Here is a 1,153,433-nt window from a genome sequence, read left to right as displayed (position 1 = left end):
TCCACGTAGGAAAACGAATAATGTTTTTTATATTGTTACTTTTATAACACTTGTGTTACTACTTCTTATCTCAATGAAAGTGAATTAAATTTGCTGAATCGTGAATTTAATTGATTGATCAATATATATCCAACACATTTCTTTTATCGAAATAATCATTTGTGTCAGGAGATTCTATCTGCTACTGACTATTCAAACAATTTTCTGTTCATAGTTACGCTAAAAGAGCTCAGTTTTACATTTATTTTGAGCAGTTTTTAGAGTACCGCCAATGTTTTGTAATTGGCATGCCGCGAATTAAGATTTGCCATGAAATATCACTAGCCCTACTAATGATGCAAAATGGCTTCTTTGGGCATAACAAAGGCACCAAAAAAGTTTCAGCCGGATTAAAAAATACAAAAATAAAAATCAATAAGAATAGACCGTTTTTGTAAAAAACTTTTCATTCAAATATTTTTTTTAAAAATGATTTTTAATTTGATTTTATTTTTTGCTTCAAATCAATTTGTTTTTTTTCTCTTTCAAATAATTTGTTTGGGACAAATGTTCGCCATTACGGCGTTTGTCTTCGGGAACCCCCTGAGGCCGCTTTTGATTTATAATTCTAAAATTATTTTACCTAGAAGAAGCAATCGATTTTTTTTTTTTTCAAAAAGGATATCTGTTACCAATAAATAATTATCAATTTATGTGACTATAAAAGTAACGTGAAGTAACAAACACAACAAAAAGATGACAATAAAGCTCCACTAGGCCAGAGAAGGAGTTAACCCGAGCTCACGATGGTATCAAATGCCTTTTCAAGTGGATTTTCTACTTATCCCAAGCAGTAGAAGAACATCGACCTTTGACATATCGGGACGTTCTCGACGGATTCTCAGTTTTATTTTGTTCGTTCTATCTCCAGTGGCAGCAGAAACACTCGAATTTATTTCATTCGATCAAATTTGGACGAGTTTAAAATTGAATTTGGTGCTACCCACTTTGGTGACTGGCGGCGGCGGATCAATCGCATTCAATTTGTGGGGTTGGGGCTGCCTTTTTTTAAATCGAGTTGCCATTTGCCAGCCAGCGATTCGTCGATGCTAATGGAGAACGCAATTGGATGATTGGGAAAATTGATAGGAGAAAAAAAAGATTAAACGTGTTTCGAGTTTAATTTAATGGTCTAATCTGGAGCCTTTTTTCCAATTTAGGGAAAAAGCTTTGATGTATAAATGTCCAAATTGTGATTGATCAACTCAAAGTTCAAACTGGGAAATGTTAAGATTTTTTTTGCGTCACGAGCGGATTATGTTTAGAAAAATGAAACAGGAAACAATGTTTCGTAACAACATCCCAACATTTAATCCTTTTGCACGTTCCAGCTGGGACAAGTTCAACTGATCCTTTTTGCCCAGCCTTCATGACCCACATGCACCAGAGTCAGGACCCTTCCCCTCCCCGGAGAGACGATTGGTTCGTCAATATTGAACACATTTTTCCCCCTTAACCCTTGCCTTCGACCGGGCGATCTGATTTCCCGGGCATCCAATTTTATACGTCTTCGAATGTGAAAAGTACACTGAGAGAGAGAGAGAGAGGGAAAAAGAAAAAGCTTTCGATTTAATCTCGCTGCGACATTACTTATTTAGACCCCTTTCCCCCGGCTGGATGGGGGGGGAGTCTGGCCTCAAGCAGTTTCTCAGTGTTTGAATCCCAATAACTTTAGTAGTGGGAGAGGGGGTGTCCCAGACGACGGTATCATCAACAACAACTCTTTCTCTCTGGTTCTGCGACTTGGGTTTATGTGTGCCCTCCTCGACATACTAAAATTGGGTCATTTTTGGATAAAAATTTACAAATAAAATATTTCATGTAATTTGATAAAATTTAATAAAAGTTTAAAAGTTTTGATTTTACCCCAAACTCCCCTTCTTCTGTAAAAGTGATTCCTACTTGACGGGAACTCGCAGCTGGGTTTTCTCAACCCTTTTTCCTTGCATCCCTAGGGGGGAGGTGGCGGTGCTCGATGAGAGCCAAAACGGAAACTTGACTCCAACTACAAAATGTGTGCATGTATGTGTGTGTGTGTGTTGTGCGATCAAGCTCAACTGTAACTGAGAATCTGTGTGTTTTTGTGTGTGTTTGTTTCGGTATATGGCACATCTGAGTCCTCGTGCATTATTTTTTATTTTATTACAATTCATGTGTTGTTTTATTTAGTTTGCTATAAAATTTACTTCACTCTCCCTCTCTTTCTCTGCATCCCAGGCCACCTTCCCCAGGGCTACTGGCTCACCCTTCACTGGTTTGTGCAAGCTTCATCGAGGGTTTAATGCTGGAAGGCACGGAGAGAAATTTGCTTTCACTACTCACATTTTATTGAAATCTTTTCTGACCGACTTAATTTTTTCTTATTTTTAAGATTTTGCCATAATTTTCAATATCTTTTTAAACAATTCTCTCAGATTTCGGTCATTCGATTTTTTTTTATTTTTTTATTAGGCTGAAACTTTTTGGTGCCTTTTTTTTGCATCATTGATTTGTCCATATAATTTACCATACAAATATGGCAGCTGTCCATTCAACAATGCACAGTGGTCCAGATCGCAAAATTAAGTGGAAAACGGATTTTACGGTGAAGTTTGGAGCTCTGGAGCCTTCAGAAGAGTTGTTGCAAATAGAAAGGGGCAACTTTTGGTTTAGCTGAAAATTAGGGTTGTTCACTATTAGGGTGATTTTGAAAATCAAGCTTTTCAGAAATATTTTTGGGAATTATTTTGTCTTCTGAAAAATTGTTGGGCTTGCCAATCTAAGCAACTTTGTCGAAGACACCAAAATTTTATCTCGTAATCTACGCCTTCTACGACCAAATTTATAGAAAGCATCTGAGCAAACCTTCAAAAATCAGTTTTTTGAACGTGAATCTGCCCTCAGAATTGTTCCAAAGTGTCGAAAAATCGATTTTTGGTCATATTTTGGATTTAAATGATAATTTTACATGGAAATGTCGATTTTTCGACACTTTGGTTCAATTCTGAGGGCAGATTCAGACTCAGCGGGCAAAATTACATGGAAAAACATATATTTGGAAAAATTTCGAATTTCGTAAGGGTGGTCCCATATGGTTTTCCCTTGAAAATAAGACTTTTTCAAATGAAGATATCTTGAGTTTAAAGAAAAACTAATAGTGAACCGCCCTAATTTTCAACTAAACCAAAAGTTGCCCCTTTCTATTTGCAACAACTTTGTAACAAGGCACCAATGATCCAAAACTTTATAATTTTTCGAAAAATCCGCTTCCACTTAATTTTGCGATCTGGACCACTGTGCAATGATATATGAAAATTCAAAAATCAGTATCTTTTGATGGCATTTTTTGATCGATTTCTGTTAATATTTTCAATTATTACAATATTTATTTATTTTTAAACAAGACAAACATTTCTAAAGGGCGTTATACTAAACTTTTCACTCTTTTGAAAAATTAGTCTTGATTTTAAAAATTGAAAATGTTGTTTTCGAAAAGATCGGAAAATTTCACGAATATTTTAACATTGAAAATTGGACATTTAGAGAAATTGAAAATCACGAAAAAAAATTGTACCATAAATCATTTTTTTTCAGTGTAGTCCTTAACATACAACTTTGCCGAATAGACCAAATCGATCCAAAAAATCAATCAAAAGATACAGATTTTTGACTTTTCATGTATCATTTTTGTATGGATAGCTGTCAAATTTGTATGGAAAATTATACGGACAAACTAATGAAGCAAAATTACTTCTTTGGACATACCGAAGGCACCAAAAAAGTTTCCGCCGGATTAAAAAATACAAAAAATTAAATGAAAAAAAAACGTTTTCACAGAGAATTGCTCTTTTGCAGGATGGTTTTAATCACATTTTAATTGGCTTGGACTTTCAGCTTTTTCGAACATCAATTCAAAAACACATTTCTCTCCGTGTAAAAGTCAACAACGACTGAGACAATCATGGACGATGAAAATATTGGCAGCAAAACTGTTTTACGAGACGAGACCTTCCTATTATGGGAATTGCACCAGTATGACCTCACAATTTGGACAATGAAGTTGAATAAATTTATAGTTATTATGCTGTCCGGGCAATTGTAGTTTTTATTATGCAAATATTATTTTTTTAATTAGATAATTGCAAGAGAAATCTGTTGAATTTGGGTCAGTCCATGAAATTGTACTTTTTTGAGAAAGTCCAAATATTTGAACTGCAAAAACTTAGTTTTTTCTTCAAATTTACTTTTTTAAATTAAGTAAAATAGAAAAAAAGGACTTTTTCAAAAACTTTATATTTATATTCCAACACAAATAATTTATTTTTACAGTGCCCTTTGTGTAGGATACACTAACACTGAGTCATCACAACTCAGCGAGAGTAGATGATTTTGACAGTGATTGAATACCGTTGGTACATGATGAATCTGCAACAAAATTTTGTGTTTTATGGCAGAGTGCAATTTTCTCGACTAAGATTGCACTCTCGACTAAGATATCCACGAGCGATAATATTTAACGTTTTTGCTCTGTTTTTCTATTAACTTGATTGTTTTTTTATTTAAATCAATAGCAAAAATTTAAAAAAATGTATAAAGCATTTTGTTTTTCAGCTGGCAACAATGGTCTCAGCTGAACCATCACCGTCAGAAATATTTCCAAACAACAAAGAAAATCTCGAAACATTCCTACAGGTTTGGCCTGCCCTCCCGTTTTCCATCACTACAAAGTCAGTCGTAATAAATGACAAACAACTTCTCCCCCCCCCCCTCCCTCCTCTATAATAAAGCTGCCACCAACTAACTGGCAGATTTTTCCCGGGGAAATCCGTGCCCAACAGCTCCAACTTTTCAAGAAAATGGCAAAACTTGCATCACGAATTCCATTCGAATAGCTCATTCCGGGGATGGAAAGTTTTTTTATCAACCGGGCTGCAGCTTTTTCGAGAGAGAGAAGAAGTTCAAAAGTGAAAAGTTTGCTCCTTTTTTCGTTCTCTCCTCTGTCGTCTTGCAGCAGCACAACAAATAATTGCATTCCGTCAAGCTCTCGGTTTCAAGAGGGAGGTGAAAAAAGGGGGACTAGTGCAAGTTTTGGGAGCGACAAAAAACCACCTCCTCAATTTGCTCTGCTGCTGCTGCCATATCGCTCTCGACGCTTCAAGATGAAGTCGTTTTTTTAAAGAGGGAATTGCTTGAACCGTAAACCGGGGTGACATTGCAAGCAAAATTTTATACGTATGGAATGGTTTGGAATGATACTGACAGTGCTAGAGAAGTGTTCAAAGTACTTCAAGAAGAAGATCACATAAGTTAGTTTACTATAATTAAGGAAATGTCGATTAATTGGATTATCTTATATTCTTAAAGTACTATGAGTTCAAATTGGAAAACGGAATACATTTTCAGTTTTATTTTTTGCGGTTTTCCACTTGGGTAAGATATATTTAGTTTGAAAATAACAAATAGTATGTTCTTTAGCGACAGAATTCGGGAAAATATTCAAATTTATATGCATTTTCAGTAGAACAATATTCATATAAAATGTGAAGACTTTTAATTAGTGCTATGAATACAATTAACATTCTTTATCAATTGAATTTTTACCAAACAAAAACTACTTTTTTAGAATTTTCGACAAAACTCTGTAGTTTGTAGTTGTTTCAGAAAAAAAATCTATTTTTGGAAAAATGTTTTCTCCCTGGTTTCTGTAAAACTTTTCATGAAATTTAAATAAATGCCTATTTAATTTAAAATGCAAAAACAAATTAATGTGTTTTAAGTTTTCCATAAAAAAAATCTACATTTTATTGGAGGGAGAGAGAGACAAAACCTTTCAATAAAAATTCCAATGTTCTTAAATAAAAAATACATATAGATTTTTTCAAATTAATGAAAAAAAACAAGGTCTTTTGATCTAAATCTTATTTTAATAACAGATAATCCATTCAAACAAATTGTCACAATTTGTTTATAAGGGTTAAGTAAAAATTATTGCAAAAAAAGTGCTCCACTTTTCTCACCTTTTTCAATTAAAAGTAGGTCAAATTAGGCATATTTTTTAAATCAGATTTTAAAACCAGTTCCCAGCTATGTTCTCTATCTTCTGAACAAAAAAAATCAAAAAGTAGAAATATATTTTCAATTTTGAACTTTTAAACCATGTATCTAATTCTTAAACTCATCCCATCTAAAATTAGATTTTTACAGAGTTTTACAAATAGCTCCATTTCAATTACATTTTCCAAAGAAATGTCAGTACTTTTAAACATTGCTGGTGAACTAAATTTCGCTCATTTTATTAAACTGTTTTTTATCATAGAATTTACACATTTCTACAAAATCTAGCAATTTTTTTACAATTTTTCTTGTCACTGTAATTGACAGCTGTCAAATTTGACAAGCGACTCATATGGACAAACTCTGTTTGAGCAAATAAAAAGTTGAATAGAAAAAAAATAGTAATCTGGCAAGGGACAGTTTCTCATCAGTTTAACGTGAAGACTTCCATCATTGTCATGATTTTTCGTTCAAAGATATAAATTTTGTGTCGCTTTCAATATTTAGACAAAATTCCTTCAACAAGTTATTTAGAATAGTGCCCTACACATGCTGATTCCTTTTGGTAACGATTATCCCATTCCTTGTAAAGTTATGGCAATCGTCATTAATGAATGATTGCCATCTAGGACGTCAATGACTGTGCCACTAAATTATATAAATTTTAAAGCACAATTGATTTAGCTCAAAAATTCCTTCAGTGGCTTCAAGCTGGCAACAACCGGCACATGCTGATTCTTTTTGGTGCTGAAATTCATTAAATTGAATTTAATACAGAATATTTTATAGTGATTATCAAATTTCTTCGAAAATGATCAACGGCTTCACCTTAAAAGATAGATCTAGACATCTTGTCACACACAAAATATCAAGAAAAAATTAGAAAATTTCATTTGCAGAAAACAAACTATTCATGTTGTTCTTTTAAAATCAAAGAAGAAATCTAGATTACTTAATCAAAACAACCAATGCGCCATGGGTTTCTTGGAAAGATAAATTTTGAAACACGGTGTATTTTTCCGAGAACATTTAGATAAAAAATTCGGCAAGTCAGATATTTGGCACCATGAAAGAAGGGCTCTTTTCCGACATTTTGCGGGGTCCGGAAAATATTCTAGAGCAAGTATTTTTGAAGATTTTTTTTTGTTTTGTTCAGAATAGTCGATAGAATGTACAATTTATCATGATAATACAGCAAAAGATTGCCCGGTTATAAACTCGATCTTAAGCCATTGCAAAACTTAGAGTATTTCATTTAAAAATTATTTATTACCCAAAAAGTTCCCAACATTATTTTTTCAATCCGCTGCCATACAACACTATAATATTTTAAAACATTTTCGAATCAATCACATTGTAGAAAACAGTTTTCTGAACAATTCCCATAAAAAAAAGTATCAATTTTGGGTCAATATAAGCAGAGATTTACACAATTTCGTAAAATAAAAAGTGACTTTCTTCAAAATTTGTGGATTTAATTCCCATTTAAACGTAAACTTTCATAAAATTTTCATAAATTTATGGAAATTATTTTATTAGAATCATAAAAAAATCAGTAGACGGTGTTCATCGTTTGAATGGGAATTTAATCCGGAAATTTTGGAGAAAGTAACTTTTTATTTTACGAAATTGTGTATATCTCTGCTTATATTAAAAATTTGATACTGTTTAATGGAAATTGTTCAGAAAACTGTTCTCTACAATGTGATTGATTCGAATATGTTTTAAAATATTTTAGTGTTGTACGGGAAAGGATTGAAAAATAATGTTGGAATCCTTTTGGGTATTAATAGCTATTGAATAAAAAACTCAAAGTTTAGCAATGGTTTAAGGTAGAATTTGTATCCGGGCAATCTGTACAAAGAAAAGATTGTTATTCGGTTGAGGTTTCCAGCTTGGATGTTGGGGTTATTTCAAAGAAAGCTAGAAATCTGGTAAATTTGGGTTGGAAACTTTTGATTTGAGGTCAAATATGTAATATAGAGTCGCTTGAGACATAATAAATTTAAGGATGCCATAAGAATCAAATGATCAAATGCTTTAAAAGGTATTTGTAAAAACATAAATATTACACGAAAGTACCAGATTCTTTGAATGACTTATTACAATAATTTTCAACTTTTCGAATTTCTATGATATTTCAGATTTCATCTTATTCATGGTAGAAACTAAAAAAAAGAAAAAATAATACTGAAAAAATGGAATATAAAGCGAATTTTGAAACAAACGAATTGCAAATGAAATAATTTTTTTTTATAATTTTGGCATAAATATTTCTTTAAAAACAAACAGTTACTGAATATTTGTTGAGTTATTTTGTGCTTTTCTTTGAACATTACCAAACTTTTTGGAAGTTGTTATTTTTAATATATTTTTTTGTTATTTTTTTGTATTTTCTCAAACAGTTGAAACGGGTTTTCTTAAGTCATTTTATTTGAAATTTCTCATTGTATGAAACATGAGCAATTCTGAAATATTTTTGTTCAAGTTTTCGAATATGAGCCGTACTCAATTCAAAATTCATGTGAGTTTTCACATTCTGAGCAAATAAAATTTTTTGTTATGTTTTGAATTCATTCGATATTTTTACTACATTATTTTCAATTGTTTCAATCATTTTTCAATTTTCAAGCATTCATTTCTAAGCTTTGATAAATGATTAAATTTTCAAAAGATTTGCTTTTAAATTTTTTGTTATTTTTTTCAATTTTTAAAACTACCTATGAGTCATAGGTTTCCTATGCAGATAGGACCTTTTGAAAATTTAATAGAGATTTGTGAATTGATGCAAAAGTACAGAAAACATAACAGTCTAAATTTTGACATGTGTGCATTGATACCAATTTGTTGAAAATTCAAAGGGGGGAATGAGGTTCTTGAAAACTAGCCTAGAGGGGAATGAAACTTATAAGGTTGAGAACCAGACCGCTTTCATGGTGCCAAATATCAGACTTGCCGATTTTTTTATCTTATGTTTGTTCTAGGAAACACACCGTGTGGAAGGTTGCAAATTTGAATAGTTGAATATAACCTCCTTTTTGAGTAATTTTACCGGAATAATGTGTAAAAAAAATAAATTCATCAGGAACTGATGAAAATTTTCCCAATTCCTGATGTAAAACTACACACTTTTATGACACAGAATCTGTCACCATTTCAAGGTGTAATATTATCATATATATTTTTTTTACTTTGCAATAACTTTTAAACACTGAAAAGTATCACCATGTCATAAAATCGTTCAAACTTGCTCCACGGTACGCTGTCTAGCAGCGGCAAAAGTTTGCGCTCTAAAAAATGGGACTTTTACCTGGGACGTTTTTTTAGCTCTATCCAAGGAAGCTATTTTGTTGATGAAAAGCATGGAGCTGGACCTTTTTTTTTAGTTGGCACCAAACTATTCCAACATGAAAAATAACACACGCAAAGTTTGGAATGGTACTCTTTTTTGTTGCCTAGTTCCAGCTTCCTTACATTTTGGCTGGCTTTAGATTTATCATAAAATATTTATAACCCTGGTGTGTCTTGCTTGGGTGGTGTTGCAGAATGATAGGGTAAGGGGAGGGGTAAGACAACGTATGGGAAAAGTTAAACCCGTTTTTCGCACCGCCTCGGATGTGTGGGTGTGTGTTCCGGAAATGGGAAAAACGAAAGTTAGATACATTCGAGTGCATTTTCCACCGCGCAAGATGCGGGTTTTTTTTTGATAATATTCGTGCCTTGTTTTTCCTTTTTTCCCCACAAAATAACCTCGCTGCACCTCGAGGACACGAAATTTTCCTCGCTCCTTTGAGATTTCCGACATCGACTTCGCGGAAGCAAACAAGTAATTCCGTACAACTTTCCCAAAACAGAAAAACACCACAAATACCCTCCCTTAAGGAAAATTCCCCTCTCTCTCCCTCTTTTTGCAGCCAAAGAAGAAGAACAAGAAGTGGGACATGCTCACAAAGCACCCGCAGCAGCATCCCAATGCCAATGCTGTTTTCCACCAGCCCAAGGGACACGGGAAGGTGCATGCATGCGTTTATGCTAGCGAGCATATTTTATGGCTCGCCTCGTTTGAATGTTTGTGTTTGTGCTTGTGAGTGCAAAAACTTGCCGAGCCAGACAAAAACAACAACAACAACTACTACTGCTAGGTACTGCCGCACTACTGCTGCTGCCGCTAGTTCCAAAAGCCGACTCCAGTAAATGAATTTTGTTTTTCCGGCCCACTTTGAAGCGCGCCGTGGAACGGGGGCTAAACCTAGTGCAATGGAAATCGTGAAGGGGGGTTACTTTGGGCTACGTCGTTGAAAATTGGAATTCTTTAGGCCGTTTGCAAATATGTTTTTGAAGTTTATGTCCCTCGGCTCTGATCAAAGTCGAAGGGGGAGAGGCAAAACAATGAGGCAAAAAAAAAAAATTGAAATTACAAGCCATGTTTTCAATATTTGAATGATAAAAGTCTTTTATAATGCATTTTACAGCAGGCCAGTTAATTTGGAACCATTAGTTTTCAAAAAATCTAAGCACCGACATTTTTTTTTTTTTTTTTCACAGGAGAATAACTTTTTTGTGGTACTGTACATTGGATTTAAAAAAATAACATCAAATTTATTTAGGCAATCTCAAACATGCTAAGAATGCTTAACAACGCAGGAAAATGCATTTTAAAGTTTTTCCGGCTGATTGACCGTCTATTTCCATTAATTTTTTTTAAGCTTTTTGAAAAAAAATAGTTTTTTTCCCATGATTTGAAAAATATTTGCAACGGCTTTATTGATGAATATTTTTCTGAAATTATGAAAAATATTGACACAAGGTGCTCAAAAATCAAAAGATTTTGTTTTTTTTACCATTAAGTTAGTGAAGAAACCAAGAACCCAAACATCATAAAAAGTAAATGTTCCAAAAAAACAGGGAAACGAATGAAATATTTGAAGGTCAATGTAACACTCAATAGAAAAACTAACTTAATCCACCTATGTGGTTGATGCCTTCCTCACTTTATACCAACAATGGGTAATATGCGTGGTTTGGACAAATATTTCAGCTATTTTTTTAGATCTAGAAAAATACTGGACTCGTTGGAAAGGTCTTTCAATTACCTAACCAACGATGGGTCGGATGTTGGATCCAGACATCGTTTACATACATTTAAGTGAGATCCGGCTTCAAAAAAGTACATAAATATCACATAAGTGGTCATAACTCAAGACAGGGTTGCCAGATCTTCAATGTTGTGGACTCGTTGGAAAGGTCTTTCAATTAACTAACCAACGATGGGTTGGAAGATGGATCCGGACATCGTTTACATACATTTAAGTGAGATCCGGCTTCAAAAAAGTACATAAATATCACTTAAGTGGTCATTACTCGAGACAGGGTTGCCAGATCTTCAATGTTGTGGACTCGTTGGAAAGGTCTTTCAATTAACTAACCAACGATGGGTCGGATGTTGGATCCAGACATCGTTTACATACATTTAAGTGAGATCCGGCTTCAAAAAAGTACATAAATATCACTTAAGTGGTCATAACTCGAGACAGGGTTGCCAGATCTTCAATGTTGTGGACTCGTTGGAAAGGTCTTTCAATTTCCTAACCAACGATGGGTTGGATGATGGATCCGGACATCGTTTACATACATTTAAGTGAGATCCGGCTTCAAAAAAGTACATAAATATCACTTAAGTGGTCATAACTCGAGACAGTGTTGCCAGATCTTCAATGTTGTGGACTCGTTGGAAAGGTCTTTCAATTACCTAACCAACGATGGGTCGGATGTTGGATCCAGACATCGTTTACATACATTTAAGTGAGATCCGGCTTCAAAAAAGTACATAAATATCACATAAGTGGTCTTAACTCGAGACAGGGTTGCCAGATATTCAAAGTTGTGGACTCGTTTGAAAGGTCTTCTAATAACCTAATCAACGATGGGTCAGACGATGGATCCGAACATCGTTTACATACATTTAAGTGAGATCCGGTTTCAAAAAAGTACATAAATATCTCTTAAGTGGTCATAACTCAAGACAGGGTTGCCAGATCTTCAATGTTGTGGACTCGTTGGAAAGGACTTTCAATTACCTAACCAACGATGGGTCGGATGATGGATCCGGACATCGTTTACATGCATTTAAGTGAGATCCGACTTCAAAAAAGTACATAAATATCACTTAAGTGGTCATAACTCGAGACAGGGTTGCCAGATCTTCAATGTTGTGGACTCGTTGGAAAGGTCTTTCTATTACCTAACCAACGATTGGTCGGATGATGGATCCGGACATCGTTTACATGCATTAAAATGAGATCCGGATATATGTGAAAACACATTTTTATACATAACTTTTGAACTAGTTATCGAAACTTCAAACAATTCAATAGCGATGTATGGGACCCTAAACCAAGTCGATTGCAACTGGTTTGATCAAAATCGGTTCAGCCAGTGCTGAGAAAACTCAGTGAGAATTTTAGTCACATACATACATACACACACACACACACACACACACACACACACACACACACACACACACACACATACACACACACATACACACACACATACACACACACAGACATTTGTTCAGTTTTCGATTCTGAGTCGATATGTATACATGAAGGTGGGTCTTTGAGCTTTTAATAAAAAGTTCATTTTTAGAGCAGGATTATAGCCTTACCTCAGTGAGGAAGGCAAAAACTAGAGCGTAAGTATAATATACGTTTATTCAGCTTTTTCAGCCTCTTTTTTACATAATGCTTTGGTTTTTTTTTTATTGAAAAAAAAAACAGGAAAAGAACAAAACAAATATTTCCCATTTTATTGCTCTAAAATCTCCTGTGCCTGTTCAGACTGTAGTCCAGATTTCCTCCAGTTGCCAGAAAGTCTAAACATAAGGCATTTTAAAAGCTTTAAATAAGAGACTAAGGCCGTTGCAAATATATTTCAAAGTTTCTACCGCCAACCCTTCAAAATCGGTATATGGGTCATTCCAGGTCAACTGAGTACACTTTTGGACTCGACCTTCACCGATCTGGACCAAACTTGAAGGGAACGTTCATCTATCAATAGATATCAGAAATCCCAAGTTTGGAGCTGATTGGACCATTCCTCTATTTTTAGCACCGCCCTCTTTTTTGACGATTTTCTAAAAAAAAACTTTTTATTTATTTTAATCATAACTTTGCAACTATTTGAGCAAAAGACTTTCTACAGATTGCATTTTTTAGAAAATTGTCCGTAATTCGATTAAAATAAATTTTTAACCCTTTAATGGCCCCTAATATTTAATGTTTACGTTTTAAACTTAAAAATTCACCCTTTTTGTTGAAAAGTACACCATGTACTTCCGAGTGCTGCGCAAATTCAATCTTTTTTTTCAGTAAATTCGCTATTTTTCGCCAATAGTTCATTTTAGTTTGAGGTTTACATTGATTATTATGTAAAATTGTCCAGGGAACACGATGGTGATAAATTAAAAAAATAATAATATAAGGAATTGGTGAAAAGCGAATTTTTAATTTTTTCAATTTGAATCACATCGGATTAAAACTGTTCTGTTGATGCATTTAAAATCCAAAGCATAACAAAGAACAAAAAATGTCTTTTCAGCTATTTCAAAACTGCTATCCTTGTTTGGATTGAAGTGTGGTTTGATTATCACCAATCAATAGTAATGTGTTGATTCTATGATTATAAGCTTGAAAAACATAACAAATATAATGATAAAAATAATTTTATGGCAGTTTTGAAAATTCCCCGAGCTCCCTAGCTAGGAGCTTCTAGCTATTAGCTATTATTCAAAGTGAAATATAAAGATGAAAACCCTTTGTCCCTCAATCCTGGTCTAGGTTTGATTGGGGATAAATTAAAAAAATCTCTTAATTTAAAATTACCCATTAAATTAAATTAAATCGAGTATTCTAAGCAAATTAAGTTAGAAACTTCGTAAAACTATAACAGTTTACAACATGAAATCCATCAAGCACCTAATGTTGGCCTATCAGCATTTAACTTAGCGTCGAATGTGTTTGATCCCCTTTTTTTGTATCGCACATAACTCTGTCAATTTCTCACAAAACTATGATCTTTTTACGTGAATTGAAAGCTTAAACATTCAACTATGTTTGGCGTGGGTCTCGTGGCGCAGGGGTAGCGGCTTCGGCTGCCGATCCCGATGATGCTATGAGACGCGGGTTCGATTCCCGCCTTATCCACTGAGCTTCTATCGGATGGTGAAGTAAAACGTCGGTCCCGGTTTCTCCTGTCTCGTCAGAGGCGCTGGAGCAGAAATCCCACGTTAGAGGAAGGCCATGCCCCGGGGGGCGTAGTGCCAATAGTTTCGTTTTTTTATGTTTGGCTGATAAGGGTATTTCATCAAATAAACTCTTCGAATCATGCCAAGCGTTTTAAACAAATATTTTAAACCGGCATTTTCAAAATGTTGGGGGTTATTTGATCTCCCTTTCATCATTTTGAAGAAATCTTAAGCAAAATGTTTCTTTTTCATCCAAACTTTTAATTTTCTTTAAGTTGCAGCAATTTCACATTAAACCTGTACGTTTGTGTTCAAAATATAACAAGTTTAGCATGCAAAATATTAATTTCTTAAAATTTTCTTTTTTAGACCAAAATTGAGCATGTTTACAAAAGCTAGTAATTTTTGTTTACAAAACTTTTGAAAAATTGTTCAAACTGCAGTAATTTATGTACAACTATACTAAAACAAACTATGTACAAAAACCCAGTGACTGTAAAAATGTCTCCCTAAACGCACTTTTTTAAACAATTAATTGTAAAAATAGTATGACGATAAATTTAACGTCAAATGCGTAAGGGTTTTGGAGTTGATATGTTTATCAAACAATTAATGTATATAAAATATTTTTTTAATAATTTTTGAGTGTTTTCTATACTTATCAAAACAAATAAAAAAGATCTCTTGGAAGTTTTTTGCAGCACTTCTTAGAAAAAATTGTATAACTCAATCTAAACATTTTTTTTCTTTGTTTTCTACAATGAGCTTTAGTCAATTTCGCACAACTTTCTAGAGCAAAGCTAATTGTTTTACCCACATGCTGACGAGATACAGGCTTGGGATCAAGTCTCCCCACTCTCCCCTATATATAACAAAAATTTTGTAATTGTCTGATCAACATCTTTGTAGAACATTATTACGCTCTTAAAAAATAACCCTGCAAAGTTAGAAAAAACACAAAATTTTAAAATGAAATATTTTGTTCCAATTGAAAAAATTTGGTCAACTTTTTAGATTCGAAAAGTACATTAAATTTCCCTTAAAATGACATGTTCCAAAATTTTGTTCAGTCGAGTAACGGAAAATGGGAGAATTTTTAAAACTTTTTTAGTGTTTTTTTGATGAAAAATACGTTTTTTCGGAATTCTAAGTATGCCATCAAATCGGGCGTCTAATTTTACATAAAAGTCCCTTTGACACCAAATTTCTATCTCATCACCGTTTAGGCTGCAAATTATTGAAAAACACCTCTTTTTTCGCATGCTCAAAAATGGAAGGGGTCGTACCGCCCCTCCGTCACGAGATATCAAAAAACGGACCTCGGATTCGTGATCAGGGGCAAAAGTTACCCCTTAGGACAAAGTTTCACGATTCGGGGCAACTGCTGTGTGAGTTGGCGGAGAATTACCCATTGTAAAAATAGTCAAATTAGAAGAAATATGGACAAAAAAAATATTCTTTTTCAAATTCATTAAGCATACAATTGAATCTCGAATATCAATAAAATTATAATACCTTAGGTAAGTTGAATAAAACAATCAATCTAGCATTTCAATGCCTCTGTGCTTTCTTGTTCTAGCTAGATATTTAAATATCTAATTAGTTTAAATTCGAAATTTTTTAACTTTTTTGACGTCTTCTTCAACAATACTACTTTTTTTCTTAGGCAAATATTTTTCAAAGTTTATGTCGCCCCCCCTTTAAAGTCAGCCTGAATAATCAGGGGGCCAAAAAAAATATGATTTCGAAAAACTTCAAAATTTTAGTGAAAATAGTAGTCTAATCAACTGAAAACAATCTAAAATGCATTTTTCTGCATTGATAATAATGTTTAGAATGTTTGGGCTTGTTTAAAAATGTTTTGGATTTTTATGAAATCCCAATGTACAGCACCGCAAAAAAAAAAAATTTTTCGCAAAAAATAAAATTTTCATCAATGGATGGATATTTTGGAAAATAATGATGGCAAACAACAACAGTTATTTTGAAAAAAATATTCCTGAAAATAAAACCTCAAAATCCAGTGAAATTGTGTAATATTGTTTTAATTTGGAAGGTTGCAAATAATGTCTATTATGATGTAATTTTACCTAAATTTAAATTGAAGAGGTGGCATTGCTCCAGAAAGGTGGTAAAATTACACATTTTCAGGTTTTAAGTTACACATTTTTCAGAGGATGTATTCCTTCCCCAATATTACATCAACACGATTTTTTTTTCATATCAAAAAACACAATCTCTCACTCCATTGCAACGTTATGGTGTAAATAATGTGACACATGATAAAATTAGTGATCTACGGGTATGTTTCAAAACAATTATTGTTTAGCTGCATAATTTTATTTAGTCTAAGAATTCAATATTAAAATAAAATACCTACAGATTTTTATGATAATTTGAATTAAACTAAGACGAAATATTTTAGTAACTATTCAAATACAACGGAAATATCAGGCAAACCATTGAAAGTTATTCCATGTCTACCCTAGAACGCAATAAGCCCAAAATAATTTGAAATAATCGGTTTGTCAAGTTTTTCCATCCCCACCCAACATGAAAAAACGGCATAATTCAACCATTATTTTTAATATTTCACCCCGTCCAACGGTTGTACCTCCACAGACCTTCACCAGGTACAATCGCTGTATGCGGACCGTTTTTCGGCGGCAGCCAACTGAGAAAATACCTGACATGAATGTCTAATGAAAGCTTTCCTCCCCCCCTCTCACAGTTATTGTTTAGTCACAGCCTAGTTCGTTTGGCAAGTCATTTGGAATGCAAACCAAGATTGTGTTGGTCCTGCCTACCCACCTACTGTCTATAGCTTTCAACTGTTCAACTGTGTGTTTGTGTGATTGTGTGTACGATCGATTAAAAACAGAACTCACTTAAGAATACCACCGGGGATTGCGTTCAAGTTGGTTGTACGTACGTACGTGTACCACACTCCAACACTGGAATATTTGTACCAGCCCGGAAAAGCTAATCATATTTGCACTTTAATTAGATTTTGTTTTGCCGTGTTCGGTGAGACCTTGAGATGATTTTAAAGGCGGAGTCGAGTTGAGATAAATATTCAAATGTGTTAATTCCGGCAATTAGCACCCGTACCGATGTACCAAGAAGTAACTGGCTACAGGGGCTACAAATGAACCGTTAGTACTCATTTAATTAACTCTGAGAACGTTTTGATTATGGTTTCTTACTTCTGGGTACGCTTAATTATTATTTACATGGAGGCGGTGCTGTTGGATTTGATTATTTCTAATTAATGTAATTCCTTTTAAAGAAGACAGTAGAGAAATTGTCCAACAACTTACACGAAATAGGAAAAAAGGAAAAGGCACAACGGTATGTCCACGCATCCTTCCTCCCCTGTTGATTCTGTGAAATATGACCATTTTTGAAAATCCTTTCTACGGTAAACACAATGCAGTAGGGCTGGCTCTTTACATTATTGTATTAAGCCAAGCTTGACCAACAATTGCGCCTCAACGCAATTGTCCAACTGTCACAATTTACCCAAAAACTTGGAACGCTTCTTTAATGAATTTGTTGACGAGAATCCATTCACCGCTAATAATTTCCTCCAACTGTGATATTTACGGCGGAAAACATTCCCACGGCAGCAAACTTCCGGCCGGGACAGCAAAACTATTCCAGCAGCTGTCCCAAACACCCGGCGACGACGACGAAAGAAAGGCCCGGGAAAGGAAAAGCTGGAAAAGCTTTGCAGGTGGTAATAATTATTTCATATTTCAGCAAATGGCAGGAAGCAGCCGCAGCAGCGCCCAGAAGACCCCGGGACGGAAAGTTTTTCTTCCCTTCTGCGAAAAGATAAGTGCCGGCAAATTTTCTCCTGTCGTCGTCCGGCTGGCTGTCCGGCGCTGTAAGGCGGGACAGAGGGACAAAGAACGTGGGAGCGCCAGGTCAGGAAAAACCTGGAAAAGTTTTTCCACGAAGAAAGGTCGTCGTCGTCGTGGGGAAAAGTCTTATATAACACACTGCGAAGCTGGGTCGGTCCTTTTTCTTGGCGAAAATGAAAGTTGAGAAGAAAAGAGCCTTTTGTGATGCCGGGCAGGGTTGTGAAATTTTATAAAGAAAGTGGTCAATTGTTTACAAAATCGACCGATTTCTAATGCAAATATCTCAGCATAACAGAAGAACAAACAATAAAAAAAGAATTAAGAATTTCAAAAATTGCAAAAAAAAGCAAAAAATGCAAAAAATGCAAAAAATTGCAAAAAATTGCAAAAATTTCAAAACTTGCAAAAATTGCCAAAATTGCAAAAATTAAGAAAATTCAGAAAATTAAAAAAAATCAAAAAATTCAGAAAATTCAAAAAATTAAAAAAAAACGAAAAATTCAGAAAACATAAAAATCGAAAAAAAACGAAAATTCAGAAAATTCAATATTCAGAAAATTTAATATTCAGAAAATTCAAAAAAATCAGAAAATTCAGAAAAATCAGAACATTCAGAAAATTCAGAAAAATCAGAAAATTCAGAAAATTCAGAAAATTCAGAAGATTCCGAAAATCTAAAAAATTCATAAAATTCAGAAAATTCAAAAAATTCATTAAGTTTAGAAAATTCATAAAATTCAGAAAATTCAGAAAATTCAGAAAATTCAGAAAATTCAGAAAATTCAGAAAATTCAGAAAATTCAGAAAATTCAGAAATTTCAGAAAATTCAGAAAATTCAGAAAATTCAAAAAATTCAGAAAATTCAGAAAATTCAGAAAATTCAGAAAATTCAGGAATTTCAGTAAATTCAGAAAATTCGGCACATTCAAAAAATTCAAAAAAATCAGAAAATTTAGAAAATTCAGAAAATTCAGAAAATTCAAAAAATTCAGAAAATTTAAAAAAATACAGAAAATTTAGCAAATACAGGAAAAGAAGAAAATTCAGAACAGTCAGAAAAATCAGAAAATTCAGAAAAAAAATAGAAAATTCAGAAAATTTAGAAAATTCAGAAAATTTAGAAAATTCAGAAAATTTAGAAAATTCAGAAAATTTAGAAAATTCAGAAAATTAAGAAAATTCAGAAAATTCAGAAAATTCAGAAAACTCAAAAAATAAGGAAATTTAGAAAATTTAGAAAATTTAAAAAATATAAAAAATTTAGAAAATTTAGAAAATTTAGAAAATTTAGAAAATTTAGAAAATTTAGAAAATTTAGAAAATTTAGAAAATTTAGAAAATTTAGAAAATTTAGAAAATTTAGAAAATTTAGAAAATTTAGAAAATTTAGAAAATTTAGAAAATTTAGAAAATTTAGAAAATTTAGAAAATTTAGAAAATTTAGAAAATTTAGAAAATTTAGAAAATTTAGAAAATTTAGAAAATTTTGAAAATTTTGAAAATTTAGAAAATTTAGAAAATTTAGAAAATTTAGAAAATTTTGAAAATTTTGAAAATTTTGAAAATTTAGAAAATTTAGAAAATTTAGAAAATTTAGAAAATTTAGAAAATTTAGAAAATTTAGAAAATTTAGAAAATTTAGAAAATTTAGAAAATTTAGAAAATTTAGAAAATTTAGAAAATTTAGAAAATTTAGAAAATTTAGAAAATTTAGAAAATTTAGAAAATTTAGAAAATTTAGAAAATTTAGAAAATTTAGAAAATTTAGAAAATTTAGAAAATTTAGAAAATTTAGAAAATTTAGAAAATTTAGAAAATTTAGAAATTTAGAAAATTTAGAAAATTTAGAAAATTTAGAAAATTTAGAAAATTTAGAAAATTTAGAAAATTTTGAAAATTTTGAAAATTTTGAAAATTTAGAAAATTTAGAAAATTTAGAAAATTTAGAAAATTTTGAAAATTTAGAAAATTTAGAAAATTTAGAAAATTTAGAAAATTTAGAAAATTTAGAAAATTTAGAAAATTTAGAAAATTTAGAAAATTTAGAGAATTTAGAAAATTTAGAAAATTTAGAAAATTTAGAAAATTTAGAAAATTTAGAAAATTTAGAAAATTTAGAAAATATAGAAAATTTAGAAAATTTAGAAAATTTAGAAAATTTAGAAAATTTAGAAAATTTAGAAAATTTAGAAAATTTAGAAAATATAGAAAATTTAGAAAATATAGAAAATTTAGAAAATTTAGAAAATTTAGAAAATTTAGAAAATTTAGAAAATTTAGAAAATTTAGAAAATTTAGAAAATTTAGAAAATTTAGAAAATTTAGAAAATTTAGAAAATTTAGAAAATTTAGAAAATTTAAAAAATTTAGAAAATTTAAAAAATTTAGAAAATTTAGAAAATTTAGAAAATTTAGAAAATGTAGAAATTTTAGAAAATTTAGAAAATTTAGAAAATTTAGAAAATTTAGAAAATTTTGAAAATTCAGAAAATTTGGAAAATTCAGAAAATTTAGAAAATTCAGAAAATTTAGAAAATTTAGAAAATTTAGAAAATTTAGGAAATTTAGAAAATTTAGAAAATTTAGAAAATTTAGAAAATTTAGAAAAATTAGAAAATTTAGAAAATTTAGAAAATTTAGAAAATTTAGAAAATTTTGAAAATTTAGAAAATTTAGAAAATTTAGAAAATTTAGAAAATTTAGAAAATTTAGAAAATTTAGAAAATTTAGAAAATTTAGAAAATTTAGAAAATTTAGAAAATTTAGAAAATTTAGAAAATTTAGAAAATTTAGAAAATTTAGAAAATTTAGAAAATATAGAAAATTTAGAAAATTTAGAAAATTTAGAATATATAGAAAATTTAGAAAATTTAGAAAATATAGAAAATTTAGAAAATTTAGAAAATTTAGAAAATTTAGAAAATTTAGAAAATTTAGAAAATTTAGAAAATTTAGAAAATTTAGAAAATTTAGAAAATTTAGAAAATTTAGAAAATTTAGAAAATTTAGAAAATTTAGAAAATTTAGAAAATTTCGAAAATTTAGAAAATTTAGAAAATTTAGAAAATATAGAAAATTTAGAAAATTTAGAAAATTTAGAAAATTTAGAAAATTTAGAAAATTTAGAAAATTTAGCAAATTTAGAAAATTTAGAAAATTTAGAAAATTAAAAAAAAAATTAGAAAATTTAGAAAATTTTGAAAATTCCGAAAATTTAGAAAATTTAGAAAATTCAGAAAATTTGGAAAATTCAGAAAATTCAGAAAAATTAGAACATTCAGAAAACTCAAACAATAAGAAAATTTAAAAAATTTAGAATATTTCAAAAAAACCTCTAGTAAACAAAAAAAAATCTTCCCATCACTGCCTTTCTTTCTTAAGAAAAATCCCCGACTACAGCAAATTGCCGACCGATGGTGACACGAGGTGGCAATTCTCGCCCTTCAACCACTTCACGGAATTGTTGTGGGCGGTCGATTTGTTAGAGGAAGGTGAGTGAAAGGGAAGGGACGGTGTTTAAGGAAAGTCCCTCTCCTAATGGTGCCGCAGTACCTGTCGATTTTCCTGTGCTTTTTTTGCCCTTCAAAGATTTCCCTCCTCTTTTTTTCCTGCCGGTCATCGTATTACGTCTCAGTTATCGACAACGACTTTGACACGCTGCCCGTGGTTTGTGTGCGTCACGGGGGATGAAAGAAAAATCGTTTTTTCTTGTCTTTTTTTTCGTTAAGGGCAGGCAATGACGGATGGGAAGTGGTCAGTGTTGGGAGTTGAGGGTGGAGGTTGGGAAAGCATTATTTTTGTAACAGTGATTTTCTGAGCTTGACTGCAGCTTGCCGCAAAAGTTCGAGACTTGCCATGGTGATATTGAAATTTGCGTTCATTTGTCTTTCGAGGAGGAGGAGGAGAGAAGGGCCGACTGATAATGAAAAAAGTTTGTTTTACCTTGGTTTTTTTTATTATTTTGTTTGATCTCCGCTGGAATTATCCTGTTCGACAACTGTAGCGACATTTTATGACTGTTTCATTTGTGTTGTTATGTTTTGTGGTGTGTTTGCTTGCAGGAACTTTTTAATGAGTTTGCATTTTGAAATGGGTCATTCCGACTCAAGTGTTCACAAAAAGAATGTTCAACATCAAATTTTAAATCTTTTTGAATTCTGCTGAAAATTTATCTATATTTTATAAGAAACTTAATCAAATCATGTTAATCTTAATTTTAATTTCTGTATCTCGGCTCTGGTCGAAGTCAAGTCAAGGGGAGGCAAAAAGATCAAATTTAAATCCTTATTTTTTTAAATTTTGAAGCAAAGAGCGTCACAAAATGCTTTAGCAATTATTATAGTTATGCTCCTATAAAAAAAATATCACTTAATTTATTGAAATATGTATTACCTTATATTTAACATACAAAAATACAAAATTTGTTAAATATTTTATTATTTTTTTCATAAAGATAGGGCAAATAACATATTTTTTTCAAAAAATTTCAAAATTTCAAACGAAATCCCAGCGCAATCAGCAGAAATTCATTTCAAATGCATTCCCTGCGTTTAGAATTATTTTTAACATGTTTGGTTTTATTAAAAAAAATGATTTTTTGAAAAATTTCGATTTACGTTTTTTTAATTGCAATTTTTGTTAAGTCAAATGTTACATTTTTGAAATCTGATGTTTGCAAAACAATTGAATTTGTGTAAAAGGTATTTCAAAACACTTTTTGCATTAAAATGTTGAGTCCATGGCTTGTTATTTAAATTATTATATTTTTTTATTCTTTCGCCAATTCTAAACAGTGTTAAAAAGTTCTGGTTTTCAGCACTGAAATGTTGACAGTTTCACGATGGAATTGCAAAGACCAGAAATAAAATTGGTAATGGCCTGAAAAAGTTCGATGAAAATACAATATATTATTTTTTGTCAAAAATTTTCTCTAAAAACACATTTCAGTCCAATATGTTTCGAGAATTCATATTCACTATAATTTAAATAAATTAACATTTATTTACCATTTTTAAAAAATACAAGTTCAACATGATTTCAGTGATTTTTTCTAAAGACTGGGATACAAATCTTTAAACAGATAAAATTAAAACAAAAATTATATTGTTTTTTTTATTCAATAGAAATATTTTTCCTTGTATTGCTGATAAGCATTTTAAGTTTTCAAACCAAAATTTTTATACCATTATTTCCAAAAATTTCTTTTCACAATCAAATTGTTAAAAACAAAAGATGCAAATTTGCTTCTTCTGTTTGTGTTAGGATAAAAATCTCGCATGTTATTCCAAAATGTTTGTCCCCGTTTAAGAACATCATGCTAGGAAAACGTTTGCTTATGAAACTGGAATTTGAAAAAAAAAACTCTGAATTGCAAATGAAATATAAATTGTAACAAAATCACTATTTCAATTGGTTCGAAATTAAGAGGGTTGAACAAGAAAATGGATAAAAGTAAAAAACATTTTCAGAACATTTTCAATTTCTTTTTTTATCCATCAATAATTTTACTTCAAGTAAAACAATCTTGCTCAAATTTCATATATTTTTTTGCTATAATTTAATAAATGAAAAAAATGAAGGAAATAACTAAGTATAGGACAATAATTTAACCGACCTCTTTGATTTCCCCATTTCCAATTCCGTGAAAAATAGCCGGAAATTGTTCCACGTCCGGAAATCCCGTCCACGTAGAGAGGTGAGTTCAGGAGAGGAGCAAAAAAAACTTTTTCCGCGACCCACCAGATTTTCCCGGTGAGAAAACCCGCCCTTTATTCCTTTTCGCACTCTGCCCGGTGCCCCTCGTCGACGAGATGACTCGCCATAAAAGTATATAATTGAAACGTTTTGCAAGTGGATTTTCCAGATTAATAATTGGATTATGTGACTGGAAAATGGAGTGAAGGAAAGTTTATGCTTTGCGATGCTCCTGCTCTCCTGCCTCCCTCCTCCCCAACTTGGAATGGAATCGGGAAAGTGGCACTTTTGTCGATGGCCTTTGAATGGGGAAGTGGGAAAGGGAAGTGGTGGCCCAGAGAGTGCTCGTTTGATGCGATTTATTACATTTTCTTATTACGGCCACTCCCTCCCGAGTCGAGTCACGCGGCGGAAGTAAATTATTGACTTCCTGACTCTTTGGACGCTCTCTCTGGTGGATTATTGTAATTTGCTGAAAGTTTTTTTTCCTGGTCGTGGAAACTCAAAGTTGATCTTTAGGGAGGACTGAAACGGACAGCTGGTTAGGATTGTCAAGAAATTTAAATTTTTTTTCAAGATCATCATATTCGTTAAATATTTTTGAACATGTTTTATATTCTAGTAACTTAAGTTGTTTTGAATTTGAAAAAATAACATCTAATTTTCCCACAGTGCAGCAAATTTTCGCCCTACTTTAGCCAGTGCCAACGCGCAGTCAATTCGATTACCGCGACGACAAGGACACTCTGCCCCCCGAACAACACCTCGCTCCGGACAAGGACAAACTTTGGCGTAAAGTACGCTGCCGGAACCTGTTACACGCCCTGGACCTTACCATGCCCCCTCCAATTCGTCTTTTGCGATACTTTAGCCAAAAAATAAAGTTGCAACAGTCCGAACAGAAACTTATTTTTCATTTAACGGTCAAGTTTTACTGTTGAGGAAAATGTCCCTGAAAAAAAAAACAGGATGAAAACTTGCTCTCCACAAATAAAACTACCCAAATCCTGTCTCGAGAAGCAAATGGCAAATGAAAAGCTTGTTGGTTGGATGAAAAAGTGCTGCAAAGTTTTGGTCACTTGTGAAAGCTGCCGCAGAGGAAAACTTTTCGGAGAAATACACGGAAAAAAAAACAAAAAAAAAGAACTAAAATCAATTAAAAATAAATTCAATGAAAACAATTTAAGCTTCAAAAATTCAAATTTGAACAAATGACCAAAACAGCCAAAAAACAAAAAAAAATGCTCAGCTAACAACTGAACAACAACAAAATAAAAAGGCATGAAAAAAAACAAAATTAATAAATATAACCCAATGAACCGATACAACAAGCAGAAACAAAACAAAAGCACAATCAGATAAAAAAATCAAATCAAAAATAACAAACAGAACAAACAGAAATAAACTGAACAAACAGAACTTTTCTATAGAACAAATAGAACATACAGAACAAAAAGATCTAACGGAACAAACAGACTAAACATAGAACACAAAACAAACAGACAAACAGACAAAAAACAGAACAAATTGTCCGAACAGAACTACGAAACTGATAAGTCAAACAGAAAAGAACGGAACAATCAGAGCAAACAGCCCTAGTAACATTTTAGGTTTTAAGTAGGCCATAAAAGCATATTTAGGCCGTATGAGAGTTGTCAGAACTATGATAAAACCTGTAAGTTTAAAAATGTTACTAGGGAGAACTAATTGAACAAATAGGCCAAAAATAAAAATAGAACAAACAGAATTAATACAACAAATAGAACCAACAAACAGACGAAAAACAGAACAAAGTTACCAAACAAAAGACACAGAACAAACAGAGATACAAAACTGCCAAGTATAACACAACAATCAGAACAAATAAAATAAACACAGCAAACAGAGCAAATAGGACAAATATAACAAAAAGAGCCAATAGAACAAATAGGACAAACAGAACAAATATAACAAATAGAACAATTAGAACAATTATAACAAATATAACTCACAGAATAAATATAACTATTTGAAACAGAAACAGAAAACAGAACAGAAAAGAACGGAACAATCAGAGCAAACAGAACTAATTGAACAAATAGGCCAAAAATCAAAATAGAACAAACAGAATCAATACAACAAATAGAACCAACAAACAGACGAAAAACAGAACAAAGTTACCAAACAAAAGACACAGAACAAACAGAGATACAAAACTGCCAAGTATAACACAACAATCAGCAAACAGAGCAAATAGAACAAATATAACAAAAAGAGCCAATAGAACAAATACGACAAACAGAACAAATAGAACAAATATAACTAACAGAACTAATAGAACTATTTAAACAAATAAAACAAATAGAATAAACAAAAAAAACAGAAAACAACAGAACAAATAGAACAAATCAAACAAATAAAACCAACAAAACTTAAAGAACTATTTGAACAAATATGACGAATAAAATAAATAGAACAAACAGAACTAATACAACAAATAGAACATATAGAAAAAAAAAACAAACAACAACTGAACAAATTTACCAAACAGAAGACACAGAACAAACAGATCTACAAAACTGACAAATATAACAGAACAATCAGAAAAAATAAAATAAACACAGCAAATAGAACAAATTGAACCAATAGAACAACTAGAACAAATAGAACAAATATAACAAACAGAACAAATAGAACAAATATAACAAATAGAACACATAGAACATACAGAACAAGCAGCACAAACAAAACATATAGAACATATAGAGCATATATAACAAATATAACGAACATAATTAATAGAGCTATTTGAACAAATAGAACGAATAAAACAAATAGAATAAACAGAACTAATATAACTTTTTGAACAAATATGACTAATAAAACAAATAGAACAAAAAAACAGACAACAACAGAACAAATTGCACAAACAGAACTAATACAACAAATAGAGCAAATAGAAAAAAAACAACATCCGAACAAATTTACCAAACAGAAGACACAGATTTACAAAACTGACAAGTATAACAGAAAAAAAACAGAACAATCAGAACAAATAAAACAAACACAGCAAATTGAACAAATAAACCAAATAGAACAAGCAGAACAAATAGAACAAATTAAACAAAAAGAACCAATAGAACAATAACATAACAAACATAACGAACATAACAAAAAGACCAAATAAAAAAAAAACAACAAGAACCAACAGACTAAACACAGAACACAGAAAAAACAGAACTAACAGAATTAACAGAACTTACCGAACAAACAGAATTTACAGAACAAACAAAACCAGTAAAACCAACAAAACCAATAGAATAATTATTAAAACCAAACAGTCAAATAAACACAACAATCAGAACAAACAGAAGCAAAATAATAAAAGAAAAGAAGAATAGAAGAATAGAAGAATAGAAGAATAGAAGAATAGAAGAATAGAAGAATAGAAGAATAGAAGAATAGAAGAATAGAAGAATAGAAGAATAGAAGAATAGAAGAATAGAAGAATAGAAGAATAGAAGAATAGAAGAATAGAAGAATAGAAGAATAGAAGAATAGAAGAATAGAAGAATAGAAGAATAGAAGAATAGAAGAATAGAGGAATAGAGGAATAGAGGAATAGAAGAATAGAAGAATAGAAGAATAGAAGAATAGAAGAATAGAAGAATAGAAGAATAGAAGAATAGAAGAATAGAAGAATAGAAGAATAGAAGAATAGAAGAATAGAAGAATAGAAGAATAGAAGAATAGAAGAATAGAAGAATAGAAGAATAGAAGAATAGAAGAATAGAAGAATAGAAGAATAGAAGAATAGAAGAATAGAAGAATAGGAGAATAGAAGAATAGAAGAATAGAAGAATAGAAGAATAGAAGAATAGAAGAATAGAAGAATAGAAGAATAGAAGAATAGAAGAATAGAAAAATAGAAGAATAGAAGAATAGAAGAATAGAAGAATAGAAGAATAGAAGAATAGAAGAATAGAAGAATAGAAGAATAGAAGAATAGAAGAATAGAAGAATAGAAGAATAGAAGAATAGAAGAATAGAAGAATAGAAGAATAGAAGAATAGAAGAATAGAAGAATAGAAGAATAGAAGAATAGAAGAATAGAAGAATAGAAGAATAGAAGAATAGAAGAATAGAAGAATAGAAGAATAGAAGAATAGAAGAATAGAAGAATAGAAGAATAGAAGAATAGAAGAATAGAAGAATAGAAGAATAGAAGAATAGAAGAATAGAAGAATAGAAGAATACTCGATTAAATTTTCAAAAGGTCCTATCTGCATAGGAAACCCATGAGGGATAGGTTGTTTTGAAAATTTAATCTAGAATAGAAGAATAGAAGAATAGAAGAATAGAAGAATAGAAGAATAGAAGAATAGAAGAATAGAAGAATAGAAGAATAGAAGAATAGAAGAATAGAAGAATAGAAGAATAGAAGAATAGAAGAATAGAAGAATAGAAGAATAGAAGAATAGAAGAATAGAAGAATAGAAGAATAGAAGAATAGAAGAATAGAAGAATAGAAGAATAGAAGAATAGAAGAATAGAAGAATAGAAGAATAGAAGAATAGAAGAATAGAAGAATAGAAGAATAGAAGAATAGAAGAATAGAAGAATAGAAGAATAGAAGAGCATGAGCATGAGCATGAGAGATCACCCATGGTTGCCCCTCCGTTGCTGAACAGAACCGTAATATCCTTTCAGCACTTCTGATCATAGGTTTCGACGATCTAGTGGTGTTTCCCTTATCAACAGCATGTATGAATGCGCCGAAAAGATAAAATACCATGATTGCTAAAACTAAATCAGTTGCGAATAGGTAACAGTCATTGGCCACCAACGGCGCCCGCCATGTCAGTTTGTAGACCTCGAATTTAAGGGACGGGAATGTTAGTTAGCGCAGGTTGCTACTAGGGCAGCTGATTTACTCTGTGCTTACACCCCACGAGCGCCAGGAACCTGAAAACTTGTTAGTAGGATAGGGTGTTTGGTCAGGATTCATCATAGAAGATGATGATGCGACCCAAAATCATAGTGTTTGTTGAAAGGTGTTATATATTATTCTCAAGGCAAGCAATCGGATGCTGCGGATGAGACATTTCCCGTTTATCATTTGTTAGTTTTTAATGAAATGGTTTAATCTTAGACAGCCGGCTGTGGAAAGATAGAACCAAAATTATTTGTAATTAAATGATGAAGGATTTTACAGTGTAACTTTTAAATTGAGATGTTTTAACGAGTTTTACATGATTGGTGTTTAGTGAGGTACTGATTAACGAAGTGGACGACGAGTTACGATGTTTTTCGAGCTAAAATGCTGTGATAAGGTTTTGTTGTTGTTGCACACCGACGACGAACGCGAAAAATCTTGCCACCCGACGGAAAGGCATCGCATATCGGACTCTCAAAGCAGATATTTAAAAAAGCTTCTTTTTGTTAAGTGTTTAATCAAGCTCGCGATACGAAGCTAGCGACGCGACGTGATTTTACATGAATTTTCTATCGCGCATTAACTCTTTTGACCGTGCATCTTTGTCAACGTGTTATTTGTAACAAAAAAGCCTCGATGAACTCGATCGGCGGCGCCCTCCACGACCACGACAAAGAAATGACTGACTCTATCACTGCCATCGAGAGAAAACGGACGCCGACAAACACGATCTATCCCGTAGAGCAACCGCGCGGCCCGCAATCAACTGATTAACGCACATTACCTTCCCCCCCCCCCCCCCAAACTATCTGAAAAAAACAATGGTACAATTAAGTAACAATCGCATTCATGCATTCTCCCAGACACTCTTTAATGAGACGAAACAAAAACAAATCTAGAATTTTTTTTTAAAGGTCTAGCAAACAAAATTCTAATTCTTGCCCCTTGGATGTTTTTGAAGATCCCTAACTCAAGGCGGTTCTAAACCCAAAAAGTATGTTAATCAAACCTTTGATAAGAAAATCTTATTTTCGATCTGCCACGCAATTTGGCATTTTTGTTTCGTCTCAGTTACGGTCTCATGCACACACACGCATACATATTCACACTTTCCAAACACTCATTAGAATTTCCAATTGGAATTTCCTCACCAGTCTCCGCTAGCCGCTGTTCCTGCTTTCCAACACCGCACCAGTCACGACCAAAGACTCCTGGCTTGAAATATTCTGCTGCTGCTCTGCTCTCTCAGCTTCATGTGTAATGCTCTCCTCCGTCGCTCCCTTTCATTCGTCCCATCACTGCAGTATAACTATGTGCACTTACACCATCTTAACCACACACGCTGTAACCCACTGTAACCTCCGTGTCATCGGAGAACCATACACGCATACAGACAACCGAACGCATTCAGCGTGCCTTTTCGCCGGCACCAACACAAACAATACGAGCCGAACCGAACGAGCGTTTACAAACCATCAATATGGACAGAAAAAATGTTTTGAAAAAGTCGAATTTATTGGAATCATACACAATTTCCTAAAAAGCTCGACCGGAAAACCAATCCTCGATCAATCTTGGACCGATTCATCAAAACACGAAACGCCAAACTCGTAAAAACAAACAAAAAATACACGCGCGAGACGCAACGAACCGCACTCGATGACAGCACAAACCAAACTCCAATAGAAGAATAGAAGAATAGAAGAATAGAAGAATAGAAGAATAGAAGAATAGAAGAATAGAAGAATAGAAGAATAGAAGAATAGAAGAATAGAAGAATAGAAGAATAGAAGAATAGAAGAATAGAAGAATAGAAGAATAGAAGAATAGAAGAATAGAAGAATAGAAGAATAGAAGAATAGAAGAATAGAAGAATAGAAGAATAGAAGAATAGAAGAATAGAAGAATAGAAGAATAGAAGAATAGAAGAATAGAAGAATAGAAGAATAGAAGAATAGAAGAATAGAAGAATAGAAGAATAGAAGAATAGAAGAATAGAAGAATAGAAGAATAGAAGAATAGAAGAATAGAAGAATAGAAGAATAGAAGAATAGAAGAATAGAAGAATAGAAGAATAGAAGAATAGAAGAATAGAAGAATAGAAGAATAGAAGAATAGAAGAATAGAAGAATAGAAGAATAGAAGAATAGAAGAATAGAAGAATAGAAGAATAGAAGAATAGAAGAATAGAAGAATAGAAGAATAGAAGAATAGAAGAATAGAAGAATAGAAGAATAGAAGAATAGAAGAATAGAAGAATAGAAGAATAGAAGAATAGAAGAATAGAAGAATAGAAGAATAGAAGAATAGAAGAATAGAAGAATAGAAGAATAGAAGAATAGAAGAATAGAAGAATAGAAGAATAGAAGAATAGAAGAATAGAAGAATAGAAGAATAGAAGAATAGAAGAATAGAAGAATAGAAGAATAGAAGAATAGAAGAATAGAAGAATAGAAGAATAGAAGAATAGAAGAATAGAAGAATAGAAGAATAGAAGAATAGAAGAATAGAAGAATAGAAGAATAGAAGAATAAAAGAATAGAAGAATAGAAGAATAGAAGAATAAAAGAATAGAAGAATAGAAGAATAGAAGAATAGAAGAATAGAAGAATAGAAGAATAGAAGAATAGAAGAATGAAGGAATAAAAAACACGAATATAAAAAAGAAAACAAGAAAATAAAAATTGAAGAATAGAGAAGAACAAATTTTTTTTTAGTTTCGGTCAACTTCAAGTCTATGAAAAAATGAGTTTTTCCATCTACTTTGAAATACTCCTAAGTTCTAAATTTTTAATGGGCCAAAACTTTTCTAATCAATCAATCCAAATCTGAAACACCCTTAGCAGTCATTATTTACACTAGAAAATCTCCTCTCCCATCATTTTCCGTGCCTACAACCCCTCATCCATAAAAACATCAAAACTTCCAAGTCCCTCCGATTTGGTCCAATTTCTTACGTTCCTTTGTGGCCTCCGCACGAGTACACCGGATTTGACGTCAAATTTCTCCAAGTAGATCAGCAGGAAAAACGCGCAATCCACCGGTGCGAGAGAGACACAGAGTGTTTCCCGGACAAAGTTTTGGCCCCACTTCTTCGACCTGGTGTTTTGTCGGACTGTCATCCGGGTGTGTCTGGAGTCCCTTTGTGTGTGGTTGGACAGAAGCTTGAAACTTTTGCTCCTCGAGAGTTTTGGCCTTGTCCGAGGACAGGTTTTTCTTTAATGAAGTTTCGGCCCCGGTTGGGGATTTGGAAGCTGGTTTGTTGGTTTTGCTGACTGGACTGTTTTTTGAGGAGAAATCGGTACTTAAAGGATTTTTGCAGACATAATTCCTTGAAAGATTCGTGACTCAAACAAAAAAGCAAACCTTCATTTCCCACACCACGCGAAAAAAAACAGCAAACAAAGTTATTCCAACAACTTTTCCCCTCAGTATTTCGCCTCTTTGAAGAGAAAGGCGCCAAAGCCAAATCGTGTGCGAGTTTGCACAAAACGTGATGTTTATGATGATGACTCACTTAACGTTCCGTACACCTCCTGCCGCAGCACTCCTTTCCGAAAAAGAAACAGCCGACGAAGTGTTCCGAAGAGTTCCGTTCAAGGAGCTGTTCCACTGCCACTGTTGTCGTGTTTTGTCGTGTGCCGGAATCCGTGACGAGCGGAGAGTAGCTGAACAGGTATGGAGAGTTTGTAGGGGAGATTGGTCGTTTTGAACTACTCAACATTTATAAAGTTGATCTTAATCCCTGATGGTGAATTCAACGTCCATTTTACGATATTTTGTGACGGAGGGGAGGTACGACCCCTTTTTTAAAATATGAAAAATACGTGTTTTTCAATAATTTGCAGACTGAAATGGAGATGATTTGGAAATTTGGTGCCAAAATTAATATGTAGAGTTAGACTCCCCATTTGACGGCAAAAATGATTGACGGCTTCACCTTTATATCCTCAAGATGAACAACCAACGTAGATTCACAACTCCCTAACGACATTCTGCAACAACCTCCTTCACGGTGACACTTTCTCGGTGCACACCACAACAAAACTCTCCCAATCCAGATGAAAAACGGTTTGCGGGAAATTTCAGCCATAAAACAAGGAGAAAAGAAAAGCACGAAAAATATTTTATACGGCACGATTTTCTGCCACTCAGTCAACTGCCCCCGGGAAACCCCTTTCCATCGCTGGAGAAAAAAAAACCTGGAACCCCAGGTAGCAGCCCTGAGAACCAGTTCCAAGTGGCTGTCACGTGTCACGTGTAATTCCCTCCGGAAACCGCCAACGCGGCGTTGCCGCCGCCACCGCCTTTGGCTAGAATTATGAGATGCACATAAAAATAAGCTGCAAACAAAAAAAATCTGTGTAAACAAAAAAACACAAGTTGGTCCGGCGGAAAAATTGTAACGCACTGCACGAGACCCCCTTTTTACTCTTTTTTCGACTTTTCGGAAAAAAAATAAGTACGAAATTTGTTTCAGGGCCAGGTGAACCACCGAGAGGTGTTCACACGTGCACACGAGCAAATATAACTTGCACTTTTAATTACCCACCCGCCCGCGCGTAACTGAACTGGTATTCGTACGTGACTCCTCCAGGAAAGGTTGTTTTACTTTTGTTAACATTTTTCTGCTGAGTAGGGAAAATGAAGGCAGACAGGTGACTGAGTTACATGACAGAACGGACAACGACGGGTACCAGGTGCTGGGGCGTAATGTGATGAATTTATTTGGTTTTCTGAGAAAAACAAAACCATTGCTTATCGTAAACTTATGCCAAAATTTAGTAGAGACGAGAAGTTTGAAATTTTCTGAAGTGAAGTCACAAAACTCCAAAGATTGTTAAAATCGAAAATTTGTCTAAAAATTTAGGAAATTCATTTCATGTTTTCGTCTTTCTTCCTCCCCCTCTATTACCTCATTCTTCATTTTTTTTCCAAAAATCAAGGAGCAATTAACACCTAACCTACCAAGTGCGCGAAAAACTAGGTTGATTCCTTATAAAAAAAATAGTTTTCGCGAGCATGGTAGTTTAGGTAATAATATAATTATTGGTAAATATTTGAGTTCGCTTAGTTGTAATATCGTAGAAAACATTTTTTTTAACTTTTTGCTAAACATTTTGAAAATCAAGCTTGAAATTTGAATTTTAAATTATTTTGAATTTTAAATTATGTTTGATATGCTTTAGATGCAAATAAGCTTATCGTAAGGCTTGTTTTCAATTATTTTCAGAAGTTGTTACTCTGAAAAATCAATAAACTTTAACAATGTATCGAGGAACACTTAAATTTAACCAAGTTTTTTTTTATTTCAATTAAATAGAACATTAATAAAAGTGTAATAAAGTGCACCATCTTAAAGTTTTACTTTTTTTTAAATTTAAAAAATGAAAGACTAAAGATCGCTGCTAAGTTGATTGATTAAAAAAATAGTTTATAAATGTTTTACAGTTTTAAATAGACCATATCATAGAATATATTTATTTAATACCCATTGTTGAAAATTAAAATCATGAAAAATATTGTATATTTGAAAAAAAAAATCAGGATATTTCTATATATGTTCAAAAAATTTAGTGATTCCTCCAAAAATACATTCAATAGCCGGTTGGAATTATATGGCTCAATCAGTTTGATCAGTACAATTTTTTTTTAATTTTTTAACAGATAGCTTAGGCCGTTTAAAGTTTATGTCCCTCCCTCCCCCCTCACCCCTTCAAAAACGGTCCAAATATCCAAATAAATATTTATTTTTCAAAAACCATCAACATTTCTAAGGAAATAGAAGTCTAACCAACTGAAAACAATTGGAAATGAATTTTCCTGCGCATATCATATTTGGCATGTCTGGGATCAATCAAAAATATTTAAAATGTTTGTGGAATTCCAAAAAAATCTCTTCAATACTTGAATATTTTTAAAAACTTTAACTTTAAAAAGCAATATTGCAAAACAACTGGGCAAGTGTAAAATGCATTTGAAATCATTTTTTTGCAGTTAAACACTTTTGAAATAAGATGAAAAAAAAATTGAGTTAAGGGGTTACATACATGTAGCAATTCACAAAATTTGGTAATACAGAAAATTCAATTAATCCACTAAAAATATGACTTTCACTCACTTTTGAAACTTTCATGAAGATATTTCATGACTGAACTGAGTAAGAAACGATTTTAGTTCAAAATTTTGCCATGCAAAGCGAACTGTCAAGCTTTGTGAACGTTTTTCTCTTAACACCGAATTGATTAACGGGTGCCACGATATCTCGAGATGAATGAACCCAACTGGCTGAAATTTGGAGTGAAGATTCTTAAGACATATGCCCGATTTTTTTTAATGCAAAAATCAAAAACTTACTGATTTTTTTAAATTTTGACCCGATTTGGCCAAAGCAGTGTTGAGATATCGTGGCACCCTCGGGAATGATAAAACCAAATGTCTTCAAACTGCTTTTGGTAATCGATGAAAATGTACATTTCAATGCCCTGAAAACAGATAGAGTTGCTTTGGAGAATTTGAACCGTGCGCGTCGCGATTATCACGCAGGATTTTTGTTGCCGTTTCCGTCTTTGTTTTCCCCCCGATTGTGTGTGTATTTCGACCCGGGTGATTTCGCGAATGTTTGACAGTTGCTTTGGAGAATTTGAACCGTGCGCGTCGCGATTATCACGCAGGATTTTTGTTGCCGTTTCCGTCTTTGTTTTCCCCCCGATTGTGTGTGTATTTCGACCCGGGTGATTTCGCGAATGTTTGACAGTTGCTTTGGAGAATTTGAACCGTGCGCGTCGCGATTATCACGCAGGATTTTTGTTGCCGCTTCCGTCTTTGTTTTCCCCCCGATTGTGTGTGTATTTCTACCCGGGTGATTTCGCGAATGTTTGACAGTTGCTTTGGAGGATTTGAACCGTGCGCGTCGCGATTATCACGCAGGATTTTTGTTGCCGCTTCCGTCTTTGTTTTCCCCCCGATTGTGTGTGTATTTCTACCCGGGTGATTTCGCGAATGTTTGACAGTTGCTTTGGAGAATTTGAACCGTGCGCGTCGCGATTATCACGCAGGATTTTTGTTGCCGCTTCCGTCTTTGTTTTCCCCCCGATTGTGTGTGTATTTCTACCCGGGTGATTTCGCGAATGTTTGACAGTTGCTTTGGAGGATTTGAACCGTGCGCGTCGCGATTATCACGCAGGATTTTCGTTGCCGTTTCCGTCTTTGTTTTCCCCCCGATTGTGTGTGTATTTCGACCCGGGTGATTTCGCGATTGTTTGACAGTTGCTTTGGAGAATTTGAACCGTGCGCGTCGCGATTATCACGCAAGATTTTCGTTGCCGTTTCCGTCTTTGTTTTCCCCCCAATTGTTTGTGTTTTTCGACCCGGGTGATTTCGTGAATGTTTGACAGTTGCTTTGGAGACTTTGAACGGTGCGCGTCGCGGTCATTACGCAGGATTTTCGTTGCCGTTTCCGATTGTGTGTATTTTTCGGTCCGGGCGGTTTCGCGTTTTCGCATTTTATTTGGTTTTATCTTTCCACAGCCGGCTGTCTAAGATTGAATCATTTATGCTAAACTCAACACCAAATAACCGGGAATAATCTCATCCGCATCCTCCGATTGTTTGCCTTGAGAATGCATAATACATCACACCATTAAACAAAATTTATTGATTATTGGGTCGCATCATCATCCTCTATGTTGAATCCTGGCCATTACCCTTACCCACTAACAAAATCCCAAGTAGAAGTAGTTTTCCGGCACACGTGGGGGTGTGGATATCGTATAGAACCCACCCTTGGTAGCAACCTGTGCTAACTAACATTCCCGTCCCAATCCCCCGAGATCTACAAACTGACATGGCGGGCGCCGTTGGTGGCCAATGACTGTTACCTATTTGCTTCAGATCTAGTTTTAATGATCTTGATGTTTTATCTTTTCAACGCATTCATACATGCTGTTGATAAGGGAAACACCACTAGATCGTTCAAGCGTATGGTCGGTTGTATTGATAGCATATTACGGTCCTGTTCAGCAACGGAGAAGGACAACCATGGGTGGTCTCTCATGCTCATGCTCATGCTCATTTCAATGCCCTGAAAACAGATATAAAAAATGTTTCAATGTAGGCTCATATCAACCTCTGACATTTTTGTCGATTTGTAACCCCTTAAAAAATATTTGTTATGATTGAATAATACTTAATTTTAAAGATACTTAATTTTTTAATTTTTTAAATCAAAATTTTAACAAATAACCGTATTTTGTCGAAAATACTCAAATTTTCAAAATATGTTACATGGGTGTCAAACGAGGCGAAATTTGGTTTGCTTTTTCACATTAATTAAGTTTTTTTTAATTACAAAAAAACCCAAATTACCGTATTTTCTCAAAAATACTCTTTATTTTTTATTTGCAATATGAGTTTAAAACGAAGCAAAATTTGGTATGCTTTTCACTTAATTTAACTTTTTTTTTTGTAAAATATAAAACACACACAAAATACCGTATTTTTTTTTGAAAAAAAAAATCTCAAATTTTCATAATTTTAAATGTGGTTTTCTATCGAAGCAATATTTTGTCGCTTTTTCACTTTATTTAAGCTTTTTTTGTAAAATATAAATAAAAACTCAAAAAAAAAACATATTTTTCGAAAACTTTCAATTTTTTTTAAATGCAATATGGGTTTGTTTGCATTTTCAATTTTTTCAGTTTTTTTGAAAACTGCAAAAAAATTACAAAATATCGTATTTTTTTGAAAACAAGAAGCGAAGCGAATTCCCAACATGTATAAATATGAAAAATGTTGTATGAAGCTTGCACAATTTGGATGTAAGTATAAAGCATGCAAAAATTCGCTTCGTTTGACATCCACATTGCATATTTTATTTTATTTTTTTCTGTATTTTCGAAAAATTACGGTATTTTTTTAAATTTTTAAGTATTTTCAAAAAAACTTAAAAAACATCAAAAAGCATACGAAATTTCAATTCTTTTGTTATACTTATTGCAAATTATGAAAATTTTAGTATTTTTGATAAAATACGGTATTTTGTGAAAATTTTTAGTATTTTAAAATTTTCCTCAAAACAAACTAATACATTGATAAAGCTTACAAAATTCAAATTCGTTATTGCATTTATTTATTTGTCATTCCATATTGCAAATTTTGAAAATTTGTTTGCTTTCAAAAAAACACGGTATTTTGTGAAAAATTTAGTATTTTCCAAGTAAACTCTAATAAATTACAAAAAAACGCAAAGAATTTCGCCTAGTATTTTTGAAAAAATACAGTAATTTTTGAAAATTTTAAGTGTTTTCGAAAAATAACTAAGAAAATTAAAAAGCAAACGAAATTTTAATTCGATTGTTATACTTATTGCAAATTATGAAAATTTAGTTTTTTCGATAAAATACGGTATTTTGTGATTTTTTTAGTATTTTAAAATTTTCCTAAAAACAAACTAATACATTGATAAAGCTTACAACATTTAAATTCTTTATTGCATTTATTTATTCGTTATTCCATATTGCAAATTTTAAAAATTTGTGTGCTTTCGAAAAAGCACGGTATTTTGTGAAAAAATTAGTATTTTTCACATAAGCTCTATGAAGTGAATAAAGCATACACAATTTCGCTTCGTTTGATACCCATATTGCATATTTTGAAAATTTGAGTATTTTCGAAAAAAATGCGGCAATTTGGGAAAATTGTAGTATTTTCAATTATTAAATTCTGATAAATTGCAAAAGCATACAAAATTGCTATTCGTTTGTGTATATAGCAAAATATGAAAATATGAGTATTTTCGAAAAAATTAAGTATTTAGTGAACAATTTTGAATACATATTTATTCTTTGAAACTAACTAAATTTTCAAAAAATATATTCTTAGTGCAATGAAAGTTTAACATAATATGGTTGAATTAATTTTTTTTTTATTTAAATAAAGTGTGGTCCAACCAATTTATATAATCTCCCTAAGTCAACAATCCATTCTGATTCTCATGGAACAAGCAATTTTGCATGGATTTTTTCACAAAACATGTGGTTTAAATAAAAAGCGAAAATCTATGCTGCCAAAACATTTATTAGATTTTATTTCCCACTTTCAGGATGTCATTTTGAGCATCTTTTATTATCTGTTCAGATATCTTCACTTCCCATTTGTTTTTTTTTTAATTTGTGGGTTCTTTCTTACCTTTGAACTCTTACTTTTTGAATATAAATAATTCATAAACATAAACTTAAAAAATGTCGAGTTTCGTTATTCGTTTTCTTTGAATTTTATTAGAGGCTGGCGAAATAAATAATCAAAATGGCAATATTGTGTCATGTTTTTATTTAAAGTCAACAAAGGAGCAAAAACAGCTACTCCAATCAAGTAAATGCTTCCAACACGGAGGAAAAAAAAACCTCCAGAAACAGCAGTAATCTCCAATGAAACGTTCCCTACCAGACGGCACTCGCCCAACTTGGCCAGTAAACTACAAAACAGCCGTCCCCGGAGCGGTGCCTTAATGACTGACCAACAACGTTGACTTTTTTTTATTCGCAAAAGCCAACTCTGCTGCCAATTCGCGTTGCTTCGAGTTCGGAGGTCTGCTCGCGAGTTCAAGTCGCTGACCTTCCACGCCCCGTCGTCGTCGTCGTCAACGCTCAAAACGGTCCCTCGTATTTCATCCGTCATTAATTTCGTCTGTTGCCACCACGCGGACAATCCGACGATGACGACGGATGACACACAAGGACGACGAGCTTAAGGGCACAGTGAAAAAAGATGGCGTTCTGCGTCGAGATTTGAAGCGAATTCGTGACTTTTTTTTCACCGTGCCCACTGTACACAGAGTTGCTCTAATTAACCACCAACCTCCCGTTCCCCCCCCCGCAGGTCCACAAGAAGGGGACCTCAAATTGAATGAATCATCATCGTTCTCGGAGTGTCGTCAAACGGCGTACATACATTCAGGGGCAAAAAGGTGGAAAGGAAAGAAGAAGGGAGGGGTCAAAAGGACACAACAAACATGACTGCCATTATAAAAATGGACGTGATGAATGTAGCAATTTGCTGTTCATGGGAAAATGGAGGGATTACCTCCCCTGGGGGGGGATGGACACTTTGTGTTTGCAGATGATGTTTAATTTTGTCTTTTTTTTTTTTTGCATTATCTCAAATTGGTAGCCAGGGCTTAACAATTTGCGCCCGAGGGCAGTTTTGCGGAATCCTAACATTATTTAAAAAATACTTCACTCAACACAAAGTAACATCTGGCCGCATCCTATTCATAAACACAAATAAACTCCCCACACGTGGCAGTGTTTTGTTCTCGTAACTTCATTATGGCGTCCACGTGTGTGCCCGCTCAATCTGTTCCGACCGCAGGCCCCCATTAATCTGACCGACCGACAACTATCCGCACTCGGCGTCCGAAACTTAATTTTCTAATTAATTTCATCAACCGGCGGCGGCGGCTGCGGTTTGCATGTTTTGGGGCGAAAAACACTGACCACCACTGCACCGCACCAACGTTCTGTTTTCCGTTCTGTTCTGAAAAAGCGGAAATTGAAATTTTCCTGACGTGCTCATATCACACAAACCCACACACACACACACACGTGTGATGGCAGGGAAATTGAGCTATTTCCGGTTTGGATTGACCGCAGAAGTGGGGCACACCGGCTAACTGCCAAATTTCACCTAAAACTCCTCTCATTAAAAAGTTATAATTTATTAGGTCGAAAATAGGAACCATCCACACATATTTGCGAGACACAGAGAGAGATAACTAACTTTTAATCAAACTGTTGCGACCGCTTTTGTGGGCTTTTCCAACGCCCAACTCAACGATGCAGCACTTACAGTAGGTGGTTGTGATGCCGTTGCTGTGTCGACCGGTGGCGGTTTGTTTAATCAACGTTTTGGATAGTTTAGAATGAGTGGGTTTTTCGCCGAAATTGTTCTTAGTTTCCATCAAACAGTGTACGAGTGCTATCAAAACAAATTAGATCTCAATTTGTTATCGTCACTAGGAGCAACCCAGTTTGTGTCCGAAATTTGGAATGAGTATTTTTATTTATTTGAGCAATTCTCTACGAAATCGGTCTTTTTTCTTAAATTTTTGTATTTTTTAATCCGACTGAAACTTTTTTGGTGGCTTCGGTATGCCCAAAGAATCCATTTTGCATCATTAGTTTGTCCATATAATTTTCCATACAAATTTGGCAGCTGTCCATACAAAAATGATATGTGAAAATTCAAAAATCTGTATCTTTTGAAGGAATTTTTTGATCGATTTGGTGTCTTCGGCAAAAATGTAGATATGGATATGGACAACACTGAAAAAAAGTGATACACGGTGAAATTTTTTTGGTGATTTTTAATTTAACTTTTTGTCACTAAAACTTGATTTGCAAAAATCACTATTTTGATTTATTTTTTATTTTTTGATATTTTTAAGCGGACATCAAATGCCAACTTTTCAGAAATTTCCAAGTTGTGCAAAAAATCTTTGAGCGAGTTATGAATTTTTGAATCAATACTGATTTTTTCAAAAAATCGAAAATTGGTCGCAAAAACTTTTCAACTTCATTTTTTGATGTAAAATCAAATTTGCAATCAAAAAGTACTTTAGTGAAATTTTGATGAAGTGCACCGTTTTCAAGTTATAGCCATATTTAAGTGACTTTTTTGAAAATAGTCGCAGTTTTTCATTTTTTTAAATTAGTGCACATGTTTGCCCAGTTTTGAAAAAAATATTTTTGAAAAGCTGAGAAAATTCTCTATATTTTGCTTATTTGGACTTTGTTGATACGACCTTTAGTTGCTGAGATATTTCAATGCAAAGGTTTAAAAACAGGAAAATTGATGTTTTCTAAGTCTCACCCAAACAGCCCACCATTTTTTAATGTCGATATATCAGAAACTAATGGTCCGATTTTCAATGTTAATATATGAAACATTTGTGAAATTTTTTGATCTCTTCAAAAAAAATATTTTCAAAATTTTTAAACCAAGACTAAAATTTCAAAATGGCTAAACAATCAATATAACGCCCTTTTAAAATGTTAGTCTTGGTTTAAAAATTTAAAAATATTTTTTTCGAAAAGATCGCAAAATTTCACGAATATTTCATAATTAAACATTGAAAATCGCACCATAAGTTGCTGAGATATCGACATTAGAAAATGGTGCGTTGTTTGGGTAAGACTTAGAAAACATCAATTTTCCTGTTTTAAGCCTTTTTATGGCAATATCTCAGCAACTAAGGGTCGTATCAACAAAGTTCAAAATGCAAAATATAGAGAATTTTCTCACCTTTTTAAAAATATTTTTTTCAGAGGTGAGCAAACATGACCACTAATTAAAAAAAAAGAAAAACTGCGACTATTTTTAAAAAATTCACCTAAAAATGAATTTAACTTGAATACGGTGTACTTTATCAAAATTTCACTAAAGTTTTTTTTGATTGCAAATTTGATTTTACATCAAAAAATGAAGTTGAAAAATTTTTGCGACCATTTTTTCGATTTTTTGAAAAAATCTGTATTGATTTAAAAATTCATAACTCGCACAAAGATTTTTTGCACAGCCTGGAAATTTCTAAAAAGTTGGCATTTTATGTCCTCTAAAACATATCAAAAAATAAAAAAAAATAAAAATAGTTTTTTTTGCAAATCAAGTTTTAGTGACAAAAAGATATATTAAAAATCACCAAAAAATGTTCACCGTGTATCACTTTTTTCAGTGTTGTCCATATCCATACCTACAACTTTGCCGAAGACACCAAATCGATGAAAAAATTCCTTCAAAAGATACAGATTTTTGAATTTTCACATATCATTTTTGTATGGACAGCTGCCAAATTTGAATGGAAAATTATATGGACAAACTAATGATGCAAAATGGCTTCTTTGGGCATACCGAAGGCACCAAAAAAGTTTCAGTCGGATTAAAAAATACAAAAATTAAAATTTAAGAAAAAAGACCGATTTCGTAAAGAACTACTCATTTATAATTGAAAATGTTTACAGTGGTCGAGCTCGTATTTGTGTCAAACGCGTTCTGACCTGAAATCCCTTTGGCCAATTGTCGCACTTACATCAACTTTCAGGCTGTGCTAAGATATCAGAACAAGATCGAAACTTCTTTCATATGAAAAGTGACAAAAATGCACGGAGTTTTTTTTTGGTCAAAAGGTGAGGCATTGTGAGCTGAGCAATTCTCTAAGATTTCAATCATCCATTTTTTTTGTTGTATTTTTCAATCCGGCTTAAACTATTTTAGTGCCTTTGGTATGCAAAAAAAGCAATTTTGCATCATCAGTTTGTCCAATATCTCAGCAACTAAGCGTCGTATCAACAAAGTTCTAAACAGTAAAATATTGAGATTTTTCTCAGCTTTTCAAAAATAATATTTAAAAAATGAAAAACTGCGATTATTTTCAAAAAAGATACCTAAAAATGGCTATAACTTGAAAACGGTGCACTTTAAGTCAAGAAAATTTTATGTTTGAAATTTCATTTTTTTTCCAAAAATCACTATTTTTGCCTTTCTTACAAAAGAAGCTTTTGGAAAAATGCTTTTCTCAGAAATCTTAAAAAATTCGTGCACGGAAATTCTGGGAATCGTCCCAGAAAAAATCCTATTACTAAATTGAAGGTTTTTATGCGCTCTTTCGATTGAATTTTGGCCCGAAACCCGGAACTCAAAGCCTGATTTTTGAGAGCTCTTTTTCTGAAATACTTGGGCGATGTCTGTATCCTCTCTTAAAAATGTGTGTCGTCCATCATTGGAAAACCGCTCGTAAAACCCACAATTTTTATATTTAAGATTTGCAGCCGTGGGGTCGGAGACGAACATTTTATTTTTCGATTCACAATTTTCGACCAGTAAATGTGATCAAAGCCATTTTTAGAGGTATTTTTTGGACTATTTTACAGATAACACTATCAAATTGAAAGAATTCAGTTTCAAACAAAAAGTTATTCGAAACCATGCGCCATAAACTGCTTGGGCCCAAAATTTGAAGCTTTTCTAAAATTTATTTCCAGAGATATAGCCATATTAGTACTTTTCGTCTTATTTTTACCCTATTTTTCCCATTAAATTTTTGGTTTTATACAGAATCATATACTGAACATCAAATGCAAAGTCCGAGCCCATTCTCGATCGAAAGATCGCCAAGTCGTCATGTCAAAGCATAAACGCCAGCACATTTACGCTAGTGCGTTTTACGCTGCGCGTGAAAGTGTTCTTTCTGGCTTCTCATAATAGATCGACAAAGTGTATCGATGCATATTTTTCAAGTTAATCATAGACTAACATTAAAGACTGAGTAACCTTTATTATTTTTCTAATAATGTCTAACCAATATGTTTTTCTTAATTAAATATAATTATCTCCATAAAGTACCTCTGAAATTTAAAAAAAATGACATTCGAGGTTTAGCCTAAAAAGATTCCAAGCTTTAGGTCAAATTCTCACTATTTTTTCAAAAATTCATTACTCGGCGGCAGATTTTTTGACCATACTTCTCGATTGCTCCAAAGTTGCGTTTATTTATCGCCTAAAACATATAAAAAAAAATCTCGAAAATTAAAAAATACATATTTCGGGAAATTGAGTTTTTGTAGAAAAAAGTTAATGAAAAAAATTAGCAATTTTTTTTTCCTGTACCTATTTTTTCTGGATATTTCTCAACAATACCTAAAAATTTGCCAAAGACACCAAAAAAATGATCAATGATCAGAAAATTCATTCAAAAATAACAGATTTTCGAATTTTGACGTACCATTTTTGTATGACCAGCTGCCTGGAGAATTTTATGGGTGAACCAATGACACAAAATAGCTTCTTTGGTCATAGGGAAGGAGCCCAACAAGTTTGGGCCAAATCAAAAATATAAATAAAATCCATTTCCGGTTATGGTGAAAAATTACTCCCCTGCAATAATGACATTTTTAAAACATTGACAATTCACATAAAAATCGTAGAGAATCACTCAAATGTAAAAATACAAAATTGCAGTTAGTAACGTTATGACTTAGATAATTAAAGTAAGAGCATAAATTTTCTTATTTTATAATAAGGCCGTTGCCAATATTTTTCAAGTTTTATGTCGAAAAATTGGGGGGGAGGGGACAAATTTTTATTTTTACAACATCAAAATTTCTAATCAGCTGAGAACAACGTTAAATGTCTTTTTCTGCATTGATAATCATATTTAGCTAATTTGGGCTTGTTTAAAAATATTTTGAGCTTTGATGATATTACAATATACAGCACCGCAAAAAAAAATTCTCGTAAAAATAAAATTTGACGAAAACTTAGAATTTTTGGAAAATTATGATTGCAAAACAACTGGACAGGTGAATAATGCATTTTAAAACACTTTTTTTCATTCAAATGTTGACACCGTGGCCGGTGGTTAAAACCTTATTTTTATTTTTTGCCCTTTGTGTGGAAAATAAATCAATAAAATTGATTGAAATTCCATTCATACTTCAGATCCAAACTGGAAACATATTGACATATTGATCGAAAGTGTCACCAATTTGATAAGAAAGCTTAAGCTGGCGCACAAGTTATTTAAAAATTTTGTCCATTCATGAAGATCGATAGGAGGAAGGAGGAAACAATAAAAACTAAACATCTAATTTCAAGACCATTGTAAAACAAAAAAAAAAATTTCACAAAATGCTTGACACATTATGAAAGCGTTATGGTGCACATAATTTACAACATATTGAAAAAAATATGAAAGTATTTCATTCCTTTGTCTTTTTTATAAATATAAAATATTACATTATATTGTGTACTGTACAAAGTTTAGAATCGATTGTACAATTTCAAGGTTATATTTTTTGCTCTGATTTTTTGGTCTATTGAGTGTATTGATCTTAATTGATTGTGACCCTATAACTCCCTTAAAATTGATGACATTCATCATTTTCCTAAGTCAAAAGAAGCCATTTTGCATCATTAGTTTTCCCTTTACGTTTTCATACAATTTTTTAAAAATATTGTCAAACAATGCGTCAAAAATATTTTTTTGATTCAAAATAAAATCAAATCAAAATGTGCGTAAAAAACGGAGTGTAAGTAAGTCAAAAATGCCGTCCTTAACCTGTCCCGATTACATTTTATTTATGTTAAAGACTTCTGCCCATCCCAGCTTCAATATTTGCACATTCCATTCTGATTGGCTTTTCAGGAATCCATTAAATGCACATTATTAAATTTTTCCCGCCCACTTTTTTTAACAGCTCCTCCCTCCCTGCTGCCCCTGTCACCCGTGCAAAACATCCACGGATTGCCATCTCCAACCGACAGCAAAACCAGCACAAACAAAATAAGTAAAAGAAGAAGCTCGGCAGGAAAAACAACCTTCTGTAAACAAGAGCAAATATTTAATAAATACGAAAAAGTGAGTGTGACGACGCTCGCTGCAACTCACTGACGAGGACGACTGGCAACAATTTATGTTTGGCAACTTCTCAGTGTTTAAGGACACGACAGGAAGATATGACAGCAGCAGCGTCAGCAAAAGAAGCAGAAGAAGAACGAGAAGGCTCCCTCCTTCAGGTTGAAGAAGTTGTGCCTCATCTTGCGATGATGCGACGAGACCGACACTCAGGACGACGTTGATGATGCTGGCGAAATTGGTTTATGGGGCTGACTTCGAGAGGGGGACAGGGTTGGGAAAATGTGAAAAGTGATTTATTTTTGTTGTTCTGATAATTTTGAAATGTGTCAGCCTTTCATTCAATATTGAAGAAGAACATCTTCTAGTCTCGTTCTCGCTTATTTTTCTCCCTCCCATCTCTCACTCTGTTACCTTTTGTCTCACTAGTTCTCTCTCTCTCTCACTTATTCACTCACTCACTCATTCACCCTCTCTGTTACTCACATAATCATTCACTCGTTTATTCACTCACTCATTCACTCACTCATTCACTCACTCATTCACTCACTCATTCACTCACTCATTCACTCACTCATTCACTCACTCATTCACTCACTCATTCACTCACTCATTCACTCACTCTTTCACTCACTCATTCACTTATGGACAGAAACACTAATTTTCAATTTTTAGCGACATTTTTTGCCCAATACAGTTAATATCACCTCTTCAAAAAAGATGCTCCAAAACTTTTCCATCACTGGTACTAACTAGGACTGGACTGGGTTCGGTTTTCATGGAATCCAAGCCAAATTTATGCGAAAAAATAGCACAATCTCAACGAGCGTGTATACAGGCTAGCGGAATCTGTCTCTAAGCGGAACTGGAGCTGGACTGTTCCCGGAAGTAGACCTTGTTAAACAAACTGAAATTTAAGATGGTTTTTTTAGTTGCTTTCTATATTAAAATTATGGTTCATTGTTTCGAAAACCTGCTTGCTAAAGGGTAACAAGGTGCTGAAATTGATCCGACCATTTTTTGGTTTGTTTGACAAAAATAGAAGGCTTCAGTAGAAAAAAAATATAATAACATTTTCAATAGTAAGTGCAATGTTTCAGATAAGCTTCAAAAAGCTCAATTGAAAACTCACTTTCAAGACTTGTTACCACTGTAGCGATTCAAACCATTATATTTTATCAATAGACGATTCTTCATCAATTTCAAACGAAAATTGAATCCAAAAAAATAAATTCCCTTTGAGCTGGCATTTCCCAGCGTTTTAAATCAATTAAATTCCAATTTCACCCCACTTTTTCCCGCCGTGTCCGGTATTTTGGGGTTGTGGTGAAAGCCAAAATGATACAAACAAGGGAACAAAAAAAATTAAACATTTTTCCTTTGTTATTTTTGTGGTGCCCCGTGGGGCTTCAAAGTGAGTGCTTCGCTACAAATGTTCTGTGGTTCTGGGATATTGAATTACCCTCATCGGAAGAAGGCGGGGGGAAGGGGGGCATGAGGCTGCAATAATGAGTGAAAATTCGCAACACTCGTGACCACGAAACGCGTTTGTTGCGTTTTGATTGCTGCGGTTCAAGTTGAATTGGGTGGTAAGTGGGGGTGAAATGGGAAATTAATCAACAATATATCGTTGTTCAAGTTTAATGTGGATTATGGAAACAAATATCTTCAAATAACTTTTCATTGGTTTTTATTCGAAATTTTTGCTAAACTATTGAAAGGATTGTTTTACGAAAATACGACGAGTGATGAAAAAATCAAGTCTTGCTAGAGGGTGACGATTCTCGAGATTTTCAATTTCTCGGGAATCGAGAGTTGTATTTTGCTATTTCCCGGGAATTCCCGGGACCCGGGAGTATTTTTTAAGTATGCAACAGTGTCAATAATTTAACAGAAATGTAATAAATTTGTTACTTTTCAACCAATTCAGTTACAATTAATTCAAACTTATTCAATGAAACGTTAATTTAAGTAGCCTCGTTTTATAGTTCACAGTTCTACGTTCTGATACATTTTTTATGAATTCTGAAGCTTTTTACATGAACTCGTGATAAGATTTAAAAAATTTAAAATAAGCTAATTTATTATTTCCCAGTATCTTTATTTTGCAATATGATAAATAACGACTCCAAACAACAATTTAAAATTGTTTTTCCTTCTAGGGTCAACTGTAAATATTAAAATAAAGAGATATTTACCTGGAAAATATTAAATGAATAAATTTTAACAGGTATCCAAAAACCAGAATTTAAACAATTGTTGGACTTTAACTTTACAAAGAGCTGCAGAATTATTTTTCCAAAATGTAATTTAATTTTGAGGTTGATGCAAAACCGAAAACAATGATTGACATCAAAAAGGAAATTACCTTGATACAACAAAATTAACTAACCTATAGGAATAAAAAAACAAAATTTTAAGGTTTGATATGCTCGAGATATGATAAGAAAATTGAACGTATCTTATATGAAAAGGTTTCTCCCTCTTAGAAATAATAAATAGAAATATCATCCATATTTAAAAAAAAACTTGAGTTTTTCATTTCTGGAGTGTACTTGCTAGGTATGCTTTAAAGTAACTTTTGGCTACACTTAATTATAGTTATTGGAATTTTTGACAAGTTATAATTTACACTTTCTGAATAAAAGAATATAGAAGCATTGGTTTATTCGAACTTGAATATCGATCGATCGACACTCAATGTTCTGAACAATTTTGGTTTTTTCAAATGTTTTCTGATTAGTTTAAATAATTACGCTTTCATATTTATAAGAATAAAATTTCCCGGGAGTCTCGACCAAATTTCCCGGGAATCGAGAGGTCCAAAAATGATCGATTTCCCGGGATTTTTTTCCCGGGAATTTCCGCTCATCACCCTCTACTTGCAACGAGTTCCATACACTTTTTTTCAATTCCGAAAAACACCATTTGAACAGAATTATAAGTTAAATATCCATGCATTGAGTCAATGAATCGTTTAAATCAAAAAAATGTTGAAGAGTACAACATTTTACTATTCGTTTCTGTTATTTTTGGTAGAGTAAAGTAGGCTGTTTCGTCGTTCGAGAATGACAGGAAAAGTTAGTAGTTTCACGACGCAATTTCAAAAAATATGTTTTGCAAATAATAATTAGAATTTTAATGAAAATACAAGTGCATTAAATTGAACACCCTTTTAATTTCATTAAATTTGTGAAATCACGATTGTCTTCAGCCAAAAAAGTTTCAATCCCCTCTCGACTTTGACCAACCCATGGTACCGTAAAGCGGGATGACATTGATAGGATTTCAATTTATTTTTGATTGTTATTTTTAAAACAGTTACTAGGGTATTCCACACAAGGTTCATGCACTATTTTTGAAAAAAAAGTTTTTTCAATAGTGCTTTCAAAATAGTTGGGTTGAACATTTTTTATTTAAATTCCGGGGTGACTTTGCTAGTTGTAGTTTTTCTTGTAAAAATCCGATTTAAGGTGTATAAATTTTAGCTTTACGTAAAATTTATCATCGATAAGGTTACTAATATCGTTTTTAAGAAAAAAAAAAATCAATGTTTGCATTTAGTCAACTTAAATTATGAGCTTTTTAATAAAATACATGTACATTTTAGGTATAATTGTCTGAAATTCGATAAACCTAGTTTTGTTTATAACATTATTGATTCATATTGAATTTTGAAATGAATTTGAAACACAAATAAAAAGTTTGTGTTTCAAAAACACATAATATTTATTATTTAAACAACTTATTTAACTAATATTAAAATAATCCTATTCATCAATATTGTATTAGTCATAGTTACTAACTACTTATCTTTCCAAAATTTTATGAAAAATTCTACTTAAAATACATTGAACTAGTGCGTCCATTCCTGGAATTCCCGGGACAAGATTCCCGGATTTTTGTCCAAAACCGGAAATTTCCGAAGCCCGGGAATTTTCAAATTTTGTCCCAAGAATCCCAGAAATTGAAAAAAATCTTATTTTGGCCTGGAAATTTAGATTGTGTTGTGGAAATAGATGAACAGTTGAATATCAAGTAATCTATAAGAATTTTAAGCAATAAAATTTGTATTCGGCATGTATTTGCATTAATTTGTTTTTTTTTTTCGGAAAATTATTAAATTTTAGTTTACAGATTCGCAAAATGCCTAAACCTTTAAATATGTTTTATTTAATTTGATATATTTTTACAAGACTTGGTATTATGTTTTTAAATATTAATTATTTTTAATTTGAAAATTAATTTTCGAATATTTAATATTTTTTAGGCCGTTGCATATATTTTTTAAAGTAAATGTTTTCAAAAAATCGGATCTCGAAATATTGAAAACATAACTTCACCATTTTTTGATATGTTGTGTGAAATCGTCCGAGGAATCTGATAAAAATATTTTCAGTCATAGGCTCTTTGGCCTATGTCCAAAGAGCATTTTATGTTTTCATTTGTCCTTTTCAATTGTTAGACTAGATATTTGAAACTTTTAACTATTTTTCCTAGAAACCCTATCTAATACCCTTTCGTTTGCGCTCAAGACAGCTAAAATCTGTTAAAATGGGGCGGAGTTATGGTGTTTTGAAAAAGTTGGTTTTGCGAAAATCGATGAAAATGGCCATTTTTCGGACCACCCTAACACGGTGCAGGTCACCCTATAGCCAAACAACAGCAATACGAGTCTACTTATGTTGGCTGAGGAACTGCCGGATAAATTTTGAGCCTGATCGGAGAACTTTTTTTTCTAATCATGCTGTTTTCGTGGGGAATTGCTGCAATAACCAAAATTTGGTTAAAAAAAAATCCAGATTTTTTTCTCATGTTCATAAAGATTACTCCAACATTAGTCACTATAAAAATTCCTCAAGTGATTCGTTTTCTTGAAGTCAGCCTTCAGCTTGCTTCATTTTTGTTCCTAAGCTAGGTAATCTGAGGAACTTTTACAACTTTTACAACTTGCATGACCAAAGTTTAACTGAACTTCGGTAAACCTGGTAGATTTCCTGTCATTTTCCACCGTATTTAAACATTTTAACCAACACCGCTAAACATTTTAAGTAACCGAAAATTAAACAAATTTTGGTAAAGTTCATTTTTTAAACCAAAAGACAATAATTTTACAGATAAAAGTTTACCGATTATATCGGTTGTTTTAAGCGATTATTTTTACCGATTTCATCAAATGTTTATTGAATATCTATCATTAACTCATTTTCGGCCAAAAATTTTGTATATTACAAGATTTGATCACAATAAATGTTCCCAAAAAATCAAACATTTGTGTAAAAACATTTGCACATTTTCCGAAAGCTGTTGGATGAGACGACCACCAAACTTGTTCACTTTGACCGCCACAATCCCCGAGCATGTTCAATCCACCCTCATTTGCTTCAATGTCAGTGCAAGCAAGCTCTCGCAAACGAACACTTGAACGCAAATATGCGATCGCGTTCTGCGGGAAAAGGGAGGAAAAAGCGTGCGAAAATTTATCGATTTTCCTTCAAACCCTTCTCCTCACGCTGCGTGTGGGCATCAATCAGTGGTGTTTCGCCCCTACTCCTCTAGCACGCTCTTTCTCGCTCCCGATATGGCGCTGGTTCGAATTCAAGAGGGTGTCTAAGAGCTGAATTGGAGGTAATAAAATGCAAGGGCGTAATAATTACAAAAAGATTTTTTTCTGAAAAAAAAAAACTAAAATTGTCGCTAAAAAAATTAGGAGTTGATTTTAAGAAATTGTAAATTTAATCCCTTCGAAAATGCCTCTCCCCAAAACGTACCGGACATCCGGTTTCCCGGGAACGCGCATCGCTCCAGCCGTCGTCGTGACGTGCTCAAAGCGGATGTTGTCTGGCTGGCTGGTTGGCTGCGTGCCGACAACAATGCAAAACATGTTCGTCTTTGTGTTCCTTGTCGCAGCCTGCCACCCTGGCCCTCCTCCCAATAATAATGATAGCACAATGTATTGCTTTTTATGTTCTCGTCCCACATACCGGGAACGATGCCACCGAGCAACAGCATGTCGCTAAAGATGTCGTCGTTCTTGGCTGATTTCTTCTATTTTTTTTTTGTTGGCCTGTGTCGGTGTTTGATTTGTGAATGGAAAATTGATGTTTGATGTATTTGTTTCGCAACAGAACAGCTTATTTTGAAGTTACAGATTTTTTGGAATACTTTTCTCTACCCAGAAATCATTGTTTGAATATATTTAAACATGAAAGTGACTTAAGTTCACTTACTTTGAAACGTTTTGCCATTTTTTTATTCAATTGGGTACTAAAGCTTATTTAGTAGCAGCAATGGCTCTAAGATGGATTTTTGAATCAATTTAAAAAAAATACTTCGCAGCCTCCAAGGGGTGCATAGTTGATCCATCGAAAAAATGTTGTCTTGTAATTTATTTTCATTAAAATGAAAAAAAGTTAGCAGAAATGGGTTTTATTCGGGTTTTTTACCGTTGTAAAAAATTTATTTAAGGTATTTGCAATATTTCTTTTGACAGCCCCCGAATCTGTATGGAGATTTGGAAGGAGGAACCGATGATGCAAAAAAGCTTATTTGGATCTTCAGATTCGATGGCCAAGGTTCATTCAAGTCATTAATACAATGACAAATTCGATTTAAGAGAATCACTCGAGTGTGTAATACATTTGTGAAAACACGAGCAGGTATTTTTTCCAAACATTCAATATTAAACCCTTTTGAAATGTTAGTATTGTTTAACAATTTTTTAAATTTTGTTTTTAAAAAGATCGAAAATTTCATATTTCATATATAACAAAGCAATTCTCTGAGATTTCGGTCATCATTTTTTCTGTATTTTTTAATCCGACTGAATTTTTTTTGATGCCTTTGGTATGCCCAAAGAAGCCATTTTGCATCATTAGTTTTTCCATACAAATTTGGCAGCTATCCATACAAAAATTATGCATGAAAATTCAAAAATCTGCATCTTTTGAAGGATTTTTTTGATCGATTTGGTGTCTTCGGCAATGTGGTAGGTATGAATACAGGCTACACGGAAAAAACGTTACTTAATCCACCGTTAGGTGGTTGGTGCCTTCCTCACATTTAGAGTGTAATGCTAGGTAATATCTGAGATCCGGCCTCCACAAAGTTCATAAATAACACTTAAGTGCTTATAACTTTGGATAGGGTTGTCAGATCTTCAATCTATTGAACTCGTTGAAAAGGTATTTTGATTACCTACCAAACGACAGGTCGCATGATAGTTTCGGACAACGTTTTTGTCAAAATATCTGAGATTCGGCCTATAAAAAGTTTATAAATAACACTTAAGTGCTTATAACTTTTGATAGGGTAGTCAGATCTTCAATCTATTGAACTCGTTGAAAAGGTATTTTAATTACCTACCCAACGACAAGTCGCATGATAAATCCGGACAACGTTTTCATCGAAATATATGAGATCCGGCCTCTAAAAAGTTCATAAATAACACTTAAGTGCTTATAACTTTTGATAGGGTTGTCAGATCTTCAATCTTTTGAACTCGTTGAAAAGGTCTTTCGAATACCTTTCTAAAAATGTATAACATGACGAAGTTCTTTCAAAAACCACCCTTTTTACAACCTTCCGGACTTTTGTTAAAATCGTTTTTTTAGCATAACTTTTGAAGTACTTAAGTACTTTATCATTTTCAATGGGGACTTATGGGACCCCAAGACGTATCAAATGAGACCAAAACAGTCCAAATCGGGTCAGCCAGTGCCGAGATAACAAAGTGCAAATTTTTTGATCAACATCCCACCACACACACAGACATTTGCTCAAAATTTGATTATGAGTCGATATGTATACATGAAGGTGGGTCTAGAAGGTCAAATTAAGAATTTCGTTTTTCGAGTGATTTTATAGCCTTCCCTTAGTAAGGTGAGCAAGACAAAAATGATACGCGGTAAAAAAATGTTGGTGATTCACTTTTTGTCACTAAAACTTGATTTGATTCCCTTTTGTACATGTAGGACCTCCTACATTTGAAATCACTGAATAGCGAAAGCTACAATATTTCATGAATAAATGAAAGTTGCTAGTATTTAAAATTGAGGTGAAAAGTCATCGTGTGTGATTTGACACTCAATAATATTTTAACTGAATGAATGTACATGGAAAAGAAATTTGAATAAATATAAATTAAAAAAAAAAAGAAACTTGATTTGCAAAAAAACACTATTTTTACTGATATGTTTTAGAGGACATCAAATGCCAACTTATCAGAAATTTTCAGAATGGGCAAAAAATCTTTGAGCGAGTTATGATTTTTTGAATCAATAAAATTGAAAAAAAATCGAAATTCTGGTGAATTGTTAGGAGCGGGCGGTGATAAAAGAAATCTAACCAGTTCGACTTCCAGTTTTAGAATGCATCTTTATTTTTGTCATGGACTTAAACTACCCTGCTTAAGTCTAGTTACATAATCATAATGTACTCACGTTACATCTACATAACGTACAGAAAGAGATGGCGAGAGTCAGTCATACAAGTTATTTACCTCGAAGCACTCTTCGGGTGGTAACTTGTAAACAGCCGAATGCTCGGTGCCTGTTTGTTCAACATCTGGTACCCATAAAGAGGGTCAGTGTTAAATATCAACAAGGAAACGAGTATTCTGCTGATGATCGTGTTACTGAATTTGGGTGACAAGTAGGTCGCCCAAGAAGTAGAACATAAATAATTGTTCTGCCTCAACTTTGTAATATGAGTCAGTAAAAACTGGCACAAAACTTGTGTTGACCCACTACACGCCTCTTCTGGGAAAAATTAAAAATTATTCTATAGTGATAATTTTTAATACTATTTGAAAATTAATCTAAGTACTATATGTAAGTATGTGTTGATGTTATAATATATGTAAGTGTAGTGTATTATGTTATAATGGTGTATTGTGGTTTTATATATTTTCTTTTGTTCTGCTTGTTCCTTCAAAAATTTTTTTTTAGATGAATTTTCGTATTCGATTCTTATGAATAATATCTATTTTATCTTTAATTTTTATTCTTAGATTACTTCCTAAATCTTCTAGAACTTCATATGGTCCTTCAAATTTCTGTTCCAACTTGGAACCAGTTTCATTTTTAATGAGTACTAGATCTTTAGATTTATATAGATTTTTATCGTCATGTCCGGTATTTTTAGCAATTCTCATTTCTTTAAATTTTAACAGACTTTCTCTAGCTTGCTTTTGAGCTGTCTGTAATTTAAATTTAAGAATAGCGGAATAGTCGTCTATGTTGTAGACTGGACTGATTTCCGTTTCATCTTGTATGCTTGAGGGTAAATTGCATAATTTCCCGTATATTAATTCGAATGGAGTTTTTCCAGTTGCGCTGTGTACCGTAGTATTATAAGCGAACTTATAATACGGCACCCAAGCAGACCAATATCCATAAGAATTATTTGTTTGGATTCGTAGAAAATTCCCAAGCACTTTATGCGAATTTTCTAACGCTCCAATTGTTTCATGGTGATATGCTGTTGAATTGAGTTTCTCAATTTTCAGCATATCACAAATTTTTGTGAAAACAGAGGACATGAATTCTGTACCTCTGTCCGTCAATATTTGGTCGGGAACGCCATAATTTAAAATTATTGCTTCAACAAATGCTTTGGCCACTGCATTTGTTGACTTGTCAATAATTGGCGTTGCAGTTATGAATTTTGACAGATCGCACTGGGTAGTCAGTATGTACTGATTCCCGTAGGCGTCTGGTAATAATGGACCAACAATGTCCAAAAATATTTTTCAAAAGCAGTTTTTGCTGTGCTTGTCATTGTCATAGGTACTTTTGTGCGGAAAGACTTATTTTGTTGGCATTTCACACACTTTTTAATAAAATTTGAGATATCCTGGTCCATGGATTTCCAGTAATATCTTTGTTTGATGGTATTTTGTGTTCGTTTTATACCAGCATGCCCTGCAGTTGGCAATATGTGGTAATTATTAATGATGAGTTGTTGCTCATCTTTATTTTCAACATGTTTTATTTCATTTCCTATTACAATGATAGGTGGCATACCATTTATTTTTAGAGCTTCTATTTGCTCTTTTATTTTTTTATATGTCTGCGTATTTTGCATGACTAGGCCTTTTATCGGATTCTTTTCTGTAAACACCACTAGTCGTTTCAATACTCCCCGTAGGTGAGATATTGACGTTTTAGGGTTAATAATCAGAGTTCCATCCTCAATCTTAAATTCATTTTCATCATTTCCAATTTGGATTTGTATGTAATCTGTTGCAACCTCACTTTTATCTTCATTTTTCTCAGCTGATTTAATTTTATTTTTATTTTGTGCTCTTGTACACACAAAATTTATTTGAGGCGTAAGTGCCTGGAGATCTTCAATAGAAATACGTGACAACGCGTCCGCTATCACGTTTTCTGATCCCTTTTGTATATGACATCAAATTTATATTCTTCGAGTGCTAACCGAAATTTGGTTAATCTACTCGAAGGGTCAGTTAATGTGAATAAATAAACTAAAGGACGGTGGTCTGAATAAACATCAAATCTTCTCCCATACAAATATGGTCTGAAATGTCTGATTGCCCAAACCACTCCAAGTAGTTCTTTTTCAATTGTGCTGTAGTTTATCTCAGCTTTATTCAATGCTTTACTCGCAAATGCAATAGGTCTACCATTTTGGTTGCTTAAAACAGCACCAATAGCTTTTCCTGATGCATCTGTGTGTAAAGTAAATGTGTTTTTATCCGAAAATCTGGATAATCTAATATTGGTGGAGTAATAAAACAATTTTTCAAATGCTGGAAACTGTTTTCACATTCTTCCGACCACTCAAAATCTACACCCTTTCTTGTTAGTCTATTTAAAGGACTGCAAAGTTTGGCAAAATTTTTGATGTGCTTTCTATAGTAATTAGAAAAAGCTACAAATCTCTTTACTTCATCAGCCGTTTTAGGGCTGCTCCATTTTATTATTTCAATTTTCGAAGGATCTGGTTTGATACCTTCTTCAGAAACAGTATGACCCAAATAGATCAACTCCTTCTTCAAAAGTTACATTTCAACGGGTTTAATTTCAAATTAGTTTGTCGTAATCGTTCGAAAACATCAAAAAGATTTCGATTGTGATCTTCAAGTGTTTTGCCAAAGACGATTATATCATCAAGATAAACTAAACACCTTTCCATATTGAGACCAGCCATTGCAACGGTCATCAATCTTGAGAAAATTGAAGGACTATTTTTTTTAAACCCATAGGTAGACGAGTCATTTGGTACTGTCCCCTATTAGTACAAAATGAAGTACAGGATCTGTCCTCCGGTCTTATCTCACATTGATAATAACCTTGAGTTAGATCCAAATGCGAAAAATATTTTGCTCCTGCTAAAGATTCTATAACTTCCTCAATATTTGGAAGTGGAAATTTATCATCCTGTAAAACGTTGTTTAACTTACGATAATCTATGACTAAACGCCATTTTTACTATCGTCAGTTGATTTCTTAGGAACTAATAACAAAGGACTATTCCATTCTGATACAGTCTCTTCGATTATATTGTCGTTTAGCATCTTATCAACTTGTCTCTGTACCTCATCACGCTGAGATTGAGGTAACTTATATGGACGGGTATACACTGGTTGTGTATCCGGTTTTACTTTCAAAGATGGCTGATAAATTTTTGTAACAGTTATTTTGTCATCTGTTAAACAAAATATATCACTAAATTTCAAACAAAGTTTAGTAATTTCAACTTTATCTTTTTCATTAATTCCATCAAAATTTAATTCTGATAAAAGTTTGTTTGCTCTGTCCACATTATGAGGATAAGCACTACCTATTTTTATCAAATCATAATTTTTAAAAGGTTTGGCCAAAAGTTTCAAGTCATTTACCTTTACGGCTTTATTTTTCAAATTCATCAGTCTAACCGGAATCTTTCCGTTGACTGGAGAAACTAACGCATTAGCTATAAAAACTAAAGGTTCTATTTCTTGATTTAAAATAACTAAATCCTCCTTAAAACTTGTTTCAATAAATGTTACTACTTCCGTTCTTGCGGGTATAACGAAGTTTTCATGGAACAATGGTTCCCGTAAAATCATAGTAGAATTTTCAAAATCTATTACTGCTCCGAACTTTCTTAAAAAATTCATTCCAACCAATCCTACTATAGAAGGTGATAGGTTTTCAACAATATGAAATGTTATGGGGTATTCATAACCATTATATCCTATAAACAATGATACAGTGCCAAGAGTGTGCGTAACTCCATTTAAACCACGAACCTCTATGGACTGCGTAGCATTGATTTTTTCACGAAATTTTTGGGGTAAATAATTTATGTCTAGTAGACAACAAGATGCTCCACTGTCTACTATTAACGAAATTTCCGAGTTATTAATTTTAAATTTTAGGCGTAGGGCTCTTTCGGCATTTGAACTATGCACGAAAAACTCGCCTACATTAACCTCTTCACGTGGTTGCTGAGGTTGTTGTTGTTGTTGCTGAGGGCGAAGTTCTCCTGCGCCACATTCGCGACTCCTCGATTTCCAACTCCGCGGTTATGTTGGTAACCTCGATTTCCTCTGTGGCCTCGATTCGAATTATAACCCTGCTGCTGCTGGTTATAACCTTGCTGGTTGTAACCTTGCTGGTTATAATCGTTTTGATTTTCAAAATTTCTATTATTTTGGAAACCACGGTTCCCTCTAAATTTGCCTTTCTTTCCACGACCACGGCCTCTGAAGCCTGGGTTACTATAACTGGCATAGGTCCACATGACTTCCTCGGGCATGGGCTGCGCATGTATCTCCAGAGCATCCGACAATGCTTTGGTTAAGGTTTCCGGATTTCTTGACCGCATTTGCAATACTCTCGATTGATCCTTAAGACCATTTATAAAAGCTTCTACAGCAATTGGTTCGACTATGGGCCGCGTGGCTGCCTCAGTTGGGAAAAGTTGTGGTTGTTTCGATACCCACGCTGCGGCTAACCTAGCTGCCACTTTTTCGATTTCATTCCCGAAATCGACTAAAGATTTGCCTTTTGTTTCAACCCCGTAACTCGGCTGTCACGGCAACTGGGGTTAATTTAATCCCAAATCGGGATCTTAGAGTATTCCGTGCCTCTATAATGGTAGCTATTCCCGTTAACTCACCGCGGGCGGCACCAGTTAAACGGTTGTTCATAAATTGAACAAACACCGCTTCATCGACCGTTGGTTGCCCCGCTCGGAGAACCGTCACGTCGTTGAGCCAGTTTTCCAACTCGGCTGCGTCGCCATCGTATTTACCCACGACGCGAATAGCTAATGACAAATCTAAAGCAGTCGCCATTTTCACTTTTTTATATAAATCATTCAAGGCTATAATAACTTTTACCAAATTCTTAAAAGAAAGTGGTTCAATATTTTTATCGAGCCTCGCTGTTAATTTTGTATATACTTCTCCATATATGTATCGTAAATTTTTAATAATTTTTCTTGGTCTGACTCTTTACAGAGTTCGATCTCAGTTAATGCTAAATCATATATTTGCTTCGCTTTTTCCAATTTTTCAATTAGCGTTTTATTTTTATATCTCCTTGTCGGAGCCTTTGACAAATTTTTATAATTTTGGTCAGACTTTCAAAGTACTGATCCATATGATGTGCTTACGTGCTTAGTCGATCCGGGGTATTTTCATTTAGGGCCTGCTTCTCGGGTTGTGATGGAACCGACCGTTCCCACAACCGACGCTTCCCGACGCTTCGATGATTTCTCCTTAGGGTCTGCTTCCGGGCTGTGTCGGTACCGTCCATACCCACAACCAACGCTCCCCTTGCTGATGTGATATTTCGCGGATGATTTCTCCTTAGGGTCTGCTTCCGGGCTGTGACGGTACTGTCCGTACCCACAACCAACGCTCCTTCTAGATGATCTGCATCTGCTGCTGATACTGCTGCTGCTGTCGGAGCTGTTGCTGGTGCTGGTTCTGCTGCTGAATCTTTGATCCTGGACGATCGGCCTCGCGCACGATGAGGGTCAGTTCACTGATCAATTTTCCGTCAAGATGTTTGATAATGATACAACCTTTTTATTCTGTTTTCGGTTTTCAATCGTTCATAGCGAATGACTAACTTGCATAAAATATACAGTAGTCCTAACACGATGATCGTTATACCAGCGTAGGCTAGTATTGAAGTTGCGTTCGCGGTTTTTCTAGGTGCGCCGTTTGCGCCACGTTCGCATTTACGATGCGAATTATGTCTTCGTGCACCGGGGGTTTTGGAGTTGTGTTCTCATTACCCATTATGCAGAGGAAAAAAATAAAAAAACTCGTTTCACTTGCGGTGTTTTAACTGTGTACTACTACGCGGCGCGAAAACTTCCAGGCACGCATCGATTCACTACGGCGTGGCGTGCAAAATTCTAACTCGGGCTCCTGGCATCTTCTGATCCGCGGCTCCTGGCAGCTTCTGATCCGCGGCTCCTGGCAGGATCGCCATGAATTGTTAGGAGCGGGCGGTGATAAAAGAAATCTAACCAGTTCGACTTCCAGTTTTAGAATGCATCTTTATTTTTGTCATGGACTTAAACTACCCTGCTTAAGTCTAGTTACATAATCATAATGTACTCACGTTACATCTACATAACGTACAGAAAGAGATGGCGAGAGTCAGTCATACAAGTTATTTACCTCGAAGCACTCTTCGGGTGGTAACTTGTAAACAGCCGAATGCTCGGTGCCTGTTTGTTCAACATCTGGTACCCATAAAGAGGGTCAGTGTTAAATATCAACAAGGAAACGAGTATTCTGCTGATGATCGTGTTACTGAATTTGGGTGACAAGTAGGTCGCCCAAGAAGTAGAACATAAATAATTGTTCTGCCTCAACTTTGTAATATGAGTCAGTAAAAACTGGCACAAAACTTGTGTTGACCCACTACACTGGTCGTAAAATTTTTCAATTTCATTTTTGGATGTAAAATCAAATTTGCAATCAAAAAGTACTTGAGTGAAATTTTGATACAGTGCACCGTTTTCATGGTGAAGCCATTTTTCGGAAACTTTTTGAAAATAGTAACTGAGAAAATTCTCTATCTTTTGCTTTTTGAACTTTGTTGATACGACCCTCAGTTGCTGAAAAATTCCATGCAAAGGTTTTAAACCAGGAAAATTGATGTTTTATAAGTCTCACCTAAACAGCCCACCATTTTCTAATGTTGATATCTCAGCAATTAATGGTCCGATTTACTACGTTAAAATATGAAATTTTCCGATCGTTTCGAAAACAATATTTTCAAAAAATTTAAATCGAGACTAACATTTCAAAAGGGCGTAATATTCAATGGTTGGTCCTTTTGAAATGTTAGTCTTGATTTATTTCTTTTAATATTGTTTTTGAAAAGATCGGAAAATTTCACGAATGTTTCATATTTTAACATTGGTAATAACCATTAGATGCTAAGTTATCGACATTAGAAAATGGTGGGTTGTTTGGGCCCACCCGAAAACATCAATTTTCCTGTTTTTAAACCTTTGCATGGCAATATCTCAGCAACTAAGGGTCGTATCAACAAAGTTCAAAAAAGCAAAAAGCAAAATGTAGAAAGCTTTCTCAGCTTTTCAAAAATATTTTTTTCAAAGGTGAGCAATCATGTGCACTAGTTTTAAAAATGAAAAACTGCGACTATTTTCCAAAAAGTTACTCATAAATGGCTATAACTTAAAAACAGTGCACTTTATCAAAATTTCATTCAAGTACTTTTTGATTGCAAATTTTGTTTTACATCAAAAAATTAAGTTGAAAAATTTTTGCGACCAATATTTCGAAATTTTTGAAAAATGTATTGATTCAAAAATTGGGTAATTCTCTACCAACTCACACGAAATCGGGAAAAGTTGCCCCGACCCCTCTTCGATTTGCGTGAAACTTTGTCCTAAGGGGTAACTTTTGTCCCTGATCACGAATCCGAGGTCCGTTTTTTGATATCTCGTGACGGAGGGGCGGTACGACCCCTTCCATTTTTGAACATGCGAAAAAAGAGGTGTTTTCCAATAATTTGCAGCCTGAAACGGTGATGAGATAGAAATTTGGTGTCAAAGGGACTTTTATGTAAAATTAGACGCCCGATTTGATGGCGTACTCAGAATTCCGAAAAAACGTATTTTCATCGAAAAACACTAAAAAGTTTTAAAATTCTCCCATTTTCCGTTACTCGACTGTAAAAATTTTGAAACATGTCATTTTATGGGAAATTTAATGTTCTTTTCGAATCTACATTGTCCCAGAAGGGTCATTTTTCATTTAGAACAAAATTTTCATTTTAAAATTTCGTGTTTTTCTAACTTTGCAGGGTTATTTTTTAACAATGTTCTACAAAGTTGTAGAGCAGACAATTACAAAAATTTGATATATAGACATAAGGGTTTGCTTATAAACATCACAAGTTATCGCGATTTTACGAAAAAAGTTTTGAAAAAGTTACTTTTTGCGTTTCTCTTTGTTTCGTCGTCCGTGTCTGTCGCGGGTGACCATGAACGGCCATGATCGATGACGACCAACTTTTTTAAAACTTTTTTTCGTAAAATCGTGATAACTTGTGATGTTTATAAGCAAAACCCTTATGTATATATATTAAAATTTTTGTAATTGTCTGCTCTACAACTTTGTAGAACATTGTTTTACTCTAAAAAATAACTCTGCAAAGTTAGAAAAAACACGAAATTTTAAAATGAAAAATTTTGTTCTAAATGAAAAAATGACCCTTCTGGGACAATGTAGATTCGAAAAGTACATTAAATTTCCCATAAAATGACTTGTTCCAAATTTTTTTACAGTCGAGTAACGGAAAATGGGAGAATTTTTAAAACTTTTTTAGTGTTTTTTTCGATGAAAAATACGTTTTTTCGGAATTCTGAGTACGCCATCAAATCGGGCGTCTAATTTTACATAAAAGTCCCTTTGACACCAAATTTCTATCTCATCACCGTTTCAGGCTGCAAATTATTGAAAAACACCTCTTTTTCGCATGTTCAAAATGGAAGGGGTCGTACCGCCCCTCCGTCACGAGATATCAAAAAACGGACCTCGGATTCGTGATCAGGGACAAAAGTTACCCCTTAGGACAAAGTTTCACGCAAATCGAAGAGGGGTCGGGGCAACTGCTGTGTGAGTTGGCGGAGAATTACCCAATTCATATCTCGGTCAAAGATTTTTTGCACAACCTGAAACTTCTGAAAAGTTGGGATTTGATGTCCCCTAACACGTATAAAAAAATTAAATAAATTAAAAAAAGTATTTTTTCAAATCAAGTTTTAGTGACAAAACGTTAAATTCTAAATCAACAAAAAAAATGTACCGCGTATCATTATTTTTTTTCAGTGTAGTCCTTATCTATACCTACAACTTTGCCGAAGACACTAAATCGATCAAAAAATTCCCTCAAGAGATACAGATTTTTGAATTTCAAAAAAATATCGAAGGTTTCACTGAATCCAAACGGAGACAAAATAATAGGACATTTGATTAGATTTTTTTTCCAAGGCATCTTTTCTCCATAAACAGCCTATTCCTTTTTAGGAAGTGTGTAACTCAAAAAAGGGTAAAACAATTCCAACTTGTTTAAGAGTATCTTTAATCTGAATGTCCTCAAAAACACGACTTTGCTTTTTCACTCTTTTTTTAGGGTCTCATAGCCCTCTCCTAACCAAAAGGTAAGGGAAACACACCGATTATCAGCCTTCAAAGTAGAGTGATCTTTTTGAAAACACTTATTACGAAAAATCAGCTGTTGAAATTTGCTTTCATTTGGTTTCAAAAATTTATAAAGAACAAAAAATAATTGCTCAACTCATCATGATCTCAAAAATAGACGTGTGATCAGAAATAAACCATTTTCCCCAAGCACTAGTGTCAACTCAAGGAGCAACTTTCTGTCTGCTGTATTGCTGTCACAATATCGTCGCCCCTCTCAATTCCCCAAGCTTGTTCAAATTCTGGACATTTGCTTGTGTTCTTGCTTACAGCTTACAGAGAGACGAAATCCACCCAGTTTAAATATACATATCAAGAGCATTATCAGGATGGGTTGGGGGAGGTTACGGAAAAAAGTGGGAATAAATTTAAATGGATGCCAGCAAAACCACAACACGATCCGAAGTAAGAAACTCCACCAAAAATACACACACACACACCTCGCCATTCAGTTTGAGCCAGGAATTGTGTTGGTTCATTTACTGAGAGAGACACGTTGCAGCCGGGAAAAGTGTGAATGAATTATTCAAAACCAAAGCTTTTACACTCTGTGGCGTGGCGACCACAGGTCGTGACCCCTCCCCCTTCGGCAGCCTAAGCTGGATGGAAAATGGAAATTCGTGGGAAAGTTTCGCCTTTATTTTATATTTATTTTCCTACGGTTTCTCTATAATGAACCGTTCTTGACGGGGAGCGAAACGGTTTGCTAATAGTTGCTACTGGTGCGGGGGAGTGGACTTTTGGGAATTTTTGGGATCTTTTAGGAAGGCATCCTCGTGCAAAGCAGAGATTCGTGGAATCAAAACTACGATGAAGATTTGAATATTATATTTTTGAGATTTTGTTGTACCGTGAGTGATAGTAACGTAATCAACAGATGAAAAATAATATTTTTTTATCATAGCCTAAATTTGAGCTGTTAGACTCCACGAGAAATTAAAAATGCTTAGTAATACGTTTTTAAAGTTAAGATCTACTTCTATAACTTTTTGGTTTTGGATTTTTTGAACAATTCAGTGTTTGCTAATTGTAGTTATTGCTTAGGACTTCTCAGAAAAAAAAAGTTACGCTCATAAAAAATTACCCAAAGAAATAACAAACAAAAAAAACAACAAGTGACCTATTCTTTTACTTCAACTGGGTGTACCCCATTTGGCATAATGGACATTTGGCATAACGGGTTTTCAAGATGGACGTTTGGCATAATGGACGTTTGGCATAATTGGTCCAAGACATCAGGGACGTTTGGCATAATGGACATTTGGCGTAATGGACGTTTGGCATAATTCGTTCAAAACCCATCAAGGACGTTTGGCATAATTTTTGCTAGCTTTTGTTTTGTTCAATTAGTATTTATTTATTGTAAAGAATAAAAGATTATAGTTTTTTTTTTCCTTTTTTCTAAGCAGATAACTTTACTTTAAAAATGATTTTTGTTTTCAAGAAATCTAGTATCTTAGTCATTTTCTCCCAATAGATGTATTTTTTTCCTTTTTTTTCTTAATAATGCTTGAAAATGCAATTTTCATAAATATAAAATGCATTTTTTTTTCATAAATATATAATATTGAGATTTGTCTTCTTTTGAAATATTTTGCAGCTAATTTTTTGTATTCAATTATTCCTTCTTTTATTTTAAGTTCAACCTAACAAAGTGATGTAAGTTTTGCCAGTCTTTGAAATTTAGCAATAAACATTTTATACTGTTTACCCTTTTCCCTCCTTTTTCAAATTCAACCTAAAGAATGTATGTACATTTTGCTCCTCTTTAACGAAATGCATTTAAATTTTTTAAAACAATTTGCTCTTCTTTTATTTTAAAGCTAAAATAAGGTAAAATCTCTCAAAAAATGTGCAGTTTGTTTTTTTTTTCAAAATTTTGCAATTATTGTTTTTATGCAATTTTTTCTTCTTTAATATTCATCCTTAATAAGGGATGTACATTTTTCTTTCTTTAAATATTTGACAAATGAGTTATGAAATTTTCCCTTCTTTTATTTTAAATTCAACTTTTAGAAGGGGAAATCTCTAAAAACCATACTTTTCGAATATTTGACAATTAACTTCGATTATGATTTTTTTTATAAAATTTATATTTATTTATATAAAATTCAACTTATGGAAGGAAAAGTGAATTTAAAGATTCACATTTTGACACTCTTTAAATGTTTGACTATCGCAATATTTTTATGTTTTTCACCTACCTCTCTTAAAAATAACATTTAGTCAGCATTTATTTTTTTGGGCAGTTGTCCCTTCTTTAAGATTAGTATTGAATAAATAAAAGAAGGGAAAATTCCATAAACAACTTTATTGCAAAAATGAAACCAACAGAGGAAAAAGCGCAGAAATTATATAAATGTTCAAAGACAACATCTATAAGAGAATTTCCCTTCTTCAAGTTAAATATAAAAAATGATGGGAAAATTTAATAAAAAAAACTTAATTGCAAAATATTAAAAGAAAAGCAACATCGACATCCATTCACCCAAAATACAGGATCGAGAGTATAATCGTCGGTATAATTCCATCAAAATTTATAGAGAGCTTAATGCTAAACTTGATAGAATAATGGTACCAACTCAAACCTGTAAAACAATTAATTTAATTAATTAATTAATTAAAACAGTAAATCTGCAACAAGAGTCATGCATCGAAATCTGACTACTCTTGTGTCACCAAGCTGCTGTGGCCAAGGCAGTTTAGTCATTGAGTTAGTCTATTAAAAGTCTCTGGTTCAGTTCCCGTAGAGAACACTTTTTGTTTTGAAGGATGAACTTTTTCTTGAAAATGGACTCGAGGGCATAATTCTCTCGGTCATCTAGAACTGTGTTCTCTGTGTCTGTGAATCTTTCCGCTAGTCTCGTGTCGGATGAGTGCTGCCCAGTTCTGGGGTTTCTTTAGATTAAATTCGAAAAAGAAGGGAAAAATGTGAATTTATTTAGAGATTTCCTTCTTCAAGTAAAATTTTGATCAAAAGAAGGGAAAATTGCATTATAAAAGCTCAATTGTCGAAGATTTGAAGAGGTTTTCCTCATCATGAATTTCATATAAAAAAAGGGAAAATTTCATTTAAAAAATTACTGCTAATTATATTGAAAGGGGAAAAATCTTAAGCTAACAAGAGATATTTTCTTCTTTATACTAATTATTTAATAAAAATATCAAAATTTCATTGGAAAGATTTATTGTGAATCATTCAAAAAGGAAAGAATTTACTATTGGGGAAAAAATATAGAGATACCTAATTTTTTATAGAAAAAAATGATAATCTCTTAAAGTAATATAAAAAAGGTAAAAAATATACACTTTCGCTCGTGAAAATGACAAATACTTAACAAAAAAACAAGCTAGTAATAATTATGCCAAACGTCTATTATGCCAAACGTCCTTGATGGTTTTTGAACGAATTATGCCAAACGTCCATTATGCCAAATGTCCATTATGCCAAACGTCCCTGATGTCTTGGACCAATTATGCCAAACGTCCATTATGCCAAACGTCCATCTTGAAAATCCGTTATGCCAAATGTCCATTATGCCAAATGGGGTACACCCCTTGGCAATGTTGCATTTTTTCCCTGTAGAAATCATAACTAAGCTTGACCAGCTCTGTTCTATAAATTTGCTTTAAAAACATTGAATCTCAAACCAAAGGTTACAAGATACTGCCTCTGGATGGAATGCAAATAGGAAAAACCCAAAAATTAGTAAAATTTTCCGTTTTTTTTTTAGAAAAATAGTAATTTATGCATCAAGTTGCAAAAAGAAGATTTATTCAGCACGAATCGTACATCCATCCAACGAGGTTTTCCGAGTTTTTAAATGTAATTTGATGTCAAACATACATTTGTTAAGTAAATGTACTGTTCAAAATAAAAAATGCTGAAAATTTAATTTTTGCGATTCCGTCGCAAAACTTCTTACTTTTCCTGTAATTCTTGAACGACGAAATAGCCTACTTTACTGTACCAAAAATAATAGAATCGAATAACAACATTTTTTAAAATAAATGCTGAAAAGTTCTACTTTTCAGCACTCAAATGGGTGCTGAAAAGTTGAACTTTTCAGCACTTGTTTCGAAAAGTAACACTTTTCAACATTTTTTGATTCAAACGATTTATTGACAAAATACATAAAAATTTGACATAAAATTTCACTCAATGGGTGTTTTTCGGAATTGCAAAAAATGTTGTATGGAACTCGTTGCAAAACTTGATTTTTTCAGCACTCATCGTATTTATCCAACTCGGTGAACCTCGTTGGATAAATGTACGACACGTGCTGAAAAAATCAAGTTTTACAACTTGTTGCATAAACTACTATTTTTTGTACTAATGCTGCAAAGTTTAACTTTGCAGCACCCATTTCAGTGCTGAAAAGTAGTACTTTTCAGTACTGTTATTGAAAGGTATTTAAACTCTATTATTTTTTTTTTAGAAAATAGTAGGTCGTAGTCAACTCTGACATTAGAAAAGAGCCTAGAACACTTATTTTTGAACAATTTTAAGTAAGGTCGTTGCAATATTTTTGCCCCCTCCCCCTCTTAAAATAGGGGGCGAGCATTTTTTTTTTCAGGAAACTTAAAATTTTTAATGCAATTTCAACTTTTTTAAATATATTTTTCCTTGCAAATATTATAGCTGTCCATACAAAAATGGTGTCTGAAAATTCAAAAATCTGCATCTTTTGAAGGAAGTATGAATAAGGACTACACTGGAAAAAATATACATGGTAAATTTTTTTTTTGGTGATTTTTTATTTAAGGCCGTTGCAAATGTCCAAAGTTTATGTCAATTTTAATGAAAATTTCAGTTTAATCAACCAAAATCCAGTTAAAATGCATTTATCTGCGTTTATAATCATATTTAGCATGTTTGAACTCATTTGAACACATTTTAAAAGTCCCAAGAAACAAAAAATCATGAAAATAAAATTTCGTCAGTACTTCGATATTTGCCGAGCTACCGTGGCCGTGAGGTTACGGGTTTCGCCTTGTAAGCGGAAGGTAATGGGTTCAATTCCTGTCTGGCTCGACAAAGTCAGATCCCTTAAAAGAGTAAATCTGCTCACTGGGAATACTGACCGGTAGGGGATGGGTTTCGACTTGCGGCGTACTGGGTTTCTAATCCAGAGATCGGGAGTTTGATTCTCGTACCGGGATGATTATTATTTTGAAAACTAATGGACGCGTGTAAAATGCACCTGGGCTTTTAATTTTTATTTTTATATTTATTTTGCCCCCCTCCCCCCCCCCCCCCCCACGACTTTGGTAAAAGCCGAGGGACATAAACTTCAAAAAATATTTGCAACGGCCTAACTTTTTGCACTAAAACTTGCTTTGCAAAAAAACACTATTTTATTTTTAATTATTTTTTGATATATTTTAGTAGACATCAAATGCCAAATTTTCAGAAATTTCCAGAATGTGCAAAAACTTTCTTACTGAGTTAAGATTTTTTTAATCAATACTGATTTTATTTTAGATCGAAATATTGGTCGCAAAAATTTTTTCGATGTAAAATCAATTTGCAATCAAAAAGTACTTTACTGAAATTTTTATAAAGGGCACCGTTTTCAAGATTGAACTATTTTTAGGTAACTTTTTTGAAAATTGTCGCAGTTTTACATTTTATAGGACTAGTGCACATGTTTTCCTACTTTTAACAAAAAATATTTTTGAAAAGCTGAGAAAATTCTCTATATTTTGTTTTTTTGAACTATGTTGATTCGACCCATAGTTGATGAGATATTGCCTTGCAAAGGTTTAAAAACAGGAAAATTTATGTTTTCTAAGTTTCACTCAAACAACCCGCCATTTTCTAATGTCGATATCTCAACAACTAATGGTCCGATGTTCAAAGTCAAAACATGAAACATGCGTGAAATTTTCCGATCTTTTCGAAAACAATATTTAAACAAAATAAATCAATACTAACATTTCCAAAGGGCCAAATGTTTGTCTTGATTTTAAAATTTTGAAAAAAATGTTTTCGAAAAGATCGGAAAATCCCACGAGTGTTTCTTATTTTAATATTGTAAATCAGACCATTAGTTGCTGAAATATCGATGCTCAAAAATGTTGGGTTGTTTGGGTGAAACTTATAAAACACCAATTTTCCTGTTTTTAACCCTTTGCATTGAAATATCTCAGCAACTAAGGGTCGTATCAACAAAGTTCAAAAAGTAAAATATAGAAAATATTCTCGGTTTTTTCAATAATGTTTTTTCAAAACTGGGCAAACATGTGCACTAGTTAAAAAAAAATTGCGACTATTTCCAAAAAAAGTTACGTAAAAATGCCTTTAACTTGAAATTATATCAAAATTTCACTGAAGAACTTTTTGATTGCAAATTCAATTTAACATCGATAAATGAAGTTGATACATTTTTGCAACCATATTTCGATTTAAAAAACAAAAAGTTTCAGCCGAATTAAAAAATACAAATAAAATTGAATGACCGAAATCTGAGAGAATTGCTCACATACAAAGTTTAATCCACATAGAAATAAAAAATGCATAAAGATTGCTGATTCTTGGGAGAACTGCTCAGAGAGAATGTTATTCTTCAAAGAAGAACATTCTTGAGAAAAATAAAACGGGAATTCCAACAGCTCCTTTGCTGTTTAAATTACGAAGAAAATGTCATAACGTTTGCTTTCTTCCCAGCTTCCAGTTACATTCTAGGGAAAACTTGTTCCATGCTCAATTATTTGCAATATTTCCTTGATTTTGTTTGTGATTCTGGTTAACTCATCAAATTATGAACTTTGATGATTCTTTCCATTAAAAATTTTCATTGAAAACCTTAATGATGCCATGGAAATTTCATCATACAAAGTTGTAATTTTCCAAAAATCAAAACGAAACCATTCCACCGTAATTCATAACATTTCGTAAACGCTTTCGGTTCGCCTGGCGAACTAGAATTTAATATAGCCATTCCGGGAACACCTTGCAAAATGTTGCACCAACTTTTCCAACAGTTCCATCCGGGGGAGATGATGAGGCAACCTAGTTTCGAGGTTAGTTTGGTTGCTCCGCAAAGCGAGAGTTGGTCAGCCCGGCTTGAACGCAATCGCTGCTTTCCACACGATTAACTCGCTCGGTTGAAAGTTAGTTTTTTTTTCTATCAGCTTTTCAAACAGTTAATCCACTGAACGCAGAACTGGATTGATGGTGGGAATTTTCAACAAACCAGTTAAATAACTGAATTTGTTTGATATTTTAAGTATTTTTCGTATATCGTTTTGAACTTTTCAAGATACTACTAATATTGGATGAATACTAATAGTAATCAACGATATTATAGGTTTAAACTGACCTGAACACCATAGATTAACTTCAAACTGCAACTCTGCACTCAATAGAAACTCAACTCCGAAACCAAATTTAATTCAATTAGCCCAACCTGATTTCATCTAATTAGCCGGGTCAACCAACTAAAGCAGAGCTCGAGCGCCCTTCTCCTGAACTGCACTCCCGGACTCGGAGTTTAAGGTAAAGTTCTCGCATCGTGATGGAATCTGAACCATGGCTCTAACCCTGTGGTTTCAAGAGCGGTACATTCCGTCCACATACCTTGCGTGGCCGCGGAGGCGGAACATTCCGGACCGGGTTAAGTGGCCACCGCAAGTGCCCGGGCGGTCAAACCCCGAACCCCAAAGTGTGTGTACATTTTACACACACACACATTCCATTCCAACTCAAGCTCACGGGGGAAAAGTCCGACTGATAATTTCATCCCCATGGATTAGCAAATAACTTCCCGCGGGAGGAGTGGTCCAACAAAGCTTCGAAAAGTGAGTTTGTGAATGGTGGAATAGTGGGATTTAGGGGAAATTGGGGCCAAAATAGGGATTGGACTACATTTAAAAATTGTTACAACTACTCAGAACTGAGTTTTAAGCCCAGAAAAGGATTCATTAGCAATAATCAGTTGGTGATTTTTCAAACTATTCAAACAGTTACTGTAATTATCGTAAGTCAAAAGTTAAGGTGAAACGGGAAGGTTGCGCCATATTGACACCACGAATCGTGTTTTAGGAACTTTTAAGAAAAACACCGTAATTTAAACAAATTGTGTCTATTCCAGACGATACTTATAAAAATAGCAAACAATCTGTCGAGTTCAGAAATTATTTACAGTTGGACAGAAGTTGTACAAGAACGGGCGTCCCATTTCACCTTAAACATATCAAGCTTGTAGTTTTATTTGTCCCATTTTTGAAACAGCATTTTTTCAGATTTATAGATTAAAGCATGGATAAAATTGTGAATAGAATCTACAATGAAGTTATTATTGAAAAGGACCATTTCAAATGAATAAATAATAATGGGCCGATGTTGATTTGTAAAAAAACAGTCTAAACTGACTGTTTTGAAGTACCACAATTTCCTAAGAATTTTTACGAGGATTTTGGAGTTGAAGTTTCAGCACTGAAATGGATGCTGAAAAGTACTATTCCAAACTGCAATTTTCGGCGATAAAAAGTAGGCATTTTTTCATTCACGAATTTCGTCTAATATTCCGACCACAATATTTACTTTTTTTGACATTTGAGCCGGTTTGATCATCCATTTTCCTAAAACAAAATCACACCACCCCTAATGTCAAAAAAGGTAAATACATGCGTAAAATCAATTTTCATTGATATATTTCAAATCGATCGGAAATCTCTTTAATCTTCTAAAACCCAACCCCTTTTAGGCAAGCTATAATCAAAAAGTTCGCAAAAATACAATTTTAAACATTATTTTGGACCTTCAAAAAGCATTGGAAATAAGAACTTTTCAAGTATAAGAAAATTTATGTTTTGTTAATTTAATTAGTTTTCTCAGACTTAGTCAATGTCTTTACAAATGGAGCAATTCCGGCCCAAAACAGGAATTTTTTAAGTACTTTTTTTACCCTCTCCGATTTTATTGAAACTTTGTAGACATGTTATCCTACGCTTATGTTAGCCATTTATGTGTATAAGGAGCCAGTTTTACTCGATTATGACATTTGTGAAGGGCGTAAGTGTTTTAAATATTTTTGAATTTAGTATTTTAAATATTGCTGTAACTCGAAGCCGTTGCATCGTATCAAAAAGTGGTCACAGACGAACTTGTAGGAAACTTGATGGGCTTTCCAAAAAAATACACTGAAAGTAAAAAACACGCCACTTTTACGAGATTTTTTGATTTTTATGTTTAAAAGTCAAATTTGAATGTGAGCCCACGATTTTTTTTTTCGTTCAAAATGTTCGAGGGAATAGCCTAAGATGTTACAAAAAGACACACGAAAAATACTAGATGGAACAACTCACCTAAAAAAAACAAAAATAATTTACTGAAACTGTATTTCTGATCCATACGCCAAAATTTTCAAAAACCGAATACGGGAATCGATTTTCTAGACAATTTTACCTAAAAGTCTCCATATTCACTACTGCCCTAAGTCCAATCCTTGTATAGTTACAGCGGTTTAAAAAATGTTTGAAAAAATTGGCATTTTGATGGGTTTTAACAATTTTTATCTCACAGGCTTGATTTTTCAGTCTTGTGAATATTTTTACCGGATAGCTCGTCCAATTTCCCATAAGATTGTCTTTGACCACATTTTAATTGGAAATATAAGTTATTTACATTGCTCAAAAAATGAAAACAGATTTTTTTCATGTAGATCAATGGAGTGTAGTAACCTGGATAGTAAATTAGGTTAAATCATTAAAAAAAGAGTTTGGTCAAATACAATTATGGGAAATTGGACGAGCTTTCCGGTAAACATATTTTCGAGTCTGAAATTAGAAATTATGAAAAGCCATCAAAAAACCATTTTTTTTCGACATTTTGGATTGGATTGGACTTCGGACAATGGTCAATATGGAGACTTTTATGTAAAATTGTCTGGAGGATCGATTCCCGCATTCGGTTTTGAAATTTTTGACGTTTAGACCATTTTTCACTCAAATTTGACTTTTAAACATAAAAATTAAAAAATCTCATAAAAGTTGCGTGTTGTTTTCTTTCGGTGTTTTTTTTTTTTTTTTCAAAAGGCGCGTCAAATTTCATACAAGTTTGTCTTTGACTACTTTTTGATGCAATGCAACGGCTTCGAGATATAGCAATATTTAAATTACGGATTACAAAAATATTTAAAATACTTATGCCCTTCTCAAATATCATTATCGCGTGAAACTAGCTCCATATACACAAACATGGCTTACTTAAGCGTAGGATAACATGTCTACAAAGTTTCATTGAAATTTGAGAGGATCGGGGAAAAAGTACCTAACAAATTCCTGCTTTGGGCTGGAATTGCTCATACAAAAAAAAAACAAGAAAGGTTTTTCGTTGAACCAAATTTGCTCAAAATAACTTTCTGAACAAGGAAAAAATAAATGAATCGACAAGAAAGAGCACAACACAATTTTTTCTAACTTTTTTTTGGAAATTTTAAATGCATTTGGGTAATTCTCCGCCAACTCACACAGCAGTTGCCCCGACCCCTCTTCGATTTGCGTGAAACTTTGTCCTAAGGGGTAACTTTTGTCCCTGATCACGAATCCGAGGTCCGTTTGATATCGTGACGGAGGGCGGTACCCCTTCCATTTTGAACATGCGAAAAGAGGTGTTTTCAAAATTTGCAGCCTGAAACGGTGATGAGATAGAAATCTGGTGTCAAAGGGACTTTTATGTAAAATTAGACGCCCAATTTGATGGCGTACTCAGAATTCGAAAAACGTATTTTCATCGAAAAACACTAAAAGTTTTAAAATTCTCCCATTTTCCGTTACTCGACTGTAAAAATTTTGGAACATGTCATTTTATGGGAAATTTAATGTACTTTTCGAATCTACATTGTCCCAGAAGGGTCATTTTTCATTTAGAACAAAATTTTTCATTTTAAAATTTCGTGTTTTTCTAACTTTGCAGGGTTATTTTTAGTGTAACAATGTTCTACAAAGTTGTAGAGCAGACAATTACAAAATTTTGATATATAGACATAAGGGGTTTGCTTATAAACATCACGAGTTATCGCGATTTTACGAAAAAAGTTTTGAAAAAGTTGGTCGTCATCGATCATGGCCGTTCATGGTCACTCGCGACAGACACGGACGACGAAACAAAGAGAAACGCAAAAGTAACTTTTTCAAAACTTTTTCGTAAAATCGCGATAACTCGTGATGTTTATAAGCAAACCCTTATGTCTATATATCAAAATTTTGTAATTGTCTGCTCTACAACTTTGTAGAACATTGTTACACTCTAAAAAATAACCCTGCAAAGTTAGAAAAAACACGAAATTTTAAAATGAAAAATTTTGTTCTAAATGAAAAAATGACCCTTCTGGGACAATGTAGATTCGAAAAGTACATTAAATTTCCAATAAAATGACATGTTCCAAAATTTTTTACAGTCGAGTAACGGAAAATGGGAGAATTTTTAAAACTTTTTTAGTGTTTTTTTCGATGAAAAATACGTTTTTCGGAATTCTGAGTACGCCATCAAATCGGGCGTCTAATTTTACATAAAAGTCCCTTTGACACCAGATTTCTATCTCATCACCGTTTCAGGCTGCAAATTTTTGAAAAACACCTCTTTTTTCGCATGTTCAAAAATGGAAGGGGTCGTACAGCCCTCCGTCACGAGATATCAAAAAACGGACCTCGGATTCGTGATCAGGGACAAAAGTTACCCCTTAGGACAAAGTTTCACGCAAATCGAAGAGGGGTCGGGGCAACTTTTCCCGATTTCGTGTGAGTTGGTAGAGAATTACCCATTTTTATTACTTTGAAATTGAACTTTTAACTCCAATAATTGCAATCATTGCTTTGTTCGTTCATTATTTCCTTCAAAAAAGGAGGTCCGAAAAAACAAAAAAAAAAGTTTTTTGCCTTTTTTTGTTCATGAGTATTCAATACACCTAAACCGCAAAAAAAAATAATTTTGTTTATTGGACCATTTCAAAAACAATACTCCAGATTTCATCTGATTTGCAACTTTTTGTCAATGTTAATCAGAGTGAAGGAACAAGTACATACATGACATTTTTCATTAACATTTCAACGAAACATAAAATAAACTTGCATTTTGTCCACGATATTTTTTGTGAAAATAATAAAAAAAAAACAGGTTCCCGATATAACAAAGTTGCTGTTGCCAGAGCCAGAGCTTTTGCACCAAGATTTTTGTTACAGATTTTTTTTTGTATTTTGTTAAGAGAATTTGCTGCAAAGCTAAAAGACACATGCCTATGAACAAATAGCGTAAACCTATAATTTTTTTAAATTTTTTTTTTCCTTCATAATCAACATTTTTATAAAACATATGCCGGATTCGGATGAGAAAAATTATTTCCAACAGTTTGGTGTACAACTTTCCAATATTTGTTTGATTTTTCTATGAGAAAACTGTAATTTAGAAAAGGTAGTAATTTGGACAAATTGGTAAGAAAGTCTGTCAACAATCAATAAAAATTATTGAATAAACGTTAACACATCTGTTATCAACTATATAACTGTTTATTTTATTGATATATACGGGGAAACTAATTTTTTCGTGTTCCAAAACATGTTTTTTAAACAAAAAGGTCACAAATTTTTGCGCGCCCAAAAATTGATGTGCATTATTTTAAAGCAAAAAATTTTTCTCGTCTTTTGCAACAAGTTTCATTAAGATTGATGCTGGGAATCATGAGAAATAAGCGATTTTGTTCTTTAATCCAGCAGAAAGGAATACGATTTTTTGCAAGTAACCTCATTTTGACGCCACCTACATTTGAAACACAGTCGCGCTGCAAAACCTCATACAGATATTTTAGTATTTTCAAAACTACGGGAACATCGATATATTTTTTATTCATCCCTTAAAGTACTGCCTACAAAACGATTTACAACAAAATTTGCCTAATTTGCCTATTTTTTGCCCTTTGATCCGGTGCCGTAATTGACAGCTTGTGATGGCTGCAGTTGAGCTGCCTGTAATGAGATATAGATGTCACCCGCCTGGTTGCTGTGCTTCCTTATAGCAATTATAAAGATTCCTTATGCAAATTCAATAAAAAGAAAAAAAAATTAAAAAAAATGTTCGAGCTCGTTCTATCTTGCACGTACAATTGCAGCCAAATTGAGGGACCATCCATAAACCACGTGGACACTTTAGGAGTCAGTGGACGTTTTGTCACATATGAATGGTCGACTATTGCAATATTTTTAAAATTATAACTTGGAATTGAGTGAATTGAAGAAAATTCTTGCTAATAAATTCAATAAATATAACACTCAAAGTCAGATTTGAACCGCATTAATTTTTTTATTGAAAATTTTAAATTTTAAAGCCATTTTAATTTAGAAAAATACTAAAATTTTCTTTTAACATTCCAACGCCCAAGGCTCCAAAAAAGTTGGAACGGTAACTTCAACTCAATGGTTCTCGGGCATAACTCAACCAATCAAGATGATTCTTCTTTCCAGTGATTTGTTAGGATGTCTAGATGATTCTAGACCTTTGCAGAACTTAATTTGATCAAATCTGTAATTTTTGCGATCAAAAACATCGTTCCAACTTTTTTTTTCGCGTGTAAAAAAAAATTCGCCGAAAATTTCGCGGAGGCAGTCGTTTAAAAAAAGTTGGAAAGATGTTTTCGGTCGCAGAAATTACAGATTTGTTCAAATCAAGTTCTGCAAAATTTTAGGATTATCTAGACATTCTTACAAATCACTGGGAACAAGAATCGTCCCGATTTGTTGAGTTATGCCCGAGAACGGGCGTGTTGAAGTTACCGTTCCAACTTTTTTGGGAGGCTTGGGCGTCCGTGTAAGTTGGACATGCGTTGGGCGTTCCAGTGTTAAAATAACAATTTTCAACCAAAAATCATCAAATCCACTTCCACAAAGTGAACCCACCGTTTTGAAGGGCATCCACAGTAAAGTGGCCAGCCAGCTAACCCCAGCGCAAGCGACAGCACGACGCCAACCCCCGGCAGCAATTCCGCCGGAAAACCCCACTCAAACCAGTGAGGACGTCGACTTCCACGGACAATTTATGCGTACAATTTGGGGCGTGCTTTACATGCAACCTACATGAAGCTTGCTTCCTTGCTCGCGGTTTTGCCGAGAAAAAAGTTGGCCAAGTTTATGAGACTGGGAGTTGAGAGCAAAGCTACTGGAAAATTATTTCTGAGAATTTTTACAACGCTTCCCAAATTGGTTTCCAAAAATCAGTTGATGGAAAGTCACCGAAAAGTGTTCCACTCTAACTCATTGAAGCCACCACAAGCACGGCAGTTAAAACTAACAAACCCGCACATTAGTCACGAAAAGCTAGCCCCGACTGTAAAGTTACAATTGCATACATTTAGGGGTAGCGGGGGGGGATTCACACACCATGCACACATTCAATTTGGCTAAACTTTGGCGCCATGCTCGAACGAGCCCGAGGTTTGTTTTTGTGAGTTCGGTGTGGCGGTTGTCTGTTACGAAACTATTGTTGCAGCTGACGTGCAAATATTGCAGTTTTGTAACTCCCACTAACAATGTTTGGCTGGAAGCTTTCCGACGAAAGGCAAACAACAGCCTGGGATGTATATTTTTGGAGGGAAATGTTTATAGATTGCAGTATTGTAGGGGAAAATATTTATAGAAAAACGTAGTTGAAATAATATTCAGAATCATTAAAAACAAATGACATAAATGCTGAACTTTTTTAAGGGGATAAGGGAAATTCTCCAATTCTCTGGTTTCAGGTTTTTCACAATAAAAAATCGAATTCTAGTCATTATTTTCCTTATCAAAAAATGGTTGATGAAGGGGCATATAACCCAACATTAGCCAAACCATCAATCCATCAGCAATTCCGCTAGCTAACCACAAACTGCAAACTTCATCATAATCCCAGCGCACCAAATTGGAAAATTTAACGACCACCACCCCACCGGACCCTGTCTGGTTGTCGTTGTTGACCCACATCTGACCCCGTTTTCATTTTTTCGTCCCTTTTCCTTGTCGCCCAAATTAAAGTCCCCCCCCTTTAACTCTCCACTGGAGAGTCTCCAACAGTAGAACTAATTTAAACACAAACATTATTCTTCCTGGCCTCTCCTTGTGTTGCTTCCAAGTTTATTTTTATCGTCCTTGTTGTAACTCCTCTGCAGTGGAGGAAACTGGCCAGACTGGACAGAGGACACTTTGGCAAAAGGACACTCTCTTCACCAGGAACAGTAGTGGCTCTCTCTCTCTCTCATTAGCTAATTTGACCACATTTTGTCCCGGGAGGGTTGGGCGCAAAAAAATAAGCACAGCGACGTCGAATACATTAAAATTTCAAGAACACTAGTCTAAGCACGTAGCCGCGGGGTGTTTGATGGTGGAGTTATTTAAAATTTATTTTTAATTGCTTTTAATTAATCTGTCTTTTATTTATATCGATAAAAAAAAGTTGAACAAAAATTTTAAAGCAGCCAAGCTAAACCAAGCTTCCATCGAGCTTTGTGGTTTGTTGCCAAAGCTTGAAAGTGTAAAATGTACATTACAGGAACACGCTCACTTGCACACACACACCACCTACTCTAACCGACAACCAAAAATGACCAGAAGAACTCTCCAAAAGTTAGCCTTGTCCGGAAGCCGGGGTTGGGTTCCGATTCTCGTGGAGCAACATGCGAAAGCACGTCCTGTTGGTTTGGGAGATTGCTGATGGGATACAACCCATAGTTGGGGGGTCTAATTTTAACTTTAATACTAGGAAGAGGGACGTTGTGATCCAGTTTTGTGATACTGTTACATGTAAACTTTTTGTAAGCTGGGACATGTCAAAATAAAAATGTATTACTTAATTTTATGCTGTGAAAAAAAGAACATTTAAATAAATGGCTGTAAATAAAATAATCAAAATCAAATAAATCTACTCTAGATTTGTTGATATTTCAAAAAATAATGATTTTATCAAATTTTCAAAGATTGCAAGAATGAAAGAAAAACGAGATTTAATTTAAAATTTGACTTTCAAAAAAAACGGAATCGACGTAACACCTTATAATGTGTGGCCCTCTTAAACCTTGCGGTTTCGTCAACGGATCCACAGGCGTGTATCGTTCTTTTAGCGACAAGACTCCGCCTCCCGGGTCTGCTAAGTGTGAAGGTATGGGCACGGGGAGAGGGCACCGAATACCTATATTTACACTTAGCATTTTTGCGTCCGCCTCGGGATTCGAACCGGCGACCTCTGGATTGTGAGTCCAGTGCGCGGTCCGATTGATCCACACAGGCAGACAAAACACTATGTATTTACAAAGTAAAAAAAGGTGTCAGCAAGAAATTGAAATGCTTTTAATAAAAAAAATTGAGCGACATTATTTAACTGGAAAAATGTCACGAATTTATTTTCCCAAAATCACATTTAAAAACTTATTTATTAAAAAAGATGTGGTTGGTGCCTTCCTCACTCCTTAGCAAAATAAGGTATAGAATCAACTAAACTCAAATGATCCGGCCTAAACATAATATGAATATCACTTAAGTGGTCATAACTGGATACAGGGTTGCCAGATCTTCAAACATTTAGACTCGTTTGAAAGGTATTTTGATTACCTATCCAATGATAGATCGGAGTTTCCATTCAGATAAGTCGACGTCAAAAAAGCTTGAAGATATTTTTTTTTTGTTCAGTAGATATTTTTGTTTCCATGAAAATTACTCACTGATACTCAGAGGTGAAGTTTGTATGGTAAACTCGAAAAAATGTATGGAAAACCCAATTTCCGAACGGTTTGGTCTGCAGGGTGTGCTACTTCCATCAAAATATTCCTAAAAGTGAGATTCTTATTGGAAATATAATGCTCTACACCTTTGTAGAACATAAAAAAGCTGAAAAACTCGATCCTGAAAAGTTATTAGCGATTTAAGAAAATCATTTTTATATGAGAAACATTTTTTCACCATCTTCAGGCTCGGGTATCAAGGGGTAATCTCAACCAATTTCGCTCAAAGCTTGCACAGATGCTTAAAATAATGCAAAAAAAATCGTTTCCGCTTGTTGAACAGGAGGTATTTTTTTCTGGGCATCCTAGTATACATGAAGGTGGGTCTACGACGTTTTCATAAAAACTTGATTTTTAGAGTAAGATTATAGCCTTACCTCAGTAAGGAACCAAAAACGCGAAACTACTTAAAATCACACAATTACACGGAATTACTTGGAACAAATACCTCGTATATATTTGTAGGGGGAGAGGGGGTAGTATGCACCCCCGGGGCAAAATGCACCCCCAACTTTTCTCGTTGTTAGGAAGAGTTTTCCTTGGGAAAATCATGAAAATTGGAAGCTAAAAATTGGCAAAATTTGAGCTTCGCAGTATGAAAACAGCTTGAGTTATTTGCAAAATTTAAAAATGTTGGGTTTTCATCTAATTTTCATTGGACCTTTAGAATGTTATTGTATATATTGATTTGCATAGTTTTTGCCATAATCATCATTATTCTATACATAGACAAGTCTTAAAACATTAAAAAACGTATTTTTAATAAAATTTTCAGTAATAAGCGTGGTTGGGGCAAAATGCACCACTTTGATACTCCTTTTGGAAAAACAGCGGTGTCATCTAGTAGTGACTAGTGTAAACTGCTTTTAACCGGTGCATTTTGCCCCGTTGTTGTGGTTCATTTTGCCCTAATGTTGTGCATATTTCCCCGCATGGTTGATTCAAATTAATCGAATTTTTTTTTAGAAATCTGTTGTTTTCAAACAATTTAGACATTTTTAAAGACTTTTCTCACTTGAATGACGTTGAATGATAGTTGTTTATGAACATCTAACGAAATTCTTTCCCAGAAATGCGGTCATGGTTGAGAAATCACAGTTTTCGCTTAGGGGGTGCATATTACCCCCTGTTCCCCTATTTAGTTTTCTGAAAGCCATGATGAAAAGTTCTGTTCTGGTTGAAGGTATGTTTAATTTAAGTGATTTTATTTTTGATTGTTTACGTTGCCAGATTTCCCTTAAAATAATGATCAGTAATAAAAAGAAATACCTTAAAAACTGAGTATTTTTTAAGTTTTATGTAAGAATGAATTTGAAAAAAAATATTTATCTCGATGAGTATTTTAATAGCATTTTTTTATCATTTCTGGAGTTTTTTAAAATAGGTCCAATAAACCAAATTTTCAGTTTTTGCTTTTTGGGTGTTTTTTTAATGCCCCTGTCTCAAGGTGGTTTCAAAAACACCCAAAAAGCAAAAACTGGAAAATTGGTTTATTGGACCTTTTCATAGGAAAAAAAACTCCAGATTTGTTCAATTTCTAAAATTATCGAAAATTACTATAATAACTTACTCAATTATTTGCTCAAACTTCAAGTAATTCCATATTAGTGACCAGACCGGCAAAATGCTGGAAACATTTTGAAAAATCATCTGTCAATTGATTTTTAATAGAAAAACATTTTTGTTCTAAAAAAACCCTCGACAGATACTTTTATACGGTCAATGCTACATGAGGGTGCTTCAAAAATAATTCCCTTGAAATGTTTGATCATATTCAGCCATCCCTCAATTTCAGAGCACTACTAAACATGGAACAGTTTTGCTATATTTTGTTCAAATTGGGCAAAAATCACGCTTTCTTTTCATCTAAACAATTATAAAGGCTTGTCTAGAACACTCCTAGGGCTAGTGATTTTTCACGGCAAAAATATTGAAATTTTGCGGCAATTTCACGGTACTTTGAAAAGTACTTGAAAGTATAGAAAAAAGGTTATTTCTGTACAAAAGAAAGTAAAAAAAATAACATTGCAGGCCACGGTTTCAACATTTGAATGAAATTTTTTTTAAATATGCATTATTGACGAAAATTTTATTTTTGTGAGAAAAAAAAGTTTTCGCAGTGCTGAACATTGTTCAAATTATTTTTAAACAAGCCTAAATAAGCTAAATAATGATTATCAATGCAGAAAAAGGCGTTTCAGATGGTTTTGAGTTGAGTTGTTTTTCAGTTTTAGGAAAAATAATTGCTTCCTGATTTTTTGAACCAATTTTGAAAGGGGGCGACATAAACTTTGAAAAATATTTGCAACTGCCTTAACTGCAAAAAAAACTAATCTTTCTACAATTGTCTCCACGTAATATTTAAAATGAAGTTGAATTCAAAAAAGAATGTTATAATAGACTGAAGTAGGTATTAGACTACGGTTAAGAAAAAAACAAACTCGCACTTTTTCGTGTTTGACAGTTTACCAAAATCGCAAACTAGGCAAAATATATGCAGGATGACTTTTCTGCAAAAAATACAGGTAAACTGTCAAAAAGTGTGAGTTTGTTTATTTGTTTCCCATAGTGTAATACCTCCTTGAAAAGTAATTTCTAACTGATCATTAAAAATTTCAAATTTCACGGATTACGCGGCTTCTGCGAAATCGCGAAAAATCACTAGCCTTCACTCCCTAACCTTTTTATAGATTATGTTTTCATCTGTTAACAAATATTACATACAACAAATTTTTCTGATAACCTAATTTTAGCCTTGTCAATCATTATTGCGTTGAAAATATCGACTCTAGAAAATATTCCAAGTTTGTAAAGATCTTGAAGAAACATATTTTTGAATTTGAGGGATTCGGGGTTTCTTCAAAAAAGTTCCTGTAAAACATTAGTATACGCATCATTTTGATATACCAGCTACAAAAACACGTGAAAAGTAATTTTGCATGAACTCTTAACTGCTCTGGAATGTTTTTTTATTATTTGCCTATAAATGAATGTAAACAATTTCTAGAGTAAATTTTAAAAACAACCTATGAGTCATGGGATTCCTATGCAGATAGGACCTTTTGTAAATTTAATCTAGATTTGACAGTTTTGATGAAACATGACTACAAAATATCCCGCTACATTGCAAACCAAAATCATAATTCAAAAATTCTAAGTATGTATTATAAGTCATTTTTGTGATTTTTTTTGAAAAAACTGGCAAACATGTTTTGATTTGCAAAATGTTGATGTCTCAAGGAAATCTTTCTAACAAAGAAGCTATGTGCTTGATTGGTTTGCCTTTTCAGGTTTCCATAAAAAAAAAATCAGCTAACCCTTTTCCAAGTATAGTCTTAAGTAATGAGTTCAGAATTTGTATTAGACTTTTAACAAGTTTGATTGAAACACTTTGCTTAGTTTAGGACAAGCGAGATTTTTTTTTTTTTTTTTTGATAATTTTGACAAAATACTAAATTCAACATTACAGTTACAACATCTCTCAGGTGTTCTAAAATATAAACGAATTTATAATACTAATTCCAATTCTGTGATTACAACATTTAAAAGTTATTAAAGAGGCAAAAAGCTCCCCATATGACAGAAATGCAAAAGTAGATTTTAAAACTAGAGTACTTTTCAAAAGATCTTATCGCCGTGGATTTTTATGTAAATAGGACCATTGAACCTTTTTGCATTCTAAATTGTTACAATCTGTTTGTAAGAATTCGATGCCCCTGTGCTCTCTTATGCTAACTAGATTGGACAACCACCAAGCTTAGAACAATAGAGCACAGAGACATCGAATTATTTCCTTCAATATTTCTTGTTATTTCTATTATTTGTACATAAATGGTGCAAGCCTCAGATTTGGTGTAATTTTATCATTTTTTTTTTTCGATGAATTCTTAGTTGAATCTACCAAAATCTGACATCTTCTCTTCTAACTCATTTTATGATAGGTTCGAATTTGACAAAAACTAAGTAATTCTTAACGTGAAGACTTCCATCATTGTCATTTTTAGTTCAAAGATATAAACATTGCGTCGCTTTCAATATTTTGACAAAGTTCCTTCAACAAGTTGTTTTGAATAGTGCCTTACACATGCTGATTCCTTTTGGTAACGATTATCCCATTCCTTGTAAAGTTATGGAACTTGGGCGTCAATGATTGTTACACAAAATCATATAAATTTTGAAACACATTTGATTTAGAGCAAAAATTCCTCCAGTGGCTTCAAGAAGGCAACAACCAGCACTTGCTGATTCATTTTGGTGCAGATATTTGTTGAAATAAAATTTATACAGAATATTTTATAGTGATGATTAATTTTCTTCGAAAATGATCAACGGTTTTATCTTAATTAGTTTGTTCAATTTTTTATGGTTGTTTCAAGGTAAATTTTCTGACGTTTCTACTTTGTTTAGTATTAGACACTAAATTTTGAAAGTTGAAAAAACTTATTTTATGCCTTAAGTCAAACTTTAGGTGGATTTATTTCAGATATTGTGAACTTTTTCCGAATTGCTGGAAATCATTTTTCGACTGAAAATTCGAATATTCATCTAAAAAGAAGGTAAACAAATATTGTTCGATATTTTTCAATAGTCATTTTTTTTTTAAATGGCAACATTGCTAAACTAGGTTGTCCCTTGCTGGATTTTAGCTCAAAAGCAGTCTTTTTCAGTCCTCAAAAACTGGTGGAAATTTGAAAGTGCTAAAAAATGTGTTTATGCAGTACAAATTTTATTTTCTCTCGTCGAAGTGAATGGGGTCCAAAAATGAACTAAATTGCATTTCTCAAGCCTAATTAAAAAAAATTATTGAAATATGTACCAAAATAAATTAACAGAATAAAACAGACTTTATTTGATTAAAATGCATAAATGTATGTTAACACAATTTGAAATAAAACTAGCCTCATTAGCTATGAGTATGATTGTAGCATTAATAATAGTATTAACTAAAGGTTTATTTATTCATCAAGAATGTTTTGATACTGTCTTAATATATGTTTGCAAAGAGATTGTTGACCAACCCAAGTTCAACCAATAAATTTCCAGCATCCTGCTCTTTCGTAACTGTTTTAAAACATTTCACCAACTTTTAACCAAACCCATCCATCTTCTCCTCTTTTAAATAATGAAAAACGCTTACACAAGGACGTCCCAACGGGGCATGCAGCCCAAACTCCCCCAACCCATCGTGGTCTCCCCCATTTCGCACTTCCTTTTATCACTGAGCCCGGCCGATTTAGATGGCAATCTTTCGTGTAAGAAGAAGAAACCCCTTTTCCTTCCCCTCAAGGCAAGAGGCAATGTCACACGAGATAGTTTCCTGGGCCACTGGCGCTGGTCCCATAAATTTTAACCAATTTGCCTCGTCCAGGGTTTGTCCCCCCTCACACGCAATAAAAGTAAGATTGGGAGGGGGTTGATCCTTACTGTTTTCGTAGTCATCCTTGACGATGGTGACGGTGGCGCCAGCTGGTGCCGGTAATCCTTGCAGCAGCAGCAACACAATCCCAACCAGCAGCAAGGCGCCGGTATTGACCATTGCGGACTTGCCGCGGGCCATCAGCCGCGCGTCGCTTCTTCCGGAAGAGTTTTCCCTTATTTTTTCGGAACTTTATCTGGCAAGCTCTCTTCGCCGGGCTTCTTCTAATTACGGCACACTTTTTGCCCACACCCACGCACCATCATTTGTGAAACGGGGCAGCAGCACCGGAAGACAATCCGGGCGAACAACACAAACACGCAACTTTTTTTTTATCTGACGGCAGGAAACCGGAAGCCCGCCGCTTCTTGCTTTGGACGCAATGAATCTTCGAATCTTCGCGCCAACACTGATAAGCGAACGGACACACAGACACGAGAGCACACACACACACACACACGCGCGCACTTCCGGAGGGTGGAAATTAATTAATTTATCACTTCACACTCCCCCTCTCTCTCTCTCTTTCTCTGTAGATCGGTAGAACTTCAGGGAACGTGACCCAAGTGGACTCCACGAGTTGTAATCGGACCACGTTTTGCTATCGGGAGTTGCTCGTTGACGATCTGGATCATAAGCCACTCCTGATCTGCTAAAGTTACGGGTGCTCCTAGCAGATATCAGTTGTAAACACAACTCTTCAATGTTGTCCTTCCCAGTGGATTCGAACGAATGTCATGGACAACTCAGCTAGTCAACTAGGTTTCGTAACAGGACTCAAACTGCTCGTTTCCGGTGCAAGTCTTCATCGTAGTCCACATACAATCCGAATCAGACGTCGACGTCACAATCGTCGACCTCCCCCGTTCGACCTTCCCCCCTTTCGACCTTCCGGCATCGTGTTCTAATCCTTTCCTTGCTGCAATCCTTGGCCGATATTCCGAGAATAGCTGTTCTTTCGCCCAACTCCCCCAACTCAGTCCCCCTCGCGGCTTCCTAATCCGATTGTGGCTCTTTGCACGCAGCTAAGCCGGATTGATAACCACCGGAAATCGGATCAACCGTCATCAGTGTGGTGTCATCATCGTCTTCTTCTACGACGCTGAAGACGTGCCGCCGACCCGTGTACAGCTTCCGGACCGCGTGACGAACGACCGCTCGGTTTAAAAGTAAAACTCTCACTAATTTCGTGCAGATTTGTGCGGAAAGATATGATGTAAGAGAGTCGGGAAGTAAGAGTCACCGCACGCAGCATCCTCATCTCATCGCTCGCGAAAGTCCTTGCTCTCTCTCCCGTCCAGAGAATGCTCATTCTCTCACTGGTGACACGTGCGTGCACGATACGGTAAATAAACGAGGAAAATAAACAAAGCATTATCCCCCGCTCCGGATGATCCACGCTCACTCTTTCTCACACTCACGAATCTCTCTCACTTCAGGAAGTGTGATAACAGAGAAAGAGAGCGGAGACCATCCCGCAAAACCCGACGATGAATCGTGAAATCGGGTCCACCGAAGAACCGGTACGGCAGCATCCTGGAAGCGGTGCAAAATGGAAGGAACTCACGCGCGTGACACTCAACCACTCCCCGTTTAACGGTGGCGTGGTTGATTTCACGGAGGGGAAAGTGAGTGATCTTTGTGAGGGTTCTCTCACGAGGGGTGGTTCATGCAACATAGCAGGCCACGTGGAAGGGAGGGTTGTTTTGTTGCAGCGTGATAAGCGTATAAAAACGTGTGTAATAATTCTAACACAGATTTGCTAAAGAGCATAAACACGTGTGCGATTCTACGTTCAACTTTCTTTAAAATAAGTTCTTCAGTTTAAAGGTTTTTCACAGTTTTTTTTTGCGAAAATGATTAAATTTTAGGGTGGTGCCAAAAAGGAGAGGGGGTCCGATTTGGATGAAAATCGGAACTCTAGCTTGTTTTGCTGGTATCAATAGCCCCACCAAATTTGAGCTTGAAAAGAATAAGTGGATTTCAAGTGATGTTTAGTTATTAAAAAAAGCCTTAAATATTATTTCAAAAATATTCAATTAAAATCATAAATCATCGTCGTTTAAATCGATTTTTTGCTGTCAGCCCTTTCATTTGCTTCAATGAAAGGGCTGAGTGCATAATTGATAAAGGGAGCGCGTGGTCGTAAAAAATATTCGGAGTGAAAAGTGATTTTTTTTGTGTGCCTTTTGTTTCGTTTTATTTTATTTTTTTTTTTGCGGTGAAAAAGCCATTTCTATATAATGAACGAAAGACGCACTGACAATTTGGATTGTTGAGTTAATAGTGGAGCAAAATAACTGTGTGTGAGTGAGTTTGTGTGTTAACCAGAAAGACCTTCCCATAGCATCGTTGCTCGGAAGGCTCGCCGACGGGTCTGTTATGAAAGTCCTCCCCATAGCGTCGTAGCTCGGGAGGCATCGAAAAGCCAATACCTTATCCTACTAACCCAAAAAAAATTAATCACGTGATGCTTGAAGGAGATGCTGTGGATTCAACGGTCTCAAGCGGTACCAATAAGTATATAGCGAAAAACTATGTGCTTGATGAGTCTGCAACTTCAACTATCGGACTAACATTCCTCCCTCTCGTTGAACTGTAGGCTTTTTTGGAGGGCACCGGTATTGACTAATAAAGTAGGGATCTTCAGAGGTTAAACAGTGAACGGATGGTTGGCTCCAACTGATCATTTTTGATTCATTGTTTAACTTCAGCTGATTTGTCAATAACGGAGTAGCAGCTCATTGGCAGTCAACCATGCTCATGCCCATGCTCATGCTCTTTGAAGCAAATGAAAGGGCTTATAAGGAAAAATAGTTTGAGAATCGGAAAATCAATTTTAAAATTTGAAACGGTCGTATGCAATATTAAAATGCCATTTTGACCGAGTCTGGACCAAAGACACTATCGGCATCTCAAGAAAATTTCACATAACGTATTCAAAATTTGTATGATTTCATTAATAGTTCATTGAATATTTTTAATATACACACTGTCAAAACGGCATTTTAAAGTACCATACAACATTTTCAAATGTTTGGCTAGATTTTTAATCCTGAGTAGAGGTGGGCAAAAAAAGAGCGAGCCGCTCAAAGAGCCGATTCACTGAAAAGAGCGAAAGAACCGTGGCTCACAAAAAAAGAACCGCGGTTCTTTTTTAAACTTCAGTCTATTGAAAGAACCGGCCCAACATGGCATGATTTTTGTTATAAATATAATTTATTGAATTTCCAAAAAATGTAGTATTAAATTTGTTTTTGAGAATTGAAAATGCAATTTCAAATATTTCAATGCCTATAAAAAAAACCAAAAAAAATTATTTTTCTAAACAACAAGAAAATATTTTTCACTGATATTTTGCAACTGATTATAAATTAAAGTACTACTGGAATACAAATTTGAGCATTTCAAATTGCATAATATTATCAAAAATCTTCTGAATAGTTAAGAGATTTAAAAAAAAAACCTTCTGTCCAAATCAACTTTAGCGTTTATAGACTTTATCAATTAAATCAGAATGTAGAAAAGAGTTCACAGAATGTTTTCTCCAAATAAAATATCATCATTAGTTCAATTCTTGCAGAAATAAACGCAATATTAAAATTTATAGCAATTTTTCCAATCCTAGATTTAAGTTTGGATGCCATTCAATTACGCGAATGTTTAGGTTCGAGTAGAAATCTTGACATAGAGACCGCCAAGACCAATGGTTTTCAAGGACATCTTCTCGTTTTCAGTTTTAATTTTTTTATTAAATAATTTGTAAAAGTCCAGTGTGAAATAACTTTTAAAATCATACGATTCTTAAAAAAAACATTTTCATCAAATGTTGAAAAAGAGCGAAAGAGCCGTTCAAAAGAGCGGCTCTTTTTAATGAGCGAACGAAAATGAGCGGCTCCTAAAAAAGAGCGGTTTGCCCACCTCCAATCCTGAGCAATTCTTTGAGAATTTTCCATACAAATTTGGCAGCTACTCATATAAAAAAGATATGTGAAAATTCAAAAATCTGTATCTTTTGAAGGAATTTTTTGATCGATTTGGTGTCTTCGGCAAAGTTGTAGGTATGAATAAGGAATACACTGAAAAAAATGAAACACCATAAAAAATAGGGAATTTAAAATTTAACTTAAAGTCACTAAAACTTGAAAACAAAATATGGAAAACAACACCATTTTAATTTTTTAATTTTTTGATTTTTAATAAGGCTGGTACAAATATTTTTAAAAGTTTTGTCACCCCCTTCAAAATAGGCCCGAAAAATAAGGGGGCAAAAAAAATATTTTTACAATAAATTTCAAAATTTCAATGAAAATTCAAGTGCAGCCAGCTGAAATCGAATTAAAATACATTCTCCTGCGTTTAAAATCATTTTTAGCATGTTTGGGGTTATTAAAAAATCTTAAGATTTTTTGAAAATTTTCTATGCAAAATCTTTTTTTTTCGATACAATTTTTGTTTTTGTCAGATCTTAGATTTTTTGAAAACTAATGATTGCAAAACAACTGAACTAGTGTAAAATGCATTTTAAAACACTTAAAATGCCGAGGGACAAAAACTTTTTTAAATATTTGCATCGGCCTAATCAAAACTGTTTTTTTTTTTAAATCCAAATATTGGTGCAAAAATTTTACAATTTCGATTTCATTTTACGATGTAAAATCGTAAAATGATGTAAAATGTAAAATTTTTAATAATCGTTTGAAAAAAATATTTTTGAAAAACTGAAAAAAAAATCTTTATTATTTGCTTTTATGAACTTTGTTCATACTCTTAGTTGCTGAGATATTGATGGTAGGTTGTTTGGGTAAGTCAATATTCCTGTGTTTAACCCTTTGCATGGCAATATCTCAGCAACTAAGGGTCGTATCCATAAAGTTTAAAAAAAATGTTTCTCAGCTTTTCAAAAATATTTTTTCCGAAGTAGGCAAACATGGGCACTAATTTAAAAAAATTAATTAACTGCGACTATTTTGAAAAAAAAAAATACCTGTAAATAGCTATAACTTGAAAACGATGCCCTTTATAAAAATTTCACTAAAGTACTTTTTGATTGCAAATCAAAAATTTAAAAATGAAGTTGAAGAATGTTTGCGACCAATATTTAATTTTTTGAAAAAAACAGTATTAATTCAAAAAATTATAACTCGGTCAAAGATGCTTTGCCCATTCTGAAAATTTCTGAAAATTTAAAAGTTTGAAATTTATGAAATTCTCAAAATCAACTATTTATATAACTGCTCACTTTAAAAAAAAAACTCAAACCCAAAAACCAACCTTTTATGTTCTGATTGCTTCAGATCTTTTTGTCTAGTGCTATGTATATTTTCCGAAACTTCCCGGTTGACATATTTTATTGAAGATATTTTTTTTTTCATCAATTTGCGATGGATCAACTAGAACATCTTGAACATGCGAGCTGAGGATGAGACTTTCAGGCATGGAATGATACATTTTTAAATTTCTTTTATCATTGCGATTGGAGTACTTACGAAAGTCTAACTTTTCAGAAATATTTTTGGAATTTATATTTGCTTCTTGAAAGCTGTTAGGAAACATTTTATCTCGCAACCTACAAATAATAATACTAATTTTATTTAAAATATCAGAGCAATCCCGTAAAAATCAGTTTTCAAACTCGCAATTCTTGAGCAACACGAGAAAATGGTGGATAAGCATTTGACAGTATGAACTGTTTTGCATATTCTCAAGCTTCAGGAAACTATTTCGCAAAAATCGAAGTTTAAAACAATAGAATTTGATGGCCTCTCCAGATACCTCTTAACACTTCGTGATTTGTTAAATAGTTACTGTGTTGCCTCGGAATTCGCTAAAAAGTTACAGCTATCGTAATGCTTATGCGCCCTTTTCAAATGTTGCTCCAGAATGCATGGTTAAGTTTTGAAAAAAGGGTACTTTTAGCGAAAACTTTTAGGAAAAAAAATGAAGATGCAATTATACATACTCAACTATCTTGAGAAAGCGCATGCCAATTTTATGCACCAGTCTGCATTTAGAAAAAGAGATCTAGAATTAAAAATTCCTAAAAAAAAACTCAGAATTATGCCTTTATCTTCAAACACGAGATATCTTCACCGAAAATGTTTTTTAAGGGGAAAGCCTAGCAAAATTACACAGCTATAAAAGTAGTAATCCAACTGCCTGTAAAAGGCCTGGGTGTAAAATAAATATTGCATTATTTTATGCAATTTTATGTGATTTTACACCCTGAAATATGTAGCCCACCAGTATGGAAAACCTACTTGACCGAAATGTAAAGCTCATATATGCGTTTATCCTAACAGCTTTTCATCGGCCTGATAGCTGAGTGGGCTAAGGCGCCAGTCCTTACTGTTGGTGCTGGGTTTGAATCCCGTTGGTTGCAACTTTTTTTTTGTGTTTGCAAAAATTGTACATGCAGTGTTTAATATTAAGTGTTTATTTTGACGAAGGTGATGTGCACGCTTTTGCATGCGATTTTACCATCGGATTTTTTGCTGTGTATACAATTTTCCGAACATATTTTTTGTGTAATTTTACCCACTGAATCTCAAATGAGTTTCTTTGTAAAATAAAATAAATCTATAATATGACCAAATATCGATATTTGACTCATTAGGCCATGATGGCTGATTTAGATATTCGAATTGCTACGTTAAATAAACTGATGTTTGTTCAAACGGAGAAAAAAGCGTTCCCAAAATCGTGAACATGTTCACATTTGTGGGAACTATTTTTTCTCGGTGCAGATGCTTTTAATAAAATTAGTCATATATTGCTTTTGATAAAATGAGTCATATAATGTTAAATGATAACCAATTATCAAGCAGAGGAAAAAGCAAAAAAATTAAACCTTAAAAGTTTGATTTCCTGAAACACCCTAATCGTGAACCATCCAGATTTTCAACGAAATCAAAAGTTGCTCCATTCAATTGGCTACAATCGTTTAACTTTAAGTACCTTTAATATATCTAGTGGTGAATTTTAAGAAGGGGATGGTTCGAACTATCTAGAAATTAAACAACTCTTCTTTGCCATGTGCTGTGCAGTGCTCTGTGCAGGGGGATTAATTTATTGAAGTGCGTCTATTGTAAGTGTGCAATATTATGGTGCCATGTGGGCCGGGATGCGTCCGCGTCCTTATGCCTCGTACACGACGATCGGATTGGGGCCCCACAACTTCTGCAGGACGATGGCACTTTCGCCGGGCAGCTCCGTATCGGCAACGTTGATCCATTTGTTGTCCTTAATTGTGACCAGCTTGGAGGAAGCGACCACCTGGAGTCTGTCATCAGCGCCGGGGAATTGCTGCTTGATGGCGGCCAAGCTTTGCGGTTCGTCACTAAAGTTCAGCACGACCACTACGTAGCCGACCTTGTCGACCTTGCGCTTGTACAGGACCAGGTTGGAGTCGGTGGTTCTCAGGTCCAGGTCACCGTGGGTTAGGATCTGGCGCTTGCGGTACGTGGTCAACCGTTTGAACAGCTTCAGGTGGCTCTTCTGGGCGGCATCTTGGGCTTTCACGTTGAGTTGCTTGTAGTTGCTGGCCACTGGAAGCCAGGTCTTGTCGGCGGATGAGAAGCCAGCGTTCTTATCGCTGTTCCACTGCATGGGCGTACGGGCGGGGTCTCGCGAGTACAGCGTGTAGTCATCGGGACCAGCACGAAGACCAGCCGGGTCGACGGTTTCGTTGAACGGGATCGGTTGATCAACCATGCCGATTTCCTCGCCGTAGTACGTGACGGCAATGTCCGGAAGCGTTTGGAGGGCGATGTTGTACAGGTCGATCTTCGCTTCGCCGAGTCGCGATCCGATACGGTTGTTGTCGTGATTTCCGAGCACCCAGTTGGAGCGACGTCCCGCCGGAAGGTTGTCCAACCAAAGGTTCGCGTAACGGGCAAAGTCCGCGGCGGTGCTTGTCTTGCGCAAGTTGCTGATCATCTGGAAGTTGAACGGGATTTGGGCACCGTTTTGTTCGCCCTCGCCGAAGAACTTCATCACGTTCGGGATGCTCGTGTAACCTTCGGTCATCATGATTCTTGTTTGGTTGTCCTTGGCGGTGAACTCATCCAGCACTGCACGCCACTGGTAGATCATGTCGTAGGTTTCCGGCTGGTCCATGGTTTGATTATGAATGAGATAGGCAGGGTTTTCCGCATCATCCGTAGCTCTACTCAAAGGTTCATCAACGTAACGATTTTCCACCTCGACACTTTCAAACAGGTAGGGTACGGCATCGATCCTGAACCCGGAAACGCCCTTATTCAGCCAGAACTTGAGAACGTTCTTCATCTCTTCCACCAAAGCCGGGTCGCGGTAGTTCAGGTCGGGTTGCTCCTTCAAGAACTGATGCAGATAGTACTCCTGACGATCCTCGTTCCATTCCCACGCAGAACCTCGGAACACGCTGATCCAGTTCGATGGTGGCGATTTGGTTCCATCTTCGTTCGTTACACCCGGATGCCACACGTAGTAATTCGTATACGGGTCTTCTTTTTGTACGGACTTTTTGAAGTACTCGTGCTGATTGCTCGTGTGGTTCGGCACAAAGTCCAAGATCAAACGCAATCCCAACTCTTTGCACTTTGCAGACAAGCGGTCGAATGCCGCCAGATCTCCGTACTCTCCTTGAATGTTGTAAAAGTCCGAGATGTCATACCCAAAATCAGCCATCGGCGAAGCGAAAATCGGCGACAGCCAAATCCCGTCCATGCCGATATCCTTCAGGTATTGCAGCTTCTCCGTGACTCCGTCCAGATCGCCAATGCCGTTCCCGTCGGAATCCTTGAACGAGCGTGGGTACACCTGGTAGAAGTTTCCGTGCTCCCACCATTGCAGGGCCGATCCGAATCCGGCCAACAAAAGGGTTGCCAGCAGGGGTGCGAAGGTCTTCATGGTGGTGCTTTTGTCTTCCAATTTCCCGGGAACTAGAAGACGCGTTGAATGATGACTTCTCGGTGGGATTACCCGGGGTTTTATAGCTTGGCCCAGTCGCTAATTGGAAAGTATAATTCGCTGCATAGATAATATTCGGCAAACAAGATGCCGTTTGTAAGTGTGACTAACAAGGTCGTCACGTTTTGTGTAAAAATAGATGTCTCTTATCGACTGTTACGAATGCTCCGAGAGATATTAATACACTCTAACTCCGATGGTTTGACACCAACTGTTGTCAAACGAACGGGGTCACTTTTTAGTTTGACACATCTTTTAACCAGAGTTCACACACACTACCAACGTTTGTTTTGATAGTGTGTGTGAGCGCCGTGTAAAAAGTGACAGTTCGTCACTGTCAAACGAAACGTTTTGTTCATTTTAAGACTTCTCTTTAAACTGATGATTATTATGTTTAAATATTCAATCCCTAATTATTCAAACTATTAGCATTTGATCGGCCAAGTTTCCATAAAACATGATAATAGACCGTATTAAGTGCCCTCTTCTCGTTGAATTAAACCATCCATCATTCTACTAATGGCTACAAGTTGCATAAACGGAAACAGCGCAAAGTTGCAACCCCACGCGGAAAGAAACAACTAATCGAAACGTAAACTAAATGCAATCGAGTCAAGTGCCTTTCTCCACCTTCACCGGAAGAGAAGCATCGCATAACCAGCACAAGAGGATCCATCATCATATCACGCACCTCGGCCCCTCTTCCGCGCGGGAACTGCTTTTTGAAGAGTGAGCTTTTCCTTCATTAGCGCCCCCAACTCCCCCCCCCCCTTGTTGACCCCCCCTTACACAGCTCTGACTAATGACACGAAAATATGCTCTCCTTTCGTCGCTGAAAAATGTCCGTTGTAGTCTCGACCAGGAAGTCGGCAACAACAACAAAAAAAACGTATAATTAATGAATTTATTCATCGCCATTACGACTATTAGTAGCAATATAGCGGCGCTCGGCGAAAGAAGCTTTGTGGGTGGCGCCACTGAAGAAAGGTGGGGGGGGGGGGGGTTATCCCATTTGTAGCTCCATCATCAGCATCATCATCTGTTTTGCTATACAAATGTCCGTATTACCACCCCACCCTTACAACCCACAATTTTCCCTGTCCAAACTGGATGATGTTCAGGGGCCCACCAGAAGTGCGGAAAAAATGCCATATTTATTGCCCCGACGCTTGACTCGGTGCCCCTTCCCGTCGACGCTCCTGAACACCATCAACGGACTGACCACCTCCTCTCTGAACTGTTAATTCGATATATCCGCGTGAACTCATTGCTTTAGTCGCGCTCTCTCTCTCTCTTGTTACCGCGCGCTCTGATGTGGTCGAAAGTTGTTCTTGGATGAAAAAAGTGGTATATTCCCAAGGAAAATTATATTTAACTATTAAATATGATTTCACACAAAAGTCGCTTTGACACCTAACTAAAATCGCTTCACGGTTTCGAGCTACAAATAACTGAAAAACGTGTTTCTGTAAAAAACCCGGAAAATGAAAGGGGTCGTACCGCCCCTCCGTCACGAAATGTCGAAAAATGGACCTCGGATAGCAAAGTTTCACGGAAATCGTGAAACCGGTGAAATACCCTACTGTCAAAAGAACTAAATTTACATCATTAGTTTTTCCATACAAGTCTCCATACAAGCTAGGGGGTTGGCCGCACAAAATTTAGAGTGACCAATTTCCCGTCCCGGGAAAAAAAATCCCGGGAATTCCCGGAATTTCCCGAAAAAAAAATATTCGTAAATTTCCCGGGAATTCTTAAAATTCAAGCAGAAGTATACATTTTCCTAACTTCTTGGCATTTTTTTTAATTTGCAAAAAATAATAATGAAAAAACTTAATTCTATTTTATTCAATTCAATTAACTGTTGTTATTGAACTTTTCAGTTCGTCTGAAATTTCAAAATCAAGGTATATTTAAGGTAATATTAATTTCTGAAGCTTTCACACCTGGGACTTGTTTAACAAAAATTGCGATACACTCAAACCCCGATGGTTTGACACCAACTGTTGTCAAACAAACGGGGTAACTTTTAGTTTGACACTTCTTTTACACGGTGTTCACGATCTATTTTAAACAATTTTGGGGAAAAATATTAATCAGAACCAAGATCTGAACAATTTTCGATAAATTTAAAATTTCCCGAGAATTCCCCCGATTTCCCGGGAAGTTTGTTGAAAATGTCCCGTTTCCCGGGATTTTTGTAACCCCGGGAAATCGGACGCTCTAATTTGGCATCTGCGGCAAAATTGTAGGTTATGTTCAACAGAAATAGGCACACGGAAAATAATCCCATTTTTATATAACTTTTTATGACTAAAAGTAATTTTTAATTCTGGATTTTCTAATATATTTAGGGGACTAATAAAAACTTCTTTTGAGCCATTGATCTGGTTAAGGAGATATTTTTGGATTTAAAAAAAAAAATGCTTTTTTTGTAAAATATCGAAACTAGTGCGTCCATCCCGGGAATTCCCGGGACAAAAATCCCGGGATTTTTCCAAAACCGGGAATTCTCGAATCCCGGGATTTTTCATATTTTGTTCCGGGAATTCCCGAAATTGAAAACATATCAAATTTTGGTCCGGTCCGGTTCGAATCCCGCGGCGGGCGCTCTAAAATTCTATGTGTAATTATGGGTATTCGGCGAAGTCCATACTTTCATACACTTAGGAGCCCAGGTATAAAAAGTAGACACTAGTGGTTGGTACTAGAAAAGGTGGCCGACAGCTATAAAGTCAACTTCGTTTTTTTTTTCAAATTTTGGTCCAGAAATTCAGATTTGGTTGTGGAAATTAGTAATCGATAAGCATTTTAAAGCATTGAAATTTATATTCGGCATATATAACAACATTAATTTGGCAGAGAAAATTGGGTCCTAAAATGAAGCTTAGATTGCTTATATTATTGTTTACAGCGATAAAGCTTATTTTTCTGAGTACAATGACCCTTTGTACGAGCACAAAGAGTTTAAAATAGATTTTTAAATCAATTTTGAAAAATTAACCTCGCGGTCCTTCTTGACAGAAAAGCTCCTACTTGACAGCTCGTTCCAAGGGGACCATAGTTGATCCATCGAAAAAATGTTGTCTTGTCAAAAAAAAATTTTGCATTAAAATGAAAAAAAAGTGATCAGAAATGGTTTTTAATCGTGTTTTTTACCGTTGTACATAAAAATTGAAATAGGACTTTAGTACCCAATTGTTTAAATTTTTGTTTACATATCCGCAAAATGCTTTGCGCCTTAGATATTTTCAACTAAATTTTATTTATTTAAAAATTATTTAACTTTTCATCATAAACCTGCATCTGGAGCAAATCAGGACAAAAGTAACGAATTAAGACAGTTGTTTAGGCTGATTTGTTTTTGAATAATGTTCTGATTGTTTTGATTGATTTCGATTACAACAGGAACAGATCAAAACAATTAGTACACCAATTTCCAAATTTATTGCTCTAAAATCTCCTGTACCTATTCAGACTGCAGTCCCGATTATCCCCAGTTGGTAGTTGATTGGTAGTGACTTAAAGATATTTTTTTTAAATATGTTTTTAAATATAAAACATAAAATTCTAAACTTATCCAAAGTGTGACATTGTCTGGTATACTTTTATTTCTTGTTGTTTTAGACACTTTCAATGAAATTGTATAAGCTTTTTTATTATATAAATGTTATATTATATAAATAAAAAAATAAAAGAAATTCATTCAGAATTCTGGTTCAACTAAATTCCAAAGCACATCAAAGAACACATTTTTTAATGTGTTTTAAACTATCTAAAGACTGCTGTCCTTGTTCAGATTGAAGTGTAGCTTATCACCATCAACAGTTTTGAGCTAATTCTAAGATTTAAGCTAGAAAAACGTATCAAATATAATGAAAACATAGATATTATGACTGCTGCAAACTTTTTCCGGGATCCCGGGATTTCCCGGGATTCAAAAAATATTTTTCCCGTTTCCCGGGAAATTCAAAACCCGGGAAAATTAGACGCCCTAATCGAAACTCTCGACAAAAAACATGATCACAATCATTTGAAAGCAAAATCGAATTCACTAACAAAAAAAAACTTTATTTATTTATTTATTTATTTTTATTTTGATAAATTATACTAGAGCGTCCAATTTCCCGGGGTTACAGAATTCCCGGGAAACGGGAAATTTTTAACAAATTTCCCGGGAAATGCCGGGAATTCCAGGTTGATTACCTTAACATCTTGACGTCATATGGATTTCTCTTAACCAACACCAACATAACCAGACCTTCCAGCAGTTCCATTTTAGACCATGTTGCTTTTAATCATACCGATGATTTTACTGTTACAAACGATACTATAACTAATCCTGACAGTGATCATAATTTTATCTTATCTTTATTCGACATTACTCCCATTTCAACATCAGCTAAAATTTCATACAAACATCAAACCAACTATGTCCGTTTAGAACAGTTACTTGAAATGAGATTTAATCCTGTTTATATGGGAAATTTTGATGATCCCAATGAATTTTACAACTATTTTATTTCTACTTTAACTAAATCTATTCAGGAAAGTACCATTATAACTGAATTAAAATCGAAATCTAAACAAATTTGTCCATGGTTTTCGGACGGTCTCAAAACATTATTAAATTCTTCAAAAAATTTGCGCAAAAAAAGAAATAAGCTCTTTGCTGCAGGTAAAAGTACTTCCGAAATTGATTCAAAAATTCATGATTTAACTAACAAAATTCGCACTTACTCAAACACATTATAGACTCAATATTACACTAATAAATTTGCTAACGCTACTAATGCGAAAGATACTTGGAAAAACATTAATGATATTCTTGGACGGAAAATTCATTCCAAACTTCCAACCGAAATGCTTATTACTGATGCTTTTGGAAATGATGAAAAAATAAATAATGCTCAATTAATATCTAATGAATTCAACAATTATTTTTCCTCTATTGCAGAAAAAATGGCAAACAAAATTCCTTCCTTTCCTAATGACAATATCAATAAATTCAAAACTTTAAAACGTCCTAATTCTACTTTCTTTCTTACACCCATTAGTCAAACTGAAATCTTTGACATTATCAATTCACTTAAAAATAACACTGCTTGCGGTAATGATCATATTAATGCTTTTACATTAAAAAAAATAAATCATATCATTTCTCCTGTCCTTGCTGAAATTTTTAATTTATGTATTATCCTTGGTGTTTACCCTGACAAACTAAAAGTTGCGAAAGTGACCCCAATTCATAAATCTGGTTCCACTTCCTCATTCAACAACTATAGACCTATTTCTGTGCTCTCTGCAATAAACAAAGTTTTCGAAAAATTATTATTCAACCGTTTAACTACCTTTTTAAATAGTAATATTTTTTTTCTGCCATCAGCAATATGGATTTATGGAAAGATCATCAACTTTTAATGCTGTTGTTGATCTTGTTAATAAAATTCAACATGATCTTGATAATCGTGACGACGTGTTGGGACTGTTTTTGGACTTGTCCAAAGCGTTCGACACGGTAGATAGACGTATTTTGTTTGAAAAACTTAAATTTGCAGGTATTCACGGTGTTGCTTTAGACTTGTTCAAAAGTTATCTTACAAATCGTTCTCAATTTGTTTGTTTTAATGGAATAAGTAGTTTAATGAATTTAATTGATGTTGGAGTCCCTCAAGGTTCTGTACTTGGTCCTTTGTTTTTTTATTATTTATCTTAATGACTTTTCTCGTTTACCTCTTAAAGGGGATCTTAGATTATTTGCCGACGATTCTTCTTTATTTTATAACAGTAGACTAAATTCTGTAAATGATTTAAATTTGAAACATGACCTTTTGATTGTTTCTGAATATTTTAGAATAAATAAACTTACATTGAACATTAATAAAACAAATACCATCAATATCAAAAATTCCAGCCTTTCTACACCTAACCCATTAATTCAAACTAAAATTGAGTTTCCAGATATTGATATTGTATCTGAATTTAAATATTTGGGTATTCTTTTGGACAGCAGGCTTAATTGGTCTTCACATGTTAACTCGTTAATTCTAAAACTTAATAAAATAACCGGTATTGTTTTTAAAATAAAGCATAAGCTTCCAAGAAATGTTCTTATTCTGATCTATCATTCTTTATTCAACTCTTTACTGTCTTACTTAACTGCCGTCTGGGGGAATACTTACGATTATCTTCTAAATAAACTTCAAATAGTACAAAACAAATTTCTTAAATCGATTTTCAATCTTCCACTAAGAAGTCATACCGTTGATCTATATACTAAAGAGAAAAACATTATGCCTGTCAGAGGAATTTACATTATTCAAGTTTGTTCTTTTATATATAAAAGTTTATCAAACCAAACTCATATACAAAATTCGAACTTTCTTCTCACCAACATGGTACAAGAAATCATAATCTGCTTAAACGTCCAAATGTTTCCACTTTGTCTGGTGAACGTAGTATAACCTTCAAAGGTGCTAATTACTTCAATTTCTTTTTTAATAAATTTGGCTTATGTTCATCCCTAAGCATTTTCAAAGATCGTTTGAAATTGTATCTAGCTCAACCTGAAATAGTTGAGAAACTTATTAAATCCATTGACATTTTAAGTTAAACAATATTTTATAACTATTACTTCATGTTTCTTTTATTGTTACGATACAGTTGTCCATTCTATATTTTCATTTGCCACATTCATCTCGTAGGTTCGTTTTTTCTTTTTTTTTCTTTCCAGCCCGTAACAGCCAGTTCCGAACTCCTGTAAAGGATTCCACCGATGGAGTTCTGTCTTCAGCCGCAGTTCATTATTTACTTTATAATTGTATTTATTTATTGTATTTTTTTAACCGAAAAGAAGCAGGTTTTTATGCCAGCATTCTAGTGGCTTTTCCTGTCCAAGGAAAATTGATCAAATAAACAAACAATCAATTCTAAAAAAAAAAATTAAATTTATCGAAAATTGTTCTGATCTATATTCTCCAATAAAATAGTATAAAATAGCAATTCAATGATCAAAATTAGTGCGAGGGTCGATTAATGCCTAAACCGCTCGCAGAAAAAAAAATTCAACAAAATATATAAATATTCTAAATTTATAGGCTTGCAATTCGTACAACAGTGTTGTAAAAAAAATAATCATTAGTATTTTTTGTGCAGTATTATTTTTCTAATCACAGTGTTTGAATAGCGAGTGAATCCATGCTTCAAAACAATAAAATTGCAATTAATTATGGAGTTGTGAACAGTTTGAGAGAACATGATAAAGAATAATATTGAGATGAAAAAAAATCATGAAGAAAGATGGATTTGTTGACTGATCTTTCTTTGCATAACAAATCTTACGCATTGAATTCACCTTAAATCTGCCTTTTCACTAAAAATATATCTTTTATGAAATCACAACTCAAAGTTTTTAAATATTTGAAGCTAGATTTGTTTGCATTTTTTGTACACTTTCTATACAATACGAAGTAGTTTTTTAATGATTCAGCTTAAATAATGACTTCGGCAAAAAGAATTAATTTTTATTGCTTTACGAATAAACAAGATCCCAATTTTAAAAGCTTCAGAAATCAAATCAGAAACTAAATTTTCAGACGAACTGATAAGTTATAAGAACATGAAATTGAATTAAATCAAATAAAATTGAGTGTTTTCATTTTGTTTTTTTTTTTTGAAAATTAAAAAAAAATTGCCAAGAAGTTAGGAAAATTTACAAATTTCCCGGGAAACGGAAAATATTTTTTTCAGGGAATTCCCGTGAAATGTTTTCCCGGGACGGAAATTTGGACGCTCTAAATTATACCATTTTGAAGTTATAGCTCCTTTTGGCATAAATTTGCGATTTTTAAGATTTTAGAGATTTAAAATAAAATAAAGAAGAACAGCTTTGAAAAATATATTTTAGAAAGGCTGAGCAAATTATTGAGTATAATAGCATATTTTAAATCAGGAATTTGTTTTTGAAATTGTCTATAAATATTAAAAAAAATCCTCATTCATATTATAGACCAAATTTTAACTTTTTTTAAAATACTTTTATTTGAAATATCAGGAGATTTCGCAACATTTTCAATTTTTAACTCTTAAATTTGGACCAACTGTTTCCGGAATATCGTCAGCTTTTCAAAAATGTTTTATTAGAATGCCATTTTTAATTAATGTGAAAATTAATGTCTTGAAAAATTGGTGATTTTTTGAAAAAAAAACAACAAATGTGTCAAACATAATTTAAAAAACATGATTAGGTGCACATTGCACTGCACAATTATTTTTTCAGTTTTAGTTATCGGCATTTCAAGATTTTTTTTGCAATTATAACATATTTTGTGAAGAACAAGGTATAATTTCCATTTTTATTAACATTCCTGATCGGCTAGTTTTTTCTCAGTGTCACCTAATAAGCCCATATTTCAACTCGCAATATCTCTGAAACTATTGGTTCGATTTTCAATGTAAAAAATACTCTTTAAGTTAGTTTCTGCTCTTTTTAAATTAAAGTTATTTCAAAAATTAAAAATCACGAGTAACTTTTTGAATGAGCTGACCTCTTCTCAACTATGATTTTCCTTTTAATATAAAGAAGTTACGCAGTTCAGTGAAAATTAATTGAAAATAACTCAAAACAAGGTTTCCACAAAATTATTTTCTGTGCTCATGAAGTAGCTTCAAATATTAACAAACTTTTTGCGATTTTTGTGGATTTATTGAATTGTGACTTTTTACATTTTTCCAATTATTACAAAAGGATGAAAATTTTGTTCAATATTCGCTGAAATACCTAAAAACAAGTGTAAAAATTAGGTATCCTAGCAAATTGAAGACAAATAAAAAGTAAAACTAGTTTTGAATTTTATTTAAGAATCTATACTTTCATAAGAGCCAAATAAAGTTATGACTATTTAAAAATCAAAGCGCGATTTTGAAGTTTTATTAATCCAAAATTAGTTCAAGTAAAAGAAAATAAAAGTTAAACATGATATAAAAAATAACCCATACTTTTGCAACGTGCGCAGCCTTTCTGTACTGAACAGTGAAAAGATATTTTCAATATTCTTTGTAAACATCCTTTGAAACAAAATTAAAAAAAAAAACATTTTCACTAAATCAGCATAAGAGTTCTTGATCCTGTTTCTTCAATTTTTTTAAACTAAATAAAATTTAATCGAAATATTACTAAAATTCATTTGAAACATATCCAGAATTAAAAAAAGGATTCTATAAACAAATGTTCATTTTTTGCATTTTAGCTGGTTTTGAATTCCTCTAAAACATTTTCTGAAAATTTAAGAGTTTTCCAGTTCAAGGCTTTTTGAAGACTTCAAAATTGGTTTATAAATAGATTTTTGAATACGAGGTTACATTATTATTGATAAAGATCGTAAATAACCTCATAAATGCAGATTTCTTCAACACTGCAGGTTGAAACAATTTCCTGTTTTTTCCCTTCCTTTCCATATTTTGTTCATGTACATATTTCAACCGTCTGTAACTGGAAACCGAATAATTTTTCACTTTTATCTCGCTGACTCGTGCGCGCTCACACACCCACCGCCACCCGCGACGGCCAGGTCATGAAAATTGTTCTCAGCATCACAACTCGACGGAAGAATGATGGGCGACTTGGGCGGAGGGTGAGGTTGAGTATATGTATACTTTGTACCAACAAATAATGAACATTGCACAAGTGTCGTTTTACACATCTGAGCGAATATTGCATAGTTCGTTTCCGGTGAGCTCACTTCGCCGGTACCAATTAAACTTAATTTGGAAGCAGGAAAAAGGGCCAAGCAGTTGATGAATTGTTAAATAGGGAGAAAGGTCCTATTGGATCCAATGTGCCAAGAAGCTAAGATTTCCATCAGTTCTGTTGAATTTCACTTTTTTGCCTTGTGAGTTTCAATAAAACCATCAAAACATCAATCATCCATAATATACATTTTTTTAACTGGGCCAAACATAAATTATATTTTTTCCTATTTTTTATTCTATCTTTTTTATTTATTTTTACATATGAAAGATCCATTAGAAAGTTGAAGATAAAAAAAATCTTCGGCTTGGCTCAAAATTGGACTGGATGTTGCCTGGCTGAAATAAGTAGACCCCTATTTTTTTTTTTTGGCCATTAGGGTTACGTGTCAGGGTGGTCCAAAAACTGGTCAATCGTCAATTTTCAAAAAAAAACCCAATTTTATAACAAAAAATTAGAGCTTCGCTCCATTTTAACTCATTTAAGCTGTCTTGGGTGCAAATGAAAGATGATAAGTTCGACTTTCAACAAAAAAAGTTTGGAGTTTCCAAAATCTAGCCTAATATTTGAAAAAGTCTTATGAAAACCTAAAATGCCATTTTGACAGTGTCTAGACCAAAAAGCGGATTCCTCGGACAATTTTATTGTACGATCAGTTCCTTGCTGGACTCGGTTGTTGGAAACGACCGGCGGCTCAACGACCGACGAAATAGACGGCGGGCCAGATGTGGGTATAAAAATGTCAAAACCTCTCCCTCTCTCACTTCGTCTCACCATCCAGCTGCAGCTTTGTTGACAATCAAACAGAGCACGCGGTCGCATGATGGTGGCATTGAGCCAGGATTAGGGTTTATCATGTGGTTAAAAATGAAACTTTTTTTTAAGAAAAATAATATTTTTCCGACTGAATAAAAAATTTGTGAGCATGTTCAAACAATTATTCCTAATGTCGGAGAAGTGATTTGAAATCAAAATTTAAATCCATGATTTTTCTATAAGTTAAACTATTTTACTCCAATTGGGAACCCCTAGGTCTGTCGACGACCGTTTATAATGACCGTGAGGATTATTCCAAAATTATAGGTCATCACTGAAATTTTCGAGTTATCTGAGTACTTAATAATATAAATATTAGGGTGTTTCATCCAAACAAAAAAGTTCTCAGAATACGGCAAACCGGGGTTCCCCTTGTAGAGGATACCCATAGGGACTCTCATGCCAAATATCAGCCCATTTGGTTGAGAATTGGCCTGTCCCCAGCGGTTCAAAGTTTACATGTAAATTACTATGGGATTTTACGCTTTTTGTTCAATCGTTCCTACAGGTCTGGGGACAACATGGATTCACTCGGAATAAAGACAGGTGTGTAGGGGATGGTCCAAGGAACAAATTCCAGAAGGAATTAGGGTTGTCCATTCTGTCCCCAAGGTGCGCATTGGATCGACGTCCGGTGTCTCCTGAATCAACGATTCACCCTTCAAATGTACGCATTGTCCTTAGTATGCTATGACAGCTAGCTGAAAATTACGACGCCCTTTGTCGGACGGTGAACACGTGGCAAAGCATTCACTCAAGTTTTGGCTCAGAAACATACTTTAAAGTAATAAAATTATAATTTTTGATGTTCCTGTAACAATTTGAACTATTCCAAATAACGTAATATGATGATTTTGTAATAATAATGCAATCGATGATTCTCCACGTGTTCACCGTCCGACATAGGGCGTCGTAATTTTCAGCTAGCTGTCATAGCATACTAAGGACAATGCGTACATTTGAAGGGTGAATCGTTGATTCTGGAGACACCGGACGTCGATCCAATGCGCACCTTGGGGACAGAATGGACAACCCTAATTCCTTCTGGAATTTGTTCCTTGGACCATCCCCTACACACCTGTCTTTATTCCGAGTGAATCCATGTTGTCCCCAGACCTGTAGGAACGATTGAACAAAAAGCGTAAAAATCCCATAGTAATTTACATGTAAACTTTGAACCGCTGGGGACAGGCCAATTCTCAACCAAATGGGCTGATATTTGGCATGAGAGTCCCTATGGGTATCCTCTACAAGGGGAACCCCGGTTTGCCGTATTCTGAGAACTTTTTTGTTTGGATGAAACACCCTAATAAATATATATAAAAAAACGTTTCTTAATCAACCTTTAGGTGGGTGGTGCCTTCCTTACATTCATAAAGTTAATACACTACAGAGCCTCAAAAAAGAGTATAAATAAGACTTATTTTTATCAAAATATCTGAGATCCGGCCTAAAAAAATGTATAAATAACACTTAAGTGGTTATAACTTTTGATAGGGTTGTCAGATCTTCAACGTTTTAGGCTCATTGGAAAGATCTTTTGATTACCTACACCAAAACAGGTCGCATGGTGGATCCGGACAACCTTTTCATCAAAATATTTGAGATCCGGCCTTCAAAAAGTGCATACACTTAAGTGCTTAGAACTATTGATAGGATTTTCAGATCTTCAACGTCTTGGGCTCGTTGGAAAGGTCTTTTAAATACCTTTTTAAAAATGTATAACATGACGGGTTTTCTTACAAAAACCACCCTTTTTACAATCTTCCGGACTTTATTCGAAATCGTTTTTTTAGCATAACTTTTGAAGTACTTTACTAAACTTCATAATATTAACTAGGGTCTTGTGGGACCCCAAGACGGATCGAATGAGACCAAAACGGTTGAAATCGGTTCAGCCAATCCGGAGATAATCGTGTGCATATTTTTCGGTGCACGGACTCACATCCAGACACACGCACAGACATTTGTTCAGAATTTGATTCTGAGTCGATAGGTATACGCGAAGGTGGGTCTACGAGGTCAAATAAAGAAGTTTATTTTTCGAGTGATTTTATAGCCTTTCCTCATTGAGGTGAGGAAGGCAAAACGCGTGTAGTGATCCCACAAAAAGCGTAACGCCACCTCGTGAAAAGAGGTTTCTCTGTTCCTCTTTTTATGATGTGAAATGTGAATCTCATCAAAATTCATCATTATCACATAAAACAGTGCGGATTCACTAACGTGAATAAGACTGCATTCGAATGAGCGAATCCAAATTCACCAATTGAAAGGACTGACAGCTGTCAAAAGCTTAAAACCACGTGTCCGGAAATTTTCGAACAATGGTGTTAAAACGTCAGCATTAATTTGACAATTGCAGGTTTTGACGCTTGAGTGCTTTTTAATTCGAAAACGTTCTAATTAGGTTTTACGCCGACTCGATTTGGAGGTTAGAAAGAAGTGCACTGTTTACATGGACTTAGCACAGTTTGATGCGGTCGTCGTCGACAATCGACGAAGACCATGTAACAGTACACACGAGCTGTCAAATGACGTCACGGTGTAAAAACTAAATTAGGTTTCGAGCATTCGAATTTCTGTGCGCGGTGCTTCGGAAACCCCAGATTTTATTTTCAAAAAATCTTAGGGAGCGTTCTTTTATTACGTAACGAAAAAAATCGGATTTTTAGCCCCCTCCCCCCCTCGTAACAAAATTTCCATGCAAATTTTAAAAAATTGGTATGGAGCAAAACATGGCCTCCAAACCCCCACCCCCCACTGCTTTACGTAATAAAAGAACGCTCCCTTATCTTGAAATCCTGGTAATGAACTTATTTTTGATATTTAAGGTAAAATTGTCCGAGGAATCCGTTCAAAATATTTTCAGATATAGGCTTTTTGGTCCAGACACCGTCAAAATAACATTTCAAGTTTTCATAAGACTTTTTCAAATGTTAGGCTATATTTTGGAAGGATGTACGACACAAGGTCGAAAGACATAAGGTCGAATTAAAAAAAAAAGTCGAAAGAGGTCGACTGGATAAAACGTCGAAAGGACTAAAGGTCAAATGTGAAAAAATGGAACAAATAATTATAATTATTAACTTCTTAAAAATATTTCAAAAAAATTTTCTTGCAAACAAATCTGATTTTTTTCTTTAAGTTTATCCATCCTCTTAGTAATGATCATTTGTTTTTTTTAATAATTGAAATAATTTCCGAACAATGTTTTGAGAAGATTTCCATTCTTTTAAACACGAGCAGTTCTTCCAAAATAAGTTCCACTTCCAATTTTTTTAAGGTTTTTATTTTATTTTTAAATAATCATTTAGAAAAACAACCTTTTCTTGTTTTTTGTAATATTTTTGTGAGTTTTTCCATTCCTTGAAATCTTAGTTCGACTCCTAAAATATTGTTTTGAAAAATGAAAAAGTCTTGCTTCTAAAATCATTGTGGCTCAATGTCACCCCCTTAACTATTCAGTTTATTTTTGCCTACAATCACAATAAAAAATATTTAAATAAAGGAGAAAGAAAAGCAGATAATCAACTGTGATAAAATGTAGTCAACTGTGGGACTGCCACACATCTCTGAATTGCGCCTACAAGTAGGCTATTGAATCCGTGGCAGGATCAAAGACTCGAGTCTAGAACTCTAGAGGCAGCCACGACTTCGATAGCCTATTTGCAGGCGCATTCAGGATTTTGATTTATTAATTTTTTGGTAGCGATTTTTGGTGTCGATTTAGGAAAACACTTTTTTAAAAAGAACATTTTCAGATAAAAATGAAACACGCCCTTTTTCTTTCTTGCTTCACACAAGGACAGGGACTAAAGCTAGAAATTTTATTTCAACAAAGCACAAAAATTCACTGTTATGTGTGTATTGAATCAAATTCATCGCCATGCAAATTCAAAAACGTAACGCACTTTTTTCACTTCAACTTCAAGTTCTTAATGTCGGGCAGCACGCTCTGCACGACGCGGGCCACGTCCAGCCTCACTCCGACGGGGTTCTCCTCGAGCAGCGTCGTTTTCGCTCCCTTGTACTCGACGTTGCGGAACGCGCTGAGCGGCGCCTTCGGTGGCTTCCACCCTCCGGGAGTTGGCGGCAGGGTCGTTCCACGCGTGATGAACAGGGTTCGCTGGTTGAGGGCGGCGGCGTTTACGGTGGACAGGGGTTTTCCGTCGTCGGTTAGGATGTTGTAGGTCTGGTCGTTGAGGCCGAACAGGGTGTGGATTTCCTGGTGCAGACGTTCGAGGGTGAGCTGCTGGTTGGAGGGGGAGATGAGGAGGATGGTGGCGGAGCGGGAGGGGGTTTGCTGGTAGCGCGGGGTGATTTTGTCGTCTAGGATGAGGTTAAGCCAGGGAGAGGCCGGGATGGGGCGGTCTTCCGGGGAGCAGATTACGAGGTTCAGTTGGATGCCTTTGAGCTCTTGGGATTCTTCGATGAGGACGCGCTTGGCGGCGGCTTCGGGGCTGTACGGTAAGAAGGGAGACTTGACGGTGTTGACGATGAACTCCTGATGGCTTTCGGCGACGCTCTTGATCTCACCGGGCTTGCTGACGGTGTAGTAGATGAGCACCGGATCGGTTGGGATGAGTTTGGCCTTCTTTTTGAGCTTTTGGATGCGGTTGATGATTTCGCGAGCGACGCCCTCCTTCATGAGTTCCTCGTTGGGAGTCATGTCGAGCAGGACGAGCACGTCGTTGTCGCTGTGCGCTTCGTAGTTTTGGCCGCCGGCCTGTTGCTCGTCAAACTGGTAGATGAGGCGAAGTTCGTTCAGCTCGATGCGATGGCCGAGCACGGTGAAGAAGCCCGCCTTGAGCTGTTCGGCGATTTGGGCGTCCGTGAGGGCTTTTACCGCTTGGATGACCTGCTTGAAGCCGTTCTTGAGGCGCATTCCAAGGACTTTGTGGTCCGGTTCGGCACGCAGCTTGACGCCGTACTTTTGCTTGTCCGAACTGAGTGTGATGCTGCGCACGTTCAGCTCGCCAAGGATAAAGTTCTCGAGGGACTTGATGTCGTCCAGATATTCCTTGCTCTGGTGGATGACGATGACTTCCGTCAACGGGTACTTGATGGGGACGGTTCTACGATCGCGCATGACGCGGCCCAACTCGACGACGGCCTGCATCCGGGAAACGGCACGCTCAATCGGCAGATTGATGTACTTCCTATTTGAAGTAGGCATCATCTGGAAGTGCACACTACCCTCGATCTTCTCCACGTTTAACAAGCGCAACCGCTGGAACATAAACTCCGTCAGGTAGGGCGTAAACGGCGCCATCATCTGCACCATCGCCATCAGCACGTCGTACAGCGTGTCCAGCGCGTGGTAGCAATCCTCCACGCCAAACTCGCCCTTGATGCGCTTCCGGTTCATGCGCACGTACCAGTTGGTCAGCTGGTCGATGAACTTGGTCAACCGCGGCACGACCGTGTACAGATGGTACGCCTTCATCTCCTTCGCCACAAACTCCAGCAGCGACTCCTTGAAGGACGTAATCCACACGTCCATCACGTTCGTCGAGCGCTTGCTGGCGTGACGAGCCGCATCGTACCGATAAACAACCTTGTCCTCCTTCTCGAACCGATCAATGTTCTGCAGCAGGAAGCGGAACGCGTTGAACCACGGCAGAAACACGTCCTTGATGATGTCCTTGACGCCGTCCTCCTTGAAGCTGAAAAGAGACAGCATTATTAACAACGACTTCTAAGTGCATCTCCAGCGCTGGTGGCAAATCATATTTGCACCCGACGTCAACCCCACCGCGGTACCTGTCGCGGTAGCAAGTTCCCTCTCAGTTCTTCGGGATTTCATTTTGCTACCCGGAATTTAGCCTGTTTTCTACCGCATCAAATGGAATCATGCACGGAAAATCGAATTAAGCAAGGAAAAAAAATAAAAAATATTGTTGTATTTTAAAAATTGTAGCTATTTATTATTTAGATTTTTACGCCGTTGCAAATATTTTTATGTTTATGTCGCCCCCCACTTCAAAGTTGGTCTGAAAAATCAGGGGACAAAAAAAATAAAATTCCAAAAAACTTTAAAATTTTCATGAAAATAGTAGTCTAATCAACTGAAAAAAAATGTAAAATGCATTTTCTGCATTGATAATCATATTCAGCATGTTTGGGCTTGTTTAAAAATGTTTTGAATTTTTTTATGAAATTCCAATGAAATTTTTTTTTTCGAAAAAAATAAAATTTTCGTCAATACTTATATATTTTGGAAATTAATGATGGCAAAACGACTGGACAGGTGTATAATGCATTTTACACCATTTTTTTTTCATTAAAATGTTGAAACCATGGCTCGTTAGTAAAATTTTTATACAATTTTTATATTTTATGCCTTATTTAAAATAAAAAAAAAATACAAAATTAAAAAAAGAAAATGATTACAAAATTTCAAAAGATTTAAATAATTACAAAATTTAAAAAAAAAATTTCTGAATATTAAAATTCTAAAAGATTAAAGTTTTTTTAATTATTGAACTATTTAATTTTCTAAAAAAAATGAAATAACTACAAAATTAAAAATAACTACAAAATTAAAAAAATCTTTTTATTTTATTTTAGGCTGTTGCAAATATTTTTAAGGTTTATGTACCCCTCCCTTCAAAATCGGATCGAAAAATCAGGGGGCAAAAAAATTGTTTCCATAAAACTTCACTATTTTTAAGGAAATAGAAGGCAACCAACTGAAAACAATTAGAAATGCATTTTTCTGCATTTAAAATCATATTTAGCATGTCTGGGATCGATCAAAAACATTATCATTTTTTGTAGAATTCCAATGTACAGCACCGCAGAAAGTTTTTATTTCGGCGAAAAAAAAATCTCTTTAATACTTTAATATTTTGAAAACTAATGATTGCAAAACAACTTGGCAGGTGTAAATGCACTTTAAAACACTTTTTTATTCAAATGTTGAGATCGTGGCCATTTTGAAATTCATTTTTGGGAGTTATGAATTTTGATTGTTTGAAATTTTGAATTTTAAAAGCTTAGATTTTTTAAATTTGATTTTTTTAAATGTTTCAACTTTTTGAATTCTTGAATTTTTAAATTTTTGATTCATAGAATTTTTGACATCTTGAATAACTAAATTTGAATTTTTATTTTAAATTTTTAAATATCTGAATTTTTTAATTCTTCGTTTTCGTTTCGTTTTCGTTTTACGGAGCAAGGTGGGGGACGCGGCCTCAAGTCAGTCCAAGTCCGGTTTCTTGTGGAAAAAAGGGTAGTGGCCGAACTAGTATTGCATACCAAATGAACACCACCGGAAGATATAGGGGATCGGGAGGGGGGAGGTGAAAGAAAATTAGTGTTGATGTGAGTAGTAAGAACTTGGATGATTTGAGCAGTTACGGTAATCTAAGTTTAACACTGAATAAAGAAAATCTGAAATTGTGATTCAAAGTAAGAAGGCCCGGAATAAATTAAATTATTAGTTAATTAAATAAGAAAATGTAACTAATCGGAGATCTATACAAAAGAAACCTATGATGTATTCCAAATTTAAAGGATATAAAAAATACTAGAGAAAAAAAAGATGAAAACTAACTGCCGACCTGTCACGCCCGTCAATAGTCTTGTCGTACATTACAACTAGAAACAGATCTGCCAATGAAATGTTACACTTCGTTCAAATCAACTAATCATTTAAGTCCAATTATTCATCTACGGAAAACTATCTAACTTTAATCAACAACCTAAACTAAACTGTCTGAAAGTAAATTTAATCTCAAATCCCCGAATGTTTTATTATAACGCCAAATAAGGTAAAGGATCTTGTTTTTAAACCAGTCTTGCCGCTTCCAAAAACCAATAAACATAAATGAACAGTTCATAAGTTGAACACTAGTAATTAAGACGACTATTTCATGCCATTCATTTCATTAGGGCATAGAACTTTGCAAACAAGAGTGCATCTCTATTATACCTTATGTAAACTGTCATTTGAGTGAAGGAGACACACTCCTGTTCACAAAACCCATGCGCCCTTTTGAAATGTTAGGCTCCATTTGATCGTCAAGGCTCCAGTAGACCCTCGATTCGCAACAATGGTCGATACAACCATAATCCGAAAACCGTTAGTTCAACAGATTAACGAATTTTGTCCGATATCATCGCACTATTGATTGACCGAGACTCTATGGAAATTTTGACATATCAAAATGCTACGTAATAATATTTTTTTAAAAATAAATTTCAAAATCTATTCTATCCTACAATGCCTAGAAGAGGCCTCTGTTTCTGTTGTGAGTAAGCGCTGGTTTCAGAGTTCATTTTTCAATTTAAAAGGGGTGGGAGACGACTAATTTGCTTCATGAACTCCTACTCGGCCTTGGGACCACCTCTTAAGACACTGATGGCTCCTAGCTAGGAATTAAACCTAGACACAGCGTCGAGGCCCGCTTCGCATGGCAAAAATGTTGGCTGGGGGGAAGTGATATTATCACGAAATTTTATTTTAAAGCCAACATTGCTAACGGCGTCGAGGTCCTTACTCATGCCCAAGGAAATATCTGAATTTTTTAATTCTTTTGAATTTATAAATTTATGAATTTTATTTTTTATATTTTTGCATTTTTGACATTTTTAATCACTAAATTTTTGAATTTTTATTATAAATTTATAATTTTCGGAATTTTTTGATTTTTGAATATTTAAATTTTTATTTTTTTTTGTTTCTAAATTTATTTTTTTTAATTTTAATTTAGGTTTTTGAATTTCAGATTTTTTTAGTTTTTTGATTTTTTTTTATTTTTGAAGTTTAGAACTAATTTTTAAATTTTTGATTTTTTTTATTTTTATTTTAGAACTCTGAGTTTTTTTAATTCTTTTAATTTTTTTAAATATTTTAATTCTTTTATTTTTGAAATTCTGGATTTGGAATTTTGATTTTTGGATCCCTAAATTTTTTATTTTGAAGTTTCTAAATATCTGAATTTTTGAGTTTCTAAATTTTTGATTTTCTTAATCTGCAATTTAAACTTTTGAATAATTGATTTTTTCTAAATTTTTGATTATTTAAGTTGCTTTGAATTTTTAAATTTTCAAATTTGTGATTTTTAGAATATTTGATATTGTGTAATACTAAAATTTTGAATTTTTATTTTAAATTTCTGGATTTTAAAATTCTTTTAAATTTTTAAATTCTTTTAATTTTTTTTTAATTTACGAATTTTTATTTTTTTGCATTTTTTACATTTTAAGTTACTGAATTTTTGAATTTTTATATTAAATTTTTGATCTTAAAATTTTTGGAACTCTTAATTTTTTTTTTAATTTCAAATTTTTTGTTTTTTTTTTCATTTTCAATTTTAATCAAATTTTAATTTTTAAATTTTTGAATTTTTTCAATTTTTAGAATTTTTGACACTTTGAATCACTGAAATTTTAAATTTTTATTAAACTTTTTAATTTTAGAATTTTTGGATCTCTGAATTGTTTATTTTTGAATTTATGAATATCTGAATTATTGAATTTTGTTCATGTTTGCTCTCACCACCCAGAGCAGACATCCACAAATCTCCGAAACACGCATTCAAAACATTGCTCCCGGTTGGTACTTGTTGGGTATCAGAAAAGAAGATGTTTTTTAGCATTTCTAGGCATGAATCAACGCATAATTATTGATTTTGAAGGTAAACGCCCCCCGCATTGGGGTTGTTTCGGTGGCAAATTTGCAACTCTAGCGGTGGGAATGACGGAGTTTTTCAAGGTGGCAAATTTGATCTCGGTATTCGTTTGATTTGCACCCCAGCGCTGCAGATGCCCTAATAAAGAAACGCTCAAGATATCAAACTCACCGCAAGTTTTCCGCGCGCACGACCGGCGAATTGATGAGGTACAGCCGCAGCGCGTCCGCCCCGTACTTGTGCACCACCTCCATCGGGTCCGGGTAGTTCTTCTTGCGCTTGCTCATCTTCTGCCCGTCGGCGGCCAGCACCAGTCCGGTGCAGTTCAGGTTCTTGAACGGCGGCTTGTTGAACAGGGCCGTCGAAATGACGAGCAGCGTGTAGAACCAACCGCGCGTCTGATCGATGCCCTCGGCGATGAAGTCCGCCGGGAAGTTGTTGGACAGGAAGTCGGCGGCGTTCTCGAACGGGTAGTGATTCTGGGCGAACGGCATCGAGCCGGACTCGAACCAGCAGTCAAACACCTCGGAAATGCGCTTCAGCGGGGGATTTCCCGGCACGGCCGACGGAATTTCGATGTGATCGATGCTTTCGCGGTGCAGATCTTCCACCTTGACGCCGGACAGCCGCTCGAGCTCCTCGATGCTGCCGATGCAGACCAGTTCCTGCCCGTCGGCGGACATCCACAGCGGGATCGGAGTTCCCCAGTACCGGTTACGGCTGATAGCCCAGTCGCGGGCGTCACGAAGCCAATTTCCGAACCGCTTCTCCTTGACGTACTCCGGAACCCAGTAAGTCTGCGAACTGCACGCCAGCAGCTGCTTGGTCATGTGCTCGACCCGCACGAACCACGACGGAACGGCACGGTAAATCAACGGCGTATCCGACCGCCAGCAGAACGGATAGTTGTGCTTCACCTGACTCACCAGCACCAGCCGACCCTTCTCCTTCAACATCTTAATGATGTTCTTGTCCGCATCCTTCACGTACTGACCCTGGAAATCGCTCACCGGATCGACAAACTTGCCACTCGGATCAACCGGACAAACAATCTCCTGATCCCGCGTAATAACGCCATTCGCCAAACAAACGCGGTAATCGTCCTCTCCAAAGTACGGCGCCTGGTGAACAACTCCCGTACCGGAATCCTCCGTAACGTACCCATCAACCAACACCCGGAACGCGACCTGCTCATACTTGCGGAAGTAATCAAACAGCGGCTCATACTTCACCCCAGCCAGCTTGCTTCCCGCAAACCGTTCCAAAATCTCGTAATTCTCCGGCCCCTTCAGCATCGACTCAATGCGGCACTCCATCATCACGTAAACCTTCCCCGTCTTCAGCTCCTTCACCTTGGCGTACCCAAGATCCGGATGCACGCAGCACGCCATATTCGACGGCAGCGTCCACGGCGTCGTCGTCCACCCAACCAACGCCGCCCCGTCCTTATCCCCCACAATCGGAAACGAAACAAACACCGCCGGATCCGTCACCTCCTTATAGTTCTGCCCGGACTCAAAGTTACTCAGCGCCGTCGTACACGCCGTCGAGTACGGCATCACCTTCACCCCCTGATAAACCAGCCCCTTCACGTACAGCTGCTTAAACACCCACCAGATCGACTCCATGTACCACGGATACAGCGTCTTGTAGTCGTTCTTAAAGTCGATCCACCGACCCATCCGCCCAATGATCTCCTCCCACTCGTTCGCGTACCGCATCACAATCTTCCGGCACTCCCCGTTGTACGCCTTGATGCCCACCCGGGCGACGTCCTCCGGCCCGCGGATGTTCAGCGTCTTGTCGATCTCGTACTCGACCGGCAGCCCGTGGCAGTCCCAGCCGAAGCGACGCTCCACGTGGTAACCCTGCTGGTGGGCGTACCGCGTCACGATGTCCTTGACCGTCCCGGCCAGGATGTGGCCGTAGTGGGGCAGCCCGGTCGCGAACGGCGGACCATCGTAGAAGGTGTACCTGGAAGGGGAAGAAGGGAGAGTTTCAATCGATTGTTACGTAATTAAATAAAAAACCTCTTTTTACACCGAAGCTTCCATCCACCCCGGGGTTCGAACTGACGACCTTTGGATCGTGAGTCGACCTGGACCTAACACCTCTAGGTTAGACCGGGGCCAATATTTACTTTCCCGTCCGACAGAAGGCGTGATCAGACAAAGCACGTCTCGAGTTATGCAACCGAGGGGCTTCTGGGCTCGAACCCAGGCCGACTGGGTGAGAGGCAACCACGCTTACCCCTACACCACTGTTGATTATTTTTTTGAGTTTTTTTTTTTTTTTTTGCTTAAAATATTAGTATTTTGAGTATTTTTTTATTTTCTTAAATCTTTAGTTTTTTGTATATTTTGTGTTTTTTTTTCTTTGGTAATTTTTTGGTTTTCTAATTTGCTTTCTTCATTTTTTTAAGTTTCTGAGTTTTTTAAACTTTTTTTTCTAAGTTTTCAAAGTTGTTTATTTTTTAAGTTTTTTTTATGTTTTAAAGTTTTTTTTTTATTTGTTTAAGTTTTTTAAGTAAGTTTTAAGGTCGTTTTTATGTTTGTTTTTTTTTTTAGTTTTTAAGTTTCTTAAAATTTTAAACTTGATTAAGTTTTTAGCGTTTTTTCAAGATTTTTAAGTTTTTTTAGATTTTTAAGCTCAAAGGTTAATAACCTACGGGAAGTCGCGTGTTACGAAGTGTTTACAACGTACACGTACGCGACTGCCGGTGGGTTAAGATTTTTAAAGTCATTTAAGTTTTTAAAGTTTTTAAAGTTTTTAAAGTTTTTAAAGTTTTTAAAGTTTTTAAAGTTTTTAAAATTTTTAAAGTTTTTAAAGTTTTTAAAGTTTTTAATGTTTTTAAAGTTTTTAAAGTTTTTAAAGTTTTTAAAGTTTTTAAAGTTTTTAAAGTTTTTAAAGTTTTTAAAGTTTTTAAAGTTTTTAAAGTTTTTAAAGTTTTTAAAGTTTTAAAGTTTTAAAGTTTTAAAGTTTTAAAGTTTTTAAAGTTTTAAAGTTTTAAAGTTTTAAAGTTTTTAAAGTTTTTAAAGTTTTTAAAGTTTTTAAAGTTTTTAAAGTTTTTAAAGTTTTTAAAGTTTTTAAAGTTTTTAAAGTTTTTGAAGTTTTTAAAGTTTTTAAAGTTTTTAAAGTTTTTGAAGTTTTTTTCAAAAGTTTGCAAAGGTTTTAAGTGATTTTTGTTTTTAATATGCTTTCTAGTTTATATTTTTTTTAATTTTTCGTTTTGAGTTTGAAAAAGTTTTTTAAGTTTTTGAATTTTTTGACGTTTTGTAAATTTTTGAAGTTTTTTAAGTTATTGAAGTTTTTTCAAAGTTTTTCTAGTGCAGATTTTTTTTTTCGTTTTGAGTTTGAAAATCCCAAATAGGGGAAATTTTCGTATGTTTGGCAGGTTTTTAGGTTTGGCGAGTTGGGTAAATACGACAAGTGTTGGAAAAAAAACTCATTTTTTACAATTAAAAAAAAAGTTCAACTTTTCAGCGCCAATTTCAGTGTCAGTAGAACATTTCAGCACTGTTATTGAATGTTACAATGGACTCTCTCGTTGTCGATATTGGAGGGACCGTCGAGTGCGGGAGGTATCAAATTATAGAATGAAAGTTCAAAGCATGCTACTTGAAGGGACTGAAAAAAATATTGACAGCTGGAGCAATATTGATATCTAGAAGATCGACAGCCAGAGAGTCGACTGTATTCATTTTCTATTCGGATTTTTTGGTAGAGAAAAGTAGGCCGTTTCGTCGTTCGAGAATGACAGAAAAAGTATGGAGTTTCCTGGGGAATTGTAAAAAAATTGTAGCTTGTTTTAGCTATGAAACCCCCTTTTTATCATTTTCAAGCTATGATTGAAATATATCAATTTTTGGAGGTCATTGTTGGTTGTGTGTTTGACCTACAACTTTAAAATTTTAAGCCATATTTAGTGTGAAGTTTTTTTATGTGCTAAACAATTTTCTATCCTTTTATTTTGCAATGCAATCTGTTGCAATTAAGAATTAATAATTCCATTTTTAGCGATAAATACAAACAAAAAGCATTACTTTAAAAAAGAACTGCTGTGAACTATGGAAACATCACAAATGGCAAATATAGTAAATGAAAATTGTAGTTTTGCAAATGCAAAATAGCAAGTTGATGGAAATTAGTGATCAAATGGTAAGAAAAATTTGTTACGTTACGTAAGAGAGTTCAGTGGAAAAGTAGGGGGTGTAAAATTTGCTATAAATTACCCAAAAATGAAAAAATAAGTCACAGGTGGTGGTGGTAATTAATTTATTTCCGGCAGCTTTAACCTTTCGGTCATTCGCTGCCCGTATATGCCACAAGGTGAGCAAAAAAAGACTTCTAGTAAAGACATTCATAGAACAAAAGTTGCTCAAAATGACCTCTCAAGACACGGGATGGATAAAAAAGCATCAAATTAAATGAGCAGTTTAATCCTTATTTAACGATCCCTAAGGCCGATGCAAATATTTAAAAAAGTTTTTGTCCCTCGGCCCTGGCCGCGGTCAAGGGGGGGGGGGCAAAAAAATAAAAAAATATAAAAATTTAAATAACAAGCCATAGTCTTCACATTTAAATGAAAAAAGTGTTTTAAAATGCATTTTACACTAGTTCAGTTGTTTTGAAATCATTAGTTTTCAAAAAATCTAAGATCTGACAAAAACAGAAATTGTATCGAAAAAAAAGATTTTGCATCGAAAATTTTCAAAATATCTTAAGATTTTTTAATAAACCCAAACATGCTAAAAATGATTTTAAACGCAGGAGAATGTATTTTAATTTGATTTCAGTTGGTTGCACTTGAATTTTCATTGAAATTTTGAAGTTTATTGTAAAAATATTTTTTTTGCCCCCTGATTTTTCGGGCCAATTTTGAAGGGGGTGACAAAAACTTTTAAAAATATTTGTACCAGCCTAATATTATAAGGCTAATGCAAAAATAATTCGGACCAAGTTTTTTGGAAAGGAATGTACGCCAGCAGCTTATAATAAGGCGTAGTCCTACGTCAAAATTAACTTGAATCGGGGAATGATTTTTTCCCCAAAAGTTAGACGAATATTCCTTGTTTTTGACTACAAACAAAAAGAATAATCGGAATAATACCAATCACTGAACAATACTTTGACTTTTAACAAAAGAATCGATCCTGAAACAAGCCGCCATTCTAAGTCCGTGAAACCCTCGGAATCTCACCCGACCCGAAACTGTCCCACAAACAACAACAACAAATAAATTACAAATTACAATTACAATGGAACAAAAAAACTCACCTCGGCTTCCCCTTGGACTGCTTCAGGCACGCCTCGAACACCTTCTCGTCCTTCCAGTACTTGAGGACCTTCTCCTCTTCCGCCGGGAAGTTGATGGTCTCCGGCAGCCGGTGCAAATCCGCCGCCGTAATGTCATCCATCGTCACACTCACTCACCGAACGGTGCCAAACTAAACTCCACAAGGTTTCACTTCCAGCTGGTTGAGGGGACGGGCCGCAAACTGATTCACCGGCAGCAAACACTCGACGCGTAATATTTACCGGGTAAATTCCAGATTACGATGGCTGGCCAAATCCACCATGCACATTTCATCAGCAAAACGAAGAGAACCGAAAAAGTGACAGTTCTCGAGCCGTCTTTGCGCAAAGTGCCAGCGTTTACATTCCTGCAGCCATGTGTTCGTTTTGGCCAGTGTTGGCAGATTTGTAAAAAAAATAATGTGACGTATTTATGCATTGCCATAATAATATTTATGTGAACCAAGATGTGAACATTCACTGGCACATCGTTCCATTTACATTGTTTTGCTAAGAATGATTTAGAATGATAGCATTTTACAAACAAATTCACAAAACGCAACAGGGCCGTAGTGTGTTTGTAAACAAAGAGTGTGTCCCTTTCGTGCCAGACGTACACATCTGTGGGTTTTGTTTTTTGAAAAGGTCCAATAAACCAAATTTTCAGTTTTTGCATTTTTGGGTGTTTTTTAATACCCCGGACTAAAGGCGGTTTCAAAAACACCCAAAAAACAAAAACTGGAAATTTTGTTTATTGAACCTTTTTAAAAAAAAAATCTCCGCACAAGCGTGAGCATGACACGCTCTTTGTTTACAAACCCACTACGGCCCTTTTGCAATGTTTTGCTAGAAATTTTCATTCAGATTCTGTTTTTTTTCCTTTGGCATGAAATACAACAACAAATAAATAAATATGCAGCACTGCAAAGCCGGCAAACAAGCAGAAGAGTGTGCGTGGAAGACGGGCGAAATTGACACGCACACAACTATGCTGCAGCAGGGGAACGCGTGTAAAAGGGAAGTGTAGTTTTTCAAAATGTCGAATGAAACCATTGTTAACGAGATTGTTAATAAAAGTTTGAAAATGATTTTTTTTTAACTTTTCTATAAAGTTTTAAGCATAGACTAATAATAATTAGTCTATGTTCTAAGTCTTTTACTTGAATGAAGGGGAAGGCGACAAAAATTAACGAAAAATTCTACGTGATTTGTCAATTTGACGCTAACTTTTCAAATAGCGTCATGAATTTACATAACCTTGAGCTGGGTGCTGAATAGTGGTTCGCAAAACGGCCTCAATTTTGAACTGTCAAAGTGGAACCAATTTACTGTTCGCCAAAAGTAGAGAGTGTTGTTATCGATTATTAAAAACTGATTTTTTTTTCCAAGAATGAAAAATGTGTGGCTTTTGATGGAGTTGAGTTGAAGTCAAGAAATCTTAAGAAAGTTGAAGGCGAGAACGTCATAATTTAATAATTATGTATGGAAGCTGTTCATGGAGTCGATGCGGTTGTATCCATCCAGAACTAGATCCAGAAGCTGTCTTTATTGTTTGATTCCGTTTAAAAACCTGGACCAGGAAATGCTGCAGGATTCCAAATTCAGCTAAGGGATTTATCTGCGACCTCGCAGAATGACACTCTCGCCGCAAAATTTTACCGCAATATACGTTTAAAAGTTAGTGTATGTTTTTGAGGTGAATTTTATCAATTTGTTTGCAAAATAAACTACTAAATTGCACATACTAATAATTACTAATCATATGAAACTTAATAGCTTATAGGACTTTTACAACAAAAAAAAAACTCTAAATTTACACCATTAGTTTTTCCATAAGATTTTGTGGTCCGGTCATACAAAATGGGCATGTAATCTTTCAAAAATTTGTAACTTGTTCAGAGATTTTCTGATCGGTTTTTTTATTTTTGGAAAAATTGTAGGTTATGATTGGGACTTTTTACAAAAAAAAAAAAAAAGTGGTTAAATTGTTTTTTATTTCGTTTTTTTAATACACCATAAGGCTTTCTAAGCCCAGTGAAAAACATATAATTTAACCCAAAAATGACAATCTCCTCGTCACAGCGTCCTGATGCATACCAAGTCCGAGCTCGAGCTGTCACTGTCCCTGCGATATATGAAAACTGTCATCGGACGATAGGCCTTCAAAAGCAGCTATAAATCGCATGACAAACAACTTTTGCGAGAAAGAGAAAGCAGATTCTTATGCAAACAAAACAACTTCTGTGGCACTCAGAGGTGTTTGTGGTGTGTATATGTGCAAAATCGGAAAACAGAGTGAAAAAAATAAAAATAGAATATTGTTAAACCAAATTAAAAAAAAAATAATGCAATATTTTAATCATTGTTTTATACAGTGCACAACATAAAAATTTTTATATTACATATGGGAATGGTATCGGATTTTGAGTCAAAAATTTTTAAACTTTATTTTAGGTTAAATTACTTTAAAAAGAAAGGGAATATTCAACCAAAAAAAAATCTTGATACTTTTTCCAGCATGTTTCCTTTTGTCAAAATAAGCAGAATATTTGCAATTGAGATGGGGGCTTGTAATAAAATTGTTAAATTTATGACAATGTTTGGCGGATATTTCTCTCACCCATATTTGCGCCTGAATGTATGTCTGTCTCGCTGGTGTCGGGAAAAACGGACGTGTTCTTTTTTTATTTGAGTACGCACGTTTTCAAACATTACTGGCGGGGAAATCTGGATCGGATCGGTAAAGAATAGGACCGGTAAAGGGTGCATGTTGACTGACTGGATATTATTTTTGCACTTTTTCGAGTAACGACGGAATGTTTGCGATGTGAGATTAAATGCACTCGAAAATAAATCTGAAGATTGATGACTGATTTTCTAGAACGAACTTTCAATGAGAAATCTTCAATCATGATACATTTTCTTAATTTTCTTTCTATTGACTTTGTAAAATACATTCCAAACTCGTTTATCCGAAGATTCGATTATCCGAAAGTTTGTACAAGACTTATGTTTTTTTGTTTTCTTACTTTTAACATCATTTGCCTATTAAATAAAAAAAAATGCATTTTTTCAATATTTCATCACCGCCATTTTGACGCCATCTGGAATTAAAAAAATCTAAATCACTTATATTGATTTAGGGGTCGTATTCAAGCTCAACAATCCAAAATAAGACAACAACAAAAAAATGTGATTCGATTATCCGAAGTTTCGACTATCTGGAGTGAAATTTTCGAAAGGCCTTCGGATAATCGAGTCTGGACTGTAAATTGAAAAAAAAATCCTATTGTTTTTCCAATAAATTTAAAACTGCTCAATTTTTAAACAGTCAAATCTTTTATTGATTGATTTTCTTATTTCAAATATTGATACTTGAAAAAACCTCACAATCGCGCAACATCCGTCCAACTCCTGACTGATGATGAAGTGAAACTTCCGACTAATTAGAAACTTTCCCTACCCGAGGTGGCACAGTTCACATTGTTTGCCCAAAAAATTCTAATCAATTTATTGTTTGCCAGAGTCTGAAACACACTTCATCCGAACTCAAGAGCGGGCGAGGCCGCACCACACCGCCGATGTTTATTTAGCATAATTTTAATAGTTAAAATAAACAAGACAAAAGTTTCGTCCCTCCTTTCTTGCAACTCTTTTGTGTGGTGCCAGCAGGATTACAAATCTCGGGGTTCCATTTCACACGGAGGCGCTTCCTGTTGAAATTTCGAATGTTGTGGAGATGGTGGTGTGGGGTCCAATGATAGTCTTTATTTATAATATAAAATCAACTGGCACTAAATATTTAATTCAGAATATTTTTATCTTAAAAATTCAAGAAAGACTCAATTTTTGAAGTTTACAAAATAAAACACACTGAAATCAGTTACCCTACAAATACATCTATCTATAAGTTATGCATTTTGAATGGGTTTGCACCGGAATATTCATTGTATTTCTGATTGTTGTTAAATTTCAGATGAATCTCAACTGTAGCAAAGTCCCACTTTTCTTTTTCCCCTTTTCAGGCCTTTGTTTGATTGTGAAATACTCACTCCACAGACAAACAGCTGTCTAATGCGTTGAGACTAGCTGTGGTGAATTAAACATTTCCGTGGTGAGTTTCTTTACCATTCAAATCCACCGTTTGATTGATGACTGATGGAATTTGATCGACTATTACGTCTCTGTGACTATGTCCTCTCTCCAATTTCCCAACCTTTTTCCCGGGGACTTGCTTTATTCGAGGACTGTGTCAAAAGCCATATTCATAATAGGCACCCAAACTATAAAAGAAACATGCAGCGAAGAAAAAACGCCGCCACCAACCTTTGGGTTCGTGTTTTTACACCGCATTTCCCGGTGTTTCTTCCGGAAAAAAGGGACGGGAAATTTCGGGAATCCGCGCCCTTTTGCTCAAAACTGGTGGTGGGTTGGGAAGGGTGAAGCGCAGATTATGAATAAATTATCACCGCAAGATTTACGGCGGCCAAGTGACGGTGTTGGCGGCGCAGTGCCGTTTATTTTAGTAAAGTTTTGTGATTTTTTCAAGCTTGAAGCAGTTTGTAAGAAAAGTGACACGTCTTGAGTTTGATATAATTTTGAAAACCCATGTCTTTTTAAAGAGTGCCAATTTTTGACACACGGCAAAGTTCAACGACCTCGGCATTTTTGCGCGCAATTTTCCATGAAGTTGTTTCATAACATGTCCCATACTTAAGGGAGCCAAAATACAACCAGAAAAAAACGACGCCACGTCAATCAATGTTCATCAACCCCTGGTTCCATCCAGAGCGCCCAGATTTGGGATTTCCCATCAATCCATGTTTCCTCCCACCTAATCTGAAGGTTATAACGCGAGAGTAGACGAACAACGGTGACGAAAAATTTGCCATTGCTGTGGGAGTTTTTGGGGCGTTATTTATGGAAAAATAAAAGCATTTCCTCTAATGAAAATATCGACGGTTTTTATGGGTGCAAAAGCGTACAGATTGATGAGGTAAATTTTTGGCGAAGTTTTAGAAAAGTTTTGTCGCCTTTGTCGTGATCGGGGACTTTCTTTTATAATAAAGACACAGATATTTTGCAATTAACAAACAACACGTCTTATTACACTCAAACCCCGATGGTTTGACACCAACTGTTGTCAAACGAACGGGGTCACGTTTTAGTTTGACACCCCTTTTACACGGAGTTCACAAACACTACTAAACGTTTGTTTTGAAAGTGTGCGTGAGCGCCGTGTAAAAAGTGACAGTTCGTCACTTTTTAGTTTGACTTTGACCAACCAACGGGGTACAAACTAAAAAAGTGTCAAACGAAAAAGTGACCAACCACCGGAGGTTGAGTGTACACACAAATTAACCACAAAACTGATTTGACAATCTTCATTCTCTCTTTCGCCGGCCGCACGCATCTCGTTGTTTTCTCGCTCGTTGTTCTCTCTCGCAGCTCGCTAGCGCGCTCTCGCACTCAGTACGCAATCTGTCAGCCAACAAGGCAATATTCATGAAGGTGCGCACTTTTTGTTGCGCTCTAAGCTGTTATTTATGAATTATTTCAATCTTATATAAATACTCATTTAATAATTTATTACATATTCAATCCTGCAACCCATAATCCCTACAGCCTTGTGGTTGAAAAGAAAAAAAAAACCTCAAATGCTATCTTCATGGTACCGTAATTTAAATATAGTTTTAGCAAAAAAAGTACATTCGATACCAACTGCACTGTACATTTATTTATGTTGTGTTGTAATACAAAAAAATCGATCAATAGCAATAGCATAGCGAAATTGAAAATGTTTTCAAAAAATTTTTGTTCCAGGAAAAATCGAGATTTTTTTAAGACAAGATCTCGAGTTGGACAAAAGATATTTTTTTCGTGATCGTGCTTTCATCATTCCCGGTCGGCCATATGGCGGCCATGTTTGTTTTAGAAATGTTTGTTTCAGAATGTATCAATCAAAAATTTGTTTTCTATGTGTTGTTTGTAGAAGCAATTTTCATGATTAATTTAACATTACAATTTATTTATTTTTTTGCTATTTTATTTTTATTTTTGGGGTGACATTTCAAGTCGGGGTAACATTGTTTCGTTGATGACTTTGCCCAAATGAAAAATATAAATTAGAGATAAGTGATCAAAATATAACAAGAAGAAGTTTCATTACATTTTTATGAGTTTTTAAAGTTAGTTAATTTTTATTAGGTAATCGTTGTCAAATGGGACTATTTTTAATCTATGTCATCGTTATGTCGTGATTTTCACAATGAAAATTAGTTAAAAATGGAACATTGATTTCATTTTCGAATTTTTGAATAAAGTAAAGGTTAAATTTGTTTCTAAACTACAAGTTTGACGTAATACGGAATTATTCTCAAATTAACAGACATATTCAGTAGAACAAATTTATCAGTACCGTCGCCAGGGACGACATTGGGTCTGAGAAGGTCTGAGGGGTGAATCAAATCCGAGAAATTTTCAGAAATTGGTATAATGCAATCTTTTATTTTGATGGCTACTTTTTTTATATTTCTATGAAAAAATCGTTTTGTAATACATTTTTTGCCAAATTATAAATTTTATTTATATTGAGGTACATAAATGAAAGTTATAATTTGGCTAAAAATGTATTACAAAACGATTTTTTCATAGAAATATAATAAAAGTAGCCATCAAAATAAATGATTGGATTATACCAATTTCTGGAAATTTCTCGGATTTGATTCATCCCTCAGACCTGTTTGGTTATTATCAAAATTTAAAAAGGTAAGTTAAGCAAAAATTCAGTTGTTAATTTTACAAATGAAGTATTCAAAGCTACCTTATTGATGGTTCTTTTAATGTAATTTATTAGAAATAATCCGAATTAAAAAAACTAGGTTAAGTATTATTATAAAAGAGTTGTTTTTATTGAGTACATGGACTTCATGTAACGTACTCCAGTACATTTTTTTTAAATATCAATCTTGAAACATAACCTACCACTTGAATTATATTTTGTAAATCAATTTAAAGCATTGCAATGTCACCCTAATTTACAGTATGACTTCAAAAATGAAGCTGATCTGAATAATAAACATAAGAACTTTGTTTGTTTGTGAAACCTTTTTATCATTTTTCTACATTTAGATTTTTTCAATTATAAAAAAAAAATATTTTTTGAGTACCTTCATCAAAAATTTTAAAATTTGTATGACCCAATCTAACCCCCCAGACCCAATGACACCCCTGATGACGTTAATTATTAAAATCTTTTAAACAATAATAGTTTTTGAAAATAGGGTGGTCCAAATTCAGGCTTTCTCGGGGCTACCCTGTGAAATGGGTCAATATCACTAGGCTAAATTTCAAAGTTGAACTCATTCTGACCACGGAAACCCCTCCCTCTAAGCCCTTGAAGTTTGTATTGGAAAAATCGTCAAAATAGAGAAAAGCAACCTGTGGAGGGCACAGTAGTCCAATCTTTATCAATTCTCAGATGTTCATTAAAGACCTTCACAAAATATGCTCAACATTAGAGTGCTGTTGCTGTCGTTTTTGGCAGATTCAAATTATAAGAATATTTTTATCTACTAAAATCAGAAGTTGCCAGAAATGGAGTCGCACTGTAAAACGGTTCTATTTCCATTGATATTTTGATGACTGTTTTTTCTGGAAAATAAAAAAGTTTACCAGTCATATCTGCATCAATATAACATTTAATTACATGCAGTCCAGACTCGATTATCCGAAGGTTTCGGTAAAATTTCACTTCTGACCATCGAATCACCAAAAAAAATATCGTTCTCTTTCTCTTGATTGTCGAGCTGATGCATGTCCCCTAACCTTCTCTAATGTGGCGACCAAAATGGCGGTGATGACATATTGAAAAAATGCATTTTTAAATCCAATAGGCAATCAACCATTCAAATTTGACTATACTTTGGTCGCAGAACTCGAATTTGAAGATAAAGGTAAGAAAATAATAAAAATACGGAAAATTTTTTCGTGATTCGATTATCCGAAGTCCTATACAAACATTTGGATAATCGAGCCTCGGATATTCGAACTTCGGATAATCGAGTCTGGACTGTATTTGAGCTGTACTATCATAAATCCTCAACAGTGCAGGAAAATAAAATTATTCCAATTTCCCGCTTATCTCGCACGACACGTCTTTCATCACACACCGCAAAACTTGAGATGATAAACAAGACTTTTGCGCACTTGAGGGAATTCACCTTCCCTCCCCTGAATCCGCCTGAAAGGGGTGGTTGGTGCCGTTGTTTATGTTTTACCATACAAAAGATCACACCCCAAACCATCCCTTTTCCTCAAAATTCAAATTGGCGTCTGTTTAGCAACCTGTCGAACATTTACCACCCTTTGTCTTTGCCTCTGAAGATGCTTGTGCCAGAAGAAACGTAACGCAACTCATAGCCTTAATGTGCCTCTGGAGACGGTACTGCACGCCAAATTTGATAGGATGACTGATTTTTTAGATGAAACAAAATGAAAAGAATAAAAATTATAAGTCACTTCGAGTTCGTCGTGCTATCTTGTCGCACCCGCCATTTTGACGTTCCGAGAAAAACGCGTTTTAATGTTTGACCTTGAATAAACAAACACGAGAGCACGCGATGTAAACAATAACAAACACATTTTGTTTTGTTGACCATTCTGTTCATTGCCCCGAAGTTTGGTTGCCGGAGTCCCGACAATGTTTACGGTAGTCTATCTTGTACGTGCGTCAAACGCGTTCTGAAACTTCTTTCATATGAAAAGTAGCAAAAATCCGCGGAGCTTTTTTGGTATTTATATTATATCTTAGGATTGAAATCGAATTTTGGGGATCTGTGGAGGTCAAAGGATGAGACATTGTGAGTTGCACAAAATAGCGTTCTTGACTCAATTTGGCCCAAAATGCACGTACGACAAGTTAGCACAACGGCGACGACTTGAGTATGTTGAAAATACTTTTTTCTAAAGTTTAAACTAAATAATAAAAAATAAAGAGTACTTTCTATGAATTTGTTTCAACGCGATGAAGCCAAAAATAAAATTAGGTAACCCTACAGCCTATAACATGTGCGTAAGGTTTCCCAGTTGTTTTTCCTAAAGAAAAACCCCGTTGACATTCACCTTTCTCCTCCTTTGAGATAATCAGAAATCGGAGCCTTTACCGCAACAGCAGCACCTGTGAAGCCTTCCACATCTCACTCAACCGGAAATACTCATCAACGAAACGCACCCACAGACACACACACACACACACACGCGCGCGAAAGGTGTGCGTTGCCACCGTTACCGGATGACACCGTTTCCGGCAAGGGGGAAAACACGTGCACGACCGTTCGCTTTGCTCCTTGGAAATTGTTTGTCAATTTTGTGTGAAACGCCTTTCCGGAACGCTTCATGATGTCCGGAAGAAACTTGGTTGTGTGAGTAGACTTAGTGTGGGTGGGAAAAGTACATGAAAAATTATGCGGAATTTCACAAAGGTTTGAATATTTTAATTTGTAGCTTAAAAAAAAGAGTTAATTTGCTTATGATTGCATATTTGACCAACATGAAAATTTTGAAATATTGTCGAATCGAGCAAACACTGTCAAGCAATACAATTTCATCTAAAAAATATGTTTTCAAACATTCACCCTTAGATAATGTTTCGTAGAAAAGTCAAAACTGAGTAGGGGGAGAGGGGGTAATATGCACCCCCGGGGCAAAATGCACCCCCTGCTTTTCTCGGTATTTGGAAGAATTTTCCGGAGAAAAATCTTAGAAATTGGAAGCTTAACATTGCTAAACCATGCTGGAAAAATTTGAGCATCGCAGTATAAAAACAGCTCAAGTTATTTGCAAAACTTTAAAATGTTGTGTTTTCATCTAATTTTCTTTGCACTTTCATTATGATTTTGGACAATATAAAAGCATTTATTTATATTGTAAGTGTTGAGGTAAATAGTTTTTGCCATAATCTTCATTATTCTGTAGATAGATGAGTCCAAAAACATCAAAAATGCATTTTTAATTAAATTTTCTGCAAAAGCGTGGTCGGGGTAAAATGCACCGCTGTGAAGCTCCTTAGTAAAAACAGCGGTGACATCTAGTGGTGACTAGTGAAAACTGATTTTACCCGGTGCATTTTGCCCCATGTTGTGGTGCATTTTGCCCCGTTGTTGTAGTGCATTTTGCCCCAATGTTGCGGTGCATATTGCCCCGCATGGTTGTTTGAAATGAATCAAAAATGATTTTAGAAATTTGATATTTTCGAACAATTTTGAGGTTTTTTAAGACTTTTTTCACATGGATGACGAAGAATAATAGTTGTTTTAGAACATCAAACAAAATTCTTCCACAGTAATGCTGTAATGGTTGAGAAATCACAGTTTTCCCTTAGGGGGTGCATATTACCCCCTCTCCCCCTACGAGGTGTTGACCAAGTCGGCGAAAACCTTCACCGAAATGCTCGAAATACCCGGGCAGCCAAATCGGATGACGTTCTGCGAGCAGCAAGCAACAATGTCCAGGGTGGACCGCATCCCAAGGCATTCCCGGCGATGTTCTGCCGAGTACGGAAGCTGCACGCTAAGGCTGAACATTGTAGGGAATGGATAGGGCAAATATAAATAATAATAAAATAAAATATGTGAAATGAATAATCATCTTTTAAACAATAAAATAAATAAATGGTAAAGCGAGGGTTAATTTGATCAGAACGCCATAAAAAGAGAAAATGAGTGAGATGACAGCAGAAACTAGCGAGCGTGTGTGAGAGAAAAGAGAAATCGGGTTGTAAGCGTTCGTGTTGAACGAGATCAGTCTGGTGTTTGAGCATAGAACGAACGGATGTATTTTGAACGGTTTCTGAAAATTAAAAATTAAAAAGAAAATGCGACCAAAAAACACTACAAACATGTGCCCGGAAATGGATTGAAACTGTTGGAGGATAGATTACGATATGATTTTGATAGTCTTGATCTCCTTATTACTTACAACATCTTTGAAAGCGTCTACCAGATAGCATAGCACGTAGCATTCCAAACAAATCACCCATACAGTTGCACCCATAGCGATATGCATGAATGTGATCGATTCCGACATAACTATGAAAAAAGTTGATCCGATGGTTATCAGAGCAAAGTAATACACGTAAAAGATTAACATTTCAACAAGCGGCTTCAACTTTTGAATTTCTCTGTAAATAAAGGAATTAGTTCAATGTTTGGTTCATTACATAAACGATCAGCGTACAGCAAAATCAGACTTTGGTGTTTCATAGTCGTTTGAACCAGTGACTTGAAACGTTCCCAGAAAAGAATTTGGGTATGATCTGATTCATGATAATTTTCCCACAAGTCTTTCAATTCATCTTCAAGGTTTCCTAACTGATGAACCAGAATCTCCTGCTCAACTTTCACTCCCGTCATCAAAACTGCTGCGACAATTGTACAGCAAAATAGCTTTGAAGCCCAGAAGGAGGCAAAAGCCGAGATGTAAATGACTTGAATGAACCAGGCGAATCGTGTACCAAAGTAGCGTCCAATCCACGATGGAATGTGAAACGTTCTCAGTTGTAGCGAGTTCGGTATCCAGCAGAAGATCTGTACAATCAAGATTTGAACCCCAAACACAACGAGTAATATTCGGGTATTATTCCGAAAGCGCTTCCTAACTCCCGCATCAAATTCTGAGTCTCCAGAGCTGTACCCAGTACCTTGGAGGAAATTCCGTACTTCTTTGATAACGACATCATGCCGCAGAAGATGGACGTGCTTCAGCAGACACTGTATTTCCGCTGCGACCATGTTCGTGCTCCAAACGGTCATCACGACGTCCTCCACATTCACGACAGCACCAAAAAAGTTCACCACGCCGATCAGAAATTGGAAATACCCTACTCCAACGTACAGATTCCACGCGAATCGTTGCCACCCAACGCGGGACTCAAATCGAACACCAGCGACAATCAAAATCCAGTCCAGCAATCCGAAGCAATCCGGAACAGACTCCGACAGTCGACGGGCTCGAACAGCCCAAAGACGAACCATCGCCAATGCTTTTCGTAGTGAGTTCATCCTCCTCGAAGGTGGTCCCGGGTCGAACTGACGTGTCCCCCAGATTGACACCGGGCTAAAGTACAGTTGCGAAAAGGTGAATTTTGCTACACCTTAAGATTCCCACGATTGTAGGCGACAATTTTTCAGTCGTTTGACCAAGGGAGGTAAAGGAATGGATGGAACTTGTCGCTAATTATGGAAGTTGTCATTTTTTGCGCTATTTTTACAACCTTTTTCACTCTGATGCTATATTTTACCTTTAATAATTTTAAAATAGTGTCCTCTTTTTTGTAGGGTCTTCGTCGTTCAAAATAATGTAAACAATATGAATATATTGACCGGGTAATAATAACCCAAAACAGACTATTCCTTACTGAAGCGTGTACTTGGGTTTTGACAGTGCATGAATAGAGGCGCGTGTTTATGTTTACGCTGTGAACAGTTGAGAGTGAACGTTTGGCGCGGAAGTGAATTGTGCTGGAACCGGTTGGCGGAATCCGGAACAGAACACGACGAAAGCGGACATCAGGTCAGTGGGTGGTTGGGAGGTTAATGATCGGCAGTGATGGTGCTGCGTCCGGAACGTCGTGTCTCAAGGAGTCCCGGTTGCGACTCGACATTTTTGGAATTTTCTGATTTGTCAATTGGTACCATTAAACAATTATTTCACATTTCGAGCATTCCTAATTTATTCATTATATCTATCTGATAGAAGGCCCTGATAATCTATAATTTTATTGTTGATGTTTTAAATTCTTTTTTGAACATTTAAAAATATCTCTAACATGAAACTTCAAGTAAAATGTTTGTATTCAATTTAAAATTACAGAACAGGTTAAAAAACATGCGAATAAAATATCATGTTTATACAAAATACATTATTGTCTTGATTTTTTTGAAATATCATCTCTTTGTAGACTAATTGACCATGCATTTTCAAAAAGCTGTAAAAGCCACCGTGGCCGTCGACACTAATACTCGTGTTACTCCAAATTGTATTAAAATTTCATTTATTTTTAGTTTGGGGCACTTGAAGTCGTGTAGATGAACAATATTAAGCATTTTTGAAATTGATTTTTGTAAGTAGGTTGAATAGCCATGTTCCCTTCCGATTTTTTCTCTTGTTGAGCGTCAAAAGATTTTCTTTTGTTAAATATTCTTCCATCGCTGACAGCAACCAGAACATCAAATCCTTAGGCCAATGTTAATTTTCATGGCAGATTTAACGTAATTTCAGAATCTGTAAAACCAGAATCTGTAAACGTCACGGCAGAATGTGTCACTTCTTGATTTAAATCTGATTTTACATCTGGAAACGGAGTGATTTTTTTGACGACCATTGTTTAAATTTTTCCCAAAATTTAAGATTTTTCAAAAAGTTGTCGGCACAAAGGTCCGAAACCGAAATCTAGCGTGTCAAAACTAATTGCATTTTTATTTTAGCTGTCTTCAATAAAGTAAGTAAACTTTGCTGAAGAGCACAAAGGTTTATCTTCAAACGGGACGTTTTTAGAGCATTTTTGTGATTTAGGTTCATGTGATTATGAGAAATGAGTTTTTTAGGTTTGTAAATTCGGACTTACGTCGTAGCGAGTTGATGTCGTCTAGACATTTGTAGAGCTCATTAAAACAAACCTTTCTATTTTAAAACAATGAAAATTAGTCTTTCTAAACAAAAGTTATTGCCAAAAAAACGTCAAAAAAAGACGGCATTATGAAATGCGAAAAACTTGAAAAGGTGATGGAGTTGGACCTCGCTCTTACACAGAAAAAAAAAATTATGGTAATATTCATCAGGAAATGGTGACAGATATTGTGGCAAAAAAAAATGATTAATTTTACCCCAGAAAATGATAAATTTTCATCAGTTTTTGATGAATATTCATCAGGTTCACATTTTTACACATTTTTTATGTAATACATATTACTCAAAAAAGAGGTAATATTCAACCTACCAAATTTTCAACATTCCAAAATTCAACTTTTTTTTCTGTGTAGAAGCACCTTAAAGTGCACATTATAGAGTACATTTGTTGGAAATATCGCTGGAGTCTTTCTTTATTTATCATAATTTGAAATTTTTTATTCGTTTTTTGCTCATAACTTCTGATAAAATTGGTAAAATTTCGTTTTTCATGAATAAATGTTCATTTTGACAAGCTCTACAATTGTCAAGAAGGGCTCAAAAATGCAAAAAGGTGCCCCGAGCAGACGGAAATAACTTGGGAATAACATTTTTTGATATTTAAAAATACTAGGCCAATAACATTTTATGTGATTAATAACAAGATTTGTTATTCGTCGTTATGATTTTTTTGTTATTAGATTGTTATTGTAATAACAGACGAATAACATTTCAAGTTATTCTTCGAACAAATCTTTATTATTATTTTTTGTTATTTTAACAACTAATCCGATCATCCCAATAACAGTTGGCGGTATTCTTCCATAACAAAAAATGTTATTCCAAAGTTGTTTTGGCTTTCAATCAATATCAGACCAATAAGAAATTTTGTTATGATAACATAAGCTGTTATTTAACCCTTATGCAAAAATGGATTTTTCAAGAAGATTCCATAACATTTTCTGTTATTTTAACAGTATTTGTTATTGAAATGGCATGAATTTAGTTATTACCATCTGATCGGGTGGTGGTAAAAGAGGCACCAAGTCCATTTGATTAGTTTTGTCGATTCTTGAAATATTACAGAACCAGATGATCAAAATTTTAGTGAAGTTAAGTTTAATATAAAATTGAAACAAAAAAAAATATTTTTTTGCAATACACACTCAAAATTATTTTAGATTTGGACATGGATATTGCTTCAACCAATTTTACGTAAAATTCACAATACGTCGTGGATCAACCTTCTACGATTTGTGATTTCAGAGATATCGTTGTTTGAAAATGAAGGTTTTTTACTATTTTTGCGAAAAATATAGATTCATGTTTTTTTTATATTAACAACAGTTTAATCAAATTTGCCCTTTTTCATTTGTTATATTTTTTCTCTCGGCACCTGGGTGATGGATAGAGAGAATGCGTAACGTGATTTTCGAATGATCCCACTTTGTTTACGTCTACAAGTAGGCGGCTGTTCAAGCACAAGCATGACTTTTTTCCTCACTGGCAAATGAGCTGTTTTATAATCAGTATTGCGCGTTTTCCCGAGAAAGACACGCGGCAAACCAGCCTCGAAACGACGCGCCGCACTTTCGGCAAATGCGTGCTGTCAAATCCCATACTGCGCGTTTTGTTTTTGTTGATATTCTTCTTCGAATCGCCTGGCATTGTTGACAGGTATATTTTATATTGCACCAAAAGTGCAGAAAATCGCTGGCAACAATGTCTATGGCATATTCTGAAATGCCGCGCGGCGTGTACCTTTGAAAGAAACGGACAATAGTATGCGTTTTATTTTGCCTAGTTTTTGCAATTTGGTGTGTGTTTTTAAGTTTTGATCGGTTAGAAGAGGTTTTTTTCTTTACCTTTACTTTTACGGGCGATGAAGAAAAATTCTTTGGAATCTTGCAGCTCTTCCTGGTCCAGTGAAAAAACATCTCTGATTCTAGCGAAGCTGATCCAACAAACACAGCAGATTTTCACTAAACCAGTAGATTTTCAAACGGAATCAAACAATGAAGACAGCTTCTGGATGGATACAACCGCATCGACTCCGTAAACAACTTCGATTCATAATTATAAAAAAAATACCATCTAGCCTTCAACTTTCTTGAGTTTTTTTGACTTCACCTCCAGGTTCCGAAAGCCACAATTTTTTTATTCTTGAAAAAAAAAAACAATTTTAATGAGTAATTACAATACACGGAAAAAAATCAATGCTCAAAATCGTGAATTAAATTCACAAATGCGAAAGAAATTAAACCTAAAAATAAAATTCACCGATAAGAAGAGTGTTTCCAAGGAGGTATCCGATTCCCTACTTTATCTGGACCTTACTAAATATAAATTTTCAAAACAACCTATCCCTCATGGGTTTCCTATGCAGAAAGGGCCTTTTGAAAATTTAATCTAGATAACAACGATCAATAGAGTTATCTACGTGCGCATGTATTGCGTGTACGTACACGAAAAAGATTGAGGTTAAATTTTGTCCGGCCAGCAAAATCAAATGGTGCGCTAGTGTGTGTACGTGAAACGTCATAAAGCTCTATAGCTGGTGCGACGTCTCTACAACGGGTGTAAAGCAAGGGAATGATAGAAAGAGAGGAATCACAAATCCGTATAAATAATTTCAAGATTGTTCAGGTGTAAACCGAAAACGCGATCAAAAATTAAATTGGAAGAATAAGGCTTTTAACTGCTTATTTAATTGTCGGTGTACAGGCCGCCGCACGGTTTAATCATTTTCTGACGTACATTCAATTTTGCAGTCCAAAACCAGTCACTGAAATAAAAAAATAAAATTCTTTTTCAAATTTTCTATTCTTGATTTATGTGCACCTACGTCGAAGACCAAGATTGTTTACTTTTTGCTCTTTGGTCTGACAGTCTTGGTCTGACAGATTTGGTCTGACAGCTTTATCATGGATTTTGGTCTGGTCTAAGCGAGGGATAGGACACAGCACCTTCCTGGTGTAAAGTGACTGGACAGTGAAAAACTGGCTACCTTTGTTGTGGTATTTAATAAACCGCTTGTAAAGACACCTTAATACGATGAAACAGTTTGTGGGAGTCCTGCTATTCGGTACGAGAAATAATTGCTGTTAATTATAAAATTGGTTACATCGATCCACTATCGATTCTAATTGTTTCGATATTCTGCTTCAAATAAGTTTGCTTTGGAAAACAGCATGCATTTACTTAATGATATTATTTTTGCTTAAACTCTGGATTATATACTTAGTGAAAGAATAAAATAACAATCAAATTAAAGTTTTAAAATTCAGGAAAGTCTATAACAACTAGTAAATTCATTTAAACTTTAAATAGATTGTTCATTTGAATCGCATATTACACTTATTCAGTTAATGATATTCTACTTCCTGGCAGCCTTCCTTTGCAACATATCTCGTGACTGCAAAAAAGCAGCTGCACGATCTCGCTCAACTAATTCATCGAGTTTATATTGATTTCCATTAGCTTTTATGAGCGTGTCATAACGAGGACGACTGACTGACTGACTGGCTGTCATCATGACGAAGCGTCAAAGTGTATCCTGCATAGTCACAAAACAACCCCCAAAAAGCCACCCCCTCTTTTTCATGCAGACATGGTTTGACGCTGCTACCAAGCAACACCTCCCACCACCCCCTTTTCGATGCTGATGGGAGGCTGCCTTCCGCGAAACGAAAGAGAGAGAGAGAGAGAGAGTCTATTTCGCATCGTTATCGAGTAAAAGCTTAATTTATTTGCCAATCAAACTCTTTTGTTTGGAAATTAATTTGCTACGACTAATCCCGTTTGACGGCGTCGTCCGCGTCATCATCGTCGACGACGACCCACTCAAAGTGTGTGTTTTGGATGGCATCAGCGTGAGTTAAAAGGGGGGGGTGGTGTTGATCTTCATCGCCAATTTCCCCCTGGAAGGCAGTTCGATCGTGAAATTCGATTTTTGACGCGTTCGTTCGGGAGGGTGACGACATTTTGAGGAACAACGCGTTTGGCACCGTTCACAAATGAAGTGTTTTTCGGAATTGCAAAAATTTATGTAAGTATGATTATGTAAAATAATCATTTTGCAACTTTCAGCATGACCTATTATTATAACACTTTCTATTCATTCTTTATTCATGAGATTATCGCACGGTATGGCAAAACATAATAATATTAGATTAGATGACCCATGGAAGCTTCATACGTAATAAGTTGTGTTTCTCGTGTTATCTCATGTAAAGCACATTGCGAGGAGACGCATGGTGGCTTTAGTAATTTTAAAGGCGCGATAGGGTACGGTAGTCATCAATGAGACACTTTTGGTTTTTAACTTTTAAGGATTTTTCTAATTTTTTCATCAGCATGTTTTAATGAGCTTTTTGTTGCATTTTCTTTTTTTTAGTGTGTTCTAACATTGAATAAAATATGAGATCGATCCGACATCTACAGCCAGAGTTATTCAACTGTCTCATTGTAGACGCACTTGGCAGGAACAATGAGACAGCTGGGGAACAATGAGACACTTTACGAAAATCAACATTTTTCTAGCAAAACATCATGTTTTTGTATTGTTCCATTGCAGCTGACTTGCCTTGAACATTTTAGAGCAATTTTGCCAACATGAAACTTTTAATAAAAAAAAGTTACACTAAAAAGTATTGAAATTTTATAAAATCCATATATTAATACCAAATAACTTAGTATTTTTGGTTAAATGAAGTTTGAACTCTATAAATATGCCAAAAATCACTTTTAATTCATGTTTTGAAAGATTTCCATCGATTTTGAAAAGTTTATTGAATAAAAATCAAAGTGTCTCATTGTTACCCATGGGCTGAAATGAGTGGGGAACAATGAGACAGCCCTGGATTCTGTGCATATTTTAAATTTTGGCCAAATCTAATGAAAGGACATTGTAGCCCAATTTAATCCCTATCGAACGTCGAAAGAAATTTGAAGAAATATTAGTTTTGGTGTAAATGGCAGCCTACGAGCGAAAAAGTATTTTTTGTCCATAATTTACTTTTAAGCTCCATAATCAAACATTTAGGAATTACTTTTCAAGGGAGCGTCCATAACCAAAGCCACTAATATGGCAGACGTGTATCCAGTAGACACACCTTTCCCCCAAATATGAGCCTGATTGGTTGAAACTACGACTTGTGAGAGCCATTTTATCATTGTTCCCCGTGTCTCATTGATGACTACTCTACCCTACACATTTAGTTTGGATTAGATGAGAATTTTTATCGCTTAATTTTGAAACACTCAAATTTATCGTCATCATCGGTGACTTAAGGTCTGGGGGTGAGATTGGGTCATAAAAATTTCAGCATTTTTGTATGACCCGGATATTGCGATATGGCGGAAACTTTCGGACTCACCTGGATTTCAATAGGTTTTTGCCTCAGAAACAATGTTTTCACGAAAAAAAAAATCGTTCAGAATTGTGCTTTGTAATTTACTTCAAATGGCCTATTTTCATAGAAAATATCATATTTTGTTTTTGAACTACACAGCAAAAAATCCAATGGTAAAATCGCATGCAAAAGCATGCACATCACCTTCGTCAAAAAATTCACTTAATATTACACGCTGCATGTAAAATTTTTGTAAACACAAAAATAGTTGCAACTGACGAGACTCAAACCCAGCACCAACAGTTACGACTGGCGCCTTAGCCCGCTCGGCCATCAAACCGATGAAAAATGGAAAGGATAAACGTATACGTGAGCTTGACGGGTCTAGCTCATTTCCCCGAATGCCATTTCCCCGAAAATCATTTCCCCTAAATGGCCACATCCCCGAATACCACTTCCCCTAATCAGCTACATCCCCGAATGCCATTTCCCCGAATATCATTTCCCCTAATCGGCCATTTTCCCGAATGCCATTTCCCCGAAGTGACACTTACACCAATTGCCGTTTATTTAAATTTAAATTTTCATATCCCCTAATCATCATTTTCGCTAAAGCCTTTTCCATGACTAACAGTTATTTTCTTTCTCAATTTTACCGAACAAACAGCTTTTTGGGTATGCTGTTGATTAAATGTTGTAAATTGGTTAGTAAAGCTCTTTGTCAATTTTTATGAACAACGGTAAAAAACAAAATAAAAAACCATTTCTGATAACTTTTTTTTTCATTTTTATGCAAATAAAAAGTTATTGACAAGACAACATTTTTTCGATGGATCAACTATGGTCCCCTTGGAACGAACTGTCAAGTAGAAGCTTTTATGCCAAGAAGGACCGTGAAGTGATTTTTTAAAAATTGAATTAAAAATCCATTTTAAATCCTTTGCGGTCATTCAAACGGTCATTGTACTTAGAAATGGGTAATTCTCTACCAACTCACACGAAATCGGGAAAAGTTGCCCCGACCCCTCTTCGATTTGCGTGAAACTTTTGTCCCTGATCACGAATCCGAGGTCCGTTTTTCTATATCTCGTGACGGAGGGGCGGTACGACCCCTTCCATGCGAAAAAAGAGGTGTTTTTCAATAATTTGCAGCCTGAAACGGTGATGAGATAGAAATTTGGTGTCAAAGGAACTTTTATGTAAAATTAGACGCCTGATTTGATGGCGTGCTCAGAATTCCGAAAAAACGTATTTTTCATCGCAAAAAAAAAACACTAAAAAAGTTTTAAAAATTCTTCCATCGACTGTAAATTTTTTTGGAACATGTCATTTTATGGGAAATTTAATGTACTTTTCGAATCTACATTGACTCAGAAGGGTCATTTTTTCATTTAGAACAAAATTTTTCATTTTAAAATTTCGTGTTTTTTCTAACTTTGTAGGGTTATTTTTTAGAGTGTAATAATGTTCTACAAAGTTCTACAATTACAAAAATTTGGATATACAGACATAAGGGGTTTGCTTATAAACATCACGAATTATCACGATTTTACGAAAAAAAAGTTTTGAAAAAGTTACTTTTTTGCGTTTCTCTTTGTTTCGTCGTCCGTGTCTGTCGCGGGTGACCATGAACGGCCATGATCAACGACGACCAACATTTTCAAAACTTTTTTTCGTAAAATCGCGATAATTAACATTTGTATTCAACCGCATGATTAAATGTTGTTTTTGAGAAATTTGCAAGGAAATTTGTCTTTTTTCGAATTTTGTTCAAGAACCCAAAAATGTAACAATTAGGTACATAAGGCTGGTACAAATTTTATTTATAGTTTTTGTTGATTATACTTTTCGTCAAATCCCAAACCAGCAGTGTGAATAAATGATCAGTGTGTACGGGGTTCTGTACTACGAAAATCGCAGGGTATGTTTTTTGAATCATAAAAAAAAACAAAACTTCTATTGCATTATTATTATCATGTCTATAAGAAAAAAGTATTTGTTTTGAGAATATATGTATAAAAAAAGGTCTGTAACAATATTCATTGTATTTGAATTTGTATTGATTCCCTCCTAAAATGCTACGTCTGTTCTGAATTAAGCCAAAAAGAAAGTTGATCATTCAAGGCCAATGCGAACCTTTAAATATGTTGTTTGATGTGATAACAAATTGTCATAATTTTTTTTCTTTTAAAATGCCATTTCCCCGAACGCGGTCAAGCGGAAATGCCCGGTGCCCAGGAGCGGGCATTTCCGCTTGACCGCGTTCGGGGAAATGGCATTCAGGGAAATGACTATTCAGGGATATGACTAATCGGGTAAGTGGCATTCGGGATTGTGGCCCATTCGGGAAAATGGCATTCGGGGATGTGGACGATTAGGGGAAATGGGAAATTCGGGTAAATGGAATTCGGGGAAATGACTATTAGGGGAAGTGTCTTTTCGGGGAAGTGGCATTCGGGGAAATGTCCCTTCGGTAATATGGGTTTCGGGGAAATGTCATAGATTCCATAAAATACACTCAACCCCCGGTGGTTGGTCACTTTTTCGTTTGACACTTTTTTAGTTTGTACCCCGTTGGTTGGTCAAAGTCAAACTAAAAAGTGACGAACTGTCACTTTTTACACGGCGCTCACGCACACTATCAAAACAAACGTTTGGTAGTGTGTGTGAACTCCGTCTAAAAGGGGTGTCAAACTAAAAAGTGACCCCGTTCGTTTGACAACAGCTGGTGTCAAACCATCGGGGTTTGAGTGTAATGCAAAATATATGTTACACCCAGGCCTTTTACACGCAGCTGGATTACTACTTTAGTTGCTGTGTAGTGGTTGGTACTAGCAATAGTAAAGTCAACTTTGTTTTTCGTTGTATTTTTAGAATGTTCATTTTCGCGGTAGGATTTTTTTCTAATCTACAAAGTTTTATAATCTAATTATTAATTGTTGTCCATCACCTACATTTTTTAAAAATACAACTCAAGCTTAATATTGATCCAAAATGGTCAAAACTTATACCAAAAATACCTTCAGGTTGCTTCCAAAGTGTATCATTTGTCTTGAATGCCTCCAATCTCCTCCATTCACTTCAAACATCACACATGACACCGGAAACGAACTCGCGCGTGAATTCTGCGTCAACGGTCAATGTTGCGTGTCCGTCGTCACGACCATTGAAGGGCACCACCCGCAATGGCACTTGAATATCCAGGGCATTCGTCGCCGGACTCTGGGGGTGCAAATAGGCACTTCATCAAGGGGTCAATTTGAAGTGCACACACACACACACGCGCGCGCAAGCTCACAACACCACACCCTGCAGTAAACACGTCTACTTGCTGGATGCCGTGGTATAACTTCCGGCCAATTGAGAACCAATCGAGCATGGTGGCGTGGCCGGGTGTCAAACGGATGAGGTGCCAATGAATGGCGGCCCGCAAGTGTTCCGTGGAATTTCCAACGTGTTGGAGCTTCGTCACGCCACGCGGATGTGGTCGATTTGGGAACGGTCATGGGGTTACCTAAAACTATTTAATTTTTGAAAATACGTTAAAAAAATATCAATAGAATTCAATTCCGAAAACCCAATTTTGGTCAACAATTTTCAATTTCCCAACGCTCCAAAGAAGCTGGTGGTCCCACAGCATTCACGCTCTTCTCGGAACAGAACATGAAACTGCTTTGTAGTACGACATAACCCTTTCGTTTCGTACGAAGTGCCGAGAGACACAAAATTCACAGATCTGAATGTAAATGGTGGTGAAGTCACTGACAAAAAAAAGGTTGAAAATTAAACTTTAAAAATTGTTAAGCTTGACCAAAAGACTTAAATTCGTCAAAATTAAAAAAAAAACTTCAGCGACACATCCACTTGTCTCTGCCTTACAACAATTTTCACATCGTCTTTTTTGAACCATTTTGCCACTCGAGCGTGCCCTCCCAAAAAACCGCTTTTCACAGTTGGCCATGGCGACGCGGTGAGAGAAAATGGTGCGGAAAAATGCAAATGAGAGAAAAACGTCGTCGTCGTCACAGCAAGCTTTGGCTGGATTCCGACAACACTGCTGCAGTGTTGCCACATCAACAGCAGCAGCAGCACCAGAAACACATGATGATTTTCGTTTAGCAAATTTGCGTTGCAGTTTTCTGTCACCATGCCGTTGTTGACATTGACTGACAAGCTGTGCGCAGCACACTGTGGCACGACTCTTGTTTTGGCTTAATTAGCCCAACTGTGCAAACACATTAAACTAGAGGAAATTATTTTAATTAATGTGCAACCATGTGCAACATTACACCACCCCACCAAACTAACGAGCATCATCTCTCTGACGTAGGGTAAAAATCAATACGAAAAAGGATAAACAGAGAGCCCCTTGACCCCGGTGCGTGTGAGAAATTCATCCCCGATACAAAGTGTCAAAGTGTCAGATTTTCGCTTATTCGTCCAACCGCCCGCAAGTAACAACAGCTGATTGGGGATGGTGGCAAAAGTTGACGGGGAATCGCTTCCCGTAGCGGTTCCAACGGAGAGGGCATGCGCGCTGGAAGGCCGTTTAGCTTCCCCTTAATTAAGGGAAAGGGGTACTCACCGTTTGGGGATGAATTTGGGTTTTGTTTGGTGATGTACAAGGAAATTTGTCGTGGGGTAGATAAGGGATGATTAGCAAAAAGCTTAAAATTGATGAAAATAACACAACTAATTTAAAAAAACACTCATTTAACAGCGTAAGCAAAACTTATTTTAATATTTTTATAAATACAAATTCGTATGAGTAAATATTTGAAAATCTGTATCTTGGGAAGGGTTTGCACTTCATCGCTGTTGTGCTAACTTGTCGCACTTGCATTTTGAGTTAAAAACGCCATTTTGTGCAGTGCACAAAGCCTCGCCTTTTGACCTTCACAGATCCGCAAAATTCAATTTCAATCCTGAGACATTCAATAAAAACCGAAAAAAAAACTCCGAGCATTGTTGTCACTTTTCATATAAAAAAAAATTCAATCTTGTCGTGTCACTTCCTGAAAATTGATGTAAATGCGACTACTGGCCAAAGCGATTTAAGGTCATAATGCGTTTGTCACACGTACTTGCCCGACAACCGTAAATAATTTTAATAATAACTCGGGACTCTGGCAACCAAATTCAACCAAACTTCGTGACAGGATGTTCAACCTAACAAAACGTGTTTGATATTGTTTGCATTGCGTGCTCTATTTTTTGTTTATTCAATGTCAAACATTAAAACGAGTTTTTCTCGAAACGTCAAAAAGCGACGTACGACAAGATAGCACGACAGCGCCGACTTGATCATAATACAGATAAAAACACATTTGAAACAAAAAGTGAATAAAGCATCCACATTAGAAGGTGACAATTCTCGAGATTTTAAATTAACTCTCGATTGTTGAATTCAGGAATTTTCAGGACCCGGGAATTTAAATTTATTGCAAAATTATTGATAAGTTGCTAATAATTTGAATGAACTCAGGAAAATTTCATCACAGATGTTCAAAAAATTTAAATTTTAGTAACCATACCGACATTTTCATTGTATTTACAAATTATGTATTAAAATTTCTTAGAGCCTACAATAAATTTCTCAAAAAAAAAACTTTTAAGATTAATGTAGGTAACCTAGAGTATTTTTTCTTTGAGTGTATAATTTTAGATTTTTAGGATATAAGAATTCTACATCTTTAGAATTTTATGATCTTAAATCATTAGAATTTTAAAAATGATCGAATTCAAGAATATAAGTTCAACAATCCTGAAGAATTTGGAATTTCAGAATTTTTGAGATTTTGAATATTATAGATTTAGATATCTGATTTTTTAATTTTTGGGTTTTATATCATTTTATTTTATTTATTTTAGTTATTATTTTTGAGTATTGAAATTATGTAGCTTTTGAAGTAACTCAAGCTTCGACTTCTCTGACTTCAGTTTCTAGAGATTTCTCAACTTTTACTCCGACTCCAGCTCTCTAAAATGATCTGGCCCTATCAACTTCGACTACAACAATATTCCGTTTTTAGAAATTATCCGACTCCGACTCTGCATTTTACTTTGGACAATCAAATTTCCGAATAATTGGATTACAAATTCAAATGAAAAAAAGGAAATGGACCAATGTAGATTTGCAAACAGTAATTTTACCCTACATAGGGTGAATATACCCATTGTAAGCATAATAAGCGGTCGTGTTTGAATGATGCTGGATAATCTAGAGTGTTCTTTGAAATTTACTGAAACCAAGTACACCAACGAGTAGAGCAACTTTTTGTGAACATTTCTGTTTATTTTCACTTTTACTCAAATTCATTCTATTCCTTTTACAAGCATTGAAAAAAAATATTTCGCAAATGTATTCTAATCAGACGAGAATGCATTGGGCCACGCCCATTTGTTCTATTTTCAGTTTAGTTTTTTTTTTCTTCCAGCGCTCTTTTGGGTCTGCTTAGTGCTGCCAATTGTGATGAAATTTTAAGCGAACACTCACGAAAACTATAATTTATAGAGAGCGTTTCCTGACATCACTGGCTCACTCCAACAGGGGCTGCTGGTGGTGTTGGTGGCCACCTTTGGTTCTTTATTTGCCTTCGCTTCTTGCTCGGTTTTCTTCAGCATTCGATTGGAATGGGTCGTCAGAAGTCAAACGTGAAATGACTTGGCGCATTTGTTTTTTTGATGGCGCTGTCTAATTATTTACATGTTTCGGGATTATTTTTCAAATGAGTGACTAACTAATGTTCAAAAGAACATGTTGCCGGTAGTTGGAAGCAATTTTATATCTTAAGCGCTTTAAAAATCGTAATCTTTAAAATTTATTTTATAGCATAATATTTTGATTAAAAAAAAATTCTATGGAAGTGAGTTGTTAATAATGTTAATATATGGATCAACAATTTAAAAAAAATTTCAATATTGTAGACTATTCTCTTTTAATTAACTTTATCTAATAAATTCAATAATTGAAAAATTGAAAATAACTGTTAATCATGAATTTCCAAAATCACCCATTAAGAAATGTTATTTCTATATCGTTTAAAAATAATAAAAAATAATAAAACCTGTGACACTAAGCACGATCCAGCGAACTACCCAGACGAACATTCAAAACAAATTTTGATGTTATTTATCATTTTCATAAGGCGAAAAGTTTTTTGCAACTTCACAGACGACAACCGCAGACGCACAGACGTCGTCACCAGCACCGGTTAGTAAGGGAGGAAAAGGGTGCTCTTGGCGACAAATGAAAGAGATCAGCAAATGATGGAAGCTCAAAAACAGAAACAGAATCCAGAAGGCCCTTGAATGAGGGGAAAGCCCCACTGAGGAAAAGGGAAACTTTCGTTATTAAAGAAAGAGCAAATCAAGCACACCTGCATCGACATGCTATTCATTCCTATCTAGATAGTACAGTAGATTTCACAGGCATTAATATATTGTTTAATAATGAAGCTTATATAAAAAATGTATGTTTAAAATTTTGGAAGTTTTTTTTCTCCCACACATTGACCTGCTTTCATCATCAATCAGCACCACCCCTGTGGGCAGGATCCCCCCAGCGGGGTGAGAATCCCTTTGATTTTTTAACACCATTTAAAAATCTTTTGAAGTGCACACAACCCTGGATCAAACTGCACTGCATCGTCAATTGCCCTCGATTCCCGTGAGAGCGAGTGGTTTATTTTGTTTCCGTGATTTTTTGACAATGCAGCCGCTTCGCTTTTGTACTTTTATTAATTTTCCCAATGATGGATTGCGCACACTTTTCCGACAGACCGAGGCAGGGGTTCCCCCTGGGAAAAAGGGGCTTTTTGCGAAAATGATCACGCCATAAAGTGCTCGCATGCAAGCACTCCATTACGAACAGTGTGCGCTGGTTAATCGAAGAATAATAAAAATCAGGGAAAATTGTTTTATGCACGCGCGATTTTCGACCTTGCCCGGACTGGTGGGAATAACAATTTCAATTCATCAATTTTCAACCAAAATTCTGTTTTTTTTTTAGAAAATTTGAGGGTTCGACCTGGGACGGGACGGCTGGATAGAGTCTTCTTTTTGAGTGTTTACGTTTGTATTCTTCTTCTGTTTTTTTGCAAGAAAATTCGTGTTCGAAAACAAATATCAAGCAATCTGTGATTCAGATAGCTTGACAATTCAAATTTTCTTGATGATGTTTTTCAACTCAGTGCTCAAGCATGCGGATGACTTTTTCTTTGGTTAAAGTGTTGTTTAGTTTTTCCTCGCAGATTTTTTTTTTTTGAATTTGGTTGTTAAAATTTGCGTGAGTGGAGAATCCTGAGTTTATGTTCCATCGTTTTACGGTGGATCCGTTCATGAGGAGCTGCAGGATACAAATTACTTGAAATGGTTGGCAAATCAAAGATGAGACAAAAAATGTTCACTTCTTCAATTTTTAATGTGTTTTTTTTTTATGAAAGATTTTAATTTTCATTTGGATGTGAAAAATGCAATACGATTTAAATGCGTTTTCTTACTTCAATCTAAAAAAATCCTAAAGAGCCTGCAAGTCATTAAATGGGAGGTGAGATTTTTTTTCTCAGATCTGCTCCTGTCGTTGTCCCGTTACGCAAAGAAAGTAAATAAATCTATCCCAGTTCCCCAAAGAGGAGCACGTCGAATTCAACGGCAGTTTTTACTCAACTTTAAAGAAAGTTAACATTCCATAGGTCGCACGCCCTAAGGTGTCAGAATCGAAAGAAATGGCTGGTAAAAATTCAAATTTGTGCCAATTCATTCACTTTAAAGAGCAAAAAGTTTGTTTTTCAATTTATGGCAATGCAATGTGTTGAAATAAAAAAAAAGCGAAAAAATGTAATAGGCTAAATTGTGGCCATTATTTTTGCTTTTTTAATTCAGTTCTACGATGTTGTTTCTTCACGCCACATTTTAATTTCATGGGAAGCACAGATTTAATATTGTTCAATCTAGATGACATTTCTATGTAACGCGCAAAAAAACAAATGGGCAAAAGAATAGTCAGTTAATGAAATGTATTGTTTTTTAAAATGAAAATGATAAGTCAACATTCGGTGTACGATAGAAATAAAAGCCTTTCAATTAAAAATATTTTAATCAATCTATTAATGCAATTTACAATTATTTGTGAAATTGATTTAATTTTTTTTTTCAACTCAAATTACAATACTTCTCATTTTCTCCTCATAAGAAAGGACTGGTTTAGGTTGACAGAAGCGGCCATGTTGAAAGTGGTTTAGTTTGACAATAGGTTTTTTTCTCTTTGTTTATCCCATCCCAGGGTTCGACTTGTCCTACTCGACTTTGTATTTTATTAATTAAATTTTTTAAGGGTAATTTTTGGCTGTGTTTTTTTACTAACATTTCTATATTTTGCTTGAATGGGAAAATCTATAACGAAACTTGTTTTTTTTTATTTTTTGTTTTTTTTATTTGTTTTGTTTGGGGTCATACGAAAGTGCTGTAATTTCGATGCTTCTGTGCTTTCTTGTACAAAGCTTGCTGGGTTTTCCTGTCTCGTTAGCACAAGAGGGCACAGTGGTATCGATTTGACGGTACAATATATCTGGAGTTTTTTTTAAAAGGTCCAATAAACCAAATTTCCAGTTTTTGCTTTTTGGGTGTTTTTAGAACCGCCTTGAGTCAGGGGTATTGAAAAACACCCAAAAAGCAAAAACTTTTTGCGTTTCTCTTTGTTTCGTCGTCCGTGTCTGTCGCGGGTGACCATGAATGGCCATGATCGATGACGACCAACTTTTTCAAAACTTTTTTTCGTAAAATCGCGATAACTCGTGATGTTTATAAGCAAACCCCTTATGTCTGTATATCAAAATTTTTGTAATTGTCTGCTCTACAACTTTGTAGAACATTGTTACACTCTAAAAAATAACCCTGCAAAGTTAGAAAAAACACGAAATTTTAAAATGAAAAATTTTGTTCTAAATGAAAAAATGACCCTTCTGGGACAATGTAGATTCGAAAAGTACATTAAATTTCCCATAAAATGACATGTTCCAAAATTTTTTACAGTCAAGTAACGGAAAATGGGAGAATTTTTAAAACTTTTTTAGTGTTTTTTACATAGCATAGCATAGCATTGGTGTCTACCCGTAGCTGCTACTTCGTTATTGACCAGGACCCCCAAACATTGCTCCGTGGACCACAGATGAAAAGTAGGAACAAATCATCACCCCTTCGCAATTTTCAAAGGTCCCTATCGTGCTGATCAATACCGACGCCGGCCACGACCAGTGGTAAGACACGGGGAAGTGGATGGGAATGTTAGCCGATACTTGAGTGATGGGACCGCCAAATCGACTGCGTCTCCGACAAAGTATCACATGAGTTTTGAGGGGTTAGTAAGATGGGTATGAGGTCAGGATTCACTGTGGTAGGTGATGCGACCATGAGCAATTTGTTTATCGGTTGAAATTTTAAAAATCTTAGGCAGCCGGCTGCGGAAAGATACCTATCTAGGGATTTAAATATAGTATTAATTCGACCGCGATTCTCCAGAAATTCTCCGTCGACGTGCCTTCCGATCCTCGATGATATGGAAAGGACTTAATCCAGCAATACGACTTGCTTGTCTCAAAAAAACAAAAATCGGATCGTTTCTATCGAGAGAACAAAAATAAAATTCATCGGCCAACGAATGCGCGAACAAAAAATAAATGAAAAAAGAAGAAGAAGAAATCCAATCACCCCATGTACACAAATAGCGACATAAAAGAGACGGAAAATAGCACGAAAAAACAGGACTGAGCGTCCACACAGGCACCGCACTACTCTTAAAACTTTTTAAGTGTTTTTTTCGATGAAAAATACGTTTTTTTCGGAATTCTGAGTACGCCATCAAATCGGGCGTCTAATTTTACATAAAAGTCCCTTTGACACCAAATTTCTATCTCATCACCGTTTCAGGCTGCAAATTATTTAAAAACACCTCTTTTTTCGCATGTTCAAAAATGGAAGGGGTCGTACCGCCCCTCCGTCAAGAGATATCAAAAAACAGACCTCGGATTCGTAATCAGGGACAAAAGTTACCCCTTAGGACAAAGTTTCACGTTAATCGAAGAGGGGTCGGGGCAACTTTTCCCGATTTCGTGTGAGTTGGTAGAGAATTACACAGGGGTCAAAAAAATATTTTTCCAAAAAACTTCAAAATTTCCACGAAAATAGAAATCTTATCAACTTTAAACAAAGCATGTTTGGGCTTGTTAAAAAATGTTTTGAATGTTTATGAAATTCCAATGCACAGCACCGCAAAAAAAATGTTTTCGCAAAAAATAAAATTACTAAGGATTTCAGGCTTTTCATGCAAAATTTTGGCATAATTTACTCATTTATTTTTTTAAACATCTAACGAGAAGCTGATCATGTTTGTTTTTTTTTTTAAATTCAGTAGTTTTATAATGAATTTCTCTAGAGTTCAATGATCTTTTATTGATTTTGTTAAAATTTTGGATGTCGCTGTAAGTTAAAAAAATATATTTTTTAAGAAGCGTTTTATTTTTCTTTTTACTCACTACACCGAAATGGAGTCCCCAAAAATTGCCAAATCATGTAAATATTTTACGTATCTGTGAAAGTTTTTAGCTTAAACAAAAAAAAATAATTGATCGGATCAAACCCTGCAGACTTAGAAAGTATCAATTTTGCTAACAGGTTTTTATCATGATTTAGCATTCAATTCTGTGCATTTATCTGAAAAATTAATAAAAAAAATCATTGTCGATTTTATGAAATCTGAAATAATAATCCTACTCCAAAATTTCAATTTAATCAAGCTCATTTTAATTTGAAAAGTAACCATCAATTGCAATTATAAAATTAAAATGCATTGAAGCAATTATTAAAAATCAACATCAATTTAAATATCCAAATGCTTATGGTAGGGGCGTCAAATGGATGCTTCGCCAAGGGCGCCATGGACCTGATCCTAACATTACAAAATGTTAACATTTGCAGCTATTTCCGACTGCTCGGGTATATGTGCTGAGTGGAAGGACAATTTTCACTAATTTTTATTACGTTTTAATTCAATTTCCAGCATGTTTCTGGTCCAACAACCAAAATTGTTTTTTTTTATTCATGATTTTGAATTATTGGTAAACAAAAAAAACAATAACAACTTGATGATAACAAATTAAAATATCGAAAGCAATCTAAAATTTCATCATTTATTACCGTGCCCACTTTTCACCAAGTAAATTGAAAACTGATTTAATTTTACGCAAATTACCGCGTCCGTCAATTTTTCAACGACCAAGGATCAAACGAAGCAAAAGTACTCGCACAGCGTTTTATTACCCCACACTCACACACACACAATGGAGTGCCGTTTAACATGCACATCAGTAAAAAAAGAATATATTTGCACCAATAAAACGCAGAAACGACGCCACGCGGTGCGTTCTTTGGCTCAGGCTCGGTATTGTGTGTGTTTGTGCAAAAAGATATTGCGGCAATCAAGCGCGATTTCAAGTGAATAGAAAATCGCGTCACATACACGTACTTTTTTTTGCGTATGTGTAGGGTAAGGGTCGCAGTTGTTGGCATTCATTAAATCAAAATTTATTGAAACTCGTTAAGATGTTGTAGCATGAAATTATTTTTTTCAAAATTATTTATTTATTATTTTTTTCGGTCAAAATTAAGTTTCTAAACTCTTGACAACTGATGCAGCTATAACTATGCATGTTTTCGGACACGACAATTCCGCTGGAACCCAAAACTGCGGAAATATCGTTACGATTGGGGCGTTTTTGTCCCCCCTCCCCTCCTCGGGGTGGCTCCACACGGGCAAAAAAAGCTTTCCCCTTCCGGCTGTCAACGTCAAATTTGATATCCCGGGAATTTTATGATCGCACTTTAGTATAGTTTACGCAGCACCACTACACCCCACCATGGAGAGTGTGTCCCTTGAGTGTTTTTGAGTGACAATAATGTATTGCGTGTGTGGCAGCACACACAACAACAACAACAACAAAAAAATGGACGATCCCAGAGAAAATCGTGTTTTATTATTTAGTGCGCCGTTGTGGTTCATTATCGGAATGGATGTGACTTTTGACAATGGGAGAAAGAAAAGGGAAATTGAGTGCAGCAGTGCTGCAGCGGCAACGTGGTCGTTTTAAAATTGAGAAATTGCGCGGACAATTTTCGTGATTGGTCGTAAAACCGTTAAATGGATCTCTGGTGGGGAATTGGCTGAATTATGGCGTGTCGTTTGTTTTTTTTTTTTTTTGCTCTATAAACAATTCATTTTCTTAGAATGCCACAAGAGATTTGTTTGTGATTTTTAGGGGAACCCAAACTAAATGTAATTCATGAAATATAAAACGACTAATCACTTAAAGATTAAAAAAAAGAATGTAGAGCAAAACATTTTGTTTATACAAGTTTTATTAGCATGATTATTTGAGCAATTCTTTACGAAATCGACCTTTTTTCAATGTTAGTTTCTGCCGCCGAGTTATGAATTTTTGAAAAAACAGTGATTTTTTGAAAAAATCGAAGTTTCATGCAAAAACAAGTTTGACATTATTTTTTAATGCAAAATTGAATTTGCAATCAAAAAGTACTCTGCAGATTTTTGGATAAAGGGCTCCGTTTTCAAGATATAGCCACCGAAAGTTTGATTTTAGCGAAATATTTGCAGTTTTCAATTTTTAAAAATAGTGACCAAGAGTGACCATTTCTTAAACTATTTTTTTGAAAAATTCAGAAAATTTGCTATAAAATTGTCTAAGAGACATTGAAGATAGGACCTCGGGTTGCTGAGATAGAGCCGCTTTAAGAAAAAGAAACACGAAAATTGAAATTTTTCTAATCTCACCAAAATAACCCACCATTTTCTAATGACGATATCTCAGCAACTAATGGTTCGATTATGAATGTTAATACATGAAACATTCGTGAAATTTTCCGATCTTTTCGAAAAAAATATTTTAAACATTTTTAAATCAAGACTTACATTTTAAAAGAGCCAAACATTGAATATTACGCCCATTTAAAATGCTAGTCTTGATTTAAAAAATTTCAAAATATTTTTTTTGAAAAGATCGGCAAATTTCACGAATGTTTCATGTATTAACATTCATAATCGAACCATTAGTTGCTGAGATATGGTCATTAGAAAATGGTGGGTTGTATAGAGGACTTCCAATGCCAACTTTTCAGAAATTTCCAGAATGTGCAAAAAATATTTGACCGAGTTTTGAATTGTTGAATCAATACTGATTTTTTCAAAAAATCGAAATATTGGACGCAAAAATTTTTCAACTCGTGTTTTTTTACTACAGTACTTTTCGATTGCAAATTCAATTTTACATCGAAAAATGAAATCGAGAAATAATTGCGACCAATAGGGGAAACATACCCATTTTAAGCCTAATAAGCGGTCGTGTTTGAATGATGCTGGATAATCTGGAGTGTTCCTTGAAATTTACTAAAACCAAGTACACCAACGAGTAGAACAACGTTTTGTGAACATTTCTGTTTATTTTCACTTTTATTAAAAGTTATGCTATTCCTTTAACAATCATTAAAAAAATATTTCCCAAATGTATTCTAATCACTCGAGAATGCATTGGGCCACGCCCATTTTCCTATTTTCAGCTTAGTTCTTTTTTCTTCCAGCGCTCTTTTGGGTCTGCTAAGTGCTGCCAAAATTGATGAAATTTTAAGCGAACGCTCACGAAAAGTAGCATTTATAGAGAAAATTTCCTGGCAGCACTTGCTCACTCTAACAGGCGCTGCTGTTGGTGTTGGTGGCCACCCGCACTATGGTACATTGGGTGGCCAAGTTTCAAAAAAGTCACCTTCTCCAAATATTTTTTGGTATTTTTTTCTCGAAAGTAAACATTCTAACTAAGAAAAATCCAAATTTTCAAAGCTCTTAGTTTGTTCATTACGGAGATACGCAAGCTGAAAGTCAAAAAATGGAGTAAAAATCTAGCGTTTTTCGTAAAAAAGGCTGATTGTTTAATTTTAACATAGCTCAGCCATTTTAAATATTTTATTAGGACAATTATACATCGTTGGAAAGGTAATGAGATAAGCTTTGAAACTATTGATAGATAAAATGTTGTTTCCAAACCAAAAACTGAAGTTTTCATCGAATAACTGGAGCATTTTTTTGACAAAACTTATTTTTTTGTGTTTGTTAATCGAGTACTTTTTTTGCTAACCGATGCTAAACATGAAACTAAGATCACTTGAAAGATTGGATCATAATCTAACATTTCTGAAATTTCCAGCCTGCGATTTTTTGCGTTTTCGGAGATATGCCATTTTGAACATTTACGTTTTATCAAAATTTGCTGCAATCTACATATGCGCCCGTTTATTTCACTTGCTTTGCTACCTACTTCGTGGGCATCGTCGCTTCAAAAATCAATACCTGGTCTCAAGAAGTTCGAAATGATTTTATTGGAATTTTCTGTTACCTACATTTAAAATTGAGTGCCTTAGTCAAAATGAGGTATTCGTACCGAAATTTCTCAAGCGAAACTGGAGAATCTCAGTTTGATACCAAAAAAAGTATTCAGCAAAATATTGAGTTAGCATGATGAATTTCTGCGATCAATCCATGAAACTGATCCACATTTAAGTTCTATGTTGGTTAGTACAAAACATCATAAAAAGTACCTTTAACATATCCTGAAGCTGTCAGAAACTCTATAATCATATGAATTTTCATGAACAAAAACATTAGGATTAGTAAGAATATGGTTTGTATTATATCGTTTTACTTCATAATTAATATTTTGAATGAAATCAATTTTCTGTTATTTGATTTAACAATTAAAATTTTCGAAAATTATGCCTGTAAGGATGGGGGGGGGTCTCAAGTTATATGGCATGGACTCACAAAAAGAAACACACAGCAGTAAATAATAAATATTTGACTTAAAATGAATTTATTACGCTTAACAAAATTTTGTTGGGGAGGAGGGGAGGAGATGAGGGGGGGTGGGGGTGGGGGGTGGTGAAAGACAGATGAGGGAGGGGTTGTGTCCTTAAAGTGGGATGTATTAGCTTATCCATAATTTAATAATATAAACTTGCAATACAATATATACGCAATTCTGTTGCACTTGCAAATGTATGAAAAGACTATTTATTATAAACAATCAACTATTGAAAAACATGAAAACTCATAAAAATCGACGTATATCATTTGAATACCATACAATTACCCAAATTTGTATGAAAAAACATTTAAAAAGCAAAAAAATAATTTGGCCGCCTGTTTGTATGGAGATGGCCCATAGTGGCACCCTTTGTTCTTTATTTGCCTTCGCTTCTCGTTCGGTTTCCTTCAGCCTTCGATTGGAATGGGTCGACAAAATTGAAACTTCAAAAAACTTGGCGCGTTTGTTTTTTTATGGCGTTTGCTAATTATTAACATGTTTCGGGATTATTTTCCAAGTGAGTGACTAACTAATGTTCAAAGTTGGGGGCAGTTTTGTATCAAAAGCGCCGTGAAAAAGTAAGCGAAAGTGAAAAGTTGATTTTAACGATATTCCTTAAGCGTTTGAGGGTTTCTCGCGTGTGTCACTGTGTGTGTCAACAAAATGATGAGAAATAGAAATTATGATCAAAAGTGCATTAAATTTGACCTTTTTGGCCAGTAATTGGCATACATTTGCGTGTTTACTATAATAGTATTTTTGGAGCTTTAATCGAGCTTCAATCTTCCATGTGACGAAGATAGGTGTTTGATTCGAAAAGGTATATTTCCCCTAATAACCGCTATCAAAATAACAGTTTATATTGTTATTTCGCGATAAGATTAGAGATCAACGTAATTTCACGAAAACCATCGTCAATAATTTATTTGCTTAAACATATTAGCAAATCCACACTACCGAGTCACCGCTGGAATTGCCAACGGGGAGATTTTCAAACGGAATATATCATTCCGAATCGACTACCGCATTGTCCAAATCCCGCGGCACCAGTCCCTCTGTGGACAAATCAAAACATATGTGGCCACCAGCCACACCAGAACCGTTACGACCCGGAATCTAAACAGCAGCAGGACCACCCTCCCCAAAGTGCCATCAACCATCGGCCCGCGGACCGCGGTTGACAGGGCCCGATACCAAATCGCCCGGCGACGGCCATAAAGTGACCACCCCACGGAGTTTTCCCTTCACCCCCGCCACCACGTGGTTCCCCAAAGCTGTCATCGTGGACGCACATGTTAATCGAATTCAATTTTATTCCAATCTGGTGAGTGTCCTAATCCGGACTGACATGTGCCCAGAAATTCCTACGCTCTCGTGGCAACATAACCAACAAAAACCAAAGTCCCAGCGCGCACAGTATGAGCGGTTGGTTTCCGGTTTCCGTTTTCTAGCCCGCGACAACGATTTGGTGGTCCCGCTCCTACCTACTACTGCTCGACGCGCCATAAAGTGGCAATATAAATTCCAATTATTTTTTTTTATTTCCCATTCAATATGTCCGCATTAATTCTCGACGTTTCGACATAAATAACGAGATATTTATTGTCTTTGGCGGAGGTCAACCGACACCCTGTAGGGCGGTTGGTTACTGTTTTGTTGCTTAGGTATGTTTTTATGTACACGCTAGGTTTTTTATCGTAAACGTTCATGCTTGCAGTCATCGAACAACGAAATATGTTGACAGCCTCCTTGTTTACTTCAAAATTTGAAATGTTGTGTGCACTTTTGAGTCAGAATCATTTTTTTAAATTCAGTTGAATTCACATTCGAACATGATATACCTTGAAAGATCTTGACCTTGATTTTTTTCCATCAGGTTTAATAGAGCACTTCCATTCGAGCAGTTTCCTAACTTTTTACATCACATGCCGTCAATGGAGCACCCGCAGTCGAGCAGTTTTTGACAGTTCGCTCCATAAGAAATACATTCCCAGCCACGACGTTCTAGCAGGATTCTACACGGAGAAAAAAGAGTTCCCAAAATCGTGAATAAGCGTTCATGAAAATATGAACCACGAACAAAGTGTTCAAATTTCATGGTACGTTTTTCAAAATCGTACCATGGGATTTGAACACTTTGTTCGAGGTTCCCATTTTCATGAACGCTTGTTCACGATTTTGGGAACTCTTTTTTCTCCGTGTAGCAGAGTTCTCACAGAGCTGGATATTCTTACAGCATTCTAGCAGAACTGTTCCACCGTTCTAGCAGGATTCTGGCAGAACCAGCTCTGCTAGAATAATTCGTGACTTGGTTGTAGAAAAAAGCAAAAACTGCTCGAATGGAAATGCTCGATTTGGCCAGAAAAAATGGCGTCATGCCCCGAGCGCCACCAACGGGTTTTAGGCGAACTACAGAGCTGTCAAACAGAGCAATAGCGTAAGATAGGAGCACAATGAATGAGCACACGCTCTCATCCAAATACTTGATTGATGGTAATATTCCTTCTGGGAATGGTGACAGATTTTGTGTTAAAAACGTGAAATTTTACGTCAGAATTTCACCCGTTACTGTCGAATTCCACTTAAAGTGTGTTGAAAGTTTCTACACATAATTTTAGGTAAAATAACACAAAACAGAAGTAAAACTCAAGTTTTTTCAACCTTCCGAAATTAATATTTTTACTGTTCAGCTTCCGTTCGTGGGAAAAGTTTTTTTTTGCATTTTTTAAATGCCTGAAATTTTTTCAGTACTATTTCTTTCACCAAAAAAAGCCATTTTAAATCATTAGTTCATCCATACAAATCTACACACAGTTTTAGCAGGAGTTAATACAAAATAACAAAAAAAAATATTTTTAACCGACTTAATTTTTTTTAAGCTGATGAATAGGGCTAGTGATTTTTCGCGATTCCGCGGAAGCCGCGTAATCCGTGAAATTTTCCCATGGCCGTGAAATTTAGTAAATACAGTCGACTCTCTGGCTGTCGATCTTCTCGATGTCAATAATTCTCCATCTATCGATGAATTCTTCAGTCCCTTCAATCTGCATACTTCAATTATCTTCATTCCTCGATATTTTCCCTTGCTTGAAGGATCTCTTCCTCGACGGTCCCTTGGATTCTGATTGCTTTAAAAATCTCTTCCGGTTGTCAATAATTTCACTTTCTCATGGCTTGCATAGACATTTTTCTTGGCGAAACGAAGCTTTGAAGGGTGTTTGACATTAGTTTGTTTTTGTTTGATGGACGTTGCCATGATTCTCTCCCATAGCTGGGTATCTAGAAAAAAATATTTTCAATCAAGTCTTCATTTTGCATCGTTCTGTAAACTGATGATTCTCTTCCTCGACGGTCCCTTGGATATTGACAACCAGAGAGTCGACTGTACCGTGAAATGCCGCGAAATTTGAAATAATTATTAGTAAAATTACTTTTCAGAGAATAAAGCATTGAATTTTTTTTATTCGTACGCTTTACAAGTTCCCAAATTAAACAAAAATGCAAGGAAAATTTAGATTTATTGCGAAAATATTGTTCATTACAATATTTTTCGATGCACAGATAATTAATTGAAAATTTCAAACAAAATTTCTTGACTTCGCAAAATTCTAAAAGAATGTATAATAACGTTATTGAAAACAACAGTAAAAGGAAACGTAAAAAATAGCTATTTAAAATTTATATTAATAAGAGAAGGGAATTTATATATTTGGTTATAAATGAAGTTTTTTATTCCATTGGTATAAAAACAAAACAGATTGAAACTAAATTTACTTTGCATTTTGTATGGTATCGTCATTTTTTGGAATTGATCCTTGTTATGCATTCAAATTATCTTTATTAATTTATTTTACATTTATTTTGCTGATTCTACTTTTAGGTTTTGCTTCGATTTCGATCAAAAATCTCATTAAAATTAAAAAAGCTGATTCATAATTCAGCTGGCGCCAATTCTGCATAATTTCAGAAAATTTACCCATTATTTCTTATGGAAATTGAATAATATGTGTGAGGTAGTTTTATTTGCATCTTGAATAACTGCTTACTTTTAAGACACTTTTCTGTACTTAAACAAAGTTTTTTTTTATGTTTATTTTGAGCAAATTTTAGAGTACCGTGAAATTGCCGTGAAATCCGTGGTTTCAAAACTGACATGTCGCGTAATTTCGATTTTTTTACCGTGAAAAATCACTAGCCCTACCCTGTTCCAGTTTTTAAACATTGTCAGCCTTTTGGGTGTTTATTTATAGATCAACAAAAAAAATATTTGGCCCTTTTGAAATGTTAGTCTTCATTAAAATAAATAAATATTGTTTTCGAAAAGATCGGAAAATATCACATTTTTTTCATATTTTAGCATTGAAAATCGGATCATAAGTTGTTGAGATATCGACATCAGAAAATGATGGGTTGTTTAGGTGAGACTTAGAAAACATCAATTTTTCTGTTTTTAAACACTTGCATGTCAGTACCTCAGCAAATAAGCGTCGTATCAACAATGTTCAAAAAAACAAAATCTAGAGAATTTTCTCAGCTTTTCAAAAACATTTTTTTTTCAAAGGTGGGCAAACATGGGCATTAATTTAAAAAAAAATGAATGACTGCGAATTTTTTTAAAAAAAGTTACCGAAAAATTGCTATAACTTAAAAACGGCGCAAAAACGGATTTTACATCGCAAAAATAAGCCAATTTCTTTTGATTTTTCAAAAAAAATCAATATTGATTCAAAAAATTATAACTCAGTCAAAGAGTTTTAAACGTTCCGGAAATTTCTGAAAAGTTGGCATTTGATGTCCTCTAAACAGCCATGCCAGATATACAGATAGATCTGTATTATACAGATTTTTCGATCCCAAAAATCACAAAAATCTGTATATACAGATTTTTCTAAAATGATTTGATTTAAAAATTTCAGAAATTTAGTTATTGAATTATGCTTTAATATGATTAAAATGCTTAAATATGCTGTTAAAAATTCAAAAAAATATTCTGTGGCTTCGAATTTGACATGATACAGATAAAATACAAATTTATTTTTATGAAAATACAGATTTCCCATAAGAGCAATTCTCTGAGATTTCGGTCATTCGATTTTTTTGTATTTTTAAACCGGCTGAAACTTTTTTAGTGCCTTCGGTATGCCCAAAGAAGCCATTTTGCATCATTAGTTTGTCCATATAATTTTCCATACAAATTTGGCAGCTGTCCATACAAAAATGATATGTGAAAATTCAAAAATCTGTATCTTTTGAAGGAATTTTTTGATCGATTTGGTGTCTTCGGCAAAGTTGTAGGTATGGATATGGACTACACTGAAAAAATGATACACGGTAAAAAAATTGGTGATTTTTAATTTAACTTTTTGTCACTAAAACTTGATTTGCAAAAAAAACACTATTTTTAATATTTTTTATTTTTTGATATGTTTTAGAGGACATAAAATGCCAATTTTTCAGAAATTTCCAGAATGGGCAAAAAATCTTTGACCGAGTTATGATTTTTTGAATCAATACAGATTTTTTCAAAAAAATCGAAATATTGGTCGCAAAAATTTTTCAACTACATTTTTCGATGTAAAATCGAATGTTCAATCAAAAAGTACTTTAGTAAATTTTTGATAAAGTGCACCGTTTCCAAGTTATAACCATTTTTAGGTAACTTTTTTGAAAATAGTCGCAGTTTTTCATTTTTTTTAAATAGTGCCCATGTTTGCCCACTATTGAAAAAAATATTTTTGAAAAGCTGAAAAAAATCTCTATATTTTGCCTTTTCGGACTTTGTTGATACGACCCTTAGTTGCTGAGATATAGCCATGCAAAGGTTAAAAAACAGAAAAATTGATGTTTTCTAAGTCTCACCCAAACAACCCACCATTTTCTAATGTCGATATCTCAGCAACTATAGGTCCGATTTACAATGTTAAAGTATGAACCATTCGTAAAATTTTCCGATCTTTTCGAAAAAAATATTTTCAAAAATTTAAAATCAAGACTAACATTTCAATCGGGCCAAACATTCAATATTACGCCCATTTGAAATGTTAGTCTTGATTTAAATTTTTGAAAATATTTTTTTCGAAAAGACCGGAAAATTTCACGAATGTTTCATGTTTTAACATTGTAAATAGGACCTATAGTTGCTGAGATATCGACATTAGAAAATGGTGGGTTGTTTGGGTGAGACTTAGAAAACATCAATTTTTCTGATTTTTAACCTTTGCATGGCTATATCTCAGCAACTAACGGTCGTATCAACAAAGTCCGGAAAGGCAAAATATAGAAAAAAATTTCAGCTTTTCAAAAATATTTTTTTCAATAGTGGGCAAACATGGACACTATTTAAAAAAAATGAAAAATTGCGACTATTTTCAAAAAAAGTTACCTAAAAATGGTTATAACTTGGAAACGGTGCACTTTATCAAAAATTTACTAAAGTACTTTTTGCGACCAATATTTCGATTTTTTTGAAAAAATCTGTATTGATTCAAAAAATCATTACTCGGTCAAAGATTTTTTGCCCATTCTGGAAATTTCTGAAAAGTTGGCATTTTATGTCCTCTAAAACATATCAAAAAATAAAAAATATTAAAAATAGTGTTTTTTTTTTGCAAATCAAGTTTTAGTGACAAAAAGTTAAATTAAAAATCACCAATTTTTTTACCGTGTATCATTTTTTTTCAGTGTAGTCCATATCCATACCTACAACTTTGCCGAAGACACCAAATCGATCAAAAAATTCCTTCAAAAGATACTGATTTTTTAATTTTCACATATCATTTTTGTATGGACAGCTGCCAAATTGCCGGATTCAGCCGGATAAAAAAAATACAAAAAATAAAATTAAAGAAAAAAGACCGATTCTGTAGAAAACTGCTCATACAATAATCTGTCATCGTTGCCTCTAAAACATTTCAGAAAAAAAATAAAAATACTGTGTTTTTGCAGATCATGTTTTTGTGCCAAAAAGTGATATTAAAAATCACCAATTTTTTTACCGTGTATCATTTTTTCAAAACCTACAACTTTGCTGAAGACACCAAATCGATCAAAAAAATCCTTCAAAAGATACAGGTTTTTGAATTTTCATAAGTGATTTTTGTATGGACAGCTGCCAAATTTGTATGAAAATCATAAAAAAATGATGCAAAATGGCTTCTTTGGGCAATCGAAATGCTTCTAAAAAGTTTTCAGCCGGATTAAAAATACAAAAAAAATCGAATGACCGAAATCTCATACAATTGCTCAGATACAGCAATATTTAAATAAATAAAAAAAATTACAAAGTACATTTTTTTTAATTATTTTATGCCCTTCTCAAAAGCTCCATGTGTACAAAAATGGCTTATACAAGCCTAGGATATTATGTCTAAAAAGTCATTGAAATCGGAGAGGGTCCGGTACAAAAGTACCAGAAAAATTTCAGATTTAAGCTGGAATAGCTCAAATTTAAAAATGTGTGAAAAGGTTACAACGTAAAAATACATTTTGCAAGGTATAGTTTCCAATCGATTTTACAAGTTTCTTGAATGAAGATCTTAATTTTTTGTCTGTAATTATTTTTTTGTCCTCTGATTTTTATAGGAACTTTTGAAGGAGGGACAAAAACCTTTAATAAAATTTTGCAAATTGGCCTTAACTTATTTTGCTATTTTATAGTTTCCGAGGAAGGTGCAAGAAACTAAGCATCAAATTGTTTTTTTTGTATTCTGTGTTTCAAAAGTTTGAATGTTTGTATAATGTTTGAAGTTCATTTGTAAGCATTTTTCAATTTTTGACTATGAAATATTTATATTATTTATTATTTTTGTTTCGGGTAGGAAAGTGGACAATTTGGTATTGTATCCGTTTTTTTTTTCAAAGAGAAAATAGACTATCCAAAGCATCCAAACCATCGAAATTATTGGTTTACTTTGCACTTCGTGCCTAGAATATAGCATACAATATTTCATTTTGATTGGAGCCAGCATGGCTGATGTTCTCTGCTTTTGATTCAAATAATGGAAATCTCTTGTCGATGACTTCCGGTGTTGCGTTTCCCAAGGTTTCCGTTGCTGTAGAACCTGCTTGCCATTGCCTTGGGATTTTATTCATATAGGACCCCTAGAAAAGTGCTCTAAAATTAATGTTTGATCAAAATATCTATTTTTGAAGCAAAATTGGACGATTTAAAAATTTAACGGAATATTTTATTATCTATAGGATAAAATATTGTCGTAACTTCAACTAAATGTGAATCTTTTCTTTTAAAAAACCGCGAGTAAATTCTTGCTCGATGTCTAAAAATGTAATGTACACGCCCTATCTGAGACAAATATCTGTGCAAATTATTTATAAAGACTATTATTTGAATTATAGAATTTCCTTACGAGTACAAGTATTCGCTAGCAGTGTCCACTTGAGAAGACGTATGCTGAAAAGCTAAATCCATTAACTAGCTAGCCCGGCAGCAGGGAATATCTGAACCTAAATGTACGATCGGCCCCAAAAAGTTTCCTTCCGAGATTGAGCTGTTCTAAACTACACAGTCTCTACTACAATCTCTTCCTGGCAAGCTTCCCTGCACCGTGCGGTACACGCGGTTCAACTGTACCTCGGGTTTGCTTTGCGCCTGCTTTGTTCGGTTTACACCCGTACCCGACTCACACGAACCGAGGGTATTTTGGTTCATCGTACCAGCGCACCACGACACTCTCGGTTTGCCGCGTCGGTTTTGTGTCTGGCACTCACCCATGGCATGAACCCGGTATATGAGCCAAGGTGCTTCACTCGTCACGAGCCAAGGTACGTGCCGTGGTACGCGCTGGCGGTACAAGACGGGTTCAATACCACGACACGTACCACGGCACGCTGTGTTCATGCCATGGGTGAGTGCCAGACACAAAACCGATGGGGCGAGCCGAGAGTGTCGTGGTGCGCTGGTACGATGTACCAAGATACCAATACAAAAATGGGTTCAGGCACGTACCGAAGCTAGAAGACCAAACCCGCGGTGTGCGTTGGCACTGGCGCATGGGAAGCTTGCTTCCTGGCAAGCAGACGGAAATAGATGATTACCACTATCGTGTGTCTGCCTTCCGATGAGTGGTTGAAACACAAGAGGCCACCACCACCAACCAACCAGCCACATCCATATCATGCAGATTTTGGCCGGAAAACTTTCGAGTACCATTTCCGAGAGGCGCCCACACACACACACACTCACATACTTTTTGTTATCGAACCAGCAGCAGCAGCAGCAGCAGACGCATTTCCGGTTGGGGGTGTGGGGTGGCCTTAGGGTCGCATCTAGGGAACTTTATACTTGGGGATGCAATTTTTGTCGGATGCAAACGATGATTACAGTATCAACATTTGTGTTTTGGAGTATCCTGCCGAGTGCTGCTCTTCAAACTTAACCTTATCCGATTGTGTCCTGACATCGGGTGCACATTGCACAATGATATGCAAATTTGAGTGCTTTACAAAGAAAGTTAATGGAAACCACTAAAAGTTAGACCAACATTAGAGTGATTCAACCATGTGAATTGAGATTGCATCACTGCTTGAATTAATGTTTGATAGTACTCCTCCCAGCTCAACAGTGAGGAAGTTCAATTTACGCCAACTAAAACATCAAATAAACTTCTTATGTTTATTCGTGCTTTTAACCACAGCCACTTTCTCAAGCGATTGTAAAAAAAAAACACTTTACATAAATTTCCGTCTCGAAACCAAAGAATGAAAAACGTATTTTCTCTCTCCGGCAGAAAAATCTTTTCCACTTACTAGCGCCAGCTTTCCAGCTCTTCTTCTTTTTCTATTCAATTTCATTCCCGGCGAGCCAGGAATTTCCTTATCGCTCCACCAAGCGTTGCAACGACAACTCCGGGATGTGACCATTTTGTGGTCAAGCGCTTGTCGCCAACCCGAACGCCCAAAACCCGGGGACTAGCTCATTCCGGAACACATCAGAAAGAAACTGTGTCTGGCTGCGGACTCGTGTGATCTTGCTCAACGGGCTGGCGACGCGGAGAAATTTCGCGCTGCCAAATAGGGTTGGGTATAGTACCCACAATTTAAAAAAAAAAACAAGCATAATAAAATTTCCTCGTTATATCCCCTAGAACGATTTTCAAAATTTTGAAACTATTTTTATTTATTGAGATATCGTCAGTTGAAAATTACAGAAAATTACGTGGCACTTAGAAAAACTCATTCTCATCGATTCGAATTCTCTATGAGGCTGTATCTCAGAAACTTTTTTTCATTTAAATTCATTCCATTATTACGTTCTGTAAAGAATTCTAAGCTCAGAAGTTGATGACTTTTCAACAGCTGATTAATTTAAAATTGGTGTTGAGTCGCGGGGGGATGTCGAACCGGGCACCGGTTCCGTGAGCGGAGTGGCGGAATAAAACTCCCATTTTCCACTCGCTACAGAACTGCAAATATTTATTATCTTAATTAATTACATTTACAGTTCACAACATTCTATAATAACTTACAATTTCGGTTTTTATCACAGCTGACCTGTCCAGCTGCGCCCGTGCTCCAGCTAACTCAATTTTAATTGTTCTTTTTTTGACTTCTTAGCGGCAGCACGGGCACCACATAAACAATAACAATCACTGACACTACGAAACACAGGGGGTTGCTTCAGCGCCGTACGAGGGACGCGCTCCGTCGCAACAGTTGGGATTAGAGTTTTCGGGTGCTTTAAGAATCGATTCTGAAGGAAAAAAAGTTACAAAATAGCCTTCGAAATAGCTAATAGATCGGGGATTTTTAGAGGAAAGGAGAGTATCTCACAGAATCTTATTGTTCAATTTTCAAAGTCTCAGAAACTTAATTGTGTGATTTTTTCAGCTTTACCTAAATATTTTCTTCATGGAGTGTTTTTAAAAGACGAAAATGTTTTTTTTTAAATCCGAAAATTATAACCTAAAAGTGAGTATGACTCCAAAACGATCGGAAAAGTATAAACATTCGAAAAAGCACCTTTCAAATGCAAATTTGTTTTAGCCATAAAAAAATACGGCATTTTCGATTTTTTCCCAAAATCATTGTCTTTGGAACCAAGTTTTGCACTATCATGATACCGGTACGAGAATCGAACTAACGACCTCTGGATTGGAAATCCAGCAGGCCGTTAGTCAAAAACCATTTCCTACCGGTCAGTTTTCCCAGTGAGTAATATTACTCTTTTAAGGGATCTGACTTTGCCGAGCCAGACAGGAATCGACCCCATCACCTTCCGCTGTACAAGGCGAAACCCGTAACCTCACGGCCACGGTATCTCAGCAAAAGATTTTTGAGTCCCTTAATATAATCATACAATAAAAAAACGAAACAACTTAATTATAGAAATAGGTAAATTGTGCTGAAGTTTCTTTTGAGAACCCTTATCAGTACCCCGAAGCCGTTGCATCATATCAAAAAGTTTGCCAAAAGCAAACTTGTAGGAAATTGAACGGGCTTTATTAAAAAAAATACACTGAAACAAAAATACACGCCACTTCTACGATACTTTTTTATGTTTAAGTTAAAGAGTTAAATTTTAAGGTGATGTCACGATTTTTCTTCGTTCAAAATTTTTGAGGAAATAGCTCAAGATGTTACAAAAAGGCTCACAAAACATAAAAAAATACAAAAATCATTTACTAAAACTGTTTTTTTTTATTGAAAAGTGGTCTAAACATCAAAATTTTCAAAAACCGATAGTGGGAATCGATCCCCCAGACAATTTTACATAAAAGTTTCCATGATAACCATTATCCTATGTCCAATCCTTATGAAGATACAGTGGTTTTAGAAATAAAAATGCTGAAAAAAAAGTTTTTTTGGTGATTTTTTGCAATTTCTAAAAAAATTCTACCGGAAAGCTCGTCCAATTTTCCAAAAGTTTGTCTTTGACAACACTTTTATTTAAACTTACAGCCTTCTCAAATGTTATTGTCGAGTTCAATTGGCTTCTTATACACAAAAATTGCTTATATAGGCCTAAGATAACATCACAGCTAAAAAAGTAGTAATCCAGCTGCGTGTAAAAGGCCTGGGTGTAAAATAAATATTGCATTATTTTATGCAATTTTATGTGATTTTAAACCCTGAAATAAGTAGCCCATCAGTATGGGAAACCTACTTGACCGAAATGTCAAGTTCATATATGCGTTTATCCTTGTAGCTGTTTATTGGTCTGATGGCCGAGTGGGTTAAGGCACCAGTCCTTACTAGTCCTTGGTGCTGGGTTTGAATCCCGTCAAACCCGCAGTGTGTAATTTTAAGTGTTTAATTTGACGAAGGTGATGTGCATGCTTTTGCATGCGATTTTACCATCGGATTTTTTGCTGTGATGTCTACAAAGTTTCATTGAATTCGTCATACAAAATAAAAAAAATAATAATACATAACTAGAATTTTTTAATATAGGTCCTATAAACATATGAAAGACAATGCACAGAAAAAAAGTTGAATTTTGGAATGTTGAAAATTTGTTAGGTTGAATATTACCTCTTTTATTGAGTAATATTACATAAAAAATGTGTAAAAATGTTAACCTGATGAATATTCATCAAAATCTGATGAAAATTCATCATTTTCTTGGGTAAAATTAATCATTTTTTTGACACAAAATCTGTCACCCTTTCCTGATGAATATTACCATCATTTTTTTTCTGTGTAGCTTATAGGTTTTTTCAAATTTTCAAAAAATATTGAAGAAATTCGTAAGCTAAAATTGTATTTTTTTTGCAATTAGAAAATCTATCAAAAAGCAGAGAAAAATTCCTGCAACTTTGTGTACATTGTTTATTGAATTGCTGGGTGCAGAGGTACCCTCTGAATGTTTCAATCATTGAATAGTGAGGTTTTCTCATTGTGTCACCTAATAAGCCCTATTTTTTCAACTGGCAATATTTCGGAAACAATGCAACTTAGGCGTTGGTTCGATTTTCAATGTAAAAAGGTTGTTTTTTTCAAAATCATCTTTTCTTATCGATAATTATTTTCCGTTTCTTAAACATGTCTAACATTTAAAAGTATTGAAAATAACGAATTATAACAAAACTTTGAGTTCCGATATATTGTCTGTTGAAAATGAGGGCTAATTATCGACACCGAAAAAGAATCATTTTTCATAAATTTAAAAGAAATTTTTCTGGGGTTTCCTTGGCCAAAATCATTAGACCCGTATTTAGCTGTCTTAGACGCAAAAGAAAGGTGATTAGTTTGGCTGTTTGGAAAAAATAGCAAGAAGCTTAACATTTGAAAAGGTCGTACGAAAATTTAAGATGCTGTTTTGAAGGTATCGGGACCAAAGGGCCTAAGTGTAAAATGTAAAATTTTACATAACTTATAAAAAATGGTGAAGTTATGTTTTCATTTTTTTTTTAAATCAAAACTGGGTTTTTCGACGCGCCACGCACAAAAATGGGAAAATGACGAAAAGTGCAAAAATTCGTTGCGTATATCAATTACGAAAATTTTGATACATACTCTAACATGTATAGGTCATAGCTGAAATTTCCAAGTTATCGCAGTTTTAGTGAAAAAAGTCGATTTTTTGCCGTTTTCGTATTTTTTCCCATTTTCGCGCGTGGCGCGTCGAAAAACCCAGTTTTCATTTTTTAAAAATCGTATCTCAGAAAATTTAAAACATAACTTCACAATTTTTTGATATTTTATGTAAATTTCCGAGGAATCAGGTAAAAATATTCAAAACAGCCTTTTAAGTTTTCATACGACCTTTTCAAATGTCAAGCTAGATTTTAGAAACTTCTTGCTATTTTTCCCAAATAGCTAATCTAATCAGCTTTCTTTTGCGTCTAGATATGATTTTTTGAAAAAAGTGGTTTTTGCGAAAATCGTCGAAAATGTCACCATAATGCCAATTATGAGAAACCAGGCGTCTCCATTAAATATAATTTTCTTTGAATTAAACAATGGAGGCACCCTGTATATCTAAGAACAATTAACTAGCAAGAGATTTGTTATGCCAGAATCAAATTAAAAATTTCATTATATCGTTTGGAACGGCTTCAAAGAGCACGATTTTAACATATCATGACAAAAAAGGGTATTATTGACGTTGACTATCAAAATAATTAATTAAATACAACGCCACAAACAAAACAGCAAAATAATTATATTATGGTTTAAAAATAGAACATTTTTTTCAATTTTATCATCAATCATCGAAAAGTCTTATAGAAGTCAAATAAAATTTATAATCTATTAGTTTTGAAATATAATGCACTCTGTTCTGTTGTTATTAATTATTTTAATTCACAAGCTAGTTATATTCATTTATATTTGGAGTAAAAGTAATGACACTTAAAAACTTTTATCAAATCAAGTTGAACAACCGTATGATCACTCAAACAAAAAAAAATAAGAAATCCATTTAAAGTCTCTGCCATCAACAGCAACGGCAGCAGCTAGCAGATAGATTCAAATTGGTGAAAAACAAATAAACTTGGACGAACGTGTTGACCCCCGGGGGACGATTGCAAACCGCAAGCCCGGAGTGGAGAAACCAAACAGAATGCACAATTTTTATCCTCACTTGGCCACTTTGGATTTTTATTTTCAGTTTTGGTTCGTTGGGTTAGCCCCTCTCTCTAGCTTCTCTCACTCGCTCTCTCCTTAAGGACACTAATTTGTGACGATAGCACCGGAACAGCTAAGCTTATTGAGGGCCACACTCACACTTTTATCTTCCTTTCACCATCACTATTCTGTTTTTGTCCTGCAGCTGCTGGTGGAAAATCAAATTACGCTTCTTTTTTCAATTTAAATTTTTCCTTTCTGCATTTTATCGTCACTTTGTGAATGTGGGTGTGGGTGTGTGTGCGGAATTGTGGTTTTCATAAAAAAAACCCCATTCTCTACACATTTTCATCAGCGTGTGTGTGTGTGAACCTAACCGATGTTAATGGAAACCAATAAAACCTTCCACCTCGACTGTGCAGTGCACGTGGCCGCGCCATGTGAGTCAGTTGCACTTTGGTGTAACGTAACACGCGTGATGTGTCATTTTCAACGCGTCACATCGCGGTTTTGGTGGGGAAAACAAACGCACACACACACACACACACACCCTCTTAACCAAACATTTGATGGGTTTTGAGAGTGGAAAAATTTAAACGGATTTTCCCGCACCCAAAAATGACCGTTTGGTTTATTGGAAAATGTAGCAAATTTGATTCCCTTTTTTTTTTTGCTGGTTAGTTGATGAATTGGACTAATGGGATTTTTTTAATGGGTCGTGACTTTTTGATGGAGACGATCAAATTATGGGGCGCAATCAATGATACTTAATCAAGCTCAATTTGGCAGAACCGTCAGCATCAATTTGTTGCCTTTGTTAGTATATTTTACATTGAATTATTTTTTTACACTTGTTTCAACGTACCATTTTTTTTTTATTAAGTAATTATAACAGGATAAAACCTCAGAACGGACTTCTATATGAAAAAGTTGGTTTTGATATTTTGGAATCATAAAAATTGTAATATAATATTCTAGGAACCATTTTTTGTAACTTTTTGCGTTATTTAAAAAAAAACAGACAGTTCTTTTGCAAGTTAATCGAGAACCATTTCAAGTGAAGTTGACAAGAAAAAAGAGTTTTCTGTTATTCTCATACATGAACACACTTTTATTTGTACTATTATAATAGTTACTTTTACGGTTCGTAAATGTTTTATGAAAAATATTTTATCGAAGGGAAATCAAATAATTAGAGTGTAAAAATTTGTAACTCGCAAATTGTTTGTCAGCAAACACTTTTTCTAAATAATATGGTGGAACTGGCAAACAGTCAAACGCCAAAAAAGAGCGTGTTAAACCTAGTTTGTTTGTTTGTCATAGTTTAATAGTTCCTTAGGTTGTTTTGAATGAATTAAAAAAAAATAATTGAAGGTTTTGTCTCCTTCCCTCCTCCTTACTAATATTCTCAAACATTAAGGGGTGAAAAATTATTTTAATATAATTATACCTAATAATAATTAACTTTGAAAATCATTTTCGCTGGCCTTACTAAGAAAAGATAAATAGTTTGAAAGAATATAATGTTCTCTAAATATGTTAGCATTCACAACTTTAGCTCATCCTATAAGCCATAAGAGCTCGAAAAATGTCTCAGGAAAATTAATGAAAAAAACATGAATTTTAAAAAACGTCCAATTGTCTTTTTTTTAATATTTGTTTGATATTTTCTGTTCGTCCTGTTTGTTTGTCCTCAGCCAGCTGAACCTTGCGAACCATTTTTAAAATTTGCCGCAGTATCGCGGTCCGCATGTGAAAAAAAAAATTACTAAAATTTGTAAAATTTCAATACACAGTGGTCCAGAACGCAAAATTAAGTGGAAAATGAATTTTCCGAAAAATGGTGACATTTTGGAGGTTTGGTGTCTTCAGAAAAGTTGTTGCTAATGGAAAGGGCAGCTTTTGCTTTGATTCAAAATTAGGGTGGTTCACGATTAGGGTGGTTTCGCAAATCTAACTTGTCAGGAATATTTTTGGGATTTTTTTGTCTTCTAGAAAAATGTTAGGCTTGCCAATTCATGCAACTTTGTCGAAGACACCAAAATTTTATCTCGTAATCTACGCCTTCTACGACCAAATTTAGAGAAAGCATCTGAGCAAACCATTAAAAATCAGTTTTTTGAACGAAGCAATTCAGGTTTCAGGTTTAGAGAAAAGTGTTTTTAAGAACACTTTTAGAGCTCTGAAAAACGAACTTAAATATCTCGAAAAGGCGTAGGCCAAATTTTAAGCGCCATTTTTTATTCAAAAGAGGAGATTTAATAATATAAACGCTGAAAAATCCTAGGGGTATTTTTCTTTAAATTCAAGATATCTTAATTTGAAAATGTCTAAAAGTGTATTGGACCACCCTAACGAAATTCTAAAATTGTCCAACTATATGTTTTTCGATGTTATTTTGCCCGCTGAATCTGAATCTGCCCTCAGAATTGAGCCAAAGTGTAAAAAAAACGATTTTTGGTCATATTTTGGGTTTTATGATAGTTGTGCGTTCTGGACCACTGTTCAAAGGTAAGAAAACTTAATTTTGATGAACTAACATTCTGCACAACTTTTTCACATGATTTTGAACGTATTTAAATGTTTTCAATTTTAAAACATTGACAAAATTTACTTATGTATCTTTTCTCATACATTTCTTTGTAATAAAAAAATAATTTTAATTTAATTGAAAACTATTATTATTTCAAGTTAAGGTTAAATAAACTTTCACCAAAATTTAAATTTTTGGAAAGTTATCTCATTTTTAGTTTCTCAAACTTATTTGGACTCTTTTTATCTTGAAATAATTTGCTACTTTTTTAAAATATTTTAAAATAATTTCAACAGATTTGGAAACAAACATTTTCAGAATAAAATCATTTTGGACACATTTTTTTTAATACAATTAAAAACTACACCATAAAAATATATATTTTTTGCTAAATACCAGAACTGACTGGAACAAAACAAAAGCTTTTACAATTAATAAATATTCCATCCTAATCTACAATAAGCAACAGTGAGAGATGAAAACGCTCATAACATTAATCTATCTAATCTAATCTAATCGAACACAAGCGCAGCCATACCAGTCCGAAGAAAGCATCCTGGAAGAACTTGTGGTAAGATTACGCCTCAAGTTCTTTCTTGTCAATATTAATGATTACAGTACATCCGAGTTACCCCGAAAATGTAAAACAAAAATTAAAACGGCCAGGCCTACTGCGTTGCATTAACCGCAGAGACAGATTTTGTGAACGGATCACATTTCACAGAATCGTTAGGGGAGGAAGGATGCGTGGACATACCGTACCAAACGCTCCGAATCAGTTGTGGTGTGGTGTGAAAGTGTAAATTTGGCAGATAATAATATTTAGGGGCGGCGAGAGGGGAGGGGGAGGTGATGAGGTTAGGAGAAATTGAAGGTGGGAAAGGGATAATATGGATATATCATTTGATCAATAGAATATTATATAAAACAAGGGAATAAAATCATCTATCAAATAATGATAGATCAAATAACATTAACATTTTTTTTTTAAATTTTGGTTGCTTGCCTTCAGACACCTAGTTTGAGAAGGAATCTCGCAATCAAGAACATCAAGCCAATGCTGTAGAGCGAACAATTTATTTTATTTTTGAAAATTATTAGGTACATGTTCTATTTCATTAAGTATTTTAACACAAAAAAAAATATTTAAAATTGAACGTATATGCGACTTAAAATGTATTTAATTAGATTCTAGATTTGTTTTGTATCAAATTTTATCATTTCATAATTTTAAATCAAAGTTAAAATAGAATACAGAAACAAAAAAAAATCAAATGATTTTAAATTTTATCATCAAACACTTGTTTTTTGTTCGGATAATAAATAAAATTCAACTTGAAAATATTGCTTCAAAATCCATCTTTCATTCATTCAACACCCGAAATTTCTATGCAATGCGAGTTCAAGCAAATACAAAAAATGCATCAATTTCAGGTTGAATTCGTTGAATCACTTGGGTTCATCTAGCAAAATTTCAAAACCATGTTTGCCTTTGTTTGTTTTTACTCTGTTTGTAAATTTAAAATAAATTTGGATTACAAATATTTTGTTTAACGGAACCCAATTTTTGTATTTTTTTATAAAAAGCAAACTTATGCGTAAATTTCTTAAATAACTTGATACGAGGAATCCTAAATTGGCCGGAGACCTCTCCTTTTCTAATCTGATCTACACAGTAAAAGAAGTCGGTGTAAAATCACATGCAAAAGCACATAACGTTGAAGCGGCACGGCCTGCTGCGTAATGTTGACACAGAGGTGAAAAGTGGGTGAAAATGTCAATAAAAATAATGCAAAAAGACTTTAGGGAGCGTTCTATTATTACGAAACGCAGTTAGGTGGGGAGGGGGTGTTGGCGTCTGTTTCGAAATGTTACGAAAATGGGGGGGGGGATGTGATGAAAATTATATTACGTAACGCAAAATTTTCATATAAGCAATCATAAAAATTTGCAAAAAAGGAGGGGTAGGGTGGTCAAAATTTCCAAATTTTGTGTTGCGTAATAAAAGAACGCTCCCTTTCCGTTGCTTTGTTTTTAAAATCCACTCAAAAACTAATGGGATAAGCTTCCATAGTTTGCCATTATCATCATCGTCAACCGGATTACTCGAAAAGATTTAAAGGATGAAACATTGTCCTCGAGGAACGTCTCGCACCCACGAACACACACATACATACAACACACGCAGGTACGGTAAGTACAATGAGGATGAATCTTGCAGTTGAAAACTGCATTTCCATAGTTTTCACCACAGACAATAGGTCTCGAATTAAGTTTTATTTTTGAAATATTTTCGGAAAAAGATTACGAGGTTTGAATTACAATAATATTTTAAGGTGATATTGCATTATAGAGACTATTGAGCGTTTGACAGTTCTGAAACCAATTAACAAGGTGCGAGTCTTGGCTAGCTGGCGAGCCAAGTTTCACGGTGTCTTGTCTGTGAGTATTCACTCCATGTTTTAGTGTAAATTCATTATGCTTCCACTCGGAGTGGGTTTCATGGTGCAAAAGTTAGCTTGTGAATCTGTGCAAGCTGTGCTCTGGCTGGGAGAAAAGTTGGTGTCGTACAGTACAGTTTTTCCGTATACCATCCCATCAGTCGTCGAGGACACTTCGTCCATCGAGAGAAAAGGCAACAACACTGCCATATACGAAAAAGGAAACTTTCCATCCCGATGCCGGACAGCATTTTTCTATCTCATTAGAACGAACAAACTTTACCCATGGATGGACACGGGCAGAGCAAAATTTGCATTCTCAGGACTCGGGCACGAGTTTCGGTTCTCGTCAAATTTGCTCAGCACAAAACAGGCAGTCCGAACATTTTCAAAGTGAAGTATTATAGACAGAGCGAGTAGTCGAGTATATGATAATGCTTTTAGTCCGGACAGAACAGAAGCCTTTTGGGGGAAGTCGGAAGCTGGCCAACACGGGAAACAATATGTCCAGAAAGCCATAAAACAATTCAATTAAACTGTAATTATTACGAAAATTTTATGAAAGCATCGCACACAAGCGGTGGCATTCGAGCTGATGGTGGTGAGCACACATTCACGGCGGAGAAATACAGGACCCATATGGCCCCATTAAACGGAAGATGTCCATGATGGCCAGTGTCGTTTTGATTGCGGCATAAAATGATGATAATTGGCAATAGTTGTACTATTACTAACAGTGTGTTTCATATAAAAACAGTTTTTTTTGTCTTTTTTTGTCTTTTTTGTCTTTTTTGTCTTTTTTGTCTTTTTTGTCTTTTTTGTCTTTTTTGTCTTTTTTGTCTTTTTTGTCTTTTTTGTCTTTTTTGTCTTTTTTGTCTTTTTTGTCTTTTTTGTCTGTTTTGTCTTTTTTGTCTTTTTTGTCTTTTTTGTTTTTTTTGTCTTTTTTGTCTTTTTTGTCTTTTTTGTCTTTTTTGTCTTTTTGTCTCCACGGTTTGAATTCTGTTAAATAATTCCAGGATATACATTTTGGGATGCTTTTTCGGGGTTTTAAATCGTTTGTTCAAACTGTTGAGGGCTTTCCACTTGGTCTCATAAACAGTGCATCAAAAGCAATCATCACCGTTGACTCATTGCCGGTGAACCGATGGTGCATTTTGCCTTCTGGGATGAGGTGCAGAGGCCAATCCGAACCACAAGCGGACAGTTCCGATGGATTATTCATCAGCTCATTTCCCACAGAACCCATCATCAGCTCAACTCTTTAGCAGCAGAGAGAGAGAGAGAGAGTTTCCGACCTTCGACCTGTTCATGCTGTGGAGGAGGTCCAGGAAGTGGGAAGCCATCAAGCGGTATTAGCCTGTGGCCACTTGGCCACAAAGCCCTTCCCCGGGGAGGAAGCCACAACAAAATTTACATTCTTCATTGACTGCGAATGAGTTCGATTCTGTCGGTGAAAGCCACCAACCCATGATGATGTTGGAGGATGATGTATGGAATGCAACAACAACATCAACAAACGCGGTGAAACCACCCATCCCGGATCATTGCAGGATCATGCCAAATGGCGCTGATTATGTAAACATGAGTCCCACGTACAACTCGGAATATTACCCGGTGAAGGCCGGTTGATGTGATTGAACGAATTCAATTATCTGCCCTTTGGTGAAGCAGATTGAAATTGGCTTTTTAAAGTCTTTTTTTTATTTTTGAAAATTGTGTATTTTGTTTGAGTTTGAGCTAAACCGAAAAAAATACAAAAAGTCGCATGTAATGGGATTTTACTTGATTTCTGGAGCACGATCAGTGTTGAAAATGAGTGATAGAAAAAAATATCATTTGATGATTCTTGCATCAAAATATCAGAAGGTATTATATCGTGAATGCCAGTATGAGCATTCTCTTTCATTCACTTCTTCTCTTAACCTCGTTAACGAACACTCGCCGAAGATTCTTTCGTTTTCTCAAATCACCGCAGTATGAGAACGCGAGAGGGTGATTGGGAATCGACCACGCTTTACGTCCCGTAAAATTGCGTTGGCAAATTAGAGACCGGCAATGGCTTTTGCTGAGGTTTTCGGAACGGGAAAAAGGGCAGTGAAAATTGGGAGATGAGATTTCGGGCATGATAATTGTAGTCGCTGAGACGGAAATATACTTTTGAGGGTTTGAAAATTTCTAACTTTTTACGTCAAAACCATGAATGATACAAAACAAGCTATCAAATTTCTATTTGGTTGCAATTGTGGGAAGCGCCACACAATTCCCTGCAAATCAGCCAGAATCTAGTTAGGGCTAATTGTCCTAATTGACCGAAACTGTTTCTTTCGGTCATCGCTTGCCCCGTGCCGGAATGACCGACGTCTAAAAGTAGCAACTTTTCCGTCCGGCGTTTGCCCTCGTTCGTTCATCATCTGCTCGGATGTTGTTACCTAATTAAACTAAATCAATTAGGTTCAATTTCTGACGTCCGGGCGCGGTGCATGTTGGCCGCCCGGTGCATCTAATTACCCGGGCCTGGCCGGAAAAGGTCAAAAGCTCGGCGGTACGATGTTGGTGCTCAAATTACGACCTTGATGAGATCGTCAACATGCGGGAGCAAATTTGCATTTTTGTCAAATAATAGCCCGGGGACGGGCTCCTTGGACCACGTGTGTTTGATTCAAGTGCAAATTTGTTGGTCGTCGAACCACCCTAGTGTATGCTTTGAACTAGCGCCAGGGATTGTGACGTTTGGTAATTGTTGGCCGCATTTAAAAATTTCATATCAGGTTTAATAAAGGTAACAACGCACATTAAAATTAAACAACAAAAGTTGAACAAAAGGTAAGCTTGTTGAAAATTTAAATTCCTCCCAAACTACACCCTAACGAACGAAATTGCATCATATCAGAGAGCACACCATAGAAGCTTCATAGAGTACAACATCACCCCTCCTCACATGGTCCCAATTTTTCGTCAGTTTTTTTTTATGATTCACTTTTGCAAACTTGTGCATCCCATATCGAGTTTCGTGATGTGATGAAACTTTGAATCGAATCAATTTAGTGAGCTGCTGCTGCTGCTGGACGACACCGAAAAACATCGTGTTCGCTGTTTGTGGACTCCGGGAAAGCTGGAGTGTGGCTTCTGATTGATACCTTAATTGGTAACCTGTCGATTGATTGCATTCTAAATGTGATGATGACGGTAATGGCCATAAATCAAGTACTGCAACGGGTGTGAGTAAACATGAACAAATTTTCGAGTTATCGCAGTTATAGTGAAAAATGTGGATTTTCTCGTGTTTAAAGTCTTAATATCTTTCTACAACTGCCTCTAGAAAGCACATTATATTAAATCGATAATAACTCGGCTCGATTCTTTAAGTAAAAATAAGTAGCTGTGCCAATTTTGACCCAAATCAGTTAAGTCAAACCAATAAAGTTGGTGAAAAAATCTTTTCAAACGAAAACGTCTTCATTTAATCTCTAATAACTCGTCAGGAGTAGCACGGATCGTTTTGCGTCCTTCAAAAAAGTTATTTGTCATAAAATTGTACATAAGAATCTCAGACTTGATAATGATGCGACACATTTAACGCCATCTTTTGGCAGAGTTTTTTTTGCGTTTCCACGTACAAGCTTCATCGGTCAATAACGACCCTTAAACCTTATCCGATTTGGTTCAAAATTGGCACAGTTACTTATTTTTAATTTAATGTAATTTCTATCTTATGACCTCCTATCGGATGGGGAAGTAAAACGCCTATCCTGGCCTTGGATGTTGTTAGGCCGTAAAGTCATTCCATGTGTAGAAGTCGTCTACACGCTATAAGTACAAACAACAAACCAAACCAAGCCTGCTCCGTTGGAATCGCTGGCGGCGATTGGACTCGCAATCCAAAAGTCGTCAGTTCCGAACCCTGAAGTGGAAGGTTCCTTGGAGTAAAAATATGTTTGGATGCTATTGCGCAATTCTCACTAACTTGGACTTCGCACTAAATTATTGCTATCGATCGCACTACTGCGACTTGTCAAACTGGCTTGGGAAATTTTAATTTTCTCAAAAAATGATCAAAGCGAGCCGATGTTGCTCACCTGTCAATCGCAATTTTAAAGTGCGAATGTCCAGTTTGGTGGAAACTGCGACTGGAAATGTAAATAAACAACTGCTGGTTGCCTAGTTTTTGGAAATTTTGTTGTCAAAAGTGCGAGAGAAAAGTGCGGGCCAAATCCAAGTTAGAGTGCAAGGATCAATATTAAACCCATACAAAGTTGTGCGTAAATATATGAAAAAGTGTACTTTGGTTAAGGGGTTACATACATGTCAATCGACATAAATTTCAGAGGTTGGTTTGAGCACACGCTTAAACTTTTTTTCAAAATTTGTTTTCAGGGCATTAAAATATACATTTTCATCTATCAATGAAATAAATTTGAACACATTTGGTTGTGTCTTCGCCGCGATAAAACTATTTGAACTATATCTCAACACTGCTTTGACCAAATCGGCTCAAAATTTTGGAGAAGACTCGTTCAACTGGTTCCGTATGCATGACGAAGGCCGAATTTCAAAAAGTTTATTATTAAAAAAGATAAAAATATTTTTTTATGTTTTTCATATCAAAATCGTTAGTTTTTGATTTTTGTATTTTTTTTTAAAGCAAATTTTTAAAATCGGGCTTCGTCGTGCACACAGAATATTTCATGAGAGTCTTCACCCGAAATTTCAGCCAATTTTGTCCATCACGCCTCAAGATATCGTGGCACCCGTAAATCAACTCGGTGTTTAGAGAAAAACGCTAACAAAGATTGACACTTCGCTTTACGCATGGCAAAAATTACTCAGTTTAATCATGAAATATCATCATGAAACTTTCAGGAGTATTTGAAATCATAATTTCAGTGGATTTCATAAATTTTCTGTAACATGAAATTTTGTGATTTTCTACAAGTATGTAACCCCTTAAACAATTCTTATCACCACAAATTCTGAACCTACAAACTTGCAAATTTGTAGATTATGATGAAGATAGTTTAGAAAAATAAAAACTTAGGGGAAATGTACCCTTTCTCTTCGCTTTTCTATTATCGGCCTGAATAAATTGCTAGAACTGGTCGGAAAGCTCAGTGTGCCAAAACATGTCTTATTTCTCTTACAATCTAAAAAAAAACATTCTCTAATTTATTTTTCATGAAAATTTTAGGGCTAAATATGTTTTAAGAAAAAAAAATAACTTTTGTTTTTAATTTTAAAGGCCGTTAAAAATATTTTCCAAAGTTTAGGTCACCCGGAGGAGCCCTTCAAAATTGGTCCAATAAATCAGGGGAAAACAACCTGAAATGCATTTTTCTAGCATGATTGGGCCCGTTTAAAACTATTTAATTTTTTTATGAAATTCCAATGAACAGCAACGCAAAATCGGTGTTATTATCAATTGCTAGGGAACGGCCTTTAAAATTAAAAACAAAAGTATATTATACATGGCGAAATCCAGTCCCAAATCCCAAAAATCACCGTCTTCTAGCGAAGCCAAGCGAATATCCAAATAACCGCTAGGCACTTAATAGCGGTTAAATCTAAATTTATTGGCATTTAAAACCAGCAGATAAATAAAGTGTTGTAAAAAACCTCAAAGTGATCTTTTTTTATTATTTTTTATATTTATGGAAAACAATTAAAATGTAGATTAGATTAGATTAGATTATGGAAAACAATTAAAATGTATTCAAAATACATGTATTCATTATATACATAATAAAACATAATAACCCTTACACATATGACATTGCATTTATCGTCATACATTTTTACAACCATTTGTTAAAAAAAGTACAATTGAGGAGACTTGGTTTCTTTTAGCACCTAAACTCCCAAGCTCAAGAAAACGGGGGAATTTCCATACAAATTCCCCCTTTTTCTCGAGCTTGGGAGTTTAGGTGTTAGTATAGCTGTAGATGACATACTGCAGTTTGAATCATTTTTTGTTGACTGAAATTACCAACTTTTGTAAACACGCTCAATTTTGGTCTAAAAAAGTTCTAAACATGTTATATTATGAACAAAAAAGTTCAGACTCTATGTGAATAAGAAACATTTTGTTGAAGACTTCTTCAAAATGTTGAAACGGGAATCAAGTTACCCCCCACATTTTGAAAAAGGGAACAAAAATGCACGAAGTGTTTTCGGTTTTCATTGAATGTCTCAGGATTGAAATCGAATTTTGGCGATCTGTGAAAGTCAAAATCTGACTCATTGTGAGCTGCATAAAATGGGGTTCTGAACTCAATTTGGTAAAAAAAAGCACGTACCGAATTGGGACTACTGTTTCAGCCTTGTTACCTCTTAATTTTTTTATGTTTTTTATTGTTTTCGGATTCGGAAATAGTGCAAAGATTTCCAAATTTCAAGCTTGTATGTGCTTTAAAATTTGCTGTCCCTATTCAGGCTGTAGTCCTGATTCGCCCCAGATGACGGTACGACAAGTTAGCACGACAACGACGATTTGTGACAAGTTTTTCGAATATTTAACTCTTAAAATTTAATCCTGTAGCTGTAAATTTTTTTTTGATTTTTGTTAAAAGTTCAGCAAATTTTGTATACGAATGACGTTTGAACATTTTTTGTGGCTCGTTGACACTTGTAGAATTGTGGGTTGAGATGTTCACCGCAGATAGATCCCTTTAGGACAGAGTTCTTTGTCAACATTAAAACGAATGATTTTAGGGACTTTACTTTTATTATTTTGAAAAGTTTCTTATTCGCAAATCTAACTTTTCATGAGTATTGATCCTTGCACTATAACTTGGATTTTGCCCGCACTTTTTACAGTAAAAATTCAAAAATCTAGGCAACCACTCGTTGTTTATTTACATTTCCTTGTTTTCATTGTTTTTGGGATTTTGTTTTGTCTTCTAGAAAGTTGTTGAGCTTACCAATCCAAGCAACTTTGTCCAAGGCACCAACATTTTATTTCGCAATCTACGAATTCTGCGACCAAATTTTGAGAAAGCAACTGAGCGAAAATCAGTTTTTTGAACGTGGCAATTCAGGGTTAGGTTTTACAGGAAAGTGATGTTTAGAGCATTAAAACACATTAAAACACAAGTCCAAATCGGCTTGTCAAAAAATGTAAATGTTTATTTTTCAAGTGCCCCAACATCACTTTCTCTAAAACATAACTTAAGTTAAAAAAAACAGTTTTTTGAAGGTTTGCTCAGATGATTTCTGGTCGTAGAAGACGTAGATTACGAGATAAAATTTTGGTGTCTTGGACAAAGTTGCTTGGATTGGTAAGCCCAAAAACTTTTTTGAAGACAAAAAAATTCCAAAAATACTCCTGAAAAGTTAGATTTGCGAAATCACCCTAATTGTGAACCACCTTAATTTTCAACCAAACCAAAAGTTCACTCTTTTCATTTGCAACAACTCTTCTGAAGACAAAACTTCACAATTTTTCGGAAAATCCATTTTCCACTTAATTTTGCGATCTGGACCACTGTGCAATGTAATATTAGTCAAATCGAAAATTTAAAAAAAAAAATCTCAACATTGTCTCATACTTAGTTTACTCAGTTATGAGCATGCATCTAAAACCTATTAAAAAATATGTATTGCAATATTCCATCTAACGTTAAAACCTTCGCGGAAAGCTTTTAAAGCCCAATAACGCATGCTCTCAGACATGAAACACCCCTAGCTGCATTTTCTAAATGCTGCACAATTTTCCACCAAACTCGACATCACTCGCGAAGATTCTGCACACCCACAAGTGAAGTGGAAACTGCGTCCTTTTGCTTCCATTATGATCTGCAAACACCCCCTCTACCTTCCTTTTTCTCCCTTTTTTCGCAAATGGATAGATAACTCAATTTATGGCGCAACTGCGACACAGAGATAAAAAATGCCAGGCATCGTGTAAAGTAAATGCAAAAATCATCCCTCTTCGAGCAGCAGCCACGTGGAAAGTCACGCACACATACACTGACGAACAGGAGAGGGTGGTGTTCTTTTTTATTCACTTTCGTCCACCAAACAATGACGGACGAAAACCGTTAAAAGCTTTTGACTTACCGCGATGGACGCGATGGAAAAGCTTTTATTTGCGTTTTTTTATAAAAAGGCAATGAAAATCGTGATTTTGAGTTAATTTATGAATAGTTTTTTTTTTTTAATTTATTGAGTATTGCCGAAATTCAATTGTCAGATATGTTATACTTTTTATGTTCAACATTAAAAAGCTCCAATCCTCGTTAGGTGAATCGACCAATAAATTCCGCCCACCCCGTGCAACAAAGTGACAACCGAAATGTGTATAACACGCAAAGAAATTATGCGCCACCACTGAAATGAAAGCAAAATGGATATCGCGCGAGGAAACGAACAAAAAAAATCATTCAATTGTACTTCACAAGTCCCCGAACATCATCAGTGCACGAAAGAGGCGAAAAAAAAATCTGATTGATCAAGGGAGAGTGATAGCGCGACGGAAAAAAAAGCTCCAACCAGATGGATAAATTGAGGATGAACCAATAATAAATTGTATTTATTGATGCATTACGTAGCTAGACAGGGAAAAAATAAAGTAAAGCGTGGGTGGGAGTGAAAGCACGACAAAATGGAAATCCATCAGTGCGAAAAGCGTGTGAAACCCCTCCTTCTTCCCATCCCAGTTTGGGCGTTTTTTTACCCCCCTCCGTTAGATAAAAGAAAAATTCATAATTGCAATTACGGTCCGACGACGAGATGCAGCTCCGAAATCTCGGAAAAGCTCAATCTAGCGTCAATTTCGTTCGATTGATTTCGTCGGCCCTTTTTTTTCCTCCCCGACATAATCTTTTGATGCTGTGTTGCAAAAGGCAGCAAATTCCGACTTTTTGCCGCCACATCCCCTTTTGCGAGACCAAGATTCGCTCGATAAAACTCGTGTGCAGCTTGAATCAATTATCCTGATGGCAGTGGCAACAGCAGCAGCATGCACTTTGTATTTGGCGGGAAAAATCTTCTCTTCTCCTTTGGGGTGGTTGTTGATGGTGGCAGTTTTTTGTACGGATTTATTTTTTTTTTTTTGCGCCTTCAGTTGGTGGTATTTTATTGATGAGCGAGAATCTCGTCCAGGTCCTTCTTGTACGGACAACCGGCTGCGACTTCATTAGCCAGACCTTTGATTAGTGCCCGGTGATGAACGAGCAACTGCTCCAGGGATGCTGAAAGATAGAGCGCGGGGAAAAAGCATTCGTGAGTTAATCAGCCAACAGTGCATTGTCAACACTTTTTAACGAAATTTTAACAACATTCCGATTTTCCAAACAAAATTTCGATGTTATTCTAAGCTTTCCATTCGGTTAAGCCAAATAATGCGATAATTTCCCTAAAATGCACAAGATTATTAAAAAAAATACAAAATATAAAACATTTCTCAAAAATTAATTGCGAAAAAAAATATTTATAATGTAATTTTTGTAATTTTTGTAATTTTTGTAATTTTTGTAATTTTTGTAATTTTTGTAATTTTTGTATTTTTTGTAATTTTTGTAATTTTTGTAATTTTTGTAATTTTTGTAATTTTTGTAATTTTTGTAATTTTTGTAATTTTTGTAATTTTTGTAATTTTTGTAATTTTGTAATTTTGTAATTTTGTAATTTTGTAATTTTTGTAATTTTGTAATTTTGTAATTTTGTAATTTTGTAATTTTGTAATTTTGTAATTTTGTAATTTTGTAATTTTGTAATTTTGTAATTTTGTAATTTTGTAATTTTGTAATTTTGTAATTTTGTAATTTTGTAATTTTGTAATTTTGTAATTTTGTAATTTTGTAATTTTTGTAATTTTTGTAATTTTTGTAATTTTTGTAATTTTTGTAATTTTTGTAATTTTTGTAATTTTTGTAATTTTTGTAATTTTTGTAATTTTTGTAATTTTTGTAATTTTTGTATTTTTTTTTTATTTTTTTTTGTAATTTTTGTCATTTAGGTCATTTTGGTCATTTTCGTCATTTTGGTCATTTTGGTCATTTTGATCATTTTGGTCATTTTGATCATTTTGGTCATTTTGGTCATTTTGGTCATTTTGGTCATTTTGGTCATTTTGGTCATTTTGGTCATTTTGGTCATTTTGGTCATTTTGGTCATTTTGGTCATTTTGGTCATTTTGGTCATTTTGGTCATTTTGGTCATTTTTAGTTTTTAGTTTTTAGTTTTTAGTTTTTAGTTTTTAGTTTTTAGTTTTTAGTTTTTAGTTTTTAGTTTTTAGTTTTTAGTTTTTAGTTTTTAGTTTTTAGTTTTTAGTTTTTAGTTTTTAGTTTTTAGTTTTTAGTTTTTAGTTTTTGTTTTTGTTTTTGTTTTTGTTTTTAGTTTTTAGTTTTTAGTTTTTAGTTTTTAGTTTTTAGTTTTTAGTTTTTAGTTTTTAGTTTTTAGTTTTTAGTTTTTAGTTTTTAGTTTTTAGTTTTTAGTTTTTAGTTTTTAGTTTTAGTTTTTAGTTTTTAGTTTTTAGTTTTTAGTTTTTAGTTTTTAGTTTTTAGTTTTTAGTTTTTAGTTTTTAGTTTTTAGTTTTAGTTTTTAGTTTTTAGTTTTTAGTTTTTAGTTTTTAGTTTTTAGTTTTTAGTTTTTAGTTTTTAGTTTTTAGTTTTTAGTTTTTAGTTTTTAGTTTTTAGTTTTTAGTTTTTAGTTTTTAGTTTTTAGTTTTTAGTTTTTAGTTTTTAGTTTTTAGTTTTTAGTTTTTAGTTTTTAGTTTTTAGTTTTTAGTTTTTAGTTTTTAGTTTTTAGTTTTTAGTTTTTAGTTTTTAGTTTTTAGTTTTTAGTTTTTAGTTTTAGTTTTTAGTTTTTAGTTTTTAGTTTTAGTTTTTAGTTTTTAGTTTTTAGTTTTTAGTTTTTAGTTTTTAGTTTTTAGTTTTTAGTTTTTAGTTTTTAGTTTTTAGTTTTTAGTTTTTAGTTTTTAGTTTTTAGTTTTTAGTTTTTAGTTTTTAGTTTTTAGTTTTTAGTTTTTAGTTTTTAGTTTTTAGTTTTTAGTTTTTAGTTTTTAGTTTTTAGTTTTTAGTTTTTAGTTTTTAGTTTTTAGTTTTTAGTTTTTAGTTTTTAGTTTTTAGTTTTTAGTTTTTAGTTTTTAGTTTTTAGTTTTTAGTTTTTAGTTTTGTACAAAAGTTTTCTTAGAACAGCTACAGCATTATTTTTTTTCTCAAATCAAAAATCAAAATCTTAACGATTCGCAATCAGAACTAATCCACCAAATTGGTTCTACCAAAACAGACCTTCCCATCATTCCAACATCAAAGCAGATACCTACCCAGAATCGCCTTCCGCAGCTTCAATTCCGGATTCTCCAGGTGCAAAAACATCGTTGGCACAATCTGTCTCAGCACGTCGTCCCACCGGGCAGCTTCGTCTCCGCCATCCGCTGCAAGCTGCAACCGGCCCAAACAAGTGGCCGCCAGCTCACGGACCTCGCCGCTAGGATCATCCAAACGGGCCATGATGGCGTACGCCAGAGGCTTCAGATGTTCCACGCCAAGTGGACCCATCGCCAGAAGGGTTCGCAGGGCGTACGCACGCGTCGAAATGCCGTTGTCTTCGATTAGCCCAACCAGGGCGTTGATTTGGCTGGGCAGGACGGCGTTGAACTACGGATAGAGGAAGATTAAAAACTGATCACAGACAAGAAAAGAGCTCATGCTCATCGATTCCGGTTAGGGTTACAAACGCTTTCATTATTGTTATTGTTATGGCTGTTGCTTTTCTCAACTGTATGGACTCATATAGTTATTCTGCACGACCTTTGTCCGGAATTGGAGCCAAAATGCTTCGCAGCAGCAACAACAAGTGTGACCAAACTCCGATTTCGTGGCAAAGTTCGCACCATAGTCGGGAAAACTTGTCCCTGCTGGGTTCGCTGAAATGAGTCCCCAAAACATCCCCACAAACAGCTGTGCCACCGCCCCTCCTCAAACTTCCGTGGAGCCAATTGCATCCACGCTGGGTAAAGTACAAAACGCAATTTCAACGCGCGCGCGAGCACACACCAACCAACAATCATAACCATTTTCGGCAAACCCGCCAACTCGTCCCAAAATGAAGGCAATGGTGAAAGGGTGCCCTGTTCGTTATTTGGAGTGGAAATTCCAAAACAACCCTTCGTGCAGTGGCAATGTAACTAGCTTTAGGAAGGCTGCCGTCAAATTGAGTAGATTTATAAATTAATAAAAACTAATGCACGTTTTTTTATGTTAGAAAAATAAGCAATTCTCTGGGCTTCCATCTACGATCATCCGGTTTTATTTTCGAAATAACACCAACTAACAATAATTCATCCTACCTCAGAAGGGACGTTATGCTTTTGCTAAACGAAATATCATAACAAGACCACATTATTCTTTTACCAGCGACGGCAACGACTCCTACCACGCGTCATCGCCGTCGCCTGGCGACACTTTCTTACATTCCCTCTTTCTCTCTTGTAAAAGTGAAACACTTGTCCACTTTCTCTGGGCTAGCCGGAAAACTTCACCCTTAAATGCAATAATGTAAAGTTGGTTGGCGGGGGAGAAAGGATGAAAATTGCAATTCTTGTCCCAACAGCTTCCGCGAATACAGAAGGGCAACTTGGCAAGCTAGGTTCCGGAACCTTGACGTGGGGTGTGGTGGTACTTTATGAAAGCAATGCAACCGAACCCTGGCGTAGACGAGAATAGTTTTAAATGCAGGACCATACAAAAAAAAATCAAGTTACGTTTCATTTAGAATTTGTTTATTTTTTAAAAAAATCTGTCCTTTTAAACAAAAATGAAAAAAAAAAACATATTTTATCATTCAACTCAACAACCTCGTCTGAAACTTGGACTTATTTGGTGAAGGTTTATTTAGATTAAGCAGGCCATTTGTTTTGATGCCCGATATGAAATTTAACCTCACCTTTTTCATGTACGTAAACGCAATACTTTAAGGAATTTTCAAAAAGAAATTATTGGCAGTTTGGGTGAGACTTAAAAAAAAAACAATTTTCCTTTTTCTTTTTCTTTTGTCCGCTGTATCTAAGCAACCACCAGTGGTCCAAACTTCTATTTTTCTTAGACGAAATTACTTTTTGATTGCAAATTTAATTTAACATAAAAAATTAGGTCAAAAATTTTTGGCTTAAATGGCTTAAAAGACGCGGGGTTTTGTCCCCTAAAACATAAAAAGAAATGGAAATAAAAAATACAGATTTGAGAAATTGAATTTTTGCAAAAAGAGTTACACATTTTCAACTTCCCTATAGTTACGAGAAGGCACCGCGTCGCTCAACAGTCGACCCGCCAGTGGCATGGTAAAAAACGGTCATTTACGTACCATTTTCGTATGAACAGCTGCCAAAATTGTATGGAGATTTGTATGGGTGAACCAATGACACAAAATGACTTCTTTTGTGAAAAGGAAGGCCCCCACAAGGTTTAAGCCAAATCAAAAAAAAAATACAAAAATAAAAATGATGGAAATTGGCCGATTTCGTAGAGAATTGCTAAGCTGGAGGGTGAGACGAAGTGAGGGGGGAGAGGTTTTGACATTTGCTATCCCGCGTCTGACCTTAAACTTAAACTTCTTTCCAGAGAACACCTTTCAATTTTCCTTTAATGTTGACTTGAAATTTCATAAACATTTAGAATATAATTTCTAATTTGTTGAAATTGCTTGTTGCATCCACTAGCCCATCGTTCATTTCGGTTTGTTTGTGTTTTTTGACTGAACATCGGAAACTTTTGATTCGATGCGATGTCAAAATGTGAAACATTAATTTATTGCTCTGCTTATGTCAATGAAAATATATTCATAATTTGAAAATCAATCCAAACATTTGATAAAGCCTTAGTAAGACACAGTAAATTGGATGGAGTTAGGAGCGAGTGCTTAACCTGCCAAACATACGAGAATTTCACTTATTTAATTTTTCTGTAACCAAATAAGTTATTTTACATCATTATAATTCGACCATACAATCCAATCCATACATACCAATACCATACAATCCAATAGCACGATTTTGACTTTTAAACATTTTTATGTTTAGTGGGTGTTTGGCCCATGTGAAATGTCAGTCTTGGTTTAAATAAAATTAAAAATATTTTTTTTCGAAAAGATCGGAAAATTTCACGAATGTTTCATATTTTAACATTGAAAATTGGACCATTTGTTGCTGAGATATCGACATTAGAAAATGGTGTGTTGTTTGGGTGGGACTTACAAACATCAATTTTCCTGTTTTTAAAACTTTGCAAGGCAATATCTCAGCAACTATGGGTCGAATCAACAAAGCTCAAAAATGCAGAATATAGAGAATTTTCTCAGCTTTTCAAAAATATTTTTTTCAAAGGTGGGCAAACATGTGCACTAATTTAAAAAAATAAAAAAAAACTTCGACTATCTTCAAAAAAGTCACTTAAATATGGATTTAACTTGAAAACGGTGCACTTTATCAAAATTTCACTAAAGTACTTTTTGATTGCAAATTTGATTTTACATCAAAAAACTAACTTAATCCACCTATGTGGTTGTTGCCTTCCTCACTTTTTACCAACATTTGGTGATGTGATGGGTTTGGACACAAATTCTATCTATCTTCTATATATATACAACATTTCGACGGTTTTGTTCGAACGCGAATCAATTCAACACGGAACGTCCGATCGAGTTGATTGTTGTTGCGTTGGGTTCGTATGGTAAGTTCGTGAGTCCAAGGAAGGTTCTTACTCCAAAAAGTTACAACTTTGGCCACTCTGGAACCGATTGCGGAAAATTTGCAGATTGTATGGGAAAGGTTAAAATCAAGTTTGGATCACAGGAGGCTGAATAATCAAAAAAGTCAAAAACACAAACAAACGAAATAAGGCAGAACGAAGTTTGTAACTGTGTCGGCTTGTTTCTCAATAAAGAAATACACAAATGTCACTTAAGCGGTCATAACTTGAGACTGAGCGTTGCCAGATCTTCAATGTATTGGACTCATTGGAAAGGTCTTTTGATGACCTATCTAACGATGGGTTGGATAATGGATCCGGACATAGTTTACATACATTTAAGTGAGTGGCATCAAAAAAATGAACATAAATATCACTTAAGTGATCATAACTTGAGACAGGGTTGCCAGATCTTCAATGTTTTGAACGCATTGGAAAGGTCTTTTGATTACCTACCCAACGATGGGTTGGATGATGGATCCGGACATAGTTTACATACATTTAAGTGAGATCCGGCTACAAAAAAGTACATAAATATCACTTAAGTGGCCATAACTTGAGACAGGGTTGCCAGATCTTCAATGTATTGGACTCATTCGAAAGGTCTTTTGATAACCTATCCAACAATGGGTTGAATGATGGATCCGGACACAGTTTACATACATTTAAGTGAGATCTGGCTTCAAAAAAGTACATAGATATCACTTAAGTGGCCATAACTTGAGACAGGGTTGCCAGATCTTCAATGTATTGGACTCATTGGAAAGGTCTTTTGGTAACCTATCCAACAATGGGTTGGATAATGGATCCGGACATAGTTTACATACATTTAAGTGAGATCCGGCATCAAAAAAGTACATAAATATCACTTAAGTGGTCATAACTTGAAACAGGGTTGCCAGATCTTCAATGTTTTGGACGCATTGAAAAGGTCTTTCATTTACCTATCCAACGATGGGTTGAATGATGGATCCGGACACAGTTTACATTCATTTAAGTGAGATCCGGCTGCAAAAAAGTACATAAATATCACTTAAGTGGTAATAACTTGAGACAGGGTTGCCAGATCTTCAATGTTTTGGACTCATTGGAAAGGCCTTTTGATAACCTATCCAACGATGGGTTGGATAATGGATCCGGACATAGTTTACATACATTTAAGTGAGATCCGGCATCAAAAAAGTACATAAATATCACTTAAGTGGTCATAACTTGAGACAGGGTTGCCAGATCTTCAATGTTTTGGACTCATTGAAAAGGTCTTTCGAATACCTATTCAACGATTGGTTGAATGATGGATCCGGACACAATTTACATACATTTAAGTGAGATCCGATTCGCAACTCTGACACTTTTTTATACTTAACTTTTGAACTACTTATCGGATCTTCAAACAAGTCAATAGTGCAGTATGGGGCACCAAACCGGATCGAATGCAACTTATTTGACTCAAATCGGATCAGCCAGTGCCGAGGAAAACTTGGCAAGAATTTTGAGCACCAAGGGGAATACGCACACACATACACACACACACACAGACATTTGTTCAGTTTTCGATTCTGAGTCGATAGGTATATATGAATATAGGTCTACGAGCTGTTTTTCAAAAATTCATTTTTCGAGCAGGATTATAGCCTTACCTCAGTGAGGAAGGCAAAATGAAGTTAAAAAATGTTTGCGACCAATTTTTCGATTTTTTGAAAAAAAACAGTATTGATTCAAAAATTCATAACTCGCTCAAAGATTTTTTGCACAACCTGGAAACTTCTGAAAAGTTGGCATTTGATGTCCTCTAAAACATATCAAAAAATAAAAAAAATAAAAATAGTGTTTTTTTGCAAATCAATTTTTAATGACAAAAAGTTAAATAAAAGATCACCAATTTTTTGACATAGGACTATGTCTCTACTTACTATATTGGGGGGCCAGTTCAGAAATTCGATCGAAAGCGTCACTTTTAAGCGTTAAAAAAGGGGACATTTTGAACGCTTATATCTTTTTTCCCTGTGAATCAATCCAGACGGTTGGACCACCAATCGAAAGAGGAAGACTTCAGCTATTGTTTAACTACATAGATAGTCTGACTAAACATAGTTAAAGCACTTAAAACATGCAATCAAAATGAGTAATTTTTCAGTACAAATCGGACAGATGACCAATCAGAGCGAGCGTATGCATTCGAGGCCGCGCCCCTTTTGTGCCGTTCTCCGGCTCTGCCGCTATTTAAGCAGAAAATTTCGCAAAAGCAAGTCACTTTGGAACGAGCACTCGAACTGTGCACGTCGGGCCGGCGCGGAGCAGCAGCAGCAGCGGCCAATAGAAGAATAGGACCAGCAATCAGAAGGAAGAACCACCGGTAGCAGAAGGAGGAAATTCGAGCGAAGCGGACGGAGTGGAAGTCGCTATGATGCGGCGGTTCTCATGAAAAATTGCCAATTCGACAGTGGTGAAAAAAAAGCTGGAGTGGCCGGTGCCCTCGAAGAAGGTTCCCCCGGGGCCTGGGGGGACATTTACAGAAACATACGAGTTGTGGCAATATGGGTATCAAAATTCATGGTTTTTGATACTGAACATAATAATGGCCATTTCGACAGTAGTGGCCACAACCTGGAGTGGCCGGTGCCCTCAAAGAAGGTTCCCCCGGGGCCTGGGGGGACATTTACAGAAACATACGAGTTGTGGCAATATGGGTATCAAAATTCATGGTTTTTGATACTGAACATAACAATGGCCATTTCGCCAGTAGTGGCCACAACCTGGAGTGGCCGGTGCCCTCAAAGAAGGTTTCCCGGGGCCTGGGGGGACATTTACAGAAACATACGAGTTGTGGCAATATGGGTATCAAAATTCATGGTTTTTGATACTGAACATAACAATGGCCATTTCGCCAGTAGTGGCCACAACCTGGAGTGGCCGGTGCCCTCGAAGAAGGTTCCCCCGGGGCCTGGGGGGACATTTACAGAAACATACGAGTTGTGGCAATATGGGTATCAAAATTCATGGTTTTTGATACTGAACATAATAATGGCCATTTCGACAGTAGTGGCCACAACCTGGAGTGGCCGGTGCCCTCAAAGAAGGTTCCCCGGGGCCTGGGGGACATTTACAGAAACATACGAGTTGTGGCAATATGGGTATCAAAATTCATGGTTTTGATACTGAACATAATAATGGCCATTTTGACAGTAGTGGCCACAACCTGGAGTGGCCGGTGCCCTCGAAGAAGGTTCCCCCGGGGCCTGGGGGGACATTTACAGAAACATACGAGTTGTGGCAATATGGGTATCAAAATTCATGGTTTTTGATACTGAACATAATAATGGCCATTTCGACAGTAGTGGCCACAACCTGGAGTGGCCGGTGCCCTCAAAGAAGGTTCCCCCGGGGCCTGGGGGGACATTTACAGAAACATACGAGTTGTGGCAATATGGGTATCAAAATTCATGGTTTTTGATACTGAACATAACAATGGCCATTTCGCCAGTAGTGGCCACAACCTGGAGTGGCCGGTGCCCTCAAAGAAGGTTTCCCCGGGGCCTGGGGGGACATTTACAGAAACATACGAGTTGTGGCAATATGGGTATCAAAATTCATGGTTTTTGATACTGAACGTGAAAATTGACATTTCGACCGTAGTGACCACAACCTGGAGTTGCCGGTGCCCTCATGGAAGGTTCACCTTGGGAGAACATTTATGAAATTTTGCCGACAAATCTATAAAACAAAATAAAATAATGTTATTTCAGATTTCACTAGCAATCCAAAAACACATTCAAATTGTTTGGTCCTATGTCTTTCGGTTATGTCTCTGACATACCATCTCGAACTTTTTTTACCGTGTATCATTTTTTTTCAGTGTAGTCCATATCCATACCTACAACTTTGCCGAAGACACCAAATCGATGAAAAAAATTCTTCAAAAGATACAGATTTTTGAATTTTCATACATCATTTTTGTATGGCCAGCTGTTAAATTTGCATGGAAAATTATATGGACAAACTAATGATGCAAAATGGCTTCTTTGGGCATAACAAAGGCTCCAAAAAGTTTCAGCAGGATTAAAAATACCAAAAAAAATGGAATGACCGAAATCTCAGAGAATTGTTTTTATGTCAATAATCAATACTTTTATCATTTTATGAAGCATTTTGTCTTGCCTACCAAGACAAGAGAATCACAAAAAGAGCGATACACAGGGGCGATTAGGAACACATAGGGCAAATTGGGACCCGGGAAAATTAAGCGTAGAATGGCAGATCAACTTTTCAAAATTTTCAAGTTAACCAAAACATTTGGAAGAACTCAAATGTGAAAATAAATTTGAAAATTAAAAATCAATAAGAAATAGCACGATTCTTTCATTTTTTGACATTGAAAATCGCGAACATGTTTGTTAAGTTATCGTCACTTAGATTTTAAACGCTCGTTTTTCTTGTGCAATTTTCATTTGAGAACTGTACTGCCGTTCTACGCATAATTGTCCCATGTCAGTTTTTGACGATTTTGACATTATGCCATTTTTAAGTTTAGTCTGATGTGTACTTTAAGAAAAACACATAAAATCTGGAACTTTGTAGGGAAACTCATCAAAAACAACACCAAGTCTGTTTGTCCCATCGTTGAACTTCTACGCATAATTGTCCCACCAAGTATTTTCTTACACGGAATCATTAGTTTTACTAAGCATTATGCCTTGTTTACCTGTTGAATAGCAAGAGGATTACAAATAAGGGTGATAATCTGCTAACTGGGGCGATTAGGGACACATAGGGCAAATAGGAACCCATGGGACAATTATACGTAGAAACACAGAAAAAATATATTATTTTTGCCACAATTTTTTTGGGGAATTTTGAAGGCGCTGACAAAAACTTTGCAAATCTTTGCAACAGCAAAAAAATGTCCAATAATTTAAAATTACGTTTTGAAGAGTCAAAATCATAGTTTTGTGTGAAATGAAAGACCGTGTCCCTGTTCAAACAGCATCTCACTGCTACAACCATGCGGTTCTTCTATCCGCGTGTTCCACCTTCGTTGGATGATTTCACACCATCTGGCCGTTTGTTAATGACAGAGGGAGGTGCAATATTGTTTCATTATCTAGAGAAACCGTTGCCTACCCTTGAAGGGTTGCACCTTCTCCAACTAAAAAGGGTGCTTTTTACTTACGGTCAAACGATCCACTCCCTGGGACATCGAGCAGAGACAGGCCGTGGCCATCGCGCGGATGCTTTCGGCGCTGCGACCGGCCGCCCACACCAGGTACGGTGCAATTAGTTCTGCGCGGGGTAAAACGAGGTGGGGAAGAGAATGAGGGATGAGTAATTGAGTAAACCGGCAAAGTAAGTAAGGATGGTGACGAAAGTGTTTTAACTGCAAATTAAGGGAATAGTGCGGTTTGAGTTTGCGAAGTGGAACTAGAAAGGACACTTGGGATGCAGTGTCTTTCCATGTTGCTCAAGTTGAAGTTCCCAACAGTCTTTCATTCAACTCAATCACTTTGGTATATAAACTTTGAAAAGAAACGTGTCTTCTACACGATACATCGTCCTGAAAGAAGCTACAAACCTTCGACGAACGCCCGCATTAGCTGCAACTGTTCCTCCCCGGGGACGCCCACCATGGAGTCGCTCCATCGCAGCATAGCCTAAACGCCACACGAAACAAAGAAACGAAAAGAAATTTAGATTTACTGACATCCGTGCCAAACCAACACCACTCACGATAGAAATCGAGCTGAACAGCTTGATTTGGCCCTGGGGAATCGCATGCCGAAGAGCGATGGTCAACGTGGAACAGAGCTCGCGGTGATACGCCGGCCGGAATCCGCACACAAACACGATTCCCGCCAGCAGCATGATGGATTCCGCGTCGTCCGAGTTGGCCGCCTCCAGATTGTCCAGCGTGGCGAGGACGCCGGCGAGGTGGGCGTTGTGAAGCAGTTCCGGTTGAGAGTTCAAGGTGGTGAGGATTTCCAGAGCGCGATCCCGGATCGGAATTGAGTCTTCGTAGGAAATGGTGGCCACCTTGAGTAGGGTTGTGTAGAGCTGATTTTCAGTTTTGATGCGATCTTTCTCGTTGGCGAGACCTTCAATTTCGTTGCTCACAAATACGCGATTGAAATCAACCGTGAGAACTTCGCAGAAATCAAGCAACGCCGTCTGGTAGTCTTCTCGCTTTTGGTGGCAAATTTCCGAATCGGTCAGCAAGCCAGCAATCTTACTCAAATCTTTCAACCTATCCCACCCACTGCTTTCATACATCGCCCTCAAACACCTCAAATGGCCCAACGTGTGAAACTTCCTAAACTCCACCAACGCATGCTTGCTCCACGTATCGTACTCAAGCAGAATCCCACACAACCTCGCAACCCTCAGCGCTTCCACCGCCACTTCCCTGTCCAAATCCATGCACGTTTTGGCCAGCACCGGATTCGTCTCCATAAACAGCGTAGAAAAGGCCCTCTCAGCGTGCAGAACCACCAGCTTGAGCAGCTTCGTCGCGTGCAACCGGATGTCCTCCTTCCACTCTTCCATTTCGTGCAGGATCAGATTCACGATCGCCAAACTGCGCTGCACAATCGCCCGGCAGGCCAGCGTCGGACGCTCGTACTCGGCGGCCGGATAGTTGGGCGCCGGTTTGTCGATCAGCTTCGTCTTGGCGAGTTCGGTTTCGTTTTCCGCGTAGTACAGCTCGCCGGCCTCCTTCCAGCGCGTGAGGATGTCGTCGCGCACTTCGGGCGTTTCGTCCGTGAGGCTGAAAGGGAACAATTTTATATTCTTTTGCTTTTTTTTGGGTTTTGCCATTTTTTAATTTATCAACAATTTTAGAATTTTTCAAAGCCTTACGAACTAAAAGATCGTATTTCAGAAAAAAAACGTAACTTAATCCACCTTTAGGTGGTTGGTGCCTTCCTCATATTCATAAAGTCAATACATTCAGTAAAAATAGCAACATTCCCCCTTAACATGTTTAACAAATCAACTTTATTACTCATTTCTATTGATATGGTTCGCAGACCATCAATATTTCTGGCTCATCGGCAAGGTCTGATAAAAATACCTATCCAACGATAGTTCGCATGGAAGATTCAGACAATATTTTTATCACAATATCTGAAATCAAACCTCTAAAAAGTGTATAAATAACACTTAAGTGCCAATAACTTTTAATAGGGTTGTCAGATCCTTGATTTTTTAGGCTCATTTGAAAGGTCTTTCGATTATCTAACTAACGATGGGTCGCATGATGGACCCGGACATCATTGTCATTGAAATATCTGAGATCCGGCCTCCAAAAAGTGTATAAATAACACTTAAGTGCTAATAACTTTTGATAGGGTTGTCAGATCTTCAATATTTTGAGCTCATTGGAAAGGTCTTTTTAATACCTTTCTGAAAATGTATAACATGATAGGGTTTCTTACAAAAACCACCCTTTTTACAATCTTCCGGACATACGCCAAAATCGTTTTTTTAGCATAACTTTTGAAGTACTTTACTAAACTTCATAATTTTCAATAGGGACTTATGGGACCCCAAGACGAATCGAATGAGACCAAAACGGTCCAAATCGGTTAAGCCAGTGCTGAGATAATCGAGTGCATATTTTTTGGTGCACAGACCCACATCCCTACACACACACACACACACACAGACATTTGCTCAGAATTTGATTCTGAGTCGATAGGTATACGTGAAGGTGGGTCTACGAGGTCAAATTAAGAAGTTCATTTTTCGAGTGATTTTATAGCCTTTCCTCAGTAAGGTGAGGAAGGCAAAAACTATTTTGTCGTAGAATACTATTTGGAAATTGTAAAGAAAACCAATCCCTGCGTTAAAAAAAAAACAAAATCTGGAGTTTTTTTAAAAAAAAGGTCCGATTAACCAAATTTCCAGTTTTTGAATATTGGGTGTTTTTGAAACCGCCTTAAATCAGGGATATTAAAAATCACCCAAAAAGCAAAAACTGAAATTTTGGTTTTTTTATTAAACCTTTTCAAAAATAAAAAAAACTCCAGAAAAATTGTTTCTTTTATAGCATAAAAACAGCTTTTCAGGATCCACTTCGCGAGTCTTGAATTTAAATATGAACTGACTTGTTCATGGCAATAATGAAATAGATTAAAAAATGTATTTAATTAAGTTTAAAAACTTGTGACAACGCAATAAGAAAAACAAGTTTTTGTCTCCTCCTCTTCAAAGTTGGCCCGAAAAAAGGGGGCACAGAAAATATTTTTTTTATTTTGGTCATTTTGGTCATTCTGGTCATTTTGGTCATTTTGGTCATTTTGGTCATTTTCGTCATTTTGTTCATTTTGGTCATTTGTTTAGTTTGGGCATTTTTGTCATTTTGGTCATTTTGGTCATTTTGGTCATTTTGGTCATTTTGGTCATTCTGGTCATTTTCGTCATTTTGGTCATTTTGGTCATTTTCGTCATTTTGTTCATTTTGGTCATTTGTTTAGTTTGGGCATTTTTGTCATTTTGGTCATTTTGGTCATTTTGGTCATTTTGGTCATTTTGGTCATTCTGGTCATTTTCGTCATTTTGGTCATTTTGGTCATTTTCGTCATTTTGGTCATTTTGGTAATTTTGATAATTTTGGTCAATTTGGTCATTTTGGTCATTTTGGTCATTTATGGTAATTTTGGTAATTTTGATAATTTTGGTTATTTTGATCATTTTGGTCATTTTGGTCATTTTGGTCATTTTGGTCATTTTGGTCATTTTGATCATTTTGGTCATTTTGGTCATTTTGGTAATTTTGGTCATTTTGGTCATTTTGGTCATTTTGGTCATTTTAGTCATTTTGGTCATTTTGGTAATTTTGGTCATTTTGGTCATTTTGGTCATTTCGGTCATTTTGGTCATTTTCATCATTTTCATCATTTTGGTCATTTTGGTCATTTTGGTCATTTTGGTCATTTTGGTCATTTTGGTCATTTTGGTCATTTTGGTCATTTTGGTCATTTTGGTCATTTTGGTCATTTTGGTCATTTTCATCATTTTGGTCATTTTGGTCATTTTGATCATTTTGATCATTTTGATCATTTTGATCATTTTGGTCATTTTGGTCATTTTGGTCATTTTGGTCATTTTGGTCATTTTGGTCATTTTGATCATTTTGATCATTTTGGTCATTTTGGTCATTTTGATCATTTTGATCATTTTGGTCGTTTTGGTCATTTTGGTCATTTTGGTCATTTTGGTCATTTTGATCATTTTGATCATTTTGGTCATTTTGGTCATTTTGGTCATTTTGATCATTTTGATCATTTTGGTCATTTTGGTCATTTTGGTCATTTTCGTAATTTTGGTCATTTTGGTCATTTTGTTCATTTTGGTCATTTTGGTCATTTTCGTAATTTTGGTCATTTTGGTCATTTTGTTCATTTTGGTCATTTTGTTCATTTTGGTCATTTTGGTCATTTTGGTCATTTTGATCATTTTGGTCATTCTGGTCATTTTAGTCATTTTGGTCATTTTAGTCATTTTGGTCATTTTCGTAATTTTGGTCATTTTGGTCTTTTTGGTCATTTTTGTAATTTCGGTCATTTTGGTCATTTTGGTCATTTGTTTAGTTTGGGAATTTTGGGAATTTTGGTCATTTTGGTCATTTTGGTCATTTTGATCATTTTGGTCATTCTGGTCATTTTAGTCATTTTGGTCATTTTAGTCATTTTGGTCATTTTCGTCATTTTTGTCATTTTGGTTGTTTTTGTAATTTTTGTAATTTCGATCATTTTGGTCATTTTCGTCATTTTGGTCATTTTGGTCATGTTGGTCATTTTGATCATTTTCGTCATTTTGGTTATGTTGGTAATTTTGGTCATTTTCGTAATTTTTGTAATTTTGCTAATTTTCGTCAGGTAATTTTTGTAATTTTTGTAATTTTTGTAATTTCGGTCATTTTGGTCATTTTGGTCATTTAGGTCATTTTGGTCATTTTCACAATTTTCGTAATTTTGGTCATTTTGGTCATTTTGTTCATTTGGTAATTTTGTTGATTTTATTAATTTTGGTAATTTTGGTACTTTTCGTCATTTTGGTTATTTTGTTCATTTTTGTAATTTCGATCATTTTGGTCATTTTCGTCATTTTGGTCATTTTTATCATTTTGGTCATTTTGGTCATTTTCGTAATTTTCGTAATTTTGGTCATTTTGGTCATTTTGGTAGTTTTGGTCATTTTGTAATTTTTGTAATTTCGGTAATTTTGGTCATTTTGGTCATTTTCACAATTTTCGTAATTTTGGTCATTTTGTTCATTTGGTAATTATGTTGATTTTATTAATTTTGGTAATTTTAGTACTTTTCGTCATTTTGGTCATTTTGTTCATTTTGGTCATTAGTTTTTAGTTTTTAGTTTTTAGTTTTTAGTTTTTAGTTTTTAGTTTTTAGTTTTTAGTTTTTAGTTTTTAGTTTTTAGTTTTTAGTTTTTAGTTTTTAGTTTTTAGTTTTTAGTTTTTAGTTTTTAGTTTTTAGTTTTTAGTTTTTAGTTTTTAGTTTTTAGTTTTTAGTTTTTAGTTTTTAGTTTTTAGTTTTTAGTTTTTAGTTTTTATTTTTAGTTTTTAGTTTTTAGTTTTTAGTTTTTAGTTTTTAGTTTTTAGTTTTTAGTTTTTAGTTTTTAGTTTTTAGTTTTTAGTTTTTAGTTTTTAGTTTTTAGTTTTTAGTTTTTAGTTTTTAGTTTTTAGTTTTTAGTTTTTAGTTTTTAGTTTTTAGTTTTTAGTTTTTAGTTTTACAGTTGACTCTCTGGTTGTCAATATCCAAGGGACCGTCGAGGAAGAGAATCATCAGTTTACAGAACGATGCAAAATGAAGACTCGATTGAAAATATTTTTTCTTGATACCCAGCTATGGGAGAAAATCATGGCAACGTCCATCAAACAAAAACAAACTAATGTCAAACACCCTTCAAAGCTTCGTTTCGCCAAGAAAAATGTCTATGCAAGCCATGAGAAAGTGAAATTATTGACAACCGGAAGAGATTTTTAAAGCTAACAGAATCCAAGGGACCGTCGAGGAAGAGATCCTTCAAGCAAGGGAAAATATCGAGGAATGAAGATAATTGAAGTATGCAGATTGAAGGGACTGAAGAATTCATCGATAGATGGAGGATTATTGATATTGAGAAGATCGACAGCCAGAGAGTCGACTGTATAACCACGGAAGCCGCAAATGAGGTCGAGAAAAGGCTTGTTTACAATAAAGAAAAACTCACCAATTCAGAACCAGCGGCAAAATCCTCGAAAACAACGAGTACCGATCCCGCAACTTGACCAGCATCATACACCCAACCCGCCCGCAAGCCCTCCTCACAAACGGAACCGAATCCATCAGCAGCGGCGACATGTCCACGATGATCCGCATCGCGCAGTCCGAGTTGGAGTGAATGTGCAGCGCCAGCTGTCCGAGCGCATCGATGGCCGCAATCCGGTTCGCCGAATGTCGATGCTTCAACGCAGTGCTCGCCGGTCCAACGAGCGCTTCCGCCCGGTAGTGCATACTCGGCGTCGATTGCGCCAGCAGCTGGACCAGCTCGCAGCTCTGTTTCTGCGCGGCTGGGAACGGATCGCGCAACGTTTTGGCCAGAATGTCGACGAGGTTGTCGTAGGATTTGAGCAGCGGGTCGCCGCGGGTTCCCTCGGGGTCGGCATACTTGCGTACGATTTCTTCCAGTTGTTCGAGGAGTTGGAGACGGATTTCTTCGCTGTCCTCGATGGTTTCGGGTTGGCCTAGGCGGCGTGTCACCACCGGGATGATGTAGCTTAGGTAGAAGTCGTTCGGGGGGAGTTTCTGGAGCAGTTCCGAGACCAGCGTGATGGCCAGGTTTCGAACCATCTCGAAGCGGTCGGCATAGCAACGCAGAATGTGGAGGTACGTTTCGTCGAACAGGGACGGGGCCTGTTCCGGGCTGAGGTCTTTGTGGACCAGTTCGAGCATGTCCTTGAGGGCACGCTGGCGGACCATTCGTTCCTGGCTTTGCACGTTAGTGCAGAACGATTCGACGAGAGATTTGAGGCCACTTTCCGTCATTGTCTCTGCGGTTCTGGAACCACTTTTAGGTTATACACTGGTAAAAAACAGGTTTACTGAATTAAAACAATTTCAACAGTAACTATGGCAACATAATTTTCGAAAGAACAAAAAAAGACCGGCGAAACATAAGCGCGCACGTGTGCTGTTTGTTGATGTTTACAAACCTCTCTTGAACAGGCGTCGTTGGGGTCGTTGGGTGATGAAAGGGGGTGGTGGGTGAAGATGAGGGGAATACATTTGTCGGAGTTGTATCGAGCTATTGAACACTGATAATCAAGATTACACACTGTTCAGTTCACTTTTACACACTTGTATGAGATTTTTCAGTTCAAGTATGATTTCACGAAAGTGTGCAATCATACTTGAACTGAAAAATCCCATACAAGTGTGTAAAAGTGAACTGAAAAAAGTGTAATGGAGCAATTCCAGCCAAAACAGGAATTTTTCAGGTACTTTTTTCTCGACCCTCTCCGATTCCAATGAAACTTTGTAGACATGTTATCCTACGCTTATATAAGCCATTTTTATGTATATGAAGCCAGTTCCACACGATAATGACATTTGAGAAGGGCGTAGGTGTTTTAAATATTTTTGTAATTCGGAATATACATATTTCTGTATCTCGAAGCCGTTGCATCGTATCAAAAAGTGGTCAAAGACAAGCTTGTAGGAAATTTGACGGGCTTTTCGATAAAAATACACTGAAAGAAAAAAACACTCAACTTTTATGAGATTTTTTGATTTTTAAGTTTAAAAGTCAAATTTGAGGGGGAGCCCACGATTTTTATTCGTTCAAAATTTTTGTAAAGATAGCCTAAGATGTTACAAAAAGACTCACGAAAAATGCAGGATGGAGCAACTCACCTAAAAAATACATAAATCATTTACTGAAACTGTTTTTTTGAAAAGTGCTCTAAACGTCAAAATTTTCAAAAACCGAATACGGGAATCGATTTTCCAGACAATTTTACATAAAAGTCTCCATATTGACTACTGTCCTAAGTCCAATCCTTGTGAAGTTACAGCGGTTTTAAAAATAAAAATGTTGAAAAAATAGGTTTTTTGATGATTTTTGGCAATTTCTATATGACAGACTTGATTTTTCAGTCTCGTAAATATTTTTACCGGAAAGCTCGTCTAATTTCCCATAAGTTTGTCTTTGACCACATTTCAATTGGATGTATGGGCTTAGAGATAAAAGCTAATTTACTATCCAGGTTACTATACTACACTGAAAAAATATTATGTTTTCAGTTATGAGCAATGTAATTAGCTTATATCTGTAAGCCCATACATCCAATTGAAATGTGGTCAAAGACAAACTTATGGGAAATTAGACGAGCATTCCGGTAAAAATATTTACGAGACTGAAAAATCAAGTCTGTCATATAGAAATTGCCAAAAACCATCAAAAAACCTATTTTTTCAACATTTTTATTTTTGAAACCGCTGTAACTTCACAAGGATTGGACTTAGGACAGTAGTCAATATGGAGACTTTTATGTAAAATTGTCTGGAGAATCGATTCTCGTATTCGGTTTTTAAAAATTTTGACGTTTAGAGCACTTTTCAAAAAAACAGTTTCAGTAAATGATTTATGTATTTTTTTAGGTGAGATGCTCCATCCTGCATTTTTCGTGAGTCTTTTTGTAACATCTTAGGCTATCTTCACAAAAATTTTGAACGAAAAATCGAGGGCTCCCTTTAAATTTGACTTTTAAACAAAAATCAAAAATCTCATAAAAGTTGAGTGTTTTTCTTTCAGTGTATTTTTATCGAAAAGCCCGTCAAATTTCCTACAAGTTTGTCTTTGACCACTTTTGATACGATGCAACGGCTTCGAGATACAAAGTATTATATTCCGAATTACAAAAATATTTAAAACACTTACGCCCTTCTCAAATGTCATTATCGTGTGGAACTGGCTCCATATACATAAAAATGGCTTATATAAGCGTAGGATAACATGTCTACAAAGTTTCAATGAAATCGGAGAGGGTCGGGTACAACCGATTCCCTATTTGGCATGGAATTGCTCAATGCTGTTTACCAGTGAATGTGCGGAACGTGCCAAATGGAGTTAAAATTTATTATTGGAGAATTATTGTGTCGATTGTTATTTTCAGGGGTTTCCTAAAAATATTATGAAATATTCAAAAATATATTTAAATTATTTCTTTGGCCATCACTCATTCACAAACAACTCCGACACTACTGTCTGCACCCTTACCAAAAATCATGATTTTTTGAGTTCCAAATCCCACTTTTCATACGATTTTTTGAGTTCAGGTACTACAACCATAAAAATGGTTATATGGGTTGAACTGAAAAATTCGTATGAAAAGTGGGATTTGGAACTCAAAAAATCATGATTTTTGGTAAGGGTGTGATGAGTTTTTACTTTGACAGATGGACCCACTTTTTGTTTTCTCTCTCGCGACGCAACCCTCTTTGACGTCGACGTCGCAGCTTTTTGTTTTCATATCTCACCACCAACACCACCCACTCTGACGACGACGTCAATCTCCTTTGTTTAGTGTTGTGTTGAACGAAAAGTCGAATGCGCAACAGAACCAGGAGTGTCGATCGTTTCTTGCTGATTTAGCAGATATTTCTTGGTGATTCATTATAGTTTGTGGAGCGTGCAGCAGTAGCGAATGAGAAGCAGCCCCCAATGATATGCCTCGAAGTGCCCAAGAGGAGTTCCCGACCTGGGTGAGTCTTGAAAAAAGTGGGCCGCGGAAGTGTTTGTGATTCATGGCGATTGTTTTTCCTTCAGGTCGGATTCGTGTTTATCTTCAATTTGATCGTTGGAACCGGAGCGTTGACGCTCCCTTCCGCCTTCAGTCACGCGGGATGGCTTCTGGGCTCGGTGTTGATTGTGGTGCTGGCCTTTGCCAGTTACATGACCGTGACTTTCGTGATAGAGACGATGGCCTGTGCGAATGCGATCCAGAACTGGAAGCGGCTGCAGTTCCTCAAGCGGGACCGCGTCCTGGAGCACGATGAGGACAGCAACGTGGAAACGATGACGGAACCGTTGCTGGTCGGTGGTGCTGGTTCCGGCTCGGCGGTGGACGATAATCTGACGGACGCGAGCGTGGAGCACATGCCGTTGAACATAATGTACTGCCGGAACCAGTATTACAGCCTGTCGAGCAAGATTGAGCTGGGGGAGATGGCCAATCTGTTCTTTGGACGGGTTGGACGGTTTTTGTTTTACTTTTGTCTGGCAGTTTATCTGTACGGAGACTTGAGCATCTACTCGGCAGCCGTGGCTAAAAGCCTGCGGGATGTTATATGTGTTCACAACCACTCGAGCAACGACACCGACGGTGACGACGTGACGATCCGCTGCTGGGAAGACAGCGCCCTTTCGCGGTTTGACACGTACCGCCTCTGTTTGATCGCGTTCATCGGCGTGCTCGGCCCGTTTGCGTTCTTCAACGTGCAGAAGACCAAATATCTCCAACTGGTGACGGTTCTGTTCCGTTGGTTGGCCTTCACCGTGATGATTAGCATTGCCGTGCATCGCCTCTTTGCTGCGCAGTCCTCCCAAGATCCACCAATCATCCCCAAGCGGGCCGACGTCAACGGTATTCCGTACCTGATCGGCACCTGCATCTACTCGTTCATGTGCCATCACTCACTGCCCAGTCTGCTGACGCCGATCGCCAACAAGCGCAAGCTCAAATCGCTCATCTCGGCCGACTACGGACTCATCGCCGCGTTCTACCTCTCACTGGCCCTCACCGGAATATTCGCGTTCGCCGACATCAAGGACCTGTACACGCTCAACTTTGTCCCCAACTCGGACCAGGACAGCGGCTTCCTCAAAGCGATCGAGTACTTCCTCGCGCTCTTCCCCGTCTTCACCCTGTCCGCCAGCTTCCCGATCATCGCCATCACCCTGCGCAGCAACCTCCAGACGCTCTTCCTCGACACGACCCAACTCGAGTCGTACAACTTCTTCCTGCGGCGCGTCTTCTTCCCCCTCCTCGCCATTCTACCCCCCATCGTGATCTGCTTCTTCACCGAGAGTGTCATCTCGCTCGTCGGTTTCACCGGATGTTACGCCGGAACCGGAATCCAGTACCTCATCCCGGTGTTTTTGGTCTACTCGGCGCGGCGCACGTGCGAGGCCATGATCGGCCGCGGCATCATCAACGACTTCCGGAGCCCGTTCAAGGGCAACTTTTGGCTGGTGGCGATCGTCAGCTGGACTGCGACGTGCCTCGTGCTCGTCACGATCGATCTCATGAAGTGAGCGGAAGGCCGCGCGGGTGTGGGCAGGTGAGTTTGAATAATTTATTTCTTGTTTTGTTTTATAATTTCATTTAAATTTAAAACTAGACAAGCAAAGTTTTCTTTCAGAAAACCTCAAAAACGTCTTAGAAATTATTAAAAAATTATTCTGTTGTTGAAAAATGCTACAATTCCTTTAGTGTCCCAGTCAAGGTAGTTAATCGATAAAATTATCGTCTAACGATAACAATAATCTATCGTTAACGTTGTTTCGATAATTTTATCAGCGATAATCTTATCGTCGGTAATGGACCTGTAATTTAAAAAACTCTTTCTAAAATCGACTTAATTCAACCATATCATGTTAAGTTTACAATGCTTTCACGAACTGGGATGGAATAAACGCAAAAAAAATCATTTTCGCTCGCGAACTTTGTTCACCCGCGAAAGAGAGCGGAGGCGAAACACGCAAAAGAAAATCGCTCCCGAATATCAATCTGTTGAAGATTTTGTGAATTTCCTTTTGCTTGCACACATTGACAGGTCATTTTTCGATGTCGCAGGGTTGTTACGGACGGCGCGGATCGCGCGGATGGCGCGCGCAATTTTGAAAATGTTTGTTTGTATTTTCTTAGTACGAAACGTCGAAAAATGAAGATAAAGATTATGTAGATTTTTTTTTTATATGTTATGATGTAATGATGATGAGTAATGATTTTTAATTTTATTTATTTTTAATTTTATACTGGATTTATTCAATTTTTTATTTTGTAAATCAAATATTACAAACTTTTCCCTAAGATATAGACATTAGAATGTGTAACAAAAACTATTATTGGGACTTGTTCTGGTAGGCGCCAAATATGAGCTTGATTGGATGCTGGCCTCCACTTTCGAATTTTGGAATGGAATTGATACGGTAGAAATATTTTTTTCTAAATTTAAACATTCTTGGCGAAAATAAAAAGATCAGAACATTCCAAATTCAACGCTTCAGAAATTCAAAAAATCGAAAAAAATTGTTGTAATAGTTTTTATAATAACAAAAAAAAATCAAAATACTTATTAATTTTTTTTTTCGAAATTTCTAAAATTGTAATTTAAAAAATCTGAAATTTCGAAATTCAAAATTTTAGCAGTCTGAAATTCAAAATACAAAAAATTTGGGTAATCGAAAATTTGAAGATTTAAAAAAATCAAAATTAAAAAGTCAAAATTGAAAAACTGAAAAATATCAAATTCAAAACAATATAGAAAAAAATCTCAAATCTAAAATGATTTTAGTATCCTTAAGCTTATAAATTCTAAAATTCTTAAATTCTAAAATCCTAAATTCTTTAATTTTTAAATTGTTAAATTGTTAAATTCTTAAATTCTTAAATTCTTAAATTCTTTAATTCTTAAATTCCTAAATTCTTAAATTCTTAAATTCTTAAATTCTTAAATTCTTAAATTCTTAAATTCTTAAATTCTTAAATTCTTAAATTCTTAAATTCTTAAATTCTTAAATTTTTGAATTCTTAAATTCTTAAATTCCTAAATTCTTAAATTCTTAAATTCTTAAATTCTTAAATTCTTAAATTCTTAAATTCTTAAATTCTTAAATTCTTAAATTCTTAAATTCTTAAATTCTTAAATTCTTAAATTCTTAAATTCTTAAATTATTAAATTCCTAAATTCTTAAATTCCTAAATTCTTAATTTCTTAAATTCTAAAAAACCTTAAATTCTAAAATTCTAAAATTCTAAAATTATTAAATTCTAAAATTCTTAAATTCTTAAATTCTTAAATTCCCAAATTCTTAAATTCTTAAATTCTTAAATTCTTAAATTCTTAAATTCTTAAATTCTTCAATTCTTAAATTCTTAAATTCTTAAATTCTTAAATTCTTAAATTCCTAAATTCTTAAATTCTTAAATTCTCAAATTCTTAAATTCTTAAATTCTTAAATTCTTAAATTCTTAAATTTTTAAATTCTTAAATTCTTAAATTCTTAAATTCTTAAATTCTTAAATTCTTAAATTCTTAAATTCTCAAATTCTTAAATTCTTAATTTCTTAAATTCTTAAATTCCTAAATTCTTAAATTCTTAAATTCTTAAATTCTTAAATTCTTAAATTCTTAAATTCTTAAATTCTTAAATTCTTAAATTCTTAAATTCTTAAATTCTTAAATTCTTAAATTCTTAAATTCTTAAATTCTTAAATTCTTAAATTCTTAAATTCTTAAATTCTTAAATTCTTAAATTCTTAAATTCTTAAATTCTTAAATTCTTAAATTCTTAAATTCTTAAATTCTTAAATTCTTAAATTCTTAAATTCTTAAATTCTTAAATTCTTAAATTCTTAAATTCTTAAATTCTTAAATTCTTAAATTCTTAAATTCTTAAATTCTTAAATTCTTAAATTCTTAAATTCTTAAATTCTTAAATTCTTAAATTTAAATTCTTAATTCTTAAATTCTAAAATTCTTAAATTCTTAAATTATTAAATTCCTAAATTCTTAAATTCTTAAATTCTTAATTTCTTAAATTCTAAAAAAAACCTTAAATTCTAAAATTCTAAAATTCTAAAATTCTAAAATTCTAAAATTATTAAATTCTTAAATTCTTAAATTCTTAAATTCTTAAATTCTTAAATTCTTAAATTCTTAAATTCTTAAATTCTTAAATTCTTAAATTCTTAAATTCTTAAATTCTTAAATTCTTAAATTCTTAAATTCTTAAATTCTTAAATTCTTAAATTCTTAAATTCTTAAATTCTTAAATTCTTAAATTCTTAAATTCTTAAATTCTTAAATTCTTAAATTCTTAAATTCTTAAATTCTTAAATTCTTAAATTCTAAAATTCTTAAATTCTTAAATTATTAAATTCCTAAATTCTTAAATTCTTAAATTCTTAATTTCTTAAATTCTAAAAAAAACCTTAAATTCTAAAATTCTAAAATTCTAAAATTCTAAAATTCTAAAATTATTAAATTCTAAAATTCTTAAATTCTTAAATTCTTAAATTCCTAAATTCTTAAATTCTTAAATTCTAAAATTCTTAAATTCTTAAATTCTTAAATTCTTAAATTCTTAAATTCTTAAATTCTTAAATTCTTAAATTCTTAAATTCTTAAATTCTTAAATTCTTAAATTATTAAATTCCTAAATTCTTAAATTCCTAAATTCTTAATTTCTTAAATTCTAAAAAACCTTAAATTCTAAAATTCTAAAATTCTAAAATTCTAAAATTATTAAATTCTTAAATTCTTAAATTCCCAAATTCTTAAATTCTTAAATTCTTAAATTCTTAAATTCTTAAATTCTTAAATTCTTAAATTCTTAAATTCTTAAATTCTTAAATTCTTAAATTCTTAAATTCTTAAATTATTAAATTCCTAAATTCTTAAATTCCTAAATTCTTAATTTCTTAAATTCTAAAAAACCTTAAATTCTAAAATTCTAAAATTCTAAAATTCTAAAATTATTAAATTCTTAAATTCTTAAATTCCCAAATTCTTAAATTCTTAAATTCTTAAATTCTTAAATTCTTAAATTCTTAAATTCTTAAATTCTTAAATTCTTAAATTCTTAAATTCTTAAATTCTTAAATTCTTAAATTCTTAAATTCTTAAATTCTTAAATTCTTAAATTCTTAAATTATTAAATTCTTAAATTATTAAATTCCTAAATTCTTTAATTCCTAAATTCTTAATTTCTTAAATTCTATAAAACCTTAAATTCTAAAATTCTAAAATTCTAAAATTATTAAATTCTAAAATTCTTAAATTCTTAAATTCTTAAATTCCCAAATTCTTAAATTCTTAAATTCTTAAATTCTTAAATTCTTAAATTCTTAAATTCTTAAATTCTTAAATTCTTAAATTCTTAAATTCTTAAATTCTTAAATTCTTAAATTCTTAAATTCTTAAATTCTTAAATTCTTAAATTCTTAAATTCTTAAATTCTTAAATTCTTAAATTCTTAAATTCTTAAATTTTTTAATTCTTAAATTCTTAAATTCTTAAATTCTTAAATTCTTAAATTCTTAAATTCTTAAATTCTTAAATTCTTAAATTCTTAAATTCTTAAATTCTTAAATTCTTAAATTCTCAAATTCTTAAATTTTTAATTTCTTAAATTCTTAAATTCCTAAATTCTTAAATTCTTAAATTCTTAAATTCTTAAATTCTTAAATTCTTAAATTCTTAAATTCTTAAATTCTTAAATTCTTAAATTCTTAAATTCTTAAATTCTTAAATTCTTAAATTCTTAAATTCTTAAATTCTTAAATTATTAAATTCCTAAATTCTTAAATTCCTAAATTCTTAATTTCTTAAATTCTAAAAAAACCTTAAATTCTAAAATTCTAAAATTCTAAAATTATTAAATTCTAAAATTCTTAAATTCTTGAATTCTTAAATTCCCAAATTCTTAAATTCTTAAATTCTTAAATTCTTAAATTCTTAAATTCTTAAATTCTTAAATTCTTAAATTCTTAAATTCTTAAATTCTTAAATTCTTAAATTCTTAAATTCTTAAATTCTTAAATTCTTAAATTCTTAAATTCTTAAATTCTTAAATTCTTAAATTCTTAAATTCTTAAATTCTTAAATTCTTAAATTCTTAAATTCTTAAATTCTTAAATTCTTAAATTCTTAAATTCTTAAATTCTTAAATTCTTAAATTCTTAAATTTTTAAATTCTTAAATTCTTAAATTCTTAAATTCTTAAATTCTTAAATTCTTAAATTCTTAAATTCTTAAATTCTTAAATTCTTAAATTCTTAAATTCTCAAATTCTTAAATTCTTAATTTATTAAATTCTTAAATTCCTAAATTCTTAAATTCTTAAATTCTTAAATTCTTAAATTCTTAAATTCTTAAATTCTTAAATTCTTAAATTCTTAAATTCTTAAATTCTTAAATTCTTAAATTCTTAAATTCTTAAATTCTTAAATTCTTAAATTCTTAAATTCTTAAATTCTTAAATTCTTAAATTCTTAAATTCTTAATTCTTAAATTCTTAAATTCTTAAATTCTTAAATTCTTAAATTCTTAAATTCTTAAATTCTTAAATTCTTAAATTCTTAAATTCTTAAATTCTTAAATTCTTAAATTCTTAAATTCTTAAATTCTTAAATTCTTAAATTCTTAATTTCTTAAATTCTTAAATTCTTAAATTCTTAAATTCTTAAATTCTTAAATTCTTAAATTCTTAAATTCTTAAATTCTTAAATTCTTAAATTCTTAAATTCTTAAATTCTTAAATTCTTAAATTCTTAAATTCTTAAATTCTTAAATTCTTAAATTCTTAAATTCTTAAATTCTTAAATTCCTAAATTCTTAAAATCTTAAATTCTTAAATTCTTAAATTCTTAAATTCTTAAATTCTTAAATTCTTAAATTCTTAAATTCTTAAATTCTTAAATTCTTAAATTCTTAAATTCTTAAATTCTTAAATTCTTAAATTCTTAAATTCTTAAATTCTTAAATTCTTAAATTCTTAAATTCTTAAATTCTTAAATTCGTAAATTCTTAAATTCTTATATTCTTAAATTCTTAAATTCTAAAATTCTAAAATTCTTATTTTTTTTATTTTTAAATTCTTAGTTCTTAAGTTCTTGAACTCCACAATTTTTGAAGTCCTATTTTATACATAGTCCTATTTTATACATAAAATAGGACTTCAAAAATTGTGGAGTTCAAGAACTTAAGAACTAAGAATTTAAAAATAAAAAAATTTAAGAGTTTTAGAATTTTAGAATTTTAGAATTGAAGAATTTAAGAATTACAAGAGATTTTGAAATTATGAGAAGACATTATTCGAAGTATCAGAAATTAAATTTCTTTCGGGGTGGAATTTTAGCGAAGATTTTGGATTACAAACTGTATAAAAAATCTTAGATTTTTAATATTTAGACTTTCGAAATTTAATATTTTATCATATTATAATTTTAGATTTTGGTTTAATTTTGAGGTTATATTTTTGAAGTTAAATTTTTAAGTTTTTAAATATTGTATTTTCTATTTTGAAGATTTTTTTTCATGTCCCTTGCCATGACCGTCTCTTGAGGATTTTTTTTAATGGATTTATTGCTTTCATTCATTTGGAGCCTTTAACCATAAAACGAATTTTTTTTTATCAAATACTTTCTGAATTAGTTTTTCTTCATTAAAAAATAAAATTTCTTAAATGTTGGTCGCGATATTTTTTTATCTGGCGTGGATTTTGCGCGGTTTCGGATTTTAGGTCGGCGCGGATCTGGCGCGGATTTTTTTTCGACTCTTCCGTAACAACCCTGGATGTGTGACGTTACACCTGCAAATGTAGTAGTGAAATAGAAGTTCCGCCGAATATAATCAAAAAGATGATTTTTTGAGTTTCCTTTTACCGATCTTTCGTGAGCGAGAGAGGAGAGCCATGTTTCGTACCGATTTTTTTTCTCTTGATGAGCGTCAACAGAACTTCTTTTGAGGATGATTCTTTCATCGCTGTTCACGAAGAATATATTTTTTGAAAATGTAGTTAGTTTCAAAGTATAAACACTCGAAATTGTTCACAAAATACCGGATTTTTTTTTCGAAAATGCTCGAATTGCCATAATTAGCAAAGTTTTCTATGCTTTTTCACTTCAAATTTTCAAAATTTGCAATATGGGTACTAAACGAAGCGAAATTTTGCATGCTTCAAACATGCATAAAAATTTTGTAAGCTTCATATAAAATTTTGCTTCGTTACCCAAGTCTCACTGCATTTTTCGGGATAATCTTACAAATTGATTGCGTAAATATATTGAAATCTGTATTTTGAGAAGGACTTGTCTAACTTTTGAGGTATAAAAGGACCCCCGAAAAAAATAAATCTCGTCTTTTTTTTTGCAATTCAAAAATATTTTGTAAACGAAAAGCACCCCTGCAAAAACTATTTTCGCAAATCTCTTTGAATTCTGCATTTTTTTTTTATTCGTCTTTTTGGCGTCTTGTTCGGATTGCATGTTGCTGAGATACTAACTCTTAAAGTTTATAAATTTTGGAATAATGAGTTTTTCTCGGTGTCGTTTAAAAACCCCTCTTTATTCAAATGACGATAAATCGAAAAATATTGGTTCAACTTTCAATGTTAAAAATGAAACGATGTTGATTTTCGAAACTTTTTTTTATCAAGCATTTGAGAAGAGCTAAAAACACTAACTTTTTTTTAAACACACTTTTTTTTAAATTTAATATTCTATTTAATTATTTTAAATTTTACTAAGCATCATTGGTTGTGATTAATATTTAAGAAAACAAGTTATAAAAAAACTAAGCAAAAAATTTAAAATAAAAAAAATTAAAAAAAAAACTATGTTTAATATTTTTTTAAATATTTTTCAATTTTTTGAAAAAAAAAAACTACTGAAAAATGCTGTATAAATTGTTAATGTCGAAGGTTATTTTTACATTTTTTCACTCCTTAGTACCAGTAAACTCTCTCCCCACTTCGAATAAATCAGCTGTTGAAAGGTAGTCCATATCTCAGCTCAGGATAACAACTACACCAATGTAATTGTTAAAGTAACCTAATAAATGAAATGAAAAAAATATTAATGCTTCTGGAAGTGATGGTCCAAGAATTCAAAATTTGTTAAAAGTCTGAAAGCTATCAATTGATTATCTCTGCTTCCGAGAGTATATCTTGTGAGATCTCTTCTTGTGTCTTGTGATTCTCAGCGATGTCATTCTCTCTCTATCACTCCTCCCCTTTTCCTCGACTATGCGCTCTCACCGCTGAGTCTCTCAATCTCTCCGAAAAGTGCAACCAAGCCGGTTAAACTGCGCCTGCAACATTGGTTTTGTGGCGGCCTTTGAGGTTAACACGAAATCGTGTTCGGCGCTGAGAGTTTCAATAAGGGGAGAAGAGCAGTTTTAATTGGGGCATGAGTATTCTGGATTTATAGTTATAGTTGCTGAGAGCTGATATTTTGACATTTTAACAACACTGCACAAAAATTAACGTTATTTAATGTATCCTAAATATGTGTAGTTTAATAATTGAAAAATAAGAGTTAAATTGAAAGCGTATTTTATTGAACGCAATTGTACAATCGATTGTCAATTATACAGAATACATTCTTTAACCACTATTTGTAGTTTCGTACGGTATGTCCACGCATCCTTCTTGCCCAACGCAGCAGGGCTTTGTGATACATTTCGGGTGTTCTCGGATGTACAGCAATTTGTAAAAGAAACATCAAGTTTAAAATTATCAAAACAAAAATGATGAAATTAATTTCGTTTCCTTTTTTTCAGAATCTCCTCGCCATCTTGAAAAACTTAAAGAATGCAAAATACAACGGAATTCCGCCGCCTCCTGCGATAATAATAGTGAAAAAAATAATAAACTGAAGAAAGTAAGCTCTAAGAAGATGAGAACGCACGAGACTGAATGTGTGCGATGACGCAGCAAAGAGGCGTAAATAATTTTTGTAGAATTTTGCTTTAGATTTTTTTTGCCGGGTTATTAAAACATTTCTGGGTAGATAAATTTGCATGAGTTCGTTTTTGAACAAATTCCAATTGCTGGTCAAAATATTAGTTTGTTTAGTACTGAATAAAATTTTCGTGAATGTATTTTTATTTTTTCGTTTTTTTTTTAAATGATTTGGTGTGAACGAGAGACAAATAATGTGGCGCAAATTAAAAATAAAGAGAAGAACCTATTTTACAATATTTACTAGTTTACAGACAACCACTTAAGAAAACGACACAATAATCAAAAAAGAAAGAAAATCATCTGAATGTACTTGAAATAAAACAATGTAAACGTTAATAAGAGAAGAAAAAAAAACTTTTTATTGACCAACTTCACTGCTATCCCTGGGCTTGCTTTTCGAGCTTTTCCTTCTCGATCGACGTCAGCTGCTCGAGCGTCAGCAGCGACACGCCCAGCTGATCTTCGCGCGTAAATGGTTGGGCCATCTGGCGGAGCCACCGTTTGGCCAGCTGCATCGCCTCCTCCGTGCTCAGGTTGCTGTAGTTGTCCGTCAGGTGCTCCTGGATCCACTTGGGCAGCTTACCGCGTTTGTCCTGCCGGCTGAAGCGCTTGTCCGCGAAGATCATGATGCCGTAGTCGGTTTTACCGCTGGAAAGGGGAAGCAGATTAGTTTGGTTGAAGAATGCTGAACAAGAGTTGAACCTTACCGAATGGCACGTCCCACGCACTGAGCCGCGTGCCGCAACGCGTCAAACGTCAGGAAGTCATTCTCCCGGATCTGGAACTGGTCCCGCAGATAGTCCAACCGCGCCTTCAGAATCCTACTCTGCGTGTAAACATAAGGAATGCCAAACATCAGCACCGCTCGCCCCAAATGATGGTCAAAATCAACGCCCTCGGACACGCGACCCCGCGCCACCGCCAGCAGAACCGCCCCGCGGCCACACTCGCACGCCTTCACGTAGTTCATCAGCGCGTACGACGTCTCGGCGTTGTCCTGCGTCTCGATGAACAGCAGCTTGTACCGCAGCAACGTGTCGATTATGCCCTGGTCGTACCACGACGCCACCACCGATTCCAGGTAGAGATAGGACGTGAAGAAGCACACGATCCCATCCGGGACGGTTTTGGCCGTTTCCACCAGCAGCTGGCCGTAGTTGCGCGTGACGGCGGTGTCCTCGCGCGACTCGAACTTGGACGAGATGGCCACCTGGTCGTTGCCGCGGGTGACGATCTGCGAGGGGAAATTCAATAAGACATGGTGTCGAATCAAAATCAGATAAAAAAACTATTTCTAGATTTTTGTACAAAAAATTAAACGAGTTATAATTTTTTGTACAAAAAAAAGGGTTTATTTTAACTCAATTTTATTTCCTGTTTTCATTGCATCCGTACATACAAGAAAACTGCTGAAATATTTTGGGATTAAATCAAGCAATCAAAACATTTCAAAATTTAAGGATTTCTGATTTTTTTCAAATTTTGATGATTGTTTTTTTTTTTTAATTTCAGGGTTGTTACGGAAAAGTCGAAAAAAAATCTGCGCCAGATCCGCGCCGACCCCAAAACTCAATACACGCGAAATCCGCGCCAAAAAAGAATAATACAGCAAACATTTGGATCAGTACCGTTGATCAGTTGTGGATTCATATCCCACCTGCACCAAGTGAAACTTTTTTGCCATTTCTGAAACAATATTTGCATTTTTTGTAACATTTTAAATATCGTTGCTTTAAAAACAAGTTCAGGAAAAAAAAGGTAAATTCAAAAATTTAAAAAATTTAAAACCACAAAATAAATCACCAAATTATAAAATCTATGGATTTTGCACTTGATAATTCTCGCCAAAATTTTACTCTGGAAAATCGAAACACGAAATTTCAATTATTTTCTTCTCTTAATTTTAATAACTAAATTATGACTTCGAAAAAGATCTGAACAAAGAAAATTCGCAATTCGCAATTCGCAATTTTCAGTGTAAGAACGGGCCTTGACCGATCTTATGCACCAGGTTCCCGACGAACACGCACTGCCCTTACACCTACATCTCACCCTTGCTCTGAGTCAGTACGAGCAGCACGCTAGAACACGCTTTGAGTGTTCGTGCCAGGCATGCACACCTTCTTTTCCGGTTACGCATTTTAACTCGGCCGGGGGTGGTACATTACGTAGGGTTTGATGTAAGTATAAGCGCCTAACCATTTATAGTGTGCCTATCAACTTTCATTAAAGCAAAAAAATGTTTTATTTTTAGTTTGAATTCAAAAACTTATTGTTATTTACTGTGTATTGTTTTCTCCTGAAATCTCCCCTATTGTTGAGTCTGTTTATCTGTGGCTATTTCTTTTGTCGCGGTGTTTTGTTACAATTTTTGGTCCTAAGCATGTTACAAAAGTTTACCAAAAATACAATAGTAATATTTGTGTTAATTCTTTGATCACTCCAAAAATTGAGTAAGGGCTCGAACCTCATTTGTTTGAAGAAAATGGTGAAGATTGAAAACAATGGACAGTGAAAAAAAATATACTATTTGAAGAATCAATAGTAAAAGAAAGATAGTAATTTATGAAGTAGATAAAGAAATTAACAATAATTAATAAATAGAGATAACAAACAAGCTTAGATTGTATTGAGGGCAATTTATAGGGCAAATGAAAAATTATTCAAATAGATAAATAAAGAAAAGGCAGATGATAACAAAATTGACATCGCTGCCAAATTAAGGGAAAGCAGAAAGTATGTTACAGCAGCATCAATTGGTAAAATAGAGTGAAAAATCGTTGAGAAATAAGAGAATCAAATGAGTAAAATCGAAATCAAATGGAGGATAGTAAACAGAAGCCGCGTTAGAAAATCAGTGAAACAAAATAAACAGAAGATAGGAGGTAGCTGAGAATGAAGAGAAGAGAAACCCCGTTGTGCGATGTTTCAGGTACATCCACAGCAGTTGACTCAACATACTGCGAATCAAAACAATACCGTCTACAATCACAAATTACTTCCCTTTCCCACATTGTCGCGCCCCTTTCTTTTAGCCGTCTCGACTTTGACTTTGGTCAAAGGTTTACGATCCGTTTCCACAGGCCACCAGCTAGGTCATCATGAAAACCAAGCCAACGTGGAGGTAAGAAAATAGGACACTTGCAAGGAACCAGAGCTATACTGTCTTGATCAAGTATGATCTAACAGGACAGGACGGACGTAGTCAGTGACGCTCCTTCCAGGATGTTCCTCGCCTGAGCGTCAACTGAAGAGGTATCATCAGCATCATTCGCACTTGGCCTGCAAAAAAAAAAAAAAAAAAAAAAAATCAGGAAAAATTTAAAAAAATTAAAACCATAAAATAAATCACCAAATTATAAAATCTAGGGATTTTGCACTTGATAAATCTCTGGAAAATTGAAACACGAAATTTCAATTATTTTCTTCTCTTAATTTCAAAAACTAAAATATGACTTCAAAAAAGATCTGAACAAAGAAAATGGCAAAAAATTAAATTAAATAATTTAATGATTTAATAATTTAATAATTTAATAATTTAATAATTTAATAATTTAATAATTTAATAATTTAATAATTTAATAATTTATTAATTTAATAATTTAATAATTTAATAATTTAATAATTTAATAATTTAATAATTTAATAATTTAATAATTTAATAATTTAATAATTTAATAATAATAATTTAATAATTTAATAATTTAATAAATTAATAATTTAATAATTTAATAATTTAATAATTTAATAATTTAATAATTTAATAATTTAATAATTTAATAATTTAATAATTTAATAATTTAATAATTTAATAATTTAATAATTTAATAATTTAATAATTTAATAATTTAATAATTTAATAATTTAATAATTTAATAATTTAATAATTTAAAAATTTAAAAATTTAATAATTTAATAATTTAATTATTTAATAATTTAATAATTTAATAATTTAATAATTTAATAATTTAATAATTTAATAATTTAATAATTTAATAAATTAATAATTTAATAATTTAATAATTTAATTATTTAATAATTTAATAATTTAATAATTTAATTATTTAATAATTTAATAATTGAATAATTTAATAATTTAATAATTTAATAATTTATTAATTTAGTAATTTAATAATTTAATTATTTAAAAATTTAAAAATTTAATAATTTAATAATTTAACAATTTAACAATTTAATAATTTATTAATTTGGTAATTTAACAATTTAATAATTAAATAATTAAATAATTTAATAATTTAATAATTTAACAATTTAACAATTTAACAATTTAACAATTTAATAATTTAATAATTTAATAATTTATTAATTTGGTAATTTAACAATTTAATAATTAAATAATTTAATAATTTAATAATTTAATAATTTAATAATTTATTTATTTAGTAATTTATTAATTTAAAAATTTAATAATTTAAAAATTTATTAATTTATTAATTTAATAATTTAATAACTTAAAAATTTAAGAATTTAATAATTTAATAATTTAATAATTTAATAGTTTACTAATCTAATATTTTAATTATTTAATAATTTTATAATTTAAAAATTTAATAATTTAAAAATTCAAAAAATTTTAAAATTTAAAAATTTAAAAATTTAGTAATTTAATAATTTAATAATTTCATAATTTCATAACTTAATAATTTCATAATTTAATAATTTAATAATTTAATAATTTAATAATTTAATAATTTAATAATTTAATAATTTCATAATTTCATAATCTTTCTTTAAGACTTTCTAAAAAAATAAAATTAAAAAAAATCATTGTAATAATTTAATAATTTAATAATTTAATAATTTAATAATTTAATAATTTAATAATTTAATAATCTAATAATTTAATAATTTAATAATTTAATAATTTAATAATTTAATAATTTAATAATTTAATAATTTAATAATTTAATAATTTAATAATTTAATAATTTAATATTTTAATATTTTAATAATTTAATAATTTAATATTTTTTTTATTTAATAATTTAATAACATAATAATTTAATAATTTCATAATCTTTCTTTAAAACTTTCTAAAAAAATAAAATTAAAAAAAATCATTATAATATTTCGTAATCTTTCAATTTAATAATTCGTACTTTTTAAGGTTTTTTGAATCTGTATGTTTTGGCAATTTTGAATTATTAATTCTATTTTTTTATTATTTGAATATGTAAATTCTGAAATTTCAAATTGTTGAATTCCAGATATCTCATTTATTTAAAATTTTAACATTTATTTCGCTTGCTAAGTGGATTTCATCATGATGTGATAATTGGGAGTAGAATCAATTTTCCTGAATCAGAGTGACAACAGAATTTTTCATTTTTTCAATAAACCAAAAATTTAAAAATTTCAATTTTTATATTTAAAAAACTTAGAAAATCTAAAAAGTTTCACAGCTTCAAATTTTTGAAATTCTGTAATTAATCGAATTTTGTTATTTTGGTTTTAATAAAATTGTTATTAATATGAATTGTTAAGCAGATGTTTTCAAAACAATAAGTTGTAATGTTATGTTAAATTTATATTACAAATCTCAATACATTTTAAAAAAATCGCTCATTGAAGATTATTTCGAAGTTTCGTTTTAAGAATAAAAACAATCAATAATTTTTGGAAGAAAATTTTCTTCGTTAACAACATCTTAGAAATTGATGTTCTTGCACTCAACGAAACAGATTGAATTAATTTAATTCCTAATAATATTTTCGTTTGTAATTTGAAAGAAATTCTATCGTTCTTAATAGAGGTGGGCAAAACCGCTCTTTTTGAGGAGCCGCTCATTTTCGTGGGTCTCGTGGCGCAGGGGTAGCGGCTTCGGCTGCCGATCCCGATGATGCTATGAGACGCGGGTTCGATTCCCGCCTTATCCACTGAGCTTCTATCGGATGGTGAAGTAAAAACGTCGGTCCCGGTTTCTCCTGTCTCGTCAGAGGCGCTGGAGCAGAAATCCCACGTTAGAGGAAGGCCATGCCCCGGGGGGCGTAGTGCCAATAGTTTCGTTTCATTTTCGTTCACTCATTTTCGCTCTTTTGAACGGCTCTTTCGCTCTTTTTCAAAATATGAATGAAAAGGATATTTTTTAAGAATAGTGTGGTTTCTATAGCTATTGCACATTGGAACTATATAAATTATTAAAAAAAAAACTAAACACTAAACAAAAATTGTGCAAACTTTCGATTTCATAGATTTTTGCAACCTTAAATAACCAGTATCTGAAAAAATCCAGGATTGCAGGAATCGATTTCTGTTATTTTTCAAAAAAGGATCAAACTCACCATCGGCAGCAGACACGGCCTGGCCAGCGTCATCGTGAACGAACTCATCACCACCGGCTCAAAGTCCAAGATCTTCGGGTACATGTCCATCGGCGAGAGCGTTCCCGACGTAATCACAACGCTCTGGAAGCGCTGAAAGATCGGCTTCATCGCGATCGACGAGTCCATGCAGCTCAGGTGCATGATCGGATTCGACACCGTCGGCGTTTTATCGTCAAACGGTTCGATAATAATCGTAAACCCTTTCGTGTAGCTCGACACCAGCGTAGCGAACGACGTAATCACCGTTAGCGGACCGAACTCGGTCAGGTCCGTAATCTCCAGCGTGCGCAGCAGCGACGACAGTCGTTCCGCACAAAACCTTAGCGGTTTCCGCTCGATGCAAACCTTCTGCTGGATGTCCTTCAGAAAGCCGGCTGGACTCTCTTGAACGACGTGCTGCACGCGAAGGCGCGACTTGATGTACTCGATGAAGCGCTTCAGGAAGCTGAGGAAGTGATCGGCGTTGCGGATGTTCCCGGGGACGACCTCTTTGAGGATTTCCGACGGGAGAGCCGGGTTGGCGAGGACCATGTCCGTCTCGCGCTGCATCGCAGCGTCCTTGAGACCCTGTACCAGCCGGAGGTACTCGTCGTTGAGCCGTCGCCGGTCGTCGTCCTTCATTCTAAGGGAGAGAAATGTTGAGATGAAATTTAAAAAGTCAAACATTTAGTTCTAACTCACTCTGCGACGTATTTCTCCAGCGTGTGCACTCCAGTCGTACTTTTCTCGATCAATCGACGGTTGATCTTGACGCTCATTGAGTCCACGCAGACGTTGTCTGTAGATAAATAACGAGCGATCAATTAAAACTTAGCAATCGCTCAAGAACTCCGTCCTCACCAATGTTGTGCGCCTCGTCGCAAACCACGACCGACTCGCGGGCCAGCTCCTTCGAGACCACCTCGGCAATCTTCGGATCCAGCAGGTAGTGGTAGCTGTACACGACCACGTGCGCCTGGTTGATCGCGAAGCGCGACATAAAGTACGGACACCAGTTGCGCTCGCGTCCAAACTCTTTCATGTCGTCGATCGAGTAGACCCCAGGAGGGAGCGTCGTTTCCTTGCCCTCCGCCTGGAAGCCCTCAAAGTACTGACAGATGGGCACGGAGTCGTCGGTTGCGGCCCGATCTCGCACGTAGCTCGCCGTCATGCCGTAGCACTTGGCGTCCACGATCTTGCCGTCGCGCTCCTTGCTGACCTCCGAGTGGATGCACATGTTCTTACGAGAGGACAGCACCAACCCGGTGATGTTGGGCATCACGCCAGTTTGCTTTTCGTAGTAGTTCATCAGATGTTTCAACTCAGCGATGACCTTTTCGATTTCGGGCACCGTACGCGAGCAGTAGATCAGCTTGCGTACGATGTGCGGGTTCTCCATGATGTACGCCACGATCAGCGAAAGCAGCGTCGTGGTTTTGCCCGTTCCCGAGGGCATCTCCAGCAGGCAGTGGCCCTTGGCGTCGAAGGTGCGCTTAAGTTCGAGCATGTACGCATACTGCTCCGGGTAGATGTACTCGTACGGGAAGTACACCAGCAGACCGTCGACGCTTATCCTGGGAAAGGTTTAGGAATGCTTAATAATTTCAAACCATTGTTTTTTTAAAGTAACACTTAAAAAAAATATGTTTAAAACTGGATCACAGCCAATGTCTATCAATTGATCATCAGCTTACCGAGAAGCTTTTTGCATTTCATGTTTACAACACTGATAATTTGTTTAACTCACACTGATTTCACATTTATGATTTACAAGGTACCTCAGGAAAATTAAAAAAAAAAAAGGTTTAGCTGCATTTATGTGCTTTCAGAAAAAAGCAACACACCATTCCAATCAGATTTAAAAATCTTGAAAGATATCTCCGATAGATAGTGTACTTTTTGATAAGATACATTGGATAACCGTTGAAAAACAGTTTATGTTTCATTCCAAATGAACCGTTTCCCAACAAAACCGATCCTCTCCGGAACACCCTTGTGCCCAAGAGCTTCTCGTTGTTGAGACCATCGAACCAGGTGCAAGGAGTCCTGAAATTCGTTAACTTGGTCGAGTGTGGCAAGAAGTGTCGCTATTTGGTCCACACATAACCGGCCACATAGGAATCCTGCTGCTGTCGAAAAGTTTCGTCGATCTTCGATTTGATTCTGCACAAGATCACTTTTCAGAGAAGCTTCAGAACTATGCACTGCAGCATGATGCTACTCCTGTTGTCGCAGTTGTAAAGGGGAAACTTTACTAAAATGCCCTGCATCCAGTCGGCCGGAAAAGTCCCGGTGGCCCAGATTTTGCTAAATAGCCGATGCAGCATCCAGGCTGCCAGCTGGGCGTTATAGCTTTGAGCATTTCTGCGGAGATCCGATCTATCCCTGGCGCTATTCCGGACTTCATACACCTTACGATTTCCTCAAACTCTCTCAGCGTAGCGATGCCTCTGTGTTCTTTTGTACTAAACTTGCTGGGTTGGTTAGAGTCAAACCATCGGGGTTTCAGTGTAGTTAGGATAAACGACCCAATCCAGGTTTTTAAGCGAAGATGGCGTTCGAATGGTGAACGTCCCAAATGTCAAAATCACGCAGTGGTACCAACATTACGAAAAAAGTGTGCCATGTATGACAGCCACATTCAATTTTCTATTGTTGGTACTACTGCGCGATTTTGACGTTTGGGACGTTCACCATTCGAACGCCATCTTCGCTTAAAAACCTGGATTAGATTTTTGAGCAATGTGCTGCCTCTAGTGTTTTGAGAACCTTCTTGTACAAATATTAAAGTTCCCAGCTTACAAACAGAATAAATCACCTCATTTTTAAAGATTTTAGTGCATCAAAGGCTCCAAAACTTTAACTTAAATGTGAGATTCACGACACAACACACCGCAAAACGTGTTTTGTTTACAATCAACTAAAATTTTGACGTTTCTCTCGGAGACCGGCCGAGCACAGTGCTGCCAGTCCAACTCCGACAAAATTTAATTCGACGGTAACATTTCAAAAGGCATCATGTACATCTTGACACTTTCTGGGTTATTGCATATTCTTAAAGTACTCCTAATAAGCTACCTCTCCACCAAAAATGAGCAAAAGTTACTTCAGTAAAGTCTGTTTAATCATGATTTTAAATAAAGTAACATAAACAAAATCTCTGCCATCAGCAGTCCCTGTTTATATAGCCCTGTCAACCTGTCAAACAAAAGACTACTTGAACCTCGTGACGAAAAAAAAGCAACATGAACAAAGCGCCATGTACATTCGGCGAAGAAAAACGAATCATAACAAAGCACCCCCCTCAATGACAGCAGGGTGATATAGACGTTGGTGATTTCAAAAGGAGTTATGTTTGTTTTTCTCAAATAAAATTACGGAAATAATGTTTTATTGAATTTGGATGATCAAGTATCAATAAAAGTAACGTTTTTCATCGTTTGTTATCATTAGAACATCTTATTTTGCTCTTATATTAAAATGGGAATTGAAAATGGATGCTCAACATTCAAATGCGTTTTTCTCAAAACGCATGGTTTGTACATGATGCTTTTTGAAATGTTGGCGTCGAATTGTCTAAATTTGTTTTTTGTTGTGGTCGTTCAGCACCACCCTCAATGAAGTAAAAAAACGTAAACAACCCCGGGCTGGGTGGTGGGTGTGAGAGGATTGTGTGGGTGGGATGGGAGAACTGTCAGAAAAAGTTTCAAAATTTTCAGACAAACAGGTTGTGAATCACATTGCGGGCAGGATTTTTGGTTTTCCGGACAAGATTTTCACTGAATTTCAACGCTAATTGGCTGTTTTGTTGTAAATTAAGGTTGAGTTCGTGGTTTGTTGGTTTAGTTTGTTGGTAAAGTGCGATTATTCAGTCAGATATGCGTGTTTTGCGGTTTTAAAGTGCACTAATTAAATTACCAAAATTATGTAAGGGAAAACAGTGTTGTTATTGAAGTTTGCAGCATTTCACAACAAGTCCTTTAAAGGTAAATTGTGTTATTTAAGGGTTTGTTTGTTATTAACAAGTTAATTTCCTTCAGAAAACAGTCAGAATGCTTCCCCGGATCTGCATCAAGTTCAAGCTCAAGTACGTGGCCTCGGCGGTGCTGGCCCTGCTCACGCTCGATTACTTTGGCGCGTTCACACACATGTTCGAGGCGGATTTCGAGCAAACGTTCAGCTATCCCCTCGAGGGGGACATCCTGTCGTACGTGTACCAGCTGCGGCATGGCCAGCGTCCGGCGGTGGAGCCCATCAACGGGTACAACTTCTCGTACATCACCGACTGCCAGCACAAGTGTCGCGAGGACGACCGGATGATTGCGCCGCGGCTGGTCTTCATCGTGAAGTCCGCCATGGAGAACTTCGACCGCCGGGTTGCGATCCGCAAAAGCTGGGGCTGGGAGAAGCGCTTTTCCGACGTTAAGATCCGGACGGTGTTCGTGCTGGGACGGCCGGCCGTTCCGAACCGGAGACTGCAGTCGCTGATTGATTTGGAGTACGCAAACTATCGGGACATTGTCCAGGGTGACTTTGTCGACGCGTACTTCAACAACACGATCAAAACCATGATGGGCTTCCGCTGGGCCGTCAGCTACTGTCCGCGTGCCAAGTTTTACATGTTCGCCGACGACGACTTTTACGTGTCGTCGAAAAATTTGCTCAAGTACGTCCGCAACCCGGTCAACTATCCGGAGTACCTGGAGGAAACGGACGAAGCCCTGCGCAAGCTGGCCCGCCGCCTCAGCCAAACCACCGTCAACAACTCGAGCTCGAGCGACAAGAGCGTCGAAGAACCAGTCTCGAGCACGAACGGAACGAACCACCGGAGGGAGAAGCGACAAATCCTCAACATGGACATGGAGCTGCCGAGCGACGTGAAGCTGTTTTCCGGGTTTGTGTTCCGGTCGGCGCCGCACCGCCATCGCAGCAGCAAGTGGTACGTCTCGCTGGACGAGTACCCGTGGCACATGTGGCCCACGTACGTGACGGCCGGGGCGTTCCTGGTGTCGCACGAGGCGCTGTTCGAGATGTACTACGTCAGCATGTACACGAAGCATTTTCGGTAAGTTGGTTAAACCCGAGGTTAAACCAGAGGGCCTAAAATTATCATTTTTAAATTGTCTGGCAGAAAATTAAAAGATTGAAAAATCTATCATTTAATTTTATTCTACAGTTTTTATTAAATAGGTCCTATAAACATATGGAACACAATAGCTTATTGGACCTTTTTTTTAACTATCAATTTTAATTTAAAAATCGGCCGTTGCAAATATTTTTCTGTCCCAAATTAAAAAAAGGGAAAATAATGAAATTCAAACTTCAAAAAAAAAAAACAATAATTTATTTATTTATTTTGAAATTCAAAATTTAGAATGTTTGGAACATCCGAAATTCAACAATTTTTTTTAAATGGCTTCAGAAAATCAGATCTTTTTGATGTCATATTTTAGGCTAGAAAAAAAATCTTTGATTTTTTATTATTTTATTGTAGATTTTTTTTGATTTATCCATTTTTTTATTTTTAAAAATTATAATTTCATAGATGTTTCCAGCATTACGATGTATTTGAATTTCAGATGTTCTGAACTATCTCAATTTTAATTTTTTGAATTTAAAAGTTCAAAATTTTGTATTATTTATTTTTTTAGATTTTTAAAACATTTTTATATTCTTTTTTTATTTTTGAATTTATGATTTTTTGAATTTCTTAAAGGTTTGATTAGTAAAATAGCCATGTTTAGAATTTTATTTTTGTATTTATTTATTTCTTAGTTTTAGAAAAAAAAATCTGAATTTCAATTTAAAAAAAAATCAGTTATTGATAAATTATTAAACAGTGTTAAATTATAATAAATGTTGTAAATTAAATAAATTAAATTGATTAAATAAATTTGATAAATATTATAAATAAAATATATTATATAAATTAAACAAATTAAAAAAAATAAATAAGCTAAATTAATTAAATAAATAAAATAAATTAAATAAATTAAATAAATTAAGTAAATTAAATAAATTCAATAAATTAAATAAATTAAATAAATTAAATGGATTAAATAAATTAAATAAATTAAATACATTAAATAAATTAAATGAATTAAATAAATTAAATAAATTAAGTAAATTTAATAAATTGAATAAATTGAATAAATACAATCAATTAAATCAATTAAATAAATGAAATGAATAAAATAAATTGAATAAATTTATTAAATAAAATAAATTGAATAAATTAAATAAATCGAGCGTTTAGAATCACTTTTAGCATGTTAGAAGTGTTTTAAATTTCTCTTGTATTTAAAAATCTCCCCCGACCAGAGCCGAGCGAGGGACAACAATTTTGAAAAATATTTGCAATAAATTAAATTAATTTAATAAATTCAATAAATCTAATTAATTTAATAATTTCAATAAATTTAATTAATTCAATAAATTAAGTAAATTTAATAAATAATTCAAGAATTTAAAAATTTAAGAATTTAAGAATTTAAGAATTTACGAATTTAAGAATTTACGAATTTAAAAATTTAAGAATTAACGAATTTAAGAATTTAAGAATTTAAGAACTTAAGAACTTAAGAATTTACGAATTTAAGAATTTAAGAATTTAATAATTTAAGAATTTAAGAATTTAAGAATTTAAGAATTTAAAAATTTAAGAATTTAAGAATTTCAGAATTCAAGAATTTAAGAATTTAAGAATTTAAGAATTTAAGAATTTAAGAATTTAAGAATTTAAGAATTTAAGAATTTAAGAATTTAAGAATTTAAGAATTTAAGAATTTAAGAATTTAAGAATTTAAGAATTTAAGAATTTAAGAATTTAAGAATTTAAGAATTTAAGAATTTAAGAATTTAAGAATTTAAGAATTTAAGAATTTAGGAATTTAAGAATTTAAAAATTTAGGAATTTAATAATTTTAGGATTTACTACCTGAAGAATTTAAAAATTTAAGTTTTTTTATTCAGACATTTAAGAATTGAAGGATTTTTGAATTTAAGGATTTTCATTTTAGAAATTTCACAATTAAAAAAATATTTAAAAGTATTGAATAAAAAAAATCATTATTTCTGGATTTACTTTTTTAGAATTTTGGAATTTGTGATTTTTGTCACGAAAAAAAAAAATCGCAACATTTCTTGATCGCGCCGGCTTTCAATTTCCGTATTTAGCTCTGTGTTTTTTTTAAATAATCATTCCCCTCCCTCTAACCAGCTTCGACGACATCTACCTCGGCATAGTGGCGCTCAAGGCCGGCATCGAGCCGCTCCACTCGGAGGAATTCTACTTCCACAAGGCGCCCTTCCTCGGCCCACAGAGCTACAAGTACGTGCTGGCCTCCCACGGCTACGACAGCCCGGAGGAGCTGGTCAAGATCTGGAACGAGGTGCGGGCCGCCGGTTATGCCTAAGAAGAATTGCAAAAAGTCAGGAAACCAAGTGAATTGAAGCGAGATGATCCCACTGAGACGAAACGCTGGGCTAGCAAATTGATGCATTTTTTTTCTGTGTTTTTTTAGTCAACGACATATTTAGGGTGTAACGAGGTGTAAGTTTTTGATAGCAAGTTCTCTCTTATCAGTAAAACAGACTTAAGGATTATCGGTAGCAGTGTAGAATAGCGAGAACATCGATTTAGAGAGCTTTCTTCGAGAAAAAAAAACGAGTCAGTTTTCAGACTTCCACTTAGACTGATGTGTGATAAAGGCGTCGCAGAACTAGAGAAGACATTTTCGTAGGAACTTAAACTAATAATATCAAAGAATTAACGAGCATTTTTCAAGTTCATACCAAAACTAAGTAGGATTTTTGTATTTATTCTCGATTCAAAGTTGGTTAGTGTGAATATGTGCCTATTTTGCTAATTAATTAGAAGGTTCGTTATTCTAAGTTATCATTGAATTGTAGGGAAAAATTATTCATAATGAAATAAACAACCATTCAACCAAATCATCCTACGTCGCCTCCTGCTTCATCTCCCGCTCCCCGTCCTTTTTCACCGACATCAGCAGGATGTGCATCGTGTCCACGACCTTACTATATCCGGCCTCGGTGTCCGCCAGTTTGGCTTCTTGCTCGTGCAGCTTGCGGCGGTTCTGCTCCAGCGATTCGTCCAGCGAGTCGAGCTGTCGCTGCAGGTTGCCGATTTCCGTCTGAAGCGCGAGCCGTTCCTGCTGCTGGGTGGCCACCCGGTCGGCCAGCTTCTGGCGCTGGGTTCGCAGCTGCGAGAGGCATTTGACCATGTCCTGGTTGTGGGCCTGTTTGGAGGTAGAATTGTTCATAATTAACTTAAAATTTGAATTTAGGTTGTTAATCACCTGAAGGCGAGCGGCGGCTTCAAACATTGTGATTTTTATATTTGACCAAAACTACACAGTACAAGCTAGGTATTTCCTTCAAACAAACAACAATAATTACAATAAAATTTACAATATTTAGCAGAAACGATTTTAACGGAAAAAATGTTTGCTTGAGAAGGAACGTAAACAAACGCGAGTGAAATTCCGACACTTTTGACAGTTGGTTGCACAAAAACAAGCAACTCCGACAAAATCGATGAAAGGATGATCATCACAGACAAACAGACGTAGGTATTGACATTTTATTTTTTTCCAAGATAAATTCAAATTTAAATATTGCTTATTGCGAGATAAAGGAGATAATTGCCGCCTAACTGCCGCAGTGTAAAAATCAGCAAGTTGAACTGAAATTCTACGTTGATTTGGCTGTCAACTTGGTTTGTTTTGAATATTTTCCAAAAAGTCAGCTGAAAACTCAAGGCAACCATTGGCAACAGCCAAAAATGTGTTCTGCGGTTGTCATGCGGCTGTCATGCGACCATTATCTTGCGGTCGTATCACCGCGCGTGAACTTCAATTATTAACGCCCGCAGTAATATTTAAAAAATCTAATAAATTGTAAAAATAATAAAAAATTCTTAAGTAATGGCCAAAAAACATTCTTTAGGCCTCAAACTAGGTCTCAAAGGTTGTTTCGAAAATTTACTCTAGAACTATCGTTTAAAAACTTTAAAAACCAATTTGAATCCAGGTTTTTAAGCGAAGATGGCGTTCAAATCGAGGTTCAAATGGCGAACGTCCGAAATGTCAAAATCGCGCAGTAGCACCAACATTAGGAAAAAATGTGGCTGTCATGCCATGGCACACTTTTTTCGTAATGTTGGTACCACTGCGTGATTTTGACATTTCTGGCGTTCACCTTTCGAACGCCATTTTCGCTTAAAAACCTGGATGCGAGTTTAAATGCCTTTTTCTCAAGGTTTTTCTTCTAAATAAAATAAAAATAAAAACAAGGTACAACATTTCCGTAAAAAAAATTGTTGGAAAATGCATTGATTTAAACGTAATCGTGATCGCAGCCATAGTTGATTTAATCGTCACCGTCAACAGAGGCGTTGATCAACGCGTTGATTATTTATCGATAATGTGGCGTTCTTTTATAGTTTTCTAGAGTTTTATGAGGGAATAACGTTTTTTCATAAATGTATTTTTTACGAGAAGTGGTCAAGTAACAGAGTTTTCCACAAATTTGAATCCGTTTATTTTGACGTGATTAAATTTTCCCTACAAATACAAATTCAGTTGATCAGTCCAGCGTTAGGGAAAAGTTTGAACGAACTTACGTGTATGCCCTTTATAACCGTTCAACGGCCGGAATGCATGCACTGACGGTAGGTCCAACAGCGAGGTTGTGGCTTACTGTTAGAACAATAGATTTGCTTGTAGCTCTTGTTTAGGGATTGAATTTAGAGAAATTACCTTAATATTTATACTTTTATAAGCCGTTCATCGGCTGGGATGCCTCGCACGAGGGGAATTCAATTTCTGCGAGGACGATAGTATAAATGTGAGGGCGCAAAAATCAACAAATCTAGCCTAATCGTTACCTAATTATTGCGCTCGATCTACGGGGATCATATTAGCGTGGCGCACAATTTGTTCTGGGGTACAACGCGCAGTAGGGCTAGAATGGGGGTCAATAATATAAGTACCGCAGCGTGTACAACATATAGTATGCTTTTTCACCTGCGATCGTAAATTTAGGTCACTGGCATGCACAATATTCTACGATCTTAGTCCAGCTTTTAACAGCGCGTCCTCGGTGCAGTACTTTGTAGATACAATAGAAGCTATTACAAAGGCCTACTCATTTCAAGTTCAAGATCACTTCTTATTCCTACTATTTCTCTTCTTTCGCTATTGCCGATGCGTATGATAACGATCCCTCTGGTGGTACTGGGTGTGGCCCATCACTCTAGAGCTGCGTTCTATTTTTCTGTAACCTCGGGCGAAGAGTTCGGCGGTTTGTAATGGAGGCTACGTCGCCAGATGACGTAACAGTATTGATTAATTTAATTTAATTTACATAATTCTTTAATTTTAAAATTCTTAGATTATTAAATTTTTAAATTTTTAGCTGATAAATTCTTTAATGTAGCCAGAAGATCAGACAATTTTGGAGTCAAATTTTAGGTTCGAAACGAATTTTGTTGAAATGGGTAAACTCTTTGCAGCAACGGTTAGTGTTACGCAGCTCAAAGCTGAAATAATTCATTTTTATTTAGTTCACTGTTTTCATTGTTTTTAAACTAGACTTACATTTAGTTTCCCTTAGCCCGTTTGCTCGATATGCACGGCAATTTTTGATGGTGACCAAATTGACCCAGCCTACGGTGATCGTGTGAACAAAGATTGTTGAGTGGTCTGTTTTGACCGAATTCAAATTAAATGTACCTTGATGTTTACGCCTTATACAGTTCTTTTTGCCCTCGTTCGTACGCAACCTGTCGATTTGTACCGCTTGGACGTTCTATATATAATTTAGAAGTAGGATTAGCAAATATTTCAGGTCTAACCTAGCCGAGCGTGGAAAGGAATTTTACCCGGGAATCAGAGTGGTTCTTACTATCACGGCCTGGAACCACAAGTTCCGCTCGTACAACTCGTAATAATTAAATTTAAACTATAGGGGAAAGCTAACTAGTCGCTATGACTAAGCTTTCGTTTAACAAATGTTCGCGGTGTAAATGGACCTGCGTTTGTGCTTCAACTCCTTTCAATTCTGCTCGTCACTCTTCTTTGCGTTGACAGAAGCCAGGCGGCTCGACCGACGGAGACTTCGCTCGGCTACCCCGGTGGTGTAGATGAGACTGCTATTAGACGAGGGACTCTCGGGAGAGGTTGTACCGTCAGTGCTGTTGTTACCGTCCACATCCCCCGACCCGTAACGCCTTTCCGGTTCCGCTTGAAGATCTGCGTTACAGTTTTCCTGGACCTTCAGCACTGCCAGTTTCGATACCGGTCGTCTCAGAACGCCTGCCGCAGTTTGTACTGTTGCCTGCCGTACTCGGCCGTCGTGACCGGGTATTACGGTCAAGATCCTTCCCCTTGTCCAACCGTTCCTTTGTCCTTCATTAACGACCAGCACCAGGTCGTCTACTTTGAGAGCTTCCGTCTCGCTGAACCATCGTGTCCTCTTCGAGATTGTTGGGAGGTATTCGCTAATCCACCGTCTCCAAAACTGGTCAATGAGCTGCTTGGCCATGTTCCAGTTGGTACGAGTTACCTTCTGCGGCGGTGTTAGTACCGTGGGTGGTTGTGTGACCCCACTCGAACTTAGCAGCAAAAAATGATTCGGAGTCAGCGCTTCCTGGTTCGCGCTTTCCAGTGGGATTTTTGTTAGTGGTCTGGAGTTCACTACTGACTCTGCTTCGGCGAGGACGGTCAGCAATGTTTCGTCGTCTGGGTTGCGATCACTGCACAAGGAACGAAGTGCTACCTTGACAGATCTCACGAGTCTTTCCCACGAACCTCCGAAATGTGGCGCGGACGGTGGGATGAACAGCCACTTTGTGTTAGAATTGGTGAAGGTTGCGGCCAAGTTTTGTCCAATACTCTCGATTTCGTCCTTCAGCTCCCGGCTTGCTCCTTGAAAATTAGTCCCGTTGTCCGAGTGTATCTCCACAGGAGACCCGCGGCGAGCCACGAACCGTCGTACAGCCATTTTACATGATTCGGTCGAGAGCGAATGAACGACTTCGAGATGAACTGCTCGCACTGTCAGGCAGGTAAAGAGGGCGACCCACCGCTTCACAGAACTTCGTCCGACACGTACATGGATGGGTCCAAAGTAGTCGAGCCCGACATAAGAAAATGGACGCATCCCGGCCGCAAGCCTCGAATATGGTAAAGGAGCCATTCGAGGAGTCGCCGGAACCGCTTTGTTATTCTTACAGGTCTGACAATCCTTTGCCACTTGGAGAACAACTGTGTATAGACTGGAGACGTGGAATCTTTGGCGAACCTCGTTGTGGACTGTCCTGTGATTTGCGTGTAGATACCTGCGGTGATACCAGTCGACGATCAGCTTGGTAAGGTAGTGACGCCGCGGCAGGATGATAGGGTACTTGAAGTCGAAGTGGACGTACGGAACGGCTCCAATACGGCTGTCGACTCGCATCACACCATTCTCGTCCAAGTATGGCGTCAGCTTATAGATGGGACTTGTCTTCTCGATGGTCTTCTTGGGTCGGGCTTCTCCTTGTTTTAAAGCGATAATTTCGTCCGGGTATGCTGACAGTTGAACCGTGCGCCACAAGCTGTTCTCTGCTGTCCTCAACTCTTCCCCTTTCAAGCACCCCGTTGCGCAAGGCTGGTTTTGCATTTTGCGCCTACAGTTCCCGATGAAGCGTTGAACGTATGCTGCGGTCCTTTGAAGGAGCTCCCAACGGGAGAAGCGGGTGATCTCATAGACATCTTCCGTTTGATGTTCTCGGTGAACCATACAGGGCCGAAGCTCTTCGTCCGTTTCCAGTTCTGTCGGCGCTTGCCCCGGCCATTCCGTTTCTGGTAGGTAGAGGAATTCCGGTCCGCAAAACCAGCTTGAGTTGACGTCAGTGCTGGGTCCCTTTCCCCATTTGGTTGCTTCGTCAGCCGGGTTGAGCAGTGTAGGGACGTATCTCCATTCGATGACATCGGTCTTGCTCAAAATCTCTCCTACTCTGAAAGCCACGAATTGTCGATACCGGCGATGTTCCGACTGGATCCAAGCGAGCGTTGTTTTTGAATCTGTCCAAAAGACCCGCCGACAGATAGGAAAGGAGTGGTATTCCATTACAGCTTTCGCCAGCCTTGTTCCCAGCAGAGCCCCCATCAACTCCAGACGTGGTACTGACAACGCTTTCAACGGAGCAACCTTTGCTTTAGCCATCGCCAGCGTGACGTACACTTTCCCGTTGATTACGACCCGGAAGTAGGCAGTACAGGCGTACGCTTCCTCGCTCGCATCAGTGAAGACGTGTAGCTCAACCGCGCCAATCTCTGCTGCGGAGAATCCTGGGAAGTACGCCCGGTTCAGCCTGATTTCTCCGACCTTTTTGAACAGCTGTGTCCACCTAATCCACCGCGCACGTATCGTCGCGATGACTTCGTCGTCCCATTTTGCTTTGCTGCGCCAGGTGTCCTGAATGATCATCCTCCCTTGAATGGTAATGTGGGAAAGCAGACCTTGGGAGTCGAACAAGCTCATAACGCAACGTAGGATGTTCCGTTTCGTTGGAGGAATTCCGTCTAGCTGTAGCTCTGTGGCAAATGCGAGCAGGTCTTCTTCCGGCAACCACAGCAGCCCCAGAACTCGTTCTGCTTCGCTCTCCGAGTCGATGCTGATGGCCTTCGTGGAGACATGTTTCGGCTCCCCGACCCGTGTCAGAAGGGCTTCTGAATTTGAGTGCCAATTTCTTATTTCAAATCCCCCGCGGGAGTGCAGCTCCTTAACATCCAGCGCGACTCTGATGGCTTCAGCTTCAGTGTCAAAACTATCTAGATAGTCGTCAACATAGTGCTTGTTTATGACCGCTTTGGCCGCTTCGGGGAATTCCTTTTCGTGCTCTCTGGCATTCCGATTTTTTATGTACTGGGCTTGGCAGGGTGAGCAGGTGGCACCGAAGCTTCCTACGTCCATTGCGAATACCTTGACTGGTTCAGTGAAGTGTTCCCGGTAAAGGAATCGCTGGCTGTGTACATCCTCGCTCCGAATTCTGAACTGGTGAAACATTTGTCGCAGGTCACCGCAAACGGCTACTGGCCGTTCTCGAAAGCCGCACAACACTGAGGCTAGAGGCGTGAGCAGGTCAGGTCCTTTGAGGAGCATTGCATTCAGAGAGACGTTCCCGACCTTTGCTGAGGCATCCCAAATTAGTCGGATTTTTCCTGGCTTCTTTGGGTTCCGCACGGCGCCCAGGGGGAGGTGCCAGACTTTGTGAGGGTTTGCGCTTTCAATCTCCTCCGGCGTCACCTCGTGAATGTAACTACTCTCCAAGTACTCCTTAATTTGCCGCTGAACGCTTGCCTGCAGCTCGGGGTCCCTTTTCATCCTTCGTTCGAAACACTCCAGGCGGCGCATCGCCATCGGGAAGCTGTCCGGAAACCTAGTCTCGTCGTGGCGCCAGAGAAGGCCGGTCTCAAACCTATCCCCAACACGTTTTGTTGTCTCCTCCAAGATGCGGCGAGCACGCTTGTCTTCTTCGGATTCAGGGCCCTTGTCTGCTGAAACGCCGATGCTCTCGACTGTGAAGTGGCGTTTCACGAGGTCGTGCAATTCCTGGTCAGCATGCTGGTCCTCCCGACAGTTGCAGACGTGTAGCGTAAAGTTGGCCGTTCTCTGCCCGTCTGAAGATGACCCATAGATTGTCCAGCCCAGTCGTGTTTTACTGGCTAGTGGATCGCCTAGTTCGCCTTCACGCAGGTTCAGCGTGGCAATGAGTCCCGCGTTGTTGGAGCCGATCAGGATGCCGGGGGTGGCTGCCTCGTAGCTTCTGACTGGCAGACCTCGCAGATAGGTGAATTTTCGTGCGAGATCAGAGAACTGCATTGTCTGCTTTGGCAGGTCCAAGCTGGCTACCGTCCTCGTATCGTTCAGAGTAAACCGTTCTTTCTTGCCTTCTCCGGAGATCTCCAGACGAATGCGTTGGGACTTCGGTTCTTGTCTTGTCACGTTGCTGGTCCAGGATAGACAAAGAGGAGTAGGTACACCGTCGTCGATTCCCAGATGTTCCGCGATAGATTGCTCGACTAGGGTCAAGTCGGAACCGTCGTCAAGAAATGCGTATGTGTTCACAGATCTCCCGTTCCAGGTTAGAGTCACCGGAAGAATTCGGAACAATGTAGACTTCTTGGTAGCGTGGTGAGCATTGAACCCATCTCCTGCGGTCTTCGTTTCTCCGGCTTGATTTTGTCCCTCCTGTGATGACGTTTGATCCTTGGGGGCCTCACGGTGTAGCAGTTCATGATGCCGTTCCTGGCATCCGTCCACACCGCATCGCGTTCTCAGATTACACGGGCGACGCCCGTGTTTACCCAGACATGTCCTACAGAGGTGATTATCTTGAACTAGCTTCCAGCGCAAATTGAGTTCCCACTTTTGAAACTTTCCGCAGTTCTTCACCTTGTGGTTCGTTGAGTCACACGCCAAGCATCGAATCTCCCCAACCTCTTTCTTCGATGTTTCTTCCTTTTGGGGTTCGTCTCTTGTCGGCGAGTCGCTGGTTGAGTGTACGTTCATGTAGCTCCTTTCTCCGCCGCGTTCAGCCCGCCGTGTCTGCTTCGAATCAGTGATGACCGTGACCTCGGAAGCCGCCTCCGCGAGTCTCATCATGTAGGTGGCGAATGTGCTAAGGTCAATCACTGGGAACTGTTGTTTAAATAGTGCCCAGTTCAGGCGTTGTTGCGCTGGGAGCTTGTCTACCAACTCCCGTAGGAGGACAGGGTTGCAAAGATGTGCCACCTGGCCTGCAGCTATTATATGGTCGCACAAGTTCTGTACAGCCATGGCAAAGGTAATTAACGTTTCTAGTTTTTCTGCCTTCGGGGGCGGACATTCCCGCACCTTGTCCAGCAACGTCTGGATAATTAACTCTGGTCTTCCGTAGAGCATATACAGAGTCGACATCACCTGGGGTACGAGTGTGGGGTAGAGCAACCGTCCCTTCACCTGTTCCAACGCCCTTCCCTGTATCGCGTGTTGAAGACGAGCCATGTTCTCCACATTGGTATATCCACAGGCGTCGGTACTGTTAGTGAATGCTGCAAGGAAGAGTGGCCAATCCTCGGGGTTTCCGTAAAATTTGGGAAGTTCCTTCGGCATAATCTGTCTAGCGAGTAGCTGTTGTGGCGTGGGACCTGTTGGAGGGTTTGGTGCGGGGTTTCCTTGTTGAGGCCCACTCTGTGGTACCTGTCCTTGCTGTGGCGAGCGATTCTCCGACCAACCCTGTTGTGGCCAACCTTGTTGCGGTTGCGGCTGTGGCCAGCCCTGTTGTGGCTGCGGCTGCGGCCAGATCTGTGGTGGTTGCGTCTGTGGCCAACCCAGTGGTGGTTGTGGCTGCGGCCAGCCATGTAGTGGTTGTGGCTGTGGCCAACCCTGCGGTGGTTGTGGTTCCGGCCAACCCTGTGGCGGTTGTGGCTGCGGCCAACCCTGTGGCGGTTGTGGCTGCGGCCAACCCTGTGGTGGTTGCTGCTGTGGCCAACCCTGCGGTGCTTGCGATTGTGGCAATCCCTGTGGTAGTTGCGGCTGGCCTTGTTGTGATTGTAATCCACCTCGTGGAAGTTGTGGCCCACCCTGCGGAGGTTGTTGCCCGCCTTGTGGAACCTGCGATCCACCCTGCGATGTCTTAGGTCCACCTTGCTGTGGCCCACCTTGGTGCGACTGTGACCCACTTTGTGGTGGCTGCGGTGCCCTCTGCTCCTGTTGCGACCAGTCCTGGGGTGACCAGTTTTGTTGTGACCAATCTTGCAGAGGTTGATGCGACTGTCCTTGTGATGGTGCGGATGTTCTATGGATGTTACTTGCGGTGTCCGAGTAGTCTGTGTAGCCCGTTGAAAGGACGGGCGGACGGTTCAGCACCGTAAACGTACCAGCGGAGGGTTGGGAAGTCTGAGGGTTAACTAAGTTACTCAGTTTCGGTGTAGAGCTTTGTCCCAAAGATCGTTCTTCCTGGGATGTTTGATCCGATGATCCGAGCTTGATGTGTTTGATTTCATTCAGCATTTTTTGAATCCAGTCCTCCGACGTAATAGCGCCTTGTCCCGCTAATCGCTGCCCTGATCCCGTCGCCATTGCCTGACGACTCCCGCTGAGTATCCCCTCTGCTACCTCGCGGCTTAACTTGTCCAGTTCCTCTTTCTTGCGACCCAGTTCGGATTGCTGCCTGTCTACTTCGCGTAAGATAGATTCTCGTTGAGCCGCGATCCATTGCAAGTCTGCTTTTGCTTGTTCTGTAAGCAGCGACTCCGTAGATCCTGCAGTAGCTGTCGTTGTCATAGTCGGCGTCGAAGTGGGGGCGATTGTTGTGGACTCACTTGCGGGTAGTTCTGCAGTACCCATACAAGCAGCACATCTCCATTTCTCATCGAAGATTTTCTCGTCGATTCCCAGACACGAGACGTGGAAGGAACAACTGCAGCCAAGGCAATGCATCATATTTTCCATCGGACCGAATTGGTGGCAGTGCTTGCACTCTCGGAATACCCTTTGTCCAGGTATAGTTGCCATCCCGTGCTTCTTTCAACTCTCACGTAAATCTTTGAGAATGTTGAAATGGGTAAACTCTTTGCAGCAACGGTTAGTGTTACGCAGCTCAAAGCTGAAATAATTCATTTTTATTTAGTTCACTGTTTTCATTGTTTTTAAACTAGACTTACATTTAGTTTCCCTTAGCCCGTTTGCTCGATATGCACGGCAATTGTTGATGGTGACCAAATTGACCCAGCCTACGGTGATCGTGTGAACAAAGATTGTTGAGTGGTCTGTTTTGACCGAATTCAAATTAAATGTACCTTGATGTTTACGCCTTATACAGTTCTTTTTGCCCTCGTTCGTACGCAACCTGTCGATTTGTACCGCTTGGACGTTCTATATATAATTTAGAAGTAGGATTAGCAAATATTTCAGGTCTAACCTAGCCGAGCGTGGAAAGGAATTTTACCCGGGAATCAGAGTGGTTCTTACTATCACGGCCTGGAACCACAAGTTCCGCTCGTACAACTCGTAATAATTAAATTTAAACTATAGGGAAAGCTAACTAGTCGCTATGACTAAGCTTTCGTTTAACAAATGTTCGCGGTGTAAATGGACCTGCGTTTGTGCTTCAACTCCTTTCAATTCTGCTCGTCACTCTTCTTTGCGTTGACAGAAGCCAGGCGGCTCGACCGACGGAGACTTCGCTCGGCTACCCCGGTGGTGTAGATGAGACTGCTATTAGACGAGGGACTCTCGGGAGAGGTTGTACCGTCAGTGCTGTTGTTACCGTCCACAAATTTAATGATTTTTGAATTTGTAATTTTTTTGACTAATTAATTTTTTAATTTTTCGAGATTAGGGTATTTTTTGGGTTTATGAATGTTATCGTTGTTGATTTTCATAATTTTCCATTTAGAATTTTTAAATTTTTGAATTTTGGAGTTTGTGAAATGTGTTTTTTTTAAGTATTGGAAATTAAATATTTTTGAATTCTAGATTAAATTTTCAAAAGGTCCTATCTGCATAGGAAACCCATGACTCATAGGATGTTTTGAAAATTCACTTTTTGAAGTTTTGGTTTTTTTTTCAAATGAATGTGTCGGGCTTGATTTTATCTTAAGTTTTTTTCTTAGAGTTTTTTTTAATAGGTCCTATAAACAAATGAAGGACAATAGCTTATTGGGCCCACTGTGCGAGTAATCCCCCTTTTCAATCAGTGCTGCCAGCAGCATTTGCGTGACAAAACTTCATCGACTTGCAACAACAACAATTCGTTCATCGATCATGTTGTTCTGCAAAAGTGCCGTGTTGATGTTTTCTGGTGTTGTCTTCGCGGGTGTCGAAAAATGTTAACTTCCGTGCCCTTCTCCGTTCGCGGTTCCGCTTGAAAGAACGCCCAAAGTGTCCACCTTCCGGCCTCGCGTATCGTGTGTGTGAAATTCCGTGGCTAAAAGTTTTCGAGTTGCTGACAAAAAGCAAGACCTTCGAAAGTAGTTCATCGACCGAGAGAGTGCTGCAATTTTTGACGTCGAGCGTCGGAACGTCAGACCACCGGACGAGGTGCGGGAGGAGGAAGGTTCAGTGCGGGCGGGGGGAAAGAGGCAGAAATCCGTGTGGTGGACGCCGCCATGTTCTTCGAGGTCTCTGCGCTGCACAACGACGACGTTTGTTGATGATTGGCCTCGGAATACTCTTTTTTTGTTGCAACATTTTTCGTGATCTGTGCGCGCCGCGTTATCTCGGATTGTTTACCGTTTGTCGGGTCGCCCGGTTCGTGACCGTGTCGTGTGGTTGTCAAGTGTGCGTTTGCCAAGTGGCCAATGGTTGTGATAAGGTGCAAACTGGGGTTGGCCACTCTTGCGGATTCCCGTTAGCTTTTGGTGTGTGATTTTTTTTTTCCTTTCTCGTCTGGGGCCTCTGCAGAAGAGGCCGAAACCAACAACGGCAAGAAAAACTAGCAGAAGAAGTGGTACATTGCGGAGCCACAAGGGAACGGAGTGGCCCGGATCCGTGTCTTGGACCTACTCGTCAGTGTTGGACCTGTGCCAGTGAGGATTTGTCCCAGCTAGAGCGATCGGATCGGAGTTAGACGACGACGATGGACACCAGCGATCGAGGTAAGTGCTGGTTGAGGGAGAGGGAAAAGGCTGTCCAGGTGGCGGCCGGGGACAATTTTGGCTGGTTATTTTTAAAAGACCGATTTACTCACGGTGTGCGGTGACACCAATAATTCGTGAGCAAGCACGTACGCACATCGACAGCCCAGACGGTAAAGGAGGAAGAAAAACACAAAGATGGTACGTTACACATTTGACCTCGTTCCGAGGTTTGGGGGACCGAGTGGGGCCACCGATGGTCGACACGTTTGGAAGAATCTTAATTGCTGGATATCTTCAAGAATCAAGTAGAAATAAGCAAATTCCTGTGAGCTAAGCTATGCCATATCCTAGATCCGAACTCTGTTCTCTAGTAAACACATATCGGTTCTGGAGCACCGGAGAAACAGAAGAAGAGTCGATTGTGGGGGGAAATGTTGGGGAGTGATTGTGTGGATTCGCAGACAGTGAGCGATGGGAAATATTCGTACGCAAGCGAAGACAAAAAATGTTGCCAAACAAAAATTCCTTCTAAAAAAGTATTGAAATTTTCAAATTTTATGGCAGCGTGTTTACACACGAGTCCTAATAAGAAATTAGGAGGCTCGAAACACATTGACTTTCAATTTCTTCATGAATTTTAAAATAACAATTTAAAAAAAAAAATTAACGAACCAACTTATTCGAAAAAATGTTTGTAGGAATTGTGGGATTCACGTAAATACAAGTTTAAAAATATAAATCTTGAAACAAACTTGAGCGATTGAATAATAATTGAAAATAAATTTGCTTTGGACTTCTTGGGAAATATATAAAAATAAAAATAGATTTTTGCTTTTTTTTCCTTCAAAAACTATCTTTTTATCGACGTTTTATTCGTTAATTCGAATTTCTCTGCATCGAATGTCCGCTAATTCAAACGTATTAGAATTAAAAAGAACTCAACCGTCAAAATCAGTTGTCAAACTCCTTCAACACCATTGCTTGACGGCTGTCAGTCGTTAAAATTAACGAATCTGGATTCGCTCATTCGAATGCAGCTCCATTTGAATTAGCGAATCCGCTCTGTATTAGACTACGACGAAAAAAAAGTAAACAAAACATGGCACAAACCATGGAAGCGTTCTAAACAAATAAAAAACAAACCATTTGTTTGCGCATTACACTACAGCAAACATGCTTGGCAAGTTTTGAAGGGAAAAGTTTGGGCAAACTTAAGAAGGTATCAGACTACGGCAAATAAACTCGCATTTTTTGACAGTTTGGCAAACTGTCACACACACAAAAAGTGCGAGTTTGTTTGATTCTTTGTCATAGTATAAAGGACGTATTAGATTATCACAAATGAACAAACAAACTAGGCAAGAAGCAAACCAAAAACACCTCGCAAACAAACAACTAGTTTGTTTGCCCATGACACTATACGGCAAACATTTGGCAACCTTTTTTTTGGTAAGGTGTGGGCAAACTTACACGCTTATAGACTTTTAGACATTTTCAATAATCGTATTGCGAATTGCGATTTATAAAAAGTAATTATTTAGCATATCTAGTCTAATCTAATTAGATTAGATTAGTAATTATTTGGCATATGTTTTTCAGTAATGTTGTGCCCTTCACACTCTTATGGATTTCATTACATTCGATTAAATGGGACGAAAGGCCATAAGAGCAGGAAAACTGTCAAAAAGTACGAGTTTGTTTGTCATAGTCTAATACCTTCTTGAATCTCTTGTTAGGATATCAAACTATTTAATAACAAAATACTCATACAGCGATTCCACGTCAAACAGGATGTATCCTAAAGTGTCCCGATTTGGCTCAAATTTGGTATGTAAGTTCCTTGGCGAAAATAAAAGAGCCGTATTTTTTTGTCAGGCGATTAGGGTGATCCTATCCCAAAAAGGGTGGTTAAAAAAATTAAGTTTTTCGTCGAACTTCACTAAAATCACATTTATGAAGAAATCAAATCTCCGGAACGGCTTAACCAATTTAAGAGCGCGAAAATTTTAAAGAAAGGCTCTTTGTTGGGCTTTTCAGGAAAAATATGTAGAGGTTTAAAAAAACTAGCTGAATATTATAAAAGGTTTTATAAAAATTCTTGGGCTGATTTAAAGGTTGCAACCAAAACGATAGAACAAAGTTCATCGATACTTAGATATGTTGAGAACTTACGATTGTAAACAACTGGGATGGCGTAATAGTTACGCCAATTTGTTTATTTCTGTTGGAAAAGGTGTTCCGAATTGAAGGATTTCAAGTCTCAATGTTTTTCTTCACAAACTTTTTATGGAGCAATTCTCTACGAAATAGGTCTTTTTATTTATTTTAATTTTTGTATTTTTTAATCCGGCTGAAACTTTTTTGATGTCTTCGGTATGGCCAAAGAAGCCATTTTGCATCATTAGTTTGTCCATATAATTTTCCATACAAGTTTGGAAGCTGTCCATACAAAAACGACACAGAGCCATTCCAGCCCAAAACAGGATTTTTGTTAAGGTACTTTTTTTCGACCCTCTCCAATTTCAATGAAACTTTGTAGACATATTATCCTACGCTTATATAAACCATTTTTATGTATATGGATCCAGTTACACTCGATAATGACATTTGAGAAGGGCGTAAGTGTTTTAAATATTTTTGCATTTCGTAATTTAAATCTGCTGTATCCCAAAGACAAACTTGTAGGAAATTTGACGGACTTTCCGAAAAAATACACTGAAGGAAAAAAACACTCCACTTTTATGAGATTTTTTGATTTTTAAGTTTAAAAGTCAAACTTGAAGGTGAGCCCACGATTTTTTGTCGCTCAAAATTTTTGTGAAAATAGCCTAAGATGTTACAAATTGACTCACGAAAAATGCAGGATGGAGCAACTCACCTAAAAAAATACAAACATCATTTACTAAAACTGTTTGTTTCCAAAATGCTCTGAACATTTTTTTTTTCAAAAACCGAATACGAGAGTCGATTCTCCAGACAATTTTACATACATACATATTGACCATAGAGATATCCACGCTCGAGAGTGTGTTAGTTTGTAACAAAATTTACACGCAGACATAGGCAAATTGAGTAGAATGATCCGTCTGTCAAAATCAGCTGTGTTCTTTGTTATACCACGAGCAAGTGGTAAATAGCTGGTTTTTACAGACGACTGATCTACTCGATTTTCCTATGTCTGCGTGAAAAAAGTGTAAACAAAATCAGCTGCTTGGAATTCAGCCAATCACAATCGTTCAAAACCAAAACAATACAAGCTGAGTGCCGTTAAGAAGAGCTCTTAGTGCCGATGCATGTCTGCTTCAAATACAAATACTAACACAGAAGCATGGTGTGCGTGAGAGAATCCGTGGAGATCTCTATTGTCCTAAGTCCAATCCTTGTGAAGTTACAGCGGTTTTAAAAGTAGAACTGTTGAAAAACGTAGGTTTTTTTATGGTTTTTGGCAATTTCTATACGACAGACTTGATTCTTCAGTCTCGAAAATATTTTTACCGGAAAGCTCGTCCGATTTCCCATAAGATTGTATTTGACCACTTTTAAAAACAGGGCTGCGGAGTCGGGTCATATTTCAAACGACTCCGACTCCGACTCCGACTCCGGCTTTCTCAGACTAGCCGACTCCGACTCCGACTCCGGCTTTCAACAAATGGTTGGCTCCGACTCCGACTCCGACTCCGGCCTACCAACTCTAGCCGACTCCGACTCCGACTCCGACTCCAGCTTTCAACAAATGGTTGGCTCCGACTCCGACTCCGACTCCGCATATTTTTAAATGGTTCAAAAGTTAGTCAACTATTATTAATTAATTATTTTTAAAACATTGATAAATAAGATTATTTAAATACTCTCTAAGCGTCATGTTTTTCTCAAGAAAAATAAGTTCCAATCACAAAACGAAAAAAAAGTGTCTAGGTTACAAGTTTTATACGTTAAGGAAACGGAAATCGAAACATATCTTCAGTTTTAGAGGCATTTTGAGAAGACAGTTTTGTAAATAAATTTGGAATTATTTGCTTAACCTCAAATTTGCAAATAATGTATTAGAAGCTAATAAATGTGAATATTAAATTGTTACTTTTGAATGAATAATTAAAAGAAACCTGGCCTTAATGATCTATTGAACATTAAAATTCAATTTGCTCTTTTTCAGGCTGACATTTATCAGAAGCACCGTGACAGGCACCTTGTTTTTAAATGACAATTTCAAACGAAACATTTTTTTTTGTTTTTTTACATGGACATCCCACCATGGCGGAAGGAGATTATTATTGCAAATCAATGTATCTGAACAATTTCTTCGTGGAAAGGACGCTTAAGAGGTCCTTTTCAAATATCTGTGACATAGAAATTATTTTACCCTGGAATATTGTAATTTATTTTAATTTTAAAAATTAATATACATTAAAAAGGAGGCGCACGATACTTCGTGAATCTTCACCTAAAACGAAGCTTTATTAATGATCTTGCGCCTCCATCAAAATATATGAAAAAACTTAAAATATAATATATACAAATATCCACAAGTAAAATATTTTCTAGGTCACAAGTATTTCATTTTTTTAAGGTACATTGATTTACAATGATAATCCCCTTCCGTCATATTGGCGTGGGACATACAGTATGAGAAAATTCTTACGGGTTGATAATATTTTGATTTCGTTTTTTTTAAATAATATTTCGAAAAATAATTTAAAATCCTACATTTTCTTCTATACATTTTTTTATTAGCAAATTTTTGTACTGAAGTCTAGAGATTTGTTCAGCGATAATTTGCAACGATATCAAAATAGTTTACCTAAAATCAACATCAACATCAACATTCAATGATTATTTCAAAATTAGTTACAATTTCTTTTGATATTTTTTGTTAGTTTCAATTATTTTAAATGCAACACTTTGATTTTCTTCTACTCAGTTATAAACAAAATGCGCATGTTGAGTTCCAAGTAAGAAATTGTTATTATCGTTAATTATTTGTTACAAAAGTTAAACTGTCAGTGCCTCTTTTTCGATTTCCAAAAACAGTAATTATTATTTGTAATCTTTTTATGTACCTCGTAATTTTTTTCCTAAAAATGATTTAACTTAAAACCTTCAAGACATTCGCTATGGGGGTAATAGATGACTGTGTATGTTCTTTTTTCAGAAAGAATTGGATGAAATTTGGTCAAATTTGAATTGCAAGGGCACATAAATATAGGAAAAAGGAAGCAGTCAAGAATCAATTAGATATGTCTGACTACATAACCAATATTTTTTATATATTTTTTTAATTATGATACTAAATATTTGGGTAAGAGGTTATCATTTAGTGATTATAGTGAAATAACACAATTAGAGCTTTCCAATAACAATAAAAATCTTCAAAAACATAATGGCATCTAATAAATCACTTTTAAAAAATGAAAAGGTGGCGAAATAAATGAAAAATAATTAAAAACATAAGAAGTTTTGTAAATCAAGCTGTTGTATAGTAAATACTGAACAATAAAAAAAAACATATTTTTGTTGAATTTAAGATAACTCCGACTCCGACTCCGACTCCGGGTTATCAGAAATCTTCGGCTCCGACTCCGACTCCGACTCCAGCTCTTAAAATTTAGCCGACTCCGGCTCCGACTCCGACTCCAGCTGTTCGAGTTTTGACGACTCCGACTCCGACTCCGACTCCAGGTCCCCAAAAAGACCCGACTCCACCGACTCCGGCTCCGACTCCGACTCCGACTCCACAGCCCTGTTTAAAAATAACTCGTTTTTTTTATAATTTAAGCTAATTTACTCTTCAGGTTACTAAACTACACTGAAAAAATATTATGTTTTCAGTTATGAGCAATGTAATTAGCTTATATCTGTAAGCCCATACATCCAATTAAAATGTGGTCAAAGACAAACTTATGGGAAATTGGACGAGCTTTCCGGTAAACATATTTTTGAGACTGAAAAATCAAGTCTGTCTTATAGAAATTGCCAAAAACCATCAAAAACCTATTTTTTCAACATTTTTATTTTTAAAACCACTGTAGCTTCACAAGGATTGGACTTGGGATAATGGTCAATATGGAGACTTTTATGTAAAATTGTCTGGAGAATCGACTCTTGTGTTCGGTTTTTGAAAATTTTGACGATTAGAGCACTTTTGAAAAAAAAAACAGCTTCAGTAAATGATTTTTGTATTTTTTTAGGTGAGTTGCTCCATCCTGCATTTTTTTGTGAGTCTTTTTGTAACATCTTAGGCTATTTTCACAAAAAAAATTAACCACAGAAAAAAAGTGGGCTCACCTTAAAGTTTGACTTTTAAACTTATAAATCAAAAAATATCATAAAAGTGGAGTGTTTTTGTCTTTCAGTGTTCAGTGTAAATATTCAGTGCCCGTCAAATTTCCTACAACTTTGTCTTTGACCACTTTTTGATACGATGCAACGGCTTCGAGATACAGCAATATTTAAATTACGAAATGCAATAATATTTAAAACACTCACGCCCTTCTCAAATGTCATTCTCGAGTGTAACTGGCTCCATATACACAAAAAATGGCTTATGCTTAGGATAACAAGTCTACATGAAAATTCAAAAATCTGTATCTTTTGGAGGGATTTTTTGATCGATTTGGTATCTTCGACAAAGTTATAGGAATGGAAAAGGACAACACTGAAAAAAATAGTACACGGTAATTTTTTTTCTGGTGATTTTTAATTTCACTTTGTGTCACTAAAACTTGATATGCAAAAAAACACTATTTTTATTTTTTTAATTATATTTATTTGTGTTAGGTGACATCAAATGCCAACTTTTCAAAAATTTCCGTAATGTACAAAGATCTTTGACTGAGTTATGAATTTTTGAATCAATACTGATTTTTTTCAAAAAATCGAAATATTTCTTGCAAAAAAATTTCAACTTCATTTTTCGATGTAAAATCGAATTTGCATTCAAAAAGTACTTTAGTGAATTTTTGATAAAGTGCACCGTTTTCAAGTTATAGAAATTTTGAGGTAACTTTTTTGAAAATAGTCGTAGTTATTTATTTTTAAAATTGGTGCCCATGTTTGCCCACTTTTGAAAAAAAAAGTTTTTGAAAAGCTGAAAAAAACTCTCAATATTTTGCTTTTTTGAACTTGATAAGAGCAATAGTTGCTGAGATATTGCCATGCAAAGGTTTAAAAACAGGAAAATTGATGTTTTCTAAGTCTCACCCAAACAACCCACTATTTTTTAATGTCGATATCTCAGCAACTAATGGTCCGATTTTCAATGTTATTTTTTTTAATTGACTGTAAAAAACGTATAAAAAACCGAGTTGGGATTAGTAACCTTGATTTCCAAATTCACTTATTCTGACAGTCTTTGCCCTAAACCGCAACCGTTTTAGATTCAAGCCCATCTGGTCCGTTTTTGCAAGTGTGCGTTCAGCGACTTCAGCTTGCAGCAGATGCGCACCATTTTTCCCACGACGGTCAGCGGAAAAGGAGACTTGCATAAATCTGCACTCTTCGTCCGCGTCCCGCGGATCATCCCGAACCTGGTGTGTCTGGTTTTCTTTTCTTTTCTTTAACCACACTGACATGACCAACGGAATCAACAGTCTTTTCTTCAGGTTGGTCCAGCGATCATCATCATCATCGTGTTCCTCTTCCGCAAAAGGTGTGCATTCTTCGAGGAGGGAGGAGAATGCAGTCTCAAACTGGGCAAAGCTGACGATTTGCATAAACCGGGTGACCCTGAGTTGGAGAAACCGGTCGCGCCGCAGCACATCTTTATCTTCGCTCGCACAAACAAATTTGTCGAAGAATTAGAAAAAATAAATGAAACGTCGAAGATCTACCAACAAAGTATCCAGCGGCAATCAGCCACAGCCACGGGCTTAACCTTGAGAAATCAAGTTCAAGACGGTGTGTGTGGTGGTGGCGGAGAATGGGGAGGAATGCATCATCCTCCTCGGGGCAGCAACGCGAAGAAGAACGCGGGTCAGAACCAGCAAGCAACAACAGCTATCCAAATAGTCCGGTGAACAGTTGCTGAGTCGACGAGGGGCAGTGGTATTGAAGAGAAAATCACAGGCCTCGTGTAGACTTCAGTTGGGAGACTGCTTAGGGTTGCAACAATAGAATCCAACCGAGAGGAAATAGCTCTTGAACTGACACTAGGTTCTGAGAGAATTAGCGTCTACGGTGGAGAGCATTTTACTCTCAGAATTCTTTTGAAAGAAATAATGCCGAATTGGTCAATACTTCTTGGTTTGTATGGGGAAATTAATCAAGATCGGTAATTCTCTTAAACACAATCGAGATCATTTTACTCTCAACGGTCTTACGTTTTGTGCTGGCATTTTATGGACCACCCTAACGCTTGGTCGGCCAAGTTCCGCAAATATGGAATTGATCGATGCATGTCTGCGTGGTTCCTCCGTGGATCCAATCGGACGGAATCACCAACACTCTCTTCTGGTTGTTGGTGGCTCCGCTTACCAGTGGTTCGTCCGCGGAACCAATAAATAACTTCGCACCGACGGCCAGGTTTATGATATTCTTCGCCGCTTCGAACAATTTTTTGCTGCTTCTCTCTTTCCTGACCTGACTCTGTGGTGGTGGTGCCATTATTGATGCTTCCTCATTCTTGAAGAATTTTGTGAGCTTCGCTTTGTTGAACCCCGCGGCGTTCGGTGAATATCTGCAAAGCTACGACGTAGAAAGGCCTAAATCTTGGCAAACACAGGACGACAAAAACATGTCAATCAGCTTCCAATTTGTCCCCAGTGTCCTTAATTAGCATCAACAAGCTTTCTCCGCGTAATGAATCACGGCGACAAGTCGTCCGCCTCTCTTCTATCAATCACCGCTTCAACGTCCTGCGGCGCCCGTGGAATGAGGACAGCCAGCGCATCCTTGACCCATATCAATTGTGTTTTATGGCCTGGAGCCCGGATGGGGCGTACTTCCGCTTCACGAGGTTGTGAATACGAGTGACGATGGTGGATCGCGTATGATTCCAGCTTCATGAAAAAAAATTGCTCACAAGGTAAATTTGAAAGGGACAGTTTGCTTGAAGAAGAATTCTGAAAATTTCTCGCTCAATTAAAAAAAAAACATGTTAATCCGTGGATAATTGTAAAAAAAGACAAATTTCCTAGCTCTGAAAGTATCATTCCTGATCGGTAATTTATGATTTCTGGACCATGAATTCAGAATCATCATTGACAGTCATTACCCCAAGAATGACTGACACAATCTGCGACCTTAAAATACCGGATTTTTCAAACGAGATTTACTTTAAAAACAGGCTAACAAGCAAGCAGAAAACAAATTCTAAAAAGATTTTTTCTTCTTTCAATCAAATTAAAAATGATGATTAACTCAACTTCATATTAGTTCGTTTATACAATTCCATATTCAATTCGCAAAAAAAAAAAAAAACAAAAAACACAAAACCAAAAACCTAAAATGATTAAAAATTACAAAAATTACAAAAACTACAAAAATTACAAAAATTACAAAAATTACAAAAATTACCAAAATTACAAAAATTACAAAAATTACAAAAATTACAAAAATTACAAAAATTACAAAAATTACAAAAATTACAAAAATTACAAAAATTACAAAAATTACAAAAATTACAAAAATTACAAAAATTACAAAAATTACAAAATTACAAAATTACAAAATTACAAAAATTACAAAATTACAAAATTACAAAATTACAAAATTACAAAATTACAAAATTACAAAAATTACAAAATTACAAAAATTACAAAAATTACAAAATTACAAAATTACAAAATTACAAAATTACAAAATTACAAAAATTACAAAAATTACAAAAATTACAAAAATTACAAAAATTACAAAAATTACAAAAATTACAAAAATTACAAAAATTACAAAAATTACAAAAAAAACATAAATTACAAAAAAAAACATAAATTACAAAAATTACAAAAAAAAACATAAATTACAAAAATTACAAAAATTACAAAAATTACAAAAATTACAAAAATTACAAAAATTACAAAAATTACAAAAATTACAAAAATTACAAAAATTACAAAAATTACAAAAATTACAAAATTACAAAAATACAAAATTACAAAATTACAAAATTACAAAATTACAAAAATTACAAAAATTACAAAAATACAAAATTACAAAATTACAAAAATTACAAAATTACAAAATTACAAAAATTACAAAAATTACAAAAATTACAAAAATTACAAAAATTACAAAAATTACAAAAAAAAACACAAATTATAAAAATTACAAAAAAAAAACATAAATTACAAAAATTACAAAAATTACAAAAATTACAAAAATTACAAAAATTACAAAAATTACAAAAATTACAAAAATTACAAAAATTACAACAATTACAAAAATTACAAAAATTACAAAAATTACAAAAATTACAAAAATTACAAAAATTACAAAAATTACAAAAATTACAAAAATTACAAAAATTACAAAAATTACAAAAATTACAAAAATTACAAAATTACAACAATTACAAAAATTACAAAATTACAAAAATTACAAAATTACAAAAATTACAAAATTATAAAATTACAAAATTACAAAATTACAAAATTACAAAATTACAAAAATTACAAAAATTACAAAAATTACAAAATTACAAAATTACAAAATTACAAAATTACAAAATTACAAAAATTACAAAAATTACAAAATTACAAAATTACAAAAATTACAAAATTACAAAATTACAAAAATTACAAAAATTACAAAAATTACAAAATTACAAAAATTACAAAAATTACAAAAATTACAAAATTACAAAAATTACAAAATTACAAAATTACAAAAATTACAAAAATTACAAAATTACAAAAATTACAAAATTACAAAAATTACAAAATTACAAAATTACAAAATTACAAAAATACAAAATTACAAAAATTACAAAATTACAAAAATTACAAAAATTACAAAAATTACAAAAATTACAAAAATTACAAAAATTACAAAAATTACAAAAATTACAAAAATTACAAAAATTACAAAAATTACAAAAATTACAAAAATTACAAAAATTACAAAAATTACAAAAATTACAAAATTCAAAATGATCGAAAGACCAAAATGACCAAACGGATCAAAATAAACAAAAAGACCAAAATGGCCAAAATGATCAAAATTACCAAAATGACCAAAATGATCAAAATGATAAAAATGATCAAAATTACGGAAATGACCAAAATGATCAAAATTACCAAAATTACCAAAATTACCAAAATTACCAAAATTACCAAAATTACCAAAATTACCAAAATTACCAAAATTACCAAAATTACAAAAATTACCAAAATTACCAAAATTACCAAAATTACCAAAATTACCAAAATTACCAAAATAACCAAAATTCCAAAATGACCAAAATGATCAAAATTACCAAAATTACCAAAATTACCAAAATTACCAAAATTACCAAAATAACCAAAATAACCAAAATAACCAAAATAACCAAAATTCCAAAATGACCAAAATGATCAAAATGATCAAAATTACCAAAATGACCAAAATTACCAAAATGATCAAAATTACCAAAATTACCAAAATGACCTAAATAATAAAAATGATCAAAATGACCAAAATTACCAAAATGACCTAAATGATAAAAATGATCAAAATGACCAAAATGGCCAAAATGACCAAAATTTCCAAAATTACCTAAATGATAATAATAATCAGAATGATCAAAATGACAAAAATGACCAAAATTACCAAAATTACCAGAATGACCAAAATTACATAAATCAGCGATTCTCAACCTTCTTCTAGGCCGGTACCCCCTGCCATGTAAATCAAGTAGGCCCGGTACCCCCGTTGAGAATCGCTGTCATAAATGATAAAAATGGTTAAAATAATCAAAATGGCCAAAATGACCAAATGATCAAAATTACCAAAATTACCAAAATTCCAAAATGACCAAAATGACTAAAATGACCAAAATGATCAAAATAACCAAAATTACCAAAATTACCAAAATTACCAAAATTACCTAAATGATAAAAATGATCAGAATGATCAAAATGACCAAAATTACCAAAATTACCAAAATGACCAAAATTACATAAATGATAAAAATGGTAAAAATGATCAAAATGGCCAAAATGACCAAATGATCAAAATTACCAAAATTACCAAAATTACCAAAATTACCAAAATTACCAAAATTACCAAAATTACCAAAATTACCAAAATTACCAAAATTACCAAAATGACCAAAATTACATAAATGATAAAAATGGTAAAAATGATCAAAATGGCCAAAATGACCAAATGATCAAAATTACCAAAATTACCAAAATTACCAAAATTACCAAAATGATCAAAATTACCAAAATTTCCAAAATTAGGTCATATTACCAAAATTACCAAAATTATCAATATTACCAAAATTACCAAAATTACCAAAATAACCAAAATTCCAAAATGACCAAAGTGACCAAAATGATCAAAATTACCAAAATGACCAAAATGATCAAAATTACCAAAATGACCTAAATGATAAAAATGACCAAAATGACCAAAATGACCAAAAAGACCAAAATTACCAAAATTACCAAAATTACTAAAATTACCAAAATTACCAAAATTACCAAAATTACCAAAATTACCAAAATTACCAAAATTAGGCCGATGCAAATATTTAAAAAAGTTTTCGTCCCTCGGCCCTGGCCGAGGTCAAGGGGGGGCAAAAAAATAAAAAAATATAAAAATTTAAATAACAAGCCATAGTCTTCACATTTAAATGAAAAAAGTGTTTTAAAATGCATTTTACACTAGTTCAGTTGTTTTGCAATCATTAGTTTTCAAAAAAATCTAAGATCTGACAAAAACAAAAATTGTATCGAAAAAAAAGGTTTTGCATCGAAAATTTTCAAAAAATCTTAAGATTTTTTAATTAACCCAAACATGCTAAAAATAATTTTAAACGCAGAAGAACGTATTTTAATTTGATTTCAGCTGGTTGCACTTGAATTTTCATTGAAATTTTGAAGTTTATTGTAAAAATATTTTTTTGCCCCCTGATTTTTCGGGCCAATTTTGAAGGGGGGGGGGCTGACAAAAACTTTTAAAAATATTTGTACCAGCCTTGCCAAAATTACCAAAATTACCAAAATTACCAAAATTACCAAAATAACCAAAATTACCAAAATGATCAAAATTACCAAAATGATCAAAATGACAAAAACGACCAAAATTACCAAAATGACCAGAATGATCAAAATTAACAAAATTACAAAAATGATCAAAATTTTCAAATTGATCAAAATTATCAAAATGACAAAAATAACCAAAATGACCAAAATGATCAACATGATAAAAATGATTAAAATAATCAAAAAAACTTAAATGAACAAAATTACCAAAATTACCAAAATGACCAAAATGATCAAAATGATCAAAATGACCAAAATTACCAAAATAACCAAAATTATCAAAATTACCAAAATGATCAAAATTACCAAAATGATTGGCCAAAATGTCCAAAATGATCAAAATAAAAAAATGAAGAAAATTAGGAAAGTTACAAATATTACAAAAATTACGAAAATTACGAAAATTTCAAAAATTACAATAATTGCAAAAAATAAAAAAATTGCGAAAATTACAAAAAAAAAATTACCATAATGATCAAAATGACCAAAATTATTAAAATAACCAAAATTACCATAATGACAAAAATGACAAAAATGGCCAAAATGACCAAAATATTTTTTTTCAAATTACGACTTTTTACAATGTTAGTTTTCACTTCAAAAAAAAAAAAAAACAATTAGCAGTTGAGCTATTTGCATAAAAAGATATATGCTGTTTGAGTAAAAAACTTAAGCTTGAATTTTCCTGTTGGCTAAGAAGTTGCTGGTGTTTGTCATTTAATACTTGCCACAAAGTTTTAGCCAAATAAAAAAAAAAAAGAAAATCATACACGAAGTCGGTTCGTTTGAGATTTTCTCACCAATTTCTAAAATCTAGTGCAATTTATTTAAATTCTGTGATGTTCTTTTTAATTCGGAATCTGATTTTGCATCTGAAAGTAATGTGAAAGGGGGTGACAAAAAAGGAGGAGACAAAAAAAAATGTCAAGCAGAACGTGAAACTGGTCAATAAAACATTTTTTTTTTGTTCTGGACAACAAACAGATAAGAAGGCCCTCCCAAAAATTTCACTCCCAAAAGCTGCAAATTCTTGTGTCCCAGTTGCGAGGTGCACCTTATGCCCAAACACGCTCACACACTTTTAAAATAGTTTTAAAAAGAGCGACGCAAAAATCGATACGGTGACACATGATTGGAATTTCCGTGGCATGCAAACAACAACAAAAAAAAGAAAGAAATAATGAGAAAAAAAGCGCAGCCCAAATTGAGCGTGTTTGAAATAGTTTATCGTGACCAGCTGCTTATCGGCGCACCGTGTTACGACCTGAGTGAAAAAGTTTAGAAGCAGCTGCTTGTGCAGTTCCAGTGCAAATTAGCAGTGTAGTTGGGGTACTTTTTTTAGGGGAACTAATTGAGACTGGTAGATTGCAGAAGTCAGGTATGACACTTTTAGTATAAGTTTTTTTCAGTTGAAGTTATTTTTAGTTCTTAAGAAAATAGTTGTTGAGTTATGTCGAGACACAAATCCACTTTATATAGCTCCACTTAAGGTAGTTTTATTTGACCAAATCATCCTCGCAAGGCAACATCTTATCTTTACCGAAAAAGTCATAGACCTTCCAGAGTTCTATTTTCCCTCCCCAAAGTTTCATCACATAATAATTCCCTCCCAACAAGTATCCCTGTTGAGTCAGGTCCCACCCAAATCGTTTTCACGAAACGAGAGACCCCGTTTGAAGGACGTACTTTTCTGCAAACTTTGATTTACGTGCGTCCATCTTTCCATCATGAACCTTCTGTTATACACATATAGAGCGGAGAGATATTTATTTCAATTTCGTTCGCTCCACCACCGTCAACCAACGTCATCTTGGGGTAGGTTTGGGTTCGAGTTCGGGGTGAGATGAACACATAACGCCGCCCGAAATGGGGGTCAACCACCAGCACCGTAACCCAACATCCAGTGCGCGGAGAAGTTCGTAGAACTCCCGGAGATTCGGAGGGGGTGTTGTTCGCGCTGGGTTTTATTTCGTTTATTTTGTTAGGGAGGAATGTCACGGCACAAGAACCTTTCCCGCGGTGGCCACCGGGCCTGGCGTGCGTTCAACTGTTGGCTGCTGGCTCGGTGTATATAGGACCGTTTTTTGTATGTATAAAGTTCCATCAGGCACGAGATCGGCAGCAGCAGCAGCAGCAGCACATTTTGGCCATAAAATACACAACATCAAAAATTTATTCAATTTCTATTTACCTCTCGCAGGAGCACGAGCTCTATGGCAGAGTTTCGGTGGAATCCTACGCTGAATCCCTCAAAGGTGGTCCTCGTTGGTTGGAGAATCTTGGGGCTCCTTATGGAAGGGTTGGTGGTCCTGTTACTGATTACCAAAAATGTTTCAAAAGATGTAATAAATTAGATTTGAAAAACTAGTTTTTTTTTGCTGATTCTCAGGCTTTCAATTGTTTTAATTTCAATCCAATTTCAATCAAAACCATTTCAGACCACAGGGTATAAACATAGCAAAAAAATGTTTTAAAATGCATTTTACATCTGCACAGTTGTTTTGCAATCATTAGTTTTCAAAATATCTTTGTTTTGACGAAATTATTTTTTCGCAGAAACTAAGCAGTTCTCTAAGATTTCGGTCATTCGATTTTTTTGTATTATTTAATCCGGCTGAAACTTTTTTGGTGCCTTCGGTATGATCAAAGAAGGCATTTTGCATCATTAGTTTGTTCATATAATTTTCCATACAAACTTGGCAGCTGTCCATACAAAAATGATGTATGAAAATTCAAAAATCTGTATCTTTTGAAGGAATTTTTTGATCGATTTGTTGTCTTCGGCAAAGTTGTAGGTATGGATACGGACTACACTGGAAAAAAATAATACACGGTAAAAAAAATTTGGTGATTTTTTATTTAACTTTCTATCACTAAAACTTGAGGACATAAAATGCCAACTTTTCAGAAATTTCCAGGTTGTGCAAAAAATCATTGACCGAGTTATGAATTTTTTAATCAATACTGTTTTTTTTTCTTCAAAAAATCGAAATTTTGGTCGCAAAAATTTTTCAACTTCATTTTTCGATGTAAAATTGAATTTGCAATCAAAAAATACTTTAGTGAAATTTTGATAAAGTTTACCGTTTTCAAGTTATAGCCATTTTTATGTAACTTTTTTCAAAATAGTCAAAGTTTTTAATTTTTTTAAATTATTACACATGTTTGCCCACTTTTGAAAAAAACATTTTTGAAAAGCTGAAATTTTTTTCTATATTTTGCTTCTTCGGACTTTGTTGATACGACCTTTAGTTGCTGAGATATTGCAATGCAAAGGTTTGAAAACAGGAAAATTGATGTTTTCTAAGTCTCACCCAAACAGCCCACCATTTTGAGAGAGTTCGGCAGCCATGTTGGCATCGGTCGCGTTTTGTTTTGCCGGGAACTAGTTTGACGATTTTGGGTTGTTTTCGGGAGTTTTTGGGCCGAATTTGTAGTGGAACTTGAATATACAGTATGTAAAAAAAGTATTTACACCCCTTGGGCACTATGCACATTTTGTGATGAAACATGTAAAAAATTTAAAGTTTGACAGGAACCTAGTACTACGTTTTGTTCAGAAACTCATGCCAAACATTTTGCTACAAAAAGCTCATGAAAAGATGATTTCTATAAATAGTTATATAACAAATACTATTACGAAAATAAAAAAGGTGCAAAAAAAGTTTGTACACCTTTCGAAAAATTAACATAAATAATGTTATTTGTTGACAAATCACCATAAATCCAGTGTCCCAACTCCAAATAGGCATCCTTGACTGATTAAAAAAATAATTTGGATTAAATATAAAGTTTACTAACTACTTAGTATAAAAGTTTATATAACTCTGGAAATTCTATATAAAACTTATCCAAACTTAATTTTGCAAACTTTTAATTCAACTAAATGTCAATATATTACCATAGAATTGCTAAATAAACATTTTGGAGTGGGTATAACACCGTTTTGGAGGTATTTGTATCGATAGAATAGATTTTTCGTTGGAATTTCGTACCAACCCGGAATTACGTCGTAGGAAAATCCGCCGGCATCCGAACCGGTCCACGATTCACAAGTCAACCTATGTGGAATCGGAAAGGGCATAAAATTTCCGATGTTTTGATACCCATACATCTAGGTTTTCTTTAAAACCTACGTTTTTAAATACCTGGGCAAAAAGTAAGTTTGATCCACGAGAACAAAAATTACGAAATTCCATACATTTTTGGCAGGTTGCTCAAACGAAACCATGCCAACTTTTCAGAAATTTCCAGGTTGTGCAAAAAATCATTGACCGAGTTATGAATTTTTTAATCAATACTGATTTTTTCAAAAAATCGAAATTTTGTTCGCAAAAATTTTTCAACTTTATTATTCGATGTAAAATTGAATTTGCAATCAAAAAGTACTTAAGTGAAATTTTGATAAAGTGCACCGTTTTCAAGTTATAGCCATATTGAGGTGACTTTTTTGAAAATAGTCGCAGTTTTTCATTTTTTAAAATGAGTGCACATGTTTGCCCACTTTCGAAAAAAATATTTTTGAAGAGCTGAGAAAATTCTCTATATTTTGCTTCTTCGGACTTTGTTGATACGACCTTTAGTTGCTGAGATATTGCAATGCAAAGGTTTAAAAACAGGAAAATTGATGTTTTCTAAGTCTCACCCAAACAGCCCACCATTTTTCGATGTCGATATCTCAGCAACTAATGGTCTGATTTTCAATGTTAAAATATGAAACATTTGTGAAATTTTCCGATCTTTTCGAAAACAATATTTTCAAAATTTTCAAATCAAGACTAACATTTCAAAAGGGCCAAACATTCAATATTTTGCCCTTTTAAAATGTTAGTCTTGATTTGAAAATTTTGAAAATAATGTTTTCGAAAAGATCGGAAAATTTCACAAATGTTTCATACATTAAAATTGAAAATCGGACCATTAGTAGCTGAGATATCGACATTAAAAAATGGTGAGCTGTTTGGGTGAGACTTAGAAAACATCAATTTTCCTGTTTTTAAACCTTTGCATTGCAATATCTTAGCAACTAAAGGTCGTATTAACAGTCTGGACCCGGAGCCTAATTTTTCTGTTACATTCTTATTGGAATTCCATATAAACTGTAACGGGAACTGCAGGCACCGGGTCCTGACTATTAACAAAGTCCGAAGAAGCAAAATATAGAGAATTTTCTCAGCTTTCCAAAAATATTTTTTTCAAAAGTGAGCAAACATGTGCCCTAATTATCAAAAATGAAAAACTGCGATTATTTTCAAAAAAGTCACCTAAAAATGGATTTAATTTGAAAACGGTGCACTTTATCAAAATTTCACTGAAGTACTTTTTGGTTGCAAATTAGATTTAACATCGACAAATGAAGTTGAAAATTTTTTACGACCAATATTTCGATTTTTTGAAAAAATCAGTATTGATTCAAAAATTCATAACTCGGTCAAAGATTTTTTTCCCATTCTGGAAATTTCTGAAAAGTAGGTATTTTATGTCCCCTAAAACATATCAGAAAATGAAAATAATAAAAAAATAGTGTTTTTTTTTTGCAAATCAAGTTTTAGTGACAAAAAGTTAAATAAAAAATCACCAAAATTTTTTTTACCGTGTATCATTTTTTTCAGTGAAGTCCATATCCATACCTACAACTTTGCCGAAGACACCAAATCGATCAAAAAATTCCTTCAAAAGATTCAGATTTTTGAATTTTCATACATCATTTTTGTATGGACAGCTGCCAAATTTGTATGGAAAATTATATGGAGAATCTAATGATGCAAAATGGCTTTTTTGGGCATACCGAAGGCGCCAAAAAAGTTTTAGTCGGATTAAAAAATACAAAAATTAAAATTCCAAAAAAATGGAGAATTGCTCAATAGTAAAAATTTTGTGAAATTTAATATTAATTTAGAACACACTTTTTTTTATTTCCATATATAAATCTGGAATTTAAAATTCAGAAATAATTTTTTATGAAAAAAGTAGAAAATTTCACAAATTTATGATATTTTTTCACCTTTTTCACAAAATTTCAGGTCAATCAACCAGAAATCCCATCGACAAAGTCAAAAAAGGAAAATTGTAGGATATTTTCATAACGTATTGAAAATATTTATTGCAGGAGTGCTTTTCTTTAATAAAGTGTTTTTAAATTGCAAAAAACTGAACAGTTTGAAAAAAATCACATAAAAATGCATCTAAAAATGCTTAAAACGGTGCACCTCATAAAAAAATGCAGAGTAATTTTCAATTACAAATTAGATTTGTTATCATATAGTTAGTTTTTAAATTTGATTGAATTTAACCTGTATCCTTTCCAAATCTATTTGATTTAAAGTTAGTTGCAATTGTTAAGTAAGAGTAATGCTGTCAATAAACTTTGATTGATGTAGAATACTAGGCATTCTTTTATGTCAAATTGTCCATAGAGTCTCGATCAATCAATAATGTTTTGATATCGGGCAAAATTCGTTGATCTGTTGAACTAACGGTTTTCGGATTATGGTTGTATTGACCATTGTTGCGAATCGAGGAACTACGGATCTTTTGATGTAAATGGTAATTTCTTTTCAAATCGCGATTTCTATCCTATTTGTATATCAGTTCACAAATTTTGATTGTTTTTTGATAGAAGTAGTACTACAACAGTTAAAGGAAGGTTTAGTTTTGAATATTAAGTTTAGAGGATTTTAGATTAAAGTTTAGATTTTCAATCCAAAGTAGTTACTAAATGAATATTTGGACTAAAATGAATAATTGAATAAATTGGACTTATGAATAACACACAACTGTGCATTTATTCTAGAGTCAGATGCATACAGCGTCAGTGTTTATTTGGTCGAAGTGTACTAATTCATTGGCAGATCTGATTCTAGTTGTAATGTACGACAAGACTACTGACGGACGTGACAGGACGAGGGCCCATTTTAGAGGTTTCAACATCAACGATGTGACCACCCTCAAAAAAAAATTGATTGAACTTAACTTTTTTCCAAAATTATCCTTTTTCTCACAAAATCTATATTTTTTCCAAAAAATACCCTTTTTTAAATGTTTCACTCCTGTACCAGATATTGCACCATATTAAACTCTAGAGCAAAAGCATGAAAAAATCGACAATTAAAATAATACGTATTTAGGGAATTTTCGTGACAAAAAGCATAACCAGCAACTTTGCCGAAGACACTAAATCGATCAGAAAATCCCTTCTCAAGATACAGATTTTCGAATATTCACATGCCATTTTTGAATGACCAGCCCGCCAAATTGTATGAAGCCTTGTATGGACAGTAGCATCGTTGCCAATTTTGAGCGAAATTGGTTAAGATTAACTCAAAGATATCCGAGCCTAAAGTTGACAAAATTAAGTTTTTCATACAAAAACGACTTTTTTTTAAATCACTAATAACTTGTCAGGATCGAGTTTTACAACTTTGGTATGTTGGACAAAGTTGTAGAGCATTAAATTTCCAATGAGAATCTCTCTTTTGTAGAGTGTTAAAAATAGTGTCCACGTGCTTTATGGTCCCCGCTTCAGCAATTTTTTTATATACAATAAATTGTAGAATAGCGTTCTTCTTCAGCTAAGTTTTAAGTACCACAATAGAGTCACCCACCCTCAACACTCCAGTGCGCTACATATCTTCGTTAGAGGGGGGAGATTTGCTTCTTGTAGCATACTTTGGGCCCGCCGCTGGCTCGCTCGTCCAAATAAACCGCCAAAAATATCCTCTCGGCGGCGAAAGCAAAAGTCGAAAGCCAAGCCAAAAAGTGCTTCTCTTTCGGAAAGCACGAGACATGATGCAATCAATTCTAATTGAGCAAACGCCACACTTTTGACACACACACACAGACACAACGCTGTTCGGCTTACCCTAGGTCATGGCACTTTCGAAGGTGGGGGCAGAACACATAATGTACTACCCGCTTCCCACTTGCCCCTCAATTTAGGGTACTTTTCACCTGATTGGCGGTGATGAGGCTGCTGCGGTTTCAGTTTTGTGTGTTTTTGATATATTTGCGCCAAACGGGTGATTGATCCTTGCCACAAACAAGTCTGGAGTTTTTTTTTAAAAGGACCAATTAACCAAATTTTCAATGTTTGCTTTTTGAGTGTTTTTTAATACCCCTGACTCAAGGCGGTTCTAAAAACACCCAAAAAGCAAAAACTGGAAAATTGGTTTATTGGACCTTTTCAAAAAAAACTCCAGAAGTGCTCTCTTTCTAACTATATCTCTATTGCTGTGTAGGGCGTGGAGCACAAATCCCACTTTGCGGAGCAGGTCAACGGGGTTGGCTGCCGTTTTGTTGTTGTTTGTGCGATGCTTGATGATACCAGGATTAGGATACGACACACTGTAGTCAAGGGTCAATTAGTGGAATGAGTTTACCGGTGGACGACCCTATTGTATGGGAATCATGTTTTTAGTGTTTTTTGTTGGATTGAAATGAACTAAGTTGGTTGTTTACGTTCTAATCAATTGATTTACCCTTCAAAAAAATTGTATAAGATTTTAGCACTTAAAATTGTTAAACAGTTTTCTAGATTACACAACATTTTACTACCTTAGGAATTATTAATAAATCTATATAAACATTTATAATAAATATTTCCTTTTATTTTCTTATTTCAGGTTCGTATTTATCAGCAATGAATTCATTATTTGGAGTTGTAAGTAACAAAAACATATGAGTCTCTCAAATTTCGCAATAGTTTTAATTTTGCATTTTTTTTATTGGGATAAAACTTTGTCCATGCTTTTTCTATGTCAAATAAAGCCAGTCTCCATACAATTTCGAAAAATAGGTGTCAGTTTTTTTTGGTATCGGATTCAAGATTTTATTCAAATATGATTTTTGAAGTTATCGATAAGAATTTTTAAAATTATTTTTAAAAGCAAAATCAAATTATCAATTTGAAAATAACTTATTTTTGATAAAGTGCACCTATTTAAGTAACATTAGTTTTTATGTTGGAATTTTCGAAACAAGTTTTTTTCCATTTTTAAATTGTTTGTTGTTGCACAGCAAAAATAACTTTTGAATTTGAAAACCAAGTCTAGTTTACTAAGACTCACAAATCTTTATTGTATTACTCTTAATCTCTGTTACTTGCACTAGACCCAGCGTAAAGATAAACCATTAAACGCAGTCAAATCTCCACCCACGAGCTGATGCTTTCGTCCTTGAGCCAGAGCCAGAGAGTATCACACGAAGCATCTGTTGATATAGAGGGAGGGCAGCAACAAAAAATCTATTAGTGGGATAAAAAAAAGGAAAAATAAAACCCTTACCATAACCATACAAAAGTGAAATTGAAAAAGATTGCAATATATGACTGCACTTGGCAGTGGTATTATGTCGCTATAAGGAGAAAAAAAAACAGCAAAATTTGTGTATTTGTATTTACAATGTTGAGCGCTGTGTTGCAGCAAGAACAGAAAAAAGATATTGACAGTGGAAGTCACCAAGCTGGATAAAAAATGCATTTAGTCATTACAATTACGGCTACGCTAGTAGTGGTGGTTTGAATTTATATTTTTAATGTTAATATATATTTTTTTTAATTTCTTGTCTTAATTTTTTAACAAGTGAGCAGTTCTCTACGAAATCGGTCTTTTTTCTTCAACTTAAATTTTTGTATTTTTTAACCCGGCTGAAACTTTTTTGGTGCCTTCAGTATGCCCAAAGAAGCCATTTTGTATCGTTAGTTTGTCCATATAATTTTCCATACAAATTTGGCAGCTGTCCATACAAAAATGCTATATGTAAATTCAAAAATCTGTATCTTTTGAAGGATTTTTTTTATCGATTAGGTGTCTTCGGCAAAGTTGTAGGTATGGATAAGGACTACACTGAAAAAAATCAATACACGGTAAAACAAACTTTGGTGATTTTTTATTTCACTTTTTGTCACTAAAACTTGATTTGCAAAAAAAAACATTTTTTTATTATTTTTATTTTCTGATATGTTTTAGGTGACATAAAATACCAACTTTTCAGAAATTTCCAGAATGGGAAAAAATCTTCGACCGAGTTATGAATTTTTGAATCAACACTGATTTAAAAAATAAATAAATCAAGACTAACATTTCAAAAGGGCCAAACATTCAATATTACGCCATTTTGAAATATTAGTCTTGATTTTAATTTTTTGAAAATATTGTTTTCGAAAAGATCGGAAAATTTCATGAATGTTTCATATTTTAACATTGTAAATTAGTTGCTGAGATATCGACATTAGAAACTGGTGGGAAAGTTTTGGTGAGACTTGGAAAACATCAATTTTCCTCTTTTTAAATCATTGCATGGCAATATCTAAGCAACTAAGGGTCGTTTGAACAAAGTTCAAAAAAGCAAACTTTTGAGAATTTTCACAGCTATTCAAAAATATTTTTTTCAAAAGTGGGCAAACATAGGCACTACATTTAAAAAATTAATAACTGAGACTATTTTGAAAAAAGTTACCTAAAAATGGCTATAACTTGCAAACGGTGCACTTTACCATAATTTCACTGGCGTACTTTTTGATTGCAAATTCGTTTTTACATCGAAAAATGACGTTGAAACATTTTTGCGACCAATATTTCGATTTTTTGAAAAAGTCTGTATTGAGTCAAAAAATCATAACTCGGTCAAAGATTTTTTGCCCATCTGGAAATTTCTGAAAAGTTGGCATTTGATGTCCTCTTAAACATATCAGAAAATAAAAAAAAAATAGTTATTTTTTGCAAATCAAGTTTTAGTGACAAAAAGTGAAATTGAAAATCACCATTTTTTTTTACCATGTGTCATTTTTTTTCTGTGTAGTCCACATCCATACCTACAACTTTGCCGAATCGATCAAAAAAATCCTTCAAATGATACAGATTTTTGAATTATCACATATCATTTTTGTATGGACACAAGAATGGCACTTGTATGGAAAATTATATGAACGAACTAATGATGCAAAATGGCTTCTTTGGGCATACCAAAGGCACCTAAAAAGTTTCAGCCGGATTAAAAAATACAAAAATTAAAATTAATGAAAGTGACCAATTCCGTAGAGAACTGCTCATTTTTTTTTTAATTTCTTGTCGTAAATGTTGAAACAAGTACCAAAAACAAGATTATAAAAATAAATAAAAAAAATCAATAAATAGTTTTTTTAAAGTTCTAAATGACGAATACTTGAAAAAAAAATAATTTGAAAATTCACTCGCAAGTGTTGCCATCCACATAGCACTAGGTATCACACAGTTTGTAGCGAAAATGGTTATCAAAAAACAACAACAACAAACAACATAAAACTTCATATTCCTACATATATAGACATCAAGACGCAGACTCCACGAGTTTTAATTCTTTTGCTGTATCTATAGGTATGTGTGTGTGTGCAAATGTATCGAAATGTGCATCACACCGCCACCACACACGGTCTGCTTTTACTCTTTATCCCGTTTTCCGCAACTCGTCGTCGTCGTCATTGATCGTCTCGTCATCAGCGTCATTGAATCGCTTGATTCGCGAATCATGGATTCGTTTGATAGTGTGTGTGGATGCAGCACCGTTAGACTGGTCCAACCTTAGGACCAGATCTTTGGATTCTTTTTCAGAAATACTTTGCTATACATTTTTAGGTCAAAGGTTACAATGTATAAGCTTTTTGCAATACTTTTTGTTTCAAACTGCAATTAACAGAAAACAATTTAAAACACATTTTCTTCTCCGTTTTACGTTTGTAATTTGATTGCACGGGCAGACGGTAATAACAAAATTCATGCCATTTCAATAACAAATGCTGTTAAAATAACAGAAAGTGTTATGGAATCTTCTTGAAAAATCCATTTTTGCATAAGAGTATAATAACAGTGCATGATATCATAACAACATTTGTTATTGGTCTGATATTGGTTGGAAGCCAAAACAACTTTGGAATAACATTTTTGATTATGGAAGAATAACTCCAACTGTTATTGGGATGATCGGATTAGTTGTTAAAATAACAAAAAATAATTACAAAGATTTGTTCGAAGAATAACTAAAAATGTTATTAGTCTGTTATTATAATAACAATCCAATAACAAAAAAAATCATAACGACGAATAACACATCTTGTTATAAATAACATAATATGTTATTGGACTAGTATTTTCAAATATCAAAAAATGTTATTCCCAAGTTATTTCCGTCTGCTCGGGTGTTGAAATAATTGTACGCCGTTTTTATTTTTTGTAACAAAGTTTTAAGTGTTCTCGGATGTACTGCAAAATGAATATTAGCAGGAACAGCTCGAGGAGTAATCAAACTTTCTAGCATGACTTCATATGATGTTTAAGATTATAGATTAGATTTAAATATCGAAAAAAGATTTATATAAAGCACCGCAATAAAAAAAAGTTTTTCCTCGTCCATGCAACAATTATTTTTTTTATCGTTTAGTTTATTTAATAAAACATATTGGTATATAAACTACTTTACATAAAAAACTGCATGATTAAGGTATTTTTGGGGAAAAACTTATCTTCGTAATTTTTTGTAATTGTCTGCACTACAACTTTGTAGAATATTTAAAAAATAACCCTGTTAAGTTAGAAAAAACACGAAATTTTAAAATGAAAATTTTTGTTCTTGACGAAAAATGACCCTTCTGGGTTAATGTTAATGTACATTAAATTTCCCTTAAAATGACATGTTCCAATTTTTTTACAGTTGAGTAACGGGAAATGGCAGAGTTTTAGTGTTTTTTTTTATGAAAAAAAAACTTTTTTTTCTGAATTCTGAGTACGCCATCAAATCGGGCGGCTAATTTTACATTAAAGGCCCTTTGACACCAAATTTCTATCTCATCACCGTTTCAGGTAGCAAATCCTCAAAAAACACCTCTTTTTTCGTTCAAATACTGAAGGGGTCGTACCGCCCCTCCGTCACGAGATATCAGAAAACGGACCTAGGACAAAGATTCACGCAAATCGAAGAGGGGTCAGGGCAACTTTTCCCGATTTCATGTGAGTTGGTAGAGAATTACCCTATTCCATAAAATTCTGAAATTCTTACGAGTAGCCTTATGGGCGGGGAAAAAAATACTTTTCTCGGCTAACTAATTTTAAATATGGGACTTCTACTTGACTTCGAAAAACCGAGGCTTGGGTTAGTAGAGTCTGATCCATTGTTATTTTTATTTTAATTCTTTTTATATTTTTTCAATATTTGAAAAAACACACTTTCAGTTATTTTATTCCCTAGTACTTGATTGAAAGATTTGTATTGGTTAATTATTATTTAAGAAAAAATAATATTGTCTCTCCGCTAAACTTTGCTAAATTTTATAAAATTTTACATTTTGAAAGGCGTTGTTCTGGTGGGCTGTTTGACTGGTTTTAATGTTTGGGAAGAGTGGCCATATTTATAAACTCTTATGGTCAAGGTGAAAATACCCAAAAAATAGGGGACAAAAAGAATATTTATTGACCAAAAAATAAAATTTTCATTTTGAAAAATCTGAAAATCGTTTGTAAACTATTCAGAAAATATCAACGGTTATCTATGTATTTCAAATCAAATAAAGAATTATTCAGTTTTTTTTTCGAATTTGTAAAAAATTCGGAACTATTATTTTTTAATTCATTGATATTTTCTAAATTTAAAAAAGTAGCATAACTTTAATGATATGAAACTTTTGGGAAAATTTTGTACTAAGGGACCATCCATGAACCCCTCTGAAGTGTCCACGTGGTTTATGGATGGTCCCTAAGCTCTACAAATATTTATTTAAATAAAAAAAAGAATAAATTACTGCAATTAATTTTTTATTAATTTAAATTTTTGGATTTTTTTATTGCGGCTGAAACTTGTTTGGTGCCTTCGGTAAGCCCAAAGAAGCCATTTTGCATCATTAGTTTGCCTGTATAATTTTCCATACAAATTTGGAAGCAATCCAAACAAACAAAAAATCTGTATCTTTTGATCGATTTGGTGTCTTTGGCAAAGTTGTAGGTATGGATAAGGACTACACTGAAAAAAATGATACACGGTATTTTTTTTGGTGATTTTTAATTTTACTTTTTCACTGAAACTTGATTTGCAAAAAAAAAACACTATTTTTATTATCTTTTTGATTTGTTTTAGAGGACATCAAATGCCAACTTTTCAGACATTTCCAGAATGTGCAAAAAATCTTTGACCGAGTTATGAATGGTTGAATCCATACATTTTTTTTTTTCAAAAAATCGAAGTATTGGTCGCAAAAATGTTTTAACTTCATTTTTCGATGTAAAATCGAACTTGCAATCGAAAAGTACTTTAGTGAAATTATGATAAAGTGCAACTAACTTTTCTAACTAACTTTTCAAAACAACGTATTGGATGTTTGGTTCTTATTACCCTTAAGGGGTCACATACATGTAAATCGACAAAAAAGTCAGGGATTGGTGTGAACACACACTTAATTTTATTTCAAATCCGTTTTCAGGGGAATAAAATATACATTTTTATCTATTTTCAATCTAATTTGAAGACATTTGGTTGTATCATTGCCGAGATATAGCTATTTGGAGTTAGCAGTTAAAATTAATAAACAACATGCTAAAACACAAAAAGTTTATTTAAAAATCACAAAAAAGCAGAATAAAAGCATTTTTTGGGCAAAGTTGTTTAAAATTAAACGGAAAAACAAACCTAGAGTGTTGTTCTGAAACGGTCGAATAAACTTTTTTTTTTTAATATTTTGCACTTAAGCTTTTCAAACCGCTTTGAGTCTGGGGTTTTCAAAAACACCCAAAAAGCAAAACATGAAAATTTTTGCTTGGACCTTTAAGAAAATTCGAAAAATGAGCTCCTAGTTTTGAACCAGTCTATTGTGCACTTCTCACGTATGTATCTGTGCTTTGGTGCAACACCGTCATCATCATCACCGTCGCCGTCGGTGACTCCAATGAAAGGCAAACTTTGCCAATAGAGGAGAGACACCGGCGAGCGCTCGGAATGAGCGATTCTGGTCTACCTTGTGTGTGTGGCAGTGTCTCGCTCTCTCAGCTCAGCAGCAGCCGCCGAAGTTGGCCCCTCTCGGAAAGCGCGCTCGTGCTCGTCGCTCGGTGGCAGTCCACTTCCAGCCGGTTCGCTAAACGGTTGCATCCGCGCGAGAACAGAGTGATCGCGGAGAAGATCGTCGTCGTCGTCGCGGATCGTGGGAGAGCAGCAGCACCGACAGGGGGGCGAAAGAAGAAAAGTGCGTGGAAAATTGCGATTTCGCTGACTTGATTTCACTATCACTATCTTTTTTGTTGTTGTTGTTGTTGTTGTTGTTGTTGTATCGCGCGCGGTTTCGTTGCATATGGTTGCAGTTTGAGGAGAAAAAAGAAGAGGAAAAAAATTGGCGCAAACAATGAAACAAACAAAAAAATAAGTGAAAAAACAACATTGGAAGAGGCTTGCAGGCAAACAAGAAAATAAAGAGAGTTTTTAGTGCGTGGTGTGTTTGTTGCGTTGGAGAGTGTTGGGAATAATTGCAAGAGGTTGGTTTCGCTTTCATCCGTTTGTGGAACCGTTCCCGGTGTGCTGTCAGTGTGGTTGAGGAGGGCCACCCACAATCCTGGTGAAGGAAAATATTCTACGCAGCGGATGTTTGATTGGAAAAGGCTGAGTTGAGCTGTAGGATCTGCCATAAATCTGCGATAAATTTTTTTTATCAGAATTGTTTCGTGTATTTTTTTTTATGTCAAGGAAGTAAATCGGAATCAAAGTCATCGTAAAAATTGATTATTTTTTTATATTTTTTCTCTTAAATATTTTTTCAAATAATCGAGGGCAAAATGAAAACTATTTTCAGTACCGTAAACCGGGGTGACTTTGATAGGATTTCAATTTGTCTTTGGAATATTTGAAATTGCCTTTAAATTGGGAGATTTTTTAAAATTGTTTTTTAAAAACACATATTATTTATTATCTACAAACTTGTTAAACCTTCTCCTAGTGGAAATTGTCCAAAGAATCCAACATTGAGAAAATCATGACACTTTGAAAAGTTTAAAATAATAACTTTCATCAACATTTTTTTAAACTATAGTTAACTAACTTTTTAAACTTTAATTTTTTTTATGAAAAGTTCATTTTGAGGTACTTTGAACACTTCTCTACCACGGTCAGTATGATTCTAATCCATTTCGTACGTATTTTAATTGTACTCTTCATTTTGCGGTAAAATCGCAATCCTATCAGAGTCACCCCGTTTAACGGTACACATAGTATAGTAATACAGTAAATGATAAGAAATCATTGCAAATAGTAGTACAACCGATTGTTACGTTTATTTTTGCATTTTTAATTAATTGAATCACTTTTATGTTTTGGAATTTTGGGACCACAGATCGTAATATTAAGGAGATTTTTTTTTTAAATAATTAATTATTTTTTGAAACTTGTTGACAGCAGCAAAAATGTCACAATCTAAATTTTGTGATACTTTTTGTTTCAAAATTTAGAAAATTATGCTTGAAATCTGTTTTTATTTTTTATTTTACACAACCAACACAGCAAGTCAACCAAGCAAGCAAGACCCAAACTCAATGGATTTTATCATATCATAGATTGGGACAAAGCGACTGGTTTCAAGAACCGAAATTGAATCTATTATTCTTAGAGTGTGTTATTTTTTGTTATCAATTCTGAGCATCTATTATTTTTTTATTCATTATTATTTAGCATACACTAAATTGTCCACAGTAAAAAAATCTTGGTTTTATTATATATGGGAATTTCGACCGATATTATGTCGAGTTTTAAAATATGAGTAATTTACATCGTTTTACGCGTAATTCTACATTTTACACATCAATTGAGATAAAATCACATCGAAAAAATGGACATATTTATCCATTTTGAAAATGTTCTCTAATCCTTCGTCTGAAAGTTGTGTGTTTTAAAATATCAGCAATTTACATCGTTTTACGTGTAATTTAACCTTTTAAACATCAATTGAGATAAAATTACATCGAAAAAATGGACATATTTATCCATTTTGAAAATGTTTGAAGGAGAGGAGATAAAATTACATCGAAAAAATGAACATATTTATCCATTTTGAAAATGTATTAAGGCTTAAAAAACATTTTCAATATGGATAAATATGTCCATTTTTTCGATGTAATTTTATCTCAATTGATGTGTAAAAGGTAAAATTACACGTAAAACGATGTAAATTACTGATATTTTCAAATTCGACATAATATCAGTCGAAAAAAAAAGGTTTCATGCACATTAAAAATAAATTAAGTAATGGTAAAATATTACCTTTATCGGAAAAGTGCAATTACAAATAAAAATATGTAAAATTTCACATCTTACAGAGGCAATTCCACGAACAAAATTTGGAGCCTAACATTTCAAAAAGGGACATAACTTTTGTAAACAATAGTGTATCCCTTTCACTCAAATGACAGTTTGCATAAGGTGTGAAAGGGACACACTCTTGTCCAAAAAAAGTTATGTGCTCTAATGAAATGGCAAGCACGATTTGTCCCCATTCCGGGAATATGAAATACTAACATGATTTTTTGTTTACTGTGTAGTGGTGTGGTAAAATCAAATTTGCAAGAGGTAGCCAAATTTTAATCATTGTTACAAATATTATAAACAATTAAACTGATTTAAAGGCATACACACACAGTTAAAAGTAGTAATTCAGGTGCGTGTAAAAGGCCTTCGTGTAAATTAAATTTTGCATTATTTATGTTTTATTACACCCTGAAATATGTAGCCCATTAGTATGCGTTTATCTTTCTCATTCTTCATCGGTTTGATGGTCGAGCGGGCTAAGGCGCCAGTCCGTACTGTTGGTGCTGGGTTTAAATTTCGTTGGTAGCAACTTTTTGTGTGTCTTTTTTCATGAATTTACATGCGGTTTTATTATCGGAGTTTTCGCTGTGATATTTTTGAACTCATAATCATAAGGAATCATAATTTTTGTCTTTTGATAATTTCAAAATATTAGCCTAAAAATGTTAAATTTGAACACCAAGCTATTTTTTTAAGTTAAAGAGAAAAAAACAGTCATAAGCTTGAAAAATGGAATTCAGGGTTTACGAATTTCACTACTATTTAAAAATTACAAATTGGCTTGTTTTTTCATTTTTTTTATTTTTTTATTTTTTTTATTTTTTTTGCGTTTCCCTCAGCCCGGGAGCATGTTGACAGCTCCCATACAAACTGAGCGTACCTCTTTTTGTGGGCCCAGTGGGCCTAAGATGGCGGCCTTTGATATTATCTAGACAAATTTTTGAAAATGGCGAATAGTTTTAATAAAAAATATTTTGGCCTTGTTTCGGTTTAAAACGACAAAATAAGCAGTTTGGAATCATTTTTGTAAAAACTTGTTTAGCGATACGCCTCGTCCAAATATTAGTCTAGAACAGTTGAAAGGAGCTTGCCGCGAAAGCCGTCACGAAAAAAAAGTTTCCCATGCAAATTTTGAGTTGCGTAATTAATGGGCGGATCCGACGAGGCCCACTGGCCATCTGTCGGTGAATACGCGCAACTCACGAAACCTGTCAGCTTAGGGTCCGGCTGGTTTCCCTTGACCCCGATTAGAGACGAGGGACATAAACTTCAAAAAAATATTTGCAACAGCCTCAATTAGAAAACCAATGCAAGGAAAATGTTGGCCTTTTTGGTGCAACATTAACTTTGACGATTGTTTTTTTTTCATAGCTTATTTTTATAAGGTCCTTTTAGAAGAATTTGACGATTGTTTGTGCTGACAAAAATTAAATAAATCAAACGGAAAATTGAAATTACATGTCATTGATTGAAAATTCAATGACAAAAAAAAAACATAAAAAAAATGGAAATCGGGCTTGAAAAAAGTTTTTTTTTCTTTTTCAAACCGCATTAAAAAATTGATACACTTTTGTGATTTTTTTCAAAACTGAAATTTGATTTTCTGTGGTTTGTGAGTAATGAAAATATCCAAAAAAATTAAATGCAATATTCTGCAAGACATGAAAAGTAAAGTTTTTAAGCCAAGCTTCAACAAAAAAGACAAGACTATTAAAATGCTGTTTTGTGCAAACCGATAGCATTGACAAAAGCCACACGAATTTGCATGGATCCAACACATTTGTGTGTTCAATGTCGAACGAGCAGCCGATTTGCATGAGCTCGGAGTTGGTGACACCCGCACAAAACTATACACAAAAGTTGTACAGCAATTTGCATGCACGAATGTCACTTTTATTTCTATTTTGCTATCTTAAGGGCATTTTATGTTATTTTAGGATTTAATGCTTATTTTCAAAAATATTATATTTTTTATGAAATGCAAATTTGGGAAATATTATCATTACCTCCAGACATTTATCCCACATTTCTCCGACGGTGTCTATCCAGGGAAGATCCTCTCCAAGTGACGGGAAGTTGAGTGACATTTATGGGTGACATTTTAACGCTGTCGCGCATCAACATTTTGATTCTGGCGCGTTCTGAAATAACTTTTTTTTTGCCAACAAAAATGCGTGTTTTCATTTTACGAATAAATATTTTTGCTAGCGCAACTTAAATCATCGTGCATTTGTGCCGTTCGTTAATCAAGCCGGATTCAGCAAATTTCGAAATCGAAATTCAACTGAAACACTTTAGCGTTCTGCACTTTGGTCGGAATCGGCAAAAAGTTTAACCTAATTAGTTAGAAAACGTCACAAAACAGACGGCGCACTTTGTGTGTATACAAATTCCTCGAACGCAGCGACTCTGGTGGACTGGTTCTGGGTAGAAACCTGGTCAAATTAACCGACAACACATCAGCGGAAAGTAGCGCCAGCACTTTTTTTTTTTTCGTTTGCTTTTCTTTTTGGCATGCGAAACTACTACACTAAACTGCACAGTAAAATATTTTTTTACTTTAATTTAAAAAAGTTTATTTCAGAATGTTGATAAATTCGATGGTTCAACATTACCTCTATTTTATGTGATTTTATCTCAAAAATATGTAAAATTACACATGCGAAGATGTAAAATTACATGTTTCTCAATTTCAACATAAATTGTGGAAAAATTACAACCAAATAGAAGTATATTTACACGAACTATTTTGACAGCTTTCTAATTTCTATTTTTTCACTGTGTAGATTTTCACTTGCATTCGTGTGTGCGTTTATGAGTGTGTGACACCGCGTTGCACTTCAACGGGCAGATTCTCTGTTTTATTGCACACATTTTTAATTTTTATTGCCATCGTTTGCGTCGACTTTTGTCGCCGGAGATGGTGTCGTCCTCTTCGGCGGCGGCGGCATCCCTGGGACAGCTTCAGCCCGGACAGACGGCCGACCTGTGTGGTGGGGCTTTGAAATGTGTGTGAGTTTTGCATATAAATTAAATCTTGTTCGGCTTTGTAAATGCATTCAGGGGCTCGCGCGGTGTGTTGCTGGTAAAAAGTCACAACACGAAGCGAAGTGTGTCAACAGGATGAAAGGAAAAGTTAATGAATCGTGTAGACTTTTTTTTTTGTTGATTTTCTACATTTTGATTTATTTGTCAAAATTTGGTCTCATTTAAATCTTATCTTTTTTGCAAAAAATATATTTTTAAAATTTATTCAAATATAATTAATTTCTAAAATTAAGTCTTTCTACAAAATTTTAGTCAGATCGGTTGTAGGTTGAAGCTTGTGCAACTATATTTTAATTTTGAGGATTTTCTTTTTTGCAAAATTATTTACCAAACCAAGATTTAGTATGCTTCGTACACAGGACTAACCCTGCCCCACATTTTCGTAAATTGTTGTCCAAAGGCAAAAAAACTAATGCAAAAAATATTAATAAATAATAAAATATTAAATACTAAAAATATTAAACATATTTGTTTTGCTTTCGTTATCTTTAAATCAGTAATTTCCATGGAAAAAAATGCCTTTAAGAAATATTTTTAGCTTTTTAATATACATTTTATAACTTTATATATTTATTTTTTTCCAATTTCAATAAAATGGGTCAAAGTAAACTTCAAAAAATATTTGCAGCAATCTTACTTGAATGAAAAACTTGCATAAATAATTCAAACAATTCAACCAAAATCGTTAGAAATTTTCAGTAGCTGAGCTGTTCTCTCAGATTTTGGTCATTCGATTTTTTTTGTATTTTTTAATCCGACTGAAACTTTTTTGGTGCCTTCGGTATGCCCAAAGAAGACATTTTGCATCATTAGTTTGTCCAGATACTTTTCCATACAAATTTGGCAGCTGTCCATACAAAAACGATGTATGAAAATTCAAAAATCTATATCTTTTGATAAAATTTTTTGATCGAAGTTGTAAATATGGATATGGACTACACGGTAAAAATTTTTTGGTGATTTTTTATTTAAATTTTTGTCACTAAAAGTTGATTTGCAAAAAAAACACTATTTTTAATTTTTTGATATGTTTTAGAGGACATCAAATGCCAACTTTTCAGAAATTTCCAGGTAGCTGCTTCGGCTGCCGATCCCGATGATGCTATGAGACGCGGGTTCGATTCCCGCCTTATCCACTGAGCTTCTATCGGATGGTGAAGTAAAACGCCGGTTTCTCCTGTCTCGTCAGAGGCGCTGGAGCAGAAATCCCACGTTAGAGGAAGGCCATGCCCCGGGGGGCGTAGTGCCAATAGTTTCGTTTCGTTTTTGCAAAAAATCTTTGACCGAGTTATGATTTTTTTAATCAATACTGATTTTTTCAAAAAATCGAAATATTGGTCGCAAAATTTTGTCAAGTTGATTTTTCAATGTAAAATCAAATTTGCAATCAAAAAGTACTTTAGTGAAATTTTGATAAAGTGCACCGTTTTCAAGCTAAAGCTATTTTTAAGTAACTTTTTTAAAAATAGTCGCAGTTTTTATTTTTTAAATTAGTGCACATATTTGCCCACCTTTGAAAAAAATATTTTTGAAGAGCTGAGCTCTATATTTTGCGATTTTGAACTTTGTTAATACGACCCTTAGTTGCTGAGATATTGCCATGCAAAGGTTTAAAAACAGGAAAATTGATGTTTTCTAAGTCTCATCCAAACAACCCACCGTTTTCTTATGTCGATATCTCAGAAACTAATGGTCCGATTTACAATTTTTTTTTTTTTCGAAAAGATATTCAATATTTTTTTCGAAAAGATCGGAAAATTTCACGAATGTTTCATATTTATGAAACATTCGTGAAATTTTCCGATCTTTTCGAAAAAAAATATTTCAAAATTTTTAAACCAAGACTAACATATTAAAAGGGCGTAATATTGAATGTTTAGCCCTTTTGAAACGTTAGTCTTGATTTAAAAAAAATAAAATATTGTTTTCGAAAAGATCGGAAAATTTCACGAATGTTTCATATTCTAACAATAATGTTCAGGACAGATGACATGAAAACTGTATATAATATAATTATGACTTTTTTTTACTATGTAACACATTTCTCTGTGCAAAAATATTCGTTCTAGCCTATTTATTCATCTTCATATACAATATAAAAAATGAGTAAATTTGCTCTTTATTGATGTAACATTACTCCATACATGTTGAATATTTGAAATTATCTTAGAAGAACCTCAAATGTGTAACATTACACATTTTATGAAGTGAAGTTGCATCTACACAGAAAATAAAAGTTGAATTTAGGAATGTTGAAAATTTGGCAGGTTGAATATTACCTCTTTTTTTTAGTAATATTACATAAAAAATATGTAAAAATGTGAACCTGATGAATATTCATCAAAAACTGATGAAAATTCATCACTTTCTGAGGTAAAATTAATCATTTTTTTGACACAAAATCTGTCACCATTTCCTGATGAATATTACCATATTTTTTTTTTTCTGTGTATGCATTACATATTTCCTGAACTTTTGAAATTACTTTTTTTTTACTCATAAGGCAGATGAAAATTTTTAAAAAAGTTTTTGTCCCTCGGCCCTGGCCGAGGTCAAGGGGGGGGGGGCAAAAAAATAAAAAAATATAAAAATTTAAATAACAAGCCATAGTCTTCACATTTAAACGAAAAAAGTGTTTTAAAATGCATTTTACACTAGTTCAGTTGTTTTGCAATCATTAGTTTTCAAAAAATCTAAGATCTGACAAAAACAAAAATTGTATCGAAAAAAAAGATTTTGCATCGAAAATTTTCAAAAAATCTCAAACATGCTAAAAATGATTTAAAACGCAGAAGAATATATTTTAATTTGATTTCTGCTGGTTGCACTTGAATTTTCATTGAAATTTTGAAGTGTATTGTAAAAATATTTTTTTTGTCCCCTGATTTTTCAGGCCAATTTTGAAGGGGGTGACAAAAACTTTTAAAAATATTTGTACCAGCCTAAGACGTGTGAAATAAATCACATATAATCTCTGTATGTGGTATTTTTTTGTAGATTCGACGTAATTGGCTGATTCGCACATAAAATCATGTTTTTATTTATGATTTGTTGCAAAATTACATTAAAGTGCATTGAAATTTCAATTTGGAAATATTTTTTCTGTGTACTTTTTTTTATAACGTGTAATTAAACTTGTTTAAGCATAAATAAGGTAAAATAATAGCTTGAAATATTACATCTTACAATTTATCCCATAATCAATATACTTACTGAGAAAAACGCTTTTATTAAGTACAGTCCAGACTGAAATTTTTCCGATGTCTTCGGATAATCGAATCACGAAAAAAAATTGTATTTTCGTTGTCTTGTTTTTGATTGTTATGCTTGTATATGACCCCAAACATGCTCTAAAGTGATTTAGATTTTTTAAATCCAAGATGGCGGTAAAAATTGCTAGATTGAAATACTGAAAAATGTATTTGGTATGCTAAAAGGCAATCAAAAACTCAAAACAGATTGAAATGGGGTCCCATGACTCGAATTTGATGTATAAACTAGAACATAAACAAACAGATTTTTTTTGTCGTGATTCCATTATTCGAAGCCCTATACAAACCTTCAGATAATCGAACTTCGGATAGTCGAGGCTTCGGATAATCGAGTCTGGACTGTACTTTGAAAAAATGAGTAAATAAGTGAACATTGAGTTAACTTTTTTTTTTTTATTTTTGAGTTAACCTAGTTTCTCCTCAAGAGCTATCCAAATTGTACCACAAAGTATGTTTAATTATCAAATACGGATGTTACTATTACCGTTAAACTTTTTAATATCAAAATTCAACTCAATGATTTCTCGGTTATTACCTCAAACAATCCCATGTATCCCATGTCTTATCCTGTTTTGAATAAATTTTACATAATTTTGATTTTTTTTCCAAATTGTCAACACTGTTAAGCTGCATTTCTTTCTTCCATTAAAAGTTTTTTTGGTACTCTAAAGCAAAACATAAAAATTTATTAATATTAACATTTATTTTTATTCACAACACTTGCATTTTCTTCGCCGATGTATTAATAAACGCAAAGCTATACCTTCAACGCAAACTGCAGTCTCCAGGTTTATGTCTCTCCTCTCGGAACTACCGCTCTGACCGAACGAAAACCAACTTACCTTGAGAGAGTTCCTCTTACCGCAAGTGCCGCGAGATGCCGTCTCTTCCTCTGCACTTTTGCGACGTTCGGTGTCGACCTAAGGTGGTGCCATTTCTGTAGAACTCACTTTGGCCAGTATCGAAAGAGAGGTGTGCAATTAATCCTTTTTCCCCCCTTCAATTCAAGTTACGCAAGTAAATTTGATTACTGGTCAGATATGTTGATTTTTAAGGTATCCCTGCCGTCCTACTAGAGCTCAATCTTGATTTCAATTGTGCTCGAACGCCTCCACTCACTTCCAACTAGTCGTAAGGCGAGCTGTGCTGTTTGCCGGTACCGTTGATTCAGAACGGAACGCAATGCTGTGCTGTCACCCCGTACGGGGAAACCTGTCATATCAGTCAACTTTTCCCTCCCGTTGTCGGTGGCATCCAGTATATGGATTTGCATCTGCATATTAATAAAACGAGAGTTCGGAAAGGAGTATACCTTGCCAGATCGTACAGTGCATGTGAATGGGAAAGGGTCGAGTAGGGGGTAGCTGGTTCTGTTTTTGACTTGTGGTTATGCTAGGGATTTGCTATGAAAATCACATTCAGCAAGTCCAAAGAAGTCTTGTAGTACCTCAAAGTCCTTCTCGCAGCTGCTTAGGTAATCCAGATGATTGTCGTATAAGACAGGTAACACCACTCGGGAGGCAGGAGGAAAGATAAGTGGTTCCGATCATAGATCCAACCGAGTGTTGATACCCGTTCTGGACAACCCAAGGCCATCCGGACTGCTGCAGAGGAAAACCGCATGCATGAAAAGGAGAGAATTGCATGACATGTCGGCACTTGGGTGGACTACAACAGTGTACTACAGTGTGGTAATTAATATCTCGAAGGGTGGTATGCAGTACACATCTACAAAACTCTTCAAATCCCTCACGTTTCCTTCATTCTCGACCAGAATATCTCCCACCCTCCAAATAAGGCCCAACCACAAACCCAACCGTCAGCCGTACACCACTTTCGGTCATCGGTTTTCACCTTACCCACGTGTATTGTCTTGTTCTTCTTGCGCGTGGTGATGGTGACCTTGAAAATCGCGAGCTCTCGCGGTTTTTTTTGCTTCTCTTTCCTCTGCTGGTTGTTGTTGTTCGTCGTCGTAGTGATTCTCGTTGTTTTGGCTTTTGTGCCTCTTTTTTTGTTGGATGTTTTTTTTTTCGTACCTTCTTTGGCACAGTAATGCTGGAATGGGTTTGAGGCTGGTACACAAACACATGAAAATGAGCGAATGTGTGTAGGGCAATGAAGATATGCAGCTTTGCAAGTGATTTTTGGTGAGTGGATTCGCTTCAACTTTGGGGAATGATGATGGACTGTAATGTATTTTTCTTTTTTTTAATGGTAAATATTTTTTTTTTGAAGAAATTTTGGGACATATTTTGACATTCGTATTTTTCAAACTTAATTACAATAACAAATAAACTAAAATGATGATATTTGAACAATTTTCAATTTGCTGAGCAAGTACTACAGTGCAGACTCGATTATCCGTAGTTCGATTATCGGAAGGTTTGTATAGGACTTGTAATAATCGAATGATGAAAAAAATTAAATATTTTGCGTATTTTTTTTGCATTGTTTTTAAATATTTCATATCCGCCATTTTGGCGGCCATCTTGGATTTAAAAGTTCTAAATCATTTTAGAGTAGTTTAGGGTTAAGCTCTATAATCAAACATAGGACAAAGAAATCCTTTTTTATTCCATTATCCGAAGTGAAATTTTGTCCAAGCCTAATTATTTTCCCAAATAACAAACTAAATACAACTTTTGCGTATTCATCGGTTTCTTTGCATATCATTTTATTTTATTTATTTTTTTTAAATCAGGGTATTTTACTAATAATGGCCGGAAAACTCAAATCTGTTCGAATTCTTCAAAAGCTTGAACCAATTTTGCATTTGAGTAGTTTTCTAGAATTCTGCATTTTTTCAAGATTTTATTTTTTTTTTAAAGATACACGTGAAAAATCCCAAATGTTTTAGTCACGAAAATAGAATTCCCAAAATATGTATTTATTTTTTTCGAAATATTTAGGGAACTAAAAAATGCATCTTTTGCGCTATAGATTAGGATGGTACAAAAATTGGATAAACATTAAAAAATGTGATTTTTGGGAAAAATCTGAAATATTCTCTAACAATATATCAAAAATCATTTTAGATGCAAAATCAAAGATTTTTTTTTGAAAAAAATGTTTTTCTCAGTGTTTTCTAATTAAGTCCCCATTTTTCAAATTGCGAAATCTCGGTCATTATTGGTCCGATTTAAAGTGTTGAAATATGAAATTTTCTGCGTTTAAAAAAAATGAATTTTAAGAGCCAAGAGTAGTCTTTTTAAAAGGCTAAAACACCTAATTTTGCCATTTTTAAGTATTGGGCCAGATTAAAAAAACGAATTTCAGCTTTTCAAAAACATATTTGCAGGTGTGCTCTTCCTACATATAGTAATTTCAATTGCACTGTATTAAAAAATATGTTGAGGCATTTTCAATTCAAAATTGGATTTTGTTTTCAAAATTTACTCTTTAAATTTTGACAGATGTTTTCCGAAAATATTTTTTTTTGCAAAAAATCACATATTTCAAATTATTTTTGTTCAAACATTTTTTTTCTAAAATAAAAATCAAATCATAATTTTTTTCTAAAATATTTTATTTCCTTAGATCATTTTTTTCAGAAAATTCGTACCTCCGGTATCAGATTTGGCAACATCCTAAACTCTTGCGCAAAATATGTCTCTTTCAGTCCCTTGAAACATACTTAATAAATTGAATAAAAAAAGATACGTATTTTGGGAATTCCACTTCACGTAATAAAACTAAAACGTTAATTAAAAAAAAAAAGGATTTTTTCCGTGTCCCTATGTATATATTCTGAGTAGTTTACATTTCCGCAGTTTTTTTCAAATGGTTCAATAATAATTTTTAGTTATTTTTTTTTATCTTTTTGGCAAATTTGTAACACGTTTCTTCACTTAAGAAAAATCAAAACAATTTAAATGGGCCAATGTCGATGTGTCTAATCTAATCTAATCTAATCTAATCTAATCAGACCCTAGCGCAGCCAATCTTTCGAAGGGATCCTGGAGAGTGCCTTAGGTTAGATGACGCCTAGCACTCTTCTTGTCATTTATTAACATTTGCAGTGCGCCATTGCATTAGAATGCATTGAAACATCACAAGCGTTAAAGCGGCCAGGCCTACTGCGCAAAGCCGTATCGCAGAGATGACTCGTAATTGAGTTGAATTTGAGCACAGAGTGTTCGAACAACAACACAATTCTGAATCGACAGAGGAGGAAGAAGCGTGGGGACACACCACCATACGCTCCGTGATTTGGTTGTATTCGTTGGGAGCACCATGCTCAGAAGGTTTGGTACTCCGGGACTCTCTGGGATGGGACATTGTATTTCCACGAATGCGCTGGACTCTATTTGCCGTGGTTATAGCGCCACAACTCGCTCAAAATGGGCCAATGTCGATGTGTATTAGGGTGTTTCATCCAAAACCAAAAGTTCTCAGAATCAGGCAAACCGAGGTTCCCCTAGTAGAGGATACTCATAGGGACTCTCATGCAAAATATCAGCCCATTTGGTTGAGAATTGGCCTGTCCCCAGCGGTTCAAAGTTTACATGGAAATTACTATGGGATTTTTGTGCTTTTCGTTCAATCGTTCCTACAGGTCTGGGGACAACATGGATTCACTCGGAATAAAGACAGGTGTGTAGGGGATGGTCCAATGAACACATTCCAGAAGGAATTGGGGTTGTCCATTCTGTCCCCAAGGTGCGCATTGGATCGACGTCCGGTGTCTCCAAAACCAACGATTCATCCTTCAAAAGCATCGCATTTCCTTAGTATGCTATGACGGCTAGGTGGTAACCACGACGCCCCATATGAGACGGTGAACACGTGGAGAGGCATCGATTGCATTATTAACACAAAATCATCATTTAACTTTATTTAGAATAGTTGAAATTCTTTCAGGAACATCAATAATTATAATTTTAGTACTTTAAAGAATGTTTCTGAGCCAAAACTCGAGTAGATGCTCTGCCACGTGTTCACCGTCTGACATGGGGCGTCGGAATTTTCTCCTAGCCGTCATAGCATACTAAGGACAATGCGTACATTTGAAGGGTGAATCGATGATTCTGGAGACACCGGACGTCGATCCAATGCGCACCTTGGGGACAGAATGGACAACCCTAATTCATTCTGGAATGTGTTCATTGGACCATCCCCTACACACCTGTCTTTATTCCGAGTGAATCCATGTTGTCCCCAGACCTGTAGGAACGATTGAACGAAAAGCATAAAAATCCCATAGTAATTTACATGTAAACTTTGAACCGCTGGGGACAGGCCAATTCCCAACCAAATGGGCTGGTATTTGGCATGAGAGTCCCTATGGGTATCCTCTACTAGGGGAACCTCGGTTTGCCTGATTCTGAGAACTTTTTTGTTTGGCTGAAACACCCTAATGTGTATACAAAAAGTCTATCCTGCTCACGTCAGTTGATGTTCCATTAGGAACGATCAGGATAGACTTTTTGTTTACATTTCGACAATGGCCCATCAACCTCAATCATCACACATACATGACGAAATCTAGTCTGCAACCCGCTAAGATCACCATCTCCATGCGAATGCGAATTTCGACATTCGACATTTCGACATCATTTTGCTTGAAAAGATAAAAAAAACAACCAAAATCAAATAGTTTCCTGGACAACTCCAGATTTAATTCAACACAGTTTTGCAATAAAACAATAACAAAAAAATCCTCTTATTTTTGAAATTTTTTTTAAGAGCGTCTACCTACCTGGAAATCGAAAGAAAGGCTCGAAGTGATCACGATATTGTTAGTGAGAGTAAGAAAATTAGTAATCAAAGTGCTTAGTTCCAAATCCGGTTGGTAACAATACTCGACGTAATCGTCGAAAAACGCGTTTTAATGTTTGGCCTTTAAAAAAAATAGAGCACGCAATGTAAACAATAACAAGCACATTTTGTTTGGCTGCCCATACTGTGCGTTTTCCCGAAGTTTGGTTGATTTAGGTTACCGGAATTCCGAGTTACAATAAAAAAAATGTTCACAGTAGTCGGGCAATCACGTGTGTCAAACGCGTTTTGTCCTGAAATTCCGTTGGCCAGTTGTCGCACCTACAGGAATTTTCAGAGTGTGTCAAAATAGCTAATCAAAACTTCTTTCATGTGAAGAGTGACAACAATACAGGGAGTTTTTTTCCGGTTTTTGTAGAAATAGGATTTCGGAGATCTGTGAAGGTCAAAAGGTGAGGCATCGCTCTAACTTTCGATGCCAGAGGTACTGGTAATCTTGTCAGAGGATTCTGTTTCTCCGCTTGGGTACACAGAAGCCACATATGACTCAACAAATCCATCCGATCTGTTCAAGTACCAATCCACTACACCTTTCTTCCATTAACACACGGTTTCAAAAAACTCGTCATCATCACCACAACCAATACAATAATAACGCACGTTGCATCACCCGGGTCTGGTCGCGTGCTTATTGAGAGCCCTAAATCAGCAACAACAGCCTGCAGGCTTGCTTTCTTTCTTTCTCCGTTTGCGCGCGAGTTTTTCAAGGTTATCACCTTTGCGGTGTGTACAATGGTACTTTCTTTGTTCCTTCCGTTTCCTTTGTCTGCAATACCACAACCACCACCATTACGAGAGTTGGCTGATAACGCCAAAGTCGCGTGGGCTTTCGAGGGGGGGAGGGACACGTTGGACCTACTTTGGTCTAGCTTTAGTTTCAAATACTTTCTGTACTGTCAATCCCCAAGTATGTGCATCTACCCTGCCGGCTGTCCCTCCAGCTGGAGTGCCCTACAAACCGGGCGTTTCTGGTATTTGCGCACCGTAATTAGTTCAGCAAACCTCGTAATACCGCGACGACTCTGTCTCAGGGTCACCGGCGTCAGTTAACCCAATTCCGGGAGCGCTCGCGAACAATCTCCCGAAGGTTGTCTGAGTGTTTGCTCCTCCTTCCCCTTGGGGGAGGGATTCCTGCGTCATGACAAACAATAAATCATCCAATTTTATGCAACTGCATCGGGGCAGGGCGTCCGCAGACGTTTGCAGATCTTCAGCTCAACTCAGTCCAACGCATCGTCAAGTTGGTTCTCAATCAACCATTTTCATTCAGTGTGTTCAGTGATGGCTCGATCGTGCGCGGAAATCAATCGTCGAAATGTCGCGGAATTCCACGACGTCAGCTGAATTAGGCCAAAGTTACCGCAGTGTACAGTGAAAGTGAAGAACGCAGAACGCCGAATCGTTCAAATTCTTGCGAAGATCATTGAGCCCACCCCGTCGCTGAATCATCGCAGTGGAATTCCAAAAAAGTGCAGTGATTTGTGCAGAAGAACCCGGCGAGAGCAACCTCGGGGAGTTTCTCGGAACCTAGAGCTATGCTGAAGAAGGAAAAACCAATGCTTTCTGTAGCGGCGATTATTCAGGCGCAGGGTCGCTGGGACCGGACACTGCCACTGGCAGGGCTGGCAGGTAAATCGTGTTTAGGGGATTTTGAGAACAAAAATTTGTTCTTTTAAGCATTTCAAAAAAGGTAGCAAAATTATAATGAAATTTTTTGCTTCTGAATATAGAGTAAATGCGCCTTTTGTTGAAAACAAAACTACCACTGTAAGATTCGAGCCATTTCCAATTATAAAAAGAAGTTCCAGAAATATAATCTCAGCTGTGTTTAAGAGCTCTACAAAATTTTGTATATGTTTTTTTTTTTTTTTATTGAAAATAATAGTATGGTTTGGCCAAAATTAAGACTCATTTGTTTAAAAAAATCAATTTTATAACTGAAATGGAGCAATGTTACGAAAGTGAAATGACAAATAGGACTAGGACTGCCACTTTTGAAAAAAAAAAAACATTTTTTAATATTTTTTTTTTGATTTTTTTTATAAAAATCCAACCACTAACCAAATTTTAAACCTTTCAAAAAACATTTTTTTGTGCTACGTAGGTAATGTTTAGCATATTTCAGAAAAAATAGGTACTCTGAAAAATATAACAATTTTTTTAATTTGAATTTTAAGCTTTGAAACTTGCATTCTCAAAATATTTTTTTAAATTTTCGATTTTTTATATGTTATAGTGGACTTCAAAAAGCATCTTTTGCGTCAGAGTTTAGGTCGGTTCAAAATCTTACATCAAATATGAATTATCGCAACAAAAAAACGGAAGTTTAGTATCGCAAAATAATTTGGTTTCGTCATGCATTTTTATTAATCTTATGATTGCAAAACAACTGAACTAGTTTAAAATGCATTTTTTTTTTAAATTTATATTTATTCAAATTTCTTTTCCATGTACATTCATTCAGTTAAAATATTATTGAGTGTCCAATCACAAACGATGACTTTTCACCTCAATTTTAAATACTAGCAACTTTCATTTATTCATGAAATATTGTAGCTTCAGTGATTTCAAATGTAGGAGGTCCTACATGTACAAAAGGAAATTTTAAAATGCATTTCGAAACACTTTTCTTCATTCAAATGTTGAGACTATGACTTGTTAATTAAATTTATTTATTTTTTGCCCCAACCTTGACCCCAAAAACTTTGAAAAATAATTGCATCGTCCAACAAAAATAAAAAAAAAAGATTTTTTAAAATAATTTTTATGGTATATTTTAAGAATTTCTTTTTATTGCTTTTTGAATATATTTTATAAAGGAAAAGTGTCCTGCATAAAAAAATATTTAAAATAATTAGAAGCTGAGAAGATTTCCAACTTTTTTTTTTAATTTTTATTATCAATCATGATTGCTGAGATACAGCCTGATTTAAATTATTTAAATTTTGTAAAAAAAAGTTTTTCTCAGTGTCTTCTGATTTGCTCTAACTTTGTAACTGGTTTGAATTTCACTGTAAAAATATACTTTTGTTAAATTATTTTCATTTCAATAAATTTTAAAAAGTGTTTGCAAGGACTAAAACACTTATTTCTGACGCTTTCTAGTCTTTATTTTTATTATTTTTTTAAACATCAGAGACATTCTCTACGGAATCGGTATTTTTTTTAATTTTAATTTTTGTATTTTTAAATCCGGCTGAAACTTATTTGGTGCCAAGCCATTTTGCATAATTAGTTTGTCCATATAATTTTCCATACAAATTTGGCAGCTGTCCATACTTAAATGATGTATGAAAATTCAAAAATCTGTATCATTTGAAGGATTTTTTTGATCGATTTGGTGTCTTCGGCAAAGTTGTAGGTATGGATATGGACTACACTGAAAAAAAATGATACACGGTAAAATTTTTTTTGGTTATTTTTTATTTAACTTTTTGTCACTAAAACTTGATTTGCAAAAAAAACACTTTTTTTAATTTTTTGATATGACATCAAATGTCAACTTTTCAGAAATTTCCAGGTTGTGCAAAAAATCTTTGAGGGAGTTATGAATATTTCAATCAATACTGATTTTTTCAAAAATCGAAACATTGGTCGCAAAAATTTTTCAACTCCATTTTTTGATGTAAAATCAAATTTTCAATCAAAAAGCACTTGAGTGAAATTTTGATAAAGTGCACCATTTTCAAGTTTGGGCCATTTTTGGTAACTTTTTTGAAAATAGTCGCACTTTTTCATTTTTTAAAATTAGTGCACATGTTTGCCCACTTTTGAAAAAATATTTTTGAAAGGTTGAGAAAATTCTCTATATTTTGCTTTTTTGAACTTTGTTGATACGACCCTTAGTTGCTGAGATATTGCCATGAAAGTGTTTAAAAACAGGAAAATTGATGTTTTCTAAGTCTCACTCAAACAACCTGCCGTTTTCTAACGTCGATATAGCAGCAACTAATGGTCCGATTTACAATGTAAAAATATGAAACATTCGTGAAATTTTCGGATCTTTTCGAAAAAAATATTTTCGAAATTTTTAAACCAAGATTAACATATCAAAAGGGCGTAATATTGAATATTTGGTCCATTTGAAATGTTAGTCTTGATTCAAAAATTTTAAAAATATTGTTTTCGAAAAGATCGGAAAATTTTACGAATGTTTCATACTTTAACATTGTTGATCGGACCATTAGTTGCTGAGATATCGACGTTAGAAAATAATGGGTTGTTTGGGTGAGACTTAGAAAACATAAATTTTCCTGTTTTAAAACCTTAGCATGGCAATATCTCAGCAACGAAAAGTCGTATCAACAAAGTTTAAAAATGCAAAATATAGACAATTTCCTCAGCTTTTCAAAAATATTTTTTTCAAATGTAGGCAAACAAGTGCACTTATTTAAAAAAATGAAAAAGTGCGACTATTTTCAATAAAAGTTATCTAAAATTGGCCTTTACTTGAAAACGATGCACTTAATCAAAATTTCACTGAAGTACTTTTTGATTGCAAATTTGATTTTTCATTGAAAAATGAAGTTGAAAAATTTTTGCGACCAATATTTCGATTTTTTTTAAAGCAGTTGTGATTGAAAAATTCAGACCTAGGTCAAAGATTTTTTGCACAACCTGGAAATTTCTGAAAAGTTGGCATTAGTTGTCCTCTAAAACATATAAAAAAAATAAAATAAAAATAGTTTTTTTTTTGCAAATCAAGTTTAAGTGACAATAAGTTTAATAAAAAATCACCAACAATTTTTTTACCTTGTACCATTTTTTTTTCAGTGTAGTCTATATCCATACCTACAACTTTGCCGAAGATACCAAATCGATCAAAAAACTCCTTCAAAAGATACAGATTTTTGAATTTTCATACATCATTTTTGTATGGACAGCTGCCAAATTTGTATGGAAAATTATATGGACAAACTAATTATGCAAAATTGCTTCTTTGGGCATACCGAAGGCACCAAAAAAGTTTCAGTCGGATTAAAAAATACAAAAATTAAAATTCTAAAAAAAGACCGATTTTGTAGAAAACTGAAAAACAAATCGAATGACCAAGATCTCAGAGAATTGCTCAGCAGAAAGTTTCACAACCAATTTTTTTGCCTTGAAAATCGAATCAAAAGTATTTTAGATATCGTTAGTTTAAAAATAGAGCTAATCAGATGACACTGCAAAAAAAAACTCATTTTCAAAAATTGCATATTTTTTGCGGGGTGATTTTCCTTCACAACATGTTTCAAAATTAAAAAAAAATCATGAAAATACCTTTACTTAAAAATAAAGAGTACTCTATTGCTAAAACCATTTCAAATTGCAAATTTGATTTTGAATCAAAAAATGATGTTAAAATTTAGCTTTACAGTATTTGATTTATTCCCCCAAAAATCACTTTTTTTTTAATTTTTTTACAAAAGATGTATTTTCAAGACCCTTCAAACCTATTTTAAGTATTTAACATAACCTGCTAGTTGGCTATAACTTTGGCGAAGATACCAAGTCGGTTAGAATTTTTTTTCTCAAGGTACAGATTTTTAAATATTGTCATGATCTTTTTTGTATCATCAGGCTGCATATGTTTTAAAACTGATGATGCACAATGACTAACTTGAATTTTTTTTTTAATTAACGGCATATCAATTTTCATCAAAACAAAACTTGCATGATTACAAAACTTTACCATTATCCTGTATCCAATGTCATGCTCGTGACGGCCAATTTCTCAAAGTCATTGCCGTCATACGTTGTACACTTGTACCCTCCAAGAGTCGGCTCTTTGCTAGGAAAACAAAATCCTACCAAGTTTGTAATCGAAACGCTCTCCCCCTACGGTGGACAAATTGCCTCGTTTTGCTGACCATTGCAAAAATCGGTGAACGTGTCTTGGATATTGTATTTCAGCGCCGTTTTGTTAAAGCTGCACCGAGCATGCAAATTTGGCACCAACAAACATTAAACGTCATATTTCAGGGCTCTTCTCACAGAGGAGACGTTATCCGATGAAGAGTTGGTACTTTTAGAAAATTAAACTTTAAACAATATAAATCTGGATTTTTTAAATTTCAAATTGTGTTGTATCACCCGCCAAGTCAATGCTAAAAGCAGCAGCCACAAAGATTTCATTCAAGTTGCACTTCCAAGCGATGCAAATTTACATGCACCGGAGCAGACTGTCGAATGCAAAAAAAAAGATGCATCCTCGCCAGACCACACAATTTCACAACGATGCAGCAAAAAACATCCCCAACCTTGAAATGCAGTTAGATCATCATCTTTCTTTCTGGGTCGTCCCGTCTCTCCTGTGTGCAGTCTGCTGCAATCTTCCTGATGTGCACAAACTGGCTGGAGCAGGGCGGGATTTGCTCGGGAAGATCTCTCGATTCAGACCGAATTTAAATGTGCACAGCACAAAAGTAACCTTGAAGCAATTCAACATCGAATCTTGTAAAAGTATCAAATTTCCAATGGATTTTTAATGGTTACTATAATGCAGCGAGTCTGTCTCGATGTACTTGAAACTCGCATTCTTTATCAGTCCGGCTGGGATCAGTCTGTACATCCAGGGGGAGATCCCCGTCTGGCATCTGGCGAACGTCTGGGATCCCTGCTGAGTCTGGGGCCCCAGAGCGTAATTGTAAGGTGCAAGTGCACAATCAATTTGGGGCCGAACAAAGTGTCAGAAGGAGAAGCAAATTTTCGGTATCCGGAGTAATTGTACACAACAAGCCCTGGAGGTAAAACCGGGACAGCTGGTTCTCTTCGAGGCTTGTGTACGGAGCAACTTTTGTTATTATTTATATCTAAACGCAAACAGGCATTAGACATACTTGTTCTTGCAACTTGCAGCAGGCTTGTACAATGTATAGAACGGCCGCGTTGAAATGAATTAAAAGTTGTTCTTCACAGAGAAGAAGAGAATTTTTAACGCAAATAGAAACATCTGCCCAGGTGTAATCACATATTAGCCGTATTAGCAGTTGCTACATGGCTTGTTGAAGTGGTTAACCCGCTTATCTCAATCAAAGTTTGACCAAAAAATGTTATGCTTACTAAAAACTACAAAAATAGCTACAAAACTAACTTCAAAACTAACTACAAAAATATCTGCAAAAATAACTACAAAAATAACTACAAAAATAGCTACGAAAATAACTACAAAAATAACTTCACAAATTACTACAAAAATAACATCAAAATAACTACAAAAATAATTGAAAAAAAAAAACTACAAAATAACTACAAAAAAAGATCCAAAAATAACTACAAAAAAACTACAAAAATAGTTACGAAAATAACCACAAAAATAACAACAAAAAAACTACAAAAAAAGTTACGAAAATAACTACAAAAATAGCTACAAAAACAACTACAAAAATAACCACAAAAATAACTACAAAAATATCTACATGATAATAACTACAAAACTAACTACAAAATATCTACAAAAATAACTACAAAATAAATTCAAAAATAACTTCAAAAATAACTACAAAAATAGTTAGGAAAATGACTACAAAAATAACTACAGAAACAACTACAAAAATAATTACAAGAATAATTTCAAAAATAACTACAAAAATAACTACAAAAATATCTACAAAAATATTTACAAAAATAACTACAAAATAACTACAAAAATAATCAGAAAAATATATTCAAAAACAACTTCAAAAATAACTACAAAAACAACTACAAAAATAACATTAAAAATCCCGGGCTTGGAAAAATCTACCCATGTTCGTAAAAACACGAACAAGTCAAGTTCACCCCAGGGTATGGTTAAGAGATAACCGAACATGGCCACGAACATAAATTGTTCGAGGCGTATCTGCGGAAAATCTTGTTGAGTTTATTTGACCAACAATGCCACATCAAGTTGAGTTTATAGTAGCAAACAACTGAAATCTTCCAAAAATCATATCAAGTTCATAAAGTAGATTTTGATCCCAAAAATAATTTTATTGGTTTTTAATGCACCCCGCCACAATTCAGACCCCCCCCCCCTCCCTCCCCCTTCTTCCTCTTCACAAATATGAGTAATATTGCAGGAATATACGCACTTTCATCAAAACAAGATTTTTCAAAGTTGAAAAATTATTTTACTTTAAAAACTCATTAAAAAATTGTGGAGAAAGCGTTGAATTGCCAAAATGTTATAATAATTTTCCAAATCACAAAAAATCCAAAGTCTCTATATTCAATTTTTTTTAAATTAAAAATTACAGTTTATGAAAATATTCCTAAAATTGCATAAGTCCAAAAATCAACAGTAAAATTCCAAAAAGCCTGGTAATGTTTCTTATCAAAATAATTTTTCAAAATGTTGAAAAATATTCAACTGGCTGTGAGCAAAACTTTCGCAATGTCCTGAAAATCTAAAAAAATCTACCACAAATCTTATCGTGATACGGATCCCGTAAATTTTCTAAGGGCCGGAACGATTTTTGTAGGGGGTATATCAATAATTATTAAAAACCAACTTTCGGATTTCAAAATTTCAATGAAGACGTTTTGTTAGGGACATTATTTTAGGAACAAACTGATGTTTTTGTAAAAATCGGACGAAAATTTCCTGTAATTTCGACGATTTTTCCGAAATTTTACTGGCTAAAAGCCAAAATTTTGCTAAGTCCAAAAAATCAAATAAATTCTACCGAAAATCTTGTCGTGATACGGATCCCGTAAATTTTCTAAGTGCCGGAACGATTTTTGTAGGGGGTATATCAATAATTATTAAAAACCAACTTTCGAATTTCAAAATTTCAATGAAGAAGTTTTGTTAGGGACATTATTTTAGGAACAAACTGATGTTTTTGTAAAAATCGGACAAAAATTTCCTGTAATTTCGTCGATTTTTCCGAAATTTTGGTTCAAAGCAAAAATAAATATCAAAATAATTTATCATGTTTCCAAACTCCCGAAAATTTTCTAAGTCTCAAAAAAATGCTTTTTCTGTAAAAAGTAAAGAATTAAAAATATACGCAAAAATTTCAAAGTCCAGCATAAATAAAATCAAACTTTAAAATATCAGCTCATGAAAATTATTCTAAGTATCGGAAATTGAAACTTCGGTCAGTGACTGCAAATTTTGCTAAGTCCAGCATAAATTTGAAACAAAGTCAAAATAATCATTTCATGATGTTCGGGTAAAATTTTGAAAAAATTTAATTTTCGAAATTTTGCTAAGTCTAAAAAAACTACCACTAACAGCTCAATATCAACTGTAGATAATGCAGTATGATCATGGAATATACTTTCCATGATACGCAGTCGGTTTCAAAAGTCGTCATAACTCGAGGAGTTTACAACAAGATGCAAATAAACAAGCCAAGATAGTTCGAAGTTGTCGCAACCAACTCACTTTCCGCCCGGGATAACTACAAAAATATCTACATAATAACTTCAAAAACAACTACAAAAATAACATCAAAAATAACTACTAAAATAACTACAAAAATAACTACAAAAATAACTACAAAAAATACATAAAGACAAAAAAGACAAAAAAAAAAAAATTACAAAAACTACAAAATTACAAACTAATGATTTTGAAATGAAATGATACGCAATAAAAATTGCTTTAGACCATTTCCATTTTTTCTTGCAACTCAATTTCCCGCGTCAAATTTGGTTGATCAGGCGATTCTCGAGGTACAGCCTCATTTAAATTATTTAAATTTTGTAAAAAATAGTATTTCTCAGTGTCACCTGATTTGCTCTTACTTTGTAACTGGTTCGAATTTCATTGTAAAAAATATACCTTTGTTAAATTATTTATTGAAATTTTAAAATGAGTAAATTTTCGAAAGTCTCAAGCACTTTCTTCAGACGTATTTTATCCTTAATTTTTAATATTTTTTAGTCAGCAGATTCTCCACAAAATCGGTCTTTTTTTAATTCGGCTGAACCTTTTCACTTTTTGTCACAAAAACTTGGTTTGCTAAAAAAAACACTATTTTTATTTATTTTTTTATTTTCTGATATGTTTTAGAATACATCAAATCCCAACTTTTCAGAATGTTTCAGAATGGCAAAAAATTTGTGACTTTGTTATGAATTGTTTTAATAAATACATTTTTTATTCAAAGTCTCAAATATCCGAAGTTTCGATTATCCGAAGGTTTATTCGAATCACGAAGAAAAAAAATCGTTTTTTTCATTTTCTTGTTTTTAACATAAAATTTTAGTTCAACGACCCCATTTTAGTCAAATTTGAGTTGTTGTTGTATAAAACATTAAAATACATTTTTTTCAACATTGCATCACTGTCATTTTGGTCGCCATCTTGCATTTAAATATTCTAAATCATTTTAGCGTAGTTTAGGAAAAAATGACAAAAATGTCAAAAAAGACAAAAAAGACAAAAAAGACAAAAAAGACAAAAAAGACAAAAAAGACAAAAAAGACAAAAAAGACAAAAAAGACAAAAAAGACAAAAAAGACAAAAAAGACAAAAAAGACAAAAAAGACAAAAAGACAAAAAGACAAAAAGACAAAAAGACAAAAAGACAAAAAGACAAAAAGACAAAAAGACAAAAAGACAAAAAGACAAAAAGACAAAAAGACAAAAAGACAAAAAGACAAAAAGACAAAAAGACAAAAAGACAAAAAGACAAAAAGACAAAAAGACAAAAAGACAAAAAGACAAAAAGACAAAAAGACAAAAAGACAAAAAGACAAAAAGACAAAAAGACAAAAAGACAAAAAGACAAAAAGACAAAAAGACAAAAAGACAAAAAGACAAAAAGACAAAAAGACAAAAAGACAAAAAGACAAAAAGACAAAAAGACAAAAAGACAAAAAGACAAAAAGACAAAAAGACAAAAAGACAAAAAGACAAAAAAGACAAAAAAGACAAAAAAGACAAAAAAGACAAAAAAGACAAAAAAGACAAAAAAGACAAAAAAGACAAAAAAGACAAAAATACAAAAAAGACAAAAAAGACAAAAAAGACAAAAAACTAATGATTTTGAAAATTTGTAAATAAAAATTCCTTCAGAACATTTCCACTTTTTCTTACAACTCAATTTCCCGCGTCAAATTATGTTTCAAAAGTTAGCCGGGAGCAGCAGCACCCCCTGAGGCAACTATTTTTAAAACTCCGTTATCGCAACCAACCTGCCAGCTGCATCCCCCCCCCCCCCAAGATCCTTTAACCCATTAGGGTGGAGCCTTTTCGCTGCCACCCACGCACACACCAGTTGCGCGTCACCGTCGGACCGTCCTTGGGGAAGGCCAACAGCGAAAATCGCCAGCAACAACAACAGTTTAGCTATAACACACCGAGCTCAATCGAGAAAAAATTGACTAAGGTCATGAAGGTTGTTTGGGATCGATAAAAAGCATGTACTGCAGAATTTGTATGTATGTTTACATAAGGACACAAGCTGTAGTGCGCAGCGGTTTTTATGTACGTTTGTTATGTGTAGGGGAAGGTGGGGTGGTGGTTCCTGAAGGTTAGACGAAGAAAGCCTTTCACTCGGCTTCTTCCGAACGTTACATCCATCGGTATGTATCGCTACGTTTGAGAAAGAGATAGAACTGTGTGTGACGTATCGCGCATGCTTGTCTGCTCCAGCGCAAGGATCTTCTTCGGTTTCATTGTTGTTTTGTTGTTATTTTGATGAATGAAGTTAGTGTGATTCAATAGAGAGCAGTTCTACGAAGAGAGTGTGTTTGTGGCAGTGTTTCTATTTGTCTGTATTTTGTATATAAGATTTTTTTTCAACTTTGTTTTATTTTCTCTCAATTATAAATAAAATTAATTGAAAATTACTACGGCATTCCCAATATCTAAAGGCATCAACCATGCAGGTAAGACCATGACCACCACCACAGAATCCGCAGTTATCACTTGTCTCGTCGAAGCGGAACGTCATCGTCATCGCACGGATATCCCAAGTGCTGCGCTGATGTTCGTGTTCATGTCGTGATATATCCAAACAATGTATCTCTTTTTCTTCATCAGTTTCACTTTTCGCTTCTGCCCCTCCCGCTGCTGGTTGGGGGAACTGAACAATACTGAGTTTTGATATTGTAGGAGGCAAAAAAAAAAAAAAAATGCAATGCTGCTTCTTTTCTCCGGTGGAATGTTGTTTGTTTTGATTCGTATAAGGCGTTCTCTATCTTTTTGGCTGAAACTTTGAACATTAATTTCGGCTTCCGAAGAAATTTTTTAATTTTTATGTTTTATTGTTTCGGTCACCGAGATCTGCGCAATAAATCAAACGGCGCACTGAATCAAAATTTTACAAAAGAACTTTTAGATGAAGAAGATGTATACATTTTCGATAGGTTTAAAAAAACACTATTTTAAAACTTGGTCAAAAATAAAATATCCGTCATACCCTATAAGGCGTCATCCATAAAGTATGTAACGCTAAAATCGATCAAAATTTAAAATTCAAAACTTACATTTTTTTAAGTTTGCGTTTCGATTTTTTTTTCTATTTGTTGAATGTTGTAGTGGCAGAAATCACCATCAATTATGAAATAAATCTATAAATCTATAATTTAAAACTTGTGTTTGATTTATGAGTTAAGTTTATCATACATTAAACGATTTTTTTGCACATATTTTAAGACTGAATTTGCAGTATTCAAGAAATTATCTGTCTACTTTATGGATGAAGCCTTACTCAAAAGCTGAAACTTATATTTATTTTAAACTTATCAAAAAAGGAATGGGTAATGTTTGTCAAAATCGAGTATTTTTTATAAGAAGTTGTTGAAAAAATGGTATTTTTTATCATATCACAAATTTTTTTTGAATGGTCCAAATGAGCAACTCTACGAAATCGGCCGATTTCGACCATTTTTATTTTTTGTATTTTTTGATTTGACTAAAACTTTGTGGGGGCCTTTCTTATGACCAAATAAGCTATTTTGTGTCATTGGTTCACCCATACAAGTCTCCATACAATTTTGGCTGCTGTCCATACAAAAATGGTATGTAAATATTCAAACAGCTGTAACTTTTGAGTGAATTTTCTGATCAATTTGGTGTCTTGGGCAAAGTTGTAGGTATTCTTGAGGACTTTTGAGAAAGAAATGGTACACGGATTTTTTGATATGTTTTAGGGGACAAAAATCCGCAACTTTTGAGCCATAGAGAAACTTGTCAAAAAATCTGCCGCCGAGTTATGAATTTTTGAAAAAATAGTGATTTTTGGAAAAAATCGAAGTTTTATGCAAAAACAAGTTTGACATTATTTTTCAATGCAAAATTGAATTTGCAATCGAAAAGTACTTTACAGATTTTTTGATAAAGGGCTCCGTCTTCAAGGTATAGCCACCGAAAGTTTGATTTTAGCGAAATATTTGCAGTTTTTCAATTTTTAAAAATAGTGACCATGAGTAAATATTTTTTTTTTGAAAAGTTCAGAAAATTTGCTATAAATTTGTCTAAGAGACATTGAAGATTGGACCTCGGGTTGCTGAGATAGAGCCACTGTAAGAAAAAGAAACACGAAAATTGAAGTTTTCTAAGTCTCATCAAAACAACCCACCATTTTTTAATGTCGGTATCTCAGCAACTAATGGTCCGATTTTCAATGTTATGTTATCAATGTTTCATGTTATAACATTCGTGAAATTTTCCTATCTTTTCGAAAAAAATATTCCGAAAATTTTTAAATCAAGAATAACATTTTAAAAGGGCCAAACATTGAATATTACGCCCATTTAAAATGCTAGTCTTGATTTAAAAATTTTCAAAACATTTTTTTCGAAAAGATCGGAAAATTTTACGAATGTTTCATGTATTAACATTGAAAATCGGACCATTAATTGCTGAGATATCGTCATTAGAAAATGGTGGGCTGTTTGGGTGAGACTTAGAAAACTTCAATTTTCGTGTTTCTTTTTCTTTAAGCCGCTGTATCTCAGCAACCAGAGGTCCAAACTTCAATGTCTCTTAGACAATTATAGTAAATTTTCTGAACTTTTCAAAAAAAAAAAAATTAGAAATGGTCACTCATGGTCACTATTTTTAAAAATAGAAGAACTGCAAATATTTCGCTAAAATCAAACTTTCGGTGGCTATACCTTGAAAACGGAGCCCTTTATAAAAAAATCTTTGAAGTACTTTTCGATTGCAAATTCAATTTTGCATTAAAAAATAATGTCAAACTTGTTTTTGCATGAAACTTAGATTTTTTTCAAAAATGGGGAGCGGCCGTGGCTGACTGGTTACGGCGTTCGCTTTGTAAGCGAATGGTCCTGGGTTCGATTCCCATCTGCTCCCAACGAGAATGTATAGGAATTATAAATCTTGAAACTCTGAACATGAACGAAAAATCAAACTCGCTCGAGTCGGGGTTCGATCCCCCGTCCTTTGGATTGGTAAGCAAAAATGCTAACCACTAGGCCATCACGGCTTGGTGAGCTATGACTGGAATTAGGAATACTGTTACTATCAACTATATACGCGCTGGGTCCTTGTCCATTTGACAAGGGTTCGGAAGTTCTAAATATCGTTTGAACCCGATTGGTGCAAACGTTCTTCAGGGCGGGGCTTGTCGATAAAGCTTAAGAACCTCGCGCTCGGCTAGCCAGCGTAGAAATGGGTCACCGAAGCTCGGCAGAGCTAACACCTTCCAAATGCCTATGCGAGTTATTTGCATGTACAGAATGTTGACCTAAAAAATACAAGGAAACAACTCAATTTGTAAGAAGTGACCGCGTGGTCCCGTTTGGTTGGTTGCACACATAAAAAAAACTTCGATTTTTTTCAAAAATCACTATTTTTCAAAAATGCATAACTCGGCGGCAGATTTTTTGACCATGTTTCTCTATGGCTCAAAAGTTGCGGATTTTTGTCCCCTAAAACATATCAAAAAATCTCGAAAATCAAAAAATACATATTTTGGGAAATTGAGTTTTAGTAAAAAAAAATGTTGATAAAAAAATCTGCAAATTTTTTTTTCCGTGTACCTATTTTTTTCTCAAAAGTCCTCAACAATACCTACAATTTTGCAGAAGACACCAAATTGATCAGAAAATTAAAATTCACTCAAAAGTTACAGCTGTTTGAATATTTACATACCATTTTTGTATGGACAGCTGCCAAAATTGTATGGAGACTTGTATGGGTGAACCAATGACACAAAATAGCTTATTTGGTCATAGGAAAGGCCCCCACAAAGTTTGAGTCAAATCCAAAAATACAAAAAATAAAAATGGTCGAAATCGGCCGATTTCGTAGAGAGTTGCTCAGGTAAGGAATTGATGGACAAAGTTTCATTAATATTAAAACTTATATCATTTTTAAGGTTCTCATTCAATTTCAATTTTCATCGCATTTTATTTACCAAAATACTTTAAAAAAATCGAAAAAATATGTTTTAAAGTTTGTATTATCAGGAAATTGTGTAGTTTTGAAAATTATTTGATATTTTTTATTATGCATATCAAACGACTTCAAATTTCGTAGGGATTATCACGAATTTAAAATTCAAATGCCTGATTTTTTACATAATATCCGTAATTTTAAAAATATTCTAATTTACTTAATTTGCATTAAATTTAATATTTTAGAAATTTGAGTATTTTTCTTTAAATTCTTAAGTTCGGTTTAAACATAAAAAACGCATTTTTGATAGCGCTGATAACACGTATATTTATATTTCAATACCCGTCTTGCATATTATGTAAATTTAAGTGTTAATTTAAGATCTTTTCGAACAAATATTTTGAGGATTTTGGAATCAAGACCAGCATTTCAAATGGGCGTAATATTGAATGTGTTGTTGGTGTTATTGGTCGTGACCCCAAAATTTTCAAAATATTTTTTCGAGGATCGTACAATTTCACAAATGCATCATTTTTTAACATTTGCAATGCAATTGTGCAATAAACCATTAGTTGCTGAAATATTGGAAATGTTTGGATGAGACTTAACAAACTTAAATTGTCTTTTTTCTGTTATTCGCTGCATTTCAGCAATCAGAGGTCCAATCTTCAATGGGTCTTACATAATTTTATTGAAAATTTTCTATTCTCTACGAAAACAATATTTTCAGGAATGGACAATCATGGACACCTTTTCACAAAATTGAAAAACGAGAATTTTTCAGTTAAAATTAAACTGTGGCTATACACTCAAACCCCGATGGTTTGACACCAACTGTTGTCAAACGAACGGGTCACTTTAGTTCGACACCCCTTTTACACGGAGTTCACACACACTACCAAATGTTTGTTTTGATAGTGTGCGTGAGCGCCATGTAAAAAATGACAGTGCGTCACCAACCAACGGGGTACAAACTAAAAAAGTGTTAAACGAAAAAGTGACCAACCACCGGGGGTTGAGTGTACCTTGAAAACGGTTCACTTTATCAAAAAATCTATCATATATCATGACATTTATGAAATTTCAGAAACACATTTTTTTTCAAACATGAAAAATTGTCTATACTTCTCTATGGCTCAAAAGTTTGGTTTTTTGTCCCCTAAAACATAAAAAATTAAAAAAAAAAAACATAGATTTTGGGAAATTGATTTTTCCTGAAAAAGTTTGACATTTTTTTCCGTGCATCTATTTTTTTCTGAACAGTCCTCAGCAATACGTACAACTTTGCCGAAGACAACAAACCAAAAAAAAAATCTTCAAAAATTACAGATTTCCAGGGATTATTAGGTATTCAGTCATGATATAATGACCTTACATCATTTAAAAAATAAACAAATTCAAGTTTAGATTTGAAACATGTTTATTTATTTTTTCATTAATACACAACATCAAAGCTACCAATGCTGCACGATGCGCAGCAGCGCATTCTAATTTTCCCACTTTGTAATGCAAAGCACATGCTGCCTGGTTGGTGTTAAGCCTTATTTGCAATTTAAATTTGCAGCCGAATTTCGGCGCAACCTTGGACTATATATCCGACATTTTTATGCTACGAACGGCATTCGCAGTAATGTTGACGTACGAAAACAAAACAACAAAATACAATTTCTTCAGCGTCACGCGATTTTTCTAAATTTGAGAAAAATTTGATTGATGATCAGATCATGCTAATTTGCACCAGGTACAACTTCCTAGCGAATTTCATGCCATTTTTTTCTCTCCAAAATTTTCATTGTCTGTAGATCAGTCCAGCGATCCGAAGCGATCTGGTTGACCAGAACAAAGTGACAGTATAAACTTGCAGACCGTATAGAAAGAAGAGAATGGCCCGGTCGGGCCGGGCCATTGTGACTTTAGTTCTGCCAAATAAATGTACACTGGCCTGCGAAAGAAACAAAACGCACAAACAATTATATCGGCGAATTAAATCAGTGTGGCATATAATGACACTAATGATATACGATTTAATTGAATTTATTCGCGCCGTTTTTTGTTGTTGTTGTGGTCAGCCGGCACGGCGATGACCATCAGGAATATTTTTTTTTGTGTTTGGTGGCAAAGTAGCAAATCGTCCCATAATTGTGACGCGCTAATTTGTAACAGATTTTGGCTTTTTTTTGTTGGAAAATGAATTTCAATCAATCAAATAAAAAACTGCTCGAAAAATGCAGATAAATAATGTTGAGTGAGTGTGTGAGTGTGTGAGTGAGTGAGTGAGTGAGTGAGTGAGTGAGTGAGTGAGTGAATGAGTGAGTGAGTGAGTGAGTGAGTGAGTGAGTGAGTGAATGAGTGAGTGAGTGAGTGAGTGAGTGAGTGAGTGAGTGAGTGAGTGAGTGAGTGAGTGAGTGAGTGAGTGAGTGAGTGAGTGAGTGAGTGAGTGAGTGAGTGAGTGAGTGAGTGAGTGAGTTAGTAAGTGAATGAGTGAATTGGGGAGTTTTGTTTTCTACTCTTTCTTAATATTTTGACAAAACATTTTTAATTTTTTTGTTTTAAATTTGTAAATAAGAAAAAAAATAATTAGAGTACAACCTACAACAACTAACGATTTTTCTTTCTTCTCTCCCCTTCAGGTTTCGATGCCGCCCTCGTAGGACACATGGGCCCGCTCTCGCCGCCGGACATGAAGCCCGACCTGAAGCCGGACATTTCGCTGCTAAACGGCGGCGTCGGCGGCCCCTTCTCCCCGGGTAATAACTGCGGCGGTCCGGTGAGCCCGGGTGGTGCCGCGTTCAACCAGCAGGTCGCGGCAGCCCTGCAGCAGCAGAACCTCAACAACAATCAAAACAGTCTCGGCCAGCAGCAAAATTCCGTCGGCGGAGGAGGTGGTGGTGGTGGTGGTGGAGGATCGACCACTCCCACAAACCAGCAGTATCCGCCGAATCATCCGCTCAGTGGTTCCAAGCACCTGTGCTCGATCTGCGGCGACCGGGCCAGCGGCAAGCATTACGGGGTTTACAGGTTTGTCGAATCGCCTAATTAGATGCAAATCGTGTGATCCCGGGAAGAACCGCGGACTCGAGATGATCGCAGAGCCGCCGGCTGCTGGAACGTGAAAATTATTCGCTTGACCTCGACATTTAGACGTTCTACCGGTGTGCATCGAACAAAGCGCGATCATCGTTTTAGAACGTTAATACTTTAAAGCCTATCCCTCACTAAACCACCGTTAATGGGCGAACGTCGGTTTGTTTTTGCTGTTAACCCTTCATCGCGCCGCGCGCTCGTTTAACTCCGTTGATTTACATCTGGCCTGGGACGCGACCGAATCCGCGAAAGTTCAACCGCGGCTAGTTCGCGCTTCACGCTTGACGTAGCTTTAAATGAAGCGTCAATTTTTATCATTATTAATAATATTGCACTCTAAAGTCAGCTCGGGCTGTAATTAATTACCACGCGCGTGACATTTAGAAACCGTCATCAACAGCGCACAGGAAACCCCTCACGACTGGTCACACGTACTTTGCATCTCCCCGCAATTTCAACCGACTCACGATCTCTCGTTTTCCAGCTGCGAGGGCTGCAAGGGCTTCTTCAAGCGGACGGTGCGGAAGGACCTGTCGTACGCCTGCCGGGAGGACAAAAACTGCACGATAGACAAACGCCAAAGAAACCGCTGCCAGTACTGCCGGTACCAGAAATGTCTCGCCTGTGGCATGAAGCGGGAAGCGGTCCAGGAGGAGCGGCAGCGGAGTTCCAAGTTTTCCATCAAGGTATCAAGCGCAGAAGTCCGCTTTGACACGATATCGAATCTAATCTTTTTGGTGTTCTCATTTTAGAGCGAGGAAATCAACTCGACCAGCTCGGTGCGGGACGTGACGATCGAGCGAATCCACGAGGCTGAGCAGCTGAGCGAGCAGAAGAGCGGGGACAACGCGATCCCGTACCTGCGCGTCGGCTCCAACTCGATGATCCCGCCGGAGTACAAGGTAGGATACTGGGTTTTGCTGAAACGACGACGATTATTTGAAAAAAGCTTTTTTGCTTTTGAATGCCTGTGACTTCAGGCGGTTTCAAAACACCCAAAAAGCAAAATTATTGGACATTTTACAAAAAAAAAAAAATGAAAGCAAAAGTTATACTCAAAACATTAAATTGGTTAGGAGGTTCATGGCCCAAATATTGAGACAGGTTTTTTTTTTATGCAGCCATAAAATCAATTCCAATACATGAAATTTTCGAAAAAATAGCTTTTTGCCTTCCTCACCTCACTGAGGAAAGCCTATAAAATCACTCGAAAAATGAACTTCTTAATTCGACCTCGTAGACCCACCTTCACGTATACCTATCGACTCAGAATCAAATTCTGAGCAAATGTCTGTGTGTGTGGACGGAAGTAGATTTTTTTTATCACTCACTTTTCTCGAAACTGGCTTGACCGATTTTGTCCGGATCTGTGTTTTTACAGGTCCCATAGGTCATATTTTCATACCATTATGTTTAGTAAAGTGCTTCAAAAGTTATGCTAAAAAAACGATTTTGACTAAAGTTCGTAAGATTGTAAAAGGGTGGTTTTTGTAAGAAAGGCCGTAATGCTATACATTTTTAGAAAGAGACTTTTCTAACGAGTCCAAAACACTAAAGATCTGATAACCCTATAAAAAGTTATTGGCACTTAAGTGTTATTTATGCACTCTTTGGAAGCGGGATCTCAGATATTTTGATAAAAACAATGTGCGGATCTTTCATGCGACCTGGATAGGTAATCAAAAGACCTTTCCAACGCGTTCAAAACATCGAAGATCTGGCAACCCCATCAAAAGTTATAAACACTTAAGTGTTATTTATACATTTTTTGGAGGCCAGAGCTCAGATATTTTGATGAAAACGTTGTCCGGATCATTCATGCGACCTATTGTTGACTAGGTAACCAAAAGACCTTTCCAACGCGACCAAGACATTGAAAATCTGACAACCCTATCAAAAGTTATAAGCACTTAAGTGTTATTTATGCACTCTTTGGAGGCGGGATCTCAGATATTTTGATAATAACGAAGTGCGGATCTTTCATGCGACCTGTCGTTGGATAGGTAATCAAAAGACCTTTCCAACGAACACGAATTGGATTGGAGATCTGACTACCCTGTCATAAGTTGTAAGCACATAAGTGCCCTGCAATATGAAGATCTGACTACCCAATCTAGTGGTATGAATAATGAGTCAAATTGATAAAACACTGAAAACACCGCCGTTTTGTGTCTATTTTGGATAGCACCCTTTAAATTTGAGGAAGGCACCAACCACCTAAGGGTGGATTAAGTAACGTATTTTTTCAACAAATCCTAACTTTTCGTCGTTTTTAACCGATTTTAGAATTCTTGGACGCAAATAAAAGGTTATTAGGCTGGTACAAATATTTTTAAAAGTTTTTGTCACCCCCGAAAACGAAACTATTGGCACTACGCCCCCCGGGGCATGGCCTTCCTCTAACGTGGGATTTCTGTTCCAGCGCCTCTGACGAGACAGGAGAAACCGGGACCGACGTTTTACTTCACCATCCGATAGAAGCTCAGTGGATAAGGCGGGAATCGAACCCGCGTCTCATAGCATCGGGATCGGCAGCCGAAGCCGCTACCCCTGCGCCACGAGACCCACCCCCCCCCCCCCTTCAAAATTGGCCCGAAAAATCAGGGGGCAAAAAAAATATTTTTACAATAAACTTCAAAATTTCAATGAAAATTCAAGTGCAACCAGCTGAAATCAAATTAAAATACATTCTTCTGCGTTTAAAATCATTTTAAGCATGTTTGGGTTTATTAAAAAATCTTAAGATTTTTTGAAAATTTTCGATGCAAAATCTTTTTTTTCGATATAATTTTTGTTTTTGTCAGATCTTAGATTTTTTGAAAACTAATGATTGCAAAACAACTGAACTAGTGTAAAATGCATTTTAAAACATTTTTTTCATTTAAATGTGAAGACTATGGCTTGTTATTTAAATTTTTATATATTTTTTTTATTTTTTTGCCCCCCTTGACCTCGGCCAGGGCCGAGGGACAAAAACTTTTTTAAATATTTGCATCGGCCTTAGTAGGGCTTTTACAATAATAGTTTGAGGATCGTGCCTGGACCAAAGAGCCTACGGCTGAAAATATTTTTATCGGATTCCCCGGATTTTGAAATATAAATGCACGAAAAAACAAAAAAAAAGTAGGGGGTTTTTGTTTTCTAAAACATTAAAAATTTTCGAAAACAAAAAAAAATACGGATTTAAGGAAATTGAATTTTGGTTAAAAAAAACGTTACTTAATCCACCTTAAGGTGGTTGGAGCCTTCCTCGCATTCATAAAGTGAATGCAATACACAGCCTCAAAAAGTGTATAAATAACAATTATTCTTATCAATATCTGAGATCCGGCCTCCAAAAAAGTGTATTAAAAACACTAAAGTACTTATAACTTTTGATAAAATTGTCAAAACTTCAATCTTTTTGGCTCGTTGAAAAGGTCTTTTGGTTACCTATCCAACGATGGGTCGCATGATAGATGCGGACACCTTTTTCATCAAGATATTTGAGATCCGGCCAAAAAAGTATAGTAATAACACTTAAGTGCTCATAGCTTTTGATGGGGTTGTAAGATCTTCAATCCTTTGAACGCGTTGGAAAGGTATTTCAAATACCTTTCTAACAATATATAGCATGACGGGTTTTCTTTCAAAAACCACCCTTTTTACAATCTTCCGAAGTTTAGCTAAAATCGTTTTTTGCCTTTCTTACTAAAGAAAGGTATAGGTTTTACTTTAAGCCAGGACGTCATTTCCAGCTTCGTTAATATGTCGATTCAGCATGAATTTTAATCCAAAAAATCGTCAAAAAATCACACTGCATCGATTTTCGACGCTCTATCGATTCACCTTGACAGAACTCGTCTATCTCGAACCCTCGAATTTTGAGAAAATAAATTCCGTGGAGGTCGAGTGATGTTCGTATGTGGTAAAATTTTGCAAAATTTTGTGTCGCGCCGTTCTCAGCTCCCATATATCCAATTTCGATTCTTCGAAATGCAGATGAATGCTAGTGTGCTGAACCTGGGCGAGTTGTATGTATGTATGTATGTATGATCCCCATACCCGCAGGCAACTTGGTCCTGGAACACATGTGAGCGCTAGGTGAACAATTCGATCATCTTTTACTCCGTAATCTGTACACCCACGTGCATAAGTTTTTTTTGCACGAATTTGAATGCTACAAATACCGGCGCATAGAACAAAATGGTTTCCCTCTTCCCACCCCAAGCGCCGGAAATTTGTAGCGGGTGTAGGGACACTTCGCATAGACGCCCTTGCTCCCATCACGTCACTGAGGGTATGGAGCGACGAGAAATTAATAAGCATGCCCCCTCAGTCGAACCTTCATTAGAGAAGCAGGCAATCCACAACTCACAGCGAACGACCAAGGGAACACCCTACCGCGTATTTAGTGGAAATTGGCGTAGTTAGTCTTGAGTGGAATGAGTGAATGTAAGCGTATAAGTGAAAGTTTTTTTTGTAAGAAGGGCTCACCAAATTATGTATCTTCAATACCAGCTTCATCTTCAGTATCAGGAGTCCGATTTGATTAACTTGAGATCCGTCGACAAACCAAAGGTTGTCCAAGGAAACGCACCGGTGTGCTGAACCTGGGCGAGTTGCCGCGCAAATTTCGAAATATCCATCTGTTTTCGGATGTGGCCAGACTTTTCAACAAAATACACAGTTTTCAAATGAAAATATGGTCAAAATTTTTCATTTTCATATCTTTTATTTATTTCAAAAATTGCATTTTTCGAGCTCTACAACCTCCCAAATTTTCATCCAGATTCATAATATGGTTCTGGAGTTAGAGCCGTTTGATTAACCTACCATAAGAAAAAAAAATCCCTAAAAAAAGGTAAAAGCCCACCTGGTGACCTTCGCCAACATTTTTCATTTCTGATTTTATTCGAAATTTCTTGCTACATTCATAGTACAGACCATGAGTGAGCATCTGAAACAAATTCGACATCGATCGGCAATCCCGATCAATTTTTAGAACGATTTACTTTTTGCCTTTCTTACTAAAGAAAGGTATAGGTTTTACTTTAAGCCAGGACGTCATTTCCAGCTTCGTTAATATGTCGATTCAGCATGAATTTTAATCCGAAAAATCGTCAAAAAATCACACTGCATCGATTTTCGCCGCTTCGTCGCCAAGTTGTCAAGTTGAGCTTCGAATACTGGCGCTAGAATGCTGGCGCACATATGTGTTGGTTCGACTTATACTCGTTTGTAGAAGCTTGTCTACCGATGTTTCCTTTAACATGTAAGATATCGTAGCTTTTCGGTTTCTTTTGCTCTGTCCGTTTTTGCATAACTGTCCAATGTTTATGAAAAATCTTTTTTGACATAGGACATTCATCCGGGTACAAACAATTTGTTTCCCGTGTGCTTCTTAAATCGCTTTTAAGTAGGCTTCATTTGTCGTGTCGTTTTATTTAACAGAGTTCATTGGATTCCAATAGGAGCTTTCGAAGCTTCTAAGCTTTATATCGTTTTCAAAGTTTTCAATGCTCGCGACGCCAATGGCTATCTATCTATGGTATTGCGATTGAGTGTGTAGTGGTGCGGTTGTAAAAATATCTATCTCTGACTCTCTCACTTTTGTAGATGCTGAATGGCAAGCTTCCCACTGTGCGGTTGACTTGGTTTTGCTTTGCGCCTGCTTTGTTCGCTTTTTGGGCTCGTACCAAAACTAGAACACCAAAACCGCGGTGTGTGTCGTCACTTGCGCATTCGAAGCTATATTCTATTGGTGAAAATTGCGTTTTCAATTTCTTTTAGAAAACATATCATTAATAATACTTTGCTTTCATCATAAGATTATTTGTATCAAGTCGATGTTGTGAATTGAAAGAAGTTATATTCTTAAGTAAGAAAGGCTCTATCTCACCCCTGGTGGGATTAAATCGGGTTTTTAGCATAACTCTTGAAGTATTTTTCTAAACTTCATAATATTTACTAGGGTCTTGTGGGACCCCAAGACGGATCGATGGTCCAAATCGGTCCAGCTAGTCCGGAGATAATCGTGTGCATATTTTTCGGTGCACGGACTCACATCCAGACACACGCACAGACATTTGTTCAGAATTTGATTCTGAGTCGATAGGTATACGTGAAGGTGGGTCTACGAGGTCGAATTAAGAAGTTCATTTTTCGAGTGATTTTATAGCCTTTCCTCACTGAGGTGAGGAAGGCAAAAAAGGTTGATTTAAATTTTTTCTGTGTACCTACCAAGGTTTTTAATCGATAAAATTATCGTCGATAATATTATCTTCTGACGATAACGGTAATGGTTATCGTTATCGTCGGAACGATAACAATAATCTATCGTTATTTCGATAATTCTATCGGCGATAATCTTATCGGCGATAATCTTATCGCCGATAATGGACAATAACACATTTTTTTAAAATCTTTCTGAAGTCGATGCTTTCACTAAGAATGTATTTTTTGAACATGTAGTTAGTTTCCAAGTATAAATATGTTCTTAAAATTCTTCAGAAAATAACGTATTTTTTTCGAAAATGTTCAAATTTTTATAATTTGCAATATGGGTTTGATACCCAAGTATCGAAATTTTGTATGTTTCTTTCACTTTATTAAAGTATTTTTGAATATACTAAAAATTTCTCAAAATTCCGTATTTTTTGGAAAATACTCCATTTTTCATAATTTTCAATATGGGTATCAAACGAAGCGAAATTTTGTATGATTTTTCAATTTATTACAGTTTTTTTAAATTACTTAAATTTTCACATAATACCATATTTTTTCGAAAATACTTAAATTTTCATAATTTGCAATATGGGTATCAAACGAATTCAAATTTCGTATGTTTTTTTTCAATTTACCAGAGTTTTTTTTTTTTGGAAAATACTAAAATTTTCACAAAATGCCGTATTTTTTGGAAAATACTCAATTTTTCATGATTTGCGATATGGGTATCAACGAAGCGAAATTTTGTATGCTTTTTCATTTTATAATAGTTTTTTTTTAAATACTAAAATTTCCACAAAATACAATTTTTTTTGAAAATACTCATTTTTTAAAATTTGCAACATGGGTATTAAGCGAATTAAAATTTTGCATGCTGTTTCAATTTATTGGGGATTTTTGTTGAAAACAGTATTTTTTTACAAATATTACCTTACTTTTTTCGAAAATACTTAAATTTTTAAATTGTGTATTCTCCATATCATACAAAATCTTGCGTCGTTTGATACCGATTTTCATCAATACCTTCAACTTTGCCAATGTTATATAGACTTGTATATAAGCCAAATAAAAAAAATACTAATAAAATCCATTTCTGGAATTCGGTGTGAACGGCCCAAAAAAAAAAATTACCGTCACAAATTATCAAAAAATTGTAATGATCATGGATCAAATATAAAATTTATTTTACAAAAACTTGTGAATCATGAACATTAAATTGTTAAAACGAGTTAACGGTACAATGCAAATTAAACTTTATCTCCAATAATTGTCTTTAAAACTAGCCAGTGCCCAGCAACATAAAGGACAAATTTCAAGTTTTCGTCATCTGGGATGAATCGGGACAGCTGTATTTTGAATTTTCTGGTTGGTTTCGGTTAGAATAGACTCAGACCAACAAAATGTGTACATCCATTTACAAATTTAAAAGCTTTGAGTGCTTAAAAAACTGCAGTCCCTATTCAGAATGAAGTCCCGATTCGCCCCAGATTACGGTAATGCTAAATTATATTTTTTCAAAAAATATTAAAATTATGAAAAAAAATAACCAATACAAAATTAAATAAGTGCCATTGGTTTTCAAATAGACTCTACATTTGTATTGAAACAAATAACACTTTTACATCTCTGAATGACAAAAATAATTTTGCGTTTAACTCAGACACGAAAAAAATCAGATCCAAAACGAACAAAAAGTCCTAATTCGTCTGCTTTCAAGATAATTTCTCTACAAAATTTAAAAAAAAGGTTGCTTAGATTTGTTTGTGATCGAGTGATCGAGCGCCCAGTTAAAAAGCAGCCCAGTTCAACAACGCCCAGTTACCGAACAAGTACTGTAGTTCCTTTCCTCCCGCATCTTAGGCGTTTTGATGTTTTGTTTCTTACTTTTGTTTTTTCTTAAATATTTTTTCAAAAACGGAGTATTTCCTAAAAATGATTTCAATAATTAATCGCTATTGAAATTATTTAAATTTAAGCTTTGTGTTGTCACTCTTTCTGTTGGTCTCTTAAGTTCAAATTTTGCCAAGATTTGTTGATTTTTTTTAAATTTAATTTTTCAAAATTTGCGGGAAGATCCAAGGTGAAATAAAAAACCAGAAAATACTGCATTTTATCTAATTTTGGCATTTTTTTATTGACATTTTATCTGAAGGTCAAAATGTGACCACTTTTTATAAACATTACGTAAAACAACTCTCAAGCTTTAGGCTCTCCAATCTCTTCGTTTTAATGTCATAAGATCCAATAGGGTATTTGTTTTCGCTTTAGGTCCAAAAGGTATTTAAACATTATTTTAGCCAACGAATTCAAACTGCCTTTCGCAAGTTTTCACCAGTGTGCAGTGTGAAGCAAGAATTAAGCTACATAAAAAATATATTAAAATTGTTCAATTGAAATTATAAAAAAGCAACATTAATAAACCAGAAATTTGATTATTATCATAAAGATCTTTTTTAAGTATAGCAATAATAAACCTTAAAATTAATTGCATTTGGTCAATTTTTTTTGGTCGATCAGTAATTGATCAATTTTTACTAGAATACATAAAAAATCATTTAAATGTTACCTAACAGCAATACTAAAAAAACTCCGTTCACTTCCTCCTTCCAGGGCGCCGTCTCCCACCTGTGCCAGATGGTGAACAAGCAGATCTTTCAGCTGATAGACTTTGCCCGCCGGATGCCCAACTTCACGAACCTGCACCGGGACGACCAGGTGATGCTGCTGCGGTGCGGCTGGAACGAGATGCTGATCGCGGCCGTCGCCTGGCGGAGTATGGAGGTTTGTCTTTTCAGTGTTTAGATTTTGTTGGTAAGGAAATTCATGAGTGAATTTTGATTTTAGTACATTGAGACGGAACGCTCGCCGGACGGCAGTCGGGTGACGATCCGGCAGCCGCAGCTGATGTGCCTGGGGCCGAACTTTACCCTGCACCGGAACAGCGCCCAGCAGGCTGGGGTGGACACGCTGTTCGATCGCATCCTGTGCGAGCTCGGCATCAAAATGAAAAGACTGGACGTGACTCGAGCTGAGCTCGGCGTTCTCAAGGCTATTATTCTATTTAATCCAGGTGAGTGAAGCATTATGTGGTGTTGGTTTCTGGAATTCTCATTTTTTCAATTCGCTCAGACATTCGAGGGCTCAAATGCCAGAAAGAGATCGACCACATGCGGGAAAAGATCTACGGCTGCCTGGACGAGTACTGCAAGCAGCAGCATCCGTCCGAGGATGGGCGGTTCGCGCAGCTGCTGCTGAGGCTTCCGGCGTTGCGCTCGATCAGCCTCAAGTGTCTCGACCATCTGAACTTTATTCGGTTGCTCAGTGATAAGCATTTGGACAACTTTATCATCGAGATGCTCGACACGCCGATGTAAAATAAAAAAAAAAATGCATGATCAAAACAATGAGAATGAAAAAAAGCTCTAGAATATATAGCGTTTCACGGTATTCTTCTCCTCATCACATGATTTTTTTTTATTATTCTATTGTTAAGGTTACTTTCTGCGCAACTGTAGAAAGCTTGAAATTTAGGAATTTTCTTATTTCAGAAAGCAAACGATACTATGAAGTTTTTAAGCAAATTGTAGGACTCAGTAACTTATTAAATGATAAATATATTTTAATATATATATGAACTATAAAGTAAAGTAATGAAAATGAAAAATGGTGCAAATAGATTTTATGAAAAATCGATCTAAGATTACAAAACACTCTGTTGATACAAAAAAAAAAAAGATGAAATAAAAGTTTAACATTATTCGCATATAGATAAATTTAGTGAATCAAACAGCTAAACGCGTTGAAGTTACTTGAAAGAAATGCCCAATATTGGTAGGATTCGTCACGTACTATCGCTCCAATTTCTTTGCACGAAACGATAAAGATCATATTCATATCGTGCCGACGATAGTCATTGTTATTACCACCGCACAATCTCTCATCACCCTCCAAGAAACGTAGTTATGTCAACAAGTTCGTTATCACCTCATCCCATCTTGAACTATCATCCGCCTCAATCAGTCGAGAGAAACTCTCGCGGATCTCACCAACTGTGAGTGAGAACTCATTTTTTTTTTCTCGATAAAAGAGAATGAGTTACGTGAATTGACAGCTTGAAGTCACTCAGCGTTAACCCAACTTTCCGTTCGTAGTTCAGAGCTTAAATCTAAATGAAAAAGTAAAGAAATTTCTTTGTCTTCGTTGACAATTTGAACCAAAATTGCTTTTTTTAAAAATTGCGTCCTTGTATGTTGATTTGGTTGCATCATAATAGTAGCTTTTCATACAAAAAAAAGCTAAGATTCAATATTCTATAATTTGAAAACGGATTTTCTAATCGATTTGTTGTCTTCAAATAAGTTGTTTTCATAGATTATTGATTGTTGGATGTCTTTAAAATAACTCATTGAGTTATAAACATAATGACCTCACTGAGATGTTTTGTGGTCTAAATAAAAGGACAAAAATATATTTTTAAGATTTTAATAAGATTTTCTTTCAATCTTGCATTATTGAAACTGAAATTACAAATTGAAACTGAAATTATCCTTTTCTGAAAAAATCTTGCTTTTTATTAAACTAATTCGACGTCGTCGTGCTATCTTGTCGCACCCGCCATTTTGACGTTCCGAGAAAAACGCGTTTTAATGTTTGACCTTGAATATTCAAAAACGAGAGCACGCAATGCAAACAATAACAATCACGTTTTGTTTGGCTCACCATTCTGTGCATTGTCCCAAAGTTTGGTTGAAGTTGGTTGCTGGAGTCCCGAGTTATAATTACAAATGTTTACGTTAGTCTAGCTTGTACGTGCGACAAACGCATCCTGACTTTCCTGGCCTGAAATGCCTTTGGCCTTTTGTCGCACTTACATCAATTTTCATGGAGTGACAAGATAGCACGACAAGATTGAAACTACTTTTATATGTAAAGTGACAAAAACGCACGGAGTTTTTTCGGTTTTTGTTGAATATCTCAGGATTGAAATCGAATTTTGGGGATCTGTGAAGGTCAAAAGGTGAGGCATTGTGAGCTGCACAAAGTGGCGTTCTTAACTCAATTTGGCCCAAAATGCACGTACGACAAGTTAGCACGATGGCGACGAATTGAGGTCTCTTCTTTTGAAAAATTACTTTATATTAAAACTAAACGGTTAAAACCTTTTTTATTACTTTAAAAAAAATCAAGCTATCCAACTACTAAAAAACCTGAAAATTAAAGTTCATTTTTTTATTTTAATCTATTTAACAATGAAAAATCTATTTAAGGCATAGAAAGTGAGCAATTCTCTACGAAATCGGTCTTTTTTCTTTAATTTTAATTTTTGTATTTTTTAATCCGACTGAAAGTTTTTTGGTGCCTTCGGTATGCCCAAAGAAGCCATTTTGCATCATTAGTTTGTCCATATAATTTTCCATACAAATTTGGCAGCTGTCCATACAAAAATGATGTATGAAAAATCAATATTCTGTATCTTTTGAAGGAATTTTTTGATCGATTTGGTGTCTTCGGCAAAGTTGTAGGTATGGATATGGACTACACTGAAAAATATGATACACGGTTAAATTTTTTTTGGTGATTTTTTATTTAACTTTTTGTCACTAAAACTTGATTTGCAAAACAACACTATTTTTATTTTTTTGAGATGTTTTAGAGGACATCAAATGCCAACTTTTCAGAAATTTCCAGGTTGTGCAAAAAATCATTGACCGAGTTATACATTTTTGAATCAATACTGATTTTTCTAAAAATCGAAATTTTGGTCGCAAAAATTTTTCAACTTCATTTTTCGATGTAAAATCAAATTTGCAATCAAAAAGTACTGTACTGAATTTTTGATAAAGTGCACCGTTTTCAAGTTAAATCCATATTTAGGTGACTTTTTTGAAAATAGTCGAAGTTTTTCATTTTTTTTAAATTAGTGCACATGTTTGCCCACTTTTGAGAAAAATATTTTTGAAAAGCTGAGAAAATTCTCTATATTTTTCTTCTTCGGACTTTGTTGATACGACCTTTAGTTGCTGAGATATTGCAATGCAAAGGTTTAAAAACAGGAAAATTGATGTTTTCTAAGTCTCACCCAAACAGCCCACCATTTTTCAATGTCGATATCTCAGCAACAAATGTTCCGATTTTCAATGTTATAATATGAAATATTTGTGAAATTTTCCGATCTTTTCGAAAACAATATTTTCAAAATTTTCAAATCAAGACTAACATTTCAAAAGGGCCAAACATTCAATATTATTCCCTTTTAAAATGTTAGTCTTGATTTGAAAATATTGTTTTCGAAAAGATCGGAAAATTTCACAAATGTTTCATATTTTAACATTTAAAATCGGAACATTAGTTGCTGAGATATCGACATTGAAAAATGGTGTTTTTTTGGGTGAGACTTAGAAAACATCAATTTTCCTGTTTTTAAATCTTTGCATGACAATATCTCAGCAACTTTTGAGAAAAATATTTTTGAAAAGCTGAGAATCAACAAAATACGAAGAAGAAAAATATAGAGAATTTTCTCAGCTTTTCAAAAATATTTTTTTCAAAAGTGGGCAAACATGTGCACTAATTTGAAAAAAAGAAAAACTGCTACTATTTCCAAAAAAAGTCACCTAAATATGGATTTAACTTGAAAACGGTGCACTTTATCAAAATTTCAGTAAAGTACTTTTTGATTGCAAATTTGATTTTACATCGAAAAATGAAGTTGAAAAATTTTTGCGACCAATATTTCAATTTTTTGAAAAAATCAGTATTGATCCAAAAATTCATGACTCGCTCAATGATTTTATGCACATCCTGGAAATTTCTGAAAAGTTGGCATTTTATGTCCTCTAAAACATATAAAAAAAATAAAAATAGTGTTTTTTTTGCAAATTGAGTTTTAGTGATAAAAAGTAAAAAAAATCACCAATTTTTTTTACCGTGTATCATTTTTTTTCCAGTGTAGTCCGTATCCATACCTACAACTTTGCCGGAGACAACAAATCGATCAAAAAATTCCTTCAAAAGATACAGATTTTTGAATTTTCATACATCATTTTTGTATGGAGAGCTGTCAAATTTGTATGGAAAATTATATGGACAAACTAATGATGCAAAATGGCTTCTTTGGGCATACCGAAGGCACCAAAAAAGATTCAGTCGGATTAAAAAATACAAAAAAAAATCGAATGACCGAAATCCTAAAGAACTGCTCAAATCTATTTTAAATTGGATGATGGTAACATTTTTCAAAGCGATTCTAATTAAAGTTTGGCAATAAAAACTTTTTGTAGTTTTGAAATTAAATAAAAGCCACTAAACATTTTTGCATTCATTATTTTTTCACTTGAAATTTTCTATGAGCAACAAATAATTGCGATGAAGATTGAGTTTCATTTATCGAATACTTAACTAACATTAAATCCAAATATTAACGTTTTAAATGAAAACAATGATAAACTTTTACCTTTTCGCAAAAAAATAAAAAAAATATTAAATTTTTTTTAAATAACAAAAAATAAGCCTTTTTACGCAATTTTACCTTAATAAGAGGAAAACTTATTCAACTGGTTTTGCATTGAAAAAAAAAAAAAAATATTGAAGACATTAAAATAATGACAACATGAAATATTCAGAATTGATTTTAAAATTTAATGTCAAAATCTAGGTTTTTGTAAGGAAGCTGGATAAAAACGTATTTTTACACAATTTGCTAGATAATTTGATTTTTATATTTTCAAAGAATAATTACTGTAATCATAATTTAAACCATTTTTGTTTAAAAAATATTACAATTTAAAATTCAGTTTTTTGTCAACTTCTTTTATTTTCAAACAATGTTGCTAGATATGGATAGATGTTTAGCAGTTACTGGTATTTTGTATATTGAAAAGCCTTGCATTATTTTTTAAACACTAATTGTTTTAATTTACATTTTAGATTTTTTGTAGATTTAGTCTCTAGTTTTACTGCATTTTACGATAGCATGATATTTATTTAAAATTGGTTGATTTGTTATCATTCTTGTTTTTGAAAAGTCGGGAATCCTAAGTGTTTTTGTACTAATTTCTCACTTTGCATTACAACCTCATATTTTATCTCTCGTTAAATTAAATTTTCCATTCTTTGCATGATTCGTTTCTTCTTATTCCGATTTATTTTTTTATTTTGATATTAATTTAATAATATTTTTAGATAATAAAATTTTTTTTTGTTAATAGTCTCTAATGTTTTCCTTTTTTTTATAATTTCTGACTATTGCTGCAGGCCAAGTGCGAATGATGCTGATGATACCTCTTCAGTTGACGCTCAGGCGAGGAACATCCTGGAAGGAGCGTCACTGACTACGTCCGTAGTCCTGTTAGATCATACTTGATCAAGACAGTATAGCTCTGGTTCCTTGCAAGTGTCCTATTTTCTTACCTCCACGTTGGCTTGGTTTTCATGATGACCTAGCTGGTGGCCTGTGGAAACGACTCGTAAACCTTTGACCAGCGAGGGTCAGAGTAGAGACGGCTAGAAGAAAGGGGCGCGTCAATGTGGGAAAGGGAAGTAATTTGTGATTGTAGACGGTATTGTTTTGATTCGCAGTATGTTGAGTCAACTGCTGTGGATGTACCTGAAACATCGCACAACGGGGTTTCTCTTCTTTCCATTTCATCTACCACCTATCTTCTGTTTATTTTGTTTCATTGATTTTCTAACGCGGCTTCTGTTTACTATCCTCCATTTGATTTCGATTTTACTCATTTGATTCTCTTATTTCTCAACGCTTTTTAATTCTATTTTACCAATTGATGCTGCTGTAACATACTTTCTGCTTTCCCTTAATTTGGCAGCGATGTCGATTTTGTTTATCATGTGCCTTTTCTTTATTTATCTATTTGAATAATTTTTCATCTGCCCTATAAATTGCCCTCAATACAATCTAAGCTTGTTTGTTACCTCTATTTATTAATTATTGTTAATTTCTTTATCTACTTCATAAATTACTATCTTTCTTTTACTATTGATTCTTCAAATAGTATATTTCTTTCACTGTCCATTGTTTTCAATCTTCACCCTTTTCTTCAAACAAATGAGGTTCGAGCCCTTACTCAATTTTTGGAGTGATCAAAGAATTAACACAAATATTACTATTGTACTTTTGAAAAACTTTTATAAAATGCTTAGGACCAAAAATTGTAACAAAACACCGCGACAAAAGAAATAGCAACAGATAAACAGACTCAACAATAGGGAAGATTTCAGGAGAAAACAATACACAGTAAATAACAATTAGTTTTTAAATTCAAACTGAAAATAAAACAGTTTTTGCTTTAATGAAAGTTGTTAGGCACACTTTTAATGGTTAGGCGCTTATACTTACATCAAACCCTACTTAATGTACCACCCCCGGCCGAGTTAAAATGCGTAACCGGAAAAGAAGGTGTGCATGCCTGGCACGAACACTCAAAGCGTGTTCTAGCGTGCTGCTCGTACTGACTCAGAGCAAGGGTGAGATGTAGGTGTAAGGGCAGTGCGTGTTCGTCGGGAACCTAGTGCATAAGATCGGTCAAGGCCCGTTCTTACACTGAAAATTGCGAATTGCGAATTGCGAATTTCTGACTATTGCTGCAACATTGTGTTTTTGGCTATACAAAAAATAAAAAAAAACACAGTCGAATAAAAATTCATGAATTTTCACCAAATTTGATTTCACAGCCAGATTTTCTTCAAATTTTCACATTCTTTTATTCTTTGAATACCAAGCGTGCTGAAAACTCGATCAATTTATTGTTTTCACAAATATTAAAACTTATTTTACAATAAAAGGAATCATTTTACAAGCTCAACATTGTATTGCAGTAAATTGGAGCAGTGTGGTGAATGCACTAATATAGCTTAGACTTTCTTCTCAAAGTCAAAATGATGTTTGTCTGTGATATATGTCTTTTAGATTTTTTCTAAAGAATTGCTCAAATTATATGACCATTTGTATTAATTTCCCCTACACAGTAATAAATTCACAGCAAATTTGTATTATCTAGCATAATTTTCCTCCAAAACTCCATCCGGTCCTGGTTTGGATTTCGAATCATCCGCGGCGGCAAATTGACTTCCAAACAATCCAAATCAAACGGTTTTGTCTCTTCACGTGGCACCGTCGATACCGGTGTCCACCGGAATCCCATTAAACTATGGTCTGGCGTTGGATTGCCGCATTTGACAAAATTAGTTACGGTTTTCAGTACAACCTCACGTATCTTGTATTCGTCGCAGTCTTCTGGTAACGGTTTGACGTAAGGAGCGCTGAATTAAAAAAAAATAAAACTGATGATTTTAAAATTATGTGATTAAAAAGAAAATAATACCTGAAAAGATAGTAAAGATCGTCACTGTGACTAGCTCCCGGTATGTCCACCCCCATTATTGCTTTCACATAGTTCATACGACCGTCGTACGAAAAGTAGCTGTGGAAGTGCTCTACCCTCGGTTGATATCGAGCGATCCATTCGGCGCTCAGCTGGGACGTTACGGCGAAGGTATAATCGGATGCGTAGTCACAAAACGCATTCAGCGTGTTCGGGCCAACCTTCCGGTCTCCAAAGTAGAATTGCTTCACCTTTTTCCCCACTCCCTGACGATCCATCTTTTCCGGGCATCCCAAAAACTGCGGCACCAGCATTTCTTCCCGGTTGTACTTGTGAAGTCGATTCCGGCTCAGCTTAACTCCAAGCATTCCTTCGGCGCTGCACAAGCTGGACATGATTGGCATTCGCAGTGTGTCGTACGCTTTGAGAATCTGCTCCGGCGATTGGCAAATGATGCTGTCCGCGGTGATGTCGCGCTCGATGACCGGCCGGAAGGCGTACCTCATCGGGCAGGACTCCTCACCGGGGCTGCAGATCTTGAGTTGAGCTTGAGTTAGCGCTGTGGCAGGCGCACTCATGAGGGTGTCTGAAAAGTCGGTAGAATTAAGTACGGCCTTGTTTTGCATTGACTCAGCACTCGGGTCGCGTTTGTTTTGGAAGCGGATCAACGGTTTTTGCACGTGCGCTCGTTTAAGTTGTTGAGATACGTACCCAGAACCTCGCGATCCGAACTGCCTCGGCAACCCAGAAGCTTCGCCAACTTTCTGGCCTTTTCTTCCGGATCGAGTTGGAACACCGATTCCGTACAGGTGTCCCCACTTTGGAAGATCGCCCGGTGGAAGTACTTTCTATAACGAATACAAACATTTATTGACCATCTTGACTTCATATCGAAGATCAGTACCTGGAATTCGGAGACAGATAGTGCAGATAAGCTGACCACGCGCCGGCACTTTGACCCATCAAGGTCACGTTCTCGGTGTCTCCCCTGAACTTGGAGATGTTCTCATGAACCCACTTCAGCGCAAGCCGTTGATCTTTGAGTCCAGCGTTTCCACTAATACCAGCATCCGGTAGACACAGGAATCCCAACGGTCCAACACGGTACGCCACAGTGACCACGACGACTCCCTGCTGAACGATGTGAGCCGGATCGTAGATGAACGTACTGTTGGTGCACGCCCGTAGTCCTCCACCCGGGATATACACAATCACGGGATACTTCGAAGCACCTTCCGGCGGCAATCCCGGCGTGAAAACGCTCAGATGAAGTGACGACTCAACCCCGACTACGCGCAGGTCGTGAGGTCCCTGAATCTGAACAAAATCAGGCCTTTCGTAACTACAGTCCAAGACGGGCTGCTCAAACCTCTCCAGTGGAACCGGTGACCGGAACCTCAACTCCCCGACCGGAGCTTTGCTGTACGGAATGCACTTGAAGTAGTGATAACGCACGCCGTTGGGCAGCCTGGCCGTTACGCCCTGAACTCCACCCTGGCGTACTTCCACTATGGGACGCTCGAGAAAGGGCCAAAATCGGAGCAGGATCTGCTTAAGCTGGTGCCAGGCGTACCACAGCACTATGACCAGCTGTAGCTTAGCCCACTTGAGAGTCATGGTACCAGGTTGAACTCTACAGCACGACTAACTCCGCACTAAAAGGCTCGTTTAGTCGTAGCGCCACTGCGCGGAAAATGGCGATAAAAAAGCTTGTTTGGGATATTTGAACGACTTTAAGTCGGGTCCGACAAACCAGCGGTGATGGAGAGCCTCTCTCTCTCAAGGAAATTGTCATTAAGTGATAAAACCGTTTAGTTGAAAGCCACTTACGCACGAGGAGCTACTGGCCAGACGTAGCTGCCCATGATCAAAATTTCGCGGTTTCGATTTCATGTGGAGTGATTAACTTCCTTTCAGGGAAGCGCATTTGAACCGGTTTGTAGTATTTTTTTTATCAAACCTGATCAAGTTTAACCCTTTCAAGCCTAATGGGTCATAAATGACCCATACATGAAAATTTTAAAATCCATTCCTCGAATTTTGTATAGTTCACAAAATCATCATCACCTAAACCTAATTTATAATTTTAAATTTCAACCCTAAAAGGGTTAATTGGAGTTATTGTTTATAGATGCCACTGTCAGTATCAGAGGCGCCGACTAGACCAAAATGTTGGGGGGGCACGGTTGTTTTCCGAAATCGTTAGGTGAGAGTGGCGATTTGATGTTTAAGTTTATTGTATATCACGAATTTTACCAATTTGAATATTACGATGTGGTAAGATTTTTTTTCATCCGGAATCCATTTTTTTTTTTGAAAAAGATAATTTATTAAAACGTGATTGAGAATGTTTATTGGGGGAATTTTTTATATGTTTGGAAGGCGAATTCCTTCTAATTGGCATATTCTCACTTATTTTCCAGAAGTAACAGTCAATAATAAAAATTATCAGGTATTTAAAATTCAACAACACAAATTTTCTAAAAATGAAAACAAAAGTAAAAAGCAAAAATTTAGAACTTCAGAAATTGGAAAATACACATTAAAAAACAACATTTTTTTCAAATCTGCAATTTAGAAAAAAATAACAGAAAAAAAATAAATAATCCAAAATTTAAAAAAAGTTTAAAAAACCCTAGGGTTAAAAAAAACTCATGGCTTAAAAATGTTAAAAATCAAAAGTTGAAATTCAGAAATATAAAAAATCAGAAATTTGGAAATTACAAAAAAGAAACAATGTTTAAAAATAATCGAAAATTTAACATCAATTTATTTGTTCAGAATTTAAGAATTTAAGAATTTAAGAATTTAATAATTTAAGAATTTAAGAATTTAAGAATTTAAGAATTTAAGAATTTAAGAATTTAAGAATTTAAGAATTTAAGAATTTAAGAATTTAAGAATTTAAGAATTTAAGAATTTAAGAATTTAAGAATTTAAGAATTTAAGAATTTAAGAATTTAAGAATTTAAGAATTTAAGAATTTAAGAATTTAAGAATTTAAGAATTTCAGAATTTCAGAATTTCAGAATTTCAGAATTTCAGAATTTCAGAATTTCAGAATTTAAGAATAACCAAAAAGATACACAAACGGTTTTTAATAAAATCAAAAAAGGCATTATAATAATTTGATACGACCAAAAATTTGCAATTTTTAAAAAGAAATCAAGAAAAAAATTACCTAAAATTACTCAAAAAAAATCGAATTTATCAGCATTTTTTTAAATGTAAGGCTGTCATCACATGACCATTTTGAAAAGTGTTTCAGTTCATTTTCGCTAAATCCTGATCTACAATGGCAAATCGCAGAATGTTGCGTCTGAAAACTTGATGATTGTTTTGACAAGAGTTTGCGTAAGTTTGCTCTTGTATGCTAAGCTTGCTGGTTTTACTACCTAGTTAGCATAAGAGAGCGCAGTAGTATAGATGAAACGTTGTCGATTTAAAAAACAACAAATGTTTTTGAACTATTTTACAGATTCGCTTACAAGAATTCTATCGAATTCCAATTCAGTTTTAAATATTATTTTCAATTATTTCTGTGAATTTTTTTGTAATATTTAAAATAAGAATATTTTTCTTCCAAAATTTCTGGGGGGGCACAATGTATGGGCTGCCCCCCCTGCCCAATTTTAAGGGGGGGCAAAAAGTACCGTGCCCCCCCCAGAGTCGGCGCCCCTGGTCAGTATCTATTTTTGGCAATTCTTTTCAATGCCACGCCGGTTTTTGTTCCATTTGTATTCATAACATTGAAAATGCATTCGCAAATAGCCGCGTTTGATTCGTGTTATGTGTTCATTGCACTCAAGCGACAAATTTTGCTGTTCTTTCGCAGATTATACGTTTCGTACGGATTTATTTCATTCTTTTGTTCAGGTTTTTGGAACATTTTAATGAGGTAAAGGTAGTTTTTTTTTAATCTTCTGTGGTCACCATTTTTATAAGTGAGCATTATTGAATGTTTGGTTCTTTTATAATGTTAGTCTCGATAAAAAAATAAAATTATTGTTTTCAAAGAGATTGGAAAATTTCACGAATTATATTATAACATTGAAAAAAACTTACCTAAAAATTGCTATAACTTGAAAACGGTGCACTTTACCAAAATTTCACTTATGTTTTTTTTGATTGCAAATTCTTGTTCACATCGAGCATGAGCATGAGCATGAGCATGAGCATGAGAGACCACCCATGGTTGTCCTTCTCCGTTGCAAATTCTTGTTCACATCGAAAAATTAAGTTAAAATGTTTGCGACCAATATTTCGTCTTTGTTTTTGAAAAAAGCTGTATTGATTAAACAAATTGTAACTTGACATTTTTTGTACATTCTGGAAATTTCTGAAAAGATTACATATGCCCTAAAACATAAAAAAATTAAAATGTTTGTTTTTTTTTTTTGCAAATTAAGTTTTAGTGACAAAAAGTGAATTTAAAAATCACCAAAATTTTTTTTACTATTTTTTCAGTGTAGTCCTTATCCATACCTACAACTTTTTTTCCAGCTCAAATCGGGATTTTTCCTGGTACTTTTGTACCCGACCCTCTCCAATTTCAATGAAACTTTGTAGACATGTTATCCTAGGCCTATATAAGCCATTTTGTGTTTATGGAGCCAATTGTACTCGAAAATAACATTTGAGAAGGGCGTAAGTTATTTAAATATTTTTGTATTTTATAATTTAAAAATTTCTGTATCTCGAAGCCGTTGCATCGTATAATAAAGTGATCCAAATCAAACTTGTAGGATATTGGACGGGCTTTCTGAAACAAGTTCATTGAAATAAAAATACACGCCACTTCTATGAGATTTTTAAATTTTTAAGGGTGCACAGCAACCAAGGAAGTTGTTGTCTTCTTTTTCTGAAATAGTCAAACTTACGGACCCAATCCTGCAACAATTTGAGTGTAACAATAGTAAAATTTTGTCGTAAATTATGTTGTAAACAGTATTTTAGGGGTGAATAAAAAAAATTAACGATAGTTCCCGTAGTTTTGAAGATACTAAAATGTCTGTAACACTAATCTTGGTGCAAAAGGTCTGGTTGATGTGTACCGTTAAGTTTAGAAGTTATAAGATAAGATGGTGTCACGATCTTTTTTGTTCAAATTTTTTGAGGAAATAGCCTAAGATGTTACAAAAAGACTCACGAAAAATGCAAGATGGCATGTCTCTCCTAAAAATAAAACTTTTTTTCATTAAAACTGTTTTTTTAAAGTGCTCTAAACTTTAAAATTTTTAAAAACCGATAGTGGGAATCATTTCTCCAGACAATTCTCTAGAGGTCTAGACCACTTTTCAAAAAAACAGTTTCAGTAAATGATTTTTTGTATTTTTTTTAAGGAGAGACATACAATCCTGCATTTTTCGTCAGTTTGTGTTTGACTTTGAGCATGAGAGACCACCCATGGTTGTCCTTCTCCGTTGCTGAACAGGACCATAATATCCCATCAGCACAACCGGTCACAGGCTTCAACGATCAAATGATGTTTCCCTTATCAACAGCATGCATGAATGCGCTGAAAAGATAAAACATCACGATCATCAAAACTAGAGCCGGTGCGAATAGGAAACAGTCGTTGGTCACCAACGGCGCCCGCCATGTCAGTTTGTAGATCTCGAGGGAATGGGACGGGAATGTTAGTTAGCACAGGCTGCTACCAAGGGTGGGTTCTATACGATATCCACACCCCCGCGTGTGCCGGAAAACTACTTCTACTTGGGATTTTGTTAGTGGGTAAGGGTAATGGCTAGGATTCAACATAGAGGATGATGATGCGACCCAATAATCAATAAATTTTGTTTAATGGTGTGATGTATTATGCATTCTCAAGGCAATCAGTCGGAGTATGCGGATGAGACTATTCCCGGTTATTTGGTGTTGAGTTTAGCATAAATGATTTAATCTTAGACAGCCGGCTGTGGAAAGATAAAACCAACTAAAATACGAAAACGCGAAACCGCCCGGATCGAAATACACACACAATCGGGGGGACAACAAAGACGGAAATGGCACCGAAAATCCTGCGTGATGACCGCGACGCACACCGTTCAAATTCTCCAACGCAACTGTCAAACATCCCGAAACCGCCCGGATCGAAATACACACACAATCGGAAGTACAACAAAGACGGAAACGGCAACGAAAATCCGGCGCGAGGACCGCGACGCGCACCGTTCAGATTCTCCAACGCAACTGTCAAACATCCCGAAACCGCCCGGATCGAAATACACACACAATCGGGAGGACAACAAAGACGGAAATGGCAACGAAAATCCTGCGCGAGGACCGCGACGCGCACCGTTCAGATTCTCCAACTCAACTGTCAAACATCCCGAAACCGCCCGGATCGAAATACACACACAATCGGAGGGACAACAAAGACGGAAACGGTAACGAAAATCCTGCGTGAGGACCGCGACGCGCACCGTTCAGATTCTCCAACTCAACTGTCAAACATCCCGAAACCGCCCGGATCGAAATACACACACAATCGGAAGGACAACAAAGACGGAAACGGCAACGAAAATCCTGCGTGAGGACCGCGACGCGCACCGTTCAGATTCTCCAACTCAACTGTCAAACATCCCGAAACCGCCCGGATCGAAATACACACACAATCGGAAGTACAACAAAGACGGAAACGGCAACGAAAATCCGGCGCGAGGACCGCGACGCGCACCGTTCAGATTCTCCAACGCAACTGTCAAACATCCCGAAACCGCCCGGATCGAAATACACACACAATCGGGGGGACAACAAAGACGGAAACGACACCGAAAATCCTGCGTGAGGACCGCGACGCGCACCGTTCAGATTCTCCAACTCAACTGTCAAACATCCCGAAACCGCCCGGATCGAAATACACACACAATCGGAAGTACAACAAAGACGGAAACGGCAACGAAAATCCGGCGCGAGGACCGCGACGCACACCGTTCAAATTCTCCAACGCAACTGTCAAACATCCCGAAACCGCCCGGATCGAAATACACACACAATCGGAAGTACAACAAAGACGGAAACGGCAACGAAAATCCGGCGCGAGGACCGCGACGCGCACCGTTCAGATTCTCCAACGCAACTGTCAAACATCCCGAAACCGCCCGGATCGAAATACACACACAATCGGGAGGACAACAAAGACGGAAATGGCAACGAAAATCCTGCGCGAGGACCGCGACGCGCACCGTTCAGATTCTCCAACTCAACTGTCAAACATCCCGAAACCGCCCGGATCGAAATACACACACAATCGGAGGGACAACAAAGACGGAAACGGTAACGAAAATCCTGCGTGAGGACCGCGACGCGCACCGTTCAGATTCTCCAACTCAACTGTCAAACATCCCGAAACCGCCCGGATCGAAATACACACACAATCGGAAGGACAACAAAGACGGAAACGGCAACGAAAATCCTGCGTGAGGACCGCGACGCGCACCGTTCAGATTCTCCAACTCAACTGTCAAACATCCCGAAACCGCCCGGATCGAAATACACACACAATCGGAAGTACAACAAAGACGGAAACGGCAACGAAAATCCTGCGTGAGGACCGCGACGCGCACCGTTCAGATTCTCCAACGCAACTGTCAAACATCCCGAAACCGCCCGGATCGAAATACACACACAATCGGGGGGACAACAAAGACGGAAACGACACCGAAAATCCTGCGTGATGACCGCGACGCACACCGTTCAAATTCTCCAATGCAACTCATTTTTCGTCAGTTTGTGTTTGGCTTTGTGCTTAAAAATTTTGAACGAAAAAAAAAAAACGTGGCATCACCTTAAGAGCGAGTCCACGAGCAAAGCATACCCATCTCGCATCGACCTCACCAATCTGCCTGAAATTTTCAGGGGTTGTTTGTACATATAAAAATAGCATCTGACCAAAATATGAGCACTCTAGGTCAATGGGAAGTGGGGCAAATCGGGGCATAAAGTTTGAATGTTCAAAAACGTCAAAAATCTTAAAAATGCTGTAACTTTGGCAAAATTTAATTTATTTTCAAAATTCAAAATGCATCTGAAAGGGCTTAAAAAATGCAACAAAATGCAGGATAGAGCATCCCAATTGGTTAAATCTAAAGAGAGTTATTGGCATTTTAGTGAAAAAATAGCATAATTTTCAAACTCAAATAAAAAAGTGTTCCATCCAGATATCAACTCGGTTCGACCTGCAGCTTGTAGGGGACATCTGGGACTACCATCTGAAATTAAGAACGCTTTGGGTAAGGCAGTTTAACATATTAAATAGACACTTTTACTTTTAGTGATTTTTTTGGCTGTAAATTTTTGCTCGGGGGACCCCTTAGATCCCATTTTCTGGTGATAATTTTATCATATTCGTGTTCCTGAGACAATTTCACAATAGAAACATACATAAAAATGTTTATTTTGATCCATTTTAACCCTTTAAAAATAAAAGTTAAAAAAAATTAAATAGCTGCTTTTTTCTGGTGTCATCTAGTATCCTTGGAAACGAGCTTGAACTTCATGAAAAGGTGAATCGAAGATTTTTTTTAACTTTTATTTTTAAGGGTTAAAATGGATCAAAATAAACATTTTTATGCATGTTTCTATTGTGAAATTGTCTCAGGAACACGAATATGATAAAATTATCACCAGAAAATGGGATCTAAAGGGTCCCCCGAGCAAATATTTACATCCAAAAAAATCACTAAAAGTAAAAGTGTCTATTTAATATGTTAAACTGCCTTACCCAAAGCGTTCTCAGTCTCAGATGGTAGTCCCAGATGTCCCCTACAAGCTGCAGGTCGAACCGAGTTGATATCTGGATGGAACACTTTTTTATTTGAGTTTGAAAATTATGATATTTTTTCACTAAAATGCCAATAACTCTCTTTAGATTTAACCAATTGGGATGCTCTATCCTGCATTTTGTTGCATTTTTTAAGCCCTTTCAGATGCATTTTGAATTTTGAAAATAAATTAAATTTTGCCAAAGTTACAGCATTTTTAAGATTTTTGACGTTTTTGAACATTCAAACTTTGTGTCCCGATTTGCCCCACTTCCCATTGACCTAGAGTGCTCATATTTTGGCCAGATGCTATTTTTATATGTACAAACAACCCCTGAAAATTTCAGGCAGATTGGTGAGGTCCAAACGACGTCCCATACAAAGGGGTATGCCCTGTTCGTGGACTCGCTCTTAAAATTTTACTTTTAAACTTAAAAATCAAAATATCTCATAGAAGTGGTGTGTATTTTTAATTCAGTGTATTTTTTCAAAGCCCGTCCAATTTTTGTTTGATCACTTTTTTATAAGATGCAACGGCTTCGAGATACATAAATTTTTAAATTACAAAATATTTTTTTAAATTTTGTCTAATGAATCAAGTTAAAATTCGGTCTACCATGAATAATACACCCTATTTATCTCACAAACCATACATTTTGGAAAGGATTTCACGCTCACAGTAAATTGGTATTCTCCCGAATCATCTTCCGCCAAAATTCCTTCCGTTCCGGGTTGGGATTACGGATCATTCGCGGCGGTAAATTCACCTCCAGACTATCCAGGTCGAACTTTGTCGTGTTTGGCGCCGTTGGCGCCACCGGCCTCCATTGGAATCCCAGCAGACTCTCGTCCGGCGTAGGATTGCCACACTTGGCAAAGTTGGTAACGGCTTTCACTACAATCTCGCGTACCCTGTACTCGTCGCTGTCTTTGGGTAACTTTTTGACGAAGGGGGCACTGAAATTTGAATAAAGATACGAGTAAATCTTACGGTCATTAAGATTTAAAGTTAGTTTTACCTGAAAAGATAGTAAAGATCGTCACCGTGACTCGCTTCCTTAACGTCTACATTCAATACAGCTTTGGCATAGTTCAAACGGCCGTTGTACGAGAAGTAGCTGAAGTAGTGCTCTACATTCGGTTGATATCGAGCGATCCATTCGGCGCTCAGACAGGATGTTACGGCGAAGGTACAATCCGTCATGAAGTCGCACAACGCAGCTAAGCTGCTCTGGCCAACCTTCCGGTCACCAAAGTAAAATTGCTTGACCTCGTTCCCTACACTTTGGCGATCCATCTTTTCCGAGTGGCCCAAAAACTGCGGCACAAGCCATTCCTCCTGGTTGTACTGGTCCAGTCGATCTCGGCTCATCATAATTCCCAGCACGCCTTCGGCGCTGCACAGGTTGGACATGATCGGCATTCGCAGTGTGTCGTACGATTTGAGAATCTGCTCTGGCGGTTGGCAAATTATGCTGTCCGCAGTGAGGTCGCGCTCTATGACTGGCCGGAAGATGAACCTCATTGGGCAGGAGATTTCCCCGGAACTGCAGATTTTCTTTTGAAGCTTTGTCAACAGCTTGGCGGGGGCCTTTGTGAGGGTGTCTGAAAAGTTGAATCGTACCAATATATTTTCATGCAATAATTTGATCATACTCACATACCAAGAACGTCACGATCTGTGCTACCGCGACAGCCCAAAAGCTGCGCCAGTTTTCTAGCCTTTTCTTCCGGATCTAGCTGGAACACCGAGTCCGTACAGGCGTCCCCGCTTTGGCAAATAATTCTATGGAAGTACTTCCTAAAAGAATTTTAAATTTAACATCATTTACATGACATTAAAAATCAGTACCTTGAATTCGGAGCCAGATAGTGTAGATACGCAGACCACGCGCCAGCACTTAAGCCCATCAAGGTTACGTTCCCGGCATCGCCCCCGAACTGGTTGATGTTCTCATGAACCCACTTCAGCGCAAGCCGTTGATCTTTAAGTCCAGCGTTCCCGCTGATACCAGCATCCGGTAGACAAAGGAATCCCAACGGGCCAACACGATAACCGACAGTGACCACGACCACTCCCTCCAGAACTATGGGTTCCGGATCGAAGATAAAGGTACTGTTCGTACACGCTCGGAAACCCCCACTCGGAAGAAACACAATAACCGGATATCGGGAGGCACCTTCCGACGGCAAGCCTGGTGTGAAGACGCTCAAATGAAGGGACGACTCCGTTCCAAAGATAAACTTGTCCAGCGGAGCTTGATAGTGAATAAAATCAGGTCGTTCGTAGCTGCAGTTGAGAACGGGCTGCTCGAATCGCTCCAACGGAACCGGTGGCCGGAATCTCAACTCCCCGACCGGAGGTTTGCAGTACGGAATGCTCTTGAAGTAGTGATAACGCCTGCCATTGGGCAGTTTGGCCGTTACGCCCCGAACTCTTCCCTGGCTCACTTTCACAATTGGGCGCTCGAGAAAGGGCCAGAACCGAAGGACGATCTGTTTGAGCTGGTGTATTATGTACCAGACAGATAAAACCAGTTGGAGTTGGAGCCACTTTGGTGTGACACTCATGGTACAAATTCACTCGCGACGGTCAAATTGTTTCACGAAATTATGATTGATGTGCTTGTTTTCAGATTTAATTCGAGTTTCAATCAAGTGATCATGATTATGGATTAAAATTGCACAAAAATAATAAAATGTAAGTAGAACTTTGTTCAGCAAAACAAGAGTCAAGATTCTCTGCAGCAAGCTGGTGATCAACTAACTGATTAACCCAAAATGCTCAGATCGAAATCGAAAGCGAAAGTTTACCGGTTGCCCGGCGGCTTTTAGTGTAAACAGGTTCACTGTATTTTTGACCAAACCTGTTTCAGTTTATGCGTTTTCTGCCTTTTTTTGTGAATAACTCTTTCAACATTTTTTTTATCGGCAATTAATTTTCAAGGCCAAGGCGGTATCATCTTTCAAACTTTTTATAAGTAATTTTTCGGACTGTTCTTATTATAAACATGTTTTCTCTGAAGGTGGACAAAACCGCTCTTTTTTAGGAGCCGCTCATTTTCGCTCACTCATTAAAATGAGCGGCTCTTTTGAACGGCTGTTTTGCTCTTTTTCAAAATGTTGATGAAAATCCTTTTTTCAAGGATTTTATAAGTTTTTTTGAATCTTTATAACCAATTCAAAAAAAACTCAAATATTCTCTGAACTCTTTTCTACGATCTGATTTAATTGATAAAGTCTATAAATGATAATATTCATTCGGGCAAAAGAATTATTTTTTTTTACAAAATCTGTATGGCTATTAAGTAGATTTTTGTTAAGTCAGTTGAGACAAGTTAAGCTATTTAAAATGCTCGAATTTGTATCAGGATTAAAGTATTATCAGTAGTACAATATTTTTTTTATTTCGTTTAGAAAATCATTCACATTCGGAATTTCAAAGAAAAACAAGGCATCTGAAAATATGAGTTTGAAAACTTTTAAGTGGTGTACAAATAGTGGCATAATAGTAGTCTATGCAACAAGTTGCAAAAAGAGGATTTTTTCAGCACGAGTCGTACATGTATCCAGCAAGGTTCACTGAGTTGGATAAATACGTCGAGTGTCGATAAATTCAAGTTTTGCAACGAGCTCCATACAATATTTTTTGCATTTCAGAAAAAACACCCATTGAGTGAGATTATAAGTCAAATGTTCATGAAATGAAACTATTGGCACTACGCCCCCCGGGGCATGGCCTTCCTCTAACGTGGGATTTCTGCTCCAGCGCCTTTGACGAGACAGGAGAAACCGGGACCGACGTTTTACTTCACCATCCGATAGAAGCTCAGTGGATAAGGCGGGAATCGAACCCGCGTCTCATAGCATCATCGGGATCGGCAGCCGAAGCCGCTACCCCTGCGCCACGAGACCCACCCAAGTCAAATGTTCATGTATTTTGTCAATAAATCGTTTAAATCAAAAAAAGGTTGAAAAATATTACTTTTCTAAGCAAGTGCTGAAAAGTTAAAAAAATTTCAGCACCCATTTCAGTGCTTAAAGTAGAAATTTTCAGCATTTAATTTGAAAAGCGCTGCTATTCGATTCTGTTATTTTTGGTATAGAAAAGTAGGCTATTCCATCGTTCAAGAATGACAGGAAAAGTAATTAGTTTCACGACGGAATTGCAAAAATGCTATTTAGAGTCTTTCAACATTGATAAGAAAGTTGCCATAGAAACCCCAACAAAATATGACGATCAAGGTTGTTAATCGATAGAATTATCGTCGATAATATTATCGTCTAACAATAACGATAATGGTTATGGTTATCGTTATACCGATAATTTTATCGATGATAATGGACGATAACTTATATTCGAAATATTTCTAAAATTGATTAAAACCATCAAAATTATGTTGAATTATTAAGCTTCCTCCCAGTAAATATTTGTTTGATAATATGGTAAAGTAAAAAATCACAAAATACCGCATTTTTTTAAAGTACTCATTTTTTTTTTAAATTTGCAATATGGGTACCAGACGGTTCGAAATTTTGCATGCATTTTCACTGTTTTAGAGGTTTTTGAAGGAAATATTTCTAATTTTCACAAAATACCGCATTTTCCGGGAAATACTGAAAAATTTAAATTTGACAACATGGGTTTCAAACGATTTGAAATTTTGCATGCATTTTTACAGTTTTAAGTTTTTTTGAATGAAATACTTAAATTTTCACAATATGCCGTATTTCCTCGAAAAATACTTAAATTTTTATAATTCGTAATATGGGTATCAAACGATTTGAAATTTTGCATGCATTTTCACTGTTTGAGATTTTTTTGAGTGATTTTTTTTGAGTATACTTTGATTTTCATGATTTGCAACATGGGTATCAAACGAAGCGACTTTTACCAGCTTTTTCATTCAACAAACTCTAAAACGGTTAAAATACCTGCAAAATTTTGAATCGTTTGATAACCATATTGCGAATCATAAAAATTTGAGTATTCTCTAAAAATACGATATTTTCAGATTTATTGTATTTAGTTCAAAAATCCCTAGAACAGTTAAAATACCGTAAACCGGGGTGACTTTGATAGGATTTCAATTTGTTTTTGGAATATTTTCCAACAGGTAAGGGTTTTCTCAAGATTATTATTTTTAAAACATGTACTGGGGTAGGCCACACAAAGTCCATGCACTATTTTGGAAAAAAAGTTGTTTCAATAGTGTTTAGAAAAAGAGTTACTTTAAAAATTGTTAGTTTAAATTCCGGGGTGACTTTGATAGTCATAGTTTTTCTTATTGAAATCATAATTAAGATGTTCAAACTTTATTTGTACGTTAAATGTACCATCACTAAAGTAGCTGATATAGTTTTTAAGAAAAAAAAATCAATGTTTATGATTAGTTAACTAAGTTTATAAGCTTTTTAACAAAATATACATAAATTTTAGGTAAAATTGTTAAAAAGTCGGAATTTTGTCTGAAATTTGTTAAAACTAGTTTTGTTTATAAAATTATCGATTTATATTGCATTTTATACTGAATTCGAAGCACGAATCACATGTTTTCACATTTTGTATAAAATTTGTTCTACTGAAAATGCCTATAAATCTGGAGATTTTTAAAAATTATTTTTTAAAAACATATATTATTTGTTATTTACAAACTTATTTAACCTTCTCCTAGTGGAAAACTTTCCAAAGAATCCGAAAATCCATTTCGCTTTCCGATTCAAAATCATGTTCATTGAGAAAATTATGACACTTTGAGAAGCTTAAAATAATGACTTTCATCAACATATTGTTAATTATAGTTAACTAACTTTTTAAACTTTTCAAAATTTTATGAAAAGTTCTTTTTGATGTACTTTGAACACTTCTCTACCACGGTCAGTATGATTCTAAACCATTCCGTACGTATTTTAATTGTACTCTTTTTTTTAACGGAAAAATTGCAAACCTATCAAAGTCACCCCGGCTATCAAAGTCACCCCGTTTTACGGTACCTGCAACATTTCGAATCGTTTGATACCCATATTGCTCATTATAAAAATTTAAGTTTTTTTCGAGATAAAACGGTATTTTGTGAAAAGTTATGTATTTCGTTCAAATAACTCTAAAATAGTGAAAATGCATGCAAAATTTCGAATCGTTCGATACCCATATTGAAAATTATAAAAATTTGAGTAGTTTCAATAAAATACGGTATTTTGTTAGAATTTTAGTATTTCATTAAAAAAATCTAAAACAGTTACCATGCATCCACAATTTGGAACCGTTTGATTCCCATATTGCAAATTATAAAAATTTGAAAACTTTTTAAAAATACGGTATTTTGTGATTTTTTTTTTGTATTTGTACTTTGAAACTTACCACATTATCAAAAAATATTTACTAAGAGGAAACTTGAAAATTCAACATAATTTGGCTGGTTTTAGTCAATTTTAGAAATACATGAAATATAAGTTATCGTCTGTTATCGCCGATAGAATTATCGGAATAACGATAACGATAGAACTATCGTTATCTTTATCGAATCTCGATAAAAACCGCGGTTCTTTTTTGTGAGCCATGGTTTGTTAGCTCTTTCTAGTGAACTTCTTTGTTTTGCCCACCTCTACGCTGAAGTGACTATTGAAAGCATTTTAAAAAAGTAGGCTTTTATATAACGGATTTATCAGGATTTTATGAATTTAGAACAAAATTTAATTGACGTATTAAGTTCACATTTGTACAAAGTCTATTTGTACTTTTGATTCTTTCACAAATGTTGAACCACAACATATTAAATATTATTAAATATTAAATTTTATTAATTTATGTCATAAACAAGAATCAATAATCTGTTCAAAGCAAACTAGTATTCTCTCGAATCAGCTTCCTCCAAAACTCTTTCCGTTTTTGGTTTGGATTTCGGATCATCCGAGGGGATAAATTCACCTCCAGGCAATCCAAGTCGAACGTCGTCGTGTCCGGCGATCCTCGCGGTATTGGCGCAACCGGCCTCCATCGGAATCCCAGCAGACTCTTGTCCGCCGTTGGATTGCCGAATTTGGCAAAGTTGGTAACGGTGTTCACTACAATCTCACTGATCTTGTACTCGTCGCTGTATTTGGGCAACTTTTTGACGAAAGGGGCACTAAATTTAAAGGAGAAATTTGATCAAGTATAATGTCTTACGGTATTCAGTTAGAATTACCTGAACAGATAATACGTATCGTCACCGTGACCAGCTCCCCTCATATCAACACCCATGATAGCTTTCACATAGTTCAAACGGCCGTCGTAGGAAAAGAGGCTATGGTAGTGCTCTACCCTCGGTTGATATCGAGCGATCCATTCGGCGCTCAGGTTGGATGTTACGGCGAAGGTACAATCCGTCATGAAGTCGCACAATGCAGTGCGACAATTCTGGTCAACCACCTTAACTCCGAAATAGAACTGCCTGACCTCTTTCCCTATAACTTGACGATCCATCTCTTCCGAGTGTCCCAAAAACTGCGGCACAAGCCATTGCTCCTGGTTGTACTTGTGCAGTCGATTCCGACTAAGGTAAGTCCCCAGCATTCCCTCGTCGTTGCACAGGTTGGACATGATCGGCATTCGCAGTGTGTCGTACGACTTGAGGATCTGCTCCGGCGGTTGGCAAATGATGCTGTCCGCGGTGTGTTCACGTTCGATGACCGGCCGGAAGGTGTACCTCATCGGACAGCTGATCTCCCCGGGACTACATATCTTCATTTGAAGCTTCGTCAACAGTCTCGCTGGGGCCTTCGTGAGCGTGTCTGGAAACAGTTCGACATTCATTGTTGATAAATTCTTAAAACGTGATCAAGATGAACTAACCAAAAACTTCACGATCTGTGGTTCCTCGATAGCCCAAAAGCCTCGCCAACTTTCTAACCTTTTCTTCCGGATCGAGTTGGAATACCGATTCCGTACAGGCGTCTCCACTTTTTAAAATCACTCGATGGAAGTACTTTCTAAAACGAAATCAAACCGTTATTGACAAACCTAACATCATATCATAAATCAGTACCTGGAATTCGGAGCCAGATAGTGCAGATAAGCTGACCACGCTCCGGCACTCAGCCCCATTAATGTCACATTCTTTGCATCTCCCCCAAACTGGCCAATGTTCACATGCACCCACTTCAGCGCAAGCCGTTGATCTTTGAGTCCAGCGTTCCCGCTGATACCAGCATCCGGTAGACAGAGGAATCCCAACGGGCCAACACGATACCCGACAGTGACCACGACGACTCCCTGCTGGACGATGCGTACCGGATCGAAGCTGAACGCACTGTTGGTGCAGGCTCGAAACCCCCCACTCGGAAGCATCACAATGACGGGACATCTGGAACCACCTTCCATCGGCAATCTCGGAGTGTAGACGCTCAAATGAAGTGACGACTCCGTCCCGATGATCAGCACGTCCATCGGAGCTTGTAAATGTATAAAATCAGGTCTTTCGTAGCTACAGTTGAGGACGGGCTGCTCAAATCGCTCCAGTGGAACCGGTGGCCGGAATCTCAACTCCCCGACCGGAGGTTTGCTGTACGGAATGCTCTTGAAGTAGTGATAACACCTGCCATTGGGCAGTTTGGCCGTTATGCCCTGAACTCCACCCTGTCGTACTTCCACGATGGGGCGCTCAAGAAAGGGCCAAAACCGGAGGAAGATCTGTTTGAGCTGATGCCATATGTATTCGACCACTAAAACCAGCTGAAGCTGAACCCCCTTGCGAGTTACACTCATGTTACCGTGTTGAGCTCAGGCTCGCGGCACTCGTGTTTCGGATGAACGCTAGAGAAAGACTAACTTCAAATTAGGTTTATGTTTGGTTTGTGTTTGGCTGTTGACCATAAAAATAAGTTTCTAGGGATGCACATTTTGAAATGATTTTCTTTTTATGTTGCAAGCTTGAATTTACACAGCAAAAAAAGTTGAATTGACATGTTAAAAATATGGTTTGTTCAATAGTATTTATTTTTTTAGTAATATTACTCAAAAAATGTGTAAAAATGAGAACCTGATGAATATTCATCAGAAACTGATGAAAATATTTATTTTTTTAGTAATATTACTCAAAAAATGTGTAAAAATGAGAACCTGATGAATATTCATCAGAAACTGATGAAAATTCATCAATTTCTGATGTAATATTACACATTTTTTTGTCACAAAATCTGTCATCATTTCCTTATGAATATTACCATCATTTTTTCTGTGGGGCTGTAGTATTTCAGCTAGTAATTTATTGAGCTGAAACGCCACTTAGTTTCGAGACGTCCCTACTTATATGGATGCACTTTAGATCCGAAACTAGCAACATATCATGCCCAGCAGATTCAACTCCAAGTGAGGAGTGAACACTAGCTGAAAATTTGACTCTTTTTGTTATTTGTTCATGTAATCATCGAAGCGCGGTGACGTTAGCTTCATTCGGTTAGAGTTAACGACCTTATCAGATGAGCATTTAAAATTTGGGTCAATCAAATTCAACAATATTTTTTCCGCACAAATAAAACAAAATACTGGCAATTTATTAATTTGATTAAGAGCGAGTTTTTCACCAATGTGTAACAGGCAAGGGTCCTGATTGCTCAAAATCAACCACTCCATTCGCGAGCACAAATAGCAGGCGACGCGATACTGCCCTGATGAATTCCTACTGTTTGTCACTTTGAAACTTCAGGGTGGCCACTCAAGTCGGGAAATCGGGAAAGTCGGGAATAAGTCGGGAATTCGCCAAAATCCGCCAAAAATCGGGAAAAAGTCGGGAATTTATGATTTTTTGTCAAAAAGTCGGGAATAGTCGGGAATTCTGAGCATACTTGATTGAAAATTATTTTTTAACTCTTGAATAATTTTGTAATATTTTGTAAAATTTTTAAATTGAATTCACTAATTTCTGCTTTAGTAACTTACTTTAAATTTAAGGTTCTTTTCACTATTTCAATATATTTGAGTATAGAAAAGCTGTTAAAGGCATTCAAAATCTTAATGAATATTGGAGTCTTTGATACAGATTTTCATAATATTTTTTTTATGAATCAAATGATCGCTTTAATTTTTGTTCATCAAACAAGAGGTAAAGCTAATGAAAAACTAATATAAAAATAGAGCATAATGGCCAGCTTAGAATTATGATTCTATTTCATTTTGTCACATAATTAGATATTTGGTAACAGATTTCAACTTGAGTTTGGCAATGGTTTTTTTTGGTGAATATTTTTTATTGTTTAACTAAAGTCATTTAGTAATTTAAAATATTTTTTTGCCAAATGTTGCCCTTGAACTTTTTTTTTTGTGAGTATGGGTAAATTACCTACCATAGATAAAGCTTGATTTTCAGTTTTCGGAAAACCTAAATATCGAATAAAATCCAAAATTGAAAAACTTTTTTAGGTTTTGGACACATAAAGAAAATATTGAAATTGCAAAAAAAAAATCCAAGAAATTTTAAGTTATTGAAAAATTGTTTAAAAAAAAAAAAATTGTTTCTTCAATTATTTTGCTAAAATAAGTGGGAAAACATAAAATCATATCAAACTTAATTTTTATTGAAAAAAAAACAGTTAAATACTAACCACTAGATAAATTAAAATTGATTAGAAAATTTAATATCAAAAATTACAAAATTAAAATTAAATTTTATGAATTCCTTGACATTTTTCTAAATCCTTTGAATGAATAACAGCAATTATGTTTCAATCATTCTTTAAAATGATGATGAAGTTTTGAAAAAATACGAACGCTATTTTAAGTTCAGTTATCTTTAACTCTTTGTCATTTTCAGATAAAACGAAGTATCAAAAACTATACGTTTGCCAATTTAAAAAATAACATGGAAGTTATAAATATTGTTGAACTTTCGATTATTTTTTCAAAGACTAATTGTTTGTGTTTCTAATCTGAATCATAATAATGAAATTCCATTTTTGAAGTGTTTTTTTATTTATTGTTTAGTTTTTGTATTTACAAAAAATGCCTATATTTGGATTTTTTTGAAAATCATTGTGATTTTTTTTTCGCTTTTTTTTCGACTGCTCTTATAGAAAGTTTTTTGTTTGAAACCATTCTTTAGATAAGAAATGCCTATTATTTGAGCATTCTGGAAAAGTCTGGAAAAAAGTCGGGAAAAAGTCGGGAATTTGAAAATGGAATTTGAGTGGTCACCCTGCTTTGAAACCATTCGCTCCCGAACACTCTCTGTTCTACTCTCCTTCTCTCTCTGATCGGCTCAGTCTCCGAACGGCTCAGGCAGCCTGGCAGGCCGAACGTCGCCGATCACTCTGAACTGAAAACATTTTTTCTCTGATGCGCTGCGTTATACTCATTGATTTGGGTTGCCTAAAATCAATGTTATCAATTAAATTGTGCATTTATTTGGATTTCATAACATTATAGACACCATTCAAAGAAACGTCCACCAAGAAAAAATCAAATTGATGGCAAACTGAGGGCGCGAAAACAAAAAGACTGCCGCGCTGGCTTTTTGTGAGAATGGCTCTTTGCTGAGCATGGTAGTGTGTGTGTCGTCGAGCGATGGAGAAGGCAATAAATTTCACGATGTATTTGTTCGCTGAGTGAACAGTTCGGGCCACTCGTTGGCTGCTTGCGAGTATCATTCGCTCATGAATGCTAGCGGGTTAGAATAGGCGACGAATGGATAGGCGCTGAGTGAGTGGTTTCTGTTCATTGAATCGAAAATCAGGACCCTTGGTAACAGGTCGTATCGAGGTGCTCCGATTTGGATGAAACTTTCAGCGTTTGTTTGTCTATACATGAGATGAACTCATGCCAAATATGAGCTGAGAGATCATGAGTAAAACTTCATGATTTCCAACTCTCTTAGATGCATTCGAAAGGTCTTTTGAAGCACTTCAAAATGAGCCATAGACATCCAGGATTGATTTGAATTTTTCTCATACACAGAAAAAAAAAGTTGAATTTTGGAATGTTGAAAATTTGGTAGGTTGAATATTACCTCTTTATTTGTGTAATATTACATAAAAAATGTGTAAAAATGTGAACCTGATGAATATTCATCAAAAACTGATGAAAATTCATCATTTTCTGTGTTAACATTTATCATTTATTTTGCCACAAAATCTGTCACCATTTCCTGATGAATATTACCATCATTTTTTTTCTGTGATAGCTTTTGCAAATTACTGTTAAAAATGGATTTTTTAAAACCTTAATATCTTTTTGCAACAGCCTCCAACACCCATACTTCCATAGGTCAAAAGATAGGGAATTTCATGGACTATAAGCCTACGGTAATAACTTTTTGGCCAATCGCAGTTTTTCTCATAGTTTTTCGATTTTTCTATAACAAACTTTTTACAAAGTTAGTTTTTGCCCTGTAGGCTCCCATTGCGGCACTTTTTGGTCTCAATTTTGTCATATTCGGAATCCTCGGAAAATTTCTCGTTAGTTAGAAGTATTGAAGTTGTAAATTTGATTGGAAAAAATGCCATTTAACAATTTGTTGGATTACGGGTAAAACAGGTTTTCGCCTACTTGATACAGCATTTGACGTATTGATCACAGAGTAAATAAGATCTATTTCTTTTTTCAAAAATGTTTTATTTTTTTTTAAATCAAATTTACAACTTCAATACTTCTAACTAACGTGAAATTTTCCGAGGATTCCGAATATGACAAAATTGAGACCAAAAAGTGCCGCAATGGGAGCCTACAGGGCAAAAACTAACTTTGTAAAAAGTTTGTTATAGAAAAATCGAAAAACTATGAGAAAAACTGCGATTGGTCAAAAAGTTATTACCGTAGGCTTATAGTCCATGAAATTCCCTATCTTTTGACCTTTGGAAGTATGGGTGTTGGAGGCTGTTGCAAAAAGATATTAAGGTTTTAAAAAAAATCATTTTTAACAGTAATTTGCAAAAGCTATGAGAAAAATTCAAATCAATCCTGGATGTCTATGGCTCATTTTGAAGTGCTTCAAAAGACCTTTCGAATGCATCTAAGAGAGTTGGGATTGTTCTAGCTTTACGCAAATGAGAGCAATTTTATGATTTTTCATGTTTTTGGACCTCAAACTTCAAAGCCCGTTTTACCCCACTTCCCATTGTCCTAGAGAGCTCATATTTGGCATGAGTTCATCTCATGTATAGACAAACAAACGCTGAAAGTTTCATCCAAATCGGAGCACCTCGATACGACCTCTAGAACAAACCGAGCGATATTTACAAATACTGCCCCTTAATTAAATTATGTTTTAATGGTTAAAAAATAAAAATGGTTGAAAAGTGAACACGAAAAAACATGATTGATTAAATATAAATTTAAATTCTAGAACCTATCGAATTGTTTTTTCAATTCAATTTTGTGCAATGATGAAGGATATCTTAAAATTATATGAATTTATTTTAAAAATATTTTTAGTGCAAATCTGGGTTTACACATGAATTGCATAAACAGCATATAAGTAAATTATGCTGAATTAATTATTAGCAAGTTAAATTTTAAACACATTTTTTTATACTCAAAAGGTATTAAAGAAATGACGGTGTTAATGGCAGAATATAAAATAAATTATCTACGTGATATTAAGGTTTTACGGTACCGGTAGTGGGGGTGACTATGGGTCAAAAAACGATACATCTCTCGTAATTTCTTAATTACAAAAACAATTTAAATAACATCGTAAATCTTTCAACGTGGATTTGTTCTTAGATAGTTTACTAACATTTTTCCAAAATATGGTGGATTTTGATGAACACTTCCTTAAATGTCAATAGTTTGAAAATTTACCCAATCTCACCCTTTAGAGAGGGTGACATTGGGTCAAATGAAACTAAAATGATGCTCAAATACAACGATATGGTAAAAATAAGTAATCCAATAGTGTTTCTTGTTCGAAGGAATCGTATTGACATGCTTCAATATTTTAAGTAAAGATTTTTAAACATTTGGGTAGTTTTCGAGCAAATCCAACAAAAATATTAGAAAAATGATTTTTCGAGAGATCATTTTTGGCCAAAAACGTACATCAACTTTAAACAGCTGCCAAAATAACAGAATTTGTTCTAGGAACGATATTTTTTCAGCGAAATCATCTGAAGATGTCTTCTACACAACCCTTTTAACAGAATTTAGTTTCATTGAGAAGAACCTGAGAAATGGTAAAATCCGTAAAAAAAATCACTTTGACCCAATCTCACCCCCAGACCCAATGTCACCTCCACTGACGGTAACATAAATTCTGTTAAAATAAAAAAAAAAACACAAAAACCCTTTTTCATCACCATTGATAATTTGTTTACACTTTTCTAGGCTACATGAAAAAATATAATTTCTCAATATCACTCCTAAGTATTCACAAAGTTTCTGGAACTCTAAAAGTGCTATTTTCGAGACCTTTTCTCATCGTTTTGTTGGCACACACATCCGCACGCAAGATGAGAGCTTAACTGCTTAACGAAAGTCGCCATCAATATCTTTTCACTTGCGCTAACGTTTTCAAAGCGCTTAAGGTATGAAATTGCTTCCAACTACCGGCAACATGTTCTTTTGAAAATTAGTTAGTCACTCACTTCAAAAATAATCCCGAAACATGTAAATAACTAGCAAGCGCCATAAAAACAACAAACGCGCCAAATCTTTTGACGTTTGACCTTTGACGACCCATTCCAATCGAAGGCCGAAGAAAACCGAGCGAGAAGCGAAGGCAAATAAAGAACAAAGAGTGGCCACCAGCAGCGCCTGTTGGAGTGAGCCCGTGATGCCTGGAAACTTTCTCTATGAATGCTACTTTTCGTGAGTGTTCGTTTAAAATTTCATCACAATAGGCAGCACTAAGCAGAGCTCAAAGAGCGCTGAAAAAAAGAACTATGCTGGATTTTATTTGTATTTTTTAATTTGGCTGAAACTTTGTGGGGGCCTTGCCTATGACCAAATAAGCTATTGTGTATCAATGGTTCATTCATACAAGTCTCCATACAATTTGGGCAGCTGTCCATACAAAAATGGTACGTACATATTCAAACAGCTGTAACTTTTGAGTGAATTTTCTGATTAATTTGGTGTCTTTGGCAAAGTTGTAGGTATTGTTGAGGACTATTGAGGAAAAAATAGGTACACGGAAAAAATGCAGATATTTTAATCAAGTTTTTTTTCACAAAAACACAATTTCTTAAAAAAAAATTATTTTCGAGATTTTTTTGATATGTTTTAGGGGGCAAAAATCCGCAAATTTTGAGCCATAGAGAAACATGGTCAAAAAATCTGCCGCCGAGTTATGAATTTTTGAAAAAAATAGTGATTTTTGGAAAAAATAGAAATTTTATGCAAAAACAAATTTGACGTAATTTTTTAATGTAAAATTGAATTTGCAATCGAAAAGTACTCTACAGATTTTTTGATAAAGGGCTCTGTTTTCAAGATATACCCACCGAAAGTTTGATTTTAGCGAAATATTTGCAGTTTTTCAATTTTTAAAACTTGTGACCATGAGTGACCATTTCTAAAAACATTTTTTTGAAAAGTTCATAAAATTTGCTATAAAATTGTCTAAGAGACTTTGAAGATTGGACCTCCGGTTGGTGAGATACAGCCACTCTAAGGAAAAGAAACACTAAAATTGTAGTTTTCTAAGTTTCACCTAAACAACCCACCATTTTCTAATGTCGATATCTCAGCAACTAGTGGTCCGATTTGCAATGTTTAAACATGAAACATTCATGAAATTTTCCGATCTTTTCGAAAAAAATATTTTGAAAAAATGGGCGTAGTATTCAATGTTTGGCCCTTTCGAAATGTCAAATAAAAAAATACATATTTTGGGAAATTGAGTTTTTGTGAAAAAAGTTGATAAAAAATCTGCAATTTTTTTCCGTGTACCTTTTTTTTCCTCAATAGTCTTCAACAATGCCTACAACTTTGCCGAAGACATCAAATTGATCAGAAAATTCAGCTGCCAAAATTGTTTGGAGACTTGTATGGGTGAACCAATGACACAGTTTGTAAATACTAAATAATATGTCTTTTTGAAACATAATTTAAAAAAAATCAAATTTCATCTAAATGTAATAACTTTAAATTCGTGCTTTGAATTCAGTTTAAAATGCATTATAAATCGATAATTTTATAAACCAAACTAGTTTTAATCTAATTTTAAGCAAAATTGTAACTTTAGCAATTTTACCAAATTTCTTTTATATATTTTGCTTATAAACTTATAAGTCAGAGGTTGGTGTGAGAACACACTTAATTTTAATTAAAATCTGTTTTCAGGACATTAAAATATACATTTTCATCTATTATCAAAACAAATTTGAAGACATTTGGTTGAATCATTGCCGAGCTATAGCTATTTGAAGTTAGCATTTTCAAAAAACGGGTGCCACGATATCTCGATATGACCAAATCGGCTCAAAATTTTAGTGAAGACTCGTTAAACCAGTCCTGTGTGCATGACGAAGGCCGTTTTTCAAAAAACTTATTTAAAAAAAAGATAAAATATTTTTGTGTTTTTCATACAAAAAATCGTCAGTTTTTGATTTTTGTATTTTTTTAAAAAGCAAAATTTCAAAATCGGGCTTCGTCATGCACACGAAATATGTCTTAGGAGTCTTCACCACGAATTTCAGCCAATTTGGTCCATCCCTTCTCGAGATATCGTGGCACCCGTAAATCAACTCGGTGATTCGAGGAAAATGCTCAGAAAGTTTGACAGTCCGCTTTGCGCACGGCAAAATGTTGAGCTTAAAATCGTCTCTAACTCAATTTAACCGTGGAATATCTTCATTAATGTTTCAGCAGTAATTGAAAATCATCTTTTTAGTGGATTCAATAATTTTTCTGTAATATGAAATTTTGTGATTTTCTACATGTATGTAACCCCTTAATTTGCGAAATATTAAAACTATATCAGCAACCTTAGTAATGGTACATTGACGTGAAAATGAAGTTAGAACACTTTAAATCTGATTTAAACCAGAAAAACTATGACTATCAAAGTCACCCCGAAATTCAAAATAAGAATTTTTAACGTAACTATTTCTTTAAACACTATTGAAAAAAACTTGTTTTTTTTTTAAAGTGCTTGGACTTTGTGTGGCCTAACCCCAAAACATGTTTCAAAAATAATAATCTTGAGAAAAACCGTATCTGTTGTAAAATACTAAAAAATAAATAAATAAATCTTATCAATGTCTCCCCGGTTTACGGTATGTAAATGTTTTTTGAGCAGCTCTGTTTTGTTACTGAGCATTGTGTCAAATCTAGACTTTTTCATCCCTCAATTTAAAATAACCGTTGACCGTTGATTCCCGCTCGAATCAAAAAACGTCGAAACCTTACCTGGGAACACCCCCAAAAATGCCATTCGGGGGTTGATTTCCGGTCAATTTGCAAGCTAATTGCATTTTGGGTCCACGTTGGTTCCACGAACTGAACTTCAAGCTCTGTGAACGAGAACCAAAGTACGAAAAACCCTAAACAAAAAGGAGGTGAAAACATCACCACCCCACTCACCACACGTGAGACACTCACGGAGTTTTCCCGACCATTCGGTTATGGGTGAGTTCCCCCGATCGTAGTGTGCGTGCAAGGAAAAGCCTGCCCAAAGGATAGCAAGTGAGCGCGGAGTGAGTGCCCTTCTGTTGTTGTTTGTACACGACGACAGCGACACAACTGTCAGTCAGTTTTCGTTTAGAAAGTTTTAGGCTCTGATTTTTTCGGTTCCCGTGTCGCTCTGATGGTTAATTGAAATTTTATTAACGAGAAGCGGAAATTTCGTCCTGTTTCCTTTCCGGTTTGTGACACAGGGGGCGAAGGTGGACGACGTGTGTGTGTGCGAAGGAGTGCGAGTTTGTGTGGCACGTGAACATCGAGTGAAAATTTTCCTCGGCAAAGTGTCGAGTGGTTTTCCATTTGAGTGAGAAAAAAGGATTAGGGAAACCTTTGGCGAAGAAGAACGCCAGCATCGCCAGCCATCGATTCAACAGATTTGTTGATTAGGAGTCCTGTCCAGCACGCGAGATTATGTAATATTCTAAACAGTAATGTAAGTACTCCGAGCTAAATCCAAGTACACCGATTCTCAGCAGTGAAGTCAATGACTTTTCCCGAAGTGGGATTACAGGCCCGATCGAAACAACCTCAACAACAACAACAACAAAAAAAGAACGCACCAATAGTTTTACGACTTCTTTGTTTGGGACTCCGGATAATGTCTGCCAGGGGCAGCCTCCCACGCCTCCACCCCCCTTACTAGAGCCCTCGATGGCATGTCCAACATCAACCTACAACATAATGTGGGTGGTTGAGGGGGAAAACAAAAAAAAATAGCATAGAAAGCATTATGATGGTGAAAATCGATTTTCGCGCTCACCTCCGTTTCGGTCGAGTGCGGGTCACAGCAGCGACAGCCATAACATCATTCCGACACCCCCGCAATATGCTTCTCCCCCTCTTCATATATGGAAGGGACGGGATGTTGGCATAGGCTGGATGATAACATCCTGTTTTTGGATGGTAAACGACGAGTGGAAAGGATATTGGATGCGTTATTACAGAATATTTTGTAGACAGATAAAGCCGTATTTTGTATTTGTTTCCATAATTTGCTCATTGCATTGATCAGGTTTTTGAGCTTAAATTACACAACAACAAAAAAAAAAGCCGTTTTTAACAGTTTCGATTGGAGTTATACTTTTTTTTAACATGGTGACCAATTTTGAAGGCATGATTTGAATTTTGTCAAAACAAACACAAATATATTTAAGCCCGCGCAACAGTTTGTCCCTGCCATTTGCACATATTGCACATTTGTCTATTTGTTCAGAGCCAATTTCGTTGTCGATTCCAGTCATTCGAGCGGGCAATCAAACAAGTTAATATTTTCCCGATGAACAGTTGGTGAGGGTCAGACAGTGATGCCGACTTACCGGCGGCATGGGCGGGGGAGGCCAGTCTGGAAAATCATATGGTTCAGTAATGGTGTGGCATAGTCAGAATCAAAGTTGGATTTGGTGTGAACGATTTGAAATGGAGGATAAAACTAGAAGTAGGGAAGATTGACAATTAATGGACGCTAGGGAGACTACGATATAAGAACATTTTAAAAATTCCGCAAGCTAGATCAAATATGAGAAAAATAGGTTGCACAGTTTTCCTTGAAAAACTTCACAATCGATTGTAAACTATTTAAAATACACTCAGCTATTACGTAACACCTGGGTGGTCACCAGATATGGATTTTCAGATTTCCGTTCTAAAATGAAATTTTACGGAATTATTTTCATCAAATTACAATGGTTTTTAATCTGACTTGGGTACCAGAAAAAAACTTTTTTAAAGTGTACATTTGATACAAATATTATTTAGGAGCGGCCGTGGCTGACTGGTTACGGTGTTCGCTTTGTAAGCGAATGGTTCTGGGTTCGATTCCCATCTGCTCCCAACGAGAAAGTTAAGAACACATAAATTTGAAATGGTGAATGTGAACGATAAATCAAAGTCGCTCGAGGCGGGATTCGATCCAACGTCCTTTGGATTAGTAAGCAAAAATGCTAACCACTAGGCCATGACGACTTGGTGAGCGTGGACTGGAATTAGGAATACTGTTACAGAGAGCGAGTTGTGGCGCTATAACCACGGCAAATAGTGTCCAGGGCATTCGTGGAAATACAATGTCCCATTCCAGAGTGTCTCGGAGTACCAAACATTCCTAGCATGGTGCTCAAACTCAACCCAATTACGAGTCATCTCTGCGATACGGCTTTACGCAGTAGGCCTGGCCGCTTTAACGCTTGTGATGTTTCAATGCATTTCGATGCAATGGCGCACTACAAATGTTAATAAATGACAAGAAGAGTGCTAGGCGTCATCTAACCTAAGGCACTCTCCAGGATCTCTTCGAAAGATTGGCTGCGCTAGGGTCTGATTAGATTAGATTAGACATTTGATACAAATATTATTTCTAATATTAACATTTCTCAGTATTGCTTTGAACTCAAGAGTTTTTTTCTAATAGGACCTATAAACATATGAAACAAAACATTTAAAAACTCTAGAATTCTACGCAAGCACTAGTTGTAAATAGTTGTTGTTCCAAAACCTTTTAAAATTTCCATATAGCTTGAGATTTTATCACATGCCCATAGTTTTTTCCAAACTCTATTAAAATAAAACTCTTAATTTTAGGGGCGGATAATTTTTGCCTATCAGAACGTTTTAAAAATCTTTCTCATTTTTACTTAACTTTAAAATTTGGGTGGAAAAATACAAAGTTTAAAATATTTTTCAAATACTCTTCGATGTTTGTGGGAAAAATTTCATTTTTCTTTTCCTGTTTTATCGACTCAAATATAATTGTTTCTATAAAAAGTTAAGTAAAAGTAAAGCCAGTTAATCCATGATCAAGCTCTAAACCCACTCTAAAAAAATATGTTTTTTTTGAAGATTACAGAAAATGCTCTGTAAATTGAAAAGATAAGAAAATTCAGCAAAAGTTTAATTTTTTGACATTGAAATAAAAATCCGGGCACGTTTTGATAGATATTTCGTTAATATTTGAACGATTTCTAAGCATTTTGAACATTTTAAATATTGTAACCTCATATCTCCAAAAGAGAAAACACACCTCCGTGTACGCACGAGAGGCCCGCGAGTTTGCTTCTCCAGCATGCCGAAGGCCGGCCGTGACCGTGGCAGTTCAAGTGCGGCCTCGAAAAACCAACGAAGTTCGTCTACCAGCCGTGTGCAAAAAGGTAAACAAACCAACGCCGTGTCGGCCGCCATCGCGCAGGGGAGCGTGAGCGCAGATGGAATCGACAAAAAGTTACTACATCCCGGATATGTTCCGAGATCACCAGTGCGAACCCGTTCAGGTACTTCCGGTGCCACAACCAGTGGCACATCAACATCCGCCAACATCCCCATCAGGAACGAGTTCCAGATGCCAGATGTTCCAGAACAATTCTCCAAAGGAACGTAGACCACCTCCAATTTTTGTTTTGGACACGCTGGCGGACGATGTTGACGAGTTGCTGGAAGGCCTCAGATATCGTCTGAAAATTGGTAAGTCGTCAGTGCAAATCTACACTTTTGACGAAAAGAACTTCGACCTGGTTGTGGAGAAATTGAAGCGTCAAAACTTCAAGATTTACACATTCGACCCCGTGCAGAAGACTGCCGTTAAGGTCGTTTTGCAGGAGTACCAAGACCGCCCGATCTCCGACCACAAGAAGGACCTCTCGGGTGCTGGCATAACGCCGCGGGACATAAAAGTCCTCTCGCAACAACAACAGGTACACACACCTTGTACCTGTTGTACCTCGACCGCGGCACCGTCAAGATTCAAGACCTGCGGCGAACTAAGGCGTTGGACGGGTTTTGGGTAAACTGGCGATTCTACTCAAAGAACCCGTCGGACACAGCACAATGTCACCGTTGCCAGAAATTCGGCCACGGCTCACGGAACTGCAACCTCCCGCCCCGCTGTGTGAAGTGCGGTGAGTCACACCTCTCTGAGGCGTGTGCACTGCCGTGCAAAGCGGACTTGGGGGACAAGGCAGAGCAAACGAAGGCGCGCATCAAGTGCGCCAACTGTGGAGGTAACCATACCAGCAACTACCGTGGATGCAGCGCACGGAAAAATTACCTCGAGGAGCAGGAAAAGAGGAAGAAGAAAGCAGCAGCGTCCCACCCTCCTCAGCGAAGTACGAGCGTAACCGTGCCGGCAGCTGGTCATCGTACGGTTCCAGTGGACAGCTCAGCGTTCCCCCCTGGATGGGGGCGATCGTTCGCCAGCGTGGTCGCTGCCGGTAGCGGCAATGCGGCCCGGCAAGAAGTTACCGGGGAAGATCTCTTTACCCTGCCAGAGTTCTTTGCTCTCGCAGGGGAGATGATGACGCGGTTTTGGACCTGCCGTAACAAAGCGGAGCAATTCCTGGCCCTTGGGGAGCTGATGATCAAGCACATCTATAAAGGATAAAAAACTGTGATCTAGTTTTAAGCCTTTTCTATTTCTATCCCTTTCCCTTGCAATTTTAGTAAGTTTTTTTTTATTTTTTTCTTACGCTTGGTGACACCTTTATTTACAAGCAATAATTGTTCCAAAATGGATTATGATGTAACACACAGCTGAAAGGATCTCCAAAACTCTGTTATGTACCTCAAAAGCACTTATTGTATCTTGATTATTCACCAATAAAACCGAATTGAAATTGAAAAAAAGAGAAAAAACTTTTTAAAGAAAATATTTTAAGATTTTTGCCTACCTCACCTTACTGAGGGAAGGCTATAAAATCACTCGAAAAATGAATTAATTAGATTTCCTAGACCTACCTTCATATGTACATATCTAAAGTTTTTTTTTTGAAAAAAGGTCCAATAAACCAAATTTCCAGTTTTTGCTTTTTGGGTGATTTGAAACCGCCATGAGTCAGGGGTATTAAAAAACACCCAAAAAACATAAACTGAAAATTTGGTTTATTGGACCTGTAGATATTGACTCAGCATGTATGTAGACATGTGTACCGAATTATTGTCACTGGAATATCTCGCCACTGGCTGAACCGATTTTGACCGTATTGGCCTCCTTCGATTCGTTCTTGGGGTCCCATAAGTTCCTGTTGACGTTTATATGACTTAGTAATGCACATCAAAACATATGCTTAAAAACTACTGCGTGTAAATTTAAAAATTTGCAAAAAAAGTTGGTTTTTGCATGAAAACCCACCATATTATATTTTCAGAAAGGTTTTAAAAAAGTCCTTTCTTGTTGATAAAGAATTTTCCAGATCTGACTTACCTTTCTAAAATTACAAGCAGTTTAAAAAAAAGCCTGAATTGACATAACCTCAATCTATTTCCCAACAGATTTTTTTTATTTGTTAATGTTTACTAAAATTCGATTGTACAGGATGGTTCTGTTAAACATATGAAAAATGACAGTCGATGATCGACGAATAGGGCTGTGCCGTTTAGTTCAATCCAAGCATTAAAATATGAGCCGACCAAAAACGTTGTACAAGCAAGCACTGCTTCCTGTTTATTCCTAATCTTTCCTAATGGAAGCTTGAGCTGACGTGAGCAGGATGACTGAGTACTAAAGCCTACCAAGCAATGAATTTTAGCTGAAAACGATCTGTCATCCCGTTTTCTCTCAAAATTATCTCGAAAACATTTTACAAAACTAACGTAAGACATAAGCCTATTTCCAAATGTATATAATTCAAACATTATTTTAAATTTATCGAAACTTGTTTGGCTGTAACCTTGCTCCAATACAACTTCCAAGGTTTCTTGAATTTTAGTTTTTTTTTGCAGTTGATTACTGAAATTAGATTTTTTTTATGAATTTGTATATTTGTAAAAAAAGTCTATTTTTTTAAAACTCTGCAGAAATTGTTAAGTGTGGAAAAAGCTGGGAATCGAAATTTAAAAAAATAAGTATCAGGTTCCTGGAAACTCTGTATTTTTTGCCTTCCTCACTGGAAAAGGCTATAAAATCACTCGAAAAATGAACTTCTTAAATACACCTCCTAGATATACCTTCAAGTACACCTATCGACTCAGAATAAAATTCTGAACAAATGTCTGTGAGGATGTGTGTAGACATGATTTTTTTTCCACACGATTTTCTCAGAACTGGCTGAACCGATTTTGGCCGGATCCACCTTATTCTGTTCGTTTTGGGGTCCCCTAAGACCCTATTAAATTTTATTCTGTTTAGTGAAGTACTTTTAAAGTTATGCCATGAAAAAGTTTTTTTTTGTAGATACAAAAAAGGGTGATTTTTGCATAACCTCAAAAGGCCGATTCTTTTTGTTTACGTGCGAGAGTCGCGCCAGTTGTGAAACGCTCGGTTGCCACATTGCTTCAAGTGATATTCTGCATGTTTTCTGGAAAAGTATATATAAGATAAGATAAGATTTTTTTTTGCTGATAAACTTATTTTCATCAAGTGTTTTTCGGTGCTGGAACTTGATTTGGAAACAATGCAAATCTGGATAATGACAACTTCGGAGTTGAATTAAATTGTAAATGTGAGGAAGGCACCAACCACCTAATGGTGGATTAAGAAACGTTTTGTTATTGCTTTTCTTAACTTTTGAATTGAATAAATCTAGAGTTTTTTTAGTAGGTCCTATAAACCTAAGGAAGACAATAGCTTATAGGACCTTAAAAAAACTCTAAAAATTATGTATAATCAATATTCCTCTAAATTTTTTACTGCCGATATGTATCCAATCTCTTCATTCACTATAGCCTGCCATTATCTTATGAATCTTTATCGGATCACGTCCCATTGGCTTCCAAATGTCATTCGCCTTCAAAGACCATTTTCAATCGCCAACAAACTCCGTTTGGTTGATTCGACATCACAGGAAAGCTAAATGAAAGAGGAAATTCTTAGAACTGTTTACTGACTTTACTGGAATTGTACGGCTCCCTCTCGTCTCCAGAGACGACTACGGCGACGATGCAACTGAAAAGTAAATCTTGACAATGCAAAAATTTCCGAAAAGAAAAACAAATGATTTCGCTAGAGAGCCCACACGCAAACTGCTCCGCATGCATGCTGCTGCCATCACCGGAGAGGAAGAGCCGAGAAACAATTCAGCCGGAAATGCTGCATGCAAATGGTTGATATCCGCCGCACTTGTGGTGCCTCCCTTCCCCCAGCTATCCAGTTTTATGTTTTCATTTTTCCACCCCAGACCTGGTTGTTGTCGTTGTGGGAAAAGAAGCGGGTCGCAAATTCTGATTTGCTTGTCTTCCGTGTGTTGGTCGGTTTTTTTCACTTAGAGGACACGGTTGAAAAATTTCGGAAAACATATTTTATTACGTAAAATTATGTGAAAAATTAATTGAAAACTAGATAAATTCAAAGCAATTTTTCAGTTTTGATTTTTTTAACATTATTTTGTTTATTGTGTATAAGTAAACCAAGAAGGTTCTCATGGGTCCTATAACAGTGGAAACATAGTTGGAAATGGTCAATCATGGTGGTTACCGTACTTGAGAGAATAGAATAACTTTGAAAGCTTGATTTTCAACTATTCGCTGATTTTTATCTTTAATAAACTTCAATTCTTGAATCAAAAGCAGTTACATTGTGTCGCAAAAAAGTAAAAGATAAATTAACAACAAAATCCCAAAAGGCTGCATGTGGAAAATTGCTCCCATGTTTGCAAAAGAACATCGCCTTGCGATCGCCGTGGGGAATAATTTCCCAAGTAGGACGCAGACCCCCTCATCCTCCGCATGGACATGGCCGTCGCAAGCTCCTGGATTCAGAAGTGTGTCTTTTCGGTTGAACGTAATTTTTGCTGGCAATTTTCACAAGTTCCAGGGCGTTTTCATGCTATACGCCGCAGGTAATTAATCCTCACATTTTTAACAAAGTATTAAAATAAGTATATTTTGACTGTGATTTTGAGAGTGTTGAGTTTATTAGTGTCTTACAAATTTACGTAAAATTAACTCTGAGTTCAGATGAGCAATTATCCTTGCTTTAGCAAATTTATTGCATTTTTTCATCAATTTCTTTTTCCTTTTCGTTATGATTGGAAAAAAAAAATATCACCAAATAATTTATTTGATTTTTGACCGAAATACAATTTTAGAATGACAGTATTTTTATCTAATTTGTTTTTTTTTATCGTGTGTATGAGGTTATTTTCAGCAAATTGTTTTTTTCAGCAAATTGAATTTATTTTGCCTTTCGGTTTTTTAAGTAAATAGTTCTCTCCGTTTTCGCAAATCGATCTTTGTATTTTTCGATTTTAATCGAACTTTGGCTTTTTTCTTTATGCAAAAAAAAAACATTTTGTGGACAAACGGACAATTTTTTATAAAATAAAAAAAACTGAGGCGAATTTGCAATTATAAATATTTTACATTTTGTTTGATAAGTTAAAGTTTCGTTTGGGTAAATACTTTTGATTTATTTTCGTTTTTTTTTTGCACTTAAAAATACTAGGTACTGAACAAATATTAATATTGAATAGCTGAGAACATTTCCTACAATTTTCTCTCTAAAATGTTGAAAATTGGACAGCTAGTTTTTGAAATACATTCTTACAAAAAAATCGAATCGATTGAAATGAGTTTGTTTAAATGCCTAGGCCGGTAAATCAAACCAAAAGTTTTCGAGAGATCGTCAGTGGAAATTACAAGCTAATAAGGTGACACTTAGAAAAACTAATTTCATCGATTTGAATTTTTTGTGAGGTTGTATCTCAAAAACTTCAGATCTCAGAGAGAAAGTTGTGAAAAAAATTCAGCTTAGTATTTTTTTAAAACCAAAAATGTTCTAATTATAACCTAAAAAGCCTAAAAATTATTGTAACTCCATAACAGAGCCCTTTTTCTATAAAAAACGTTACTTAATCCACCCTTAGGTGATTGGCGCCTTCCTCACATTTAAAAGGCGCTATCCAAAATGCAAAAAGTGCGTAAATAACACTTAAGTGCTTATTACTTTTGATAGGGTTGTCAGATCTTCAATGTTTTGGACGCGTTAGAAAGGTCTTTTGAATACCTATCCAACGATAGGTCGCATGAGAGATCCGGACAACGTTTTCATCAACATATCTGAGATCCGAGCTCCAAAAAACGTATAAATAACACTTGAGTGCTTATAACTTTTGATAGATTTGTCAGATCTTCAATGTTTTGGACGCATTGGAAAGCTCTTTTAAATACCTATCCAACGATAGGTCGCATGAGAGATCCGGACGTTTTCATCAACATATCTGAGATCCGGCCAATAAAAAACGTATAGTTAACACTTAAGTGCTTATAACTTTTGATAGATTTGTCAGATCTTCAATGTCTTGGACGGGTTGGAAAGGTCTTTTAAATACCTTTCTGAAAATGTATAGCATGACGGGTTTTCTTACAAAAACCACCCTTTTTACAATCTTCCTGACTTTTGCTAAAATCGTTTTTTTAGCATAACTTTTGAAGTGCTTAACTAAACTGCATAATTTTTAATAGCGACTTATGGGACCTCAAGACGGATCGAATGACGCCAAAACGGACAAAATCGGTTCAGCCATTGTCGAGATAATCGAGTGACATTTTTTTGATCAACATCCCACCACACACACAGACATTTGTTCAAAATTTGATTCTGAGTCGATAGGTATACATGAAGGTGGGTCTAGGAGGTCTAATTGAGAAGTTCGTTTTTCGAGTGATTTTATAGCCTTTCCTCAGTAACGTGAGGAAGGCAAAACTTTTCAATTGAAGATTCATTAAAGGTTTTTTGAAGATTTCGTGAAATTTAGCTAACCGCGTTTCGATATCTATCATAAATTACATTTTACAAAATATCATGTCTTTGGAACCAGATTATGAACTTCTGCGGCACAAAAAATGTATTCCTGAGTTCCATAAAACATAAAAAAATTGAGAATAGAAAATAGTTTATTTTTTTTTGGAAATCTAGATTTTAGAGAGAAAAAGTTAAATAAAGAAATGTTTTTTTTTGTTTGAATTTATTTTTTTCTTCTGAACAGTTCTAACTATTATTTACAAATTTATCGAAATTTTTTTTTTAAAATCCGGTTGATACTTTATGGTGCCTTCGGTATGCCCAAAGAAGCCATCTTGCATCATTAGTTCGTCCATATAATTTTTCATGCAAATTCCATACAAAATACAAAAATCTGTATCTTTTGAAGGATTTTTTTGATCGATTTGGTGTTTTCGGCAAAGTTGTAGGTATGGATAAGGACTACACTGAAAAAAAAATAGTCAGTAAAACTTGATTTGCAAAAAAAAAACCCTTTTTTGATATGTGCATTGTTTTCAAGTTATAGCCATTTTTTGGTAACTTTTTTGAAAATTGTTTTTCATTTTTTTTAAATTAGTGCACATGCTTGCCCACCACTGCAAAAAAATATGTTTAATGAGCTAAGAAAATTCTCTACTTTGTTGATACGACCCATAGTTGCTGAGATATTGCTATGCAAAGGTTTAAAAATAGGAAAATTGATGTTTTCTAAGTCTCACCCAAACAACCCACTATTTTCCAACGTCGATATCTCAGCAACTAATGGTCCGATTTACAATGTTAAAATATTAAACATTCATGAAATTTTCCGATCTTTTCAAAAACAATATTTTCATATCAAGACTAACATTTCAAAAGGGCGGAATCTTGAATGACCTTTTTCAAAATTCCACTTAAGTACTTTTTGATTGCAAATTTGATTTTACATCGAAAAATGAAGTTAAATATTTTGACGACCAATATTTCAACTTTTTGAAAAAAATCAGTATCATCAGATTAAAAAATGCATAACTCGGTCAATGATTTTTTGCACAACCTGGAAATTTCTGAAAAGTTGGCATTTGGTGTCCTCTAAAACATATCAGAAAATGAAAAAAATAAATAAAAATAGTGTTTTTTTTTGCAAATCTAGTTTTAGTGACATAAAGTTAAATTTAAAATCGCATTTTTTTTACCGTGTATCATTTTTTCAGTGTAGTCCTTATCCATACCTAAAATCTTGCCGAAGACAAAAAAATCGATCAAAAAAAATTATTCAAAAGATACAGATTTTTGAATTTTCATATATCATTTTTGTATGGACAGCGGCCAAATTTGTACGGAAAATTATATGGACAAACTGCAAAATGCAAAATGGCTTCTTTGGGCATACCGAAGACACCAAAAAAGTTTTAGCTTGATTAAAAAATACAAAAAAATCGAATGATTGAAATCTGAGACTGTAACTGCTCTACTGTAATATAGCTTTGCTTAAAAAAAAATCATGTTTTTACATCAGTGCTACAATGATTTTTATATTAAAAAAAATATTTCAAACCTTCTTTCATAAATTATAATAAAGCCAAAAAATCCATGTACTAAAGAAAAACAGATCGCATTTTTACCTACTAAAAACGCAATATAAATTTCACAACTCAACATTTTTGAAGTGGATGTCAGTAAACGCCTCAGTTTCGTCAAGGTATGATAGATTTAAGATCCCTGAACACGCTCCAATCAACAGAATTGAATTTTAGTGAATTCTCTGCAAATAAATAAAATTGTAAATTTGGGTATAAATGCTTTGGAATCGTGTTAAACAACCATGCGATCCCTCATATAAGCAACCACGCGCACCCCCTTATTTTTGCTACCCCCATAGATATACGTGGGTGCGCATGGTTGCTTAAGATATTTCCATAGAATTTGTTCCCAATTTTAAACTTTTATTCATTGGCAGGGAATCCACATCAACTTCAAAAATCTCGAGTTTTGTTTTCAAAGCAATAGTGTTTTTTTAAATAGAATTGATTTTTTTCAGTGCAAATTACTACAACTTTGTCCAAGACACTAGAGACAGCCCAGCTCTTAAATGTAAATGGAGACACCAATGATGAATTTACCGCAGAATAACTTAAAATCTAATAAAAAATGCATTCTCCAATTTAAAGGACAGTTTTCCTTCCACCAACCGTTGCCCTGGAGAATGGAGGCTAAATGTTGTCCCTACATCAGTTATTACTAGCGTTTTGTTTTGGTGAGCTGAAAACGAAACCAAACATCGAAAAAAAAATAAGCTGGAGCTTGACAGATGCTGCGCGGAAAACGTAACATAGCAACGCGGGATGCCTTGTTGGGGGTTTTCCATCAAAATGAATTATTCGCGATCTGTGACAGTTTATTTTTTGGCTTTTACTAGCATAGTTGTACACGGGTTTGTGTTGCTGGCAAACTGACTGTCATTATGAATTAAATATCAGTTTTTCATTTTGAAAATGGAATTGCTGATGAAATAACTTTGCTTCTAGCTACTCTTTTGGTAACTAGATGCTAAAATAATCGAAAAAAATGCCTAAAGTAGAATAACCCTCTAGTCAATATTCGACAAATCTCCGCAGCAATTTACGCCCAGATTTACGGGGCCTAAGCTCAACCGTACACACATACTTCGCCCGATTTCATCGGAAAACCCCACGTTACTCGGTGTGCAATGTCAACGATTATAACCACCCCCGGCAATATTATTGGTTCTTCCAGTTCTGTGCGAAAACTAAATATAATCCAAAGTGGAGAAAGTCAAACCTTAGTGCTGCGTCCGTCCTTGTGCCATCATTTTCCGTTATTGCATGCGGGATTTCGTGAAGGTGAAAGACGACACGGGTTTTTATTGAGGATTAACGTTCTTTTTTCGTAAATCCCTAATGATAACATTAGGTCACGACGTCAGCGAGTGGAAGGTGGAGACTTCAATGGAAAATGACCAATTATTTTTATACAAGTTTGCAAATATTTTTGTTGAAATATTAATTTAAAAAAAATGCCAAACATGTTTCAATTGGTTAAATTTTCAAAGAGATATTTATTAAAAAAAAGGACATTTAAAAAAATCTTAATTTGGTATGGAATCAGACCACATATTTCTTAGAACTTTGCTGTACGGTATCCATCACTATCGTATCGAGTCCGAATCGATAGCTAGAGGTTAATCCATTGCTTATAGCAGAGATTTAGATGATATTTTTGGAACCACAAAGTTGTGTTCTGCCAGTTCAAGTAGTGTAAATAGTCTCAGCTTGATGATTCTTTCTCTTCTCAAACCCACTCCCAAGCAAGTTACGATCTCCAGAGGACAATTCCATCCATTTTACTCGGTCGAACAATTCATTCATTTGGTGCCACCAAACAGACGGACGACTTCGATTCAGAATTTGGGAAACCATCGGAACATCATCATCATGAAAGTGATTCCCAAAAGTGGAATCGAATTTGCTTTGGCGTGTGTGGGCGCTCTTTGCTCACGTTACCTTGCCAAGTCCGGGGGTTTCTTTTCTGGGAAGAAAAGGAACCACATTCGCCGCTCGTCGGCCCCGAAAACGTAACAGGACAAGACCGATTTCCCGGCGGGCCAGAGTTTAATAAAATATTGATCAGGCACATCTTGTGTTGTGAAGGGGTGGTGGATTTTGTGACGGCATTATTTGCTGTTGCCTTTCCAAAAAAAAAAAAACAGACAGAATATCAAAATTGTCAGACATTTTTCCAGTGAATGAACATGGCCTCCCCAAAAGAATGTGTCAATAAATGGAGTCCATGATTGATGGATTCGAAGGGTGAGGTTTTGGGACTGGCTCATCTGTTAGTTCTTGAAAAGTTCCTTCCAGTAAAAGAGACTGGAACCATCAGATTACGGATTAGCTCCGGAAGTGGTGTGGTTTGTGTAACTTTGGAATTAGACCGTCGTCGGTATAATATTCGTCTCGGAATTTCACCCTGAGCATGATGACGACTGCAAATGACACCCGGTGTCAGTGTTCACATCTCGCAAAAGTAAAGTGTGAATCCGAGAAGGCAATTATTTGAACAGGCACCTCTTTCCTTTGTGGTTCATCACGGTTTCACGGGTATCAAAGGATTTTATGTGATACATGTGAGGATGCCATTGAAAGTCCCTGTGCCAGCAAAAAAAATATTAAAATTTTGATCTTAAAATATAAAAATTCTAAAATACGAATAAAAACAGAAATGACCAAAATGATCTTAGTGCACAAAACATCCAAAGTAAACAAAAATATCAAAATGAAAACAGTGATCAAAATGACCAAAGTTTCCAAAAGAACCAAAATGATCAAAATGATCAACATTGCCAAAATTACCAAAATACCAAAATTACCGAAATTACCGAAATTAACGAAATTACCGAAATTACCGAAATGATCAAAATGACCAAAATGACGAAAATGGCCCAAATTACCAAAAAAATCCAAAATTACCAACATTACCAAAATTACAAAAAATTACCAATTTACGACACGAATGCCATTGCAATGGTAATGTGTCTTTAATAAAACTAATAATAATAATAAAAATAACCAAAATTAACAAAAATACCAAAATTAACAAAATGACCGAAATTACCAAAATGACCGAAATTACCAAAATTACCAAAATTACCAAAATGACCAAAATTACCAAAATTACCAAAATGAACGAAATGATCGAAATGACCGAGATGACCGCAATGGCCGAAATGACCGAAATGATCAAAATGATCAAAATGATCAAAATGATCAAAATGACGAAAATTACCAAAATGACCCAAATTACCAAAATTATCAAAATATCCAAAATTGCCAAAATTACCAAAATTACAAAAATTACCAAAATTAACAAAATAACCAAAATAAACAAAATGACTGAAATGACAAAAATGACCAAAATTACCAAAATTATCAAAATTACCTAAATGACCAAAATGACCGAAATGGAAAAAATCACCAAAATGACCGAAATGACCAAATTAACCAAATTGACCAAAATGACAAAATGACCAAAATGACGAAAATGACCAAAACTACCAAAAATACCAAAATTGCCAAAATTACCAAAATTACCGAAATGACCGAAATGACCGAAATGACCAAAATCACCAAAATTACCAAAATTATCAAAATAACCAAAATGATCGAGATGACCTAAATGACCGAAATGACCAAAATGACCGAAATGACCAAAATGACCAAAATGACTAAAATGACCAAAAAGACCAAAATGACCAAAATGACCAAAATGACCAAAATCACCAAAATGACCAAAATGACCGAAATGATCAAAATAACCAAAATGACCAAAATGACAGAAATGACCAAAATGACCTAAATGACCAAAATGACAAAAATGACCAAAATGACCAACATGGCAAAAATGACCGAAATTACCGAAATTACCAAAATAACCATAATTAGCGAAATTACCAAATGTCCAAAATGACCAAAATGACCGAAATGACCAAGATGACCGAAATGACCGAAATGGCCAAAATGACCGAATTGGCCAAAATGACCGAAATTACCAAAATGACCAAAATGAGCAAATTGACCATAATGACGAAATGATCGAAATGATCAAAATGACCAAAATGACCTAAATGACCGAAATAATCAAAATGACCAAAATGATCAAAAGGACAAAAATGACCAAAATGACCATAATGACCAAAATGACTATAATTACCAAAATGACCGAAATGACCAAAATGACCAAAATGACCGAAATGACCAAAATGATCAAATTGACCGAAATTTCCAAAATGACTAAAATAACCAAAATGAGCTAAATGACCAAAATGACCAAAATGACCATAATGACCAAAATGACCAAAATGACCAAAATGACAGAAATGACCAAAATTACCAACATGGCAAAAATGGCCGAAATTACCGAAATTACCAAAATAACCATAATTAGCGAAATTACCAAATGTCCAAAATGACCAAAATGACCGAAATGACCAAGATGACCGAAATGACCGAAATGGCCAAAATGACCGAATTGGCCAAAATGACCGAAATTACCAAAATGACCAAAATGAGCAAATTGACCATAATGACGAAATGATCGAAATGATCAAAATGACCAAAATGACCTAAATGACCGAAATAATCAAAATGACCAAAATGATCAAAAGGACAAAAATGACCAAAATGACCATAATGACCAAAATGACTATAATTACCAAAATGACCGAAATGACCAAAATGATCAAATTGACCGAAATTTCCAAAATGACTAAAATGACCAAAATGAGCTAAATGACCAAAATGACCAAAATGACCAAAGTTATCAAAATTACCAAAATTACCAAAATGAACGAAATGATCGAAATGACCGAAATGACCGCAATGGCCGAAATGACCGAAATGATCAAAATGATCAAAATGATCAAAATGACGAAAATTACCAAAATGACCCAAATTACCAAAATTATCAAAATATCCAAAATTGCCAAAATTACCAAAATTACAAAAATTACCAAAATTACAAAAATTACCAAAATTACCAAAATTAACAAAATTAACAAAATGACTGAAATGACCAAAATGACCAAAATTACCAAAATTATCAAAATTACCTAAATGACCAAAATGACCAAAATGGAAAAAATCACCAAAATGACCGAAATGACCAAATTGACCAAATTGACCAAAATGACAAAATGACCATAATGACGAAATGATCGAAATGACCAAATTGACCAAATTGACCAAAATGACAAAAAGACCAAAATGACGAAAATGACCAAAACTACCAAAAATACCAAAATTACCAAAATTGCCAAAATTACCAAAATTACCAAAATGACCGAAATGACCAAAATCACCAAAATTACCAAAATTATCAAAATAACCAAAATGATCGAAATGACCTAAATGACCGAAATGACCAAAATGACCGAAATGACCAAAATGACCAAAATGACCAAAATGACCAAAATGACCAAAATGACCAAAATCACCAAAAAGTACCGAAATGACCGAAATGACCAAAATAACCAAAATGACCAAAATGACAGAAATGACCAAAATGACCAAAATGACAAAAATGACCAAAATGACCAACATGGCAAAAATGACCGAAATGACCGAAATTACCAAAATAACCATAATTAGCGAAATTACCAAATGTCCAAAATGACCAAGATGACCGAAATGACCGAAATGACCGAAATGGCCAAAATGACCGAATTGGCAAAAATGACCGAAATTACCAAAATGACCAAAATGAGCAAATTGACCATAATGACGAAATGATCGAAATGACCAAAATGACCAAAATGACCTAAATGACCGAAATAATCAAAATGACCAAAATGATCAAAAGGACAAAAATGACCAAAATGACCATAATGACCAAAATGACTATAATTACCAAAATGACCGAAATGACCAAAATGACCAAAATGACCGAAATGACCAAAATGATCAAATTGACCGAAATTTCCAAAATGACTAAAATAACCAAAATGAGCTAAATGACCAAAATGACCAAAATGACCATAATGACCAAAATGACCAAAATGACAGAAATGACCAAAATGACAAAAATGACCAAAATGACCAACATGGCAAAAATAACCGAAATTACCGAAATTACCAAAATAACCATAATTAGCGAAATTACCAAATGTCCAAAATGACCAAAATGACCGAAATGACCAAGATGACCGAAATGACCGAAATGACCAAAATGACCGAATTGGCCAAAATGACCGAAATTACCAAAATGACCAAAATGAGCAAATTGACCATAATGACGAAATGATCGAAATGATCAAAATGGCCAAAATGACCTAAATGACCGAAATAATCAAAATGACCAAAATGATCAAAAGGACAAAAATGACCAAAATGACCATAATGACCAAAATGACTAAAATTACTAAAATGACCGAAATGACCAAAATGACCATAATGACCAAAATGACCGAAATGACCAAAATGACCAAAATGACCCAAAATTACCAAAATGACCAAAATGACCAAAATGACCAAAATGACCGAAATGACCAAAATGTCCAAAATGACCAATTTGACCGAAATGACCGAAATGACCGAATTGTCCAAAATGACCGAAATGACCAAAATGACTATAATGACCAAAATGACCGAAATGACCAAAATGACCAAAATGACGAAATGACAAATGACCGATCAAAATGACCAAAATGATCAAAAGGACAAAAAAGACCAAAATGACCATAATGACCAAAATGACTAAAATTACCAAAATGACCGAAATGACCAAAATGACCAAAATGACCGAAATGACCGAAATGACCAAAATGATCAAATTGACCGAAATTTACAAAATGACTAAAATGACCAAAATGAGCTAAATGACAAAAATGACCAAAATGACCATAATGACCAAAATGACCGAAATGACCAAAATGACCCAAAATTACCAAAATGACCAAAATGACCAAAATGACCGAAATTACCAAAATGACCGAAATTACCAAAATGACCGAAATGACCAAAATGACCGAAATTACCAAAATAACCATAATTACCGAAATTACCAAATGTCCAAAATGACCAAAATCACCGAAATGACCGAAATGACCGAAATGGCCAAAATGACTGAATTGTTAAAAATGACCGAAATTACCAAAATGACCAAAATGAGCAAATTGACCATAATGACGAAATGATCAAAATGACCAAAATGACCTAAATGACCTAAATGACCGAAATAATCAAAATGACCAAAATGATCAAAAGGACAAAAAAGACCAAAATGACCATAATGACCAAAATGACTAAAATTACCAAAATGACCGAAATGACCAAAATGACCAAAATGACCAAAATGAGCAAATTGACTTAAATGACCAAAATGACCAAAATGATCAAAATGACCTAAATGACCGAAATAATCAAAATGATCAAAATGATCAAAAGGACCAAAATGACCAATATGACTAAAATTACCAAAATGACCGAAATGACCGAAATGACCGAAATGGCCAAAATGACCATAATGACCATAATGACCAAAATGACCCAAAATTACCAAAATGACCATAATGACCAAAATGACCAAAATGACCAATATGACCAAAATGACTAAAATGACCAAAATGATCAAATTGACCGAAATTTCCAAAATGACCAAAATGACCAAAATGAGCTAAATGACCAAAATGACCGAAATGACCAAAATGACCAAAATTACCGAAATGGCCAAAATGACTAAAATGACCAAAATGAGCTAAATGACCAAAATGACCCAAAATTACCAAAATGACCAAAATGACCATAATGACCAAAATGATCAAAATGTCCAAAATGACCAAAATGACCAAAATGACCAAAATGACCAAAATGACCAAAATGACCAAAATGACCAAAATGACCAAAATGACCAAAATGACCAAAATGACCTAAATGACCTAAATGACCAAAATGACCAAAATGACCAAAATGACCAAAATGACCGAAATTACCGAAATGATCGAAATGATCAAAATGACCAAAATGACTTAAATTACCAAAATGACCGAAATGACCAAAATGACCGAAATGACCAAAATGACAAAAATGACCAAAATGACAAAAATTACCAAAATGACCGAAATTACCGAAATTACCAAATGTCCAAAATGACCGAAATGACCAAAATGATCAAAATGACCGAAATTGCCCAAATTACGAAAAAATACAATTGATTAAAATGACCAAAGTGACAAAAAATCCAAAATTAACACTGACAAAGATACAGCAAAACTAAATTCATTTCGTACTCATGGAATCATTCCTGTCCAGTTGCGAATGTCCACTTCCTAATCCTAAATCAAAACGGGGATCGATTACAGCCAGACGATCATTAACGTTTTTCCTGTCCAGCCAGCACCTTTGTGTGCGCAGCATGACTTTTAATGAGTTCCTTCTGACTTGATGGTATGTTGCAAACCCACATGAAATAAAGCACCCCCGTTATGGCACTCCACGGGACACCATGGAGTGATGACGTCACATTTTCTCAGGTTCATTCCGATTATGATTGTTATGTCATGGGGAAATTATGCCGTTTGTATTGATAGTTTGAAAAGTAAAACATTAAGTAAAAAATTTCTTAATGCAACTTACACTTTCTAATCCATGCTCATAAATGCATTTAAAAACAAATCTATGTCATCTCAGTGAGACCTAATTTCAGCTTCAAACTGCTGATGCAGCACAAAAAAGAAACGTTTAGGAAATTCCAACGAAAGGACTCTTTTTTCTTCACCTTCCCGTAAACGCCTTCCAACCAGCACAGCTCGAAGCAACTCATGCGAATGTTCTAGCCGGGCGTCCTTTTTTTACAAGTTTGCTACTTCACTTTCACCTCTAGTCACTCTATCATGTAGATTTTTTCTGTTTGAGGATTTGGAGTAGCGAAGCACGGTGGGTTTGAATCTCTGTTTCCCCAAAAAAAAACAAATCCTTGATCTATTCATAAATTTCTAACCTTGTAACCAATCTAAACTGCACGAACTTAATTTAAAAAAAAAAACAACTTTTTGGCAAATTTTCAAACCACAGGAATGCACCACCGTGTGTATTTTGTGCGACAAACCATCCATCAGCTGTGTGTTAAACGAGAGCTTGTATTCGCATCGTAGCATGATACCCTTACCTGGGGACATCACACACAGTTTGGCGGAAAAAAAGAAAATCCTCGACTTCGTACCGCCTCGCAAACAGACGATAGTTGGCATCGTCGTGCCACGTAGATGGTGGAAATTTTGGTTTTTCACGGATATAATAGTCCATTATTTTCGTTTAAGAACGTTTTATGTCAAAAATTCTAGTAGTCTGTTGTTTTATTGCTGTTATTATGATTTTTCAAAAAAGTGTTTTTTTTGCAAAAATCGACGAAAATTGCCATTTATCGGACCACCCTAACACGGCGTAGGTCACCCTAATGGCCAAACAAAAAAATACGGGTCTAATTATTTCGGCCAAGGAACCCCCAGAAACAAATTTGAGCCCGATCGGAGAACTTTTTTTTCGAATCGTGCTGTTTTCGTGGGGAATTGCTGTATTTGTGTATTCAGGCTCACATCAAAAGTTTTGTGTTGTATTTTTAATTTGACCTTTAGACGTTTTGTCCATTCGACTTTTTGTCCACTTTCGACCTTTTGTCCATTCGACCTTTTGTCAAACATTCTTTTTTAAATTTCTGATAAATTGATTATGTATATTTTTTTTTGTTAATGAGCAATTTCAGCTCAAATCAGGAATTTTTCTGGTACTTTTGTTCCCGACCCTCTCCGATTTCAATGAAACTTTTTAGACATGTTATCCTAGGCCTATAAAAGCCATTTTTGTGTATATGGAGCCAGTTGCACTCGATAATAACATTTGAGAAGGGCGTAAGTAATTTAAATATTTTTGTATTTTGTAATTTAAATATTGCTGTATCTCGAAGCCGTTGCATCGTATCAAAAAGTGGTCAAAGACAAAGTTGTAGGAAATTAGACGAGCTTTTAAAAAAAAATACACTGAACGAAAAATGCACGCCAATTCTTTGAGATATTTCAATTTATAAGTTTAAAAGTAAAATTTTATGGTGATGTCACGATTTTTTTCGTTCAAAATTTTTGTGAAAATAGCCTAAAATGTGACAAAAAGACTCAGGAAAAATGCAGGATGGTATGTCTCCCCAAAAAAAAAAATAGAAAAATCATTTACTAAAACTGTTTTTTAAAAAGTGGTCTAAACGTCAAAATTTTCGAAACCCGATAGTGGAAATCGATTCCCCATACAATTTTACATTAAAGTCTCCATATTGACCATTATCCTATGTGCAATCCTTGTGAAGATACAGCGGTTTTAAAAATAAAAATGTAAAAAAATAGGTTTTTAAGTGGTTTTTAGAAATTTCTATATGACAGACTTGATTTTTCAGCCTCGTAAATTTCCCATAAGTTTACCTTTGACAGCTTTTTAATTTGACTCGTTTGAATATTTACGTAAGTTTATTTATTATCCAGTTTTCTACCACACTGAAAAAAATATTCTATTTCCAGATATGAGCAATGTAATTAAGCTTATATCTGTAAGCCTAACATTCAATTGAAATGCTGTCAAAGGTAAACTTATGGGAAATTGGACGAGCTTTCCGGTAAAAATATTTACGAGACTTCTGTTATATAGAAATTTCAAAAAAACACTTAAAAACCTATTTTTTTTCATTTTTTTTAAACCGCTTTATCTTCACAAGGATTGGACATTGGACAATGGTCAATATGGAGACTTTAATGTAACATTGTCTGGGGAATCGATTTCCACTATCGGGTTTCGAAAATTTTGACGTTTAGACCACTTTAAAAAAAAAACTGTTTTAGTAAATGATTTTTCTATTTTTTTAGGGGAGCAATTCTCTACCAAAACCGGAAATGGATTTTATTTGTATTTTTTGATTTGGCTCAAACTTTGTGGGGGCCTTCCCTATACCCAAATATGCTATTTTGTGTCATTGGTTCACCCATACAAGTCTCCATACAATGTTGGCAGCTGTCCATACAAAAATGGTATGTAAATATTCAAACAGCTGTAACTTTTGAGTGAATTTTTTGATCAATTTGGTGTCTTCGGCAAAGTTGTAGGTATTGTTGAGGACTTTTGAGAAAAAATAGATGTGTGTGTGTGTGTGTGTGCAACCAACCAAACGGGACCACGCGGTCGCTTCTTACAAATTGAGTTGTTTCCATGTATTTTCAGATCTACATTCTATACATGCAAATAACTCGCATAGGCATTTGGAAGGTGTTAGCTCTGCCGAGCTTCGGTGACCCATTAGGGTGTAATATGAAAATCGATTTTCCAGCACAGCAATTTATCAGTTCCTTTTGGGGTCCTAAACAACTCCCCAAAGTAAGAGAACGATTGGTTCAGTCCTCACATTGCGCAAAGCGATTCAATTTTCCATATAAATTTGTATGGGAAAAACCATTTTTTTGGATTTTGATATTTATAAAATCCACGTTTCACACTGTACTAAAACCGGATTCATATTCGGATGCTCTGAAATGTGCTCTACAACTTTCCCGAAGAGAGTATGGTGCTAGCTTGTCGCTGAAAGAAGATACAGCGTCCTCAAAACTCGTCTAAAACGTGATTTTCGAGCAAAAAACACGTTTTAGACGAGTTTTGAACACGCTGTATCTTTTTTAAAGAGCAAGTTAACACCATACTCTCTTCGGGAAAGTTGTAGAGCACCTTTTAGAGCATCCGAATATGAATCCGGTTTTAGTACAGTGTGAAACGTGGATTTTATAAATATCAAAATCCAAAAAAATGGTTTTTCCCATACAAATTTATATGGAAAATTGAATCGCTTTGCGCAATGTGAGGACTAAACCAATCGTTCCCAAACTTTGGGGAGTTGTTTAGGACCCCAAAAGGAATTGAAAAATTGCTGTGCTCGCTAAATTTGGACAACTTTATTTTTTTCCATATAACCATATTACACCCTAGTGACCCATTTCTACGCTGGCTAGCCGAGCGCGAGGTCCCTCAGCTTGAGTCGACAAGCCCCGCCCTGAAGAACGTTTGCATCAATCGGATTCAAACGTTATTTAGAACTTCCGAACCCTTGCCAAATGGACAAGGACTCAGCGCGTATATAGTAACAGTAACAGTATTTCTAATTCCAATCATAGCCTACCAGGTCGCGATGGCCTAGTGGTTAGCATTTTTGCTTACCAATCCAAAGGACGGGGGATCGAACCTCGACTCGAGCGACTTTGGTTTTTCGTTCATGTTCATGTTCAGCGGCTTAAAGAAAAAGAAACACGAAAATTGAAGTTTTCTAAGTCTCACCCAAACAGCCCACCATTTTCTAATGACGATATCTCAGCAATTAATGGTCCGATTTTCAATGTTATAATATGAAACAATCGATCTATTCGAAAAAAATATTTTGAAAATTTTAAAATCAAGACTAACATTTTAAAAGGGCCAAACATTGAATATTACGCCCATTTAAAATGCTAGTCTTGATTTAAAAATTTTCATAATATTTTTTTCGAAAAGATCGGAAAATTTCACGAATGTTTCATATATTAACATTGAAAATCGGACCATTAGTTGTTGAGATATCGTCATAAGAAAATGGTGAGCTGTTTGGGTGAGACTTGGAAAACTTCAATTTTCGTGTTTCTTTTTCTTTAAGCCGCTGTATTTCAGCAACCAGAGGTCCAATCTTCAATGTCTCTTAGACAATTTTATAGCAAATTTTCTGAACTTTAAAAAAAATATTTTTAGAGATGGTCACTCATGGTCACTATTTTTAAAAATTGAAAAACTGCAAATATTTCGCTAAAATCAAACTTTCGGTGGCTATATCTAGAAAACGGAGCCCTTTATCTAAAAATATGGCTCAAAAGTTGCGGATTTTTGTCCCCTAAAACATATCAAAAAATCTCGAAAATCAAAAAACACGTATTTTGGGAAATTGAGTTTTAGTGAAAAAAAAGTTGATAAAAAAATCCTCAAATTTTTTTTCCGTGTATCTATTTTTTTCTCAATAGTCCTCAACAATACCTACAACTTTGCCGAAGACACCAAAATGATCAGAAAATTCACTCAAAAGTTACAGCTGTTTGAATATTTACATACCATTTTTGTATGGACAGCTGCCAAAATTGTATGGAGACTTGTATGGTACCAATGACACAAAATAGCTTATTTGGTTATAGGGAAGGCCCCCACAAAGTTTGAGTCAAATCAAAAAATACAAAAAATGAAAATGGTCGAAATCGGCCGATTTCGTAGAGTGTTGCTCAGGGGAGACAAACCATCCTGCATTTTTCCTGAGTCTTTTTTTCACATTTTAGGCTATTTTCACAAAAATTTTGAACGAAAAAAAAATCGTGACGTCACCTTTAAATTTAACTTTTAAACTTAAAAATTGAAATATCTCATAGAATTCGCGTGCATTTTTCTTTCAGTGTATATTTTTCAAAAAGCTCCTCGAATTTCCTACAACTTTGTCTTTGACCACTTTTTGATACGATGCAACGGCTTCGAGATACAGCAATATTTAAATTACAAAATACAAAAAAAATGAAATTATTTACGCCCTTCTCAAATGTCTTTAACGAGTGCAACTTGCTCCATATACACAAAAATGGCTTTTATAGGCCTAGGACAACATGTCTAAAAAGTTTCATTGAAAATCGGAGAGGGTCGGGAACAAAAGTACCAGAAAGATTCCTGATTTAAGCTGGAATTGCTCTTATATTTGATTAAAAATCATGTTCAATTTTCAGTTCTATTCTTTAGATTTTCTCAAATTTTTCCGGGATTTTTTAATTTGTATTTTTTTATTTGGATAAAACTTTGTCTATACATTTCCTATGTCCGGAGAAGCTGTTTTTCCATGCAAATCTCGTTTAAAATTTGTGGGATGGTCATACAAAGGAAGTACGTTAATATACACGCAACCGAGATCGGGGGAAAATCGAGAGGAAACCCTCCCAACTCGAGTGGGAAATGTTTCCATGCACGGACAGGCGAGAACTTTCGCTCAAATCGCGCGAGGGAAAACCGCAAGAAATATTTCACCCTTTTTCAACCACTGCAGCACTTACACACACATACCTTGTCGCTTGTATTGGTGCATTTGGTTGTTTTTTTGTTTGTCAATGTATTAGTGGAGGCAACTTTTTGTGTTTGTATTAGTGGGTTCTCTCGGTTCCCCAAAATGGCTCCCTTTCAAAAATATTAAGAACACAAGACGAGTTTTCATCACACCATAATTTATTTCGAATAATTTCTTACACTAAAACACTTCCTTTTTCTGGTCCCTGGAGCGGATCAGCCACGGAATGAGAATCGCCTTGGCCGCTTGACGCTGCGTTATCGAGGCTTGGTTACGTTATCAACTCCTCCCGAGCAGCAGTGAAGCAGTGATTTTTCTGCAAAAAAAAAAAACACAGATTTATTCAAAAAACATCACTTGACACCTGTTTATATGTTTTCCTACCTGTTTCGAAGAAACAAAATAAATTTCTGGAGATCCTCGTTGAAAATCAGTTCCAGTTGGAACTGGCAGACGGCAACTAATCAGGGCCATATGTGCCTTCCGCTGGCCAGCGGCCAACGTATCAGAAGCCGTGTTCATTACTTTTCACTTCACTTTATTTTTTAGGAAAAATTATCAGTTAAATTTTTTATCTCAATGCTCTAAATTCCAAAAAAACAAGCTAACAAAACTTTGCAACCTGTTTGCTGCGTAGAAAAAGGGAACACAATGAAACGTCAGTGAGATGAGAGCAGACGTCAACCGTTGCCGTTGCAAGGTTTTTGAACTTTAAAGGTGTGATAGATTTTTAATTAAAATTAAACTTTGAATAATTGAAAAAAAATTGTGTTATTGAAAATATGGAGATGGCAATACGGCATGGACAAAGTTCTGTGAAATTTAAAACAGGATTAAACTGTTAAAAGAATTTTATGTCACTGTCTGAAACTGATAACATAACAAGCATCCCGTAAACTTTTTTTTTTATAATAACGCAAATTGGCCATACCTCTCATTACCTAAATTTTGGGTCAAGTATTACTGTTCTTTCAGCACCGGATTAGAATAATAAGTATTGTATTTGTTTGTAAAATTGTAAAATTGTAAAATTGTAAAATTGTAAAATTGTAAAATTTGATACTTATTTACAAAGTAGTAAAGGAAAAAGGTTGTGATGTCGGCAAGCTCTTGGCACTAACTCTTCCCCTAGGAACGGAAAACAGAGTCGGCTTACCAAATGTGTCGGAGGATTACGCGGATTAAATAAATGAAGATTTTGTGGGAAATATCAAGGGATGGGTTTTATTAAAGACAACTAAAGAAAAATACGGAATTAAGACTAAATTTATTAAAAACTATGGAAACTACTGTGTGTGTGATGTGGGGGGATATTTGGGCTATTGTGGGTGTTGCTGGGGTTCTGGAACTGCTGCGGTACGTACCGTTGATGCACTGCTTCTTCTCCTACTTCTGCTTCGGCTTCGGTTGGCTCGGGTCCTTGGTGGGCTAGCACCACTCGGATGGCCACGCTCGCTTCAGCGCCGCGCACGGAACATCGACCAGTGCTCTTGGGTGGCAATGGCGGCCGTGGAAAACCGCGGGCTGGCTTGAGCGATGGCGGACGGATGGCGCGTACTGACCAGCAATGGCGTAGGCTGGTGTCGAGGTTTACGGTGTCTTCCTTCGTTGACTCGATCGGGCGGACCACGGGATCACCGTAACGGTCGTTCCGAGAAGGGTCTCCTTGATAATTAGGGCTTCAGCCCGAGAGAAACGCTCCTTTACGGGTTATGGATCCGTAGATCCAGAGCGGGAGGTCCTTTTACGATTAGGTGCATGTACTGGCTCCTCCGCACTTACTGTACATGGACCGACCCGTGCGAGTGTGAGGCGCGTACGCTTTGTGGACGAAATCAAAAGGTCCTGAACGAACAGCAGGGTGATGCGGGAATCCTTCTTCCGTCTTCTGCTGGCTCACTTTTAAAAACTTTCACTAAAGCACTCAACTTTCTCGCACGAACACCGGGATTGAAATGCCCGATTCACGGCGGTCAAACCTGCCTCAAAGGATCCGTCATCGGTCTCCTCAACCGTCATCCCCCAATACCGCCAACATCGTAGAAGCTTGCCCTTAAGTTGCACCCACTGGATACCCCCCTTGCACCCACTGAGCCCTTTCTTAAGAGACAATATTCTGTTGTGTTTGTTGACGGGGGACTACGCTATACAATATTGGTGTTTCCCTATAGCTCGTAACCCAAAACATTGAACATTTACCACAAAGAACATAAAATAATAAATAAATAAATTAACATATTAAAAATACTAGGGATCTTGTAACTGAACGGTTACAAATTGTAAAATTGTAAAATTGTAAAATTGTAAAATTGTAAAATTGTAAAATTGTAAAATTGTAAAATTGTAAAATTGTAAAATTGTAAAATTGTAAAATTGTAAAATTGTAAAATTGTAAAATTGTAAAATTGTAAAATTGTAAAATTGTAAAATTGTAAAATTGTAAAATTGTAAAATTGTAAAATTGTAAAATTGTAAAATTGTAAAATTGTAAAATTGTAAAATTGTAAAATTGTAAAATTGTAAAATTGTAAAATTGTAAAATTGTAAAATTGTAAAATTGTAAAATTGTAAAATTGTAAAATTGTAAAATTGTAAAATTGTAAAATTGTAAAATTGTAAAATTGTAAAATTGTAAAATTGTAAAATTGTAAAATTGTAAAATTGTAAAATTGTAAAATTGTAAAATTGTAAAATTGTAAAATTGTAAAATTGTAAAATTGTAAAATTGTAAAATTGTAAAATTGTAAAATTGTAAAATTGTAAAATTGTAAAATTGTAAAATTGTAAAATTGTAAAATTGTAAAATTGTAAAATTGTAAAATTGTAAAATTGTAAAATTGTAAAATTGTAAAATTGTAAAATTGTAAAATTGTAAAATTGTAAAATTGTAAAATTGTAAAATTGTAAAATTGTAAAATTGTAAAATTGTAAAATTGTAAAATTGTAAAATTGTAAAATTGTAAAATTGTAAAATTGTAAAATTAAAAAATTGTAAAATTGTAAAATTGTAAAATTGTAAAATTGTAAAATTGTATAATTGTAAAATTGTAAAATTGTAAAATTGTAAAATTGTAAAATTGTAAAATTGTAAAATTGTAAAATTGTAAAATTGTAAAATTGTAAAATTGTCAAATTGTCAAATTGTCAAATTGTCAAATTGTCAAATTGTCAAATTGTCAAATTGTCAAATTGTCAAATTGTCAAATTGTCAAATTGTCAAATTGTCAAATTGTCAAATTGTCAAATTGTCAAATGGTCAAATTGTCAAATCGTCAAATTGTCAAATTGTCAAATCGTCAAGTTGTCAAATTGTCAAATTGTCAAATTGTCAAATTGTCAAATTGTCAAATTGTCAAATTGTCAAATTGTCAAATTGTCAAATTGTCAAATTGTCAAATTGTCAAATTGTCAAATTGTCAAATTGTCAAATTGTCAAATTGTCAAATTGTCAAATTGTCAAATTGTCAAATTGTCAAATTGTCAAATTGTCAAATTGTCAAATTGTCAAATTGTCAAATTGTCAAATTGTCAAATTGTCAAATTGTCAAATTGTCAAATTGTCAAATTGTCAAATTGTCAAATTGTCAAATTGTCAAATTGTCAAATTGTCAAATTGTCAAATTGTCAAATTGTCAAATTGTCAAATTGTCAAATTGTCAAATTGTCAAATTGTCAAATTGTCAAATTGTCAAATTGTCAAATTGTCAAATTGTCAAATTGTCATATTGTAAAATTGTCAAATTGTCAAATTGTCAAATTGTCAAATTGTCAAATTGTCAAATTGTCACATTGTCATTTTGACATTTTGACATTTTGACATTTTGACATTTTGACATTTTGACATTTTGACATTTTGACATTTTGACATTTTGACATTTTGACATTTTGACATTTTGACATTTTGACATTTTGACATTTTGACATTTTGACATCTTGACACTTGACATTTGACATCTTGACATTTGACATTTTGACATTTGACATTTGACATTTGACATTTGACATTTTGACATTTTGACATTTGACATTTGACATCTTGACATTTGACATTTTGACATTTGACATTTGACATTTTGACATTTTGACATTTGACATTTTGACATTTGACATTTGACATTTGACATTTTGACATTTGACATTTGACATCTTGACATTTTGACATTTGACATTTGACATCTTGACATTTTGACATTTGACATTTTGACATTTTGACATTTTGACATTTGACATTTTGACATTTGACATTTGACATTTGACATTTTGACATTTTGACATTTGACATTTGACATTTTGACATTTGACATTTTGACATTTTGACATTTGACATTTTGACATTTTGACATTTTGACATTTGACATTTTGACATTTTGACATTTTGACATTTTGACATTTTGACATTTGACATTTTGACATTTTGACATTTTGACATTTTGACATTTTGACATTTTGACATTTTGACATTTTGACATTTTGACATTTTGACATTTTGACATTTTGACATTTTGACATTTTGACATTTTGACATTTTGACATTTTGACATTTTGACATTTTGACATTTTGACATTTTGACATTTTGACATCTTGTCAAACAATTAAAGGAAACAGTAAGTTTTTCAATTGTTCAATCTGTTTGAGTCATGTCACTCCTGCACCACACTGCTAAGTGAACTTGTGCTGATCGGCCATACAAATTAAGCACGCATACTTGTGTACAGAACTGACGTGTGAGATATATCTGCCCTTCGAGTGTTTACGTTTTTGGTCAATGAAATTGAAACATTTCGACAATTTCCTGTGATGGTGTGCGTAAATCTTTGAGACCATTCAAATCGGGAGGGATTTCCACGCGTTTTCAGCGTTGTCTCACACAACTCAAATTGAGAGGGCCGCCCTCACGGATTTCTCGTTTGCGTGTATGAAAATCTTTAACTTGAGATATCTTCGGCTAAGTTGTTGATTATAATTGGAACTATTTAGAAAACAAGTTTCACTATAAAAAAAATTACAGATTTCTTTATTTCACTTTTTTCCACTAAAAGTTGAATAAGTTGTTTTTTTTTGTTGAGTTTTTTGGGACTTTGAATGATATCTTTTGGGCTATAGCGCATGTTGTTGCAAAATCTGGTTCCAGAGATATGTTTTAGATTATACTAATTAGATTTTCAAGTGACATTATCTCGAAAAGTGTTCGGTTTTTAATGTAAGAAATCAAACTTTAAATTGTCTAGTCTTTAAATTTTTAAATTTGGTCAAAAATATGAAATGGGGAGATTATCTATTGTAGACCTTTTCAAAAGTCATGTTCAATTTTTAAATTTATCATTGTGGATTTAGTTGATATCTCGATTTTCAAGCATCTTCTTACGGTCGTGAATAGGCCTACGAGTGCCCAATTGATGTGAAGAAGTTAAATTTAGGGAAAAATTATGGCTGACCATTTCTATCTGAAAGCACTTCTTCAACATCCAAAATAAATTCTTGCCAAATTTTTTATTATGTTGGTAAAATAGTATTTTTCTTTTAAAGTTTACATTTTTATTATATGATCATCCCTAGTGAGGAGGGAGAGTTCTTGACATTCTGACCTGCTTCGACGGTCGTTTCCAACGACAATGTCCAGTAAGGAAATGACTGTACAATTTTATTTTATAACTAGTTTTTTTTATATATATATTTTGGTATATATTTTGGTCCGTTTTTCGACATTTTCATAAAAAAAACACAATTTCTCAAAAATGCTTATCTTCGGAACCGGAATCATAACTTTTCCAAAAAATGAGGATCAAGAATATATTTATTCTAATTACATTTTATTACTTAATTTTTTGCATTTTCTTATCAAATCTTGCAAATTCAGGCTATATACAAGTTTTGGTTTTGCTGGCCTCAGATCGTGAAGGACGTGAAACTTTGTAGAAAATTGTATTTTCTTGAACTCTATACACATAACTGTAATAATGTTTTTTCTCCCTCGTCTAAGAAAACAACTAAAATTCTGAAAAAAAATCATGGTTTACAAATTGCAATTGCAAATCGCACCAATTTTTTTTAATAATATATATTTAAGACTCGAGCTTAAAATTGTATTTTTTCGTGATTAAATAAAGATCTTTGGGTACTCTGAAAATTGTATTGCTGAAAAATCATCAATTTGTTACACCATTTTGGATTATTCCCTGAGTCCTACCTCTTGACACGGCCAGCGCCGTTACTGACCAAAATTCCAACTTTGCTCAGCAACGGAAAATCTTCCACGCCCGTTCAAGTGTTCCTCCCAGCGAATCTTACCCGAACGACCATCAGAACGGTTCTGACAGCACAGTCGTCGTTTGCTGGTCGGCACCCCCAGACAGTCAGTACAGCGGACTAGCGCATGCATGAAAGTGAATCATTACACGAAGCTCCCATATCGTCGCCGTCGTCGTCGTCATTCTCGCTGGTCTGGGCGGTCGGTCTGGGCTCTTCACTCCGCGTTCGACCGGTGCTCGGGATGTTTGCGTTTGGTCAGTGTTCGGGAATCGCGTAAAAGACGGTGCTGTCTCGTCGTGGTCAGCTGTTTGTTTTATGTCGAGTGTCCTTTTTTGGCGGATTTTTTTTTTCTTGGTGTGCTGGATTTTTTTCCCGTTTTGTTTACCAACTGGCCGGTGCTGAAATATCTCTCTTTTGGGAGTTCAAAGTTGGTGCCACGAAGATTTTACACGGTACGATGAGGATGGATGGTTGTTTCTGCACTCACATTAGGATTCATATGCGGCTTTGGATCTGAAATTGTTCACCAAGAGCGATTAAATGTGTCACGAGGGCGTCAGTGAGAGATTTCAACCCAGTGCTAGTGGGGAAAAACACACACATCATCATCAAGAATATTACTATACAGCAGTTTTAGAACCGTGCAGTTTGCTGTGAGTGATGTCGCTGAGATTTCTCGTGATGATACAATAGTATGGTGCAATAGTGTTACACGTCGAAAACCACAACCAATCGTCGAGATTGTTTGTCTATTGTGTCCAACGCGGTCAGAAGAGAACCAGGCCGTGTGTGTCACACCACGATCCCGAAGGCGATTAATCATCGCAGCAGAGCTGGCTTGTACCGAGGATAATGACGAGGCTAGACTGTGCTGTGATGTGTTGTGATGCCCGCGGTAGCCAGTTGTGTTAGAATACAGAACGCAACATTTACAAACAACAGCAGAGCGGGTTGATGTAATCCAGTTGTGCAAGTTGTGTTGTTATTTTTAAACCTAATTTGAGTAATGTGGTTGTTCAATTGTGTTTACTGGTTCGACGAGTCTCCATACAATTATGACAGTTGTCCATACAAAAGGCTACACAAATATTCATAACCGGTATCAAAAACAATTAAATTCACTATAACTATTTTTGAAATCCTGAGAACTCCCGGGCTACCGCGATATTTTTTTAAATATATTATGTTTTTTTTAAATACAGTCCAAACTTGATTATTCGAAGGCCTTGGCAGAATTACACTTTGGATAATCGATCACAAAAAAAAAAATTCTTCGTTGTATTATTTTCGATTGTTGAGCTTAAGTACAGGGTTGCCACATTTGATTCTGTATTTTTGAGGGTCAAAAATCTGTATATCTGTATCAGGGGGACGAAAATCTGTATTTGGAATCTGTATTGACATTTTTCAACAATTTTTCAAAAAACAAAATATTTAAAATTGTTTTTTAATGCATAAAAATGCTCTACAATCTAAAATTTAATGTTTGGGCTCATCGAGCAATTGAAAAAAAAAATATTTAAAGAATTAAAATTATTTGATTTTAATAAAAAATAGGGAAAATCTGTATATCTGTATGTTTTTCTTAAAATCTGTATTTCTTTATATACAGATTCTGTATGACCTCATCACCTCAAAAATCTGTAAAATACAGATAAATCTGTATTTGTGGCAACCCTGCTTAAGTACGACTCCAAAACAACTCGTAATTTAGAATTTTTAAATTCAAGATAGCGGCCAAAATGGCGGTGATGAAATATCGTAAAAAAATAAGAGCGCCAAAGTAAGAAATTTTTTTTTCTCATGATTCGACTATCCGAAGTCCTAACAAACCTTCGGATAATCGAGTCTTCTGATAATCAAGTCTGGAGTGTACATAAAAACCATTTTTCAACACATTTCGTCGCTTGTGTGCTATCTTGTGACCAAATCGGTATTTTTTCTTAAATTTTAATTTTTGTATTTTTTAATCCGACTGAAACTTTTTTGGTGCCTTCGGTATGCCCAAAGAAGCCATTTTGCATCATTGTCCATATAATTTTCCCTACAAATTTGGCAGCTAGCCATGCAAAAATGATGTATGAAGATTCAAAAATCTGTATCTTTTGAATGAATTCAAAAGAACATCAATTTTCCTGTTTTTAAACCATTGCATGGCAATATCTCAGCAACTAAGGGTCGTTTCAACAAAGTTCAAAAATGCAAAATATAGAGAATTTTCTCAGCTTTTCAAACATATTTTTTGAGGAGTGGGCAAACATGTGCACTAATTTAAAAAAATAAAAAAACTGCGACTATTTTCAAAAAAGTCACCTAAAAATGGATTTAACATGAAAACGGTGCACTTTGATTTTACATTGAAAAATGAAGTTGAAAAATTTTTCGACCAATTTTTCGATTTTTTTAAAAAATCAGTATTGAGTCAAAAATTCATCACAAAAAAAATCACAACCTGGAAATTTCTGAAAAGTTGGCATTTGAGGACACTAAAACATATCAAAAAATAAAAAAAAATAAAAAAAGTGTTTTTTTGCAAATCAAGTTTTAGTGACAAAAAGTTAAATAAAAAATCACCAATTTTTTTAACCGTGCATCATTTTTTTCAGTGTAGTCCATATCCATACCTACAACTTTGCCGAAGACACCAAATCGATCAAAAAATTCCTTCAAAAGATACAGATTTTTGAATTTTCATACATCATTTTTGTATGGCTAGCTGCCAAATTTGTATGGAAAATTATATGGACAAACTAATGATGCAAAATGGCTTCTTTGGGCATACCGAAGGCACCAAAAAAGTTTCAGTCGGATTAAAAAATACAAAAAAAAATCGAATGACCGAAATCTGAAAGAATTGCTCATAAGTCTAAATTCGCCTGTGCCTAAGAAAAAAAAAGCGGATTTAAAAACACGTCAACAAGAAAAACACTAAGCATTTAAAAATCTGTACACTAAAATTTCAACAATTTTCCTAAATAAACCATATTCATGGCCATCCAAAATGTAATTCCTTTCCGTTACTAAATACTTTAATGTTCTACTATTTTCTCAACCAAATATAAATATCTAGATCAAAATGCGTAGTATTTCTATTCAATGTCGGGAAACCCAGAACCAATTTTTTTTTGGCTGGACGCACTATTTACAATTAAAACAAAATATTTTGATAAGTTATGGATGACTAGCAATTTATCTTTTTTTCAAATTAATTTGGCTGCAATTCCAATATGTTGACATAAAAATCTAATTTTTCGATAACACCAGAAACCAGTTTTTTTTCTAATGTTCAACAAAATAAAACCTAAGAACAATTGCTTAAGTATTATTTTAGTGCTTATCAGGTCGAAATAAAAACATCTGCAATTTTTCGATTTTCGAGAAAATAAGTTGCTAACTTATAAAATCAACCAAACCAAGGATTTGAAAACTCATACTGAAAAACGAAAATTTTCTGGAATCTGCGTTGAATAAACTGTCCAACAAAATGAAAATTTTCACAAAAGAACATATTTTTCCTGTATTTCTCAAATGTACAATTAAAATTTTATTTACTTTTTTTGTCTCACCCCCCCCCCCCTCCCCACCAAAGTTTGCCGGAAAAATCAGGGGTCCAGGGGTATTTTTTCCAGAACACTTCAAAATTTCAATGGAAATTCAAGTGCAATCAGCTGAAATCAATTTTAAAAGCACTCTCTTGCGTTTAGAATCATTTTTACTACGTTTGGTTGTTTAAAAAATCTTTAGAATTTTCGATGTTTGTCATCGCAAAAAGTTTTTTTTCGCTAAAATTTTTGTTTTCGACTTATTTTAATATTTTGTTTATTCCCCCTCCCCCCTCGACCCCGGGCAGAGCTGAGAGACCAAACACTTTGAAAAATATTTGCATCGGTCTTACTGAAATTAAAAAATCTGATTTTTTTTAATTTGACCTTTTTACAATTTCTGATTACTTTGAACGCACTTTTTTTTTAATTACTCAAACTTTTCACATTTTCTTATACAAGTTCTTATGTTATGTTTCTTAAATACACATCAAATGATCGACAGTTTCCCAGTTATTTGATACTGTAGCAAAGACTTAGAATCTGATTTTTTTTAATCGAAATTTTAACAAGCTTTGTGATTTTTTTTGTGTTTTCCATCAAATTTCAAACATTTGATATCCATGTGGCAAAAACTTTAAATTTTATTATTTTCCCAATAATGCGTCCTTTTTGTGAATCTTTTGAGTAAAAAGCTGATGTTGTTATTTTAAAGACAATCACCCTAAATTCTTTTTGTCGAGTTCGCCGTGAGACTACATACTTTTCCTGCCATTCTCGAACGACAAAGCGGCCTACTTTTCTCCACTTAAAATGAAAAAAAAATCGAAAACATAAAACTTTATTTTTTTTATTTACTTAATATTTCTTTTTTATTTGACTAAATATTTACATGGACATTTGTCTAAAAATTACATTCAAATGGTATTTCTCGAAATTGGATATAGGAATATATGAAACTATGTGGAAACTTTATAAAAATTAACGAAAAAAAAAGATTATTCCAGTATTCCTCATATTTATCCGACATGGTAAGCTTTTTTTAATAAATGTAGGACTCATACTGAAAAAAATCTTTTTACCACTTGTAACTTAATAGTAGTTTATGCAACAAGTTGCAAAAAGAAGGATTTTTTCAGCACGAGTCGTACATTTATCTAACGAGGTTCACCGAGTTGGATAAATACGACGAGTGATGAAAAATCAAGTTTCGCAGCGAGTTACATACAACGTTTTTTGTAATTCCGAAAAACACACACTGAGTGAAATTTTATGTCAAATTTTCATGTATTCTGTCAATAAATCGTTTTAATCAAAAAAATGTTGAAAAGTGTTACTTTTTGAAACAAGTGCTGAAAAGTTCAACTTTTCAGCACCCATTTCAGTGCTGAAAAGTAGAACTTTTCAGCATTTATTTTGAAAAGTGTTGCTATTCGATTCTGATATTTTTGGTACAGAAAAGTAGGCTATTTCGTCGTTCAAGAATGACAGGAAAAGTAAATAGTTTCACGACGGAATTGCAAAAAATAATATATGAAACTCAAAGCAAAAAAAATATATTTTGCAGAGCTCGTCGTATTTATCTGACTTGGTGAACTTTGTTGGATAAATGTAGGACTCGTGCTGAAAAAATCTTTTTTTTTTCAACTTGTTACATAAACTACTATTTCAAGATTAACATTGCAACATTATGCAAGGCAATCTTCAACTTTCGTTTTTTTTTTAATTTTATAATCTCTTATAAATTTAATTGGTTGAATGTTTTGCCTTCCTCACCTTTCTGAGGAAAGGCTATAAAATCACTCGAAAAATGAACTTCTTAATTCGACCTCGTAGACCCACCTTCACGTATACCTATCAACTCAGAATCATGTTCTGAGCAAATGTCTGTGTGGATGTGTGTAGGTGGGTGGACAAAAAAATTGTCACTCTATTATCTCCGGACTGGATGAACGGATTTTGACCGTATTAGTCTCATTCGATCCATCTTGGGGTCCCGTTGGTTTCTATTTAAAATCAGCAAGTTTAGTTAAGTACTTCAAAAGTTATGCTAAAAAACGATTTTGGCGTATGTCCGGAAGATTGTAAAAAGGGTGGTTTTTGCAAGAAACCCTATCATGTTATACATTTTCAGAAAGGTATCAAAAAGACCTTCCCAAAACATTGAAGATCTGACAACCCTTTCAAAAGTTATTAACACTTAAGTGTTATTTATACACTTTTTGGAGGCCGGATCTCAGATATTTCAGTAAAAATGAAGTCCGGGTCCATCATGCGACCCATCGTTAGTTAGATAATTGAAAGACCTTTCAAATGAGCCCAAAACATCAAGGATCTGACAACCATATGAAAAGTTATTGGCACTTAAGTGTTATTTATATACTTTCTGGAGGCCGGATCTCAGATATTTCAGTAAAAATGATGTCCGGGTTCATCATGCGACCCATCGTTAGTTAGATAATTGAAAGACCTTTCAAATGAGCCTAAAACATCAAGGATCTGACAACCCTATCAAAAGTTATTGGCACTTAAGTGTTATTTATATACTTTCTGGAGGCCGGATCTGAGATATTGTGATAAAAATATTGTCTGAATCTTCCATGTGAACTTTCGTTGGATAGGTTTTTATCAGACCTTGCCGATGAGCCAGAAAAATTGAAGGTCTGCGAACCCTATCAAAAGAAATCAGTAATAAAATTGATTTGTTAAACATGTTAAGGGAATGTTGCTATTTTTACTGAATGTATTGACTTTATGAATGTGAGGAAGGCACCAACCACCTAAAGGTGGATTAAGTATCGTTTTTTTGAAGATAATGTTTGAAAATTTAATAATTGATTTTATTGAGATAGATGACAAGTGGTAGAAAAGTATTTAATTTTTTCCTTCCTGTTTTATTTTAATTTTAAAAGAAGTTTAAAAAAAATCAAAACAAACCATCCACATTAACGACCCCCGGGTCTTTTGTGGTCTCTATTGCAAGTTTCTGCTCGAACCTAGGAGTCCGAAGGCTTGAATGGGGAGAGCACCCAAACCTCTTTCTACTCCAAGGAACCTTCCACCCCAGTGTTTGAACTGACGACCTTCGGATTGCGAGTCCAACCGCCGCCAGCGATTCCACCGGAGTAGGCTTGGTTTGGTGTGTTGTTTGTACTTATGGCATGGAAACGACTCCTACACCTGGAATGACTTAACGGCCTAACAACCAAGGCCGGGACATTTTACTTCCTCATCCGATGGAAGGTTGCAGCAGATGGGAATCGAACCCAGAATCATCCGCTTACAAAGCGGACAGCGTAACCATTCGGCCACGCACTGCCAAGAAGTTTTAAACATGATGTTAAAAAAGATTTTTTTTGTGAACTTTCATATGGATCTGCTATGCTATGAGATGGTAATGAAAAATGTGTTAATGACTCTAATGTAGCTGAAAAGTAACCTTATCAATCATTACAAATTTAAGAGCCTTATCAACAGTTCGCCTTACTCCCACCGGTGGCTGTTCCACGAATTTCTTTTTCAGAGGTTATTTTTTTAACCCACGCAATTGGGGGGCAATTTCATAAAGCAAAAAACAAGCATGCTTTTTGATGGTTGAAGTTTTTATTTGATGGCAAAACGTTATATCAAACACTGTTTTTTTTCACAATTCATTCTGATGATATCAAACATTTCACGGAATTAAACAATGCAAGTTCGAACAACAACCATCGACCCGGAAGCAATTGACACACCGATAGTTCCCTTAATGTATTTCCTTTTCCAGCTGAACGCAACGTTCTCGACTTGATGAGCTGATGAGAGTTCGGCGATAGCGACCAGAGTTAGTGACGGGGGAAAGTTTCTTATCCAGGTGGGCTGATCTGGGGCAACAATTCATTCATTTCGTTTGCAAGCGATTGCATACCTAATCAATTGAAATTGCTGCCGTGGTAGGCTTCATTAGCAATTCATAATATTTTTCTTTTGCTGACATCTGAGCAATGCAACTCGGTTGGTATGTTTCCACTCGTTTTCTGGGATGCATCAAAGAGTCGAACGATTCGCCTGAAAAAAGCGTAACGTTTCATTTCAGAAATAAAAACTGATTTTTTTAATGTGAGGAAGTGTCGCATCCACTTCACGATTTTATTATTTCACTTGTGCCATCGCAAACTGCGGTTACCAAGACCAAAATGGGATTCACTATTAGGAGGAAGGAAGCTAATGACAGACCAAACGTGACTTCTTATTCGACTACGCTTATTTTGTCTTTGTTTGAACGCAAGGTGGTCCTATTTTGTTGTTTCAACATAGGCCACTTTTCCTAACATACCTGAGCTTCGATTCCATTGGAATTGTGGAACCAAATAACTGGCAAATTCGATGAGCAATTAAGTCTAGAAGCTGGTGTCATGTATGGCTGCTCTGCAAATACTCCAGTCATATACTTACGCTTAAGGTGTAGCTGCGTGCATTTGGTCGTGCTCTATCTTGAATAACAGTGTATGTGCTCTAACGATATTATAGTCTATGCTACTTTTTCAATGTCAGTGCCAAGCTCTACGCAATGCCGGAACGGATAATTGCAGCGGCCAATCGATTGGCGCAATTCGTGAGGTGAAAATTAATTAGAATAATGAGAAAGCGGGCAAGTGGCTTCATTGCAAACAAGTTATTCGATTAAGTATGAGAACAAAAAAAAACCTTGAACTTGTTCCCGGCGAAGTAATAGCACTTCAACATAAAGACTTTTTGTTTACTAATTTGTTTCACCGTTGTTGTTGCTGTGTACCTAAGCCACGAGAGGGCACTAATCTTGTTAGCGCAACTTAAAGTTGTGGAGAAAGTTGGGAGGCGCGGCGGGGACGACCCCCATTCAGCGAGGACGTGGATCATTCATTTTCACCACTATCTAGCTGGTGTGCCAACGTTTTTGGGAGCTCTTTTGTCTTTTACACTTTAGCTCGGTTTTCCACTATTTCACGGGGGAAACTTGCACTCCATGCGTTGTTTTTCCTCCCGGGTGTCCCGGTTTGTGGGTCAAAGTTTAGACACGTGACTGATGATGATAGCTTTTTTTTGTTTGCTTGCAGGAAGAGGAAAATACTGCAATGTAAACTATTTTTCGTGTTGTTGAAATTTCCTTTTCCATGAAACAAGGAAAAGTAACATGTTTGGGATGGTCTTTACAAAAAAGTAAGGATTTGGTACGTGACAAGAAAAAAATCACTTTCAAATGGTAGCCATTATCACTCATACCAAGATACAATCAGAAAAGTTCCCCTTTAGTCAGCGACATATAGTCATAACTTGCCATTCACTCGTATGATGGGTCTGAACATATTTTGCAGCCGGTAATTCAATAATGGTTTTTAGAGAATCACAGTGATGGAAATTTCACAAACTTTAAAAGTAGATTAGATTTGGGCTTGAAAAAAATGCGTTTTTTGACCCTTGGTGGGGGGTTCAAAGGGAATCGGCTGTAGAAAATTAAAAAAATAATCAGGCAAAGTTTGAAAAAACAGTCCAGACTTGATTATTCGAAGCCTCGACTATGCGTAGTTTCGAATATCCGAAGTTCAATTATCTGAAGGTATCTTTTTTTCAGTTCATTCACTTGAACATCAATTTCGGGTTCTGCGACCCAATCAAATTGATTTTTTTGATTGCCTGATAGAATAAAAAATTCATTTTCTAATATTTCGTGATCGGCATTTTATCCGGCATGTTTGATTTAAATTTTCAAATATTTTGTGCTCTTTGAAAAAAAAAATTCAACGCCCTGATAAAACAAAATAAAAATATTTAAATTTAAACAATTTGGCGCCCTCAGCAGAGCCCAAGAGAAACTTTGCATTTTTCAAATTTGCCGATTTTTTTGCTACATCTTCATGAAAAAGGTATAGCGCCCACAGAGACGCCTAGAACGCCCAAAATGCATTTTTTTTTACAAATTAATAAAAATGCCTGCTGGAGATATCCAACGAGGTTTTATAATTATAACGAGTGCCAAAAAACAAATTTTGCAATGGGTTGAACACTTTTTTGCAAGTTTTGCAAAAAAGTGTAAATCGCCAAAACTGTATCGAAAAGTGAAATTTTCAACAGACTTTTATTTCAAAATTAGGCCATTTCTCAAGGATGTATCAGACTACAGCAAACAAACAAACTCACACAATTAGACAGTTTGCCAGTTTGTCTGCGTTGTTTATTTGCAAACATTTGTTTGCAGAAACGTCAGCTTGCATACATTTTGTCTTTTTTGCGAGGTTACCGCTAACAAATTTGCGGATTTGGCAATCTGTCATATGTGCGAGTTTGTTTGTCATAGTCTAATACCACCTTCAGCAACCAAAGCAAATCGGGAAAAAGGGCCCAACAAATTGCCGCAACATGATTTCGCGCAAACCATCGATTGCTATACAACAAAAGCTTCGTTTTTGCATCAGGAACAATAATCCGATGAAAAATCGCACTGCACGGACCGGTGGCCGGAGTACTGGCCACCGAAAGATCCGAATTTCTGGAAAAAAGTATCTGATTTATCCAATTGTGAACTGATACGCTTTCTTCTGCCATGAATATTCATGCAAAACAATCCTAGAATAATATTAAATACCATAGGACCCATCGGAACCGGTTCCACCGATCTCCAGTGGCCACATCCGGAACCGCAGTTTGAAACAGCATGAAATCGTCGTGCGACGTATCAAACTTCTTGATTTTGGATGGGGACATGAGTTATACACTCCTCTTTTAAAAACATGATGTTTGATAAGTCGCAAGAGTGGTTTCAGGAATTTGCTAAATATGATCTTCGGATGTGGCCACCGGAGAACCTGGGAACCGGTCTAGGAGGCAAATATGAGCAATTCTCTACCAAAACCGGAAATGGATTTTATTTGTATTTTTTTATTTGGCTCAAACTTTGTGGGGGCCTTCCCTATGACCAAATAAACTATTTTGTGTGATTGGTTCATCCATACAAGTCTCCATACAATGTTGGCTGCTGTCAAACAGCTGTAACTTTTGAAAAATTCTCTGATCAATTTGGTGACTTCGGCAAAGTTGTAGGTATTGTTGAGGACTTTTGAGAAAAAAATAGGTACACGGAAAAAAAATTGCAGATTTTTTAATCAACTTTTTTTTCCCAAAATACGATTTTTTTGATTTTCGAGGTTTTTTTGATATGTTTTAGGGGACAAAAATCCGCAACTTTTGAGCCATAGAGAAACATGGTCAAAAAATCTGCCGCCGAGTTATGAATTTTTGAAAAAATAGTGATTTTGCGAAAAAAATCGAAGTTTCGTGCAAAAACAAGTTTGACATTATTTTTTAATGCAAAATTGAATTTGCAATCGAAAACTACTTTACAGATTTTTTGATAAAGGGCTCCGTTTTCAAGATATAGCCACCGAAAGTTTGATTTTAGCGAAATATTTGCAGTTTTTCAATTTTTTAAAATGAGTGACCATTTCTAAAAATATTTTTTTTTGAAAAATTCAGAAAATTTGCTATAAAATTGTCTAAGTGACATTGAAGATTGGACCTCGGGTTGCTGAGATAGAGCCGCTTTAAGAAAAAGAAACACGAAAATTGAAGTTTTCTTAATCTCACCAAAACAACCCACCATTTTCTTATGACCATGTCTCAGCAAATAATGGTCCGATTTTCAATGTTAATACATGAAAAATTCGTAAAAATTTCCAATCTTTTCGAAAATAATATTTTGAAATTTTTTAAATCAAGACTTGCATTTAAAATGGGCGTAATATTCAATGTTTGGCCCTTTTAAAATGTTAGTCTTGATTTAAAAATTTTCAAAATATTTTTTTCGATAAGATCGCAAAATTTCACGAATGTTTTGGGAAATTGAGTTTTAGTAAAAAAAAGTTGATTAAAAAAACTGCAATTTTTTTCCGTGTACCTATTTTTTTCTCAAAAGTCCTCAACAATACCTACAACTTTGCCGAAGACACCAAATTGATCAGAAAATTCACTCAAAAGTTACAGCTGTTTGAATATTTACATACCATTTTTGTATGGACAGCAGCCAAAATTGTATCGAGACTTGTATGGGTGAACCAATGACGCAAAATAGCTTATTTGGTCATAGGGAAGGCCTCCACAAAGTTTAAGTCAAATAAAAAAAATACAAAAAATAAAAATGGTCGAAATCGGTCGATTTCGTAGAGAGTTGCTCAACTGTCAAACGCGAAAAGGTGCGAGTTTGTATGTCATAGTCTAATACCAGTTCAGCTACCAAAGGTCAGATTCACAATGTGTAGATATTCTCAGCTCTTCAAATTAATTTCTTTCAGATTTGGACGGGGTTGTACATATTTTTACATATTAAAAAAAAGCTGAAAATTTTAACCGTAAAATGGCTTTAACTCAAAATCAGTGCATTTTATCAAAAATCACAAAAGTACTTTTTGTTATAAAATTTACGTTTACAATTTTACATCCATACATAATTTTTGGATTTGTTTTTAGGGAAATTTTGAAACATTCAAATTTTATCTAAGTGTGGTCGGAGAACTCTAACTTGATTTAAAAAGTCAAAAAATAAAAAATATCGAAAAAATATTTTCAAGTTCCTGATTATTCGAAGTCTCATACAATCCTTCAGATAATCAAACATCGGATAATCGAGGCTTCGGATAATTAATTCTGGACTGTTGGAGTCCTCATCTCAACCTATAAGTGATTAGAAAATCTCTTCTCAAACTAATGATTTCAAATAAATGCAATGGCCTATTTAAATGTAAATAAAACTAAACCTTATCTAATACACTACTCGACAAAACAAAACTTGTGTCAAGGGATTGACGATATCTCATCGGTTCCTCAGAGAAAAGGCATCCCCGAATCCGATGCAATCGACAGAATTTGATTTTATGTCCACGCGGACTGACGAGAAGCTGGTAAATTTTTTAACATAAAAAATCGAACAATTTAAAAAACTTGCGTCTCCTCCCAACTATATGAGCCATCTACAAAATATGGAGGCGCCTGGTGCATAGCCATTTCCTTTAAGCACAACGGAAACAACCAATACAAATGTATAAAAAGTTGTCAAGTTCGGGGGGTCCACAGCTAGCATTTTTTGTACGATTATAAAAATAAATATTAAAAGTTTAAAATTAAAATATTTGAAAAACATTTTTTTTAAATATACTTGTTTACTAAAATTTTATGTTTCTCAAAGGTCTATGGGTACTTCGGGATGTCCATGGTAATCCAAGGACTCCCTAGAGTTAAGATCTATGAGTCTACCGCCGTAACAAGCAAGAGGTCGTCGGATTTTGACCCCGGATTATGTGCGTATAGCATCAGTGGATATGGTAGACTACTATATGAATGTAATGGGATGTCCATGGTCATCCAAGGACTCCCTGGAGTTAAGATCTACGAGTCTACCGCCGTAACAAGCAAGAGGTCGTTGGATTTTGACCCCGGATCATGTGAGTATAGCATCAGTGGATATGGTAGACTACTATATGAATGTAATGGGATGTCCATGGTCATCCAAGGACTCAGTTAAGATCTACGAGTCTACCGCCGTAACAAGCAAGAGGTCGTCGGATTTTGACCCCGGATCATGTGCGTATAGCACCAGTGGATATAGTAGACTACTATATGAATGTAATGGGATGTCCATGGTCATCCAAGGACTCCCTGGAGTTAAGATCTACGAGTCTACCGCCGTAACAAGCAAGAGGTCGTCGGATTTTGACCCCGGATCATGTGCGTATAGCATCAGTGGATATGGTAGACTACTATATGAATGTAATGGGATGTACATGGTCATCCAAGGACTCCCTGGAGTTAAGATCTATGAGTCTACCGCCGTAACAAGCAAGAGGTCGTCGGATTTTGACCCCGGGTCATGTGCGTATAGCATCAGTGGATATGGTAGACTACTATATGAATGTAATGGGATGTACATGGTCATCCAAGGACTCCCTGGAGTTAAGATCTACGAGTCTACTGCCGTAACAAGCAAGAGGTCGTCGGATTTTGACCCCGGATCATGTGCGTATAGCACCAGCGGATATGGTAGACTACTATATGAATGTAATGGGATGTACATGGTCATCCAAGGACTCCTGGAGTTAAGATCTACAATCGATGTAAAGTTATCGAAATATTTAAGTTTGAACGATGAACAAAAGTCCTTGCTTACCACTTTAGCCAAACGGCGACCTCTTTTTTGTTACGGCGGTAGACTCGTAGATCTTAACTCCAGGGAGCCCAACACATTTATATAGTAGTCTACCATATCCACTGATGCTATACGCACATGATCCGGGGTCAAAAGCCGATGACCTCTTGTTTGTTACGGCGGTAGACTCGTAGATCTTAACTCCAGGGAGTCCTTGGATGACCATGGACATCCCATTACATTCATATAGTAGTCTACCATATCCACTGATGCTATACGCACATGATCCGGGGTCAAAAGCCGATGACCTCTTGTTTGTTACGGCGGTAGACTCGTAGATCTTAACTCCAGGGAGTCCTTGGATGACCATGGACATCCCATTACATTCATATAGTAGTCTACCATATCCACTGATGCTATACGCACATGATCCGGGGTCAAAATCCGACGACCTCTTGCTTGTTACGGCGCTAGACTCGTAGATCTTAACTCCAGGGAGTCCTTGGATGACCATGGACATCCCATTACATTCATATAGTAGTCTACCATATCCACTGGTGCTATACGCACATGATCCGGGGTCAAAATCCGACGACCTCTTGCTTGTTACGGCGGTAGACTCGTAGATCTTAACTCCAGGGAGTCCTTGGATGACCATGGACATCCCATTACATTCATATAGTAGTCTACCATATCCACTGATGCTATACTCACATGATCCGGGGTCAAAATCCGACGACCTCTTGCTTGTTACGGCGGTAGACTCGTAGATCTTAACTCCAGGGAGTCCTTGGATGACCATGTACATCCCATTACATTCATATAGTAGTCTACCATATCCACTGATGCTATACGCACATAATCCGGGGTCAAAATCCGACGACCTCTTGCTTGTTACGGCGGTAGACTCATAGATCTTAACTCTAGGGAGTCCTTGGATTACCATGGACATCCCGAAGTACCCATAGACCTTTGAGAAACATAAAATTTTAGTAAACAAGTATATTTAAAAAAAATGTTTTTCAAATATTTTAATTTTAAACTTTTAATATTTATTTTTATAATCGTACAAATAATGCTAGCTGTGGACCCCCCGAACTTGACAACTTTTTTATACATTTGTATTGGTTGTTTCCGTTGTGCTTAAAGGAAATGGCTATGCACCAGGCGCCTCCATATTTTTGTAGATGGCTCATATAGTTGGGAGGAGACGCAAGTTTTTTTTAAATTGTTCGATTTTTTATGTTAAAAAATGTACCAACTTCTCGTCAGTCCGCGTGGACATAAAATCAAATTCTGTCGATTGCATCGGATTCGGGGATGCCTTTTCTCTGAGGAACCGATGAGATATCGTCAATCCCTTGACACAAGTTTCGTTTTGTCGAGTAGTGATATTGATAAATTTGTAGCACATCAGTATTGAAAATGTATGATAAGCAATAGACATTTCTCTAGCACTGAACAACCATCCACTCGTAAGGACTGCAAACGACACCCCATAAACACAATAAAAGCAAGTGAAAATAGCAAGTGTGTGGTGTAAATAAATCATCGATAGCCCGGCCGGCCAGTCCAGTCCAGTTGGTTCTTCGGGCGGGCAACAAGTGCCTCGTCTTTATTTGGCGCCACAAGTGGTCACGTGGTCTGCGACGCCTGCCTGCCTGCCTGCCTCTTCCTCCCCATGGCAGCAACATCGTCTGGCTATGTGGCCAGCAATAATGTGAACCTGTTTGACAAACTGCTGGACACGCTAGCGTTTTCTCCACCCGCGTTCGATATCTTCAACGTGACCTCGTCGACCGTGGCCGTCGTCACCACGGCCAGGCCCAGCCCGACCCAGATTAGTCCGGTCGGGTCTAGTGTGGAACCAACGGAGGACTACGTTGTCCTACCAGGTAGCCGGGGACGATTCCTGCAAAGTCATTGATTTCTGCCCGGCGAAAGTGACGCGTGACTGAGGTTTTAACTTGTGGTTTTTGTTCTGTCTTTTTCAGGGCCAGAGGACGTGCTGCTGTTCAACAGCACCAATGGTCTCTACCAGCAGTCGGTGACGCTAACCGCCCGGATGTATCCGATTGAGGCCACGGCGGCAAAGTCAATCTGGGGCCTACCGACGCTGATCTGGGGTATCCTGATCGGGACCATCGTGATACTGATCGTCATCCTAGCGACGCTCTTCTTCTGCTGCTGGCTCCAGCCGAGGACGCGAAAACTGCTCAGCGCGAGTTACTACGCCACCACCGGGAGTAACGGTAAGCTGGATAACTTCGACCGTAGGTTCAATTGTGTTTAAAGCCCTCCAAAAATTCCAGTGTCCCACAGCTCAATCGTGCCCAAGTCGCAAACCAGTGATTCGAACCAGCTAGTGATGCCCTTGTCCATCGGGATATGTCCACCCCAGTATAGTGCACCACCTCCCCCTGGCACCAGCACCAACAGCAACAACAGTGGAACCAACCAGAACCAACAACAACAGCAGATCTGCCCAGCCGGATCGTCCGGAATTCCATGCCACGGTAGCAACGTGAGTCCGGCTGCCGTCCACCACGGCAGCAACAAGTACGGCAGCTCACCCCATCAACAACAGTACGCTCATCAGCAACAACAGCAGCAGCAGTACCATCAACAACAACAATATCAACACCACCACCAGTGTATCCACCACCAACAACAGCAACAGCAACAGCAACAACAGTATCAAGCGCATTATGCTCACTTGCAGCAGCAGCAGCAGCAACAACATCAACAACAGCAGCAGTCCTATCAACAGTATTACAACCAACAACAACAGCAGCATCAACAACAACAACAGCAGCTAACTCAGTACATACATCCAACGCAGCAGCAGGCTCTGCAACAACAGCAGCAGCAACAGCAAAGGTAAGATTACGCAGGGTCCTTTTTCTTATGCACAAAGTACTGAGCTGCTCCATTTGAATTATTATTCGAACAGCTCTCTGTAAAATTGTCAATTGCTTTTTTACCTTTCTAACATAAACAATTCAAGCAAAACATTGTAATACGGCCGAAGCTGTGTAAACAAAGAGTCTATCCTGCTCACGTCAATTGATGTTTACATTAGGAGCGAGCAGGGTAGAATCTTTGTTTACACTTTCGGCTTCGGCTCTATTACGGTGTTTTGCTTGAATTTATGGTTTTATTTGCTTGAAATTTCTAGTTTCTAGAAATATTTTTTTTCTCGGGGAGGTGGGAATAACAATACGGAAGGCATTTCAATAACAAGTCCAGTTGAAATAGCTGTTTTTGTTATTAAAAATCACGATCACCGGGAATGAGAAGAAAAATTAATAACAACCCCAAAATTAAAAATTGTGTTCCTGAATTAAAAAAAGAATTATTGAATTTCAGTTTTATGGGACTTCTCTAAAACTTGTTTTTTAACCAGATCTTATGAGAGAATACCAAACAGTGAGATATAAATAACTCATGTTATGGCATGATTATGGAGAAAAATATCAATCAATCAATTCATGTGATATTCCAATTTGAAAAAAATATCAGCAGTCATAACCAAATTTGTTATTAATTTTTATTGTTGAATTTTTCTTCAAAAATACGAAAATTCAGACAAATTTTGCATAACCCATTTTGTTATTATTTTTATTTAGCTTAATACGTCAAAACTATAAAAATTGACCAATTTTATTAAGGACATTTTTTTTAATAAAGAAAATTCATTTTTTTTTTACTATTCATATACACCCCAAGAAAAACAATAATGTGTCGGACATTATTATCATATGTTAAACTGTTGAACTTTGAGTACCTTCAAATGTTTTTTTTTAATTGCCTTTTTGCTATTTGTTCATATTTTCGCAGGTTTCTGCTAAATTTACATTTATTCAAATGTTGAAGACAGTTTGTGAGAAAGTTTTTAATATTTAATTGGAACTTTTGCAAATAATTAGAAAACAATTTTAAAATCAGTTATTTACCGTTGCAAAAACCAATTCTCACCAATACCAAATTGATATATCGGGATAAAAAAAAACACACTTAACATTTATGTTAACTTTACTTTTCGAAATTTCGATCATAGATCAAAAAGTATCGCAAAATGCTTTATACGTGATGAAATTTGCAAAACATCAATGAATTCATGATTTTTGTTTTCCAAAACCTTTTCGTCTCCTTTCGAGCTGTGGTCCCAAAATTCAAATATGAGTAGTTTTCAATAGATTTTACAAGTTTTTTTTTATAAAAAAAATAATGTTACTCGCTATATCTTTTTTTCGCCACCTGATCTTTTTAGAGAAATTAAATTTGAAATGGCCTAAACGTCTAAAAATTTATTGCAGGGGAAGATGAAAAAAATATTGATTTATTAAAAACAATCATTTTTGCGGGAAATAATACCAAATAAACGGAACAATGCTGGAATATATGGAGAAATTCTGGAATTCAGAAATCAAACTCTCAAAATATTTTTGAAAAATGTTTCTAATTTTTTTAAATGTATAAACTGAGGGTTAAAAAATCAAATACAGTCCATACTCGTTTATTCGAAGTCAGTTTATAAAAAAAAGTTTTTTTCTGCTCTATGTTTTATGTTTTATGTTTTATGTTTTATGTTTTATGTTTTATGTTTTATGTTTTATGTTTTATGTTTTATGTTTTATGTTTTATGTTTTATGTTTTATGTTTTATGTTTTATGTTTTATGTTTTATGTTTTATGTTTTATGTTTTATGTTTTATGTTTTATGTTTATGTTTTATGTTTTATGTTTTATGTTTTATGTTTTATGTTTTATGTTTTATGTTTTATGTTTTATGTTTTATGTTTTATGTTTTATGTTTTATGTTTTATGTTTTATGTTTTATGTTTTATGTTTTATGTTTTATGTTTTATGTTTTATGTTTTATGTTTTATGTTTTATGTTTTATGTTTTATGTTTTATGTTTTATGTTTTATGTTTTATGTTTTATGTTTTATGTTTTATGTTTTATGTTTTATGTTTTATGTTTTATGTTTTATGTTTTATGTTTTATGTTTTATGTTTTATGTTTTATGTTTTATGTTTTATGTTTTATGTTTTATGTTTTATGTTTTATGTTTTATGTTTTATGTTTTATGTTTATGTTTTATGTTTTATGTTTTATGTTTTATGTTTTATGTTTTATGTTTTATGTTTTATGTTTTATGTTTTATGTTTTATGTTTTATGTTTTATGTTTTATGTTTTATGTTTTATGTTTTATGTTTTATGTTTTATGTTTTATGTTTTATGTTTTATGTTTTATGTTTTATGTTTTATGTTTTATGTTTTATGTTTTATGTTTTATGTTTTATGTTTTATGTTTTATGTTTTATGTTTTATGTTTTATGTTTTATGTTTTATGTTTTATGTTTTATGTTTTATGTTTTATGTTTTATGTTTTATGTTTTATGTTTTATGTTTTATGTTTTATGTTTTATGTTTTATGTTTTATGTTTTATGTTTTATGTTTTATGTTTTATGTTTTATGTTTTATGTTTTATGTTTTATGTTTTATGTTTTATGTTTTATGTTTTATGTTTTATGTTTTATGTTTTATGTTTTATGTTTTATGTTTTATGTTTTATGTTTTATGTTTTATGTTTTATGTTTTATGTTTTATGTTTTATGTTTTATGTTTTATGTTTTATGTTTTATGTTTTATGTTTTATGTTTTATGTTTTATGTTTTATGTTTTATGTTTTATGTTTTATGTTTTATGTTTTATGTTTTATGTTTTTTTAAACACATAATTATTTTTATTTTTTTTAGCTTTAAATAAATACATGGCAAAGACTGAGAATTGCTTTTATTGAGCTCTAAGATTTAATTTGTTTGTTTGTCTTTTGTTGTTGCAAAAGAAGATTTTTCATCATTATTTAACCTACATAAATTTTTGCACAATTTTGGCAGTTGTCTATTTAAAAATGCTGTCAAAAATCGATCTTCCACAAATTTGTAGGCGTTGATGACTCTACACTACAAAAATGTGAACAAAAACATCATTTTTTGAGCTATAGAACAAAACTGCATAATGTTAGGAAAATAAATTCGAAAAAAATAGTTCAATAAAGTTTACCCGTTTTGCCCTGTAGCAATCATGACCAAACTTGACCACATAAGAAAAATGATAAACTAGACAAAAAAAGTTGCCTGAGTGTCCCCACAATGTTCACATGACGATATTTCACAAACTAGAATTTCACTTCGGATTATCGAATCAAAAGTGTTGTCTTATTTTTGATTGAATCTGAATTACGCTGAAGGGACCATCCACAAACCACGTGGACACTTTTTTGGATATCTCAACCCCCTCGTGGACAATTGTCCATACAAAAAATCTTTTTGTATGGATCGTGGACAATCGCCATACCCCCTAAAGTGTCCACGTGGTTTATGGATGATCCCGAAGTGATTTAGAATTAAATACAAGATGGCGGCCAAAATGGCATTGATGGAATATTGAAAAAATGCGTGTTGTGACAATCGAGTCTGGACTGTAATGGTGAAATTTGTTAATCTTTCGAACAAAAGGTTTTTTCTGAAAATTAAAAATCAACTTAGAATTTTGAAATGGTCCTAAACGTGTTGTGGTTGATTTTATTTGTCTTGTCCATTCAGATAAAATTGTAAAAAAGATTTGTAAAGACGAACTTATGATACATCATGACTTCTTTGGGCATACTCACATAGTTTCAGACAAAAAAAAAACAAATAATAAATTTTCTAGAAATTCGCTTATTCTTGGATTGGATTTGCCGCAACTGCATGGAATTACATAAAAACAGTTCAAATGCAACATTCATGAATTTCAGATTGGTACAGCAGTGCCACAATACATTGAAAAAATTAAATGGTTATGACATTGTAGCACAATTTAATATTCAATTACATTTTTTTTCTGACACACATCAGCAGATTATCGCTTGCCCTAATGCGTTACAACGTTTTTTTTTTTGTCGTTTCCCCTTTCGCAGAGAACATCAAATTCAGCAACAGCAACATCACTACCATCATCACCAAAAGCAGCAACAAAAACCGCAGAGCCAATTGGTGCATCACAAATCCATGTGGGCAATTAATCCACTGTACGCGTCCAGCGGGGGTAAGTAGTCGGTCGGTTCCATTGTTGCTGGTTGCTGGTTGTTGGCATGCCATGGCCAGAGGTCCCAAAAGGACATCAACGAGCCCCCAATTCATGTATTATTGATGAGATTGTTTCGTTTCGTTTTTTTTTCCTGCGCTCCTCCCCCTCCCCCCCTCGATGGCATCTGCTTTGTTTCACGACTCCCACGTGGCGCGCGAATCTCTACCAGTGATAAGCGATGGCTTGTCCGGCGGCAGTGGTGGCGGCGGCGGAGGCGGAAGTGGACTCGATGGCCGGGGTGACGCCGACGAGGAAGCGGGCAGTACGTCCTACCGGACGCGATCTCTGCCCTCGTGGGGCAAAAACAAACAGCGGCCGCTGTCCAATGCCGATGACCTGGAGGAGTTGTACGCCAAGGTAGGTCATCAGAGGGAAAGTGCTAGCACGCATGGGGGCACTTTCGATAAAATTGAAATTTCGTGGGAAATCATGATGCTTTGCTGGGAGGTGCGAATGGAATCAGAGAAATAAACAGGGTGGCCACTCAAGTCGGGAAAAAGTCGGGAATTAGTCAAAATCCGCCAAAAATCGGGAAAAAGTCGGGAATTTATGATTTTATGTCTTGAATAAATTTTGTAATATTTTGTACAATTTTCAAATTGAATTCACTCATTTCTGCTTAAGTAACTTACTTTCAGTTTATGGTTATTTTCACTATTTCAATATATTTAAGTATAGAAAAGCTGTTTAAGACCTTTAAAATCTTTATGAATATTGGAGTCTTTGAAACAGATTTTCATAATATTTTTTTATGAATCAAATGATCGCTTTTAATTTTTTTTCACAAAACAAGAGTTATAGTTGATGAAAAACTAATATAAAAATAGAGCGTACAGGAACAGGATTCAAACTTAAGTTTGGCAATAGTTTTTTTTTTTGGGTAAATATTTGTAATTGTTTAACTAAATTCATTAAGTAATTGAAAATGTGTTTTTTTCCAAATGTTGCCCTTGAACTTTTTTTTGTGAGTATGGGTAAATTACCTACCATAGATAAAGCTTGATTTTCAGTTTGTGGAAAACTTAAATATCGAATAAAATCCAAAATTGAAAAAAATACGTTTTGAAAACATAAAGAAAATATTGAAATTGCAAAAAAATATAATCCAAGAAATTTTGAGTTCTTGCATAATTATTTTAAAAAAAATGTCTCTTCAAACAGTCGCTTAAAATAAGTGGGAAAACATAAAATCATATCAAGCTGAATTTCCATTGAAAAAAAAGTTAAATACTGACCACTAGAAAAATTAACATTGATTGGAAAATCAATATCAAAAATTACATAAATAAAAAGGGAACTTGGCTAAAACATTTTCTTTAATGAATTCCTTGACATTTTTCTAAATCCTTTGAATGAATAATAACAGCAATTACGTTTTAATCATTCTTTGATTTAAAATGATGATGAAGTTAAAAAAATATCAAAAACTATACGTTTGCCAATTTAAAAAATACCATGGAGGTTATAAGTATTGTTGAACTTTCGATAATTTTTCAAAGACTAATTGTTTGTGTTTCTACTCTGAATTTTAATAATGCAATTACATTTTTGAAGTTTTCTTTATGATTTTGTTGTTTAGTTTCTGTATTTTCAAAAAATGCCTTTATTTGGTTTTTTTTTTAATTCATTGAGATTTTTTTTTCAGTGGTTAATATTTTTTTTTTTTGAATTAAATATACTTTATTGAATCTTTCTTATAATAATTACATTTGGTTTACATAATAAGTGGTCAGATATAGCACATTTTTCCCTGAATTTCAAACATTTTTCTTGAATCTTCTGATCCAACATTTTTACTTCTGCTAATTCATGAACCTCACTTGATCTTGTCCAGCCAGGAACATTCAAAACCATTTTGAGTACCTTGTTTTGGACACGCTGGAGCTTCAATTTATGAGTTCTAGCGCAACACTCCCAAACAGGTACTGCATACTCAATAACGGGGTAAATTATTTGTTTGTAAACTGCTAGCTTATTTTTCAAAGATAGCTTTGATTTTCTGTTAATTAAAGGATACAAACACCTGATGAGAATGCTGCACTTGTTCAATATTTTATCTACATGCTGCCGAAACAATAGTTTCGAGTCAAGTATGAGACCTAAATAGACAACTTCCTTTGACCAGGGTATCGAAACATCATTCATTTTAATCAAAACATCATCCTTTGGGACAAATCGGGCCGATTTGGAAAGTGGAAAAATGATGGTTTGAGTTTTGGCTGCATTTATGCGAATTTTCCAGTCGCCAAAGTATTCGGAAAGAACGTCAAGACCCTTCTGAAGACGGCCAACTAAATATCTGGTTATTTTACCCTTATAAATAACGGCAGTGTCATCAGCAAAAAGTGACAACACACCATTACCAGGAAGAGTAGGCAAATCAGATGTAAAAATATTGTACAGAAGTGGGCCAAGAATACTTCCTTGGGGAACCCCAGCATCAATGTTGAATAATCCAGAAGCAATCCCATTCAGAAAAACCCTGAACGATCTCTCCGAAAGATAGTGCTGGATAATTTTGATAAGATACATTGGAAAACCGTATAAATACAGTTTATGTATCAAACCATCATGCCAAACATTGTCAAAAGCCTTCTCAACATCCAACAAAGCCATAGCAGTTGATTTAGACTCAAGCTTGTTCTGCTTGATGATTTTAGTTACTCTCGTAAGCTGATGAGCAGTATTATGCCCCTTTCGGAAGCCAAACTGCTCATTCAAAATTATATTATTATCGTTGGTAAAATCCAAAAGCCTTGAATAGATGACCTTCTCAAAGAGTTTGGACAGACTACTCAAAAGACTAATGGGACGATAACTTGTTGGCGATGTTGGATCTTTTGAGGCTTCAAAATTGGTATGACTTTGCCCAGTTTCCAATTGGTGGGGAAGTAACCAAGTTGCAAACATTTATTGAAAATATTGGCTAGATGTTGAAAGAACTGATCACTCTGTTTTTTCAACACTAGATTAAAATGTTATCAAAGCCTGGAGCTTTCATATTTTTCATTTGTTTACTGCAACTTTGACTTCCTCACCAGAAACATGGGAATCTGCAGGAAATTCAAAGGTAGAGTCATTGATTGTTGAAATACTATTGGCAACTGATGTTTCTTTACGGCTGGTCATGGAAGCGCCAAGATTATGAGAACTAACAAAATGAAGCCCAAGTGCATTTGCCTTTTCCTCGGATGTAATCAAAGGAGAATCCTCAACAATAAGAGGAGGAATAGGCTTTGGTTTGTTTTTAAGAACTTTTGAAAGTTTCCAAAATGGTTTTGAATAATTCCCAAGCTGGCTTACATGTTTTGAAAATTCTTGATTTCTGATATTGTCAAGTCGGTCTTGTATGATTTTGTTCAAATTGTTCACTGAAATCTTTTGTCATAGTCCCCAGTCCGTTGATATTGTCTCCTATAAACATTCCTAAGTCTAATCAAGTGTTTAGTATCTACGTCAATATCAGTTACCTTAAAATTAACAGGAACCTCCCGAACGTTGGCAGCCTCTGCTTGGTTGATAGCCTGCTGGATCACCTCCAGCGAACGATCAATATCAGCAGAAGTTTCCGGGTGTTGATCATAGTCGATGTTGCTGTCTACCACTTGCTGAAACTGCTGCCAGTCAACGTTGTGGTAATCTTTCCGGGTTGGTTGCCGCTGCGGAGTAACGGAAGCTCCAACCTCCACAACCACCGGATAGTGATCAGAACTCAACTCTTCAAACACCTCAGGATGAGCCACGTTCTCAGCCATATTGGTAATGAAGAAGTCGATGATTGAGTGATTCCCAGACCGAGCCACCCTCGTTGGACGATCCGGACTCACAACGTTGTAGTATCCGTTTTGCAGATCGTTGTGCAGAATCACTCCGTTCCGATTCCTCCTGCTGTTGCCCCAAACTTCATGCTTCGCGTTGAGGTCACCAGCGATGATGTACTTTGCGCTCCGCCGTGTCAGCTTCTGGATATCGCTCTTCAGTTTTGCTGCTGAACCATCTCTGGAATTCACCTGACGTGGGCAGTATGCAGCAATGAAGAGTACTGGGCCAACCGAAGTGGGAATTTCCACTCCAACGGCCTCGATGATGTCCAGCTTAAAGTGTGGCAGCCGGCGTGGCTTGAGATCACGATGAACAGCGACAAGCACACCTCCTCCTCCAGAGGTGGTCCTATCGAGCTGCGTCGCGATCTTGTAGTTTTGCAGATAAACTTTTTCACCGGGCTTCAGATGAGTTTCCGTGATGGCAGCTACGTCGATCTCCTTCTCGCGAAGAAAATCCACCAGCTCTAAGTTCTTCCTCCTAATGGAGCAAGCGTTCCAATTCAGCAGCTTGAGGGACCTACGATCCATACTGGATGACGAACGAGGTCAGCACTTCAATCTGCTGGGTCTTGGTTTTGCATCCACGCAGTGCAGCGGACATCTGTTTGAAAATATTGAGGAGTTCGGTTGAGGTGTAAAGATCATTACCATTTTCCTCAACTGCTGGTTCTTGGGTTGGTCTTGGCTCCTGGCTGAAGCCCGGTGGTGGCGGTCTCGGCTCCTGGCTGGAACCCGGCCGTGGATGATTCATCTCAGCTCTCTTCCTGGGATCCAACGGCAACGGTGCCAAGTTCGGGACCTGGCGTCGCGGTTGAAGAGGTGGAAAATTTTGCTCCACCAGGGCTGGAGGAGTTCTACGACGCTGAGGCTGATTCTTCGTCGATGCTTGCTGCCGAATTTTCACGAACTCAGCTCTCTTGGGGCACTTTCGGTCGGTTGACGAGTGCTCACCGTTGCAGTTGAGGCACTTCACCAGCGAATCTTGGATGCACTGGGATGTGATGTGCGCATCGGTACCACATTTGGCGCAACGACGCTTCAGGTGGCAGTTCTTACCTCCGTGCCCGAAACCCAGGCAGTTGAAGCATTGTGTGACGTCACGATGCACTGGTCGGTATCGCTCCCACGACACGATAATGTTGAAAACCGCTCGAATTGCCTTCAGCTCAGGAAGCGTCGTCGATCCCTTAGCCAAATGCAGCAGGTAGAGCTGGTCACGGTACTTGATGTCTTTGTTGCGTCGGCTCATTTTGTGCACGGCCAACACATCCAGTTTCAAAACTTTTAGCTCGGCAGCTAATTCCTCCACTGGCATGTCGTACAGACCTCTGACGACGATTTTGTACGGCTTATCCATGACGACATCATGGGTAAAGTACTCCGCCTCGTTTTCGGTCAAGTAATCCTTGACCAGTTGATAGTGCTGCCTGGATTGCACCAGCACCTTAAATCCGTCCTGACACAGACGAATGTTGCCTTGGACTTTCCCAGACTTGATGAGTTCAACCAGCCCCGCTCGAAAGTCGATCGTTGCTGCTGATTGCCGCACATAAAAAGGAGGCAGTTTCTCCTTTCGCTGTTTCACTTCATTCTCCTTTGCTTCCGCTACCTGGTCCTCGTCAGGCAGTCCAGCAAACTTGTTGTTCTTCAATAGCTGCTCCTCGTGCGACGAAGAGTTCTCCTCCTCCTCATCCATCGGTACAGTACCGTCGCTCTTTTTCGTCTTTTTGCTGTTCGATGTCACTTCCAAAAGCACCTTCCTTTTGGAAATTCCCGGTTTTTGGCCATCAGTTGAGGCCTCAACCTTCCTTTTGGAAATCCCCACTTTTTTGCCTGCTTGAGCCGCAGGTAGGGCAATATTGCCGGCGTTTTGCGCCGGGACGCGACGAGTCATGTTGATTCAGACAACCTTCACCAACGAATGCTCGGATAACAATGAGTGAGTGGTTAATATTGGCTTTTCTTATAGAAAGTTTTTTGTTTGAAATCATTCTTTAGATAAGAAATGCATATTATTTGAACATTCTGGAAAAGTCTGGAAAAAAGTCGGGAATTTGAAAATGGAATTTGAGTGGTCACCCTGCATGAAGGAAAGTTAACACTCTAGGTTGGCTTCTATCTAGAGATTAACAAAAATCTATTTTCACCAATTCCAAACCTTCCAAAAGCAAAGTAGATAGAACTAGATTCACTAAACAAAGTTTTTTAAGAAACCTTATTTTTAATGATTTTACTAGTGTTATATAATGTTGCCAATGTTTAAAAAAAAATCTGGAGGCAATAATATTATTTTAATTTTTTAATGTGAAAATATGTGCGTAATATTGAATGTTTGGTCCTCTTGAAATGATAATTTGATAAAAAAAATGGAAATATTGTTTTTGAAATTTCACGAATGTTTCAAATTTTCACATTAAAAATCGGACGATTAGTTGCTGAGATATCGACATTAGTGCATCTCCAGCGCTGGGTGCAAACATCGAAGCAAAGCTAATTTGCACCCGACGTCAACCCCATCGCGGTAGCTGTCGCGGTAGCAAATTTGCTCTCAGTTCTTCGGGATTTCACTTTGCTACCCGGTATTCAGTCTGTTTGCTACCCCTTCAAATGGAGTTATGCACGGAAAAATCCAATCAAGCACGGAAAAAAAATTATAAAATCTAAAAAATTTAAAAAAAATTATTTTTTTTTAAATTTAAAAATTTTAAAAATTTAAAAATTTTAAAAAATTTTAAAAAAAATTTAAAATTTTTAAAAATTTTAAAATTTAAAAAAATTAAAATTTTTTAAAAATTTAAAATTTTAAATAATTTTTAAAAATTTTAAAATAAGGCTTTCTAGTCAGAAATTTACCAACACATTCAAAGTATGTTTACATGACAGCTGGACGTTTGTTTGCATCAGGTTTCCTATCTCTTTCTAGCAAAAAAAAAAATTGTCAGGCGACTTCTAGCTGGTTTTTTTGACTGACTGCCCGATATGTCAGCCAACATACTTCGCAGGGCTGTGACAGCTACAGCTCGATCATTGTTTGCATCAGGACACTGTGACGAGGAGTTCGTCATTTTTGAGTTAAATTATATTTTTTTCACTGGGCCTAGAAAGCCTTATTTAAAAACTTTTAAAAAATTTAAAAATTTTAAAAATTTTAAAAATTTTAAAAAATTTAAAAAATTTAAAAAATTTAAAAAATTTAAAAAATTTAAAAAATTTAAAAAATTTAAAAAATTTAAAAAATTTAAAAAATTTAAAAAATTTAAAAAATTTAAAAATTTAAAAATTTAAAAATTTAAAAATTTAAAAATTTAAAAATTTAAAAATTTAAAAATTTAAAAATTTAAAAATTTAAAAATTTAAAAATTTAAAAATTTAAAAATTTAAAAATTTAAAAATTTAAAAATTTAAAAATTTAAAAATTTAAAAATTTAAAAATTTAAAAATTTAAAAATTTAAAAATTTAAAAATTTAAAAATTTAAAAATTTCAAAATTTCAAAATTTCAAAATTTCAAAATTTCAAAATTTCAAAATTTCAAAATTTCAAAATTTCAAAATTTCAAAATTTCAAAATTTAAAAATTTCAAACATTTCAAAATTTCAAAATTTCAAAATTTCAAAATTTCAAAATTTCAAAAATTTCAAAAAGAATTTTTGAATTTTTAAGTTTTAAATTTTAAATTATTCAATTATTGAATTTTGAAATTTTGAATTATTGAATTTTTGAATTATTTAATTATTGAATTATTGAATTATGAATTATTGAATTATTGAATTATTGAATTATTGAATTATTGAATTATTGAATTATTGAATTATTGAATTATTGAATTATTGAATTATTGAATTATTGAATTATTGAATTATTGAATTATTGAATTATTGAATTATTGTATTATTGAATTATTGAATTATTGAATTATTGAATTATTGAATTATTGAATTATTGAATTATTGAATTATTGAATTATTGAATTATTGAATTATTGAATTATTGAATTATTGAATTATTGAATTATTGAATTATTGAATTATTGAATTATTGAATTATTGAATTATTGAATTATTGAATTATTGAATTATTGAATTATTGAATTATTGAATTATTGAATTATTGAATTATTGAATTATTGAATTATTGAATTATTGAATTATTGAATTATTGAATTATTGAATTATTGAATTATTGAATTATTGAATTATTGAATTATTGAATTATTGAATTATTGAATTATTGAATTATTGAATTATTGAATTATTGAATTATTGAATTATTGAATTATTGAATTATTGAATTATTGAATTATTGAATTATTGAATTATTGAATTATTGAATTATTGAATTATTGAATAATTGAATTATTGAATTATTGAATTATTGAATTATTGAATTATTGATTTATTGAATTATTGAATTATTGAATTATTGAATTATTGAATTATTGAATTATTGAATTATTGAATTATTGAATTATTGAATTATTGAATTATTGAATTATTGAATTATTGAATTATTGAATTATTGAATTATTGAATTATTGAATTATTGAATTTTTGAATTATTGAATTATTGAATTATTGAATTATTGAATTATTGAATTATTGAATTATTGAATTATTGAATTATTGAATTATTGAATTATTGAATTGTTGAATTATTGAATTATTGAATTATTGAATTATTGAATGATTGAATTATTGAATTATTGAATTATTGAATTATTGAATTATTGAATTATTGAATTATTGAATTATTGAATTATTGAATTATTGAATTATTGAATTATTGAATTATTGAATTATTGAAATATTGAATTATTGAATTATTGAATTATTGAATTATTGAATTATTGAATTATTGAATTATTGAATTATTGAATTATTGAATTATTGAATTATTGAATTATTGAATTATTGAATTATTGAATTATTGAATTATTGAATTATTGAATTATTGAATTATTGAATTATTGAATTATTGAATTATTGAATTATTGAATTATTGAATTATTGAATTATTGAATTATTGAATTATTGAATTATTGAATTATTGAATTATTGAATTATTGAATTATTGAATTATTGAATTATTGAATTATTGAATTATTGAATTATTGAATTACTGAATTATTGAATTATTGAATTATTGAATTATTGAATTATTGAATTATTGAATTATTGAATTATTGAATTATTGAATTATTGAATTATTGAATTATTGAATTATTGAATTATTGAATTATTGAATTATTGAATTATTGAATTATTGAATTATTGAATTATTGAATTATTAAATTATTGAATTATTGAATTATTGAATTATTGAATTATTGAATTATTGAATTATTAAATTATTGAATTATTGAATTATTGAATTATTGAATTATTGAATTATTGAATTATTGAATTATTGAATTATTGAATTATTGAATTATTGAATTATTGAATTATTGAATTATTGAATTATTGAATTGTTGAATTATTGAATTATTGAATTATTGAATTATTGAATTATTGAATTATTGAATTATTGAATTATTGAATTATTGAATTATTGAATTATTGAATTATTGAATTATTGAATTATTGAATTATTGAATTATTAAGTTATTGAATTATTGAATTATTGAATTGTTGAATGATTGAATTGAATTGAATTTTGAATTTTGAATTTTTGAATTTTTAAATTTTTGAATTTTTGAATTTTTGAATTTTTGAATTTTTGAATTCTTGAATTTTTAAATTTTTGAATTTCTGAATTTTTTAAATTTTTGATTTTTTTGAATTTTTAAATTTTTGAATTTCTGAATTTTTTAAATTTTTGATTTTTTTGAATTTTGGAATTTTTGAATTTTTAAATTTTTAAATTTTTGAGATTTGAATTTTTAAATTTTTGAATTTTTGAATTTTTGAATTTTTGAATTTTTGAATTTTTGAATTTTTGAATTTTCGAATTTTTGAATTTTTGAATTTTTGAATTTTTGAATTATTGAATTTTTGAATTTTTGAATTTTCGAATCACCCACAAGAGCAGCCATACAAAAATCTCCGAAACACGCATTCAAAACTTTGCCCCCGGCTTGCCGGTACTTGTCGGGTATCAGAAAATGAGTACCCGACAGGTACCGACACATATTTTTCTTCTACAGATGAACTTGAGATCAAATTTGATACCTGCTTTGCTACGCGCGGTGGGAGACTCGGGGGCAAACTCGAGAGCAAACTAACAGGGAATCAAATCGGGTAGCAAATGGTTTAACTTTCGACATTTTCGAAAAATGAAATTCTTTGAAATTTTCAATAGGATTAAAAAGTTTAATAAACTTTTAGCATTTCTAGGCATGAATCAACACATAATTATTGATTTTGAAGGTAAACGAGAGCAAAAAATGATAAAAAACCCATTTTTGCCCCCCGCGGTGGGCTTGTTTCGGTGGCAAATTTGCTACCCTAGCGGTGGGGATGACGGAGTTTTTTCAAGGTGGCAAATTTGATCTCGGTATTCATGAGCCGGGTGCAAATTTGATTTGCACCCCAGCGCTGGAGATGCCCTTAGAAAACTTAGAAGACTTAGTAAACTTCGATTTTCCTGTTTTAAACCTTTGCATGGCAATATCTCAGCAACTGAGGGTCGTATCAACAAAGTTCAAAAAAGCAAAATATAGATTATTTTATTAGCTTTTCAAAAAAACTTTTTTCAAAGATGGGCAAACATGTACACTTATTTAAAAAAAAATACTGCGACTATTTTCAAAAAAGTTACATACAAATTAAATTTAGCATAGGGAAATGAAGTTGAATAATTTTTGCGACCAATATTTCGATATTTTGAAAAAAATCAGTATTGATTCAAAAATTCATAACTCGGTCAAAGATTTTTTGCACGCTCTGGAAATTTCTGAAAAGTTGACATTTGATGTCCCCTAAAACATATCAAAATATAAAAAATAGAACAGTGCTTTTTCGCAAATAAGTTTTAGTGACAAAAAGTGAAATTAAAAATCACTTTTTTTTTACCGTGTATCATTTTTTATGTTTAGTCCTTAGCCATACCTACAACCTTGCCGAAGACACCAAATAAATCAAAAAATTCCTTCAAAAGATTCATAGTTTTTAATTTTCATATATCATTTTTGTATGGACAGCTGCCAAATTTGTATGGAAAATTATATGTACAAACCGAAAGCACCAAAAAAGTTTCAGTCGGATAAAATTTTTTCTTCACTTAATATTTTTTAAATTTTTGATTCTTGCACTTCTTTAATTTTTTTAATGTATAAATTTCATTTTTTGAAGTTTTGATTTTCTTTGGGTTATTCACCGCCAACTCACACAGCAGTTGCCCCGATCCCTCTTCGATTTTCGTGAAAGTTTGCTCTATGGAGTAATTTTTCGATACCTCGTTACGGTGGGGGCGGTTCGATCCCTTAGATTTTTCGTAATTTTTACTAAGACACATTTTCAGTGATTGGACGCCAGATTTGATAGCGTACTCAAAATTCAGAAAAACATATTTTTCATGAAAAAAAAACACTGATAAAGTTTTAAAAACTCTGCCATTTTCCGTTACTCAACTGTAAAAAATGTTGGAACATGTCATTTAGAGGAAAATTTGTTTACTTTTGGAGTTTTCATTTTATCATTTAGAACCAATTTTTTCATTTAAAAATTACGTGTTTTTTTGTAACTTGGCAGAGTTATTTTATTGCATATAATAATGTTTTACAAAGTTGTAGAGCAGACAAATACTAAAAATTTGTTATTAAACACAAGGGGTTTGAATGTATTCTTCATGATTTATTTTTCATGATTTTTTCCAGAAATCAAACAATGTTTTTTTAGCTGTTTTTTTTTAAATTCCTTTATTTTTATTGTTTTCAGTTTTTAAACATTTAATATACTTTTTGAATATAAAAAATAAGGCCGTTTCAAATATTGTTCAAAGTCATAATCCCCCCTCCCCCTTAAAATCGGTCCGAAAAATCAGGGGGCAAAAAAATATTTTTTCAACAAACTTCTAATTTTTAAAGGAAATATAAGTTTAACCAACTAAAAACAACAGGGTCCTAAAGCCATTTGTAAATTGTTATATAAACGATGAAAAACACGATTTAAAACCATTTCTGACGAGGGGTGAGACACATGCCCTAATCAATTAAGATTATCGCCGATTTCTGATCACTTTTCTTCCATGTAAATGCAAAAAAAAATGACAAAACAACATTTTTTCGATGGATCAACTATGGTCTCCTTGGAACGAGCTGTCAAGTAGGACCTTTTCTGTCAAGAAGGGCCGCGAAGATATTTTTTAAAAATTAATTTAAAAATCCTTTGCAGTCGTACAAAGGGAATGACCCTCGGAAAAATGAGCTTAATCGTTGTGAACAATAATATTGGAAATTTAGGCTTCATTTTAGGACCCAATTAAAAATGCATTTTCCTGCGTTTAAAATCACATTTAGCATGTCTGGGATCGGTCAGAAATAGGATTTTCAATTTTTATGAAATTCCATAAACTCCGGTTGAAACTTTTTTGGTGCTTTCGGTATGCCCAAAGAAGCCATTTTGCATCATTAGTTTGTCCATATACTTTTCCATACAAATTTCCATACAAAAATGAGTTTGGAAAATTCAAGTATCTATAATAATATTTTCTATAATGAGGTGTTATTGCGCATAAATTTTAATTTTAATTTTTGTGTACACATTTATTTTAAGTTTTTGACTTCCTTATTAGTGGATATTATTTAACAATTACTTAATCAACAGGTAAACTTTAGCAAAAAACGTCGCAACCGGATGCGGAACGACGAGGCGGCCATCATTGCCCTGTGCCGGTCACGGTCGCAAAATTTGGCCTCGCTCCCGATGTCCGACCAGGACGCGGTCGTGGTGTACGACGAGCGGACGGCCCTCTAGAAACAGAATTGAATTGAATACGGGAGTAGATGCGACATTCGGGAACTAAGGTTGACGGGGTGAGATATTCTTTCCGGCGTAGAAGGGACAAAGCTACGTTGGTTTTAGCGTAAAGAAAAAAAAGGTCAAACAAACTCCACGAGTACGACTAGTAACACGTGTGCTTACTAGTTTCGTTACACGTGGCAGACGAAGATAGCATGCCTATTTTGTATTCATGATCACCGGAATCACCCTAGAAAATTGATCGTTGTTAACATTTTACTGTAAGAAAGCTAATTTTCCATCAAAAATGTTACCTAGCAAAGTATCTCAACATTTTTGCTACTAAAACATAAATCTTCTGCCCCGTTTTCGATATCGAAACATAATCGTGTTAGTCGTTGCAAATCGATCGATCCTCCCCCCAAAAATAATGAACCCCAAATCAAGAGAACGTGAATGTTGTTATTTATACATGAAACCAACATATTTCGACTAAAGATAAACAAAATAACGTTTACAAAGACTGATAGATTTCCCCCAATTGTAAAAAAGTAATTAACAAAAAAACAAAACTATCATAAAGAACGAAACAGAAATTAAAACAGTTACTATTCACATTTGCAAAATAAACAGAGAAAACAGATAGTCATACAAATAAAAAACAAAATCGAAAATCGAAATCTCAAACCCAGTTTTTAAAGAACACAAACACAGGCTCTAAATCTCCCTTTAGAAAAGTGCTAAGAAATCATGCATCATTTCCGTACGAATAGTGTTATGATTACGCAATGTAAATCTTTCAATGTTTGCATCTCATCATCCGCGAGCGAAACCGCAAATTCCAGCAAAACCCCTTTAGTAGTTCGTGAACGTTCTAGCGAAAAGAAACCAAAAGCCATTTTAGCTTGTAACTTAATTAGTGAAATCCCGGCGGGTGCAAACCTAAAACAAAATAAAAGAATTTAGATAAATTGGCGACAACACGTGCATCAATCGTTGCTTTACGTTTTCTGGTCATTATAAGTTAATTAGAAATTATATTTAAGCGAATCGCCGCGATAAGCATAGAAAAAATCATACAGTGAATTTAAACAAACAAACAAAAAACTTTACGTGTTTTAAACCGATCGAGTTAGCTGCAAGAAAATAGGAGAGCGTCATTAAATGATTTGCGGGAAAGAAAAAAAGAAACAATACTTATTAAATGTAAAACAATCAATAGAGCAGTGCAGAGGTTTTTCCGCTGCTAGGAGAACGAGAATAGTTTGGCATGGTGAAGGGTGGACCTCACCAGCAGGAAAAAAAAAACTCACAAAAAGATTGACGGAACTGCAAGATTGGAAAATGTTTGCAAAACAGCTGCAGTAAAGAACAGTAAAGAAGGTCATGTGAATTGAAATAATCGTAATGGTTTAAAGTGATCCGAAATTCCATGTTATGTCCACCTGCTCATATTTCCATATTTTCTGTGGTTGACTTTAGTCTTGATTTTAAATCATTTTTAGTTTCTTTTATTCGAAAATCCTTGCAGTTCAATTTCTTTGAAAATTCGATGTAAAATTCTTTAGCAATTTCATATATTTAGAAAAACCATGTTCAGGGACTTTTCAAACAAGGATCGGACATTTTTAAAATGTTTCGTTAATCATTTTAAATCCGACAAGTTGAAGCCGGGCTTTTTTTCAAAAAATATAGTGGTATAATTTGATGACACTTAGAAAACGAATGATATTCAAAGAATTTTCTCAGCCATTCGAAAAAAATATATTTTAGGAATGGTTTAAACTTGGTTTAAACAAAACTATTTAAAAAAAAAAATCTGGCTCTGCCGAAACAAATGGATTTCTGCTCCAGCGCCTCTGACGAGACAGGAGAAACCGGGACCGACGTTTTACTTCACCATCCGATAGAAGCTCAGTGGATAAGGCGGGAATCGAACCCGCGTCTCATAGCATCATCGGGATCGGCAGCCGAAGCCGCTACCCCTGCGCCACGAGACCCACTTACCTGTTATGTACTTATTGTATCTTGATTATTCACCAATAAAACCGAATTGAAAATTGAAATTGGTAATTGGGCGTTGTTTAACTGGGCCGTAGCCCAGTTGAAAATCAGACAAACGTCAAAAAACCAAAACAAACCGAAATGACCGAGGGGTTAATGGATGCAAATATCATGTTCAATGAATAAAAAAAAATCAATCTTTTATTTAGTTTCAAGTCACAATTAAAGACATATGAAAAGTAAGCATTGTACATAAATTTGAGTATTTTTTTTATTTTTATATTTCATCTGGAAAAAATTATGCATCGGTGGTTCCCTCGCAATTTTTCGTTCAGCCCAGTTAGCGAGCAGCATTCGGTGACTGGGCTATGCTCTCAGCCCAGTTACCGAACAAGTACTGTACTTTGATAAGATTTTTTCAGGAAAAAAATGGATGGAATTCTATCCGAATCCTTTTCCAGCCGAAGATACGAGTATTTTTTCCTAACACGCAAAGTTTTTTGAAAGTTTTTTCTTTTCCCCTCTTTTTGAAGGTTTTTTCATTTACTATTTTTAAACTTGTTTTTCAATATCACCACGATTTTATATACAGATAAATGAAATATTTTTCGATTGTTTTCAAACTCTTAGGAATGAATACTCTTTTAATTCTAAAAAGTCAGGTGTCCAAACTTCAAAAATGAACTGCTAAGAGGCCATCCACAAACTACGTACACTGTTTTGAAAATTCTAGAACAACCCCCTCCTATGTGAAAAATTGACAAATCTTACATGTTTGGCGCGTGGACAATCGACAACCCGTTGAAAATCATCTTTAGCATATTTGGGCCGGTAAAATAATATTTTTATTTTTTTTTAAATTTCGCGAAAAGGTTTTTTTTCTCGAGAAAAAAAATCAGCGATACTTCCAGATATTTTGAAAAACTTATGATTGCAAAACAACTAGACTGTTGTAAAATGCACTTTTTTCTTTTAAATGGCGAAACCATGGCTTATAGTTTCAATTTTCATTATTTTAATTTGTTTGCCCTTTACTCAATTTTTGTCAAGGGATATAAGGGACATAATGTTAAAAAATGCATTGGCCATGTTTTCCTTTTCAAATGTTTTAGATTTCTTAAAATGTCGAATTTGGTTTTTTTATTTTTTCACAATTTTAGGCCGATTCAAATATTTTTAAAAAGTTTTTGTCCCTCGACTTGGCCGGGGTCGAGGAGGAGGAAATAAAAAAAATAAAAATTGAAATTGCAAGCTAGAACTTCAACATTTCAAAGAAAAAAATACTAGAAAATGCTTCATACACCACTACAGTTGATTTGCTGCCACTAATTTAAAAAAAATAAAAATAAAAATTTTGGATATTTTTTTTTGCGATACATCGTAAATTCATAAAAATTAGAATGATATTTGAGTTAACCCAAACATGCTTAAAAATGATTAGAAATGCAGAGGAATTCATTTTAAATTGATTTCATCTGATTGCACTTCAATTTTCTAATTTTTAAATTCTTTTCTATTATTTTTATTTATATTAAACATATGAAAGACAATGGCTTGAAGGCCCTTTTAAAAACAAACCCTTTTTCGATTTTTACACTTTTTTTCTGTGAAATTAATAAAAAATAATAATTTTTAACTGTGTTTTTTAATTTTTAGAAAGCATTTTTGATACCTAGCAATTCCCCACGAAAACAGCATGATTCGGAAAAAAACTGTATTTTCACTAAAATTGCGACAACTTCAAAATTCAAGCGATAAGTCAAGCCAAATACTTATACTTTTTTAGTACTAATTTTTTCGATATTGAAAGATGCTACTGAAATTATCGCAATTTTAGTGAAAAAAGTTGTTTTTTCCGCACCTGCGCGCGGCGCGTTGAAAAACCTAATTTTATTTTCAAAAAATATACATCGAAATTCTGTTAATGAAACTCCACTATTTTGAGATATGTTATGTAAAATTGTCCAAGGATTCCGATAAAAATATTTCCAGGTACAGTGGACTCTCTCGTTGTCGGTATTAAAGATACCGTCGACAGCACGAGGTGTCACCAGGGACTGAAAAAAATATTGACAGATGTAGCATAGAGAGCCGAGAGCTTATTAGAGAACGATTACGATAGATCGAGTAAAATCCTTTGTCTTTTGCTCTATCGGTACCTCCGTTTGACAGTTCTCTTGCTTCGATTGGTACTTTTGGTTTGAGAGAGAGGTGGGCAAAAAAAGAGCGAGCCGCTCAAAGAGCCGGTTCACAAAAAAAAAAGAACGAGCCATGGCTCACAGGAAAAGAGCAGCGGTTCTTTTTGAAACTCGGGTCTTTTAAAAGAGCCATTTCAAGATGGAATGATTTTTTAACTTTTGTCAATTCTTATAAATTATGTCACATTTGTCAGAAATAAGCACACGATGAACTTTTTCATGTACTTAAATAACTTCAAAAGGGAATGATTTTCTAAACAAAATAAAAAGCTTTTCATTGCACATCTGATTGGAAGACAACTTACAAAATCACCGGAGTACAAATTTGAGCATTTCAAAATGCTTCACTTAGAATTAATGTAAACATCATCTAACGCGAGCAAGATAGACTCTTTGTTTACACTTCGGACTCGGCTCTATTACAATTTTTTGCTTGATTTAACTTTGGCATTTATAGAATTTTTTATTAAATAAGAATGTAGAAAAGAGTTCGCAAGACATTTTCTCATGATAAAATTTGTTTAATGTTAGCAGAAATAATCGCAATTTTGTAAAATTTATAGAAATTTTCTCCAAAATTCAAGATTTAAGTTTGGGTGCTTTCCCCATCCAATCATTGGAACGATTAGAACTATAGTTTTAAAGCGAATCTTCTCGTTTTTGTTTTTTTAATAATGTCTAATGGAGTCTAACAAAAATTATCAAAATCATATCATTCTTTAAAATAGTATTTCCAACATTTTGTTTTGAAAAAGAGTGAAAGAGCCGTTCAACAGCTGTTAAAAACGAGCAAAAATGGGAGGCTCCTAAAAAGAGCGGTTTTGCCCACCTCTATTTTAAAAACATTATCTATTAAATCAGAATGTAAAAAGAGTTCACAGAATATTTTCTCCAAATAAAATATCAGCATTAGTTCAATTCTTGCAGAAATAAACACAGTTTTATAATTAATAGCAATTTTTCCTAGATTTAAGTTTGGACATCGACACCGACGTAACACTCAAGTAAAAAAGATGACCCTTCTTTGCATCTGGTAAGTCCGGTGAGCTGTCAAACGGTTTTTCGAAAAATGTATTAGCAAGGCAACACTGATTCTATTTTGTTTGTAAACACAAATCAGCTGATTCATTCATACACTACGTTTTGTTTGCAAACAATGGGTCGAGCAGTGTTGCGAAATATATTTTTATCGGCAAGGGGTGATTCCAAGGAATTAATTGGGGTGAGTCGTGCTGGGACACATTTCAGCAGATTTTTTACATGGAGTGTTACGTCGGTGTCGGTGGTTTGGATGCCAACCAATTACCCGAAAGTTTAGGTTCTAGTAGAAATCTTGACATAAAGACAGGGTTGCCAGGTTGCCAGATAAATCAGAGAATGCCAGATTTTTCAAGTGTCAGCCAGAATAAAGATTCATCCTTCTCAGTGCCAGATTTTGACAGATTTTGCCAGAATTTCCAATCCAGGCCGACTTTGAACAATTTTTTGATTAACATGAACGCATTTTATTGAAAATAAAACAAAAACTGAATGAGCTTTTCTTAGAGAGAGTGTTAATTAAACATAAAAGGTCATAAAATTAGTTAAACCAACTAAATTTCTTCAAATTTTTGAATTAATTCATATCCTCCCTCTCCTTCACCATTGAGAATGGCTGGATTTTCGTCAGCCAGATTTTTCCAGATTTTTGTTCGATTCTTTGCCAGATTTATCTATTTTTGACCTGGTAACCCTGCATAGAGACCACCAAGACCTATGGTTTTCATGGGCGTCTTCTGGTTTTCAGTTTTATTTTTTTTTATCAAATAATTTATAAAAATCCACTGTGAAATGGCTTATAAAATCACACGATTCTTAAAAAAAAATCTGTTCATCAAAATTTTGAAAAAGAGCGAAAGAGCCGTTCAAAAGAGCGGCTCTTTTTGATGAGCGAACGAAAATGAGCAGCTCCTAAAAAAGAGCGCTTTTGCCCACCTCTAGTTTGAGATATCCGTTCTCTGATAAGCTCCAGGCTCTCTAATGTACCACTGTTGATATCGAGAAATTGATCGATCGTGAGTTGAGAAATTATAATTGAAATATCATGATCGAGTACAATAAAAAAAAACACACGATAGTTTTTTACTTGGATAAATCTTCGGTTTATTAAAAAAAAAAACCTGAAAACCTAGATTCTCCGAGGGGTAGGACACTCAACCATCGCAGATCCCATCGATGAACCGCCCTTACACAAACCTTGTCGAAACCACCACACTCAAAAGCCTTTTTTATCTGACATTTCGTGTTGCAGAATTCTGTTTCTTGCGAAGACACACAACGCGAGAATCGCTACGGCGGCGGACTCAAATTTCGTTCGTCTGAAATTTTCGCTCGTCTCTTTTTCCAACGTTAAAACATATTTTATCGCGTAACTTTGTCAGTGTTTAGTGCGTGTTGTTTTGCGCTTGAAAAACATGGTATTTTACTTCACCAGCAATGTCGTCCAACCGCCGGTGACCCTGTTTATGGGACTTGACAAGTACGAAAGTAAGTTTCTGCTGGGTTGGTGTTGTGGCGGCGGCCTGCTTAGGTTAGAATTATGGACGGGGCTGAGATTTGGGGAAAGTAACTTCTGCTGGACAAACCAACTAACAGGTGGGGAGGGTCCTCTTCGGGATTGGCGCTTAAGTTTTGACAATCTTTTAGCGGAATGTTCTACAAGCTTAAGAAATTCATTGGAGATTACAGAGGGGAGCCGATAATTTGAACGTCTGGCAGCAATATTTTGACGTTTGAATTCTTTTTGATTCGAATTAACTGTATTCAAAGTAGCGAATTGTTATGTATGTTTGTAAAACTACAAATTAAACACTTTCAACATTTGTGCTATTGATTCTAGAGCTTTTTTGTATTAATCACTTTATTATCACGTTATGTTTGACCAAAAGTAACTGTTTAACTTCTCTTTTCAGACGAAGATCTTATCAAATGGGGCTGGCCAGAGGATGTTTGGTTCCACGTGGACAAGGTGTCCTCGGCGCATGTGTACCTCCGGCTGAATCCGGTAAGTATTTAATTGTTAAAAATCCTTCAGCTTTCTAAACAAATTTCCTCTTCAGGGCCAAACCCTGGACGACGTCCCCTCGGCCGTCATCGAGGACGCCTGCCAGCTGGTCAAGGCCAACAGTATTAACGGCAACAAGATGAACAACGTCGACATCGTGTACACCATGTGGGACAACCTCAAGAAAACGCAGGGCATGGACGTTGGCCAGGTCTCGTTCTACCGCGACAAGGACGTGCGCAAGATGCGCATCGAGAAGCGCTCCAACGAGATCGTGAACCGGCTCAACAAGACGAAGCGCGAGGAACATCCGGACTTTCGGGCCGAGCGGGAAAAGCGGGACGCCGCGGAGCGGGCGGAAAAGAAGGCCAAGGTGCGGGACGGGCGGGAGCGCGAAAAGGAGGAGGAAAAGCGGCGCCTGGAGGAGAAGGAGCTGCGCAGCTACAACTCGCTGATGAAGTCGGAGAACATGACGAGCAACTACGACGCGGGGAACGATTCGGACGAGTTTATGTGAGGGAGAGAGAGAGAGTACGGTAAGGTGGAATAAATTATTGCAAAACTGTTATTTTTTTGGGGTTGGTTGTTAAGCTTCGAACGTATCCCTTAAAGTTGCACGTTGACGGCGGCAAGGGCGTCCACGATCCACTGCGGGACGGAGCTGTCCGGGAAACGGTCCTGCATGTACGACTTGATAAACTCCGGGAAGGTGTCCGCTTCGATGCTCTTTCGAATGTCTCCCATTAGTTTGAGCTGAAAGGGGAAAAACTATAGGTCTTGTATCAAAATAGCGGATTGAAACCTACCTGAAAAGCTACGTTGTGGATACTGATGATGCTACAGGCAACCGGTTCCACCGTAACAATGTGATGTAGGTACGCTCGGGTATACGTTTTGCACGTGGAACAGTCGCAGTTCTCGTCAATCGGTCGCATATCGGTCTTAAAGGTTTGTTGTTTCAGATTGAGCTGACCCTGCCGGGTCAACGCGCAGCCAAACCGGGCCGTCCTCGTCGGGAACACGCAGTCAAACATGTCGATACCAAGCGCGACGCAGACCACCAAATCCGCCGCAAATCCAACTCCCATCAGGTAGCGTGGCTTGTCCTCGGGCAGCAAATCCGTACAGAGATGAACCGTACGCCAGAACTCGTCCTTGCTTTCACCCCCGCTCAAACCCCCAACGGCGAATCCTCGCGTGTTCCGTTCCGTCAATTCAGCCGCGCAAACTTTCCGTAGTTCCGGCTGAAGTCCGCCCTGAACGATCGGAAAGATACTCTGCTCATCGTCCCTCGCGTGTGCCTCAATACTCCGATCAAGCCACCGAATTGTCCTGTGCATGGCCTCCTCAACCCGAGGCCCGGTCGTGGTCGTCTTGACCACATCGTCCAACTGCATCATAATGTCCGCCCCAATCGCATTCTGAATCTCCATGGACCGCTCCGGAGTCAACATACACTCACTCTTATCATACGGAGACTCAAACTTCACCCCTTCCTCAGTTATCTCCGCCAGCTGAAGCAACGAAACCATCTGGAACCCGCCCGAATCGGTCAACAGCGCCCGGGGCCAGCCCATAAAGGCGTGCAATCCACCAACCTTCTTCAAGATCTCCGTCCCCGGACGCATCCCCAAGTGATACGTATTCCCCAGCATTATCTGACACCCCAACGTCATAATCTGATCCGGCAGCAGTCCCTTCAGCGTCCCCTAAAAAAACAACCATAACATTAACAACCACCAAACCTACGCGTGACCAGCCTCACCTGCGTTCCGACCGGCATAAACACCGGCGTGTCGACGTCGCTGTGCCGCAGGCTCATCACGCCCACGCGCGCCTTGGTGCGGGAACATTTGGCCAGCACGCGGTAGCGTAGAGGGGGACCGGTGGGGGCCGTCGTCGCGGCGGGTTGATCGGCGGCTGCGGACGACATCCTTCGGAGGAACTGCTTAAAACTCGGCAAGGATCGTGGCGCGCGCATTCGCGTAGAACCAGGTTGGAGTATCACCCTAACCGGACTCAAGAGACAGCTGGGGCTGAAAGAAAAACAGATTGACATTTTCGATTGCGTTGCGGGATTGTCGGCAGATTTGCAGATGAAGTTTGGAAATGTCTGCCAACAAAATGGTTTCAGTTTGTCTGTAATGAATGCGCCACAGACGCCATTTCGCCGCAAACATTTGATGATAATTTTTATTTTATCAATTTTTAGTTTTGGACTGAAATTTGAGGTCAGCAAACTGAATTTGACCAGTTGGTTGTCTGGTACATTACAATATATTGTCCTAAATGCCGATATTTATATTACACACAATCACATCACTTTGGAGGACGAATCTCAAAACGTAGAATCTGAAAATTAATAGGACTGATTAAGTTTTTTGCTCGATAGAAAAACCATAACAATAATCATTGAATTTTTTCTCGAAAACTGAAATTTTCATAGGAGGGAGCGGCCGTGGCTGACTGGTTACGGTGTTCGCTTTGTAAGCGAATGGTTCTGGGTTCGATTCCCATCTGCTCCCAACGAAAAAGTTATAAGAACCCATAAATTTGAAATGGTGAATATGAACGAAAAATCAAAGTCACTCGAGGCGGGGTTCGATTCCCCGTCCTTTGGGTTGGTAAGCAAAAATGCTAACTACTAGGCCATGACGACTTGGTAAGCTAGAACTGGAATTAGGAATACTGTTACAGAGAGCGAGTTATGGCGCTATAACCACGGCAAAATAGTGTCCAGGGCATTCGTGGAAATACAATGTCCCATCCCCAGAGGGTCCCGGAGTACCAAACCTTCTTAGCATGGTGCTCCCAACGAATACAACCAAATCTCGGAGCGTATGGTGGTGTGTCCCCACGCTTCTTCCTCCCCTGTCGATTCAGAATTGTGTTGTTGTTCGAACACCCAGTGCTCAAGCTCAACCCAATTACGAGTCATCTCTGCGATACGGCTTTACGCAGTAGGCCTGGCCGCTTTAACGCTTGTGATGTCTCAATGCATTTCAATGCAATGGCGCACTACAAATGTTAATAAATGACAAGAAGAGTGCTAGGCGTCATCTAACCTAAGGCACTCTCCAGGATCCCTTCGAAAGATTGGCTGCGCTAGGGTCTGATTAGATTAGATTAGATTAGATTAGAAAACTGAAATTTTCATAGGAAAAAAATTGAGTTTTATTTGAAATGTTCGTTTAAACATAAGAAATCTTCAGGGTGGCCACTCAAGTCGGGAAATCGGGAAAGTCGGGAAAAAGTCGGGAATTCGCCAAAATCCGCCAAAAATCGGGAAAAAGTCGGGAATTTATGATTTTTTGTCAAAAAGTTGGGGAAAAGTCGGGAATTCTGAGCATACTTGATTGAAAATTATTTTTTAACTCTTGAATAATTTTGTATTATTTTGTAAAATTTTCAAATTGAATTCACTCATTTCTGCTTTAGTAACTTGCTTTAAATTTAAGGTTCTTTTCACTTTTTCAATATATTTGAGTATAGGAAAGCTGTTAAAGGCATTCAAAATCTTGGAGTCTTTGACACAGATTTTCATAATATTTTTTTATGAATCAAATTATTGCTTTAGTTTTTGTTCATCAAACAACTTGAATTTGTCAATGGTTTTTTTTGTGAATATTTTTAATTGTTTAACTAAATTTATTTAGTAATTTAAAATATTTTTTTTCCAAACGTTGCCCTTGAATGGGTAAATAGATAAAGCTTGATTTTCAGTTTTTGGAAAACTTAAATATCGAATAAAATCCAAAATTGAAAAACTTTTTTACGTTTTGGAAACATAAAGAAAATATTCAAATTGCAAAAAAAATAATCCAAGAAATTTTTAGTTATGGCAAAATTGTTTACAAAAAATGTTTCTTCAATTATTTTGCTTAAAATAAAGTGGGAAAACATAAAATCAACTTAATTTTCATTGAAAAAAAAAAACAGTTAAATACTGACCACTAGATAAATTAAAATTGATTAGAAAATTTAATATCAAAAATTACAAAATTAAAAAGGGAACTTGTCAAAAACATTTTTTTTATGAATTCCTTGACATTTTTCTAAATCCTTTGAATGAATAATATCAGCAATTGTGTTTCAATCATTCTTTGATATAAAATGATGATGCAGTTTTGAGTAAATAGGAACGCTATTTTAAGTTCAGTTATCTTTAACTTTTTGTCATTTTCAGTTGAAACGAAGTATCAAAAACTATACGTTTGTCAATTTAAAAAATAACATGGAAGTTATAAGTATTGTTGAACTTTCGATTATTTTTTCAAAGACTAATTGGGTCCTAAAATAAAGCTTAGATTGCTGATATTATTGTTCACAGCGATAAAGCTTATTTTTCTGAGTACAATGACCCTTTGTACGACCACAAAGAGTTTAAAATGGATTTTTAAATCAATTTTGAAAAATTATCCTCGCGGTCCTTCTTGACAGAAAAACTCCTACTTGACAGGTCGTTCCAAGGGGACCATAGTTGATCCATCGAAAAAATGTTGTCTTGTCAAAAAAAAATTACATTAAAATGAAAAAAAGTGATCAGAAATGGTTTTTAATCGTGTTTTTTACCGTTATACATAAAAATTGGCATAGGGCTTTAGTACCCAATTGTTTGTGTTTCTACTCTGAATCATAATAATGAAATTCAATTTTTGAAGTGTTTTTTTATTTATTGTTTAGTTTTTGTATTAACAAAAAATGCCTATATTTGGATTTTTTCAAATTCATTGTGATTTTTATTTCGCTGGTTTTTTGTTTTTTGTTTGAAATCATTCTTTAGATAAGAAATGCCTATTAACGTCATGATTCGAAATCCGGACACTTAGTACCATACTATTTTTGTGATAGCTGGCAAAAAATCATGTAATAAGTTGGAAATTTAGAAATATCGTCAGGATTTAGTATAAACAGTCAGTTTTAAGAGAATGCATGCAAAATATGTCTTTTCTAACATTTTTTCATCAGAATTTGAATATTAAAATGACTTGTTGTGCTTCGAATCCCGGACACTGATAAAAGCTGAATCGAAATCCGGACACTTTTGCTTCGAATTCCGGACACTCGATTTTGCTTATGAATCGCACAAATTTGGACTGACATGTTAATGAATGGCATTCTTTAGGTCTCAAATAAGCTGTTGACATCAAAACAATGGATAGTTTAAATAAAAATTTGCTAGAATTTAGGAAAATCAAAAACATAAATTTCTGCTTTGCCTTCCCGGTGCTTCGGACGCCTATGAAATATTTCCGTTGAAATGTTTCGCATTTTTGGTAAACTTATAATTTTATTTTATTAAATTGTTTTGGCATTAACTACAGCGTTCAAACAAACTTTAAATGAAAGTTGATGTTAGAATTCATCAAATAACACAGTTTTGACATCCATAATGCGAACTTATATCCAAATAATTGATAAAACAAGTTGAAGTGTCCGGGTTTCGAAGCGTCCGGGAATTCGAATCATGACGTTATTTGAGCATTCTGGAAAAGTCTAGAAAAAAGTCGGGAATTTGAAAATGGAATTTGAGTGGTCACCCTGAATCTTATAGTTCTATAGTAGGTCCTTTACAAAACATCAAAAATAATAAATATTGAAAAAAAATTAAATCCAGAAATTCAAAGAGTAAAAAACGAAAAATTTGATAATAAAAAAAGTATATTAAAAAAAACATAACATTCTTGCTAACTTTATGGAAAGGTCCTATATGTACGAAGGAAACCTCTTTTGTTTTGGGAAAGTACTCTAGAGTTCAAAATGTTTTAAATTATAAGAGCAATTCCAGCCCAAAACAGGAATTTTTTAGGTACCTTTTTCTCGACTCTCTCCGATTTCAATGATACTTTGTAGACATGTTACACGGCGTGTTTTCTAGAACAACCTTATCAGGAAAAAATAGTCATCGCCACTTTCAAATGTGTCTTAAAGGAAATTTTCTCAGCTTTCCAATGCTTCCAAAAGCGAAATGTTTCATCGGAAAATTTCTGAGATATCGCTATTTTAAGTTTTTTGGTTTAAAATTCCTTTATTATTTTTTGGAAACTTTATACTAACAGTCCAGAAAACTTATCAAATGATGTGTTTCATGAGTCATTTACTCATCAAAATGTTTGCACATTTTGATGAGTAAGACAAGAAATAACTTTGTAAAAGGTTGCATACCGCTAAACATTTTGAAAATTATGTTTTGCCTAAGTTTTTGAGTATATGGGATTTATGCAGAAATTAAAATCATAAAACAGTGTAAAAATGTATTTTTTAACAAGATGTATTTGATAATAACATATTTTTGGTGTACAAATATCACGTGTCTACTCTGATTTAGCTTGTTCAACCGAAACTTTTGCAGGTTTGTGATTGTTAATGGTATTATTGAATTTTAATGAATAAATTTGATATTTGATATAAACATTAACCAGGAACATAAATACAAATATGATTTGAAATCAAAAACGTACTACATATTACTGTAGCAAGCTTCAAAAGTCATATTTTCATGAGTATAAAATAAAAAAATATATTTATAAAATGTTTTCTGTAGAAAATGCACTTAAAAGTAACAATAAAACTCGAGTCTTCCAATTCAGAATTCTGAAAACACCGTCACAAACATTTATTTTTGTTTGAACAAAAATTAAATTGTATTTTTACAAAAAAAAATCTAACAGAAACTTTCTTTCCAAACTATTTGAACAAAAATCAATACATATATATTTTTTTAAGATGAGAGTCTTATAAACTTCTAAAATATTGCTAATTCCTTGATCATTCAATACAAAAAAAAACCGAAACAATCATTTCATACTATTGAAAAGTATTTCTCCTAAAGCTAGCAACAGTAATTTGCTGTATAATTTCGAGTATAAAACATGTTTTGTACCCATGCAATTAGTTAGTGTTTGATTAAGGAAATATGATATTTATTCATAAAAATCTTGTAATACCCTCTTAATCTCAAACCTGCTGAAATTTCGGTTGTATCAGCTAATTCCAAGCTGAATCAGAGCAGACCGGTGTTATTTGTACACAACAATTATGTAATAATCTTTTTGCTCTTGTAAAAATAATATTTTAATGCGGTTTTGTGATTTTAATTTCTGAATAAATCCCACATATTCATAAAATCGGTAAAAACTTCATTTTTCAAAATGTTAAGCGGTTTGCAACCTTCTACAAAGTTGTTTCTTGTCTTATTTTGCATATTTTGGTCAGTAAAATACATATGAAACACATCATTTGACAAGTTTCCTGGACTGTTATTTAAAAGTTTCCAATAAATGATCAAGGATTTTAAAAGAAAAAAACTTAAAATAGAGATATCTCAGAAATTTCCCGATGAAACATTTCGCTCTTAGAAGCATTGGAAAGCTGAGAAAATTTCCTTTAAGACACTTTTGAAAGTAGTGATGACTATTTTTTCTCCTTAAGGTTGCCCAGAAAACACGCCGTGCGTTATCCTACGCTTATATAAGCCATTTTTGTGTATATGGAGCCAGAGCCAGAGAATGGCATTTGAGAAGGGCGTAAGTGTTTTAAATATTTTTGTATTTTTCGTATCAAAAAGTGGTCAAAGACAAACTTGTAGGAAACTTGACGGGCTTTCCGAAAAAGAAACACTGAAAGAAAACAATACGCCACTTTCATGAGATTTTTTGATTTTTAAGTTAAAAACTCAAATTTGAAGATGAGCCCACGATTTTTTTTCGTTCAATTTTTTTGTGAAAATAGCCTAAAATGTTACAAAAAGACTCACGAAAAATGCAGGATGGAGCAACTCACCTAAAAAATTACAAAAATCATTTACTGAAACTGTTTTTTTTTTCAAAAGTGCTCTAAACAGCAAAATTTTTAAAAACCGAACACGAGAGTCAATTCTTCAGACAGTTTTACGTAAAAGTCTCCATATTGACCATTGTCCTAAGTCCAATCCTTATGAAGTTACAGTGGTTTTAAAAATAAAAATGTTAAAAAATAGGTTTTTTGATGGTTTTTGACAATTTCTATATGACAGACTTGATTTTTCAGTCTCGAAAATATTTTTACCGGAAAGCTTGTCCATTTTCCCATAAGTTTGTCTTTGACCAAATTTTAGTTGGATGTGTGGGCTTACAGATAAAAGCAAATTACATTGCTTATAACTGAAAACATAACATTTTTTCAGTGTAGTATAGTAACCTGGATAGTATTATCCGCGCACCACCAAACCGAAGTGCGCATCTTTTCTGTTCCGCAAAAAAATCTGTTGCGCCATACAAAAATTGAGTGGTTTGTCGTAAGCGTGTACATCAGCCCGTGGCGCAACAGGCTTTGACAGGTTGCACTCGTATTTTGATTTTTGTCTGCCTTCACAATAAATTAGTAAATAAGTAAATGTCTACAAAGTTTCATTAAAATCGGAGAGGGTCGGGTACAACCGATTCCCTATTTGGGGGGCGACATAAACTCAAAAAAATATTTGCAACGGTCTTAAAAACATTTTGTCATTTTGTTGTAACTTCGCTTAGAATCGGTCATTATGGAAAAGTTTAACAATAAAAAAATAGAATGTTTTTTAAATTCATAAAATCAATAATTTAACCAACTGATTATTCTAAAATTTAGAATTGGAACAGCTCTGGAGTTTTTTTTAAAGGTCCAACAATCCAAATTTTCAGTTTTTGCTTTTTGGGTGTTTTTTAATACCCCTGACTCAGGGCGGTTTCAAAAACACCCAAATACACTCAAACCCCGATGGTTTGACACCAACTGATGTCAAACGAACGGGGTCACTTTATAGTTCGACACCCCTTTTACACAGAGTTCACACACACTACTAAACGTTTATTTTGGTAGTGTGCGTGAGCGCAATGTAAAAAGTGACAGTTCGTCACTTTTTAGTTTGACTTTGACCAACCAACGGGGTACAAACTAAAAAGGGTCAAACGAAAAAGTGACCAACCACCGGGGGTTGAGTGTAGCAAAAACTGGAAATTTGGTTTATTGGACCTTTTCCAAAAAAACTCCAGAGCTCGGCGAAAACGAACTCAGCAAAGTAGATTTTCAGTTACAGTGTAGTTATCGCACAAAGTCTGCAAAAGAAGATTTGCATCAGATTTTCTGCACAAACTTTCAATATTTAAAATCAACGAATCTGGCATCCCTGTTTCTGAAACTGACACGTTTACACGTTGCGACGAAGCGGCAAAGAATTCGGCCAATTTTTAAAGTTCTGCGGGCAATCCCCCGCCAAACAAAAGTAAATAAAACAAACGTGACACAAGCGCGGTTCGAAAATCGATAGTCGCGTGTTTTTCTCTCTTCGGGTGGTGTTGCGTGTCCGATAAGCGGCAGGAATTTCGGTCGTGATAACGGTTAATCCGGGTGCCGTTCGGCCAGATAAGTGTTATCAAGGTGTGCTGGAAAGGTGAGAGCAACTGGAGATAGTTTTCAACTGTCGCAATCATCGAGATAAATTGCATTTCTTTTTCGTGGATTGTGGGATAGGAAAAGTTCGTTGATAAACTTTTGACGGCGCGTTCTCTGCTCTCATTTTTCTTTACTTTTGTGTGGGGTTGAATCACGCGGAGAGCGGGAGAACGCGCGAGAGCAAGAGAGGGAGCGAGAGTTGTGAAACATGGTGACGTAAACATCACGCCACTATTTCCCGATCCGTGATTGGTCGGCGTCGTACTGGCATCTGCATGTTGGGTGGAAAACGGAGGGCCTAACGGGGAAAGAGTGGTTGATGTTTTTGATGATTTTTCATTTAGTTTTTTTAAAGGTCCAATGAATCAAATTTCCAGTTTTTGCTTTTTGGATGATTTTGAAACCCCTTTGAGTCAGGCTGAAATTTTTTTTTTAAGTTTTCAAAGTCGGCCCAAAAATCGAGGGGCAAAAAAATATTTTTTTTTTTCAAAGAAGTTCAAATCTGGAGCTTTTTTTTAAAGATTCAATAAATTAAATTTTCAGTTTTTGCTTTTCGGGTGATTTTTAATAACCCTGATTTAAGGCGATTTCAAAAACACCTAAAAAGCTAAAACTAATAATTTAATTTATTGGACCTTTTAAAAAAAAATCCCGATTTTATCACATTTACTTATTATTTTTTTGAATTTATAAAGCTGAAACAAATTTTATTTAAAGTTTTCAAAGTCGGTCCAAAAAATCGAGGGGCAAAAAAACATGTTTTTTTTTTCAAAAAAGTTCAAATCTGGAGTTTTTTTTTTTTGAAAAGGTTCAATAAATTAAATTTTCAGTTTTTGCTTTTCGGGTGTTTTTTAATACCCCTGATTTAAGGCGATTTCAAAAACACCTAAAAAGCAGTAACTAAAAATTTAATTTATTGGACCCTTTTTAAAAAAAAAAAACAAATTTTATCACATTCTATTTTTTATTTCTTTTGAATTTATAAGGATGAAACAAATTTTATTTAAAGTTTTCAAAGTCGGCCCAAAAAATCGAGTGGCAAAAAATATATTTTTTTTTAAGTTCAAATCTGAAGTTTCTTTTTTTGAAAAGGTCCAATAAATCAAATTTTCAGTTTTTACTTTTCGGGTTTTTTTTAATACCCCTGTTTCAAGGCGGTTTCAAAAACACCCAAAAAGCGAAAAAATGGAAATTTGGTTTATTGGACCTTTTAAACCAAAACTCGAGAAATTTAAGTGTGATTACACTTAACTGAATCAATTTAAAATGCATTCTGCTATGTTTTGAATCACTTTCAGCATGTTTGGGTTAGTTCAAAAAACTTATGAATTTTGTTGAATTGTCGGTGAAGTCTTACATTTTTTGAAAATTAATGATTTCATATCAACTGTATGGTTGCATAATGCATTTTCCAATATTTTTTTTATTTAAATGTTGAAATTCTGGCTTGTAATTTCAATCATAATATTTTTAAAAAAATATTACAAAGAATAGATTTTGACTAATTACCCCTTCGATTATTTATTGATAAGTTTTAGTGGACAAAGAGTCCCAACTTTTGCGCTATAGGGTAAGACGAATGTTTTGTTTCTGGCCAAGTTGTAATATTTTAGAAAAACATTACGTGTTTGAGGAGAACTTATGTAAAATATTGATAATTTACAGGTTATTTTATTAAAAAAAATCATTTTTTAAAGTGTCCATCTTAGTACTTCTTTGATAAAAAAAATAGAAAAGCTGAGAAAATTGTTTACATTTTTTTTGCCTGTTCATCCGACCTTTGAAATATTGAAATATTTTTGATGATCTAAAAAGTTTCACGCTAGTTGCACTTTCCAACATTGAATTCACTTTCTAACTTTGATCAATGGTTCCCATGATATCGTCGACTGAAAATTAAGGGTTAATTCCGTGTTCAGGACATTCTGAGCAACTTTTGTTCTACGAAAAACTTTACTTCTCTTATTTTATGTTTTTCTTGTTTCATTTTAAGTGTTTTAGTTTGCATTTATCTTGTTTAGTTTTTATTTGTTTTTGGTAGTATTTGGCCTATTCTGCCACCTCCTATCATTACATTTTGCCTATCTATTTTTTCATGTTTTTACAGTAACTTTTTCATTTTTTTGCTTGTTTTTCACATTTTCTGCTATAGAATGGCACCATTATCATTTAAATTGTAAAAAAATGCGTACAGACATTGTCTGGGGCACTAGAAAAATTACTGCATACTCCTTTTTACTTAAAGTATAGGAAATGTTAGTAAAAAATACAGCCAAAAAATTACATTTTTAAAAACATTGGCAAAGTCACATAAAACAAGTAAAACTTCCAACCCATAAATTTCCTAAAATTTCAAGAGTTCTTCTTTCAAACGCTTTTAAAGATCAAAAATTGGTTGAAACATGGATATTTGGCGATTTTTTTTAAATCGAAGCCCGTCTAAAGGCGGGGTTGAGTTGGCGAGGGTTAAATTGGCCAGGCCTACTGCGTTGCGTTAACCACAGAGAGGATTCGGTGAACGGATCACATTTCACAGAATCAACAGGGTAGGCAGTCAATTATGATGTGGTGTGTTTAAGGTATCGTGAGTTTATGCAATTAGATCATACATGGTATGGGGGAATGGCCTCAACGTATGGTAAATCAAAACAATACCATCTATATCGCATTATCTAGCTACCTCAACTCTGTACCTATTAGCTCAGAGATGTTCTACTAGGCTTGAGTCGATCACCAGTTCGGTCACAGCTTATCATCATGACAATGAAAAAATACCTACGTGGAGTTATGAGACTGGGACACTTGTTAGTTGAATTCATCCAACAAGCAACAATTCCATTTCGCAACAACTCCTCAAACTAACATCCAGTCTTTCCTCGATAGGCCCTCTTACAAAACTATAAAAAAGTCGAAAGAGACCCGGTCGGAACAGCATGACTCTCATCGTCGTCGTCGTCGTTCGCCGCTTCGCGCTCTGAGAAAATGTAATGATCATCAACCTACTACCTACTACTCGTGGTGGAGCCAATAAAGCGGCAATACCGCGCGCCACGACGATCCACCTCATCCAGCCGGCCGTCGAAATCGCTCTCATACATTAGAGAGTGAACAGTCACCGTGGACGGACATCGCCGAGCCATCACACGACCGAGAGTTACTTCTTTCTCGACAACGGGAGACTTTTATTTATAGTGCAGTGTGTGTTGCGTGTAGTGTGTGGAGCAACGATTGCACTTATCAAACTATTTCGAGTACTATTTGAAGGTTTGGTGCGTTATTTCTATTTTTGGGGCGTGTGTGTGTGTGTGTCTGAATCATACCGAAAGCGTGAGTTCTTCACGGTGTGGCCGGAAGTGCTTTCTACCCAAGACCGTCATCGTCGTGTGACGTGTGCCGTCTTCTTTTGTGTTTCTGGAATATCTGGAATATCATCTTGCTGGGGCTTTGTGGAATGTGGTGTGGTTTCCATTGATTCATTTGGAATTTTTGCTTTCTAGTGAAGAACAGTTTTGTGCAACGTGACGTCGTCGTCGCATAAGAGAGGATTGGATATCTCGGTGCAAAAGTTGTAAGGCCATCCACGGAGTGAAGTGAGAAAGTGCAGAGATATTCAGCAGGCAAGGAAGAAGTAAAAAAGCAAAGTTACACACCAACAGCTCTAGGCCCAAGTGTGAGGGATAGAGGCGTTTGCAGCTCATCAAAATCAGCCAGATTAAACCAACCGGAGAAAAAAGAGTTACAGTAACACAACGTTACGATACCCCCCAAGCGGACCACAAAACTCTCCTGACGTAATCCTCTGGGGGTAAGTGTGCACAGTTTGATTTAACCCCACTCGCGGCGTGAGACACAAATTGCACTTTTCTTCCTCACCCGAAGAATCGATACCAGTAAAAAGGACACCACGCCAGGATTATTACGGCGGTAGCGGCGTTGGCGAATCCGGTGCGAAAACAAACCTGGTGGCCTTCTAGGTGCCACCTGTCCTCTCCTGCCAACCAACCACCCTTCTTCCAACGGAGGGGGTGGACATTTAATCGATATTTTGGTGGCGTGTTGTATGTTCCACTCCCCGGGTTTTTTTTTTCTTCTAACCTTACTTCTCTCTCTCTCTCTGTGGTTCTCGCGCTGGAGTTGGATTCTTGGGCCGTGTGTCCGTGGCACGTTTTTTTTTTTGCTTTCTTGCCGTTTGCTGCATAGACTGACAGACAGCTCTAGCAGGGCCGGATAGGCTGGGAAAGGCAGTGGAGAGAAAGCCGGTTTTCGAGTCGGTGGAGAGTGGTCGTCCAGACGGTTCGAGAAGGGAATGTTTTGCTTTTCTGTGATTCTTTTTATGGATTTGCGGGCTTTGTGCGAAATTAATTTACTTGTATTGGTTTTTCCGGCTTTATGAATTGAAAAGGAAATTAGCGATATTATTGTTCTCAGAACGTGAAATATACAGCCAAGTTGTAAACCAACCCTCTAATAACAATAAAGTTTCAAAAATCACTTCGGCCAAATCTTATCCCTCATGCCACATGTTACCGCTACTAAGATTTTTTGCATCTCCAAATTTGTTGTTGAATAACGTTTCAGCAAACAAAAAAAGAATGTAGTGGAAACATACCCATTTTAATCACTCTGAGTCGTTCGACCAATTCTCATCAATTTTACCGTTTTCCCGGAAAACTTTTCCGCTATTTAATCAACATTTCTGGAGTTTTTTTTTGAAAAGGTCCAATAAACCAAATTTCCAGTTTTTGCTTTTTGGGTGTTTTTGTAACCTCCTTAAGTCTGGGGTATTAAAAAACACCTTAAAAGCAAAAACTGAAAATATGGTTTATTAGACCTTTTAAAAACAGATTCCAAATTTCTAGAGTTTTTTTAAAAGGTATCACTATTGTCTTGCATATGTTAATATGACCTTTTCCTCCAGATTGTCAGATGTATCAACAATGGAGAGTTGCTTGGTCACTTTTATTTGAGCTATTTGTTACCTTATTGAGATGAATATTGCAAACATTTAAATAATTTATTCAAAAAATACTGATTGATGATTGACACCAAAATTACAAATTAAAAAAAATTGCATTTAAATTTTGTAATGAAAAAACATTTTCCTAAAATATTCGTTCAATTATTTTAACTTATCATAATTATGTGATAACTTATATTTGTGATAGTACGGTATTTTGTGAAACTTTGAGCATTTTCATGAAAAAATATAAATGTTTGAAAAAAAAAACATGTTTTATTTATCGAAAACCTTATCGTTGATAATCCAACTATCCGGCAATGATAATTTATTGTAATCGACGATAGTTAATTTAAAATATATTACTTAACCCTCTACAGCCACCCACACCCTTACCAAAATTCTGAGTTCAATATCCCACTTTTATACGAATTTTTCTGTTCAACCCATATATAGTTGTAGTACCTGAACTCCAAAAAATCGTATGAAAAGTGGGATATTGAACTCAGAAAATCATGATTTTTGGTAAGGGTGAACAACCTAACCCCGCCTCGATCTGAAAAATCGCCAAAATTTCAATTTTTCAATCAATTTTTGATCTTTAAAAAGCATTGGAAAGAAGAACTCTTACAATTTTGGAAAATTTTAGGGTTGGAAGTTTGACTTGTTTTATGTGACTTTGCCAATGTTTAATAAAATGTCATTTTTTTAGGGGTCAACTTTGATTATATATACCACTACGCATTTTTTGTACAGTTTAAATGATAATGGAGACTACAAAAACATGAAAAAAATAGAAAGGCAAAATGTAATGACAAGAGGTGTTAGAAAAAGCCAAATACTACCAAAAACAAACATAAACTAAACAAGATATATGCAAATTAAAATACAAAAAATGAAACAAGAAAAATATAAAACAAGAGAAGTCAAGTTTTTTTTAGAACAAAAGTTGCTCAAAATGACCTCCTAAACAAGGGAAAAATCAAAAAAAAAAAAAACTGGGCAGTAGAGGGTTGAATTATTGTAACCAAATCCTGTTAACCCTTTCAGGCCTGATGAGTGATATTGCGCAATTCTCACTAACTTGGACTTCGCACTAAATTATTGCTATCGATCGCACTACTGCGACTTGTCAAACTGGCTTGGGAAATTTTAATTTTCTCAAAAAATGATCAAAGCGAGCCGATGTTGCTCACCTGTCAATCGCAATTTTAAAGTGCGAATGTCCAGTTTGGTGGAAACTGCGACTGGAAATGTAAATAAACAACTGCTGGTTGCCTAGTTTTTGGAAATTTTGTTGTCAAAAGTGCGAGAGAAAAGTGCGGGCCAAATCCAAGTTACAGTGCAAGGATCAATATATGATCCAAAAATATAATTTTAATTGTGATTAGGCCGATGCAAATATTTAAAAAAGTTTCAAGGGGGGAGGTCAAGGGGGGAAGGGCAAAAAAATAAAAAAATATAAAAATTTAAATAACAAGCCATAGTCTTCACATTTAAATGAAAAAAGTGTTTTAAAATGCATTTTACACTAGTTCAGTTGTTTTGCAATCATTAGTTTTCAAAAAATCTAAGATCTGACAAAAACAAAAATTGTATCGAAAAAAAAGATTTCGCATCGAAAATTTTCAAAAAATCTTAAGATTTTTTAATAAACCCAAACATGCTAAAAATGATTTTAAACGCAGAAAAATGTATTTTAATTTGATTTCAGCTGGTTGCACTTGAATTTTCATTGAAATTTTGAAGTTTATTGTAAAAATATTTTTTTGCCCCCTGATTTTTCGGGCCAATTTGGAAGGGGGTGACAAAACTTTTAAAAATATTGTACCAGCCTTATAAGAATCATTTTCCCATCATCAACTAAAAAAAATTATTTAAAATCTGGCCTTAAGATTTAACGCTTTCATATTAGTAATATGATGTTACGTAAGTTTTGTTCTTTTTTTGGTAAGGTAGTTTAAATTTTCACAAAATACTTATTTTTTTTAAATACTTAAGTTTTCATGACTTGAAATTTAGGTATCAAATGATGCAAAAGTCTTGTATGCATTTTCACTTTATTCAAGTTTTTTTTATGGTACTTTGTGATCTTTTTTCCAACATTTCTTAATCAGGAAAATGCATAAAAAATCACATCGTTTCCTACAAATATTGACAATTACAACAGGCACCTATTTTGTGAAAAATCGAGAGTTTTACTAAAACAAAAACTCTTATGAAATTAAAATGCATATGAAACTTTGCATCGGCTTATACTCATACTGAAAATTATTCAAAATTAGCTTTTTTATGAAACACGATATTTGGGGAAAATTTGAGTACTTTTTGTTCCAAAGCCCTAAAACATATGTAGTCGGCCTCAATTTTGAACTGTCAGAGTGGAATCAATTTACTGTTTGCCAAAAGTTGAGAGTATTGTTATCAATTATTAAAAAGGTTTTTTTTTGCAAGAATGAAAAATTTGTGGCTTTTGAGGACCTGGAGTTGTCAAGAAAGAGTCAAGAAATCATAAGAAATTTGAAAGAAGATCGTTATTTTTTTATAATTATGAATGGAAGTTGTTTATGAAGTCGATGTGGTTGTATCGGTTGTATCCATCCAGAAGCTATCTTTATTGTTTGATTCCTTATGAAATCCTACTGGTTTAATGAAAATCTTCTCTGTTTGCTGGATCAGCTTCGCTAGAGTTAGCGATGTTTTTTTTTAAAAATAGACAAAATAAAACACATACTCCTGATTATAAAACAGCTCATTTACCAGTAAGAAAAAGTCATGATTGTGCTTGAACAGCCTCCTACTTTGTAGATGTAAACAAAGTGGGATCGTTCGAAAATCACGTTACGCATCCTCTCTATTCATCACCCAGGATATTCATGAAAATTTAAGTATTAAAAAATACGGTAAAAAAAAGGAAAAAAATCGGTAGGTTGCGTCTTTCAATTAGGAAAATTTTAGTATACAAAAAAGTATTGGTGATCGCTGAAACTTGAAAGTCTTCGCAGTTCTAGTGAAAAAGTATATTTTTCCCGATTCTTCGTTTTTGTGCGTGGTGCATCGAAAAACACAGTTTTTATTTCGAAAAATCTTATCTCGTAAACCTATTAGGGACCATCCATAAACCATGCGGACTCTTTTTTGAAATCTCAGAATTTGTGGATTTCAAGAGTCACAGTTTTTCTTCAAAAACTTGATATAACAGTTAAAATTTGCAGTTGTTCGATACAGCATTCGAAAGATCGCAAGAAAAGCTTTCAAATTAAGGTAGAAGTGAATCAACCCGGGCAGACGATAATAACAAATAACATAACATAAAAACATTTCAATAGCAAATACTGATAAAATAACAAAAAGTGTTATGGATTCTTTAAAAATCAATTTTTGCATAAGAGGTGAATAACAGTTTATGTTATAGCAAAATTTGTTATTGGTCTGATATTGATTAAAAGCAAACACAACTTGGGAATACCCGGGCAGACGGTAATAACAAAATTCATGCCATTTCAATAACAATTACTGTTAAAATAACAAAAAGCGTTATGGAATATTCTTGCAAAATCCATTTTTGAATAAGAGTTGAATAACAGTTTGTGTTATCATAACCCAATTTGTTATTGGGTTATGATAACACAACCTTGGGCATGAGTAAGGACCTCGACGCCGTTAGCAATGTTGGCTTTAAAATAAAATTTCGTGATAATATCACTTCCCCCCAGCCAACATTTTTGCCATGCGAAGCGGGCCTCGACGCTGTGTCTAGGTTTAATTCCTAGCTAGGAGCCATCAGTGTCTTAAGAGGTGGTCCCAAGGCCGAGTAGGAGTTCATGAAGCAAATTAGTCGTCTCTCACCCCTTTTAAATTGAAAAATGAACTCTGAAACCAGCGCTTACTCACAACAGAAACAGAGGCCTCTTCTAGGCATTGTAGGATAGAATAGGTTTTGAAATTTATTTAAAAAAAAATATTATTGCGTAGCATTTTGATATGTCAAAATTTCCATAGAGTCTCGGTCAATCAATAGTGCGATGATATCGGACAAAATTCGTTAATCTGTTGAACTAACGGTTTTCGGATTATGGTTGTATCGACCATTGTTGCGAATCGAGGGTCTACTGGAGCCTTGACGATCAAATGGAGCCTAACATTTCAAAAGGGCGCATGGGTTTTGTGAACAGGAGTGTGTCTCCTTCACTCAAATGACAGTTTACATAAGGTATAATAGAGATGCACTCTTGTTTGCAAAGCTCTATGCCCTAATGAAATGAATGGCATGAAATAGTCGTCTTAATTACTAGTGTTCAACTTATGAACTGTTCATTTATGTTTATTGGTTTTTGGAAGCGGCAAGACTGGTTTAAAAACAAGATCCTTTACCTTATTTGGCGTTATAATAAAACATTCGGGGATTTGAGATTAAATTTACTTTCAGACAGTTTAGTTTAGGTTGTTGATTAAAGTTAGATAGTTTTCCGTAGATGAATAATTGGACTTAAATGATTAGTTGATTTGAACGAAGTGTAACATTTCATTGGCAGATCTGTTTCTAGTTGTAATGTACGACAAGACTATTGACGGACGTGACAGGTCGGCAGTTAGTTTTCATCTTTTTGCCTTCCTCACTGAGGTAAGGCTATAATCCTGCTCTAAAAATGAACTTCGTATAAAAACGTCGTACACCCACCTTCATGTATACATATCGACTCAGAATCGAAAACTGAACAAATGTCTGTGTGTATGTGTGTGTATGTGTGTGTGTATTTGCGTGTGTATGTATGTATGTGACCAACAAACTAGCTCATGTTTCTCGGCACTGGCTGAACCGATTTGACCCGAACTTGTTGCATTCGACTTGGTTTAGGGTCCCATAGATCGAGTTTTATACAGATTGAAGTTTCGATAAGTAGTTCAAAAGTTATGTATAAAAATGTGTTTTCACATATATTTGGATCTCACTTAACTGTATGTAAACTATGTCCGGGTCTATCATCCGACCCATCGTTGGTTAGGTTATCAAAAGACCTTTCCAACGAGTCCAAAACATTGAAGATCTGGCAACCATGTCTCGAGATATGGCCACTTAAGTGATATTGATGTACTTTTTTGAAGCCGGATCTCACTTAAATGTATGTAAACTATGTCCGAGTCCATCATCCGACCCATCGTTGGTTAGATTATCAAAAGACCTTTCCAACGAGTCTAAAACATTGAAGATTTGGCAACCCTGTCTCGAGATATGGCCACATATGTGATATTGATGTACTTTTTTGAAGCCGGATCTCACTTAAATGTATGTAAACTATGTCCGGCTCCACTATCCGACCCAACGTTGGTTAGGTTATCAAAATACCTTTCCAACGAGTCTAAAACATTAAAGATCTGGCAACCCTGTCTCGAGATATGGCCTCTTAAGTGATATTGATGTACTTTTTTGAAGCCGGATCTCACTTAAATGTATGTAAACTATGTCCGGATCCTCTATCCGACCTATTGCTGGTTAGGTTATCAAAAGACCTTTCCAACGAGTCTAAAACATTGAAGATCTGGCAACCCTGTCTCGAGATATGGCCCCTTAAGTGATATTGATATACTTTTTTGAAGCCGGATCTCACTTAAATGTATGTAAACTATGTACGGATTCACTATCCGACCCATTGTTGGTTAGGTTATCAAAAGACCTTTCCAACGAGTGCAAAACATCGAAGATCTGGCAACCCTGTCTTGAGACATGGCCACTTAAGTGATATCGATGTACTTTTTGGAAGTCGGATCTAAAAAATTGATGTAACTTGCGTACAGCCATTGTTGTGAGGAAGGCTCCAACCACATAGGTGGATTAAGTTAGTTTTTTCTCTAGTATTTTTTATTTCCTTTAAATTTGGAATACATCATAGGTTTCTTTTGTATAGATCTCCGATTAGTTACATTTTCTTATTTAATTAACTAATAATTTAATTTATTCCGGGCCTTCTTACTTTGAATCACAATTTCAGTTTTTCTTTATTCAGTGTTAAACTTAGATTACCGTAACTGCTCAAATCATCCAAGTTCTTACTACTCACATCAACACTAATTTTCTTTCACCTCCCCCCTCCCGATCCCCTATATCTTCCGGTGGTGTTCATTTGGTATGCAATACTAGTTCGGCCACTACCCTTTTTTCCACAAGAAACCGGACTTGGACTGACTTGAGGCCGCGTCCCCCACCTTGCTCCGTAAAACGAAAATGAAAACGAATAACAGTTTGTGTTATCATAACCCAATTTGTTATTGGTCTGATATTGATTGAATGCCAAAACAACTTTTGAATAACATTTTTTGTTATGGAAGAATACCGCCAACTGTTATTGGGATGATCGGATTAGTTGTTAAAATAACAAAAAATAATAACAAAAATTTGTTCGAAGAATAACTAAAAATGTACAATAACAGTTCAATAACAAAAAAATCATAACGACGAATAACAATTCTTGTTATAAACAACATAAAATGTTATTGGCCTAGTATTTTCAAATATCAAAAAATGTTATTCCCACGTTATTTTTAAGAACACTCGGAGTCGGTTTCCCAGGAACAGCAGCGGCCAATTCTTCCCAGAGTCCACCGAGGACTCATTAGACCACACCGGATATCGCTCAGTAACAACTCGCGGGAATTAAGTAAAATAACCGAGTAAAAATCGTCACTTTATTAACACTTAACAACTAACAAAAAGTACAAGTAAATTGCGCTCGTAGCGCGGGCCAGAGGCCCTCCTGTTGGCGGTCTCCTATCGGCTCAACTTCGTATATTGGACTGTGTGTGTTTAAACCTAAATCTCCTACAGATCATCTTCAACCCACAAGTCGATCCATATCACGCATATTAGCACCAAAATCCGGAGATAATGAGCTAATCCTAGGTGACGTCATTGATCTCTCCAGAGAGGATCGAAGGTATCAAAAGTGGTGAATATAAGTTTGACCAGGGGTACATCCAAGGGTGGACGCTACTCCCAAACATCTACAAATGTTATTGGGATGATCGGATTAGTTGTTAAAATTGCAAAAAATAATAACAGATTTGTTCGAAGAATAACTAAAAATTAGTCTGTTATTACAATAACAATCCTGTTCGGACCGGGGCTCGAACTTGTGCCGGACGTTGGAGGTTTTGCTTCCCACCTTCGTTGGTGGCACCTGAAGACCTCGGAGACAGGTAACACCTCACTACCGTACACTATAGGCACTCGCACTTCGCACTTTCCACCGTGAAAGTGTCGTTGTTGCTTCACGATCACCTTAACGATCACACTCAGTCCGCTGGACTTGTTTCAGCGGCACTAGAGAACAGATCACTACGCGGCGAATCTTCACGATTTGGGTTCAAATTGTCGAACGATTTCGGATTAGAACTAAACTCGATTTTTATTACTGCACGACTTGTATTGAACTTTGGACTTCGGTTGATACAAAAGAGCGCGACGTTTGTGCTTGCAATGTGTATTTCGTACTGCTTGTGGTTCTCGAATTGATCTTCTGCTAGGCTACGTTTTTTCCAATTCTGCTTCACACGGTAGAGATACAGATTCTCCCAACTGAGAGATATCAGCGAGGATGATGATACCGTGTGGTAGAGCAAGTTCGGTATTTTGCATGCAGCTAATTTTTGTGTGTTTAGTTCATAAGTAAATTCAATTAACTAACCCTAAATGTGTGAGTGTGTTTGTGTCTTCGAATGCATTCTATGTAAATTGTGTGCTAAAACTAATCTGGACTATTTACAACTGTACAACACCTTCATGGTCAGTTCAGATCTGACCAAATCCAATAACAAAAAAATCATAACGATGAATAACAAATCCTGTTATAAATATAATACAATTTTATTGGCCTAGTATTTTCAAATGCAGTCGACTCTCTGGCTGTCGATCTTCTCGATATCAATCTTGCTCCATCTATCGATGAATTCTTCAGTCCCTTCAAACTGCATACTTTGATTGTCTTTATTCCTCGATATTTTCTCTTGCTTGAAGGATCTCTTCCTCGACGGTCCCTTGGATTCTGTTTGCTTTAAAAATCTCTTCCGGTTGTCAATATTGTCACTATCTCATGGCTTGCATAGACATTTTTCTTTGCAAAACGAAGCTTTGAAGGGTGTTTGACATTAGTTTGTTTTTGTTTGCTGGACGTTGCCATGATTCTCTCCCATAGCTGGGTACCAAGAAAAACATATTTTCAATCGAGTCTTCATTTTGCATCGTTCTGTAAACTGATGATTCTCTTCCTCGACGGTCCCTTGGATATTGACAACCAGAGAGTCGACTGTATCAAAAAAAAATATTCCAAAGTTATCTCCGTCTGCTCGGGAAAATAATACGAATATCCAATGTTTACCGAAGCCCCAGAGAATTGCACAAATCCAAAATTGAGTTTTAAAATCAATTGAGAAGAATTTAAATACAGTTGACTTTCTGGCTGTCGAGCTTTACGATTACAATATTGCTCCTTCTGTTCTATAATTTGATACCTCCCGCTTTTGACGGTCCCTTCAATATCGACATAATGAGAGTCCACTGTGTAGTTACGTTGCAGTATTGTGTTTTATGAAGCATCCTTTTAAACTTGTTATAAAATATAATAAACACTGTACCGATCTATATAAGTTGACTCTCCTGAGAATCTCGTTTCTTTTTCTTTTTACTGATCAGTTCATCGTTTATCTGCAACGAAAAAAAATGCATGAATCAAACATCTCAGAATCTCCCTCACCCTTCAACTCTTACAATCCTTGCCACATGAATCACCTGCCGCAGCCGGTGACACTTTAGCGCACTCGCCGCCCCGGCAGCACTGGTCAGCGATCGGGCCAGCTTTTCCACGTTCCGCTGGAGACAATCGGCGGCCACCAGCTGCAGCGTTCCGAGCGCAAACCACAGGTTACTTCCGGCTTCCTGCGCCGCTCGCATAACGCTGCCCGCCATGATCCGGGCCGTGTCCAGCTGCTCACCGTCGAGGTGCGTTTGGGCCAGGGCGTGATAGAGAAGGGCTCGCTCGATCGGGTACTTGCTGTGGTGGAGTCGGTGTTCCAGCTTGAGGCGACGGTTCCGGTAGCTGAGGTACTGCTTGTCGGGGGCGGCCGGATCGCGGAACGTTGATTTGTCACCGAAGAGTGGGACTACTAGGGCGGTTTCGCGAAGCGGTGGAAGGTGGAACAGGTGACGGAGACGATCTTCAAGGGGGTCATCCATGAGGTTTAGTGGAACTTCGAGCTGATCGAGCACTGCCAAACCGACCAGGTTGCACACTTCCGCGGTGAACTTGAACTGGTCCGGAAAGACGCGTTTCGTTTTGATCTGGTAATAGTTCCACAGAGTATCTTCGGCGAATTTCAGTAGTTCCGGGAGATTTCGTTGCTCTCGAAGTTCGTGCATGCGATCGAGCTGGTTGTAGACATCTCGGTACGTCTTGTAGCGCCACTTGAAAAGGTTTTCCTGCGTGTACGAATCGGCGGATTGTTTACTTCCGAAGCGCTTGTTTCGAAGTGTGTACACTGGAGTTCTGGATTGAAGCTGGTGTAGACTGTGGGATACCTTCTGATAGCATTCCTCTATGGTATTTGACATCGATTCGGAACTCTCTTTTGCTCCCGAAAGTCTTACGACGTTACCGTGATGCCCGTTTCCTCGTAGAGATTGGAGAAACTCAAGATCTTTCCACGTTTTACCCAGATATAGTTGACCAAGCATTCGCGTATCCTTCTGAAGCTTCTTCTCCTTACGGATGTGAGCTTCGACATGCTCCTCTTCCTGCAGACTGACCACATCGCACTCCTGATGATCTTTCTTGTGATCACCTGCTTGACGGTTACAAATTCTCGCGATATTCCCTCGTAGTTCGTACAAGCAACCGCCTGCTTTCCTCCCCAGAATATTCTCGTAATTGTTGACCGCAATCTGCCACTCCGCCTCCAGCTGCTTCCTCCGATGCCCCACCAGCAATTCCATCCTATTAAACGTCACTCTGGCATGCTCCTCGAAGTCACCCCTCTCGAACAGAATCCTTCCCTCCAACTCCACACCGCCAAAATCTTCCTCAAATCCGTCAACGGCCAACCCGTTCCGACAGTTCTCCAACGCCGCTTCCACATTCAAATCTCCCAACTCGGTGACGGCTCGCCGCAAGTGACAGTCGCCGGCCTCGGGATCCGCCTGGCAAGCTTTTGCGAGGTTCGTCCGCGCGACCCGGATGTTACGACCCGAGTCGCGACCACAGTGCCATCCCAGTTCGCGGAAGACCACGTGCTGGAGCCCCGGTGGCCAGGCCAGTTCCAGCGAGGAGGGGGAACGCTTCATTGCGGGATGTGTTGTGACAGGTGGAGTAGGTCAAGGAGTACTTGATTGGCAAAAACAAAAATGACAAAAATGACAAAAATGACAAAATTGAAAAATGACAAAAAATGACAAAAATTACAAAAATTACAAAAATTACAAAAATTACAAAAATTACAAAAATTACAAAAATTACAAAAATTACAAAAATTACAAAAATTACAAAAATTACAAAAATTACAAAAATTACAAAAATTACAAAAATTACAAAAATTACAAAAATTACAAAAATTACAAAAATTACAAAAATTACAAACAATAAAAAAAAACAAAAATTACAAAAATTACAGAAATGTCAAAGAAAAAATTACAAAAAATACAAAAATTATAAACAATACAAAAAAAAAAACAAAAATGAACAAAATGATAAAAAACAAGCCAAAAAACTACAAAATTAAATTGTTGATGCTGCATTTTTTTTTAGACGACAAGGGAAAATCTCCTCGGTATCCTTAAGTAAATTACGCTTAGAGTTGAACTGTTTTTGGAGAGGGTTATGGTCACAATTGTTTGAAGTCTAAACGATTCAATTCGAATTCTGTACGTTTCAGTTTAAATTGTATGCATTGGCCCACTTTCGAGTGTTTTTCTTCGGCAGTTCTTCTCCCTCTCTCTTCAGCTTTCCTTTACTCATTCCACACATTTCAGCGGACTTAGTCCCGTTGTTTATTTCTGCCAGTCAGCGAGTTCTTCGCGCGTCCACTGGTATTGGTACTCTTAATTTCTTCTTTGCTTCTGCCTAATTGAACTCTAATTCGACCATGTTCGATTTATATTTAGCTATGGTTGTGACTTGCATTGCTAAATACCTTTCTTCACGCTGGTTCGAGATATCTCGCGAGAGAAGAGACAAAAAAAAATGAGCGATCCCGATGCGCACATGTTGCCCAACCAACACACGTCCAACACTCCTCACCAATACACTCTTGATGGGAGAGATGCCGCCACCTACACACCAGGGTCGCGTTGCATCGCCAACATATCGTACGATGTTGGACGCGTACGGCGCAAGACCGTCTCATCGGATCCATGTGGATCGCCCCACCCCACCCCAACTCCCTCCCTCTCTTCAGACATGGGATGACCTTCTCGCGAGGAGCCGGCTGGAGAAGGGACCCGGTTCTTTTTTTTGTCAGTCACCGGAGTAAGCAGCGGAAACATGATTTTGCTGCAGAGATTACGACAACGGTTGACGCGATGTACTTGTTGGACAAGCTTCGCGAAAGTTCTCAACATTACTCGTGAAATCGCGAGTCTAAACTTTACTAGGTAGGATATTGTGTGCTTTCAGACGACATGACTCCAAAGCGAGGACAAAAATATCGATTTCTGGTTAAAGTTTTAACTAGGCCAAACCTGGCGAGGCCAGAGGACGTGGGCATAACGTGCGTGAGATTGATTACACGTGAGGGGTTTGACCTGTTCAAATGTTACTTTGTATGTAATTCTCGTGAAACACATATTGTTCAATTTTTCCCACTTGAAGTGTCAATCTAGCAAACAATTTTAAAGGAACATACATTTTTTCCAAAATTTAAAAAAGTACTGGTGGTTATGTTACACATGCCCAATATGTCAAAGAACTTTGTACAGAGCTCTTGAAATGTATTAGGGGAAATATACCCTCTCTAATCAAACACCTATCTTCGTCATATGGAGAGTTTGATGCTCTATTAAAGCTTCAAAAATACTATTTAGGCTATAAACTTACCAGCAACAGCACCGCCTCAAGTAAGCACGCAAATTTATGCCATTTACTGGCCAAAAAGATCAAATTTAATGCAGTTTTGATCATAATTTCTATTTCTCATAATTTTGGTGGCACACACAACCACACGCAAGATGAGAGGTTTACTGCTTAACGAAAGTTGCCATCAATATCTTTTCACTTGCGCTAACGATTTCAAAGCGCTTAAGATATAAAATTGCTTCCAACTACCGGCAACATGTTCTTTTGCACGTTAGTTAGTCACTCACTTAAAAAATAATCCCGAAACATGTAAATAATTAGCAATCGCCATAAAAAAAACAAACGCGCCAAGTCTTTTGACGTTTGAGTTTTGACGACCCATTCCAATCGAAGGCTGAAGAAAACCGAGCGAGAAGCGAAGGCAAATAAAGAACAAAGGGTGGCCACCAACACCACCAACACCACCAGCAGCGCCTGTTGGACTAACCAGTGATGCCAGGAAACTTTCTCAATAAATGCTACTTTTCGTGAGTGAGTTTCATCAATTTAGCAGACCCAAAAGAGCGCTGGAAGAAAAAAAGAACTAAGCTGAAAATAGGAAAATGGGCGTGGCCCAATGCACTCGACTGATTGTAATGCATTTGGGAAATATTTGTTTTAAATGCTTGTAAAAGGAATAGTATAACTTTTAATAAAAGTGAAAATAAACAGAAATGTGCACAAAAAGTTGGTCCACTCCTTGGTGTACTTGGTTTTAGTAAATTTCAAGGAACACTCCAGATTATCCAGCATCATTCAAACACGACCGCTTATTAGGCTTAAAATGGGTATATTTCTCTTACTTATTACACTTCAGATTGTGGCCAAATCTGTCAAAATGTCATTTTTTTAGTGTTAAAAACTATGAAGTTTGATACCTTGTTTTAGTCAAAGCGTAATTTTTTTATGTTTCGTCTTAACTTTTGAGTACCTACTTAAACAAGGTTTTATCAAACATCTAATGTGGTAACTAACTAACTACAAGTTCGTAATTTTACAGACTGCTTTGCTCTTATTTACTTTGTTTGACTCCAACGAAAAACTGACAGTAGCGAATTAAGTGGAAAATGTATACCCAACAAGGAGCACCCACTTGATCATAAATACATGGCAGACATAAACACACCAAACCAAACGCAGTTTGCTTGACCGATCTCCCACGTGGCGATCGCGTCCGCGATCAGGAAGCACGGTATCAAGAGGGAAGGGCTCGCGAGGTCACGGTGTATGATCAACGGGTGTATTTATTCGACTTAATGAGGCCTGTGTTACACCCTTGAGGATCACTACGCGGAAACCTGCGCATAGATCCGATATTGAAAAGGGTTCCGAGCAGGAACTTTGCCCAATGAAAACTGCCCTGCAAATCGCCATAACTAGAGTAGTGTACGCACAAGGTTGCATGATTGGAGGTAATTGCGGAACATAGAATGAATAAAACATTAAATCATTAAATTCTACGCAGTTCAATTCCTCGCTCCGATCGAACAAGAATTTTTGTCTGGAAACCGGTTTTGCTTACACCACGGGGCTCAGGTTGAAGGAACCTCCCGCTATGGACGATGATGATGCGCGAAAAAAACACCGAAATGGAATCGTACAAACGCAGGTACCGCTACTTTCTGGAGTTTGAATGCTCGAAGTGAATGGTCTTTCGCCGGACGGCAGCAACCTGTTTGGTGGTGGTCTTTGGAGACATTCGCGAAAGTTTACGAATAATTTATTTGTTTGAGGTGTTGAAGCCAAGACGTGTTTTGAAAACATCCATTGGAAGACAAACATCGCTCAAACTGAACAACGCCAATCAACAAATCACGATGTATTCCCAAACAACCTATCAATTATCACGTAAGCAAAAAGCGTATCGTACAACCGGTTGTTGGACTTCAGAATCGCCCGCTCAATTGATGTATAGAGTCGCCTCGTAGACCTCTTTCAATCAAGACATTCAGCGATCTTACCCCGGGCACAAAAGACCCAGTCCGTCGAGTTGAACTTGAACTTGGTTGGCCGGCGATCTTCGCTCTTCCAAAGTTCACTTCAAAGAGTGTCGTACTTCGTTCAACCTCCCACCGAGCATCGCGGCGCTGATCTTTGCGCTTCGATCGGACGACATCGGATGTAAACAAAGTTGGCGACGATTTTTTTTTATTATAGTCTTTGTTGATGTTCGTGGGTCACGTTCAGGGTCGCAACTCATCGCACAATAACGTCGTGGCGCCATTAATCATGCTGGGCAGTTTTGGGCGCCGGTTTGAACCGGTTTCGCACGCATCTGATCGGACCGCGGCCAGATATTACAAAAGAGTTCGCGCGCGCGCCCGGTAATCTTATCAGCGCGCGTCAATTGATGGCGGTAAATTGGGTTAATTGGGATCGGTCCGGAGCAATTGAAGTGCAGAGCAAATATCTGGCGAGTTTGATTGATTGGAGGTTCAGGAGGAATCTGAGTAGTTCTTTAGAATTTCTTGTTACTTTTTAGATTTTTAATTTTTGATTTATTGATTTTGTGAAACTTTCCTATGTCTAAATAAGCCATTTAACATCAATACACAGTTTATAAAATCATGGTAATACAGTCCAGACTCGATTATCCGAAGTTTCGATTATCCGAAGGTTTGTATGGGACTTCGGATAATCGAATCACGAACAAAAAAAAAAACCGTATTTTTTCATTTTCTTGTTTTAACATGAAATTTAAGCTCTACGATCTCATTTCAGTCAAATTTCAGTTGTTGATTGCCTTTTAAAAAATAAAATACATTTTTTCAATGTTGCATCACCGCAATTTTGGCCGCCATCTTGGATTTAAAAATTCTAAATAATTTTAGCGTAGTTTAGGGGTCATACCTATGCTCAACAATCAAAAATTAAACAACGAAAAAAAAAATTCTTCGTGATTCGATCATCCGAATATTCGATTATCCGAAGTGAAATTTTTCCGAGGCCTTCGGATAAACGAGTCTGGACTGTATTACATTTGGGAAGGGCTCTACTGAGCAGTTCTCTAGGATTTCGGTCATTCGATTTTTTTTGTATTTTTTAATCCGGCTGAAACTTTTTTGGTGCCTTCGGTATGCCCAAAGAAGCCATTTTGCATCATTAGTTTGTCCATATAATTTTCCATACAAATTTGGCAGCTGTCCATACAAAAATGATATGTGAAAATTCAAAAATCTGTACCTTTTGAAGGAATTTTTTGATCGATTTTGTGTCTTCGGCAAAGTTGTAGGTATGGATATGGACTACACTGAAAAAAAATGATACATGGTAAAAAAAAAATGGTGATTTTTAATTTAACTTTTTGTCACTAAAACTTGATTTGCAAAAAAACACTATTTTTAATTTTTTTTATTTTTTGATATGTTTTAAAATGCCAACTTTTCAGAAATTTCCAGAATGGGCAAAAAATCTTTGACCGAGTTATGACTTTTTGAATCAATACTGATTTTTTCAAAAAATCGTAATATTGGTCGCAAAAATTTTTCAACTTCATTTTTCGAATTCGAATTCCAATTTACAATGTTTGCTGGAATGAATCTTATTTAAAAATTAAAGTACTTTCCAAATTTGTTTAAATTTTGGCACCTTTTCCAACAGATTTTAAAGTTATCCGCAAAAAAAAACTGACAACATATGCGTACAAACGTTGTCCCGTCACGAAAGAATCGGTCAGAAGGGAATTTCTGATCGATTATGTTTCTTCGGCAAAGTTGTATGTTATAATAAGAACTGTTCAGAAAAAATAGATACACAGAAAAAATCTCAATTTTTTATTGGACCTTTCATTACTAAATTTTGAAGTCTGATTAAGAAGACAAAACGCATCTTTTTCACTGTAGTTTAGGGTGTTGTAAAATCTGGTAACTGAAAAATGTGATTAAAAAAAAGAATACAGGATGTTTTCAAACCATTTATTTAAAGTTATAGGCATTTTAAGGTGGAATTTTCGAAAAATGTTCAGTTTTTTTGTAATTTAAAAATAATTGATGAACGATTTTTGAGCAGAAATTTGCAATAGAGACCACAAAAGACCTGGGGGTAGTTAATGAGGATGGTTTTATTTTGATTCTTAATGAACGATGCAAAAAATGTTTTCAAAGAGCTATGAAATTTCCTACACTTTTCTTTTTTAACGTTGTTGATTGGTCTGTTGATTGCTGAAATATAGTCTATAATTTGTTTTTCTCAGTGTCATCTAGTAATCAATAATTGTGCTTTCATTTTTCAACTCGCGATTATTATAAATTTAAAAAATAAAACATACGCACACATTTCAAGTAGCACAAAAGTGGCGTTTGTTGCTATCATTTTCATATTTTTCGCAATCGCATTCGCATGGAGATAGTGCTCTTAGTGGGTTGCAGACTGGATTTCGTCATGTATGTGTGATGGTTACCCAAACGGTGGTCGCATCATTTGGCTACAAGTCTGCATGGAAGTATATCAGAATCTGCATGAAAACTGTCCTCAAGCATTTTTTGTGTTATACGGGAATGTCAATTTTACCCGTTACAGTCAATTATCGGCATTACCAACTGCTATTCGATTTGTATTTAAAAAAATATATTGGAAGCTTTTTTAACCAATCAATTCTTCAAATTCATACCCATACCCAACTCTAGTTCTACGTACCAAACAGGACTTTGGCCATAAAGATCTGTAACAACAAAAGTAAACAGACACACAAAAACAGAAAAATAACGAGGACACAGTCAGTGATCATGAGACTTTGGCCGCGGTGGTGGTCGTCGTACCACCAGGTTATGCAACACGTGCTTTTTACTTTCCACTTGCTGTTTTTTTTTCTCGTTGACGGACTTGTTGCACTGTAATAAAAAGTGTTGAAATTGTGTTTTTTTAAGTTCTTCTAAACAATTTGAATATGTTGTCAAAAACGAAAAACTCTGTAACTGTGCAAATCTTCGTTACGGTGCAGCACCGCCCAGACATTGACGAAATTGACGAATGCGTTATGTGTGTGTGTTAGGTTAGCCCACATTTCAAAAGTGACGTTTTTTTCTTTTTACCTTTCTTCAAACAGTCTTCAGTCTCGAACCATGCGAGCCAAGAATGTATTTATAAAACGTTCGGGGGGACACAACAAACTTGACGGACACTGTCTGTTGGTGTCCTCGGCGGTGAATGAATGCTGTACTAAATCGGTGCGAAAGAATTTCGGTGCACTTTGGACCAGAGCAAGGCTCAAGAAGGGTGTTGGGGAAGCTGTGACCGTAGAGTAGGTGGGGCCAGATAATGACCCGGTATTTGGACACCGCAACCCGAGGGCTAACATCATCTAATATTTTGGACTGAGATAAGCTGTTTCAACATAAAGACGGGTATGATACAGAATATACCTTTTATAATTTCGCTGCCGGCCACGAGATATGAAAAATGAAAGAAAAATAATTGAAGGATAATAAAATTTCAAAAAAAGACTTCAAAACGTATTAAAACGTGGATCATAGTCCCTCCTATCGGCTCACCCCCCGATCTCGGTCGATCTCGGTCAACAGCTGAGATTACAGCAAAATCTCGTCGGACCTTCACCGCTGCATACATTCAGAGTGCGCGCAGACTGTAGCTCAACACAACCAGCTCAGCTTGTTCGCACTCGCACACGCGAAATCCCAACCGGTCAGAGAGATAAAACCGAGACCAGACAGATGCACGAGAATCACGTGTTGAGGTTCAAAGTACAACTCGCGATTCCGCGCTCAGCCCATTACCCGCGACTAAGTATCAATTTTACGCTGACTGTCACGGTCCGGAGTTCCTGGAACACGGCGAGTCGAAGCTTGCTTTGTTCAGAACGGGGTTCTTCAAAGTCTACCTTGTATGTACCGTAGAAATTATGATCTTGTCGATAAGTGGGATCACCTTATGGAGTCCACGAACTCCGCGACATCTGGACCGGTGAAGTTTTGAGGTCATATCTTCGACGTTCGCCAAGTAATGCTTCACGATGCATCAATTACCATGGATTAGCAACTGCGCAGTTTGTGCCCATCCGCGTACTAAGCATTTATGGCTCTAGCAACCCCATTCCGTCCATCTTTCAATGCTTCTCGGTACCACACCACTCAGTTATGAGCTTTCTCGTCAAGGTCCACGTTTCGGTGTGAGTGTTTCAACATAAACCACACTCCCATCTACTCTTAAGGTGCAGAAAAACAACAACAAAAGCTGCCGGGCACGAACAAAAAAAAAAACAGGTTTTGCAACTCTTTCTTGCAATTTCTTTGCCTTCTTTCTTCTTCGATTCGTATTCCACCGCCACAAATACACTGAAAAATAAAGAGCGAGAGAAAAAATAAAACAATCGATGCATCTTGCTTGGGCCGGCGCGGAATTAGGTCCCGCTTTGGTGCTTTCCGTACATACTGCTTTGTCCGGGTTCGCGTGCACCGAACTTCTCCGGGGAGGGGGGAAAATAAGGACCGAACCGAGTTTGTGTTGCCCTAGGTTAGGGAGAACAAAATTTGTGTATTGGTGCACTCTTTGAAAATGTTGTTGTGGTGAAATGATAAAGAGTAGTTTCGAGTGCAAAATACTTGATAACTGCACTATCAATTTTCCAACGTTTTATGTTTTGTTTGATACGTTACTAAGTGGAGTGTTCCATAGACTTGTGATCCTTTAAGCTGCAATTCCCCACGGAAACAGCACAGTAAAAAAAAACATGGGCGTTTTTCATCTGAGAATTAGTACACAGTTGTCAAACGAACGGAATCACTTTTTAGTTTGACACCCCTTTTACACCGAGCCCAAACGTTTGTTTTGATAGTGTGCGTGAATGCCGTGTAAAAAGTGACAGTTCGTCACTTTTTAGTTTGACTTTGGCCAACCAACGGGGTACAAATTAAAAAAGTGTCAAACGAAAAAGTGACCAACCACCAGTGGTTGAGTGTACATCTTTCTGTCAGAAAAAATGTGTAAATTTAACACTTTTTCGTTGTAATGCTACTTTTTCAGTCAAATTCAGGTAATATTACATCATAAAAGAAGTAATATTACCATTCTTATTTTACACCTTCCAAATGTATGCAATTTGTTGATGATTTGAAAAAAAGTTTTCCGATCAGACTCAACATTGGAGTGTTCCTTTGCCAAATAAATTAGGAAGCGTTCTTTTATTACGTAACGCAGTTGGGGAGGGAGGGTTGAAGGCCGTGTTACGCTCCATAATTTTTTTTAAATTTTTATGGAAATTTTGTTACGAGGGGGGGGGGGGGGGGGGTTAAGAAATCTATTTTTGAGTTACGTAATAAAAGGACGCTTCTTAGGACCATTATTATTTGTTGGTCAATTTAGGGTGACCAACACTGTGTAAGGGTGGTCCGAAAAATTGTAATTTTCATCAGCTTGCTAATTTTTCATTTAGGTCTTATTTATTTATATTTTAAAATCTGCAATATAACTTTGTTATTTTTTGTTTGTTTTTCTTATCTTTTGAAACTTTGAATTATGAAAATTTTAAATTTTAATCGCCTTGGGCTTCAAGTTATAGTTTAATGTCCCCTGAACAAGTTCCTGTACAGACATAGTCCATAAAAGCTTGTGTTTGGGTATGACAGGGCGTTAGCCAACAAAATTCAAAAAACTAGCCAGAAAATTTTGCAGCCAAAACTAATGCATACAAAATTCAAAAAACGATCCAGAAAATTTTGCAGCCAAAACTAATGCATTCAGCTTATAGGAAATTTTACGGATATCTCAATTTATGTCCACGCAAAGCCGAGATATTTATATAAACAAAAAGTGAAGAATTTTCAAAATTCTTGGCATATAAGCGTTTTTAGCATAAAACATTGGCTACTATGATTACAAACGGGAAGGCAAATATTTTGGATATTTTTATTTTGCTCGCTCAAAAACGATATTTGTTAATAACATTTCATGAAAAATAATGAGAATTTCTCACAATGTGACGTAAACGACATATTTATAAGTACTGCTCGGTGCTCTTCTCGACATGAACAAATAAAGCTGTGATGGGTAACTTTTGAAAAAAAAAAAGTTTTTATAAAGGAATTTGTTTCATTCGAATGTACATACATAAAAAAATAACGTTCACAGCTTGGAGATATTAACTTTAATTAAATTAATTTTGATTTATGATTATTTGTCGTTTACGTCACATTGTGAGAAAATCTCATGTTTTTTTCATGAAATGTTATTAACAAATATTGTTTTTGAGCGAACAAAATAAATATATCCAAAATATATGCCTTCTCGTTTGTAATCATAGTAGCCAATGTTTTATGCTAAAAACGCTTATATGCCAAGAATTTTGAAAATTCGTCACTTTTTGTTTATATAAATATCTCGGCTTTGCGTGGACATAAATTGAATGTTGAAAAAAGCAAAATGATCTCCGTAAAATTTCCTATAAGCTTAGTACATTAGTTACATTAGTACATTAGTTTTGGGGAGTGATTTTTGAAATTTTTTAGCTAAAAAATACAAATTTTTCTTCCTCAAACGCTCTGCCATGCCCAAACACAAGCTTTTATAGACTATGACTGTACAGGAACTTGTTCAGAGGACATTAAACTTTAACTTGAAGCCCAAGGCGACCAAATTTGAATGACTTTAGTACTATTGTTTCGCGCATTTCTGAAAAATACTCGAAAAATGAACTTTTTTCATTCAAGCTCCGCACGCGAGTTGTAAACCATTTTTGGGAATTCAAAAATCATTCTGGCGGTGAGCACCAAAGATTTGACAACTTTTCATTTTTTTTTGGGACGGCCTAATGTACACTCAAACCCCGATGGTTTGAGAGCAATTTATTGTCAAGCTTGACACCCCTTTTACACGGAGATAACGCACACTACCAAACGTTTGTTTTGATAGTGTGCGTGAGTTGCCTTATGAAGATTGAGGTTTTCTACTACACCTAAATGTTTCATTTTTTTTATTTTCGATTAACCGAAGTCCTCGGAACAAAATCCCTTCAAGTATTCGAATAACAGGAAAAACATGTTGGCTTGTTTTGGTTCCTTAAGCTCAAATAATCCCCCCTAAAAATTGTCTAAAGCGATTTGGAAATGTTCAATCCAAGATGGTTGCCAAAATGGCGGTGATGAAACCAGTGCTTACGAAATTTTGACTTTTTTATGATAGATGATAGAACACTCCAATTGTCTTCACCACGACAACCTAATTTTTACATTCTACTTTTGTACACGCAAACGAATGATTTGAATTTTCGGAATCAATTCGAAAAAATTGCAATTCAAAAAATACGGCAGTACAAAAATACAAAAATATACATATAAAAAAAACTTAAGTCCAGAAATACAACAAAACAAGAAATACAAGAAGTACAAGAAATTTTAGAAATATAAGAAATACAAGAAAAAAAGAAGAGAAAATAAAAAAAAATACATGAAATACAAGAAATACAAGAAATACAAGAAATACAAGAAATACAAGAAATACAAGAAATACAAGAAATACAAGAAATACAAGAAATACAAGAAATACAAGAAATACAAGAAATACAAGAAATACAAGAAATACAAGAAATACAAGAAATACAAGAAATACAAGAAATACAAGAAATACAAGAAATACAAGAAATACAAGAAATACAAGAAATACAAGAAATACAAGAAATACAAGAAATACAAGAATTACAAGAAATACAAGAAATACAAGAAATACAAGAAATACAAGAAATACAAGAAATACAAGAACTACAAGAACTACAAGAAATACAAGAATTACAAGAAATACAAGAAATACAAGAAATACAAGAAATACAAGAAATACAAGAATTACAAGAAATACAAGAAATACAAGAAATACAAAAAATACAAGAAATACAAGAAATACAAGAAATACAAGAAATACAAGAAATACAAGAAATACAAGAAATACAAGAAATACAAGAAATACAAGAAATACAAGAAATACAAGAAATACAAGAAATACAAGAAATACAAGAAATACAAGAAATACAAGAAATACAAGAAATACAAGAAATACAAGAAATACAAGAAATACAAGAAATACAAGAAATACAAGAAATACAAGAATTACAAGAAATACAAGAAATATAAGAAATACAAAAAATACAAGAAATACAAAAAATACAAGAAATACAAGAAATACGAGAAATTCAAAAATTGTGATCTAGTTTTTTTTGTATCAATACCAATGCATGTCAATATGAGATTTACGGCTGAGCAATTCTTTATTACACTCTTAAAAAACATACGTTTTCCTTGGGGACCATCCATAAATCACGTGGACACTTTTTTGGAAATCTAAACACCCCCGCCCCCATCGTGGACAATTTCCATACAAATGAAATCTTTTTAGAATGGAGCGTGGGCAATCGCCAAACTCCTACGCTTTCCCCGTGGTTTGTAGATGGTCCCTTGACTATTAACAGAAAAAAATAAATATGTGATTTGTGTACAAGCTAGACAAAATTAATTTGAGTGTGGCTAGTTTTTTTAAATCATATTCTTTGAAAAATTTCCAGTGTTAAAAAATAAAACTATCATAAAATCAAGCAAAAATATTAATATGGACCAATGTCGAAGTGTAACCAAAGAGTCTATCCTGCTCACGTCAGTTGATGTTTACATTAGGAACGAGCAGAAAAGACTCTTTGTAAACTCTTCGGCATTGGCCCAATTACATTGTTTTTCTAAAAATGTTCCGTTCTTTTGTTTAGTTTAAATTCCAATTTACATTGTAAGCTTTTCAAAAAGCTGAATTTGAAAAACTAAAATCTAAAAAATTTCGGAAAAAGTTTTAAAAAATCATGCTAAATATACAAAAAAAATAATTTCTGCGCTTGGATTCCTGGTTTTGTTTTTGATGTTATGCTTTACTGAAAAATAAAACAACCTTGCTCGTCATTATCACACTCCATCCCCCTCGCCCCACAACAAGTAATTGATTGATTACAAGCTCGATGGCCCTCATCCAAGTCAATCTGACCCTTGCTCAAGGAGCAGCCGAGGGGGTACAAAGTACGCTCTCAAACACGCACTATTACGGCTTAAAATCTCAGCCGTAGAGGAAAATTAAGATTGAGTACTTGCAGCAGTCGCGTGAAGTGTGCAACTGCATCGAACCCAAGGCAGTCCACTGACGCCGCCACAGTAGTTGATTTGCGCGAAGGAAATTGGAAAATTACCCACAACCACCAGCCAGCCTCTCAGCACTAGGATGCGGGTCACGTGGTCGTCCGGTTAGAACTTGGAGGACTAAATTAGAGATTAGACGGCGCCGAGCAGCAACTTTTGACTGTTGAACCGGTTTGAAGCGAACTCCGCTCTCCGAGCGCGATCCTTCAACGGATGTGTCCGCTTTGTGCCAACTCACTCGCTGACCGTTGGACCTGCCGAATTGACGCAAATTCTGGCGAGAAGTAAACAGTCGTCTCCTTTTCATCGTGATTGTTGTTTTTTTGGTGCCAACTAAACACTTATGCTCTTCTTCTTCGTTTTTTTTCCTCTTTTTCAGGTTTCGACTGCGGTGGACCTCCGAAACTGTCAGTACAACTGTTGGTGCATTGACGGGATGAGCTCGTCGTGATCGTTCGTCGTCTTGGTATTACATTTTTATTAGTTGGTCCAAAAGTTACACAAAACAAAGTATCGATGGAAATCGCGGAAAAGTGAGTGTTGCAAGAAGAAGCTATCATCCGTTCATCATCATCGCCAGTGTGTTTTTCTGTGTGTGTGTGTATTTGTGTGCGTGTCCCTCTGTGGGGGAAAGCAAAAGGAAACATTTTGTGATCATAAAAAAAAGTCATCAGAGTACTCATCTAAAAGATCGATCATCTGCAAGCGCACTACGTTAAAGCCCAGAGGATAAGCTTAAGTTTAGTGGATAAGCAAAAAGAGACAGGAGGCCGCGTGCGGTCGTTGCAATTGGTCCAAACCAGCTCAAAACGAGTTCGTCAAAAATGTTTATCGAGGAAGATGTTCAGTAAGTAACAACATTTTGGGTGCACTCAAGTTTCTGGTTGTTTGCTGCATGGACTAATAACTATTCACTAATATGATTTCATTGGTGTTTACCTTTGTTTGTTTCTGCCACTAATTTTTATTTATTTTTTCATTTGATTGCATGCACTAATGTTAAAAAAATATCTCAATAATTTAAAAATCCTAAACTTCTTCATAATTTCTAACGCTTTTTGAAAAATATACCACTCGAAATGCACTTACTCTGAACAAGCTCATATTTGGTGAAGCTATTGATACTATCAAAGCATGTAAGAATCCCGATTTTGAACCAACTTGGACAAGGGGTTTTTGGCACCACCCCAAAGTTTTGCGATTTTCGGCATTTTTTTTTTCAAAAAACCTTTTTTTCAAAGGGCTATTCAATGCAGCGTCCAATAAAATATCTATAATTTTTTGTTTCCTAGATATGGCAATTTGAAAATAGTAGTTTATGCAACAAGTTGCAAAAAGAGGATTTTTTTCAGCACGAGTCGTACATTTATCCAACGAGGTTCACCGAGTTGGATAAATACGAAGAGTGCTGAAAAAATCAAGTTTTGCAACGAGTTCCATACAACATTTTTTACAATTCCAAAAAACACACACTGAGTGAAATTTTATGTCAAATTTTCATGTATTTTGTCAATAAATCGTTGAAATCAAAAAAATGTTGAAAAGAGTTACTTTTCGAAACAAGTGCTGAAAATTTCAACTTTTCAGCACCCATTTGAGTGCTGAAAAGTAGAACTTTTCAGCATTTATTTTGAAAAGTGTTGCTATTCGATTCTGTTATTTTTGGTACAGAAAAGTAGGCTATTTCGTCGTTCAAGAATGACAGGAAAAGTAAGTAGTTTCACGACGGAATTGCAAAAAAGAGGTTTTTTGACAAAATGACTAAAATCGAAAAAATGACGCGGTGTCAAAAAATAAAGGGTGTTTATAGTATCAATAGCTCCACCAAAACTTAAGCTTGATCCGAAAATGTCGATTTCGAATTAGTACTTTTTGGTGTGCAGTTGGGGCGATATGACCCTAAAAAATAAGGGTTTTGAAGCAAATGCCCCAATATTTGAGCTAGTACCTATATTGGACCCAAGCAGCAGAATTATTTGGATTGCTTTCAGAATTATTCCTCATGTTTTTTTTTTGTTGTTGATGTTAGCCTTTTTATTTAAACAAAAAATGGCATCCATAAAGTTTTTTGAGCAAAAAAAAAAACAAATTTAGCTCGTCGTGATTTGCATTGAACATTTCACAATTGGGTCCAAATTTGGGGTACAAATTTGGCAGCTGTCTATACAAAAATGATGTATGAAAATTCAAAAATCTGGATCTTTTGAAGGAATTTTTTGATTGATTTGGTGTCTTTGGCAAAGTTTGTAGGTATGGGTACGGACTACACTGGAAAAAATGATAAAAAGTAAAAAAAATTGGTGATTTTTTGTTTAACTTTTCATCACTAAAACTTGATTTGCAAAAAAATACTATTTTTATTTTTTTTTTATATGTTTTAGAGGACATAAAATGCCAACTTTTCAGAAATTTCCAGGTTGTGCAAAAAATCATTGAGCGAGTTATGAATTTTTGAATCAATACTGATTTTTTCAAAAAAATTGAAATATTGGTCGCAAAAATTTTTCAACTTCATTTTTCGATGTAAAATCAAATTTGCAATCAAAAAGTACTTTAGAGAAATTTTGATAAAGTGCACCGTTTTCATGTTAACCCTCTACTGCCCAAATTTTTTTTTCGAAAATATTTATTTTTGCCGTGTTCAGGAGGTCATTTTGAGCAACTTTTGTTCTACGAATAACTTTACTTCTCTTGTTTTATGTTTTTCTTGTTTTATTTTTATTATTTTAGTTTGCATTTATCTTGTTTAGTTTATGTTTGTTTTTGGTAGTATTTGGCTTATTCTACGACCTGATATAATTATATTTTGCCTATCTATATTTTTTTACGTTTTTACAGTCACTTTTTTATTTGCTTGCATGTTTTTCACATTTTTTGCTATAGAATGGCACCATCATCATTTAAATTGCAAAAAAATGCGTAGAGGCATAGTCTGGGACACCACAAAAATTATTGCATACTTCTTTTTACTGAAAATATAGGAAATGTTAGTAAAAAACACAGCCAAAGTTGACCCCTAAAAAATGACATTTTTTAAAACATTGGCAAAGTCACATTAAACAAGTTAAACTTCCAACGATGAAATTTTCAAAAATTTTAAGAGTTCTTCTTTCCAATGCTTTTTAAAGATCAAAAATCGGCTGGAAATCCATATTTAGGTGACTTTTTTGAAAATAGTCGCAGTTTTTCATTTTTTTAAATAAGTGCACATGTTTGCACACTTTTAGAAAAAATATTTTTGAAAAGCTGAGAAAATTCTCTATATTTTGCTTCTTCGGACTTTGTTGATACGACCTTTAATTGCTGAGATATTGCAATGCAAAGGTTTAAAAACAGGAAAATTGATGTTTTCTAAGTCTCAACCAAACAACCCACCATTTCTCAATTTCGATATCTCAGCAACTAATGGTCCGATTTTCAAGGTTAAAATATGAAACATTTGTGAAATGTTCGGATCTTTTCGAAAAAAAATATTTTCAAAATTTTCAAATCAAGACTAACATTTCAAAAGGGCCAAACATTCAATATAACGCCCTTTTAAAATGTTAGTCTTGATTTGAAAATTTTGAAAATATTGTGACAAACTAATGATGCAAAATGGCTTCTTTGGGCATACCGAAGGCACCAAAAAAGTTTCAGTCGGATTAAAAAATACAAAAATTAAAATTGAAGTAAATAGACCGATTTCGTAGAGAATTACTCATCTGGAAGTTTTGAAATCGTGGGAAAATTTAATTTCATTTCTTTTTTAGTGAAAAAAAAATAATTGAAATTAGGATTTTTGCATTTTTGATTTTTTTTAAACAAAATTGCATTTTTCGATCTTTTTCAATATTGTTCATTTTAGAAAATATTTATTAAATTTTTTTCAGAAAGCTCCAGAAATTTTAAAGATCTGATCACTGGTTATTGTTCAGCTGCATCCACAAAAAGAAAAATAAAAAAGAAAAGGTTGTTCTTTTGCAATCTCGAAAACAGCACTCAAATGACGAAAATTCCGATATCTCAGAAACTGTTAAGTCGATTTGAAAATAAAAAAATAAGTTTGCGTGATGTTTTCAGATTTTTAAAGATTTTAAAATCTACACAGAAATAGGGTAAATTTACTCCACACGGAAATCGTAACATAAGATTCGATGTAATCGGCTGTATCACACGTAAAATCATGTTTTTACGTATGATTTGCTGCAAATTTACATCAAATCGCATTTAAATTTTTTATTTTATTTCTGTGTAGAGTGACGTTTGAAAAGTGCATAATTGTACATTTTCATTCCATTTTACATGTAAGCCTTAAACTTAAAACTCCTGTAACATTTTCATCAGAAATATCGGAAAATGCCACGTAAATTTATATTTCTTGACATCAAACCCGGATCAAAATTTGCAGAGAAATCGGCATTTGAAGGTTGAGTTATATTTGGGAAATTATCATATCACCAAAAATTTCTTAATGACTATTCTTTTTGTGTGTAACCAGTCTAATTAACCAGTGATCCAATCTCCATTGTTTCTTTAAAATTTTCATAACATACAAGCCTTACCCGAAAAACTTCGTCTTTTCCTTTTTCGTTTGTTTACGTTTTTAGCTTTTTCTTTGTTCAGCCTCCTATGATCAAAATTTGATTTTACGCAGCTTTTTCCATACAATCTGCAGATTTTCCGGAATCGGTTCCAGAGTGGCCAAAGTTGCCACTTTTTGGCGTAAGAACCTTCCTTGGGCTTATACGAACCCAACGCAACAAAGAGCACCTCCATCCGACGCTCCATATTGAACTGATTCGCGTTCGAACAAAACCGTTGAAATTTTTTATATATATAGATATTTTTAGACAGGAACAGCCACTTCCTCCGTTGATAAAGTTCGCTATATTACATAATATTTCCAAAAACAAACATCAGGTGGATTCATCAAGAAAACAATGCACATTATCAGTTCTTTTTGATTCCAAATCCAGTTTTGCATTTAAAAAAAAAATAAGTAGAATATTGTTGTTTTTTTTGCATGCTTTTAAAATCATCTTTTTCTGAAAAGATGACAACTCTGCCATTAAGGGGTTACATACATGTAGAAAATCACAAAATTTCATTTTACAGAAAATTCACTAAATTCACTAAAAAGGCGATTTTCAATCACTCCTGAAAGTTTCATTATGATACTTCGGGACTGAACTGAGTAAGAGACGATTTAAGTTCGCAAATTTGCAATGCGCAAAGCGAACTGTCAAACTTTGTAAACGTTTTTCTCTAAAAACCGAGTTGATTTACGGGTGCCACGATATCTCGAGATGGGATTGACCGAATTGGCTGAAATTTGAGGTGAAGACTCCTAGGACATATCCCGTGTGCATGACGAAGCCCGATTTTGAAATTTTGCTTTTTAAAAAAATACAAAAATCAAAAACTGTCGATTTTTTATATGAAAAACATAAAAATATTTTTATCTTTTTTTTAGATTAAGTTTTTGAAAATCGGCCTTCGTCATGCACACCGGTTTAACGAGTCTTCACCAAAATTTTGAGCCGATTTGGTAAAAGCAGTGTTGAGATATCGTGGCACCCGCTTTTTGAAACTGCTGACTTAAAATAGCTATATTTCGGCAATGGTACATCCAAATGTCTTCATATTTATTTTGTTAATAGATGAAAATGTATTTTTTAATGCCCAGCAAAAAGATTTAAATAAAAGTTTGAATGTGTGCTCATACCAACCGCTGACATTTTTGACGATTTACATGTATGAAACCCCTTAATGTTTTGACCATGCTTGACCAAAGTTTGACAGTATCTTGAGAACGGTATTTCGGATAAATTTGATGTATTTTTTTGGAGAAGTTGTTGTTGTATTGGAGCAAAACCACTTTTCTTTTTGCAAATTTTCATGTTTAAAAGATTAACAATGTCAACTAAACATATTTGGCCGGGTTGCCAATCCAATATGTATTTTGAAAAAAAAAAAGTATGATTTTGGAAAACTTTATGAACATGATCAAAAAATAGACCAAACGGTACCATTTTTTGTATGGGCAGCTACAAAATTGTACGAAATTGGCGAATGGAACCCATAGGATGTAGCAAAATAAAAAAGGATATTCGTTGTTCGAAATTCTCGAGAATTGCTCTTTAGAAGGTAACTAGTAAACCAACTATCATGTCCCTATAATAGTCAAAATAGCTCAGTCTGACTAAAACTAGACAAAGAAAAGTTTTTAATTTTTTTGGTGAAAAGTTGTCAGAACATAATTTAAATATTAATGGTCTCAGGGTCGTTAAAATGTAAAATATTTGAAATTTGAAGGTTTTTTTTAATTATTTATTTTTTGTGTGAAAACTCTTCATGAGTGCTTAAAACTCGATTTAGGTGAAGATTATCTTTCAAGCATAAATTTGCAAAATATTAAATTTTAACTGTTAGAAAAAAATACATCTTCTGTTGTTGTTTCTAAATCTCTTGAAATATTTATTTACTTTTTAAGATTAAAGAAAGTAAATACTAAAATTCAATTTAATTTAATTTGAAACAAGCTATCCCGGCAAACCTCGCCAGCCGTCATCCTATGATCACTTTTGACTTTGAATTATAGCATGCAATTTTTTTCCTCTATCTCAATGTAAGCAATTAACTTCCCTTTGTTGATACAGTGGACTCTCTCCTTGTCGATATTGAGGGGACCGTCGAGAGCGTGAGTTATCAAATTATAGAACGAAAAATCAAAGCAACCAATTTGAAGGGACTGAAAATATTATTGACAGCTGGAGCGATATTGATATATTGGGAAGATCGACAGTCAGAGAGTTCACTGTAGCGTTGCTTTGATGGTGCAAAACTAAAAAAGTGTTTTCTTGACTTAAGTTTCACAAATGGAAAGATTTCATGGAATAGTTTAAAAGAATAGACACTTAACATACTATCTTATCTTATTTTAATTTATCTTAGAATTTCACAATCACCAGCAGGTTTGATAAACTTGCTCGTTTTTCCACTGTCAAGCTTTGAATTCTTGAACGAGCGTTATCGACAAAGTTAAAACAATTTTGAACCTCCCGTTTAATCCATCTTCCAAAACATGCCAGCTTCTCGATTTATAACACGAGGCGATAAAATCTTAAACTGCTGATAATACGCGCGATAATGTAACCCCGTTTTATAATGGGGTGTAAATCTTGTCTACTTCAAAGAACTCAACCTGCAAAAATGCATCAGGGCAGGCTGGGTTAAGCTTAATTGAACTGTGGCGATCCGATAAATGTGATTACGTCGTTATGAAGTGCCTGTTGCGTCACGTCATGCTTTGCGTTCGTTGTAGCTGCTATTGTTATTTTTGCAGAGGATAATTTTTTCGCGAAGGTCACCGTTTTTATCTAATCTCGCCGACCCCACTGAGATTTTAGATTCGGGGGAGTCGCTGTTCCAATTGTTGTTATTTACTTTTTGAGGAAATTTTTGCTCGAAAGTTCTAAAGTGGTCCCACAATAGACTCACCTACCCTACACCAGCAGTGGTAACATCCTGTCGAATCCACGGTGGCTCGCTCGTGTTATCTCTGCAGCTAGCAAATCAACTCTTGCGATAAGGATACCACGACCACGAAGCCTAAGCCCAGCTCTAAGCTGGTGCCACCGGGGCGAGTTCAGTTCAACGCTTGACTTGCTTCGGTTAAGTAAAGTTTCTTGAACCCTCCCCCCTCCTCGACGGTGGTGACGACGCGGGGTGACGACCGTTGGGTAACCGTGGTGCCGTGGTGTGTCGTGAAGTGAAGTGGCCAACAGTGAAAGATCTTGAGAGGGTTGTACGCGCGGTTGCGAAAGATCAGAGCCGCCGAAGAGTGGACTAGAGTTTGGCCGGATTTTCCTTTCTGTTTTTTTTGGATTTGAATCGGCTTGGAGCTAAGTGAAAAGTAAGAGTTTTGTTGATCATTTTAAGTGAGGGGATGTTTATGTGCAACCATACCTTATAGCGGCCAGGCCCACTGCGTATAGTTTACCGCAAAGATGATTCGTTGAAAGGGGTTGAGTCTGAGCTCGTAGTGTTTTGGAAATTAGCATCAAGCTTTGATGCTCCCGGATCCTAAGGGATTGAACTGTTGCACTAGTTTCCCACAAATGCATAAGCCTCGATTAGCATATGGAGCCATTCCAGATTTCAATGAAACTTTGTAGACAAGTTTGACGCATTTTTGTGTATATGGAGCCAATAGTACTCGAAAATAACATTTGAGAAGGGCGTAAGGTATTTAAATATTTTTGTGTTTTGCAATTTAAAAATTACTGCATCTCGAAGCCGTTGCGTCGTATCACAAAGTGGTCAAAGACAAACTTGTAGAAAATTGGACGAGCTTTCTGAAAAAAATAAACGCCACTTATTTGTGTTTTTTTTTTTATTTTTAGGTCTAAAATTTAAATTTAAAGGTGATGTCACGATTTTTTTTTCATAATTTTTGAGGAAATAGCCAAAAATGTTTCCACAATACTGACGAAAAATGCAGGATGGTATGTCTCTCCTAAAAACATACAAAAATCATTTACTAAAACAGGCAGCGAATGACAAATATTGTTAAAGCTGCCTGAAATAAATTAACCACCACCCACCATTTACTAAAACTGTTTTTATGAAAAGTGGTCTAAACGTCGAAATTTCCAAAAACCGGTAGTAGGAATCGATTCCCCAGACAACTTTACATAAAAGTCTCCATATTGACCATTGTCCTATGTCCAATCCTTGGGAAGATACAGCGGTCTAAAAAACAAAAATGTTAAAAAATTGTTTTTTTGGTGGTTTTTGGCAATTTATATATGACAGACTTGGCTTTTCAGTCTTGTTAATATTTTTACCGAAAAGCTCGTCAAATTTCACATACGTTGTCTTTGACAGCATTTCAATTGGAGCTTAATTACATTGCTAATAACTGAAAATAGAATATTTTTTTCAGTTTGTTAAAAACCTGGATAGTAAATTAGCTTCCCGAGCAGACGGAAATAACTTGGGAAGGTCACTTTTTGATATTGTGAGAAGATCGAAATATGTTATTGGGATGATCGGATTAGTTGTTAAAATAACAAAAATCAATAACAAAGATTTGTTCGAAGAATAACTTAAACTGTTATTATGTTGTTATTGCAATAACAAACCAATAACACAGAAGGAATCATGAAGGAATAACAAGATTTGTTATTTTGTGCGGAGAGGTGGAGCAGCACAATAACAAAAAATGTTATTGAACTGGTTTGTCTCCATAACAAAAAAAGTTATTGTTTTGGTTTATTTGTAATTTGCAAATAAACCTGCAGTTGCCTTAATTCTCTGTACTAGTTAGGGCTGCAGAGTCGGGTACCTCCAAGCGACTTTGAATCCATACTTTGAAGACAACTCCGACTCTGGATGCAGGATATGACGTCAACGACGACTTCAGCTCTCCAAAAATACCCGACTTCACAGATTCCGACTCCAAGTAAAAGTTGTTGAAAATTAGCTGAATCCGATGCAGTCTCCGAGGTCTCACTCCAGCTCGAACTTCAACGTCAGCTCCGACTTCCTGACTCTGTGAAAATAATAACAGTTTTTGTTATTCACACTTCAAAAATTCTGAATGAATAAATCAATTCCGTTAGGTAATATAACAACATAAAAAAAAATTAACTCTCAAAAGTTAATTTTATCGGATTAATTTTAGCTTGAAACCCCATTTCATGGTGAAATAAATGACCCCGATGAAATTGGTCAAAATTATTTCATAGTTCTAGCCAGTTTTAGTAAAATCCCTTAGGTATATCAAATAATTAAAAAAGTCAACTTTCAAAATTTCAACTTTTCAGAATAATTTTAGCTTAAGGACCCCATTTCATGGCCAAAATAATGACCTTGACGAAATTGGTCAAAATTATCCCATAGTTCTAGCCAATTTTAGCAAAGTCCCTTAGGGGGTATATCAAATAATTAAAAAAATCAACTTTCAAAATTTCAACTTTTTAGAATAATTTTAGCTTAAGGGGCCAAAATAATGACCCCGACGAAATTCGTCAAAATTATCCCATAGTTCTAACCATTTTAAACAAAGTCCTTTTGGGGGTGTATCAAATAATTAAAAAAGTCAACTTTAAAAATTTCAACTTTTCAGAATATTTTTAGCTCCATTTCATGGCCAAAATAATGACCCCGACGAAATTAGACAAAATTATCCCAAAGATCTAAACATATTTAACAAAAGAAAAAATAATAACAGATTGTGTTATGGACACTTAGAAACTTTTCCATTTGTGCGATTTGTGGTAATTTTATTTCTAAGTCAGTATACCGAACGAATAACAAATTTTGTTATTAGGAGGGTTTTTGAAATGTATAACATTTCCTCTTATCAGCGTGTTATTAAACATTTTCAATATATTATCACCTCAATACCAAATTTTGTTATTTTATCAGAAACTGTTATTATTTTTTCTTCTTGAAGTTGAACTTCAGGATAAAATAATAACATTTTTTGTTATTTTAACAGGATTTGTTATTAAAATATTATTAATTTAGTTATTACCGTCTGCCCGGGTTACGGTAATAGTAAAACGAGGCAAATCAAAAAGCTGTCACAGGCAAACTTATGAGAAATTGTACGAGCTTTCCGGTAAAAATATTTACGAGACATAAAACCAAACCTGTCATATAGAAATTGCCAAAAACCACAAAAAAATCCATAATTAATAAAAAAATAGTTAGGCAAAAGTGTAGCAATTTGATTAGAAATAGACATAAAATCCGTTCTAAAATTTGTTTCAATCATTAAAAAAAAAAGGGTGTATGTATTAGAGACATTTGTTTGCCCCCTTATTTTTCTCACAATGTTTAAATGAAAAATATATGAAAATGATTCAAATCCCCTTACAAACTCCAACACTGCCTAGAATCGCATACTTGTCCCATGTGAAATTATTACATTTTTGTCCAGTTTTTTTTGTTTTTTTTTTATTTTTTTATATTTATTCATTTTGTTTGGGTTTTCCTATGAACAAAGAAGCCATGGTACGTAAATATTCAAAAATATGTAACTTTTGAAGGAAATTTTATGATCAATTTGGTTTCTTCGGCAATGTTGTAGGTATTAGTGAGAACTATTTAGAAATATAGGCCTAAAATGTCGATTTTTTTTTATTTTGTTTACAAGACTTTAATCTTCCAAAATCCGTATTTTTGAATATTTTATTTATATTTTTCGGGGGGACAAAAACCGCAATATTTAAGTTAGGCCGTTGCAAATATTTTGCAAAGTTTATGTCGCCTCCCCCCCCCCATTCAAAAAAATCAGGGGGCAAGAAAAATATTTTTTTTAAAACTTCAAAATTTCAGAGGAAATAGCAGTCTAACCAACTGAAAACAATTTGATATGCATTTTCCTGCATTTAAAATCATATTTAGCATGTCTGGGATCGATCTTAAATATTTTGAATTTTTGTCAAAATCCAATGTACAGCACCGCAGAAAGGTTTTTTTTTCGGCGAAAAAAAAAAATCTCTTAAATACTAAACCAATGATTGCAAAACAACTGGGCAGGAGTAAAATGCATTTTTTTAAACTTATTTCATTGAAATGTTGAGACCATGACTTGTAATTTCAATTATTATATTTTTTTATTTTTTTGCCCCTCGACCTCGACCAGAGTCGAGGGACATAAATTTCAAAAATTATTTACAACGGCCTTATAGAAAAGTATGGAAAAATGTTGCCGCAGAGTTATGTTTTTTTTGAACTTCGCTATTGCGGTTATGTCTGTGACATAACCAGCTTTGATTTTTTCTTCAAAATCTGTTATTTTTGCTTGGTTTCCAATGGAAATCAGTATATTTTTTTGTTTCATTGCAACTTTTGTTCTCATAAATGTCCCATATGAGTAATTCTCTACGAAATCGGACTTTTTTTAATTTTAATTTTTGTTTTTTTTTTTTAATTCGGCTGAAACTAGTTTGGTGCTTTTGGAATGCACAAAGAAGCCTTTTGCATCATTAGTTTGTCCATTTAATTTTTCATACACGTTTGGCAGCTGTCCATACAAAAATGATGTATGACAATTCAAAAATCCGTATCTTTAGAATATTTTTTTATCGATTTCGTGTCTTCGGCAAAGTTGTAGGTATGGATGAGGACTACACAAAGATGATACACGGTAAAAAAAGTTGGCGATTTTTAATTTAACTTTTTGTCACCAAAAATAGATTTGCAAAAAACACAATTTCTATTTATTTTTTTTATTTTTTTATACGTTTAAGGGGATATTAAATGCCAACTTTTCAGAAATTTCCAGCTTGCTCAAAAAAACTTTGACCGAGTTATGTTTCGAATCAATACTGTTGTTTCAAAAAAAAAGTGAAATGTTGGTCACAAAATTTTTCAGCTTCATTTTCCGATGTAAAATCAAATTTGCAATCAAAAAGTACTGAAGTGAAATTTTTATAAAGAACACTGTTTTCAAGTTAAAGCCAAACATGTGCACTAATTTAAAAAAATGAAAAAAACTGCGACTATTTTCAAATAAGTCACCTAAAAATGGATTTATCTTGAAAACAGTGCACTTTATCAAAATTTCAAAAGTACCTTTTTGATTGCAAATTTGATTTAACATCGAAAAATGAAATTAAAAAAAATTTGCGACCAATGTTTCGATTTTTGAAAAAAATCAGTATTGATTCAAAAGTTCATAACTCGCTCAAAGATTTTTTGCACAACCTGAAAATTTCTGAAAAGTTGGCATTTGATGTCCTCTAAAACATATAAAAAAAAATAAATAAAATAAATAAAAACAGTATTTTTAGCAAATCAAGTTTTAGTGACAAAAAGTTGAATAAAAAATAACGAAATCGGGTTATCTGTCTAAACCAGCAGAACAATATTGTTGATTTTAGAATTTGACAGCATTTTCCGATCTCTCGCGAAATTGCTGATTCTGGCAAAATCAACTTAGTACAACAAACTTTTTTGCTGAACTTCTAATAACTAGCGAAAAAATAGCGATTCCAGATAATTTTTCCGCAGCCTGAGCAAATATCGTTTTTTCTCAAGTTTTAGCAATTGTTTTGCGTGTTTTATACTGTTTTGCATATGGGACATTTATGTGAAAATTGACAACCTAATTCACATGTATCAATTCATTTTCTTCATAATTTTCACCTGCTTTTCTAGTATCTCCTTCTTTTTCATGTTTTTTCTAAGCTTCTTAAAATAACCGTAAACGTGAAATCAACATATTAATTTTGCATTCTTTCTTACCCTTCCTCTTCCCTCAACAGCATGGAAAGTTTCTGGGTGCAGACCGCCATCGGGGCGATCAAGATCATCGCCATGGTGTACGACATCATCACGATGCCGATCTACCTGATCCTGCAGCGACCCTGGAAGCGGAGAGCGCTGGCTAAACGCGTAAAGGTAATGGTTTAATTCCAATGACGAAAAAAAAAAAATAAAAAAAAAAAATGAGTGAATCTAAATGTTGGATAAAACAGTCACCTGAGCTTGTGGGTTATTATCGGTGCCGGATACCGTCGAGGATTATCTGCGATAACATGCGTTTCATGCGGTGAAATGTTCTATTTTTGGGAAATACCACCACCGATAAGCACCGCCACGCAGACGGTGCCAAGAAAAGGGGATTTTCTGAGGAGTTTAAGGCAAATTTGCGAAAAAAAATCCAGTGTAATCCAGTGGCGGGAAGCTTAGGTGCTATCAAAAGACAGGATTTAGCCGACACAAAAATAAAAAGATTGTTTGTAAACTGACCTTTTGCATGCCGGCGAAACGTGCGCGGAATTGTTTCAAATTTGAGAAAGGTTGCGGAGCTATTCCCGGAACGGGGTTGCGAAACAGAAACCCTGCACGTCGTTGCGCCATAAAATATGGCAGGGAATTATCCTGTGCGGATTTTTTCTTCACACCTACTCACGTGTTCACGCGGCATTCCATGTGCTTAAACGCGGCTGCATTTGCATTGACGCTGCACTTTTCGACGTGAAAACGTGACTTTGCGAGCCAGGTTTAGCTCATGCGAGCAATTTAGAAGTAGTTTTAGGAGGAGTGATGGATGTTCAGCTACTTATCCTTTGCCATCAATAATAGAGGTTTACGTACAGGTGTGATGGTTTCACATCGATCTAATGTACATCATACAGGAGTTTGTGGGAAAATTTACACCTGCACGCATGTCCTTGGGTGGGTACGTGCCCTTCCCATATGGTCTAGCTCTCAGACTGACGTTGAATGACAACTTTGCCGAGTTACTCTGTACAGCTTATTTTTGTATTTTCAATCAAATTGTACATTATTAAATTTTTTGCATACATATTTCGACGTCGTCGTGCTATCTTGTCGCACCCGCCATTTTGACGTTCCGAGAAAAACGCGTTTTAATGTTTGACCTTGAATAAACAAAAACGAAAGCACGTAGTGTAAACAATGAACAACACGTTTTGTTTGGCTGACCATTTGTGTGCATTGTCTCGAAGTTTGGTTGAAGTTGGTTTCTGGAGTCCCGAGTTATAATTACAAATGTTTACGGTACACGGCGTCTTTTTCAGGGGGGTAGTATTTTTTGAGAAATAGCAAGAAAACTGTCATATACATTTGAAAGTGTGGAACATCCCCGTTCATTTGCGGGGCGAACGAAAATCTTTGGTCGGGAAAAATCAAAGTTATCCTCATTTGAAGTTTTTGAACATTTTTCCTATGGGGCCAAATTTCGTCTATTTCAATTTAGTATTGTTATAAGTCTACATGGGCATGATTTATGGTTCAGATCATATGATTTCTTATGGGAAATGATGCAAGGAACATTTTTCCTGAAGCACGCAAAGTGATTGAAAATAAGGGAAAAAAGTTATAAAGGTTTTGTTGGAAATTTGGGGGATTTTATGATAAAATTGCACACCTCTTTCCCAAAAACCGCAATTTTTTTGATATTCAGATCATTATTTTGATTAATTCTTTTTTGAGAAACGTTTCTGGGCCCAGTGAGTATTTAAATCACTACAGAAAAGTGTAATTGGTTTGGTTTGTGTTCAACTGTAAGTCACATTTATGAATTTTGGATTTCAACCGAATCAACATATTTTTGTTTGTTTTTGTTATAAAATGTACCGTTTCCATTAGATTTTCACATTTGTATTAGTCTTATTAAACCTCACAAGAGATCTCGTACTTATATTGAGGTCAGGTGATAATATTGTAAATCAAAATCAAATCAAACCATCCACATTAACGACCCCAGGTATTTTGTGGTCTCTATTGCAAGTTTCTGCTCGAACCTAGGAGTCCGAAGGCTTGAATGGGGAGAGCACCCAAACCTCTTTCTACTCCAAGGAACCTTCTACCCCAGTGTTTGAACTGACGACCTTTGGATTGCGAGTCCAACCGCCGCCAGCGATTCCACCGGAGTAGGCTTGGTTTGGTGTGTTGTTTGTACTTATGGCATGGAAACAACTCCTACACCTGGAATGACTTAACGGCCTAACAACAACCAAGGCCGGGACCGACGTTTTACTTCCTCATCCGATGGAAGGTTGGAGCAGATGGGAATCGAACCCAAAGCGGACATCGTAACCATTCGGCCACGCACTGCCACTGTGATCAATTATTGGTGTGTTTTTTAGCAAAACAATTTAATTGTTGTATTGTTCGTTGTTTCAAATTTGGATGCCAGACTTGTTTAGTATGTTAATCTCAATTATTTGAGATTAAATTAATAGATTTACATACATTTAAACTTTTTAATGATTTTTACGCAATATTTATGTTATTGCCAATAATTGCAAGTTCAACTCTGTAGTTTCAATACAAATAATATAGCCCAAATGGAAATACAAATTAACAAAAGGCATAGAAATAGAAACCCTGTGATTGTATTTACACTGCATGTCTCAATTAGATACAAAACATATCATGTGGACCATGTACTCACAAAAAAAAGTGAAAATTTAATGTAAACGGTACATTTTATAACCAAAACACAAAAATATGTTGATTCGGTGAAATCCAAAATTCATAAATGTGACATACAGTTGAGCTTAAACCCAACCAATTACACTTTTCTGTAGTGATTTATATACTCAATGGGTCCAGAAACATTTCTCAAAAAAGAATTCATCGAAATAATGATCTGAATATCAAAAACATTGTGGTTTTGGGAAAGGGGTGTGCAATTTTATCAGAAAATCTCCCAAATTTTCAATAAAACCTTTATAACTTTTTTCCCTTATTTTCAATCACTTTGCGTGCTTCAGGAAAAATGTTCCTTGCATCATTTCCCATAAGAAATCATATGATCTGAACCATAAATCATGCCCATGTAGACTTATAACAATACTAAATTGAAATAGACGAAATTTGGCCCCATAGGAAAAATGTTCAAAAACTTCAAATGAGGATAACTTTGATTTTTCCCGACCAAAGATTTTCGTTCGCCCCGCAAATGAACGGGGATGTTCCACACTTTCATATGTATATGACAGTTTTCTTGCTATTTCTCAAAAAATACTACCCCCCTGAAAAAGACGCCGTGGGTAGTCTAACTTGTACGTGCGTCAAACGCTTTCTGACCTGAAATCCCTTTGGCCAGTTGTCGCACTTACATCATTTTTCAGGGAGTGACAAGATAGCACGACTAGTTTTTTCGGATTTCATTGAATATCTCAGGATTGGAATCTCAATTTGGCCCAAAATGCACATATGACCAGTTAGCACGACGGCGACGATTTGAATTCTGGGACCGGGAATGATCACAAAAGTGTTAATATGTAGAACGTTGTGACTGTGAAGCTTAGCTGAGCAACTCTCTACCAAAACCGGAAATGGGTTTTATTTGTATTTTTTTATTTTGCTCAAACTTTGTGGGGGCCTTCCCTATGACCAAATAAGTTATTTTTCGTCATTGGTTCACCCATACAAGTCTCCATACAATTTTGGCAGCTGTCCATACAAAAATGGTACGTACATATAGCTGTAACTTTTAAATGAATTTTCTGATCAATTTGGTGTCTTCGACAAAGTTGTAGGTATTGTTGAGAAAAAATAGATACACGGGAAAAAATTGCAGATTTTTTAATCAGCTTTTACCACAAAAACTCATTTTCCCAAAATACGAGTTATTATTATTATTATTTTCGATATTTTTTGATATGTTTTAGGGGACAAAAATCCGCAACTTTTGAGCCATAGCCATCTGCCGCTGAGTTATGATTTTTTTAAAGTGATTTTTTGAAAAAAATGAAATTTCATGCAAAATTTTGTTTTGGCGTAACTTTTTTACGTTAAATAGAATTTGAAATCGAAAAGTACTTTACAGATTTTTTGATAAAGGGCTCCGTTTTCATGATATAACCACTGAAAGTTTAATTTTAGTGAAATATTTACAGTTTTTCAATTTCAAAAAAAGTGACCATTAGCGACTATTTCAAAAAAAAAAAAAAAAAAATTTTTAAAAGTTCAGTAAATTTGCTATAAAATTGTCTGAGATACAGTGGCTTTAAGGAAAAGAAACATTGAAAAATTGTCTCACCAAAACAACCCACCATTTTGTAATGTCGATATCTCAGCAACTAATGGTCCGATATTCAATGTTAAAACATGAAACATTCGTGAAATTTTCTGATATTTTTGAAAAAAATATTTTGTAAATTATTAAATCAAGACTAACAATTTAAAACGGCCAAACAGTGAATATTACGCCCATTTCAAATGCAATTCTTGATTTAATTTTTTTTCTAAATATTTTTTTCGAAGAGATCGGAAAATTTCACGAATGTTTCAGGTTTTAACATTGAAAATCGGACCATTAGTTGCTGAGATATCGACATTACAAAATGGTGGGTTGTTCTTTTTCTGTCAAGTTCTTTTCGATTGGAAATCCAATTTTACATTAAAAAATTACGTAAATTTTTTTTACATAAAATTTCGATTTTTTTTACATAAAATTTAAATTTTTTACAAAAACCGCTATTTTTCAAAAAATCATAACTCGGCGGAAAATTTTTTGACCATGTTTCTCTATGGCTCAAAAGTTGCGTGTTTTTGTTCCCTAAAACATTTAAAAAAATCCCGAAAACAAAAAAAATACATATTTTGGGAAATTGAGTTTTTATAAAAAAAAAAGTTAATTAAAAAATCTGCAATTTTTTTCCGTGACCTATTTTTTCTCAATAGTCCTCAACAATAAATACAACTTTGCCGAAGACACCAAATTGATCAGAAAATTCACTCAAAAGCTGTTTGAATATTTACGTAACATTGGATAGCAGCCAAAATTGTACGGAGACTTGTATGGGTGAACCAATCACACAAAAAAGCTTCTTTGGTCATAGGGAAGGCCCCCATAAAGTTTGAGACAAATAAAAAAATACAAAAAATAAAAATGGTAGGAATCGGCCGATTTCGTAGAGAGTTGCTCTACTGCCTATTTTTTTTTTTCAATTTAATTCATTAAGTTCAGCAGGTTATTTCGAGCAACTTTTGTTGTTTGAAAAGATTGACTTCTCTTGTTTTATTTGTTATTTTTTTTTTTTCATTTTTATGTATTTCATTTTGCATTAGGCATGTTTTGTAACGTCTAATTATTATCTTTCGTCATTGTTAGGTTTTTCCTACTTTCGCAAATTTGAAATTAAAACTTATTAATTTTTAAAGTATTCAAATTTATCATTAACATAAATATTTTTATTTATTTTATTTTAAAAATTCTAACATTCCAAAACATAGAATTTTTTTTAATTTAATAAAGAAAATGCAAGCAAACAAAAATTGTCTTTGTTAAATTTCAAAAATTTAAAATTTCTACGTTTTTGAATGTTAGAATTGTTTTGAAATTTTGAAAATTTATTGAATTTGAGAAAATTTAATAGAAAAATAAATACATAATCAAATAAAGAATAAAATAAAAAAAATACTTATGTAAATTACAAAATTTGAATACTTTAAAAATTCATAAGTTTGATAATCCCAAAAGTCTAATAAAAAATTAATAATAATTTAAAATCTGAAGACTTGTAAAAAATAGTTACAGCTAGTAGGTACCCGATTATCCAAAGTCCATGCCAAAATCACGAATTTTTCATTTTTCTCAAAATTTGAGTATAAATATGAGTCCAACAATTCTCCAAATTAAAAATCTGTTATTTTAGATGATGGCATTTCAGAATTTCAGAACTTTAAAATTTGATTTTTATTTTTCACATTTTTAGTTTAATTTTTTTATTTCTTGAAATTGTAATTTCTTGAATTTTGAATTGAAGTTATGTTATTTTCAAACCAAATATCGACTAATGATCATTTCCTTGTTCCTAATCACAATCAGTGCTAGATAACATCAAATCTGCTCCAAAATCAAATAAATCATTCCAAATCGCAAATTTACTTCCCCAAACCCCGTACGTACATCAGTCACTGGTGGCGTCAACGCAGTTCGGCGAGAATCCATTAATTGCCACCACGTTCGTTACAAATTCCACCAAGCGAAAAGGCTGTTTTAGTGATAAAAAAATACACACACACAAGTGCCATAAAACACACTAAACGCCTCGTCTTATCTGCAAAGCGCAAACTTCCAATGACAATTAAGCTGGCGGCCACTCTGCCAGGTACAATGTCCAACTTGAAGAACTTGCGTTCTTTTTTCTGGAAGGTTGTTTTTGGATTTCTTGAGAAGTCTTCGTTAAAAAAATATCTTTTTTTTCTATCTACAAAACTTGCGTCATTACATCTAAACGAAACTACCCGGAATTCTCTGCCACACAAAAACTTGCAGTTCACCAACTTGGCTCAACTGCAAACAACCGGAAGGCCACCACCGGCGGTGGTTTTGCCTGCAAGGCTCTCCCGCCAAGTATAAATAAGCCAAGGTTGTGCGGCGGCGAGGGCTTCTTTATTTTTTGCTGTTTTGTCGTTTTTTTCTGTTCTCGCATTATGGTAATAACGTCTCTACCGCGATGGCTCTTCCAGCTGAAGAGGAGTTGAAGCGGTCGGTGCGTGGCTTCTGGACGGTTATGGCCAATGGAAAGGACCAGAGGTATCACGTTCAGAGTGAGAGAAAAAAAAGACGTTACAAAACCATTATTGTGGCTTGGGACATGAATTTCCAAGACGTATAGCGATTTGATAAATGTTCAACTCGTAACTGGACCATAGTTTTGTTCAAAATGTCCTTGCGACCTCCGGTACTTAGTGTAGATGTCCCTATTTTGGACCTACTAGCAAAGCTCCCATTTGTTTCAGCTTTTTTTCCAATAAAGTTTAACCAATATTTTCAGTTATGTCTTGCATAACATATACTCAGTAAAACAATACTGGTAATAGAGGTGGGCAAAAAAAGAGCGAGCCGCTCAAAGAGCCGGTTCACTATAAAGAGCGAACGAACCATGGCTCACAAAAAAAAAGAACCGCGGTTCTTTTTTAAACCCCGGTCTTTTGAAAGAACCGTTTCAAGATGGAATGATTTTTAATCTTGTTAAAAATATAATTTTTGAATTTCCAGCAAATTGCAGGGTAAAATTTGGTTTTGAGAATTGAAAATGCAATTTTAAATATTTCAATGCTTATCAAACATTAATCCCAACATTGTCCATTTGTGAACTTTTTCAAATACTTTAGGATAAAAATGGCTGGTTAATGGCATTTTCAGAGCTGAATCTTAATATTTCATTAGCAAAATACAATTTGAGCATTTCAAATTTCTTAAATTATTACTAAAATATTACTAAAATAAACTTTTTTTTGAAATAATGACATAGAGACCGCTCAAGACCTATGGTTTTCAAGGGCATCTTCTTGTTTTTATTTCAAATAATTTTTATAATTCCAATGTGAAAAAGCTATAAAAATCACACCATTCTTAAAAATAACCTTTTCAACTCTATTTTGAAAAAAAAGAGCGAAAGAGCCATTCAAAAGAGCGGCTCTTTTGATGAGCGAACGAAAATGAGCGGCTCCTAAAAAAGAGCGGTTTTGCCCACCTCTAACTGGTAATATTACATCTAGGAAGAGGTACATCTTTTATGTCAGAAAAAGTGTAATTTTGCCTCTGAAAATGTGTAATTTTACCTCTTTTCTGGTGTAATGTAATTTTTTCATGTAAAATTTTTCGATGTAAAATTGCATCATAAAAGTGGAAACATTCCAAAAATACACCTTCCAAATTTACAAAAAAAATCATTGTGTATCTATCACAAGTCATTAAAACATTTTTTTTTCCATTTTCTTGTTTTTATTTTTTTTTAAAGGGGAACATTCATAAACCAAGGTGATACTTAAAAAAAAATTTGGAGGTTATTTTTAAAATTCACAATCACCCCAAATTTAAACCATCGTAATTAGCGTTTGTTACATTTCAAAAATCTTTAAAAATCCGAAAGTGTAAGAAAAAACTGTCCGATTTCAAGGTTGATTTATTTACAAACAAGAAGCAAAAAAATCTTTTGAAGTTTAGGAAATTTACACAAGCAGTCCCAAGAGGTTCCAGACGGCAAATTGTCAGTCAAATATTATCCAGTTTAGATGATTCTTGCTAAATTTTATCGGGAAGAATCTCTAGAATTATCTTCACAATGGTAGATCCAACATAAATACTTTTAATTTTCATGGTATACAATTTCTATAATTTTATCCTCCATTTTGCAAAAATAATATCTTAGGTAAATTTATGTCCATGCATCAAACTATTATTTATACCATCAATTTTTTTTTTTAAATAACACACACACACACACAGAGAGATATGCCATTTTCTCTATAACTTAGGCTTAATGAATCTATTGTTGCAAATGTAACATAAATCATCAAAATATGTTTAAAAATCAGCTGAGATACAAATGTTTAAAGTTGCATTTCCTAGTTTTTTTACATCTCGGCTGCAAGATAAACTCTACAGGATGGCCTCTTAGATCGTGAAAACCGGGAAAGTCAGGAATTCGTCAAAATCGAGAAATCTCGAGCAGTTGTTGAAACAATATTATCTTGCTTAAGAATAATTTTAAATATTTTTTCCCAATATTTGAACTAATTGGACCCTCTGCTCATATTGAAAGAAAAAATATTTCAATCATCACAAACATTTGAGAAATTTTCCGATCTTTTTGAAAAAAATATTTTATTTTTTTTTAAATCAAGACTAACATTTTAAAGGGGCCAACATTGAATATTACGCTTATTTAAAATGCTAGTCTTGATTTCAAAAAAATTCAAAATATTTATTTCGAAGAGATCGGAAAATTTCACAAATGTCTCATGTATTAACATTGAAAATCGGACCATTAGTTGCTGAGATATCGTCATTGGAAAATGGTGGGTTGTTTTGGTGAGATTTAGAAAACTTCAATTTTCGCGTTTCTTTTTCTTAAAGCGGCTCTATCTCAGCAACCCGAAGTCCAATCTTCAATGTCTCTTAGACAATTTTATAGCAAATTTTCTGAACTTTTCTAAAAAATATTTTTAGAAACGGTCACTCATGGTCACTATTTTTAAAAATTGAAAAACTGCAAATATTTCGCTAGAATAAAACTTTCGGTGACTATATCTTGAAAACGGAGCCCTTTATATAAAAATCTGTAAAATACGTTTCGATTGCAAATTCAGTTTTGCATTAAAAAATAATGACAAATTTGATTTTGCATGAAACTTCAATTTTTCCGGCGGCAGATTTTTTGACCATGTTTCTCTATGGCTCAAAAGTTGCGGATTTTTGTCCCCTAATATATCAAAAAATCTCGAAAATCAAAAAATACTTACTTTGGGAAATTGAGTTTTAGTGCTATAAAAATTAAAAAAAAAAAATCTGCAATTTTTTTTCCGTGTACCTATTTTTTTCTCAAAAGTCCTCAACAATACCTACAACTTTGCCGAAGACACCAAATTGATCAGAAAATTCACTCAAAGATTACAGTTGTTTGAATATTTGCATACAATTTTTGTATGGACAGCAGCCAAAATTGTATGGAGACTTGTATGGGTGAACCAATGACGCAAAATAGCATATTTGGTCATAGGGAAGGCCCCCACAAAGTTTGAACCAAATCAAAAAATATAAATAAAATCCATTTCCGGTTTGGGTAGACCTTTTCAAAAAAAAAAAGTTCTTTTGATTATCTATCAAACGATATATAACATGATCATTTTTAATAGATGTGTGGCCACTTATCGAACATCCGGTTTTATGCGAAAATAACAAAATAGTAAAAATACAGAGGCGACTCGTCCACCTGTTCAACCTGTTCATTGAACAGGTAGACGATTTCAAGCGGATAATTTTTATTTAAATATCGCGGAGCTTTTTGTTCGAATATAAGCTCACGTTAACAAAATCAACGCACTATGTTCAGCAGAGCTGCATGCACCGAAAAAGCTGGATTATTATTCAAAATTTAGTTTTTTTCAACTTTGTTAATGGAGTACTTTTTTTGTGTGCATTTGTGCGATCTGAAAATTTTGCAGCCTAAAATTTGAACCATGTCCTAACTTGTCTCTAAATTTCAAAGTGCACTTATGTGCACTTTTTGAGTTATGCCATTTTGAATATTTTGATTCATGCAGGAAAATTAATGATTTCGCGTACACGCTTGGTTAAAAGCATATTATTTTACCTGCGGAGGAAGAAATAATGTACCTACTATGCATGTTTTGAAATTGATTTGATATTCATGACTTTGTTGGTACTTAGGTACGTTTATTAAAATTAGAAATTCATTCAAAGAGAGGTGGATTTTAACTCAAGAAGAAGGGGAGGGAGATTGAACGTAAATCAGAAACTTTAACATAGCATAAACCGCCATTCCGTGCATCAAATAGACAGAGCAAGAATATTAAAATTCACCACTTTAATGCATGTGGCCTCAAATATATGAAAAAATCGAAAATTAAACTTTTTGTTTGGAAAAATATCAAAATTCATTTGTTTTCATTATACTAAGTACAAACAACACAAAAAAGTCACAAAAAAGCAAAAAAATATTTTTGGCCGCTCGCTTATATGGAAATACCCCATGGTGCCTGCGAGCCACGCTCAAATGCCCGTCGCGTTTACAGCGACCCTCTGAACGTCGGGGAAAAAATCTCCATATAGAAAAACTTCAACACATGTAAAGAGCTTCCTATTCATACGCAGCGGCAGTATCGAGGTGTTGGTAAATCTGGTTCAAACTGAGAGCGTGAACTGACAGCATTTTTTGGGAGAGAGCGAAATGCCACCCCCAGGCCCCTGCCGACTCAGCTGGATGCAAAAGGTAAACAAGCCAGCGCGGTGACAGCACGTTGAGAGCGTGAATAAATGAGAGAGCGCGAGAGCATGACATATTGCTCTATATTTGGCGCACTTTTAGGCAACAGGCTGTTTTGCGCAGACTGGCTATGGCTCGTTTTAAAACTGGAATGTTCAACTGCGCGCGTTGCACGTCTTCGTTATTCTTGGTTACTAGTGGATTCTTTCGCTACTGGAGAGTGTTGTAAGTTAAGTTTAGATAGTGTGATTGATAGATTGAATTGAAACAATTGGAACAAAAAAAGTTGGATGCTTTTTCCAACAACACTGTCATCTGGGGAGAATCGAGACACATGTGAAGAATTATGATTCAACCATGATTTTGATCGTTCTTTTTTCATTTAAAGCGGATGCAGTCCTGAAAAATGTGTAAATACTTTTATGATTTGATGCTATTAAATGCTTCAAAAACGACTGTGTTTATTCAGACTGTAGTCCCGGTTCACTCTAGTAAAAAAAATAAATCTTTCCCAGTTCCTGAGGGGAACACCCTTGAAGAGTATCGGGGCCGGCATTTACAAAGCGGATTCAGTGACAGTTCATTATTCAACTTAATGTTAACATGTTAAGGTTAATGTTAACATTCCATAGGTTGTCTCCCTAAGGTGTCTTGATAAGGTCCAGTTTGTGACGATACACTACCTTCCCTTTACTAAGCAATCGAATCCAGAAGGGAAAAGATCACCAGTTGTGTTGGTCCGAGCCGGGATTTGAACCCCGATCTATTTATTGTAGCATGAATTTGCTCTGAAATCTTTTTTTACTGATGCTCAAAACAAATATTTTCATTATCTCGGATTCGGATCAATATAATTTTATTTTTCACGTCAAAAGCCCTTCTTTTTATTCGGAAATTGAATTCCGAAAACATGAGGACATTACAGGCAAAGGAAATTCTCTTTGACAGGAAAGTGAATAAATTCAATTCTCTAATAAATTTACAAAGGACCAAAAGCGATACGACCTGGTTCTAAAAAATGAAAAGTAAAATGAGATTAAAAAATCATTTCCGAATGCAAATTTAATTTTTAAATATCTTTGCACTCAAGTAACCAAGTTAACTCAAAATAAGTTTTGCATAAAAAGCCCAGCAAACACATTTCTTTTCTGAAGGATGTGAAATATTTTTTTGAACATCCTGATGAATATTTTGAAATTCAGTACAATATTCAATAAATTCCCTTGAATTTTGATAAGGCAGGCGAAGCAATTGCCTTATTGTGGTTTGGTTGAGCGTTTTAGCAGAATGCATTACTGTGAATACAAAGAGACGAGTTGTTCCTTTTAATTCCGCTATATATTTTAATATCTTGACAGATACGTATTTCGTCTACTACTTGCAGACTTCATCAGTGTTTTGTTCTCGACTCGAGTCGAGAACAAAACACTGATGAAGTCTGCAAGTAGTAGACGAAATACGTATCTGTCAAGATATTAAAATATATAGCGGAATTAAAAGGAACAACTCGTCTCTTTGTATTCACAATTGCCTTATTATTCCAGATTCCCCACGCTAATGATTATGTCTTATAAATACATTTTAACGAGAAAAAAGTCTTAATCATAATTTTAATATATTATTTGCATAAACAGAAAATTATAATAATATAAAAACATTAAAACGTGAAACGAAAACCAATGAAAAAAAAAACAAACTTTAAAAACATTTTTCAACATTGAACAAGTGCTTCATTCGGGCACGAGTCGCCTCTGTAAAAATAGTTTCAAAAATTCCGGTATTTTTCGTTAGCCAACTGTAAACTGTTTTGGGACATGTATTTTAATGGGAAACTTAATGTACTTTTCGAAACTGCACTTACTCAGAAGGGACATTTATTCATCTAGAACTACATTTTTCGTTTTAAAATTTTGTGCTTTTTGTAACTTTGTAAGGTTATTTTTCAGAGTGTGACAAAGTTTTCCAAAGTTGTAGGAAAGAAAATAACAGAAATTTAATGCATAAACATAAGAAATTTTCTTGCGGACTCGTGTTCTGGGACACAAATTTCCACTAAGGAAATCGAAGATTTACACTTTTTTTAAATTAATCATTGTTACGAGCACTGTTCGATCCAGAACATGTGCTCTCTCGTCAGCGTGGGCTGGTATCTGCGGTCCATTTGAAACAGGTAAAACCCATCCGCTCCGGCGGGTGGATCAGCTTCGGAATGCGATCCAATAACGTAGTGGTCGTAGTGGACAACCTTTAGGTAGTACGCCCCGTTGTATGCACCCCGCTCGTCTTTGGCCTTTTCAAAGCCAAAAACACCGTCGTGATCGCGGGACGTGTTCACATACTTGTGGTACGAGAATATGGGAATGCGAGATTGGGACGTTGTAGTCAAGGGTCCTCCCATAATGTACTCCTGCAAAACAAAGAAAAGCAGTGTTGAGGTGCGAAAGTTAAAAAAAAACATCGAGAATCAAAACAAGTTACCTGGGTGTTGATCATTTTTATAAAGTAAAGCGGCTCCGGGTACTTTGTAATGCGTTCAATTTTGAACGCGGAATTAAACGGTGTTCCCTTGTGAGTCCATGTGCCCACGAAGCGTTGGTTGTCATCGGTGTGGTAGTGTCCTGTTCCAAACACCAACGTCCGCCACTTATCGTTGCGCATACGGACGCAATCGAGCACCGGAGAACCAATATCCACGTACCGGCACATCACCAGCTTCACCAGGATTAACAGCGGCACAATCCATTTTGCACTGCCAAGCCAAGACATGGTGTTGGTTGCGCGTAAGACATTTAGGAACTACCGGTATTCGTTTTATAGCATTTGGAGTAAAGTAACGCTTAATTTGATTTGCTGATAAGAAAATTTAGTTTGATAAACAAAAAACAATTTTATTAAATTATCGTTACGCTCAATTCAACAAGAATGATTTTATCCTCACAGCATTTCAAGAACCCTCTTTTTACCGAGCATTTAAGCCACTGAAGCTGTTGCTTAACCAGCAAGAAAAAACTTCAGAGGATTCAGAACAAAATTCTGAAAATGATTCTGAAGCTTCCCCCCTGCTTCAGCACCAGTGAACTTCATCAATTAGCTAGAGTTGACACTTTGGATGTTATGTCCAATAAGATAATGCATTTCGACAAAAATCATTGCAGTCCTAAGCTGCATTGATCCGCTCTGTATATAGTTTATAAGTTAGTTTTAAGGTATTCCCTTTTGTACATGTAGGACCTCCTACATTTGAAGTCACTGAACAGCGAAAGCTACAATTTTTCATGAATAAATTAAAGTTGGTAGTGTAATAAATTGAAGTGAATTGTCGCCAATTGTGATTGGACACTCAATATTATTTTGAACTGAATTAATATACATGGAAAGGAAATTCCGAATAAATATAAATTAAAAAAAACTAAATTGACAAGAAAAAATAACATTTTGGAAAATCTCAAGAGATTCTTCCTGGCTCCATTCCTTAGGCAAAACTAAGTAACTGGATTTAAGGTTCGAATGGGAAAATTTGCAAAAATGTCTGGGGAAATGTTGGCCCTTTTGAAATGTCATTCTTGATTTCAAAAATTTCAAAATATTTTTCGTTTATATTTTTAGTTTTTAACATTGAAAAAGCACCATTACTTTCTGAGATATTGGTACAGTACAGATTCGATTATCCAAAGTTTCGATTAACCGTAGGTTTGAGTGGGACTTTGGACAATGGAATCATGAATTTAATTTTCCTATTTTTTGCAACAAATCCGAGTTTTTTTTGTCAGTTTGTTAGGACCGGTTCGAATGCCGGCGGATTTTCCGACGACGTAATTCCGGGTTGGTACGAAATTCCAACGAAAAATCAATTCTATCGATACATAGACTCCCAAAACGGTGTTATATATATACTCCAAAATGTTTACCTAGCAATTCTATGGTAATATATTGACTCTTAGATAAATTTAGTTTGCAAAAAAAAGTTTTGATAAGTCTATTTGGGATTTATAGGTTTAGTGAATTTTCACCATTTCGCGGACTGCGTGAAATTTGGTAATTTCCGTGTAATCTCGTGAAATTTAACAATTGTCTAAAATCGATGCTTGTGAAAGAAATCAACATATATTTCTTCGAAAATTTATTTTTTTGCCAATTATATTTGTTGAAAAACGTGACATCAACAATTGAAGAAAGTGCAACAGTAATTGAAACAAAATTGTTACAAAAGTTACCTTGAAAAACTTAAACAAGAATCTTAAAAAAGGGTAGCTAAACAAAAATGTGAACTGAACAATCAGTGATCGCTTTTTGGAGCATTGATACTATTGTATCTGCTTGTATCTTACTAAATTAAGTCAATTTTACTAAACCTGTAATAACAATTTTACTATCATCTTATTTTGAAAGTAGACAAAAGAAATGAGAAGATTTTAACTCGGGTCATTCAAAATATAATTTTTATTTCAAAAAAAAATCCTAAGTCACGTTAGATATGCACAAAATTTTATGATTTGGGGGAATGGTTCCTATGGAATTGTAAATTTAAAGCAAGTTTTTTTGTTTGAATTTAAAAGAGTGTTATAGAATGTATATTCGCTTCTTTATTATTCATTGGAAACTTTTAAAGGGAGCAAAGCCTATTAGAAGTCTGTTTTACATTTTTCTTTTTTAGAAAATTCGTACGTAACTATTTATAATATTTAATTTATATTTGGTTGAAAAATATAAACTAACGTATTAAAAGTACTTTTTGTAATTTTAATTGAAAATTTCAAGGTTATTTTAACATATTTCATGTTCCGTAAAATTTTAGTGAAATTAGGTGTTTTGGAATTAAGTTCCCCATGGAATTTTTTTTTTTGCGTAAAAAATCACTAAGCCTGGTTGATTTATCAACAAATAACCATATCTAGGGGTATTATGCCCTTTCTCAGCCTATTTCCATTATCGGCCTATCAGCACTTTGATCATGAATTACAGCTTTCATAAAGTGTTTTTGACTGTTCCAAAGTAATAAATAGCTCAAATAAAAGTGAGTAAGCAACTCTCCATTGTTGATACATCTGAAAATGTTGATTTTATAGCGCATAATGGCAAAAGTGATGAGAATTGGTCGAACAGCTTAGAGTGATTAAAATGGGTTTATTTCCCCTATGTTAATATTTTAAAAGTTGTACAAACAACTTTTTTTGCACGGTTTTTTTTTTTCATTTATCTTTTTTTTCAACAAATTAAATTGTAAATTCATTAAAAATAAAACTAGTAATTTTATTTATTTTACGTTGAAAACTAGTCTTGCAAATTGAGAAAGACCAATTTTATAGTTTTCTTTAGCGGATAGTGATGGTTTAGAAAAAGTACGTATTTACATCTAATCTAATCTAATCGAACACAAGCACAGCCAGTCCGAAGAAAGCATCCGGGAAGAACTTATGGTTAGATTACGCCTCAAGTTCTTTCTTGTTTTTTATTGCAGTACTTTCGAAAACCCCCGAAATGTATTACACTCACTAAAGCGGCCCGGCTTACTGCGTTGCATTAACCGCAAGAGACAGATTCTATGAACGGAACCCACATTTCATGGAATCATCAGGGGAAGAAGAAGAAGTGAGGACATACCGTACCAACCACTTCGAGTTATTTATAGAATATGGTGTGTAGTGTGTGTAGGGGAATCGTTGGGAAAGGGATTGTTGTGTTATATAGTAAACGACCTTGTGACATTATTTCACCACTACGGATTAATTCACTCAAGGGGTGTCAACCCCTCGGTGGCCGAGTGACTAGAGCATCTGACTACCAACCCAAAGGTGTGAGTTCGAATCCCGCCTGATTCCATGCGTTTTTTGTTCATATTCAAAGTTCAATTATAGTCGACTAATTTCAAGGAGACCGGTCGGGAATCGAACCCGGAACCTTCCGCTTATGAGGCGGGAGTTGTAGCCATTAAGCCACGGCCGGTCTTTAGAAAAAGTACGTATTTACATAACTGCTTTTTTTGTAAAGGAAATAGAATCATTTTTTTTATAATGTTTTCGAAACATGTTTTATTGAACACTCAAATTCAGCATAAATGTAACATATCAAAATTCTAGGAAAAAAACAAAATCTCTCTCTAGAAAAATCCAAAAAATAAGAAAAACGCGACTTCCGAAAGGTTAATCCTCCTTTAGGTGGTTAGTGACTTCCTCTCATTTATAGAATAAATTCCTCGCACCCCAAAAGTGTCCCCATAGATTATGGATGACCCCTAACGTGATCGCAGCACCTAAGAGTTATGAATAAAAAAAAACAAACTACCTACAGACTTTTCGTCAGGCATATACAGACACCGCCTTTAAAGGAAATGGCAACCCTCCACACGGCTTTTTCGTGGCGATCAGACCCGGCCAACGTTGTGTTGAAAATCGCCCTTTTTGTAGTCGTCTTAAGAGGTTTTTTTTATTATAATAACTCTTAAACGACTCAATGAAACTGTACAATTTTAAATACCAAGCTGTAAGACCTGAAAGTGAACCGAGCAAAATTCGTTAAGAAAAAGCCGAGAAAATCAAGTGCATATTTTTGATCAGCACTTTCAGACTTTGATTCTAAGTCGGGTCTAGGAGGTCAAATTGAAAGTTCTTTTTCCGAGTGATCAAGAGTGAAAGCAAGAAAGTTATTCAGATGGCTAAAACTATTATTTTGAACCATTGCCTAATGCTGGGCTAAATTAAAAATTTCGTAATATTATTAATATTATTATTATTTTTTTTTTGATAAACCGTGGAGGCCCATTTGAGATTTTTTTAACTCTTTGCACAGCAATATCTCCGCAACTAAAGGCTGTTACTCAGCCTCTAGAGATTTCTTTTTTTCAAAAACTGGTAAACATGGTCACTACTTTTTAGAATTTGAAAAAAAACTGGGACTTTTTCAACCAAATTTGCCCAAAATTGGCTATCCAGATTTTTAAGCAAAGATGAAGTGACGAATGGTGCACGCCCGAAATGTCAAAATAACGCCGTGGCAGCAACATTAGAAAAACGTGTGGCTGTCATGCCATGGCACACTTTTTCTGTAAAGATGGTGCGTGATTTTGACATTTCGCGCGTGCGTCATTCATGACGTCATTTTGATATGGCAACGTTAGAGACACGATGGGGTTGAAGAGATATTAACCTACGGCAAACAAACAAACAAACTCGCACTTTTTAACAGTTTCGCAACTTTGCTGAAGACACCGAATCGATGAGATAATACCAGGGTGGCCATTCAAGTCGGGAAATCGGGAAAGTCGGGAAAAAGTCGGAAATTCGCCAAAATCTGCCAAAAATCGGGAAAAAGTCGGGAATTTATGATTTTTTGTCAAAAAGTCGGGAATTCTGTTGTTGAAAATTATGTTTTAACTCTTGAATAATTGTGTAATATATTGTATAATTTTCAAATTGAATTCACTCATTGCTGCTTAAGTAACTTATTTTAAATTTAAGGTTCTTTTCACTATTTCAATATATTTGAGTAAGCCGTTTAAGACATTCAAAATCTTAATGAATTTTGGAGTCTGTGACAAAGATTTTCATAATATTTTTTATGAATCAAATGATCGCTATTAAAAACAATAGGTAAAGTTAATGAAAAACTCATATAAAAATAGAGCCTGATGGCCAGCTTAAAATTATGATTCTATTTAATTTTGTAACATAATTGAAAATTAAACAGATTCCAACTTGAGTTTGACAATGGTTTTTTTTTGGTAAATATTCTTAATTGTTTAACTAAATTCAATAAGTAATTAAAAATAGGTTTTTTTTTTTAATGCTGCCCTTGAACTTTTTTTGTGAGTATGGGTAAATTACTTACCATAGATAAAGCTTGAGTCATCGGAAAACTCAAATATCGAGTAAAATCCAAAATTGAAAAACTTTTTTACGTTTTGAAAACATAAAGAAAATATTGAAATTGCAAAAAAAATAATCCAAGAAATTTTGAGTTATTGCAAAATTGTCTCTTCAAACATTTTGCTTAAAATAAGTGGAAAAACATAAAATGATATCAAACTGAATTTTCACTGAAAAAAAAAACAGTTAAATACTGACCACTAGATAAATTAACATTGAAATTCAATATCCAAAATTACAAAATTAATAAGGAAACTTGGCAAAAACATTTTTTTTATGAATTCCTTGACATTTTTTTCCAAATCCTTTGAATGAATGATAACAGCAATTATGTTTTAATTATCTTTGATTTAAAATGATGATGAAGTTTAAAAAAAATATGAACGATATTTTAAGTTCAGTTATCTTTAACTTTTTGTTATTTCCAGTTGAAATAAAGTATCAAAAACTATACGTATGCCAATTTAAAAAAATAACATGAAAGTTATAAGTATTTGTTGAACTTCAGATTATTTTTTCAAAGACTAATTGTTTGTGTTTCTACTCTGAATCATGATAATGAAATTCAATTTTTGAAGTTTTTTTTAATTTGTTGTTTAGTTTCTGTGTTTACAAAAAATGCCTATACTTGATTTTTTTTAAATTCATTGAGATTTTTTTTTCTGTGGTTAATATTAACTTTTCTTATAGAAAGCTTTTTCTATATTCTTTAGATAAGAAATGCCTATTATTTGAGCATTCTGGAAAAGTCTGGAAAAAAGTCGGGAATTTGAAAATGGAATTTGAGTGGTCACCCTGGTGAATCACTGATAATACTGATTTGTGAGATTTTTTGTATGTTTGGCTGGTTTAAGACTTGGTCCTAACTCCGTCCAATTGGCGAATCCTCACTATGGATGATTAAAACAATTTGGGTAAATAAACAATCAGTCCCAATACTGAGCAGCGAATTCTCACTATTTAAACAAATTGTTGTAAATGTTTTGATAGAAACTTGCTTGCTCACATTCTATCAAACTATTTGTTGTTTGATATGGGTTGAAATCGCTTTTGAGAATCGGTAATCGAACGTTCCTAATCACCTGTTTCCAGTAGGTTATTTTTAAGGGGTTTTGGGGGAAAAATAAGACTACATTTTCAGAGATTCAAAATACTAAGCTCGCCTTTTTCCTCCTCCCTCCTATTCGCAGGCCAAGATCATCCAGCAGAACGACACCTCGATCACATACCACGGCGTGGACGCGCCCGGCGAGATGCACGTCAAGATGCTGCAGAACAACATCAACACCCTGGAGCGGATGTTCAACTTCGTGACGAAGATCCACTCGACGAAGCGGTGCATCGGCACGCGCCAGATCCTCAGTGAGGAGGACGAGATGCAGCCGAACGGGCGCGTCTTCAAGAAGTTCAAGATGGGCGACTACATGTGGCGCAACTTTATCGAGACGGAGTTCGCGGCGACCTGCTTCGGGCGGGGTCTGCGCGAGCTGGGTCAGCAGCCACGGCAGAACATTGTGATCTTTGCGGAGACGCGGGCGGAGTGGTTGATTGCGGCGCACGGGTGCTTCAAGCAGAACATGCCGCTGGTGACGATTTACGCGACGTTGGGGGATGAGGGCATTGCGCACGGGATTAATGAGACCGAGGTGGATATGGTGATCACGTCGCATGAGCTGCTGCCCAAGTTCAAGACGGTGCTGGGGATTACGCCGAACGTGAAGAAGATCATCTTCATGGAGGACCAGCTGCACAAGACCGATGTGACCGGGTTCAAGGAGGGCGTCCAGATCATTCCATTCTCGACGGTGATTGAGAAGGGCGAGAAGAGCAAGATGGGTGAGTTCGGCTTAAGGGGGAGGGTTGTTTGTGGAGGTTTGCTGAGGAAGCTGCTTTGTCTTTTCAGACGGTTGCTCCCCGACGCCCGACGACACGGCCATCATCATGTACACGTCCGGATCGACTGGGACGCCCAAGGGTGTGCTGCTGTCGCACGCCAACTGCATCGGCACGATGAAGAACTTCTGCGACATCTTCAAGATCTACCCGGACGATGTGTTGATCGGGTTCCTGCCGTTGGCGCACGTGTTCGAGCTGCTCGCCGAGAGTGTGTGCCTGTTGACGGGCGTGCCGATCGGGTACTCGACGCCGCTCACGCTGATCGACTCCAGCTCGAAGATCATGAAGGGCTGCAAGGGTGACGCGTCGGTGCTGAAGCCAACCTGCATGACGTCGGTGCCGGTAAGTTGTGGCAGCTTATTCATTGTAGTTCCTAACTCAAAAGGTACCTTCTCCCTCCGACAGCTCATTCTGGACCGCATCTCGAAGGGTATCAACGCGAAGGTGAACGCCGAGGCGCCCATGAAGAAGGCCTTCTTCAAGTTTGCCTACCAGTACAAAACCAAGTGGGTCGCGCGGGGCTTCCTCACGCCGATCATGGACAAGTAAGACTCTCGGTAGATTGGTCACGTTCAAATTCATTACTCAAAATCTCCCTTTTCAGAATCATCTTCAAGAAGATCGCCCGGTTGATGGGAGGCCGCATCCGCGGCGTCATGTCCGGCGGAGCGCCGCTCGCGCCCGACACCCACGAGCAGATCCAGACGTGCCTGTGCGTAGAGATGGTCCAGGGTTACGGGCTGACGGAGACGACGGCCGGAGCCGCGGTTACAGACAGTGAGTTCTTGCTTAACGACTCAATTTCAAGAGATTCTTACGCACTTCCTTCTTATAGAATGGTGCATGGAGTACGGTGTCGTGGGGGCGCCATCGTCCGTCAACTACATCCGGCTGATCAACTGGGAGGAGGGCAACTACCGCGTCACGAACAAACCGTACCCGCAGGGCGAGATCGTGGTCGGCGGCACGAGCGTATCCAAGGGCTACTACAAACTGCCCGGCAAGACCGGCGAGGACTTCTTCGAGGAGGACGGCCAGCGGTGGTTCCGGACGGGGGATGTCGGCGAGGTGCATCCGGACGGTGTGCTCAAGATCATCGGTGAGTCCCCCCCTCTTGAATTCCACAAAATCTAAAAAAATAACCTTCAATTTAATTTGTAGACCGCAAGAAGGACCTGGTGAAGCTGCAGGCCGGCGAGTACGTGTCGCTGGGCAAGGTCGAGTCGGAGCTCAAGACGTGCGCCGTGGTGGAGAACATTTGCGTGTACGGGGATTCGACCAAGCAGAACACGGTGGCGTTGATCGTGCCGAATCCGCAGGCGCTGGACGATATCGCCGAGCGGCAGGGCATCAAGGGGATGGAGTTTGAGGAGCTGTGCAGCTCGCCGGTTATGGAGAAGGCCGTTGTGCACGAGCTGGCCGAGCATGGCAAGAAATGTGAGCATGCGGGGGAATTTTGGTGAATTTTTTTTTTTAGATTTGCCAAATATTCAAGATTTGTGTTCAAAGAAATAATTAAAAAAAATTCAAGTGGTGGAAACATGAACGGCAAACGCTTAACCGCTTCACAAAAGTAAGCCTTGCAAACGCTTGCGGGTTGAGCGTTCCCCAGACACAAACCAGAGAAGCGCAGAGAAGCAGGCGAGAAACGCTTCAGAAATTTTCTATCAAAGCAGTTGATTGGTTTTTCCTGTTTTTAATTTCCAATGTTTTGTATTTTTCAAAAAGGCTATGTTTAAATATGGAGATGTCACTTCTCAGTAATATGTCCCTCAAATTTGCAGATTCTCGCCGTATTGAAAGCCGTTGTTCAAAAGTTTCGATAAAAAATTGCTTGCTTACTTCCTATTAAGCCTCTGTAATGTGCCTCTAAAGGAGCTATTACACTACGGCAAACAAACAAACTCGCACTTTTTGACAGTTTGCCTGCATTGTTTGCGAGTTTGCCGTAAACAAGTTTGCGTGTTTGGCAACACGAAAAAGTGTGAGTTTGTTTGCGGCAGTGTAATAGCTCCTTTAGTGAACTTAATCTATGAAAATGCAATATTTTGTTTGGACCAATTGTCACCTTCAAAAATTATTTGAAATACCAAATCCTGATTTAATTTGGAATGTTACTGGTTGAGTGGATGGACAAGTTAAATGTGACTTTACTAACGAAGTAAAAATTTCAAGAAATACATGCTTTTTTACATATCGATGCCTCTGTTGCACGATATGGCATCGATATGAGCAATTCTCCCCGAATTACGGAAATGGATTTTATTTGTACTTTTTTTATCTGGCTCAAACTTTTTGGGGACCTTCTCACTATGACAAAATAAGTCATTGTGTGCATTGGTTCACCCATACAAGTCACCATACAATTTTGTCAGCTGTCCATACAAAAACGGTACGTAAATATTTGAAAAATTGTATTTTTGGAGGAATTTTCTGATCGATTTTGTGTGTTTTAGCAAAGAAATATTGATGGGACCTATCAAAAAAATTGCACACGGATTTTTATGCCGATTTTAAATAATTTATTTTTCGCAAAAAATCAACTCAATTTTTTTAGGGGATAAAACCCTCAACGCCAAAAATAAGGGCAAAATTTTTGGGGCGGATTTTATTTTTTTGGAGATAATTGTGCTTCTTGGAAAAAAAAATCAACAAAAGGTTTGTACTGCACTTTAAAATCGAATTTGCAATCAAAAAATACTACACAGATATTTTGATAAATTGCCGTTTTCGAGTATGGCCACTTAAAGTTTGATTTTAACTAATAATTTGAAGTTTTTTTTAATGCCAATAAGTGACTATCCCGATAAAAAAAATCTGAAAATTCCACAAATGTTTCATTTCTTTTAATTTGAAAATTTTCCTATTTGTTTTTTATTCGCTGTATTTCAACAACCATATGTCAGTACAATGTTTCTCTCTTTTCTTCTGAATCTTCAGAATTTTGTTGTTGTATGAACACTCTGTGCTCAAACTCAACCCACTTCAACGAAGTGCTTAAAACTTTTCGAACGCACTTTTTCATTCTTGAAATTTAAAATTTAGTTGCAGATCAGGATTTTTTTTAACTTAGGGAGCGGCCGTGATTGACTGGTTACGGTGTTCGCTTTGTAAGCGAATGGTTCTGGGTTTGATTCCCATCTGTTCCCAACGAGAAAGTTAAGAACACATGAATTTGAAATGATGAATATGAACGAAAAATCAAAGTCGCTCGAGGCGGGGTTCGATCCTCCGTCCTTTGGATTGGTAAGCAAAAATGCTAACCACTAGGCCATGACGACTTGATGAGCGTGGACTGGAATCAGGAATACTGTTACAGAGAGCGAGTTGTGGCGCTATAACCACGGCAAATAGTGTCCAGGGCATTCGTGGAAATACTATGTCCCATCCCAGAGGGTCCCGGAGTACCAAACCTTCTTAGCATGGTGCTCCCAACGAATACAACCAAAATCTCGGAGCGTATGGTGGTGTGTCCCCACGCTTCTTCCTCCCTGTCGATTCAGAATTGTGTTGTTGTTCGAACACTCAGTGCTCAAACTCAACCCAATTACGAGTCATCTCTGCGATACGGCTTTACGCAGTAGGCCTGGCCGCTTTAACGCTTGTGATGTTTCAATGCATTCCGATGCAATGGCACACTACAAATGTTAATAAATGACAAGAAGAGTGCTAGGCGTCATCTAACCTAAGGCACTCTCCAGGATCCCTTCGAAAGATTGGCTGCGCTAGGGTCTGATTAGATTAGATTAGATCAGGATTTTTTTGAGAATTTAAAGAGGATGTAACTCAGCAACGGGTCGTAATGCAATGTTTAACAAAACAAAAAAGAAAAACAATCTCAACTATTCGTTTTTTGGGATGAAAAAGTTTGGAGTTTGTCTTGGTTACAAGTTTTGATCTCCCTTCAAAGTTGGCCCGAAAAATCAGGGGGCAAAAAAATATTTTTTCAAAAAACTTCAATATTTTTATGAAAATTTAAGTGCAATTAGTTAAAATCAATTTAAAATGAATTCCCCTGCGTTTAGAATCATTTTTAGCATGTTTGGGTTGATTTAAAAATCTTTTGAATTTTTGAAAATTTTCGATGTCTACTATCGCTAAAGTTTTTTTTTCGCTAAAATTTTTGTTTTCGTCAAATTTTACATTTTTTGAAAACTTTTATTGCAAAACAACTGAACTAGTGTAAAATACATTTTAAAAAACCCTTTTTCCATGCAAATGTTAAAACTTTGGCATGTTATTTTAATATTTATATTTTTTTATTTTTTTGCTCCGATGAACATTCGATCAATCCAATTATCCGAAGTGAAATTTCTGCGAGGCCTTCGGATAATCGAGTCTGGGCTGTATAAAAATTTGGGTACTTTAAGAAAATACGGTGTTTTGTGAAAATTTCCGTATTTATGCTTTGAAACATACTACATTATCAAAAAATATATTCTAAGCGAATGTGTGTGTGTGTGGTCCAATCCAATACCCGCTGGGGACTGATAGTTTGTATCAGACTTTGGTTGAGCTGATACAGCTTATCTCAGTCCCGGGTATTAGGTGGTGACAGCCCTCGCGCTGCTTCCAATGACCCATTTCAGAATGGCAGAGATCCTAGCGGCCCAATTCCGAGGTCATTGGGCATTGTCTGGCCCCGTCTTAACATAGTACAAGAACCAGATAATTGTTGAAAAGAAGGCAAAATGTGAAAATTTCAGTTTGGATAGATCTCACCGAGCTTCTGGTTTTTGGTAGTCCTAAGCACCCGGGAGTTGTCCACTATTTTGGTCGTATGCGTCCGGAATTCCAGTTGCGCTCACGAGCAGCTTGATCTTATTCTTGCCGACACGACTCACATCCTGGCGTACAGATATGCTGGCAATTCTTGGTCTGAGCGCGGCTTGATGACACTTCCAAAAATATTCCTTGGCAAACTGCTTTTATTTCTTTCGAACTATTTGATTTTTCTAACGAGATGAATACCACCCTTAGAACGAGCAAGCCCACATGACACTAATACTATTGCAAGATCGAAGCCGCCGTGATGAACTGTCAAACCCTTGACCAAGCGGCGTAGAAAACAAAAATCGCGAAAAAACTGTCCAAATTCCGAAAACTGCAGGAAATCTTCACTTTCCACATGAAATCTACACATTGTATAATCTTTTCCCTACTTTTCACGCGATTTACTATAAAAACTGTCGACTAAACAATTCAAATTCCGCGGACCGCGCACCGTCAGCCTTTGCTCTCGATGGCAGGGCTGCCAACTCCATCAAAAAATATATTCTAAGCGAATGCATTGAAAATTTAACATGATAATGATGGATTAAGTCAATTTAAGAAAGATTTGTAAAATGAGTTTTCGCCGAAAAAAAAACGAAAAATTTCATGTGTGAATACCAAGGATTACCGGCAGCTTCAGTAAAACGACCCCTTTTCGTTTTACAGTATAATATAACAGTTACTTGAATCAAAAGCTGGCTTAAAATAACTTTCAAATTGTGTGATTTTAAATGTTACTCAACTTTGAGAATATCAAGCGTGAAATAAATCATTTTTTTCCCTTTCCAGGCAAACTGCACCGCTTCGAGATCCCGACGGCGGTCACGCTGTGCAAGGACATCTGGACGCCGGACATGGGCCTGGTGACGGCCGCGTTCAAGCTCAAGCGCAAGGACATCCAGGAGCGGTACAAGAACGAAATCAGCCGGATGTACGCGTCCTAAATCATCATCATCATCACCCCCGCCCTAAAAAATCACACACACAGAGAGAGAGACAGAGGAGGAGCATTAATGTTTAACCCCTTCGATTCTTAAGTCGATGTTGTGTAAATTGTATTTGGCAATGTTTGTCAAGCAGAGAGAGAGAGAGAGGTGTGGGACAAAAGTTTACGTCCGTGGCCACGGCTCTGTGGCCACACCAACTTTGATTTCCTTATTAGAGTAGATTCCGTGTAAGAGCCAAATTTAGTGACTATTAACGGTCGGTTACGTCTGTTTTGTTATTTTGTTTTTTTTTTCGTTATTGATTCTTTCATGATTATTGTAAGTCGTTTGAAAATACAATAAATTATCGTCACCTTTTGCACCTTATCAAGCTGGTTTGGTTCCCCCTTTCGTCCTACATTTTTTCACCGACTCAATCCTTCCAAGCACGTTATTGTTCTACAATAAAACAAAAAGAAAACGTAAAATAACGATCAAAACGAGAGCAAATCGCGAGGATGCTCTAGTGAGCAATGTAAAAACAAAAAGCCCGTACTATCGAGTGTGTTTCTTCCTGCGAAGCCGGGAATGAACTTCGTTGAAAGTGTTGCGCGCGAGTGCGTGTGTGCTAGATAATGTTACTGCTAACAAATTCACTTACTATTGAGTAGAGACATTCAAACAAAAAAAAAGGAAACAGAACAAACCGTAGGATATAGGAATTTTGAACAAACTATGATGCTGTTTCGAAAGGGAGAGAAGGAGCGGGCAGAACACTCTCTCCTAAGCAAACATTTTTGTGTAAATAGAAAAGTGCACTGAGCTAGATATTTTTGCATATAAATACGGAAGCAGTGGAGTCTGATTAGTTTAGTATAGTTAAATCTGCGCGGTGAATTCAAAGGCACTCTTTTGTAAATAGACACTTTTCAAAGGTTCGTTTCTCTTTCCACAAGATATCAACTCAGATTCAACAAACATTTTATTTCTTCGTCAAGCCAATCGATCATCGAAGCAATTGTATTTAACCACCATTGATTAGAGGGGCTAGGTAGCTATTTATTTTGTTTTCGGTCCGTTTATTTTTATTTTTTCGTTGCTGCTGCCTTCACCTTAACCGAAATGGTTTTTTTTTTTCGTTGGTTCGCGCTTAAATTTTGAAACAAACTAATTAAACTAAGCAAAATGAAACAATAAAAAAAGCGCTAGAGGTATTACGCAGTGCGACACGAGCGTGCGTGCACGGTTTGGGACAAACTAGGAGGAACGGATTAACAAATAAAAGCATAAGGGAAACAACAAAACACTAGCGAGTAATTTCAGTTATTCTGTAAATTGAAACAAAAAAAAAAAAAAAAACAAAAAAGTATGTGCAGAAACAATGGCAGCAAAAATGTTGAAAATAAAGTGAGAAAGTGTAAAAGAATTGTTTTGTTGTTGTTCAGTTACAGTGGAAAATGTTGAGAAAATTCTTTGTGTTGAAATAAAGACCTACTGAGTAGTTCTCTACAAAAAACGAAGTTGACTTTATAGCTGTCGGCCACCATTGCTAGTACCAACCACTAGTGTCTTCCTTTTATCTTCAAGGACTTCGCCGCCCTGGGCTCTTAAGTGTATGAAAGTATGGCACGGAGCGACGGCGCCGAATACCCATATTTACACAAAGAATTTTAGAGCATCCGCCGCGGGATTCGACCCGGCGACCTCTGGATTGTGAGTCCAGTGCGCGGTCCGATTGATCCACACGAGCGGGACGGGTTCTCTACAAAGTCGGTTTTTATTTTTAGAATTTTAGTTTTTGTTTTTTTTTTTTAATCCGACTGAAACTTCTTTGGTGCATTTGGTATGCCAAAAGAAGCCATTTTGCATCAATTTGTCCATATAATTTTTTCCATACAAATTCGGCAGCTGTCCATACAAAAATGATGTATGAAAATTCAAAAATCTGTAACTGCCCATGTTTGCATAAATGTCCCATATGCAAAAAAAGCAAGTTGAGAAAAACGCATTTGAAGTTTGTCCCATACATAAGGCTACGTGTTAAGTTTTCGCGAAAAAACTGGATTTCCTCCTGATTTCTAGAACAAAGTACTGGATGTTATAGGCTTTTCTGAAAGAACACACGATTTGGAACCAAACTGCGTCAATAATTCAAAAGCGATGAAAATGCATATGGGACATTTTAGCGATCAGGGGAAGTGTATCTTTTGACAGATTTTTTTTGATTGATTTGGTGCCTTCGGTATGAATAAAGAATGTACTGAAAAAAAATTATACACGGTAATAAATAATTGGTGATTTTTAATTTCACTAACTGTCACCAAAACTTGATTTGCAAAAAAAAAACACAATTTTTTATATGTTTTAGGAGACATCAAATCCAAAGTTTTTTTTTGAAGGACCTATAAGCTATTGTGTTTTATATGTTTATATGACCTTTTCAAAAAAACTCTAGAAATTTCCAGAATGTGCAAAAAATTTCTGACTGAGTTATACGTTTTTGAATCAATACTGTTTTTTTTCAAAAAATCAAAATACTGGTCGCAAAGAACATTCAACTTCGTGTTCAATGTAAAATCGAATTTGCAATCAAAGAGTACTTTGGTGAATTTTGATTAAGTGCACCGTTTTCAAGTTAAAGCCAATTTTAGATAACATTTTTGAAAATAGTCGCAATTTTGCATTTTTTAACAAGTGCTCATGTTTCCCCACTCACGATTTTTTTTTAAATCTGAGAAAATTCTCTTAATTTTGCTTTTTTGAACTTTGTTGATACTACCCTTAGTTGCTGAGATATTGCAATTCAAAGCTTCAAAAACAGGAAAATTGATGTTTTCTAAGACTCACCCAAACCACTCACCATTTTCTAATGTCGATATCTCAGCAACTAATGGTGCGATTTTCAATGTTCAAATATGACACATTCGTGAAATTTCCGATTATTTCAAAACCAATATATTTTTTTTTAAACAAGACTTATATTTTAATAGGGCATTGTATTGAATGTTTCGCACTCAGCTTTTTAAAATTATGTTTTTTTTAGAGTGGGCAACCATGGGCACTAATTAAAAAAAATGAATGACTGCGACTATTTTCAAAAAAAAATACCTAAAAACAGCTATAACTTGTAAACTGTGCACTTTATAAAAATTTCATTAATGTAGTTTTTGATTGCAAATTTGATTTTACATTGAAAAATGAAGATAAAAAATTTTTGCGACCAATATTTTGATTTTTTGGGAAAATCCATATAAGATTTTTGCACATTCTGGAAATTTCTGAATAGTTGGCATTTGATGTCTCCTTAAACTAGAGCAGTGGTCACCAAACTGCAGCCCGCGGGCAGCATACGGCCCACCGAGGTCTTCAATGAGACCCGTGAGCTGGTTTGAATATTACTATGTCATCCGGCCGACTTAGTAGTCTTCATGTCAAGTTTACTAGTAAAATAATGAACAAGTTTTCTTTATAAAACGATTGAATTACTAGAAATTGAATTAACGAAAAATCACTAAACTTTAATTTTTAAAACAAAGATTCACATCAAGTTGGGCTCTGTGTGGATCTTCCTGCAAAAAATCGAAATCTAAACCAAATACAATAAAACATGGCCAAATTTGAACTGCATAGATCAAGAGGCAAAGTGGCAAAACGATGCGCAATGCTCTTTGCACGTATTATTTCTGGAGCAAAACGAAAAAAGTGCGGACAAGCGTTTTGAAAGTTTGAACTATTTTGCTAATTCTCAAGCTTTAGGAAACTTTATCACAAAACTCGAAGTTTAAAACAATAGCAAGTCTCCCAGTTACCTCCGAACACCTCGGGGTTTGTTAAATAGTAAATTTTTGTCTTGGAATTCCCAAAATAGTTGCAGCTGTCAAAATGCTTATGCGCCCTTTTCAAATGTTGCTCCAGATTTTTAAAAATCTATATTTTCTCAATTTTTAAAACAAAATTCATTAAAGCAAAAATAAGCAACCAATAAGCGGAACGAGTTACAAAAAAACTAAAATTAAACAGATGTATTGAAGATTTTATGATCATTTTTCTTCTTTTATCAGGCAGGAGATATAAATAATATTTATGTTTAGTATGTTATCAACCACCATAATAAATTTGTCTCGAAAAACAGACAAAATCAAGATTTTTTTTAAATTCTATGCTATATTCCCAATTGAAAAATATTACTCCCACTCAGAGATGCTACTAATTGTGTTATTTCAAGTTTTTTTTTAAACTAATATTTTCAAAGAGCTGAACATAATTTCAAAAAATTAAAAAAAGCTAAAAATTTAAATAAAGTGTTTTAAAAATCATACACCTGTCCAATTGTTTTGCAATCATTGGTTTCCAAAATTTCTAAATACAAACGAAAATTTTATTTTTGCGAGAAAAAATAGTTTTTGTGGTGCTGAACATTGTAATTTCATAAAAGTTCAAAATATTTCTAAACGAGTCCAAACATGTTAAATATGATTATCGATGCAGAAAAAGGCATTTGAGATTATTCTCAGTTGATTAGACTTCTATTTCCATTGAAATTTTGACATTTTTTGAAAAAATATTTGTTTGCAAAAATTGTACATATTTTTGATCGATCCCAGAAATGTTAAATATGATTTTATACGCAGGAAAATGGATTTCTATTTTTTTCAGTTGGTTATACTTCTATTTCCTTTAAAAAATTTTGAAGGTTTTTGAAAAAATATTTATTTGAACCCTGTTTTTTCGAACCGATTTTGAAGGGGGGGGGCGACATAAACTATGAAAAATATTTGCAACGGCATATTAAATCAATGGATATGTTTTAAATTTGTTATATTTCTTTAAAATTTATGTCAACAAATCAATAATTTTGCCAAAAAATTTACTCACGGGTCCCGGGAATTATCAAATTGCCAAATTAATCTCTCGATTCTCGGGAAACTTAAAATTTCGAAAATCGTCATCCTACCTTAAACATATCAATAAACAAAAAAAAAAATTAAAATAGTTTTTTTGTAAATCAAGTTTTAGAGACAAAAAGTGATATTGAAAATCACCATTTTTTACCGTGTATCGTTTTTCTGTGTAGTCTTTATCCATACCCACAACTTTGCCGAAGACACCAAATCGATCAAAAAAAAAAAAATCATTAAAAAGATACAGATTTTTAAATTTTCATATATCATTTTTGTATGGCCTCTAAATTTGTAAGGAAAATTTTATGGACAAACTAATGATGCAAAATGGCTTTTTTGGGCATACCTAAGGCTACCAACTGTACGGATTTTTTCCTTACCATACGGATTTTTGAACCTCTTCGCGGATTTTTAACAGGCCGGAATTTTTGTAGGGAATTTTACGCTTTATACGGATTTGTACGAAATTTTAACAACTTTTTAATCATTGAATTGCATTTGTTAACTAGAAATTTTAATTTTTCTGTGAGTTCGATTTAAAAAGGGAGAGTTTTTCGGGGTTTCCTCAATTCAAATTTGATTATCAATAATTCTAGAGTTTTTGAACTATTGTCTTTCATATGTTGATAGGACCTTTTAAAACAAACTCTGGAATTGTTCTTTTAGAAATTCCTTTCTAATTTTTTTTTATCCCTTTCCATAGGCTTTCTAAAACTTGTGAAAACATTTGAACATTTCAATTAACAAATCTAGAGTTTTTTTAAAGGTCCTATAAACTGTTGTGTTTCACATGTTATAGGACCTTTTCAATTTAAAAAAAAACTCTGGAAAAATGTTCGTGAAAACACAAAGAACGATATTATTCGTAAAAGCAAACTTGACATTTCGTAAACTTTTAAACGTTTAACAAAAAAAATTAAAAACATAAGGATTGATTCAAATCACGGTTTATTTTATGAATACTTTTAAACGTGCAAGTCATAAGCACTCTGATAGCATTTAGTGAAATTTGTTAGCTGTAAAAACGACACAGTTTTATATTTTTAATTCTCAAATTTATGAAATTTAATATATCTAAATAATTCATTGACAGTTTTTGTTATACCATGGTGTCATATCGGCAAAGTGTACGGATTTTTGTTCAGCAAGAGTTGGTAGCCTTAGGCATACCGGAGGCACCAAATAAGTTTCAGTCGGATTAAAAAAATACAAAAAATAAAATTAAAAAAAAAAACGATTTCGTAGAGAATTGCTCCAATGGTACATAACAGTTATTTCTAAAAACCTCTCATAGCGATTAATTCAAACGATACGTAAGATAAATCACATGATTACCTGCTACTTACACTCATCTATCGTTTAAGCCATTGATTTCACTTTTGCAAAACAGTGCAAACCCAACAATTCTAGCCAGCAAGGAAAGTTTATTGAACGAAAAACACATTCGGTTCGCTCTGCCTGGCCGGCAAGCATGGAAATTCTCGAGCCAAAGTTATGTGCGAGCAAGCATGTTCTTCCACAGCAGCCCATGCTCCGGAGTAGATACATCATCTGCACTGAATGGGTCGTTCGTAAACTACGTTATTGTGAGATTTTCGCATTAAATCAAGAACTTTTTCATAAATTGAAGAAACTATGTATTTAATTATACCTTCGAGAGTACACACAAAAAAATATTTCCGAATGTTATCATCAATTTAAATGCAATTTGATGTAAATTTCCAACAAATTATACGTAAAAACATGATTTTACGTGTGATTCAACCGTTTACGTCGAATCTCACGTTTACATTAATTGAGTTTTCATGTAATTCATTTTTTCCGTGTCGAGTAAATTCACATATTTTTTTCTGTGTAGTTCAGGGAAGGTCCCAACAAGCTTTGAAAATGTATTCTCTATCCGTTGCATAATTTAAAACGTGCTCATCCCAGAAGAGTAATCGTTATTTACGTCGGCATTTATGCAAATATTTCGACATGCAGGTTTCGCGCGGTTTAAACTACCTCGTGCCCAGGCAAAACGGAACGCCGGAAAGAAAGCCGATGTTTAGAGAAAATTAATTTCGCATTTATCCGCACTCCTTGCGGTGGTAATGATGCGCACATGCACTTTAAAGTGCATAAAACTGCACACACACACACACACACACACACTCGCCGGCGTGATTAATTAACTCATTCATTCAGGTTCGTTCGTTCAATGTTCGATGAGTTCGGCATTATGCTACTTTACGGTCTTGCCTGCCTGCTAGCGGTTCTAAACAGAGAGTGTGGAGCCTGTTTCGATGGAAAATTAGTAACCACACCGAGCCCCGGCGGAAGTGGGCTATAAATTAATTGAAATTAGAATATAGCTTCAAGGCTTGTGGCAGAAAGAGCAACAAAGTGGTTACGACGGTTCGTCATGAAGCAGAGTGTTATTGATGGTGGCTTTTTAAGGGAAAACAAGGGTGTTTTGCAGAGAAGCGGTGCTTTGAATTTCACACAAAATAAAGATTCGATATTAGGGACCTACATAGGGAAATGAAATGTTCTGGGAGAAATTTCAAACACCCAAAGTCATTCAAATTTAAGGTTGAAAAACTTGTAGTTTTTCTTTCGTGCTGGCACTTTTTCTATACCGAACAAGCACAAACATAACAAAAACTACCAGATTATTATCAACAACAGTTTTACAATACTTGTAATTGTTAGAAGTCTAGTTTTTTTGCCAAAACTATTTTAAATTGATTCCAACCTTGTTCTTGCATGATCTTGTTGCTCGATTGGAACCCCGATTTGACAGTTCGATTGGAACCCTGAGAGTGACATTTCGCCTCTCCATATAGGCTCTCTATTCGATATGGCTGAGCAGTAGGGTGCCCAGAATATGGGACTTTTTCTCAAAACCTCGCTCCACAAGCTGAATATTGTTCCTTGACCTATTTTAGGACTCTGGGCCAAATATGAGCAAAATCGGTCATCATTTACCCATTGATACTCGGAGGTGAAGTTTATATGGGAAAAACCCAAATTTCTTACGGTTTGGTCTCCACGGTGCGCTACTTCTATCCAAATATTCTCAAAATGAGATTTTTATTGAAAATTTAATGCTCTACAACTTTGTAGAACATACCAAAGCTGTAAAACTCGATCCTGAAAAGTTATTAGCGATTTGAAAAAGGTCATTTTTGTATGAAAAACATTTTTTTCGCCAACTTCGGGCTCGGGTATCAATGGGTTAATCTCAACCAATTTCACTCAAAATTTACACAGATGCTTAAAATAACCCGAAAACCCGTTTTCAGTTTTTGGAGCATGAGTCATTTTTTCTGGGCACCCTACTGAGCAGCTGATTGAGCAGCAACAATTAAAGCAAAACGCCTCATAAAAATTAATTGTTTTTTTTGTTTAGCTTGGCGAAAAGGGGTACCTTCTTTTACAAATGATATGACAACAATTTTCGTTTAAAAAATTAAACAGAATTATGATACTATATTGTCATTCTAAAATATCGTAATTTTTGTTGCTTAACAAATAAACAAGATGATAGATGCGAAAGCTTCAGATAATAAAAATAATATTTTAAATAATGGGTATTTGTCCCTATTTTGGACCTAGCACCTATTTTGGGTCTACCAAACTTAATTCATTTCACCAAATCTAGCAGGAATCTGCCACTTGATAATGATACGTGCAGTCATTATCTTCATTTTGGTGGTCAAGAATAATTTACTTTTTCCTTCTAAATTAGAAATAAAGCATAATAATAGCACTACTTTATTCTTGGCAAATCACTAGTTGCCCATTAGGGCGAAAAATTTCACCACTTTTGCTTACCGCTTGTTGACACTAAGCGCCCGGCTTTCATCGCTCAGCACACGAATGAGAGCCGTCCCCCGAATCTCCAACCACCGGCAAAATGTTTTCTTTGGTGGGTTGCACAATCCCGTTGCAAAAACAATCACCAAACTGCCACCAAATCAATAAAATAACTTATTAATAACTTTGTCCATTTCGGAGAGAATGGCTCTATATTCAGTCCATTTGACACTTCTACAAATTGTGACAGTGTGTTTGCGCTTTTCACAAGTTACAGTGTTTCTTGCATATTACGGGCTTGTTGTTTGCCTACGCAAAAAATGTTTAATTGGGTCCTAAAATGAAGCTTAGATTGCTGACATTATTGTTTACAGCGATAAAGCTTATTTTTCTGAGTACAATGACCCTTTGTACGAGCACAAAGAGTTTAAAATGGATTTTTAAATCAATTTTGAAAAAATAACCATAGACTAATAAAAGACTACACAGTGGACTCTGAACCATGACTCAACCTTTTTATGACCCCTCGGCACGACCGGTTCACTGTCAAAAATGACGGATCGAAATGTCATCAACTGGCAGCTCTGACTTTGACATGACATTTCGCGCAATGTTATTGTTTATGTTTTTGTTTTGATTCAAACGGAACAAGTTCCGGATGAGGACGATGATTACTAGAGTGAACCATCGTCCGGGGGGAATCTCGAGGGTGGTCGAATTTCTAGCGATTCACATTCCGCGTGTCTGCTGAAAGATGGACGCGCCTCGCTAGAAGGTCATTCCGGGATTTTGCAACAAGCAGCTCCCGATCGATTTCGGACTTTCAGTCGTCATCCTCCCAGAAAACGATCACGTGAACACCGTCGGGTTTGCCAAGCGGGCCGCCTCCGGTCAATACCGCTGGGCAAAACCGACTTCCTCCAACCCGGAATCTTCGCCCTGAGAGGCTAGAAAGTTCTTGGAGACGCTATCTAGACCTCGACGTACTACACCTACTTTAAAAACCTCAACACGGCCAAGATCTTTGCCCCTAGCTTTTCCCTTAACTGCCAACTTGGCATTCCCAATCTCAGCGATAACGTCATCAAATGAAAATTTGTCCCCGAACCAGTTTTACCGACAAAGAGTACGACCTCCCCTGGCACCGATATGGGCGAGCTGTACGCGGGTGCAAAAACTGGAACTGGCAACGAGGAATACGATCAACCTTCCGCTCAGATTGTCAGCAAGCAGGGGCAGGGCATGCGCATCCTTGAAGTTACCAGCGGAGTTCAGCACAGTTTGTTCCATGTGTAGAAGGACTCTCACAAAAGAGGGCCCGGAACCAAAACCCGCCGAAACAAAAACGCGGATACTTTGTATCATGTACTTGAGGGTTTATTTATGAAAGTTATTACAATAATTCACATAGTTCTTCTTGACAACTCCTCGTCCTTCTGGATGGTTTTCTTCAGCTCTAGAATGGCCTTTTTCAGCAGCTCCTTCTCGTAGGCGTTCACCTTGGGCTGACCAATTTTCTTCTCGAGATTGTGTTACCCAGCAGCAGCGGCATGGAGAAGTAAATGTCCTCGAAAATATCCGAGCGTACGTACGCACACTCGATCACGTTCTTTTCGTCATTCATGGCACGGTCCAGGGCGAGGGCAAAACGGGCCTGGCGTAGGCCATCGAGAACGTGGCCGAACCGGCATCGGCCTCCTGAATGTGTTCCGTCAGGGCGGCAATCTTATCCTGGGAAGCTCTGGGATGCACTGGGATGATAGTGTCGCCGGAATGACCACTAGTAAATCCCGCTCTTTCACCAAACAAATATTGCTGCACAGCTGATTGACTTCTTCGCAGGCTGCTACCTTGATTGCAAAGCAAAACAAAAATAAACAAGATGCGCGCGTAAATCAGCACAAAACGAAATCGAAAAAGTCAGCGCTGCCAGGTCGATCTGTCATACGAGGGGCTAGCCGATGCGGTTCACCGTGGTACCCGCGGTTCACAGCTTATGAGTCATACTTTTTTGAAAATTTTGTTCGGAGTGTTTAGTCTTTAATTAGTCTATGAATTAACCTCGCGGTCCTTCTTGACAGAAAAGCTCCTACTTGACAGCTCGTTCCAAGGGGACCATAGTTGATCTATCGGAAAAATGCTGTCTTGTCAAAAAAATTTTTGCATTAAAATGAAAAAAAAGTGATCAGAAATGGGTTTTTATCGTGTTTTTTCCGTTGTACATAAAAATTGACATAGGGCTTTAGTACCCAATTATGATTAAAACTCGTAAAGAATGATATAAATCATGTCGAAGCAAATTATGCACGTAATGCAAGTGAAATCAATCGTTCTAATGTTGATTTGGGGCTTAAAACATCATAATGATTGGGCATGTTTGTCGACCGAATTTGTGCGGCTGTACTGTACGACTGGGGCAGAACCGTACGTCAAAAATGTTCGCCACGTGCTTCGAGATTTAAACCAATCAGAAGGTAGGCTGAAAATATGTACAAAGAAGGTCGTATGCTAGAAGCAATATCCCCAAAATAGGGACAAAAAATGTTCCAGTTTCTCGGGCTTATACATAAATAAAAAGTATTTTCGTCAAAAATGTGATTAAGTAAGAGCATTAGCATTCAAAAACCAACTTATTCATGTAATCAAAGCAAGGCTGCCTATAGCAGCCTTTGAGAATACATCAAATAAAAAGTGCGCTCGGCTTAGTAGGCCCAAAATAGGGACAAATACCCTACCTTGATTTGGAAATTTCAGACGAACTGATAAGTTCAATAACAATAGTAAATTGAATTGAATAAAATAAAATTAAGTTTTTTCATTATATTTTTTTAAAAACAAATGTGTCAAGAAGTTAGGAAAACATATAGGTACTTTTGCTTGAATTTCGGGAATTCCAGGGTAATTACAAATTTCCCGGGAAACGGGAAATATTTTTTTCCCGGGAAATCCTTGGAATTCCCGGGAATTCTTTTCCCACGACGGAAAATTGGACGCTCTACTTATAACCATCAAGAATTATCGCAATTTTACAAATTGCGTAAATTTTTGGTAAAATCGCGATAACTCGTGATGGTTGTACCGTCCTCCGCCACGAGATTTCGAAAATTTAGCCTTGGATCAGGGACAAAAGTTATCTTTTAGGACAAAGTTTCACGCAAATCGAAGCGGGGTCGGGGCAACTTTTCCCGATTTCGTGTGAGTTGGTAGAGCTAAAAAATGCTCTATTGTTTTTTTTTGTAAATGTAATGAAACCATCATTTTTTGGCGAATTTTCATAATAAAGCCTGCTTAACCTAAGTTCCTTAATTAAGCTGATTCAGCTGCAGCAAAGTTGATCATTTATTGACTACGTGGAAACGAATATCTACGTTTACGATGCAACTCCTACGGAGCACAGTTATGTTATGATATGATGGGGTATGATAAATCATTTTATGTTGGCCACAAAGTTTGTTTTACGAGCATAAAAATGCACACCACTTCTACACTTCTGGTTCGTTTGACGGTTTTCGTTTCTTTGTTTGCGAAAGTGACAGAAAGTGAATCAATTTTGCAAAAGGATAATTGAAACATAAAAATCTTCAGAACATACTTTAAGGTGAGGTATGTTTGTGGCAAAATTGAATGGTGGGATTTTTTTAACTGTGTTTTATTTTGCCAAAGGAAGAAAATACCCGCCAAAGACATCACGCGTCTCTCGAAATGCTTTCTGATATAAAAGATGAAGTATTTTTTATAGCCATATCGCGCTTGGAATATGATTATATTGAGGCTGTTTATAGACACATGGTCGAGTTCATAACCGTTCATAGCTACATTTCTAAGGGAAAAGTTATCGGTAAGATTTTCATGAAGACTGTTTACGCGATGTTGACCGTAAAATTAAAAACAGATTTTTTCCAATAAATTGTTTTGTTGACAATGAATTTGATAGAAAATATTTTCATTCATGTTTTGTAACAATCACCTTTACGGGCCACGGACTCACACATTGGTTTATGGCAATTGAGTCAAAGCGACTTTCTTCGCCGTCGATTTGCAGGATTTCCTGCAGAAAAAAAATCATGGCTTTTGCTGCCTATCTCTTTCTTGTGAGGTGCTGGTCGTTGACAAAGTCAAGGTCGAGCACTCACCACACTGCCTGACTCTGCCGATGCCGATTCCGGGCACGTACGTGCGATGACGAGTGTGTGTGTGTGTTATTGAGTGGGCATTGTTGATGAGAGCAAATTTCCGGCATGTTCTTCGGCTTCAAACAGGCTGGCTGGGAAAGAAAGAAGAACTTCTTCTATCGAAAAGAGTCATTAGAGTGCTTGATCATCCGACGTTTTGTTCTGCTGAAGAACAGAGAACTTGGAGTCGTTTGGTCGAAGAAATATAATTAAGTTTTGTTGAGGAATATTCGACATTAAAATAAGTATAGTACAATACATAATGTTTACGAGATGAAACTTATTTTTTTTTAATCTAGAATTATTATGAATGAACTCATCTATCCGGAAACTAAATTAAACTATTTAATTGTAATTGTAGTGTAAACTGGGGTGACAATAAAACCAATTCCTCCTGACTCGATTCCTTGGGCAGAAATAAACTGTGCCAATCTTGAGTCAAATCGGTCAAAGATAATATATCGTTAATACACGTGTAGGGATTATGGGTTGCAGGATTGAATATGTAATAAATCATTAAATGAGTATTTATTATAAGATTTATATAATTCATAAATAAGAGTTAAGAGCGCAACAAAAAGTGCGCACCTTCATGAATATTGCCTTGTTAGCTGATTGTGGATTGAGTGCGAGAGCGCGCTAGCGAGCTGCGAGAGAGAACAACGTGCGAGAAAACAACGAGATGCGCGCGGCCGGCGAAAGAGAGAATGAAGATTGTCAAATCAGTTTTGTGGTTAATTTCTATGGAATAAGACGTGTTGTTTGTTGATTGCAAAATATCTGTGTTTTTATTATAAAAGAAAGTCCCCGATCACGACAATGGCACAGTCCGGTAAGTCGAACCTTTTGATTCATGAAAGATCATTTGTTTTGCTTGAATTGTTGTGTTGTGAAATCCAACAGTTTTGTTTACCTGCCAGGATGCAGGTCCAAGGTTTCGCTTTGTTGTTTTGCCTGTGTTTTGAAACAGGTAGATTTTTGCTTGAACTTGTTATTTGAAATTGATAAAAGGCATAAAACTTTCTGCGATAATTGACAGTCTTGAATTTAATGAATGATTTGCTTGTTGTTGTGATATTGGGAACGAATGTTTTGTTTTGAAGTAGTAAGTTTGGCTTTTCGTTGTGATTATTGAAAACCAATGTTTTATTCTAAGTTTATGGTGGTATTTGAAGGCAAATAATATGCTCGAAATTTGATTGTTTTTGTACAATCACATTTTTGCTTTAGATTTGATTGTTGTTGTTTTGATTGACGACCAATGTTTTGTTTTTAATTTGATGCAATGTATAATTGTTGTTGTGGAAATTGAACTCCAATGTTTTGTTACGAATTAGACTTAATTTTTTTTTTCTTATTTTTGTGATTGATGAAAATCAATATTTTGTTTATAATTTGACAAAAGATTTGACAAGATTGTGGAAATTGAAAATCAATATTTCGTTTTGAATTTGATGGAGTATTAGTTTGCGACTGAAGGTAGATAATTTAGTTGTTGTTTTGGTAATTGAAATCAAATTTGTTGTTTGAATTTTATTGTTGTTATTATAATTGACGACCAATGTTTTGTTTTGAATTTGATGCAAAATTTGATTGTTATGGATTGTTGTTATTATTGATGATCATTATTTTTATTTTTATTTTGGATTGGATGCTGGTTATTTTGGTAATTGAAGACCAATGTTTATTTTTGAATAAGATAAATATTTGCTTCTTGTTAGTTTTGTTTTAAATTTAATGAAAGATATGCTTGTTGTGGCAATGACTTGATGCAAAGTCCAATAAAATCACAAATTACAAAATTTACAGGTTTAATTTTGATTGAAAGATTTGATTGTTGATGAGGGAATTAATGGCCAATGTTTTGTTATGATAAGATGACAAATTTGCTTATTTTTGCGATAAATGAAAACCAATATTTTGTTTCGAGTAAGATACGAGGTTTGATTGATATTGTGGTAATCGAAAACCAGTTATTATTTTGAATATGATGATAGATTTGCTTTTGTTGTGGCAATCGAAGGCCAAGATTTGTTTTCTGAATTTGAGTTTTGTTATTATAGAACGGTATTTTTTCGGTTTTAAATTTCATGCAATATTTGATTGTTGTTTTATGATGGGCAATTTTGAGTTTTAAATTTGACGCAATATTTGATTGTTTATATGGTAATTGATGACCAATGTTTTGTTTTGAAGTTGATGCAAAATTTGATTATTAATTTTATGGTTAATGAAAAAATGTTTAGTTCTCATTTGAATGAAGATTTGATTGTTGTTATTATTGACGATAAATTGTTATACTGTGAATTTGATGCAATATTAGATTGTTGCTTGATGGAAATTGAAAACGATTGTTTTAGAATTCTAATGAAAATTTTATAGATTTATGCAGAAATTGACAATCAATGTTTTGCTTTGAAATTTGCTTTGAGCAACGTTTTTTGCCGTTATAATTGATTAGTCATAGTTAATTTTGAAGTCTCTTCTGTGTTGGAGCCTGACAGACCTCTGCGATGGTAGCCAGAAAAAAAAGTCTCCTCTGTGTTGGAGCCTGACAGACCTCTGCGATGGTAGTCAGAAAAAAAGTCTCCTCTGTGTTGGAGCCTGACAGACCTCTGCGATGGTAGTCAGAAAAAAGTCTCCTCTGTGTTGGAGCCTGACAGACCTCTGCGATGGTAGTCAGAAAAAAGTCTCCTCTGTGTTGGAGCCTGACAGACCTCTGCGATGGTAGTCAGAAAAAAGTCTCCTCTGTGTTGGAGCCTGACAGACCTCTGCGATGGTAGTCAGATTAAAAAAAAATGAATAATCTGTGCTGGAGTTCTTTGCGAAAGCAGTCAGATAACAATCTCCTCGATAAAGGAACCCGACAGACATTTGTGATGATTTTTTTTAAATAACTTCGCAGAAGGAGCCTTATGTTGTTGTTCAGCAAATCTTTTCATTCAATTAAGGACCGTCTTTAACATCACAAAAGAAATTGACCTAAGAAAATGAATAAATAAATTTAAATGTGAAAGCGAGCACTTTTTGGTATCCACAAATAAAGCAATATGTATTTTGGCGTTATGTCTGTGAACTACCTAAAAAATGATTTTAAATTCATCGAATAGGACTAAAACGGTTGTCACTAACACTGGAGTTGTCCTCTCTTGAAAGATAAACATCTAAATTGAAAGACGTTAATGATTAAGTATTCCATATTGATTATTGTTATGGTTAATTGTTACTTTAATCGATTTACTCAGCTGTGATACAAAAGTTGCTTGAAACCGAACATTATTTCACAGGGAAGTAAAAATTTAAGTAGTCGTTAACATGAACAATACATTATTAGTTTAAAAAAAGGTAAAATAATTCACTTAATAATTAATTTGATGCATTTTTAAATAATAAATAAAGGAAAGATTAATCATCAGAAATGCTTAAAATATAATTTAAAGTGTGAGTGCGTTGCGTCACAACAGAAAATAATACAAATATTTAAAGATTAATTTTGAGTTGAGAAGTATGAGTGACAATTTAAGCAACGAAAAAAAACATTATTTTGAAAAAAACTAGGAAATATTTATTATATTTATTTTTCAATGCAACATCTGTTATTTGTATCAAAATAGTTCAAAATCATGCATTAATTTCGATGGAAATTATATGTTAACACTGTATCATTTTATTGAGTAAAAAAAAAACTTTCAGAATTTTAGTAATGTAAATATATCAAAATTAAATTAAGAGAAACATTATTTTGAAATAAATTAAAGAAACTTTGGGGTTCTTTAATCGATTGTACATAATTATGAAACCAAACTTTTTCAAATTACATAACAGGAGTTTATCAGCAAAGAAAAAGTTAAAATTTTAAATAAGAAAAGAAATTATTGACAGGGATCGTAAAGATCGTGATTAAAAAAAATTAAGTTTCTGTGAACAATCTACTCAAGTAATATATCAAAGTTGCTTGGAACCCATTTTACATTACGAGAAAAATAAAACAAAATATTTAAATATAAAACATTAAAAAATCATTCAGCTGTTTTTAGATAAGCAAGATACGTTTTGAAGGAAATTATGGTTAGGATATTGTCTCCTCCGTGTTGGAGCCTGACAGACCTCTGCGGTGGTAGTTTGAAAAATGTTTCGCATGAGCTGGAACTCTTTGAGAAAGTAGTCAGATTGCAATCTATACATCTATGCACTACAAGAATAATTGAATAAAATATGTTTTTTGTTGTTATCTGATAAGCACAGTACATTTTGAAGGTATATATAAATAATATGACCTTAAACATTGTTTTGGTCATGATTAAATGTAACATTGAATAATCTAATCTACGGTAATATCAAAAGTGCTTGAATCCATACCCTTAGCTACAATAAATACAATTTGAAGAGAAAATTAATTTGACATATAATAGAAATCGAATATAGCGGAACGGCATTTATTTCAGTTTATATATTTTATTGTTATTGCAACAATTTACCACATGATTTTGTTTTATTCATTAGAATAATATTTTCTGTACTATGTTTTGTTTCAAGATAAACAAAAATATTATTAAGTAGACACAACAGAGAAAAAAAACTATTCGGTAAAAACTATCGTTTGTCTGGTTAAAAGATCGCGTAAGTGAATATTAATAGAAAGTTCAAAATTTTTAATATAAAAGTTGAAAAATGTTGATACTACCATGTATTTACAGAACAAAATCGTTAAATCGGTAATTTTTTTTTAAAGAAAGCTTTTGTTGCAAAAATAAACAACATTTGATTTTGTATTTTTATAAAAAATGTATTTTGTGCAGCAAAGCACATTTTGAGCATTAATTGAATTATTTATATTATTTTTGCAATTTGCTTCATTTATTGAGATTGCTTTTCAAGAAATCTTCTTAAACTGAAATATGGACTATTTTTTATTTTATAAAAGTGTACCGGTACTAATGAAAACAAATTCTTCGAAAATATTACTGATTTTGCATTTTAGTAATTTTTGCCATGATTTATTAACAGTTTGTTAAAATGCGGTAATTTTTGATACAATGTTAAGCGGTGTTTGCACATCGGAAGGAACCGGTCAAGAAAAAATTCAAATGGGCAGCAGTAGAAGCGAAAGCAAGCCAGATAGGGTGAAGAAAAGCCTCAAGAAAACGCTCCCTCTCCTTTGTTCTGCTGTTTGTAAAGCTGTTTCTTGACCCCTTTCCTTCCGATCTACATACTAGCCTTTATTTAAAAAAAAATGTTGTTTGTTTTAGCTGTACAGCTTGGTTGGTAATAAATTACAGAAAAGTACAGATAAAAATATTGAAAATGAGGAAGGAATAAGCTTGCTTGTAGATCCATTTTGGGTGTTTTTGGGTATTAATTACAAACGTATACTTTTCGTCACGTCTGCATTTAATATTAAAATCAGTTTATGTTTACCTTCAAGTCCCGTCTGGTGGATCAATCGGACGTGGCACTGGGCTTGGGCTCATAATCCATAGATCGGTTTGAACTCCGTGGCGGGCGCACATAAATTCAAAGTGTAAATTTGAGTAAAAACAATATCTGTGCCTGTCATAGTTTTTGTTTCAGATTTTTTTAAATAAGTTAAATAAATTACCACATTGTATATATTTTTAGAAATGTTTATTCTTTGTTTTTATGGTACACATAAATTTAAAACTTTAAAAACGCCAGAATTATGCTTCATTTGTTATTTAAGTCAGCAACATGTTAGATTTTTGAATTTAGAACACATTGTTTTATATTTCATATTCACAAAATGATAATAAATAAAAATAATGTGATTCCATTTCATTCGAAATGTTTAAAAAAAATAAAAATTGCTTTTGAATTTGAATTATATTTTTTTTAAATCGTGTTGTTTCAGCAATGTTTGTAAAATTTGCTTTTTAATTTTAAATTACATAAAATTTAAAGAAAATCAGGTAAACAATCACTAATCTCGTATTGCATAAAAAATTGATAAACATGCGTTTATTTGAGAAATATTTGTGGTTTTTGTTTTTCTCCTCGTTTTTTTCTTTTTTCTTATATTTTCAGGTGTTTTTAAATTTTCAACCTCATCAGCGCATTCAATTTTCTACAACTCCTGCGATCGGATGTCAGTCTCTTGGACAACATAGATGAAACATTTCGAAGACTGCGCTTTCGTATTTAGATCAGCATGAAAACAAAGTCGAGGAACCCGACGAAAATCTTTTAGGAAATTTAAAAAAATATTGATTGATTTAGCATTCATGCAATTTTTCTGTTAGGAATTATGATTGATATTCGTCATCTTGAGAGTAGAAAAGAGGGAGAATGTAGGGATTATGGGTTGCAGGATTGAATATGTAATAAATTATTAAATGAGTATTTATTATAAGATTTATATAATTCATAAATAAGAGTTAAGAGCGCAACAAAAAGTGCGCACCTTCATGAATATTGCCTTGTTAGCTGATTGTGGATTGAGTGCGAGAGCGCGCTAGCGAGCTGCGAGAGAGAACAACGTGCGAGAAAACAACGAGATGCGCGCGGCCGGCGAAAGAGAGAATGAAGATTGTCAAATCGGTTTTGTGGTTAATTTCTATGGAATAAGACGTGTTGTTTGTTGATTGCAAAATATCTGTGTTTTTATTATAAAAGAAAGTCCCCGATCACGACAACACGCAAAAAAAAGTTTTGTAGAATCAGTCTGTACGGGGTTTGAATCAACAATCAACGCCGATTTTGCGTTGAAACAAACCTTGATTTTCTCGATTCCACAAAAGTCTTTTGTTGTTTTGCAAAAGCTGCTTTGACGTTTAGCGTTGATTCAACAAAAAATATGATTTTCAAATCAACAAAACGTTTTGTTGATTCAAATATGCCTTATTTTTCTGCGTGTATATATCGTTAAAGTTGCTAAAAAAAACTTTTCATACAAAAACGTCTTCTTTACATCGGATCGTTTTGCAGTTTTCTACAAAGTTGTTTGTCATAAAGCAATTCTCTACGAAATCGGACTTTTTTCTTTAATTTTAATTTTTGATTTTTTTAATCCGGCTGAATTTTTTCAGAAATTTCCAGGTTGTGCAAAAAATTGTTGACCGAGTTTTTGACCTAATTTTTGAATCAATACTGATTTTTTCACAAAATCAAATTATTGGTTGCAAACATTTTTCAACTTCATTTTTCGATGTAAATTCAAATTGGCAATCAAAAAGTACTTTATTGAAATTTTAACTAAGAGTCGTATTAACAAAGTTCAAAATCGCAAAATATAGAGAATTTTCTCAGCATTGCAAAAATATTTTTTTCAAAGGTGGGCAAACATGGGCACTAATTAAAAAAAAAAAATGAAAAACTGCGGCTATTTTCAAATACGTAACCTAAAAATGGCTTTAACTTGAAAACGGTGCCCTTTATCAAAATTTCACTGTGGTATTTTTTGATTGCAAATTTAATTTTACATTGAAAAATGAAGTTGAAATTTTTTTGCGACCAATACTTCGATTTTTCGAAAAAAAAACAGTATTGAATAAAAAATTCATAACTCGGTCAAAGATTTTCACAACCTGGAAATTTCTGAAAAGTTGGCATTTGATGTCCTCTAAAACATATAAAAAATAAAAAAAAAATTGAAAAAAATGTTTTTTGCAAATCAAGTTTCAGTGACAAAAAGTTAAATAAAACATCACCATTTTTTTACAGTGTATCATTTTTTTCAGTATTGTCCATATCCATACCTACAACTTTGCCGAAGACACAAAATCGATCAAATTTCATTTTTGTATGGACAGCTGCCAAATTTGTATGCAAAATTATATGGACAAACTAATGATGAAAACTAGCTTCTTTGGGCATACCGAAGGAACCAAAAAAGTTTCAGCCGAATTAAAAAAATCGAATGTCCGAAATATGAGAGAACTGCTCCATAAGAAATTTACATAAAAATCTATCACCTGACGCCACCTTTTGGTGTAATTCTGAAATACTTTTTTGCGATTTTTACCATACAAACTTCAGCGATCAATAGCAACCCTTAAACCTTAACCGATTTGGATTAAAATTTGCACAGTTACTTTTTACCGAAGCAACGAGTCAGAGGGTATCTCTTGAGATTTTTCAAAATATTTAATTTTTCTTCTCACAACTGTTTCTTGTTTACAACTTTCAACAAATTATGAAAGGGCCAAAGAGTAAAATTTAAAATATATTTAGATTTTTTTTTGCATCTTGAAATAATCAAAATTGGGACGGGATAAACCATGTTTTGTTGATTCTGAGTTTAACATTATTTTTGAATACTGTAATCGATAGACTAACCAGGCTGGCTCTAACTAACTGACTAATTATACTATGCACTAAACATTACCAACTACTGTGCTGAAGACACAGGATCAATCATAAACAAAGAATGTATGTCATAGTTTTGCGCGGGAATTTATTTAAGCATTCAAACATTTTCTCTTTCAACCAACGGAATCTACCAGAATCTTCTGATCAGTAGAAGGTTAGCGTTATTGTTTGTGGCGTGATCGTTTGCGCTATTCAAGATCGCAGATCAACCAAGTGCTATTGCCTGTACCTGTAAACAAAACAAATTTTGGTAAGTTAAAAGGTTGTCCTTTTCAGTACCTATTTTAGTTTCAATTTTCAGTCATCATTTGCTTCCAGGTAACTGCTCCGTTGAAAGCTGTACCAAGCGAATCACGGTCGTCTATTTATTAAAGTTATGTGAGCTGCAAACAGGATCAAAGCACGATCAGCTCTTCAATAATTCGCACATCGGAACAAAACAACAATCCGATAAATGGCCACGCCGTCCCAGAAACCGTACGTGGTCATCACCGAACAGCCCCAGTCCAAGGGTTTGCGCTTCCGATATGAGTGTGAAGGTCGCTCGGCGGGATCAATCCCGGGTGTGCGGAGTACAACGGAACACAAGACACATCCGACGATCGAGTTGCGCGGCTATAAGGGTCGTGCCGTGGTGGTGGTGTCCTGCGTGACCAAGGATCCGCCGTACCGGGCCCACCCGCACAACCTGGTTGGGAAGGATGGCTGTAAGGAGGGCGTATGCACGGTGGTGCTGAACAGTGCCACGATGAGTTACACGTTCAACAACTTGGGCATTCAGTGCGTCAAGAAGAAAGACATCGAGGGAGCACTGAGGACGCGGGAAAAGCTGCGCGTTGATCCGTACAAGACCGGCTTTGGACACGTGAAACAACTGGCCACGATCGATTTGAACGCGGTGAGGTTGTGCTTCCAGGTGTTTATCGAGGGCCAACAGCCGGGACGGTTCTCGGAACCGCTGCAACCTGTGGTGTCGGATGTTATCTACGACAAGAAGGCCATGTCGGAGTTGGTGATCTGCAAGTTGAGTCACGTGACGGCACCCACTGCTGGAGGGAAGGAAATTATCATTCTCTGTGAAAAAGTCACTAAAGAGGACATCTCTGTGCGGTTCTACGAAGAACGGGACGGAAGAATCGTTTGGGAGGACGTTGGCGAGTTTCAGCACAACAACGTCCACAAACAGGTCGCGATCTGTTTCCGAACTCCTCGATACCACACGCTGGAGACCTCCCAGCCTGTGATGGTCAACATCCAGCTGAGAAGACCATCCGACGGAGCTACCAGCGAACCTCTTCCCTTCGAGCTTCTTCCACTTGACGCCACCGGACTGTCTCAGAAACGAAAACGACCCAAGTTCAACAGCTCCGAGGTGCTGGAACAAAGCCACGGTGGAGCACCTCCCGCTGGATCCTACGGACAGATGCTTCCGACCGTCGGCGAACATGTCAAACTCGAACCTCGCGAACAGCTGTTCGGCTTCCAGGGACCCTACCGCAACCCGAACGAGTCCCCCGAGCACTCTCCAGGAATCCCCAACGCATACCCGGACCCCAACTTCCCAGGTCCCGCGTCCACCCAGCCCAACGACTTCTTCCAGCAGTACCCACCAAACCACTACAACTACCCGCCAAAACCCACCCAACAATATCCGAACCAACAACAGTTCCAGCCCAACTTCCCCATGACCCAACAGCCCGGACCAAGCACCTCGACAGCGCCTCAACCCACCTGCCAGCAGATGGCTGCAGCCCCCGGAGTGCCACCCCAGGAGTACAATCTGAGCAGCCTGCTGGACATGGACATTGGGCGGGACTTTGCCATGAACTCGTCCGAGATCAAGTCCATCATGGGGCACTTTTCGACGGCAGCGTCAGTAGCTGTGCCAACGGAACAGCAACAGCAGCAGTATCAGCAGCAAGTGCAGACAGTGCAGCAGCAGATGGTGCATCGGATGCACCAGGACGAGGAGGAGAATCTGTCCAACAGTTTTACACGGCTGACGACGAATCCGATGAATGATTTGAACAAGTTGAGTTGAAGCTGTGTGTGGTTTTGGATTGTACATAGAAATATGATAAGATTAAGTTATTTTTGCATGCTATTGAACGACGAGATAATAAATGTGATTTTTTGAATAAGCGAATTTTATTATTTTTCATTATTTTTAGAAATCAAACCTTCACTTTTTTTTCATTTTCACCAATTAGGCCGTTGCAAATATTTTTCAAAGTTTATGTGCCCCCCCCCCCCCCCTTCAAAATTGGTCCGAAAAATCAAGGGGCAAAAAAAACATTTTCAAAATCTTCAAAATTTCCATGAAAATACAGTCGACTCTCTGGCTGTCGATCTTTTCGATATCAATATTGCTCAATCTATCGATGAATTCTTCAGTCCCTTCAAACTGCATACTTTGATTGGCTTTATTCCTCGATATTTTCTCTTGCTTGAAGGATCTCTTCCTCGGCAATCCCTTGGATTCTGTTTGCTTTAAAAATCTCTTCCGGTTGTCAATATTGTCACTATCTCATGGCTTGCATAGACATTTTTCTTTGCGAAACGAAGCTTTGAAGTGTGTTTGACATTAGTTTGTTTTTGTTTGCTGGACGTTGCCATGATTTTCTCCCATAGCTGGGTACCAAGAAAAACATAATTTCAATCGAGTCTCCATTTTGCATCATTCTGTAAACTGCTGATTCTCTTCCTCGACGGTCCCTTGGATATTGACAACCAGAGAGTCGACTGTAGAAGTATAATCAAGGGAAAAAATCTAAAATGCATTTTCTGCAATAATAATCATACTTAGCATTTTTTATTTTTAAAATTTTGAAACGATGGCTCGTAATTTAAATTTTGATACTTTTTTTTATTATTTTATTGCCCCTCTCCCCTTTGACTTTGGTCAGAGTCGAGGGACATAAACTTCAAAAAATAATTGCCACGGCCTTATTAGTTAATTCTATTAAAACATTGTAATTGGGCTGAAGCCCAAGAATAAACAAAGAGTCTATCCTGTTCGTTCCTAATGTAAACATCAAATGACGTGAACACTTCGGCTTCGGCCCTTTAACATTGTTTTGCTTGAATTATTAAAAAAAAACAGACTCAACCCACTTCAACGAATCCGGTAAACTTTACCCAGTAGGCCTGGCCGCTTTATCCTTTGTGATGTTTCAATGCATTCTAATACAATGGCACACTAAAAATCGACGCCGTCGTGCTAACTTGTCGCACGTCGCTTTTTGACGTTCCGAGAACATTGAAGTTTGACCTTGAAAAAACAAAAACGAAAGCGCGCAACGTGAACAATAACAAACACGTTTTGTTTGGTTGGCCGTTCAGAGCATTGTACCGAAGCTTGGTTGAATATGGTTGTCGGGTTCCCGAGTTATAATTACACATGTTTACGTTAGTCGAGCTCGTAGGGGAACAGCATCTAATTCCAGCGTGCCTCTAATGTTGCCATATCAGCACTTTGACATTCAATTGCAGCTCAAAACAATCGTTTTCAACTAAAATCGAGCGATAATCTGCTCAATAGGAAGTGAGCAAGCAAGTTGCTGTCAAAAGTTTTGCCAAATTAGTTGTTTAAAAATTGAAAATCAGCAAATTGGATGGAATTAGGAGCGAGCGCTTAACCTGCCAAACATACGAGAATTTACCCTACATGTGTCAAATGCGTTCTGACCTGAAATCCCTTTGGCCAGCTGTCGCACTTACATCAATTTTCAGACTGTGTCAAGATAGCACGACAAGATTGAAACTTCTTTCATATAAAAAGTGACAAAAATGCACGGAGTTTTTTGGTGTTTATTGAACATCTCAGGATTGCAATCGAATTTTGGGGATCTGTGAAGGTCAAAAGGTGAGGAATTGTAAGCTGCACAAAATGGCGTTCTTAACTCAAATTTGCCCAAAATTGACGTACGACAAAATAGCACGAAGAACGCTCCCAAAGGTAGGCGTAATCTAACCCAAAGCTGTCTTTAGGATCCCTTCGAAAGATTGGCTGCTCTACACAGAAAAAAAAAAATTGAATTTACTCAACACGGAAAAAATGAATCACATGTAAACTCCGTTGATGTAAACTTGAGATTGGACGTGAACGGTTGAATCACTCGTAAAATCATGTTTTTACGTGTAATTTGTTGCAAATTTACATCAAATTGCATTTTGATGACGTGCAAAAGTGTTACATTTGGTTACATCATAAATGATGTAACATTTGAAATTATTTTTTTTGTGTGTTTAATTTCATTAGATTAGATTAAGTCATACCAATCTTCAAAACATTTAAAAAAAAACAGTATACGGGTCATTCCATCTGAAGCGGAACAGCATTTGAAAATTACCCTCTCCGATCCAGCTCAAATTTGGCAGGGCTGTTGATACTATCAAAACATGCAAGAATCCCGAATTTCATCAAAATCGGACCACCCCCTCCATTTTTGTACCCTCCCAAAAAATCGACTTTTTGCCGATTTTTGAGCAAAACCCCTATCTTCAAACGGCGATAACTCAGGAACCACAAATCTTAGAGGGTCGGTCTTAGACTCAATTTTGAAGGAAATTGGACGTAGAGTCCATTTCCGTGATCGAAATGTTGATTTATTTATTTTTTCTACCTGTATTGCGCAATTGAAAACTTTAAACGGCCGTATCTCAAAACACCCCAACTTATTTTTTTTATTTGACCTCACCATCGTGTTCCCCGGCCAATTTTACACAAGAATCACTTATCGACAGAAATGAATATGTTTCGTTCCAGAGATATCGAATTTTCAAGTTTAGTGTTTTCGAGATTACCTACATCAGTTTCATTCGCCGCATCTGCTAGAAGCACACAGGTGGGCTGATCAATAACTGCTACCTGGTCATTTATTGAAATAATATTTCATCATAAATAATCTTGATCAAATTGGGCAAAAAATAACTGTATAACACTGTAGGAAACTGGAGTTTAATCGCGAATGTTTATTTGCTCAACCACAGGACAGAGCAATAACGACACACAGTAAAGGGCAGAATTGGATTCCGACGAAGCGAGCAGGAAAATGCAATTAATCTTGTTAGTAACACTGAACAATAAGTGCACGATACATTATTGAGTAAAAATATGAATTGAAATGAATAAAATTTGTTGATACGTTGTACTCTAGTGAAGGACGATCACAAGGAGTAGGAAAAGGATTTCTGGAAATTATAAAATTGAAAAATGTAAGAAAATCACAAAGTTTGATCTGCTGCAAAGCGGCAAATTCCCCAAATTTAGCTGCGATGATTTTGACACCGTCCGAACAACAGTTTTTTTTTCTTCTTTCATTCTTGGATTCTTGGAACACAATACGGCTGCTGTCCTCACGTATAAGGATTTTTTTTAAATTGAATGTACCTTGACCAAAATCATCTTTTAATCAAATGAAGCTGGCTCATAATATAAAAATTGATTTAATATGATCAATCTTTTAATCCATAAATCAGGTTTGCCAAATTATGGTAAAGTGTAAATAATAAACATTAATAATAAAAATAATAATAATAAAGCAGGTTTTGGGGTTTTTGCTGAATGGCACTATTTTGCTGCCGCTTATGATAAAGGCCCTAGTCATGGCCTCGGAGGTACTCTAAAACGGTTAGCAACATGTAAAAAACGGTGCATTCAAAATAACCCAATAAATATTCCTTTCACAAAAATAGATTGATCAAGGTAGAGGAACAGCATCTAATTCCAGCGTTCCTCTAATGTTGCCATATCAGCACTTTGGCATTCAATTACAGCTGATTAAAAGCGTTTTCGACTGAAATCGAGAGATAAATAGCTCAATAAGAAGTGAACAAGCAAGTTTCTATCAAAAGTTTTGCAAAATTTGTTGTTTGAATAGTGAAAATGAGCAAATTGGACGAAACTAGGAGCGTGGACTTAATCTGCCAAACATACGAGAATTTCCCCTATTAGCCATTTGAATAAATATTTGCGTAAAATTATAAACATATAAATTAAATCAATCATCTCCCGAAACAGCAGGTAGCAGTTATTGATCAGCCCGCCTGTAATGCGGCGAATGAAGCTGATGTAGGTAATCTCGAAAACACTAAACTTTAAAATTCGATATCTCTGGAACGAAACATATTCATTTCTGTCGATAAGTGATTCTTATGTAAAATTGGCCGGGGAACACGATGGTGAGGTCAAATCAAAAAAATAAGTTGGGGTGTTTTGAGATACGGCCGTTTAAAGTTTTCAATTGCGCAATACAGGTAGAAAAATAAATTAATCAACATTTTGATCACGGAAATGGACTCTACGTCCAATTTCCTTCAAAATTGAGTCTAAGACCGACCCTCTAAGATTTGTGGTTCCTGAGCTATCGCCGTTTGAAACTAGGAGGTTTGGTCAAAAATCGCCAAAAAGTCGATTTTTTGGGGAGGTACAAAAATGGGGGGGTGGTCCGATTTGGATGAAATTCGGGATTCTTGCATGTTTTGATAGTATCAACAGCTCTGCCAAATTTGAGCAGGATCGGAGAGGGTAATTTTCAAATTTGCACTTTTTCGTGCACAGTTGAGATGGAATGACCCACATAATGTGTATCATTTATCGAAATGGTCAATTCTCTGGTAGTTACAACAAAAGGTTCAAGTGTGATCTTGAAAAGTAGCCACAACTTTCATGTGTTTACTTTTCAAGTTCACACTTGAACCTTTTGTTGTAACTAACAGAGAATCGACTATTTCGATAAATGATACACATTATACAAATATTATTAACGAATTCATTTATTTTGTTGTTTGCAAACATGTCCTGACATTGACATTTCTAATACCAAGGTGTCTATAATCGGGTGGAAGATAATTTTGCTCGGAGTAAGCTGAGGAAGCTGAGAAACTCGGAGTTACTCCCAGAGTTTCTACCTGAAATGCCCTTGATTCTAATAGTTTTGAATTGCATTTAAACATACTTTTGAAAAACGGATGAACTGAGTTGTGAAGCAAATATTTGACCTTTTAGTTCCAAAACATAACACAGTTCAACAAAAAATCAAATGTTTCTTGTCTCTGAGACGAGAATATGTGTTCCTAGTAGATTTTTGCCTGCTGAATCCTAATCCGGGTCCAGAATTGCTCCAAATGGTCCAAATTTTGAGATACACCCGTTTGAAATGTTAGTTCAGGCCAAAATTAGCTACTTTGTCGACTATTTTACAAAAGAACTATTGAAAAAACAAATAAACCAATACATATATCTTAAAGATCACGTTCTCTCCTTTCTGTAACACCCTTGGTTTTTAAAATTTGATTGTTTCTTCGCATATTTATAGCCATTTTAAAATTAGAATTTGACTTGCATGCATGTTGGAAAACTTGAATGATAACCAACTGAGAATATAATTTAAAAACGTTACTTAATCCACCCTTAGGTGGTTTGCGCCTTCCTCACATTTAAAGGGTGCTATCTAAAATGCAAAAAGTGCGTAAATAACACTTAAGTGCTTATAACTTTTGATAGGGTTGTCAGATCTTCAATGTTTTGGACGCGTTAGAAAGGTCTTTTGAATACCCATCCTACGATAGGTCGCATGAGAGATCCGGACAACGTTTCCATCAAAATATCTGAGATGCGGCCTCCAAAAAATACATAAATATTTCTGAAGTGCTTATAACTTTCGATAGGGTTGTCAGATCTTCAATGTTTTGGACGCGTTGGAAAGGTCTTTTAAATACCTATCCAACGATAGGTCGCATGAGAGATCCGGACAACGTTTTCATCAACATATCTGAGATCCGGCCTCCAAAAAGCGTATAAATTACACTTAAGTGCTTATAACTTTTGATAGGATAGTCAGATCTTCAATGTCTTGGACGCGTTGGAAAGGTCTTTTAAATACCTTTCTGAAAATGTACAGCATGACTGGTTTTCTTACAAAAACCACCTTTTTAGAATCTTCCGGACTTTTGCTAAAATCGTTTTTTAGCATAACTTTTGAAGTACTTAACTTAACTGCATAATTTTTAATAGCGACTTATGGGACCTCAAGACGGATCGAATGACGCCAAAACGGACAAAATCGGTTCAGCAAATGTCGAGATAATCGAGTGACAATTTTTTGATCAACATCCCACCACACACACAGACATTTGCTTAGAATTTGATTCTGAGTCGATAGGTATACATGAAGGTGGGTCTAGGAGGTCTAATTGAGAAGTTCATTTTTCGAGTGATTTTATAGCCTTTCCTCAGTAACGTGAGGAAGGCAAAATGGCTATAAATATGCGTAGAAACAATCAAACTTTAAAAACCAGGGATGTTTCAGAAAGGGGAAAACGTGAACTTTAAGATACATGTATTGGTTTATTTGTTTATTCAATAGTTCTTTTATAAAATAGTCGACAAAGTAGCTAATTTTGGCCTAAACTAACATTTCAAACGGGTGTATCTCAAAATTGGGACCATTTGGAGCAATTCGGGACCCGGATTCGGATTCAGCAGGCAAAATTCTACTAGGAACACCTATACTCGTCTCAGAGACAAAATCTTGTTGGACTGTGTAATAGAAAGGATATGCGTCATCCTACCGTATAATACCTACTTTTTCCGTTCATGGAAATAGCACCTGTGCTAAACGCTGATGAGGTATTTTATCCTCCTAGCTGGTGTATGGTGTATGCATTCTTTCCCCGGAATGATAATAATTCAATCCGCGTGTCTGGCTCGCGGTGTGTTGTTGCCCACATCGGCAGAACATCGCATCATAACGCCACAACGTGCTGGCAAAAGCAGGCAGCATTTGAAATTCCGATCGTGCACCCGCGATTGCCTTCCGTTTCTCCGATGGTTCTGTTCCGTTCCGTTCCGTTCCCTGACGTTCTCGAAAGGGGGTCTTACCTTTGCATACATTTGCTGTAATGTGATTTGCATATCTTGAGGCAGTACAAGAACTTCAGCAACATGCTGTGAACAAACGACCGACGGTCCCTGGTCGGTCAGTTCAAGCTTCCAAGATCCGTACGCTGTGATAAGCATGCAAAAGTGGATATTTCCGATATGAAATCCGCCACCAATCTCAGCCGTGTAGTGGCTGATGCTTGGCCAAATCGTTTCACCTTTTTTTGGCAGCATTTATTTTTGTCTTAAAACCATAGGAAGCCAAATTCTCGAAAACAGTGCAAACCACCCACTGTTAATGCTATGGTGCTTTCAACTCTTGTGAGTGGGTGCTGAATTGTACTTCCGATTCGAGAACAGGAAATATCAAACCCCGTGACAGCCTACAAGCATCCGAACTGACCCCCTTCCCCCGCCCTCCAGTATTGAGTTAATTTTAGCAGCATTTATAATTGAAAAGTTTGGGATACTTTTGGTGGTGTGAGAATTGAAGGCCAGTCCACTCTTCTTAAACATGAGCAAATTTTCCGGTCGATTGGAAACGCAGTGGAGGGTGGCGACGGGAAAGTGAATCTAGTGGCAAAAAGCTGTCAGAAGTTTCGGTTAGTTGTTAAGAATTCATTGGGTAGAAGAAAACAGGTTTAAATTTACACCATTCGAAAGAGTTGAAGTCTTCGAAAGGTTTTCTAATTTAACATAGGGGAATTCTCACCCCACCTTCATTCTAAGCATCTTGCTTTGTTATAAGATAGGCAAGAAATTAAACGAGTGTCTTAAAATCATAAATTAAAACTTCTTTCTTTTGCTCTCAACATTCAAGCAAATTTAAAGTTTGCTGGTTTGACGTGAAACTTTATTCTAAGAAGTAATTTTGTTCCCCCAATTTAAGATCCATTTTTCAACATCTCGAGAGTAAAGGGTGATTTAACCTCTAAGTTATTATTTGCAATTTCAGGCTCTGGTATTTTTTTGCATTTTTTAACTGCTTGAAACTTTTTTTTAATTTTTCAGTGAAAAACTAGGGTTGGATTAAACTTGTCCAAAAGTTATAACAGTGCCATCCCATTTTTGGCAACACGACTTTTCGATACATTTTCTCTCGTCAAAAATGACTCACTTCTAAATTCACCCAATAATGAACCCTAAAAAAATGACGTTGATTTTTGACAAGCAGAAATGTTTGAAAAAAATCGTGATGCCTAAAACGGGGTGGCACTGTATTTGGTGAAATTATGTGATCTTCAAATTCTGGCATTATGTTTTTCAGGTCAAAAATAAAAGTTTCTATTAAAAAAAAACAAATTATCAAAAAATCTTCGAAGTTCTTTTGGTTTAGTTTTTTTGTGCCGCATTGTCGTTTTTTTCAAAAGCTTTTACAAAAAAATATAGCTTTAAAATGGGTTTTTTTGCCCCTTAAAACATGTATAAAAAACAAAAAATGAGTTTTTTGAGTCTTAAAACATATATAAAAAAACAGAAAATGAGTTTTTTGAGTCTTAAAACATGTATAAAAAAACAAAAAATGAGTTTTTTAAGTCTTAAAACATATATAAAAAAAAAACAGAAAATGAGTTTTTTGAGTAATTGTGTTAATTACTATTCAATGACTTAAAGTAAGTTGGAAAATATTTTTTTAATATTTATGTGTCAATTTTTGTATTGACAGCTGTCAAATTTGTTTGGAGGCATGTATGGGCGAATCGATGACAAAAAGTATCTTCTCTACCCTTCACCCTTACCCACATAGTTTCAAAAAGATTTAAAAAAAACGCCCCTCTTTTTTTGAACATTTGAAAAAAACGTGTTTTCTCAGCCTCAGATTCTATGGCGTACTCGAAATAAAAAAAAAACTAGAAAAACCTCTGCAAATCATCGTTATTAAACTGTAATTCTTTTTTGGACTTGTCCATTAGAAGAGAAATTTAGTGTTCTTTAGGAATTTGGTGATTGTCCACGCTGCATACAACCAAGTTTTTTTTGTATGGACAATTATGAAAGGTTCAGATTTTCAAAAGTGTTTACGTAATTTATTGATAGCCCTTATTGAAACCCAGAATTGCTTCATCCCGAGCAGGGGTAAATAACTCGGGAATACCAAATTTTGGTATTACTTGGGCAAATAACAGCGACCAAAATGTGCCCTTGGTTGCCCAGTAATAGATGGTAAAATACCATGAAATCATACCAAAATCTTGTATGTGTAAGGGCAGAACAATACCAAACCATGTTATTCCAAGGGTAAAATAATACCTCAAAATAAAACCATTTCAATCCAAGTTGAGGTCTTCTGGATTTTTGAACATTGCTTGAATACCAAAATTTGGTATTGCCATGGTTTTATTTTTAGGTATTCCCGCGCCCTTGGAAAATCATATTTTGGTATTTCTGTGGTCTTTCACATACATGATTTTGGTATGATTTCATGGTATTTTACCATCTATTACTGGGCAACCAAGGGCACATTTTGGTCGCTGTTATTTGCCCAAGTAATACCAAAATTTGGTATTTTCATACCATTTTTAGTGCAGCAGTTGCAGTTAGTGAAATAACGGAAATTATTCATATGCAACAGCCAAATATACTCACCTGATGATTCCATGTTGTTATTAGTGATATTCTTCACCACACCGAATGCATTTGTCATTGATGAACGGCCTGTGCTTAAAGTTCTTGAAGCATCTGAAAAATAACAAGATTGAAAAATAAGTATTATTAAAATGAAACTGAATTGAAATTCACCAAAATTCAATAATCTGTCGATTGACTCGTTTTTCAAAGTATTTGGTTATCCCGACTTAGAGATATTTCAACGTTTTTGAAAAAAATATTAGTGGGTATATCACACTAGTTTTTAAAATCATCTTTAACATTTTTGGGTTGCAAGTCATTTTAGCGCAAAATTAATAAACTCGTAAATTTTTTTTAACAAATTTCCCATAGTTTCAGAGAAAATTGATGAAACCTTTCAATATTCAAATAATACCAAAATGTGCCATCCTGACTTAGAAAATTTTCCACAATTTCAAGTCATTTCTGTAGGGGGTATATCAAAAATGTTTAAAATCAAGTTAGAAATTTCCGGTTTTGAATGAAAGCATTCGCTTTGAGACATCATTTTAGCGCAAAATTAATTATTTTGTCAAAGTTGGTCAAAATTTTACCATAGTTTCAGAGGAATTTGATAAAATACTGTAATACCAAAAGAATACCAAAATGTGGTGTTCGATCATTGACAAATTCGGCAATTTTGCAATATCAAAACAATACCTTAAATTGGTATGATACCACATTTTGCTCTTGCATAATCCTTAAGACAAATTTTAAAGGGTCCAGGAATACCAAAATTTGGTATTGATACCAGAGAAAGGTATTATTACGCATTTCCCTTGTTATTAACCCATGCTCGGGATGAAGAGTTCCAGAAACGCAAAAAAAAAATAGAAAATATTAATGTTTTTTTTTGCTCAGAATGAGGTAATCAGAGGGAAACCTCATAACAAAACATTTTTGAAGAAATTCAAAAATAAAAGTATTTCAAAATAAATCACTTTTTTCCATTTAGAAATCCGATAAACTAAAAAAAATCAAACAATACAGTCCAGACTCAATTATCTGAAGGCCTCAGAAAAAAATCACTTCGGATAATCGAATCGCGATTTTCTTCTTCTTTGTCTTGTTTTGAACATCGCCCCAAACATGCTCTAATAGTAGTTTATGAAACAACTTGCAAAAAGCACATTTTTTCAGCACGAGTCGTACAACACGACGAGTGCTGATAAAAAATCATGTTTTGTAACGAGTAGCTTACAACATTTTTTGCAATTCCAAAAAACGATTTTTGAATGATTTTTTTTGTCAAGCATTCATGTGTTTTGTTAATTCCCCATTCAAATGCAAATAATATTAAACAATGTTATTTTTCGACACTAGAGCTGAAAAGTTCAACTTTTCAGCATTCATTTCAGTACTACTTTTCAGCACTGGTAATGAAAGGTATTAATTTTCCATTCTGTTATTTATGGTAGGAAAAAGTAGGCCGTTTCGTCGTTCGAGAATGTCACGACGGAATTGCAAAAAATGAGAAAGAATGTTTAAATCCAAGATGGTGACGGTGTTGAAATATTGAAAAAATCTTATGGTATGCTGAAAGGCAATCATTAACTCAAATTTGACTAAAATCAGAACGGTCGCAGAACGCCAATTTGATGATAAAAGTATGAAAATAAAAAAAAATATGAAAAAGTATATCTTTGTTCATGATTCGATTATCCGAAGTCCGATACAAACTTTCGGATAATCGAACTTCTGATAATCTAAACATCGGATAATCGAAGCTTTGGATAATCGAGTTAGGACAGTATCAAAAAAAAAAAAAAAAAATAACATTTTTTTTTAAGTTAAGAAATTCTGAAATACAAATATTCAAGCTTAAAAGAACTGAAAAAATGACTTTGAAAACAAATATAGAATTTATAAATAAAACATCAAGAACAGAATTCAAAATGAAAAAAAATCTGTAATCTTAAAAATGTCTCAAAAAAATCAAAAAAATAAATTAAAATTATGAAAATTATATTTTCTAAATGCTACCCATTCGACTCTCAGTTTTCAATCAATGGTATCTTTGAAACTATTGATCCGAATTTTTTCTGAAGAATTATTTTCGATTTTTAAAATACGACTTACATTTAACGATACACATCAACCAGAGCTTTTGCACCAAGATTTTTGTTACAGATATTCTAGTAGGTATATTCAAAACTATGGGAACTAGCGATATAATTTTGTATTCTTCCCCTAAAGTACAGTCTACTAAGCGTTTTACAGCAAAATTTGCCTATTTTTACAATCAGATTGTTGCAGGATTGGTCCGTAAGTTTGTCCTTTTTTCAATGAGAACAACTTTCTTGGTTGTTGTGCACCCTTAAAAGTGCTTAAATTTGTGTTTTGCAAATCGCTCGTACGAGAAAATAGAGCATTCTTTTTTAAGTGTCCAAATAATCGTATTGTAATAGTAGTTTATGCAACAAGTTGCAAAAAGAGGATTTTTTCAGCACGAGTTGTACAGTGAAATTTTGTGTCAAATTTTCATGTATTTTGTCAATAAATCGTTTAAACCAAAAAAAATGTTGAAAAGTGTTACTTTTCAAAACAAGTGCTGAAAAGTTCAACATTTCAGCACCCATTTGAGTGCTGAAAAGTAGAACTTTTCAGCATTTATTTTGAAAAGTGTTGCTATTCGAATCTGTTATTTTTGGTACAGAAAAGTAGGCTATTTCGTCGTTCAAGAATGACAGGAAAAGTAAGTAGTTTCACGACGGAATTGCAAAAAAGTGAATTATTGAATAATGAATTATTCTTTGAGCATTCAAGCTTTAACTATTGCTTACAGTAGTCGAAAACGAGTATCAGATTATTGATGACAAATCATGAATAATCGGAAAAAGCCAAAAATTTCGAACGTAAAATGACATAAAATAAAAAAAATAATGATATTATTACACCGTGTAAGCCCTCGTAAATCCCCTTACAACCCATTCGTACGTCAGGAGTGAAACTCGTAAACTTTTTAGCACTGTACACGCTTATCTCGTGATGCTTTCCTGGAAAACAACGATTTACGTGGGAAAGTTTATTCTGGTTTTTCCACCGGGCTGGTACTTACCGCCGCCAGGAACAACTCTGCTCGCGTAGGAGAACCTACCAAACTCGAGAGCCACGTGATGCCGATGGCAATCGGTGGTGACAATGACAATGAAATTTACGTTAACACTGTCAACGCGTAGCTCTCCTGGAAGTGCACTTCTGTGCTGGCTACACTGCTATTATTCTGGTTGGAAGTTTTTACACAGTGGCAGTGGGAGGATTTCGAAAAGGGTGTATTATCGGAGTGATGACAAATAATACGATTCTATTTTATTTTGAAAATATGTAGATTATAAAATGTCACAAATATCTTAAACAACTTTTTAGAATAATAGTCAACCTTTATAAAAACACTTTCAAACCGCTGATGATGAGAATCGTAACAAGAAGTAGCTTAAATCTCATGCCATGAGCAATTTCAACTTTTTCGCTGTATTTTTCTCCCTCGGTTAGGTTGCTGTGCAATGCTCCGAAAGGTGGTGCAGGATGGGAGTCTTGGATGCCAGGGCCAGGAATCCGTGCGAACCCGTGGCTGCGAGCCATTTTTCTCCGCTGATGCGCTTTTGCAAAATCACCCAAAGGATGAGGCGGAACGACGAAAAAAAAAGTTTCCCGTCAAAAGGAAGCGAAATTAATTTTAGTTTTGTTCTGTGTAATTTACAGAATTTATAGCCTTTCTCGGCGAGTCACGAAACGGGTTCCGGGCAAAAGTGATGAAACTTCCGAGCGTTGAGTCGATTTGCAGAGGTTTTGTTCTAGTTAGTTTTAACACGAAATAAAAACTTACCTGGCGGATCTTGTTGTAGTTGGAAAAAAGTGAAGAAGTTCTGATGAATCTGCCAGATCTGTAGTTGGAAGACTTTCTGTTAGCGCTTAATTGGTTCTCTCATTTCCGAGCTTTTGCAATTAAGAGCTCACAAATTAGACAACTTTGTTTTCTACACTTTGAGTAAATTGAATTGAAATGAAGCTCCGCAAACCTTCTTTAGAGAAAGCATCCTGCACCACCATTCTATACACCCCTCCGGATTCAGATATCAGATTTGATGCTCACCATAAAACGAAGCTTAACGCGGATCAAATTTTACGCGCTGCATTATAAATCTTGGTCAGCTTTCAGAAAAGGTTTGAGCAAAGTCACAAAGAAATGCAGCGCACGGAAAATTCAGTCAGATTTCTTTTTATTGTTATGATACTAACTGTCAAAAAATCTGCTATTAGGTATTTGATTTGCTGCAAGATTCATGATGATTCGCCATATTTTGTGACTTTATTTTATGTTTTTGCTAAAAAATTTTAAGTTCTGCTAATTTGTTAAACGGTTTTCAATAATTTTACCATAAAAACTTTTGTTCTTCGGAATATTTTAATTCTACCTAAAATAAACCTGAATTCAGTTCTCGAATGCAGGAATCTGATAGGTAGAATAAATACATTTTATTAAAAAGTAGTTTCTTTTCTGAGTTATGGCAACTTAAAACATATCGAGTTGCATAATTTTTGTTTTTTTTTGTTGCCTTTTCACTCTGATTATCAAATTGCACAAAAGCAATATTTTTAAGATTTGTTTTAATGTGTTTTAGAGGATAAAAAACAACGTTTGAGCATTGACTCAGTAAGAGCATAACATCTTTGGCAGTATTGACATTTAAAATAACATCATTTTTGGAAAACTTTGAAATAAAGAAAATCTAAAAATAGGCCTCTTAAAATGTTGTAATTTGTTTTTTTTTGTGCAGACCTGCACAGAAAACAAATTATGGTAATATTACATTTGGAAAGGGGTACATCTTTTATGTCAGAAAAAATGTGTAATTTTACCACAATTCTGTTGTACTGTCGCTTTTTAGTCTAAATTGAGGTAAAATTTCATCATAAAAGAGGTAATATTCAACCTTCCAAAATTACAGCTTCCAAATTTACACTATTTTTTTTTACTGTGTGAATCACTATATGTCAAGTATGCACATTCTTTGACACTGTTTATTTTTTGTGGCTGTACTTCGGCTTTGATCGTTCAGTTTTTATAGCGGCAAATGGCCGTATGGGTTGGGGCGCGGACTTAGTAGGATGAATAATATTGAATATAGGTACACCGGTTTGATTTTTTTGTGATTACAGATATTTTTCCTTGCGTCTGCCAGATGTAAATTTGTACATTATAAGAGGTAAAATTATACATTTTTTTCTTACATAAAAGATGTACTCCAGTTTAGATGTAATTTTACCATGATTTTATTTTACTATGTAGGGGAACAGCATCCAATTCCAGCGTGCCTCTAATGTTGGCTGGTCAGAACTTTGACATTCAATTAAAGCTAATTAAAAGCGTTTTCAACTGAAATCGAGTGATAAATAGCTCAATAAGAAGTGAGCAAGCAAGTTTCTATCAAAAGTTTGGCAAAATTAGTTGTTTAAATAGTGAAAATCAGCAAATTGGATGGAGTTAGGAGCGAGTGCTTAACCTGCCAAACATACGAGAATTTCCCCTATAATACATTTTCGGAACCTATAGAAAGAACATACTTTTAGACTTCAGACACTCATTAGCGCTATAAAAAAAAAACAAAGATTGCTAAACTTTCACAAACATCAAACTTCTGGTGGATTAATCTAAAAAAAAAGCTTTTTATTTAAAAGTTTCCAAAATAATGATTTTAAATAGCTATTTTAAACAACACGGCTACACGGAGAAAAAAGAGTTCCTAAAATCGTGAACAAGTCTTCATGAAAATGGGAACCACTTTGTTAGTGTTCAAATTTCATGGTACGTTTTTCAAAATCGTACCATGGGATTTGAACACTTTGTTCGAGGTTTCCATTTTCATGAACGCTTGTTCACGATTTTGGGAACTCTTTTTCTCCGTGTAAAATATAGCTCGATTATTTTTTTTCAAAGGTCGTCACGGCGTGTTTTCTTGGCAACCATAAGGAGAAAAAATAGTCATCGCTACTTTCAAATTTGTATGAGTCTTATAGGAAATTTTCTCAGCTTTCCAATGCTTTTGAGAGCGAAATAATTCATTGAGAAATTTCAGAGATATCTATTTTCCTAGTTTTTTGTTCTGAATTCCTTTATTATTTATTGGAAACTTTTAATAACAGTTTGTGAAACTTGTTAAATCATGTGTTTTATGTTACTCATCAAAACTCATCAAAATGTGCAAAATAAGACAAGAAACAACTTTATAGAAGGGTGAAAAACGCTAAACATTTTTAAAATTTATTAGAACCGAGTTTTTTTTTAATATGTGGGATTTATGCAGAAATGAAAAACATAAAACCGTATTAAAATATATTTTTAAAATAATTAATAGATTATTACATAATTTTTGTGTACAAATATCACTCGTCTGCTCAGATTTAGCTTGGATTTAGCTGATAAACCCGATTTTTTTTGCAAGTTTGAGATTGATAAGGGTAATAGATTTTTATGAAAACTTATCATATTTCCTTAACCAAATATTTACTAGTTGCATGGATACAAAACATGTTTTATACTCTAAATTGAACAACAAATTACTGTTGCAAGCTTCAAGAGAAGTTTCTTTCATGAGTATGAATTGTTTTTTTTTATTTTGGTTTTCTTGTATGATATGATCAAGGAATCAACAACATTATAGAAGGCTTATAAATCTTATCCTATTAAAACATTTTACAAATACTTTGGAATGGTAGATTCTGTGTATTTTTTTTAAATTAAATACTATTTAATTTTTGTTTGAACCAAAAAATAAGTTTGTGACGATTTTTACAACATTCAGAGTTAAACACACGTTTTTTACTCCTACCTTTAAGTGAATTTTCATTTTTTTTTCTTAATTTTATACTCCTGAGAATATGATTTTTGAAGCTTGAACAGTAATTTGAAGTACATTTCGATTTTAAATCATGTGTTGTATCCATGTTCCTGGATCATATTTGATTAAGGAATTATCATATTTATTCATGAAAATCCAATAATAACCTTAATAATCTCAAATCTGCAAAAAAAAAACGGTTTTATTGATAAATAAGAAAATATTTTTTTTTGCTGAATTTTGAGCACGCCATCAAATCGGGCGTCTAATTTTACATAAATGTCCCATTGACACCAAATTTCTATCTCTTCACGGTTGCGAGCTACAAATCACTGAAAAACGTGTCTTAGTAAAAAACCAGAAAAATGAAAGGGGTCGTACCGCCCCACCGTCACGAGATATCGAAAAATAAAACTATGATTCGTGATCAGGGACCAAAATTACCCCTTAGAGCAAAGTTTGACACATCAGCTAAATCAGAGCAGACACGTGATACTTTTACACAACAATCATGTAATTTATGTTAAAAACATATAAAAACATATTTTGAACAATGAAATCCTTCAACGATCAGACTACTTCTAATGTGATATGATTTTTAAATTTTAGTTAATTGTACACAGTGAAAATTGGTGTAAATTTCGAAAGTTGAATAATACATTTCAGAGGTAAAATTACAATTTTATCTGATTTATCGGTGCAACTAATCAAAATTTCACTAAAGTACTTTTAGATTGCAAATTCAGTATTGATTCAAAAAATCGTAACTCGGTCAAAATTTGTTTGCCCATTCTGTAAATTTCTGAAAAGTTGGCATTTGATGTCCCCTAAAACATATAAAAAAAAATCAAAAATAGTGTTTTTTTAAATCAGTGATAAAAAGTGAAATATAAAATCTTATTTTTTTATCGTGTATCATTTTTTTCAGTGTAGTCCTTATCCATACCTACAATCGAAGACACCGATCAAAATCGATCAAAAATATCCTTCAAAGAATAAAAAAATAAAATAATATTCAAATTTTTGTGGATAATTATATGGACAAACTATAATGATGCAAAACGGTTTCTTTGTGCATACCAAAGGCACCAAAAAAGTTTCAGCCAGATTAAAAAAATAAAACGAAAAATTAGATTTCGTAGAGGATTGCTCACATTAATATTACCATGATTTTTTTCAGTGTGTAACTCCTATTAAAATTGCTTTTCATGCTTCCCAATATAAAAATTCAGTCTTTCAATCAAAATTTAATAAGAAGTAATTAGCTCGCAATTAGTTTAGGCATGTTTTTTTTCTTGTTTTGGTCGTCAAGTTTTGTAAAACAATTAGGAGAAAATTTTATTTTGATTCTTGTGCAGTTTTAGAACCTTTCCGTGCATTGCTCCATGGTAACAACAACGGTGCCCCCGAAAGGTTACTCTCCGTACAATAATAAAATAATTAGAGAAATAAACAACAAAGAATAGCTGCCTTTTCTCTTATGGGAAGGACTCCCATGCCGTGAGAACGGGGGCCCGTTTCCCAGCTGGATGCAACCCCTCTGAAACTGGCTTAGAGCTCAGCACAGCAAGAGATAACAGTCACTAGATAAACCTCCCCCCTTTGAATCGGTGTCAGACCACGACGTAGCTCTTCTCTCTACAGACGAGGAAGAAAAGGCTGCTGCTTCCTTCCGAAGAATCTCTCGCGAATCACGTCGTCATAATTCATGTCGAGAGTCGAGCGCCCAGGAGTTGCATGACTTGATGCAACCAATAATTGTTCTCAATTTTTCATGCCGGGTTTGATTGTGGACTCCTGGGTTGAGGGGTTACCTCGGTAAAAATTGTTTGGGCTAAAAATCAAGTCGATTTTTGGATGTAACTTTGTTTGTAAATTTAGACACAATTTTTGGGTGAGAAATTTTTTTTTTTTATAATCCAATTGCCAGATAAACCACACGTTACGTCTTAATTAAACCAAGATTATAGAGTTATCCCGTTACCGTCGGGACTGTGGCTGGGATGTGGGAAATGATGATGATAATGATGATGGCGAGAATAAATAATTGTACCGTGGTTTTCTCGTAATGGCAGGCGACCATGGAGAGACAATTAGAGGCTTACAATTGAAGAAATTTGAAGACGGCTTTGTTGAATGTTGAATTTGATACGGGTTGTACTAATTTCATTGATATTCAACATGTTTTCAATGAAATGCTGTAACCTTTCAAAAGTGACAATTAATGATGTCGGGTTTTTTTTAATAGTTATTCAAGAATAACTTTCCATTGGGAAAGCTCCATTATTTCTTTTAATAAAATATTTAACTATAAGTCTGGGACACTACAAAAATTAGTGCATACTTAATTTCTCATAATATAGAGGAAACGCCATAAAACATTCTAAAATTTTAAGAGTTCTTCTTACCAATGCTTTTAAAAATCAAAAATTGAGTCAGATTTGCGATTCCTTTCCGTAGGGTCGTAAGAATTTTCGCGTCCGCCGTCGGTGTGTTTTTCGTTTTCCTCGCGTGCGTGTGTGCGTGTGAAGGTGCGGCTGGCTTTGGCTGTCCCGATGACAGCTAGCCAGTTTGATTGGACCCTATCAACGCCCTATCATACCATTTCAGCTCGATACACATCGAAACTCGTCGTTCGCACCGTTAATCAGTACCTCACTAAACATCAATCATTTAAAACTCGTAAAATCATCTCAAGTTAAAAGTTACATTGTTTAATCCTTCATACTTTAATTACAAATGATTTTTGTTCTATCTTTCCACAGCCGGCTGTCTAAGACTAGACCATTTCATTTAAAATTTAACAACCGATAAACGGGAAATGTCTCATCCGCAGCATCCGATTGTTTGCCTTGAGAATAATATATAACATCTTTTAACAAACACTATGATTTTGGGTCGCATCATCATCTTCTATGATGAATCCTGACCAAACACCCTATCCTACTAACAAGTTTTCAGGTTCCTGGCGCTCGTGGGGTGTAAGCACAGAGTAAATCAGCTGCCCTAGTAGCAACCTGCGTTAACTAACATTCCCGTCCCTTAAAATCGAGGTCTACAAACTGACATGGCGGGCGCCGTTGGTGGCCAATGACTGTTACCTATTCGCAACTGATCTAGCTTTAGCAATCATGGTGTTTTATCTTTTCAGCGCATTCATACATGCTGTTGATAAGGGAAACACCACTAGATCGTCGAAGCCTATAATCAGTAGTGCTGAAAGGATATTACGGTTCTGTTCAGCAACGGAGGGGCAACCATGGGTGATCTCTCATGCTCATGCTCATGCTCCAATGCTTTTAAAAATCAAAAATTGGTAGAAAAATGGATTTTTGGTGATTTTTGAAATCGAAGCTCGTCTAGAGGCGCAGTTGGGTTGTAGAGGGTTAAGAGTTTAGGAATATAAATTCGATTAAATTAATGAGTTTTGATGGGATTAAATTACCCCTTAACACAAATTTTCACGCAAACTTAAAGGGGTGGGTCGAGCCAACTTTTTTTATTTCGTATAAGTTAGCGGAGAGTTGTATTTTTTTTTTCGGGCAAACATTATTTTTTTAAAATATTTGCTCATTTGTTTTAAACGGATATACTTAATTGGTGGAGCTTTTGTCTCCTCCTTTTCAGTAAACGGACCGATAATTCAGAGGGTACAATAAACATTTTTTCAAAAAATCACAAAAGTTCTAAGAAATTTGAAGTGCAATCCGCTGAAATCAATTTAAAATCCCTTTCTCTGCGTTTCTTCTCACTTTTAACATGATTGTATTGAAAATGTTTTTTTCCGTAAAATAAATTTGGTTATGACTTGGTTTTTTGAAAAATGTTTGTAAACCACAGTCGTTTATACATTTCCATGCCATATGAAATCTTCTCCACTAATAAGGCCAGTTAAAAAAACAATCAATTGTATTATCGCGCCAAAATTTCTCTCAAAAAATCGTAGGCCAAAAAAGTGTTATTGCGCGTATTCCTGAAAAAGACACGCTGCATATCAGCCTCGAAACGAGGCATAGAGGGGATTAATCGAAATTTCACGCAATAAATTAATAACTTCTTGGGAATATTTCTTTATCATAAAAAATGACAAGCATTCTACCTGACCTGAATTCTTTATTGTTCTAATAATTTTGCAAAACATTGCTGAATTCATTGCTTCCAATCTTACTGAAAATTCCTTCTCAAGATTTTTGATTTTTAAATTTTTACATAAAAATCAGGACAATGCCCAAAATTGCATAAAGACGTGTAGGAACAATCAAAAGGTGAAAAATATCAACTTAGGCTTCTAAAAATGTTCAGCTGAATATATAATACATAAGTAAAATCCATTTATGGTTTTCGGAGAGGATTGCTTATAATTCATAAACAAAGAGATCATTTTTTTTTCTAGAAAAATACTCGGCAAAACGGCTCCGAGCAGTTCCGAGTAAATCTTTTTACTGGATCTAACACAGCAAAACCTGTGCTTTCAAACCCAATTAAAAAAGTTTGCGCATATCTGCGCTTTTTTAGTCTCGTTGTTTCCAAAATTACCATATTTTCAATGTTTTTTACCATTATTTGTGAAATAAGTCATCACAATTTTTTAAGATTTGGCAGAAACTTCTTTAATAGACATTTTTCACCAACTATCCAGCTAACACCAACTATCATTAGAATATTAACCCTCTAACGACCATGGTTACTCCAGAGCACCACTAATTTTTGTCTTCAAAATTAAATTTCTGCAATTTTTCAACCAGGTTCAACCTGCATTGGTTTGTAAAGAATGATAACTTAAACCACTAAAAATTCATCCAATTTGGTTGATCCAGTCCCGAGTAATGTAGACAAACGTAAAAAATCTCGACTTTGCTATGGGCGGGAAAGGGTTAAATAAATACGTTTTGAGATGTTTTTATTCAAAAACATGATTTTAACTTTTTAATATTATATTTGGGAATTTTTCAATGGTCTACAAAATTGTTCATGATGATAAATTACAAAACATTGTCGAAAAGCCCAAAGCGCTCTACGACTCTCTTGTAAAAAAGTTAGATTGTAGCGCCACCTATGCGGTGAAGTTCGGAACTTAAAATGGGTGTCAAAAGATGCGCACCACTAATACGAGCAACTTTGCCCATGACACCAAAATTCCCAAAAATATTGCCGAGAAGTTATTAATATATTGCGTAAAATTTCGATTATTCCCCTCTGTGCGACGCGCCACACTTTCGCCAAATGCTCGCTGTCAAATTCCATACTGCACCTTTTGTTTTTGTTGAATCACCTAGCATTGTTGCCAGGTATGTTTTTTAATGCACCAAAAGTGCAGAAAATCGCTAGCAACAATGTCTACGGCACAGTCAGAAATGCCGCGCGGCGTGTACTTTTGAGAGAAACGTACAATACCAATACTCCAGTAAATGCCAAATTACAATTATCTGAAAAAAAGTCCGCCTGTCTTAGGCGAAATAATCTAACAGTCTGAATAAGAACAGCCTATTTGGACCACATCCGAGCTCGAAATTTGGAAAACGATGCACTATTTGTGTTGGGATGGTCTGGCCTTGAAATTTTCAAATAATAGTTCAAATAATAATTCACATTTTTACACATTTTTTATGTAATATTACACAAATAAAGAGGTAATATTCAACCTACCAAATTTTCAACATTCCAAAATAAAACTTTTTTTTCTGTGTGTCAAGAAGGACGGTTTATTTTTCAAAATTGATTTTAAATCCATTTTAAACTCATTGTTGTCATACAAAGGGTCATTGTACTCAGAAAAATATGCTTTATCGATGTATACAATAATATCAGCAATAAAATAAATCAAATTATTCGCTCTATAGCTTAATTTTAGGACCCAATTGCAGCTGTCAAACACAGAAAAAAAGTTGAATTTTGGAATGTTGAAAATTTGGTAGGTTGAATATAACATCTTTTTTGAGTAATATTACATAAAAAATGTGTAAAAATGTAAACCTGACGAATATTCATCAAAAACTGATGAAATTCATCATTTTCTGGGGTAAAATTGATATTTTTTTTGCCACAAAATCTGTCACCATTTCCTAGAGCGTCCAATTTCCCGGGATTACAAAATTCCCGGGAAACGGGAAATTTTTAACAAATTTCCCGGGAATTCCCGGGAAATTTGAAATTTATTGAAAATTGATCTGATCCTGGTTCTGATTATTATTTTGCAACAAAATTGTATAGAATTTTAATAGCAATGGTTAATAATGCAGAAGATATGTCCAGTCCAAATCTCACCTGTTTGAGCTCATGAATAAATAGATAAGCATTGAATTTGCATAAAAATCATCTTTTGCACTTGAAATACCATTTTTATGCAATCACTACTCAAAATTTTCAAATATTTGGAGCGAGTTTATGAGGTTTGGTTTTTCATTGATTTTTTATGATGCAGCCTAATAAATGACTTCGGTTAAAAAAAGTCAAAGCAAATAAATAGTTAAGTAGTTTCATATTTAAACCTCTTACGCCTTTGGTAGCTGTAGTGTTCTATAAATTTTCAACTATAATTTCTCGTACACTATAAATCAAATTAACCTAATTCTTTTAGCACAACCCTCTTTGAGACATTTAATGATACCAATTCAATGTTCATCCAATTTGGTAATAGTTAACAAAAACATAGAACTAAATGTTGATCTTTCAAGAAGAGGTACTTTTTTTACTTGGTATAACTACAATTTTCCTTCGAAAAACCTACCAAAATCATAATAATTTTAGACAAACTTCTAAGTTCAATAAGAAAAGAGAATTGTTCAATTCAATTTACTGTTATTAACTTATTGAACTTATCAGTGAGTTGAGTTCTTTCACTTTTTCTTTTTATTTCAAAAAGTTTGGCAAAAAGTGGTGAAAATGTATACTTCCGCTTGAATTTCGGGAATTCCCGGGAAATTTACAAATTTCCCGAGAAACGGGAAATATTTTTTCTCGGAAAATCCCGGGAATTCCAGGGTTTTTTTTCCGGGACGGGAAATTGGACGCTCTACCATTTCCTGATGAATATTACCATCATTTTTTTTTCTGTGAATGATAATGTGCCTCTTTCAAACGATGCATGCAAATACTAATAAAGTTCTAGTATGCTATTGAATTTTGTGATGTTGGTTTTTTCTGCACCTTTAAATGTCTTGAAAAAAAAATTATAGATTTTTTCAATTCATAAGGAGGTCAAAAAATCACTTTCACGTGAGCAAAACCTCCCAAGAGGGATGCATCCAGTTGAATCCACTAATCATGCCTTGGTATGGACTTTGGTCGTGGCGTGACCGGATGCGCTACTTGCGAGCGCATCTGTGCTGACCCTTTGGCTTTTGAGACCCCCGCACGTACCACGTCCGTATGCTTGAAAGCATTGCTGTGGTGGGTGACTCCATGGAGTTGTGCTATTTTTAAATCAGGCCAAGATCGGTGGCCAAGCGACGACTCTGCGACCCGTCTCGTCTGGAGGCACTTTCTCGGTGGCCACCAATTCCAGGAACCCACAATGGCACATCGCGGACCATAATTGACCATTTTTCCTCCTCCTTGCCTGAATCCAGTCGGGTCCAGCCTCCAACGGGAATATCTTCAACATCATACATCTCCCTCCCCCCCCCATCCAACCTTCCAGCCTTCTTGGGGGGCGTTGTTTAGACCCCTCTTCTCCCTTCGAGACTGGCTGTTGTGCGGCCAGTAATGATAAATGCGATGTACGAGGTAAATTATGAGTCTATAAATAGGAATGGATGATAGAATCGAGGCTGTTGAACTGGCCGTTTTCTTTGGCGGTGGACGACGGCGGCGACGGTCCTCCGCAGATTGTTGCGGAGCTTTTCTCCCGCGGGAAACCACGAATAGATGGACGAAAGATACTCACGCGGTGGAGCGTCTTCCACCGTGATTGGGGGTGACATTCGAATAAACTTTGAAAAAAGGTGATCAAAATATTGAAAAATCTGTTGATTTAATTGATTTGGTGTCTCCGGTAAGTTGTAGTCAAAGTGACCCCTCAGCACGGTATCCAGCCCATAAAAGAACCCTCTCCCCTTTTCTCTCCTACCCGGGCACAGAATAACTTACGCGGTAATGATAGTGATTGAGCCCGCGGACTTGATATCTCTCCCGAGGCGTAATTAAATGTGACTCAAACTGCGCGCGCCCGCGTTTTGCCGCGATAAGTTCAGCCGACTAGAATTAGCTGAAGAGAGAGAGAGAGAGGCGTTTTAATAGCCGATGATGGGCCCCAGAGATGGGTTACTTCTTCAGCGGGCTAAAAGCATTCCAAATCTTATCGCGCTAAAGACTCGACTTTGCAACAGCAGCAATGGCTTAGAACGTGTACGAGCTAAATCGTGAAAACGCCCATCTTCGTAAAGTTCGATTCGAATAAAAGAAAGAAGAGGAAAAACGTGACGTTAATCTAAACTACACCGCGAACCCGGCGATAAATCGTACAATCGGCAAGTTTGATCGCCGTGACCCCTTTCTTTGTCCTGGGAATGGTGGCTGGAATCGGAAAGCATCACAATGTTGGTAAAAATTGTTAGAATTTGTAGTTGTAGCATTTGTTTGGACCATCGATACCGTAAACAAGGGTGACTTTGACAAGATTTCAATTTATTTTTCAAATGACACTTTGAGGGTATTTAAATGTGTAATCATATTTCTCGATGGGTAATGCTCCATCAACTCACACGAAATCGAACAAAGTCGAACCGACTTTGTTGGTGTAGGGGTAAGCGTGGTTGCCTCTCACCCAGTCGGCCTGAGTTCGATCCCAGAAGGTCCCGGTGGCATTTTTCGAGACGAGTTTTGTCTGATCCAAGGATCTGACACGCATGCAGTTTTCTGAAGTCACCACCAGAGACGCTATCAATTTTGTTTACATGTGGGTTTTAAAAAGGTCGTATAAAATACATACATAATTACTTTGCCAAAATATTTTTTTGTAAGTTTTCACAATCTTTTGCTTTTATATTTGAGATAATTAGCAGTATTGCGTGAATTTTTCAACATTTAACATTTATTAGAATATTAGATCAAAATATTACAAAGATCTGTTGAAATAAAATAAATTACGTTTGTTCTTCCTTGGTTTGAGCTTTTATAATACTTATTAAATTTCCGTCGAAAATGTTTTAAACACATTTTTAAATAAATCAAAGTGCTGATATGCCAACATTAGGTACTCTTGGAATCAAATGCTGTTCTCCTAGTTCAAATCCGAAATTAATTATACATCTTTTTGAAGAAAAAATATCTAAAAATAATAATGTGTGTAAATTATGACAAATGCGCAGCATACGACCTTTTCAAACGCCACGCGCCCAAAACTTGATTCGATCATGGTTCGATTTTGACTTCACTCGCTTTGTATGTGGATGACAGTCGTGACGTAGCCGTGGTCTGATCACGCCTACCGTCGGACAGGGAAGTAAGTGTTGGCCCCGGTCTAACCTAGAGGGTTAGCTCGTTAGCTCAGTCCAGGTGTATGAGTCGAATCCCTGGGTCCTACCTTCCATAACTGAAGCACAGAGCTTTTGGGATTTGGGCTATATGAAGCAGCTATTACACTACGGCAAACAAACAAACAATCTCGCACTTTTTGACAGTTTGCCAGTTTGCCTACTTTGTTTGTTTGCCTGGATTTGTTTGTACAAACGTCAGTCTGCATACATTTTGCCTTGTTTGCGAGTCGGCCGCAAACAAGTTTGCGAGTTTGGCAAACGATTAAACACGAAAAAGTGCGAGTTTGGTTGCGGTAGTGTAATAGCTACTTGAGTAACATTGACTGTAACCGTATGAAAAATCATCCAAACTATAAATAATTATTATGTTCTAGAATCGGAATGATGTCAGCTATTCAAACACATGAAAATTTTCACAAAGATACGTATTTTTACTGTTTTTTGAAAATGCATTTTTTTCTCAAAAAAAACTTAAAATTATTGTTATTGCAATTTGGGTATTGATTGATCGAGATTTTTTATAAATTTTTAAAGTTTTATAATTTTTTTTGAAAATACTGAATTTTTTCACAAAACTACGTATTTTCGAAAATTACTGCAAATACAGTTTTTTACAATAAAGATATCAAATAACTGGGATTTTTTCATACATTCCGATAGTAATTATATATTTTGCTTAATTCTCAATGTGAGAAACTACGTATTTTCGAAATTATTCCATAAAAAAATTTACCATCGGAATTTATGCAAAGTCCTGATCATTTGATTCCCTTATTGTAAAAAACTGAAATGTTTAGTACTTTTTTCGAAAATGCGTAGTTATGTCAAAGTTTTGAGTGATTTTTATTTAATTTGTGTTATAATTTTCGAAATGTATGAGAAAATCCCGATAATATGATGCCCATATTGAAACAATTGAAATTTTGTTTTTTTTTTCCAAAAAACGTTGTTCTGTAAATTTTAGTAGAATTTAAAAAAATGTTTTGTTAATTTCGAAATGTATGAATAAATCCAGATTACTTGATACCCATATTGTAAAAAAACTGAAATTTCGAGTATTTTTCTGAAAACATATGGTTTTGTGAAAATTTTGAGTATTTAAAAAAATGTTATAACTTTCGAAATGCATGAGAAAATAAAAAAAATCCAGATCATTTGATACCCATATTGCAATAAAAAAAGTATTGAGTATTTTTCGAGAATCATCGAGAAGCATTTTCAATATACAGGAAAAATACATATTTCTGTACAAATTTTCATGTAAGGCCGTTGCAAATATTTTTTGAAGTTTTTGTCCTTTGACTCTGACCAAAGTCGAGGAGGGGGAAAAAAAAGTTCAAACATTAAATCTACGAGCCGAGGTTTCCACATTTGAATGAAAAAAGTGTTTTAAAATGCATTATACACTTGTCTAGTTGTATTGAAATCATTGATTTCCAAAATATCTAAGTATTGACCAAAATATTATTTTTTGATGAAAAAAAAGTTTTTGTGGTGCTGTGTATTGGAGTTTCATAAAAATTCAAAGTATTTTTAATCCAGCCCAAACATGGTAAATATGATTATCAATGCAGAATATGGCATTTTAGGTTGCTTTCAGTTGATCAGACTTCTACAGTGGACTCTCTCGTTGTCGATATTGCACAGTGTTCGGAATGGCAAAATTAAGTGGAATAAATTGATAACGAGACGAGATTTGTCTGATCACGCCTTCCGTCGGAAGGGAAGTAAATGTTGGTCCCGGACTAACCTAAAAAAGGTTAGGTCGTTAGCTCAGTCCAGGTGTAGGAGTCGTCTCCCTGGGTCCTGCCTCGGTGGAGTCGCTGGTAGGCAGTTGGACTAACAATCCAAAGGTCGTCAGTTCGAATCCCGGGGTGGATGGAAGCTAAGGTGTAAAAAGAGGTTTGCAATTGCCTCAACAATCAAGCCTTCGAACACCTAGTTTCGAGTAGGAATCTCGCAATCGAGAACGCCAAGGCAATGCTGTAGAGCGAATAATTTGATTTTTGAAATTGATAACTCCTTTATTTGACATTATTTTTAGGCTAAACATGTTTTTATTCAAAATTTTAAAATGTGTATCATAGTTTTAAGCATGAACAAAGTATTAACAATTTACCGATTATTATCACGTTTTCAATAAGATTCCGTTTAAAAAATATAAATAAATTGATTAAAAACCGCCAACTTCAAATTGAGATATCTAAAAATAGATACCGATAGACACGGAGATGTTTTTAGGAAATGTAGTTGAAAGTGTGTACTTTCATTTGCATTGTTCGGTTTTGCGCCAAAAAACGCCATTTTGAAAACATAGCAACTTGAAAATAGGCTCAAATTACTTAAAAATGGTTATAACTCCTTAATAAAGGTTCAAAACATTTTGCTGTTTTCCGCAATGATGGGTAAGTTTATGCCATAAACAACTCTTAAGAACATAGTAGGCGGCTAAAATGCTAACATTTTGAGTTATCACCAAAAAAGCACTTTTTTGGACAATTTTTGCAAAACTGGCGTATATCTCGAGTAGATTAAGAGCGACAAATTTGGCACCTTCGACAAACTTCCATGAAATTTTCTCCTCTACAACTTTGCCGAAGTTGTAATAGCAATGGATAGCTGACATAATCCTGATTCTAAAACACTTTTTTGAAGTTTGGATGATTTTTCATAGGATTTGTAGCCAATGTCTCCCATATAGCTCAAATCCAAAAAGCTCAGTGCAAAATAAGTTTAAAATATCGGAGTGTTCAAGAATCTTATTAAATATCTTTACATTGTTTTGTTCATGAATTTTACGATAGGATCTTACCCGTTGAAACTGCCCGTCCCCTTCCAAGATGAATAGTTGGCCCAACTCGGAAAAATTGCCGATGTTCAAAATGAGTAATTCTTGTCCGTATCACAACAGCGATGATCACCAGTTGATAGCTGCTGCTGCTGCCGAGTCTCGCGAAGAAGTCACGAGTTCGATGTACCTGAACACATCTGGCTTCGCAGAGGTCATGCACCCTCAACAGAGGCCAGCAGAGTTGGGCGTCGTCATGACTCATCCCGGCAGCCACGACATCCATCAACAGCAAACTCGCTGGGAATCTCGCGTTGCGTCGTTGTCGTCGTTGCCAAAGGGGCCAAAGGAAATCACGTTTGGACGCTGAACTCCACACACACCGCGTTGACATCGGTCCCCCCCCCCATCGAAGCGAATCGATTTGTTCTGGCTGCATTGCGATAGAGAAGGTACATAAATAAAGCCCCGCAATAAGTGGAAGAGATTCCTCCGGACTTGATTTGTGGACCGCCACGGTCTGGGCAGGGGCAGTTGGAGGGTTTATGTTTTGGATTTGAATTTGTGCATTTATTATGAAGCTCATGAAAACAATTCATCGCGAAATTTATACAAAATGGAACGTGTGAACATAATTCAAAAATAAAATTAAAAAAATTCGATCCTCGCAACGCCTCTGTTTATTATTTTCCTGTCCTCTAAACTCAAGTCTAGCCTATCGTTAGCCAACTTCCCCGGTTTCACCACGGGGACAGAGGAGGCAGTTCACCGGTTAGGGAGTCAATCATCTCAGCCCCCCTCTAATCGTAAGCATATCTTCCAGCAGCCAGCCAGCAGTCTCCGTCGGCCGAGAGGTACGTACTTTAACTTTTACTCAAACCTTGGGACCGCTCAAGACCATACACGGGCGGGCTCATCAATAAGTCATGAGGCACGGTTTGCCTCTGCAGAGATTGCCCGAGCTGCTCTGCTCCGTATAAGAGTGAAAATGATTATAAATCATGACCAGCGCAGCTTCTTCTCGTCAGGCCCAGGTCTTTGTTTGCCGTGACCAGGTTGGGTCCAAGAAGTCCACCGTCCAGACGAACGGACAGGATGATGATGGTCCAATACTAAATATTTGCTGCCGCCACGGACTGGACCGTGAAGAGTGAGCGGGACTTGCATTACTGACCACCGGACGACGAACGACCAGTTCTAATGGAGATATTTATCTGGAAGTATTTGCTCAATTATAGAGGCGTACTACTCACATTCTACGGGCGGAGATTGACGGGGGAAGTCTTGCCATTGCTGCGTGCGTACTGACGGAATGAAACGCTCAACCTCGGTGAACTCTGCTCTCGGTGATGTGATGGACACCAAGCTTACAATGGAATTGGTTTGTCGATGGAAGTCCAACATTGTACAAAATCTCGATTCAATGATTTATTGCATTGGGTAGCTTTTGTATTACGTTATGGAGGAAATTTGTAAAAATTAAATAAAGATGCGTAGCAATGTATTAATTTATATTTTGGATAAAAATTGAACTATCACTGAAAACCAAAAAAAAAAAAAAAAAATATGACTGAAAACATACCAGAAAAATACTTGCTATGGTTTTCACGTTTAAATTAAAAAGTGTTTTTAAATGCATTATACTAACGTCATGATTCGAATTACCGGACGCTTCGAAACCCGGACACCTCATCTTGTTTTATGAATTATTTGCATATAAGTTCGCATTATAAATGTCAAAAATGGGTAATTTGATGAATTTTTACATCAACTTTCATTTAAAGTTTGTTTGAAAACTGTAGTTAATGCCAAAACAATTAATTTAAATAAAAATATAAGTTTACCAAAAATGTGAAACATTTCACTGAAATATTTCATAGGCACCGGGAAGGCAAAGCAGAAATTTATGGTTTTGATTTCCTTAAATTCAAGCAAATTTTTATATAAAATATCGATTGTTTTGATGTTAACAGCTTATTTGAGACCTAAAGAATGCCATTTACTAACATTTCAGTCCAAATTTGTGCGATTCATTAGCAAAAACGAGTGTCTGGAATTCGAAGCAAAAGTGTCCGGGATTCGAAGCACACCAAGTCATTTTAATTTTCAAATCCTTATGAAAAATTGTAAGAAAAGACATATTTTGTATGCAATCACTTAAAACTGACTGTTCATACTACATCCTGATGATATTTCTTCATTTCCAACTTATTAAATGATTTTTTTCAGCTATAACAAAAATTGTATGCTACTAAGTGTCCGGATTTCGAATCATGACGTTATTATACATCACTACAGTTCTTTTATCATCATTAGTTTTCAAAACATCTAAGATTTGACGAAAATAAATCTTTTGCTGAAAATACTTATCATTCAAATTTGGGAGACTAAGGTTAAAGTGAAAATGAAATTACATGAAAATTTTCACAAAAATACGTATTTTTCCTGTATTTTGCAATGTTTTTCGAAACAAATACTCAAAACTATTGTTATAACAATATGGGTATCAAATGATTGGGTTTTTTTAAACATTTCAAATACAATAACAATTTTTTTTATAGTTTTGACTAAATTAGGTTTTTTTGAAAAAAAAAAACAACATTTCAGTTTTTTCAATATGGATATCAAATGATCGGGGTTTCAACATAAATTTCGATTGTAATAATTTATTTTCAAATACTCAAAACTATGCCAAAACCACGAATTTTCGAAAAATACGTATTTGTCCTGTATTTGCATTTTTTTCAACAAAATACTCAAAATTATTGTTATTGCAATATGATAATCAAAATATCGGGATTTTATAATAGATTGTAAATACAATAACAATTTTGTCGTAGTTTTCACCAAACTTCATTCTTTGAAAAAAAAAGTTTTTTTTTTAATTTGGGTATCAAATGATCGGAGTTTTTAAATACATTTCGAATGCAAAACTTGTTTGAAACTACTCAAAATCTTCACAAAACTACGTCATTAAGAAAAAAAACTCAAAATGTCTGTTTTTTCTTTCCATATGAGTATCAAATGATCGGGATTTTTCATACATTTAAAAAGTAATCACAATATATTTTCTATAAAATACTAAAAATTAAAGATTTTTTGCTTTGTGGGTATCAAATGATCTCATACGTTTCGTTTGTAATAATTTTGTTTTCAAATACTCAAAATTATCCCAAAACTACGAATTTTCGAAAAAAATGCTCAAAATATATGTTTTTTTTTTGCAGTATGAGTATCAAATTGGGAGGATTTTTTCATACATTTCGGATATAGTAACAATTTTTTTAGGGTTCAAATTTTTGTAAGGTAATCATTTTTTTTAACAAACCTACGTATTTTCGAAAACATACAATAAATTTCAGTTTTTTGCAATATGGGTAGGGACCATCCATAAATAACGTGGACACTTTTTTTGGGAATCTGTAGCCTTCCCCCCCCCCCCTAATGTGTCCACGTGGTTTATGAATGGTCCCGTAGCAAATTAACTGGATTTTTTTTAATACATTTTGAAAGTTATTACAATATTTTTTTGAAAATATGCAAAACTTTCACAAAACTACATATTTTCAAAAAAAAAAAAATCAAAAATTAATGTTTTTTGTGCTATATGTATCAAATGATCGAGATTTTTTCATACAATTCGCTTGTTATAACTATTTTTTTTAAGGTACTCATATTTTTTACAAAAGAGCGTATTTTTGAAAGTAAACAAAAATAATCATTTTTTTTTGCAATATGGGTAATCAAATGATCGGGATTTTTCATACATTTCGAATGTAATAACAAATTTTTTTGAAAATACATAATTTTTTTCACAAAACTACGTATTTTCGAAAAATACCAAAAAATTATGTTTTTTGCAATTTGGGTATCAAATGATCGGGATTTTTTATACGTTTCGATTGTTATAATTTTTTTTTTCAAATACTCAAAACCATCCCAAAACTACAAATTTTTGAAAAAATGCTCAAAATATATGTTTTTTGCAATATGGGTCTCAAATGGTCGAGATTTTTTCATGCATTTCGAATATGAACAACTTTTTTTTGAAGGTATAATTTTTTTTTAACGCTGGAACGCCCAACGCATGTCAAACTTACACGGACGCCCAAGCCTCCCAAAAAAGTTGGAACGGTAACTTCAACACGCCCGTTCTTGGGCATAACTCAACCAATCGGGACGATTCTTGTTCCCAGTGATTTGTAAGAATGTCTAGATGATCCTAAAATTTTGCAGAACTTGATTTGAACAAATCTGTAATTTCTGCGACCGAAAACATCGTTCCAACTTTTTTTAAACGACTGCCTCCACGGAATTTTGGGCGAATTTTTTTTTACACGCGAAAAAAAAAGTTGGAACGATGTTTTTGATCGCAAAAATTACAGATTTGATCAAATTAAGTTCTGCAAAGGTCTAGAATCATCTAGACATCCTAACAAATCACTGGAAAGAAGAATTATCTTGATTGGTTGAGTTATGCCCGAGAACCATTGAGTTGAAGTTACCGTTCCAACTTTTTTGGAGCCTTGGGCGTTGGAATGTTAAAGTAGGTATTTTCGAAAATATACAAGAAATTTCAGTGTTTTGCCGTATGGATGTCGAATTATCTGGATCTTTCATATATTTTGAATGAAATAACAATTCCATACAAAAATACGTATTTTAGAAAATATAATTAAAAATTATTTTTTTTGGTGAAAATTTTGAGTGTTTTTTTTGAAAAAAATGTGATATTAGTTTTGAAATGTTTGAAAAAATCCCGTTCATTTGATACCCATATTGTTAAACACTTAAATTTTGAGTATTTTTTCGAACTTTTACATATTTTTTATGTTGATGGAAATACTTTTCAATCAAAAAGTATGTTTTTAAAAAGCACTTTTGATAGCTTAAAAATTCATTAGACATTTTTTCCAACGAGGTTTAAAAAAGTTTAAAAGTTGAATTTCCGAGTCTTGGTTTCAACGAAAAAAAGTGTTTTAGAATGCTTTATATACCTGTCCTGTCGTTTTGAAATTATTAGTTTAAAAAAAATAAGTATTGACGAAAATTTTATTTTTTTGCGGAAAAAAAGTTTTGGCGGTGCTGTGCATTGGAATTTCATAAAAAATTCTAAATATTTTTAATTTAGCCCAAACATGCTAATTATGATTATCAATGCAGAAAAATGCATTTGAGATTGTTTTCAGTTGATTTAACCTCTATTTTTATTAAAATTTTGAAGTTTTTTGAAAACATTTTTTTTTGCCTCCTGATTTTTGGACAAATTTAACTTTGAAAAATATTTGCAACAGCCTAATTGAATAAAGCTACAAATTCATCAGTTATACTTTAACAGTTTTAATCACCGTCATTAAGGGTGACATTGGGTCTGAGGGTGAGATTGGGTCATACAATAATGCTGAAACTTGAATGATCCAATCTTACCCCAGACCTAATGTCACCTCTGATGACGTTATATCAGTTTTTTCGTCGTATTTTCCCAGTTTTGTTTTAAATAAAAAAAATAATGAAATAGATGTCATGTTATGAATACTTTTAGAATTTCCAGATTTGAATTTTAAAATTAATTAATTAAAATTAATCTTTGCTTGCTTATCGCATGAACAATGAAATTATCTTCAGATTTCTCGCTTTAACGAAGCATCCTCACCCGCTCGGAGCGAAAATGGACCTTGTTTCACTTTCTGCTCGAATGTATTATTTTGACAAGCATGAACAACAAGCTCCCACTGCCCTGAAGGAAGGATCTACTTACATGTTTTTATTCACGTGAAATAACAAAACATGAATCTTCAATAGGCAGACCCCGAATGTGTTGATTCCAAATTAGAAAAAAAGCTTTGAAGCTTTTGGCTTCAATTCTGGAGGGCAAACAATGTTCTTTCAAGATTTTATTTGGTAGCGTTGCCTGTAAAAAATCTATTTATGATTTGAATCAGTTTCTTAGGAAGTCCTTCTTAGTAATAAAAGTTCCACACATCTTCCAATGCTAAAGTTTTGTGCTGTGAAACGATGATTTTACAAGTGCTGTGGTAAATAACCAATTCTAGTCACAAACTATCTCAAAATTATGAGCAGTTTCGTTCAGCAACAAGCATCCACACTTTTCCCCTTCAAGACGACACGGAAAGTCTTCCGTAAGATGGAAAAACTTTTGAATTGCTTTTCGAGACGTTAACCACAACTGCTTTTTACGACGACCACTGGGAGTTCCCTCGGGGAGTGCATTTTCACGTTTGTGGAAGCAGTTTGATGCAAATTGACGTGCTTTAGTTATAGCTTTTTGGATGCTAATTGATGCTTTCGTGACAATTTTAGACCGCTGGACAAAGGCAGACCAAACAGCTTTGTGTGTGTTTCTGTAAGTAGTGAAGAATAAAACTACATTTTAATATTAAATTCACGAATAAAATAATTTGCAAAGCTGCCCCACATGTATACAGAAAATAATTCTTTTGTTGATTCTACGTTTATTAAATTATGCAATAAGTCTCACTCCAGAACCAGGAAATTGAAAGCACACTGCAACCAATAATAGGATTTATGTGGGTGTTGAGTGCGAAAACAGTTGAACCATACATAAATTATTGATGACACTGTGAAAATTGTTAATACTTAACTTGCATAAAGATGTTTTGAAACTATTACATTTTCCTAATCGATGGTAACATTTACAAAGTAGTGAATTAAAGTGCATATTTACTGTGTCTACAAAATAATGGTTTTGCTGATTGGTAGAGTGTTTGATGACTGACTTTTATAAAAAAATAAAGTTTCGAATAACACAAACAAAATAAATTCAAAAGTTAAAATTTAAATTATACATCGTGGAAAAATATTTTTTTTTTGTCGCAGCCGTTTTCAATTTTCAATAATGAGAGAGAGCCCCACAAAAGACAATAAATTGGGTGCAATTTTCGCTGGAATCCTGCCAAAGAGAGTGACACGAGTGAATAACTTTTGGCCGAGCGCGCCGGAAATATGCTTACGCGCGAGGCAAACGCGTCGCTGATCGAATTTGGTGTGATGGAAAAATAATTACTTCGCCTCCAGGACAACAACGCGTTGGTGGGTGCCATGCCGTGCCAAGAACAGGGTACACAGTGCGGTCAGGACGCAGTCTAAAAATATCTTTTGAAAGGGAACAATAATAATGTTTTCACTGAGCACAATTTGGGAACGGGTTTGAAGATTTGGCGTGTTAAAAATAAGATAAATATTAGGGTGGGTACGTTTTTCAAAAAGTTCTCGGATCAAGTTTTAGTATGGTTCCCCTTGTAGGGAATGCCCATAGGGACTTTCATGCCAAATATCAGCTCATTTGGTTGTAAACTGGCTGCGCGCATCGAGGTTAAAGTTTACATGGGAATTACTATGGGAAATTGGAACTTTTTGTTCAAACGCTCCTACAGGCCTGGGAAAATCACGCGCCAACTTCTGGTATGGTCAGGCCTATGGGGAATGGTCTGGAGAACACTTTTCCCGAAGAGAGCATATGGATTCGTTGTCCCTAGACCTGGCGCATCGGCAAACAATCCGATGTCTCCGAAAACAACGGGTTTCCCTCAAAAAGCATCAAATTTTCCTTAGCATGCTATGAAAGCTTGATGAACATCGCGACGCTATACGTCAGGCAGCTACCACGTGGGTGAGAAACGGCTGGAATATTTAATTGCAAACCTTTTTTAACTAGAAAATGATCATTTCGAGTAATCCTGATATTATTTAGTCGATTTCAGAATCTTTGCATAGCGAATTTGTATTTTTTTGCAAATATTTCAACCACGTGGTAGCTACCTGACGTATGGCATCGCGATGTTCATCAAGCTTTCATAGCATGCTAAGGAAAATTTGATGCTTTTTGAGGGAAAACCGTTGATTCCGGAGACATCAGATGTTTTGTCGATGCGCCAGGTCTAGGGACAACGAATCCATATGCTCTCTTCGGGAAAAGTGTTCTCCAGACCATTCCCCATAGGCCTGACCATACCAGAAGTTGGCGCGTGATTTTCCCAGGCCTGTAGGAGTGTTTGAACAAAAAGTTCCAATTTCCCATAGTAATTCCCATGTAAACTTTAACCTCGATGCGCGCAGCCAGTTTACAACCGAATGAGCTGATATTTGGCATGAAAGTCCCTATGGGCATGCCCTACAAGGGGAACCATACTAAAACTTGATCCGAGAACTTTTTGAAAAACGTACCCACCCTAATAAATATATTTAGGTGGAAATGCAAAAAAAATAATCTGATTTTAACACCCAAACTCCCAAGCTCGAAAAAAAGGGAATTTGTACGGAAATTCCCCGTTTTTCTAGAGCATGGGTGTTTTGATGTTAAAGTTAATCAAAGGACACCGCCAAAAATACGACACGATTATATTATCGAGTATTGCTTTGACTTTGTTTTATTAAATACTTATATTTTTTTCAGATACAAAATATTGAATTAAGTTTCGTATCATTGAAGTATCTCGGAAAAAATTATGAAATTTTCACAAGCTTTATTCAGTTTTCTTTTTGCAAATACTCTAATTTCCTTAAACTCCTAAGTTGATGTAAAACGATTCAAAACATAAACAGACATTACAGTTGAAGTAAAATAATAAAACTACATGAAATTCCAGTGTTCCAGTTATGGTTAGTGAGTTTTATTCTATTTCACTGGAATTCTCGTGAAAACACCCGATATTTAATATTTTCTTTATTTTTGTTACACTAAATTCCTATCACTTTTCAAAAAGAAAATAAAAATTACTTGGTGATAACTAGGGCACTTGAGGCAAATAAGAATGCTGTTTTAACGAGTTTATTTTATCATTTTTTTTTTAAATTTTTGTGATATAAGCAGTACTCTACGAAATCGGTATTTTTTTTAATTTAAATTTTTGAATTTTTAAATCCAGATGAATTTTTTGTGGTGCCTTCGGTATGCCCAAAGATGCAATTTTGCATCATTAGTTTGTCCATATGGGTAATTCTCCGCCAACTCACACAGCAGTTGCCCCGACCCCTCTTCGATTTGCGTTAAACTTTGTCCTAAGGGGTAACTTTTGTCCCTGATCACGAATCCGAGGTCCGTTTTTCGATATCTCGTGACGGAGGGGCGGTACGACCCCTTCCATTTTTGAACATGCGAAAAAAGAGGTATTTTTCAATAATTTGCAGCCTGAAACGGTGATGAGATAGAAACTTGGTGTCAAAGGGACTTTTATGTAAAATTAGACGCTCGATTTGATGGCGTACTCAGAATTCCGAAAAAACTTATTTTTCATCGAAAAAAACACTAAAAAAGTTTTAAAAATTCTCCCATTTTCCGTTACTCGACTGTAAAAATTTTTGGAACATGTCATTTTATGGGAAATTTATTGTTCTTTTTGAATCTACATTGTCATTTTTTCATTTAGAACAATAATTATCATTTTAAAATTTTATGTCTTTTCTAACTTTGTAGGGTTAGTTTTTAGAGTGCAACAATGTTCTACAAAGTTGTAGAGCAGACAATTACAAAAAAATTTGATGTATAGACCCAAGGGGTTTGCTTATAAACGAGTTATCGCGATTTCACGAAAACAAGTTCTGAAAAAGTAACTTTTTGCGTTTCTCTTTGTTTCGTCGTCCGTGTCTGTCGCGGGTGACCATGAACGGCCATGATCGATGACGACCAACTTTTTCAAAACTTTTTTTCGTAAAATCGCGATAACTCGTGATGTTTACAAGCAAACCTTTTATGTTTATATCATTTTTTGTAATTGTCGGCTCTACAACTTTGTAGAACATTGTTACATTCTAAAAAATAACCCTGCAAAGTTAGAAAAAACACGAAATTTTAAAATGAAAAAAATTGTTCTAAATGAAAAAATGAACCTTCTGGGTCAATGTAGATTCGAAAAGTACATTAAATTTCCCATAAAATGACATGTTCAAAAATTTTTGCAGTCGAGTAATGGAAAATGGATGAATTTTTAAAACTTTTTTAGTGTTTTTTAAAATGAAAATTACGTTTTTTCGGAATTCTGAGTAGGCCATCAAACCGGGCGTCTAATTTTACATAAAAGTCCCTTTGACACCAAGTTTCTATCTCAACAATAACCCGAGAAGATGGAAACAACTGAATAAGTTCAAGTTCTGTTATTGTCAGGAGGTCAGAACTAGTTATTAAAATACCCAGATTAGCTCACAAAAAAGAAACACAAATTTGTTCGAAAAATTACTCATTCTGTTATCAGAAGTTATTACAAAAAAATCTGATAACAGAGACAAAAAATAAGTTCCCGATAACTGAATTTGGCATTGGTGAGATGTGTTTTTTGAGCAATTCCATCCCAATACAGAAAATGTTTAGATACTTTTTTCTCGACCCTCTCCGATTTCAATGAAACTTTGTAGACATGTTACCCTACGCTTATTAAAGCCATTTTTGTGAATATGGATAGTGATATTTGAGAAGGGCGTAGCTGTTTTAAATATTTTTGTATTTCTTAGTTGAAATATTGCTGTATCTCGAAGCCGTTGCATCGTATCAAAAAGTGGTCAGAGACAAACTTGTAGGAAATTTGACGGGCTTTCCGAAAAAAACCCTGAAAGAAAAAAAAAACATGCCACTTTTATAAGATTTTTTGATTTTTAAATATAAAAGTCAAATGTAAAGGTAAGCCTACAATTTTTATCGTTCAAAATTTTTGTGAGAATGGCCTTACACTCACGAAAAATGCAGGATGGAGCAACTCACCTGAAAAAAAAATCATTCACTGAAACTGTTTTTTTGAAAAGTGCGGGAATGCGGGAATCGATTCTACAAATTTTACATAAAAGTCTCCATATTGACCATAGTCTAAAGTCCAATCCTAAAAATTAAAATGTTAAAAAAAATGTTTTTTTTTGTAGTTTTTGGCAATTTCCATATGAACGACTTGATTTTTCTTTCTCGAAAATATTTTTACCAAAAAGCTCGTCCAATTTCGCTCTTTTGCAATAGTAAAAAAATTGAATTTTACTTCATATTTTGAAATGCTCAAAATCAGTAAACATTGGCTGACGGCTTACATGTTTTGCTCAACTTTTGAACAAATGAAAAATTTAGCAGATACCACAGGCTTTACATCAAAGTGAGCAAATAACCACAATTTTTGAAAGGTCTAGCAATATTTAAAAATAATATTCTTATAAATATTCGTTGAATGTACGACTCGTGGTGAAAAAAAGAATTCTTGCGACGTGCAATTATACTGAAAATAATCTCTTAAAAAAAATCATCTCTTTGCTAGTGAGTGACATTGGATCTGGGGTGAGATTGAGTCATACAAAAATGAGGAAATTTTTTTTGACCCAATCTCACCCCCGAGATGCAACGTCACCCCTGATGACGGTACGTAAATATTATTGGAAAAAATATTATATTAATTTATATTTATATTTTCTTTCACATGACCAAATTCTTTCTGTTATGCGTGGTAAATGTCAGGTTACAAATTTTCTCTGTGCTTCATGTCTAACTGAATGCACTCGTAAATAATGATAAAATGCAGAAAAGAAAAAAGAAAAAAAATGAATTAGACTACGTCCCAGCGTTCTGGAATTCTTTCGCCACACTTGGTAGACCAACGAACTTCACTTCTCGCCCAATTCTGACTCGTGCGAAAGTAATTGCTCCGGCACCGGCACCCGGACGAAATATGGTTGATGAAATGACGAGGGATCGCCGTCGTTGGACTGGCTGGTCTGGATGGATAAAGTTTCAAAAGTGACGAGGGCTGCCGGCGTGCATTCCGGAGCTGAGCTGATGATGGTTTATGCCTGCGTACGCGGAAAAAAATAACGCCAAAGGGCCTCCGGCTGTGGCAGGGAGAGGGAGACTTGGTGGGATCTTTTGATCTCACCAGGATTAGATTTATTTTGGAAAGATTGAAAGCGCTTCGTGAAAATGAGTTGGATCTTTGAGAATTAACAAAGTTTGTGGGAAAGCAAGGTTGCAGCTAGATTGATAGCGCACATGAAATTCAAACGAAAAGAAAACAAAGAACTAAGACTTGTCTAGTTTATCGCAGAAATTAGTTGTTTAAAATCAATTCTTATTCATGTGAAAAATAAAGAAAATGAATATGAATAATAATTCTATAGATAGGACAAAACCATCAAAGAAAGCTTTTAATTGGAGAAAATCATCATCAAAAGAATGTCTAAAGTGGGGTTTCTTTCACATCATGCTGGCCTGCTCGTGCATGCAAATGAACTTTGAAGAATATTCCAGTAGCAGTTTACTCAATAGTGTTGAAGTGTGCGGAGAAGAAATTTATTCTATCTGAAGGGGGTGTTTCAAATTACCATATATTTGAGACAGCTGCCAAATGGATGATCGAATCAGGACAGAAACTGGGGGTGATTGCAAATTTCCATCATCTGTTGACTATGTTTTTGCAAGCATCATTGTTGAGAGGTGCTTTATTTATTTTTCATTGTGGCAATGATTTTATACAGAAGCATTTACGATATTTCACAAAAGGAAAATACAGTTAGATTGATGATTATCTCCTGAGGACCAGCCACCGGCTGAAAAACTCAATAATAACGAATATAAAAACACCTTATGACACAAATCGAATTGATTATAGTTAACTTAGTTCTTGTGTTTTATTTGAAAAATCATAATCAAGTTGTTTGTTTAATTAGGGTTATTATATTTTAAAGAAATATGCATAAAATTTAGGTTAAATAATTAAAAAATTTCAAGTTTGATGAAAACTCATTAAAAACTAAAAACTAAAAACTAAAAACTAAAAACTAAAAACTAAAAACTAAAAACTAAAAACTAAAAACTAAAAACTAAAAACTAAAAACTAAAAACTAAAAACTAAAAACTAAAAACTAAAAACTAAAACTAAAAACTAAAAACTAAAAACTAAAAACTAAAAACTAAAAACTAAAAACTAAAAACTAAAAACTAAAAACTAAAAACTAAAAACTAAAAACTAAAAACTAAAAACTAAAAACTAAAAACTAAAAACTAAAAACTAAAAACTAAAACTAAAAACTAAAAACTAAAAACTAAAAACTAAAACTAAAAACTAAAAACTAAAAACTAAAAACTAAAAACTAAAAACTAAAAACTAAAAACTAAAAACTAAAAACTAAAAACTAAAAACTAAAAACTAAAAACTAAAAACTAAAACTAAAAACTAAAAACTAAAAACTAAAAACTAAAACTAAAAACTAAAAACTAAAAACTAAAAACTAAAAACTAAAAACTAAAAACTAAAAACTAAAAACTAAAAACTAAAAACTAAAAACTAAAAACTAAAAACTAAAAACTAAAAACTAAAAACTAAAAACTAAAAACTAAAACTAAAAACTAAAAACTAAAAACTAAAAACTAAAAACTAAAAACTAAAAACTAAAAACTAAAAACTAAAAACTAAAAACTAAAAACTAAAAACTAAAACTAAAAACTAAAAACTAAAACTAAAAACTAAAAACTAAAAACTAAAAACTAAAAACTAAAAACTAAAAACTAAAAACTAAAAACTAAAAACTAAAAACTAAAAACTAAAAACTAAAAACTAAAAACTAAAAACTAAAAACTAAAAACTAAAAACTAAAAACTAAAAACTAAAAACTAAAAACTAAAAACTAAAAACTAAAAACTAAAAACTAAAAACTAAAAACTAAAAACTAAAAACTAAAAACTAAAAACTAAAAACTAAAAACTAAAAACTAAAACTAAAAACTAAAAACTAAAACTAAAAACTAAAAACTAAAAACTAAAAACTAAAAACTAAAAACTAAAACTAAAAACTAAAAACTAAAAACTAAAAACTAAAAACTAAAAACTAAAAACTAAAAACTAAAAACTAAAAACTAAAAACTAAAACTAAAAACTAAAAACTAAAAACTAAAAACTAAAAACTAAAACTAAAAACTAAAAACTAAAAACTAAAAACTAAAACTAAAAACTAAAAACTAAAAACTAAAAACTAAAAACTAAAAACTAAAAACTAAAAACTAAAAACTAAAAACTAAAAACTAAAAACTAAAAACTAAAAACTAAAAACTAAAAACTAAAAACTAAAAACTAAAAACTAAAACTAAAAACTAAAAACTAAAAACTAAAAACTAAAAACTAAAAACTAAAAACTAAAAACTAAAAACTAAAAACTAAAAACTAAAAACTAAAAACTAAAAACTAAAAACTAAAAACTAAAACTAAAAACTAAAAACTAAAAACTAAAAACTAAAAACTAAAAACTAAAAACTAAAAACTAAAACTAAAAACTAAAAACTAAAAACTAAAAACTAAAAACTAAAAACTAAAAACTAAAAACTAAAAACTAAAAACTAAAAACTAAAAACTAAAACTAAAAACTAAAAACTAAAAACTAAAAACTAAAAACTAAAAACTAAAACTAAAAACTAAAAACTAAAAACTAAAACTAAAAACTAAAAACTAAAAACTAAAAACTAAAAACTAAAACTAAAAACTAAAAACTAAAAACTAAAAACTAAAAACTAAAAACTAAAAACTAAAAACTAAAAACTAAAAACTAAAAACTAAAAACTAAAAACTAAAAACTAAAAACTAAAAACTAAAAACTAAAAACTAAAAACTAAAAACTAAAAACTAAAAACTAAAAACTAAAAACTAAAACTAAAAACTAAAAACTAAAACTAAAAACTAAAAACTAAAAACTAAAAACTAAAAACTAAAAACTAAAAACTAAAAACTAAAAACTAAAACTAAAAACTAAAACTAAAAACTAAAAACTAAAAACTAAAAACTAAAAACTAAAACTAAAAACTAAAAACTAAAAACTAAAAAAAAAACTAAAAACTAAAAACTAAAAACTAAAAACTAAAAACTAAAAACTAAAAACTAAAAACTAAAAACTAAAAACTAAAAACTAAAAACTAAAAACTAAAAACTAAAACTAAAAACTAAAACTAAAAACTAAAAACTAAAAACTAAAAACTAAAAACTAAAAACTAAAAACTAAAAACTAAAACTAAAAACTTAAAATTAAAAACTAAAAACTAAAAACTAAAAACTAAAAACTAAAAACTAAAAACTAAAAACTAAAAACTAAAAACTAAAAACTAAAAACTAAAAACTAAAAACTAAAAACTAAAAACTAAAAACTAAAAACTAAAAACTAAAAACTAAAAACTAAAAACTAAAAACTAAAAACTAGACCAAAATGACCAAAACGACCAAAATGACCAAAATGACCGAAATGACCGAAATGACCAAAATGACCAAAATTAAAAAAAATTACCAAAATAGTCAAAATGACCAAAATGACCAAAATGACCAAAATGACCAAAATGACCAAAATGACCAAAATGACCAAAATAGTCAAAATAGTCAAAATGACCAAAATGACCAAAATGACCAAAATGACCAAAATGACCAAAATGATCAAAATGACCGAAATGACCAAAATGACCAAAATGACCAAAATGACCAAAATGATCAAAATGACCAAAATGACCAAAATGACCAAAATGACCAAAATGACCAAAATGACCAAAATGACCAAAATGACCAAAATGACCAAAATGACCAAAATGACCAAAATGACTTAAATGACTAAAATTACCAAAATGACCAAAATGACCAAAATGACCAAAATGACCAAAATGACCAAAATGAACAAAATGACCAAAATGACCAAAATGACCAAAATGACCAAAATGACTTAAATGACTAAAATTACCAAAATGACCAAAATGACCAAAATGACCAAAATGACCAAAATGACCAAAATGACCAAAATGACCAAAATGACCAAAATGATCAAAATGACCAAAATGATTAAAATGACCAAAATGACCAAAATGACTTAAATGACTAAAATTACCAAAATGACCAAAATGACCAAAATGACCAAAATGACCAAAATGACCAATATGACCAAAATGACCAAAATGACCAAAATGACCAAAATGACCAAAATCACCAAAATGACAAAAAAGACAAAAAAGACAAAAAAGACAAAAAAGACAAAAAAGACAAAAAAGACAAAAAAGACAAAAAAGACAAAAAAGACAAAAAAGACAAAAAAGGCAAAAAAGACAAAAAGACAAAAAGACAAAAAGACAAAAAGACAAAAAGACAAAAAGACAGAAAAGACAAAAAGACAAAAAGACAAAAAGACAAAAAGACAAAAAGACAAAAAGACAAAAAGACAAAAAGACAAAAAGACAAAAAGACAAAAAGACAAAAAGACAAAAAGACAAAAAGACAAAAAGACAAAAAGACAAAAAGACAAAAAGACAAAAAGACAAAAAGACAAAAAGACAAAAAGACAAAAAGACAAAAAGACAAAAAGACAAAAAGACAAAAAGACAAAAAGACAAAAAGACAAAAAGACAAAAAGACAAAAAGACAAAAAGACAAAAAGACAAAAAGACAAAAAGACAAAAAGACAAAAAAACAAAAAGACAAAAAGACAAAAAGACAAAAAGACAAAAAGACAAAAAGACAAGAAGACAAAAAGACAAAAAGACAAAAAGACAAAAAGACAAAAAGACAAAAAGACAAAAAGACAAAAAGACAAAAAGACAAAAAGACAAAAAGACAAAAAGACAAAAAGACAAAAAGACAAAAAGACAAAAAAGACAAAAAGACAAAAAGACGAAAAGACGAAAAAGACAAAAAGACAAAAAGACAAAAAGACAAAAAGACAAAAAGACAAAAAGACAAAAAGACAAAAAGACAAAAAGACAAAAAGACAAAAAGACAAAAAGACAAAAAGACAAAAAGACAAAAAGACAAAAAGACAAAAAGACAAAAAGACAAAAAGACAAAAAGACAAAAAGACAAAAAGACAAAAAAGACAAAAAAGACAAAAAAGACAAAAAAGACAAAAAAGACAAAAAAGACAAAAAAGACAAAAAAGACAAAAAAGACAAAAAAGACAAAAAAGACAAAACCAAAAAAAAAAGACAAAAAAGAAACAGAAGACAAAAAAGACAGAAGAGACAACTTGATTATTTTCATGATAGCAATTATGCCAAATGTTATAATTTCATATTTTTTTTGACAATGATGCAAAGAATATAAAATTCTTCGAAGTGGCTGAAACCCAGTTTTCATTTATGTGTTGTGGAAATTGCCTTTTATTCAATTTGAGCTTTATTACCAAAGTGCAGATGAGCTGACTCATTTGCGTTTATTTGGTATTTATTTTATTTGCCTTTCCTTCGTTCTGCGGGGGTAAATTGATCCTGATGAGAGACAATCATTGGAGCGTGCCCAAATTAAACCAATTTGAAAGAATTTAAAACCACGAGCCAACAAATTTGCACAAAAAGATTCCCGAGGAGAGGCCATTCACATTTGACCGCGAACTGAAAGCCTGCGGGATCGTGCCGTTCTTTTTTTGTTTTTGCTCTCTACTCTCCACCTGGGGTCGCTAATATGTTCCGGATGACATAAAAATACAGAATCCCGCTCGTGCAGGTAAAACCTCCGATAAACCCAAAGATATGTTGGGCATCATGAAAAAAAAGCACGCGCGTAGAAGCTTCTCCGGCCACCACACCGAGGGCAGGTCAGGAAAGAACGGAAAATTATGTCTCTTAATTAAACCTAACGGTTTCGGCGAAGACGGCAGCAGCAGCAGAGTTCCATCAGGTGACGATGGCCACCGCCACAGCACGCTTTGTTTTTGTTCTTCAATTTCCAGTCAAGCGTTTCACGGGTTTATGACGGTTTCGACTGTCTTGTTTCGCCTCATTTCCCTCCCTTTGTCAAGCTGATTCCGATACGCGCAAAATTTATGTTCCACGACCTAAATGAGTGGAATCGCCGAGCGGTGTCACGATTTCGAGTTGTTTTGCTCGAAAAAGTAGAACGCGGGATGGTTTTACATGATCTTTCCCCCTTTAGTACTAGTTGTAACCCGCAGAACAGTCCTAATTTAAACGAGGAGACTTGGACGGTGCCAAGCGACGAACCCGCTAATTTAATCATATTTTGTCAAATTGAGCCACCGCTCACGGTCGAATCAACGGGAAACGGGATTTTTTCTTCCAAACATTGGATAGAATCATCATCCTGTGGGGTGAATTTTATTTTGGTAAATTAACTAATTGGATTTGTTTTCGGAGCTTCCGCTCGAACTGTGGTGGTTTCGGTGTTTTTTATGGGATTTTTTTCAGCTATGACCATAACCTGGAAAAAGGCAACGTTCGTCACCATTTAACCGCTACGTTTTGATGAATTTGGTGACCTGCTGGTTTATGTTGGTTTGCCACACACGATTGCTTGTGGCCGTAAAACTACAGTTAAAAATTTTCCCACAATATCATGCTTGCTATTCTATGTGACATAAAATTGATTTATCGTGATTGTACATATTGCCACTAGCTCGAATAAATTTGTAAAGTTCTTTTGATGTAGTTTATTTTTGAGAATGGAGTGATTTTTCTGACTTGCAAAAATTTTAGGTTAAAAACAAATATTGATTTAAACCGAAATGGATTCTCCATCATGAACAAACAACTCAGCTTATATTTTTCAATGATTAAATTTATTCCGCTATATTTTCGGAAGAAATGTCAGTTTTATTTAATTGAATTTTACTTAGAAACATCGAAAATACAATTTCCAATTAAATTAAATCGGTGCAACATCATTGGCAATACACTCAAATTTCTAAATGATTCTAGATAAAAAATCCTTGTTCTAAGAACATTTTTGATGAATGCCACCGGCAAGTTGAAAGTATAGTTTAAAGCTTAGATATAAACTTTCAGCACTGAAATGGGTGCTGAAAAGTTGAACTTTTCAGCACTTGTATCGAATTTTTTCGATGTTTTGAACGGTGAATTTAGCTTAACGCATGGGTGTTTGTTTGACGTGAAATTCTATTCAAAAGAGCGATTTTCAAAATATAAAAAATTGTTGTAAGTAACTCGTTGCAAATTTTAGATTTTGTCAGCACTCGGTAAACTTCGTGGGATAAATGTGCGACTTGTTTTGAAAAATAATTGTTTTTGCTACTTGTTGCATAAACTAATATTTTGCAATCACGCTGTGAAACTGTCAACTTTTCCTGTCCTGCAGGAGAACCGAAACGGCCTACTTTTAACTATCAAAAATAATAGATTTGAAAATCATTACCATTATTATTATCATTACCAGTGCTGAAAAGTTTTGATTTTCAGCACTGAAATGGGTGCTGAAAAGTTTAAACTTTCAACACTTATATTGAAATGTAACATTGTTCAATATTGTTTTGTTTTGAACCGTGAATTTACTTAACTCATGTATTACACATACATTTGACATAAAATTCCGCGTTAAAACGCGTTTTTTTTCGGAATTTCAAAATATGTTGTAAACAACTCGTTGCGGTAAATCTCGTAAGATACGACTCGCGCTGAAAAAAAAAAATGTTTTCGCAACTTGCTGCATAAACTTCAATTTTTTCATTAAAAAAGTTAATAAATAGTGTTAAAATCAATGTAAAAATTATGGAGACAGGCAATTCTATGGGAAATTCAATGTGCTTTTGGAATCTGCAACAACTCTTTCATTTAAAGCAAAAAAAAAACATTGTCAAATAACGCATTTTTTATAGCAGGCCGATTCACCGAAAAATAAGTAGTTTCACAACGAAATTGCAAAAAGTACTTTTCGATTGCAAATTCAATTTGGCTTTTAACATACGTTTAGACATTTTATTTGAACATAATTATTCAGGATTTTTGAAAATTTATTATTTGCAAAAAATAGTACTGTTTTTTTAAATCAGGAATAGTGCTATCAAGAAATTTGTAATCTAGATAATGTGAGTTCACACAAAACATAATTCTGTAAAACTAAAAATAACCTACTTTTATCGTAAAAGTTTGGTGAAACTAGCCTGGAATAAAAGTAAAACTTTTACTTGGACCAATGAATCTTTTTGTTTCAGATTTGAAAATTTATTCTGTATTTGTGTTTTTTTCTGCTACTCTGTGGCAGTTCCCCGTGTTCAAACCGGTTGTTGCGTTTGAAACTGAATTTGTATACGATTCTAATTAGATTCCCTTTCAGAATTTGGATTGAATTGACTGAGTGGGGCAGTGCAAAACCGAAGCGTGCAAAACCGGGGCACGACTGTATTTATAAAGTGGAATATGTTTCGACAATCCAAACGGATTTAAAAACCCTGAACATCTTTTTAAAGGTAAGATTCTTTCTATCTCTACAAATTAGTTATAACAAATATTTCGTAAAGATCGATCCACTTATAAGGCAACATTAATTAAAATTTCGTACCAAAAATAAAAACTTTAAACATATTTAAAAACGCTATTTTCATCGGTAGAATATTTTCATATTTGAAGATTCTGATTCAGGCCAGTAAAACACAACTTTTTAGGTATAAATCTCCAATGGGTTATGTTGGTTTATAATATTGAGCAATTCTCTGAGATTTCGGTCATTCGATTTTTTTTTGTTTTTTTCTAATCCGGCTGAAACTTTTTTGGTGCCTTCGGTATGCCCAAAGAAGCCATTTTGCATCATTAGTTTGTCCATATAATTTTCCATACAAATTTGGCAGCTGTCTATACAAAAATGATGTATGAAAATTCGAAAATCTGTATCTTTTGAAGGAATTTTTTGATCGAGTTGGTGTCTTCGGCAAAGTTGCAGGTATGAATATGGACTACACTGAAAAAAATGACACACGGTAAAAAACAGTAGTAATTTTTAATTTAACTTTTTGTCACTAAAACTTGATTTGTAAAAAACACTATTTTTAATTTTTTTTATATGTTTTAGGGATGTCCCTTATGCCAACTTTTCAGAAATTTCCAGGTTGTGCAAAAAATCTTTGACCGAGTTATGAATTTTCGAATCAACACTATTTTTTTCAAAAACTCGAAATATTGGTCGCAAAAAAATTTTCAACTTCATTTTTCGATGTTATGTCAAATTTGCAATCAAAAAGTACTCTTGTGAAATTTTCATAAAGTGCACCGTTTTCAAGTTATAGCCATTTTTAGGTAACTTTTTTGAAAATATTCGCAGTTTTCCATTTTTTTAATTAGTGCACATGTTTGCCCATAATTTTGAAAAGCTGAGAAAATTCTCTGAGTTTTGCTTTTTTGAACTTTGTTGATACGACCTATAGTTGCTGAGATATTGCCATGCAAAGGTTTAAAAAGCAGGAAAATTTATGTTTTCTAAGTCTCACCCAAACAACCCACCATTTTCTAACGTTGATATCTCAGCAACTAATTGTCCGATTTACAATGTTAAAATATGAATCATTCATGAAATTTTCCGATCTTTCTTAAAGATATTTTTAAAGAAAATTCCTAAATATGGCTATATCTTGAAAACGCTGCACTTTATGAAAATTTTGCTGAAGTACTTTTTGATTGCAAATTTAATTTTACATCGAAATATTCAGTTGAAAATTTTTTGCGACCAATATTTTGATTTTTTGAAAAAATAGTGTTGATTCGAAAATTCATAACTCGGTCAAAGATTTTTTGCACAACCTGGAAATATCTGAAAAGTTGGCATAAGGGACATCCTTAAAACATATCAAAAAATAAAAAAATTAAAAATAGTGTTTTTTGCAAATCAAGTTTTTGTGACAAAAAGTTAAATTAAAAATCACCAATTTTTTTTACCTTGTATCATTTTTTTGCCTTCCTCACTGAGGTAAGGCTATAATCCTGCTCTAAAATTGAACTTTTTATTAAAAGCTCGAAAACCCACCTTGATGTATACATATCGACTCAGAATCGAAAACTGAACAAATGTCTGTGTGTATGTGTGTGTGTATGTGTGTGTGTATGTGTGTGTGTATGTGTGTGTGTATGTGTGTGGGTATGTGTGTGTGTATGTGACCAATAATGTCACTCAGTTTTCTCAGCACTGGCTGAACCGATTTTGACCAAACCAGTCGCATTCGACTTGGTTTAGGGTCCCATACGGTGCTATTGAATTGTTTAAAGTTTCGATAAGTAGTTCAAAAGTTATGTATAAAAATGTGTTTTCGCATATTTTCGGAAGATGAATAAATGGCAGTAAACTGAACCAAACATCATCATGTTATACATCGTTATTTAGGTAATTGAAAGACCTTTCCAACGAGTCCACAACATTGAAGATCTGGCAACCCTGTCTCGAGTTATAACCACTTAAGTGATATTTATGTACTTTTTTGTAGCCGGATCTCATTTAAATGTATGTAAGCAATGTCCGGATCCATCATCCGACCCATCGTTGGTTAGGTGATCAAAAGACCTTTCCAACGAATCTACAACATTGAAGATCTGGCAACCCTGTCTCGAGTTCTGACCACTTAAGTGATATTGATGTACTTTTTTGTAGCCGGATCTCACTTAAATATATGTAAACAATGTCCGGATCCATCATCCGACCCATCGTTGATTAGGTAATCGAGATACCTTTCCAACGAATCCACAACATTGAAGATCTGGCAACCCTGTCTCGAGTTCTGACCACTTAAGTGATATTTATGTGCTTTTTTGAAGCCGGATCTCACTTAAATGTATGTAAACTATGTCCGGATCCATCATCCGACCCATCGTTGGTTAGGTAATCGAAAGACCTTTCCAACGAGTCCACAACATTGAAGATCTGGCAACCCTGTCTCGAGTTCTGACCACTTAAGTGATATTGATGTACTTTTTTGTAGCCGGATCTCACTTAAATGTATGTAAACAATGTCCGGATCCATCATCCGACCCATCGTTGATTAGGTAATCGAGATACCTTTCCAACGAGTCCACAACATTGAAGATCTGGCAACCCTGTCTCGAGTTCTGACCACTTAAGTGATATTTATGTACTTTTTTGTAGCCGGATCTTACTTAAATGTATGTAAACAATGTCCGGATCCATCATCCGACCCATCGTTGGTTAGGTAATCGAAAGACCTTTCCAACGAGTCCACAACATTGAAGATCTGGCAACCCTGTCTCGAGTTCTGACCACTTAAGTGATATTTATGTACTTTTTTGAAGCCGGATCTCACTTAAATGTATGTAAACTATGTCCGGATCCATCATCCGACCCATCGTTGGTTAGGTAATCGAAAGACCTTTCCAACGAGTCCACAACATTGAAGATCTGGCAACCCTGTCTCGAGTTCTGGCCACTTAAGTGATATTGATGTACTTTTTTGTAGCCGGATCTCTCTTAAATGTATGTAAACAATGTCCGGATCCATCATCCGACCCATCGTTGATTAGGTAATCGAGATACCTTTCCAACGAGTCCACAACATTGATGATCTGGCAACCCTGTCTCGAGTTCTGACCACTTAAGTGATATTTATGTACTTTTTTGTAGCCGGATCTTACTTAAATGTATGTAAACAATGTCCGGATCCATCATCCGACCCATCGTTGGTTAGGTAATCGAAAGACCTTTCCAACGAGTCCACAACATTGAAGATCTGGCAACCCTGTCTCGAGTTCTGACCACTTAAGTGATATTTATGTACTTTTTTGTAGCCGGATCTCACTTAAATGTATGTAAACAATGTCCGGATCCATCATCCGACCCATCGTTGATTAGGTAATCGAGATACCTTTCCAACGAGTCCACAACATTGAAGATCTGGCAACCCTGTCTCGAGTTCTGACCACTTAAGTGATATTTATGTACTTTTTTGTAGCCGGATCTTACTTAAATGTATGTAAACAATGTCCGGATCCATCATCCGACCCATCGTTGGTTAGGTAATCGAAAGACCTTTCCAACGAGTCCACAACATTGAAGATCTGGCAACCCTGTCTCGAGTTCTGACCACTTAAGTGATATTTATGTACTTTTTTGTAGCCGGATCTCACTTAAATGTATGTAAACAATGTCCGGATCCATCATCCGACCCATCGTTGATTAGGTAATCGAGATACCTTTCCAACGAGTCCACAACATTGAAGATCTGGCAACCCTGTCTCGAGTTCTGACCACTTAAGTGATATTTATGTACTTTTTTGTAGCCGGATCTAACTTAAATGTATGTAAACAATGTCCGGAACCATCATCTGACCCATCGTTGGTTAGGTAATTAAAAGACCTTTCCAACGAGTCTTAAACATTGAAGATCTGGCAACCCTGTCTCGAGTTCTGACCACTTAAGTGATATTTATGTACTTTTTTGTAGCCGGATCTTACTTAAATGTATGTAAACAATGTCCGGATCCATCATCCGACCCATCGTTGGTTAGGTAATTAAAAGACCTTTCCAACGAGTCTTAAACATTGAAGATCTGGCAACCCTGTCTCGAGTTCTGACCACTTAAGTGATATTGATGTACTTTTTTGTAGCCGGATCTCACTTAAATGTATGTAAACAATGTCCGGATCCATCATCCGACCCATCGTTGATTAGGTAATCGAGATACCTTTCCAACGAGTCCACAACATTGAAGATCTGGCAACCCTGCCTCGAGTTCTGACCACTTATGAGCCCTTGAGTGATATGTGTGTTTTTTTGGATCAAATTTGTGTCCAAATCCATCATATTACATATCACCCATTGTTGAAAAATAGTGAGGAAGGCACCAACCACATAGGTGGATTAAGTTAGTTTTTCAGTGTAGTCCTTATCCATAACTACAACTTTGCCGAAGACACCAAATCGTTCAAAAAATTCCTTCAAAAGATAAAGATTTTTGAATTTTCATACATCATTTTTGAATGGACAGCTGCCAAATTTGTATGGAAAATTATATGGGCAAACTAATGATGCAAAATGGCTTCTTTGGGCATACCGAAGGCACCAAAAAAGTTTCGGATTAAAAAATACAAAAACTAAAATTCAAAAAAAAAAAAGAGTAGAGAACTGCTTTATTTTGTTCCAGCAACGCCCTGACCAAATCGATCAGAAATTCCCTTCTCATGGTACAATATGTCATAATTTACATACCCATTTTGTATGACCACCCCTTAAAATTGAATCGAGATTTGTATGGAAAAACTAATGATGCAAAATATTTTTTTCAAACATAGGGAATGGTCAAAGAAAATTTGTTTTGCAAAATCGTAGAGAACCACTCTATGTATCTTTGTGGAAATTTCTCTGTCATAAAACCCCTTTTTTGAAATATTTAAGGTACCCTTCTGTAAAACTATCTAAATTGCTATTTAAAGTGTTAGTTATAACTGCCGAAGCATTCTGCAAAGCACTCAAACAAGCAACCAGACAAAAACAATGTCCCATATCGTCCCTCACTTGCAGAACCACAATAAAACATAAATCTCGCCCGTTATTGCGCCCAAAACATGGGACGTTTCCGTTAGCGCAATAAAAGTGTACCCGCAGGATTGGTGTCGCGAATTAACGTTGGGAAGCTCGTGCGATTTGCCCACTTTGGGAGGGGGGGTGAATCCAGCTCCAGTAAAGCTCTCCGACATACTTAAAAACACTTTTATGAGAGAAACTGGTTCTACACCGTCTAGCAGTTTTTTTTTGCATTGTGCTGTTTAGCACTCTTCAAACTATTTTCCAGTTTTGTTGGACCAACTTTCCTTGGTGTAAATTATGGAACGTCCATTTACCTCGTTTTGTCTCATCTTTTTTTTCCTGTATCCATTCGAATTCTTCCTCAAGAGATCTTTCATCGGGGCGCTCCAAAGTGCTTCGTCAGAATCGAGCCATTTTTGCTACTTTCGAGTTAAGTCTATTGTAAAGCCATCCAGCGATGCTTCCTCATCTTACGCCGAGTATAGAGTAGCAGTGTATTGTTCCGTCTAAAATTTCCCTCAACTCTGTTTGCCATGTTTCGGACCCTAAGCCCTGTTGAAGAGCCTCAGTTGGGGCGAAAATCCGCAAAAGCCGATTTTCCACAACTCATCGTGTCCAATCACGGGTTCGGGCCTTTCGAGTTTCTTGAAGCCGTGAGTACCATACTAAATGGATCAATGAATCTTTTGGTTGATGTTTTTCTCCCCTTCCTGGGGGACTTTTTAGCGATTAATGAACCTGGACGAGTGCGGCCTTGACTTTGTGGGGTATTTGTAGGCCAAGATTGGGTTCATTGCTTTTAAGCTTAGATGCTTGTTTCGGCTTATTCGGGTCAGTTTATCCGGCGCGGTGGGACGGGATGGTTCCATTTCCTGGCGGTTTAGGGCATGCTGCCTTTTAAGGACTGACCTCGTTTTTTAACAAAACTCATAGTTATAGTTTTTTTTTCTCCATAAATTCTATTAAAAAACTGTTATTTTTCGTTGAAACGTCATAAAGGCTAAATAAAAAAAAAACCTTTGATTTGCTCAAAAACTTTAACTGCACAGTCTCAGTTAATTATAGATTAAACCCAAAAACACCAACACAGCTGGAATGTATATTTCGGTGGGCAACGTCCAAATTATGCACGATGGTTATCGATTATTTTTGCAGTACCTCTCTAACACCTTCGTTCTTCTGATGCTATACAGAAATGTTGGGGAAAAATCAGAACGTGTGCAAAAACATGCCTTGGAAACGTTCTATTGAGGCAGACTTTATTCTCTTGATTTCCACCAACGAAATCCGTAATTTGGAAATATGTTAGACTAAATATTCAACTGACGATATTCCAACTATTGATTCTATTTTCAATATAAAAAAAAACCTTTGTGAGATTTTCAAATCTTTTGACACATCTAATCTAATCTAATCTAATCTAATCTAATCTAATCTAATCTAATCTAATCTAATCTAATCTAATCTAATCTAATCTAATCTAATCTAATCTAATCTAATCTAATCTAATCTAATCTAATCTAATCTAATCTAATCTAATCTAATCTAATCTAATCTAATCTAATCTAATCTAATCTAATCTAATCTAATCTAATCTAATCTAATCTAATCTAATCTAATCAAATCTAATCTAATCTAATCTAATCTAATCTAATCTAATCTAATCTAATCTAATCTAATCTAATCTAATCTAATTTAATTGAACACAAGCGCAGCAAGTCCGAAGAAAGCGTCCGGGAAGAACATGCTGTTTAGATGAAGCCTCGAGCTTTTTCTTGTCATTGCAGTCCAGACTCGATTATCCGAAGCCTCGACATCACGGATTTTAAAATTCTGAATAATTTTAGCGTAGTTTAGGAGTCATACCTATGCTCATCAATAAAAAATTAGATAACGAAAAAAAATATATTTTTCGTGATCCGATTATCCGAAGTGAAATTTTTTCGAGGTCTTCGGATAATCGAGTCTGGACTGTATTAATAATTTTAGTACTTCAAGAGCTTCGAAATGTATTACACTTATTTAAGCGGCTCGGCCTACTGCGTTGCATAAACCGCATGAGACAGATCCTGCGAACGGAACCCACATTTCATAGAATTACCAGGGGAAGGAAGAAGACGTGGACATACCGTACCAAACCTTTCGAGTTATTAAAAGATATAATGCTGTGTGGTGTGTAGGGAAATCATTGGGGAAGGAATATTTGTATTACATAGTAAATACCCTAGTGACTACGATCTAATTCACTTATGGAGTGTAAATCATTCGATGGTCGAGTGGATAGAGTTCGAATCTCACCTGATTCAATTCGTGCTTGGTCGCATTCAAAGTTTAAATATATTCGAAACCTTTCAAGTATACTGGGAGGGATCGAACCCTGGACCATCCACTCATTAAGGCTCTGGAAGGCACCATTCCGGATCGGCCATTTGGCGCCCATTTTTGTTTAAGAAAAACATTCAAATCTTGTTTCAGAATGTTTCAATCAAAAATCGTTTTTCTTTGTGTTGTTGGTAGAAGCATTTTACATATCGTGATTATATTGCGCTGCACTCTGTCCTATGAGTTCAAATCCGAAATAAGTTTCTCACATATTAAAAACCGAACTATGCGGGATTCTTCCCGTTTTGTTGAAAAGTACACCATGTACTTCCGAGTGCTGCGTAAAATCAAACTTTTTCAGTTAAATCGCTGTATCTTGCCAATAGTTCATTTTAGTTTGAGGTCTACATTGATTATTATCCGTCCGGGGAATACGATGGTTATAAAATAAAACAAATAAAAATATAAGGAATTGGTAAAAACTGAATTTTAATACATAAAACGTTAAAATATAATATTAGTGGTCATTTAAGGGCTAAAATTTTATTTTAATCGAATTCTTTGGACAATTTGTAGAAAGTCTTTTGCTTAAGTATTTGCAAAGTTATGATTAACAGAAAAAAAAAGTTTTTTAAGAAAACCGTCAAAAAAGAGGGCGGTGCCAAACAAACATTTATCAGATTTTCAGGGATTGCCCCGAAAGGTCGAAACTCAAAAGTCAGAATTTGAAATTCAACAAAATGCGAAAATTTGGAGAACTTTATTTTTAAACAACAGCAACAACAGTGCTGATATGTGTGAAGGTGGTAACGCGTGTGGTTGCGGTAAGCCAAAGAAATAACAGAACACCTTGTTCGAAGAAAGAACTCATACCTGCTGCACACACACACAATTCACACACACAGCTGGTGGGGTGGGGTTGCAACATTGGCCGGCCAGTTTGCGCCGATGGAACGAACAGCAAAATAACAGTTAGGTCAAGCTCTTTCTTTCTCTGTCTCTCTCTCTCTCTCTCTCTCTCTCTGTTGGTATTGTTGGCACATTTCCAGAATGTGTGTGCGCGCAGTGATCTGGCAGATTCCTACAACTTTATAACTACAATGCTGCAAGCAAGCATTTAGTTATGCCATGATAGCGAGATGTGTGTGTGTGCAGAGAAATAAAACAACACCGAGTGGTTATGGTTGTCTTGTTTTTTTTTCTCCAGAACATCGACCGAGACTAAACCGCGCTACAATTAGCCGGCTATTATCATCGCCACTCTTACCGGACATGCCAACAGCTGGACAAAACGAGTTGGGTGATTTACTTTAAACATTTATCTATAATTACAACACCTCCCAACTGGGTGACTGAGACGGTCGTTGTCCTAAACGATGTCAAAATATTTGCTAATACAGTCATCCCTCATATTTGAAACACCCCAAAATTTGAACTTTTTAGTGCTAATTTGTCAACAGGATACGTTAGGCATGTTTTGTTGTGGAACTATTATTTTTTACGAGACTAGTTTAGACAATTCTTTTGTTTCTCACCAGCAAAAGCTGTTCTTTTACAACAAAATGAACATTTTTTTATCGATCTGAGGTTCAAAACAAACTCCCAAAAATTTAGGAGCGTTTTGTTGAACCTTTAGTTGGAGCAAAGCGATTAAATTTTAAATGGGAGTTTACAGAGTGGCCACTAAAATCCAATTTTAGAATTCCCAACTTTTCCAAATCCTCAAATATAAATAATTTCTCACCCAATAATGATTGCAAAAACTCTTTACGAAAAATGTAAACAAATAAATTCAAAACTATTAACAATGTTACTAAAAAACTAAATTTCACAGCAAATTATAAAAATTTAAATTTGACAGAGATAACAACTAAAATAAAAAAAAAAAGATTTTGTAAAATTTATAACATTTAACAATATTTTTTTCATTTTAAGAGGCAGTATTTGTAAATATTGCTCGGTTTGTTCTAGAGGTCGTATCGAGGTGCTCCGATTTGGATGAAACTTTCAGCGTTTGTTTGTCTATACATGAGATGAACTCATGCCAAATATGAGCCCTCTACGACAAAGTGAAGTGGGGTAAAACGAACTTCGAAGTTTGAGGTCAAAAAAACACAAAAAATCTTAAAATTGCTCGCATTTCCGTAAAACTTCATCAATTCCAACTCTCTTAGATGCATTCGAAAGGTCTTTTGAAGCACTTCAAAATGTGCCATAGACATCCAGGATTGGTTCGACTTTTTCTCTTAGCTTTTGTGAATTACTGTTAAAAATTGATTTTTTTTAAACCTTAATATCTTTTTGCAACAGCCTCCAACACCCATACTCCCATAGATCAAATGATAGGTAATTACATGGACTATAAGCCTACGGTGTTAACTTTTTGGCCAATGGCAGTTTTTCTCATAGTTTTTCGATTTTTCTAGAACAAACATTTTACAACGTTAGTGTTTGCCCTGCAGGCCAAGAAGACGGCACTTTTTGGTCTCAATTTTGTCATATTTGGAATCCTCGGACAATTTCACGTAAGTCAGATGTATTGGAGTTGTAATTTAGATTTAAAAAATAATTAAATAAAACATTTTTGAAAAAAGAAATAGATCTTATTTACCCTGTGATCAATACGTCAAATGCTGTATCAAGTAGGCGAAAACCTGTTTTACCCCTAATACAACAAATTGTTAAAAAATATTTTAATTCATTCTAAATGGCAATTTTTCCAATCAAATTTAAAACTCCAATACTTCTAACTTACGTGAAATTGTCCGAGGATTCCGAATATGACAAAATTGAGACCAAAAAGTGCCGTCTTCTTGGCCTGCAGGGCAAACACTAACGTTGTAAAATGTTTGTTCTAGAAAAATCGAAAAACTATGAGAAAAACTGCGATTGTCCAAAAAGTTAACACCGTAGGCTTATAGTCCATGTAATTACCTATCTTTTGACCTATGGGAGTATGGGTGTTGGAGGCTGTTGGAAAAAGATATTAAGGTTTTAAAAAAACCCATTTTTGACAGTAATATGCAAAAGCTAAGAGAAAAATTCGAACCAATCCTGGATGTCTATAGCACATTTTGAAGTTCTTCAAAAGACCTTTCGAATGCATCTAAGAGAGTTGGAATTGATGAAGTTTTACGGAAATGCGAGCAATTTTCAGATTTTTTGTGTTTTTTCGACCTCAAACTTCGAAGCCCGTTTTACCCCACTTCGCTTTGTCGTAGAGGGCTCATATTTGGCATGAGTTCATCTCATGTATAGATAAACAAACGCTGAAAGTTTCATCCAAATCGGAGCACCTCGATACGACCTGTTACACATTGGCGAAAAACTCGCTCTTAAACATTGTTAAATTTTGAATGTTTGACAAAAGGTCGAAAGTCATAAGATCGAATGGACAAATGGGCGTATGCCAAGTGGTCGATTGGACAAAAGGTCGGATGTGAAAAAAGTGAAACATAATTCTGCTAACGATTTCAGGCTTTTAAAATATTTTTGTTGATTCGCTATGAGCAGTTCTTTTAAATTAATGTTTAATTTAAACATTTTTTAAGAAGATTTCCATTCCTTAAGGGGTTACATACATGTAAATCGTAAAAAAATGTCAGAGGTTAGTATGAGCGCACATTTCAACTTTTTTTCAAATATTTTTTTCAGGGCATTAAAATACACATTTTCTTCTGCTAACTACTAACAAAACAAATTTGATGATATTTAATTGCATCATTACCGAGATATAACAATTTCAAGTTAGCAGTTTAAAAAAACGGGTGCCACGATATCTCAACACTGTCTTCACCAAATCGGCTCAAAATTTTGGTGAAGACTCGTTAAACCGATTCCGTGTGCATGACCAAGCCCGATTTTCAAAAAGTTTGTTTAAAAAAAGATAAAAATATTTTTGTGTTTTTCATATAAAGATACCGAATCTTTTGATTTTTGTATTTTTTAAAAAAAAGCAAAATTAAAAAATTGGGCTTCATCATGCACACGGGATACATCTTGAGAGTCTTCACCTCAAATTTCAGTCAGTTTGGTCCATCCCATCTCGGGATATCGTGGCACCCTTAAATCAACTCGGGTTTTAGAGAAAAACGTCAACAAAGTTTGACGGCTCGCTTTGCGCATGGCAAAATTTTGAGCTTAAATCGTCTCTTACTCAGTTTAATCATGAAATATCTTCATGAAACTTTCTGGAGTGACTAATAATCATCTTTTGAGTGAATTTAACAAATATTCTGTAATATAAAATGTTGGGATTTTCTACATGTATGTAACCCCTTAAAAAATGTTATGTAACAATATTGTGAGCTTTGCCATTCTGTCAAACATTATCAGTTCTTCTATATGGAAAGAGTCTTACTTCATATAAAATGGAAGATTTTCCATTCTTTGGAACAAAATTTATTCTTGATGGTTTTTTCAAACTTCTAAAATATTTTGTAAGTTATTTTATTTGTTATTCAAAAATATTCCTTTTTCGACTGTCGTAATTTTCTGTAAGTTTTTTCATTCTTTCAAACATAAGCATTTCTGTTGAAAACAAAAAAACTGTTTTTTTTTTAATTATTATGAGAGATTTTCCAATTTCTAAATCAAACTTTTAAATATTTTGTATGTTTATGCTTAGTAAAGTTTTTTATCCGATAATTTAAAATCTACATTTTTAACCCAAACTCACAAAAATATTAGGAGGTGACCAATGTTTTTGAAAGGAAACAAAAATAAAAGTATAGACAAATTTAAAAAATGAAATTCAAATAAGCTATGTTACGATAATTCTATCTATAAACTGAAAAAAAAATCACTTATCAGTTGTGTTTTTGTTATATAAGTAAGGCCGTTGGAAATATTTTTTGAAGTTTATGTCACTCGACTCTGACCAAAGTCCAGGGGGGGGAGTGTTTTTTTAAGCAGTGTTTTAAAATGCATTATACACCCATCCAGTTGTTTTGCCATCATTAGTTTTCAAAATATCTAAGCATTGGCGAATTTTTTTTTTGCGAAAAATAAAATTTTTGCGGTGCTGTACATTGGAATTTCATAAAAATTCAAAACATTTTTAATCAAGCCCAAACATGCTAAATATGATTATCAAGGCAGAAAATGCATTTTAGGTTGTTTTCAGTTGATTTGACTTCTATTTTCATCGAAATTTTGATTTTTTTTGGAAAAATTTTTTTGGCCCCCTGATTTTTCAGACCAATTTTGAAGGGGGGGGGGGGGGACATAAACTTTGAAAAAATATTTGCAACGGCCTAACTGATTTTTTAAAGACATTTCGCCATTTAAATAGTAAACAAGAGAATATGAAATTTTCTCAGCAGTTTCTCTTGAAAAAGCTTTCAATCGATTGATTCATAATTCAAATCAACAAATCCATTTAAAAAATCAAATGAATTGAGTTTAATTGAGTTGAAAATTGATCAAAATATTAGAAAATAATAATTAAAATAATAATTGAGTGTGCATAGCACTTCAGACTTTTGACAAAAAAATCACAAATTCCAGACTTTTCTCGACTTTTTCGATTCCCCGACTTGTGTGGCCACCCCGTGAGTTTGTATTAGGAAAACCTATTGTTTTGTATTTTGTTTTTTTTTTTTCTCATTTTTGATTTGAAACAGTAAAAAACACAACAGGGTTGAATTTTAGAATATACTCTACACAACATTCCAGAAGAAATTATGGTGGTATGTTGCTCTTGTAAAAAAACAGCATTCTAAAAACTTGTCTAATAGTACTTTATGCAACAAGTTGCAAAAAGAGGATTTTTTCAGCACGAGTCGTACATTGTAAAAAATGCAATTCAGTACGAGTCGTACATTTATCCAACGAGGTTCACCGAGTTGGATAAATACGAAGAGTGCTGAAAAAATCAAGTTTTGCAACGAGTTCCATTCAACATTATTTGCAATTCCAAAAAACACACACTGAGTGAAATTTTATGTCAAATTTTCATGTATTTTGTCAATAAATCGTTTAAATCAAAAAAATGTTGAAAAGTGTTACTTTTCGAAACAAGTGCTGAAAAGCTCAACTTTTCAGCACCCATTTGAGTGCTGAAAAGTAGAACTTTTCAGCATTTATTTTGAAAAGTGTTGCTATTCGATTCTGTTATTTTTGGTACAGAAAAGTTGGCTATTTCATCGTTAAAGAATGACAGGAAGAGTAAGTAGTTTCACGACGAAATTGCAAAAAATGCAATTTTCACAATTTAGACCAGTGTTGAAAATCTGTACCTTTTGCATGTTGCTACAACTCCTGTGTAAGTTGGTGGAGAATGACCCACAAACATTACAGTTCCAGTAGTTTTGCTCATTTTTGGAATCAAATTAAAAGCTTTAACTGTATGAATTTTATAAATAATTAGTGTTTCGATATCTATTAAAATCCATCTTCGATTGAAAACACCATCAGGCACAAACAGTTACCCAAGGGCCCAAGAGCCATCCAGCAGCGAATCGACCATCCAAAGGGACCAGACCCTCGGACTCACCTGGAGTGAAGGAAGCGTCGTCATCACCCAGCACAGCAGGGAGCATGGGGAAGCGCTTATTGTAATGGACGGCATGAGACCCATCAATTTCTGGACGCGTTTCGATAACGGTTCCAAGAGACGGTAGACGGCGGTCTTGGACGTTGTTTTGTTATGCACGACGGCCATTGGCACTTTGACGAATCTCGATCGAATCGATTTGGTTTGACCTCCATTCGGGGCAGGGTACTGGATTTGCTAATGTGTTTTTTAGTAAGATTTTTTTTTGTTTGATTCTGATTTTTTTATCTCTGTTAAGAAAAATCATAATTTCAAATTAAAAATATCTCGAAAAAAGGTAATTATCTTCTTATCTTCCTTTCTCCAAAGCACCCAATTAACGGAAACATTCTTATCTCCACCATCGGGTGGGACTGGACGGTTCCCCAAAATTATCGAACCCGTATGATCAAAGTTGACCCATGGCAATAAAGTCGTCGTAAAGTGCCGGATGACGGCATCGATTCGAGCTTGTTCAGATGCGCCGCCGGATGGTCGATCGGGCGAAACGGTAAAAAAACGGTGGAATTTCAGCAACATGTTTGCCAATTGCAAGCACGTTCTTCGACAGTCCAACTGAGGTAGGATGTTTACTGGACAGAACCTATGTTAATTCGAAAATTTTATTGTGATCCATTTACCTCTGTTGATTGTTGATACAGTTTGTGTAACTAGGCGGTACACCAAATGTTCTGAACACAACGTTATTCTTTTTTCATCATGACTTTTACTTTATAAATTCAAAAGATAGGTGAATTATGATTGTTTGCATGACATTTTCTGATTGTACATTTAATAATATTTTTTGAAGGCTGAACTAAGAATACTTAACCTATCTATTACTCAATATGTTAAAAAAAGTTAAGAAAACAGACAACCTCCGCCATATTAGTTCTCTAAAAAGTCTATGTTTTGGTTCAATATAAGCAGATATATGTCCAATAGACATTCCCATTTTCGGATGAAAAATGATTTTTATTCGGACATCTTGGTTCTCCCAGCATTGATTTTGGTGAAATTTCAATGAAAGCTAGAAATCTGGTAAATTTGGTTCGGCAATTTTTTTTGTGGGCCAAAGATTGGTCAAATAAATTGTTCGATTTTCTCAAGGCATATCATTAGAAATTTGATACATCATAAACCATAGATTTTCAGCGGCATTGTCAAAATAAAAAAAATAAAAAAGTTGTTCCAGACCCTCGACTAGAGCGTCCAATTTCCCGGGAAATGCAGGGAATACAAAATTGTACAGAATAGCAATTCAAATATAAGTGTGAGGATCAAAATTTGCCTTGACTGCATGTATACATACACAATTTTCTTAACATCGTCTATCAATTCGAACAAAATATCAAAACATAATCATCAGTATTTTTTTTATTAGAAATATGAATTTTCTAATCACAGTGTTGGAACAATAAGTTAAATAAATCCATGCTCTGAAACCATTAAATTGCTCCTGAATAACAAATAACTTTTGACAGTTTAAGAGAATACAGAATAATAATATTGACACATGATGTTGAAATGAAAAAAAAAAAAATGCAGAAAATATGTAATTCTTGGCATTTTCTTTTTGTAGAACATATCATACTGGTTTAGCTCTTGAATGAAATGATAATCATTGAATTTACCATGAATTCTGATTTTTCATTTGATATACCGTTCTAATTAAATCACAACTCAAAGTTTTCAATTATTTGCATTCTTTGGACACCTTTTAAATAAAAAGGAGTAGTTTTTTCATGTTTTTTTTTTAATTCAGCTATATAAATTACTTACATAGCTGGTTAAGAGAATTTTCAGACCAATAAAAGTAGTTTTTCGTATTTTACTTTTTTCATATGAACATTTTTATACTTTAATTCAATTTGGTCATGGTAAGCAAAAACGTAAAATAACCTAAATTTTGATCTTGGCGGAAAGGGGTTTCTTATTATCAAATAATATAATAACAATTATAAAAAAAAACGTTGCTTAATCCACCTTTAGGTGGTTGGTGCCTTCCTCGCATTCATAAAGTGATTACACTACACAGCCTAAAACAAGGGTATAAATAACACTTATATTTATCAAACTATCTGAATTCCGACCTAAAAAAAGTGTATTAAAAACACTAAAGTACTTATAACTTTTTGTCAGATCTTCAATCTGTTCGGTTCGTTGGATAGGTCTTTTGACTACCTATCTAACGATGGGTTGCATAATAGATCCGGACAACTTTTTCAACAAGATATTTGAGATCCGGCCTCAAAAAATTGTATAAAAAACACTCGAGTGCTCATAACTTTTGATGGGGTTGTCAGATCTTCAAGTTTTTGAACGCGTTGGAAAGGTCTCTCAAATATCTTTCTTATAAAATCCATGCTTTCTACAATGTTCCGAACTTCAGCTAAAATCGTTTTTTAGTATAACTTTTGAAGTACTTTTCTAAACTTAATAATATTAACTAGGGTCTTGTGGGACCAAAACGGTCCAAATCGGTTCAGCCAGTCCGGAGATAATCGTGTGCATATTTTTCGGTGCATGGACTCACATCCAGACACACGCACAGACATTTGTTCAGAATTTGATTCTGAGTCAATAGGTATACGTGAAGGTGGGTCTATGAGGCCGAATAAAGAAGTTCATTTTTCGAGTGAGCCTTTCCTCATTGAGGTGAGGAAGGCAAAAACTACCATTATTTTATTTTCATTCATAATTTTTGTTCCCGATCAAATAAACAAGATCTTTTCCCAGATGTGAATGCTGCAGAAATTAATATTATCTGAAATAAACCTTGACATGGCACTTACAAACGAACTGGTATGTTTATCATGAACAATAAATTGAATTGAATAAAATAGTAGCTCATGCGTTATTATTTTTTACTAATAAAAAAAGTGTTTCAGAAAGTTAAGGAAATATTTTTTTTCGGGAAATCCCGGGAATTTTTTTCCCGGGAAGGGAAATTGGACGCTCTACCCCCTATTTTGATACGCCGCATAAAATGTCGGGAAAGACTCCTTCTTTCATGCTGCCTGCTATATGCTATATGAATTTCAGATTTTTTTTATTTTTTTCTATGAAACATACCGTGGAATCTTTTATAAGCAATTAAATAATTGAAATATGCTTTAATATAATTGGAAAGATAAAATCTGCTTAAAAGACTTTTTTTAAAAGTACATACAGATTCCCCTAAAATTATCAGGCAACGTTGCTCTTAACGCATTTTGATATTTACATTCATAAAATGATTCTCAGCGACTTTTGAAAAACAAATCAAATAAAACCAATGAAAAATATTTGAATTTTTTTCCTGAATTCCCGACGATTTTCTTTTTTCAATAAGGCCGATGCAAATATTTTTAAAAGTTTTTGTCCCTCGGCTCTGGCCGAAGTCGAGGGTGGGGCAAAAAAATAAAAACATATAAATATTAAAATAACATGCCATAGTTTCAACATTTGCATGGAAAAAGTGATTTCAAATGTATTTTACACAAGTTCAGTTGTTTTGCAATAAAAGTTTTCAAAAAATGTAAAATTTGACGAAAACAAAAATTTTAGCGAAAAAAAACTTAAGCGATAGTAGAAATCGAAAATTTTCAAAAATTCAAAAGATTTTTAAATCAACCCAAACATGCTCAAAATGATTCTAAACGCAGGGGAATTAATTTTAAATTGATTTTAACTAATTACACTTGAATTTTCATAAAAATATTGAAGTATTTTGAAAAAATATTTTTTTGCCCCCTGATTTCTCGGGACAAACACTTTAAATAAAATTTGTACCAGCCTAAACTGTAGAAAATATCAAAAAATCTTGAGTTTCATTAAGGGGAAAGGGGGTAATATGCACTCCCTTAGGGAAAACTGTGATTTCTCAACCATTACAGCATTACGGTGGAAGAATTTTGTTTGATGTTCTAAACCAAATTTCATTCTTCGTCATCCATGTGAAAAAAGTCTTAAAAACCACAAAATTGTTCGAAAATATCAAATTTCTAAAAACATTTCTGATTCATTTCAAACAACCATGCGAGACAAAATGCACCGGGTAAAAGCAGTTTTCACTAGTCACCACTAGATGACACCGCTGTTTTTACAAAGGAGCTTCCCGAGCATGGGTAAATAACAAGGGAAATGCGTAATAATACCTTTCTCTGGTATCAATACCAAATTTTGGTATTCCTGGACCCTTTAAAATTTGTCTTAAGGATTATGCAAGAGCAAAATGTGGTATCATACCAATTTAAGGTATTGCTTTGATATTGCAAAATTGCAGAATTTGTCAATGATCTAACACCACATTTTGGTATTATTTTGGTATTAAAGTGTTTTATCAAATTCCTCTGAAACTATGGAAAAATTTTGACCAGTTTTGACAAAATAATTAATTTTGCGCTAAAATCATGTCTCAAAGCGAATGCATTCATTCAAAACCGGAAATTTCAAACTTGATTTTAAACATTTTTGATATACCCCCTATAGAAATGACTTGAAATTGTGGAAAATTTTCTAAGTCAGGATGGCACATTTTGGTATTATTTTGGTATTAAAGTGTTTTATCAAATTCCTCTGAAACTATGGGAAAATTTTGACCAGTTTTGACAAAATAATTAATTTTGCGCTAAAATCACGTCTCAAAGCGAATGCTTTCATTGAAAACCGGAAATATAAAACTTTATTTTAAACATTTTTGATATACCCCCTACAGAAATGACTTGAAATTGTGGAAAATTTTCTAAGTCAGGATGGCACATTTTGGTATTATTTGAATATTGAAAGTTTCATCAATTACCTCTGAAACTATGGGAAATTTGTTAAAAAAAATTTACGAGTTAATTAATTTTGCGCTAAAATGACTTGAAACCCAAAAATGTTAAAGATGATTTTAAAAATTAGTGTGATATACCCACTAATATTTTTTTCAAAAAAGTTGAAATATCTCTAAGTCGGTATAACCAAATACTTTGAAAAACTAGTCAATCGACAGAATAATGAATTTTGGTGAATTTCAATCCAGTTTCATTTTAATAATACTTATTTTTCAATCTTGTTATTTTTCAGAAGCTTCAAGAACTTCAAGCACAGGCCGTTCATCAATGACAAATGCATTCGGTGTGGTGAAGAATATCACTAATAACAACATGGAATCATCAGGTGAGTAGATTTGGCTGTTGCATATGAATAATTTCCGTTTTTTCACTAACTGCAACTGCTGCACTAAAAATGGTATGAAAATACCAAATTTTGGTATTACTTGTTCAAATACCAGCGACCATAATGTGCTCTTGGTTGCCCAGTAATAGATGGTAAAATACCATGAAATCGTACCAAAATCATGTATGTGGAAGACCACAGGAATACCAAAATATGATTTTCCAAGGGCGCGGGAATACCTAAAATTAAAACCATGACAATACCAAGTTTTGGTATTCAAGCAATGTTCAAAAATCCAGAAGACCTCAACTTGGTATTGAAATGGTTTTATTTTGAGGTATTATTTTACCCTTGGAATAACATGGTTTGATATTGTTGTGCCCTTACACATACTAGATTTTGGTATGATTTCATGGTATTTTACCATCTATTACTGGGCAACCAAGGGCACATTTTGGTCGCTGTTATTTGCCCAAGTAATACCAAAATTTGGTATTCCCGTGTTATTTACCCCTGCTCTGGTTCACAGCGGTGCATTTTGCCCCGACTACGCTTTTTGTAGAAAATTTAAATAAAAATGCATTTTTTGAAAACTATATTCCTCAAGACTTACAATATCAATAAATGCTTTTTATATTGTCCAAAAATCATAATGAAAGTTCAATAAAAATTAGATGAAAACACAACATTTTCATGTTTTGCAAATAACTTAAGCTGATTTTATAGGGGGAGAGGGGGTAATATGCACCCCCGGGGCAAAATGCACCCCCTGCTTTTCTCGGTATTTGGAAGAATTTTCCGGAGAAAAATCTTAGAAATTGGAAGCTTAACATTGCTAAACCATGCTGGAAAAATTTGAGCATCGCAGTATAAAAACAGCTCAAGTTATTTGCAAAACTTTAAAATGTTGTGTTTTCATCTAATTTTCTTTGCACTTTCATTATGATTTTGGACAATATAAAAGCATTTATTTATATTGTAAGTGTTGAGGTAAATAGTTTTTGCCATAATCTTCATTATTCTGTAGATAGATGAGTCCAAAAACATCAAAAAATGCATTTTTAATTAAATTTTCTGCAAAAAGCGTGGTCGGGGTAAAATGCACCGCTGTGAAGCTCCTTAAAAACAGCGGTGACATCTAGTGGTGACTAGTGAAAACTGATTTTACCCGGTGCATTTTGCCCCATGTTGTGGTGCATTTTACCCCGTTGTTGTAGTGCATTTTGCCTCAATGTTGCGGTGCATATTGCCCCGCATGGTTGTTTGAAATGAATCAAAAATGATTTTAGAAATTTGATATTTTCGAACAATTTTGAGGTTTTTTAAGACTTTTTTCACATGGATGACGAAGAATAATAGTTGTTTTAGAACATCAAACAAAATTCTTCCACAGTAATGCTGTAATGGTTGAGAAATCACAGTTTTCCCTTAGGGGGTGCATATTACCCCCTCTCCCCCTACTACGAAGCTCAAATATTTCCAGCATGGTTAAGCAATATTAAGCTTCCAATTTCTATGATTTTTTTCCTCGGACAATTCTTCCAAATACCGAGAAAAGCAGGAGGTGCACTTTGCCCCGGGGATTTGCCGTCAGCTGAGATGACATTAGGTCAGGGGGGCGAGTTTGAGTTATACCGATTTGCATGAATTTTTGTGACCCAATGTCACCCTTGCTGACGGTAGCCAAATTTATTGGGCCTGTTGAATATAAATCATTTGCCATTTCACTCAACCTCACGACAACCGAAAAAAGTCATATTGATTGCATAACTTTTCCCTAAAGTCCCTTTCGCGCTTACTGCCTGCCAATCACGTAAATATTCCAAATAGGTTGTGTGCGTTCAGAATTGTTGATTTTTACGTGCCAAGAAATTGTTACCAAAGTACATTAGAAGCGTTCTACGATGAACTTTGGAGGAAAAGTTTTTCTTGTCAGTAATAAAACGATAGCCGCCACACATCGGTTTTAAAAGAAGTATTTTGTAGCTAATAATCTTGAACGGTGTTTAAGTTGATTAATTTTAAGGTGTGTCTGACAAAACCTACCAAATAACTTTTTCTAAATTTCAATTCAGACCGTTGTTTTACTTTTTTCCTCTTAGTGCAACAGTCCTACAAAAAAATCGAAACCAATATTATGCGGCTCATGTTTCGATGCTTAACGCACCAAAAGTTGGCGGTCCTACCTGACGGCAAGGTTCTCTCGTGCTTGGCTGATTTGGTACGCATTCGAGGAAACATCCCACTTGAGCTGTGGGTTGACCTCCCTCCCCCCCCCTCCTTACACTGCTCACAAAGTTTGTCCCCTGGCAATGGACAACCTTTACGCAAGGTAGATTCGGGAAGCGTTGTTGGTGGTAACTTTTCGGGGGGAGGTCGTCGGCGTCGACGGTTTCGACAAGTGACCAATTTGTTCCGGATTAGTCACGTGATATGGTGATGATGGTTTGGGGCCAATTTGGAGGATTTTTTTTTCTCGCTCTCTTGTTGGCCTTTTGAAGAAGTTTTTTTATTCGGTAATCCCCACAGTTGAAGATGAGAACGGTGATAATTGCAGAGATTAATGTATTATTGCTTTTATGATGTTCGTCTGAAAATATTGGGAAACAAACAATTGCTTATTTGGAAATTTTGGTTGCTCCTTGTAATTCCCTTATTTTGTTGTTATCATGACAGATTTCCCATATATTTTCCAATGTCAATTGTGTAAGCTTTCCCGCAGCTGACTCTCGTTCGCCTATTATGTTTAATGGCTTGTCTAGCTGTGGCTGGAAGGCAAGACCCGCAAGCACAGTACATCTTCGGAAGCAGCAACACCCTGAAGCCAGCAGGTTCTCGCGTGGAGTCTCTCGTTTGTCACGACAAATCCTTATATGAAGCAAAGCTGCAGAATTCTTCTGCCAGTCAACCAGCAACGTTTCCTCGCAGCACAACATTCTACAGCCAGTGCCAGCAGGTATTACAATGTTGTACAATGTATGACACCAAAATGGCACTAATCTCCCTCCGCTATTACTTAGCCAGGGCGTAGCAACCGAGAGCACACCACTTAGCAAGATGCTGGGAAAACACTCTCATCGACCGTTTACTTGTTCTGATATCGTTCCACGTTCCAGGAGCCATCTGGATGGGTTGAGGAAAAATATATTTATGTAATGGAGTGCCAGCCCTTCAGCTTAAAAATAAAAGGACTCGGTGCTGCTGCTAATACGAAGAAAGCAGCTTGTTCTGTAACTTAAGAAAAACGTTTTTACTGTCAAAAAAATTACACGATTAAGGCAAATGGCAAAAACAGAAGACAATCTCTAGGGGTTAAAAGAACAAAAGTGCCAGCAAACGATACAATACAGACGGTGGTGGAGAGTGTCGATGGCAGAACTTGAAATGCAAAACCCGCCGGGTTTACAGCCAGCCGGGTCGAGAGTGGCGTGGACCTCCAGCTCTGTGGAGGTCCTGCGGCGGTGGACAATCACGAGATTTCTTTACAGCTCTGCATAGAATTAATGATATCGTGAGGCGGGCCGAGGGATGATTGCTTTGTGGAAATATATATTTGCTGAAGACGTTAATTTGAGCGATTTCCAATTTTCCGAGCAAGTCATTACGGCGTTAAATATTTCTTAGTATGTAGTCACATAAAGCCAAAGATAGAAGGATATATTTGCTAAGTTTAATAACGACATTTTTAAAAGTCCTACATTTGGCGACAGTAAATTTGTTAAACCAAATCTGTTAGCTGGTGATATTACAATTTCCAAATCAGTTTAATCATTTGTTAGAATTTTTTATGTACATTTTCTGCTAGTTCAGTGGAATACCATTTTGTGACAAGATCAAAAATTGGTATGGTAAATTAAAAATAATTTTCAATTATGGGACCACAAATTGAAATTCATTGTTGGTTTGTAGATTTAAACAGGCAGGCAAAACTGTTACAAGCACTTTGTGATACTTTTAGTCTCTAAATTTAAGAAATAAGGCTTGAAGTTTAAAAAAATGTAACCTTGACCACACTATACATTGAATTTATACTAACCTAATCGTACTTTAAAAATATCTTCAAAATGTTGCCATTATCTTGTCTGTTTAAAAATAATTAATCCAAGGAATGTTTTCAATTAAGGATAATTAGATTAATGTGGTCACGAAGAAAGCATTTTTTTCAAATTGGAATTTAAAATGGAGATTGTAAATAATAATAGGCTTAGGCGGCATAAACAAACAAAATAATTTTTCAAAAAGAAGCTATTTGCCCTTTTTCTAAAAAAAATATTTGATTTTCAAAATTTCGAAACATTAAGCATAACAAAATGCTTTATACGGTATGACAAATATGCTTCTTTGAATAATTGACAAAATAACAAAAAATTCAAAAATTTGAAAAAAAATATTGAAAATTTGCGGTTACACTGATTTGTGGCTGCAAATAAAAAAATAAAATAAAAATACAACAAAGTTCAATTAGAGCGTTTTTATCTCAGCTCATGTGCTCATGAATAAAAAGATTAGCATTGAATTTACCTTAAAAATCTTCAAAATCACTAGAAATATCATTAGAATTTTTTGGACACCTTTTCACATCATACGAAGATGTTTATTAATATTTTTTTAATGATTTAGTAAAATAAACGTCTTTGGTTAACATAATTTTCATAGCAAAAAAGTAGTTTTTTTCGGTTCATATTTAAACTTCTTACACCCTTGGTAGCTCAAAAAAACGAAACTATTGGCACTACGCCCCCCGGGGCATGGCCTACCTTCCCATTTCTGCTCCAGCGCCTCTGACGAGACAGGAGAAACCGGGACCGACGTTTTACTTCACCATCCGATAGAAGCTCAGTGGATAAGGCGGGAATCGAACCCGCGTCTCATAGCATCATCGGGATCGGCAGCCGAAACCGCTACCCCTGCGCCACGAGACCCACCAGTAGCTCAAGTGCTATATAAATTCTAAACTTTAAACCAAATTCTTCTTGCACATAATGAGACATTAAAAGATATTTTCTCATTTATGCAATTTGGCCATGGTAAACAAAATCATAAAAAAAATATGTTGAGCTTGGCGAAAAAGGGCACCTTGTTTACAAATGATATGACAACAATTTCGTTTAAAAAATAACCAGAATTATAATAGTATATTGTCATTTTAAAATAACGTTATTTTTGTTGCCTAACAATTAAACAAGATTAGAGTTGCGAAGGCTTCAGATATTAATATTACCTTAAATAAACCTTGATTTGAAAATTTCAAATCAACTGATAAGTTCAATAACAACAGAAAATTAAATTTAATACAACAACATTGAGTTTTTCCATTAAATGTTTTTTGCAAATAAAAAAAAGTGCCAAGAATTTATAAATTTCCCGGGAAACGGGAAATATTTTTTCCGGAAAATCCCGGGAATTCCCGGGACGGGAAATTGGACGCTCAATGTTCAATGAAGGTTTTCATTAAAGTCAATTTTGTTTGCCTCTTTTTATTGCTCACTTTGCACCAAATTCTCCACCCTTGCAAATAATATCTGCACACCAAATATTTGCACCCTTGAAATCCTACTCCTCCTCCCCCCTCTCGCCTAGAGTGGTGCGTGTCTCGACTGAGCTTTGTTGCTTTCGACCACTTTAGAACAGTTTCGAGCTTGGGTGTACATCTTGAATAGTTTTTTTCTGCTGTAGTTTGAGGTGTGCACTTTGTTGGAGAGCTTTCCACAAATTGCACGATTGTATAAAAATCTCTGAAATCTGCAATATTTATTTGGAAATAAAATTTTTTTCAATTAACTACGTATTTTATGTTTTGCAATAACCTTAAATTTAGGTAATCTATTTTGAAGGTTATTTTGAAACTTCTAACTTTCAGTAAATTTACTCCACTGGTGCCCAACCTTTTCGCCCTCCGATCTGATATTTCCGAAGCAGTAGCGGGCCGGAACTAATGTTTAATAAAAGTTAAAAAAGTGAACCTTTTTTCATAAAGCGTGAATTATTTGGTTGTTTCGAGTAATCAAATAAATAAACTAGTGTTGTAAATTTTGTAAATTAGCTTTGGGTAAAATTGTGTTGTAATTGTTTTTGTCGGTTGAAATTAAATACCCTGAAATCATTACATAAATAGTAAGTTTGAAAAATCAACGAGACAAGATAAAGTTTATTGAAACGAAATTTGGATTCAAGTCTTCTTTACATTTATTCAAATATTTTACAAAACTGAAATGATTTGCGATTGATGATTTGAAAGACACGAAATTGAAAAAGTGTAGAAAAATATATATCTAATTGTTTTTAATTCGCCATGCTTCGTTTTTCTTAGAATTATTGAAGCTTATGAAATTTTTTTTGCTCTTTGGCTCTTTTTTGGCTCATAGGGGTAGGCGTGGCTGAATGGTTACGCTGTTTGCTTTGCAAGCAGAAGGTTCTGGGTTCGATTCCTATCGAGAAATCATGGAAGGAATTCTGAACACTTGAATATGAACGAAAAATTTATAGGGACTTGACGTTACATCGTGCTTCCATCTGTTTTTTAGTGCAAGAGTGGAAAAGTGCTAAATCATCGTCTAAAAATAGACGGCGCCCTATCTCGCCCAGCAAAATGAAGTCGATAAAGTAATCGGTTTCGATGGAGAAAAGTGGAAAACGTGGTCTAACAATAGTGACACCATCCCCCTATTAGCACGCGGCGGGGTTCGATCTCCCGTCCTTTTTGGGCCAGCAGACAAAAATGCTAACCACCAGACCATCGAGGCTTAGTTGACTAGAAGGATTAAGAATGCTATAAGAATCCAAGAAACTTGATTGGAATCTGAGAACCTAAGAACCGGACAATGCAATATTGAATGCAAAGTTGAATTCAAGAACTTACTCGGTTGCATACTTGTTAGGCGAATATTGAACTTTCAACACGACCTGAATTCACCACAAAAAGCTTGGTGAACCGAATTGGAAAAAGCTTTCAAGATGAATCTATGAATATACGAAGAATTAAGGACTATAAATAACTTTGACCGGTCACATCACTTACCACGGTGAATCCTGGCTTCACACCCATCTTACTAGCCCCCTCAAATCTCACGTGATACTTTGTCGAAGACGCAGCCGATTTAGCGGTCTTCATCACTCCAGTATCGGACTAACATTTCCATTCACTCCCCCGTGTCTTACCGCTGGTCGTGGCCGGCGCTGTGATTGACTAGCATGATAGAGACATTTGAAAGTTGCGAAGTGGTGATGATTGGTTCCTACTTTCATCTGTGCTCCACTCTACTTTACATCCTTAGACTTTCTTCTCTCTTAAATTGCTAAAAAAAAGTCAAAGTAGTTATGTCACAGACATAACCGGAATGGCGTAGACTACGTAAAGTTTTGATATGTGAATCATTTCTTAATTTTGATGAATTAGCTAGACACTTGAAATACATTAACGGAATAAGATCGTGAATGCGATCGGTAAATTCAGTCGGACCGTGTACGTACCGGTTGTTGAAACAGAATTTATATACAATTCGAATTGACTTTTACTAGAAAGAGATGGCAAATCTAATGCGAACAAAACCGCAGCTACCATGTAAACATACTTTGAATGTGTTGATAAATCTTTGACTAGACAACATCGAATGGAGGAAGGAAAGAGAAGAACGAAAAACGATTTTTTCGCGAACCGAGTGAATGTTTGGTAGCAGAATGAGGGGGGAGGGCAGCCTCAGAAAGCTGTGCAATCCGTCACCCCCGAAGTAAATCGTGTCAATTCAATTAGAGGGAAGGAAGATATAAGCGTTTGACGGATGACGCAGTATTCCAGGGCCTTCGGACCGGGTTTTTAGGAGTTGGGGGCGAGAGCAGCCTCAGAAAGCTGTGCAGACTGTCTCCCCCGAAAACCAAAATTTGTTCCTGAAATTTAAACTGTAATTATTCATTGCGCTGCCTCGCCCCGGGTGGGACGAGGGATGGGAAGTGAGGGAACTCCGAAGAGTTGGAAAGTTTAACAACTAGAATTTGGAAGTTTCACAACCACGGCTTGACCCACGAGAGGCAACTTTTCGGCGAGAAGGAGCAAGCGCGCGCCCCATCTTGTTGCTGCCTCGTCCCGGGTGGGACGATCCAAACGGTCCGGCCATCGAGAGGCAACTGGCTGACGGTGACGACGAGAAGGCGATGCGCACTTCTTTTGCAGTTCTGGTCCCTCTCTCTCCTGCTGCTGCTGCTCTGGGCTGAGCTTTCCTGCTGCTGCTGCCGGTCCGACGTCTGAGACGTGAATGATAGAATGGGCTGAGCGCGCGTTCTTATATATGATTCCGGTCTGCTACTTCCCCTCCTTTTTCGCGACCGACACTCGGTCGCGTTGCTCGGATGATTTTCCCCTCAAAATAGGTACTTGACATTCCCGTCCGTGAGTGGGAAGCGCTCATTTTGCTTGCAAAATCTTTGCTTTTTGAAAACATTTTAAAACATTCAATTGTTTCAATAGTAAAACTATTTTGCCAACAATTAAAGTTTTATAGCAAATTGCTGAATAATTTTCGAATCGAATGGAACCAAAATCGTGCCGATTCGATTTGAGGGAAGGAAGATATAAGCGATTGACGGATGACGCAATATTCCAGGGCCTTCGGTCCGGGTTTTTTGGAATGACACCCCAGTACCTTCGACAAAGACGTAAGTCTACGTCAATATGTGAAACTTTTAGGAAATAAGAAAAAAGTTATTCAAGTTATTATAACTTACATTTATTTTACCTGATGTATCATAATTGAAAAATTGTCCTACACAGAAAAAAAAATCATGGTAATATTACATCTGGGAAGAAGTACATCTTTTATGTCAGAAAAAAGGTGTAATTTTACTTCTGGAAATGAGTAATTTTACCACTTTTCTGGTGTAATGTCACTTTTTCAGTCTAAATTGAGGTAAAATTACATCATAACAGAGGTAATATTCAACCTTCCAAAATTACAGCTTCGAAATTTACATCATTTTTTTCTGTGTACCGACCCATTTTTATTAATATCGTATGCAGTGGGACATTTTTGCAATTATTTTATTCAACTGGAACGATTTGTCTAGATCATCTCAAAATCATTTTTTTAATCCACGTAACGATTTTAGTCGGGTTGGTCCGAATATCTCAAAAATGACAAACAAAAATGGAACAAATACGTATTTATGGAAAGTTGAGATTTTGTGACTTCCTTTAACAAAAAATCAAATTAAAATTTAATATAGGTTCTTCTGTTATGTGTAACGTGAACCTCAAATAGTTTGTGAGAACGATACGATATGAAGTCAGGTTTTTAAATTATCAAAACATCTGCTTTTTGACCATCCCTACATCAGCATGCAAATAAAACAGCTCAACGAATGGATTTTTATGCAACAACCAGCGCGCACCAAGAAAAGAAGCCGTCAGCATAAGAATTTCACTTGGTCGTGACAAGCCAGCCAGCCATCCAGTCAAGTTCATCACTGCTGCTGCACCACAACAATCGTGAGCCCTGGTTTCCCCTTAACCTCCGACAGCAGGGTAAGCAAACCCGTTCTAGGACTTGCTCTGTAGACTGGTTGGCCAAGTCTGGGTACAAATCGCTATGCCCTGGTGCTGGTGGGGCTCCCACAAGGATCACGCGGCGCAACCTTTTTGCGTTGGTCATGGCTTCAAGAAAAAGGGGGTTCTCTCGCGTGGTCGGTTCCCATGAACTTGACTTTGAAAACTGCGCTCGCGCGGTACGTAATCTATCGAGGGACGACTCACGGGGTCCCCCCGAGGGCTCCACCAAAGCTCGTCTGCAAGATCTTGTCCGATGCTGGGAACACGTAATATTTATTGTTGTTATTAAAACGTACACCAACTTGGTATTTTTCATTTCGCAGCCATGCCAGCAAGTCGTGAGTTGGGAAGATTTTGCCCCTTGAAGAAGGGGTTGGACCCTCCTGGCATGTTGCTCGCAAAAAAGCACTGCGGTATAGCCGAGGCTCTTCCGTTGGAGTTCCCTTTTATTTCATTTTAAATGGTAATTTGGATCTGTTGAAGCTTGGGGTACTAAATCAAACCCGAAGAGGACGACCGCGACCACGCTGCTGGGGGTTCATAACCTGAGCGCCACGAAGTGACCCCTCGCTACAAGCCCTCAGCGCATCGCCAATTGTTGTCCGGGAAGGTTAACTAATTCTACCCAAGGGGGGTTTGGCACGGCTGAGAAATTGCTACAATTAGGCGCGCGCGAGTACTTTTTGGCAACCCGTGTTCGTCTCACGCGGCCTTAAGGTAACGTCAATTCTGCGAAAATGGATCAGACACGGTCGGCCGGAAAGTGCGTCTGGAAAAGAGGCAACAAAAAAAAAAAAAGACGCAGCATCATCGCCTCATTGGCGAAGGCAATTTATTGTACGTTAAATTGATTGCCCTTTGGACCTCGGGTTTCGGACGAACTGGAGCAAATGTGTGGGGACGAACGATGTGGCGTGACGTGGCGTGTGACTTTGACCTCAAACGAGCAAAACCAGGCAGGGTCAACCGAATTTGTTGGAAAGTTTCCGCAGAAAATTTAGATTTCTAATTTGGCTGGATTCTGTAGCCAAAAACGAATTAAGCCTTCACGTTAAATGATAAAACATGAAAATGATTTTGTATTCGATTTCTTCTTTAATTGAATACCATCACATTAACTATTAAAATTCGAACTTTTCTAATTAAGATACATCATTGTTTGTAGTGCTAGATTTTCCTTGTAGAAAGAATCATGTGGCAGACATTTTTTTTTATTTAGTTTAACTCAAAATAGCTGTTAAATTTGGGTAATTCTCGCCCAACTTATACGAAATCAAAAAAAAGTGCTCCAATTCCGATATTTCATGCCGATATTTCATTTTGAATTAATGTTGAGACACGTTTTTAATATTTTTTTAAATTTATTTATCATTTTAGATTTTTTTTATATGTACCGTAAAAAGGGGTGACTTTGATAGGTTTGCGATTTTTCCGCAAAATGAAGACTACAATTAAAATACGTTCGGAACGGTTTAGAATTATACTGACCGTGGTAGAGAAATGTTCAAAGTACCTCAAGAAGAACTTTTCATAAAATTTTGAAAAGTTTAAAAAGTTAGTTTACTATAGTTAAGAAAATATTGATGGAAGTCATTATTTTAAACTTTTCAAAGTGTCATGATTTTCTCAATAAACATGATTTTGAATCGGAAAACGGAATGCATTTACGGATTCTATGGACAAATTTCCACTAGAAAAAAGGTAAAAAAAATTTGGATATTTGTTGTGGCAATAAATTAAAAATTGACAATTTCAATTACTTGATTAAACGACAGCAAAGTTTTTTAAATTTACTTCGAATTGGAAAATATTTCTTTGAATATCTATGTTAAAATTCAATTTGCCTGATATAAAATTACACAGAGGAGGTGAATTTGTCCATTTAACTATTTATCTCCACTTGGCTAAAACGCAATAAAGTGATTTTTTTTCGCTTGTTGGGAATCCCAAGGGGTTTCCAGCATCAAGGATTACTGACCAGTCTAAATGGAATTACCAGGATTACTGGCAATATGTCATGAAAAACTTTGATTTCCCAGAATTACTTGGGATTTCCAGAAACCACGCAGAATTGCTCAAATTTATAAAAATAACTTGGAATTACTGCCTAGCTTCCAGCATATTGAGAATTGGATCGAATGACAGCTGTCAAATGCACAAAACCACGTGCTTGGCAATAGTACGTCCATTCCGGGAATTTCCGGCACAAAATTCCCGGGATTTTTATATGATGTACGGGGAATTTCCGAAATTAAACAAAAATCATAATTTGGCCTGGAAATTACATTAGTATTACAATTAATAAGTTAAAACTTTTCTAAAATTTTACATACATTGGTACCATTTTATTTGTTGTCATTTTTGATTTTAGACATCTTAAACCAATTTTCAAGCTTCAAAAATAAATATTTATAAGATACTTATTTAATTTGAATTAGAAATGTGGTGCATATAAAATTCAAAGCACAACAGAGAACAGCAAAAAATTGTTTAACACTGGAACGCCCAACGCATGTCCAAATTACACAGACGCCCAAGCCTCTCGAAAAAGGAGGAACAGTAACTTCAACTCACTGGTTCTCGGGCATTACTCTACCTTTTTTAAAACGACTTCCGCCGCGGAATTTTTGGCGATTTTTTTTTACATGCGAAAAAAAAAGTTAGAACGATGTTTTTGATCGCAAAAATTACAGATTTGATCGAATTAAGTTCTGCACAATTTTAGGATCATCTAGACATTCTTACAAATCACTGGAAAGAAGAATCAGAAGAATTTCCGTTTTGCGGGAAACTCAAAACCTGGGAAAATTAGACGTCCTGCTTGGAAATCCTCGAACAAGTGGGTAAATATCAACATCATTTTGAAAACTGATTTTGGCGTTTGATTGCATTTAAAATTCAAAGCACAACAAAGAACAAAAAAAAATCTTCAAAACTATCTAAAAGTGCTATCCCTGTTTAGATTGATTTTAATAGAATAGAATAGAGCTAGTAGTTTGATTTTAAAAACATAACTAATAAAAAAAGAAAACATAGATTTTACGACGTTTTCAAAAAATTCCCGGGATAAAAAATATATTTTTTCCGTTTTCCGGTAAACTCAAAACCCGGGAAAATTGGACGCCCTACTTGGAAATCATCGAATAATGTGGTAAACATCAACGTCAGTTTGACAACTGATTTTGACGTTTGAGTGTTTTTCATCCGAATACATTTGAATTAGAGAGCATCCAAATTGGCGGACATTTCGAATCCGCTCTGTACTTCTTACAACCATAAAAAGCATCAAGGAAAAGCAAAATGCATTCTGCCGATTTACCTTTAAAGAATTACTAGTATGGGAACATCATCTAATTCCAGCGTGCCTCTAATGTTGGCAGGTCAGAACTTTGACATTCAATTAATGCTAATTAAACGCGTTTTCAACTGAAATCGAGTGATAAATAGCTCAATAAGAAGTGAGCAAGCAAGTTTCTATCAAAAGAGAATTTCCCCTAGTTACTTGAGTTAATGAGAAATACACGAATTACTGAGTAACTATGGAATTACTCGAATTACTACGGAATTACTAGGTAATTCCAGAATTATAGGAATTACTGCAGAATTGCGGAGTAATTTTGGAATTACTGAATTACTTACGCAAAATCCGAATGATCCCGTACTAGCTGTAACTTTGGTTTCATACATGAAAATTAATAGGCAATAAATAGAATTATAAAAGGTTTATCGAATTTATCTTTTTAACAGTTATTTTTTATTATTTTATTATTTTCTGAAGTTTGTTTTCACAAACAAGAATCATCGAATTACCAGGATTACTGGGATTATTAGGAATTACCAGGAATACTCTGGAATTACTCAGTAAATCCGGAATTACAGAATTACTTGCTCAAATTCCGAGTAATTCCGGATTAGTGACCAGTCTGACACGATGCTGGAAACCCCTTGGGGAATCCGGTCAAATTTGACTTAACCAGCAAAAAAAATCTACTGGTTTAGTAAAAAAATATCGCTTTTTGAGGGTTCAGTTTTGCTGGCATCATCGATTTGTTTCGCTGGATCAGAAAGAGCTGCTGGATTCTAAAGTGAACCAGGAGTTTTTCGGGAAATAATACGCTGATCAAACGGATTTTTTCGCTAGACCAGTGCACAGTGGTCCGAAACCAAAATCTAGCGTGACAAAATTGATAGCGGCCACACGTTAAGATTTAGAGCTTTGGTGTCTTGGGGACAAATGATCAGGGTCAAAATAGGCATCTTTTGGTATGGTGGACATTAGGGTGGTTCACATTTTAGGGTGGTTCAGTTTTTTTTGGCGAGATGGCGAGATAGCGCTTCGGTGTCTTCAGAAAAGTTATAGGAGACACCATCCTGAGCAACTTTGCTGAAGAGCACAAAGCTCTATCTTGAAATGGGAAGTTTTTAGAGTCATTTTTGTGATTCAGGTTATGGTGTTAATGAAAAAATGAGTTTTTTGAATTTATCAACTCTGGCTTATGTCGTAGCGAGTTGGTGGCTTCTAGACATTTGTAGAGTTTATAAAAACACACATTTATCTTCCAAGAGAACGAAAATCGGACATTTTGAACGAAAGTTATAGCCAAAATACGACGAAAAAGACGCCATTTTGAAATGTGAATAAGTTGAAAAGGTGGTGAAGTTTGACCTCGCTCTTAGGAGAATCTGAAAGTACACATTCTAGAGTACATTTGTTGAAAATATCTCGGAGGTCTGTTTTGTTTAACTCATTTAATCTCATTTTAAAATGAGCATTTTTAAATCGTTTTTTGCCCATAACTTTTGATAGAATTGGCCAAAATTAGATGCTTTTAAGAGCGATGTCAAACTTCACCCCCTTTTCAACATATTCACATTTCAAAATAGCGTCTTTTTCGTCGTATTTTGGCTATAACTTTCATTTAAAATGTCCGATGTTCGTTCTCTTGGAAGATAAATGTGTGTTTTATAAGCTTTACAAATCACCAACTCGCATCCCGTTAAAATAAAAATTCTGAACCACCCTAAAATGTGAACCACCCTAATGTCCACCATACCAAAAGATGCCTATTTTGACCCTGATCATTTGTCCCGAAGACACCAAAGCTCTAAATCTTAACGTGTGGCCGCTATCAATTTTGTCACGCTAGATTTTGGTTTCGGACCACTGTGCAGTGGTTTTCAGTACTGATTCATCGTTTTATTTTTCTGACATCTTTGTTTTCCGACCTTAGTCGCTTGTACTAAAATAAACCAGAAGATTGCTCTACTGGTTCCGCGATAAAATCCGCTGGACTGAAAGCTGTGTCAAACGACAACACAATAAATATTTAGAAGTGGGATGATTTTACAAATTACATTGTTATTTCTCAACGAGTGACATTTTGGTGGAAAAGTTTTCAAAACATTTCTTTGTCTGTTTTAAAAAGTTTGCAAACAAGTTCCCCCTACGGATTGTTGACTTTCGGGTAAAAAAGCCAGTACACAAATTATGCTTTTTATTTAAACTTAGTTTCAAACGTTTGTTAAGTTCCGTCCATCAACTCTGAGATGAGAATGTCAACGTCATTTCTGCAGCCACCTGTTATGGCCAATCTACAATCACCTAGCTTAGAAATGTTAAGTAAAGTTAATTAGAAAGGTTACTAAAAAAAGTACGCTACTTACAAACGTCATCTACAATCAACTTATAAAACCTGCTGGGCTGAGCAACGTATGCAGTTGTTTGTTTACCTTTGATATGGAAACGTCATCCTACCGTAGATTTTGAAATTTTCCAAACCATACGTCAAGTTTCTAATTTGATTACTTTTTCATTGTAGAAGATCAAATTCATTTTCATTGGTTCAAAATCCTAAGCTAACTGCAATTTTCTATGTAAAGTGATTGTAGATAGGATCCATTAATTTCTGTCAGAGTAGTGGAGAACTACGCTGAAGATAGCCAATAAATTTAACTAGTTTTCTGCTCCCAACTGTGTTTGATTAAATTAGCGATTAATCGTTGCCTGTAACACCTAATGAATAAAGCCTGATCTACAATGGATAATCGCAGAATGTTGCGTCTGTCACTTTGTTTATTGTGTTTCTTATATGTCAGACAGGGATCGTAGCTGAGAATAGTCTTGATTCCTTGCCAAATTGCCACGACTAGCTGTCATTCTTCAAGTGTACTATCGTTGATTGAAACAACACATGACTGCTGGTGGTGAAGGGAGAAATTTTGTTTTGATCCCAGCAAGTCGGTGCCTAAACCCAATCTTAAATCGCCCCTGTTACATTCAACGATCAAGTGGCAGTTAAGAAAAACGAGATCAAAGCATGCTCAGAGGGGCCTTTGTTCAGGCAATCATATTCGCTTAAAAAGATTTTCATTCTACCTTGGTAATTAGCGAAAATAAACAAGCTGGTTTTAGCAAAAAGCATCGCTGGTTTTGCATAATTTGTGGCAAATATCAGCAAAATCAAACCAGGAAAATCTCTTTGCTGATTTGGCGATGGATCTCCTTTTCGTGCCAGATCTTTACATTTTTTACATAGTGTGTTACCTGGAAGGGGAGCGAATGATCCCTAGGGTAAAAGTTCCCCTAATGAAATAAACATCCACAACATATTACCAGAAGTGAGTAAATAGTGTATGCATTTGTTTTTCTCCAGAATTTTTTATTGTTTCTAAGCTATGGTATGATTTTTTTTTCAAAACAAAAGGTTAAAAAATGCTAGTAAGTTCACGTTTGCAAAATATATATAGAACTGATTGAACTTGTTTTTGTATTGAAAGTATTATTCCTACGGCCTTGACCGAGGTTAAGTCGAAAAATCAAAAATGTAGAATACACAAAAAATCATTTATCTTTTAATATTTAGATGTTTGCACATTGTGCAAACATTTAGGATTTATGTGACACGTGAGTTTAAACCGTCAATTTTTTTCCCAGAATAATCACAATTTTCCAAATTTTTTTTGGCATTTTGACAGGTTGCAAAACATGGAAAAATTCTGATGACGGTGGATTTTTTGACGACGTGTTAAATCTAATTTGAAATGTCTTTACTAATTCTTGAGACCCTTCCGAATCAAATATGTCATGAGTCAAAAAAATCCGTTCGAATTTGAAAACAATAAACTATTTTTCTGCAAAAATTGATTGCAGTTGATTTTCAAAAGTCATTCAAGAAATAAATAGAAAGAATCAATTTCATTCAATTAACATGAATAAAGCCTCGAAATATAGAAGCAAAAAAAAGGCATCTGCTCTTTCACCCCAGCTCACGTACAGACCCGGTCATTCCGAGTGGCCCCGTGCACTCGACCACCAGAGTACGTGGTCCATAAACGTGCTGTTTGCGCAAGGTAAAATTGACCGGAGCTTCCAGTTACCACCGGTACTCTGTCGACCTGGGTCATACGGGTCATGTCGTGTCCGGCCAACGCTAGATTAGAGCAACGGACATTGAGTTGGAATTAATAATATTTTAGCATATTATTGAGTTCATTCAAAAAGTGGATTTACCACTAGAAACACAAACCGGCTGACCAATTCAGAGTTTCAAAAGCACATCGTCGTGGTCACACGGCCTCTGCCGCCACCGGGGACACCAGGTGTGAATGACCACTATCTGCCATATTAACAGCCACACCACCCCGCGTCAGAGCACTGCGGTCCGTCTAACTCGGCCGTGGTTCCAGTGATGACCGCACAGTAAACGGATGAGCTTGCCATTTTTCGTTGCCCCGGTGTCATCCTGGTTGGTGTGGCCGGTCGAGTGGCCACTTTCAAATCCCCCCTCTCCGGCTGCCACTACTGGTCATGATGATGGTGATGATTATGATGATGACGTCCATGACGGTCGTGATAATGTGCATGAGAGTGTGGCTAAACTTCATCGGGGTTAGCTCGTAGTTTGAGCAGCTTTGGTGAACCTCAAGGGGTACTGTGTGGCAGCATTTTCTGGCAGAATCATATATATTTGCACCAGAAGTTTTCAGCAAACAAGCAAACAAAGTTTATTGATAAGAACAATATTTATTAAAAATAACTAATTTGACGCACTTTGACGTTCTTTTAGTTTTTGTAAACAGGTGAAAAACTTTCTAGGAATCTGTTTCCTTTGATATTTTTACGGATTTAAAGAATGTGTTCAATAATAATAATTGCATAAAAGTTAATTTCCTAAGGAAAAACTAATTTATCGTTACAAAATGGAACTGAAACTTTATCCTCCATTATTATTTTTTTCAATTTCAAAATTTCAATCAGATTCATCAGTAAGGTTTGCTAATTCGTCCAAACAGGTTATTGCATTATATTTTAAAATTTTGGATTGATTTCGGTTAGAACAGATACAGATCAACTAAATTAGTGTACACCGCAAATTTTGGATTGCACTTTTGCTGAAATTCGGTATTGAACAAAAACATTGCTAAAAAATCAGTAACTGCATATCTGTCAAACAGAAATGTCACTTATGACTTATTGTTTGGATGCTGCCGAGAGAAAATCCTCTTTCAAACATGTTGCAACACATGAGTTTTTTTTTTATTTTTTTATTTTGATCTTTAGAAACCAAGGTAAGAAAAATGGTAATAATAAATGCCTCGATGCTAACCACCTGTTTTTTTTTTAGTTTTGGACGATTGATGAAATAAATGAATAAAACGCAGTACTGGAAACATTTTAATAACAAGAAAAATCAAATTTTGATAACTGAAATACCACGAACGATTGCTGAATCTTCAACAAATGATCTGTCAAAATAATATGACGTTTTTTTGCTGAAATTTCAGTAGTTTTGACAACCATTATACTGAAATTTCAGTAAATCATCTGTCAAAGTGACAAATATCAGTTAACTGAGAATTCAGTAAAGTCTAAATTACTGAATCGTTTACTGAAATTTCAGTAGATGAAAATTCAGTAAAACTTTACTGAATCTCAGTAAAAAAAAAATTGGTGTGTACTTACTTGTCAATGCATGGACATTTGTCCTATAATTATGTCCAAAGGGTGTTTTTAGGAATTGCAAAAAATGTTGTATGGAACTCGTTGCAAAACTTGATTATTTCAGCACCCGTCGTATTCATCCAACTCGGTGAACCTCGTTGGATAAATGTACGACTCGTGCTGAAAAAATCTTCTTTTTGCAACTTGTTGCATAAACTACTGTATCGAGTTTTTTTGCAGTCTTTTTTAAAATAATATTTTATTATTTTTGCTAGAGAATGCAAATCTCAAACATGAACAGTTTTTGAAAAATGAGATTTCTTTTAATAAAATTCTGTAAATTTTCACATTATTTGAAACATGAGGAGAAGTTCAGTATTTTTGTTATAGTTTTCAAACATATGCTGTAAATAAACTCAGGCTAGTTTGCATCATCTTTCATTAAGTGCAGTTTTTGAAAATTAAAATAGTAGTTTATGCAACAAGTTGCAAAAAGAGGATTTTTTCAGCACGAGTCGTACATTTATCCAACGAGGTTCACCGAGTTGGATAAACACGAAGAGTGCTGAAAAAATCAAGTTTTGCAACGAGTTCCATACAACATTTTTTGAAATTCCGAAAAACACGCATTGAGAGAAATTTTAAGTAAAATTTTCATGTAATTTGTCAATAAACCTTTTAAATCTAGAAAATGTTGAAAAGTGTTACTTTTCGAAACAAGTACTGAAAACTTCAACTTTTCAGCACCCATTTCAGTGCTGAAAAGTAGAACTTTTCAGCATTTATTGTGAAAAGTGTTGCTATTCGATTCTGTTATTTTTGGTACAGAAAAGTAGGCTTTTTCGTCGTTCAAGAATGACAGGAAAAGTAAGTAGTTTCACGACGGAATTGCAAAAAATAAACTTTTTGGTTTCTGTTAGGTTGAGCTAAATTTATGAAAATTAAATTAAATTTGAATTCTTTTAAAATTGGGCAGATTCTGAAAAATAAATAAACATATTTGTGAGGTTTTGCGTTGACTCGGGTTTTTTGGAACATAATTTACATTATTTTTTGGGTGTTTTGCATCTTTTTGAGCAAAATTCTAATACTTTGAAAAATAATAAAGTTTTAAGTATTCCATGAATGTTAACTGACATCCTATTTTTGATTGATATAACATAAATTTGTGAGTGTTTTGCATTTTCTACATACAGGAACATTTAGTAAAAGAATATTTAACATTAAATAACGTCATGATTCGAAATCCGGACACTTAGTAGCATATAATTTTTGTTATAGCTGGCAAAAAAAATCATGTAACAAGTTGGAAATGTAGAAATATCATCAGGATGTAGTATAAACAGTAAGATTCAAGAGAATGCATGCAACATTTGTCTTTTCTAACTTTTTTTCATCAGAATTTTAAAAATAAAACGACTTGTTGTGCTTCGAATCCCGGACACTGATAAAAACTGATTCGAAATCCGGACACTCGATTTTGCTTATGAACCTTACAAATTTGGACGGAAATGTTAGTGAATGGCATTCTATAGGTCTCAAATAAGCTGTTAACATCAAAACAATCGATATTTTATACAAAAATTTGCTAGAATTTAAGGAAAGCAAAACCATAAATTTCTGCTTTGCCTTCTCGGAGCATTGGACGCCTATGAAGTATTCCAGTGAAATGTTTCACATTTTTGGTAAACTTATAATTTTATTTTTTATAAAAAAATAAAAATTGAAATTACAAGCTATGATCTCAACATTTGAATGCAAAAAGTGTTTGAAAATGCACCCAAGTAACATTTTTTCCAGGAGTTCTACAAAAGCTCTTCAAGATAGCTACAGCATAGCAGTTTGGACCGCAGTAGGATAAAACTCTTTCAAGTACTCTTCCAAACTCCTGAAGAAGTTTTGAAGAGAATTTTATCCTACCGCGGTCCAAACTGCTATGCTGTAGCTATCTTGAAGAGCACTTGTAGAACTCCTGGAAAAAAATGTTACTTATGTTACTTAGTTTTTAAAGATGTAAGATTTGACAAAAACAAAAAAGTTAGCAAAAAAAAACTTTTTGCGATACTAAACATAGAAAATTTTCAAAGGTTCAAAAGATGTTTAAACCAACCCAAACATGCTAAAAATGATTTTAAACGAAGAGGAATGCATTTTAAATCAATTTCAGCAGATTGCATTTAAGTTTCCATTGAAAGTTTGAAGTTTTTTGAAAAATTATTTTTTTTTGCCCTTCGAGTTTTTGGGCCAATTTTGAAGGTGGGAGTGACAAAAACTTTAAATAAAATTTTTACCACAGTTTAGAAATTCATAATGCGAACTTATATCCAAATAATTGATAAAACAAAATGAGGTGTCTGGGTTTCGAAGCGTCCGGGAATTCGAATCATGACGTTATGAGCACTTAGTAAAAATCATTTTAAAAATGCTTCAAGTATTTGGAAATTGCTGTAAGTCAAGAAAAAATATAATGCTGTGAAAATCTACAAACATCATCCAGAGCTTTTGCACCCAATATTTTATTACATACATTTTAGTATAGATCTTCAAAATTACGGGAACCATGGATATAATTTATATTCATCCCCTTAGTTACTATTTCCATAAACATTTACTACAAAGTTTGTCTAGAATAATTAGATCAAATTTCAGTGTTAATATTATTTCCAGAATAATTCAATCCCGCCAGCTTTCGCACCTCCAACGGTAGCAATTGTCCGGCAGTGTCCAGTTCTTCTTCCCAGCATAAAATATTAGATCCATTCAGCGTTGCTCAACGGCAGCAGTGACCCAAGGCAGGCAGCGCATGTTCGGGCTGTTACGATGTTACCTGGTCCACCACACCGCCAGCAACCACCTCATCGCCATCCAGTGCCGGGCTGAAACTTGTCCAGATGTTGGGAATCCGTTCCCGCACTATTAACCGGCCACAACGACCGCCCGAGGATGATCAACTTGCTCGAGGGCCCTCTCGGTACTCGTTTATCGAGATTCTTTATTGTTTCCAGTGTATAGAACTTGTAGCACTTTAAAGAAATAAAAAAATGTGTTCTCAACTTACGAATTCTGTTTTTCAAGAATTTAGGTTTTGGGAAAAAAATCTCAACATAAAAATACACAAATTCAAAATATTTTTAACAGTGTAAGAAAAGCTAGGCAGAGCAAGTAGCGCGCGCAAAAAAAAGTAGTCAAACTCTTGAAGAAGGCTCAGGAATGTTGCCTGCTACTGTTGCTGTTGTTCTGGGTTGTTCTGCGGGCTCTTCACCGGACACCGGGACTCACTGAATGACCAGCACAGAGTATACCGAGCCCCACGTCTTGAAAGGCAATGCACTCATACGGCCATTAACTGCGCTGTTGATGTTGCTGCTGAGAAAAGAATTTTGCGCGATTATACAATCGAGATTATGCATTGACGTGCCGCGAAGATGGCGTAATCGGTTCGGGCTATAGGCTCCTGAAGATGGTATTGAGAGCACTTTTGCAAAGGTACGGGATGATGTCATGGAATTCAATTGATTTTGAAGAATAAGCAGTTAAAGAGAGTATTTTATTTTCAAAAAACTGAATTCCTTAAACCTACATCTTAAAATTAGCCAAACTGCCTGATGCCCACCATCTTAAATTTTCATGTATCCCTTTGGAGCATTTTTTGGCCATATTTGAGGTCAAAGTCAAACAAAAAAAAAAAGCATCGAAAAATTCGAACGCCATTTTTGAGCAAAATATTGTTTAAAACATTGATACTATTGAGCAATTCCAGCTCAAATCAGGAATTTTTCTGGTACTTTTGTACCTAACCCTCTCCGATTTCAATGAAACTTTGTAGACATGTTATCCTAGGCCTATATAAGCCATTTTTGTGTATATCGAGCCAATAGTACTCGAAAATAACATTTGAGTAGGGCGTAAGGTATTTAAATATTTTTGTATTTTGTAATTTAAAAATTACTGTATTTCAAAGCCGTATCAAAAAGTGGTCAAAGACAAACTTGTAGGAAATTCAACGGGCTTTCTGAAAAAAAAATACACTGAAACAAAAATACACGCCACATCTATGAGATTTTTTGACTTTTAAGTCTAAAACTTAAATTTAAAGGTGGAGGAAAAAAACAGTTTTTTCAACATTTTCATTTTAAAAAACCGCTGTATCTTCTCAAGGATTGGACATAGGACAATGGTCAATATGGAGACTTTTATATAAAATTGTCTGGAAAATCGATTCCCACTACCGGTTTTCAAAAATTTTGACGTTTATGATTTTTGTATTTTTTTTAGGAGAGACATACCATCCTGCATTTCCAGACTTTTTTTTTAAAGGACCAATAAACTATTGTCTTTCATATGTTTATAGGACCTAATAAAAAAAAACTCTAGATTTGTCTTCAGTCTTTTGGTTATATTTTAGGCTATATCCTTAAATATTTTGAACGAAAAAAAATCGTGACATCACCTTTAAATTTAAGTTTTAGACTTAAAATAAAAAAAAAATCATAGACGTGGCGTGTATTTTTGTTTCAGTGTATTTTTTTCAGAAAGTCCGTCCAATTTCCTACAAGTTTGTCTTTGACCACTTTTTGATACGACGCAACGGCTTTGAGATACAGTAATTTTTAAATTACAAAATACAAAAATATTTAAATACCTTACGCCCTACTCAAATGTTATTTTCGAGTACTATCGGCTCGATATACACAAAAATGGCTTATATAAGCCTAGGATAACATGTCTACAAAGTTTCATTGAAATCGGAGAGGGTCGGGTACAAAAGTACCAGAAAAATTCTTGATTTGAGCTGGAATTGCTCTGTTATAGATTTTCTACTCAAAATATTCGAATACTTTGTCAAAAATGTTTTCTTATAAATTCATTCAAAAATGCCAACAGTAGAGCAGTTCTCTCAGATTTTGGTAATTAATTTTTTTGTATTTTTTAATCCGACTGAAACTTTTTTGATGCCTTCGGTATGCCCAAAAGAAACTATTTTGCATCATTAGTTTGTCCATATTAATTTTCATACAAACTTGACAGCTGTCCATACAAAAATGATGCATAAAAATTCAAAAACTTGTATCTTTTGAAGGAATTTGATCGATTTGGTGTCTCCGACAAAATTGTAGGTTTGGATATGGACTACACTGAAAAAAAATGATACACGGTTAAAAAAATTTTGATCTTTTTTAACTTTTTGTCACTAAAACTTGTTTTGCAAAAAAAAACACGCTTTTAATTTTTTTTATATGTTTTAGAGGACATTAAATACCAACTTTTCAGAAGTTTCCAGTTGTGCAAAAAATCTTGGACGAGTTATGAATTTTTTAATCAGTACTATTTTGCCTTCCTCACTGAGGTAAGGCTATAATCCTGCTCTAAAAATGAACTTTTTATTAAAAGCTCGAAGACCCACCTTCATGTATACATATCGACTCAGAATCGAAAACTGAACAAATGTCTGTGTGTGTGTGTGTGTATGTGTGTGTGTGTGTATGTGTGTGTGTGTGTATGTATGTATGTGTTCAAAAATCTTGCCAAGTTTTCTCAGCACTGGCTGAACCGATTTTGATCGAACCAGTTGCATTCGACTTGGTTTAGGGTCCCATACATCGCTATTGAATTGTTTGAAGTTTCGATAAGTAGTTCAAAAGTTATGTATAAAAATGTGTTTTCACATATATCCAGATCTCAATTATATGCATGTAAACGATGTCCAGATCCATCATCCAACCCATCGTTGGTTAGATAATCAAAAGACCTTTCCAACAAGTCCACAACATCGAAGATCTGGCAACCCTGTCTCGAGTTATGACCACTTAAGTGATATTGATGTACTTTTTTGAAGCCGGATCTCACTTAAATGCATGTAAACGATGTCCGGAACCATCATCCGACTCATCGTTGGTTAGGTAATCAAGAGACCTTTCCAACGAGTCCAAATAATTGAAGATCTGGCAACCATGTCTCGAGTTATGACCACTTAATTGATATTGATGTACTTTTTTGAAGCCGGATCTCACTTAAATGTATGTAAACGATGTCCGGAACCATCATCCAACTCATCGTTGATTTGGTAATTAAGAGACCTTTCCAACGAGTCCACAATATCGAAGATCTGGCAACCCTGTCTCGAGTTATGACCACTTAAGTGATATTTAAGTACTTTTTTGAAGCCGGATCTCACTTAAATGCATGTAAACGATGTCCGGATCAATCATCCGACCCATCATTGGTTAGGTAATCGAGAGACCTTTCCAATGAGTCCAAATAATTGAAGATCTGGCAACCATGTCTCGAGTTATGACCACTGAATTGATATTTAAGTACTTTTTTGAAGCCGGATCTCACTTAAATGTATGTAAACGATGTCCGGAACCATCATCCGAATCATCGTTGAATAGGTAATCAAGAGATCTTTCCAACGAGACCACAATATCGAAGATCTGGCAACCCTGTCTCGAGTTATGACCACTTAAGTGATATTTAAGTACTTTTTTGAAGCCGGATCTCACTTAAATGTATGTAAACGATGTCCGGAACCATCATCCAACTCATCGTTGATTAGGTAATCAAGAGACCTTTCCAACGAGTCCACAATATCGAAGATCTGGCAACCCTGTCTCGAGTTATGACCACTTAAGTGATATTTATGTACTTTTTTGAAGCCGGATCTTACTTAAATGTATGTAAACGATGTCCGGATCCATCATCTTACCCATCATTGGTTAGGTAATCGAGAGACTTTTCCAACGGGTCAACATAATTGAAGATCTGCCAACCCTGTCTCGAGTTATGACCACTTAAGTGATATTGATGTACTTTTTTGAAGCCGGATCTCACTTCAATGTATGTAAACGATGTCCGGAACCATCATCCAACTCATCGTTGATTAGGTAATCAAGAGACCTTTCCAACGAGTCCACAATATCGAAGATCTGACAACCCTGTCTCGAGTTATGACCACTTAAGTGATATTTATGTACTTTTTTGAAGCCGGATCTTACTTAAATGTATGTAAACGATGTCCGGATCCATCATCTTACCCATCATTGGTTAGGTAATCGAGAGACTTTTCCAACGGGTCCACATAATTGAAGATCTGGCAACCCTGTCTCGAGTTATGACCACTTAAGTGATATTTATGTACTTTTTTGAAGCCGTATCTCACTTAAATGTATGTAAACTATGTCCGGATCCATCATCCGACCCATCGTTGGTTAGGTAATCGAAAGAACTTTCCAACGAGTGCACATAATTAAAGATCTGGCAACCTTGTCTCGAGTTATGACAACTTAAGTTATATCTGTGTACTTATTTTTCTGGACCAAAAAAAATAGCTGAAATATGTGTCCAAACCACTCATATTACTCATTGTTGGTAACAAGTGAGGAAGGCATCAACCACATAGGTGGATTAAGTTAGTTTTTTTCAAAAAGTTGAAATATTGGTCGCAAAAATTTTTCAACTTTATTTTTCAATGTAAAATCAAATTTGCAATTTAAAAATATTAAGTGAAATTTTGATGAAGTGCACCGTTTTCAAGTTAAATCCATTTTTAGGTGACTTTTTTGAAAATAGTCGCAGCTTTTCATTTTTTTTAAATTAGTGCACATGTTTGCCCACCTTATAAAAAATATTTTTGAAAAGCTGAGATAATTCTCTAAACTTTGCGATTTTGAACTTTGTTAATACGACCCTCAGATGCTGAGATATTGCCATGCAAGTGTTTAAAAACAGTAAAATTGATGTTTTCTAAGTCTCACCCAAACAACCCACCATTTTCTAATGTCGATATCTCAACTACTAATGGTTCGATTTGCAATGTTAAAATATGAAACATTCGTAAAATTTTCCGATCTTTTCGAAAAAATTATTAAAAAAAAAATTAAAATCAAGACTAACATTTCAAATGGGCGTATTATTGAATGTTTGGCCCTTTTTAAATGTTAGTCTTGATTTTAAATTTGGCAAACATGAGCACAAATTTAAACAAATGAAAAACTGTGACAATTTTAAAAAAAGTTACTTAAAAATTTATGTAACTTGAAAACGGTGCACTAGCCAGATATTAGCTTCATAACTCTTGTCAAGTACCATCAACAAGATCCAGCCAAAATATGGCCACCCCAGATGTTCCGGATACTGGTTCCCGTGGGACAATTTACCAAAAACACTCAAAATAGTCCATTGATGAAACCATTTAAGTTTGTGATTTAACACTAAAATATTATCTTGACGCTGTCGGGCTATCTTGTTGTACATGCCATTTTGGCATTCCGAGAAAAACGCGATTTAATATTTGACCTTGAATAAACAAAAAAACAGAGCACACAATGTAAACAATAGCAAACACGTTTTGTTTGAATAACCATTCTGTGCATCATCCCGCAGTTTGGTTGAATGTGGTTGTCGGAGTCCCGAGTTATAGTTACAAATGTTTGCGGTCTTGTACTTGTGTCAAACGCGTTCTGACCTGAAATCCCTTTGACCAGTTGTCGCACTTACATCAATTTTCAGAGTGTCTAAAAAAGGCACGACAAGATTGAAACTTGTTTCATATGAAAAGTGACAACATTGCAAAAAGTGTTGGATTTAATTGAACATCTCAGGATTGAAATCGAATTTTGGGAATCTGTTAAAGTAAAAAAGGTGAGGCATTGTTAGCTGTACAAATCTTAAATTATTAATGAATTACTATTTATAAATTTACATTGCTGCAAGTTTTTTAGGCAGATGAACAACAACAAAATCCAATTTTAAGAGCCTCAACATCTTTAAACCACTGTACTGCCCCTCGGCGTACCAACAACTCTCTTCGTGAGTTCGCCGCGATGCCGATTTTTTTTTCTTCTGTTCAATGCTTGTGATGATGCGGTGATACCGAGAACAACAACAAAAAAAACATGAAGAGGAGACGACGAACCCGGTTCGCGCTCGCCCGAGGAAAGGCAAACACAGACCAGCGACGACGACGACGACGAAGGAAGAAAAGCGAACCTTCGGAAGATGATGATCAACGGGCCTCAAAGGCAAAGAACGAAAGAATCCACGAACGAAGATCATTCCGTGAGGGAGGGAGAGCGAGATGGCACGACATTCGGGTTCCCGCAGGTTCGCCGCTGCCGCGTTCCCGCGGGACCAACTCCCTGGCCTTACCTGGAGTCGCGGCCGCACTGAGAGCGCTGCTCGTAGCTGGCGGTCCCGGTCGTCGATCAGTTGTGCAAGATCGCTCGAAGAACTATGTTGGATTTGGTCTAGCTGCTCAGCCGCAGAGTGGGTTTCTTGTCTAACACAACTAGGTTCGGTTCTGGTGTGCAGTTCAGTTCAGAGTGTGATCTGTTAAAGTGAGTTCTGGATTCTCGGGCTGTTTGGCGCCCATCGGTCAAGTGTTTTTTTTTTTTTTTGTTGGACGCCAACCTGAGTGATTTGAACACTGCCGTGGTGTTTGCGGGTGCAGTTTACCTTAATTTTTTTTTTTTCGTTTTTCCCCTTTTAATTTTCTAGTTAATTCTGTGATCTCAGTGCAAGAAGTTAAGTGAAGCTCGAGTTTGTGATATCGGCGTTTCGCGGGATAGTTTCGCGAAGTGACACCCAAAGTGTACAAGTGTGACGGAGCCTAGTTATTCAACGGTAACTAACCGTCGTAGTGACACACAAAGCAGAGAGAAGCGAGACAGAGATGAAGTCGATAATTTTATGCGTCTCGTTTATGCTGGCATGCGTTGCAGGTAGGTGTTTCGTCTTCCGCAGCACACACGCAACAGCGCGTTCTGGGAAGAAACTTCACGAAAAAAAAAATCAAGAAGAAAACCCGTCGACGAATCCTAAGTCAATATTTAATATGGGTTTGGGTACGCGCGGGAAGAAAGGATCTCACTTGGGTTTGGATTTTTTGTTCGAGGTTTGTGTCTTACCTTACAAAAAGACTTTGTAAGTTATCCCTCGTAGTTTAAGAAAAGAAGAAGGATAAAAACATGGGTGTTGTCCTCAACGACGACAACGGCACAACATGATGGTATCATTAGCACCTCGACTTGTTGAGCTAGGTGTGTTGACACAGGAAATTACCAACCCAACGGATTTTGATTTATTTTCCGTATCGTTGAGTTTTTGAAGTGCTTCAACAAGTATTTCCGCCGACAGTGGGGGTATGGCTAGGTAGACCACAATGTTTAATTCATGAAGTCAACTAGCAAATAGTTTTTCATTCTCTGAGAAAAAGATAGCGGGTGATTTGCCAAACCTGAACAACTTTTTAAGAGAAATCAATTGGAAAAAACGAAGCCTGATTTAAATCAAATTATATTATTATAATTTGATTGAATTTTTATGTTTGCCAAATTTTGTTAATTTGAGGAACAAATTTTTGCAATCTTATTTTTGTTGAAATTTAAATTCTAGAGTTCCGAATGACATAAAAATTGTTTTGAAACAATCTTGCAAAATGGTCACATGGTCCATTTGAACAGCAATATTTTTTACCTGTTTCATTCGAGCCAAAAATATTTTTGAACGAAGATTTTTCCGAGTAAATCATTAAGGTCAACTTTCAACAACTCACATGAAATCAGATGTTTTTCTCTAGATTTGATAGCGCATTTTAGAACCTCTTCTATTTACGGTCACTCAACAGTAAAGGTCATCAAATGCATTATTTTTAAAATTAAATTTAAAAACTTTTTCTAGTTTTCAATAAACCATGTAGCCATTTATTTTATTTAATTTGACGTACTGTTTGAAATTTTGTAACTTTGTGTAACAATATGTGACACAAATTTGTAAAGAAGTACGAAAGTGTCGTAATTTTACGACAAATGTAAAGATTACCAGATGTTCAAAGTTTTCAAATTTATTTTAAAATCTCAATTGAAAATTGGTCATTGCAAAAATATTTTTCAGTCCTTCAACTGTGACCAAAACCAAGGGTGGGCGGGGGGAGTATGAGGACGCAAAAATTAAATTGAAATTACAAGCAATTGTTTCAACACTTGAATGAAAAAAGTGTTTTAAAATGCAAAACACAACTGTCCAGATGTTTTGCTAGCTTAGATTTTCAAAATATAAGTTATGACGAAAATTTTTATCAACGCAAAAAAAAACATTTTTCGATATTGTAGATCGGAAATTCGTAAAAATTTTAATTATTTAATAAGATTGTTTGATAAAAAAAACTACTAAAATTTTATACATTAATTATATCGTGTATCAAAATGCTTTTTTTAAGGTGAACAAAAAATTTACGTCTGCTCAAACATTTCAAATGATTTTTGAAATTTGTGAAACATGAACTGTCATCGTCTGATTCAATTAAAATTTATTTGTTCTCCTGCTGAAAAAAAATCAAATTGTCTTGTAAATCGATGCCACTGTGCACTCTTGTACTAAGCTTGCTTATATTCCTAACCAGTTAGCATAAGAGACAGGGACATCGAAATATCTAAACTTTTCTTAAAATGTGAAATATTTCAACATGATAAGAAGACTGTAAAATAAGAAAGCATTGTCGACAGGTAATATTTCACAAATATTCAAAAGAAAATGAGGGCATGGAATATATTTTTGATAAAATATGTCAACTGCACTTTCCCTTCAATTTCAAAAGTTTTGACAAAAAATCAGGGTACAAACAGATTTAAAAAAACATAAAAATTTCAATTAAATCAACAAAAAACAATTCATTTTTTTTTCAGGTCGAAAGTCGGATGATTAAAAATAAATGTAAATTGCCCTTACAAACTATGTTTGATTTAATAGTATTTTGTTTGAAAAAATAAAAGCTAAAAAATATTGCAAAACTTTGTTTTAGCTTTGTAAATAAAAAAATAGGTTTTAAACAAAACAACTATGTACCGCAAAATAATCAAAAATGGTATGCTATTGAAAAAATCAGATGTAAAACAGAATTATTTTAAGGTATAGGGTGACGAGCGGGAATTCCCAGGGAAAAAATCCCCGGAAATCGACCATTTTTGGACCTCTCAATTCCCGGGAAATTTCATACTTATAAATATGGAAGCAAAATTATATAACTTAATCAGAAAATTATTTAGAAAATTCTAAATTGTTTTGAACATTGGATGTTCAATGCTTGATGTTCAAGTTCGAATAAAACAATTCTTCTCTAATCTTCTTATTCAGAAAGTGTAAATTTTAAATGCCAATAATTATAATTGAGAAAACCTAAAAAATGTGGAACCCAAAATTTACCTTCAAATATACTTAGCAGTTACACCCCTGAAATGAAATTTGAAATTTTTTAAATATGATTTTTATTTCTTATTTCTAAGCGGGTAAAGCTTTTTCAAAATAAGTTCAATTTCCATATCCTCTCTCGAGTATAGCAATCCTCATATTTGTTTTATTATAAGTCCCTATGTTAATTTCACTGTACCAAGGTATTTTTTTTTTGTGTCAATAAGTCATTTTGTGTTTCACGTATAATGCAATATTGCATTATATTTTGGAAAAAAAATTCTGGCAACCTTTGTAAAGTTATTGTTCGCCAATTGTGAACATTCGGGATTTCCTAATAACTGTAAATATTTCTTCAATGAATATTTACAGTTGACCTTGAAAAGAAAAAAAAAACAATTTTAAATTGTTGTTTGAGTCGCTATTTATCATATTGCAAAAATCCCGATACTGGGAAATTATATATTTTTCATAAACATATGCTTTTCATAAACATTTAAAAAAAATCATTAGGTAGATATAGTTCCTCTAAATAATGTGGATACTTCAATTAATGTTTCATTGAATTAGTAAGAATCAATTGTAATTAAAAAACTTATTTTTTACTTTTCTTTTAAATTATTTCCACTATTGGCGGATCCCGAGAATTTCCAGGAAATGGCCAAATTCAACTCTCGATTCCCGGAAAATTGAAAACCTCTATTTGTAGGTGATCTGAATAAACAACACAGATGAAATTTGAAATTAAAGAAATTTAGCAACTTTTAATGAAACAAAAAAAAAGTTATAATTGAAATTAAGTTAGCCATAAGCGTCAAAAGTTAAAATTAAACAACTTACAACAATCAAATAAAGTTCATGATATATTTTTTTAAATAATCTAGTTTTCTTTACTTGATAGAAGATTGTTTTGAAATTAGGTTTTTCTAAATTTGTCTTCACGGTTTGTTTATTTTATAACAATTTAAGCTTCTTTGACAACTTGTAATACATGAAATGAAAAAATCTTTGACAGTGAAAATAAGACATTTTCGTCATTCAAAATGACAGGAAAAGTGAAAAAAGAATGGCAAAAACTCGTTTCTGTACGAAACCAAGTCAATAGGAATACGGAGTTTCTTTTATCAACCAAGGTTAAGAACAATAAGAATGCTTTCGTTAAACCAGCTGGAAATACTGCAGTGCTGGAAAATTAATTGCTAGTTTTTTCAAGCAAATAATGTGTACTTATCACTACAATGAAAAATATTAAGCTAAACAGATGTGTAATACACCTTAATCAAAACACATAATATGTGATTGAAAAAAATGGTAACATGATAATTTTATAAATAGAATTTGCTTATTTTCAAATTCATTCAATTATAATTGCAACAAAATTGATCTTAATCAACGTAATCCTACCCAAGTGTTTGAAAGCCATAGACATTACTCGATTCGTGGAAAAATCCCATGGTGGAAAATTTCTCATCATCTGGCTGACACCCCCACAATTTAATCCTGCACCGGATGGCACACATACACACACACACACCCTCACGCGAGTGGGATGAAATTGTATTGACACCTTTATTGCCACCCACGACGACGATGCATGTTTAAAAAACCACATCGCTTCGTGCTAATATTGAAAACCATTTAGGTTGGCATTTCACTCAACCTGAGAAATATCAAGGATAATTGAATTATAATGAAATAAGGTACCATTACGAGATGTCTAAAATATAATTTTTTTCTTTATGTTGAAATACAATTGCTTTTATTCAATTAAATTTAGCTTAAAAATTCTCATGAAAAATTCTGTTACCCTTTTTTTCAACTGTGCCCCCGTTGTTCGGTTGTCAAGAAAGCAATTTTTCGCTCACTTCCTGTCCTGAAAAGAATCTTTCGCTTCGCAATCTCGCACCCTGCGTCAGATCTGATCGTGATGATACCAAAGTTGCAACAAAAAACGAGCCCCACTGCTGCCTGAGAATGGGAATAAAACGTTAAAAATGAGGTGAGAAGAGAAGCAAAAAAGAAACTAAAGCGCAGAGAATGAATTTTCCACGAAACAAATTCCACTTTGGAAGCTGATTTTTTTATTCGCATCTTTTTCCAAACACCTCATCTCATTCAACACAAACAATACACCGCTGTGCGGGTCTATTTTGCGTGTCGAGACAAGACAAAACAAGATGGAACCGCGATGGCGGACGGAAATTAAATTTATGCTTTTCACAGCCGTCGTTGAATTCCCCAGGACGGAACGCGAAGGAAGGTGTGGCGAAAGCTGGAACCTTGGCGACCAACATCCGGCGGGGAGTCCTGGGGATGAGCGGAATCTTGGAATGTGGAATTTCGGATGAAATTAATTTCATTTGAATCCGGTTCTGGCTTTAAATTGGACAGCTTCATTACTTCAATTTGGAGAAGAAATGAGGGTCTAATGTAGGATTAGTTTTTTTTCTGCCGAATCTAGATTAAAAAACGTTCTTGGATGGATATTTGACCCATTAAAAAAGAATCCTTCGATTTTTTAGTTTTTAACTCGCTTGGGTAGTCTTTTTCACCATATTTGTATGAAAAATCGTCTAATTTTTTATAGAAATTAGAAAATTGGGCGTCTCTATTTGCAAAAGAACGAGATTTGTACATATTTTCCACTGTCAGAAGAGGGAAAAGCATGGTCCAATTTTATTCCGGATTCCGTTCAGGGCTTGCTCATTTTTAATTCTTTTGTGCGATTTTTATGTGCTTGGGTGAGTGGTTATTGTGGATTAGTGGAGGGATTTTATCAAATGATTATTAATTTTCATTATTAAATTTAATTGATTATAAAACATCACTACATTCTACACTATACACACATCTTACAAAACACATAAAAAACTGTAAACGGGAGCGTTTGGTACGGTATGTCCATGCATCCTTCCTTTCCTGTAGATTCTGTGAAATGTGATCCGTTCTCAGACTCCTCTATGCGGTAAACACAACGCAGTAGGGCTGGCCGCTTTAATTTTTCCGAGTGTTCTCAAATGTAGTGCGATGGTATATTGACAAGAAAAGTGATTGGGCATTATCTAGTCACCCCGAGCAGGGGTAAATAACACGGGAATACCAAATTTTGGTACTACTTGTGCAAATACCAGCGACCAAAATGTGCCCTTGGTTGCCCAGTAATAGATGGTAAAATACCATGAAATCATACCAAAGTCTTGTATGTGAAAGGGCACAACAATACCAAACCATGTTATTCCAAGGGTACAATAATAACTCAGAATTTCACCATTTCAATTCCAAGTTTAGTTCTTCTGGATTTTTGAACATTGCTTGAATACCAAAACTTGGTATTGCCATAGTTTTAATTTTAGGTATTCCCGCGCCCTTGGAAAATCAGATTTTGATATTCCAATGTTCTTCCACAAACATGATTTTGGTATGATTTCATGGTATTTTGGTCACATTTTGGTCGCTGGTATTTGCACAAGTAATACCAAAATTTGGTATTTTCATACCATTTTTAGTGCAGCAGTTGCAGTTAGTGAAAAAGCGGAAATGATCCATATGCAACAGCCAAATCTACACACCTGATGATTCCATGTTGTTCTTAGTGATATTCTTCACCACATCGAATGCAATTGTCAAGTTCTTGAAGATTCTGAAAAATAACAAGATTGAAAAATAAGTGTCATTAAAATGAAATTGGATTGAAATTCAGCAAAATTCAATAATGTCTCTATAAACTCGTTTTTCAAAGTATTTGGTTATCCCGACTTAGAGAAATTTAAACGTTTTAAAAAAAAAATCTTAGTGGGTAATTGAAAATCAGCTTTAACATTTTTTGGTTTGTAGTCATTTCAGCGCAAAATTAATTGTCTCGTCAAAATTTATAAAAAAAAATCCCATAGTTTCAGAGGAATTTGATGAAACCTTTCAATACCAAAATAATACCAAAATGTGCCATCCTGACTTAGAAAATTTTCCACAATTTCATGTTAGAGCAATTCCAGCTCAAATCAGGAATTTTTCTGGTACTTTTGTACCCGACCCTCTCCGATTTCAATGAAACTTTGTAGACATGTTATCCTAGGCCTATATAAGCCATTTTTGTGTATATGGAGCCAAAAGTACTCGAAAATAACATTTGAGAAGGGCGTAAGGGTTTTAAATATTTTTGTATTTTGTATTGTGGGTCTCGTGGCGCAGGGGTAGCGGCTTCGGCTGCCGATCCCGATGATGCTATGAGACGCGGGTTCGATTCCCGCCTTATCCACTGAGCTTCTATCGGATGGTGAAGTAAAACGTCGGTCCCGGTTTCTCCTGTCTCGTCAGAGGCGCTGGAGCAGAAATCCCACGTTAGAGGAAGGCCATGCCCCGGGGGGCGTAGTGCCAATAGTTTCGTTGTATTTTGTAATTTTTTTGTTTTTAAAAAGTGGTCTAAACGTCAAAATTTTTAAAAACTGGTAATGGCAATTGATTCTCCAGACAATTTTACATAAAAGTCTCCATATTGACCATGGTCCTGTGTCCAATCCTTGGGAAGATACAGCGGATACAGAGGGTACACAGAAAAAAAAATTATGGTAATATTCATCAGGAAATGGTGACAGATTTTGTGGCAAAATAAATGATAAATTTTACCCCAGAAAATGATGAATTTTCATCAGTTTTTGATGAATATTCATCGATTCACATTTTTACACATTTTTTATGTAATATTACACAAATAAAGAGGTAATATTCAACCTACCAAATTTTCAACATTCCAAAATTAAACTTTTTTTCTGTGTATATCAAAAATGTTTAAAATCAAGTTTGAAATTTCCGGTTTTCAATGAAAGCATTCGCTTTGAGATATCATTTTAGCGCAAAATCAATTATTTTGTCAAAATGAGTCAACATTTTCCCATAGTTTCAGAGGAATTTGATAAAGTACTGTAATACCAAAAGAATACCAAAATGTGGTGTTCGACCATTGACAAATCCTGCAATTTTGCAATATCAAAACAATACCTTAATTTGGTATGACACCACATTTTGCTCTTGCATAATCCTTAAGACAATTTTTAAAGGGTTTAGGAATACAAAAATTTGGTATTGATACCAGCGAAAGGTATTATTCCGCATTTCCCTTGTTATTTACTCATGCTTTGAAGTTTTTTTTCTGAATGTTCAGCAAATATTCCATAAGTTTGACCCGTAAAATCTTTATAAAGGCTTGATAATTGCTTGAACATGTGAAATTGAAAAAAATAGAATTTGGGGTAAAAAGAGCATTATTTAGATCACTCCTGGATTTTAGAAAATTCCCATGAATCTAACTACATTCAAAACATAATAAATATTCACAGGGTAATTGTTTAACAAACTTTGCTAAACCTTCCAATAGCAAAAAAAAAAAAAACAACGCACGAATAAGTATTAGATAATTTTTTTTTTAAATATTGAAAATTGTCGTTATGCAATTCTCTACGATATCGCAATAGTAGTTTATGCAACAAGTTGTAAAAAGAGGATTTTTTCAGCACGAGTCGTACATTTAACCAACGAGGTTCACCGAGTTGGATAAATACGAAGAGTGCTGAAAAAATTAAGTTTTGCAACGAGTTTCATGCAACATTTTTTTGCAATTACGAAAAACACCCATTGAGTGAAATTTGAAGTCAAATTTTCATGTATTTTGTCAATAAATCGTTTAAATCAATTTTTTTTTTGAAAAGTGTTACTTTTCGAAACAAGAGCTGAAAAGTTCAACTTTTCAACACCCATTTCAGTGCTGAAAAGTAGAACTTTTCAGCATTTATTTTGAAAAGTGTTGCTATTCAATTCAGTTATTTTTGGTACATAAAAGTAGACTATTTCGCCGTTCAAGAGTGATAGGAAAAGCAAGTAGTTTCACGACGGAATTTCAAAAATCAACTTTCCATAGTTTGGATGAAACTTTTTCCATCAATTCCTATCTGTCAACTATTTATCACAAATATTGGATTTTGCCAAACTTTAGTCCCTTCCATTCTTATTTTTTTATGTTTCAGAAGGCAACAGTGCCAACTTTTAGTCTGTAGTCCTCTGATGACAGAAGTATTTTTTTTCTAAAATATTGATAACCGACAGATGCCCCCTTATCTCCCCGAAAAAAAATACGAAAAATATTTTGGAATGTAATTAAATTTGGAATGAAAATAATACAAAGAAGAAAATATTGTCCAAAATTTTCTCTAAAAGTATTTGTAACTTTTTGCGAAATTACATACTTTTCCTTTCATTCTCGAATAACGAAATGGCCCACTTTTCTTCACAAAAACAAAAAAAAAACAGCATCGAAAAATAATACCTTCAAAGGGTTCTATAAAATAGTTCATTTCAGCAGTTGTTGTAAACATTAATACTTTTCAATGTAATTTTGCATTAAAGTTTTAAGATTTGAAACTTGAAAACTTGATTTTTTCAGCTTATCGTATTTATCCTACTTGATAATCCCCGTTGGACTTGAGCTGAAAAATCTTCTTTTTGCATTCTTCTTTAAAACATTGGAATTCACTTGAAAAATTTTCAGCAATATTATTTCCAACAACAATAAAAAAAATATGTTGCCCATTTGTAACAATCACAGCTTAGCTTCCGGTGCCTATCAATAGATTTACGAGTTCTGTGTAATTCAAGCAGGAGGACGGACGGACTTCGTCGTCGGAATGTCAATCGTGTTTCGCATCCGACAGACGGCATATCCAATTGGAATTAATTTCCTCCGAGCCAGCCAGCCAGACCCGAGACCGAGAAGCACCGTCACCGGCTGGCTCCCGAACCGATAGAGTGACAGTTTTCCCCTCCCCGACCGGAAACCATTCCCAAGTGCCGAGTGCTGGAAATAAAATGTTTTGGCCATCACAAGTCCTCGACTTAATTGCTCCGTCACTCAAATCGAGAATCTTTCCCGGCTAAAACCGGGCAACGGTTCTTTTCGCATTCCATCTGGGCGAACTAATTAGTGGTCGATTTAGGGGAGGGTGGGGGGGCGTTGGACGGCATTTGGCAGAAGTTGACTGAGGATTGCTGGGCAAGAATTAATCACAAGTGAGATTTTCCTAGGTCATTTGATTGTGTTAGATTCCAAACCTAAAAAATCATACGTTTTTTTATGATAATAGGTAAATATTTTTTTAAGATCGATGTTTTTTTTTCTGGAAAATATTTAAAGACAAGAGGATAACTGTTTTGTTTTTTCAATCAGCGATGAGGTAATCAGCTCCACAATTTCTTGAAGGACATTTCTAATGAAATTGTTGCGAAAGAAAGCTTTCACCTCTTTTCACCCAGTCTCCCCTAACGTACCACAGTGATTCATAAGCCGTTTCTTCACTACTTTTATTCATTCTTGGCTAAGCTGTGTTGGTCGATAGAACTGACGTTTCTTTCCTAGCTGATTCCTTATCCGTTGATGTACTGCTTCAGTTTAATCACCTCACACTAGAACTGTGAACGGCGCACTTCATTCATTCAGCTGGTCATTGAACGGAGTGCGATTATATCGGGGTATTAGAAAATTGCCAGACTTATTTCATGCATCATGATGTTGGGGATTTTCTTTAAATTCAACCTTTTTAATTTTTGTAATGTTGAGAACATTAGTATTCATAGAGACCCTTTTTAAATATCTTAAAATCTTCATATCTTTATGTTTAAAAAATTGTGTTTTTTGCCTGCTTTTTAAAGTAAAATTCATAAAAGTTAGTAAAACCAGTCATAAAGATAGATCAAATCAAGAATAAGAAAGAAAATATAGTATTAAATTTTGAAGAAATTGAAACCAAAATGATTAAACAAATTTGTTTGGTAATTTTATTCATTCAAGCATGGGAGACGAGATTGGGTTGAGTAAAGTTTGTGTCACATCGTGTACCGTAATTGTACTCATTATTTATGGATTGTGAAGCGGTTCTTTATTCCTGGTAAAAATCATACTTTAGTTCTGACCAGCTCAAAGCCGTAGCATTCCATAATTACGAAAATGTTTTCCCCACTTTTGAATGGCGAAACCGTTGCTGGCGTATGAAATATCGATTCCAAAGTTTGATGGAACTTTATTAATTATCCATTCTTTGAGCCCAGGACAAAGACACCGGCGGCCGGCGTGAATCATTCGATTTCACGTCGAACTTTTATGGGGATGACCTGGAAGCGGATGAATGTTTGCGTCCAACTTTGGGAGGCAATTAAAAATTATTCATTTTTTACTGTTTCTCAATGAACGAGGGGATTTTTTTTAAATAATGCGTTATTTTCTGTAAATAAAATATTATTTCACCACAATTTATCATTCCAAAGAGCAGATCATCGCCGTCGTGCTTACTTGTCGTACGTGCATTTTGGGCCAAATTGAGTTAAGAACGCCATTATGTGCATCTCACAATGCCACATATTTTGACCTTCACAGATCCCCAAAATCCGATTTCAATCCTAAGACATTCAATCAAAACCAAAAAAAAGCTCTGAAATTTTTTGTCACTCTTTATATAAAAGTAGTTTCAATCTTGTCACTCCCTGAAAATTGATGAAATTGCGACAAAAGGTCAAAGGGATTTCAGGTCAGGATGCGTTTGACGCACTCTCAAGCTAGACTACCGTAAACATTTGTAATTAGAACTCGGGACTCCAGTAACCAACTTCAACCAAACTTCGGGGCAACAAACATAATGGTCAGCCAAACAAAACGTGTTTGTTATTGTTTACATTCGGTCTTTTCGTTTTGTTTATTCAAGGTCAAACATTAAAACGCGTTTTTCTCGGAACGTCTACATGGCGGGTGCGACATGACAGCACGACGACGTCAAGATATCGTTTATCGTAGAATATTTTTAAAAACTAACTTAATCCACCTATGCCTTCCTCACTCTTTTCCAACAATGGGTGATATGTGATACGATGGGTTTGAACACTAATTTCGTCTAATTTCGTTATGTTCCGGAATACAAAAAACACACATCCCGGGCAGACGGTAATAACAAAATTCATGCCATTTCAATAACAAATACTGTTAAAATAACAAAAAATGTTATGGAATATTCTTGCAAAATCCATTTTTGCATAAGAGCCTAATAACAGTTTATGATATCATAACCGAATTTGTTATTGGTTTGATATTGGTTGAAAGTCAAAACAACTTGGGAATAACATTTTTTGTTATGGAAGAGTAACTCCAACTGTTATTGGGATGATCGGATTAGTTGTTAAAATAACAAAAAAGAATAACAAAGATTTGTTCGAAGAATAACGCAAAATGTTATTAGTCTGTTATTACAAGAACAATCCAATAACAAAAAAATCATAACGGCGAAAAACAAATCTTGTTATAAATAACATAAAATGTTATTGGCCTAGTATTTTCAAATAACAAAAAATGTTATTCCCACGTTATTTCCGTCTGCTCGGGATATCACTCAAGGGCTCATAAGTGGCATCTTAAGTGGTCATAGCTTGAGACAGGGTTGCCAGATTTCAATGTTTTAGACTCGTTGGAAAGGTCTTTCGATTACCTTACCATCAGTTGGTCGGATGATGGATCCGGACATTGTTTACATACATTTAAGTGATATCCGGCTACAAAAAAAGTACATAAATATCACTTAACTGGTTATAACTCGAGACAGGGTCGGATGATGGTTTCGGACATTGTTTACATACATTTAAGTGGGATCCGGCTACAAAAAAGTACATAAATATCACTTAAGTGGTTATAACTCGAGACAGGAGTGCCAGATTATTCATGTTTTGGACTCGTTGGAAAGGTCTTTCAATTATCTAACTAACGATGTATAACATGATGATGTTTAGATCAGTGCACTGCCATTTATTCAACTTTCGAAAATATGTGAAAACACATTTTTATACATAACTTTTGAACTGCTTATCAAAACTTCAACCAATTCAATAGCACCGTATGGGGCCCTAAACCAAGTCGAATGCGACTGGTTTGGTCAAAATCGGTGCAGCCAGTGCTGAGAAAACTGAGTGACATTATTGGTCACATACACACACACATACATCCCTAGTAACATTTTTAAACTTACAGGTTTTATCATGGTTCTGAAAACCCTGATACGGCCTAAATAGGCTTTTATGGCCTACTTAAAACCTAAAATGTTACTTGGGATACACACCCACACACATACACACAGACATTTGTTCAGTTTTCGACTCTGAGTCGATATGTATTAGCCCGGGTAAAAAAAATAAAATTGCTCAAATCAAAAAGTATATAAAGATTGCCCAAAAGAGTACTCAAAATGGAGCCTCCAGCCCAAATTTCAGCCCATTTGGTTGAAAATTGGCTTACCTTGAGCAGAAACAAGTTTAAATGGGAATTAACCCGTAAAACTTGAGCAATTGGGTATATTGCTCTATACAAGTCTGTCGTTGAAATTTAACCACTTTTGCATACCATGGGGTCCAAGGGGATGGTCTGGGAAACAATTCCTCTGAAGGGTGCAAGATGATCCGAGGCCTCTAATCTTGCCTAGAAGCAGATTCATTCTGGCGTCGCCGAAATTCTCATGGTCCCAGCAAAATGTACAAGGATAAATCAAAGCACACTAAGAAGGCTGCCTCGATCAGAGGACGCCACATGCCAATCAGCCACCACGTGACAGGAGGGTATGTGGAAATTGGAGTTTAAAATGATATTAAACGTTTATAACGTGTTTTTGCACAAATATCGTACTAAATTAAATATTATAGCATTGACAGAACCACTTTTAAAGCCAAAATTGGAGAAACCCTCCTGTCACGTGGTGGCTGATTGACATGTGGCGTCCTCTGATCGAGGCAGCTTTCTTAGTGTGCTTTGATTTATCCCTGTACATTTTGCTGGGACCATGAGAATTTCGGCGACGCCGGAATGAATCTGCTTCTAGGCAAGATTAGAGGCCTCGGATCATCTTGCATCCTTGTCTGCCTGTGTGGATCAATCGGACCGCGCACTGGACTCACAATCCAGAGGTCGCCGGTTCGAATCCCGAGGCGGACGCAAAAATGCTAAGTGTAAATATAGGTATTCGGTGCCCTCTCCCCGTGCCCATACCTTCACACTTAGCAGACCCGGGAGGCGGAGTCTTGTCGCTAAAAGAACGATACACGCCTGTGGATCCGTTGACGAAACCGCAAGGTTTAAGAGGGCCACACATTATAAGGTGTTACGTCGATTCCGTTCTAGGCAAGATTAGAGGCCTCGGATCATCTTGCACCCTTCAGAGGAATTGTTTCCCAGACCATCCCCTTGGACCCCATGGTATGCAAAAGTCGTTAAATTTCAACGACAGACTTGTATAGAGCAATGTACCCAATTGCTCAAGTTTTACGGGTTAATTCCCATTTAAACTTGTTTCTGCTCAAGGCAAGCCAATTTTCAACCAAATGGGCTGAAATTTGGGCTGGAGGCGCCATTTTGAGTACTCTTTCGGGCAATCTCATATACTTTTTGATTTGAGCAATTTTTTTTTTTTACCCGGACTAATATGTATACATCAAGGTGGGTTTTCGAGCTTTAAATAAAAAGTTCAATTTTAGAGCAGGATTATAGCCTTACCTCAGTGAGGAAGACAAAATACACAAAAATAGTTTTAAAAATTTTGCCATTTTTTGCTACTCGACTGTAAAATTTGTTGAGACATTTTATTTTATTTCATCTTATGTACTCTTCGAATTTGCAATAAAAACAGAAGGGTCAGTTTTGCATTTAGAAAACAATTTCATTTTAAAATTTCTTGTTTTTCTAGCTTTGTAGGGTTTTTATTAAACAATTTTTAACAAAGTTGTAGAGCTATAATTGCATTTTTTTTATTATGTATTTTGATGTTTACTTCGGGAGCCACTGTAATTCTAAGAAATCGCTACATAGGTTATCCTTGTGGCACGGGATTGAAACTCGTCTGAAAAACCTGTATCATTTTTTATTCGAAACAGTGGCGCCACGTGGTGGTAGCTGCCCTGTTTATTACACTGTGAAATTATCCATGGCTAATCCAAGGAACCAGAAGGTGACAACAAAAATCTCCGTTCAAAAGGGGTGTTGTTAAAAAAACCCGATTTAATCCCACCTGGGGTGAGATAGAGCCTTTCTTACTAAAGAATATAACAATGATAGAACTTCTTTCAATTCATAACATCGACTTTGTTTATTTATAACGTCAGCACAAAAAAATATGACGAAAGCAAAGTATTATAAATGATATGTTTTCCAAAAGAAATAAATAACGCAATTTTCACCAAAAGAATATGTTTAACCGTACATATAAAGAATGTGACATTTTCAGAAAACGTTATTTGAGTTGTCTCCTACAAAACCCTTCAAACAGGATCAAGTTTCATTGAAAAGACTGAGAAATTGCAAAGTCCATAAAAAATCAATTTTGACCTAATTTCACCCCTACTGCTGGTTTATTTTTTGATGATTTGGCAATAAATAGCCACTCCAGCCACAATAAATTTAATTATCGCAGCGATCAAAAAATATTTACTTCTAACTCAGACCGGACCCTGATATACCATTACACCGGTCATTGTATGCTAGCGATGCATAAAACGAACAGCGACCCAGAAACGTAGCAACATCTAGAAAGAGGAAAGAATCATCAAAACGGAACAAGTTATAGAGCAATGCAATGTTTCTCTTGGGCCCTGCTGAGGGCACCAAATTGCACCCTGTTCAATCAACTTATGAAATCACGAAAAAATGGAATCTACTTTTAAGCGATTTTAGGAGCAAACGGGAAACAAATTGATTGTAGCAGGATGAATATCCTATGTCATGTTGAACGAAACATCGGTAGACAAGCTACTACAAACGAGTATAAGTCGAGCAAAACATATATGCGCCAGCATTCTCGCGCCAGTATTCGAAGCTCAACTTGACAACTTGTCGACTTGGCGACGAAGCGTCAAAAATCGATGCAGTGTGATTTTTTGGCGATTTTTCCGATTAAAATTCATGCTGAATCGACATATTTACGAAGATGGAAATGACGTCCTGGCTTAAAGTAAAACCTATACCTTTCTTTAGTAAGAAAGGCAAAAAGTAAATCGTTCTAAAAATTGATCCGGATTGCCGATAGATGTCAAATTTGTTTCAGATACACACTCATGGTCTGTACTATGAATGTAGAAAGAAATTTCGAATAAAATTAGAAACGAAAAATGTTGGCAAAGGTCACCAGGTGGGCTTTTACCTTTTTTTAGGGATTTTTTTGTTTATGGTAGGTTAATCAAACGGCTCTAACTCGAGAACCAAATTATGAATCGGGATGAAAATTTGGGAGGTTGTAGAGCTCGAAAAATGAATTTTTTGAGATAAATAAAAGAAATGAAAATGACAAATTTTGACCATATTTTCATTTGAAAACTGTGTATTTTCTGGAAAAGTCTGGCCACATCCGAAAACAGATGGATATTTCGAAATTTGCGCGGCAACTCGCCCAGGTTCAGCACACTAGCTTTCATCTGCACTTAGAAGAATCGAAATCGGATTTATGGGAGCTGAGAACGGCGCGACACAAAATTTTGCAAAATTTTACCACATACGAACATCACTCGACCTCCACGAAATTTATTTTCTCAAAATTCGAGGGTTTGAGATAGACGAGTTCTGTCAAGGTGAATCGATAGAGCGTCAAAAATCGATGCAGTGTGATTTTTTGGCGATTTTTCCGATTAAAATTCATGCTGAATCGACATATTTACGAAGATGGAAATGACGTCCTGGCTTAAAGTAAAACCTATACCTTTCTTTAGTAAGAAAGGCAAAAATGTTATTTTTAACAAATTTTCGAACAAATCAGCTATGAATTACAAGTTTGACAGTCGAACTACACTTAAAAGTTGGTTTTGTTATTTGATTTTGCAAAACCGCACATTTTTTAACAAATTTGCCAAAAATATTCGTAATCACCTTTTGCCCCTTGGTGGCGCTTTGTGTAAGTATGTGTATGGTCGATGTTTGCGGACGTGCACGCAGAATACAGAACAGTGAGAGCTAGCGATAATGGCTCACTTTCTTCTGATACAAGTCGCCATATTGAAATTGCTTGAAGATTCATACCCGTGCTTGTGGCCTTGTTGGTTATCAGATCAAATCAAATCAAATCATTTTGATGTTTACTTCGAGATCCAAAGATATTTCTATCAGTTTCTATTGAATTATGGGAAAATTAAATAAAAAGAGATAATATTCAACCAACCAAAGTTATTTTTTTGCTGTTTAAAAAAAATAAAACAAAAAAAAATTGATTGCAATTTTAAACCCTCTAAGAGTTAGTGCCATGTTCCGTGCTATTCATGGTGCTGCAACCACACTGCGGTTTGCGCTCATCCCCGGACTGTTGACTCAGCTGATGATGAACTTTGGCACAGTCTGACAGACTTCTGCTGCTGCTGCGGCTGCGTTGAATGGACCACAACAGGTGCCCCGTTTGCCCCGTTATTATACAATAACCTGGTTTGTCGGTCGGAGAATCGTTGCAAATGAAGCGTGGTGAAGCGAGCCCTGGCCCAACGGACAAAGTCTTCATCAAGCGAAACGAACCTTCTTGGTTTTGGGAAGACTTTTTTCTCTCGTAACGAGCATATTTTTTGGGGTTTTCAGCAGAACCGCACAGAAGCTAACGAAGCATTGGAGATCGGTTGGAACAGGGAAAATTTTGCAATAGGGTTAACAGCTGTTGCTCAACATGAAATTTGTAGTTTTTTTCGACATGAAAAAAGCAACCAATTTTAACTCGTTAAAAAAATTTAACTCAGCTGATAAAGAGTCAACAAGTTAAACCAATTAACTGCGAACCCAAAAGCTCTCCATTTCAATAAGATTCATCTGCGGTTGAAATTAATCCGATTCCAACAGACAACACAACACAACACTTTGCTTCGTTACCCAACGCTGCTGATTGCAATCTGCCACCAAGAACACAGATTTTCGGAGGATCATGATTCATAACCATCCGCCGGCTGCGTCTGGCGCCGTTGGATTTCTCCAATTACGGAGCATTCCCCGTATTTGAGGAACACGAAACAGCTGTGACTCGGCAGAAATTGGGCGTTCTTGAGTGGGGGGGTTGGCCAGGTAAGCAGGCAAACCGCGTTGAAAAGCTCGTTTCAATCCAAGCGATTAAGGACTCAATTAGCGGGGATCACTCTTTGGGAAAGGACTGTTGAATTGAAACTGGAGAAAGTCGTCATTAGGTGGATGCTGAAGATCTGGAACGGTAATTTGAAAAATGATAAAAATTTAATTAAAAAAATAATCTTATAAATAAAACAGAAATAATGTTGGCGTAAAAGGTTAAGCCAGAGAAGATCAACTCCTTCCAAGAAAAGAAAAAAAAACGCTCAATTACCGTCCGACGAAAAGCCCACACGGGCAGGTGACGAATGGTGTGCTAACTTTGGCTAACCTTTTCAAAGCCACTTAATTTGCTCGCAATTTATTCCGGCTCCGGTAACGCACTTTGGCACGTCCGGACAAATTTCGTCGCGGCACGCAATTTCCTCGCAATTCGAGCCCTAGGACGCAATTTGTCTTCCGTCCACTTAAGGTGCCATAACTTTGGCTCCGTGTCACCTCGGCGGTGGTGGTGACGAAAATAAAAAACAGCCTTAGAAAAAAAAACTCACTACGACCCAGAGCATCTCCATATAACGTGATGAATGGGCGTCCCGAAGGTCGTTACATTCGCCAGGAACAGGCATCCTTAAAAAAGATGAACTCGACTCGTCGTCCAGAACGGTCCATTTCGTCTCTCTGGAATGTCTCGGGCTGGTTGTCATAAATTCTGGCTGGCTGCAACAAGTGGGAAGCATGTCTGGGCGAGCTAAGTGTGCTCCCGAGTGTCGTCACTTGACGGCAATCAATTAAAATGGACATCAGTGAGAAAAGTGGCGTGAAAGTGTGAAGTTCTTCAGTTATTTCTGATAAAACATTTTTTTAATGTTCTATTAACGTGGACCAGGTGACATTGAAAGAATTTAAATTTATTTTTCAAATGTTCAACAATATGTAAGGCTTCTTTCTAATGTTCTTTAAATGCACTTAGGCAACACGATGTTTTTCAAATCGTGTTTCTTTCAAAAGTTGATAATTTTTACTTTTAAATTCTGTCAGACCACTTCACTGTATTTCTTACAAAAATTCAGATTAAATATAAGTGTGTAAATTAAATTGATAACGTCAAATGGAACATTTTAAATGTTACAAGTTAAAACATTGGGGTAATTCTCTACCAACTCACACGTAATCGGGAAAAGTTGCCCCGACCCCTCTTCAATTTGCGTAAAACTTTGTCCTAAGGGGTAACTTTTGTCCTTGATCACGAATCCGAGGTCCGTTTTTTGATATCTCGTTACGGAGGGACGGTACGACCCCTTCCATTTTTGAACATGCGAAAAAAGAGGTGTTTTTCAATCATTTGCAGCCTGAAACGGTGATGAGATAGAAATTTGGTGTCAAAGGGACTTTTATGTAAAATTAGACGCCCGATTTGATGGCGTACTCAGAATTCCGAAAAAACGTATTTTTCATCGAAAAAAACACTAAAAAAATTTAAAAATTCTCCCATTTTCCGTTACTTGACTGTAAATATTTTGGAACAGGTCATTTTATGGGAAATTTAATGTTCTTTTTGAATCTACATTGACCCCGAAGGGTCATTTTTTTCATTTAGAACAAAATTTTTCGTTTTAAAATTTCGTGTTTTTTCTAACTTTTCAGGGTTATTTTTTAGAGTGTAACAATGTTCTACAAAGTTGTAGAACAGACAATTACAAAAATTTTGGTATATAGACATAAGGGGTTTGCTTATAAACATCACGAGTTATTGCGATTTTACGAAAAAAAGTTTTGAAAAAGTTACTTTTTGCGTTTCTCTTTGTTTCGTCGTCCGTGTCTGTCGCGGGTGACCATGAACGGCCATGATCGATGACGACCAACTTTTTCAAAACTTTTTTTTTCGTAAAATCGCGACAACTCATGATGTTTGTGAGCAAACCCATTATGTCTATATATCAAAATTTTTGTAATTGTCTGCTCTACAACTTTGTCGAACATTGTTACACTCTTAAAAATAACCCTGCAAAGTTAGAAAAAACACGAACTTTTAAAATGAAAATTGTTGTTCTAAATGAAAAAATGACCCTTCTGAGTCAATGAAGATTCGAAAAGAACATTAAATTTCCCATAAAATGACATGTTCCAAAATTTTTTACAGTCGAGTAACGGAAATTGGGAGAATTTTTAAAACTTTTTTTGTTTTTTTCCGATGATAAATACGTTTTTTCGGAATTCTGAGTACGCCATCAAATCGGGCGTCTAATTTTACATAAAAGTCCCTCTAACACCGAATTTCTATCTCATCACCGTTTCAGGCTGTAAATTATTGAAAAACACCACTTTTTTGGCATGTTCAAAAATGGAAGGGGTCGTATTGCCCCTCCGTCACGAGATATCAAAAAACGGACCTCGGATTCGCGATCAGGGACAAAAGTTACCCCTTAGGACAAAGTTTCACGCAAATCGAAGAGGGGTCGGGGCAACTTTTCCCGATTTCGTGTGAGTTGGTAGAGAATTACCCAAATATAAGTGTGCAAATTAGATTGATAACGTCAAATGGAACATCAGTCAAAAATTCTGAAATAAATGTTACAAGTTAAAACATTAGTTTAATACCAATGTTTTAACTAAAAAAAAAGATTCTATAAAAACAGCTTTCAATAAGAAAATTGATTAATTGAAATTGTCGATGAATTTGAAGATTTTTATCTTTCCTTTTCTTGAAAACCTTTTCGTTTAGTTTTTTAAGATTTTTTACTGGACTTAAAGTGCATTAGCTAGTTATTTTTTGGTCGGTAATACTGTTGAATGCCGTGAAATTCTAAATAATTTATTGTCAATGGTTCCTCAGTGTATTTTGAAATGACATACTTCACAAGATTTTTGACTGGCATTTTTGAAGCAGCTGTAAAAAATCATCGCAAGAACTCATTTTTGATAAAATTGTTTATTACAATTGTTTTCAAAATATGGATAATTGAATGTAAATTTTCTTATATTTTAATTTTCCTATGCTTCCATTACAATTTCATTTCACTAATTTTACTAATTATACTTTTAATAAATAAATTAAAAATAAATATTAAAGCAAATTAAAATTCTTATGAAGGATGACTGTATCGTAACTTCAGCTCTTGTAAATTCTATGAAATTTCACAAAATTGAATGTCTTTTTTTATAATGGTGTCAAGTGGTTAAATTTTGTAACTTGAACATCTGCTAACTTTTTCTATCACTTCGTGTGCACAATGAATATAATTTTATTTTTTTGCGTTGATTTTAAACAGATTACAGCTTTATCTCGGAAACTATTGATCCGATTTTCAATGTTAAAAATGAAACTTTTGTGACATTTTCTGGTCTCTTCAATAAAAATAATTTTAAAATCAAGCCAAACATTTCAAAAGGTCCACAAAAAGATATTTATGCAAATTTCACAGTTTAGAAAAACAAAATATTTTTAAGTTAAGAGATCAGAAAATTTCGCATAAGTTTCTTTATATAACATTGCAAATTGGACCAATAGTTTCCGAGATGTCGCCAGTTGAAAATTGCACAATTATTGTGGTGACACTTGGAAAAACTCATTTTCTTCAATTCGAATTCTTTGTGAGGCTGTATCTCAGAAACGAATTGCTCGGTTTTCAAAGTCTCGGAATGATAATTGTAGGAATTTCGCTCAGCCTTTCAAAAAATAAATATTCCGAAGTGCTTTTCTTGCACGAAACAGTTTTTAATAGCAAAAAACGAAAAGAAATCAAATATTTAAACATAAAAGTATCCATAACTTGAACATGGTACATTTTATCAAAAATATTGTCAGGTACTTTTCGATTGCAAATTAGATTTTACTTCAAAAATTGATTTATTATAGTTTTTTGCCCAGATTTTCGATATTGAAATAACTTTTTTTCTACAAAAATTCGTTAGTCCGTTGCGAATATTATTCGAGGTGGGGGGGGGGGGGATAAAAAAGTATAAAAATTGAAATTAAAAGGCATGGTACTGACATTTCAATGATTTTTTAAATGATTTTTCTTATTTTTTTAAATTATCTGAAGTTTGGTTTGTATGGGACTTCGGATAACCGAATCACGAACAAAGAAATTTGTTTTCGTGTATTTTTTATTATCTTATTATTAACATCAAATTCGAATCCTGCAACCCCATTTGAGTCAAATTTGAATATTTTTCAAAGTTGTAATAATGCTTTAAATGGTGTAAATGAAATATTTCCAAAACTTTTTAATATATTTTAATTTTTCTATGCTTCCATTGCAATTTCATTTCACTAATTTTACTAATTATACTTTTAATAATAAATAAAAAATAAATATTTAATTCTATAAAATATCACAAAATTGAATGTCTTTTTTTATAATTGTGTCAAGTGGTTAAATTTTGTATCTTGAACTTCTGCTAAATTTTTCTATCACTTCATGTGCACAATGAATATAATTTTATTATAGTTTTTTGCTCAGATTTTCGATATTGAAAAAACTTTTTTTCTACAAAAATTCGTTAGTCCATTGCGAATATTATTCGAGGGGGGGGGGAATATAAAAATTAAAATTAAAAGGCATGGTATTGACATTTCAATGATTTTTTTAATGATTTTTTTAATTTTTTTTAAATTATCTGAAGTTTGGTTTGTATGGGACTTCAGATAATCGAATCACGAACAAAACTTTTTTTATCTTATTATTAATATCAAATTCGAATCCTGCAACCCCATTTGAGTCAAATTTGAATTGTTGAATGCCTATTAAATTAGAAAATGTTTTTTTTTTTTTAATATTTCATCACCGCCATTTTATCCGCCTTATTGAATTTAAAAAATAAATCATTTTAGAATAGTTTAGGACTTATACTTAAGCTAAACAATAAAAAATAAAAAATAAGACAACGAATTATCCGAAGTTTCGATTATTTGAAGCGAAATTTTGCCAAGGCCTTCGGATAATAGAGTCTGGACTGTATTGACGATTTTTTTTTCGCGGAATATATTTTTCGCGCTGCTGTACAATGAAATTTTACAGAAAATCAAAATAGTTTTGATCGATCCCAGATATGCTAAATATGATTTCAAAAGCAGGAAAATGCATTGATATTTGTTTTCAGTGGACTAAACTTCAACTTTCATCAAAATTTTCACGTTTTCTGAAAAACCATTTTTTTGTCTGATTTTTCGGACCGATTTCAAAATTTCATGACTCCTAAACCAGAATTTGCACCATTACGTACTTTGGCTCAGAGCATGTTTGTTTAGTTCCCTAAAACATCTAAAAAAAATCAAAAATTCGAAATACGTACTTTGGATTCGGAAATCAGATTTTTTTTCGTGAACCTGCACCATTTTTTCTGAAAAGTTTAATTATATGAAACACTCATTTTGTATGACCATGAATTTAAAAAATTGTAACTATTTGTTAAATCATCGTTAAATCAACTATTACAGTTTTTTCATCCTGTATAGTCCTTCAACCATTACAGAAGTATAAATCCAAAACTGCTTTATGGTTTTTTTTTGTATACAAACATACAAACTTATAAAAGTCATTAATGTCATTAAATCATACAATGAACTCTATAAAAATAAAAACGTTAAAAATAAAAACTTATTGCTATTTTTTAGGTTTCTTACTATAATATGCCTTAGGGAAGAGTGGGGAGACTTGATCCCCGGGGACACTTGATCCCAAGCCTGTATCTCGTCAGCATGTGGGTAAAACAATTAGCTTTGTTCTAGAAAGTTGTGCAAAATTGACTAAAACTCATTGTAGAAAACAAAGAAAAAAATTAAAAAATGTTTAGATTGAGTTACACACATGTTTCTATAACTTGCTGCAAAAAACTTCCAAGAGATCTTTTTTCTTTATTTTGATAAGTATAGAAAACACTCAAAAATTATTTAAAAAAATATGTTTCATACATAAATTGTTTGATAAACATATAAACTCCAAAACCCTTACGCATTTGACGTTAAATTTGTCGTCATACTATTTTTACAATCAATTGTTTAAAAAAGTGCGTTTAGGGAGACTTGATCCCTGCATTTTTACAGTCACTGGAATCAGCCTCAAGATTAAATAATTGGGCTGGGTTTTCGTACATAGTTTCCTTTAGTATAGTTGTACATAACTTACTGCAATTTGAACCATTTTTCAAAAGTTTTGTAAACAAAAATTACAAGCTTTTATAAACATGCTAAATTTTGGTCTAAAAAAGAAAATTTTAAGTTTTTAAATATTTTGCATGCTAAACTTGTTATTTATTGAACACAAACGTACAGGTATAATGTGAAATTACTGTAACTTATAGAAAATTAACAGTTTGGATGAATAAGAAACATTTTGCTTAAGATTTCTTAAAAATGTTGAAAGGGGGATCAAATCACCCCCAACATTTTGAAAATGCCGGTTTAAAATATTTTTTTAAAACGCTTGGCATGATTTGAAGAGTTCATCTGATGAAATACCCTTATCAGCCAAACATAGTTGAATGTTTAAGCTTTCAATTCATGCAAAAAGTTCAAAGTTTTGTGAGAAATTGACAGAGTTATGTGCGATACAAAAAAAAGGGGATCAAGTCTCCCCACTCTCCGCTACATATTATGTAAAACGTTCGCAGTTTTCAAAAAATCGGAGTGTTTTCAAAAAAAAATGTCAAAAACTCAAAATTGATTTTTCATTTTTTTTATATACTCAACCACCAAAATTGTATGGAGACTTGTATGGCAAACCCAATGATGCAAAATTGCTTCTTTTGACATAAAAAATGTACAATCTTATTTTGACCTAGCATCGACTAAAACATCTGCCAAAGAAAAGCTACAGATGACACAGCTTTTTTTCCGGATATTCCCACGAAACCCAATAAATGACACTAAATGGCTCACAAAAGAAGCTCCGTTTTTGCGATGTCCCTTCTCGCCGTAGTGCTGTGCCATCAGGTGCCAAGGTGTCGCTTAATCATCCGTGTAATTTTAGCTGGAGTTTTCCCTTCACGTGGTGTGTGCAGAGTCACGCCATATGTGCAGGGGAAAATCCATCAACAGCACGAAAAAGTTCACCATTTTCTGCTCAGAGTGTATTTGTGAGTGCGTTGTGTGAGTTTGTGCTTGAGCGTGGGTAAACCGACACGGAGGAAAAGTTGCGAGACCACACTTTTCCAACCCTGCGCGACGACGACGACGTGCTGTGCAAAACGGAAAAGTTGAGTGAAAAATGAAGTTTTCAGACACTCACACACACACACACACTCGTATGTTAGAGGTTAGTGGTTCATCCCAGCGGAAATAAATCAAAAGTGGTGATAAGTGATTTTTAAGGTATGCAGGAAGTGGAACTTTACAAGACTCGTCACTGTTCATGTTTCGTGAGAGTGGATGCATTTGGGGATGTTTTGTGATGAATTGTGGGATCATTTGTAGATACATTTGGTCTGAAGCTTGCCAAAATTTTCCAGAAAACTATACATAATATTAAATATTAAATAATGTTTAAAGATTATTAAATATTTTGGTTTTGGTGGAATTGTTTCGAATTCTCCCTCAAGCTGTGCGTCGAATATCTCGAATAACTCTCAAAATTTACAACAATGTTGTTTCCGGAATGAGTCTCCGCACTGTCAAATTTTGGCAAGAGTCACTTTCAGAACGGAGTGTGCTTTTCCGCATTCGGAGCATAGTTTTGGCAGAGAACTTTGAAGTGTAGCAGCAAAGTGATACGCTACCACTTGTATACGGTGGTGGTTTCAATGCGAAACAAGTCACGAGAGCAACTTTTGAGCTGATAGCTCTTGCACTTCCGATTCCGGGAAGGAATTTTGTTTTTGATGAAGCACTTTGGGCTGGCAAAAGTTTTGTTTTCGCTGGAAAGTGTGCTTGATGGCATTTATTTAGATTTCTTCATGATTTTATCTACGAAACATCAAGTGGGCTGCAAGAAATTCAAAGAAATAATCAAAATTACATGTTTTCCAAAGAATTTTAAGTTAAGTTCAGAATAAAGAATTGCATTTTTTGCGTAATTTTCTTTGATCATTCCATTATTGACAAAACTATTCTTCTGTCCTTCTTTCCAGGTCAACGCATCACCACAATCCAGCTGGACGGTGTTCAATACTTTGTAAGCCGGATGAACCCGTACTCCCCCGAGCTTAACTACTTCTTGGCCTACCAGTACTGCCGCTCCCTGGGACTCCAGCTGGCCTCGTTCGAAACTAAGGAGAAGGTCGAATCGATGACTCAGTACCTGCAGAATGCCGGTTTGTACCCACCCCGACCCAAATCCTACTTTGGACTTTTATTCACTCAAAAACCACTTCATTTAATCTCCCCCCCCCCCTCCCCCCCGCCCACAGGCTACAGCAAGTACAACTTCTGGACGTCCGGAAACCGGCTCGGCACCGGAATGTTCCTCTGGATGAGCACGGGGCTGCCGTTCAACGCCACCTTCGACTACTTCGAGAAGTCGTCGGACGCCTCGACCGGCCTGGACCCGCTGGACCACAACAGCAACACCTCGCCCCAGCGCACCGCCCGCGACAGGTTAGTTGGGGGTCCGGGGATGGCATACCGTAAACTGGAGTCATCAATATTTTGATTTTTCTGGTTGATTTCGGTTAGAACTGACTCATGCCAACAAAATGTGTACATCCATTTCCAAATTTAAAAGCTTTAGGTGCTCTAAAAACTGCTGTCCCTATTCAGACTGTAGTCCCGATTCACCCCAGATTACGGTACCGGGGTTAAATCGAGTTATAAGTGGGAAACATGATAAAAATCTAATCAGCAACACTTTTTTTTGAGAGCGATCAGAAAGCGAATGCGAATGAAATTTGTATGGAAATTACAATGAGGGATCTTGCAGGGTTAGTAAAAATCTCAGTAACCTTTCAAAAAAGCGTAACTTTTGATGTAAAGTTACGCCCTATAAAAAACAACAAAAAATTAACGTTTTGCATATTTTCAAACAAAAAAAAAACAATTATATTTTTGGAGCCCATTTTCACAAAATGATGGCAATTTTACGGAGCCCTCAGTTGTCATTAAAAGCTAGGTAATAGACGTTCAAAATTACACATTTTTTTTTAAATTGTGTTTCTTTGATAATTTTGACTTTTTGACAGATATTTTATAGCCGAAACAGAAACATATGGGAAGGAAACAAGTTTTGATATCGAAACTTTCAAAACTTATAAACTTATTATTTTTTGCCAATTGAGTATTGTATCAAACATGAGCAGTGTACTGAACACGAGTGATTTGAAATCGATATCTGTGATCTTTGAAATTCTTCAAACATGAGCACTGCACTCAATGAGCAATTTCTTAATGCTTTTGTTCTAGTGTTATCTAACAAAGAATTCATGTTAGTTTTCACATTCTTTCAAAATGAGCATTTCTTGAAGGTATTAAAAATAAAGAATTTCTTTGAGTTTTGATATCGTTTTGAGCTTTTTTAGTTTTGCCAACTCATATCAAATTTTTAAATGAGTCAATTTTCGCCCAATATCTCTGAAAAAGCTTTTACTTTAGCCCACAAACATTGAATTCACGCTAAATTTTAAAAATTGTAGTGGTGCACCAGAGCTTCAACAGCAAAAAAAAAACTTTTTTCGATACCGACAAAAACTCAATCATTACAAAAACAAAATTTCATAGCAAATATTTATGTAAAATTGATTGGCATCTGAGCAATTCTCTGAGATTCCGGTCATTCTTTTCTTTGTTGTATTTTTTTATCCTGCTGAAACTTTTTTGGTACCTTCGGTATGCCCAAAGAAGCCGTTTTGCATCATTAGTTTGTCCATATAATTTTCCAGACAAATTTGGCAGCTGTCCATACAAAAATGATATGTGAAAATTCAAACACCTGTATCTTTTGAAGAAACTTTGATCGATTTGGTGTCTTCGGCAAAGTTGTAGGTATGGATAAGTACTCCACTGAAAAAAATGATACACGGTAAACAAATTTTGGTGATTTTCAATTTCACTTTTTGTCGGTAAAATTTTATTTGCAAGGAAACACTATTTTTATTTTTTTTTCTGATATGTTTTAGGGGACATCAAATGCCAACTTTTTAGACATTTCCAGAACGGGCAAAAAATCTTTGGCCGAGTTATGATTTATTGAATCAATAGTGATTTGTGTTCAAAAAATCGATATATTGGTCGGAAAAAATTTTTCCTTAATTTTTTGATGTAAAATCAAATTTGCAATCAAAAAGTACTTTAGTGAAATTTTGATAAAGTGCACCATTTTCAAGTTAAGCCCAATTTTAAGTATTTTTTTGAAAACAGTCGAACTTTTTCATTTTTTTGAATTAGTGCGCACTGCACATGTTTGACCACTTTAAAAAAAATATTTTTGAAAAGCTGAGAAAATTCTTTAAGTTTTGCTTATTTGAACTTTGTTGATACGACTTTTAGTTGCTGAGATATTGCCATGCAAGTGTTTAAAAACAGCAACATTGATGTTTTCTAAGTCCCACCCAAACAACACACCATTTTCTAATGTCGATATCTCAGCAACTAATGGTCCGATTTACAATGTTAAAATATGAAACATTCATGAAATTTTCCGATTTTTTAGAAAACAATATTTAAAAAAAAATAATCAAGACTAACATTTCAAAAGGGACAAATATTCAATATAACGCCCTTTTAAAATGTTAGTCTTGGATTAAAAATTTTGATAACATTTTTTTCGAATACATCGGATAATTTCACGAATGTTTCATACTTTAATATTGTAAATCGGTCCATTAGTTGCTGAGATATCGACATTAGAAAACGGTGGCAATATCTCAGCAACTAAGGGTCTTATCAACAAAGTTCAAAAAAATTAAAAATAGTATTTTTTTGCAAATCAAGTTTAAGTGACAAAAAGTTAAAAAAAATAACCAAAATGTATATACCGTGTATCATTTTTTTTCAGTGTAGTCCGTATCCATACCTACAACTTTGACTCTAAATTGATCAGAAAATTCATTCAAAAGATACAGATTTTTTAAATTTCACGCACATTTTTGTATGAACAGCTGCCAAATTTGTATGGAAAATTTTATGAATGATGCAAAATAGCTTCTTTGGGCATACCAAAGGCAACATAAAAGTTTCAGTCGGATTAGAAAATACAAAAAAATCCGACCGAAATCTGAGAGAACTGCTCTAAACTTATATTTTTATATAATTTAATTGTTTTGATATTGGCTACAACGTCCAAACATATTTCGATTGAAAATTGATGTTATAATTCACCAGATAACACAGTTTTAACAATAATTACTCCACGCAAGTTTTTTATACCAGCAAATTTGCGTATGTCGCTGATATTTATAGACTGTGGATTAAGCGGAATGAATACATAATTGATGCTTCTAGCAGTCCAATCGAAAAATTAGCAAACATTTCGCCAGAATCAGATAGACTTAAAAAGCAAACAAGTTGGATAGAAAAGTTATTTCGTATTCATAGAATGCCAACTTATTTTGTTTTTGCTCTGATGGATAGCGAAAACAAAACATTTAATTCATTGCTGTGAAACAAAGGAATGCAATAAAGCATGGGCATCCAGCGGTTTCAATTTAATTTGATTTTTTAACCATTATAGTTTTTTTGTTAAACGATACAATGATATAAGACCGTTAAAAAACATAAATTTAAGGGTTTGAGGGGGAAAATCCACTCACCATTAAAGTCACAAATAATCTCTAATCAAACTTTTTTCCGTCCCATCTGCTCTCCTCTTTCCCCCTTCAGCAGCAGCGGCATCGAGCGGGGATGTGTCCATCTGAAGGCGCCCTCGCTCCGGTGGGAACCTGAGGACTGCCTCGCGGTCAAGGACTTTATCTGCGAGCAAACCCGATGCTACTACTACAACTACGGCAGCATCCCTGTTTCGTCCGCGCAGGGGTAAATATTCACCCACACACACACTATCACACATCCCCCCAAAACGCACGTACACCCTCACACAAACACACACACACACACACGCACATACCAGTTCCCAACTACTTACTACAACAACAAAAAACAACGAATGAATAAAACAAACGGCTCAAGCAAATCCGCTAAATTGAAACAACGTCACAAACGCATTTACCAATTATCAACAACAACAACAACAGCAACAACAGCAAAAAAAAAAGAACAAAAGTTGCCAATAAAAATAAGCCCCTTTTATTCGTCTCCACTGGTGAACGCGGATCCAAACAATCAAAACAGAACACACAAAAAAAAGCGCAATCGCAAAAATTAATTAAATAAAGTAATCTGAGCGATAGAGTGCTCGGAGATCACCGGTCTTCGCTGGAGTGAGGAAAAAGTTCAATCAACACGACTGAAAGAAAGTATTTAAAAATAGATAAAAACAACCAACCCCAGTGAAGAGATAAAAGAAGAAAATAAAACCGAAAGAGCTTATAATTGACAACCGACACGTTTGATGCGAAAATAGTAACTTAATAACAGTACCGTTTTCAAAGCGATGTAGAAGAGATTATTCCGATAGCAAAAAGCAAAATTCAACCAATAGGTGAGCTAACGCCATTTCCACCACCTTTGTGTTATTTTCCTTCCATAATTGTCCATCATCTGTATGTATATATGCATTTTTTTTTGTTTCCTCCACTAACACACTCTCATCACTCATTTCCATTCATTTTCATTTTTATTTTTCCGCTGCAGAACAGAAGCAATTAATTTTCCACTGATACTTTATTTTTAATACCGTCGAAACCGGGCACCGAGCTGACTGGTTTGTTGTTGACACTTTTATGGGTTCGTGTTTTCTTTTGAATTGCTGATTAAATATTTATTGAGTTACGCGCTTTTCATCGGATCATTAAATACCTCGAGCATACTTTAAAAAAAGCGATTGATTTCTTTATAATACCGTTTGATGGGGGAGTTTTCGGAATTTATCATCAGTCAGTTTCAAAAGGTTAAATCCATCACAACCAAAATCTCCCAAATAGTTGTTTGAATTTATGAATTCATATGTGGCATATTCGTAGGCATTACTTGCTCTTTAAAAAAATGATTTGAAATGATTTGAAAAAATATGTTATTTTTTTATTTATCATTTCCAAATATGCAAACACACAAAAGCACAAATGGGTTTTTAAACCATTTTCTAAAGATTTTCTACGTTCTACGGTTTTTAATCGATAAAATTATCGTCTGGACGATAACGATAATCGGACGGTAACTCATTTTTATAATCTTTCTTAAATTGACTTAATCCATAAATATCATGTTAAATGTTGAATGCATTCGCTTAAAATATTTAAGGCCGTTGCAAATATTTTTCAAAGTTTATGTCACTGTTTTAGAGTTTTTTGAATGAAATACTAAAATTTAACAAAATACCATATTTTCAAATTTTTTAAATTTGCAATATGGGTATCAGACAATTTGAAATTTTGCATATATTTAGACTGTTTTAGAGTTTTTTGAGTTAAATACTAAAATTTTCACAAAATTCATTTTTTTCTCAAAAATATTCAAATTTTTATTGATCCCATTATGAGTATCAAACAATTCCAAATTTTGCATACATTTTCACTGTTTTAGAGTCTTTTGAATGAAATACTAAAATTTTCGCAAAATACCGTATTTTCTCGAAAATACTAAAAAAAAATATATTGCGCAATATGGGTATCAAACGATTTGAAATTGTGCATACATTTTCACTGTTTTAGTGTTTTTTGAATAAAAAACTTTTTCACAAAATACCGTATTTTCAAATTTTTATACTTTGCAATGTGGGTATCAAACGATTTGAAATGTTGCATATATTTAAACTGTTTTAGAGTTTTTTGAGTGAAATACTTAGATTTTCACAAAATACAAGTTTTTCTCAAAAGTACTCATTTTTTTTGTTTTAATATGGGTATCAAACGATTCAAATTTTGCATAAATTTTAACTGTTTCAGAATATTTTGCAAGAAATACTAAAATTTTCGCAAAATACGGTATTTTCTCGAAAATACTAAAAAAAAATTAATTCGCAATAAATTTTGCATGCATTTTCACTGTTTTTGAGTTTTTTGAATGAAATGCTCAAATTCAATCGTATATTTTTGAAAGTACTCAGATTTTTATGATTTGCAATATGTATCAAACGTAGCGAAATTTTACCTGATTTTTGCATTCAAAAATCTCCAAAACAGTTAAAATTTATGCAAAATATCGAATCGGTCTATACCCATATTGCGAATTATAAAAATTTTAGTACTTAAAAAAACGGTATTTTGTGATTTTTTTTAGTATTTATGCATTGGAACTTACCATATTACTAAAAAAATCTTAACTAAGAGAAAGCTAGAAAATTTAACTGAATTTGATTGGTTTTAGTCAATTTTAGAAATGTATTAAATATAAGTTATCGTCCGTTATTGTCGATGCAATTATCGCCGATAAAAATATCGGAATAACGACAACGACAACGATAGATTATCGTTTTCGTCCCGACGATAACGATATAACGTTACTTGATAGCTCGTTCTATGGGGACCATAGATGATCCGTAGAAAAATGTTGTCTTAACAATAAAATTTTTATGTATTAAAAATGGGCTTTAATCTTTCTTACCATTATTCATAAAATAACATTGGACATTAGGACCCTATTGAGTTTTGAATCGTTTAGCTTCATCTCCACCCTAAAAAAATCAAAGAACATTTTAGGAATTTACAGCATTTTTTTAGATTCACGTCAACAAGCGAAAATAAATTTAATTCATCGCCGTATTTTTAAATTTACTTGGCAATTAATAATTTTGATTTATGGTTTTTTGTCGCGAAAAGTGTACAATCCATTCAAAAATATTTTTATCTCATTTTTTCTTAAAAAGTTACGACATGAATAAATGGCTCATGTTTTCTTTTTCTCCTCTAAAATCCATTATGATTTGGTTTATAAACGATAAACTTTATTTTCCAAAAACAATAAAATAAAAACAATCAAACGCTGATCCAAGATTGAATGTTAATTATTTTTATTGTAACCAATTATAATAATAGAAACTGCAGCAGGACAAAACAGTTTATGCTGATGCTTGAAAAACTAATAAAATCGAGGCACTCGAAATATAAAAAAAATACTAAAAATACTTTCCGAGTTATTGTTAAACTTATTTGGCCTTTGCAACCTAGCAGACGAAAAATTTGATCACTCCAATGAATAACATTTCATAGTGTAGTTGTTTGCGAAGACTCAAAAAATTACAATTGTACTAGAATTGTTAAAAGTTATTTTTTTTTTCAAGCTTGGTTCAATTTTCACAACATTTTTAAAATTAATATGATTGTTTCGACATCAGACTATTTTGAACCTTTTATCGTTGTGATTAAAAAAAATAGGCAGACAAAAATAATTCTATGGCTTATACTTGAAATGAAAAAGTTGTGAATTCAATAAAAAAATGTATGCAAAATTTCTTCAAGAACATTATAAAAATTGTTTTAATTTGAATGCCCTCAAAATTTTTCATGAAAAATTGATTTTTTGGTACTACAACTGTAGTCTTGAGTTTTTTCATTCAAATCATATAAATACAAATAGAAATCTAAAATCAAAAAAAGTACAACTTAACTGTCAACAGCTTAGTTACGTGATCCAAAAGGTTTTTTTCAGAGACCATTAAATTTGCAAAAGTTAATCCTCATTGCATTCACGACTTTTTCGTCACGATAGCAATCCCGGTTGGTTCTATCACTATGCATAAAATTACAGAAATTTAATCCCTTTTCTCAGAACACCAATCAACAAATTGCTCAAAATTATAATATCTTTTTTGTGCTTATTCTGTCCATGCCACTGGAACTCATTACCATCTTCAATGGTCAATTTTTTCTAGGGACAGCCAACAAATAAGAAGAAGAAAAAAAGAGATCCCAGCTTCGCAACTCCAAAGACAACGAAAATCCCCCCGAGGAGAAAAGCCTGAACCTCTTGTCCCATGCTCACCGCACACTGTAAAACCACCAAGCTTTGCGCGCCTTTCCCTTAATTTTTTGGCACTCTTCCAAACAATTTTAAGGGAAGAAATTCTAATTTGCATTATCCTTTTTTTTTGCTCGCGTTCGAGTAACTCCCCATTGTTGCCCTTCTTGGTATGAGTCTATTTTTGTGTTGGAAATAAGAACCGCTTCCTAGTACAACAGATTACCATCGCCGCTAACCCAGAAACTTGCCTCAGAAGCACACACACACTAACCACAGACAGTCAGACGTAAATCTTTGTACATTTTTCGTTTGACATCTGTCACTTCACCAAAGAGCCAACTGTCAAAGCCATGTCAATAAGGTGAATTCAAATTCACATATGTTGATTGTTCGATTTCGGAAGAGATTTACGTCTGTTTGTCTAACCATGCATACATACACAAACACACATACATACACACACAACTTAACACCTCTTTGCGCTAACATTTGGCTGGTGGGTTTGGAGTTAGTTCATTTACTACACATTTTATACAGACCGCTACAACAGAAACAGAATGATACGCCTTCCAGAGTGTAACGTGTAAAAAGACTCTAGTGCTGCCTCCTCAGATAATGCCACGTGCTTTGCGAGACTGGTGTCAAAATTAGGTGCAACGTGCCACGTGTCAATCGATGGAAATGATGTTGACAATTTGCTGAAATGTCAAATGCACACGGCATCAAAATAACTCGAAATGTATCATCGCGATTGAATTTCTTGGTTTTCTCAAAAAATATTTAAAACACCATGCCTGGCCGGTTTTTGTTTATGATGATAAACTCACCACGGCAATTATAAATTCATCACGACTTATTTATTCGAGTTTGACAGTTGTTTGAATTTGTACTGACGCCATTTATCACACATTTTGTTGGTTCTCGCTTACACAACGTGATGGCTCTATAGTGAGAAATGCTTGATAGATTTGTAGGGACAATAAACCATGAAAGGGGAGGGGGAGTTGAGATTTCTAAAATAGTGTCCACGTGGTTTGTGGATGGTCCCTTTGCAACAAAAATGTTCTTTAAGAAACGTCTGCTTGTCTGTGGAAAGATTAAGACAATTTAATTTTGTTGTTCTGAGAATTTAAATTATTCATAAAAACTTCAAATTAAGTCTTTAAAGTTCTTTTTTTTTTATAACTACAGACAAACAGACGTCTATTATTGTACGTTTTTTCTAAAAAAATCCATCAATAACTTACGAATAACGTTACACTCAACCCCCGGTGGTTGGTCACTTTTTCTTTTGACACTTTTTTAGTTTGTTCCCCGTTCCCCGCCCCGTCACTTTTTACACGGCGCTCACGAACACTGTCAAAACAAACGTTTGGTAGTGTGTGTGAACTCGGTGTAAAAGGGGTGTCAAACTAAAAAGTGACCCCGTTCGTTTGACAACAGTTGGTGTCAAACCATCGGGATTTGGGTGTATTATGTTTGAACGCGCCAAGCAACTGTCAAACGCGTGTTAGAGCGGTGATTTTCGAATTCAAATTCATCAAGGATTTGTAATTTTTTATCTTGATTGTAAATATCTTGAATTCAAATCCTCATCCTTTGCTCAGAACAATGTCCAGTGCTTTGTCTACGAACTAAAAATCGCCGTTTTTTGCAAGTGATGGATAATTACAATGTAGTGACGGACTAGTGTTGCTCGGAGCTTAATCTGTCGGCTTGTAGGAGTAGTTAGCCTCTTCCACTATCCCCCCTGTCTTCGCTAATAGTCGTCAATGTTTATTTTCACTCCATGTAAGCAGGACTTCCCACGTGACTAATCCGGTTCTCTCTTGCAGTCGTCCCATCAACTCTGGCGTTCAATCCCAGGGGGCCGGCAGCGGTAACGTTCGTATCCAGACAACGCCTATTCCGGTGATGCTGTCAACGACTACGACCACGACCACCACCACCACGGCCGCGCCCTTAAGTCTGGAGGAGACATCTCCGTTGGCTGCCCTGTTGAATGGTAATTCCGTCCAGCATTCCGCTTCCGAAGCCGACAACAGTCTGGAGTCTCGCAGCGATGAAGAGGCCCTGCTGGAGGAGGAAGAGGAGCATGAAGACGACGAAGAGCACGACGGGGACGACGAGGACGAATCGGAGGGACGTTCCCAGCAGGACGAAGAGCTCGAAGCCATTGAGGAGCACCAGCAGCAGGAAGCACATGCCGCCATCCAGCAGCAGCACCAGCAAGCCCAGCATGACATTCCCGTGGAGCAAAAGCTGAAGCAGATTACGCGCGAAATTGAAGAAATGTCCCACTCTGACCGGGACGTGGACAACGGCCGCCAAAGCTTCCTCTCGCTGTCCGACCTCATTAAGAACATCCGCCCGGCGGAGAAGGTCGTCCCGCAGATCGATTCGTCCTATGCGAACACGATGCGCGTCCTCGGGGAAACCATCACCCATGGCGAAAGCCGATCGGCAAAAATCTGAAACCATATCGCACAATTCATCACCATCCATGATGCACACAGTTTCATACACACCACCACCACCACTACAGACAAGCAGACGTAAATCATCGAGCCAACTGTCAAACGCGCGTAAATGAGCTGTGGTGAATACAACTTCACCGTGGTGAGTGTCTTTAAATGTAGATTTACGTCTGTTTATCTGTGCCTCATCATCACTCATCGTAGCCGCTAGGACCTAGATATTAGTGCCCCCCTCACCACCATCATACCCCCCCCCCCCCACCCCATTTCAACCTGTCCCATCCGCCGCCGGAAGCAGCCAACATCGCGCGCATTGGGTTGTGTGTGTGTTTTCCGTGGGACAACACGTGGGACGTGGCTTTGCTATGTTCGCGGTAGTCGGGTGCAATCCTAGCGGCGCGCACGTGTCCGATTTCACCCCACTACGCAACTAGTAACTCTCTTCCCTCCCCCCACCCTCCCAGTTGTAACGCCAGCTGTAGCCACGTGAACTTCTCGAAAACACACACCGCCCACCCCAGTGACGGGTCTTCGGCGGACCTAACCTTTCGTTCCGAATCGTTTTGATCTTACCTGACCTTTTATCATTGCCATTCGCCATTGCATTTCATTTCGTTCAATCATTCAGAGAAGGCATTTCATTGCATGCATTTTTCTGGTTCATTTCATTTGAGCATATAAAAATAAAATCCAACGAAGTGAAATCTTTACTGCAAGAAGAAGAAGAAGGAAAAAAACTAGATTTAAATGCAATTTTGTGACGCAAGAGAAAGATTAGACTGTATTTTGAAAAAAAAAACTTTCAACCTACTTTTTTTGTAGTTATTAAAACAACTCTTGGGTTTGAACGAAGAGTGCAACACTAAGAGAATCCCCTTAAGGACAGTGATACGGACTAGGCAGATGTATCGTTTTATGAAAACAACAATAAAAATGGAAAATCTTTTTTTTTTTTTGTAAAATGTGTGCTGTGTTTTATTCCGAGAAAGAACAATAAATGAAACTCATTGATGGACGGCATCCGTAAATCATCTATTGACAATGAACTCAATGGGTATGAAATATCCAGATTCCAGAAGGATGAAACGCTGTTCAATGGAAATCGAAGTAGAGCTTTTCAACTATTTTATCTGCACTGGAGAGAGCCACTCATTATTTCTGTACTATGAAATGAGGTATAGACAAAGAGCAAGCTGAGGATCAAGCTAAAAAGGGTGTGAGAAGGGATTGCATACTCGAGAGGTAATTAGAAGTTTGATATGATGATTATTTCACAAGCATAGGGTAGCGTAATCATCAATGGGATACTTTTGGGTTTTAGCATTAAATATTTTTTATTATTTTTTATCAGCATTTTAAGATGTTTTTTTTTTTTGTTCCGTTTCCACAAATAATATAATAATGTGTTCTAACATTGACCAACATTTGAGATCGCTCATCGCTCCGACTTACACAGCCTCAGTTATTCGCCTGTCTCATTGTAGACGCACTTGGCAGGAACAATGAAACATGTGAGAAGAAATGAGACACTCTACGAAATTCATTACATTATTATTAAAACATAATGTATTTGTATTATTCCATTGTTCCATTCCTAAAAAAGATTTTAATTTTATAAAATCTTCACGTTTACACCCAGACTCAAACATACCTTTGCAATGTGGCGTCCATAACCAAATCCACGATTATGGCAGAAGTGTATCTAACAGACAAGATGTTAGGGATTTTTTCCCATAGATTTATTGATATTCTTAAAAAAATATAGTTGCATAATTGTAATGATGTTTATTTCGAGATATTTTTTGTTTCGAAATGAGTTACTGAAATTTTTTTGGCAACTTGTCGTAATTCCCGGTTGTGTCAAGAAAGCACAATCTGATCGCAATATCTTTTTTGATATTAAGAGTGACAACCTTTCAAAGGGTTTTTTCACCAGTTTTTGTTGAAATTTTCAGAAGTTTGTGGTGTAGTGGTATTCGTGATTGCATCTTACCCCAGTTGGCTTGGGTTTAGAAGGTGACGATTCTCGAGATTTTAAATTTCGCGGGAATAAAGAGATGAATTTTGCAATTTCCTGAGAATTTCCGAGCCCGGGAGTTTTATTTTTTAGATAACTCATTGATTTGTTGACACAAATTTATAAAGAACTATTACAAAGTTATACATTTTGTATAAATTTAATATTATTAAGTCATTAAGTCAAGTTATATCGAAATTACAATTAGCTTTCCAAATCTGCTGGTACAACTTCAATTCAATAATGGTTTGTTGGGACTGGAAACTGTACCATGTATTTATATTAACAAAACATTAACAATAGATTAAATAACAATTTGCAGAATTTGAATTTTTGCTGTAAAACAAAGTAGAAACCTTAGGAACATTTCTGGAGTTTTTTGAATAAACCAAATTTTCAGTTTTTGCTTTTTGGGTGTGTTCTAATACCCCTGACTCAAGGCGGTTTCAAAAACACCCAAAAAGCAAAAACTGGGAATTTGGATTATTGGACCTTTTTTAAAAAAAAACTCCAGATTTGAATGCTGTTTTTTGTTCTTTAATGTCAATTAGCACTACACATGGTGTGGTTTCTTTGCAAGTTTGATTAAACTCTACCTAAATTTTCAAATCAAAAAAGCATTGAAAGAATCGAATTTTAAAATAGCCGGTGTCATTTTTCGATTTAAGGTTTGTTTGATCACACAGCAAATAATTCGACGGTAAAATTGCAAGCAAAAGAATGCATATTAGGGTGGGTACGGATTTTGAAAAGTTCTCAGATCAAGTTTTGGCGTTGTTCCCCTTGTAAGGCATACCCATAGGGACTCTCACGTCAAAATTCAGCTCATTTGGTTGAAAACTAGCTTGTCTCAAGCGAATTCAAGTTTACATGGAATTTACTATGGGAAATTTTGAATGTTCGTTCATTCGCTCCTACAGGCCTGGGGAAAACATGTAGAAACTTCTAGGATGGCCAGAAATGAGCGGAATCGTCTGAAGAACAACTTTTCCTAATGACCAGGTCGATTCGTTCAACCCCCATCGAGCTCAACGGCAATACATCCGGGGTTTTCGGAACCAACGGTTTTCCCCAGAAAAACATCAAATTTTTCTTAGCATGCTATGAATGCTTGATGAACACCGCGACGCCACGTGTCAAACAGCTACCACGTGGACTAGCATCGCCTATAAAAAATTACTTTTTATTACTTTTTGAACCATAGAATTATCATTAATGGCGATCAGGATACTATTCAGCCGTATTCTGAACCTCCAAATAAGAAAAAAACTGTTATGGTGCAAATTTTACAATCAAATTTTATAATCACGCATTGCATATTCCCATTGTGTCACTAAATATTACACAAAACATGTGCAGTTTTTCTATATAAACGAAAAAAAGCTGCTGGCGACGGGATTTTGAACAGAGCACTTACAGTGACGACTGGCGCTTTAGCTCGCTCGGCCATCAGACCGATAAGGTGTTGTAAGTATAAACACCTATATGAGCTTGACATTTTTGTTCGTGTTGGTTTCCCATACTAATGGGTTGCATTTTTAAATTTTAGTCACAAATTTCGAAACTTGGTTAAAGGTTAAAGGCTATGACAAAAATCTCTTCCAAACACTCACAAGACCGTCTTTGAGTATTTGGAGTATTTTGATTAATTGTTTTTGGATGATTTTTTGCATGTACTTTTTATGTGGCCGAAAAAGACAACTCTAAAGTATTTTTTTTAAAGGTGCTATAAAGTATTGTGTTTCATAAGTCAATAAGACATTTTGCATCATTTGTTCGTCCACCCAAGTCTCCATAAATTTTGGCAACTTTACATGCATAAGTAGTTGTTAAAATATTAAACAATCTGATATTGAGAACTGATTTTTTCAATCGATTCGGTATCTTCGACAAAGTTGTAGGCATTGCTTAGGACATCTCAGAAAAAACAAGTTACCGTAATCTGGGGCGAATCGGGACTACAGTCTGAATAGGGACAGCCATTTTTAGAGCACTTAAAGCTTTTAAATTTGGAAATGGATGTACACATTTTGTTGGTCTGAGTCTGTTCTATCCGAAACCAACCAGAAAAATCAAAATATTGTGCTCCAACATGGTTAAAACTGCTGTCCCAATTCACCCCATGTGTCCCGATTGACCCCAGTTTACGGTACACTAAATAAAAATATCTATTGCTTCATTCGACGTTTCACTAAAACAAATAAATTTCTCAAAAGAACTATTTTTGAAATTGTTGATTTGTCGAAAAATCATAATTTAAAAAATTAATGTGAAATAAAAGTGCACAGTTTTAGAAATGGTCAAGCTCAGTCAGGTAAAAAGCATTTTTTTTTTTAATTATCTTTTCCGAAGACTCCAAATCGATCAAAAATGGATGTACTTATGATCCAAAATGTCTTCTTTGGTCATAAAAAAGCACACACAATTCTGTTTAAACTTTCATAAAAAAGAACAAAAAATATCATTCTAGAGATAACTTTAAAGTTGCTGATCCATAGGGAAAATTACAATTTTACCATTTTTCGTAAAAGTTTTGCTTCAAACTTGTTTGCTGATTTCTCATTTAAGCTTTTTATTGTTTGTTACCTACAGGTGCAACATTATGCGCTCGGTGGAATTCCATGCCGCAAAGAATCAAAAATAAGAAAAATCAATTTTTGTAGTTTATTTTTATCAGCCTTAAAATTTAAAATTAAGGTTGCTGGGAAAATATTGATTCGCATTCTCATTCGCATGGAGATGATGATTTTAGCGGGTTGCAGACTGGATTTCGTCATGTATGTGCGATGATTGTCCAGCCCAGGTTGCTTAGAAATTGAGTAGGGGAATTAAAACCAATTCTGCCAGAACAGGACAAGCAGCACCATGAAAGCCATCCATTGCCGGCTGCTCCCATCTCCACCATTCACCGGGAAAAAGGGTAGCTAGGTTGCTCGGAAAATATTGATAAGATATAAAAAGTGAAATCTATGTGGATATTCAGTGTACTACTTTCAAGATAGAAAACTAAATTCTTCAGTTCCTTCCATTGTATTTAAATTTGTATGGACACTGCAACAACAAAAAGATAAACGACTGCATATTTACAACAAGTATTTTTATTTGTACTTAACTAACCACACAGGAAACACTTTTTACAACATGCTTAACCACTTTATACAACAACGACAAATTACATTGTCACTCTTTGGAAAACACTAATAAATGCCAACGCCACTACAGTCGCTACCGTAGCTTGCAAACTTCCAGCACCACCGTCATCGTCCTTTTCGGTACTAGTTGATCCCTCCGTACTCGTAACGGGTGTCCCCGGCGTAGTCATATCATCCGGATTGACCTCCCCGTTGAGCGTAACCCGCCACTCAACCGCCGGATACACCGGCGAGAAACGGCTCAAGTACTCCTCGGTCATCTCGTACTCTCCCCACGTGAGCGCTTCGAAGTTACGTCCGGAGAACATGGTGAAACCGTCGCCACCGTCCCACAGGAACTGGTTCAGGATGATCTTGTACCGGTCGTAATCGTACAGCGAGCTGAAGCTAGGAATGCTGCACCGAGCGCAGCGCACCTCAATGCTGGCGACTCGATGGCCGGGTGGTTTGCTGAGGTCGTACACCACGTGCACGCCCGCCATTTGCAGGAACTCTCCGTACCCGGTGCGACCGTCGTACCGGGACACGCTATGTTCCAGCATTAGCCGAATCGTCTCTCCGGTTACTTCTGCGAGGATCATCGCATTTCCAAACGGAAGCACCGTTTTAAGGTCCTTCTTCGTGATGTTTCCACCCTCAGTAACATCGATCGATGCTCGGATACCTCCGCCCTGAATAAAGGCAATGGCTGCATCCGTCCAGAACTCGTTGGTTTGTTCACGGGACATGGTGTATGTCATGACCATGGCATCCGTAATCATGTTACCGATGTTGCACTCCTCAAACCGACACCGGGACGAATCCAGCAGAACCCTCGTCTGGCCGATAACTTCATCCAGCTCGAGAATCCCCGGTCGGTACACATCAAGAAGCTCCAACACATCCGAATCACGATCAACGGCACCGTTCAGCAAGATCGGACTACCATCAAACGACAGCAGATTACCGGCCTGATCAAAGTCTACCTTCATGTAGCCCAAGTACTTGGTATACGCGTACGCCTGAACCACCGGAACATCCTTACCGGCACTGTTTCGCACCATCACCGGGTACGGACCCTCTGGCCTGTCAACATCATCCGGCACCGTTCCCGAGTACAGGAATGTATGCGAATGGCCTCCAATCACGATGTCAATGTCCGGGCAACCCGCAGCAATCTGCCGATCACGCTCCAGCCCGCTGTGCCCGAGCGCAATCAGAATATTGACGCCCTGGGACTTTAACGCCGACGCTTCCTTGCTGCAACGAAAGACACCAAACTCAGTCCTAACAATTCGAAAAACAACCAAACCCCCCTTACTTGATGGCCTCGATCTCGTCCAGGTACTCGACGGTGTTGACCTGCGTCAGCTGCTTCGTCTCCGGCGTCAGGTAGCCGACGATGCCGATCTTGATGCCGCCCTTGGTGAACACGGTCGAGTGGCGCAACGATTTGGTGGACTGCATCGAGGGCGTCTTGGAGAGGTCCAGATTGGCGGCGAGCACCGGAAAGTCCACCTCGTTCAGGAACGGCACCAGCCCTTCCACGCCCAGGTCGAACTCGTGGTTGCCGAGGGACTGACGGGGAAATGATTTCAATTAAGTACGTTGGAAGGTTGAAAATCGATCAGAAGCTTACGATGGCATCCGGTTTGAGCAGGTTCAGGAACGAGGCTGTGATATTGTCCTTGTAGACGGCAAACCAGGGCGTTCCGGTGTAGGTGTCACCGGCGTTTAGGTATAGCACTGGGAGACCTCCGTTGGCTTCCTTGGCACGAAACTCGCGCACTCTGAAAATCAAGCAAATTTGAAATATAAATTGATGCACCCAAAACTGGCAGCGCTAGTCCGAGAGAATGATGGTCTCGAGTCGAGAGAATAGTGGTACCATTCACGGACGCAGAGAACACAGCTCGAGATGGGCGATAGAACTATTCTCTCGAGGTTCATTTGCAAAAAAAAGTTCATCCGTCAAACAAAAAACCAAAAGTGTTGACAACGGGAATCGAACCAGAGACCTTTTACAAACCAATCCAATGACTTAGCTGCCTCGGCCACCACAGCTTGATGACCATGGAGAAGTCAGAAGTCGATGTATGACACTTGTTGGAGATTTATTGATTCAACTAACGAATGAACTCATTTGTTATGATGGTGTGAGTTGGTACCATTATTCTATCGATTTTGGCACTGAGCCCTCAATAAATTTTGAGAGAACAATTATCTCGACTCTGAATTTTGGGTGTATAAATTTTAAATTTTCACGCTCGAAAATAGCAAATTTCACGGGGACCTCAATTTCAAAACACCAAATTTCACGCAAATTTCGCGGAACGTGAAAATCTTTTGTTCAAACCACATAAAAAAATACTTTTTATGCTTCATTATATATTATTCATCAATAAACAAAAAAAACATAACTCTCTTTGAAAAAAAAATCCTAATTTTCAAAAAAAGTTTCCATCTGGTTTATGGATGGGCTCTATTTATATTTTGGAACAAAATGCGTATTCTCATTTATTCAACTTCTTTTTTAGTATTCGATTAATTAAGCTAAAAAGTTTTCGCTGATTTGCTTCTGTTTTATCACTTTACATTTTATTGAATTTCATATCAAGCAAGATTTAACAATCCTTTCCAGCCAAAATGAGTAAAATAAATTAAATTTTCTGCAACATTTAACCTATTCAAAATAGTTTTTTAAGGTTTTCATCTCACTTTTTCTAAAACTAAATTTAAAATCAATGAGAAAAATACTACAATTTGTACCGGAATCGAAATTTGTATTCGAAATGATGACAGAAATTAAAAAGGTGGTATTTTTAACTTCCACGGGAATCATCCACCCACATAATCAAATATCGTTAAAATTAAACAGGATTCTGAAAAAAATCAGAAATGTTTTTTAAATGTGATTTCACAGATAAAAAATACTCTTCATTTTATTTGGAATAAAACAAAGCGTGATTCTTTAAAATTCTTTTGAAATTAGGTATACGTTTCAAAATAAAATAGTAGTAAAATTTCTACTCCAGCGAATGAAAAAATCCTAAAATTAGTTAGTTTCTTAAAAAAAAATGAAAAATCTAATCAATTCTTCAAATGGTTCATATCAAGCTTTTCAATTGAAAACTAATAAAATTTACTTAAATAGTCTTTATGATTGAAATATTTCTTATGATGTTATTTGAAAAAAAAAAAAAATATTGGAGAAATTGATAAATTTCAAGAATTTCACAACGTCTGCAAAATCGTTAAAATTTACTTTCCCTATATTAGTAGTTGAACAAGGGTATTCACTGGCTTAATTCTACAGCAGTTCCTAAGATTAGTTTTATTCCTATTTGAGTTTGATAAAATATATTGAGAAAATCGTTACAGTTTCACACAAACATAAAATTTCACGGGATTTCGCGGAAAAAGCCAAATTTCGCGGATTTCACGCTGTCCGCGAAATCGTGAAATTTTACTAACCCTATTTATATCCTTTCCATTTGAATTTTCAGATAATGTCAATAAATATAGTAAAGCCACCGAACTCAAAAAACTCAACAACTTAAATTTCAACTTTCTTGGCAGCTAAAAATTCAAATTTTGAACTCATTTCAATATTTTTCAAATAGAAATGAAAAACCCGGTTATTAACATTATTACAGAATTTCGGGATTTTTATAAAGACCTTCTAAATAATAGCATCATAAGATTACTAGAAAGCGCATTTAAACAAAAGATAGGCTTTCACTCAAACAAGCCACCCTTTTCTAATGTTGATATCTCAGGAACTAATGGTCCGATTTGCAATGTTATAATAAAATTTGAATTTGAAATTTTCCGATCTTCTCGAAAAGAATATTTTCATTTTTTTACAACAAGATTAATATTTCAAAAGGGCCAAACATTCAATATTGAACCCATTTGAAATGTAAGTCTTGATCTAAAAGAATCGAAAATATTGCTTTCGAGAGGATCGCATAATTTCACGAATGTTTCATAATTTAACAATTATTTTTTGTTGAATTTTGTTCAGTGACAAAAATTGAACATAATTTTCATTAAATTTCAATTGGGTCCTAAAATGAAGCTTAGATTGCTGATATTATTGTTCACAGCGATAAAGCTTATTTTTCTGAGTACAATGACCCTTTGTACGACCATAAAGAGCTTAAAATGGATTTTTAAATCAATTTTGAAAAATTAACCTCGCGGTCCTTCTTGACAGAAAAGCTCCTACTTGACAGGTCGTTCCAAGGGGACGATAGTTGATCCATCGAAAAAATGTTGTCCTGCTAAAAAAAATTTGCATTAAAATGAAAAAAAGTGATCAGACATGGTTTTTAATCGTGTTTTTTACCGTTGTACATAAAAATTGGCATAGGGCTTTAGTACCCAATTGGTAAAACCCCCTTGACAGCAGTAGAAAATTGTATTGTTATACTCACAATGGCACAGCAATGCAGCGGGATTCTGATTATCAAAGTTTCATTCCAGCAATTGTTATGCACTGAATGACAAGATTAAATCAATTTCCAGTGAAGATCGCACGAATTTGTTGTATTCACTGGTGTTCAAATTTCTAGTTTGATGGAACGTACATTGATTAAATTCCACAAGTTCTCAGAAATGTTTGCTGTTCCTGCTATTGTTCCGTTGCTGCAAACTTACTTGTGCGCCACCCGGGCAAATCCTCCGTAGCACCGGTTGCTGGCCACATCGGCAGGCTGGCACTCGTTTCCGTACGCCCCGATTTGCTCGAAGCGGGCGTGCATATCGTTGTTGTGCAGGATTATCAGTTGCAACGCGGCCGGATCATCGCTCTTGGGGGCACCCAGCGTTCCTGGGGTGACGTGCGAAAGCACCGCAAGCAGCAATCCCAAGCGCACCGGGAGGGCCACAATTTTCACCGACATCCTCTTGATGTGGAGTGTGTTGTTCTGCCGGATTTGGTCAGCAATTCCTGGAAGCAAACGAAGCGGTGTTTTAGCTTGAATCGGATGAATTCAGTTCATTTATGCTCGAGGCAACTTCATTTCACCTTCCCCTCAACAGGTCGCTACAACGTACTAGCGCCATTTCATTTAGATAGGCCACAACACCACCCAGTAATACCATAATCGATCAATTAGTGCTCGACACCCCGGATAATTACACACATCCAAAGGGCACAAATCGGCGCCAATTGTGATGAAGTAATCGCAATCGACGATATAGCACTAAATTAGCTCGTTATCGGCCACCACCGAGCCGAGGCACGAGTCAGGTTTCAAAACCCACACGCGCACTTGCCCGGCCCAAGTGCTAATCACACGTAAACAAGTGTGAGCCTAATTTATGGTGCGCTGGAAACACTCGAAATTTGTCAGTCGGTGAAATTAAGTCCCGCGGATTTACGTCAGTCGAGCGGGAGAGATTTTGTTTCCCGATAGCCGAGTGCATTCTGTATAACCAACAATAGGGTAAACAATGTTGGTTGCTTGCTCATTAATACAGATTTTAGTACAGTCATCCCACATATTCGGAACACCCACAAATTCGGAACACTTTTATGATAATTTGTCAATAGCATGCCAAAAGTAGCTTTTCTGTCGACCTTACTATTTTTAGAACCTTCATTTGGACATTACCTTGCTATTTCACTAGTAAAAGTAGTACTTTTTGAACAAAAAACTTCATTCCAAGACTATTTTGTCTAGAGCAGCAAAACACTGTCTCCAAATGGCCTGTTTCATAATTGTGGGATGTTATTGTGCCTTCTACAATTGTGGAACACCTGAATTTAACTGATATTTTAACAAAAAAAGTTATCAAACCATGTTTAAAACGTCACTAAGCTTGAGTTTCATTGGTTTCAGTGTGTGAAGTCATTATTTGGTAATAAATATGTACCCCTGGAGAGATCCAAAGTTTGTTTACATTCGTAAGAAAAAAGTGTTCCGAATTTGTGGATTTCAAGGGTCAAAGTAATTCTTCAAAAACTTCATATAAAATTAAAATTTGCAGATGTTTGATACAGCATTCGAAAGATCGCAAGAAAAGCTTTCAAATGAAGGTAAAAACGAATCATTAAGTTCAATTATCGATTTGCTATGATTTTTTGAACATTGGCCAATCTGGAAACCGTTCCGAATATGTGGGATGACTGTACATATATTCCGGAAAATGATGATGAAATGGATCAAAACATGTTAGTTTGTTTGGTGAGCCAAAATACATTGGTTACACCCTTCTAAACACTAAAGTGGGACAGATGATCATCAATACTAGCAGAAATTTGCCATCAAATCCGTATTAACTTTTCAATAGGGCGAAGCCGTAGATGTAAACAAGCAGCATGTACCTTTTTTACTTAACGTGAACTGTCACTAGAGCAAGTGAGATAGACTGTTTGTTTATATTTACAGATTCGCCCTATTGAAAAGTTAATAATTCTTAAATGAAATCACAGTCAATTTAATAAAACAAACGATGTGACCTTATTTTCTTCCTTTCGAATTTTTCAAATAGGCTTTTTAGCTGACAAACAAATGTAATGACCCAATTAATGACTTTTTTTGCAACTCATGTATATTTTTCGCAAAACAACTATTCTTTGTTTTTGATTTGGATGAAACTTTGTCCTTGCATTCCTAATGTCAAGAGCAGCCATTTTGCGTCGAAAATTTCTTGCCATACCCAGTGCTGCATCCGAGTTATTTTGGACGTTTTCAAAGGTTGAGCTACATTTTCAAGTTTCAAAATTGTAAATATTTTTCAAAGTTGTTCAAAAGTTCAGAGTTCAAAAAATGTTTTCGAAAAACTTTTCTGCGTTGATTATCATATTGAGCATGTTTAAGCTCGCATAAAAATATTATTTTTTTGTGAAATTCCAATGTACAGTAGGGGAATATGGGGCAAGACGACCATATAGGAAATAGGAACTACACCCAAAACTGGGCAGCGCTTGTCCGAGAGAATAATGGCCTCGAGTCGAGAGAATAGTGGCACCATTCATGGACACAGAGAACACAGTTCGAGATTGGCGAGAGAATTATTCTATCTAGGTTCATTTGCAAAAAATGTTCATCCGTCATAACAAAAAATCAAAAGTGTCGACTACGGGAATCGAACCAGAAACCTTTGATATACTAACTCAATGACTTAACTGCTTCGGCCACCACAGCTTGGTGAACAAGGAGTGGTCAGATGTCAATTTATGAGACTTGTTGAGCATGAGCATGAGCATGAGAGACCACCCATGGTTGTCCTTCTCCGTTGCTGAACAGGACCATAATATCCCATCAGCACAACCGGTCACACGCTTCAACGATCAAATGATGTTTCCCTTATCAACAGCATGCATGAATGCGCTGAAAAGATAAAACATCACGATCATCAAAACTAGAGCCGGTGCGAATAGGAAACAGTCGTTGGCCACCAACGGCGCCCGCCATGTCAGTTTGTAGATCTCGAGGGAATGGGACGGGAATGTTAGTTAGCACAGGCTGCTACCAAGGGTGGGTTCTATACGATATCCACACCCCCGCGTGTGCCGGAAAACTACTTCTACTTGGGATTTTGTTAGTGGGTAAGGGTAATGGCCAGGATTCAACATAGAGGATGATGATGCGACCCGATAATCAATAAATTTTGTTTAATGGTGTGATGTATTATGCATTCTCAAGGCAAACAGTCGGAGTATGCGGATGAGACTATTCCCGGTTATTTGGTGTTTAGTTTAGCATAAATGATTTAATCTTAGACAGCCGGCTGTGGAAAGATAAAACCAACTAAAATGCGAAAACGCGAAACCGCCCGGATCGAAATACACACACAATCGGGGGGACAACAAAGACGGAAACGGCAACGAAAATCCTGCGCGAGGACCGCGACGCACACCTTTCAAATTCTCCAACGCAACTGTCAAACATCCCGAAACCGCCCGGATCGAAATACACACACAATCGGGGGGACAACAAAGACGAAAACGGCAACGAAAATCCTGCGCGAGGACCGCGACGCACACCTTTCAAATTCTCCAACGCAACTGTCAAACATCCCGAAACCGCCCGGATCGAAATACACACACAATCGGGGGGATAACAAAGACGGAAACGGCAACGAAAATCCTGCGTGATGACCGCGACGCACACCGTTCAAATTCTCCAACTCAACTGTCAAACATCCCGAAACCGCCCGGATCGAAATACACACACAATCGGGGGGACAACAAAGACGGAAACGGCAACGAAAATCCTGCGCGAGGACCGCGACGCACACCGTTCAAATTCTCCAACTCAACTGTCAAACATCCCGAAACCGCCCGGATCGGAATACACACATAATCGGGGGGACAACAAAGACGGAAACGGCAACGAAAATCCTGCGTGATGACCGCGACGCACACCGTTCAAATTCTCCAACTCAACTGTCAAACATCCCGAAACCGCCCGGATCGGAATACACACACAATCGGGGGGACAACAAAGACGGAAACGGCAACGAAAATCCTGCGTGATGACCGCGACGCACACCGTTCAAATTCTCCAACTCAACTGTCAAACATCCCGAAACCGCCCGGATCGAAATACACACACAATCGGGGGGACAACAAAGACGGAAACGGCAACGAAAATCCTGCGCGAGGACCGCGACGCACACCGTTCAAATTCTCCAACGCAACTGTCAAACATCCCGAAACCGCCCGGATCGGAATACACACACAATCGGGGGGATAACAAAGACGGAAACGGCAACGAAAATCCTGCGTGATGACCGCGACGCACACCGTTCAAATTCTCCAACTCAACTGTCAAACATCCCGAAACCGCCCGGATCGAAATACACACACAATCGGGGGGACAACAAAGACGGAAACGGCAACGAAAATCCTGCGCGAGGACCGCGACGCACACCATTCAAATTCTCCAACTCAACTCAATGTCAATTTATGAGACTTGTTGCAGATTTATTGTTTCAATTAACGAATGAACTCATTTGTTATGGTGGTGTGAGTTGGTAGCATTATTCTCTCGATTTTGGCGCTGAGCCCTCAATAAATTTTGAGGGAGCGATTCTCACGACTCGGAATTTTGGGTGTAGAGTTTTTTTAAAGGTCCTATAAACAAAATATTATTTTTTTGCTTTTTGTGTGTTTTTAGAACCGCCTTGAGGCAGGGGTATTCAAAACCACCCAAAAAGCAACAAAAGTAAAAAAAAAAATTATAGGACCTTTTAAAAACTCCAGACTTGCTCGTGTAACCATACACAAGCGAAAAATTCTTCCTTTTGCCCCATGTGGTCGTCTTGCCCAACTTTTTGGTGTAAAATGCATTTTAGACACTTTTTCAGCAAAGTGTTGTTAAATTTCGATAGCAAATTTAATTTTGCATCTAAAAATGATTATTAAAATTTTATTTGGCAAGATTTCAGATTAATCCAAAACCTCTTTTTTGAAACTTACATCTTTGGTACCGTAAACCGGGGTGACTTCGATAGGATTTTAATTTATTAATGGATTGCCGATATAAAATCAATGTTTATACTTAGTTAACAAAATTATTAACCTTTTTGACAAAATACATATAAATTTTAGGTAAAATTGTTTGAAAGTTGGAATTTTGACTAAAATTTGTTAAATATAGTAATGTTCATAAAATTATCGATTTATATTGCATTTTATACTAGACTATAAGCACGAATCACAATTTTTCACAATTTAAATGAAATTTGTTTTACTGAGATTGCCTATAAATTTGGGTTTTTTTTTAATTATGTTTCAAAACACACATTATTTATTATTTACAAACTTATTTTACTTTCCCCTAGTGAAAAATTTTCTAAAGAATCCGAAAATGCATTCCATTTTCCGATTCAAAATCATGTTCATTGAGAAAACAATGACACTTTAAGTAGTTTTAAATATTGCCTTTCAACAACATTTTCCTAATTAAAGTTAACTAACTTTTCAAACTTTTCAAAATTTTATGAAAAATTCTTGAAGGTTCTTTGGGCACTTCTCTACCACGGTCAGTATGATCCCAACCATTCCGTACTTATTAAATTTGTAATCTTCATTTTGCGGTTAAATCTCAAACCTACACCCAAAGTTAAAGACCGAGGGGATTGTCCTCCCGAAAAGAAACATGAGGAAAGTACTATTTTGCGAGAGTAAAGACCTCTCGCATGTTCATCCGTTCATTGAAACAGTTCTTCCTATTGAGTGGCTTATATGGACAAATGACCGCCACTTAGTCATCGAACCATGGTGGCCCATACGGCTAAGGCACGGTTCAATAAACCGAAGGTCGTAGGTTCGAGTCTCGGTGTCGGAACTTTTTTTTTGCTAAATGAACTTTTTTGGAAAATGAACCCATGAGCAATGTACTCTCGGTAATTTTGGGATTTATCCTCTCCGTCCGCACACAGTATCATTTTACTACCGAACCGTGCTCTTTATCCTCTCGTATGCCGATGCCCAGTTCTGGGTGTATCAAAGTCACCCCGGCTATCAAAGTTTTATGGTACCAGATTTGGCGCCATCTTAAACTCTAGCGCATAAGATGTATTGTTGAGTTCCCTTAACAAATATAAAAAAATAGAAATATAATTTTAGGCGATTATATGTCAAATAACAAAATCGGGTTAAAACATGCCGAACAATTATTTTTTATTCAAAGTTCTAAAAAAAAACCTGCAACTTTGCCGGACAAATCTGAGGGCATATTCAGATTCAACGAGCAAAATTACATTAAAATTAGAGGTGGACAAAAAAAGAGCGAGCCGCTCAAAGAGCCAGTTCACTATAAAGAGCAAACGAACCATGGCTCACAAAATAAAGAACCGCGGTTCTTTTTTAAACCCCGGTCTTTTGAAAGAACCGTTTCAAGATAGAATAATTTTTAAACTTGAAATAAATATAATTTATTGAATTTCCAACAAATTGCAGGGTAAAATTTGGTTTTGAGAATTGAAAATGCAATTTTAAATATTTCAATGCTAATCAAACATTAATCCGAACATTGTCCATTTGTGAACTTTTTCAAATACTTTAGGAATATTTCATTAGATAATTTTTCATTAGGATATCTATAGCAACTTTCTCATCAATATATATTGAAAGACTTTTAATAGCATTGATGCCGATATTTGAATACCACTTAGATTTAAAACACCTTTTTTTGAAATTCCAAAAGTAAATAATTTTCTAAACAAAATGAAAAACTTTTCACTGTGCAACTGATCGTACATTAAAGTTTTAGCAAAATACAATTTGAGCATTTAAAACTTCTTAACTAGCAAAATATTACTTAAAAATCAACTTATTACTAAAATATTACTAAAATCAACTTTTTTTTTTAAATAATGACATAGAGACCGCCCAAGACCTATGGTTTTCAAGGGCATCTTCTTGTTTTTTATTTCAAATCATTTTTATAATTCCAATGTGAAAAAGCTTTAAAAATCACGCCATTCTTAAAAATAACCTTTTCAACTCTTTTTTGAAAAAAGAGCGAAAGAGCCATTCAAAAGAGCGGCTCTTTTTGATGAGCGAACGAAAATGAGCGGCTCCTGAAAAAGAGCGGTTTTGCCCACCTCTAATTATAATCATATCGACGTCGTCGTGCTATCTTGTCGCACCCGCCATTTTGACGTTCCGAGAAAAACGCGTTTTAATGTTTGCCCTTGAATATTCAAAAACGAGAGCACGCAATGTAAACAATAACAAACACGTTTTGTTTGGCTCACCATTCTGTGCATTGTCCCAAAGTTTGGTTGAAGTTGGTTGCTGGAGTCCCGAGTTATAATTACTAATGTTTACGGTAGTCTAGCTTGTACGTGCGACAAACGCATCCTGACTTTCCTGGCCTGAAATCCCTTTGGCTTTTTGTCGCACTTACATCAATTTTCATGGAGTGACAAGATAGCACGACAAGATTGAAACTACTTTCATATGTAAAGTGACAAAAATGCACGGAGTTTTTTCGGTTTTTGTTGAATATCTCAGGATTGAAATCGAATTTTGGGGATCTGTGAAGGTCAAAAGGTGAGGCATTGTGAGCTGCACAAAATGGCGTTCTTAACTCAATTTGGCCCAAAATGCACGTACGACAAGTTAGCACGATGGCGACGATATGGTAGGATAATTCGCGAATTTAGTAACAATTTTTTCCAAGTGTTCTACAAGAGCTCTTCAAGATAGCTACAGCATACCAGTTTGGACCGCGGTAGGATAAAATTCTCTTCAAAACTTCTTCAGGAGTTTGGAAGAGCACTTGAAGAGAGTTTTATCCTACCGCGGTCCAAACTGCTATGCTGTAGCTATCTTGAAGAGCTCTTGTAGAACTCCTGGAAAAAAATGTTACTTGGGAAGGGTTAGCGTTTGTTGTTGCCCGCTTTTTTCGAGAGTTTGTATTTTGAAATTGCATCTCAAAAAAAATCAAAATCGAAAACTTCAACACACCCAGAATTGGGCATCGGCATATGAGAGGATTAAGAACATGGTTCGGTAGTAAACTGGCACTGTGAACGGACGGAGAGGATAAATCCCAAAATTACCGAGAGTACTACTCATGGTTTCATTTTCCAAAAAGTTCACTCTCCAAAACAAAAGTGTCGATACCGAGATTCGAACCCGAGACCTTCGGCATATTGAACTGCGCCTTTGCCGTATTGAGTGGCGGTCATTTGGCCATATAAGCCACCCAATGGGATGAACTGTTTCAATGAACGAATGAACACGATGTGTTGTTGTTGTAGCGCGAGAGGTCTTTACTCTCGCCAAATAGTACTTTCCTCTCGTTTCTTTTCGGAAGGACTATCCGCATAGATTTTAACTTTGGGTGTATTTTTCGGAAAATCAAATTTCCACTTAATTTTGCAATCTGGATCTGGATCTGGTGCAATGGCTTATAAGGGTATCTGATCAGATAAGTTCTTTGAATCATGCCAAGCACTTAGAAAAATATTTTAAAACGGCAATTTCAATATATATGCTATGTGCATACTTTGAACTTTCAACACTTTGAACAAATCTTAAGCAATATGTTTTTTACTAGTCCATCTAAACTGTGTATATTCTGTAAGTTAAGACAATTTCACATAAACCTGTACATTTCACATAAACCTGTACATTTCTGTTTAAAATATAACAAGATTAGCTTTAAAAAATTTAAAACTTAGAATATTCTTAAAATGGATCAAAATTGAGCATGTTTACAAAAGCTGGTCATTTTTGTTTGCAAAACATTGCAGTAAGTCATCTTCAACTAAGCTAAAGGAATCCATGTAGGAAAAACTTAAACAATCTCTTAATTTTGTGACTGATTTCAGTGGTTGTAAAAAAGCAGGGATCAAGACTCCCTAAAGGCGCGATTTAAACAATGGATTGTAAAAATAGTTGGTCGGATAAGATAATGTTTATCAAACATTTTCAATATAAATAACAATGTTTCGAAAAATTTCATTTGATCCTATACACATAAAAACTATGACAAAAGATCTCTTGGCGAATTTATGCAGTGCGTTAAGAAAAATGTGTGTATCTCTGACATTTTTTAAAATTGATTTATTTGTATTCTACAGTGAGTTCAACTCAATTTTGCACAACATTCTCCCCTACTTTTTTATTTTTAACTTGCCAAACAAGACTCATATTTTTTAAATTTGTTTTTTTATTAAGGCACTTTAAAAAAAGCAGTGCAATTGAAGTTTGGATGTAATCGGATTTCTTTGGATTTTTCAAATAATCTAGGAATTTTATAAGTAATACAATCAAATCATCATCAACCACTTAGCCACCAACAATATAAGCCATTCAAAGCTTGTACAAGTTCCGGCTTAGAGTGGTATATATAGAAATCTGATAAAAGGCTTCAAGTGAAGTGCGTTGTTATTGTTACACTATCATCCATCCCCCACTCTCTCCACCATTCCGAATCTGATGTCCTCAAGTGGCTCTTGTTGGACAATCAACTTGCACTGCCACTGTGTTATCGTTTCCAACAATGCCCCGTTTGCACAATATCCCCTCGATTGCTATCCCGGTGATATAGGGTAGCTGAACGGAACTTTGGTTTCGATTTCATGAAATTGGCCGAATTTTCGTTTTGTAAGTTGCACGATATTGGGCCCCGTTACCTTACTCCGTACATGCAGAACTAGGTCTCCACCAGCCCGTTGTTAGGGGTGAGAATAAGCCGAGTGAATCCCAGTGTCAATTTGATAAGACTTTATTGTCGCACAACGTGTACGACCGTACGATACATCAATCTCTAAGGTGATACAGCCGGGAACGCTACGGTTTTATGATGGATGGAGTGGGGCCTCGGATTAAGTTGTTTGATCTCAACACAAAAGCATGTTCAATGTCTCCAGGGCTTTACGTAGCCGCAACATGAATTTAAAATCAGTTTGTGGAATAATATCAGGTTAGTATTCTAAGTGTTGTATAGAGTGATATTGGGTCTAAATATTGTCTTTAAACAAGAGCGATTGTCAATTATCCCTGAATGCAATCTAGCCTATCGATTTTTTTTCGAAAAAAAAAATGTAAATAAAATGAGTCAATTGAACAATTCAATTGGGTACTAAAGCCCTATGTCAATTTTTATGTACAACGGTAAAAAACACGCTTAAAAAACATTTCTGATCACTTTTTTTTCATTTTAATGCAATTTTTTTTTTGACAAGACAACATTTTTTCGATGGATCATCTATGGTCCCCTTGGAACGAGCTGTCAAGTAGGAGCTTTTCTGTCAAGAAGGACCGCGAGGTAAATTTTTCAAAATTGATTTAAAAATCCATTTTAAACTTTTTGTGGTCGTACAAAGGGTCAATGTACTCAGAAAAATAAGCTTTATCGCTGTAAACAATAATATCAGCAATCTAAGCTTCATTTTAGGACCCAATTAAACTAAGCCAAATCCGCTCATCCCAACCGACCAGTCTAAAAGCAGATTTCACGGTTGTGGCGACGGCACTTAGCATTACTATTTCCATCCTCGTAGTGACATTCCACGTCAGGAGGAACCTGACAGAGACACTCTTCCGTCCGAGATCGATGCGGTGACAGGCCCCCCTTTTTTCAGCCGCACTCAGACATTGAACAATGCAATCGACAGCGTTGGACAACTAAAAATAAAAACTCATTAAGGAATTGTCCCGGTGTGTTAAGGGACAATTTGTGAACAAATTCAGTTGATTTATTTAAAACTGAAAAAAAGTTCAATTTCAAATTTGTTCTAAAACTATTCTAAACTGGAATTCAAGCTGATCAAAAGCACTAAAACAAATAAAATAAAAGCTGGTACAACAATTGCCAAACAACACCGTGTCACCAATAGTTTTGTTCCTGTTTTTGAATTGTATTTTTATTTTTCACTAAGCCGGCAAAAGTGTGGACCGGTTTCCATTCTGATGAGTGTGTGAAAAAAATGGTCACCGGTAGCAACGTCTGGTGAATGTGCCACTTCCAACATAGAGAAGGAAAATTATGACGTCGCAATGGCACCGTTTCGTTCCGTATTGTTTGACGTGCAATGCCGAACGTGATGAATGGAGCATGACAATCGAGTTTTTTTTTTGTGTGAGATATAGTTAGGTGAAATTTTCTAACAAAAAAGCGAGAACTAGTTGGGATAAATACTCTAAACTATTCGACAGTTCCGATACGTGTCTAGTACTAACAAGTTATCATGCTTATGCCAATCAGTTATAACATGCAAGTTAATTAATTCCCGGTTGTTGTCGTCGCCATCATCGTCAGAAAGCCACGTGCTCCTGATGGATGAGTTGTGGTGTACGCGCCACAGGTTGGGCACCGTGGGGCCTGCTTGGCAAATTTCTATTCACGAGCTTTGTTATAAAATTTGACCGATTTAATTTTCAAATGCAAATTTCAAATTTAAGTCCCTATTTAAAATTATGATGCCGTTATCGTTAGCCTAAGCTTTTATAGCAGCAACATAAGTAACGCTTTTATAGCTTCTTTTTTGCATGCAATCATGTGCAATCGAGATCAATCACTAAGGTGGTTTAATTAATGTTTTTTTCTTGATTTTAAAAAGTATTATTATTAACAGGCACTGAAATTGGATGGACGTAATTGTTTAATTTATCAATACAAAAGAAATATGACCATAGGGGAAGGTGGGGCAAGACGACCATATGGGGCAATAGGGTGTAATCACGCTGTACTAAAACCGGATTCATATTCGGATGCTCTGGAAGGTGCTCTACAACTTTCCCGAAGAGAGTATGGTCACGGGTATGAATCTTCAAGCAATTTCAATATGGCGACTTGTATCAGAAGAAAGTGAGGCATTTTCGCTAGTTCTCACTGTTCTGTGTTCTGCGTGCACGTCCGCAAACATCGACCTCACACATACTTACACAAAGCGCCACCAAGAGGCAAAAGGTGATTACGAATATTTTTGGCACTTTCGTTAAAAATATGCGGTTTTGCAAAAACAAATAACAAAGCCAACCTTTAAGTATAGTTCGACTGTCAAACTTGTAATTCGTTGCTGATTTGTTCGAAAATTTGTTAAAAATAATAAGTTTTTTGCAGCATCCCTTTTGGACGGACATTTCTGTTGTCACCTTCTGGTTCCTTGAATTGGCCATGGAAAATTTCACAGTGTAATAAACAGGGCAGCTACCACCACGTGGCGCCACTGTTTCGAATAGGAAAATGATACAGGTTTTTCAGACGAGTTTCAATCCCGTGGTATGGTGCTAACTTGCTCCAAAAAAAAGATACAGCGTATTCAAAACTAGTCTAAAACGTGTTTTTTTGCTCGAAAATCACGTTTTAGACGAGTTTTGAGGACGCTGTATCTTTTTTCAGGGACAAGCTAGCACCGTACTCTCTTGGGGAAAGTTGTAGAGCACCTTCCAGAGCATCCGAATATTAATCCGGTTTTAGTACAGCGTGAAACGTGGATTTTATAAATATCAAAATCCAAAAAAAAATGGTTTTTTCATACAAATTTATATGGAAAATTGAATCGTTTTGCGCAAAGTGAGGACTAAACCAATCGTTCCAAATCTTTGGGAAGTTGTTTAGGACCCCAAAAGGAACTGAAAAATTGATGTGCTGGAAAATCGATTTTGATATTACACCCTAATGGGGCAAAAGGAACAATCGCTCGTACGGCCGTATTTTTTATAATGTTGATATTTCTAGTATGAAGAATGGTTGCTAGCAATGCAAATAGTAAACACCACGGGGTATTAGATAAACCTTTGTTTTCTTATAATATCTGGAAAGTTCAAAATAAGGCTTAGGGTTCGTTGTAAGGCTCATTTTATTATTTTGATTTTTTTCCTAGATCAGTAGTGTCCCTACCAATGATTTTACCTGTTATAAAGTATGTTTTATCATTTCGTTGGTTTTGTTGAAGGCTTTTTAATAACCTTTTTTAAGTGAGGCAAATGTACCACATGGATTTAAATAGGGGAAATATAACGAATTGTTGCAAAAACATATTTTATTGGGATATTAATGCATAAAAGTACTCAAAAACTGATAATAAATTGTTTTAAAAATGTTCATAAAAAATATAGATATTATTAAAAATTACCAGTTATCTTCTAAATATTTTTTTTTTCGAAAAACGATTAAAATATTATTAAAATATTATTATTGAAGAGACAAATTCAAATACATTGTAATCTGACGTCTCAAATTCATAACAGCTAAATTGTAAGCAATTTAACATGCTATTTCATGCATTGCTCCTCTTGCCCAACGTGTTGTTTGTCTTGCCCAACTAGTTGAGTACACAGCAAAAAATCCGATGGTAAAATCGCATGCAAAAGCATGCACATCACCTTCGTCAAAATAAACACTTAATATTACACACTGCATGTACAATTTTTGCAAACACAAAAAAAAGTTGCAACCGACGGGATTCAAACCCAGCACCAACAGTAAGGATTGGCGCCTTAGCCCGCTCGGCCATCAGACCAATGAAAAACTGGAAGGATAAACGCATATATGAGCTTGACATTTCGGTCAAGTAGGTTTTCCATACTGATGGGCTACATATTTCAGAATGTAAAATCACATAAAATTGCATAAAATAATGCAATGTTTATTTTACACCCAGGCCTTTTACACGCAGCTGGATTACTACTTTTTTAGCTGTGTAGAACGTACTGAAAATCAATATTTTTAAAATTTATTTTTAATCGTGAAAAACAGGATTTTTTAGAAACTTGTTCTATCAAAGTCTTAGACATGATCTGGGATAAGATGATTATCAAAAAATCCGACAGATTTTTTACCTGTTTAATGTGTTTTAATGAGCATTTCCTTAACTAGTTACACTTGCCCCACTTTCCCCTACTACGATGCTTTGAATTATTTTGCAATAATCAAACTTAATTTGTGTCAAAATAGTCATACCTCGGCTGATATTGCTCATACATTTTTTAAATAGTTCTTAAGATTTTTTCTTAAGTTGAATGTGTTTAGGTAATCGAACAATAATCGTTTTTTTACTTAAATACTTTATTTTATGCAGACTTGCTCAAATTAGTGTCAGAGTAATTTCATAATAGCAAAGATAGTGATTTGAAGTTTGATCAGAAGTCCATACAACTCAAACATAACCAATTTGCAAAATGTTGGGAAAGAACCCTTCTATCACGATGGCAGAAATACCAGAAATTAATTATTTATTTAAATATGCCTGAAAAGTCACCCTGTAAAAAACTACTTCAGAAATACTTTCAAATAAAGGCATGTTTTGCGCTGGATAGTGGGATTGTGCAAATCCGGTTACAGAGTTACAAATTAGCATTATGGGCTTACGAAGTTTCTACTTTTTTTCAGTTTAAAACATTATTTATCAAGCCTGACTTTTAAAAAGGGCCAACAATAATTTTAATTGTAAGATTTGATTTCAAAATTTCGAATTCGAAAAAAAGGAAAAAAAATAAACAGACAAGAAAATCAGTCCTTTTTTTGGAAGAAAATTTTAAGAACAATAATGACAGCGAAAAAGGTTTTGATCCACACGTGGTTTACAATTTCTAACGCCGATATCTCAGCAACTAATGGTCCGATTTACCATGTTAATGAATGAAACATTCGTGAAATTTTCCAATCTTTTCATAAACAATATTTTCAAAAATTTTAAATCAAGACTAACAATTCAAATGGGCCAAACATTTAATATTACGCCTTTTTCAAATGCAAATCATGATTTTAAAATTTTGAAAATATTGTTTTCGAAATGATCGGAAAATTTCACGGATGTTACATATTTTAACATTGTAAAAAAAGCAAAATATAGGAAATTTCTCAGCTTTTCAAAAATATTTTTTTCAAAAATGGGCAAACATGGGCTATAACTAGAAAACGCATTTTACAAAGGTACTTTTTGATTGCAAATTCGATTTTACATCGAAAAATGATTTTGAAAAAATTTTGCGACAAATATTTTGTTTTTTTTTTTTAAATTGTATTGTTTCAAAAAATCATGACCTGGTCAGTTTTTTTTTGTGAAATTAAAAATCACCAAAAAAATGTTTAACCTTGTATTATTTTTTTCAGTGTAGTCCATATACATACCTACAAATTTGCCGAAGACACCAAATCGATCAAAAAATTCCTTCAAAAGATACAAATTTTTGAATTTTCACATATCTTTTTTGTATGGACAGCTACCAAATTTGTATGGAAAATTTTATGAACGAACAAATGATGCAAAATGGCTTCTTTGGGCAAACCTAAGACACCAACAAAGTTTCAGCCGGATGAAAAAATACAAAAATTAATTCCGTAGAGAACTGCTCTAAACTCAAAAATCAATTTATGAACACTTAAATTGATCTACAAAAATTAACAATAAATAACTGAGTTCAGGCGGAGGCTCAGGAGTCGATTTTGCAAACAATCCAAAAATTGCATGCAACATTTAGGCATACCGAACTGTTTTATTTATATTATTATTGAACAAATGATCCAAATATTAATTATGCCAATCAGGGTTACCAGGTCAAAATGTGAGAAATCTGGCAAAGTATCGAATAAAAATTTGGGAATAAAAATCGGGCAGACAAAAAATTATCATTTCTGCATGGTGAAGGGGAAAGTTTGTAAAATTCAGATGATTTAACTGATGTTATGGTCCTAAAAAATCTTAAATTTACATTTTCTTTAAGAAATACACAACCTAATTTTATCTATTTTCAATTAAATTTGTTCATTCTAATCAAAAAATGTTCAAAAAGGGCATGAAGGAAATGGCAAAATCTGTCAATATCTGGCACAGAAAAGGATGAATCTTTATTCTAGCTGACACTTGAAAAATCTGGCATTCCCAGCTTTATCTGGCAACCTGGCAACCGTGATGCCAATCGTCGCTGTCGTGCTAACTTGTCTCAAGTGCATTTTGGGCAAAATTGAGTCAAGAACGCCGTTTTGTGCAGCTCACAATGCCTCACCTTTTGATCTTCACAGATTCCCAAAAAATAAATTTGAATCCTGAGAAATTCAATAAAATCCGGAAAAAAAACTCCGTGCATTTTTGTCACTTTTCATACGAAAGAAGTTTCAATCTTGTCGTGCTATCTTGACACAGCCTAAAAAATGATGTAAGTGGTCAAAAGGATTTCAGGTCACAACTTTTCACAGTTACTGGTTCACCATGAATTTGATTTGATCTAAAAGTTATGTTAAAAAAGACAAATCACACTGAGAAAGATATTATTCATTTTTAAACATTCCATTTCACCCCACTGCGCCCCTTTTTCCACGATCAACAACATACGAACAGAGAGAGAGAAAGAGAGTTCCTCCTCTGCTGTTCGCCGGCACTCAAAGTTATCGTAATCGCACAGGTCGTCGTCGTCGTCGTCGGGTGTGCATTTCGTAAACATGCATGCTGCCAATTTTACCTGACAAAGCGTTCAAAAGCACGCTGATTTGACATTGGCTTTGCTCACTGAACATAACATTCATGCTTATAACGGATGACCACTTAGAACGATGAATCGGAGCCGTGTCGGCTCATTCACAATGGGAGTCCAATTTCACTGAATAGTGGTGTATCCATTCAACGGAAGCCACTTGAGCCACTAGAAGATACTCTCAGTGTTGAGGTTGACACTTACATCGAGCTTAGAAGACGCTAGTTATTCGACGCACTTGAACAGCAGTTATGTCACACCGGCACAAATTAAAACAGCAAAAAAGCTCAGGTGTAGTACGGTTCCTTTCAACTCGGAAACAGAAAACTTAAAACAAAAACTTAAAACCGACTTCGCGTGGAGTGACCGCGATCGCGAGCAAAACGCTACTGGCTTAGCCGAATGGACTGCCGGCCGCGACCGCGCGTTTTTCCGTGGGCTCTTTTTTTTTGTCCTCACAGGCGCACGAGAGTGACGAACTGAACCGTGTTTCGGCGTGGAATGTTTTCGTTGTGCTGCAGACGGCTAGACAGCTTCAGGTCTCGCCGAGAGATCTTCCTGAGTCAGAACAAGCAACGGAGGAGGAAAGAGGGAAGGTCGTTATCGCGCGAGCAGCACTTTAGCGCTCGTTGAACGAAAATTTCGGGGCTCGTATCACGGCAAGTGTCTCTGACTGTCGCTATCTTAGCGGTTAGATTTTACTGCTTGTACTTTTTAATGGCTGCGTTGTTGCGTCACGTGTGCAGTAATGTTCGCTGCGTGCTGGAAATGATACAAGGACTTGCTGGGCTTAGAATGTCTGAGAAGGAAAGTGTGTCTTTTTTTTTGCATGTTTAAGAGGCAGTTTTTGTAGATTTTGCTCGGTTTGTTCTAGAGGTCTTATTTGTCTATACATGAGATGAACTCATGAAATTTGAGGTCCAAATACACGAAAAATCTTAAAATTGTTCTCATTTCCGAAAAATCTTGATCAATTCTAATTCTCTTAAATGCATTCGAAAGGTCTTTTAAAGCACTTTAAAATGAGCTATAGATATCCGAGATTGGTTTGACTTTTTCTCATAGCTTTTGCAAATTACTGTTAAAAATGGATTATTTTTAAACACCCATATCATTTTGCAACAGCCTCCAACACCCTTACTCATATTAGTCAAAAGTTAGACAATTTCATGGACTATAAGCCTACAGTATTTACTTTTTGGCCAATCGCAGTTTTTCTCATAGTTTTACGATTTTTCTATAACATACTTTTTAGCATGAGCATGAGCATGAGAGACCACCCATGGTTGTCCTTCTCCGTTGCTGAACAGAACCGTAATATCCTTTCAGCACTACTGATCATAGCCTTCGACTATCAAGTGGTATTTCCCTTATCAACAGCATGTATGAATGCGCTGAAAAGATAAAACACCATGATTTCCAGAACAAGATCAGTTGCGAATAGGTAACAGTCATTGGCCACCAACGGCGCCCGCCATGTCAGTTTGTAGATCTCGATTTTAAGGGACGGGAATGTTAGTTAGCGCAGGTTGCTACTAGGGCAGCTGATTTACTCTGTGCTTACACCCCACAAGCGCCAGGAACCTGAAAATGGGTTAGTAGGATAGGGTGTTTGGTCAGGATTCATCATAGAAGATGATGATGCGACCCAAAATCGTAGTGTTTGTTGAAAGGTATTATATTTTATTCTCAAGGCAAACAATCGGTTGCTGCGGATGAGACATTTCCCGTTTAACTGTTGTTACATTTTTAATGAAATGGTTTAATCTTAGACAGCCGGCTGTGGAAAGATAAAACCAAATAATATTTATTTATAAAATGAGGTGTTAAACGCAATGCTGCAATGATAGCGTAGTCTGATTTTTAATTATATAATCATTTAGTTCATGAATTTGTTACGGAATAGACGCGACGAACTCAATCATCAAGTGCCTTCCTATCTTCTTTCTGTTAGCTCGATAAGGTATTGATTTTCGTTGCCTCTCGAGCTACGATGCTATGGAGAGGGCTTTACACACAAACAACCGACGTCGAGCCCTCCGAGCTACGGAGCTATGGGAAGGTTTTTTCAACACAAAAAAGACTCGCGCACCACACGACGTTCTTGATGAATCAAAATAATGTTGTAACGCGATAAACCTAACGAACTCGGATCGTTTTTATCGAAAACAATATCACAATTCATGACAAAAATGCGAAACAAAAGGCACACAAAAAAATCACTTTTCACTCCGAATATTTTTTACGACCACGCGCTCCCTTTGACAATTATGCACTCGATTTTTCTATAACATACTTTTTAAACCGTTAACTTTTGCCCTGTAGGCTTCCATAGCGGCACTTTTTGGTCTCAATTTTGACATATTCGGAATCCTCAAACAATTTCACCTTAGGCTGCAGTGTTGGAGTTATAAAATTGTTTGGAAAAAATGCCATTTAGAATGAATAAATATAATTTTTAACAATTTGTTGAATAAGGGGTGAAACGGGTATTCAAAAATGTTTTATTAATTATTTTCTTAATCAAATTCATAACTCCAACACCTCAAACTTGTCTGAGAAATCCGAATACGTCAAAATTGAGACCAAAAGTGCCGCTATGGAAGCCAACAGGGCAAAAGTTAACGGTTTGAAATGTATGTTAAAGAAAAATCGTAAAACTGTGAGAAAAACTGCGATTGGCCAACAAGTTAAAACTGTAGGCTTGTAGTCCATGAAATTTCCTTTTGACTTTTGACCAATATGAGGCTGTTGCAAAAAGATATTGGGGTTTTTAAAAAATCCATTTTTAACAGTAATTTGCAAAAGCTATGAGAAAAAGTCAAACAAATCTCGGATAACTCTAGCTCATTTTAAAGTGCTTTAAAAGACCTTTCGAATGCATTTAGGAGAATTTGAATTGATCAAGATTTACGGAAATGAGAACAATTTTAAGATTTTTCATGTATTTTGGACCTCAAATTTCAATGTCCGTTTTACCCCATTTCCCTCATATTTGGCATGAGTTTATCTCATGTATAGACAAACAAACTCTGAAAGTTAATAAATAGTTTGGTGCTCGTGTAGCATACTCAAAAATGAGCGGGGTTTAAAAACACACTTCCAAGATATGATATTTTGAAAATTGAATGTGTGGATCTGTGGTTTTTAGTAGACAATTTGATTCTTTCTTGATTTTTGAATTTTGTCAAATTTTATTTTTGGAAAATCATATCACAGAATCCTGTTTAGGGGTTACATACATGTAGAAAATCTCAATATTTCATTATTCCGAATATTTATTAAATCCTTTAAAAAGATGAATTCCAATCACTCCTGAAAGTTTCATGAAGATATGTCATGATATAAGCGAAAAGAAGACGATTTAAGTTTAAAGTTTTGGCATGCGCAAAGCGGACTGTCAAACTTTGTGAGCGTTTTTCTCGGAACAACGAGTTGATTTACGGGTGCCACGATATCTCGAGATTGGATGGACCACATTGGCTGAAATTTGGGGTGAAGACTCTCATGACATATCCCGTGTGCATGATGAAGCCCGATTTTGAAATTTTGCTTTTCAAAAAAAAATAAATATCAAAAACTGACTATTTTTTATAGGAAAAACACACAAATATTTTTATCTTTTTTTTTAAAATAAACTTTTTTTAAATCGGCCTTCGTCATGCACACGGGACTGGTTTGATGAGTCTTCACCGAAATTTTGAGCCGATTTGAATTTGAATTTTTGAAACTGCTCACTTCAAATATGCAATGCAACCAAATGTCAAATTTAATGTTGATTATAGTTAAAAATGTTAATGTTTATGTCCTGAAAACAAATTAAAAAAAAAGTTCGAATGCCAATACCAACCCTTGACATTTTTGCCGATTTACAACCCCTTAATGAACCTCGCTCATACCCTACAACATTGTCGAACATACTTGAGTTGTAAAACTTGAACCTGGAAAGTTAAATGCTTTTTCAAAAAGAAATATTCGTACCAACTTTGGGCTATTTATTTTTTCGTTAAATTTTTAAGGATCAGTAAAACACATATTTTCAGTAATTTCAATGTTTTATTTTTAAACACAATACACGATTTATTAATATCGAGGATAGGCTGATTTTTTATTTATTTTTTATTTACATGTCGAGAGCGATTGCCCAGTGGTAACTATGAGACTTATACAGTAAAAAAATCATGGCAGGTAAAATTACATCTGTTAATGTGAATAAACTGGAAATTGAAATATTGCCCCTAAATTAACCTTTGTTTCTGAGTAATTGCACTTTTCCCACATGAATTAAGGTAAAATTTCATCAAAAAACGGAAATATTTAACCAAAAACAGTTCATTTGCTATATTTTTAAATTTTTAATTATTACATAAAAATTTGTAAATAGTTAAAGCCAAATCGATGTTATTTTTAGAATTTTGTTGAAAAATTAGTTCAAAAAATTAGTTCAAATCAAAAGCCATTTTTTTTTTCAAAAAACTTAAGAGCGAGTCCACGAACAGGGCATACCCCTTTGTACGGGACGTCGTTTGGACCTCACAAATCTGCCTGAAACTTTCAGGGGCTGTTTGTACATATAAAACTAGCATCTGGCCAAAATAAGAACACTCTAGGTCAACGGGAAGTGGGACAAATCGGGACACAAAGTTTGAAGGTTCAAAAACGTCAAAAATCTTAAAAATGCTGTAACTTAGGCAAAGTTCAATCTAATTTCAAAATTCAAAATGCATCTGAAAGGACTTAAAAAATGCAACAAAATGCAAGGAGAAGCATCCCAATTGGTTGAATCTAAAGGGAGTTATTGGTTGAATCTAAAGGGAGTTATTGGCAAAATAGCATAATTTTCAAACTAAAATAAAAAAATTGTTCCATCCAGATATCAACTCGGTTCGACCTGCAGCTTGTAGGGGACATCTGGGACTACCATCTGAGATATTGAAAAGACACTTTTACTTTTAGTGAATTTTTTGGTATTTAATTTTTGCTCGGGGGACCCCTTAGGTCAAATTTTCCGGTGATAATTTCATCATATTCGTGTTCCTGAGACAATTTCACAATAGAATCATGCACAAAAATGTTCATTTTCATCCATTTTAACCCTTTAAAAAATGAAAGTTAAAAAAATTAAGAAGCTGCTTTTTTCTGGTGTCATCTAGTATCCTTGGAAACAAACTTGATTTTCAATAAATGTGAGTCGAAGATTTTTTTAAACTTTCATTTTTTAAATGGTTAAAATCAAGTTAAAATTGATGAAAATAACAATTTTTATGCATGTTTCTTATGTGAAATTGTCTCAGGAACACGAATGTGATAAAATGTGAAGTTAAACTGCCTTACCCAAAGCGTTTTTGTTGGTTGTCGTTGATCATGGCCGTTCATGGTCACCCGTGACAGACACGGACGACGAAACAAAGAAAAACACAAAAAGTAACTTTTTCAATACTTTTTTTTCGTAAAATCGCGATAACTCGTGATGTTTATAAGCTGAGCAATTCTCTACGAAATCGGTCTTTTTTCTTAAATTTTAATTTTTGTATTTTTTAATCCGACTGAAACTTTTTTGGTGCCTTCGGTATACCCAAAGAAGCCATTTTGCATCATTAGTATGTCCATATAATTTTCCATACAAATTTCGCAGCTGTCCATACTAAAATGATATATGAAAATTCAAAATCTGTATCTTTTGAAGGAATTTTTTGATCGATTTGGTGTCTTCAGCAAAGCTGTAGATATGGATACGGACTGCACTGGAAAAAAAATGATACACGGTAGAATTTTTTTTTGTGATTTCTTATTTAACTTTTCATCACTAAAACTCGATTCGAAAAAAAAAACACTATTTTTTATTTATTTTTTTATTTTTTGATATGCTTAAGATGACATTAAATGCCAAATTTTCAGAAATTTCCAGGTTGTGCAAAAAATCTTTGAGCGAGTTATGAATTTTTGAATCAATACTGTTTTTTTTTTTTAAAATCGAAAAATTTGTCGCAAAAATTTTTAAACTTAATTTTTCGATAAAAAATCAAATTTGTAATCAAAAAGTACTTCAGTGAAATTTTGATAAAGTGCACCGTTTTCAAGTTAAATCCATTTTTAGGTGTGTTGCGAACGGGCACCGGTTTCTCGAACGACCCAAATAAAACACTTCATTTGTGGCACGTTGAAAACTAGAATTTATTATTATTAACTAAACAGAAAGGTTCACAAAATTACAAAAACTTACAACTTCGGTGTTTTTACGCAGCTGAGACCAGGATAATTATTCCATCAGCTGCGCCCGCACTACCGCTCGCTTCGAACTGTTGTTTTTATTTGATGCTACTTTGAGCAGTAGCACGGGCACCGAGAGTTGCAAGCACACACAATAGAACAAAACACAAAGATCTTCAGCAGCAGTGTCCGAGGGGCGCGTCACTCTGCGTTTATACGCAACACTCCCCCCCGTAACACTCCTGCTTCGTTGAAGTTGGAGTTTTTCTCAACTACCAGTGGCGCGTTGCGGAGCTGCTGAACGGGCTGGCTGAGCACAACTTACTAGCGACGTGGATCTGCTACCTCGCTGACTCCATTTTGACGCTCTTCGGTTGTTCTGCTTCTGCCGCCGACAGTGTCTGCCCCCTCGCTCCTGTACAAGGCAATTGCACCTCGCCGGACTCCACACGAACCACACTTGACGCAGCACAGATCCGCTAGCTGTCGGCCGTGAGCAGTTGCAAGACGTTCCTTCGGTGAGCTTCTGGGTGTGTAAGCTGAAGACGTGGAGACGATGGCGAAAAGAAGCGACCTGGGTGACGTGCAGCTCTGCCCGTTGGACTCCATTTTGGACGCCTCTTCTTCCACCATCACCTTCTTCAGCCAGCTTACTTGATCACCGCTGCAATCCGGACGGAGTTGATTTTGGCTGCCACGCACATCCGCTTCCTGCTTCCGTTGTTCCGTGGTCACCGCCTTCGGTCGAATCATCAGCGAAGTTTTTTCAATGTTGCGAACGGGCACCGGTTTCTCGAACGACCCAAATAAAACACTTCATTTGTGGCACGTTGAAAACTAGAATTTATTATTATTAACTAAACAGAAAGGTTCACAAAATTACAAAAACTTACAACTTCGGTGTTTTTACGCAGCTGAGACCAGGATAATTATTCCATCAGCTGCGCCCGCACTACCGCTCGCTTCGAACTGTTGTTTTTATTTGATGCTACTTTGAGCAGTAGCACGGGCACCGAGAGTTGCAAGCACACACAATAGAACAAAACACAAAGATCTTCAGCAGCAGTGTCCGAGGGGCGCGTCACTCTGCGTTTATACGCAACAAGGTGTCTTTTTTTTTGAAAATAGTTGCAGTTTTTCATTTTTCAAATTAGTGCAAATGTTTGCCCACCTTTGAAAAAAATATTTTTGAAAAGCTGAGAAAATTCTCTATATTTCGCATTTTTGCACTTTGTTGATACGACCTATAGTTGCTGAGATATTGCCATGCAAAGGTTTAAAAACAGGAAAATTGATGTTTTCTAAGTCCCACCCAAACAATACACCATTTTCCAATGTCGATATCTCAGCAACTAATGGTCCGATTTTCAATGTTAAAATATGAAACATTCGTAAAATTTCTATTTGAAAACAATATTTTCGAAATTTTTAAACCAAGACTAAAAAAAACACGAAATTTTAAAATGAAAAACTTTGTTCTAAATAAAAAAATACCCGTCTGGGTCAATGTAGATTCGAAAAGTACATTAAATTTCCCATAGAATGACAATTTTACAGTCAAGTAACGGAAAATGGGAGAATTATTAAAACTTTTTTTTGTGTTTTTTTTTTTCGATGAAAAATACGTTTTTCCACCGTTTCAAACTGCAAATTATTGAAAAACACCTCTTTTTTCGCATGTTCAAAAATGAAAGGGGTCGTACCGCCCCTCCGTCACGAGATATCAAAAAACGGACCTCAGATTCGTGATCAGGGGTAAAAGTTACCCCTTAGGACAAAGTTTCACTCAAATCGAAGAGGGGTCGGGGCAACTTTTCCCGGTTTCGTGTGAGTTGGTAGAGAATGACCCATTTTTCAAAATATATTTAATGTCATTAATAGTCGAGACATTTATATTATTATAGAAACTTGCTTATACAAACCCATGATGCCAAATTTGTTTATAGGTTAAAGGATTAACAATTAATAACAATTTTTAATGCGTTTTCTGAAAACAAAATAATAACTTTAAAACCTACCTTTCCAATAAAAACACAATCAGACTGTTCTTAGCTTGTTTAAGGGATGGGTCTTTCCGCAACTCGAGGAAAAAAGTGACCTGTCGTTATGCCGGGTTTTCCAACAAATGTGGCTTTTACGATTGAACGACTTTTGTTTTGTTCCAAAATTGATCAGCGCAAAAAAAAAACTCGTCAAAAAAAACACCTCTTGCCAACTTTAGAGTGCGAATAGAAACAGAGAACAAGGGACGCCACGCAAAACCGGTTCCTGCGGCATTGTGGTTTTCTCGGTGAAGGTGAAACTTTTTCTTATTTTGTCAATGCACCCAGAAGTTTTTTAGATGCCATCTTTTTGCAGACATTTTGTTCAAATTCAACTTTAAAGGGGCTTTCAACAAGTTCCTGCCATCGGGAAAATTTAATCAGACATCAATTTGCTATATATATACAGCACTCAATCGATTTGGATTTTGCCTTCTCCAGGACAGTTTGTATGATGCCCCGCTCAACGATGCTCAACCGCGGGACAGGCTGGTATTATTGAGTTTTGCAACCAATTGAGAGGGCTGCGACGACTCTTGCCACCGTTTACATCACGTGGACCATTTTACAACGGATTACCCAGCGAGATGCAGTTATAAAGCACGTTGCGTTCAACGATTTAATATTTTCACATTTCAATAATGCTCATCATTTTATTGGAGGGATTTATCGATAAAAATGTCTTCTTTCAAGTGGTCATTAAGAGCGATAATAGCAAATGCTCATCCGATAAGACACAACGGACATAGTAGCAGTTCAATAAAATTAACCCTGGCCCTGGGTGGTGGTCTGCAGATAACACCCTCTGATGATTTAGTGACCGCGGTCAGCCCGCCGGGAAGTGACAACGGGACGATCGATAGATGGATGATTGAGTCGTCGTGTCCAGCCGCGATGGTCCGCGAATGCAAGCGATAGATAACCCTCGAGAGGTACAAAAACAATGAACCTGTCAATCAGACAAATTCACCTGCCTGTTTTTTTGAGGAGAGGGTCGGTTGATTTATGGCGCCACTAGATCTGCTATCAGCAGATCCACAGACACGGCAATACGTTGTAACTGCAAATCCCTCACTGTCACAGCGGCCAACCGTCGTCAATGCCGGTGCCTTATCGAATGGAAAACCTCGGCCAGAAAAGGTGCTGATTGTTCTGCGGCCGGATGTTTTTTTCGTCCTGGTCCACTGACGTGTTCCATCGACGACCATCGTGGATGTGTGTGTGTTGAGTTGGAAGACGGAACCATTTTCCGTGAAAAATTGGAAAACTTCTCCGATTTCTATTTTCCCATGATAATCGATTGAGCATGAAACGTGATTTTTCTCAGTTTACGACGATTTTTCGTCTCTACATATGTAGGGGAAGGGAGTATGATATAGTTATTTTTGTTATTTTATGTATTTTATGTATTTTATGTATTTTATGTATTTTATGTATTTTATGTATTTTATGTATTTTATGTATTTTATGTATTTTATGTATTTTATGTATTTTATGTATTTTATGTATTTTATGTATTTTATGTATTTTATGTATTTTAAGTATTTTATGTATTTTATGTATTTCATGTATTTTATGTATTTTATGTATTTTATGTATTTTATGTATTTTATGTATTTTATGTATTTTATGTATTTTATGTATTTTATGTATTTTATGTATTTTATGTATTTTATGTATTTTATGTATTTTATGTATTTTATGTATTTTATGTATTTTATGTATTTTATGTATTTTATGTATTTTATGTATTTTATGTATTTTATGTATTTTATGTATTTTATGTATTTTATGTATTTTATGTATTTTATGTATTTTATGTATTTTATGTATTTTATGTATTTTATGTATTTTATGTGTTTTGCTCCTAAGATTTTAAATGTTTTGTCCTATTTTTCAATATGCAAATTTTACTGGCGTTGCGCTTACGGCTAGAAAAAACATAATCGCCATTTAACAATCATTTTACTTTTAAACATGTAAAAACTATGACCATCCTTGAATAAAGCATTGAAGCCACAAACAATCACCAATACAGCGAAAAAAGGTATCAAAACACAAATTTTAACCAGTTTTAAGCAGTTTTAACATAAAATCGGTACTCGTTGTCAAATTTTATGCAGTTAGGCTGGTACAAATATTTTTAAAAGTTTTTGTCACCCCCTTCAAAATTGGCCCGAAAATCAGGGGGCAAAAAAAATATTTTTACAATAAACTTCAAAATTTCAATGAAAATTCAAGTGCAACCAACTGAAATCAAATTAAAATACATTCTCCTGCGTTTAAAATCATTTTTAGCATGTTTGGGTTTATTAAAAAAAATCTTAAGATTTTTTGAAAATTTTTGATGCAAAATCTTTTTTTTCGATACAATTTTTGTTTTTGTCAGATCTTAGATTTTTTGAAAACTAATGATTTCAAAACAACTGAACTAGTGTAAAATGCATTTTAAAACACTTTTTTCATTTAAATGTGAAGACTATGGCTTGTTATTAAATTTTTTATATTTTTTTATTTTTTTGCCCCTCCCTTGACCTCGGCCAGGGACGAGGGACAAAAACTTTTTTAAATATTTGCATCGGCCTTATTCATTTCAAAATAAAATTTAAAAAACTACTTTTTACAATGTTTTACAATAAAATATGATTTTTCGAAAAATTGGTAACACTACCAAATGAATTTTGACCAAGATCCAACCCAGTGAGAATTTTCGGTTCAAGTCACGAGTCGTTCAGGACTCAATCTCAAGTCAAATCAACTCGAGGCTAGAGCCGAAACCCTCACTGTGTTGTGCCATAGATGTTATTTTTCGTCAATTTAATTTAATTTTCGCGAAAATTTGTATAAAAGATTGCATATTTTAATATTTTTCTAAAGGTTCACAAAATGTAGATGCAAAATGATGAAAATGCAAATGGGACATTTATGCGGTTAGGGGCTGTATGTGCGATACCTAAAAGAGATATCTTTTTACTATATAGTTTATGGGTTTTATTTATTCAGTATTTAAAATAATACCCTAGATCAATAATAAAATCCACTACCAAAAACGAACCGCCATCTCCTTTCTTCCTTCTATCCAAGAACATTTTATCATCCTTTGAAATGCAGTTCGGATTCCATTGCACGTCCAGTTAGAAAATAGACAGGTTGACAAAATATCATGCTTCAATTATAAGTGTCCTTCTTCCTTCTTTTCCGATTCATTCAATCTGCTTGCTATCAAACAAATTCAACAGACTTTCCTTTCAATACCCCATGATATTCATATATTACCTAGTCTTGTCGCTGGTGACCTCCTGGGAAATATTTTGGTCTATTAGTAATTGAAATCCAGGAAATTTTATGCTTTTCCCCATCGTGGACTGAAGGGAAATAATTCCAATTAGTCCAGCCCGACTTCAGCTTCGATGATGCAAAAGGTCACATTCTCACGCCACGTTGCATTACCCTTATCAGAGTCAAGATTCCGACCAAACTTGACGAACTTTGAAAGTTTCTCACCTGGGACCGTCCAGCACACAGTTTTCATCAACTGGTTCTGTCTTTGAAGGGTGATTTTTCAACCTCGGCTTCTTTGTGGCAGAGATTTTCCGTGCAATGAAAACTTTTTCGCCATTCATGTAACACCAACGTTAATTATAACTCCGAGCAGAAAGTAACAAACTCGGGCAATGTTTTTTTTTTCTTGCGCTCGAATTCGCTGAAAACACACCAAACTTGGACCCCTTTTGCCAGCGATGCGAGATTATTTTAATGCGTCGTCACTGGGATGGAAGGAAAATGTTGCCAGCTGAAAAATCCGGCTTCTTTTCGGCCCTCGAGAACTTTGCCAAACTTCATTTCGGTTTCCTTAGTTCCACATGGTATCCTTTTGAAATACTGCCACGCAAAACACACCGACAAGAGATAAGCTGAAAATTGAATTTCGGCATAACTGGAAACTTTTCTGAAAAACTTGGTGTGTGTGATGACTGCCTGTCGTCCCACGTCCTAGTTCGTGCGTGTGTGGGCAGATTTGAATCAATTCTGTGAAATTTTAAATTGGTATCTTCTATCAAATGATATCTAGTTTATTTCATTTTTTTCACTATAGTTAAACGCATCCTGGCGAATATTGTTGAATCTAATCTAATCTAATCTAATTGAACACAAGCGCAGCCAGTCCGAAGAAAGCATCCTGGAAGAACTTGTGGTTAGATTACGCCCCAAGTTCTTTCTTGTCAATATTAATTATTGCAGTACACTTGAGTAACCCCGAAGATGAATTGCAAAAATTAAAGCGGCCAGGCCTACTGCGTTGCATTATCCGCAGAGACAGATTCTGTGAACGGAGCACATTTCACAGAATCAACAGGGGACGAAGGATGCGTGGACATACCGTACCAAACACTCCGGATCAGTTGTGGTTGGGTGTGTTAGTGTAAATTTGGCAAATAATTATATTTTTATGGGGTGATGGCGAGAGGGGGGGGGGGGGGGGGAGAAAATTGGGTTTGGAGGAAGGGAAGGGTTATAGGGATATATCATTTGATTAATAGAATATAATATCGTATTTATAAGGGAAAAATCATCTGGTAAATAATGATTAATGAAAAGGAATGATCTCACCAAATAAGGATTCTACAGCAATTTCGCAATTCTTCTGAGACTTCTGGACTTGATCAGCTAATGACGGACGGTAAATTCTAGCTGCTGGAAAAGCATCTGGGACAGGAACGATGGCATCTTCATAATTGCAACCAACTGATGAACTGGTGATCCTGCCGTTCTTGCTTTTTCAACTTGGTCAAGCATATTTGGCAATCACTGGTACTTGCCATCACCAAAAATGTGGACCGAATCTTCGTAGTTTAACACGAAGAGAAGTAAATCGTTTTAAGTGAAATAATCGGGAAACGCAAGAGCTGTCACAATTTTTAAGCACCGTAAAATTTTCACATCCGATCTCGCGCACAGCTACTTCGATCTCCGCATCCTGGCGAATATTGTTGAATGGTTTTAAAAATCTTGATTCAACTCACGCGTTACATCCCGTTCAAGGCATTGATGCGCGCTGTTCTGAGGAAAACGCCCGAAGGTATGCATCGTGCTACACGATCGTCGCAGCTGAATGGAGGGGGTGTTCAATCGAATTTCACCACCTTCAGCGTGGTGAAATAACATGAAACATTTCAAAGGTGTTGCATATCGAGCGAGGCGAAAAATCATATTACTCTTTTTAACGATGCAAAAAACGATATTCTTACGTGGTTGGTTAGAGGAATCATGCATGATTGGATATGTAATTCACATGAATTTTCACGTAATATTTAGCTTTTAGTTTGATCATCCTTTTTTCATTCTGTATGGAAGCAATAATTTGTGTAACAGTCAAAATTATTCACTGCAAAAAAAATCTGTATGTAATCGATTCCTTAACACAGGAAGGAAATGTTACGCGGCACGTTCACTACAATAACCAGATTTTATTTACACCTCAATTAAGCATAAACTGTATCAAGGTAATTGCTCAATTAACTCGTTGAACGAATAGGTAATTAATTTGTCATATTCACACGTTCCAAAAATTGTAACATGTGCTCCAGCCGAGTTGGTCGTACTAACTTTTTTTTAAATTGTCAAACACTTACTATAAAAAGAGCTCCATTGGTCTGGAAGTAATTAAAACCAACAATACGATACATTACCTAACAATGACACTATAATTATAGTCTGGTATTGATTCAAACACTACCACAATTTGCAGGTAGAATGGAATGACAATGTTGTGGCAACAACAACAACGCTACTTTAGAATAAACCAACTGGAAGGATTCATTAATGAGAAGCAATGCGCAGAGGCTACTGAAGCGTAATTATTTTATTAAGTTAGTGTCACTGAATTCATAAAAATTCAATTAAATTAAAATGTAAATTTTTCTTTTATAAAATCTTAAAAAAATCTTTAAAAAAAATATTTTTTATAATTTTTTTTTATCATTGCATTTTTTGTATTTGAGAAGTTGTAATACAAAGTTTAATGTAAATGCTCAAATATTAGTATTTTGTAGAGGTGGACAAAACCGCTCTTTTATAGAAGCCGCTCATTTTCGATCGCTCATTAAAAAGAGCCGCTCTTTTGAACGGCTCTTTCGCTCTTTTTTCAATTTTTTGATAAATAGGATATTTTTCAGAATGCTATGGGTTTTTAAAGTTATTTCACATTGGACTTTTATAAATAATTTGATCTCTTTGTCAAGATTTCTACTCGAACCAAAACGTTGAAATAATTGAATGGCATACAAACCTAAGTCAAGGATTTTGAAGAAATCGCTATCAATTTTAACATTGCGTTTATTTTTGCCAAAATTGAACTAGTGCATTTTGTTTGGAGAAAATATTCTGTGAACTCTCTGCTACACTCTGATTTAATCGATTTAGCCTTTAAACGCTAATGTTTAATCGGACAAGAGAATTTATTTTTTTTTCTTAAAGTAGATGTTTGGTAAAATTTAACAAGTTAAGCAATTATAAGTGCTCAAATTTGTGTTTTATACAATGATTTTTTTTTTCATTTTGTTTAGAAAATCATTTACTTTTGGAATTTCAAAGAAAAGTAGAAAACTGAAAATGAGTTTAAATTTTTTTTAAGTGGTGTTTGGCAGCAATGTTGTTTTGAGAATTTTTTTATTAGCAATTAAATTTCAATTTGGAATTTCATTTTCAACTCTCAAAAATAAATTTTATGCTACATTTTTTTCGAAATTCAATAAATTATATTTATAACAAGTTTGAAAATCATTCCATTTTGAAATAGTTCTTTCAAAAGCTCGAAGTTAAAAAAGAACCGCGGATCTTTTTTTGTGAGCCATGGTTCATTCACTCTTTTCAGTGAACCGGGTCTTTGAGCGGCTCGCTCTTTTTTTGCCCACCTCTAGTATTTTTTACAATCATTAAACATTAATTTTTCATCGAATCTGAAATTTAAATTAAATGGGAAAAAATAGGGTAAAAATAAGACGAAAAACACTAATATGGCTATATCTCTGGAAATTCATTTTGAAAAAGCTTCAAATTTTGGGCCCAAGCAGTTTATGGCGCATGTTTTTAAATGGCTTTTTGTTTGAAACTGAATTCATTTTATTTGATAGTGTTATCTGTAAAATTGTCCAAAAAATACCTCTAAAAATGGCTTTGACCACATTTATTGGTCGAAAATTGTGAATCGAAAAATAAAATGTTCGTCTCCGACCCCATGGCTACAAATCTGAAATATAAAAATTGTGGATTTTACGAGTGGTTTGGATGGAAGACACAATTTTTTTAAGAGCGGATACAGACATCGCCCAAGTATTTAAGAAAAAGAGCACTAAAAAATCAGGCTTTGAGTTCCGGGTTTCGGGCCAAAATTCAATCGAAAGAGCGCATCAAAACCTTCAAATTAGTATTAGAATTTTGTTCTGGGACGATTCCCCGCCGTGCACGATTTTTAAGATTTCTGAAAAAAAGCGTTTTTTCCAAAAGCAAACCTTAAACCTTTCTTTTGTAATAAAGGCAAAAAGGATAAAACAATCAAATAAACCTTCCATATAACGCCCATTTGGAATGTTAGTCTGGAATGTTAAGGGTTAAACAGTGAACGAATTGTGATATAAATTTCTAATGAAAACAACATCGTTTATTTATTTATCAACTGTTTATAGAAAAAAAATCTTTGGTATTTCTATTTCATTACAAAGACTCCTAGTTAACTTAAATGCATCTAATATGCTTGCCAATGTACCTTTAATTTCGCCCACCGCATCATGTTATGTTTGACTAGATAATTAGTGGACAAACTTATAGTTAAATAATAATATCATTTCAATAATATTTTTTGAAAGAAAACGTGACACAAAGAATGAAATCTTCAAGACAATTAAACGTAAAAATTAACCTTAATCTGAAAAATCTCGTGGTTGATCGAAGCAATAAGCCCATCACTCAAGGAAACCCTCAAAGCCACAATTGCCAATTTGTCGCTGAATCGAGGCACATCTCGTCCCTTCCGCTAATTACTGTACCTACTTCCGCCCGATGGCACAGTCCTACAGTGTCAAAGCATCCGTTTGGACGTGCAGCGGTCCGTAAACGGGGACATTCGTCGTGTCGTGGTCCACCGACTTGGCTGCTGCGGTCCGATAGACCAAGTTGGGTCCCAGATAAGCGCTGATTAAAACGTCCTCCTCGGCGAGATTCAATTTGCGTTCGTCGCACATCCGGCGCAACCGCTCGTACATCTGGTAGGCCAACGGGGCCGCTGACATGTGGCTGGTGGAGCCGGTTGCAGGGAACACTGGCTCGGGTCTCGAATCGTAGCGGAATGACATCTCCGGTGGCAGTGTTGAGTGAAGAGTTGGAGTGAAGGACGGTGGGGAGGATGGTGGTATCATTTTTACTTTATCTGAGTTTTTTTTTAACTGAACCAATTCTTCTTTCTATAATTTTTTTGTGAGGATTACTGATAACTCTGGAATAAAAGAAGGAATACTTCATTAACACGTGTGACATATGAAACTGTAGAAATGTCTCTGCGCTACATTTTATTGACTCAGGATTTTGAGCTAGGGGAAATAAACCCATTTTAAGCCTAATAAGCGGTCGTGTTTGAATGATGCTGGACAATCTGGAGAGGTCTTTGAAATTTACTAAAACCAAGTACACCAACGAGTAGAGCAACTTTTGGTGAATATTTCTGTTAATTTTAACTTTTACTTAAAGTTATTCTATTCCTTTTACAAGCATTTTAAAAAAATATTTCCCATATATATTCTAATCAGTCGAAAATGCAGTGGGCCCATTTTCCTATTTTCAGCTTAGTTCTTTTTCTTCCAGCGTTCTTTGGGTTTGCTTAGTGCTGCAAAAATTTATGAAATTTTAAGCGAACACTCACAAAAAGTAGCATTTATAGAAAAAATTTCCTGGCATCACTGGCTCACTCCTTTGTTCTTTATTTGCCTTCGCTTCTCGCTTGGAATGGGTCGTCAAAAGTCAAACGTCAAAAACCTTGGCGCGTTTGTTTTTTTGATGGCGCTTGCTAATTATTCACATGTTTCGGGATTATTTTTCGAGTGAATGACTAACTAATGTGCAAACGAACATGTTGCCGGTAGTTGGAAGCAATGTAATATCTTAAGCGCTATGAAAACGTTAGCGCAAGTGAAAAGATATTGATGGCGACTTTCGTTAGGCAGTTAAGCTCTCATTTTAATTTATATTTCATTCAGTTTTTTTGGAGTGTCCAGAGTTTCACTTAATTAACAATTGATTTCCGGTGCCTTTTCGAAATTGAAAATTACTTTCGTCAATTTTGGAAAAAAATGTAGACTAAAAGAAGTCCATTAATTTTAACTAATTTTTTTTCGTTTCTACGCTGTGACTATAAAATCTAAACTTAGAAATATGTACCCTTCCTGCAAAGGCTTACGAATTGACCTCAGTGGAAAGGTTCTGCAAATTTCTGAATTGCAATTGTCATATCCTGAAGCAGAACTGTTAAATTCTAATAAAACATTGAATGTATGTAATTTAACTATTTTTGTATGGCTGATTGGATATTTAATTTTTTGCTTCGATATTTATTAGTATCGAAATTCCCGGGAGTCTCGATTAAATTTCACAGGAATCGAGAAGCTCAAAAATGGCCAATTTCCCAGGAAATTTGTTCTAAAATTCTCGCTAAGGACCCTCTAAAAACAGGAAAATGTAACTTTTATTACAATCCAGACTCGATTATCCAAAATCACAAATTTAGGAAAAAACTTAAGGGTCAACTTAAGTCAACAATCATAAACAAAATAAGACAACGTAGGGGAACAGCATCTAATTCCAGCGTGCCTCCAATGTTACCTTTCCAGCTCTTTGACGATCAATTACAGCTCATTTTCGACTGAAATCGAGTGATAAATAGCTCAATAAGAAGTGAGCAGGCAATTTTCTATCAAAAGTCTTGCAAAATTAGTTGTAAATAGTGATCAGCAAATTGGATGGAGTTAGGAGCGAGTGCCTAACCTGCCAAAAAACGAGAATTTCCCCTATTGGCAACATGGCTGGATTATCAGATCTGAAAATTCCCAAGGTCTTCAAATAATCGTGTCTGGTCTGTATTTTATGTAAAATGTACTTAAATCTGAAAAGAAATATGTTGCAGAATTACTGAATTTAAAAAACGTTAACCTTACGTTAACCTAAAATTTTGAAAACTGAAACGAGATTTGATCACAAAATGGAGTAAACATAAATTATTTAACCTAGGGATTAGTTTCTGGGTAAAAAAGAGTTTAATTTTGGAAGGTTGAACATTTAGATGGTTGAATATCTCTTTTTATGCATTTTACCTAAAAAAGCGATGAAAATTCGATGAAAACTATCATTTTGTTCTATGAATGTTAAAAAGTCAGAGGTATAGTTTGAAAATAGGTTTGAAATTGGGATATTTTTGATAAATCCTCTCTTATCAAGAAAATTTTATTATTTATGAAAACAAATTCATAAAACAACTTTTTGAGTAAATTTTACAAAGTTGTTTAATATTCAAGTTATTTAACCTTATGATTCAAAATCCCGGACGCTTCCAATCCCGGACACCTCATCTTGTTTTATTAATTATTTGGATATAAGTTCGCATTATGCATGTCAAAACTGTGTTATTTGATTAATTTTTCATCAACGTCAACTTTTATTTAAAGTTTGTTTGAACGCTGTAGTTAATGCCAAAACAATTAATTAAAATAAAATTATAAGTTTACCAAAAGTGTGAAACATTTCACTGAAATATTTCATAGGCATCCGATGCATCGAAAAGGCAAAGCAGAAATTTATGATTTTGATTTCTTTAAATTGTAGCAAATTTATAAAATATCGATTGTTTTGATGTTAACATCTTAGTTGAGACCTAAAGAATACCCTTCATTAATATTTCAGTCCAAATTTATGCGATTCATAAGCAAAATCGAGTGTCCGGAATTCGAAGCAGCTTTTATCAGTGTCCGGAATTCGAAGTACAACAAGTCATATAAATTTTAATATTCTGACGAAAAAATGTTTGAAAAGACATATTTTGCATGCATTCTCTTACAACTGACTGTTTAAACTATATCTTGATGATATTGCTACATTTCCAACTTGTTACATGATTTTATGCCAGCTATTACAAAAATGATATGCTACTAAGTGTCCGGATTTCAAATCATGACGTTATAATCAAAAAAAAATGAAACATAAACTTTTTTCAAACACTAAGGCACCTAGAAACTTAATTCCCGCCAAAAATTAAAGCCATCTCACCTTCGCGCTGAATCTACGAACGTTAAAGCTGCCAGTCAGCTGTTGGTTGGCAACGCGCGAAACACTACACGCGTCCGATATCGTTCCAGAGTACTCACGACACCACCACCTCTTCCCGTCAACGACTTTACCACTCGATATCCCAAGTTGAACTGCCTGAGCCGACTTGAACTCTATGGGTTTGCTGCAGGAGACGAGTTTCCATCGTCCCTTTTGTGGGCCAACATTTTTGTTGCTGTAATTTTTTCCAGCAATCTTTTAATTCTAATAAGCTATGCCCGGCCAGGCCAGGCACGATTGCTGGAGGAGTTGAAACACACTGTTGACACATGGTCCTGGTCGGTCGTGGCACGGAAACGGGAAATGGAACAACGAAAAAATTATGCTGTAAATCGAACGAACGAGGGTGACTAACGCAGACTTGGAGGATTTAAAGCTGCAAGGGATGGTATATTGGGAAGTAGGGGAGTGCGGGGTTGTCAATAACTTGTCAACTGTTTTAATTCTTATTTGGCTGAAAAAAAAATATTTTTAAATATAGACTGAAAATTCACGGAACATTTTCGAGGATATATACCAACTCTTTTCCTATTAAAATGGATTGGATTAAACCAGGGCTTTGAAACGACTTCGACTTCGATTCCGGTTCCAACTTTTGGAAATTCAGTGATGCAACTGCAACTTTCGTACAAAGTAGATTTAAAATATCTGACTCCGACTCCAGCTTCTCAGTTTTTTTCGACTTAATTTCCACTCCGACACTACAGCCCTGGATATAACCAACACAAGTTGCACTTTGTACAACCCCAAAAGCATTGAAAACGCACTAGAACACAACCTCCCCTAAGTTCACGGGAAGCGAGGGAAACCCCACACGCAAACCGACGACCTTAACAACAGAGTCACCCTCGCTCGCTTGCTCGCTCTCTTCGACCCTGAATGGATAACGGTTGCTGGTTAAGGATAGGATCGGATATCGCACTCGTCGTTCGTGGCGTTCCATACGTATAGCATGAGCCAAATAGAGAGAGAGAGAGAGGGATGGGATGGTTTATAAACCCAGTACAAGAGGTCCTGGTGGTCCTGAGCTTTGCTGTCTTCGAACTAGAGATGCGAATAGGTGATGACTTTAAAGTGAACCAGAAATTTTGGTTCGGTCTAGTTTTACATATGCAACCGAATCGCTGGTTGCATGAGTCGGGATTTCGTATTCACGAGGAAGGAACAAAACTTTCCCAAAAAGAATTTCAGACGTATTTCTAAGACACGAATTGTTTTACAAAAATACTCTCGAGAAATTCCCTACAAAGTCGGCCTATTTCGTGTTTTTTTTTCACTTTTCAAAAATTGAGTGAGTATGGGGACGGTTACGCAAAATGATTATATGGGGCAATAGGAACAATTTCTCGTTCTGCCGTATTTCTTTTACAATTTATATATTTCCATTTCCAATGCAATTAGTTGATTCTACTACTTCTTGTGTTTCTTAGTGGTAACTATTAATTCTTTGAGCAAATAAACATTATTTTTCATACATTGTTCCTTTTGCCCCAACGAGTTCGTAGAGCGTCCGATTTCCCGTCTCGGGACAAAAATCCCGGGAATTCCCGGAAAAAATATTTCCCGTTTCTTGAGAAATTTGTGAAATTCCCGGGAATTCCAGAAATTTAAGAGAATGTATATATTTTCTTAATGTTCCGGCACCCCGTTTTATGTACAGAACAATAAAATTAAAGAACATAATTTGATTTCATTCAATTCAATTTACTCTTCATATCGAACTAATCAGCTGTGCTCAAAATTTCAAGCCATGTTATATTTGACGCGATATAATTTTTTGAAATTTTTTATTTTTCTTATTTGTTGGCAATCGAAATTTACGATTTTTTGATATTATTGAATAAAATTAAACGATAAGAGTTTGATAAGTTTTTTATAAGAAAATTTGGATTCTGATTTTTCAAAACAAGGCAAGGAGTTAATTTACGCCGAGATCAACATTGAGGGCTTTTAACGTTTTTTAGACCAAATTGAATGAAAATTCAATTGGTATAATTTAATATCACAAAGAGGGTTATATAATTCCAAACCGGCTCTGTGGCTTAATGGTTACGGCTTCTGTCTCCCAAGCAGAAGGTTCAAGGATCAAATCCCGGTCGGTACCTTTGAAAGGAGAATGGGCAAATTTGTATGGGAGCTGGTCCAAGGATGTACACGAACGGCACCAACTTTGTTCGAAAGATCTCGCCGAGACATGAAAAAAAGTCTTCTGGACCAACTCTCTAAACCCCGGAGTTCAAAAGTTACATGCTGTTGAAGTTTGAGCATTTTTGGTTAAAATGTACAAAAAATCGATTTTTTGCTATTTCTAAAATCATTTATAAAATCTCTGTTTCATTATGGATTTCGATTTTCTTGACTTCATTCGACGCGTATCAGCAAAAACTATGAGTTCTGATATGTCTTAGCATGATTGAAACATGATTTCTCTTGTTTTTATCCGTTTGAACCATTTGTGCAAGAGGCATCCCATAGAAACAAGTCGAAACTTCAAGGTTTTGAAACCGGATCCGACCCAGACTGCTTCAGTGAGTATGGAAGGCTTCAGTGCAATGTTGTAACAACTTATTGGGATGGTCTGAGTCATCCGAGAACTCCTTGGAGTTAAGACCGGTGAGTCTACCGCCGTAACAAGCAAGATGTCGGCGGTTTTTGACCACGGATCATACCCGCATGGCTTCAGTGAGTATGGTAGACTACTATGCTGATTTGTTGGAGTGTCCTGGGTTCTCCTAAGACTCCCTGGAGTTAAGATCTGTGGGTCTACTACCGTAACAAGCAAAATGTCGACCGGTTTTGACAACGGAACATACCTGCATAGCTTCAGTGAGTGCGGTAGACTACTTTGCTAATGTGTTAGGATGTCTTGGGTCATCCAAGGACTCCTGGAGTTATGATCTGTGGAGCTACAGCCGTAACAAGCAAGAGGTCGTCGGTTTTGACCCCGGAACATACACGCATAGCTTCAGACAGTTTGGTAGACTGCTTTGTTAATGTCTTGGGATGTCTTTGGTCATCCTAGGACTCCCTGGAGTTTAGATATTTGGGTCACTGTAACAAGAAAAAGGTTGATGATTTTTAACCGCGCATCATAACCGCAAAGATTCAGTGAGTATGGCAGACTGTATTGCTGTTATATTGGGATGTTCTGGACCATTCCAGGGAGTCCTTGTAACAGCCGTAGACCTACAGATCATAACTCCAGGAAGTCCTTGGATGACCCAGGACATCCTAACACATTAGCAAAGTAGTCTACCGCACTCACTGAAGCTATGCAGGTATGTTCCGTTGTCAAAACCGGTCGACATTTTGCTTGTTACGGTAGTAGACCCACAGATCTTAACTCCAGGGAGTCTTAGGAGAACCCAGGACACTCCAACAAATCAGCATAGTAGTCTACCATACTCACTGAAGCCATGCGGGTATGATCCGTGGTCAAAACCGCCGACATCTTGCTTGTTACGGCGGTAGACTCACCGGTCTTAACTCCAAGGAGTTCTCGGATGACTCAGACCATCCCAATAAGTTGTTACAACATTGCACTGAAGCCTTCCATACTCACTGAAGCAGTCTGGGTCGGATCCGGTTTCAAAACCTTGAAGTTTCGACTTGTTTCTATGGGATGCCTCTTGCACAAATGGTTCAAACGGATAAAAACAAGAGAAATTATGTTTCAATCATGCTAAGACATATCAGAACTCATAGTTTTTGCTGATACGCGTCGAATGAAGTCAAGAAAATCGAAATCCATAATGAAACAGAGATTTTATAAATGATTTTAGAAATAGCAAAAAATCGATTTTTTGTACATTTTAACCAAAAATGCTCAAACTTCAACAGCATGTAACTTTTGAACCCCGGGGTTTAGAGAGTTGGTCCAGAAGACTTTTTTTCATGTCTCGGCGAGATCTTTCGAACAAAGTTGGTGCCGTTCGTGTACATTCTTGGACCAAATTTGCCCATTCTCCTTTGGAATTAGGAATTTGAATATGAATAAAAACTAAAATGAATCAGGTGGGATTCGAACTCACACCTTTGGATTGTTGGTGGTCTGGGACCCTAAGCAGTCGGCCATCAGAAGGTTTACACTCTAGCAGTGAATTGATCCGTAGTGTTGAAACATGCTATCTTCTCATATTATTAAATACGCGCTGATCCCTGATTTGCCTGAGGGGATTGGAATTCTAAATATAGATCGAGTTTCCTTCAGATGCTTGCTTCTATGTTTAAGCGGGGCCGAACAATGCCCAGCGACCTCGGAATTGGACCGCAAGGAGCTCAGTCATTCTGAAATGGGTCGTTGGAAGCAGCTCGAGGGCTATCACCACCTAATACCCGGGACTGAGATAAGCTGTATCAGCATTCGGCATGTACACAGTCTGATACAAATTATACTTTCCCATAATTTCGCTACCGGTTAGGGGGTATTGGATTGGACTACACACACACACACACACACACACACACACACACACACACACACACACACACACACACACACACACACACACACACACACACACACACACACACACACACACACACACACACACACACACACACACACACACACACACACACACACACACACACACACACACACACACACACACACACACACACACACACACACACACACACACACACACACACACACACACACACACACACACACACACACACACACACACACACACACACACACACACACACACACACACACAAACACACACACGCACACACACACACACAAAGAGGGTTGTATAATTCCAAAAAAATATTTATTTAACTAATTTAAAAACAATTTATGGTTGCGGAACATGAATTTATTTCCAAACACCATGATTTGAAAATAGTAGTTTATGCAACAAGTTACGAAAAGAGGATTTATTCAGCACAAGTCGTACATTTATCCAACGAGGTTCACCGAGTTGGATAAATACAACGAGTGCTGAAAAAATAAAGTTTTACAACATTTTTTGCCTTTCACAAAAACACTCATTGAGTGAGATTATAAGTCAAATGTTCATGTATTTTGTCAATATTTTTTTTAAATCAAGCAAATGTTGAAAAGGATTACTTTTCGAAGTAAGTGCTGAAAAGTTCAACTTTCAGCACCCATTTCAGTGCTGAATAGTAGAACTTTTCAGCATTTTTTTTGAAAAGTGTTGCTATTCGACTCTGATATTTTTGGTACAGAAAAGTAGGCTATTAAGTCGTTAAAAAATGACAGGAAAAGTAAGTAGTTTCACGACGGAATCGTAAAAAATAAGTTTTCAACAATATAAATACACATTATATTTTTTTTTTTTAAATATTGTTTTTGAAAAGAAAATCGGACCATTAGTTGCTGAGATATCGACGTTAAAAAATTGTGGGTGGATTGGTTGAGACTTAGAAAACATCAATTTTCTTGTTTTTAAACCTTGGCGGAATCTCAGCATCTAAGGGTCGTACCAGCAAAGTTCATAAAAGCAAAATGTAGAGATTTTTCCGGTTCTTCAAAAATATTTTTTTCTAAAATGGCCACTAACTTTTAAAAATGAATAACTGCGACTATTATCAATAAAGTTACCGAAAAATTGCACAAAAAAATCATTAAAATATTATATCTGGGAAGGGGTACACTTTTTATGTCAGAAAAAATGTGTAATTTTACCTCTGAAAATGTGTAATTTCACCACTCAAATCAAACCATCCACATTAACGACCCCCGGGTCTTTTGTAGTCTCTATTGCAAGTTTCTGCTCGAACCTAGGAGTCCAAAGGCTTGAATGGGGAGAGCACCCAAACCTCTTTCTACTCCAAGGAACCTTCCACCCCAGTGTTTGAACTGACGACCTTTGGATTGCGAGTCCAATCGCCGCCAGCGATTCCACCGGAGTAGGCTTGGTTTGGTGTGTTGTTTGTACTGATGGCATGGAGACGACTCCTACACCTGGAATGACTTAACGGCCTAACAACCAAGGCCGGGACCGACAATTTTACTTCCACATCCGATGGAAGGTTGCAGCAGATCGGGATCGAACCCAGAATCATCCGCTTACAAAGCGGACAGCGTAACCATTCGGCCACGCACTGCCACAATTTCACTAGTCTGGTGTAATATTGCATTTTCAGTCTAAATTGAGGTAAAATTACATCATAAAAGAGGTAATATTCAAACTTCTAATATTACACCTTCCAAATTTACATTTTTACTAAATTTCACTAAAGTACTTTTTGATTTCAAATTTGATTTTACATCGAAAAATCTACACAGCTCTCAGGATGGCAGTGACCACCATCCTGACGCATTTATTTTCCTTATCGGCGCCAACCTAGCTTTTGCGAGCTTTTTGCTCGGCTAGAGTACGGTCTACCAAGCTAAGCTAAGCTAAGCTAAGTTGGCATTTGATGTCCCCTAAAACATATCATAAAATTCAAAAATAAAATATAAATAGTGTTTTTTGCAAATCAAGTTTTAGGAACAAAAAGTGAAATTAAAAATCATCAAAAAAATTTCATCGTGTTTCATTTTTTTTCGGCAGTCGATGCACTGGAAATGCATGCAATTTTAATCAACTCGCACTCTCGTTGTTTCAATAGAAGGAATTCCACGAAATTCGGCTCCCAACTCAGCGGTGGAAGCTCGCGAAACAAGAGCTTTTGATTTAAATCGGATTTTTAAAATGGCAAAGCTGATTTGCATGTAAAATGTTGAAATTTTTGAAAAACTTGCGCTGTTTGATTCGTTTTTTTCAGTGAATAAAATTACAATCTGGCTTAGTCTTTGAAAATTAAAAAGAAAACGAGCCGTATTTTATTTAAAATGACAACAATTGTTTCAAACTTTGTTGAAGCGTCCATAAATTCATTAAAGTCAGAGAAAAAAATACCGAGGAGATGTTTTTTTTACAATCTTGTTCGTTTTTGGTTTGGAAAAATTAAGTGAAAACAATCGAAAAAGTTGATTGGCATACAATTTCACATGACAATCTTATACTTGACAATATTTTTAAATAATTGAAGACACTTTGCTTAATATCTAGGGTTTCTTGTCATCCAACTTTGTATGACGTTTTTAAAGATTTAAAGAATAGCTTCTCATCAAACGTTCAAAGACTGGGAAAGAAAAACAACAAATCCAATATAAAAGATACTCAACCTGTTTCTTTGATGTAATGATAAAACTATTATCTCCAATTTGTCTTTGTTAAACCAATTTTTTCACCGTAAAAGGTTTTCCAAGCCAAATTTGATAATGCTCGCACAGACCATCTCCAACAAGCATTCATCCGGAGCGCGTGCCTCGGATCACAATTTTACGATTCCGTGCTCTCCGCCAAAAAAAAAAATGATCGAGGTGTGTACGTTATCAAATCCCATAATCCTGCCGAAAAAGACAAGGCACATACCTACACAGATTTTGCGCCGCCATTCGCCACGGTCCGAAGAAAAGTGGATTGTGTACTTTGCGATTCCATCAAAAATTTGATTATGACAGCCCTGCTGACCGTTATTGATTGGGCGGAAGAAGAAGATACTCTTATTGAGATTAGGTGACACAAGCGGTTCGAGATGTAACGCGATGGGATTGATGTCCTTGATTGAACTTTCCCTTACGGGGTTGTTTGCGAGCTTCGAGAGCATTTGGCTATCGCACACAATTCCTGTGAAATTTCAGAGCAACCACTTAGGGCGTCCAATGTCTTGGATACCAGGATTATTGTCACTTGATCGGGAATTATGGATTTTTATGGAAATTGAAAAAAAAAGTTTCACTTTTGTTTACACCAATGTTATAGTAAATGATATCGTAATGTGATAAAATAGTGGAACGTTCAATTAAAAGTAAATATAAACTTCAAATTGAATAATTGAGCCGTTTTAATCTAATCTAATCTAATCTAATCTAATCAGACCCTAGCGCAGCCAATCTTTCGAAGGGATCCTGGAGAGTGCCTTAGGTTAGATGACGCCTAGCACTCTTCTTGTCATTTATTAACATTTGTAGTGCGCCATTGCATCGGAATGCATTGAAACAACACAAGCGTTAAAGCGGCCAGGCCTACTGCGTAAAGCCGTATCGCAGAGATGACTCGTAATTGGGTTGAGTTTGAGCATGGAGTGTTCGAACAACAACACAATTCTGAATCGACAGGGGAGGGAGAAGCGTGGGGACACACCACCATTCGCTCCGAGATTTGGTTGTATTCGTTGAGAGCACCATGCTAAGAAGGTTTGGTACTCCGGGACCCTCTGGGATGGGACATTGTATTTCCACGAATGCCCTGGACAGTATTTGCCGTGGTTATAGCGCCACAACTCGCTCTGAATAATTGAGCCGTTTTAACATCAAAACACATGTGATTTGGAGTTTTGACAACAATCCTAAAAAAAAATCTTTCAAAATTGGAAATCCCGAGCAGACAAAATGACAAAATAAATAATTTACAAATAGCAAATCCTCTAAAGCAATATCCTGCAATTTAATTTCAAGCAGAAAAAAAATTATAACAGTTTTTGTTAAAATAACAAGATTTGGTATTGAGGTGATATTCGATTTAGTATGTTTAATAACACGATAATTAAAGGTTATGTGATGCCTTATATATTCTCTCATAATATCAAGATTTATGATTCTTTTGATATTCTGTTTTAAATAAAAAAAAACCTCTCAAAATTCAAACGCGTCAAGTGTCGATACAAAATCTATTATATAATGGAATCAAATTTGTTTTTGCATTAAATCTTGATTTTTCGAAAAATCACTATTTTTTAAAATTCGTGACTCAGCGGCATATTTTTCGACCATGTTTTTCTATGGCTCAAAATTTGCGGATTTTCGTCCCCTGAAACATTTCAAACAATCTCGAAAATCAAAAAAATACGTATTTTGGGAAATTGAGTTTTTGTAAAAAAAAATTTGATTAAAAAGCTACAATTTTTTTCCGTGTACCTATTTTTTCTCAATAGTCCTCATCAAATTGATCAGAAAATTCACTCAAAAGTTACAGCTGTTTGAATATTTCCATACCATTTTTGTATGGACAGCAACCAAAATTGTATGGAGACTTGTACGGATGAACCAATGACACAAAATAGCTTCTTTGGCCATAGGGAAGACCTCCACAAAGTTTGAGCCAAATCAAAAAATACAAATAAAATCCATTTCCGGTTTTGGTAGAGAATTTCTCAATGTGTTTTTCTTTTTCTTTTTTAAACATCAAATTCGAATTCTGCGACCCCATTTTAAACAATAAAATTGCTATTAAACAATAAAATGCCTTTTTCAATATTTCTTCACCGCCATCTTGAATTTAAAAAAATGAATCACTTTAGCGTTACTTAGGGGTCAAGCTCGACAGTCAAAAATTAGACAATAAAAAAATTTTTTTTTTCGTGATTCGATTATCCGATGTGAAACTTTTCCCAGGACGAGTCCTGGACGGTATGCGCAAAATCTTTTTTTTTGTGAAAAACAAATTTCGGCAATAATTAAATATTTAAAAAAAAATATTATTGTTTCGATAAAATTTAGATTTTTAAACATAACGTTTTAAAAATAAAATAAAACCAACATTGCATTTAAACAAAACCTACCCACAAAGCCAGGTCAATGAGCACAGAATGATAATAATTTGAAAAAATAATAAAAAATCGAAATTATATATATTTTTCCATTGAAAAAGGCAACGAATAGAAACACCTGACGTTTATACTGAGAGACGTGTTCTCACTTCTAGAGTCATAATCCTTGCTTTCGCGCTGTGAATTGTCAATTTTTCGATACCTCGTGACGGGAAGACAGTACGACCTTTTTAAGTTTCTGAAAAAATACTGTTAGAAAAAAAAACAATAATTTCTGTTGATCTCTTTCAATATCTTCAAAAATAAAGGGAAGGCTTTATGTACGAAGGACAATCTTTTTATAAAATAAAAAAACATTTGTGACTTACCCAGGAGCATTGTTTAGAGTTTAACAGTTTAAGAAGTATGGGAATTCCTTGAAACATTTTCGAGTCATCAAAAAGATCGGCAAATTTCCCATCAGTTTAGCGAGATTTTGAGTTGTATTGTACAAGGAGTTTCTCAATCAATCATGTAACGCTCGACGAAAGTTTCTTAAACGTATTATTTGGCTTAGATATTCAAAACTTTGGTTCCTTACAAAGCTAAACGGTTCTGACTAGACTTTCGCTGCAAAAACTCACGGCCTTCACAGGTACTGCACTTACTTAACACTAATGCCATGACTAGACTTCAACCCAAGTAGCAATCTATGCTAGCTGCTACAAGGAAACTCTCCTCCCCTAATTCCGCTCGCCGATGAGTCGTGCCCGCAGATTTACCATCATGGGCGCATCCCGCGGGACTCCCTCACGCTCCAGGAAGGCCATCGTCTCGCGAGCACACACGGCAAATCCCAGCGCCTCCGCCTGATGCCCAACGATTACGGACGCCCCGGCGTGGTCCTGGCCGTAGTACTCGTCGGACTCGTCCTCCGAGTCGGCATCCTCCGCGTACGGGTCGTTCTCCAGAAACTCGATCTCGTCCTGCAGCTCCTGGATACGGCGAAGGGCCTCCACCAGGTAGTTGGACCTGGCACGGTCTTCGTCGGCACCTTCGTTGACTACGGGAGGTCTGACGGGCGCTGCCGGTCTTTGGTCACCGCTTGGGGTCACTCTTCGGTTTGGTCTTTGGTCTGACGGTTCGTTACAATTTGGTCGCTTACGCGAAGTCTCCGGCGCTTCGCCATTTGGTTGCAGCTCACTGTGCTTACGCTTGGCGTTCAACGTGCCACCTCCCCGTGGGACACTTGCGAGGTTCCGGTACTGGTGGTCATCGTTGGAACTCTTTGGAACGGTTTTTGGCATGGTTTGCAACAACACTCACTTTGAATGTCTTTTTTTTGGGAATTTAGCTCTGTTCAACACTCGACTCAACTCAAACTGTTCACATGATCACTTCGGTGCACGAACGCTAAATGCACGTGTTATCTCGCGAACGGCACTACCTGAAATGATCGGTCCGGGACGAACCTGCCAAGTCGTCGGCGGACCCTTTTTCGGACGATGCAGATGGAAATAGCTGCAACACACAAAGAGCCTGGCATATGCGGACAAGGTGCGATGCGGATACGAGAAGGAACAACGAAACTTCGAAAACATATGCCGCCGCGTGGTCCCTAAACGTGCACATGTAGTTCGGGATCGGGATCAAGGCAGTGTTGCCAGAAATTCTGACGTGAAGTTTATAGGCTTTATTAACATTTTTCTTTTTATTCATAAGGCTACTAAATTACCGTTGAACCAGATAAATACAAACCTAAATTCAACTAAATTCCGAAAATCCGCCAACCCTGCCATATAAAGTGCGACGCGCGATTCCAGCTGTCCTGCGCCACGAACGAAACTTCGTACGTAAACAGGCGAAAAAGAGAGGAACCAAAACAACTGCCGGTTCATCATAATAAAACGAAAGAGGAAAAAGAGCGCAAGACAGAGGCAGAAGGCAACGGAAGGGACCTACTATACAAACTATAACCGCAGCTGGCTGTTAATGCCCTGCTGCCTACTGGAAATCATATCAAGTAATCATAAAAACATAGGCCAAGCTGCAGCAGCGCGCAGAACGCAAAGCATCGAGCAGTGGCGTGACTTGATTATTGTTTGAGATTGATTGGAGGACAAGTTGGTGCTGTATTTTATATCTGCTAAATTTTGTTCAACCTATAAAATACTTACGATCTTTTTGAAATTGTTCTGGAGAATGTGGCCTAATAACAGAAGTACTATCGTTATCTTTATAATCGAAATTTAATATAAAATAAAAATATTTTTAATCCTGCCCAAACATCAAAAAAAATCAAACCATCCACATTAACGACCCCCGGGTCTTTTGTGGTCTCTATTGCAAGTTTCTGCTCCAACCTAGGAGTCCGAAGGCTTGAATGGGGAGAACACCCAAACCTCTTTTTACTCCAAGGAACCTTCCACCCCAGTGTTTGAACTGACGACCTTTGGATTGCGAGTCCAACCGCCGCCAGCGATTCCACCGGAGTAGGCTTGGTTTGGTGTGTTGTTTGTACTTATGGCATGGAGACAACTCCTACACCTGGAATGACTTAACGGCCTAACAACCAAGGCCGGGACCGACATTTTACTTCCTCATCCGATGGAAGGTTGCAGCAGATGGGAATCGAACCCAGAATCATCCGCTTACAAAGCGGACAGCGTAACCGTTCGGCCACAACCGGCCGTATTTTTCTATAATTCTCAAATTTTCATAATTTGAATTATGTGTTTCAAAAGCGAATTTTGGTATGCTTATTGAAGTTTACCTATTTTTTTTTAAATACAACAATTTTTATAAATGCGATTTGGGTATCAAACGAAGTGAAATTTTGTATGAATTTGTCTCTGCTAGAGTTTTTTTCAACAGAAATTTTCACAAAATACCATATTTTTTGAAAATACAAAAATTTTCAAATTTTGCTTTAGCAAAAGTAGTGATGAATTTAAACATTATTTGAGTTTTTTTTTTGAAAAATACTAAAAATTTTACAAAATGTCATATTTCTTAGAAAGTAATCAATTTTTTATAATTTGCAGAAACAAAAATACCGTATTTTTTGAAAATATTAAATTTTCTAAAAATTTTTAGAGGAAACGAAACAAAAATTTCGCTTCATTTGAAACCCATATTGCAAAATTTAAAAGCGAAAAAGCATGCAAAATTTTGCTTAGATTGATATTGTATTTTGTATTGTACCGTAATCTGGGGTGAATCGGGACTACAGTCTGAATAGGGACAGCAGTGTTTAGAGCACTTAAAGCTTTTAAATTTGGAAATGGATGTACAAATTTTGTTGGCCTGAGTCTGTTTTAACCGAAACCAACCATAAAAATCAAAATATTGTGCTCTATATGGTAAAAACTGCTGTCCCAATTCGCCTCATGTGTCCCGATTGACCCCAGTTTAAGGTTTTTTCAAAAAAAATAGTATTTTCCTTAAAACTCTAGTAAACTCTAAAAAGCATACACAAATTTGCTTCGTTCGAAACCCATATTGTAAATTATGAAAATTTTAATATTTTAGAACAATATGGCATGTGAAAATCCCAGTATTTCCAACAAAAAAAACACTTAGGTGAAAACGTATACAAGATTTCGCTGTGTGATGAACCAACTCTTTCAGGCATGGATTAAATTTTTTTTTTTTTTGGGTCAGACCTGAAAGTGTCAAATTAAACTGTGTCATCAATAAATTTTACAAAACTTTTATTGAATTAAATCTAAAGAAATATGTGTCCTTATTTAATTAAATAAATATGGGTCATTCCAGGTCAACTGAGTACACTTTTGGACCTTCGACCTTCACCGATTTGGACCAAATTTAAACGGAACGTTCATCTATCGATAGTTATCAGGAATCCCATGTTTGGAGCTTTTTGGACCATCCCTCTTTTTTGGCACCGCCCTCTTTTTTGACGATTATCTAAAAAACTTTTTTTTCTTTTAATCTTAACTTTGCAACTATTTGAGCAAAAGATTTTCTACAGGTTGCATTTTATAAAAAATTGTCCAAAAAAATTGGATAAAAATAAAATTTCAATCCTTAAATGCCCCCTTATATTTTATTTGAAGGTTTTAATTTTCAAAATTCATTTTTGACCATTTCCTTATGTTTTTATTTGTTGTATTTTATCACCATCGCGTTCCCCGGACAATTTTACATAATAATCAAGGCAAACCTCAAACTAAAATGAACTATTGGCGAGAAACAGCGATTTTACAGAAAAAAGTTCGATTTTGCGCAGCACTCTGTCCTATAAATTCAAATCCGAAATAAGTTTCCCACATATAAAAACCGAACTATGCGGGATTCCACTTTTTTTATTGAAAAGTACTTCATGTACTTCCGAGTGCTGCGCAACTATTTTTCAGTAAAATCGATGTTTCTCGCCAATAGTTCATATTAGTTTGAGGTTTACATTGATTATTATGTAAAATTGTCTGGGGAACACGATGGTGATAAAATAAAACATAAAAATAAAAGGTATTGGTCAAAAGCGAATTTTTAAAATTAAAACGATCAAATAAAATATTAGGGTTAAAATTTAATTTTAATCAAATTTCTTGGACAATTTTCTATAAAATGCAACATGTAGAAAGTCTTTTGATCAAATAGTTGCAAAGTTATGATTAAAAGAAAATAAGAAGATTTTTTTTTTCAAAAAAGAGGGCGGTGCCAAAAATAGAGGGATGGTCCAAACAGCTCCAAACTTGGGATTTCTGATAACTATCGATAGATAAACGTTCCCTCAAAATTTAGTCCAAATCGGTGAAGGTAGAGTCCAAAAGTGTACTCAGTTGACCTGGAATGACCCATATGCCGAAATGTTTGTTTAGAATAGTGAAAAAAGTAAAAAAAATATTTAAAAACAATTAAGACCGACGCAATTATTACTTAATCAAATAATCAAATCAAATATCAAATTACAGTCGACTCTCTGGTTGTCAATATCCAAGGGACCGTCGAGGAAGAGAATCATCAGTTTACAGAACGATGCAAAATGAAGACTCGATTGAAAATATTTTTTTCTTGATACCCAGCTATGGGAGAGAATCATGGCAACGTCCATCAAACAAAAACAAACTAATGTCAAACACCCTTCAAAGCTTCGTTTCGCAAAAAAAATGTCTATGCAAGCCATGAGAAAGTGAAATTATTGACAACCGGAAGAGATTTTTAAAGCAAACAGAATCCAAGGGACCGTCGAGGAAGAGATCCTTCAAGCAAGGGAAAATATCGAGGAATGAAGATAATTGAAGTATGCAGATTGAAGGGACTGAAGAATTCATCGATAGATGGAGAATTATTGATATCGAGAAGATCGCCAGCCAGAGAGTCGACTGTATTACTTATCTTATAAATTTTAACACTTCAATTTATCATTTTGTGGATAAAAATCGCAAAATAAATAATATTTTAAGGTAAGCTAAAAATAATTATCAATGCAGAAAACTCAATATGTGAAAATGGTGCATTATTATTTTGACTGGTGGAATTATTTCACAATTCCAAGACAACCAATTTGTAGAGGTCAGTTGCTGTTAGATAAACTTACTTTTCAGCATCCAGACTTTAATAAAAAGTATCATATTTTACATTTTGAATTACTTAAAATTGAAAAAAAGAACAAATTTAACCTTTCGAATTAAAGTTATTCGATGTGCAAAATAAATTCACTTACTGAACACAAAAAAGATAGAAAACGGTTAATAAATAATGTAAAAAAAAGTTGTGATGCCTTCATTAAATAACATCATTTAAATTTAGAAAATGTTTCTTAGTAAAACTTCTAGCAGTCGAATTAGAAGACTAAATAATAAGAAAAACGCCAACATTTTCAAATATTCAAAGATTCCAAAACATTTCGAAATTTCTCCTCTACTTACCTACTTACAACAGGCTTAATTTTCAACGTCCACCACATTATTATAGTATAGAGCAGCTGGCACGATTCGTATTTTTATTTTTATTTTTTGCAGCATGTTTTCTTCTTTCACCGAAACTTCCCCCTGGTTTTCGAAAAATCATCAATTAAAAGCATCGTAAGCGTGGCCGGCAGCATGCGTCGCTTTTCGTCCTTTTTTCCTGTTGGTTGCGCCTCAGAGGAGGAACGAAGAGGGACCGGTTGCCATGCGTGCTGCGCTTAAAATTTATTCTTTTTTTTAATGTAGACCAGCGGCGCACGACTATCGAAGGGGACGATTATTGACCATTTGCGACCCTGCTTTAAAATTATTGTCAAATTCTAGAGTTTTTTTTTTTTTAATGGTCCAATATACCAAATTTTCAGTTTTTGCTTTTTGGGTGTTTTTTAATACCCCTGACTCAAGGCGGTTTCAAAAACACCCAAAAAGCAAAAACTGGAAATTTGGTTTATTGAACCTTTTCAAAAAAAAACTACAGAAATCAATCTTACCAAACTTTATGCAAGTCACAATTTGAAATTTCTTTTTATCAGTATTTTTTTTTGTCAATTCATGATAAACTTTAAAAATATTTAAATTTTCTATAATGTGTAAAATTATCAAAAAATATGTTTAATTAAGATTAAGATTTTAAGATTTTTATTAGTTTAAAATGCAATTTTGAAGTGCAAGTTGACAAAACTCTTGGGTCGCAAAGGGTGATTCCATCAGGGCACACTTTTGATGCAGGCTGCAATAAGGGCTTAGGGGAAAAGCAACCAGGAATAACAGTTCGAAAAGGAACATATGCTTATTTCCGATTGGATGGAGACTGACTGCTGGCTGAATGTTGTGTTGTTGTTGTTGACGATCGGAAGTTTTGAAGGGAAAAAAGGAACAACCGGCTGGGTTCCAATGTAAGTGTAAACAGTGGCGTAGGGAGGGCTATTGTTACGAAATGTTTTCGAAGTTTAACAATTGTTTAATGTAAAACATCAATATTATAGAAATTTAATAATTTAATTTAATTTCGCATTAAACTTATAATTTAAACATCTAAAGTCAACAATATTGCTTGAATTACTTTATAAACTACATAATCACAAATTTTGCAACTAAATGTAATTTGCCACTCAAACTTTCCAATCAAAATTGTCTCACAAAGTCCAGTCTTTCAACCCAATGTTCAACACAAAAACATGCAAATTGCCAAAGACAGGTGATTCTTCAAGTACCAAGTAAAATCTATTATACTCTAATACTTTAGCAGCTCTTCAAGGCGATGCTTTGCAGAAAATATGCTTATGACACATTCCATCAGCAGCCATCTTCAGCTTAACACATTCTGCCCTCAGGTGGTTCCTGCCTGCCGGTTGGGGTGGCTCGTCAACACTTCTTGGAAAGTGCAAAGGCATGTTGCCGTCTAACGTGGCATTAAACATAGTTGAACTTCCCCTTTTACGAAATTAACCAAAACTTCAATTAGGCTTATCTGGAAAGAGAAATCATTTCTAGTAATTTTAAACTTGTATTTCCAATAAATTGTGCCACCCTAGGCAAGCTCTCCCTACAAAGTTGTAAGCTGTCACCATCTGGAAAAGGTGTTTCCCGTACAAGTCTACCTGACATTGGTGGCGAAAGATTGGATTGCGAAGGAACTAATTTTCCACCTCCAGCAAAGACGACACAGGAAATCCTTCTGGTGCTAACGATGAGGAATGCTAGAAGGGTGACTTGTGAAGACGTTTCAATGAAAATATCATTGGTTTGAGCTTCCCTCATAAGCTACCTAACGATGCATTCGGGTTTATCCGAGAAAATATCTGAATAGAGCAGAAGGATGTGTTCTCTGAGGGCGAATTTTGTCAGAGTGAATCAGAAAGATTGAAATTTCTGTTTTGCACTTACTGTGTAAACAACATTATTAGTATTTTACTTATGAGCAATATTAAACTTTTTATGGAATCAGATTTTTATCATTTTTTTTTTTAGTTATTATCTACATTTGACAATAACATTTGATTCGAATGAAACTTTGTTGATAGCTTGAGAAGAAATTAGTTGTAAAAAAAGTTGTAGGTTGAGACTTTCTGAAAAAAGGTACACGGAAAAAATACCGATTTGTTAATACAAGTTGATTTTCCAAAATGAGTACAATTCAATTTTCGTTTTTTATACAAAATGTAGTAGTTTAGACGTGAAATTTAAAAAAAAAAATAATAATTTTCAGAAAAAATGCGAATTTTGTGAAAAAACATCATCCATGGAAAAATATGACCTTTGTAAAAAAAAATATAAGATATTCTCAAACAAAATATCTAACACATTTTTTGATAAAATGCATCGTTCCCACATTAGAAAAATGCCTCTGCACACACGCAAAAACATATTTTCGAAAAGCTTGAAAGAAATCCTACCAATTTCTTTCTTTACATTGTTAATCGGACTGCTGGTTACAGCCTCTTAAAGGTAAAATTTTGTGACTCACAAATTGTGAGAAATTAGTCATCAAATTAGCCCTCATTTTTCAACTCGCAATGTCTTGGAAACTTTCGGTTCGACTTTCAATGTCGAAAATGAAACGTTGGTGATTTTATGCTTTTTTAAATAAATTATTTCGAAATTTTCGAATCAAGGGTATCTTTTTGCAAGGGCTAAAAACACTTATTTTAGTCTTTTAGGCTGGATTTTTAAATTTCAAAGTATTTCCATATTTTACAGAAGTTTTTATTATCATTGAAAATTGTACCAATAGTTTTCAAAATATCACAAGTTGAAAAATGAGATCTTATTACACAAAAAAATGAGGAAATGGTGACAGATTTTCTGTCAAACAAAATGTGTAATCAGGAATTGTTTTTGATGAATATTAATCACGCTGACATTTTTACACATTTTTTATGTGTAGTAAAATTTCCATAATTTGAACTACTATATTTTGTATGCTTTTTCACTATATCATAGTATTTGGGAGCGTTCTTTTATTACGTAACGTAAAATTTGAGATTTTTGACACCCCCCCCCCCTTCGTAACAAATCGTAACAGATGAGCGATCCCCTATCCACCCCCTGTAACGCGTAACACAAGGTCTTTTGCAATATTTAATGAATTCTAGTATGAAAATTTTGCGTTTCGTAACACAAACACCCCAATCCCCCTCCCTTCCCCAATTTTCGTAACATTTCGTAACAGATACCGACACCCCCTTCTCCCCCTAACTGCGTTACGTAATAAAAGAATGCTCCCTTTGCTGTAAAAATCACAATTTAAAAAAAACCGTATTTTTCGAAAATTTTCTAATTTCCAAACTTGCGATATCGGTATCAAACGAAATTTAATGTTAAATAATATTACGCTATGTTAGAGTTTTTATTTATAAAAACGCAAATTTTCACAAAACCATATTCTCTTGAAAATATACGATTTTATAAAATTTGCAATATGGGCCAATTGAAATTTTGTACACCCAAAATTCAGAATCGAGATAATCGTTCTCTCAAAATTTATTGAGGGCTCAGTGCCAAAATCGATAGAATAATGGTACCAACTCACACCATCATAACAAATGAGTTCATTCGTTAATTGAAACAATAAATCTGCAACAAGTGTCATACATCGACTTCTGACTTCTCCATGGTCACCAAGCTGTGGTGGCCGAGGCAGCTAAGTCATTGGATTGGTTTGTCAAAGGTCTCTGGTTCGATTCCCGTTGTCGACACTTTTGGTTTTTTGTTTGACGGATGAACTTTTTTTGCAAATGAACCTCGAGAGAATAGTTCTATCGCCCATCTCGAGCTGTGTTCTCTGCGTCCGTGAATGGTACCACTATTCTCTCGACTCGAGACCATCATTCTCTCGGACTAGCGCTGCCAGTTTTGGGTGTATGAATTTTCACTTCATTAGAGTTTTTTGTGCAATAGTTTTTTTTAACAAAGTACAGTCCAGACTCGATTATCCGAAGCCTAGATTATCCAAAGTTGCGATCGATTATCCAAAGTTCTATTATCCGAAAGTTTATCTTTTTTTTTTTTGTACTTCGGATAATCTTATCACGAAGAAATTTTAGTTTTTGTTTTTTTATTTACTATGCGACCCTGTATTTTTTTTAAAATAATTCATCACCACCATTTTGGTCGCCATCTTGGATTTAAAAATTCTAAATCAATTTAGAGTAGTTTAGGGGTCGTACTAAACCTCAACAATCAAAAATAAGACAACGAAAAAAATAATTCCTGATTCGATTATTCGAAGTTTTGATTATCCGAAGCGTAATTTCGCCAAGGCCTCCGGATAATCGAGTCTGACCTGTAGGGACCATCCATAAACCACGTGGACACTTTAGGGGGGGGGGGGGGTTGTATGAACAATTGTCCACGAGGGGGGAAGGGTTCAAGAATTCCAAAAAAGTGTCCACGTGGTTTATGGATGGCCCCGTACCGTATTTAGAAAAATACATTACATTTTTTAGGACTGTGGGCTCACGACTTTGCTGAAGACACTAAATCGATTGGAAATTCCATTCTTCAGATACAGATTATCAACTATTCGAAAGCCTATTGTGTATGACTAGTCAATCTATCCCAATAGACAGTTTACAGATCGATAACGCGCACGCCGAAAAAGAGGGAATTCTTTCAATGTTTATTTAATAGACTTCATAAGAAAAAAATAATTACATCTCGTTCACCGAACATTTCGCATTGATTTATTTACATTTGTATTACAATCAAGGTTGTGCACTTCGTTTTAACGTGTATCTCCAATTCAGTGTAAATAGGTTATTTGGTTGTCATGAATGCTTTAAAATACTGCAATTGTGAAATGAGTTTTAAAGTGTATGCAATGAATCAAAAGTGTTTATTTTGATTCATTTGAATTGCTAGAATCGAGTTGAATTGTTGTTGAAATCAGTTCTATTCACAAAAAAGGAAAATTATTCAGCTGTTTTACAATGACTATACTAAGAACTCTGTGATTCGAATTTAATTTGCCATGTCTTTTCTTTACATTGAATTAAAAAATATAAATAGTCGCAAACACATAATGAACAGACCTCATGAAATGGTAACTCATTCAAAAAATTATTTGTGCTTTAAAAAACAATGCTGTGACAGCCCTTGTAAAACAACCCATTTCAGAGTCATCCTGCAGTAAACTCGTTGTTATGAGTCCAATTAGAGCCCAAGTGCAAGCAGCAAATTTGTCTCATTTGATTTTTTTTCATATCCACAGTGGTAATAACCAGGAAGCGGAGTTCTCGCAAATAAGTCACACTTGCGTCCACAAATGGTGCCGACTACAGCAAACACAGCTTTTCCATCAATTGGAAATGCAATTTGGGTGCTTCATTATCCGACACACAATGATGCGTATTCCGCACTAATTATGCTCTGCTCTCTCTATCTCTCTCATCGACGAAGGATTCCCTGTTCTGCAACAATAAATTTGGTTGTCCCAAGGAACAAAGGAACGATATTTTATTATTTACACTCTCAATAGTACCAGTTTAAAGCTGCATAAATCGGTCTCATATATAAAGTCAAACATGTTTTATTCAGATCTCAATATAAAGATTTATAGGATTGCATACGCTTTTTTCAATAACTTATGTAAAAAAATACATACTTTGGTGATTAATTTGATTTTTGTTCAACATGTCGTTCAGTTTATATCTACATTCAACTAGTTTTTGGTCTGCACTTTGTGTATATAACTATCCATTTAATTCGTTATTTAATTTGATTTTTGACATTAAGAGATCAAGTGCTGCCATTTTCAAACCGGCATTAAATTCACCTAATTACACCACACTGATCAAGCCCCGACGTGAGCAATGATCTAATACCACTCGGTTTACTCAGCAAATCACCGCCTCCCTCGTTTAACGAATCGATGGTTTCCGGCCGTTGGATCCAGTGCCGCCGGTGCCACCGCTCCCGACGCCCTTGAAGTACACCATCAGCCGGACGCTGCCTCACCTTTTGGTGCTCTGGACGGAGTGCACCGACAGGGACTTGCGGATGCTGTGGTTGTGCTGCGATCGCCGGATCGTCGACACGAAGCTCGTCTCGCAGGCGTTCCCCGCCGAGGACATTCCGATACGCCGCTGGACGGACATTTGCCGGCAGCACAGGTACCGGTGGAAGTGCTGCCGGAACACGCCCGACACGCAGTACAGGGCCACCGGGTTGATGCAGGAGTTGAGGAAGCTGTGAAGGGGAAGAGGGGAGGGAATACGGATTGATTGAAGTGCCATTGTCAAACTATCAGGGTTTTACTGTATGAAGGCTTGGTGATGGATTGGCTAAATTTCAGCTCAAAAAAAATAATTTCAAAAGTTTCTTGTCAAATTTTGAGAATACTAAAATACTAAAATACTAAAATACTAAAATACTAAATTACTAAAATACTAAAATACTAAAATACTAAAATACTAAAATACTAAAATACTAAAATACTAAAATACTAAAATACTAAAATACTAAAATACTAAAATACTAAAATACTAAAATACTAAAATACTAAAATACTAAAATACTAAAATACTAAAATACTAAAATACTAAAATACTAAAATACTAAAATACTAAAATACTAAAATACTAAAATACTAAAATACTAAAATACTAAAATACTAAAATACTAAAATACTAAAATACTAAAATACTAAAATACTAAAATACTAAAATACTAAAATACTAAAATACTAAAATACTAAAATACTAAAATACTAAAATACTAAAATACTAAAATACTAAAATACTAAAATACTAAAATACTAAAATACTAAAATACTAAAATACTAAAATACTAAAATACTAAAATACTAAAATACTAAAATACTAAAATACTAAAATACTAAAATACTAAAATACTAAAATACTAAAATACTAAAATACTAAAATACTAAAATACTAAAATACTAAAATACTAAAATACTAAAATACTAAAATACTAAAATACTAAAATACTAAAATACTAAAATACTAAAATACTAAAATACTTAAATACTTAAATACTTAAATACTAAAATACTAAAGTATTGAAACGCAAAATATAAAAATGCAAAATATAAAAAAGTAAAATCATTGAAAATTATGAATTTTGAGCAAATTTGACTAAAACTTAGGTAAATTTTATCAACAAGCTTTTTTTTTAATTTCACGTTAACTTATTTGTCAATTCTTGCCTAAAACTTGTTCCCGTGTACAGCACTCGTCTTCATTTCTCAAACTCACCTCAGACAGAATCCCGTTATCCGCAGAATGTGCCAAAAGTCGTCGTAGTCCTCCTCGGTGTTCGGGTTCAGGTGGAACCACAGCTGGAACACGTGGTGCGGCAGAAAGCAAACGATAAACACCAGCACCATTACAATCACCATCCGGGCCACGTGTCTCCGAGCCCGCGCCTGGGACCGACTCTGCGGGCCCGTGTTTTCGCCCGGCATGTCCCGGGCGCTCGCATGCAACCGGTACGCCATCAGGATGTACAGGATGCCAATGATTGCCAGCGGAAGGAAGTAGTACACCGTGGAGTTGACCACCGTTTTGAACCTGTACCGGGGGAGGGGGGGAATCAAATACGTGCCATTTTAATTGCAGAAAATAATTGACAATTTCGAAACTTACTTCGAGTACGCTAACGAATCGTTCGTTCGCTGGCCAAACGGTGAGCAGTACTCGATGGTCTTGTTAGGGATGTCCACCTGGACCACGTCGGACACGATTGCCGAGGGCATGGCCAGTGCAATCGCTAGCAACCAAATGAAAACGGCCACTATTACCGTAATTGGGCGGGTCTGCGAGGTTCGTGTCAAACAAGTAACATCAAGCATTAGAGTCAGCGAATAGTTCAAAGCTGTGGGCCATGTATGATTTACCTGTAGCTTCCGGAGTGGATTCACGATGGCACAGTACCGATCGGCGGCCAGCGCGGTCAGCGTGAACACCGATACGCCGATGCTGATTTCCCGGAAGCATTCCGTAACTCGACACAGCGTTACCCCCCACGGCCAGGACTCCAGGGTGTAGATGATGGATGCCAGCGGGACGCATACCAGAATCACCAGCAGGTCGGCCAGGGCAAGTGAGAAGATGTAGCTGAAAAGCGGATCAAAAGGGTTGGATTTACGGGGAATTAATATGGCAGCATGGCTCGATTTATTTGAACTCTCTATTACTCAATATCCAAGTCATATCTTGCCACCTGTTGCACGTTGCCGTAGCGAATTCGCAATAACTTTTGGATGTAACATTTAAAAAAAATGTTTCGAAGAAAAATAAGTCATATTCAATATCAAATATGGTGATAGGATTTCAATCCATTTTCAAAGTTCTCACGATTTTTATTGCTACTTCAGCGGATCTCAGCGATTGTCCACGTTCCATTCAAAAAAGTTTATTTTGTATGGATATTGTCAACAAGGGGGAGAGAAGAGTGGGTCTGAGATTTAAATAAAAAAGTGTCCAAGTGGTTTATGGATGGTCCCATAGTCGTATAGATAGTATCGCTTTAATTTTTCATTCAAAAACATTACTTAATCCACCTATAGGTGGTTGTTGCCTTCCTGACATTCATATGGGTAATTCTCCGCCAACTCACACAGCAGTTGCCCCGACCCCTCTTCGATTTGCGTGAAACTTTGTCCTAAGGGGTAACTTTTGTCCCTGATCACAAATCCGAGGTCCGTATTTTTATATCTCGTGACGGAGGGGCGGTACGACCCCTTCTATTTTTGAACATACGAAAAAAGAGGTGTTTTTCAATAATTTGCAGCCTGAAACGGTGATGAGAAAGAAATTTGGTGTCAAAGAGACTTTTATGTAAAATTAGACGCCCCATTTGATGGCGTACTCAGAATTCCGAAAAAACGTATTTTTCATCGAAAAAAACACTAAAAAAGTTTTAAAAATTCTCCCATTTTCCGTTACACGACTGTAAAAATTTTTGGAACATGTCATTTTATGGGAAATTTAATGTGCTTTTCGAATCTACATTGACCCAGAAGGGTCATTTTTTCATTTAGAACAATTTTTTTCATTTTAAAATTTCGTGTTTTTTCTAACTTTGCAGGGTTATTTTTTAGAGTGTAACAATAGCCTACAAAGTTGTAGAGCAGACAATTACAAAAATTTTGTTATATAAACATAAGGGGTTTGCTTATAAACATCACGAGTTATCGCGATTTTACGAAAAAAAAGTTTTGAAAATGTTGGTCGTCATCGATCATGGCCGTTCATGGTCACCCGCGACAGACACGGACGACGAAACAAAGAGAAACGCAAAAAGTAACTTTTTCAAAACTTCAAAGAAAAAACACAAAATTTTAAAATGAAATTTTTTTTAGAAACACCAAGAAATTAAAAATGAAAAATTTTGTTCTAAATGGAAAACTGACCCTTCTAGATCAATGTAGATTCGAAAAATACATTAAATTTCCCATAAAACGACATGTTCCAAATTTTTTTACAGTCGAGTAACGGAAAATGGGAGAATTTTTAAAAGTTTTTTAGTGTTTTTTTCGATGAAAAATACGTTTCATCGGAATTCTGAGTACACCATCAAATCGGGCGTCTAATTTTACATAAAAGTCTCTTTGACACAAAATTTCTATCTCATCACCGTTTCAGGCTGCAAATTATTGAAAAACACCTCTTTTTTCGCAAGTTCAAAAATAGAAGGGGTCTTACTGCCTCTCTGTCACGAGATATCAAAAAACGGACCTCGGATTCGTGATCAGGAGAATCAGGAGTTGGCGGAGAATTACCCATATGTAATAAATTATTGAATGAGTATTTATTCTAAGATTGATATAATTCATTAATAAAAGTTTATAGCGCAACAAAAAGTGCGTACCTTCATAAATATTGCCTTGGTAGCTGACAGATTGCGCATTAAGTGCGAGAGCGCGCTAGCAAGCTGCGAGAGAGAACAACGAGCGAGAAAACAGCGAGAAGCGCGCGGCCAGCGAAAGAGACGATGAAAATTGTCAAATTAGTTTTGTGGTTGATTTGTGTGGAAGTCCCCGATCACGATAAAAATGTTGTTTCCCGGGCAGACGGTAATAACAAAATTAATAATATTTCAATAACAAATCCTGTTAAAATAACAAAAAGTGTTATTATTTTATCCTGAAGTTCAACTTCAAGAAGAAAAAATAATAACAGTTTCTGATAAAATAACAAAATTTGGTATTGAATTGATATTATAGGGACCATCCACAAACCACGTGGACACTTTTTTGAGAATCTCAACCCCCTCGTGGACAATTGTCCATACAAAAAAACATTTTTATATGGAGCGTGGACAATCGCCATACCCCCTAAAGTGTCCACGTGGTTTATGGATGGTCCCATATTAAAAATGTTTAATAACACGCTGAGAAGAGGAAATGTTATACATTTCAAAAACTCTCCTAATAACAAAATTTGGTATTCGTTCGGTATACTGACTTAGAAATAAAATTACCATAAATCGCACAAATGGAAAAGTTTCTAAGGGACCATCCATAAACCACGTGGACATCTAAGGGGGGGGGGGGTATGGCGATTGTCCACGCTCCATACAAAAAAGTTTTTTTTGTATGGACAATTGTCCACGAAGGGGGGGGGGGGGGTTCGAAATTCCCAAAAAAGTGTCCACGTGGTTTTTGGATGGTCCCTAAGTGTCCATAACACAATCTGTTATTATTTTTTCTTTTGTTAAATATGTTTAAATCTTTGGGATGATTTTGTCTAATTTCGTCGGGGTCATTATTTTGGCCATGAAATGGGGTCCTTAAGCTAAAATTATTCTGAAAAGTTGAAATTTTGAAAGTTGATTTTTTTAATTATTTGATATACCCCCTAGAGGACTTTCTTTAAAATTGGCTAGAACTATGGGATAATTTTGACCAATTTCGTCGGGGTCATTATTTTGGCCATGAAATGGGGTCCTTAAGCTAAAATTATTCTAAAAAGTTTAAATTTTGAAAGTTGATTTTTTTTAATTATTTGATATACCCCCTAAGGGACTTTGCTAAAATTGGCTAGAACTATGGGATAATTTTGACCAATTTCGTCGGGGTCATTATTTTGGCCATGAAATGGGGTCCTTAAGCTAAAATTATTCTGAAAAGTTGAAATTTTGAAAGTTGATTTTTTAAATTATTTGATATACCCCCTAGAGGACTTTCTTTAAAATTGGCTAGAACTATGGGATAATTTTGACCAATTTCATCGGGGTCATTATTTTGGCCATGAAATGGGGTCCTTAAGCTAAAATTATTCTGAAAAGTTGAAATTTTGAAAGTTGATTTTTTTAATTATTTGATATACCCCCTAAAGGACTTTGTTTAAAATTGGCTTGAACTATGGGATAATTTTGACCAATTTCGTCGGGGTCATTATTTTGGCCATGAAATGGAGTCCTTTAGCTAAAATTATTCTAAAAAGTTGAAATTTTGAAAGTTGATTTTTTTTTAATTATTTGATATACCCCCTAAGGGACTTTGCTAAAATTGGCTAGAACTATGGGATAATTTTGACCAATTTTATCGGGGTCATTTATTTTACCATGAAATGGGGTTTCAATTCAAAATTAATCCGATAAAATTAACTTTTGAGAGTTCATTTTTTTTTTTAATTTTGTTTTACACCCGAACGGAATTAATTTATTTAATAAGAATTTTTGATGTGTGAATAACAAAAACTGTTATTATTTTCACAGAGCCAGGAAGTCGGAGCTGACGTTGAAGTTCGAGCTGGAGTGAGACCTCGGAGACTGCATCGGATTCAGCAAATTTTCAGCAACTTTTACTTGGAGTCGGAATCCGCAAAGTCGGGTATTTTTAGAGAGCTGAAGTCGTCGTTGACGTCATATCCTGCATCCAGAGTCGGAGTTGTCTTCAAAGTATGGATTCAAAGTCGCTTGGAGGTACCCGACTCTGCAGCCCTGACTAGTACAGAGGAGTTATGGCAACTGCAGGTTTATTTGCAAATTACAAATAAACCAAAACAATAACTTTTTTTGTTATGGAGACATACCAGTTCAATAACATTTTTTGTTATTATGCTGCTCCACCTCTCCGCACAAAATAACAAATCTTGTTATTCCTTCATGATTCCTTCTGTGTTATTGGTTCCCGGGCGGAATGTGAGTTGGTTGCGATAACTTCGAACTATCTTGGCTTGTTTATTTGCATCTTGTTGTAAACTCCTCGAGTTATGACGACTTTTGAAACCGACTGCGTATCATGGAAAGTATATTCCATGATCATACTGCATAATCTACAGTTGATATTGAGCTGTTAGTGATAGTTTTTTTAGACTTAGCAAAAATTTCGAAAATTAAATTTTTTTCAGAAATTTTACCCGAACATCATGAAATGATTATTTTGATTTTGTTTCAAATTTATGCTGGACTTAGAAAAATTTGCAGTCACTGACCGAATTTTCAATTTCCGATACTTAGAATAATTTTCATGAGCTGATATTTTAAAGTTTGATTTTATTTATGCTGGACTTTGAAATTTTTGCGTTTATTTTTTAATTCTTTACTTTTTACAGAAAAAGCATTTTTTGGGACTTAGAAAATTTTCGGGAGTTTGGAAACATGATAAATTATTTTGATGTTTATTTTGCTTTGAACCAAAATTTCGGTAAAATCGTCGAAATTACAGGAAATTTTAGTTCGATTTTTACAAAAACATCAGTTTGTTCCTAAAATAATGTTCCTAACAAAACTTCTTCATTGAAATTTTGAAATTCGAAAGTTGGTTTTTAATAATTATTGATATACCCCCTACAAAAATCGTTCCGGCACTTAGAAAATTTACGGGATCCGTATCACGACAAGATTTTCGGTAGAATTTATTTGATTTTTTGGACTTAGCAAAATTTTGGCTTTTAGCCAGTAAAATTTCGGAAAAATCGTCGAAATTACAGGAAATTTTCGTCTGATTTTTACAAAAACATCAGTTTGTTCCTAAAATAATGTCCCTAACAAAACGTCTTCATTGAAATTTTGAAATTCGAAAGTTGGTTTTTAATAATTATTGATATACCCCCTACAAAAATCGTTCCGGCACTTAGAAAATTTACGGGATCCGTATCACGACAAGATTTTCGGTAGAATTTATTTGATTTTTTGGACTTAGCAAAATTTTGGCTTTTGGCCAGTAAAATATTTTCAACACTTAGAAATTTTTCGAAAATTTTTGGGAGTTTGGAAACATGATAAATTATTTTGATGTTTATTTTGCTTTGAACCAAAATTTCGGTAAAATCGTCGAAATTACAGGAAATTTTAGTTCGATTTTTACAAAAACATCAGTTTGTTCCTAAAATAATGTTCCTAACAAAACTTCTTCATTGAAATTTTGAAATTCGAAAGTTGGTTTTTAATAATTATTGATATACCCCCTACAAAAATCTTTCCGGCACTTAGAAAATTTACGGGATCAGTATCACGACAAGATTTTTGGTAGAATTGATTTGATTTTTTGGACTTAGCAAAATTTTGGCCTTTGGCCAGTAAAATATTTTCAACACTTAGAAATTTTTCGAAAATTTTTGGGAGTTTGGAAACATGATAAATTATTTTGATGTTTATTTTGCTTTGAACCAAAATTTCGGTAAAATCGTCGAAATTACAGGAAATTTTAGTTCGATTTTTACAAAAACATCAGTTTGTTCCTAAAATAATGTCCCTAAAAAAACGTCTGCATTGAAATTTTGAAATACGAAAGTTGGTTTTTAATAATTATTGATATACCCCCTACAAAAATCGTTCCCGCACTTAGAAAATTTACGGGATCCGTATCACGACAAGATTTTTGGTAGAATTTATTAGATTTTCAGGACTTTGCGAAATTTTTGCTCCCAGCCAGTTGAATATTTTTCAACATTTTGAAAAATTATTTTGATAAGAAACATTATCAGTCTTTTTGAAATTTTACTGTGGATTTTTGGACTTATGCAATTTAAGGAGTATTTTCGTAAACTTTTATTTTTAATTTAAAAAAAATGGAATATAGAGTCTTTGGATTTTTCGTGATTTGGAAAATTATTGTGACATTTTGGCAATTCAACGCTTTCTCCACAATTTTTTAATGAGTTATTAAAGTAAAATAATTTTTCAACTTTGAAAAATCTTGTTTTGATGTAAGTGCGTATACTCCTGCAATATTACTCATATGGATGAAGGGGGGGGGGGTTTCGAATTGTGGCGGGGTGCATTAAAAACCAATAAAATTATTTTTGGGATCAAAATCTACTTTATGAACTTGATATGATTTTTGGAAGATTTCAGTTGTTTGCTACTATAAACTCAACTTGATGTGGCATTGTTGGTCAAATAAACTCAACAAGATTTTTCGCAGATACGCCTCGAACAATTTATGTTCGTGGCCATGTTCGGTTATCTCTTAACCATACCCTGGGGTGAACTTGACTTGTTCGTGTTTTTACGAACATGGGTAGATTTTTCCAAGATGCAACTTTCTGCCCGGGTTTGTTATTGCAATAACATCATAATAACAGTTTAAGTTATTCTTCGAATGAATCTTTGTTATTGATTTTTGTTATTTTAACAACTAATCCGATCATCCCAATAACATATTTCGATCTTCTCACAGTATCAAAAACTGACCTTCCCAAGTTATTTCCGTCTGCTCGGGTTTAATCTATTCAGGAATTATCAAAAATATCATAAATGACGATAGAAATGAAAATTCACATCAAAAGTTTTGGCCGGTGATGTTTTTCCACAAAAAATCGCTGAAAAATCCAAATGAATTTAAAAACCGCCAACTTGTTAAGCTAATCAAAACTTTACCGCAATCTGCTCGTTCCCATTTCTTGACAAACCCCCTAATCTGTGATGTTGTAATTTGCCTCGTTTACGAAGCAGAACGAACCACCCAAAATTTCCCTCATCTGGTTACGCTTTCCAAGAATGGAACTCTTGGCAAGTCTGATTATTTTTCTTTTGGGCGTGTCTGTGGTAAACCAAATAAACTGTGTGTACTCATTTGTGAATCATAAATGTTCACACATACACACTGAGCAAACCGCCAACCAGATTAGCCGCAACTCCCCACCGCCCTCTCACAAAGTTCCCTCGTAACGGGTACATACCACCACCCCCAAAGGGGGAGATGGGCAAACAGACACGACAAAAATCCCACCCCCACCGCCCATGCTGCTGCGTTGTTATTTGAGTAGAGCTTTGTGGTCTGAAGGGAGAGCGAAAGCTCACAACCAGCCTGCATATCGATGTTGGGAAAGGGAGGGGGGGGAGGCATGTGGGTCTTTTTTCGCAACCTGACTGAAATTGAAGCTTCACTGCGTGCTGTACAGAGGGAAAGTTGCCAGTTTGTTGTTGTACGAAGGATCGTCACGAGAGATAAAAATGGGATGTTAGATCCTTCAAAGGAAGTCATAAAACGTTTCTTCTTTTTTTTTGTATGTCGAAGATAGGACTTTTGGCATTGTGTGATGGAATTTCCGGTAGAATGGTTTAATTTTGTGTACTCAAAGGAAGGTTGTAAATCCTTTGCCGTGAGAAGGGATGAACTTTTTAAAATAATGTCTGAGACATATTTTTGACACTCAGAATTACTTCAGTTCCGTTTTATGAATAATTATTTTCACAGACAAACTTTTTTTTGAAAAAAAAAAAGATCGAAGCGCCTTATTGCAAGAAAGCGAACATTTTGTCGGTCTCTATTGCGAGATTTGTACTTGAACCTGACAAAAATGTTAATACTTTAACTTGTTGGAATTGTTGTATGAAGCTTGAAAAAGAAACATTTGATTAATAGAGAATTATGGAAAAAATTATTGCGAAATTCTTTTTGATAAAAATAATTATTTTTCAACAATGCCTGGTTAAAATATGCTCAAGAAAAATTTCAAAAATTGTTTTAATGTAATATTAAATATTTTTATCAAAAAGCTTGTAATTTTTTTTTAAATAAGAATGCATCGTTTTCAATTTGTTGCCATTGTTAATTCTAAATAAAAATAGTACAATGCTTAGAAAATTCTGTACCGTTTTCATTTCAAGACTTAGAAAAACAGACAAATAGTTCCAGTTTGCCTGTATTTTTCAACTGAAGATATCGGAATTTTCAAAGAGTCAAAATTTTCCAATCTTTCGAATGAAAATATTTTCTAAACTTCAAAATCAACCGTAATATTTGAAAAGGACACGATGATATTTTGTAGCCTTTCAAAAATAACCCAATCAAACCGTGTAATGTAAATATTTAATGCTTTCACCCGAAGCATTTTTTTGATAATACAATAAGTTTCAAAGTATAAATATCAAAAATACAAATTAACGTATTTTGAAAATACTAAAACATTAATAAAGTGCTATGTGTAACAAACGAAGCAACATTTTGTGGGCTTTTTTACATTTATTAGAGTTATTTTTTGTGAAAAACTCAAATTTTTGTTGTGGTAATCAACTAAATTATTCTGAAAATATCGAAATTTTTCGAAATTTTATAAATTTTAATGAAACGAAATTGCTAATGCATTTTTTTATAAGAGTGATTTTTTTCATAAAAAAAAAAACATTTTTTTTTGAAATTCTCATATTTCTGAAATCCGGACACTTTGTAGCATATCATTTTTGTTATAGCCCGGAAAACATCATGTTATAAGACTGGTACGAATTTTATATAATGTTTTTGTCAACCCCCACAAAATTGCCCCAAAAAATAAGGGGGCAAAAATAATATTTTTTTCAAAACACTTCAAAATTTCATTAGAAATTTAAGTGCAATCAGCTGAAATTAAATAAAAGTGCATTGCAATGTTGTTTTAAACATCTTTTGAATTTTTGAAATTTTTCGATGATTAGTATCGCAAAAAGTGCTTTTTTCGCTATTTTTTTGGTTTTCGTAAAATCTTACCTTTTTGAAAACTAATGATGGCAAAACAACTGGACTAGTGTGAAATGCATTTTGAAACACTTTTTGCATTCTTGCCGCCGGTCAGAGCTAAGGGACAAATACTTTTAAAATATTTGCATCGGCCCAAGTTCTAAGTTGGAAACGAAGAAATATAAACAGAATATACTAAAAACCGACAATTTTTTGAGATACAGCGATTTTACTGAAAAAAGTATGATTTTGCGCAGCACTTGGAAGTACATGGTGTACTTTTCAACAAAAATAGATGAATCCCGCATAGTTCGGTTTTTATATGTGAGAAACTTATTTCGGATTTTAGTTCATAGGGCAGAGTGCAGCGCAAAATCAAACTTTTTTCAGTAAAATCACTGTATCTCACCAATAGTTCATTTTAGTTTGAGGTTTACATTGATTAATATGTAAAATTGTCCGGGAAACACGATGGTGATAAAATAAAACAAATAAAAACATAAGGAATTGGTCAGAAGTGAATTTTTAAAATTAAAACGTTCAAATAAAATATAAAGGGGCATTTAAGGGTTGAAATTTTATTTTTACCTAATTCCTTGAACAATTTTCTGTAAAATGCAACTTGTAGAAAGTCTTTTGCTCAAATAGTTGCAAAGTTATGATTAAAAAAAAGTTTTTTAGAATATCGTCAAGAAAGAGGGTGGTGCCAAAAATAGAGGGATGGTCTAATCAGCACCAAACTTGGGATTTCTGTTAACTATCGATAGATGAACGTCCCCTCCAAGTTTGGTCCAAATCAGTGAAGGTCGAGTCCAAAAGTGTACTCAGTTGACCTGAAATGACCCATATATCTTTTCTAACAATTTTTTATCATATCTTCATAATTCACAATTGGGCCATGGTAAAAAATGTGAAAATGCCTAAAAAGTATTCAAAACATGGTTTACTGTCCTTCTGATAGTCATCTACACAACTACTCACATTCGTCGGTGAGAAAAATTTACTACTAAGTAAAATATGAATTCACAGGGAATCCATAAAGTTGATTTTTTAACATAAAACATATATTTTTGTTGGGTAGTGCAATCCTTCAACCAGAGTCAATCGATAAGAAAAGGGTACGCTCTAACATCCGGACCGGAGATTTCCCAGCAGCCTTGTTATCGTCGAGGCAAATACCCAAGTCTGGAAGGTACCTTCCAGTGCACGTGATTTAGTGACTTTCTGCAAATTCCAGTTGTAGGGAAATATTTGGCCTACAACAACGAAATATTTTCTCGTCCGACAAAAAAAATAAACCGACAAAGATGTTGACTCAGTGTCGGAACATTTTATTTCCCCAGAGAACCTGCTGGTTGCGGGTTTGGAGAGTGAGAAAAGGTCATCAATTGTGTTTATTTTGTTGCGAACGGATGGAATGCAAACAATCAGGAGTAGAACCTCGGCAACTGTAATTTGTTGTTCTTCGGGGAAGTTATTAAACGATGTCTGGGTCTTAATAGAGACGATTGATTAAATTTAAAACATATTGCAATCAAACTTGTTGGTCTTTCGCTTAGAGACATAGCTCTATAATTAAGCCCATTTGAAATACTTACGTGTTTGGAATGTTCCGCATCGCTCGATGCCGTAGGAAGATGACCACCAGCGTCCCGTTGCCGAGGATGCCGACGAAGAATATGATGGCAAATACCACCGGAATCACGTACGTCTCGAGCCGCTCCTCGTACGGTTCGTACTCGGTGACCTGATCGATGGCCACATCGAAGGCCACCGTCACGTCGGTGGGCTCCAGCATCCTCACCGATTTCTGGATCCGGTTCGAGCCGGTAATGTCCTCGACGGTGGCCAATACCTGCCGGTCCAGGTACTGGACCAGATCTACCGGGATGAGTTCCGTCACATTCAACGGATGGGGTGACTCCATGGGAGAAAAAAGAGGTTTTTTTTCTGAAAAGAAGACAAAAGATAAAATTATAAAGCTCATTACTATAACATCCCAAAGCATTTCCAATCATTTCCAACATTGATTTCTCATTTCCTGTTGTCTATCGGGCATAAAAGCTAAAACTGATGGTGACAGCAGTTCAGTTGTTGTTTACTGAACGCGCGGAAGTTGAGACAAATGGCTGAACGCAATCCATTTGTGTCTGTAACGGCTGGCAACCATCATGAGCTTTGATGTAGAGATATGCTCAATTCCATGCTGCTGGGCAGGAAGCTCTATAGAAGGGTATAAATCGTAAAAATAGAAGACCGAGATAGCTTGATTCCACAAAACACAAGGACCACAGGCATTTCCGGTTCCATGTAACATGAACAGATGAAGCTTTGCGGCAAATGAGCGCGGAAAGTGGGAAGTTTTTCGACTCAGAGATCTCAGTGCATCATTGACTATTACATTTAGAAAAATTGGGATCGTTCAAACATTACAGCTCACAACATTTAATATTATTAGTAGTTCTAGTTAAAATTGTAGGTATCTTGCCATGGTTTCAACAAAGCTGTTTAAAAAAGCATCATTCATCTGTTGTTTTTCAATCTTTAAAGTTTCGATGAAAAAAAAAGTTTTTTTGCAACAAAAAAAAACTTTTTGCTGTATATTGTACATTGAAATTTCATCAAAACTGTTCAATCATGCTCAATGTAATGATCAACGCAGGAAAATGCATTTTAAATTGTTTACAGTTGATTGCACGTTCAATTTCATTTAAATTTGGAAGTTTTTAGAGAAATTATTATTATTTAACTTTTTTGCACTCACATAACTTTTTCTTAAGTTGAAAATTTCTTTTGAATCGCTTTTTTTCTGAAGTGGTGGTGAAATTGGTGAAGAAAGTTTTTATCGAGAATGGGATTACCGTTACGGCTGCCGCCCTCTAACTGCACTGGTATTGGTGACGATACCGATGACAGATGTAGATGAGATGAAAGAGAAGAAAAATGCCGCTGCTGTCAAGATGGATGCGTGTTTGGTCAAAGTGATCAGTGCTGCTATTTTTCGAAAGAGACTAAGTGAGACAAACATAGGTGGTTCAAGTCGTTGCTGTGGACAAAACAAGTCCAACGGATGCCTAAGATGATAAACTTGGTGAGGACTTTCCTTTATTATAGTATTTATTTCAATAATATTGAATATGCCGATTAATCACATTACACATAAAAGTTTAAACATTAACTAAGTATGCTTTTTGAATCGGTCGTTAATATTAACTTTCTAATTCTTACATTCAAATAAAACAAATGAATAAATAAATAATTGATGTTCACTCTGCATCGCTGTAAGAGTTTAAATTCAAGATTTTAATTATGCGTTAAATTACTTTTAACCTCGAATTCCGCTTAAACACATGATAATTTATAGAGAAATATATAAACATCGCTTTACTCTTACAGTCGATAGCTTGAGTTTAACAGCAAACATGTTAAAACTGTGTTTAATCAGTTAGCGTGCAACCTCCGTGGCATGCAGACGCATTTCATACTGTGTGGAAATTGAGACTATCGAAATTCGCATTTTTCTACACGCTTTCGTTTTTTCACGAATCCGCCACTCGGTGGCCGTCGCGTTTCGGTCCGCGGTTCTTGTGATTCACCATGAATTCACAAAATAATCGCGAAAACACGTTTCGAGTCGATTTCTCGAACCTTCCGAAGAAGCCCAGCGTCAAGGAAGTACACCAGTTTCTCGCGCGTGACCTTGGCCTTCCTCGGGAGAAGACAAAGAGAGTGCAAATCAACCATGTGCAAAACTGTGTGTTTGTGAAAACTGCCGACCTTGAAACGGCTGAACAAATTGTCGAAGACCACGACGGCAAACATGTGCGCGAAGTGAACAAGAAAAAGTACACGATCCGCATCACGATGGAAGATGGATGCACCAATGTGAAACTACACGACTTGACGGAGGATGTCTCCGACCAACAAATCAAGCGTTTCATGTCCCAGTACGGGGATGTGATGTCGGTCACGGAGCTGCTGTGGAGTGATGATCTCGATTATCACGGCATATCATCGGGTATTCGCTCGGTGAAAATGGTCCTGAAACGCCCGATTAAGTCGTACGTGACAATCCAGGGTCAATGTGCCTACGTAAAATATGCGGGCCAACAATCCACGTGTCGCCACTGTGGCGAGTACGTGCACATTGGCATCCATGTGTACAAAACAAAAAGCTCCTCGTGCAACGAGTGAGCGTGAACGAGCGCCTGAAACCAGGTGCGAAGGAATCTTTCGCCAGCGTGCTGAAATCTGGTTCAACCGACGCCAGACAGGATGACAACATATCTTCCAGCGATGACGAAGAACGCGACTCAGCAGCGATGTCCGAGGACGACGACGAATACACTGTGGTTCGTTACGGGAAAGGCAAACATCCAAAGTTGCCTAAACCGATAAAGTCTAAACCCCGGCAAGAAACCATCAAGGTCAATCCCATTGCTACTCCCGGTGGGACACCTCTCGATGCGGTTGTTGAACAGGAGACAGACAAGGAAGAATCGGTTTTCAAAACGCCACTACTACTGCCAGGAAAACACAAACGAAACGATGGAAACGACACTGATACTTCTACAGCTTCCACGGCCAGCAATGGCAAGCGGGGTCCGGGTCGTCCACGGAAAACCAAACCAACCGACGTTGATACACAACCACAAGCATCGCCCAGCGCTGACGAGCCCATGCAACCCTAAAAATGGATTTTTTGACCTACAATATAGCTTCTATAAACATCAACACAATCTCAAATCACACCAAACTCAACGCACTCAACAACTTTGTCAGAACCCTCAACCTTGACATCGTGTTTCTACAAGAAGTGGAGAACGATCAGCTGGCTATTCCCGGATTCAACCTGGTGTGCAACGTAGATCAAGAGAGGAGAGGAACAGCGATAGCGCTGAAACAGCACATTAGATTCTCACACGTGGAGAGAAGCCTAGACGGTCGGCTAATCTGTCTTCGGGTCAACGAAACGACTACTCTCTGTAACATTTACGCTCCGTCGGGCACTCAGCATCGAGCATACCGAGAGAATTTCTTTAATGGAACCCTTGCTCACTACCTTCGGCAAGCTACGGAGTATGTCATCCTTGGCGGTGATTTCAACTCCGTAATACACACAAAGGACGCTACGGGGGATAACAACTACAGCCTAGCGCTGAAAAATGCTACACAACAGCTGCAGCTGTTGGACGCCTGGGACACTTTGAAGCCGAATCGGGTTGAGTTCACCTACGTGACGTACAACTCGGCCTCCAGAATTGACCGTTTCTATGTGAGCTCTAACCTCCGACCCCAGCTCAGAGATGCCGATGTTCATGTCTGCTCGTTCACCAACCACAAAGCCCTAACCACCCGGATCTGCTTGCCGAATCTCGGAAGGGAGCCAGGAGAGGGTTCTGGTCAATCCGTCCCCACATCTTGTCTGCTGACAACATCGAAGAATTCCAGGAAAAGTGGACCTACTGGACGCGACACAGACGGAACTTCACCTCCTGGATCCAGTGGTGGGTCTCCTACGTTAAGCCAAGGATTCGTAGCTTCTTCCGGTGGAAGTCTCGGGAAAAATACATGGAGTTTCATCAACAACATCAAGAGCTCTATGCGCAGCTCCGGAGAGCCTACGACGCATACTACCAAGATCGAACCGTGCTCTCCACAATCAACCGGATCAAGAGCGAAATGCTGCTTCTCCAGAGACGCTTTTCGGACACCTTTTACCGCAGCAATGAAACACGGGTTGCTGGAGAGCCGATCTCTCTGTTCCAGCTGGGAGAGAGGCAACGAAAACGTACGACGATCGAGGCGCTGGATGTGGAAGAAAACACTCTCAACAGCTCTGCAGAAATTGAGCAGCACGTGTTCGGCTATTTTCGGCAGCTGTATGCCGAGGAGCAGCCGGAGATCGCAGACGAATTCGCATGTGACAGGGCTGTATCAGCTGCTTGCCCATCAAATGCGTCCTGTATGGATGATATCACGACCGACGAGATATTCCAAGCTATCAAGTCAAGCGCAAAGAACAAGTCCCCTGGAAGTGACGGTATTCCACTTGAGTTCTATGCAAAAACCTTCGATATCATCCACAGGCACTTGAACCTCATCCTGAATGAGGCCCTGCGCGGCAACATCCCGCCGGAGTTTGTCGATGGTACAATAGTACTCGTGAAAAGAAGGGTGCCGGTTCAACCATTAAATCCTATCGCCCTATCTCGCTCCTTAACACGGATTACAAGCTTCTCTCACGAATACTAAAGTGCAGGCTGGATCGTGTGATGCGAGACAACCAGATCCTCACCACATCTCAAAAATGCTCCAATGGCGACAAAAACATCTTTCAAGCTACACTCTCACTCAAGGACAAGGTCGCGCAGCTGAAGGAGAGAAGACTGTTCGGGAAGCTCGTCTCGTTCGATCTCGATCATGCCTTTGATCGGGTCGATAGAGGTTTCCTGATGAGAACTATGCGAACGCTTGGTATCAACCCGCGCTTGGTTGAACTGCTGGACAAAATCGGCCGGCTGTCCACTTCCCGTGTTCTGGTGAACGGTCATCTGTCACCGTCATTCCCGATCGGACGCTCCGTCCGTCAAGGGATCCTCTCTCGATGCACCTCTTTGTGATCTATCTCCACCCCTCATCAAGCGACTCGAGCAAATCTGCGTTGGCTCCAACGACTTGGTTGTTGCCTATGCCGACGACGTATCGATCATCACCACGTGTGCCGAGAGAATCGAGAGAGTGAAGGAGCAGTTCGAGAACTTCGGGCGATCAGCTGGTGCCAAGCTCAATGTTCGAAAGACGATCTCCATCGACGTAGGCTACATCAACAACAACAATCGACTCGCTGTGCCCTGGCTGCAGACAGCTGACAAGGTCAAGATTCTCGGCATTGTGTTCGTGAATTCAGTGCGACTGATGGGCAAACTAAACTGGGTCCCGCTGGTAGGGATGCTCACTCGGCAGCTCTGGCTACACCGAATGCGTACACTAACACTTCAACAAAAGGTCGTACTGTTGAACACGTTCATCACTTCTAAACTATGGTACGTAGCATCGGTGTTAGCAATCACGAAGGCAGATGTTGCCAGACTCACACGTCTAATGGGATCATTTCTGTGGGCCGGCCAGTGCATTAGAGTGCCGATGCAGCAGCTCGCGCTGCCAGTCGAGTTGGGGGGTTTGAATCTGCATCTACCTGCGTTCAAATGTCAAGCTCTCCTCGTCAACAGGCATCTACGCGAGATCGAGAACTTACCCTTCTACAACTCTTTTGTGAGTACTACACGGAATCCCCCAAACTTACGGATAGTTCCAACCAACTGTCCGTGTCTGAAAACAGTCTGCAGCGAGCTCCCTTACCTCCCCAGTTCACTCCAAGCGAATCCCTCGGCCAATCTTCTCCACGCTCACTACCTGAACAAGATCGACAAGCCGAAAGTGATGCTGGAAAACCCAACAGCAAACTGGAATCGAATCTGGCGAAACATTGCGGCCAAACACCTGACATCGCTCGAGCGCTGTCATTACTACCTGCTCGTCAACCGGAAGCTGTCCAACCAGCGGCTGTTGCACAGGATGCAACGGGCCGACTCTGACATGTGTCCCAACTGCAACAACGAACCAGAGGACATCCCACACAAAATCTCAACATGCCCGCGCGTTGCAGCGGCGTGGACCGTGCTGCAGAGAAGGCTAAGGAACATCGCCCAAAACAGAAACATCTCTCTCACCCATCTATTGCAACCAACACTTCTTGCAATAAGACGATCAGTTAAAGTTAAAGTGCTTAAAACGTTCATTCAGTTTGTCATCTTTGTTAGCAAGAATAATAATGTAATTGACATTAATGAATTAGAATTTCACTTAGATACTGAAGTTTAAGCTATTTGGTCAAGTAGTTTTTAAGCAATCAAAACCAATAAAACAACATTTTATAAAAAAAAAAATCAGCATTGTTTTTACCTGAGGCAATGGCGGGTAAAGTAATACTACAGACAATTTTTTCATGCACGGATTCGTCGCGTTGTATCTGCCGTGGCTTTAAATCAAATAAATATAAATCATGCATCTTTTATACTGTACAATCATCTGTATAAGTTTAATAATCAAAAAACTAAATCTGCTTGACTCGCCCGCAATACCTTTCGGGGTATATCCTAGGGTTCTACCTCTCCTACTAACATTGAGTCCAAAACCTCCCTACAAACATCTATACCACTAAGGTGACGTAGGGGTCCCTGCGCACTTTAGATAGGTGTTTACTAACATTCCTTCATTTCCCCGAGGATAGCTTGGACCGTGGACCCCCTTATGCCCTGGGCTGTATTACACACTCATCAAAAGATGAAGACATGGTATCTCCCGTGTTGGATTATTGTTCCGGATGAGGGTCTAACACAACCAGACCAAACAGTGGGATAAGCGTTGTGGAGCCTTCCGGTGGTGGGGCGTCCTCCAAATGCTAATGCTAATGCTAATGCACATAACTTTTTCTTAAGCTAGTAACCAGCCCTTTTCATGTCGTAATTTGAAAAAAAAATCTTGAAAATTCAAAATATTAAAGAGAAGAAAATCAATGCAGAATTTTCTAAATACGTTGATGACAGAATTATTTAATTCACAACAAAAATCTATTCATTTAAAAAATCAACATGCTGCGATTTTTTTGTACTTTTTAATCAGACTGAAACTTTTTTGGTGCCTTCGGTATGCCCAAAGAAGCCATTTTGCATCATTAGTTTGTCCATATAATTTTCCATACAAATTTAACAGCTATCCATACAAAAATGATGTATGAAAATTAAAAAAACCTGTATCTTTTGGTGGTGTCTTCGGCAAAATTGTAGGTATGGATAAGGACTACACTGAAAAAAATGATACACGGTTAAAAAAAATTGTGATTTTTAATTTAACTTTTTGTTACTTTTAAAATTAAAAAAAAAACGATTTCGTAGAGAACTGCTCAAAATGTGTCGATGTACAGCAGATCCATGTGAAAGTTAAAAGACCATCTTTGCAGCCTGAATACTATACACACAAAAAAAAAATATTATACTTGACGGAATTTCAAATATGATGTAAAAATCATAGATTTAATTGAAAACCTGATGTAAAATTATGCTTGATTTGATGCAGAGTCGTAATTTCTCAATTAAAACGCAAAGCAAACGATTCCGTCAAGTATTTTGGAAATTAAAATCTCGATACGTCTTATCGTTTGATGCACATAACGGGAGCTTGTTTTTTGATGGAATTTTACATCTTCACCCAAAATTAAAGAACGAGGCGAAAAGAAACGTGAGGAAAGTGCTATTTGGCGAGAGTATAGTCCTCTCGCGTGTTCATTCGTTCAATGGAACAGTTCATCCTATTGAGAGGCTTATATGGACAAATGACCGCCACTTAGTCACCGAACCATGGTGGCTCATATGGCAAAGGCACGGTTCAATATGCGGAAGGTCTTGGGTTCGAGTCTCGGTACCGGTACTTTTTTTTTTGATAGATGAACTTTTTTTGAATATGAACCCATGAGTAAAGTACTCTCGGTAGTTTCGAAATTTATCCTCTCAGTCCGCACACAGTACCATTTTACTACCGAATCGTGCTCTTTATCCTCTCGTATGCCAATGTCCAGTTCTGGGTGTATACTAAAGGAAACCATGTACCAAAAACCAAACCAGTTTATTAAGCTTGAGGGTGATTTTTCGAATAAAATTTAGGTGCTTAGGTGAAAAAAGATCTCTTGGATGTTTTTTGCAGTACTTTTTAGAAAAATGTGTGTAACTCAATCCAAACTTTTTTTTTTTCTTTGTGTTCTACAATGAGTTTGAGTAAATTTCGCCCAACTTTCTAGAACAAAGCTATTTTTTAACCCACATGCTGACGATATACAGGCTAGGGATCAAGTGTCCCCACTCACCTCTAAATATCGTCATCTGGGGTGAAACGGGACACAAAAAACAAAATGACCCAGATGACGGTATTTGGAAAACGGCGCACTTTATACAAAATTCTGTTAAGTTTTTTCGATTGAAAATTCGATTTTAGATTAAAAACTGAAGTCAAAAAAATTGATGACTAAAACTATTATTTTCCCAAAACCATTGTCCCAACGTTGTCGCAATTTCTCTATGGCTCAAAAGTTACGTTTATTTCCCTAAAACATATAAAAAAATAAAACATACCGATTTTCGAAGAAATTTGTTTTTTTATTTTTTTTTTTGTGCATCTATTTTTAATCAAATAACGTCATGATTCCAAATCCAGACACTTAGTACCATATCATTTTTGTTTTAGCTGGCAAAAAATGTAATCAGTTGGAAATGTAGAAATATCATCAGGATGTAGTACAAACAGTCAATTTCAAGAGAATGCATGCAATATGTCTTTTCTAACCATTTTTCATCAGAATTTCAAAATTAAAAAAAACTTGAAAAATCGAAATCAAAAAATCCCGAAAATTGATTTTTAGTCATAATTTGGTTATAAATGATAATTTTACATGGAAACCAGAAAAATGATTAAAAATCGATTTTTCGATACTTTGGCTTAATTATGAGGGCAGATTCAGATTCAGCGGGCAAAATTACATGGAAAAACATATATTTGTACCATTTTAGATTTTCATTAGAGTGGTCCCATATTATTTTCCCTTGAAAATTAGACTTTTTCAAATAAGATGACTCGGGTTAAAAGAAAAACACCTCTGAGATTTTTTCAGCGTTTGTAGTGCTAGATCTCCTCTTTCAACCTGGTGCTTAAAATTTGGCTTGCGCCTTTTCGAGATATTTATGTTTTAAATTTACATTTTTTTCCTTTAAAATAGCTGTAACATTTGACCCTTAAGTCCAAACCCGGACAGACGGTAATAACAAAATTCATGCCATTTCAATAACAAATACTGTTAAAATAACAGAAAGTGTTATGGAATCTTCTTGAAAAATCAATTTTTGCATAAGAGTTTAACAACAAATTATGTTATCATAACGAAATTTGTTATTGGTCTGATATTGGTTGAAAGCCAAAACAACTCGAGAATAACATTTTTTGTTATGGAAGAATACAGGGATGCCACTTGTTTTTTTTTAAATGTCTGTAAAAAAGTCTGTGTATGTCTGTGCATTTGTCTAAAATTCAAATATATCAATTCACAGTCATTGAAATCCATCAGAAATTGCGTTTTTAAGCATTTGAAGACTAACGAAATAAGTTTCTACAAAAAAGATTACAAAATAATAATTTAATGAAGTTTTTTAAAAGTCTGTGCACCTCAAAAAATGTCTGGCACTAGCACAAAAGTCTGTGAAACACAGACAAATCTGTGTATCTGGCATCCCTGGAAGAATACCGCCAACTGTTATTGGGATGATCAGATTAGTTGTTAAAATAACAAAAAATAATAACAATGATTTGTTCGAAGAATAGCTAAAAGTGTTATTAGTCTGTTGTTACAATAACAATCCAATTACAAAAAAAATCATAACGACGAATAACAAATCTTGTTATAAATAACATAAAATGTTATTGGCATAGTATTTTTAAATATCAAAAAAATTTATTCCCAAGTTATTTTTACATGTCAACAAATAAAAATGATCGTTTTTTAGTTCTCTAAAAGTGCTCCCAATATCACTTTTCTCTAAAACTTAACCCTGAATTGCCACGTTCAAAAACTGATTTTTGAAGTTTTTGCTCAGGGGCTTTCTATAAATTTGGTCATAGAAGGCGTAGATTACGAGATAAAAATTTAGTGTCGGCGACAAAGTTGCTGGAATTGGCAAGCCCAACAATTTTCTAGAAGACAAAAAAATCCCAAAAATTTTCCTGTAAAGTTAGATTTCCAAAATCACCCTAATCGTGAACCACCCTAATTTTAAACGAAACCAAAAGTTGCCCCTTTCCATTTGTAACAACCTTTCTGAAGATGCTAAAGCTCCAAAATTTAAGAATTTTTCGAAAAATCCATTTTCCACTTGATTTTGCGATCTGGACCACTGTGCATTGCTACGCCTTTGAAATATTTCATTGAAATGTTTCACAGTTTTGGTAAACTCATGTTTTCATTTAATTAAATTGTTTTGGCATTGGCTACAGCGTCCAAACATATTAAAAATGAAAGTTGATGTTAGAATTAATCGAAGAACACAGTTTTGACAATAATTACGCGAACGTATATTAAAATAATTCATAAAACAAGATGATGTGTCCGGGTTTCGAAGCGTCCGGGAATTCGAATCATGACGTTAGTCCTCATCAATATCTTCAACCTACAACTTTGTCAAAGTCACCAAATCGATCCGGAAAATTCCTTCAAAAGTTACAGTTTTTCGAATATTTACGAACCATTTTTGTGTGAACAGCTGCTGTCAAAACTGATGCTGCAAAATATGTTCATTTTTTATCGATTTACAGCTTACATCAATTTGCTTTTGATGTTTACATTTCCATACGAATGCTTAATTATTTTTCATTTGAATTCATTTGCAATTAGCATAATTAATTAAAAAAAATGCATCAACTGAAAATCTTAATGCGATGTTTTGTTCGCATAGAAACTATACTAAACAATTCATCAATGTTTGAAATGTGTTATAATCTGCTGGTTAACAAATAACTGATCTTTTCGCCACGTTTGGCTCATTTAAAAGTAATGATGTGCCTGAAATGAGTATTTCTTAACATGATTTAGCACCCCGCAGACAGGACATTTTTCCCGCGAAACAAATTTTCCACCATTTATCATGACCATTGTTGCGTGCTGCCACCACCCCAGCGCTTGTGGGGGGGGGAAGCTTTTTCAAATGTAAACATTTGTCGTTCATATTCACAGGGACCCGCTAGGTCGGAAGATCCCATTAAATGATACCCAGCCAGGGCGAAACCACGTACCACGTCGATGCGGTCCGCTGAACTTTTTGGTTGACGATGAATTCGTCATTTTCCACGTGGGGTGGTCCAGTGGTGGGGCGCTCTGACTATTTGGAATGGGTAATGTTTCGGTCCAAGGAAAAAACCCGCAGTGAAAAATGAAAGTTTTCATACATACACACACACACATTTGAATACGGATATCAATTCTGCACTAAGCATGAGAGATTATTTATCCTCGAGAAAAAAAGCAGTAACGAATTTTCCCTCCTTTGTTCACATCAGAGTTGGAAAATATTTGCTTTATTGTTCAGCTGATCCGGCCGAAACGTTTCAGTTATTGGCTCCCGTAGAAAAACAAAAACGGGGGGAAAATTTTCCGTTTTTCCTAAACACGAAACTCAAACACTCGAGCCGGCCCGGGATGGATCAAATTTTCCTTTAGCACGAGACAACATTTCAGTTACCAGGCGTTGTTCAATTCATTTGTGTTGTGACGATGTCGTTGGAACTTTTTTTTTTTCGTTTGGCCCCGCTTCTGTTGACTTTTCCAACTGTTTCTTCAACTCAGCTCAGCAACTCCTTTCAGCTTTTATTTTTTTCCAACAACGGTGCCAACGAACCGTCGTCAGAGATCAAGTCCTTTTCCCGTGGGCTTCTGGGAAGGTGTGCGTTGAATTGCTCTCCCAGCGTTAGGATTTCCCAGCCCATCCAGGTGGAACATCGTCTTATTGGGAAAGTTTTCTGATGCGTGAAAACCGCAAGGATCGGGAAAACGGAAAGAGTCAACGTGCGTGCCAAGGGACAAAGGCTTATCATTTCGACGATTTGTTTGAACTTATTGGGAATCGAAGTTTTCCTTTGATATGGATTTGAAAAAGAATGATGTGTGTGATATTTATTTAAACTGGGGATTTTTGCTATCTTGTTTTGAGCAAAGCAGCAGGGTAAAGTTTAACGGATAGCTAAGTTCAAACGAAATACATTAATTTCGTATCATACAACCTCTGAAGTACAGTCCAACCTCGACTGTCCGAAGTCCTCGCAAAAAATCATTCAATATTACGCTCTTTTGAAATGTTAGTCTTAATTGTAAAAAATGAAAATATTGTTTTGAAAAAAAATTGTTATATTTCACGAATGTTTCATCTTCTAACATTGAAAATCGGACCATTAGTTGCTAAGATATCGACATTAGAAAAAGGTGGGTGGTTTGGGTGAGACTTAGAAAACATCAATGTTCCATGGCAATATCACAGCAACTAAGGGTCATATCAACAAAGTTTGAAAAAGCTAAATATAGAGAATGCTCTCAATTTTTTTTTTTTCGAAGGTGGGCAAACATGGGCTTTCATTTAAAAAAATGAATAACTGCGACTATTTTCAAACAAGTTACCTAAAAAAGGCTATAACATGAATACGGTGCCCTTTTTAAAAATTTCACTAAAATACTTTTTTTATTCTCTAATTTATTTTTATTAGGTCCTCTTCGGTACCGAGACCTGGTTAGGCTGGGGATCAAATACACAAAATAAAATAAAATCAAAAAATAAATACACTGCGGCAGGGGTTAATCCGCACCGAACTTGCAGGACATGGTGCCGACCACCCTTTCCTGGTCCGAGCGGGTCTTGCAACTCCTCAGCCGCGCGGTGAACTCGTAGAACATCTTCCACAGCTCCCCAAGGAACATCTTACTAAAACACTTTTTGAATGCAAATTCGATTTTACATCGAAAAATTAAGTTGACCATTTTTTGCGACCGATATTTCGTTTTTATTTGGAAAAATTAGTAGGTATTGGTTCAACAATTCATAACTCTTTCAATGATTTTCGATCTGGAAATGTCTGAAAAGTTGGCATTTGATGTTCCCTAAAACACATCAGAAAATAAAAAATTAATAAAAACAGTGTTTTTTGCAAATCAAGTTTGAGTGACAAAAAGTGAACTTCAAAAACACCACAAAAAATATTTACCGTGTATCATTTTTGCCTTCCTCACTGAGGTAAGGCTATAATCCTGCTCTAAAAATGAACTTTGTATAAAAACGTCGTAGACCCACCTTCATGTATACATATCGACTCAGAATCGAAAACTGAACAAATGTCTGTGTGTATGTGTGTGTGAATGTGTGTGTGTATGTATGTATGTGATCAACAAACTAGCTCACATTTCTCGGCACTGGCTGAACCGATTTTACCCGAACCTGTTGCATTCGACTTGGTTTAGGGTCCCATAGATCGAGTTTTATACAGATTGAAGTTTCGATAAGTAGTTCAAAAGTTATGTATAAAAATGTGTTTTCACATATATCCGGATCTCACTTAAATGCACGTAAACTATGTCCGGATCCACCATCCGACCCATCGTTAGTTAGGTTATCAAAAGACCTTTCCAACGAGTCCAAAACATTGACGATCTGGCAACCCTGTCTCGATATATGGCCACTTAAGTGATATTGATGTACTTTTTGGAAGCCGGATCTCACTTAAATGTATGTAAACTATGTTCGGATCCACTATCCGACCCATCGTTGGTTAGGTTATCAAAAAACCTTTCCAACGAGTCTAAAACATTGAAGATCTGGCAACCCTGTCTCGAGATATGGTCACTTAAGTGACATTTATGTACTTTTTGGAAGCCGGGTCTCACTTAAATATATGTAAACTATGTCCGGATCCACCATCCGACCCATCGTTAGTTAATTTATCAAAAGACCTTTCCAACGAGTCTAAAACATTGAAGATCTGGCAACCCTGTCTCAAGATTTATCCAGTTAAGTGATATTTATATACTTTTTTGAAGCCGGATCTCACTTAAATGTATGTAAACTATGTTCGGATCCACCATCCGACCCATCGTTGGTTAGGTTATCAAAAGACCTTTCCAACGAGTCTTAAACATTGAAGATCTGGCAACCCTGTCTCGAGATATGGTCACTTAAGTGACATTTATGTACTTTTTTGAAGCCGGATCTCACTTAAATGTATGTAAATTTACTGTTGGTAATGAGTGAGGAAGGCTCCAACCACATAGGTGGATTAAGTTAGTTTTTTTTTCAGTGAATGATGCAAAATGGCTGTTTTGGGCATACCGAAGGCATCAAAAAAGATTCAGCAGGATTTAAAAAATACCGTAATCTGGGGCGAATCGGGACTTCAGTCTGAATAGGGACAGCAGTGTTAAGAGCACTTAAAGCTTTTAAATTTGGAAATGGATGTACACATTTTGTTGGTCTGAGTCTGTTCTATCCGAAACCAACCAGAAAAATCTAAATATTGTGCTCCAGGGTTACCAGGTCTGAACAGAAAAAATCTGGCAAAAAATCTGACAAAAATCTGGCAAGCCACTTTTCTCAAAGTAATAAGCAATTTTGTGTTCAAAACCAGTGTATTTTCACTTTTTGTACATTATAGATTCACAAAATAAACAAAATACATCAATAAAACAATGTGTGGAAGAAACAGAAATTTTTTTTTTTCAAATTGGCACTCAAAAAATCTTTCAATGCCAGATTTATCTGGCAACCTGGCACCCCTGTTGTGCTCCAACAAGCTTAAAACTGCAGTCCCAATTCACCCCATGTATCCCGATTAACCCCAGTTTACGGTACATAAAAAAATCTAATGACCGAAATCTCAGAGAACTGCTCTTATGTTTCTTGATCTAATGGTAGCTGAATCTCAGAAACAACATGACAAATTTTAAATTTTTTTGGACATTTTTTCAAAAAATATTGTGGTATTTTCTGAAATGGAAAACAAGCATTTCATAAATTAGCACTTTATTTACAATCAAACAATTGATATTTTTAATCAAACATACAGTGGCTATAATCCGAGCTTAAAAACAATAAAGTACCATCCTGATCAGGCCGTTTCAAATATTTTTTAATAACGTCAACTGGGGCGAATTGGGACACATGCGGCGAATTGGGACAGCAGTTTAAACCATGTTAGAGCATAATATTTTGATTTTTCTACACCCAAAGTTAAAGAACGAGGGGATAGTCCTCACGAAAAGAATCGTGAGGAAAGTGCTATATTGCGAGAGTATAGTCCTCTCGCGTGTTCATTCGTTGATTGGAACAGTTCATCCTATGAGTGGCTTATATGGACAAACGACCGCCACTTAGTCACCGAACCATGGTGGCCATACGGCAAAGGCACGGTTCAATATGCCGAAGGTCTTGGGTTCGAGTCTCGGTACCGGTACTTTTTTTTATAGATGAACTTTTTTGGAAAATGAACCATGAGTAAAGTACTCTCGGTAATTTCGGGATTTATCCTCTCCGTCCGCACACAGTACCATTTTACTACTGAATCGTGCTCTTTATCCTCTCGTATGCCGATGCTCAGTTCTGGGTGTAGTTGGTTTCGGATAGAACAGACTCAGACCAACAAAATGTGTGCATCCATTTTCTAATTTAAAACCTTTAAGTGCTCTAAACACTGCTGTCCCTATTCAGACTGTAGTCCCGATTCACTCCAGAAGACGGTAGTTGTTGTCTCGATTATTGCGAAAAATATTTTTTTGCAATTCCGTTGTGAAACTACTCACTTTTCCTGTCATTCTTGAACGACGAAATAGCCTACTTTTCTGTACCAAAAATAACAGAATCGAATAGCAACACTTTTCAAAATAAATGCTGAAAAGTACTACTTTTCAGCACTCAAATGGGTGCTGAAAAGTTGAACTTTTCAGCATTTGTTTCGAAAAGTAACACTTTTCAACATTTTTTTGATTTAAACGATTTATTGACAAAATACATGAAAATTTGACTTAAAATTTCACTCAGTGTGTGTTTTTTGGAATTGCAAAAAAATGTTGTATGGAACTCTTTGCAAAACTTGATTTTTTCAGCACTCTTCGTATTTATCCAACTCGGTGAACCTCGTTGGATAAATGTACGACTCGTGCTGAAAAAATCCTCTTTTTGCACCTTGTTTCATAAACTACTATTTTGGTGAATAAAAAAACTGAAAATACTCAAATTATTTTTTTCAATCCCAAAGCATAAAAATGCTATTTTAATCGTTTCAAGTTGATTTCACTTCTATTTTAAGTGAAAAAATCTAAAGAAATCTGTACCCTCAATTTTTGGATAAGGTCAGAGGGGAGAGTCACAAATTTTGAATAAAAATGCTACTTCCTATTTGTTCTTAAGTTTGTAACTATATCATTTGTATTTTAATTTTTTCTTTGAAGCTCTTTACAATAAAATAATAACAGATATCAGGAATTTATTTTCAGATGAACACGAGATGATAAAAAAACAGTACTACATATATATCCTAAACAATAACCTCTTCCAGAGGTACAGATTCCTACGAAAATTTACAAATATGACTGCGCAGGCCCAATTAGAGGGGAAGCATGAAGTAAATTGAAATGAAAAAATATTCACTGTATGTAAAATGCTTCTAAAAACAACACAAAGAAACCCATTTTTTGACTGGAACATTATGAATCAAGATTTGAATGTTTTTCTAAAATAAACATGGCCGCCAAATGGCCGACCGAGGATGATGCCTTTCAGAGCTTTTACCCTCTACTGCCCAATTTTTTTTTCGAAAATTTTTAGTGTTCGCGTTTTCAGGAGGTCATTTTGAGCAAGTTTTGTTCTAGGAAAAACTTTACTTCGCTTGTTTTATGTTTTTCTTGTTTCATTTTTAGTATTTTAATTTGCATTTATCTTGTTTAGTTTATGTTTGTTTTTGGTAGTATTTGGCCTATTCTACAACCTGCTGTCATTACATTTTGCCTATCTAATTTTTCATGTTTTTACAGCCATTTTTTCAAGTTTTTGCTCGTTTTCCACATTTTCTGCTATAAAATGGCATCATTGTCATTAAAATTGTAATAAAGAGCGTAAAGGCATAGTCTAGGACGCTAGAAAAAGTATTGCATACTTCTTTTTTTTTAATATAGGAAATGTTAATAAGTAACACAGCCAAAGCTGACCCCTAAAAAATACATTTTTAAAAACATTGGCAAAGTCACGTAAAACAAGTAAAACTTCCAACTCATAAATTTTCTAAAATTTTAAGAAGACTTTTCAATGCTTTTGAAAGATCAGAAATTGGCTGAAAATAAGAGTTTTGGCGATTTTTCAAATCGAAGCCCGTCTGAAGGCGGGGTTGGGTTGTAGAGGGTTAAGATTCAACTCCTAACTAGAACCCAACCAATTTCTTCGAACTTTCGAAAGCTGGTGTTCTGCGAATCTAACTTGATGTTTAGTTAGCAACACCCGTGTCTAACTGATGGCCCTTCTGGCACGACGTGGGTGGAATGCTGCATAAACATCCACCACGTCTTACGGCATGGCAACTTCTCAAATCTACCGGAGGCAATTAAATGTATTTTCTAGAATGGAAACTGATAGAGCTCATAGATACAGACTAAACGGTTGTTGTTGACTTTATCCCTACAAAGTTAGGAGGGTGTGGTAATGAAAGTTTAAACCATTCGTCTGCCACTTTTAAACATCAACATTTACAGTTTTTGATTTGATTTTCTCGTAGACAAAATTATCCTAATTTATAAATATTTTTTGCTGGCTCCATTGTCCCTAATAAAACCCGCCGTAAAAGCTCCTAAAATTGGATAAAGAGCGTCTGCCTTTTCCATTTTTATTCCATTTCACGCTTCTCTGACGAGGATTCGCAGGACTCCCCGGATACCACCATAATGAGAGTCTATCGCCAGCTTGTTGCCGAACCAAATTAGCTCTTTGGGTCTCATTCCAGAGGGCAGCATCCTTAATTTCCAAGCACACACACACACATATCAAGTGAATCAGAATTAATGAATACCTACTTCAAGTCGTTCCGCCCAAAATGACGATTTGCCAAAAAGGACGCAATTGGGTCCCATTTTTCACGCCCCTTTTTGGCCACGACTTTTCCAGAGATTCCACATTTCCGCACACCATCTTGGAGCCCATTAGCAGCGTTCGCCGGGGCCAATTGATGGTGTCGTTCGTTAGTTGCCGCAATATTAGTTTCAATATCTCGATCTGCTCCCGGGGAAAAACTTTTGCCTTTATGTTGCCATTAGGCCTGCAAAATTACGACGCGATTGCGGGGGAGGAGGAACTTACTTATTAAGTCGCTACCACTGCCAAAGAGCAAAGAGTGGGTCTTGCCACAGGAAGTGAGGGCTGCCAAGTGCTGAATGGCCATTGTAGTCGTCGGGCAAGGTCAATTTTGCAACGAATTCCACCGGATACGTGGTCATTACCCATCGCTCCTCATCCCCTTCTCACAGCACAGGGATACACTTCCTAGTGCTTCAATGGCAAAAGAGACCGGATGACAACGGTCTGGCCTGGTCTTGCACGTCCCATGTGGCCTGTAAAATGCAGCAGCAGTGGTTGGCACTATGGTGATATTCGCAGAGTCGTTAAAATTTTACGAGTTGCACACTCTGACGCTTCAAAGCACACTGGACACACTGGATATTGCAATTACTGCCTGGAGCTGCTGGACTCGGAGTACCGGCATGATAAAACGGCTAATGTTTGACCTTGGGGAATGATGGTGGATCTGGATTTCATATTGCAACATTATTGACAATTTAGACATAATTGGCAGTAACAAAGAAAAGACTTATTTTGTTTTGTTTTTTTTTTACACAGTTCTGTTTTTCTTTTTTTTTGTACCGAATGTCTATCAATGCACAAAATTGAAACTGAAATTTTTTTTCCCCCAAAACGTGTTGTTTTTAAAAATAGAATAGAAGTAGGACATATGTATTGAATGTTCAATAATAAATTAAACTTTTCATTCAATTGGGTACTAAAGCCCTATGTAATTTTTTATGTACAACGGTAAAAAACACGATTAAAAACCATTTCTGATCACTTTTTTTCATTTTAACGCAAAAAAAATTTTTTTTCAAGACAACATTTTTTCGATGGATCAACTATGGTCCCCTTGGAAAGAGCTGTCAAGTAGGAGCTTTTCTGTCAAGAAGGACCGCGGAGTTAATTTTTCAAAATTGATTCAAAAATCCATTTTTAACTCTTTGTGGTCGTGCAATGGGTCATTGTACTCAGAAAAATAAGCTTTATCGCTGTAAACAAAAATATCAGCAATCTAAGCTTCATTTTAGGACCCAATTCTCATAAGCATACTGTGTTCAAGAAACAAATCGGTCGAACAAAACGTAAAACGTGTACAATAGCGTGGCTCACGGATATATGAAAAAGACAAAAGTGTTCAATTTCGAACGCCTCGACCGGAATTTTGTAGCAATATGGCCCCAGAACATAACCTGAAATTTTGAGCGTATTTGGTTAAGGTTTAGTACTTCCACCATTGACCTGAAGTTAGTATGGAACTTCTAAAAATTTACTATGGGAAATTTTCACGTTTAACCTCTTCATAGAGAAAGTTTCCCAAAACCCAATCAAAATTTCCTATTCTCAGGTTTCTTATAGTTTTTGATCAACAACTTTGTAGAACATCGCAAAGCGCTAGTAATTGTGTGTGTGTGTGTGTGTGTGTGTGTGTGTGTGTGTGTGTGTGTGTGTGTGTGTGTGTGTGTGTGTGTGTGTGTGTGTGTGTGTGTGTGTGTGTGTGTGTGTGTGTGTGTGTGTGTGTGTGTGTGTGTGTGTGTGTGTGTGTGGTCCAATCCAATACCCGCTAACCGGTAGCGATATTATGGGAAAGCATAGTTTGTATCAGACTTTGTATATGTCGAATGCTGATACAACTTATCTCAGTCCCGGGTAAGGTGGTGATAGCCCTCGCGCTGCTTCCAACGACCCGTTTCAGAATGACAGAGCTCCTTGCGGTCCAATTCCGAGGTCGCTGGGCATTGTTCGGCCCCGCCTAAACATAGAAGCAAGCATCTGAAGGAAACTCGATCTTTATTTAGACTTCCAATCCCGTCAGGCAAATCAGGGATCAGCGCGTATATAATATGAGAAGATAACATGTTTCAACACTACGGATAATTTCACTGCTAGAGTGTAAACCTTCTGATGGCCGAATGCTTAGCGTCCCAGACCACCAATCCAGAGGTGTGAGTTCGAATCCCACCTGATTCATTTTCGTTTTTGTTCATATTCAAAGTTCAAATTCCTGATTCCAAATTTCAAAGGTACCGGCCGAGATTTGATCCCTGAACCTTCTGCTTGTGAGGCAGAAGCCGTAACCATTAAGCCACAGAGCCGGTATCGCAAAGCGCTAGTAATTGATCCCGAAAAGATACAGGATATTTTTTGGAGTACGGAAACAAAATTCAACGTTCTCTAAAAATTTGTCTGTATCTTTCCGGGATTAATTCCTAGCGCTTTGCGATGTTCTACAAAGTTGTTCCCCGGATCAAAACCTATGAGAAACCTCTATTCTGAAAAAAAATCATACGGCATAGGAAAACTTTCTCGAAGAAGAGTTAAAAAGTTGAAAATAAATAAATTAAATTTATTGAAATTTCTTTATAACTTCAGATTAAGAGTGGAACAACTAAACATTAACAAAATGCGCTCAAAATTTCAGGCTAGCTTCGGCGGTTATAATGCTACAAAATTTCGGTCGAGGCGTTCGAAATTGAACACTTTTGTCTATTTCATATATCCGTGAGCCACGCTAGTGTACAAACGTTCACGAAATTTGGAACCAAAATCATTCCTTATTTTGAGAGCGTTTGTTTACATTTTTAAGAACAAATTTTGTTTCTTTTTGGATGTACATTAGATCGTCAGTTTGAACCTCATAGAAAATCATTTTTTTAATAAGTTATAAAGGATTTTATATAGCACACTCATTGTTGAACCATGTCGCTGGACATCATATGAACGCGAACGCTACCAGAAATAAAGAACTAACTGCAACATCAATTTTTCTCCAAACTGGAATACATTACAGTTTATTTTAGTTTTGGAATAACAGAAAGAGAAAATAGAAAAAATATGATTTTGATTGTGTGGCCAAAAAATAAAATTAAATAATTATTGAAATAACAAGCCATTTGCATAGAAAAAGTATTTCAAAAAGAAATAAGATTTAACGAAAACGAACATTATAGCAATAGGAAAAAAACATTTTGCGATACTAAACATCGAAAATATTAAAAGATTCATATGATTTTTGAATCAAACCGATTCTAAACGCAGGGGAATGCATTTTAAATTGATTTCAACTGATTGCACTTTTAATTTCCCTTAAAATTTTGAAGTTTAGAAATATAATATTTTTTCTGCCCCCTCAAGTTTTGGACAATCTTTGAACTGGGGGAGTGACAAAAACTTTAAAAAAAATTGGACCAAGTTTTCAAAAAAAAGTCGTAGTTTGCTTCGAAACAATTTGTCTGTAGCTCCAAAATTAACAAGTAAGAGACGATTTAAACTCAAAAATTTGCCATGCGCAAATCGAACTGTCAAAATTTGGGAACGTGTTTCTCAAGATGGGATGGAGCTAGTGCGCCTATCCCGGGAATTCCCGGGACAAAATTCCCGGGATTTCTCCAAAACCGGGAATTCCCGAAATTGAAAAAAAAAATCAAATTTTGGTCTGCAAATTCAGATTTTGAATATTTAGTAATAGATAAGAATATCAAAGTGTTAAAATTTATATTTGGCATATATGTGGAATTTTTTTTTTTTTTAAAGAGGTCATATAAGCATAATTTTTAATTTTTGTGTTTGGGTGTTTTTGAATATCCTGACTCAAGGCGGTATTGAAATCATCCAAATAGCGAAAAATGAAAATTTTGTTTATAGGACCTTTTTAAAAACAAAAACTTTTGATATCAACATTAATTTGGCTTATTAGGGATAATTGTTAAAATTTCTGGTTATAAATCAGCAAAATATCTAGCGCTTTAAATATTTTCTGTTTTATTTTTTTTTCAATTGAGTATTATATTTACGTATATTTAAGATTTGAAATTTAAAAAATTATATCGTATTAAGTTATTTTTCATCATATACTAGAATCTGGGACAAATTTGCACAAATATAACAAATGAGGATAGCTATTTAATCCATTATTGCACACTGTTTAGATCCACTTCGGTTATAACAGGAACAGAACAAAACAATTAGTACACCGATTTACAAATTTATTGCTCTTAAATCTCCTGTAACTATACCAGACTGTAGACCCAATTTCCCATTCGCCAAAAGTGACTTGTAGATAAAAAAATCTACCTTTTCCATTAATGTTATTTACAAAATGTATATACGAAAATATTTATAAAATACTTATTTAATTTGAAATCCAAAGCACAACAAAGAACGAAAAAAGATCAATTTTTAATTTCTTCAACGCTATTCAAAAGCTGTCGTTCTTGTTCACACTGAAGTGTACATTATCACCAATTGATATTATTGAGCTAATTCTATGATTGTAAGCTTCTAAAACATAACAAATATAATGAAAACATAGATTTTATGACTGTTTCAAATATTTCCCGGGATCCCGGGAAATCCCGGGATTCCAAAACTATTTTTCCGTTTCCCGGAAAAGTCAAAACCATGGCAAATTGGACGCCCAAGGATAGACCAAATTGGCTGAAATTTTGGGTGAAGATAACCAAGACATACTCCGTGTGCATGACGGAGCCTGATTTTGAAATTTTTAATTTTTAAAAAATTGGAAAAATCAAAAACTGTTTATATTAAACAGATAAAAATATTTGAATCTTTTTAAAACATTTTCGGCCTTCGGCCTCCGTCATGCACACGGGACCAGTTCAACGAAGCTTCACCAATATTTTGAGCCGATTTGGAACAAGCAGTGTTGAGATATCGTGGCACCCGTTTTTTTGAACTGCTAACTTCAAATAGCTATATCTCGGCAATGATGCAACCAAATGTCTTCAAATTTATTTTGTTAAGAGATTAAAATGTATATTTAAATGCCCTGAAATCAGATTAAAAAAAAGTTTAAGTGTGTGCTCAAACCAACCTCCAACATTTTTGCCGATTTACATGTAGGTAACCCCTTAAATGACCCAATATTTTATCCATTAATGTTCAAATTAACAAATCAGTGTTAAACTTTGGATGATTATAAATACATATATTTAAAAAAAAAGCAGCAGCATTTCTGATTCAATCAATATCAACGATGTTTCGAAATGTTTTTCAAAGCTTTTTAGCTCGTAAATTGTAAATTAAAAAGAAATATAAAACACGTTACGATATAAAACCGCATTATAATTCATGCAATCTGCATAAATAATGGTTTGATTTCTAAAACAAACATAGCGATTGATACAAATAAATGTGTCATAATCTTCTGTTCATTTGCAACATAAATAAATGCCTAACAACCGTGCTGCTCCATCGAATCCCTTTATGTCAATCATTTAATGGTATAAAAGAACAATTGCACGAAATAAGTAAATTATCCCAGTCGAGTTGTGATGGAAGCCATATCGTACGCATGAATAGCTCAAAAATAGACCCAATGAGGCAATATTATGCCTGAGTCAATAGATAGCTGTCAAACGCAGATATCGTCTCGAAATTGGAATCAAATTCGCTTTTCTCCAGCATCAAACACTACCACCTCATTACACATCACGCGGTGTGTGTTACTCTTCATAATGGCATTATTACCTACTTTTATTTGGCGATGACGAAGAATGAACCCTAGTCAAATAAACGTCATCGCAAGTAGACTGTTTGAGCTTATGTTGGGGAAGCAGCTGTAAGGGTATATGACCCAATTTTGGGCTAATTCTTTCCAAATGATCCAAGCTTGGTTCACCGCCAAAAGACGAAACAAGACATTAGGTACTGCCCGGAAAAAAAGCGTGCTGAAAAAATAAAAATCATCAGAAGATCCTTCATGGCGCGAAAGCTATACGAAAGATAAAAAGGTCTGCTCCGAACGTAATAAAGAACCATCCGCCCCACCTCTACGCTGATGAAAAGAAAGGACCTGTGGGATGTCAGAATGCCACCGACACGCGAGTAAGAAAAAAAAAACCTTCTTCCGAGAGGCATTCAACAAACAACGTCAAGAACATGTTCTGCGTCATTGTGTGCGCCATGAACGAACAAAAATCCTCCAGGGGGATCCCCCTCCAACAGCAGCTCCTAGCGCCATTTCTCACGAACCGTTGTGCATGAAAATGGCAATTCATCAATAAATTCAGTGAGTTGGAATCGTCATGCTTCCGGAAGCAACTTCAAGTCCTCGCCATGATCGTTCTGAATACGAGCTTCGAATTGGCTGCTCCAGTGACCCGTGACACTGTGAACGGTCAAGTGAGGTTAGATCTTTGATAAATAATGCAAACTTGACTTCAGTCATGCTCGAATAGAGGGCTCCAACATCGAAGCACATCCTTTTTTTTGTCGAGGAAGAAGACATATTGTAGAAACGTGCGGTGTTGTTGCCATCAACCGACAATGTTCACAATCAGAATGTTCCTTTGTGAGGCGTTGTTATGGAAGCTAGGGAGCAGTCATGTTCATTGTCAACAAGAAATATATCCCCATTCGGAAGTCGTTGTAAAACATTTCAAAGAGATTAGATTTTCAAACCAGCTGAGGAACGTTCTTGCAAGACAACGGATGAAGTGAAGGTTTATGGGATACGATACTCGCAGAGTAAACAGCAATGGATTAGATTCAATTGTACTTTATTACGGTAATGCACTGTTGACGGGCACCCGGCGAAAATGAACAATTCTCTGCCAAAGCCGGAAATGGATTTCTTTTATATTTGTTGAAAAAAACTGGAAATGTCAATCCTTGGGCAAACTATTTTGATATCGCTGCAAATTATCGTTGAACAAATGTCAAGATTTCAGTTCCAAAAGGGACATTATTAAAAAAATTATAAAAAATTATATTCCAGGACTAAGACTAAGACTTTGATAGAACAAGTTTTTAAAAAATCATGTTTTTTAAAGTAAAAAATTGATATTATTTTTTTTTTATTTTCCGTACGTTCTACTCAACTAGTGGGGCAAGACGAACAACCCGTTGGGGCAAGAGGAACAATGCATGAAACAACATGTTGATTTGCTAACAATTGAACTGTTATCACTTAGATATATCAGATTAGAATGTATTTGAAACGTTTCTTTTATTTTTAGATTGAATAATAATATTTTACTATACATTTCATCGTTTTTACGAAAAAAATAATTACTTAGATGATAAATAGTAAATTTTCATAATATCACTATATTTTGTGTGGACAATTTTTTTTAGCAACTGTTTATCAGTTTTTAAGTACTTTTATGTATTTATTTCCCAATAAAATAGGTTGTTACAGCAATTCGTAATTTTTTCTATACTCAAAATCCATACAGTACACTCGCCCCACCTGAACAAGATTTTTTAAAAGCTCGCAACAAAAATAACCAAAAGTTAAATCATACTTTATAATAGGTGCCAGTCATTGATAGGGACACTACTGATCTAGGAAAAATAGTATTTTTATAAGATTTTGTACTTTCCAAATATTATAAGAAAACTAAGGTTTTGACAAAAACTTCATTCAATCTTATGCCCCGTGGCGTTTACGTCGTTTTGGCGGTTATCTGGTAGTAGAATCAGCTAATTGCATTGCTAGCAACAATTCCTCATACTACACCCAAAATTCAGAATCGAGATAATCGTTCTCTAAAAATTTATTGAGGGCTCAGTGCCAAAATCGATAGAATAATGGTACCAACTCACACCATCATAACAAATGAGTTCATTCGTTAGTTGAATCAATAAATCTCCAACAAGTGTCATACATCGACTTCTGACTTCTCCATGGTCATCAAGCTGTGGTGGCCGAGGCAGCTAAGTCATTGGATTGGTTTGTCAAAGGTCTCTGGTTCGATTCCCGTTGTCGACACTTTTGGTTTTTTGTTTGACGGATGAACTTTTTTGGCAAATGAACCTCGAGAGAATAGTTCTATCGCCCATCTCGAGCTGTGTTCTCCGCGTCCGTGAATGGTACGACTATTCTCTCGACTCGAGACCATCATTCTCTCGGACTAGCGCTGCCAGTTTTGGGTGTACAGTTTTTGCAAAAGCAAAAAAAAAGTTGCAACCAACGGGATTCAAACCAAGCACCAACAGTAAGGACTGGCGCCTTAGCCCACTCGGCCATCATTTCGGTCAAGTTGGTTTCCCATACTGACGAGCTACATATTTCAGGGTGTAAAATTACATAAAATTGTTTAAAATAATGCAATATTTATTTTAACACCCAGGCCTTTTAAACGCAGCTGGATTACTACTTTTTTAGCTGTGTAACCAACTGAAAACAATTGGAAATGCATTTTCCTGCGTTTAAAATCATATTTAGCATGTCTGAGATCGATAAAAAATATTTTCAATTTTTGTGGAAAAAAATCTTTCTAATACTTCGATATTTTGAAAACTAATGATTGCAGAACCACTGGGCAAATGTAAAATGTACTTCAAAACATTTTTTTCATTCAACCATGGCTTGTTATTTCATTTTTTATATTTTTTTAGTTTTTGCCCCCACAACCCTGACCATAGTCGAAGCACATAAACTTTAAAAAATATTTTCACAAAAAAAAGAAATGTTCAAACATGCAAAATATGATTATAATCTAAGGAAAATGGATTCCAAATTGTTTTTAAGTTCATAAGACTACTATTTTCATTAAAGTTTTGAAGTTTTTCGTAAAAAATATTGTTTTTGCCCTCTGATTTTTTAGACGATTTTGGCGACATAAACTTTGAAAAATATTTACAACGGCCGTATTAGCTTTTGATGAATGAAATGTAAATTTGATTTTATGTAAATAAACCCAAATTAACTTACCAAATTGTTCTTCCAAAAATGCCTTCAAAACAGTTTTTTTTTAACTTCTCTTTTAATAACGAATAAAACTTGTAACTAAGAAATTTTTTTCCGTTTTGTGATTCAGACTTATTCTCTTAAAAAAAAACTTGACGCTTACAGAGTTTTTAAACAATGCTTATGACACTTTTTTTTTTCAAAATAAAAGTTGACTAACTTTTGAAATATTCACAAATGTGTGGAGTTTGTTGAATACTAGAGTCACATTCGCTTGAAATATGACCCAAGTCCGCAGCCCTGCTGGTTAGGACCGAAAGTGTTGATATCCTGTTCAAAAAGTTACTCTTAATTCTAAAATTTCTTAATTTGACCTAGAGCGTCCAATTTCCCGAGGTTACAGAATTCCCGGGAAACGGGAAATTTTTAACAAATTTCCCGAGAAATCCCGGGAATTCCCGGGAAATTTTAAATTTATCGAAAATTATTCTGATCTATATTCTCCAACAAAATTGTATAAAATAGCAATTTAATGATCAAAATTAGTGCGAGGGTCGATTAATGCCTAAACCGTTTGCAGAGAAAAAAATCAAGAAAATATATAAATATTCTAAATTTATAGGCTTGAATTCGTACAACAGTGTTGTAAAAAATATCATTGGTATTTTTTGTGCAGTATTATTTTTCTAATCACAGTGTTTGAACCGCGAGTGAAATGAATCTATGCTTCAAAAAACATAATATTGCAATTAATTATGGTGTTGTAAACAGTTTGAGAGAACATGATAAAGAATAATATTGAGATGACGTTGAAATGAAAAAAAAAATCATGAAGAAAATATGGATTTGTTGACAAATCTTTTTTTGCATAACAAATCTTACGCATTGAATTCACCTTAAAACTGCCTTTTCACTAAAAATATATCCTTTATGAAATCACAACTCAAAGTTTTTAAATATTTGGAGCTGGATTTTTGAATATGTTTGCATTTTTTGTACACCTTCTATACAGTTTTTTAATGATTCAGCTAAAAAAATGACTTCGGCTAAAAGAATTAATTTTTGTTGCTTTACGAATAAACAAGATCCCAGTTGTAAAAGCTTCAGAAACCAAGTCAGAAACTAATATTATCTGAAATATACATTGACGTGAAATTTTCAGACGAACTGATAAGTTATAAGAAGACGAAATTGAATTAAATCAAATAAAGTTGAGTGTTTTCATTTTTTTAAATTAAAAAAATTGCCAAGAAGTTAGGAAAATGTATACTTCCACTTGAATTTCGGGAATTCCCGGGAAATTTACAAATTTCCCGGGAAACGGGAAATATTTTTTCCGGGAAATCCCGGGAATTCTCGGAAAATTTTTTCCCGGGACGGGAATTTGGACGCTCTATATGACCTAATAAATTCTCAATTACTTAAAAAAAAACAAACCAACGGTTTCCCAAATATTACGAGTTCAAAAGTAAGGCTTATTACACAGAAAAAAAAATTGGGATAATATTACATTTGCGAATAAGTACAACTTACAGGCTCTTATTCAGAAACCAGTAATCCGATTACGAAGGTAAACAAAAATTGTAGCTCGGCTTTTCAAAATATTTTTCTGCGGGAAGCATTGCACAGTGGTCCAGATCGCAAAATTAAGTGGAAAATGGTGTTTGGTGTCTTCAGAAGAGTTGTTGTAAATAAAACAGTTTACGATTAGGGCGATTTTGAAAATCTAACTTTTCAGGATTATTTTTGGGGTTTTTTGTCTTCTAGAAAAATGTTGGTCTTGCTAATCCAAGCACCAAACATTTATCTCGTAATCTACGCCTTCTACAACCAAATTTATAGAAAGCATTTGAGAAAACCTTAAAAAATCTGTTTTTTAACGTGGCAATTCAGGGTTAAGTTTTAGAGAAAAGTGATATTTGGGGCACTTTTAAAGCTCTAAAAACCACACATTTTTATTCTTGGACAAGTCAATTTGAACTTAAGAGTCAAAAGTTACAGCCATTTTAAGGAAACAAATATGTTAATCTAAAACCCAAATATCTCGAAAAGGCGCTCAGATTTGCTCAGATGCTTTCTAATAATTTGGTCGTGGAAAAGTTGCTTGAATTGGTAAGCCTAACAACTTTCTTGAAGATAAAAAATTAAATTTGATTTTCCATTTTTTTTTTAAGATCAAATTTGACAATATTTCTGATTTTTTCAAAACGGGTTATCCATAAAATATGTGACTACTTTAGGAAAGGGGGAGGGGCTTTTTGGCGATTGTCCACAACTTTTCTGAAGACACCAAACTGTTTAGAAAATCCCTTATAATTATTATTTTTCAAATATTCACTGGAGGAAAACTAATGAAACAAAACTGACTTGTTCTACATACAAAGAAAAGTTGATTTGAACAATTCTCTACCAAAACCGGAAATGGATTTTATTTGTATTTTTTGATTTGGCTCAAACTTTGTGGAGGCCTTCCCTATGACCAAATAAACTATTTTGTGTGAGTGGTTCATCCGTACAAGTCTCCATACAATTTTGGCTGCTGTCCATACAAAAATGTTATGGAAATATTCAAACAGCTGTAACTTTTGAGTGAATTTTCCGATCAATTTGGTGTCTTCGGCAAAGTTGTAGGTATTGTTGAGGACTTTTGAGAAAAAATAGGTACACGGAAAAAATGCAGATTTTGACAAAGAACTTTGTCCTAAGGTTTCTATACGTGGTGTCAATCCAAAATTTTCGCGAAGCGAAAACGTTACGTGACGAATTCCCCTCTCGGCAAATTTCCCCTCTTTTTGGTGCATGCTGGTTGGATGAACGAACGTTTCCCAATCAGTCAATCGAGAGACGTGAGATTGATGTATCTAAAATCACCCCCACTCCACCTCATAATTTTCGGATCGTCGACGAGCCAACAAAACTCGGCTCGGTCGGTCCCGAAAATTCAATCTATTGCTGGACGTCGACGAGAACACATCAGAAGCAGATGGCCTGGTGGCCCGGTAGCAGACGGCCTGAAGGTCCGGGAGCAGATGGCTTGGAGGCAAGGACCAGCTAAGACATGCCAGTCGCGGGAGTAGATCATTGGAACTGGCCACCACCTGGACTGGAGTGGCCGGAGGCCCCGCGGATGTTCCGACGGGGGGACATTTACCGAACCGTAAGAGTTGGGGTAATATGGGTATCAAACTTTATGGTTTTTGATACCGGACATGAAATTTGACATTTCGGCAGTAGTGGCCACAATCTGGAGTGGCCGGAGGCCCCGCGGGTGGGGGGACATTTGCCGGGCCGTAAGAGTTGGGGCAATATGGGTATCAAACTTTATGGTTTTTGATACTGGACATGAAATTTGACATTTCGGCAGTAGTGGCCGGAGGCCCCGCGGATGTTTCGATGGGGGTACATTTGCCGGACCGTAAAAGTTGGTTGGTTGGTTTATGGTTTTTGATACTGGACATAAAAAGTTGCATTTTGCCATTATCTGAAATTAAGCAGTTAAAATATATTGCTTATTAGACAGGAAGTAATAAATAGATTACTGCGATGCACATTTTTTTGTGCCACTGCGAAAATCTGTTTCTGGAAATTTAGAATAACTATCTCGTAATCATTAAGAGCCCTGTAAAGGATAGTTTTTAATGTCTGCTGTTCAAATTTCCTTTACTGCCGCCGATTGCTTGCAACAGCCTTGCAAAAATATTCCCGCATCTTGGTAACTTTCGAGTGGTGAAGGAAAGTAAATTGATTTCACTTCGATTTCTATTTCAGCTCCACTTGCAATTTCCGTCCCCTTAGTTCGATAGGACGGTTATTATAAGGGGGGAATTTGGACCGGACATTCTTATCGAAAATTTCAACAATCATCTTGCGAAGTTCTTTGTCATACTGGTCATGTGTAACATAACCACCTGCACCTTTTTTAATCAACTTTTTATTTACTAAAGCTCAATTTCTCAAAATACATATAAAAATCCGCAACTTTTGAGCCACAGAGAAACATGGTCAAAAAATCTGCCGCCGAGTTATGAATTTTTGAAAAAATAGTGATTTTTGGAAAAAAAATCAATGTTTTATGCAAAAACAAGTTTGACATTATTTTTTAATACAAAATTCAATTTGCAATCGAAAAGTACTTTACAGATTTTTTGATAAAGGGCTCCGTTTTCAAGATATAGCCACCGAAAGTTTGATTTTAACGAAATATTTGCAGTTTTTCAATTTTTAAAAATAGTGACCATGAGTGACCGTTTCTAAAAATATTGTTTTTGAAAAGTTCAAAAAATTTGCTATAAAATTGTCTGAGAGACATTAAAGATTGGACCTCGGGTTGCTGGGATAGAGCCACTTTAAGAAAAAGAAACACGAAAATTGAAGTTTTATTAATCTCACCAAAACAACCCACCATTTTCTAATGACGATATCTCAGCAACTAATGGTCCGATTTTCAATTTTAATACATGAAAAATTCGTGAAATTTTTCGATCTCTTCGAAAAAAATATTTTGAAATGTTTTAAATCAAGACAAGCATTTTAAATGGGCGTAATATTCAATGTTTGGCCCTTTTCGCATTTTAGTCTTGATTTAAAAAAAATCAAAAAAAAATCGAAAAGATCGGAAAATTTCACGAATGCTTTATGTATTAACATTGATAATCGGACCATTATTTGCTGAGATATCGTCATTAGAAAATGGTGGGTTATTTTGGTGAGATTAAGAAAACTTCAATTTTCGTGTTTCTTTTTCTTAAAGCGGCTCTATCTCAGCAATCCGAGGTCCAATCTTCAATGTCTCTTAGACAATTTTATAACAAATTTTCTGAACTTCTAAAAAAAACTTAGAAATGGTCACTTATGGTCACTATTTTTAAAAATTGAAAAACTGCAAATATTTCGCTAAAATCAAACTTTCGGTGACTAAATCTTGAAAACGGAGCCCTTTATCAAAAAATCTGTAAAGTACTTTTCGATTGCAAATTCAATTTTGCATTAAAAAATAATGTCAAACTTGTTTTTGCATGAAACTTCGATTTTTTCCAAAAATCACTGTTTTATCAAAAAATCATAACTCGGCGGCAGATTTTTTGACCATGTTTCTCTAAGGCTCAAAAGTTGCGGATTTTTGTCCCCTAAAACATATCAAAAAATCTCGAAAATCAAAAAATATGTATTTTGGGAAATTGAGTATTAGTTAAAAAATAGTTTATAAAAAAACCTGCAATTTTTCAAAACTCCTCAACAATACCTGCAACTTTGCCCAAGACACCAAATTGATCAGAAAATTCACTCAAAAGTTACAGCTGTTTGAATATTTACATACCATTTTTGTATGGACAGCAGCCAAAATTGTATGGAGACTTGTATGGGTGAACCAATGACGCAAAATAGCTTATTTGATCAAAGGGAAGGCCTCCACAAAGTTTAAGTTAGAGCGTCCAATTTCCCGTCCCGGGAAAAAAATTCCCGGGAATTCCCGGGATTTCCCGGAAAAAAATATTTCCCGTTTCCCGGGAAATTTGTAAATTTCCCGGGAATTCCCGAAATTCAAGCGAAAGCATACAATTTCTTAACTTGTTGGAACAAATATTTTGAAAATGCTCTGAAAAAAAATTGAGGAAAAAAGTTATCATTATTTTGTTCAATTATATTCATTGTTAAGTTCATATATGTATGAAATTATCAGAAATTTTGATATTGACATTTATTTTTGATGATATTAATTTCTGAATCTACTGAAAAAGGATCTTGCATAATGAAAATGATTTACTACAATAAAGATATGATTTTTTTATAGAATTACTGGTGTTATTTCGTTAAAAAAAATATATAGACCCCTTACTGACAAAGTAAGATAGAGAATTTTTTTTCAAACATTTTTTGTTTACTATGATCAAATGAGATGTTCGTACAATTTGAACTACGTTTTTGTGCCATGAAAAAACTTTCAAACGAAGTCAATTATAAACCTGAAAATCATGTGGTATAATAAAACCTTCAAAAAATCATTAAAAGACTACTTTGTATGGTTTGAGAGGTGTTAAAAAAATTGAAAAAGTTATTTATTCAAAACTTGAAGTAAAACAAACACGAGAAGTATGGCTTTAAGGAAATAATAAAAATCTGTACCATTTTGTTGAAGAGCTGAAACCAGTATGACCTATTTTAGATAAGATATTTGTCATGAAAAAAATAATTTCTGCATGTTTTTTTTTCATTTCTAATATGGGTTTTGGTCAAACCACACTCTCTCAAACAAGTTTAAAAGAATTGTGATTTTTTAGTATGGATTCACTCTACTCACTTGATAAAAAATTACTTCCCATTAAAAAATACCTGAGATACTTTTTTGATTTATTGTCCTTGATTTATTGCAATTTGAAAAAATATATACACATTTTCTTTTAGCTGTTTGATTTTTTACATGCAGTCAAGCAGTTATTAGACACTTATTTTAACCGTTAAAGTCGCTGTCCTTTACAATTATTTGCATAATATTAATCAGAAACAAGTTCAGAAACAATTTTCAATATATTTAAAATTTCCCGGGAATTCCCGGGATTTCCCGGGAAATTGATTGAAAATTTCCCGTTTCCCGGGAAATCAGTAACTCCGGGAAATTGGACGCTCTAGTTTAAGTCAAATAAAAAAATACAAAAAATAAAAATGGTTGAAATCGGCCGATTTCGTAAAGAGTTGCTCATTTGCTAAAACGTATAGAATTAACTCTGTTGCAAATTTTATTCAATCCATTTGTCAAGGGGGGTAGCTAAAAAACAAATGCTCAAATTTCATGCTTTTTTACAACACTTTGAAAAAAAAGTATTCCAAAATATATTATTCATTAGTACAGTTATGCTCGTTAAAAAGCATCAAAATTTATGATTTTTTAATAGTTTTTCTCGTCATTTTTCAACTGTAGATCCTAATTCAATATTAGGTAAATATAATCTGCTAATGTTTAAAATCCAATCGTACTCTCAGTGAAAATTAGTATTTTACGCACTAAGCTTCCTGATTTGTTCGCGCCAACTATCTGGTTCAATTAATTTAGTTTGAAGAAATGTTTTTGTCCCGAAATCCAATAAAGGGAAAATAGTAGTGTGCATTTTGCTGCTGAGATGCATACTATCCCCTTTTCGCCTACAGAGCACTGACGAAGCTTTCAAACAACATGGAATGCTCGTGCCCAAATTCTAACACAGGAAAGTTTTACCACATACTTCCTACATGAAAGTGATTCATTCCAAATGCGGAAACTGTTTCGAAAATTAAACCATAACCGTGTGGGGTTCGTCGATACAGCAGGCAAACAACTTTTATGTAAGCCGGAGAATGCAGTACGAAACATCAAAGTTTTTTAATGAAATACTTTTATCCTTTAGAAATCTAACGGTGAAGTTATTCAGTGGAGACGCATTATGGCTGTCAGTTTGAAAGCATCCCTTTCCGGTGAAAAATAATTCCCAACTTGATCTAACAAAGTCACCCGTAGGTGTTTGCTTTCAATGAACAGGAATACTACGAAATTGGCTACCCTTCGCGAATGAAGCGTCAAAATTGAATTTCAACAGAATCCGTCCTTTTGATAAGTTGAAGGTTAATGTCAAGAGTCAAACGGAGTGATTCCTTCAAGTGCAATTCACGGGAAACAATCAAGTTTAAAAAAAACGCCATAACAATGGAATTCCAAACATTTATCAGATCAATGACCAGCACAGTTCAGCAGGCAGAGAACATTACATCCTAATCACCCATCTATTCCGGCTGAACATAAAATCTGCCCTGTGTGAGTGGCTGGCCGGTCATCGTGTGCTCATCAGCACTATATACTGCAGTTACCAGACCGATGTGTGTTTGTTTGGCCCGATGTGGGGATCAAAGTGCCACAAACCGCCAAAACGAGGGGCAAACTGAACGGGTACATAAATAAACACGCAAACCCCCTTCGCCTCGGTATGAATAGCAGCTAATCAACGGGTTGAAATTGGGAAAAGAAAAACGCTCACGCGTCGTGCAGCGGAGGGAAAACTGTGATTTTCCAGCGAACCACCCTCGCAGATAAATGGAGTGGAAAATTTGATGAATTTGAGATTTGTTTTTAATTTATCAAGTTAGTAAATTTTAAGAGGTTTGATAAAAACATTCCGTCCACTTGTCTATGATCCGGCGAAATGGTACCAGCCAAATAATGGGGAGCCAGCTATAAAGGTCGACTACTTGAAGAAAGAAAAAAACGTCCAAACATGTCTGATTATCAATCCACACTGGCTGATGTATGGGGGTTAAGCGCCACACTACACTGATGGGGACCACTTGTTGAGCTGTTTATTACTGGGTTTGATTTGTTTTTGGTATTTTTAGAACCAAGACGAGCAGACGAAAGCATTTCCGTGCGCGTTCCTGTAAATTGTTGCATAATGAGGAGGGGAAAGTTGGTGCAAAAAAAGAGCAGTATCCGGTTCAAATTTTGCGTACTTTCTTTTAAAGAACTAGGAGCTTCATATTAGTTCATCAAATTCTTAAAGCTTTCCATGCCTCTACTTTATCTTTTTGTGGAGCCGGTGTAGGAGTTCAATTAATTTGCATTATCGTTGCTTTTCAAGTCCTATTCAATGAAATTGGGTATTTATTAACTAAATAAAAGTAAACTTTGCCTTTCGAGTCATTCGGCCTTTCGTAGGAGACCCATTAAATTACATAGAAAAATACAACAAAATACCTTGCTACGTAGTTTTACTCGGTCTTTGATGTAAATTACAAATTTTAGCCGATTTTGGTTCAATTTTATTTTTGCAATCCCGAGCAGACGGAAATAACCTGGGAATAACATTTTTTGATATTTGAAAATACTAGGCCAATAACATTTTATGTTATTTATAACAAGATTTGTTATTCGCCGTTATGATTTTTTTGTTATTGGATTGTTATTGTAATAACAGACTAATAACATTTTAAGTTATTCTTCGAAAAAAAATTTGTTATTATTTTTTGTTATTTTAACAACTAATCCGATCATCCCAATAACAGTTCTTCCATAACAAAAAAATGTAATTCTCAAGTTGTTTTGGCTTTCAACCAATATCAGACCAATAACAAATTTTGTTATAATAACATAAACTGTTATTCAAATCTCATGCAAAAATGGATTTTCCAAGAAGATTCCATAACACTTTACGTTATTTTAACTGTATTTGTTATTGAAATGACATGAATTTAGTTATTACCGTCTGTTCGGGATTCAACTGAGCAATTCTCTCAGATTTCAGTCATTCGATTTTTTTTTTTAAATCCGGCTGAAACTTTTTTGGTGCCATCGGTATGCCCAAAGAAGCCATTTTGCATTATTAGTTTGTCCATATAAACTTCCATACAAATTTGGCAGCTGTCCATACATAAATGATGTATGAAAATTAAAAAATCTGTATCTTTTGAAGGAATTTTTTGATCGATTTGGCGTCTTCGGTAAAGCTGTAGGTATTGATAAGGACTACACTGAAAAAAATGATAGACGGTTGTTGGGGAGCCGGAGTACAACTTAGCCTTCGACAGCTCTGGTGGCCCCCAGCATCGACCGGATCGGATTGGGCTGGCTGGTCTGGTCCTGGTTCGTTGGGTAATCCGTGCGTGGGGTGGCTTCCGGGTTTCTTGCCAATTCACAATAAAACAACACGCAATTACAGAAAAACAGCACTTTAATTTTAAACACAATTTTACTGCACAAAACGAAAGTTAAACGAACTACATTTATTAATATTAAGCCTAACACATTTAAATTGCCTGATAGGCGCAGAATCGACCTTTTCGATCTGCCGGTTCGAGAGGTTCTAAATCTTAAAAACTAAAAATCGCAGCAGGTCAGCTGCTCCCGTCGTTGAGGCAGGTCAGGTCATCAACCCGGCCTGGCGGTCATCGACCCCGGAAAAGTGCATCCTGCTGTTGGTGTTGGTCCTATCAGCGATCACGATCGTCCATCTCGCGAGAGGATTACCGCGATCACCAATACCGCGATCAGCTGCTGTAGGTCGCGTGCAGCCGTGATAAGAGTGGTCACTCGCGTTGGATGGTCACAGTTGACCCGACAGTGGTGACCCGACAGTAGATGCAGGGTTGTTAATCATGACCACTCCAACATCTCACCCACCCAGAAATGACCAGTTTCTGAAAAGATACAAAAAAACCTCTTCGGGGATGTGGGAATAGGGATAGGAAGTTAGGATTGGGTTTGAAGATCTGCATCCGTTGATTCCATGGCGTCGCTGTACTCCGGAAGTGGCAGTATGCACAGTTTCTCCACCGGTCGTTTGAGATAGCCGTCGGCGGTTTTCAGCGTTACTACCCTAACCACTCCGTCTTCGCCTGGGTGTACCTCGAAAATTCTTCCCATCTTCCATCGCATTGGTGGTGAGTTCTCGTCTTTGATGACCACAAGCTTACCGGCCTCGATCTGTATTGGTGGCTTCCAGCGCTTGACCCGTCCCTAGCTGGCACAAATACTCCCTCCGCCATCGAGTCCAGAAATCTTGCAGCATGCGCTGCACCGTCTGGAATTTGTCGAGCCGGTTCATCGGAATTGCTGACAAATCTACATCGGGAACTGTTTGCAGTGATGACTGCACGAGAAAATGTGCCGGTGTTAATGGTTCCAGGTCATTAGGGTCATCGGACATCGGAGTTAGCGGCCTAGAGTTGAGGCAGCCTTCCACCTGGACCAGCAACGTGTTGAGATCCTCTGGGGTAACAGGTGTTTCGCCGATTGTTTTTAATAATAGCTTCTTTGTAGATCGAACCGCGGCCTCCCAGAGGCCTCCGAAGTGTGGTGCGCTGGGTGGATTAAAGTGCCATTTGATTCCTTGGTTTGAACATTCCTTGGAGACGATGTCGCGATGTTTACGGTCTTTGAGCAGCAACAGGAGTTCAGCAATTTTATTACGAGCACCAACGAAGTTCGTTCCGTTATCGGAATAGATGTCGTCACAGATTCCCCGCCTGGCTACGAATCGTCGAAGTGCCTGGATGAAACGCTCTGTGGATAAGTCTGTTACCAACTCTAAATGGACAGCCTTGGTGCAGAGGCATACAAAAAGTGCGACGTAAACCTTAACTGCAGGTCGTCTTGGGGCTGGGCGCACATAAAGTGGTCCAAAGTAGTCCACACCTGTACGCGCGAACGGTCGCGAGGTGGTAACCCGAGCAGAAGGCAATTCTCCCATGAACTGCTGAACCGCCACGGGTTTCGACCGGAAACACTCCTTGCAGTGATGGATCACCTCTCTGATCACACTTCTGCCCCCAAGTGGCCAAAAGCGTAATCGAACGACTCCCAACACCAGCTGTGGACCAGCGTGAAGCAATTTCTCGTGGAAATGTCGGAAAAGAAGTCGTGTGAGTTGATGCCTAGCCGGAAGTACGATGGGATGTTTCGTGTCCTCGGATTCCAATGAATGACGTAAGCGTCCTCCCACTCGAATGAGCTGTTCATCGGAAATGTACGGGTTGAACCACCGCAGTGGTGAACTATTCGCAACTGGTTTCCCCTTGGTTAGTTTGTTCCATTCATCAGCGAAAGCTTGCTTCTGAACGAGCCTTATTAATGCGAACTCTGCTTCTTTCAGCTCCGCAACCGTCAACAAGTCCGATTTGAACCGCTTTTCCTTTGGCATGCGAAGTAGATCCTTCAAGCGTAGCCAATACGCCGTACGCCTGACCAGATCGGGATACGAAGAGAAGTGAGAGATGAACCAAACGTTGAACTCAGCCGTAGTTGCTGCAGCTACCGATGCCGCAGTGTTTCTTCGCTCTTCTTCTGCTTCTTCCGTCGTCACGATCTTCGGTTGTGGTTGGCGTTGCTCATTCGTCTTTTTCACCCAGCCTGGCTTCCAGAATGGTACCAAGTCGATGAGATCTGCTGGCATGACTCCACGTGACAGGAAATCTGCGGGGTTTTCAACTCCAGGCACGTGTCCCCAGACACAGCCTTCCGTGAGAGCTTGAATCTTGGCCACCCTGTTGGCGACGAATGTGACCCATGTTGATGGTGGTGATTGTAGCCAGTACAACACGCACATGGCGTCGACCCAGAAAAAGGTTGGAATTTTGATCTTCAGCGATTGCAGTATTTGCACGTAGAGTTCAGCAGACAAAACGCCACCGCGAAGTTCCAATCTTGGCATCGCTTGGCTCTTCAACGGTGCCACCTTGGTTTTGGATGTGAGCAAGTTCACGAATATCCTGCCCTTTGGATCTTCGCTTTTCAAATACGCACCGCTTCCAAAGGCCTTCTCAGATGCGTCAGAAAAGAAGTGCAATTCCATCTTGAACACTTCAGGGCAGATGACGCAACGAGTGATGCGAAGTTCATTGAGCAAAGCGAGCTGTGAATGAAATCTCCTCCAGACCTCACCCACCATTTCAGGTACCGCCTCATCCCAATCCAAACGTTCTCCGTTCGGGTTCAGCAACGTCCACAGAGATTGCATGAAAATCTTGGCTGTTACGATGACCGGTCCTAGCAGTCCAAGAGGATCAAAAAGAAGGGCAATTGTTGACAAAATGAAGCGTTTGGTGAGCTCAGGCACTTTGTCCAAATCGGGAATGTTGAACTGGAACTTTAGCGTGTCCGTTTTCGGCATCCATGTGAGACCAAGAGTTTTCACTCCAGGATCCGTGTCAAGGTTGATTTCCTCCATGCTAATCGCTAGGTTTTCCTCAGCAATCCCAGCTAGCACTTCCTGTCGATTTGATGCCCATTTCCTAAGCTTGAAACCGCCTCGTAGCATCATCTCGTCTAGCTGCTTCCGAAGTTCGATTGCTGATTGGACGTCTTCAGCTCCAGTGATGACGTCATCCATGTAGGTGTCTTGGTTGACTGCCCGTGCAGCAAGCGGAAATCGAGGTCCATCATCCGTCGCTAGTTGTTTTAGCGTTCTGGTTGCGAGGAATGGAGCGGGCTTGGTGCCGTATGTGACGGTTTTCAGCTCGTAGATGCCAACTTCCTCGTCCGGAGAAAAACGCCACAGAATGGATTGCAATGGCCTTTCCTCTGGGTGTACCATGATCTGACGGAACATCTTCTCTACGTCAGACACAAGCATAACCGGCTTGATCCGACTCCGCAGAATGATAGAGCGCAAATCTTCTTGGATTACCGGCCCTGCCAGCAACACATCGTTCAGCGCGACTCCAGAAGATGTTTTGCAAGAAGCGTCGAAAACAACTCTGCATTTGGTGGTGGTACTGGCCTCCTTGACCACCGGATGGTGCGGTAGAAAACACCGGTTGACCTGGGTTGGAGTTGTTTCTTCGACCTTGGACATGTGACCCAGTTCCAGATATTCGTCCATGAAATCTGTATACTGTTTCTGCAAATTGGCGTCCCTTGCCAGTCTGCGCTCGGTTGCGTGCAGCCGTCGCAACGCAATTTCCTTGGATTCGCCCAACCTGGAGATTCCACCTTCGACCTTGGGCATGGAGACGGAATACCGACCGTCGGATAACCGTTGAACCGTGTGTTGGAAGTTCTCTTCGCAGCGTCTTTCAGCGGGAGAGAATGCGTCGTCCAAACTGACGTCTTCAGCCGACCAGAACCGTGCCATCAGAGTTTCCATCTTCTCTGAGGTTGACACGTTGCACTTCACCTGCGTGGAGTTGCATGGAACCGAGAGACCACCGGATACCACCCAGCCGAACACCGACTCGTTCAGCGCTGGTAGATTGTCTCCCAGGGAAATTCTTCGACCGGTTTCAAAGAACTCGAAAAAGCATTCAATGCCAAGGACGATGTCCACCTTCTTGGACTGGAAGAATGCTGGATCTGCCAATTCAATTCCGTCCGGAATCGACCATCCATTTGTTGCGATTGTTGTTGTTGGCAGATTGACCGTAACCTTGAGAGCACCAAGAAGTTCATGTCTCGCTCGAAGTTGGATAACCGAGACCGCACCGTTGCGTGAATCTTGTGCTTAACCCTTGTGCCAGATTGACCGATTCCTAGCACGGAAATGTCCACCTTTTCTCGCGTGACCTTCATCAGCTGCGCCAGTCGCTCTGATATGAAGTTACTCTCCGACCCCGAGTCGAGGAGTGCGCGAGCAGGGTACCGATTGCCATCATCGTCCTCGACAATGACCACTGCTGTAGCCAACAGCACTTGGGATGCAGCTTGGGTTGCTGCGCCTGATACGGATGGGTTCGTGGCTGCCATGTTTGCCACGTGGGATGTTGTCGGACCTTGGGTTTCCTTGGAGTTGGAAGGGTTGTTGCTCCCTGCAACCGCGAGTGCCGTCACCGCGTTGTCCCTTTCCGGTTGTTGTTGAAAGCATACCAAAGTATGGTGCCGACCCTTACAGTTCCTGCAACTGTACTTGGACGTGCAGTTTTGGCTTGGTGACCAGTTCTGAAGCAGTTGCGACAGAGGGAATGCGTCTTGAGTAATGCGTCCCTCTCCGACACCGCCAACCGTTGGAATGCAGAACACTGGTAGAGTAAGTGGTTGTCCTTACAAGCCACGCACGAGTAGCCAGCATGTTGCACCGTACTGTAGCTAACCTTCTTTGCCTTGGATTTGGGAACGTACTGTTGTTGTTGGTGTTGAACAGCCCGACTGTTCACAGTTTTCGGTGGCAAGCTCTCCAGAACTCGAATACGTCGGTTTAGGAAATCGCACAAGTCCTTCAACGTGTCTTTCGTCGTGTCGTTAGCAGATTCCTCCCTTGAATCATCTGCAAAATCACCTAGCGAATCTCTAACCAAATCTTTCGCCGTAGATACTTCCTCCCATGCGCGACGCGTAACAGGATCCAGACGCGTAACGAGTAAATTCACCAGCAGAAGATCCTTGTAGTCAACGGGTGAGACCACCTGATCGAGGGTGTTCAGAACACGCTCGAACTCGTCAACGAGGGAATGCAGATCGGTGGCAGATTCCTCGGCGAGGGTTGGAAGGGTAAACAACGATTGCACCAGTCGCTGCTTAAGTACCTTGTGGTTGTTGTAGTACCTCTGCAAACGATCCCATGCCAGCTTGTAGTTGACCGACGTGGTTGAAAGTCCACTGATGATCCTCTTGGGCTTGTCGTCAAGACAATTCTTTAGGTAGTGGAACTTTTCCACATCCGGTAGGTCAGACTTCCAGTGGATGAGTGAGAGGAACAAGTCACGAAAACTCAGCCACTCGTCGATGTTCCCTTTGAACATAGGAAGCTTGATCTGAGGCAAACGGGCGTGATCAGTCCCCCCAACAATCGTGTCGTTGTGGGTCGGTTCACAAGGAACTTCCTGTCGTTCCTTCAGCTTGTCCAGTAGAAGGGATTTTACTCGGTAGTAGCCTTCAGTCAACGTTTCGCGGTCCTTTTTGTAGGTAGGGTCGTCCTCGGGTTGTAGTCTTTGTGGGATTTGATCTCCACCAAGGTAGTGCACAAAACTTCCCACAGCTTGTTTAGACTTTCCAAGCGCACACTCACCTGGGAAGCGGTTGTTTCCGCCTTGAATTTATCAGCAAATATGAAGATGTCATTGAGCGCTGCTTGTAACTCTTGGTATTTTACGGTCAACGCCTTCAGCGTCGGTCCTAACAAGGACTTCCGGGGTGCCATGACGTCAGAGAATGTAAAGCGAAAAAATGTGGTGCTGTAGTATTCCGTTTCGTCCTGGCTTCGGCAAGAACATATACTGCTGTAGCAAATTACTTACTTTTAGCAGTAACTGATCGTACCCAAAGCAGTTGGGAGTTCAATCGGAACCGGAAGCACCAGGTAACTCGAGACGTCAAACCAGAATGTCCTTAGCGGTCAAGTGGGCAGCTCAAATTGAATGCGTGGGTGTGCGAAGAAGAGGTGGAAAACGACATGTAGTATCAACGGTGCCTTGGCTTCGGCAAGCCATATACTTTGCTAGTGTATCTCACCTAGAGAAACAGTAGCAGCAACCAAAAAACAACGTAAACCAGATCAGATCGTAAATCAATCAGCGAATGGGATGACCTCAGGGATGCGTGGTGTAAGCGAAGAGGATACAAACTCGATTTAAAATGGTGTATTTCTGTCGTCTTAGCTTCGGCAATATACTATTCTTTAGCACTCACCGGTAGAAACGAACAGTTGCGCAGCCTCTTCAGTCCACGTGGCGATCCGTCTTGGCACGTGTCAGTGACGTTGATGTCGTCCTTCTCGGGTGGTCTGAACGGTAGCAAACGGTTGTGGCCACCGTTAGATGTCCTCTTGGAGTCGTGCAGATCGTCGTGTAGATCTCCAGCGACCTCGGAGTCGCCGCGTGTCGGCTTGGAGTCGTGCAGATAGTCAGCGACCTCCACGTGGTCACAGCACGTGCAATCACCGGCGTCCAGCCGGTTCGGGCGTAGTAAAGAGTTGTGTGGTCGAAAAATGGTGTTAGTTTCACGGTAGCGACTCGCTTCGGCTTCGACATACACTGTGCTTAGAATATTTTACCTGGGCAAAAGGTGTCCTTTCTGGAACAGTGTTTCAACGCAGCAGTCGGATGGCTCCGGCAGCAACGCAGCAATCGGATGGTCCAGGAAATGGCTGACCGGATGTCCCAGAAAATGGCTGACCGTGACCGGAGGCGCGCTCGCCGCTCGCTCGATCCAATGGGACGCACGCAGCGGTTCGCTCCAGCGGAATGTGCACAGCGTAGATGTGGATGGAAGGTGTGTCAGTACCGGGAATGTCTGAACGCTTCGGCGGACATATACGTAGTGGTTCCACTTACCAAACGCAACACGTTGGCGCGTAGATGTCCAAGCGCGAAGTTCGTTGTCCGGGTTGAGGGTACAATGTCCTATTGTCCCAGGGAAGAATGGCCAAACCGTTGGCGCGCTTTGATTGTTCCCAGCAGCAATGGCGAACCGTGCCACGCCACAGTCCAATGGCGACGAACCTCGTCCACAAACGGCAATGTAGCGTCCAACCGTCCTTCCTCCCGCGAACCAGGATCCGTCCGATCCGGTTCGAAGGACCAGAATGTTGGGGAGCCGGAGTACAACTTAGCCTTCGACAGCTCTGGTGGCCCCCAGCATCGACCGGATCGGATTGGGCTGGCTGGTCTGGTCCTGGTTCGTTGGGTAATCCGTGCGTGGGGTGGCTTCCGGGTTTCTTGCCAATTCACAATAAAACAACACGCAATTACAGAAAAACAGCACTTTAATTTTAAACACAATTTTACTGCACAAAACGAAAGTTAAACGAACTACATTTATTAATATTAAGCCTAACACATTTAAATTGCCTGATAGGCGCAGAATCGACCTTTTCGATCTGCCGGTTCGAGAGGTTCTAAATCTTAAAAACTAAAAATCGCAGCAGGTCAGCTGCTCCCGTCGTTGAGGCAGGTCAGGTCATCAACCCGGCCTGGCGGTCATCGACCCCGAAAAGTGCATCCTGCTGTTGGTGTTGGTCCTATCAGCGATCACGATCGTCCATCTCGCGAGAGGATTACCGCGATCACCAATACCGCGATCAGCTGCTGTAGGTCGCGTGCAGCCGTGATAAGAGTGGTCACTCGCGTTGGATGGTCACAGTTGACCCGACAGTGGTGACCCGACAGTAGATGCAGGGTTGTTAATCATGACCACTCCAACAACGGTAAAAAATTGTGATTTTTAATTTAATATTTTAATTTTTAATTTTTTGATATGTTTTTAAGAGGACATGAAATGTCAACATTTCAGAAATTTCCACGTTGTGAAAAACATCTTTGACCGAGTTATGAATTTTTGAATCAATACTGATTTTTTCAAAAAATCATAATATAGGTCGCAAAATTTTTTCAACCACATTTTTTGATGTAAATTCATATTCGAAATCAAAAAGTACTGTAGCGATATTTTAATAAAGTTCACCGTTTTCAAGCCATTTTAAGGTAGCTTTTTTTAAATAGAAGCAATTTTTATTTTTTTTAAATTAGTGCACATGTTTGCCCACTTTTGGAAGAAATTTTTTTTGAATAGCTGAGAAAATTCTCTTTAACCCTTTTGAAATGCTAGTTTTGATTTAAAATATACATCTTTTCAGTATTTTAACCCACATTAAAAAGTTTTTTTTTCATCTTATACGGCCGCTGCAAATATTTTTCAAAGTTTACAAAATTTTTGCCACGGCCTAACATAGAAAAATTAAAAAAAACTCGCTTTATTTTAATTTAACTGATGAAAAAATACAAAAAAGGCAACATTGTTTTCGAACTTAATAAAAAAAACATGCCTTTTTTAATTCATAACATACTCAACAATGAGATTTTTCAAAAATGAACATTTTCCGCAATGCAATTTTCTGTGTGAAAAGTTAAAATCAAAAAACTAATATTTTTTTAAAGTTTTTTTTTCTGAGAAATCCTATGCTCGTTAAAGACATGGTTTCTTGATTTCCAAATTAATTAGCAAATAAATTTCTTATTCTTAAAAGATTTGATTAAACAAAGGAACACTCTAAAATAAATTTCACATTTTTGCCTTTCTTGGTAAAGAAAGGTATAGGGTTTGCTTTTTTATTTAATTTTAAACACATAAAACAAAATCCTGGTAGATAACAAATTTAGACCTTATATTTATGTGGCAGTGCGTGGCCGAATGGTTACGCTGTCCGCTTTGTAAGCGGATGATTCTGGGTTCGATTCCCATCTTCTGCAACCTTCCATCGGATGAGGAAGTAAAATGTCGGTCCCAGCCTTGGTTGTTAGGCCGTTAAGTCATTCCAGGTGTAGGAGTCGTCTCCATGCCATAAGTACAAACAACACACCAAACCAAGCCTACTCCGGTGGAATCGCTGGCGGCGGTTGGACTCGCAATCCAAAGGTCGTCAGTTCAAACACTGGGGTGGAAGGTTCCTTGGAGTAGAAAGAGGTTTGGGTGCTCTCTCCATTCAAGCCTTCGGACTCCTAGGTTCGAGCAGAAACTTGCAATAGAGACCACAAAAGACTCGGGGGTCGTTAATGTGGATGGTTTGATTTATGTAAAATCAAATTGAAAAGTGTACCATGTACAAGTTCCAGTAGCTTATAGGTTTATTTTCTTAAAAAGATAACTTTTTTCATTCAGCACCATTATTATCATTCACGAAAATATTTGTTTTCGTAGAGAGGAACAAATTGTCTAACAATTTTGCTCCATAGGCTTTTTAAAATGATTGGAAAGTATTCTTTATAACGTTCAATTTTCACATTTAGGCCGTTGCAAATACTTTTTGAAGTTTATGTCTCTCGCCTCTGACCAAAGTCGAGGTTAAAGTTTGAAAATTGAAATTACGAGCCATGATTTCAACATTTGAATGAAAAAAGTGTTTTAAAATGCATTATACGTTCAGTTGTTTTGCAATCATTCGTTTCCACAATATCAAAATATTGAGGAAAATTTTGTTTTAGCGAAAAAAATAGTTATTGAGGTGCTGTGCATTGGAATTTCATAAAAAATTAAAATAATTTCATTCCATCCAATCATACCAAATATAATTATCAATGCTTTTTTGCCCCCTGATTCGGACAAATTTTGAAGGGGGGGAGGAGACATAAACTTTGAAAAGTATTTGCAACGGCCTTTAAAAAAAACAGAAATTATATCAGGTTTCAAAAATTTAAAATTCTCAAATCAAAAATTGTCGGCGATCGACGTCTGCCTCCGAAAAATATTTGACACAAAAGAAAAAATCGAGCGAACCGGCCAAACTGGTTGCTGCCATCAAGCAACCCCTCGACGCTGCCTGCTTTGACAGCTGAGCAACGGTCGTTGCGGTGTGGTTTGGCGCGCAACGAAGTGCGCGCAATGGAAGGAAGGAGAGAGAGAAAGAGGAAAATTTTCACTCCCGATCGAGACGACAACAAGTGCGGTAGTGTTTTGTGTAAATAGATGGGAAAATACAAGGTTTTGCGATATAAAAGTGAATTTTCAAGTGTTTTAATCACACCCCGACGAAAGACGGTAAGAACAATCCATACAGTCCACCCGCAGAATCCAGTTGGGGGATTTGGCCCCAACAAAAATAATACACGGAAAAAAGTCAATTCGCGAAACCGTGAATTATGTTCATGAATTTGAGAATCACGAAGAAATATATTTACATTTATACTCCAAATACACCATACTTTTCTTCGTGGTTCTTAAATTCATGATTTCAGGAATGGATTTTTTCTGTGTATGAGATTGCCCGAAAGAGTACACAAAATGGGGCCTGCAGTTCATATTTCAGCCCATTTGGTTGAAAACTTGCTTGCCTTGAGCAGGAACAACTTTAAATGGGAATTAACGCGTAAAACTTGAGCATTTAGGTAAATTGCTCTGTGCAAGTCAGTTGCTAATAAATAACGATTTTTGCATGCCATGGGGTTCAAGGGGATGATCTGAGAACAATTTCCAGGGCCAGTTTTTTAACCAAATTTGGGCTGGAGGCCCGATTTTGAGTACTCTTTCGCGCAAGCTCTATAAATGTTGAATATATTGATGCTAGTCCACTTGTCTGTGCAAATGCCACCAACCGCAGCGTTGAAAATACATCCGAAAATGTGTTTGCCACGATCGGACGGACAGTTGCTGACGAATGTTTGCGCAGCATACATGTGCTGTGAATTTTTAATTGCATTCCCTCAATATTGAACCTAGGCAGACCCCCTCCAAAAAATGACGAACGTCGATCAGCAGCGCGCACACTTTACTTTCGCGAGTTTGAATTTGGAATTCGATGATATAATCGTAAATCAATCACAGAATTCGAGCCAATTATAATTCTTTTCGATGCTAGGGACAGCTGATCTAATTGTGGCCGCATTATGCAATTGATTGAAAACTAATTAAAAATTCTGAACCTTAACTATTCCACGAAATTTAACAAATATCTCCGAGGGCGAATTCATTCACTCCATTCCATTCATCACTCCAGCATTGTTCTCCTTCTCAAGCTTTGCAGCAGTGCAAATTTTTTTGAATTCTGAGAAAATCAAATGCACATTCAAGTTGCATATCGTCCAAATTGACGTGTGATTGAAAAGAGCTGTTTATCAGCAGGGGTTGGATTTCCTACAAAATAGGATAGACATTGACTTTGAAATGGCAGCATTTGAATATAGATAGGATATAAATGCAATCAAACAGCGGAAATTTACTGGGAAATAAATCAAGACTTTGTAGCATGTAGCAAATGTAAAGTATTTCAAATTTATTGCACTTTATGAATCTTAAATATTATGTGTTTTTTTGGCATATTTTCGCATATTTTTTTTAATTATTTTTTGTTTTTCAATATTTTTTTATATTTTTTATGTTTTTGGCGTTTGTTGGATCTTTTTGAAATGTTAGTATTGTTTTCGAAAAATCGTAAAATTTCACAAATTTTTCATTTTTTTTAACATTAAAAATCGGGCCATTAGTTGCTCAGATATAGACAATAGGAAATGGAGGGTAGTTTGGGTGAGACTTACAAAACTTCAATTTTCGTGTTTTTTTTTTTCTCAAAGCTGTATTTCAGCAACCAGAGGTCCAATCTTCAATGTCTCTTAAACAATTTGATAGCAAACTTTCAAAAACATTTTTATCAGAAATGATCATTCATGATTCAATTTTTGAAAAAAAAAAGCTGCAAATATTTCGTTGAAATCAAACTATCGGTGGCTATATCTTGAAAACAGAGCCTTTTATCAAACAATCAGTTAAGTACTTTTCGATTACAAATTCAATTTTTCATTGAAAAAAATAAGTAAAATTTGTGTATGCATAAAATTACGACTTTTTTCAAAAATGGCAATTTTTTCAATAATAACTCGGCAGCAGATTTTTTGACCATACTTCTTTATGGCTAAGAAGTTGCGGGTTTTTGTTCCCTAAAACATATCAAAAAATCTCGAAAATCAAAAAATACGTATTTTAGGAAATTGAGTTTTTGTGAATAAAAAGTTAATAAAAACGGCATTTTTTTTCCGTGTACCTATTTGTTTCTCAATAGTTCTCAACAATACCTACAATTTTGCCGAAGACACCAAATTGATCAGAAAATTCACTTTTTTGTATGGAGCATGGACAATCGCCATACCCCCTAAAGTAAGTGTCCACGTGGTTTATGGATGGTCCCTGTTCGGGCCACAGACTGGCCCCACGAAATGCGGCGGATTTGTTTGCCGAAGGCGAAAGGTGGACTCTGGACTGGCCGTGGGCGTCGGAAAGAAGCACTATAGTTTCTCACTAAATACTAGTTTATTAAATAATAGCTAAAACTAGAGAGCGAAATTGTTCTTCCTGCTGGTGGCGCGAGACTGACGTGGAGAAAACTTCTTCTTCTCGGTCGACTCCTTTCACGCGCCTTTTCCTTCTCCCTTTTCTGTCGTCGATCGCAGCAACGGCTGCCGTTGCGCGCTGAACACAGGGTTGCATCGATCGCAGCAAACATTGCGACGATGACAAGTGTTGATCCAACATCCTCCCCCCGGGCTGGGGGACGGCCCAGCCGAAACTTCTTCCGGTCGATCGGGTACTTTCAAGAACATGGCTGCTCGGGTGTCGAGCGTAGCTGTGTGAGTGTACTGCTGTCCAGAGATGGCACCTTCTGCGCCTCCAACGACTACCCAGCCCAGGTGAGTCTCGCGTAGCTCCGGAAAGTTGTCCCAGAGCTGAATGTGTCCTCCTTTCAGCAAGCGGAAGAACCAGGAGGCACCGACGAGCATGTCTATGCTGCCCGGAATGTGGAAGTTCAGATCAGCCAGCTGCAGTCCCTTGGGAATTGGCCAATCGGTCGAGTTGACCGGCAACGATGGAATCTTCCCACTTACCTTCGGAACAATCAAACACTCTACATCAGCGGAGAAATCGCTGTGCTGAGACTGAAGCTTTACGGTGATCGTTTCCTTGGCGTTGAACGTTGCTCCTCCGATCCCGCAGATCGGAACGTTTACCGCTACTCTTCGTAGGTTAAGTCGGGTTGCCATCGAGTTGGAAATAAAATTCACCTGCGATCCGCTGTCAATCAAGATACGACACGGAACAGGTCGGTTGTTATCGTCGCGCAGATTGACGATCGCTGTTTGCAGCATGGGGGTGGGATTGCAGATCACTTCGGCTGGCGAAAGCGGTTCTTGCGTTTGGCGCACAGCAGGAACTGGTCTCTGCAGTGTGGTTGACTTCTGGTAGAAGTCGTGTAGAAGAGTGTGGTGTCGGCGTTGGCACTTACCACACGAGCTCGTCCGTATGCACCTCTTCACGCTGTGCCCTGCGCGCAGGCAGTTAAAGCAGACACGTTTTTCTTTGACCTCCTGCATGCGCTGGCGCACCGTGAGGCCGCTGAAGGCAGTGCACTTGAAGGTCAGGTGCCGTCCGTTGCAGAAATCGCACCAGATTCTCGGAGGCGACGTGACAGCTGTGTTGGAGATCTGGTAAGGTTGATTGGTAGTGGTCGACTTGGAATCTGCTTGATGTTGTTGCCTTGGTGATTCGTCGTTGGTGGTGTCGCATCGTTCCAGAACCGAGATGCGATCTTTCAGGGTTTTGATCATCTCGTCGTACTTCGGGAAGGCACCTTTTGCGACCGTAGACTCCCAAACCTTCCGGGTGTCGTCGTCAAGAGCATGGCCCAGGAGGTAGACGACGATTTGTTCGGACACCCCGTTGAACTCTTGGCCGAGGTACTTGAGGTTCTCGACGTTCCCAACGACGGAATTCACCAAAGCCCGAAGTTCCAGGTGGCCCTCGCAGGCCAGCTTCTTTACACTCAGTAGACCTCCGATGTGAAGGTCTACCATCCGGCGCTTGTCCTCGTAGTGATCCGTCAGCTGCTTCCAGGCATGGGCGTAGTTCCCATCCTGGATGGTCTTGGCGTCGATAAAGCCGGCCGCGTCGCCGACCAAAGCCTTCTCGAGGTGGTACAGCTTCATGCGCGCCGACTCGTTCGTTTTGTCAACGACGTCGACGAACATCACCTTGAACTTCTCCCAGTTCTCGTACTTCCCATCGAAGGATGGGAAAACACGTGGAAGAGGTTGCTGGATCACGATGGGCCGGTCGTGTCGTTCAACGAGGGCGGACGATGCAGCTGGAGCGGCACCAGCGTTCCAACCTCCGAGCGTCATGGCCAGTTGGTCGAACAAGGCCTCGAATTCCACGACCACCTTCTTGTGGTCGTTCCGCTTCTTCGGATCAGCCCTGTAGATGCGTTCCTTGATGGCGGCGAACTCGGCGAAGCACGTGTCCAACCTCCATCGGTGAACCTTCGCAGCGGCCTCAGTGCGTTCCTCGACGAGAGTCGCGTCGATCTTTGCCTTCAGCCGATCAATCACCTCCGTCTGCTCTTCCCGGAGGAAAACCAGGTTCTCCAGGTCTTCTTCCTCTTGGCCTTCCTTTTTGAGCGGCGTGCGTGGTGTTTTGGGGGGCATTTTCACTTTTCTTCTTTCAGGTTAGATTTCACTTTTCACGCTAAGTGGCACTATTTCTGTCTGTCCACGGACGAATGGCCGGTTTGCCCGCCGATGGTTCCACAGAACGTTCCGTTGTGCTAAGGCCGGTTTGCCTCGCACTGTCACTTCCGGATGCCGATTTGCACTCCGCGAAATCGTTTTTTCACGCGGAAGCCGGTTTGCTTCCCGCGACTCGAAAGAACTGTCCGCGCTGAGGCCGGTTTGCCTCCTTCCTTCACCAGTCTTCTTTCCAGCGTCCACGCCGGGTCCAATCCGGGTTGAAGGACCAATGTTCGGGCCACAGACTGGCCCCACGAAATGCGGCGGATTTGTTTGCCGAAGGCGAAAGGTGGACTCTGGACTGGCCGTGGGCGTCGGAAAGAAGCACTATAGTTTCTCACTAAATACTAGTTTATTAAATAATAGCTAAAACTAGAGAGCGAAATTGTTCTTCCTGCTGGTGGCGCGAGACTGACGTGGAGAAAACTTCTTCTTCTCGGTCGACTCCTTTCACGCGCCTTTTCCTTCTCCCTTTTCTGTCGTCGATCGCAGCAACGGCTGCCGTTGCGCGCTGAACACAGGGTTGCATCGATCGCAGCAAACATTGCGACGATGACAAGTGTTGCCATTTTTCCTCGATAGGTTGGGGATCCAACAGTCCCCATGCCACAAAATAGCTTTTTTTGGGCATAGGGAAGGCCCCTACAAAGTCTGATCCAAATCAAAAAATACAAATAAAATCCATTTCCGATTTCCCTAAAGTGACCACGTGGTTTATGGATGGCCCCTTTTCAATGAATTTTAATTGTAAACATTTTTCTAAAAATTTCTAAAAACAATTTTTTTAATCATAACTTTGCAAATATTTGAGCAAAAGACTTTCTACAGGTTGCATCTTATAGAAAATTGTCCAAGGAATTCGATAAAAATAAAATTTTAACCCTTAAATGCCCCCTAATATTATATTTTAACGTGTCGAATACTAAAATTCAGTTTTGATCAATTCCCTATATTTTTTTATTTTATTAACATCGTGTTCCCCTGACAATTTTACATCAAACTAAAATGAACTATTGGCAATACAGCGATTTTACCGAAAAGAGCTTGATTTTGCGCAGCACTCGGAAGTACATGATGTACTTTTCAACAAAAAAAGGGATAAACCCCGCATAGTTCGGTTTTTATTTGTAAGAAACTTATTTCGGATTTGAATTTATAGGACCAAGTGCTGCTTAAAATTTAACTATTTTCAGTATATAAGTTACCAAACCATTCACGCGGTTTCAGCTAGAAACCGCGAACATCGAATAATCACAACGTCAGCATGCGCCGTGTGCAGCGGCACATCATATTACACTGTAACCAGAGGACGACGACGACGTCTGGAGTGACGACGTCTGGCGAGGATTCCAGGAAAGTGGCGCAACAACATAGTTTACGTAGTGTCTTTCAGATTCAATAAAGAGAGGGAAATTAATTATTCCCGGTCAGTCTGTGTAGAGCCATCAAACCATCAATTTAATTTTTTAAAAGTAACCTTCGAAAGCCCGGCGGCTAACTGGCGCAGTCGGTAGGATATGCTGTTCAATTGCTGGTGAACGAATATCATCAAAGACAGCATGAAGACCATCCTTATTTTTATGTAAGTAATTTCGTGAGCCTCAAGTGAATATTGAGTGCATAGAATTCCGTTGGGGACTGTTAAATTGAAGATTATCATGAATTGTTAAGAGGCAATCAATTATTCCAAGCTCAAGTGAATATTGAGTTAAGTGAACTTTAAAGTGAACTGTTAATGGGGACAAATTATTCCGAAACTCAAATGAATATTGAGAGAAGTGAATTTTTCGTGAACTGTTAACGGGAAACAACATTAAGTTAAGTGAGTTTTGTGACAAACAAATCTAATTAATACTCAAATGAACATTGGGTACAAATCAAGTAATTTTTTTTTACAATCAAATAAACTGTTGATGTTAAGTGAAAAATAAAAGGACTGTTTCAAAAATTAAAAGGAAGAGAAGAAACCGTTAAGTGATTGATTTTTTTTTGAAAATTAAAAATGGATGCTGAGCAAGCAGCACTTGCAGCAGCAGCAGCTGCAGCAGCCCAAGCTGCTCAAGCACTTGCAGCTGAACAAGCTGCGGCCGAAGCACAACGCACATTAGAAGAAGCAGCGCACATTGTTAACAGCATGAAAGTTCCGAATGCTGTTGATACGATTCCAGAATTCACCGGTAATCCAATCAAATTACATTCATTCATAAGAAGCGTAGAAAATTTACTGCCTTTTATGAGGCCTTGTGTTAACACTCCTTTTTACAACATGTGGTTACAGGCAATTAGAAGAAAAATAATTGATGACGCGGATAATGTTTTGGAACTATACGGGATTGGGCTTGATTGGGAAGCAATCAAAGAATTTTTAATCATGTACTACAGTGATAAAAGAGATAACCTTACTCTTACCAGAGAATTGTATTCGTTGTATCAAACAGGTACAATTGAAGATTTCTATGGTAAAATTCAACATACTTTGTCTTTGCTAATAAACCATGCTAACGTTTCGATACAAGATCTCAATATAAGAGCAGATCGAATTGGTATGTACCGTCAAAATGCATTGAACGTTTTTCTAGCTGGCCTCAAAGAACCGATAGGAGGAAATATTAGGTCTCGCGGACCCGATAATCTGAAACATGCGTTTGATGCGTGCATGGAAGAATTAAATTTCCAAAGAATAAATAATTCACGCAAATTTGAATTACCACCAAAGCCTATGCAAAACTATAAATTTCCGAAAAATTATTTTACTTCAAATCAAGTTCCAAATATTCCACCGAAAAATTATTTCGCTTTAAATCAAGTGCCAAATGTTCCACCGAGAAATGTTTTTGCTCCATTTAACTCAAAACCAAATTTACCAAAACCGGAGCCTATGGATGTTGATCGTTCTCTTCGATCAAGAAATGTGAATTACATCAATAGACCCAACAATCAAAGAAATCATTTCGTACAGGGACCCCAAAGATTCCATGTTGAGGAATTGAGAAATTTAGAACAAGATGACAACGAGGATGAAGATCAAGTAGAAGCTTCCGGCTCAAATGAAGTCTTTTATGGGAACTACTACAAACAACCAAATTTGACATCCAGAAATTATATTCCATACCTCAGACTTCCAACTCAAGAGGGATTTGATTTGAAATTGTTAATTGATACGGGATCAAATAAAAACTATTTGAGTCCAAAAAGATTACGAAAAGCATCAAAGCTTCAAAACCAACAATTGTTTCAAATATTTCCGGAAAACATTTGATTAATGAATACGTTAATTTTAATCCATTTCCTTCATTAACGACTAAAAAATTTATTTTCCATGTTTTTGATTTTCATAAATATTTTGATGGACTCCTTGGATACGAAACACTTCAAGACCTCGATGCCAAAATTGATTCAAAACTGAATACGATCCAAATTCTCAATCAAACATTTAAAATGTATAGAAAATATCCTGATATTATGTGCAAAACTATACCAAAACAATCAATTTTAAACATAGAAATCCCAGTTACTGAAAAATCTGGTGACTTTTTTTTTGAGGATTTTGAAGTTTTACCAAAATTAATTATTTGTTCAGGTCTTTACAAAGCTTCTGAAAATAAAGCCGTTATAACTATACGGAATGACTCTAAAATGATCAACAATTTGCTTTGCAAAATCCCATGCAAATTAAACTTAATAACTTTGAAATCATATCATCGGATGAAATCAATCATCATGAATTTCAACCAGAACGATACAGAAAACTTATTGATCAACTAAGGCTTGACCATTTAAACACCGAAGAAAGGAAAAACTTTTAGAGGTTATTAATGAATATCAAGATTTATTTCACGTCGATAATGAACCACTATCAGCAACAAACGGAACAACACATGTTATTCGAACATCAGATGATTTACCAGTATACCAAAAATCTTATAGGTACCCATATTGTCATCGAGAAGAGGTAAGTAATCAAATATCAAAAATGCTGAAAGAAGGTATCATTAGACCTTCTTCATCTCCGTGGAATTCACCCATTTGGGTAGTACCCAAAAAGATAGATGCTTCAGGACAACAAAAATGGCGCATTGTGGTTGACTATAGAAAAGTCAATGCCAAAACCGTTGATGACAAATTTCCGATACCGAACATAAGTGATATCCTTGACAAATTAGGCAGGAGTCACTATTTCACGACCCTAGATTTAACCTCCGGGTTTCATCAAATTAAGATGGAACCACAAGATATCATCAAAACTGCCTTCTCGACTGAAGACGGACATTATGAGTATACAAGGATGCCTTTTGGACTTAAAATGCTCCAGCCACCTTTCAACGTCACATGAATGTCGTTTTAGCTGGTTTAATTGGAAAAATATGTTTTGTTTACATGGACGACATAATCGTCTATAGCACAAGCCTTGAAGAACATTGTGTTAATTTATCTAAAGTTTTTGATGCTCTCAGCGCAGCGAATCTCAAAATTCAATTAGACAAAAGCGAATTTTTAAAAAAAGAGGTTGCATTTTTAGGTCACGTCATAACTGATGAAGGTGTCAAACCTAACCCGGACAAAATTGATGCTATTCAAAATTGGCCAGTACCTAAAACAGAAAAACAAATTAAAGAATTTTTAGGTACAATAGGGTATTACAGAAAGTTTATACAAGATTTTAGTAAAATTACTAAACCCCTCACACAATGTTTACGGAAAGGTGAACAAGTTGAACATACCCCTCAATTTATAAAATCCTTTGAACAATGTAAACAAATTTTGTCAAGCAGTAGCATTCTTCAATATCCTGATTTTTCAAAACCATTTATATTAACTACTGACGCATCAAAATATGCGTTAGGTGCAGTTTTATCCCAGGGGCCTATAGGAAAAGATAAACCTATAGCATTTGCGTCAAGGACCTTAAACAAAAGCGAAGAAAATTATTCCACTATAGAAAGAGAGTTACTTGCCATATTTTGGGCAACAAAATATTTTCGACCATATCTTTTTGGACGAAAGTTTATTCTTTATACAGATCATCAACCATTGACATATGCTTTAAATTTAAAAGACCCATCATCATCAATGATTGGCAAATGGATGATCGCTTTACTTGATTATTCTTATGAACCAAAATATAGACCTGGTAAACAAAACGTGGTTGCTGATGGATTGTCAAGAATAATAAACGATGTTAACATTAATGAAAATGAACAATCATCAAACCCTGAAGAAGACATCTCATCAGATGATGCAACACAACATTCCGCCGATACAGATGACTCAGCTTTTATTCCCTGCACTGAAAAACCTGTCAATAGTTTTGTTAACCAAATTATTCTAAAAGAGGAGAAAATGAAAGTGAACATTTCGAACAAATCTTTACTAAAATCTTCAGACACACAATAACTAAAGTTACTTTCGGCGTACCCCTTATTCTAAGAATATTAAAGACAAAAATCGATCCAAATCGGGTTAACTGTATTTACTGTCCAGAAAACGTTATTAACACGGTTCAAACAGTCTACAAAAATTATTTTAGTAGGGCAAAAATGTTCAAAATTTTTATATCCCAAAAACTTTTGATCGATCTTAAATCACCAGAGGAACAAGACGAAATTATAGAAGAAACTCATAATAGAGCACACCGAGGAATAGAAGAAAATCTCGCCGTAATTTCTCGAAAATTCTTTTTTCCAAACATGAAAAAAATTGTCCGAAAATTCGTGTTGCTTTGTGAAATATGCAAACGCGCTAAATACGAAAGGACTCCGTATAAAATTTCATTTGCCAAAACACCAATACCAAAAAACCATTAGACATTTATCATCTGGATATTTTTATTTGTACCCAAAACATATTCATATCAGTTATTGACAAATTATCCAAATTTGGCATTTTAATCCCTATAAAATCAAGATCAATTCCAAATATAAGAGCAGGATTAACAAAATTATTTTCACTTTACGGTATACCGAAATTAATCGTGAGCGATAACGAACCATCGTTAAAATCCACAGAAGTTCGTGGAATGCTGGCAGATCTCAACATTGAAACTTATTACACACCATCTAATAAAAGCGAGGTGAATGGGATCGTTGAAAGGTTTCATTCAACCTTATGTGAAATACTACGAACAAACGAAGAAAAATTTGCGAATTTATCAATGAAGGAAAAGTTAAGAATCTCTGTGGCACTATACAATAATACAATACATTCTTCAACCAATCTTAAACCTACCGAAATTTTCTACGGAATTCGGGATGGAGAAGAGAGGCCTACTGAATTGATTGATATAATTGCGGCCAGAGATAAAGTTTATGATGAAGCTATCATAGCACTAAAAAATACACAAAAAAAAGATTTATCTTACCATAATAAAAACAGAGAACACCAACCAAATCTCGAAGAATCTGCGTCCGTTTACATAGAACGTCAAGGCGTCAAAAGTAAACATAAGGACAAATTTAATAAAACAAAAGTAGCTCAAAATCAACGAAAAACCTTCATTGATGAAATCGGTAGAAAACATCATAAAACCAAATTAAGACGCCAAAGAAATTAACAAATAACTTTTATTTCTAGGTGCGTGATGACAACTTTAGCCGAAATCATCATCACGGATTTGAACAGAAATGATGGATTCATCGCCTTCAAAGAATATAAAACAAAAATCATCCGAAATCTAAATCTGCATTTGCACATAGTTAATGTAGAGAATATTCAAAGCAACATTGATATAATTTCACATGCTTTGAACATTTTTACAAAAACAATTCAACTCAAAATTTTCATAAGGTTCTAGAAAGAAGGGTAATGAAGTTATCCGATAATTTCAAGCGCCTTAAACCACTGACACCAAGACACAAACGAGGACTTGTAAATCCAATAGGAACCATTATTAAATCAATAACTGGCAACTTAGACAACAATGACCTATATGACATTAACAAACAACTTGATATAACAAAAACTTAAACTAACTACTTGATTGAAAGCAATAATCGTCAAATAATAATAAATGATAGACTTCAATCAAAGTTAAATGAAATAACTAAACACTTGAATGAGCAGCAAATCAAAATTTTAAAAGAAATTTCAATTCAAATCAATAAAAAAACAATCCAATCTGATTACTTTTGGAAACAAAACCTCTTCGAACTATTATTTAACATTCAGTTTTTGGATCAAGAAATCAATGATTTAGTAGAGTCAGTGCAGTTAGCTAAATTAGGTATCATTTGCAAGAATATTATCTCTCTAAATGAAATGGAAACATTTGAAAAAATATTGACCGATCAAAACATTATTTTTTTTTTTTTGAATTAAATATACTTTATTGAATCTTTCTTATAATAATTACATTTGGTTTACATAATAAGTGGTCAGCTGTGGCTCTTCAGCTTTAGTTTGCTTTTCGTGATTTAAACACTGTTCATTTTTATAACTTTAAAAGTATATGATTTATCATTTTTGTAACACTAGGTACAATGAGGAAAAAAATGTTAAGAAAACATAACCTAACCTAAAACTAACTTAATCTTACCATAAACTAAACCAATCCTTGAATCAAGGGGTATTCAGATATAGCACATTTTTCCCTGAATTTCAAACATTTTTCTTGAATCTTCTGATCCAACATTTTAACTTCTGCTAATTCATGAACCTCACTTGATCTTGTCCAGCCAGGAACATTCAAAACCATTTTGAGTACCTTGTTTTGGACACGCTGGAGCTTCAATTTATGAGTTCTAGCGCAACACTCCCAAACAGGTACTGCATACTCAATAACGGGGTAAATTATTTGTTTGTAAACTGCTAACTTATTTTTCAAAGATAGCTTTGATTTTCTGTTAATTAAAGGATACAAACACCTGATGAGAATGCTGCACTTGTTCAATATTTTATCTACATGCTGCCGAAACAAAAGTTTCGAGTCAAGTATGAGACCTAAATAGACAACTTCCTTTGACCAGGGTATCGAAACATCATTCATTTTAATCAAAACATCATCCTTTGGGACAAATCTGGCCGATTTGGAAAGTGGAAAAATGATGGTTTGAGTTTTGGCTGCATTTATGCGAATTTTCCAGTCGCCAAAGTATTCGGAAAGAACGTCAAGACCCTTCTGAAGACGGCCAACTAAATATCTGGTTATTTTACCCTTATAAATAACGGCAGTGTCATCAGCAAAAAGTGACAACACACCATTACCAGGAAGAGTAGGCAAATCAGATGTAAAAATATTGTACAGAAGTGGGCCAAGAATACTTCCTTGGGGAACCCCAGCATCAATGTTGAATAATCCAGAAGCAATCCCATTCAGAAAAACCTTGAACGATCTCTCCGAAAGATAGTGCTGGATAATTTTGATAAGATACATTGGAAAACCGTATAAATACAGTTTATGTATCAAACCATCATGCCAAACATTGTCAAAAGCCTTCTCAACATCCAACAAAGCCATAGCAGTTGATTTAGACTCAAGCTTGTTCTGCTTGATGATTTTAGTTACTCTCGTAAGCTGATGAGCAGTATTATGTCCCTTTCGGAAGCCAAACTGCTCGTTCAAAATTATATTATTATCGTTGGTAAAATCCAAAAGCCTTGAATAGATGACCTTCTCAAAGAGTTTGGACAGACTACTCAAAAGACTAATGGGACGATAACTTGTTGGCGATGTTGGATCTTTTGAGGCTTCAAAATTGGTATGACTTTGCCCAGCTTCCAATTGGTGGGGAAGTAACCAAGTTGCAAACATTTATTGAAAATATTGGCTAGATGTTGAAAGAACTGATCACTCTGTTTTTTCAACACCAGATTAAAATGTTATCAAAGCCTGGAGCTTTCATATTTTTCATTTGTTTAACTGCAACTTTGACTTCCTCACCAGAAACATGGGAATCTGCAGGAAATTCAAAGGTAGAGTCATTGATTGTTGAAATACTATTGGCAACTGATGTTTCTTTACGGCTGGTCATGGAAGCGCCAAGATTATGTGAACTAACAAAATGAAGCCCAAGTGCATTTGCCTTTTCCTCGGATGTAATCAAAGGAGAATCCTCAACAATAAGAGGAGGAATAGGCTTTGGTTTGTTTTTAAGAACTTTTGAAAGTTTCCAAAATGGTTTTGAATAATTCCCAAGCTGGCTTACATGTTTTGAAAATTCTTGATTTCTGATATTGTCAAGTCGGTCTTGTATGATTTTGTTCAAATTGTTCACTGAAATCTTTTGTCATAGTCCCCAGTCCGTTGATATTGTCTCCTATAAACATTCCTAAGTCTAATCAAGTGTTTAGTATCTACGTCAATATCAGTTACCTTAAAATTAACAGGAACCTCTCGAACGTTGGCAGCCTCTGCTTGGTTGATAGCCTGCTGGATCACCTCCAGCGAACGATCAATATCGGCAGAAGTTTCCGGGTGTTGATCATAGTCGATGTTGCTGTCGACCACTTGCTGAAACTGCTGCCAGTCAACGTTGTGGTAATCTTTCCGGGTTGGTTGCCGCTGCGGAGTAACGGAAGCTCCAACCTCCACAACCACCGGATAGTGATCAGAACTCAACTCTTCAAACACCTCAGGATGAGCCACGTTCTCAGCCATATTGGTAATGAAGAAATCGATGATTGAGTGATTCCCAGACCGAGCCACCCTCGTTGGACGATCCGGACTCACAACGTTGTAGTATCCGTTTTGCAGATCGTTGTGCAGAATCACTCCGTTCCGATTCCTCCTGCTGTTGCCCCAAACTTCATGCTTCGCGTTGAGGTCACCAGCGATGATGTACTTTGCGCTCCGCCGTGTCAGCTTCTGGATATCGCTCTTCAGTTTTGCTGCTGAACCATCTCTGGCATTCACCTGACGTGGACAGTATGCAGCAATGAAGAGTACTGGGCCAACCGAAGTGGGAATTTCCACTCCAACGGCCTCGATGATGTCCAGCTTAAAGTGTGGCAGCCGGCGTGGCTTGAGATCACGATGAACAGCGACAAGCACACCTCCTCCTCCAGAGGTGGTCCTATCGAGCTGCGTCGCGATCTTGTAGTTTTGCAGATAAACTTTTTCACCGGGCTTCAGATGAGTTTCCGTGATGGCAGCTACGTCGATCTCCTTCTCGCGAAGAAAATCCACCAGCTCTAAATTCTTCCTCCTAATGGAGCAAGCGTTCCAATTCAGCAGCTTGAGGGACCTACGATCCATACTGGATGACGAACGAGGTCAGCACTTCAATCTGCTGGGTCTTGGTTTTGCATCCACGCAGTGCAGCGGACATCTGTTTGAAAATATTGAGGAGTTCGGTTGAGGTGTAAAGATCATTACCATTTTCCTCAACTGCTGGTTCTTGGGTTGGTCTTGGCTCCTGGCTGAAGCCCGGTGGTGGCGTTCTCGGCTCCTGGCTGGAACCCGGCCGTGGATGATTCATCTCAGCTCTCTTCCTGGGATCCAACGGCAACGGTGCCAAGTTCGGGACCTGGCGTCGCGGTTGAAGAGGTGGAAAATTTTGCTCCACCAGGGCTGGAGGAGTTCTACGACGCTGAGGCTGATTCTTCGTCGATGCTTGCTGCCGAATTTTCACGAACTCAGCTCTCTTGGGGCACTTTCGGTCGGTTGACGAGTGCTCACCGTTGCAGTTGAGGCACTTCACCAGCGAATCTTGGATGCACTGGGATGTGATGTGCGCATCGGTACCACATTTGGCGCAACGACGCTTCAGGTGGCAGTTCTTACCTCCGTGCCCGAAACCCAGGCAGTTGAAGCATTGTGTGACGTCACGATGCACTGGTCGGTATCGCTCCCACGACACGATAATGTTGAAAACCGCTCGGATTGCCTTCAGCTCAGGAAGCGTCGTCGATCCCTTAGCCAAATGCAGCAGGTAGAGCTGGTCACGGTACTTGATGTCTTTGTTGCGTCGGCTCATTTTGTGCACGGCCAACACATCCAGTTTCAAAACTTTTAGCTCGGCAGCTAATTCCTCCACTGGCATGTCGTACAGACCTCTGACGACGATTTTGTACGGCTTATCCATGACGACATCATGGGTAAAGTACTCCGCCTCGTTTTCGGTCAAGTAATCCTTGACCAGTTGATAGTGCTGCCTGGATTGCACCAGCACCTTAAATCCGTCCTGACACAGACGAATGTTGCCTAGGACTTTCCCAGACTTGATGAGTTCAACCAGCCCCGCTCGAAAGTCGATCGTTGCTGCTGATTGCCGCACATAAAAAGGAGGCAGTTTCTCCTTTCGCTGTTTCACTTCATTCTCCTTTGCTTCCGCTACCTGGTCCTCGTCAGGCAGTCCAGCGAACTTGTTGTTCTTCAATAGCTGCTCCTCGTGGACGAAGAGTTCTCCTCCTCCTCATCCATCGGTACAGTACCGTCGCTCTTTTTCGTCTTTTTGCTGTTCGATGTCACTTCCAAAAGCACCTTCCTTTTGGAAATCCCCGGTTTTTGGCCATCAGTTGAGGCCTCAACCTTCCTTTTGGAAATTCCCACTTTTTTGCCTGCTTGAGCCGCAGGTAGGGCAATATTGCCGGCGTTTTGCGCCGGGACGCGACGAGTCATGTTGATTCAGACAACCTTCACCAACGAATGCTCGGATAACAATGATCAAAACATTACAATTAGTAGTCTTGACCAAATTTATGAATATCTCGGTTTAGAAGTTTTCCATAAAAATCATTCAATAATATTTGTTATTAAAGTTCCAAATTTTGAACCATTTGAATACGACTTCATTAATATTGAGCTTCTCCCTAAAAATAATTCAATAATAACATTTGATTACAAAAGTGTTATAACAAATGGAACAAAATCTTTTGTGTCACAAATACCATGTTATACTATTGAGAAATACAAAATTTGTAATTCAAAAAATCTGAAAGACATAAGCGAAGATAAATGCATTTCGAACGCATTGAGAGGAACCCCAGCGCGATGCAACTTCAAGGAGTACCAGGGAGGCACACAGATTGACGTTGTCAACGATTTTACGGTAATATTAAAGGATGCAAATTATCCAACTTCTATTAAATCAGAGTGTAACATCAAAGAACGCTCTGTTACGGGAACATTATTAGTATCATACGAAGGTTGTGATATTACCATTAACAACACCAAGTTTAGTGGTAAAAGTCATGTTGAACACCATAAAATTACAATGATTCCTATGATAGGAATTTCATTCAAACAAGAATGGTTTTTCAAAGAGCATAACATTTCACAGATTCAAATCTCGAATATAAACCATATCGAGAAGATAGAACAACAATACACAAAACTCCAATACTTTACCATAGGAGGTTTTATGCTAACATTATCATGTAGCATAATAATAGTATTGTTGTGGTTGATTACAAGAAAGACAAAATCAGCAGCTACTGTAGAAAACAACCTTGAATCCAATGATCCCGTTTCAGCATCCATAAGTCAACATTCAAATAAAGATTCGGGCCGAATCTTCTCTAAGGATGGAGTAGTTACCAAACCATTCACGCGGTTTCAGCTAGAAACCGCGAACATCGAATAATCACAACGTCAGCATGCGCCGTGTGCAGCGGCACATCATATTACACTGTAACCAGAGGACGACGACGACGTCTGGAGTGACGACGTCTGGCGAGGATTCCAGGAAAGTGGCGCAACAACATAGTTTACGTAGTGTCTTTCAGATTCAATAAAGAGAGGGAAATTAATTATTCCCGGTCAGTCTGTGTAGAGCCATCAAACCATCAATTTAATTTTTTTAAAAGTAACCTTCGAAAGCCCGGCGGCTAACTTATATATTAGAGTGGGTACGGATTTTGAAAAGTTCTCAGATCAAGTTCTGGTGTGGTTCCCCTTGTAGGGCATACCCATAGGGACTCTCACGCCAAATTTCAGCTTATTTGGTTGAAAACTGGCTTGTCTCAAGCGAGTTCAAGTTTACATGGGATTTACTATGGGAAATTTTGAATTTTCGTTCATTCGCTCCTACAGGCTAAGGTAAAACATGTAGAAACTTCTAGGATGGCAAGAAATGAACGGAATCGTCTGGAGAACAACTTTCCCTAAGAGACCAGATCGATTCGGTCAACCCCCATCGAGCTCAACGGCAATACATCCGGGGTTTTCGGAACCAACGGTTTTCCCCAGAAAAGCATCAAATTTTCCTTAGCATGCTATGAATGTTTGATGAACACCGCGACGCCACATGTCAAACAGCTACCACGTGGACTAGCATCGCCTATAAAGAATAACTTTTTATTACTTTTTGAACTATAGAATTATCATTCATGTTGATCAGGATACTATTCAGCTGTATTCTGAACCTCCAAATAAGAAAAAACAACTGTTATGGTGCAAATTTAACAATCACGTGGTAGCTGTTTGACACGTGGCGTCGCGGTTTTCATCAAGCATTCATAGAATGCTAAGGAAAATTTGATGCTTTTCTGGGGAAAACCGTTGGTTCCGAAAACCCCGGATGTATTGCCGTTGAGCTCGATGGGGGTTGAACGAATCGACCTGGTCTCTTAGGGAAAGTTGTTCTCCAGACGATTCCGCTCATTTCGGGCCATCCTAGAAGGTTCTACATGTTTTCCCCAGGCCTGCAGGAGCGAATGAACGAAAATTCAAAATTCAACCCGCTTGAGACAAGCCAGTTTTCAACCAAATGAGCTGAAATTTGGCGTGAGAGTCCCTTTGGGTATGCCCTACAAGGGGAACCACACCAGAACTTGATCTGAGAACTTTTCAAAATCCGTACCCACCCTAATATATATAGCCATTCCACGTCAAACAGGAAGTCTCCAAATCAAAAGTGCTCCGATTTGGCTCAAATTTGGAGTGGGGGTTCTTTGGCTCAAATAATTAGACCCGTATTTTTTTGTTTGGCGATTAGGGTGGTCCATAAAATTGCGTTTTTCGTCGATTTTCGTAAAAACCACATTTTTCAAAAAATCATATCTCCGCTGAACCAATTTTGGAGCGCCACAGTTCAAAAGAAAGGTTATTAGTTTGGCTTTTATGGAAAAAAATGTGTAGATGTCCAAAAAAACAAGCTGAATATTTGAAAAGGTCCTATGAAAGATTCATTTGCCGATTTCAAGGTCTCGGAACCAAAATATCAAAAAATTGTGAATATCCATTAACACGTTCCGAAGATATAATTTTTTTAACATAAAAACTGGGTTTTTTGACGCGCCGCGCGTAAAAACGGCAAAGTGACGAAAACAGGTAAAAATCAACTTTTTTTACTAAAACTGCGATAACTTGAAAATTTCAGCGATGACCTATACATGTCTGGGTACCAAAAGTTGCGTCTTTCAATTTCCAAAAAATGGGTACCCAGACATGTATAGGTCATCGCTGAAATTTTCAAGTTTTCACAGTTTTAGTGAAACAAGTTGATTATTACCCGTTTTCGTCATTTTGCCGTTTTTGCGCGCGGTGCGTCGAAAAACCCAGTTTTTATGTTAAAAAAATCATATCTTCGGAACGTGTTAATGGATATTTGCAATTTTTTTGATATTTTGTGTAAAATATTACAAGGAATCAGGAAAAAATATTTTCAGACATGGGCTCTTTGGTCCCGAGACCTTGAAATCGGCAAATGAAATTTTCATAGGACCTTTTCAAATATTTAGCTTTTTTTTGGACCTCAACATATTTTTTCATAAAAGCCCAACTAATAACCTTTCTTTTGAATTGTGGCGCTCTAAAGTTGGTTCAGCCGTTCCGGAGATATGATTTTTTGAAAAATGTGGTTTTTACGAAAATCGACGAAAAACGCAATTTTATGGACTACCATATTTCGGATAGAACCACCCTAATCGCCAAACAAAAAAATACGGGTCTAATTATTTGGGCCAAAGAACCCTCACTCCAAATTTGAGCCAAATCGGAGCACTTTTGATTTCGAGACTTCCTGTTTGACGTGGAATGGCTGTATATGAATTCGAGAAGCATAACGATAATTTTTCACTGTTTTCATTTTAGACTCGAAACTACTCAACAACTTGATTTTTTATAACCCTTTTTGGAATATGAGTATTGAGCACGAATTAATAGGTTTTTTTATTGTTTTCTTTCCGTACACTCACCTTCTCACCTAATTCTACTCAATTAATTGAATTATCCGAGAACGAATACACCACTCTTCACTAATTAGATTTCACGGGAATTTAGCTGCTCCAGCATCGGAAATCACATCTCTCCAAACTTACTAACTGGTTTTGCTCACTTTAGCAAGCAAGCACTCACTTAATTACAACTTCCGTGCACTCAATTAGAGTAGCAGCAGCATTGGTGCATCCTTTTTATACCACTGAAGTGACCTCTATTCACTGGCACAAAAAAAAAAACGAGAAAAATCTCGTTCAAACATCCTACGACGATGCAAGTTCAAATCCCTTGAACAAGTTTTCCGCCACTTTCCTAATTACAAAATCAACAATTCAAGACCAACCTTCGTGACCACTTCAACACTTTGATCTATCACCCTCGAACTGAACCAAGTGATGGCGTTTCACACTTTTTCACAAACTCATCTGCCAAGAAAAATCTAACTTTCCCGCAACGATCGCCAAACACGTGGGGCCCACCGATTCACCAAACTTTCGAAACCGACCAAGACTTTTCGCGAAAATTCGCGCCACGACGAACGAACGAAAAAACCAAACCGTTTCCCGCGAGCGTCGACAGTCGACTGGCCTGACCCGGGTCTGGCTGGAAGTGAACGTGTTCTGTTCTGTTCCGTTCCGACGACGACGAGACCAGACCGGCTCCCACAGCATCGGCGACAACATCTTCAGGAGGATTTTGCGGGCGCGCGCGCGAAAAACAGTTCCAAACAAAACACGGTGAGAAAAGGTCGGGGTGAGGCGTGAGAAGATTTTCTCATTGCACCAGGAGGTTCATTTGGGAGAGGGAAAATGAGAGAGGGAGAGAGAAGGTTTTCCGTGAGAGAAGAGAAGGAGGTGATCGAAATGATTTTATTTCTAAAATCTTTGGGGTAAATTTTAGAGTGAAAGTCTGATACCATCAAAGAATCCCGAAAGAACGCTACGTCATTTGTGGATGGAAACTAAATTGAAAATTACGAAATAAATACAAGTGAAATGGCCAGGAATATTTTTATCATAATAAGAGTGTTTTAGGAACCTGGAGGAGTTGTCTTTAAAAAAAAAATAACAGCTTTAAAATAAAGAGAACAATATTTACGACAATGTTGTTAAGTATGACTGTTAAAAATTTAATTTTGTTCAAGTGTCATGATTTTCTACACAAAAAGGAACTCGATTTGTTAAAACAAACAAAATGATTGGATTCCCTGGAAAATAACAACACAAAATATTTTTTTATTATTTTTATCATATAAATGAAGTGTTCTCTACGATGCAAATCGACTTTTCTATATTTTTTTCTATTTGGACGAACTTTGTCCATGTAAAAATATCATTTTGCATCTCTAGATTTTCCAAACAAGTCTCCAACATTTCTGAGGGCTGATCGTACAAAATCGATATGGAAATGTAAGAAATTCTATATCTTGAGAAGGAGTTCACTGATCGATTTGGTGTCTTCGGCAAAATTGTAGGTTATTAATTATCAGGTCTTTTCAGAAAAAAGGGACATGGAAAAAATACCCTTTTTTATTTAACTTTTTATGACTGAATGTTGAATTTTCAGAATACGTAATTTTTAATATTCGAAATTTTTTGATATATTTTAGAAGACTAAAAATACATCTTTTGGGCCATAGTGAGTGACACTGCAAAATCTGGTTAAGGAGATATGATTTTTTTTGAAAAAAAAGAATTTTTTGTTAATAATGAAAATCTGAGCAAAAATTTATTAAAAATCAAAAATTATTAAAATCGAATTCGCAATCGAATTGATAAAATTTACAGTTTTCAAGTTATATCTCGGAATTTTCGATTTGTTTTAGGTTTAATGTGTTCGAAAATAATTCTTGAAAGAAAAGCATCTCTGATAAAAATATTTTTGATGAGCTGTCCAACTTTGAAAACTGAGCAATAAGTTTCTGAGGAAGAGCCCCCAAAAAAAATCGAGTCGATGAAAATGAATTTCTCTTAGCGTCACTAACACTCTGAAGATATCTCGGAAACTATTGGTTTGATTATCAATGTTAAAAATTGAAACTATGATACAAGGAAAAAAACAATTTTTAGACCTTTTCAAAAGTTAAGCTTGATTTCAAAATTGACCAATACCAGCTCAAATCAGGAATTTTTCTGGTACTTTTGTACCCGACCCTCTCCGATTTCAATGAAACTTTGTAGACATGTTATCCTAGGCCTACATAAACCATTTTTGTGTATATGGTGCCAATTGTACTCGAAAATAACATTTGAGAAGGGCGTATGTTATTTGAATATTTTTGAATTTTGAATTAAAATATTGCTGAATCTCGAAGCCGTTGCATCGTATCAAAAAGTGGTCCAAGACAAACTTATAGGAAATTGGACGGGCTTTTTGAAAATATACACTGCAACAAAAATACACGCCACTTCTGTGCAATTTTTAGGTTTTTAAGTATAAAAGTTAAATTTTAATGTGATGTCACGATTTTTTTTGTTCAATATTTTTGAGGAAGTAGCCTAAGATGTTGATAAAAGACTGACGAAAGGTGCAGGATGGTATGTCTTCCCTAAAAAAATACAAAAATCATTTACTATAACTGTTTTTTTTATAAAGATGTCAAAGGAAAACATATGAGAAATTAGACGATGTTTCCGGTAAAAATATTTACGAGACTGAAAAATCAATTCTGTCTTTTATAAATAGCCAAAAACCACAAAAAAAACTATTTTTTCAACATTTTTATTTTTAAAACCTCTGTATCTTCCCAAGGATTGGACATAGGACAATGGTTAATATGGAGTCTTTTACGTAAAATTATCTGGGAAATCGATTCCCACTATCGGTTTTCAAAAATTTTTACGACAGCTTTCCAAAAAAACTGTTTTAGTAAATGATTTCTGTATTTTTTTAGGAGAGACATACCATCCTGCATTTTCCGTGAGTCTTTTTGTTACATCTTAGCTTATTTCCTCAAAAATTTCCACCGAAAAAAAATCGTGACATCACCTTAAAATTTAACTTTTATACTTAAAAGTCCGGTGGTTTAGTGGTTAGCGTGGTAGCCTCCAAACCCCAGTATGGCCTGGGTTCAATCCCAGATGGACCCGGTGGCATTTTTCAAGACGAGATTTGCCTGACCACGCCTTCTATCGGATGGGGAAGTAAAACGTCAGTCTATTAGCGTTAAAGAGGTTTTGAGTGACTCCCCGAGCAGACGGAAATAACTTGGGAAGGTCAGTTTTTGATATTGTGAGAAGATCGAAATATGTTATTGGGAAGATCGGATTAGTTGTTAAAATAACAAAAATCAATAACAAAGATTTGTTCGAAGAATAACTTAAACTGTTATTATGTTGTTATTGCAATAACAAACCAAAAACACAGAAGAAATCATGAAGGAATAACAAGATTTGTTATTTTGTGCGGAGAGGTGGAGCAGCATAATAACAAAATATGTTATTGAACTGATATGTCTCCATAACAAAAAAAGTTATTGTTTTGGTTTATTTATAATTTGCAAATAAACCTGCAATTACCATAACTCCTCTGTACTAGTCAGGGCTGCAGAGTCGGGTACCTCCAAGCGACTTTGAATCCATACTTTGACGGATATGACGTCAACGACAACTTCCCTAGTAACATTTTTAAACTTACAGGTTTTATCATGGTTCTGAAAACCCACATACGGCCTAAATAGGCTTTTATGGCCTACTCAAAACCTAAAATGTTACTAGGGTTCAGCTCTCCAAAAATACCCGACTTCACAGATTCCGACTCCAAGTTAAAGTTGCTGAAAATTTGCTGAAACCGATGCAGTCTCCGAGTTCTCACTCCAGCTCGAACTTCAACGTCAGCTCCGACTTCCTGGCTCTTTGAAAATAATAACAGTTTTTGTTATTCACACTTCAAAAAATATCAATAAATAAATCAATTCCATTAGGGAATATAACAAAATTTAAAAAAAATGAACTCTAAAAGTTAATTTTATCGGATTAATTTTAGCTTGAAACCCCATTTCATGGTAAAATAAATGACCCCGATAAAATTGGTCAAAATTATTTCATAGTTCTAGCAATTTTAGTAAAATCCTTTAGAGGGTATATCAAATAATTTCAAAAATCAACTTTCAAAATTTCAACTTTTTAGAATTATTTTAGCTTAAGGACCCCATTTCCTGGCCAAAATAATGACCCCGACGAAATTGGTCAAAATTATCCCAAAGATCTAAACATATTTAACAAAAGAAAAAATAATAACAGATTGTGTTATGGACACTTAGAAACTTTTCCATTTGTGCGATTCATGGTAATTTTATTTCTAAGTCAGTATACCGAACGAATAACAAATTTAGTTATTAGGAGAGTTTTTGAAATGTATAACATTTCCTCTTATTAGCGTGTTATTAATTATTTTCAATATAATATCGCTTGAATACCAAATTTCGTTATTTTATCAGAAACTGTTATTATTTTTTCTTCTTGAAGTTGAACTTCAGGATAAAATAATAACACTTTTTGTTATTTTAACAGGATTTGTTATTGAAATATTATTCATTTTGTTATTACCGTCTGCCCGTGTCACCACACAAAACCTTCGGACGCCTAGAAATGAGCAGAAACTTGCAAAAGAGCCCACAAAAGACCTGGGGTCGTTAAAGTGGATTGCTTTGCGTTTTTTTACTTAAAAATCTATAAATCGCATAGAAGTGGCGTGTATTTTTGTTTGAGTGTATTTTTTTACCACTTTTTGATACGATGCAACGGCTTCTAGATACAGTAATTTTCAAATTGCAAAATACAAAAATATTTGAATAACATACGCCCTTCTCAAATGTTATTTTCGAGTAAAATTGGCTCCATATACACATGTCATACAAAGTTTCATTGAAATCGGAGAGGGTCGATACAAAAGTACCAGAAAAATTCCTGATTTGAGCTGGAATTTGCTCAATTTTTTTATTGAAAGGATAAGGGTAGTACAAATAATTTTTAAAGTGTTTGTCAAATTGATCCGAAATATTAGAGGGCAGTTAAAAAAAACTTCAAAATATCAATGGAATGTCAAGGCAATGAGCTGAAATCAATTTCAAATACCTTACCCTGCGGTTAGAATCATTTTCAGCAAGTTTGGGTTCATTTAAAAATGTATTAATTTTTTTTAATTTTCAATGTACAGTACCACATTTCATTTTTTTTTTTTTAATTAATGATTGCAAAAGAACTGAATTAGTGCACAATGCATTTTAAAACACTTTTTTTGCATTCAAATATTGAGAGCACGGCTTGTTTTTTTTTCATTTATATGTATAAGTACATTTTTTACTAGTTTGCTGAATATCAGCAGTGGGAAAAAACCTGGAAAATTGAAAAAAAATCTCAGCTTCTTAAAAATATTTTTTAGAGTTGTATTTCATTCAAGCCTTATTTTCTCAATAACATAAAAAAAATCAAAAGTAAACTCTCAAAGTAGAATTAACTGAAAAACCTCAAATTTTATCAAAAAAAAATGGTAAAGTTATTTTTGGTTTCAAATTAAATTTTTGCTTTCGGATTACTTTTGTTTTGTCCAGATTTTGATATTTTTTTTTGAATCATATATTGTAAAACGACACGAATGCCATTGCAATGGTAAAGTGTCTTTAATAAAACGAATAATAATAATATTTTGTAAAAAGTTGATAGCTGGACATCAACATATTCTGTCGGTCATAAATTTTAAGTTTTGTTTTCACAAAAGTATTTTTTTAACAGATTTGTAAAAAAAAATCCTCCAATTTTAACACTGTTATATTTAGACTGATTTTTATGTCACATCCCGAGATTCAATGACAATAAAAAAAGATTTACAAATTTCAAAGGGGTTTTGAAGGTAAGAGATTTCGCTTCAAATCTGTTAAAACTAATATTTTTTATCACTCCACCTATAACGTCAGGTCAATTAAAAATCCGTACCAAACATCAAAATCCTTGTAATTTTGAAAAAAAAACTCGAAAAACTTAATAACATTACTTTTTACTTATAAATTTCCGATGGGGTATCTCTGTTTATAATATTTTTTTGCAATTATTATTCATTGTCTGTAAATTTTTTTTTACTACCTTATGTATGGGTGATTTTAGTTTTAAAATTCAGTACAAAAAAAATATTTTGCCCATCCCTAGCAGCAAATTTTCTAAACTCTCCTCTCAAAAGATTTGATTTTGATTCATCTAACCTTCATCCAATCCGTAATTTAAAAATTTGGCCAATCCTATTTAAACTATAATTGGAACAAAAAAACAGGAGATTCTTTAAGTTTTCTTTTATTTTGATTTTTTATGTTTTCGCAAAAAATGTGAAACGATGGAAAATATCCAATCTGCTCTTTAAAATTTGCGCCAAAACTAAACGTATTCATTTCCGATTTTAAGACTTACTCACTTTCTCTCTTGGTGAGAAAACTGGCAGCCACGAATTTCTCTCCCTCACTCACTCAGTAGTAATATTTTATGAATGAAAAGACTTTTACTCCCACTGGCGCGCTCCGGGCGGAAATTATCCGCAAGTTTGTTGAAGCTGCTATTCGCTCAAATAATCCACAACAAATGATTGCGGCCCCCGCTCATCAGCCGAAATGCCTCTCATTCGAGCGGCTTCAAAATGTAGCGATTTTTTTCAGGAAGCTAGGTAGCTTTACACGCATCGTTAATTTTGCATTATTTTACACTTTTTTTTGTCAAAACTACACTTTATACAAGGTAGTTCGTTGCGTCCTTTACAGTAAGAGGGAAATAGCATTTGAAATTAATTCTCGCTACCCCAATATATTATCCAGCTTCCAATGTGGAAAACCAAGTCATTTTATGCTGATTGTCCCTTGCCGGTGGGGAACCCGTCACACATTGTCAATAAACTGGGTGTTAAATTCAAACCCCTTTTTCGGCAAATGAGCATCGCTTTGGGACGTAAACAAGTGCTAATGTGGACCCCTTCATTTGCATGGCAGATTAATTTCAGCTAAATGGCAAGTTATTTTGAATAACTTTGACAAGAGAATTTTAAGAAATAGATTTTTTAACTTTTTATTGATATTCAATCATAAATGCCATACATCAATTATGAGATACTAACCAAACCGGTAAACCTCACGACAAGGATAATCGTAAAATTTATGCATTGAATCGGCGAAACTTTTGATGCACTCCCGGCCCTTAATCATCGTTCTGAAAAGACTTAAAACAAATCTCGCCCTGTTTCCTGGTACTTAACGTACAAAACAGAAGCCACACAGTATAACAAGCTGCCATCGGGGCTTCCTTCCTTCCGCTGGAGATGTAGCTTATTGTGGTCCGGGAGTCATGTACATGTACGCCACCACCACCACCACCACCGACCGTGTCAAAGTTAAAGTTATGGAAAACTTTTCAGCACAATTGCGGTTGGGGGTGGTAGATTACCATCGTTGACATCACAGCACTGTTTGGAGGCAAAAGATGATGGGAAAACTTTTGTACGATATGATTCGTATGGAAAATGGTAAACTCTGGTGTTGTTGAAATTTCCTGGTAAATTACGATTTCAAATCTAAGTATTTGGTAATAAGACAGCTTCCGGAAAGCTGTTCTGTTCCATTCAAGTTAAATCACTTTTTCTTACACATGGAAGGACTGGCCATGGCAAATTGAGCACTTTGTATAATTTGGAAGGCCGTTGCAAATATTATTTGAAGTTTATGTCCCTCGACTTTGATCAAATTCGAGGGGGGGGGGCAAAAAATAAAAAAAAGCTAAAAATTGAGATTACAGGCCACGGTGTCAACATTTGAATGAAAAAAGTGTTTTAAAATGCATTATACCCTTGATTTTTCGGACCAATTTTTAAGGGGGGGGGGGCGACATAAACTTTAAAAAATATTTGCAGCGGCCTAAGGGACTTTAACCAAAATGTGGGCGACAGTTAATTTGAATGAATTAGCTATAAAAAAGTTGGACTATTCATCTAAGAAATTGATCAAATCCACCACAATTTTAGTCACGAAAGAACACAACTTGACTACCTCAAATTATATTTAAGTCGTGTAGAAAATTTACCGAACGATAGCCTTGGACAACCTTTCCATGCAATTTTCATTCACAACATCAAAATAAAACGAATTTACTATTTCTGGACAAACAGTTGTTATGAAATTACAATTTTTGTTTGTCTTACCAGATTGTATACACTGTAAAATTAAAAACCAGTCTGAAACCGAATTTTAAAACTAATCAATCTAAAATCAAGCATAGCTAACATAATTAACAAATTTCGACTACACAGCAAAAAAAATAAGTAAGATATTACCTCTCCTATGATCCAATGTTACCTCAATTTAGACAGAAAAAGTGGCATTACAACGAAAAACTAACTTAATCCACCTATGTGGGTGATGCTTTCCTCACATTTTACCAACAATGGGTAATATGAGTGGTTTGGACACATATTTCAGCTGTTTTTTTAGATCCAGAAAAATAAGTACACAGATGTGTGTTGTAAGTGGTCATAACTCGAGACAGGGTTGCCAGATCTTCAATGTTGTGGGATCGTTGGAAAGGTCTCTTAATTACCTAACCAACGATGGGTCAGATGATGGATCCGGACATCGTTTACATGCATATAAATGAGATCCGGATATATGTGAAAACACATTTTTATACAAAACTTTTAAACTAGTTATTCAAACTTCAAACAATTCAATAGCGATATATGGTACCCTATACCAAGTCGATTGCAACTTGTTTGGTCAAAATCAGTTCAGCCAGTGCTGAGAAAACTCAGTGAGAATTTTGGTCACATACATACATACACACACACATACACATACACAGACATTTGTTCAGTTTTCGATTCTGAGTCGATATGTATACATGAAGGTGGGTCTTCGAGCTATTAATAAAAAGTTCATTTTTAGAGCAGGATTATAGCCTTACCTCAGTAAGGAAGGCAAAAGTGGTAAATTTGCACATTCTCAGAGGTACAATTACACATTTTTTGTGACATAAAAGATGTACTCATTCCCAGATGTAAAATTACCACGATTTTTTTCACTGTGTAGAGTGCCCTTATGAAGAGGCGAATTGTTACTCTCAGAGTGCCTAATCGGAATCCTGGTTTGACTGCTCAATAAGAACCCTATGAAACACATTTCGCCTCTTCATATAGGCTCTCTCATTTTAACCATAACTGCATTTATTAAGATCAACAGCTAATCCTGCCATTGCAGATGGTATAATATTATAACAAAATGTTTATAAATTTGAAGTTTGGGTCAAGAAAAGTACAAAAATAGATCAAGTTTATTAAAAATCTTTTTTTCCAATGGAAATAACATTTTTGGTTGCCACCAAAACCAATTTAGAGACAAAGCTACATTTCGTAAAACCAAACGTTATTGCACAAAACAAAAGATAATATCATGTTTGTGTACAGTCGAAGATTATAATTAATTAGGGTAACCTAAACCAGGATTTATTTTTGAATTATTCGCAAAAAAAATCGGCATTGGTAATTTAAGATCGGTGACCTCGAAATTTACCTTAAAAAATAAATAAATATAAATAAATCGAGCCAAATAAGTTCTTTTCAAATATTTTTAAATTTAAAATCAAAACCAAAAAAAATGTCCAAAAGATCAGTTTTGAAAAATCTCATTTTGGAATATATTAAGATCACAAAAATGCCATCTTTTGAGCGCTGGTACAAGTTGGTTAAAATTCATTTGGCAGTGATGTCAATTTTTCGAAAAAAAATCTAATTTTTGGAAACAAAGAAAAAACTATGCATTTTGACATAATTTGTAATCAAAAGCTTTGAAACTACACAGAAAAAAACATGGTAAGTTGTAAATTTAGTTCGTTGAATATACATCTTTTTTTAGTAATTTTACCTAAAAATGTGTAAAAATTTTAACCTGATGAATATTCATCAGAAACTGATGAATGTTTATCAACTCCTGATGTAAAATTAATAATATTTGTACGCAAAATCTTGCAGCATTTCCTGTTGATTATTACCATCATTTTTTTCTGTGTAACATTAATTTCGAAACGTGCACCGTTTTCAAATTATATGAAAGTCATGATCAAGCTTACAATGATGAAAGTCGCCACCTTAAGCAATGAGCATTATCTGATCTTTGCTATTGCGCGTATTCCCGAAAAAGACACGCGGCAAATCAGCCTCGAAACGACGCGCCGCACTTTCGGCAAATGCGCGCTGTACAATCCCATACTCCACGTTTTGTTTTTGTTGATCTTCTTCTTCGAATCGCATGGCAAAAATCGAAAATCGCTGGCAACAATGTCTATGGCACACTCTGAAATGCCACGCGACGTGTACCTTTGAGAGAAACGGACAATGTTACTATTACTAATACTATTAATAATCATGGTTTTAATTTGGGAAAATTGGCAACACTGCCAAGTGAATTTTGACCAACAAAAACATAAGCTAAAACGAGATTTGGTCTAAACTGTGTAAATGGGAAAATTTGCTATCTGTAGACCTTTTCAGTAGAGCTCAATTTTAAAATTTTGTAATTATTTTTATTGAAAAGTTCAGAAAACTTCACAAAATTGTCGTTTTTAACAATGGAGATCGGACCAACAGTTTCCGAGACATCGTCAGCTGAATCTTAAATGCTTGTTAGGTGACATTGAGAAAAAATTATTTTACGATTCGAATTCGTTGAGAAGCTGTATCTCAGAAACTAATCCCCTGGTTTTCAAAGTCAAAGAGAGACATTTGAAGGCATTTTTTTGACTTTTCAAAAACATTTCAAGAAACATTTTTAAATAAAAATACGAAAAAAACGAAAACCTATACAGAGGAACCTGCAAGCAAGGTTCAACAAGCGTTTTGTAGATCTGAACAAAACCTACAAATTGCTTTAAAAAGATTGCGTCGTTCCAAAGAAATCTACAAATTTAAAAAAACGCAACGCATCGCGTAAAAAGTGGTTTCACTGTAACTAAAAGTAGAAAAAGATACATTTTATCAAAAAAATTGCAAAATACTTTTCGATTGACAAAATTTATTTTGCTTCAAAAATCATTTTTTAATGTTATTTTGTCATGGTTTTTGATATTTTCCAAAATACACGATTTTTTCGAAAAATCATACACTGCACCCCCGGTGGTTGGTCACTTTTTCTTCTGACACATTTTTTTTTAGTTTGTACCCCGTTGGTTGGTTAAAGTCAAACGAAAAAGTGACGAACTGTCACTTTTTTACACGGCGCTCATGCACACTATCAAAACAAACATTTGGTAGTGTGTGAGCTCTGTGTGAAGAGTGTGTCAAACTAAAAAGTGACTCCGTTTGTTTGACAACAGTTGGTGTCAAACCAACGGGGTTTGAGTGTATCTCCTATCAGATTTTGCACCAAATTTTGACTCAAAAGATGTATTTTAAATCCACTAAAATATATAGAAATTTTAAAATTTAAAATTATGTACTGTAGTATTTAATGTTTTAGAAAATCATAAAATTTTATTTGTAACTTGGCTTACTACCAAATCCAACGATTAGAAAAAATCAATTTTAGATTTTAATGCATAAAAACTGCTAGGGGAGATGGGGGTAAGACGGCCACCCTAAGGGATAAGTCTCATAAAATTAACACTACAGATTATTTTGATCTCAAATCAGGTACATTTTGTTCTACTAATAGTCCATTATAGAAATGACATAAATTAGTTGGTCTAAAAACCAATTTTCAATACTTTTCAGCAATTTTAAAACAAAAATTGAAATCGGATATAAATGAAACACGCGGGGTAAGACGGCCACCCATGTGGGGTAAGACGGTCAGTGCTATAAATTAACTTGATAACTTTGCTAAATCCACCCAAATACCTACATGATTAGTTGAACAGACTTCTCTGAAAATCATGACTATTTTGGTTAAAAATAACAAGTTTCAAATGTGAAGCAAAATGTTATTCAACAAATTTTATATTTTGGCTATGTGAATTTCATATTATTGCGACCACATTTCATAAAAAACTATGAATTTTTACACGAAAATATACCCAATTAAATGCAAATTAACTGGTTTGTGTATTTCGATTAGAATTAGTAAATCATAATTATGTAAACAATATTGAATTAGCGACTTTTATTAAAAGTTTGAATGGATTTCATACTATTCAATGAATTTTGCTATATCACAATAAGGAATATTGACGAACCGGCAGTTAACAGCATTTTGATAAAAAAAAAGTTGATAGTTTTATCGAAAGTATGTCAAATATGTCTTAAATATGCCTTAACAGTCGAAAATCCTTCAAAAATGCAACCTTTATCTAACCAAATTTACAAATAACGGGTGGCCGTCTCACCCCCCGTGGAGGTGGCCGTCTTGCCTCCAAATTACTTATTTTATAAAATATTTTTTTGCAAATGCCTCAACGCATTTTTTAAACTTTTTCGAGGGACATAATCATGGGAAAACTTCAATTTAACATGACAAAATATTTAAAGAAAGTATTAGGTAACAATACCTAATTAAAATGCTTAAGTTGTAAATCATAAAAATTACATCCAGTTTCAAGTAGAAAAAATATTTGTTTATTTTGAGCTATTTTTATACTATTTCAAACAATAGGTTTGGCAAAGGTGAGTCCATATGCATTATTTAGCATGAGGAACAGTTTTGCTTAACATTTTAGTAATATTCATTAGTATAATTAGTAAAACAGTGAGGAGACCGTCTTACCCCGCCTGGCCGTCTTACCCCCAGCTCCCCTAGCATTTTTTTTTATTTCAGATAAAATTGCAGGTGTTTTTAGATAACGCCGTGGCAAATATTTTTTAAATCTTAATGTCCCTCGACTCTGATCAAAGTAAATCAAAGGGGAAAACAATAAAAAAAGAATTAAAAAAATCAATTACGAGCCATTATTTCAACATTTCAATGTAACAAGTTATTTAACGAAGTTTGATGTTTTCTAGAATTTTTTTTCTAAGGAATTTTTAGGAACAATTTTGATAGGGAGAAAGGGGGGTGGCATAAATTTAAAAAAAAAATTACAGCGACCTAACTAATTGCCAAATAAATAGCTTTCCATTCGTTTGTGTTTTCCTACGATCCTATTCTGAAACAGGATAAAATAATGAAACTGTTACAGATTTATTTTAGGTGTTTCATGAAACTGAACAAATACACATCAATCACACATCATCATCTAACAAATTATTGTTTGAAAATAAAAATATTTCAATTAAATTTTTCACTATGAAAAAGGCTTCAAAGAAAAAAGCATTTAATGGTCGTATATTTTCTAGAAGCGTACCATCGATTTTCCGCCATGGTGTGTAACCATGCAAAAGATTTACCTTTTTCCTTACTTTCCACATTCCACATCGGCTGGGAAAACTTTTCCACATAAAGCAGCTTAATTGACGCACCATAACATCAACTCCTATCGAACCAATTTTGTGATATTCGGAAAAGTCAGCAGCGAAATAAAAAAAAATCTCCCCACACACCAACAACAACAACAACAGGGCATTTCCATTTCGTCGTTCCATCCGAATACACACCATCATCAGGACCAGTCAACTGTAAGGCAGTTCGTAATTTGCAAACGCCATTAAGAGAAAAAAAAATTAACTGCTTTTTCGTTTATAGAAAAAAAAAAGTTATAGAAATCTTTACGCCTTCACACGAATTCTCGAACCTCAACCATTCACGTTGTACCCGGTGGCGCCGGAATTGTCGTTGCCGGAGTTGTCCTGCAAACCGTACGGCACGCCGGTGGGGGCATCCTCGGGGGGTCCCGGCCGATCGGGAACCGTGATGTCCTGGGAGTCGGCTGCGAAATTGGGAGGAAAATAATAAAAAAAACCGTAATCAATTTTTCACCATTCATCAAAGGTAATTTATTATGCGGTGGCAACCATGTGGGAGGGCGTTTTTTTTTATTCAAATTAGTAGAAGGGGATTAGCGATTGTGTTGTGGTGAAGGAAATTTATTGGAAAGAATACGCATCAATGATTGAAGCAAATAATTGGGAAAATAGATTTCGACTCTTCCGTTTCTTATTTTAATATCTTTAATAATGTACAATGCAATATACAATATATATACACTGTAATGACATGAGGGAGACTCATCAAGCTGGCATTAACATTGAAATTTTATAAAGTACTCTTTTATGTGGTTGTTGATGCCTGCTGATGAAATCACAAATAATTAAGCTGTCGATCTTTCATCGGAATTAATTAATTCATCTGAAAGGAGCCCGTTTCATGTAACGAAGGGCCTTTCCGCATTTTTCAATTGCTCTTTTTATGTGAGCAGGGTTCAGTTATTTTTGCAAGTTATTATTTTTTAAATTTTATAATAAGTTCTTTTTAGTTTCATTAAATGGTTAAAATGACAAGTTGTAAAGGCACTCCAAATATGCCTTTATTGAAAAAAAAAGATCCAGCATTAGCCATGAAGGTGGATTGAAAAGATGACTTTCCGCTTCCCGACACTGAATGGGACGTAACCCGTATTCAACAATCCATATTTATATTAAATAATCAACTGAGTGCACGCACGAGTCACAACAATCCTACGTAAAATTAGCTGAACATTTCTAAAAAAAAATACTTTCAAAAGCAAACGATTGAGTTGCAGCGATTAAAAATTTGAAAAACTGGTCGAAAATTATCAAAAATTGTCTAAAATCGTCACTTTTTCAAAAAAACTTTTTTTTATCCGGTAGCTCGTGATGGTTACAAGCAAACCCCTTATGTTTACATTTATTTTTTTTTTTGTTTTGGTTGAATCTACATTTTGTAGAACATTGTTACATCTTTTAGGTGACCCTTGTTCTAAATGAAAAAAAATGCTTCTAGATTATTTTAGATTTGAAAAGCTCATAAAATTTCCCCTAAAATTCCCCTACAGTTGAGTAACGGAAAATGGCAGAGGTTTAAAAGTTTTTTTGCAATTCCGTCGTGAAACTACGTACTTTTCCTGTCATTGTTGAACGACGAAATAGCCTACTTTTCTGTGCCAAAAATAACAGAATCGAATAGCAACACTTTTCAAAATAAATGCTGAAAAGTTCTACTTTTCAGCACTGAAATGGGTGCTGAAAAGTTGAACTTTTCAGCACTTGTTTCGAAAAGTAACACTTTTCAACATTTTTTTTATTTAAAAGATTTATTGACAAAATACATGGAAATTTGACTTAAAATTTCACTCAATGGGTGTTTTCGGAATTGCAAAAAATGTTGTATGGAACTCGTTGCAAAACTTGATTTTTTCAGCACTCTTCGTATTTATCCAACTCGGTGAACCTCGTTGGATAAATGTACGACTCGTGCTGAAAAATCCTCTTTTTGCAACTTGTTGCATAAACTACTATTAAAGTGTTTTTTTTTATGAGAAATACGTTTATTCGAAATTTTGAGTACGCCATCAAATCGGGCGTCCAATTCCACATAAATAAACACCAAATTGCCATCTCATCACCGTTTCAGGCTGCAAATTAATGAAAAGCATTTCTTTTCCCGCATGTTCAAAAATAGAAGGGGTCGTTCCGCCCCTCCATCACGAGATATCAAAAAACGGACCTCGGATTCGTGATCAAGGACAAAAGTTACCCCTTAGGAAAAAGTTTCACATAAATCGAAGAGAAAAAAATCCCGATTTTTTAATTAACCTTTTTTAACTATTTCACAAATGCTTTTAAACAATAGAGAAGTTGAAAAAAATTAATAATATTTTTTGGAAAATTTTTTAATCTCTTCCAATTATATTTTGTTTTTGTTTTTCATGTAAAAAAATAATTCTCAATATAAAAATACTTTACACAAATTTTGATCAAGTGTATCTTTTTAGAGATATGACTACTTAATGTTTGATTAAAGTTTGATTTTGCCGAGCTACACGGAAAAAAATCAATTCTCAAAATCGTGAATTAAATTTAAATTTATTAAATTTATTACGTTTACGTTGAACCATACTCATGAATAAATTCCTTCGTGGTTCTCACATTCGTGAACTTAATTCACGATTACGAGAATTGATTTTTATTTCTGTGTTCCGTGGTCGTGAGGTTACGGGTTTCGCCTTGTAAGCGAAAGGTGATGGGTTCGATTCCTGGCTCTGCTTGGCACAGTCACATTCCCTTCAAAGAGTAAAAACTGCTCCACTGGGAATCCTGGCCGGTACACGAAAAGAAATCATGACTGCAAATTCGTCAACATTGTTAACCATTTGTTCTAAAGAGCGTTAACAATTCGTTGCCAGCTTGTCGTACGTACATTTTGGACCAAATTGAGTTATGACCGCCATTTTGTGCAGCTCACAATGCCTCACCATTTGACCTTCACAGATCCTAAAAATTCGATTTCATTCCTGAGATATTCAGTGAAAACCAAAAAAGCTCCGATATTTTTTGTCACATTTAATATGAAAGTAGTTCTAATCTTGTTGTGCTATCTTGACACAGCCTGAAATTTGATGTAAGTGCGACAATTGGCCAAAAGCATTTCAGGTTAGAACGCGTTTGACGGAAGTACAAGATAGACTACCGTCATCTGGGGCGAATCGGAACAACAGTCTGAATTGGGACAGCAGATTTTTGAGCACTTAAAAGCTTGAAATTTGGAAAACGATGCAATATTTTAGATGTTCTGTGTCTGTTCTATCCGAAACAAAGGCTTAAACAGCTGTCCCACTTCGCTCCATGTGTCCCGTTTCGCCCCATATGACGGTACCGTAAACATTTTCAATTATAACTTGAGACTCCGGCAACCAAATTCAACCAAACTTCGGGGCAATGCACAGAATGGCAAACCAAACAAAACGTGTTTGTTATTGTTTACATTGCGTGCTCTCGTTTTTGTTTATTAAAGGTCAAACATTAAAACGCGTTTTTCTCGGAACGTCAAAAAGCGACGTACGACCAGGGATCTAACACGCATGAAGTTTCCTGAAGTCTCCGCTAGAGGCGCTGTCAATATTGTTACCGTGTCGTATGAAATATATTTTTTCTATATTTTGCATATATATGCGAGATTATTACAATTATTCCGTAAATCCGTAAACAAAGTTCTGCTTGACGATTCAAGTAATACAGCACACTAAACTAAACTAAAAAACTTAATAGCTTCAGTTTCCTCGAAATAACATGAAATTAGTTTGATTCTTGTTGACCGTTGGTTTAAAATGAATTACGCGTTTAGAATACTTATTAAATTTCAGTCGAAAATGCTTTAATACCACAGCTTTCCGGTAAAAATATTTACGAGACAGAAAAACCAAGTCTGTCATATAGAAATTGCCAAAAACCACCAAAAAACCTATTTTTTGCCAAGGATTCGACTTAGAACAATAGTCGATATGGAGACTTTTATGTAAAATTGTCAGGGGAATCGATTCCCACTATCGATTCTGAAAAATTTTGACGTTTAGACCACTTTTCAAAAAACAGTTGAGGTAAATGATTTTTGTATTTTTTTTAGGTGAGTTGCTCCATCCTGCTTTTTTCGTGAGTCTTTTTGTAACATTTTTGGCTATTTCGTCAACAATTTTGAGCGAAAAAAAATCGTGACATCACCATCAAATTTAACTTTTAAACCTAAAAACGTAGTGGCGTGTATTTTTGTTTCAGTCTATTTTTTTCAGAAAGCCCGTCCGATTTCCTACAAGTTTGTCTTTGACCACTTTTTAATACGATGCAACGGCTTCGAGATACAGTAATTTTTAAATTGCAAAATACAACAATATTTAAATACCTTACACCCTTCTCAAATGTTATTTTCGAGTACTATTGGCTCCATATATACAAAAATGGCTTATATAGGCCTAGGATAACATGTCTACAAAGTTTCATTGAAATCGGAGAGAGTCGGGTACAAAAGTACCAGAAAAATTCCTGATTTGAGCTGGAATTGCTCGGATTTTAATAATTTTTTCGTAATAATTTTAGTTTTCCTAAAATTTTAAACAACTGAATTAGTGTAAAATGCATTTTAAAACACTCAATTCATTCAAATGTTGAGATTATGGCTTGTTATTAAAAATTTTTGTATTTTTTTAATTCTTGAAATAATATTTCTAGAAACAAAAAAAAATTATATATAATCCCAGTTGAAACTCTACTTTTAAAGCTCGGTTGGAACTTTAAATATATACACAATTGAAGTCTGCAATGGAAAACAAAACAACAAAACTGTTAACTTCAAGTTTTTTTTATAAAGTCATTCAACAAATATTCAGCACCAAATTGTGTCCATCAAGAAAAGGGCGTAGTCCTCTGCCAATACTCACAACTACTGCAGCAGCAACCCATTCTGCAATCGGTATGAGTCGACCTTTGCGTTCCTTTGCGGGTAATCCACACCAGAATCCGATAACACGGTCTCCAGTCACGTGTTGTGCACGTAGCAGCAGCAGCAGCAGTTACTACCACTTCTTGGATGCTCCCAAAATCTTTGGCATCTGCCTCCACCAGTTGCGGCTCAACACACCAACCTGATGCAAATCTTCGAGCACTCAAAACTCACTGCCAGTGAATTGGCATTGCCTCTTCCATGCAAAACTACTTGCAATACTGGAATTCCATTCGGGTTGGGGATGACTAAGTCAGTCACTGACTGCCAAGAACTGTGATGGCGGGGGAAAAAATAAAGGCACTGCTGCCTGGAATTGTGAGGGAGCAATATGAGGGAAAAAAATCCACTTGCCACTACATATCTTGTTAGATAACGCCTGTGGAGCCCGATACGCTCGACGAGTTAGCGCAAATCTGTGATTCATATCCGTTCGCGTATACGCGACGACGAGTGAGTGACTTTTATCGGTGCAGAGCGCACTTATCGACAGCTCGATTTGTAACCATTTTTTTATTTTATTTATTTTGCCACTTGCTCGATTCGTTCTCAGATAAGCAGAATTGGAATGAAGGGACAATTTCGTAAAGTTTTGTTAGCATATCAGTGCAACCCGTTTAATGGTTTTTATGGTTCTTGTTTTTGAATTAAGTGTGTTCATTTCGGTTGCTCAGATACTAAATACTTGTTATATTTTTTTAAGAATCATCCTTATAAAATTAAAATAAAAAAACAAACACATTAACGACCCCCAGGTCTTTTTTGTGGTCCCTATTGCAAGTTTCTGCTCGAACCTATGAGTCCGAAGGCTTGAATAGGGGGGGCACACAACCCTCTTTCTATTTCTCTTTCCATGGAACCTTCCACCCCAGGGTTCGAACTGACGACCTTTAGATTGCGAGTCCAACCGCCGCCAGCGATTCCACTAGAGCAGGTTTGGTTTGGTGTGTTGTATGTCTTTTTATAGCAGGGAGACGACTCCCATACCGGGAATGACTTAACGGCCTAACAACAACCAAAACCGGGACCGACGTTTTACTTCCCCATCCGATGGAAGGGTGGAGCAAATGGGAATCGAACCCATGATCTTCCGTTATAGCCATTTCGCATTTATTCATTTTTCTAAGTCCATGTCGATGTTTTCCCAGTTTTGAAAAAATAATATGTTTGAAAAGCCGGGAAAATTCTCTATATTTTGCTCTTTTGAACTTTTTTGATACGACCCTTTGTTGCTGAAATATTGCCATTGCCATGCAAAGGTTTAAAAACTGAAAAATTGATGTTTTGTAAGTTTCACCCAAACAACCCACCATTTTCTAATGTCGATATCTCAGCAACTAATGGTCCGATTTCAATGTTAAAATGTGAAACATTTTGAAATTTTCCAATCTTTCCGAAAACAATATTTTCTTTTTTTTTATCAAGACTAACATTTCAAAAGGATCAAACATTCAATATTACGTCCTTTAGAAATGTAAGTCATGATTTGAAAAAATATTGTTTTCCAAAAGATCGCAAAATTTGACGATTGTTTCATATTTTAACATTGTCAATCAGACCATTAGTTGCTGAGATATCGACATTAGAAATTAGTGGGTTGTTTGGGTGAGACTTAGAAAACATCAATTTTCCCGTTTTTAAACCTTTGCATGGCAATATCTCAGAACTAATGATCGTATCAACAAAGTTAAAAAAAGCAAAGTATAGATAATTTTCCCGGAGAATTTTCAAACATATTTTTTTCAAAAGTGAAAAAAACATGGGCGTTAACTTAAAAAAAATAAAAACCAATATTTCGGTTTTTGCGACAAATTTTTCGATTTTTTGAAAAAAATCAGTTGATTCAAAAATTGATTTTTTGCCTGCTCTGGAAATTTCTGAAAAGTTGGAATGTATGTCTCCTAAAACATATAAAAAAATAAAAATGAGTGTTTTTTGTTTTTTTTATTTAATCAAGTTTTAGTTACAAAAAGTGAAATAAAAAATCACCAAAAAATGTTTTACCGTGGATCGAAGCAAGCCGCGCGCGCGTCTTGACGTTTTGAATTTTAGCTCCACGTTTTTTTTTGTTTCTTATTTTGATTATTATAGCATTCTAAGTGAATTTTATGTTTCATATTTTAATTGCCCGGGAGGTTCAGAATCGGATTTCTAATGTTGAGCGACGGAATTTCAAATTGGAGGTTAAAGAAAAGTGTGATTTGTAAACTGGAAATACAGTGGAGCAATTCCAGCCCAAAACAAGAATTTTTTAGGTACATTTTTCTCAACCCACTCCGATTTAAATGAAACTTTGTAAACATGTTATCCTAGGCCTATAAAAGCCATTTTTGTGTATATGGAGCCAGTTACACTCGATAATTAAATATTTTTGTATTTCGTAATTTAAATATGCTGTATCTCGAAGCCGTTGCATCGTATCACAAAGTGGTCAAAGACAAACTTGTAGGAAATTTGACGTTCCTTCCGAAAAAAATACACTGAAAGAAAAAAAACACTCCACTTTCATGAGATTTTTTGGTTTTTAAGTTTAAAAGTCAAATTTGAAGGTGAGCCCACGATTTTGTTTCGTTCAAATTTTTTGTGAAGATAGCCTAAGATGTTACAAAAAGACTCACGAAAAATGCAGGATGGAGCAACTAACCTTAAAAAAATACATAAATCATTTACTGAAACTGTTTTTTTTGAAAACTGGAGTTTTTTTTAAAAAAGGTCCAATAAACCAAATTTCCAGTTTTTGCTTTTTGGGTGTTTTTATAACCGCCTTGAGTCAGGGGTATTGAACCTTTTCAAACAAAAAAAAACTCCAGAAAGGTGCTCTAAACGTCGAAATTTTCAAAAACCGAACACGAGAGTCTCCAGACAATTTTACATAAAAGTCTCCATATTGAAAAAAAACGGCAAATTATGAAAATAAAAACTTAAAATAACAATCCCATTTTTTTTTTTAATCATTAATAATTTTTGTAGACTCAGTTTAATACAACAAAAGCAGAATAACCCCCTCCCCCAACGCTCCGTACTTTCAATTTCACTAGATAATCATGTGATGATTTCATTCCGGGAAGGTAGAGGTTGCATGAATACACTGCAAGATTGACGTGAAATTCTTGTGATGTGGAATATTGTTGTATTGGTTTATTCGAAAATGGATGAAGCCTAGCCTCCTGAGCTTCACGTAGATTTGGCATGAACATCCATATGGAAAAAAATCACCTATATTTTCATGCAACATTGTGGTGAACAATATTTAGAGTGTTGATTTTTAAGTCTCGAAAATATTTTTACTGGAAAGCTCGTTCAAATTCCCATAAGTTTCTCTTTAACCAAATTTCGATTGGATGTATGGGCTTCGTTTGTTACCTCTATTTATTAACTATTGTTATTTTTTTTATTTACTTCATAAATTACTATCTTTCTTTTACTATTGATTCTTCAAATAGTATATTTCTTTCACTGTCCATTGTTTTGAAACTTCACCTTTTATTAAAGCAAGTGAGGTTCGAGCCCTTACTCAATTTATGGAATGATTAAAGGATTAACACAAATATTACAATTGTACTTTTGAAAAAGTTTTCTAAAATGCTTAGGACCAAAATAATAACAAAACACCGCGACAAAAGAAATAGGGGACCATCCATAAACCACGTGGACACTTTAAGGGGGGGGGGGGTGTATGGCGATTGTCCACGATCCATACAAAAAAGTTTTTTTTTGTATGGACAATTGTCGACGAAGGGGGGGGGGGAGTAACAGATTCCCAAAAAAGTGTCCACGTGGTTTATGGATGGTCCCTAGCAACAGATAAATACGACTCAACAATAGGAAAGATTTCAGGAGAAAACAATACACAGTAAAATAACAATCAGTTTTTGAATTCAACCTGAATATATAACAGTTTTTGCCTTAATGATAGTTGATAGGCACACTATAAATGGTTAGGCGCTTATACTTACATCAAACCCTACATAATATACCACCCCCCGGCCCCCACAAATTGTGAATTGCGAAAATTTTATCGACAAACTAATGATGCAAAATGACTTCTTTCGGTGGTAATTTGAAAATAAATTTTCCGTTTCACAACGGAAAAGTAAAAAAAAATTATCTCAAAAATTTAAGTTCGTACCAAGGACTCAAAGTTCAAAGCTTTTTTATGAAATAAACCCAAGAGCTCAAAAAAATCAAAAAAAAATCAAACCATCCACATTGACGACCCCCGGGTCTTTTGTGGTCTCTATTGCAAGTTTCTGCTCGAACCTAGGAGTCCGAAGGCTTGAATGAGGAGAGCACCCAAACCTCTTTCTACTCCAAGGAACCTTCCACCCCAGTGTTTGAACTGACGACCATTGGATTGCGAGTCCAACCGCCGCCAGCGATTCCACCGGAGTAGGCTTGGTTTGGTGTGTTGTTTGTACTTATGGCATGGAGACGACCCCTACACCTGGAATGACTTAACGGCCTAACAACCAAGGCCGGGACCGACATTTTACTTCCTCATCCGATGGAAGGTTGGAGCAGATGGGAACCCAAGAGCTCAAAGCAACTGTTATTTCAGTATAACATCTCCTATCAAATTAATCCACCCATTAGTGTCAATCGGGCTAACGAGAACAAGGCTAACACCTTCAGCACCTTGTTTCATTAAGTATTCATGAGTGAGCACACGCGCAAATGTCAAAATGTATATCTATCCCCGAGTGATTCGAGTGTCCACGTGGTGGCGGCAAAATTGTACGTTTATTTGCACAGGTTGTGGAAGGAAGCAACTGGTATCAGCAGCATAATAATGAGAGACCTTCCGGTGGTTGTAGCAGACCAAGTCTTTTGAAACATATTAGATTGTTGTAGCTTTGGTGGAATCATGAAATTGGCAATACAAGAATCGTTTGAATACAAATTTACTCCCAACCACGGTAGTTTCGCTTACCGTTTGCACATAATTGAGACTGGAGGCGGCATAGTTTTGCAAACAGGATGCGAACAGCACAAAAGGCCAAACATACAGGACATCAGGGTTTTTGCTGATGCAGCTCATTAGTAGAGCAACACGCAACAGGCAACGGGTTTGGTCTGGGTTCGAGAATATGAACCAGGTTAAGCACTATACTAGCTGAGAGGTGGGCTGATGGGCACTTGGCTGCCGACACATCATTACGGTTGTAGGTACGCAACCGGTAATATGCTGTCCTGTCGAAATTGAGTGCGCTCGAGGCACGTCTCACAGCATATCCTAGGCAGCGCCGCTCGTTGCCGAGTGGGTGTGAACAATGTTTAGCCGAACAGGGATGATTAATTGCGGAGATATCGGCAGACAAGAGTGCTGAATAATTTAATTTGACGCGCTTTGTTGACGCTGTGGTTAGGGGCAATACGCATAACCTCGCTGAAGAGAAGTCTTGCAAATGTAAGGGAATGTTATACTAAATAATTCCTAAACAGTTATTGTTACATGGACAAAGTGTACGGATTTTTGCTCAGCAGGAGTTAATAGCCTTACCAATAACGCTGACCAACAAAAATTATCGAAAATTACTGCGTAAGCTCAACTCGAGAGGACGCATGATTTGTTGTGTCCGCAGAAATACGTGCACTTTGATATTTTTGTAATATTTACACCGGGTGCGAATGGTTTTCCTCCAAAGTTTGTATGGAGAATTGGGTATAGTGCGTCCATCCCGGAAATTCCCGGGACAAAAATCCCGGGATTTTTCCTAAACCGGGAATTCCCGAATCCCGGGATTTTCTATAATTTGTCCCGGGAATTCCCGAAATTGAAAAAAAAATCATATTTTGGTCTGGAAATTCAGATTTGGTTGTGAAAATAGTAGAACAATAAAATGAATTAAAATTTGTATTCAGCAAATCTCAGCATTAAATTGGCATTTAAGGAAAAAATATTATAATTTGAATTACCAGGTCCGCAAAATGCCTAGTGCTTTACATTTTTTCTCTATTATTTTATTTTTTTGAAAAACTGGATATATTTACGTATATTTTCGATTTTAAATAAAAAAAAAATAAATCTCATATCAAATTATTTATAATCAAACACCGGCATCTAGGGCAAATACGTACAAATGTAACGAATAAATACAGCCATTAAAGCAAAAAATATTTGCATGGCGTTTTGGACTACTTCGGTTTAAACAGTAACATAACAAAACAATTTGTACTTCCAAATGTATTGCTCTAAAATCTCCTGTACCTATTTAGACTGTAATTCTGATTTTCCCTCGGTTGGCGGTAGTAACTTGAAGATAATTTGTAAAATATGTTTTATATAAAACAATGAATTCAAAACTTATCTAAAATTTTACATTGACTGGTATCATTTTATTTATTGTCGTTGTTTGTTTTCTAGCTGTTTTAGTCATGTCATATAAAATATATATAAAAGAAAAAAAAATATGAAAGAATTCCAAAGTTTTTTTTGAATAGGTCCTATAAACATAGGGGAGAGTGGGGAGACTTGATCCCCTTTTTTTGTATCGCACATAACTCTGTTAATTTCTCACAAAACTATAAACTTTTTGCATGAATTGAAAGCTTAAACATTCATCTATGTTTGGCTAATAAGGGTATTTCATCAGATGAACTATTTGAATCATGCCAAGCGCTTTAAAAAAATATTTTAAACCGGCATTTTCAAAATGTTAGGGGTAACTTGATCCCTCTTTCGACATTTTGCAGAAATCTTAAGCAAAATGTTTCTTATTCATCCAAACTTTTAATTTTCTATAAGTTACAGCAATTTCACATAAAACCTGTACGTTTGTGTTCAAATTATTAAAGTTTAGTATGTAAAATATTTAAAAACTTAAAATATTATTTTTTAGACCAAAATTAAGCATGTTTACAGAAGCTGGAAATTTTTGTTTACAAATCTCTTGAAAAAAAAGTTCAAACTGCAGTAAGTTATGTACAACTATACTAAAGGAAACTATGTACGAAAACCCAGCCCAATTAATTAATCTTGAGGCTGATTCCAGTGACTGTAAAAATGCAGGGATCAAGTCTCCCTAAATGCACTTTTTTAAACAATTGATTGTAAAAATAGTATGACGATAAATTTAACATCAAATGCGTAAGGGTTTTGGAGTTGATAAGTTTATCAAACAATTCATGCATAAAAATATTTTTGAATAATTTTTGAGTGTTTTCTATAGATATCAAAACAAAGAAAAAAGATCTCTTGGACGTTTTTGCAGCTCGTTTTAGAAAAATGTGTGTTACTCAATCTAAACATTTTATAATTTTTTGCTTTGTTTTCTACAATGAGTTTTAGTTAATTTCGCACAACTTTCTAGAACAAAGCTAATTGTTTTAACTACATGCTGACGAGATACAGGCTTGGGATCAAGTGTCCCCGGGGATCAAGTCTCCCCACTCTCCCCTATGGAAAACAAAAGCTTATTGGACCTTTTCAAAAAAAAAAAAAACTCAAGAATTATGTAATGTGATTCGCAAATAAAAAAAAAGATTAATCATACTGGAATCAAAAATAGTAGTTGATATAAAATTCTAAACACCACAAAGACAAAAAAAATCTTTTAGGATATTTTAAAACTGTCGTCTTTGTTTAGATTGAAGTGAGGATTATAACCATTTGATATTATTAAGCTAATTCAATGATTTTAAGCTTGAAAACATAACAAATATAATGAAACATAGATTTTATTACTGATTCAAAAATTTCCCGGGATCCCGGCAATTCCCGGGATTCCAAAAATATTTTTCCCGTTTCCCGGGAAATTCAAAACCCGGGAAAATTGGACGCCCTAATTGGGTACTAAAGCCCTATGTCAATTTTTATGTACAACGGTAAAAAACACGATTAAAAACCATTTCTGATCACTTTTTGCCTTCCTCACATTACTGAGGAAAGGCTATAAAATCACTCGAAAAACTAAATTCTTAATTTGACCTCCTAGACCCACCTTCATGTATACATATCGACTCAGAATCAAATTTTGAAAGGGTAACTACGTATTTTTTTAAAATATAATACTCAAAATTAACGTTTTTGCAATATGAAAATCAATTGTTCAAGAAGCATTTCTATTTTTGAAAATACCTTCTCAACAATTTTCACAAAACTCTCGCCAACTTTTTGGTATTTATTTCATTTAATTTATTTCGTTGTTTATGCAACCACATGCTGAGATGTGGACTACCTTTCAACAGCTGATTAATTCAAAGTTGGGAACAGAGTTTGCGGGTGCTTAGTGAGGGATAGTTAGAGGAAAGGAGGCGTTTCTTATTCTAGTATCACAGCTCATTTTTGGTTTTTATAAATTTTATATTAATTTTCGTTTTTTTTTTTTGCATTTTAAAAATACTTCTTGAAAGAAAAGCACACCTGAAATAAATATGTTTAAAAAGCCGAGAAAATTTCAACAATTTTATCTCTGAGACTTTAAAAATTGGGCAATTGTTTTCTAAGATACAGCTTTCCAAAGAATTCGAATCTTTGAGAATGAGTTTCTGTAAATGTCTGTGACACCGACACCTCGTTCGGTGCCTGTAATTTTCAACTAACTCGAAAAATATTGGTCCGATTTTCCGACGTTAAAAAAAATCTGATTTAAAAAAAACACAAAATTTAAAAATCGAGCATGATTTTTGAAAAGTCCTAAAAATGGATAATGTTTCCAATTTCATAGTTCAGATCGAATTATTTTTATATAAATACTCTATCATAAAATAAAAACAATAGAAATCTATGACTATTCCCAAATCATTTATCGTATTCCATAAAACCCGAAAAAACTGCATTTTTGTCACTTTTTCATCTGAAAGTAGTTTCAATTGATGTAAAGGCGACAATTGGTCAAAGGAATTTCAGGCCAGGACGCGTTTGCCACAGGAACGAGCTCGGCTACCGTAACTCGGGACTCCAGCAACCAAATCCAACCAAACTTCGGGACATTGCGCAGAATGGTCAACCAAACAAAACGTGTTTGTTATTGTTTACATTGCGTGCTACCGGTTTTGTTTATTCAAGGTCAAACATTAGGACGCGTTTTTCTCGGGATGTCAAAAAGCGACAAACGACAAGTTAGCACGACGGCGTCGATACTGCAAAAACATTAAAATTAAAAATAAGCATTTTCTTTGACAAATTACACTCAACCCCCTTTGGTTGGTCACTTTTTTAGTGTGTACCCCGTTGGTTGGTCAAAGTCAACTAAAAAGTGACGAACTGTCACTTTTTACACGACGCTCACGCAAACTATTAAAACACACGTTTGATAGTGTGTGTGAACTCCGTGTAAAAAGGGTGTCAAACTAAAAAGTGATCCCGTTCGTTTGACAACAGTTGGTGTCAAACTATCGGGATTTGAGTGTATTCGGAAAAATAGATACACGGAAAAAATACCAATCTTTTTATTAACCTTTTAGGCTGGTACAAATATTTTTAAAAGTTTTTTGAAGGGGGGGGCCCCTTCAAAATTGGCCCGAAAAATCAGGGGGATTTTTTTTGAAAATTTTCGAAGATTTTTTGAAAATTTTCGATGCAAAATCTTTTTTTTCGATACAATTTTTGTTTTCATGAAATCTTAGATTTTTTGAAAACTAATGATTGCAAAACAACTGAACTAGTGTAAAATGCATTTTAAAACACTTTTTTCATTTAAATGTGAAGATTATGGCTTGTTATTTAAATTTTTATATTTTTTTATTTTGGTGCCCATCTTTAAAAAATATATTAATCAAACCTCAAGCCCTTAAATTTGCTTTAACTTCTTTTCAATGCTTTTAAATTATCAATTACAAATTAAAAACCCGATTTAATATCACCAGAGGTGAAATAGAGCCTTTCTTACAAAATGATGAAACTCCGAGAAATATATTGGTGCAATTATTTTTTCAAAAACATAATGATACCATCCAGTGACAATTTTACCTAAAGCTTCGAATCTTTTAAGGCTAAACCTCAAATGCAATTTTTTTAAATTTCAGAGGTACATTATTTGTCGCAAGACATTTAAATTTAATTAAGAAAAACATATTGGATTGACATTATTAGCAAAATAATAAAAGGTACTCAGTCTATAATGTTATTCTATGATTAACTTAAAAAAATGTATCGCTATTGCACTTTGTCGATCAATTATGAGAAGCCAGAAAGAACACTTTCACGCGCAGCGTAAAACGCGCAAGCGTAAAAGCGCTGGCGTTGAAGCTTCGACTTGACGACTTGTCGAGCGAGAACGAGCCGGGACTTCGAATTTGATGTTCAGTATATGATTTTGTATAAATCCAAAAATTTAATAGAAGAAAATAGGGTAAAAATAAGACGAAAAACACTAAAATCGCTATATCTCTGGAAATACATTTTGGAAAAGCTTCAAATTTTGGGCCCAAACAGTTTATGGCGCATGTTTTCGAAAGGCTTTTTGTTTGAACCTGAATTCTTTAAATTTGATAGTGTTATCTGTAAAATAGTCCAAAAAATACCTCTAAAAATGGCTTTGACCACATTTACTGGTCGAAAATTGTAAATCGAAAAATAAAATGTTCGTCTCCGACCCCACGGCTACAGATCTGGCTTTTAAAAATTGTGGGTTTTACGAGCGGTTTTCCAGTGATGGAAGACACAAATTTTTAAGAGCGGATACAGACATCGGCCATGTATTTCAGAAAAGAGCTCTCAAAAATCAGACTTTGAGTTCCGGGTTTCGGGCCAAAATTCAATCGAAAGAGCGCATCTAAACCTTCAATTTAGTAATAGGATTTTTTCCTGGGACGAATCCTCGCCGTGCACGATTTTTTTTAGATTTCTGAAAAAAGCGTTTTTCCAAAAGCAAACCTTAAACCTTTCTTTTGTAAGAAAGGCAAAAGAAACAAGTCACGAATTATTGATCATGAAACCTGTCATAACTGTGCAAAATGCACTGTAGCTTGCAAAGATATGTATTTATAGGAGTATCTTCAAAAATAAATAACATCATTAAATTATTACCGCTAATAAATTTATTATTCAAACATTCAACACAACTTCATCCCCACCCACCCCCTCACAGCGTCTCCTTCGTCTCCAGAAACTCCTCGTACTTGCGCACGGCCTTGTTGAACTGCTTGCCGCCCACCCGGAAGCTCTTGGCGGGATCGGCCTGCAGCAGCAGCTCCTTCTTCATCGGCTCGATGACGGCCCCCATCTTGGTCACCACCGCCGGCTCGATCAGCGTCGCGTGTGCCGTCTCCGGCACGAACGTCCTGCCGAGCGGCGCCCTCAGGCTCGCCTCGTAGTCGCGCACGCTCGTGAACGGGAACGGCAACTCGTTGACCAGGTGGCTCGAGAGCTTCTTGCTGACGACGGCGTCCTCGTTGATGATGACCTTCTCGCGGTTGTCGTCCTTGCGGGGGAGGACCGGGATCTTCTTGAACATCTTTCGGCGCGTTTTCTGCTTGATGCCTGCGCCTCCCCAGGAGCCCCATCCGGGCAGGGAGGTGTCCACCTGCTGGGGTGCGTTGCGTTCGCGTTCCTTTGCCTTGTCCTGCTCGAAGTCGGCGACGATGTCATCGTCGGCGAACGCCTCGGCGATCGTGAGTCGTTTCGCTAGCTCCGGGTCGTCTTCTTCGTCTTCGGACAGGTCGCCGGCGGTGGTCAGGTCGGGGATGGCGTTTAGCAGGTGCTTCGGTTTGACCTGCACGAACGCCTTCGTGTTGATGGTTTCCTCCTTGTGAGTGGAAGAGGCAGGGGGTACGTCCAATCCATTCAATGGTGGGATGATTTTGGCCACCTTGGCCTTACTACCTTGCGCAGTAAGGCCTTCATCCAACTCGACGTCGGCATCCGCCAGCGAAGCCTTCTTCTTGAACTCCAAACCGGAAGATGGCTTTTTCTGAGCTCGCTGCCCCTTCTCGTTCTTCTTCGCAGGTTGAGCTTCCATATTTTGGCGGATCTTGGCCAACTTTTGCGACACCCGCTGCTGCAGCAGCTGCTCGGCATCGTTGAACAGCTCCTCCACGGTTGGCTGTTTGCGCTTTCGACGAGTTTGTGGCGATTCGTCCTGATCTTCCTCGATCCAACCGGTGGTGGCCAAGGCTTTGGACTTTTTGACTTTCTTTTTGAAAACCGCCAGCTCTCGTTCCTCCTCCGAGTCTTCTGAGTCACCGTCTGCGTCGGAATCTTGCTCTTGTTCGTCTTCATCATTCTCAGACGCTTCTTCCAATTGCTCCTTTGTTTTCTGTGTCTGATTCTTCACCTCCCAGTACTTTCGATATCCGCTGGTGAACTCCCGATTCGCTTCCGCTTCATGCTCTCCCGGCTTTCTCCGTCCCATCCAAGGATTCCCGTTCTTCTCCTCAAGCACCACCTCTTCCTCCCCAGATTCCGACGATTCCTCGTCATCGTCCCTCGCCAACTTCTTCGCCATCAATTCCTTCCCAATGGACAACTGCTCGGCCAGTTCCTGGCGCACGTTCATGTCGTACTTGGCACGAATTTGCATATTTTTAGCCCACGAACCAGTATTTTTGTGCCGCAGGGTCGCGCGCTCCTGGAACCGCTGCCGCTCGATCAACTCCAACTGTTTCAGCGCAGCTTCCGGATCCGTCTTCTGCAGCTCCTCAAACTGTTTAATCTGCTCGCGGATTTTATCTCGCTTCATCAGCTTGTGAAACTTTTTACTCTTGATCTTGTTCAACCGACGACCTTTCGCAATCTTGTACGACTCTCGAATACGCTGCAGCGCCGCTTCCTTCCTCTTCTCGCGCAATTCCTCCAGCGTAAGCTTATACTGGTCCTGCTCCTGCTCCCCATCCTCTTCCGACCCCTCCCCCTGCCGATACTTGGCGTCCAGCTCCTCCATCGCCACCATCAGCTCCGACTTGACCCGGTACTGGGACAACTTCTGCGGCGCCCTCTCCTCCACGCCCACCTTCCCGTACTGCAACGGAAACACGGTTTGCGGCGCCACATCGCTCGCCGTCACCACCGGCTCCCACAGATCCAACTTCTTCTGCGTCTTCCCATAAAGCGTGTCCCGCTCGATCCGATCCGCCACCGGCTTTTCCAGCGGCTTCGAAAGCCGCTTCCCACTCTTCTTGATTCCGCTCAAATCCTTCCCCAAATCCACCGTCTTGTTCGTCTTTTTCAGCAGCCCCAGCAAATCCTTTACGTGCACCTTCTGGGCCCCCTTCCGCTCGCCCCCATCCGAAACGTTCCGCTTAAACAGATTAAACTCCGACCGGACGGCGCTCGGTTCGGTGCGCGTTGCCTTCGAAACATCCTGCGTCCGCACCAGACTGTTTATTCCGGCCAGCAGCTTGCGGTGCGCGGGCTCGTTGATCGCTTCGTCGTCGGACATGGCGCGGTCGTTGATTACCATCGGTTTTGGAAGGTTTTACACGGAAAAACTTCGAATTTCACGCGACACGTGCGATCTCACGGACAAATTTGGATTTTGATAAACACGCACACGTTTATTTACCTTTTTTGACGTTTCGCGAGGCAGGCCGGGTCCGCGTGTTTACCCAAAACAAAAACATGAACCGGTTCGGTGTCCCGTGTGGTGAATTTGGGCCGGTTGTGATAGGGCAGTACCCAGTCAGGAAAAATGCCGGCAGTGCTGATTGTGCTGAAATTCTGCTAGAATATTCTAAATAATTCTAAATCTTGTTTTTTTGTCGGTAAAAAATCATGTTGTATCCTTTCAAAATGTTATGAAACTAGAAAACATCAAAGCAGATTTTAACATACGTTCAGACATTTTAATTGAACATAATTATTCAGGATTTTTGAAAATATATTATTTTCAAAAAAATAGTACTGTTTCTTTTTATCAGGAATACTGTTATCAAGAAACTTGTAATCTAGATAATGTGAGCTCACACAAAACATAATTCTGTAAAACTAAAAATAACCTTCTTTTATCGTAAAAGTTTGCTAAAACTAGCCTGGAATAAAAGTAAAACTTTTACTTGGACTAATGAATCTTTTTGTTTCAGATTTCAAAATTTATTCTGTATTAGTGTTTTTTTCTGCTACTCTGTGGCAGTTACCCGTGTTCGAACCGGTTGTTGCGTTTGAAACGGAATGTGTATATGATTCTAATTAGATTTCGTTTCAGAATTCGGATTGATTTGACTGAGCCAGTAAGGAAAAATGAAGCCAAACATTTCAAAAGGTCGCATAACTTTTGTAAACAATAGTGTATCCCGTTCACTCAAATTACAGTTTACATAAGGTGTGAAAAGGACACACTCTTGGTTAAAAAAGTTATGTGTGTGTGTGTGTGTGTTTTTTTTTTTGTGTGTGCTTTTTTTTTTTTTTTACAAGGTCGGAATCTGCTATCAGACACCTGAGAATTCATTTCTCAGGTAGTGTGGGGTTGAGAAAACAAAAAGAGTTTTCCCGACCCACTAAACCAGTCCTTGAACGCCGTGCCCTTTTCCTCCCGGGACCACCTTTCGGTATAACTTTGGGGGGAGGCGTTGCATTTTCTGCACTAGTCTACTTACAGGATCCATGCCGGGTGCTAGTGTGTGTGTGTGTGTGTGTGTGTGTGTGTGTGTGTGTGTGTGTGTGTGTGTGTGTGTGTGTGTGTGTGTGTGTGTGTGTGTGTGTGTGTTTTTTTTTTTTTTTACAAGGTCGGAATCTGCTACCAGACACCTGAGAATTCATTTCTCAGGTAGTGTGGGGTTGGGAAAACAAAAGAGTTTTCCCGACCCACTAAACCAGTCCTTGAACGCCGTGCCCTTGTCGGTATAACTTCGGGGGGAGGCGTTGCATTTTCTGCACTAGTCTACTTACAGGATCCATGCCGGGTGCTAGAACCATTTCCTGTTCTACATACATATGAGTCCATGCGAGGGTTTAACCGCGCCCAAGAATCGCGTTGCTTTTGATCGGCTAGTCATATGCAGCCCTCTCCTTGGACCATCGAGACGTGTACCGATTTGGTAGAGCCGACCATCATAACGTGCTCTCCTTCACAGCCACACTCGTGGGTTTTCGACTAGGCTCCTAGTCGTTCCTCCTCTGATCGTCTCTCCATTTCCGCTGGAGAGCCGAAATGATCTGCGTCACCGCTCCGACGACCGCATTCCACTTGGCGATGTCGCTGCACATTCTTCGCACCACATTATCCGGGCTGGTGTCCGCTCCGATAATGGCCAGCATTTCGCTTCGCGCTGCCTCGAAGCGAGGGCAGGCGAACACCACGTGCTCCGGTGTTTCCTCGCAATCGACGCAGTCCGGACAGAGAGGAGACTCTGCATGTCCAAACCTGTGCAGGTACTTCCTGAAGCAGCCATGGCCCGACAGGAACTGTGTGAGATGGAAGGTGACCTCTCCATGCCTTCTGCTCACCCACGTGGATACGGACGGGATAAGCCGATGCGTCCATCTGCCTTTCTCCGTGGTGTCCCACTCACGTTGCCACCTTGCCAGCGATTCGGCTCTCGCAGCTTCCCGGATACCTCTCGTGCCTCTCCGGGTGTAGCGCACGGTGTCCTCCTCCAGTGTGATGCCGATGGGGATCATTCCGGCTATGACGCCAACTGCTTCCGACGAAATGGTCCTGTACGCGCTTGCAACCCGCATGGCCATCAGTCTCTGCGTTCTGTCGAGCAGCGCTCGATTTCGCTTCGTCCCCAGCGCCGTCCACCATACCGGTCCGCCGTACCTAAGTATGGACGTCGCGACACTTGCCAAGAGTCGGCGCCTACTGCTCCTGGGTCCAGCGTTGTTCGGCATCATCCTCGACAGTGCCATGATTGCCTTAGCCGCCTTCTCGCAGGCGTAATCGACGTGGCTGTTGAAGTTCAGCCGGTCATCCACCATCACCCCGAGGTACTTGAGCGCTCTCTTCGAGTGCACGACGTGTTCTCCAACGTGTATCTGAGCCTGCTGCACCTTCTTGTGGTTACTAACCAGCACCATCTCCGTCTTGTGGTGAGCGATCCGCAGCTTCACCTCGAGCATCCAGTTCTCGATCATTGCGATTGCCTCCATAGCCAGTACTTCGACCTCTTCGACATTTTCGCCGGTTACCGTCAGCACTATGTCGTCTGCAAAGCCAACAATCTCTACGCCGTTGGGTAGTCCCAGTGTCAACACTCCGTCATACATTCCGTTCCACAGTGCTGAACCCAGAATGGATCCCTGCGGAACTCCCGCGGTAACAAAAACGGTTTCTTGTCCATCGGCAGTGTCGTAGACCAGCACGCGGTTCTCGAAGTAGCTCTTCAAGATCCTGCACAAATAGTCAGGCACCTTCATTTTGTGCAGCGCTGCTGCTATGGCCGCCCAGCTCGCACTGTTGAACGCGTTCTTGACGTCAATCGTGACTATTGCGCAGCAACGGTTCCCCTGCGTTTTTCCTCCGCGCTTCGTCGGCTTTCTCGACCACTTTCCGGATGGCGTCCACCGTGGATCTCCCTTTACGGAAGCCGAACTGCCTCGCTGCTAAGCCATGCTCGCTCTCCGTGTACTTGGTCAGCCGGTTAAGGATGATCCGTTCCAGAAGCTTTCCGAGGGTGTCCAGCAAACATATAGGCCTATACGATGATGGGTCCCCGGTGGTTTGCCTGGCTTCGGCAGCAACACGAGCTTTTGAACCTTCCACGGGTCGGGGAAGTGTCCTTCGTCCAGGCATTTCTGCAGGACTGTTCGAAACCTGTCCGGGAATGCTTGAACCGCCGATTTCAGGGCGAAATTCGGGATTCCATCCGGGCCGGGAGCTTTCTTCACCTTCAATCTCTTCGCTACTGCCACAAGTTCTTCGTTGGTGATCAGATGACCTTCGGCGTTGCTACCCCTTCGTCGTTGTACGGTGTAGGAGGCCATGTCGTTGGGTCATGTCTTGGGAAGAGCCCTTCCACAATGACCTTCAGCTTGTCGGGACACGTTTCAGCCACCATCGATGGGCCTCTGATCTTCGCCATCGCGACACGATATGCGCTCCCCAAGGGTTTGCATCAGCGTCTTGGCATAACTCCTTGAAGCAGTTTGTCTTGCTGCATTTGATCGCTTTCTTGAGCGCGGCCTTTGCAGACCGGTACTCCTCTCTGCACTCCTCTCTAGTTGCTTCGGATCTTGCTCTCTGGACTCGTCTTCTGGCGCTGAGGCAACTTGCCCGAAGGGTACCGAGTTCTTCATTCCACCAGTAGGCTGGACGACGACAGTTCCTTGGCTCCAGTCTCCGCGGCATGGTTGTGTCGCATGCTGTCACCAGTTGTGCTGTTAGCACGTCGGCACTCAAGTCTTGGGGACCATCACACCAATGGAGCGCTTCCACGAAGAGACCCTCGTCGAAGTACTGCAGCTTCCATTTCCTTCCGTAGGACCGGCTGCTCCTATCTGGTACAGGGGCTCGTCTCCCGATGCTGTACCGGATCGCTTGGTGATCGCTATGGGTATAGTCCTCACTCACCCTCCAGTTCATGTCGGCCGCCAGTCGCGGGCTACAGAACGTAACGTCGATGATGGACTCACGACCGTCTTTGCGGAAGGTACTGCTGGTTCCGCGATTCGCCAGCCTAACGTCTAGCTTTGCCAGAGCTTCCATTAGGCTATGCCCCCTAGCATTGGTGCATCTGCTACCCCACTCGACCGCCCACGCGTTGAAGTCACCTCCGATAACGATCGGGCTTCGTCCGATCAGTTCATCGGTCAGACTATCCAGCATCTGCTTAAACTGCTCCAAGGTCCATCTTGGGGGAGCATAGCAGCTACAGAAGAAGGTCCCGTTTACTTTGGCGATCACGAATCCTTCAAACGCCCTCGAGACCACTTCCTGTATGGGGTACCGCCCCATCACGTGTATCGCCGCCATTCTTGCTGTATCCGCGGCCCAGTTTCCGTTGTCGTGTGGAACTCGGTACGGTTCTGCAATAATTGCCACGTCACACCCCGTCTCCGCGGTCGACTGCCACAGCAGTTGCTGTGCAGTGTCACAGTGATTGAGGTTCACCTGGGACACCTCCATTACTTTTTGCCCGAGGCCAGCTTCTTGTACACCGGGCAATTAAAGCCACCCGTCGCATGGCTATTGCCGTCGCCTTCTTTACAGAGCACGCACTTCGGCTGATTTTTGCAGTCTCTTGCCATGTGGCCTTCTCTACCACACCTTCTGCAACTGTTGGTTCGATCGGGACCGTCGCAATTTCTCGCCTGGTGGCCGAAACCCATACAGCGGAAACACCTCGTCATCTGCTGGGTCACTCGAGGAACAGGCCTCAGTGGGCACACCGACCACCCTACTTTGACCTTGCCGGTTTCCAGCAGCTTAGACGCCGAAGGCGTCGATAGTCGGATCGACGCAATTTGCGTGCCGCCGTAGGCTTTCCTCAACCGGATTGCCATCGGTGTCGTACGGTCATCCAGAAGAACGATCAGCGCATCTTCTAGCTCTTCCTCCGTCGCGATCTCGTCCAGGTTCCTGCACTCGATCGTTGTCTCCGGCGATAGCGCTCTTACCTTCGACTCGTAGCCTACGGCTTTCTCGACGAGGGACTTAAAAGCTGAGCTCTTGACCGCGGGATCCTTCTTCAGCTCAAAAAGCATCGCTCCGGTTTGGGTGCGCCTGGTTTTAACCACGTTCTCGCCAAGCTCCTTGAGTTCCGGATCGGTTCGTACTTTCCGGAGGAGGTCGGCGTACGAAACACCTTCCTTCACCTCGACCACCAAAGCCTCGCCTTTGTTACGCTCCCTGCGAAACTTGGGTTTTTGGGTGTCCTCGTTCTGCTTCCCTTTTTTCTTCCGTTTCTTTTTCTTGACCTTCTCCCATTTCTTCTCCTTCCCTGGGGTTGGTTCTGGTTCCTTCGCCGGGTCCGGACTGTCTCCATTCCCATGCTTCTGCTTCTTTGCGTCCTCCTCCTCTCCAGGCGTTTTTCTGTCCCTTTTAGAGCTTGGACCGGGCGGCGTTTTCGGTTCTTTCTCCCGTAGCGCTTCCTCCTCCAGTTTTGCATTCAGCGTTTCTTCGGCTCTTTCAGCTCTGAGCTTCAGTGAATTCCGCGTCACCACCAGCGAGTTGTTTTCGCGCTCTGCGGCATTCATGGCTGCCTTGACTCCATTCACCATCTGCTTGATTCTGGTGTGGACGTTGTTTTTGTCCTTGATGAAATCAAAGAGTTCGTTGACCCTCCTCCTGACCTCCTGTAACGCGGTCCTTCCAAGCAGGACTCCGTCCTGAGGGGTACTGCCGGCGAAGTTCAACAAGGATGACTTGGGAGTCTCCTCTCCAATTACTCCTATCTGCTGACTCGAAGCAGCCGCCTGGTTCAACACTGGGGATCTCAACACCTTCCCGCTTCCACGGAACGCGCTCGCCACTCCGCCTGCTGTGTCGCCGCCGTTTGACTCGCCTCCTGCCATTTCGACGTTTGCGTCCTCTTCTACCTCCGTGTTTTCCGATGCTTGGGGCGCATCGGGACCCTTTTGTTGGTTTGTTTCACTTGTCTTCATTTTGAATCCCACGAGTGTGTGTGTGTGTGTGTGTGTGTGTGTGTGTGTGTGTGTGTGTGTGTGTGTGTGTGTGTGTGTGTGTGTGTGTGTGTGTGTGTGTGTGTGGTCCAGTCCAATACCCGCAAACCGGTAGTGAAATTATGGGAAAGTTTAGTTTGTACCAGACTTTGTATATGCCGCCGATGCTGATACAACTTGTTTACAAAAGTTATGTGCACTAATGTCAAATCAATCCGAATTCTGAAACGGAATCTAATTAGAATCGGTTACAAATTCCGTTTCAAACGCAACAACCGGTTACACCACGGAACCAAAATCATGTTGAAAGGCTGATAAGGAGCCGGAAGAAAAGCAAAAAAAATTATTTAAAAAAAGTTCAAGAAACGGTCAAGGAAAGAGTTACGAAAGGTTTTTTTTAGTGGTAAGCAGCTGAAAAGGAACAGAATAATTTTGTATTCGATACAATAATAATGAAAATCGAGCATTGCCTTATAAGACCAAACATTAAAACGCAGAATCATGAAATGCCGAAAATTAACGGGTCAGATTTTGTTTTTTGCTTAGAACGTAGTAAAACTGGGGGAAAAGCCATAACAATGATTATTTATGTTTATGGCAGAAAAAGAAATAAAAAAAAATCAGAAATTTAGAAAATGCAAAACTTTAAAACCTTCAAAATCTCAAAAAAAAACTCCGAAATACGGAAAATCTAAAAAAAAAAAAACAAAATACAGAAAATCCAAAATTTAGAAATTAAAAATACAAAGATACAAATAATTAAAAAATTTAAAAGACTTTAGTTTGAAAATAGAAAAAAACTTAAGAATTATAAACAATCGGAAACGCACAAATAAAAAAAAATAACCTTTTCAAATCAACGAATATAAATTCAAACAAATTTAAATGTTCTGGCAATAGAAGTTAAAAATCAGAAATTTACAAAATACAAAAATTAAAAATTTGCATTTATTCAAAAATGTGAAAATTCAAAAACCAAAAAAAAAATAAAAATGAATCTGAAATTTAGAAATTGTAAAATACAGCTTGACAATTTTTATAGATAAAGTCTGTCTGATTTATTATATTCTAAAATGGCGACAAAAATTTAGGAATTTAAAATCATCGAATCTTAAACTTTATAATTTTTGAAGGATTAGTGCAATGAACTCAATTGATTTTGAGAAATTTCAATTTGAATTAAAAGTTAAGTGGTGCTATGATGCGACCATAGCGGTAGAGGGTTATTTTATATTAATTTAAATTTTTAAAAATTGAGAATTTTTTTTCAAGTTTTTTGGGGGTTGTTATGAAGCCTGCTACATGGAGAAAAAAGAGTTCGAAAAATCGTGAACAAGCGTTCATGAAAATCGAGGTTCTCATTTTGAACTCATTTGAAAAACCATGAAATTTTAACACTTTGTTCGTGCTTCTCATTTTCATGAACGCTTGTTCACGATTTTGGGAACTCTTTTTCCTCCTTGTATTGACCGAAAAAGAAGCTGAGTCATAAAAATGATGCTATTGCTGATTAGTAGAATTTAATCTGATAACTTTTGCTTGTTAAATTGTCTTTTCCCCAGATAAGGAGAGTTGAACTCTTTGTTTTTAAAGCTAATTTAAATTTTTAAATTGTCGAGCTCTAGTATGAAACCTAAAGTTATTTAGAATTTTTGAATCCAAGATGGTGAAGCAGAATTCGAATTTGATGTTAAAAGTAAGAAAACAAGATGTTTTATTCAGGATTCGATCCGTAACAACCAAGCAATTTTAAATTTAATATTGGGACCATCCACAAACCACGTGGACACTTTTTTGGAAATTCCACCCCCCCCCCCCACCGTGGACAATTGTCCATAAAAAAATTTTTTTTTGTATGGAGCGTGGACAATCGATATGCCCCCCCCCCCTCCCTAAAGTGTCCACGTGGTTTGTGGATGGTCCCAATATTAAATTTAAAATTGCTTGGTTGTTACGGATCGAATCCTGAATAAAACATCTTGTTTTCTTACTTTTAACATCAAATTCGAATTCTGCTTCACCATCTTGGATTCAAAAATTCTAAATAACTTTAGGTTTCATACTAGAGCTCGACAATTTAAAAATTTAAATTAGCTTTAAAAACAAAGAGTTCAACTCTCCTTATCTGGGGAAAAGACAAGGGGACAAGAGGGATGGTCCCATTATATTACATAAATTTAAGCTAAGGTACACGGTTTTAAGTTTGCTTTGATATTTAATCAAATATAATATATAGGTGAACTTATATATTTTAAGACAAATGCTTTGATGCATTGATGCTTCTACCCCTTCTTCAACAGTCAAAACTATCCCCCTAATCGCAACACAGTGCTGATAAACGAGTTCAACCGAAAATCTCGTGCTGTCAGAAAAAAAGCGCTCCAGCACGCGTCCTGATAACGGCCGGTCGGCCCGTCGAATACTTCCATCCGGGAGTATTGCATAAATCACACTGAAATAAAAATCATGCAGATCGTCGCGCCGCTCATTAATCACCACACAGGATTGAATTGTACATACATGTAACACGAAATATCAGCCAAGTCCGGGAGTTCGTGACCTTTTTCCCGGGTGATAATTGCCGGTTTAAAGTGGGTCTATGCTTAATCACCCGGCTTCTTGGCTTGCAGCGAAGATTGTGTGTTAATGGGACATTAATTGTTTGCTAATTAGCATTTTCGAGCATCGTTAAAATTATGGCAATGATTTGCAGGTTTGGGATTTTCCGTGCGAATTTCGCAACATAAATTTAAATATGAAGCTATTTTCAGCGTATTTGTTTCAAGCGCGACACTGGAGTGTCGTCAATTTGGATCTCAATTTCTCCATTAAAGCGCGCAGGTTGATTCGAGTGACGAAGATAAACAGATTTAGCACTCGTTCTAATTTCAGAAAAACAGGTCAACTTGCAATCTTCTTACGAGTGAAGGTCAAGTCTGTGAAAACACGTTTCTTCCAGTCTTTTGTAATGGATTTGTTTTTTTGTCAATTGACACTATTGACTACTGACACGTGGCTCGTACAGACGCCAACTTGGAGTATGTAAATAGTCGTAAAAAACGTTGCACTCCCTATCTACCAGGATTAAGCCACTTAGATTAGGTTTAAGAGAGCGTAAGGAATCTTCTTCTCTCTCTCTCTCTCATAATTACCATCATTCGGTATAAAAGCAAGACGGTAGTCAGTTTAATACGTTCAGTTCGATTTAACAAGTTCAAGAGGAACTTAGCTCAAACTAAAAGTGCTGGGAATTAAGAATTAAAAAAATCAAGTTGAGTTCTAGTGAAAGTGATTGCTGAAAACCTATCAACATGAGGATTATCGTAGAAGAGGTCAGTTTCTGGGACAAGTTTTTTAAGAGACCTTTTTGTGCAATTGGTGTTATATGAGGAAGAACGTTTAAGATGGATTTATTACCAAATTGTCAGTTAGATCCATATGGAGAAGATCCATTCCCTGTGCAAAACATTTTGTTGAGTGTATGATTTTATTTATTAGCAATTTGAATACAACGTGACAATGCTCTTAAATTTCAATAATTGTTTTTTTTTACATTTTCAATGATTTATATTTTTGAGATTTAGCTCAAACTTTTCTACACATTTAGTAAGCTTCTTACAATTCTGAAAGTTGGTCATCCAGATAGTTGCAATCCAAGTAAGAATTTTCAATTAAAAAAATCGAATCACATTTCACAGAATCTACAGGGGAGGAAAGATGCGTGGACATACCGTACCAAACACTCCGGAATCTTTATTTAAGCTAAACTAACAGTCATAATTATACTCAAACGTACTTATTTTTTTACTAACTTCCAGCATCCAACCATCCTCGATGTGTCCGAGCTGTTGCGACCGGAAAAGTCCTTCACCGATAAGGAAGTGGGCAAATTCCGAGACTACACCGTCGATGACACCGACCCACTGAAGGAACGGGTCCGCAGAACGTACAAACTGATGCACACCAATCAAACAGTCGAGTTCGTGCAAGGTATGAAATCGTAGAATTTTCCCCGCCCGTTGTTGTCCGGCGTAGATCTGCCGGATCGATTGCGTCTGACGTTGGTAATGACCCCCCTAATGGGTTGTTGTGAACTTTTGTTTATCACGTTGTACGGGATTATCTCGCGCGCTTGTCAAAACTAACTAATCTATTGCTGATAACCGCGAATGATGCATGTTGGATTCTCAAACTCATTCCAAGCTGCAGCTTCATTCAAAACGGGGCATGATCGGAAATCAACAAAGGTGTCACGATCAAGGGACGCGTTTCCCAACACGTGATTGATTCAATTACAAACGCAAACAAACCTGAACATTCAATTACGCCTCTAGTTCCCACACATCTAGGTCAACAAGTGTGACCTTCGATGCGCGATACTTGAGATAACGCCACCTGGAAGGATTCTTATCACTGATGCGATGCGTACTACGTGTTTACCAAAACAAAACCTCCTTCTGCGTACTTGCAGGTCGCCACCAGGACTGGCTCAAGTTCGATCACTTTAAGGCCAACATTCGCGAGGCGTTGGAAAAGCTCAACGACCTGGTAGACGAATCGGACCCGGATTTGGACCTGCCAAACATCGTGCACGCTTTTCAAACGGCCGAACGAGCCCGCGAGGAACATCCCGAGCTGGACTGGCTGCACCTGACCGGGCTGATTCACGACCTGGGCAAGGTTATGGCGTTTTACGGCGAGCCACAGTGGGCCGTGGTAGGGGACACGTTTCCGGTGGGTTGCCAGTGGGGCGAAAGCATCGTGTACCGGGCGGACAGCTTCGACGAGAACGTCGACGGGGCGAATCCAAAGTATAAGTGAGTCGAGTTGAGACATCTTATTTTTTAATGTAAAGTTTAACGCAAATTTTCAAATTTCAGCACCAAAAACGGCATGTACAAGCCAAAGTGCGGCCTGGCAGGGCTAACAATGTCCTGGGGCCACGATGAGTTCCTGTACCGAGTGCTGGTGCACAATAAGAGTACCCTGCCGGAGCAAGCCCTCCAGATGATTCGGTACCACTCGTTTTACCCGTGGCACTCGGGAGGGGACTACTCGCATCTGACGACCGAAAAGGACGAGGTCACCAAGCAGTGGGTGTTAATGTTTAAGTATGTTTTGCAAAATCATATTGAATTGTTTTAAAGTAATAACATTCTTTTCTAAATTTCAGTCGGTACGACTTGTACACCAAGTGCACCAAGATTCCGGACCTGGAGGCCCTTTGGCCGTATTATCAGAGTTTGATTGACAAGTACATTCCCGGAGAGTTGGAGTGGTGAAGTTTTAACGTAAAAATTGTTATCTACTTATGAAATTTATTATAGATTAACCAGGACTGTACTCTATATTTATATGAAAGCTTTAAAAGAAATATAAATCATCACTGATAAAAACAATACATAAAACGATACTTAATCCACCTTTAGGTGGTTGGTGCCTTCCTCACATTCATAAAGTCAATACATTCAGTAAAAATAGCAACATTCCCTTAACATATTTAACAAATCAATGTTATTACTGATTTCTTTTGATAGGGTTCGCAGACCTTCAATTTTTCTAGCTCATCGGCAAGGTCTGATAAAAAAAAACCTATCCAACGAAAGTTCACATGGAAGATTCAGACAATATTGTTATCACAATATCTCAGATCCGGCCTCCAGAAAGTATATAAATAACACTTAAGTGCAAATAACTTTTGATAGGGTTGCCAGATCCTTGATGTTTTAGGCTCATTTGAAAGTTCTTTCAATTATCTAACTAACGATGGGTCGCATGATGGACCCGGACATCATTTTTACTGAAATATGTGAGATCCGGCCTCCAAAAAGTGTATAAATAACACTTAAGTGCTAATAACTTTTGATAGGGTTGTCAGATCTTCAATGTTTCGGGCTCATTGGAAAGGTATTTTTAATTCCTTTCTGAAAATGTATAACATGAAAGGGTTTCTTGCAAAAACCACCCTTTTTACAATCTTCCGGACATTCGCCAAAATCGTTTTAAAGCATAACTTTTGAAGTACTTAACTAAACTTGCTGATTTCAAATAGAGACCTATGGGACCCCAAGACGGATCGAATGAGACTAATACGGTCAAAATCCGTTCATCCAGTCCGGAGATAATCGAGTGACAATTTTTTTGTCCACCCACCTACACACATCCACACAGACATTTGCTCAGAACATGATTCTGAGTCGATAGGTATACGTGAAGGAGGGTCTACGAGGTCGAATTAAGAACTTCATTTTTCGAGTGATTTTATAGCCTTTCCTCAGTAAGGTGAGGAAGGCAAAAATAATACCAAATCGAAAGCTTTGCTTCATTGAATGAATAGATCAAAGAAAACCCATTTTTGTTGAGCAGTTAACCATTTATATAAATTTACATTTATATTCTTAAATTCCTAAAATTCTTAACATACTTAACGTGAAGACTTCCATCATTGTCATGATTTTTCGTTCAAAGATATAATTTTTGCCTCGCTTTCAATATTTTGACAAAATTCCTTCAACAAGTTGTTTAGAATAGTGCCCTACACATGTTGATTCCTTTTGGTAACGATTATCCCATTCCTTGTAAAGTTATGGAAATCGTCATTAATCAATGATTGCCAACTAGGACGTCAATGACTGTGCCACAAAATTATATAAATTGCTATGATTCAACATTTGATTTAGATCAAAAATCCTTTCAGTGGCTTCAAGAAGGCAACAACCGGCACATGCTGATTCCTTTTGGTGCTGAAATTCGTTAAATTGAATTTAATACAGAATATTTTATAGTGATGATTAATTTTCTTCGAAAATGATCAACGGCTTAACCTTAAACTCTTAAATTCTAAAATTCTAAAAATCTAAAATTGTACGATTCTAAAATTCTTTAAAATTCTCAAATTCTTAAATCCTATATCCTTAAATTCTTAAATTCTTAAATTCTTAAGTTCTTAAATTCTTAAGTTCCTCAATTCTTAAATCCTTAAATTTTTAAATTCTTAAATTTTTAAATTCTTAAATTTTTAAAATCTCAAATTCTTGAATTCTAATATTCTTAAATTTTTAAAGTCTCAAAGTCTTAAATTTTTAAATTCTTAAATTCTAAAAAACCAAAATATTTTCGAGTGAAGACCCATGTTTTGAAAGAAATAACAATTTCGTGATCTGATTATCCAGAGTGAATTTTTATGTTGGGTTTTGGATCGAGTTTTGGATAATGTTTGAAACCCCTAGAATTACGAATTAGTAATTTTCTTATTTTTTAAGATTTTTTTTTGCGCTTGTAAATATTTGATTTTAGGAATGAATTTTTGAATACATTTATTTCAGAATTATTAAATTACTACATTGTAGTTTTTCATATTTTTTTAATTTTGGGATATCAAAATTTCAATTTTGCGTTACTTTTAAATTTTTGTACTTCAAAATTTCTGATATTTTCTATATTATTTGGCCAAACAATTCAATGTTTATAGTTTTGGGGTTTCCCTTTATTTAATTTTCGGAATTTTAGGATTCTGCGTTTTAAATGCGACAAATATTTTTAATATTATTATGTCGAATAAAAAATTATTTCAACGATTGTAAATGTAATTTACAGCATTAGCAACTAAATTTAACACCGCGTTAGAGGTGGGCAAAAAAAGAGCGAACCGCTCAAAGAGCCGGTTCACTGAAAAGAGCGAACGAACCGTGACTCACAAAAAAAGAACCACGGTTCTTTTTTAACTCCGGTCTTTTGGAAGAACCGTTTCAATATGGCATGATTTTTGTTATAAATATAATTTTTTGAATTTCCAAAAAAAATAGTATTTAATTTGTTTTTGAGAATTGAAAATGCGAATTCAATGAATATAAAAATGAATCCCAAAAGTAAATGATTTTCTAAACAAAATGAAATAAACTTTTCAGTGTGCAACTGATTGTTCATAAAGTAAAATACTTTCAAATTTTAATGAGAATAGAAGTCTTATCCACTGAAAACGAATTAAAAAGCATTTTGGGGTCGATCAAAAATATTTTGATTTTTGGTGAAATTCCGTTGTACAGTACCTAATACAAAAGTTTTTTTCGGTTTAAAAAAAAAAGTTCATCGAAACTTCGATATTTTGAAAACTAATTATTGCAAAACAAATGGGGATGTGTAAAATGCATTTCAAAACTCTTTTTTCATTAAAATGTCTTGCTATAATTTTTTTTGCGACTTTGGCCAGAGTTGAGGGACATAAACTTCAAAAAATATTTGATATGGCCAAATTTATAAAAGTCCAATGTGAAATAACTTATAAAATCACACGATTCTTGAAAAAACCCTATTCATTCAAATTTAAAAAAGAGCGAAAGAGCCGTTCAAAAGAGCGGCTCTTTTAAAAGAGCGAACAAAAATGAGCGGCTCCTAAAAAAGAGCGGTTTTGCCCACCTCTACACCGCGCCCTAACAAATCTCCGGAAACGAAAATATTCATGGTCAGAATATTTTGAAGATCGTTTATACACGAACAAAATAATACATTTTTAACCTGATTATACGTTTGATTGTTCTTATTATTGCAAATGTCGCTTAAAATACTATTCCGAGATGTTATGAAGGAATTTTACAAAATTGCGTCCAAAAGTCGAGTCTAGTTCGCTAATGGATTTCAACCCGCCTTTTCATCGCCAACTCTTGCTCCCCTTCAATGTGGGAATCAAAGTTGCGGTTCAATAATGTTGATGACAGCTGCGAACCGGTTGGACCCGGTAAAAAGTGTTCCCGACAAGTGGTCGACAAAATTGCTGTAGAAGTCCCGCAGGTTGGTCGACGTTCGGCTTTTGGTACGACAATCGTTCCAACAACGATCGATGAGTCGGCAAAACATAACGGAGAGTTATCATGGTTTTCTAAAAGTTTTTAAAGGATAATCGGAAAATAAAAAATCGGACTGTTATGAATTCAATTTATTTAGACCAAAAAACTATTATGCACAATATTCACAAACGCAGAGAAACCCCTTCACAGCGCATCCCAGTCGAAATCCTCCCCCTCCCGCTGCTCATCCCTCCGACTGTGGTGATGCTTGGACCGCGACGAAGATCTGGAACTCTTGTGATGCTTGTGGCTTTTCTTCTTGTCTTTTTTTCTCTTTTTCCCGTCCCTGGACCTACTCCGCGATCGTCGCGAGCTTTCCGACCGCGAGCTGCTGCGGGCCCGTTTCCGCTTGACGGCCTTCGACGATCGACTCCGGCTCACGCTCCGACTGCGAGATTTTTTCTTCTTGGCCTTTTTGCTTTTGCTTTTGTGATGCTTGTGCTTTCGCTTTTTATGCTTGCTGTCCGAGCGCGTCCGGGACCGGGAGCGCCTCGTCGCGCCGTTGTCCTTTTGGGTGCTAACGCCGACCAGCACCACGTCATCGTCATCGCTCGAGAGAACCTGGTGGGACTCGGGGGTCGTGCTTTGCGACGGGATCGAGTGTATCGAAGCTTCGGATTGTTTGTCCTGGTCTTTGCCGGCGGCGGTGGAGTCTTTTAGCAAGTCTAACCCGTTTTTGCCTGGGGCTTGAGGGGGCGTATCTTGGGAGGTGGAGGAGGAGGAAGGAGATGGAGCGGTGACGACCGGCTCTGGATCGTCTTTGCTGGCTTTGGGCTCTGCTTTGTTGCCCATCATGCTGAGGAACATGCTGGCCCTTTTCTTTCGTTCCAGTTGGAGTTGTTTCTCCTTGGTGATGGCGGCGAGCTTTTCCCGAGCTGCTGCCGTCAGCTTGTCCTTAATGCGTTCCTCTTGCCGTTTTTGCTCTTTGATTTCATCTTCTGCTGATGACACCTTGGGTTCCTCGACTGGCGATGGTGACCTGGAAGTAAAATTTATGACGTCATTTTGCACAACCTGCCACCTTGTATAAGGTGAAACGAGAAGGCAGCGCCATATTTAAACCACGACTTATGGTTTCGGAAGCACCTTTAAGGAAAATGCCGTTACTTACAAAATTCTGTTTTGTTTGCAGACGCTAAATAGGTCGAGAGCAAGAAATTGGTCGAGTTCAAAAAAGTTGCCCAAGAAATGGCGTCCCGTTTCACCTTAATGTCGACAAAATTTCGACAAGATGACAGCAAAACCTGTCATCTCGTTGAATTTGGTTGACATTTACGAAAATAGATTGACAGACAGAAAGGATTCCCTGACTGAAAGGTCCGTCAACCTTTGGTCGTTAGTCGTCCGTGCAATCGTGCGACGACGCACGACAATTTCGTACGTTTTGGCACCAAAATGTCGTGCGACACGCAATTGCTTGTTGACGAATGTCGACTGGAATTTGCTGCACGATTTTTCAATTTTAAGCTGAGGATTACAAATATAAACAAACTACAAACCTTTTTCTGGTTTCATCCGAGAACATGTCGATGACAGCCGGCGGAGTTGTCGATCTTTTGTCTTCTACCACCCTTTTCTCGGCAGGCTTTTCCGCGACCTTCTTTTCGACAGGCTTTTCCACCACCTTTTTCTCCGCAGGCTTTTCCACGACCTTCCTCTCCGCAGGCTTTTCCTCGACGTCCCTCTCCCGGCTCGGTGTTCTACTCTTTTCTTTCTCCTCCTTCGCCGGTTCCGCTTCCTCCTCGTCGGCTCCCAGTTCCTGGATCACGCTCGACTTGAGCGCAACCGGAGCGTCCTCCTTGCTGCTCTTGATCGAGAAACAGACCGCTCCGCCCGGTTTCGTCGACTGGATTTGCGTCTGCTGAGCCGGCGCCGGTACTGGCGCAGCCACGTTGACCGTCTTGATGCCGATGCTCGGCGTTTCCACCACGGTGCCGTTCGCGATTTCCCTCGTGATGGTTACCTTTTCCGGGCTTTTCGGCACGTCCTCGTACGGGTTGATGAGGTAGCGCACTCGAAATGCAAAGTACGGATAGAATTCGTGGTCTTTCCGCAGGAAGAGAAAGCGCGGGTCGTTCTTTGTCCTCAGCGCATCCTCGAAGCTGTAGCCGTTTTTGGCGACGTAAGTTGCGGTTTTTTCGATCACGTGTTGGAAGATTTCTGGTGGCAGCTTGCCAGTAAATACGATTTCCCGCTGCTCTGGCTTCGGTACCTCGGGCTTCTTCTCTTCCTTCTGGTCGGTCTCACTCGAGCTGTCGTCACTGTCGGAATTATACTGCACGAGACCGGCCAAGCCAGTGGACACTTTCTTCACCTCGACTGGTTTCTCCTCCAGCGAGTACTCGTACTCGGTGTTCAACGAGGTCAGTTGCGTCGGAGTCAGCGGTGCCGCCGCGGTCACTTGATTTTCCGGCGGAATCGGAGCACCCGTAATTTTACTAATCAGCTGGGTGTAAGCACAGTCTACCGACGGTTTGTACTTTATGGATGGGACAATTACCTTGGGCTTAGGTAAAACTTCAACTTCTTCAGCTGCTGGAGCGGCTTCCGCTTCTGCAAAGAAGCACGTCTGTCAAATCTTCAAACCTTCTCAAATCTCCCTCAACCTACCTTTTTCGGGAACCTCCTCCACTTCTTCCGGATATCGGTTGGTTTTGATGGCCATCAACACGTGGCGATAGTATCGGTACAACTTCCCACCAGGGCTGAGAAACCCAAACTGTGGGTTCGCCGCCTGCTTTGCTCGCAGCAGAATCTCCATCTGCGAGTCCTGGGACGCTATAAACTTGGCCGTCTTCTCGATGATCGCGTGCTCCTTCATCGTTTCCGGTAGCTCCAAATCGGTCGGAATTTCAAACCCTTTCGGAGCCTCAAACGGAGGATCGAGGCTATTTTCGTCATCATCACCGATGCCGGCGGAATCCGCCGGCACCGGACCAACCATCGTAGCTCCATCCGCCGAAGGAGCATCGTAATCGAACGCAATCTCCGCACCACTCAGTGCTTGCCGCTTCGCGGCTTCCTCTGTGGATAAAACCCTTCGATATCAACCAAGATCTTCCCAAAAATCCCAAATCTAACGCCCTCACCCTGATAAATCTCCTCCTCGACTTCGTTCGCGTACAGACTGTAGTAGCGCTCCTCCTCGCACAGCTGTTCGGCGCGCTGCTCGGCCGGTGCCAGACAGTCCAGCCGGTTCCCGTACCCACCGATCGGCGGTTCGTGCTGGGACAGATCGTGCAAGGCACCGCGGGCATCGTATCTACGCGTCGTGGTTCCAGAGAAAAGAGAAGGAAACAAGAAAGAAGGAAAGAGAAGAAAAAAAACGGGAAGCCCAGATTAGCGAACACCCTCGAAGAAGAGGAAGCGCGTTACGCGAACGCGTTGCTTAGGGCTTCACAGCTGGAAAAGAAAACGGAAATCCGGGCGGCCATCGCACGGCGAGCTGGACGGGGATGTTGCGGAGGGTTCGGCACTTAATGGCACAACAACTTCCCCGGCCAGCTGCGCGCGCGCTCTCCGGACGAAAACGGAAATGATAAACTTTGTTTTTTTTTTTTTTGTAAAAATAGTAAATCAAATTACCACTTTTATACATACCACGGCCACACGCGCGCGCTGGAGTTACGTGCAGTGTTATTTGAGGGAAGGATATCTGAGCTAGAGAAAAGAGGCTTGTTCCGGTGCATGACACGCGCTAGAGGGGCTTTCAAATGTCCTTACAACAATTTGCACCGTGTTATCTGTGTTGGTGAAGAGGGTGGCGGAGTGATCTGTTTGCGAGATCTAGGTGGAAACTTCCTTCAGGATTATGTAGAAATCCACGCGCCACTTTAAATCCAGCGTTAGTGAGTTGAAATAGATCCTGTGTTTCTGAGATTCGCTTGTTTTCTCTTCTTTTTATGAAATTCTATCGAGGAACATTGACGTGAGGTGGAATTCAACGAATCATCGTTGCGATTAACTTAACGCAGTTGGTCTGGCCGCTTTGATGATTGTGATGTTGCAATGCCCAAAACAATGATTTATTTTCGACAGAATTTAAACACTGACAAAGTTTCTAAAATAAGCTTTTAAAATACAAATAATTTTCGTGTTTTCCGATCATAATAATCACCTGTTTGACAGTAATGGCGGTATCTATCTGCCTACAGAAAAGAACACCGCTACTTCTGTCAAAAAATTTAAAAATTATAATCGAATTACATAACGAGTTGCAGGGTGGCTGTATTTCAGTTTTTTGTTTTTTTTTTTGTTCGGTCGATTTTTTCCAGATTATTAAATTCTTAAATTCCTTAATTCTTAAATTCTAAAATTCTAAAATTCTAAAATTCTTAAATTCCTAAATTTTTAAATTCTTAAATTCTTAAATTCTTAAATACTTAAATTCTTAAATTCTTAAATACTTAAATTCTTAAATTCTTAAATTCTTAAATTCTTAAATTCTTAAATTCTTAAATTCTTAAATTCTTAAATTCTTAAATTCTTAAATTCTTAAATTCTTAAATTCTTAAATTCTTAAATTCTCAAATTCTTAAATTCTTAAATTCTTAAATTTCAAAATTCATAAATTCAAACTAACAGGCTATCGTAACCAATAAAACAACAAATTATAAATTCTTAAATTCCTAAATTCTTAAATTCTTAAATTCTCAAATTCCTAAATTCTTAAATTGTTTAATTGGATAACTTTCAAATTGTAAATTTCTTCACTTCTCCTCCTGTTTTATTATATTTTTTTATGCTTTATAACCTTGAATTTTACAATGTTATATTTTTTGAAAATTTGAATAAGTATTTGTTATAGAATATTTTTCTAATTTGTCAATTTTAATATTTTAAGTTTGAAAAATTTGTAGTTCAAGATTTTTTTTGAATTTCAGATATATGTTTTTTTTTGTACATTTCTAATTTTAAATAACTGGTTCATTTGATTTCTGCTTATTTTCTCAGTTTTCAATTTGTAACAAAAATAAATATTTAAAATGTTTCCCCGTTTGTCAGTCGAATTCTAGAGTTTTTTTTTTCAATTTATCTTAGTTAGCCACCTAGCTTTTTGTCCCATTTAAGGGAGCCTTCTTTTATTACGTAATGCAAAAACAAAATTTCCAAACAAATAAAAAATTGTGGAGCGTAACACGGCATATGACCCCCCCCCCCCCTCCCCCTCCTTCCAACTGTGTTACGTCATAAAAGAACGCTCCCTAATATATTTATATAAAAAATATCAGTAAACTGCAATTTAGCTCGAGTCGACATTCCAAAGCAGTCGACATAAAAGCCAATCAACTATGTCGACCGCCTGAGACATTTATCTCCTGCAACTTTTTTCTACAGGGTCATCGCTAAACAGTTCTTCAGAAATAAGCGCGACAATTCCACTCTTCCGTCCTTTGCTCAATCCGGTTCTCCCTCTCGAGGTCAATGGCTGAAAAGCTGCAGATATCGGTTTTCCGACCCAAATTGGCTTAGCGACAACGACGAGCTGAAAAAGAATTGGGGTTTTCGCTTTGCGCTAGCAAAAATCAACTGCGACATCGATCGCATCAAATTACGCTAAAGGAAGAAAGGAGCTTGGCAATTTGGTTGATTTTGAATTTAATGTTGTCGGCTTTAAGAATTGTTTAAAAGTTTGACGAAAAGAAAGCAAATTATTAACCTGTCAATCTTCAACTGATTGTCGCCACTCCATGGAATTAAATGCCGTCCAGAGTCGATAAATCGAGCCTTCTCGTCGTCCCGGAACATCTTGCACGAGTACCCGAACACCAGCAGGTCGGCAAAGGTGTCCTGGCCGCCGCCGTGGTGGTGATGATGGTGGTGGCCTCCGCCGCCCGTCTTCCGCAGAATCCCCGACTCGCCATTGCTGAATCCGCCAAAGCCGCCGCCGCCACTTCCTCCCGCTCCGTTGTTCATCCTGCAAAATCGTCCTCCTCAACGCGGAACGGCCAACATGGTCCAAGGTTGTTTCGCACTCCCAAAACACACAGCTCAGAAAATCCGCCTTCTTGCTATTGTTGTTGTTCTTCCTCGCGTTTTTTTTTTGTTCGTTCTTTAGCCACGCAACTCTTCGCGAATTTAAAACGCCAAATTCGAGCCACAAATTCACTCCCCCGCACGAAACTCCACTTTCCTTCAGCGCAGACCGGTTTCCGCTGCAGAACGAAACGATTTTTACCACAATCAGGTTGATATTTCCGGCGAAAAACGCACTTTTTCCAATCACTTGCACTGCGGACACTCGCGGAGATGCTGTTTTGAATTTTCACGAAAATGGCAGATTGGCGCAGAATATGAACTTTTTGCGCCCGCTTGACAGTTCGCGAGGAAGCGAACCGGTTGGAAAGTTGCCACCTGGGCGCACTGTGAGATGTTGAAGAAAAAAAGTAGACAAAATTTATTAATTTCTGGAGTTTTTTTTTTTTTTTTGAAAAGGTCCAATAAACCAAATTTTCAGTTTTTGCTGTTTTGGTGTTTTTCAATACCCCTGACTCAAGGTTTGGTCTGGAAATTTGGTTTATTGGACCAACAACTCCAGATTTGATTTTCGTTCTAGAACTCTGGAGCAACATTTGAAAGTGGCGGTACTTCATTGCTCTTACCCAGTCAACAAAATCGGAATTCTGAAACGGAATTCAATTCGAATCGTTTACGTATTCCGTTTCAAATGCAACAACCGTTTCCGTGTACGTACCGGTCTACTCCAAAACTACAAAATATCTCTAAAATTAATCTATTAACATTCCAACGCCCAAGGCTTTAAAAAAGTTAAAACGGTAACTTCAACTCGCTGGTTCTCGGGCCTAACTCAACCAATCAAGATGATTCTTCTTTCCAGTGAATTGTTAGGATGTCTAGATGATTCTAAAACTTTGCAGAACTTAATTTGATCAAATCTGTAATTTTTGCGATCAAAAACATCGTTCCAACTTTTTTTTTTCGCGTGTAAAAAAAAATCGCGGAAAATTCCGCGGAGGCAGTCTTTTTAAAAAAGGTGGAACGATGTTTTCGGTCGCAGAAATTACAGATTTGTTCAAATTAAGTTCTGCAAAGTTCTAGAATCATCTAGACATCCTAACAAATCACTGGAAAGAAGAATCATCTTGATTGGTTGAGTTAAACCCGAGAACCAGCGAGTTGAAGTTACCGTTCCACCTTTTTTGGGAGGCTTTAGCGTCCGTGTAAGTTGGACATGCGTAGGGCGTTCCAGTGTTAAAACGATATACGCACGTCGGATGGAAATAAAAGGTTAAGAAAAATTTCAAATGGTCAGCAGCGGCAGCGAAAGCAAGGTGTCAAAAAAGCCCCAAGAAATTGTTCCCTCTCTTTTGTTCTGGTGTTTGTAAGGCCATTTCTTGACCCCTATTCTTAAGAGGTGCCTATTGGGCCCTAAACGTGCCAATCATTAAAACCATGACAAAAAAGAATACAAGATAATAAATTAATTAGATGATCATTCATACATACAAACAAGAAAACAAGTTTTTTTTTCGGTGGAGTCAAAATAGGATTCATTTTACTTTAAAAAATAGATGCAGGCGCAATGTTGTTTCAAACTTGTTGAAGACTTGTTGAAGAAAACTAGGAAGCAGCAGGCCTGGCCGAATGGTTATGCTCCCATCTGCTCCAACCTTCCATCGGATGTAGAAGTAAAACGCCGATCCCGGCCTTGGAAGTTGTTAGGTCAGTAAGTCATTCCAGTTTTGGGAGTCGTCGATTTTTTTGAACTCGTGGTTTCAAGCTTTGGACAACTGTCAGTCGTTCCAATTAACGATTTTGGATTCGTTCATTCCTAGGTGCATTTGAATGCAGTTCGTCCTAGAGTTTAGCGAGTTCACTTTATAACTAAATTGTCAGATTTTTTTAAGTTTTAGATTAAAAATATTTTAAGTTTCAAGATTCTTAGAATTTTGGTTATTCAATTTTTTGTTCTCTTAATTTTAATCTTTACATTGTTTTACATTTTTAAATTTTGATATTTTTTTAGTTTCTCAAATCCTAAAATTTGTAATTGAATAGATTTTGTGATGATGTGATCTTAGTCTCGATTTTAATAGATTTTAGATTTTAGATTTTAGATTTTAGATTTTAGATTTTAGATTTTAGATTTTAGATTTTAGATATTAGATTTTAGATTTTAGATTTTAGAATTTAGATTTTAGATTTTAGATTTTAGATTTTAGATTTTAGATTTTAGATTTTAGATTTTAGATTTTAGATTTTAGATTTTAGAATTTAGATTTTAGATTTTAGATTTTAGATTTTAGATTTTAGATTTTAGATTTTAGATTTTAGATTTTAGATTTTGGATTTTAGATTTTAGATTTTAGATTTTAGATTTTAGATTTTAGATTTTAGATTTTAGATTTTAGATTTTAGATTTTAGATTTTAGATTTTAGATTTTAGACTTTAGATTTTAGATTTTAGATTTTAGATTTTAGATTTTAGATTTTAGATTTTAGATTTTAGATTTGAGATTTTAGATTTTAGATTTTAGATTTTAGATTTTAGATTTTAGATTTTAGACTTTAGATTTTAGATTTTAGATTTTAGATTTTAGATTTGAGATTTTAGATTTTAGATTTTAGATTTTAGATTTTAGATTTTAGATTTTAGATTTTAGATTTTAGATTTTAGATTTTAGATTTTAGATTTTAGAATTTAGATTTTAGAATTTAGAATTTAGATTTTAGATTTTAGATTTTAGATTTTAGATTTTAGATTTTAGATTTTAGATTTTAGATTTTAGATTTTAGAATTTAGATTTTAGAATTTAGATTTTAGATTTTAGATTTTAGATTTTAGATTTTAGATTTTAGATTTTAGATTTTAGATTTTAGATTTTAGATTTTAGATTTTAGATTTTAGATTTTAGATTTTAGATTTTAGATTTTAGATTTTAGATTTTAGATTTTAGATTTTAGATTTTAGATTTTAGATTTTAGATTTTAGATTTTAGATTTTAGATTTTAGATTTTAGATTTTAGATTTTAGATTTTAGATTTTAGATTTTAGATTTTAGATTTTAGATTTTAGATTTTAGATTTTAGATTTTAGATTTTAGATTTTAGATTTTAGATTTTAGATTTTAGATTTTAGATTTTAGATTTTAGATTTTAGATTTTAGATTTTAGATTTTAGATTTTAGATTTTAGATTTTAGATTTTAGATTTTAGATTTTAGATTTTAGATTTTAGTAAGTTTTTTTAATTTCTCGAGTTTTTATGCTCTCAGCAAACTTTAATTACACACTGCCACCTTTTTTTGAAAAGCCAAACAGTTTTTATTTCAAGTTTGAAATGAATAAATCTGAAGTTTTTTATGAAAAGGTCCAAAAATTCAAATTTCCAGTTTTTGCTTTTTGGGTGTTTTTAGAACCGCCTTGAGTCAGGGGTATTGAAAAACACCCAAAAAGCAAAAACTGAAAATTTGGTTTATTGGTCCTTTTCAAAAAAAACTCCAGAAATGTACGTGTACCCCAGTAAACCTATAATTATAATTTGAATTCTGAAACGGAATTCAATTCGAATCAAATTGCAAATTCTGTATTAAACGCAACTATCGGTTATTTCGTTTGAAATCAAATTCGTATACGATTCGAATCAATTTCCGTTTCAGAAATTGAATTGAGTTAACTGACCATAATTTGCAGCCTCTACTGTAAAGTCCATCAATCTTCCTTTCTGGCAACACTGCCGAACCGGTTCAACTTTCTGTTTGCAAGCGCGTCGATCCACATCTGTCAAAAATTTTCACCGTCACCGGGACTTGCAGGTGTAACTTTCAGTGCTCCAATTTAATTCGAATTAATCGCCGAAAAAAGTGTCGATTTGAGGTAAGTTTTGTTCCATTACAATCTTTAAGTGACACTCTTTCAGGAAAACGTGAAATTCGTGCGGCGAAACATCAACATGGGTGCTTAAAATCGATTTTAAGTTACCTTCGCTCGCGGGTAGCCACGATTCAATCGTAATGGCGGCCGTGCTGGCCAAAATGGTGCTACGCCCCGGGGCGTAAAGCATTGTTTTGGGCTGGCTTCTTGGTTGGGTGGCTAGAGCTGAGGGGGGTTGTTTATGTTGATTTGGTGGGTGGGGGAAAACCGACAGTAATGTCGGTTTGGAAAGTTTTTTTTTATTCTGGTGTTAAACTAAAAAAATAAAATTGCATTATAAGTACATACATAGTCAGTTTATTTAAGTTCGTTAAATTAATCTATCCTGGTTTTGCTCAATGCTAAAATGTGTCATCTTTTTGTTAACCAAACAATTGTAACATTTGAAATTTTATTCCAAAAACATTTAAGTAAAAATTTTGCAAAACTCTCAAACATTAGAATTTACGACAGGTGAAAGGGTTTCGAAGATGTCTGGATAAAGCAATTCTTGCTGTAACCAAGTTCAAGTGGTTTGTTATTTCTTTAGTTGTGAAACTAAGTTCAATTGAATGAGTTAGAACATGTTAAGCAATCAACAACAAAGGTATTATTCGTGCCCTCCGGGTGAACCAGTTTGGTAAGTATGAGAGTGAGAAGACAGCGGAAATTTGTAACAGTGCCCATTATCAGAGATTCCCAATTGTAATTGAAGACATTTCTATTGATTCAATAAAAATTAGTAATTCTACAGCCAACAAACCTATCAAGTGTTCAAATTGTAACAGTTTACCCTCTTTTGCTTCTTCTTCCCCTACAGATCATCCAAAACCAAAAATACATTGAAAAGTTGATTTGCGATTAATCAAGTAAAAACAAAAAAAAACAATTCTTTGAAAACGGTGAAACGACTCCGTTTCGGGTTTTCTGTTGTGTATTAAAAGGTTGCTGGGGGTAGAAGGTAACCAACGGTTCAGAGCCCGACTGCTATCCGGTTCTGATCCGCGCGCGCCCTTCCCAGTTTGCAACCCCAACCCAAACTCGCGCCCAGTGAATCGTGATTTCTTGAGTGAATTGCCAAGTGCGTGTGCGTGTTCTCATCAACGGTACGCGTGAGGAGGACGACCACAGCTTGGAAGACCGCTGCGCTGCACGATCCAGGAGATGGGAGACAACGGCGAACTGAAGGAAGCGGGGAACGGATCGCTCGATGCGGCCCAAACGCAGGTAGCTAACGTTCCTTTTTTGAGGGAGGTCTTGATTCGCATTCGATCATGGTTCTTCTCTTCTATTTCTGTTTCTGTAGTTTAGCTGCGAAGCAGGCAGGTAGGTTCCGGGGCAAGGACATCATCGGGTCACAATGCTGGAAGGCACGGAACGAGCGTACTGGTGAAAGTGTGATCTTGAAGTGAAGTGAAGTGCAATAGTTTCAGTCAAAATTTGTTCTCTCAACACAACTCTTCAGTCTCTTTTTTGTCAAACCTGTCTTTCTGTTAGTGATAACGTTCAAGTGGCAGTGCAAAATGAGTGAATTCTTGAAGCAAATGGAACCCTTAACATTTTGACAAAGTCAAAGTTTCTAACAGCTCCCTTTCTTTTCTCTTCCCACAGCCGGAGATCGACTTTGAGAACCACCAGCTCGGGACGACGGTGAAGCTCTCCGATGGCACCGAGGGACGCATCTTTAGCCGCGGAGCGCGCAACAAGGATGGCCACCTCACGTACACGTGCCACCTGTGTATGGTGGTCAACCTGCCGGGGGAGCGCGTCATGCTCACCCACATTGCCGGTCGGAAGCACCAGAACCGGCTGAGCCACCCCGTTATCGATGCGGACACGTTCCGGAAGATTTCCGCGCCCAAGACGAGCAAGAGTGAGTTTGCGAGTAACTTGCAACGGACTTGTCTAACTCTGTCTCTTTCTCAACAGTCCAAATGCACATCGCACCGGGCGAGCCCGTTCCGCCCGGCATGGAGAACGAGGTCAAGCCGGTGGCCGAGCTGCAGGCCACGATCGACCGCTTCAGGGAGGGCCCCATGGTGGGGCTGGAGTACGTGATGGAGCTGACGTCGCCGAGTCTGCGCGAGCCGAGCTACCACTGCGTGCTGTGCGACAAGAAGGGCGACCCGCGCACGATCATCGTGCACATCACGAGCTACATCCACCGGAGCAAGTTCCTGGAAAAGCACTACCCGACGGCGATCAACGAGTTGGCGCAGTGGCGCGGCCAGAAGGGCTGCAAGGACGTGATCGCGCGCGTCATCCAGACGGTGTGCGAAGCGATCGAGGACCACCACGGCCGGATGACGCCGAACGTGCACGAGGTGAGCGACTACAACCGCAACAAGACCAAGTACCTGCAGGAGGTGCTGTTCGAGAAGCACTTTGACGAGCGAACTGGGCCCAAGTTTGTGGAGGTGATCGACAAGAAGGCACTGCAGGAGCAGTTGCTCGGGCCGGGAGAGGCACCTATCGTGGGTGAACGGGTCGTCCGTGATCCATCGCCGCCGGTGGTTCCGGCGCCGATCGGTCAGCGAAAGCCCAAGCCGGCTCGTGCAGACCGCAAGAGTTTGGACTCGATCTCCAGCATGGACTCGGTGCAGAGCATCTCCTCCAGTGAGTCCAAGGGAAACCGCCCGTCCGGCGATAACCGCATTCGTCCGTTGGCAAAAACCTTCGACGATCGTAACCCGATTCGTGTCGAGCAGGCTCGTCTGACCAACCGTCGGCGTAGTCCGCTGCCGTTCCGCCGACAATCCCCGCCCTTCCGTCGAGTCGGCGCCAGTCCCGTTCGCAACACACGATTCAATCGCCGCTCGCGCAGTCCTCCGCCGAGGCGTCGCTCGAGGAGCCCACTGCGAAGACGCAGTCCCGCAGGCCGGCACGATCGTTCCCCCTTGCGCTTCAACGACCGCAGGTCGCAATCTCCCAGCAAGGACAAGCAGCGCAGCACGCTACCAACGCCCAAGCAGTTGGCCCTGCAAGCGTCCGAAATCGCCCACGAACGGTACAAGTGGGAAAAGTACCGCTGCTCGCTGGAGATCGCCACGGCCCAAATCGACAAAATCTTCAAGGAGCACGAAAAGAACCCGGAGAAGCACCCGCTCTACCCGGAGGAGTGGAAAATGTTCTGGAACCGGCGCTACAAGGAGCTGCAGAACGAGAAGAAGGACCCGTCCAAGCACGACTTCAAGCCCGAGTGGATCCAGTTCTGGACGAAGCGCATGAAGGAACTCCGCGACGAGGAGGTCGAGAAGAAAAAGATCGAAATTCGAACCAAGTTGAACCTTCCCAGCGAAGACTCGGAGAAGACGGACGCACTCAAGGAGCAGTACACGGTCAAGGTGACGAAAAAGAAGAAAGAACGCTCGGTCGAACCCATCGAATCGGACGAGGACGAGGAGGTGCGGCAGAAACCCGCCCGAGCCGTTCGCCGCTCGCGAAGCCCAATCAGCGATGAAGAACGATCGCGGCACAGCCGCCGCGAGCATCGCTCACCAAAACCTGCGTCCCGACCCCGCCGATCACGCAGTCCCATCAGCGATGAAGATCGTGGGTCGCGCCGGCGTGACTTCAGCAGCCGCGATCGCGAACGTGACCGGCCTGGGTCGTTCCACCGGGGTCCGGGCTTTGGCGATCAGCACGACTACGACGAGTGGGCCAAGACGTACTACGGGAACAACAAGAAGGTGTTTGTGCGCGAGGAGTTTGACAACTACAACTCCGGGACGCTTTCGTTCGTGGCGGTTTGCCGGCTGCTCACCGCCCTCGAGGAATATCTGGGAAGTTTGGGCCCTCGCGTGATCGACCTGCTTGCGAAGGCACTCGCGCTGGAAAAGGTGAAGGCCAACTCGGCCGATGAACTGCTGCTCAACGAGGACAACTCGATGTTCTTGGAAACGGTCAAGGAAAAGCTCAAGGGATGTCTGATGGCGGAGCTGCTCGAGCCTCAGATGATTGCGCCGGTCAAGAAGGCGATCCGCAACATTGCCAGTTTGCTGCACGAAGCTTCCAAGAAGGAGAAACCCGCCGAACCGGTGGTTGATGATCCGTTGCCAATTTCTGGTCCACCACTCACGCCAGGTGGTGTTGACAAGGCTGCAATTGCTCAAAAGCTGGCCGCCGCGCTCGTTGCCCAGGGCAAAACCGACTTCACCAGCGCAGAACTCGAAGAACTGATCAACGTGTACGTCGCCATGGCGGAAGCCTCAAAGGACAAGGAAAAACCCGTCACCACCAGCACCTTCCTGAACGACGTGGCCGGACCCTCCAAACAAGCCCCACCCCCGTCAGCCGGCCCAAGTCGTCGTCGCGTCGAGGAACCGGCCGACAACACCGAGGCGAACGCCCTCGAGGGACTCACCGACTCGGACCTGCAAACGTTGCTGCAAAACTTCAAGGACCTCTCCAACGAGGAGCAGCTGCACCTCATTTCGCACCTCAAAAAGCTCGAAAAGACGGACCCGGTCCGCGTGGAAAAGCTCCGCCGGTACGTCAACCTGGACGACAAGCCCCAGTCCCGCCGCAACGACGATTTCTACCCGGAAGATGACGACCAGTACAACGACAACGACATTCCGGACTTTGAAAACGACGACGACGTCGGCCGGTTCGAGGACAACTTCAACCCCCGCCGAAACCTCAACCAACCCACCCAGATCAAGTCGCTCGTCTCGGGCAGCTACGACGACGAGCACGATCCGTCCGCGTACGCCAAACCCGCGTTCGTCGACTCCGAGGAGGAAGACTACTCGTACGACGACGTCGTCCGCGCCGCCTCCAAAAACGTCGTTCCCCCTCCCCAGCACAGCAACAGCAACAGCTTGCAGGGTCCCCCGCCCCAAGCCGGTCGCATCCGCGTCGCCGACTTTGGCATCGACCAGCACGACAGCAACTCCAACTTTTCCCAGCGCAACCCATCGGATCCCACCCTGGACGCGGCCAACATCGTCGCCAACCTGATGGGAACCCTGGCGGCCAAAAACTCCTCCGACGCCGCCCGCCAGTCCTACTACGACAACGGAAGACCCTCTCCGGCAACGAACCCACAACCCACCACCAGCTCCAACCCCGCCAGCACCTACCAGAGCATTTACGCCGGCCTGGGGCCGAACGGGAAGCCGCTGAGTGCGACCAACAACTTTATGACCCAGCAGCGGCCCCAGTTTGCGCCCATTCAGACGGCGAACACCAGCTTGAACAGCATGCCTTTTTACTATCAGCAGCAGATGAGGGCGCAACAGCAGATGCAGCAGCAGACTCAGCAGCAGCAGCAGCAGGGTTCGTACGGTGGGTACGGAGCAGGGCAGCCGCAGCAGCAGCAGAATCCTTCCGGTGGTGGGCAGTATCAGGGTTATGGTGGAAACAATTATTTCTAGAAGGGATGTGCTTGTTTTCTTCAGAATTGAGATTAAGAAGACGCCGCAAAAGTTTTTAAGTGAAATCAGATTTAAATATTCCAAAATATAGCAAAGAAATTGCATACACAAATTTATCTCAAAGAATGAATAAAATGATTATGAACGTATGTAAAACAACTCTAGAGTTTTTTTAAAAAAAGGTCCTATAAGCTGTTGCCTTGCACTTGTTTATAGGACCATTAAAAAAACTCTAGAATTTTTTTTATACTGGAAGAAAGAAATTCCACAAAAAAACCCTGCTACGGTCCATGTTCCCTGTTTCCAACCTATCGAGCTGGCATACGAAGAAAGTTGGATTACAACACGTCGCCTTCAAAGCGGACTTATCCGGACGAGAGATTTGTCCCCTCGCGTTGTGAGGCCATGCCGGGAGCCGTTGACACCTCAGGGTAACGAAGAAGTAGGCATTACCGCGCAAATCCGAAGGTTCCTCGCAACCAAGAAGTCAACCCAGGTTCAGACGGAGATCGCGAAGGCGAGGTTATTTTTCATTTGGTACGACTTTCTTATTTATCAACCGAAAAAGAATTGAGAATTGCTAGCGACTGTACCGCTCCTATCACGTCTAATGGCGTAGTCAAAACCGGTAAGTGGAAACGTTAGGAAGATGAAGGTTTCAAAGCTGCCGGAAAAGTGCCAAAAGAATGACGTATTTCCGTTGGTTAGCTTCCAGTTAACCAATGCATGCGAAGGGGAACTGTTTTGAACAAGCTGTTTTTGAAATTGCAAAAGGGGGAAGGCATATGTTGACAATCTTTTTCGGGTAAGAGTAACCAGAAAATGAGAAGTTTGACATCTTTAGACAACTTAACTTAGAAATATGTACCCTAACAAAATTGTCCTAAGAGCTTCGTACTGGGGTCACAATCCAGAATAATGTGAAATGTCGCGTAACCATCGCGAGGCCCTCAGCGTGACATTCTAGGTACTTGAATCTTACGTCCCAAACAGAGATGATGTCTGCAACGCAACAGTTAACTCAGGGTGGCCACCTCGGGAATTCGACCGACAAACCGGGAAAATATTTTACTATGTTTCGTTAAAATTTGACAAAAGCCTCTTTAATGTATTCAACATGTTTTTTTTTTCTCAATGAGATTATTATTCCTGTTATTCTGAATGAAGAATTCGCGAAAACTTTGTTTGAATTTGTGTGACTCATGCTTCTTGGCGACTTTTACCAGGCGAATTGATTTGAAGCAAAAAATTAACAACCATACTTAAGGTGCAGTGAATTACGGGCTAGATTACGGGCGAATTGTATTTGATCAATCAGAAAATGTTTAAAAAATATTTGAATGATTAATCTATAATTTGCATTTGTTTAGAAATTTTAAGAATTTGAAGTTTAGTGCATAGTTTTTGAGTTTTTTAATTTTTTTTTCCAACAAATATTTGTTTCAAATTTGTAAATTGTGCCAACTACCATTACTATCATGTTGGTAAAAAATCTTATGTTTCATAATTTAGATATTTTCAATTCGACCTTTCTTTGCTAAAATTTTAGTTTTGCATAAAATTAAAATTAGGATTTTTTTTTTGTAAGTGGAAAATATGGATCTCATGGTACGAAAACAACATTACAGTAAATATCTCTCTAAATTTAAAGATCAAGACTTTTCCTTCAAATTGTCACACAAAACGCACTCAGCAACAAAAGAATGGATCAAAAATGTTCCAAAAAGAAAGCAGTAAAAAAATTATCAGCCATTTACGTCAAATGTTCGTCGCCGTTTGATTTTTTAGAAATAAAATAGAATTATTTTTTAATTGAAAATTGCTACAACTTCAAAAAAGTTTGTGTAGTATTTTCAAATCCAAAAAAAATATAAAAATTCAAAGAACAACCCATTGTCGGGAATTCCCGGGATATCGGCCATTTTTGGACCTCTCGATTCCCGGGAAATTTGGTCGAGACTCCCGGGAAATTTTATACTTACAAATATCGACCCAAAATTAAAAATTTAATCAGAAAAACATTTGAAAAATTCAAAATTGTTTAGAATATTGGATGTCCAATGTTCGATTCTCAAATTTTAATAAGCCAATGCTTTTCTAATCTTCTTATTCTAAAAGTGTAAATTTAAACTTTAAAAAAATTCTAATAACTATAATTGAGAGTAACCAAAAAATGTGGACCCCAAAATTTACCTTAAAAGCAGTAACACACCAGGAATTTTCATTCATTTATTATTTTTAAGCAGGAAAACCTTTTCAAGATAAGTTTGATTTCCATAACCTCTATCAAGCATAGAAAAATTCATAATCTTGTTTTTTTTATTCTCGCTGTATCGAGGTAATTTCCTTTTTTGATGTCAATAAGTAATTTTGTGTTTTGCATATTAAATTATATTTATGTTGGGAATAAAAATAAGGCATAATTTGTAAAGTTAGTGTCCGCTAATTGTGAACATTTACAACCAACAACACATTACAGCCCAAATCGTGCATTCCACTTTTTCATCAAATTATGATCTCTGGTGCTTTTCGTGTAAATTATTTTCTAACGGTGCTCTGTTAGGTGAATTCATCATAATAAACTAAACAAACATTATTTTGTTTGATTTTGAATCGGCCTGATGATGCTAATGATTTTAACGACTACAAGGAAGTAGAAGACAACGAAGAAGAATCCCAAACAGATTCAGACCGATTTCACCTTAAGAAGGAAAAAATCAAATTAAAGTTTTTACGTTGTGTCGTTATTTATCAAATTGCAAAAATGCCATATTGCATAAATGGAAAATTATATATTAGTTATATTTTTACTTTCAAAAAATCTAATAATAAGTTTGTCCAACTTTTGAAAAATCACTCAGTGCGAATGAAGATTCGTAAACATTTTAAACTGCAATTTCGAGTCCCAAAAAGGCTCAAGAAACGATTTTGTAATTGTAGATTGAAGTAAAAAAATTAAATGAAGAAAAAGTTCCATAAAACAATGGTTACTTAAATTTACATTTCATTGGATTAGTATGAATTAATTGTATCTGAATTCATTAAAAGAAACGTTTTTTTACTTTTATTTTTAAGTTATTGACACTATTGGCTAGTTTAAAAAAATCCCGGGTCCCGGGAATTCCCGGGAAATAGCAAAACTCAACTCTCGATTCTTGGGAAATTGAAAATCTCGAGAGTCGTCACCCTCTATTCTCATCATTTGAATGCAAAAAGTGTTCAAAAATGCATGTTACACTAGTTCAGTTGTTTTGCAATCAGACGCACGGTAATGCATTTTGAATTGATTTCAGCTGATTGCACTAAAATTTCCATTGAAATTGTGATGTTTTTTTAAAAAAAAATTTTTTGCCCCTTGATTGATTGGAGCAACAAAAACTTTAAATAAAATTTGTACCCGCCTTATGTGTTGTTGAAAAAATCACAGCACGGTAATGTTTTTAATTGTTTTACCCGAGGTTTTTGTGTTTTTTAGAAAGTTTTTTTTTTTTATTGAAATTATTCAAAAAAGAAAGTTTCAAGGTATCGATTTTTTTACGTTTGTATGGCACTTTTCCTGCACTGCTGCCAAAGTGTATATATTTTTGTTTGGACTAATGATTCAAAAAGACTTTTTTGGTTAAAAAAAAATTTTAGCCAAAAAAAATCACAGAAATTGATTATTCTTGGAAGAATCGTTGTTTTTGAATTCACAAAACCTTTTTTCAAAGAAAATTAACGAGCGTTTACATAAATGTTGATAACAATGTTTTTTGCAAATCTTTTTTATAAATTCAATAAATTATATTAATAATTTATCTTATTCTAAAAAGTAATAACGATTTTTTGCTTTTTGGGTGTTTCTAAAACCGCCTTGGGTCAGGGATATTAAAAAACACACAAAAAGCAAAAACTGAAAATTTGGTTTATCCAGGTTTTTGAGAGTTTTTTAAGCGAAAATGGCGTTCGAATGTTGAACGTCCGAATTGTTAAAATCGCGCAGTAGCACCAACATTAGAAAAAAATGCGGCTGTCATGCCATGGAACACTTTTTTCGTAATGTTGGTACCACTGCGTGATTTTGACATTTCGGGCGTTCACCATTCGAAAGCAATTTTCGCTTAAAAAACTCCACAAATATAGGACACCGAACACAGAAATGCATAAAATATATTTGAAAGAAGCGTACATCGATGAAAAAAAATGCGAAAATCAGTCGTTACACAGTATAATTCTTCAAAAAAGAGTTTCATATAAATGTTATGGTAAAATCTTAGAATTTCAGTTAAACCTTTTTTCTCACAGTTTTTTTAAGTTTATTTTGTCAAGAGGCAGCGATTCACTCACAAAATTTATTCATCAAAAGATTATCTTTTGACGCTCACCAAAAGATCAATTCAAAAATGAAATTGTTTCTCCTCTCTCATACACAAGGCCTTGGAAAAATTTCGCTTCGGATAATCGAAATTACGGACAATCGAAGCACATACAAAAAAATCGTTGTTTTATTTTTGATTGTTTTGATGGCGGCCAAAACGGCGGCGATCAACCATTGACAACATGCATTTTGTATTTAATTTAAAAGGAAATCAACCAGCAAAATTTTAAAAATAGTGTCGCTGAACTTGATTTTGATGTTTCAAATAAGGAATCAATAATTTGTGTTGCGTTTTCCAAAAAAATCATATCCAGAAAAGGTCATATAAGCTACACTCAAACCCCGATGGTTTGACACCAACTGTTGTCAAACGAACGGGGTCACTTTTTAGTTTGACACCCTTTTTACACTGAGTTCACACTCACTACCAAACGTTTGTTTTGATAGTTTGCGTGAGCGCCGTGTAAAAAGTGACAGTTCGTCACTTTTTAGTTTGACTTTGACCAACCATCGGGGTACAATCTAAAAAAAGTGTCAAACGAAAAAGTGACCAACCACCGGGGGTTGAGTGTATTGTCTTTCATGTGTTATAGGACCTAATAAAAAAAAAGTCAAGATATTCATGTTTATTTTTTTTGTTTTTCCCAGATTTTCACATGTTTGCTCTAGTATTTGATTCAAAATTACACGGTTTAGTTTTAAACTAAAGTATTAAAAAAACCGTAGCTTACGCAAAAAGTAAAAAAATAAAAAAAATATAATTAAATAAAAAAACAAAAATCAAAACAAAATTGGCAACAATGCCCATCAAGAGAGAGCGAAAAAAAGCTTCTGGTGGAACTTGCTCTCTCAAAGCTCACCACTCCACACAACAACACAAGTTTTTGAATCGCTTTCATTCAGTTTCGTTGCAACCGTCGTCGAGAGCCGTCGTCTCGCTGGAACAGTGTCGAGTTTTTTAGGGGGAAATTGGACTGTGTGTTGTGGTGGTTGAATTTGACGTTTTTTTTTTTTGGTGCGTTTTGGACACTTTGGACTATTTCGCTGCCGTGTTTTCGGTTTTAATTTGTGTGAGGAAGAACAATTTGAAGAAAATCACAAAATTTAAAGAAACATTACGAACTTTTGCTGAAAAACTTTTTCCGAGTAATTTTTGTGTTGTTGTTTTTTTGTGTGTGCTTTGAGAGTGTTGTGTTGAAAATTTCGTCGTGAGAAAGTTTTAGCAAAATCAGCGGAAAAGTATCGCCGTGAGCCGCGTTTGTGAAGGTAAAAACGAATTTAGCGCTCTTTTTAGAGAAAAATATTTTGCGTTGCTTGCAGCTAAAAAACACCAGACTGTACAACTTGCGCGAACAAACGAAACCAAGTCTCAGTTGACAGCTGTTGCTTTAGTTGACGCGCAAGGTGATTTTCGGTTGTCATGGCTCGTCATAAATACATGCGCGCGCCCGTACATCTCTGCTGTTGGGGGAGAGCTTTTACTACTACATTCTTGGACATTTATGAGACCAGATTTATGCTTCTCTCGGCATGAGTGTATTAATGCTTATGCGCATGCGCGTGTGAGACGTGCTCGATTTATGCGCAATGAAATGGCAATCAAATTGCGAATGATGAAGTACTGTTTGACAAATTGTTAGCAAAATACAGTCGACTCTCTGGCTGTCGATCTTATCGATGAATTCTTCAGTCTCTTCAATCTGCATACTTCAATTATCTTCATTCCTCGATATTTTCCCTTGCTAGAAGGATCTCTTCCTCGACGGTCCCTTGGATTCTGTTTGCTTTAAAAATCTCTTCCGGTTGTCAATAATTTCACTTTCTCATGGCTTGCATAGACATTTTTCTTGGTGAAACGAAGCTTTGAAGGGTGTTTGACAATAGTTTGTTTTTGTTTGATGGACGTTGCCATGATTCTCTCTCATTGCTGGGTATTAAGAAAAAGTATTTTCAATCGAGTCTTCATTTTGCATCGTTCTGTTGATGATTCCCTTCCTCGACGGTCCCTTGGATATGGACAATTTGACTCAATTTTTAGATGCCTCGTGCTCTCTTATGCTAACTAGATAGGAAAACCAGCAAGCTTAATACAAGGGAGCACAGAGGCATCGATTTGTAAAATGCTCAAAAGTGCCCTATTTGATGGTTTTTTTAAAAGTTAACAATTGATTGAACAAGAATTTTCCTTTAATATTTCCTTTTTATATAACAATCGCATTGACCATGAGCGGAAAACCTTTTAAAATTGCATTTTTCGGTTTTTTTTATTTTTGGATTTTTAATTGTTGGTTTTCAAACTTTATAAAATCATGTTATTGTTTTTATTTTGTTTTTGAACTAATTTTTTTCTGATTATTTTTCACACTTTTTTTTACTTTTACCATCAAATTTGAGTTCTGTCATTTTAGCCAAATTTTAAAAGTTGATGGCCTAATAAATAACAAAATGCATTTTTCTCATATTTGCCGCCATTTTGGCCGCCATCTTTGATTTAAAATCCGAAGTAAAGTTTTTCCAAAGCCTTCGAATAATCGAGTTTGGACTGTATTTCTGGAGTTTTTTTTGAAAAGGTCCAATAAACCAAATTTCCAGTTTTTGCTTTTTGGGTGTTTTTGAAACCGCCTTGAGTCAGGGGTATTGAAAAACACCCAAAAAAAAAAAAAAAAATATCTTTATAATTATGTCTCCCCTCTCTCAAAACTGGCACAAGTTTTTCCAGAAAACTTAACATTTCTTTGTACACTTTTTCAAATTTTTTTCGTGTAGATTAATAAAAAAAACTAAAATTAATAAATAAATTAACTAATAAATTAGAATTCATTGTCCTGTGTTAGTAATCGTTTTTGCATGCTTGGAGCCGTTCAGAAATATATCAAAGATTTGGGAAAATGTACAGAATCGCAAAAAATATATTTTCGTAGAACTTAGTTATTTTTACTTATGATTGCTGGACAGTTGTTTTGTTGTAAACACAGTTTCATTGAAATTTTGAAGCCAATGTATTTTTTTATTTTCAAAAATAGAAATTATTTTTATAGTGGCGTGCAGAAAATTTCATTAAATTTTTCCAAGATATCACGAGTTGAAAAATGAGGGCCAATTAGGTGATACTTTAAAAATAACTATTCACAACATTTTCTCAGTTTTTCGTAAAAAAGTATTTAAAAAAATGGCAAAAGAAATCAGCAAATTCAAACGGTGCACTTTATAGAAAAAAGTGTGAAGGGACCATCCATAAACCACAAAGAAACTTTCTTGGAATCCCCTGCAAAAAAAAAATCCATTGCATTTTTTTTGCAATTATGTTTTTTTTAATTTGTTTAGCATTATTTTTGATGTATTTTTAAAATTGCATTTTCTCAAAAAATCATATCTTTGCACCATCCTAAACTCTTGCGTAAAATATGCCTTTTTAGTCCCCTTAAAAAGTATTGTTTGTAGAAGAAGAATAAATTATTTGGGAAATTATTTTTTTCTGAAAAGTCCTAATCATAACCTAAAACATTGCCCATCGCAAAATCCATTCCCAAGATACAGATTTTTACTTGTTGCAAAATTGTATGAATCGTTGCTTGGAGAAACTAATGATGTAAAATAGCTTCTTTTGACATAGGAGCAATGTTTCATCCAAATAAAAGAACTAAAATAATATATCCCCTGGCTCGATTCCTTATGCAAAGTTGAGCATCTGTGCCAAATCGGTTAAACTTTTATGAATTTTTTTGAATAAATGAATGTAGAAAAGCAAACATTTCGATTTTTTCCCGGGAGGTGGTGTTTTTTGTGTCAATGTTGCGTCACGGGTGAAATTATAATGCGAAATTTAACGGTCAGCAATTTTGCCGAAGAGGGCAAAGGGATCCGAATTGATCCTGAAAAGTTATTAGCAATTTGAAGAAAAACCTAAATCGATTTTGCTCAAAATGGCTATATTTTGCCTAAAGAATCGAACCAGGGAATATCCCGAAAATATTGTTTTGTCACCCTAGTTGATAATTATTTTTGGGTATATGTGTCTGTTATTTTATGTTCAGGAAAAGTTGCGAACCTGCTAAAAATAGAAGAAAATCAAGTCTGTTAAATCATATTACAATAAAACAATCGCAATGTTTAGATTACCAATCTTAACATTAAGACCAAGATCGTCGTTCTTAATATTCCGATACAATATATTTGTGTATGTATGTTAGGGGGGGCACGAATTTTAATGCTACAAATACTGAAGCAAAAAAAATCCCTCTTCGCTCCCCAAATGACGGAAATTTGTAGCGGGTGCTGGGACACTTTGCATAGACGCCCTTGCTCCCATCACGTCACAAAGGGTATGGAGCGACGAGAAATTAATAAGTCCCTAGTCAAACCGCGTTTTAATGCAAAAAATTAATAAATTGCTAGACAACATTTCGCATTGGATCAACTTTGTTTTTTTTTTTTGTAATAAGCTTTCTGTCAATAAAGTCAAGACATTATTTTTTTGCAAAATTTATTTTCAATTTTAAATTTCTTCAAAATTCCAGCAAATCAAAAAATCTACCCTACTCAATCGCATTGCAACCTTACCTTTATCAGCACAAATTAATGACACCGATTTTCCTTTTTTCTCGTGCACTTTCAGATCGCCATAAATCGAAGCCACTTTGGTCCGTTTTACGCCGTCGAAAAACGAAGGAAAAAAAAACTTCAATTAAATAAAACTGAACCAAAGTGAGTGAGTTTAGCCGATTCCACCGCTGCAGCAGAGAAGACTTCGAAGAAGAAGAAGAAAACGAAGCAAATTCAAATCCAGATCCACAAAACTGCGCAAACCGGGTGAGTGAGTGAGATGTTTGCCGAGGGGAAGCCGCAGAACCATTCAGTGCCAAGAGGATAGCCCGCAGAAAGTTTGTTATTAAAGTTTGTTGCGATTTGGCCGGGGCAATAATTTTCGACTTGATTTTGGTGTGTTTTTTCGTTTAAATTTTCGCCTTTTTTATATCATTACTCGAAGTGATTAAAATTAATCGTCGTTTTTTTTTCTTGCGTTACATTTTGCCAAACGGAACAGAATTTCACATTTGCGTGCGTAAATCGGTTTAAAAAAGAAAGAAGTAAAAAAAACTGAAATCAGTGCCAACCAAGTGCACAGGAAGAAACTAAAGATACAAATTCAACCGAAATTAAAAAAGTGGTTCCAGATCCAGGAAAAAGTTGTCCCAAAACAGAAAAATAACCGATTATAATAATAGTAATTCAGCAAAAAGGAAAAAATAAAACTCACCGAAATAAACCATACATCAAGAAAAAGAAGAAGGAAAAGAGTCACAAAAGTGCGGAATTTTTCGGAACGTGTGTAAATGTGTGTGAGTTGATGTTGTTTTGCGTTTATATTTTTGACAGTGGTGATTTTTGTCTGGCTGGAAACGAGTTTTGATCGTCGTTGTCTGTCTTGTGGGCCTCTTTGGAACGTGTCAAGTTTTTTTTGTTCGTCCTCTGTGTCCAGACTTGAAGGTGGATTTTTGATAGTTTTTTTTTTCGTTTGGAGAGGAGAAAGAGCCGGTCGTAAAAGTCGTCACAGGTGAGTAGTTTTGCTAAAGCTGTGTAATAAAATTGGAAATAGAAATTTGGATTCAGGGATTGGATCGATTGGACCAGTTTTACTGGAATTCATGGGGATATCTTTTTTTTCGGGGTTTATCATTGGAACGTGGATGCTTAAATTTGACACCTTTGGCGTGGACGTTTGAAGGCATTTCTGTTTTCAAAACCGCGTAGGAGTTCTTTAAACTTGGTACTGTAATCAATCTGTTGAAGTCGAAAAAGGTATTTCGTCACAACCATAAATCGTTTTTTTTTGCAATAATCCCATCTTAAAATTATTCTTCTGTCACATTGCTTCAATATTTGAAATACAATGTCAACTTGAGTTTGGCAATAGTTTTTTCGTAATTGCAAAAGGTCTTTTTAGTTTTTGAGGTGCTAGTAAAACAGTTTGTATAAAACTTGTTTTTAGTTATTAGAAAAACATATTTTTTTATTTTAAGTAAAATTCAAAAGTTTTTATTCAAAAAAATCAACCGAAATGGAAACAACTTTTTATTTTATTCAAATTTAGACTATTACAACACATTTTGGATGCTTTTTCGCAAAAAAGGAAAGAAAAAACATTTTTTTATAAACGGATTTTCTCATAAATAAAAATTTAAAAACAATAAAATACTATCAACTCGATATCTCGACGATGATTTTTCAATTTTATTATTTAATTCTATCTTTTATAATTAAATTGAAGCAAATTTATTAATTTTAATCCTGGAAGGAAATTTGACAAAGCATATTTTTAACGATTTTTTGATTCGTTGAAGCTTTTCATAAATCATTTTATGAAGGGTTATTGTTTTCTTTCAGAATTAAAATTGTAAACTTCCTTTTTGAAGCTTTATAACAAAATGGTTAAGTTGCGATTCTTATTAAGAGTTTCAAAAGTTTTATTGTTTGATTGTGGATGATTTTTCATACGATTTGCAATCACTCTTTCGGTGAGAAATGCTAATAATTCTATTCTTAATAGGAAAAGTCGGGAAATAGTCCAAAACCTGAAATATTATAATAAATAAATCAAGCAAAATTAATTTTATTTTCAATGTCAAACAGTTGTTGTATGCTCAGACTTACATTTCATTTTTTTAAATTATTTTTGAGGAATGGTGATCTGGCAACACTTTAACACTTGTAGCCCCAACGGGATCAAAAAAGTTGGAAATACAACTTCAACGGCTCTTTGAACCCTTGAAAAAAAAAGTTGGAAATGTCTTTTTTGTTGTATCCTAGGGTAGACGCATCTGTTCTGGATCCACCTTGTTGGAGGTGATTGTTGATACAGCCGGTTGAAGTTGCATTTCCAACCTTTTTGCTTCGCGTAAGTTTTGACCCCGTTGGTGCTACAAGTTTTAATGACATGTTGATACCAAATATGATGTAAATTTGTATGACTATGGCAATATAAATGCAAAAAAAAATCCAACAATTTACAGGTGGATTTGATAGCTTTTGTTATCTCAACAAAAAAAAAAGCAAATTCATAAAATTTCTTCTCAGCTTGTTAACTTCCCCACGTAACGTTGACCGTCAAAATATTCCAAAAACTCTCGCGCCCACCAAAATTGCGCAACGCCAAACGTATTTTTTTTGCGAACCCACCGGAGCGGTACCGATTCCCCGGTTCGTCGAATTTGTTTTAATTTTCACGACCACACCACTGCCGCCCACGTGTGAGTTTGCACGCGAACCCTCGAATGCCAAGGTCATTATCGCATCGCACCGCAAGTCGTTGTGTGTGATGCATGCACCGAAACAGAAAATTTTGAAGACTCTGGCTTCTGGCCAACTCTGGTTCAGCAAACCGGAAAGTGAAGGTCAACCCGGAGTTCAGCTGAGTTGTCTTCCGTCGACCGGAAACTCATCTGAAATTTCAATTTTTTGGGCGTTGGCTGTAGAGATTCATAATTTTGCACTTTATGACTGTGGTGAATCATTTAGACTTGAAAAGTTTACCGACAAAGGTCAGAAAGCTGAGCAGATTTCTTGCCGTGTACTCGTTTGGAACCAACACCAATACATGCTTATTTCGGACGCGTCGCGGTTTTATTTGTGTTTTGCTCATTAGGCTATTTTCTAGCGGTAATATCTCTGTAGCTTATGAAATTTAATACCTCCGACCTCCAAGTTGCTGGTGGTGCAGAATTTAATTGCGTCCAACATAAGTCACACTTTGGCAGTGAAGTTGTTAAACGCAGTGCCATAAAAACGTTGACCGAACCTCCGAAAACAGACGATGACTTGAGCATTCATTAATGCGTCGTCAAGAACGGTGAAATCTCGGTGGCACCTTTCAGGTATTGAAAAAACACTTGCCTGTTGTGGCTTTGCAGTGACGTAGCGTTGATGGATCATCACTGGAAGTGCTAACGAGCTATCCGGAGGTACAGGTCCAACGCCGGCTGTGCCACAGTCACGAAGCGACCTTCCCACAGATGCATCATCGTTGGTCATCGCAGCGGGGCTTGATTCATTAAAACGTGAAAGTTACTGAAATTCCAGGACGAATTGTCACAGATTTGATTGTTTGGGGAGTCACCAGCTGAGCAATTCTACCAGAAATGAGCAAAATAATTGGAAATTTATGTATCATTTTTTGTTTAGGGACCATCCATAAACCACGTGGACACCTTAGGGGGTTAATCCACATGCCTGGTTGGTACCTTTCTCAGTCCTAACCAAAAAAGATAACGCAAAATATTTGAAAATTTAAATCTTTGGACACTAACTGCGCTGAAAACATAGTTTTTATTGCATTGATCCTTGCACTGTAACTTGGATTTGGCCCGCACTTTTCTCTCGCACTTTTGACAATAAAATTTCAAAAAACTAGGCAACCAGCAGTTGTTTATTTACATTTCCAATCGCAGTTTCCACCAAACTGGACATTCGCACTTTAAAATTGCGATTGACAGGTGAGCAACATCGGCTCGCTTTGATCATTTTTTTAGAAAATTAAAATTTCCCAAGCCAGTTTGACAAGTCGCAATAGTGCAAACGACAGCAATAATTTAGTGCGAAGTCCTAGTTAGTGAGAATTGCGCAATATGGAGCCAACTTAGTTTTATATCCGGCATCAACAAATAAATCAATATCATTTAAATGGTCATTACTTGAGACCGGGTTGCTAGGTTTTCAAACTCGTTGGGATCTTAGGCTCGTTGGGAAGGTCTTTTGATTACCTACCGAAAGATAGTTCGAAGGATGATTCGGACATAGTTTTCGGGCAGATAAGTGAGATCCGGATTCGAGAAAGAACATGAATATTACTTAAGTGGTCATAACTCGAGACAGGATTGCCAAATCTTCAAATTTTCAAACTCAATAGAAAGGAATTTTAATAAACTAATCCAAGAAGGGTCAAACAGTGGATCCGGACCTTATTTTTATTGCAATGTCTTAGATCCGGCATCTAAATTCCAGCATAAGATTCTCAACTTTGATAACTTTTTATACATAACTTTTGAAATACTTATCGTATCTTCAAGCAATTGAATAGCGCAGTATGGGACATCAGTCCGGATCAAACTCATGAAGACAAAAATACCATTTTTTTGAATACATTTTTCTTAGAAAATAGGCATCTTTAAAGCTGTTACGCAAGATTTGTAAATTTGTATGAATGTGCTGCCATTTAAAAAGAAAAATCATGATTTTTCGAAAATGGCGCAGCCGTTGACATTTTTTTGACTTCATTTTTTGAAGTAAAATCTAGTTTTATTTGAAATTGAAATATAACTTTTTTTTAACTTTTATTTTTTAAATGGTTAAAATTGATGAAAATAACAATTTTTATGCATGTTTCTATCGTGAAATTGTCTCAGGAACATGAATATCATGAAATTATCAACGGAAAATTTGATCTAAGGGGTCCCCGAGCAAAAATTTACAACCAAAAAAATCACTTAAAGAAAAAGTGTTTACTTAATACGTTAAACTGCCTTACCCAAAGCGTTCTCAGTCTCAGATGGTAGTCCCAGATGTCCTCTACAAGCTGCAGGTCGAAGCGAATTGATATCTGGATGGAACATTTTTTTATCTGAGTTTGAAAATTATGCTATTTTTCCACTAAAATGCCAATAACTCCCTTCAGATTCAACCAATTGGGATGCTTTTTCCTGCATTTTGTTGCATTTTCTAAGCCCTTTCAGATGCATTTTGAATTTTGAAATTAAATTGAATTTTGCCTAAGTTATAGCCTTTTTAAGATTTTTGACGTTTTTGAACCTCCAAACTTTGTGTCCCGATTTGCCATACTTCCCGTTGACCTAGAGTGCTCATATTTTGGCCAGATGCTAGTTTTATATGTACAAACAACCCCTGAAAATTTCAGGCAGATTGGTGAGGTCGATGCGAGATGGGTATGCTTTGCTCGTGGACTCGCTCTTAAATGTTTTCAAAGCTAATTTATGGGAAATTGTTATATTTTGCTTTTAAAGTGTTTTTGAATGTGCTTACTAAAATGAAAATTTTGACTGGCGACCTTTAAAAAAACTCCAAATATTTGCGGAGATGATCAAGCTTGGCTTCTGAATTCAACAGGATTATATTTTATATAAAATCTCCTTAGATGGATATAATATGAAAACGGTGCCCATTATCGATAAATTGACTTTGTTTTCGACGTTTTCGATAAAAGTTTTTAAAGAAATGGCAGCACTGACAAGTTAATCTGTACTACACCCAAAGGAAATATATAGCTCAAAATCTGCAACAGTGGATTTGCTACAGAAAATGTTTGTTTTTGCAGCAAGCTTATAGCTCAATTTTGCCCGCGAGTAAACATGTAAAGCGATCTGCAGTTCTCACCAACACATATTATGCTGGCGCGTCCCCGAGCAACACTCCAGGGAGAACAATATGTTCGCGCTCTGTCCTTCACTATTCAACAAGCTTCCGTGGCGCGGTGGTAGCGTGTCGGAAGAGAAGTTGATGGTTCCAATCCTCGTTCTGTTAAGTTTTTTTTTTCTGCAATACAATCAATCAGCCGTCGGTAATGTCGATAATTGTCGGTAACGGACAAAAATGTCATACCCCCTATATCGCAAAAAATGCATGAGGACAGATTTCATGCAGATTCTGATATACTTTCATGCCGCCATGTATCACAATCATGCTATCAGTATATAGCATGTATAGCTCAATAGATGGCAGTTTTTGGTCATCTTCAACACATCTTAAATGTGTTTTTTTTCTCAGAAACACAGAAATATTTTGATAGCATTTTTGTACGGACAGCTACCGAATTGTTTGAAGATTTGTTTGGACGAACCAACCATTCAAAAAATGCCCCTCTGGTGATAGTGAATGTACCGTCTATCAGCTTAAAAGTTTGCAAATTAAATTTATGAAGTAAATTTTTGTTTAACTTAGTGTATTTTCCTTAATAAATTTCATACAAATTTGACGTTGAGAAGAAGAAAAAAATCCAATTTTGCTCTTGATGTTTTCATAAAAATACCACAAATTCAATTTTGAAGTAGTAATAAACTTGTTTTACTGAAAATGTATTTTTCATTTCAAACAAAAATATTGAACCAACTAATATCACTTCAGTTTATTGTATTAAAAAAGTTTAAGCTAAATAATAAAAAAAAGTTTCTAAAAATTGGCTTGTTCTTGAGTGAATTGCTTGGAAAAAATTACAAAAGGAAATGTAAGAAATTTTTGGCTTAATTTGTAATTTTCTGTTATGAAATCATGTTATTGACATTGTAATTTATCAAAGTTGAAATCTGTAGAAATGGGCATCCCCAACTAGATACAGACTAAATTTAACATGAAACAACATAGCACTCGGAATACCACAAACAATATTGCTGCCCCGACCGAGCAAGGTCGACTTCTTTGGAAGTCAGCAGGTGGGATGAACCAACGCCTACAACTCGTCGGATTCCTCGATGGAATTCTTTGCAAGAATGCTCTGGGGTTAGTTCTACGTCACCGCTACCCCTTGGCCGATGTTGGTTGACTCAAGCAATTAGAACCAAATCGCTTAATTTGGGATAACAGTCTAAAGTTCAGCAACGGTTAATCAACAGAACTTCATTGTTCAACCTAATGGCTTCCGCTGACGAGCATTTTCTCGAATTTAGCCAAAACGATCAATTAGAAAACGTTGCAAATCCTGGCTCAGAACTTAACAAATTTCAACCAGACCAACCTTTTCCCAGGTCGCTTTTTGCCCAAAATAAGACGCGACTGCGGCGACGACGGATTACGCAATCAAAATGCACATTTTTAAGCGTTTATTTTGTCTAAATTCAGTCTGAAAAAATGTTCGAAAAATCAACAATTTAAAGCAGCAGCGCGCGCGGTAGCTGTTGTCTTTTAAGCCACGTCAGGTTGACCAACAATACAATACACGGAACGTTTGAAGAATACGTAAAATAATGGGGAAATGAATTACGAGCCTGCAGTAATGAAGTCTCGGCGGGATTGGGGTGTACTTTTGTGATTTAGAATGACCAAAAACAGACAAAATGGCATAAAAACGATTATATTTAAGTAAAAGTGCATTGCCAAATACTCCCAACAATTTTTTTTTCTTTTGAAAATAAATATTTGTGTCTTATACAGTACTTGTTCGACAATTGAGCCAGCATAAAAATCAGACAAACGTTAAAAAAACAGTAAAAACCAAAATGAACGAGGGGTCAGTGGATGCAAAATTCAAGTTCAATAAATAAAATTCCTTTTATAAATTTTCATGAAATTTTAAGTTTTTTTAATTTTATTTAGAAAATTTCATGCATCGGTAGTCTCTCCCTGGGTGCTGAATAGTGGTTCGCAAAACGGCCTTAATTTTGAACTGTCAAAGTGGAACCAATTCACGGTTCATCAAAAGTAGAGAGTATTGTTAGCATCGTTAGAAGCAGCGATGTTTTTATCGATGAATTTATCTGCGACATCGCAGGATGACACTCTCGTCGCAGTTCTTCGTCATCCGTAGAAAAGAAAAACCTCTTCTAACCGATCGAAAAATGCCGAAAACTAGACAAAATAAAACACCTACTACTGATTGTAAAACAGCTCATTTACCAGTAAGAAAAAGTCATGCTTGTGCTTGAACAGCCTCCTACTTTGTAGATGTAAACAAAGTGGGATCATTCGAAAATCACGCTACGCATTCTCTCTATTTATCACCCAGGTCTCTCCAGTTGTCCAGTTTTCGATAATTTTGGATCTTTGTAAAGCTTTTTCTTGTATATATCTTAAAATGTATAGTTTGGTAGAGTCTTTTTAAGTATTTCTCGTCCGTTTGTCTGTGAATGCAATGTTGTTTCCAACTGAGGAAGCGTCATTAAGATTTTTTTTTTCCTGTTAAAAATTCTGCTACCGCGTTAGCGATCTCAACCGGGTGAGATCATCCCGGTAAAGATCGCTCCGTCGGATGACGCCGGACAAATCGCCGAAGTTTTATGCTAATTCATTGCGCGATAACGTTTCAGGAACTGGTTTCTGAATTATCGTGAAACACCGAGTCGTCGAAATCTGGCAGTTTTGAAGTGTGTTGAAAATCTTGTTAAATTGTGTTTGAAAAGTTTAGAATTATTTTCCTATCACATTAGACAACTTGATAATAGTTGTTCTTTATAAGGATGCAGCTGGGACAACATGTCTTACCCCTGCAAAAAAAGTAATTATTTTGATTTAGCGAGTTTTTTTTTCATTTCATTTTTTCAAATGCATATTTTGCGACTTGCTTTCCATTCAAATCGCTCATTTTTCGCATCATCGATTACGAAACCCTCGCTCTAAGCTCATTTTAATTGTCCCCACGTCACCTGGCCCTCGCCGTATAATGCAAACCCACCTGCCACCAGCTGGCACCTGTTGGGAATGTCGTGGCTTATGCAAATTCCTGCATAAATCACCCCACACCGTTGAATGGTCGTCGCAGAAAGATTTTAATCTCTGCCTCATTTCTTCTCTGTTTTTTTTTTGTTTCTAGCGTCGCGAGATTCACGAAGTTTGCAACTGTTTTGCAACAACTCCACCGCGCATATATATCTCCCCGGATCAGTGCCGGATGAATCTGTCATCATGCCGGGAGACTAGCGTGGTTCACGTTTCTATGAAAAAGACAAAAGTTGTTATTTTGTCTTGCATCAACCGGAATTTCGTTCTTTTATGTCCCCAGAAGCACTCCTGAAAATTTGAGCCCATTTGGTAAGGTCTAGGAGCTCCAGTTTTAATTTGAAATTTATATGGGATTTTGATTTATTTTCCATGGGAAACTATCTTTTTTTACATTGTATTAGGACTTTTTTTTTATAAATCGATGAAATGACTTGATTCTTATAGTAGGAGATAGGGTTTGAACTGGGGAACAACTTTGTAGAACATACCAACATGCTAGGAAGTGACCCTTTAAAGATACAGATACTTTTAGATGGTGGCTTTTGAAGGGGCCAGCCACCATCTAAAAGTATCTGTATCTTTAAAGGGTCACTTCCTAGCATGTTGGTATGTTCTACAAAGTTGTTCCCCAGTTCAAACCCTATCTCCTACTATAAGAATCAAGTCATTTCATCGATTTATAAAAAAAAAGTCCTAATACAATGTAAAAAAAGATAGTTTCCCATGGAAAATAAATCAAAATCCCATATAAATTTCAAATTAAAACTGGAGCTCCTAGACCTTACCAAATGGGCTCAAATTTTCAGGAGTGCTTCTGGGGACATAAAAGAACGAAATTCCGGTTGATGCAAGACAAAATAACAACTTTTGTCTTTTTCATAGAAACGTGAACCACGCTACGGGAGACTTGTGATGATGATCGTACTCGTTTGTTGGAGGAGGGTGACATCAAACCTTCAACCTTGTTAGAGTTGAGTCGGAATTAAGCAGTAAATCTTCTGGCAGCTTCACAATGGACCATCTCGTTACATGAGTTTGCTGGTTCATTTTAAAAATTTAAGCTGATTTGATAAGGAAACTTTCGCTATCGTTGATGGGAACAACAGCCCGAAATAGCTGGCCAAATTGCTTCAACCGAAGTGACGGCGAGTTGTGCAACAACAATCGTGTGCTTTCATAATTTGGCTAATCTCGCACAGATCTGTGTGTTTGCAGGGGATCAAATTTGCTTACAAGTTGGTGTTTGGTGATCTCCGTGGGACCTAGTGATTTATAAATAATAAAAAAGAATGTTCGAATGTTAAATACAAAACAACAAAACTTGTGATAAGGTCACCAAACCCCCAATCTTCATGACATTTCCAAAGATATGAAAAAGTGCGCCCCACACCACTGAACAGTTCAGCCGAGGTCAAGTAGCGTTGGTAATTTCGCGGAGCAAAAATCTTGCCCACATCAACAAGTACGTACAGAGCGGCTAAGAAACTCGCATACACGCGAAAAGAAAACACACCACACTTGACTCGCGCGCGATGAACTTTTGCGCCAGCAAGCAAACGTCTCGTGTGGACCACAAAAACAAACCGTGGAAACCTGCCTGGGAGGGAGTGGTGAAGTTGGGTTTAAAACCAAGCTGGTGAGAAGGAAGGAACAAACAAAAAAACGGAAGATTTGCGGCCAGCAAGCGACGAACTCGGGCGTGCGATGAGCATTGACCTTCAGAAGGACTTGTGTCGGTGAAGGAGGTCGCTTTCGACGAGATGGGTGACGAAAATCGGTGCCACGTCAATCATTAAACAAATTTAGGAAAGCAGACGCGTGCTAAAAAGCCTTTTTGACAACAGAGAGAGAGAGAGAGAGAGAAAAAAAAAGTTGTTTAAATATAATAGTAGTTTATGCAACAAGTTGCAAAAAGAGGATTTTTTCAGCACGAGTCGTACATTTATCCAACGAGGTTCACCGAGTTGGATAAATACGACGAGTGTTGAAAAAATCATGTTTTGCAACGAGTTCCATACAACATTTTTTGCAATTCCAAAAAACACACACTGAGTGAAATTTTATGTCAAATTTTCATGTATTTTGTCAATAAATCGTTTAAATAAAAAAAAAATGTTGAAAAGTGTTACTTTTCGAAACAAGTGCTGAAAAGTTCAACTTTTCAGCACCCATTTGAGTGTTGAAAAGTAGAACTTTTCAGCATTCATTTTGAAAAGTGTTGCTATTCGATTCTGTTATTTTTGGTACAGAAAAGTAGGCTATTTCCTCGTTCAAGAATGACAGGAAAAGTAAGTAGTTTCAAGACGGAATTGCAAAAAAAGCAATTTTTATCATCACATCGTGAACCGTTTCGCGACTTGCTGCTGCCAAATGGCGTCAAACAAACTTGAAGAAAAGAGCACTGCAGATACACATATACCTGCGCGTTGCGAATCAAGTCGGGGAACCTTAATTGGCCGGGTTCCCTGGAACGAGTCGCAGCGGCGGACAAGTTGTTGGGGCTTTCGCGTGAAACTGGTATTTTTGGGTGGCCTCTGAAGCGAGGTAGTTTCCCAAAAAAAAAGTGTAGCTACGCGAGACAGACACAGAATAAAGCGAGTTGTTGTTTTGATTTTGTACAATACTGAAATGGATTTTTTTTTACTGAAAATTGAGAAGTAAGTTTAAAAAATAAGTGTAAGTAAAACAGTTTACAATCGCTTGTTCAACTTTATTGACAACATAATAATGAATTTTTAATGCATCCAAACAACATTTCACTGAAAACCAATGATCACTAGCGTATCCACTCGGTTTTTGTAAATTTTCCAATACATTTTTTGTGATCTGACAGATTGATAAGATATCTAGAGTTATTTTTAATAGGGACTTTAAACATATGAAACACAATAGCTTAGAACAGGGGTGCTCAAAGTTTTTAGATGCCGGGCCAATTTTGAAGCTCAAATGAGCTTGCGGGCCATATGTATAAAATTGGTTATTTATATAATGAAATTACGTAATAAATGTAAAAGACTAAAAAATACATCTATTACTTGAAGTTTTTCTTAGAATTTCTGTTTTTTAACATTTTCGTTATTTAAAAGTAATAGAAAACGGAAAATGTCAGTTTTCCATCAGTTTTGTTGATATAATTGTTTTGGGTATTCGAAAAAGGGTATTTAGTTGAATGTACTTGTGTTTTCATTTCAATTTTTAGTATTGTCTATATTTTGAAAATGAAAACATAAAATAAAACAATTTATGCTACGGCATAATTTTATCTTTAAATTGTTTTCCATCATGAAAAATGGTTCAATTTTTTTCCAACAATAAGGCCGAGGCAAATATTATTGGTCCCTCAACTCTGGCCAAGGTTGAGGGGAGGCAAAAAAATAAAAGAAATATGAAAATTGAAAATACTAGAGATCCTAAATAGGGAGACTGGTCGAAGTGAATTTGACGTACCCAAACAGACACAAGTTTGACGTATCCAAACGAGCATTTGCCTTTACGCCCAGCAAAACTTATCAGTGTTGCCAAGCTCAAAACATACGTTGCCAGATCGATTTAGCCAGCTTAGACCAGTCTCCCTATTTAGGGTCTCTAGAAAATACAAGCCAGAATATTCAACATTTCAATGAAAAATTGTTGGAAAATGTTAGAAAAACACACTTAGATTTCTGGAGTTTTTTTTTGAAAAGGACCAATAAACCAAATTTTCAATTTTTGCTTTTTGGGTGTTTTTTAATACCCCTGACTCAAGGCGGTTCTAAAAACACCCAAAAATCAAAAACTGAAAATTTGGTTTATTGGACTTTTTCAAAAAAAACTTCAGATTTGAAATTGTAATTTTCAAAATATGTAAGACACGACGTAAAAAATATTTTTTTGCAAAAAACACTTTTTGTTGTTAATCGAAAGTTCACTACAATTCATTTTTTTTAATAAACCCGAGCATGCCCAAAATGATTCTAAACGCAGAGGAATGCATTTTAAATGGATTTCAGCTGATTGCACTTAAATAACAAAAGCTTTGAAAAATATTTGCAACCGCCTTATTTCTCCGATTTAAAAATTTTGTCTGTCTGTTTCAATCAGTTTCGTAATCCAACTGTCATGAGTTCGAATCCCGAGCTGGAATGTTTCTGAGTGTAAAGTAAGTTTGAAGCTCAGTTTATTGTAATGGTCATAATGACTTTTAAATTAATATGTATTGCTTATATTTTTGCTATTATAACAATTTTATTAAAAAAAAAACAAAGCAATCAAAAAGGTTATGTGTGGTGAGTCACCCAAAACCTCTTTAACGCAAATGGACCGACGTTTTACTTCCCCATCCGATAGAAGGCCAGGAGGATAAGGTGGGAATCGAACCCGTACCCCATAGTAACTCAGGGATCGGCAGCCGAAGCCGCTTACCACCGCGCCACGAGGCCCTCCCAGTTTTATACCTAAGTCAAATTTGAACGTTTCATTAACGTTTCCAAAAATATTTGATGAATATTTTGACAATATTTACTAGTTTCACCACGAGTTTCACTCACATTAAAACGTGTGAAAAAAGTTTCAATTAGAAAGATTTTTGAACAACATATTTGTATAGTAAAATAAGGATAAAAAAAGAATAAATCATTAGTTTAATACTAACAAAGAAACAAAAACAGATCAGCACTAAAAGTTTAAAATAAAGTTTAATTTTGAAAAAAGTTTAAAAACATTTTACAGATGGTCAACGGGCCATTTTACTTGATCATTCAAAATGGGTTCGCGGGCCACAAAATATCACCTCGCGGGCCACGTTTGGCCCGCGGGCCATACTTTGGTCACCCCTGGCTTAGAACCTTAAAAAAAAAACTCTAGATATTGATTTGAATGTTTGGCCATTTGCATTTCTGAGATCACCTCGAGATTTATAGTGTTTCTCAATTATTTTTTTTTAATCCGTCTGTTGACACTACCTTTCGAAATAAACATTAATTTCTACATTTTTTTATATTTTCAGTTTTTGTGTGATGTTAGTTAGACAACACAGAAAAAAAGTTGAGTTTTGGAATGTTGAAAATTTGGAAGGTTGAATATTACCTCTTTTTTAAGTAATATTACATAAAAAATGTGTAAAAATGTGAACCTGATGAATATTCATCAAAAACTGATGAAAATTCATCATTTTCTGGGGTAAAATTAATCATTTTTTTGCCACAAAATCTGTCACCATTTCCTGATGAATACTACCATAATTTTTTTTTTCTGTGAATATTATCATCTAAGTCTAATTAACTGAAAACATATTTAAATGCTACGTATGATTTAGCACGTTTGGAATTTTTTTATGTTGTTGTTATGATGTTTGTGGAATCTCGATGTACAGAACGGCAAAATGTTTAATTTTTTGCGAAAAAATTATCGTCAATACTTATCAATTATGAAAATGAACGATTGAAAAACCATTGACCGGTGCTAATTGTATTTTATAACACTTTTTTGTTTAAATGTAAATCCATGATTTGCAAATTTTATTTGTTTTTTTTGCCTGCCTGTTCAGCACAAAAACCCCTCTACAATAACAATAGTTTATATTTAATTCGCATTGTAATGAAAATTGAGATTCTTCTTCTCACTTTGATAATCCGACCAAATGATTCAGATTTACAGTCAATTAGAAAGTAAGGATATTTGGATAATAATTTAACAAAAATGTATCTTTTTGCAGTTCCAAAGTGAAACTTCTTACTTTTCTTGTCATTCTCGAACGTCGAAACGGCATACTTCATTCTACCAAAAAAAAACAGAATGGAAAATTACAATAACAGTGCTGAAAGTCCTATTTTTTAACACTGAAATGGGTGCTGAAAAGTTAAACTTTTCAGCACTTGTATCTCAAGTATCATTTTGCAATATTTTTTTTATTTGAGCGGTGAATTTACTTAACACATGGATGTTTGACATAAAATTCCATTCAATTTGGTATTTTCGGCAAAGTTATGTTATAAGTTATGATTAGGCTGGTACAAATTTTATTTTAAGTTTTTGTTACCCCCTTTCAAAGTCAACCTGATAAATTAGGGGGAGAAAAGGCCTTGACCTCGACCAGAGTGGCCAGAGAGACAAAAACTTTGAAAAGTATTTGTATCAGCTTAAAAACTATTCAGAAAAAATGATACACAAGAAATTTTTTTGACTTTTTTATTCCTCTTTAAATTTTTAAAGGTCGAATTCGCAAAATATTTATTTTTTAAATTTAGATACGATGCTGTTATATGTTTTAGGGGACTAAAAAGACATCTGAGCAGTTCTCTAGGATTTCGGTCATTCGATTTTTTTTGTATTTTTTAATCCGGCTGAAACTTTTTTGGTGCCTTCGGTATGCCCAAAGAAGCCATTTTGCATCATTAGTTTGTCCATATAATTTTCCATACAAATTTGGCAGCTGTCCATACAAAAATGATATGTGAAAATTCAAAAATCTGTATCTTTTGAAGGAATTTTTGATCGATTTGGTGTCTTCGGCAAAGTTGTAGGTATGGATACGGACTACACTGGAAAAAATAATACACGGTAAAAAAATTTGGTGATTTTTATTTACCTTTTATCACTAAAACTTGATTTGCAAAAAACACTATTTTTAATTTTTTATTTTTGATATGTTTTAGAGGACATAAAATGCCAACTTTTCAGAAATTTCAGGTTGTGCAAAAAATCATTGACCGAGTTATGAATTTTTTAATCAATTCTGATTTTTTCAAAAAATCTAAATTTTGGTCGCAAAAATTTTTCAACTTCATTTTTCGATGTAAAATTGAATTTGCGATCAAAAAGTACTTTAGTGAAATTTTGATAAAGTGCATCGTTTTCAAGTTATAGCCATTTTTATGTAACTTTTTTCAAAATAGTCGCAGTTTTTCATTTTTTAAAATTAGTGCACATGTTTGCACACTTTTGAAAAAAATATTTTTGAAAAGCTGAGAAAATTCTCTATATTTTGCTTCTTTGGACTTTGTTGATACGACCTTATGTTGCTGAGATATTGCAATGCAAAGGTTTAAAAACAGGAAAATTGATGTTTTCTAAGTCTCACCCAAACAGCCCACCATTTTCTAATGTCGATATCTCAGCAACTAATGGTCCGATTTTCAATGTTAAAATATGAAACATTTGTGAAATTTTCCGATCTTTTCGAAAACAATATTTTCAAAATTTTCAAATCAAGACTAACATTTTAAAAAGGCCAAACATTAAATGTTAGTCTTGATTTGAAAATTTTGAAAATATTTTTTTCGAAAAGATCGGAAAATTTCACAAATGTTTCATATTTTAACATTGAAAATCGGACCATTAGTTGCTGAGATATCGACATTGGAAAATGGTGGGCTGTTTGGGTGAGACTTAGAAAACATCAATTTTCCTGTTTTTAAACCTTTGCATTGCAATATCTCAGCAACATAAGGTCGTATCAACAAAGTCCAAAGAAGCAAAATATAGAGAATTTTCTCAGCTTTTCAAAAATATTTTTTTCAAAAGTGTGCAAACATGTGCACTAATTTTAAAAAATGAAAAACTGCGACTATTTTGAAAAAAGTTACATAAAAATGGCTATAACTTGAAAACGATGCACTTTATCAAAATTTCACTAAAGTACTTTTTGATCGCAAATTCAATTTTACATCGAAAAATGAAGTTGAAAAATTTTTGCGACCAAAATTTAGATTTTTTGAAAAAATCAGAATTGATTAAAAAATTCATAACTCGGTCAATGATTTTTTGCACAACCTGGAAATTTCTGAAAAGTTGGCATTTTATGTCCTCTAAAACATATCAAAAAATAAAAAAAATAAAAATAGTGTTTTTTTGCAAATCAAGTTTTAGTGATAAAAAGGTAAATAAAAAAATCACCAAATTTTTTTTACCGTGTATTATTTTTTCCAGTGTAGTCCGTATCCATACCTACAACTTTGCCGAAGACACCAAATCGATCAAAAATTCCTTCAAAAGATACAGATTTTTGAATTTTCACATATCATTTTTGTATGGACAGCTGCCAAATTTGTATGGAAAATTATATGGACAAACTAATGATGCAAAATGGCTTCTTTGGGCATACCGAAGGCACCAAAAAAGTTTCAGCCGGATTAAAAAATACAAAAATTAAAATCAAAGAAAAAAGACCGATTCCGTGGAGAACTGCTCATCTTTTTCGCTAGAGTTTAGGATGGTAAATCTGCTTTGAATTTTAGAAAAAAATATATGATTTTTCAATAGTACTGAAATTACTCATTTTGGACATTTTCAAGTATTAGTCATGATTCCAATGTTTTTGGTTTATTTTATCGAGGTATCATTTTTAAACATTTTAAATTGACCCGATAAACTCTGAGATGTTGTCATTTGGCAATTTGGGTTCTTATTGGGTAACACTGAACAAAAATCTATTTTTCATTAAATTTAATCTTAAAAGGGCTGTATATCAGAAAAAATGTCTTATAAAAATCGAACTTTTTTTTTTATTTTAACCTTGAAAAAGAAAATATATTTCAAAACTTCAAAACGTTAAAGTTTTAATCAAAATAGGGTATTTTGGATTGTAAATTTTATTATGCAATCCTTTTTTCAAAATAAATAAAAAGTCGGAACGGCGGACAAGTTGTTGGGATTTCCCGAGAAACTGGTTTTTTGGGAAGCGTGGCAGTTTCTCAAAAAAAAGCTAAAGCTATACTTGAGATAGACACAGAATAAAGAAAGTTATTGAAAATTGCTTTGATTTTGTACAATACTAGATCTGATTTTTTTCCTATTTGCATTTCTGAGATCACCACGAGTTTTATAATTTTTCGCAATTCGATTTTTAATTCATTTTAAGCACACTATCACCTGACCCAAAATCAGTATATTTTTGTGCAGTTCTAGATTTTTATTTTTTTTGCAAAATTGATATTTTAAACAACTTTTCAAAATTATAGCTTTTGCTAGTTTTTTTTTGCAATTTTAGTTTTTTGTGATGTTAATTAGGCCGTTCTTTTTTTTAGAAACTCCAAATTTCAATGGAAATGGAAGTCTAAAAAAAAGATTTAAATAAATTTTCTTGCGTTTCGATTTAGCATGTTTGGAATTCTTTAAACATATTTTCAATTTTGGTTAAATCTCGATGTCCAGTCCCGCAAAATGATCGTAATACTTAGATATAATGAAAACGAATAATTGCAAAACAATTGAACTGGGGCAAATTGCACACTTTTTCATTCAAATTCGAAAGCCATGATTCGGTATAACAATTTTCATATCTTTTGCCTATTTTAAATATAATTTAACATAAATATTTTTTTTTCTAAATTTTACTCAATGAGTAATTTTCTACGCTTTTGCAAATCGATTTTTTTTTGTATTTTTCGATTGGAGTTAAACTTTGCCCATGCATTCCCTAAGTTAAAAGAAGTCTACATTATGATATGATTATGATGAAGTGTTTTTAAATGAATTTTATATTTTTAGAAATATATACTGAGAGGTGGTATATTATGATCATTTTTCATTTTTCAGAAGCACTAAAAAATTATACACGGAAAAAATCCTCAATCTTAAATTTCACTTTTTATCCTTCCATTCCCTTCGACTTCCCAAAATATTTATTTTTTAATTTAGGTACAAATTTCTTATACATGATTTAGTGGACTAAAAAAAGGCACCTTTTGCACTAAAGTTTAGGGTGATGTATTTTTATGATTTTTTTAAAAAGATTTTTTTTTCAAAAGTACTTCAATCACTTAATTTGAACATTTTCAATTATTTAAAAAAAATGAAATTTTGTGTGGAGTGTAATTTTTTAACATTATTAATTGACCCAATAAAATCTGCGATATTGTCATTTGGCAATTTGGGTTCTTATTGGATGACACTGAAATTATATAAATGGTATACTATATGAAAAATGAAATAAGATATTTTGGATTGCAAATTTAATTTTGCAATCCTTTTCAATAATCAAGGCTCTGATCCATCCTAAAGTTTGGGTGATAAAAGTGAAATATAATTTTAACCAACAACTTTGCCGAAGACATCAAATGGATCAGAAATCCCTTCGATGATACAAATTTTGGATTTTTTGCACGCCAGCCCACAAAATTTATTGGAAATTTGTATAAAAAACGGGAGTCACTTTTTTAAACATTCTAAATTAATGCACAGTGGTCTAGATCGCAAAATTAAGTGGAAAATGGACTTTCAAAAATTTTACCTCACGCCTACTACGACCAAATTTAGAGAAATCATCTGAATAGAATTCTGAATCTGAATCTGAATTGAGCCAAAATTTTAAAATATTAAGTTTTGGTCCTATTATGGTTTTTGCCTTCCTCACCTCACTGAGGCAAGGCTATAAAATCACTCGAAAAATGAACTTCTTAAATACACCTCCTAGATATACCTTCACGTATACCTATTCACTCAGAATCAAATTCTGAACAAATGTCTGTGGGGATGTGTGTAGACACGATTTTTTTTCCACACGATTATCTCAGAACAGACTGAACCGATTTTGGCCGGATCCGCCTTATTCTGTTTGTTTTGGGGTCCCCTAAGTCCCTATTAAATTTTATTTTATTTAGTAAAGTAATTAAAAAGTTATGCCAAGAAAAAGATTTTTGTAGATACAAAAAAGGGGGATTTTTTGCATAACCTCAAAAGGCCGGGTCTTTTTGTTTACGTGCGAGGGTCACGCCAGATGCGAAATGCGTGGTTGCCTTATTGCTTCAAATGAGAGTTTGCATGTTTTCTGGAAAAGTCTGTATCAAGTATATATTTTTTTCATAAACTTATTTTCGTTATTACTTTGTAAATGTGAGGAAGGCGCCACCCACCGAATGGTGGATTTAGTAACGTTTTTTTATGTAAAATTCTTATAATCACTCTGATGCCAAATTTTTTTTTCTTTATTTTTTTTTGCAGGTAAAACATCCCCTCCCAAATCCCCACGGGACTGTATGGGCGTAGCCTTGGAGCACAGTGAGGAAATTTTCGTTCTTTGATATTTTTGGTTGTACCGGGCAGCAATCAAATTGTCTAAGAATATTGAATTGACCATTGTGGCACTGCTATGCTATGCTATACTATGCTATCCCCCTGAAGTATTTGCAAGTTTACGCAAACGAAAACAAACCTGTGGCAGGCATTCGCTACAGGCCCGTCCAACGAGGTCACGACAGTGACCGGCCCGTTGAAAGTGATCCAAGCCCGGGTGACATCCATTAGACATTAAATACACTGCAGCACTGGTCGGTGTAATCGGATAGCGCGCTTGTTGCCGGCCTGGGACCGGCACCGGCACGGAACGCATCCAATTAAGCCTTTGCGATGACCTATAGCCGCGGGTCGTCCGTAACTCGCTGCTAGTAAAGGTATAGGTATCAACTCGGAGAAGTTCGTTTTATTTAAGGTAGGACTTTCATCAGCTGTGTGTGAAAGGTGCCCCCCCAATGAATGGAGAGAAGCTCTTTAATCCGCTGGTGGCCCGGCAAACGCGGATCGATAGAAACGTTGGGTGGTGTATACATCGTAGAACTACACGTTTAAGCGCACAAACACAAACGCAGGTGGGTTTTTTTTCAATTTTAATGAACTGCAAGACAAGTTGTAACCCTCCGCGGCGGGTTTCGGCACGACTTTGTTCGGAACTGTGCGGGCCATGTTCCGCATTAGGGATCGCCATAGGTGGACACGATCTATTGGTGCGCAACTTTGTAGCAACCCTGAAGATCTGCGCGGGGCATAGCTTCGCGAAGGGCACCGAGAGATGAAATCGGAACCGTAGAAATTCCAACCCCCGTTGGACTGTCAGGGGAACTTTGGCACAGACTTAAAACGCGTGAAACTTGAAGAAAATGTTGTGCCGGTTCAACAAGGTGTTGTTTCAAGTCTGAACAGTCTGTGCCTCAGCGTTTCCTCTTCCGAAGGGAGGCCCAGGTTCAGAGGAGCAAAAGACGAAACTGGCGTGTTCTCATTATGAGGATGACGGTGCAAGGGGAACGCCGCCCGCGGTCATTGCGCGGGGACAGGTTTCGGAACCACTCCACACTGACGGCAAGTGGATTTTTGCTTTCGCGAGCACTAAGCTACCTTTAACGATCGGGCGCACTTCATTCAGCATCATCACCGGTGGGGGTCTTAAGGGGAGTGGAGAGAGAGAGGTATGGAATGACGACCATCTCAGGGGAGCTCTCTCCCCCTTCTACCGTGTTCAGGGTTGTCCGACCGGGTTTGGTCCGTTTAATGACGGGGAGATTTCCAGTTGTGAAGGTTGAATAAATGGGTGGAATTTCAACTTTTGAATTTTGTGGAAGTGGCAGTGATTTTGAGTCTTGTTTAAAGTATGATTCGATGTTGCTGGAATAACGCATATGGTTGAGAGTAAAATGGCCTCGATTTGATTTGAGAGTTTAATGGTGACACCGAGAGGCTAATCCCTTCGAATTATGATGAATCACCTTCGTTAAGAAGTATTAATCGGAGTTCAACATCCTCAAACTCAAGAAGTCGTGGTGGCCGATATTATAAAGGCACAGTTTTTATATTCCAAACGTCACTGGTTCGATTCCCTCTTTGAGCGCTCGTTCCTCTCAGTCCAGTTGTTGCGCTTCTTTGGGTTACAAGTTAGTTAACAAAAACAGTTTTTGCTATAACCCCCACAAGAACTCGGCAATTCCATTCATTCATTCATCTAAACCGGCATCACTCGTGGCTCATGCACCCGGTGTCACTTTCTTTCCAACGATACGACAAATGCATCAGAATCGAGACCCCCAAGTAAAGTCACTTTCATCTTCGTTTGGAAGTCGCCGCTAGGCTTGAATCGTCACGATATCGAGGTTCGGAAAACAAAACAAACATTACTGGGTTTTCCAACAGGACAGCGCACTCTTAGTTATGGTGCGTTCGCTTGAAGGTTAGTGCCGAACGAGTTCCGCCACCACTATCAAACGAATGCACCATCTAGTCATGACGCAGATGGACTTTTCCAAAGAGTCGTCGCAGAGTCAGTAGCCGGGAACCTGTTTTTTTCCCTCTACCAATAAAACACCGCAATTAATGTGGAGGCCGTCCGTCGCAGGTGAGAGTCGGAAGAACACTTAACCGCATTTAGGAAGAGGTGCGGTTCCCTTTGGAAGAGGTGTTAAACTTGGCATACTGACGGCCGCGGCCAAGCCCTGAAGGTAGTCACGACTAATGGTGTGCTTCCCTATTTGCATACCATCGGGTTTGATGCGCCAGATGTGATGCTTGCTTGGCGTAAACGTCATTTGTTAAAAATGACGCTTGAGAAACCTCGAGACGATCCTTTCAGAGGCTAGGTTGTCATTCTTGTTGTCAAACGTGAAGTTACAAACAATTTGTCGGAGAAATTGTAAACAAATATCCAGTTATAAGCATTGTATTAGAAAGTTTTATTCACTGTAATTGACAGCTGTCAAACTCAACAATTACTGACGCATTTGGTAGTAATGTGTTTTTTTAATGAATCGAACTGTCAAACTACCACTCGAATCGGGTACTCCATTGAATGTCATGGCTTTCGACCACAGGTAATCGCGACTGATTGTGTATTGGTGCAGTTGTGGAAGCTGACTTTGTTTATGTTTTGGTTTTCCTGGCACGGACCATAGATTCTCTCACGCACACCATGATTCTGTGTTAGTATTTGTATTTAAAGTATTGTTTGGTTTTTATCGATTGTGATTGGCTGAATTCCAAGCAGCTGATTTTGTTTACACTATTTTTACGCATACATAGGCAAATCGAGTAGACGAATTCGCCTGTAAAAACCAGCTGTTTACCACGTGCTCGTGGTATGACAAAGGACACAGCTGATTTTGACAGACGAATCATTCTACCCGATTTGCCTATGTCTGCGTGTACATTTTGTTGCAAAATAATACACTCTCGTGCGTGGATATCTCTATTGCTCGTTTGTTTTTGTTTTGGTTTTCGTGGTACTTCTACCTTCGCTACCTTTTTCTAAGCAAGTTCATCATCAACACTTCCCATGCTCCTAATCCTTATCCCTGCCCCGGTGAATGGTGGAGATGGGAGCGGCCGGCAATGGATGGCTTTCATGGTGCTGGCTCTCCTGTCCTGGTAGAATTGGTTTTAATTCCTTTTAATCAATTTCTAAGCAACCTGAGCTGGATAATCATCACACAAACATGACGAAATCCAGTCTGCAACCCGCTAAGATCACCATTTCCATGCGAATGCGAATGCGAATGGTTTTCGTGGCACTTCTAGCAAAACATTGTAATAGGGCCGAAGCCGAAGTGTAAACGAAGAGTCTATCCTGCTCGTTCCTAATGTAAACATCAACTGACGTGAGCAGGATAGACTCTTTGTTTACACTTCGGCTTCGGTCCTATTACAATGTTTTGCTTGACTTGATTTTATCTTACAATAATTTTTCAGGCCGACCAGGTTTTGAGGTTAGGCAGGGTGGCCACTCAAGTCGGGAAATTTGGAAAGTCGGGAATTCGCCAAAATCCGCCCAAAATCGGGAAAAAGTCGGGAATTTATGACTTTTTGTCAAAAAGTCGGGAAAGGTCGGGAATTCCAAGCATTCTGTTTCAAAATTATTTTTTAACTGTTGAATAATTTTGAAATATTTTAAACAATTTTCAAATTAAATTCACTCAATTCTGCTTTCGTAATTTACTTTGAATTTAAGGTTTTCACTATTTCAATATATTTGAGTTTGGAAAAGCTTTTTAAGACATTCAAAATCATAATAAATGTTGGATGCCTTTTACACCAGCCGGCCCTAAGTTGACAGTTTTCGTGAGTTGCGAGTACTCTCCGACAGATGGCCAGTGGGCCTCGTCAGAGCCGTCCATTAAATACGCAACTCAAAATTTGCATGGGAATCTTTGTTTTCGTGACGACTTTCGCGGCATGCTCACTTCAACTGTTCTAGACTAATATTTGAACGTGGCGTATCTCTAAACAAGTTTTTCAAGAAAATGGTTCCAGACTGATTATTTTGTCGTTTTAAACCGAAACAAGGCAAAAGCTATATTTATTCAAACTACTCGCCATTTTCAAAAGTTTGGCTAGTTAATATCAAAGGCCGCCATCTTAAGCCCACCGGGCCTACAAAAAGAGGTACGCTCAGTTTGTATGGGAGCTGTCAACATGCTCCCGGGCTGTTTTACACAGATTTCCATAATATTTTTATGAATCAAAAGAACGCTATTATTTTTTGTTTATCAAACAAGACGCAAAGTTAATAAAAAACTAATATAAAAGTAGAGCCTAATGGCCAGCTTAGAGTTATGATTCTACTTCATTTTTTCACATAGATTGAATCTTTGAAAATAGATTCCAACTTGAGTTTGGCAATGGTTTTTTAAAGTAAATATTTCTAATTGTTTAACTAAATTAATTAAGTAATTTCAAATTATTTTTTTCCAAATGTTACCCTTGAACTTTTTGTGAATATTTGCAAATTACTTACTATAGATATTGAAATTAAAAAAAAAAATCCCAAAAATTTTTAGTAATTGCAAAATTGTTTTAAAAAAATGGTCTCTGCAAACATTTTGCTTAACATAAGTGGAAAAGCATAAAATCATATCAAACTGAAGTTTTATTGAAAAAAAAACAGTTAAATACTGACCACTCGATTAATCAACATTGATTGAAAAATTCAATATCATAAATGGTAAGATTAAAAAAGCATCTTAGAAAAAAAACATTTTTTTTTAGGAATTTCTTGATATTTTTCTAAATTCTTTGAATGAATATTAACAGCAATTATGTTTTAATCGTTCTTTTTTTTTTTAAATAGGATTGAAATCCTCAATTCAGTTATCGAAGTATCGAAAACTATTTAAAAATAAGTATTCTTGAACTTTCGATTATTTGTCAAAGACTTATTTTTTGTGTTTCTACGCTGAATCATAATAAAAAATTTCAATTTTTGAAGTTTTTTTTTATTTGTTTTTCAGTCTCTGTGTTTTCAAAATTATTTTTCGATTTTTTTGAAATTTATTTTGATTTTTTTTTTCGATGGTTGACATTGACTTTTCTTTAAGAAAGGTTTTGTTTGAAATCATTCCTTAGATAAGAAATGCCTATTATTTGAGCTTTCTGGAAAAGTCTGGAAAAAGTCAGGAATTTGAAAATGGGATTTGAGTGGACACCCTGGATTATGATTTTGACAGTCCGTTTCAATTGTTTTCATTGAAATATCTGAGATCCGGCCTCCAAAAAGTGTAAAAGTGTAGAACATGATTCTGAGTCGATATGTATACGTCAGAGGCGACTCGTCCACCTGTTCAACCTGTTCATTGAACAGGTAGCCGATTTCATGCGAATATTTTTTTTTATTTAAGTACCGCGGTGCTTTTTCAACCAGCAACATACAATTACAATTTTTGTTTGAATATACGTTAACAAAATCGACGTCCTATGTTCAGCAGCGCTGCATGCACCAAAAAAGCATTGGCCCGCCACCCTTCACTCTTTACCTCTCTTTACAACCCACCAATACTAAAGCGAGCCAGCCTGGCGGGCCACGCGTAAATGCTCGTCGCGTTCACACCGACCCTCTGAACGTCTGGGAAAAAATCTCCATACGGAAAAAAATCAACACATGTAAAGAGCTTCCTATTCATACGCAGCGGCATTATCGATGTGTTGGTAAATCTGGTTCAATCTGAGAGCGTGAACTGACAGCATTTTTGGGAGAGAGCGAAATGCCACCCCCAGGCCCCAGCTGACTTAGCTCGCTCAGCTCTGCAGGAGCTGCTTGCAAAAGGTAAACAAGCCAGCGCGTTGACAGCACGTTGAGAGCATGAATAAATGAGAGAGCGCGAGAGCACCACAGATATTGCTCTATATTTGGCGCACTTTTAGGCATCAGGCTGTTTTGCGCAGACTGGTGATGGCTTGTTTTAAAACTGGAATGTTCAACTGCGCGCGTTGAACCTCTTCGATCTTCTTGGTAACTAGTGGATTCTTGCTCTACTGGAAAGTGATGTAATGTTAAGTTTAGATAGTGTGATTGATAGTTGAAATAATTGAAACAAAAAAGTACTGTGTTTTTTCCAGACTCAGGACACATGAGAAGAATTATGATCGTAGATTCAACCATGATCGTTATTTTATTTTCAGGATGATTGTATTTAAAGCGGATGCAGTCCTAAAAAGTGCAAGATTTGATGCCATTAAATGCTCCAAAAACGACTGTGTTTATTCAGACTGTTGGTCCGGTTCACTCTAGTTGAATATATTATTATCATATATTGTAGCATGAATTTGTTCTGAAAACTTTTTTTTCACTGATGCTAAAAACAAATATTTTCATTATCTCGGATTCATGTCAATATAGTTTTGTTTTTAACATCAGAAGAAGCTCTTCTTTTTATTCAGAAATTAAATTCCAAAACCATGAGGACATAACAGTGAGTAAATTCAATTCTCTAAAAATTTGACAATGGATCAAAAGCGATACGACCTGGTTCTAAAAAGTATAAAGTAAAATGTCAATTGAATTTTTAAATAGTAACCAAGTTAGCTCAATATTAGTTGGGCCTTAAAAAGCCCAACAAACAGTTTTCCTTTGTGAAGGATGTGGTATTTTTTCTGAACATCCTGATGAAGAGTTTTGAATTTTAGTACAATGTTCAATAACTTCCCTTGAATTTCGATAAGGATGGCAGAGCGATTACTCTATTTTTCCACATTCGCCACGCTAATGATTAAGTCTTAAAAATACATTTTAACGAGATAAAAAAGTCTTAATCATAAGTGTAATTAATTATTTGCATGAACAAAAAATTATAATAGTATAAAAATAATAAAACATAAAAATAAAAGCCATTGGAAAGAAAAAAGCTTCAAAAACATTTTTTAACATTAAGATTCAAAAATTTACTACGATCTATTATTATAATCAATATTTATTAAAAACAACATTGTAACCGGGTCGACTTCAAGCACGAAGTCAAATCATCCAAAAGAGTTGAACCAGCCTCCGGCTGAAAAACTCTATAATAAAGAATTTAAAAAAATAACATTGAACAGGTACTACATTCGGGCACGAGTCGCCTCTGGTATACGTGAAGGTGGGTCTACGAGGTCAAATTAATAAGTTCATTTTTCAAGTGATTTTATAGCCTTTCCTCAGTAAGGTAAGGAAGGCAAAAAGGATCTTGGCAAAAACATTTTTTTTAGGAATTCCTTGATATTTTTCTAAATTCTTTGAAAGAATATTAACAGCATTTATGTTTTAATCGTTCTTTTTTACAAAAAATAGGATTGAAATTTTGAATTCAGTTATCTTTAACTTTCCATTTCCAGTTGAAACAAAAGTATCAAAAACTATTTTAAAATAAGTATTGTTGAACTTTCGATTATTTCTCAAAGACTTTTTGTTTGTGTTTCTACGCTGCATCATAATAAAGAATTTCAATTTTTGAAGTATTTTTTTATTTGTTGTTCAGTCTCTGTGTTAGCAAAATTATTTTTCGATTTTTTTTAAATTTGTTTTGATTTTTTCGATGGTTGACATTGACTTTTCTTTAAGAAAGTTTTTGTTTGAAATCATTCCTTAGATAAGAAATGCCTGCTTTCTGGAAAAATCTGGAAAAAGTCGGTAATTTGAAAATGGGATTTGAGTGGTCACCCTGGGTTAGGATTTTGACAGTCCGTTTCAATGGTTTACTTTTCCTCCACGTGTTTCTCTGTAAAATGTGTACACGGAGAAAAATCTGTTCTGAAAAACGTGAACTAGCGTTCATGAAAACCGAAATGTGTACCTATGCTCACATATGGGCGACCTTCTTTCTTCAATGTGACAGGAGAGCATCACACCGCCGACGGTATCGAGCGGTGATCTCTCGCGGAGCTCGTCTCGGGAGGAGTTGACACATTTTACGGGCAATTTCTCCGCGGCGCAGCCGATATCACGACCATTTCTTCGGATCACCGGTTCAACCGGCTTCAGCGATGTTTTCACTCTCACACACACACACTCACTTCCAGATCGTCGGAAAGTTGAGGCCACTTTATGTTTCTGTGCGCGACGAGGGAGGGCCTGCTCCAGAGCAGGTTTCCCGCTTTTGGAGATTTGGTGTGGACCCCGCGGGGACGACGACGACGTGATGGCTACTGTGAGGGCCATGGCTTGAAGTCGATGGTGGTGAAGGAATTTTCCTGCTAGTGAAAGTTTGGGAACCACTTGATCGCTAGGGAATTTGGTGGGTGGACAGATAGTGCGAACCCTGGAGAAGGCTATGGTTTGAACAGGTCGAAACGTCGATTAACTTATTGTACGTTCATGTTGTTTCTGCTTGGCAGAGGTTAATACTACCGAACACAGACTCATTATAAAGGTAAAACACCTGTAATAAATCTACGATCTTGAGATGGTATGTTAATTGTAACAAGCTAATGAACACAATATTGTTGGGCTGCCTTCGCATGCCAGCAACCGATTAACGAGAAAAAATGTTTGATTTGATCCCCTGCTGGTAATCGTAAAAGAAAATTCAATTATCATGATTTACGAACAACACACAGACATCCAAATCGAATCGCGTGTTCACTGTTATCTTACACTTCTGAACACAATATAACACGGAGAAAAGTCAGTGCCTGAAATTGTGAACAAGTGTTCATGAAATTCTTAACCACGAACAAAGCGTTCAAATTTCATAGAACCTTTTCAACATGTAGTTTTAACACTTTGTTCGTGGCTCAAAATTTCGTGAACATTTGTTAGCGATTTTGGGAACATTTTTTTCTCCGTGCACCTTGATAGCCGCCAGGGTTGCTAGCGATGATACCAATGTTATCAATTTAAATATCCGTATAAGATCTGCATAGAATGAACTACAACCGACAACATGATCGTTAACAACCCTGGACATCACCTGCGCTCCGTTTAGCAACTTTTCGGCTGACTGATTGCACACGCTAAATGAAGCTTGATCGTGCGGATCCGGCCAGCGGATCCCACGACAGTAGGTCAACCCTGTCCAATTTAAAGTGCGATTTTTCTAGCGCTGAATCACGTGTAGACGTCGCGCAGGTGGTGTCAAGCCGTGCAAAGAATTGCAATTGATTGGTGCGGCCTTGGCGCCGAAATGGGTATTGCTTTTTCGAACCAGCGCTTTTAGCTGGTGAACTTGACCTCTACTAGGTTTCAAAACAATTCGCTGATTGACAGCTGATGATCGGATCCGTGTATAATTTGCTGCCCATTGTTTTCCAGAATCACCCAATCAAGCGCGCTAATTGAAGGTTGATCAGCACCTAACTTAACGGTTTCAGGTGGTAGATCTAGGTCCCGACTTGCCCATTAACAATTCGTAAAGCTAATCTTTGACAATGGTAGCCACCTTGTCAACCACGGGTCACAAATCATCCAACCCAGGAAGTCACAGTTCATGGGCAATGCCGCAAACACGATGAGAATGAAACAAAACAACCAACCCCGGATCCCCTAATTATGTGTCGCCGAACCCCTTGAAGATCGTAGATCAAACCACTGTTAGATCTTGATTTATCACCGGCTTCTCTTGAAGCTCCTCATCCTTCTGGGTTGGACTTCCTCTGCCCGTACAGATCGGCATCGTCACCGAGAAAAGAAAAACAATAACAATCCCATTATCGCGCCGTGTTTACCTTTCTACAATACTGACTGCTTCAGCAGCAATTGTCGGAGCGCGATTCTAATGAGCTTCCTACGCGCGAGCAGAAGAAGATCTTGAGATACGGCGCAACGTCTCGGCGCGCTGTCATCGGAAGAATCCGTTGGTTCGTTCTACCCGAGAGCACGTCAACCTGTTCGGAGGTAATTGGATCCGGCGTTCGTTCCCCCTCGGTTCTGCTAGACAAGTTGTCAGAAGTCCTATGACCTAGGAATTAGGGCGTTAGGTCATTGGAAGTAGCTCAGACTTTTCAATAACTTCATAGCCGGCCTACGCAAACTGAAACCCCAAAATGACACTCATTCAGCGTTGAGTCATGCCTTCTTGAAAGCCGCAAGTCAACAACCTTGCGCATCTCGCGTGAATCTCCGGGATTGTCGATCGTTCTGGTTTCAGCATCGCTGTGTTGTTTACAAACCGAACGACCGACCGGCGTTGTGTTGTTGTGCGCTTAAATTTCGACAGCTCGCGATGACGAAGACTGCGTGGAAGAAAATGCCCACCATTCATCTCGGACGCCGAAGTTCCGAAAGAGAACGGTTAATTAGCTTAGTCTGAATACTGCTGTGGATTAACGGCGGAGAAGAAAGAGAGCCTACGGTCGATTGAATAATAATGGGCTCACTATTTCAGATGGGGGGGTTTCGTATGCGTATGATCGCACGGAAAGGAGATTTATCGTGAGAGTAACGAACTATTTGTTAAAATCCAAGTTAAATTGTTTTTTTTCTAATTACAAAGAAAAAGAAATACAAGAAATACAAAAATTACAAGAAATACAAGAAATGCAAGAAATACAAGAAATACAAGAAATACAAGAATTACAAGAAATACAAGAAATACAAGAATTACAAGAAATACAAGAAATACAAGAAATACAAGAAATGCAAGAAATACAAGAAATACAAGAAATACAAGAAATACAAGAAATACAAGAAATACAAGAAATACAAGAAATTCAAGAAATACAAGAAATACAAGAAATACAAGAAATACAAGAAATACAAGAAATACAAGAAATACAAGAAATACAAGAAATACAAGAAATACAAGAAATACAAGAAATACAAGAAATACAAGAAATACAAGAAATACAAGAAATACAAGAAATACAAGAAATACAAGAAATACAAGAAATACAAGAAATACAAGAAATACAAGAAATACAAGAAATACAAGAAATACAAGAAATACAAGAAATACAAGAAAAAAAAGACAAAAAAGACAAAAAAGACAAAAAAGACAAAAAAGACAAAAAAGACAAAAAAGACAAAAAAGACAAAAAAGACAAAAAAGACAAAAAAGACAAAAAAGACAAAAAAGACAAAAAAGACAAAAAAGACAAAAAAGACAAAAAGACAAAAAGACAAAAAGACAAAAAGACAAAAAGACAAAAAGACAAAAAGACAAAAAGACAAAAAGACAAAAAGACAAAAAGACAAAAAGACAAAAAGACAAAAAGACAAAAAGACAAAAAGACAAAAAGACAAAAAGACAAAAAGACAAAAAGACAAAAAGACAAAAAGACAAAAAGACAAAAAGACAAAAAAAGACAAGAAAAGACAAAAAAGACAAAAAAGACAAAAAAGACAAAAAAGACAAAATAGACAAAAAAGACAAAAAAGACAAAAAAGACAAAAAAGACAAAAAGACAAAAAAGACAAAAAAGACAAAAAAGACAAAAAAGACAAAAAAGACAAAAAAAGACAATAATTGGAAGCCAGCTAATTTGAATTAGTAAATTTTAGATGGATTTCCTTTCCGTGTGGGTAACGTTCAGTGCGATAACCTTGTAGAGTTTTGTTTACGTTTCGAGTAGGGTAAAGGCAATTGTGTTTGACCGCCATGTCCTACACCAACAGAGTTATTCAAGTCGCGTCGCTGTTAGAAGGCAGTAAAACGCAGGATATGGACGTACCCTTAAGCGACGTCAACGGTGGCGGTGACAACAAAAGGTGGCTTTTTGGTCATGGAAGTGCCCAAAATTGATACCCACCCTAAGGCGTATCAAGCCGTCCTTCCGCTATTGTGGGCCAAAGTTAGAGACAGTCGAAGGTTTCGTCAACCCTTTTGAAAAGAGTTTGTGGCGCCAGTCGTCCTCTTACTTCAAAGTGCTCAAGCAGTGAGATCAACGACTCTGCCACCTAACCGTTTCAAATCGATCTGTTTTTGTACACCGCCGCGATGACCTACGAGTGAGCGAACCTTTGACTAGGCTAATGAGGTCGTCCGAAACAGGTTCCGCGCGATCGTTGGAATCTGCGCGCGCAAACGAAACGATTATCCGTTACGGAGCATGTAATTTTCACACGCGGGCTGCTCTCCATCAGCCAATTCTCGTTAGCAGGTAGCAATAAAATCCGACCGTTTTTCGCAACTCGCGCAAAAACGGCCAGCAACCCACGCTGCAAATCTCCGTACCTGTTTCTGCAGCTGTACTCGATGGCCCCCAACGTCTTTCGCGGGATCGAACCGGTCCAAGGGTTGTCTAATACGCTCCACTGCGTCTGTCCGTCCGTTCGTTATATGGTGCCCTCTAGCGGCTGCTGCTGCTGCTGCTGCTGATCAGCGGTTTTACTTTCATATAAAACCCGGTCCCACAGATCCGCGCGGGTTTGCTGTGGTGAGGAGGAAAAAATGTTCTTCCATGGAAATTATGCAATCTCCGCTCGCTCGCTCTCGCGTTAAATCAGGCCTGCTGGCAGGGACGTCGACGAGACGTTATGAGCGCTTTGCATGCCATCGATGGCGGCCGGCCAGCTCAAGAAGGGGCGACGCTAGATCTTCACGGGCCGGCTATCGGTACCCTGTCATCTAGGAGCCACCACTAACTATGCTGCTGCTGCTGCATGTATATACTAATGTGCGCCAAAGATTCAGCAAATTGTTGTACTGATGCTTGTGCTACAACACACTTGGAGATCTGGCGCACACAGGCCGAAGGCCGTAGCAGCCGGTGAAGGGTTAACGACTTGGCAGCGGTTGAGAGAAAGATCAGCGTGGCAGATATTTAAGGGTAATTTGATCGTCGCTGCGAGTCGTCATTCTTGGACGATCATGCGGAGCTGGCTACATTGTAGATTTTTTCTAAATAATTTGCGATGTTCTACACAGTTGACTTGTCGAATGGCAAAGGATTCAGGTCTTCAGCAATGGCGTTAAAGCAGGGGTGCTCAAAGTTTTTGAATGGCGGGCCAAATTTGAAGCTCACATGAGCTTGCGGGCCATATGAGAAAAAAAATATTTTTTTAAAATTAAATCTGTAAAACTTAAAACAAAATATTAGAAAACAAAAAAAACTGGTTTTTTTAACAAAAAAGCCTCCAATTAATTGTTTTTTTTTATTAAAATCAGAAAATAAAAAAATTACCAGCATAAACATATATATTATATTATGTTAAAATCATGATTTCACAAATATAATGAAAATTTTAAAGTTGTGTTTAAATTGATTGTTTTTTATTTATTTTTTAATATATTTTAAAAACTTTTTAAAGTGTGTAATTTATTTTTTTAAATTTTGTGCAATCTTAATTATAAATAATTGCTTAAGTATTTTTCGAAAATTATTCCTCTGATCATAATAAAATTTCAAAAAATATTTGATGAAAATTTTGACATAATATTCTTTTTTTAACCACAATTAAACCTGTTACAAAACGTGTTAAAAAAGACATAAACTTAACCTTAATTTCCAGCAATTATAAAATCACTTAACGTGAAGATTTCCAGCATTGCCATGATTTTTCGTTCAAATCAATGATATAAATTTTACGTCCCTATTAATATATCGATAAAATTCCTTCTATAGGTTGTTAAGAATAGCTGATTCCTTTTAGTAACGATTACCCTTGCAAAGTTCTGGAAATCGTCCTCCTTCAGTGGCAACAACCGGCACATGTTGATTAATTTTAGTGCAGAAATTCTTAAAATTTAATTCAATACAGAGCATTTTAGAGTGATGATCAATTTTCTTGGAAAATGATCAACGGCTTCACCGTAAAGATGCGACAAAGGGCCATTTTACATGATCATCCACGGGCCACAAAAAAAGACCTCGCGGGCCACGTTTGGCCCGCGGGCCTTACTTTGGTCACCCCTGCGTTAAAGGCCTTGAAGTACAACTATAATTCTTGGAACTTGCATTCGAAAGGTTGACCAAGAAAATGTAATGATTATATTGTTTTAAATTGCAAAATTCATTTCACAAAGGCGGAGAATCGATTATGCCCACACCACGGACTTCCAATCGCCTCGCAGAGGTTTACTTTCAGAGTCGGCCAACCTTGAATCATTAATTGATAAGCAAACAGAGCTCGCCTTAATTGTACACATCCGATAAAAGAAACCCCAATGCCAAAGCTAACGTTTGACATTTGTCTCCAAATCGGTAAAACCAAACTTCCGCCTAGAACGGTACTCAACGCCTACTTGATCAGAATCTTTCATTCCACCTTGCGCGACCAGACGTTCAGACAATTCTTTGTTTGCAGCGACCGCAGATCTAATCCCGAACCGGACCTCGACACTTTTACTTTATCACACGCAGATGGATAGACCCCTGTGGGTTGAGCCGGTCGGAATGCACAGTCAGCAAGTACTCCGGAGACATGTAGGTCGCGGTGTAGAATTTCTGTCCGCCAGAACCGGACGTCAAGGTTGATTTATCGCTGAGCTGGCGAGGTTTCCAGAACGCGCGCGCTCGCAAATCTCTCTCCATGTGTCGATCACATCAAGTTTCGAAGGGGATCTCTGGCGTCGATCAACGAGCGATTACCGCATGATCTAATTACGCAACGCACGCGTCGTCGTCGTCGTCGTCTTCAGCATAGACCCGTATCGGGTTTCAAAGTGTGGAGCTCATTGATCACATGCGGCACGATAGATATATCGGCTAGGTGATACCGGCGGCGGCGGCATTCACAACAAAAAAGTACTTGTGTCATGGCGTTACATATACTGGAGCGGCGTTGAATTTCCCTATCGTGGACGACAACCATTTCTACGAAGCCGTTGACCATTCCGTGCCAAGTGGATGGAATTCAAGCTCTGCGAGACTGACGCCGACGCAATGTTTTTCTTCGATTTAACAAGTGTTGTTGCCGTACCGGTTATGGCGGCAACATTGAAAACATCCTATCGAATCATAAGTGGTAGTCGATAGTTAACTTGAAGAATTAAAAAGAGTACAAACTTGGTATACCTTTCAGGGTAGATTCGTTAAATATGTTTAAAAATAGTCCAAGAGATCCTCAGGTAGCGGCGATCCAACTGAGAAACCTTCAATGGCTGCAGGATAATACAGGGGCCAAAGTGATCTTATGCAAGGTGCCCCTACAACGACTATAATTCAGCGCCGTTGTAGCCCTGTTTGCACTCCATATATTCAGTGACGCGGCACCTGAAGCTCGGAGAACTAATTACATGCCTACACTCGCAAGAAGTGCACAAACCTTGCGTCGTACAAAAAGCACTTGAACAAGTACACCTGAAGCAATAACAATAATACTGGTTAAGACAACAACTAGCAAGACCAACTAGAGAGAAAAAGTAAAACAAAAGCCCTGTAGGCCCCCCTTTGCTGACCACTCGCACCAAGTTTATCTTTTCTGGACGCGCGACAAGTGCGCAGTTGTACTGCGTATCACGTCCTTGCCAAGGACAGCGACTTGCACTGTGGTGGTGGCGGTGCCGCGGGTATGCAAAATATCTTCATTAAAATCAGCGATCGTAACTGTCGACCTGGTGGGACGCGGATAAGGTATGCCCGACCGCCGAGGACCTGCGAAACCAGAGTTGAATTACAAATTTACGAGCTTTTGGTGGGGCGGTTGTCAACGCGGGACAGGACCGTACCGGGGGTCGCTGTTGAGAGGGGCGTTTTCCGGCGTTGCAATCGTGAGCGTCGGAAAAGATGTGCAGCACCCAACGGACTGAGGGGATGCTGTTGGGTTGAGAGCATTTAACTCTCAGTACGGGGCCACCACAACTTTGTGACAGAGAGGTTGGTAAATGCTACTCAGTTTGAAAGAACAAATTGATAAATCATTTGTTTGTTGTTTATACACAATGTTTAACAATTAAAAACAATTTTTGAAAATAAATAATTGAAAACAAGAAATAAAACAAACATTCTTAACTATTTTCAACAGTAATTAACAAATTTTTTTAACATATTCGCATACTTTAACCTTTTTTTTACTTTTTATTTTTTTTAGCAATTTTAAACATTTATTAAAAACTAAAAACGTTTTAAACAACCTACAGCCATTTTAAACCATTTCAACCAATTTAACATTTTACATTTTAAACATTTTTAAATAATACTAAGCAATTTTAAACAATTTGTATTAATTGTAAACAAATTTTAGCAAATTTGAACAAATTTAAACAATTTTAAACAATTTTCAATTATTTTAACCAGATTCAACCAATTTTAAACAATTTAAAAAATTAAACAAATAAGACAATTTTAATCCAGTTTAAACAATTTTAAACAATTTTAAACAATTTCAAATAATTTTTAACAATTTTTAACAGTTATAAACAATTTTTAACAATTGTAAACAGTTGTAAACTATTGTAAATAATTGTAAACAATTGTTAACAATTGTAAGCTATTTTAAACCATTTTAAACAGTTTAAAGCAATTTTAAATAATTTTTAACAATTTTAAACAATTTTGAACAATTTTAATCAATTTTAAACAATTTTGAACAATTTTAAACAATTTTAAACAATTTTAAACAATTTTAAACAATTTTAAACAATTTTAAACAATTTTAAACAATTTTAAATAATTTTAAACAATTTTGAACAATTTTGAATAATTTTAAACAGTTATAAGCAATTTTAAACAATTTTGATCAATTTTAAACAATTTGAAATTTTTTTAAACAATTTTAAACAATTTCAAACAGTTAGAAACAATTTTAAACAATTTTAATCAATTTTATACAATTTTAAACAATTTTAAACAATTTTAAACAGTTTTAAACAATTTTAAACAATTTTAAACAATTTTTAACAATTTTAAACAATTTCAAACAATTTTAAACAATTTTAAACAATTTTAAACAATTTTAAACAATTTCAAACAATTTTAAACAATTTTAAACAATTTTAAACAATTTTAAACAATTTTAAACAATTTTAAACAATTTTAAACAATTTTAAACAATTTTAAGCAATTTTAAACAATTTTAAACCATTTTAAACAATTTAAATAGTTTTCAATAGTTTTAAATAATGTTTAACAATTTTAAACAATTTTCAACCATTTCAAACAATTTCAAACAATTTTAGTTAAATCTAAACAACTGTAAACAATTTTAAACAATTGTAAACAATTATATACAATTGTAAACAATTGTGAACAATTGTAAACAATTGTAAACAATTGTTAACAATTGTTAACTATTTTAAACAATTTTAAACAATTTCAAACAATTTCAAACAGTTTTGAACAATTTTAAACAGTTTTAAACAATTTGAAACAATTTTAAATAATTTTAAACAGTTATTAACAATTCTAAACAATTTTGATCAATTTTAAAGAATTTTAATTTTTTTTAACAATTTTAAATTTTTTTAAACAATTTTAAACAATTTGAAACAATTTTAAACAATTTTAATCAATTTTAATCAGTTTTAAACAATTTTAAACAATTTGAAACAATTTTAAACAATTAAATGAAAAAATACAAAAATTTAAATTACGAGCTATAGTTTCAACGTTTTAATGAAAAAGATGTTTTAAAATGCATTAGTTTCTAAAATATCTAAGTATTAACAACACATTTTTTTTTGCGAGAAATACAATTTTTGCGGTTGCTGTACATTGGAATTTCATAAAAATTCAAAACATTTTTAAACAAGTCCAAACATGCAGAAAAAAATATTTCAGATTGTTCTCAGTTCTTTAGACGTTTAGATTTTCATGGAAATGTTGAAGGTTTTTGTAAAAGAAAATTTTTTGCCCCTTGATTTTTCAGACCACTTTGAAGGGGGTACTAAACAACGAACTAAACAATTTTAACCAATTTTTAACAATTTTAAATAATTTCAAACAATTTTTAAGAAATTTAATAAATTTAAAAAAATTAAAATCAATTTTAAATAGATTTTACTACCTTATTTTTTCACAATTTTAACAATTTTTAATTTTTTTTTAATTTTTACAATTTTTAATTTTTTGAAATTTCTACAGATTTTGCAATTTTACACAATTTTTACAATTTTTGCAATTTTTAAACTTTTTACAATTTTTAAATTTTTTACAATTTTTACAATTTTTACATTTTTTACAATTTTCACAAATTTTACAATTTTTACAATTTTTACAATTTTTACAATTTTTACCATTTTTACAATTTTTACAATTTTTACAATTTTTACAATTTTAACAATTTTAACAATTTTTACATTTTTTACAATTTTTACAATTTTTACAATTTTTACAATTTTTACAATTTTTACAATTTTTACAAATTTTATAATTTTTACAATTTTTACAATTTTACAATTTTCACAATTTTACAATTTTTACAATTTTCACAATTTTTACAATTTTACAATTTTACAATTTTACAATTTTACAATTTTGCAATTTTGCAATTTTTACAATTTTACAATTTTACAATTTTACAATTTTACAATTTTTACAATTTTACAATTTTACAATTTTTACAATTTTACAATTTTACAATTTTACAATTTTTACAAATTTTATAATTTTTACAATTTTAAAATTTTTACAATTTTACAATTTTCACAATTTTACAATTTTACAATTTTCACAATTTTACAATTTTTACAATTTTTACAATTTTACAATTTTACTATTTTTACAATTTTGCAATTTTTGCAATTTTTACAATTTTACAATTTTTACAATTTTTACAATTTTACAATTTTTACAATTTTTACAATTTTTACAAATTTTACAAATTTTACAATTTTACAATTTTACAATTTTTACAATTTTTACAATTTTACAATTTTACAATTTTTACAATTTTACAATTTTTACAATTTTACAATTTTACAATTTTACAATTTTTACAATTTTTACAATTTTTACAATTTTACAATTTTACAATTTTTACAATTTTACAATTTTACAATTTTTACAATTTTACAATTTTACAATTTTTACAATTTTTACAATGTTTACAATGTTTACAATTTTTACAATTTTTACAATTTTTACAATTTTTACAATTTTTACAATTTTTACAATTTTTACAATTTTTACAATTTTTACAATTTTTACAATTTTTACAATTTTTACAATTTTGACAATTTTTACAATTTTACAATTTTACAATTTTTACAATTTTTACAATTTTTACAATTTTTACAATTTTTACAATTTTTACAATTTTTACAATTTTTACAATTTTTACAATTTTTACAATTTTTACAATTTTTACAATTTTTACAATTTTTACAATTTTTACAATTTTTACAATTTTACAATTTTTACAATTTTTACAATTTTACAATTTTTACAATTTTACAATTTTACAATTTTTACAATTTTTACAATTTTTACAATTTTTACAATTTTTACAATTTTTACAATTTTTACAATTTTTACAATTTTTACAATTTTTACAATTTTTACAATTTTTACAATTTGTACAATTTTTACAATTTTTACAATTTTTACAATTTTTACAATATTTACAATTTTTACAATTTTTACAATTTTTACAATTTTTACAATTTTAAAATTTTACAATTTTACAATTTTTACAATTTTTACAATTTTTACAATTTTTACAATTTTTACAATTTTTACAATTTTTACAATTTTTACAATTTTTACAATTTTTACAATTTTTACAATTTTTACAATTTTTACAATTTTTACAATTTTTACAATTTTTACAATTTTTACAATTTTTACAATTTTTACAATTTTTACAATTTTTACAATTTTTACCTTTTTTACAACACTTACATTAATTCGATGCCGGTATGCTTTTTTGTACTAAGCTTGATGAGATTCCTATCTAAATAGAACTAGAGAGCACACGGGCATCGAATTGTAAATTTTTTTTAAATATTTTTTAAACAATTCATAAACACTTTCAATAACTTTAAAAATTCTGCAATTTATTTTTTATTTTTTTCAATTTTAACAGTATTAACAATTTTAACAATTGAAACATTTTTTGAACAAATCGTACCTTTTTGTATTTTGTTGTACCCAAGTTTTCAAGAATTTAGCAATTTCTTCTCCAAAACTTTATCTGTTTTTTTTATTTGGGTGAAACTTTGTCCAGTATTTTAAGGCTACAAAAGATGATTATATTTGCAATTTAAAGAGATTTCATGAAGGAGCACCTCTCTAAAAATATTTTCGAAGGACTGGTATTTTTTTTCTTAGGCAAAGTTGATCGGACTGTTGTCGCCTATTAAAGTTTCAACTTGGTGAAAAAATGTACTTAAGTGTCACATAATAAGCGCTCATTTGTGAATTTGCGAAATAATTTGCTTTCATTAAACATAATTTCAATTTTTTTAGATAAACCTTTTATTTGAAGATGCCTTAATAGAAGTTAAGAGTAATAAGATTTTTTTTAAGACGAAAGGCTTGATAAAAAAATCATCAAAATAACATAAAAAATTACAACAGTTTCATTATTTTAAATAATGTTATAACATTTTCAGCACAACACATGACTTCGTCATCTTTAACCAAACCCTCGACTACCTGCCTGGTCCTGTACAGAACTGTGCGGCGCACAAGAGCGAGAGAACTCCGTGATTTGATCGTTTTATGGCGCAAATAAATTCTGCATTTTATTCGACAGGTTGCCGCGCACCAAGCTACTCCCTCTCATGCTGGACAATTAAGACTTCTAGAAGCTCGTAAATTCTTGCCAGGTTTGGCGGAGCGGGGGCGGTCTCGGAGCACCTTGGGTTGTGTAATACCACGACGCGACGGAAATCTTCCGTAGCTAACTTCAGCGTTGTTGTTTCCCCTCATCGGAAGCACACTACTACAGCTGGTCGATGGGAAAAGAAACGAAACATTTCGTTCATTTAACGCTAATCGCTGACGCGGTAATCCGATTTGGAGCAAATTATACATTGGTTCAACGCTGGACTAATTCGTTCCGTCCGATGCATGGTGCCCGAGAAGGTCGACCGCGGTTGACCACCCAAAATGTTCGTGGCTGTCACTCCACGACTAATTAGCGACTGATGAGCGGAAAGTGTTCAAAGTACCTACGTCCAACTCGAGTGGGAAGCGAAAGGTTATTCCACTTGGGGGAGTTGAACTCGAACTTGGCAAAGGTCGCACGGGAAAGCAGTGCCAGGGCGCCCCGTACCAATTCGTTGTTCAACAATTCGCGAACGTAACCCACCGCAAGTACCGCTGCTGAAATCGAGCATAACATTTGCATACACGAGGCCGGCTGTCGGAAAACTGGGCCAAACCAACTTCTGGGCTCGCGGCGCGTATGACTTGCTGGAACTTCGAAAAGAGGTGTGTGTTACTCGTGTTAACAACTACCGTAAACCGGGGTGACTTTGATAGGATTTCAATTTGTTTTTAGAATATTTTCCAACAGGTAAGGTTTTTCTCAAGATTATTATTTTTAAAACATGTACTGGGGTAGACCACACAAGGTTCATGCACTATTTCGGAAAAAAGTTTTTTAAATAATGTTTAGAAAAATAGTTACGATAAAAATTCTTAGTTTTAATTCCGGGGTGACTTTGATAGTCATAGATTTTCTTGTTAAAATCATATTTAAGATTTTAAAACTTTATTTGTACGTTAAATGTACCATCACTAAAGTAGCTGATATAGTTTTTAAGAAAAAAAAAATAATGTTTAGATTTAGTTAACTAAGTGTATAAGCTTTTAAGCAAAATACATATAAATTTTAGGTTAAAAAGTCGGAATTTTGTCTGAAATTTGTTAAAACTAGTTTTGTTTATAAAATTATCGATTTATATTGCATTTTATACTGAATTCGAAGCACGAATCACAAGTTTTCACATTTTAGATGAAATTTGTTCAACTGTAATTGCCTATAAATTGTGAGATTATTTTTAATTGTGTTTCAAAAACACATATTATTTATTATTTACAAACTTTTTTAACCTTCTCTTAGTGGAAAATTGTCCAAAGAATCCGAAAATGCATTCCGTTTTCCGATTAAAAATCATGTTCATTGAGAAAATCATGACACTTTAAGAAGTTGAAAATAATGACATTCATCAACATTTTTTTAACTATAGTTAACTAACTTTTTAAACTTGTCAAAATTTTATGAAAAGTTCTTCTTGAGGTACTTTGAACACTTCTCTACCACGGTCAGTATGTTTCTAATCTATTCCTTACGTATTTTAATTGTACTCTTCATTTTGCGGAAAAATCGCAAACCTATCAAAGTCACCCCGGCTATCAAAGTCACCCCGGCTATCAAAGTCACCCCGTTTTACGGTACCAGCAATCACACTCACGAAACCGTCAGCTGGGCCCAGGCGAGAGGTGTAAACGAATGCAAACAGTGTTGATCATCGCGGGGCCGGCCCCGTAATCGACAACACATCGCGCGAATCTCTTCCCGTACATGAACGGTGTATCGGTAACCACGTGGTTCGATAGCCGCTTCTGGAGTGCGTTTTTCGATAGGAAACCTCCCGCGTTGCTGCGTACCGGCAAGTGTTCAAAACTCTTCAGGTCAGGCATTACTCCACCAGCTGTCGAGGGAGGTGACGAACCGTGAAACATTTCTAGGCGCGTTGCGTTCATGATGGTGTAGACACGTGCCCAGCAGCGTTGTTATTCCATGTAATTGTTTTCAAGCGCATGTTTCGAAGCCCACATCTGGCTCTCGGTAAACACAAGTGCCATCCCTCCGGTAAAGTGATAAACACTTCACCTGAAATGAGGCAACGTGGAAGGAATGCTAATGAAAGTTGATCTTAATATTTCCAAGGAATTCTTGTAAATACAAACCAATGAGTGACCTAGGACATCCTAACGTATCAACTAACAGTCTTACATACTCTCTGAAGCTAGTTTCAACGATAGTAACACAGATCTAATCCCCGTAGCATGCATTTTACACAGTAGTAACTGCAGCAACTGACTCCTTGGCTAAAAAAAAATGTGATTTTTTAAAACTTTCAAAAAAGTTTTTCTAATAATTTTTTTTCCAAAACAGCAGATAGAAAATTACTGAGAATTTTATTTTTTATAATTGAAAATCGAACCAAAAGCTTCAAAGATATCGCGGGTTGAAAAAAAAAAAACTTACTAGCTGACACTGAAAAACTCATTTTTCACAAAATTTAAACTTTTAGAGGCTGTGTCACAACAACCAGCAGTCCGATGAACTAAGTCAAAAAAATGAAAATTGCGGGAAATTTTCTCAGATTTTTGATAATATTTTTTGATATATTGTTTTTAATTGCGAAAGAAACAAAAAAAAAGAAATATTTCACTTGAATTGCTTTTAACTTGAAAACAACACAGCAAAAAATCCGATGGTAAAATCGCATGCAAAAGCACGCACATCACCTTCATCAAAATAAGCACTTAATATTACACACTGCATGTACAATTTTTGCAAAAGAGCAATTCTCTACGAAATCGGTCTTGTTTTTAAATTTTAATTTTTGTATTTTTTAATCCGACTGAAGCTTTTTTGGTGCCTTCGGTATGCCCAAAGAAGCCATTTTGCATCATTAGTTTGTCCATATAATTTTCCATACAAATTTGGCAGCTGGCCATACAAAAATGATGTATGAAAATTCAAAAATCTGTATCTTTTGAAGGAATTTTTTGATCGATTTGGTGTCTTGTAAATATGGATATGGACTACACTGAAAAAATGATAAACGGTAAAAAAATTGGTGATTTTTTATTGAACTTTTTGTCACTAAAACTTGATTTGCTAAAAAACGCTATTTTTTTTTAAATTTTTGATATGTTTTAGAGGACATTCAATGCCAACTTTTCAGAAATTTCCAGGTTGTGCAAAAAATCTTTGAGCGAGTTATGAATTTTTGAATCAATACTGATTTTTTCAAAAAATCGAAAAATTGGTCGAAAAAATCTTTCAACTTCATTTTTTGATGTAAAATCAAATTTGCTATCAAAAAGTACTTTAGTGCACATGTTTGCCCACCTTTAAAAAATATTTTTGACAGGCTGAGTAAATTCTCTATTTTTTGCTTTTTTGAACTTTGTTGATACGATACGGTGTTATCAGAGCCGTACCTAGGGTCCACGGCGCCCTTGGCGAAGCATCAATTTGGCGCCCCTCCAAATTTTTCATCATTTTGATATGTTTACTTAAATTTTCAGCGATTGCTTCAAAGAGTTTTAATAATATAATGGTAATTGATTAAATAAATATAACAGCTAAAAAATCCAACCACAATTTAATTCTTTGAAGAATATTCAAATTAATGTTTTATTATTTTTAAACCATTTCAATCGATTTATATCTTTCCAATACAGATAGGTTGTAACGAAAAGGTGCTTTAGGATTAATGTTGACTGAAAATAGCAGAGTGTTGTTTTATCGTTTTAAACAGAATTTGATCTGACCTAGCTTAAATTTCATTGTATCAGCATTTTCCTGCATTCCTGAAAATAACTGATTAGAAAATGGACTCCTTTTCAAACTTGTTTTTGGATGGATTCCTTTTGAAACTATTTTTTTTTTTCAATTTATTTTTGAAAACAATATTTCTCTTCTCTGTGACTGTGTTTTTTGATTGATATAAAATTCGTAAAGTTTGTTTTTTGAAAATTCAAAGCTTCAAACAAAGGCAATTAGTTTTTACCATTTTAACACATTGAAATTTTTTGTGTTTATTTTTCGACATCTAAAGTTTCTTAAAATTTTGTATAAAAACCATTACACTCAAATAAAGGGTGACGAGCGGGAATTCCCGGGAAATCGATCATTTTTGGACCTCTCGATTCCCGGGAAATTTGGTCGAAGCAAAATTATATAAACAAATAAAAAAAATTGAAAATTCGAAATTGTTCAGAACATTGGGTGTTTAATGTAAGATGTTCAAGTTCGAATGAACCAATGCTTCTCTTATCTTCTAACTCAGAAAGTGTAAATTTTAACTTATTAAAAATTCCAAAAACTATAATTGGGAAAATTTAAAATAATGTGGACCCCAAAATTAACCTTAAAGCATACTTAGCAGTTAGCCACAAGAAGAAAGTCTAATTTTTTATATTTTTGTTTATTATTTCTAAGAGTATAATTTTCATATCCTCTTTCAAGCATAGCAATTCTTATAATCCATTTTTTTTATTCTTATTCTTTTAATTTCGCTGTATCAAGGAAATTTCCTTTTTTGATGTCATGGAGTAATTTTGTGTTTCGCTTAAACCTCAATATTAAATTATATCTTAGAAAAATACTCTGGAAATCTTTGTAAAGTCCGCCAAATGTGAACATTCGGGTTTTCCGGATCACTATTTCTTCAATGCATATTTACAGTTTTAAAAAAAAAATATTAAAATTGTTGTTTTGAGTCGCTATTTATTATATTGTAAAAATCCCGATACTGGGAAATTATATATTAGCTATTTTGTTATTTCACAAAAATCTAATAACAAGTTCATACAAAAAGTTGTATTGCAGATTCAGAAAAAAAATCAATAAGTAGATCATAGTTCCCAAAAATAATGAGGCTACTAATTAACGTTTCATTAAATAAGCATGAATAAATCGTAACTGAATTCATTGAAAAGAAAAACATTTATTACTTTTCTTTATACATTACTGGCACTATTGGCATAGTTATAAACACTACCAGGTCCCGGTAATTCCCGGGAAATTTCCAAATTCAACTCTCGATTCCCGGGAAATTGAAAATCTCGAGAATAGTCACCCTCTACACACAAAGCTTTTAGAACCGTTTGTGTAAATGTGAAAATTTAGGCGAAATTACACTGGATAGCCCAACACATGGAATCCATGAAATAAAAAAAAATGTATGTGAAAGATAAGCAACTTTATCCATTCCATTAAAACATAACAAAACAAAAAATTTCAAGGAAAATGTTACTAACATTCTTCAAATTATTGACCCTAAAAGCAAAATTAAGTGGAACTTTGTGTTTTCCCAAGAAATATTGCTGTTTTTAGAGTTGGAATTTTGCTTTGGTTTAAATTCTAATGGGTCCGCGATAATGGTGTTTCTGCAAATCAAAATTATACAAGAAATTGTATAATATTTTACTTTTACGACTAAAAAGTTGGTGGGCATGCCAATCTATGCAACTTTGTCGAAGACAACCAAATTTTACTTTTTCACTCTTGCTGCAAGTAATTGAATACAAGCAGCAGAATATAATATATTTAGAGCAATTTATGTGCTCTTAAAAACCAACATTTTTATGTTGAAAAAAAAATATTTTGCTAGAAATTTAACAAAAGTCAAAGCATTTTTTGTGTAAGAAATATTCAATTTAAACACTTCAGTATTTCGAAAACGTAGGCCAATCTCAACGCACAAGTTTGCATTTAAAACGATAAAAATATCTCAAATGCCATTTTCTTTAAACTTGAAATATCTTATCCTTTTTATTTCAGATTATCAATAGAAATGTGTAAATTTCAATAAAATAGCTGATTATATAAAAAAATACTTCAAAACATAAAAAAGCTTGATGGTTCCTGATGCTGGAAAAAATGGTTAAATTTAAATTGAATTTTATATACTGTAGTTGGAATATAAAATCTCTAGCTATTTCTAAGAATTGTTATAAAACCCTGAAATTTTTGCCACTTGAGCGCCCCCTTTGATAAATGCATTGAGAGAATTTAATTTTAAATTTAATTCTGGTACAATTATTGAAATAGTTGATTTTGGCGCCCCAAGTGTTATAAGTAATATTTGTAATATTCCGACCAAGATTATCGAGTTATTTTGTAGTCCTACTTTAAAATTTGGCGCCCCTTTTGTTCTGAATACCTTTCTAGGATTTTATAATAACATGACAAATTTGTACAATCATCGTTTTCGGCGCCCCCCAAGGGCTGGCGCCCTTGGCGGTCGCCAACTGCGCCAACCCCTAGGTACGGCGCTGGGTGTTATATTGAATGTTTGGCCCTTTTGAAATGTTAGTTTTGGTTTAAAAAATTTGAAAGTATTTTTTTCGAAAAGATCGGAAAATTTCTCGAATGTTTCATATTTTAACAATGAAAATCGGACCATTAGTTGCTGAGATATCGACATTAGAAAATGGTGGGTTGTTTGGGTGAGACTTAGAAAACATAAATTTTTCTGTTTTTTTAACCTTTGCATGGCAATATCTCAGCAACAAAGGTTGTATCAACAAAGTTCAAAAGTGCAAAATATAGAGAATTTTCTCAGTTTTTCAAAAATATTTTTTTACATGTGCACTAATTTTGAAAAATGAAAAACTTCGACTATTTTCAAAAAAGTCACTTAAAAATGGATTTAAATTGAAAACGGTGCACTTTATTAAAATTTTACTAGAGTACTTTTTGATTGCAAATTTGATTTTACATCGAAAAATGAAGTTGAAAATTTTTTGCGACCAATTTTTCGATTTTTGAAAAAATCTGTATTGATTCAAAAATTCATAACTCGCTCAAAGATTTTTTGCACAACCTGGAAATTTCTGAAAAGTTGGCATTTGATGTCCTCTAAAACATATAAAAAAATGCGTTTTTTAGGCAAATCAAGTTTTAGTGACAAAAAATTAAATAAAAAATCACCAAAATTTTTTTTACCTTGTATCATTTTTTTCCAGTGTAGTCCATATCCATACCTACAACTTTGCCGAAGACACCAAATCGATCAAAAAAATCCTTCAAAAGATACAGATTTTTGACATCATTTTTGTATGGCCAGCTGCCAAATTTGTATGGAAAATTATATGGGCAAACTAATGATGCAAAATGGCTTCTTTGGGCATACCGAATGCACCAAAAAAGTTTCAGTCGGATTAAAAAATACCGAAATCTGAGAAAACTGCTCAAAAACAAAAAAAAAGTTGCATCCGACGGGATTCAAACCCAGCACCAACAGTAAGGACTGGCGCCTTAGCCTACTCGGCCATCAGACCGATGAAACGCTGTAAGGATAAACGCATATATGAGCTTGACATTTCGGTCAAGTAGGTTTCCCATACTGATGGGCTACATATGTTAGGGTGTAAAATTACATAAAATTGCAGAAAATAATGCAATATTCATTTTACACCCAGGTCTTTTAAACGCAGCTGGATTACTACTTTTATAGCTGTGAATGTACTTAATCAAAAATGCATTTCCTTGCGTTTAGCATCATTTTTAGCATTTTTAGATTGTTTTAAAAATCTTTTGAATCTTTGAAAATTTTAACGTTTTTTGAATTCAAATGTTTAGACTATGGCTTGTTATTTAAATTTTTATATATATTTTTTTTGCAGTGTTTAGATTGTTTTCAGTTGTTAAGACTGCTATTTCCATTAAAATTTTGAAGCCGTTTAAAAAACTACTTCCCGACTTTCGGCCCGATTTTGAAGGGGGCAACATAAACTTTTAAAAATATTAGCAGCGGCCTAAGTTAGGAATTCAACTTTTAGTTTTAAAAAAATCAAATAAAAATCTGTTTTTTCTTTGTTCTTATTTTTTGTGAAATGCCCAATCACAATCAAAAACTTTGCAGAAGACACCAAATCGACCGGATAATCTCTAATCATGATACAGATTTTTATATTTTCATGAAGAAAAAAAAAACAAAATATGCAAAATGACTTCTTTAGACATAGGGCATGTATGAACAAAGTTTCACTCGAAAAAAAGAAAAAAACAAAATATCTGAAAAAAATGCGAAGCAAATTTCTATGTAAAATCGCGTGCAAATGCATGCACACCACTTTTGTGAGCAAACGCATGAAATATTGTATGAGAAGACGTGTAACAGCCATCGCTACCATGTTCTTCTTTCTGACTAGTTGCTTGTATCGCTGACAAGTTTACACACGAGCTTGCTTCGAAATTTGTTGTTAAGGGTATCATTTTTTGTAGCAACTCGACTATGACAGTTTTTGATATATTTGTTTCCGGTGGGTGTTTAAAAATTTATGAAATGTGAAAGATGAATTAGGTTGGGATTTTTTGATAAAAAGTTTTAATGTATTTTTGCTTTTGCTTTCCTTGAAACGTCCAATTGCCAATCGCCAGCTAACTTGCGCGAGCTATTCAAACTTTCGCAGAAAAGTGATTGACGAACAGTTTTATAGCAGTTCAATATAAATCAATTCTCTTTTCTTCCGTAAACTCTACCAATGGCTGCCGTAACCCGCTCGTTGAAAGTTTCCGTTTTACGAGTAGACCGGCGGCGCGCAGTTGTAAAACGTTAACTACCCTTCACAAATCCGACAGAAGGAGTTCCGACGGCGGTGGCGGCCATCAGGATCGCGACGACTTCAAACACAGAAATTAATCATGCTTAAAATTCCATTTCCATCCCGCGATTGTCATTGGAGCGGGGTTTTTTTTCTGCGGAATGCGGGGTTAACAATATCCACCAAGGGTATTGTAGAACTACCAACCGGTTGGCCAAATGTTTGGTACATTTGCGTCCAGCTTGGTTTAGTAGATGCAAGAATGGGTGCACTATTTATGGCCCATAAAACAGTTTCTGTTAAGGGCTATGTGCATTCAGGTTGTGACTTGTTGGTTAGGGTGGTTATAACGAGGGTATTCGTTGTAAGGACCCTACTGTACCAGTTGGTGAACTGCTTTCCGCAAGGTTTTTCGGATTTGGCCAGGGCAATTACCGTCGACGGAGGTGGGACGTGAAAAGAAACATTCTGCTGGTGTTAACTTACGCCATTATTGTCGTGGTCGTTCCATTTGTGTACCATTGCAGCAACAGTGTTCAGCATGATTGAGAGGAAATTCATAACCTAAGCGCTACCGCGGCGACCCCCTCCGGTAATGGTCTCTTGGTCCGTTGGGTCCCCACAGATTAGATTGTTTTGTCACTGCTGCTAAATCTAGCGGCGCGTCCCGCAGAACATTACGCAACGCTAATCGAACTAATCAACGCGATTATGCTCGCGCGCGCGCGCGTTCAAGCAAAAAATGTCGCGGAAGATTGAGATTAGTGCGGGTAGATCGAACAGCAACCTGATTTCGAACCGTTTTCGCGATCACTCTCTCAAAACAGACCGAATACCGGTTTGAGCGCAAAACAGAACCAGACCGGCCACCGCGGTAATCAATTAGTTACCAAGGTCTTCCGAAACAATCGCGGTGCCTGCTGGTTTGGCTCTGTATACGTACCAAGCCTCCTCGCTGCGAGATATTGGTAGCAGGTACACGGAGAGAAACTTTAGTTTCTGAAATTGCCCGGAATAGAGTTTTTCGTGCACCTGTAGTACCGAGATATCCAAGTTCTTGACGTGAACTCCGAGTCCATAGAGCAGAGCGGAGCAGAGATCGTTGCGAAAAATCAATTAAGGCCCGCGGTCCGATTGGGGGGCATGCAAAGCAAACGTTGGTGCTGGAGATTAGCGGCAAGTATCGTTCTTGTGGTGCTGTCTTGTGCCACAGACCGTAGATGGAGGTTTTACGCATTCTGCGGCGCGCGGCCACATAGTTGGAGAGGTTTAATCTGATCTAGCCTTTGAACATTGACTATGTCAGTTTGTTGAAAGCAGGATTACTGTGGTTTACAATGGAGCATTTCCATTCGATCAGTTTTTGCTTTTTTCTACAATGTATTCCTTATGGGAGAACTGCCATTTCTACCACTCGAATCGGGTGCTCCATTGTTTGCTATTTTGACAAAAACTGCTCGAAATTTTAGAATTTTCATTACTATTTTTTTACTTATCCGAATTAGTTATATATAACTTGACTTATTCAAGGTAAACGCAAGTTTGACTTTCAAATATACTAAACATATTAATTTAATTTGAATAAATTTGCATTAAAACCTGGAAGTCTTTTTCCGTTTTAAAAATTGAAAAAGGAGAAGCAGATTTAAAATAGTAGTTTATGCAACAAGCAAAAAGAGGATTTTTTCAGCACAGTACATTTTTCCAACGAGATTCACTGAGTTGGATAAATACGAAGAGTGCTGAAAAAATCAAGTTTTGCAACGAGTTCCATACAACATTTTTTGCTATTTCGAAAAACACCCATTGAGTGAAATTTTTAGTCAACTTTGCATGTATTTTGTCAATAAATCGTTTAATTTTTTTAAAAGTGTTACTTTTCGAAACATGTGCTGAATGGTTCAACTTTTCAGCACCCATTTCAGTGCTGAAAAGTAGAACTTTTCAGCATTTATTTTGAAAAGTGCTGCTATTCGATTCTGTTATTTTTGGTACAGAAAAGTAGGCTATTTCATCGTGCAAGAATGACAGGAAAAGTAAGTAGTTTCTCGACGGAATTGCAAAAAATCTTTTTCCTTTATCCTGAAGTATTTTTTGTCACCCAACTTTTTTTTAATTTTCAGCAAAAATAATAATAATAATAATTGGGGACAACTTGAGTCAAGAAATCATAAAACACGTTTCAGGGGTTAACTCACACGGAGAAAAAAGAGTTCCCAAAATCGTGAACAAGCGTTCATGAAAATGAGAACCTCGAACAAAGTGTTTAAATCCCGTGGTACGATTTTGAAAAACGTACCATGAAATTTGAACACTTTGTTCGTGGTTCCTATTTTCATGAACGATCTTTTCGAAAAAAATAATTTCAATTTTTTTAAATCAAGACTGACATTTCAAAAGGGTGAAACATTCAATAGCACGCCCTTTTTAAATGTTATTCTTGATTTAAAAATTTTGAAAATATTTTTTTCGAAAGATCGAAAAGTTTTACGAATGTTTCATATTTTATTTTTGAAAATCGGACCATTAGTTGCTGAGATATCGATATTAGAAAATGGTGTGTTGTTTATTTGAGACTTAGAAAACATCCATTTTCCTGTTTTTTTAACCTTTGCATGGCAATATCTCAGCAACTAAGGCTCGTATCAACAAAGTTCAAAAAAGCAAAATATAGAGAATTTTCTCAGCCTTTCAAAAATATTTTTTTCAAAAGTGGGCAAACATGTGCACTTATTTAAAAAAAAAATGAAAAACTGCGACTATTTTCAAAAAAGTCACCTTAAAAATGGATTTAACTTGAAAACGGTGCACTTTATCAAAATTTCACTAAAGTACTTTTTGATTGCAAATTTGATTTTACATCGATGTTAAATTGTTGCGACAAATTTTTCGATTTTTTTTTTAAAACAGTATTGATTCAAAAATTCATAACTCGCTCAAAGATTTTTTGCACAACCTGGAAATTTCTGAAAAGTTGGCATTTGATGTCCTCTAAAACATATCAAAAAATAAAAATATTAAAAACAGTGTTTTTTGCAAATCAAGTTTTAGTGACAAGCATAGCATAAGCATAGGTGCCCACCCGCAGTTGCTACTCCGTTATTGACCAGGACCTCCAGAAGTTACATCCACGAGCCGTGGAAGATGAGTGGGTGCTATCTTTCCTCGCTTCGCAACTTCTCAAAGGCCCCTATCATGCTGATCAATACCGGCGCCGGCCACGACCAGTGGTAGGGTCACGGGGAAGTGGATGGGAATGTTAGTCCGATACTTGAGTGATAGAGACCGCCCAATCGACTGCTTCTCCGACAAAGTATCACATGAGTTTTGAGGGGTTAGTAGATGGGTATGAGGTCAGGATTCACGAGTGGCAGTGATGTGACCATGAGCATTTTGTTTATCGGTTGAAAATTTTAAATCTTAGGCAGCCGGTTGCGGAAAGATAAATAATTGATTATTTAAAAAGTGTTTTAATCGAACGCGTGCCAACCGAGCAGTAGTGCTATGGGCTGGACTTTTCAGTACATTTTTACTGTTTGTACAATTTAGATAACGCGAGCAAATTTCAAAAATAGTAAAAAAAGACGCTTTACTCTTTATAAAATAAATAATTTGATGAGTTAATACTAAAACTGCCAGCTGGAAAAAATATTACTATCAACGAATATAAACGAAAAGAAAACGGGTCACCACGTAACCGATTGCAATGAAATTAAAACAATAACTTAAACAAACTAAACCGGCGGCGTGCCTTCCAATCAACGATGATAAAGGAAGGACTAATGAAAAATAAAATATCAAATATCAGAGTAACCACGAGGTCCTGCTGCTCACAATCGAATCAAAAAATTCAAAAGCGCCCGCTAATGGTCTATCCTAAATTTCAGCGTGTCTTTCGATAAATGACTCTTTAGAAATGAGTGTTTCACCGTGAAAATATAACATATTACAAACTAACGAAACGACAGCAAAATGATCAAGAATTATTAAATAATGTCCCTATAACGATTTTTTTCAATGAGGTATGATTTGGATTTATCGACCGATTCTTTAGATTTTACGCGGTTTTCAATATTTATTGTGCTGAACAAATAAACTCATTCACACTCACACACACACACACACACACACACACACACACACACACACACACACACACACACACACACACACACACACACACACACACACACACACACACACACACACACACACACACACACACACACACACACACACACACACACACACACACACACACACACACACACACACACACACACACACAAGCTTGAGATGTCATCAAGGTACGAGCTCACCGGGGTAAATCAAGTTTTAGTGACAAAAAGTTAAATAAAAAATCACCAAATTTTTTTTACCGTGTACCATTTTTTTCAGTTTTGTCCGTATCCATACCTACAACTTTGCTCAAAACACCAAATTGATCAAAAAATTCCTTCAAAAGATACAGATTTTTGAATTTTCATACATCATTTTTGTATGGCCAGCTGCCAAATTTGTATGGAAAATTATATGGACAAACTAATGATGCAAAATGGCTTCTTTGGGCACACCGAAGGCACCAAAAAAGTTTCAGTCGGATTAAAAAATACAAAAAAAATCGAATGACCGAAATCCTAGAGAACTGCTCATATATAGATTATTGAAAAATGATAAGCTGTCAAACTTTAACTTACGATACCGTTTAAAAATCCCCTTTTGAAACCAACATCATTTTCCAATTAAAATCGCCTGACCAAGCAACATGGTGGGTACATGCGACTGCAGCGGGTGCGCCACCATTAAACAACAGTGGGCCCAGATGTGGTGAAAATTAATATCCATCAGCAAAATCACAGAAGCGCAAAAATGATTATGTAAAACCGTAGCAGCAACTACAATAACCGCACTCACTTAGCTTTATTTGCGTGCACTGTAAAAAATAGTCCGTTAAAATTTATCCAAGAAAACGTTTGAATTAGTGAGTAAATAAGCAAAATAAAGAAATAAAATAAAATGAAAGTCAAAAATGTCTTCTTTTTTTCTTACTGTGCAATCACAAAGTGTGCTCCACTTTGCCCGGGTAAAAGCACTGTAACACACTGAGGTAAGCAAAAATAAGCAACAAGTCATGTGGCGTGTTTGTGTGTCTGTCTGTGTGTTTTACTCAATAGACAGCGACGACGAACCTCAAGATATTTCGCACAAAACAAGTGTAAATTGTCGATTTTCCGGCTTGTTTTCTGGCTGCTTTCCAATTATTTAAACAACCATAAAGCTCGGGGGTATTTGCGCACCCGCGTAATACGAGCTTTTTTTTTGCTGCATCTCTCTGAACGCAAATGCAGACACACATGTGGTTCCAAAATTACCCTGGCTGTCGAATTTTAACCTTCGATGCTGTTTCGACTGTTCAACTTTCTTCTGTCGCTGTGTTTTTGTTTTGTTTTAATGACCAGCTTGATTTGGTTGTGCAATTGTTTCCGATTACTTGTTTGTGTTTTTATGTTTCTTTTTGTTTGTATTTTCTTCCTTTCTTTTTTTGTTTTCATTTTTTTTATGCAGAACTAACTAATGTTTTACTTTTCTAAATAAAACGCTAATTTTATCTCTCTTCATTCAATGTTTGTCTCTGCGCATTTTTGTGCGCAGGAAATTTCGTTAATGATTATATCAGCCAAATTAGGCGATCTTTCACACATGTGCGTGTTGTGTTGCACAACCGCGCACAAATCGGCGCGCTAAGTTGCGCGTTTTTATGCTGAATTAGCAGAGCCCCAATACATATGAATATTGATGAAGTGATGGCCAAACGATGGCGATCAAGCCATATTGGCGGTAGATGGGAATCGGTCGGCGTATTTTTTTTTTTCGTTAATTTTCATTTTGTGAGGTATCTATTTTGGCGCAGACAAACACAGAGACACGTTAGTGGGTTGCAAAATGCATAATTTTTCATTTTTGTGTCGACATAATTGGGTTAGCGGGTTAGCATTTTTATGTTGGAATTTGTCATCACAAGCCACTTTTACTCATATTTATGTTCAATTTTCAAGACAAATTTATTATTTCAGTTTAAAATTCTTTTCATCAGATTGGTAGTAGATCTGGAACAAAAAAAAAACATATATTTTTTATTGATTAAAATAATGGAACAAAGTTTCCATGATTTCATGATGATAATAATGAGAAAACGGAAAATATTCCTGTGTCAAAATTAAAATTTACATCTTCTAGCAATAGTTATTGGAGAGTTCGTGAATTAAAAATTTCATGATCACTTACATATTTTAATGGGTTTTTTTCATGAGCAAAGTCTATAACCTTTTCTATAAAGATATTTATATATTTTTTTAAAGGTTCAAAAAAGAAAATTTTGATCTTTTGTTTTTTGAATGTTTTTTTTAATCTCTGTCCAAAGTGGTTAAAACACCTGAAAATCGGAAATTAAAAATAAAATAAATAAGCAAGAAGTAAAAGAATATAATAATTCAAAATACAAGCCATGATTTCAACATTTCAATGAAACAAAAATTCAATAACATTTAAGATTTTTGAATTAACTCGAACACGCAAAAAATAATGCATTTTAAATTGATTTTAGTTGATTACACTTAAAATTCAATTTAAAATTACAACTTTCTGGAAAAATTAAAAGTTAATATTGCAAGCCCTGGTATTAACATTTGAATGAAAAAGGTGTTTTAAAATGCATCTTAATCTTGCCCAGTTGTTTTGCAATCATTAGTTTTGAAAATATCTAAGTTTTGAGGAATTTTTCTTTTTCGCAGGAAAACAACTTTTTACGGCACTGTACATTGGAATTTGACAAAAATAAAGGAAAATGCATTTCAAATTGTTTTTCGTTTGAGATTATTTGATAAAAATAGTTTTCCGCCCTCCGATTTTTTGGATCGATTTTGAAGAGGAAGGTAAGAAATAGTTTTTTTTCTGGAAAAAAAAAACAATTTTAATTATATTGTTGCATATTTGCAAATTTGCAGTACTTTACAGATTTTTTTTTGATAAAATGCACCGTTTACAAGATAAAGCCAATATAAGTGTAATTCCAATTGGAAAATTCCTGTTTTTCATTTTTTTTTGACAAAAAAAAAAAACAGTTTCAAGAACACTATTTTTAAACAAATCGAAAAAAAATAGTAGTTTATGCAACAAGTTGCAAAAAGAGGATTTTTTCAGCACGAGTCGTACTTTTATCCAACGAGGTTCACCGAGTTGGATAAATACGACGAGTGCTGAAAAAATCAAGTTTTGCAACGAGTTCCATACAACATTTTTTGCAATTTTGAAAAACACCCATTGAGTGAAATTTTAAGAAGAATTTTCATGTATTTTGTCAATAAATCGTTTAAATCAAAAAAATGTTGAAAAGTTTTACTTTTCGAAACAAGTGCTGAAAAGTAGAACTTTTCAGCATTTATTTTGAAAAGTGTTGCTATTAGATTCTGTTATTTTTGGTACAGAAAAGCAGGCTATTTCGTCGTTCAAGAATGACAGGAAAAGTAAGTAGTTTCACGACGAAATTGCAAAAAAGATTTTTTCAGTTTCCCATAAATTGCCTAAGAGACATTTAAGATTGGACCTCTAGTTGCTGAAATCCAGCGAATAAAAGAAAAAGAAACAAGAAAATTTATGTTTTTATGGTTGTAATTTTTTTTGACTAATATTCCTTTTTTCTAATAAACACAATTTGAATTAAAAATAAACATAGCTTGGCGGCAAAACTTTTGTTCATACTTCTCTATGGCTTAAAAGCTGCGGTTTTTGACTTGTAGAACATACAAACAAATATTCATAAAAAAAATTAAATTGATTTTTTTAAACTTGATTAAAATATCCACCTTTTTTCTATGTAACTTTTTTTCTGAATAGTCTTCATCAATACCTAAAACTTTGGCAAAGATTCCAAATCGATCAGAAAATTTCTTCAAAATTTACAAATTTTCGATTTTTTTTGCGAGTTGTTTGGAGACTTGTACGGGTGACACAAACGAACTTATTTTATCATAGAAAAGGCTACAACAAAGTTGAAACCAAATAAAAAAAATATACAAATAATATCCATTTTCGGTTTTCGTGGAGAATTGCAAATTTTGTTTCACGTTTTTGCCCTCCCTTTAAACATTTTGGGCAAAAAAATGCAAACAAAACAAATAAAAAAAAATCTGATGATAAAACTTGTTAGATTCGAATGTAAAGTATTGAGAATACCTTGTTTGTTTATGTAATTTTAATCAAATAAGGTCATTTTAACCTTTTCACAATTTTTTCAATTTTGGGACCATGGATCGGAAAATTTTAATTTTTAAGAAACTAAATTTCATTGATATTCAGCAAATTGTTGACAGTAGCATCACTGCAATATTGTTGATCAAATTTTGAGATACCAGTGCACTTTTTCTAAATTAAGCATCAAATTAAAAGTTCAGTATTTTTTGCTTACTCTTCGACCTCGACCAGAGTTGATTGACAAAAGCTTCAAATAAAATTTGTACTTGCTCATAACCTAAATTCCTAATTTTAAAGTTCATACAAATTTCATTGGATTTAATGGGATGATATTCCAGATGTCGGGAATTCTTTTTTTTTTTAATTCGCTTTTTTAAACTTACTCTTCTCCTCTCATTTTTACGTCATAATTGTTTCAACTACTTGCGTTGGCAAATCCATTTCTGCATCAAACCATGCTTTATTTTGCGCAACGTCCACTTTGCATTCAAGCCGTATAAACTCTCAAATTACCATCAAACCAACAACCACCTTCTCAACGCCACCGTTGGAGTCGGAGTGTGATGTATTGTTGCTGCCCGGTTGTATACCGGGTAAAGAAGTATCAATCTAAACTATAACACAATCGGCAATCTGTTCACCGGCCCCAGACTCCACGTGCTCAAACTAATAAAATCCGCCAACCAGCGCGTATTCATCAGCATTGTGTTTTGTTTTCCAAACACAGTTTTTTGTTTGCTTCGTTCCGAAACCTCCTCCTCTGTCGATTTTATTAAGTTTTTCTGCTCCCCCAACCATTATGCACTTTGCCACCCCCGAATCGTTGATGACCTCGGCCAGCCTCAATTCACACCTTCTTCATCTTTCAACGAATCAGTAAAAAAAAAGAAGCCAACCGAAGCAAATTACCCCATTAGCATTATGCAGACGACGGTGAACTCCAACCAACTCTTTGGTTCAGTTCACTTTGCCACTTTGGCAATTGACAATTTCCTTCATCATCAGCAGCAGCACCGAGAAATCGGGTGTTCCCGGGCAGACGGTAATAACAAAATTCATGCCATTCCAATAACAAATACTGTTAAAATAACAGAAAGTGTTATGGAATCTTCTTGAAAAATCTATTTTTGCAGAAGGGTATAATAACAGTTTATGTTATCATATCAAAATTTGTTATTGGTCTGATATTGGTTGAAGGCCTGAACAACTTTGGAATAAGATTTTTTGTTATGGAAGAATACCGCCAACTGTTATTGGGATGGTCGGATTAGTTGTTAAAATAACAAAAAATAATAACAAAGATGTGGTCGAAGAATAAATAAACATGTTATTATTCTGTTATTATTATAATAATCAAATTTATAATTTATAATTTATAACAAAAAAAATCATAACGACGAATAACAAATCTTGTTATAAATAACATAAAATGTTATTGGCCAAGTATTTCGAAATATCAAAAAATGTTATTCCCAAGTTATTTCCGTCTGCTCGGGTTCGGAGAAGGGGCGCGAATATCTTGATTTGGAACCACTTAGCATAACTTGCGAGTGTGGTTTATTGGTTGAGCGATTTGAGCACGGTTAAGGGTTAGTTTGTCTTTTTATTGACTGTTTCAGTTTTTTTTGGTCCAAACGACACCCTGCTACCCAAATTAACCACATTTTTCAACCTTCATAATAGTTTAACCCCGCCATAATAAAGCAATAATTTTGCTCCCATTCGATGCAGCAATTCAATGTTTTCCCTCTATCTCTTTTATTGCAGGTCGTTTCGGCCTCCCCAAATGGATTAACGACAACAACGTTACGGCGACCCTGTTGAGTTTACCACGTCTGGCGCCGGCAGCAGCGGATTCGAGAGGGACCTCGCGAAGCACCAGGTAAGACCGCGAAGCTTTTATCGCCAGAGACCGCAAACCGTTAGAACTGTCGATCGGCCAGAATTTACTGGCAAAGTTAGAACGAGAAGAACCTCCGCCAGGTGAGCCTCATGACTCAATGCTTGCAAGTGTAACTGTTGTGCGGTTCTTCCGTATCCAGCGCGGGGGTACAATTATAGGTCGTTGGAGGCAATTCTTCACGAGTACGCGGGGTTCGCTGACACAGCATGTCACTACACTGATTGCTGTCCAAGGATGGTATTCAGCGATCATCTGTTTTGCCGTTGAGCTTGCCAAACTCCACCTTCTTCATACCACACTGGACGGTTTTTGTTTTGATCAGATATTCAATGGAGAAGCTCCAATCATGGGGTGGGTTCGACAGCCACAAACATTCCAACTCCAGTAGAATGGAAAACGGTTCGAAACCAAATATGAGCATCACTTCCTGCCATTGAATTCTGGACAGAAACACACACACGTACGTGCATGTGTGTGCTTTGTACCTTAACCTAACCTAGAAATCCACGCTTGCGACGGTTGTAATTTCATTTTGGTCACACATCACCGCGGCTAGGTGGAGTTCGGTCGTTGGGCGGAATTGATTTGCCCTATCGGTTTAGCGCTTCTTGTTGCGGTTTTTCACAAAACGGCAAATCAAAGGATCTAACTGTACACCCGAATCGGTGGTTAAGTTTGTGCGATAATAATTCGTTATTATATCGAGTCGTCGTGCTTGTCCGGTTTGAGCTGAACTATTGTGTTTGGTAAGCTGTTGACTTAGCTGGTCAGGGAAGCATTAGCGGGAGTTCTGTGGAGAAATACTTGATTAAAAATCAATTAAGGTGTGACACGCATGAATTACGCAGGTCTGGATCGTTGAAGAATACGCAAAGCTTTCGTATTCTCAAAAAATATAAATAAATATCTACTTAAAACATAGCTGCACATGAAAAATTAACATTTAACAAAAATACGAAATGGCAACTTGTTGACTAAAATATATAAAAAAGGTCAAATTGGAATGTATGACAAAAGGTCGAATGCCAAAAGGTCGAATGGACAAAACGACGAAAGGACAAAAAGGAGAATTTAAAAAGAAACTTTTGATGTTTAGCCTAAATGCAAAAAAAAAAAAAAAAAATCAAACCATCCACATTAACGACCCCCGGGTCTTTTGTGGTCTCTATTGCAAGTTTCTGCTCGAACCTAGGAGTCCGAAGGCTTGAATGGGGAGAGCACCCAAACCTCTTTCTACTCCAAGGAACCTTCCACCCCAGTGTTTGAACTGACGACCTTTGGATTGCGAGTCCAACCGCCGCCAGCGATTCCACCGGAGTAGGCTTGGTTTGGTGTGTTGTTTGTACTTATGGCATGGAGACGACTCCTACACCTGGAATGACTTAACGGCCTAACAACCAAGGCCGGGACCGACATTTTACTTCCTCATCCGATGGAAGGTTGCAGCAGATGGGAATCGAACCCAGAATCATCCGCTTACAAAGCGGACAGCGTAACCATTCGGCCACGCACTGCCAAACCTAAATGCATAAATATTGAAAAGCAGCTATGGAAAGGTGTTTTGAACGGTTTTCATTAGTTTCACTCCTATATTCTTAAAAATTTAGAGGTCTTCTAAATAAATACTTGTTATCTTTATAAATACAAAAAAACGATCGATTTTTTTATATGCAGCTATACAGCAATTCCCCACGAAAACAGTATCCAGTCTGAAAAATTGCCATTTTCGTCGATTTTCGCAAAAACCACTTTTTTCGAAAAATCATAACTCCTCGCCATTTTAACCGATTTCAATTGTCTTATACGCAAATGAAAGGTGATAAGTTGGCCTTTCAAAGAAAAATAGTAAGAAGTTTCAAAAGCCTAACATATGAAAAGGGCGTATGAAACTTTAAAATGTCGTTTTGACTGTGTCTGGACCAAAGAGCCTATGTCAGGAAATATTTTTATCGGATTCTCTCATATCTCGGAATCCTGTTAATGAACTCCTCCCGTTTTTTAGTATAATATGTAAAAATGTCCGGGGAATCCGATAAAAATATTTCCAGACATAGGCTCTTTGGTCCAGACACCGTCAAAACGGCATTTTAAAGTTTCATACGCCCTTTTCATATGTTAGGCTATATTTTTGAAACTTTTTACTATTTTTCTTTGAAAGGCCAACTTATCACCTTTCATTTGCGTATAAGACAATTGAAATCGGTTGAAATGGCAAGGAGTTATGATTTTTCGAAAAAAATGGTTTTTGCAAAAATCGACGAAAATGGCCATTTTTCAGACCACCCTAACACGGCGTAGGTCACCCTAATGGCCAAACAAAAAAATACGGGTCTTATTATTTCGGCCAGGGAACCCTCAGAAAAATTTTGAGCCCGATCCGAGCACTTTTGTTTTTTCCATGCTGTTTTCGTGGGGAATTGCTGTATATTTTTTGAAGTAAAATTTTTCTAAGGATCTGTTTACATTTGAATGAATTGAAGAATTACTAAAATATTCCAACTTTTATTTTTTCATGAATAAAATAAAAACTTATAAAATATTTAAGAAGTAGTATTAAAAAACTTCCTCACATTTAACCCTTTCAGGCCTGAATTTTTCTGAGCTGTGTTAATCTACAATTTTGATACCAGTAGTTCATTATTTCCATGAGTAAACAGAAACAGGCAAAAAAAAGTTAAATTTCATTATTGGACGTTCTGGGTCCTCCAAAGTGTCCTGGAATATAGATCTTGGAGTCTACCGCCGTAACAACACGATTCTACCAAGATTCCGATTATGGTTCATATTCAGTGATGTCCCTGGGACCCTTTGGCAACACTATGAGCTATGTGTATCACTTTTGGGATGTTCTGGGTCCTCCAAAGTGTCCTGGAATACAGATCTTGAAGTATACCTCCGTAACAACACGATGGTACCAAGTTTCCGATCATGGTTCATATGCAGTGATGTCCCTGGGACCATTTGGCAACACTATGAGCTATGTGGATCACTTTTGGGATGTTCTGGGTCCTCCAAAGTGTCCTGGAATACAGATCTTGGAGTCTACCGCCGTAACAACACGATTCTACCAAGTTTCCGATTATGGTTCGTATTCAGTGATGTCCCTGGAATCCTTTGGCAACACTATGAGCTATGTGGATCACTTTTGGGATGTTCTGGGTCCTCCAAAGTGTCCTGGAATACAGATCTTGGAGTCTACCGCCGTAACAACACGATTCTACCAAGTTTCCGATCATGGTTCATATTCATTGATGTCCCTGGGACCCTTTGGCAACACTATGAGCTATGTGGATCACTTTTGGGATGTTCTGGGTCCTCCAAAGTGTCCTGGAATACAGATCTTGGAGTCTACCGCCGTAACAATACGATTCTACCAAGTTTCCGATTATGGTTCATATTCAGTGATGTCCCTGGGACCCTTTGGCAACACTATGAGCTATGTCGATCACTTTTGGGATGTTCTGGGTCCTCCAAAGTGTCCCGGAATACAGATCTTGGAGTCTACCGCCGTAACAACACGATTCTACCAAGTTTCCGATTATGGTTCGTATTCAGTGATGTCCCTGGGATCTTTTGGCAACACTCGGAGCTATGTGGATCACTTTTGGGATGTTCTGGGTCCTCCAAAGTGTCCTGGAATACAGATCTTGGAGTCTACCGCCGTAACAACACGATTCTACCAAGTTTCCGATTATGGTTCGTATTCAGTGATGTCCCTGGGATCCTTTGGCAACACTATGAGCTATGTGGATCACTTTTGGGATGTCTTGAATCCCATCTGGCGAGGCAAAAGGGGTAGGTGGCGGTCGAGGGAGGATTTTGACTGCAGCGTTAGTTGAATTTGTTCAAGTCATAAACCTCCCAAAACCCAACACATTCAATCCCTCAAACGATCTGTGGGCGGCTGAATCTGAGCATTGAAAAACTCTGTAGCAATACACGGAGAAATGCCTCAACTGCAACTTTCTACTCGCTAACATAGTCTCAGGCAAAATTCGAGCTGAAAATTGGGCTATATGATCGGTATCGAACTCTATATGGGTCAAAAATATACGAGGTTTCCCCTCAATCTCACTTATCTCCACGTCCGCGGATTGGTTTCTCGTGTTCGTCAAAGGGTCCCAGGGACATCACTGAATATGAACCATAATCGGAAACTTGGTAGAATCATGTTGTTACGGTGGGAAAATCCAAGATCTGTATTCCTGGACACTTTGGATGACCCAGCACATCCCAAAAGTGATCCACATAGCTCATAGTGTTGCCAAAAGGTTCCAGGGACATCACTGAATATGAACCATAATTGGAAACTTGGTAGAATCGTGTTGTTACGGCGGTAGACTCCAAGATCTGTATTCCAGGACACTTTGGAGGACCCAGAACATCCCAAAAGTGATCCACATAGCTCCGAGTGTTGCCAAAGGATTCCAGGGACATCACTGAATACGAACCATAATCGGAAACTTGGTAGAATCGTGTTGTTACGGCGGTAGACTCCAAGATCTGTATTCCAGGACAATTTGGAGGACCCAGAACATCCCAAAAATGATCCACATAGCTCCGAGTGTTGCCAAAGGATCCCAGGGACATCACTGAATACGAACCATAATCGGAAACTTGGTAGAATCGTGTTGTTACGGCGGTAGACTCCAAGATCTGTATTCCAGGACACTTTGGAGGACCCAGAACATCCCAAAAGTGATCCACATAGCTCCGAGTGTTGCCAAAAGATCCCAGGGACATCACTGAATACGAACCATAATCGGAAACTTGGTAGAATCGTGTTGTTACGGCGGTAGACTCCAAGATCTGTATTCCAGGACACTTTGGAGGACCCAGAACATCCCAAAAGTGATCCACATAGCTCATAGTGTTGCCAAAGGATCCCAGGGACATCACTGAATATGAACCATAACCGGAAACTTGGTAGAATCGTGTTGTTACGGCGGTAGACTCCAAGATCTGTATTCCAGGACACTTTGGAGGACCCAGAACATCCCAAAAGTGATCCACATAGCTCCGAGTGTTGCCAAAGGATCCCAGGGACATCACTGAATACGAACCATAATCGAAAACTTGGTAGAATCGTGTTGTTACGGCGGTAGACTCCAAGATCTGTATTCCAGGACACTTTGGAGGACCCAGAACATCCCAAAAGTGATCCACATAGCTCATAGTGTTGCCAAAGGATCCCAGGGACATCACTGAATACGAACCATAATCGAAAACTTGGTAGAATCGTGTTGTTACGGCGGTAAACTCCAAGATCTGTATTCCAGGACACTTTGGAGGACCCAGAACATCCCAAAAGTGATCCACATAGCTCATAGTGTTGCCAAAGGGTCCCAGGGACATCACTGAATATGAACCATAATCGGAAACTTGGTAGAATCGTGTTGTTACGGCGGTAGACTCCAAGATCTGTATTCCAGGACACTTTGGAGGACCCAGATCATCCCAAAAGTGACCCACATAGCTCAGAGGGTTGCCAAAGGGTCCCAAGGACATCACTGAATATGCACCATAATCGGAAACTTGGTAGAATCGTGTTGTAACGGTGGTAGACTCCAAGATCTGTATTCCAGGACACTTTGGAGGACCTAGATCATCCCAAAAGAGATCCAAAGGGATCGAAGTGGTCCCAAATGGTCGTGAGGATGTGACTGGTAATGACTTAACTTTATTTGCCTTGAAAAATCGTTGTAAACCTGAATTATCTTCAACATTTTCTGAAGTTTCCAAATTTCAGGTTTTCAGGATGTTCTAGGTCGTCAAAAAGGCCATTAACAACCACTCAAACATTTTTTCCTAGGTAGAGAAACTCATAAATTACAACTTTGCTGAACAATGATATATGTTTTGAGCACTGTGTGATTTTATACAACCGAATTTCGGTATGGGTCATATATGACCCATCAGGCCTGAAAGGGTTAAAGAGTGCTATCCAAAATGACAAAAGTGCGTAAGTAACACTTAAGTACTTATAACTTTTGATAGGGTTGTCAGATCTTCAATGTTTTGGACGCGTTAGAAAGGTCTTTTGAATACCTATCCAACGATAGGTCGCATGAGAGATCCGGACAACGTTTTCATCAACATATCTGAGATCCGGCATCCAAAAAGCGTATAACTAAACTTAAGTGCTTATAACTTTTGATAGATTTGTCAAGGAGCGGCCGTGGCTGACTGGTTACGGTGTTCGCTTTGTAAGCGAATGGTTCTGGGTTCAATTCCCATCTGCTCCCAACGAGAAAGTTAAGAATACATGAATTTGAAATGATGAACGAAAAAGTCGCTCGAGGCGGGTTTCGATCCCCCGTCCTTTGGATTGGTAAGCAAAAATGCTAACCACTAGGCTATGACGACTTGGTGAGCTTGGACTGGAAATAGGAATACTGTTACAGAGAGCGAGTTGTGGCGCTATAACCACGGCAAATAGTGTCCAGGGCATTCGTGGAAATACATCCCAGAGGGTCCCGGAGTACCAAACCTTCTTAGCATGGTGCTCCCAACGAAAACAACCAAAAAATCTCGGAGCGTATGGTGGTGTGTCCCCACGCTTCTTCCTCCCCTGTCGATTCAGAATTGTGTTGTTGTTCGAACACTCAGTGCTCAAACTCAACCCAATTACGAGTCATCTCTGCGATACGGCTTTACGCAGTAGGCCGGGCCGCTTTAACGCTTGTGATGTTTCAATGCATTCCGATGCAATGGCGCACTACAAATGTTAATAAATGACAAGAAGAGTGCTAGGCGTCATCTAACCTAAGGCACTCTCCAGGATTCCTTCGAAAGATTGGCTGCGCTAGGGTCTGATTAGATTAGATTAGATAGATTTATAACTTTTGATAGATTTGTCAGATCTTCAATGTCTTGGACGCGTTGGAAAGGTCTTTTAAATACATTTCTGAAAATGTATAGCCTGAACGGTTTTCTTACAAAAACCACCCTTTTTACAATCTTCCGGACTTTTGTTAAAATCGTTTTTATAGCATAACTTTTGAAGTACTTAACTAAACTGCATAATTTTTAATAGCGACTTATGGGACCCCAAGACGGATCGAATGAAGTCAAAACGGACAAAATCGGTTCAACCAATGTCGAGATAATCGAGTGACAATTTTTTGATCAACATCCCACCACACTCACAGACATTTGCTCAGAATTTGATTCTGAGTCGATAGGAATACATGAAGGTGGGTCAAGGAGGTCTAATTGAGAAGTTCATTTTTCAAGTGATTTTATAGCCTTTCCTCAGTAAAGTGAGGAAGGCAAAACTACTAATATTTGAAGAAAAAAATCACAGGAGCATTACGACAAACAAGAATATGTGGTTTTAAAAAATAAAATCAAAACTTGAAAAATATTTTAGAAATTGAACTTTTTTTCAGGAACTGATATTTTAAAAACGTTACTTAATCCACCCTTAGGTGGTTGGTGCCTTCCTCTCATTCAAAGGGTAATGCTATCCAAAATAGACACGCTCGTGGGAAGGTCTTTAAATTACCTATCCAAAGATAGGTCGCATGGTATATTTGGAATACGTTTTCATCTAAATATCTGAGAACTAGCCTCCAAAAAGTGTATAAATAACTCTTAAGTGCTTATAACTTTTGATAGGGTTGTCAGATCTTCAATGTTTTGGACGCGTTGGAAAGGTCTTTTGATTAACTGTTCAACGACGGGTTGCATGATAGATCCGGACAACGTTTTCATCGTGATATCTGAGATCCTGCTTCCAAAAAGTGCATAAATAACACTTAATTGCTAATTACTTTTGATAGGGTTGTCAGATCTTCAATGTAATGGTCGCGTTGGAAAGGTCTTTTAAATACCTTTCTAAAAATGTATAACATGCTAGGGTTTCTTACAAAAATCACCCTTTTTACAATCTTCCGGACTTTAGTCAAAATCGTTTTTTTAGCATAACTTTTGAAGTACTTTACTAAACTTCATAATTTTCAATAGGGACTTATGGGACCCCAAGACGAATCGAATGAGACCAAAACGGTCCAAATCGGTTAAGCCAGTGCTGAGATAATCGAGTGCATATTTTTTGGTGCACAGACCCACATCCCTACACACACACACACACACAGACATTTGCTCAGAAGTCGATTCTGAGTCGATAGGTATACATGAAGGTGGGTCTAGGAGGTCTAATTGAGAAGTTCAGTTTTCGAGTGATTTTATAGCCTTTCCTCAGTAAGGTGAGGAAGGCAAAAATGGAAAAACTCACAAAAACATTAATACATTCAGGGAAAGGTTGCTTAATGATAATAAACTTTAAAAGTATAATAGAATTCGACCTTTTTTTTAAATAATTGCTCATGTTTGAAAGAATGAAAAAACTCACAAAAATTACATGTCATTCAAAAATAGGTCGATTTTTTTAAAAAAGAATTAAGCTTCCAAAATATTTAGAAGTCGAACTTTTTTTTAAGAAGTGTTCATATTTGAAAAACTCATAAAAATATATCCACGATCCAGAATACGTTTTTTTTTGTTAAATAAAAATAAACTTCCTAAATATTTTAGAAGTCGAACTTTTTTTTTCAAAGAACTGCTCATGTTTGAAAGAATGGAAAAATTTACAAAAATACTATGACAATCAAAAATAGGTTGTATTTTTTTAAATAAATAATTGCCAGGGGAGGGTGAGCTGTTGGAAGCTCCCCTCGAGGACTGCTGGAGGAGCGTCAAAGCAGCCATCACCAACGCAGCAGAAAGCACCATCGGATTTGTGGAACGAGGACGACGGAACGATTGGTTCGACGAGGAGTGTCGAGCGATTTTGGAGGAGAAGAATGCAGCACGGAGGGCAATGCTGCAGTACAATCTCCGTGATTACGAAGAGGCGTATGGACAGAAGCGAAGGCAGCAGCACCAGCTCTTCCGAGCAAAAGTGCGCCACCAGGAAGAGTTGGAGTTTGAGGACATGGAGCAGCTGCATCGCTCGAACGAAACGCGCAAGTTCTACAAGAAGCTCAACGGATCCCGCAACGGCTTCACGCCGCGAGTCGAAATGTGCCGGGATAAAAATGGAGCTATCTTGACGAACGAGCGTGAGGTGATCGACAGGTGGAAGCAGCACTTCGATGAACACCTGAATGGCGCAGAAGCAGAGGCAGGGGCTCAAGGCGGCGGGAGAGAGGACTTCATCGGTATAGCAGGAGAAGGAGAAGAGCCAGTTCCCACGATGAGGGAAGTTAAGGATGCCATCAAGAAGCTGAAGAACAACAAAGCAGCGGGTAAGGATGGTATCGGTGCTGAACTCATCAAGATGGGCCCGGAGAAGCTGGCGTCCTGTTTGCACCGGCTGATAGTCAGGATCTGGGAGTCAGAACAGCTACCGGAGGAGTGGAAAGTGGGAGTAATATGCCCGATCTACAAGAAGGGGGACAAGTTAGATTGTGAGAACTACCGTGCCATCACAGTCCTCAACGCGGCCTACAAAGTGTTCTCCCAGATCCTCTTCAGCCGCCTATCGCCAATAGCGGAAGGTTTTGTTGGAAGTTATCAAGCCGGATTCGTCATGGGGAGATCAACAACCGACCAAATCTTCACTGTGCGACAAATCCTCCAAAAGTGTCGCGAGTACCAAGTTCCCACGCACCACCTATTCATCGACTTCAAAGCCGCGTACGACTCAGTCGATCGCGAAGAGCTATGGAAAATCATGGACGAGAACGGCTTTCCCGGGAAGTTGATCAGACTGATCAAGATGACGATGGATGGGGCTCGGTGCTGTGTGAAGATATCGGGTGCGGAATCGGACTCGTTTCCTTCACTTGGGGGGCTTCGGCAAGGCGATGGGATCTCTTGCCTCTGTTTCAATGTCGTGCTAGAAGGTGTTATGAGACGAGCGGGCTTCAATTTGCGGGGCACGATCTTCAGCAAGTCCAACCAATTCATCTGCTTCGCTGACGACATGGACATTGTTGGCAGAACGTTCAAGGCGGTTGCGGATGCGTACACCGGCTTGAAGCGGGAAGCAGAGAAGGTTGGGCTAAGGGTGAATGTGGCGAAGACAAAGTACCTGCTGGCAGGAGGAACCGAGTCCCTTAGGGCTCGCATTGGACCAAGCGTTACAATCGACGGGGACGAATTCGAGGTGGTGGAGGAGTTTGTATACCTCGGATCGTTGGTGACGTCGGACAACAGCTGCAGCAGGGAAATTCGGAGACGCATCATCGCTGGAAGTCGTGCTTATTTCGGTCTCCACAAGAGCCTAAGGTCCCGGAAATTCTCCCTACATACGAAGTGTTCCATCTACAAGTCGCTGATAAGACCGGTCGTCCTCTACGGGCACGAGACGTGGACAATGCTCGAAGAGGACATACGAGCGCTAAGCGTCTTCGAACGTCGAGTGCTAAGGACCATCTTTGGTGGCGTATATGAGAACGACGGATGGCGGCGGAGAATGAACCACGAACTTGCACAACTCTACAACGAACCAAGCATCCGGAAGGTCGCGAAGGCTGGACGGTTGCAGTGGGCCGGTCATGTTGCAAGGATGCCGGAACGTACCGAGCAATTGAGCCAACGGAACCAGAAGATCAATCCTGCGAAGTTGGTGTTTGTGTCGGAACCGGTAGGAACAAGACGTAGGGGGGTGCAACGTGCGAGGTGGGTGGACCAAGTGGAGAGCGATCTAGAAAGTGTGGGTGCACCGCGAAATTGGAGACATGCAGCCATGGACCGAGCTTGTTGGCGGAGAATCGTGCAGCAGGCCAAGCTAATGGTGTAGCGCCAATAAAAGTAAAGTAAAAGTAAAGTAAGTTTTTTAAATAAAATAACCTTTCAAAATATTTTAAAAAGTCACACTTTTTTCTCAAAGAACTGCTCATGTTTGAAAGAATAGGATGACTCACAATATTATTACAAAATATTATAACACGAACTAATATTTTTGGGGAATGGAAAACTTCTCAAAAAATGGTTTGGAATTCATTCTGCTTATTTAAAAAAAAAAGATCATTACTTAAAGGACGGATGTACTCTTAGAAACAAATCAGATTTGCATGTAAGAATATTTTTTCAAGAATATTTTAGAAGTTTATAATTATTAATATTAGCTTATATCCGTTTCACTTAAAATTTATCAAAACTGGTATTTAGCTTATTTGGTTTAATAAATCTTTCAGAACCAGTTTTATACATATCATAGTAACGATTTCAAATCAAACCTGCAGGATCCAGATAAAAAGTTCCGAATTGGCTCAAGTTGAGCATAGGAGTTTGTTGTCCAAAATAATTAGATTCTTATTTATTGTGTTTGGCGATGAGGGCGGTCCTATCCGAAAAAGGGTGGTACTAAAAATTTTTAGTTCGATTGTTTTCCATTTTTTGTTATTCTTTCAATAAACTTATTTTTATTTAAATATTTTGAAATTAATTTTGAAAATTTACTATCGTGGCATACAGTAAAATATGGCTTACTTTTTCAAAAGATCTTTTGTACACGACGCATCCGTCGATGGAAGTGATGGCGTATTGATTGTTCTTAAAAAGTAATCAAGAAATATTGTCTTATCTATTTCCGATTGCTTGCTTTAAAACAAAAACAATAAAAAAAATATCAGAACGGTGGTAGTAAATTGCTGGATTGCTTTGTTTTTGGATTTAATTACAATATGGAATGAGATTTTTAATATAAATTATTTTTAATGGTTGTTTCAATATTGATAACTTCACTAAAATTCATTTATTTTATTTTGTGGAATGCTTTTTTTGCAAATGCATTCCAAATTATTCGCATGGGTAAGCTAAATCATTAGAGAAACACACAAACACATGCACGCGCTCGATTCACTTTCGTTATGAGATAATGATCATTATTTTGCACCGGTAATTGTGCGAATGGGTGAGAGAAAAGAGAGAAAAATTATCGGCATGTGTGTGCGTTTGCGCCCATTTGTACCGTAGATAGAGAGAGAGAGAGAAAGACAAAAATCTGCCGAAGAATTGCTGCATTTGATCCGCAATAGTGCGCGTGGCGTGCGATCGCAAGAATGACTGTTGCGTTTTTGCACATGATCGCGCTCACACACCCACCTTCATACGGCGGCGCGTCGACGACGCATCCGTCGATGGAAGTGATGCCAGTGAACTCTGGGTTGAGGTTTATTTATTTTTTGCTTCTGCTTCTCCGCAGTCAGCTGAGCTTTGGGAGTAGCGACCGATCGTTCGCGGAATGGACCGAATTATTTGCGAATCTTGAGCGAGGTCGTTTTAAAAAGCATTTTTTCACCTGAAATTTTTTTTTGCAGTAACTACAAAAAAAAGCATTAAATATATTGCAAATGATTTTCAACTCTGAAGATGTTATTGTTATTCAAACAATGAGCTCTTATCTCAACAACCAATAATTACTTAAATGCCTTCGCCACCTGTAAACATAGTTATAAATGCAATCTTATTCCGAGTGCAAACAGTTCCTGATATTATCATGTGTTATTTGCACTAGCGAATTAAATTCAACCCAATATCGCATCACCAATTGAAGCTGTTGCAAAGTTTGCTTTCATTCGCTCCTTCAGAAATCTTCAAAACCAAACCAATTACCTGCCACAAAGATTTGTGTACTTGAACTTGGCAGCAAGTTTCACCACCCTCACCTTTCTATTATTCCTCTCGCGCAGATCTGTTTCTGCTCAATGGCAATTACCGGCACGACCTAGGCCAAATCATGCTCGAAGCCTCCGCCACCGTGCACCACCTTCTATAGCGTTTCAAGTTTAAAACCTCGCGCAAACGCAAACGGTTTGCCGGTTGCGGTCGTCGTTTAAAAGATACAACCGATATGCAAAAAAAATAACAACCAACTTGTAGAAAAATGTTTCAATGCGCTCCATTTTCATCCCACCCACCCTTGGTCGTCCTTATCTCCCCAGGCACCATTCGATGGGGTTTGTTTATGTTTTGCCGCCCTCTTCTTACCACAATTTGGTGCACCCAAAGAGATTTTCGATCTTTCAAACTTTTCTTGGATTGATTCAATGCTGTTTTTTTGGGTTTCTTCGCATTTTTTTGTTGTTGAAATTTTGATTGATTTCTATTTTATTGGTCCAAAATTTAGAGATATTACTAAATAATTTAATAAATCAATCTAGGATCTAGGCGGACGCCTTAAAAACGACAAATTTATCGATGAACCTTGACTGGGTTCGGTCATATTCATGACTCACCATTATCATTTTTTTTAAACCTTGTTCAAAACCCATTTTTTTTTGCAATAACCAGCGAAAGAGGTAAATTTATGCTACTTTCGGAAGAATTGACATGTTTTTTTTTAATTTATTGTAATTTGAATAAAACTAACACTGAAATAAAAAAAGTACACAATTTTTTTTATTCTAGGAGTTTTTCCTCCTTTACTAATTTAGTAATAGGGGTTTTCAAATTACTCAATATGAAAAATGGGGGCAAAATCCCTTGAATTTAGGAATTTTGTCCTTTTTTTATTTCAGTTCAATCAAATTTGGCCTTTCAACGGCTATTAAATAAATAGTCAAGCGATCAATTTAATTTAAGGGGCGAATTAACTTTTACAGTGTACACTCAAAAAAAGTGTCTGAATTCAATTTAAAAAAAAAAACTTTTTTCATCCAATTTTGATGCTTCCATTAAAAAGCAGAAATCTTCATTTTTTTCAAGTCTTGTAATTAGTGATTTTGATTGCATTCCTGTACAGTGCCCCGTTTTTGTAGGCCTTGGTTTTGGATTTTTTCTCAAAAGTACGTATTTTTACAAGATTCCGTATTTTCGACAAAAAAATACTCAAATTTAATGATATCCAATAAGGGTGTCAACCGGGGTAACTTTGATAGGATCTCAATTAATTTTTGGAATATTTTCCAACTGTTAAGGTTTGTCTTAAGATTATTATTTTCAAAACATGTGCTGGGGTAGCCCACACAAGGTCCATACACCATTTTTGAATGTTATTTTTCTATAGTGTTTAGAATAGTTACGTTAAAAATTCTTAGCTTGACCTCTGGGGTTACTTAGTCATAGTTTGTCTCGTTAAAATCAGATTTATGGTGTTCAAATCTTATTGTTATGTCAAATGTACCATTACTTAGGTTGCTAATATAGTTTTCAACGAAAAAATCAATGTTTATATTTAGTTAACTAGGTTTATAAGCTTTTTAACAAAATACATATCAATTTCAGGTAAAATTATTTAAAAGTTAGAATTTTGCTTGGAATTCTTTAAAACTAGTTTGGTTTATAAAATTATCGATTAATATTGCATTTAAAAGTGAATCACAAGCTGAAATCTAAAGTTTTAACATTTTAAATGAAATTTGTTCAACTGAAAATACCAATAAATTTGAAGATTTTGTTAATTATTTTTCAAAAACACATATTTTTTATTATTTACAAACATATTTTACCTTCTCTTAGTGGAAAATTGTCCAAAGAATCCGAAATCGCATTCCGTTTTCCGATTCGAAATAATGTTCATTGAGAAAAACATGACACTTTGAGAAAATTTAAATAATGCTATTCATCAACATTGTCTTAATTACAGTTAACTAACTTTTTAAACTTTTTAAAATTTTATGAAAAGTTCTTTTTGAAGTACTTTGAACAGTTTTCTACCACGGTCAGTATGATTCACATGGTGTCGATTTCTGGAAAAGTCAGGGAAAACCTGGAATTGTCAGGGAATTTTATTTGACCTGGAAAAGTCAGGGAAAGTCAGGGAATTCAAAGCTGGGTCAGGGAATTTTGATGATCTTGTTGTTGTTTATATTACTACAAAATTTCTTTTCTTTTTGTAAATTCGCCCTTGATGATGTATTTGAATGTCTTCCAGGCCAAACTTTGCAATATTCATAATATTTATTTTTTTATATTGGTCAGTCCGGAAGGAACGTGAAACTCCATATAAAAAAGGTTATGAAAAGGGTCACGAAAAAAAGGAACAGCAACGAAAAATTGCATTTGGCATTACTTTGTGCGTTGCTTGTTTGTGTTGCTTGTAGCCGTGGGTCTCGTGGCGCAGGGGTAGCGGCTTCGGCTGCCGATCCCGATGATGCTATGAGACGCGGGTTCGATTCCCGCCTTATCCACTGAGCTTCTATCGGATGGTGAAGTAAAACGTCGGTCCCGGTTTCTCCTGTCTCGTCAGAGGCGCTGGAGCAGAAATCCCACGTTAGAGGAAGGCCATGCCCCGGGGGGCGTAGTGCCAATAGTTTCGTTTTTGTTTGTAATATGTTTAGGTTTAAAAATCAAATAATTAATATTTGCTTTGGATTTGCGTTCAACTGAAAATTAAATATTACTAGCGCACACAGGGTGGGACAATATGAGGCAGTTGCCCCACCATCCTCAGAGATTTGTTCTAAAATTGGTCGTTTGTTCAACATATAGAGATCATAGAGAAAATCATACATTTTGTCAGAAAAATTGAATGATTAAAAAAATCAAAAGTAAAAAAATCGAACATTTGAAAATTAAAAAAAAAATATAAAATTCTAAAGCTCAATGATTCTAAATTTTTTAAATTCTGAATTTCTGATATTTTTTTAATTGTTGATTTCTTAAATTTTAAAAATTTTTATTCTAAAATTCTAAAAAAAATGGTAAGGTTAGAACATTTTTCAAAATTTCACATTAGTATTCGTTATCTAAATTCTTATTTTTCTCAAAATTAAACTGAACTATGATTTAAAAATGATCAAAAGTTATCTAATTTTGTGTAATCTAAAATGTAAGCAAAATAGTGGTGGTGAAATGGAATAAAAAATTAAAGAATTAAATTCAAGAATTAAAGAAATTAAACAAAAAATTATGGAATTAACAGGGTTGTTACGGACGGCGCGAATTTGGCGCGAATTTCGCGCAGTAGCAATTTTGATTAAAAAATTATAGAGTTCGATTTCTTATTAATTGAATTTTCTTCCGAAAATTTTTGTTTGTATTTTCTCAATAAGAAACGTCGAAAGATGGAGATTATGAAGAATTTTTTTTTAATGTGTTGTTGAGGATTTCCTAAATAAATGTATTAGTACACTCAACTCATTTTTAAACATACTGACTCTGAATATTTAATTTCTTTTAAGTTTTGAGTAATGTTTTTTACCCTTATTTAGTATTCTTTTATACTGGATACTTTCAATTTTAATCTTGTGAATCTTAATCATAATTTAAACTTTTCCTGAAGATACAGATATTAAGATGTAACAAAAATTATTATTGGAGCATGTTCCAGTGGGTGTACTGTATTATATCCCAAATATGAGCTTCATTGGACGTAACAGCTGGCCTCCGCCTTTGACTTTTAGATGGGATTCAACCATTAGCATTAGCATTAGCATTTTAGGATGCCCTATCCACGGATGGCTCCACAACGCTTATCCCTCTGTTTGGTGTGGTTGTGTTAGACCCTCATCCGGAACAATAATCCAACACGGGAGATACCATGTCTTCATCTTTTGATGAGTGTGTAATACAGCCCAGGGCATAAGGGGGTCCTCGCCGGGTCCAAGCTATCCTTTGGGGAACGGAAGGAATGTTAGTAAACACCTATCTAAAGTGCGCAAGGATCCCTGCGTCACCTTAGTGGTATAGATGTTTGTAGAATGGTTTTGGACTCAATGTTAGTATGAAAGGTAGTACCCTAGGATATACCTCAAGAGATATTGCGGGTGAGTGATAAGTGTTTAACTGTTTGTGAATTGTGCATTGTCTGCTTTAACCTTTGGAAATTAAACTCTAACAGCCGGCTGAAGAGTGAAAATACTGATTTATATTGTTTTGTTTTTAATCAGAATATAATCTTACGATTTGATAACATAAGCTAGGAATAGATTTGTAAGTTAGCGAAATTTTTATCGGTTGTAGTGTTTATATCTGTTATAATTTTGAGTTTAGTTGTAATATTTATAACAGTATTCCGAAATGATCGCAACAAGTTTTTAATATTTTGTTTAGTTTAAGCAAGAATTATTTAGTTGAAATATATGACCGACGTAAATTTTTGAGGCTGCGTGCTCGGACTCCAATTATCTTAAAGAATTAATAAAACTAAATCGAATTTTGCAAATCGTGAAATTTACCCGGCACGTAAAAAAAAATCCGTGGCAATAACTAAGAAATTTGTTGTTTACGTGATCCTGAATGTTTGCACAAAAGTTCAACTACCCGCTTTCTTCCAAACACACATTCATACACTTGTACACACACAACATAAAACGATCTCACCAAATTCGAAGGATCTCCTCGCGTCGATGTTTGTAGGATTTGATCAATGAAATAATTCATTTCCAAAGACTTCGCTTAGTTTTTCTCGTCAGGTGCTCAGGAACGATTGGCAAGATTTTTCAGAAATACTTTTCCATTTGTCTGTGGCAAACACTGCCACACACACACGTTCGCCTTATGACACTTCTCACAGCAAAACACATTGATCAGTCGCCATTCCAAGAGAGCTCTCACAAACGTTTGATCCTGGTTCCTCTTTCTGCTCTTCGTTCCCTCGCTTTCACTCTTCGACTCTTGTCAGCAAACGAGCTCTGCGTTAAAAAAAAGTCTCCCTCTCGTCTCCCACTTTTAGATGGGATTCAACCAGTAGAAATATTTTTTTAATTTAAACATTCTTGAAAAAAAAAAACAAAACATTAAAAAAAACAGCTCTAAGATTCAGAATTAAATTATTCAGATTTTAGGAAATAAAATTAGGAAAAATAGTATTAAAAAACAAAAAAAAATCATATTTAAAAATATAAAAGATCCGAAATTTTCAAATTAAAAACTAAAAAATCAGAAAAAAAACCAAAATTATCAATATTTAAAATAATTCAAGAGAACAAAAAACTTATTTTCTTAAATTCTTAAATTCTTAAATTCTTAAATTCTTAAATTCTTAAATTCTTAAATTCTTAAATTCTTAAATTCTTAAATTCTGAAATTCTGAAATTCTTAAATTCTTAAATTCTTAAATTCTTAAATTCTTAAATTCTTAAATTCTTAAATTCTTAAATTCTTAAATTCTTAAATTCTTAAATTCTTAAATTCTTAAATTCTTAAATTCTTAAATTCTTAAATTCTTAAATTCTTAAATTCTTAAATTCTTAAATTCTTAAATTCTTAAATTCTTAAATTCTTAAATTCTTAAATTCTTAAATTCTTAAATTCTTAAATTCTTAAATTCTTAAATTCTTAAATTCTTAAATTCTTAAATTCTTAAATTCTTAAATTCTTAAATTCTTAAATTCTTAAATTCTTAAATTCTTAAATTCTTAAATTCTTAAATTCTTAAATTCTTAAATTCTTAAATTCTTAAATTCTTAAATTCTTAAACTCTTAAATTCTTAAATTCTTAAATTCTTAAATTCTGAAATTCTGAAATTCTGAAATTCTTAAATTCTTAAATTCTTAAATTCTTAAATTCTTAAATTCTTAAATTCTTAAATTCTTAAATTCTTAAATTCTTAAATTCTTAAATTCTTAAATTCTTAAATTCTTAAATTCTTAAATTCTTAAATTCTTAAATTCTTAAATTCTTAAATTCTTAAATTCTTAAATTCTTAAATTCTTAAATTCTTAAATTCTTAAATTCTTAAATTCTTAAATTCTTAAATTCTTAAATTCTTAAATTCTTAAATTCTTAAATTCTTAAATTCTTAAATTCTTAAATTCTTAAATTCTTAAATTCTTAAATTCTTAAATTCTTAAGTTCCTAAATTCCTAGGTTTTTGAATGCTGCCATTTTTGTTACCATCTCAAATTACAGAAAACCTGATAAAATTTGAAGTATTTTTGGAGTTATTTATCCGGTTAGAGAAATTTTGAGAAGAAGATGTAGGAAAATTTGCTTCGATTTTTCTAAGTTACGCTTTGGTAAGATCATCGAGTATGAACTGTATCTTAAATTTAAAATCTCAAGATTGAGGATTTATGACAATTTGAAAATTTTATTATTTTTCTTTATTTAGTTTTTGATTTTTTTGCCAAAATGTTTGTTTTGGCTTTTCCCTCTAGTTTACCTAATCCTAGCAAAAATACATTATAAGCTTTTCAAGATTCTGCGTTCTGAGATTACAAAATTGAATTTATTACACTACTCGACAAAACAAAACTTGTGTCAAGGGATTGACGATATCTCATCCGTTCCTGAGAGAAAAGGCATCCCCGAATCCGATGCAATCGACAGAATTTGATTTTATGTCCACGCGGACTGATGCGAATCTGGTAAATTTTTTAACATAAAAAATCGAACAATTTAAAAAAAACCATGCGTCTCCTCCCAATTATATGAGCCATCTACAAGAATATGGAAGCGCCTGGTGCATAGCCATTTCCTTTAAGCACAACGGAAACAACCAATACAAATGTATAAAAAGTTGTCAAGTTCTCGGGGGTCCACAGCTAGCATTTTTGTACGATTATAAAAAACAAATATTAAAAGTTTAAAATTAATTTATTTAAAAAAACATATTTTTTGATTTATTTGTTTACTAAAATTTTATGTATCTCAAAGGTCTATGGGTACTTCGGGATGTCCATGGTCATCAAAGGACTCCCTGGAGTTAAGATCTACGAGTCTACCGCCGTAACAAGCAAGAGGTCGTCGGATTTTGACCCCGGATCATGTGCGTATAGCTTCAGTGGATATGGTAGACTACTATATGAATGTGTTGGGATGTTCATGGTCATCAAAGGACTCCCTGGAGTTAAGATCTACGAGTCTACCACCGTAACAAGCAAGAGGTCGTCGGATTTTGACCCCGGATCATGTGCGTATAGCATCAGTGGATATGGTAGACTACTGTATGAATGTGTTGGGATGTCCATGGTCATCCGAGGACTCCCTGGTGTTAAGATCTACGAGTCTACCGCCGTAGCAAGCAAGAGGTCGTCTTATTTTGACCCCGGATCTTGTGTGTATAGCATCAGTGCATATGGTAGACTACTGTATGAATGTGTTGGGATGTTCATGGTCATCCAAGGACTCCCTGGAGTTAAGATCTACGAGTCTACCGCCGTAACAAGCAAGAGGTCGTCGGATTTTGACCCCGGATCATGTGCGTATAGCATCAGTGGATATGGTAGACTACTATATGAATGTGTTGGGATGTTCATGGTCATCAAAGGACTCCCTGGAGTTAAGATCTACGAGTCTACCACCGTAACAAGCAAGAGGTCGTCGGATTTTGACCCCGGATCATGTGCGTATAGCATCAGTGCATATGGTAGACTACTATATGAATGTGTTGGGATGTCCATGGTCATCCGAGGACTCCCTGGAGTTAAGATCTACGAGTCTACCGCCGTAACAAGCAAGAGGTCGTCGGATTTTGACCCCGGATCATGTGCGTATAGCATCAGTGGATATGGTAGACTACTATATGAATGTGTTGGGATGTTCATGGTCATCCAAGGACTCCCTGGAGTTAAGATCTACGAGTCTACCGCCGTAACAAGCAAGAGGTCGTCGGATTTTGACCCCGGATCATGTGCGTATAGCATCAGTGGATATGGTAGACTACTATATGAATGTGTTGGGATGTTCATGGTCATCCAAGGACTCCCTGGAGTTAAGTTCTACGAGTCTACCGCCGTAAAAAGCAAGAGGTCGTCGGATTTTGACCCCGGATCATGTGCGTATAGCATCAGTGCATATGGTAGACTACTATATGAATGTGTTGGGATGTTCATGGTCATCCAAGGACTCCCTGGAGTTAAGATCTACGAGTCTACCGCCGTAACAAGCAAGAGGTCGTCGGATTTTGACCCCGGATCATGTGCGTATAGCATCAGTGGATATGGTAGACTACTATATGAATGTGTTGGGATATTCATGGGCATCTGAGGACTCCCTGGAGTTAAGATCTACGAGTCTACCGCCGTAACAAGCAAGAGGTCGTCGGATTTTGACCCCGGATCATGTGCGTATAGCATCAGTGCATATGGTAGACTACTATATGAATGTGTTGGGATGTCCATGGTCATCCAAGGACTCCCTGGAGTTAAGATCTACGAGTCTACCGCCGTATCAAGCAAGAGGTCGTCTTATTTTGACCCCGGATCTTGTGCGTATAGCATCAGTGGATATGGTAGACTACTATATGAATGTGTTGAAATTTCCATGGTCACCCATGTCCCTGGTGTTATGATCTGGGAGTCTACCGCCGTAACAAGCAAGAGGTCGTCGAATTTTGACCCCGAATCTTGTGTGTATGGAGTTAAGATCTACGAGTCTACCGCCGTAACAAGCAAAAGGTCGTGAGATTTTGACCCCGGATCATGTGCGTATAGCATCAATGGATATGGTAGACTACTATATGAATGTGTTGGTATGTCCATGGTCATCCGAGGACTCCCTGGAGTTAAGATCTACGAGTCTACCGCCCTATCAAGCAAGAGGTCGTCTTATTTTGACCCCGGATCTTGTGCGTATATCCTTGCTTACCACTTAAGCCAAACGGCGACCTATTGTTTGTTACGGCGGTAGACTCGTAGACTCCAGGGATTCCTTGGATGACCATGGACATCCCAACACATTCATATAGTAGTCTACCATATCCACTGATGCTATACGCACATGATCCGGGGTCAAAATCCGACGACCTCTTGCTTGTTACGGCGGTAGACTCGTTGATCTTAACTCCAGGGAGTCCTTGGATGACCATGGACATCCCAACACATTCATATAGTAGTCTACCATATGCACTGATGCTATACACATAAGATCCGGGGTCAAAATAAGACGACCTCTTGCTTGCTACGGCGGTAGACTCGTAGATCTTAACACCAGGGAGTCCTCGGATGACCATGGACATCTCAACACATTCATACAGTAGTCTACCATATCCACTGATGCTATACGCACAAGATCCGGGGTCAAAATAAGACGACCTCTTGCTTGTTACGGCGGTAGACTCGTAGATCTTAACTCCAGGGAGTCCTTGGATGACCATGGACATCCCAACACATTCATATAGTAGTCTACCATATGCACTGATGCTATACGCACAAGATCCGGGGTCAAAATCCGACGACCTCTTGCTTGTTACGGTGGTAGACTCGTAGATCTTAACTCCAGGGAGTCCTTGGATGACCATGAACATCCCAACACATTCATGTAGTAGTCTACCATATCCACCGATGCTATACGCACATGATCCGGGGTCAAAATCCGACGACCTCTTGCTTGTTACGGTGGTAGACTCGTAGATCTTAACTCCAGGGAGTCCTTGGATGACCATGAACATCCCAACACATTCATACAGTAGTCTACCATATGCACTGATGCTATACGCACATGATCCGGGGTCAAAATCCGACGACCTCTTGCTTGTTACGGCGGTAGACTCGTAGATCTTAACTCCAGGAGTCCTTGGATGACCATGAACATCCCAACACATTCATGTAGTAGTCTACCATATCCATTGATGCTATACGCACATGATCCGGGGTCAAAATCTCACGACCTTTGCTTGTTACGGCGGTAGACTCGTAGATCTTAACTCCAGGAGTCCTTGGATGACCATGGACATCCCGAAGTACCCATAGACCTTTGAGATACATAAAATTTTAGTAAACAAATAAATCAAAAATATTTTTTTAATAAATTAATTTTAAACTTTTAATATTTATTTTTATAATCGTACAAAAATGCTAGCTGTGGACCCCCGAGAACTTGACAACTTTTTATACATTTGTATTGGTTGTTTCCGTTGTGCTTAAAGGAAATGGCTATGCACCAGGCGCTTCCATATTCTTGTAGATGGCTCATATAATTGGGAGGAGACGCATGGTTTTTTTTAAATTGTTCGATTTTTTATGTTAAAAAATTTACCAGATTCGCATCAGTCCGCGTGGACATAAAATCAAATTCTGTCGATTGCATCGGATTCGGGGATGCCTTTTCTCTCAGGAACGGATGAGATATCGTCAATCCCTTGACACAAGTTTTGTTTTGTCGAGTAGTGTTATGAAACTCTTTTATATGCTTGCCGCAAAAATATTTTTCTTAAAATGACGCGGATTTTGCGCGGATTGGGTTTTGGGATGGCGCGGATATTTTTTTCGATTTCTCCGTAACAACCCTTTATAAAGGAATTTGAGAGTTCAAGAATCTATAAAATATGGTCTCTTCGGGAAAGTTGTTTCAACCTTAATTAAGATCCAGCATCCGAGATTTAAGGGATTGTACAATTACATTTTACATATTTTTCCCAAACAACATTCAAGGGCTTACAAGGTAAAGTTTCCGTGGTCAGATTGAGCTTAGATTTGGAATCTATTCCAAAACACCCAAATATCCAAGTTTGATAAATAATGACTTTTCGAAAAGCTCGAGCAGGTTGTATTTTGTTTTTATTTTTATAAAATGTATTGATCGTGTGATTGATCGTCTGTAGACTCTGGTCAAGGAAGAAAACTTTTTTTTTTAAATTTTATAGCAAAAATATTTTTTTGTAAAATAATTTAAGAAGATGTTTTCTTCAAATATCCAGAAAACTGTTTACTTTAAATACAAACATTGTTGAAAAAACCTCGATCTTTTTAAAAACCGTAAACATGTGCATGAATAATGCACACTTAATTGTATATTTTTCTTTTTTTTTCATTTTTCTGAATCTTTCTCAAGGTTCTGCAAAATTACATTTTTTTTCAAGTTTTTGTCTCCAAAACCTTTAGTTTTTTTTATAAAAATACAATCAAAAATGGCATTGGCCTAAATTCGTTTGAATTTTGCCAAAATCAACCATTTTGAAATTTATGGTTTTTATGGTCGATAAGAAAAAAATGGTTGACAAAATAAAAAAAAAAGTTTTTAAGTTTTTGCAGAATCCATCGTTAAAAAAATAAAATAAAAAAATCATTGAAGTTTTTCAATATCTTAAATTTTTAATATTCAAAAAGAAAAATGCATGAAACCATAAAAACGCGCTAAACAATATGTTAGTAAAAAATAGAAAATAAAAAAAAAAGATTGGTGGTCTGGAGAGGTCAGGGAAAAGTCAGGGAATTTTATTTTGGGATTTGGATCGACACCATGGATTCAATACCATTCAGTACGTATTAAATTTGTACTCTTCATTTTGCGGAAAAATCTCAAACCTATCAAAGTTAGCTCGTTTTACGGTACTAGCATTTTTTAAATAGTCAAAATTTCAACAAAACCACAGTCCTGACTCGATTTTCTGAATCCTTGATTATCCAAAGTTTCGATTATCCGAAGTTTTGAATATCTGAAGTTTGAATATCCAAAGGTTTGTATGAGACTTCGGATAATCGAACCAGGAACAAAAAAAAAGTTTTTTTTTTCTTTTTCTTGCTTTTAACATCAAATTCGAGTTCTGCGACCTCATTTTAATAAAATTTCGCCACAGGCATTTTGGCCGCCAGCTTGGTTTTTTTAAATTATAAATCACCTTAAGCTAAGAACAAGATTGTCCGTTCGACGCAGTGGTGAACGCAGAACGCTGTGCCAGTTCGATTTTTCCAACAACTGTCAGTCGAACAATATACAGGGGTTGCTTTGTTCAATGGTCGATGACTGGCAGGGTATGATGACAGGCGCAAAATTTTGCGTTTGCGTCCAGGTCTGACGGACAATCTTGTTCTTACCTTTAGAGTAGAGTTAGGTTCGTATTTGAGCTCAACAATCAAAATTAAGACAGCGAAAAAAAAAAATTCTTGCTTCGATTATCCGAAGATTCGAATATCCGAAGTATCCGAGGTCTTCGGATAATCGAGTCTGGAATGTATTTTTTAATAAATACTAAAATTTGATGTTGCTGGTGGCAAGCTTGTCAAAAAGTGAACCTTTCTTTTGACAGTCCATATAGGGTATACAGCCCATTTATGAGTAAATTTGAATATAAATTTATTTAAAATTTAGGTTTGTAATTTGAAACTGTAATTTATTATCTAGTTATTATTTATTTTACTTTTTGTTAGAACCGAGCCATGCGGTAACGCTTCTAGCATAGTAAACGGAAGCTCAGAATCCTGTGCGGATCAACGCAACTGGTTACCGTTTCCCCTCTGGATTCGATTTCAAAGTAAAGGTAAAGGTAGTGTATCGTCACCAGCTGGACCTTATATTGACCTATGGAATGTTGGCATTTAACACTAAAACATGTTATTAAGTTAACATTGAAAAAATAACTATTGGCTTCGTCCTCAAAAGGCTAGATAATATTTTATTTTATCTAGTTATTTATTTTTTGACAAAACATATTCAAAATTATTTGTCAAGAACAGGGTTGTTAAAATATCAAAATATCACCTCTCAGCAACTACAATTATCTCGCCTGAATATTCATGCCTCAAATACAACTGCTCTTCTCTCTTCATTGAAACTCTCAGCGCCGAACATAGCCGAACACGTTTTTGTGTTTATCCACTCGCGATTGACATTTTCCTTTTCTCTCTCATTCTCGCTTCCACGATCATCCTACCGCAACAGCGTTTAACCACAAAAGCCGCCACAAAACCAATTTTGCAAACGCAGTTTGAAGGGGCGTCATGCGTGGTCGGCTCATAATCGCCATCTCGCGTTCTCTCATTGCATTTTTCGGAGAGGTTGAGAGACTCAGCGGTGAGAGCGCATAGTCGAGGAAAAGGGAAGGAGTGATAGAGAGAGAATGACATCGCTGGGAATCACGAGACACAAGAAGAGATCTCACAAGCTATAGTGACGGCCGCTATACTCTCGGATATTTTTGGTGCAGAGATAATCTATTGATAGCTTTTCTATCACTCTTTTGCAACACTGGTCAAGAACAAAATTAAAAATAATTTTACGCAAAAAAAAAACTTTTTTTCAGTTGCAAATGGGGTAAAGCGACCAAAAAGCGGGGGCCATGTTCCAACTTATGTGATTATCACAGTCTACACATACAATTTGACAATCTGATGGCAAGATTGCTGTGTTTTTGCTTAACAGATAATGGTCTGAAAAGTAACATAGATGTGGGTTAAAAAAGCATTATTTTTAAAAATCCTAATTTTTTACAAAATTTCAAACGTAGGAGAACAGCATCTAATTCCATCGTGCCTCTAATGTCGCCATATCAGCACTTTGACGTTCAATTACAGCTCATAAAAGACTTTTTCAAATGAAATTGAGTGATAAATAGTGAGCAAGCAAGTTAGAAGATATTTGTTTTAAAAAAATAATATTTCTGAGCATTTAGTCAAAAGTCGCACAACGTTATCTTCCATTATTCTCGATAATGATCTCCAACAGTAAAAAAAATCACAAATTGCCTCAAAACACCTCTAATTCCACTCCACAGGTCAATTGACACCTCCTCCTTCTTCAATCGCCACACTCATTCTGATCTCCGCCCATACAAAATGAACGATAATTCTGTGTTGTGCACTCGCCGGCAGCAGCACACCCCAAACTATCATCATTACCAAATGACGCAAAAACAGCCATAATTCAGCACTGCTGCATCCAATTTCACCCAATCGCGCCGCCGCATCATCATTCACCTCGCTGAGTCGATGTTCAGAGAATCAGAGATCTCTGTAATTTTCCACTTTGCACTGACAAATATTGTGTTTCGATTTGCAAACGTCGTCGTCGTTGATCATCATTTTCCAATTTGCGTGCGGATTGACGACCCGCGACGACCGTTGACCTGCTGTGCGATTGGAAAGAGTCACTCAACTGTAGAGCTTGAGCTAATTTAATGAATTTTGTGCAAATTGTTTGAATAATTACAAACATTTCTGGAAACACTTGTAGAACCTCAGGTATATCGCCTCGTGGTCAGATTCATGAGTCGCTCAGCCGAGCCGACGACGCCGCAGCCGTTGATGATGATGATGTCTATTACCTTTGTGAAGTGTACACGGTTCGCGGCCGTAATTGCACTAAACGCAAGAAATGGATCTTAATTGCTGAAATGGGCGGTTATACACCAGGCCCCTGCGTCGTCTGCGGCGTGCTGACCGCCAACCGTTTGACATTTGCTCACTGCCCGAGGCGAGTTGCGCTCGCCGATCTTCGCACGAGAAAGAAATTCCGGCCGGCGGTTTTTCAAACTCGTTACTTCACTTCTCAACTACATACGTAGCTATGCTACACCTCTCAAGGGGCTGGCTGCTGTTTGGGTACCATGTTATTCAAATGTTGTAATCCGCAAACAAGAAGCTCCGAAGAGTCGGTTAGCTCTGGCCAGTGTGTCAGGTGAGAAACGCACATGTAAGCGGTAATTGGGTGAACGATTTTTGTTTGTTCTTTTTTTATTCAGTTTTGCCCACATTTGCGAAGTAGGCGACGCGATTGCATTTTTGCAGGCGCAGCCACTTTCGACTATTGCAAACGTTTGACTGGAGTAGACCGAAAGGCTCCAGCCCGAAAAAAAGAAAACAATCAGTCAAATACATGTCTTGAAAACGCGAACTGCGGCGACGAAGGCTTCAAATCGTATTAGGGGTTGTTGGGCAATTGTTTGTGAAATGGTAATTGATCGTTGGCGTGAAGTACATTTTTTTGAATGATTCATAAGAGTAGCTTATAGTGAAGAATTAATCAATTTTTCAACAATTTACTTCAATTTCAATAGCTCGAATTGATTTCACCAAATTGTTTATTTGAGTGAATTTTCTGTATGACTTTAGGAAGGAAAGTATCAAAAGTTAAATTAACTAGTGTTTCCAAACAACATCCCCCTTTTCTGCAGCTTGTTTTGCGTGAATCAAGTTTCACTTTTCGCAAACTTATTTGTGGCTGTATGTTAAAGAGCCACGTTTTCCCACTTTCGCAGCATGCTTTAATTACGCCAAATTGATGTAAACACCATGTTGCGTTCGACGATGTGCAAGTGCACGGCCCTCGAAAGATTGTGAGAGATCCCAGAAAAGTCAATTAACTACCCCGGTTCCCGCCAGGCACTCCCTCCTGCACTCCGTGTGAGTTCGAAGCGATCATAATTTATGCTGCGGCACTCATAATTGTGTGTGTGCAAAATTTTTCTGAAATTCTGAAATAATCTTTCATGAATTGCTTGAAATTGAACGTAAAATTACATGCTTTGTGAGCAAAAGTAATGAATTTTCTATAAATGTTTAAACTTTCAATTTTTTTTAATTGTGCACACCCTCCCAGGAAAGTGCCATCGCGTCAAAAAATTCCTTTTCTGCCTTTCGCGAAGTAAAAGTTCCGGAATTCCGGGACAAACCGTGACAAGATGCGGTAGCAAGAGTCTTCAAGGGACCTGGGCGAGAATCGTGGCTCATCTATATTCATAATCATAATTGGATTTTTACCTTTGTTTGGTGGTGCACGTGTGGTGGTGTAGTTCAAGCCGGTTAACCCACTTTTACTTTACGCAAGGTGGCCTTCGCAAGGAAGGAACGGGTTGGAGTTGAATTGTTTTTATAGACTTTTTGTAAACTTATATCCAACATTTCAAATTGGGCGAATAGTGAATCTATTGAACCTAAAATAAAATTAAATTTTGTGCTTGACCAATTGAAGTTGAACAAAACTTACATAGCTTATTTTTGATGTAATCGATAATAAGTTTACGATTTCCTGATTTTTGCTTCAATTTAAAAGTCTTGTATTATGTCAAGGTTGCAACATCAACTTTTATCAAGCGTAACGCACTGCTAAAGCCACGTCGTGTTGCAGCTGATAGCAAAAAGTGCACCATTGCATACTAACTCAAATGTGTAGTAATTATTTTTCATTAGCTCGATTCGGGTTAGAGTAAATTGTGCTCAACACTAAGTTCTACTGCACCCATGGAGCAGTGATGGAAATGCTGAATTTAAACTTTTTTTTATTTAATATTTTAACATTTTTAGCAGTCGTAAAAAAAAGTTGTTTATCTGCTTGGGCAGTTTACTCGTACGTCAATATGATTGATGTAAAGTTAAAAATCAATATGTAATCTGATGTTAACTGACATTGAACGGCACTTCTATAGATTTGCAGCAAAGCTAAAAGACACATGTCGCCACCTATGAACAAATAGCGTAAACCTATGATTTTTTGAAAAAAGATGTTTTTTCCTTAATAATCAACATTTTTATGAAACTTATGTCGGATTCGGATGGGAAAAATTATTTCCAAAAATTTTGTGTACAACTTTCCAATATTTGATAATTTTTTCGTGAGAAAACTGTAAATATAGGAAAAGATAGTAATGTGGACTATTTGGCAAGAAAGTCTGTCAAAAATCAATAAAAAGTTTTGAATATACGTTAACACATCTGTTATCAACTATTGGCATTCATAAGCTAAACGACATGCGGCATCTAGTGTTGAGTAGCAGAACAGAGCGAAGAGAATGTCGTTTGAATTTTTTTCTCTTTGAGATTATGCATGCGAATTCTGTTTTGTTAAATTCCAGCGTTCAAAACAACTTTTGAGCAAAAATTCGAGCTGATACTTTGTTAACTTTTGATGCTCTATCATTTTAAACAATTTTTTTTTGAAAATTATTTTTTTTTTTAATTTTTTTTATTGCGTTAATTTATAGAGGGCAAAAAGTTTACACTCGTACTACTTGAATTTTTTTCTCAAAAGTTGTTCTAAGAGCTGTAATTTCAATTTTAAGTTTGCATTCCTGTATAACCGAACAGCGAAAATTTGAATCGTCATGCTTCGATGCTTTGCGCCATCTGTCGGAATTATGGAGCTTTTAATTAGGTTTTACACCGTGACGTCATTTGACAGCTCGTGTGCACTGTTTACATGGTCTTCGTCGATTGTCGACGATTTTCCCCGAATAAAATCGACGAGCGCGTCGAACTGTGCTAAGTCCATGTAAACAGTGCACTCCTTTCTAACCTCCAAATCGAGTCGGCGTAAAACCTAATTCGCGATCAAAAGCTCAAAAATTCTGACAGATGGCGCAAAGCATCGAAGAATGACGATTCAGATTTTCGCTGTTCGGTTACATAGGAATGTAAACTTAAAATTGAATTTACAGCTCATAGAACAACTTTTGAGAAAAAAATCAAGTAGTACGATTGTTAACTCTTTGCCCTCTATAAATTAACGCAATAAAAAAAATTTGAAAAAAAATAATTTTGAAACAATAATATTGTTTAAAATGATAGAGCATCAAAAGTTAACAAAGTATCAGCTCAAATTTTTGCTCAAAAGTTGTTTTGAACGCTGGATTTTAACAAAACAGAATTCGCATACATAACCTCAAAGGGCGGAAATTTCAATCGACATTCTTCGCTCTGTTCTGCTACTCAACACTAGGTGTCGCATGTGGTTTGGCTCTTGAACGGCAATAGAAAATTTTCAGCAAAGCTAAAAGCCACATGTCGCCACCTATGAACAAATAGCGTAAACCTATGATTTTTTGAAAAAAATTGTGTTTTCCTTCATAATCAACATTTTTATAAAACTTATGCTGGATTCGGATGAGAAAAATTATTTCCAACAATTTGGTGTATAACGTCCCAAAATTTGTTTGATTTTTCTATGAGTAAACTGTAAATTTAGAAAAAGATAGTAATTTGGACTATTTGGCAAGAAAATCTGTCAAAAATCAATAAAAATTGTTGAATGTACGTTAACACATCTGTTATCAACTATATAACTGTTTATTTCATTGATATATACGGGGAAACTCATTTTTTCGTGTTCCAAAACATGTTTTTTAAAGAAAAAGGTCACAAATTTTTGCGCGCCCAAAAAATTATGTTCATTATTCTAAAGCAAAAAAATTTTCTCGTCTTTTGCAACCAGTTTCATGAAGATTGATGCAGGGAACCATGAGAAATAAGCGATTTTGATCTTGAATCCAGCAGAAAGGGATACGATTTTTGGCAAGTAACCTCATTTTGGCGCCACCTACATTTGAAACACAGGTGCGCTGCAAAACCTCAATTGAGAGATTCGACAGAAACGTGCACGCATCCTGGTGGCGAGTAGAAGCACTACGCAACGATGTTCGGAATGACAGCGTGCTTGGAAATATTATTTTTTTTTGCAGTTTTTGATTTTTATTTCCTTCAAATATTTTTTAACGTCGATGAAAGTCATTGTAAAGTGTGGCAATCGCATAAACGAGTCGAATGATGTAAAAATCATAGGGGCTGAGTTATTTTTTCATGTTTTTTCCTCAAATTTACCAAAAAGATCTTTTGAACAATTGATTTAAATATGATTTATTTGATTAATAATGCTCCTTATGTGTGTATTATTGATAGAACAAAGTATTAGAATCATATTACAGCATAATAACAATAATTTTCTCAAAAGATTGCCAGTTATTCGAATTTTTCCAAAAAATTCCAAAAAATCACCAAAATGCATTTTTAAGGTTAATATTTTGGTCAAAGGGGAAGAGAAGTAAAGTTTAAACACTTTTACATAACATTTCATCATTACTTTTAACTTTTGCAACATTTAACTCAAGTTATCCAAAATATCGATCATTTTTTTTAGAAAAATCGTTTTAATAAAATTCCAGTCACAATTAATCACAACAAATCACCACGCATTATGATCGTTAGCGAAATTGCCACACTTTGCAATACCCCACTTTTCTGAAAATGCTTGATTTTTCATCATAAACGCGATTTTTCCCTAAAAACTGCTCAAACTGTATGGGGGCTGTCATTCCGAACACCGCTGGAACAACAGCGAACCTAGCGGAAAAAACGTCGTCGAATTCTTCAATAGCGAATAGAGGATTTGCAGCAAAGCTGAAAGACACATGTCGCCACCTATGAACAAATAGCGTAAACCTATGATTTTTCGAAAAAATGTGTTTTTACCTTCAAAATCAACATTTTTATTAAACTTATGCCGGATTAAGATGAGAAAAATTATTTCCAACAATTTGGTGTACAACTTTCCAATATTTGTTTGATTTTTCTATGAGGAAATTGTAAATTTAGTAAAAGCTAGTAATTTGAACTATTTGGCAACAAAGTCTGTCAAAAATCAATAAAAATGGTTGAATATACATTAACATATCTGTTATCAACTATACAACTGATTATTTCATTGATATATACGGGGAAAGTCATTTTTTCGTGTTCCGAAACATGTTTTTTAAAGAAAAAGGTTACAAATTTTTGCGCACCCTAAAAATGATGATCATTATTTTAAAGCAAAAAAAAATGTATCGTCTTTTTTAACCAGTTTCATTAAGATTGATGCCGGGAATCATGAGAAATAAGCGATTTTGTTCTTCATCCAGCAGAAAGGAATACGATTTTTGGCAAGTAACCTCATTTTGGCGCCACCTACATTTAAAACACAGTCGCGCTGCAATACCTCAATCCACAGACAAACAGACGACAATTCTCTCTAACGCCATCTAGTTGTGAAAACGGCAACTGCACAAAATGTGTCTTAACCTAAGTCTTAACACATTTTCAACTAGCTGTCAAACGCGTGGTGAATTCAAATGGCTGGGGTGAGTTTCTTACCACTCAATTTGGCCGTTAAATTGTTAGTTGATGTATTTATTATTGTGATTTTTTTTCTGTTTATTCTACAAACCGGGTCTTTTCCATCCCTGAACGTTGTGCGTCGTTCGAGTGCGCCAGTGGAATTTGGGCGGTCGTCGAGTACATTTTCACGGCTGATTGCTTCCATCGGCGGCGTACTGGTGAAAAGTTGGAGAGGGAGGATCCGTCGCAGCCCCCCCCCCCCTCCTAGGGTATGTGTTGGAGCATGAAGGTTTCCAATAGTGTGCAAATTATAATGGTGGGTGGTCGTCGTTGCGACTCGTGCTAAAAAGTGGGCTGGTCGCAATAACATTTATGGTTTGAATGTGCGTGTGAGTTATTTTGTTTTTTGCTATCTAGGGCAAAGCAAATGTCGAGCACGACAAGTCACGTGACTGTAAATTGTCAAAACAAGAAAAAGAAAACTTCAAAACTCAAATTTTCTATCAAAGAAGGAACTTTATAAAAAAAAGTATCGATGAGCGCTCTCTAAAAAGAAGACTAGTAACAGACCGAGACTCTCTTCTCTTTTGAGCATTTTTTCTATTTACCGTAGAAACTTTTCAAAAGGGCATAACCTTGGATCTAAAGAAACAGTCTATCCCACTTGCTCTAGTGGCAGTTCACGTTGAGTGTGAGTGGGATATTGTGATTGTCCAGACGTCAACGGTCGCACAATGTTTGTAAACATAGTTTTAACCAGGACTTTGAAGTCAGAGCTGGTAGAATCGAGTACTTTAAGGACCCGAAGTCGGATTCGGAGCCGGAGTCGACAAATTCTGAATTGCCAGAGTAGGAGTCGCTAAATTTCAGAAGGCGAAGTCGGAATAGGCTGATTTTCAACAACTTTGTTAGCGAGTAGCTGTTTCAGTCGGAATTTGCTACAAGATTTGATATTTTAATTCCATTTCATGACCATTACAGGGACAGCAGTCGACATTAGAATGGTTGTCAAATGAGAGCCCACAACAAAGCACTAGCTGTCAAATGTTAGCCCATGACAAATCAATATTTTTTTAATTTTACATTTTTTTCGCAATTTCGCAATAAATTCTTGAAAAAACACGTGAATTGTGTTGCTGATTGAAAATTCTATCATATTATTGGAGATGCCATCATAATATTGGCAGAAAATTCAAATAGAAAAAAAGTGATTTTTCTGTTTACCTTTTTTGCTTTTTTCTTTTGGTCGATCAAAAAGTGCGCCCGTACACTGAGAATCGGCATTACACAGTTTTCAGTTCGTTTTTACACATTTGCATGGGACTTTTGAGTTCAACCAGAATAACATAATTCGTGTTACCGAAGTAATATGTATAATACTGATTCTCAGTGTTTATCATCTGAACTTCCAAGATGGTGGCTTCTTCGCTACCCCCTGCTATTAACTAATCGCGTAAATCTCTAATTTTATCGTGCTTGAACAACTCCTTTGATCCGTCCATTTATCGTAAATACAAAGTTGCAAGATTATTATCAAGTTAATATTAAACTGCCCACAACACAACACAAGAAGTTGCAGAAATCCTTTCCATCTACCCTTTTCGCCGTTTCATTAGCTTGCGGCGGTGTTTCAACCTCTAGGAGTCGGTAATGAAGATTAGGTCCCGACTCTGCAGAGGTCGCTCAGGCACATATGTGACCACCATGGCCTGGCAGGTTCGACGGAGTGGCCTGCAAGATTCATAATAAAATTATGAACTTTTTGCACTGTGCACAGTAAAACTTATCATTTGAAAACCATCAGAAGAGGTATAAGAGTAAAAAAACGAAGTTGACTTTATAGCTGTCGGCTACCATTGCTAGTACCAACCACTAGTGTCTTCCTTTTATCTACAAGGACTTCGCCGCCCTGGGCTCCTAAGTGTATGAAAGTATGGCACGGAGCGACGGCGCCGAATACCCATATTTACACAAAGAATTTTAGACCGCCCGCCGCGGGATTCGAACCGTCGACCTCTGGATAGTGAGTCCAGTGCGCGGTCCGATTGATCCACACGGGCGGGACATAAGAGTAAAATGTTCTTAATTTTATCTGAGAGATTTATGGTTAGAGTGAGAGTGTAATTCTCTCAAATTACTTCAAATTTAAGAGATCTTTCCACTCGATTGGTTACTACGCAAACTTGGGTAGGGAAATTCTGAAAGTTTGATTTTTTCCAATATCGAAAACAAAACTTTTTTTACTGTGAATCGCTCCAAGTCTGTTGCATAAGCCGTTCGCGTCCAGAAGCACGTTCGTGTGCCACTAACCTCTCAACACGAGTGAAAGAGGTTCGACCTGCAGGATGATGCACCCCCAAGAATACCTGCAATCACGTGCAGCGTCGCGCTTCCGCGTGGTGAGTTCTGCGCAATTTATCAAACCTCCAATCGACACACTGCAGTGAATCGAATTGATTCGTGACCGCGGCCGTTTGAGGTCACCGCAGTAGCTCCAGCGATTCGCCGAAAGCCCCCTCGGGCCGGAATTTGTGACGTCAATGGCCCACACAGTCGAGAGCCAGCATAACAAGGTGTTATGCAAAAAAAAAGCTCGCGACGATCGTTTGAACTTTTTTCAAACTGGCAACACTGCCACTGCCACAGTTGGTTAATCCGGCGCTGAAGAGTTCCACTTCTCGCGGAACTGTTGATGACCTATTGAGAAATTAGTAATTACGCGCGAAACCTCTGATGCCAGCCGCCCAACTGCACTGCCGAGAAGATCGTGGAAAGATTGGCAGCACTTCACCGTGGAAGGCCGGCACTGATTTCAGGAGAGGTTTGAAGGAAAAAAAAACAGGGACACTCGATGTTGAAAAGTGCTGATGAGCCAATTGGATAAGCCTTGGTCGGGGTTTGTTTGTGGAAGGCGTGCCGTCAATGGAAACCGGTGCAACAATTGAGAAATTACCCCAGGAATGCTTTCTACCGCCCGGGTTGTTGTGGGAGGAAATGATCACGAGCCACGCTCGGACGAAGGCCGGAATCGCACATCGATCATAATCGCGTGGCTTGGAATGTGCCCCTCCAGTTAGCGTTGAATCCCAAGAAATGCCTGTCCTAGGAGAGCTTGGAGAAGGGTCGTGTCGCGATGATCGCGGAAGGAATGGTCATTAACCTGAATTGCTACGGTTGGACAGCAGGACAACCTTCCACTGATGATGATTAGTTTGTTTTGCGAATCGGTGAAAATTCCTATGATTTGGAATGTCAACAAATTACTACACGCAAAACGTTTACAAATACTCATGAACTTTGCGAAAAGATTTCTCTCCGTGCACTTTCCAATAGAGATATCCACGCGTGAGAAGGTGTTAGTTTGTAACAAAATTACACACAGACATAGGCAAATCGAGTAGATTAATTCGTCTGTCAAAATCAGCTGTGCCCTTTATTATACCACGAGCACGTGGTAAACAGCTGGTTTTTACAGACGATTGGTCTACTCGATTTGCCTATGTCTGCGTGAAAATAGTGTAAACAAAATCAGCTGCTAGGAATTCAGCCAATCACAGTCGATCAAAACCAAAACAATACTTCAAATACAAATACTAACACAGAATCGTGATGTGCGTGAGAGAAACCGTGGAGATCTCTATACACCTCCATTTCGGACGCATCGTTGATAGCTCACTCACTCACCACGTTGCGTCACTATTTCGTGGGCAATTTGCTTGCGCTATTCAAATTTTACAAACTACATGCTAAAATTTACTGCGGCACGCCACGACTTTGCCTTAATTTACCTTTCATATCGTGAACACACACACACACACTCACACGCAGATTAGCTTTATTTCGGCACTTTAATTTTCTCTTGTCGGAAAAAAGCAAACAAACAAAAAGCCGAGCGGAACCCTAACACCACAAAGTAAACATTGTCCGCGGTCAGTGTGGGAAAAAGGCAATCTTGAGGAAGGAAAATGTGCCCAGGTCGAATTAATTTCTTTCCAGCACGCCAACATGCATCAAAAGCTAGGGACGCCGCCGCCGGATTTGGGCGCGAAAAATGATTACCTCAGTGCATGCGAATTGGTCATGCTCAAGCCGCGAACAAAAGTGAGAGCCCACGAAGAACTGTCAACGGGTGCGGCTCTCTTGGGTGTACAGTAACCTAAAGCCCAGTGATCGTGTAATCGGCTTAGACATGCACAGTTAGCGGCCGGCGGTTTATGATAGTAAGTGATTGCAGAGGATGATTTCCCTAGTGGAAAAATGCGCAGCAAAAATGTTATTGGGGAAGTTGCATAATATGATTTGAATTTTTGTGGAAGAGTTTACGTTAGAGTCAACGATGGAATGTCACTGAACACTTACTGGAATATCGAAACAAAGTCTCTTTTTGGTAAAATGCTCATTGAGCGAATTTTTACCTTTTTTTAGAGAGTTTTGATGTCATCAACATATCCACGCAAAAAATATTTTCAACGATCAGCCTGTGATACAAATTCAATGAAATGTAAATTTAAGTAACCTCATTGTTTTAAGGAAATTTTTCTTCATTTAAATTTTTTACCTCAATCTACAAATACAAAATCGTTTCTTGAGCCTTTTTGGGTCTCGAAATTGCAGTTTAAAATGTTTACCAATCTTCATTCGCACTGAGTGATTTTTCAAAAGTTGGACAAACTTGTTGTTGAACTTATTATTAGATTTTTTGATAGTTAAAAATATTACTAATATATAATTTTCCATTTATGCAGGGCCTCGTGGCGCGGTGGTTAGCGGCTTCGGCTGCCGATCCCTAAGTTGCTATGGGGCGCGGGTTCGATTCCCGCCTTATACTCCTGGCCTTCTATCGGATGGGGAAGTAAAACGTCGGTCCATTTGCGTAAAAGAGGTTTTGAATGACTCACCACACATAACCTTCGGACGCCTAGAAATGAGCAGGAACTTGCAACAGAGCCCACAAAAGACCCGGGGGTCGTTAAAGTGGATTGCTTTGCTTTTTTTTGCAGTATGGCATTTTTGCAATATGATAAATAACGACACAAAGTAACAACTTTAAGTTGATTTATTTTAGATCAACTGTAAATGTTCACAATGGAGCACTGGATTCAAGTAGTAGAAATGACAGTTCTCCCATAAGGAATACATTGTAGAAAAAAGCAAAAACTGCTCGAATGGAAATGCTCCATTATCGGACACTAACTTTACAAATAATGTCTGATTTTTATTCCCTACATAAATATAATTTAATATGCAAAACACAAAATTACTTATTGACATCAAAAAAGGAAATTACTTCGATACAGCGAAATTGGCTTACTAAGAATTAAAAAAACAAGATTATGAGTTTTTCTATGCTTGATAGAGGATATGGAATTCAAACTTATCTTGAAAAGGTTTTCCTTCTTAAAAAATAATAAATATTTCATTCCTGGTGTGTTACTGCTTAGAATGTTTCAAGGTAAATTTTGGGGTCCACATTTCTTGGGTACTCTCAATTATAGTTATTGGAATTTTTTAAAGTTTAAATTTACACCTTTAGAATAAGAAGATTAGAGAAGCATTGGTTTATTCAAATTTGAGAATCGAACATTGAACATCCAATATTCTAAACAATTTTGAATTTTTCAAATGTTTTTCTGATTAAATTTTTAATTTTGGGTCGATATTTGTAAGTATAAAATTTCCCGGGAGTCTCGACCAAATTTCCCGGGAATCGAGAGGTCCAAAAATGGCCGATTTCCCGGGAATTCCCGCTCGTCACCCTCTAAGCATGAGTATATTTTTTATACTTCAACAATATATAAGATATATTTTCAGTGAGCTTTAATTAACATTTCAATCAACAAGCAAAACAATGTACCAACGATTTCACGTCAAATGTGCATCCAAGTTTCTCCAACATAATTGGACTCGTATTTTTGTATGGTGATTAGGGTAATCCTACCAGAATTGGGGTGGTCGAAAATAAATGCGTTTTTCTTCGATTTGTCAAAAACTATTTTTTTTTTTCAAAAATAATTTCGGCTGAGCCGATCTCAGCTCTTGAAGTTTCCGTAAACCGGGGTGACATTGATACGTTGAAGTAAATTGGTTTTGATAGCAATAAAAAAGTTTCATGATATATGATCATTTTTTTGGGTACCGTCAGCAATGGTTACATTAGGTCTGGAATATGATAATTTAAGAGCAGTTCTCTACGAAATCGATCTTTTTTTTTAATTTTAATTTTTGTATTTTTAAATCCGGCTGAAACTTTTTTGGTGCCTTCGGTTTACCCAAAGAAGCCATTTTGCATAATTAGTTTTTCCAAATAAATTTCCATACAAATTTGGCAGTTGTCCATACAAAATGGTATATAATAATTTAAAAATCTCTATCTTTTGAAGGAATGTTTTGATCGAATTGGAGTCTTCGGCAAAGTTGTAGGTATGGATAAGGACTACACTAGAAAAAAATAATACACGGTTAAAAAAAAATTGTGATTTTTAATTAAACTTTTTGTCACTAAAACTTGATTTGCAAAAAAAAATGCTTTTTTTTTTATTTTTTGATATATTTTAGGGGACATAAAATGCCAACTTTTCAGAAATTTCCATGTTTTTATATTGTTTTCGAAAAGATCGGAAAATCTCACGAATGTTTCATATTTTAACTTAGTAAATCGGACCATTAGTTCCTGAGATATCGACGTTAGAAAATGGTGGGTTGTTTGGGTGAGACTTAGAAAACATTAATTTTTATGTTTTAAACCTTTGCACGGCAATATCTCAGCAACTAAAGGTCTTATCAACTAAGTTCAAAAATGCAAAATATAGAGAATTTTCTCAGCTTAACAAAAATATTTTATGCAAAACTGGGCAAATTTGATTTTACATCGAAAAATGAAGATGGAAAATTTTTGCGACCAATATTTCGATTTTTTTTTTAAATCAGTATTGATTCAAAAATTCATAACCTGTTCAAAGATTTATAGCAAAATCTGGAAATTTCTGAAAAGTTGGCATTTGATGTTTCCTAAAACAAATAAAAAAATAGCCTTTTTTGCAAATCAAGTTTTAGTGACAAAAAGTTAAAATAAAAATCTCAAATTTTTTTACCGTGTATCAATTTTTTTCAGTGTAGTCCTTATCGATACCTACAGCTTTGGCGAGGACATCAAATCGATCAAAAAATACCTTCAAAAGATACAAATTTATGAATTTAAATACATCATTTTCAAAAATTAAAATTATAAACAAGATTGATTTTGGAGAGAACTGCTCAATAATAAAAAACGTTACTGTTGTAATATACTAGCTTAGTCATAGCTTGCTAAGTCATAGACTACTTAAATCTTAGCTAAGCTAGTATATTACAACAGTTACTTAATCCACCCTTAGGTGGTTGGTGCCTTTCTCACATTTAGAGGGAATGCTATCTAAAATAGATACAAAAGGGCAAACCTTTCAGAGTTCTATCAACTTGATTCAATATTTATACCATCAGATTGGGTAGTCGGATATTCATAATTCTGAGTACTTATCTGGAGTTTTTTTTTCAAAGGTCCAATAAACCAAATTTTCAGTTTTTGCTTTATGGGTGAAAGCAAAACTGGAAATTTGGTTTATTGGACTTAAAAAAAACTCCAGTTATGTGCGTATAACTTTTGATAGGGTTGTCAGATCTTCAATCTTTTGAACTCGTTGGAAAGGTCTTTCAAATACCTTTCTAAAAATGTATATCACGACGTGGTTTCTCACAAAAACCTCGCTTTTTACAATCTTCCGGACTTTTGATAAAATCATTTTTTTAGCATAACTACTTCAAGTACATAACTAAACTTTATAATTTTCAATAGCGACTTATGGGACCCCAAGACGGATCGAATGAGACCAAAACGGTCCAAATCGGTTCAGCCAGTGCCGAGATAATCCAGCGCACACACATAATCCACCACACATACAGACATTTGCTCAGAATTTGATTCTGAGTCGATATGTATAAGTGAAGGTGGATCTAGGTATTCAAATTTTATTTTTCGAGTGATTTTATAGCCTTTGAGGAAGGCAAAAATGTATTATAAATTTCAATTTATTTTTTCGTAATGTCAGTAATAGCAGAGAGATTCGAATCAGTAAACTTGACAAAACGAGTAGATATCAGTAATTTTTCAGTTATCAATTTTCTTGCAATTATGGAGTTAGTTTTAAAAAGGACACAATAGCCATTTGCAAATAAGGCTGTTTTTGATCGGTAGTCGAAGTAAACATAATATTATTTTAAATACACCCTCCACGTCGAAAAACAATATAATTTTGTTCTGTTTTAAAGACAAATAAATCAAATTGATGCTGAAGTTCACGTTGACTTTTGCGTCCAACCCAAGAAATAATACTTTTTTGCTTGCTCCAAACGCGAAAAGAAGCACCAAACTTCTAGCAAGTGTCCACCCCATTTGTCATCGTTGACCGCATTCCCCTCCAACAACAGCAATCAAGCCCGGTCAGCGCGCTGTCGTCCAACTGGGTCAAGCTGGGGGCCGCCACTCCAATCTGTCACGTAGAATCTGCATCCACGCCAAGAATTGTTCAGCTCACCGCGATCGGGTCGGATCTTCCGGAACACTTTTCGAGTAAGCCATCCTCACTCCTTAAGCGTGTTTGCGAGCGTATCTTGGATCTCGCGATGTTAATAAATAATACGAAACATCATGCACGTGCTTTTCTGGTAACGTGAACCTGCTGGTTTAGACTTTAAGTCCTGAGACGATTTACGGCCGCGATATTCCATCTCCGCGTGCGTGGCAGTAAACTTAATTGACCTTGGCGTGGCGCTCCGGAAATCTGACCCCGTTGGGCGTTGACACTGTACGGGTTGTGATCTTGAAGATACTGCTTTGCAGAACCTCCGAAATATGTGCCAAAACTTCCTACTTCAAACAATCGGAAACGTGACCCCGTGCTTAACGACACCAACGTGTTCCAAATAGCTCTCCCCGGTCGTCCCACGCATCAGGTCGGAATCTCAAGTGTAGATTACCGTATGTGTGTGCTAGACCGATCTGTAGTTGTTGTGCTCACAAAACACACTCGACATGAACGTCTTGGGGGAAGAATGCTGCTCTCCAAACGTCGTCGCCGTATCCAAGTTCTCCTCCCATAGACGAACGTTGCGGACTAGGTTTACGAGCAAAAAATGCAAATCCAGCTCGATTGTCATTCTCGTGCTGGGTGGCTCAAGCTGCGATGTTCATGACCGACTCCACCGCACACGCACATATTGGCGCGCCAAAGCTGTGTGATGGCATTATTGTCATTATTGGCGCAATAACTGTCTGGACGACCTCTCAAACAACCACTCGAACGCAAGTGCAAGTGTTATTGCTTCGCACTTGTCATCGTCGCGGTGCGTGATCGAGCACTCGAGTACGCTTTTCGAGCTATTCTTGGTCAAGCACGAATGGCTTCATCAACTACTTTCCGCCACGGACAATTGAAACGGGCTTGCGGAATGAGTGTTTATTGCAGCGAAAGAGAAGTCTCACACATTTTGAACACCCATGAGCTTGGAATACTTTTTTGGCTGTCGACCTTCCGAATTTAAGGGTATTGTTGATCCGCCCTCTTCTTAATTCATCAGTGAAAGTTCTTAATCAGAGAAATACTGCATTTAGAAACTTTTATGAAACGATTATGGTTATCGTTATCGTCTGGACACAATTTTGCGTCGTTTGATACCCATATTGCAAAAGATATGGGTTTGGGAAAAAGCAAACCAAATTTCGCTTCGTATTGCATAATTTGAAAGTTTGAGCATTTTCGAAAAGATACGGAAATTGGTGATTTTTTTATATTTTCCTACAAAACTCTAATAAAGTGAATAAAACATACAAAATTTGGCTTCGTTTGATACCCAAAAATTGAGAATTTCCGAAAAAATACGTTAATTTGTAAAAATCCTAGTTAAAAAAAAAATAAAAAACTCTAATAAAGTGAAAAAGCACGAAAGTTTCACTTCGTTTGAAACGCATATTGCAAATTACAAAAATTTGAGTACTTTCGAAATAATACGGTATTTTGTGAAAATGTTAGTATCTTCAATAAAAAAACTCTCTTCATGTGAAAAAGTAAACCAAATTTCGCTTGGTGTATTTTCAAAAAAAATACGGTATTTTGAGTAAATTTTAGTTTTTTTTTTACAAAAAACAAACTACAATAAAGTGAAAAAGCTTGCAAAATTTCGCTTCGGTTGATACCCATATTGCAAATTATAAAAATTTCAGTACTTTCGAAAAAATCGGTATTTTTTTACCAATTTTGAGTACATATTTTACTTTGAATATGTCCTCAAAATACGGAAATTGGTGATTTTTTTTTTATATTTTCCTAAAAAACTCTAAAAAAGTGAAAAAGCATACAAAATTTCGCTTCGTTTGATACCCAAACATTGAGAATTTTCGAAAAAATACGATAGTTTGTGAAAATCTTAGTTAAAAAAAATTAAATGAAAAACTCTAATAGAGGTGAAAAAGCATCAAAAGTATCACTTCGTTTGATACGCATATTGCAAATTACAAAAATTTTAGTACTTTCGAAAAAATACGATATTTTGAGAAAATGTTAGTATCACTTTGTTTGCAAATTTTGAAAATTTGATTATTTTTGAAAAATACGGCATTCAGAGAAAATTTTAAGTTTTTATTTAAAAAAAACTTTAATAAAATGAAAAAGAATGCAAAATTTCGCTTCGTTTGATACCCATATTGCAAATTATGAAAATTTGAGTATTTTCGAATAAATACGGTATTTTTTGACCAATTTTGAGTAAATATTTTACTTTGAAACTTACTACATAAATGTTGAAAATTTTAAACAAATATATTCTTAGCGAAAGCATTGAAAATTTGACATAATATGGTTGAATTAATCGATTTTAAAAATTGAAAAAAAAAATTACAGTCCATTAACGGCGATAACATTATCGCCGATAGAATAATCGAAATAACGATAACGATAACGATAACGAAAGATTATCAACTGTTTTCTTGATTCACCGAAAGGCCACAAATACATCTGAGCAATTCTGTACCAAAACTGGAAATGGATTTTATTTGCATTTTTTTTATTTGACCAAAGAAGCTATTTTGTGTCGTTGGTTCACCCATTCAAGTCCATACAAAAACGGTACGTAAATATTCAAACAGCTGTAACTTTTGAGTGAATTTTCTGATCAATTTGAGTATTTTTGAGGACACGGAAAAAATTGTCGATATTTTTATTAACTTTTTTTCTACAAAAACTCAATTTCCCAAAATACGTATTTTTTATTTTAGAAATTTTTTGTATGTTTTAGGGGACAAAAATCCGCAACTTTTTAGCCAAAAACAAATCAAAATTTCATACAAAACAAAATTTGACATAATTTTTTGAAATTAAAAAAAAATATTTTCAGAAATGGTCACTTATGTTCACTTTTTTTTTAAATTCGAAAAACTGCAAATATTTCGTTGAAATCAAACTTTTGAAAACGGAGCCCTTTATCAAAAAATCTGTAGATTACATGTTGATTGCAAATTCAATTTTACATGAAAAATATATCAAATTTTGTTTTGTATGAATTTTTTTTTTAAAACCTCTATTTTTTCCAAATATCATAACTCGGTGGGAAATTTTTTGACCATACTTCTCTATGGCTCAAAAGTTGCGAATTTTTGTCCCCTAAAACTTACAAAAAAAATCTCGAAAATCAAAAAAATACGTATTTTGGGAAATTGAGTTTTTGTGAAAAAAAAGTTAATAAAAAATCGATTACTTTTTTTCGTGTACCTATTTTTTGCTCAATAGTCCTCAATTATACCTCAACAATGCTGTTTGAATATTTACGTATCATTTTTGTATGGACAGCTGCCAAAATTGTATGGAGATTTGTATGGATGAACCAATGACACAAAATAGCTTCTTTGAGCCAAATAAAAAAATAAAAATAGTCGATAAAACAAAATAAAACAGTCGAAAGAGTGACCTCCGGCGAGGACGGAAGTTACGCCGGATTCTCCCTACCAACTCTTCATTTGTTTCGTTTTTCCCAAATATTTTGGACCCTTTCGCAGAGACCTCCGCGGTCGTCTATGCGTCGCATGCGGACCGATTTCGTAATCGTGTCCGCAGTAGGTCTGGCAAATCTTCCGCAAAACCGTTCAGACACAAAAACTGTGACCGCTGCAAATCGCCTCCGGTGATGACGAACGAAATAAATGTGATTGTGAGGGTTTCCCTCCGGAGGAAGCCGGAAATGGTCCGTATCAAATGTGTTTCGAGAGATTGGAATTTTTAGGTGGTCACTTAAACTCGAATTAATTTTATAATTATGATGTGAGCTTATGAGAAAACTAAAAATTATCACAATCATACTCCCCCATTTAATACGACCCACAATTCCTGATGTTTTACAACACTGAACGCACGACTTCAGATATAATCCATTAAACTTGAATCAATTTGGATTTAAAAGACAAGTGCCCCCATTTCGCCAAGACCCTTCACGCCGATTACGTCCACACCAACCCGTTCGCATGAACTCTCGCAAGATTCTCAAAGAAAGCAAGAAACCGGTTTCTGAATCAGTGTGACTGTTTGAACTTTGCATGTGAGCCCCCTCGCGCACGAGCGATTCACATTCCGGCGAGGGTCGTTCCTCTTCTCTTTCAGCTTACTTCATCGAAGTTCTGACCTACTGTGCATGTGCTTGTTCTTCTTCCCTTGGTCAGCTGGCGCTGCGCACATGAACAAATGACCTCATCCTTCCACGATCAATCAAGGTCACCTCGACGACCAAAAAAAAAACCCCGGAATTCCTTTCAATATTTTGACACAATCACACATCCCAGCGATGAATATCACCGTTTTTCGGAGATCGGCAAGCGAAGCACAGCAGTACCGTTAGCTTCTCACTTTTCGAAAGGGATCTCTCATTACCACCACTTTGCTCGCGTGGAGTCTCCTTTCACCCCTATAATTTGGGCCGCAGCGAGTCGTGCCCGGAGAAGTTGCGTTTTTTTTCTACTCGACGATCTGACGATCTAGAGCTGGTGTTAAAAAGCGCGTTCCTCAAAATGTGATCCAAATTCGTTGGTTAGAAAAAAAGCTGACAAATCGTCGTGTTTTTGTGTCGCATGTCAGCTGATTGCGAGTCCCGTATTGATCTGGATATTCGTGTCATCATTTTGTTGAGTTCGTACGCGTGGTATCGCGGCAAATCCGAAATTATAACTCTACCACGTTGTCCGGATCAGACTGGTAGTAGCTGGTCATTGATCGGTTGTGTCAGGGTGTCCAAACCTTTCATTTAACACATATCAACGAATCGTTTTTGGGGTTAACATTACACAGTAGGCCTGGCTGTAGAGCTTCATTGTGTTTGCTGGTTTGCTACCAAATTTCGTCTTATAATCCGATCATTATACACTCAAACCCCGTTGGTTTGACACCAACTGTTTTCAAACGAACGGGGTCACTTTTTAGTTTGACATCCCTTTTACACGGTGTTCACACATACTACCAAACATTTGTTTTGATAGTGTGCGTGAGAGCCGTGTAAAAAGTGACAGTTCGTCACTTTTTAGTTTGACTTTGACCAACCAACGGGGTACAAACTAAAAAAGTGTCAAACGAAAAAGTGACCAACCCCCGGGGGTTGAGTGTATTAACCTTTTTTGACAGTTGTGGCTGTCAAGAAACGTCAATATTTTTAACGGATTACTAGATGAATACAGTTAAACTTCTTTTCGTATACGTACCGTACATGCAATACTTTCTAACTTGGAATGTTTTGGATAAATGTTCTTAAAAAAATAAAACTGTTGCCACTATGCCCCCATTGATACCGCGACAGGTTGATGATCGCGCCGTCACGACCTCCAAGGGGGAAACGGTGCCACCGGAGAGCAGAAGGCAGGAACAAGTTCGCCACGCTCATTGACAATCTGGAGCGAGACAAATGCAAACGATGCCGACGAAGAGTCTCGCCAAGTAATCTGTTCCGGACGGTAGCAACAGCTGATGAGGCTCGCGTGAGTGACGCATTTGGCTTTGGCCTCTGGCACCGCGCAACACCCGCAGGTGTGCCGGGTTCAGGATAGAGCGAGGGGAAATTGGGTTATTGGGATGTTTACCTGGAGGGTCTCGTGTCAGCCGAAATGAGAGTGTTCCAATTTTGGAACACACGCCAGACTGGTTAGAACTGGTTCACTTTTCTCTGAACAAAAAAATGATTCTTTCAAGATCATAACCTAATAATGTATAAATCTCCCCCAAACCTTTTGACTGCCTAATCGCGCTGATTCTCACATAAAACCTCTTTTTTATGTCCGTGCCCTTTCCAGCTCATTAACGATGAACCCGCCGCGACGGTGCTGCTTTGGCGGACTTTCTGCGCGCAAACCGGACCAACAGTGGACACAAAAGTAAGACCCACGCGAATTGCCACCGTCAGACCACAGGAGAGGACGCCAAGCAGCCAGGTGGTCGTTCAGGTGTGACAAGCGTCTAATTTAATCCCGAGTTCCGCACTGGACGTTGGACGCCGGAACAGTCGCGGTCAGGGTCCGGTTGTAAAAAGGGGGTTCTTCTTTTTTAATGAACCGTGTTACCTCCAACGTCGTGGTCAGCAGCGCTTCCAGCAGTAATCGCGACCGGCCAAAGTGACTCATCTTCCAGCAGCAACAGGTGAGTGTGACATTGGGTTTGGCGATAACCCTCAGTTGACCAGGTACTGCGTTTGGTCCATAAGGTGAAAATTGTTCAGCTCCTCGAAAAAAAATCGAACGATGGCGCGGTTTCTTTCAAATTACAAAATTAAGTTTTGCATTAGGTTTTAAAGTCATTTTCAAGACATTATTCACTACAACGTATTTAATTTGTTAACACTCTGAATCATGGATCAAAAAATCTTTTTAATCATTGAAATCAACTCAACATACAAAAAAAAAAGTTTAATGTTTCAATTTCTGCGATAGAAAGGTTCTCTGCATTTAGTATGTCAAATGAAACCATTTTGCATTAGGGACCTTCATAGGGAAATGAAATGTTCTGGGAGAAATTTCAAACACCCAAAGTCATTCAAATTTAAGGTTGAAAAACTAGTAGGTTTTCTTTGGTGTTGTAACTTTTCTTGTACCGAACAAGCACGAACATAACAAAAACTGCCAGATTATTATCAACAACAATTTTACAATACTTGTAATTGTTATAAGTCTCGTTTTTTGCCAACATTATTTTAAATTGATTCCAACCTTGTTCTTGCATGATCTTGTTGCTCGATTGGAACTCCGATTTGACAGTTCGATTGGAACCTTGAGAGTGACATTTCGCCTCTCCATATAGGCTCTCTATTTTGCATAATTAGTTATTACACACAAGTCCCCATACAATTCCACAAGTGTCACAAATTAGCTCCTATATATCGGTGATCAAAAACGAGGGCTGATTAGGGCTGATTGGGGTAGCGAAGAAGCCACCATCTTGGAAGTTCAGATAACAAACACTGAGAATCAGTGTTATACATATTACTACGGTAACACGAAGTGTGTTATTCTGGTTGAACTCAAAAGTAAAAGTCCCATGCAAATGTGTAAAAACAAACTGAAAACTGTGTAATGCCGATTCTCAGTGTACGGGCGCACTGTTTGATCGACCAAAATAAAAAAGCAAATATAGGTAAACAGAAAAATCACTTTTTTCGATATAAATTTTCAGCCAATATTGGGATGGAATCTCCAATTATATGATAGAATTTGCAATCAGCAACACAATTCACGTGTTTTTTCAGGAGTTTATTGCGAATTGGGGAAAAAATTGACAGCTAGTGCTTTTGTTGTGGGCTCTCATTTGACAACGGTTCTAATGTCGACTGCTGTCAGTTTGCTTCGGTCGGAATAGGGTTGCCATCCCTCCGGGCAACGCCAATAACCTGAAAACGGTGATTGTAAATTTGACTGTACATGAATACATTAAATAAAAAAAATCATCATTTTCTGAAAAAAAGAAATTTTGTGGGCAGAATAATTCATAAATTTTTTTAATCAATTTTTAGTGACATAAAGCTATTTAAATGGATAATTTTATGGACAAACTGATGATGCAAAATGGCTTCTTTCGTACCCGGGCAGACGGTAATAACATAATTCATGCCATTTCAATAACAAATACTGTTAAAATAACAGAAAGTATTATGGAATCTTCTTGAAAAATCCATTTTTGCATAAGAGTTTAATAACAAATTATGTTATCATAACGAAATTTGTTATTGGTTGAAAGCCAAAACAACTCGGGAATAACATTTTTTGTTATGGAAGAATACCGCCAACTGTTATTGGGATGATCGGATTAGTTGTTAAAATAACAAAAAATAATAGCAAAGATTTGTTCGAAGAATAACTCAAAGTGTTATTAGTCTGTTATTACAATAAAAATCCAATAACAAAAAAAAATCATAACGACGATGACGAATAACAAATCTTGTTATAAATATCATAAAATGTTATTGGCTTAGTATTTTTAAATATCAAAAAATGTTATTCCCAAGTTATTTCCGTCTGCTCGGGTAGAGAATCGGTCATTTATCATTTTCATAGTTCCAGTTTCAGATTTTACACCATCCTGGTGCGAAAATGGCCTCTATCATATTTTTTTGAAAATTGTAAATGTGGTTTTTGGGCATGAGAGACCACCTATTGTATTTTGGGAACTAAACTTTTAATGGTAAAAACTTAAACAATTAATCGTCATTTTTTCAGTGTCTCTTTTAGTCTGAATAGTCCAAATCTAAACCTACACCTTTGTTGAAGACACCAAAACGATCATCTAACTTCTTCCCAAGATACAATTTTTTGAATATTTACATGCTCATTTTGTATGAAAAAATTTGCATGGATTTTAAAATGTTAGCTTTTTCCAATTATCAATCTTCTTGAGTCAAAATTGTCTTGAAAAATAAATCTTACAATTTTTTTTCAATTAAATTTGTCTTATTAGTAAACAATCAATTTACAATTCCGTATTTCTTTTAACCTAATAGAGTTTTGGAGTTCCTTTCAACTATGGTTTGTACTATAGTTCATTTTGATGTAATTGGATATTCTGACAATTAATTTGGCAAGAGAATGAAAAATTTAAAAAATCCTTCAAATTTTGCTAAGGAAAAGGATAGAAATAGAAAAGCTTAAAACTAAAATTACAAAGTATTTTACTGCACACTTTTGGCTTGGTTTTCAAAGTCGAAAACTGAAATATTTGTGAAATTTTGGATGCCTGTTTTGATCTTTTTTCTGACAAAAGATCACTTTTTATTTAAGAGCGACTCTCTCAATAATAAAAAAACTTTGCTTTTTTATTTAAAATGTGATTTTGCATCTACAATGTACGTACACGTTCAGCCACAAACGTTTTTTCGACGTTTTAGAAAAAAAAAATATTTTTAAGGAAAAATTACAAAACTGTTCAATGGATTTTTGTTTGGTTTTGTTGTTAAGTTCCACAAGATGCAATTCCTGGTTATATCATGTTAAATTTGATTTAAAAATAATGAAATAGGTTTTTTGAGCAGTAAATTTTTTGTGTGCAAAGGTCAATTTAAAAAAAAATACGTACAATTTATTGATACTATCCAAGAAACTATCCCTGAATTCTTCAGCAACACAATGCCTCTTATCTGGGTAAAACAAGAGAGCACACGAGCATCGAACACCTACAAATTTGTCCGATTTTTTCATTGATTCATTTGAATTCCCAAAAAAACAAGTTTTGCAACTAGTTGCTTACAACATTTTTTGCAATTCTGAAAAACGCTTTCCGAATAGAATTGTATGTCAAACTCCAATTTGTTAAATAAATTCACCACTAAAATCGAAAAAATATTGAAAAAATTAGTTTTAGATACTACACAGAAAAAAATCAATTCTCGAAACCGTGAAGTCAGTTCACGATTATGAGAACCACGAAGGAATATATTCACGTTTATGGTGCAAATGCACCATACTCATGAATAAATTCTTTCGTGGATCTCACATTCGTGAACTTAATTCACGATTACGGGAATTGATTTTTTTCTGTGTAGCACTAAAATGTTCAACTATTCAACACTGGTATCGAAAGCAAAGGTCCTGATTGCCCCAAAAAGATTCAATCACTCGCGATCACAAATCTAAAGCGACGAAAAACTGCTCTGACCTTTTCCTACCGTTTGTCACTTCCACACCAATCGCTACCGAATCTCTCACATTGTTCTCCCTCTCACTCCAATCGGGTAGTATAGCGATTTGCTCAGAGAGGCGGATTGCGCTATATCGCTCAAAGCAGACTCGAAATAGTCTGCGATCGGTTTTGTTTTGATCATTTATCAAACTGCTTAAAATCAATGTTATCAAAAATATTTTGCAATTTTGTTGATAACACAACATCAAAGGCACATTTGAGACAAATTTCTAGCTTTTCAAATATAAATTTACGGCAAACTGTGGTAGTGCAGGCCAAAAGAGCGCCTCTCTGGTATATTGTTGGATTCTCTCCTCTCTGAACGTATTCGTGTATGACTCGGGTCGACGGACGGAGTAGGCATAGAAAGATATTAATTTTTCAATTTGTTATATTTAGTAGAGAAAAGTAGGCCGTTTTGCGTTCGAGAATTACAAAAAGTACTTTTACGACGGAGCTGCAAAAATATTTTTTTGTTTTGAATTCATGAAAAATGGGAATATCCCTTAAAACGTGTGAATTAATATGTTGTTTGTTAATTCATTTATTTCTGGCAGCTTTAACTTTCTTGGTCATTCGCTGCCCTGTGAATTAATAACATTTCAATAGAAACATATTAAGGCGTTTGAAATATCAGTTTCAATGTCCTCCGAGGGTTAATCCATCATCCAAGTCAAATCAACTACAGCGCGCAAAGTAGTAACTGCTGTTAAACTTTTTACGATCATAATATTACCCACCGTGCTCGCTGCTGGGGATGCATGCAACTGAAACAGGTGGACTTTTGTGAAGAGAGAGAGAGCGAGGTAGACGAGGGGGTCATTCCTAATTGCATACGCGGCGGGAATTATCGTCGTCGTCGTCTAATGTTGTTGAGTGTTGCCCACGATGATGATTGCTCGGTTTTATTTTCGGCCGGGACTCACGTGAAATCGTGAGCTTTTCGGAGAGGGGGGAATTGCTGCAAGGTTTGCTTTCATGGAGGTCATTGGCGGTAAAGTTTTTTTGAATTTGATGATAATTTTTGAATTGAGATTTGGTGCTTAAGGGGCACGTAGTTTGAGATAATTGTGTCGCACCTTAAAGAATCGTTTGATGTTTTATGAAGCCCGAGAACTCTGTATAAAATATATAACAGAACAATGTTACGATGTCAAGTTCACATGGAAACCCCCCCTACTTGCGACCGTCATTACGTGTGCATCACATCTCCGGAAAATGATTGTAGAACACGTGTCCGACCGTCGTCGTTTGCACAACAACCCGCGTAGACAAGGGAACGATTAATTAACAAGTTCCCGTTTTCACCGAAGAGAGAACCCGTGGGATCATTTCAACCACACCCCGGAGATCACGCAAGGTGTTCCAATTCCGTGCACCTCTGTTCGGAAGCAAATTTGATACAAATTCTAATGATGTTATCACTTTTTTTTTCTTGTTGTTGCGTGAATTAAGACACCACCTTACACTTCCGCTTCTTGAGGTACCAATCTCGTGTTGATTGTTTCAGCTCCGCTGGACAATTCGGAGAACTCCAGGTCATCCATCAAAACCGTTGACCACGCAAAGGCCCACTCACGTGTTCGTCTCGTCAAGTAGATAACGAAATTCTGCGACGTTGGCTCAACTGAGAGCTTCACTTGGTTCAACAACAACAGCAAGTGCTTGTGTAAACACCCGCTGGAGGTAGCATCTTGAACTGTTTTGTTCGCTCGATGCTCAGCAGCTAGCGGATGATGAGTTGGATATCTGGCAGCAGCTCGTTGCGTCCAGAATGATGTTAATGAAGACACACCGGGTCGTTGTAGCTGCGGAGCAGCAATTAAGACAACAGTAAGCAATTTGCATCATACGAAGCTGGCCAGTATAGTGCAAGCAGGCAGTAAGAAGGTCACCGCGCTGGGGAACTGTTTCCAGTGCAGTGCAGTACATCTGAGCCCTTGACACGCATTGAAATTGGTTCTACCGTTTGTTCTGAGTTCCCACGATAACGGTTCTCGCAGGTTAGCTTGCCGGTCGAGGTCGACCTGATTCCACAGATCCTTTGTTTCCAAAGGGAGGGATTGCTATCACTGAAGACATGACCTTTCAGCAGGTCCGACAGGCACGCGTTCTGCCACGGTTCGTGCCGTATCATCAAGTTCCTCAGCCATTTCGTAACAACTACTTTTTCCAGTTTATCTCGTAACTTTCAGGGCTAATCCTGAAAACCAAAAAAAAAACAACAAGTAATCAAATACCTTTAGGAAACTGTTTGGGGTACCTGTCACGCGCTGCGTCGTCGTGAACCAATTAAAATTCCGGCCATGTGCCCGGGCTGGCTTGGCCGCGGCGTCGTCGTTGCCAATCGTGCGCGGAATTTGAACCAGTTGGCACAGCACACTCGGAGAGTAATGGCACACACGTGATTGTCATTCCCCAAACAGAGAGATAAACTCGATTGGTGGCTGGCGTGTAGGTATTATCTCATTGAGTGGTGTGGCCGTGATTGCCAAAATGGGTTGAAGACATGACGCTCCAGATGTGACTACGCATTTGGCTGAATTGAAAGTAAAATCATACCAGCGTGGGATAGTATGGGAACCAATGTTAGTTTTCAAGATGAAATAAAATCCTTTGCAAAATCAATTTTAAATGTTATAACAGGTGTTTGAAAGATAAAATATTTGTTTGTTTAGACTTGAAAATTGCACAAAAATGTTCTTAGAAAATTTCCCCGATAATCCTTTACAAAATATGAGCTACTTAATTCGCTATGATGAACAAAAAATATCCCCTCTTAGATCAACTGATTAATAAAAATGTTCATTATATAAAAAAAATTCAACTAAATTAACGGTTATCTGAAAAGAAACAAATATAATGGTCAAAAACTTCCCGGAAAATATTTTATTCTGGAGAATGGATTTCTGACAAAATTACACAATTATTTTTTTCTGCTGTGCTGAAAGCATTTTTGACCGATCTCCACTTGTTATGACTTTTATAAAACTTTTATTTTGACCCAAATGAATCTTGAGCTAAGTGGTCCTTAAACTCATATTAATAAATAAATAAAAAAATTATAAATGGACTCCAATTTTTTTCCTATAAATTTACACCTTTTTCAGAAGCACCTAAAACATTTATTTGTACATTGTGCTGACAGTTTTTTTAATGATGTTTTACCTTCTCTAAAACTCTATAACACCATCCTAGAAAACATTCCGTTAGTTCTTTGTATATCTTGTATATTTTTTGAATGAAGTTTGTGATCAACAGCTAGTCTTCGGCCAAATTGTAGGCATAGATGGGCTTCTTATTGAATTTAAACCCTTTTGAAGTGGTAGTCTTGATTCCAAATTTTTCAAAATATTTTCTCAAAGAGATCAAAAATTTCACTAATGTTTCTTTTATTAAGTTGAAAATCGGACAATTTGTCCCCGAGATATCGGCGATTCAAAAAACTAATTCTAATGAACAACACTGAAAAATATATTTTTTTGAGATGGGCAAAACCACTCTTTTTAGGAGCCGCTCATTATCGCTCGCTCATTAAAATGAGCCGCCCTTTTAACCCTCTACAACCCAACCCCGCCTTTAGACGGGCTTCGATTTGAAAAATCGCCAAAAATCCATTTTCAACCAATTTTTGATCTTTAAAATGCATTGTAAAGAAGAACTTTTAAAATTTCAGAAAATTTATGGGTTGGAAGTTTTACTTGTTTTATGTGACTTTGCCAATGTTTTTAAAAATGTCATTTTTTTAGGGGTCATAATTTGGTTGAAAAGGCTATTTTAGGATTGGTGTGATATTTAAATGACTTTGATATGACGTTTGAACTTTTTTTAACTAAAAACGAGACTATTCGTTTGAGAACCATATTTTAAGAAAATATTGAGCTACCTTTTTTCTAAATTCTAATTCAAAAAATACGAATAATTGGATGGTGAGAGCACCCAAACTTAAAACGGATCGGAAATCGGATTTCGGAGAACATTACTTTTAATTTTACGAAATTGCGTTTATTTCTGCTTAAATTAAACAAATTCTAATATTATATTTTGAGAAAATATTGTGTGAACTCTTTTCTGCATTCTGATTAAATAAAAAAAAAATCAAAAATTAAATCAAAAAATCAAATCAAACCATCCACATTCTTTAAAATTTGACATTAATTTATAAGTATTGATCAATTCTAAATTACACGTTCAATGGCCAAATAAAAATTTCGTTGGATTATATTTATAAACATAAAAAAAACAAGTTTAAAAATCATTCTATTTTGGAACTGTTCTTTTAAAAGATCGGAGTTTCAAAAAGGAACTGTGGCTATTTTTTTGTGAGTTATGGTTTGTTCTTTTTAGTGAACCGGCTCGTTGAGCGTCTCGCTCTTTTTTTGCCCACCTCTTTTTCCGTTTTTTTAAATATATATTTGTAAGGCAGCGATCAAAAGCCGTAACAACAAAGCAAAATTTTCTTAGCTATTCGATTTTTGTTTTCAGAAATGGGCAATCATGAAATCCGTTTTAAAAATTGAAATCTGTAACATAAAAAAAATCTTCAAGAGTGGCCTTAACTTGAAAATTGTGCACTTTTATAAAAAATCGCTTACGTACTGTTTGCTTTCAAATATGATTTTACATAAAATTACCTTTTTTCGATTTTTTTAAATCACCATTTAAAAAAAATGACCGAGCCACGTAGCCCAGTGGTAACGCTTCCATCTCGTAAGCGGTAGATCGGGGTTCAAATCCCGGCTCGGACCAACACAACTGGTGATCTTTTCCCTTCTGGAATCGATTGCTTAGTAAAGGGAAGGTAGTGTATCGTCACAAACTGGACCTTATCACGATACCTTAGGGAGGCGACCTATGGAATGTTAACATTAACCTTAACATGTTAACATCAAGTTGAGAATGAAACTGCCACTGAATCCGCTTTGTAAATGCCGGCCCCGATACTCTTCAAGGGTGTTCCCCTCAGGAACTGGGAAAGATTTACTTTTTTTTATTTAAAAAATATATAGCTTGGTTAAAGATTATTTCCTACTCTGAATTTTTCTCAAAAGAAAACGTTTTATACCCCGTTGAACATAAAAAGAATAAAAAAAGTTGTGTTTTTTTGGAAAATAATTTACAATGACAAGGTGAAATAAAAAATCATGAAAAATATTTTTTCCATTTATTATTTACGCCCTTTTGAATTGTGAGCCTTGATTTAAAAACTTTGGAAATATTGTTTTCGAAAAAATCGGCCAATTTTGCGACCAATATTCGTTTTTTTGAAAAAAATTAGCAGTGATTCAAAAATAAATAACTCGTTTAAAGAATTAAAAATCATATTTTTTTACCGTGTATCATTTTTTTTTCAGTGTAGTCCTTAATCCTTACCTACAATTTTGCCGAAGACACCAAATCAATCAAAAAAATTCTTCAAAAGATACAGATTTTTGAATTTTCATACATCATTTGTATTGAAAATTATATAGACAAACTAATGATTCAAAATGGCTTCTTAAGGCATACCGAAGGCACCAAAAAAGTTCAGGTGCACGGAGAAAAATCAGTTTCCAAAATCGTGAACAAGCGTTCATGAAATTCGAAACCACCAAATTTCATGAACGCTTTTTCACGATTTTGCGAACTTCTTTTTGTCTGTGTGGTCAGACATGTTGAAATCGATATTAAACGAGCGTTTCCGAGGTTTATTTAGAAAATCTCTCAACTTCATAGTACTAAACCTTGGTTCAAGTGCAACGGGTGATGTTAAACCACCCAAGCTTCCGAGATCACTAGCCAGACAGACAGACGGACGGCTCTACAACGACCACAACATCATGCTCCAGTAAACAACGTGGGTAAAACTGGCAAAACCTCCTCCCAGAGCGACTCTATTGTTTCGGCATCGTGCGACGATCGACTTTTCACCACCCACCTGCCTGCAACTGCCACGTGTGGTTTGCAGCACGTCATGTTCAACAACAAACCCGCTTTTCTTTGCAGCAGCCTCGGAAATTGCATGCAACTCGAACGCGATCACGAGGAGGGATGGACGACCAGGTGATCGTGATTAGCCTCGCGTGCCCCCCTCCCGTGCTTCAGCTGCGAGCTTAACGGCGATGCACTGTTAATTGGAAGTCGGCCCAAGTTCAGGGTTGCGACTGTGCACAACAACAACAAAGTGGGATTTGCACCTTGGGTGGAAAGGTCAACGTCAAAAAAAATAGACTCGTGTAAGAACGTCATTGGAGGGTAATCTTCTGGGATTGATTGAAAATTGAATAGACCGGGATCAGGACAGCAATGGTCAACACGACCCTAGTATAAATAACTTCAACGCCGGCTAATATCACTGCAAGGCAATGATGCAGCGTGTAGTTATCGTGCCACACAGACCATCATTAGCTGCGGTGCCGGGTCCGGATTTGAATTTCTAAACAGTTCACAGTATAGGTACAATAGTTCTGGATGATGTCGAGATAGGGCTACCTTGGCGCGATTGAGGGAGAATTGTTAAGTATGTGATGCACGGAGGAAGGCTGTCCGCCGGGAAGATCCACACTTCCTGGCATTGTTTGTGTGGTGAGATTCAGAAGGCTGTTCGCTTGGTGAGTTCTTTGAAGTTCCTGGAGGAATATACACTGTATACGGGAGCATGCTCTGAAGCTCTGACAGCGGATGTAAGAAGTCTGGCATCCAGTACGACTTCGGTACTGACAAATATGCTGTTCCTCACATTTTACCTAATAAAACATGGAGAACACGGAGAAAAATTAGTTCCCGAAATCGTGAACAAGCGTTTATTAAATTGGTAATCACAAACAAAGTATTCAAATCCGATGGAACGTTTTTGATAAACGTACTTTGAGAGTTAAACAATTTGTACTTGATTCCCAATTTCAATAATGCTTGTTCACGATTTTGGCAACTGATTTTTCTCCGTGCACTGGAAAACATATTGAACATACACAGTAAAAAATATGTGAATTTACTCGACACAGAAAAAATTAATCACATGTAAACTCAGTTCATGTAAACATGAGATTCGACGTAAGCGGTTGAATCACACGAAAAATCATGTTTTTACGTATAATTTGTTGCAAATTTACATCAAATTGCATTTAAATTTAAATGTTTAATTACGTGCAAAAGTGTTACATCATAAATGATGTAACATTCGGAAAAACATTTTTTTTTGTGTAGACAAGAAACTTGCATAGTATATTTCAAGACTTTTTTGAAAAGGTCCTATAAGGGTCATTCCAGGTCAACTGAGTACACTTTTGGACTCGACTTTCACCGATTTGGACCAAACTTGGAGGGAACGTTTATCTATCGATAGTTAACAGAAATCCCAAGTTTAGTGCTGATTGGACCATCCCTCTATTTTTGGCACCCCCCTCTTTTTTGGCGATTTTCTTAAAAACTTTTTTTTCTTTTAATCATAACTTTGCAACTATTTGAGCAAAAGACTTTCTACAGGTTGCATTTTATAGAAAATTGTCCAAGGAATCCGATAAAAATAAAATGTTAACCCTTAAATGCCAGCTAATATTATATTTTAACGTTTTAAGTATAAAAATTCAGTTTTGACCAATTGATTATATTTTTATTTTTTTTATTTTATCGCCATCGTGTTCCCCGGACAATTTTACACAATAGTCAATATAGACTTCAAACTAAAATGAACTATTGGCAAGATACAGCGATTTTACTGAAAAAAGTTTGATTTTGCACTGCACTCTGTCCTATGAATTCAAATCCGAAATAAGTTTCTCACATATAAAAACCGAATTATGCGAGATTCATTCCTTTTTGTTGAAAAGTACACCATGAACTTCCGAGTGCTGCGCAAAATCAAACTTTTTTCAGTAAAATTGCTGTATCTCGTCAATAGTTCATTTTAGTTTGAAGTCTACAATGATTATTATGTAAAATTGTCCGGGGAACACGATGGTGATAAAATAAAACAAATAAAAATATAAGCAATTGGTCAAAACTGAATTTTTATACTTAAAACGATAAAATATAATATTAGTGGGCATTTAAGGGTTAAAATTTTATTTTTATCGAATTCCTTGGACAATTTTCTATAAAATGCAACCTGTAGAAAGTCTTTTGCTCAAATAGTTGCAAAGTTATGATTAAAAGAAAAAAAAGTTTTTTAGAAAATCGCCAAAAAAGAGGGGGGTGCCAAAAATAGAGGGATGGTCCAATCAGCACTAAACTTGGGATTTCTGTTAACTATCGATAGATAAACGTTCCCTCCAAGTTTGGTCCAAATCGGTGAAGGTCGAGTCCAAAAGTGTACTCAGTTGACCTGGAATGACCCATAAGCTTTTGTGTTTCATATCTTTATAGGACCTAATAAAAAAAAGTCTAGATTTTTCCCAAAATGTTAGATATCTTTAAATATTTTTGAAGTAATTGTTATGTTTGAAATCTAGTCTTTTAATTTTTGACTCTGATTAAACTCAACGATTTTCGTTCAGAAACAAACAGTCAATAAAAGCCAAAAAAATAACCGTTACTTTGTGACCCAACCCATCCACCCCGAAAAAAGTCAAGTTCAAATTAGCGAAAAAGCACCGCAGATTTGACAGCTTCCTTCTACGGTGGGTTGGGCCGGCAAACGGTAAATTTTTAAGGGTGTTGTTTTTAGCAATTAGCTACCGGAGAGGTACTAATTCAACCGGGCGGTGACGGCGATTTGTGACAATCGTTTTGCTGGTCAGGTGGTCGTAGTACTAGCGAAAAAAAAGAGTAGAAATAACTTTGCAATTAGATAGCTATAATTCAATTCATAGCCAGATGACATAATTTCAAACCCACACCGACTTTTGTACTTTCTTCTCACAGACTGGGACGACAATTTGCCGTACACTCTGCCGTAATTACAACCTTTGTGACGATGACGGTTACTTTTCGCTAGTATCAACTTAGAAATAGCACTATCCTAACAGTAGAAAACAGTGTTGCCGATCGGTCGGTCTCGCAGCGGGAAGTTTAATTAAAATCTAACACCGCCCAATTAGTGAGTTGACAGTTCGGAAAGAGAGATAAATTATGACCCTCGGGTGAACAATTGAGGTTCAGCTGAAAATGTGGACCGTTAAGTATTTTTAATTGTGACTCATGAAAAAAAGTAGGGGAAATATACCCTTTCTTATCAAACACCTATCTTCGTCATATGAAGAGTTTGATGCTCGATTAAAACTCCAAAAATACTATTTAGGCTAGAAACATACCAGCAACAGCACTGCCTCAAGTAAGCACGCAAATTTATGCCACTTAATGGCCAAAGATGAGAAGTTAACTGCTTAACGAAAATCGCCATTAATATCTTTTCACTTGCGCTTACGTTTTCAAAGCGCTTAAGATTTAAAATTGCTTCCAATTACCGGCAACATGTGCTTTTGCACATTAGCTAGTCACTCACATGAAAAATAATCCAGAAACATGTAAATAATTAGCAAGCGCCATCAAAAAAACAAACGCGCCAAGTCTTTTGACGTTTGAATTTTGACGACCCATTCCAATCGAAGGCTGAAGGAAACCGAGCGAGAAGCGAAGGCAAATAAAGAACTAAGGGTGGCCACTAACACCACCAGCAGCGCCTGTTGGAGTGAGCCAGTGATGCCAGGAAATTTTCTCTATAAATGCTACTTTTCATCCATTTTGACAGCACTAAGCAGACCCAAAAGAGCGCTGGAAGAAAAAAGAACTATGCTGAAAATAGGAAAATGGGCGGAAAATGGGTAGGCATAAAATGGATATATTTCCCCTACAAATTTGAAGATGTTTTTAGAAATTTACAGCAATTTTAATTTTAGTTTTTTTTTCACATAATCGTTGCAAGCGCTTTTGGGATCCATACCAACCCCACCTATTTTCTTCTAATAATACCGTTCGAAATCATTCGTTGGCAATCCACTCGAGCATGTTATCGTTTGAAGTTGTGAATTGATAAAGACACCCACCTCAAAAGGCTGTTAATCGATTGGCACTTCGGCTCATTTACTTTTTTAAACTCGCCATCTAGATATGACCGGAATGTTGTTTGTCGTTTAAGAATAGATATCGGGCAAACGTATCTATTTTTGACCTAGTGCCAATTTTTGACATACTTCGAAAAAATCCGTTGATTAAGTAGATTTATGTAATTATTTGTCATTGTGATGAAGTCCTAGTTCTAGAACGATCCTTTATGGAACAAAATGTCAACAATTTTCGACCCAGGTCCAAAATACGTCCAACAACTATTTTACTTTTCCAGCTTGTCATAACAAACTGATATGTTGTTGTTGTTTGTTTCATAAGGATGATTCTAACCAGAGCTGATTAAAGTTCTACAGTTTTTGAATAGGTTTGCTGAAAAAAGGCTTCAAAGAGTGGGTCCAAAATAGGGACATCTACCCACCATTCGACGACGTCATGCTCACGCATTCATCTCAAATCAATAACCAATCAGCGTGTTCGCGTGATGGGCCTTCAACTCCCCGTCGGAAGTTGACCCCCCGTTCACAGCACGAACCAAGCTGATGACATCACCCTAATCGAAGGTACAAACACATCTTTCAATTCGCCACAATCGCATAATCGCGCGTCCCTTGTGCACTTTCAACGATTCCACTTCTGGAAAAAAAAGAAACTTTCACTAGCCTCACACTGCTGTTGTTGTGGTGGAGTTCCCATGAAGTACATATCTCGGATGCATTAGTGGAACTCCATCGCTGAATTAAAAAGGGAGCAACAGCGGTGGCACGAACTCGGCTGTGCTAAGTAGCTTCTAATTGCTTGGAAATTGAAAGTAATTGTAGTTTTGTGCACTATTACAATGGGGGGGAAATTACTCCGAACTCCGCGAGAGATGCACGTGCCAATGCTGCTCGATGAAGTCAGACAATGAAATTGTATCAAGATTCGAGTCAGCTACACCCTGGGCTGTGGCATCTGGAAGTAGCTGGTGGAAAAATACCTTCGCGAACCGGCCTAAAGCTCATCGCGAAGATGTGATTTGATTCGCTAATCAACGTCCATTGTGGCACAGGCCCAGCTAAATGCTTCTGTGTACTACCAGCAATGTCGTAATTTGTGACGAACATGGAAGAATCCCACAGGGTGTCTCCATTACATTTGTAGTCATGTTTCAAAATACAATCAAGCTAAAAATATGACCGTTCAGAAGAAGTTGCTTGTTTTGATTCTACGCAGTTGTTGATTTTAGCAAACAAATGTGTTAACTTAGCTAGTTTTCCAGCTGAGTTGGCGACAGAAGTTGCGTTTTGTGACACAATTGCTCATTTTTTAGATTCGTCAAAAATCTTGCTCATTTTGCCTAACAAATTTGCTCCATTTACAGCTTTTGCGATAAGCACAATTGCTGTTCAGCAGATTGCATCGCCGCCGAGTTGCATAATCCCGTGCCATGAGTCCATATTGTTTGCAGATGACTTGATTTTAATTGTCAAACGTTGTGTAACCCCTCCATTCCGCGGATGCACCGCGCGAGAAAGTTTTCCTCTTCGTCTTATCGTCTTGCGCAGACTTTTGTGCACCAGTACGGTGTTTGACTTAAATCATAATCATCGGAGGGGAGGCTGTTGGGGCGGTTAGTTGATTTAAAGGTGCGAGAGAGAGACGAAGCTCAGTCGAAGAAGAAAGAGAAGAAGTAAAACAAAACAAGTGCATCCGAGCCGGCCATGGCACAGGTGATTATTCGACAACAAAGAGAGAGAAAGCGATCTTCGATAATAGAGATATTAAATTGAAAACTAACAATCAAGCGATAAATCAAATCGCTATTTTTTGCTTTTTTTGGATTCATCTGAGTGTTTTGCTACCACTTTTTTTTTCTTGCTTAAGAGGAAGGGTGATGCGTGGGTGTTAATGACCGGCTGTGGCCTCTCGTGGGTGGTGGGACGTTGAATCTTTGTTTTTTTTTTGCTTCTTTTAAGTACACCTTTATTTCGTGCCGCCACCGCCATTGATCGTCAAAATCGCTCGATGGGATCGATATCATGGATTTTTTCCGATCGATTTCTAGACATTATTTTAGTTTACTTCCGTTTTTCGTTTTTTGTCGCACTAAACGTGTAAGAAAAGGGTGTAGCGAGTTTTTGCTATCCGCTTTAATTGCTTTTTTCCCTGTTGTAAATTGTTTAATCGATGGAAAATTACTTTTTGAGTACTTGCGTGATTATTAGTTAGCATGAATCAATGGGAAAATTTAAACAATACTGAACATGTAAGCATTTACGCTCATAAAAAAATTAGACGATTAAATTAAAAAAGGGTTTCAAAATGCGTTTTACACCAGTTGTTTTTAATAATTAGTTTTCAAAATACATAAGCTGGATGAAATGTTTTTTGCGGTTTTTCACAAAAAAAAATATTTATGATCGATTTTGAACGCAGCAAATTGTATTTCAAATTGTTTTCAGTTCATATGACGTCTACTTCTATCAAAATTTTGAGAGTTTTTTTTTTTTAATATGTTTTTGCCCCCTGATTTTCAGGGCCGATTCAAGGTCGCCCCGACATAAACTTTGAAAAATATTTACAGTGGCCTAACTTGAGAACTGATTACTTTAAAGATATATTTATAAATGAGAAATTATTTGTTCAATGCCAATTATATTTCTTTAAGTATTTGTTTTTATTCAAAACGATTAATTCAAATAAAACCTAAAATAATACTTACAACCATTATTTAGTATAATTTTATAAATTAAAACAAATATGCTGTCATATTTTTTTCAAAAAATCTTTCAAAATTAATCTTATTGGATTTTCAAAATACATAATTATAAAATGGCAAAAACAAACAAACACAGCGAATCACAAAATGCTTTATACACTATAAGGCTTTCTAGGCCCAGTGAAAAAATATAATTTAACCCAAAAATGAGGAACTTCTCGTCCCAGTGTTTTGATGCAAACAATAGAGATATGCAAGCACGAGAGTGTATTAGTTTGTAACAAAATTTACACGCAAAGATAGCCAAACCCAGCAGAGAAACTCGTCTGTCAAAATCAGCTGTGTTCTTTGTAATACCACGAGCACTTTGAAAGTGTTGGTAAATTTCGGACTAGAAAGCCTTAATACAATTGCTCTACCTTGAAAAAAGTACAAAATATTAATGAATATCTGAAAAAAAATCCGAAAATCTGTGGCCTTTTTCAATCTGTGGTCCTAAAATCCATAAACTATAAAATCTCAAAAGTTCCAACATATGTTATGTTTGTCTCGGTTCATTTTCGTCCAATTTAAATTCGCCCTATTTCAACAAATAGTTTTAAAAAAAGTTTTGATAGAAACTTGCTTGTTCACTTCCCATTAAACTATTGATTGCTTGATATGGGTTGAAAAAGCTTTTAGAGCAATTCTCTATCAAAACCGGAAATGGATTTTATTTGTATTTTTTGATTTGGCTCAAACTTTGTGGAGGCCTTCCCTACACAGAAAAAAATATTTCTGTAAATTTACATTATTTATCATGTACCAAAAGGTATCATGATAAATGATGTATATTTACATTAGGTTCATTGGAAATTTACATTATATTCATTGGAAATTTACATTAGTTTTGAAAATTTACATTAGTTTTGAAATTTACATTAGTTCAAATCAACTAACTCTGATTGGCCAATGGGAATGAGGAGCTCGACTTGGATTGCAGTAGGAAAAGGGTGTGGCCTATGTTCTATTTTAAAATGAGTGAAGCGGGCAGCAAAAGGAAATTATGATTTTAAAAAGTTGTTTCACAGGTAGGGGACGCTTTCTCGTCGACGGCCAAGTGGAATAACGCTGGACTGGAACTGGCCGTTTTCAAATGTTAGGTCAGATTTAAAAAATCTAAAAATATTTTTATCGTGAAGATCAGACAATTTTACATAAGAATGACGATTTGCACTTGATAGTTTGACACATTTATGTTGATTTAGAATTTAATCTAAATAAAAAAGATTGACGAATTAGTTTAAGACCAATTTTCTCAAACGCAGAATAAACTGCCTTTTACATTTTTTTTTATCAACATAAATGTGTCAAACTATTAAGTGCAGATCGTCATTTTTTGTAAAATTTTCTGATCTTCACGATAAAAATATTTTCAGATTTTTAAAATCTGACCTAACATTTGAAAACGGCCATAAATGCTTTTATAGCAGAATTGGGGTTAAATGGACCTTAGATGATTTTTGCGGTGCAAGTGGTAGAAGATTAGTTTCATGAGTCGGGGATAGGGTTTGTTTATTTTAAACTGTCACTGAAAAAAAATATGGGGATTGCTGTGATAAAAAATAGCCCTTTTGATTTTCATAACGCCTGAAAATAGTAATGCCTTATCAAAGGCGTTACGGTTGTACTTTCGGCTGGTACCATGAATTTGTAACAAATTTGTTCCAAGTCCGCGCTCTATTTTCAATACTCTTTGCAAATACGGCACGTATTCAAACAGCTGTAACTTTTTAGTGAATTTTCTGATCAATTTGGTATCTTCGGCAAAGTTGTAGGTATTGTTGAGGACTATTGAGAAAAATATAGGTACACGGAAAAAAATTGCACATTTTTTAATCAACTTTTTTTCACAATAGTTCAATTTTCCAAAATACGTATTTTTTGATTTTCGAGATTTTTTTTAATGTTTTAGGGGACAAAAATCCACAACTTTTGAATCATAGAGAAACATAGTCAAAAAATCTGCCGCCGAGTCATGAATTTTTGAAAAATAGTGATTTTTGGTAAACATTGAAATTTAATGAAAAAAAATCGAAAAGTACTTTACAGATTTTTTGATAAAAGGCTCTGTTTTCAAGATATAGCCACCGAAAGTTTGATTTTAGCGAAATATTTGCAGTTTTCTGATTTTTTAAAATAGTGACCAAGAGTTACCATTTCTAAAATTATTTTTTTTGAAAAGTTAAAAAAATTTACTATAAAATTGTCTAAGAGCCATTGAAGATTGGACCACTGGTTGCTGAGAAACAGCGGCTTAATGAAACAGAAAAATTGAAGTTTTCGAAGTCTCACCCAAACAGCCCACCATTTTCTAATGTCGATATCTCAGCAACTAATGGTCCGATTTTCAATGTTAAAACATGAACCATTCGTGAAATTTTCCAATCTTTTTGAAAAAATAACATTTTGAATTTTTTTAAATCAAGATAAACATTTAAAAGGCCCAAACATTGAATATTACGCCCATTTTAAATGCTAGTCTTGATTTAAAAAATTTCAAAATATTTTTTTCGCAAAATTTCACGAATGTTTTATGTTTTAACATTGAAAATCAGACCATTAGTTGCTGAGATATCGACATTTGAATTTCCGAGCTTTTAAATTATTGAATTTCAATCCAAACAGCATGGTGTACATTAGGGTGGTCCAATATTTATGTATGCCACATTTTGCTAACCTTAAAAACATTACATAACATGTAATTCGTTCACGCTACCCTTCCCTAGGTCACGTAAGCTTGTAGTTAAAATAAAGCACGCAATTCATTACGCGACCTAAAACGTGACCTGAAAACGTTCGAAAAAAGGATTCTTTTATCTGCTTAGTTCATTAATGTGTCCACAGCTCACGTTTTGATCTACGACAACGCAGTGCATGATTCAGCAACACAACAAGTGCTTTTAAAAGCTCTACAATAGGTTGGACGTCATCACGCAAACAGTCCCGGGAATGAGTTCTGATTTTTTATACTGGATTTGTACCCAAAAAAATCCGGTCAATTTTAGCAACATTCACCCTACAAATGCTGTCTCATATTTACCTGAAGCAGCAGCAGTACCGGCTGCGGCAGCGCCTACTATCTCAGCACACGCAAACAAGACTTTTGTTTTTAGTTACCTTTTATCGCCGACGACGTTGGCTGGGCGCGTCGCGACGTCCTCTCAGTTTGGTTTGTTCTAGGACTAGACGTCGTTCTAGTGACCTACAAAAACGGGTGCTTTGCCAGGTGTTTGTTCTGGATTGATTTTTTGTAAGTAATTTAAAGGTTTTGGTTTGAGGATTTTCCTTTTATTAGTGAATTCTATTTTTTGCGAAAACATCACGTGTGCTCAATTCAGAAGTCTTATCTCAAACCTAAGTACACTCTACTAGCTTAGTTGAGTGTTGAAACCTATCCTCGATAGTGTGTGCTTAGTTTCTAAGGGTAGTCCACCCGACTAAATGTTGTAATGCACCAAATAGATTGTGTAGGAGGATCGCAATGGAATTTAATCTAAATTGAACGATTGGATAAGCGGACCCGCAAATTGCGCGCTGGACCTTGCAGGGTAAACCTGTTCTATTGACCGCACATACCACTAATGGCGTTATCGCGTACATTCTTCAATTTGTGCTGCTGATAATAGCGCCAGTTTGTGTGCGCACGCTGATAACGAATCACGGGGAAAACTCTGCAAACAGCGAAGCAATTTTATCACCTTTGGTGGACCAAACTCGGAATCATTGTCTCTGGTCTGGTTAATTCGTTGGATATGGATTAATCATCGACAGAGTGATATCATCGAATGACCAACGATATTTTTTTTTGTTTTCAGAAACCCCCGAAAAGATAAGTTATGGTAGGACGACTTCACCCAAACTAGAAGCAAGCTCCAATTGCAGTAACTTCCCCGTTCCGTCAAGATGAACGGATTGTCCACGTTGAATCGGCTACTCGGCAAACGGAACAAAGATGGTGCGTTGGTCCTTCTTAACCTTGTATCGACCTTCCTAACTCTTCCATATCTCTTGCAGTTTCCAAGTCAACATCGAACCTCAGCCGGTCCACGACCAACCTGGACACCTCTAGTCAGTACAACAAGATCGTGCCGCTGGCCGCCATGACGAACGCACCGTTTGAGCAGACGTTCCGTATCACGGTGCTGCTGCCCCGCGACCAGCTGTACGTGGCCCGTATCGGGGCCAAAACGCGACTTGCCGCGCTTATGGACATGATTTGCATCGACAAGCAGCTGGACGCCCAGAAGTACCTCTTCCGGCATCCGTCCGACTTTCACCAGGGTTTCGAACTGGACCTGACCATCGGAGAGGTCGGTCTCAACGAGATCCGGCTGGTGTCCAAGAAAGAGCTGGAAAACCTGCAGAACAATGAGTACCGACTCAGTACGAGCGACATCTTCCGGTTACACCAGAAGAATATCCGCGAGAGCTCAGTGTCCTCTTCGGACCTCAGCAGAACTTCCCGGGTAGCGCTCAAAACCACTAGTCCATACAGTTCAACCAACTCGCTAAACTCCATGGACTCGTCCGGACTGAGCTCAAGCTCGCGAGGTGGCGTCAACGGCAACCAGCACCACCCGCCAGTTGCCCCAATGCGCAAGAAACGGGTCGCACCACGACCTCCCAGCCAAAACTCAATCCCCGAGAAAGGCCCATTGGAGACGCCAAAAGCCGATCCCATCTTCAAGGAACCTCAACTTCCACCCTACTCCAAAAAGAACTTCCACGTATCATCGCCCAACTTGTTCAGCCGCGACCTAAAACCAGTCGACGTCGCAAACAACAACAACAACAACGAGTACAACGGAACCCCCGACAGCAACGGCAACGGCCACCACGTGGAAACCGTCGAAGAGATGCACAACATCATCAACACCAAAACGTCCTACAGCACGCTCAAAAACCGACCCACGTCGATGTACATCATCCGGGAACCGCCGGAGAACGGAAACGGCGACCTAACCAACTCCGACGTCGGAGGCGGAGGCGGCGGCAGCATGCTGGACATCGTCAACCACTCCCGCACCTCGTCCAACTCGTCCGACGTCAAAGATCCCCGCGACTTCCAGGAAGGTCCGCCTGAACCTCAGCAACGACCCATCACTCCCTCCCGGAAGCGGCTCGATTCGAACGGTTCGAATTGGCTTGCCCTTCCCCACAGAACCCCGTACTAACCTTTCCCCTATTTCGATCTTTCTTTCAGCGAAAAAGGCCAAACCTCCGGCGCCGGCTCCACCACCGCGGGGCGTTTCCCTCGGGACGTTGAAGGCGCAGCCGGCAGCGGTGGCGACGCCAGAGCCGAAGATCGTGCCAACGCCCTCGCCGAGGGCACCCGCAAGGGCGACCGTGGCCGCCGAAGGACTGCGGGACAACGAAACCATCATCTCGGAGACGGACTCCAACTTTAGCGAGGGCGATGAGTTGCAGAGAAATAGAGGTAAGGGCAGATTGGCAAACAAAAAGATTTGGGTTGATTCTGAAATTATAAAATTTAATATTTTAAAAATCCTTAAATATAATAGTTCTATAATTTGCAAAATTGTAAAATTCGAAAAATCTTGAAATTTCAAAATCTCAAAATCTAAAAGTCCAAACATCGGGAAGTCTGAACATCTAAAAATTTTTAAGTTATTGCGCATTTTGCACTTTACTAGAGTCTTGCGCAATTATTTTCATCACAGTATTTTTTCATCACAGTGATTTTTCTTCACAGTGATGACGAGGATATCCGTTGCTATGGCCGGCTGTTTATTTATTTATTTTTGGAAGTTCAGAAACTAATGGCTCGTCCAGCCCAAAGAAAGTGTTTCGGATCGGCTCAGTGATTGTTCCGGCTGTGGAATCGTGGTCTTCGGTGCCGGGATGCAGCGATGTTGCGCCGGCATCTTGGCTTACGGTGGATCTTTTCTTTTTGCCGGAGGAGTGGTGGACAACCAGCGGGCGTTGCAGGCTACGTAGTGAACAGGTGTCTTCACAAATTGTTACATCGGAATCCCCAACATCTGCTGATCTGGTACTGCTAAGGGTCCCTTTATGGTGGTCCTCATATGGGGAGGCGACAGACGGCGGCGGTTTTTGCAATCCGAGATGGACGAATGCTCGGTGTTTCGCCGTTGGAGATGGCGATTTATTACCATTTGGTACCCTGGAGCTTATCCGGTTTACCAATGCCATTTATGGCATGTAATCTTTTCTAATAAAGTCCTTTGAAAAAAAAAAACTGTTTTTACTGAAATAAGACCTCTTTCGTCTGCAACGTACTGGTTTCGTACTGGCCAAAATTCTGTTAAATTCACAGCTAATTCATGACCTCGAGTAGTGAGAATAATGGTATCGTTTTCGAACTCAGTGAACTCAGCTCAAGATGGCCGATAGAATTATGCCCTCAAGCTAATCAAGAAAAAATAACCCATCAAAAAAACTCAAAAGTTTTAACTACGAGAATCGATCCAGAAACCTTTACAGACCATCTCAACGACTTAACTGCCTCAGCCACCACAGCTTGGTGACTAGATTGTGGTCAGAACGACTGCATTACACTTGTTTTGTTTGATGGTGTGATGGAAAATCAGTTTGCCAACTGTGATGAAAATTATCCCGCAGCACTCTACTGAGGTGCAAAGTGCGCAAAGTTGACAGTTCTCAGTCCTGCAAAGCAGTGTGATGAAAAAATCTAGGCCTAGCACGATTGACACAAAACTCTAGGAATTGCTGCAAGGCGCAATATAAAATTCTATAATTCAGACATTTAACATTCTTAAATTTTAAAATTCTCAAACAGTAAAAGTCTTAAAATCTAAAAGTCTTAGAATCTAAAAATCAAGAGTCCTTAAAAATCTGCAATTCAAAAATAAATAAATTTTTGAATTCTAAAATTCTTAATTTGTAAAAGTTTAAAAATCGGAAAATCTAAAATTGAAGAATTATTATATTCTTACATTCTTACAATCCTAAAATGAAAAATTCCGAACCTCTTAAATCCTTACAACCAAAATTTAAAAAGCTAAGAATCTCAAAATCTAGGAGTCAAAAAGAATCAAAAAAAATAAAAATCATCAAATCTTTAAAATCTCAAATTCTTAATATATTTAAATATTTATATACAGCAATTCCCCACGAAAACAGCATGGAAAAAAACGAAAGTCCTCGGATCGGGCTCAAAATTTTTCTGGGGGTTCCCTGGCCGAAATAATTAGACCCGTATTTTTTTGTTTGGCCATTAGGGTGACCTACGGCGTGTTAGGGTGGTCTGAAAAATGGCAATTTTCGTCATTTTTCGCAAAAACCACTTTTTTTCTAAAAATCATATCTCCGCGCCATTTCATCCGATTTTAGCTGTCTTAGACGCAAAAAGAAAGGTGATGAGTTTGGCTATTTGGGAAAAATAGTAAAAAGTTCCAAAAATCTAGCTTAACTATTGAAAAAGTCGTATGAAAACTTAAAATGGCGTTTTGACCGTGTCTGGACCAAAGAGCCTATGTCTGAAAATATTTTTATCGGATTCCTCGGAAAATTTCACATATCATATCAAAAAATTGGCGATGTCGAACCGTACGTTTCCGAGATATGATTTTTTGAAAAAAAAAACTGCGTTTTTCGACGCGCCACGCGCAAAAACGGGAAAATGACGAAATCGGCAAAAAATCAACTTTTTCCACTAAAACTGCGATAACTTTAAAATTTCAGCGATGACCTATAGATGTTATGGTACCAAAAGTTGCGTCTCTCAATTACGAAAATTTTGGTACCCAGACATGTATAGGTCATCGCTGAAATTTTAAAGTTATCGCAGTTTTAGTGAAAAAGTTGATTTTTGCCGATTTCGTCATTTTCCCGTTTTTGCGCGTGGCGCGTCGAAAACGCAGTTTTTATTTTCAAAAATCGTATCTCCAAAACGTACGGTTCAACATCGCCAATTTTGATATGTTATGTGAAATTTTCCGAGGAATCCGATAAAATATTTTCAGACATAGGCTCTTTGGTCCAGACACGGTCAAAACGCCATTTTAAGTTTTCATACGACTTTTCAATAGTTAAGCTAGATTTTGGAACTTTACTATTTTTCCCAAATAGCCAAACTCATCACCTTTCTTTGCGTCTAAGACAGCTAAAATCGGATGAAATGGCGCGGAGATATGATTTTAGAAAAAGTGGTTTTGCGAAAATGACGAAAATTGCCATTTTGAACCACCCTAGCACGATGTAGGCCACCCTAATGGCCAAACAAAAAAATACGGGTCTAATTATTTTGGCCAAGGAACCCCCAGAAAAATTTTGAGCCCGATCGGAGAACTTTTTTTTTGGTTTAGGCTCTTTTCAAATGGAATTGCTGTATATCTAAATACCTAAATATTTAAATATCTTATTATCGAATTATCTAAATATATAAATATCTAATTATCTAAATATCTAAATATCTAATTATCTAAGTATCTAAATATCTATATATCTAAATATCTAAATATCTAAATATCTAAATATCTAAATATCTAAATATCTAAATATCTAAACATCTAAATATCTAAATATCTAAATATCTAAATATCTTAATATTTAAATATCTACATATCTATTCGCAATTCGCAATTTTCAGTGTAAGAACGGGCCTTGACCGATCTTATGCACCAGGTTCCCGACGAACACGCACTGCCCTTACACCTACATCTCACCCTTGCTCTGAGTCAGTACGAGCAGCACGCTAGAACACGCTTTGAGTGTTCGTGCCAGGCATGCACACCTTCTTTTCCGGTTACGCATTTTAACTCGGCCGGGGGTGGTACATTACGTAGGGTTTGATGTAAGTATAAGCGCCTAACCATTTATAGTGTGCCTATTAACTTTCATTAAAGCAAAAACTGTTTTATTTTTAGTTTGAATTCAAAAACTTATTGTTATTTACTGTGTTTTGTTTTCTCCTGAAATCTTCCCTATTGTTGAGTCGTGTTTATCTGTTGCTATTTCTTTTGTCGCGGTGTTTTGTTACAATATTTTGGTCCTAAGCATTTTATAAAAGTTTTTCAAAAGTACAATAGTAATATTTGCGTTAATCCTTTAATCATTTCATAAATTGAGTCAGGGCTCGAACCTCACTTGCTTAAGAAAAAGGGTGAAGTTTCAAAACAATGAACAGTGAAAGAAATATACTATGTAAAGAATCAATAGTAAAAGAAAGATAGTAATTTATGAAGAAGATAAAGAAATTAACAATAGTTAATGAAAAGAGATAACAAACAAGCTTAGATTATTGTTATGATGGGCAATTTACAGGGAAGATGAGAAATTATTGAAATAGATAAATAAAGAAAAGGCACATGATAAACAAAATTGACATCGCTGCCAAATTAAGGGAAAGCAGACAGTTTGTTGCAGCAGCATCAATTAGTAAAATAGAGTGGAAAAGCGTTGAGAAATAAGAGAATCAAATAAGTAAAATCGAAATCAAATGGAGGATAGTAAACAGAAGCTGCGTTAGAGAATCAGTGAAACAAAATTAACAGAATATAGATGATAGATAAAAACGGAAAGAAGAGAAACCCCGTTGTGTGATGTTTCAGGTACATCCACAGCAGTTGACTCAACATACTGCGAATCAAAACAATACCGTCTACAATCACAAATTACTTCCCTTTCCCACATTGTCGCGCCCCTTTCTTCTAGCCGTCTCGACTCTGACCCTCGCTGGTCAAAGGTTTACGATCCGTTTCCACAGGCCACCAGCTAGGTCATCATGAAAACCAAGCCAACGTGGAGGTAAGAAAATAGGACACTTGCAAGGAACCAGAGCTATACTGTCCTGATCAAGAAAGATCTAACAGGACTACGGACGTAGTCAGTGACGCTCCTTCCAGGATGTTCCTCGCCTGAGCGTCAACTGAAGGGATATCACCAGAATCATTCGCACTTGGCCTGCATTTAAATATCTACATATCTACATATCTAAATATCAAAATATCTAAATATCTAAATATCTAAATATCTAAATACCTAAATATCTAAATATCTAAATATTTAAATATCTTTATATTTAAATATCTAAATCTACAAATCAGAAATCTCAAAACCTTAAAATTAACAAATCTCACTTTTAAAATATCAAAATTTAAAAATCTTCACTTTTAAAATATCAAAATTTAAAAATCTTCATACTAAAAATTTAAAATCTGAAAAAAACTGAATATCTGAAATTTCAAAATAAATTAATTCAAAAACTTGTAGATCCAAAAATAAAAATATCTTTTGATAATAGGGTTTAAAATATATAAAAAAAAAATACAAAATCATAAAATATTTTTTTTAAATTCATGTTTTTAAAATTTCAATGTTTGAATTTCTCAATCACTTAAAATTTCACAAATCACAATTCAAAAACCATAAAAAATCTAGGATTTTTAAAATCTAAGATTATTTATATTTTGAACTCTCTGAAATTTCTTTAAATATCTCAAAATCTTTTTAAAATTCCGGAAATCTAAAGATCTATGAATCTAATCTGATCTAAAATTCTAAAAATATAAACTTAATCTTATAAACTTAGATTACTCATATCTTGGACTCTCTGGAATATTTTGAAATATCTCAAAATCTTTTGATTAAAAATCAATATCTCGAAGGCATGTCCAAGTCTAAAATTCCAAAAAAAAAACCTGAAAATCTAAAGATCTTAAAATATAAAAAAATAGAAGTCTAGAAATCAAAAAATCCATAAATTAAAAAAATCTTAGTGCCTAAAAAAATCTTCAAATATAAAAATCTCACTCAATGATCTAAAAAATCATAAATTCCTAAATGTAATAATCTGTAAGATAAGATAAGATTTGAAAACTTAAGTATGTAAAAATCTTGAAATCTAAATACCGTAAAATGTAAAAATCTAGAAATCAAGAAAGCTAAAAAATCCTTATACCTGAAAATTTTAAAAGTGACAATTTTAAAAATCTAATGATTTAAATATCGCTGATTGAGAAAATCTAAAAATCCGATTTTTAAAATCTGAAAATATTTATCTAAAACTTTCAGTTTCTCATAATCTTCAAATTAAAATTTTAAATTTTATAGTCTTACATTTTTAACCTACTGAAGTATCTCAAAATATCTAAAAATATATAGATTGAAAAATCATAATGTCTCGAAATCTTGTTGAAGTTTAATGTTTAAAAAATCTAAAAATCTATAAATTTTATCATCCAGAAATCTAAAAATCTTCAAATTGTGAGTCCTAAAATCCAAAAAATTAAAAAAGGAAGATCTTAAAACTAAATTAAAAAAAAAAACATAGAAATTTTAAAATCTAAGAATCTGAAAATCTAAAAATCTTCAGTTTTAGGAATCAATAAACCTTAAAACCTTAAATTCTAAAAATCAAAAAAATTGAAAATTAAAAAAAATCTTTTTCAGAAATCTGAAAACATTTTTGAAAAACTGATCATTTTTTTCCTTTTTCAGAAACTGTAAGTAAGCTGAACGCGGTCAACAGCGCGCACCAACCGGCGACCCCCACCACCACCCCGGCGAACGTGTCCAAAGTGATGCTCAACGTGGACCAGAGCTCCGGACCGTCATCACTATCGCCGGAAGTGGACCGCAAGCCACCACCAACCAACGGCGCATCCTCCGTATCGATCATGATCGTAAAGGAGGAGCAACCGACGACCAACGGCCACCACGAGCCGTCCAAACCGGCGACACCGATCCAGGTGTCCAAGGTTCACATCGTTCCGTCCGAGCAGGACGTCTCGGTAGATGAAAGCGAGGAGTCGATCGAAAGGAGACTCTCGAATGGTAACAGTTCCGATGAGGACATCAAAATCTACAACATCGAGTCGGGCAAGGAGTTGCGCATTCCGGAGAAGAAGGACCAAACGGTGCGGTCGCCCAGCCCGGAGGAGGAGGAACAGTGGACTTACACGTTGCCGGCGCCGCCCAAGTTCGCCGACTCTTCGATCAAGTCCGGCGAGTACGACGAGAAGCAGCGCTACTTTGAGCTGCAGTCGACCTTCGTGGACAACACCACGTTCGTGACGGATCGCGTCACGGTCCACTCGGACGAAACGGAGCAGATCCGGCCGATCATCCGCGAGAAGGTCCTGCTGGACGAGAGCCTGGGGGAGGTTGACACGGTGAAGTGTCCCTCGCCGACGGATACACTCGGGGAGAGTGAGGTTGGCAGTAGCGGAAGCAGCCCCGGTGAAGTGCTGATCAATTCCGACCTGGAGGATGGGTACCGCGGGGGCAGTGAACTGCGCGAGTCGATGATCCAGACGCTGGAGAAGCGGCGCGAAAAGCTGAAGGAAAGCGAACTGCAAGAGCTGAAGGAGTCGATCGAGGGGGGCGTTAAGCCGGAAGAGCCGGAAGTGCCCAACGAGAGTGATATTATGAAGTGTGCCAAACTGAACGAGGAAACGGTCGTGGACGACTACACGGTGGTGGTGAGGAGGAGCAGTGGCAGTAGCGTTACGCGGTCGCACTCGGTTATCGAGACGGGTAGGAAGAATAGTGGTGGAGAGACGGGAGCGATGGTTCAGAAAAGCGACGTGATTAAGGAGTTGGCGCAGGTCATCACGGAAGAGAATGGGCTGAAGAGTGTGCTGAACGGGAAGAAGGGTTGCGAGGAGGAGGAGGAGATTGCCGGTGCCAATCAGAACAGCAACTTTAAGATATCGACGTACAACGGGCTGCACAAGGACAGCTTGGTTGCGGCTCCGGTTGAGGAGAAGGTAACTTCAAACATTGTTTTAAAATTGAGAGTTTAAACGCTTAAAACCCCTTTTATTTCAGCCCATTTCAGCACCAGCGTCGCAAAAGTCCGACAGCGAGGAGGAGAACGTGATCGTGCGGCGTAAAATCTCGGCCGATTCGATTCTCCGCAGCAAGCTGAGCAGCGACGAGGACGAAGCCAAGACCTCGTACCAAAGCAGCGCCAAGAAGGAGGGCGGTGGTCCGGTGAAGCGCCGCAGTCTGACCGTGCTGAACAAATCCCCGAAGAACATCAACCGCAGCGATTCGTTCCACTCGACCCGGTCCGACTACATCCAGTCGCTGGCCAGCAACGGGTTGCGGTTGACGCCACGCAGTACGTCGTACATTTCGCTGATTGGGGCGCAAAAGTTCGAGAATCGGTTCGCGCAGAGCAACCGGAGGAAGTCGACGAGCGAGATGAGCATTTGCGACTCGCCGTCGCTGCAGAGTCTGCAGGTGATCAAAAACATCCTGAACACATCTAGGAGTAATTTGGCTGCGGCAGCGCACGGGGATAAGAAGGAAGGAGGGGAGGATGAGCAGCAGCAGCAGGAGCTGCTGCCGATGGCGGCCATCAAGCGGAACAGTTTTACGGATATCTCCACGTTGGTGCAGTTCAAGAGTGAGGTGGTGAGAAGTGGGTTGACTAGACGAGAGAGTTTGGTGGAAAGGAAGATTGAGGAGGTTGAGACGGTGAAGAGTGTGGACGAGGAGGACGATTTGAAGAAGGAGGTTGAGAAGCTGGACGATCTGGTAAGTACGAAGATATCCGAAAAGTTGGAACCATTGTTTGATGTTTCTAATGAATCTAAGAGTGATGATGAAAAGCTTCAGAATAAGCAGTTGACGGCCACTGTTACGAAACAGGCGCAAACTACGGTGGTGAACATCACCACGACCAGTACGACCGTAGCGCACAGTGGGGTGACTGTGAACGGTGGTCAAAATAGTGCGATAAACGAACAAAAGTGGAAGTACCAAGGTCCTCCGACCATAAATCTGACCACGTGGAGTGAACGTCCCAAAATTGATGTGTCCATTAAATCTGACCGGGATTACCGGTTCGGGGGTAGCTCGACGCTTCCCAGAGGTTACCGTAATGTAAATAACACTACCAAAATTAATATAAACGCGCCATCGGCGCCAGCTAGCGAGAAGGACGACGGTTACGACTGTCCTGATTCACGCGAACAAGTGCCATTAAGTAGCGGTGAAGCGCAGGCTTTCTCGCTACCTCAGGAGGTAAACCGACCGGAACCGGTTTCGATCACCAGCATCACCACCACCGACCGTCTTCCCATCGTCCGGGCCGTGGAGTACAAGAAGAACATCGTCCCACCCCCGGTCGTAGCTCAAAAACCGGAAAAGTCATACTTTTACGAAACCTTTTCGCGAACGGCAGCTCCACAACCGTCCGGAACCGCCACCATCAACCGGCTAAGCCTGGGCTACCAAAAGTTTCAACCGGTCGTGCGAGGCTTCAAGTCGATGGACGAGAAGGACCTCGCACCCCGCCAACGACCCGTCTCGATGATCGAGTCCACCAACATCTCCACCGCCATCCTGCGCAGCACCCCAGTCCGCGCAGAGAAACCTCCTGCGCCGGAAGTGGCCACGAGTCTACCGTTCGGACAAAATACCCTGCGCCGAACCGGCCTCAAGGACAAAATCCTTGCTCAAACCGCGGCGGAGCCGCCGAAGGCAACCCCACAGGAACCGGTCATCGTGCCCCTTAAGGCCACCCCGGTTGCCGCCGTCGTGCCCCCGCCTCCTCCGCCCAAGATGACCACTCCGGTGGTGCGGGCTGCCATCGTCAAGAGGCCACTGCCGCCACTGGCCCAGGCCGATCCGCGCTCAGCCCTGCTCGACGCGATTCGCGGCTTCAACAAGGACAAGCTGCGCAAGGAAGCCACGGCGGAGTAGTCGTTGTTATTTATTTATTTCTACTCTGATTTTGTTTACCCTACCCTCCCTTTTGCTGTTTGTTTTATTTTAACATTATCATTTTAGTATTGTTTTGTTTTATAATTAATAAAAAAAATATTGAAAATACTGGGTAATGAAAATATGGCTCACTAAGCCCAATTTTCCATAGTTCCAGCACGAACAAACAGACGTAAATCATTTAACAGTTTCATAAAACTGTCAAACGCGTGACAACAAGCTGTGGTGAATTCAGATTTGCCGCGGTGAGTTTCCAGATCACTCAAAATGGCCGTTAATTTGTTGATTGATTGGTTTTAAAAGAAATTTACGTCTTTCTGTCTGCTGATAAAATACGATGCGTCTCCATCCAATAGCAGTGGAAACGCATGGTAGTTTAAACCATATTTTCACGACCCCATTTGTAAGCAAAACCCTTAAATGTACAGTTGACGCGCACGCACGTTATTAATATGGGACCAAAGGTTAACGGTGTTTTACATGGAGCAATTTTAACGAAGTGAACGTGAACAGGGGAAAAAATCCCTGTCAAGCACAATAAGCAACTTGTTTTACTTACTACCAACTAAACTAGTAGTAATCGTACTCTGTCTAACAGAAAAAAAGTGTTAATTCAAGACTAAAACGAGCAAGATAATTGAGAATCAACTGCACACAGCACAGACACACATAAAAAAACACACACACATGCGATACAACACTCGGGTATTAATGGTTAATTCGTCAAAACATTCCACTGGTCACGATTTGGCTGCCATTTTTGGACAAATTTTGGGCGGGAAATTTTTATTACCACGCAGCCGAATCGCCGCAGGGAATGGAACAAGTAATCATCAGTCATTAAACGTTAGGTGTAAAATTCACTAGGTTTTTAGTAGAGATGCGAGAGTAATATATGGTAGAATAATCAAATCATAGTAACAAGCAAAAAAAAAGAAGAAACGCGGTCCGAAATCAGGATGTCCCGCGCGGTTGTACATTTTAAAAACGAACTTATTTCAAATAAACTGATATTATACAAAAACTGCAGGACGTTATTTTAATGAGAAATTCCTTGTCATTGGTTAGGGGCGCTTATGCTCCAACTACAGGTAATTACTACATATATCTCAACTTTTTGTGAATCTCTGAAACTAATAACTAAAAACCTCCCAAATTCAGGGTTGTAAAAATATCATACTTTCAGTTCTCAATGGCTACAATTATCATGCCCGAAATTTCCTCTCCCTATTTTTACTGCTCTTTTTCCGTCGCGAGATTCTCAGCAACAAGCATTTCCGGTCTCTATCGCGTGTTTACAAATCATCCCCCCTCAACAGAGTGTAGCCACAAAACTAAATTTACCAACGAAATTTAACCGGTTTAACCGGATGAAGTGTGTGATCGCGATCTTTAATGGAGCGCAGTCGAGCAGTTTTTGACAGTTCGCTCCATAAGAAATACATTGTAGAAAAAAGCAAAAACTGCTCGAATGGAAATGTTCCATTGGAGATTTCTGAGAAAACAAAAGAATCTTAGGTGAATGTGTGTGAACGAGGAACAGAGAAGGAGTGATAGAAAGAGAATGTAGTTGCTGGCAATCGCGAGATAAAAGAAGAGAACTCACATGCTATTTGATAGCTAATAGGTTTAACAGCGTGACGTCACGAGCGCACACGCACACACATTTTTACTGAGACACACGTGCAAAAAATGTAAACAGTGCAGCCAAGCTGTCAATTTTCTAACCTAAAAACTGAGTCTGCGTAAAACCTAATAGTGACGATCGCTATGCCCTCTGATATAATGTTGCCAGAATCATCAAATGATAGTTTTTTTTTACATCATTTATTAACAACACTGCTGAAAGTAAATTTTCTATACTTTGTTCACTACCTTAGTTCGTATAAATGTCCCGTACGCATTTTTATCAGTTTTTAACCCAACAAAACTACTTTGGTCATTGCCGAAACGCTTTGAAAACAGTATTTTACTTGATTTCTAAAACATGTAAAATATAAAATCATTTCAAAAGATAGATCGTAACAATGTTTTTGGAGTTGGTTTTCCTCGATGGATTGAAAACTGAGAATTTTTCTACGTTTTGACAAATCGACTTTTCGTTGTATTTTTTTAATGAAATTTTGTCATGCATGCACTGTCTGGTGAATTCTGATCAGATTTTGGCGAATGTTCATCAGGTTTACGTTTTTACACATTTTTTATGCAATATTACTTAAAAACCCCAATTTAATCCCATCAGGGGTGAGATAGAGCCTTTCTTACTAAAGAATGTAACTTCTTTAAATTCATAACATCGACTTTGTTTATTTATAACGTCAGCACAAAAGAAAATGACAAAAATCTTATGATGAAAGCAAGGTATTATTATTGAGTGTTTTCCAAAAGAAATTGAAAAAGCAATTTTCACCAAGAGAATATTTTTAATCGTACAAATTCTTAATCAAACAAGCTTTTTGACAAACGCGATCATAGCAAGCTTCCCATGCGCCAGTAACGACGCACACCGCGGTTTTGGTTTTCTAGTTTTGGTACAATCCCATAAACCGAACAAAGCAGTCGCAAAGCAAAACCGAGGTACAAGTGAACCGCGTGTGCCGCACAGTGCAGGGAAGCTTGCCATTGAGCATCTACGAAAGTGAGAGAGTCAGAGATAGCTATATTTACAACCGCACCACTACACACTCAATCGCAATACCTTAGGTAAACGATATAAACAATGAAGAGCTTACAGAGCTCATATTGGAATCCAATTAACTCTGTTAAATAAACTTACGAAATCACGACAAAATGAAGTCTACTTAAAGGCGATTTTAGGAGCACACGGGAAACACATTGTTTGTAGCCGGATGAATGTCCTATGTCACAAAACATTGGACAGTTATGCAAACACGGACAGGGCAAAAGAAACCGAAAAGCTACGATATCTTACATGTTGTAGGAAACATCGGTAGACAAGCAACTACAAACGAGTATATCTCGAGCCATAAACTATAAGCGCCAGTATTCGAAGCTCAACTTGACAACTTAGCGACTTGGCGACGAAGCGTCGAAAATCGATGCAGTGTAATTTTTTAGCGATTTTTCCGATTAAAATTCATGCTGAATCGTCATATTCACGAACATGAAAATGACGTCCAGCCAAGGGCATTTCGGTGAGTAAAAGAGTTCCTCAATTTTTCCCAGAGTAACGAGAGTTTCTCAATCTTCCTCCGAGTTGCTCTGGTTATTTTTCACCATTCCCACCTACATAGTTCAACCTTGTGTTTGGAAAAAATAACAAGAGGCCGTTGCTAGGCTGTGATTTGTTTTGAAAACTGGCTGTGGGAGAATCGGTCCGTTCGGTACGACAAAAACGCAAAAAAAATGGCCAGTAAAAGGAATCTTTGGTCCAAACTAATTTCTTACGTTTTGCAGAGACTGGATACGTGGTCAAGTGCGCGGTCGCAATATAAAAGGACGCCTTGTTGCGATGTTCCGCTGTCTGGTGTGCCCGGACGGCAGTAACCGGTTAACCGTCTCCACCTGACCAAGGAAGCTATTGCCGAAACCAGATGACAGAAGCGTGCCAAGGAAAATACTTCCGTCCGCAACCTATCCCTCCATGACCGATTCAAGCTGTGAATAATGCCGCTGCCCAAACGACGCAACCCGATCCCTAAACAGTGCCGTGTCCGTGTGCTGAATGAGGAAGAGTAGCGAAAATCGTGTTTCCGGCAATGTGGGCTTCCGGAATAACCGGTGGTAGCTACCGAGACAATTGCCTGTATAACATTTGGCAACCGGAACATTCCTTCCCATTACGCAAGCCCAATATTCAGCAAGACGTCGTTTCCTAGCCATGTAGGAACAGATTTCCAATTTGGCCACCGCCTAAACCATCGGCACTCCAAGCTCCTCATCGTTTCCTCCAACAAGCGGTTCAAATCCAGCCCTGAACTTCATGGAATTCTGATTCTCCAGGCTACCAAAGGAACCACACTTAAAGCATGTTATGTTATTGTGAAAAAATAAAATTAATTTTATAAAATCCTAACACATTTGGGGGATGAGTTTTTATGGGGAAGGATCGGTAGGCGTAACTGGGTCCTGATTCAAATAAGGGAAAGTGTGAAGAAATTTGTCGCTTTTTTTGAATGCAGCTATGGGGGAGAATCGATGAAAGTAGTTCAGCAACTGATGGCAATATAGTCATCAACAGAATCTGGTTCAGCGTTAGTCCGGTACCGCTCCGGATAGAATCAGGCTGCAACTCAATCACTTTTACATCATACTCCTCCAGCTCAGTTGGGGCCTCCAAATTCAACTGGAAACTTATTACAAAGGCTTCCAAAAGAGAGAAAATCGCTTCCAAAAATCGATCCGTCTCCAAACGAATCACCGGATTCACCAAAATTTTCTGCTGATTGCTTGTCATTTCTGTTGCTGTTTGCAAACATTTCCTGACAGTGACATTTCTAAGATCAAGGTGTCTGTAGGCGGGTGGGAATTAAATTTTCTCTGGAGCAAGCTGAGAAAGCTGAGAAACTCGGAGTTACTCCCAGAGTTTCTCACTGAATTGCCCTTGGTCCAGCCATCAAGTAAAACCTTTACCTTTCATTAGTAAGAAAGGCAAAAAAGGTAATATTCAACCTACCAAATTTTCAACCTACCAAATTGGGCATGTGAATATTCGAAAATCTGTATCTTGAAAAGAGATTTTTTATCAATTTGATTGCGTTATTTGAGGATTTCGTTTTAAGAGGACTTTAACACATAAACTCCGAAGCTCGAAAAAGGGGGAATTTGTATGAAAATTTCGCCTTTTTCTCGAGTTTGGGAGTTAAAGTGTTAAAAAGCATCTTTTGCGTAAAGATGTTGACAAGTTTTTTGAAAAAGAATGACCAGCCCGCAACATTGTATTGAAAAATTAATTATGCAAAATGGCTTCTTTTGACATCGAGAATGCATGAACAAAATTTCATCGAAATCACCCCTCGACCAATCTGCTTTGTTATCGACTTTTGGCGTTAAAAGTTTAAAAGTTAAAGGTATCGAGTTGCCCATTTACCAAATAAATACTGTACCTGCAGCTATGCCGAAGACATCAAGTCGATAAGAAACTCATTTTGCAAGATAAAGATTCTGGAATGATCAAATGTGTATGGAGAATTGCTTAGATGGCTCATCAATTCAAAATGTTTTCTGTGTCCTTGGGAAATGTTTAAACCAAATTCGAAAATATTAGTTATAATCGATACCGTAAACTGGGGTGACTTTGATAGCCCGGGGTGACTTTGATAGGTTTTTCAAATGCCCGTCAAATTAATATCTAAACATTTTTGAGAATTTTGAGTATGCAAACATTAAGGGATAGCTTATTATCGAACATATATGCAAAAATATGACTGTTACATTGGATGTATCAAAATTAGTGGCCAAATCAAATTTCTATCAATGTCACCCCGGGCTATCAAAGTCACCCCAGTTTACGGTAGCTGAAATTCTGGAGAATGGCTGTTACGCAACCTTTGTAACTCAAAACTCAACGAGAGGTTCGTTGGTTCAAATGGGAGCATGTCAAAATTAGACCAATTGTGGAACTTCTCAACAGTAGCTTATCGCGTTCGAGGGATACAACGCAATCAAATCTGGAAAAAAAGTTCCGTTTTATGGTGCCAGACCTTTGTCTGCTCGATAACGAGCACCGGATTATGATCCAATTACTAAAAAGTCTACTCTACGCACCTGCCAACATCAGTCATTTACTACCCGTGGTAACAACAGGAACGCAGTCATGGCGCTAAAGCTGGCTTTACTGGCCACCCTGCTGGTTTCGGCCACGGTGGCCTTCCCCGAGCTGAGGAACCCCGTCAAGATGACCCCGATCGCAAAGAAAATGCTGGAAGCCTATCCCATCCCGGAGGTGCCCAAGGACTACGATCGCAGTCAGTCGCGATCGATTGGAACGATGTTCCGGACGAGAGTCGACCACTTCAACCCGCAGAATCGGGACACGTTCGAGTTCCAGTACTACTCGAACGACGAGTACTACCAGCCGGGGGGACCGATCTTTATCTTTGTCGGAGGTAACTGGCCCGTGGAGCAGTACTACATTGAGCATGGACACTTCCACGATATTGCGTACTACGAGAATGCGTGGCTGTTTGCCAACGAGCACCGCTACTACGGAAGCAGCCTCCCGGTGGAGGATCTCTCAACGCCTAATTTGCGCTTTTTGACCGTCGAGCAGGCCCTGGTTGATCTTGCGGAGCTGATCTACCACATCCGTCACAACGTGGTTCGTGACGACAACGCTCGAGTGATTCTGTTGGGCGTTGGCTATGCAGGTGCCATTGCAACCTGGATGCGTCAACGGTATCCCCATCTGGTTGACGGATCGTGGGTTTCCAGTGGACAGGTCGATGCTCGTTTTGACTTTGGGCAACACGCCGTTGAGGTGGGAGGTTTGATCCGCGATCATGGTAACGACGAGTGCTACAGCCAAATCTGGCGTGCCTTCCGCACTGCGGAAGCTCTGTTGGATGCGGGACGCACCGAAACCGTCAGTGAGCTGTTCAATACCTGTTCACCGATCGATGAGGAAAACATGCTGGATGTGGAGACGTTCTTCTTCAGTATCAAGGAAGCGATCCAGACGGAAGTCCTCAGCGAACAGAACGTAGTCTATACCGATAGGCTCTGTCAAACTCTGAACAACAGCACGGAGTCTACCGACCTGCAAACGTTGGCAAACTGGGTGCATGATCATTTCTACTTCCTGGACTGTATGCCATTTGACTTCGAATCCTCCACAGAGATTCACAGCATCGTCGATGTCGATGCCATCGAAAACAGAATTCTGGGACTGCGCCAGCGTTACTATCAGTTTTGCACCGAGTTTGGATGGTTCCTGACAGCCGACTCGGCCGATCAACCCTTTGGCTACCGTATCACCATGTATCTCTTCTCGAACTTCTGCAAGGCCGTTTACGGCGAGTGGCTGACCGCCGAAGTGGTGGCCGACGGCGTCCACCTGACCAACATGCACTTTGGAGGCAAGGATCCTCGTATCGCTAATGTGCTGTTCACCAACGGAGGACTGGATCCGGTTCGGGATATCTCGATCACCGAGTATCAGGCACCGCGAGCGAATGCCGTCGTAATTCCCGACTACTTTGGCAGTGCCGATCTGAACTCGATCAGCGGGTACAACTCGCCTGAACTGCTCGCGGCTAAGAAGCAGATTCATGACTACATCGTAAGCTGGCTGTACGAGCCGGTCGTTCCGATCGAGGAAAACTGAGTCATTGCAACTTGTTAAAGTGGTCATTTAGTTGTATTTATGAAATAATAAAATATAATTATAAATACTTTATCAAACGCTTTCGTTATTTGTATCAAACAGAGATTCAAAATTCATTATTATTGTCATTCTTACATTTTTGTATAAGCCAATCAACGGAAACAACAACATCTTACGAACAAAAAATACCCTCTTTAATCTTTTCGATAACAACGGAAGCTTTGATCAGATTCTACTTTACGATAACCTAGAGTTTTCTTTGAACATTCAGCAAATCAGAGAAATTAGTCTTGGTTCACCAGTCGAGGAGAGAAGTAACGAAATGGTGCAAAAATTGATACTACTAGCCCTGCTGGTTACGGTCGTAGTGGCCTTCCCGGAGCGAAAATCAATCAAGATCGCTCCAATCATAGAGAAGATGCTGAAGGCCTATCCCATCCCGGAGGTTCCCGAGGACTACGATCTCGCCAATTCGCGATCGGTTCGTAACAGGTTCCGCACCCGGGTCGACCACTTCAACCCCCAGAACCGGGATACGTTTGAGCTCGCGTACTACTCAAATGACCAGTTTTACCGTCCCGGAGGACCGATCTTCATCTTTGTCGGCGGAAACTGGGCCGTGAATCCGTACTTTATCGAGCGAGGACACTTCCCAGATATCGCGTACATGGAGGGCGCATGGATGTTCACCAACGAGCATCGCTACTACGGAAACAGTGCTCCTGTGGAGTAGGTTACCTTCAATTCAGCTGGTTGTGTTGTGAAGCTAATGTTTTATTCGACCGTTTAGGGATCTGTCAACGCCCAACCTGCGCTTCCTGACCGTCGAACAGGCTATGGTTGATCTTGCTGAGCTGATCTACCACCTCCGTCACAACGTGGTTCGCGACGACAATGCCCGGGTTGTTCTGCTGGGCATGGGTTACGGTGGTGCAATTGCGACCTGGATGCGACAGCGGTATCCTCATTTGGTCGATGGATCTTGGGTATCAAGTGGACAGGTTGAAGCTCGTTTCAACTTCAAGGAACATGCCGTTGAAGTTGGCGAATTGATTCGCGATCATGGAGATGACGAATGTTACAGCCGCATCTGGCGTGCGTTCCGTACTGCTGAAGCACTGATGGATGCCGGTCGTACCGAAATCGTCTCTGACATGTTCAGAACCTGCGACGCGATCGATGAAGAGAACATGCTTGATGTGGAAACCTTCTTCTACAATCTGAAAGAATTGATTCAGCTGGAAGTTTTGGCCTACAAGAACGTTGAAAGCACTGCTATGCTCTGCGAAACCCTCAACAGTAGCGATGAAACAACCGACTTGCAAGTATTGGCCACCTGGTTGAACGAATACTTCTACTTCTTGGAATGTATGCCTTTCGACTTTGAGTCAACCGTTGAGGCTCACAGCAATATCGATATCAACTCCCTTGAGAACAGCGTCCTGGGACTACGTCAGCGAGTCTACCAGTTCTGCACTGAGTTTGGATGGTTCCTGACCGCAGACTCGGACGATCAACCGTTTGGCTACCGCGTGACCATGTACTTCTTCCTGAACTTCTGCAAGGCCACCTACGGAGACTGGGTTACCGCTGAGGTAGTGGCTGATGGAGTCCACCTGACCAACATGCACTTTGGAGGGCAAGATCCACGTATCGCTAACGTACTGTTCATCAACGGAGGTCTTGACCCGGTTCGGGACATCTCGATCACCGAGTACCATGCTCCTCGGGCCAATGCCATTGTCATTCCGGACTACTTCGGCGGTGCCGATATGACCTCGATCAGTGGATTTAATTCGCCGGAATTGTTGGAAGCTAAGCACCAGATTCATGAATATATCATTAGCTGGCTTTACGAGCCGGTTCTTCCGATCGAGGAAAACTGAGTTACCATAACTCAAAAGATTTACGTTAATGTAGTCATTGTTTTGTTTCAGCAAAAGTTAAGAATAAATAAAAGTCAAACCATTTAAGTCAACTGATGTCTTCAGTTTTATCCAATGAAGAACCTTCCCTTCTACATAAAATCCATTTCTGCGCAGGCTCAACTCGAGGAGAAGCATGAACTTTGGGATTTCCAAAAACACTTCGTGTAGATATTGCATGCAATTTCTGGATTGTATGCAAGAGTAACGAACCGCCCTTATGTTATGATTGAATGGAATCCTAAGATCTTATAATTACGCCATTTCCGGTAGATACGCCATTTTTGCAATAGTGCAATATCTTATTTATATGTTGATAAGTTTTTAATTGCAATCAACGGAAATAATGCAATCGAACCTCCAAAAAAAAATACCCCCTTTTATCTTTTCGATAACACCCAGCTTAAGATCTGATCTTTGTTTTTTTTTTTTGTTGGCGGAAGTTTTCCTAACACCTTCTGTTATACCGAGAAATTAGTCTTGGACGAACAGTTGAGTAGCGAGGAGCAAAAATGGTCCATAAATTAGTACTGCTGACCTTGCTGGTCACGGCCGCAGCGGCCTTCCCTGAGCGGAAACCGGTCAAGATCGCCCCGATCATAGAGAAGATGCTGAAGGCGTACCCCATCCCGGAAGTTCCCGAGGACTACGATCTCGCCAATTCGCGATCGGTTCGTAACTTGTTCCGCACTCGGGTCGACCACTTCAACCCGCAGAACCGGGATACTTTCGAGTTCGAGTACTACTCGAATGATGAGTTTTACCGTCCCGGAGGACCGATCTTCATCTTTGTCGGCGGAAACTGGGGTGTGATTCCGTACTTTATCGAGCAAGGACATTTCCGAGACATCGCATACATGGAGGGCGCATGGATGTTCACCAACGAGCACCGCTACTACGGAACTAGCTTCCCGGTGGAGTAAGTTATCTGCTATTAGTTGCTGCTGGTTTAGTTGAATACAAATGTTTTATTTGATCGTTCAGGGATTTATCGACGCCCAACCTTCGCTTCTTGACCGTCGAACAGGCTATGGTTGATCTTGCTGAGCTGATCTACCACCTCCGTCACAACGTGGTTCGTGACGACAATGCTCGGGTTATTTTGCTGGGCATGGGTTATGGTGGCGCCATTGCAACCTGGATGCGTCAACGGTATCCTCATCTGGTCGATGGATCGTGGGTGTCCAGTGGACAGGTCGAGGCGCGATTCAACTTTAAGGAATATGCCGTTGAGATTGGAGAATTGATCCGCGATCATGGAGATGACGAATGTTACAGCCGCATCTGGCGTGCGTTCCGAACTGCTGAAGCCCTGATGGATGCCGGTCGTACCGAAATTGTCACTGACATGTTCAGAACTTGCGACGCGGTCGATGAAGAGAACATGCTTGATGTGGAAACATTTTTCTACAATGTTAAAGAAGTTATCCAGGCTGAAATCTTGCTCTACCAGAACGTTGAAAGTACTACTAGGCTCTGCGAGACCCTCAACGACAGCGATGAATCTACCGACCTTCAAACGTTAGCTAGCTGGGTGAATGCGACCTTCTCTTACTTTGAATGCTTACCATTCGACTTTGAGTCGACCGTTGAGGCTCACAGCGTTTTGGATATCGATTCGATCGAAAACAGATACCTGGGACTGCGTCAGCGAGTCTATCAGTTCTGTACGGAGTTTGGATGGTTCCTGACCGCAGATTCGGACGACCAACCTTTTGGCTACCGCGTGACCATGTACTTCTTCCTGAACTTCTGCAAGGCCACCTACGGAGACTGGGTTACCGCTGAGGTAGTTGCCGACGGAGTTCACCTGACCAACATGCACTTTGGAGGGCAAGATCCACGTATCGCTAACGTACTGTTCATCAACGGAGGTCTTGATCCGGTTCGGGACATCTCGATCACCGAGTACCATGCTCCGCGGGCTAGTGCTATCGTTATTCCGGACTACTTTGGCAGTGCCGATATTAACTCGATCAGTGGATTCAACTCGCCGGAAATGTTGGAGGCAAAGCACCAAATTCATGAACATATCATTAGCTGGCTCTACGAGCCGGTTCTTCCCATTGTAGACAATGAATAAAACTTTCCCAATGAAAATTGATTCAATAAACGTTTCTAAACAACTCAGAAAATCGTATTTCTACTTTAATACTTTTAAGTAAATTCGTATCAAACTGCATTCCATAGATATTGTTGGTTATAAGTCGTTTGAGTTGTCAATTTGTAGCCCATGTTTGGCCACATTGATTTCTAAAATTAAAATTTCAGCTCTGAAAGGCAGCGCTTACGTCAGTGTACGACATTGCCCAATATCTGGAAAATCAGATTTTCGGTAGCTTATCGCAACGGTTCTGTTGCACCACACTCCAAATCATTCGAAATTACTTCACTTTATTGGGGGTGGATTAACCGATCCGATAGCATCTGCGCTCCATTCAGCTGCCATCGTTGATTAGAAATAGTTTATGACCCTCTGAAAAAAAATCACTAGATTGTTACGCGATTTCAAGACCTATGAGGTTACTTACCACCCACCACCGAATCAGTTCTTGGCGAACCACCCATCGAACAGGAAGCCCCCACTATGGTGAACAAATTAGTTCTAGTCGCCTTGCTAGGCATGGTCGCAGCCGTGGCCATCGCCGAGCAGAGGAAGGTCCAAATCACGCCCGTTGTCCAGCGGATGCTCAACACCTTCCCCAAGCCGGAGGTGCCCGAGGGTTACGTGTCGACCAACCCGCACACCATCGGGTACAAGTTCCGCACCCGCGTCGATCACTTTGACCCGCAGAACCGGGCTACGTTCGAGTTCGAGTACTACTCCAACGATGAGTACTACGAGCGCGGAGGACCGATCTTCATCTTTGTCGGTGGTGACTGGCCGCTGGAGCAGTACTACATCGAGCGTGGACACTTCCACGATATTGCGCAGCGCACGAACGCCTGGATGTTCACCAACGAGCACCGCTACTACGGACACAGCTCGCCGGTTTCGTGAGTTGAGCAGGGTTGCGGTTCTATAGAATGGGTCTTAATTGTTCAAATACACATTTCCAGTGATTATTCCACGGAAAACCTCCGCTACCTGACCGTTGAACAGGCCATGGTTGACTTGGCCGAGTGGATCTTCCACTTGCGTAACAACGTGGTTCGCGATACGAACGCTAAGGTTATCCTGCTGGGAACCGGATACGCCGGTGCCATCGCTACCTGGGCCCGTCAACGTTACCCCCACCTGGTCGATGGCGTTTGGGCATCAAGTGGTAAGATCGAGGCCCGTTTCAACTTCAAAGAGTACGCAGAGGAGATCGGAGAGCTGCTCCGTGATCTCGGCAACGACGAATGCTACAGCCGTATCTGGCGTGCGTTCCGTACGGCTGAGAACCTGATGGATGCTGGCCGCACCGAAACCGTAACCGAGATGTTCAACACCTGCGAACCAGTCGACGAAGAAAACATGCTGGACGTTGAGACGTTCTTCTTTAACGTCAAGGCAGCCCTGCAGGATGCCGTCCTCCGAGGACAAAACGTTGAGGCCACCGAGGCTTTGTGCGAGGCGCTTGAAGAGAGCACCGAGGAAACCGACATCCAGGTCATCGCCCAGTGGCTGCAGGAGTTCTACTTCTTCCTCGACTGCATGCCCTTCGACTTTGAGGCTCACACCGATGCGTTCCGCCTCACGGAGATCGGCTACCCGGAAAACGCCAACCTGGGTCTTCGCCAGCGAGTGTACCAGTTCTGTACCGAGTTCGGATGGTTCTTAACGGCCGACTCGGCCGATCAGCCGTTCGGTTACCGCGTGACCATGTACTTCTTCCTGAACTTCTGCCGCAGCGTCTTCGGCGAGTGGCTGTCCAGCGAAGTGGTGGCCGACGGTGTCCACCTGACCAACATGCACTTTGGCGGCCAAAATCCGCGCATCTCCAACGTACTGTTCACCAACGGAGCGCTCGATCCGCAGCGGGATATCTCCATCACCGAGTATCTGCAGCCCCGTTCGAACGCGATCGTCATCCCCGGGTACTTTGCCAGTCCGGATTTGAACGCCATCAGCGGGTACAACTCGCCCGAACTGATCGAAGCCAAGCACAAGGTTCAGCAGTACATCGAGAGCTGGCTGTACGAGCCGGTTACGCCGTACGAGCGTCGGTAGAGTGTGGTTTTGAAGAATGACGGTTATTTAAATAAATGAAGGAAAAGGACACTTGAAAATCAAAAGGATGTTTATTTAAGCTTTAAATATTGGAAATTCCTACAAATTTTTGTACTACATAGATTTATTTTGCCTCAACATTTTGATTTTTTTATACTCTGGCTGAAACTATTTGGATGCCTTTTCCATTTTTCATCATCAGTTTGTCCATGTTATTTCCATACAAATTTGGATTCGGACGTTATTTTCAACAAAATATCTTAGATCCGGCTTTAAAAAAGTGTATAATTAACACTTAAGTGGTCATAACTTTTGATAGGGTTGTCTGATTTTCAATATTTTGGACTCGCTAGAAAGGCCTAATAGGTCCGAAAAAATGTTTTCATCAAAATATCTTAGACCCGGCCTCAAAATAGCGTATACATAAAACTTAAGTGCTTTAAACTGTTGATAGGGTTATCGGATCTTCAATGTTTATGACTTGTTTAATTGCCTTTCTGAAAATGTATAACATGACAGGTTTGCTTACGAAAACCACTATTTTTGAAATCGTCCGGACTTTGGTCAAAATAGTTTTTTATCATAACTTTTGAAGTACTTAGCTAAACTTGTCAATTTCCAATACCGACTTATGGCACCCAAAGAATGATCAACATCCAACCGCACACACACAGATTTGCTCAGATTTTGCTCCTGGGTATACGTGAAGGTGGGTCTAGGATGTCTGATTAAGAAGCGCATTTTCTAAGTGATTTTTTAGCCTTTCCTCAGTAAGGTGAGGAAAGCAAACAGTCGCAGTTTTTTTTTGTTAAAAAAAATGTTTTCATCCCAAGTAACATTTTTAAACCAACTAGCCACCACCTAGTTTAATTGAGGTTTTATGGTAGCATCTTGATTGCTTTATAGTATTAATTGGGCATTCACCACAACCAATAAGCAAGAGCTAATTAGTAGGTTCTAACAAGGTTTTTTGCCTCGGACATAAAACCTTGTGACAATAAAAGCTAAATGGCTTTCAATAAGGTTTTATGAAAGTTTTAAGAGATTCTTGAAAACCCAATGGCAATGTCATGCTAAACGGTTTTATTTCATACTTTTTTAAAACCAAGGGTGTTTTAGCTGACAAGTGCCATTAGACATGCAAAAAACTTACTTAAAACCATACGCTCCTGAAAAAGCAGTGCATAAATATGGCGCTAAACGCGTGTTCTGATTGAATTTAATTTGCCGCCATTTTGAAAAAAAAGGAAAAATTTTATTTAAATAAGACGGAAACACACATTTTATTCAATGAATTGAAATAAAATATTTTTAACATTAAACACTATGATCACAAAATAATTGATTTTTTTACTCTCCCCTACATTTATCAATAAAATTTTAACCGCAGCTGAATTTTAGCCACCAAGGCTTCATCCATAAAGTACGTCACACTAAAATCAGCCAAAATTTTTTTGTTGAATATAATCAACGCCGATTTTGCGTTGAAACAAACCTTGATTTTCTCGATTCCGCAAAAGTCTTTTGTTATTTTGAAAAAGCTGCTTTGACGTTTAGCGTTGATTCAACAAAAAATATGATTTTCAAATCAACAAAACGTTTTGTTGATTCAAATATGCCTTATTTTTCTGCGTGAAACAACACACCAAACCAAGCCTACTCCGGTGGAATCGCTGGCGGCGGTTGGACTCGCAATCCAAAGGTCGTCAGTTCAAACACCCGGGTGGAAGGTTCCTTGGAGTAGAAAGAGGTTTGGGTGCTCTCCCTATCCAAGCCTTCGGACTCCTAGGTTCGAGCAGAAACTTGCAATAGAGACCACAAAAGACCCGGGGTCGTTAATGTTTGATGGTTTGATTTTGAAGCTTTCAAATTATTTTGTTTACCTCTAATATCTATTCCCAAGTAACATTTTTCCAGGAGTTCTACAAGAGCTCTTCAAGATAGCTACAGCATAGCAGTTTGGACCACGGTAGGGTAAAACTCTCTTCAAGTACTCTTCCAAACTCCTGAAGAAGTTTTGAAGAGAATTTTATCCTACCGCGGATCTGCCTACTGCTATGCTGTAGCTATCTTGAAGAGCTCTTGTAAAACTCCTGGAAAAAATGTTGCTTGGGTTATTTATCATCACCATTTTTGACAACCATCTCCATAATTTCATTTGGCAAGACGAAGACTTATTTTTGCCAAAATAAAACCTTTTTGGCATAAGACGTTTGTAGACGTATGAAATGTAATTTTTCCTCAACTCCTGACTAGGTTTTAACAAAGGTTTTTTTCAAGGCTTTGAGGATGTTGTTAGGATTCAGTTGTAAAGCCTTGAACTCATATGTAGGTTTTATAAATAGGCCGTAACAACCTTTTGCGGGGGTCCTTTTGGGTTTTAAGTGGGATTTATCAAGGTTCTGGGGAGTTTGTTACGACTGAGTGGTTTTAATGTTGGTTTTGGCTGATAGGTTTTATAGCGGTTGTGACAGCTTTGATAAAGCCTAAAATGTTACTTGGGATGTTTGCTCATTTAAAAAAAATCCCAATGCCTGAGAAAATTCACTACATTTTGCTTTATTGAAACGGCCTTTGAGGAAAAATGAGAGTTTCGCAGTGTTGCCGATTTAGCCCTCGTTTTTGATCACTGATTTCACGAAAACTTATGGTCCGATTTTCAAAGTTAAAAATTAAAATATTGAAAAAAAATCTGCTTTTTCACCTTTGAATCAACTTTTTCTAAGGATTGAAAAAATATGTTTTAACATTTTGAAATTTTGGGCTAGATTTTGAAATTTATAACTTTGCCGAAGACCAGAAATCGATGAAAAATTACTTCAAAGGTACAGTGTTTTGAAATTTTATAGACGGCTGACAAATTTGATTTTAAAATAATACTGGCCAAATCCTATCTTCACCACCAAATTGACGAAGCGTTGCTTCAAATATATGATTCCTTGTAAATTTGGCACGCGAGATAAGCTGAGGTCAACGGATTGTAAAATTGGAACCAGGTGTTTTTGTACTCGTTACGTAAGCAAGTTGCGCAACTGCAGCTCTCAACGATTCAAGAGTGTTTTAAATTTGGAATATCGTTAATTGGGGAAGAACTTTGTAGTTCGATAACAGCGTTTTAAAGAAGTGAGAAAACAAGTTTCAATTAGAATTTTGTTGTTTAGATAGTGGAAATTATCAAATTAGCGCCTATCCTGCCAAACATATTTCCCTTTAAAATCAAAATATTGTTCACGCCCGTTTGTAATGGTGCAAATGGACCTCAGCTTTGACGTCTATTAATAGCGCTCGATTGGCCAGATCATGGCTGTTGAAAACAATTTCGGACGTATCCCGCTTCGATAACAACTATCCGGAGGTTCATCTAATCAGGCTACCGAATATTGACGCCCTTAGCCCCTCTGATAAATGCCACCCTATCAGTGGGGTCGTTTTATGAGGGGGGCCTCTAAAACCACACCAACCGAAGGCTATATAAGGAAGTCATCTGCGCTGGGTCTCCATTTGGTGCGCGGTTCAGAAGTACACTCAACATGATCAGCAGGTCGTCACTGGTGCTGCTGGCGGGCTTGCTAGCCCTGGCCAACGGAATGGTGCGTGAGGGTTGGTTCGAGACCCGGGTGGACCACTTTTCACCTCGTAACATGGACACGTTCTCGATGCGGTACTACTCGAACGATGAGCACGCGTACGCCAAGGGACCGATCTTTGTGATTGTGGGCTCCAACGGACCAATTGAGACGCGTTACCTGCGGGAAGGTCTGTTCTACGACACTGCTTACCTGGAGGGTGCGTACCTGTTTGCGAACGAACATCGCTACTTTGGACACAGTCTGCCCGTTGAGTAAGTTGATGGTTTTGGGGTGGGACTGTTCGGACTGTAATATCTTCTTTCGTTCCTCGCAGTGATGCCAGCACGGAGAACTTGGATTTCTTGACGGTTGATCAGGCACTTGCTGACTTGGCAGCATGGATCCACCATCTGAGGCACGAGGTCGTTGGTAACCCTCAAGCCAAGGTCATCCTGATGGGTTGGGGCTACGGCGGTAGTCTCGCTACCTGGTTCCACACCCAGTTCCCGCATCTGTCCGATGGTGTGTGGGTTTCGAGTGGTAACAACAATGCCGATCTGAACCTTCCCGAGTACATGGAATCGCTGGGAAATACCATCGGGGAGTTTGGTGGCCGTGACTGTTACAGCACCATCTTCAGCAGCTTCCTGGTCGCGCAGAACTTGATCGAACTCGATCGTTCCGAGCTGCTCACCGAGATGTTCCACCTGTGCGATGATCTGAACACCGATAACCGATGGGACACGACGGCGTTCCTGCTGGGACTGCAGCGAGACATTGAAGATGAAATGATGCATCTGCGCAACACGATGTCGACCACCTACATGTGCGTCAACATCCAAGATCCGGAAATCGGCAACAGTTTGTACTCGCTGAGAAACTGGTTCGCCCGCGAGCATCAGTACGAGCAGTGCGTTAACCTTGGCTTCGATCACTACATGGCCCCACTGCTGGAGACCAACTTTGACGACGAAGATCTGCAGGCCGGACACCGCCAGCGATTGTACCTCCAGTGTACTGCCCTCGGGTTCTTCCCGACCACCGATTCGATGTACCAACCGTTTGGCACTCAAATCGACAGCGATTTCTACGTCGAAGTTTGTCAACAAGCCTTTGGCTTTCCCACCGAGGAATCCATCAGCCAGGGAGTATTCCGCACCAACGCCCGTTTCGGAGGTCGCCAGCCCGACATTGCCAACGTGCACTTTACCCACGGTGATATCGACCCGATGATGTTGACCGGGATTACGAGCGATTTGAATGACGACGCTCCGGCCACCGTGATTCCGAATACCTTCTTCGCGCCAGATCTGGAATCGATCGACTACGAGAACGATTCGCCCGAACTGATTGAAGCCAAGGAGCGAACCCGCACGCTGATTGACATCTGGATCTACCAGGGATTCGAGCCGATCGCGGTCTAAGTGCTAGGGAATGTATGAGTTAGTGATAAAAAAAAACTATTGGTTTCAATAAATGATGAGTTCAATAGATGGTCATGCCAAAATTTAGTTATTTAGTTATTTTGTTATTTTGTTGTTTTGTTATTTTGTTATTTTGTTATTTCGTTATTTTGTTATTTTATTATTTTGTTATTTTGTTATTTTGTTATTTTGTTATTTTGTTATTTTGTTATTTTGTTATTTTGTTATTTTGTTATTTTGTTATTTTGTTATTTTGTTATTTTGTTATTTTGTTATTTTGTTATTTTGTTATTTTGTTATTTTGTTATTTTGTTATTTTGTTATTTTGTTATTTTGTTATTTTGTTATTTTGTTATTTTGTTATTTTGTTATTTTGTTATTTTGTTATTTTGTTATTTTGTTATTTTGTTATTTTGTTATTTTGTTATTTTGTTATTTTGTTATTTTGTTATTTTGTTATTTTGTTATTTTGTTATTTTGTTATTTTGTTATTTTGTTATTTTGTTATTTTGTTATTTTGTTATTTTGTTATTTTGTTATTTTGTTATTTTGTTATTTTGTTATTTTGTTATTTTGTTATTTTGTTATTTTGTTACTTTGTTATTTTGTTATTTTGTTATTTTGTTATTTTGTTATTTTGTTATTTTGTTATTTTGTTATTTTGTTATTTTGTTATTTTGTTATTTTGTTATTTTGTTATTTTGTTATTTTGTTATTTTGTTATTTTGTTATTTTGTTATTTTGTTATTTTGTTATTTTGTTATTTTGTTATTTTGTTATTTTGTTATTTTGTTATTTTGTTATTTTGTTATTTTGTTATTTTGTTATTTTGTTATTTTGTTATTTTGTTATTTTGTTATTTTGTTATTTTGTTATTTTGTTATTTTGTTATTTTGTTATTTTGTTATTTTGTTATTTTGTTATTTTGTTACTTTGTTATTTTGTTATTTTGTTATTTTGTTATTTTGTTATTTTGTTATTTTGTTATTTTGTTATTTTGTTATTTTGTTATTTTGTTATTTTGTTATTTTGTTATTTTGTTATTTTGTTATTTTGTTATTTTGTTATTTTGTTATTTTGTTATTTTGTTATTTTGTTATTTTGTTATTTTGTTATTTTGTTATTTTGTTATTTTGTTATTTTGTTATTTTGTTATTTTGTTATTTTGTTATTTTGTTATTTTGTTATTTTGTTATTTTGTTATTTTGTTATTTTGTTATTTTGTTATTTTGTTATTTTGTTATTTTGTTATTTTGTTATTTTGTTATTTTGTTATTTTGTTATTTTGTTATTTTGTTATTTTGTTATTTTGTTATTTTGTTATTTTGTTATTTTGTTATTTTGTTATTTTGTTATTTTGTTATTTTGTTATTTTGTTATTTTGTTATTTTGTTATTTTGTTATTTTGTTATTTTGTTATTTTGTTATTTTGTTATTTTGTTATTTTGTTATTTTGTTATTTTGTTATTTTGTTATTTTGTTATTTTGTTATTTTGTTATTTTGTTATTTTGTTATTTTGTTATTTTGTTATTTTGTTATTTTGTTATTTTGTTATTTTGTTATTTTGTTATTTTGTTATTTTGTTATTTTGTTATTTTGTTATTTTGTTATTTTGTTATTTTGTTATTTTGTTATTTTGTTATTTTGTTATTTTGTTATTTTGTTATTTTGTTATTTTGTTATTTTGTTATTTTGTTATTTTGTTATTTTGTTATTTTGTTATTTTGTTATTTTGTTATTTTGTTATTTTGTTATTTTGTTATTTTGTTATTTTGTTATTTTGTTATTTTGTTATTTTGTTATTTTGTTATTTTGTTATTTTGTTATTTTGTTATTTTGTTATTTTGTTATTTTGTTATTTTGTTATTTTGTTATTTTGTTATTTTGTTATTTTGTTATTTTGTTATTTTGTTATTTTGTTATTTTGTTATTTTGTTATTTTGTTATTTTGTTATTTTGTTATTTTGTTATTTTGTTATTTTGTTATTTTGTTATTTTGTTATTTTGTTATTTTGTTATTTTGTTATTTTGTTATTTTGTTATTTTGTTATTTTGTTATTTTGTTATTTTGTTATTTTGTTATTTTGTTATTTTGTTATTTTGTTATTTTGTTATTTTGTTATTTTGTTATTTTGTTATTTTGTTATTTTGTTATTTTGTTATTTTGTTATTTTGTTATTTTGTTATTTTGTTATTTTGTTATTTTGTTATTTTGTTATTTTGTTATTTTGTTATTTTGTTATTTTGTTATTTTGTTATTTTGTTATTTTGTTATTTTGTTATTTTGTTATTTTGTTATTTTGTTATTTTGTTATTTTGTTATTTTGTTATTTTGTTATTTTGTTATTTTGTTATTTTGTTATTTTGTTATTTTGTTATTTTGTTATTTTGTTATTTTGTTATTTTGTTATTTTGTTATTTTGTTATTTTGTTATTTTGTTATTTTGTTATTTTGTTATTTTGTTATTTTGTTATTTTGTTATTTTGTTATTTTGTTATTTTGTTATTTTGTTATTTTGTTATTTTGTTATTTTGTTATTTTGTTATTTTGTTATTTTGTTTTTAGTTTGTTTTAGTTTAATTAATTTTTTTAGTTAATAATTTATATTTCAATTCCCACATTCACAACTCACATTATTCTATTTAATTTCTTGAAAAGATTCTTATGGTCCACTTCCCGGGCCTCCTGGACCTCCAGGACCTCCCGGTCCTCCTGGACCGCCCGGCGAAACCAGATAATCTTCCAACAAAAACAGTATCCTCCTCTTGGCGGCCTGCAGCACCTGGGAATCATCCTCCGAGATGGCCCTCGTCTCGGCCCCGCTCAGCTCGCCTGAGATGACATCTGCAGTGGCTCGCGTACTAAGCGTTTCTCTGATTCCAACCAATCTCCAGGGATCTTCCGCTCCACTGGTGAAGTGGGCCCGCCGAACGTCCGGAGTAAGTTCGCCAAAGCGATGGTTGAATCGTTGAACGGCCCTCGTAATGGAGTCCGGTTGGAAGAAATCGCCAAACACTTCACGGCACATTTCGGTGTACAGTTCGGTTTGGACGCGACTTCCAAACGGTTGATAAGGGGAATCCGTGGTTGGGAACCACCCGAACTCGGCGCACTTTTGGTAAAGCCATTGGCGTTGTCCCGACTGCACCGAGGGTGATGTCCAGTCGGATTGCTTAAGGTTTTGGATGGTCGATTGGAGATCAACGGTTGTGCAGATTTCGTCTTTGGCGTACACGGTATTGAACCACTTGGCGAAGGAGTCGAGGGCTGTTGGCATGTTGGGGGTCATGAGGGCATCGCAGAAGTTGGTGAAATCTGTCAAGCTTTGAGATGTTTTGTGTTAGTTTCTTGAACAGTAGTTGGAACTTTAAAGAAGACTTACTTGTCATTTTCCAGCGTAAACTCTTGCACGGCTTTCATCATCATTCTGAAGAAATGTTGAACCTCTAGGTTATCCTGTAGGTTAATTTCCGTACACAGGTTGAACTTCTCAAACAGAATCTCCTCCAAGCCCATGTCGATCAGATACTGCATTACGTGGAACGCAACGAAGATCTCGTTGTAGCACGCCTGGCCACCATAGTTGATCAACGTTTGACCCCAAGCTTCGGCATACTCACTGAAGCTCATAACGGCTTTGTGGGTACCACCGGATGACCACGCGGCATCTGCCAAGTGAGGATAGTGGACGCGGAACCACGTGGCCAGTGCTCCACCATATCCGGCACCAGAAACCAGTACGGGAGCATCTTCATCGTGAACGACATTGCGCCTCAGATAAGTTACGAACTCCGCAAGATCACCCATGATCTGGTAGGTGCTCAGCAAGTACAAGCTCTCAACGGTCACGTCTCTGCATAAGAGAGAAATGCAACTTTAGAGCAATCCCACAGATGCGTTCCACGCACCTCAGTACTTACTCGGTAGCCCTGTTCTGGCCGTAGAACCGCGATTCGAACGCAAAGATGGCCCCGTTCATCTGTCGCGCCAAGTCGTACAGCAACGAGGACTCGTCAATCATGTATTCTTGGATTGGCGCGTTACCTCCAAGCCAGATTAAAATTGGACCACCAGCCTCGTAAAATTCAGTCACTGAAAAGTAACGCATCGTCCAGCGTTCGTTCCGCTGAGGATTCAAGTTGTTGACCCGGGTTGTGAAGAAATTCTCCACCACGATCCTTTTGTGGCCATCGCTGGAACTTGGTAGGGCAGAGCATGTCACTGCCACTAACACTAGCCCTAAAACTGTCAACTGGTGCATTGCAAAATTTGGTCACCTAGCTTCACCCCGCGAACAATTTAGTTAGAACTGAGCACTTCAAACCACTCCCTCGAGTTTTATACAGCCATGGCTCCGATTTTATCAGAATCCACAGATGTCACTTTCCAACACATTTTTTTGATGTATTGATTTTATGGTTTGGTAAAAACCCCCCAACCCTCTAAAGTCTAAATGGTTAGCCCTTTAACAGGAAGAAACCATTAGGCTCAACGAATCAACCGGCGGTTCTGCGATAAAGGCAAACAATGACTACCTACCTAAAGTACTGGTTTTAAGATAACTTAACACCTGCAAATCAAGCTTGCTATCTCTTTGCAGCTGCTAAGGGCACACTCATTAATTAATTTGTTTTACCCTGTCATGCTCCCAAGTCCACTTTTTTGAAACGTAGGGGAACAGCATCTATTTCCAGCGTGCCTCTAATGTTGCCACATCAGCACTTTGACGTTCAATTACAGCTCCAAAATAGTTTTTCCGGCTACAAACTTATCACCAAGTTTAACATCTTTAGTAAGCACACTGATTTAAAACTTTTTTTGATCGAATACTTGTAAATTAAAGCAGTAATATGCAAAAACTAAAAAAACCGCAACGATTTTTGTCCACTTTGATTGAATTCTAACGACGCACCCAGGCGGCTCAGTTGCACTAACGAAAAACGGCAATTTTCTTACCAGGTTTGCCTCGGTCTCTTGTGCTCAATCGACCACTACATTAAAGCCAGCTTCCAGCAAAATCTTCTTTAAAGTGTCTGTTAACTACTCACTACAACAAAAAGTTCTACAATTGCTTCAGTTTAGCAAGGGCAGCATCTAAACTTAAAAAATGACTTTGACACTTCAAACCTAACCGCAGCAGGCCAAAATTAGATGCCGTCAAACAAAAGAATGTTGGAGAGTGAGAGAGCGGGCACCATTGTTGCCAGCTGAAAGGGGTACATTTTGCATGCACACATAAAGAAAATAGGATAGAGTGGCAACACTGGAGGTAACAAAACATCATTCGTGTGTGTGCTCGTGAGCGATTTGTGACCTGCCAAGGTAAGGAGTAGCGAGCGCCGGAGATAGAACTGATGTAATTAGAGGAAAAATTCACGGTTTTGAAATGCTTTTTTAACCATTTTAATCAATTTTTTCTTGAAAATTCATAATGCGGAAATGTTTAAAATGAGTCAATGTTTACACTGATGCTAATTTGCATCGACATTTTGGGCCAAATTGAGTTAAGAACGCGATTTTGTGCAGCTCACAATGCCTCACCTTTTGACCTACACAGATCCCCAAAATTCGATTTCAATCCTGAGATACTCAATAAAAACCAAAAAAACTCCCCGTACTTTTGTCACTTTTCATATGAAAGAAGTTTCAATCTTGTCGTGCTAGCTTGTCACTCCCTGAAAATTGATGCAAGTGCGACAATTGGCCAAAGGGATTTCTGGTCAGGATGCGTTTGACGTACACAAGTTAGACTACCGTAAACATTTGTAATTATAACTCGGGACTCCAGCAACCAACTTTAATCAAACTTCGGGACAATGCGCAGAATGGTCAACCAAACACGTGTTATTCATTGTTTACATTACGTGCTCTCGTTTTTGTTAATTCAAGGTCAAACATTAAAACGCGTTTTTCTCGGAACGTCGAAATGGCGGGTGCGACATGATAGCACGACAGCGTCGATATGCTTTTTATTTGAACAAATGTGTGAGATGTTCGACAATCCCGCCAAACATACGAGCATCTCCCCTATATTTAAATGTTGCAGCGAATTTTTGAAGAACAATATCCTATATCAAAATTAAAAACAATGTTTTTGCTAAAAAATAATAAAAAAAATCAATAAAAAGGCAGCGCCAAAAATAATTAAAACATCGAAATTAGGCCATCATTTGGTTTTTCTATACAATGCTTCATAAAATTTCACTGGTTGGTCATACAAAATGGACATGGAATATTCGATAATCTGTATCTTAAGAAGGGATTTTCTGGCCAATTTGATGTCTTTAACATAGTATGAGATGCTGTGGATTTGACGGTTTCATGCGGTGTCGTCAAGAATTGAGCTGCAATCTTCATGTCTGATGAGTCCGAAAATTCAGGTATTGTAACGTTTTTAAAAGTTTATTATGCAACCCCTATTGAGTGTCGAAAAGATATTTTTTCACAACTTCGTCAAGTGCAAATAAATTGAGAAAAGTTGAACTCAATAGCCAAATTTTTAAGTTTTTAATTTTGGAATTATTTTAAAACCTCTGATTTCAAAAGCACACAAAAAGAAAAAAAAATAAAAAAAAATATTATTTAACCTTTTCTAAAACAAAACAAATATTCTTTCAAGGGGTGTTTTCGGAGACACTATTTTTGTATCATACAGGGTCCTGATTGCTCCAAAAATACTTAATCACTCGCGAACACAAATCTAAAGCGACGAAAAACTGCCCTGACCGTTTCCTACCGTTTGTCACTTTCACACCAATCGCTACCGAATACATTCTCTTTGATCTCCCTTTCATTCCAATCGGGTAGTAGGGCGAATGGCTCAGAGAGACCGATTGCGCTCTATCGTTCAAAGCTGACTCGAAATAGTCTGCGATCGGCATTGTTTTTATCATATATTAAACTGCTTAAAATAAATGTTATCAAAAATGATTTGCAATTTTGTTGATTACACTATGCCAAATATAAATTGACGGCAAACTGTGGTAGTGCAGGCCAAGTGAGCGCCTGTCTGGTATATTGTTGGATTCTCTCCTCTCTGAACGTAGCGATTGGCCAAGGGGCTGGCAGCTAGCGTGTCGTGTTCCATCCACAAATCAGGTTTTTTTACATATCGCTATTTTTGATTGAAAACTTTCTGGCACATTTTCAAGAATGGTTGCCGTGACGCATGGCGCCTCCATGAATCCATTCTAAGAAAGGGAGATTCAATGGAGGCTTTTAGTGATTATATTGTATCTTACGATTTTTTTTTGTTTAATGCTAACCAAACATGATCTTAGGTATAATTCTGTCGACTAGAGTGTGTTGTGGAATCCCATTTCCTCAAAAAAACGGAACGAGAAATCAACAGGGCAAAACATTACGTTCATAATGAAGAGTTGTGTTAGCAAAACTTTCATTACATAAATCATTTAATTATATTATTCAATTCCCACAATCACAACTCACATAAATAAATATATAATTATAAGTTTCCAGGACCTCCTGGGCCGCCTGGCCCTCCCGGTCCTCCCGGATTACCTCCACCACTCGGTCGCAGTATGTAATCTTTCAGCACAGTCTTTATCCTCCTCTTAGCTGCTCGCAGCTCCTCCGAATCATTCTCCGAGGTGGCCTTCATTTCGGAACCGCTCAGTATACCCGGTATAACGTCGGCGGTGGCCCGTCCGCCCAGATCTTCCCTGATCGTCACCGCCCTCCAGGGATCTTCCGCCCCACTGGTGAAGTGGATTCGCCTCGTGTTTGGCGTAAGCGCCGCAAAGCGATTGTTGGTACGTTCCGCGGCTTGCAGGATGGTTTCCTCCGTTGCCCATTCACCGAACACCATGCGACAAATTTCCGCGTGCAGCTCAACGGTGACGCGGTTTCCAAACGGTTGATACGCTGAGTTGGTTGTCTGGAACCAGCCAAACTCGGCACACTGTTGGTACATCCATTGACGGGCTCCGTTAGCCACCAACGGGGAGTCCCAGTCTGTTTGGCGGAACGCATCGACTACGGTTTGGAGATCCGTCACGATGCAACCTTCGTCCTCGGTGAAGCGCGAGTTGAACCAGGTGGTGAACGCTTCGACAGCTGTGGCGGCTTCCGTACTGAGGAGTTCGTCGCAGAAGGTGGAAAAGTCGGTCAAGCTGGAATTGAAGCAAGGTTAGGTTGTTTGAACTCGGTGAATCCTCAGTACACTTACTTTCTATTGCGCAGGGTGTGCATTTCTACGGCGGTCATCAGCGTGCTGAAGAAGTACTGCACCTGGAGACTATCCTCCGGGTCAATTTCGGTGCAGATGTTCAGCTTCTCGTACAGCATATCGGTCATACCGATATCGATCAGGTTTTGCATCACGTTAAACGCAACGAAAAGTTCGTTGTAGCATTGTTGACTGCCGTAATCGACCAGCGTCTCACTCCAGGATTCGGCAAAGTCGCTAAAATCCAGCACAGCTTCGTGGTATCCTCCAGAAGACCAGGCGGCATCACCCATGTGAGGATATCGGACGCGGAACCACGTGGCCAACGCTCCTCCGTAACCTGCGCCCGACACCAACACCGGCATGTTCTCATCCCGGAACACGTCACGCTTCAGATAAATGATGAACTCCACCAAATCGGCCATGATCTGATCGGTTTTCAAAAAGCGCATAATTTCCGTGTTGACGTCATTGGTGGGCTTGCTCATGCCGTAAAATCGTGTTTCAAATGCATACACAGCCCCGCCCATTTCTCGAGCCAGCTCGGTGATCAGCGAAGATTCGTTGATCATATCCCGCCGAACGGGTCCATTTCCGGACAAGCGAATCAAGATGGGACCTCCCGGCCTGTAGTGCTCCGTAACAGAGAGATACCGCAAAGTCCAGTCCTCCCGTTGCTGATGATTAAAGTGGTTTAGCCGGGTCGTGAAGTAGTTCTCGACCACAATACGCTCATCTCGATCACTGCTGCTGGTAGACTCGACGGACTCTTCCGAGTACAATCCCTTCGTCAGCATGTGCTGAATTATCGCCCGACTAGCAGCATGGTTTCGCCTTGTTCGAGGTACAACAGCAGACGACGCCAACGCAACAAGCGCGAGCAGTAGCAGAATTGGCCGCATGGTCAAGGATAGCCTTACTGAGCTATCTTAGACTAGATGGTTTCCTTTTATACTTCTTGCACATGGTTCTCCAAAATATTCATCAGTGATATCTACCATTGTGTTTCACTTGAACGCCGGGCAAACCCATCCTTTCCATGGTTTTCTTAGCTCGGTGCCCTTATCATAGATAAGGCACCTGCCACGGATGATGTGGTGAACCGACCTACGATAACCCTTTCTAAACACCTGCAAATTTTGGGGCACTGCAGCTATCAAGGGCTGTTGGACCGATTGGTCCCAATTGTGTGATTGAGTGAGATAATATTTTTCATTTTCAGGCATATGCAAAATTCTCTGAAGCTCAAGCAGGTATTAGACTACACAGCAAAAAATCCGACAGTGAAATCGCATGCAAAAGCATGCACATCACACATACCATATCAGCATAGCGCACCAGGTACGCGTGCTGTAGCAAGAAGACGCTTCCATCTTTCTCGGTCTTGGGCTGCTACTTTCCAATTTCCCAGGTTACAGATCTTCCGGATATCACCATTCACTTGATCACCTGAGCCTCCCAGCACATCACCTTCGTCAAAAAGACACTTGATGTTACACACTTCATGTACAATTTTGTCAAACACAAAAAAAAATGCAACCGACGGGATACAAAACCCAGCACCAACAGTACGAACTGGCGCCTTAGCCCGCTCGGCTATCAGACCGATGAAGAGTCGAAAGGATAAACGCATATGAGGAACTGTCTACGAAATCGGCCGATTTCGACCATTTTTATTTTTTGCATTTTTTGATTGTGCTCAAACTTTGTGGGGGCGTTCCATATGACCAAATAAGCTATTTTGTGTCATTGGTTCACCCATACAAGTCTCCATACAATTTTGGCTACTGTCCATACAAAAATGGTATGTAAATATTCAAACAGCTGTAACTTTTGAGTGAATTGTCTGATCAATTTGGTGTCTTGGGCAAAGTTGTAGGTATTGTTGAGGACTATTGAGAAAAAAATAGGTACACGGAAAAAAATTGCAGATTTTTTTATCCATTTTTTTTCACAAATACTCAATTTCCTAAAATACATATTTTTTTTATTCTCGAGATTTTTTGATCTGTTTTAGGGGACAAAAATCCCCAACTTTTGAGCCATAGAGAAACATGGTCAAAAAATCTGCCGCCGAGTGATGAATTTTTGAAAAAAAGAGTGATTTTTGAAAAAAATCGAAATCTCATACAAAAACAAATTTGACGTTACTTTTTAATGCAAAATTGCGTGCTCCGTTTTCAAGATATACCCACCGAAAGTTTGATTTTAGCGATATATGGGCAGTTTTTCGTTTTTAAAAAATAGAGACCATGAGTGACCATTTCTGAAAATATTTCTTTTGAAAAAGTTCAGAAAATTTGCTATAAAATTGTCTAAGAAACATTGAAGATTGGACCTCGGGTTGCTGAGATACAGCCGCTTTAAGAAAAAGAAACACGAAAATTAAAGTTTTCTAAGTCTGGAAAATAAAAAAAATTAAATTTTGGGAAATTGAGTATTTGTGAAAAAAAGTTGATTAAAAAATTTACAAATTTGTTTCCCGTGTACCTATTTTTTCTCAATAGTCCTCAACAATATCTACAACTTTGCCGAAGACACCAAATTGATTAGACAATTCACTCAAAAGTGACAGCTGTTTGAATATTTACATACCATTTTTGTATGGACAGTAGCCAAAATTGTTTGGAGACTTGTATGGGTGAACCAATGACACAAAATAGCTTCTTTGGTCATAGAGAAGGCACCCACAATGTTTGAGCCAAATCAAAAAATACAAATAAAATCCATTTCCGGTTTTGGTAGAGAATTGCTCATATATGAGCTTGACATTCGGTCAAGTAGGTTTCCCATACTGGTGGGCTACATATTTCAGGGTGTAATATTACATAAAATTTCATAAAATAGTACATTTTTTTTACGCCCAAGTCTTTTACACGCAGCTGGCATACTACTTTTTTAATGTGTATGACAAACAAATAAACTCGCACTTTATGACAGTTTGGCAGTGTGCCTGCCTGAAAAAAAAATAAAAAATAATAATAACAAGCATGGAAAAGGTGTTTTAAAATGCATTTTAAGCTACTTCAGTTGTTCTGCAATCATTAGGTTTAAAAAACGTAAGATTTAACGAAAACAAAAATGTTAGCGAAAATATAATATAATCATAAACATCGAAAATTTTCAAAAATTCCAAAGGTTTTTAATTCAAATAAATGATTGATAAAATGATTCTTAACGCAGTGGAATGCATTTTAAATTGTTTTCAGCTGATTGTACTTAAAAATTCAAATTTTGAAGTTTTTTGAAAAAATATTGCTTTTGCCCCCTGATTTTTTGGGCCAACTTTGAAGGGGGGAGCCGAGGACTTTTTTTCCACATTGTTTCTAATATTTTCACGAATTTTCCAAAAAAAATGTATGGATGGCTTTATTTTTTAAACTGGTGATATCTCGGCTATTGGTCCGATTTCACCGACCAACAAAATTTCTGCGCAGGCTCAACACGTGGGGAAGCATGAAGTTTGGGGTCCCCAGAAACACGTGCATTTTGAACCATTCGGCACAGTCATTGTTTTCAATTTGGAAAAATTAATTCACGTGATTTTTCTTCATTTTTTCGAATCAAAATAATCCAATAAGACCAGAATTTGCATTTTCGTCCGTTAAAAAATTAAGGCCAATTGAAAAAAAAACATGCTTTAATAGTAGTTTATGCAACAAGTTGCAAAAAGAGGATTATTTCAGCACGAGTCGCACATTTATCCAACGAGGTTTACCGAGTTGGATAAATACGAAGAGTGCTGAAAAAAATCAAGTTTTGCAACGAGTTCCATACAACATTTTTTGCAATTCCAAAAAACACACACTGAGTGAAATTTTATGTCAAATTTTCATGTATTTTGTCAATAAATCGTTTAAATCAAAAAAATGTTGAAAAGTGTTACTTTTCGAAACAAGTGCTGAAAAGTTCAACTTTTCAGCACCCATTTGAGTGCTGAAAAGTGTTACTTTTCAGCATTTATTTTGAAAAGTGTTGCTATTCGATTCTGTTATTTTTGGTACAGAAAAGTAGGCTATTTCGTCGTTCAAGAATGACAGGAAAAGTATGTAGTTTCACGACGGAATTGCAAAAAAAATCATTTTGCCTATACTCCATTTTTCACAATGATTTATCTGAACAAATATTCAACTTTATTGTAAAAATCCATAAATGAAGATTACATGAAACAAAAATTAAAAAATACGTTTACATTGAACACTACACAGAAAAAAATGATGGTAATATTCATCAGGAAATGGTGACAGATTTTGTGTCAAAAAAAAAAGATAAATTTTACCCCAGAAAATGATGAATCAGGTTCACATTTTTAAACATTTTTTATGTAATATTACTCAAAAAAAAAGAGGTAATATTCAACCAAAAATTTACTATAATTCTTTTCAAGTTCAATTTACTATAACTTGAAAACTGTGCATTTTATAGACAAAATTGTGTTTCTTTCGAACTCAAACTTTATTTTAGACTGGTACAAAATTTATTTGAAGTTTTCGCTAATCGGCTAGAAATGAAGTTCTTGCCTTATTCACTGATTAATTCATCAATCTATTTTTTTTTTATTTTTTCAAAATGAGGCAAAGATAAAAAAATCTTGGACTTTTTTTTCTCTCTCTTTATTGGATCCGTGGGCCGACAACTCTGAATGCTTAAAAAGTTTTATTTGTTTGAAAATCAATAAAAAAAACTTTAGTTCTCAATTGATTTAACAAGTTTTGAGTTAAAATTTCAATTTAAAGTTGTGGTTTTTTTTTACACCTGAACTTCCGAAGGAGAATTTGCAAAAGACTTACCTGGGGTGAATTGGGACACATGGGGCGAATTGGGACAGCAGTTTTAACCATGTTAGAGCACAATATTTTGATTTTTCTCGTTGGTTTCGGATAGAACAGACTGAGACCAACAAAATGTGTACATCCATTTCCAAATTTAAAACCATTAAGTGCTCTTAACACTGCTGTCCCTATTCAGACTGTAGTCCTGATTCACCCCAGATGACGGCACTTAAAAATAATGACTTAGGGCATCTCCAGCGCTGGTGTGCAAATCAAATTTGCACCCGACTCATGAATACCGAGATCAAATTTGCCACCTTGAAAAAACTCCTCTTCAAAAATTCAAAAATTCAAAACTTCAAAAATTCAAAAATTCAAAAATTCAAAAATTCAAAAATTCAAAAATTCAAAAATTCAAAAATTCAAAAATTCAAAAATTCAAAAATTCAAAAATTCAAAAATTCAAAAATTCAAAAATTCAAAATTCAAAATTCAAAATTCAAAATTCAAAATTCAAAATTCAAAATTCAAAATTCAAAAATTCAAAAATTCAAAAATTCAAAAATTCAAAAATTCAGAAATTCAGAAATTCAAAAATTCAAAAATTTAAAATTTCAAAAATTTCAAAAACAAAAATTCAAAAATTTAAAAATGCAAACATTCAAAAATTCAAAAATTCAAAAATTCAAAAATTCAAAAATTCAAAATTCAAAAATTCAAAATTCAAAATTCAAAATTCAAAAATTCAAAATTCAAAATTCAAAATTCAAAATTCAAAATTCAAAATTCAAAATTCAAAATTCAAAATTCAAAATTCAAAAATTCAAAATTCAAAAATTCAAAAATTCAAAATTCAAAAATTCAAAATTCAAAATTCAAAAATTCAAAAAAAATTCAAAATTCAAAATTCAAAATTCAAAAATTCAAAATTCAAAAATTCAAAAATTCAAAAATTCAAAATTCAAAATTCAAAAAAAATTCAAAAATTCAAAATTCAAAATTCAAAAATTCAAAAATTCAAAATTCAAAAATTCAAAAATTCAAAATTCAAAAATTCAAAATTCAAAATTCAAAATTCAAAATTCAAAAATTCAAAATTCAAAAATTCAAATTCAAAAATCAAAAATTCAAAAATTCAAAATTCAAAAATTCAAAAAATTCAAAAAAAATTCAAAAATTCAAAATTCAAAAATTCAAAATTCAAAATTCAAAATTCAAAAATTCAAAATTCAAAATTCAAAATTCCAAAATTCAAAATTCAAAATTCAAAATTCAAAATTCAAAATTCAAAAATTCAAAATTCAAAATTCAAAATTCAAAATTCAAAAATTCAAAAATTCAAAATTCAAAATTCAAAATTCAAAAATTCAAAATTCAAAATTCAAAAATTCAAAATTCAAAAATTCAAAAATTCAAAATTCAAAATTCAAAATTCAAAAATTCAAAATTCAAAATTCAAAAATTCAAAATTCAAAATTCAAAATTCAAAATTCAAAATTCAAAATTCAAAAATTCAAAATTCAAAAATCAAAATTCAAAATTCAAAAATTCAAAATTCAAAATTCAAAAAAAAATTCAAAAATTCAAAATTCAAAATTCAAAATTCAAAAATTCAAAATTCAAAAATTCAAAATTCAAAAATTCAAAATTTCAAAATTCAAAATTCAAAATTCAAAATTCAAAATTCAAAATTCAAAATTCAAAAATTCAAAAATTCAAAAATTCAAAAATTCAAAAATTCAAAAATTCAAAAATTCAAAAATTCAAAAATTCAAAAATTCAAAAATTCAAAAATTCAGAAATTCAAAAATTCAAAAATTCAAAAAAGCAAAAATTAAAAAAATTCAAAAATTCAGAAATTCTAAAATTCTAAAATTCAAAAATTCAAGAATTTAAAAATTAAAAAATTCAAATTCTTTTTTTAATCTTTTGAATTTTTTCTAAATTTTTATTTTTTTCAATTTCTTTAAATTTATTTTTTTTTAATTTTTTTTTATTTTTTTTATTTTTGTCATTTTTTTATATTTTAAATTTTTTTTCATATTTTATATTTTTCCATTTTTTTGTTTTGATTTTTTTCCTTAGATCTTAATTTTTTTGTTATTTTTTATCTTTTTATTTATTATTTTTTTATTATTTTTTCATTTTTTTTTTTATTTTTATAAAAAAAATTCGATTTTTTTTAAATATTTTTTAATTTTTGCCTTTCTTACTAAAGAAAGGTATAGGTTTTACTTTAAGCCAAGACGTCATTTCCAACTTCGTAAATATGTCGATTCAGCATGAATTTTAATCGGAAAAATCGCCAAAAAATCACACTGCATCGATTTTCGACGCTCTATCGATTCACCTTGACAGAACTCGTCTATCTCGAACCCTCGAATTTTGAGAAAATAAATTCCGTGGAGGTCGAGTGATGTTCGTATGTGGTAAAATTTTGCAAAATTTTGTGTCGCGCCGTTCTCAGCTCCCATAAATCCGATTTCGATTCTCCTAAATGCAGATGAAAGCTAGTGTGCTGAACCTGGGCGAGTTGCCGCGCAAATTTCGAATTATCCATTATGTTTTCGGATGCGGCCAGACTTTTCCAGAAAATACACAGTTTTCAAATGAAAATATGGTCAAAATTTTTCATTTTCATACCTTTTATTTATCTCAAAAATTGCATTTTTCGAGCCCTACAACCTCCCAAATTTTCATCCAGATTCATAATATGGTTCTGGAGTTAGAGCCGTTTGATTGACCTACCATAAGAAACAAAATCCCTAAAAAAAAAGGTAAAAGCCCACCTGGTGACCTTCGCCAACATTTTTCATTTCTGATTTTATTCGAAATTTCTTGCTACATTCATAGTACAGACCATGAGTGAGCATCTGAAACAAATTCGACATCGATCGGCAATCCCGATCAATTTTTAGAACGATTTACTTTTTGCCTTTCTTACTAAAGAAAGGTATAGGTTTTACTTTAAGCCAAGACGTCATTTCCAACTTCGTAAATATGTCGATTCAGCATGAATTTTAATCGGAAAAATCGCCAAAAAATCACACTGCATCGATTTTCACCGCTTCGTCGCCAAGTCGTCAAGTTGAGCTTCGAATACTGGCGCGAGAATGCTGGCGCATATGTTTCGGCTCGACTTATACTCGTTCGTAATAGCTTGTCTACCGATGTTTCCTTCAACATGTAAGATATCGTAGCTTTTCGGTTTCTTTGGCTCTGTCCGTTTTTGCATAACTGTCCAATGTTTATGCAAAAACTTTTTTGACATAGGACATACATCCGGGTACAATCAATTTGTTTCCCGTGTGCTCCTAAAATCGCCTTTAAGTAGGCTTCATTTGTTGTGTCGTTTTATTTAACAGAGTTCATTGGATTCAAATAGGAGCTTTCGAAGCTTCTAAGCTTTATATCGTTTTCAAAGTTTTCAATGCTCGCGACGCCAATAGGGGGATGGCGTCGCTATTTTTTAGACCACATTTTCCACTTTTTCTCATCGAAACCGACTACTTTATCGACTTCATTTTGCTGGGCGAGATAGGACGCCGTCTATTTTTAGACGATGACTCAGCACTTTTACACTCTTGCGCTTAAAAAACCAGGTGGCAGCACGATGTAACGCCACGTCCCTATGGCTATCTACCTAAGGTATTGCGATTGAGTGTGTAGTGGTGCGGTTGTAAAAATATCTATCTCTGGCTCTCTCACTTTCGTAGACGCTGAATGGCAAGCTTCCCACAGTGCGGTTAACTCGGTTTTGCTTTGCGCCTGCTTTGTTCGGTTTTTGGGCTCGTACCAAAACTAGAAAACCAAAACCGCGGTGTGTGTCGTCACTTGCGCATTGGAAGCTAAGAATTTGTACGATTAAAAATATTCGATAGGTGAAAATTGCGTTTTCAATTTCTTTTAGAAAACACATCATTAATAATACCTTGCTTTCATCATAAGATTTTTTGTATCAAGTCGATGTTGTGAATTGAGAGAAGTTATATTCTTTAGTAAGAAAGGCTCTATCTCACCCCTGGTGGGATTAAATCGGGTTTTTTAACTTTTTTTCAAATTTTTATTAGGTAATTTTTTAAATTTTATTATTTTTTAAATTTTTCGAACTTTTTTGATTTTTTTTTAATTTTTAATTTTTTTTATTTTTTTTTTATTTTATTTAAATTTTTTATATTTTTTTTAATTTTTTTTAAATTTTCTTTTAGTTTTGAAATTTTTTTAATTTTTTTTTTTTAATTTTGTTGTAATTTTTTTTTATTTTTTTAAATTTTTTATTTTTTTTAAATTTCTTTATTTTTTTATTTTTTTTGGAAAATTTTTTATTTTTTTATTTTCTTTATTTTTTTTATGTTTTTTATATTTTTTTAATTTTTTTTAAATCTCTTAAAAAATTTACGATCTTTAATTTTTTATGTTTTTTTTTTAAATTTTCATTGATATTTTTTTTTAATTTTTATTTTTAGATTTTTTTACACATAAAAAAACAATTTAAATTTTTTTTTCCATGCATGATTCAGTTTTCCGTGCATTATTCCATTTGCCGCAGTAGCAAACCAGCAGAATAACGGGTAGCAAAGTGAAATCTCGAAGAACTGAGAGCAAATTTGCTACCGCGACAGGTACCGCGGTGGGGTTGACGTCGGGTGCAAATTTGATTTGCTTCGATGTTTGCTACCTGCGCTGGAGATGCACTTAGAAAAAACAGAGTACTTATTCAATATTTTTGAAAAATGCTGAATTATTAAAAACAATGTTTTTCCGTGAGAAAAAAAAATGGTTCAAAACTTCGAAATTACAGAAAAAATTAATAAAAGAGATTTATTGGAAATTTACTTTTTGTAAACATAAGTAAGTAAAAAATATATAATTTTCCTACCTATCGCCGACAACTTAGCAGAGGACGAAAAATCGATCAGAAAATCCCCTCCTAAGATACAGATTTCTGAATATTTACATATCGTTTATTGTATCGATAGCTACCGAAATTGTATGGAGACTTGTATGGACGAACCAATGGTACCAAAAAGACTTTTTTTGGCATGGAAAAGCACCTCAAATCAGTCCAATGCATAAAGAATTGCTTGTCGTGGTTTGATTTAAAGCAAATGTAAAATATTGTTACAGAAAATTTTATGAAATAAACTTTTTGAGCTTTGAAGCTGCTGATATTTTCAAAAGTAATTTTCCTTGAAGAAATATTATTAAAATGAAAAACCTTTTTTTTAATTAGGCAAATCCGCAAACGAATAATCAACACTATACAAAAATGCACTGCCCAGCTGTACTTGGGCAAAGTATTTTGGGAAACCGTATCGCTCAAATTACCACCCTTATCACCTATTGCCGGACACGTTGTAATGTTTACTGCTAAGCGCGGACACTTTTAAGTTCCGCGTGAGATACCTTTCACCTAATCAGAACCTGTGGTGGGATGTGCACAAAATTTGCAATAAAATCGAGCAGTGACATAAAAGCTAAATTTGCGTTGGACAAGATAAACTGCAATTTTAGGGAGCGTGTATAAAAATGGTTCGGATTAGTGGCCGCAATGCCAAGTGCGAGGTGGACGGCCTCAGAATCAAGACTTTTTTTTTTAATTCTGTGAAGTCAAAGTGTCTTGAAGAGCTCCAACAATGCGAGCCATCTTCATCGTGGCTCTAGCCGCCTTGGTGGCCTTGGCGTCCGCTGCCGCACCAAGAACCAAGCAGAACGTCGAAGCGAGTCGCAAGCTGGTACAGCAGATGCTGACCAAGCGACTGTCCCCGAGTGTCTCCCCGGCGGGCCCCGCCAAGCGGATCGTGATCGAGAACTTCTTCACCACTCGCATCGATCACTTCAACGCGCAAAACACGGACGAGTGGACGTTGCGGTACTTGACGCTAAGCGATTGGTACATGCCGGGTGGGCCGATTCTGATCCACCTGGGCGGCAATCAGCCGATTCAGCCCAACATGGTGGACGAGTCCTCGTTGATTTACGAAATGGCCCGTGAGATGCACGGAATTGTGTTTGCGTTCGAGACGCGGTTCTACGGACAGAGCTGGGTTACCGAGTAAGTTTTGTTTGGGGTGACGGATCATGGGATCGTACTCACGTACCTGAATTCTTTGTTGTAGAGACGTGAGTACCGACAACCTGCGGCTCTTGAACACCGATCAAATCCTCGCCGATCTTGCTGAGTTCGTCAACTACGTTCGACTTGATGTACTGAAGAATGAATACGCTCACGTGATGGTGGCCGGTGCAGGCTTCGGAGGATCGCTCGCCACGTGGTTCCGCGTGCGCTACCCTCACTTGGCGGATGCCGCCTGGTCTTCCGGAGGTCAGCACAACGCCCTCATGGACTTCCAGGAGTTTGCCGAGGCCTGGGGCGAGACGCTGATCGATCACGGCAGTCAAAGCTGCTACAACGAGATCTTCGTTGCGTTCCACGTGATGCAGAACTTGATCGATGCCGGTTTAGAGGAGATAATTTTCGAAAAGTTCAACATCTGCCACGAACTCGACCCGGAAAATACGCTACAGATTCAGTACTTCTTCAGCACCATGATGACCGCCATCGAGATGTACACGCTGCGCAATGGAGAGTAAGTCCAACCTTCAACAATCTGAATCAACCCATAACCATCCCATCCCCCCCCACAGTCTCACCGACTTCTCCGAAGTTTGCACCGACCTCACGGAAGTGGACATGCCCACAGCGGTCGACTCCTTCGCCAACTGGTTCAACACCAAGTTCGCCGAAGACATTGGCTGTGTCGTGTCGGATCTGGACTTTGCCATCGAAGCGTTCAGCGAAACCGACTGGAACTCGGCCTTTGTCCAGCTCGGCGCTCGCCAGGCCCTGTACCAGGAGTGCACCGAGTTCGGTTGGTTCCTGACAACCGACTCGGACAACCAGCCCTTCGGCAGTCGCGTCAACCTGGAGCTCTACTCGGAAACGTGCCGGCGCGTGTTTGGCGAATGGATCACGTACGAGTCCATCTACTACGCGACGCAGCGGGCCAACAACCGGTTCGGAGCTCTGTCCCCGCGAATCAACTTTATCCACTTCACGCACGGAGCAGAAGATCCGTGGCGGATGGTCAGTATTAGAAACGATCTGAACACGGAAGCGCTGCTCGATGTCATCCCGAATGAACTGGCCGGGTCGGATTTGGGGGCCATTTCGGAGGATGATTCCGAAGAGCTGCAGGAGGTCAAGCGTAGGGTGAAGGCACTGATGAGCTATTATCTGTTTCCGGCGGGACCAAGGAAGATGGCGAAGGAAGAGTTGACAGCTGGTGAATTATAAGTATTTGTCTTGATAAAATATTTTAAATATTGAAAAAATAAAAAAATAAACACACCTTTTATTAATTCATACGGCTCATTTTGGCCATTTTAATCATTTCGGTCATTTTGGTCATTTCGGTGAGTTCAATTAGTTGGGTGGTGACGCGCGGTCAATTATGTGGCATTGTGTGTGAAAAGAAAAGAATTTTATTTCGTGTTTCATCCTGGTTGGCTTGCCCACAAGCAGAAGAAAATCAGTTCAATTAGTTGGGTGGTGACGCGCGGTCAATTATGTGGCATTGTGTGTGAAAAGAAAAGAATTTTATTTCGTGTTTCATCCTGGTTGGCTTGCCCACAAGCAGAAGAAAATCAGTTCAATTAGTTGGGTGGTGACGCGCGGTCAATTATGTGGCATTGTGTGTGAAAAGAAAAGAATTTTATTTCGTGTTTCATCCTGGTTGGCTTGCCCACAAGCAGAAGAAAATCAGTTCAATTAGTTGGGTGGTGACGCGCGGTCAATTATGTGGCATTGTGTGTGAAAAGAAAAGAATTTTATTTCGTGTTTCATCCTGGTTGGCTTGCCCACAAGCAGAAGAAAATCAGTTCAATTAGTTGGGTGGTGACGCGCGGTCAATTATGTGGCATTGTGTGTGAAAAGAAAAGAATTTTATTTCGTGTTTCATCCTGGTTGGCTTGCCCACAAGCAGAAGAAAATCAGTTCAATTAGTTGGGTGGTGACGCGCGGTCAATTATGTGGCATTGTGTGTGAAAAGAAAAGAATTTTATTTCGTGTTTCATCCTGGTTGGCTTGCCCACAAGCAGAAGAAAATCAGTTCAATTAGTTGGGTGGTGACGTGCGGTCAATTATGTGGCACTGTGTGTGAAAAGAAAAGAATTTTATTTCGTGTTTCATCCTGGTTGGCTTGCCCACAAGCAGAAGAAAATCAGTTCAATTTGTTGGGTGGTGACGCGCGGTCAATTATGTGGCATTGTGTGTGAAAAGAAAAGAATTTTATTTCGTGTTTCATCCTGGGTGGCTTGCCCACAAGCAGAAGAAAATCAGTTCAATTAGTTGGGTGGTGACGCGCGGTCAATTATGTGGCATTGTGTGTGAAAAGAAAAGAATTTTATTTCGTGTTTCATCCTGGGTGGCTTGCCCACAAGCAGAAAAAATCAGTTCAATTAGTTGGGTGGTGACGCGCGGTCAATTATGTGGCATTGTGTGTGAAAAGAAAAGAATTTTATTTCGTGTTTCATCCTGATTGGCTTGCTCAAGTCCTTCCTACATCATCGTTGATCGGGAGGCACGACGTCGTGTGAATTGTTGCATTAAAATAAGTTTAAGTATTACTGTAAATGACAAAGTCCTTCCTATATCATCAATGTCGTCTGGGTAATCGTGATGAAAAATTACATTTATTCAGTATTTAAATACCTGTGCGCGAGTGTTTTGGTGTGCTAATTAGAAAGACCTTCCCATATCATCGTTGCTCGGAAGGCTCGCCGACGGGTTTGTTATGAAAGTCCTCCCAATAGCATCGTAGCTCGGGAGGCATCGAAAAGCCAATACCTTATCCTACTAACCCAAAAAAATAATAATCACGTGATGCTTGAAGGAGATGCTGTGGATTCAACGGTCTCAAGCGGTATCAACAAGTATATAGCGAAAAACTATGTGCTTGATGAGTCTGCAACTTCAACTATCGGACTAACATTCCTCCCTTTTGTTGAACTGCAGGCTTCTTGGGAGGGCGCCGGTATTGACTAATAAAGTCGGGGTCTTCGGGGGTTAAACAGTGAACGGATGGTTGGCTCCCACTGATCATTTTTGATTCATTGTTTAACTTCAGCTGATCTGTCAATAACGGAGTAGCAGCTCATTGGCAGTCAACCATGCTCATGCTCATGCTCATGCTCGGTCATTTTGGTCATTTCGGTCATTTTGGCCATTTCGGTCATTTTGGTTATTTTGGTCAGTTCGGTTATTTTGGTCATGTTTGTCATTTTGACCATTTCGGTCATTTTGGTCATTATGGTCATTTTGGTCATTTTGATATTTTCGGTCATTTCAATCATTTTGGTAATTTTTGCAATTTCGGTCATTTTGGTCATTTTGGCCATTTTGGTTATTTTGGTCATTTTGGTCATTTGTGTCATTTTGGACATTTTGATCGTTTTGGTCATTTCGGCGATTTTGATCATTTCGGTTATTTTGGTCATTTTGACCATTTCGATCGTTTTGGTCATTTTGGTCATTTTGGTCATTTCGGTCACTTCGGTCATTTTGGTCATTTCGGTTATTTTGGTCATTTTGGTCATTTTGGTCATTTTGGTCATTTCGGTCATTTTGGCCATTTCGGTCATTTTGGTTATTTTGGTCAGTTCGGTTATTTTGGTCATGTTTGTCATTTTGACCATTTCGGTCATTTTGGTCATTATGGTCATTTTGGTCATTTTGGTCATTTTGGTCATTTCAATCATTTTGGTAATTTTGGCAATTTCGGTCATTTTGGTCATTTTGGCCATTTTGGTTATTTCGGTTATTTTGGTCATTTTGGTCATTTGTGTCATTTTGGACATTTTGATCGTTTTGGTCATTTCGGCGATTTTGATCATTTCGGTTATTTTGGTCATTTTGACCATTTCGATCGTTTTGGTCATTTTGGTCATTTTGGTCATTTCGGTCACTTCGGTCATTTTGGTCATTTCGGTTATTTTGGTCATTTTGGTCATTTTGGTCATTTTGGTCATTTTGGTCATTTTTGTCATTTTGGTCATTTTGGTCATTTTGGTCATTTCGGTCATTTTGGATATTTTGACCATTTCGATCGTTTTGGTCATTTTGGTCATTTTGGTCATTTTGGTCATTTTGGTCATTTTGGTCATTTTGGCCATTTTGACCATTTCGATCGTTTTGGTCATTGTGGTCATTTGGGCCATTTTGATCATTTGGCTCATTTCGGTTATTTTGGTCATTTCGGTCATTGTGGTCGATTTGACCATTTCGATCGTTTTGGTCATTGTGGTCATTTGGGCCATTTTGGTCATTTGGCTCATTTCGGTCATTTTGGTCATTTTGGTCATTTTGGTCATTTTGGTCATTTTGGCCATTTTGGTTATTTCGGTTATTTTGGTCATTTTGGTCATTTGTGTCATTTTGGACATTTTGATCGTTTTGGTCATTTCGGCGATTTTGATCATTTCGGTTATTTTGGTCATTTTGACCATTTCGATCGTTTTGGTCATTTTGGTCATTTTGGTCATTTCGGTCACTTCGGTCATTTTGGTCATTTCGGTTATTTTGGTCATTTTGGTCATTTTGGTCATTTTGGTCATTTTGGCCATTTCGGTCATTTTGGTTATTTTGGTCAGTTCGGTTATTTTGGTCATGTTTGTCATTTTGACCATTTCGGTCATTTTGGTCATTATGGTCATTTTGGTACCGGGACCGTGGTGTAGGGGTAAGCGTGGTTGCCTCTCACCCAGTCGGCCTGGGTTTGATCCCAGAAGGTCCCGGTGGCAAATTTTGAGACGAGATTTGTCTGATCACGCCTTCCGTCGGACAGGGAAGTAAATGTTGGTCCCGGTCTAACCTAGAGGTTAGGCCGTTAGCTCAGTCCAGGTGTAGGATTCGTCTCCCTGGGTCCTGTCTCGGTGGAGTCGCTGGTAGGCAGTTGGACTCACAATCCAAAGGTCGTCAGTTCGAATCCTGGGGTGGATGGAAGCTTAGGTGTAAAAAGAGGTTTGCAATTGCCTCAACAATCAAGCCTTCGGACACCTAGTTTCGAGTAGGAATCTCGTAATCGAGAACGCCAAGGCAATGCTGTAGAGCGAATAATTTGATTTGATTGGTCATTTTGGTCATTTTGGTCATTTTGATATTTTCGGTCATTTCGATCGTTTTGGTCATTTTGGTCATTTCGGTCACTTCGGTCATTTTGGTCATTTCGGTTATTTTGGTCATTTTGGTCATTTTGGTCATTTTGGTCATTTTGGTCATTTTGGTCATTTTGGCCATTTGGGCCATTTTGGTCATTTGGCTCATTTCGGTTATTTTGGTCATTTCGGTCATTGTGGTCGATTTGACCATTTCGATCGTTTTGGTCATTGTGGTCATTTGGGCCATTTTGGTCATTTGGCTCATTTTGGTTATTTTGGTCATTTCGGTAATTTTGGCCATTTTGACCATTTCGATCGTTTTGGTCATTGTGGTCATTTGGGCCATTTTGGTCATTTGGCTCATTTCGGTTATTTTGGTCATTTCGGTCATTGTGGTCGATTTGACCATTTCGATCGTTTTGGTCATTGTGGTCATTTGGGCCATTCTGGTCATTTGGCTCATTTCGGTCATTTTGGTCATTTTGGTCATTTTGGTCATTTTGGTCATTTTGGTCATTTTGGTCATTTTGGTCATTTTGGTCATTTTTGTCATTTTGGTCATTTTGGTCATTTCAGTCATTTTGGATATTTTGACCATTTCGATCGTTTTGGTCATTTTGGTCATTTTGGTAATTTTGGTCATTTTGGTCATTTTGGTCATTTTGGTCATTTTGGTAATTTTGGTAATTTTGGTAATTTTGGTAATTTTGGTCATTTTGGTCATTTTGGTCATTTTGGTCATTTTGGTCATTTTGGTCATTTTGGTCATTTTGGTCATTTTGGTCATTTTGGTCATTTTGGTCATTTTTGTCATTTTGGTCATTTTGGTCATTTTGGTCATTTCGGTCATTTTGGATATTTTGACCATTTCGATCGTTTTGGTCATTTTGGTCATTTTGGTCATTTTGGTCATTTTGGTCATTTTGGCCATTTTGACCATTTCGATCGTTTTGGTCATTGTGGTCATTTGGGCCATTTTGATCATTTGGCTCATTTCGGTTATTTTGGTCATTTCGGTCATTGTGGTCGATTTGACCATTTCGATCGTTTTGGTCATTGTGGTCATTTGGGCCATTTTGGTCATTTGGCTCATTTCGGTCATTTTGGTCATTTTGGTCATTTTGGTCATTTTGGTCATTTTGGTCATTTGGCTCATTTCGGTTATTTTGGTCATTTCGGTCATTGTGGTCGATTTGACCATTTCGATCGTTTTGGTCATTGTGGTCATTTGGGCCATTCTGGTCATTTGGCTCATTTCGGTCATTTTGGTCATTTTGGTCATTTTGGTCATTTTGGTCATTTTGGTCATTTTGGTCATTTTGGTCATTTTGGTCATTTCGGTCATTTTGGATATTTTGACCATTTCGATCGTTTTGGTCATTTTGGTCATTTTGGTCATTTTGGTCATTTTTGTCATTTTGGTCATTTTGGTCATTTTGGTCATTTCGGTCATTTTGGATATTTTGACCATTTCGATCGTTTTGGTCATTTTGGTCATTTTGGTCATTTTGGTCATTTTGGTAATTTTGGTAATTTTGGTCATTTTGGTCATTTTGGCCATTTTGACCATTTCGATCGTTTTGGTCATTTTGGTCATTTTGGTCATTTTGATCATTTTGGTCATTTTGATCATTTTAATCAATTTGATCATTTTGGTCATTTTGGTCATTTTGGTCATTTTGGTCATTTTGGTCATTTTGATCATTTTGATCATTTTGGTCATTTTGGTCATTTTGGTCATTTTGGTCATTTTGGTCATTTTGGTCATTTTGGTCATTTGGCTCATTTCGGTCATTTCGGTCATTTCGGTCATTGTGGTCGATTTGACCATTTTGACCATTTCGATCGTTTTGGTCATTTTGGTCATTTTGGTCATTTTGGTCATTTTGGTCATTTTGGCCATTTTGGTCATTTTGGTCATTTTGATCATTTTGGTCATTTTGATCATTTTAATCAATTTGATCATTTTGGTCATTTTGGTCATTTTGGTCATTTTGGTCATTGTGGTCGATTTGACCATTTCGATCGTTTTGGTCATTGTGGTCGATTTGACCATTTCGATCGTTTTGGTCATTGTGGTCATTTGGGCAATTTTGGTCATTTGGCTCATTTCGTTCATTTCGTTCATTTCGGTCATTTCGGTCATTGTGGTCGATTTGACCATTTCGATCATTTTGGTCATTTTGGTCATTTTAATCATTTTGATCATTTTGGTCATTTTGGTCATTTTGGTCATTTTGGTCATTTTGATCATTTTGGTCATTTTGATCATTTTAATCAATTTGATCATTTTGGTCATTTTGGTCATTTTGGTAATTTCGGTCATTTCGGTTATTTCGGTCATTTCGGTCATTTCGGTTATTTTGGTCATTTTGGTCATTTTGGTTATTTTGGTCATTTCGGTAATTTCGGTCATTGTGGTCATTTTGATCATTTTGGTCATTTGGTCATTTTGGTCATTTTTATTGATCATTGGTGCGCTGGAAGTGGGGACGCGAAGTCGTGATTATTCAAGTTAATTGCTTTGGGTGCTTTTGTGTCGCTGTTCGTATGGGGTGAGTGATTGTGGTAATTTTACTGTCTGCATGTAAATTTATCAACTCACTATATGATTTATATAAATGTTTATATTATTCCTTATCCTTTCCCTTTCCTGTAACACACCATCTCCTCGTACCATATATGATCAGACTGTTTAAATTAACGAAACTTTCTAGGACAGCATGGGAACCATCTGGAGCATTTATATTTTAAATTACTGCTATTTTTTAACAGCTTCCTGGAATCATCATGATTTTATTGATTATAATTATTATATGTATTATATTTGTTTCATTTATTATTTTTACAAAACTACATGCTTATTACATAATACACTAAAGACTCACATTTACACGTACAAACTTCCAAATCATTGAATACATTACGCATTCAACAATTTTCATCGGCCCGATGAAATTCCCCTAACCCCCATTCCAAACCTCCCAAAAATATTCCGTTCACTTTTAAAAGTCGCATGGCTTCCCTGCACTTTTGCCACTAGTGAACAACAAAAACATCCACTCCCAAATCCCCACGGGACTGTATGGGCGTAGCCTTGGAGCACAGTGTGGAAATTTACGTTCTTAGATATATTTGATAGCAATCAAATTGTCTAAGAATATTTAATTGACCATTGTGAAGGGGTGCCACAGTGTGGTGCAGACCCGTTATGCTATGCTATGCTATGCTATGCTATGGTCATTTTGGTCATTTTTATTATTTTGGTAATTTTAATCATTTTGGTCATTTTGGCCATTTTGGTCATGGCGGTCATTTCGGTCATTTCGGTCATTTTGGTCATTTCGGACATTTTGTGCGTTTTAGTCATTTTGTTCGTTTTAGTCAGTTTTTTGTAAGTTTTTTTTGTCATTTCGGTCCTATATGTCATTTCGGTCATTTTGGTCATTTTAATCATTTCGGTCATTTTGGTCGTGTTGGTCATTCTGGTAATTGATTAGTGTGGTGGCAGTTATATGTTATATTATGTTTTGTCATGTTAATTTTCATTTCTTTTGTGTCGCTGTATGAGAAATTTTAATACACATTCTTACATTTTTTTTCGACCTTTCAGATATGATTGGACACCCCGGAACTACAGATTGACACCGTGACCCTTGGCAATCTGTACCCAGAACCACGTTTGATTCAATTCAATTTATCGATAATTCAGCGCCAAACACAGCAATCCGTTGCCATGCGTTTCCTACGCAACGCGCCCGCCTCTGCCAAAAGCACGTGCTGCTTCGCGCACCGGTCAACAACGGGGAAAGGAACCTACCGAGGCGCGGGTAGAAACGTTTATTTTTTATTAGTTTGTTTATTCCTGAATGCCCTACTCGCGCCGACCGGTTTATCAGTTGAACTTGCAATGTCCTTCGAGGTGAGTTGTTTAATTTTGTGGGATTTCTCCGGATCTGGCAGTTTTTATCGATCTCTTTCAGCAAGACAAACGCTCGCTGTACGAGCGCCGCCGGAACATCCTGTACCTGGTGTCCAACTACTTCTCCATCATGGGCCTGACGCAGGCCCGACAGGCTCTGCTGGACGAAACGCACCTCACCGAAGAGTTTGAAGTGTGTGACAACATCGACCTGGACACGATGTACCAGGAGTACTGCAGCTACTACCAGCTCAAGTTTGGCAAGGCGCCGCGGATCGTGAAGAAAGCGGACTCGCAACCTGCGACGGCACCGGTTCTTCCCCAGCGGAAGCAATCCGGCTGCAAGAAGCGAACGCAACCGAAGCAGACGCTCTCGCCACGTGGCGAACCGGAAGTCGACGGGGAGGCGAAGGGGCTGGGCAACAATTTGACCGTGTCGCAGCTGGTCAACCCGAACCAGCCGGTGTCGCCCAGTAAGGTCATGGAGAATGGAATTGGTGGGATGGTACCGAATTTGAGACCGTTTATCCGATTGCACGAGAATTTCTCCAGTGATTGGAAAGAACTTGCGGATTTGATTTGTCGCGACCTCATCAAGAAAGATCTTCATCAGCGCTGGAACCAGGTCAAAGGTTTAGATATGGCGGTCAGCTTGCTGAAAGAAAGTGTCATCACGCCGCTGCAATATCCGGAACTGTTTGTAGGTCTCGCCAAACCTTGGCGTTGCATTCTACTGCACGGTCCTCCCGGAACCGGGAAAACCCTACTCGCCCGCACTCTCTGCTCGGAAACGCACGAATCCATCACGTTCTTCAACGCCACGGCCAGTACGCTAATCTCCAAGTGGCGCGGTGAGTCGGAGAAACTGGTCCGCGTCCTTTACGACGTGGCCCGGTTCTACGCGCCGTCCATCATCTTCATCGACGAGTTTGACGGGCTAGCTTCGCGTCGAGATTCCGTGGGTGAACACGAAGCTTCCAAGCGGTTCAAGAACGAGTTTCTGTCACTGATCGACGGGTTGGACAGTTCCGACGAGGAGCGCGTCTTTCTGCTGGCTTCCACCAACATTCCGTGGGAGATTGATTCGGCGTTTTTGAGACGGTTTGAGAAGAAGATTCTGATTGATGTGCCCGCGGCGGAAGGGAGGAGGGCGATATTTGGAGAGCTGCTTCCCGACACGGCCACGTGGGCACGGGAGCGGGTGGACGAGCTGTGCGCCATGACGGAGGGTTTTACCGGCGATGAGATACGGATCGCGTGCAAGGAGGCGGCCATGATGGTGGTGCGGGACCGGATCGGAAAGGGTGGGGGTAAGTTGTATTAGGATTAAGGTTTATGCATTTTTGTTCTGGAAATTCATCGTTTTTAAAACTACCGTTTTAAGCAAAAAGATTGCTAGTTTTTCGCAAATCGACTTTTTAATGCTTATTTTTTATTTGAACGAAAAGTCTGAAATTTCGGATAATCGAGCCTGAACTGTATTAGAAAATCAGTATCTTGGGAAGAAATGTTCGGATCGATTTAGTGTCCTCGGTAAAGTTGTAGGCCTTTTCAAAAAAAAGGGAACGGAAAAAAACTTTTTTTTATTTGACATGTGTGTGTGTGCAACCAACCAAACGGGACCACGCGGTCGCTTCTTACAAATTGAGTTGTTTCCATGTATTTTAGATTTTGAATCTTATACATGCAAATAACTCGCATAGGCATTTGGCAGGTGTTAGCTCTGCCGAGCTTCGGTGACCCATTTCTACGCAGGCTAGCCGTGCGCGAGGTACTTCAGCTTGAATCGACAAGCCCCGCCCTAAAGAACGTTTGCATCAATCGGATTCAAACGTTATTTAGCCCTTCCGAGTCCTTGTCAAATGGACAAAGACCCAGCACGTATATAGTTTGTAGTAGTAGTATTCCTAATTCTACCAATCCAAGGACGGGAGATTGAACCCTGATTCGAGCGACTTTGATGTTTCGTTCATGTTTAGAGTTTCAAAAATTCATATTTCCTGATCTTTCTCGTTTGGAGCAGATGGGAATCAAACCCAGGATCATTCGCTTACAAAGCGAACACCGTAACCAGTCAGTCACGGCTGCTCCATAACTTTTTTTTATTTGACATGTTATCAAATGAATGCAGCTCGAAATATGTATTTTCAATTTCAAAATATTTGTTTTATAGGAAATACACTCAAACCCGATGGTTTGACACCAACTGTTGTCAAACGAACGGGGTCACGTTTTAGTTTGACACCCCTTTTACACGGAGTTCACACACACTACTAAACATTTGTTTTGATAGTGTGCGTGAGCGCCGTGTAAAAAGTGACAGTTCGTCACTTTTTAGTTTGACTTTGACCAACCAACGGGGTACAAACTAAAAAAGTGTCAAACGAAAAAGTGACCAACCACCGGGGGTTGAGTGTATAGTTTTTATTTTTATTTTGATGAAACTTTGGTGTTATTTTTCTATGACCAAAGAAGACGGACGTCTTTTTAAAAGTTTCCATACAATTGTGGTAGCTTTCCATACAAAAAGTAAAAAAAAAGTAAATCTTTCCCAGTTCCTGAGGGGAACACCCTTGAAGAGTATCGGGGCCAGCATTTACAAAGCGGATTCAGTGGCAGTTTCATTCTCAACTTAATGTTAACATGGTAATTAACATTCCATAGGTCGCCTCCCTAAGGTGTCGTGATAAGTTCCAGTTTGTGACGATACACTACCTTCCCTTAACTAAGCAATCGATTCCAGAAGGGAAAAGATCACCAGTTGTATTGGTCCGAGCCGGGATTTAAACCCCGATCTACCGCTTACGAGGCGGAAGCGTTAATACAAAAGGGCTTTTACCATACAAAAAGGCTTTTACAATATTCAAAAATCCGTATCTTGAGAAAGATTTTCTGATCGATTTGGTGTCTTCGGCACAGTTGTAGGTATTGTTTAGAAATCATAGTTGACAAAAAAGCTTTCTTTCAAAATTCAATTGACAGTGTTGCCAATTTTTCGGAAAAAATATGATTTTCTCAAAACTAGAAAAATACATATTTAAATATGTAAGCTTCACCACGTCTAAAAATATATATTTTTTTTTCAAGAAGATCAGATGTTTTTCTACAAACGTTGTTTTCAAAATTTTTTAAGATTGGAAAAATCGAGGAAAAAATAGTATTTTTACCTAAAATTAACCTTTAAATCGCAATAAAATGACAATAACTTGGGGCATTTACAAAACGATTTTTTAAACAAGCAGGACGAAAAAATAATAAAATATCTTCATTAGCCCTGAGAAGTTAACGGATTTTCTTTTCTTATTGTTGAAATGATAAAGACTAAAACTAAAACACAATCCAAGAATTGCAAAAACTCAAAAAACTCAAAAAAAAAAAACAAAACTAAACAAAACAGTCACTCAATTTAGAAGAAATGCGAGGTTGCCTCTCACCCAGTCGGCCTGGGTTCGATCCTAGAAGGTCCCGGAGGCATTTTTCGAGACAAGATTTGTCTGACCACGCCTTCCGTCGGACAGGGAAGTAAATGTTGACCCCGGTCTAGCCTAGAGGTTAGGTCGTTAGCTCAGTCCAGCTTGTAGGAGTCGTCTCCCTGGGACCTGCCTCGGTGGAGTCGCTGGTAGGCAGTTGGACTAACAAATCCAAAGGTCGTCAGCTAGAATCCCGGGGTATAAAAAAGAGGTTTGCATAATTGCCTCAACAATCATGCCTTTGGACACCAAGTTTCGAGTAGGAATCTCGCAATCGAGAACGCCAAGGCAATGCTGTAGAGCGACAATAATTTGTATTTTTTTTAAATTTATTTTTTTTTTAACTAAAAAATAAGGTTAAAAAACAAAAGAAGCTATAGAAATTCTAATCTAATAATTATTCTTTGTTTTCTTTTTACTTTTTGGTTGTATTATCTTCTGTTTTATATTTTTTATTTGATTTTTTTGAATTTCAGATTTTTTTTAAGTTTTTTTTTTATGTTGAGTAAAATTTGTAATTCAATTTATTTAACGTTTTTTGTAGCTTTTTTATTTGTTTGATTTTTTATATTTATATAATTTTCAATATACATATTTTTAGTTCTTTGAAATTTTGTTTACGTTTTGATTTTTTTCTTATGTTTTTTTTTTCAGATTTTAGATTTTTTTTTTTTATTTTGGCCGAAAAATCAGGAAGTAATAGAAGTATGTTGATGATAATTTTGCATATTTGGAGTTAAAAATTTTGTTGAAATTTGGATCAATTGCGATGCACAGTAACGCAAAAAGTTGTTTGCTCAAGAATAAAACTTCGTTAAAATTTAGATTTTTTGAAAGTCAAACAAACAAAACAACTGCATTCTGTACAATAGACTATACAACAACTTTCTCATTAAATGTCAATATTCGTGCCATTGCCTGTAATTTAAATTTCTTATAAGAGAAAAAACTCTTATACATATTTCGATAGAGTGCAATAATCATTATACGTAAAACGGAAAAAAAACTCTTAACTAAATACAATATCTTACAGGCCCGTCCTCTAACGGCAAGTCTTCCCCGGGCACCAGCACCGCAACTGCGGTCCAGTTTGACCAGCTGAAGTCTGCCCTCCGCCAAATTCAACCAGCGTCGGTTCCTTTAATCGAAAAACACCGCGAGTGGAACCGAAAGTTTGGAAATCAATCGTGAGAAGAAATAAAACAAGCCGCTTGAATGAATTTCAGTTCTCTGTGTACTTCAACATTTTGAACACGTAAGTAACATTAGTATTTTTTTTTCTTTTCTATACTCTAAGTGTGTAATTACTTTTGATTGAAAGAAAATCCAATTGTCAACTCAAAACATCGCACGGCGCGAAAAAAAAAATCGTGTGTAAGAAAATGCTTAAATTACTAAGTCATATAAATCAAAGAATACCTTATCGAGAAAAAAAATAATAAAGTTTAGGACGGTCGCGCCCGCTTCTGGGACATCTTTTGGCCGTGGTAAAGGCCCGTGTAGTATCCGCTCATGTACCAGGACATGAGCATCGCCGAGAGATTCTCCGACTCGAGATCGTCCTCGTGCTCGAGCATCGGTGGCATTGGCGGCGGCGGCGGCACCATGAAGGAAGCTCCCATGCCGGCCCCGAACGCGGCCGACGTCTGGGCCGGAAAGCCGGGCCCGTAGTTGATCCGAATTTTGCTGGCCTTTTTGGTGAGCTTCTCCTCGTCGTCGCTGATCTCCATCCGGTGTGAATCGACTTCCGCTGCTTCCTCGGCGGCGTCCTCGCGCTGCTTGCGGCGTGACTTCCGTCCCCACGACGGAACCAGATCGTCCAACGTGGTCGTCTGTTCGTTGTTGTACCCGATGAACCGGATCAGCGCGTCCTGGTTCTTCCCGATGGCCATAATTTTGGCCTCGTAATCTACGCCGTCATCTTCGTACGTGGCCCGACAGTAGTCGCCCACTTTGTAGACCGGCTTGCCGCCGGTTTCAACCGCGCCCTTCTCCTCACCACCACCGCCACCCGTAGACCCTTCCACGCCGGATGATTCCTCTTCGTCCTGTTTGGCCTCCTGTGACGAGGACGCAGCGGCCGGAAGTGCACTGCTGCTGGTGCCGGCTTCCGCCAGCTGTTCGCTTTTGACCGCCGCCTTGGCTTGTGCGGCCTTCTTGTTGGTTCTCATGGCCAATCGCTTGGCCACCTCCTCCTTCACCATCGCCAGCGATTCCTCGTACTTCCGGATGATTAGGGTGTCGTCCCAGATGTCGTCCGTCGATTGCTCGCTCTCCGAACTCAGAGGATTCTGCACAAAGAAAAAAAAAAACAAAACAATGGAAACCCTAAAAGATTTTGGAGAAAGTTATCCCAACTCACCTTTTTGCCACGGTTCGTGTTCATTTCGAATAAGAAAACAATGTGAGCCGAATTCGGACAAACGAACGCCGGGGAACTTGCGGGAAAAAACGGATTCACTTCCGAGGACGCTCGTGCCGAAGATGCAAAAATGCGCAACGGTGACAGCAGAGCGATTCAAAACAAAACGGAGTGCGTTCACAAAGTCCGAGCAATGTGGTAAAACGAAAGAGAGGTGAGCTGGGAGAGAGAAACTGCAAAAGTGTTGAGAGGCAAAGATTACGTCCATTTTGTGGAATTAAAATTTGAATAAAAATGCAATGCACACGAAAAAAAAATAATTTCACTGTTTTTAAAAAACGAAAAACTGCAAAATAATCGCTAAAATCAATCAAATCAAAATTTGCTGATTTTTGTCCCCTAAAGCATATCAAAAAATCTCGAAAATCAAAAATATAGATTTTTGAATATTGAGATTTTGTGAAAAAAGGTAATTAAAAAAATCGGCATTTTTCCATGTATACATATGCTATACACTCAACCCCCGGTGGTTGGTCACTTTTTCGTTTGACACTTTTTTAGTTTGTACCCCGTTGGTTGGTCAAAGTCAAACTATAAAGTAACGAACTGTCACTTTTTACACGGCGCTCACGCACACTATCAAAACAAACGTTCAGTAGTGTGTGTGAACTCCGTGTAAAAGGGGTGTCAAACTAAAAAGTGACCCCGTTCGTTTGACAACAGTTGGTGTCAAACCATCGGGGTTTGAGTGTACTTATTTTTTCTGAAGAGTCCTCAACAATACGTACAACTTTGCCCAAGAAACCAAATTGATCAGAAAATTCATTGAAAAGTTACAGATTTTCGGCTACATATTATCGTACCATTTTTGTATGGACAGTAGCCAAAATTGTATGGAGACTTGTCTGAGTGAACCGTTGACACAAAATAGCTTCTTTGGTCATAGGGAAGGAAACCCACAAAGTAAAATCCCCAAATAAAAAAATACAATAAAAATAAAAATGGACGAAATCGGCCGATTTCGTAGAGAATTGCTCATCTGCCTTTTCGGTAGTTATCTGTGGAAATCCCAACCGGGTAAATTTCAAAAATCTAAAACTATTATAACAAAGGTGGCGTGCGGAAGCGTACAATAAAAAAAAACTGTCTCAAACTCCAAGTCTCGGCGCCCTCGACAGATGTTTAGCCCACACTTCTAATTATCACTTCCTTCCTCCCTTATGATTTTCTTGTCCTCTAAACATTCGCATTCTGAGAGAAAAATGTGGTGCGTCCAGAGACACACTCTGATTACCTGTTGCAGTACGCTAGTTTGCCCTACCTATAACTGCGAGGAACATGTGCCACAAAAAAAAACGTAAGAGGGAATCAAAATCAACCAAATATCTGTGTTTTGTTTCTTGTGATGAAAACAGTTGTAATTTTAAAACTAAATGTACATTGATAAAGTTAAAAAACTTTATCACTTTTGTTCTAAACAATATGGCCTTGTAGATAAATATAAATTAGTTAACTTTTTTAGCAGAATTCAAAGGATTCCACATGATTAAAATATATCTATTTTTTCTGCAGTCTTCAAAATATGAGTTCTAAAAATAAGTATTCTGTAAATGTGAGTTCTTAAAACAAGTCAAAAAAATAAAATACTGAAATTCTGCAATTAATAAAACATTATGTTCTATATAATAATATTTTAGTTTATTTAGTTTATAGCTTCCTGGTACCATCTCAATTTCGTATCGCGTGATTTAATTTTTTTAGAATTTATTTAGTATATTTTTCATCAGAATTACACAAAACTGTGAAATATGGTTTTAAAGGCCATTACAAATTTCATTTCAAACTTTTGTGCCCTCCCCCTTTGCAATTTCTTTGAAAAATTAGGGGCAAAACAAATAATTACTGCTGAAAAGACTTGTACAATGTGTTTTGAACTATACATTGAGTAAAGTTGATTTTTGTATTTATATTCAAACAGCGGATTAAAAAGCATTTTAGATATTTTATGTTTCGTAGGGCCCCTACATCAAAAACTGGCGCAACAATTTCGTGGAACCAATATTTTGATGAATTTATTGATATTTAGGATCTCGACCTTGACCAAAGGGACGAGGGACAAAAACTATAATTTAAATTTGTACCAGCCCAAATTCTCTAGAACCTAAAAATTAAACTAAAGCGATATTGCTTAATTTTTAATGTTTATTTTTGCAGTTATTTCTCCAATAAAGTTTTTTTATTCTTTAAAAACTATCAGATATAAGTACACTCTACTTTTTCAGTTTGTACCCCGTTGGTTGATCAAAGTCAAACTAAAAAGTGAGGAACTGTCACTTTTTACACGGCGCTTACGCACACTATCAAAACAAACGTTTGGTAGTGTGTGTGAACTCCGTGTAAAAAGGGTGTTAAACTAAAAAGTGACCCCGTTCGTTTGACAACACTGGGTGTCAAACCAAAGAGGTTTGAGTGTATGTGTATCTTTTTTTTATTCAGTTGATTATCTATTGATTATATTACACGTGAGGCTATTTACTGTCCCTGGTTGTCTAAATGTCCCATATGCACTTCACTTTGAGTTATTGGTGCAGTTTGTTTCAAAATCTTGTGCTTTTTCAGAAAAATCAAAAGTAGCCAGTACTTGTTCTAGAAATCTGAAGGAAATACAGTATTTTCGCGAAAACTTTACATGTAGTCTTACGTGTGGGACAAACATGATTTTGCATATGAGACATATATGCAAAGTTGGGCAGTTTAGCTGTGTTGAACAGCCGTGTTCAACAAACTAAAATTAATAGAAGTTTTTAAAAACTACTGATACCTTTTGCAATGATTAAAAAACTATAAAAAAATGTTTTGATTTTTCATTCCTAAGCTGAGCAATTGTGATATTAAAAACTGCTCCGAAAATTAAAAAAAAACGTTAAGAGATTCAAAAATGAGCAGTTTTTTTTTTAACAATTTTAAAAATATTTGCACTTAAAATATCAATTAATTATTTATGCAAAAGTTAAAAAAATAACATTTCCAAGATTTAAAAAATTGCATTTATTTATTTTTCCAAAAAAAATCATGACATCTGTTTAAACATTGTTAAAACATTTTTTTTAATCTTAGAGCACAAAAAATTGTTAATTAAATTTTCATTTTGCCAATAAAATGTCGCTTTGTTTCATCCAAAAAATCAGTGGCAAAAAAAGTTTCATTGAAAAAAGTTCAATCTGCTGTAAATTACAAATTAAAAAAAAACTCACTTATTCGCATTTTTGGAAAAGGATTTATTTTTCATATAATTATTATTTATGACACATTCCGGCTTTGCTACGTCTCGAAATTTTTCCCTTTTTTTTCGTAAAATGTTTCGTATAATATCAAAACAATTCCAAAACATAAATGTTATTGCAGATTTGGATTGAAAATAAAATTTTCTAGAATTAGTGACAATGGAAAGTTCATTTTAAGTCGAACTTTTCAATTGCCATATCGATTTCTCAGCGACGTTGCAACGATGTGAGAAATAGCGAAATTTCGACCCTTTCTGGATTATTACAAATTAATGTTCTAGTTACGATAAACAGTTGACTGGACCAATAGAAAAACGAATAAATATTTAAAATGTTCGACCTATCAGCCAAAAAGTGTCGTTTTTGTCGCTGGAGAATGTGTCATATAATTATATAGCGATACAAAAAAGTTTTTATGATTTTTAAATTCTAAAATTTTACTATATTGTAGCCTACAATTTGTAGCTACACTTGTGAATCTGCTTATCATCTTGAATTAAGGCCGTTGCAAATATGTTTTGAAGTTTATGTCCCTCACCGCTGACCAAAGTCAATGCATTTTAGATTGTTTTCAGTCGATTTGACTTGTATTTTCATTAAAATATTGAAGTTTTTTGAAAAAAATATTTTTGTTTGCCCCTTAATTTTTCGAACAAACTTTGAAGAGGGGGGGGCGACATAAACTTTAAAAAATATTTGCAACGGCCTAAATAAATGGGAATATAAAAGATCTAATGTAACATATATATATAAAGGTTGAAAATGCAAATTTCAATTTGCAAAATTAGGGGAAGGTGGGGCAAGACGACCATATGGGGCAAGAGGAACAATCGCTCGTACGGCCAATTTTTACAATTTTGAGTCAGTATCTAGCACATTAAACGCCAAAGATTTAATGAAGTTTTTACAAACCTTTATTTTCTTATAATATTTGGAAAGTACAAAATAAGACTTTGGGTTCGTTTTAAGGCTCATTTTATCAAAATGCATTTTTTCCTAGATCAGTAGTGTCCCAACCAATGACTTGCACCTATTATAAAGTATGATTTAACTTTTGGTTATATTTGTTGAGAGCTTTTAAAAAAAATTGTTCAGGTGGGGCAAGTGTACCATATGGACTTTTGGTATGGAAAAAAATACGAATTGCTGCAACAACATATTTTATTGGGAAATAAATACATAAACGTACTTAATAACTGATAAACAATTGTTTAAAAAAATGTCCATACAAAATATAGTGATATTATGAAAATTTCCTTTTTTTCATCTAAGTAATAATCTTTTTCGTAAAAACGATCAAATTTTTAGTAAAATAATATTCTTTAATCTAAAAATTAAAGAAACGTTTCAAATACATCCTAATCTGATGTATCTAAGTGATAACAGTTCAATTGTCAGCAAATTAACATGTTTTTCATGCATTGTTCCTCTTGCCCCAACGGGTTGTTCGTCTTGCCCCACTAGTTGAGTAGAACATACGGAAAATAAAAAAAAATAAAATCATTTTTTTGCATTAAAAAACAGGATTTTTTGAAAACTTGTTCTATCAAAGTCTTAGTCAAGACCTGGAATAAGATGATTATTATAAAATCCGACTGATTTTTAACGTTTTTTATGGGTTACAACGATCATTTCCTTAGCTTGTTACACTTGCCCCACTTTCCCCTAAATCTTTTTTGTTTAACAACCTCCTGTTTGGTGGATCGACTAGGGGAAAGTGGGGCAAGTGTAACAAGCTAAGGAAATGCTCGTTATAAACCATGTAAAACGTTAAAAAATCTGTCGGATTTTTTAGAATCATCTTATTCCAGGTCTTGGCTGAGACTTTGATAGAACAAGTTTTTAAAAAAAATCTGTTTGTAATGTAAAAAATTGATTTTATTTTTTTTGATTTTTCGTACGTTCTACTCAACTAGTGGGGTAAGACGAACAACCCGTTGGGGCAAGAGGAACAATGCATGAAAAAACATGCTAATTTACTAACAATTGAACTATTATCACTTAGATACATCAGATTAGGATGTATTTGAAACGTTTCTTTCATTTTTAGATTAAAAAATAATATTTTGCTAAAAATATGACCGTTCTTACGAAAAAAAATATTACTTCGATGATAAATAGTAAATTTTCATGATATTATTATATCGTGTATGGACAATTTGTTAAACAATTGTTTATCAGTTTTTAAGAACTTTTATGTATTTTTTTCACAATAAAATATGTTACTGCAGCAATTTGTATTTTTTTCCATAATAAAAATCCATATGGTACACTTGCCCCACATAAACAAGATTTTTAAAAAGCTCTCTAAAACAATAACCAAAACATAAATCATACTTTATAATACGTGCAAGTCATTGGTAGGGACACTACTGATCTAGGAAAAATAGCATTTTGATAAAATGAGCCTTAAAACGAACCCTCAGCCTTATTTTGTACTTTCCAGATATTATAAGGAAACAAAGGTTTTGAAAAAAACTTCATTCAATCTTATGCCCCGTGGCTTTTACGTCGTTTTGGCGGTTATGTGGTAGTAGAATCAGCTAATTGCATTGCTAGCAACATTTCCTCATACTGGAAATAATCAAAATTGTAAAAATTACGGCCTTACGAGCGATTGTTCCTCTTGCCCCATATGGTCGTCTTGCCCCACCTTCCCCTACTTCAAGTGCGTGTGAGATGAGCCCAGCACACTGAATGAGAGCGAGAACACATAAAAAAATTGGAGTGTAATTACGGAGGATTTCCGAAATATTTTCCCTGCACCTTTTCCACCTACCTATTCGGTGGGCTCTCGCGAATGAGAGAGCAAAAACAAAACAAAAACGTTTGTTGCTCCAGGTACGAAGAACGAGAGCGGGGTTTTTTTTGGTTTTATGTTTTTTGCCCCGAATAAGCCACGCGCATCGAGAGACCATCGTTGAGGCGCAGGTGGACTGCGCGCCGCATTCGCGATTTGACAGCTGACGAAGACGGACGCGCACCGAGCAGAGTGGAATAAAAACGCAGCACGTGCTTCACTAGCGGTTGGTGCGCGGTACCGCTGGGAACAGATTTTCAGTTGGTGCAGTTATAATGTAATTGCTCGTTACAAAAAGTGAATATTTGTGTTGAGATGGATCGTGGCCGAAGTGTTTTTTTCAGTTTGACGAACAATAGAAAAAGTGCAGATTTATTGTTCTACCAGTGAGGAAGTGTTCGTGTTGCTGACCAAGATAACTTCATTTAATTGTGTGTGTTTGAATGTAGGTAGAAAATCAAACCTAAAATTAGAAGAACCATTCTTTCGAGAGTGCAACTATCAAGCCATCGTTTTAATATAAATTTAAACCGTACTGAAGAAAAACAAGCTACAAAGTGCAATTTATTATGAAAACCATCGACGCGCGGTGTCGACTAGAGTTGGAGGTTCATATTGGGTGAGGTGATTTATTGGCTCTTCCCAGAAGTGTTGGTCTATAGGAAGCATGAGGCAAAAAATTGGTGCAATAAAAATAGTAGCAAAAATTGTCGAACCACTGCTGGACGGAATTGTGTGTGGAATCGAGTTGTGGGCTTTTTGAAGCGGCAAACATCAGTGCAAACACCGCCGGGGTGGATAAATTGTGTGTAATGTAATTTATCTACTGATCGAAGTTCGAAGTTTTGTTTTTCCTGCAAATCCAACGGACAAGCTCGATTTTGGATCAACTCGGCCCGGGCAGTAACGTGGATTAACAACGATGGGATTATTTGGATGGATCAAAAAGTAAGTAGCAAAGCTAATTTTTAAGACATTTCGTACAAAATTTTCAAATTACAATCAAAACTTTATAGTTTCATTAAATTAATAATTTGAAGCTGGATTAAACATATCTAGTTTTTTTAAAGGTCCTATAATCATTATGAAACAAAATAGCTTATAGGACCTTTGCAAAAAAAAACTTATTGCTGAAAATTTTAATTTCATTGATTAATGAGACATCAGATAAAAAAATAAACTTGAGATTTTATTTTCATAAATTCAATAATATTTTGCAAAGTTTTGGTTGTAGCAAAACTGCAATAATGTTTTGTGATATTTTTGCTTCAGAATTATGATACATGGGTTGAAATTTTAAGTTTTTTTTACTTCCACCTCGACCGTGACTAGAGTCGAGGGACAAACACTTGAAATAGTATTTGTACCAGCCTAATCATCTGAAATGACAGTTGAAATGCTTTTCCTGGATTATTTCAGTTTCCCATAAGCTGAGAAGTTTCAAAAAAAAATTACAGTTTTGACACGAAAAATGACAATGGCTTTAAAATTATTATTTTTTTTTGTATTTTTTGCGTTAAAGAATACGTTTTTTAATTGTAGTTTATGCAACAAGTTGTAAAAAGAGGATTTTTTCAGCACGCGTCGTACATTTAACCAACGAGGTTCACCGAGTTGGATAAATACGAAGAGTGCTGAAAAAATCAAGTTTTGCAACGAGTTCCATACAACATTTTTTGCAATTCCAAAAAACACACACTGAGTGAAATTTTAAATCAAATTTTCATGTATTTTGTCAATAAATCGTTTAAATCAAAAAATGTTGAAAAGTGTTACTTTTCAAAACAAGTGCTGAAAAGTTCAACTTTTCAGCACCCATTTGAGTGCTGAAAAGTAGAACTTTTCAGCATTATTTTGAAAAGTTTTGCTATTCGATTCTGTTATTTTTGGTACAGAAAAGTAGGCTATTTCGTCGTTCAAGAATGACAGGAAAAGTGAGTAGTTTCACGACGGAATTGCGAAAAAGATTTTTTGAGTACGCCAACAACTCGGGAATCTAATTTTACATAAAAGTCTTTCCAAAACCAAATTTCGTCTGTAAATAAGTCTGTGTATGTCTGTGCATTTATCTTAAATTCAAATATATAATTTTACAGTCATGTAAATCCATCAGAAAATGCGTTTGTAAGCATTTGAAGACTGACGAAATAAATTTCGGTCGATATTTTCACAAAACATAAATTTAATGATTTTTTTTTATAAAAGTCTGTGCCCTTCAAAACATGTCTGGCACAAGCTCTCAAAAATTTGCAGGGGGGCGACATCTATATCTCACTACAGGCAGCTCGCCCGTAGCCAACACAAGCTGTCAACTTCGGCACCAGAACAAAAGGTGCAATAAAAAACATTCCCGGCAACAATGCCATGCAATTCGGAGAAGAAGATCAACAAAAACAAAACGCACAGTATGGAATTTGACAGCGCGTATTTGCCGAAAGTGCGGCGCGTCGTTTCGAGGCTGACATGCCGCGTGTCTTTTTCGGGAATACGCGCAATACAAAAGAACAGCTGTTCGTTACGGAATCAAAACAAAGCAACTGCGCACTGTAAAAAAAAGTACAAAAACTGCAGGCATAAAATGGAAATAAAGTAGTTATTGTTTTTATGTAAAATTTTACCGCAATGTACGTTTAAAAGTAAGTGTATGTTTGTGAGGTGATTTTTATCAATTTATTTGCAAAATAAACTACTAAAGTAGGTATTATTTTAAGTTGTACTTTAATCACATGAAACGTTTAACTTAACTACTGTGTAAACTGTGACTTTTACTACAGTAATTCTTATAACAAAAAATGAATTATTAATAAAAGAAATATTTTTGTTTTCACTGTGCGCAGTTTGCGCGCGTTATCAATCTCAATCACCCAAGATGGCGGCCTTTAGCATCCCCCCTGCAAATTTGTGCATCTGGCATTTCTGGTCTACTGGGCACACTTTTGGTGACGTTCTATTTTTGCAACCGACCTCTTTTTTGACGATTTTCTAAAAAAACTTTTTTTTCTTTTAATCTAACTTTGCTACTGATCGAGCAAAAAACTGTTCCAAGGTTGCATTTTATAGAAAATTGTCGAAGGAATTTTTTTACGTTTTAATAATTCAAATTCAGTTTTGATCAATGCCTCATATTTTTATTTTTTTATTTTATCACCATCGAGTTCCCCGGATAATTTTACATAATAATCAATGTAAACCTCAAACTCAAGTGAACTAATGGCGAGAAACAACGATTTGACTGAAAAAAGTTTGATTTTGCGCAACACTCGGAAGTACTTTTCAACAAAAAGGTATGAATCCCGCATAGTTCGGTTTTTATATGTGAGAAACATATTTCGGATTTCAATTAATAGGACAGAGTGCTGCGCAAAATCAAAGTTTTTTCAGTAAATTCGCTGTCAATAGTTCATTTTAGTTTGAGGTTTGCATTGATTTTTATGTAAAATTATCCGGGGAACTCGATGGTGATAAAATGAAAAAAATAATGTAAGGAATTGGTCGAAACTAAATATTAATACTTAAACTGTAACTGAACTGTAATAGCTACAGACTAACTTAATTAGTACATCGATTTCCTAACATGAAGCTTTTCAATGCTGTCCCTATTCAGACTGTAGTCCCGATTTGCCCCAGTAGATGGTACTCATTCCCAGATGTGTTAGCACCATGTTTTTTTTACTGTGTACTATCACTTATTACCAAAAAAAAATAATGGTCCCTAATTTTTGAAAATATTGTTGAAGGTTAGATAACTTTGTTTGTGTTAATTTTAAAGTAAACCCTTTTTCAATCAACTGACTGCACCCGTTCCTTCGCCAAAGTCTTCGCCGCCCATAGCGGACAATGTGTTCTACGCCGGAGCCGCGTCAACCTAGGCGGAACGCCGCGGTTTTTGGCCAAGACTTTACCGCCACCGTGTTGTTCTTTTGTGCCCACTGAGGAAATTTCACACTCCCATTGGACACACGGCCGGGGTAGTACGAACCTACCGGCGCCGACTGGTTGTTCCGTTGTTCTTTTTTTTCCGCTGCGTAATGGTGCGCTAATTTTGTTTGATTCTATCATTGTAACATTGTTGTGTAGTTGGTGGTGGAAAGCCCCGGACGCTGAAACGGTTTCCAGGCCCAGGTGCAAACGCCATTGTTTCTTGATTGTGATCTGTGCGCGGAGACGTTTGGTCTTAAGTCAATAAAGAATTATGAGTGCGAAAACTGGGGTCTTTGACTTTTGACGACCGCCGTAACGGGTCATGTTTGGAGGTGGGCAGGGGTGGACCGAAGGTCTTAATTGAAAAAGTAGAGTCGTGCACAAATGCTCCGTCAACTTTGAATTCAACGGCATCGATATCTAACTGACAGCTGATTAAGGTCATGAACGTTGCGATAAGGAATCATCATTACGGATTTGTCGAAGAAATAAAAACGAAAATGCATCCGTTTGTTATCAGAGCGATGGCTCACGTGTCTCGAGAAAGTCAAGATAAGCTGTTGGTTTTTGCAACAATCAGTAAGCAAAAATTATCAGCGGTTTAGCATTTTTTCATAAAAAGATTCTTTAACTTTCAGTCTCATTTCGTTTCAACCCTAATTTCGCAAAAAAAAAATCATTTACCCTGTTACCAAACAATGTAAACAATCAACATGCAGTTTTGTTTAAATTAATGAGTTCTTACATGCTACGCTGTTTTTAAACTTTTGAAATAATTTAGAATGGAATATTCAAAATGTGAATTTTATTTAAAAAAAAACCCCGATTTAATATCACCAGAGGTGAAATAGAGCCTTTCTTACAAAATGATGAAACTCCGACAAATATATTGGTGCAATTAATTTTTCAAAAACATAATGATACCACCCAGTGAGAATTTGACCTAAAGATTCTAATCTTTCTAGGCAAAATGTTTAATGCATTTTTTTGTAATTTTAGAAGTACATTATGGGTCGCAAGATAATTATATTTAATTTAGAAAAACTTATTGGATTGACATTATTAGAAAAAATTTAAGTGTACTCAGTCTTAGATGTTAGTCTATGATTAAATAAAAGAACATGTATCGATATTGCACTTTGTCGATCTATTGTGAAGGCAGACAAAAATCAAAATACGAGCTCAACCTGTCAAAACCTGTTGCGCCACGGGCTGATGTACACGCTTACGACAAACCACTCAGTTTTTGTATGGCGCAACAGATTTTTTGCGGAACAGAAGAGATGCGCACTTCGGTTTGGTGGTGAGCGGATAATATTATGAGAAGCCAGAAAAAAAACTTTCACGCGCAGCGTAGATCGCGCAAGCATAAATGTGCTGGCGTTTATGCTTCGACTTGACGCCTTGTCGATCTTTCGAGCAAGAACGAGCCGGGACTTCAAATTTGATGTTCAGTATACGATTCTGTATAAAACCAAAAATTTAATAGGAAAAAATAGGGTAAAAATGAGACGTAAAACACTAATATGGCTACACCCAAAACTGGCAGCGCTAGTCCGAGAGAATGATGGTCTCGAGTCGAGAGAATAGTGGTACCATTCACGGACGCAGAGAACACAGCTCGAGATGGGCGATAGAACTATTCTCTCGAGGTTCATTTGCAAAAAAAGTTCATCCGTCAAACAAAAAACCAAAAGTGTCGACAACGGAAATCGAACCAGAGACCTTTGACGTACCAATCCAATGACTTAGCTGCCTCGGCCACCACAGCTTGGTGACCAAGGAGAAGTCAGAAGTCGATGTATGACACTTGTTGGAGATTTATTGATTCAACTAACAAATGAACTCATTTGTTATGATGGTGTGAGTTGGTACCATTATTCTATCGATTTTGGCACTGAGCCCTCAATAAATTTTGAGAGAACGATTATCTCGACTCTGAATTTTGGGTGTACACGAACACGGCCAGAAGCACGGACAAGCGCACGGGCACTTATACGGAAAAAACTCGGGTTATGACGTTTCGGAATCGGAAGCAAATTCAAATTCAAAAAAAAATGCTAAGTTCCGATTTGACACCTGTCAAACCACTCAAATGGCACTCACAAAATGAATACTGAGTTCTTTGAGTTCATTTCCTACTTCACGGGTTTCTTGCCTATAAGGGGAGAAAATCGTGACGTCAGAAATGAACTCAAATCACTCAAAGTTCTTTTTGTGAGTGACTTAACATTTTGACCAAATTTGACAGCTACATTGTCCGAAGTTTTCTGTGGGAGAGAAAAGGAGGCGAATACTTTATGAAAATCTTACCTTTCAAAATTCCTAGCCTCAAAATTTTGTCACGAGTTGCTTTTCTCCTCTATACTTTATGAAAATCATACCTTTCAAAATTCCTAGCCTCAAAATTTTGTCGCAAGTTGCTTTTCTCCTCTCGCAACGCTTCCTTAGAGTGTATTCTAGATCTCACACCTTCCCAAAAACCGTCCAACTCCAAGCGAAACTAACTTGGGGACACCGTAGAGATTTTCCCTTGTCCCCTTAAAAAAAGTGAACCATCAACACTTCCCGTCTTCCAAATCCTTTTCCTTGTCCCTGGTGCGCGGTGGAGATGAGAGCGGCCGGCAATGGACAGCTGTCATGGTGGTGAGAATCTGGTTCAGGTGGAATTGGTTCTATTCCCAATTATCAATCCTAAGCAACTTGGGCTTAGACAATCATCACATCACATGGCGAAATCCAGTCTGCAATCCGCTAAAAACACCGTCTCCTATCGAAGCAAAACGAATCGATGTTTTCGAATGGCTTTTTGTTTGAAACTTAATTTGATAGTGTTATCTATAAAATAGTCCAAAAAATACCTCTAAAAATGGCTTTGACCACATTTACTGGTCGAAAATTGTGAATCGAAAAATAAAATGTTCTTCTCCGACCCCACGGCTACAAATCTGAAATATACAAATTGTGGGTTTTACGAGTGGTTTTCCAATGATGGAAGACACAAATTTTTAAGAGCGCATCAAAACCTTCAAATTAGTATTAGGATTTTTTTTTGGGACGATTCCCCGTCGAATTTTTAAATATTTCTGTGAAAAGCGTTTTTCCAAAAGCAAACCTTAAACCTTTCTTTTGTAAGAAAGGCAAAAAAAGTATTTTTAATTTTTCTACCCAACCTAATGTACTTGGCCCCACCCAGCTATGCCATGTCGCTCACCTGTTGCGCCAAAAGTCAGCTTCCGTGGCATAATGGTTGATGAATCATAATAAATCTCGTGTGTCTAGCAGCTACACAGCAGAGAATTCAAGTCGCAGCCCGTACCGCAGAGAGGAAGTACGGTTCAGAGCAGCTCCACGAGACTGACTTGGGGTCTGCGAAATCAAAGCAAATTACAGGAGGGAAGACACTGTTGTGGTGGCTTGTTGAAAAAAGGTTGAACCCGTAAATTGCGTATGTTTAGCTGAACGTTTTACGACTTTGTATGGCGCTACGATTTAAACCGAGCTTTAAGTAGAGCCATCTTCATTAACACCCTCGAACTTTTTGTTTGTTGGCTCATTTTTTTTTTTGGTGATGTCTTCTGCTGTGAACTGTGACATTTAGCACAGTGGGTAACGATTCGTGAAGATCGTTGAAGTTTGATAAAAGACTCCTTTTAAATGGAAATCTTGTTAAAACTAGCTTACAAATTTTTCCTCACAATATTCAACTAGAAATGCTCTACCTAAAACACGATTCTCAACAAAGACACTAATCATTCCTGGTCGCTGCCTCGCTAATGACGATAATAAGTTCTAGGCACATTATGAATTCTGATAAAAATTAAAAACAAATGTAACCCCTCTTGGTCAAAACAAAGAGCTTCCTACCTTGAACTCGCGCCCAGAACGTCCACCTCACAATAATGCAAAGGAAAAGATACGCTGTCTGCCGGCAAGTTTTACCACGGATTTTGTGGTTGTCATTTGAATCCTCAACGAAAAAAAAATAAAACGTAAAAAAAAGAACGCGTCCAAACCCGGTCACGGAGCGCGCGCTCTGTCATGCGTGACGATCCCACGGGGGAGGTAAAGAATCGAAACAGATGGCCCGCCAAATCGGCCATCATCGGCGAGAACTGAGCCAACCCGGTATAAATACCACCTGTCCAGCAGGGTTCTGCGGGCGTGGTGGCCTCGGTGAGTTTAAAGGAGGGAAGAAGAGTGCATTTGAGTGCATTCATGTTCAAAGGGGAACTTTATGACACGGTAATGAATGACGGCCACGTGGTTTATTGGAGAGAAAGGGTTGCTTGATCTTGTTGTTTAACTGGAACCAGGGATGGAATATTCGCGAAAAAATCAATTTCGCTTGCCAACTTTCTTCACCCGCGAAAGAGAGAGGAGGCAAATCACGCAAAAGAAAATCGTTCCTGAAATTCTCCAAAAAAAAAAAATCAATCTGCTGATGATTTTTTGTGAATTTCCTTGTCAGCACCACTCAAAAATGTTTATTCCACTTTGTTTACATACATTGCCCATCTACAAAATGTGACAGGTCATTTTTCGACGTGTGACGTTACACTTGCAAGTGTAGTAGTGAAAAAGATGTTCCGCCGAATAATCATGATGATGATTTTTTTTAGATTCTTTTTACCGATCATTCGTGCGCGAGAGAGGAGAGCCGTGCTCTCTTCGGATTGTTTCTCTTGATGAACATCCAAATATTTTCTTTTGATGATGATTGTTTCGTCGCTGACTGGAACCCTCGTTTGATGGTACGATTGGAACATTTTGTGTAAGAATCCGTCATCTTTTATAAACAAAATATAAAAATTGAAATAACAAGCCATAGTCTTACAATTTGAATGAAAAAAAGTGTTTTGAAATGCATTTTGCACTAGTTCAGCTGTTTTGCAATCGACGAAAACATTTTTTTTGTTAAAAAAAAAACTTTTTGCGGTACTGTACATCGCAAATTTTCAAAAAATCTAAAGAAGCATGTTAAAAAAATTTTAAGCGCTATGGAATGCATTTTAAATTGATTTCATCTGATTGCACTTGAGTTTCCATTGATATTTTTAAGTTTTTTGAAAACAATATTTTTTAGTGAGTGTATAAATCATGTTTAATTATTGCCATTTTGGTTGCCATCTTGGATTTAGGATTTTAAATCACTTAAGTCATATTTAAAGCTTAAAGTTACAGCTAAAGCTCAACGAGACAACGAAAGAAAAGTCGTGTTTCTATTAACCTAACTGATTTTTTTTCCGAGGATCAGAAAAGCAATCTTTATCTATTTTGGGACTGCTAAAAGTGTTCTACTTGCCTGTATGTTGCAACGAAATAATGTTATTTTATTATACAATTTTCGATTGATTTGATATATTCAGCAAAGACAGGTATTGTTTAGGAATGCAAAAAAAAAAATACCACAAAAAAATCATTCCAATTTTTAACACCAAAAAATTTAATTGGACCATTTTTTCCATGACTAAGAAAATGTATGAAGTTTTTTTTAAAAAAGGGTGCAATAACCGAAAGAAAAAAAACTAACTCCGGATGTCTTCTTTTTTAGTTATTACATAAATTGCTATTTTTTGGCTGTGTTGCTTTGATAAACAGTTCCAGAAAATCAGACAAATTACTATAATTTTGCTTCAAAGGGATTGAAGATTGAACCCATGCTTGCTATGATATTTTTTCCGAAAAAAAAGCAAGCAATCAAAATTGCTTGGTGACGTTTTCGAATGCTAGGGGAACAGCATCTAGTTCCATCGTGCCTCTAATGTTGGCATATGAGCACGTTCAATTACAGCTCATAAAAAGCGTTTTCAATTGAATGGAGCACCCGATTCGAGTGGTAGAAATGACAGTTCTTCCATAAGGAATACATTGTAGAAAAAAGCAAAAACTGCTCGAATAGCTTAATAGAGAATGCGCAAGCGTGTTTCTATCAACAGTTTTACAAAATAAGCTGTTTAAATAGTGAAAATCGACAAATTGGATGGAGTTAGGAGCGAGTGCTTAATCTGCCAAACATACGAGAAATTCCCCTACTTTATCATGTTGAACATACCTGGTCGTTTTTCGAAGCATCCGGTTAACTCAATTTGCATTCTTTAGTTATGCGAACATGTGTGTTTTTCATCTGAAGGCCAAGCATGATATTGTGCAACTATTGTGTTATTTAAGAAGTTTTTAAAAGCATTTCATAGAGACAAGCTTTAGCACTTGCTCCAAATACTTAAAACTTGCGTATCGCACGCTTATTCGCAATAGTTATTTTTGTGGAATGTTTTTTGTTGTTTTGTTCTCGACCTTTTTTGTTGCTGCTATCTCTCCATAACAGTACAACATACAAAGCAGATCGCACATGTGCAGAACAAGTGGCAACAATAGAAGAGTGATTGGTCGGCAAGCACGAGGAATTTTGCCACCGCCATTCAACTTTTGTAGCGTTATGGGTGTGTGGGTGGGATACCAATAGCTGCAAGTTTGCACAGGGCTTCATCACTAGAACACGCACGAAACAATACACGAAACTGTTGAACATTTTCAACCGGGTCAACCCATGGGGTGCAGAGGAACCGTAATGGGAAATGTAGTGGAAATTTAAATTAGCCTCTGGTACTCATGAATGGAACCCGCATTTGGTTGATGAGTAGCAGAGCGCCATCATTTTGCTTGAACTCTCGTTTTGTATAGTTTCGTTGCACGATGATGTCATGGTTTCAATGGGCAGCTGGTTTTTTTGTGAGGGGGTTTGGCATGCAGTAGAAGAAGGGCGATTTTTCCGGTTTGCGAAGGTCTGCTGTGCTATTTCAAACAATTCTGATCGACTCAGAAATTTACCCGTTGAAACTACGTTGGGTTATAGCTAAAGGAAGGTTACGCACATTCCTCGGTCGTACAACAAAATTATGTAATTACCTCGCACGGAGAAGTCCATTCCAAAGCTTTCTACAGACACACAAAAGGCCCAATTTCTGACCCGGTCTTAAGTCTTCCAACTCAAACCAGCCAGGCTCGCACCAAGTGTGATTATATAGGTCTCTTCTCGGTCAGATCACCCATCAACTTCAAGTCGACAACACACATCTTGTGTCCATTCCCGGGGGGGTCATGAAAGCATCCCGCGACCATTCTTGCCCTATTCGAAGCTTATTCATTACCTGCTCATCACGCAATCTCCGGCGTGGCCCATCAGCCGTCAGCAACAACAACATCCAGCAGATCAAGCCTCACCTTTTTTTCATTTGTGCGGATCATATGGGCATGGATAAGTGGTCGCGGTTGTGGCCGGCGGCCAGAGTAATAGATCTAGACTCCCAGAGACTGCCCCACGAGTAGACGCCTCCCAGCGCAGTTCAAGTGGCAAAACAGTAATTATGTTACAATCGTCGTCGTCGTCGTCCCGATGGTTGGCGAACTACAGTAGCTACGGTGCGTCTGTTCATCACTCACCATATTTTCGATAAACCTCCTAGACCCTGTTTCACGTATACTTACAGATTCAGATTTCAAAATCAAATTATGGGCAAATATATGTGTGTGTTACTTGATATTTTTTGGAACTGGCTTGACCTATTTTAATTGATTAAATCTGTTTCAACCATTACTTTTAGTTTTATTCTACAAGAAAAAAAATATGATGAAAACAAATGTGTTATTTTATTAAATTTACAGCAAGCTAAAATTTTACTTTAATTTATGTTTTTGATTTCTGTGATCTGTGAAGCGAAACATTTCGTTACAGAGTAATTTTTCCAGCTCATCAGCTATTTTTCAAGAAATTTAATTTATGTTTTTTTAGCAGGGTCATCAGTCCAAACAAGATGTCATACAAATTTGGCAGCTCTAATCATCTAATCTAATCAGACCCTAGCGCAGCCAATCTTTCGAAGGGATCCTGAAGAGTGCCTTAGGTTAGATGACGCCTAGCACTCTTCTTGTCATTTATTAACATTTGTAGTGCGCCATTGCATCGAAATGCATTGAAACATCACAAGCGTTAAAGCGGCCAGGCCTACTGCGTGAAGCCGTATAGCAGAGATGACTCGTAATTGGGTTGAGTTTGAGTACTGAGTGTTCGAACAACAACACAATTCTGAATCGACAGGGGAGGAAGAAGCGTGGGGACACACCACCCCATACGCTCCGAGATTTTGTTGTATTCGTTGGGAGCACCATGCTAAGAAGTTTTGGTACTCCGGGACCCTCTGGGATGGGACATTGTATTTCCACGAATGCCCTGGACTCATTTTGCCGTGGTTATAGCGCCACAACTCGCTCTCTGTAACAGTATTCCTAATTCTAGTCCACGCTCACCAAGTCGTCATGGCCTAGTGGTTAGCATTTTTGCTTACCAATCCAAAGGACGGAGGATCGAACCCCGCCTCGAGCGACTTTGATTTTTCGTTCATCATTTCAATTTTCTATGTTCTAAACTTTCTCGTTGGGAGCAGATGGGCATCGAACCCAGAACCATTCGCTTACAAAGCGAACACCGTAACCAGTCAGCCACGGCCGCTCCCAGATATCATACAAATTTGGCAGCTGTACATAAAAAAGACAAAGTTGCAGATATTTCTTAGGTTTTCTTAGAAAAAATAGTAATAATCTTAAAAAAATTAAATCCTTTTTTAATTCCACTTTTCACACACAAAATGCAATGCACAATGCCATGAAAAACCTAATTTTTAGATATGTTTTAGATGACAAAAAAATGCTTTTAAGCAATGGCACAAATTCATCCAAAGGCCCAAACACATTCATTTTCGACCATATTAAATGTTTGGGTTGATTTTAAAATTTTGAAAATATTTTTATTCGATATCTCGGAAAATTGTACGACACTTTATTTGTTGACAATCTTCAATAAATTTGAAGCAAATTTATAGGAAATTTGTGGGTTCTCTTCCAAAAAATATATTTTTAGAGATGGCACGATATCAAAATTTATGTAGAGTACTTTTCGATTTTACTTTAAAAAATAAGGCAATTTTTCCATTTTTGCTATGTCTTACAAAATAATTTTTTCAAAAAAATTTAACAACTTCCCGGTGAATATTTTGGCTTGAGCGCCTATTCGTGCCTATTTTTTTTTTTCATCCAAAATTAGGCCGTTGAATATATTTTTCAAAGTTGATGCCCCCCCCCCCCCTCCTTCTTCAAAATTGGTTTGAAAAATCAGGGGCAAAAAAATATTTTTCCAAAAGACTTCAAAATTTCCATGAGAATAGTAGTCTAATCAAGTCAAAATAATCTAAAATGCATTTTTCTGCATTGATAATCATATTTAGCATGTTTGGGCTTGTTCAAAAATGTTTTGAAATTTTATGAAATCCCAATGTACAGCACAGCAAAAAAAAAATTTTTTCGAAAAAAAAAAATAAAATTTTCGTCAATACTTAGTTATTTTGGAAATTAATGATGGCAAAACGACTGGACAGGGTGTATAATGCATTTTACACCACTTTTTTCATTGAAATTAAATTAAAAAAATTATTCTTTTTTAAGTAGACTAAACTTTGCTAAAGAGCTAGCTTTCAGCGTTCAATAAATTCTAGAGGTGGGCAAAAAAAGAGCGAGCCGCTCAAAGAGCCGGTTCACTGAAAAGAGCGAACGACCCGTGGCTCACAAAAAAAGAACTGCGGTTCTCTTTTATCTCCGGTCTTTTGAAAGAACCGTTTCAAGATGGCATGATTTTTGATATAAATATAATTTATTGAATTTTCAAAAAAAATAGTATTAAATTTGTTTTTGAGAATTGGAAATCCAATTTCTTCTTTGCAATTTCTGTAAGTTTTTTTTTATAGTTTTTTCTTACTCTTGCTAGTGCCTTAGTTAAAGAAATAATTGTTCCTAAATGGATTATGATGCAACACACAGCTGTAAGGAACTCCAAAACTCTGTTATGCACTTCAAAATAACTCATTGTATCTTGATTATTCACCAATAAAACCGAATTGAATTGAATTGAAAAATCCAATTTCAAAAATGTCAATGCTTATAAAAATTAATCCCAAAAGTAAATGATTTGTTAAAATCTTACCAAAAATGTACTGAATACTGAATATTTTATCGATTCAATCAGAATGTAGAAAAAGTTCACAGAATATTTTCTACAAATAAAATATTAGCATTATTACAATTCATGTAGAAATTAATACAATTTTAAAATTACAAGCAATTTTTCCGGCATGCTAGATTTAAGTTTGGATGCTATTCTATTACTCGAATGTTTAGGTTCGAGTAGAAATCTTAACATGAAGACCACCAAGACCTATGGTTTTCAAGGGCATCTTTTCGTTTTCAGTTTAATTTTTTTATCAAATAATTTATAAAAGTCCAATGTGTTATAAAATCACACGATTCTTAAAAAAACTTTTTCATCCAAATTTTGAAAAATAGCGAAAGAGCCTTTCAAAAGAGCGGCTCCTAAAAAAGAGCGATTTTGCCCACCTCTAATAAATTCTGCTAAACATTTGAAAAGGGCGTATAAAACATAAAAACGCCATCTTTAGTGTGGATGGATCCGTATTTTTATACGTATTTTTTTTGTTTTTTTATCCAATGATTTTAAAAACTTCTCCCTTGTTTTTTTTTGAATATCTAATTGATATTATCCATTATATGTTTGGTTTCCGTACCGGGAAGATGAAATAATGAAATTATGTTGGGTCTAAATTAAAAGTTTTCTAACCTAGAGATCTTGAGGAATACGTTTAGCAGTCAAATCAAGAATGACTATAATTTTTAAATATTCGAAAATTTACTCTATTTTATACGGTTGAAAATAAATGCTCACAATAGTTCAAAAGTTCCAGAAGTAACTCGGCGGAACAAACCAGAAGCCAACGCTTAAAGAAAGGTAAAATTTATGGAAGTGCCCATAAACGTTGCCGAGTCTGTTGTGGTCTACTTGCATTTACGCATCGGCTCAAGACCCGAGACTATGGTTGTGTACACTGCAGAAGGTGACGGGGTACCACAGCCCAAAATCCAACTCCAAAAAATACAACAACAACAACATTCAAATTCAAAGCAATCAAAAGCAGAAAAAATCCATTTCACTTTCGTTCCGCGTGGTGAAGCTTATGACCTAGAGTTGCTGTGGTGCGCATCATCATCAGCAGCAGCATTCAAATTTAAGCCCCCCCCCGAAAGGAAACCTCTCAAGTTGCGCACCTCGAAGCCTTTTCTGACATTGTCGTAATTGAATAAATGTAATAATTCGTCTGGGTACTGCGCGGTGCAGGTACCTTCCGAACGCACTGTTGAAGCCCAGCAGCTCCGATGATTACTTTTTCGGTGATTTTGGTACCAAGTTTTCAAACGATCGCATTCGCCATTGAAGTTTATCTCCAAATGCTTCACCAGTGTGCCCTTTCGAAAAGTGAGTGTCGATTTGGCGTGGAAAAATCATTTACGCACCACGGACGGCAATTCCGATAGTTTTGGTGAGACCTGCGCAATTGCCTGCAATTTTTCCTCGCCGATTTCACTATTTTTGGACTGAGACGATGTTGACGGAAATTGCGCGCGCGTCAAGTTCGCGGCGAAGGTTAAGCCATCTTTTGTTCATGACCGCCGGACGGATAATGGCGCGAAAGGAAGTCAGCTGTCCATTTCCGGGTGAGTTGTTTTGAATATTTCCTCTGTGGTTTTGTAGCAGTTTTTGGCGATTTTCTTTTACTAAACACAAGCCTTACCCGACAAACTTCGTTCTGCCTTTTTTCGTTTGTTGACGTTTTTAACTTTTTTGCTTATTCAGCCTCCTGTGATTAAAATTAGATTTTACCTAACTTTTCCCATACAATCTCAGATTTCCGGAATCGGTTCCAGAGTGACCAAAGTTGTCATTTTTTGGCGTGAGAACCTTCCTTGGACTTATACGAACCCAACGCGACAAAGAGCACCTCGATCCGACGTTCCGTGTTGAATTGAACCATCGAAATTTGTTATATATATATAGAAGATTACAAAATGTGAATGGCTTTGTTTTAAATTAAAAACAATGGCACACAAAATACTATTCGATGAATATTTAAGCAAGTTGTTATTTTTTTTCTCTTAAATTTGTTGATTAAAGTGATATCCGGATCTATGATCTTCAACCCATTGATTGTTGGAAAGAAGTTTGAAATCCAAATGGATTAATTTTTTTTTTCACTATTAACATCTTAAACTTCTTGCATAACCGATTGCGTTAAATGTTCGTGCCGAAGATTCACCATACCAAATAGACCTGACCCGTCGAATTCCGGACACATCACCGGAGGCAAATTCGATCACGCTGCCGTATTTGGCACACGATTCACTTTCGTCCCAGCCTCCAAATCCATTTGGCCATCGACCTTAAAATCGAGCATAAACCCATCATCCCATCCATTTTGCAAACGAGATGGTCACGTTTCTCCCTGGCGAATCAACTCCACGTGTTAAATTTTACAAACGATGTGGGAACTGCAAAACCAACATTCAACAGTGTAATAAAAGTTTTGAAAAAGGTATATCGAGGCTCGTTTCATGGGGCTGCCGGTCGATTCGAATCATCTCCGGTCAAAATCCGTTTCGCGCACCTATTAAAGCTGAACCGCACCCACTAATATAAGGTTCAGCGGCGATGATGATGTTGTCTTAAGCGAACGGATTAAAATTTATAACATTTTCGAATTAAATATGATGTCTCGCGTAACGAAGAAGTGCTGCAGCTGATTGTTTTTAGGGGAAACTGGGTACATTTAAGGTTTTTCGGTTTAACAGTTTTGAACTTTTTGTCGACTTTTCAAATAACAAAAAAATTGCTAAATTCTTTTTAACTAAACGCTTGCTCTTGAAAAAATGTTGCTGTGTCAATGAAAATTTTACTAAAATTATTGTAAACCCAGACAACATAAAGAAAATGCTGAAAATAGAAGTTTCAATCGAAACACTTGTACCATCAATTGTAAACAATTTGAAATTCAATGAAAAACCACAGCCAAACAGACGTAATTTTTTAACAAATTTATCAAATTATCGTCAATCACTTATCACTAGAATCATCTTGTTTTGAACGTGCACAAAATGTGTGATAGTGTGCGTGCATCCAGTTTAAACCTATTGTCAAACTTGTGTAAAATGAATGGTGAATAAAAAAAATCCGTGTTGAGGTTATGATCATTCAAATTGACCGTTAAATTTTTTGCTTGATGAATTTTGAAAGAGAGATTTTCTGACCCGCTCGTGAATTTGTTTCCCGTAAAGAGACGATTATGTTTAATAACACCATTTTCATGAAGTTTTTTTTATTACTTTCACAATGTTCTGAAAAATTACATTTGGTGGAGGTCTACTTTGGTCTGTAATCCGTGATGTTTCATAGAAAAAAATATAGTATGCAATAATTTTTGTTATGCCTGAAATCCACAAATTATGCAAAAGATTAGAGGTCGTAGAACATCCCTAATCCCGCAAATTTTTTTTTAAGATTTTTTCAATTCAATTTTATTTAAAGTTTTCGTCAAAAACATTTTTTTCAGAAAAGCTCAAATTTTTTATGGAAATTTAAAAGCAATCATGAGCAATCAACTGAGATCAATTTAGATGCATTCTCCTGCATCTAGAATCATTTTTAGCATGTTTGGCTTAATTCAAACATCTATTGAAAAAAAAATCTGAGACTTTTTTCACCGATCCAAAAATTCAAAATATCCCATGTAACATTTTAGGCTTTATCAAAGCTGTCACAACCGCTATAAAACCTATCAGCCAAAACCAACATTAAAACCCCTTAGTCGTAACAAACTCTCCAGAACCTTGATAAAACCCACTTAAAACCCAAAAGGACCTTCGCAAAAGGTTGTCACGGCCTATTTATAATATCTACATAGGAGTTCAAGGCTTTACAATTGAATCCTAACAACCTTCTCAAAGCCTTAATAAAACCTTCGTTAAAACCTAGTCAGGAGTTATGGAAAAATCACATTTCATACGTCTTCAAACGTCTTATGCCAGACAGATTTTATTCTGGAAAAAAATAGTCTTTGTCTTGCCAAATGATATAATGGAGATGGTTTGCAAAAATGGCGATGATGAAATAATTAATATTGGGGGTATTTATAATAATTTCAAAGATTATTACTCGCAATTGGTAAATTAATTTCAGCTGCGGTAAAAATTTTATCGATGAATGTGGGGATGATAGAGCCAAAAAAGTCAACTCGCTTCATCAAAATCAATTTTTTCCAATTACAATTTTTAATTTAAAAAAAAATTGCAGTTTTTTGAAAAAAATGTTCAACACATTTTTGAACGTCGATGGTTATACTAGTTATGTCAGAAATTCATCATAAATGTGTGTTTTCATCAAATGCTAATCAAATTGATTGCTTTTTCAACTTTTTTTTTACCAAGATGGCGGTCAATCACAATCTATCAAACCACGCGTTTATTGCCATGGCCGCGTGAAAAACTTTTTTAGGAGCGTATGGTTTTAAGTAAGCTTTTTGCATGCCTAAAGGCAATTGACAGCTAGAACACCCTTGGTTCTAAAGAAGCATGAGATAAAACCATTAGGCATAACATTGCCATCGGGTTTTCAAGACTCTCTTCAAACTTTCATAAAACCTTATTGAAAGGCTTTTATTGCCACAAAGTTTTATGTCCGAGACATAAAACCTTCTTAGAAACTTTAAATCAGCTCATGCTTATTGGTTGCATAAAACATACAACACACAGAAAAATATTTTGTAGAATCAGCCTGTACGAGGTTTGATTCAACAAATTTTTTGTTGAATATAATCAACGCCTATTTTGCGTTGAAACAAACCTTGATTTTCTCATTTCCACAAAAATCTTTTGTTGTTTTGAAAAAGTTGCTTTGACGTTTAGCGTTGATTCAACAAAAATCTTGATTTTTAAATCAACAAAACGTTTTGTTGATTCAAATATGCCTTATTTTTCTGCGTGAAGCAATCAAGATGCTACCATAAAACCTCAATAAAACTAGGTGGTGGCTAGTTGGTTTAAAAATGTTACTTGGGTAGAATGTTACTACTGCATTGTACAATGCTTATAAATAAATAAAGACTTTACAGTTTTTTTTACAAATTTTCAATGTTAGGACCTGAGATCGGTTAAAGACGAAACATAAAAAAAACTATTCATGAATTCATTGATATTTTGAAAATTTTAATAGTAGAAAGCATTTGCATGTGAGCATGTGATACTTTTAGTATACAAATTTTAAAAAATCAAGCATGAAATGTAAAAATTAGTTTATTATTTATTTTTTGCTGACTTTTTCTTTCGAAAATCGTAAATTTTTATTTTTTTGTAAATCTCCAGTCTCCCCTACAACGACAGTCCCCAGTGGCTCCTTCGGAACCTATGGCCTCTGCCGGAGTGACCACTGCTGGTCACTCAGTCAAGCGGTCAGTTAGGACCGACGTCGCTTGCGTTGAAAATGACCATCGCTGTACGAGGCCATTCGCACAGAAAGTCCCCGACCAGGCCAGGAGTGTTTAAGTTTTCTTTATTTATAAGCTCGCCCCGGTTGAGCTGGTCCGATTTTTCATAATAAACTCATTTTAAGCTACATGGCTCAGTGCTAAAAAGCAAATGTTTGCGCTCTGTAAGCCTTTTCGCGTGGAAGATTTACCGCGCATTTATGATATATGAACACACTTCACAACATATCACGACGACTCGAGATCCATCCATGCTTTGGAAGCTTTCGTGAGCTTATTCGACGCGGGCTCTTCTGCCCAGATTGAAGGGAAAAGTGCTTTTCACTTTTTTCCCCTCGCTCGCTCGCTCGCTTATATTGGCAATGGTAATAAAGTTTCAATTTGCTGTTTATTTGGGGAATCATCGCGGGGCTGCTGAGAGTCCGTACTCACGATCAAGTTCAGTGTTTTAAGTTAGTCATATTTGCACACGATGATTATTTGCTCAAAGTGGAACACGAATGTGGTTAATGGGTGCTGCTACAAATGCTAATGGTCATTTCGAGATGATGCACTTAAATTAGTTTTGGAGCATCCAAAAGAGGTGAAAATTGAAGCTCTTTTATTGATGGAAGGACATTAGAAGTAATTGGATGCACGGCCGCGAAGAAAGCTTAAGTTGCAAGTGAATAAATTTTAACTTTGAAGACTAATTTTTGAACGAATTGTACTAGGTTTTAGATAAAAAAATTTAAAATCAATTCTTCATATTTTTCTTGCCCGATTTTCGAAGTGAAAAAATGGAATAAATAAATAAATAATTGAAACAGAATAAATTTTCATTTTCATAAAGTATTTTTGTTTCATCACCCATTAAAAAGTGTGCGTAATTTTTCTTACAAATTTATTTGTTCTTTTTAAAATGATATTTGAAAAAAAAAAATAAGTGCGTTTTCAATATTCTATTGATTGATTTACAAAAATATAGCTCTAAAGGATGTACTAGACTACAACAAACAAACAAACAAACAAACAAACAAACAAACTAACTTTTTGACCGTTTGCCAGTTTGCCTTCTTTGTTTGTTGACCTGAATTTGTTTGCAGAAACTTCAGCCTACATACATTTGGCTTTGTTTGCGGGTTTGCCGCAAATAAACTGTCAAACACTAAAAAGTTCAACGTATTGTTTGTTTGTTTGCCATAGCCTAATATCTCCTTGAAGTTGCAATTTTTGGTTGCCTAGACCACTTCACAAAAAAAAATCTTTCTTAAATTCATAGAAATTTTGTATATTTTTGACAGTAGTATAGCTGTAATGATTTGTGATACTTTTTACTTACAAATTTTGAAAATTAGTCTTTAAATTTGATCAAAGCCATGATCAGATCTGCTTGACAAAAAATAAGAATTGCAGTAAAATACTGGTCACGAAGTAGATTTTTTTAAGATCTTAACTTTTTATAAATTGCTCTTACCTACAACATTGGTTAAAACACCCATTCCTTCAGATTTTTTTCTCTTAAATACAGATTTTCACATATTAACATACCATTTTTGTATGGACACAAATTAATAAAAATAAAATTATAGAAAACGGCCGATTTCAGAGGGCATTTCTCGATGGCAAACGTATTCAAGACTAGACCTGGGAGCCTACAATAATAATATTTGGGTAATTCTCCGCCAACTCACACAGCAGTTGCCCCGACCCCTCTTCGATTTGCGTGAAACTTTGTCCTAAGGGGTAACTTTTGTCCCTGATCACGAATCCGAGGTCCGTTTTTTGATATCTCGTGACGGAGGGGCGGTACGACCCCTTCCATTTTTGAACATGCGAAAAAAGAGGTGTTTTTCAATCATTTGCAGCTTGAAACGGTGATGAGATAGAAATTTGGTGTCAAAGGGACTTTTATGCAAAATTAGACGCCCGATTTGATGGCGTACTCAGAATTCCGAAAAAACGTTTTTTTATCGAAATAAACACTAAAAAAGTTTTAAAAATTCTCCCATTTTCCGTTATTCGACTGTAAAAAATTTTGGAACATGTCATTTTTGAACAGGTGGGAAATTTAATGTACTTTTCGAATCTACATTGACCCAGAAGGGTCATTTTTTCATTTAGAACAAATTTTTTCATTTTAAAATTTCGTGTTTTTTCTAACTTTGCAGGGTTATTTTTTAGAGTGTAACAATGTTCTACAAAGTTGTAGAGCAGACAATTACAAAAAATTTGATATATAGACATAAGGGGTTTTCGAATTTTACATAAAAGTCCCTTTGACACCAAATTTCTATCTCATCACCGTTTCAGGCTGCAAATTATTGAAAAACACCTCTTTTTTCGCATGTTCAAAAATGGAAGGGGTCGTACCGCCCCTCCGTCACGAGATATCAATAAACGGACCTCAGATTCGCGACCAGGGACAAAAGTTACCCCTTAGGACAAAGTTTCACGCAAATCGAAGAGGGGTCGGGGCAACTTTTCCCGATTTCGTGTGAGTTGGTAGAGAATTACCCATATTTGTATGGACACAAATTAATAAAAATAAAATTTTAGAAACCGGCCGATTTCAGATGGCATTTCTCAATGGAAAACGTATTCAAGACAAGACCTTGGAGCCTACAATAATAATATTGTAGAAATTTATTGAGGACGCTTGTATGTAATTTTTTATGTAAACTTCAGAGCCATTTATTTTGGGGACCGAAAACCACCGATAAACCATTAAATAACGACATCCAATTGTCTTTTCTCCTCCTTAAATTATACATTTCAAATCACTCTCGTGAGCTTGATTGAAACGTTGTAAAGCGTCTCATTAGCACAGAAAACACACTAAATTGAACCGATTAGTAGGAAAAGCAGCGTATATTCAAGCGTGATTTTCCAAAACAAAAGGAAAATGCACACACGTTTTTCTCGTCCATTTTTTCTCCTCTTTTTACCCACATTTACTCGCACCCCACGGGGCGGCGGTCGGTGTCTTGCACTTCATTATCGACTCAAGTTGGATCGGTGGACTAATAAACGTTTTTTTCATATTTTCTTTTGCATTTTAATTTTATAGACCTTCTGACTAAATGCTTATATGATATATCGTTTCGATTCACTTTTCCACCCTGATGCAGTGGGCGAGCATCTGGTATTGTGCGTTGATTTGCGATTTGAAGAGAGTGAGGAAAACAACAACTCAAGATTTGATGTCTGTGGCGAAAGGGAGCCGTCCTCTTGAAAAAAAAACAGTGAAAAAAAAACTTTTCCTATGAGGAATCGAAACAAAAAAAAAAAGTGGCAGACACCGGCTCGAGCACTCTCTTCTGTCGATCTGTCGATTCCTCAGCAGCAGAAACAGCACCAACGTATTTAGACTGTGAACCAGGTTATGGAAATGACGATAATGGCTGAAGAAGCTGCCTTTTTGCTGGCAGTGAGAGATGTATGATATTTTAATGAATGGAGGCAGCGAACCGTTGAGCAAATATCACAACCAGCGACTGTGGGGAAAACGGAGAAATTTGTAGAATTCTGTGGACCCAGCCAGACTCTGAGTTCCGTTTTTTGCTCTATTTCCAAATGGATAGATGTTGATTGAATCAGTGTTACTCATTTGAAGGTTTAGTAATTATCTTGATATTTTGTTGATTTTTTAGGCTTAATATTTTTCCTTTATTTGCAATTCTTCATCAAAAAGCTCTGCGAAGCCCACCAAAATCCTCACTTGCATGTCGCATGTGTAATTTCCTGCTTCCATCTGCGGTACTCTAGATAACTACCGGCAACACAGCCAGTAACCAGCAGCACTATATGCGGCTTAATTTGCAAATGAGCCTCACGGAGCCACGGCTGTTGGCTCGATTTTTAATGTTTTCCCTCGACTATTTTTTTTTCTACCGGTCGTCTCTGTTACATCTCTGCTTACAACACTCTGATTTTGCCCACCACCACACATGGTGTAGTCCCACGACAGCCAGTCAACCGCGAATGTGCCCAAGCCCTGGCCCTGCCCTGCTGCCGGCGCACTATGGGGTATTTCCATATAAGCGAGCGGCCAAAAATATTTTTTTGCTTTTTTGTGACTTTTTTGTGTTGTTTGTACTTAGTATAATGAAAACAAATGAATTTTGATATTTTTCAAAAAAAAAGTTGAATTTTCGATTTTTTCATATATTTGAGGCCACATGCATTAAACTGGTGAATTTTAATATTCTTGCTCTGTCTATTTGATGCCCGGAATGGCGGTTTATGCTATGTTAAAGTTTCTGATTTCCGTTCAATCTCCCTCCCCTTCTTCTTGAGTTAAAATCCACCTCTCTTTGAAGACTTCCCCCCTCCCTCCCCCTCCAATTAAAATTTGATTTTTGCGGTGTTTTAGAATTTTAGACAGTTTATTCTCGTCCACGTTTTTTGTTGATCCACTTGCAAAATTCACGTTTTCCACGATAAATTCTTCTAAATCAAAATCACTATGTAACCGATTGTCGTTAGATTACTTAAAATATGAACTTCTTCTATGGGATTTTGTATTCCTCGTTTTGAAGCTACAGAACAGCATGCGTAGTTTTTCCTCTGTGGGTTTTTCCTGAGTTGATCATGTGATGGTTCTGCAATGTTGTAATTCTTACAAATATACTCGAAAGCAGTTCTCACGTTTTCAGAATAGTGCTTCGTTATATCGTATAGGGACACTACGGTATTATTATCCATACTTTCAAAAGAACACAACAACGAACTGATATGAATATTCGACGAATCGTTTCTGTAAAATACTTAGAATAGGAATTTCTAATTTTATTAAACGTACTTAGGGTACCAACAAAGTCATGAATATCAAATCAATTTCAAAACATACATAGCAGGTACGTCATTTCTGCCTCCGCAGGTAAATAATGTGATTTTAACCAAGCGTATACGCGAAATCATTAATTTTCTTGCAAGAATCAAAATGTTCAAAATGGCATAACTCAAAAAGTGCACATAAGTGCACTTTGAAATTTGGAGACAAGTTAGGACATGGTTCAAATTTTAAGCTGCAAAATTTTCAGATCGCACAAATGCACACAAAAAAGTACTCCATTAACAAAGTTGAAAAAACTAAATTTTGAATAAAAATCCATCTTTTTTGATTTTTATTATTTTTTTAGCCTGTAAAAGTGTGTTTTGTAAAATGTTATTGAAAAGTTGAATCAATTACCTTTCTGAATATATATAATGATGCAGGAAAAAATACATAAACAGCTACACAGTACAACTATGAAAAATAATAATTTTTTTGTCAAAAAACATGTTTTTCTTACCATGTTCGCCTTTGAAGGTCTGCAATTCAGTGAATTTTGAACCTACAACTTTCAAACTCCGGATTTTTCTTAGTTAGAATGTTTATTTTCGAAAAAAAAATACCAAAAAATAATTAGAGTATGTCGGTTTTTCGATTTATGGCCGCCTGAAACCCCATAGTGCGGCGCAGACAAACCGTCGACGGACGTGCGATGCAATGCTGGGAATACCGGCCAGTTGGGGTGGTTTGGAACAATCTTTACCCAAATTTTATTGATATTTTTTCGATTTATTTTTATTTTATTTTATTTTTCTTTAGGTTTTTTTTGTTACTTTATTAATATTTTTTCAACAGCTTTAAGCTAGCCAAATTCCTATTATCTTTTACCTCTTTTGTGTTTCCCATGTTTATTCAGTAACATTCTAAATTTGTTGTATTTTTGTATTACGCGATTGTCTCAAATTCAAAACACTTTATATGGGACCATCCACAAACCACGTGGACACTTTTTTGGAAATCTCAACCCCCCCCCCCCTATCGTTTATGAATGGTCCCTATTAGTTGAGAGAGAGGTTCTGACGTTTCATGTCGAAAATGTTAAAACCCATTGCAAGTATGTTTCTCTCTTAGTATTTTTTTTAATTTTTCTTTCGATTTGGTTCTAATAAGCAAAAAATATACGTTGAAATCATGCCATTGATAAAAAAATAATACCTCGTCTGATTGAAGAAAAATTTGATTGATGAAAAAAATTAGGTATGGTGTTTAATTGGACTGAAAAATCAATCAAAAAAGTAATATCATAAAATCAGAGATTGATAATCAAAAGTTCGAGTGTATCATCAAATTTAAACCACGATTTCAAAATACTGTGATTGTTTATGGTCATTCCATCTGAAGCGGAACAGCATTTGAAAATTACCATCTTCGATTCTGCTCAAATTTGGCAGAGCTGTTGAGACTATCAAAACATGCAAAAATCCCGAATTTCATCCAAATCGGACCACCCCTTCAATTTTTGTACCCTCCCAAAAAATCGACTTTTTGGCAATTTTTGAGCGAAACCCCTATCTATGGGATTAAAATATTTTGTCTACCTGTATTGCGCAAATGAAAACTTTAAATGGCCGTATCTCAAAACAGCCCTATTTATTTTTTAAATTTGACCTCACCATCGTATTCCCCGTCCAATTTTACATAAGAATCACTTATCGACAGAAAGGAAAATGTTTCGTTTCAGAGATATCGAATTTTAAAGTTTTAAGTATTTGAAATTACCTATATTAGCTACACTCGCCGCATATGCGCCGCATAAGCACTCAGTCGTGCTGATCAATAACTACTACCTGGTGTTCTGTAAGATGAATATTTTTTATAACTGTATACGATTTTGAGATAATCAATACCTTGAATAATCGATTTTTTGTTTAAGGAATATTTATTGGGTAATTCGACGGTAACATTTCAAAAGGCATCATGTACATTTTGACACTTTCTGGGTTTTTGCATATTCTGAAAGTACTCCTAATAACCTACCTCTCCACCAAAAATGAGCAAAAGTAACTTCAGTAGTCTGTTTAATAATGATTTTAAATAAAGTAACATAAACAAAATCTCTGCCTTCAGCAGTGCCTGTTTATATAGCCCTGTCAACCTGTCAAACAAAAGACTACATGAAGCTCCTGGCAAAAAAAGCATCATGAAATATATATATTAAAATGGGAATTGAAAAATTATGCTCAACATTTAAATGCACTTTTCTCCAAAAGGATGGTGTGTACATGATGCTTTTTGAAATGTTGGCATCGAATTTTGAATGCACTGTTTTTCCTGATCTCAGTGTCATTGAACCATATTAGATAAAATTTCAACTTTAAATATTTATTTGCAAATGCTACAACGTTTTTACAACACAATTAAAAAAAATATTTTTTTTGCAATTCCGTCGTGAAACTATTTACTTTTCCTGTCATTCTTGAACGACGAAATAGCCTACTTTTCTGTACCAAAAATAACAGAATCGAATAGCAACACTTTTCAAAATAAATGCTGAAAAGCAACACTTTTCAACATTTTTTTGATTTAAACGATTTATTGACAAAATACATGAAAATTTGACATAAAATTTCACTCAGTGTGTGTTTTTTGGAATTGCAAAAAATGTTGTATGGAACTCGTTGCAAAACTTGATTTTTTCAGCACTCTTCGTATTTATCCAACTCGTTGACCTCGTTGGATAAATGTACGACTCGTGCTGAAAAAATCCTCTTTTTGCAACTTGTTGCATAAACTACTATTTTTCTATTGTTTTCATATTTTCCTAATTCCTCATTTCTTCCCACTTTATCAAATTATTTCTTTTATTTGAAGCAAGAACAAATGTAGAGCTGGATGTAGTCGATGAAATAATTCTCATGGGTTCTTGCTTTTTCTAGAGCTTTTGCCATGTGCGGTAGCAAAATAGTGCCAGTCAGCAATAAACCCCAAAATCTGCCTTAAGGTTTGAAAGATTGAGCATGATCATATTAAACCGATTTTTATATTGTGAGCCAGTTTCATCTGAATAATTGATGATTTTGTTTCAATTCTGGTACATTTAATTTCAAAAACAAAACCACATACTTGTGATACATGTGGACAGCAGCTGTATCGTCTTCCAAGATTTCGAAATGATTGACAAAAAAAAAAGATAATTGTTCGGACGGTGTCGAAATGAACACCACTTAATTTGATCTTAATCAGGTAATAAATCCGATTAATCTTTGTGATTTTCATACATTTTTCAATTTTATACTTTCCAGAAATCCTCTTGCTTAATCATGCTTCACGAGAGTTTTATTCATGCTAATTCATAATTTTTAACACGATAATGTATCGTAAACTTTTTCTTAAGTGTTACTTTCAAGATCAATTTCAATTTCCTGCTAGCTCAGCGGGAATTCCATTCTGCCCTGTATTGCGTGTCGTTCATGCTCTGTCCTGTGGGCTAGCACATAAATTCACCATATCAAGCACCATATTTTTCTGAAATTTAATATTAATACAACAGTTTCCTACAATTTTTGCCTAATTTGCTAATGATTAATTGGGATGAAATCTTATTTCAATAAATAGCCAGGTAGCAGTTATTGAGCAGCGCGCCCGAGTGTAGCTAATTTATGTAGTCTCAAATACTTAAAACTTTAAAATTCGATATCTCTGGAACGAAACATATTCCTTTCTGTCGATAAGTGATTCTTATGTAAAATTGGACGGGGAATACGATGGTGAGGTCAAATTTTTAAAAAAAATAATAGGGCTGTTTTGAGATACGGCCATTTAAAGTTTTCAATTGCGTAATACAGGTAGAACAAATGTTTTAATCTAAATTTTGATCATGGAAATGGATTCTACGTCCAGTTTCCTTTAAATTTGAGTCTAAGACCGACTCTCTAAGATTTGTGGTTATCGTCGTTTGAAGATAGGGGTTTCGCTCAAAAATCGCCAAAAAGTCTATTTTTTGGGAGGGTACAAAAATGGAGGGGGTGGTCCGATTTGGATGAAATTCGGGATTTTTGCATGTTTTGATAGTCTCAACAGCTCTGCCAAATTTGAGCAGAATCGGAGATGGTAATTTTCAAATTTGCATTTTTTCTTGCACACTTCAGGTGGAATGACCCTTATATCAATAATATTCAAAATACTTTAAAATTTGCTCAAATATCACAGCAAAAAAAAAGTAATCCAGGTCCAGATTACACCCAATTGGCTTATATAGGCGTTTATCGTTTCCACTATTCATTGGTCTGCCGAGAGGGCTAAGGCGTCAGTCCTCTCTGAATTTGAATTTGAATACCGTCGAATGCCACTTTTTTGTGTGAGGAAAACGTTACATGCAGTGTGTAATAAACTAAGGAAAATGTGTTTTAACTTTGTTTAGCTTATTGACTTTTTTATGTTTTGGATTTTTTACAATTGGAATAATTACAAATTAATTTATTTCGAAGGATATGATTGAAGAATATTACACATATAAGCAATGTTCGAATTGGCATCTAAACAGTTAAGACTTGATAAGATAAAAAAAATCCATTAAATTCTTATCCATGATTACGTTGAAAACAAAGTCAAATGCTGGATTCAAATTATAAAACATACATATATATAACATATATATATTTGCTGAAAATTGGAACATTATTATTAAACCAATTTTAATTCACATTTGAAACTCTGATATATTCTACCAGATTTTTAAGCGAAGAAGGCGTTACAAATGGTGCACACCTAAAATTTTGAAACAAAATGTTGCGTTTTTTAGACATTTATTATTTTATTTTTTGTGATTATAAATTTTGCAGCATTTAGATTATTCCAAAATTAAAACAATGCTCTGCTTTCATTTTTTTTTGCATCTTGAAAATTCCCCAAATAAAAGTAACTGCCGTAAAATTTTGTCTCAAAATTTATTTAAAACTAAAATTAATTTCCTAAATGCACCCAGGGATATAAAACTAAATTTTGATGTATATGCAAAGGCTTTTGAATTGAGCTCATTTGAAAGGTTCTCTAAATCTCTGAATTGCTAATGTAACGTCCTGCGGCAGAACTATTTAATTCTAACATAAAAAAAAAACTTTGTGAAATGGTAATAACTCTTCATAAGGAAATCTGGGTCAGTACTTTAACAGTTTAACAAAGTTGGGCACCCCTGCATAACAATAGGTTATTTTCATCTCCAAATTATTTTTTAAATTTGTTTATGCAGTATCTTCAAAACTCGAGATTTTCTCAAAAGAAAAAAAACGCGGTAAAACATGTAATTTGTACTTACTTTGCGTGCTAAGTTTAGTACAAAAAGTAAACTTTTAGAATTTCACAAAGTCACACCGGCTCACGGTATCTCCGTCCAGTCAGATTTAGACCGGGCAAGCCCCGGGGACAAAACTGCCAACCATCAGTTACCGCACATGCTCAACTATTTGCCGGTTTGTACTTTATTACTGTATGCTGTGACTACTGCTGCTGCTGCGGTTCTCTTCCAGTTTGATAACCATCAGAAACAAAACCTCCTTCTTTCCCGTGCAAAACGAGGCTTCAGCTCTGGTTAACTCTAGCAATGTTGACGGACACATTTGCGGGCGAAACTTTCCGTCAAAAAAAGCTAGTTCCTCTAATTAAAATCCTTCATCTTTGGGGGCGATTAAACATGATGCTTTCTTGACGATGAGGACCGACCTCTACCAAAACCCAAAACAACAACAAGCTTAACTTAAGCTCAGGTTCCGTCTGCAAATTTTCTCCAACCAGAGAGGAAACTGCTAACGATGCGACATTTGAATCCCAGCATCAAAGTTGCAGTTTGGCGCGCATATCAGTCGCTGGCTTTAATGTGGTTTAATGTTTTTCGCCGTTTTGTTTTTTCCTCTCTCAATCCAACTAGCAGCGTGGTAAGCATCCAAGTCCGGTAATTTTCATTAAATGTTTTTTTTTTCCCGCCAGTGTTTTGCATCTACCTGGTTGACGAAAGATGATGTCAGGGCACTGGTGGTTTTGTCACCAGTTTCTGGAAGTTCCATCGCGGGTGTTTGGATGTTTGCAATTGAATGGTTCTTCCGTTTGTTTGCTTTTGTAACGAAACCATTTGAGGAAGTTGTGGTCATTGGTATTGCATAATAAAGCGATATCTTGCAGGTTTCACTTTTCAATTAATTAATAGAAATTGACTGTCAAAATGTTTCACATGATGAGTAAAATAAGTACGGTAAAACAAGAAAAAACAAAGATTTTAGATTCGCAAACTTTACCACTTTCGATAATGTAAGTTCCAACATAACTTGGCCCATATTAATAAAGACTAAAGCAAAAAAAAACAACAAAATTTCAAGAAGAATTAAAAACAACTACAGTCCAGACTCGATTTTCCGATAATCAAATCAAGAAAAAACTTTTTTTTTCGTTGTTTTATTTTAGATTGTTGAGTTTTAGTATGCCCGTAAACTACTCTAAAGTGATTAAGAATTTTTAAATCCAAGATGGCGGCCAAAATAGCGATGATGAAATATTGGAAATTGCCATTTTATAATTTTACCGGCAATCAAACATTCAAATTCGACTAAAATTGGGTCGAAGAACTCGAATTTGACGTTTACAGTAAGAAAATAACAAAATCGAAAAAAATGTTGTTCGTGATTTGATTATCCGAAGTGAAAATTAGCATCTTCGGATAATTAAAACCTTTTATAATCAGTTCGTCACATTTTAGTTTCACTTCGACCAACCAACGAAGTACAAACTTAAAAAGTGTCAAACGAAAAAGTGACCAACCACCGGGGGCTGAGTGTAATACCAAGTAATAAACTGGAAAAAGTTTGTTTTTATCACAAACAGAATTTAAAAAAAGTATTTACGCGCCTTGATCCGACGTTCCGTGTTCAACTGATTCGCGTTCGAACAAAACCGTCGAATTTTTTTTTATATATAGATACTATTACAGAAATAAAAAAAGGTGCAAAAAAAATTTGTACACCTTTCGAAAAATTAACATAAATAAAGTTATTTGTTCACAAATCATAATAAAACCAGACTCCCAACTCCAAATTGGCATCCTTGACTGATTTAAAAAATAATTTGTATTGAACATAAAGTTTACTAAATGCTTAGTATAAAAGTTTATATAACTCTGGAAATTCTATATAAAAATTATCTAAACTTAATTCTGCAAACTATCAATTTAACTAAATGTCAATATATTACCATAACATTGCTAAATAAACATTCTGGAGTGGGTATAACACCGTTTTGGGGGTCTTTGTATCGATAGAATAGATTTTTCGTTGGAATTTCGTACCAACCCGGAATTGCGTCGTCGGAAAATCCGCTGGCATCTGAATCGGTCCACAATTCACATGTCAACCTATGAGGCAGCAAAAAGGGCATAAAATTTCCGATCTTTTGATACCCATACATCTAGGTTTTCTATAAAACCCACGTTTTTAACTACCTAAAAATGACAAAAAGTCAGAATCGACCAAAAATGACATGGGACAATTATGCGTAGAACGCTAGTGAAATTGATTTTTTCGCGATTATTCCACCCCTGCCTGAAGGTCGAAACTACGTTTTTTTGCCTGAAGGTCATACATTTTGAAATAATGTTTTTTTTCTGGATTCTAGATTTTGTGAAATTGCAAAGTGAAAAAAGAAGAAAATGCTACTTAGTTGTAATATTTTGTAAAAACTTTATTACTGTGTATTAATAGTATGTCAAAGTAATAAATGCTATCGTGAAGATACAAAACGAGGAATCAACCCCACGGATAAGCGCAATAGTTTAATTGCCAACTTAATTCTTTCAAGATGCTCACCAACATAACTGATGACCGCTCGTTACGACAAAACACTTGAGCTCTTCTCAGAATGCCTCCGTTATAGACCCCAAAGATCTTATCTCCGCCAGTCCCGTATGCAACCGTTCAAAACACACGCCAAACAGCTGATTTTTTTCGTCGATGTTCGTCGAGCTGAATACCGCGCTTTAACCCCAAAATCAACCATTCTCGGGCGGTGCTATCTAAATCCCTTCAAAACGAGCACCAATTACGAAAAAGATCCAATCTGGCCGGCGAAACTGACTAAGCCAAGCAACACCTTCCCAGCGTGGTCAATTGCGATGCGCGCTCGCGAAACTAATTTACGTCACGATCATAAATTTCGTAACGTTACAACAAGAAACACCACCGACACCAGCAGCAGAGGGGTGAGCATGTTTTATTGCAACACCTTTGTGGACCTTAGAGTCGGCACTTCGACTTGGTGGACGACGCGGTGAGGGGTAGAACGTATCGAAGGTCTCATTTTCGCCGGGCATTGCGACCATGTCCAAGTTTTTAATTACTGTTTTGAGTTTTGTTTTCCACTGTTGTTCTTGGATTTAACTTTTCTTGCAAAAGTTTTTTTTAATCAAATTCAATACATTAAATTTTGTTTTTTATTGTTTATTGAATTTGCCATAAATGTACACTTTTTAAATTAAAAATTAACTTGATGACAGTTTTTAAAATAATCTTTGAAAATTGTCAATTCAACATTTTCAAAACCAAATAACAGAATATGTGGATGCAACTAGAAAAAAAAATCTTTTTCGAAAGTCCAACTCAAGAATCACCATACAACCTGTGGTCACTGGACAAAGGAGGAAAGTGTCAGTCAGTTTCATGTTGTTGTTTTTGCATCGGAGGCCACCCGGCAAACCGCTCTACTTTGTACAATAAAAAATAGAGATATTTTTTTTAAAAATATTACATCTTTTTTTCCGAAGTTGCAAAAGAACTGATTCAAAACATTTTTAGATTTGTTAAAAAAAAAAAACAATGAATTTAAACAAAGAAATTTTAACGTCGTTTTTTCCAACTGTGAAAAAAGACCTCGTCACCAGCCCCAACCAGAGGGGGGGTTGGCGATTTCATTTTCCAACCCCGGTTGAGTGCACGTTGAGTTTGCAATTGTTATAAGGAAGAGTGATTTAATTAGCTGATGATTGTTATCCGAGCATTCGTTGGTGAAGGTTGTCTGAATCAACATGACTCGTCGCGTCCCGGCGCAAAACGCCGGCAATATTGCCCTACCTGCGGCTCAAGCAGGCAAAAAAGTGGGAATTTCCAAAAGGAAGGTTGAGGCCTCAACTGATGGCCAAAAACCGGGAATTTCCAAAAGGAAGGTGCTTTTGGAAGTGACATCGAACAGCAAAAAGACGAAAAAGAGCGACGGTACTGTACCGATGGATGAGGAGGAGGAGAACTCTTCGTCGCACGAGGAGCAGCTATTGAAGAACAACAAGTTTGCTGGACTGCCTGACGAGGACCAGGTAGCGGAAGCAAAGGAGAATGAAGTGAAACAGCGAAAGGAGAAACTGCCTCCTTTTTATGTGCGGCAATCAGCAGCAACGATCGACTTTCGTGCGGGGCTGGTTGAACTCATCAAGTCTGGGAAAGTCCTAGGCAACATTCGTCTGTGTCAGGACGGATTTAAGGTGCTGGTGCAATCCAGGCAGCACTATCAACTGGTCAAGGATTACTTGACCGAAAACGAGGCGGAGTACTTTACCCATGATGTCGTCATGGATAAGCCGTTCAAAATCGTCGTCAGAGGTCTGTACGACATGCCAGTGGAGGAATTAGCTGCCGAGCTAAAAGTTTTGAAACTGGATGTGTTGGCCGTGCACAAAATGAGCCGACGCAACAAAGACATCAAGTACCGTGACCAGCTCTACCTGCTGCATTTGGCTAAGGGATCGACGACGCTTCCTGAGCTGAAGGCAATTCGAGCGGTTTTCAACATTATCGTGTCGTGGGAGCGATACCGACCAGTGCATCGTGACGTCACACAATGCTTCAACTGCCTGGGCTTCGGGCACGGAGGTAAGAACTGCCACCTGAAGCGTCGTTGCGCCAAATGTGGTACCGATGCGCACATCACATCCCAGTGCATCCAAGATTCGCTGGTGAAGTGCCTCAACTGCAACGGTGAGCACTCGTCAACCGACCGAAAGTGCCCCAAGAGAGCTGAGTTCGTGAAAATTCGGCAGCAAGCATCGACGAAGAATCAGCCTCAGCGTCGTAGAACTCCTCCAGCCCTGGTGGAGCAAAATTTCCACCTCTTCAACCGCGACGCCAGGTCCCGAACTTGGCACCGTTGCCGTTGGATCCCAGGAAGAGAGCTGAGATGAATCATCCACGGCCGGGTTCCAGCCAGGAGCCGAGACCGCCACCACCGGGCTTCAGCCAGGAGCCAAGACCAACCCAAGAACCAGCAGTTGAGGAAAATGGTAATGATCTTTACACCTCAACCGAACTCCTCAATATTTTCAAACAGATGTCCGCTGCACTGCGTGGATGCAAAACCAAGACCCAGCAGATTGAAGTGCTGACCTCGTTCGTCATCCAGTATGGATCGTAGGTCCCTCAAGCTGCTGAATTGGAACGCTTGCTCCATTAGGAGGAAGAACTTAGAGCTGGTGGATTTTCTTCGCGAGAAGGAGATCGACGTAGCTGCCATCACGGAAACTCATCTGAAGCCCGGTGAAAAAGTTTATCTGCAAAACTACAAGATCGCGACGCAGCTCGATAGGACCACCTCTGGAGGAGGAGGTGTGCTTGTCGCTGTTCATCGTGATCTCAAGCCACGCCGGCTGCCACACTTCAAGCTGGACATCATCGAGGCCGTTGGGGTGGAAATTCCCACTTCGGTTGGCCCAGTACTCTTCATTGCTGCATACTGCCCACGTCAGGTGAATGCCAGAGATGGTTCAGCAGCAAAACTGAAGAGCGATATCCAGAAGCTGACACGGCGGAGCGCAAAGTACATCATCGCTGGTGACCTCAACGCGAAGCATGAAGTTTGGGGCAACAGCAGGAGGAATCGGAACGGAGTGATTCTGCACAACGATCTGCAAAACGGATACTACAACGTTGTGAGTCCGGATCGTCCAACGAGGGTGGCTCGGTCTGGGAATCACTCAATCATCGACTTCTTCATTACCAATATGGCTGAGAACGTGGCTCATCCTGAGGTGTTTGAAGAGTTGAGTTCTGATCACTATCCGGTGGTTGTGGAGGTTGGAGCTTCCGTTACTCCGCAGCGGCAACCAACCCGGAAAGATTACCACAACGTTGACTGGCAGCAGTTTCAGCAAGTGGTAGACAGCAACATCGACTATGATCAACACCCGGAAACTTCTGCTGATATTGATCGTTCGCTGGAGGTGATCCAGCAGGCTATCAACCAAGCAGAGGCTGCCAACGTTCGGGAGGTTCCTGTTAATTTTAAGGTAACTGATATTGACGTAGATACTAAACACTTGATTAGACTTAGGAATGTTTATAGGAGACAATATCAACGGACTGGGGACTATGACAAAAGATTTCAGTGAACAATTTGAACAAAATCATACAAGACCGACTTGACAATATCAGAAATCAAGAATTTTCAAAACATGTAAGCCAGCTTGGGAATTATTCAAAACCATTTTGGAAACTTTCAAAAGTTCTTAAAAACAAACCAAAGCCTATTCCTCCTCTTATTGTTGAGGATTCTCCTTTGATTACATCCGAGGAAAAGGCAAATGCACTTGGGCTTCATTTTGTTAGTTCACATAATCTTGGCGCTTCCATGACCAGCCGTAAAGAAACATCAGTTGCCAATAGTATTTCAACAATCAATGACTCTACCTTTGAATTTCCTGCAGATTCCCATGTTTCTGGTGAGGAAGTCAAAGTTGCAGTTAAACAAATGAAAAATATGAAAGCTCCTGGCTTTGATAACATTTTAATCTGGTGTTGAAAAAACAGAGTGATCAGTTCTTTCAACATCTAGCCAATATTTTCAATAAATGTTTGCAACTTGGTTACTTCCCCACCAATTGGAAGCTGGGCAAAGTCATACCAATTTTGAAGCCTCAAAAGATCCAACATCGCCAACAAGTTATCGTCCCATTAGTCTTTTGAGTAGTCTGTCCAAACTCTTTGAGAAGGTCATCTATTCAAGGCTTTTGGATTTTACCAACGATAATAATATAATTTTGAATGAGCAGTTTGGCTTCCGAAAGGGCATAATACTGCTCATCAGCTTACGAGAGTAACTAAAATCATCAAGCAGAACAAGCTTGAGTCTAAATCAACTGCTATGGCTTTGTTGGATGTTGAGAAGGCTTTTGACAATGTTTGGCATGATGGTTTGATACATAAACTGTATTTATACGGTTTTCCAATGTATCTTATCAAAATTATCCAGCACTATCTTTCGGAGAGATCGTTCAGGGTTTTTCTGAATGGGATTGCTTCTGGATTATTCAACATTGATGCTGGGGTTCCCCAAGGAAGTATTCTTGGCCCACTTCTGTACAATATTTTTACATCTGATTTGCCTACTCTTCCTGGTAATGGTGTGTTGTCACTTTTTGCTGATGACACTGCCGTTATTTATAAGGGTAAAATAACCAGATATTTAGTTGGCCGTCTTCAGAAGGGTCTTGACGTTCTTTCCGAATACTTTGGCGACTGGAAAATTCGCATAAATGCAGCCAAAACTCAAACCATCATTTTTCCACTTTCCAAATCGGCCAGATTTGCCCCAAAGGATGATGTTTTGATAAAAATGAATGATGTTTCGATACCCTGGTCAAAGGAAGTTGTCTATTTAGGTCTCATACTTGACTCGAAACTATTGTTTCGGCAGCATGTAGATAAAATATTGAACAAGTGCAGCATTCTCATCAGGTGTTTGTATCCTTTAATTAACAGAAAATCAAAGCTATCTTTGAAAAATAAGCTAGCAGTTTACAAACAAATAATTTACCCCGTTATTGAGTATGCAGTACCTGTTTGGGAGTGTTGCGCTAGAACTCATAAATTGAAGCTCCAGCGTGTCCAAAACAAGGTACTCAAAATGGTTTTGAATGTTCCTGGCTGGACAAGATCAAGTGAGGTTCATGAATTAGCAGAAGTAAAAATGTTGGATCAGAAGATTCAAGAAAAATGTTTGAAATTCAGGGAAAAATGTGCTATATCTGAATACCCCTTGATTCAAGGATTGGTTTAGTTTATGGTAAGATTAAGTTAGTTTTAGGTTAGGTTATGTTTTCTTAATTTTTTTCCTCATTGTACCTAGTGTTACAAAAATGATAAATCATATACTTTTAAAGTTAAGAAAATGAACAGTGTTTAAATCACGAAAAGCAAACTAAAGCTGAAGAGCCACAGCTGACCACTTATTATGTAAACCAAATGTAATTATTATAAGAAAGATTCAATAAAGTATATTTAATTCAAAAAAAAAAAAAAATTAGCTGATGAACGTTTGTAGTTTCGACCCTCGTCGGGGTCTCCACACGTAAGGGGTGGCCACAAATCACACGCATTTTACACACGCGCTCGTCGATTATATCTAAATCGAAACTGTCGGGAGATGTCGAGAGTCCGCCGGTCGGACAGACAGTTGGGGGTGTCTGGCTGGGATTGGATAACTCTCCGAGTTTTGGGCGTGACGACGGCAGAGAGGGGTGCGTGCGAAGAGAAATTAATCGAATTTTAAGCCCAAGTTCAAAACTGTTGCCCCCGGCTGAGTGGTTGAGCGGAGAAGATGATCTGCTTGTGCTGACCGGTAGCCATCAATCATTGGGGCACCTTGGACTTGATGAAGATAGATTCATTTGGGAAATGATTTGAGACGTTGCATTTTAATGAGTAGAATCACGAATGCTTAACAAATTTATCTTTAACATTTCGTCGCTGTCGTGCTAACTTGTCGCACGTGTATTTTGGGCCAAACTCATTCAAGAACGCGATTTTGCGCAGCTCACAATGCCTCACCGTTTGACCTTCAGAGATCCCCAAAATTCGAATCAAACCTGATTTTGTCGTGCAATCTTGACACAACCTTAAAATTGATGAAAGTGCGACAATTGGTCCAAGGGATTTTAGTTCAGAACGCGTTTGACACACGAACAAGACCGACTACTGTAAACATTTGCAATTATAACTCGGCACTCCGGCAACCAAATTCAACCAAACTTCGGGACAATGCATAGAATGATCAACCAAACAAAACGTGTTTGTTATTGTTTACAAGGCGTTTACAAGACCCCTCCAAAAGACCACGTGGTTTACGGATGAGCCCCTTCCACCTGTCATGGATTCCGTCAGGTGTTTCGAAGGGAGCAGTCCCTTTGCGCACCAAAAGCAACCATCTCTGATTGCTTCGCAATTTCGCGGGCATTCCTAACAGTACCGCTCTCTTTCTCTGGAAAAGCGGTTTACAATTAAAATCTGTAATTAAATTTTTCACCTACTTTTCAGCCGGTAAGCAAACCCATACACACTAACACATTCTTTGGCTTTGGCTCGTTATCTGCTTTTTCTTCTTTCTTTCTTTCTTTCTTTCTCGTGGCGCCGACAAAAGCCGGCACTTCTCACATTCTTCCCGCGCGAAGAATCAAAACAAAAGCAGTAACACTCCCATCAGCAGCAGTGTTTGCAAAACTATTAAGATTAATGGGTTCGGCCTTTTTCAACAGCTCCGAACACACAATTTAAACCAATAAACATCGGATAAAAGAGCAATAGAAAAAGGAAATTTAGGAGAATAAAGGGAGGAAAGAAAAATCCGCAACAAAACAAAGTGTAGTGAAGTGTTAATTCAATGTAAGTACCCGTTATTGCACAGTTTGCAATCAAATGTGGAGGCTTCACCTCAAAATCGAAACAGAATTAAGACTTTTTGGAATTTGTTTACCTTTCACTGTGTTAATTTTCTAGTCAAATTGACAAATAGGACAAAAAGGAAATAACATGGAGACGCATGGTACTTTCACTTGTTAAGGTCGATTCACACTATTTCGTTGTAAGTTGATTCTTCGCAGAGAAATGTGAAGAGAATTCGCTAAGCACACGTATTTTGTTCAATATTTTCAAAAAATTATAACTCTTTTTCAGAAACAAGGGTCACTCCACTTCCCACGTTACCAACTGGTGCGTTTCGTAGCCCGAAACATGAAAAACCCAATCCCAAACCAAAAAAAAAGAAACAAAAATCCTACTGTTTCAATTTCGTAACGCAATTCTGCCACCACCTTCCTGTGGACTGGTGGTGGCTGGCCTGGCCGAGATCGAATTTCTCCGTTCGGCGTTGTTCTACTTTGAAGTTTCACACACCCAACCAGCGCGCTCAGGTGCCGATCAGGTTCGATTGGGGAGGAGAAGGAGGTTCCGCACATATGTGCCAACAATGCCCGTGGTCCAATTTTTCAGCATTTTACGTCATTCGAAGAAAGCGTGTGTGTTTTTTTTTCTGGGTGAAAATGAAAACAAAAAAAAAACGGGATCGCGACCAGTTCGTAATGGGCGTGACCGGATTTTCCATATGTTTGGGTTGATTTTACGCCCAATTTTACAAGGAAGTTGAAGAATAAAGCGTTATCGCATTGATTTTTATTTATTTTTTTCATTTGTGATCAAGTAAGGCTGGTACTAATATTTTTGATAGTTTTTAACGCCTTTTTAAAGTATTTTTAAATAAGTTTTGGACACAGATCAACAAAAATAGTGCTCTGAATTTTTTTTGTCCATATTCAGACTGTAGTCTCGACTGTCTTTTTGACGAATCTTACATTTTTGAAACTAATGCTTGCAAAACAACTGAACCAGTGTAAAATGCACTTTATAACACTTTTGCATTCTAATGTTGATACTATGGCTTGTTATTTCAATTCTTATGTTTATTTTTTGTTACCCTCACCCAAGAGGGATCCCAACCAGAGCCGAGGGACAAAAACATCAAACAATATTTGCATCGGCCTAATAAGCAGTTTAATTGAAAGTATGAAAGTCTGAAGTACCAAAAGAATAAATTGATTTTTATAATTTATTTCAATTCAAAAATTTATGGGCAAAATCAAAACAATCGATATCGAAACACAATCAACTTTAAATTATCAGATTTTCAGCATTGTTTTCTCTTTTTCGAACACGTTTTGGCTTATTTTGCATTGTCTTAGTTGTGCGTGCTAAAAAAACAAAACAAAAAAACAATTTCATGCAAAATATCAAAAAATGTAATATCTTGGTGTGCAATTCTCTCGGACTTCGAACAACGAGTATTTTCTGTATTTTTGTTTTAAACATTTCAAGTACTTCATCTAAGAATTGAAATCGTCCCGCCCGTGTGGATAAATTGGACCGCGTACTGGACTTACAATCCAAAGGTTGTTGGTTTGAATCCCGCGGCGGGCGCTCTAAAATTCTAAGTGTAAATATGGGTATCCGTGCCGTATTGTGAATTTAGCTGGTAGCTGGATTTTCTGGCATCTTCTCACGGTCATTGGAAACGGTCGTGGGTAAACCTAGGGGTTCCCAATTGGAGTGAAAAAGTTCAATTTATTGAGGTTTTGCAGCGCGACTGTGTTTCAAATGTAGGTGGCGCCAAAATGAGGTTACTTGCCAAAAATCGTATTCCTTTCTGCTGGATTGAAGAACAAAATCGCTTATTTCTCATGATTCCCTGCATCAATCCTAATGAAACTGGTTGCAAAAGACGAGAAAAAAAATTTTGCTTTAAAATAATGTACAACAATTTTTGGGCGCGCAAAAATTTGTTAACTTTTTCTACAAAAAAAACATGTTTTGGAACACGAAAAAATACTTTCTCCGTACATATCAATGAAATAAACAGTTATATAGTTAATAACAGATGTGTTAACGTATATTCAAAAAAATTTATTGATTTTTGACAGACTTCCTTACCAAATTGCCCAAATTACTATCTTTTTTAAAATTTATAGTTTTCTCATAGAAAAATCAAACAAATATTAGAAAGTTGTACACCAAATTGTTGGAAATAATTTTTCTCATCCGAATCCAGCATAAGTTTTATAAAAATGTTGATTATGAAGGAAAAAACACGTTTTTTCAAAAAATCATAGGTTTACGCTATTTGTTCATAGGTGGCGACATGTGTCTTTTAGCTTTGCTGCAAATCCTCTATCCAGATTTTTAAGTGAAGATGGCGTTACCAATAGTGCACGTCCGAAATGTCAAAATCGCGCAGTGGTGCCAACATTAGAAAAAAAAGTGTGACTGTCATGCCATGGCACAGTTTTTTTTGTAATGTTGGTATCACTGCGTGATTTTGACAATTCGGGCGTGCACCATTCGTAACGCCATCTTCGCTTAAAAATCTGGATAGAAAAATTATGGATTAAAATTTTGATTTTTCAGCACTTCTCCGACATCAGGAATAATTGTTTGAACATGCTCGAAAAAAAATTTATACAGTCGGAAAAATATTATTTTTCTTGAAAAAAGTTTCATTTTTATCCAAATGATCACCCCTAATTCTGGCTCGATGCCGCCATCATGCGACCGCGTGCTCCGTTTGTTTGTCAACATATCGCAGCTGGATGGCGAGACGAAGTGAAGGGGGGAGAGGTTTTGACATGTTTATGCCCGCATCTGGCCCGCCGCCTGTTTCGTCGGTCGTTGAGCCGACGTTCGTTTCCAACGACCGAGTCCAGCAAGGTACTGATCGTACAATATTATTTTCAATTAGCAAAAATTTCAAAAGATTACAGAAATTAAAAAAAAAACAATTTATAGATGTAATAAAAATTACGTAATTTAATTTTTTTAATGAGCTATTTTGTAAATTTGGCCCTCAAGCTCATTTGAGCTTCAAATTTGGCCCGGCCTTCAACAACTTTGAGCATCCCTGTTTTACATGAAGAATTCGTAAAATTTTCATCAATTTATGTTGTACTTCACTTTTTTTTTTGCAAATTATTAAAAAAATACTCAAAAAAGATGAAAGATACAACCTTTTAAACTTTCAAAAAATCAAAATTCTACATTTTCTTACTGTGATGTCTTTTTTACAATTTCGCAGCTATCCATTCAAAAATGATATCCAAATTTTCACACTTAAATCAAATTGACATTAAACTTTGTAGGTTAGGACCCGGTCGATAGGAAGCACTCATTAAACTTTGTGTCTTGGGTAAAGATACACAGAAAATAAATAGAATAAGGAATTTTGAGAAGATTTGAGAATTTTAACCTAAAAATGGGTAAAAATGTGAATTTCAACAGAAAATTATGTAAATTTCACCAGTTCCTGATGTAAAACTACACATTTTTGACACAAAATCTGTCACCATTCCCAGCTGTAATATTACCAGGATAAATTTTGGAAGATTGAAAACTTGTTTATTTCAATATTCCTTTTTTTGAGTAATTTTATTAAAAAAAAGTTAAATTCAACAGAAACAGCGAAATTTTCCCTAGTTTCTTATTTAAAATTACACTTTTTTAAACCAAATTTGCCACAATGCCCAGGTATAATATTACAATTATTAGTTTTTGTGTGCAGAAAATCCCCAAAATGATAACTTTTTTGGAATGATTTGATTTTAGTATGTGTATAATCAACAAAATGTACACAGTATATAAAATCTGTCCCCAGATGTAGAAAAATTGCTTTTCGACATATTTTCGTCGCTTTTGCAGTTTGCCACTATTCAAACAACCATTTCAGATATATCAACAATAGAGAAAAGTTTGCTCACTTATATTTGAGCTATTTATTACTTTGAAATAGTCAAATGCACTTTATGAAATCATTATTTCATGATCAAAGTTCTGATATAGCAGATTATGACAAACAAAGAAACTCGCTTATTTTTGTGTTCAACAGTTTGCCAATCACGCCAACTTCTTTAGAACTTGAGCTTTGGAATAAAACTATTATTATTATTTTGTTAAGGCAACCCAATCATATCAAAAATTTCAAAAATATTTGTTTATGAACTTTTCATTTTTTATTTCAACAATCTAATCAACCCTCATTTAAAATTTCAAACCGGAAATGACCGTTTAGCAATTACGAATCATTCGGAAATGCCACACACAAGTTCAAACCTAAACGTTTTGAGAATGGTCTTTCCGCGCAAAACCGCCTAATTGAATAAGTGATTTTCCCATTCTTTTCGGCGCAATGCCAATTTCCCACCTGAACTCGAAGTGATTCGAGTTTTTCTCAGTCTCTCTCGCCGAACTCCAACTTCCAACAAGTCAATTTTCGGCGAGAATGCCCGACAGCCGCGCACAGCTCTCAAAACCATTATTTATCGGAACGGGCCGGAAATTCGATCGCCCATTGATTGGGTTTTGCGTGCCGCGAGTTCTCTTTTTTTTTGGGTCGAATGTTCTGCACTTCAATCTGCCTGTGTGTGTGTGATTCTTTTGTTCGCGCGAACAATTTGCGGAACAAATCGGCGTGTTCCCAAATTAACGTGCGCCCAGATTTGGCCGCGTGGGACATGGTCCAATGGACCATTGGGGCAACACGGCCCAAGAGGGGGAGGGAACAAACGGGATCAATCGTCCGGAAAGGTGAATTCAAAGTCGGCGCGTTTGGAGGTCAGATTTTTTGTTTATTGTTTTCTGTTTTGGTGGAAATATTATTACAAATATTATTTAGGTCTGTTTTACCAATCTGAAATGTTTGACCTAGTTTTGATTATTCGTGACAATAATGCTCAAAAAACGCCAGTCAAGCTCAACTTTACATAAATTCCCAAGACCCCACGGAAAGCGTCTGTGCAAACCCGCGATCCTTAACCATGAAAAATCGATCGTTTCGCTCCACCACGTTCAAACTTTTTACCCAAGCAGCTCGACAAAGTAAAGTTAGCACAAATTAAACGGATAATTCGATTAAACGCCAAAGCAAATAAATAAATCTTTCTCCGGATCAGAGCTCGAAAGAAAAACGGGACCACAAACAAGAGACTTGCGCGATGGCGTAACGCAAGGCAAGTGACGAACCCCTTTCCTAGAGTGCCCAGATCGAATCGATGTTGTTATCCGCGCCAAATTCGTCGCGTGAAATATAGAAATTTTTTGCCAACGATATTTGAGCACGCGTGCCCAATATCACGCAACCACACGTGTGTTAAGATATGTTGCATGAATTGGCCAAACCTCATTAGCAAGGTAATCCAATTAGCTGGTGGGAAAGGGGCTCTTACAAGAAGCGAACAAATTGCTGCTGCACTTTCTGGCCTTTAAATAAAAATGGACTCTTATTCACAACCACACCAGCTAAGCAGCTAATCGTGTAGAGCGACATGTAGAAAGTGTAAATTGCCGGCATTTTTTGTCGTCCACTTTCTTCGAACGCCCGGCTCTATTGTTTCTCTGCACTATCTTTGTTTGTGCAAAGGCCAAAATAGTTGACCTGGCAAAGTGGTGGAGAGCCTTATCACGACGGAAACATCCGCGAACTGTGGTGCACTGTGGGCTTGCAGGAGGTCAAAATTCAAAACTAGAAATGAAAATTAATTTTGATGATTTATTCAATTAAAATTCATAATAGGTTTTGTTACAACAAACATCCCAAAGAATTTTGTTTTTTGATGACTTAATTACAAATTAGAGATATGTTGAAAACTTAAATTTTTTTTTTGTTACTGGATAACAAATTGAAAAAAAAAACATTTCTTTATAAACAGAGTTGTTCACTAAGATTTCGCAAATCGACTTTTCTTTGATTTTTTATTTAAATGAAACTGAAATGAAACAAAGAAACAATTTTGCATCAATAGTTTTTTCATACAAGTCTCCATACCATTTTTGGGGCTGGAAATTCTGTACTCTGTGGATATTTTTTTTTATCGACACCAAGTCTTCGGCAAAATTAATTTAAAGTTGAATTCCCAAATTACGTACTTTTTAATGTTCTTGTTTTTTATGTTTAGAAGACTTAAAAGTACTAAAAATTACCCATGAAAAAGTATTTTTTGAAAGCTGAGAAATTTTCTTTTATTGAATGCTCTTGTAATTTTTCAATGTTAATGTTAATCAGCGCCGTACCTAGGGGTTGGCGCGGTTGGCGACCGCTAAGGGCGCCAGCCCTTGGGGGGCGCCGAAATCGATGATTGTACAAAATTTTCATGTCAACTATAACATCCTCATTAGATATTTGAAACAGAAAGGGCGCCGAATTATGAAATAGAATTACAAATAACTAGATAATTTGGTTTCAAATAATAAAAAAAATATTTAGGGGCGCCAAAATCAATTGTATGAATATTTCTATCGAAATGTTTTTTTGAAAATTCAAGTGGCAGAAAATTAAAGAAGTTCTAGTACCTAGAGCTTCTCAAAATAAATACACGTTTAAGTTTATACCGTTGTATAATGCAGTTTATGTCATACCTTCCAGACTAAAAAAATGTCCAACTATACGTTATTTTCACGTTAATTTGGCTGTGAATCACAATCAGCCAAATTGAGAAAAAATAAGGTCATATTTTGAGCTTCTTTTAAATAGGAATTATTTTAACATTAAAATATAAACCTTTCTTTTGAAATTTTACGTTCTCGAGCAAGGGTCCTGATTGCTCAAAATCAACCACTCCATTCGCGAGCACAAATAGCAGGCGACGCGATACTGCCCTGATGAATTCCTACTGTTTGTCACTTTCACACCATTCGCTCCCGTACACTCTCTCTTCTACTCTCCTTCTCTCTTTGATCGGCTCAGTCTCCGAACGGCTCAGGCAGGCCGAACGTCACCGATCACTCTGAACTGAAAACATTTTTTCTCTGATGAGCTGCGTTATACTCATTGATTTGGGTTGCCTAAAATCAATGTTATCAGTTAAATTGTGCATTCATTTTGATTTCATAACATTATAGACACCTTTCAAAGAAACTTCCACTAAGAAAAAAATCAAATTGATGGCAAACTGAGGGCATACTGAGGGCAAACTGAGGGCGTGAAGACAAAAATACTGCCGAGCTGGCATTTTGTGAGAATGGCTCTTCGCTGAGCATGATAGTGTGTGAGTGTCGTCGAGCGACGGAGTAGGCAAAAATTTTCACGATGTATTTGTTCGCTGAGTGAACAGTTCGGGCCACTCGCTGGCTGCCTGCGGGTATCATTCGCTCATGAATGCTAGCGGGTTAGAATAGGCGACGAATGGATAGGCGATGAGTGAGTGGTTTCTGTTCATTGAACTGAAAATCAGAACTCTTGTTCTCGAGTAAAAAAATGGCCTTTGAAATATTTTCAGCTTGATTTCCCCTTTTTTAATAAACATCGTGCATAGAAATTTACATACTCTTTTTCAAAAAGCTAGAGTTTTAAATGTGGAAAACTGCTGTAAACTTTCACCGAAAAGACCAACATTATTTGTTTAGAGCAAGTTGTGGCGCTTTAACCACGGCAAATGTAAAAACAAAAAAATAATATTTTATCGAGGTTTAAAAACATTTGTATAGTTTTGCGCAAAACATATTTTTCTGAAATAAAAAAATTAATTTTACGAATTAAAAATTAATCAATGAATACTGATGAAAATAAGATCAATGCAAAACATAATTTAAAAAATAAAATTATGAAATACGGACAAATTACTCGTCAATCCTTAGAAATTTTGGAAACTTCTGATTACAAAACAACTGGACAAATGCATAATAAATTTTAAAACACCTTTTTTAATTGAAATGTTGGAACCGTAGCTTGTAATTTATTTTTTTTTTTACATTTTTATTTTCTTGTTCAGAGTTGAGGACCATTAATTTCAAAAAATATTTGCAAAGGCCTAAATTGATTTTGACGAAATTTTATACTTCAATGAACTAAGCTTGCTGTGATAGATAGAACAAGATAGCTCACAGGCATCGAGTTATTATTTTTTTCAATTTTGAAGAAGGTTTTTTTTTCTTTTTTCGTTGTAATTAACAAAATAAAATCCGAAGCTAAATCAGCTAATTATTTTACGAATCCGGGAAAGTTCTTTGCTTATACAATCAAATACTAGATCAGATCAAACTATGCAGGCTTAAATTTAGCTGACAAGTTATAGCAAAATTTATTATTATTGAGCATTTAATTCTGTGCATTTGTCTGAAAAATAAATAAAAAAAAAAACAAAAACCTGCTATCATTATCGATTTTATGAAATCTGAGAAAATATTCAGCCAATTTAACTCCTATAATAAAATTTCAATTCAACCTATCTTATATTATCTGAAAAATAAAACATAAAATAACTGTGTTTATGAATTTGACCATATTTAGGTCTCCAATTGCAATTATAAAATCAAAACTGATATTGAAGCAATCATTGAAAATTAATATCAATTTATCCAAATGCTTGTAAATTTGGGAGGGGCGTCAAATTGATGTTTTGCCAAGGGCGCCGTAGACCCAAGGTACGGCTCTGATGTTAATCAATGTTAATAAACGAAACTTTTCTGATGTTTCTGATTTCTTCAATAAAAATAATTTAATTTTTTTTAAATCAGCGATTATTTTTGAAAAAGGCCGACAAATAGAACATTTTCCTAATTTCATAATTCACAATAAATTATAAACAGATCAAAAATTGCACTTTTTTTCAATTGAAAATCGTACCAAAAGTTTCCGAGATATCGTCAGTTGAAAATTATAGAGCAAAAAAAATTCATTCGAAATGTATTTTTAATCATGTTATACGTTTTGAATCATTCTACATCAATATTGCAAAAACTTTTAATTTAAGTATTATTATTTTTTCAAAAATACGTAGGTTTGTGAAAATGTGCAATTGTTTTCATAAATGCGTACATTTTGGAAAATTATGAAGCACTTATTAGAACTTCCGAAAAGTTAGCAATGAAACTTCTATAGAAATGGATGAAAAACAGTAGACTTTTTGACAATATATCCTTGTCCGAATTGGCCGGTAATCCATCACAATCCAAAAATATTTAACGCTCTAAGATTTGGTAACATATTCTGAATCAATATTTTAGTTTATTACTTGATTTGTCGTTAAACCTATTTTTTAAGATAATTTGCTAAGGTACCTTAGCCTAACACATTTTCAAAATTGTTGTCAGATTTGAGTTAAAATAGAAAATTCAAAAAGGACCAACGAAATTGCATCCAAACTTGTGGAATAATTGAAAAAAAAACAATGTAAATTTACCACCGAAGAAGTGCACACATACAGTCCACCTTGCTCGTTCTTAATGTAAACATCAAATGACGTGAGCAGGATAGACTGTTAGGTTACACTTCGTAATGCTCTTTTTTATTACTTTTATCTATAAACTTCTAAGAAAATTAACAAGTTTGTTTATTCTGACAAAAATGTATAACCTAAGCCTAATCGGGTGCTTTAATTTAAAACAATGCCATTATTTTTTACAGAAATGTTGTGGTCAAAAAGATATGCTTTATTTGTCTGATTGATTTTTAAATTCTGCTGGTTTTGTTAAGCTTTCATTAGCTTCATCAAAAAAGATTAAACTCCCTTGGTAACATGCAGATTTAACTAAAATAAAGTTAAGAGCAACACTAAATTGATTCAAAATATAAAGATAAAAATATTGAGATTTTGAGTTATTTCAATTTTTCTGAAAATTATTTGTAAAATAAATGCTAAAATGTATGTCTTTTTTCTATAAAGAAGTAAGATAATACCTGTTAATACATTTATCGCTTTGGACACACAATTTGACCCCAATCATGTAAATATTACTTATTAAGTTTAATTTGTTACTTTGATGCTTAATTTTTCTGTCTACATTTTGAAATTATTCTGGCAGACTTGAAATTCTACTGATCATACAATAAATTTCGTCAAGCATTGATTAGCTTTATCATAAAACGCAGAAAACTCGAATTTTGAGCAATCGATCCCACTGTTCCCACCTCACAGCGTAAACGGCCGGAAAACACACGACTCCATCCCCATCTCCCGTGTTTTCACATGTCCGCCTTAATTTGTTAATCGGGAGGAAAATTATCACACCCGTGTTTTGTCTTCATCTCTCTGATTGTAGCAGACTCCAAGAGATCGGAACATAACAATAGTCCCAACCTGCCGTCAGTCGCTGGAATCTGACCAACTAACCAACAGGTCTCTCCTGGGAACCACTTTCTTCTTCTTCTGCTTGGGCCACGTGACAAGTGCGGGAAAATCTACGCGATCTTAGTAGCGCGCTCGCCAACACCAGTTGGCGAGCGAAAGTTCAACGCAATGTCATTCATGAATTCTTCCGTTTCCGTTTCTTCCAGGGACCTGAGCGTGCATCGACGCCGAGAAAGTGCCCCACCTCTCACCCAGAACATATCGGCGTCGGCGTCGTCTTCGGGCGTGGCCAGCTCGTTACGTGATGAATCGTACCTGGAGAAACTGAACAAGTTCAACGAGTTCCGCAACCAGCAACGGCTCGAGCGGATCGCCGAAGGTGTTGCCCTGGAACCGACGACGTCGCCTGGCCGTCGAGGTAGGATTCCCAGCGTGATCGAGGAGGAAAGTGACGGCCTAACGGGAGGTACGCTCAGTGATATCAGCTCGGACGTCGAGGTCAGCTGCGAGGAACGGAAGGCTTTACTCAAAAAGTTTGAGGCTCCGAAGAGTCCGAGATACACGCGACATCGGTCGGACGGGGTAGCTCCGAGGAAGCCCAAGCGATCTGTAGAGTTTTACAGAAACATTAACCGAATTCCGGAGAGCGGTGAACACAGCTTGAACAACGGCAAGAATAGCAATGTCTCCGAGAGGTTCTCGATGCCGACGATGTTGCCCTCGGGGATAGCCAAGAGAAACAAAACACGGTTTTCGAAACCCAACAACTCCATTTACGAGAACGAAGTGGAAGAGTTTGAAAATCAGCACGTGAGAGATACTCTGGGAGATACGTACGCAGTGCAGAGTCCACCCAGTCGGTTCTACAAGAAAAACTCCAGTCCGTATGTGAAACCTGCCGTCCCATGCCGAGTCGCACCAGCGGTCGTCGATACCACACCAAAGAAGCAGGTCAATTTACTGCAGAAATCATCGCGCCCCAAGAGCTTCAAAGACAAGCCAGCTCCTCCACCACCGCTCCCAATGACGGAGCCACCGAAACTGCAGAACCACATGAACGAAAGTAGTTCCGATGCACAGTTCGCAGGATCTTACAAGGGGTTCGAGCTTAACGCGTCCTCAATCTATGACGAGCACGTGATTTCTTCACGTGGATACCGCGGCAACATGACGACGACCAACGCAACCAGCTCATCTGCAAAAGAACGTCGAAAGTCACCCTTCTACCAAACCATCGTCAACAAACACGGCGATCTGGTGGACTACGCGCTCCCGTTCAGTGACACCCAATCCGAGCAAAACTCGTCCAAAAACGGCACCCTGATCAACGACATTCGCGCCTGCGAAGAAGTCATCAACGAGAACTTCGACTTCCTGAACAGCAACGTCCACCCGACGTCCACGGTCCTCATCGACGACTGCACCAGCATGATCAACGAACCGATAAGCGTCCTCAAGCAACGCGCCCCCCACATCGTAACCGATCTCGATCGCTCCCTCCAAAGCAAAAACGAACCCACGGACGAAGTCGACCTGGTAATCCACGAACCCAACGACATCCTGCTCGAACTGGACTCGCTGGAAAAGTGGAGCAAAAGCATCCAGCTATCCGACGACTTCCTGCAGAAACAATTCGCCGAAAAGAGCATGCTCGAACACTTTCAGCGCGCGTCCAGCGCCCTCCTCATCTGCTGGCCCAAAGACGTCCACTACCGGGTCGGGTCGCTGCGCAGCCCCTTCCTGGCCCCGCTCGAGTACTCGTGCGGCCTGTTCCGCAACGCGCCCGTTACGCTGCGCAAGTACTCGCTGAACGTGGAGCGCAGCCTGTACTTTGCCGAGGAGGGCTGCAAGAAGGACTTTGAACTGCTGAACCAAATCAAACACTACGCGATCGCGTCCCTGATGGCCGTTTGCTACGACCCCGGGCTGAACCAGGCCACGCTGGTGCTGGAGCCGTTCGACTTTACGCTCTTCGACTACATTCACAAGATGGTAAGTTGCGATCATCTGGGGACGATTTTCAATAAACTTCGCCATGAAGATCACATCACAAATTCGAGACCTATATTTTCCGTTGTCTCGTTGAGATAGAATGGCCTAACTACTAACCTAACTAAAAGTGCTATACAAATCTTGAGAACTATTTTCGGATCGATGCAATGTTTTTTTTTTTGCAAGTGGCGAATGACCATTTTAAGGTCATCATCAAATAAACAACAACATTGTTTTTTGCCATTTTTTAGGTTATCAATAGAAATGTTCAGAAAACAATGACGGTACCTGTAACAACACTGTTTTTTAATCATGTTTTGGCAGTCAAAGGCATTTTTGACAAACGTTTCCTCTTTTTTAAGCAATCCGCATTCATATTTTTAACTAAGCATATTGTACACGTACTTTATCAGAATTTCAAAAGATTTTCACTTACTGGAAACTGGTGCGTAAATCAGAATTTTAAACTGTTAAGTAATGGGAATTCGTTATCTTTTTGGATAAATCAGATCGGTTGACGACTGACAGCTATCACGAAACCACGTGCTTGGAATTTGACCAAAAAAAGTGTTGAAATGCAAAATAATGTTGCTAAGTGAATTTTTTTTCTTCAAATTCCTAGATTCAAAATATGTTAAGTTCTTGATTTTTTTTTCAAGATTAAAATTTTAGAATTTCAGAATTTTTGATTTTTTTTTTCATTTAAAAGTATTTGAGTTTTGAATTTCAAACTTCTGAATTTGTTTCTTTTTAATGTAAAATTTTGAGATTCTCGGATAAACTTTTTTAATTTTTTTTAATTTCTGATTTTTTTGTTTGAATTTGTTTTTTAATAAAATTCAATGTTCTTGAATTTTTGATTTTTACTCAATTTCCAGATTTTAAATTTTAGAACTTTTAAATTTGAAATTCTATATTTTTTGAATTTCCGAATTTAATTATATTTTTCTTTATCTAGATTTATTAATTTCTAAACATCCAAAGATTTTTTTTCTATATTAAAAAAATAAAAACTTAAAAAAATATAATTTTATTTCTAACGTTTTAGCATATATCGAAAGATTCTTAAAATCTTAAATGCCGCTATCTAAAACTTAAGAAAATCATATAACTTTGAAGCCATATTTGAAGTTCGAAATCCAAATTTAGAGAAAAAAAATTTCGTGATATGATTAACAATTTCGAACTGTACAAAAGTTTTCAAATCTTCAGATTTTTGAATTTTTCATTCTTGATTTACAATTTACAATTATTTTCTGTGCTTCAAAATTATGTTTTTTTTACTTAAGAATATTTGAAATTTGAATTTCAAACTTCTGAATTTATATGTTTTTAAGTTTGATTTTGTGGATTTTGTGTTTACTTTCAATTTCTGATTTTTTTTTGCGGTTTTAATCAAATTTTGAGCTTTTTGAACTCCTGTTTTATTTTAATTTCAAGATTTTTTAATTATAGTACATACTTTTCAATTTTAAATTCTTGATATTTTAATTTGAATACAGTAGTTGTTCGGTAACTGGGCGTTGTTTAACTGGGCTGCTTTTTAACTGGGCGCTCGATAACTGGGCCATAGCCCAAACTTCAAAAAAACAAACAGACCAAAATGACCGAGGGATTAATGGATGCAAAAATCATATTCAATAAATAAAAAATCTTTTTTCAAACTTTTGTTTAATTTCAAGTTACAATTAAAGAAATATGAAAATTAAGCATGATTGAGTAACTTTTATTTTTATATTTCATCTGGAAAATATTATGCATCGGTGGTCCCCTCGTTATTGTTTGTTCAGCCCAGTTAACGAGCAGCATTCGGTGACTGGGCTACGTTCTCAGCCCAGTTACCGAACAACTACTGTATTTGATTTTTTTATTTCTTAAATTAAAAAAAAACTTTGAATTTTACAATGATTGATTTTTTAATTTGAAAATGTTTGAGTTTTGAATGTGTCATTATTTTTTTAAATTAAGATTTGTATTTATACATTTCTGTTTATTTTTATTTTTCACAATGAAATTCGGATCAACAGTCTCCATGCAATTTCGAGATTTGATTATCTGGAGTAATGTTTTAACGAGTTTGAACTGTACAAAATTTTTAAAATCTTTTTAATTTTTTTACGCTTCAATTTTCAATTATTTATTTTTTGAAATTTTAAAAATTTTAATTTTCTGTGTTTCAGAATTTTTTATTTTGTTCGCATAAGAATCAGAGTTTTGAAATTCAAATTTCTGAATTTATATTTTTTAATTTAAAGTTGTGGATATTGTGTTTATTTTGGATTTCTGAAATTATTTTAATTTTTTTGCGGTTTTAATCAAATTTTGAGTTTTTGAATTTCCATTTTTGGTATTTTAAAACTTTTGAATTTTAAATTCTAGATTTATTTTAATTTTCATATATTTATTTTTTTAAATTTCTAAATCTCAAAATTTTATTTTTTTTGAATTTGAAAAACTTTCAATTTTTAATTTTAGACATTTTACAATGTTTGATTTCTGAATTTGAAAAGATTTGAGTTGTAAATGTTTTGAATTCACTTATTTTTACTTTTTTAAGTTAGGCCGTTGCAAATATTTTTTGAAGTTTATGCCCCTCGACTCTGACCAAAGTAGAGGAGGGGGGGGGGATTAACATTTTAATGAAACAAGTGTTTTAAAAAGCATTATACACCTGTCCAGTTGTTTTGCCATCATTGGTTTCCAAAATATCTAAGTATTGACGAATTTTTTTTTGCGAAAAATAAAATTTTTGCGGTCAATTTCATAAAAATTCAAAACATTTTTAAACAAACCCAAACATGCTAAATATGATTATCAATGCAGAAAAATGTATTTTAGATTGTTTTCAGTTGATTAGACTTCTATTGGCGACATAAACTTTGAAAATTATTTGCAACGGCCTTAATATTTGTATTGAAAATTATTTGCAACGGCCTTAATATTTGTATTCATACATTTTTGTTTTTTTTTTTTTTTTTTTTGCAATTAAAACAGAAAATACCTATATATTAACGGTTTTTATTTTTCAAGAACCAAACAATACTGTCCGAAAAATAACTAAAGAGATTTTTTTCAAACTTCCAAATTAATATTTGTAAATATTGATTAATTAGTTTATCGCTAAGTTCTGTTTTTTCATTGATAAAAAAGGTTTTAGTTGCCTGATTTTTCAAAACATTAAAACTTGTTCAACCAAATTTTGTTATCATATATTTCGTTTTAAGGGAAAAGTGATAAAAAATTGTCTTGTTAGACCAAATCGATCAGAAATCAATACTCAAGTAACAACTTTTTGAATTGCCAGTCAACAGGAGTGACATTGGGTCTGGGGAGTGAGATTGGGTCATACAAAAATGCTTATTTGATTTAATAATAACTCTATTAAATACCTTCCAGAACAAACGTCTGTCGCTGTTCCACGCGATCACCGTCATCCAGCAGATTGCATCGGCCGTCGCTTACCTGCAAGAGTGCGGCTACATCCACTCCAACATCTCCAGCGGCACGGTCCTGATGCGCCGCTACCCGTACGCCGTCAAGCTGACCTCGTTCGAGCTGGCCACCGAGGTCGCGGACACGGTCCGCAAGGACATCGAGAACCGCTACGGCAGCACGTCCTCCTCGCGCAACTCCATGACCTCGTCCCAGAACGAGGAGCTCAAGAAGATCACCACGTACTCGCGGCTGATCAAGAACGACGAGCAGTTCATGCGCGACAAGTACCGCAAGCGGTCGAAGGAGGTGTCCGAGTGCCGCCGAAGGTCGGCGCGATTGACGCTGGGTGATGGTAGCGCGTACGATCTGCAAGCCAGTCGGTACCTGCCGTACTGCAAGGAATATCGGGAAAAGTTTTCGCTTTTCTACTATGTGGCTCCGGAGTTGCTGGTTCCGAAGGCGAACTTTGTCTTTCCAACGGTGGCGACCGACGTGTACTCGCTGACGCTGCTGCTTTGGGAGATTTTGAACGGGTACGTTCCGTTTGTGGTTTACAGCAGACAGGAGCTGGAGAAGCTGCACGTGTCGGCGGCGCTGTTACAGCTGCCGATGTTTGAGAAGGAGCGGTGCGATCACTTCCGGAAGGTGTTCGAGACTGGGCTAGCTGATTTGAGCGGGCGGAAGTTGACGGTGGCTGATATTTTGGATACGGTGGATTGTTTGCTGTTGGAACAGGACTCGGAGAAGCAGACACGGTTGAATGGGTTTTCGGATGATTATGAGGAACGGATGGACAATTCGGAGGTTAGGAAGAAGAATGAGCTGAACGATGTTCGGAAGCAGAGCGCAATGGAGAAGACGGACAAGAAGTACTTCCAATCGAGTGATGGTTACGTCAACGCGGAAAGCATAGCGAGAGCGAAGCAGCGGCCGGTGAAACCGGCGCGCAAGATCAACAAGCCGAAAGTGGAGAAGGAAGACACGAAGAAGTCCCCGTTGGGATCGAGCTTTAACCTGTCCAACTCGGCGCTGTACCAGTCGATCTTTGACTTTAACAACAAGTTCCTATCGCCGCGATCGTCCAAGCCAATCTACGAGCGAACCAGCACGGTCAAGAAGCACAAGAAGCCGGCAAGGGCCGGTAAGAAGGCGATCAAGGAGTTGTTTGAGCCAACTGCGCAGACTGACAGCAGAAACGGAAGCTTCCACATTTTAAGCGACGACGTCGCCAAGCATGCGGTGGGAAAAACTCAGGAGGTCATTGGTCCACTGGAAGTGTACTGCAAAGAGAGTCCTGCCAAAATGAACATCAACAATGAAAAGGCAAAGTTCTTCAAGGAAACGCTTCTGGACAAGGATAGTAGCGCGTACGATCGCACGAACGAGGCTCCCCAGAGTGTCACGTCCAAGTCGTGCGATAGTTCGCCAGGTACCCGAAGAAAGTCCGTCTACCCGTCCAAGCTGTCCAACTCGATGCGGTTCACGATCGGGGACATTACACTGCCGGACACGCCGATCGCGAGGAAGAACAAAATCCGAAAACACGCGTGGCTATCCGACCAGAAGCTGGGCATGTCCGAGGGTAACACTTCGACACCGGTGACGCCCCAGGGACGACGCTTGTGCTCGTTCTTCAACGATTTGGACTCGCGCCGAGCGGGTCGATCGCAGGGCGAATTCTGCACTCCGCTGAATTTGAACATATCTTCGTCGATGCAGGAGATCAAACCGAAGAAGATCAACATCAGCGTGAACATCATCAAAAGCTCGGACGTGGGCAGTCAGCTGAAGGCGTGCAGTGAGGACTTTAGCAAGACGAGTCCAGCCATCGTGGACATCGACCTTGATGATCCGGCGGTGGGGGAGTGCGGCACCCAAAAAGCGGAATCTGCGGGCAACATTTTCGAAGACACGCTTTGGAAAAAGGAGAAGGAACTGTGTGAACGATCGCAGCACCGACGATCGACCAACGATCTTGACGAGGCGGACAAATCGGCCTCGGTGATAACGGCCCACTTGACGTCGGTTCGCGACACGGTCCGAAAGATCGAAACCACCTTCGCGAACACCGGCTTTGACTACAGTCCTGGCCGTAAGTCGATCGGGGATAGCGCTAAGAAGGTTGAGGTAGAGAAGAAAATCTCGGAGGAGTCGGTGGTGGTTGAGGAGAACTTGCTGATCCCCACCAAGGTTCTTGAGCTGGAGAAGACGATCGAGCAGTGCGCGCCGGTGGAAGTCGAACCAAAACCTTCGGTAAGCCATCTGGACGTGGTTCTGACCAACAATACGCAGAAAAAGAAGGAAGAACTGCTGCAACATCAGCAGCACCCGGAGACGCCGCTGTTCAACCCAAATTCCCAACTGTTCATCCGTCGCAAAGCGACCAACGGCACGTCCAGCAGCGTCATTCAGCGTACCGTGTACCGGGAAAGCATCGTGTCCAGCACCGATCTACCCGGGCTGGACAAACTCAACAGTCCGACGCAGGCGCAGCCGGGAAGTGCTCGCAAGACCAAGCTGACGACCCGCGTCACGGTCAACATGCGGAAGATCTCGCGACGTGCCTCGGATATCGGCACCAGCCCGGCCCCCTCACGACCAAGCTCGTTCATCGTGGAGGACGAGTTCGCGCAACCACCGTCGGGTTGTGTGACGCCCACGAATGGACCGACAGCGGCTCCCTTCCGCCACTCCTGTGGCAACGACCTGCTGAAGGCGATCGCGGCGGTACGAAGTTCCAGCGTCAACGAGAGCCGGCCCACGTCCTCAGTCGCCGGCGATCGCCGGAGTATGTGCACCCCGGTGAAGAGTGGACCACGGGGCGACCGGTTCGTGTGCTGCAACTGTGGAAGCTCGATGGTGCCAGCGGACAGTCTGAATGGTGAGTTAAAATAGTTTTTTACCCAAATTTATATTAATTCCTTTTTTTTTTCTTTTTGCAGTGCCCTCCGGGAGTCGCATCGGCATGTCGGCCGCATTTAGTGAGTTAAATTTTCCGCGCGAAAGTTTACCCTCAATGTTCGACGAAAATCTGGGCTTTATCCACATTCCGGGGACGCCATCCTCGCGGCAGACGCTGATGCCACCGGTAAGTATACAGAACACACTAACCGATTTTCAGTTTGTGATTTAACGTGATCTTTTCCCTTCTTCTCAGAACGCCCGCTCAACCGAGGATCTGTACATTGACGACGACTTTGGCCCGGGGCAGCTGCAGCTGGGGGCCAACATGGAACTGCTGGTCGATGACGCGCACTATTTGGACGAGTTCGATTACGATGTGTACACGGAGGAGACGATCTACGACACGGAAGAGGACGACGTCAAGGTGGGCGAGCTGCAGGGTCCGGACGAGGAGCAGCTGTTTGTGAGCAAGTGCGCCGACCTGAATCCGACCAGCATGGACGGAGCGGTGTTTGCGACGATGCGGCCAACCGTTGACGGTGACGAACGGAAGTGAATCCATTTTTTTATCGCGAGTGATTATATTTTATAGAAGAAATTTACAAGTGATTTTGTGAGTGAATGTATATATTTATACAGGAGAGTATTTAACAAACTGAATTTAACAATTAACGGACAAACAGTATTTAGAGACTATCGAGGTCAAAGACACACTTAGGACGATTCAGCTGAAATAAATCATGGTGATACAAATGTTAACAACATAAATAAACACTTTCAAAATTCCGCAGCTATTGTGAGAAGTTATCCTTTATAAGATACCAAATATTTAAACGAACCTTACATGTATTTATTGCCGAATTAATAAAGTATTATCAGAAAACAAACATCTTCTTCTGAGCATTTCTCTTCATTTTGAATTTGAATGAAACTTTGTCCATCCATTTCTTATCTCTTTAGAAGCCGTTTTGCATTATTAGTTCATCCACACAAGTCTCCATATAAATTTGACCAAGTCACATAAAACTAATCAAACTTCCACCCCTAAAGTTTTCTTAAATTTCTTCTGTTCTTCTCTCTAATGCTTTTTAAACATTTAAAATTGGTTGAAAAATTGATTTTTAGCGAATTTTTAGATCGAGGCCCGTCGAATCTCGCCTGATTAGAATAGACCTTGGAAATATGTTTTGGTAAAATGCTTGTTACAGAAATAGAAATAACATTTGGTTAAGGTGAAACGGGACGCCAGATCTAAGACAACATCTGTTCAACTTAAATCATGTTCTAAACTCGACTCGACAGATTGCTTGCTATCAACATACAGCAATTCCTTTTAACCCTCTTCTGCCCAAATTTTTTTTCATTTTGAGCAACTTTTGTTCTACGAAAAACTTTACTTCTCTTGTTTTATGTTTTTCTTGTTTCATTTTTAGTATTATAATTTGCGTCTATGTTATTTAGTTTATGTTTGTTTTTGGTAGTATTTATCCTATTCTACCACCTCCTATCATTACATTTTTCCTATCTAATTTTTCATATTTTTAAGTAACTTTTTCAATTTTTTGCTTGTTTTCACATTTTCGCATAGGCATAGTCTGGGGCACTAGAAAAATTGCTGCATACTTCATTTTACTTAAAATATAGGAAATGTTAGTAAAAAACACAGCCAAAGTTTAGGGGTCAACTCATAATCAAATTTTTTAAAACATTGTTAGAGTCACATAAAACAAGTAAAACTTCCAATCCATAAATTTTCTGAAATTTTAAGAGTTCTTCTTTCCAATGCATTTTAAAGATCAAAAATTGGTTGAAAAAATGATTTTTGGCGATTTTTTCAATCGAAGCCCGTCTAAAGCCGGGGTTGGGTGGTAGAGGGTTAAATAGAGCCTAAACCGAAAAAAAAGTTCTTCGATCGGGCTCAAACAATTTCTGGGGGTTCCTTGGCCAAAATAATTAGACCCGCATTTTTTTTTTGTTTGACCATAAGGGTGACCTACATCGTGACAGGGTGATTCATAAAATTGCAATTTTCATATATCCTCGCCATTTTATCCGATTTTAGCTGTCTTAGACGCAAAGGAATGGTGATTAGTTTGGCTATTTTCGAAAAATAGTAAAAGGTTTCAAAAATCTAGCATAACATTTGAAAAAGTCGTATGAAAACTTAAAATGGCGTTTTGATCATGTATTGACCAAAGAGCCTATGTCCGAAAATAATTTTTATCGGATTCCTCGGAAAATTTCACAAAATATATCTAAAAAATTGCGATGTCGAACCGTACGTTTCCAAGATATGATTTATTGAAAATAAAAACTGAATTTTTCGACGCGACAAAGCAACTTTTTTTACTAAAACTGCGATAACTTTAAAATTTCAGCGATGACTTACACATATTTGCGTATCAAAAGTTGCGTCTTTCAATTACGAAAAATTTGATACCCTAATATGTATAGGTGAAAAATAGTGATTTTTTTCTCGTTTTCGTAATTTTCCTGTTTCTCGGCGTGGCTCGTCGAAAACTAAGTTTTTATTTTCAAAAAATCATATCTCGGAAAAGTACGATTCGACATCTCCAATTTCCGAATCCGATTAAAATAATTTCAGACATAGGCTCCTTGGTCCATACACGGTCAAAACGCCATTTTAAGTTTGTTAACGCACATAGCTTCTGGTGCTTGGTTCGTGGCATAATCGGATCTGAACAGAACTGAAACTCGCGGGTTAGATAGTGCACAGTAATTTGTAATGAAAACTTTATTGCTCTTGGTTTCTGTCGGTTTATTGAACTGTACTGGACGGTAATTAGACAAGAAAACTGTAACTTTCTACATCTTGAGCTGTATTTCAAAACAGGACGGTTCTGTTCTGTCTGATCTGTTCTGTACTGTGTCTCGCGGAGCAATGGCCACTTCTCGAGAAGATTCTTGTGACCAAAGCTGGTAGTTCGGGAAATTCTATAACAATGCCAAGAACTCATTTGGAGATGCTTAGAATTATTCTGTAGTACTAGATCTAACTGAACTGATACAAATCTACAATCTGAACCTTTTGCATGCGCAAACAAAGTTTTCATACGACTTTTTCAAATGTTAAGCTTGATTATTGAAACTTGTTATAAGGTGATAAGCCAAACTTATCACCTTTCTTTTGCGTCTAAGACAGCTAAAAGCGGATGAATTGACGCGGAGATATGATTTTTTGAAAAAATGTGGTTTTTGCGAAAAATGACGAAAATTGAAATTTTTATAATTATTTTGCCAAGGAACCCCAGAAATTTTTTGAGCCCGATCGGAGAACTTTTTTTCCGTGTAGGCTCTTTTCAAATGGAATTGGGTCCTAAAATGAAGCTTAGATTGCTGATATTTTTGTTTACAGCGATAAAGCTTATTTTTCTAAGTACAATGACCCTTTGTACGACCACATAGTGTTCAAAATGGATTTTTAAATCAATTTTGAAAAATTAACCTCGCGGTTCTTCTTGACAGAAAAGCTCCTACCTGACAGCTCGTTACAAGGGGACCATAGTTGATCCATCGAAAAAATGTTGTCTTGTCAAAATTTTGTTTTGCATTAAAATGAAAAAAGTGATCAGAAATGGTTTTTAATCGTGTTTTTACCGTTGTGCATAAAAATTGACATTTGGCTTTAGAACCCAATTGCTGCATATTTATCGTCTGCAAAACAAACAACTTGATTATGAGAAGTTACGATTGTTCGAAGTTTGTATTGGACTTTGCATGCTTTTTGTTTTTGTTTTTTTTTTTTTTTCTTACTTTTTACAGCAAATTCGATTTCTGCTACCGCTTTTTAGTCAAATAGCTCGACAATTGAATTTTTTTTTTCGTGGTTCGATAATTCGAAGATAATTGTGAAAGTTTTGGTTCGAGCCACGAGCAGGACTGAGCTGTAGGCTCGAGCCAAAATTCTCACTGGGAACTTATAAAAATTAAAAAAAATAAATAAGGAAAATTGTTTTTGTAGGTATTAGTTATATTTTACAATTTAATATTTCTGAACAATCCAGACACGTAATTGATTAGAAAACCCCTACCTAAGATGCAGATTTAAGAATATTTGCATATCAAATTTATATGGACATTAGGGTGGTCCAAATCCGGGCTTTCTCGAGACTACCACCTGAAATCTAAGATTAATCCATCACTTGGCTAAATTCCAAATTTGAGCTCATTCTGACCACGAGAACCCCTCCCTCTAAGCCCTTGTAGTTTGTATGGGAAAAATCGCCAAAATGTATGGAGAAAATCAACTGTTTCAGTTTTTTTACCTGTGGAAGGCGCAATAACCGTCCAATTCTTACCAATTCTTGAAACTAAGATCTTTATAAAATTTGGAAAAACTTTCCCAAAAACACCATATTTTTAAAAATTTTACCAAACAAGTTATTAGCCCTCAAAAATGACCATTTCCACGCTTAGTTCCAAAAATTGGTAAGAATTGGATAGCACTGACCTAAAAAAATGACAAAAATGACTGCGCCTCAACTCGAGGACATGAACTTTAGAGTCCCCAGAATAACGTGCATTTTGAATTTTTCAAAAATAGTTTGTCTGGATCAAATAGTTTTTCTCTAAAGTTTGTATGGAGAATTAGGGCGGTTCGTCGCTCCAAAATTGCCAAATCCAACCCAAAAATTGCATGCAATATGTAGGAGAACCGAACCGCTCTGATTCTCCATACAAACTTTGGAGAAAAACCATTCGATCTAGACAAACTATTTTTGAAAAACTCAAAATGCACGTGATTCTGGGGATCCCGAAGTTCATGCTTCCTCTCGAGTTGAGCCTGCGCAGAAATGTTGTTGGTCGGTGTAGTTATTGCGCCTTCCACATGTAAAAACTGAACCAGTTGTTTTTCTCCATACATTTTGGCGATTTTTCAATCTTTGATTTCAGGGGGTAGCCTCGAGGAAGCCTGGATTTGGACCACCCTAATGGACAGCCCAATATGTATATGGAGAAAAATCAATGATGCAAAATGGGTTCATTGGAGTAAGGATTAGATTTACAATGATTCATTAAAAAAAATCATTCGAGAAAAATGCTCCTTTGCAACACATGTTTACAGAGAGAAAGTCTCTGCCATGTTTTCAAGTAACACACACCGCAACTGCTTATTTGTACAATCACTTAACCTCACAGCAGTACACTTATCACGTCCAGAACGCTAGTCGGGCAATGTCTCCGATATTTGTCGCACTTGTGCTCGCGACCCATTTCCTCCGCCCGATAAAACTCGACCGGCAGCTGCTCATCCGCGGAGTGTGAAGGACTAAAACAAATTACGGTTACAGAGGAAGACTTTAAATAATAAACTCAAATCACTTACGTTAGCATTATCTGCAGCAGATCTCCGACAACTCCGTTGAACTCGTTCAAAGGGACGTCTGAGGCTTCGCAAATCGCCCGCAAAACGCATCGCTTTCCGTTGAGACCCATTCTTAAACAAATAAGGCATAGTTAGCAAACGAAATAACGGTCACACCTCACAACCCACTTGTTCAGATTAATCTCCAGCGTTCGATAGGTCTTCTTCCTGGTGAACGTCGCACTCCTCCGTATCGTCTTGCCCCTCTCCGAACCGGTCCCATTTCCACCACCCGCCGTCGCGCCACGACCCTCGACGCTGTTGATTTCCGGCGTGTCGACGCGCTTCAGCACGCCCTGCGTGTAGTCCGTCGAGTCCGTTGGCATGTTGTAGTTCATCTCGAAGTTGTACGACACGAAAATGTTCCGCCCCGGCACGATCAGCGGGATCGACAGCGCGCACAGCACTCCGGTGGCACTGTTGAACGTGAACACGAGCCGCTTGTCCCGGTGGTGCGGAACGGTCCCGACCTCTCTAGGACCTTCCGCCTGGACCAAGCACGCCAGAGCTAGCAACGCCACCAGAGCTCGCCCAATCACCAGCCACATCGCGCACTTGCATACTGAACCTGTGCGACGACCCGAGCGATGGCACGATGGGAGGAACTGGGGAGAGTCAAGTACGTGCCCGGAACGGGACTCGGCGCAATTGACGCGCGCACCTTGTTGATGCTTGTTAACTGATTAGCACCTCGTTGGATCGCGTGTATTGATTGGGAATCTGGATTTCTTCGGACGAGATCGTGTATGGGTTCCAACTTAGATTCCAATTTAATTTGAAATTCATAACGTGGACCACGTTCACGCAGGACACTTATAACCTGTATTTTCTTAGATTTTTTTTTTCAAAAACTTGAAAACCAACCCAGTTTGTTAAAAATGCAACTAATTGAGTCACCAATGGTCAAACATTGAAATTCCATTTTTAATTGAAAATGGACTCCGACAATTAATTTTACGACCAATTTTCTTAAAAAAGGAAACCTGGAACAACCTTTTACAATTTTTGGTTCTTGAGATATCGCAGTTGGGAAATTAATTTGTTTGCCCACTTGAGCCAAGATCAAAATTTTCTCATTACTTATTCATTACTCAATATCTTTGAAGCAAATTTGTATTATTTTTTCTGATAATTAAAAAAATATATTTTCAGGTATGGTCAACCTTGGTCATGACTAGGGTTGGTGATTTTTCACGATTAAGCGGACTGCGTAAAATTCGTGAAATTAGTAAATTTCCGTGAAATAACGTTAAATTTTACAATTTTCTCCAATCAATGCAAACAAAATTCAATTCAACCAAGCCATTTTAAGTAAGTTACAATAGTTTTGAATTGAAAAGCGTGATATTCAACATTTGAAGAATTTACAAGAAAGCACTAAAAAAACTGAATACGAATCAGTCAAGTAAAATGTAATAATTTCGGAATCATCAAGTTATCTTTAAGATCTCATGTTAGAAGTTATTCTTCCACCAAAAATAATTCCAACTTTTATTAATTTTAATTTTTTGTTTGTCAAGTGTACATGGTCGATCTCTATATTTATTTTATAATAGAGCAATTCTCTACAAAATCGGTCTTTTTTCTTCAATTTTAATTTTTTGAAAATTCAAAAATCTGTATCTTTTGAAGGAATTTTTTGATCGATTTTGTGTCTTCCGCAAAGTTGTAGGTATGGATACGGACTACACTGGAAAAAAAAAATACACGGTAAAAAAAATTTGGTGATTTTTTTATTTAAATTTTTATCACTAAAACTTGATTTGCAAAAAAACACTATTTTTATTTTTTTATTTTTTGATATGTTTTAGAGGACATAGAATGCCAACTTTTCAGAAATTTCCAGGTTGTGCAAAAAATCATTAACCGAGTTATGATTTTTTTTAATCAACACTGATTTTTTCAAAAATCGAAATTTTGGTCGCAAAAATTTTTCAACTTAATTTTTCGATGTAAAATCAAATTTGCAATCAAAAAGTACTTTAGTGAAATTTTGATAAAGTGCACCGTTTTCAAGTTATAGCCAATTTTATGTAACTTGTTTTTTAATAGTCGCAGTTTTTCATTTTTTTAAATTAGTGCACATGTTTGTCCACTTTTGAAAAAAATATTTTTAAAAAGCTGAGAGAATTCTCTATATTTTCCTTCTTCGGACCTTGTTGATATGACCTTTAGTTGCTGAGATATTGCAATGCAAAAATTTAAAAACAGGAAAATTGATGTTTTCTAAGTCTCACCCAAACAGCCCACCATTTTTCAATGTTGATATCTCAGCAACTAATGGTTCGATTTTCAATGGCTAAACATTCAATATTACGCCCTTTTAAAATGTTAGTCTTGATTTGAAAATTTTGAAAAGATTGTTTTCAAAAAGATCGCAAAATTTCAAAAATGTTTCATATTTTAACTGTTTGGGTGAGACTTAGAAAACATCAATTTTCCTGTTTTTAAACATTTGCATTGCAATATCTCAGCAACTAAAGGTCGTATCAACAAAGTCCGAAGAAGCAAAATATAGAGAATTTTCTCAACTTTTCAAAAATATTTTTTTCAAAAGTGGGCAAACATGTGCACTAATTTTAAAAAATGAAAAACTGCAACTATTTTGAAAAAAAGTTACATAAAAATGGCTATAACTTGAAAACGGTAAACTTTATCAAAATTTCACTAAAGTACTTTTTGATTGCAAATTTGATTTTACATCGAAAAATGAAGTTGAAAAATTTTTACGGCCAAAATTTCGATTTTTTGAAAAAATCAGTATTGATTAAAAAATTCATAACTCGGTCAATGATTTTTTGCACAACCTGGAAATTCTGAAAAGTTGGCATTTTATGTCCTCTAAAACATATCAAAAAATAAAAAAATAAAAATAGTGTTTTTTTGCAAATCAGTTTTAGTGATAAAAAGTTAAATGAAAAAATCACCAAATTTTTTTACCGTGTATTTTTTTTTTCCAGTGTAGTCCGTATCCATACCTACAACTATGCTGAAGACACCAAATCGATCAAAAAATTCCTTCAAAAGATACAGATTTTTGAATTTTCATGCATCATTTTTGTATGGACAGCTGCCAAAATTGTATGGAAAATTATATGGACAAAATAATGATGCAAAATGGCTTCTTTGGGCTTACCGAAGGCACCAAAAAAGTTTCAGTCGGATTAAAAAATACAAAAAAAAAATCGAATGATCGAAATCCTAGAGAACTGCTCAATAATAAAGTTTTTTTTTTAAGAATTCAATAAATGAACTAAAATTCAACCATGCTAATGCTCATTAGGGTGTCCAGAAAAAATAACCCCCTGCTCCACAAGCGGAAAACAGTTTTTTATGTTATTTTAAGCATCTGTGTAAATTTTGAGCGAATTTGGTTAGGATTAACGCATTGATACTCGAGCCTAAAGTTGCCGAAAAAATGACCAAAACGTGAGGAAATTGGGTTTTTCATACATTTTTTCGATTTTTTCCATACAAACTTCACCTTCGAGTATCAATGGGTAAATGTCGACCGATTTTGCTCATATTTGGCCCAGAGTCCTAAAATAGCTCAAGGAACAATATTCAGCTTGTGGAGCGAGGTTTTGAGAAAAAGTCCCATATTCTGGGCACCCTAATGCTCATGCTCATGCTCAATTCAATAAATGAACTAACATTCTATTGAAAAAGAGAAATAAATAATTTGAAACATAAATTACGTCACTTCCTGCAATAACGACTTGACTGGTTTATTCAAGATTCAATTAATTTAAATTCAAAATATGATAAATAATCCTCAAATGAGCTCGGTGAAATTTGTCATAAAATTTAATTTTGATGCAGATTATATTTTTGCCTCTTTATTTTTCAATGAGTTGAGTTCGTTCTATTTGGTTGATAAATTCATATTGAAAACAATCATTCGTGACCAGGGATGGAATAATCGCAAAAAAATCAATTTCGCTTGTGAACTTTCTTCACCCGCGGAAGAGAGAGGAGGCAAATCACGCAAAAGAAAATCGCTCCCGAAATTCTCCAAGAAAATCAATCTGCTGATGATTTTTTTGTGAATTTCCTTGTCAGCACCACTTTATAATATTTATTTCACTTTGTTTACACACATTGCCCATCTACAAAATGTGACAGGTAATATTTCGACGTGTGACGTTACACTTGCAAGTGTAGTAGTGAAAAAGACGTTCCGCCGAATAATCAAGACGATGAGTTTTTTGATTTTTTTTACCGATCTTTCGTGCGCGAGAGAGGAGAGCCAAGCTCCCTACGGATTTTTTCTCCTGATAAGCGTCTAGAGATTTTCTTTTGATGATGATTATGCCATTGCTGTTCGTGACTAAAAAAAATACCGCCTCTTTCAAATGTTGCTCCAGCAATCTAAAGTTTATTGAAGAATAATATAAAATGAAGTGTAAAAAGTACTCTCTGAAATTTTAACATAAGATTTTCATGGTTAATTTGAAAAAAAAATCACGCTTCGTAAAATTTTGGTGAAATTTTGTGTTTAAATTATGATCCCCGTGAAAATTGCAATTTTTGAGCGTGAAAAATCACACCTGGTTATGGCTTTCAAAGAAAAAAATCACGTTATCCAAAAAAACCCTTTAAGTCTATAATATAACTCGAACATAAAGCGCGATAGAGAAATTCATGTAGAATACTTTTTTATTGCAAATTTGATTTTACATCTACAAATAACGTCAAATAATTTTTCAACTTTTTTCCATGTTTTTCGAAAATCAGGATTTTTCAAAAAATAAATTCACATAAAAACCTACAAAAATAAAATTTCCAGAAAAAATGCGCATGCTTGGGAGAATTGCTCAACTGTTAAAATGATACTTTTCGTTTTGAAATCTTGTAAATTAGTCTTGATTATCCAAAATATTAGAATAAAAAAAAATATCTCAACTCAAATCAAACATTTATTTCCAGAGAAAACAAATCCAATACATTTGTTGGACAACGACGCTCGTACTTGGTACAATTATTTTGCATTCCTAGCATCTCTGCCTTGTAATATTCCTTGGGTAAGTATTCAGTCATCGAATAGGACGGCCTACCAAATAAATAAACATTTTTGAAATGCAACCAAACCACTTAAGTCACCTTACTCACGCCAATAAAATCTGCATCAAATCACCCAAAACCCCATTATTTTCGTTAAAATTTGTCCCACCAGCTTCACAAATCGCCCTCAACAGACACTTTCTTCCATCAAATCCAGCACTATAATGTAACAAAAACATAATAATACAAAATTTGGTTTATATAGAAGCAAATTGATTGCATTACACTCGCAACTGCTCCTCAATCACGTGGTACACTTTTCTACGCGTAATCCCACGTGCCGGCGACCGTTTCTGGCGTCTTTCGCCACCACCTTCACCTCCTGCTTCCGCAAGCCCGTTCTCAGTTTCTTTCACTCGGAACTAAAAACAAGGTTAAACTTACACTCAAACAAATCAATTAACTATTTCCTCGAACTGCTTACCCTCTTCCAGGGATCGGTCCAGTCGGACGCTTCCGTGGTCATCCCGTAGTTCATTTCAAAATTGTACGAACAGAAAATGTCCACTCCGTGAGGTTTTTCCTTTTCCAGAGGAATTGCGATGGCCGCCAGAATACCGGTAGCGGAGTCCTCCGTCAGCAGTAGATGGCGCTTTTCCCTCAAAACTTCGTTTCCGGTGGCACCAATTAAGAATATCGTCAGCGCAGTCCACGTAAGTTTAATAAAACCCATGATGATTAGGAGATGTGAATAACAAATCAACCAAACCTTTCAAGGGTGCACGTCAACTATCGGAAATTTATTCATCCGAATTGAACCTAAACCCAAATTTTCGAATCCAAATCATTACTCGTTAACGCCCTAACCGCAGTCAACTTCTATTTTTGACCGTTAATGGAAAGTGCAAATAGGCTCGGGGAAAAGTACTTCCAGAAGTATGGGCTTGGTTTGATATCATAGCGGTACAGCACGTGGCACAAGTTTACGCGATAGGAAAATCAAATGATTAATCATGCACTCATGCAATGACTATTCAATCGGGGTGGAGACGCTGTTCTGTTGTTCTTTGTTCTTTGTTCTTTGTTCTTTGTTCTTTGTTCTTTGTTCTTTGTTCTTTGTTCTTTGTTCTTTGTTCTTTGTTCTTTGTTCTTTGTTCTTTGTTCTTTGTTCTTTGTTCTTTGTTCTTTGTTCTTTGTTCTTTGTTCTTTGTTCTTTGTTCTTTGTTCTTTGTTCTTTGTTCTTTGTTCTTTGTTCTTTGTTCTTTGTTCTTTGTTCTTTGTTCTTTGTTCTTTGTTCTTTGTTCTTTGTTCTTTGTTCTTTGTTCTTTGTTCTTTGTTCTTTGTTCTTTGTTCTTTGTTCTTTGTTCTTTGTTCTTTGTTCTTTGTTCTTTGTTCTTTGTTCTTTGTTCTTTGTTCTTTGTTCTTTGTTCTTTGTTCTTTGTTCTTTGTTCTTTGTTCTTTGTTCTTTGTTCTTTGTTCTTTGTTCTTTGTTCTTTGTTCTTTGTTCTTTGTTCTTTGTTCTTTGTTCTTTGTTCTTTGTTCTTTGTTCTTTGTTCTTTGTTCTTTGTTCTTTGTTCTTTGTTCTTTGTTCTTTGTTCTTTGTTCTTTGTTCTTTGTTCTTTGTTCTTTGTTCTTTGTTCTTTGTTCTTTGTTCTTTGTTCTTTGTTCTTTGTTCTTTGTTCTTTGTTCTTTGTTCTTTGTTCTTTGTTCTTTGTTCTTTGTTCTTTGTTCTTTGTTCTTTGTTCTTTGTTCTTTGTTCTTTGTTCTTTGTTCTTTGTTCTTTGTTCTTTGTTCTTTGTTCTTTGTTCTTTGTTCTTTGTTCTTTGTTCTTTGTTCTTTGTTCTTTGTTCTTTGTTCTTTGTTCTTTGTTCTTTGTTCTTTGTTCTTTGTTCTTTGTTCTTTGTTCTTTGTTCTTTGTTCTTTGTTCTTTGTTCTTTGTTCTTTGTTCTTTGTTCTTTGTTCTTTGTTCTTTGTTCTTTGTTCTTTGTTCTTTGTTCTTTGTTCTTTGTTCTTTGTTCTTTGTTCTTTGTTCTTTGTTCTTTGTTCTTTGTTCTTTGTTCTTTGTTCTTTGTTCTTTGTTCTTTGTTCTTTGTTCTTTGTTCTTTGTTCTTTGTTCTTTGTTCTTTGTTCTTTGTTCTTTGTTCTTTGTTCTTTGTTCTTTGTTCTTTGTTCTTTGTTCTTTGTTCTTTGTTTAGTTTTTACTTTTTAGTTTTTAGTTTTTAGTTTTTACTTTTTACTTTTTACTTTTTACTTTTTACTTTTTACTTTTTACTTTTTACTTTTTACTTTTTACTTTTTACTTTTTACTTTTTACTTTTTACTTTTTACTTTTTACTTTTTACTTTTTACTTTTTACTTTTTACTTTTACTTTTACTTTTACTTTTTACTTTTACTTTTTACTTTTTACTTTTTACTTTTTACTTTTTACTTTTTACTTTTTACTTTTTACTTTTTACTTTTTACTTTTTACTTTTTACTTTTACTTTTTACTTTTACTTTTTACTTTTTACTTTTTACTTTTTACTTTTACTTTACTTTTTACTTTTTTTTTTACTTTTTACTTTTTACTTTTTACTTTTTACTTTTTACTTTTTACTTTTTACTTTTTACTTTTTACTTTTTACTTTTTACTTTTTACTTTTTACTTTTTACTTTTTACTTTTTACTTTTTACTTTTTACTTTTTACTTTTTACTTTTTACTTTTTACTTTTTACTTTTTACTTTTTACTTTTTACTTTTTACTTTTTACTTTTTACTTTTTACTTTTTACTTTTTACTTTTTACTTTTTACTTTTTACTTTTTACTTTTTACTTTTTACTTTTACTTTTTACTTTTTACTTTTACTTTTACTTTACTTTTTACTTTTTACTTTTTACTTTTTACTTTTTACTTTTTACTTTTTACTTTTTACTTTTTTTAGTTTTTAGTTTTTAGTTTTTAGTTTTTACTTTTTACTTTTTACTTTTTACTTTTTACTTTTTAGTTTTTAGTTTTTAGTTTTTAGTTTTTAGTTTTTAGTTTTTACTTTTTACTTTTTACTTTTTACTTTTTACTTTTTACTTTTTACTTTTTACTTTTTACTTTTTACTTTTTACTTTTTACTTTTTACTTTTTACTTTTACTTTTTACTTTTACTTTTTACTTTTACTTTTACTTTTACTTTACTTTTACTTTTTACTTTTACTTTTTACTTTTTACTTTTTACTTTACTTTTACTTTTTACTTTTTACTTTTTACTTTTTACTTTTTACTTTTTACTTTTTACTTTTTACTTTTTACTTTTTACTTTTTACTTTTTACTTTTTACTTTTTACTTTTTACTTTTTACTTTTTACTTTTTACTTTTTACTTTTTACTTTTTACTTTTTACTTTTTACTTTTTACTTTTTACTTTTTACTTTTTAGTTTTTAGTTTTTAGTTTTTAGTTTTTAGTTTTTAGTTTTTAGTTTTTAGTTTTTAGTTTTTAGTTTTTCTTTTTAGTTTTTAGTTTTTAGTTTTTAGTTTTTAGTTTTTAGTTTTTAGTTTTTAGTTTTTAGTTTTTAGTTTTTAGTTTTTAGTTTTTAGTTTTTAGTTTTTAGTTTTTAGTTTTTAGTTTTTAGTTTTTAGTTTTTAGTTTTTAGTTTTTAGTTTTTAGTTTTTAGTTTTTAGTTTTTAGTTTTTAGTTTTTAGTTTTTAGTTTTTAGTTTTTAGTTTTTAGTTTTTAGTTTTTAGTTTTTAGTTTTTAGTTTTTGGTTCAGCTTTTTTCGCTGGATGGATTAACTGCTAATTTCATCTTAGTGCAAACGATAAAATTGAAGTAAAAATCGTTTGGAAGCCGCAAATTAAATTATCGTACAAACGTTGATGTCAAATCATTTACTACTTTTAACCATTAAGATTTTTTTTTTTTTTGCTTAAAATTACGTGATCGAATGAGATCACTGCGTCAATATCCGAACCACGAGCGAAAGTATACCAATTTATACGTCTAGAATTTGGGTTAGTTTGCCAAGTGAAAGTTCCAGCCGTTCCCGATGGTTTCGAAATTCCCGGTAGACCTGGGTGCCTGGAGCACCTAATTGACGCTAATTGAACCTATTCAGCCTCGACGCCTCATTCCGTTGAGCGCTTGTTTGCCTTCTTCTGATGGTCAAAATTTGAACACCAGCCTCTGACATGGTTAATCACTTCCAGATCTGGATCAGTGTTCTCCATTCAGCTGGAGTCGGATTTAGTCCACTTTCAAAATCCATTCAGTCAATATGCAGTCTTTCAGGAAGAAAACGCTTTTGTTGCAAGCGCTCGTGATCCTCGCAACTCTTCATGGTCACGTTGCAGCCGACGACAGCGGCAATGCCGCCGAAGAAGGTCGCTTCCTGTTCTGGGGTAAACCGTTCCTGATCGTGCCACCGACTGCGCCCACCCGTCACCAGCTGATCTCCGGTATCGGTATTCCGCTCGGGACTCCCGAGTCCATCACCACAGGGTGGGTCATCAAGGCGCAGTACTTCCTGCCGACCACGGTGGACAATCTGAAGCCACTGCTGTGGGAAGGTTGGAACGATACCAGGCGATCTCTTGGAAAGCGTGAAGTTGGTGGCCAAGTTCCTGGAGATCACTACGAAAAGTATGAGGCGAAGGAGGTTAAAATTGAGACGGAGAAGCTACCGGATGAGGTTGAGAGCTTGGATGAGGACGATGATGAGTTTGATGATGGAGATGACAATTACTGGCTGGATGACGAGGAGGTCGAGCGGTTCCAGGAAGCTGATCAGCGGTTTCCACCGAACGAGATGGATGCCAAGGCAGCGGAAGGGTACAACGCTGGACAGTCCCGCTGGATTACGTACAAGACGCTGGAGAAAGTTGGCGAACGGTACGGCGCAGGAGGTCGTCCCTGCGTTCTGCGGAGTATTTGCGAAGCTGCGGCCGCTGAGTTCACCCACTCTGGAGGAGTGTTTGCCGAGTTGATGCACATTATTTTTACGTAAGCCAATTGTTACTTTTAGTATTCAGGGTGAAATGTTCAAGCTTGTGATATTGTTTCAGTCCCTCGACCACGACGGAATCGCTATCTGAGCACAACGACAACGAGTACTACCGGGCGGAACAGCTGGGACGAGAGGGAGCACCGTGCGAGCAGGTTTTCCACGAGTGCAAACAGTCGATACTGGACGTGTTTACCGGCGTGCATGATCCGGCGACAAACTCAATGTCGGTGGCACATCAAAAATTGCTACAAGCTATGATGAAATAAGTGCAATAAAAGACTGATTTGAAATTTGCTGCGTTTTAGAATTACGTATCTTTATAATTGGTTGACACCCTTACGAAGAAATGCTTGTTTGTAATGAGTCTTAAAGTTAATTCAAACAGAATTGACATATGTAATTAACACGCCATGCATCTTAATACATTGTAGTTCATTACTGTGCAGAATTCTGCAAGACGGTTCAACTAAAGGTTCTTGAAAATCATACGAGCTTAGTTTCATCCCAACCCATTTCCAAGAAGCATTGCAAAATGAAGATCATCCCGTTGAGCTTCATTTTAATAATCCAACTCAGCACAGTAACTCTCAATAAAACAAATGGAGAAGCTCGTTTTCTAATCTTCCCGCAAACTTCGCCAACCCGCCACCAGCTGATAGCCGGAATCGGCATCCCGCTGGGGATTCCCGTGTCCGTAACGACCGGCTGGGTCATCAAGGCGCAGTACTTCCTGCCGTACAACGTGGACGATCTCAAACCAGTCAGGTGGCCAGGCTGGAATGGTGCGGTTAAGAAACGAGAAGCTGATGGAGTTCACTTCGAGCATTACGAGGTCAATGAGGTGAGCATTGAGATGGAGAAGCTGTCGGACGAGGACGATGACGGGTTCGAGGATGGAGATGACAACTACTGGTTGGACGAGGAGGAGGTCGAGCGATCCCAGGAAGCTGATCAGCAGTTCCCACCAAACGAGTCGAATGCCAAAGAAGTTGAAGGCTACAACGCTGAACAGTCTCGTTGGATTACGTACAAGACGTTGGAGCAGGTTGGTGGACGGTACGGCGCAGGAGGTCGTCCCTGTGTTCTGCGAAGCATTTGCGAAGCTGCTGGAACTGAATTTTCCATCAGCGGAGGAGTTTTTGCAGAGCTGTTGCACGTTATTTTCTCGTTAGTATCTGGCTTAAAACTTAAAAATTTTAAATATTGATCGATCCACTCATTGCAGCCCATCAACTACAACGGAACAACTATCAGAGTACAGCGACAACGAGTACTACCGGGCGGAACAACTTGGAAGAGAGGGAGCCCCATGTGACCGGATATTTCATGAGTGTGAACGATCAATTTTAGAATTGTTCACAAAAGTACATGACTATTAAAAAATGATCGTAAGCTGTTTTAATCCAGTTAATTTCTTTCTCAAGAAAAATAACCAATAAATTTTTAGTAATTTTTCTTCTAGAAAAGGAAAAGTTAAGCTTAATTTTTGTTGTTAAGATCAGACAATCTTGCAAGTTTCAGTTTTAAGCAATTAAAATCGGACCAATAGTTTGCGAGATATCGTCAGTTGAAAGGTACAAGCTTAAGGAGCTATTAGACTATGGCAAACAAACAAACTCGCAAACTTCTGTGCGGCATACTCGCAAACAAAGCTAAATGTATGCAGGCTGACGTTTCTGCAAACAAATGCAGGCAAACAAACAGAGGCAAACTGTCAAAAAGTTTGTTTTTTTTTGCGAGTTTATTTGTTTGTTTTTCGTAGTCTAATACTTCCTTGATTAAGGCCGTATTAGATTACGAAAAACAAACTTTTCTGCCTGCACTTATTTTGCAGAAATGTCAGCCTGCATACATTTGGCTTTGTTTGTCGCAAACAAGTTTGCGAGTTTGACAAATTGGGTACTAAAGCCCTATGTCAATTTTTATGTACAACGGTAAAAAACACGATCAAAAACCATTTCTGATCACTTTTTTTCATTTTAATGCAAAAAAAAATTATGACAAGACAACATTTTTTCGATGGATCAACTATGGTCCCCTTGGAACGAGCTGTCAAGTAGGAGCTTTTCTGTCAAGAAGGACCGCGAGGATAATTTTTCAAAATTGATTTAAAAATCCATTTTAAACTCATTGTGGTCGTACAAAGGGTCATTGTAATCAAAAAAATAAGCTTTATCGCTGTAAACAATAATATCAGCAATCCAAGCTTCATTTTAGGACCCAATTGTCAAATACAAAAAAGGTCGAGTTTGTTTGTTTGTTTGCCATAATCTAGTAGCTCCTTTAGTTGACACTAAGAGAAATTAATTTTCATTCGATTTCTTTCGTTTCAACACGCAGAAAAATATTTTGTAGAATCAGCCTGTACGAGGTTTGATTCAACAAAAATTTTGTTGAATATAATCAACGCCGATTTTGCGTTGAAACAAACCTTGATTTTCTTAATTCCACAAAAATCTTTTGTTGTTTTGAAAAAGTTGCTTTGACGTTTAGCGTTGATTCAACAAAAATTTTGATTTTCAAATCAAAAAAACGTTTTGTTGATTCAAATATGCCTTATTTTTCTTCGTGAACTTATTTTTCTTCGACTTTTGTCAGAGTCGATGGACATAAACTCTAAACAATTATTTATATTTTTTATTCTGAAATCAAGCGTTAATAACAGTCGATATCAAGTCAAATATCCCAACCGGACAATGTTTCCGATATCCCTCACAGTCCGCAACACATCCGTCAGCTTCCGCCTGGTAGTACGAAATAGGAATATCCTCGTCTTCTGACGCAGATGGACTGAAACCCAAAGAAAATTTGAAAACTTCAAAGCTCGGTTCACCCTGACTTAAAGCAACTAACCTAAACACAATATGGGTGACGTCACCAACCACGCCGTTGTACGGATGAAGCGAACTTTCCAGCGTTTCACAAATCGCCCTGTGAATGCAGGCCGTCCCGTTGTAGCCATACCTGCGTCGACGAAACAAAAGAAACCCGGAAGTCAGCGAACCTAACCTCAAAAACAACCACTCACATGTCCATCCGGTCCGCCAACATTTCGTACAGGAAGCGCCGGCTGAAGCGCACGTTTTCCACCATGCGCCGCTTCCGGTTGACGGCCTGGGTCACGTTGTAGCCGGAGTTCTTGAACAGGGTGTACCACAGCCGGTACTGGTAGGCGGCCGTCGGCAGTCCGTAGTTCATCTCGAAGTTGTGCGACAGATAGATGTTCCGGCCGGGCACTTCCAGCGGGATGGCAATGGCTATCAGGAACCCATTGGAGGTTCCGGAAGGGAAATTTAGCACGGATCGTTCCGGCCGGTGAAGCACTTCCGGGTTTATCAACACGACAGCAGAGGCAATCACAAGCAGTGACGCGAAAAGATCCGTTCTTGAACACATTGCAAGACGGTGGGCATCTGCACGTGGAAACAGAAGGCAAGCAACTGACTTGGTTTAGAATTTGCATCTGCGAACCGTTAGGTGCATTTCTTACAATGTGTACAGGTGTGAAATTCTGCCAGTGAGAATTGTTGCTGTTTGAAATTTTAATTCAGTGGGGTTTGCGATCAATTTATTGTAAAAAAAAAACATGTTAATAATCTAAATCAAAATTAGGGCTTCGCTATTTTGTTAATTTTATTTTGGTTGAAACTTGCCAAAAAACAATTTTCCATCGATAGTTTTTTTTTATACCTATTTTAAGCCTAATAAGCAGTCGTGATTGAATGATGCTGGATAATCTGGAGTGTTTCTTAAAATTTACCAAAACCAAGTACACCAACGAGTAGAGTAACTTTTTGTGAACATTTCTGTTTATTTTCACTTTTACTAAAAGTTATTCTATTCCCTTTACAAGCATTTGAATAAAATATTTCCAAAATGTATTCTAATCAAACGAGTGCATTGGTCCACGCCCATTTTCCTATTTTCAGCTTTGTGCTTTTTTTTTTCTTCCAGCGCTCTTTTGGGTCTGCTTAGTGCTGCCAAAATTGATGAAATTTTAAGCGAAAACTCACGAAAAGTAGCATTTGTAGAGAATATTTCTTGGCATCACTGGCTCACTCCAACAGGCGCCGTTGGTCGTGTTGGTGGCCACCCTTTGTTCTTTATTTGCCTGCGCTTCTTGCTCGGTGTTCTTCAGCCTTCGATTGGAATGGGTCGTCAAAAGTCAAACGTCAAAAGACTTGGCGCGTTTGTTTTTTTGTTTTTTTTTTTTTATGGCGCTTGCTAATTATTTACATGTTTCGGGTTTATTTTTCAAGTTAGTGACTAACTAATATGCAAAAGAACATGTTTCCGGTAGTTGGAAGCAATTTTATATCTTAAGCGCTTTGAAAACGTTAGCGCAAGTGAAAAGATATTGATGGCGACTTTCGTTAAGCAGTTAACCTCTGATCTTGCATGTGGATGTGTGGGCCACCAAAATGATGAGAAATGGTCTCGCAAAATAGAAATTATGATTAAAAGTGCATTAAATTTGATCATTTTGGTCAGTAAATGGCATAAATTTGCGTGCTTACTTGAGGCGGTGATGTTGCTGGTAAAGTTATAGCATAAATAGTATTTTTTGAGCTTTAATCGAGCATCAAACTCTTCATATGACGAAGATAGGTGTTTGCTTAGAAAGGGTATATTTCCCCTACAAGTCTCCATACAATTGATACCAAACGAAGCGAAATTTGTGTACATTTTCACTTTAGTACAGTTTTTTTTTCAATAAAAAAAACTAAAATTTTATAAAATACTGTATTTTTTTTAAAGTACTCAAATTTTCATAATTTGCAGTTGAGTATCAAAAGAAGCAAAATTTTGTATGCATTTTCGCCTTTTTTGCAAAAATACTAAAATTTTCATAATTCACAATATGGTTATCAAACAAAAGAAATTTTAAATGCCTTTTCAATTTATTGAAGTGTTTTTTATCATTTTCAATATGGGTATCAAAAGAAGAGCAACTCTCTACGAAATCGGGCGATTTCGACCATTTTTAGTTTTTGTTATTTTTTTTATTTGACTTAAACTTTGTAAGGGCCTTCCCTATGACCAAATAAGCTATTTTGCGTCATTGGTTCACCCATACAAGACTCCATACAATTTTGGCTGCAGATTTTTTATCAACTTTTTATCACTAAAACGCAATTTCCCAAAATACGTATTTTTTGATTTTCGAGATTTTTTGATATGTTTTAGGGGACAAAAATCCGCAACTTTTGAGCCATAGAGAAACATGGTCAAAAAATCTGCCGCCGAGTCATGAATTTTTGGAAAACAGTGATTTTTGGAAAAGTCGAAGTTTCATGCAAAAACAAGTTTGGCATTATTTTTTAATGCAAAATTGAATTTGCAATCGAAAAGTACTCTACAGATTTTTTGATAAAGGGCTCCGTTTTCAAGATATAGCCACCGAAAGTTTGATTTTAGCGAAATATTTGCAGTTTTTCAATTTTTAAAAATAGTGACCATAAGTGACCATTTCTAAAAATATTTGTTTTGGGAAGTTTAGAAAATTTGCTATAAAATTGTCTAAGAGACCTTGAAGATAGGACCTCGGGTTGCTGAGATAGAGCCGCTTTAAGAAAAAGAAACACGAAAATTGAAGTTTCCTAAATCTCACCAAAATAACCCACCATTTTCTAATGACAATATCTCAGCAATTAATGGTCCGATTATCAATGTTAATACATGAAACATTCGTGAAATTTTCCGATCTTTTCGAAAAAAATTTTAAATCAAGACTAACATTTTAAATAGGCGTAATATTCAATGTTTGGATCGGCTTTTTTCGAAAAGATCGGAAAATTTCACGAATGTTTCATGTATTAACATTGAAAATCGGACCATTAATTGCCGAGATATCGTCATTAGAAAATGGTGGGTTGTTTTGGTGAGATTAAGAAAACTTCAATTTTCGTGTTTCTTTTTCTTAAAGCGGCTCTATCTCAGCAACCCGAGGTCCAATCTTCAATGTCTCTTTGACAATTTTATAGCAAATTTTCTGAGCCTTTCAAAAAAATATTTTTAGAAATTGTCACTCATGGTCACTATTTAAAAAAAAACGAAAAACTGCACATTTTTCGATAAAATCAAACTTTCGAAGGCTATATCTTGAAAACGGAGCCCTTTATCAAAAAATCTGTAAAGTAGTTTTCGATTGCAAATTCAATTTTGCATTAAAAAATAATGTCACCCTTGTTTTTGCATGAAACTTCGATTTTTTCCAAAAATCACTATTTTTTCAAAAATTCATGACTCGACGGCAGATTTTTTGACCATGTTTCTCTATGGCTCAAAAGTTGCGGATTTTTGTCCCCTAAAACATATCAAAAAATCTCGAAAATCAAAAAATACGTATTTTGTGAAATTGAGTTTTAGTTAAAAAAATGTTGATAAAAAAAATCTGCAATTTTTTTTTCCGTGTACCTGTTTTTTTCTCAAAAGTCCTCAACAATACCTACAACTTTGCCGAAGACACCAAATTGATCAGAAAATTCACTCAAAAGTTACAGCTGTTTGAATATTTACATAGAATAGCTGAGAAAGCTGAGAGAATAGCTCTACCAAAATTAAATGGAAGAATAAACCTTCCGCAGGTCAACCACCACGAAATTGTGTTCATTTGTTCATTGAAACAGTTCATCTCATTGAGTGGCTTATATTGCCAAATAACCATCGCATAGTCATCGAGCTTTGGTAGCCGATACGGCAAAGGTGCGGTTCGTTATGTCAAAGGTCTTGGGTTCGAGACTCGATATCGGCACATTTTTTTTTGGTTGATGATGAACTGTTTTGAAAATGAGCCCATGAGCATAACGCTCTCGCCAATCTCGGGATTTATCCTCTGTGTCCGTTCACAGTACCTTTATACTACCAGCTCGAGTTCTTTATTCTCTCGAATGGCGCTGCTCAACTGTGGGTGTGGGTATGAAAAAATACGTTTTTTTTTTTGTGGAAATTTGAGTATTGAAAGTATATTAAGAATGTAAAAATGTTTAATAATTTTTAAATTTTCCCTTCATTAACCAACCGTGATCAACTAATGATCCTCCAAGAATATCTCGAGTGTGCTAATTAGAACCGGTATAACTGCGCAACGTCCAGGTTAGTCAACCCGCAGTTGCATCGTCATCCTTCACCACACAACATGAACCCGTCCAAGAAACTGTTCCTTCCTGTGTTCCTTCTTGCGGCAATCGCCCACGGCGACGAAACTCCCGGCCACCGCCCCAAGCGAGCCCTCATATTCCCGCGCGCCAATCCGGCCCGTCACCAGCTGGTGGCCGGCTTCGGCATTCCCGCCGACATCGAGTACATCGAGTCCGTCACTTTGGGGTACGTCTTCAAGGCGGTTTACTTCCTGCCGTGGAACTCGTCCCACTGGGTGCCACAGTTTCTGCGCCGCGACGAGGACACCCTGTTCGAACCGGTGGACCTGCTCGACCAGCAGCAGCGGAGAAACTTTGTGGAGGCGGAGAAGGGCGAGGACGGCGATTGGGCGGAACGAAGTCGGGGGGAAATCTACCGAGCGCTGGAAGCCATGGCGGATCAGTGAGAATTAAGGGGATTGGTGAAAGATTTGTGAGTAATTGCCTGTTCCTGTTTTCAGAAAAGGCCACAACGGCCGCAGCTGCCTGCTGAGGACGATTTGCGAGGCCGCCGAGGCACGATTCTCGCACGTGAGTGGAATCTTTGGCGAGCTGCTGCACATACTCTTCACCCCGTCGAGCACCGTTGATCATCACCCTAACGAAGACTACACGTGGGCCGAAACGTTGCCCGCGCAGTACAGCCCACGCCAGCCCGGTGGTTCCATCTGTTCGGATATGTTTGCCGAGTGTCCCTTCTCGCTGCTGGGACTTTTCACGGGGATAACGGGTTGAACAAAAGATATCTGAATGCTGAATGAATTGTATTTTTTCTCTCTTGTGGTCGGACATTGTGGTTCTTCGAAAATTGATTAGAAATATATATTAGGTTCACTTTGTCTTAAATCTATGTTAGAGATTAGTGGTTCGCTAAGCGTTGGCTGATTAGAGCTTGTTGAGGATACGATTTGTAAAAGTGCTATCAATTTTGTAGAAAATTAGTATCAAAACGTTAGTTGAATAAGTTAAATAAATAGAATAAATAACATTTAGAATGCGCTCGATTGCGCATTTCAACGCGGATTGCGTGTTTCGATGGAGAAACTTTCCCTTTTCCTTAAACCTAACGAGAGTCGAATAAGTTAAATAAATTAAGAATAAATAACATTCAAGGGACCAAAAAACAAAACACGCGAAGCTCAAATAAGAGCGGGTAAACAATCGATCGTACGCGTCATTCTAGTTTCGTGCAAAGTTAGCCTGATCCTAGCTCCTACCTGCCGGGACGAGAGGCTCACAGTCGATTGTGATGGTTAATCATCTGGAGGATGCTGGTGCCCGACGCGTTCCGGGGACAATAAGCGCTATAAAGTGAAGAAAAGCAAAGAAAATATTGGGGTTTTAATCCTACGCTAGAAATTTCTATTCTCTTATTCTAGTGAGAAATTTAAATTCGATTTATAAGACTTGTATGAGACAACAATACTTGTTAGAACATATTCAACAGACAAAAATCTCCTATAAAACAAACCATTAATCCGCAATAAAACGGTCAATTTAAATTATAGATAACCCACTACGGCAAATTTGAATTCACCTCAGCAGATGGCAATGTCAAATTCCCAAATTCTAAAATCCTAAAATTCTAAAATTCTTAAAGTCTAAAATTCTAAAATTCCAAATTTCTAAAATTCTAAAATTCTAAAATTCTAAAATTCTAAAATTCTAAAATTCTAAAATTCTAAAATTCTAAAATTCTAAAATTCTAAAATTCTAAAATTCTAAAACTCTAAATTCTAAAATTCTAAAATTCTAAAATTCCAACATTCTAAAATTCCAACATTCTGAAATTCTAAAATCCATACATTTTTTGTATGAACAATTGTTCACGAGGGGGGGGGGGGCGGATTCTCAAAAAAATGTCCACGTGGTTTATGGATGGTCCCAATACAAAAAGTCAGTAAAAAATAAAATTTCTAAAATTCTAAAATTTGAATTTTTTAAATTTGAAAAATTTAAACATTCAAAAATTTTAAATCTAAAAACAAAAAAAAATGCCGGAACCCCTGGTGCAGGGGTAAACGTGGTCGCCTCTCACCCGGTCGGCTTGGGTTCAATCCCAGAAGGTCCCGGTGGCATTTCTCGAGACGAGATTTGTCTGATCACGCCTTCCGTCAGTAAATGTTAACCTAGAAGTTAGGTCGTTAGCTCAGTCCAGGTATAGGAGTCGTCTCCCAAGGTCCAGTCCCGGTGGAGTCGCTGGTAGGCAGTTGCACTCACAATCCAAAGGTCGTCAGTTTGAATCCCGGGGTGGATGAGAGCTTAGAGGTGTAAAAAGAGGCTTGCAATTGCCTCAACAATCCCGCCTTCGGACACTTAGTTTCGAGTAGGAAGATGCAAAAAAAGTTCTAAAATTCTAAGATTTTAACAACTTTTAATTTTACATCTCTATAATTCAAAAAAAATTATTCAAAAATTCCTAAATACTAAAACTAATACATTCAGAAATTTAAAAAATCTCAAAAATTCTGAATTCTAAAGTATTAAAATTTAAAAATTCTGAAATGATCAAGTTCTGGAATTCTTGAATTCTAAAATTTAAAAACTCTATTATTTTTTGAATAAAAAATCAATAATAATTTTTAAAATTTGTTCGAGGTTTTTTAAAAAATGTTTTGAGTTTTAAATATTTCCTCTATAACTTAGAATTAAAAAAACTCATGATTCCATACCGACTCCATGCATTTATGAATTAAAATGTTAAAAATTATGGCTTGGAATCTATTTTTTTTTTTTTTTAATTATTTTTTATATGAGTTTTTGAATTAAGTTTTTAATTTTCCCAATTTATTTTATTTTTAATTTCTAAATTTTACCTAAGTTTCCGAATCAATTGCTGTTAAAAAAATTTCAAGTCTTTAATTTTTAAATATATTTAAAAAAAATTAAGAGCGAAAATCTAAAAAAAAGTCTAACCACAAAAAAGTGTGGAGAATTGCGTGCCGTGGTGATTTCAAAATTGCTGTGGTGAGTTTTGACGAACGCAAATTGACCGTTATTTTTTAAATCAATTGATTTCTAAAGCAATTTACGTCCGAGAATTTGTGGTACGCGAATGAATGCAACAAATTAAATCCAGTTTCAATAATTTTCAAAGAAAATTTATAACTTTTCAAATCGTATCCCTCAGCCAGGCTCGACGAACCAAAAATTTCAACATCAGGGACCAAAAGCACGCTCAAAATCAAAATGAAACACAAAATTTTCGTCAACTTCGAATGAGGAAAATTCATAAATTCCTTCGCTTGTATTTGGAGAGCCATAATGAACTGTTGTTGCCTTAGCATTTACATGATATATCGAGTAATTCATAATCGCCAAGTCAAGTTGTGTAATCTCGATTGATTTTTCTCGAAAGAACCTTGATTTCTTTGCACAAACATCATTTCAATTTGTTTTTTGCTACTAAATTTGTGTTCCGTAATCTCTGAGGGACGCGTGTGTGGTTACTGCTCAGTCCCGAACCGTCCCGCACGAGAAAGTGGACCTGGGCCACGTTTTACTTACATGGTGTGGCCTTGCTCGCCGCAGCACTGACAAACGCAGCGCTTCAGCACCGGACAGGTGACCGTTCCGTCGGGTCCCTTCAGGTCATGCGACTGGTAGATCTCACTGAAAAAAAAAAAATGTTTAATTTAAATATTCCGATTTGGAGAATCCCCGATGAAGGTCTTACCGGAGTTCCTTGTTCTTTTTGCAAAAGTTGCAAAACTGTCCGGACTTCTTCAGCAGCTCCCACTGGTCCTGCCAGTTGAGTTTGTTTTCCTTTTCATGCTTGGCCACGCTGGTGGCGATCGCGGTCTGCGGCTTCATGCTCATGCCAATCTTCTCGCCGGTGGCCATCAGGCCAGGCTTCTTCGTCTGCCCGTTCGGCGCCTGAATCTCGCCCAGGACGGTTCGTCCTCCACGCTTCGGAACCGGAAGTGGCTGCGCTGCTTTCAGCGGTAGTGGCACTGGCACCGGCGGCAGCAGCTGCTGCTGCAAATTTTCCTCGGGCACGGCTAGGACCGGAACATCGTCCGTAAACAGGGCCGGAACCAAACACTGCAGGTACGGATCGTCCGCGTCATGCTCGGCCGACTTCCACACCAGCATGTTCGTGAGCTTCGATCGCACCAACGTTCCGTCCGGGTTGGTGCCGTTCCGGATGGCCGCCTTCATTAGCTCGAGCGTTTCTTCGCTGACGGACATTCTCGTTTTCACTTTGTACTTACTTCCGGCGATGCCACGAGGCTCTGGAGAAGGAGAGGTGGCCGACTGGTCTGCACTTCGGGACGGTTCTTCGAGGACTGAGACCGAGTTCTGGTGCGGGCTGTGAATGGAGACGACCCGATCATTCACAAAATGCGCGCGTAAACCGCGTTGAACAAAGGATTTGAGGAGAAGGACCGTCGATTCCGGAGGAGCCGAACCGAACCTGATCGAACCAGCTGCTGATAGCCGAGGATTTAAAGGTCTACTCAAAATACGCGCCAAAAACGGTGAGTGCCACAGCTGATTGGTTTTCTTTGCAGCGGTACCGTTGCAATCCGCATGAAAACCCAACACGTAAAGTCTAGATTACTCAGGCCTGTGTAAAAAAATATACAAATGTCACGAACGTTTTTTTTTGTATTTTTTTAATTATCACACTTTGCTGAATTCAAATCATTTCGAGACTTTTTTTTAAGATCCTATCGAGCTGTCAAATCTGGAATATGGAGTTCAATTTTCTGTCCAGTTGCTGTGAAGTTTATCATGTCATATCTCGACAAGTCATGAGAGAGTGCACAATTGGCAAAGGGAGCGCGTGGTCGTAAAAAATATTCGGAGTGAAAAGTGATTTCTTTTGCCCTTCCTATATCATGGTTGATCGGAAGGCACGGCGTCGGGTGGATTGTGTTTAAATGTTTTGAATAAGGTTTTATTTTTTTGCGGTGAAAAAGAAATTTCTATATAATGAGTGAAAGACGCACTGACAATTTGGATCGTTGAGTTAATAGTGGAGCAAAATAACTGTGTGTGAGTGATTTTGTGTGTTAACCAGAAAGACCTTCCCATAGCAGCGTTGCTCGGAAGGCTCGCTGACGGGTCTGTTTTGAAAGTCCTCCCCATAGCGTCGTAGCTCGGGAGGCATCGAAAAGCCAATACCTTATCCTACTAACCCAAAAAAAATATTAATCACGTGATGCTTGAAGGAGATGCTGTGGATTCAACGGTCTCAAGCGGTATCAACAAGTATATATATAGCGAAAAACTATGCACCCTTACCAAAAATCATGATTTTTTGAGTTCCAAATCCCACTTTTCATACGATTTTTTGAGTTCAGGCACTACAACCATAAAAATGGTTATATGAGTTGAACTGAAAAAATCGTATGAAAAGTGGGATTTGGAACTCAAAAAGTCATGATTTTTGGTAAGGGTGTGTGCTTGATGAGTCTGCAACTTCAACTATCGGACTAACATTCCTCGTTGAACTGCAGGCTTCTTGGGAGGGCGCCAGTATTGACTTATAAAGTAGAGATCTTCAGAGGTTAAACAGTAAACGGATGGTTGGCTCCCACTGATAATTTTTGATTCATTGTTTAACTTCAGCTGATCTGTCAATAACGGAGTAGCAGCTCATTGGCAGTCAACCATGCTCATGCTCATGCTCATATCTCGACAAGCCATGAGATTTCAAATGTTTAAGAATTTAAGAATTTAAGAATTTAAGAATTTAAGATTTTAAGAATTTAAGAATTTAAGAATTTAAGAATTTAAGAATTTAAGAATTTAAGAATTTAAGAATTTAAGAATTTAAGAATTTAAGAATTTAAGAATTTAAGAATTTAAGAATTTAAGAATTTAAGAATTTAAGAATTTAAGAATTTAAGAATTTAAGAATTTAAGAATTTAAGAATTTAGAGAAATCGTGCTTGCCATTTCATTAGGGCACATAACTTTTTTAATCAAAAGTGTGTCCTTTTCACATCTAATGTAAACTGTCATTTGAGTGAAAGGGATACACTTTTGTTTACAAAAGTTATTTGCCCTTTTGAAATGTTAGGCTCCAAATAATCCTAATGTGTATGAACTGAAGTTTTTTTTCAATTGAAATTTTTGAATTTTAAGCTTTGTATTTTTGGATTTATTGAAATTTTATTATTTTTAACTGTTTGATTGTTCAATTTTTGAATGTTTAATTATTATCGCGGGCGTTAATAATTAGAGTTCACGCGCGGTGATACGACCGCAGGATAATGGCCGCATGAAAGCCGCAGAACAAATTTTTGGCTGTTGTCAAAGGTTGCCTTGAGTTTTCAGCTGACTTTTTTGAAAATATTCAAAACAAACCAAGTTGACAGCCAAATCAACGCAGAAGTTCAGTTCAACTTGCTGATTTTTACACTGCGGTAGTTAGGCGGCAATAATCTCCTGTCACTCACAGCAATGGAGAAACGTGATTTTATCTCGCAATAAGCAATATCAGTTGACGAAATTTAAGCATTTGATTTTTTTTTCATGAGTTTTTTTTGATTTTTTATAGCTTGAATTTCCGTCATTTTATTATTTATGGTCTGAATTCACGAAAATCTCTGATCGTAATATTTGAACAAACCCTTTGAAGCTTTGAAGGATTAATCCTTTGTTGAATTTCCTAGTGCACATCTCGATTGGATCTTAGAATTTACAACAGGGAAGGGAAATAAGTACCTGCACTTGTAGTAAGGTAACTACGATAAGCACCGAACTTTAAAATATTTGGGTGCGGTGCTGGTGCATATTTTTAAAACAAGGTAACTATGACTTGTCTTTCTTTGTTACAACAGAAAAAATAACTGTTGTGAACATTGTCATTTAGAACTTGGTTTTTGGTCAGTTCCCAGCAGATTCTTCGTGAGGACAATGGCATGTTACAATGTGGCCATAATTAGACATCAGTGACCGAATTGTGAGTTAAGATCTTGAGAAGAAAACGGCTTCGAGTCCTATTTTTGAACAGACTTCCGAATTGGTAAAAAAAAAAACACTGCCTTCAAGCGACTTTATTTAAACTTCTACCCGGAATAGGGTCAATTGGTGTGGAGGCACCAAATTCTTCAAAAAGATGAGAAATAGAAAATTATTTTTATCAAATTGGCACTCAAAAAATCTGGCAATGCCAGTTTTATCTGGCAACCTGGCACCCGTGCTGGACACAATCCCCGATCTCTATGAGAAACGTTTCAAAAATGTCATCCGTCAATTCTCGCAAGGCCAAATCCGTGCTGAGGGAAATGCTGCGGCAATTCTTCCAGTTTTCTAAAAATTCCAAGAAGCAAGAAGAATGACATTTAAACTAAGAGCAATTATCTCCAGATCTACATACAAATTTCATCAACCTAATGCCGAAATTTAAAAAAAAAACGTTGCAAAAAATAAGCACCTTCAATCTGGGGTGCTTATTATAAGCACCCAAAATAATGGGTACTGGTGACAACTAAAGCACTGCACCTTTGATATTTCGCAAATCATGGTGCCTATGTTCGTTCCCTGATTTACAATTATTTTAATTTTTTCACACCGTCACATCAGGTCTCCCTTTAAAAATGTAACGGATTAGTATACTGATATTGAGTGTACGCTTCGTTAATTGGGTCCTAAAATGAAGCTTAGCTTGCTGATATTATTGTTTACAGCGATAAAGCTTATTTTTCTGAGTACAATGACCCTTTGTACGACCACAAAAAGTTTAAAATTGATTTTTAAATCAATTTTGAAAAATTAACCTCGCGGTCCTTCTTGACAGAAAAGCTCCTACTTGACAGCTCGTTCCAAGGGGACCATAGTTGATCCATCGAAAAAATGTTGTCTTGTCAAAAAAAAAATTTGCATTAAAATGAAAAAAACAGTGATCAGCAATGTTTTTAAGCGTGTTTTTTACCGTTGTACATAAAAATTGACATAGGGCTTTAGTACCTAATTGCCAAAAAAATTACTGTTTGGGTAAAAATTACTTAAAAATCAATCATTTTAAATGAACGTGCACTGTATCTTCACTGCGGCACAGCCGTCAGTTTCGCAGACATTTCCCAACGTGTGCAGATTTCCGCGCATCTGCACATCTCTTCTTCTTTTTTTGCCAGAACGTTCCTTCTCTTCGAGTTTTTTTTTCATCTTCATTCACCACACGACAGCCAAAGTGTTCAGAAGCATCGCCGCCCGTCACAGCAGCAGCAGCAAGAAAAACGTGTCACCGTGCTAGTAACAGCAGCCGTGTTCGTGAAGTGTGATTGTTCTGTTTTCACTCAACGGGGAATCAAAAAAGTGACCAAATCAGGTGAGTTTTGTTCCGGGAGGGCGGAGTGATTGGATTGAGATTTGCTTTTTTTCGGGGCGGTCGGCCGGTCGGGTTGGAACAGAAAAGTTAGGTTATGTTCCAGAAGTTTCGTGGGGTGTGGGGAGTAGGGTTGGGTGGGTTGCTTCGATTGCCGGGTGTGGGATTTAACTTTTGGTTGAAAGATTTGTTCAATGTTACGCAATGTTTATCAAACAAACATTAAAGTAGTTGAGGAGAAAATGGAACTCTGTTTCATTGTATCCATGTGACGGACTTGATAACGATGCTGCGGGCAGCAACTGGAGTCCGCCTCGCTCGAGAGCGGTGATTACGTAACAGAAATGTGTTTGTAATCGAAGAAGAGGATGATGAAATCCGGCTGAAAGAACGATTCTAATCGCAACACTTCCGTGTATCTTTCTCGGTGCCCCGGCAGAAAGATGGCCACATCGAGCGGTGCGAAAATTACGGAAATCTTGCTGGAAACGGAGCGGGTCGGCGATCGCGTGCTGGCGCTGAAGCAGGAGTTGATAAATCTGGACCGGCGACGGCAGGAAACGCGCGAGGCGATCCGAACCGTCCAGAAGAACTTCCCGGACCGGGACGGGCAGAAGGTGTGGATCACGGTCGGTTCCATGTTGATGAAGATGCCCCGCGGGAAGGCGCTGGAGCTGCTGGAGAAGGACGCGGCACAGATTGAGGCGGAGATTGGCACGCTGAGGACGGAGCAGAAGGTGCTGGTCAGCAGGCAGCGCGACCTGGAGCACGAGACGCCGCTGCGGGGGTTCGACTTGAAGCCGCTGAGTCGGGCGGAACTGGGCGCGATCGGGGCCGCCGTGCCGCGGGTTTAAAGATCTCTCTCAATCCAATTGCTCGTTAGGGTTTAAGTCTATTTTTAAGTAATAAACATGTGATTCTGGATAAACTGCTTTTAAGCTGAGACTTAACAAATTACGTCACATTCCAGAATGTTCCGACTACCGGCAGTGATGCGTTGTGCGGCGGCCCGCCAGGTGGCTTACCGCGGCTATGCCAAGGACGTTCGCTTTGGGCCGGAGGTGCGCGCCCTGATGCTGCAGGGTGTGGACGTGCTGGCCGATGCCGTGGCCGTGACGATGGGCCCGAAGGGTCGTAACGTGATTCTGGAACAGAGCTGGGGCTCACCGAAGATCACCAAGGATGGCGTGACGGTGGCCAAGGGCATTGAGCTCAAGTGCAAGTTCCAGAACATCGGCGCCAAGCTGGTTCAGGACGTGGCCAACAACACGAACGAGGAAGCCGGTGACGGAACGACCACCGCAACCGTGCTGGCCCGTGCCATCGCCAAGGAGGGCTTCGAGAAGATCTCCAAGGGTGCCAACCCGGTGGAGATTCGTCGCGGTGTCATGCTGGCCGTCGATGCCGTCAAGGACCATCTGAAGTCGCTGTCGCGAACGGTGACCAGCCCCGAGGAGATTGCCCAGGTTGCGACCATTTCCGCCAACGGAGACCGCGCCATCGGAGATCTGATCAGCGAAGCCATGAAGCGCGTCGGAAAGGACGGCGTCATCACCGTCAAGGACGGCAAGACGCTGATCGATGAGCTGGAAGTCATCGAGGGCATGAAGTTCGACCGCGGATACATTTCGCCGTACTTTATCAACTCCAGCAAGGGCGCCAAGGTGGAGTTCCAGGACGCGCTGGTCCTGTTCTCGGAGAAGAAAATCTCTACCGTCCAGTCGATCATTCCGGCGCTGGAACTGGCCAACGCCCAGCGCAAGCCGCTGGTCATCATTGCCGAGGACATTGACGGTGAAGCGCTGAGCACGCTGGTCGTCAACAGGCTGAAGATTGGTCTGCAGGTCGCTGCCGTGAAGGCGCCCGGCTTCGGTGACAACCGCAAGAGCACCCTGTCCGACATGGCCATCAGCACCGGTGGAATCGTGTTCGGCGACGATGCCAACCTGGTCAAGCTGGAAGATGTGCAGCTGTCGGACCTCGGACAGGTCGGCGAAATCTCCATCACCAAGGACGACTGCATGCTGCTGAAGGGCAAGGGCAACGCCGATCACGTCTCGGCCCGCGCTCAGCAAATCCGCGACCAAATCGAAGAAACTACCTCCGAGTACGAGAAGGAGAAGCTCCAGGAACGTCTGGCCCGTCTGTCTTCCGGTGTGGCCGTCCTCAAGGTCGGTGGCTCCAGCGAAGTCGAAGTGAACGAGAAGAAGGACCGCGTCAACGACGCCCTGTGCGCGACTCGTGCCGCCGTTGAGGAAGGAATCGTCCCCGGAGGTGGCACCGCCCTGCTCCGTTGCATCAAGGCGCTGGACAACCTCAAAGGTTCCAACGACGACCAGAAGGCCGGCATCGACATTGTGCGCCGCGCGCTGCACCAACCGTGCACCCAGATCGCCAAGAACGCCGGCGTCGACGGATCCGTCGTCGTCGCGAAGGTGCTCGACCTGCAGGGAGACTTTGGCTACGACGCCCTCAACAGTGAGTACGTTAACATGATCGAAAAGGGCATCATTGACCCGACCAAGGTCGTCCGAACCGCGCTCACCGACGCCTCCGGAGTCGCCTCGCTGCTCTCCACGGCCGAGTGCGTCGTGACGGAGGAACCAAAGGCCGAGGGCGCCGCCGGCGGCATGCCCGGAATGGGAGGCATGGGAGGAATGGGCGGCATGGGAGGCATGGGCGGAATGATGTAATTCACAAGACTTTAAATTCAGCTGTAAGACAAACAAAAACGAAACACTTTGCGCAGCGAAGCTACCACGAAGGACGCGCGCCCCAAGTTCACAAAAACCCTAGCAAGTTACCGGACGCGCCGTCCTTCCAACTACCTTCGCGTCGTCGCGCCTAGCATTTAAGCTCTGCAATCCTGTCTCTTGCATTTAAACCCGTTACTGTTAGCCAGTAAGAGAGAAAACGCGCGCCGGCGGGATGTCCTTCCACAGCGGCGTTGACCGAAGCGAGCGCGATTGTGATTAAACTGTGTGTCGTCGTGTTGATAGCGGTTGCAAACTGAAGGAGGAAGGAAAGGCCTGTTTTAAATTAAAACGAAAAAAAAGCACGGAACGAATGCATTTCTTCTTTTTTTCTTCTCGCAAAGCATTTTGTTCGTCACAATTTTTTTTCTATTCTGACCGTTAGTATTAGTGTTGAATCAGATTGTTCGAATAGACAGAGCGAAGATAGAGAGCGTCAAGAACAAGGCTTTAGGCAGGTTTAGTCAAAACGTAGTTGTATAGATTTTTTTTTCTTGTTTGATGATTATCTGCATTTTTTTTTCTTCTTTGGTTGAAAGGAAAACACAACATTTAAAGATTTCGTAGGCAGTTTCGTAGTTGGCAGCGGAAATAAACGGAATCGTACTCTTAAGGTTATAATTTAGCACGGATCCAGTGAAATAACGATTGTAAAGAACAACAGCAAGCAACTCCAATCATCGCTCCGAGGTCTTGTTGAGTTGTTTACAATTAGAGAAACACACAAAGCAAAACAAAAAAAAACTAATGAAGAGAATATAACTATACATGTTTTTTATACAAACAAACCAAAAATGCAATCAGCATTAGAATAGTTTGCTCTAGTTTGATGACAAGTCCATTTCTTAACTTAATAAGCTTAAAAAAGTGCAGTGTTTATGCTACAAGGATAACCATCATGACGAAGAACTTTTGATACTTGAACAGCACGTCCCGAGATGGAATGTTTCATCTTTAGGCGTTTCATTTTGCTAAGCTAAATTTTGGATTCCTACCCCGTATAGAGCACTAACAAAAAGTTCTTTGTCAAAAAACGACAAGTTTTCGCGAAGACAACATATTTCTTAGGATTTTTGCTGAAAAGGTGCATCATAGCACGCACGTGTATTCAAAAATAATTGTTTCTAGGTAACCCCTTAGAGCCGTCTGCGAGAAAACGGTTCTTTTCCGAAGCATTACTTTACAGCAACAAATCCTTAATATATGGTGCCTTCGGGAAAATTGTTCAAAATTTAATGATGGTTGTAGATCTCAGG

At 36.2% G+C, this 1,153,433-nt stretch overlaps 53 protein-coding genes and 4 long non-coding RNA genes across 77 annotated transcripts in view; 26 read left to right on the top strand and 31 right to left on the bottom strand.

The window, feature by feature from the left end:
- The window catches only part of LOC6050607 (nephrin), a 426,239-nt gene extending 338,987 nt beyond the window's left edge, over nucleotides 1-87,252 (bottom strand). For all 4 annotated transcript variants that reach the window (XM_038266076.1, XM_038266070.1, XM_038266071.1 and 1 more), the window contains exon 1: nucleotides 86,086-87,252. In XM_038266076.1, the coding sequence (XP_038122004.1) occupies nucleotides 86,086-86,218 (133 nt within the window). In that variant the 5' untranslated portion in view covers nucleotides 86,219-87,252. The remainder of the gene's footprint in view (nucleotides 1-86,085) is intronic.
- A 5,852-nt stretch (nucleotides 87,253-93,104) lies between these two features.
- Nucleotides 93,105-95,028, bottom strand: LOC6049882 (probable maltase). Its single transcript, XM_001866538.2, has one exon. It carries the CDS (start codon nucleotides 94,967-94,969, stop codon nucleotides 93,215-93,217), a length of 1,755 nt encoding a protein of 584 aa, XP_001866573.2. The 5' UTR covers nucleotides 94,970-95,028; the 3' UTR covers nucleotides 93,105-93,214.
- Nucleotides 95,029-109,379: 14,351 nt separating this feature from the next.
- On the bottom strand, nucleotides 109,380-120,897 carry LOC6049885 (isoleucine--tRNA ligase, cytoplasmic). Its single transcript, XM_038261844.1, has 3 exons — nucleotides 120,509-120,897; nucleotides 115,403-117,205; nucleotides 109,380-111,259 (listed from the first exon to the last, which is right to left on the bottom strand). The coding sequence occupies exons 1-3, from the start codon at nucleotides 120,646-120,648 to the stop codon at nucleotides 109,510-109,512; spliced, it is 3,693 nt and encodes a 1,230-aa protein (XP_038117772.1). The 5' UTR covers nucleotides 120,649-120,897; the 3' UTR covers nucleotides 109,380-109,509.
- A 9,266-nt stretch (nucleotides 120,898-130,163) lies between these two features.
- LOC6049883 lies at nucleotides 130,164-132,594 on the bottom strand. The gene is made up of 5 exons (XM_038258749.1): nucleotides 131,762-132,594; nucleotides 131,504-131,705; nucleotides 131,424-131,446; nucleotides 130,936-131,101; nucleotides 130,164-130,199 (listed from the first exon to the last, which is right to left on the bottom strand). Exons 1-5 carry the CDS (start codon nucleotides 132,583-132,585, stop codon nucleotides 130,164-130,166), a joined length of 1,251 nt encoding a protein of 416 aa, XP_038114677.1. The 5' UTR covers nucleotides 132,586-132,594.
- A 50,866-nt stretch (nucleotides 132,595-183,460) lies between these two features.
- On the bottom strand, nucleotides 183,461-201,857 carry LOC6052873 (dynein assembly factor 5, axonemal). The gene is made up of 6 exons (XM_038263562.1): nucleotides 200,873-201,857; nucleotides 195,374-196,406; nucleotides 195,219-195,297; nucleotides 194,820-194,929; nucleotides 186,229-186,562; nucleotides 183,461-184,153 (listed from the first exon to the last, which is right to left on the bottom strand). The coding sequence occupies exons 1-6, from the start codon at nucleotides 201,685-201,687 to the stop codon at nucleotides 184,038-184,040; spliced, it is 2,487 nt and encodes an 828-aa protein (XP_038119490.1). The 5' UTR covers nucleotides 201,688-201,857; the 3' UTR covers nucleotides 183,461-184,037.
- A 2,320-nt stretch (nucleotides 201,858-204,177) lies between these two features.
- On the top strand, nucleotides 204,178-214,661 carry LOC6052876 (transmembrane protein 104 homolog). Its single transcript, XM_001869029.2, has 3 exons — nucleotides 204,178-204,405; nucleotides 204,470-205,983; nucleotides 214,210-214,661. The coding sequence occupies exons 1-2, from the start codon at nucleotides 204,370-204,372 to the stop codon at nucleotides 205,955-205,957; spliced, it is 1,524 nt and encodes a 507-aa protein (XP_001869064.2). The 5' UTR covers nucleotides 204,178-204,369; the 3' UTR covers nucleotides 205,958-205,983; nucleotides 214,210-214,661.
- A 64-nt stretch (nucleotides 214,662-214,725) lies between these two features.
- Nucleotides 214,726-223,669, bottom strand: LOC6052878 (general transcription and DNA repair factor IIH helicase subunit XPD). Its single transcript, XM_038262173.1, has 6 exons — nucleotides 223,535-223,669; nucleotides 221,578-222,290; nucleotides 221,419-221,515; nucleotides 220,696-221,359; nucleotides 215,101-215,627; nucleotides 214,726-215,041 (listed from the first exon to the last, which is right to left on the bottom strand). The coding sequence occupies exons 1-6, from the start codon at nucleotides 223,537-223,539 to the stop codon at nucleotides 214,771-214,773; spliced, it is 2,277 nt and encodes a 758-aa protein (XP_038118101.1). The 5' UTR covers nucleotides 223,540-223,669; the 3' UTR covers nucleotides 214,726-214,770.
- Nucleotides 223,670-224,401: 732 nt separating this feature from the next.
- On the top strand, nucleotides 224,402-228,669 carry LOC6052879 (beta-1,3-galactosyltransferase brn). The gene is made up of 3 exons (XM_038264487.1): nucleotides 224,402-224,702; nucleotides 224,757-225,781; nucleotides 227,936-228,669. Exons 2-3 carry the CDS (start codon nucleotides 224,769-224,771, stop codon nucleotides 228,129-228,131), a joined length of 1,209 nt encoding a protein of 402 aa, XP_038120415.1. The 5' UTR covers nucleotides 224,402-224,702; nucleotides 224,757-224,768; the 3' UTR covers nucleotides 228,132-228,669.
- LOC6052880 lies at nucleotides 228,495-229,233 on the bottom strand. Its single transcript, XM_001869026.2, has 3 exons — nucleotides 229,150-229,233; nucleotides 229,038-229,115; nucleotides 228,495-228,977 (listed from the first exon to the last, which is right to left on the bottom strand). Exons 2-3 carry the CDS (start codon nucleotides 229,062-229,064, stop codon nucleotides 228,675-228,677), a joined length of 330 nt encoding a protein of 109 aa, XP_001869061.1. The 5' UTR covers nucleotides 229,065-229,115; nucleotides 229,150-229,233; the 3' UTR covers nucleotides 228,495-228,674.
- A 1,003-nt stretch (nucleotides 229,234-230,236) lies between these two features.
- On the bottom strand, nucleotides 230,237-230,944 carry LOC119770402. The gene is made up of 5 exons (XR_005278803.1): nucleotides 230,766-230,944; nucleotides 230,627-230,703; nucleotides 230,499-230,564; nucleotides 230,363-230,438; nucleotides 230,237-230,303 (listed from the first exon to the last, which is right to left on the bottom strand). It is a non-coding gene; the product is annotated as an uncharacterized LOC119770402 (long non-coding RNA).
- Nucleotides 230,945-231,795: 851 nt separating this feature from the next.
- On the bottom strand, nucleotides 231,796-238,053 carry LOC119768608. Its single transcript, XM_038258738.1, has one exon. It carries the CDS (start codon nucleotides 238,051-238,053, stop codon nucleotides 231,796-231,798), a length of 6,258 nt encoding a protein of 2,085 aa, XP_038114666.1.
- Nucleotides 238,054-268,593: 30,540 nt separating this feature from the next.
- Nucleotides 268,594-311,241, top strand: LOC6049610 (protein ultraspiracle homolog). The gene is made up of 8 exons (XM_038259978.1): nucleotides 268,594-269,013; nucleotides 284,201-284,559; nucleotides 300,847-301,234; nucleotides 301,785-301,986; nucleotides 302,053-302,202; nucleotides 310,118-310,288; nucleotides 310,352-310,577; nucleotides 310,637-311,241. Exons 2-8 carry the CDS (start codon nucleotides 284,466-284,468, stop codon nucleotides 310,879-310,881), a joined length of 1,476 nt encoding a protein of 491 aa, XP_038115906.1. The 5' UTR covers nucleotides 268,594-269,013; nucleotides 284,201-284,465; the 3' UTR covers nucleotides 310,882-311,241.
- A 6,182-nt stretch (nucleotides 311,242-317,423) lies between these two features.
- On the bottom strand, nucleotides 317,424-318,473 carry LOC119768607 (esterase FE4-like). The gene is made up of 2 exons (XM_038258737.1): nucleotides 317,848-318,473; nucleotides 317,424-317,785 (listed from the first exon to the last, which is right to left on the bottom strand). Exons 1-2 carry the CDS (start codon nucleotides 318,471-318,473, stop codon nucleotides 317,500-317,502), a joined length of 912 nt encoding a protein of 303 aa, XP_038114665.1. The 3' UTR covers nucleotides 317,424-317,499.
- Nucleotides 318,474-318,511: 38 nt separating this feature from the next.
- On the bottom strand, nucleotides 318,512-329,392 carry LOC6049604 (esterase B1). The gene is made up of 7 exons (XM_038258721.1): nucleotides 328,468-329,392; nucleotides 328,280-328,416; nucleotides 327,635-328,220; nucleotides 327,294-327,572; nucleotides 322,728-322,737; nucleotides 318,752-319,491; nucleotides 318,512-318,695 (listed from the first exon to the last, which is right to left on the bottom strand). The coding sequence occupies exons 1-7, from the start codon at nucleotides 329,184-329,186 to the stop codon at nucleotides 318,512-318,514; spliced, it is 2,655 nt and encodes an 884-aa protein (XP_038114649.1). The 5' UTR covers nucleotides 329,187-329,392.
- Nucleotides 329,393-333,450: 4,058 nt separating this feature from the next.
- Nucleotides 333,451-335,414, bottom strand: LOC6049602 (esterase E4). Its single transcript, XM_001866295.2, has 4 exons — nucleotides 334,643-335,414; nucleotides 334,450-334,586; nucleotides 333,803-334,388; nucleotides 333,451-333,742 (listed from the first exon to the last, which is right to left on the bottom strand). The coding sequence occupies exons 1-4, from the start codon at nucleotides 335,359-335,361 to the stop codon at nucleotides 333,451-333,453; spliced, it is 1,734 nt and encodes a 577-aa protein (XP_001866330.2). The 5' UTR covers nucleotides 335,362-335,414.
- Nucleotides 335,415-344,250: 8,836 nt separating this feature from the next.
- Nucleotides 344,251-410,732, top strand: LOC119769553 (putative cyclin-dependent serine/threonine-protein kinase DDB_G0272797/DDB_G0274007). Of its 5 annotated transcripts, none has more exons than XM_038262428.1 (7): nucleotides 375,860-376,228; nucleotides 390,949-391,363; nucleotides 391,463-391,720; nucleotides 391,781-392,348; nucleotides 396,441-396,568; nucleotides 396,780-396,967; nucleotides 409,199-410,732. In XM_038262428.1, the coding sequence occupies exons 2-7, from the start codon at nucleotides 391,150-391,152 to the stop codon at nucleotides 409,346-409,348; spliced, it is 1,506 nt and encodes a 501-aa protein (XP_038118356.1). In that variant the 5' UTR covers nucleotides 375,860-376,228; nucleotides 390,949-391,149; the 3' UTR covers nucleotides 409,349-410,732. The 5 variants fall into 5 exon arrangements, with proteins under 5 accessions (XP_038118357.1, XP_038118356.1, XP_038118355.1 ...); XM_038262427.1 differs by having other exon boundaries at nucleotides 390,924-391,363; XM_038262425.1 differs by having other exon boundaries at nucleotides 390,878-391,363.
- Nucleotides 369,667-370,244, bottom strand: LOC119769554. Its single transcript, XR_005278420.1, has 2 exons — nucleotides 369,911-370,244; nucleotides 369,667-369,842 (listed from the first exon to the last, which is right to left on the bottom strand). It is a non-coding gene; the product is annotated as an uncharacterized LOC119769554 (long non-coding RNA).
- A 5,082-nt stretch (nucleotides 410,733-415,814) lies between the features above and the next one.
- LOC6049603 (coiled-coil domain-containing protein 25) lies at nucleotides 415,815-454,592 on the top strand. Its single transcript, XM_038265397.1, has 4 exons — nucleotides 415,815-416,061; nucleotides 416,487-416,578; nucleotides 416,634-417,114; nucleotides 454,532-454,592. Exons 1-3 carry the CDS (start codon nucleotides 415,989-415,991, stop codon nucleotides 417,093-417,095), a joined length of 627 nt encoding a protein of 208 aa, XP_038121325.1. The 5' UTR covers nucleotides 415,815-415,988; the 3' UTR covers nucleotides 417,096-417,114; nucleotides 454,532-454,592.
- LOC6049607 (queuine tRNA-ribosyltransferase catalytic subunit) lies at nucleotides 417,111-429,927 on the bottom strand. The gene is made up of 4 exons (XM_001866297.2): nucleotides 429,860-429,927; nucleotides 418,344-418,614; nucleotides 417,385-418,287; nucleotides 417,111-417,331 (listed from the first exon to the last, which is right to left on the bottom strand). Exons 2-4 carry the CDS (start codon nucleotides 418,557-418,559, stop codon nucleotides 417,185-417,187), a joined length of 1,266 nt encoding a protein of 421 aa, XP_001866332.2. The 5' UTR covers nucleotides 418,560-418,614; nucleotides 429,860-429,927; the 3' UTR covers nucleotides 417,111-417,184.
- On the bottom strand, nucleotides 439,232-441,273 carry LOC6049605. Its single transcript, XM_038258720.1, has 2 exons — nucleotides 439,705-441,273; nucleotides 439,232-439,641 (listed from the first exon to the last, which is right to left on the bottom strand). Exons 1-2 carry the CDS (start codon nucleotides 441,271-441,273, stop codon nucleotides 439,576-439,578), a joined length of 1,635 nt encoding a protein of 544 aa, XP_038114648.1. The 3' UTR covers nucleotides 439,232-439,575.
- LOC6053561 (long-chain-fatty-acid--CoA ligase 4) lies at nucleotides 454,550-494,522 on the top strand. 3 transcript variants are annotated; one of them, XM_038265395.1, is made up of 9 exons: nucleotides 454,550-454,685; nucleotides 467,418-467,553; nucleotides 487,426-488,071; nucleotides 488,139-488,473; nucleotides 488,537-488,676; nucleotides 488,736-488,908; nucleotides 488,967-489,230; nucleotides 489,293-489,568; nucleotides 493,694-494,522. In XM_038265395.1, exons 1-9 carry the CDS (start codon nucleotides 454,669-454,671, stop codon nucleotides 493,846-493,848), a joined length of 2,142 nt encoding a protein of 713 aa, XP_038121323.1. In that variant the 5' UTR covers nucleotides 454,550-454,668; the 3' UTR covers nucleotides 493,849-494,522. The 3 variants fall into 3 exon arrangements, with proteins under 3 accessions (XP_038121323.1, XP_038121322.1, XP_038121324.1); XM_038265394.1 differs by having other exon boundaries at nucleotides 454,673-454,999; XM_038265396.1 differs by lacking the exon at nucleotides 454,550-454,685 and adding an exon at nucleotides 461,775-462,049.
- Nucleotides 494,523-515,211: 20,689 nt separating this feature from the next.
- On the top strand, nucleotides 515,212-517,166 carry LOC6053562 (embryonic polarity protein dorsal). The gene is made up of 2 exons (XM_001869584.2): nucleotides 515,212-515,279; nucleotides 515,348-517,166. Exon 2 carries the CDS (start codon nucleotides 515,484-515,486, stop codon nucleotides 517,068-517,070), a length of 1,587 nt encoding a protein of 528 aa, XP_001869619.2. The 5' UTR covers nucleotides 515,212-515,279; nucleotides 515,348-515,483; the 3' UTR covers nucleotides 517,071-517,166.
- A 95,344-nt stretch (nucleotides 517,167-612,510) lies between these two features.
- Nucleotides 612,511-642,830, top strand: LOC6049235. Of its 3 annotated transcripts, none has more exons than XM_038264457.1 (5): nucleotides 612,511-612,662; nucleotides 612,823-613,046; nucleotides 638,666-638,848; nucleotides 638,945-639,131; nucleotides 642,351-642,830. In XM_038264457.1, exons 2-5 carry the CDS (start codon nucleotides 612,998-613,000, stop codon nucleotides 642,502-642,504), a joined length of 573 nt encoding a protein of 190 aa, XP_038120385.1. In that variant the 5' UTR covers nucleotides 612,511-612,662; nucleotides 612,823-612,997; the 3' UTR covers nucleotides 642,505-642,830. The 3 variants fall into 3 exon arrangements, with proteins under 3 accessions (XP_038120385.1, XP_038120384.1, XP_038120383.1); XM_038264456.1 differs by having other exon boundaries at nucleotides 642,348-642,830; XM_038264455.1 differs by having other exon boundaries at nucleotides 642,327-642,830.
- Nucleotides 642,831-643,040: 210 nt separating this feature from the next.
- On the top strand, nucleotides 643,041-649,972 carry LOC6049236 (histone H3.v1). Its single transcript, XM_038264458.1, has 2 exons — nucleotides 643,041-643,125; nucleotides 648,377-649,972. Exon 2 carries the CDS (start codon nucleotides 648,456-648,458, stop codon nucleotides 649,014-649,016), a length of 561 nt encoding a protein of 186 aa, XP_038120386.1. The 5' UTR covers nucleotides 643,041-643,125; nucleotides 648,377-648,455; the 3' UTR covers nucleotides 649,017-649,972.
- A 4,139-nt stretch (nucleotides 649,973-654,111) lies between these two features.
- On the bottom strand, nucleotides 654,112-675,607 carry LOC6049238 (protein 5NUC). 2 transcript variants are annotated; one of them, XM_038263813.1, is made up of 5 exons: nucleotides 675,267-675,607; nucleotides 658,829-659,120; nucleotides 655,806-655,956; nucleotides 655,488-655,744; nucleotides 654,112-655,426 (listed from the first exon to the last, which is right to left on the bottom strand). In XM_038263813.1, the coding sequence occupies exons 2-5, from the start codon at nucleotides 659,071-659,073 to the stop codon at nucleotides 654,208-654,210; spliced, it is 1,872 nt and encodes a 623-aa protein (XP_038119741.1). In that variant the 5' UTR covers nucleotides 659,074-659,120; nucleotides 675,267-675,607; the 3' UTR covers nucleotides 654,112-654,207. The 2 variants fall into 2 exon arrangements, with proteins under 2 accessions (XP_038119741.1, XP_038119742.1); XM_038263814.1 differs by lacking the exon at nucleotides 675,267-675,607 and adding an exon at nucleotides 659,199-659,260.
- A 5,557-nt stretch (nucleotides 675,608-681,164) lies between these two features.
- LOC119769946 lies at nucleotides 681,165-682,370 on the bottom strand. The gene is made up of 3 exons (XR_005278588.1): nucleotides 682,166-682,370; nucleotides 681,286-682,109; nucleotides 681,165-681,229 (listed from the first exon to the last, which is right to left on the bottom strand). It is a non-coding gene; the product is annotated as an uncharacterized LOC119769946 (long non-coding RNA).
- An 8,642-nt stretch (nucleotides 682,371-691,012) lies between these two features.
- LOC119769923 lies at nucleotides 691,013-695,028 on the bottom strand. The gene is made up of 2 exons (XM_038263769.1): nucleotides 694,622-695,028; nucleotides 691,013-691,805 (listed from the first exon to the last, which is right to left on the bottom strand). The coding sequence occupies exon 2, from the start codon at nucleotides 691,726-691,728 to the stop codon at nucleotides 691,384-691,386; it is 345 nt and encodes a 114-aa protein (XP_038119697.1). The 5' UTR covers nucleotides 691,729-691,805; nucleotides 694,622-695,028; the 3' UTR covers nucleotides 691,013-691,383.
- A 9,751-nt stretch (nucleotides 695,029-704,779) lies between these two features.
- On the bottom strand, nucleotides 704,780-705,728 carry LOC6054034. The gene has a single exon (XM_001869979.2). The coding sequence runs from the start codon at nucleotides 705,538-705,540 to the stop codon at nucleotides 704,977-704,979; it is 564 nt and encodes a 187-aa protein (XP_001870014.2). The 5' UTR covers nucleotides 705,541-705,728; the 3' UTR covers nucleotides 704,780-704,976.
- A 9,089-nt stretch (nucleotides 705,729-714,817) lies between these two features.
- On the bottom strand, nucleotides 714,818-795,824 carry LOC119768868 (neuropeptide CCHamide-2 receptor-like). Its single transcript, XM_038260395.1, has 6 exons — nucleotides 795,131-795,824; nucleotides 728,617-728,968; nucleotides 718,025-718,244; nucleotides 717,774-717,943; nucleotides 717,384-717,698; nucleotides 714,818-716,355 (listed from the first exon to the last, which is right to left on the bottom strand). Exons 2-6 carry the CDS (start codon nucleotides 728,943-728,945, stop codon nucleotides 716,121-716,123), a joined length of 1,269 nt encoding a protein of 422 aa, XP_038116323.1. The 5' UTR covers nucleotides 728,946-728,968; nucleotides 795,131-795,824; the 3' UTR covers nucleotides 714,818-716,120.
- Nucleotides 766,057-771,216, bottom strand: LOC119768603. Its single transcript, XM_038258719.1, has 5 exons — nucleotides 771,085-771,216; nucleotides 770,161-770,971; nucleotides 769,566-770,098; nucleotides 767,089-769,509; nucleotides 766,057-766,353 (listed from the first exon to the last, which is right to left on the bottom strand). Exons 1-5 carry the CDS (start codon nucleotides 771,214-771,216, stop codon nucleotides 766,057-766,059), a joined length of 4,194 nt encoding a protein of 1,397 aa, XP_038114647.1.
- Nucleotides 787,043-792,775, top strand: LOC119768869. The gene is made up of 2 exons (XM_038260396.1): nucleotides 787,043-787,348; nucleotides 791,665-792,775. Exons 1-2 carry the CDS (start codon nucleotides 787,313-787,315, stop codon nucleotides 792,574-792,576), a joined length of 948 nt encoding a protein of 315 aa, XP_038116324.1. The 5' UTR covers nucleotides 787,043-787,312; the 3' UTR covers nucleotides 792,577-792,775.
- Nucleotides 795,825-808,762: 12,938 nt separating the features above from the next.
- Nucleotides 808,763-813,856, bottom strand: LOC6050953. Its single transcript, XR_005278961.1, has 2 exons — nucleotides 813,428-813,856; nucleotides 808,763-808,966 (listed from the first exon to the last, which is right to left on the bottom strand). It is a non-coding gene; the product is annotated as an uncharacterized LOC6050953 (long non-coding RNA).
- Nucleotides 813,857-824,483: 10,627 nt separating this feature from the next.
- On the bottom strand, nucleotides 824,484-826,946 carry LOC6050948 (U3 small nucleolar RNA-associated protein 14 homolog A). Its single transcript, XM_001867427.2, has one exon. It carries the CDS (start codon nucleotides 826,827-826,829, stop codon nucleotides 824,514-824,516), a length of 2,316 nt encoding a protein of 771 aa, XP_001867462.2. The 5' UTR covers nucleotides 826,830-826,946; the 3' UTR covers nucleotides 824,484-824,513.
- A 9,154-nt stretch (nucleotides 826,947-836,100) lies between these two features.
- Nucleotides 836,101-838,335, top strand: LOC6050949 (inositol oxygenase). The gene is made up of 5 exons (XM_038265362.1): nucleotides 836,101-836,259; nucleotides 836,746-836,917; nucleotides 837,399-837,744; nucleotides 837,808-838,038; nucleotides 838,101-838,335. The coding sequence occupies exons 1-5, from the start codon at nucleotides 836,239-836,241 to the stop codon at nucleotides 838,207-838,209; spliced, it is 879 nt and encodes a 292-aa protein (XP_038121290.1). The 5' UTR covers nucleotides 836,101-836,238; the 3' UTR covers nucleotides 838,210-838,335.
- A 3,509-nt stretch (nucleotides 838,336-841,844) lies between these two features.
- LOC6050950 (protein suppressor of white apricot) lies at nucleotides 841,845-848,056 on the bottom strand. Of its 2 annotated transcripts, none has more exons than XM_038265643.1 (5): nucleotides 847,430-848,056; nucleotides 844,860-845,032; nucleotides 844,381-844,794; nucleotides 843,270-844,323; nucleotides 841,845-842,749 (listed from the first exon to the last, which is right to left on the bottom strand). In XM_038265643.1, the coding sequence occupies exons 1-5, from the start codon at nucleotides 847,684-847,686 to the stop codon at nucleotides 841,915-841,917; spliced, it is 2,733 nt and encodes a 910-aa protein (XP_038121571.1). In that variant the 5' UTR covers nucleotides 847,687-848,056; the 3' UTR covers nucleotides 841,845-841,914. The 2 variants fall into 2 exon arrangements, with proteins under 2 accessions (XP_038121571.1, XP_038121572.1); XM_038265644.1 differs by lacking the exon at nucleotides 847,430-848,056 and adding an exon at nucleotides 845,371-846,091.
- Nucleotides 848,057-851,475: 3,419 nt separating this feature from the next.
- On the top strand, nucleotides 851,476-857,179 carry LOC6050951 (uncharacterized protein CG7065). Of its 3 annotated transcripts, XM_038265641.1 has the most exons (4): nucleotides 851,476-851,606; nucleotides 852,463-852,869; nucleotides 853,254-853,515; nucleotides 853,572-857,179. In XM_038265641.1, the coding sequence occupies exons 2-4, from the start codon at nucleotides 852,807-852,809 to the stop codon at nucleotides 857,018-857,020; spliced, it is 3,774 nt and encodes a 1,257-aa protein (XP_038121569.1). In that variant the 5' UTR covers nucleotides 851,476-851,606; nucleotides 852,463-852,806; the 3' UTR covers nucleotides 857,021-857,179. The 3 variants fall into 3 exon arrangements, with proteins under 3 accessions (XP_038121569.1, XP_038121570.1, XP_001867465.2); XM_038265642.1 differs by lacking the exon at nucleotides 852,463-852,869 and having other exon boundaries at nucleotides 851,484-851,606; XM_001867430.2 differs by having other exon boundaries at nucleotides 851,507-852,869.
- A 5,114-nt stretch (nucleotides 857,180-862,293) lies between these two features.
- Nucleotides 862,294-1,004,011, top strand: LOC6041189. Of its 6 annotated transcripts, none has more exons than XM_038264159.1 (10): nucleotides 862,294-862,643; nucleotides 865,993-866,186; nucleotides 866,422-866,931; nucleotides 924,870-924,984; nucleotides 971,717-972,059; nucleotides 992,124-992,263; nucleotides 992,323-993,441; nucleotides 993,512-993,745; nucleotides 999,751-1,001,021; nucleotides 1,001,083-1,004,011. In XM_038264159.1, the coding sequence occupies exons 6-10, from the start codon at nucleotides 992,212-992,214 to the stop codon at nucleotides 1,002,964-1,002,966; spliced, it is 4,560 nt and encodes a 1,519-aa protein (XP_038120087.1). In that variant the 5' UTR covers nucleotides 862,294-862,643; nucleotides 865,993-866,186; nucleotides 866,422-866,931; nucleotides 924,870-924,984; nucleotides 971,717-972,059; nucleotides 992,124-992,211; the 3' UTR covers nucleotides 1,002,967-1,004,011. The 6 variants fall into 6 exon arrangements, with proteins under 6 accessions (XP_038120087.1, XP_038120084.1, XP_038120086.1 ...); XM_038264156.1 differs by having other exon boundaries at nucleotides 865,993-866,315; XM_038264158.1 differs by lacking the exons at nucleotides 862,294-862,643; nucleotides 865,993-866,186 and having other exon boundaries at nucleotides 866,322-866,931.
- A 4,509-nt stretch (nucleotides 1,004,012-1,008,520) lies between these two features.
- LOC6041195 (putative serine protease K12H4.7) lies at nucleotides 1,008,521-1,010,444 on the top strand. The gene has a single exon (XM_038263188.1). It carries the CDS (start codon nucleotides 1,008,764-1,008,766, stop codon nucleotides 1,010,270-1,010,272), a length of 1,509 nt encoding a protein of 502 aa, XP_038119116.1. The 5' UTR covers nucleotides 1,008,521-1,008,763; the 3' UTR covers nucleotides 1,010,273-1,010,444.
- A 130-nt stretch (nucleotides 1,010,445-1,010,574) lies between these two features.
- On the top strand, nucleotides 1,010,575-1,012,250 carry LOC119769727 (putative serine protease K12H4.7). The gene is made up of 2 exons (XM_038263190.1): nucleotides 1,010,575-1,011,001; nucleotides 1,011,063-1,012,250. Exons 1-2 carry the CDS (start codon nucleotides 1,010,595-1,010,597, stop codon nucleotides 1,012,156-1,012,158), a joined length of 1,503 nt encoding a protein of 500 aa, XP_038119118.1. The 5' UTR covers nucleotides 1,010,575-1,010,594; the 3' UTR covers nucleotides 1,012,159-1,012,250.
- A 429-nt stretch (nucleotides 1,012,251-1,012,679) lies between these two features.
- LOC6041193 (putative serine protease K12H4.7) lies at nucleotides 1,012,680-1,014,301 on the top strand. The gene is made up of 2 exons (XM_001850434.2): nucleotides 1,012,680-1,013,116; nucleotides 1,013,182-1,014,301. Exons 1-2 carry the CDS (start codon nucleotides 1,012,710-1,012,712, stop codon nucleotides 1,014,278-1,014,280), a joined length of 1,506 nt encoding a protein of 501 aa, XP_001850486.2. The 5' UTR covers nucleotides 1,012,680-1,012,709; the 3' UTR covers nucleotides 1,014,281-1,014,301.
- A 418-nt stretch (nucleotides 1,014,302-1,014,719) lies between these two features.
- On the top strand, nucleotides 1,014,720-1,016,413 carry LOC6041194 (putative serine protease K12H4.7). Its single transcript, XM_038263189.1, has 2 exons — nucleotides 1,014,720-1,015,194; nucleotides 1,015,258-1,016,413. Exons 1-2 carry the CDS (start codon nucleotides 1,014,785-1,014,787, stop codon nucleotides 1,016,351-1,016,353), a joined length of 1,506 nt encoding a protein of 501 aa, XP_038119117.1. The 5' UTR covers nucleotides 1,014,720-1,014,784; the 3' UTR covers nucleotides 1,016,354-1,016,413.
- Nucleotides 1,016,414-1,019,837: 3,424 nt separating this feature from the next.
- LOC6041191 (putative serine protease K12H4.7) lies at nucleotides 1,019,838-1,021,433 on the top strand. Its single transcript, XM_001850436.2, has 2 exons — nucleotides 1,019,838-1,020,194; nucleotides 1,020,257-1,021,433. The coding sequence occupies exons 1-2, from the start codon at nucleotides 1,019,884-1,019,886 to the stop codon at nucleotides 1,021,344-1,021,346; spliced, it is 1,401 nt and encodes a 466-aa protein (XP_001850488.1). The 5' UTR covers nucleotides 1,019,838-1,019,883; the 3' UTR covers nucleotides 1,021,347-1,021,433.
- A 2,534-nt stretch (nucleotides 1,021,434-1,023,967) lies between these two features.
- On the bottom strand, nucleotides 1,023,968-1,025,856 carry LOC6041192 (putative serine protease K12H4.7). The gene is made up of 3 exons (XM_001850437.2): nucleotides 1,025,269-1,025,856; nucleotides 1,024,731-1,025,201; nucleotides 1,023,968-1,024,671 (listed from the first exon to the last, which is right to left on the bottom strand). The coding sequence occupies exons 1-3, from the start codon at nucleotides 1,025,607-1,025,609 to the stop codon at nucleotides 1,024,011-1,024,013; spliced, it is 1,473 nt and encodes a 490-aa protein (XP_001850489.2). The 5' UTR covers nucleotides 1,025,610-1,025,856; the 3' UTR covers nucleotides 1,023,968-1,024,010.
- A 2,885-nt stretch (nucleotides 1,025,857-1,028,741) lies between these two features.
- On the bottom strand, nucleotides 1,028,742-1,030,440 carry LOC6041196 (thymus-specific serine protease). Its single transcript, XM_001850438.2, has 2 exons — nucleotides 1,029,537-1,030,440; nucleotides 1,028,742-1,029,480 (listed from the first exon to the last, which is right to left on the bottom strand). Exons 1-2 carry the CDS (start codon nucleotides 1,030,436-1,030,438, stop codon nucleotides 1,028,814-1,028,816), a joined length of 1,569 nt encoding a protein of 522 aa, XP_001850490.2. The 5' UTR covers nucleotides 1,030,439-1,030,440; the 3' UTR covers nucleotides 1,028,742-1,028,813.
- Nucleotides 1,030,441-1,039,857: 9,417 nt separating this feature from the next.
- Nucleotides 1,039,858-1,041,654, top strand: LOC119769626 (putative serine protease K12H4.7). The gene is made up of 3 exons (XM_038262796.1): nucleotides 1,039,858-1,040,363; nucleotides 1,040,428-1,040,898; nucleotides 1,040,957-1,041,654. The coding sequence occupies exons 1-3, from the start codon at nucleotides 1,039,945-1,039,947 to the stop codon at nucleotides 1,041,603-1,041,605; spliced, it is 1,539 nt and encodes a 512-aa protein (XP_038118724.1). The 5' UTR covers nucleotides 1,039,858-1,039,944; the 3' UTR covers nucleotides 1,041,606-1,041,654.
- Nucleotides 1,041,655-1,049,211: 7,557 nt separating this feature from the next.
- LOC6041197 (katanin p60 ATPase-containing subunit A-like 2) lies at nucleotides 1,049,212-1,054,140 on the top strand. Its single transcript, XM_001850439.2, has 3 exons — nucleotides 1,049,212-1,049,387; nucleotides 1,049,449-1,050,697; nucleotides 1,053,891-1,054,140. The coding sequence occupies exons 1-3, from the start codon at nucleotides 1,049,376-1,049,378 to the stop codon at nucleotides 1,054,046-1,054,048; spliced, it is 1,419 nt and encodes a 472-aa protein (XP_001850491.2). The 5' UTR covers nucleotides 1,049,212-1,049,375; the 3' UTR covers nucleotides 1,054,049-1,054,140.
- Nucleotides 1,054,141-1,054,164: 24 nt separating this feature from the next.
- On the bottom strand, nucleotides 1,054,165-1,055,385 carry LOC6041198 (survival motor neuron protein). Its single transcript, XM_001850440.2, has 2 exons — nucleotides 1,055,220-1,055,385; nucleotides 1,054,165-1,055,148 (listed from the first exon to the last, which is right to left on the bottom strand). The coding sequence occupies exons 1-2, from the start codon at nucleotides 1,055,241-1,055,243 to the stop codon at nucleotides 1,054,303-1,054,305; spliced, it is 870 nt and encodes a 289-aa protein (XP_001850492.1). The 5' UTR covers nucleotides 1,055,244-1,055,385; the 3' UTR covers nucleotides 1,054,165-1,054,302.
- A 6,356-nt stretch (nucleotides 1,055,386-1,061,741) lies between these two features.
- Nucleotides 1,061,742-1,119,430, top strand: LOC6041200. The gene is made up of 5 exons (XM_038262401.1): nucleotides 1,061,742-1,062,251; nucleotides 1,110,516-1,112,301; nucleotides 1,115,698-1,118,617; nucleotides 1,118,679-1,118,824; nucleotides 1,118,894-1,119,430. Exons 1-5 carry the CDS (start codon nucleotides 1,062,226-1,062,228, stop codon nucleotides 1,119,194-1,119,196), a joined length of 5,181 nt encoding a protein of 1,726 aa, XP_038118329.1. The 5' UTR covers nucleotides 1,061,742-1,062,225; the 3' UTR covers nucleotides 1,119,197-1,119,430.
- A 4,150-nt stretch (nucleotides 1,119,431-1,123,580) lies between these two features.
- On the bottom strand, nucleotides 1,123,581-1,124,580 carry LOC6041201. Its single transcript, XM_001850443.2, has 3 exons — nucleotides 1,124,156-1,124,580; nucleotides 1,123,988-1,124,098; nucleotides 1,123,581-1,123,930 (listed from the first exon to the last, which is right to left on the bottom strand). The coding sequence occupies exons 1-3, from the start codon at nucleotides 1,124,572-1,124,574 to the stop codon at nucleotides 1,123,795-1,123,797; spliced, it is 666 nt and encodes a 221-aa protein (XP_001850495.1). The 5' UTR covers nucleotides 1,124,575-1,124,580; the 3' UTR covers nucleotides 1,123,581-1,123,794.
- A 4,345-nt stretch (nucleotides 1,124,581-1,128,925) lies between these two features.
- On the bottom strand, nucleotides 1,128,926-1,129,763 carry LOC6041202. The gene is made up of 4 exons (XM_038258708.1): nucleotides 1,129,515-1,129,763; nucleotides 1,129,316-1,129,452; nucleotides 1,129,139-1,129,249; nucleotides 1,128,926-1,129,079 (listed from the first exon to the last, which is right to left on the bottom strand). Exons 1-4 carry the CDS (start codon nucleotides 1,129,761-1,129,763, stop codon nucleotides 1,128,938-1,128,940), a joined length of 639 nt encoding a protein of 212 aa, XP_038114636.1. The 3' UTR covers nucleotides 1,128,926-1,128,937.
- A 3,507-nt stretch (nucleotides 1,129,764-1,133,270) lies between these two features.
- LOC119770108 lies at nucleotides 1,133,271-1,134,270 on the top strand. Its single transcript, XM_038264378.1, has 2 exons — nucleotides 1,133,271-1,134,000; nucleotides 1,134,063-1,134,270. The coding sequence occupies exons 1-2, from the start codon at nucleotides 1,133,276-1,133,278 to the stop codon at nucleotides 1,134,268-1,134,270; spliced, it is 933 nt and encodes a 310-aa protein (XP_038120306.1). The 5' UTR covers nucleotides 1,133,271-1,133,275.
- Nucleotides 1,134,271-1,134,536: 266 nt separating this feature from the next.
- Nucleotides 1,134,537-1,135,383, top strand: LOC6041203. Its single transcript, XM_038258694.1, has 2 exons — nucleotides 1,134,537-1,135,171; nucleotides 1,135,230-1,135,383. The coding sequence occupies exons 1-2, from the start codon at nucleotides 1,134,537-1,134,539 to the stop codon at nucleotides 1,135,381-1,135,383; spliced, it is 789 nt and encodes a 262-aa protein (XP_038114622.1).
- A 1,269-nt stretch (nucleotides 1,135,384-1,136,652) lies between these two features.
- LOC6041204 lies at nucleotides 1,136,653-1,137,416 on the bottom strand. Its single transcript, XM_001850446.2, has 3 exons — nucleotides 1,137,033-1,137,416; nucleotides 1,136,858-1,136,968; nucleotides 1,136,653-1,136,794 (listed from the first exon to the last, which is right to left on the bottom strand). Exons 1-3 carry the CDS (start codon nucleotides 1,137,398-1,137,400, stop codon nucleotides 1,136,653-1,136,655), a joined length of 621 nt encoding a protein of 206 aa, XP_001850498.1. The 5' UTR covers nucleotides 1,137,401-1,137,416.
- Nucleotides 1,137,417-1,141,142: 3,726 nt separating this feature from the next.
- LOC119768595 lies at nucleotides 1,141,143-1,141,878 on the top strand. The gene is made up of 2 exons (XM_038258690.1): nucleotides 1,141,143-1,141,546; nucleotides 1,141,605-1,141,878. The coding sequence occupies exons 1-2, from the start codon at nucleotides 1,141,143-1,141,145 to the stop codon at nucleotides 1,141,876-1,141,878; spliced, it is 678 nt and encodes a 225-aa protein (XP_038114618.1).
- Nucleotides 1,141,879-1,141,891: 13 nt separating this feature from the next.
- On the bottom strand, nucleotides 1,141,892-1,145,591 carry LOC6041205. The gene is made up of 3 exons (XM_001850447.2): nucleotides 1,144,820-1,145,591; nucleotides 1,144,651-1,144,755; nucleotides 1,141,892-1,142,447 (listed from the first exon to the last, which is right to left on the bottom strand). Exons 1-3 carry the CDS (start codon nucleotides 1,145,332-1,145,334, stop codon nucleotides 1,142,378-1,142,380), a joined length of 690 nt encoding a protein of 229 aa, XP_001850499.2. The 5' UTR covers nucleotides 1,145,335-1,145,591; the 3' UTR covers nucleotides 1,141,892-1,142,377.
- Nucleotides 1,145,592-1,149,286: 3,695 nt separating this feature from the next.
- LOC6041207 (heat shock protein 60A) lies at nucleotides 1,149,287-1,152,150 on the top strand. Its single transcript, XM_001850449.2, has 2 exons — nucleotides 1,149,287-1,149,427; nucleotides 1,150,395-1,152,150. Exon 2 carries the CDS (start codon nucleotides 1,150,396-1,150,398, stop codon nucleotides 1,152,115-1,152,117), a length of 1,722 nt encoding a protein of 573 aa, XP_001850501.2. The 5' UTR covers nucleotides 1,149,287-1,149,427; nucleotide 1,150,395; the 3' UTR covers nucleotides 1,152,118-1,152,150.
- LOC6041206 (p53 and DNA damage-regulated protein 1) lies at nucleotides 1,149,331-1,150,362 on the top strand. Its single transcript, XM_001850448.2, has 2 exons — nucleotides 1,149,331-1,149,427; nucleotides 1,149,864-1,150,362. Exon 2 carries the CDS (start codon nucleotides 1,149,868-1,149,870, stop codon nucleotides 1,150,276-1,150,278), a length of 411 nt encoding a protein of 136 aa, XP_001850500.2. The 5' UTR covers nucleotides 1,149,331-1,149,427; nucleotides 1,149,864-1,149,867; the 3' UTR covers nucleotides 1,150,279-1,150,362.
- Nucleotides 1,152,151-1,153,433: the final 1,283 nt, after the last annotated feature.

The sequence above is a fragment of the Culex quinquefasciatus genome, chromosome 3 (assembly GCF_015732765.1).
Source record: "Culex quinquefasciatus strain JHB chromosome 3, VPISU_Cqui_1.0_pri_paternal, whole genome shotgun sequence".
Classification (NCBI taxonomy): domain Eukaryota; kingdom Metazoa; phylum Arthropoda; class Insecta; order Diptera; family Culicidae; genus Culex; species Culex quinquefasciatus.
Note: the sequence above shows the minus strand (reverse complement) of the source record. Positions and strands in the feature narration are given on the sequence as shown.

Excerpts from the sequence above, each read along its gene's own strand:
- LOC6049882 (XM_001866538.2), bottom strand. The coding sequence starts at position 94,969 with ATGAAGACCTTCGCACCCCTGCTGGCAACCCTTTTGTTGGCCGGATTC.
- LOC6049885 (XM_038261844.1), bottom strand. The coding sequence starts at position 120,648 with ATGGATGACATTACGGCGGCGGATTTGCACCGGCTGCCGGAGACCATC. Across the intron at positions 117,206-120,508 it reads CAGTCCAAGGGGAAGCCGAG|GTACACCTTCTACGATGGTC; the intron begins GTGAGTTTTTTT and ends TTCCCCTTCCAG. Across the intron at positions 111,260-115,402 it reads GTGCGCGCGGAAAACTTGCG|CTTCAAGGAGGACGGCGTCA; the intron begins GTGAGTTTGATA and ends GTCTCTTTTCAG.
- LOC6049883 (XM_038258749.1), bottom strand. The coding sequence starts at position 132,585 with ATGAACTCACTACGAAAAGCATTGGCGATGGTTCGTCTTTGGGCTGTT. Across the intron at positions 131,706-131,761 it reads CACCAAAGTCTGATTTTGCT|AGAAATTCAAAAGTTGAAGC; the intron begins GTACGCTGATCG and ends CTTTATTTACAG. Across the intron at positions 131,102-131,423 it reads CAATCCATTTCCGGGCACAT|CCTTAGCGTGCAGCTTCCGT; the intron begins GTTTGTAGTGTT and ends TACAATGTTCAG.
- LOC6052873 (XM_038263562.1), bottom strand. The coding sequence starts at position 201,687 with ATGACGGAAAGTGGCCTCAAATCTCTCGTCGAATCGTTCTGCACTAAC. Across the intron at positions 196,407-200,872 it reads TTGCCGCTGGTTCTGAATTG|CCTCACGGACGAAACGCCCG; the intron begins GTGAGTTTTTCT and ends GTTCCCTTTCAG. Across the intron at positions 184,154-186,228 it reads GCTGCGGAAGGCGATTCTGG|CATCCCTGGAGCAGTTGCTC; the intron begins GTAGGTATCTGC and ends TCTATCTTTCAG.
- LOC6052876 (XM_001869029.2), top strand. The coding sequence starts at position 204,370 with ATGCCTCGAAGTGCCCAAGAGGAGTTCCCGACCTGG. Across the intron at positions 204,406-204,469 it reads AAGAGGAGTTCCCGACCTGG|GTCGGATTCGTGTTTATCTT; the intron begins GTGAGTCTTGAA and ends TTTTTCCTTCAG.
- LOC6052878 (XM_038262173.1), bottom strand. Across the intron at positions 215,628-220,695 it reads GGCCGTGTCTGCTGCCGATG|ATCGTCACCCGCGGCAACGA; the intron begins GTGAGTTTGATC and ends TTCCCCTCGCAG. Across the intron at positions 215,042-215,100 it reads TGCGTGGGACGTGCCATTCG|CGGTAAAACCGACTACGGCA; the intron begins GTAAGGTTCAAC and ends TCCCCTTTCCAG.
- LOC6052879 (XM_038264487.1), top strand. The coding sequence starts at position 224,769 with ATGCTTCCCCGGATCTGCATCAAGTTCAAGCTCAAGTACGTGGCCTCG. Across the intron at positions 225,782-227,935 it reads ATGTACACGAAGCATTTTCG|CTTCGACGACATCTACCTCG; the intron begins GTAAGTTGGTTA and ends CCCTCTAACCAG.
- LOC6052880 (XM_001869026.2), bottom strand. The coding sequence starts at position 229,064 with ATGTTTGAAGCCGCCGCTCGCCTTCAG. Across the intron at positions 228,978-229,037 it reads AAGCCGCCGCTCGCCTTCAG|GCCCACAACCAGGACATGGT; the intron begins GTGATTAACAAC and ends ACCTCCAAACAG.
- LOC119768608 (XM_038258738.1), bottom strand. The coding sequence starts at position 238,053 with ATGACAACGACAGCTACTGCAGGATCTACGGAGTCGCTGCTTACAGAA.
- LOC6049610 (XM_038259978.1), top strand. The coding sequence starts at position 284,466 with ATGCTGAAGAAGGAAAAACCAATGCTTTCTGTAGCGGCGATTATTCAG. Across the intron at positions 284,560-300,846 it reads GCCACTGGCAGGGCTGGCAG|GTTTCGATGCCGCCCTCGTA; the intron begins GTAAATCGTGTT and ends TCTCCCCTTCAG. Across the intron at positions 301,235-301,784 it reads AAGCATTACGGGGTTTACAG|CTGCGAGGGCTGCAAGGGCT; the intron begins GTTTGTCGAATC and ends CTCGTTTTCCAG.
- LOC119768607 (XM_038258737.1), bottom strand. The coding sequence starts at position 318,473 with ATGCAAAACAAGGCCGTACTTAATTCTACCGACTTTTCAGACACCCTC. Across the intron at positions 317,786-317,847 it reads GATCTTTACTATCTTTTCAG|CGCTCCTTACGTCAAACCGT; the intron begins GTATTATTTTCT and ends TTTTTAATTCAG.
- LOC6049604 (XM_038258721.1), bottom strand. The coding sequence starts at position 329,186 with ATGAGTGTCACACCAAAGTGGCTCCAACTCCAACTGGTTTTATCTGTC. Across the intron at positions 328,221-328,279 it reads CACAGATCGTGACGTTCTTG|ACACCCTCACAAAGGCCCCC; the intron begins GTATGTGAGTAT and ends TCAACTTTTCAG. Across the intron at positions 318,696-318,751 it reads TATCTGTCTCCGAATTCCAG|AAAGTACTTCCACCGGGCGA; the intron begins GTACTGATCTTC and ends TATTCGTTATAG.
- LOC6049602 (XM_001866295.2), bottom strand. The coding sequence starts at position 335,361 with ATGAGTGTAACTCGCAAGGGGGTTCAGCTTCAGCTGGTTTTAGTGGTC. Across the intron at positions 334,389-334,449 it reads CACAGATCGTGAAGTTTTTG|ACACGCTCACGAAGGCCCCA; the intron begins GTTAGTTCATCT and ends AACTGTTTCCAG. Across the intron at positions 333,743-333,802 it reads GATACGTATTATCTGTTCAG|TGCCCCTTTCGTCAAAAAGT; the intron begins GTAATTCTAACT and ends CTTTAAATTTAG.
- LOC119769553 (XM_038262428.1), top strand. The coding sequence starts at position 391,150 with ATGGCAGCAACATCGTCTGGCTATGTGGCCAGCAATAATGTGAACCTG. Across the intron at positions 391,364-391,462 it reads GGACTACGTTGTCCTACCAG|GGCCAGAGGACGTGCTGCTG; the intron begins GTAGCCGGGGAC and ends TGTCTTTTTCAG. Across the intron at positions 392,349-396,440 it reads CAGCAGCAGCAACAGCAAAG|AGAACATCAAATTCAGCAAC; the intron begins GTAAGATTACGC and ends CCCCTTTCGCAG.
- LOC6049603 (XM_038265397.1), top strand. The coding sequence starts at position 415,989 with ATGGTATTTTACTTCACCAGCAATGTCGTCCAACCGCCGGTGACCCTG. Across the intron at positions 416,062-416,486 it reads GGGACTTGACAAGTACGAAA|ACGAAGATCTTATCAAATGG; the intron begins GTAAGTTTCTGC and ends TTCTCTTTTCAG. Across the intron at positions 416,579-416,633 it reads TGTACCTCCGGCTGAATCCG|GGCCAAACCCTGGACGACGT; the intron begins GTAAGTATTTAA and ends TTTCCTCTTCAG.
- LOC6049607 (XM_001866297.2), bottom strand. The coding sequence starts at position 418,559 with ATGCGCGCGCCACGATCCTTGCCGAGTTTTAAGCAGTTCCTCCGAAGG. Across the intron at positions 418,288-418,343 it reads TTATGCCGGTCGGAACGCAG|GGGACGCTGAAGGGACTGCT; the intron begins GTGAGGCTGGTC and ends TTGTTTTTTTAG. Across the intron at positions 417,332-417,384 it reads TCCACAACGTAGCTTTTCAG|CTCAAACTAATGGGAGACAT; the intron begins GTAGGTTTCAAT and ends TTCCCCTTTCAG.
- LOC6049605 (XM_038258720.1), bottom strand. The coding sequence starts at position 441,273 with ATGAAGCGTTCCCCCTCCTCGCTGGAACTGGCCTGGCCACCGGGGCTC. Across the intron at positions 439,642-439,704 it reads TGATTCATGTGGCAAGGATT|ATAAACGATGAACTGATCAG; the intron begins GTAAGAGTTGAA and ends TTTTCGTTGCAG.
- LOC6053561 (XM_038265394.1), top strand. The coding sequence starts at position 454,977 with ATGTTTATCGAGGAAGATGTTCA. Across the intron at positions 467,554-487,425 it reads CGCTGGCTAAACGCGTAAAG|GCCAAGATCATCCAGCAGAA; the intron begins GTAATGGTTTAA and ends TCCTATTCGCAG. Across the intron at positions 488,474-488,536 it reads CCTGCATGACGTCGGTGCCG|CTCATTCTGGACCGCATCTC; the intron begins GTAAGTTGTGGC and ends TCCCTCCGACAG.
- LOC6053562 (XM_001869584.2), top strand. The coding sequence starts at position 515,484 with ATGGCCACGCCGTCCCAGAAACCGTACGTGGTCATCACCGAACAGCCC.
- LOC6049235 (XM_038264455.1), top strand. The coding sequence starts at position 612,998 with ATGAAGTCGATAATTTTATGCGTCTCGTTTATGCTGGCATGCGTTGCA. Across the intron at positions 638,849-638,944 it reads TCAGTACCTGCAGAATGCCG|GCTACAGCAAGTACAACTTC; the intron begins GTTTGTACCCAC and ends CCCCGCCCACAG. Across the intron at positions 639,132-642,326 it reads CAGCGCACCGCCCGCGACAG|CTCTCCTCTTTCCCCCTTCA; the intron begins GTTAGTTGGGGG and ends CCGTCCCATCTG.
- LOC6049236 (XM_038264458.1), top strand. The coding sequence starts at position 648,456 with ATGCTGTCAACGACTACGACCACGACCACCACCACCACGGCCGCGCCC.
- LOC6049238 (XM_038263813.1), bottom strand. The coding sequence starts at position 659,073 with ATGTCGGTGAAAATTGTGGCCCTCCCGGTGCGCTTGGGATTGCTGCTT. Across the intron at positions 655,957-658,828 it reads TTTGCCCGGGTGGCGCACAA|AGTGCGCGAGTTTCGTGCCA; the intron begins GTAAGTTTGCAG and ends CTTGATTTTCAG. Across the intron at positions 655,427-655,487 it reads GACGAGATCGAGGCCATCAA|CAAGGAAGCGTCGGCGTTAA; the intron begins GTAAGGGGGGTT and ends CTTTCGTTGCAG.
- LOC119769923 (XM_038263769.1), bottom strand. The coding sequence starts at position 691,728 with ATGATACCACCATCCTCCCCACCGTCCTTCACTCCAACTCTTCACTCA.
- LOC6054034 (XM_001869979.2), bottom strand. The coding sequence starts at position 705,540 with ATGCCAAAAACCGTTCCAAAGAGTTCCAACGATGACCACCAGTACCGG.
- LOC119768868 (XM_038260395.1), bottom strand. The coding sequence starts at position 728,945 with ATGGAGTCACCCCATCCGTTGAATGTGACGGAACTCATCCCGGTAGAT. Across the intron at positions 717,699-717,773 it reads GATTCGTTAGCGTACTCGAA|GTTCAAAACGGTGGTCAACT; the intron begins GTAAGTTTCGAA and ends CCCCCGGTACAG. Across the intron at positions 716,356-717,383 it reads ATAACGGGATTCTGTCTGAG|CTTCCTCAACTCCTGCATCA; the intron begins GTGAGTTTGAGA and ends TCCCCTTCACAG.
- LOC119768603 (XM_038258719.1), bottom strand. The coding sequence starts at position 771,216 with ATGGCACCCCGGAAGTCCTTGTTAGGACCGACGCTGAAGGCGTTGACC. Across the intron at positions 770,099-770,160 it reads GGCAAAGAAGGTTAGCTACA|TGTTCTGCATTCCAACGGTT; the intron begins GTACGGTGCAAC and ends TTACTCTACCAG. Across the intron at positions 766,354-767,088 it reads CCGATGAACAGCTCATTCGA|GATCTCAACACGTTGCTGGT; the intron begins GTGGGAGGACGC and ends GTTACCCCAGAG.
- LOC119768869 (XM_038260396.1), top strand. The coding sequence starts at position 787,313 with ATGGAAACATTTGAAAAAATATTGACCGATCAAAAC. Across the intron at positions 787,349-791,664 it reads AAATATTGACCGATCAAAAC|ATTACAATTAGTAGTCTTGA; the intron begins ATTATTTTTTTT and ends AATGATCAAAAC.
- LOC6050948 (XM_001867427.2), bottom strand. The coding sequence starts at position 826,829 with ATGGTAATCAACGACCGCGCCATGTCCGACGACGAAGCGATCAACGAG.
- LOC6050949 (XM_038265362.1), top strand. The coding sequence starts at position 836,239 with ATGAGGATTATCGTAGAAGAG. Across the intron at positions 836,918-837,398 it reads AACAGTCGAGTTCGTGCAAG|GTCGCCACCAGGACTGGCTC; the intron begins GTATGAAATCGT and ends GCGTACTTGCAG. Across the intron at positions 838,039-838,100 it reads CAGTGGGTGTTAATGTTTAA|TCGGTACGACTTGTACACCA; the intron begins GTATGTTTTGCA and ends TCTAAATTTCAG.
- LOC6050950 (XM_038265643.1), bottom strand. The coding sequence starts at position 847,686 with ATGAACAACGGAGCGGGAGGAAGTGGCGGCGGCGGCTTTGGCGGATTC. Across the intron at positions 845,033-847,429 it reads AATCAGTTGAAGATTGACAG|ATACGATGCCCGCGGTGCCT; the intron begins GTTAATAATTTG and ends CACGACGCGTAG. Across the intron at positions 844,795-844,859 it reads CGAGGAGGAGATTTATCAGG|AGGAAGCCGCGAAGCGGCAA; the intron begins GTGAGGGCGTTA and ends TTTTATCCACAG.
- LOC6050951 (XM_038265641.1), top strand. The coding sequence starts at position 852,807 with ATGGGAGACAACGGCGAACTGAAGGAAGCGGGGAACGGATCGCTCGAT. Across the intron at positions 852,870-853,253 it reads TCGATGCGGCCCAAACGCAG|CCGGAGATCGACTTTGAGAA; the intron begins GTAGCTAACGTT and ends CTCTTCCCACAG. Across the intron at positions 853,516-853,571 it reads CGCGCCCAAGACGAGCAAGA|TCCAAATGCACATCGCACCG; the intron begins GTGAGTTTGCGA and ends CTTTCTCAACAG.
- LOC6041189 (XM_038264159.1), top strand. The coding sequence starts at position 992,212 with ATGAACGGATTGTCCACGTTGAATCGGCTACTCGGCAAACGGAACAAA. Across the intron at positions 993,442-993,511 it reads GAAGCGGCTCGATTCGAACG|CGAAAAAGGCCAAACCTCCG; the intron begins GTTCGAATTGGC and ends TCTTTCTTTCAG. Across the intron at positions 1,001,022-1,001,082 it reads CGGCTCCGGTTGAGGAGAAG|CCCATTTCAGCACCAGCGTC; the intron begins GTAACTTCAAAC and ends CTTTTATTTCAG.
- LOC6041195 (XM_038263188.1), top strand. The coding sequence starts at position 1,008,764 with ATGGCGCTAAAGCTGGCTTTACTGGCCACCCTGCTGGTTTCGGCCACG.
- LOC119769727 (XM_038263190.1), top strand. The coding sequence starts at position 1,010,595 with ATGGTGCAAAAATTGATACTACTAGCCCTGCTGGTTACGGTCGTAGTG. Across the intron at positions 1,011,002-1,011,062 it reads GGAAACAGTGCTCCTGTGGA|GGATCTGTCAACGCCCAACC; the intron begins GTAGGTTACCTT and ends TCGACCGTTTAG.
- LOC6041193 (XM_001850434.2), top strand. The coding sequence starts at position 1,012,710 with ATGGTCCATAAATTAGTACTGCTGACCTTGCTGGTCACGGCCGCAGCG. Across the intron at positions 1,013,117-1,013,181 it reads GGAACTAGCTTCCCGGTGGA|GGATTTATCGACGCCCAACC; the intron begins GTAAGTTATCTG and ends TTGATCGTTCAG.
- LOC6041194 (XM_038263189.1), top strand. The coding sequence starts at position 1,014,785 with ATGGTGAACAAATTAGTTCTAGTCGCCTTGCTAGGCATGGTCGCAGCC. Across the intron at positions 1,015,195-1,015,257 it reads GGACACAGCTCGCCGGTTTC|TGATTATTCCACGGAAAACC; the intron begins GTGAGTTGAGCA and ends ACACATTTCCAG.
- LOC6041191 (XM_001850436.2), top strand. The coding sequence starts at position 1,019,884 with ATGATCAGCAGGTCGTCACTGGTGCTGCTGGCGGGCTTGCTAGCCCTG. Across the intron at positions 1,020,195-1,020,256 it reads GGACACAGTCTGCCCGTTGA|TGATGCCAGCACGGAGAACT; the intron begins GTAAGTTGATGG and ends CGTTCCTCGCAG.
- LOC6041192 (XM_001850437.2), bottom strand. The coding sequence starts at position 1,025,609 with ATGCACCAGTTGACAGTTTTAGGGCTAGTGTTAGTGGCAGTGACATGC. Across the intron at positions 1,025,202-1,025,268 it reads GGCCAGAACAGGGCTACCGA|AGACGTGACCGTTGAGAGCT; the intron begins GTAAGTACTGAG and ends TCTCTTATGCAG. Across the intron at positions 1,024,672-1,024,730 it reads TTTACGCTGGAAAATGACAA|CTTGACAGATTTCACCAACT; the intron begins GTAAGTCTTCTT and ends AACATCTCAAAG.
- LOC6041196 (XM_001850438.2), bottom strand. The coding sequence starts at position 1,030,438 with ATGCGGCCAATTCTGCTACTGCTCGCGCTTGTTGCGTTGGCGTCGTCT. Across the intron at positions 1,029,481-1,029,536 it reads CACACCCTGCGCAATAGAAA|CTTGACCGACTTTTCCACCT; the intron begins GTAAGTGTACTG and ends CTTCAATTCCAG.
- LOC119769626 (XM_038262796.1), top strand. The coding sequence starts at position 1,039,945 with ATGCGAGCCATCTTCATCGTGGCTCTAGCCGCCTTGGTGGCCTTGGCG. Across the intron at positions 1,040,364-1,040,427 it reads GGACAGAGCTGGGTTACCGA|AGACGTGAGTACCGACAACC; the intron begins GTAAGTTTTGTT and ends TCTTTGTTGTAG. Across the intron at positions 1,040,899-1,040,956 it reads TACACGCTGCGCAATGGAGA|TCTCACCGACTTCTCCGAAG; the intron begins GTAAGTCCAACC and ends CCCCCCCCACAG.
- LOC6041197 (XM_001850439.2), top strand. Across the intron at positions 1,050,698-1,053,890 it reads CCGGATCGGAAAGGGTGGGG|GCCCGTCCTCTAACGGCAAG; the intron begins GTAAGTTGTATT and ends AATATCTTACAG.
- LOC6041198 (XM_001850440.2), bottom strand. The coding sequence starts at position 1,055,243 with ATGAACACGAACCGTGGCAAAAAG. Across the intron at positions 1,055,149-1,055,219 it reads ACACGAACCGTGGCAAAAAG|AATCCTCTGAGTTCGGAGAG; the intron begins GTGAGTTGGGAT and ends TTCTTTGTGCAG.
- LOC6041200 (XM_038262401.1), top strand. The coding sequence starts at position 1,062,226 with ATGGGATTATTTGGATGGATCAAAAA. Across the intron at positions 1,112,302-1,115,697 it reads TCGACTACATTCACAAGATG|AACAAACGTCTGTCGCTGTT; the intron begins GTAAGTTGCGAT and ends AATACCTTCCAG. Across the intron at positions 1,118,618-1,118,678 it reads GCCAGCGGACAGTCTGAATG|TGCCCTCCGGGAGTCGCATC; the intron begins GTGAGTTAAAAT and ends TTCTTTTTGCAG.
- LOC6041201 (XM_001850443.2), bottom strand. The coding sequence starts at position 1,124,574 with ATGTGGCTGGTGATTGGGCGAGCTCTGGTGGCGTTGCTAGCTCTGGCG. Across the intron at positions 1,124,099-1,124,155 it reads CTGGAGATTAATCTGAACAA|AATGGGTCTCAACGGAAAGC; the intron begins GTGGGTTGTGAG and ends TATTTGTTTAAG. Across the intron at positions 1,123,931-1,123,987 it reads CTGCTGCAGATAATGCTAAC|TCCTTCACACTCCGCGGATG; the intron begins GTAAGTGATTTG and ends AATTTGTTTTAG.
- LOC6041202 (XM_038258708.1), bottom strand. The coding sequence starts at position 1,129,763 with ATGGGTTTTATTAAACTTACGTGGACTGCGCTGACGATATTCTTAATT. Across the intron at positions 1,129,250-1,129,315 it reads ATTGAGGAGCAGTTGCGAGT|TGCTGGATTTGATGGAAGAA; the intron begins GTAATGCAATCA and ends GTTACATTATAG. Across the intron at positions 1,129,080-1,129,138 it reads TTGATGCAGATTTTATTGGC|GCCGTCCTATTCGATGACTG; the intron begins GTGAGTAAGGTG and ends TTTATTTGGTAG.
- LOC119770108 (XM_038264378.1), top strand. The coding sequence starts at position 1,133,276 with ATGCAGTCTTTCAGGAAGAAAACGCTTTTGTTGCAAGCGCTCGTGATC. Across the intron at positions 1,134,001-1,134,062 it reads TTGATGCACATTATTTTTAC|TCCCTCGACCACGACGGAAT; the intron begins GTAAGCCAATTG and ends ATATTGTTTCAG.
- LOC6041203 (XM_038258694.1), top strand. The coding sequence starts at position 1,134,537 with ATGAAGATCATCCCGTTGAGCTTCATTTTAATAATCCAACTCAGCACA. Across the intron at positions 1,135,172-1,135,229 it reads CTGTTGCACGTTATTTTCTC|CCCATCAACTACAACGGAAC; the intron begins GTTAGTATCTGG and ends CACTCATTGCAG.
- LOC6041204 (XM_001850446.2), bottom strand. The coding sequence starts at position 1,137,400 with ATGTGTTCAAGAACGGATCTTTTCGCGTCACTGCTTGTGATTGCCTCT. Across the intron at positions 1,136,969-1,137,032 it reads TTGGCGGACCGGATGGACAT|GTATGGCTACAACGGGACGG; the intron begins GTGAGTGGTTGT and ends TCGTCGACGCAG. Across the intron at positions 1,136,795-1,136,857 it reads GTCACCCATATTGTGTTTAG|TCCATCTGCGTCAGAAGACG; the intron begins GTTAGTTGCTTT and ends TTTGGGTTTCAG.
- LOC119768595 (XM_038258690.1), top strand. The coding sequence starts at position 1,141,143 with ATGAACCCGTCCAAGAAACTGTTCCTTCCTGTGTTCCTTCTTGCGGCA. Across the intron at positions 1,141,547-1,141,604 it reads CTGGAAGCCATGGCGGATCA|AAAAGGCCACAACGGCCGCA; the intron begins GTGAGAATTAAG and ends TCCTGTTTTCAG.
- LOC6041205 (XM_001850447.2), bottom strand. The coding sequence starts at position 1,145,334 with ATGTCCGTCAGCGAAGAAACGCTCGAGCTAATGAAGGCGGCCATCCGG. Across the intron at positions 1,144,756-1,144,819 it reads AAAAAGAACAAGGAACTCCG|TGAGATCTACCAGTCGCATG; the intron begins GTAAGACCTTCA and ends TTTTTTTTTCAG. Across the intron at positions 1,142,448-1,144,650 it reads GGCGAGCAAGGCCACACCAT|CGCTTATTGTCCCCGGAACG; the intron begins GTAAGTAAAACG and ends TTCACTTTATAG.
- LOC6041206 (XM_001850448.2), top strand. The coding sequence starts at position 1,149,868 with ATGGCCACATCGAGCGGTGCGAAAATTACGGAAATCTTGCTGGAAACG.
- LOC6041207 (XM_001850449.2), top strand. The coding sequence starts at position 1,150,396 with ATGTTCCGACTACCGGCAGTGATGCGTTGTGCGGCGGCCCGCCAGGTG.